The sequence below is a fragment of the Chrysemys picta genome, chromosome 2 (assembly GCF_011386835.1).
Source record: "Chrysemys picta bellii isolate R12L10 chromosome 2, ASM1138683v2, whole genome shotgun sequence".
NCBI classification, from domain to species: Eukaryota; Metazoa; Chordata; order Testudines; family Emydidae; genus Chrysemys; species Chrysemys picta.
The window spans coordinates 91,540,759-92,680,367 of NC_088792.1; the positions used below are offsets into that span (position 1 = coordinate 91,540,759).

At 42.1% G+C, this 1,139,609-nt stretch overlaps 9 protein-coding genes and 3 long non-coding RNA genes across 43 annotated transcripts; 7 read left to right on the plus strand and 5 right to left on the minus strand.

Annotated features, from left to right (window-relative positions):
• Positions 1–13,372: 13,372 nt before the first annotated feature.
• On the minus strand, positions 13,373–33,250 carry KBTBD2 (kelch repeat and BTB domain containing 2). Of its 10 annotated transcripts, none has more exons than XM_042860335.2 (5): positions 33,110–33,246; positions 26,942–27,108; positions 21,899–22,425; positions 16,644–16,809; positions 13,373–16,094 (listed from the first exon to the last, which is right to left on the minus strand). In XM_042860335.2, the coding sequence occupies exons 3-5, from the start codon at positions 22,066–22,068 to the stop codon at positions 14,559–14,561; spliced, it is 1,872 nt and encodes a 623-aa protein (XP_042716269.1). In that variant the 5' UTR covers positions 22,069–22,425; positions 26,942–27,108; positions 33,110–33,246; the 3' UTR covers positions 13,373–14,558. The 10 variants fall into 10 exon arrangements, with proteins under 10 accessions (XP_042716269.1, XP_005302786.1, XP_023963581.1 ...); XM_005302729.4 differs by having other exon boundaries at positions 33,010–33,147; XM_024107813.3 differs by lacking the exon at positions 26,942–27,108 and having other exon boundaries at positions 33,110–33,250.
• A 296-nt stretch (positions 33,251–33,546) lies between these two features.
• On the plus strand, positions 33,547–44,734 carry LOC101951443 (uncharacterized). Of its 5 annotated transcripts, XM_065583742.1 has the most exons (8): positions 33,547–33,653; positions 35,034–35,211; positions 35,435–35,515; positions 36,198–36,353; positions 38,207–40,138; positions 42,211–42,336; positions 43,011–43,136; positions 44,397–44,734. In XM_065583742.1, exons 4-8 carry the CDS (start codon positions 36,206–36,208, stop codon positions 44,432–44,434), a joined length of 2,370 nt encoding a protein of 789 aa, XP_065439814.1. In that variant the 5' UTR covers positions 33,547–33,653; positions 35,034–35,211; positions 35,435–35,515; positions 36,198–36,205; the 3' UTR covers positions 44,435–44,734. The 5 variants fall into 5 exon arrangements, with proteins under 5 accessions (XP_065439814.1, XP_005302788.1, XP_065439815.1 ...); XM_005302731.4 differs by having other exon boundaries at positions 33,638–35,211; XM_065583743.1 differs by lacking the exons at positions 33,547–33,653; positions 35,435–35,515 and having other exon boundaries at positions 35,092–35,211.
• An 8,292-nt stretch (positions 44,735–53,026) lies between these two features.
• On the minus strand, positions 53,027–62,033 carry RP9 (RP9 pre-mRNA splicing factor). Its single transcript, XM_005302732.5, has 6 exons — positions 61,693–62,033; positions 58,809–58,839; positions 58,093–58,222; positions 57,697–57,788; positions 55,584–55,645; positions 53,027–54,273 (listed from the first exon to the last, which is right to left on the minus strand). The coding sequence occupies exons 1-6, from the start codon at positions 62,007–62,009 to the stop codon at positions 54,078–54,080; spliced, it is 828 nt and encodes a 275-aa protein (XP_005302789.2). The 5' UTR covers positions 62,010–62,033; the 3' UTR covers positions 53,027–54,077.
• A 22,731-nt stretch (positions 62,034–84,764) lies between these two features.
• Positions 84,765–110,463, plus strand: FKBP9 (FKBP prolyl isomerase 9). Of its 2 annotated transcripts, none has more exons than XM_005302734.5 (10): positions 84,765–85,441; positions 89,552–89,697; positions 91,414–91,603; positions 93,061–93,206; positions 94,979–95,168; positions 98,965–99,110; positions 100,420–100,606; positions 104,510–104,655; positions 106,868–107,031; positions 108,828–110,463. In XM_005302734.5, exons 1-10 carry the CDS (start codon positions 85,188–85,190, stop codon positions 109,008–109,010), a joined length of 1,752 nt encoding a protein of 583 aa, XP_005302791.1. In that variant the 5' UTR covers positions 84,765–85,187; the 3' UTR covers positions 109,011–110,463. The 2 variants fall into 2 exon arrangements, with proteins under 2 accessions (XP_005302791.1, XP_065439834.1); XM_065583762.1 differs by lacking the exon at positions 84,765–85,441 and adding an exon at positions 89,226–89,446.
• A 5,089-nt stretch (positions 110,464–115,552) lies between these two features.
• On the minus strand, positions 115,553–151,547 carry NT5C3A (5'-nucleotidase, cytosolic IIIA). Its single transcript, XM_065583763.1, is given in 11 exon segments — positions 115,553–116,207; positions 117,163–117,363; positions 117,835–117,997; positions 120,101–120,190; positions 120,663–120,748; positions 121,263–121,309; positions 122,082–122,151; positions 123,791–123,889; positions 133,347–133,453; positions 151,264–151,430; positions 151,432–151,547. Coding segments are annotated over 11 exon segments (1,248 nt in total). The 3' UTR covers positions 115,553–116,105.
• Positions 131,727–616,463, plus strand: BBS9 (Bardet-Biedl syndrome 9). Of its 10 annotated transcripts, none has more exons than XM_065583753.1 (24): positions 131,727–132,007; positions 134,533–134,949; positions 156,361–156,483; positions 158,649–158,799; positions 159,956–160,020; positions 162,677–162,790; positions 196,268–196,442; positions 214,639–214,723; positions 218,863–219,043; positions 220,141–220,270; positions 231,557–231,738; positions 246,586–246,665; positions 251,425–251,478; positions 257,961–258,063; positions 259,062–259,166; positions 261,750–261,764; positions 272,924–273,064; positions 274,686–274,781; positions 281,692–281,864; positions 286,996–287,148; positions 388,070–388,252; positions 412,200–412,422; positions 465,881–465,991; positions 611,791–616,463. In XM_065583753.1, exons 3-24 carry the CDS (start codon positions 156,372–156,374, stop codon positions 611,829–611,831), a joined length of 2,673 nt encoding a protein of 890 aa, XP_065439825.1. In that variant the 5' UTR covers positions 131,727–132,007; positions 134,533–134,949; positions 156,361–156,371; the 3' UTR covers positions 611,832–616,463. The 10 variants fall into 10 exon arrangements, with proteins under 10 accessions (XP_065439825.1, XP_065439826.1, XP_065439827.1 ...); XM_065583754.1 differs by lacking the exon at positions 131,727–132,007 and adding an exon at positions 133,842–134,169; XM_065583755.1 differs by lacking the exons at positions 131,727–132,007; positions 134,533–134,949 and adding an exon at positions 151,577–151,705.
• Positions 570,332–571,671, plus strand: LOC135981404 (uncharacterized). Its single transcript, XR_010598397.1, has 2 exons — positions 570,332–570,650; positions 571,047–571,671. It is a non-coding gene; the product is annotated as an uncharacterized LOC135981404 (long non-coding RNA).
• A 23,004-nt stretch (positions 616,464–639,467) lies between the features above and the next one.
• On the plus strand, positions 639,468–860,224 carry BMPER (BMP binding endothelial regulator). 7 transcript variants are annotated; one of them, XR_010599179.1, is made up of 15 exons: positions 639,470–640,077; positions 641,264–641,349; positions 670,324–670,423; positions 682,966–683,048; positions 684,783–684,873; positions 685,974–686,056; positions 754,011–754,110; positions 766,652–766,761; positions 767,181–767,321; positions 770,455–770,559; positions 776,591–776,636; positions 784,738–785,067; positions 791,015–791,351; positions 829,206–829,350; positions 835,845–835,975. XR_010599179.1 is itself a non-coding variant. In XM_042860337.2 (15 exons), the coding sequence occupies exons 1-15, from the start codon at positions 639,951–639,953 to the stop codon at positions 859,770–859,772; spliced, it is 2,052 nt and encodes a 683-aa protein (XP_042716271.1). In that variant the 5' UTR covers positions 639,626–639,950; the 3' UTR covers positions 859,773–860,224. The 7 variants fall into 7 exon arrangements, 6 of the variants coding, with proteins under 6 accessions (XP_065443265.1, XP_065443266.1, XP_042716271.1 ...); XM_042860337.2 differs by lacking the exon at positions 829,206–829,350 and adding an exon at positions 859,591–860,224 and having other exon boundaries at positions 639,626–640,077; XM_065587193.1 differs by lacking the exons at positions 829,206–829,350; positions 835,845–835,975 and adding an exon at positions 825,219–826,067 and having other exon boundaries at positions 639,468–640,077.
• A 20,748-nt stretch (positions 860,225–880,972) lies between these two features.
• On the minus strand, positions 880,973–883,146 carry FANCD2OS (FANCD2 opposite strand). The gene has a single exon (XM_005307228.3). It carries the CDS (start codon positions 883,095–883,097, stop codon positions 882,576–882,578), a length of 522 nt encoding a protein of 173 aa, XP_005307285.1. The 5' UTR covers positions 883,098–883,146; the 3' UTR covers positions 880,973–882,575.
• A 120,266-nt stretch (positions 883,147–1,003,412) lies between these two features.
• On the plus strand, positions 1,003,413–1,100,876 carry NPSR1 (neuropeptide S receptor 1). 2 transcript variants are annotated; one of them, XM_005307224.5, is made up of 9 exons: positions 1,003,413–1,003,766; positions 1,014,649–1,014,781; positions 1,057,794–1,057,897; positions 1,060,040–1,060,133; positions 1,066,213–1,066,414; positions 1,089,552–1,089,628; positions 1,092,946–1,093,035; positions 1,098,637–1,098,820; positions 1,099,001–1,100,876. In XM_005307224.5, exons 1-9 carry the CDS (start codon positions 1,003,620–1,003,622, stop codon positions 1,099,089–1,099,091), a joined length of 1,122 nt encoding a protein of 373 aa, XP_005307281.2. In that variant the 5' UTR covers positions 1,003,413–1,003,619; the 3' UTR covers positions 1,099,092–1,100,876. The 2 variants fall into 2 exon arrangements, with proteins under 2 accessions (XP_005307281.2, XP_023965434.2); XM_024109666.3 differs by lacking the exon at positions 1,098,637–1,098,820.
• Positions 1,078,089–1,091,836, minus strand: LOC135981958 (uncharacterized). Its single transcript, XR_010599180.1, has 3 exons — positions 1,091,615–1,091,836; positions 1,091,150–1,091,326; positions 1,078,089–1,079,025 (listed from the first exon to the last, which is right to left on the minus strand). It is a non-coding gene; the product is annotated as an uncharacterized LOC135981958 (long non-coding RNA).
• A 14,721-nt stretch (positions 1,100,877–1,115,597) lies between the features above and the next one.
• LOC135981406 (uncharacterized) lies at positions 1,115,598–1,125,792 on the plus strand. 2 transcript variants are annotated; one of them, XR_010598400.1, is made up of 3 exons: positions 1,115,598–1,115,783; positions 1,117,052–1,117,098; positions 1,119,026–1,125,792. It is a non-coding gene; the product is annotated as an uncharacterized LOC135981406 (long non-coding RNA). The 2 variants fall into 2 exon arrangements; XR_010598399.1 differs by having other exon boundaries at positions 1,121,146–1,125,792.
• Positions 1,125,793–1,139,609: the final 13,817 nt, after the last annotated feature.

Consider the following 1,139,609-nt stretch of genomic DNA (forward strand, 5'->3'; position numbering starts at 1 on the left):
GCTGGCTAACTACTTTGTGGTTACCTCAGGAGCAAACATTTGAAATCCAGGTATAGAGCCAATATTCATAACATCAAATACAAAAATGATAAATGCATACAAATAGCACAATTTTATATTCAGCAAACAAACTTTTCATAGACCTCTTACATGCCACATTTTGTTCAAGATTTGTTGCAAATATATAACAGTAGTTGCAACCATGATCTGTATGGTCATATTTTAATCAGATAACATCACATACTCGACCAAAGGAAGACAGATGGCAGAAGATTCTGGAAGTTAATTCCTGGCTGGGTAAGTGGTGTAAGGTGGAGGGTTTTGGTTTTGTCAAACATTGGTCCACCTTCTAGGGGGAGAGAGGGCTTTGTAATTTGGATTTCCACCTCAGCAGAAGGGGGACTAATCTCCTCAAGGAGGCTAAAGTAATCAGGAAGGGCTTAAATTGATAGCAAAAGGGGAGGGTTAAAAAAAAGGAAGCACAACCTTGCACTATGAGCACTCAGCACAACCTCAAGATGTTGTGAACAAAAGTAATCAAAGAACCCAATGACTAAGAAGAAATTACTGAATTGTCTATATGCTATTGCTAGGGGCCTAGGTAACAACCAAGAGGAAGTAGAATTGCTCATTTAAGCATAAATTTGAGGTGGTGGTATGAGTCACATGTTTGGAATATTAAAATCAATAGTTATGGCCTATTTAGGAAGAATCCAGTGTGCAAAAGGGGAGGGGAAGTGAGACTGTCAAATGGCATTACCTGTTTGAGTCCCTGAAAACTCCGGGGGAAAAGTTATATTGAATGCTTATGGATCAATAACAGAAAAGGACAAGATGCAGTTGTCTGCAACAGCCTACCAAATCACGGGGCACTTCAAGTTGAGTGATATATGCTGGAGGTCTCATAGTACCACTACTAGAACATCCTTGGAATTTCTAAATATTACAGATAATTTCCTAACTCAAAAAAGTGTTGCAGCCCACACAGGGGCGTTCTTTATTAGATCTTGTCTGAACCAATAGAGAGAACTGATCACAGAACTAAAAATTAATGGTAGCTTTTGTACAAGTCATCATGAGTTGATCACATTTATAAGGCTCAAGCAGAATAAAGTCCAGACCAGTAATATATATACACTTGGTGCTTTAATAGGGCCCAGTTCACAAACCTGAAAACAATTGTGAGCCAAGTCAGCTGGGAAGAAGAATTTAATCAGAAAAATGTGAACAATAAGTGGGAGCTGTTTAAGAATACCTTACTACAGAGGGTGGGAAAACTTTTTGGCCCGAGGGCCACATCTGGGTGGGGAAATTGTATGCAGGGCCATGAATGTAGGGCTGGGGCAGGGGGTTGGGGTGTGGGGTGTAGGAGGGGGTGCGGTGTGCAGGAAGGGGCTCAGGGAAGGGGGTTGGGATGCAAAGGAGAGGGTGCAGAGTGTGGGAGGGGACTCAGGGCAGGGGTGTAAGGAGGAGTGCAGGAGGGGGCTCCAGGGAGGGGTGTGGCAGGGGGTTGGGGTGCAGGAGGGGTTCAGGGTGCGGGCTCCATCCCAGTGCCGCTTACCTGTAGCAGCTCTGGGGTGGCAGCGGCACGCACTGGGGCCAGGGCAGGCTCCCTGCCTGCCTGCCCTGACCCTGCGCCACTCCCGGAAGTGGCCAGCACCACATCCGTGCAGCCCCGGGGGAGGGGAGGCAGGCGGCGAGGGCTCTGCGCGCTGCCCTCGCCTGTGGATGCCTCCCATGAAGTTCCCAGTGGCCGCAGTTCCCCATTCCTGGCCAATGGGAGCTGTGGGGACGGTGCCTACAGGTGAGGTCAGTGCACGGAGCCCTCTGCCCCCCACCCGGGACCGCAGTACCGGCTGCTTCTGGGAGTGGCACGGGGCCGGGGGCCGTAGTTTGCCCACCCCGCCTTACTAGATGATGAGAAAGCCACAATCAAGGAAGAAGGCCAAATAGGTTTAAAAAAAAAGACCTTATTTAAAAGGGAAGTGAAGGCAGCTGTAAAAAATAAATTACTAACAAATGGACGAAAAGGGAAGTTGACTAATGAATATAGGTTAGGAATTGTAGAAAATAGATAAGGGAAGGAAGGGACACAATGACAAATGCCAGCAGCATTAAGGACAAGGAGGTTTTTTTAATATTTGGAACAAAAATAATCCTGATAATGGTATTGGTTCATTACTAGATAGAAATGGTAGACTTATCAATAATGCAGACGCTTTCGATAAATATTTTTGTTCTGTATGTGGGGGAGGGAAACAGATTATATAGTCTCATCATACGACGATAACACATTTTCCATTCCACTATCGTATCTGGAGGATTTTGTTGGAATTTATGCATATTAATCATACAGGACACCAAACATTAACTTAACCATAAATTCCTTTATAAGTAAGTCCAAATGTTATCTCTACTTTTGCTCTAAACACGCATAAAGCTTAGCGAGTAAACATTACTACATTCCATACAATAACAAAACATAACTATCTACAGTACGTACTTTCAAGAGGACCAGATGGGAGAAAAGTCTTTTCACACTGGTTTTCCCCAGCATGATTGGACTGGATGTAATAAAGAACCTTCAGCTTCTTGGCTCTCTTTATACTTGTCAGCCCACTTGCTAGCTTTAGCAAAAACACAGTTTGAAGCAGTTTATTTTCTCTAAGCCTTTTTTTCTTTCTCTCTTCCCTTCTCCTTGCCTACCAGTAGTTCCCCCCCCCCCCCCCTTCTATTGCAATTGGTTACACACAGGCCTCACTTTCAGATAGCACTGGTATGTGAGAAAAAAATTGGGCTTGCTTTGTGAGAAGGGTTCTTTTTTGTCTTGGTTATTGCAGCTTCCTATCTTGTTAGTTTTTGAACCATACATTCTTTCCTCACTACATTCTGATCTTTTGACTCGTTATTCTCGTGGCCTTCCTTTATTGGATGATTAAGGCCTTATTCAGGTTACTAGCCACAAACTATAAAGCAAATATATTATTTCCTTAATCAAACTTAAGCTAACTTTAATTCTTTATTTTAAGAACTATCCCTACAGCTGTTAAACAGAAGCTACTAAAGTTAAATTAATTGAAATCCACAGGTCTGTATAACTTTCATCCAAGAGTTTTAAAAGAGCTGGCTGAGGAGCTCGTTGGACTGTTACTGTTGATTTTCAGTAAGTCTTGGAGCATGCTGAAAGAGAGCTAATATTGTGCCAGTTTTTAAAAAGGGTAAAAGAGATGACCTGGTAATTATAGGTCTGTCAGCCTGACATTGATCCTGAGCCAGATAATGGACTGGAGGGTAATATAATTAATGCAAATCAACATAAGTTTGGGAAAATAGATCTTGTCAAACTAATGATTTTTTTTTTAAGATACAAATTTGGTTGATAAAGGTAATGATGGTGGCATAATATACTTTGACTTAGTACTGCAGGACATTTTGATTAAAAAACTAGACATATAAAATTAACATGGCTCACATTAAATGGATTAAAAACTGGCTGATAGGTTTTAACATGTAATTGTAAGTGGAGAATCGTCATCAAGTGGCTGTATTTTCAGGGGGGGGGTCCTATGCTATATAGCATTTTTAGCAGTGAGCTGGAAGGAAACATAAAATAATCAGTGAAAGTTTGCAGATGACACACAAGTTGGGGGAGTGGTAAATAATGAAGAGAACAGGTTACTGATTCAGAGCAATCTGAATCACTTGGTAAATTCAGGGGCAAACAATGTGTTTTAATACAGCTAAATGTAAATGTATAGATCTAGGGGGGGAAAAATGTAGGCCAAACATATAGGATGGGAGACTATACTGGGAAGCAGTGACTCTGAAAAAGATGTGGGGATTCATGGCGAATAATCAGCTGAACGTGAGCTCCCAGTGGGATGCTATGGCCAAAAGAGCTAATGCACTGCTGAGATGCATAAACAAGAATCTTGAGTAGGAAGTGACAGGTTATTTTAACCTCAGGCTGCAAAAAATTTAGGGGTAAGTTTGGGGCTAGAGCCATACCTACTTTGTCCCTTGGGTAATTTGTTCTCTGTATTGTGTTCAAAGAGTTCTTGATTTTTGAACACTGGTGGATATAAATCTGTTCCTGTGGCTGGCCAATTTAGAGAAACAAACCCACTCATGCCAGAGCACTGATTAACTTGTTGTCCATGAATGGATATGGATAACCTGAGCCTTACTATGACTACTAACAGCCATTTCTTAGGACTCCAGATAAAGAGGGTAGATCAGAGGGAAGAAGAGTTGTGTACAGGAATTGTCTCATACACAACTGCTCACGTTGTCAGTCATAGTGAAGATTTTATAGAAGAAAATATTTCTGTTTCTTAGGAAACATCTGCTCCTGATTTTTGCTTCTGCTAGGGAAATAAATACTTCTTGAATAGCCTGTGTGTTAGCAATCTATTAGTTATTGTTATGCTGGCTTTTATAGTGGGGGGGGGTGAGGCCTCTGCATTCTCAGTTACTAATTTCTGTTTCCCTTAACAGCTTCTCATTTGTAAACTAGGATGCCCAGGGTATCAGTTTAGGATGACTGATAGTTATGCATGGGTGTAACACAGCTTCCTTGCCACTGCTAGGAGCCATTGCTTATCACCAGTCACAAGGTTTTGACTATAAAAGAACCACTGACATCCCATTCCAACTAAAGAGCATACCCTAAGTTTGAGCCATTTTATTAAGCATAGAAAAAACTTTTGGTCTGAACAGCTAGAGCTGAGGCTTTGAAATGCGTGAGCCACGTCTACACTTATGATTCTATAGCAGGGGTGGGCAAACTTTTTGGCCCGAGGGCCACATCTGGGTATAGAAATTGTATGACCATGAATGCTCACAAAATTGGGGGCTGGGGTGTGGGAGGGGGTGAGGGCTCCATCTTGGGGTGCAGCCAGAAATGAGGAGTTCAGGGTGCAGGAGGTGGCTCTGAGCTGGGGCAGCGGGTTGTGGTGTGCGAGGGTTCCAGATGGGGGTGCGGGCTCTGGGGGGGCAGGGCTGGGGGTACAGGAGGGTGCTCTGTGCTGGGACCGAGGGGTTCAGAGTGTGGAAGGGGGATCAGTGCTGGGAAGGGGTGCGGGCTCCGGGAGGCGCTTACCTCAAGCAGCTCCCAGAAGCAGCGGCATGTCCCCCCTCTGGCTCCTACGCAGAGGTGTGGCCAGGCAGCTCTGCATGCTACCTGCTCCACAGGCGGTGCCCCTGCAGCTCCCATTGGCCGTGGTTCCTGGCTAATGGGAGCTGCGGGGGCAGCACTTGGAGCAGGGGCAATGCACAGAGCCCCCTGGCTGCCCCCACGCTTAGGAGCCGGAGCAGGGACATGCCTCTGCTTCCAGGAGCCGTGTGGAGCCACGGCACACATGGAGCAGGGCAAGCCCTGAACTACACTCCCCAGCGGGAGCTCGAGGGCTGGATGTGGGCCCCAGGCTGTAGTTTGCCCACCCCTATTCTATAGGATGTTTTGGAAGGAAGTCCCCTTCTGAAGGTATGACTGTCTCACTAGTGGAGCTGGAGCTGCAGCTGCACCAGTCTTGAGTTACCAAAACTTATGACGGTACTTTGTTTTTATACATTAGGTTTTTGGTTAGTATGTGCACAGTACTTCCCATGCCTTTTTACAGGAGGGAGAGAGCATGCTATGCGGCCTGGTCTGGGGATCCCTCAGCCAAGGGGGAATAGTACTAGGGTTACCGTACGTCCGGATTTCCCTGGACATGTCCGGCTTTTTGGGACTCAAATCCCCGTCCGGGGGGAAATCCCAAAAAGCCGAACATGTCCGGGAAAATCTGGCGCCGCTGGGCCGGGGGCTGGCCCGGGGCCGGCGGTGCCAGGCGGCCGGGGGGTGCGCCGGGCCGCCGGGGGGGTGCGCCGGGCCGGCGGTGCTGGGCGGGCCGGGGGTGCTCGGGCCCGGGACCCCAGGGCCCGAGCCAACCCAGGCTGGAGCCGCGGGGGGGGGCCAGCCTGGGCCGCGCCTCCTCCCCCCACGCCCCCCTTACCTGCTTCAGGCTTCCCACGAATCAAATGTTCGCGGGAAGCAGGGGAGGGGACGGAGACTTTGCGGAGGGGGCGGAGTTGGGGCATGGGCGGGGCTGGGGCCCTGTGGAGTGTCCTCCATTTGGAGGCACAAAATATGGTAACCCTAATAGTACAAATAGCTTGATTGGGGGGAAGAGACTGCTGGATAGTACCAGGAGATTTCCTGTTCCTTGAGGCTGGCTGGCAATCCTAGAAATACTTTAGGAAAGGCTTATTATCAGTCAGGGGTTTACACAGAAAATGGGAGTAATTTGAATATGAGAAGGAATTTCTCACTTACCTCCTTGTAATCCCACAATGGTGCAGCTGCATGGAGAATAGAGTCCTTATCTGCCTTGTTCTGGTTACAGAGTAACTGAAGTGCTCTTTATGCTTTAGCCTTTAGCGTGGAGCCAGCCTATTCAGAGGGGTAGAGAGGGAGGCCCCTTTCCCTGGCAGAGCACGAGTTTATGGGCTGAAAACCAGCATGCAGCGAGCTAGATAGAACGCTGAACTTCTGAGGAGAAAAATCTAGAACAGGGGTTCTCAGCCTTTTTCTTTCTGAGCCCCCCCGAGCATGCTATAAAAAACTCCATGGCCCACCTGTGACACAATAGCTGGTTTTCTGCATATAAAAGCCGGGGCCAGTTATAGGGGGCAGGAAGCAGGGCAACTGCCTGGGGCCTCATGCCACAGGGGCCCCTGCAAAGCTACATTGCTCAGGCTTCAGCATCAGCCCTGGGTGGCAGGACTCAGGGCCCTGGACTTCAGACCCATGTGGTGGGGCTTTGGCTTTCCGCCCTAGACCCCTGTGACTGTAATGCTGGCCCTGCTTGGGGGACCCCCTGAAGCCTGTTTGTGGCCCCCCGGGGGGCCTCAGCCCCCTGGGTGAGAACCACTGATCTAAAACACTCGGGGGAAGAGAAAGACAGAAAGGAGAAAGGGTTAAAAATATCAGGGTTTAAACCCTACATACTCATTGGCAACATGAACTGGCACCTGCTCGATGCTTGTCTGAGACTCAGAGCCTCTGGGGTTTGAGCATGCTGTGAGGGATTTCGCCTCTCCCTGGACATGCTTATGCTCCTGGCTGAACCTCCCCTGTGGAGTCATGGCTTCAGGCAGGGGTCAAGGACTTACAAACTGTCTGACTGAAAACCTGGGTGGACAGCTTGCAGCAGCAGGGCATAGCTCCCCTCTGAGGGTCCTGAAAAGCTGCCTATACCCCCTTTAAGTTGACTTCGTGCTTGTGAGGGTGCTCTGCTGCTGCAGTGAGCAGCAGCGGAAGCCTGCCCAAGAGATGTACCACAGATGCCAGAAGATTAGAGCTTCAATACATTGGTCAGTCTTCACCTCAGAAAAGTGAGAGGAGCTAGAAGCTGAAATGAAGTAGCTACTGCACAAAAACAACATTTGTTCTAAAACAAAGTGGTTGGGAGATAATGAACCAACTAATTCCACTGCTGGAGGCAAAAAACAGTGTGTCTTGTGTGAGTTCCATAAGTGGGAGGTCTTACCCGTTAGTAATGGGTAAAGAGAGAAGAGACACTGCAGAAGTTAAAGGACATTTATTCTTCCCTGAGCAATGCAGATTTAAAAAACTAGTCATCCCTTCTGCTGTAGTTAAGACTATTTAAAATTGTAATTTAAAAAAGAGTCTTCTTATAACAAAGGAATCCTGTCTGGGTCTTGATTGATGGATTAACCACACCCACAACCGATGTATGTCAGTTTCCGTGCTAGATTGCTCCTCTAGGAGCATACTGGAACTGCATCAACTTTCCCTCACCCCCTCCTCCAGTTGAGATAGAGCCACAGCTTCATATTCTAGAAAAACATACATTTTCCAGGCTTCGCTAAGAATAAAGTTTGGATTCTGAATAAGGTTTATTCAGGAGATGGTAGAGAAGGAATAGCCACAGCTGTTAACAGGAGAGCGTAATGAAGCCTTTTTTCTCTTGGGCCACCACTATACAGCAGCACAAGTACTCTCATTTAGTCTGGCAGGGGACCCTCATGCCTAGCACCCTCTCACGGAAAGACTCTGCAGGAGTGGAGCATTCAACATCCCAGTAGTCACACCAATGAACCGTCAGTAATCATTGGCCAGAATGTGGCTGCCTGCTCTACAGACCCTCTGTCAATGCCTGGTACCAAAGCTGGAAGCACAGGACACCTATAGCTCCCAGGGTCCCTGAATGATCAGCTGTTACTGATGACAAAAACAGAGCTGGGTCAGTTTGACTGGTACCATGGATTCAACAGCTCTGTTGGTTCACAGATGCAAGGGGTCTCCTTTGCTTATGCTCCAACCACAGGACCTACCTTTCTCCATATCTTTGCAGAACCTCACTCAGCTCTCTTCTGAGACTAGACCAGTCATTCAGTCCCGAGAGAGGCACTCTGGACTCTGAAAATCTCCAACAAAGGGTGGCCAGTCTTTTTCCATTAGGGCTCAACACTTTTGCTACCAAGGGTGCAGGTATCACCACTATTTCTTAGGACAGCTGGGAAGAGAAAATGTAAGGGTTTACATCCAATAACCCATTGAGCAGAGCAGCTGAAGACAACTGTTGCAACTGCAGCAGATCAGAACTGTGAAGCAGTTGCAGGGCTTATACAGGGGAAGCCATTTAGGCACCATCACACTAAGGCCTGCTCTACACTTATGTTTTACCAGTGTACCTTTTGGCAAGGAAAGTGATTTTTTTTTTCTTTTAAACAAAGTTAAACTGGTCATACTAGGGCTTTTATAAGAATGTTTGTAGGAGTATAGCTTATTCCCCTTCCCATACAGGAATAAACTTTAAGGAAAATCACAACTGAACCACACTAAAACAGTATCCTGAGTGAACGTTTCCACAAGTACAAACTTCAACTATCAAAACCAACTAACCAGAAAAGCAGCCAAGAGAAAATCCTTGTTAGAATGTTTTGGCAACTGATTTCCCATTGAATAGGGCTGTTACTCTTGTATTAGTAAAGTGTTAAATAAGGCAACTAAGAAACTAAGTTAAAAGATCACTAAAGCATGGCTTAAAAAAAAAAAAAAAAAAAAAACCACACACTGCTACCATATACTGTTTAAGGACCAGCTAAAATCTTGAGTTCAAAAAGAGTTGAGACACAGACAGAGGCTTGAAATGTAGGCCAGATAAATTAGGGAGAAATGTGTATTTTCTGAATACAAGGTGCTGCACTGTAGCTGTTATAAATGTATGCTTTGGATGTATTGGGAAATCCTGCAATGACATCTGAGCAGGAATCTTTCGTAGAGTACCTTTTACACAATATTAACATGAATGAAGTCAGTAAGCTCATATTTACTCATCAAACTAGTGCTTCCCTTTAGAGTGACAGAGTGGGGGCCTGGGGAAAGCCAGACGACTTGGGTATGGCCCACTGCACCCACCCTAAGTATCTAGAAAGCCATTGCTTTCCCTGCAGTGGCCCTGAATAAGTGAAGCTACACTTACTGCAAATGACCCCAGCTTGTGAACTACTATGGTTCAACAGGTCAGCCTCACAGTGTCTGCTGAGGCCGATCTCCCTGGTTCAGCAAGCTGTGTGCAGAGCACAAATGCAGTCAAGACAGTACTGGCGAATGAAATAGCCAGCAAAATTAATTTTCTTCATCAGCCTCTATTAGACCAAACTTACGACAAATGATGGCAAACAAATTTGGGGCAACTAGTATGTTCCAAAATTGGGGGGTTAAAAATGTCTCCAACACAAACATCAGAGGGGAAAAAGAGCGGTGAGAACATTGCAAATCAATTTTTGAGTAACTGTTAAGTGTAGTAACTTTTTAATCTATAAAAATACTTGGAAAATTATTTTAGATATGCCAAATTGGGTATTAAGTGCTTTCATTTTAGTCTGAAAAATTACACTGGTCTACAATTTTTGAGAAGTCGTCTGCTTCAGAGATAAAATGTGCTATTTATTATGTATTTTGATGTGCTAAATTCAAATATGACAATTAAAACAACTGATTGACTACTGTTTCTAAGATATTTAAGTTTTTACATTTTATGTCTATGTATATTGTGTAGATAATAGAGTTTTAATCAAATTGTAAACCTAGGTCTTTTCATGTGTTTATGGTTGCTTCACATGATAATATTTCACCTGTCCTGTTTATGTAACACTTTAAAAATCAGCAAAAGGGTTATATAAATAAAAATTATGAAACAAAAGGCAAAAAACTATTATGTACATAGTTTAGTCCTATTCAGTGTCTACTCGGCGCTTCTTGGCTTGTCTCTTGTATTCATTAAATGGAGCATCTCTTGTCACTGTCCAGCAATAGTCTGCAAGCACTGATGGGCACCATTTGCCCTGATAGCGTTTCTCCATTGTTACAATGTCCTGGTGAAATCGCTCGCCGTGCTCGTCGCTCACTGCTCCGTAGTTCGGTGGAAAAAAAGTCTAGATGAGAGTGCAAAAAAGGTATCTTTAGTGACATGTTGCAACCAAGGCTTTTGTATGCCTTGAGGAGGTTTTCCCACCAATAACCTGTAGTTGTCTGCCTTGTTGTTTCCGAGAAAATTTATTGCCACTAACTGGAAGGCTTTCCATGCCATCTTTTCCTTGCCACGCAGTGCATGGTCAAATGCATCATCTCGAAGAAGTTCACGAATCTGAGGACCAACAAAGACACCTTTCTTTATCTTAGCTTCACTTAACCTTGGAAATTTTCCACGGAGGTACTTGAAAGCTGCTTGTGTTTTGTCAATGGCCTTGACAAAGTTCTTCATCAGACCCAGCTTGATGTGTAAGGGTGGTAACAAAATCTTCCTTGATTTAACAAGTGGTGGATGCTGAACACTTTTCCTCCCAGACTCCAATGACTGTCGGAGTGGCCAATCTTTCTTGATGTAGTGGGAATCTCTTGCACGACTATCCCATTCGCAGAGAAAACAGCAGTACTTTGTGTATCCAGTCTGCAGACCAAGCAAGAGAGCAACAACCTTCAAATCGCCACAAAGCTGCCACTGATGTTGGTCATAGTTTATGCACCTCAAAAGTTGTTTCATGTTGTCATAGGTTTCCTTCATATGGACTGCATAACCAACTGGAATTGATGGCAAAACATTGCCATTATGCAGTAAAACAGCTTTAAGACTCGTCTTCGATGAATCAATGAACAGTCTCCACTCATCTGGATCGTGAACAATGTTGAGGGCTGCCATCACACCATCGATGTTGTTGCAGGCTACAAGATCACCTTCCATGAAGAAGAATGGGACAAGATCCTTTTGAAGGCCACGGAACATGGAAACCCTATCATCACCTGCCAGGAGATTCCACTGCTGTAGTCTGGAGCCCAACAGCTCTGCCTTACTCTTGGGTAGTTCCAAATCCCTGACAAGGTCATTCAGTTCACCTTGTGTTATGAGGTGTGGTTCAGAGGAGGAGGATGGGAGAAAATGTGGGTCCTGTGACATTGATTGTTCAGGACCATAAGTTTCATCCTCTTCCTCGTCTGACTCAAGTGAGAATGATTCTGGTGCATCAGGAACCGGCAGTCCTTCTCCGTGGGGTACTGGGCGTATAGCTGATGGAATGTTTGGATAATGCACAGTCCACTTTTTCTTCTTTGACACACTTTTCCCAACTGGAGGCACCATGCAGAAGTAACAATTGCTGGTATGATCTGTTGGCTCTCTCCAAATCATTAACACTGCAAAAGGCATAGATTTCCTTTTCCTGTTCAACCACTGGCAAAGATTTGTTGCACAAGTGTTGCAGCAGATGTGTGGGGCCCACCTCTTTTCCTGATCTCCAATTTTGCAGCCAAAATAAAAGTGACAGGCTTTCTTAAGTATAGTGGTTATACTGCGCTTTTGTGATGCAAAGGTCACTTCACCACAAACATAGCAGAAGTTATCTGCACTGTTCACACAAGTACGAGGCATCTCTGCTCACTTTGGCTAAACAGAAATGTGTCCCTTTGCAAAATCAAACACTGACAAATAAGAGAGCACGACACTATGATTTCTAGAGCTGATATAGGGCAATTTGTTCAGCAGAGTGATGTAAGCTTCATTATGATTGCATCATCCTAGGAATAACTTGATGCAATTCATATCATGTATGTCGCAATACCAGCTTCAGATTGCACCATTCATTGTTTTGCCTAAAAAGCAAGTACTGTCCAAACCCAGTCATAGATTTATTCATAGATCCAGTCAAAGATGTATTTTAGTCATTTCTGGTTTAAATTGAGATCCCTTCCCTTTATAACTCACTTATCCTCCGCCATTCCCAAGTCAAGGGTCGTATATACTGACCCAATAGCATATCTTGAAAACTAGAGCCAATCAACAATTTTAAGCATCATTTTCGTTCTCAGTGACCTAGAATTAGTAAAGTTTGACTACATTTATTTCAGAAGCATTTTGGCTGTAGAGCAGTGTTATTCAAATCCCTACTTTAAGTAAAAATCTCAGTGCAACCTGAACTACAGAGCTATCACCATCACCTCTATCTATAGTAAGTGGTATGGTAGTTACGTATTTGGCCACAGTATTTAGGACAAGACCTTCATAGTTATGTTTTCCCACATGATAATGTTTTGCAAACAAGCTATAATTTCCTGTAGTCCATGCTGGTTTGGTACTTGGAAGCTGCTCATTAAGTTTGAAGTATCTGGTTCATGGGGGATAAGGTTAAACTAACAGCAAAAGAAAATCAAAGGGACAGTGTAAATATTGCTAAGCCCCCAATCTGAAATATTAATATAGGTGCAAATGCCAAACATTAATACTGGATAGAAACTGGTTTATATAGATGTTCTATAGCATGATCTTGAACCACAAGATGATAGTTGTAACCACAGATGCTGGAATTTGAATTTTAACACCAACATTTTAAGAAGCATATCTTGTTTCATGAATGGCTGGAAGAGTCAAGTTACTCTACTGTACCAAAAAACATACACAGGCAATGTAACCAAAATGGAACTGTTGCTATTAGAATGCATGTGTTACTTCTTGAAATTTATACCTTTATTTCTAATTCTACTTATGAAAATCAAGGAGTCTGTCCCCTGACAGTGGGACTTCTGACTTAGCATATTATGGAGATTGTTCCACACTTTTCCTTCTTACGTTCAATAAGCATTATATGGTAATTTGGTGGAAGTAGACATGAATTTACTAATCTCAAATATGTCATCAAGCTGAACTTCCAGTTTCACTGAACAAGTACAGCTTTCAAACATGCATGTCTCATAACTTATCTTAACAGCCCTTAAAGAAGCTAACTTCCTATCACCAAGCAAACTGCTGAAAAGTAAAGTAGAGAAATTCATAGCTATACTCTTTCCCACCACAAAGCACACCAAAAATCATTTAGATTCAGTCTTTTTTTAATAAATTAATGTCATTCAAAATACAGTGCCAGAACATGATGCAGCTGAACATGCTAGTAAGGTTGTCATGAAGCACCTGTGTTCATGTTAGATTGGCGGCGCCCCGCTACTGCTAGTGGTTCCTGGGATTAATGCCAGAGCAGCACTAGTCATCTGCTCTCCTGCACACAGCGTACAGAATATTCCTGAACAATTCGCTCCCCCCCCCCAAAAAAAGTAAAAAACCTGATAGCTAAGGGATATCTATAAACAATCACACTACAGTAATGCTTGTTATTAAATTAACAAAAAATAAAGACCTGGTTAATCCACACTAAAACTTTGTTTTACATTGGAAAAATACATCAGCAGCAGGAAGTATTATACATGAGCCAATGTTACTGTAATACAGAATGTGGAGGCATTTATTGATTAAAGCTCCACACAGACCCGCACTATGAGTGGCTAGCAATTCCTATTGCAAGCCCAGCAATTTAAGTCCACATCTGGTAAACCACCAGCTGCTTGGAAGACCTGTATTCTAAACAGACAGGTATAAGTTAGTGAAAATAGAATACATGCACTTAATACACCTTGACTGAACCTGCAGTCATTTTGCCCTGCATGTTACCATACAAAGGAAGATCTACCCTTCCTACCACAGGTAGATCCATGGGATTTGTTTATTTTTCTTTTAAATGGCATTACTATACCGATACGGATATTGGTGTTAAGTGCAGCACATTCCATTACTTAGGCCACACTGAAAATTATATAACGAGCACTAAAGTAGAATATCCAGAAATAGTTCAAATATAACTGGAAGATATTTTCAGAACAATTGTGACATACCATCCTAGCAACAATAACTGCTTTTGTGATTTTTCTTGAACTGAAAGACTTCATAGAACTAGAAATTAATTCTTCAGACAGTAGTCAGATGCTTAAGCTCATGATATACATATAGGTTTCTCTCAATTATCAGATAGTATCTCAGATTATGGAAGCATATCTGCTTGTAAAAGTCACTGATTCACACTGAATGACTGCAAATGCTAAGTAGGGCATAAAAATACAATTATGAAAGACAGGTTTAATGTTTCAATTTCCAGCCCTGTTCTTTCATTAAAGTTTTATTTCAAGGTAATTGAGCCCAGAAGCAGGTGTGCAGTCTCCAATTTGGGGGCTATACGGGTGGCAGGGTAACCATCTCCCCATCCAGCTCAAACTCATCAGCCCCATCTGGTGAAAAGAGATATGTTGGAGGTTTCCATGGGGACTCTTCAAGGCAAGATGGATACAGCTTTCCTACAGTGCATCGGAAGTCTTTTCCTAAGTCCCAGAGCACACGTTCTGATATATGCTGTCGTAGAGACCACCGATCAAGCTCCAGATCATATTGGTAGGTGGCATACTTGGCTCTCTCATTCATGTGGGTTTCTCGTATGAAGACACACAAAGAATTGGAGATTACAACAGCTCTAACACAAGGGTCAGAATACCGCTTGGCAGGGATATTAGCTGCCATCCTCCATTCATTTTTATTCACATCATAGACTTCCACAGTTACGGAAGACCCATCTACAGTGCTAGTTGGGAGTCTTATACCAGAATTGCTGCCAATATGCAATCCTCCAATATAGAATATTTTGTCACCAAAAGCGGCAGCAGAAGCAAAGCATCTACTAGTTTGTCTCATAGCCATTTCTATCCAAGCATCCGACCTGGGAAAATAACAGTACATCAAGTTGTGGGCCATTACATAAATGCAGTTATGAACCGCTACTGCTGTACTCCACTGCCACGCACAAGGCAATGGGCTTACCATGGTCCATTCATCTTTCTCAGTATCATATCTTTCCACGGTTCTTCTGTTGAGTTCTCCACCTACGCTATCTCCTCCAATTGCATAGATGTATCCTTCACAGCAGACCAAGGATGGCTTTATACGAACAAACAGCATTGGAGTCTTTGGAAACCAAGTGTTTTGCTGTGCATCAAACCAGTAAAAGCAATTCACAGTTCTGAAGGCAGCCTGAAGTTTGCTAGTTTTACTGTGATTGGTTTTTGTGTTTTTCAGAGGAACTTGCCCACCTGCTATATAGATATCATTATCAGGAGTTACAAGTGTTCCAACCTTATGCAAGTCGGCAGGGGGATTGCAAAGCTTGTAAACTTTTTCTGCCTGAGGGCTGTAACAGACAGAAGAGTAAAGACTACCAGGGTTTTCAGCAGCAGCTTCAATGAATATCATCATCTCCTCTTTAGTCATACCAAGTCTTGGTTTGAAAAATTTGGGCATAGATTTGTATAATCCTTGCACTACCACTGATTTATCATTAGGTGGTAATCCTTGAAACCAGGCTCGCTGTGTTACTTCTGAAAGTGCATCAATTCTGATTTGGCTAAGAACAGAGGACAAATACTGTGATCGTGATTCTGTGTTGTATTCCAGCCATAACATAGCAGCTTCACGAACTGTCTCCTCTTTTTCCACATTTAAGTTGTCACTGCTTAAAATATCTACCAGTAGATCATGTGACAGTTGCATGAAAGCATCTTGGTGGTACACAGCAGTGAACTTGTGCTCTACCATTCTCTTAGCACTTTGTTTTAACTCTTCACAGCTGAAGAGATCAGCAAAACTTAATAACCGCACACAGTTCTCTGCATTTATTTTTTTAATTAAATATTCTCGACATCGCTGTAACACATCTTCTACCTGTAATGCAAAAAAAAAAAAAAAAGACCACTTAAGTACAGTAGACAAAGACCTATTCCTTTACCTATAAACAAGATGCAAAAAATACAAAGAAAGGAAGAATACTGCACTGACACTGCTAGTCACAGCAGGTTTTTGAGCCAAGAACATGTATGTCATTCTACCCAGAAAGATACATGAAATTTGACTACACAATTTGATTTTTTAAAACATTGCCATGTTTACCTGACATGCAAATTGTTTAACCCTCTACCTGTTTGTGCATTTTACTTAGCTTCTTACAAAAATAAAGTGATAGAAATTGTGTTTAAATTCCACTCCTTCAGAAATCATAAAAATAGGTTGGCTGTGGGATTATTCTGGTAATGGCTGTCCACACTAATATGAACAAACAGAGTAATTTTTAAAATTACTATCATCTTTTTTAAAAATGGAGACAGAAATGGGTATGTAATTGAAATTTAAGGAAAAAATTAGAACCAGATATTTTGGTACAGAGATTGAGCAGTTATCATGCATTTTTACTCAAAATATACATGATGTTCCTACCTGTAAGAAGCAAGCAGTCTCATAAAGCTGTTCTACCGTGCTGTCACTTATTGCCAAGTTACCCGTGTATGCATAAGTTATTATAATTTGTAAAGTGGCTGCATCCACATTCCTCAGATGTACATGTGTTTGTTTACTTTCACTTAGCCCACTCATGAACATGGCCCTGAAGAGAAAAATACTACATTAAGACTGACAAGGACACATACTGTAATCTTAAGTAACTGCTTTTGGTTATTTAGCCACTCCAACCACAAAAGAGAAAGACACCTAAAAATTTGTCATTTCATTTAACTTTAAAAATTCCTAATGTGATTTTCCATTTACATTCATGTAGTACTTACCTTAGATCACACAGCATTTAACAAACATTTTAACAAAGTTTTTCCAATTATATTAGTAACTTCAGTGTTCTCTATACATGAAAACATAGTACTCAATATTTATGTAAGCTACCACCCCATTTTTACTCCTGGGGGAATTCTGCATCCAAAAAATTCTGCAAAATTTATATTTTGTCAAAACAGTAATAGAATCACATCAGTTTCAATTATTTTTGGTCATTTCAAAATGTTTTTTGATAAATAGATTTCTTACTAGGCATATTTATACAGAACTCTAAGTAATAATTCATTTAAACTACAATACAGAACCATGTTTTCCCCACCCCTCAGAAGCAGTGCAAAGGCTTGAGGGAGTAAGGGAGGAGCTGAGGGAGAAGGAAGTAAATTGCTGGGAAGGAGCCTGGGTATGAACTTGGAGGATTGTTGGGTGTCGGCAGGAAAAGCATGGAACAGATTTTTTTGAGGGGGCGGGGAGGGATTGTTAAGGAGCTTCCCCTGCAAACCCTGGCTAACTCCTAGCCTCTCCCATTCAGTCAAGCACATCTGCCCCTGTCCCCATGTGTTCCTGCACCCCCATCCACGTGTCTCTCCATCCGCACTCAGACACCTACTCCCTCCATCCCCATTTGGCCCTTCATTCCCCCTCCCCCGTTCCCATGTGTCTCTGTGACCCCACCCAGCCACTCCCCTGTCCCTATGTGGCTCTTATCCCCTCCCCATGTCTCTGATCCCCCACTCAGCCACCACCCATCCCTATGTAGCTCTGCACCCCCTCCCCCATCACCATGTGGCCTGGCACTTCCCTCCCCCGTGCCTCCACTCCCATTCAGCCACTGACCTAGTCTGTCCTCCTCCACTAGCCCTTATGAGCCCCTGACTGACACCTCCCCTCCTCCCCCCCGCCCCCCCAGCATCCCACGCTCTCTCCATAGCCCATGGCCTGACAGACACTGGGAAGGCAGGCAGGCTCTCTCTCTTTCCTAGCTGGCCAGGAGCTGCTGCTGTGTTCTATTGCCACAGCACCCTCTGGTGGGCAAAAGGGTGAACAGTAGCAACATTTCAGCAGAAGCTTTTTTTCGCCGCAAAAAAATTAAAAATATGCCTGGCTCATTAATTATGTACATGCGCAGTAGTGCAGAATTCCCCCAGGAGTACATTTTAAACCATAAGCAGGGACTGACGTGACATGGTTGCATACTTGGCCAGAAAAATGGAGAAATATTTTACACTGTCATCTTACAACAAGGACAGACGCGTTCTCCAGCAGAAGTTGCTAGAAACAAATGCAGAAAATGCTTCCTGAAAAATACATGTGGTTCTGATTTTGTTTTTTTAAAGAAACTCATATGGCTCTACCTTTTGCATCTTATGTAGGATACATAAGAACTTACGTTAGGTCAGGGGCACAGAGGGTGCTTGGGTTGATAGAAGGGTATAATTGCCTTCCATGTAAGTCTTTACCATTTGTTAAATACAGTGAACTCTTCAGATTTGGAAGACTGGCATACATTTTTTCTGCCATTTCCCCCCCGCAGAAATCAATAACTGCATAAGTCCCTTCCCTAAGGCTGGAAGGTCAGCTTTAAAGTTTTAAAAAAGTGAAATACAATCACAAAAGAGGATGATTTTGTATCTTTCTTTACATATATAATACATACCACTTACATTACTTGCCTAATTTAATTCTGACAAGTGTTGTAAGCACCACAAGTACTATGCTTTGTTATTGTATGCACTGGCAGCTGATGAGACAAGAACTTAAGAGTTCTTTTATTAAATCAGTATTTACAACAAAAGTGTATAAATTTTGCTTATGCACAGTTTAGCATTAAGGGTAGTATTGAAAACTTGAGTATGTGACTATTTCTTGTCTTTAATATTTAGATCAACCTTATCTTTGCATTACAAAGATTTGATTTAAGAGACTATTTAAAATGAAAGCCAAGAAGAAGAAAATAGGGAAAGAGTGAAACCACCACAAAATGTGACACCCCTTCCATACCCAGTGTCCAACTTCCCATTCTAATATACAAACCAACCACATCTTAGAAAGAGGTCTGATGGCATATTCTAATCTAATATTTTGTGGGCTTTCATAGTTTCCAACACTGGCATCTTGTGATTACTAGCCATCCACAATTTGTGTCTGACCAAATTTAATGGCTTGTTATTTCTAGAATTGCTGGGACTCTGGAGCCAGTTACAAATGCCATCTGAAAACAGACAGAAGCATTGTTAGTAAGGCTGTCAAGCGATTAAATAAACCATATTCTATTATTGTTTAACAATGTGATTAATTACACTATTAATTTTTTTTAAATATTGTTGGATATTTCCTACATTTTCAAATATACTGATTTAGGACTACCAGTACGGTAGTCCTAAATCTGCAAATCAAAAATCTGCCTTTCCTCCTCCACTAATAGCAGGCAATGGGTGGGGTGTGATGAGCCCCCCACTGAACCCCCAATCTTTCAGAAGCCAGAGAGATTCTTGGGATTTAAGTATCTAAACAACCAGAAACTGAGTCCATGAGCAAGTCTCGAGGACAGCACCTTGTTATAATTTCCTTTTCCAGCAACTTCACTATGAGAAAGAGAAAAAAAGATCTCTCATATGCAGATTCCCCATCAATTTTTGGATAGTAAATTTAGTCCTTTTAGGTAACTAAGCTTTTTGAATCCTGGATGTGACTGAACAGCTCTCAAGGAAAGGAAAGATCAGAAGTTACAAAACAAAACGCATTATATTCTGCAGGTGTAAAACAGTTGATCTAGAAGTTAAAGGGGTACAAGTAAACAATGGGAGGACGTAGAAGACAATGCAGGAAAAAGGCAGACATATGAAAGACAAGATTGGTGGCATATTGCATTTAAAAATATTTATAAAATAGATAAAATGTACATATATTTTACCCCCTTAAAATTGTTGTGCCTCCTTAAGACATTTCCCTTGAAACCAGTAATTTTCACTGTGGATAATAAGCTTGTTTTTCAGGCTAGAGGCGGTTTTATTCAAGACAATCTTAATTTCAAGACTAGGGTCTGTTTCCTAATCACTTAGAAAAATATCACTGTACTTTATTCCAGTGGACAAAAAACCTCTTTTCCCCCTTCATAAATCAGCTAGCTGAGTAATAGGCATTGGGGAAGAAGTGGAAGACACTCCTTTAGAGTAGTTTGGGATCTGATATTCCCATTTTGTTAGGAAATATAAGCTAAGATAAAACCATGTCAGGCTGCGTATGAGAGAGAGCCAAACACTTCACAACTCACCAAGACTGCCTCTGACTCCCACAAAGAGAGGGAAGCAGTCACCAGCAGATTTTGTTGTGGCCATGACAGCCTCCAAAGCATAGGCAGAGATCACAAGGAGCAAAGCAGCAGCTCCTTCCTGCAGTGCCCAGCTGTTGTGCCTGAATAGTTGTTACCAAGGGCAGTGAAATGGGCTGCCTTGGTGTTTACACTGGGGGCTCTGGACAGCTCCTCTGGAGACATGTGGGACCAGTGTGCGTGGCACAGGAGGCAGCTCGTCAGTGGAGGCAGTTGCGGCATTCAGTTGCCAAGGCATTCCCCTGGGCAGCTCCCCTGCTCCCGACTGGCCAGGGCATGGGGAACTTGGGACTTCGCAGGCGGCTGGTAAGTTCCCAACCCCCAGGGCAGGCTCTCATGAAGGGCCATGGGAGGCAGTGACAGAGAGAGAGTTGTCAGGCCGGCCACCAGCAAGAGTTGGTAGCCGCACATTAAGGCCACCAAAAATTTTGTTATGAGAACCCCTACGCTATAGAATACTCCAGAAGCACATCTTCAGAGATCACTGCCATCTTTGCCTCAAGTTCCAAATGTATAGAACAGTGGGTTTTTGGGGAAACCCAATTCTAGCTAGCTATAAAGAAAGGAAGGATGCTTGTGACCCCCATGTTGGGAACCAGTGATACAGAAGATTCAAGGTCATTACTAACTTATCAATCAGTTCCAGACTCTAGTTTCAAGGCTTTCACTTCCAGGGCCAGACAGGCAGAAAAATGTTTCAGTGGCATCAACGTGCATGACTAAGCCCTGCTCCAAAACCCTAGTATAGATTAGTTTTCTAAAACTAGGCATGGAGAAATCCACAAAGATAGTATGAGAACTAACAAATGCACCTAAGAGAAACCCCTTTTAAGAGGGTAAACACAACAGGACCTAGTGGATTTAAAAGTTCACTAGCACCACAGTAAAGATTTGGATAGCACTGGCACAGTAAGAATCTCAGGATTAAAACAATGCTTAATCCTCCATCCTGGTGGGGATGAAACCCAAAGCAAAGGTTCTGGCTTCTGCAGTGCCTATTTTTATTATCCAGCTCAAAACATGAAGTTGTAAGATTCCTAAGAAATCTCTGCATTTAAAAGGAGCAGAAGACACTTGTTCAAGGAGCAAAGAGAACGAGGAGCATGTTGGGGGAGGTGATATGGGGACTGTTTCCTCTCAGTAGAGAATCCCTACTCACCTGAGCCTATTTTAGAACCATGTCAACAGAAAGGACAACATATAGTAAATGTCTTGCTTATCTGGAAAAAGCTGTTCCACATGCTGGAGACAGGAAATGAACTGCATTACACAGCCTGAACTAACCCCAGAATGGGGCTGTTGATCATAAAAAATTATTTCCTTTCTCCAAATGCTGGATGGCGATGCAGTGTCTTTGGCTGGAATAAGTCATAAAATGCTAGAAAACCCTACTTTGACCTTTCAATGTTACTATTACTTGAAATATTTAAGAGCTATACTATTCACTTCAGATTTCCAGCACTAAATCTTTAAATTGTTGGGCTGTACATTCATTTTTAACTATGTACGTCTAGCATTGCTTACAAAACAGTACAATATATCTTTACCTGAATGAATGAATCATGATTTGAACACTTACCTGAAATAAGAGCTGCATGTTGCAAGAACCATCTTATGGCAGGGGAATTCAGTGCCCTCAACAATCAACACTATGTCAGTTAGCAATTGCTGTTCATAGAACAATTTTAACTGCTCCAGCAAGGATACAGCATATTCGGCATTGATCTGCCTTTCATCCTGAGTAGACATGACTGTATTCCATTAATATTTCCAGGACTAGATTAGAGAGGCAAGGATCTTTCTGCAGGAGAAAGGTCAAATGAATGTTTCTGGCGTAACAAGAAGAAACTGCAGGAGCTGTTTGTAGCCTTTAGAAATTATATCGATACATTAGGCAGTGTTATCTTGGACTGCTGCATCAAGAATGTTTCAGACTTCAACCTACTACTAGGTCATCACGCATTGATTTGGTGTCACAATCTGTTCTCTCGAGACTTTTTCAAGAGTGTTTGCAGAGTTCCTGCTGAGATTTGAAATGGCGCAGCACATTAATGAGCAAAAGTGAGGTCTGAGGTAGATTTCGTGGAAACATCTCATGATCAGTGGCTGCAAGCAAGAAAATAAAATTGGTTCACAAATTAGTACCTTTTAAAAGCACAATTTCTTCTTTCACAGTTCTCCTGCCTAAAATGGTTGTCTTGAGTACACATTATTTGAAATACAATTTTAAACATCACACACATTTCTAGAAAGATACTGAAACAAGTGCAAAAATATCTAAAGGTTAAAAATAAAGAGAGAAAGGCAGAACAGTTTATACATGATTTTTCTTCAAGTTAAGGATCCTAGATCTATGAAATAGAACAGAAAAAAATAAATTTTACATCAATACAACTCTACAGCTGAGAAGTGAAAATCAAAGTCGGACGACAAAGTTAAGGTTCACTTGGCAACATTGCATATTTATGACTGTATTCCTCTCTCAGAAGTACCTTACTTTTTTTTTTTAGTGGTAGGAACTCCTTTATTTACTCCAGCGAATAGTAAAGATAGCTACCATCTATAAATTTAGGATTTGTATTCCATCCCAGCATTAATAAAATTCTTTTGTCTGCATTACGTGCTTCAAAATAACGTATCAATATTTTAACATTAGAGATGCCTTTCCATAGTTAAGAAACTAGCTTCCTATTATTACTAGTCATATTTCCCATATCCCACCCAACCTTCAACAAAACCACACCTGTCTACCTATTTTGCATGCCAGATCTAATCTTTTCAGAAAAAAATTCTACTATAGGACAAGTGGAACTTGGGACATGGGGTTAAAATATATTTTCTTATTTTTTTCTAATTTTTGTTTGGGTCACTACATATCTCCAAAATGGCTTCACCTAACTTTACACTTGACTTATCTTGCTAGATTTCAAGAAGTGTCTCACTATATGAAGAAAAAAGTTTTAAAGAGCGGTTCAAGGCAAAAGTTTCTTAAAGGTATCTCAGGGGGAAAAAATTCAAATTAAGGTTGGAAGAATCATTTCAGTTAAGAAGTCATAAGAATGCTACTATTCACAAGAACTTCTCATATTAAAGAGCCTGGAAATACTAAGTTAAGACTTCATTTCACATAAAGAATGTAATTGTATCATTAAGGTCACCTAAATACCCTTAGTATCAGCCTTCCAAATCCCTTATAATCTTAAAATTGTAGAAGATGTGTACAGTTTTCAGGTAGAATACTGAAAATGAAAAGCACTGGTTGAATATATGCATCTCCAATACCAAGATGATGCTTTGTCACTACATTAAGTGCTATAATTTTCAGATCTGGGCTTAAAAAGTTTGTATACATAGCCAGCTGCTCAAATGCTATGGTGATGGTCATTACAAAAAACTAAGCTATACAAAGTCAAACCACTAAACTCGTGGAAGTCACTGACTAATCCCTGCAACCAAAGTCAGTTGAAGTGCTAAACTAGTTTTTGACAGCAGTAGCGTCTCCTCTGCAGATGCAGAGTGAATATTTATTCAACTAGTTCAGGTCAATGACTAGTTTAATTCCCAATTGATTTCTTAACTTTGAATGAAAAAGCAAGAAAGCTTGTTTTCCTCTTACAGCTTATAAATAAAAACTCGGTGTGAAAGGATGAGATCTACTACTTTATACTTTAAAATTGTGAAGGACATGGTTCAATTCACTAACTACAGATAACACTTACTTTGTTTAAACAGATTTTCAGCTTGCTCACTTAAACCATAAATTTTAAAATTGCTTTGATTTAAATCAATCCACCTTGCTTAAGTGACAATTGTTGGTATCACTATTTGTGAACAGTCAGAACTTGCCTTCAGCAAGTTGTTAGTGTTAAAAACCAGAGTTTTGGAATCTGGAAACAATAAGTGGCTTGAACTGCTCAACCCTGGATTCTTTTAAACCAGGTTGAGGCTTTGCAGAACTTGAAAATTTGTGCTTCAAACATATTAGTAGACTACATAATAAGTGCTGGGTTGATTTTTGTTTTGCTTTTTAAATGCCACAACTGGTAAGTTGTATTTGAATCTTACAAAACTCGTACAAACAAAATATGAAGAATTAAGGTCCTGATGCTGCAGACACTTAATGATATGAACAGTTCTACTGATGTCAAGTTAAGCATGGTGCATCAGGGGCTAAAATTGTATTTTTACTGATTTTTGATACCATAAAGTCTTCATCACTTCAAAAAGAAGTGCTTCAGCATTAAGAGTAAAAATTTAGATTTTCAGTAACCTAGGTCATGAACTTTATATACATACGCCAAAATCAGGAGCCAAATTTTAAGCCCCCCAAGCACATGTTTAGGCATGGGGGGGGAGGGAGGGAGGGGGGAGAGATTTTCAAAAATATCTAATGGACTTAGGAGCACGAGGCCCATTGACTTGAAACTGCAAACTCTGATGGAAAATAGCCTGGTTGAAGCATTTCAGCTTTCTTGATGTTTTGATGTTCAATATACACACAGGTGGTGTCGGCTGCAAACATAGATCTATTTGCTAATCCTCAATTTTGTGTTTGTATTGTTTTCACAGTAAGAATTTTAATGAGGGTCTGAATTTGTCTCTCTCAGAGATGAGCATTTAAGCCTGAAATTTTAGAAAGTTATCTGAGAGTCTACTTATAAATTAGGAAACTAAAGACAGCCATATAAGACATCCACTGTAAAACTATAAAATAAAAAGACAGTAAAAAACTAGCAATGTAAATATAAAATCTGATTTAATAAATTTACCCATGTTGAACAAGTGAAACATATGTACAGACAAGAAGTTGATGGGTTAAGACAAAAATAAGAAACAAAGATTTGGGGAGCAGTGAAAGTAAAAAATATAGCTAGACAAAAAGTTTCAAAGACTTCAAACAAATACATCTCATAATGCGACCTGATACAACATGAATTCAGATATAATGCGGTAAAGCAGTGCTCTGGGGGGACGGGACTGCGCACTCCAGCGGATCAAAGCAAGTTCGCTATAACGCGGTAAGATTTTTTGGCTCTCAAGGACAGCGTTATATCGACATAGAGGTGTATTTCAAACAAAAACTAGGGGAAAATATTGGAAATTTTCCATTTTCCAAACATTTTACAAGAAATGAGAAGGAAATGGTAAACTGTAGTATAGGAAAGACAGAAGGGGTGAGAGGAGAGAAAGGAAAGAGTAAACATGCATAGTGCATCTTTACTTGAATTGATATGAACTTTTATATGAAAACAGAAGTGGAAGGAAGCCAGAAAGGAAAAGGAGGTATAAGAAAAGCACGGTAATTTATTTTGCATAAAGAGCGGATTGTCAAAAAAGTGTTTGAAATTTAAATTTCAGACACAACAGACAATACACAACCAGAGGAGACATGGTGGCATAGGATTTTTACTCTGGCAAGCAGACGCAGTCTTTGAGCTATTAGGTGCTGGAAAAATTATTCAAGTACCTGCTTGTAAGTAACACCTTGATAATGAGTGATACATAACTGGAAAAAGTAACACACTGAGGCTATGTTTACACTATACACCACTGGTGGCAGTTACATGTCAGTGAAAGGCTCTGGTAAAGGATAGGCAGCAGGGAAAGATTTCCTCAGTTCCCCAATGCTGGAGCCTTTCACTGCTGCCAGGAAAGGCTGGGGGGGGGGGGGGGGGAGAGGGGAGGATTTGAGGGAGCTGGGAAAGGCTGGGCCTTTTTTTGCTGCCTGAGTCTTCCCTGCTATGGGGAGAGGCTCCAGCAGCAGGGAGTTGGCAGATCCGGTGGGGGAAAGGCTCTGGCAGTAGGACACTATACTGCTATTATGAGGAGATATGACTTGGAGAAGTACACACACATACAGGGTACATACTCAAATACATACCCACACCCTTCAGGCATGTCTTTACTCCCCTAAATCATGTCTTATGCTCTTCACTGCTATTTACAACCATACTGGGGAGAGGATGGACGGGGAGGGGAGCTACACGGGTACGTATACAACACGCTGCTGAAAGCAGCATGCAGCATAGCCATACCTTTAGATTATAGCATTAAAAGTTTAACACAAAGAAACTAACTTTGGAATTAACATGCATTTCTGTGAATGTACCTAAGGCTGTTATAGTTTAAGTGTCACTCAAATACCAAAGCAAGGTGTGGTGATGTTTTTGTTTGGGGTGAGGAGGGTGGGGAGAGAGACAGGAGACAGAGAAGGGTAAGAGAAGAACTGCTGTACTACTTCCTGTGCTCCTAGACACTAACATGAACTGCTAACTTGATACAGACTTTCAAGTTTCTAGTGAACTTAAAATGTGGAAGTCACCAACAGATGTAAAAGCATAGCAGGGTTCTGGGTCAAAAAGCAAAGGCGTTTCATGTCAAGTCACAGCTTACATTATACCAAATCAATATACTCTACTGCTGTATCAACCTAATGAGACTTCTACCCCAGTAGCTAATGTATAGTATGTCTTAATGCACCGCCTAATCCTTTGGAAAAATCTTCCTGCGTTTCAGGGCTGGGGAAAGCTCTTCACACAGTTCCCAGAAAGGGGCCTTACACATTCGAGAGTTCTGCAGCCATTGCTTCTCATACCATAGCTGTATAACAATGTGGTCTCACCAGTCAGTGCTTGTTTCCTGGGACCAGAAATGGTGCTCAACCATGTCAAGGTGATGCACGACTGTTGCCAGCAACTGTGAACTGCTCCGCTCTATGTCCTCTAGCAGGGCTGCTTGCATGGCATCACATTGTTCCGTGCAGTGCCTCCTGAATCAGCTGTGTAAATACTGCAGGATAAGGCGCAAGGTGTTTGTAATGCTTACAACAACAGTGTACAGCTGATCGAGGTCTATGCTTATCATGCTATGGCATCAGAGCAGGTAACCCACGTTTATGAAAAAAGGCATGAAAAAGGCTTGGTTTGTTTGCCATTGCTTTCAGGGAGGGAGGGAGAAACTACATTATGGGATGCTAACGCCATGTTCCCATAGCCACCTGTGCCATTGCAAGTCCAACCCAAAATTCCACTCAGCTACGTGCACTGTAGGATAGCTACCCACAGTGCAGTGCTCCATGCGTCAATGCAAGTCCTGTTAGTGAGGATGCACTCCGCTGACAAAATAAGCATAGTGTGGCCACGCAAGACAGAGGCTCTATACTAATTTACATGAAGTCAACTTAACTTTGTAGTGTAGACGTGGCCTTAGATTTATCCAAATAACTCAAAGCCCTACTGACATTTAGTGTCTAGAGCCTAGTTAAAACCCTGACTAAGAAATAAAGTTTTGATGAGAACACCGACAGATGGAACAGTCTGATTCAGGTGAGAAATTCCAGTACCACCTCTGTTATAGGTCTGAATGAGAACAGACGACAACTTTTTCCATTCCCACGGACGGTGGTGAAAGAAACAACTAGCCATTAAAATAATACAACTCACTATTCTAATATATTTTAATTTAAAATATCTTTAACAGGCAGAACAAATCATGTTTAAGGACTCAAAAGTCAAGTCTGTTAACTTTCACATCACTAGGTTAAGGTTCCATGAAAGAACTGCTTGTGTGCCAAGTAGTAAGATTTCTGAAAGGTCTAGTTGAGGGTGGATGATTGAAAGCCAAACCTATGCAGTGGCAGAAGATACATCAGCAGACCGGTGAACCCGGGAGAAGACAAGTTGAACCTGGGAGAAAAACTATCAAACACTTAAGCAACATAACCTTGATCACTGTCAGAAATGATCTGAAGATACTTTAGAGGTCAGTTGCAGAAAATGTATATGAAGACTGTGAACCACCTATGAAATATCAGATCAGAGTTGGGCTCCCCGGTTTAGAGCAGATGGTCAGTCTGAAATTAACTCCCTTCAACACTGTGTGGGAGTTCCTTCCAAAGGGCAATGAGAATCTCTGAAGTACTCAGCCCTCATGTTGTCCACATCTGGACTGAATTTTACTGCCAATGTTGGCAGTTTCACTCAGATGTGCATAAAATGTTATATTTGTGGAAGAGGCCAGGAGTCCCACTATCCTCTGGTGGGATCACACAAGCTTAGAATTCTTCTTCGGGAGGACAACTCATTAACAGTCCATGAATTTCAAGAAAGTGCCCAAGACCATGGGAAAACCAGGATAGCATATGTAAAGAAGATGCTTTACGTAAGTCAGGACACGCATGAGCATCATGTTTATTGATTAACATCTCATGGCCAGTCATCTAATAATATAGTAGCTCTCAATCTGGCACAGTATCATTATCCCTATTTTACAGATGGGGAAACTGAGGAAGAGTGATGCAGCGCCTTGCTCAAGATCATCCAGCAAGCCAGTGGCAGAGGTCTCCTGAGTTCCAGTCCAGTGCTCTATTCACTAGGCTACACTGCCTCCCTATGCATGAAGGCCTTTAGAGGTAAAGCAGCCACACCTGATACGCTTGGTGTAACTAAGATCAAAAAGACTGATAGTGGACATTCCTAGGAAAAAAAGTATTTTCCATAATTTTTTCCAATAACTATATAGAAATAGATATCTTAAGTTTGAACGGGAAAAGGGTATGGATGATGGAAGCTAGCATTACAATATGTGGAACTTGACCTTTCTGAAAAAGCTGCTCTGATTTTGGAGAGACAATGGGACAAAAAATCTTTTTCAGTAGAAGGACAATGAATAAGTTTATCCCCTATGTCCAACTGGGACACCTGAATGGCCCAACTCCTTTAATGAGGAGTCTTTTTCTGGTCTGTGTCTCTGTGGTCTCATGACAGGAATACCTAAAGAGGCACTGGTGGGGAAGAGTTGAGAGGCTGGAGTGGACTAGATAGCATATTCAAGCAGAATTATCTCAGTTATCCACTGATCCACAGCAGTACCACATCAAGCTGCAACAAAACCAACCAAGTGACAGGATGTATTAAAAATAAGTGATTTTTTAATTTAAAAAATCTAATACACTTTTCTTTTAAAAGCTGCTTAACTTTGAAGTTATGACAATCTATGTTAAGACTTAATTTATTAAAAATCATTTAAATTAAAGACAGGTTGCATCAATGACCTCTCAAACTTTAATGAGTTAAAGGATACTGCTTTTTTAATTATATCCAGAACCAGGGGAAGATATTTAACTTTTGGTGATCAACTCAAGTTATATAAACACGTCACACTGTTATGGATGGCAGTAAGTGTGTTATTTTCAATCTTTATAATGGACCAAGTGCTGTGCTGAACAGAAAAAATTTGAATTTATTACTTTTGGTTTCAGTTTAGGTAGCAGGTGCAGAGAAAATATTTTCTTTGTTTGGACAAGTTCAGTTAAAGTTGAGTAATAGATTGGGAGTTGAAAGAACAGGAAAGCTTGTTTTCCCTCTTCTAATGTATGAATAAAAACCAGGTGGGAGAGGATGAGATCTACTAATTCTAATAACTTGAAAAACATGGAGAGCCAGATTTTTAAAGGTATTCTAGGTGCCTTAAACATACGCATAGGTGATTTCTCAAAAGCACTTATCCATATCTTTAGACACCTTTGAAAATCTGGTCCAGGGTGACCAGGAACAGTCAATTCACTAACTACAATGAATACCTCCTCTTCTGCTTAATAAATTAGTTTTAAAAGCAAAATGTGTTTTGATCAGCTTAGTTTTTCTTATTATCCAGCACAAATGAGATAATTAAAATAAATTTCAGTTTTCCATTTTTAATAGAATTCCAATTTTCATCCAAATGCAGCTCACAAATAAGCAAAAAAAATCTAGTAAATAAGTATGTCATTTGCCATCTTCTAACAAAATTTAAGAGTTATGTGAAGGAATGCTGAGCTACATAACTGCTTAAATAAGCCTGTATAGATACTGTATCCTCCTAGTACACAAAGTACCACCAAATTTGGTATAAAAGCTATATTTAGTTGCAAATCAACATGCTTTAATATAGTTATACCAACCAATAAGAATGAACCTCTCAAGGAAAATACCTGAAAAATGCAAATGCTAAATAAGATTAAAATGGATCATTTAAATTAATCAACCATCCCAAGGAATCTCCACGACAAAAAGTGGAACATAGAAGCAGAAGTTAGAACTAGCTCTGGACTCTTGGGCAACATGTCAAACATGCAGCCTCACCACTGAAAAATAAATAGGTGATTGATGAAGCAGTTCCATTTCTTAGATGTTTTCCTCTGCCAGTTCTGATGCTGCCATGGCATCAGTTCTTGTAGAACTGAGTCCTGAAACCTGAAGACACTAGGTAGATTCTGATACTGAAGGAGGAGGACATGGAGTTCCAAAGACCTAATATTGGACTTTGAGACGTCATGAGAGCCAGAATATCTGAAATATTATACACACCACTCTTAAGACATACTTGGACATTACACAGCGGTTGCCAGTTTCTTCACTGTCTTTTTCTTCTCCTCCTGGAGGAGGTTTACTAGAGAAAAATATATCTTCACAAACATGAAAACAGGAGAAAACTGACAGCTTGGCGACTGGCCACAGAGACTACATCAAGAGGAGACTTTCTACCTCCAAAAGTGAATCTTCTTAGCATTCTTATCCATGGCTAGATCCAACCTGCCTAGGGACTTATTTCACAGACTGCTGAACACCACAGAGTCAGGGATGTCCTCAGTCAGATCTGGCAGCCCATCTTTAATGGGGAAAATGAATTTCTCTTTCCTCAAGCTCTAGGATATTAACAGCCAGTCTCTTCTTGGCTAGATGAAGTTTTCAATTCCAGAAACTCCATCATAGATCTTAACTTCCGGAACTGTCTGAAACAGTATGGTGGTGAGACAAGAAATCCAAACATCTGAGTACAGAAATTCATTAAGATTACATTAAACTTTGCCCTCAGTGATGTCCTGGAAAAGTAAGAAGATTGAAAACTGTATCTTACCCTCCCCACAAATGACCTCAGATTGTAAGAGCTAAAATAATTTAACAGCAACTGCACCAACTCAGGTCTTCTTCACGGTCATACAGCCCAAATTAAAAAACTCATCTTAGCAGAGTGGAGTTTGCTATTTGTTTAGTGGCCCAATCTTGTAAGGTACTGAGGGTAGTACTCAGCATCTTGCAAAATTGGGCCTTGTGAATCCATGAACCGAACAATTATCCAAGTATGATTAGACAAGAACTAAAGCGTCTCCATAAGCATGCCTTCTATAACCAGATCAGGTTATATGACTTGCAGAGATAAGGTAATTATAATACTTAATATGGAATTTTCAAATGCTTGTTTCTTGATAATTAACATTCAGTATAAATTTCCTGACTTTTTAATGATGATCTAACTGCTTAACTACAACATTCTTGTAAGGATCTTTACCCTCATATCCTCTCAGCCTTAATGTAGTTTGAATAGGAATAACCCTACTTGCTCTCCAGTCGAGTCTTCCCAAGTACATTTCTGAAGTTAAGAGACCAATGGAAATTTTAAAAATAAATCTTTTGGGCTTTCATTAGATCACAAAGCAGCAAAAAAAAAAAGTCAACTTTTGTTTGGCTTTGCAGCTCACCTTATACAAATATAAGAATTAGAGAAACAGATATTGTTATAAATCATAACCAAATTTCATTTTTTTCAAAAGCAGTTCGTGTATGTGTCCAATCATTTTCTGTCTGCTAAGGGAAAACTCAAAAGCCAAATGCTTAAGATGGGGAAATAATTTGCACATGATGGAAAACATCAAAACTAGTCTACATCTTGTGCTAGGCATATTGTATGTTTAAGCTGTGTAGCCACATCAGAAAAGGAAGCAGTATGTTATATTAAACAGCAATCAATAGAAGCCCAGTTAAAGCTGAAAACTACTAGTAATCCCTCAAGTTATCCTACACTTGAGCACTGACGGAGGCTAGAAGTCACCGCAAGCAGCAGCACTGTACATTGATGCCTTTCGATGTAATGCCGACTCCAGGATCGTTTGGACAAGAAAGCAGCGCCATTACCTCCAAGCGCCCTTCGCCTCAAAGGCTCCTATCACAACTTTACAGCCAAGAGGCTCTAGTTTCACATCCTCCCCACCCGCTCCGGACAATGGGCATCAAGTGCAGGGCCCCCTGCTACGCCCGGCCCACTGCGACGCTGGGGGGTTCCGCAGGCACCGCGGAGCCCATCCGTCGTGAACCTACATCTGGCCCGCTAATGGCAAGGATCCCCCGAGGGGCCGGTCCCGTCTCTGGACGCAGCGGCGGCAGAAGAAGGGGAAGACACACGAAGGCCCGACACACACTCCGCCCCCCGGGGCCCGCCGCGCTGGGAGCCGGGCGGACGGGAGGGGGCGGCCCCGTCTCCCCCGAGCTGGCTGCTGTTATTGCCGGACTGTTCCGGTCCCCTCGCAGCCGCAGTGCCGGGCGGGGACACACCGAGACTCCCGGGGGCCGCATCCAGCCACAGGCCGCACAGAGCCGACACGGCAGCGGCGCGGGGAGCATCGCCAGAGGGCCCGGGAAGGGAGACGGGAGGGCCCTGGGCAGAGCCCGCGGGTTACTCCCCGGCACCCAGGAGCCGCTCGCACTGCACAGGCCGCGGCGGAGCGGACGCTGCCCGAGGGGAGGGAGAGGGGGGGGCTCGATGCTGCGCGGCGGCAGGTCCGCAGCCTCCTTTCTCCTTCCCTCCCGGGATAGGGGGAGAGGGGCAAACGCAGCCGCCGCCGCGTCCCCCTCCCCGCCATTTGCCCGGACAAACCTCCGGCTGCCGATTCCTCTTCAGCCTCAGCGCCCGCGGGGAAGGATCCGGACAAACCCGGGCCGCGGACGGAGGCGGTCGCGCGCGCGTTCGTTCTCACCTCCTCCCTCAACGTCCGTTAAGATCGGCGGCGGCGCGCGCCCCCGCCATCATGCGCGCGCTCGGGTGTGGGCGGCAGGGAACTCGAGCCGCGCTCCCCCTGTCCCGCCCTTCCGTTCCTCGTGCACATGCGCGAGAGAACGCCCTCCTCCCATCCCTTTCGCGCAGGCGCTGTTTCACATGCGCGCCGGGCTGGGACCCAGGCAACTGACGCTGCTGTTGACCTCCGGAAACCGACTGCTTTGGGAGAGTGTGCAGAAGCAGGGAGATACGGGCAGTTCATTGCGGGGGTTGCTGGGAGGGAGGAGGTCACGAGAAGGGACGAGTGCGCCTGCGCTCAAATCAAACCGGCGGGCGGGGTAGGGCGGAGAGAGAGGAGAGCGGAGGGCGCCCCCTGCCGGCACACAGCGCTCACTGTAGCCCTGTAGCAAGCGCGTGACGCTGAGGTTCCCGCCTGGCAGCCTCCAGGCTCCCCATCTTCCAGCCCAGCCTGGGCGTCTGGCTACGCCGCCTCCGCGCCGCTCCTACCTCCCCTGGCTTGTCTGGTGCGGTCACATGATGCGCAGCGGGAAGGCGGGAACCTGCAGGGGGAGCAAGGGAGTGATAACTGGGGTGGCCTGGAGAGAAGAGGAAAGTCCCCTACAGTGATGGCCCAAGGATGAAAAGATCATGAGCTGGGCTTTAAAACCATCCGATTTTTCAAAATAATAAATGTTCGGTGCTCTGTGTCTGCCCTCTGGGGTTTGAGCCTTCAGGCTTCGCATTTTCCAGCTTTCCTTTCTACCCAGAGGAGAGCCAGCAATTAATTTACTTTGGAAAAGGAAATGGAAGCTGAGAGTCTTGCATGATCACATGACTCCAGGAGTTGGGGCTTAAAAATATCCTGAAACTTGTGATCAAAACAGCTGGAAACACTGCAACTAAGGGAGAGAGCAATCCAATGGGGAGGTGTGAGCAGAGTGAAATCATAGCTCCTGCCCATACAAAGCTCATTTCATGACTGGGGCCTCTATAGGGGAAACAGCTGACCACCATAGCGTGAGAAGACAAGTGAAAAAATTAGGGAGAAAGTTCCCTACTTAGATATAGGCTTTGTCTACACTGGAACCTGAACAATTTTGTCGTTCAGAGGTGTGGAAACTCCCCCTCCCCCCGAACAACAAAAGTTTTGCTGTCGAAAAGGGCTGGTGTGAACAGTGCTTTGTTGGCAGGAGAGCTCTCCTGCCGACAAAGCTACCGCCTCTCTTTGGGGGTGGAAGTTTTTTGTTGGCGGGAGAGCTCTCTCCTGCTGACAAACAGTGGCTACACTGTGTGCCTTTTAGCAGCACTACTGTGTCACCAAAAGGTGCGTAGTGTAGACATAGCCATAGAGATTCCAATTCATCCACATCTCTCTCTCTTCCCATGTGAGTTAATCTCTCCATCCTCACATCATGCTTCTCTTTTTCCTCTCACTGTCCCTGCCAAGAATGATAGGTGCTCTGTGATTCATTGAGATGTCTCAATGAAGTGAAAGTTAGAATCCCCACATTTTTTAAAGACCCATGGCTGGATTGGGATCCCAATAATTTTTCTATCATTAATTTTCATACATTTCAAGAGTTGGAGTATATTTTGTTGGAGCAGACACACATCCTTGCTTAAGCAGGTGGGATGTGAATTTCAGCTGTCTAATTCTCTGTGTTGACATATAAAATCATTAGCCTCCTACTTTTGTTAGTATTAACAGTGACCAATAAAATCAATAAATAAAATTTGACAAACTTTTTAAATGCTTTCTGAGGATTTTTTTCACAAAAAGATTCTGTTTTGAACTGCAACTTTAAATTCAGGACTGATCATATTTTGTTTCTGCCTGCGATCTACATGAGTTAGGTCACAATTCTTACACAGATTGAAAATAAAATGCATGGACGTGTTTGCAGGATTGGGGTACCCATTTCCTGGAATCTTCTGCCTGGGTGTTGGAACACTTGCCGCTCTTCCTGCTCCCTCCATTGGCTACCACTCCCATTGATTGATGGAAAAGGTCCCTGGATCACTATTAAATGAGCCGCAGGTGGAGAAGGGAGTGGAAAGTGGTAGTTCTCTTCCATAAACAAGGTGAGGTGAAGGCATGGCTAGTCTCTTGCTGGGCTATAAGCAGCAGCATGGACCTTAGTTTTGGGAGGACTTTGGTGGGGGAGGAATAGCTTACCTTTGTAGGGCTTGCTTTCTTCAAAGGTCAAACTAGCCTTTTGGGTGTCTGGTCTAGAAGAATGGGTGCAGTAAGAAGAGCATGTAGGTTCATGGTAGCTAGTTAATCTGTGTTGAAACTGTGTTCTAGATGGAATCTGAAGGAAAGAGGACTGTGCCCTGAGTGCTTTTCTTTCTCCTGAGGAGTGAGCTGTGTACCAATCCGTAACAGGTCGTTGGTTCAACTTTTGTCATTTACTTTTATGAAGTCTTTACCTCATCAAAATGTCTGCCTCACTTCATATCAGCTGGTGCTAACTGTTTTACTTTCTAACCCCTCTTTTACTGCTTTGTAAGTTAATTGTGGACAGCAAGGTGCTTCTTGTGCAGGTTGTTTCAGAGGGGCTTGGTGGTATATAGTTTATAAAAAGGTTTAACTCTGCTCATCTAGAAAAGAGAAAAATTCTGTTGTGGTTTTGTTTTGGTTTAAAAAAAAAACACCCCAGAATTTAGAGAAGAATGGATGAAGTTGGTGGGGGTTTTTTTTTTTTTTGGTTATATGCTCATAAGTGGTGTGCATAAAGACTGTCTTGCTTTTTGTCATGTGGCTGCCTAGTGAGACAAATGACAGCTGAGTGCCAAACTTCTTGGCTTGATAGAAAAATCAGGTTTACTATCTCTAGATATTACCGTGGACTTCATATCTTCTCTCCTAATGGGGGCAGAAATGAACCGGAGTGAAAATTTTCAAGATGGAGTCAGTTGCATGGGTGTGGGAGAATATTTTATTTTTTTAACTTGGATGCTTTTTAGTCTGTTCATCCCTGCAATACTCTGACTTGTTTAGAAATATGATCTGTCATCTCCCTGGGTAGTTTTAAAATGGCAAATCCTGATAACTTTTTGTCTTTCAGCTTAAAAAATGAACACTGCTCCAGCTTCAGAAAATGGACCATATTCCACAAACCACACAAGACCCTTTTTTTATGCGCAGCCAACAGCACAACAACCTTTCCCAAATCCATGGTACCTTAGTCATCTATATAATCCATACTGTGTACCTGCCCCAGGTAAGGCAAAATACAGCCATCTGAGGAAAACATGCTTTTTGAATTACTACCTGAGTGAAGGAAATGCAAACTTTATATTAAAGCTCCTTTTATCTGTTGTGTAACTTTTGTATTTCCCCAATATCATGAAGCCTAGAATTAGTGTATAAACTGAAGGCATCTCTCTTAAAATGTGCTCTCCTTGTCTATTTGTTCAGCTATATTGTAAACTGGTGTTTGATGTCTGTTTCATGAGTGGGGCAACACCAACTGAACTGGACAAGAAGAGTAAGTTTTTAGGAAGAGTTTGGAAACAGAAGTGGGCAGTTTCAGCAACTGGCAACAATAGGAAAGCACATGTATAAAGGGGATCACTACTATATCCTTTGCCTAACTTCAGTCAAGGCAGAAACCTTGACATAACTCCGTGCTGAACTGTAAGATAGTGCTGGTTTTGACACCTTAACAGATATAGAATGAGTACCCTTGTGTGGTAAGTGCCTGTTCATATTTACTGTTTGTGGAGAATGGGCATTGATGAACAGACTGACTTGCCCGAGGTTCTACAGGAAGAGTGTGGCAGAGCTGAAATAGAAACTGTCAGTCAACTTCCAGTCTCCAACCAGTTTCATGTTTGGGACACTTCTCTCACTGTGGTGTCTGTTAAAAGGTTCCATGCCAAAGCCTGCATTGTCAGGGATATTAAGTGGAGGAAAATGTCACTTGAGCATTGTCTGGCAGTGGCTACAAAGATTTTTAGCTAAAAACTAAACTACTGTTTTGACATCATATCAGAAGTATGACATCATAATGCACATTCTCCCTAATAGGCGCAGGGACTACTGTGGTGGGGTTGCTGCTGGAACAACTTCGGGTTCAAGAGAAACTGCAAATGCTTCATTGAATTGTACAGCAAAATCCTCCAAACTCCCACTGCCTTAAGGCAATGAACGATGGGGGGAGGGGGGACACTATATGGAGGTTTCTAAAAATTGAGTGGGATTTTTTTAAATATCCCATGTACTGTAATAGCAGGGCAAAGGCAGAGTTGAGAACATTATGCCTGAAGCATTAACTAAATGCACAAGGCAAGTAAAGCTATTTCAATCTTGTTTCTAGCAATATAAATTCTAGCAAGTATAAATCTGACTCCATAATAGGCTTTCAATTGCTTTTTTTTATTGGTATTGATGGCTTTCTGATTAGTCTTGGCTAATATGAGACTGCATAGTATCAGAGGGGTAGCCGTGTTAGTCTGGATCTGTAAAAAGCGACCGAGTCCTGTGGCACCTTATAGACAGACGTATTGGAGCATAAGCTTTCGTGGGTGAATATTTATGCTTATGCTCCAATATGTCTGTTAGTCTATAAGGTGCCACAGGACTCTTTATGAGGCTGCATAGTTTCAAGTAGAAACTTCTAGTGAACATCAGATGATCTTATTAAAATGCTCATAACGCACCTTAAGAGTACATACTATTGCTCAATAAGTGCTTGCCAATGCATATATTAATTGAATTTCTAACTGTAGTTAGAGCTGTTCTTTAAAAGGCATTCTAATAGACAATAACGTAATAGATAAAAGCTCCAGCAGTTTGCATGGCAAATTAAATCTCATGCTTCAGGAATTAGGAAGAAATGTAACCTATAGGCATATTACCCTGTAATTGCCAATCTATGGAGTTCTTGCACTCTCCTCTTAAGTATTTGGTACTAGACAATGTTGGAGATGGGATATTTAACTAGATAGCCCACTGGTGTGAGCTAGCGTGGAAGTTCCTATGTACCTAATGGATTCTGATGACTTTCAGAAGATAGTGCTGTTTATATAGACAAATGCATATCTCTCTCCTTTCCCTCTTCAATATCTCTAGGTTTCAGAAGTGGAAATCCATATTTTCCATTTTATTCTGTTGCACTACATGAGTACCCTGGATATCTTGTTCCACAACATCCCATGCACACAAGAGTTAACAGAAGACCTTATTTTAATGTTCCCCCACCCTCTCCTCTGTTTTATCATGCAACAAGGTTTAGACATTATAGTGGCCCTGGGAAAAGAACAGTGACTAAAGAAACACAGACTGATCCTAGACAGCCTGAAAACAAACCAAAAAAGCATCAGGATCTCCGTACAGAAACTAAAGGCTGTGAAGCAGGAAATATAGGCTGTGTTTCTTCTGGTATGGGTACAGAAACTGAAACTACTTCAGTGAAACAAGATTCATCTGGATCTTCTCTTGTGCCAGAAAGAGACTTTCAAAATAAGGGGTCTTCCAGCTCTTCACAGTATAGAAACATTCCTTCAGGAAGCTATGCTTTTGAGAAAGAAGAGGTCCGAATAGAGTATGGAAATGGCTCGCCTGCAATTCAGCTATGGAAGTCCTTTAAGGAAACTATTCCTCTGTATGATGTGGCAAGTGGTAAACCAGTCCCAGAGAATATCGTGCAACGTGACTTGTTTTCTGTTAGCTCTTGTGAAGGGGTAATATATAGCCCTCATGAAGGGGAGGAATTGGTGTCATGCGCTTCTTATTCAGATGAACGAAAAACTGCTCTTTCTTTGAAGCAGAGTGGTGAAGATGGACAGGAAAAAGAGGTCCAAAATAATGAAGTAAAACTAGGTGCAGAAAAGCCGGGAAATGCAAGCCAAAGGGCAAAATCTCCTCTAGGTGAAGCCAGGGCAATGCAAATTGCTGAGATAGCCAGAACTGTTCGTAATGATCAGCTAGTGGCAAGGCAGGACACATTGTTTAAAAAATCTAGTTTGAAAAGATCTGCTGCTTCAAAAACTTCTGAAGAGGAGTCCAACCTTGATCAGCAAGCAGGATTATTTCCATCCAGTACGGAAATAACACATGACTCAAGTCCACTGCAGAAAAAGCTAAATCAGAGCCACAGTCCAACCAACGTAAGTCAAATAACGGATAAAAGCTTATGGTGTGAAGAATCCGTGGAGAAGTATGTTCCTTCTAACAGCTGGCTAGCTTGCGTGGATGACATGGACGCTAACTACAACTATAATATGTGTTTGCCACAAAGGAAACATCAAAGTGTACTCAGTCTGTCTTCTGATGAAATGTCGTCTTCTAAAGATGAAGGATCATCGACTGATGATGTACCAGTGTCTTATTTTGTCCCTGATTATGTGCTTCAGAAGAGCATGTTCGCTTTCCAAAAAAGTACAGAGGGCTCAGAGAAAGAGAAAATTAGAAGTGGTGGCTCCCTTAATGAAGATGAAGTGGTAGGAAGGGAGCAGACCAATGTTGTCAATAGTCAGAACTTCAAAAGCTGTTCAAAAGTGAAGATTAAAAAGATGGCCAGCAGAGGTAGAAAGATTGGGGTCCTCCCTAGAACTTCTGGTCAGAAGAAAATCTACTCCCTAAAGAAAAAAGCTGCTAAGAGTTTGTCTCTGTCAGAAGCTGAAGACTCTGAAGAATACTTTGTGGCAGAGGAAGAGGGTGACAACGAGGATGAAGATGATGAAGTTGAATATTTCTTTCAAGAAGCCACTCCATATGGACACTTCACCTCTGGTAAAGGCAGTTTCTACAGACCGATTGGCCAGAGGGTGCTTTGGAAACCACCTAAAAATGCCATTCCAGCTCACTTGATTAGCTGGCCTGCTCGGGAGAAAATAAAAACAAAGAGTGGGTTCTGTGAACGCACTGGTCTGGCTTATAAGTCAAGTGAGAAGGAACAGGATGAGGTTGTGTACAGTGATTATGGGTACTATGGAAAAAAGAGGCTTACAGCAAAACAAGAGGGATCTGACCATAAGAGAACTTCACAGAAGTCTTCAAGAGGTGAGTTAATATGACTGGGATAAAAGTGCTGTGGGATCATAATTCGGAATACTTTGCAGCATGTGTTAACTCTCTCTAATTCCAAGTGCTAGCTGTATTCCCTAAAACTGTGAAGACTAAGAAAGAGAGAATGCAGTAGCTTTCCTAAGTGACTCTTAAAGAATTGTAGCACTTCTTCTGGTCTTTAGTTAAAGAACTATAGTGAACCTACTACAACAAAAGGAAGTCTTGTTTGTTTGTTTGTTTCCCTCCACACCATGCACAGTCAGTCTGTGGAACTCTTTGCCAGAGGATGTTGTTCTGAAGGCCAAGACTATAAGAGGGTTCAAAATAGAATTAGATAAGTTCATGGAGGATACGCCCATAAATGGGTATTCGCCAGGATGGGCAGGGATGGTGTCCCAAGCCCAGTGGTGGGCAACCTGCAGGCTGCACACAACCCATCAGGATAATCCACTGGTGGGCTGCCAGACTGTTTAAATTTGCATGGCCGCCTACAGCTCCCATCGGCCAGGAATGGCAAAATGTGGCCACTGGGAGCTGCGGGCGGCCGTGAAAATGTAAACAAACTAACAGTCTGGTGGCCTGCCAGCGGATTACCCTGATGGGCCATGTGCAGCCTGCAGGCCGCAGGTTGCTCACCACTGCCCTAGCCTCTGTTTGCCAGAAGCTGGGAATGGGCGACAAGGGATGGATCATTTGATGACTGACTGTTCTGTTCGTTCCCTATGGGCCTTGGCATTGGCTACTGTCTGAATACAGGATACTGGGTTAGATGGACCTTTGGTCTGACCCAGTGTGGCCACTCTTGTGTTCTATTTTTGCCTTGTGCATAGCCAGCAAACTTTTGACTAAGGCTAAATTTGAAGTCTTTAATATTAGTAGACAAGATAGAACTTTTTTTACCCAAGGTTGAGCTTCAAGTGATGTCAGCTAGTAAACAACTTACACTGTGGATTGATCCTCATTTAATCTTTTTGACTTGGATAATACACTTGTTCATTTATTTAACAAGTTCAATTTATTGGAAGTCACTCTTGTTTGCCACTGTCAAATGGCATCTGGGCAATATAATCTCTTAAATTTGTGTAAACACTGGCTACTATACCATACCCCCATGTTACAAAATGGGCTTAGCTATGGTGGGGGAACTTTCTTATAAACTGACGCTAGCTGATATAAACATGTTTCCTGTATCTATAGAAGGGGAGTAGAGGCCACTCAAGTCAGTGTGCTGCCCCTCAAACTTGGCCCAACTATTCCTCTGTGATGACTACAGTTGAGGGGTGGAGAATGGCCAGGCCAGATTTGAGTGAGTGGTGTTGTAACTTGGCACATGGGTTTATAATGCAACTCAGGTTTGGCCCAGCCACCCCTTCTGTTATGACAGAGGAGTGGTTGGACCAAGTCTGCTGCCCTCAGCAGTTGCTTAGCTTGCTTAAAACTAGAGGAACCTCTGCGGGAGAACCAAAATATTGAAACTTCAGATAGATTAAAAGGAAGCAGTAGTTTAACTTGTTGAAGACAACTAAACAGTTCTAGCACAATTTAAAGTTTTGCTAAACTCCTCTTGGCCTGGGAGAGAATATTTCTTTTAGTTAGAAACAAAGACAAGCAAGGTCAACTTCAGATAACTGAGTTCCTGTGACACTAACTAGCTAGTGATCAGTCTATTAATTACAGTAATTCTGCTCTTGCTTTCTTTAAAAGCACTGCCATAAATTGCCATGATATACTAGTATAATCAAGCAGTAATTGGTTCCATGTGAGGTTTTGCAGCCCTTTCACAATATCTATCAAATTTGGTAATACATAAAGGTACAATATGATAAACATGCATATTGAGTCTAATGAACAACATTAAAAAAAAAAAAAACATAAACTGGGGCCCAGCTACCAGTGATTGGTATCCATATAAATATTAGATTTTAAAAAAAATCTTCAAATTGTCCTCAGTGGACTACACATTTTGCCTCTGTATTGCAGGTCAGCTGTAACAAGTCAGTATGGTAATGTTGCTTACAGTAGATGCTTACTGATATTATTCCAATGTCTTACTATGTTTTAATTAGTAAGGTTACTAAAGGAAAACATGGGGCTGACAGCTGATGAGTACTGGATTAGAAGTGGTGCTAAACCCAAGTTTGCCAGCTTGATATGTGGTAGCCTATCATCCCCAACCAAAAGCAAAGAACAAGGTACAGCTGATTTCTTGTCACACCTCAGATCCTCTTCCCTTAAATCTTCAAAGAAACTGTTTTCAACAGAATACTTTGCCATTTTGGTGGGATATTTAACCTATTCCTTTGAAGGAAATACATGTTGGTTGTGGTCTTGCTACTCCATGATGTGGCTCAGATAATCTATAAATCTGGCTGCCCTGCAGGGGAGGGAGTCTGCATATATAGAGAGAGTTGGGGTGGTTGTGGTGGACAAAACTTTTATTTTAAAGCTACAGCACTATATCTTAATGTGGCAAGAAATGATGCCTTGTATCAATGCAGTCTTTACTAGGACAATGTATTGCTACATAGTTAAGATACTTGAACCCTGTCCTAGCTAGGGACACAACTCTTCTGTGCACCCTCAGCAGCAGTTCATTACTCTCTTGACAAGTGAATTCTACAGCTAAACCTCATGTTAGCACCTATGCAGGTACTGCTTTTAGAAAATGTTGGTTATAGCTGTTGATCCACATTAATTGTATAGAGTGGCAGAACAGTGTGTGGGGAAGAGAGAGAATCCTTGCTTCAGGAAAGAGAGTAAAAGTTATTAAATACTATAAACTTAAGTGAGAGCCTATCTTAAGTGAAAGCTAAATATTCTGAATTGCTTGAAAAAGTAGTAATGTTACTTTTATTTGGTCATTCAGGTAATCTGCTTTTGGATAAACCAAAAAGGAAAAGGATAGGCAAACCCCCTTACAAACGTAGAGACACAAGATGTGAGGCAGAAGACATTGAAGTATGGGAAATGCCTAAACCCCGTGCACACAAAGGTTAGCATACTATTATATGCCATGAACACTAGATATGTTCTAGCAGTAACTGTAAGTTTACTGCTGTGTTTTGTTTGTTCTTTCCCCTCTTGGATTATCTATATTCCAAAGATGAGTACCTTTTTAGATACTCCTTTACTCCTTGGTCATAAAAGAACTTTTTGACCCCGTCACTCTCTACTACAAAGCATCTTTCCATCCTTAAACTATAGGCTTCCAAATTTTTATTTTAAAAAACAATGGTTGGCATTTCATATCACACTAATGGTACTATAGTTTGTTTTTTAATGCACTGTAAGCTCTGGAGCAGGGACTTTTATTGTTAAAGACAAAATAGAGATGTAACAAACTCAAGTGATTGAACAATTAAGTTTGCACATGTCTTAATTCCAAGGTCTTTAATCTTATACTAATTAATGTTCTAGTGTGACTTTATGAAAGCATTGTGAGTTAAGAGTAGAGGTCCATGGTTGTTAGAAGCTAGTTCAAAGAGGTGAGGCTCTCCTATGGGACACTTGGTGAGGGAGAGCATAGTTGCTTGACCAAATGGAGGAAGAAGACTGTTTATGCGTAGGGAATACCATGAGGGAATAAACTCTCTCCCACCTGAAACTGGTTTTCCACAATAAACCCTCCTAACATGAACAGTATAAACCAATGGCGTGTTTGAATCTGTCTGCAGTCTGAAACAGTAGCTTAGAGGAGCAAGTGCCTGACTAATCAAAATCATTGTGGTCCCAAAGCCTAACTATGACTTAAGATGAGCACAGTGATGACATTTCACTCCTGATCCTTTTTAGGAGGAGTATTCAGTCAGCTTGTACATTCCAAACTGCCTCCTGTATTTCCCTGCTAATGCCAAAAATGGCCCATGTTTCCAGCCTGCTGCCTTCAGTTTCTGCAATGCATTCATGTATTCCTGATAGTCCTGCACCAAAATTAAGGAACGAAATAATTGAACTTCATATCAAACCAATAATGCAAGGAATTTTATACTAACTGGTTCAACAAACCATCTTTAAAATAATCAATTTCTAATCTTCTGTACTAGTGTTATACAATCCAGAATCTGTGCTGCAGAATCGAGGTCTGCAGAGCTGGTGGGACTTCAGTATGTCTCAAACTCCTAGTTTACTTCCTGCAATAGTATAGCTCACTTGCTAGTTGCCTATTTTAAAGGAAGACTTTACAACAAACATCAGTGAAGGGAAAGTGCATATGTTAAAAACTAAATCTCTCAATTTTTCTCTTTTCTTTTAGGGTGTGGATCAAAGAGGTCTCTCTACAAAAGAAGATAATCTGACTATTGCAAATGCAAGGGGAAAATCTGATTACAAATGCTGGGGGAAGAACACAAACATACTGAGGTTGCATGTCTCTTAATCTTTAAAATGAGTCCATAAGTAACTTTTTTGTTTTGTATAAATCTTTCTAAGCTACTATGCACAGTTAAAGGGTAAGAAGTAACACTGTAAAGAGTTGGAGTACACCATATAAAATATTAAATGAAAGGAACACTTGAAATAAAGCACTCTAAATTGTAAATAAGTACACTCACTTATTGCTTAAAAGCAATAAAGTTAACAGAATTGCACTGATGTGTGGGTTTTCTTTCCTGACTACTGTACTGAAGAACAAGTCTAATGTAGGGATGGGTTGTCTGTACTAGTAAACACCTAAGCAATTGGACTTACTTTCCTACCTTCCTACCATATTGTTCTAAATTCTGTGCTAACTTCAAAGCTTGTTTTTTGTAACCCCAACTTCAATGCTTCTTTTCAGAGGTCGAGACTTAAGGAAACTAAATTTCTCTATCTTCAGAGAATAGAACAGTGGGAATGATTGTCAGTGTCCGGAGTGTCTTTCAGGAGTCCAGCCATGACTTTCCCTGAGGTCCCCTCTCCTGCAGGAAAACTAGGTCTAGGATAGTTGAAACATTAATCCTCAGTGGAGAATACTAATGACAAAACAACTCTTCAGAATTCAGATTTTTCCAGTTCCTGAACCAAAGAATTTAATATACAGTAAAAAATAACTCCATGTCCACTTGCTGCTTTATGTAACGATAGCTTGACAGATGTGGAGACTGTAGAGCTCTATCCAGAGAGCACATATAGTTCTAACAGTTAAATGATCCCCAGCACTCTAGTTTTAAGGGACAACTTCTGCAGATGTCTTGGCGTCTCTGCTGCTGCGGCTACTGGTCTCATACATCCAATACATTTAACTCTGAATTTGGGTACACCTGACCTGAGCCTAACACCACTTTAACTCTTAAATTTTCTTCTGTTATCCTAAAAACCACTTAATCCTGGCATGGCTGTAAAATGTCATGTCACTACACATGTACTCCAAGTTAAAATACCTCTCTCTGAACTGTCTTGGTGGCAATGTGTATGGGAACAGAACAAATTACTGGGATACTTCAAAACATCTCAGATGCAGTAGATTCTGGGAGCTGAGCAGAGACACGTGGAAGAGAGATGCAGAGGGCATTTCAATTTAAATGGCTCGGAACTGTGCTAGTGTGGCTATGGGCCAAATTGCAGTGGTTCAGAATACAAGTCAGCGTGAAATAAACCCTGCCTACACTAGATATTCCTCTGCAGCTTTCTGAAGTGTATTTGATTCAGCTAGGTACTTAACCAGCTTGCCGTGTCTAAGTTAAATCACCTTGTTGACTCCATAGTGTCAGAAAATCAGTTGAACAGCCTGTTTGTACAGACTTCTCTATACTGCCATTTTAGGCAGTAATGATTCAGATACAGGCTTATAACTATCGCTTTGTTGCATTTTACTTTCGGGGACTTCAACAGACTATGCAAGAAACCCTACACGTGTAGGACAGCTGAAGGAAAAAAATTCCCTTTTTTGGCAAAGGAGGTTCAAACAGACCCCTGAGATTCCAACACTGGATGTTTCGTTGGACAGTTTTGTTGCCTCTGACTCAAATTCTAAAAGATACGTGTGGCTAGCTAAATCTTCTTCTGTCAGAGGGTAGGTTGGGTATAATCACCAAATCTTATGCCAATGGTGGCTTGGCATGTCAAATTTAGTTGTGCATTTTTCACATTCGGAGTGTAGAATTCTATGTATGTTTGGTGTTATATAATTTCTCCCACTTCAATGTTGATTTAAGAATTGTTTGTTCTTAGCTTCTGGGTGGAAAAGATCAAATTACAGCTGTTTCCATTAAATGAAGAGAATGTAAGAACCACTTACAAAAATACTATGTGTGCTAACTATGGATCTGCTAAGGAAAGACAGGTGTAGTGCAAGACACAAACTTCTTCCACAGCACATATTCCCTATAGCTGGTTTGTTGTGCTAGTTGGCTATTAATCAATGACTTTGGAATGGCAAAGTCATCTCTGACCTCTCACTGAATTTTAAGTAGCTTGTTATGCTCAGACCTTGTCAGTGCATACAGAACATAGATCTCCCTGCTCCAAACACCTTTGTCTTCTCTAGAGCTCTCTGGTAGTGCCACAACAGTTCAGGAGGAAAAAATATTTAACTAGATAATCAGACCCAAGAAGTTTACTAGGATAACTCATAGCTCTATGAGCTGGTAGACTTGTTATAGCTACACCCCTCTTGATTTGTATAGTCATGTGAATGTTTCATAATTCTAGCATTCATAAGTAACATGATAAACCAGAATCTACATGCACTGGAGGCAAGAAACTTGTTAAAAGCTTCAGTCTCTGAAGTAAATAATTACCAAGATGTCAAGTGCCTTAAATAAGTAAATGGTTAATCAGAGGTAGATGCCCATTGCTCAATTTAACACTTTATGGAACAGCTCAATTGTGTGTGTGGGGGTGTGTGTGTGTGTGGTGGTTTGCTTCTCCTCCTGAGGCTAGAAAGGACCATTAGTTATCTATTCTGATCTGCATCCCAAACCATAGCACTTAATTCAGGAATTCCTGCCTTTTGCCCAACTTGTGATTCAATAGACATCCCATTTTGATTTTTAAAACTCTAAAATTTACCACATACCTTGCCAATTATAATATAAAATTGTGTGTGTGTGTGTGTGTGTGTGTGTGTGTGTGTGTGTGTGTATATGCCTACTTATGCTGTTTTCAGTTTGAATTTGCATGACTTAATTTTTCAGCCATTAGATTTCATGTGCTAAAGGCCTATCTAACATCATCTCCCTGTATAGGTACATAAAAACTGCACTCAAGCTCCCTCTTAACTTTGTATTCAATAAACTGATTGTGCTGCTGTAGCCTCTTGCATTGTGTTTCCTGGACAATAATTTAGTCTTGTTGCTCTTCTAAGCCTGCTCCAAATTATCATTTTTGGAAACCTAGACACTATAGTCCAGAAAGTGGTATTAGTCATGTTGTCTATGGCAGTCTGTTTACCCTGTCAGAGTATCACATCTTTGATTTATGTACGATGGCTCCTATATCCTTAACTGAGCCACTGTTTTTGAGAATACAGTTCCCTATCTTGTAAATACTATGTTCTCTCTCCCTATAGGTATCAGAGGGGTAGCGGTGTTAGTCTGTGTCCTCAAAAACAATGAGGAGTTCTTGTGGCACCTTGGAGACTAACATTTATTTGGTCATAAGCTTTCATGGGCTATAACCCATGTCATCAGCTGCCTGGTGTGACAAATACAGTAGGCAGGTATAAATATACAGCACATGAAAAGATGGGAGTTGCCTTACCAAGTGGGGGGTCAATGCTAACAAGCCCAATTCAATCAGGGTGGATGTGGACCATTCACAACAGTTGACAAGAAGGTGTGAGTATCAACAGAGGGGGAAAAGTTACTTTTTGTAGTGACCCAGCCACTCCGTCTTTATTCAGGCATAATGTCATGGTGTCAACTTTGCAAATTAATTCCAGTTTTGCAGTTTCTTGTTGAAGTCTGTTTTTGAAGGGTTTTTTTGTTGAACTCTTAAGTCTGGCCACTTTTAAGTCTGTTACTGAGTGTCCAGGGAGATTGAAGTGCTTTCCTACTGGTTTTTGAATGTTACAATTCTTCATGTCTGATTTTTGTCCATTTATTCTTTTGCATAGAAACTATCCAGTTTGGCCAATGTACATGGCAGAGGGGCATTGCTGGCACATGATGGCATATATCACAGTGGTTGATGTGCAGGTGAACGAGCCCTTGATTGTGTGGCTGATGTGGTTAGGTCCTATGATGGTGTCCCTTGAATAGATATGCGGACAGAGTTGGCAACAAGATTTGTTGCAGGATTGGTTTCTGGGTTAGTGTTTCCGTTGTGTGGTGTGTAGTTGCTGGTGAATATTTGCTTCAGGTTGGGGGGGCTATCTCCCAAGGTCTGTGAGTGAGGGATTGTCATCCAGGATAGGTTGTAGATCCTTGATGATGCACTGGAGAGGTTTTAGTTGGGGGGATGTAGGTGATGGCTAGTGGCGTTCTGTTACTTTCTTTATTAGGCCTGTCCTGTAGTAGGTGACTTCTGGGTACCCTTCTGGCTCTGTCAATCTGTTTCTTCACTTCAGCAGGTGAGTATTGTAGTTTTAAGAATGCTTGATAGAGATCCTGTAGGTGTACAACCAAAAGTAATTTTCCCTCTGTTAATATTCACCCTTTCTTAACAACTGTTGGGAATGGGCCACATCCATCCCGATTGAATTTGCCTTGTTAGCACTGACCCTCTCCTCCCCCCCGCCCACCACTTAGTAAGGCAACTCCCATCTTTTCATGTGCTGTATATTTATACCTGCTGTCATAACTATAAAGGGAAGGGTAACAGCTGTCCTGTGTACAGTACTATAAAATCCCTCCTGGCCAGAGACTCCAAAATTCTTTTCCCTGTAAAGGGTTAAGAAGCTCAGGTAACCTGGCTGGCATCTGACCCAAAGGACCAATCAGGGGACAAGATACTTTCAAATCTTGGGGGGGGGAGGCTTTTGTTTGTGCTCTTTGTTTGGGTTGTTCGTTCGCTCTCGGGACTGAGAGGGACCAGACATCAAGCCAGGTTCTTCACATCTTTCTAAACAAGTCTCTCCTATTTCAAACTTGTAAGTAAATAGCCAGGCAAGGCGTGTTAGTTTTCCTTTGTTTTCTCAACTTGTAAATGTACCTTTTACTAGAGTGTTTATCTTTGTTTGCTGTACTTTGAACCTAAGACTAGAGGGGAGTCCTCTGAGCTCTTTAAGTTTGATTACCCTGTAAAGTTATTTTCCATACTGATTTTATAGAGGTGATTTTTACCTTTTTCTTTAATTAAAAACCTTCTTTTTAAGAACCTGATTGATTTTTCCTTGTTTTAAGATCCAAGGGGTTTGGATCTGTATTCACCAGGGAATTGGTGAAGGTTTCTCAAGGCTTCCCAGGCATGGGAATTCTTGGGATGGTGGCAGCGGACCAGAGCTAAGCTGGTAGTTAAGCTTACAAGTTTTCATGCAGGCCCCTACATTTGTACCCTAAAGTTCAAAGTGGGGATACAGCCCTGACACCTGCCTACTGTATTTTTCACTCCATGCATCTGATGAAGTGAATTATAGCCCACGAAAGCTTATGCCCAAATATATATATATTTTTTTAGTCTCCAAAGTGCCACAAGGACTCTTTGTTGTTTTTTCTATTCCTATAGGTCAGTGGTTCCCAAACTTTAACAACCTGTGAACCCCTTTCACTAAAATGTCAAGTCTTGTGAACCCCCTCCTAAAAATGAATATTTCCAGGGATTTTCTCCTTTGAGTATAAATTATAAAAGTAGTGATCCTGGAAATACAAAATTTGTTTTATGACATGATTAGTACACATTTAGTATAGTATTTTTATTACATTATGAAAAAAAACAGCACCACTTCCACAATCTCACTTTCATAGCTTGTATCACTCTGAATAAGCCTGTTATAAGACAAGGCTCCTATGTTTCATCAAGGGGTATCAAATGTGAAACAGCATGAAGGTATTTAAGAAGCCAACTCCAAGTTCCTCCTACACAAGCATTCAGGTCTGGAGCAGTCTAGGAAAACACACGTTACAATAAAGCCTAAACTTGTTCTTCATAACTTTAAAAACAATACTAGCTGCCTATTTAATTTAAAAACAGCAAAAACTATCTACCTCTTTCCATTTCTTATAAGGATTCTTGAAGTTTAAATCTCCTCATGGTGACAGATATGCTTGCTTAGCTCTTAGAAGTCCATGGGCTGCTGGCCCCTTGCTGCCCGTGGTCCCTAGGGACAGGTCTGTCGGCCATCAGGGAATTTTTTTCCCCACAAACCCCCAGGGATTCACAAACCCCAGTTTGGGAACCACTGCTCTAGGTAAAGCTCTTTCATTTGACTGTATTAAAACATGTCTGAGTCACATCACTCTCTAGCAGTGATTTGTCATCCTAATTATTTACTTCTGTATCATGTATGAACTTTTTATCAGTAGTGATGATCTATTCCAGGTCACTGATTAAAACTGTAAATATTAGTGGGTTGACAACCTATCCATAGGGCAAAATTACATTAGAAACTACCACCTGTTGATTCCCCATCATCATTAAGTGTTCCACAGCAATGTACGGGGAAAATATTCTCACTTGCATACAGAACAATAATTATTCTGCTGAGTTTATATGGCCATTTTTTTTAAGTGTGTGGGTGGTGTGTGTAGTGAGGTTAAAATTTTTCTAAAGACTGTATTTTAAGGAAAAAATATTTAAAAAAATGTTTAACAAAGCTTAACCCTTATAGTAGAAGAGAGGCAACCACCATCAGCTCTATGAAAGATAAACACCCAAGGAGGTAGCAGAAAGGGATGGGGCCATTAACAATTAATGGGATGAAGTTTTATAAAGACACCTTAATATGGCTTTCAGGATAGACTTTCAAGCAAAAACTGTAAGGAAAGATGCAATAACCCACATGAAGCCTCTGTTACATTTTAAAGATTGGCTTTGCTGTAGCCATTGGTAGGAAGTTGTTGCAAGACCTCTCTCAGAACCTATTTCCTACCCACCTTCCTTCAACCATGCTGCAAACAAGCAAGCAACCGGATGCTCTGATGACAATACTTATATCTCCACTGCAGCACTGTAAAGAAGGAGATCAATCAAGCCCAATCTCAGGCAGTTCCAACTGCCAAGGTCACCGCCAAAGAAACTGCAGTTGTAGCCAGCTGTCTGTTACCCTACCATTGAGCATTCCTGAACTTCTGATAGTCACTAATAAGTAATGTTAATTTTGCATATAAACAACTTGTTTACTAAATACTATAAGAGAAAATACCCTATAGCTCAGGGGTTCTCAATCTTTTGTACTGGTGACCCCTTTCACACAGCAAGCCTCGGGGTGCGACCCCCCCAATACACTAAAAACACTTTTAAATATATTTAACACCATTATAAATGCTGGAGGCAAAGCAGGGTTTGGGGTGGAGGGTGATTGCCCATGACCCCCCATGTAATAACCTCATGACCTGCTGAGGGGTCCCAACCCCCAGTTTGAGAACCCCCTGCTGTAGCTGTTTTTGGAACATTATCTTTTGGGCCTTAAGATAGAATACAGATAACATCATCTAAAAAGTTACATTGCTGTGATTCAATAGGAGGATTATGCACAGTTGTGATGACGGTGACTACATGGTCTATGCTTTAGATTTGGAGGATATCTTGTAAAGGAAAAGAAATGGATTGTCCCCCTTTTTATTCCCTTAGCTTCTGTTGATATAAAAATCTAGCAAGGAAAAAAGAACAGGCCTCTTCGAAGTAAGGCTTTTTGACCCTACTTCCAGTCATCCACAGTATCTTTCTGGAAGAATGGTAATAGCAGGTTTATGCAGACTTCACCTCCTTAGTGTACTTCCCCTCTCAATATTTATTCAGATTGTTTAAACTCTTAACTCCAATACCTGAAAATTATGCAGCAGAGGAAAAAAAAGTATTTTGTTAAAAGTTCACCATTCCCACCCCCCTTCCATTATAGGAACAGAAAGCTTTCATGCCAAGAAGTAGTAGTAGTGCACATTTAACCTGTACTAAAATGTTAGGGTGAAATCCAACCATCACCAAAGTCAACAGTCAGGATTTCACGCTTGCCACAAACAAGGCAATTGTAGCTTTACCCTGTGATAGCTGTTCAGTGTAAGCCCTAATGGGGAGCCTATGTTTGGGTTTACCTCGACCAGCTACAACTGCCTTGTTTAAGCTCAGATTCTAAACACACCTTTTTCCTCCCAGTGAAGGAAAACTCCAATTCTGTATCTGAGGTTTCTCACAAAACAAAGAAAAACCAACTTTGACATTTCTGATATTTTCAATGTAAAAAAATTTTCAGAGCTTCTTTCGTTGTCATAAAGCAGTTTCAAAGAGTCCACAGGACAAACCCCTTTTTCCCTTGCAGATTACTTTTAAACACCTAAACTCCCTGCAACCGTAGGTTCACATCACAGTGAGATCAGTTTAGCCATTCATCTTGCAGCGGCAGATATATCTGGTATTCTACTGTTTACTGTTGTACAGATCTTTCCAGTCCTGTCTGCCCTGGGAGATTATTAGAGACCCCATGGACCCTTTTTGTAAAAGTAGGCAGTTGTCCTCATGTCCTTGACCAAAGTATCCTTGTTTCTAACCTGCTTTTTCTTTGCTACATTTCTATAGTACTATGTGTACTGTATACACTTGTAAAACATTTGGGATTCCTTCCATATACACCTCTACCCTGATATAATGCGACCCAATATAACACGAATTTGGATATAACGCGGTAAAGCAGTGCTCCGGGGGGGCAGGCCTGCGCACTCCGGCAGATCAAAGCAAGTTCGATATAACACGGTTTCACCTATAACGCGGTAAGATTTGTTGGCTCCTGAGGACAGCGTTATATCGGGGTAGAGGTGTATTGCTACAAGAATATTCTTTGTATTTTCCATATTCACAATGATTCACAAAACATACAGAATTAAATATTTTACTAAATATGTAAAATTAAAACACGTTTAAAGTTACTTCCCCAAACCTTTTTAGAAACAAACATGTATCAATACAACATCGATAGTGAACAATGCTCAGAAGAACATTGTTACCCATTCCATTTCAAACAAGAAAACTCTTTTCCAAGCAACTAACATGCTAGCTTTTGTCAGCAAAATTAGTGGGGGAGTTTTATTATTATTTAGCAAGAGATTTTCACACATGGAGCCCAATTTTGCAGTTCATAGGATTACTTCAATGAGTAGGTGCTGGTCAATGTTGTAGAGTGGGGCTCAGAAATAGTTGAAATTTCAGAACTGAGCTTTTCTTCAAGTAAATAAAAATAAACCCTGCTAACAATACATTTTTGCCTTAAAGTAAAACCTCTTCATTAACATTAATAGGTTTTTCCTTATGTCAGACATTTTAAAGCGGTGCCAGCTGCCAATCGTGGGATGATCCGAGTGACCATCAGCATGCAGGGAAGATACAGTACAGCCTGATTACACTTAGCTTGGACGTAGCAACATTCATTGTTGTTTGCTATAAATGGGAAGTCCTAACATGGTTCAATGCTTTGCACAGTACAAACTGCAATTCCCATTACAGTGAAGCTCTCTGTGTAATTAAATTGTTTTATGGAGTAAACATTACCTCACTAGAGGGCTCCGCTGTACTCTGCTGAAATCTGTAGGCAGTCCCTTAGGTGGTGGCTGTTTTAACAGGTGGCAGCATAACAGTGAGGTTTTATCAACCATCAAGTTAGATGATCATTAGCCCATGTTTCACAGTACATAGGTATGCTCAAGTAAAATCAATCCTTGTTAAACCGCCATAATTGAGCTCATCCCTTGCTTGGGGCACCACAGCAGAGAGGCGGAAAAGGATGGCACAAATGGGACATTAGACGTACCCGTTTGTATGTTCTCCTAGACTATTACAAAGCCCTTTTTGGTTGTTTCTTTCTCATTCTTTGGATGTTTCCTTACAGTTCACAATCTGGGGTCAAGAAGCACTTAGCAGGTGACTGCTGTCAGTCAGATTCTGACCTCTCATTTGATTTAGAAGATTTGTGCTTTCTTTTCTTTTTCTTCTTTTTTTCCTTTTTCTTTTTCTCCTTCTTTTTCTTCTTCTTGTGTTTCTCTTTACATTCTGAGGAACTGGAGCTGCCACTACTTCCATCTTCATCTGAAGAAGAGTCTTCCAGCAGTTGCTTCAATTGCTGTATCCTAAATACACAAAAATTAATATGAACGAGAATCCTTTCTCCATGTGTGCAGCGGTATGCCCACCCCAAAAAAAGTGAAGGATGTAATAGACTTGTGAGAACTGGTCACCAGGTTCTCTTTGGGGAGGATCCCTGGCTATGCAAATCACTCCAGTCAGAGTCCAAGTTATGGCTTTCTGTGCTCCTGGTTTCAGACAGGCATTTGTCCAACTCAAGTGTTTTTCCATCCTGTAGGTGGGGTCATTTATAAGGGGAGGGCCTCTACTACTACCCAGCAAAAGCAGTTATTTGATGATTTTATTTTAATATGTATACAGTGTACTCAGAATCAACAGCCATCAGTATGCCCCCAAACCAATTTTTATACTACTACTAACTGACATGCAGGTGAATCCAGGATGAATAAATTATGAGGTTTTGTTACAATGATGAAGAGGGGGGAGTCACTGGTATCACTGACATAAAAAGCAGGTTCTCCTTTAGCAAAACAGATAATTTCTGATGCAAAAGCCCCCCCCCCCCTGTTTAGTTCCATGCGAGAATGGATTCTTAACAGATAAGGAAAGTCTCCTTACTAGCTTGATTACTTCTATTTGGTACCATCCATTTCAACTTGGTGTGTATTTTTTTTAAACACATGCAACTGGTCACCTACAACTACACTGCACCCTATCCCTTAAGCTCAAATGTTGATTGGACATTGCTCATCAGTGATGCTTCCCAGTGCAAGGAACAAGGAAGAGAATTAAACGTTTCTGCCCTATTTACTGAATAACGATTTAACAATAGGAATAAAGGCCACATTTTTCAAACATGGGTACCTAAAGCTAGCTTCCTAAATCCTTACAGAGGTATCTAAATAAAACCAACCTGGTTTTCAGAACTGCTTAGAAATCTCACTGAAGTCAATTGGAGCTGTGAGTGCCCAGCACCTTTGAAAATCAGATCATTTTTACTAAAGATGTAAAAAAGTAGATTTAGGAGCCTTCCAGGTTTGAAAATGTTGACAAAAATGAACATGTCTACTTTTTGAACAGGCAGTTCTAGGAATCATTAAATATAAAATCACTTCAATTTATGAGCAACAAGTAAAATAGCAAATATTTATTAAGAAGGGACAAATGACACCTCCTCTTCTGCATCAGCTGTTTATTAAAATATAAAGATTACCATTAAAAATTAACTTTTGTTTGGAGGTGATGAGTTGAACAGTGAGGGAAATTTTGCCCGTAATATCTAATTTTCACAGAATAATACAAATTAAAGGCTTACATTAAAAAAAAAAAAAGTTTACTACAGAGATACACTTACCTCATTTCCTTTTCATGGCGTTTATTTTCCCTTATTACATCATACATGGGGTCTTCATGTGCCTTTGAAAAAGAGGAAAGGGAAAGCCCAGTATCAGTAAAAGAGACTACCACTGGCGCATATATTTATGACACTTTCCTACCACTAAAATATCCAATCCAACAATAAACGTTTATTCCAATAGAAGAGTCCCAAGCTCTCAATTCACAAGGATGCACTGACATTATTGCAAACCTTTTGGTGAACTTGGGCTGATTTTTGGCATCAGGAAAGGTTTATGCAACTCTGATCCAAAGAAAATGTAGCTGACTGCATAGAGCTCTCCTTGCCCACAACACGTCTCCTCCTATAGTTGGGGACTATCTCCTATAGGTGCTCAAATATTATGGTGATATGAGACATAAAACTGGTTATAAATAAATTAGAACTACTGCTGAAGTCCTGAAATAATCTTAAATATGCCTCTAACATATTTGAACCTTCCCTCTCCATTACTTCCTTTTTCACTCACTGGGGACAACACTGACATCCTGTCTGTGAGCCAGAACCATAACCTGGGCATCATCCTCTACTCCGACCTCTCTCTAGGTCCTCATAGCCATGCAATGTCTAAATCTTGCAGATCTCTTTTCTCTAAAACATGACGTTTCCGATCCTGCCACATAGCTATAATTCTTGTTCAGGCTCTTTTTAATCTCATATCTTGATTACTGCAACATCCTTTCCTCTGGCCTTGACAAAGGCAATCTTGCCCCATTAATATCCATTCAGAATGCTGCTGCAAAGATAATTCTCCTAGCTCATTGCGTTGACCATGTCACCTCCCTCTTTGTATCCCTTCACTGGCTCCTTCTTTTTTACTGCTTCAAACATAAGCTGCTTGTCTTCCCTTTCAAGACGCTCTTCCACCCTAATTCTATCACCTCTCATTCACTGTCGAGATGTCAGTTCCCGTCTCTGATTAGCCCACGATGCCAGCCTCCACTGCCCACTTGTTAAATTTGCAAAAACCATCACCCTTTCTCCCAGGCTGCCTCTCATACTCATGAGATGCTCCCCGTAAACATCTGCAAAACTTCCTCATTATCCTCCTTCAAAACCCCTTTTTTCTGTGATGCCTCAGACAACCTGACCACAGTTAGTACACTGGTGTGCTAAAACCACTGCCTCCCATGTTGAACAATATCGTCTCATTGTTTCCTCGTACTCCATCTGTCAGTATTGTATCCTCTGTCTCTTGGCTAAGCTCCTGGAGGCAGGTGTTTGTACAGCACCAAGCACAATGGAGTCCTGGTCTATAAATAGGATTCCTAGGCCCTATGGTAATAAAAATAATCTTCCAATTTTTTCTCTACCACTATTTCTATGGTCAAGCTGTATTGCAGAGACACCTGTACATTAGCATAAAGAAGAATACCTATTAAGCACCAGCACTTAAATCCCATATCTGGAAGGCATTTTGTCCATCCATAGTTAAGGAAGAAGCTAGTTTCCTATTTTAAGTTTGATTCCCAACCCCTCCCCTTACTAATTCTACCTAAACAATCCCCCTGAAATTTTACATACGCTATCTCATCCCCAGGATAGAATTTTTCTGTGAAATGTAAGACAAATCACATGGGAGTTTTACAGATAAGGTATTTCTAAAATTTCTGCATCATTCACTCTTTGAACATCTTCCTAACTTTCTTGTGGCTCCTCATAGCTTGGTCTACAAACTCATTTGATGCGAGGTAATCCAAATCTCTTGATGGCAAATCTGGGCAATTCACCACTGATTATTTGTTAACAGAGTTTTTGTTACATTGATATTTAATCATAAATAACTGATGTTGAAAAGATTAAAGACTTATAATTTATATGCAAATTATTATCTTCCATTTAAAAAGTGGGTTTTCTGCAAATTAATAATACATTCAATCACATCTGTGTATGAAGAGAGACATTTTTCTCTAATAAGAGGACTATGGTCAGGTTTCAACATCAATATGATACTAGACACAGCGGAAAATCCTTTATAGATCATAAGCTAATAGACTTCTTTTCACTTGCAAGATTAGCCATCATCATTATTAATGAAAAATACAACCAATACTACAATATTTTTACTTACTACTCTGAATTGTTCCAATTTCTGATTGCCTTTAATAAAGAATGGGCATTCTTTATCTCCTGTTCTGTGTCCATAACGTTTACATCTCCAACCTTTAGTAAAACAGAAGCAAACTGAATCTTTGAGTCAGCTCACAACCGATTAAAAACATTAATGGAAAACATCTTTACGTAGCTGAAGCACAGTAAAGAGAAACAAACCATTAAATTCAGTCTGCAAATCTACAAAAGCCTTCAAGATACTGGCTGCTATTATATCAATATGAAGTCAATATATCTGGAATTCATCTTTTATACTGCATAGTCACTTATCGCCAAGATTTTTTTGCTTAAAGTCAAAAGATTTATAAAAGAAAAAAAAAAAGCCCAGTGAAATTTGGACGCTTCTTGCACTTACACTGCATAACTTTGACTTCTTTTCCTAATGGCATCCAGAGTCCTTTAGTTGGGGCATGAGCCAGGAATTCTCGGGCATGTTCATTGCCTGGTACATCAGGTATGCAGTCTTCTGGCTTAGTTTCATCTTCCTATAGAAATGGTAAGCAAAACAAAACCCCTATTTCATCTAGCTTATTTTAAAACAAATAACCCAAGTGTATAAGTATATGTCGTCATTTACTAATAGACCTACTTTCTCCCTGATATTCCTTTCCTCTTTTATACCCATAAAGTTATACCCTTTTTAGTAGCATTCACTCATTTTTCTTTTTTGCTACCCTTAACTTTTCCCTTCAAGTCTGAATTGCTTCCCTCCTGTGCCATTTAGTCCAACACTTAATTAAATTAAAAGAATTAAACACTTTTCAACTTTTATTGATTTTTCTCTTCCCTGTAATTGAATATAGTGATTACAATAGCCTTTATGTGCGGCAGTTTTTGTTTAAGTTGCAAACACTAAATTATGACTCTTTGAATCTGGTAAGAGGAATTTCACAAAAGATCACATGCTAATTTAATGTGATGTTAATGGCAAGGAGAGAGGGAATCATACAAGGTGGATTTGATCCCCCCCAAAGCCAATGGAAAAACTCCTATTGACTTTAATGAACACAGGATTCCAACCAGTGTTTACAGTTTCTTTTAAATACAAAACATTTATTACAATTTACTAACCTTAATTAGCCCTGGAGGAGGTTTCTCATAACTGGAAAACAATAAAAATATAGTTGTATTAACATTATTTTCTACAACGCAGCATCAGACTTATATACATGGACAAAACAAAGCCGTTCAATGTTATAAAATTAAAAATTCCATATAATTTAAATGTACTTAGCCTAAAGCTTTATTTAATTACACTCCTTAAGAAGTGTAGCAACCACAGTGCAACACACTGATGCAAACAGAGTGAAGTGATGCTTGTGGTGTTTCTAAACAGCCAAAAAAAAATGTCTTCTGCAAATAACACAATCCACTCTAATCTGCAAACATGCTTTGGTTTTGAGTTTGCTTGGAAATGACAACTTCATTATGCTGCTTTATAGTGATGTTTCGTGCATCCAACTGAGCCCTAGCTGCCAGAAATTCACAACTCTTTCATCTTGAAAGTCTAGCTATGGTAAGGAAAATGACATCTTACCACTCCATATTTATTTTTTCCAACACTGAGTCATAAATACACCTCTACCCTGATATAACACTGTCCTTGGGAGCCAAAAAAATCTTACCGCGTTATAGGTGAAACCACATTATATTGAACTTACTTTGATCCGCCGGAGAGTGCAGCCCCGCCCCCCCCGGAGCGCTGCTTTACCGCGTAATAGCCGAATTTGTGTTATATCGGGTCGCGTTATATTGGGGTAGAGGTGTATGCTCAACTGACAATGTCAAAGCAAGAATTTTCTTACTGCCAGCACCACAAGCTCAACCTAGTACAGGATAATCAAACGGTCTCTCTAGTACATTCAACATCATCAATGACTAATCTGAAGACAGCATCAATGATAGTTTTGTTGATGACTCAGGAGGCTGTTCTGCAGCCATGCTGGATCAGCAGCGTTGACAATAGAGAGACGTGTTTTTGTCCATACAGTGGGCAGATCTGACTTGGAAGACACCGATGGAGACAATGTACACACGGGTGTTCAATGCCAAGGTATCATTTGATCATCTTCTTAACAATAGCAACACTTAGAGTACTGTCTGGAGTAATTCACAACAAGAAATCCCTACTCCCACTGTGAAGGAATTAACATTAAATTATGGTTGCAGCCCATGGTATTTCCACCCGTCTCAACCCCCTTTTCATAAATTAAGGCACACACATATTTTTCAGCATCAGAGGAATCATTCAGCACATCTTAAGCCTTTTACATTGAACATTTTTTCATTCACTCCAAAGGGATCCTGCTGGTCATGCTTTGCTGCCAAACTACAGGTCCCACGCTTTCTTCGAAATGTCACTTAAAAAACAAACAGGACAGATACAAAATCAGGGAAGGAGTTGGGGGAAGGACACTTTTTTAAAAAGCAGGGCCGGCTCCAGGCACCAGCTTACCAAGCAGGTGCTTGGGGCGGCCACTTTGGAGAGGGGCGGCACGTCCAGCTGTTCGGCAGCAATTCGGCGGACGGTCCCTCACTCCTACTCGGTTTTTTTGTTTGTTTGTTTTGTTTGGCTGCTTGGGGCAGCCAAAACCCTGGAGCCGGCCCTGTTAAAAGGCACTGGATGACAGACATTTTTTTTACTTATCTTCACGTGGACAGGTATATAGAGAATGGACAGACTGGCTGCCTTCTGTAAAATGTTCAGAGAAATTGGTGGGCATAGCAACAACAACAAATCCTGGACCTATTTCTATGCAAAATGGGCCACGTTGGAAGGTCACTGCACACAGGTGCCCACCAGAAGACTTGTGCACAGCAGGTGAAACACTGGCTACATGTTTTCCCTTCTGCTTCAAGTTCCCTGACCCTAAACAGACCAGAGAGGCTGCACTACAGCCAAAACAGTAGCCACAGAGTGGTATACCTCTCACTCTGCAAAGGCCTAAATGTAAGACAAAGTATGACAATGGCCCAAATTGAGGCCATCAAAATATTATTCATGCAGCGAAGTTAAAAAGCGATGGGACTGATTCCTCAGTGTAGAGAGCTCTATAGCATCAGTTTAATGATTCTGCATTTCTAATGTATACAGTATAACTTTCAATGATAAAAGTGAAGGGACACCGATTTTGGGGGGAATTTAGGTAACTTTGGAACTACGCTGAGTGACATTCCTCAAAAAGAGGGACATATGAGAAGCATTTTCTGGGATAGGTCCTACTGGATTTTGTAAATAAAACTCCTGCTCTGGCTTCATACACTGATTATTTATGTCAGGAACAAAGGTAACCAGTACAGGGTCTGGGCCTGCGCATGGGGTTACTTCCAGACAGGATTTGGAAGAAAATGAACATTGCTTTTGCCACATGTGCATGCACAGGTTTAGACTCCCTATTTCCATGCAGCAGCAGAGCCTGGCCCATTGCCTCTAAAAAAAAACCCAGATCAAAATTTTGAAGCACCACATGGGCAATGATTAGCCAGAATTAGAAGGGAGCCAGTAGCAGGTGACATAATAAAATGATCCCATTCCCATAACTCTGGCGCTTCCACCCCCTTTGTAGTTTTCATTTATAAATAAAATCATGAGTGTATTTTAATTATCTATAAAGGCCAAATAAATCAGCTAACAACAAATGCCGCCCCTAAATTTTAATCCGGATTTCCAGCACCCTCCCGGGGACCCAGTTCAGCAGAATGTTATGATCTATTTGCGAACGCACAGGAGAGGCGCTCAGATACCAGGGGGGTGGGCTAGCGAGAGTGCGGGGTTTGGGTTCAGCCTGTCACAGAAGCAGGGGCTAGCCGTAAAACAGAGCTGCCCGCCCGACAGGCCCATCTCTGCAATGACGGGTCAGCAACGGGTGGGGGCACTGGCGGGCAGCTCCCCAGCCACAGAGGGGCTTGTCCCGGGGACTCTCCGTCTGCTCCCCCCTCCCTCCGAACCCCTTACAAGGACTCCAGGTGCTGGATTTGCTGGATCTGCTGCACCTCCCGCTTCTTCCTCTTCTGCTCATGCCGCTCCAGCTCCCTGCAGCCCCCGCTGCTGCCTGCCAGGGGCTCGCGCTGGCTCCTGGGCCGCTTGTGGCTGCGCCTCTCGGCGGGGGCGGCCTCCGCCTTCTCCCGCGCTCCCCGCCTGTGGGACATGGGGGCCCCGGGCTCGGGCGGCCGGCGGGAAGGGGAGGCACAGAGCCGAGCAGCTGCAGCTCCTGCAGCGACCAGCGCCTCCCCTCCCCCCGTTGCTGATTTCACTTTCACTTGACTTCCCATCCCTGCACCCGCTGCAGGCAAAGCAGGGACTTCCTCTGGGCGGCTGGGCCTGGCTAATCCCAGGCAGCGCCCCCTCCTTCTCCAGCGCTCCGCGGGGCACAGAGCGGCCCTGCTGAGCTCAGCCCCTGGCTAAGGGGCCACCCGCTTAAAGGGTTTTCAGGGGGGAAAATGGTGAAAGCTGCCTGGGGTGGAGGTGAGTCGAACTATTCCCTCTGCATCAGTAACCATCAAAGCAATGAGCTAGTGCAGGAGCACCAGGAGGGGGGAACGGACCCTACAGAAAAAGCCACGCAGCCCAGTCTGAGGCCCTGCCCCTGCAATCCCAGCTGTGCAGGTGCACCCCAGCAAATCAGGAGCCATAGGTGCTGGAACTAGGGGTGCTGCTGCACCCCCTGGCTTGAAGTTGTTTCCATCATATACGGGGTTTACAGTTTGGTTCAATGGCTCTCAGCAGCCGCACTATACAAATTGTTCCAAGACCTGTCAGGAGCCCTCCCCTCCCCCTGTCCCCTTAGGATCAGGTTTGAGATAATGGTTACCTGCTCATAGTGCCTGCGCTCCTCTCATTTTCTTTTATATTCTTTGGTCTGCTTTATATTTTAAAAGCCAGAAAGGCAAGCGACCCCAGCAGAGTTCATAATAACTAATAACACTTAGCTCTTATATAGCACTTTTCATCCACTGTCTCCCTGCATCTTACAGAGGGGCACAAGGATCATTATCCTCATTTGACATAGGAGGAAACTGAAGCAAAGAGCAGTGAAGTGACATGCCCCAGGTCAGAAGCAGGTCCTTGGTGAAGCCAAGAATAGAAAGCAGGGGCCCAAATGGAGGAGGCTAAGGCTAAGCCCTGGCACAGAACTTTGCCACCTCTGCAGCAGTCTGAGTGCAGCTGGGATGCTGGAGGCAAGGGGACATGTTGGTGGCAGGAGAGGGCACGGCCACAGGCTAGGGCAGACCTGCATCCCATTACTTTTTCATTCCTGAAAGGCCCTGAGTTTGTGCTGAGGCTTGAAATCCGCCCCCGCCCCCCCCATAGCCCCCCACACCTCTCTTCTCTCCCTGTACTAGTGTCGACACCAGTGCAGGGATGAATCTGCCCCTAGGTTCCTGATTCCAAGCCCCAGCCACGGCCTGTCCATTGCATCACACTGAGGATAAGATATAGGCTGGAGCCATGAAGGTGGGATCTAGATCACAACCGTTCCCACACCCCAAAGTTCTTGGGTTTGGGGGAGTGATTGTAAATCAGTGAAATGCAAAAACTAAACAAATGTAAGTAGAGAAAGATGAGGTAGCATTTTAAAGTAATTGCAATTTTAATAATTTAAGATGGTGTTAAATAGGTGCACTAGGTGAGGGGAGCTGTTCATTGATAATAGTTAGTAAAACACCACACAGTGCCAAATTTATATAAGAATAACATGCTTCTGAGAAAACATATATAGGCAAATATTTGTTTCTTAGATCGGTTTTCCACTGTATGTGATCTTGACCTTGACACTGCTTGACTTGTGCTGCTGTAGTGTTTCAGTGAAGACACTACTACACTGATGGGAGAGCTTTTCCCATCAGTGTAATTAATCCACCTCCACGAGAGGTATTGATGGGAGAAGCCCTCCCGTCAATGTAGCGCTGTCTAGATTGGGGGTTAGGTCAGTATAACTGCATCGCTTGGGAGTGTGGATTTTTCACACCTGAGCCACGCAATTATACTGATATAAATTTACAGTGTAGACCAGGCCTCAGTCACTGCACTTGATAAAGGAAATGCTGCTTGTCCTATCAGGCACGGTAACAACTTCATTAATGTAAATATTCCTGAAAAGGGAGTGTCCATTTCATTCCACATTATTTTAGGCTCTCTTGGGCAAAGTCTGAAGTCTTTTTCCACATGCATCCAGTGAATGATCACCATTGTAGCTCTGGGCAGTGGGTATTCATTTATTATCCAGTTACTTCTGCCATGGTATATTGAAAGGATTTAGAGGCAAATTTAACTTTTAACAAAATAATCTAGCTTGTTGCATATGCTGCCTCTGGAGGCATAATTTCCATAATCATGCTTAACTTGGAGAATTATAGAATTTTTAGGTTTGTTGGCAATGAAAAGACTACAATGACCATTCTATTGCAAAGCCAACACCTGGACTCATGATCTTGCAGAAATAGTTCTTGAGAACCCAACTTCAGATCTGCATAAACTGATTCCAGGATAGACCACAAGCATTGGATGGGCAAGTAAGGGGTGGGAAAACCTTTCAAGTGCCCTGAGGTATATAGTTTGTCAGCTCAGGAGAGAGATCTCTTGTGAGTTTTATTCACACCCATTTAATAGGCCTAAACTGAGGCACTTGACTGAGTGGTTAGTAAGTATGTTCCATCCCTTCTCTTTCAGTCACAGAGTGCACCAGCCCACTGCAGTCAATTAGATTAAGGCACCAGTATAAGTTGGACAAACGTTCTGAGGTGGGGCAATTACAGTAAAGATATCTCGAAGAATTTAGACTAGAGACAATATCAACTTTTCATTATATTTATTTGTACACAGAATCAGGTGTCGTGGATAAGCAGCTGATATAAGGATAATAGCTAAAAGAGACGTACTAGCTACGCTGATGCTCACCAGATGGAGATCTGCTATTTGCATTAGTTTTGCTGCCTTGTTTAGTGCTGGGATTGAATGGGACTCAAGTGGTGGATTGGGCTTTGTGCAGGTCCTATTCATTTTGATGAATTTCACCCTTAGGAAAATGTACCAACATTTTGCTAATTTTAAGTGTCTTTATATATATAAGGGCCAGTTCCTCAGTTGGTATAAATTGTCATAGCTCCATTGACTTCAATTGAGGATCTGGCCTAAAATATGTAGGGTCAGATTCTGCACTCTGTGCTTTACAATATCAAGAGACATGCATGGGTATAAGTGAGGACAGAGGAGAGACCATGGTAAAGGGTCCCATTCCTGCTCCCATTAAAGTCAATGGGAGTTCTGTCATTGACTTCAGTGGAAGTAAGATCAAGCTAAATATATGTGGCATGTACCAACATACATGTATTTAAATATGAGTTTTGACTATGGCCCTTACGTGCTAAATAATACTGACACCGGCGCACAATCCCCATAAAACAAATTGAACAATCCCCATAAAACAAAATCAATGGCAGCAGCCTGTTGAAAAAGATGATATTTTTGACAATGAGAGCTACTGCCTTAATGTCTTCCTTGCTCGCTGCAGCAGGCACAAAATCCAGACAGAGACTCCTAGCTCAAAGGCTGCTAATCCAAGTTCTGCTGAGTCCACTCTGTAGGCTAGTGCCAATCTTTCAGTCTAGAACCAAAATAGAAAATGATTTTTAATGCATCTCTTTATCCTTGTTTCATTGTATACGCTAATTGGCAACAGGGCCCTACAGAATTATATACTGATGTTTCTCCAAAACGGACAGAGACCGAGAAAGCTTTGAGGATGACAGATAAATGCTGAAAGCACTATCCTCTACAGGGCCAGGTTAGACTAATAACATTCATCTAAATCACACAGGATGGTAGAATTATGACACCCCTGGGGATAACATAACATGTAGGCAAAATGGTAGTGGGTCAATGCTTGCCATGGAAATAATTTAAAATTTTCTGGTGGCCTGGGTGAAATGAGTTGTTGATTTCACTCCAGTTCCTAGTGAGCAGGTGTGTGCCTCACCAGACCTATCAATTAATTAGCATCCTTCTCTCCCTCCCCCCCCAATGTCAGAGATCAAAGATTCAGTCTTGCAAGGTGCTGAGCGCTCCGTCCAAACCAGTAAAGCATTTAAGCACATGCTTAACTTTAAATACGTGAATAACTCCATAGGCATTATTTAATCTCAGTGCTTTGTAAACAAATATTTTTACTTAAGCAAAGATGTTTAATAAAATGTGAAAGGAAAAATACAGTTAATAAAATATTAAAGTAAAATAGAAGGAACTTACATCACTGGTGTCATGAGGAAAGGGGCTCTGAGGCGATCTAATCAAAGCAAACTCCAGAGAATAATAAATTGTTCCAGCCACTGCTGTTATTATGCTCAATATTATAGTGACAAAGGCGCATTTTTCCTATAGACAGAAATATATTGTATATTAATTAAATGTTAGTGACTATTTTAATGCATTTATTTAGTGGTTTTTATTAGAGGATCTCAGCATGCATTATCAGCATTAATTAACTAACCCACATAATGCCCTGTGAGGCAAATATTATTATATCCATTTTACTGATGGATAAATTGAGGGATAGAACAATTAAGTGATATGCCCCAGGGAGCGTCAGAAATAGAACCAAGTAGCCTTTATTCCTTTAATTAATGACAGGTATTTGTGTAGCCATTTATTCAAAATGTTGAACAAACTGATTGGAAAGCAGTGTTAATAATGGTCTGAAATTCTAAGATTATAAAATGTTTTATGAACTTCAGCTGGTACCTCACATTTGCCTATACTCAGCTGGGCTAAGTATGTCCTTAATGTCTGATCTAAAGTCCTCTTTCAGTATTGACTTCAGTGGACTCTGGATCAGGTCCTAGGTTCAGTCTGGACCAGACGATGAACACGTTTTTTTCTTTTTTTATCACGGGTCCTTGGTTGTACTACCTCTATTCCAAAGAAGGTTCACAGAAACCATGACTGGCTGCCCGTAGTGTCCATTGATTTTGGAGGAGTTTTCCTTGACATGCTTTTGGATCCCCTCCTCTGTTTCTTTGTTTTTTTGTAATTGATCTGGCTTCTTTGTGGTTTCTAAAAACTGATCTTTGTCATCAGTAAAGTGTTTTACCTGAGAGCCATAGAATTTGTCCTTGTGCAACATCCTTGGATTCTGATGGGTTGTAAGTATAGGCAATGATCCTGCAAAGGCCATGGCACTTGCTTAACTTTGTACCCTGTGAGTACTCAGTATGTAAAATTAAGCATATGCGTAAGTCTTTGCAGGATGGGGCCTTAGACTGGTTGTTTTTTCAATTTGATTTGAATAGTTTTCTACTGGGTTTGTTCATAGATGTCTTATAAACATTTAAATACATTGTTTTTATTTCATCACACTTAAGCGACATTCAGAAATACATAGATGTGAAGAGAGACTCCCTCCCCAAAACTTCTATTTAAAATTTCACATTCTTTTTTTTCAGGTTTTCTTTTTCTCCTTTGCTGAAAAAGCCCTGGATTCCTCTGGTACTGTGATCATTACACTCACCCAAGGAACTGAGTGTTTTTTCACCAGTATAAGTAGGGACAATCCAGATATAAGGAACTGTGAAAAACAAGACAACAGAAAATGTGCAAAGATTACTTTTATTGCTATCCATTTTAGAGCCAGATTCTCAGCTACTAAATCAGGTAGCTTCATTAGCTTCAATTGATTTACACTAGCTGAGGATTTGGTCTTTCTGAGCTAATTTCTTTCATTGCTATGTAATGAAACAAACAATTAAGGATTCTTAGTTTTTATGTAATGTTGTTGTTTTACCATAATTGCGCACCACCATGGTGCTCCAATTCCTGCTTCACCAAAACACCCAAGTATAAACATTGCAATTGCAGCTGCAACTTGAAAAACCTAGAAGAGAAATTAGTCAGTTGTGGAACCGGGATTGGAAGCTAAAGCCATTAAATAGGAGACGCTTCACAACCATCTTTACTTAAAAAAAAAAAAAAAAAAAAAACTGAATTTTTCAGCCATAAGTTATAGGATAAGGGCCAAGGGCTTCATTGTGATTCCAATAAATTCAGCGCAAAACTCTCCTTGATTTAAATGGGACTAGAATTGAGCTCAAATCCTGCCTCAAATGTCTGGGTGCAAGCAACTCCTATTGAACTTAATGGAAATTGCATGAGCATATCGGAGGCCAAAATTTGTCTGATTGTGTATATGGACTGGGCCAAATTCAGCTATAGCTTTGCAATCCCAAAGAAATTGATAGGATTGCATAGAGATAATTGAGGGTGGAATGTGAGCCAGTGGAGTTACACCAGGGGTGAATCTGTTTCCCTGCGTATATTTCTGGCTGGATAGAGCTCTGGACTGGTATCTGACTCAGATTATTATGTGGCAAATACTAACCACACACATCTAAAACAGAATCTGATTTTGTATGCAATCATTTTGTTTCTATGGCTGACCAGACAAGTACATTATAACCATATTTTTAAAAATTCAGATTATGGGTTAACTATTCTTCTAGTCAGTACATGGACTTACAAGGTAATCTTTAATTATTATTAGAGCTGTCAAGCGATTAAAAAATAATTGCAATTAATCACGCAATTAAAAAAATTAATCTCGATTAATCTCACTGTTAAACAATAATAGAATACCATTTATTGAAATATTTTTGGATGTTTTCTATTGATTTCAATAGAATACAACACAGAATACAAACTGTACAGTGTTCACTTTATATTTATTTTTTATTACAAATATTTGCACTGTAAAAAACAAAAGAAATAGTATTTTTCAATTCACCTAATACAAGTACTGTAGTGCAATCTCTTTATCATGAAAGTTGAACTTACAAATGTAGAATTATGTACAATAAAAACCTGTATTAAAAAATAAAACAATGTAAAACTTTAGAGCCTACAAGTCTTTGTTCAGCCAATCACTCAGACAAACAAGTTTGTTTACATTTACAGAAGATAATGCTGCCCGCTTCTTGTTTACAATGTCACTTGAAAGTGAGAACAGGCATTTGCATGACATGTAAAATTTTAGAGTCTACAAGTCCACTCAGTCCTTCTTCTTGTTCAGCCAATCGCTCAGACACACAAGTTTTTTTACATTTATAAGAGATACTGCGGCCCACTTCTTAATTACAGTATCACCTGAAAGTGAGAACAGGCGTTTGCATGGCAATGTTGTAGCCAACGTTGCAAGATATTTACATGCCAGATGCGCTAAGATTCATATGTCCTTGATGCTTCAGCCACTATTCCAGAGGACATGCATCCATGCTGATGATGGGTTCTGCTCGATAACGATCCAAAGCAGTGCAGACCGACGCATGTTCATTTTCGTCATCTGAGTCAGATGCCACAGGCAAAAGGTTGATTTTCTTATTTGGTGGTTTAAGTTCTGTAGTTTCTGCATCAGAGTGTTGCTCTTTTAAGACTTCTGAAAGCATGCTCCATACCTCATCCCTCTCAGATTTTGGAAAACACTTCAGATTCTTAAATTATGGGTTGAGTGCTGTAGCTATCTTTAGAAATTTCACATTGTACCTTCTTTGCATTTTGTCAAATTTGCAGTGAAAGTGTTCTTAAAATGAACAACATGTGCTGCGTCATCATTCGAGACTGCTATAACATGAAATATATGGCAGAATGCGGGTAAAACAGAGCAGGAGACATACAATTCTCCCCCCAAGGAGTTCAGTCATTAACTTAATTAACGTATTATTTTTTTAACGAGCGTCATCAGCATGGAAGCATGTCCTCTGGATGATGGCCAAAGCACGAAGAGGCATATGAATCTTTAGCGCATCTGGCACGTAAATATCTTGCGACGCCAGCTACAACATTGCCATGCAAACGCCTGTTCTCACTTTCAGGTGATACTGTAATTAAGAAGTGGGCTGCAGTATCTCTTGTAAATGTAAAAAAACTTGTGTGTCTGAGCGATTGGCTGAACAAGAAGTGGGACTGAGTGGACTTGTAGGCTCTAAAATTTTACATTGTTTTGTTTGAGTGCAGTTATGTAACAAAAAATCCTACATTTGTAAGTTGCACTTTCATAATAAAGAGATTTCACTACAGTACTTTTATCATTTTTACATTGCAAATATTTGTAATAAAAAACAATATAAAGTGAGCATTTTACACTTTGTATTCTGTGTTGTAATTGAAATTGATATATTTGAAAATGAAGAAAAACATCCAAAATATTTAATAAATTTCAATTCATATTATATTGTTTAACAGTGCAATTAATCACGATTAATTTTTTTAATAACCATTAATTTTTTTGAGTTAATTGCATGAGTTAACTGCGATTAATCGGCAGTCCTAATTATTATGTAGTTCCTTAGTATTTTATTAAACTGTACAAATTATTATACTGATGAGCCCAATTGGCAATACAGTGCTGACTAGCATTTGCAAATATAAACAAATACAAAAATATAATCTGCTGCTTTGGGGGCCTCATTCTCCCCTAGGTGGATTGCTCCTATATAGGAGAATGGAAACTGCAAATTTCCACCCAAATAATTTCTGCCATTAAGTGGGGCACTATGTCCCTTCCCTTTCCCCTCCACCTGTGAAAAAGCCAATGTGCCACTGCCTAGCCCTGTGAACCCGATAGTCCTGGGAGTCCATCCAAGGCCTCTCACAATCACAGTGCTGCTCAGCTCTTTCCTGCCCCTAATTCCCTGCAACTTCTGGATGGAGTGGCTCCTAATGGAGCCATGATGTCAGCAGCGCCCCTGACTTTAGCTGCCACCTAGCTTTGGTGGTGGGGTTTCATACTGTCCATGCATGTTGCTGTAGACTTTGTCCCATAAGGTCTGGGGAGAGGGGAAAATCCAAACCTGTTCTCTGCACACAGATCTGGATACCAGTGTGCCCCACAGAGAGACTTCCTCAGGGTTGGAGTGAAATGGTGGAGCATATCATGAAAACGTTTCCCAGTCTCTCCATGCTTCCACTAGCTAGATCCATCATCTTGGCTTCCCTCTGCTTGCATGGAGGTTTTATTTAGAAGGCATGATAATAGACAAAGACTGTTCAACAGATACTTACAACAGGTATGATTGGACGCAGTTTTGTAAATTCTGTCTTCCAGACTTTTGGTAGTTCATTGCTTGTGTATTCCCCCTCCATCTTTCTGTGGAGATATTGCCTCAGTAGTTATTTAGTGCCTGTAGTGGTAGTATCAAAGGATCTATTCCAGATCAGAGCCAAAATGTCCAGTTTTTCTCCTTGAGCCACCACTGGCTGAAAAAGCTCTCTGTTTCTGAATCTTTGTTAGTCATTTTAACCAAACTCTGAGGTTCTGAACTATCTAAATAACTGTTATTTCCATTTTTGTGAGCCTTTCCCCCTTAGGATTCTATTTTTATCATTAAATATAAATTGCTATAATCAGTCCAAGTCATTCTATATAAAGTCTCACTCACATTATTCAGGAATAGTTGCTAGTCTAAAACTTCGTAATATTGTAATTGGTAGGACTATATCTATGTCTAACTCCCTTCCTGTTAATACTAAGTCAAATATTGTAAGTATTTACTGAGGCAAAACTCCCTTTAACTTCAGTGCGAGTTTTCCCTCAGTAATGACGTTGTAGATTCCAAAGTGCTTCATAAACTCTCTGTATGCAGCCATAGCACTTAAATGTAGGGGAGGCAGGTTTGTAGAAATTTTGGTGGTGCCCAGAACCCGCCTCCCCTCAAACTCCACCCCCCCAACTCTGCCCCCCACCTGCCTAAGGCTCTGGGAGGAAGTTTGGGTGGGGGGGAGGAGGTCTGGGGTGCAGGCCTTGTGCTGGGGCAGGGGATTGGGGTGCAGGATGGGTGAGAGGTTGGGTTCTGGGAGGGAGCTTGGGTGGGGAAGAGGGTCTAGGGTGCAGATTCTGGGATGGAGTTTGGGTGATGGGTGTAGGCTCTGGGCTGCAGCAGGGAGTGGGGGTACAGGAGGGGGTGAGGGGTGCAGGCTCTGGGATGGAGTTTGGGTGCAAGCTCTGGGAGGGAGTGCGGAGGGCTGGGGTGCAGGCTCTGGGAGGGAGTTTGGGGGCAGGAGAGGGTGTGTGGGAAGGGCATGGGGGTGCAGGCTCTGGGATGGAATTTGAGTGCTGGGTGCAGACTCCGGGCTGGGGCAGGGGGTGGGTGTGCAGGAGGGGGTGAGGGGTGCAGGCTTTGGGACAGAGTTTGGGTGCTGGCTCTGGGCTGGGCGTGCAGGCTCTGGGAGGGAGTTTGGTGGTCGGAAGGGGGTGCAGGCTCTGGGAAGGGGTGGGAGGTGCGGCGCTTACCTGGGGCTCCTAGGCAGGGCTGGCCGGGAGTCTCCATGTGCTGCTACCCCCAGGCACTGCTCCCGCAGCTTCCCATTGGCTGCAGGGAGGGCCCGGCAGCCACGTAGAGCGAGCAGGCCAGACACTGCTCAGCTCTGCTGCGCTGCTGGTGGTGAGTGGGGGCCCCGGGCTGTTTTAAATGGCCCAGGTGACGCGCAGGGGGGACGCCCAGGGGCGGAAGGCGGGGCCGAGGGAGAGACCTGGCCTCACACAGTGCTGGAGCCAGGCCCGTAGAACTCGCCGCCCGTGCTGAAATGTTAGCCAAGGACAGTTGGGCAACCCCTACCAATCTCTTAGGAAATGTACCAAATGATATTAGTGTTCATGCTGAACAGACAAGACCTTAAAAGGTGTAGTCTTGCTCACAAAGTTAATGGGAGTTTTCCTATTGACTTTTTTGCTAGCCAGTCTTTTTTGCTAACTAAATGACCAGTTTGCTAGCCAGTCTTTTACAGCTGCAGGAAATTCCTCCTGAGCTTTGGTAATTCTTACATCAGTGATCAATTTAAAAGATCTTTTCTTCTTGCAAAGGGGGATTTATAATTCCCTGAAAACATACCGGACAGTGGCTGATAAAGCACCTCCAGTTTAAGTCATGCCTAATGTGTTGGTTAAATGGGGCAAAATCCAACTTCAGTGCCTGCATCTGTAGTTGTTATGTCTCTTAACGAAGTGCCACTGTCTCTGACTGCAGCATAGAAACAGCAGTGGTGAGTAATATTATCTAAATGGTTTATAGCAGGGGTCCCCAACGCGGTGCCCGTGGGCGCCATGGCGCCCGCCGGGGCATCCATGTGTGCCCGCCTACTGGCCACTGAAAAAGCAGCCGCCGAAATGCCGCCAAGAAGTGGCAACGTCAAGAAGCGATACTGCCGAAATGCTGCCGAATTTCGGTGGCATTTCGGCGGCGACACCTCTTGATGATGCTGCTTCACGGTGGCAGTTTGGCGGCGACGCCTCTTGATGTTGCCGCTTCACGGTGGCATTTTGGCGGCTGCTTGTCCGGTGGTCACAGTCCTCGGCGGGTAGTCGTCCGGCACCCGCCCCACGGAAAAGGTTGGGGACCACTGGTTTATAGCATCCCCATTAAAACAGAGAAAATGGGTAATTGTTACAAGGTTTCTGTTCAGTTAGTGCCACGTATAAAAGTTGTACACATATAATAAATGTTGGTCCAAAAACCTATCTACATCAAGTTGTTCTTCTTCCTCACTCACAAAGGACACACCTAGAGTCTCTTTCCAGGAAGTTCTGTTTTCCTGAGATAGGCAAAATTAACAAAGCCAGTTCCTCAGCCGACCCTAGAGTACAGCTCCCAGGGGATTTCCTCTTTACCCCTCAGTCCTTCGTTCTTCAAGGCTTCCTGCAGGAATGTTCTGTGCTCTGGTCATTGAAGACCCGACATCCCGGGCTTTCTCCCTGGAGGTCCCTTTTCCTCCAGCAGGTTCCCACTAGAACCTTGCAACCCAAGGGACCCAACTACAAGTGTCTGGTTTGGATCAGGTCTGACAACAATGCAACTCTCTCAGACTCAGCTCTGATCACCACCTCCTGCTCTGGCGCCATCATAGGGGCAGCTGTGTGTCCTGCTCCTGCCGGCCACCACTACCTTGGCGCTCTGTGTGCACTGCAGAGTGAGTGTGCTAGTGAGTCACAGCGCCTCTCACTCTGCAGCACACCTGGCGCAGTGGGGTGGCCGGCAGGAACAAGTCATTAGCTGCCGCTGTGCTGACCTCCCGGGGGAGGAGGCAGCCAGAGACGGTCCATGGGCTTGGAGCATGGGAAGCCCCCAACAGGCTGAGCCGCAAGGATGAGGAAGCGGCACTGACACAGGTTCAGGGGTAAGGGTCTGGGTTGGGTCTGAAGTGACTCAGCACGCTTGGGTCAGGACAAGTTAACTGTGCTCCAGTTGGGTTAGATTTGGGTGCAGCTCAGGAATTAGAATTAGACCTCTAGTTCTCACTGCCTCTCCCTCCCCAAGGGACTTCCTGCTGGTCCTGATTTCTTGCAGCTCCTGGGCTCTGACTTACTGGATCTCTCTCAGCAGGCCCCCTTCCTAGGGGACTCTGGCAGTCAAGAACTTCCTGATTCTGACCTGTCTCCTTATTCCCTGGGAGCCGGCAGCGAGAGCCCCACGTCTGCTCTCTTTGTCCCTTTCCTGATTGATTCTCTGGCCTCAGTCACCCAGGCTTCCCTTCTCTTATAGCTCATCTGCAGGGTTGGCAATTTCTCAGGAAAAACTAGTTTAGGACATCACGCTGGTAAATACTCACTTAAACCCAGAAGCTGGGAAAAATAATTGCATCAATGTCCAGTAAGTTCAGCAAGCATAGAACAAATCTCTTCAAACTTTAGATCAATCCATTCAAAACTGAGGAATAGGCTCAGTCTAGCCACGACATCCAAGTTGGTCTTCCCCCACCTCCACCCAGAATGTTGCATGGCCAAATGGACCTGGACTAGTAGTCTGCAACTCTGCACGCTTCTGATTGCTCAGTGCTTCAAGCCTACAACTCTGCCTTCTTGTTGTTTTCATATAATCAAATGGTCTCAACTTTTATTTATATTATATTGAAAACTGAAACATGTCATGACATGTATAACTTCCTTGAGAAAATACCAAACCAAAATGTAGACAGACATTCTGATGTTCAGTATTATATATTAGTATTATGCCCACTTCAGTTTTACTTTTTATTTATACAACCCAAATTAATGTACAAATCTACTGCCTTATGTAACCATAATTTAAATATGTAACTAAAACTAAGTGTAATGTAGCGGGCATTAATAAAACAGTTTTTAAAATAGAAAATGTCTTAAACTGGGATTAACTAGTTTTTCTGAGGATGGTAAAAACCATGATATTACCTGATAAAAACCACCTCTTGTAAATATCCCCAGCTCCCTCTTAAAGGGACACTGTCCAAACCTAACACCTCTTAAGCATTATGTTAACGTACTTGCAATATGTCAAGTTACAGCAGCTGTTTCCTATGTATTGAAAAACAAATACACTGAAACTCACAGTTCTGTTGTTCTCTTTTTCTTTCTGTCTTCCAGGAAGAAAATTGTGAATGTTGAGAGCTGCAAAGCAGGGTGATGAAGAAAGTTCTTCACTGACCAAAGCAAATCTGTTACTGACTTTACCAGGAAGTCTTATGATTAAGTAAGGAACACACATGTCATCGGTGTCGCATTTTTTTTTTTACAGATGTAAACAGAATCAGAATGAGCTCTACCCTGACATCTGGTGGTGAGCTGTGGAAAAGCACTTCAGTGGCTGATCTCGTTTGCATGGGCACACCCACCCTGCCTAGCATGATGGACTGCTTGCCCAAATGGTCACTTTGGCTGCTGTGGGATCCCCAGTCTCTGTTATTGGGGCAGGAGTAATAAAGTGTTGTTATCCTGGCTATGTGAATCAAGGACAGTAGAACTGTACTTTGCATTTTATGATGGAGGGACTCGCCCTCAACATAAGTAGCACTCGCTAGGCAAGGGACATGGGTTCCAAAGCCCAGTGAATTGAGAGAGGCTGGGGACAGGTATGTGTACGGTGGGCCCCCAAACACTGCTTTGACTCCTCCTCTCTCCACTGTGTAATAACAGAGCTAATTTTGACTCCATTAGGAGTCTTGTTACATGCTGCAGAGCTGAAATCACTGATACCTAGGTCTAAGCATAGACCTACTTTGGACTAGTGGTTCTGAGTGCACCAGCACTGAGGCTCCCCTGTTACAGCTGAAATCACTAAAGAGCTGAAGTTACTAAGAGCTGAAATCACTGAGAGCTGTGTTAAGTGGGGCGGGGGCCTGAAGACATATTGGTGAGCGACTAGCAGGACGGCTGGTGGAGAGGCGCGGATAGCGGACAGGCACGGCTAGAGGAGAGGAGTGGCCAGCAGGATGGCTAGCAGAGAGGCGCAGCTGGTGGTGAAGACTGTATAGCAGAACCCTGTGGAGAGGCATGGTAATTGGCTGTTGACCCAAGCAGCAGAGCATGTAAGATGCCCCCATACCTTCCCCCACCTCCACCCAGGCTGGGAGGTAAACTTCTGAACTCTGGGGGCTGCACTGACCAAGGACAGAAACTGTGGGAGGGGTGACTTTCGGGGTTGCTGGACTTAAGATCCTGAGGGGAAAAGGACACTGCCAAACTTACTTCGGGGTGGGTCTTTTGCTCATGGTTTGTGTTCCTTATCCTGTTTGTGGTGTTTCCCCAACATAATGCTGCATTGTTTCCCTCCTTTATTAAAAGGCTTTTGCTACACTTAGACTCTGTGCTTGTGAGAGGGGAAGTATTGCCTTTTAGAGGCGGCCAGTGTGGTGGTATGTAATTGTCCCAGGTCACTGGGTGGGGGGTTGAGCCGGTTTTGCATTGTGTTATTGAAACGGAACCCCTAGATACTGAACCCGGCCCTTGTTGCTGCCAACTCTGACGGGCAGAAGGGTTACACGCAAAATGCATATAGAGAACATATCTCAAGGGAAGGCTGAAAGCCACTTGCTTTTATTTGCCTTTTGACAATTTCAGGGGTGGGCAAAGTTTTTGGCCTGAGGACCACATCTGGGTATAAAAATTGTATGGTGGGCCATGAATGCTCCCGAAATTGGGGGTTAGGGTGTGGGAGGGGGTGAGGGCTCCAGTTGGGGGTGCAGGCTCTGGGATGGGGCCAGAAATGACGAGTTCAGGGTGTGGGAGGGTCTCTAGGCTGGGGCAGGGGGCTGGGAGGGAGCCGGCTGGGGGTATGGGCTCTGGGGTAGGGATGGGGATGAGGGGTTTGGGGTGCAGGATGGTGCTCCGGGCTGGGACTGAGGGGTTCGGAGGGCAGGAGGGGGCTCTGGGCTGAGGCAGGGAGTTGGGGTGCAGGGAGTGTTAGGGCTCTGGCTGGGGGTTTGGGGTGCAGGAGGGTGTTCTGAGCTGGGACCGAGGGGTTCAGAGGGCGGGAGGGGGATTGGGGCTGGGGCACAGGCGGGGTTGAGGGCTCCAGCTGGGGGTGCAGGCTTTGGGGTGCAAGCTCCAGGAAGCGCTTACCTCAAGCAGCTCCCAGAAGCAGCGGCATGTCCCTCCTCCGGCTCCATGTGGAGAAGCGGCCATGCGGCTCTGCGTGCTGCCCTGTCTGCAGGCGTCACCCCTGCAGCTCCCAGAAGCAGTGGCATGCCTGCCTACAGCTCCTACACAGACATGCCACTGTTTCCAGGAGCTGCGTGGCAAGCCCCCAACCCGACTCCCCGGCTGGTGCCTGGAGCCAGCCCTGGCTTGAGGGCCAGATTAAAAGGCCTGACGGGCTGGATGTGGCTCGCGGGCCGTAGTTTGCCCACCCCTGCCTTAGAATGTTTATTCGTAATTACTTTTACATGAACATCAATAACATAATATCTTTTATTTCCATAGTATCTTTCACCTTAAAGGATTCCAGTGCACTTTACAAACAGAACTGGGTTATAGTTGACACTTGCTCTCCTATGCAAGAAGTCAGGGAAGGGCATAAGGAGTTTTTGATTTAGCTTTTCCCCCCAACATGGCTCTGATTCAGTCTGGTCCCAAGCCAGAAGCCGGTAAAGTAATTCAGCTGTGTAGTTCTCATGTGACGCTGGTGCGAGCTGCAAGTGTTCAGCACCTCTAAAAATGAGGCCACTTTTATGCTGAAACCCAACAGGAGTCTAACTTTAAGCACACACTGAAAATCTGAGCCTAAAGCTGTTGTTCATCCTTTGTAAGGGAGCTGCTCTACAGATAAACACTGCTTTGCTGAGCAAGCAGAAATACAGAGACACTCATAAGATCCCATGATTTTGTTTCCTGAATATGACAGTTTGGGAGGATTAAACAGCAATCCCCAGTACAAATGGGTCACAAGACTTACTGTATATGTATGTACTATCAGGGTCTGCAATGACTACTGAAAATTTTAAATAATTAGTAATAACAAATTTATGCGGGCAAAAACTTTCATACGTAACATGGTTAATGCTGACTAGCCCTGATGACTGCAGTGATGCTAAGGTATTGTTTAGCATTATTTTATAATAAATTTATACACAGTGGGCCAGATTGTGAATCATCTTTGAATGAATGCTCAGAGAGGGAGAGGAAAGCGTGCAAGGAGTCCTCCCTCCCCACATGCTTGTGCAAGATTCACTTACAGTTATTATTCTTGCATGCTGAGAAGTGATTTGACTGTCCCCACCGGTCCCCCTTGGGAACAGACAGAATCTCAGGCCAGGTCTACAGTACCACTTACTTTGGTATAACTTACGTCGCTCAAGGGTATGAATAAGCCACCCCCACCCCAAGCGACATAGGTTACACTGACTTAAGCACTGGTGTTAACAGCGCTATGTTGGTGGGAGAGCTCCTTCTGCCGACATAGCTACTGCCTCTTGTGGAGGTGGATTTATTATGCCAACGGGAGAACACTCTCCTGTCGGCGTAGAGCATCTTCACTAGATGTGCTACAGCAGCACAACTGCATCGGTGCAGCTACTCAGATGTAGACTAGCTTTCAGAGGAATCAGGGAAGAGCATAGGAGGTGGAACCAGGGGTGCTGGGGGAGCTGCCGCATCCCTTGGCTTGAAGTTGTTTTCATCATATTCAGGGTTTACAGTTTGGTTCAATGGCTTTCAGCACCCCCACTATACAAATTGTTCCAGCACCCCTGGGGAAGAGGAGGGCCCGTAGCTTCACTCCATCCCTGGAGAAAGTTGGTTGTACTTGGGGGAGCAGACACTGATGGTAAAGTTTGCCCGGGTCCCTCACGCACTAGGCCAGTGGTTCTCAACCTGTGGCCCGTGGGCTGCTTGTGGCCCAATCAGCACCCAGCTACAGCCCATGTGACATTCTCAGGGACATACAGGTAGTATATATATTATGTGGATGCGGCCCACATAATACATAGAGAGCTGCATATATGGCTCACAATGGTAAATAGGTTGAGAACCACTGCACTAGGCTATTTGGGAAGGAATTGTACCACCATCAACACAGCGGCCATAATGCGTGTCAGTAGTCAAATGCCACAGTTTGACCTAATGTGAGTCCAGTTTTCACATAAGTGAAAAAGGAGAAGAATGGTTGCTCTAGTGAAACTAGAAGATAATTTAGCCCAGTGAGTAATCAGCTGACCTACTAGTACAGTATTATTTGTTTGTTTCCAATAATGCCCACTATCTGCTAGGGCTAAATGCAGTGTAAACACAAAAGAAAGCATGGTCCCTGCCCAAAGCACTTACACACTAAGCCTGATGTTTGGTTTCACATTGGAATTTCTATCCAATAAATGATCATAAAATCATATTTAATACTTAAAATCACTATTAATACTTTGCACCTCTCCTTTCATCAGAAAATCGCAAAGTACTTTACAAACATTCTAAAGAAAGAAATTAATGTTGAGTATAATTTTTTCTTTCCTTTCCCCTTTAAATTCAGCTCAGAACTGACAGAAACATAAACTAAAACTGTTCCCCAGAGTGCCTGTAGAAAAAAAGCAGGAAGAGTTTTAAAGATGAGTGGTATTTGAGATCTGTGGGAGAGACAAATAATTTGAGCCTCTTCCCACAAGCCATTTATTCGCCAAAGATTATCACAAATATGATCTTTCCGCACATTACCGTAGGTGATTAGGATACTTACAGATTTTTGATCTGGCGTTTATATCAGTTTAAAGGAAGTCATGTTTCTCGTTGCTCTAATTTTTTTTTATGTACCTCACAAATATCTGGTATAGCTCTTAAGTAGTAATCCTTATCTAAATTTGCCTGCCACAGTTTATACTTATCTGCAGCATGCCAAGCTTGACATATCTTTTTTAAGAACGAAGGACTGCTTATGTTCTGCCAGGTCTGTAGATTACAGAGCATTCTGAAGACATTAAAAGTTCAGCCAGTGTTTTACTGTCTCCGCCACATTACCCACACAGCATACACTGCACACAAACTTCAGGCATCAGGGGAATCGCCAGTCTTGTAATCTTTGCTATATGAAGGGTTATTAAGAACCACTGGTGGTTGAATGCTGGAGAAATCCACAAGCTATGCAGCAGAATATCTCATAGATTCATCCCCCATCTTGCTGGTGTCAGACTCCCCTATACTTATCCATACGATGTGTCATGGGCATTTTCATTTACACTAGGGTTACCATCTTATTATAGTCTTGCAGTTCATTTCAAGCATATTAAAAAAAAAACAGAACAAGATCTCAAGTAACACAAGAATGATATCTTTCCATACTTCAGACTCAAGCTGGGCATTTAGTTCCCTTTCCCATGCTAGCATAAATGATTCTTCATGCTGAGAGGATTCATCAACACAACACAACACCATCTGTAGTTTCCCTGAATGTTTCCAAACTCACTTTGTGTAAGTAGCATAAGGAGAGATTTTCAGAGGAGCAAATGGCAGTTACGTGTCTAACTTCTTGCCAAATATCCCTTTGAAAATCTCCTGTGAACTCAAATGGTAACACTGCTCTCTGGTACATAGTTTGTGACAGTGGATTGAGTAACAAAGCTCCACATCTTTAACTATGAGAATGGTAAATTATTTGTCTGTTTTACTTTCTTTCTTATCTCTTCCAAGGAAAGAACGCTTGCCTCTCAAAACAATCAGGGGCAATGTATCAGCCCTTTGAGCTCCATTTTGGTCCCTTGCCTACTATATTTGAAAATCAAAACCAGATATTGTGCCATAGCATGGTGGATGGGCTTAGCTTGAGCTTTATGTGGAACACATATTATTTCCTAAGAAATGTGGGGCAAACCATGGCTGAGATGTGGTGGAGTGAATTTCCGCATGTTTCTGGGCATTCTTTTCACCTAACAGCTTTAATTCTTCTACCCCTCTTACTCCTCATTCCATGTCTATCCACTGGCATTCCTGAAAGACAGTTCTCCAGGAGAGAATGCCCTCTAGCTGTGTGGTGTTTTGAAGTTTGGGAATGACAATCCTCCCTTTAGGACAGGTTTCTGTAGTAACTTTAGGCAGTAGGTCTCTGCTCATCTTCCCGCCCAAAGGAAATTAGTCATCATTGTGGTTTTCAGGTTGTATGGAAGGCATTACCCAGAGTAGTGCCAGAGAAGCCAGTTAATTTGCAATGCATTTGTTCTTCCTAACCAGCATATAAGTAGGGGTTTCTAAATGTTTTCCCTTTGAGAAACTAGTTAAATGGTTAAGAATAATTTCCCTTACAAAGATACTGGACACTTTCTGTTCTGGTCTAGCCCCTTTATGCTGCCTGAGCAGCACCGACGAGTCAGAAAGCAGCCAGATCTGTCCAGCTGAGAAATCCATTGATGTAGGGAGATGCCACTCCCTCTATTTGGCCTTGGCATAGGGCATGTCAGATGTGGGGAGGAATTGGGTTGGGGCATGGTCAAAGCATGTTGCTGGCTATGCTCAGCGGACACATTATCCTGTAGGGACCAATGCCAGCTAGTGTATGTTACAGCAGTTTACAGGCTTCTTTAATATACGCCATTGCACAGACCCTCCCTGAGAATCAGGGAGCAGTAACCATTTTCCTGTCCACCTTCCTCTCTGCTGCAGTGAACAGAAGCTGGGTCTTAGGCCTTGTCTACCTAGCCAGTTGGCAGCTCTTGTTTCCTAGCACTATGTCGATACCCTCAAAAATGTTGTACAGTTGTGCAGTATCTTTAAAGCATTTAATGTTTGTTTCACTTCTGTAACTGAAATGATGGTGTTAACCCAGTACAGGGTATTACCACAAGGAGCTAAGGATTTAACCACAAACCCCCCATACTACAGATCCATGCCCCCACTCGTATCTGTCACTAGGGGTGATCGACACTTTAAGAATACTAAGAAGGCAGGTATAAAGTACAAACAAGTATTTATTAAACAGAACCCTACAACCAACAACAAACAAGTATAAACATATAACAAAAGCACTCAGCTGTTAACCCCATAGCTTGACTTGAAGCCAAGGACCTCAAAATAACACAGGTAGATATACAAATAAATCAAGGCGATCAATACATCACCATATCTGATGCTCCTACAGAACAAGGACTACACACAGGTTTGGGAGCACGACAAAACCACAGGGAACGCCAGGAGACAGGTACACAGGATCACACAGGAACAACGCAGGGGACCAGGAACGACAACACGACAGGATCAGGAACAACGGGTAAGCAGATCTTTTCTTCTTTTCTTGACTCATAATCTTGGCTAGGACACAATAGGCACTGGACTGCCACTGAGGCGGACAGTGCTGTGCACACAGTCCTTATATAGAGTCTTATCTCTGGGCAGATTACATAGATTAGTGGTTTTCAAACTTTTTTCCTGGGAACCCAGTTGAAGAAAATTGTTGATGCCCGTGACCCAGTGGAGCTGTGGATGAGGGGTTTGGGGTGTGGGTGGGGCTCAGGGCTGGGGCAGAGGATTAGGGTGCGGGGGTGAGGGCTGCGGGGTGGGGCTGTGAATGAGGGGTTCAGGGTGTGGGAAGGGGCTCTGGGCTGGGGTTTGGGTGTGGAAGGGGGTCAGGGCTCTGGCCGGGGGTTGGGGTGCAGTGGGGGGTCAGGGCTCTGGGCTGGGGGTACAGGCTCTGGGGTGGGGCTGAGGATGAGGGGTTTGGGGTGTAGGAAGGGGTTCCAGGTTTGGGGGGATCAGGGCAGGGGATTGTGGCACGGGGTTGGGGCGCAGACTTACCTCCAGCAGCTCCCGGTCAGTGGCGCAGCTGGGGTGCAGAGGCAGACTTCCCGCCTGTCCTGGCATTGCAGACAGCGCTGCGCCCTGGAAGCAGCCAGCAGCAGGTCCAGCTCCTACGCGGAGGCTCACAAGCGGCTCCGTGCGGCTCCCACCCGCAGGCACCGCCCTCCCCAATGGGAGGCCAATGGGAGTGTGGAGCCAGTGCTCAGGGTGGGGGCAGCACATGGAGCCCTGTGGCCCCCCTGCCTAGAAGCCAGACCCACTGCTGGCCACTTCCGGGGCGCAGTGCGGTGTTGGAGCAGGTAGGCACTAGCCTGCCTTAGCTGGGCAGCACCGCCGACGGGACTTTTAACGTCCCGGTCGGCGGAGCTGACCAGAGCTGCTAGGGTCCCTGCGTGCTGAGCAAGCTGACCCAGTGCCTTACATGCCACGACCCAATACTGGGTCGCGACCCGAACTTTGAAAAATACTGACATAGATCACATGACACTGTTCCCGTCTTAATTTTCCTGCCTTGAACAGAAAGGGCATCAACTGGCAAACAAGAAGAGGTAACAATATGGAAGGCATACTGCAACTCGGGCAAAACAAAATGGCAAATTGGAAAACTGATCTTACAATGGAGTCAATGGGAGTTTTGGGGGCACAAAGAATGAGGATTTGGGCCCATAGATCCTGATTCTACAACTTACAATGCACATGGACAGTCTTCTGCCTGTGCACCAAGCCCCACTGATTTGCATGGGTCTCTGCTTTGGCACAAGTTTAAGTTGCAGGACTGGGCCTTGGTTCTACCGTAATGATCAACAATGAAATGTATGATCAGTGAACACCAAATAAATAGCATCACAAAGTGATACTGTACCTCAAGTAAGTACCTATCCTAGCCAGAAAGCTCATGTTAGAAATTGATGGTTAATCAAATAAAAGGGATTATCTACCTTGCTTACTCTTTTTGTGTGTGTGTGTGTGTGTGTAATAATAGGTCTACCAACATTTTCTGCAGACAAAGGCCCCAATTCTGTAAATACACATGAACGTACTTAACTTTACCAATATGAGTCATTCCATTGACTACCAACAGTGCATAAAGTTAAGCATGTGCATAAGTGTTTGTAGAATCAGAGGGTAAAGTAAATAAGGACGTGTTGTTTACTCCTTCTCATAACACAAGAACTAGGGGTCACCAAATGAAATTAATAGGCAGCAGGTTTAAAACAAACAAAAGGAAGTATTTCTTCACACAATGCACAGTCAACCTGTGGAACTCTTTGCCAGAGGATGTTGTGAAGGCCAAGACTATAACAGGGTTCAAGAAAGAACTAGATAAATTCATGGAGGATAGGTCCATCAATGGCTATTAGCCAGCATGGGCAGGGATGTTGTCCCTAGCTCTGTTTGCCAGAGGCTGGAAATGGGTAACACCTGGCATTGGCCACTGTTGGAAGACAGGATACAGGGCTAGATGGGTCTGACCTTTGGTCTGACCCAGTATGGCTGTTCTTATGTTCTTATAACTGGCCTTAATTCTGATTCCAGCTTTGACACTTACTGCTGCAGCCTCTGTCAAATCGCTTAATCTCTCTACCGCTATTTCCAAAGCTGTTTAAAACACTGGGGAGTGTAACATTTACCAAGCCCAAAGGAATGTTCTGAGGATTAGCTAGTGTTTGCAATGGAATCTGAAGTTGAAAAGCAGCATTCAAGTGGTAAATTACTATTTAAAATATTACAATATACTTTTTGGAGTCAGTTTAAGTGAAAATATTATTTAATTTAATTTTTAATTTTTTGATTTTTTTAACAATGCAAAAACTAAATGTGGTACAATGCATGAATACATTTGTAAAGAAATGGAAACAAATGAACAAGTAGTGATCACTTGTTCAACATAGTAGTTAAAAGTGTATCTTGGAGGAATTAAACCAAACCAAAAGCCTGAAAGAAGCAAAGGAACATGAAGTGAGGAGAGCAACATTACGCTGAACTCAGAATCAGTGCCACGTTGCACCATGTGCACCCCGCCTTTCACTTCTGAAGGGTCCTGACTCCTGGGGATGGGCTGTGATGCCTCTTCTCCCTCCCTTTCCCCCTGGACTTTGAGGCCTGGATTCTGGCCTGTTTCCAGGAGAGCAGCGAAACTTACGAACCACATGTAACAGAAAGAACTTGGGCTGGAGCGTAGCGCCTAGAACAGAACCCACCTACCCAGTAGCAACAGCAGCGGTGCACCGCGACCACCCCGCCCGTCTGGGCACCCCCACCCCTCCTCCTCGGCTGCTGTCTCCTCCCTCTTGGAGGCAGGGGGCTGAGATTTTTTTTTTTCATCCACCACGTTTGCAAATTTTGCAGCAGCAGCCGTGGGACAGGCCGCACGGCGCTTGGAGGCCGGGAATCGCTCGCAGGGCCCCTCTGATTCCCCCCACTCTCCGTCCTCCCGTCTCTTCCCTCTCGCTGCATGGCGGGCTTGGGGATGGTGCCCAGGCGGTGGAGGCACCGCTGCTGCTCGCTGCTGCTGCCCGCCCTGCTGGTGAGCTGGGTGGCCTGCCAGGCTCCGCCGGTGCCGGCCGGGGAGCAGCCCTGGGACGGGCAGGATGTGCACATCGAGCGCAGCTTCGTGCCGGAGCAGTGTGCGCGCACGGTGCGCAGCGGGGACTTCGTGCGCTACCACTACCACGGCACCTTCCCCGATGGAAGCAAGTTCGACTCCAGGTACCGCCCGGCCCGCCTGTGGCTCGGGCTCCCCTGCGGCTGCCGGGACAGGAGCCGGGGGTGGGGGCCGCAGGGAGAAGGAGCTGCCCCCTTCCGAGTGTGGGGGGAGGTCAGCAGTAGATGGGGTTTGAGGGGGGAGTGGCCCTTAGGAGTTTTCAGAGGGGTCAGGGATGGAGGCTGAGGTGGGTTATGTTGGGGGGTGCTGGGACTGGGTTTTGGGGGTGCCAGGAGCTATGTGGGGGAAAGAGATCAGGTGGGTTGTATTTTTTTTCTGGGGTTGAAGTGGGGGTCTTCAGACCCCCGGAATTCCCAGACAGAAACCGACCCAATGTCCATCTAGTCCAGTATCCTGTCTCTAAGGGTACGTCTTCACTACCCGCCGGATCGGGGGGTAGTAATCGATCTAGCGGGAATAACTATATCGCGTCTCGTTAAGACGCGATATAACGATCCCCGAACGCGCTCCCCGTCGACTCTGGAACTCCACTAGAGCCAGCGGCGGTAGCGCAGTCGACGGGGGAGCCGTGGTCGTCGAGCCTGCGCCGTGTGGACCCCTGGTAATTCGATCTACGATACTTCGACTTCAGCTACGCTATTCGCGTAGCTGAAGTTGCGTATCTTAGATCGATCCCCCCCCAGTGTAGACCAGCCCTAATAGTGGCCAGTATCAGATGCTTCCAAGAGAGGCACAAGAAGCAATGTACTTAATGTGCAATTGCGGAATAAGCTCCCTGTAAGAGTTTCTCTCTCACCCTGCCTGAAGAAGTGGGCTTTTTACCCACGGAACCTTATGCCCAAATAAATCTGTTAGTCTTTAAGGTGCCACCGGGACTCCCCCTTGTTCTCTCACCCTGGTCAGGCTTATTCTCTGACGAGTGAGGGCTTATATCCTGTATAACATATTTTTTCTCTCTCTCTGATAAAAGGTAGGTGTTTGGAGAGCTCTAGGGAGTGTGCGGAGAAGGTGGTTTCCAGATGGGAGTGGGTTGGGGCTCCAGGGTTGCCTTGGAGGGGCAGTAGTTTTGGTTCATTTCCCCCCCATCCCCTGGGTCATATGAAGTCATAAGTCTTTTTGCACTGCACAAAGGTGTGAGAGCCACATGGAAATATGGGACTATTGTATGTATATAAACTGTATAAACATATATGTTTAATGGTTTCCAATTATTTCTGGCTGAGGAAACGCCTGTGAAATGTGAAGCAGAAGGGGCTACCCACCCCAGACACACACCCATCAGACACTCTAGGCATGTACTCAGGGCAGCTAGCCCCTCCCACTGCTATAGCTCTGCTCAGTTTTATTCATCAAAGCTCTTGCAGGCATGTTGCCTCAGGCTGGTAATCACACACCCCAGCTTGAAGCATAGACATACCCCATGTGTTTATAAATGCCCAGCACAATAGAGCCCCAAACCTCGCTAAGTCCTCTGAGTGGTATTTTAATAACTAGTAAGCAATATTAATGAAAAGCAATAATCTATGTAGGAACATATATGACAGAAATAAATGTAGAAATTAATTGGGTCTATTTGTTTATTGTCTATTTGTCTGTTATTCTGCTCTAGATGGTAGTTTGTGGTTTACATTTTTGCGGCTTACTAATTTATAGTTTTAGAGTAATTTAAAAAGTAAAAATCTGACACTGCATCAAGTTAGCAATTCTTGAAATTGAAGAGTTTTTTTATTGTTGATTAGATTATTTTAAGACTTTTTTTTTTAAGGTGCTTACCATATAGGAATTAAAGATTGATTTGAATCAAATATATACTTACACCTCTACCTCGATATAACGTGACCCGATATAACGCGGTAAAGCAGTGCTCCGGGGGGCGGGGCTGCGCACTCTGGTGGATCAAAGCAAGTTTAATATAACGCGGTTTCACCTATAACATGGTAAGATTTTTTGGCTTCCGAGGACAGCGTTATATCGAGGTAGCGGTGTACTTATTTATTTATTTATTTATTTATTAATTTATTACAAAGTTTCTATTATGGTTCTTATAGCTGCTAGCTAGTTTTTTAATTTAAAGGTCCAAGAGAAGACTACATTAATGAAATCAGAGCAAATATATTTGGGTAGTGATTTGAAATTGCTTTATAAAAGACCTCTGTAGCCTAAATAGAGGCAGACTTCTATGATGGATAATTGTCAGTTTTATTTAGCTTTCTGCTTCAGTGATGAAAACTTTCATGAAACTTGGAAGCTTTTACTCTACAGTTCTTTCCAAGTTAGGTCTCCTTGCTACAAATCACTTTTATACAGACTTGTAAAATGTATTGCGGAAGTAACGGTTACATTTAATCTATTTTTAAAAATCAGAATTCATGCCATTGTGTTTCTTCTTCAAATATGTGTGCTTATTTCCATGCAAATAATTTGGAGTTTTAGGTCTGGCTTTAACTATAGAATATTGAAGAAATAAAAAAATGCCATCTGTGTAAACTGTCAGTAAAATTAGTCCTGCAGACCTGTTTTGCTCTGGTATAGTTTTGCTCAGTTCCACTGTCGATACAAATATTTTCTTTTAGATACTGTGGATTTGTTTTTAATGCATAATACATTTGTGTGTTTTACTATTTTAAATTGATCCTTGACATAGTCATACATTCCCCAATTGACAAAATATGACAAGTATCAATTTCTCATTTAGAATCTTTAACATATACATTTAAAATCTTATTAATTGGGTGCTTGTAGATATAACAGCATTTGCTAGGAGCTTGTTTAAATAGTGTTTTCCAGCATAAGTTCTCTAGAAATTTCTGGGAAATATTGTTCAGTAGGAAGCGAATGATGTGTATCAAGTAATGTCTGCTTTAAGAAAAGTTATTGCCTGTTGCAAAATGGTGGAGTCAACAGGGAGCTTGCATTTACAAGCCGTTTAGGAATTCTAGGCCTGGGGCTATTAGGAGCCTCAGTGCGTTATGGAAGTGATGTATGCAGTCTCTGAAAGTAAAGCCCTGACTATAACAATATCCACCTACTGGCTGGTTTTGAGAATGCTGCTTGCAGGCAGAAAGGAGGACATAGCATTAAACAAAAAAAAAGTTGCTCTTGTTATCTGAAGAAAATGACCTGAAGACAACATAAAGGCTTTGCAGTGACAGGGGAGCAATAAAGCATATAGAGGATGGGGAATGTTTCAGAGGCTTCATTGCCTTCCTGTTATGTTTGTTGTTCACATTTTCCATTAAAGAAAATTAAGTGCAACATTTATTTATTCAGATAAACTGAACTGAATTACTACCTCAAAGAAAGTACTTGGTATTGAATTTAATGTGGTTAAGCTTTTACCACCCAGGCTTATACTGTTGCGGGGAATCTCCTATTTACAGTGGAACTGTGACCATTTTATGGAAAACTTTATTATAATTCAAATTTACCACAAACACTCATACATCATCCCATTGGAAGATTAGTTCCAGTATACGTCACATTATCGGAACTGGCAAACTTGCTGTATAAAGCAAATCTGTAAATTTTTGATGTTCGTCTAAGTCTTAATATCAAAGAAATGGGTGTGGAGGAGAAAAATGTAGTTAATTAGCACATCCTACAGTTAGCCTCAAAAACAGTGCTCCCCCCTTCTGGGGAAAGATATAATAATAGCAATGAAATTGCATGTTACGAAGGCGTCATTATTTTACATAATATATTACAGTGCACTTACCACTATTTTTTGAAATGTTATAAAATTAAACTACTCTTGTCAAAGTAAATGAACGAAATATATTATGTGGTACATTTTCCTTGCTTTTTAAAAACTGTTTAATTTGCTTTTTAATTCAGTAATTTTGCAATAGATCCTCTGGTCATTGGTGTGAATTAGCAAAATTCAGCTGTAGTCTGATGTTTGTGTGAAGATACCTGTTACATCATTAGGAAGCATGTGTGAGGGATAACAGGCTGAGATTGCATTGAGGTCAAATGGAGGAGTGAAGTTTAGGAGATGCTTGCATTAGTTTCCTGGTTTCCATAGCTGGTCTGTCTGATGTTCTAACTGGGTGAGCTTTGGAGCAAGATAAAATTAAACTAGGACAAGAGATAGACACAGAGCAGTTTGTAAATAACCCATTTATGTTTTTCTTTCTCTCCATCCCTCTCGTTAGCTATGACAGGGGTTCCACATTCAATGCCTTTGTGGGAAAAGGCCAGCTTATTGCAGGGATGGACAAAGCTCTGGTTGGAATGTGTGTGAACGAGAGACGTTTTGTGAAAATTCCACCCAAGCTTGCCTATGGGAGTGAAGGAGTTTGTAAGTACAGCAGCATGGCTATAAATATTTTGGTTGCATAGGATGTAGGAGATTTAATTAAGTTGATAAAATCTGAAGTTACAAAAAAGAATTGTAAAAACTGCACCTGATTTGATGTTTTTTGGGTGGGTCAGAGGGCAATTTTCAGATACCTGACATTTAGTGTTAAAGAATTAAAATACAGGGGCTTCACCAGTGAAGTCCAGGGCCAATGCTATGGTAATAAGGCAACTTCACTCTGCAGACTTTGCTAAATACAAAGACAACACTGTATCACCTTATTCCTGGGTCATATTTGTTTGTAAAGTTGATTCACGACCATAAAGGCTAGAATTATTCTAAAAATGACAGTTCAGCTTAAAAATTAAACTTTTAAATGAATTTTGTTTTTACGTACTATTTTTACAAGTAACATCTTTGTTTACCATAACTGGAAAAGATTAAAGAGAGAGGCTTTGATCCTGCAATCAGTTAAGCGTGCGCTTAACTTTTAAGCATGTAAACATTCCCTTTAGCTTCAGTGGGAGCACTCAGATGCATAAGTACTTGCAGGATCAGGGCCAAAATATTGTTCTCTATTTTTTTTTGGATTGCTTGACTAGCATATTTGACAACATTTCATATATAGTCAGTTTCTCCCTGTGTGGTTTTTCACACAAAAACAGGAGAGAGGAGAACATTACGCGAACACCTGTCAGGGACAGGGATGGCTCCAGGCACCAGCACAGCAAGCGCGTGCCTGGGGAGGCAAGCCGCAGGGGGCGGCAGTCAGGCAGCCTTCGGCGGCATGCCTGCAGGAGGTCCACCGGTCCCACGGCTTTGTCAGCAATTCTGCGGCGGGTACTCTGAAGGCACGGGACCGGCAGATCACCCGCAGAAACGCCACCGAATCTGCGTCCCCCCCCCCCCCCCCCCCCCCGCCAAAGGCCGCCTGACTGCCGTGCTTGGGGTGGCAAAAAACATAGAGCCGCCCCTGGTCAGGGATGGTCTAGATAATATTTAGTCCTGCCATGAGTGCAGGGGACTGGACTAGATGACCTATTGAAGTCCCTTCCAGTTCTATGATTTAAATGGAAAAACAAAAATGTTGAAAAATGATAAAAATTGGCTGAAGACTTAGGGTTACTAACTGAAGTGACTTAAATTTTTAATTTTTTTTTTAACTGACTAGATTTCAAGATGACAGGGTCCTTATAACATTCGGTAGAATTTAATAAGTAAGCCTCCAGTTTCCTCAAGGAAAGCTTCTTACTTACTGCTCATGTGTAAAATTTTCAAGTCCCAAATGGAGGAGAATAGTCTAGGAGTATCAAACAGTTATTTGGAGCTTGATCTTATATAGTGTGTTAAGTGCTCTCATCTGTAGCAAAGGCAGAGTTCTGGCAGAGTTCATAGGGGGGTGAGGAGCTCAGCAAAATTCTGGATTGGGTCTTTACCAAAGATTTAATTTTGTTCCCTCCTGTGTTATCCTGGAGGTATAATTACAGCCATTTAGTAAATATATGAAGTTATAAAGTATAAAGGTATAAGATTGTAAATAAGTATAAAGCTATTGTTGGTTATCTTCTTTAGAAAACTTCTTTGTGGGTGGCAGACGTGTGATGCTGTCAGTGGCCCAAGTAAAGTTAGATGATTTTATGTTAGTTTGGCACCCTGTGAAAAGGTGGGTAGCATGATAATGATTTTAACTTTTTTTGTTTTTTATTTTGTTTGCAGCTGGTGTAATCCCCCCAAATGCAGTGCTTCATTTTGATGTACTTCTGATAGATCTTTGGAATTCTGAAGATGAGGTTCAAATTCAAACTTATTTGAAGCCTGAAAGATGTACTCGGACAATCCAGGTGTCTGACTTTGTAAGATACCATTACAATGGAACTTTCTTGGATGGGACTCTGTTTGACTCAAGGTAAGGTGTTAATACTTTTCTGTGGATTTTTTTTTACTATATCTGTTCTGGGCTACTTAAAGGAGGCTTTTTCTTCTTTTTTCCAAGTGGATAACATAACTAATGTTAATTACTACACTGTGAAACAAAGAGAAAGGAGCTTGCAAGACTATTGGAGTAGCTTGGCTTCATAAGAGTTATACACATCGGTCTAGAGGATTGTATGAATGTAGTACTGGCTCAAACCAGTAAAAGTGATATCTTATTACTCCATGGACATTAGGAAGCTTCTCTCCCTTTCACTTTCCATGCCGACCGTATTCTATAATAAAATTAATGAATAGGTTTTGTAACAATTTTAATATTGATATTTATATGTGGTGTTTTATGTACAAAACTGTACAGGGTTGTTAAAGAAAATAAAGTATCTCCATTTCTAAAATGCCTCAGTAGGCAGGCAGCCTGTGTATTTCACTGGGGTTTCATGGTGGGTATTATTTTATTAATAATCAGAGTTCATGTTGGGACATCATGCTTAGTGAGAATCGAGACCATGGAAGGTATGGATGTTGTTGTGGGTAGAGATTGGAAGGAATATGTTTTAAAGTTAGTAATATTTTGTCAGTAACTTTTTTGTCTTCTTTTAGGTTAGTTATTTGGAACTTTAAAAATGAGGTTAGCCCGGTCAAGGTCTTCTGGTTTTTAACTACCCTTTTGGGAAGTCTTCCAATGTGTGTTGCTTTCCAACAGAGGACTGCCTGGAATATTGGCAGAACTTTGTGTGAAGCTTTTGCAATGACTGCCAGGCAGGCTCTGGCCAGCGCAATTAATCCCACATTTTCAAGAGCCAAACCTGTTTCGCGGAAAAATGAAAGAGAAATTTTGTGCTGCCAATGTTTTACAAAATATAGGCTATTCATAAATTGTTTGATTAGTAAATTTAAGGCTTCCACCAATCTATTTTTAGTGTTTTCTAGTGCACTTGCTTGTATGTATATGTACCAGCATCCTCTATGGGATCAAATGTCAGACTTGCTCAAGTGTGTGTGTGTGTGTGTGTGTGTGTGTGTGATTCTTCCCTTCTAAAGGCTTGTACTACTAATGCTGAAATATAACAGAGGGTAAAATATTCACAGGTGCCTAAATCCTAATAGAAAACTCAATGAGGCACTTAGGCTCCTACATCTATGAGATTAACCTTCTAAATCACTCCTGAAAAAGAACTTAAGCTTCTAAATCATTTAGGCACTTTGGAAAATGTTACCCAGAATGTCTCCATTAGCTCAAGTTGTAGATGCCTGTGTTTTTGGAACAGAAGGTTGTAAATTGTATTCCTTGTGCCAAGTGTGAAGTGAACTCTAGCAACTCATTGTGATGCTTGTGTGTGTGTGGCTTTTGGTTATTAATTTTCTTTATTTTTTTGATTGGCTCTGTGATAATTAGCTTTTTCTTCTTTAATTCTTTGTTTTAATTTTTAGCCACAATCGGATGAAAACTTACGACACGTATGTGGGAATTGGATGGCTGATTCCTGGTATGGACAAGGGACTCCTAGGAATGTGTGTAGGAGAAAAGCGCATTATCACAATACCTCCTTACCTAGCATATGGAGAAGAAGGAGATGGTAAAAGTGCCCCTCTTCCCTCCCCAAACTCTCCATTTTCTAACACAAACCTTTGCATTACGTATTTAGCATTGTGAAAGTACCATTATTTCAGATTATGTATTGATTGAAAATACTTTTCTAAAAGTAATTCAGGATGTGGCTTATCAGCAAAGTGCAGGTATTTTTCTTTCATAAATAGTAGGCTGGCTTATTGACAGATGAGTGCTTAGCATTGACTTAATTGTAATATATAACATATGCTGAAGTTTAATTTCTTTGCAGGTAATTTTTTCTATGAAGAATAAACTCCATATGCTTTTTAAACTGGAAGTCAGGTGCTTCCTTATTTCTTCTAGACAACTGCCACAGCAATTTGACTTCTCTCAATAAGTGGAAAGTCATCTTAGGCCTGGTCCACACTAACCCCCCACTTCGAACTAAGGTACGCAAATTCAGCTACGTTAATAACGTAGCTGAATTCGAAGTACCTTAGTTCGAACTTACCGCGGGTCCAGACGCGGCAGGCAGGCTCCCCCGTTGATGCCGCATACTCCTCTCGCCGAGCTGGAGTACCGGCATCGACGGCGAGCACTTCCGGGATCGATTTATCGCGTCTAGACAAGACGCGATAAATCGATCCCAGAAGATCGATTGCTTACTGCCGGACCCGGAGGTAAGTGTAGACCTACCCTTAGAGTTCCCAGTTTCTGTTTATTTCTTGTTGCTAGTCTCACTAATAACTGTCCATCAGTAGGCTGTTTCCTGGACTCCACTCACACATATCTGAGCCGGTGTTTGTGAATCCATGCCCATGCCCATCATTGATGGCAAAGAGTCGTCTGGGTTATGTCACAATATATCCCAGATCAGATCTGGAATTGCCATCCTGGATCAGACCCAGGGTCTTTCTTAGACAGTATCCTGTCTCTGGCAGTGACCAGTACCAGATACTTCAAAGGAAGAGGCAAGAATGCTATAGTAGGCAGATATGGGGCACCTGTCCCCCCACATTAGGTCTCATCCTGATCCTGAATAGTTAGAAATTTGGCTTTAGTGCTGAACAATGAGGTTTAATATCCCTTCCTTGATTTTTATCATCATGAATTATGATAATTCTGGATATTCTTATTATCCATATAAATATTCAATCTTTTTTTGAATCTTGATTGACTTCAACGACTTCCTGTGATAGTGAGTTCCAGTCTAATTATGCATTGTGTGAATAAGTATTTCCTTTTATCAATGTTGAATTTGCCGCTTTTAATTTCATCGTGTGAACTCTTCTCCTTGTCTTATGGGACACGGGGAACAGAAGTTCCAGTATACCTTCTCTATCCCATTTGTTATTATATAGACCCTCAAAAGTATGACGGAAATGCTCACTAATTCAGAAACCCTGGTCAGATGCACACACTGTACATAGGCTTCTGTCGTCTTTAATTGGAGAGACCAGTATTTTGGATGACCGGGTGTTATCACAATGGGTTCAGTATAAATATACCTAGAATAAATAAAATAATGGAATTCAAAGAATTAGAGGACAACCCCACATTGGATGACTGACTGAAAGCAGATTTGGCCATGTGATTGGGGGGCCATAATTCTGCAGTACCCCCTTCCCCCCCCCCCCTTTTTTTTTTTTTTTTTATTATTCATTGTCCTAATAGTCAAATCTGCTATCTGGGATGTGAAAACAAAATATAAATAACAACATCATGAAAAGCAAAAAGTTGAATTCCTTTTAGAACTATTGCTCTGACTTAATTGCTTCTTCCCCATCTCACATGTAGGTAAAGAGATTCCTGGTCAGGCTTCTCTGGTTTTTGATGTGGCTCTGCTAGATCTTCATAACCCGAAAGATGGCATCACTATTGAGAACCAACAAGTGCCTGGATCCTGTGAGCGAAAAAGCCAGACAGGGGACTTTCTCAGATATCACTATAATGGCACGCTGCTGGATGGCACATTATTTGATTCCAGGTAACCAAACGACTAGACATTTATATGGATAGAGTGCTGGATGGGACTCAGGAGACCTGGGTTCTATTCTGGCTCTGGCCTGCTGGGTGACCTTGGGCAAATCACTTCCCTTCTCTGTGTCTCAGTTTTCCCCATTTGTAAAATGAGGATAATACTGGCCTCCTTTGTAAAGCACTTTCAGCTCTGATGATGAAAAGCAGTATACAAGACCTAACTATTGTTAATTCCAGTCTATATGTGTACAGTATACTTGTGTGTGTGTGTGTGTGTGTGTGTGTGTATATATATATATATATATGAGGCTTCTTATAACATTGTCATAAGCAGTCGTAGTGAGTAGGAATGCTCTAGAATTCTTCCCATTTCCTATCCATTTGTAAAGCGTGTGGGACTTGTGAGTTTCAGGCGGTAGTTGGGAGTGGGAGCAGGGAGGGTGTATATCCTTATCAGAAGTAATTCAAAACTTTGAGCGTGTCAGTGGGATTAAGAGTCATTGTTCATGCTTTGTATTGCAGTATTGCTTAAGACACCACCTGAGGCTAGGGCCCCACTTGACTAGGTGCACCGTATATACATAGTAGAAGACAACCCTTGCCTCAAAGAGCTTACACTCTAAACAGACAAGACTGACAAAGGGTGGAAGAAAAGAAATATTATCCCCATTTTACAGTTGGAGAACTGAGGCACAGAGATTAAGTGACTTGCTCAAGATTACATGAGAGGTCTTTGGCAGAGCCAGGAATTAAACCCACATCTCTTAGTCCTACTCTTGTGCCTTAACCACAAGAGCATCCTACTTCCCTACTTGAAAACTCTGCACCTTGCAGAATCAGGTCCTTAAAAATACTAAAATCATTAACAAATCTATCTCTGATAAAGAAAAAAAGGACATAAGTATGGGTCAGTTCATAATTAATAAGATTAATCTGTGTGTCCAAGAACACTTCAATTTATAAAGCCATATGGTGAAAAATGTGTGCAAGGTTAAGTTCTTATCAAGAAGATGAAAGATGGCAGATGGAATTCAATGTTGATAAATGCAAAGTAATGAACATTGGAAAACATAATCCCAACTATACATATAAAATGATGGGGTCTAAATTAGCTGTTACCACTCAAGAAAGAGATCTTGGAGTCATTGTGGATAGTTCTCTGAAAACTTCCACTCAATGTGCAGCAGCAGTCAAAAAAACGAACAGAATGTTGGGAATCATTAAGAAAGGGATAGATAATAAGACAGAAAATATCATATTGCCTCTAAATAAATCCATGGTACATGCACATCTTGAATACTGTGTGCAGATGTGGTCGCCCCATCTCAAAAAAGATGCATTGGAATTGGAAAAGGTTCAGAAAATGGTTACAAAAATGAACGGCTGCCGTATGAGGAGAGATTAATAAGACTGGGACTTTTCAGCTTGGAGAAGAGATGACTAAGGGGGGATATGATAGAGGTCTATAAAATCATGACTGGTGTGGAGAAAGTAAATAAAGAAGTGTTGTTTACTCCTTCTCATGACATAAGAACTAGGGGTCACCAAATGAAATTAATAGACAGCAGGTTTTAAAATAAACACAAGGAAGTATATTTTCATACAACGCACAGTCAACCTGTGGAACTCCTTGCCAGAGGATGTTGTGAAGGCCAAGACTATAACAGGGTTCCAAAAAGAACTAGATAAGTTCTCGGAGGATAGGTCCATCAATGGCTATTAACCAGGATGGACGGGGATGGTGTCCCTAGCCTCTGTTTCCCAGCTGGGAATGGGCGACGGGGAATGGATCATTTGATGATTTTCTGTTCATTCCCTCTGGGCACCTGGTATTGGCCACTGTTGGAAGACAGGATACTGGGCTAGATGGACCTTTGCTCTGATCCAGTATGGCCGTTCTTATGTTCTTAAGTTTTCTATTTTAAACCTGGCACAAACAGCAAAAAATTGCAGTGAAACCATTGTAGAATAAATAGAGCAATACTACTTTATGCTTCTATGGCTTCTGTAATCTGATCTTAAAGTGCTTTCCAAACATAATATTAATTTATCTACATTAATAGAATTATAGGATATCTACTTTACAATAGGTGAACTGAGATACAGAGAGATTCAGTCATAGTTAGTGACGTGCAAATAGAATGCCAAAGCCCTGAGTTGCATATTCCCCACTGGAGTACACTATAGAGTTCAAGCATAGCATAGGAACTGTGTTACCTGTCAACATTTTTCTCCTCTTATAAAAATGTAAACTGATGTCTCATCTTTTCTGTAATAACTCAGTTTTTGAAAATTTCCTTTGCATTTATATCTTGGTCATTGTGAATAAATAGTGAGAGATGTTGTGTAACCCCGTGCAGCTGAATAATTGTACATCATGTTAAAGAGCTGACAAATGTTAGTTATAAAATGTATTCATTAAAATGGCATGCATTCTTACAATGCCACTCCTCTAACCTCCTGCAGAAGTTACAAGTAAGGACAATATCTAACATGTGTAATTAGTCATCCAAAAGGAGCCAGCCTGGGGGACTTTTCCCACTGGCATAGGGAATGTGTCAGGAGTGAGGCTGGGGGTAGGAGACGTGTGTTAGGAGTGGGGCTGTAGTAATGATCTCTACACCCATTCTGGGCAATTCTAAGTTGTAGGGCTACTCACAGGCAACCCAGCTAGGCTTGCCTAAATTACACTAACCTCCTGCAGAAGTTACAAGTAAGGACAATATCTAACATGTGTAATTAGTCATCCAAAAGGAGCCAGCCTGGGGGACTTTTCCCACTGGCATAGGGAATGTGTCAGGAGTGAGGCTGGGGGTAGGAGACGTGTGTTAGGAGTGGGGCTGTAGTAATGATCTCTACACCCATTCTGGGCAATTCTAAGTTGTAGGGCTACTCACAGGCAACCCAGCTAGGCTTGCCTAAATTACACTATGGGCTGCACTGGCGTCCAGAATCCCAGGGCCATTATGGTGGCTTAACATCAGTTCTGTGCTTCCTCCCTTGGGCTGTGCGTGTACTTGGCCCCCAAGAGGTGCAGCACGCAATAGCATCTTTTGTGGTAGATTTGTTCTCTTTAGTAACAGATGTTGGTCCAAATGCTTGGGATTGGCCTTTTGATGCTTGGCCAATAGTTTAGGAGGGAGGGCTATTACCTGCATTTCCTTGTTGGAGCTTATTCATCTCTCCATTCCTCTAGTAGATGATTCAGGGGCAGTCACCCAGATATCAATTTATTCTAACAGTAATTATTCATTGCTTTTGCTACAAAATGAGACCAAATGAGGGATGTCTGGTGAAAATGGATCCAGTACTTTATTTATAAAAACTGATCAAAGCAGTGCTTGAACTGAGGGAGAAAACTTACTTTTATTAAAATTTAATTTCATTTAGTTTTATATACATAAGGAGAGAAATCTAGGGAGGTAATTCTTGACTTTTAATATTCACCTTTTGTATCCTGCAGAGATGTTGTTGCAAAACAGTTGTTCCACAGCCAGGGTTCCTCAGTATCGGTTTAACCATCATAAATAAGCAAAACGTGCATCTGTGACTGGCTAAACATTATGGGCCAGATTCACTGCTACACAATGGCTGCTTTGTGCCGCTACAGCAATAGAATACAGTCATGTATCTGGATTTAACTGGTTTAAAAAGAATGCTAAAGTTACACAACAGTTTAAAAAACTACAATCACAAAGTGGGAAAAGGAAACATACATGTGTGTAAGTTTGCTATAGTATTAAGTAAGTTACAAAACTGCTGATACTGATAATAGTGTCACTAAAGCAAAATATTTTCTATAGCTATTCCCGGAACCATACATATGACACCTACATTGGGAAAGGTTATGTGATCGCAGGGATGGATGAAGGTTTGCTTGGGGTATGCATTGGGGAAAAGAGAAGAATAATAATTCCACCTCATCTTGGATATGGAGAAGAAGGAAGAGGTGAGCTCAGTTTTTATTTCAGTACAGTCTTTCATAGGAAGCATTGCTTCCTTTGTTCTTCAGCGCAATTAAAACTAGCTAATCTCTGAAGTGTTTATCCTTCTCTTTTGGTATTCAAAAGGTGTGTATATTAATATAGTACTCAAAGGGCGTAAAAGTGGCAGAATTAGGCCCAGAGTCTTCAAAACGATTTTAGTTAGCTAGATATGATTATACACAGTCTCAGTTGTCTGACTGTAGGTGGGGACATGAAAATTATTTTGATAATCTATGGTTCAGACAAACAGGTTACTGGGGCCAGGAGTCTGCGAGTTTATGAACTCTGCAGTGAGAGCCTCTTTCCTGTAGATCTTAATAAATTGTGTATGCTAAAGGACTTCTGTGTGTTAAGTTTTCTTCCTCATTCCTTCCACAGCCACAAGTTTTGTGGACACCTAAGCCGCCGCTGTAAACAGTGGATGCATGTAACAACAAAGGATGTGTGTATGTATAACATACAATTAAAATTCCTTTGTGAAAACTCACTCACTTTTAGGAAGGGTATTGCTAGAGTGTAACTATGTCAATTTCTCTAGACAATCGCAGTTGTGTGCTTGTGTTTTAAAAAGCTTTTCCCAGTACATAAACCATTATTTTCCATTAATAACATTTTAGGAAATGTTTCATTTTTGTGACAACATTCCACTGTGCTAATTGGGAATTAGACTTATAGCAAAGAAACCCGTTGGTGGTTGTGGATGCATCTATCGCTGTTGGTAACATAATCACACAATACTTTGGGGTGTGAGAAAAAGCACATACTTGTCAAGGTTTTTCAAGTAGTTTAACCCCTTTTCTGCTGCTATTCAGTTGCCAGTGCCTGGTGGAAGTGTTGATGTTCTGTTACAGTCTTGCCGCTTTAATAGTGATTTGGTGTGTGAGGTACCAATCAAGTGGCTAAGTTGGTCACAGGAAATGTAAACTTCCAGCTTCACTGTGCTATTAAAAATGCAAAGTAGAGTACATAGTTTTAAAACCTTGAATGATGACATGTTTTCCTTTAATTTTTGAATTGACTGCTAATATAATACTTTTTTATTGGTGTCCTCTGCATTTTTAGTGTTTTTCATTGGAAGCTTCTTGTATCTATGCTCTTGTGTGCAGAGGTGACTCAGTGCTTTAATCCTGAGAAATGTAAACTGAAACAAAGAACAAAATCACTCAGTAGAAGACTCAACATTTTATGTATTCTCACTGTGTGATGTATGAGGTCAGTATGTACCTGTGTAGATGCCGTTTGTTTCTCCTTATATGATTGCTTACTATTTAGGAAAGATTCCAGGATCTGCAGTACTGGTTTTTGACATCCATGTGATTGACTTCCATAACCCTTTGGACTCTGTCAACATTACTACTCATTACAAACCTTCCAATTGCACAGTATTGAGTAAGAAAGGAGATTACTTGAAGTACCACTACAATGCCTCACTCCTGGATGGCACGTTGTTAGACTCAACGTAAGTACGTCACTTGGCATATGAAATATTCTATGTAACTATGAAAGCGAGAGTCAAAATGAATATCATACAAAGCAATTAGGATATTAAGAAAGGAAAAAGGTTGACAGTGATGTTAAAATATTCATGTTAACATGGGACCAATTTATTTTTCCTGTCTGACATGTCTATAAAATCTTTTCATATAGGGAAAAATGGGGAGAGAGAGCAACCAAAGGGAAAGAGTTGGGGACAGCAGAAATAGGGATGTGAGAGAGGAACATAGAAATTGTCACCATAGTAATGAACAAGATACACATGAACTAGGGTGTTTCATTAGGTTCTGTTGCAGCTGAGATCTTCATGGAGAAACTGTTGGCTGGTTGGATCGTGATCATGTTTATGGTGGGTCAGGTTGGGGGACAAAGGGGTTCTGACAATGTTTACTTCCTGCCTACTGTACACATTAGGAGTGTGAATGGAGGCAAAAGCTGCTGGCAACCGTTGTCTCCTTCGTTCAAAGGTCAGCTGAATCTCTTTGCTGTGCTGATCCCTCTTGACTGGTTTAGTTTCCTTGTTGTGACATAAAATAGATTATTTTAGATGAACCACATTTTGGATTGAGCTGAAGTAAATTCAGATAGTGTTTGCTATGACTGAATAAATTCTCTTGTTCCGTTTTTGGGTCTGTGCACCCCTCATCTTTTTGAATATTAGTACTGTTAAATTTACCTTATTTGTATTTTATTTGGGAGGTGAGGTAGGGAAGGACTACATTTATTTATTTAATTTAAAGAGAAGAACATAAACACCAGAAATAGTCCATAGTTTTCATTATAACTTGTGCAGCTGAATCTCTTTCTCTCTCTCTATGGACATTTATATGGCCACCATCACTATAGTATCTAGCACCCCACATCTTTAATGCATTTATCCCCACAACATCCCCTCCCCAGGAGGGAGGGATAGCTCAGTGGTTTGAGCATTGGCCTGCTAAACCCAGGGTTGTGCGTTCAATCCTTGAGGGAGCCACTTGGGGATCTGGGACAAAATCAGTACTTGGTCCTGCCAGTGAAGGCAGGGGGCTGGACTCAATGACCTTTCAAGGTCCCTTCCAGTTCTAGGAGATGGGATATCTCCATTAATTTCTAGAATTTCTAAATTTCTAGAATCTCTGAATTAGGGAAGTGCAATTATTCCCATTTTAGAGATGGAAGACTGAGGCATAGAGTGGCTAAGTGACGTGCCAAAGGTCACACAAGAAGTCTGTGGTGAAGCAAGGACTTGAACCCTGTGTCACAGTTCAGGGCAACTGCACCTGTATTTCCCCTCAGTGGTTCTGCAAGAGCACCCACTTGCAGGCTTCCGGCACTCTAGCCATTGCCTCTCTTGGGTGGAGACCTATGTCTGTCTCCTTCTTGACCCAGGTATTTCCAGGCTGAACAGTTAGTTCCCTGCTTTCATTATGTTATTCCCAGCAAAAGACAGTCTGCCTAAGCAGACCTGCTTGCTTCCTCTTCAGAGACTGATAACAGTGTAATTGCCCACTGTCAAGCTACCACACAGCTCTTTCTATGCAAACTTCTTTATTCTTAGGGCAATAGTATTACAGAGAACATATTAAACACCATAAAAGAACCTACACGCATGCTAATAAGCTTACTAGAGTCTCCCCTCACCCCCAGTCTCCACAAGGGCTCTGGCCCTTGTCCGTTCTTTGAGCCCGACCCTAAAGATTGGGACCACCCATGGACTAGAGGTCCTGTCCATTTACTGGATCAGAACGAAGGCCCGAATGTGTTTAAAACCAGGCTGTTTAAACAAAAGTCCTTTCTTTGGCTTCTTGAGAAGCCAGATTGAGTCTTTGGACTGTCCTCCAGTAACAGATGATCAGCACAGCAAAGGTCCCCTCCTCAGGGTGAAGCTATATGGGCTCAGTCAGAAGGTGGGGGTTCGCAATATTCTCCCCCCCAGTACTTCTTAGGAATTCCACTCTTATACATGCTGTCCCAAAAGATCAATTTTCTCTGCTGTATTGTTCAGCACAGTCTTTTGAAGTTCACCTTGTCTCCCAGAGATTGCTTTAAATCCTCATTTCTCCAAAAGAGGTGTTCCATACAACCCCACAATAGCACACAAACATTTGCATTTTCAATACAATGGACCCCAAAGATAGTAAACGTAATTCAGTAAGGTTTAACTTAATTCCATAAGGTTTGCCCAGGATTGTTTGGGTTTCCCCCAAGAACCCCTTCACTCAGGTCCCCAAGAACTCAGTTTTGTCACTCAGATTCCTTTATTTGGCATACAGCAAAGCTAAGCTCAGTTGATCAGACTCAAGCACAGTGGATATAGAACATACCACACATCCGGACTTACACAGTAAAACCTCTTCCTTTGTATACATGTACACAGTGCATTGCATTTACTATATGCTGCATCGCATGTTTTGGGATTGTCCGGTTGCTTTGTAGGAACCATTTCCCGTACTGCATGCTCTTCCATGCCATGTCCATATACAACTTTCTCTTTGCATTCCGGATTTATCTTGTCCATTGTAAATGGTTCCTAGAGTGTTCTCCCCTTATCTTAGCTAGTACAGACATTCTGTTTCCCGCCAGCTGATACATTTACCTCCCTAATCCTGTTTCCCAAGAAATGATACCTCACCCACCTCCAATTACACATGTCAAGCCAGGCCTATAAGGCTATTGCAGGGCACTGTCATATCTGTTGCACACAGGTCTTCTAAGTGCTAGGGTAGTGCCCTAACCACAGGACCATCCATCCTTTCCTTATAGAGGCTCAGTACTCAGGGTCACACAATTCAGCAAAAAATGACAAAAGGAAAGAGAGACTGACTGAAAAAGGGGCACTCAGATGCTGCAAGGATAGGTGCCAGTAAAAAGTCCCAAGATTGCAAACTTGCCTTTTAGAATTATAATGTATATTTAAGAGAGACAAGGTGGGTGAGGTAATATCTTTTATTGAATATATTGGGGATGGATATGAATCTCAGAGATGTGCATTGGAGAGAGATGAACAGCTATTATTCTGCCCTTTCTTGGTTGTGGAGAAGCTGGCATTGGTAAGTAAATGAAACCTAATAAACAACCAGCGGTATAATTATTACCTCCCGAATGACTGAAATATACAGAAACTCTCTCACCAACAGAAGTTGGTACAATAAAAGATATTACCTCACTCACCTTGTCTTTCTAATATCCTGTGACCAGCACAGCTACAACAACATTGCAAACAAAGTATATATAATTTATTTATCACTTCATAGAAATACATCTTAGAACTAAGACCCCAGTAGCAAGTTATAATTTATAATACGATAGGACTAAAATATTAGCAAGATTCTTAGAAACAATAAAGACCTCAATTGCCTTGGGGTTCAAATTAGTTACCTAATCTACTAGACACACAAACTGGGATTTTTAATGGAGCCGAAGGAAGGTAGGTGACCAAATCCCATTGAATTTCAATGGCAGTTCGATGCCTGATTCCCTTAAACTCTTCTGAAAATCCCAGCTGGGCTTATTTAGCCAAGGGGATTCCTCGTGTGAGTAAACTTACTCATGTGCTTAAGACTTTGCAGAATCAGGCTTGTGGCTTGCAAAGTGTTTTTTCCCAAAGATATTTGCTAGGCAAGAAGCCCTTATTTGAATGACAAAGTATTTCAGAGTTTTGATTGGGAGGATTAAAATCCTTAATCAGGTTTAATTCAAGTGACCATGATGTCTGAAGCTCCTATCACATACAATCTGTTACCTCAGCAATTACACCACTTGGCTATTTAGAAGCATATAGCATTAGAGGTAAACTTGATTTTTTGGCCACAAAGGGACTTTGATATAGAAACTGTACAGTTTGGGTAACATGGAAGTAGTAAAAATTCTCTCTTTTATTTTTCAGGATTAGTCTTGGTAAAACATATAATATAGTTCTGGGATCTGGACAGGTTGTTTTGGGGATGGACATGGGTCTTAGAGATATGTGTGTTGGAGAGAGACGAACAGTTATTATTCCGCCCCATCTTGGTTATGGAGAAGCTGGTGTTGGTAAGTAAATGGAACCTAATAGACAACTGGTGGTGTAACTTATTACCTACTGAGTGACTGAAGTATGTGTGTTATTAGTCTTGTTTTTTCCATTATTTCTGGGGCAGGAGGGTAAGAGTGGTTTGAAAAGGTAAGGAAAAATACCATTTTTAAACATTTGGGTTTTTTTTACATTTTTAAAATTATCCAGCAGTGTTACAGTGCTCTCTTTGGATCTTTTCCATGCTAGTAATTTAACAAAAAAGTGTTTGGTTGAAATAAACTTTCCACCTTTAATAATATGGCTCTGAAAATGTGACATTCTGGCCAGTGTGCTGATTACCATGGGACACCACTGAGTGCCAGTGCCACCATGTGTCATAATGGAATGCTGTCAGCAGTAGGGCTAGATTCACAAAGCATCTTAGACACTGAACTATCACTTGAGTGAGGAACTCCCAGGTGAGTACCCTAACCACAGGGCCAAAAGTTATGAGGGAACTCCTCATCCTCCATTGTTTCTTGCAAGAAACCCCTTAGGCACCTGATTCCAGGAGAGGGTTCACAACTGTGAATCCAAACCAGATTTAGGTGCCTTCCTGCAGTCCAGACTTAGACTCCTAACTCCCTGCGAAGGGCAGGGCTTGGGGCACAGGCCTTCCCTTTGCATCTCCCATTGGTTAGCTCAGGCAATTCCTCACTCAGCGTGCTGCCTCTTGTGAACAGGGCTTTGGAGTTGTACTCCGGCTCTGCTCCAGCTCTAGCCAAAAACCTGCAGCTCCACTGCTCCGGAGCTGCTCCACGCTCCACCTCCTGGCTCCGCTCCAAACCCCTGCATATGAATCCCATTCTTAGGTGCCCGTCTCTTCCCATTCATTGTAGTTGCTGAACCCAGGCTTGGTGAATCCCAATCATTTTTCTAAGTGCTAAAAATTAGGCATTATGATGGATTGTTTTGTACTTGGGCCTGCACTTCCACTTGTCCGTGTGAACAGTCTCATTGGAATTGTTGTAGCTATGCATGGGCTAGAATTTATGTGCAGGAGGAACTTTGTGGGATTGAGTCTTTAATTTGGAATTATAGGGCTCCAAGAATTAATTACAAAACATTGAAATTTCAGAGGGCTATCAGTTCCTAGTACATGGAGTTATTACTGGCCTGTGCAATTAAAAGAACTTGGGGAATGGTGTCCTAATGATATCAAACTCACCACAGCTCACTCTGACTTTGTTGATTTGGATTCCTAAAGAACATAGACAACTTCTGTTGTATAAAGATTCAGCGTCCGGCATCACACTGAGTTTAATATAGAATAAATATGAGAGATTAATTGAACACCTCTTTGATTTGTATATGAATCCAAGACAAATTATAAATGTATTAAAATTATATAAAATTATTAATTAAAAACACCATAATGTAGTTAAAAATTCTACTAAATTATGTGTCATTGGTATTTTGACACTATTAAGATTACATTGGACATATGGTCTGGAGTAAATGCTAGCATGATTCTGAATATATTAGTATTTTCTTATATATCTCGTGCGACTCCTTTATTCATTTTGGATCAGAAGTTCCTTTTTGATTTGTTTCCTTTTTTAAAAAAACAATATCATGCATATTCAATGAAGAGTCCCAGTGGAGGAAATATATCAGACAAAGGCAATCTTGTATCTGTAGCTAGAAGATATATGGAGTCGCCATATATCTTTTTCATTTTTATTAATAAAAATGTGGGGCACCGTTATTAAGGAAAGGTTAACTTTTATATTAAGTGTCTATCAAAATAACTGGATTGAAACTTGGCTAGGCCACCATTCAGGAAAGCATTTCTATTCAGGAAGAGCACGTAAGCAAATGCTTAAATTCCATTCAAGTGCTTAAATTAAACATGTTTATGTGCCTTTCCTGAGTCAGGGCCTTTAAGATTAAAAACTCACATTATATATGTCACTTATAGCAAATATCTAGTTCTGCATGTGTCTCATATAATCAAATATTGTATGGTCTAGCCCCAGTTTGCTGTTTATATATGGCCTGATCCAGTGCCCACTGAAGTCAATGAAAAGACTCCCATTGATTTCATTGGGCTTGGATCGGACCCCTCGTGAAGTACTTGTAGTTGCACTTTAAGTAATAGACATGTTTTTTAATTGTGAAAAAACCCTAAATTGTCCTTTTGCCATATAACTGAATGTTAATACGTAACTGTGCTATTTGTTGTGACAGAAGGAGAAGTTCCTGGTAGTGCAGTATTAGTTTTTGACATTGAACTGCTGGAACTAGTGTCTGGCTTACCTGATGGCTACATGTTTGTCTGGCATGGTGATGTCTCTCCAAATCTCTTTGAAGAAATTGACAAGGATAATAATGGAGAAGTTTTTCTGGAGGAGGTAAGTAGAGGGGTAAAACCACCTGCATAGATTTTTTTTGTTCTTAGCTCCATCACCATGAAGCTCATGGAGAAGTCAGGTTTTGTCTTTAAGTTTTGGAGTTTATCCAGCCCTGGCTATGGTTATTACCAAGTTAACAGGAAGCTGCCATTTTAAATTAAATTTACATTTTAAATTTTCAAAAAACCCTACCAAGAACAATATGGGCTGTCAAAAGGCAGAAAGACCAGTGGTTAAAAGACTAAACTTCTTTTCCTCCTTCTTCCTATTATCTCTCTCTCCTTCTCTCCTCTTTAATTTTCCTCTGATCTCCTGTAGCTGCCCTATTCTTACAGGGCTGAAAGGCTCTTGTCTACAGAATAGATGTAATGTACATTGTGTTTCAGAACTGAATGGGGAGGGAGAAGCTTGGATGTGATTGTTGGTACCAGAGCTTGATCTATAAAGGGGCTGGGGGGGGGAAGATGTGAGAAAGGGTGTTGGATCAAAATGTTTGTAAATGTCAAAAATCACACTTCTATCTTAAGTTTTGTGGCTGCTGTTGTTACAAATAGCACCTAAGATTATTGTAACTGAGATTAGAGGGAAAAAATAATCTAGTCAGTCTGTATAATTTCTGCATTGGACAGCACTTTGTGCACAGTTTCCCTGCCTCTGTTTGTGTCAGTATTTAGATGTAACACGTAAGGGACATTTTTTGTTTATTAAAGGAAAATTTGCTTTAAAAAGAGACTCTAGAGGGCTCAAATGCAGGTGTAGACCCTGAACTATTTTTAATTCATTATTTGAAGCTGAGTAGATTTGATGTTATTGTCTCTTTAAAAAGCTTTCAGCAGTGTGATAGTTCCATTCTCTTTGCTCTCTGTTGTAAGACTGTGATCCTAAGTAACCCTGTATTCACACCCTACACGCTATTGTAATAATCTTTCTACAGTATATGCCTTGGGAGGTATCATTTGAAAACTAATAACTCACTGAGCATTAATATTATTGCATAATGTGTGTGTTAAGAGTTATGGATATATGTTGGAATTAGGACTAAAGTGTGTTTAAATGAGGCATGTCAGGGGAAATTGGTAGCCTGATCTGCCTTAGACAAACGAATGTATATTTGACCAGTCGATATGCTAAATACGACAGTCTTTACCTATACCGAGGCTCAACATTGTGTTAGTTTATAGTTATTCTAACACAGCGGTTCTCAAATTTTAGCAACCCCAGGACCCCCATTTTGATTTAAATTTTTTCCCACTGACCCCAAGTGCCCCGCTGAGCCCTTTTATAGCTCTAGGTATATGTTTTTTTGTTTTGTTTTAAAGTCGTAGGAGGAGTAGTTAAAGATAAATGGATTAATACTTTGCTTGAGGAAAATTTATTGAAATGTTACCTTTGCTCTTGTTTCCATGTCAGCTTTCACACTTGGAATTCCCTATACTTGTACACACGCACAAAAAAACCCCTCTCTCTTTGCATTCATTTCCCTTCCCAAAATTCTTCTTATGCAAGGTCTTTCTTGGATAACCCATCTTCAATCTGTATTGTGGGTGAAATCCTGGCTTCACTGAAGTGAACGACCAAACTTCTGTTGACTTCAGAGTAGCAAGATTTTACCTCATGTCTGATCTGTCCAATTTAGATTGTAAGATCTAAGGGTAACAACATATATGTTCTCTCACCCCTCCAGTGGTTAGGACCCTGGTAGTTAGTATTGAGCAGTAATTGTTGGTCTTTCTAAAATATCCATTTAGTCTGTTGTTTTAATTATTCTATTGTGAACTTTTTTTTTTTCTCCCTAGTTTTCAGAATACATTCAAGCTCAGGTTGATTCTGGCAAAGGAAAACTAGCTCCTGGCTTTGACTCTTCAAAGATTGTTAAAAATATGTTCACAAATCAGGACCGAAATGGAGATGGCAAGATTACAGCTGAAGAATTCAAACTGAAAGACCAAGAGACCACAGAGGGACATGATGAACTGTAAAACAAAACAAAAAAAGAACAGTGAGCTGACCTACTGTCACTGTATGTGTGTACTGGAAGATGTTTGAAGTACTGTATGTGTGTGTGTTTGAAAGGATGGTATTTGGGGAAGGTGTTTGTATACAACTCTTCATGTGTGCATGGTGGTGTATGTGGAGTGGGTTATTACACGAGAGAAGCTTTTCAGTTAGAATGAGTAGTTACATTTAAAAAAAACCCAGTAAGGGCCTCAGTGTGGGATTTATAAAGTGATTTGAGTGTACTGGCAAACATGGTTGTGTGAACAATATGGTTAATTTTTATGCTTAGAATCACAATTTTATTATTGAATGATGTACTTCACTTGGTTGGATGAAAAGTAGAAAATATACAAATTTTTTTAGTTCTTTAAAAAGCCTTTTTGTATTTAAAATTACTTTACAGGTATGTAAATAAACAGAAAAACGTGCCCCACTAGCATACCTGCAAAATTACTGCATTAACAGATTAGAGAGTTACTGGTAGTACCCCTTTAGAAAGCATGTATTCTTTTCAATAACTGAACAAGCCCATTTTAAGAATCACCAGTAGGAGCTATGATTTGCAGATTACAAACAAATACATTATTAGACATGCCATTGGAAAATTCTGGCAAGCTGTGAATAAAATGAATCTTTTAAGTTGTGCCCACATATGTAATGATGGGGTTTACTGTATATGTGACAGAAGTTTGCTACATTCCTACATCTTATTTAACTAGAACATTTCACTCTCAGAGGACTGTTAAAGCACTGTCAAGATATGAATACTAAATTTTATATCCTGTCTACTGTATGTTAAAGCCGGTACAGTCAACCAGTTGATCTGTAAATGTAGCAAGTATTTTTTAATTAAACAGACCGATTAAATATTCTATTTTCCAGAAAATTACATGAACTTCCCTCAACACACACACAGCACAGAAATACTTCCCTAGTCATAGAGTACAAAGGGAGGTGTATGTTTCCATTCTATTCTTTGAAGTGAGACACATGCTTTCCTTGATCTGTACATGAATGGTGCTGGTTTTACACTTTCTGGCGCACACATTTGAAAAACTGCTATTTTTAATTAAATGAAAATATTTTGTATTTTTTTTCCCCATTACAGAAAATGCCATGAACTTTTGTTGGGTTTGACATATGCTTGAGGATTCTTTTGTTATATAAAATATTGATCAACACAGATTGTACTCTTTTTTTTTTTTTTCTCGCTGAGGGATGGAGGGCTTAATATCTCTTGATCAGAACAAGTACCTTATACACACACCATATGCAAGATTGCTATCCTAAATCTATGTACAGTTTCATTATTGGAACAAAAACCCTTATGAGAACACCCCTTTGCGCTAGAGTCGTTAAGTAAAATAATTCTGATTAGCTATAACAACATATTTCTGTTTTGTACTTCATATTAATAAAGGGTTTTGGAAAGTCTGGAGTTTCTTAAATTGATCATACCATCTGACCATTAGCAGTGGCTGTTCAGAATGTGCTTTGAAGTTTGCTTGTACTGAAAAATAAATACAGTTCCTCTAACTTTACATTAATAAGGGTGGGGTTTATATATAAATGTCCCCATGCCCAGTGAAAGCCAGACTACCTTTGTCTGAGGTTTTTGCTTGTAGTGCTAGGACCCTAGTTAAAACGCTACTACAAGGAAATCCTGACTGACTACTTAGATATGGACCAATTTTAGCCCTTTAATGCCTGGTAGAAGATCTTAGGTATTAATGGATTGCGGTTGGAATTTCATGCATTATCATACAAATGGCCCTTCAGAACCATTAACATCTCACCAAAGCAGTGTTCTTATGGCAGCTTTAGTTCCTGATGTTGGATAGAGTTTCCTCCTTTGTTTTGTTCCAAAATACAAAGATAGCTGACTAGTAACTGTAGTTCAAATATACTGCTTTTGCATATTTCACGAAAGGTGCCTTTGGTACACAGGAGCTACACAGCAACCTTCAAGGAATCAGGGCCCATTGGGCATCCCTTTTTGTGGTACTGAAAATTTGGAGACAATTTTGCACACCCAAACAACTCAACCAGTCGCACAGTGCTAGAACCCTGAGGAAGAGGGGAAGGCAGGGGGGTAGTCTGAATGTACAATGAGTACAGCTTAAGAAGTTGGTGAGTAACCTTTAAGAATCATTCCACACATTTCCCCCGCAGTTGGTCTTGAAAATTCCAGTTAAATCAGAATGGTAAAACTGCCCTGCAAATCTAGATGCCAAGTAGGGAGCAGTACCAGATGAGTGTGTACAGATATCCAGATTTTTGTAACAGTTCCATCAAAAAGGCAAGTTGTCACTTTAACCATAGTAAATGGAGGTCTGAGCCCCTCACCTAACAGGAAACAATCTTGTGTTGCATTCATAGCCAGCCCCATGGCAATGTCTCACTGAGTTTAACTCACTCTTCCTTTCTGACTTATTTAACCCTACTGTGTATCCTCAGTAGCATGTGAACATTTGAGTAGCCTGCCACACCTGTTTGGGAGGAAACTTTTGATAGATGGTCTCAGGTATCTGAGCCTGGATGTTTTTACAGAAGAGAACTGAAAGGGTGAGTAGAGGTAAAACTTAAGTAAATTCACTTACAGTATAACCACTCTTATTGTCCTGATTTGGTGTTCATGCTACTTTCTAATTGAGGCTGAAGCAGCACCTGCATTTTAAATGTACTGCCGAAGGGGGAGAAAAGGGGAAATATTGGTTCTGCATGAAAATTTAGTTTAGGAATTTGGAGCATGAATAAACTCTTCCCCTGAAACTTGAATAAATAAACCATGCAGCTATTTTAAGTTATAAGAACTAAACTAATTTTTAAAATATTGCTGTTTAAATTATAGGCACATTTGTTTTTTAAAATGAAGTGTTTCAGCACCTGACAGGGCTCTGGAGATAAGTAGCCTGTGGACAATTGGCTGGTCATACAATGCTGGTTCTTGTTTCTAGCCAACAGAATAAATTGGAAAAGGAAGATGGAAGTAGATACTAATTCGCCCCCCCCCCCCCCCCCCCCCCAAAAAAAAAGACATGTAAGATTAAGACTCATACTTATGTAGGTGAGATTTGTGGGTGCCACTGCAATGTTAAGAAATTACTCAGGGGGAAGTCTGCGCCATTGCATATGTGCAGAATTCATGTCCCCTGCAGAATTTTTTTCTCAGCAGAAAATACTTTCTGCTGGAGAGGTTATGGCTTTTGCCCACCAGGGATTCCTGTGGCACCAGAACAGAGGGCAGCCACCTCTGGTCAGGAGCAGCTAGCTGCAGTGAGGGGAGAGGGAGAAGAGGCTGCGTTCCTCACAGTGCCCTGCGCATGGGTCCATGGGGAGTGGTAAGAGATATGGACAGCATGGGGCACATGGGGCTGTTGGGGGGGCCAAATGGGAGTGGGGGTACTGGGCCACAGGGAGAAGGGGGGGTGGCTGAGTGAGGATGCAGGGCCAAATGGGGATGACTGAGTAGGGGTGCAGAGACACATAAGGACAGGGGCAGATGTGCCTGACTGAGAGGCTAGGGGTCAGCCAGTCTCTCCATGGGAGAGGCTCCACAACAATCTCTCATCCCCCCCACCAAAACAATCCTGTTCCATTTTTCTCCTACCCATACCCAACAACTCTTTAGGTTCGTGCCCAGGCTTCTCCCCAGCAATTATTTCCCTCTCCCTCAGCTCCTGTTACCCCTGACTCCTTCAAGCCTTTTCACTGCTTCTGAGGGGGAAGCATGTGTCTGTATTGTAGTTTAAATGAATTATTACTGAAAGTTCTGTATTAATATGCCTAGTAAGGAATCTATTTGCCAAAAACCATTTTCTAAATCTTTTTAGTTGTCTGTATTATTACAGACATACTTGCTGACAGGTATTTTGAAATAAATTACCAAAATAATTGAAGCTGGTGTGATTATATTGTGTTATTTTGACAAATAAAATATGTAGTATTTTGCAGACTTTGAAAATAGTGTGCAGAATTTTTAATTTTTGGTGCAGAATTCCCCCAAGAGTAAGTGATCATAGAAGGAAAGTGTCAATTTATTATTAACATGCAGTTCTCCTTATGGAAATATTTTTGAATCCCCCATTTAGCATGTACTCAAGGAAAGAATGGTTACTTACCTTACAGTAATTGTGTTTTATCGCACTTGGAAGGGTGTAGAACATCCAACAATTTGTGGTCTCTTGTACCTCCCCCAAAAGTAGGTCACGCTTCTGCCATGTATTTTAACATCTTGGAACCCCTTCAATAAGTTGACTGGAGAAGATGGTGAGGGGTTCACTGCCTCATCAGGGGAAGATGAGGAAACTGCAGGTGAGATTAGTTGCATCAGCAGGTAAATAAACTGCCCCGGCCCGCTAGGGTGCTTACCCTGGCGAGCCGCGTGCTGAACGTTGCCGACCCCTGCTCTAGTATCTGAGGCTGCTTTAGTTGACCTGCCTGGGAAGATCTATATTGCCTCTGGGGAGAAGGGGAGTTAGTCCTGGCAGGGGGGCAGTAGCTACTGGCTTGCAAATATGGTATTGCATATCTTAACCAGCAGAGTTAAAGGGTGACAAGCATGTGGATATAGATTGGTGGGACACAATGGAGGACACCAGGTGGCTTGTTCTCAGAAATCCTTGCCATCTCCTTTTGAGAGAGCAGTTCATGTTTCTCAGTGTGATCCTAATGGAGGGGAGATGAGTCCCTACTGCACATCAACAAGGAGGATGAAAAGGAGTATACCTCCTCCAATGGTGGGGCTACTTTTTCAGGCATGCTGGGATGCTCTAATGTCCACTACAGTAGGGAAATGAGTCAGTACTGAGGTCTCTGTAACTAATTGCTTACTTAGCAAGGGTGGCTGCACTATCAAACCCAGAGAAATTGCTCCATACTGTATATGCGCTGTGCCAATAGGGACCGTGCCAATGAGCAAGATACTAAGGAGGTCAGTGCAAAAGAAAGGGTGGTCCAGAAGTTTAGTGGGTACCAGAGGCATATGTTTAACAGGTAGTATTAATGCACCAAAAGGATCAAAGTCTGGCCCTTGGCTACCCTTTGCCTGTTGAGTCAGAGCCAGGGTGACTCTTGTGTTTGGATTTCATAGGCATGACAGAGGGTAACCAATATCTCAATCTGACACTGGAGCCGTGCTCCTTCCTACACCTCTCAGGGGTCATCAACGCCAGAATGGAAGTGAACATCTAGGGTCTCTTGGTTGACAGAGCATGGGTGCTTGGGGTAGATTTTTGAGTCACTGGGGCACATTGGAAAGGGAGTGACGTGATAACTGAGGCCTACCTACATCCTTCCTTTTGCTGTCTGAAGGCTTGTAAGAGAGAGTTTTAGGCAAGCCTCTCTAGCTTTTTGTTTAATTAGAGAGAGCATATTGAACATTGCTCAGGAATATGAGTGCCCAGCTGTAAGCGGGCACTGAAGTGTTACACAAGGAGCAGGTTTTTAACCCTGGGGGTTTTGCTTCTATCCTACTGCTGGATCCCTTGTACTTGTCCTTGTCTAGCCTCTAAGCAAAATAGCTGATGGTCATATGACACAAAAGAATTTAAAGACTGCAGAACTCACTCCTGAACTAATTAACATTAGTAATACTAACAGTACATAGAAATGCAGCAGCGGTAAGAGAACAGAGCCTGCTTTACATCTGCTTTGCTCCTGGGTGGAGACAGATGCAAGGACACCTCAGGAGTGGCCTCACTGACACTGCTGGCCAAAACAATCCAATCCTGTGCACATGGGGCACATGAAAAGTGGAATCTGTATGGCCAGTCACTTCAAGAACTATCTTTACTTTGTGGGTGGGGAAAAACAGTGACCCCCCAACTCACTTATTATTAATAGGAGTTGAATATATGCAGCAACAGTCTATAACTTACTGGGCTTATGTAGCAGCCAGTTTGACAATAGGTGAACACCATGGTTAATCCTGTGAAAGGAGGATTTACATAATGAACTGTAATGGCACCACTAATTAAACCAAAACTTAGGTTCACAAGAGATGATCAATAGGATAAAACAAGGTATGTATGTACACTATCTGTCACTTTAGAGATATTTAGAATCATTGTTATAATATGGGATGTGGTTTACTATGTATACAGCAGCATAAAGAATGAAATCCCTGAAAGTGGGCTGATGTGTTAGTTTGTAAAATTATCCTCACAGTACTGAGAAGTTTCCTTTCACTCATGTGTAGTATTGATTACACCAGAAAAGCAAGCTACCTGTGTAATTCTCCCACTGCACAGCTGAAGGGTAAATAAATGTTAAAAAGTAACCAGAAGAGCAAACTGCTTCCCTTAACTGTATTTTACAGCCTTCCACGGGAGATTTTTTTTTTTTGGTAGTTATTCTCTAAAATTGCTGCACAAAACACTCAAAGCCACTTTACAGGTGACTAACCCTTAACTTCCAACTGTTACTGATAAGGCAGTGCTATTTAGTTAAGAGTAAACTTTACATCAAATCACGGATTTTAAAAAAATTGCTAAAGTGATACTAGAGTCCATATACAGTAACATTTTGTCTGAATCACATCTTTATGTTGTATCATTTTCACCAGGGGAAAAAAAATTATGAAAACTTGTATTGTGAAACATTAAAATAACACCACTACCCTCACGTGCAACTATGATTCTTGAAAATAGCTGTCTGTGTGAGAGAGAACTCAGGACTGTACAAAATGCAACACAGACCCCTGCACATTAGCTAATCACAGAATGTTTACATCTTAAATGTTACAAAATAACTCCAATTTCTAAAACACCCCTCTCATATGCATGATTAAAAGAACAAATTGTAATGTCCTCTAAGCAGTAAAGTTAATCACATTTGTTAAAACAGAGCAGAGGTGAGAGACAGTGAGGGGTGGCATAAGAACAGTAAAGCTTCCAGTTGACAATGGATGCTGTATATTACTTTTAGATACCAAAGTGATGATCAAAATTTTTAAATTAAGAATTACAAGAGTTCAGAAAACAATATGAATAATAAACACATCTCTAAGATAACACAAATGTGCTCTTCTGTCCAGTTGTCCCATTAGGAGAAGTAGAGTGACTTGAGGATGCAATTTACAGGATTTTCTGTAGGATGGAATTGGCCACATCCAAAGATTCATCTTTCACCAAAACAATATCATAAGAGTCCATGTATTTTTCCAGAAGCTCTTCTACCTATTTATCAGCATGGGGGAGGGGGAAGAGGGCGGGAGGGAAGAAAGAACACCCAATTAACAGGTTTTAATGTAGAAAAGTCAGCCACCATTATAAAATTATATCAAGTCTTTCTTCCAATTATCAAGGTGAAATATGCATATCCACTACTAGCTACTGAGTATTTGAGTTCCATAGTTTGTGGAAGTGAGACTAAAAGCAAGTTAAAATTCAAACCACTTATTTAAAAGTATGTATAATAGGCGTTCAAGTATATATGGCTTCCCCCCCCCCCAGTATACATTTATGGCAGACTACTCAAGACTTTATGCATAATGATGTTGTCAATGAGTAACAAGCCAGTTTGAAACTTCTCATCTCCATGAAAGGAATTTGGGAATGGACTTCTATTGTGTCATTAGTGGATGAGAAGAAAATACAGGCAGTATTTTACACCCGATGAATGTGGTATATATTTCAACTTGAAATGCATCTTCACTTTAGAAGTGCCTTTTAATTTTGCAGTCAAAGTCTTGGATCTCATCCAAAGTAGGAGAAACTAAAAGCAAGAAACTATTGCAACTTTGGAAAGACACAGATGTGGGGCTGAAGGAAAAAGGGACAGGGTTTAAAGAGAAAGAATCATCGCCTATAAAGATGATTGATTACTTTATAGCCTTTCCCCAGCCCCAGAATTTCATATCCCAGCGAGACAGCTGCTCCAGAAGTTCCAGTAAAGATAATACTAAAGGATGGGGGATAGTTAAGCTTGTGCTTTAACAAGTCATTGGTGTGAGGTGAGGAAACCCTTTGAGTATCAACTCTTTGGAATACATTTGAACGGTAGAAGATACTAAAGGGATAACTTTAATAGGTACTTAAAGCTTTATAGAATGTCTTTATTTTGCTAACCCACAGTATGTGTGATTAGAAGGAAATATCCTAGCCCAAATGTACCAATATGTAAACTACTTACTTTATCATTTAGATAGCCAATCTTAAGAATGTGTTCAACATTTGCTACTCCATCTGCCATAGTTAAGTCTCCCTGTGAATCTCCAAGCAATATGATGTTGCTGTTGTCTTTTAACTGTTTGAAGTACTCTGTGTTCTTCAAGGCACCATCATGTTTGTTATAAACATGAATCAATTCTCCTTTAAATCCCTTTAACACACCCTATTAAACAAACACTAAAAGTTATTTCTAATGTTATGAGAACAGATTAAATTTCAGAGTGACATTTGTATATTTCATCTCTAGATGTTTTATTTTGGGCAAATATTTATTCTTTTAATCCTCTTAGGTTTTATGCAAGACAGATTACTATGAGAGAGCAGAAGCATTGCTAAGGGGCTAGGACTGCAAATCGGTGATCTGAGCAAAAAGGTAGCAAACCGTTGTGCTGCCCCAGGAAGCCCACAAGTAAGCTAGCAACCACCTCGGTGATGTTTTCTTCTATTTGCTTTGTGCCTATGACAAGGACTGACTACACAGTGCTCCTTTTCCAAATGGCAGGGCAACTGGCTGCATCTGCTGCATTAATATGCTCATTTAGAGTGTGGTGTTATGCTGTATTATATGGGTAATACATATTTTATCCCTCTACCTACCCCTTTCAGCTCCAGAAATGTTGTATTTCATACTTACACTCTCATCAAAATCCATGAAATTGGAAACTACTTTGACATTAGAATGGTAGACACCAGCCTGATGGATGACTTCCTCTAGAATGTCTCCAATCCCAGCAGAAAATATGAACACAGGAATATTATGTTCATTGAGCTTATCAAAGAAGTTCTCATATCCTTCCCTGCAGAACAGGATGTATGTAAATACAAGATAAAACACAGAAAAAAAATCCCCAAAATATGAAAGGTAAATTTTCAAAAGGACTCTCCCATCTTCATGGGGAAAAAAAGTGAAGTTTCCATAGGCATTTCACTGTATTTATGTTTTCACAGGTTTTTTTTAAGGCCAGAATGGACCATTATGATCATCTAGTCTGACCTCCTACATAACATACATCACAGACTTTCACAACGTAATTCTTGCATTGAGCCGTAACTTCTGATTTAGTGAGAGTATATCTTTTAAATAGATATCCAATCTTGATTTAAAGATTCCAGGTGATGGAGAATCTACCACATCTCTAGGTAAATTGTTCCAATGATTAATTATTAGGGCTGCCAAATTATTAAAAAAATTAATCAAGAGATTAAAAATATAGTCACAATTAATGGCAGTTTTAATTGCTCTGTTAAACAATAATAGAATACCATTTAATTAAATATTTTTGGATGTTGGAGGGGAAGTAGGGGTGTGTGTGTGTTTTGGGGGAAGGACAGAGTGTGTTGGGGGAGTGCGAGACACTGTGTGTGTGTGTGCTGGATTGAGTGTGTTCAGCACGCTGTCTCTTTAAGCACTGCACTCACTAGTCTGAATGCTTGCTCAGACAGCAGCATCTGCTGGTAGCTCCTACTCCTAACCCACAGGCAGCAGCACAGACAGGCTCCCTGTCCCCCAACCCCAGTTCAGCGGAGACTAGGTACACGGGCTAGGGGATGGGGACCAGGGCCGTCCTTAGCCATACACAAAGTACGCAGCTGCATAGGGCACCAGGAAATGTGGGGCACCAAATTTCCTGGTGCCTTGTGCAGCTGCGTGCTGCTCCAGCCCCAGCTCCGGCTCTTTCCCAGGGCCCCCGCCGTGTTCCGCCCCCGCCCCCCTCTTCCCACCCATGCTCCGCCCCCACTCCCCTGAGCTCTGCAGCATGGCCGGCCTGCACTCACCGGTGGTGGGAAGTGCAGACCCGGTCCCAGCCGTGCTACCAGTGAGTGCTGGCGGGTGGTTCCCCCTGTCCCCCAAGCCAGCCCAGACCCCCCGCACGGAGGCCTGGGGACGGCCCCCCCCCATGGGGGGCTGTGTAGGGCCCCAGAATAGCTAGGGACGGCCCTGATGGGGACACCCCAATATCACCCTCCACCCCACATGCACAGGAGACAGGAGGCTCCTGGTCTCGAGCAGCTTGGCCGGGGGTGGCTCCAAGGCAGGGGTGGGGGAGTGTAGGAGCAGCACTGGCTGCAGACAGCAGAGCAACAGTGGGAAGAGGTGCCCTCCCCACTGAGCATGGCATCCTGGGTGGTGGTCCAGCCCACCCTGCTCGTGAGCCAATAGCAGAAGGGCTTCCCTTGTTCCCAGCTCAGTGGTGACCAGGTACATGAGTGGGGGGAGGGGGACACCTCGACATCAGTCCCCTCTCCCGCTCTGCACGGCAGACAAGAGGCAGGCTCCCAGTCTGGAGCAGTTTGACCAGGGGCGGCTCCATCTCTTTGGAAATGCTGATAGAAAAGCACAGAATATAGAAAAAACACTGGAGCCTCAGTAATAGTAAGGACACTAGGGGCAAGGATGCTGGTTATTAAAACTTGTCTCTGTTCTTAGGGGCAGAATAATATTCCACTATTATTTAAAAAATATAGACATTCCTAAATGGTCTTTGTTAGTATTTCACATGCACATGGAGGGAGATTTTCAAGGGCATAAAGTCAAGTGCCTAAATCCCTGTGGTACTTTTGAAAACCTCTCCTGTACATATATCTATGAGGCAGAAAGTTCATAGCAATAACAACTATGTAAGACATCATGTCAAAAGTTGTCTGACACAGTAGAATGTTCGTAGTTTCAAATATCTCGAATATTCATTCTAATACATCTTTCTATCATGTTAATGTATTTTTCAGATGCAAAATAGACACAAGTTATGTAATATTCACATCCAATTTCTTCTGAAAATATTATGTATCTACAGTTTTCAACAAAAATGGTTTCCTGATATATGAGCAGTAAGCATAATGGCAATAGAGTAGAGTCCATGGAAACACTTTAAACTGATCTGACGGTCAAAGAATCTTACTTCAGCATAACATCAGATTCCCTCACGATCTCTGCAAATTTATCCTTTTGTAAACCTTGTTCAACAAGTAAAGTATGTGATTTATTGTACCTAGGAATAAAAAAAGAAAAAAATGTCAAACGTCCATTGACTTAAGGACTGTAAGGTTCACATTTAAATCTTTGAATCTCATTTGTCTCTAGAAGCATTCTACATTTAATTCTTTGTAAGCTTTTTAAAATGATCTACTAATGTGAGAAACTCTAAAAATACCCTATGACCAAGTTATGATTAAATATGTATCCAGCCAAAACACAGGGAATGATATTTAGTTTTTCAAATTATAATTAGTGAATTTGTTCACTAATGTATCATTGAATTTTGAGGAGGAACACATTATACATTGTTCAGGATGTCCCAACTGAGCAGCGTCAGCAACAGCAAAAATCAGTTTTGTGCAACACTCCCCAAAGAGAGGCGACTTAAATTAACTGGATTAGCAATAGGTTAACTTTAGCCCATATATTTTAGAAAGACTTAAATCTTACTTCATTGTGAAAACTGTAAACAAACGAACTCTTACCATTCAACCATGTAAGGATATTTTTCTTCAATGGTAAGATCAGGGTCAATTTCAATAGCATAATATGTTTCTTTCAGCTGCAATAACTGAAAAGAAAACCAGAACTTAAGATCTTTCAATTATAAAAAAAGTATTTAGAATAATCACCTATGTCCAGCCTCCATGCTTTGATCTAAATATTCAACTCAATTTATCTGTGATTTTTATATTTACATTACTAGTTGTTTGTAATGGAATCTGAAATGCTTTATATTGTATTTTTGTATGCGAATGTACGGATGAGTGCAAGAAGTTAGTTTATATACATAACAAAGATGAAACAAAAGTAAATTGTACATTTTGTGAAACTAGATTATTTCTAGTTTTGATAGGAATATACATATGCTTACATTATGCAAGGTTAACAATTTGAGGGCTTGGCTGGTGAACTCCTGACTCCACTGAAGTCAATGAACAAACTCCCATTGAATTCAGTGGGGCCACAATTTCACTCCTTGTTTCTTACAGTGCAGTATAAATCAGATCACACTAGAACTAAAATATAATGTGAAATGAATCACTCTGTACCAGTGATCAATGGCTAATGCATTTTCTGGTTACCTTTTTCCGACATTCTTCTGTGATGAGCTTACAGTTATCAATGACATCTGAAAAGATTATTAAAAAAGTCACAAGAAGTTTTATCTAAAGGACTGAATTTCTCTCAACTTTTTATTTTCTATGCCTTGTATAATGCTGAAGAGCAACGTTTGAGCATGTGTTACTATACCACAAGTTTGCTCACAACTGTTCATACCAGAGCCCACTAGAATGCATACTCGTCTTTCAAGAGTTTGATTGAAAAAGAATATTTAATTAGAAAGAAGAAAAAAAACATACTGATGTCCCTTATTTTAAATTTTAAATTGAAAAGTTTCTCAACATATTATCATAGCCTGACAACTTTAGCAGCTCGATTTCATGAAGACACATCATCTCATTTCCTCTGCTTTAAGAGGAGGGTAAAGGGGAAATTTCCAAGAGCTGCAGGGGGTTTTAACCATGTGACTCTTTCTAATGTCATTGTTATAACCCTAGGCAACTCTAAAAATGCATAACACCACATACACAACCCTGTAATCAATCAAATCTTCTTCAGCAAGTCTAAATTATTAATGCAAAGATAATCCTACTGGAGTTGTGCACTGTAACTTCAAGTCTGAGTTATTTAGATTTGATCTCTTACGATATACTGAAACACTGATTGAGAATTGTTTCAAAGTGGAAAGCAACTAAGACATTCTAAAAACTCATTTATTAGATCGTACAACTCAAATAAATCAAGCGCATGAAGTCTCCATATAGCAGGGAAAAACAAGAAAGAAAACTACATGCAGTATTTAAAAAAAAAGAAAATCACTTCATATAAAAAGTACTCACTGTGACATGTTGGACATCTTTTTCCATTGTAAGAAAATCTACTTAATGTCATATCAAAATCTGTAATGATCTATTAAAAGAAAAAAAAGTTATAAAACAGATGCCTAGACTCTGAATGATCACTACTGATAGCTGGGAAGACAATAGAGCTACCACAAGTTTCCTTATAAAGACTACTGAAATACCTTAGTGTTACTATAGAGAATTAGAACAGTTATTATGATAAATAATCACAATTACATAATATCATATTATAATTAGAGTAACTAGGGTGACCAGACGTCCTGATTTTATCAGGACTGTCCCGATATTTACTTCATTGTCCCGCGTCCTTTATTTTGCCTCCACAGGCGGAGCCCAGAGGGGGCTTACGCCCCCGCCCCGACTCCGTCCCCTCCTTCCCCCATTGGATCCCTCCCCAAATCCCCGCCCCCTCACTGCCCCACTGGATCCCTCCCCAAATACCCGCCCTGCGGGGAGCAGGCAGAGGCTTTGGCTTCGGCGCCGGGGAAGGAGTGGGGGATGCCGGCTGCGGCTCCGCCGCCCGTGCCCCAGCCAAGCGGTCCCGTGTCCCACCAGGCGCTTTGCAAAGGGCGGCAGAGTTGGGCTCCGTGAGCGGCTGGGTGCCGGACTGCCGGTCCCCTTGCCCAGCCCGTGTTTGTGAAGCCAGCTCCGCAGCAGCCCGCCCTGAGAGCCTCCCTTTCCTCCTGCTCCGCGCGGTTGTTTGGCTGCTGCCACAGCTTTGCTGCTCGGGCGGGCAGGGGGCTGTAGTTGGCACTGGATGCCAGGCGCACGCATGCCTCTGCCTGACACGCAGCGAGGGAGAGGCGGAGGAGTGGCTGGAAGGGTTGGTCGGGCGGCGGCTCCGCCGTGGTGCTGGGGATAATTAGTATCTGTGAGTCTGTCTGCCTCCGGGGGGCAGGGCAGGGGGAGCAGTGCGTGCCTGGCTGGGTGTGCGACCCTAGGTGAGGAGATCCCATCCCGCGATGCTGGGGCGGGTCCCGGCCTGGGGGCCACGGCAAGGTCCCGCTTTCTCCAGCGGGGTGTAGCCCAGTGGCGTGAAGGTCGCTATGGCTCCGCACTCCCGGGCCCGCAGGGAGCTGGAGCCCACCGGGGAAGGGGCTGCGGCCAGCCCAGGCCGGTCTCCGCACAGGGACCTGGCGGGGGCACGCCCCCTGCCTGTGCCCATCTCCGCGGCGTCGGGGTGTAAGTCCTCAGGCTCCGGGCGGGGGTTGTTGAGTCCCGGGGCCGCCGTTTACATCTGCGTGTGGCCGGCACCAGCCTAGGCGCTTCCCGCTTGTTCATGCTTTTTTTTTTTTGTTCCTCCGCCGCCGGCTTTTTTTTTTGTTTTTTTGGCTCCGCCCCCGCGTCCAGATATTTCGCCTCTGTGATCTGGTCACCCTAAGAGTAACTCATTAAAATAATATGCTTTTGTATCTTGTCCTGAAGTTATCCTTTTAGTATCCAGAGTTTGGACATCTCCTGACTTGGCTACCTTATGTCACTCACTATTTAATGACATTAATGGAAAATAGTGACGTTATACACTTGAATTTAGGAGGTTTACTGAGATAGTTCAACAGATCTCCCAACTTTGAAGTCTTATTGAAAGTTGGCTCCTGTCATACACACATTTCCACTTTCTGGCCTAGAACAAACAGCATGATTGTTTGTTCATATCTTGCACACATCTTTATCCCATTTTTCACCTGAAGTTTGGCAGCTCCACCTTTGATGAGTCCACAGATGATTTCTTCTACTCTTCCTGGGTCCTTGATATGGACAGTCTTCTTCTGAAATTCTGGCATCTATAAGAAATAGAACAGAGAAGGAAATAAATTATAAACTAAAATATAGACATTTAATTGTTAAACATTAAAGGGCCGGTACCACCAATAAAAAGTTCTGCATAACACTGAGTAGGGTAATGGAGAAGTGGGGAAAAAAAAAAAAAAAAAAAAAAAGCCCTGGGACTGCTAGTGGTCCCCAAAGTGCATACAATCTATGTTCATCCTTGTCAACGCCGCTTCCCAAATGATTTCTCCTTCGCTCTCCTCAATTAGCCACTCCCCACTTTCCACGATCCCCCTATGTATCAACTGGAAAGTAAGGGGTTCTAAGGAAGAAGAGAAACAAGAAATGCTGCAGTAAGGCACCAAGAAGTAGAAAGAGTTGGGTTTAAGAGTGTGTCTTGTGTCGTTGTATGCCCTTAAGACTGATGGTTTTATCATGGCTTTTAGTTGTTCCTAAGATGTTCAGTTCACTTATAAAGACTGACCTCAGAATCCACCTCATAATTGTGAGGATTGTGCACAAAACATTACTTGTTCTCCCAAGGTATGCCCACAGTAACCCATACAGGGCATTCTATGATACAACAGGTCACATTTCAGTACTGCAGGAATTGACGTAAATTCAAGGAAACAAAACTCAAGATGGTACTGTTAGGAGACAGCACAGAAGTTTTACACATTAACTTTTGAAAAATTGGAAGGACTGAGCAGTCTTACTGGCAGAGTTGTCAACTTATTCAGTTTTGGGGGAGAGGAAGAGACAGCTCAGAAGAACTTGACTTTGGGGAGAGGGAAAATACAGTAAAAGTTGGTTCATTTACAAGTTTTCATGCGTAAGTACAATGCTCCAACTGCATGGGTTGCACACACTGTTGGGGAACATTTATATTCAAATCCAAATCTAGTTTCAACTGATAACCCCTTTAGGACATTTGCAGGTTGTCTCCACTGCCAGTGATAATTTAGGTTAGTGGCAAAAGTACCGATCAAGTTGTGGTAGTCATTCCAACCAGGTGACCAGACGTGCTCCATATATATTTTGTTACGACTCTAAAGTTAGTAGCAGAAGCTGAGGCACTGCTTACACTGGTGCTCTTACCCTGTGAATTCACTGTTCACTGCCCAGCATCATTCCTATCATGCCAAATCCTCTTTTTCTTGCAAAGTCCCTATGCACCACCTATCACCTGCACCACCTATCACCCTCATCTGAGGCCTTCTGTAACCACCATGGGGACTATGGGATGTAACTGGCCATGAGTTAATGTTTCATTCACTGTTCAAACACAGCCTGCATCAGTTCATGCTTGGCACATGATCTTTGCCACATAAAAGCTAGAAAAATGTTTTTAAAAAGGAGCATAGATTCTCAAATAATTGATGGGGCTACCAGAGAAATTCATATCTGATGACTGATGAACATCAATCTAATCATGCAACACTGACCTTTCTTCCTATTCTTGACACTAATTTCTCTCATACTGTACCCTCATCAATGAGCCCTCAGAGTCTGTTAAATATATAAGTCACTGTGGAAATAAAGCCCAAATAAAACCAAAAAACCCAACCTTCTTAACAGTTCTTTTGTCATTTTCACCATGGTGTCATTTTCACCATGATGAAATGCTATTTTGTATGCCATATATCCATCCCCGTACACACCACTCTATCTATCCATCCCCACCCGCACCCCTCTGTCTATCCATCCCGATACACCCCCTCTATCTATCTATTCCCATACACACCCCTCTGTGTATCTCTCCCCGTTTATATAAATCCTGCAAATGCTGACAATGTAACTGACAATTAAGATGACACTTAGATTTGTATTTAGACAGAGTGAAAGCATTATCCTCTACTGCCAACCTTCAAAAATCACAAGCCACTGGCATATATTGCCCCCAAACTGCACTGTTTCCAATTTGCTTTGTGATTAGTCTAAAGACTTTAAATACAATGGGGCCTCAAATAGCTGTTAGGAGGGTTACTCTTCTTATTTTAGGATTGAAGAGCTCTCATTCTTTCCTTCTCCAATCATTTTCTGCCTTTCTTGGGCCCCTCTCCCAATGTCTATTTGTAATTTATTTTCATTCTTCTGCTTCGTGTCCTACAATTCTCTCCTACCCATATTTTTCCTCCCTTTCCTCTCATTTGCTCTCTCAATCTTCCATCAGGACCCACATTCCGTGCGCTCTCTCAGTTTTCAAATCATATAGCTGAGAGGGCAGACTAGTTTCAGTTCCACTGGAAACGATGAAGAGATGGTCATCACTGTTACTAGAGGCAGACCACCTGCAAAGACTATAGGGAAGTTGTATTCACCTTAACTGAGGTCAGTCACTTTTAATGGAACTGAAAGCAAACCGGAAATGGCAGCCATTTTGAAAAAAGATTTGGAGAAACTTTGGGGGGAAAAATGCACACCTAAAGTTGAGACTTGCAATAACATCACAGTACAACGATTGTTGTCTTAGATTAACAGCAATTTACGAAGCAAACTACAATTTTTTTTCCATGGTTGAAGCCGCTTCTCAGAAGTTAATAAAAATTTCAAATATTTATTACAAATACATACTGAAGCCAATTCTGCTATGTGTGTAGGATTCTATACTGAGCATACATTACAGGTAAAATATTTCAATACCGGTTGAGAACTGGTAGAACTCTGCAATGCCACTCAGGTGACAAAAATCCATTTCCAGTTACTCATGCTATAGGTTGGTTCTGGGTGGGAATACTGCTAAGACAGAATGCTCAGATTCTTTTGTAGGAAGTTACAACTGTCTTGTTTTGCTCACAAGTGATCACAATGGCTCATGAAGTTAGTTTTGGTGGGGAACGTCACTGTTAACACACATAGATACACACCCACCCCATTCTCAATTCAGATTTATTTTTTATGTCGTTTCAGTGTCACATGCTGTTACCTTCGTGAGCACTACATAACCAAGAAAACTGTCTAGACTGGACTGCAATCTGGATACATTTGTTTTGTACCATCACCAACAACACTTAAAATTCTGTTGAGTAGTAAGTAAGGTGCCATTTTTATACAGTCACATTTCAGACGAGAACCACTCTTTATACAGTGGTGCAGTCTAACTCAGCATCTGGACCTCTCTTGTCCCTTTTAAATGAATGGATATTCAGTGTTAGATAATCTGAAAGTTAAATTAGGAAAAAATCAAGGATAGGGAATCATTAAAGTTCTGACGAGGACACAGTAAGCTCTTCATAAAAAATGCTTGTCAAATCTGTTGGTTAATCAAGAATCCTCTCATGAGTCCTTTGAGAGTCACACCAGAGTTGCATGTATAATTCAGATATAGAAAAGTATTCACAAGAACTATTGTCAGAACATCAGGTGAACTAGAGTCATATGGTATGAAACAGAAAACATTGCAATTTTCAACTTTTTCTGAAGCATTTTATAGAACATATTAAAATTCATTTTGCAGTTTGTGGATTGCTGATAGACAAATCTGGAATAAATGGGTATTTTTATGCCCGAACAAGAGAATTCCTACAGTATTTGAAAAAGAAGAGTTCCTCAGCCTTGATCTGTGGTTCTTTCACCCCAGGAATTTGAAAGTTTACTCACCTCTGAATCCTTCCATTTCAATTACATAAAATGGATATGCGTGTTTAGAAGGGAGGGAATGCAAAAATGATATAGTTGTCCTACGCAAGTAGTATTTCAGACATTATTAGGCTGGCTTAGTTACCAAGAAGAGAGGGAATGATATTGGAGAGAGGTACATTTAAACTTCTTTTTAATTCCCAGAGATTTCTCTGGGCATAATTTGAATATCTTGACACTGATATTGCTTTGCTTTGGACTACACCAATTTCTTTTTTGGTTTCTGAAAATACTTTAAAATGCTATGTTTATTTTTCTGCCAAAAAAGACTGTTCTAAAAGAAGAAAATGTGATTGTTTCAGTGCATGACATTTTCAGCAAGCATTTCTGAACATAAAGAAAGCATCATGCCTCATCTATGTTGCAAAGTGGCTTACCTCACTCTCACTGGTACTAATTGATGCTGAAAACTTGTGCTGCTCCTTTAGTTCCAATATAGCTTCTACATGAGAATCAAGGAAGAAAGGCAGATTCAATACTCAATATTTCAGAACAAAAGTGCCACTTCCAAAGAGAGGACAACTCACATTAGTTAATAAAATCCAAATCCTGTAATGTAGATATTTTCACAGGCAGAAGCAGGCCTGCATCATGGGTACAATCTGTGTCCTTCAATAGACTGGAAGTCTCTATCAGGCAGTGTTATGTTAGTTCTTTAAATAGTTGAAACCAATGTCTCTACTTATGAAAAAGCAGTGAACTAATCACTTTCATTATAAGTGATAATTTAATTACAAATAAGAATACAACAAGCTATTACATTTTGACTAAAATATGTTTACCATGGAATTACTTTAGTTTTATGTGTACTTTTAGTACATTTTAAGTGCACTACTTTTTATAAGTCATCACTAGCTTCCTATTGGGTACTATAGAGAAAAGTATGTATGACTTATACTTATACCTCCCCCCCATGCTCCCGACTACGGAGCTTATTGTTTTTTGCTGCATTTGTGATCACGTTCTTCATAGCTGGAGTAGATAAGAGGATCCAAGTTGGGAGGAATTCATAAGACAGATAGAAATGAACTACCATAGGAGTGCAAGTAAAGCCCATAAAAAAGTCACGTGAACACAGAAATTCTGAAATAACTGTAACCATTCAGGAAAGCTCTAGGAGTTAGCTCAATATACACAGGCCCATCAAAAAGACTGACATGTTGGTTGGTTGAAAAAATAAGATGTACCAAGAAACAGAGAACACTTATGGGCAATTCTATACTTGATGGTACATCACATCTTGAATCCGGTGTTCAGTTTTTGTCACCTTGTCTAAATAGAAAGCCTAGAAAACAATGAAGATCATAAGAAGCCAGAGACTTCAAAAGGATTAGAAATATATGAGAAGTTTAAAGTAAGTTTTATGGAAGCAGTCAGTTAGGCACTACTATTAAACACTTATAATAAAGATGTGAATGAAGATCCACAGACCTGGAACATTCTATAGAGGATATGCAGAAGTTACTGGAGTAGCCCATCAAGATACAGTTATCTTTGGAATAGGGTGTGAAAAAAGGTGATGGTGTTGAAAGGCAATTCTGACATTGCTGAGGTAGATTGTGTGTCAGCCTACATGTTGATGAATGAGCTTTAATTGACAGTGCAGATTCAGAAAATCTTCAGCCCTATAGAGCCATAGTAGGAGACAACTTGTATAAAGAAGATATGGAGACAAGTTCTGAGAATAAGGGTAACAACTTGCAGGACCATTCAGTACTTAAAATCTGTATCTCACACATGGGTATGTGGTGAGAGAATTACTTAATGAGAGAGTTTTAAGTTTATTTAATGTTTAATTTATGGAGCAAAATGCTCCTGTTCTTTTGTTTGTTTTTACATAATATCCCAGGGTATTTAAATATATTATTCCTGTTTGTTTCCATCATTACTATTGCATATAAATAACGTACATTACCCTGGGAGAATATGGTAGAGAGGGGTAGAGAGAGAGAAACTAAAATTCGATCTGATCACAAAATTCATACTAAATGTAAAGGGCAAAATCCTGGTTCCATTGAAGCCAATGAGACCAAGTGTAGGCTAAAAATAGACTCCAATCTGCCTGAAAAGCAACAAATAGAAACAGTGCTTCTAGTGACAGTTGCTTTGTTACATTACAAAATCTAATTAAAAAACTGGCAGCAGATAATTCAAGATTTAGGTCTCTCAAACCTTTGTTTATTGAAATGAGAGAAAGAGAGAGTGAGTGCGTGTGTATGTTATGAAGTTCTTAAAACTACAGGGAAATCTAGAGAGCTGATCCAGGAGATGAGCGATAAAATTCATTTTAAATAGTGCCAACCTGACGATATTAGGGATGTGTTCATCCATCTAGGCTGTTTGACTGTTATAGTAGGGAGAATGTTAAATTTAAAAAATTCATTAGGGTGCAATCCTCTGCACAAGTGCCTCTGGCTTATTTAGGTTTTGCTTGTAATTGGGGGTAATACAATTTTATCAAAATGTATTCAAACCTACTAATTTGGGAATGGAATACACAGGATAAGTAAATATCCCAGTAAATCATCCTCCAGGCATGACTGTCAGTTTCCTCCACCAACTCCTTTTCTGCTTTAATAATACGACGCTCTATTATAATTATCTGAACAACAGAGTCAGACACATCCCTATTTTGTGTCCTGAGAGAACAAAAAGTGGTAGTAATTTTCCACTAAGAAACATAAATATCTGTGGGACTGTGCAATTTCCTGATTTTGACATTGTCCTTGTAGGCCACATTTAGTTAAGGCCTCAAACACAATAGACAAAATATTATACTTGGTCAAAGACCTTTTCTGCACCACTGAGAATCATGAAAAGGATTTTGGTTTTGCTGAAGTGGTATATAAAATCAAGACATTTCTACTGGCAGTAAATGTTGCTAAGGCCTTTACAACTTGTGGGAATAATGTATCTGGGTAAGAGACTAGTATTTTAGCATCTATTTTAAATGAGACTTGCAATTACAACTCATACTTTTGAAACAAATATGCAGTACCTCTATGGCTTGAACCCAGAGCACGGAGAGTGGCCTGGGCAGAGAAGGTGAGAAATTGCTTCCCCACCAACTGACTACTCTAGGCAGCACAAAGGCATGTCTTTCAGAATCTCCCAAGTGTTCAAAGAGTACCTGCAGGAGACTTAGCCTTCTCTTCTCTCTAAATGAAGCTAAATTTTTTTGGTGAAAGGAGAAGGGGCAGGGTCTACTGCATTGGTTTATATATTGGGGGAGGGTTACTGACAGTCACTGAAGCCAAGAGCAGCAGGTATCTGAGGGGAATGTATGAATTTTAAGGGGGAAGAGTGGATGAAAATTCCACAGCAGATCTCCCTCTATCTTTTGCTGGAGTTTGGGATGAGCATAGACCAAGATCTTGAGGGAGGTTCTTGTTACTGGATAGGGCACTCAGTGACACTGGTGGTCGGTTTACATTTTGAAGGCTATCTTCACAAGGAAGGCTACACCTAGCTGTTTAAAAAATTAAATGAAAGATTTAGACAAAGTGAATCTTTTAACAGCTGCAATATTAATGACAGATATATAATCCCCAGGGGGGAATTCAGTGTCCCCAACATTAAGGAACTCCACTTTAATAATGCTTTAATATAATTAATTAATTATCCAATGTGGGGTTCTGTGCACATGTTCTTATTGAGGCCTAGCTAAACAAACTATTTGAACTTTACAGACCATACTTTTTGTGTGTTAAGAGATTTGGGGTGGGGGACGGAGAGTGGAGAAAGTGAAAAGCCTCAATTTCTTTTAAATCCTACAACTCAAAAACAGTTTCTCAGATTTATTTCAGGCTTTCCAAACAAATCTCATTTGGCCATTGACTAACCAGGGGATATTTCAGACTGAACGAGGTTTTTCTAAAAATGTTATTACCTGTAAGTGAGAGAAGCTCAAAATCTGACTTAAAACGGAAAATTACTTTCAGTATTAATTGTATGGAGACATAGAAGTTACTCCACAATTAGATCTAGGTGAACATCCTGAACAAGATTAATCATAAACTCAGATTTTCATTTTATCAACTAGTCCAAGATTCCTAACCAGGGTTATAAACACCACTGTTCTGGAGATACCTTGAACGAGGCCATGGAAAAATGGGCAGTGTATTTTTAAACTGATAGCCTTGTAACCCTATACTACTTGGTATATATAAAGTTCTTGCTTGTTTTGCCAAGGCTAATCTGTTATGGATGCTTCTCAAAAAGAAGAGCTGTTAGAACCCTCCCTCCTCTCCTGGATGGTATAATGATAAAAATAGAAGACAACTGGAGAATTGTACACAAGTTGTTTTATGGAGTAAGGTCTATTTCTATGTGTGTCAGTACTCTTTGTCCAGAGCCTTAGAAATTAGCTGTTTTCTTACTAAATTTGTTGAGAGATGCAAGCTGATATGCATTCGCTTTGTAAACCTATAATAAAACTAAGGCAACCATATGACCACCAAAAATGTTAAGATCTTGGATAAGAATTAAATCAGGTAAGCAGATAAGAATTAGTTGTGTTTTAATGTGTATGAATGTTACTAATCTCATGAATTTTAACTGCTGTCACATTTGTTTTCAGAATTGTGTGATATAATTTAAGCCTCAACAAAACTAGGCAATCTTCCAGATTTTAAATCCATTAACAGCAACTTTTAATTCAGAGGAAACAAGAAAATCTACTTTGATTCTTTCTGAACAAGGAAGCTGAAAATGAATGCTACAGAGTTGTGATGACAAAAAGTTAACTGCAAATTTTATTTTTATGCTGTGGTGGTGACTTCCAGTAACATTTTAAAAGCCAAGAGGAGCTCTCACAGAGCTCAACTTGCAAAAGCAAACTAGTACTTTAAAAATTACTATGTGATGAGATTTATTCAGGGAATTACAAATATCCTTGGGACTCGCTATAATATACTCAGTTATGTACCAGTATCAAAAAGACAGAGCAAGGTACCAGTGACAGTTTTAAAATCTGATATTTTGGAAACCGTGGTTAATGCCACCTAAAAGTTGGGAATCTCATTTTCCTGATGATCTACAGTAATTGTTTCATGAAATCTGAAGTAAAAACCCCACATCACTTTGATTACTTTCATCTAGTTTCTACCAACCCCCTTTTCACATTTGATATGATTGCAGCAACATTATTTTGAAATGTGCTAAAGCTAGAAACCAATGCTGTTTCTGTTAATTTAAGATTGCACCTTTCAGAAGGCATAAAGCCTCAGTTTCTAACTTCTAAATTTGAAAGTTACTAGCTGCAAAAAGCCAAATTGGAATTGAAGTGTATGTAGTGAAAACAAGAGTGTAGTAAAAAAAAGAGATTTTGAAGTAAGATACCTCACATACTATGGCAAGAAATGTTTTGGTAACCTAGTAAGCTTTACTAAGCCATAGTCTTAGACTGCTGATCAAAAAGGAAAAAAAGTTGATCTTTGCAATGATGACACTCAGATATCAAAGCAACGATTATGCTAATTTGTTTATGGCATATTTTTGCAACGGTACTAGAATCCTAAAAAGGGTAGCTTAATGGGATGGGGAGAAGTTTTTATTTAAGACCCAAGCATACTAAGTATTGGAATATGTACTTTAATAAAAAATAGAAGAAATAAAGAAAACTGAAATTTGTATTTCCAAGAAAGTAGTCAAAATGTTTTCCCCAATTTCAGAATTTTGTTTAGAAGATTGATTGATGTGCTACAAATTTCTGTGCTTACTGCTGCACTGGACTCTGACTTGGACATTTTTGGAAGAAGTGCATGTTTTAAGAGGTTATTCTTGGACAATTGACTGACAGCACTTTTTCTCATGCTTTTAAAAAGAGAGTACCTGTGCGTTGAGCTTAGGGCACTCTTGATTCTTCTGTCCTTGATTTTGTCCTACTGCAACAGCATAGGTGGTAAGCAACGTCCAGAGATGCAGGGCTTGCATACAGGCTGCCAACAAAAACCAAGTAAACCTCAAAGAAATGGTCTGCTACATTATCTGATTTTTTAAAAAAAATGTTTTTTTGCTGTATATCCGTAAAGGCATGACACGCACAGTGTATATTTAGACCAATCTGAAATTACCCATATTTTAAGTAATACCAATGCACATTTTACATATAAGAAGTTAATCTACTAAATAACTAGATCAACCATTTTTTATTCCCTTAGTGCTGTTTTGAAGTCTACACTATCAGACATTGATTTTTTAGAAAATGTATTAAGCTGTTAGAATAAGCATGCATAAGTAACACGCAATTGATAATACTGGCTTACAAAATGCAGGCAGAAGACAGTGCCATTTCTGTTTACATGAATTGCACACACTTACCGGAGGGGTTTGCCGGAGCAGCTGAAGGAGTGAAAGAAAATTCTTCTTGCTTGGGAAACACTAATATAGCAGCACAAGGTGCAGTTGAGGGCGTTTCCAAATACAGCCTGACTAATCCCTGTGCAAAAACCCAGGGTCCTGTGACGCACATCAGCAATGCACAGCACTTTGTTATGCTCAGGGATACAGCTTACAGACGATCAGCTGGTGCACCAACAACAGAACCTTTGACCTTCACTGAATGAACAGCTTTGATGGATGCAGCAGGCAAATTTGGATTTCTGTAACAGAGGAAGGCACTTCTTGTTTTGCAAAGCAAAAGCCTATTTCTTTGGTATATTTCCAACCTTTTCCCTACCAAATCTTTTTAAACTGCCTTAGGACAGCAATGAATTCCTTACATCTCATTAAGAAAAGGTGTATGCAACTTATTTAGTAGAAGAAACAAATTACAGGAAATGAAGTATTTACAGAGGCATTACTTATCTATGTAATAATGAAGCAGGAAATCCAGGAGGACTGTTTGTTAGTATTTGGGAGGCCTCAATTAACGTGCTTTAGCAATTTTGTCATTAGGAGCATTGCCAAACTGGATGAAGAAAAAAGTAATTGTTTGGGGTTGGGGAGGGAAATGGGATTGAAAGGAAATTATTTTCTTATTGTAAAGCAGTGTTTTTCAACCTTTTTTCATTTGCAGACCCCTAAAAAATTTCAAATGGAGGTGTGGACCCCTTTGGAAATCTTAGAGCGAGTATGTGGACCACAGGTGGAAAACCACTATTGTAAAGGATAAAGATTTTTTTCCTGGCCTCATTTCCAGAATCTTCAGAAAAATAAATGTCATGTGAATTCAATGCTCATGAAAGGTTCCAGTGTGACAGCACAAGTGAAAGCTTCTCTATTGCCCCTGCATATCCTTAGGTTTTTGGTGGCTCTTTCAGACTCTCAGAACTTTCCCAAAGACATCAGTGCAGTTGATGGTACAGCCATGGGCTCTACAAACGCAATGTTAGAAGGTGCTGCAACTGTTACAATGGAAGAGAGAACAACAACGTCCAGGCAAGTTGCAAAAATAAAATTCTAGAGTTTCACCTATTGCCAAGTTTCATTTAAAGTAAGTCAGTACTTTCTTCCTTTTTAAAAATATTGATGTACATTTTTCAAATAGTAGAGTGGATCAGTATATGTTGTATGGTAGCATTCCAATCTCATGTTGATACGCACGCATTCTGTCAGTGAACGTCTAACTCGGTGGTTCTCAACCTATTTACCATTGTGGTAAATACTACCTGTATAGCCCTGAGGATATTACATAGGCTGCAGTTGTGTGCTGATTGGGCCGCAGGTTGAGAACCACTGTTCTAACTAACCCAAAGGGACTACCTGCAGGATAGGCAATGGTTCATTCTTTGTGCCCACCATCCTCTGCCTCTGAGACTACTAACAAGGACCCTAAGTGGTTATGTGGACATTCTATCCACTAGGAACTGAATAAAACCAATACTTATTTCTCATAGGTTACTGTACTTTTACACAAGCAGGAAATTTGTTCCAAGACACATTCAAAATATAATGCATCCCCTCCAAAGGCTACACATTACGATTTAGGAAGTTAATTTACAAACATTTATAGATTCTGTAGGGTCCATTAACATTTTGAGAGTATTAACATGCTTTTGGCTTACAAATTGTCTATAAGAATGTGTTTCAACTGAAACATAGTATACATAGTATTTTGACCGAGTCAGAATTATTTAGTATAAAGACAGACAACTTTGCAGCCCATAATGGAGACAAGGATTTATATTTTAAATATACTTATGAAAACTGTGAAAAGTTGTCTAGTATATCGATGTGTATTAATGTAAAGGCTTCACTCTATATACTTTTAGTTCATCAAAAATGAGTCAAGATTAACTAAGTCCGTGTCACCTTTAAGGCATGTTAAAGCTTAATGGTAAGGATTGAAACAGGTCTCACAGGATGTCATTATCAGTGTGCTGGAGTCAGGTATTGCAAACAATGGAAAAAATGATGGGATAGCAGTACCACATAATGCTGCTTGGGTATTGTTTAGATGGGGAAAGATAAACCTCATGATACCAAGAATTTAAGAAGGAAAGAACGCTAGCTTGCTCCCTTAAAAAAGTACTGCTGTACTTTATAAATGAGCTGACAGTCAGGCTGAATTAAGATTGAGGGGGAGTGTTAAAATTAGCTCTTAATTTGTACATTGTATAAAAAATTAAATACCAAGATGGAAAACCAGCATAATATTGATACATTTCAAATAAAAAAGCTACCATGTTGTATTAGCAACACATTTCAAATTAGTACGAGTGCCCAATCTTAAATTTTTGAAAGGATAACTCAGTTGGACCCTCAACACTGAAGTGTTTTCACATTATGAAAGTGGGATAGCAAGAAATGAAAGACATACACTATAATTAAAAATGACCTCATTTAAAAAAAAAGTTGCAAGATACATCTGCTACTTTGCCACAGGGTAAATGAAATAAAGCATCAAACACAGCAGAGGGTAATAGTAGAGCAACATGGTTATTTATTACAGACCAGATCCTGGTCCTGCTGACTTCAGTAGGACCAGGATTTAGTCTAAACTTCCTTCAAACTTCTGTACAGAGACAAAATTAAAGTCACTATCTGTTTATAATGAGATATGAACAAAGCCCAGCATGACCTCTGTACAATCTTTACTCTCTCAGTACTGAAGGTCATTTTAAAATAATTTAAGCACCACAGAGGGAGGGATAATTATTTCAGCACATAGAGGAGGTTAAAATAGAACCTTTCTGGCTGAGTACTGTAGTAGTACAGATTTTTCTGGAAATACACTTTCAGTACAAAATATTCTGGGAAATTAATTAACAGAAAAGTAGTCAGAAATGTGTGTATTTTCAATTCAGATTTTAAAATTATGAATATGTTTTAATTTTAATGTTTACATTAAATGCTGCTTTATGTCCGTGTTTCTCAGCCAGTAGGTCAAGATCTGGTGGGGAAAAAGGGGATAGAGTAGGGGCAACGGTGGTGTCATGATGGCAACTGTGGGGTTGCTAGGCATTAAATTTTTTTTTTTTTTTTTTTTTTAAAACAGCCTGAAGCAAAGATAATCTGATTTCCCACATCTCTTTACCCTTCAAGGTCAGGTATTCGGTCAACCTCTTGAAACAAACACACACAAATTATGTAGATGGATCAATTTACCATTTTTTGCTGTTGATTTAATTTTTACATTTATAGTAAATTAAAGTGAGTTGTGAATATTTGGCTTTGAATAAGGAGTTATCAACCTGAAAAGGTTGAGAATCACTGCTCTATGCAAGATTTACTTTTCTTTTGGTTAGAATCAACTTATTGCCTTATGCTCAGTTCTCATGGTATTTTGAGATTACTGAATTTTGGTTTTATACTCCATTTCCACTCATTAGCTGTACATTGCTTTACTATTTTTTCTGGTGGACATACTGTAGTTGGACAACTTTGAGTACATCCATTTTCACATTTCTTAAACAAGACAATATCAGTTCTTGCTTTCTGTTGCAGAGAATTTTGTAATATGTTAAGAAATTAGATGTATGATCAGAAAACATATTTCTGTAAACACAGAGTAAGATTTGTGTAAATAATTTTCAAGAATTTCATAAGAAATAGCTATTAGCAAGTGGATGAATTTCAGATGCTAAAAAACTGTTTGAATTATCATTTCCAGAGAAAGAAGAGTGCCAACTCAGCCTTACTATTCTAATACCAAATTCAAGCAGGAGAGAGAATTATAAAACAAATCTATAAGAAGCCAATCTTAAAACCATGTCTTCCCTTCAACCTTAATGGATAAAATAGATGGAATGAATATGCAGTAGTAAACTTGTATCTTGATACCAGCAAGATATTTGATATGGTTTCAGTTGACAGTCTCCTAGGGAAATGAGATGTGGGTTAACTGGAGGTAATATAGAGCTGCCAAGGGGGTTCTGCAGGAGTTCTGGATCCAAAATCATTAATTTTTTCTACAAGAAACTTGGAGTGTGGAATAGAGATTATGATAGTCATATTTGTGGATGATTTGATGCTGGGAGACACTAACGATAGGATAAAATTTAGCATAACCTTTAGAGAAATAGGATGAAATCAACAAGTTACAATTCAGAGAAATATGAAGTGGCGCAAAAGTAATAATCAGACTCAAATATAGATGTAAGATATTGCCTAAGTAGAAGGACCTCGCAACTTAAATTAGCAAGATAATTCTGCTCTACTCAACACTTTGTATGCCTCATTTAGAGTAAAGGATTCAGTTGGGGGCTCCAAAAGAACAGACAAATGAGAGAGGCAGATTTCACCAATAATAAGATCTAAAAAAATAAAACCTAAAAGGTGAAGCAGACTAGGCACATTACATCGGGAAAGACTGTATAGAACAGTATTTCTTAAAAATAAGAAAGGATGCGATACAGAAGAGAGAGGTATTTTCATTAGTCAGTAAAATCAAAGTATGATGAACAGATTAAAAGGTGCAGCAACAAAATTTTAGGTTACAGATTCAGAAGATGGTTATATGCCACCAAACCATTCAAGAAAGCAAAACAAGCTACCAGGGGAGGGGAGGAATCTCCTTCACATGAGATATTAAAAATTGTATACAATATCATTTTATCCGGGATAATAAAATTCCATCTCCACATACGATGCAGGAAAATAATTAGGTAACCCATTAGTCATCCTTTCCAACTTAAATGACTGTATGATCATAAATGAATTAGAGAAGACATAACCATAAAAGCTATTCCCATTGTGGCTGATTTTAGACATTAAAATTTTGGCTCATTCTCCCTACGCAAATTTTAAATCATTTGGAATTTCCAAGAACTACAAGTCAAAGCACCACTGTAAAACAGCTGATGAAAGCAGTTGTGAAATCTTACAGTTGGTCAAAAGTTACATATAAATATTCAAGATGAATTATTATATCATTTTAATGCCTTTTACATTATCTGTACTAAAGAAGAGAAGAGTCAGTTATGCATGTGCGTACACAGTGGGAGCCGCTTAACTGCTGTGACTAATTGTGTGACTCCAAATCAAAACAAACTCTCAAATATACAATGAATAGTTTAAAAAAAGTTCTTAAATGTGGGAAATGTAACAAATAAGGAGTTTTCTAATTAATTGCTGCTCTGTGGAAAACAGTTTCTCAATAAATTACTTAAAGTTAAAAAGTGATGTTACACACAGTGATGCTGGAAGTAGGAGTGCTACTGCACCCCCTGGCTTGAAGCAGTAATAACAAACCCTAAATACATGGTTTCCATCAGCAACACTCCTTTATAAAAATTGGTCCATCACCTCTGGTTAAACACAGATATGGGCTCTGGTTTCAGCAAGGTAATGAAGCATGTGCATACTTTCAGAAGGTAAGTAGCCCATTGACTTCAATCAGCCTAAACATGTGCTTGAAGTACCTTGCTAAATTGAGGCTATAAGGAACCTAAATTAAGGTTACAGAGGTGAGAGGAGTTACTCTGTGCTTGAAGGAGGACCAAAGATAGTTCTTGGTGTGGCAAAAAACAAAACAAAACAATAAAAACCTACAATGAGACCAGAAAAAAAGTTATTAACAGTAACTGTAGTTAAAATAGATGTGGTCCAAGTGTTAGTTCAAAACCTTCTAGAAAGCAATAACTGTTGTGATTCCATACAGAGCTGAATGTTAGCACTTGAGGGCATAAAAAAGGACCACAGCATTAGTGTCCCTTATTTCCTTCCACTTACCGAGAGCTTGTAATAGAACCTCTGTAAAAGCAGGGATGGAGCTATACAGGCAATCAACTTTCATTCTCCTTTGGGTATTGACAGTATAGAGCCCCACCCTTGGTAGACTTACAGCAGCCACCAAAGGCAATAAGGAGGAGAACTAGTTTAACTGAAGGACTGCTCTTCTGAACTGGATATTATACTTAATTACCAAGTCAAAAGAGTAACACACTGTTTGAACTGAGCTTCAGATAAGTTTGTATGCAAAATTTTAATCCTCTACAGCTCTCCCTGAGCAAGTAATAACTAAGGCCCTAACCCTCTAATGAGTGCCACATGGGTGGGCCCCTGAACAAAGCCTGATTTCTTCAAGAGATGGAGTTTGGAAACTCACTGGGTGTGAGAGTTCTTAGGGTAAGGCTCAACAAGACTAAGGGTGAAAGCAGTGTGAATGGCACACGACTGAAAGTTTGCATATCTGGTTCTATTCTCAGGTCTGTCACTTCATGTCACTCTGTACCTCACTTTCCCTCTCAAAAATGGGGATGATAATACTTTGAGATCTACCGATGAAAACCAGTACATATGTTTAGTGATCAGTAGGCATCTGGGAGTGACCTTTACTCAGGAACTTTAAGTACTGGGAACATTGGTGAATAAGTGACATTTTACCAAGCCACAATGTGTATCTCTTGACGTTTAGGAAAAAAAATTTATTGGATGGCAACAAAAATAACTGAGCAAAAGCAGAGAACCAGTAAGCCAGTAAGAAACTCCAAATGGAACAGAGCTAGAGTTAACTACCGAGACCAAGAGCTGAAGGGTATGACATCAAGGTTCTGACCTTCACCCAACTGAAGCAGGAAGAAAATGAGCCATGCTTTTGGCTCTTGGGTCTCAACCTTAGGCTTCATGTGCATAGTGCTATCAATCAAAGTAGGTTCCTGTGCAGCACCAAAGGCACAAGTCCCAAGAGTGTGAATATATATAGACAATGTAGGTGGATTAACTTTCCCTACTTAGAGACAACCGTAAATGAAGAACCTACTTTTATGCAGAGACTTTCTACTCCATTTCTCTCTTCTCCCCCACCTCCAACTGTGAAATTCAAAGAAGAAACTTCTGCTGGGCTTTAATATTTATATTTTGGAAGGTGAGGCAACTCTCCTTCCTCCTGTATGGCAACAGGAATGCTAGGATTTTTCTGGGCATGGCTTCACTTTTTAATTATTCCCTCTAGTTTTGTTCCCTCTTTCCTTCCTTTTCCAGTCTTTTCTCTAACAGATTACTCCCTAACATTTAAGATCTCTGCATTTCCATCCTTGCCTGATCAGTACTGAGCAGCTCCCTTTAATGCTGGTATGGTAATGGAGCAGCAGTGCTAGAGAGACCTGATCAGTTCTGACCTTTGGTTAGAGAACACCAGGTCTTTCAAGGAGAGAGGGGATTTTACAGCCAAAGAACTTCCACCCAACCCCCAACCAAAAACACGCAAACTCAAAAACCCCCTGTACTGGAGGTAAATTTACATTTAAGGTTGCTACTGTGAATAAATCCTTACACAAGGTATATGGCCTAAATATTATAATATTAAAAACCTAAGCATGGAAGTTACAATTGGAAAAGGTAATAAGTTATGTAAATATTCTACAGCCCTTATAGGTCATACATTTAATTAATAAGAAATGTGAAAATTCATCTTGCACACTAGAAAAATGTAATTCTGACCCATTTTCAGCATACAGATTTTTAGTTACATATGGTACTTGTCACAGTCCAAATTAAACATCTATTGGTTTGTATGTTGAAAGAGTTTGTAAATGCATTTTACCTAGAAAACACACCTCCAACACAATATCTAGAGTGAAATTTAGATTACCTAAGGTCTGCACAGAAATGGTTGCTGCTGATTCTCTTTTTCTCTTATCTACCAGTAAAAAAAAAAAAAAATCTGCTTAAAATCACTAAGTCTAAGAATGCTGTATCTAGATCAAATAAACTCTGACCCTTGAAAAGTAGAGCTGCGAGACCCAATTTGGAACTAAAATCCCCAGTCCAAAGTTTAATCCACAATGCAGTCCTAGACATCAAGCTACATGCTAAATACTTGTGTAGGTATGTAACGGTGTCAATAGATTACATATAAAGTTACCTACTAAGGCTATCAAATTAGTTCATTTCTTATCTTTTAGGACCCCTTATAGTATGTCTCCTTAAAAAGTTCCTTCAGGTAATCCTTTAACGCTAAGGGTGAATTTCACCCTTCCCATGCTGACTCTAAGGAAACAGGCTCTGTGTGGAGTTAGGATGGTGATGAAACATATCCCCTCCACTGCTTCATGGGTGTCCCTGGTTACTTGATCCATGAAAGTGTGAATGACTCCATAGTACAATGGTTAGGGCACCCACCTGGGGAGCAGGAGATGCTGAGTCAAGGAGATGCTGCTTCAATCACTCTGTTCTGCCTCTGAACACTCCCTCTGCAACCAACTGTTCAGAACTGAAATAGAGCTTGTCTTTGTATCACGCAGGGAGTGCACAGGGACCTCTTCTATTGCTATTCTGCCTGGTCTCCTCCCTCCTCTCCAGTTTCATGGCAATTTTTCCATGCCCAACTTCAACAGAAAGACCAAAGTCCATCTGAACAAGAGGCCTGAGATTATCCTATATCTGCATTTAAGATGGTATTACGGGTGCAGAAAATATCAGAACAGTTGACCATAGTAATGCAGTTCATTTATACAATAATTAATATTTAGGTTGCAAAATGGTAACTAATACATTTGTAACAGGGAGGAAGAATATTAAAAGAAGCAGGGTAAAAGGACATTTTTATGGCATTCACTGTATATGAATATCTCGGCTACTTCAGCTATCTTAAATGCCAGAAAGTCTAGAAATAATTAAGTGCTACGGAAATTTTTTGCTATTAAGCAATAAATGTTGTAAACTAATAAAATATTTACAGTTTTAACTATCCAACTGTTTTTTAAGCTTGGAATACATAAAAGCAGAAACCACATATTTCTTCCTGTCACCTTTCCTGCTTAAAACCATGATATCCAAAGAAGAGTACAACACAGATATCACTAATTTAAGGTTCTCTGGGTGCGAGTCAGCAAGAATTGTCTATTTGTATGAATAATCATTAGGTATTAAGGACAGTGTCAGAATTGTATGCTAGCTTACTATGAGCATACTCTTAATTTTTAGTATTTTTAAGCAAGTGTAAAGATATGTCTTGCTTTGAATTGCAGTCTAGAGCCTTAACGATAAGTTAGAGCTTGACTGGGAATTGGAATTCAGTCTGATCTGCTTCCAACATTAGAGAAAATAGCAAAGAAAATATTCTGTTATCAGTACAGAACTAAAAAAATCAAGAAAAGCCATTGCACTCTCGAGGAGGTACAATTTAACAGGTGTCACATGACCTATCCTTCCCCGGCACACACCTTGTTCAACAGGAGTGTCTCTGGGTTGCTAAAACAGCATTTCTACCCCTCAGAACACTCGCCTGTAAATATTGGGCAATCCTGGCTGCTTCTCTTAACCCTATTTCAAGGGCCCCGCAGAGCTCTTCAAAATCCACTGATTGACTATGCCACTGACTTCTGGGTTGGAAAAACCACTCAACTTTTATTTAACCAGATTAAACATAATTTCACCATAACAATAGCTTTCAGTAACCCTTCTACTTCTTACTCAGGGACTAGGAGGGAAAGCCTAGTCTTATCGGAGCCTCGCAGTGCTTCCCTTCATGGTCAGTCTAGCTCTCTGACCTGCTCTGTGATCCTGCTCCCTGTCTCCAGGAGCCAGCCAGCGATCCTACAAATTCAAACCCCCCAAAGTTCCAAACGGGCACCCTCGGCGCAGTGTCCTCCAGGAGTCCAAGCCTCTGTTAGTCCTGTGGCATAAATTCTTTTTGGTTCTCATCCCATTCCATTATACAATAACATCATATCAAATAATCTCAATTTAATATAGTCCGTTTTCCAGGGATAACCTGTATGTGAATGATCAAAAAGTCAGTATTCAAAGAAGGAAAGGAGAGACACAAGGGGGGATGAAAAACAGGCCTTGTTCAATACCCAAACATATGTTACGCTGACAAGCACTAGAACTATCAAAGAAGTCTTACTCCAAACCGTGGAAAGGCTCTACAAAGAACCATTTCAAAATTCACATAGTAACAGTATTTGTGAAGCTCAACAGATCTTATAAAGTATTTCTTCACAGTACTACTGTTTAAGCGTAACAGACAAGATGTAGGTCATGGACAACCAAGTGCATTATTATTACTATGTAGTCTCAGAAGCTCTCAGTCTCTTGGTGCCAAAAATGAAACCAGAGAAAATCCCACCTGTTACCACATTATTCCACTCTGATTAGCTGTAATTTACATTGCTGGAAATGTAATTGTAAGTGGTCATCATTCTGAATTTTTTGTAATATCGTCTTTGTCAGTGGCTTTTTTTTTTTTGCCACTTGATATCCAATTCACGTGACATTTCCAACTATGTAAGAAAGTAACTCCATAAAATAAAATAAAAAAATTAAAAAAGCATGAAACCATTTCCCCCTCTTCCTGCAGTCTCTGAGTTCATTCACCACATACCTTCCAGCTTCAGCAATAAGCAAGGTAGGGATCCTACAGAACACATCTTCCTTCACTATATAACCCTGATTCACCACATTTCCAGAGTATAGTCCATCCTTTATAAAATCCATATTTGTCTTTGAAAACTGAATAATACTCTCTCTTTCCAACATAAAAATAACAGCTCCGCCCATCACCTTCAACAGGAACTAAAGTGAATATATTAAAGCAGGAACTACTACTGTAAGTTTGGCTTATCTACCTGAACACCCCAAAACTAAGTATTTCAAGTTTTAATGTTATCTTGTTAAAGAAGGTGGAAAAACCCAGGCAAGGTGGTCTTGGTGAAATGGAAAGAGAGAGATCAGGATGAAAATTCAATATAGTAAGGTTCAAGATTTTATTTTAAGTGAGGGTAATTTAACACTGAAACAATTTATTTAGAGGTGTGCAGGAGCGCCACCAGCTTTTCTGCCGCCCTATGCGGCAGAAGGTCCCACCCCGAAATGCCGCCCCCCACAGAGGTGGCGGAAGATCCCACCGCCGAAATACCGCCGCCCCCCAAATTGTAGTGCCCTAGGCGACCGCCTAGGTAGCCTAATGGGTTGCGCCGGCCCTGGAGGTGTGGTGGTTTTCTATCACTGGAAGTCTTTAAATCTAGTCTACATATATCCCTCTAAAAGATGTGTTATAGCTCCAACAGAAGTTATGAGATTGATGCAGCACTTACTTGGTGAGGTTTTCTGGCTTGTGTTATACAGGAGATCAGATTAGTTTATAATAGTCCCTTCCATCTTTAAAATCAAGCAGTGAATGAATTATCTGTAGATTAATTCTATCCAGTGAAATTATATAACTTAATACAATAGAATAATTCAATTTTATTTATTCTTGATAAAATATAATAAGATTCTTTTTTTCCCCCCTATGTATTTGCAAACCTTATGCATCCCTATGTGTTAACTGACAAATCATCATGGAAAACCTACAGTTTATAGAAGACAAAACTTTACATTTCAAATTCTATGTTTTAGGACTTAGTTTGCATCTAAAAACCTCTACTCAGGGATGTATGCCATCACATATATAAAGATATCTTTTGCATAGTTGGCAGAGATGTGGGCAAGGAATGTACATTTCTTTAATGATAAATTTTGTGTTTTTTGGTTTAAAGTTGTACATCTCCATAAAATATATACTGTGAAAGTGGTCATATTTGATTTATACAGTGTATCATAAGGTTTTAAAATTCAAGTTGGTACCATCTGCTGTTTTATTGTGTGTACTGCATCTAAGCCAGCTAATGAAAGGAAAACCTTGTATTTTAAAATATTAATATCTTCCTCTGATAGATTCAACACCCCAAAATCCAGTAAAGAACTGATAATACCCCTTTCCCCACCATTTCAGTTTAGCTGAGATTTCTCCAAAACTGCCTAATTATTTTTCTTAAAAGAGAGTATCAGGACAGGAAGCAGGAAAAGAGTCAAACACCTGAAAGACATACTACTCCTACCTGAAGCATTTGAAATGCTGGTCAAGTCAAGTAGCATAGGCACCAAATCAATGCAGGGAGGAAGAGGATGCATTTTTCCTCATGCAATTAATAGAAGTTATAAATGTCAACAGGCTGGCACCTCAATTTCTAGAAATAGTGATCTTCTCAGACTAAAAGTCTAGCAGATTCTTTAAAGTTCCTTAAACACTGCATGTGCATTTAAAGCCACTGATAGTTTAATCCACAAGGAGTAGACGTCCCCCTACACAGAAATGTCACCTACAATCGCCAGTTCACTTCCACTGACAGTAGCTCTAGTACAGACTAACTACCGTGATCTGAACCTGCATAAAGTTAGGTGGCATACCCATTTAAACACTGGCAGCTGGTCTATGCTACCCTGTTTCCCCGAAAATAAGACAGTGTCTTATATTAATTTTTGCTCCCAAAGATGCGCTAGGTCTTATTTTCAGGGGATGTCTTATTTTTCAGAAATGAAAAATGCCTTATTATCGGGGAGGTCTTATTATCGGGGGGATGCCTTATATTACAACGAGAGGCAAAACTGTAAGTAGGCCTTATTTTCGGAGGATGTCTTATTTTCGGGGAAACAGGGTAGCACGCTCATTGTTACAACTACTGGTAGAAATGGTGGAAAATCAAAAGGGAAAAAAAGAAGGAAAAAAAAAAAAGCATACTGTAGAGAATGACCACAGCAGGTTTTCACCTAAAGCTTATTCGAGAAATAATGTTTATTTTCATTTTTAAAAAAATAATTACTTATTTAAAATTTACTTTCTACTGTTTGAACATAAATTTCAAAACGCAAAACCAACCAAGATCCATTTCATTCATAAAACCTAGTCATAAAAGCAGTGAGATAGATGTCAACTTAGTTCCTGCATTAGATTACCACCTGAATTATTGAAGGAAAAATGGAGCCAGGGAGTAACTTATTACAATGCAACTGCAATTAGCAACAACAACAAAAAAACTGAACTGATGTGGTGTATGCCTAGAACTTTTTTTTAAACTAACTTTATTAGTTGAACATTGAACAGTAGCATACCATACATAATTTTTCCAACATGTACTATTAGTTTTTACATGTAATGGAACTCAGACAAGTGGTTTACATTACACCTCTTGGGTAATAATCAAGTACAATTATGAATGAAGAAAAAAATTACTTTAACAAAATGACATATCACTTGGAGAGCATTTCAGGGCAATTTTTTTTTAAATGCTCCAGAGCAGAAGGAATCACTGAAAAAACCACTTCACTGTTTTAGAGACATATCTTCCATCCTCCTATCTCTTTCACCAAAAATGTGTTGGTAAACAAGTTAGAGCTGCCCTAACATTCTCCCCCCCTTTCCCCGCCCCAAAAATCACATCTACTAGATGCACTGAATCCTGACCTTTACTACTTGTAGCTCAAATTGCTACTGTTAGTTAGCACATTTTATTGATAATTATTAAGACTACGAGGAACCAGTATTCAAAGAAGATAGGTCAATAATGGGGATTTCATCAACCCTTCCAGGCTTTATAAGAAGCTGTACTTCAAACCTGGTATTGAACCAAAAAAAGCTAAATCAATTTTATTTATTAACTGGACTAAGTTCTAGTGTAGAAAGAGAAGATTAAACTGATTCTTCAGTTGACTGTAGTAAAGAAAGTCCTATATGAGAAAATATGAATAGGTTTTGTACCTATTTTAGAAAAAAACCCAGAACTCTGGCATTTTGTTTTGAGGGCAAATTTTTCCTCCCATAGGTCACTAGAACTTGACAAAAATGCCTAAAACAGCATTCTGGATTCTGGATCACAGAAGCAGAATGTCTGAAGTCTCAACTCCTACTTGGACCCCATCTACAATGGGTGGAAAAAACCTGTGAGGAGAACAAATGTTTATTCACAGATTCATAGATTCTAGGGCTGGAAGGGACCTTGAGAGGTCATCGAGTCCAGTACCCTGCCCTCATGGCAGGACCAAATATTGTCTAGACCATCCCTTATAGACATTCATCTAACCTACTCTTAAATATCTCCAGAGTTGGAGATTCCACAGCCTCCCTAGGCAATTTATTCCAGTGTTTAACCACCCTGACAGTTAGGAACTTTGTCCTAATGTCCAACCTAAACCTCCCTTGCTGCAGTTTAAGCCCATTGCTTCTTGTTCTATCCTTAGAGGCTAAGGTGAACAAGTTTTCTCCCTCCTCCTTATGACACCCTTTTAGATACCTGAAAACTGCTATCATGTCCCCTCTCAGTCTTCTCTTTTCCAAACTAAACAAACCCAATTCTTTCAGCCTTCCTTCATAGGTCATGTTCTCAAGACCTTTAATCATTCTTGTTGCTCTTCTCTTCTTTAAACACAGTTCATGCTAATATAATGTAAATATACTTTTCCTGGCCTGAGTAGACTAGTTTTACAAACCATTTTCTAATTATCTACTAGACACGGGTCTTAGAAGAGTCTTCAGGCAACGCCAACTTGTTTTAGTTATGCAGGTCTTTGGGAATGTATCATTCAAAACAGTAAAATGATTATTTTAGCTAGACACTAGTATAAAAACATAGCTTGTAAAATGGTAGTGCCTGGTCTCCACTGGCCAGCTAAAACATGTTTAATACTGAAATGAAAAATATTTAAAAACAGTTCTGTTAACACTCTTATTCCCAGTAATGAGAGGGTTCTAAGGGTCACTGCTGCATGAGCGGGTCCAACATTGGCTCCTCAGGAGATATTCTCCAAATCACTACTTGAATCAGGCTCAGAATCTTCCCCTTTGCAATGTTCCTTCTCTCAAATAGACCATCATATTGGACATTCTTTTTCCTGATTGCCACTCACATTGGACAAGTGACTTAACCACTGCACCTCAGTTTAGCTATATATCAAATTGATAGAACAATGCTTATTTACCTCAAGGAGTATTGTGAAGCCTCATGAATCTTTGTAAATAAGTTTGAGATTCTTGAAGATTGTAAGTGTGAAGTATTATACATTCCTTATTTCAAACAGAACACTGAATAGCATAAATAAAATACATGGTAGTGTGGTATAACATTATTGCCACTCACTTAGGAAGACCTGCATTCTTTGTGGCAGAACTACTTTGTTTCACTACAATTGACAGCTAACACAACACTTTACAAAAAAAGTAGTGGTACTTTTCCCCCTGTTTTTAAATACCTCAATACTTTTTATACTTCATACATACTCATTACTCATATCCATGGAATGCACTCCTTTATCTCTGCAGCCATGGAATAAACTGCAGTTATTTTGCATCTCTGATCACCTCACTTGCCCTCTTCCAACCAATTCATTTGCAAAACTCTAATTCTAACATTCCAAAAACTCATCTGTTTTCCTTCAAACACTTACAAACAAACAAAAGTGACAAGCAAAAACCAAAGGAAAGGAGTGTTCTTAACCTGAGTTAGCTAACCTGAAGTAAAGTCTTAGTGAAGACAAGGGAGTCTGCAGTTTTCACATCAGGTAGTAGATGGAATTAAAAACTATTCACCCCCCCTGTAAAGACATAGCCCAACAGCAAAGTTTTAAATTAAAAATAAAATAAAAACAATTTTAAACACTGATACTGTAAATACTTAGGAACATGCTTAACTTTAATCATAGTCCAATTGAACTCAATGTGAGTATTTATGTATTTATGTAAGAAAAATTATGTACCTGCTTAAGTGTTTGTGGGTTCAGGACCTTAATTTTCATTAGTTTGAATTTTACAAAACTGCTATTAGCAATAAACATTGATAACCTACCAGTATTAACATTTAAGAAAAATAGCATTTATAATTTAGTTTATTAATTTTAATTTACAGTGTCAATAGCACATTTTACAAAGCCATATTTAAATCCTCCTATCCTCTTTCCAAGTATTTTAGTAAGGTAGAGCCATCTGAAACAAACCTCAACTTCCTTACCTCCACAAGCAGCTGTAACAGGAAACCAAAATCATACAAAACAAAACCAAAACACCATACTTTCTATACATTGCATGTGGCATGTAAAGATTTTTCACTGGGGGAAATTGAGATGATTCAGGGAGATTAATAATAGCATACAGTGGATTTTTGCTGGGGTTCATGTTTTCATAAACATGTGACTGCACAGTCAAAGGAACAGCTGCATTTTAATATTTGCATGTGCAATTGTGGTAATTGTTAGAACAAATTATGTATGAATAATTATAAAAATCTAGGCCTTAAATCAAGTCTAGTGGCAACAGTCGCCTGATACATCATACAGGGCGGGTGTGAAATGAGTTGGTGGTCTCAGTCCAGTTCTTAGTGGACAAGTGTCCATATCACAAAACCACCTTAACAACTGGTACTTTTGTGAAGTGCCTTTGCAAAAAGGCTAGTTACTAAACATGCCATGGGCAGCAAATTACAGTTACTGGAGCTGGCTGCTCTAGAACAAGCCTGATGCAGTATGGATGAAGCTTGCACTGATAATACAGGTCTTTGTTCCAGTTTTGCAGTACACTTAGCAGAGCCGTTGAACTAACACCTTTCACAAACATTACATTCACCACTTCCTCATTTTTCGTATCACCCAACTAACTCCACTGAAAAACTGCAACCGGTATAAGTGATGGAACTAGGGGAGGCAGGGCCGGCTTTAGGAAGCGCAGGGCCCGATTCGAACAGTTTCGACAGGGCTCCGACAGGGATGACTAAAAAAAAAAACATGTAAAAAAAAACACGTGGGGCTTGTGCTCACCTGGCTGCACTCCTAGTCTTTGGCGGTGGGTCCTTCACTCGCTCTGGGTCTTCGCCGGCACTGAAGGACCTGCCGCCAAAGTGCCGCCAAAGACCCGGAGCGCCGCCGGGTGAGTAAAAATTAAAAAGGCGCCTCTAGCCAGGGAAGGGATTCTCTGCCACTTGCCCCCCACTCTGGGCGGCCCTGCCACTGGGCGCGGGGCCCTCTTAGGCGCGGAGTCCAATTCGGGGGAATTGGTGGAATTGGCCTAACGCCGGCCCTGAGGGGAGGTGCCGCAACCCCCTGGTTTGAAGTGGTTTCCATCATATACTGGGTTTACAGTTTGGTTCAATGTACCCCCACTATACACATTGCTCCAGCACCCCTGGCAACCAGTTTGCAAACAAACAAACAAACAAACAACAAAACCGCCTCCTAGTCTGATGATATCACATCAGTGTCTCAAAGCCCAGCCGTGGATTCCCCATCTAGGATTCCAACCGATCTTGCGATGCTACTGCTAGCATGTACCTGGAAGGAGTTTAATTCCCACAGACCAATCTATGTAGACATACAGAGGGACAGATTCAGAAATCTCACTCCTCCTCTCGCCCTCCCCACAGACTCAGGACGAGCAGACTTCGAAGCTGCCCGAAACAGACGGCCAGGGACACGTGGGGGCTCATGCTGCTGTCAGGATGGACAAGCCCAACTCTGGGGGTGGGAACCCTCCCTCGTGCTAGCTGATGCCTGCGCCCGCAGTCCCCGGGCTGGGGGCAGGAGGGTGTCAGGAGAGAGGCGCGGTCCCGCTGGGACCTACCATCTCGATGATCTTGGTCTTCCTGCCCGTCTTCTTCTTTATGGTGAAGATGTACTGGGCCAGGACGACTCCCCCCACCAGGGCGCACACGCTGGCGCTGGCCACCGCTCCCATTTTGGCCACCGCGGTCCTGTCCATGGCGGCTCCTCCCTCTCCGAGGATGGGGGGGGTGGGAAGTCTTGGTGTCCCCCGACAGCAACACGGGGCCCGCGAGCGGCAGAGGCCGAAGTACCCCGACGATACCACACAGAAGGGAAGAAGGGGACGACGTTGGGAAAGACCATTTAGAGTTTTATCAGCCTCCCTTTTCCCACCTGGCAGGTTGTGTCGCTTCCAAGCTGCTTCGTTTTCTCGATATGTCAAAAGAGAAACACAACTGAATTGGGTCCGCGGCTGGCTGCTTTTGGAAAAGGGGAGCTGCTCTCCCCTCCCTCAGGAAATGGTACAACCCCGCCCTCCACTCTCGTGGCTTCCAAACTACATCTCCCGGGATGCTCCGGGGCAGGTTCCCCGCTTCCGGTCCCCGCTCGCTGAGGGGAGGGGTGCGGGGTTGGTTGTTAAAGTGCTATGACAACGGGCGCAAAGATGGCCGCCGAGGCTGGCGGAGCGGGGCAGCTGGGGCCGCTGGCAGCCTCCCCCTGAGCAGCAGCAGCAGCAGCAGCTCCCCCTCCCCCTCCCTCGTCCACCCCGCGCCCTGTCCCGTCCGCGGCGCTGCGAGCCGGGAGGGCTGAGCCGGCTGGTGCCTGCGGTTGCCGCCTGTTGATCCCCGTTTCGGGGACCCGCTGAGCCCCAGGGCCGGGCCGGCGGCTTGGGAGGAACCCGCACCTCTCTGCTCGCGCACACCCCTAGTGTAGACGCATCCTCCGCCGTGGCTGCTGGTCAGTTTCTAGCGCAGGTACTTGCGGATGCAGAGGCCCCTGCTTGGACGGGTCTGGTGAGTAGCCCGCTTGTCTCATACAATGCAATTCAGTGCTTTGTGCAGTGCCGTGGAAACTTGGAGCCCTGTCACTTGGGAGCTTTAAAATTAGAGTGGACAAAGCCCACGCTCGCAAACGTACCGGTTCTGTACCGGCTTATTAACCCTGTATAATGCCCTGCAATACTTTTGCATGAATGTTGATTTATGTAAAGTAGAAGTTTATCCAGTTTAGTTAAAGGTTTGTATATATTTTGTTGCTAGTCACTAAATAGTTTATATTTTGGAGCTTTATAGCTTCCCTACAGGCAACAGGCCTTATGTTGGCTGTTTTGGGTAGCATGTGTTGTTTGTATTTTTCTAATTAGAATAAATAAAAATAACAATGCTTGAGTACCAAGGCAACAGGTGTCATAGCAGTTCTTTTTTAAAAACAAACAAACACAATGAAAATAAATACTAAAAAAGTTAAGAAATAATTCAAGAATTGTTGTGCCTTCTGTATGATGTGTAACTAAATCTAATTGTTGAGATTCAATCTTGTACCTAATGCTTTAAAAAGACAACATATGGATTTAAACAATAGCAATCTTCTACATATCACTGTCTACAAAAGGATTATCCTCTCTCCAATCTCTTCCTCTGTCTTTCTCTTCTCTCTCTCCCCCCCCCCCCCCCAAGATAACAGCAGGCAGGTAGGGCACAAATCGGCTTTTCTACTATCAAACAGAGTCCCTCACTCATGTAATGAGGGCATCTTCTTCAAGGCGATTATTCAGTGGAGGTCTTGATGCTGATCTGTTTTTATCTTGGTGTGCTCTGAGAAATAAGCTGCTATTTAGGAAAACTAGACAAAGCTGATGATTCTTCTGATCCCTTGAATCAGAGGAGAAACCTCCTTTGGAAAGATTCCTTCTCCCACATGGTACTCTTTTAAAGGGACAGCTACCTTGCCAAGCAGCTGCAAGGATAATTCTTTGTCATGTAAAAGGTGCTAGAATAATGCAAGGAGTCAGCTTAGATTAATTTTCAGGAGTCCTTTTTGGAAAAATGGTTCTTGTATTTAACTGAGATGTTGTCAAGGCTGATTCCCAACTCTGTCACTCCGAGTGCAGAAGTGGGGCCCGCAAGGATTAAAAAAATTAATACTTGCCACTCCGGGCTTGTATTAAATTCCCAAGGTTACAGCTTTTCTCTAACCTTGGCTTGGTAAATGCTGCCACCACCCAAATGCAACAAAACCCCTTTTGAACCCAGGAAGGAGCACTTGGGAATTCCTCTCTGTGGGGTACCCTCAAGCCGTTTCACCCCCCTCAGGGGAAGAGCTGAGAAAGGAAATTAGCTGTGGCTATGAGCTAATGAAACAACATGCACCAAAGGTTAAGACACCAAAAATTCAATCCTGTTCTTTAAAAAGGTAAATTTTATTAAAAACAAAAAGAAAGAAAATACATCTGGAACTTAAGCTTTTGCTAGATTTTAAAAGAGCAATTCCAAAAATCAAGCACCCAAAATAGCTTCCTTGGGGGTTCAGCTTAAAGGTTACAAGCAAACAACAGCATCTGGGGTTAGCACAGAGGAGTCCACAAGCCAATAAGAAATACAGTAACTCCTCACTTAATGTTGTAGTTATGTTCCTGAAAAATGCGACTTTAAGCGAAATGATGTTAAGCGAATCAAATTTCCCCATAAGAATTAATGTAAATGGGGGGGGGGGTTAAGTTCCAGGGAAATTTTTTTCACCAGACAAAAAACTATATATACACACAGTATATGTTTTAAACAAACAATTTAATACTGTTCACAGCTATGATGATTGTGAAGCTTGGTTGAGGTGGTGAAGTTAGAGGGTGGAAGAGGTTGCGATATTCCCAGGGAATGCCTTGCTGCTAAATCACTGGTTCTAAGACTTTTGTACTGGTGACCCCTTTCACATAGCAACAGAGGGTCCTATGGCACCTTTAAGACTTCTGTTAGCCTTAAAGGTGCCACAGGACCCTCTGTTGCTTTTTACAGATTCAGACTAACACGGCTACCCCTCTGATACTTTTCACATAGCAAGCCTCTGAGTGCGACCCCCCCCCCCATATAAATTAAAAATTCTTTTTTTATATATTTAACACCATTATAAATGCTGGAGGCAAAGCAGGATTTGGGGTGGAGGCTGACAGCTCGTGACCCCCCCATGTAATAACCTTGAGACCCCCTGAGGGGTCCCGACCCCCAGTTTGAGAACCCTTTTGCTAAATGATGATCTAGCACTTGGCTGAGCCCTCAAGGGTTAACACATTGTTGTTAATGTAGCCTCTCACACTCTACAAGACAGCAGGAATGGAGGGGAGATAGCATAGCAGAGAGACAGACACACACCTTGTGTGTGGGGGAGAGAGAGAGAAATGCACACTGCCCCTTTAAGTAAGCTGACCCACTCTTAAGTGTTCAGAGTAGCAGCCGTGTTAGTCTGTATCCGCAAAAAGAAGAACAGGAGGACTTGTGGCACCTTAGAGACTAATAAATTTGTTACTCTTAAGTGTATTGTCTTTTTAAGTGGATCAGGAAGTTGAGACAGCAACTGCTGCCCCAGGCTCTCCCTGTCTCTCTCCATCTGTGTCCCCACCCTGCTCTATATGGAGAAGAAGGGGGCAAGTGGGGTGTAGGAGCAGGGGGGAGGGGGACACCCTGACATTATCTCCCTGTTCACTCCCCCCCCGCACAGCAAGCAGGAGGCTCAGATGGCAGGAGCCCCACATGGCAGTGGGGGGAGGGATAGCTGCAGTTGCTAGCCTTCTGGGCAGCTGCTGCACAAGGATCTTAGCGGAGCGGGGGGCTGCCGGTCCACCCTGGTTCCAAGCCCCCATCAGCTAGCTGCAACAAGCTGCTCTTCCTGCAAGCAGTGGACAAAGCAGATGATGTTAGAAGGGAGCATTGCGTAACTTTAAATGAGCATGTTCCCTAATTGATCAGCAACGAAACAACGTTAACCGGGACGACTTTAAGTGAGGAGTTACTGTAAAAGAAATAACCCTAATCGCGTCAAGCTAAACATTCTGATCACCTTACACAATTGGAGTTCAGATAAGTAGTTCTAGGCATGATCTGATGATTTATAATCATACCCGGCTTAGCTGCTTATAGCATGGCTGCTCTGTCCCTCCAGCCTAGAGAACAACAGACAAAGGCAAAGTTTCTTTCCCCATTTTAAAAAGTTCTACCTTCCCATTGGCTCTTTTGGTCAGGTGCCCACTTTTTTTTTTCTTTACCTGGGGGACTTTTTAACCCTTTACAGGTAAAGCAAGTAAAGAACAGTTATGGGATTTTACAGCTAACTGGCTGGCTGGGTGCCCATCAAAGGGAGCTATCCCCCCCACTTTATTTATCACAAATGTCTTTTGTTAGTGATGTCCAGGTCCTGAAATAGGTTCTGTGATATAGCCAGGTACAAGGAACTCTGGAAAGACAGTAAAGTCATTTATGGCTTGATCCATTTCATAGTGTTTTTAAGCAATGTGATTAAAGTCCCAAGAATAGACATAACAGAACTTTTGTACCTACCCGTATTTTTTTTTTTTTAAATCGTGCTTGTCAGATTTTGTGGACTCCCCATCTCCTTATGTTTCTATTATATGCTGTTAATTATTATTAACTTCTGAATCTTGTACAAACTATTGTTACTGAAAAATATGCTCCATTTGTATACCTTTGAAAAGTGTATGATATCATAAGAATATAAGAATGGCCATATTGGGTCAGACCAATGGTTTGTCTAGCCCAGTATCCTGTCTTCTGACGGTGGCTAACGTCAGATGCTTCAAAGGGAATGAACAGAACAGGGCAATTATCAAGTTATCCATCCCCCTGTGGTCCAGTCCCAGCATCTGGCAGTCAGGTGCTTAGGGACACCTAAAGCATTTTGGCTAATAGCCATTGATGGACCTATCCTCCATGAACTTTTCTAATTCTTTTTTGAACCCAGTTACAGTTTTTTGGCTTTCATAACATCCCCTGGTAACGAGTTCCACAGGGACATTTAGAATTCCTGATTTAATTTGTTTTTGTACTGAGCTGGTGTGGAATCAAAGCAAAAATAATTTAGGATACTATGCTTCCTAGAAAATCTAACATGATCTGTATAACTTGATATGAAAAGTATGGATTTTACCCCAGAGTCTGTTTCTTTTTAGTGTGAAGGAGAATGTCTCTATTTAAAGCCCGAGATTGGTGGTCAACAGCTCTTGGAGAAAAAGAAGAATTTGATCAAGGGTGTTTATGCGTAGCTGATGTTGACAACAGCGGCAGTGGACAAGGTAAACAGAAATTCTGAGTTGGCCTTCAGATTGTGACAGAAACATGACTGCAATTTTTATTTACTCCAGCAACATGTGCTAAATGCTTATTAACAAGATGAAGTAGGAGGCATTTGGCATATACTACTACGCTTTGTCCTCCACCCCTTTTCTTTTTGTTGTCAGAGTTCACTTAGATATTCTAGAATGCATCATTTCATTTTATATGCTGTCATTGCTTTCAAGAAACCCTGCTAGAGCATGGAACATGTAAGTGGCATTTTTTCACAAGTATGTGGCACTATTTTCATATTTTTAATATTACCTCAGTGTGTATACAATATTAAAGAATTGTTGAAAACATTGCCATACACTTGAAGGGAAAAACACTTATAAAGTATAATTGCAAAATACAGTTTTGGGCATCTTTTGGTGGGGAATTCAGGAAAGTAACTGCTAGTTTAATGAAGCTAGTGCTAGCTCAGCCATGAGAAGTTATGTTTGAGATCAGCTTGCATTTGAAGTAGCTAGGGTAGCGTTTGGGACCTGTTACCACGAGTTTTAAGGGGTTAGTTTTGACCTATAAATCTCTAAGTGTTTTAGGATCTGCTTACCTGAAACTGCCTTTCTGTGCCATTCTGCCGCAGCTGTAATCAGCAAAAGCCCTTGAGCTTGATTTCTTCCCTTCCCCGCCACCTTGTTCTCCCCCCCCCCCCCCCAACAAGGGGGGGAGGAGGGCTCCTGGCAGAGTGTTCTCCTTTCCTTTGAAATGTGCTGCTCCCCAAGTCTGAAATAGGTGGTGTAGCATGCCCAAAAAATCATCAAATTCCTGCTATCTTTCTGAGCAGGTATTAGCTGAGGCAATTGAAGGTGGAATTTCTGTCTAGTGGGACAGTGCTGTTGCTGGGGGAGAAGAGCTTAAACTGTATAGGTCATATTACTGGATATTCAATAGTGGTAGGTGGGAGGAAGAAGTATTGCTGCTTTGGTCAATTGTTTTACTTTGCATTTCCTATGTTCTGTTGTCTATAAATATGTTAAGGGTGGCCAGAGCACTTGATGGGGAGTTTGATCAAAAGTAAATAAAATAAGAGGTAAACCTGACTGCCTGCACATCTGGATGAAAGAAAAAAATACCCCTTTTAAGCAAGTTTATCAAATGTAAGAAAAATATTTTGTAAAGAGTGTGTAAATGAGAGAGCTTTAGGGAGCTAAGGGACATGCAAATGTTTCATGACTGTCATCTTCATCTGTCAGTGTGATATACAGATAAATTGTGACAGAAATGGATGAGACAGAGATTAGGGTGCAAGGGGCAGAGGTCACGTTCTGAGTCGAATGAATTGCAGCATGAATGTTTGCTACAGCAGAGATGAAGATAGCTGCCTGCTTCTCCACGTGAAATGGGGTCCTGTGGAACTGTTCCAAATGGCTAAAAGCCTGGTAAACCTTGGCTGCCTCCACTCTGAAACAGTCAGATCTTTTGTACTATGAGTATGTCCATGTGACTTATGGACAGGATTTATTGGATACACCTCAGACACGGATTGATGTCTGGAAGAGATAAATGTTAGTGTCTTCTCTGGGAGTTCTGAGCAGAACTGATCTCCTGAGGTACGGGGGGCTTTCTGTAATCGTTTTGTTTACTTCAGATTTGTGTTTCTTAAGAATCTTTGCTGACTTTTATTAAATACTATTTCATAACAAATATTATTACTATAGGAATCCTGAACCAAATCCACTTTGAAGTCAATGGGAGTTTCACCCACTTATGTCAAGTCTGAATTTGGTCCATTCTATGTTTTGATACATTGACCTGAAAAAGTAATAATCAGGCTTCAATTTCTCATCTGGAGAGCATCTATAATGTTGTTGTTACCAGGTTTTTAAAAGTCAACATTCTGCTGCTTGCTTGGTGAGAAGAGTGTTGCCAAATCTTTAAGACATGGGAGCTGAACATTTGGAAGTACTGGCTACACTCAGAGTGGATTTCAGAGACTGGACTGGAGTTTGAGAATTATTGCTTCCTCGTTCTCACAGTTGAAATATTTAAGTGTCTAGGCTGCAGAACGTCAGCATAATTCTGTGTAAACATCCCATCATTTTAAGGGTACACTTTGAAGCACATATGCAGCACATTTATTTCTCTATTTCTAGTTTTCCTCTTGTTGGAAATTTTTCTACAGATAAAATAACTGTTGGCAGTTATATGGGATATCTTCGAATCTTTAATCCTCACCCTGTCAAACCTGGAGATGGAATGCAAGCTGAAGATTTGCTCCTGGAAGTGCAACTGCGAGATCCAATACTCCAGGTGGAAGTAGGAAAATTTGTTTCGTAAGTAAACAGTCCATGTTGCTGATAATGATTACACTAATTTGAAGGCTTTAGGCTAATTCGTTATAGTAGCTAACTTGCCTCCCTAAAGACCATCTAGATCAATTTTGTAAAGTGCTTGGGGTTTAGGTGTAAGCTATCTCATTTAAATCAACATATTCTTCTTGGCACTGCAGTGTGTGACTCTTACAGCCGTTAAAAGTAATTCATGAATGTTGAATTATGCATTTAATCTGCTTATTGATTTTATATGGTATAGAGCATAAATGGAAAAAAATGTTTATGCTCATTAAGGTAAAGTCTTAGGTTAGGTTATATTAAAATCCCCAAATGTCTTCTACTTATGTTCTGATGCTGCATGTAAACATTGCTGTGCTTCTTTAAAAACATACTTGTCTACTAAGTATGCATCAGATATGTTGCTTTCCAAGCTATTTTATTTATTATAAGCCAATTTAAGAGTAATGCCTATCTCTGTTCTCAACACCCTTCGTTTTTTAATTGGGTGCTCTTGAAGGTACTTCACAGATACAGCAATGTCTTATGGTATTGGAACTAACCAAAGGTTGCTGCTGCTGCTATTTTTTGTTTGTTTATTATTTATTATTATAGTGCAAGAGCTCTTGTCTTTGCAGTAAATGAGATTATTTGTGTATAGAGGATGGGCACAGAATACAAAATATTGTGACTATCTTTGTATAATGGGGTTTTAATTTTGTATTGTGGATGTAAAGTAGTATCCATATCTATCAAATGATGCTCATCTAAAGTGACAATCACACAATTGCCCGCCATTATTTTTCTCACTGGAAGTATTAGTGCTAGCTTGTTAGATAACAGGATCAGGCTGAATTAGAAAAAGCTTGCTTGCTTCATGTGCTCACATGTCTCTCAGGGTTCTACTGAGAACTTAACAACTATTAGCTGTCAAATATAATTTCAGATGTTTTAATTCTGAAAAATAATTTAGTTGCACAATATTTCATTTTGCTGGTACTTAACACTTGAGAATTTGGGGCTTGATCCAAAGCCCAGGGAAGTCCACCTGCAGGCTTTATATTGACTTCAGCGTGTCTTAGATTAGGCCCTCAGTGCTGCAGTTTACTGGAAACTCACTTGCAAATTTTCTCCTTTTTTTCCCCCCCCTCATTGTCAGTGGTACTGAACTACTTCATCTGGCTGTACTGCATTGCAGAAAACTGTGTGTGTATGCTGTCTCAGGTAAAAAAAACAACTGTCCAGAATAGCTGTCTATCTCTCTGTCTACCTTCTTTTTTTTGCTATTGATCAGTTTAGCTATCTGGCCTGACTAGGCATGTGTAATGAGAAGTTTCTCTGGTACTGACAGTGCAAAGTCGCAATCAAAGTGTTTGAAGGACTCTTGCACTGTCCCTCCATTCTGAACTGATGTTTCTTCTCTTACACACTCTTGGTCCTTCTTTGTCATATAGTAGCAATTGTGTATAAAATGTACCCTGTGGCTAATAGAGAGCAGGCAGTTGCTCTGAGTGTGCTGAATTGTTCTGTGCCCAGGCACTAATGAGTTGTTGTTATGTAGACTGCACTCTTTAAAGAGAAGCACTAGTGTTACCTCTGCAATATTCTAAGTTCCCCTTTGCTTGAAAAGTGATGTTGCAGATCTACCTTATGGAAGCAGTAGCTCTGCTGCTGAACCATTTGGCACGTTCTGAGCTTTGTTACAAGCTTTACCATTCAGAGAATTATTTTAGAGAGCATGTGGCAGATTAATATTAAAACTTGAGCATGGACAAGCAAAAGTAAATGTTTGTGTTTGTCAATAGTAGTGTGTCAATAGTAGTGTATGTTTGTCAATAAAAGCTTCTTATGTTACAACTTTGAATACAGAAGCTGATGCTCAGAGCTCTAATGAGCAAACTGTTGGCAGATAGATGCCCTGTAAATATAATTGTTTTAAAAAATGAGCTAAATTTTATTAAATATTAAATGCTTGTTACTTGCTCTAAAATAAGAAAATAATCTTTGCAAGTAGCTTAGAGGTTTGGAGGGTAGCTTTGGGGAAGATGTATTAGTGAAGGTGAGGAGGCCAGAATAGCAAAATGAAAGGGTAAACCTGCTTATTCTTCCCCTCGTTTAGAGTGTAGAAGGTCTGAATGTAGACAGGACTGATGCAGTTGTATTGTTTGTAGTACATAATCAAATATGAAACTGAATTCTTGGATCTCTAAGACACAGAAAACAAACTCCTTTTGGTGCCTCATTTTTTAACATTTCTTACACCGTTGCTAAACATGACTTCAGTTTTAGAGATTTTGAAATAATCCCCAATTTGTAGGCCAAAAGGATCCTCCTTAATCTTGACCAGACTATATTAATATCCCACAAACGATTACAGAAAGTTAGGTTTTTTTATTGTTCTTGCTGATGGATCCACGGACAGGTAGTCTGCAGCTGAACAAGTAGTGGTGTACAGATTTGTTCACAATTGGAAACTTTGTGCTCTCTTTGATGTAGTAGGGCTGGGATCTGGGGCAAGTAATAGTATTATTTGGGGTGGTAGGAAACTTTTGGAGCTGCAGAGCTCAAGGCAGAAAAGCTCAAATCAACATTGGTTGGATTCAATTTAAATAATGCAGCATGGAATATAGGGAATTAACAAACTCTGTATATGCCGTCTGTAGTGTCCAGCCCTACACTGAGTCACTACTTGGATAATTATCAGTTTTCTGTCAACCATTAGAAACATACTGCAAAAACTGAGTTATGAGCTGATGTGGCCTAATTTCAGAGGTGAAACTAAGCTGGTCTGGTATGGTACGGTGTATCGGCAAGAGCCAGTACGTTGTGCTGGACTGGACTGGCTTCTCCGGCGGTGATTTAAAGGGCCCAGGGCTCCAGCTGCTGTGGGGAGCCCTGGGCCCTTTAAATCATTGCTGGAGCTCCGGCAGCCAGGCTCGGGCGGGGATTTAAAGGTTCTGGAGCCCCAGTCCCTTTAAAGTGCTGCCCGAGCCCCGCTGCCGGAGCTCTGGTGGCGCTCTAAAAGGCCCGGGGCTCCCTCAGCGGCCAGAGCCTCTGGCCCTTTAAATCGCTGCTGGAGCCCTGCCACCGCTACCCCAGCCCTAGCCCTGCTGCCCCAGGGTAGCGGCGGCAGGGTTCCCGTGGTGATTTAAAGGGCCTGGAGCTCTGCGATGGCTGGAGCCCCGGGCCCTTTAATTCACCCCAGGGCTCCCAACTGCCTCTGCAGCTGGGAGCTCCGGGGTGATTTAAAGGCCCTGGGGCTCCCAGCCACAGCCCCAGGGCCTTTAAATCTTGAAAGGCTCCGCCTCTTCCCATTGAGGCCACGCCTCTTCCGGGTTTGGCCACGCCCACTGAGGACTCTGGCGTACCGGTAAATCTTTAAAGTTACTTTTACCCCTGCCTAATTTAGAGTCTCTTTTAAGGAGATTAAGATGTTTTGGCTGAAATAAATTGTGAGGCATACTTTGTTTATTGGATCCTAGAACTGCAGAATCATAACGCAAAACATTTTGTTTTGCCTTCTTTGGGTGAGTAAATTGATCAAATATTTGAACCACATACCGTCGAAAGATGTGGGATTCCTTTGCTCAAACACAGAGTCGTCTTCAGGGCAGGCACTATCTCTTACTTCGTTTATACAGTGCTTAGCATAATGGAACCCCATTCCTGTTTTTGGCCTCTGCGTACTGCTGATGTACAAATAATAAACACGTTTGCCACTTTCCTAAAAATATGTCATTGTCAACCTTCGCATCCCTCCCAAAACAACTAATAGATAAGGCCTCACCATATAATGTTCTTAAATAGTTCCTGTTTTTTCTTCACGTGAGCCAGAAGAGTTAAAAATTAGACATATATATTGTTCCTTGTTTTTTCATAGGAACTTTGGGAAATGTGGAACATGGGAACCAGTATCATATCAAACTTATGTATGAACACAATCTTCAGCGAACAGCCTGCAACATGACTTATGGACCATTTGGTGGTGTGAAAGGTAAATTAATTCTAAGTGAATTTTAGACTGTGGATTAAAGTTTATACATTGATCAAGAACAATGTGAGCTTTTGGCATATGAAAGCTTTCCCACTTTGGGGCTATGTTACATTTAGAGGGGAATGTCTAGGAATCAAAGAATAGTTAAGGCCCTACTTGAATTGCGGAATGATTGTCAAATAATTGTGGCTGTGTTGCAGACAAGACATGGAAAATAGCTCAAAAGTAATAATGGACCTTTATTAATTGCGGTAATTTGGAAAAGCCAGAGAAGACGTATTTGTTTAAGAAAAATTTCCTGGAACAATATAAACACTCAGGTATTATGTTATGCCAGACATTTTGCTGCAACAATATTATGGTCATTAATGCCTGGGGCTCCGGCTGACAGTGGGACACCCAGCCGCCTAGGCAGCTGATAAAATTGTGGTGGAAACCTAATATTGCGGGATGCGCAATATTGCAAATTAAGTAGGGCCTCAGGAATAGTTATTTTCAATCCTGGGCCTCTTCTGAAAATACTAGTAAGCTTCTTTTTGGGAGTTTTTGTGATGCTACCATCTTTAGATTAATTGTTTGGATGAGAACAGTTAGGAAGTATCATTTGTTTTGCTTTTGTTTTTAACATATCAATGAACCTAAAATAAGAAAGTTAAATACAGAATATACTAGAATAATTGATTAAAAATCAACTGTTGAAATAAGGATATTAGCTCATAAGGACACTTACGTTAAAACTGTATTAAAAAACAAATAAAACCCAAATTTCATTTCCTTGTAATAATTCAGGTATTGAAAATTTCTTTTGTTTTAGTACATTTAAGTCATGTTATGCATTTTGCCAAGGTTGGACAATAAAAATAGAGTAGTCCTCTTTACTTTCAGGACTGCTGTGTATGTGTTTTTTGTTTTTGGCTTTTCCACCTTCTGTTCCATCTGCCCTGTTAAATCTTTTTTTAAAAGAAAGTCTATGTAATGTTATCCTTTGAAATGTTAAGCAGACCTCTTGTTGTCTTGTCTTCAGTATATTACAGTCTTCAGTTAACTTCTGCAGCCAAATTTTAAATGCTTTGCTCCCGTTATCCTGGAAACACTTTTTGCACATGCTTTATTTATGCACATATGTAAGTGTTTGCAGGTTTGGGGGCCTTACTGAAGCATTATTTGCAGAAGTCAATTCGACTACTTGTGAAGTTCATGCTACTCATTTTGAGTAGGGGGTATCAAAATCTGACTTTATGTAAATATGCATATGTTTAACCACTAGAGGGCTCCCATATTTCCCCCTGAATGAAAGGTACTGTGAATTATAGGATGAAAATAAAAAGAATTGAAACTAAACAAATTGTGGTTCCTAACTTGAAGTTTTGTACATACATTTTTCTAGATGACTATGCAATGTCCAGTCATCCATTCCATAAAATAAAAACACATAACACAAATAACAATACATTGTTAAGGGCTGATAGAGAAATATTCATGAGTAGATATAAGTTAAATGAGCCCAAACTTCCCCAGTCCTCTCCTGTTGGGAGTCACCATCCCCTCTCCTTGAGGGCCTCTCCCCCAAAAAAGGCACTTTCTTGCATGTCTAGAAAGTTGACAAATCTGAGCTCACTCCCCAACTTGTTTGATCAAAGTTCCAAAGTGGAAGACCCCTTCTGCAGGACCCTGCCATCCATTTTCTCCCTTTTAGTGGGGAACTCAAGCTCCTCTACTGATGGCAGTTGTGGTAGAGTGACACAAAGAAAAAGGCAGTATCAAATTAACAACCCTAGATGGTTTGAAATCATTATCTGGTATTCCTATTGGTAGCTAATACAAATGGTGGAGCACTGGCATAATGTGCTCCCAATGTGAAACTCTGTAATAAGTGGTCCACCACATTTTGTGTGAACTTCACTTTCTGCTCGTTCTCAAGGTGGTGTTTCACAAAGAACACTTTAGAGCAAAGTGTTTCAAAGTCACAAAGATACGGATAAGGTCCACATCAGAGAGTAAAGGATGACTCATCTTGCCAGGTTGGAGGAAAATGTGCTCCAGGTGACTGCCACTAGCTTGGCTTCCAAGAGAACTCCATCTCTAATAATAAACTTAGATTATATACTTTTACAAATGCCATTGACTCTTTCAGCTATGAGCACCAATAAAAGCTTTACCAACTAACTCTCTGGCTCCTTCCCCCAACCTACCAACTTTATCTTTGTCTTGTCTGGACTAAGTTGCAGTCAGCTAGCCTTTGTCCAAGCCTCAAACTCACTGTAACATTGGATTATTTATTGTGTTGATCTGGCTCGGTGAGATGTGTTGGAGAAGTATGTTATATTAAATACAGTACAGCCAATGTCTCTTTACTGATACTGTCAGCCTGATATATACGTGGAATTGGTGGGATAACAGGGGCGGGGACTCTTGTGTTATGCTGTAGGAGAGAACTCTTGGGATAGAGGAAATATTGCCTGTGACTGTCCTCTGGGTATAAGAATGGAGTCATTCAACAGCAACTTTATCCATTCCTACCAGGATCCACTAGTGAGTTAACAGAACTTTAGGATTGGTATCAAAAGCTGCTGACTAATCTCAGTCTGCTTGGACACATTTTGTCTTCATTCATTGCTAGGAGCAGTGAATCAATTAATGCAACCACTGTAGTTTGTCTCATACCCAGGCCTGTCGCCCAAATAATCAAGCTTTAGGAACTCTGAGCACTCAAGAAGCTGCCAGAGTTGCCCCTCTACAAATTTATGATTTATTTTTAAGGAACAGCAGTGTATATTTATATTTCCCTTAAATAGCTACAGCACAATGGGCAGGGCATGAGATGTGGCCGAACCACCACTAGATGGTCCTCTGGTTACAGTCATTGGTTTTGCTACACTTATAACACTGCTTCCGATGGTCTGGTTCTACAGGTGCATTTACTGTAAGACTTAACGAGGTGTGGAAAATACAAAAATACTTTTGGTGAAAACCTGCTCCGCAGAAAGTATGTTATTGACTAAAACCAAATGTTTTTCATGGTTTATGGGGTTTTTGTAGAAAAGCAGAGGAGGTGAATTTGACTTTCACTTACTGAAAAACACTGATGGGGGGCGGGAGGGAGAGAAACTGTTGCAGATTTGGCTAGACTTCTGCTGCAGAAACTAAGCTTTCATTTTACACACACACTCTACTTCCTTCTCGCCTTTTTGGTTTCAAGTATAATCTTCAGTATCAAATGATGCAGTAATGTCTGCCTAACTCTACCAGCAGCTTTAAATAATATCTCTGAAAGTGTCTCCTATGAGTGTTAGTGTGGTGTTCAGTCTGAATTCTAATAAGGATAATTTAAATGTCCATATTGTTAGTTATTTTGCTTCCAATCATTTTAGCAGAATCATTAAACTGAAATACGCCGTTACGGTTTGTAGTGCCAGAAATTAGTGTGTGTATGTGATATTGCAGGTTGTCATCAAGTCTCGCTTGGGTGAAGAATTAAGAAGTCCTCCATCTCCTCCAAAATTGTTACGTTACCTCACCTCTGCCCACAAAGGTGAAGTGAAGGATGAAATACATCCCTTCCCAAGAAAGCCAAAGAGCTTCAACAGGCTCCTGTTCACCAAAAATCAAAATGACTTGCCACACCTCCTTGAGGCTTTTGGCACCCCAAATGCCCTGTCAGAGCTATCACCATTAACAGTGTGGCTATGTATTTAAGGAAAATTTTGCAGAATATTGAAAATGTTAGGGAGATTAAATTGAAATTAAATATAATATGAAAATAAATAGATATTGTACCGATTCTACTGCAGTGCTGCATAACTTGAATCCAATATACCACTTGGGGCAGTGGCCCTGAATATTAGTACCGTAATTCCTTTTGCTAATTTAAAGCCATTGTGGGTCTTTCTACACAACAACTGGGAAATGTAATTCCCATTGTGGTTAGACATACACGCATGTTAGCTCTGCTTGAACTACCACCTAAAAAATAGCCGTGGCTGCAGTGGCATGGGCACTGGACTCGCTTGAGCCTTCATGGCCACATTGCTATTTTTAAGGGCTAACTTGAGCATATCTAGCATATGCCTGTGTACCTGTGTTGGGAATTACACCTCCCAGCTGCCATGTGGGCATAGTCTGTACACCACACTTGGAAGTACAGGAGATACTCCGTTTAAATGATGGAAAGTACTTAACTGAACCTTTCAACATGTCAGATTAGTGTTTCTTTCAGCATGCCAGATAGTAGTAATGATGCCCGATGTTAAATTTTGTGGCTTTTGTTACATTTGGGTGGAATGAAGCAAGTGAATTTTATGGCTTATAGGTGCACAGAAATACATTTCTAACCTCTGAATGTTTACCTTGATACTGTTTTAATTTATCAAAGTGGGATACAGCAGTAATATATAATCTTTATGTACCAATTTCAATATGGCTGGGGAATAGGCAGTAAACATGTCATCCTAACATATGAAATTTAGCTGTAGGAAGAATGAACTTGCTTCTTAATGGAAAAGATGAATCAGAGGGTGTTGGCACCAAGTGAGACTTGTTCTTTGTTCAGGGCACGATGCATAAGTTTTGCAGGAACACTATAAGTATATATTTTGCCCAAATATATTTACACCCCCATAATGATTACCTCTGTTTTGGACAGCTGCACCACCTCTGCATAGCCATACACAAGTAGATTGTGCATGCTAGGCCCCTGAATAACCCCTGGGAATAGGAGAGAGAAGAAAGAGTGCACATACCCATTGCTGGATCATTGCAGACCTTTTGGAAACTAGGACATGAGTCTCCATGGCTCCTGCCAGAGGGCCGGTGGAGCAGTGTTTCCTCTAATATTTTTCCTGTGGGTGGAACAAATGACCATCCATGCCCAAGTTTTAGATCTGAGTGTACTCTCCCAAACACTCTGTGTCCCTCTGCATTCACTTCCTTCCTTCCTCTCTGTCTCACTCCCTCTTTATTCATTCCATACTCCCCAATCATTGTCACCTGCTCTCCGTTCATTCACTCTCTCCCACTTTCACACATTTGCATTCTTTCCCACTGTTACTCTTATTTCTCCTACCCTTTCCCCTCACTATTACTTTGTATAAGAGAAACCGGATAGTTCTACACTAGAGAATTAAATCATTTCTACTTTAACCAATTAAACATATATGGTTAAATAATACCACCTCACTCTTATATAGTGGTGAAAGTACAAATGAGGGTCCACATACCCATGGGGAATGAGCAGAGAAGTCCTACATCCAGAGTGGTGTTCTCTTAAGCCTAGTTACAATGTACTAGAGATATTTATCTTCCAATGCACTGGCTACTGCAGGGGTTGCATATCTGGGGACAAAGATGGGAGGGACAGCATCCTCTTACTGTCCCCCAGGCCTTGTCTTCTCATCTTTGTCCTGCGGTCCTCTTCCCCCTTAAAAATGCCCATTGATTCCAATTATGCCCCTCTAATAAAGCACTGGAATGATTAATTTTCCTCTCCAGACCTAATTGGACGCTATTAGCTGTCCTTCTGCAGCAGACCCCACTTATGAGTAGCTGAGAACCCCATTTTAACAAACAGTAGGTGATTTCTCAGACCAGCACTTGCAACTGGCAAACCAGCTGTAGTTTGTAAACTGAGTATATGGGGAGCTGGACCAGGGAGTCATTAATGGAGTCCCTATGTATAAAGAGTTTGTGTACTCTGGTTTTAAGTAAAGTGATGGGGGGAAAAGCACACAGGAAAAGATGCCTTTCAATCAAGGATTTTAATTTTACATTTTTCAATTTAACCTGTAATATTACTGAAAGTTTACTGAATTTTACTGACAGTTCTAAAAACCCTAATAATTTTGTGTGGCTCTTAAACAACATGGAACATGTATTGGTGTTTATTTTCAAAGCAGCCCTTTATTTTTACTGAATAAACCTTGGTGGCTGGTTGGTGTGGTTTTTTTTTGTTTTGTTTTTTGTTTTGTTTGTTTGTTTGAGGAGGATTATTTTCTAGTTTAGAGAGAGCCTGTATAAAGCAGAGCGTCATGCACTGTTTTAAAAGTGGATAGATATGGGCCATGCATGCAGTTCACAAGCAAAAGCTCTCCACTGCTAATGTAATGCTCCCACAAATTTCACTCTGAGGCCCTTCAACTTTACTGTTACTGTTTGTTAGCTAGACCCTTATCCATTAAGGGCTTTAGAAGGACACCAGAATCTTGAAATCATCTTGAAAAGTTCAGGTGGTGGTAGAGTGAACTGTTCACTTCTTAACATGCTGTCAGTATTATATGCCTCTATAGCTGCTTTAATGGGTTTTGTTTTGTTTAGTGCAGTAGAGGAGACTATCATTGCAATTATAATGCGTTCCCCCACCTCCCTCCAAAATGATTTTTAAAAAGTAGTAAAATGTACTTCACAAAAACTCTGGCACACAGATGTAAGATTTAGTGTGAAATTTGTGCAGATTTCTCTTTCTTGTCCTGCATAACTTCAGAATCGCTCTCATCCTCATCCACTCTTCAGCCCTGTTTCTTGTCACTCCTTTTCCCTTATTCCTCCACTCTTGTCCCCCACCCTGCTTTTTTATTAGCTTTCTATTTCTTGCCGTTATGATTTTGCTCCCGTGTTAGGAACAGTCATCCTGTCCTTATCTGTCACACTCTCTTCTCCCTCACTCTGTTCAAATTCTTCTTCAACTCTAAGCTTTTCACACAATCCCTTGTGCCTCTTTATCAGTAATCTCCACAGCCTCCTTCTAATCTGATGCTTAAATACCAGGTTAAGTGTCTTCTGAGGGCAATACCTAAGATGGAAATAAATGTTGTTCTGTGTCTTGACTTATTTGTCTTGTCTTACTTAGGGCTAAATTATCAGTTTGTGATCTAGTTCATAGTAAGGGACAGAGTGCTGTTGTGCTTCCCCTGGATCAGTCCAGGAGTGAGATTGTGACTTTATAAATCAGTCTCCCAGTTGCTCCAGAAAGAGAGTAAAATGCCACAGTTTTATACTTGTCTCAGCATAGGCTTCTTGACATGGTGGGAAGGGGTTGGAATTAAGGTTCATTCCACTCTTATCCTTTCCCACAAATCTTAAGGGGGATATATAGCAGTTCCGTGAACCCTGCTTCCCCTTGCATATAGGAAGTGGTAGTAGGATGCTCAGGGGCAAAGAAGTAAGGGGACATCTTATGCCCCCTATACTGCCTTGTTCAGGACAGGCCACAATCTGGCCATTAGACTGTAAACAATCTGGGCAAGGGATGTGTTAACTGTCAGTAAAGTCCTACGTAATGCCAAAGTATTTTATAAATATTTTTAATAATAGAAAATGAGTTTGAGATATTGATGTTTCTAAGTAAGATGAACAGATTTCTGACGAAGATGTATGAAAGAGTGCAGAAGCATTTTTAAATAATGAAGTGATTGCTCGAAGTTTCTATAGGGTTATATATTGTGATATAAATAAAAATTCCTAAAATCCATGCAATCAGATATCTGCCAGAGCAAGTAGTAATCAGGAGTACAGCCAACATATGTATAAACTAAAAATGTAGTGAGAATATAATAATGAAGAACTGGATACTGAGATCATGTGCTTCCCAAACTGTTTCCTAATTGCCTGACTCCTAGGCCTCTATCTAAAGTGCCTATGAAATGTGGCAATGGCCATATGCCATAATAGGAAGCAACCTTTCCCAAGTATCAGATGGGTTTTATGATTGTTGCGAGGGAAAAAATGATACGTTGAGCTGCATGTATGAACATCCAGAATGCTTCTTGAATTAAAAAAAAAAAAAGATGGAAGACAGCTTTAAACTTTTATCAAAGGACTAAATAGATAATGCATTAACAGCTCATGTATCAGAGGGGTAGCCATGTTAGTCTGGATCTGTAAAAAGCAACAAAGTCTATAAGGTGCCATAGGACTCTTTGTTGCTTTTTTGATAGCTCACGTCCCAGTAGTGGGAATTGTTGACACACAAGATACTTAACTAGACAGAGCTCATTTTTTCTGTGTGTACGTACAGTATATTTGAAGTTGTTTTATAGTGTATATTAATTCTATGCATAGTGTCTTTATTTTTAGGGAAAAATGTTTATACTCCATTTTTATTTAATTGCACAAAATGTTTGTACTAAATGGCTTTGAAATGATCAGTGAATTCAGCTCACTTCATATAGCTTCTTGAAATAAACTGATAAAGTCTGTAGAGTTCAGTGATCAAGCGTGTTCTGATTTTGAAATTAGGATTCCCAGATCATAAAATGGCTTTCAGAACTGCACAGATTTGTTGGAAGTTATTCCACGGGTACTGTATAAATAAAAGGAAATAAAAAAAAGTGTTTTAAAGAAAGAAAATAAAAATTATAGCATGAAAAAATTACAAGCAAAAAAAGAAGGCAAAAAGATTTAAAACCCACTCCTCCCTCGCTCCACCTAGCTTTTCTCAGCAAATTGTCTGAATTCATTTTACTTTTATTATAGTGCTGGCCTCGAGGCAAAGTATATTTGAGTGTTACAACAAAGAGGGTGCTATAAGGAGGAATTTTTTAAATAATAAAATACAACATATGTGTAAACCATGCAACCTTGTAACAGGAAACTTTATGAGAAGGGTGGACTGTACTTAACTTTTCCACAATTCTGCAAGAATGAATTTTATTAGGTGCTAGTCAGAAAAAAATTATCAGCTGACTTTTATGCTGTAAGGTTTAAATGATTCTTGTAGCTATGTTTAAGTAGAGCAGTGATATAAATTTGGACATTGATTTATCGGCTAGTTCTATTAAGAAGCAGGGTGTTTAACTATTACCTTCCTGTTAAATTGCTTCTGTATAAAGAGAGATTATTTGTATACTCATTCTTTTGTGGATTTTGTTCAAAGGATAAATCCACCAACCTCTGCTCCTGAATGCCTCCCCATATAACATAACTTTGAAAGGCTATTAGTGGTGTGTTTTCTCTTTGAATAATGATGATATAACCTTTTTCTGTAAGTTGAGCATGTGGTGGGGAAAATAATTAAGGAAGATCCTCACTACATCTCTTTCTAAACAGTTCCCCCTCTCTTCTTTTTTCTTTTAGGTGATAGGTGAAATTTTGGCCCTGTTGAAGCCAGTGGCAAAACTCAAATGGAGTTCATTGGGCCATGATTTTATCCCAGCTGACTATATATAATTAGTGTTATCATTTATTTCAGCTGCTATTAATTGGAGTGGTAATAATGAAAACAGACTAAGTATAAGCTTGATAAATACAATGTACAAGGAAATGTGTAAAATTGAGTCTAGGCATCCATGAGCTTGTGTGTTTGTTTCCAGGTCCTATCCAGAACAGTATGATACTGGGCTTTTGTGCTGAACCACCATACATACCCTTGAAAGTCCTAAATTCTGACTTTGTGTTAGGTCAAACCATACAGAAGAGAAGTTAGCTTGCCATGACAGCTGCTCAGTGGGGATGGATGGGAAACATTCCTTCGTATAACCTCCACAAGTCTGCATTCTCAGGAGTTCAGTGCTGGTGCTGTTCTGTAGAGAAACAGATATCACTTTGCATGGCTATTGGCCTGGGACCTCTCACAAGTAGTAAATTCACTTTAAAAGCATCCCTTGGAATGATGCAGCATTTTTTGGCAGCATTTTTTGCTGTCTGATAGTTATTATAGGCTATTTTCTGCTAATGTTTAATTCCAAAGTGTCCCATAAAAAAGAACTAGATAAGTTGATGGAGGATAGGTCCATCAGTGGCTATCAGCCAAGATGGACAGGGATGGTGCCATAGCCTCTGTTTGCCAGAAGTTGGGAATGGGCGACGGGATGGATCACTTGATGATTACCAGTTCTGTTCATTCCTTCTGGGGCACCTGGCATTGGTCACTGTCAGAAGACCGGATACTGGCCTAGATGGACCTTTGATCTGATCCTCAATGACTAATGAAAATAAATTATCCCTGTGTCTTTATTGTAGATCTTTTTCATATTTTTAAATAATCCAAGGGCCATTTGTTTCTCTTATCTCTAGAATGAAAGTCAAATTATTTTACCCTTTCCTCATTGGTCTTATTTTCCAAATCTTTTATAAATTTAGTATGTAACTGTTTACTGCTTTGTAATTTATCTTTAAAAATATTGTGTCCAAATGTGAACAGTTGGTTTACATTGCTAGTGTGAAGTGTACATTTTTAGTGTGCAGTTTGCCTACAGGGTTCTAGCTGTTGGATACTCCAGTCAAGGCCCAAGTGCCCAGAAGAACAATTACCTTCTTTGTTTTTAATAGGATATGTCTACTAATATGACCCAATATAGCATCTGTCTTTTTGGTGACATCATTATATTGTTGACTCCTATTTAATTCATCATCCTACTCTAATCCCCAGATTCTTCTCTCTGGTGCAATAGCCTGGTCAACCTTCTTCATTCTCTAGTTTCCTGTGAGACAGTTGAGCAAGATCAAATCAGATGTCTTACTGAAGTTTAGAGACACTGTCCACTATATTTCCTTTATCCAGTATATTGTTATCCTGTCAAAGAAATAGTTACTTTGGCATGATTAGTTTTTGATTACTTCATACCATTTGTATATCACCTTATTTTTTACAAATTCATTTCCTTTTTATCTGTGTTTTGCAATTTATCTGATTTGCTGTAATTCTGTAGAGTTGCCGACTTTTCCCCCCATACATCAAATGGGCACGTTTTCTCTTTTCTAAGTCTCTGAGAGCTTATCCATCCTCGAAGGACTATCAAAAGTAGGTTTGTAAAGATAGCAGTACATCTTCTCTTAATTCTTTTACTACCCATCAGTGACTATCCTGGGGCTTTGCAGTACTTTTTTATTAAATATGTCATAGCTGTCTAGATTTTTTTAAAACTGGTGGTTATCAAATCCTGGTTCATGGTGGTGCTTCTCTCACAGTACCGATGGATCTTCTTTTTCAAGCAGTGATACTTTCTGATAGTTGTACTCCAGTCTAGGATTATTTTGTGGTCTCGAGGTGTTTTGGCCAGCTAACCTACCAAAAAAAGTGCATATTTTGGATGAGTTAGTGGAGTGATTCCTTTTGGTCACTGAGGCTGTCTTCACTACTGCCTATGTTAGGGAAACTTATGTTGCTCAGGGGTTTGGATATTTCACCCCTCTGAGCTACATAAGTTACACCGACATAAGCACTAGTGTGCACAGCGCTATGTTGGCGGGAGAGCTACTGCCGACATAGCTTATGCCGCTCGTGGGGGTGATGTATTTTTATGCTGACGGGAGAACTCTCTCCCGTCAGCATAGAGCGTCTTCACTGGACACATTGCAGCAGTGCAGCTGTATCAATACAGCTGCAGCGCTGTACGTGTAGACATGGCTTGCTTGTTTTGTGGCTTGTGTGTGATTTTTAGGAGCTGAACTCAGAATTTTGTTCCTGATTAGTGTTTGTTTCAAAGTTTTATTGGGGGGTGATTGTCAATAAGTGATCTTAGCAAACGCTCAGAATGGGGCAAATGTTATAAAACTAAGGCCTGGTCTGCACTAGGAGGTTATATCGAATTTGGCAGCGTTAAATCGAATTAACCCTGCACCCGTCCACACAACGAAGCTATTTAGTTCGACATAGAGGTCTCTTAAATTCGATTTCTGTACTCCTCCCCAACGAGGGGAGTAGCGCTAAATTCGACATGGCAGTGTCGAATTAGGGTAGGTGTGGATGGAAATCGACGCTAATAGCTCCGGGAGCTATCCCACAGTGCACCACTCTGACGCTCTGAACAGCAATCCGAGCTCGGATGCTCTGACCAGCCACACAGGAAAAGCCCCGGGAAAATTTGAATTCCTTTTCCTGTCTGGGCAGTTTGAATCTCATTTCCTGTTTGGACATCGTGGCGAGCTCAGCAGCACTGGCAACGATGCAGAGTTCTCCAGCAGAGGTGACCATGCAATCTCAGAATAGAAAGAGGGCCCCAGCATGGACCGATCGGGAAGTCTTGGATCTGATTGCTGTGTGGGGCGATGAGTCCGTGCTTTCGGAGCTGCGATCGAAAAGACGGAATGCAAAAATTTACGAGAAGATCTCAAAAGCCATGACAGAGAGAGGATACAGCCGGGATGCAACGCAGTGCTGCGTGAAAATCAAGGAGCTGAGACAAGCGTACCAGAAGACCAAAGAGTCAAACGGACGCTCCGGATCCCAGCCCCAGACATGCCGTTTCTATGAGGCACTGCATTCCATTCTAGGTGCAGCCGCCACCACTACCCCACCACTGACCGTGGACTCTGAGGATGGGATATTGTCGACGGCCGCTTCCTCGGAGAGGTTAGCGGACGGGGAAGATGAGGAAGGTGAGGAAGAGGACGAGGCAGTCGACAGCGCTTACAACACTGATTTCCCAGACAGCCAGGATCTCTTCATCACCCTCACAGAGATCCCCTACCAACCGTCCCCAGGCGTTAACCCGGACCCTGAATTAGGGGAAGGATCAGTCGGTAAGTGTTTTAAACATGTAAACATTTATTTTGAACAGAACAGGAATATTATCAATGGGTTTTCATGATTTGTTTGCCCTAGGCGCTTATCGTTTTAGTCCTTGGCAGTGCAGCTACTGGAAAAGAAGGTCTATATGTCCGGGGATAGAGCTGAAATCGTCATGGGACATCTCGACGAAGCTCTCTTGGAGGTAATTGGAAAGCCTTTGCATGAGGTTCCTGGGGAGAGCGGCCTTATTGTGTCCTCTGTAGTAGGAAACTTTTCCTCACCAGGCTATCATCAAGTACTCTGGGATCATAGCCTTGCAGAGCATGGTGGCATACGGCCCTGGTTTTTGCTGGCTTTCACGCAGCATGCGTTCTTTCTTGGTCTCAGAAATTCTCAGCAGAGTGATGTCGCTCATGGTGACCTGCTTAGAATTAGGGGAATGTTACTATCGGGACTGTTTGCCAGTTCCTTTACAGAACTCTCACCGGCGGTTTACAGCCACGCGGTGGGGGCGGGAGAGGGGCAGAGTTCATGCTTGCCGGATTGCTGGCAGCAGGAATTGGCCAATGATAGGAGCATTGCTTTGAACGTGAAAGGAGGGCACAGCTATAATTTAAGTTTTAAGCAGCCAAAAGTCTACGGCTTACCATGTCAGCTTGCTACCCGAATTCCGCTGTCCTGCCCCGGTTGTGTGATCTGTACTCCAAGACCCCAGGCACTGAATGCGAAGGCCGAAAATTCGACCTTGTCCTGAGTGCGCGTGTGATAGGTGCTGTGCATGGTCTTGTTCACAGAGAAAGACTATGTTCATTGTTCACAAAAAATTGTCTTTGTAAGGAATTCACTCGCTTTTTCCCATCCCACAGCTGCGAATGTCTCCTGACCTACCCTGGCATCCCCCTCGCAGAGGCTGGCGCAGATTAGGCGGAGAAAGAAAAGGACACGGGACGACAAGTTCTCAGAACTTATGGGCTGCTCCCGAGCCGAGTCGGCACAGCAGACCCAGTGGAGGGAAAACATGTCGCAATACCAGCGAGCACACAGCGAACGGGAGGAGAGGTGGTGGCAGGAAGACCAGCAGGTGACTCAAACGCTGCTTGGACTAATGAGGGAGCAAACGGACACGCTCCGGCGCCTTATGGATGTTCTGCAGGACCGGAGGCAGGAGGACAGAGCCCCCCTGCAGTCTATCTCTAACCGCCATTCCCCGCCACAAAGTCCCATACCCCCCTCACGCAGAGTCCCAAGAAGGAGGGGCGGCAGGTGCCGTGAAAACTGTCACTCCACCCCTGCAGACTGCTCAAGTACTAGAAGGCTCTCATTCCCCAAAATTTGATAAGTCTTTTCCTTCCCGCTTCACCCAAGCCCCCGTCCCAGTTTCATCCCCTAAGTGTGTAGTTGTTAATAAAAGATACATTTCTGTTAATTACTGTATCCATCATGTTCTTTTAGGGGAGACTATGTTTGAAGGGGGGGAAGGGGGTTGGTAATTGGAGAGGACAGTCACCTTTACCAGGGTACAGACACTGGGGCAGGTTCAGCAGAAGTCACACACACATTGCAGTCACTAGGCACCCTGGTCAGTCTGGGAGGTGATTTTCATGTTGTGTGTGTGGGGGGGGGTGGTGTCATGTGACTTTGTGGCGGGGGAGGGCGGATAGAGATCTTATGCAGCGGTCCTTGTCCTGGATCACAGAGCCACGCAGCAGGGGATCTGTAACCGTCCTCCCCCGCCACAAAGTCACATAGCCCCCACACACAGAGTCCCGAAAAGGAGGGGTGGCAGGCTCCGTTGAAACAACCAGTCCACCACTGCGGACCTCTCTAGGAGCAGGAGCCTGTCATTCCTCGAGTTTAGAAGCGTTCTTTCCATCAGTACGCCCGCTACCCATCACAGTCTGTGTCCCACTTTCAATACTTTACCGTGAAATGCGTAATAAAGAAAACGGTGTTCATTAACAAAGTTCCGTGTCTCTTATTTTTAAACTTGTGTTGGAAGGGGGGGGACGGGGTGAACGGGGTATGTAGCTGGAGAGGATAGTGAACAGTAAGTGGGTAAAGAAACGGGGGCAGGTTCAGCTTCTCTTTAAACAAACTTAATAGTCAGAGGTTACCCTGCTCACTGAGGAACCTAGCTTTCCAAGCCTCCTGGATGCACAGCGCGCCCCCTTGGGCTTTTCTAATTGCACGGCTGTCTGGCTGGGCGTAATCAGCAGCCAGGCTATTCGCCTCAACCTCCCACCCCGCCATAAAGGTCTCCCCCTTGCTCTCACAGAGATTGTGGAGCACACAGCAAGCTGCAATAACAGTGGGGATATTGGTTTCGCTGAGATCAGAGCGAGTCAATAAGCTTCTCCATCTCCCCTTGAGATGTCCAAAAGCACTCTCCACCACCATTCTGCACTTGCCCAGCCGGTAGTTGAAGAGTTCTTTTTCACTGTCCAGGGCGCCTGTATAGGGCTTCATGAGCCAGGGCATTAGCAGGTAGGCTGGGTCCCCGAGGATCACTATAGGCATCTCCACATCCCCAACAGTTATTTTGTGGTCTGGGAAGTAAATACCTTCCTGCAGCCGTCTAAACAGACCAGAGTTCCTGAAAACACGACCGTCATGAACCTTGTCCGGCCATCCTACGTTGATGTTTGTAAAAAGTCCCCTATGGTCCACCAGTGCTTGCAGCACCATTGAAAAGTAGCCCTTTCGGTTAATGTACTGGCTGGCCTGGTGGTCCGGTCCCAGGCTAGGGATGTGAGTTCCATCTATAGCCCCACCGCAGTTTGGGAATCCCATCCCGGCAAAGCCATCTATGATGACCTGGACGTTTCCAAGGGTCACTACCTTTGACAGCATTAGCTCAACGATTGCGTTGGTTACTTGCATCACAGCAACCCCCACAGTAGATTTCCCAACGCCAAAGTGATTCGTGACTGACCGGTAGCTGTCTGGCGTTGCAAGCTTCCAGAGGGCTATGGCCACTCACTTCTGGACAGTCAGGGCTGCTCACATCCGGGTGTCCTTGCGCTTCAGGGCAGGGGACAGCAACTCACAAAGTTCCAGGAAAGTTCCCTTCCGCATACGAAAGTTTCGCAGCCACTGTGATTCATCCCAGACCTGCAGCACTATGCGGTCCCACCAGTCCGTCCTTGTTTCCCGTGCCCAGAATCGCTGTTCCACAGCATCAACATGACCCATTGTGACCATGATGTTCACTGCGCGGGGTCCCGTGCTTTGCGAGAGGTCTGTGCCACTCTCAGACATCATGTCCTCACCGCACTGCCGTAGCCTCCTCTCCTGATTTCTCAGTATCTGCCTCTGGAAAAGGTGGATGATAAGCTGCGAGGTGTTGACAACGGCCATAACTGCAGCGATGGTCACAGTGGGCTCCATGCTCGCAGTGCTGTGGCGTCTGCGCTGTCACTCACCAGAAAAGTGCACAAACTGATTGCCCGCCGGGGCTTCAGGGAGGGAGGGCGGGAGTGACGGTTGGATGACGACAGTTACCCAAAACCACCCTCGACACATTATTTTCCCCAACAGGCACTGGGGGCTCGACCCAGAATTCCAATGGGCAGTGGGGACTGCGGGAACTGTGGGATAGCTGTCCACAGTCCACCGCTTCCAATGTCGACGCTTGCCCTGTTAGTGTGGACTCACAAAGTCGAATTACTGTCCTTAGTGTGGATACACACGTTCCACTTTGTAATATCGATTCCACATATTCGATTTAAGTACAATTGAAATACTCTCGTAGTGTAGACATACCCTAAAACAAAAATATTCAGCTTCTAGATATTAAAGATTGTGGGGACACTAGGGAGAGGAGTTCTTGGAACTAAAAAAGCAAAAACGAAAGCATGTCTGGGTCACCTCCACCCAGGGCCTTGAAGAAAACCCTCATAATGCTACACGTGTTCTGATTGCTGCTGATTGTGGCATCTGTCTGAATGTGTCCATATATTGTTCGCAAAAACCTTGTTAAAAATAAATTGTGTCTTAAGGCCACTGTGAGTGGCAACTGGGAATTTTGGACACCCCATCCTGGCAGCCTACTGACCATAATGACACTGTGTTGGGCCCATCACTGGACCACCAGGGACTTGACGGACTCAAAAATGGCAAGGTAGGACATGTGGGTGTAAGAGAGACCTGCTTTATAATTTTTCTTGTTTGGACCTCATGCAGTTTTCCCATTGATGGAGCCAGAGCACCCGATACTGATATAACCCTCCCATTTTTGGTTGCGAAATGAGCATTTACTTTGGGGCAAATATTTTAATAAAAATTAAAACCTGGTATACCAAAACCAGAGAATTTCCTATGGCCCTAACTCCTGACTCCTGCAAAAGCTTTCTATAACGAGCACCCACCACCTCAAAATGTTGATCCCTGGGCGTCTTCACATTCTTTTTGCATCCCTCCACTGGCTTGCTCTTCTCTATTGTATCAAACATATGTACTTGTATTCACTTTCAACCTACCAATCATCTCTCATTCAGTACCCAAGGGTGGACTCCTGTCTCCAATCGATCCATGACTCCAGCCTCAGTGGCCCACTTGTTAAATTATCAAACAAGCACCTTTTGTATTCTCTCCCATGCTGTGCTTCACACTTGAGAAGAGCTTCCAATAACCATCTGCAAAAGTAACTCGTTATCCTCCTTCAGATATGTCCTCAAAACTTTCTTCTGCTCTGATGCCTACAAACAACTTGACAATGGGTTAGGCTGCTAGTGTGAAACCACAGCATAACATGCTGACCTTTATTGTCGCATTGTATTCTTCTATTCTCCTATTGCTCTGTTTGTATCCACCTGTTGTCTCTTATACTTAAATTGTAAGCTCCTTGGGGCAGGGTTTGTCTTTTTTGTTCTGTGTTAATATAGTACCTAATAAAACATGGTCTTGGTCCATGACTGGGGCTACAATAATACAAATAATAATATCAGATAAGAATAAATTCATTATTGAAAGAAAAATGCTTGATCCAGTGCTGACACGCCCTTATTCAGTTCCAACACACATTTAATATATATTATTAAAGTGGAGTAATTACTTCGAGTATTAATGGAAACCAGAAAATGAAGTTGTTTCACTTTTTAAATTAAAATGCTATCCTTGACTGGGGATTTTTAAATAAAGTAGATAATTTTTTACATTGTTTTTAAATTAAGTAGTGATGAGAGAAACTAGAGATTAAACAACGTTTAGGTAGAGTTACTAGGTGACTTAATTAGTTTAATATGTGGAAATGTTAGGCAGCTAAGTCTTGGAAAAAAGGGTTATGCTTTTAAACAGCTCCACACACTGACAGTGAAATAAAGCTAAGTGCTGACTTAAGATTTTAAGCTGAAATACATCTATCTTGCTGTAAAAGGAAATGATTCAGAAGAATACTTGGCTTCAAATGGATGATTCATTTATCTGAAAAATAGGGTACATGAAGCAAACAGATGGACATACTGTTAAGAAAATCTGGTGATGATTGTTTGCCTAAATGAGTGTAGCTGGGTTAGAATTTGATATAAAACCTCAAAAGAGTTAGTGAAAAATGCTGAAGTTGGATGATCAGTAAGGTGTAGACGACTTCATTTACTGTGGCTGCTAACTGGCTTTTGGTCATTTTGTGGGAATAAATATTAGATAGATTACAAGTACAAGAGTTTTGCCAGTCCCACTACTTGAAGTCATGTGGCTTAGGTATCATGAATCTTTTAAAACATTTATTCACTATTGACTGTTGGAGTCTTAAAAAGAATATTTGTAGATTAATGTTGGGTATCACTTTAAATTTTATTTTTCAATATGTGTTTTTTGTTTTCTCTTTGTTATGCTACTAGTGCCTTTTTTTTGAAAATTATACATTTAGTACTTCTGAAAATGTGCTGGATTGAAAGGACTGGATGTTGAAGTGTTCTGTTGGTCAATAGGCAAAGAGTTGCATTGACAGTGATAATTACTTATTTTTATAGTGCCCAAAAATATGTCAGGCGTTTACAAAGGGAAGAAGATGACATGACATGGTCCCTGCCCCAGAAGGCTTGTAGTCTGATTGTAAGCATAATTTAGTGAATGAAAGCTACAGAAAACTGGGGTAAGGTACAATAGGGTTACAGCAGCTTTGAAAAACTGCCATGAAAATGTAGCTATCCAGACATAAAATGTACTCCTTTGCCATCTAATTTGATAATGAAAAAATGCATGACATCTTACTGATCTGTCAAAATAATTACTGGCCATACATGCATGGGCAAACAGACCTTTGCAAGGCTGGTCTACAATAATAAAATCATATTCTGGAAGGAAAGGTTAAAAATTGTTCATGCCTATTAAATCATGATCAGTCAGACTACCAAAAAGGTAATGAATAGTGATGGTAGTGATTGTGATGGAGACATAATCCACCAATTCCTTTAATATTTAGCCAGCAAGCAGCTGGCTTGCTGGCTAAATATTACAGAACATTACTCTGTTGGTTATTACTATCCTGAGCTACAATTGAACAAGTGACCTAGATGTGAAAGTGTCTGTATTGATTACCTGTTGCCTCAGTTTTATCTCTGTCTAATCACATTGTATGATTTGTTTCTAATCACAAGTGTCTTGGTTTGCATAGTCAAAATGCATTACTAACTGCCTTTTAAATATTTCTTCTGCTTTCACTATACCCACAGGGGACAATACTCCTTTAGAAGAGTTTGTCAGTGAATCTGTATTCAAAACTGTGTTTCTCAGAGTACCTTGGGCACCTGTTACTCCCTTGACTCCAGCAGCAGGGAGGCTTGCTTGTTCTTATGTTGGCGTAGTAGTCTTTTCTCAGATCCCACCAGCCTGTTAGCCACTAAATAATCTCCTCAGTTCTGTATCAACCCTTACTTTGCCTTGCAGGTTAATGATAGATGTACCCAGTCCCTGAGTCTCTTTGAAGCATTCCTCTGTGGTGGTCAGCCCCTTTTCTCCTGAACGCTCGCAGAAGTACCAGGCCAGCTGTCCGCAAGGGGACATGTGTACACTAGTTTGTATGAGTCAACTCAGGATTAGCACCTTGTTTAACACCACAACACTGAGATACATTTATAGTGAAAGCAACCATAAGTTTATTATCAAAGATTCGAGTGAGAATGAGTAAGGATAATGGAAACAAGTTAAATATAAAACAAAATTATAACATGTTTTCTGGAGACTAGACTTAACTTAGTAGGTTAACCTCAATTCTAAATATGTTTATCTCACCCCAAATATCCTCTGCAGCATTTCAACCAAGACTGATTGAGATTATGTTTTCATGAATGTAAACATATTATCCTGCACTTAGGAAGTAAATGGGCAAAGGGGTGTCTTTTGCCTTCTCGTTACATCTCCCTGTAGCTTATTCTTCCGTGTGCTGTCTCCCTGTAGATTTCACATCTCCCCGTTGATTTAGTATGTAAATGACTCTCCATTGTGTTAACTTACAAGGCTTAATTTACGTGCCAGAGAGACAAGTGAATAAACATTATTATCTGACAGAAAATGTATATGTCAACTCTGTCTTTGTACAGACTTTAAAACATATTTTCAGTAAACTACATAGTTCCTTACATAGTATCTGTACATTCATTTCACAACAATACTGACTAACGACCAGCATTTTAATTTAGACATCATATGAAAATCTTTGATGAACCAGAATGTACATATCAGGATATTATTGTAATCCTTTTTTCTAGTTGGCATTGAAGGGTCTATGGGTCATAAAAACATCGAGGTGAAATATTCCTTTTTAATAGTTGTTCCTCAGCAAAACTATCACAAAATGGCACAGGAGGTACATTGCGTTCGTCAGACTTTCCACCTTCTGAGAAAGTGGAGATCTGCTTCTTGCTGGGGAAGAGGGACAGGAGATGATAAAGGATCCTCTCTTTGAGCTGAGCAGTTCTCCTTCTGGGAAGAGGGAAAGGAACTGCAGCTGAGTTCACTCTGCTCCAGTCTCTCAGTTTACAATTCTAAGTGTATGTCTCTTTTGGGTTTTAAAGATGAAGAAATTCTCCTTTTAAGACAATTGATTTGTCATCTGAATGACATATCCAGATGTATATTTCAGAGTCTACTGATGATTTTTTGAGCCACTTTATATATCATGTAAAATTAGGGCCTGATTCAGCTTTTATTGAACTCAGTAGAAAGACTACCATTGACTTCAGTGGGAGTTGGATAACATTTAATGCATGTGGGTAAAATTTTTGGAGAACCTTCATTCAAAGTTTATTGATGCTTTTTGGCAAAGTTTTAATAATAGGTCTGTCTGTCTATAGATTTCATATTTTTTTTTGTGAAGCTGATTTGCACATGCAAGAAAAAATGTTGTATACAGACAGATAATACAGTTGCAGATAAAGGCAACTCTACATGAAAGAGTATGTAGTTTAAAATTCCTTTTGTAACCTTTTGTGAACAAATTCCCTTGATTGCCCGGTCAAATATGCAACAAACCCCCCAAACCTCACTTAACACTGTCTTCATACAGTTATATATTAGGTGCCCCAAACTAGATTTATATTTATAAAGCCAGCTGAGCTCAGAAAATAGTAATTGTGTCCCACTCCATAAAGACGGAGGACCTTATCTAGAAAATTGACTTCTACAACAGCTTCGTGAGCCACCTATGGTCAGGGAGGCTGTAGCCTCAGGCTCTCATGCAGTGGTGAGGAGAACCACAGCTATATGTAAACTCTCTCCCTCGATAATCTGTATTTGATGTTCTTCGTCTTATGACCTCTGCCAATCTGAATGTCTTTTCTGACAGTGTGTGCTTTCCCAGGCAGAGACCGTCTCTTCTTGAATGTCTGAAAAATGCTTAGCCTATTGTGAGGGCCAGTGCCGGCTCTAGCGTTTTTGCCGCCCCAAGCAGCAAAAAATAAAAATTAAAAATAAAAAAGCCCCAATCGGCGGCAATTCGGCGGCAGGTCCTTTGCTCTGAGAGGGAGTGACGGCCCCACCGCTGAATTGCCGCCAGGCGTGCCGCTCCCCTCTTCATTGGCCGCCCCAGGCACCTGCTTGCTACGTTGGTGCCTGGAGCCGGCCCTGGTGAGGGCTACCATAAACAAATAAATCATAACTAAAGCCTATTTAAATCAGTGGATGTTTCACTTCTCTCATGGCTGTAGAATGCCAAATGTAGGGATTCTTCCAGCAGACACCCTTTCCTCAAAGTTGGAGATTGACTCTGATTGCCTGTATTGCAGATAATTGGAGCTCAATTAACCTGACTAGTATTCTTTTCCTGTCTGCCCCGCCCCATCCTCAGGGTCCATATTAGTTTTAAAAAGGCCTCTGCCCAAAGTTAGCAGGTTAATACTGACTCACTGCTCCGTTTCAGAGGTCAGCTGGGGAAGGAAAAAATGGATCTTGTTGCTTGAAGATTACTTTCTCCAAGAGGGATGACTTGGAAGAGAAGGTGTGCATTCATCAATTTGGTTGATCATGTGGATGAAATGCCTGTCCATTTAAATCCTATTTTAGGGTTCATAAAAATCTACAAGGGACTGGGTGGAAGACATTTGACACTAAAAATTGACAGTGGTGGGGTACAAAGGAACTCTTCTCCTTTGCACCATTCCTCTGTTGAGCTGCTCGGATACTTTTTGGCGAGGAAACTTGCTAATGAATAGGCTGGCCTGTTGCAGAACCAACATTTGTCCCTTGTTGGGATTTGTGAAGACTCAAAGATCTTGTACTAATTCAAGTTCCAATTCCATAGTAGCAGACAAAGACTAGAAAATAATTAAAAATGTTAGTTCAATACATTAATTTCTTCAGTATCTGTTTTTCCTGGGTTGAGTTTTTTCTTAAATCCTATCAGCTCCTCTTATTTTCATTCCCTTCCTGCTTGAGGGGCTCATGTTGTAGTAACCTGTGTTCCTAGCAGAGGTGGACTCAACCTAGCTCCTGCAGGAGCCTGTGTACAAGGCTCCTTGCATCATCCGGGGGGATTGCTGGTGAGTGATGTAAGGCATTTTTCCTTCCTTCCTCCTTATGTGGTCAGAGCACTGCCTCAGTAATGTTCTCATCTTCTGTCTGCCTGGAATAAAGAAGCCCAGCTGAAGTCTTGAACTCTGATCCCCTTTGTGGCAGTGCACTGTGCTGCCAGTAGACCACCAAGCTAGTCTTGTTTAGTGTTCTTTCTGAATGCTCATTGACATGTGTTTCCTGCTTTGGGTTAGGGAAGTAACCTAAGATTTGTTTTTTACTAGGCATAGGTTGTTTTAAGAACTGCCCCAACATACATTCAAATGGGTTTTCCATTAGTCAGGAGCAGTTCCTGAAGTGCTTTGCTCACAGTTGACCCACACTTGTTTTGCATCGGGAACTAAACCCAGCTCTGAGTTGAGCTCTCAAAGCACCCCTGAACAGGAAGCATCTTCGGGTTTTCCATTCAAAAACTCAGTGCTAAAAGAAAACAAAAACCCATTTTCCCATGCCAGAGCAGGTGACTGCCTTCTCTTCCAGTCTGTGTGTGGGAAAGTAAGGCCATAGTTACTTTTGCATTGGTTCATGGACTGTAGGTTTGCCTTTTCCTGTGTAAATTAAGGCTTGTGATGCTTAAAGGAAGCACTCTTTAAGCCTTTACATTCAGTATTAGCTGTGAAGAAAATGAACTATTACTATGTGAAAATGCCAATTGCTCTTTTCTTTTACCTTGAATATATTATTCTTTTGTCTTCCTTGTATTGAGCTGTTGACTGATGCTTTTGATTAGCATTCCTTAAAGGGTTGTGGAATCATCTGTGCTGTTGCTCGCCAAAAAGCCATAACTTTATGAAGCTTATTCTGATTTATAATTTATCCCATTTGATGCTGCAGGTTTTCTTAGTGAGTGTCACATGGCGCTAAGTCCTTGTGATTACATAATGTATTTATTTTTATGATAATGCTTTGGTGCCAGGGGGAAGGCTGAGAGCACAGGAAATCATTCACATACAAGAAGAACTCCAGATCCAAAATAGCTTTAATTACAGGCTTGTTTCAAAGAGCCACCACTTGCCTCTTATATTGGCTTTTCATTAAAAATAAATTATGTTTTTATGGAAAAAAAAATGGTGACACAAATATATTAATTTCACGCGAGAATAACAAAAACTACAAAACAACAGTAGCTGGACTAATACTTAAAGTAACACTTGCTGGCTGAGGGACATTCCTCTTGAGGCTGCTGAAACTATGTAGAGTACACTAAGTGATTCCATCTGATCTGCAGAGAACACTATGGGTTACATTTTCACTTTATAAATATGTCACTGGCAAAGCCAACTGGCTGCAGTAAGCTTTTTGAAATGGACATTTCTGGCTGAGCTTTTGGAAGACTGCGTTTTTTTTTTAAGTGAAACATAAAAAACCCATTCACTGGTTACACATTAGAAACAAATGGCCAAAGGAAACAAAATGAACTATAAAAACTTGGGACTATGAAGAATATCTAATTTTGTATTAACTTTTCATTTTGTTTTACTTGTAGTAGTTTTCATAATTGGAGTTTGTCATATAACTGACTATTGTAAATTTGCATTTTAACTAAACTTGAAGTGAATAAGACAGATGATGCAAGGAAGACAAACAAAGTTTAGTCCTCCTGTTCTTCTTTTTGCGGATACAGACTAACACGGCTGCTACTCTGAAAGTTTAGTTGTCGCTTTAGAACTTGACGCTGCATCACTGAAATCAATTGGAGTTTTGCCACTGACTCATTGCTGGATCAAGCTCTATATGGATTAAATATCTTTTACTGCTTCTTTAACAAATATGGTTTACCTGCTGTTCTACTTGCATTGAAGATCCCTGAAGACTCTAAGCACCTTGTCATAAATATTATTTGGCTTTCAACATGTTGTATTACTGTACCAACAAGACATTTAAACAATGGTATTTGTGTGAAGGAGTTCATTTGTGAACAGTGAGGATAAATATAATATCCCCCAATCACTGTTATACGTATCTATCTATCTATTACAACAGTGTTGTGTAAATCTTATTTCCACTCTTAATAATTTATTATTTTTATGATTTAACAGATTATGGTAAACATACATTTTATCTCATCATTTGTGTGAGAGCAAAACTTATTGCTACTTCTGACTTGCCCTAACAATGTGGATGAACAACTGTGCAGACATCTATTTTTAATCTATTAAAGTAACTGAATCAGCATCTTTACAGTATTACTGCTGCCTGTAGAGTGAGTGAGTGTGTGTGTGTATGTGTGTGTGTGTGTCTGTTTTTAAAGTGTTGTCACAGAAACAGAATTAAAAACAAAACTTAGGGTATTCGTTAGTTAGTTAAAGGATATAGCCAAAAATCTCTTCAGCTGCTTGTGGAAAAAGCCCCCCATTATTCACAACCAAGAAATATTGCTCTTTCACAACTGTGACGGATGGCATAGCCAGAAATAGAAATGCCTTCCTTTAAAATGGTAGGAGAGTATGAAGTACAAAACATTAGAACGTATACTATAGAGAACACTTCTACTGTAGTAAGGGGATGGACCATATGATCTAATGTCTTTTCTATCTTTTATTTCTGTGATCTTCAGGGCAACTTTTATAGTATTTTAAACAATAGAATTACAGTACGTCAACAAACTGATTTAATTTGTATTGTGATTTAATAAACTTAAAAATTTTTCCTAGCTCTGTGTGTGTGTGTGTGTGTGTGTGTGTGTGTGTCCCACCTTCCTGCATATCTTTTGTGTGGTTTTTAATACAGTTATACCTCTACCCCGATATAACGCTGTCCTCGGGAGCCAAAAAATCTTACCGCGTTATATCGAACTTTCTTTGATCCACCGGAGTACGCGGCCCCACCCGCCCGGAGCGCTGCTTTACCACATTATATCCGAATTCGTGTTATATCGGGTCACGTTCTATTGGGGTAGAGGTGTATCTGCTTTTTTAAAAAATCTTGTTTTATCATTCATATACAAGAAAAGACAACAAAACTATTAACATAGTGTAAAAACACATCTCTCTGGATTCTGATCATTTGAAACCAGGTTTATTTTTGCAGTTAACATACCTCATTGGCATGTTTTGGTGTGTGGGTGTCTGATGCCTAAGATAGTAGCTCAGACGCTTACCTGTGTAACAGTATCTTTAAGAAATAGGCCAAGTTCTGTGCTATGTTACACCTGTGCAGCCGTGCTGATTTCAGTGAAGCTTCATGGGGATAACTGAGGGCAACATTTAATGCAAAGTATAAATATTGAGCTAGAGTTAGCTGACAGGATGGAGAGAAATAAGATGTTCTACCTACTCTGTTTTTTTCCTCTTTGTGCATACTGATTTTTAGAAAGTTAAAACTGAGCAGTGTGATTATGCCAACTGAGTTTGCAGTAACTTCTGTTTCTTTCCTCCTCCATATTGTGGAAGGTCTCAGGGACAGTGATGGTAAGAGGACTCCCATGCAGCACAGTGATTTTGTCAAGGAGCAGCCAGGGGAAAAGGGAGAGAAGGCAAGAGGGTGAACCTCTATGGAGACAGCCCTTGATTCCAGTGAACCCCTGAGATCCTTGAGCTTAGGGGCTGAAACCTATGCCTCATTTGTGGGAGTTGGGGGATGCAAATTCTTCTTTTTCTCCCAACAGATGGAAGAATAAAAAGGACATTTGGTGATTGAAACTCATGGAGTTTCTACTCCCCTGACCAGAAATAAGCCAAGATAGGAGCATAGAGCCCTGAATAAAAAAAAAAATAGGATTGTCCTATAGTATTTCCTGAAAAATACTTTTGTAATAAGCCAGTAGGACAGAGGAGAAATATTAAATAAGGCCTTGAAAAGTTTCTGCCCTCTCACTGGGGGAGATAGTACAAGAGAGCATAGTAAGTGGTTCTTATCTGTGACATTGTGCTATCTGGCTTCTAGAGGTTTGGGAGAGATATTGTGTGAGCATGCAGTCTGTTCTGCAACTTAGTGTACTTCAGCTTCTTTTATTATTGCAAATATATGTAAATAGTTTTTTAAAAAATTTGAAACACCTACCCACCAAACCCTTGGAATTAACTGTATTTAAGCCAAGCTGATTGTCCCCTCTTTATTTAATTCTAAAATAAAGAATAAGTATTTTCTGTTCTTGGTTGCCTATAGGATGTCTGCTGAGAAAAGTTCAAAAAGAAAGGAGAGGAAATAAATGTTCATACTGCAGTTGATGCCTATGCAGGCAGTTGTTGGTTTGATCAGGACCTTCCAAGAGTCACAAGCTGATTGTCTCTGAGATTTATGTGTTGGGGAGCCCATATACATGTAGCTCCTACTTTTCTCATGGAAATGGCCACCTCTGAGATGCTGGGGATCTTAGCATGATCTTAGCATTACACGCACCATCTCCCCAACAATCACACTTACATTAACACAACTGAATCTCTAATTGCAGCACATATGGGCTCTGCTTAAAAGTTCACAGTATTCCTTTTCCCCCTGTAGGGTGCAATTGGTGGGGAAGTGGGGAAGTGGCTAGAGATCAACGCCTGAGGGCACTGGAGCTGGTGTAGAAGCACCTGGCCTCCAGTAGAGACTTCAACCCCAAACTTCTTCCATGGAAGGGCAAATCCTGTCCTTGATTATGGTAAAATTCTTAGGAAACTCCAGGATGGGAGTGTCTGAGCTAGCATTGATACAAGTTTCTTTAGGGGTTATTATAGATAAGGATCAAGGATGTAAAATGAACCTGGAATTTGATTGGTTGCAAGGTAGAATGTTGAGGAGTTGTTCAAAATGCTTTTGTCTGCCCACTTTATATTGTTGGTGGAATAGTGAGTGCAGACTTATTTGTAACTTCTGAGTAGCCTTCTGGGTCTTTTAGGGAGAGCACACATTGCAGTAATCTAGTCTTGAGATGACAAATGCTTGAATAACAGTAGTCAGGTCAGCATCTAAAATGGGTTTGCTTTCCAACTAGCTAAATATGAAAAAAAACACTACAGCTCTCTAATAGTTCTTCAGTAGATTTTAGTCCAGTTGGACTTGGAGGTTGTATACCACCTTGACAGTGTACAGATGTCTTTTATTGAAGGTGATATAACAATTCGTGTGAGTTCCTCAAAGTTCTTCCCCTTGCCAATTGACATCATCTCAGTTTTACCTGAACTGTTTCCAAACTAAGTGTTTTTTTAATCAGATTTTTGTTTTTTTTAGGCTAGGGCTGTCAAACAATTAAAAAAAAATTGTGAGATTTAAAAAAAAAAAAGTTGTGATTAATCAGTTTTAATTGCACTGTTAATAATGGAATACCAATGTAAATTTATTATAATTATTTTTGGATGTTTTCTACATTATCAAATATATTGTTTTTAATTACAACACAGAATACAAAGTGTACCGTGCTCACTTCGTTGTTTTTGATTACAAATATTTGCACTGTAAAAACAGTAAAGAAATAGTATTTTCTGTTTACCTCATAGAAGTACTGTAGTGCAATCTTTTTATCATGAAAGTGCAACTTACAAATGTAGAATTTATTTTTTTTACGTAACTGCACTCAAAAACAAAACATTGTAAAACTTTAGAGGTACAAGTCCATTCAGCCCTCCTCCTTGTTCAGCCAATCCCTAAGACAAACAAGTTTGTTTCCATTTATGGGAGATAATGCTGCCCGCTTCTTCTTTACAATGTCACTTGAAAGTGAGAACAAGCATTGACATGGCACTGTTGTAGCTGACGTTGCAAGATATTATGTGTCAGATATGCTAAACGTATCTAAACATACTGAGAAGACAGTCCTGGCTTCAAAGAGCTTACAGTCTAAGTTTTCACTAACTAAGAGGGGAATGGATCCAGTTCTCATGTTTTGACAGATTTTTCCTAGTTGTTTTAGACTCTCTTCTGGAGAGACCTGTCCAAATTCTGAGGCTATGGCAGAATAGAAGCCTGGCTTATTGGCATTAACACTTTGATCTTCTCATCTCCTTTTTCATTTGTTTCAGGTCATTGGTAAACCATGGTGATCTGTAAGAGATGGTGTATGTGTAAGGGGGCAACTAGGGACCAATGCGTTCTTAGCTGTGGACAGCAGATGGCTTAATAGCCTACCAGTACATCAATATCATGGTCCACTGGTTAGCCGTTTGTCTCAGAGCATTCCAGAATGCCCCATTTGTCTCCAAAGATGGACCACTGCAGTTTGCCCATCTCCAAGACTAGGTAGAACAGGACTGGGATATAGGCATATTGCTACTTACCTGCATAATAAGGATGTTATAAATCTTAATTCATTAAAGTTTGTAGAACATTTTGAGGTCCATGGATGGAAGGTGCTGTCCTAGTGCAAAGTACTTTATTTACCATGATGATTGATTGGTTTATTAAACTGACAAAAGCTAGAACAAAGAACATTATCAAGTATCAGGGGGTAGCCGTGTTAGTCTGTATCTACAAAAACAACAAGGAGTCTGGTGGCACCTTAAAGACTAACAGATTTATTTGGGCATAAGCTTTCGTCAGTAAAAACCTCACTTCTTCGGATGCATAGAGTGCACTCTATGACTCCTTGTTGTTTTTAAAGAACATTATGTTTGTCGTACTATCTTTAGTGTACATTGTGCCATTTTCTCTTTTCTTCTTTGAAGCAGCATTAGTTAAGAATAGTGTCAGTGCTAAAATGAAAAAAAAATTAATTTAATATTAAGGGTCTCACTTAATTTTCAACAGGTTTTAATTGAATTCAAGCACCCTGGTTATGATTTTTTTTCAAATATTGCATAAATTACTTTATTAATATATAATTTATATTGACTAATTTTTGAATCATATGTTGATGAAATCATCTGCTCTGATCTTGGCTAATGCTTCAGAGCTTCTCGACCTTTAAACAATGAACGAAATGCGTCTCAATTATGATCAGTTTGGATCAGTTTGGTTGACTTAACCCTTTGAATACCACGTACTTCAGAATATGAGTGACAAATTATTATGAATAAATCATAATGAAGTGTTTGATCTTTTGAGCCATATAAATAGTATTTTAAGAGGTTAAGTAACTGGAAAGGCTTTTTAATAAAGCCACTTCATACACAATTTCAAAAGAAACTTGTTGGCTGTCCACATACACATGTACGTGTGTGTGTGTGTATGCATATATAATGTGTATAATATAAAATATGTTTCTAATTTTATAAACAATAAAATCTAGATTTGAACAGAAGCCATAGACCCTGTTTTATAATTTAAACAACATGTGTTTCAGTGTAAGAAAACCTGAGGAAATTCATAACTAAAATAATTGTACCTTTTGGAAAATGCTATCAGGATTTTAATATTAAACACATAATTCTATTAAAATGATTGAATTTAGTAATAGGAAGCATTTGTTCATTGATTTGAAACTGTTAACAGAATTAAATAATTCACATTTCCTAAAAAGGTGTGTGACTCTTATCTACTAAAGCAACAGGAAAGATTAATGTAGTACCACTGTTTGGAAACATGAAACAAACTTCAATATATTATAGATTAAACCTGATGGGACCAAATCGTCAACTTGAAGTTGTCAATGAACCTTGCAGCCAATGGCTTAAATGGTATGATATATTTTGTCTTTATCGTTTGCAGTTGTAAAAAAAAGGCATTAGTTTGGCTTACTTCAGTAGCTGGCAGAACGTTAGTCTGAGAGCTTTTGAACATTGCTCTAATGATTTCCATGTTACAGATGCTTTTTTACAAAATATAGGTGATCTGTACAGATCCTAGCATGATTTAACTTGAACAGATTGGTTTTCATTGTTAGCTTAGCTAAATTTCCTTTAGAAGCCATCATAGACCTCTTGATTAATGGACTATTTTGCTCTGTTTCATGTTTAATAAGGGAAATGGGATTTTTCTAAGGTTGAAGAAAATTATTCTCTATATGTTGATTTATGATTTTGTTAAACCAGAGTGCTATTTCTGCCTTATTAAAACAGTTGGTATAAGACAAATATGTTTTGCATCAGCAGTCAGTAAATCACCCCGCCCCAAAGTATGTTGTGTTAAATATAAGACTGATCTTAGGTTTATGGCTTTAAGAAAAGAGACGAGGAGATTTTAAGTGCCACCAGACTCCTTATTGTTTTTGTGGATACAGACTAACACAGCTACCCCTCTGATAAGAAAAGAGAGAACTTCTGCTTGAATAAAATATATATATTTTTTATTTAGAAATCTGTATTTAGGGTAAATAGGCCATTGCAATAGTTCAGATTTGGTTGAAATCCTATCATGATCCCCCCTAAAATTACGTTAATTAAAAAAAAGTTGTGCCTATCTATCTAGTAGCATCAGTGTGCTTCCCTATGAAGTACTGAAATTTGGTTCCCTTGTTTCCTAGGAGGTTGAGAAACACTGAGTTCAACTTCTGGGAAAAGAACAGGACCTTATTTCATTCTTGAATGTCCTCCCCATCATATGTGTGCAGCAGTGTTAATGGGAATGGAGTGAATTATGTACAGATCTTCTTGAGGGAAGGATGAAGGGACCATTTTGAGAGTAATATAGAATGGGCAATCACAAAAAGGGGAAAAAACGGGATCCAGTGTAGCTATTTACCTTCTGCTCCCCTTACCCGCCTCTGACCACTTGCCCTCAGCTTCAGAGTTTTTACCCTAGTGATCCAAATCTTGGGGGGAGAGAATACTGATTCTCTGTTTAGTCAAGAGGTCAAAGATGAAGTAATACTGTATTAGTAATTTAGGTGAATTATTAACCCATTAACTACTTAGCATGCTCTGCTTCTTTTTAAATAACCGTTGATATGCCTCTAATAATTTCTCTGATGAATCAGAATACAAGGAGATAATTTTTCCATATGCATTTTACCTCCAGTGTTGCCATATATTGAACTGTTGCCTCTGTGACCTTATGTAACAATACTTGTCAAAGTGGGGAAAAAGACGTGATTTTTTTTTTTTTTTTGCTTATATCTGAGGCCCTGTATTGGAGGAGTAGGGTCTGAAGGAGGACATCTAGGAGAAAGAAATGTTTTTCTCTTTAAATCAATATCTTGTTTTAATCCTGCATGCATAGGCTATAATCCTGCAGACACTTGCAGATGTAAGTAACTTTGCATGTGAGTGAAATAAATGACACTATTTACGTACATGTTTGAAGGATAGGGGCTTGATCCAATACCTACTTCCATTGGCTTTAATATTTTCATTGATTTCAGTGAGTGTTTGGGCCCCTTTTTGTGGATTTCTTTGTATGAATGGGTGCTAAAAATTATGTGCATGTTTGAATTAATGTTATCTTTCATGTAATGCTAAATCCACAACCTGATTCTGATCTCAGTTGACTTCAAAGGCATTGCTCTGAATTTATATCCATGTAACTGAAATCGGCATGTGACCAGTAGGATCTTGCTGCTATTGTAGTTGAATTCTTGATTTCAATATTGACAAGTATTTTTAACTCCTGACTACAAACTTAATATTTTTAATCCTCCTTTAAAAAGCAATGGGAAAATGTCATCACTATAATATTCACATTGTTTTCATGATGATTTCTATTTTAGACCATTTAAAATACCTGGAATCATATGTAGATTTGAACATTTGTTCTTAGGGTCATTTTATTTTATTTTATTTTAATAATTGTGGTCCCTCAGTTAAATTAGAATATTAATTTAATCAAATCAGAAAACTCATTTTTTTGCTATCTTTTTGTTTCTCTTAATGTATTGTTATTTACCCAAGAAAAGAAACAGTTAACTAGTTTTAGTTTTAGCAGATAATGTTTTTACAACTTTTGGAAGGTTTAGTTCTCTTTGTTCTAGAGGATTATTTATACATTAAAAATAATCTGTTTAAGTAATAGGTTTGTGAGCCAAACTGGCAAAATCCATGAAATGCAAAGTACAGATGTCCTTCAAGTCACATCAGTTTACTTGTGGGTTAAATTACCTTATGGAAAGAACAGGTGGGAATAGGATGAGCAATGGTTCTGGGAGTTGTCAGGGATTTCCTTCACCCACTCGCTGGCAAGAGTTTGGGGTGGGGTGTAGGCTACCGGAGCAGGGAGTAACTTCTTCCAGGCATTATCTGAAAATGGAGGGGGATTCTCGCATTTCATGGGGTACCAAGTGCCAAATAGCTTTCCAGGGTGGTAAGAGCAGCACTCCTTGAGGTAGAGCCGGGTGGGAACCACCCCTTCTCCATTTGCGGAGTGATTTTCACAGCTTGGACCCCAATGTCCAATGAAGACATTGGATCTGGGTTTTTTTCTATTTGTATTATGGATATTTTCTTCTCTCTGCTGATTCATGGTTTGCTCTTCCTTCCTTCACTACCTCTTTGCTACCAGCATTGGTCTCATTGCTACTTTTCCTTTCCCTGTCCAGTTTCCTTTCTTTATTACCTAGTCTCTTACTCCGGTTAACTCATCCCCTTGTGCCTTCCTCTGCCCCTTTAATATATATTTAAAAAATAAAATAAAGTAGAACTAACATGAAGTGCATTAACCATCACCCCATCATTTTACTCGTATATTGTTTCCCTTTCCTCTACGCTTTGTCTGTCTAGTCTATTTCGAGTGTAAGATCTTCAGGACAGGGTCTGTATCTTCTTTTAACTTTATACAGAACTCGACACAGTGGGCCTCTAATTGGACCTTTGGACACTAGCCTCATATAAATAATGGTAATAGAGTGTCAGCCTCAACTTTGAACATTTTGAGTGGAATCCTGGCTCCACTGAAGTCAGTTAAAGTTTTACAAGTTGGCTTCAATGGGGCCAATATTTCACCTCTTCTTTGTTTTGTGTGGGGGTCACAGCTATTTTGTTTTATTTATATCTAACTGTAGTGTAACTTCATTGTTAATTTCTGTAAATAACCTGGGCCTGATTTTCAGTTACTCTAGGGTCACTGACAGTGTAAAGGAGCCTTAAAGTGGGAGTAAATTACATTTATGCCTACTTCAAAGCCGCTTTATGCAGCCAATATGGTAAATTAGTCTTCATTTAGTGTCAATGAGTATTCAGGCCTGTATATTTTCATAAAAATCTAATATGTGATTAATGGTGCTTTGTTTCCTTTTCATTTAGGTCGAGATTTGATATGCATACAGTCCATGGATGGCATGCTTATGTTGTTTGAACAGGAAAGCTATGCTTTTGGCCGATTTCTACCTGGTTTTCTTCTGCCTGGTCCGTTAACTTACAGCTCTCGAACAGATTCCTTCATTACAGTCTCTTCCGGTCAACAAGTTGAGAGCTACAAGTATGTATAAATGTTAAATAAGTAATTGTATTTTCTTGTAGGCTGCCGTCATATAAGTGAATATACTGAAGATAAAAAGTAATGTTTTGTGAAAATATAAATAACTATAATATTTCATTTGCTTTTACTCATGTTGTACCACATATCTACTTTTTAAAAGAGGAAAGAACAAATGCCTTTCTTGGTGCTGTCAATTGAAGCTCAGACTTGAATTGTTGTTGTCTGGGTATGCCAGAAGAAGGACAGGAGACACTGGATGTGTTTAATTAGGCCTCAACTCTATTCCTAAGTGTCTGGGAGTACCTGCCAGATAAAACTGTACAGTGCCGGTAATTCCATAATTATTTACATATATCTGGGGAGGCTGCTGGCAGCCCTCCCCCTTACCCATCCTGATCCCCAGCTAAGACATTGCTGGGACCTCACTACCTTCCTCCCCTCCCCCCTTGAATGAGAGTCAAGGGGTATATAAAGGAGATGGGGTTGACTCCCTGCCATACCAGTCACAGGAGCCCCAACTCCTCACCCCTGTTTCCACTCCTTAAAAGAATACCTTCTTAAAATGGTTTGGGAAAGGATTTAATCTGTTCACTGTATCAATTCCCTGCAGAGTACCTGCACTGGACATCTGCCCCAAGCTTACATAATGAGTTGTAGCATCGTAACCTAACTCCCCTTTGTTCTTTGCTCCCTCAAGCCTCCAACCCACTGTGGGAGATGGTGAAAAAAACCATCTCGTGTTGGCCAATCTAGTGGTGAGGGGAAAATTTCTTCCCAGCCCCCTGAGAAAGGAGCGACTAATGTAATACCCACAGCAGATAATGACTAAAATCTGGAATTTCAGATACTTCCATGGATGAGAGGGTGGGTGCTGTTTAATCTGACCAGGTGAAAGGAGGGCTGTCACTGCCCAGATGTGGGCATAAATATTCTCCCTCTCTTCCGGTCACCTGCGGGGAGGGATGGGTCAGTGTCCCCATGCTGACCTGGAATGGGGCGGCTACCTCCATGTTGGAGGTACCTCACTGGCTCTCTAGCTGCCTTTAAAGGGGCAACTCACCTTCTCTGCCAAAACCGACAAAGGTCCCCACCGCTTAATGCGTGGTGAGGTCATTCAGCTTTGAGCATTCATGCATTAATCTGGTGAGGTCTGAATATGTCCTAGATTGGAATAGTGTACATTTTGTCAGAATGTAGCGAGGTATAGCTCGTTGCTTTTAAAGTATGGAGAGTGACTGATGGGGAATGGCATCATCTTTGGAGTGAGGTGCTTTCTCAGTGAGAACTGAAGCGGTAGTAAAAGGGAGGTGAAATTGATGGGTGAAAAAAGAAAGTGAGAGATTGATGTGGGAAAGAGGGAAAATATGTGGTTGCTGTTTCATTGAGTATCATTGATATGCTTGGTGCTGTACAAAATACAGGGGAAAGCACAGTCCCTGCCTCAGGGAATTAACAGTTAAACAGAATGGCTTAAAGATGTAACACACCAGATTACCAGAAAAATGTTAGATCTCAGTGCAGCATGATGGCTTTTTTTAGTGTTGGGTTGTGTACAGAGGATGATAGCTGATTGCATTAGGATCCCTGATTGCAGGGTCGGCTTTAGGCCGATTCAGCTGATTCGGCTGAATCGGGCCCCGCGCTAAGAGGGCCCCGCTCCGCAGCTGTCCACCCCGCCCCCAGCTCACTTCCCCCTCCTACCCTCCCCTGAACGCTCCACCCCCTGCTCCTCCCCCTCCCCTGCTTCCTGCGAATCAGAGGTTCACAGGAAGTCTGAAAAGAAGCAGGGGCGGGCAGGCAGGCAGGCAGCACCAGGTAAGCTGGGGTAGCGGGGGGCATGAGAAGGGCTCCGGGGAGGCGCGGCCCAGTCCAGCCTCGGCCGAGCAGCTCACTCCGGCACCGGTTCCAGCCGAGTGTGCCGGCCCGACCCCAGCCGAGCACCCCCGGCCCCAGCGGCTCCGGCCCGGCTCCGGCCCGCCCCCTGCGGCTCAGCTCGGGTCCGGCCCAGCCCAGCCCCCTCGGCTCGGGTCCAGCCCCCCCCGGCTTGGCTCCAGCCCGGCCCGGCCCCCTTGGCTCGGGTCCGGCCCCCTGGCTCGGCTCTGGCCCGGCCCCCACGGCTCGGTTCGGCTCCGGCCCTGCCCGGCCCCCTCGGCTCGGGTCCGTCTCGGGTCCGGCCCCCCAGCTTGGCTCGGCTCTGGCCCGGCCCGGCCCCCGCGGCTCGCTCCGGCCCGGCCCCTGTGGCTTGGTTCGGCTTGGCTCCAGCCCGGCTCCGGCCCCCGCGGCTCGGCTCGGTTCGGCTCCGAGCCACACCCAAGCTCCGTGACCCCGGCCGAAGCTCTGGCTGGAGCGCGGCCCGATTCCTGGGGGAATACCAACGCTCTTGGTAAAGCCGGCCCTGCCTGATTGTATTATAGGTGATGTTAAGCAGGCAGTTGAGTGAAGAGAGGGTCACCTCACTGGTGGAGGGAAGAAGGGAGCTACAAGCTCAAGGGCCGTTATGTACAGAAGGCTTAAAGAGAAGAGACCCTTTACAAAGGTAAAGGTTAAGGAGGAGGTTTGTATAGCAAAGGGAATGAGGAAGAAACAAGAGCAGAGATTTTGTGTATAACCTTAAATGTGAGAATCAGAAGAGATGTAACAATTTCACAGCCCTAGCTGATGTTAGTATTTTGAATTCAAGTTTCCAAGCAACATATCACTGGGCTAAATAAAAGGGGTTTCTTATGGATATGTTGGCCTCATAGTTCTATTTAAGAATGAAGTAGGCATCTATGAATCTCTTTAGAAAGCAACAAGAAACTATTGTGTGAATCTCAAGGGTCCTTGCACTTCAGCTCTCGGTATTTAGTTTTGAGTAGTAACAATTTAGCACCGCTTCATTTTCCCCCCATAAGTGACAGCATATCTTTGTGAATCATTATTTTAGGCAGATACTGTAGAATCTAGTATTCAAAAGCCCTTCAAAATTTGAAAGTGATCAGAGCCAGGCAGAAGTCAATTTAAGCAGTATATCATTGAGCCACTGTTTGTGCAAGCTCACAATAAAGGTCTGCTCAGTGGAGATGACTGATTAGCAACACAGCTACTGGTAATAAATTTTAAAATATATATATTTTGAAAGATTGAGGAAAAGAGTTATACAAATGGTTCAAGTCTGCCAAAAAGTTAAGCAATGCTGTGAAGCTGTGCCATTCGACTTTCCAAACATGCTGCTACTAAGTAAACATGTTAGTACTGTAGCATTACCTAATTAACAATAGAGACTTGTGGTTGCCAAGTGCCAGCCTCCACCCTGACTTCTGTACAAATGAACACACTGTACACAGATCTTTGTGTTAAAATCCTTTATCCTCTACTTAAGCCTTTTAACAGGAGTAAATTCTTTTCTGTTAAAATATTAACAGGTTGCCTGCATGCATCCCAAGTCCTTGGGTTTAACTATGCAGTTGTTGTAGGTGTCAATTTGCCTACGTCTTGTTGCCATACCAACAAGTTTCCCTCTTGACTTTTCCCTATGGAGGGAATCAGACATGTTGCTGCTTTAATTATATTCTGGTAGGAGTCGGACCCATAAACCCCACTCAGGATAGAAGACCCATGCTGTATAAACACGGCTGAAGACAGAGTCTCTTCTCTGGAAAGCTCACAAACTAAGTGATGTAAGATCCAACAGTAGGTTGTGCATACAGATATAACATACAGATAAATGTGTGTGGTCATGATTGGCGCAGTATGTTTAACTTCATTTGGCATATTTGTGGGAGTGCCTCTAACTAGTGCCCTATATTGAGGCCTGTCCCTACCAAAGATGATGTGGGCATATTCCTAGACTCCTGCTTCTGAGACCACGCTTGGATTTGGAATACTGCGCTAAGAGAATTACCCTTTAGGAAAGATAAAAGAACAAATTATATCTTTATTTATACAAAGCTGATCAATCCTGCTCAGTAAGTTTAACTCTCTATCTACCTGCCATGTGCTGATGGTGTGAATGGTAGCATTCAGAGTGCCTTCTGTCTGCAGGCTATATGTCCGGTATGCTCAAGGCACTCATGACTACAACAGTTCTAAATGAAATTGTGCCATATTTTGCAGGCCTAATCCCACCATAGGCGACTATATCCTTTTTATTACCATCAGAAAGTGCTAGAGAATCACCAGTCTCCCAGCCTTTCTCATGAACAGATAGGCAACAAAGCAGGTGTTCTCCAGTGCTTTGATAGACCACACTGTTTGCACATACGCATGTACCCCTATCCTCTGGTTGGTTTTTGAGAAGGGGAGGTGTGAATTATGCTTCTTTTTGCCCGAAACTCCTCTGAGATCATCAATTGATATGGTAATGGCCATGTAGCATCCTAATAAATGCCTAGTCAAGCTCAGGAGAAGCACATCTCTGTAACATCAAAAATAAGTTACCATGAAGGGATCCTTAAACAATAGATGCTCCCATCCATTTAACAAATATTGTTAAGGTCTTGAGAAAACACCTGCAGAGAAAGTACGCAAATAGACCGGTGCAGATCCTCTGTGAGTTTTGCTCAACTCCTAGCTTTCCATCATTCTACAGCCCAGAACTCCCTTTTATGGGTTGGGGATTGCAGCCAGTGTTAAATAAATAAATAAATATTTTATATTGCAGTAGTACCTAGAGACTTACCTCAGTGACAGTCCCTACCCCAAAGAATTTACAGTCTAAGCCCATACATAACAGGCTGATGAGACAAACAGGGCTGAGGAGATGAGATAATAAGAATAATAGGATGCATGCAGTTTTTAGTCAGGAGCACTAATCTCATCAGAATGCCATAGCTAACAGGCTGAAATTATGGCAGAACGAAGCCCTTTCTCAACCAAGGATGGCATAACATGATTTTCTCTTCTAATGTAGGCCCAGGCTAGTAGCTGGTAAACTATGGTTATCTCTGAAAGATAAAATACTTTAACCGTTTTTCAAGTCTGTGGAACAACCAATCTCTGTCTTTAAAGCTTCAGCCAGTGGCAGTAAGTCTCTGGTTCTAGATTACTGGCTTCCAGTGGCAACCATGTAGGAAATGATGTAATTTTTCTGGATACTTGACAATAAACAGCCTGTGGCTAGCTGACTTTTGAATCAGTGCTTGGTGCAGTTAGACTCAGAAACAGTTTTGTGCCTGACTATTAGAAGATCCAGTTAGATGCTTCATAGTGATGCTTCATTGTAACTAGGAAGAAATGCATACCATGCCATCAGGTCTCTGTTTTCTGGGTCACGTGTTGGAAGTGTGGATATTGACCGAGCATGTTTTAGGGTGCTGAAGTCAGCTGGAAAGCAAATGCATGTTCCCAAATAATCAAAATTCAAGGGCTCAAGCAGCGATTGGAGTTTACTTTGGGTAATTTTTTTTTCAGATTCAGTGTGTTGATATTTTCTTATCTTATCGTTGGAGATCCTGAGCTTCTTGACTTTTTTGAATATAGTTCAATACTGAGAAGTGTTAAAATTGGTGTTGGACTGCTGGCCTTTCCCTTTCAGAGAGGGATGCATAATCTGGCAATTGAGTGCTAACAGATGTGATGCTGGCAGCCCGAGTACCGGCTGTGGCCAAGGGCTAGACATCAGCTGAGAACTGACAAACTCACAGTTGGAAGCCAGGCCAATTCACTTGTGTATAGATCAAAGTGATCATTAAATACATAAGAATGTATTTGCAGTGTAGTTGTAGTTGTCAGTCCCAGGATATTAGAGAGACAAAGTGGGTGAGCTCTGTGTGCCTCGAAATCTTGTCTCTCTCACCAACAGAGGTTGGTCCAATAAAAGATATTGCTGCAGACTTTGATTTGCCATGTGCTCTGCCATAATTCTGCACTGGCCACTAGGGGTCCCAGGCACATAAGGTAAAAAATCCTATGTGATGAAACCTGCTTGTTGTTCTTGTGAGGAATGTAATCTCCCTAGTTTTGTGTGGGACTCACCTTTAATTAAAACCACCTGCTACACCTGATAAGTCCCCCTATACTTTGCAGTGCAGAAGCAGGGTCCTGCAGAAGCACTGGTTGCATTGCATTGAAGGGAGCTGTGTTCTTTATAAGCCCTTGTTACCTGACTGAGGCAAGTCTCTCAAGTTCTCTCCTAAAGGCAGCTAAAGCCTCATCTACTTACCGCTGCAATTTCTTCCCCCAGAATTGTAGCACCTGCATTGACTGCTATGCCTCCTGCTGTTGTTTGGTATACTGAAACACTCAGCTAGGGAGGTGGGAGTACTGGTACTAATACATTTATGGAAGTGCTCTTGCCTTGCATCTCTTTCACTCTCCATCCCTGTGAAGGGATAATGAAATGGATCTGGAGAGCTACGTCACAGTATTCACCCCATCAGCCTGGTGATCTGCTCCCTGTTTTTGTGGGCCAGTCTGACTGCAGTTGTCACTGCTGATCTGTCTCGATGTCCTACATTCTTTTGTTGCTGGTTACTGAGAGTAGTCAAGAACTGCTTCTAGAGCAGCTGAGTGACCTGTTGCCATTGCTCAGATGTCAGATGTGCGTGCTGCCAAGGTTGTCCTGGTGGCCAGGTGGGAGCCAGGGTTGACCTGGTGGCTGGGTGGGGACTTTCCCAGGGGTTGACCTGGTGTCTGCTAGAGTCTTCGGGGTCCCACCTCATCAACAATGACCTGGAAGGCATAAGAAAGTTCCTGTCTTGGAGTAGAGGAAGCAAGTTTCATGACCAGAGGTCCAATATTTCTTCTGCTACTGAAGTAGCTGTCCTGCCCATCCCTTGTCTGCCTCGTGAGCTTCCCCTGGGAATACTGAATATTTTAGCAACTTGGAACGGAAATATTCCCAGCCATCCCAATGATTTTTAATCCCCCTTCCTCCTACCCTATGCAGTGCTGGTCAATCATAGCAACCCTCAGATTATGAATCTGTTGGTTATGTGTCAGTCTCTACCTACATGTCACTAGTTCAAGTCACATATAAAGCAAAATGTGCTTCCTGCAAAGGAATTTGGGCCTGATTACATCAGTGATATAGTTTAAGGGTACTGTGATTAGTTTAGCAATTTTCTTTTGGCAAGAATTAATCTGCATGAAGCATACAGATTCCTATGAAACTCCTACTCAACATTCCTATCTGACAAGTTCATCTGCTTTCAAGACCAAAAATGCACATTTTCCTCTATCATAAGGGCTTATAGCCAAAATGCATCATCTTTGTGTGGGGGAGGAGGAACGAAGATTTTAGAGATAATCATAACCCAAAGGATTTAGAGGAATATAGACATTTTTTTCTGTTTTGCATTTTATGCCTCAAGAGTACAATTTAGTTAATGGTAACACAACCTGGCTTGTGCTTTACTGACATAATAAATATTTACTGCTCTAGCACCAGAATTTCTATTATCTCTCAAACAACATACTCAGTTAATGGAGCCTTTCTACTACTGGGACTATTTTGTGTTGACTCCTGGATACTAAATAGGCTGTAAAGTTTGTATAGTTGCATTGACCAGGGGATGGTATAGTGATATAAACATAAAGATGTGAAGTAAATAGAAAATTGGCATCAGTCAATTCTTTCCAAGGTGGATAACTGATGGCAGTATAATTTACTGTTTGTGAATTTTCCAGGTGACACCTTTTAAAAACTGAGGTCTTGATTTCTATTCATGGTAATTTAAAGTTCCACAGCTCATTTCAAGAGATTAGAGGTTTGCTGTAATGTCTTTGGCTAAACTTTCCCTCTGTCTGTCTGTCACCATTCACTTCGGTGGTGGCTTTTATCACAGTTTCAGGATTAACCATGCCTTTGATTCCCCCCCCCCCCCTTGTCTTCCTTGAGGGCACCCTCTTATGGCTTTAGGCTTCCTACCCATCACGTTTCTTGGGGTGGAAACCCATGTGTCTCTCCTTTCAGACTGCGGCTTGCTTGCAGTCCCTCTGCATCTCATTTGTGATTTTTTTCCAGCAGGTCTAACTGGGGTCGAGCACATATGGTTGTTAATGCCTTCTCCTGGGCTACAACAGTGTACACTGGTTACCAATCAGCTTTCACAAAACAAACTGCATTTATTCTTAGAGCAAAAGCATTACAGAGAATACATATAAAAACAATAAAAGTTCCTATAAACATGCAAAAAGCTTACCAGAGGTTACCCATCAGTCTTATGGGATCCTGGTAGGTCAAAGGCTTTCCAACCCTTCTGCAAGGGTTGGGGCCCTTGGACAGAATGCCTTGTCCTTTTGCTGCAGAAAGAAAGCTCTGAGTCCATTTAAACACAGCCTTTTTATGCCAAAAACCCTTTCTTTGTCTATTGGTCTCCGGAAAATCCAGTTTGAACCAGCATACACAAACCTTCATAGGGGGTGGTACCTCATCCATCGTTTTAGTTTCTGTCCTGTGGAGTAGAACAGAATCATACATACTATCCCTGGCCTGCAGTGATACATAAACTTAATACAATATGTTCCCCCAAAGTTACTGCATGTGGTTGCAATATCTGTCACAGGTTTGTTTTAGTAGTGCTGTATAGTTTGTGAAGTACTTTGAGATCCTTCAGGATTTTGATACATGTAATGTGCCACAATACTTTGAGAGAAAGACATAATGTAATATAATTATTGAAGTATTATGGTACATTGCAAAGTAGGATTTACTAATATTCCATATAAGCTAAGGGGAGGATACTGGAAGGGAGTACTCATAAGTTATATCTCAAAGCTGAATGCACAGTTGAGCCCTCAAAGGTGAGGGAGAAATATAGGGTTACCATTCGTCCGGATTCCCCCGGACATGTCCGGCTTTTTTGAGTTAAAAATAGCGTCCGGGGGGAATTTGTAAATGTCCGGATTTCCCCCCCATGCAGAGCGTGCGCGGCTTACAGGGCAGCCGGCCGGATCGTGCCACTCACACGGGGCTCCGGCAGCCAGAGCCCTTCCTCCACTTCCCCCTCCTCTCCCCTGCAACTTGAGACCACTCCCCTCCTCTCTCTCCCTCCCTCCCCCCCTCCCTGCAGTCGCAGATCGCCGGCCGGCCGTTCTCCTCGGGCCTCCGGCAGTCTGCAGCTCCGACCCTGCTCTCCTCCCCCTGCTGCTGAGCGTGCTGCTCTGCAGCACTCTGTTCTGAGCGGCAGGGTAAGGGGGCCAGGGGGTCAGAGAAGCGGCAGGGAGGTTCTGGAGGGGGTAGTCAAGAGACAGGGAGCGGGGGAGGGTTGGATGGGTCAGGAGTTCGGGGGGGAGCTGTCTGGGGGTTGGGGGTGTAAGGTTTTGGGCAGTCAGAGTACAGGTGGGGGGGTCTCAGGAGGGGGCAGTTAGGGGACAAGGCACAGGGAGGCTTAGGTAGGGGGTGGGGTTCTGGAGGGCAGTTAGGAGCAGGGGTCCCAGGAGGGGGCAGTCAGGGGACAGGGAGAAGAGGGGTTTAGATGGGTCAGGAGTTCTGGGGGGGGCTGTCAGGGGGTGGGGGTGTGGATAAGGGTTGGGGCAGTCAGGGGACAGGTAGGGGGTAGGGTCCTAGGGGGCCAGTTAGGATGTGGGGAAGGTTTCATGAGGGGGCAGTCAGGGGACAAGGAGCAGGGAGGCTTAGGTAGGGGGTGGAGTCCTGGGAGGCAGTTAGGGGCAGGGGTCCCAGGAGGGGGCAGTCAGGGGACAAGGAGTTGGGGGGAGGGTTGGGGGTTCTGAGGGGGCGGGAAGTGGGAGGGAGTGGCAGGGGCGGGGCTAGGGCAGGACAGGGGTGGGGCTAGGGCGGGGCTCCTCCCGTCCTCTTTTTTGATTGTTGAAATATGGTAACCCTAAGGGTATGTCTACACTATGAGAGTAGTTCGATTTTACTTAAATCGAATATGTGGAATCGATATTACAAAGTCAAATGTGTGTATCCATACTAAGGACAGTAATTCGACTGTGTGAGTCCACACTAACGGTGCAAGCGTCGACATTGGAAGCGGTGCACTGTGGGCAGCTATCCCACAGTTCCCACAGTCCCCGCTGCCCATTGGAATTCTGGGTCGAGCCCCCAATGCCTGCTGGGGAAAAAAAATGTGTGGAGGGTGGTTTTGGGTAACTGTCGTCATCCAACCGTCACTCCCGCCCTCCCTCCCTGAAAGCGCTGGCGGGCAATCAGTTCACGCACTTTTCTGGTGAGTGACAGCGCGGACGCCACAACACTGCGAGCATGGAGCCCGCTGCGACTATCGCTGCAGTTATGGCCGTTATCAACACCTCGCACCTTATCATCCACCTTTTTCAGAAGCAGATGCTGAGAAATCGGGCGAGGAGGGTACGGCAGCGCGGTGAGGACATGAAGTCTGAGAGTGGCACAGACCTGTCACAAAGCACGGGACCCCGTGCCGTGGACATCATGGTGGCAATGGGTCATGTTGATGCTGTGGAACGGCGATTCTGGGCACGGGAAACAAGGACGGACTGGTGGGACCGCATAGTGCTGCAGGTCTGGGATGAATTACAGTGGCTGCGAAACTTTCGTATGCGGAAGGGAACTTTCCTGGAACTTTGTGAGTTGCTGTCCCCTGCCCTGAAGCGCAAGGACACCCGGATGCGAGCAGCCCTGACTGTCCAGAAGCGGTGGCCATAGCCCTCTGGAAGCTTGCAACGCCAGACAGCTACCGGTCAGTCGCGAACCACTTTGGCGTGGGCAAATCTACCGTGGGGGTTGTTGTGATGCAAGTAGCCAATGCAATCGTTGAGGTACTGCTGTCAAAGGTAGTGACCCTGGGAAACGTGGAGGCCATCATAGATGGCTTCGCCGCGATGGGATTCCCAAACTGCGGTGGGGCTATAGATGGGACCGGACGACCAGGCCGGCCAGTACATTAACCGAAAGGGCTACTTTTCAATGGTGCTGCAAGCACTGGTGGACCATAGGGGATGTTTTACAAACACCAACGTCGGATGGCCGGGCAAGGTTCATGACGCTCGTGTTTTCAGGCGCTCTCGTCTGTTTAGACGGCTGCAGGAAGGTATTTACTTCCCGGACCACAAAATAACTGTTGGGGATGTGGAGATGCCTATAGTGATCCTCGGGGACCCAGCCTACCCGCTAATGCCCTGGCTCATGAAGCCCTATACAGGCGTCCTGGACAGTGAAAAAGAACTCTTCAACTACCGGCTGAGCAAGTGCAGAATGGTGGTGGAGTGTGCTTTTGGACGTCTCAAGGGGAGATGGAGAAGCTTACTGACTCGCTCTGATCTCCGCGAAACCAATATCCTCATTGTTATTGCAGCTTGCTGTATGCTCCACAATCTCTGTGAGAGCAAGGGGGAGACCTTTATGGCGGGGTGGGAGGTTGAGGCGAATAGCCTGGCTGCTGATTACGCCCAGCCAGACAGCCGGGCGATTAGAAGAGCTCAGCGGGACGTGCTGTGCATCCGGGAGGCTTTGAAAGCTAGGTTCCTGAGTGAGCAGGGTAATCTGTGACTATTACGTTTGTTTACAGAGAAGCTGAACCTGCTCCCGTTTCTTTACCCAGTGAATGTTCACTATCCTCTCCAGTTTCATACCCCATTCACCCACCTTCCACCACACGTTTAAAAATAAAATCACTGGAAATTTGTTAATGAACACAGTTTTCTTTATTACTGTTTTCGCGGTAAAATGTTGAAACTGGGACGCAGACTGTGGTGGGGAGCGGGTGTAGTGTAGTGATGCAAAGGATGCTTCTAAACTCAAGGAATGACATACTCCTGCTTCTAGAGTGGTCCGCACTGGTGGACTGGTTGTTTCAATGGAGCCCACCACCCCTCCTGTTTGGGACTCTGTGTGTGGGGGCTATGTGACTTTCTGGCAGGGGAAGGACGGTTAGAGATCCCCTACTGCGTGGCTCTGTGATCCAGGATAAGGACCGCTGCATAAGATCTCTAACCGCCCTCCCCCGCCACAAAGTCACATAGTTCCCCCCCTCCCCCCCAGAACATGAAAACCACCTCCCAGACTGACCAGGGTGCCTAGTGACTGCAATGTGTGTGTGACTTTCTGCTGAACCTGCCCCCGTGTCTGTATCCTAGTAAAGGTGATTGTCCTGTCCAATTACCAACTCCCTTCCCCCCCTTCAAACAGACTGTCCTCTAAAAAACATGATGGAAACAGTACTTAATAGAAACGTATTTTTTATTAGCAACTACACAGTTAGGGGATGAAACTGGGATAGGGGCTTGGGTGAGATGGGAAGGAAAGGACTTATCAAATTTTGGGGAATGACAGCCTTCTGGTACATGAGCAGTCTGCAGGGGTAGAGTGACAGTTTTCACGGACTCTGCCACCCCTCCTTCTTGGTATTTTGGGTGAGGGGGGTATGGGACTTTGTGGCGGGCAAGGGTGGTTACAGATAGACTGCAGCGGAGCTCTGTCCTCCTGCCTCCGGTCCTGCAGAATATCCACAAGGCGCCGGAGCGTGTCCGTTTGCTCCCTCATTAGTCCAAGCAGCGTTTGAGTCGCCTGCTGGTCTTCCTGCCGCCACCTCTCCTTCTGTTCGCTGTGTGATCGCTGGTATTGCAACATGTTCTCCCTCCACTGGGTCTGCTGGGTTGCCTTGGCTCGGGAGCAGTCCATAAGTTCTGAGAACATCTCGTCCTGTGTCCTTTTCTTTCTATGCCTAACCTGCGACAGCCTCTGGGAGTGATGCCAGGGTAGGTCGGGAGACAGTCACAGCTGTGGGATGGGAAAAAAGGAGTGAATTCCTCAGAAAGATAAATTTTTTGGTGAACAAAGAACGTAGTCTTTCTCTGTGAACAAGACCATGCACAGCACCTATCACATGCGCACTCAGGACAAGGTCGAATTTTCGGCCTTCACATTCAGTGCCTGGGGTCTTGCAGTGCAGATCAGACAAGCGCGGCCGGACAGCGGAATTTGGGTAGCAGGCTGACATGGTAAGCCGTAGACTTGTGGCAGCTTAAAACTGTAATAATAGCACTGCCCTACTTTCACGTTCAAAGCAATGCTCCCAGCGTTGGCCAGTTCCTGCTGCCAGCAATCTGGCAAGCATGAACTCTGCCCCTTTCCCACCCCCTCGTGGCTGTCCCCGGGAAAGATCCCTGTATGCTGCCCCTCTCCCGCCTCTACCACATGGCTGTAAACCGCCGGTTACAGTTCTGTAAAGAAACAGGCAAGCAGTCCCAATACTAACATTCCCCTAATTCAAAGCAGGTCACCATGAGCGACATCACTCTGATTCGGATTTCAGAGAGCGACAGAGAACGCATGCTTCGTGAAAGCCTGCAAAGACCAGGGCCGTATGCTGCCATGCTCTGCAAGGCAATGATCCCGGAGTACTTGCTGCTAGCGTGGTGCAGGGACGTTTCCTACTACGGAGGACACAACAAGGCTGCTCTCCCAAGGAACCTCATGCAAAGGCTTTCCAATTACCTCCAGGAGAGCTTCATGGAGATGTCCCATGAGGATTTCAGCTCTATCCCCGGACATATAGACCGAATTTTACTGTAGCTGCACTGGCAAGGACTAAATAGTAGAGCGCCTAGGGCAAACCAATCATGATAAACCGGACATTGTTAGATTTTTTGGCAGTAGTTGCACTATCAAAGACTAAAACTTTAAGCGCCTAGGGCAAAGTAATCATGAAAAACCCACTGTTAATATTAATGTTCTGTTCAAAATAAATCTTTACATGTTTATAACACTTACCGACTGATCCTTCCCCTGATTCTGGGTCCGGGTTAACGCCTGGCAACAGTTGGTAGGGGTTCTCGGTGAGGGTGATGAAGAGATCCTGGCTGTCTGGGAAATCAGCGTTGTAAGCGCTGTCGACTGCCTCGTTCTCCTCCTCTCCTTCCTCATCTTCCCCGTCCGCTAACCTCTCCGAGGAAGCGGGCGTCGACAATATCCCATCCTCAGAGTCCATGGTCAGTGGTGGGGTAGTGGTGGCGGCCGCATCTAGGATGGAATGCAGTGCCTCGTAGAAACGGCATGTCTGGGGCTGGGATCCGGAGCGTCCATTTGCCTCTTTGGTCTTCTGGTACCCTTGTCTCAGCTTCTTGATTTTCACACGGCACTGCGTTGCATCCCGGCTGTATCCTCTCTCTGACATGGCTTTTGAGATCTTCTCGTAGATCTTTGCATTCCGTCTTTTTGATCGCAGCTCCGAAAGCACGGACTCATCGCCCCACACAGCGATCAGATCCAAGACTTCCCGATCAGTCCACGCTCGGGCCCTCTTTCTATTCTGAGATTGCATGGCCATCTCTGCTGGAGAGCTCTGCATCGTTGCCAGTGCTGCTGAGCTCACCACGATGTCCAAACAGGAAATGAGATTCAAACTGCCCAGACAGGAAAAGGAATTCAAATTTCCCCGGGGCTTTTCCTGTGTGGCTGGTCAGAGCATCCAAGCTCGGACTGCTGTCCAGAGCGTCAACAGAGTGGTGCACTGTGGGATAGCTCCCGGAGCTATTAGCGTCGATTTCCATCCACACCTGCCCGAATTCGACATGGCCATGTCGAATTTAGCGCTACTCCCCTCGTTGTGGAGGAGTACAGAAGTCAAATTTAAGAGACCTCTATGTCGAACTAAATAGCTTTGTTGTGTGGACGGGTGCAGAGTTAATTCGATTTAACGCTGCTAAATTCGACATAACCTCCTAGTGTAGACCAGGCCTAAGAAATAGGACCCAGATGTAACAAAGCAGAAGAAATTTTGTTTTTAATGTTTTATGTTAAAGAAATGATATGTCTTTCTGATTTTGGCAAACTCAACGTGCCACCATCTGGACTGGTATTTTCTAACAAGGCAACATGGAACAATTTGTCCTCCTCTGAATTTCTCTGCCATCCTGAGATTTGTACAGTACAGTGCCTTCACGTCAGCAAGCAAGGGCTATTAAATTGATTCTTACTTTCAAGTTCTGAAAGTAACATCTCTTTCCATATTTAAGTTATTTTACATGTGATGTGACATGAAAGAATGCTAAATAGCTTGATAGGTTGTTTGGACCTCTGTGGGTTCTGTGGTTTTAAGATTTTTGTGTTACAAGGAACTGCCATTCAATCAGTCATTTCATAGATATCAATGCACTTTTGTGATTTGTGGGAGACTGGTCTGAAAAATGTAGATTGCCCCCATGTTATATTGTAAAAAAATACTGTATTTGGTCCAGTGTTTCTGATTTGGACAAGAAAGTCAGGTGCCTAAGATCATGTCATTGAATACTTACGTGGTAAAGAGAGATTCCCCCCCCTCCCACCTCAGAATCTGCAACGTCTATTTTAAATGTTCTGTAGTTTGAAAACAGAGTGTTTTTGCTTGTGTAGAAGGCAAAGTTGGAAAGAGATATGGTAATATTTGTTTTGTAGCTCCAACAGCAGTTTATTTAGTTTTTTAATTTAGGTCATAGAAAAATTGCTTTTGAATAATTGCATTTCTCAACTCAGGTAGAAATTTTTAACTCTTCTTTAAAGTTAAAACCACTAAGAAAAATCCTTTAGCAGCCATTCCCACAAATACAGAAATAAAACAAAAATGTTAGAATTGATCGTGTTAATATTTAACTTTGTCTTGGAATAAACTAAAATATATTTAATCTGCTGTTAAGTTACTGAAATCATCAGGGAGAATTGGGACACTTGGAACCCTCTGTTAGCCTGAGCCTGATTTTAATAGGAGCTGACTCAGTATATTCCCAGTACTGGGCCCTAATTTATAGGTGAAACTTTGCAAAAATTATTAAAATGCATTGATTAGTTTTGTGAGGGAGTGTGATGTCTTGAAAGTGGCCAGTTAGAGTATTAAGAAAATTATTGACTTGTAGGATTGTGTGCTAAACGATAAAGATGAAGGCATTTCGCATGCATGTCTGAAATCAACTGTGTGCTGAATACCCCTGTTACACTTACTCTTCAATACATTTGGCTCATGATATTGTGATAATACTTTACACTTTTATATCGTCTTTAATCTGAAAGTTCTTTAAAGTGTGCTGCTTCTCTGAAAAGCGATTGTAAAAATGGAACAGTCTTACTCTCGCTGATCTATCCCATGTGTGTTAAGAGTAAGATATTAACATATTTTTTTACTGTTTTTTATTCCTGTTGGATCTGCAGAGCCAACTAAGAGAGAGTGTGTTTGATTCAATTCCTCGTGCAACAGGAACAGGGTTGTTTACTAAGTTACGCCAGTGCAAACCAGGAAGGAAATGGAGATATAGAGGTGTCACTGAGGGCATAATTTGAGTATTGTGGGGGTTGCATAAGTGTAACTAAGGGCAGATATAGGCCTGCATAATTTTTATTACTGTTGATAATGAATGAGTGAGAAGAAAGAAGCAAAGGGCTGTCTGTTATAAAATGAAACCTATGCAACTCATCTAGTCCCATTTTTACAGAGACACATTTCCGAGTAGAACCATTTAATTCTCAAACATGTCTCTAAGGTAGGCAAGTGTTACTCTGTCTCAGCTTTAGTTTAAGTTTTTTTTAAATTAGAGATTATTTGAAATGAGGAAAGTTCATACTGCCCTAAGGTCCTATTTCCAAAATGCTGTAATAAATTGTCTCTGGCCTCTCTCTCTCTCGTTTAGAGCATCCGCCTCAAACATTTAATTTAAACAAACAAAATAAAATCTGAACTTTTTTGTGGAAAAAAAATTAATGTAAATGTAACCCACACACCTTCTGGGTGTGGTGTTCGGTCCCATCAAGTGGCACAGAGACCACTTAAAGAGAGAGATAAAATGAGTCTGCTCTACAGCCTTAGCTAACAGTTGGCTTTTAGCTCATGCTGTAGAGCAGGGGTCGGCAACCTTTCAGAAGTGGTCTCCCATGTTTAAAAAAGATGAACTCAAATTGGAACGAGTGCAGAGAAGGGCCACTAGGATGATCAGAGGAATGGAAAACCTGTCATATGAAAGGAGACTAGAGGAGCTCGGGCTGTTTAGTCTGACAAAACGAAGGCTGAGGGGGGATATGATTGCTCTCTTTAAATATATCAGAGGGATAAATACCAGGGAGGGAGAGGAATTATTCCAGCTTAGTACTAATGTGGACACGAGAACGAATGGATATAAACTGGCCGTGGGGAAGTTTAGGCTTGAAATTAGACGAAGGTTTCTGACCGTCAGAGGGGTGAAATATTGGAACGGCCTTCCGAGGGAAACGGTGGGGGCGAGGGACCTGTCTGGTTTTAAGATTAAATTAGATAAGTTTATGGAGGGAATGGTTTAATGGTAAAACATATTAGCTGAGGAATACCGAGCAATAGCAGGTAAATAGTATAATGGCTAACAAGGGTCAGGGTGGAGACTCTTGCCTACATGCTCGGGGTCTTACTGATCGCCATATTTGGGGTCGGGAAGGAATTTTCCTCCAGGGTAGATTGGCTGAGGCCCTGGAGGTTTTTCGCCTTCCTCCGCAGCATGGGGCAGGGATCGCTAGCAGGAGGGTCCTCTGCCAATTGAAGTCACCAAGACACAGGATTTGGGGACTTCATCAGCAGAGTCAAGGGAAGGGTAGGGACGGTTTTGTGGCCTGCAGCATGCAGGGGGTCAGACCAGCTGATCATAATGGTCCCTTCTGACCTTAAAGTCTATGAGTCTATGAGTCTAAGTGCTGTGCCGAGTCTTCATTTATTCACTCTAATGTAAGGTTTCGCGTGCCAGTAATACATTTTAATGTTTTTAGAAGGTCTCTTTCTATAAGTCTATAATATATAACTAAATTATTGTTGTATGTAAAGTAAATAAGTTTTTTTAAATGTTTAAGAACCTTCATTTAAAATTAAATTAAAATGCAGAGCCCTCTGGCCCGGTGGCCAGGACCCGGACAGTGTGAGTGCCACTGAAAATCAGCTCGCGTGCCGCCTTCGGCACGCGTGCCATAGGTTGCCTACCCCTGCTGTAGAGGCTCATGCACTAAGCTCCAAAGGTTCCTGGTTCGATCCTGCTGGGTCGTTGGTGTTACATAAAGTTAAAAAACTGAAATCTTCCACTACTACTAGATAAGCATGTATCCTTAAGGTAAAAAATCTCAATCTGACAGCATGTTTTCAATACTACTTTTAAATCCATTATCTAGATACTATACTTCAGTGCATGTGCTCTGTAAGAATGATGGTATCAACAGATACATTGTACAGTAGGTTTTCTGACAACATTTTTGGATTCTGCTTTTGCCATAGCCTTTATAGTTATCATTATTTTAAAATTTGATGTAAAACTGATGAACTGCAAAGAGATACTATCTGTATTTTTTTTATAACAGGTACCAAGTGCTGGCATTTGCAACAGATGCTGATGAAAGACAGGAGACAGAGCAGCAAAAAATGAGTTCTGGAAAAAGGCTTGTTGTAAGACCTGTTTATTTTACATAAACTATACCCTGCAGTGCATAAATATTAAAAAGAGAGAAGAGTAACTGACAGATTGAAACACTGTGTTGTCACTAAGGGCCAGATCTAACTTCCATTTAAGACAATGGAAAGACTCGAGTAAATTTTATTGTGATTTGGATTGGGACCTAAATATTCATTAAGCTCTCTGTTTTAAGAAAGGAGAAATTAACATAACAGAAAGGGTTAATTCCATGTTAATTTAATTTTCAAGATGGAATGTGTTGAAATATATGTACATTTAAAATTTTAAGCAAAATTTCATTTACAGTCTTTTTATGATTAGTGTGTTAGATTTCTAAAATGCACCCTGTTAAAGTTTGGGCCTTATGTATGATGTTAAACAGAACACTATATAGGAAAAAGACATTTCCCCAAATAGCCAGCTCACCCATTCTGACCCCCTCCTCCTTTGCCCATCCCTCCCACCCTTGCAGTGAAAAACCTGGGAAATTAACGTCTTTTACATTGTGCCTTAAGGTTGACATACTCAGGCCATTTTGAACTAGTGGGGAAAAGGAATTCCCGCCTCGGTGGTACTGCACTGACAACTGCTTGATCATTTAAGATACTCCAGAAAATGCTAGGTTTCAGAGTAGCAGCCGTGTTAGTCTATATCTGCAAAAAGAACAGGAGTACTTGTGGCACCTTAGAGACTAACAAATGTATTTTGAGCATAAGCTTTCATGGGCTACAGCCCTCTTCTTCGGATGCATAGAATGGAACATATATTGAGGATATATATACACATATAGAGAGCATAAGTAAAAGAAAAAAACTTTTGAAGTGATAATCAAGATAGCTCAGTACAGACAGTTTGATAAGAAGTGTGAGAATACTTACATGGGGAGATAGATTCAATGTTTGTAATGGCTCAGCCATTCCCAGTCTCTATTCAAGCCTAAGTTGATTGTATCTAGTTTGCATATCAATTCAAGCTCAGCAGTTTCTCGTTAGTGTGTTTTTGAAGGTTTTCTGTTGCAAAATTGCCACCCGCAGCTCTGTCATTGAGTGACCAGACAGGTTAAAGTGTTCTCCTACTGGTTTTTGAATGTTATGATTCCTGATGTCAGATTTGTGTCCATTAATTCTTTTGCGTAGAGACTGTCCAGTTTGGCCAATGTACATGGCAGAGGGGCATTGCTGGCACATGATGGCATATATCACATTGGTAGATGTGCAGGTGAACGAGCCCCTGATGGCATGGTTGATGTGATTAGGTCCTATGATGATGTCACTTGAATAGATATATTGACAAAGTCGGCATTGGGCTTTGTTGCAAGGATAGGTTCCTGGGTCAGTGTTTTTGTTCAGTGGTGTATGGTTGCTGGTGAGTATTTACTTCAGGTTGCGGGATTGTCTGTAAGCGAGGACTGGTCTGTCTCCCAACATCTGTGAGACTGAGGGATCATCTTTCAGGATAGGTTGTAGATCTCTGATGATGCGCTGGAGAGGTTTTAGTTGGGGGCTGAAGGTGACAGCTAGTGGTGTTCTGTTATTTTCTTTGTTGGGCCTGTCTTGTAGGAGGTGACTTCTGGGTACTCATCTGGCTCTGTCAATCTGTTTTTTCACTTCAGCAGGTGGGTATTGTAGTTTTAAGAATGCTTGATAGAGATCTTGTAGGTGCTTGTCTCTGTCTGAGGGATTGGAGCAAATGTGGTTGTATCTTAGAGCTTGGCCACTCAGTAACAGACTTAAAGGTGGCAATGTTGCAACAGAAAAGCTTCAAAAACAGACTCCAACAAGAAACTGCTGAGCTTGAATTGATATGCAAACTAGATACAATCAACTTAGGCTTGAACAGAGACTGGGAATGGCTGAGCCATTACAAACATTGAATCTATCTCCCTATGTAAGTATTCTCACACTTCTTATCAAACTGTCTGTACTGAGCTATCTTGATTATCACTTCAAAAGTTTTTTTTCTCTTACTTAATTGGCCTCTCAGAGTTGGTAAGACAACTCCCACCTTTTCATGCTCTCTGTATGTGTATATATATCTCCTCAATATATGTTCCATTCTATGCATCTGAAGAAGTGGGCTGTAGCCCACGAAAGCTTATGCTCAAATACATTTGTTAGTCTCTAAGGTGCCACAAATATTCCTGTTCTTTTTGCAGAAAATGCTAGCTTAAATAGTCCAGCTGACCTCATCTTCCATTATGGCACGTGGGGAGGAGAGATGATCTCTGGAAGAGTTAGAACTCAAACATTTTTGTACTATGTAAATCAAAGTCAACACCTTGATTTACACATGGAAGCAAGTAGAGAACCAGCTCTTGGATAACGAGTCTCTATGTTTCCTTTGACTAACACTGCTAAGTAGGTGAGGACTGTATTCTGTAATATGTTTGGCATCAAAGAACAGTCTTCAAATGTAACCCCACTTAGAGTATGTTGCAATACACTTTACCATAAACAATACCAGCTGATAATGTGTACAAGTATCCATACGGGGGAAAAATGCATAACTAATGCAATTGCTTCTGCCTGTGAAAAGAAAATGAAAGAATATTATGTCCAGATTGCTGAAGATGACATCCAAGAATGCAGAGAAAAGTACAAGAAGATCTTTTTTGTCCGAGGCAATAAAAATAGGACAGAAAAAAATGAGAATTTCCCATGTTCACTTATCCTAAATTTCTGATGGATGGGTGTCCAGAACTCTATCTAAATTATGTTGAGAAAAGAATAATTTCTAACACAGTTCCAGACCTTGTCTACTCTCAGGGGTAGCCTCAATTCAGCAGTTGGTGGCCAGCAATAGGTGTAGCTGCACTGGGCAAGGACATGAGGGATTTGCACCCTTAAATTAAGAACAAACAGAGCTAGTTGAAGCTTAGCACTATCAGTGCAAATTCCTGCATGTTCTTGTGTAGGCATTGGAGCACAGCTACATTGATTGTTGAAATAGGGCTATTGTTGAGGGAGACAAAAGCCGTGAACTACATCGTGAGGGTTCAAAAATTCTTCTGTAACTATCATCAACCTTTGTGTTTGACTGAAAAAGGAGGATTGGTGCCCCACCTTCCTGATGGCACTTGATAGAGCTTTCAGAAAGATTATGAATTCACCTTTGATCCCACTACCAGAAGTGTATGGAAAGCTCTGTTGAACAGAGGGTAATACAAACATAACACACATTTTACCAATGAGGGACTGTAAATTAAACTAGACACTAAACTTATAAAAGTAACTGAAGGACATATGGGGGGAATTTCTGATCATTCTTAGTTGGAGTCTTAATGGAATCTGAATCCATCAAATTAACAAACTACTGGAATTTCACAGGGCAAAAAAAAAAAAAAATCAAACATTTTATGGAATCTTCCTGTTACCTAGGCAATATGATGGGTATCAATTGATCCCAGAACCGAAAGAATTTGCCAAAAAGTGGCTGATGTAACATAACCCTGATTTCTTTTATTCATTTTTAGCATTTTAAAATGGAAGGTGCAGGTTGTTACCTCAGCTCTAACAGTATGTTTGTGAAGGAGGTTATACCTCATTTTTTTAATCACAGTGGTGGAAAGTTGTGATTCAAAACCACAAAATACAGGACAGTTGAACTGAGAATTTTATCAGTTTTAGAAGCCCAGCTCTTCTGTTAAACCAGCTTGGCATCAGTCAAGTGTTTGTTTAGCAGTATCTAAGGGCAGACACAAAGGAGATGGTAGACTTTAGCTGGTTAGTAGAATGGGGGACTTCGAGGTTTATTTCCAGATTTCAAAGCGTTTTGTCATTTTGGACAATGTATGCATTTTTATTTTTTGAACTATAAATATTACAGAGTGAATTGCATAGCATGTGTTTATGGTTTATTTCATAAAATGTTTGTGGGCTGTTTTCTTTCCGCTCTCTCCAACAGTGTTTTATTTTTTGGAATCAGGAAAATCACAACGTTCCTGAAAATAATATGCATCTAAAAAATAGAACATTTTACCTCTTTCCCCCTCACTGCCCCCCAAACTGATTTTGTCTTTTCACTTATATTGCTGAAAATGTATTTGGTTTGATGTAGACTGAACCGTCTCCTTAAGCCTTTTATTATACACAGAGCTGTTAACTGATCTTTGGTTATGTTTTCTCTTTTGAAGATGGATTGGGTTTTAAACATTGGAGAGCAAGCGCTGGATATATGTGTTGTGTCCTTTAATCAGACCTCCTCTGTTTTTGTGCTCGGTGAGAGAAATTTCTTTTGCCTGAAGGATAATGGGCAAATTCGATTCATGAAAAAACTTGATTGCAGTCCAAGTTGCTTCCTTCCTTATTGTTCAGGTTTGTAAAATAAAAATTCAACTTAGAATCTTTGACCTAGTTACATTAAAACTAAGAATTTTTTTCATTAAGAAAATACAATCTTTTGAATATATTGTGTATTAATATAGTAAAAGCTTATGTAGAATTCAAATTGTACCTGACATTTTCTAACTGAAGTGGATAATTTTTCAGAGAACAGAAAGAATCAAGTATCCTAAAATTTGGGTTCTATTTGCTACTTTTTCTTGTAAGTCACTTATAGTATATAAAAAGAGCAAAATCTTGCCTGGATTCAAATATAAGGCACATAAGGTAGGAGTAGAAGAGAGGTAAAGTCCACCGAGATTAAGGTATTCAAGCATGTTGCGTGGTGCCTCAGAGCAGCTGAGATCAATTAATTTTTCAGGGCTTTAAATGCAGCAAGAATGCAAGAAAGTTAGGGGTTTTGTAAGGATAAATGCTTGTGAGGTACTCTGATTCTCTGGTTGAATGGTATAAAGCTTGGCTGACTAATTGATAAAGACCAGAATTAAGAATCTATAGTTCCATTTTGGTACCAGAATAGCAAAGAATAAGTTTTAAAATCTTATATTAAATTAGTTAATTTAAACTTTACAAACACTCTTATAATCATCTTCATTTTACTTTCTGTAATTTCATGTGTAAACATGTGATAGACAGTCCTTTGATTAAAATTACTTAATCGATGTGTGTGATGTGCCATGTCTATCCCAGTGCATTCATAGTGATGATGATAAATCCATGATATTTTACTTTTGGGGCATTCTGGGACTTCTGGTACTAACACGAGTGATAGTTCTGGAAGTACCAGTAATGTGTCCGGCACTTCTTTTTATATTTCACACACTGATATAATTGTAATCGGTATCCATGATTAATCACATATATTTTTGGTTATTGTCTATGTAATTTTATTATTCTTTTTGACTGCTTAATAGTCTATAAATAAAAAGGAAAACAAATCTGTTCACAAATATGCAATAGTGGCTCCCCCCCCCCCCCAAAAAAAAAAGGAAAATAGTGTGAACCTGAAAGGAAAACACTTGCTCATGAAAACATCTGCTGTCTTAAAACTGTTTTTATGTTTTTAACAGTGTCTGAAGGAACAATAAACACTCTGGTTGGAAACCATAATAACATGTTGCATGTTTATCAGGATGTGACATTGAAGTGGGCCACTCAGCTTCCCCATGTTCCTGTAGCAGTAAAAGTGGGCAATTTACAGTAAGTAACTTTGTAAAAATTTTATTTTTTTAGATTTGTTTCCAGCAAAAAAATAAATAAAAAATCTCTACAGATGCTAATAAGCATTCCTATAGTATTTAACAACAACAACAACCAAAAAGTAGTTTATAAAAGGAAAAAATATAGTTTTGGGTATGTTGTATGGTATATTCCCTGGATCAATTTATGCTGTTACTCTGATACGTTTGGAATAATTTTGTTCAAGTATTAGTATTGCTTTGGATTTACATTGGTGTTAGTGGGGGCAAAACTTGGCCTCTGTTGCTGACAAAATAATTTCTTTTGTGATAGATGGTTCAAAGTTTTCAAGAGAGCACTTCAGTCTAATACGATCTTCTCTGAGATAAGAAAGTAGGAGTCTCTATGGGAATTTATTCATCATTATCAGTCTAATTGCAGCTGAATTCCAGAGGCTCTTGTTGAAATGGATAATTGTACTATAAAGCTAGTTTTTAAGTTAGTTTAGTAATCTGTTTAAATTATGCAATTTTGCATTCACAGCAAGGAAAGAAACTGTGACACTATTACATGTATTTGTTTCCTATCACTGACATACAGCAAGCAGAGTGGAAGAAAATGGGACACAATTATTAAGTAGCCTTATTTCTTGACTTGTAGGTTGCATGTTTTTCACAAGTGCAGAGGCTCACAATCAAGGGAAAATGCAAAGTCTGAGTAACTAGTTTTCTCATTAAGATTAAGATATATTAAGACTGGGAATCTCTGAAGAGGGCTACAAAAGCTTTTTGTTCTCTTCTAGTGGTTTCCTAATGCTTTTTGAATAAATGAAAATTACAAAATTAACTTAACGTGGGACAACATGAGTACAAATTGTGATCTCTTTCATGGGGTGAGTGTAAAAAGATCACTAAGTATCCTGCTGGGAAACTCAGTGTAAAATAAAAAAGTAAGTTAATGGTATAGCATATGCCGGAGTAGCTTGTGTCTAAAACTTTTGAAGTCTGGGATAAAAATCTCAATCTGGTAAGAAATACATGAAGCTGTTAAGCATTTATTTTTATGACAGGAAATCAGACTAACATTTTAAAAATAGAATACAGTATAGACAGTTATGTGTGTGCATATAAACTTTTTCCAAATGTTGGTTTTAATTGTGGCAGGAAGAAATTTAGTGCAATTTTTAAAACTTTTTTTTGCTAATTTTTTGGTCTGTCTCATGGATTTTGAAACCTCAAGATTTTGCTTTTAGTGAATTTTTGAGGAGCCAATAATTTCCCCCAGATTGTCTTGCCAAGTACATGTTCACATCAATATTTTGTAATTTCACATATTCAGAATTTCCATGCCTGTCATCTTTCTCAGTATTATTTTATGGAGAGAAGAGGAAGATATACAGCAACAGTCACATGTACCCATTTATAATATATATTGTTATGTATGCATAGCTATGAGAACCTGCACATATGGACATGAGTTCAGGCAGGGATGGGAGAAGTTGGAAGTATATGCACTTTGGTTCCACCTCCGGAAGCAGCATAGGATCTGTACCAGGATCTCTATTATGTGGTTGGCCAGGTAAAGAACAAAACTGAAGCATTGAGGTTTAAGGATGCAAATGGCTTGCCAGATCTTTTCCTTGAGTGGAAGCAGGAAGTGGTCCAAATGAGAGTTGACTTTCGTGGATTTGGAACTCTTCTCAGAATGACTAGACATTGGAGGACTCTGAGCAAGCCCTAGAGATTATTAGTAATTCTGACTATTCAACAGGAGCTACAGATTGAGTGTCCTTTGAGGTGGAAGCAGTTGGCCAGGATATCACATCTGCTGCTCCCATTACTGCCCTTACACCATGAGCTTCTCTTCTTCCTTTCCCTTACTATCCATGAGATGCAGCAAGCTCCCAAGAGGGGTATTCAGTCTGTCTCACTCTTGAGAGCGGAAATCAGGGGGTAAGAATCTGGACAGTAATTTACTCTTGTGAATTTTTATAGGTATTTTATCCATGAGTGAAAGCACTGTACTTGCCCTTCATATGGGAGAGATTCTGTTGAAGCAAATGTAAAAGTAAATCCACAGAACTAAGTATTAAGAGTTAAGTATTAAGCAATTTTAAATTTTCAGTGCTCCTTTTTAGAAGGGATGACGGGTAAGAACAAGTCAGTGAAAGTAACTAGAGTTCAAGCTTCTACTTTCACTTATCTTGCAGGTAAATTTCATTTTATTTGGTAATGGAATTGTGTGTTCACTGAAGAATAAATAGAAAGCATTTATTACCTTAAAAGAAAAGAAATCTATAGAACTTCTTAAAATATTAAATTCCCAGATGCAAATTTTTAAAGATGGAGTTAAGGTAATAAATATGTATCAATCATTTTAGGTGGGGAAAAAACTGTTTTTTGAAGAAAGTTCAATTGTTTAAAACACATGAAATAAAAGTAGAGCATATACTTTAAAAACAAACAAACCAGGACCGCTTAAGAAGGTGAAACCAGACTTATTTCTGTATTGAACTTCAAGTCTAAATAGTGCTGTAAAAATGACATTGTAGGGTTCCATGTTTCTCTCATTGACACTGTATCAAATTTGCTTAGTAAATTTTCAAATAAAAAATCTTTCCCCCTAATTGCCAACCCAGCAAACTCACCCTGGCATCTGAAAGTCATTTGTTTAGTCAATTATTTTCTGTCTTCTTCGAGTATGCTCTCACTTTAACTTACTAGTGAGCCTTAGCTGTGCTTTATATCCTCACACACCTTCCACTCAACTCCAAAAGACAACCATAGTCCTCCTGTACATCTTCTTTATTAATGGGATGAGCCATAACACATATGACAGTGTGCCATACTTAATGTATGAACATCTGCAGCAGCTACCCACCACATATGTGTCATCTACTCAGACGCTAGTGTGTTAATGTTTTAGGTCATGACTCTGTTTAAGGAATAGTAAAAAATTAAGCATCTGTTTGAAGTTATAAGTAATATAGGAAAAACTTTGGTGAAGAATTTTTTTACAGACTCAAATGTAGAAATGCAGTGACTGCTGTATCACTTCAGAATTGCTGGCTGAAGAAATTAATCTAAAGTAGCAATATGCAATTTTATAACTTCTTGTAAGACAACAGAAAGCAATTTAGTAGTTTTCAGATCTGAAATTTCTTTCTAATACTATTTATATCTGAAAGGTTATTTTTTCTCTCTCTCATTTTATGTCTCTGTCACAAGACATTGGGTAGTGTTGGCTGTAGCTATAGCATCTCCTTTTACCTCCTCTTGCTATTAACTTTGAGAAAAGTTAAAATAGTTCAAACAACTGTAATTCTCCCATCTATCCCTTAATAGAATTTACAGAAGGACTGAATATTCTTATGACCAGCATTGTAATTAAACATGATAAAATAAGGCTTGCCATATTTTCTCCTTCAGTGTACCAGTTGATCACTGCAGGTGCTGGGAATTTCCCCTTCTCTGTATATATTGCAAAGTCAGCTAGGTGCATTGCAAGGAGAGTTGTAAGGCAACTATTGGAGACAAGTACCCAATTTACTGGAATGATAGTCTGCTGCAGTAGGCCAAATCATATGGTCTTCCTCCTACCAGCTGCTTTCCTTTTGTGATCCCAGTAGCTTTCCCCAAGATCAACATCATAACACTATGGTATCTATAACACTTACGGTACAACTATGAAAGAGGCAGGAAGTCTTGTCCTCAGCTCTTCAGTCATCCAACCTTTTTTTGTTTGGAGCCTCCTTTTGGGGTGGATATGTGCTCCCCTTGCACCATGCCTTTGCTGTTGCTACCTCTCCTCTTTTATTTTTGACCATTTTCTTTTTCTCACATGTATCATTCTGCCTGGTCTGATTTTATTTTTTTCATTTTTGTTTTCTGTATGTGTATGTTTGGTGCACACACTCACTCTTCTACTTGTTTCTGGTTTTCTAGCCCTGTTGTCCTAGATCGGGGGCATCCATCAATGATAACCATAGCCAAGCAGAGTACCTATGGAATGGAGAAGAGAAGCTTGATATCTGTCTCATCCTGGCACTGTGTGCACATGATGTGCTTATGGGGTTGGTTGCCTTATGACCATGAGAGCAGGGAGAATGACTGGCTGCTTTCAAGAATTTTCTTTCCACTTTATCTGCAGGTTCAAAAGCCTATTTGTAGAGGAGAGTTACTCTAACCGACTGCTCCTGTCCTTTGCTTCCTCCTAAATCCCCAGACTAGTCTGGCGCTTGCCCTCTGAGGTTGGGTGATGCTAAAAAGCAACACAAATTGTGTACCTTCATCCAAGGGACTGGTACTGATACTCTCTTCTACTGAACTTAAACCTATATGTATGTTCATTCCCTTACACATGGAAGGGAAACATAATATTGAGAAGAAACGACTATAGCATGTGATAACCTTACTACTTGCTCTAAATTATTCCTATAAGTAAATAATTAGTAACTAGGCAATTACTTTATTATATGTCAATGGCTAAATAATAAAAAATGTTGCTTTCTAGCAAAATTATTTAACTAAATTTTGTAACTTTTTAGACTCAAATAATTTTTATTCCTAGTGCTACATAACAAAATTGTCTAGTAAATCCTGTAATAATTTATTCCTGTATTTTTTTACTTAGAACAAGTAAAATGCGTGTGCTTTTTTTCTAGGCTGTTCAGTAGCCACACAGAATGAGGCCTTATCTCATGCATATGATTATAACTTGGGCCTTGACACTGCAAACATTTAAGCATGTACATAACTTTATGGAACTACTTGTGAGTAAAATTATGCATGTGCTTAAGGCACCAATTCAGCAGTCTATCCCTGTTCACCAAAGTACGTGCTTAAATTCTTAGCTGAATTGAGGTGCATGCATCTGCAGGATTGAGGCCTAAGTTTGAAACTGAATTTTAGCCTAGCAATTTGACTCGCACGTTTTTATGGAAAGTTTTAATCAAAATACTGTAGTTCAAAAGGATGAAGTTTAACCATCAGTTAAAAAATCAAATATGCTGGGTTTTATGGAGTTTAGGCTTCCAATATTTTTTTAAAAAGAAAATTAAAATGTGTGATTAATTTGAGTTAGAAAAAGTAAACCTGGTCCAAATTCAAAGTTCAAGTTATGACTTGTTCTCTACTGCAAAAATGTAGTGGACTGTGTGGTTAGGTGAATGCATTGTATGCAGCTGTGTGTCTGCAAACACCACAAAGGCAACAGGAACTGAAGTTAATGAGAAAAATATGAAGAAAGATTATAGTTGAATGAAAGTATAAAAGATGTAAAAATGCAATCAAATAATGGGTAGTAGTGGGTGGAGTTAAAAATAAAAGCACCACTTATTCAGTTTCTACAGCTATCCAGATGCTAGAAAATACTTTGTTCTTCACTCCAGCCCATCTGTTATTCCTTATTATAACTGACATCACCACAACTACCACAACTGCTAAAGCATCACCATATAAAAATGGCAAAACTTAACACTTACTGCACAATTTGATGGAAAGAAAACTGCAGGAATCAAAGTCTGTAGTTTGCTGAAAGATTTTCCATTTTTTTGCATGGTGGTGCTGTAACAGAAGTGATGCCAGTTATGACACACAATATGACCTGAATGGCTGTATTTTTTAATTTGAGTATGCCATAATAATACATTGTTTGATCTGAGAAGTTAAACACAAGGATTTTTAGAAGCTCTCTCTACATTTACACCTAATTCCACTTTAAGGAAAAGTTTGGTAGGGAAGAAGAAAGTGATTAAATTAATCAATTATTACCATACTGGCTAGAGATGTACAAAATATTGCCATTTTCAAAGGCTTCTTTGAAAAGATTGTTTTATGTTGTTTATAGTGCTACAAAATATGTGGTGTGATTGTATTTCTTTACCTAAGTTGGGCTCTGAGCCTGCAGAAAATTACATATGTGCCTAACCTTACACACTGAGAATTCTCTCATGTCTGAGGGCTTGCTGGAGAGCTAGAACTTGAAGAATTGGATGGGACTACTTGCAGTGTGTAAAGAATAGCATCCATTGTTGCCAACTTTCCTGATTAAATTGCATTCCTCATGATATTTGGTGTTTTTTCTTAAAGCCCTAGCTCCTAGAGTCTTGTGACTGAGTGAGAATTTCAGCTTTTATTTAAAAAATAAAATAAAATAAAAAAGCAAGTTTCTAGCCTGATCTTTGCAGGGGAAAGCTTGAAGAAGAAAAGTAAAAAGAATCCTAAATTTAGTAAGTGGACTTGCTTCTGGCAGTCTTTTGAAATCGCCACTCAAAAGCTGTCATGTAACCGAAAAAGTGGACTAGTCAAAAAGGGTGAAATTCACCTCTCTGCACAAGCACAAAAACCTATGCACTACTTCAGTACTACCCAAGTATTGTCTATGCCTTGTGCTGGCCTCATCACAGATGTGCATTTCATCTTAAATACACAATATAAGTATCCTTAAAATAACTCCAATGTGTGTGAACAAATGGATTTTTTTTAAGACCGTCTCCATGGAACAGGATGGGGAAGCCTTATCTATGAAAGCATTTATTTCCTTTCTTTACTAGAACCTTTCTCAAGGACTTCTCATAGGGAGTGGGATTTTCAAAGGTGCCTAAGGGAGTTAGGTACCCAGATCCTATTAAATTTCACGGGTAGTTGGCGCTTAACTCTCTTAGGTCTTCTTTGAAAATCCCAGCCAATGGCTCTAACCTCAGAGAGTATCTCAAGTGAACAGGTTGTTTTGAGTGGAAGCCTCATTTTTTTTCTCCCATTCCTTCATGTTGGTAGCCCTTTTCTCTCTCCATTCTTCTGATCTTTATCCTTCATTTTATCAAACACTTTACCAAGCTGCAGTTAAAGTGGTGCAAAGTGGTAGTGAGGAACTTTTCTGGGGACATTCTGGATACATGGTTTGCAGTATCTATAATCCAGAATGAAGAATTTTCACTTATACTGGTGTAAATCAGGAGTAAGTCCAGTGAAGTCAATAAGGTGACCAAAGTGAGAGGAGATGATCTGGACGACCTTGTAAACTGGAGTAATAGAAATGGGATGACATGTAATCATGCAGATCATGCATTTAGGGACTAACAACAAGAATTTTTGCTGTGAGTTGGGGATCTATCAGTTGGAAGTGACAGAGGAGGAGAAAGACCTGGATTTATTGGTTGATCACAGGTTGACTATGAACTGCCAATGTGATGCGGCTGTGAAAAAGGCAAATGCAGTCTTATGATGCATCAGGCGAGATGTATCCAATAGAGATAGGGAAGTGTTATTGCCAGTATACAAGGCATTGGTGAGACCTCACCTGGACTACTGTGTGCAATTATTGTCTCCCTTGTTTAAGAAATATGAATTCAAACTGGGACAGGTGCTGAGAAGGGCTACTTGGATCATCAGAGGAATGGAAAACATACCTTATTAGAGAAGACTCAAAAAGCTTGGCTTGTTTACCCTAAGCAAAAGAAGGGTGAGGGGGAGATATGATTTCTGTCTATAAATACATCAGTGGGATAAATACCAGGGAGGAGAGGAGTTATTTATGTTAAGTACCAATGTGGACACAATAATAAATGGATATAAATTGGCCATCAACAAGTTGAGGCTTGAAATTAGGTGACGGTTTCTAATGCTCAGAGGAGTAACATTCTGGAACAGCCTTCCAAGGGGAGCAGAGGGGGTAAAAAGCCTGACTTGTTTCATGACTGAGCTTGATAGGTTTAGGGAGGGTATGGTATGATGAGACTGCCTACAATGGCATGTAGCTGTTCTGCAACTGCCAGCAGCAAATATCTCCAATGGCTGGCGATGGGACACTAGGTAGGGAGGGCTCTGAGTTACTACAGGGAGTTATTTCCCAAGTGTCTGGCTGGTGCATCTTGCCCCCATGCTCATGATTCGTCTTGTTTGGGGTCAGGAAGAAATTTCCCCCCAGGTGAGATTGGCAGAGACTCTCAGGGTTTTTTGCCTTTCTCTGCAGCATGAGGCATGGGTCACTGGCAGGTTTAAACTAGTGTAAATGGTGAATTCTCTGTAACTTGAAGTCTTTAAATCCATGATTTGAGGACTTGCTTCAGTAATTCAGCCAGAGGTTAGGGGTCTATCACAGGAGTGGGTGGGTGAGGTTCTTTGTAGCCTGCAATGTGAAGGAGGTCAGACTAGATGATCGTATTGGTTGCTTCGGGCCGTAAAGTCTATGAGAATCAGACATAAAGTCCTTGAGTATTGTCTAGGAATTAATTTCTTAATTCCATTCTTTATAAATGATAAATAATGACAACCAAATAAAAGTACACCATAAAGCATTTTCTATGTATTTTTTTAATTTAGCAGTTTACAACTGCCATCACTCAAATTAACAAAGCTGCTTCTGTAATTCTTGAAAGACTGACTTGAAAATAAGTGATATTGACTATTAAACTCTAAATACTTTTTAAAAATGTAAAAATTGATTGTGGCAAAAGTGATGGAATAGTGTTTTAGTTTGTTTTTAAAATAAGAATCAGAATAGTTGACTCTGTAATTCTATGAAGCCAGCTATTTGAATTACAGATTTGGTATTGTATGACTGGAAATATCCAAAGCATTTAAATTTGTTAAAAAATATGTTGTGAACAATTTGTTTTGTAAGAGAAGACCTACAAAAAACATATGCCATTATTATTCAAAATCCAATAAAAGGTAGATTTTCAAATTATTACCATATGTGTGTAGGAGTTGCTTTGTTCAGTAATGTTATTTTAAATACCAAAATAATTTGTTTCATATTTTGAGTTCTTCACTATTAAAGTGTCCCTTCAGATTCAGTGTTGCTTTGACTGTTGTGTGATGTATAGTAAAACAGTCAATAAAAGAAATTTAACAAGTAATTGGAATTGCAGATTGAGTGTAAAATGTGCCAAATGAAGTAATGGCCTTTGCAGGATATTGTATGGGTGCAGTAGCTGTGGGGAAACTGCTATAAAACTATTAAATACAACTTTAAACAATATTTGAAAAGCCTGAGAAAATAAAGGAATCTGATTGGATGACTAACATTCCAACAGAAAAATTAATGCATCATAATTCACTTGCTACAACTCATTAGCTACATCCCTCTTGTCATATTAATGTACCCACAAATGCACAAAAAGAATTAACTAGAGAAAAATCCTTAAGAAGGCTTTCATATAATTATAGATATTTCATTTTAAATAAATATGAAACACCATAGATTTTAGGACCCAGCAGGAACATAAAGCCATTTCAAAAACCTAGCTGAAGCAAAGGAAAAATATTGCCTGTTATGCTGCTTTCTTAAAACAACTCATTCGTTTCTGAGCCGTAGCAGCTTTAAAGGACCTAATGGCTGAAAGAGCAGTTGACCAAAATGGGCATAGTTTTATTTTTAAAGTTCAGATATTCAGAAGATTTTTAAGTGAGCTTCTAAAATTGTGCTCACGATTTTTTGTGTATAAACATGTGAGTATACCAAAATGTGGATATGTGAGGGCAAATTGCATTTGCAAAGGCAACAGTCTACTTAAATGTGTAAATGACTGATTTGTGTGTTCAGCTTTGGTTTGGCTCGTAAATTAGATGTCAATAAAATATATGATTGCCAAACATAAATGTACCTAGGGAGAGTTGCAGTTTCAGAGATTACTTTTGAACATATTATCCCAGGTCCTCAGCTGTTTATATTGACTTAGTTTCATTGATAATAATGGAGTTGATTCAGACCATTTAGTACTTTAGACCTAGTCCTACTTAAGTGCTAGTCCTTAATATTTTACCCTTAATTTTTCCCTTGAATAACTCCTTTCCTTACCCACAACCTGCTTCCCCCATGAAAAAAACCCAAAGGTTAAACAAAATGTGTAATCTTGAACTTTGTAGTGTGTGTAAATGCCGAATCTTCAGAGAAATACCATTATTTTTGAGTTATTATTTTTATAAACCCAGAATTTTTTAATAGAAGGTATATTACAGTAGGTTCTCAAATGGCTGTCAAATACATGATTTACAGTATTTCAGTCATTTCTTAAAAGTAATATTACAGCATGAACTTTGTATAATGAAATCTTCTAGACAGGCCTAGGTAGTATAGTGGGATGGTACATTAGCCTTGATCATCTAAGTGAAGCTTTGAATCTAGGAACTAGTTGAAGTTTTGATAGTTTCATCCTAGTCTCTGCACCAGAAAATCACTATGTTTGACAGCAATGGCAATGTCTATTTTGGAGAGGCCTAGGGCTCGAATAAGGATATATTGCAGGCCAAGACTGTGGTGACTTATCATGATTTTAAAAAATACTAAACCTTAAAGTTCTACATGTGAAACCAATTTAAAAGTAGAATGGAAACTGTTTTATTATCGCCTTGCATTAACAGGATTGCTTTACTGTTTATTTAGTACATGTTGAGAAAGTCCTCTTCCTACCTATAACAAATTTCAAGTTAAGCAGAATGGGTGGCAGCTTTCATTTAATTACCAGTGACTTATTAAATACCTTTCAAAGATAGTTTATATGTATGTTACATGATTAGATGGAACAAAATACAGGCAAAATATTTGGTATACTAGTTGCAGAAAGTAGTTCAAGTAGGCTGCTCTGGGAGTGTGTGTGTGGGGTAAAATGGGGCCTACCCACGGCCAACTCCCGCCCCCCCCCCAGTATCCACTGGACTCAGAACAGTGCAAGCGAGACCTCCTGGGGGGCACTAAGACCAGGGTGGGGTGTTCCCCTCCAAACAGCCAATTGACATTTGGGAAAGAAACTGCAGATAGGATCTTGCCAGAGAATGGCACTCTGAACAGTCTCTCCACTGATTGGCTGTTTGCGCCAACCTGTGTTATTCCTTCCTTTCCTTAGTCTTTTCATTTAACTAATCCTCCTCCTAACCTAATTTCACTTAAAGGATTTAAATCAGTCAAAACCAAAACAAACATGATGTTTGCAACCATCGTATTATTTACTCTGTTTGTTTGGTCTGTCCTTTTCCACTACCCTGTATTTAGTTTGTAAGTTCTTTAGGTCAGGGACTTTATCGCATTGTATGTATGTATAGTGCCTAAAACGGGGGCAGTGGCGGCATTCTTGCTTGGTCCCTGGGCAATGTCATAATAAACATGATTAATTTTATTATTAATGTGAATATAACAAGTGTTTGTTTTTTGCTTGGTCAAATAATCTTAAAGATTTGTTTAAAATATCATTATAGCAGCAGACTGTTTGTTAGAAACAGTATCAGAAAATACCCTCTAGAGTTTTATAATTGATTGTGTGATTCTTCTCAATTTTTTAATGAGCTTTTTCTCTCTCTCTTTATGCAGAGATTTGAAAGGTGTTATAGTTACTCTGAGTGACAGTGGGCACCTGCAGTGTTCCTACCTTGGTACCGATCCTTCTCTGTTCCAGGCTCCTAAGGTTGAATCTAGGGAAATAAACTATGAAGAACTTGACAGAGAAATGAAAGAGCTTCAGAAAATCATCAAGGAGTCCACAAAAACACAAGGTACATCCATTCTTCACATAGTTATATAGCACTTTTCAGTACTCTGTCTTTGCTATACTTTGACCATACTTAACAGTGTATAGTGTGTAATATTAAATGTATTCAGGTCAAAGCATTTCACTGTCTCTTAATTACAAATGTGCAAACAAAACCATAGACTGTGTGGCTCTTGGACACATAGGGTATTTGTTTTCATCACGCCTATTGGAACCTGCAGGAGGCCTATGTCAGATGTCGGACCAAGCTTATTAGTGCTGTACTGCAAAGAAAAAACTGACAGTGGGGTATAGTCTCCTATAAAAAGGCAAGAAAATTTCAGTAATTTCACAAATATAGTCTAGTGCACTTCTCAGGCTTCAGAAAGAACAAAAGTGTTGCCAGTTTTCTGTTTTTTGTTAAACATGGTTTCTAGTTTTTCATGAAATTAACAAAGAATGAATTGTGTTAGTCACATTTCTGTTACCTCTTTCAAAATCAGTAATACTTGAAATATGGTAAAGGAGTTACCAAATGTGTTGCCCCGCACTAAAGAAGTGATCATTTCAAACTGTGGAATTTACATGCACACCTAATTACTTGACCAAATGTAGTATAACTTATGGCATACCATTTGGAAACAGTTCCGTCCAAGATTATATTTTTAGTAGCTGAGTTTTTAAATGACTCAATTATCTTGCCTGGAGAATCACAAGCATACAATTTTACTGGGAATTGTGAAAAAATAGTTTCAGCTAGACTTATGAAAGACATTATTTTAAATACCTTTCAGTGCCTGCCAGGGTCAGGTAAATGAATTCTTAAAAATACACTAAAGAAATTGTTCCTATTTTTGGTGAGAATACATGGTAAACAAGTAGCAAAATAAAAGAAATGCACAATCAGAAGCTAGGGAAAATAAGAGATGAAACCCTGGTACCTGTACATTACTGAATTCCTGAGGTTGCTTCTGCAAGTTATAGATTACAGAAATTGAATCTATGAGAACCTTAGAAAATTGTATTTAGTTTATGACCATTACTGTTGTGATAATTTGATCATCTTCAACTTGTTCTGCTCTTTGAAAATTAATAAAACCAATAACCAGTTGTTAAAACTGTAATGCTTTCAAAATTAAAATGCCTGATTTACCATGATACATCTTCATAAGTGTCTGAACACTGGGAGATTTTCTTTTGTCAGGCTGCCAGTACCAAACCAAAGAAGGAAAGAAGGAAAAACAAAAATAAAACAAAAACCTTGTGAGTGTGTCATTGTAACTATATTACTGATGGACAGATTTTTGGGTAACTTGCTTCAGTGCACATAGTTCCAAGAACACGAACAACCAAATCAAAAGAGGACGACGAGAGAACAAACCACACACCTACCCTTTTATTCCTTTTCTAACATAAATGAATCAATAGTACACATATGAAACTCTTACAACTTGATAAATTTGCTGTGAATATTTGTTTTATTGTTAATAAATTAAACCTAAATTTGAAAAACACTGGTTTTGCATTTTCTCTGCAAGGTGTGAAGCTTCAGGTTCAAATCATGTCTCCTGAATTTTCACCTCCTTCTGGAGAAATGTGTTAGTGAGGTTTTGATCTCATTTTAATTGCATGTAAAACTTCTCAGAAAATCCCTATTACAACAGAAGTCTTTCACTTGGGGGCGTATAAATGCCTTTTAATTTTGCATGTTATGGGTTACATTTAGTTTTTTTTTCTCCTATCATTGAAAAAAGTCTTAAAATAACTGTTGTTCAGGGATAGTTGAGTACCAAAGATTCTGGAACATAGGCAGTCATTCAATTACTGTATACATAACCTTTAAACTAAAGTGAACCATTAACTTTTCTGTCTTGTGGTTTCATGTGTGAGCAATGGTCTTGTGTTCTTTATTCCTTTAACTGTTATGTTATGTGATATCCATCTGGATGGTTCAGATGATTGAGAATAGAGCCTTTCACATCTCAGCCACCAATTGAATTTAGTCCAGCTGATAGTGACCAAAAGTTGATCTGACAGCTGCTTGATGTTCTGTGTAAGGTGGACTTGTGGTCTCAGTCCAGTTCCTAGTGCACAGATGACCATATGATAAAATTCTCACCATCACAATGGGCACTAAGAAGAATGTTGTTAGAAATCTTAGCAAAAAGAATTGAATAGGCATAGTGAATGAACTGTCCTTTTGTCCATACAAGTGGTCACTATAGGACATACTTGAGTTCTACTTGCAGAAGAGAGTTGGAAAACTTCTTAGGTACTGTCTTTTTCCTGCCTAGATAAAGAAAGGACTTGAATGTGACATCTCCCATTGGCTCTAAAAAATGAACATGAAAATTGAATTGATGCTCCTTTCCCCACCAAAATTGTTTTCTCTAGGCTATATTGTCAATGAAGTGGATCAGGTGATTACATTTAATTTGGAGTACATTTGAAACATTTATACACTCTAGATGTTAGTTTTTGCAGGATTGTGGAAGTATTGATAGATACCCCATAATAAAGGTTATATTTTTTTTCCTATTACGTGAAAGTTTCATTTTTTGTTATTTAGGAAGGTATGCATCCTATTTTTTAAAATAGACTTACTATGAGGGAATAAAAGTAATTCTGAGAAAGATACAAGTAAATACTTTGAAGAGTTAGGAGTTAAAATTACTTTTTAAAAAATTGGGGCTCTCTCACCATTTTAAAGATGCTGCAATTTAAAATGCCTTCTTTTTACTCTTAAAACTTACTATGCATGTTAATCTGCTTACAGTTTCATACTGTACATTATTATTTATTACTACATCCCTTTTGTGCAAATGTTGACACACAGGGCAGAAACTAGTCTGTTGCATTCCTCTCTGTCATTTGCTGCTGCTTCCATCTGCTCTGTGGTGTTGTGATTAGATTATTTTGCTCTTGTTAAGGTTTCTCTTGGGCTTTCTCACTTCCTCACTTCAGTTGATTTCCACTTGACAGCTTCATTTGAGAGTCTGTGCGTTGGGATCTGGAGTACATGCCCCAAATATGTCCAATGCTTCCTTCTGATTCTGGTGGAAACGAGCTTATGGTTGGTGATTTCATGGATCTCTTCATTGGTAATGAAGTCTTTCCAACCAATGCCCAGAATCTTTCCTAGGCACTTATTTTTGAAGGTGTCTAGTTTTCCATCTTATGTTTTGGTAGATCTCCAGCTTTTGCAGCCACATGTTAGCACTGAGATTGTTTGAATTGAAAATTCTCTCTTTTGTTCTGAGGTTATATATCTTTGATTTCTGTACACTATTAAGTTTAGAAAATGCAGTGGGTGTCTTGATGTCACTTCCTTTCTGAGATCTCAGTTGGCCAATATGGTGCTGAACTAGTCTACTTTCTTGATATGTTTGCCTTCTAATGTGACTTAGACTGCTGTCCCTGTGGGTGCTCCACTTCAAGTGTTGGTGCATCCTGGTGCCGTCGATCGGAGATTTATGGTAGCAGTGTCCACGTGGGTCGCGCATGTGCAGTAGGTGTCTCGCAGTGCTGTTGGTGCCGCATCTAGCGTGTGCACAACCTGAGCCCTCCAGTCCCTTCTCAACCGTCCTCGGCTGAAGACGGAGCTCAGGGGCAGTGTTCGTTACTCTCTCCAAACCTTTAAAAAAGATAGAAGTTTAAATAATTAGTTAATCTTTTACAAGTTATAGTTAGTGTTAGTGATAGTTTTAAGGGGAAAAAAAAGTTTACTTTCCCAGTTTATCCTCCCCGCTCCGGGGTCGGTTAACTGTTAGAGATGCCTGGCTCCCCAGGCTTTAAGCGATTGCGGCTCTTGTCGCAAAGTAATGCCTGTTTCGGATGGGTACTCTTTGTGTGTCTGATGTCTTGGGGAGACGCATATCCTGCAAAAATGCACCCACTGAAGTAATCTGAATACAGGAGCCCGGCGTGACCAAGATCTCTGCTTGAAAATGATACTGATGGAGAAACTTCCCCAACCAGACCAGTGGACCTCCTTTCCACGCCCTTGCCCCCCCGCCACAGGGACAGGAGACACGCCTTCCTCTAAAATACCAAGGAAGAGTGCACAGACATCTCCTCAGAGAGCACCACGGAAAAATAGGCAGTCTCTTGCCAGTTTGCTACTGCTGATGCTGACACATGCTTGGGTGAGTGCCTATGACACTCCGGGTTCTGCCAAGTCCCGAGCGAAGGAGATGGTGTTGAGGCACAGATGGCAACATGCCTCCTGCACAGCACCGAATTCACCCATAAGGGACCCGTGCCCAGCGTCTCCTCAGGCATCATGCATCTGCCCCTGGCACCGATATCGCAGTTGGCACTGGCTGAGAAAACCAAGTCGGCACTGATGGCGCCCACTAAATCAACGCTACATCTGATGGCACCAATGTCAGCACTGACAAGAGTCCCCCATCAGTGCTGACAGAATTTACTGCAACAAAGAGACTTGGCTATGTCATCGGCACTGCAGTCCCCACTACTTGGTACCAAGTGCTCTCCGGTTATAGAGGAGATTCCCCTACATCTGATGGTGCAATACACTTGTTCACTGATGACAATAATGATGTGCAGGAAACATGCACTTTCTCGCTGCACCAGTCATCACTGAAAGACCAATGACCAACTTGGTGCCAGATGGATCCTAAATACCCTCATAGGCAGCTGGCCCAACCGTGGATGTACCCACTAATGGCCTTCCCAATGCAGTGAGCACATTGGGAACCCTGGGCAATTTACTGGGGCCCAATCCAGGCCAACCACTGCTCATAGAGGCGAACTGAGGTCTAATCCCATGTCTCTCACCCTGCAACCAACGGAGGCTTAAGATGTTGGGGCCAACACAGAAACAGCCACTGGTCAGGAAGTGACATCGCCTGCTCACAATTCTTCCTCCTCCCTGGATGAGGCAATCATGCCACTGCCGCCTACCTCAGAGAATGACTTCAAACAGTTCGAGGAACTGTTTAAGCGGGTTGCCCAATGCGAGGACATGTAGTCATAGGAAGTGTAGACAAACCAACACAAGCTGGTACAAATCTTACAACCTTCATCAACTTCCAAAATCGCTCCTCCCATCAATGATGCGATCTTAAAACCAGCAGAGACAGTCTGGCAGACACCAGCCTCAATTCTGCTGACATGCAAAAGGGCGGACAGAAAGTATTATGTCCCCGCCAAAAGGGGGGAGGACTTCCTCTTCTCACACCCGCTTCCCAACTTGTTGGTGGTTGACGCCGCTAATCAACGTGGCAAACAACAACAGTTTAGATCGACCCCACAAGATAAAGAACACAAGAGGCTCGACCTCTTTGAACCAAAAATTTACTCCTCTGCGACATTACAATTCCGAGTCGCCAACTATTTGGCCTTGCTGACTAAAAACGATTGATAATTATGGGAAACTCAGCTTGTTCACAGCAGAGCTCCCCAAGGAGAAACAATCACAATTCCAGGCCATTGTAAATGATGGTCAACTCATAGCTAAAACAGCCCTCCAAGCGTCTTTGGACGTCGCGGACAAGGCAGCCAGAACCACGGCCATTGCCATAGTCATGCACCAGGCATCCTGGGTACAATCCTCTGGCATACCTAAAGAACTCCAAACCAAGGTCGAGGACCTACCTTACGACTGAGAGAAGCTCTTTTCGAACAATACAGATGAGGTGCTCCACTCATTGAAGGATTCTCGAGCCGCCCTTCGCACTTTGGGGAATCTATACTCCACCTGTGAAGAGAAGGCGATACCAGCCTTATCAGAGGAACAGGGATTCCTCTATCAGCTGACAGCAACAACAGCAACAATATGAGTACCAAAGACATTGCCAATGGTCGCAGAAGCTCAACCATTGACTTCTCAGTTGGCTTCACCCAAGCCACAATTTTGAAGTTTTCATCAAGGGTCTGGATGACCTCCCTCACCAGGCAGCGTTTTCACCCGATCCGTCCCCATACTTTTGATATTACCTTTGCCCATTGTACCATATCTGGGCATCAATAACCATGGACCAATGGGTGTTAGAGATCGTACGAACAGGATATATCATCCCCTTTACCTCCTGACCACCTACCCCATCCCTCTTCAGGGACCCTTCTCACGAGCACCTGTTATGACACGAAGTCAATCATCTTCTACAACTAGGTGCCGCGGAACGAATACCTTTGCAATACATGGAGAAGGAGTTCTACTCCCACTACTTCTTGACCCAGAAGAAGAATGGTGACTGGAGACCTATCTTGGATCTCAGGAAAATCAACAAGTTCGTACGCACTCAAAATTTAAAAATGATAACACTGGGCATAATACTTCAAGCACTGCAAAAGGGAGACTGGTTTTCAGCCCTCGACCTCTAAGATGCTTATTTTCATATTACTATACACCCTGCTCACAGGAAGTTCCTGCATTTCACAGTAAGACATGAACTCTTCCAGTACAGAGTACTATCTTTCGGCCTATCCACCGCACCAAGGGTTTTCTCCGAAACCATAGCGGTAGTAGTGGCATATCTGCGCAAACAGGGAATAATGATTTTCCCTTATCTGGACGATTGCCTTCTCAAAGGTCCAACTCAACAAGAAGCACTGGACTTGGCCCAGACAATGATCATGCTATTCAGTGATCTAGGACTATAGATAAATGAATGAAAATCCACTCCAGTCTCTGTCCAACAACTGGACTTCATAGGGGCACATCTCGATGCCATAGAAGCCAAGGTATCTCGGCCCCTGAACAGATTCACAACTCTGACAAATCATAGAATATTAGGGTTGGAAGAGACCTCAGGAACTCATCTAGTCCAATCCCCTGCTCAAAGCAGGATCAACACGAACTAAATCATCCCATAGAATGCTATCTCAGAGGTAAGAGTCAGCCTCCAAATACTAGCTCATACTGTCCTGCAACTGCTAGGATACACTTCAGTCTTCCTGTACAGTCTATAACAGATTTAAAAATAGCCATATTTGAACAAAAAAACTTTAGAAACAGATTTCAAAGAGAAACTCCAGAACTAAAATTCATTTGCAAATTTAATACCATTAATTTGGGCTTGAATAGGGACAGGGAGTGGATGGCTCACTAAAAAAGCAACTTTGCCTCTCCTGGAATTGACACTTCCTCATCAATTATTGGGAGTGGACTACATCCACCCTGATTGAATTGGCCCTGTCAACACTGGTTCTCCACTTGTGAGGTAACTCCCTTCTCTTCATGTGTCAGTATAATAATGCCTGCATCTGTAATTTCCACTCCATGCATCTGAAGAAGTGGGTTTTTTACCCACGAAAGCTTATGCCCAAATAAATCGGTTTGTCTTTAAGGTGCCACCAGACTCCTTGTTGTTTTTGCTAGGATACATGGCAGCCACAACGTTCGTGGTACAACACACATGACCACATATGCGCTGCCTACAGGGCTGGCTGAGCTCGGTATACATATACATATACATCAAGCACAGCCTGCACAAACAACTTACAGTACCATCCCCTGTCCTGGACTCTCTCTACACTGATGGACAAGACCAGAAAATATATGCATGGATAGCCCATTCCAACAGGGGCTATATTCAATAATAACCATGACAGATGCCTCGCTGATAGGCTGGGACGCCCATATGCACCTGCACATAGTTCAAGGCAAATGGTTTCCTGTGGAGACTGTTACACAATAAATTTACTAGAACTATGTGCAGTCCGCAACACCTGCAGACACTTCCTACCATAAGAACGAATCCATTCACATCATGACCGACAACACTGACTGCGTGTTTTACATCAGTTGACCGGGGGCGCTCAATCTCACTCGCTATGCACTGAAGCCATGAAACTGTGGAACTGGTGCATACACAACATAAACATTTTGGCTTCCTACCTTCCCGGCTGTCAGAACGTGATGGTGGACACGCTAAACAGGTACTTCTCTCGAGACCACAAATGAGAAATGAATGGGAGAGTTTTGCTCTCTATTTTCCAACGGTGGGGAACTCCCATCATCAACTTGTTCGCATCCCCAACAAACAGCAAATGCTCAATGTTCTGCTTGAGAGTGGGGATTGGACCCCAGTCACTGGGGGATGCCTTTCTCATCACATGGGATGCACAACTCATGGATGCTTTCCCACAGATTCCAATGATACCATGCGTGATACTCAATATACAAACAGACAAGGCCAAGGTTATCCTCATAATCCCTACAAGCACAGCCCAGACATGCATGGTACCTTTACCTGATGCTGATGGCGATATGCGCCCCCTCGAGCTCTCCCTGATCGTCTGGATCTGCTGTTTCAGAACAACGGTCTCGCTCTTCACCCAAATCCGGTGAAAAGTGACCACGCATAATACTTACCTTCAAAAATAGAAGAGATTCTCCTCCTGGTGTCAAGAAAAACACTTGAGATCCTCCACAGCGCCACTACAATTAGTGTTGAAATACCTACTGGAGCAGAAACGCTTTGATCGAGCTTGTTGCTAAACCCACGTCCATCTTGCGGCCATTACTGCATTCCATCATGAGATTGATGGGAACTCTATCTTCATGCAACCAATTACTAAACGCTTCCTCACAGGTCTCCAGAATATTTACCCAGAAGTTCACCAACCTACCCCAGCTGGGGACCTCAGTTCCCTGTAAGCTGTGTGGCCGTGCAACAGCCTTCTTAGCGCTGTGCAGGTGCTCAGGGAACCCACCAGGGGAGAGGCATCCCTCCTCCGGCCCCAACCTGCCATGGCTGGGGTGCCCCTACCCTGGCCAGAACCCTGCCATGGCCGGGATGGCCAGTCCTGGACCCAGCCGTGGCCGTGGCAGCCCTCCCCCAGCCCGAATCCACCAAGCCCAGGTGCTTCTGTAGGGAGAGAGAGAGCTGGGAGGAGTCTCCTCTCTCTGCCATAGCCCCGGAGCACCCTCCTGCACCCCAAACCCCTCATACCTGGCCCTACCCCAAAGCCCGCATCCCCAGCTGGAGTCTACACCCCCTGCACCCAATCCTCTGCCCCAGCCCTGAGCCCCCTCCCACACTCCAAACCCCTTGGCCCCACCCCTACCACATTAATTTTGTTACGTGCACCAATATGGAGGTGATGTGTGACACATTGCCTCCATATTGGTGCACATAACAATATTAATGTGGTAGGGGTGGGGCCAAGGGATTCGGAGTGTGGGAGGGGGCTCAGGGCTGGGGCAATGTGTCACACATAGCCTCCATATTGGTGCACGTAACAAAATTCATTCCGCACATGGGTGGGAAACCTTAGCGGGAACACTGTCTGGGATCTCAATCTGGTGTTGAAATGCCTCACCAGATCGCCATTTGAACCCTTAGCCACCTGTTCTCTGCTGCATTTATCCATGTAAGTGACCTTTCTGGTTGCCATTATTTCCTCCAGACGGAGAGTGAGTTGAGATTGGGGTGCTCATGTCCGATCCTCCCTATGCAATATTCTTCAAAGACAAGGTCACATTATGCCAGCATCCAAAATTTCTACTGAAGGCAACATCATCCTTCCCTATAAACTAACCAATCCATCTTCCTACATTCTATCCCAAGCCTCATGAGACTCCAACAGATGTCAGGTAAGCATAAGCGTTTTACCTGGAAAGGACCAAACCTTTCCGGAAATCTCCTAGACTTTTTGTTTCTACTACCGAGCGTTCGAAAGGCTGCATAATATCCATTCTGAGATTGTCTAAATGGGTCTCCTCCACATGCATTCAACAGCGCTGTCATATTCGGAACACGGATCCTCCTGCACACATCCGAGCACATTCAACACAATCTGTTTCTACCTCGATAGTGTTCCTCAACAACGTAGAGATTTGTAGGGCGGCTATTTGGGCCTCTGTCCACACATTCACTGAGAACTATGCAGTCACTGAAGACTCCAAGGCTGACGCCATCGTTGGCCTAACCGTACTTACCTCTATGACTCAAATGATCCCGAAGTTGCTCCTGCCTTCTGAGGGCATTGCTGTACAGTCACCTGAAGTGGAATACCCACAGGGATAGCACTCGAAGAATCATAGACTTTAAGGTCAGAAGGGATGTAGCCTAAAGGATTAACCTGCTTGCTTGTGTCTGTCTGTCTGTCTGTGTGTCTGTCTATCTTTATCTTTTTCTTATAGTTTAAGTATTTGGTTTCTTGCAATAGGTTTATAAATTTACATTAAAAATAAGTTTGGCTGTAATGCAAGAGACCTACAGGCCATATTCTGTATGTTAAGCTAAAGTAAAATTAGCATATCTATATTAGGACCTTTCACTCAGAAAGCAAAGTTGACCTTTATCTTGTTATCCAAATAGATAAAGTACCCATGCCTATGTCTAAGATCTTTACCTAGACCAATAGACAATGAAGAATGGCATAGGGGATTTTTCAATGTTGTACCCACAGACTTAACAAGTACACCACAAGAGATTGATGTGCGTATATATCTGTCATCAGTACGCACATACATATTAGCCTATGGGGTAAGCGTACCCTAACATTCTGTGGGTGAAGAGTGAAATTTGGGCATAAGAGGAAGGATTTCCGGCACTTTGCCCTATAAAAGAGGTCACATACCTTGATAGAGTACTCCATCTCCATTCTTACTTACTCCAATTCCATTCTCACTTTTCTCTATCACTCCATCTCCATTTCTATTCTTACTTATTCTATTTCTACTCTATCTATTCTATCTGTCTACAATGACTGCTACTATTAGTAGGCTATACTTGTTCTTCTTAAACTTTAAGTTTCAGCGGAACTAGGCTAAGCTTGGTTTCCCTAAGTTTTATTCTTAGTTTGTTTATTAGGTTTTGATTTTAGGTTTAAGTTAGTCAAGTAAACCCTAGTCAGCTTTGATAGCTCTTAGCATTTTCTAAGAACTGCATCCCTCACTCAAGAATTGAGAAACCTGAGTTGCAAGGCTGGACCTGTGTCTCTTACCACCAAGTTATCAAGGAAGGGTGTGAGCATATTAACCAAAGCTTTGTTGCATATAATACTATATTATCTTATGTATATTTTAAATAGCAGAGTAATGAAATTGTAACTTTGTAACTCTGATTATTTTATACTTACTATTATTGATTTTAATAAAAAGTCTTTACGACTATATCTGACTCAGTGTGAGCTTCCTGTCATACCCCTGAGGTTCCTTTGTAAATTCTGTGGAGCCTGATTAGTGACAAGAACTTTTATCTTCTGATCAAACAGATTGGCGAGCCTAAGAGCCATACTAATTAATATTAATGATTAAGTATTATTAATATTAATTAATAAAATTAATTTTAAAATAAAATTAAACTAGTCAATTAAATTCCCATATTATCCAAATTAATATTATTAGTAAACCCTAAATCAGGCTACAGGAACCATTATGAGCATCTAGTCTGACCTTCTACACACCGCAGGCCACAGAATCTCACCCACCCACTCCTGTATCAAACCCCTAACCTATGTCTGAGCTATTGAAGTCCTCAAATCGTGGTTTAAAGACTTTAAGGTGCAGAGAATCCTCCAGCAAGTGACCCTTGTCCCACGCTGCAGAGGAAGGCGAAAAACCTCCAGGGCCTCTGCCAATCTGCCCTGGAGAAAATTCCTTCCTGACCCCAAATATGGCAATCAGCTAAACCAAAGAAGAGAAAGTTACTCACCTTGTGCAGTAACTGAGGTTCTTCGAGATGTGTGTCCCTGTGGGTGCTCTACTACCTGCCCTCCTCCCCTCTATTATGGAGTTCGCAGTTTGGACTCTATGGCAGAGAAGAATTGGAGGGTTCAGTTCATCCGTGTGTTAGACGCGGCACCAACAGCACCGCGAGACGCCTACTGCACACATGCGATCTGTGCAGACACTGCTACCATAAATCTCTGATCAACGGTGCCAGGACGCACTGACACTGAAGTGGAGCTGAGCACTCACAGGGACACATGTCTCGAAGAACCTCAGTTACTGCCCGATGTGAGTAACCTTCTCTTACTGCTTGATATCTGCCTTTCAAGGATGTTGTTTTAGCATAACCTTCTGTGTGGCCTGTTTTTGCCAGGTTGTTTGTCTTTACTTGTAACTTTTTGAGGGTGTCACTCAGCACTACAATATTGTCAGCAAAGTCTGTCTTCTAGACATTTGCCATCTTCCCACCTTATACCCGTTTTTATGTTGTTAATACTGTATACTTCTTCATTACCCAGTCTGTGGCAATCCCACACAACAGCAGTGATAATAGGCAGTACCTTTTCACGCCAGTGTCCATGTTGAACTGTTTTGTTATCTGGTTGTTCACCCTTACAGAGCACTTGGCATTTCTGTACATGTCCTTGATGATGTTGACGACTTTAGCTGGGGTCCTGTAGGACTGAATGCAGCCTATTTCTCTCCTCAAAGCTTTGCATCCATTGCCTCTGTCAATCTGTGTAGTATCACACTGCAAAAGGCTTTTCCTACAACAAAGGGTAATGTGACTCCTCTCCAGTTGTAAGTCAGTAAAATCACCCTTTTTGATATTCTGACAATGATTCCATGTTTCAATTGGTCAGAAAGGGGTCTCTTTCCAAGATTTCATTGCACAGCTCTGTCAATTTTGTTAAGGTGGTGGTATCAAATGCTTTTAGCGTTTCTCCTCTCATTTGATCATCACTCGTCTCTTTGTTACTTTTCAGTTTCTTGATTGTGGCCTGTACTCCTGACACCTTTACTGGACTAAAGTTAATGTGAAGATGCTCAGATTTGCATGTTTCATTGAAGTCTGGTGCGAAAATGGGGCTGGATCTATTGGGGATTTCTTTGAAATGCTCTGCCCATGTACTTTTCATTTCTGTCTCAGTTGTAAGCATTTTTTCATCTTTCCTTTTTATTGGCCCATTTCCTATTCTGAAATTTCCACACTGGGTTATAATTGCTTTGTAAATGGCTCTGTGACTTCCTATCATAGCAGCAGCTTTAGATTCAACTGCTAGGTCTTCCACCTCTCTTCATTTATCTTTCCCTGCATCACTTTTCACTGCTTTCTTCTTTCTTGTACTCCTTCTTTGCTTTTTTCCAGTATTTCATTGGTCAGATATTGTCATTACACCCCATATTCTTTATGGAAATATGGTTATGATATGGATATGGTGTAACTGAGATATATTTTATGCAAGATGGGTCTTGTAAGGTATCATTGGAAAGGTTATAATTTACTGAATGTGATTATCCAATGTGTATGCACGTATCATTTCTATATCTAAAGTTAGGAATATTGACTATGTAACAATTACAACTGGGTGTGAAACACCCACCAGACAACAGGCCATGAGCCTTAATGAGCCATTGGGAAGAAACAATAAGACTGCGAAGATACTAATCTCTCTCTTCCCTGAGAGGCATCCTGGCACGTAGCTGTGGTACTACCAGGTCAGGTGGTCCTGTCACCTGGTACTAACATTATTTTGGACTTCTAGTAATTTTCTGCTAAAAGGAGGGGGAGACTGGGAAACAAAAGATTCACGCCTTATGTGAATCTTATATAAGGCAGGGGAATAAGGAAAACAGGACTCTTCTCTATTGCCTTCCTGCCCAAAAAGAAAGACTGCTGAAAGTACCTGACGAGACAAAGGAACGGAGCGGTGGGAAAGGCAAGGGCTGAGTCCAGATCAAGACAGGAGTCTAGTCTGTAAAGAGAAATAACTGGAACTCTAAGCTACAGAAACTCTGCAACTTGTCTAAAACAACATTTATGGTGAGAAATTATTTCTTGAAACCAGTCTCTTTAAGATCTTGAGCTTAGTATGCATGTTTTGTTTTATTTGCTTGGTAATCTGCTTTGTTCTGTTTGCTATCCCTCGTAATCACTTAAAATCTTCCTTTTATAGTTAATAAACTTTTTTGTTTATTATTAAACCCAGTTTGTGCAATTAGTAACTGGGGGAAGAGGGGACGAAGTTGTGCATAACTTCCTCCACATTGAGGGAGGGGGCAAATTTATAAACTTACGTTGTATAGATTTCTCTACCGTGCAAGACAATTTTATTTTGAGTGTACTTTCCAGAGGGGAGCTGCACTTGAGTCCTGGGTGACTTCCTAGCTGAGTCTTCTCATAGAGAGCTGTTTGCAGACTCTGTGATTCTACAGCTAGTGTGTCCGTGTGTGTGTGCGTGTGTGTGTGTGCGCTGCCAGAGGCCGGAGAGCCTAATTCAGCAAAATAAGGAGAGGGAGCCCAGGCTAGTGGAGCCTGCAGGCTCAGTGAAATCCCAGTACATCAGGTGGTGTCCCAGAAGCGGGGTCCAACCCATCACAGATATATTAGCAATGTATGTGATGAAACAAATATTTGAAGCCTTTACTGTCTTTTTATAATCCTTGAGGTTTAGAGTTAAGGTGGTTGGTGAAATATGTGTTATGAGATGTATCTAAATCCTTTGCCATCCATGAACCAGGAAATAAGGCAATCTAGTAAAGAGATCCAAGATTAAATAAATAAATGCTGATGTGAATCCTAGAAAACTGGAAGGTTTGCTGGGTGTTACATTCAGACAATCCATGAATACATTTTTTACAGACTTTTTTCTCTTGCCTCAAAATAGCAGAATATTTTCCTGTGAACTGCAAGCATTATTTTTAGTGAACTGGAACATCCAGCTCTCTGAGCAGTACTGTCAGGGCAGTCTTGTGGACTTCAAACATGTCACCTTTATAGATCTGTACTTGGTTGGGAAGAAGTGCACCTGGGATGCCTCTGAAGTCCACATTTTTGCTGATGAGCTTTTTCCTGCAGGTTCTGCTTTGGGAACCTTTAATTAAAAAAACAAAAGTGCACTTTGTGCATGTTTTGTGCCATTCACTGTAGAAATTGCTTTTAGGCATATAACTGCACACAATCTATTAAAGTAAGGTTTGTTGTCTTTTCTTTTCTTCTTGCAGATATTTTGCCCAAATCTGAAAAAGGTTATGATGATTTGAGAATCATGGCAGAAGTTTCACCTGACTTGGATGTAGTTTCTGTAAGTAAATTTATAAATAGGAAAGTCTTACAAAACCAGTTTTATGCTCTGTTACATCTCTGGAACAGCAATTTATGTTAGTGGTCTTACGTTATTGCAATGATGAATGAGAAGAGAATTTGACCCATAGAATGATTTGTATGACTTTAGCTCACATATTTGGGGAATGCCCAGTAATACAAATACAGACAAGGAAATTACCTTAGGCTCAGGCATTAAAATTAAATTGGTAATATTACAATAATAATAATAATAGTGATTTAGATATTCCTAGCACTGTACAGATATTAATCCTCATAATCCTCCATATGAGATAAATGGGTAAGTGTTGCTCCTAGTTTACAGATGGGAAAACCTGAGAAAGGAATGTATTAATGGTTATAGCCAAGTGGGTTCAACTGCTTACTAATATTTGAAAAAATAAACAATGTTGCAAACTATATCAAAATGGCAATATTAACCTATTTGCAACTCTTAACAGAATGTTATAAAAACTTGTATTTTGTCCTATGTTATGAAGCTAAATAGATCATAACCAGGGTCACTTTATAACGCACTTGGTATTTACTTTGTGCTGTACAAAGACTACCAGTAGAAGTTTAATACAGTTGCAGAGAAACCAGACAAGGGAGCAGTTTGGCATCTAATTTTGCCTTTCATTGGTATCACATGACCAAAACTGAACCTGTAAAGCTAGTGCAGGGACCATAGTCTTGCACTTTAAAATGTGGTTCTATTCTGACAAGTGACTACAAAATATAAAAAGATAATGCCCTATTCAATAAATCTGAGTTCGTATGAGTTTAGTCTGGTTAGTAGCTATCTTTTTATTACTGTGGTTAGCGCTGCAAGAACAGCACAGCTAGGGGAGAGAGAGAGCTGGATCCTATTCTGGCTGCCACAACATCTATTTCAACTAAATTTTAGTTGCCAAATTCTTTCCTCTATTACACCATGATTTTCAGTGAGCTCCATTGTTCACAGATGTAAATGATGGCAGAATGGGAAGACTGTGAGGCTACACTGATGTAACTTAAGGCAGAATTGGATCTGCAGAATCTTTATTGCTGGTGATAATGCATTGGCTAGAGAGGACACAAATTTTAGTCAGTTTTACTTCTAAATTAAGCACATTTGATTCAGGGGTTACTGAGAGGAAATAAACATGAAAACCCAAAATGTCCTTTTATATTAATGGCCTACTTTTCACATGTGTTGAGTACCTGCAGCTCCCACTGGCTTCAGTGGAAGCCACAGGTGCTCACACTTCCACCAAAAAAAAAAAAAAAAAAAAAGGCATCAGGCCATGCAACTATGCACTTTTCAGGGTGGGAAACACTAGTCCTACCAGAATAATTCCAAGTCATCCTCATTCACAGATGGGAATTTGCTGACCCATGAGAAGCTTTATAAAACTCACAAATTAATCAATAGGCTCCATAGATGTAGTCTAAATATATGTGAAGCAATATTTGACCTTGTGTAACAGACCAATCCAGATCTATAAGGTGTGGTGAGGGGCTTGGAAATCCACATGTGTTCCAAAGTTATTACAAATCTGCCTTTTCAAATCCCAACACTGGAAGAGGAAGCAGGGATATTTCTCCGGGTGCCTTCTGTTCCCATGATGCTACCAGCCAGGAAAGGATATCAGGAGTGAGTCTAGATGGGATGTATGTGTAAATGCATAGTTGGGTACGTGCTGGTGCTCTTTTAAAAAGGAACAGTATAGTATCCTGGCTAGAATGTTGGCGATGTCACTGTGAACGCTGCGCAGCTGGCCACTCACCTTAGCTGGAAGATGATGACCCATTGGAACTGTGGAGTGTTGGTAGGTGCAATAGCTGAACTCCTCCCCGGTGTTGAACATTAAGTACAGCAGCTGCACAACTAGTAAGCTAGTACTTTACCCATCCCCCAGCAGAGTAGAGTACCAAATGTGGCCTCAGATGACTGCACGCTTTAAATCTAATTAATATCACACTTGGACATCTATGACAAACTGCTACGTCCAGCTACAGAATAGGATATGGTGTCTCCACCCATTTAAACATAAACCAGATAGGAAACCTGTCCTAGACCACGTTTATAATATAGTGACAACTGAAGGTATACAACATGACAGCCAACATCTTAGTAATTTTTTGTTACTTTGTAGTTAACAAAAATATGAAGTTCTTTTCTGCCATTTCGGTTATATTAGGTTATTGTATTTCTGCCTTTACAGTCTTCTCATGAGAATTTCATCAGTCTAAGTGCAAAATCTTCTTGCTTCCCTTTTACTGTGATGATGACATTGCAATCAGCTAAAGATATTCTTCTTGTTATAAGTCTAAAAAGATAAGTGAATAAATAAATATGATTTGCCCCAGACAAGAGGGCATGTACAATTTTGAAAGGCTGTCTTTGTAATACCAATTTGAATAGCATTTCAAGTTGCTTGTGTTCACTATGCACAGGTTACTTTGGGTTGCATTCTTTTTGTAGGTTGGCTTGAATTGATACTTTTTTATGCTGAAGTACAGATGGTAAGACTCATGGATAGGCTTTGAGGAATGGTATTTATGTGAAGAAATTGAATATGTGCATGTGTCAACAAGCCTTTTTGGCTGTAGAGGGATTGATTACGCAGGGTCTGCACTAATGTATATGGATCCTTATTGAATAAAATAGTACTGGTAACCTTTATCTGCATTCCCACAGATATGAATGAGGCATTGAAGAATGTTGCCAAATATAACTATTCACTTATTTTCTATAATAGAGAGAGAGAGGGGAAAACAGATCCAGTTTGTTTTTTACAAAACCCTAAAATATAGTTAAAACCACCTCAGATGCATGATATGATATACTAATGTGTGTTAGCTTGTGTAACTGACAGAGATCTTGTTGTATTTGATGCAAAGATGTCAATACATTGCACTTTGATTAATAGTTTTAATTAAAATAACTTTCTTTCTATCTTAGCCCTTAGAAATTGGATGAAACTGAGCAAAGGAAAATGTTAAGATGAGTTTCTGGAATAATTTCCTAGTGGTGAGCTCGATTATAGTATGTTAGTAGTCTGAAGAGAAACTGTTAATGGTCTGAAGAGAAATAGTAGAAGCCCCATTACATGGATCATTTGAAACTATACTGCACAAAGCATTCACAGATACCCTGTAGGGAGTGATCCTGCTTTGGCAGAGAGATTGGCAAGATGGCCTGATGGACCTTTGCCATTCTAACTTCTGTGATGCTGCAGTGCAGTTTAACATGTACAGAAGTGAATCAGTCATCTTGTATTGCTGTAGTGTTCCAGCCTACTGAAATCTCTTATGTCCAATTTTATTTTTTCCCACTAAAATTTAATATATAAACCTCTCAGAACATGTATAATGCTGTGCCAAAACAGCTGTTAATTAGTCATTTCTGGCTATGTATTTCTGCACAACTATATTTACTGGGATTACTCGCTATTTGAAAAATATAAATGGAACTACATTTTTAATACTTATATTTAGAGGTATAACTGTCATTATTTATCAAAAATGTTTTATTAGATTATTAATATATGCTAAGCAATGTACTTTCTGTTTCTTTGTCTTAGCAATTGTCTATAGGAAAGACTTATTAGTGCAAAAAAGAGTACAGAGATCTGGCAGCCTGGTCTTGCCTAGTTGTGGTAATAACCTTGCAGATTTGGGATTCCTTAGGTCAATAGAAAACTGTCATGTTGTTGCACTGATGCACGTTACCTTGTGGATGCAAACTGATCTGCTGCAACCTTCTCCTGCAAAGAGAGCTGGTATATTGAGCATGGTCTTGTTCATGTGAGGAAAAGGGTTTCATGGTGGTTCTCACTGCAGTCATACAGGGTGAAAATGCAATAAGGAACTACATGGGAAGAAGAAAAGGAAACATATCGAAGTCCAGCACCTTTTGGATCCTTGCATCCAGAGGGAGCCCCACTGATTTTTTGTTTTGTTTTTGGAATTCTGCACGTGCACTAGGAACAGCGCTAGTGAATTCCAATGCATGGATTGGGGAGGGAAGGAGGATGGGACAGTAGCAGACAGTGTATCTTGTTTATGCTGGCAGAAAGCATTGTTTTACTTAACCTTTTACCATATGAAGGTATTATCTCCTACAGTATATATTGGTATTATCGCCTCTCCGTATGGCACACACATACATATATAAATAATATTGCACTTTTGCTGTGGACATGGTTGTTTATTGAAATAGAAGTAAGAAACACCACTAAAAAAGCCTTCTCTCTCTCTCTCTTTCTCTCTGAAATTCAGGACATATACAGTATGCTATTTTATTTTGATTATAAGATAGTGTGTGGTAATTATGCATTATATCCTATGCTGTGGTATATATAGTATATGTAGGCAGATTGGAAGTCACCTCTCCTTACTGAATAACACAAGGAGTTTCCACAATTTGAATAAACTCACAGTAGAAGGAACCATGCCAGACAAAACAGTTCCAAATATTCAAATATATCAAAATGTATTAGCTTTTTATATACAAAATATTCATGACTGTTGCTTATCCTTTTTGTGGGCAGTTTTAAACAGGAATTTTGTCTTTTCTAAAGAAGGGGCAGAAATCTATTTTGTGTATTTCAATCTGTCATCGGAGTGATAAGTTCTTTACAGTTAACTCACTATTTAGCTAGTTGGTGGTGGGAGGGTAATACTGCATTCATTGTGTTCACTCATTCATGTGTGATACAGCATTTGCTCCGTTTTCATCTTTTTCTTCACAGCAAGCCATTGACAGTGAGGTGAGAGCAGAGGCAGTTCCTTCAGTCACAGTAAAGGTATTGTGCTTAGCTCAAACTGTAGCACTTAAAACAGTAGCAACAAATTTCAGCAAACCTTTCACATTTGTTATCCCTTTTACTTATGTCATGGAAATGAGAATAGAGCTTGAAATGCCATATATATTTACAATTTTATCTCCTTTTTTTGGTGTGGGATGGGAACTTTTTTCTAACTTCCTGCCAAAATTGTAGAGTGATTAGCAAGTTTCATATATCTTCTGTTTTAATTTGTTTTTAAGGAAAAGTCAGATAAAAGATATGTAAAGACTATGGAGTGGAAAGAAGTAGTTTTTGAAGTTTTTCATAGTGGGTGCTTGACAGCATACTCTGTAGTTAAGGATCTAAAACTCTTTCTGTTGGAACCCTGTTTTTGTTTGCTCAGAACTTTTTAGAAATATTCACCTTTGCACAGAGAAAACATTTCAGTTCAATAGGTGAATATTTTTTAGAAAGTCTGAGCAAAATCTCTTCTACTGTCTTTTTAGTTATGAAAGAGTGAAAATAAATAAATTTGTCCTATTTGTAAAATCTTTTTATTCATGCATTTACTTATAGCTACAACAAAAACTGTTTTAATTTGAAACAACATGGTTATAGTCCTCAGTGAAGATTAATGTTTGTGCTTAGTTTTGAAGAAAAGATTTGTGTGCATGCGCGCATGTGTGCACAGTTATATCATATAAAATACATTTCTTCTGAGCATTAAATCAAATTGATAGTAATATAACTTCTGAACATGCCACATTAATTGCTAAGATTATTAGCAGAGGAAAATGAAGGCCTTGCTTTTTCGTATCTCTGCCCATTCTTTCTCTCTCCAGACTGAGAAGCACAGTGACTGATGAGAACAAAGCATAGGCTGGATTCTGATATCTTACTCTGATTAAGTAGCACCTTACGCCATGAGTAGATGACTTTTGTAGAGTAAGGTACTATCAGGAAGGGTTATCAGGATCCAATTCTACATAAGGGAGATTTTAAACATATCATTCAAAACACAGGCAATAAAATTTGCAACAGAACTGTCTTAACATCAGAGGAGAAAATCATGGATGATGAAAAAAACCATCGTTGCCACAAATTTTATGGTCTCAGTAATGTCTTCTGGAATAATCTGTAACTTCTAAACTTTCACTTAAATAAATTTTCTCCTCCATTGGGGACTTTGCCATTGACTTCAGCGTGGCCAAGATTTCACCCACAGTCGTTGCAATGTAAACTGTTAGAAAATTATCTCCAGCCAAGCACCAGTATTAGTGGTAGAACTGGCCCCTCTCCACTTCTAGTAATGTAAACTGAAGTGTGCACATCAAAGTCTAATTTGGGGCTATTGAAATTCTCACATTGTTAACCACAAGCAATTCCTCTATTTTTTTTTAAATAAGCAAACTGTCCCACCCCACAAAAGTACATGAAAAAAGTTGTTGTTGCAATATTTGTCTCCACTACAAATAATAAACAGTTGTTGCTGGCAACTGGTGCAACTAAAATAGCAGTGAATAGTTTGGCTGCTGGTGTAGACAAGGACAAACTTTTTGGGGAAGGGTAGAGGAGGACTGTTGTTTTGTTTTTGGGAGTGCAGATAACTTTTCTTGCTCCTCTTCATCTAATCAGAACATCCATGCACATAATATAACTTAATATGGAAAAAAGGGCAAAAGCCAAACACTGTTGGAAATCAGTACAGATTTACAGATATATTTATAGACTACTTGGTGGGTAGATTTATAAATTTCATTTAAGCTTTATTTGATGCTGTAAATCAATCTAAATTACACAAGATATTGCAATAAAAATTCCCAGTAGTAAATTTAGATCAGGGTCGGCAACCTTTCAGAAGTGGTGTGCCGAGTCTTCATTTATTCACTCCAATTTAAGGTTGCGCGTGCCAGTAATACATTTTAATGTTTTTAGAAAGTCTCTTTCTATAAGTCGATAATATAGAACTAAACTATAGTTGTATGTAAAGTAAATAAGGTTTTTAAAATGTTTAAGAAGCTTCATTTAAAATTAAATTAAAATGCAGAGCCCCCCGGACTGGTGGCCAGGACCCAGGCAGTTCGAGTGCCACTGAAATCAGCTCGCGTGCCGCCTTCGGCACGCGTGCCATAGGTTGCCTACCCCTGATTTAGATCAATTAGAATGCATTATATTTTCTTACAGGACAATTAATAGTTACTACCAATCACATAAACACACTGATGTCCCTACATCCAACTTTATTGATTTTTAAGTAGAAGCTCTACATTCAAAATAATTAAATGTAGTTGATGGAAAAGCCCTTCATATTTTTATGATTTACAAAGTTATCAACCTTGGCTCTTACTGCTAAAATAAAAACTATTCACACATTACATTTGTACATTACAAAATATGTCAGATTAATTCAAACAAGCTGACCTCCTGATTGTGTCTGATAAGTTTATGCACAATTTTTCAAAATTAGATCTCTCCTTGGGTTCTGTTACAACAATTACCAATATGTATAACCTGGCATGTTTTCTGCAGTGTGAATAGGCTAATAGTTAATGGATTTTAATCCTTCCAAGTAAGTGAAGTTGTGGCTGTTTTGATTGTGATTATGATACATGAAAATCTGTGTAGGAAACACAAACACACAAGTTTGTGGACATTTTTTTCTACTAGAGTTCTAAATAAGGATTGTATTTAATTCTGCAAAAAGCAACTGGCCCAGCAGAAAAGGCTTATAAAATTAGATGCTTATAAAAACAGGTAGTGGGCAAAATCCTCACCCTTGCTCCAGGCCCCTTTATGTCATCAAAAAGACCAGAGAAGCATAAAAGGAGCCCTAAAGACTCCAGCTGGGAAAAGATTCCCAAGGTGCAGCCTGACAGACTGACAATATCCTGTAGTGTCCTGGACAAACCTTATGGAATTAAGATAAACTTTACTGAATTAAGTTAGATCTTATTGAATTAGGGTTAATACCTCTTTGGTCCATTGCATTAAAAATGCTGCTGTGTTTGTGTTACTATGGAAATGTATCTCTCTTTTCTAGAAGGAGGGGAATGCTAATGTACTTCCACCATTATCAGCCCTTTGAAGCCACCCAACTGGAGAGGTGTATATATACTAGTTCAAACTGGATTCTCCAGGGACCAACAGACAAAGAAAGGATTTTTGGATAAATACCTAGTTTTAAACTGTCTTAGGGCCTTCTTCCTTATCCAGCAAATGGACAGGACCGCTGATGCACAGAGAGACCTAATTAGGGTGACCAGATGTCCCGATTTTATAGGGACAGTCCTGATTTTTGGGTCTTTTTCTTATATAAACTCCTATTACCCCCCCCCCCCCACCCACCCCAGTCCGATTTTTCACACTTGCTGTCTGGTCACCCTAGACCCAATCCTTAGCATAGGGTTGGAAGGACTGGGCCTTCTGAGGCCCTATGAAACTGGGTGCTTGTTCTGAGCTGAAGCTGTGATGAACTTGTAACCACAGGAATCCCATGGGGTGGGGATTTGAAGGACTGCTCCAGTCAGAATCTGTTAGGATTGGGGTGAACTTTGGTAAGCTTATTAGCATGCAGGTAGGTTCTTTTATTGTTTTTAATATGTTTTCTCTGCAGTCCTTTTTTACCTTAAGAATAAAATAGGCTTGTATAGAAAGAACTGTGTGGTATTTATAACAATTGACAATCACGCCGCTATCAGTCTCTGATGAGAAAGCAAGCAGGTGTGCTTGGGCTGCTTGGCTCTCTGCTGGGAATAAAGCATTAGTGGCAGGTAACTGCAGGTTGGAAGTACCCTGGTCAGAAGGGAGTGAGATGTGGGTCTTCACACAAGAAAGAAAATGGCTGGGAAGCTGGAAGTCTTAGAGTGGATGCCCTTGCTGGACCATTGAGGGGGAATACAGGTGCTATTGCCCTGATGTGTGACACAGGTACTGTGGGAAGTGGCTGCTTCCACAAGAACTCTTTGCAATATGTGGTGGAGGGGTGGCTGGACATGTCACATGCAAGGTAACATCATACAGTGCTTCAGGGATTCTTGTCAGAGTTGCAGCCCATTGGATAGCCCTCAGAGGTTGCTGTAATTTAGTCAGATATGTCTAAATTTACGCCAGAGCCCTCTCCAGCCCCCGTAGCTTCCCTGGATCAGGAAAGCGCAAAGGTGGTTTAAAATATCTTAGTCCACATTCACCTCCCCTGGGGTTGTGAATTCTGGCTTCACCTTATCAGCACAGTAGACAGCGCTGGCTCTGGCTTTTTTGCCCCCCCTTCCCCCCACGGGGAACGCGGCAGGGGAGGGTGGCGAGTCCGGCCGGGGCTCCGCTCTCCCCGGCAGCCGGAGCGCTGGGGGGAGGGCGGCAAGCCCGCCATGGCTCCGCTCTCCCCGGTGGCCGGAGCGCTGCGGGGAGGGCGGCGAGCCCAGTCGTGGCCCCGCTCTTGGGCTGGAGCGCCGCACCGCGCCGTCCTCCTCCAGGTGCCGCCCCAAGCACATGTTTGGTGGGCTGGTGCCTGGAGCCGGCCCTGACAGTAGAGGATCTTACCCAAAACGTGAAGAAGAGCTGTGTATAGCTTGGATGCTTGTCTCTGTCACCAACAGAAGTTGATCCAATAAGAGATATTACCTCACCCACCTTGTCTTAGTAAAAGTAAGAATAGAAAAGTATTTGAAAGATATTTCTGTTTTATAAGCATGGCATTCACATATAACTTCACACTGAATTTAGGTGTCACTATTTTCTCTAACTTTCACAATGTAAATAGATCTACTCAGGCTCAGAGAACTAATTAAACTAACACCAGCAAAGACATTAACTCAGCCCTCTCCAACTCTGTTTGTTTCATTGAGGTTTACACTTCAAAGCATGGAGCAAACTTTGACTTTTTATGAACATTGCAAATATTACTAAGCATGGACAATGTGAGGTCTTGTCTACACCCAAAACTTGAACCTTTTTCATCAAAATAGTTTTTAAGATTGTTTTAGCTAAACCTTTGCAAACCTCTTCATGGGGACTCTTATGTCAGTTTATAAGTAGGTTATATCTGTTTAACTTAGTCTCGTGCAATTTCTGTGTATAGATATATTTAATTGGAGTTGAAGCACATTTTAAAAACATTGGGCTAAATTCAGGTCTAGTTCAACAACTGCAACTTAGGCCTTGGCTACACTTACCCGCTAGTTCGGCGGCTGGCAATCGAACTTCTGGGTTCGACTTATCGCGTCTAGTCTGGACGCGATAAGTCGAACCCGGAAGTGCTCGCCGTCGACTGCGGTACTCCAGCTCGGCGAGAGGAGTACCGCGGAGTTGACGGGGGAGCCTGCCTGCTGAGTGTGGACCAAGGTAAGTTCGAACTAAGGTACTTAGAACTTCAGCTACGTTATTCACGTAGCTGAAGTTGCGTACCTTAGTTCGAATTAGGGGGGTAGTGTAGACCTGGCCTTAGTGTTGTACGTTACTTCCAGGACTTAGCCCATTACCTTCATATCTATCCTCTTCCTGGCTAATTTTCTCCTTATCCAGGACAGTTAAAATGAGCTTGGACATGCAAACTAGCAGCTGAGACAGTTCCCACTCACGCTAGCTTCTTGTGGCTGCTGTCTGAGTGTTTTTGGTGGAGATCCCTTCATTCTAGAATTTGCTTCCAGCACTAGTCAGGTAGAGCCTGAATATAGAGACCTTTAGGATACTGTGAAAAGCTCATTTGTTTTTTGAAGAGCTTGTTTAAGGAGGTGGTTTGGTTTTTTGGGGAAAGGTCCTTATTTTTCTGGGGAAAAGGCAAAAAATATGTTTTTATATATGCTAACTATGATAGGCTGTATTTTATAAATCTGAAAATCAGAATAAATACAAGTTTTATTTTTTATCAGTACATTTTATCTGTGAACTTTACTTTGAATGATACCATGGTTGCTTGAGATGTATAGGGTTCCCACAGACTGAATCTCCACATTACATGTAATGAAGGTATGTTACATATGTGTGTTAAGGGTAATGTAACACTGGAAAATAGCTTCTCCATAAGGAGTAGATTCCAACGTTGCCATGCCATTAAAAAAAATAAGGATTCCATGATTTGGTGTTCATTGAGAGTCCTTTTGGTGAAAGAAAAATATAGAGTAACACCTTATTTAAATAATTGCCTAATTTTTTACTATTTATATTGACTACTGCCATTATTTTACATTGAAAAACCCAAACAAACTAGATATTTGCAAAATAGAAAACAAAGCTAATGTATTGCAATTGGATAAGATAAATTAGTCTTGGCTGAATATTACCAAGGAATTTTGATAAACCATCTCACTTTTTTCCTCTCACTAGCTGTCAAGGCCTACCATTACATTTTCATGGAGTTTTCTTAGCTGCTAGCTATAGTGGAATTGTGCACGTGCAAATCATGATTGAATGTGATAATTTTGCTAATTATGCTGGTTTTAAAGTCATAGGTAGATTAATGTGGTGCTTTTGTGTGTAAATACCTTTTTACTTTCAATTTTCTTCAGATCACACTACAGAGTAGATTGGCTGTGCAGAAAACAAAATTATCAATATGTGTACAACCTCCTTTAGCACTGACCCATGACCAGTTCATCTTTGATGATATAGGTAAATTCTTCTTTTACTGTTACAAAGTATTTTATAATGTATTGCTTTAGCTGGGATTGTTTCAGCCTTATTCTAAGATTTACTTAGTGACCCTCTAAGTAGATGTGCACCAAGCTTAACTTTTGACACATTGATGAGGATGATTATACTCTCTTTTAAAAAAAGAAACGTCAGTGGCAGTCACAAAAACCCAACAGAATGTTAGGATATGTGCAAAATCAGAAAGATAGAAAATAATGTTGAAAATAGTATACAGTCAAATAATGTAATGGTAAATCCTAATTTGCAAACCTGTGTCCAGTACTGGTCCTTCTACCTCAAAAAATATGTGGTATTGTGGTTACTGTGCCTGTACAAAGAGCTTTTGCTGAGCAACAGGAGCGAGGAGAAGGTTCAGTTACTTGTGCCCAGTCAGGCATAAGCTTCCTTCTCAGCACTGCCCACTCTGGCTTCCTTACAGCCTCTTTGAAATTCAGTCAGCTGCAGGCTGGATTGCTTTGAAAACTGCAGAGGGAGCTGCAGGCTCCAGAAAAGTGTCCTAGGGCCTGGATCGGGTTCATGGACCATATGTTTGACAACCCTATTCTAAAGCATCTAACATTGGTCACTGCTGAGTCAGGATAATGGGATTGATAGATCTTTGGTCTCTTCTGGAATGCCAATTCCGATGGTCCTACCACATGTTCCCTAAGGAACAGAGGGCTGATGGCTCTGATGCTATGACCTCAATATAGAATTGCATTTGTGTTGAGTCTATCTTATGTTTGCTGCACAGTGACATTTCACTGTTGCATTTTAAGAGAGTTTTGAACTGGAGCATCTTGTTTTGCTTTAAATAATATATATTGAAGAAAAAATTATGTACAGATTTGATTGAATTAGTTCAATGGAAATGTATAATATAACTTAACCTAAAAATATTTCCTTAGGTATTGGAAAATGTTAGGTTTTCTTTCAGTTGGCCGTATTTATTTAATGTACTTTGTTATTATTTGTAGAGTCGGGCAGATCTAAAGCTGTAGCTCTGTCTGTCTTTCTGAAAGGGAATTGTCCACCAGCAGAGCTGGAAGGAAATGCTGTGGCTTCCTATAGTACGCCCACAGGTGAGCAACATAAGATTTCAAAGAGTGTTTTTTTTGTTTTGTGTTTTTTTTTTTAAAGGTTTTGATTCCCTTATGGTCTGTCTGTCTGTCTTTCTTTCTTTTTAACTTCTTTAAAATATTTTGAGGTTAATAGTAGTGTGCTGAAGAATTTGGTCTTCTGTTGTTTTAGTTAATATTTTATTTAGCACCATTAACTTCCCCGACCTGTTTACAGAGTTAACAATATACATTTACAACTTGGGAAACAGACTTCCCATGTGCTGTCCCAGCAATTTGCTTCTATCCTGACCTGAGAGGACCTCCTTTAGGGGTGAGAAGTTAATTACCTCTTTATGACCATTCAGTCCTTGACCTCACTGCAGAGGCTACCAACAAAAGTGACAATTACTCTCTCTGCACAGAGGAAGAGGATTAAATGGTTGCGGGGACTGATTATTCCTTCACCCTGTTTCCCTTTTAGTCTGTGGAATAGCATTTATGATTGTTTTACTTGTTTAGAATAAATTAGAACAAAATGCGAGTCGTTGCATTTTATAATGACCTAATGACCCCAGGCCATCCATAGTGACACAACAGGTCAGTTTGCCCTGACATCTATTGTCTTTGCACATCTTGCTGGCTAATCAGACGTCATCTAAGGACAAGGAGCTAAGTTGAATGATCCATGTCATGTCAGGACCATCTCATGTTTAAACATTACTACACACACTGTTTAATTCTCAGTCAGAATGTGTGTGTCTGGGAGAAAACTGGGTGACATTTTATACTACTGGTAAAAAGTGAGTAAGTGGAAATACATTGATTTATATCAGCTGAAGATTTGGCACCAAATCTGCTTTCTCTTTTCCTCCTTCCCCACTGGTTGCAGGAACAGAATGGAGGGCATTTCTCCCTAAGGGAATCTTTGTTTCATGTGCTCAGTACTCCCCATACTACCGTGTGTATGTCAGGTAGTATGGGAAGCCGCATTCCTATAATGGGTGTTTTTCTTGATCTCAGGAAGCCTAAGGACCATTGGATTCTTCAGCGGCTCTCAGAAATACTAAAAAGTGTTGAGGACAACATATTTTGTTTTCCTTAAGAAACTAAATGTGATGTCATCCAAGGCATTCTTCTGACAGGCCTGGGATTTACATTCTGAAGGAACTGAGTCTGCAAAACATTTTTGCTAGTGAACTCTTAGCTATGGGATTCCTCCTCTCTGGTGGGCCATTAAAGCCTGAGTTAGCAAAGCATAATATGTTGGTTAAGCATTATTTGAGAATGGATCATCACTGGAGAAGTTTTTCCTGTGATGGGTTCAAGGCAACATGCAACATGCTGTGTTTGTGCTACCTATTTTGGCAGTTTGAAATGCAGTTTTATTTGTAAATCTGACTATAAAAATGGCTCATTGTAACACAGATCTGTCCTCTTCAGGCTAGATTAGCTGGGTGCACAGAGGGTAGAGGGTAAAGGATGCTGCCTCATGCTCCAGATCATCTGTGCAAACAGCAGACGCAATTCCAGTTCCTGCATGCTAGGGATGTCTGAGATTGATGGCTTCTAGTGACTGAGCATGCAGTACCTTCCTAAGAGCTCTGTCTGGGGCCATGTGGACATGTCTGCGGACAACCTCTGTGTGATTTACATGTAGCTCTGAGCTAATCTGGTCTTGGGTTTCTTGAATCATACCCCCCGATTTTAGTGATGTGCATTTTTACTGCTTTTTTGCTCCTATGAGCCCTGCAGAGCCAACATAACAAAGAGAGAGTGAGCTGAATGCTTATTTCTTTGCATTATCTAATGAATTATTTACTTTTGTAATAGTTAATAACAATGAAAGAAAATACCCCAGGTTGACTTTCAGATATTGAATCTGTAGGCATTGCAGTTAGGAAACAAATACTTGTAACCTGAGGGTACATTTGATCTGAGATCTTTGAAATAAAGTAATCATAGAACACTATTTAGCCATTTCATACAGAATCACTTTAGAATAAGACCACACTTGAACATGTTGTGTTTAATTGTGGAATTTGCCCAGCACAAGGAGCATAAAATAATTAAATAAAATACATGACTTAATGGTTCAGAAGTTCTGTTCCATCATTAGGCTTGGCTAGTTCAATAGAATTGTATACAAACACACTATCCCTGTTGGAGTTTGTAGAATCAAGTCCTCAGATAGCACTTAGGTCCATGAAAAAATATTCTTTCATTGTCTGATTATATCTGAATAGGAACCTTTCATTGGAATGGATTTTTGTTTGTTTAAATGATCCAGCATTGTGGGTCAAATTTATGGTTGGTGAACTCTGTGGAATTCAATACAGTTTAAATTAATTTGTTTTTACTGAGTTGGATGGAGTTACACGAGGGATGAATCTGGCCTTTTCTGGTTATTTTTGGTTAGTGTTAAGTCTTCTATATTTAGACACACTAAAAAAAAAACACTTATTGGATTTTGCCTTTAACAAAAGTTACATTTATTTTTTCTGAACTGTTAATTATTACGTCTCTTCTTTGATTCCTCTTTAAATAATATCTTACATATTCTTCCTTTTTTTCCCTCCCTTTTTCCTGTTGCTGATTATGATGTAGATCTCAATCCTGAAGGTGAGTGAAAGAAAAGATTTAAACTGGACAGAGTGTTATAACTGACAGCTGATTTTCAATGAAGCAGATTTGGAAGTGAACTGTGAATGTACTTTTTAGGAGATGACTCTTACAAGCTTTTATATCCTCCTTGGAACAATGTGCTGGCTTGGCACTGCTCTAGGGATGACTGCTGGGAATTACGGGCGAGATTGAGGCTTAGACGTAAGGGGAGAATTATGCATAGGGAAAGTAGACTGCACCAATTATGATTTTTTATTGACTTATAATACATTTTCACCTGCATAACATTGGAATCTACAATATTAAAGTGTTTTATTCCATCTTGACGACAGTGATGGAAAATATAATTATATTATTATTGCTTACTGTATCTTTAGCCACCTTTCTTCTTACAGTGCTATCTATAGCTCATCACCTTCAGCTGAATTTAAACATAATTTTATTTAACCTTTCTTATTGTGAAAAAGCCCTCAGGATTTGAACTGGTGCCATGTTATCTGTGCATAGAGTGAAACAGTAGCTCTGAGTTGTGTGAATTGCTTGCATTCATCCCATTTCTTAGAACTGTCTTATGGAAGGCTGAAAGTTGATTTCTAGATGATTAAAAATACTAGCACAAATGTTGTTCAAAATGTAGCCATGATTAGGACCGGTCTCATGGCGTCAAGTGGTGCCCAGCTATCAAAGTAACATTACACAGGAGGATAAAACAGGAATAGAAAGGTAGCTAGCATCTAGGTAAGCTGAAAAAGGACAGTTCTTGAGTTTTGAAGGCTCCCTGTTGTCTGGATATGTTTAAAGCATATATTAAGTCCCTGTGGGATATACATTTGTTTTGCTGATTTTATAAGAAATGTATTAGTTGTAAATTCCATGTTCACCCCAAAAAGAAAGAGAAACCCCAGTTTGGGGATCAGCTGGGAAGGAAGTCTCCAGCTGTTCGATTTCCCATTGGAGATAGGGTTGCTTAATGGGCATGTGTTTGAAGTTTTCTCTCTCTCAGCCTCTCTTTCATTACCCATCCATTTTTTAGCAGCCTCGGAGAGGTAGAGCTGAAGCTGCTGCAGCTAGTGAGTAGGTAAATGAGACTGCTAGTGGCACCCTTCCTTCTCTCTCTCTCTCTTTTGCTCTTGGTTTTGCTGAAGAAATAGAGGTACTCCAAGAAATAGAGTGGCTTCAGCCCCGGGGAACAGGATGAGGTGCTCTACAACCGCAATTCAGCCACTGCAACACTCCCTATAAAGCAGGAGGAGTGGCTGCAGTGAAAACACTGTTTGTTTCCATCTGTTCTGGAGAGTGAGACCAGCTACATGGGACCCAGAATGGAGAGTAGAAGCAGGAGTATTTCAAACCATCATTGTTACTAAGAATAGTTCTGCCTTACTGCATAGATGTGTTTATTTTATATGCAATTTGATAGGATCAGACATCTCTTAGAAATGACGAACCAGATCCTGCAACCTTTACTCATATGAGTATTTTTTACTCAAGCCAATGTTTTCCTCAGTTCAAGCATGAATAAGGTTGCAGAATTTTGCCTGAGGATGTATTTATGGTAGCATTTTATTTGGGCTACTACAATGAGTACTAACGTAGTTAAATTCAGCTCAGTCAGTAACAGAAAGGTCATAAATTCTTTGAATATTTAACATCCTGAACACAGACTCAGCTATTTCTTTTACCACTCAAGGTCTTTTTATAAAGGTATAATTAAGATGAATGCAGTTACACTGTGTGCATGTAAGATATAAGTATCATATTTCAAGCAGATACTATTTATATGATGATCTGCTCTGGTTACATTACCAATGAGCAATTCAGCTTTTATACAGGGGGGAAAAATTGTTATCCCATCTGTTTTGTTATCCATTATTCCGGTATTAAAGTTACATGACCTGTGCAAAGTATAACACGATGGTGGACGAGGATGACACATGGCCTATTACCAGACATAATAGAAAGGGCTCAAGGAAGTTCTGGCTGCCAGACTTTGGTCCTTCTTTGGATTTCCTTGCTCCCATGTAAAATGACTCTCGCACACCCAAAGCAGTGTTCTGAAAGAATTCTCCAGTATAAATTTTATACTCTAGTTATATATATTTTTAGCAGCTTTTGGCTCTGCTTCCCTTTGATTCAGAGATTTTTTTGGACTCTTTCTGTATATACCAGAGATAATTGAGATTTTTGTTTCAGGAAATAAAGTTCTGTCATGTTTAGTTTTGATTTGCATTTCCTTTGCACATGTTGAAAAAATATTATTTATGATGAGGCAAACTGAGAACTGGAGATCTAAGAACAATGGGCATGATACTAGAAAAAATAAACTTGCTTTCAATATGAAAGTATTTCAAAATCTTTGTGGCAAATTCTGTTGAGTATTTCTTGTTGGCAACCCTCTGAAATGTTTCAAGATTTAATATCAAGACCTTTGTATTATGTCATTGAGAGAAACAAAAAGATTGTTCACTCCTTTTTCTAGAAGATTATGGAGAGATTTGTAAGAAACTTATGTAAAGTTTGTTCAAGTCAGCATTTTGAAAATTCACAAGTTGATTGAGAAACAGTTTTCAGCAAGTGTCCCTGAAACCCTGTTTTTAAGGCTTGTCTCTGTGTCCCTGACTGTTTCATGTAAACAAGTTTTATTGCAATTTTTCTGAAGTGCTGCAGGCTTACCACCTGGAGGCACTACCAGACAGTGGCGCTAGTGAAGTTAAGAACAGGGCAGCTGAATGCATGTGTGTCTGTTACTTGGCCTTGATACCTAACCTGATTTTTCAAGGCCTCCCAGTGACCTTGCCTCTGCACAAGTCCGTGAAGCAGCCCTTCCTTGCATGTAGAGCCAAATCCATAGGTAGCAAGAAAAAGAAGTGAGATGGAGGGGGATTCTTTAGCCAAGGAGAGGAAGGTTGAGCTCCTTTTTCTTTTACCTTCCATGCATGCTTCCCTGATGACTATAATAAATGTCGCTTTCCTGCCTTCACATCTCCTCTGTTCCCACCCCAGCCATGAGAGGGGTCTTAATTTATTCACTCTGAAAATCTGGTCATGCTAAACTTTTAGGTTAAATTAAGACCTGCCCAACTAATCATCTGGAATGGTTGTGGAGATCAGGGGACTTTAGGACAGAATGGGTGGTTACTGTTCCTGTGAAGCTGATACTGGTATCAGCATGGTAGACCTTTGTGCATACACAGGCTTTCCCCACATGAAAAAACAAAGATTCCCCTGATGGATGTTTTGGCAAAAGAAAGTGGCAGCTGTCTGCTCATTAGACCAAGGGCTTCCCATTTTACAGCTTCTAGGACTTTTATATTATATTATATTATATTATATTATATTATATTATATTATATTATATTATATTATATTTCAGACTTGTTACCAATTTCAAAAGCATTGAGTCTTGGTTTACATTTGTTCATATTCTTGACAAGTTCTGATTTGCATTTGAAAATAAATTTAAAAAAATCATATCTATTAAGAAAAGTGTGTATTTCTGTTATGAAGTATAATTTTTCTCCCATTGTTGCTGAGTCCCAATAATGCCAAATGTAATTTTTCAGCAGTATGTTGCTAGCCAAAGATTGTAGCCAGTTCTGTCCATTTCTGCTTCTTTACTGCATTACCAATGGAAGATAAACTTTAATATACATTTGAATAATAACTCAGTATTGAAGCTGAATAAAAAGTGACTTGCCAGTTTCTTCAGTGCCACCATTCATTTAATGAATAGTTACCAACAGGAGGTCAATGTTGATTGAATGTCAATTTGAATTAAAATAGCTTCCATTGTTGTTTGCAGTGTTGTTGTAGCTGTATTGGTCCCAGGATATTATAGAGACATAGTGGGTTAGGTAATATCTGTTACTGGACTAACTTCTGCTGGTGAAAGAGACAAACTTTCAAGCTACAAGTAGCTACACAGGCCAACCAGTTTTCTTCATGCTTCCCAACATATACAAACAATGGCTGCCTCTGTGAGTCATCAAAGCATGTAAGGACATGTGATATACTCATGTGACTCAGGACTCCATCTTGGGCCAGTAACTTTCCACAGACGGTGGCTGTGGACTTTGTTTGAGACAGTAAAATTCCTTATATATGGCAGAGGATATAAAAAGGCACCTGAGACAGCTCCATTTTGTCTTCATTTACTGCTTCATTTCTCCGGACTGGATTTCTAACAAGAAAGCTCTAAACAAGGACTGATGACCCCCAAGCTGTTTGCGTGATTCCAGATTATCACTGCTACAAACCTGATATAAGGACTTGCAATCACTTGTATGTATATGATCTATTAACCGTTTATAACTCTCTCCTTATTTTCTTTTATTAATAAATCTTTAGTTTTTACTTACTAAACGATTGGCATCAGCGTGATTATTGGGTAAAATCTGAATTATATATTGACCTGGCTAGATGGCTAGTCTCTTGGGATTGGAAGGACCCCATAACTGATTAAATTGGTTTTCACTAACCACTTGGCATAAGTCTAGTGTCTGGGTGGTGAACCAAAGGTTGGAATGCCTAAGCAGGCTGTGTTTTAGACTTCTTGCTAACCAATGTGGTGATACAGAAGTACACTTTTGTTATTGGCTTGGTATAATCTAATGATAGAATAACCACTAGTTTGGGATGAATCTGCCCCATTTCTCAATGGTCTGTCTTGAATTTGGAATCCTCAGCTGTGACCCACTGAGACACAGTGACACCTATACACCGATCTCTGTCATAATGATGGCATCACTGCCTGCCTCAAATATCTACAAATATCTAATGCACAACACTCAGATATCCACCCAAAACATTGCCAAACTCACCCATTTCATCCTCACCCGTAACAATTTTACATTCAGTAACAAACACTTTGTCCAAATCATGGGAACAGTCGTGGGTACTAGGATGGCTCCCCATATGCCAAACTCTTCCTGGGCCACATTGAAGAAGAATTTCTGGACAAATGCACCACAAAACTAATGATATAACTGAGATATATCAATGATATTTTCATCCTCTGGACAGATGACCCAAATTACCTTATAGATTTCCACCAGAAGTTCAACAAGCACCACCAATCTATCAGATTTTCTCTAGAAACTGCAACACCAGCACCAACTTCCTGGGCACTGCAATCAGCTTCAGCAGTGGAACTTGTATACAAGAAACCCATGGATCACCACACCAACCTTCACAGATCCAGTAACCACTTCAAACACACCAAGAAATCTGTTATCTACAGCCAGGCACTTAGATACCACAGGATATGCTCTGAAAAGAAAGTCCTGGATGCATACTGTAACGCACTTAAAACCACCTTGTAGCAAAGAGACGTGGATGCCCTCTGAGATTGACAGTGAGGGATGGCCAGATGCCCTCTGATGGGCGGAAACAAGGAAGGCCATGCTCACCACACCAGAAGCAGAGGGGACAGGAACAGGAAGTATAAAAGGCAGGCCCTGTAGCTCAGTTGAGCAGCATCTGCCAAAGGAGACGGATGTGTTCTCCCCAGTGCTGATGCAGGAGCCCGCAGAAGACTTCAGTTACCCTGAGGACTCGCCCAAGCTGCCAGACCCAACCAATGCTGAGGAGCTGTTGGGGTTGCCACTGGTGGTGTACCCCACAGAGGCACCAGACTCTCACCACACTGAGGTGCCATCTCCTGGACCATTGCAGTGGAACTCCTAAAGGTCTTCGCCTGGCTGGGCATGCCCCAAGACATCCTCACGGACCAGGGCACAAACTTCACATACCGACTCCTTCAAGAGGTCTGAGGCCTCTTGAGGATCAAAAGACCCAGACATCCGTATACCATCCGCAGATGGATGGTTTGGTTGAGCGGTTCAACCGAACATTAAAGAGCATGCTCTGGAAATTTTCCCCCAGAAGAACTTCGCCACTGGGACCAACTTCTTCCTCCCCTGTTGCTCGCCGTTTGGGAGGTGCCACAGGCTTCCACTAAATTTTCTCCATTTGAGCTGTTATATGGCTGCGGGGATTGATGTATCTCATGAGGGAGACATGGAAGCAGACCCCATCCTGAGCCCAGGGCATATTTTATGTACTGCAGCTCCAAGAACGCCTGGCTCTGGTAGGGGCCCTCACGAAGGGGAACCTCCGAGCTGCCCAAGGAGTCCAGGTGAGAGGATATGATCAGGGCACATGTGTTCGGACCTTTGAATCAGATGAGTCAAAACTGCTAGAATACTGGCAGGGTCCGTATGAGGTCATCCGCCAGACAGGCCTCATCAACTACAAGGTCCGACAGCCTGACCGGAAAAAGAAGTGCCCTGTTTACCATGTTAATCTTCTGAAACATTGGTGCGAAAGGGAAGGGCTGTTAATAATTCTGCACCCCCCGGAACCCAAACTGGGGCCACAGACCCCCGTGGGAACAGAACCTGAGATGCTCAGGGATACAGTCTCGGAAGAGCAGCTAAAGCAGGCCATATGTCTTATTGAGGCTTTTCCTAGGACTTTTACTGCTGTGCCGAGAGAGACCACCCAGATCCACCATACCATCTACACCAAACCCAGAGAAGTTGTCCATGGAACAACCCGACTACTCCTGTGGTCCCATGCGGGACACAGTAGAGCAGGAGGTCTAAGCTATGTTAGAACTTGGGGTCATCGAGCAGTCCTCTAGTGAGTGGCCGAGCCCTATCGGGCTCATCCCTAAGCTGGAGGGTTAATGCAATTTCTTGATTCGATGCCTACCTGATGCCATGGGTAGACGAGCTCCTTGATCGACTAGGGGAGGTATAGTATGTTACTAACCTTGATTTAATGAAGGGATACTGGCAGATCCCACTGGAGCCCAGCTCAAAGGAAAAGACAGCCTTCACCACACCCAGTGGACTCTACCAGTTTACCAAGTTGCCCTTCGGTTTCCACATGCTCCCTGCAATGTTCCAGCACTGAATGGACCATCTGCTGCAACCCCCCGGTGAGTATGATGCAGCTTACCTGGACGACATGGTCATATACAGTCGCCACTGGGAGGACCACCTGAATCCAGTGGCGGCTGTCTTGAGGAGCCTCTGAGGGGCAGGTCTCACTGTGAACCCCAAGAAATGCCAGATTAGGTGGTAGGAAACAACTTACCTAGGATACACCTTGGGGTGAGGCAAGCTGCGCCCCCTACTCAGAAAAATCCAGACGATCCAGGATCACTCGGCCTCAACCACTACGAAACAGGTCTGGCAATTCCTGGGACTAGTGGGGTACCATCAGCGCTTCATCCCAGACTTTGCAACCATTGCCGCTCCCTTGACTAGGCTGCTTACCAAAGACCATGGAGGGGATGGTATGATGGGATAGCCTAATTTTGGCAATTAATTGATCTTTGATTATTAGCAGGTAAATATGCCCAATGGTCTGTGATAGGATGTTAGATGGGGTGGGATCTGAGTTGCTACAGAGAATTCTTTCCTGGGTGCTGGCTGGTGAGTCTTGCCCACATGCTCCGGGTTTAACTGATCGCCATATTTGGGGTCGGGAAGGAATTTTCCTCCAGGGCAGATTGGCAGAGGCCCTGGAGGTTTTTCGCCTTCCTCTGCAGCGTGGGGCACGGGTCACTTGCTGGAGGATTCTCTGCACCTTGAGGTCTTTAAACCACGATTCGAGGACTTCAGTAACTCAGACATAGGTTAGGGGTTTGCTACAGGAGTGGGTGGGTGAGATTCTGTGGCCTGCGTTGTGCAGGAGGTCAGACTAAATGATCATAATGGTCCCTTCTGCCCTTAAAGTCTATGAGTCTATGATCAGCCACTGTGGGTGCAGTGGAACCCTGACTGCAAGGTAGCCTGTCAGGCTCTGAAAGACCATGTATTCCGAGAACCCATACTATATAGCCCTGATTTTACATGCTGGTTCATTGTCCAAACCGACGCTTCAGCGGTGGAAGTAAGGGCTGTCCTCTTCCAGGACATTGACAGTGAAGAGCACCTGGTAGTATACATCACCTGTAAGCTGTTCCTGCGGGAGTGGAACTACTCAGCAATTGAGAAAGAGGCTCAACTTGTCTGGGCCATAGAAGCACTTCACTACTACCTCCTCGGGAGCCCCTTCATGGTAGTGACAGACCATGTGCCACTGAAATGGCTCCAACGGACGAGACATATCAACACCTGGTTGATGCGCTGGTACCTGACTCTATATCCATTTGCCTTTACCATTCAACATTGAGCCAGTAAGGAGCACACCAATGCAGACACATTGTCACGACTGGAGGAAGGGAGACTTGGAGCTGGGCTGACCAGACTGGGAGCTGGGCTTGAGGGGTGTGTGTGTGTGCGTGTGTGTGTGTGTAGCAAAGAGACATGGCCCCCCTTGGAGATTGACAGTGAGGTACAGCCAGATGCCCCTGGTGGGCAGAACCAGGAAGGTCATGCTCACCACACCGGAAGTAGAGGGGACAGGAACAGAAAGTATAAAAGGCGGGCCCTGTAGCTCAGTTGAGCAGCATCTGTCAAAGGAGATGGATGTGTTCTCCCCATTGTTGATGCAAGAGCCCACAGAAGACTTCAGTTACCCTGAGGACTCACCCGAGCTGCCAGACCCAACCAATGCTGAGGAGCTATTGGGGTTGCCACTGGCGGTGTATCCCGAAGAGAGATCAGACTCTCATTGCATCGAGGTACCAAAGCTAGAGAGAGTAGGAAGTAGCCCAGGGAAACTAGACAGCAGTATGGTTAAGTGCTGGCCTGTTGTGGGTGGATCCCTGCTGACCCGTGGCGGACCACTCCGCCACTGTTAAGATCCTGGGCTGGGACGCAGTGGAGTTGAGTGGGCCTGTGTCCCACTACCCGCTGGGGTGGCAGCCTCCCTAGAAGGCCTGTGAGAGTCTACGGTCCACTGAGCTAGGATGCTGGACTGTGTGGGGTGCTCACCCCTTGCCGGAGCCCCCTAGACTGTGTGTGGGGCTCATGCCTCCCTGAAGGCTGGGCTCCTAGACTCTTACCCTGCCTGAGGGTTGGCGCTCTAGACTGCTTGGTGCCCCGTCCTGCCTAAGGGCCTGGGCCCCTGAACTGTTCACTGCTCTACCGTGCCTGAGGGTTTGAGCCCTAGAGACAGCTAATTTCCCCCTTGTACAGACTGCCATTCTAGGTGCGTGACAGCAAAGAAGATTCCCTTCAGAGATTCACGGTGAGGGACCACCACTCAGACCTACATGTGTTCACCAAATAAGGACACTCTATGAGAGAAGTAGATTGCATTATTCATATATGGAGATATATCTATCTCATAGAACTGGAAGGGACCCTGAAAGGTCATCGAGTCCAGCCCCCTGCCTTCACTAGCAGGACCAAGTACTGATTTTGGCCCCAGGTCCCTATGTGGCCTCCTCAAGGATTGAACTCTCAACCCTGGGTTTAGTAGGCCAATGCGCAAACCACTGAGCTATCCCTCCCACCCCATTATGGAATGAGCTACCCAAATACCCTGGGAAACTGCTTCAATACAGGGAAAAAAATACTGATTGCATACAACTAGTTGTCATCTGCAATCCCACACTGAAACCCATACATGGTATCACCAAGCAATTAAAACCCATAGTCGATGGGAATCACATCCTGAAAGAAATCTTTCCTGAACTCTCTCTTCTATTCTTCAAACAACCCCACAACCTTGCCAACCTCATCAGAAGCAAGGTACCCACAGACCAGGGCCTATCAACTCAAAGTGCCACCAGCTCCTGCCATAACAGATGCAAAACCTGTATATGTATCTCCACTGATATGATGATCAATACTCCCCATGCCACCTGTTTCAAGATCCATCAGTCCTACACATGGCTATCACAACATGTGGTGTACCTCATCCAGTGAACTAAATGCCCCAATAGCAACTAGGTGGATGAAACCAGGCAATCACTATGCTTTCAAATGAACTCACACAGAAAAATGATGAAAGACAAAAACCCTATAAACACTTTTCACAAAATGATCACTCCATATCTGATCTCTCAGTCCTTGCCCTCAAAGGAAACCTGCACAACACCTTCAGAAGCCTGGGAGCTTACATTCATAACTTTGCTAGACACTAAGAGTCATGGTATTAATAAAGACACTTTTATAATAAACCATGAATCTGATCTGTAACCCACTAAGCACCCTTTTTTGTCCTATGACTTAACAGGCTACTTCACCTTCAATGGTCTCTTACAATATGTGTTAACAGTTTATGCTAAACAATTGGTTCCACCTTGTATTTAGCTGTGATACTCAGAGTACCTTTCCCAGCCCTGAAGAGGAGCTCTGTGGAGCTCGAAAGCTTGACTTTTTCATCCACAGAAGCTGGCCAAGGAAAAGATATTACCTCACCAACCTTGTCTCTCTAATTTTAATTAAGAATTTTATTTTCAAATCGATTGTATAACTCACTGATGTTGAGATGCAAAGTTTAAGGATGTTCAATGGAAAGTGGATGCAGCATTCTTTTAAACTGGTTTAACCAAATGTAATTTTTTAAGTACAAATGTCTGTTTTTGTTAGAATATGTAAGTGAGAAGGCAGCACACTGAAAAGATACCTTTTGATTTTTGCTTATGAAGGGCTGGGTGCAATTTCTATCAAAGGTTAGACAAATGTTAACATCTACTGGACAGTATTTTATTAAGCCAAAACTTGCTGCCATTTGATGGAAGACAGATTTTGTTTAAGGGTATGACTAATAAACAACCATGTATGTTCTGAAGAAGTGTGTAGTTGTCATGATAATTGAGAGGAGTGCATAATACATTGCTGCTGTATCCATTCCCTCCATTCAACACATGAGGCATATGCCGTGCAACTCGCAGTCATATTAAAGTGGAATTGTTTGGCTGAAGGTCTGTACAAACTTATAATATTCTTTAGTGCTATATAATCACTATGAATACAGATTTACAGCTTTAATAGATTTGGTTAATATTTTCATGGAGTCTGAAACCAAAACATTCAGTTTTAATTTGTCATTAAAAGAGTGTTTTTTCATTGTTAGTTGAAAATTAACCTTAATCCAAAAGTTTGCATGGCTTGACCATTTTGTTTTAATGACTTCCTGATCTACACTAAAAATGTATATAGCTTTTTTATAAACAATGTCATGAAATGTCTTGCCCTCAGAATACAGATATTGTCACTGTTAACTGCAAACTATCTGTCCTGTCATTTCAGGAATACCAAGAGTTGCTCAGTGTAAATTTAGACTACCCTTGCGATTAATTTGCTTTCCAGCTCAACCTTCAAAAACAGCAAACCACAAACTAACTATTGATACCAATAAACCTCCTGTCAGTCTTGTGAACCTTTTCCCAGGTAGGACTTTTGATGGTGATGTGTCTGTAACATAAGAAATGTTCGGAATTCAGATTGGAATCTTTCATCATGAAGTAATGATAGGGTAATTATAAGATAATTGCCAAATGATAAATACATAGCTGAATATTTTTGGTTGGCTTTGGTGTACGAAGGTATGATGTGTATTATCAGGATAAATCAATGTAGGGCTTTAAATTTTGTTAAAATATTATCATAATTATTATGGTTTACTGCATGGAAACCAACGTATCAAAATGCTTCATTTGTGACTCTGATGTTGCATTACTTCAAGTGTGACTATTTTTCCTTTAATGTATGTATTGATTTTCAAATGTATTTAAGCTTCAGGTAAGTAATCCTATAAAGACTTGCCTTTCTGGGTTTTTGTGTCTTCTGCATTTAGGTTTCAGTATAGGTTCCAGTGTTATCTGAAAGCTTTGAAAATTTTTCCCTGTTATGAGTTTCTGTTTTATAGATATTTTTTTAAAATAGTGCATTTTATTTTATAATTTTGTTTCACATCAATATTATTTTATTGATCAAATTAAAAAATGTAATAAGACAGTTTTCAAAAAGGGAAACCTACGTAGAGCAAAATTTACAATTTGTCCAACCACCCCAAAACAGTTTGTACTGGTCCAGAACAACACATATATTTACAGTATTTAAATAAAACATATGTTGCAGACTTGTAGCCAAAGGTGTGCATCAAATTGTGTAGCTTTAAATTCATCTTTTTTTTACAGTGGCTGAATAAGGAGCTAAATATATCCTCTTTTGATCTATGAGGAAACTGTGGGTTTGTGTGGGTCCATTAATGCATATTGGCTATTCTCTCCCCTCCTCCTTCTGATTTTTTTGCGATGATGGTGGAGTTATGTACATACCTTGGTCCAGCCCTTTTAAAACCAGGTGTGCTTTACAGTGCACTACATACAGTACTAAAATTGCATAGTAGCTAATTTAACAAGGTAAATGGTGAAAAATGACTATGTACTGAAAGATGAGACTGAACTCTGAAAATCTAAAGGTCTTTTTCCAATAGGTTATAGAGTTGTGGGGTTCATCTGTGAAATTTCCACAGAACTTTGAGTAGAGGGCAGTGTGGAATTGCATCTCCTCAGGGGGAGCATTCTGGAGGTACAGTCTCTTCTGGGGCTGCACAGGATTCACCCTGTACTATCTTAGGGGACGTTGCAGATTGAAACCCACAGTGCCCTGGTCATATTCTGTTAGGGGGACCAAACAAAGTGTGAAAAATCTGGACGGGGGTAAGGGGTAATAGGAGCCTATATAAGAAAAGACCCCAAAATCGGGACTTCCCTATAAAATCGGGACATCTGGTCACCCTATGTTCTGTGGGCTGGTGCATTGAGTGGGAGAAGGGGCCCTGGCCATGCTTTATCTCTGCCTCTTTCTGGATTACTTACTTCCTGAAGGCAGCATGGACTAAGCAATCTCCACTCACAGGGATGGCTGTTGTTCTCTGCCTTGCATGACTCCTGTATTACCTGTGCAAAGACAGTCTACCCTTTAATGTGGATCAGAAGTTTGCTGCAATCTTTTACTGAATTATAACAAGATACTTATGTAGTTTATTTTGAATTTTCTCTTGTAGACTTTGCTGATCAGTCTGATGAAGATCAGGTAAATGTTCTGGGATTCCAGTTCTTAACTGGTTCTAGAATCACTCTTCTTGCTTCAAAAACCTCACGTGAGTAATATTGGAAATAATTTAATTATGGATTAAGATAAGATTATGGGCCAGATCATAAACAGGTGTGTGTATGCTGATTTCAACCAGCTGAGTGTCTGTCCATATGTAGTATATTAGTTGCTGCATGGAGAATTTTACACAGAAGTTCTGTTAATGTGAATAGGCAGTCCCTGAACAAATTCCCTGAAGCTTCCAATAATATTTTAGCGAAGCAAGGAAATGCTGAAACTAAACAAAATCCTACTTAGTTATCGTATAGTAGTTTTCTGAAAATCACTAAAAGGGCGCCAGATAATTTGTGTTTTTTTAAGTTAATGCATATACATTTTATAATGTCATAGGTCTTTATTCAAGACTGAAAAATCTTTTTTTTAGCTTTTAGCTAGGTTTTTAGGTGCTTCAAGATGCAGATAGGCATCTGGTGGGATTTACAAAACACACAAGCAGGTTAGGTGTCTAATTCCACTTAATTTTCCATGTCCCTTGACTTTCAGTGGGAGTTAGAGAAACACCTAACAGATTAAGCACCTGTCTACATTTTTACATGCCTAAATGCCAAATTTAAAAACTAAAATACTTGTTGCCCACTACTGAGTGCAAACTGGAGGACATAGAATGGATGATATATGAACACTATCTTGATTAAGTGACAGACAGTAAAGCTAGTTTGTTGATCTGCAATATTTTTATCCAAATAAAATTATAATTATAAAAATTGGAGTTACGGATACCTCAGGAATGGAGACTCTGAAATGTTCATAACTCTAAACAAAATGCAGCTTCAGCTCCAGCTGGTCAAACTCTGGGCCAGGTTCCAGAGGCAGCTAGGCAGCTTCCTTTCAGATAGCTTCTTTCCCTGGCCCGGACAAACATGTATCCCCCTCCTTGCCAGGGTGGAGAGGTGAAAATAGTGCGTTTCCCTCCTGGCAGAGTGTGGGGGAGGAGGGTGAAAACAGCACCCTGGCCTACAGGAAAGCAGCGCAGACACCAGTGCTGCTCCTGGTCCGGCTGCCTTGGACTGGCAGCGGGAGCTCACAGCTTTGCCTGTGAATCACAGCATCTTCACTTCCTAGCTGTAAGTGGGTGCCCTGTGTGTGGGGGTGGCGATAAGGGTGTGGAAAGGCACCTTTCAGATGCAATACAGGCACAGTACAGTATTTGGTTGGGTTTTTTGGTCTGTGGTGCTGCCTGATTGGTTACTTCCGGTTTAACATGGTGTCCAGTTGACCAGTCAGTTCGTAACTCTGGTGTTCGTATCCTTGAGGTTCTACTGTAATCCAAATCACTAAGAAATATGTGTTTTTAAAATAATTTATTCAAGATGGCTTTTATAAATATCAGTGGCATCAAGGTAAAGCATTCTAAACTGTGAGAAAATACTTAATACTTCTTTAACACCATCAAAGCCATTAAAGACTGGAAACATCTGGACAGTGGTTATTAAAGACCTTTCACAATATCAGTCATTTTACATTTATAGTATTCATATTTGTTTGAATTAGGTTGTGTGCACTATTTGTGTGCTGTGTTTTATTGTTTGTTGACTTTTAATATTTGTTTAAGTTGACAGTAGAATTTAAACAGTTTGAAATATCTGGAACATTCAGTAATAGTTTCTAGGAACCAAAGAATGTAAAGGATATATAAATAGAGTTTTACTTATAAACTGAAGTTAAAATCAGTTACTTAGATTCCTATTTTATGGAATTGTTGTATTAAACATTTCACATGTATGGAATAGATCCATGTTGACTTACATGAGTTGATGATCTGACTGGCTAGACTGAATGTATTTTAACGTTTAATGAGGACATGCTTTTCAATCCTTCCATTCTAACCCCCAGGTTTTTCCTCTCCATTCTGATTTTGTTTATTCACAAGCTAGGAATGATGCTTCCAGTCTTAATATAAACTTTCCCACACTGCCTTATTTGTTTCTTAGACCTGACCTGTAAGGATCACACTACATAGAAGATTTAAAACATTTATTCTTCCCCCTAGTCTAACTAGGCATCATTTTTCTTGTCTTGTCTGGGAAGCCTTTTGAAAACAAATGAGGTGTTTCATGCCGCTTTCCATGTAGCAACCTATCATATGGCTAATATCTAATTCACATCGGCAGGGGTAGCTACAAAATACATCAAATCTTTTTTGGTTAAGTTGTATCTTGGAAAAAAATCTTTAATGTATATGAAACACTTTGAAAAAATATTATACATAAGGAAAGTCCATGTAGTGGTATTTCATTCTCAGGGCTTCTATGAGCAAAGGTTATCAATAATACAAATGCATTTAATGCATTATGCTGTTTGGTAGAATTTCATGCTATTAAAATGAGTTGTGTTTGAATGGCTAAGTTGTGTGTGTCCCGGAGTGCAGACTGAATGTACAAGTATTAGGGACCACTCGTTATCCTGTCACGTAAATCATGTATTAGCTGTGTTTGTATAATAAAATTTTCCTTTTCAGTGAGATCATTTGGAAGTTTTCTTTTTTTAAAAACAAAAAATGTGTAGAGCAAGTGACCTGTACCAGATAAACTGATGGTCCCTGGGAAAATAACAGTGCTTTGAGACTGAAGTCCTTTGCTGATGGAACAAGTACACCATGGACCAGAGGAAGTGCAAACTTCTCCCGTGTTCCACCTCAAATGTGTCTCAATACTGATCTGGAAGGATTTGGTGCAATGGTGGTGAAAGTCTTTGTACCCATTTAGTTTATAGCTTCTTTGTTAAGACTGCAAACAAGGATGCCAGTTACTGTGTCTGTTTTTACAATGTATTAGCTAATCCATTTTAACTAAGAATTAAAAAACCCTAATGTAGAAAAAAGCATGTTCAGCACATTAGCTAATCAAAATGAATCCTGGGGAGGAACTGGAGTTTCATCCTGAATGTATGTTAAAATTCAGCTCGCCCTATAGGCACTAAGATTTTAAAATGTGTTAGCCAACATATTTTAAAAATTAAACCTTTTTATCCTGGTCTAGAAAAGCCTTTAGTGCTAATTATGTTGCAATTTTTTGTGATATGAATGCTTGTCTCCTACGCACTGGACTGGAACTCCTTTCAGATAAACTACCATTGAGTTGTAAACACTTTCAGTCACTCTCATCCTAGGTTGGATTTGAAAGCGTTTGTAATCCATTAATCCCCGGAGTCATCTGCTTTCTTATGTCAGAATTTTCTGAAAGAAATGTACTTGTAACTTGCAGTGGAAAAGCTTTTTCTACATTTAAACGTTAAATTGGTTGACTATTATAAAGGCACTTGGAAAGCAGAAATACAGCTAATTGTTACTGCTTCCATTGAATTTCTATTTTTAGAGCATTGATGTGGTACAATTAAGGTTTCTCAGTTTCCCTTGTTCATATATACCTTTTCCAAATCTAATTAACCTTCTCCTTCAGCCTAATAGCCTACTAAGTCACATACAGTAAATGACTACCTTGCTCCCAAATACAGTTAGATTGTGTTTGTATTGACCAGCAAAAAAAGTATTGAAACTATTTTAGGGAAAACCAGGTGGGAGTGGTACCCCACCCCCACTTTAAACCATTAATGTATTAGTTATGTCAATTATAAATGAAGTGGCTGTTGATTTGGTCTGAAACTTTCCAAGCTCATTTCACTAAAAGGAAAGAAAAGGCAAAATCCAATGCTGTATCCACCAGGCCCAGCCATTTCACTGAGAGATTTTAAAAAAATGGAAAGTAGGTTGAATGTTATCTTTAACAGATGGTGTTCTTGTCTTTAATAGACATGTTTTTAAATAAAACTTTGCTTCTTTCCTGTAACTTTGTAAACGGAATTTGTCATTCTCCCTTCAGTGAAATGCATATTCTGGGAGTAATGCCAGTGTTCATGTCAAACAATCTTGGATTACTAATCTTGAGAAAATGTTTAATAAGTATATGAATGTTCTAAAAACTTCTGGTTCATTTGATTTTACTGTGAACTTTGCTAACGAGTAAAAAAAATTGATTAAAAACAATCTCTATTTTTCTGTATCCAAAACCTCAGTGACCTTTTGCATCACAGCTGCACTTTTGTATTTCCTCTCAGACAGTGTATTGATGGATGAATAATGAAAAGAAATATGGCAGTGTTGTTCAAAAATGTCTCTCTGGATAACCATTATTTAAAAAAAAATTATTATGGTTTTCAACAGCATTTTCCTTTCTTTACTTTTAGTTAGTGTTGATTTGCTGTGCAAGAAACTGGAGAGAGAAGAATTGCATACAAATATGATGTAGAATCAGAAGTGTAGCTTTTTTCTGTCAGCTGTATGATTTACAACTTATTAAAATATTATTTAACTAGATGAATTTGTTGTTAAAGATGACATGGGCTAATGCCAATAACTGGTTTTTGTCTCGGTTTAATATTTTATTCTTACATTAACACCTTTTATCCAGCAGGATCACCGATCACATTACAAATTCTTTCTATACATTGATATAATTCCCCTATTATCTAAATTAACAACATTTCAGGTGGTGTGTGCAGCCATTCTTCATTAGGAAAGCAACACAATGTTTTTTAGGAGTTGAAGTGAAGAATGGTTTTCTGCTTGAAACTGTTGTGGGAATGTTGATGTAATGTAAAATGTAATCAAGATAAAATAGCCATGACCACATTTTAATTAATTAATTAATTAATTAATTTAAATGAAGGTTGTCAGGACCTTAAATGGGATGGGGCCTGGTTATCACTGGTACCACGACTTTGCTTGTATGATAATGCAGCAGTTTAAGTCACCAAGAGTGCTCAATTTTAACATTTTACCTGATTTAATCATGATGAGGCTAGAGCCAGTGAATTTTAAATGAGGGATCTTCAGCTGGTAACTTCTCTTCCCCAGTTAGGGAAGTGTGAAACCAGACAGCAAGTGTGAAAAATCAGGACGGGGGTGGGGGGTAATAGGCACCTATATAAGACAAAGCCCCAAATATCGGGACTGTCCCTATAAAATCGGGACATCTGGTCACCCTATCCTCAGTTGGCTTATCAGAGTATAAATGAGCCAACACTGATCACACTGCAAGTTGTATCCGTTCTCCATGGTTTTTTCTGGATGAATATTGTAGATGGGTGATGGTGCTCAGAAAGATTTAGTTTTGAAGGGATTATCCTATATTGGTAAAATGTCATTGTATAGTTTTTATAAAGATTGTGCACGAACCCAGAACACTGGATGGGTACATTTTAAAAAATGATATGAATAAATAAATAAGAGAAAGATGCCACCTCTATTAGCACAGTGCTTCCTAATAAAACTGTAGAGATACTTGGGGAAGGACCTGGAAGATATGGCAAGGTTTACACCTGCCCCTCTTATTGAGGGTGCATATCTGTCATTTATTCCTAAAGTTCACATTCTTGGTGCATTATTAAATTTCTAACTGCTGTTGAACAACTGTTTACCAGTAATATCTAGGCAAGTCTCTCTTTAATCTCAGTCTGCCCAGAAGATTTCAACTGTTTCTTACAGATACGGATTTCGATACCATAATCCATGCTTTTCTCAAAATTAATTTACTGCAGTACATTCTGCTCTGGGATCTATACTTGTTGCCTGATGGTTTCTGGGTAGAATTTAATTTGTTGGTTTTATCTATATCTTTGAACATACATGTTTGTTTCCCTGATTCTTGATCCATACCATAACTCAGAGCATCCTAAAGGCTACTTAATGTTTCATTAATAGAGGTTCCGTAGGGATTGCTGTGCTGGCCTCTTGTTACTGGAGTGCATTGAGCTTCAGCTCTCATCCTAACCTGACCAGGAAAGCTCACCATCTGGGTGGTGGGAGTGAACAGCATAGAGCTAGTTATATTAGCTTTATACCACTACCCGGGGATTCCCCATACATTAGGGGAATCACTGGCTGCTGCGTTAGGGCAGTTCTTCACCCCCTTTGTGCTCCATGATCTAGCCCAGGGGTCGGCAACCTTTCAGAAGTGGGGTGCCGAGTCTTCATTTATTCACTCTAATTTAAGGTTTCGCGTGCCAGTAATACATTTTAACGTTTTTAGAAGGTCTCTTTCTATAAGTCTATAATATATAACTAAACTATTGTTGTACACCTCTACCCTGATATAACGCAACCCGATATGACACAAATTCAGATATAATGCGGTAAAGATCAAAGCAAGTTCGATATAACGCAGTTCCACATATAACACGGTAAGATTTTTTGGCTCCCGAGGACAACGTTCTATCGGGGTAGAGGGGTATGTAAAATAAATAAGGTTTTTAAAATGTTTAAGAAGCTTCATTTAAATTAAAATGCAGAGACCCCCGGACCAGTGGCCAGGACCCGGGCAGTGTGAGTGCCACTGAAAATCAGCTTGCGTGCCGCCTTCGGCACACATGCCATAGGTTGCCTACCCCTGATCTAGCCCTTAGTTTACAGTAAATAACATTCAAGCAATAAATACTTTCATACTTTGCTCTTGGTACAACAAAGTCAAGTAGTCTGATATTGCTCTTGTAGAATTAAGACTATAACATATGACTAAAAAGAAATAGCGTTTAAGTTATGTACTTCTTTTGGCGAAATCATATTTTGGGGACTTAAAGTTCTGCATAAAACAACTGACCTGGTTCATGTTCTAGAAGCTTGGGAATCTGGCTACAAAATTTGACTATTAAGTGTTGGAAAAACATGGATAAAATTACAAGGATAGGTAACTTAGAACTACCTTAGGTAGATGAAATGTCAGAAATACTTAAACAACACTAACAAAAATTGTTTTTTTTAATGAAGCCTTTTTTAAAGATTTTGGAACTATTTCACAACTTGGACTAATTCCTTTGTTTAATGACTTATCTACAGAATATGAACTAGTATATATGGCTTCATCTTTCTTTACTCCTTTTTTGTTTCTTTTTTGTTTTTAAAGAGCGGTATAGAATCCAGAGTGAACAATTAGAAGACCTTTGGCTAATCACAAAAGAGCTCACTTTTCGTCTTCAAGAACATTTCAAGAAGGAAAATAGCAAAGACTTCACATGTACCTTTTCTGGTTCAGTTCCTTTACAAGAATATTTTGAACTAATTGATTGCCATTTTGAGGTATGTCTCACAATATTTAAGCTGTTGATAGATATGTCATTACTTTCTAATATTCAGTTTTGCTCACTATTAGTTGTCCCTAAACCGTACTACAGTATTTCTGCTTTTTTTCCCAAATGTTAACCGGAGCAACCCATTGCTACCTTAATGATGGGCTAGTGCATTAGAGCCTGCAATGCAGCTGTATTGAAGTTTGGCTTGCCTAGTGGTCTGAACTCAGGAATGGGAATCAGGATGTCTTATCTCTGATTTGACTCCCTTTGTGATGTTGGGCAAGTCACTTAACGTCTCAGTTTTCACATCCGGAAGATGGATATTTGTCTTTGCTTACTCTCACAGTTCAGGGCAACTGCACCTGTATTCCCCTTCCAGGGTCCATCAAAGGCATGCACTCTAGGCTCCTGGGTCCTCAGCCATCACCTATCTTCTGTAGAGACTGCATGTGTCTCCCTCCTGACTGGGATTTTGCCAGGCTTCACAGTTCCCTGCGTACACTGTGATATCCTCAGCAAACCAGACTTCCTAGAAGGCTAGTGTCTCCACTCTGCTTTCTCCTTAGAGGTTATGAACAGTGTAATTGCCCACAGTTACAACTTACCACACAGCTCTTTCTAAGCAAGCACATGTATTCTTAAGGTGAAAGCATTACAGACAAAACATACTAAAAACAATAAAAGAACCTACGTGGATGCTAAAAATCTTACCAGAGGTCATCCTAACTCCAAATTGGGCTCTGGTGGGTATCAGTTCTTCAAAATACACAGTGGGGTTTTCCCTGCGGTTACAAGTTCATAACAGTCTCTAATTCAGAACCAGAACAACCATGAATAGTTTGATTTTTCTCTTATAAAGCTTGGGCCTTTCATCTTGGTCTCATGTAGCAGGTGACCCATTCCTCAGGGCATAACTTCAATAATCAAAGGTGGTGTATTCACCTCACCCTAGACGATGAGTTCTCAAACTGGGGGTTGGGATCCCTCAGGGGGTTGTGAGGTTATTACATGGGGGGGTCGCAAGCTGTCAGCCTCCACTCCAAACCCTGCTTTGCCTCCAGCATTTATAATGGTGTTAAATACATGGGGGGTCACATTCAGAGACTTGCTATGTGAAAGAGGTCACCAGTACAAAAGTTTGAGAACCACTGCCCTAGACATTCCCCAGGAAAACCACTTAACAAATTTTGTTCCCAAAGTCCCTTCTTGTCTGGCACATTGTTCAGTATAGTCCTTTGAACCCACAGGTCTAACATATGTCCCATTTCCCGTCCCCTCTCCCCCCATCCTGCCAGTGAGAAGTTATATGCAATCCCACCCCACAATAATACAAAAACCATTAATTTAATACAGTGGACTCTGAAAAGACTTAAACTTAATTCAGTGAGTTCTCCCAAGGATATGGCAGGAAATTGCCATATCTGTCACACTTACATCTCAGAGCTATTAAGATTAATTAACTTTTTTATAAAGGTCTTTGAAGATGAAAAGGTCTGTATTAGTGGTAAGCATTTATTTATTATGGAAGTTAATTTCTTAATAGAAAATTATTTAAGTCAGTGATGTTTAAATGTAATAAAGCCTAAAATTCTCTAGTGCTTGAAGTCACATTATTTTAGCCATTACTGTCAAAAATGTAAAGTGTTGTTGAAAATTATTCTAAAAACCATTATTATGTGTTTAATTTCTGGAAGGTGGAGCATGTGTTAGCCTTGAGCAACCCTTGTGATTAGGGAGCATATGGTTTCCCTGGGCAAGTGATACAAGTGGGGATGATACTCTGTGTACTCTCCACATTGTGCATCTGGACAGGAGCTGACCATAATCTGGCTCTAAATTCCTCACTTACTCACTTCATTTTAATGGTGAGACTCGCTCTGGAATTTGTCGCTGGTGATGTGCCAACTTACATTTGCTATTTTTAACAATTTAATGCCATGATATTGAAGCCATGAACGTTTGTTTTGACTGACTCATTTTGTTAACCATAAAAAGTCCCTTTAGACTGAAAAACATTGACTTCCAGTTACCTCTTTTGTTAAGGCAGCATTACAAAATCATCACACACATTTGTTGGCCCAGGCACAAACCCTGCACAGTTTCCCTCCTGACCATGATGATAAAAAAATCCCAATATTTTAGCTAGCTTGTGTAAATTAAATAAAAAATAAAATAAACCAAACTAAATGTACTGCCCACCGCCCCAGGTAAGTTAGAATTTGGCAAGCTGCGTGAAAGAGAATAGCTCTTTGAAAACTGTTTCTTTTCAAAGGTAAAATACCGCAAAGTTCTCAACTTTTTTCTTTCTGAGGCCCCTCCACCAACATGCTATAAAAATCTCCATGGCCCACCTGCGCCACAACAACTAGTTTTCTGCATATAAAAGCCAGGACCAGCGTTAGGGGGTAGCAAGCAGTGCAATTGCCTGGAGCCTCATGCCACAGAGGCCCCCAGGAAGCTAAGTTGCTCAGGCTTTGATTTCAATCCCAGGTGGAAGGGCTCAGGGCCCCAGACTTCAGCCCGATGCAGTGGGACTTCAGCTTTCTGCCCTGGGCCCCAGCAAGTCTAACACTAGCTCTGCTTGGCGGACCCGCTGAAACCTGCTTGTGACCCCCTTGGGGGCCCCGGACCTCTGGTTGAGAACCACTGAAATACTGTATGTGGGGCAAAGGTGGTGACACATGGACATACAAATTAAAGATAATTTTTAAAAGTTCTGTCACATCACTCTGAGACATGGGGCCATCATGGAGAAAGACATAAGTTCCAGTCAGGATACCATAAAGTTTTGGAAGGATCTGTGTAGGCCTGAGCCTAGCTTCAGAGTCCCCCAGTAGTTTCGCAAAGTGAGTTGCATAAGTGTGCTCCTGCTTCCACCTGATCAATTTTTAGAAAAATGGTGTTGACCAAAATGAGTCAAAAAACAAGAAACACTGGGCATAAATATTTGTGCCTTGGAGTATCATTTCAACCTACATGGGGTTTATTTGACACATGGCTCCAAAAATAGTTTAAAAACTCTATTATAACCAAATCTAATTTTCCTTTTTAGTCACTGTATAACTCTTCTGAGTATGATCATTTTCTTTAATGGCTAATCTAAGACACAGCTCATATGGCTTTAGCCTGTATCCTTAGGCAATAATGGGATATGGCTCATGATGTATTATAGCTCATAGCCCTAGAGTTTTCTCTTTTTTTGGCTGTAGTGTGCTGCCATTTGGGTATTGAAGTTCTCTTGCATGAGAGAAAGCAACAGTCCTGAAACACCCAAAGATGCCAAAGCACGAGCATTACTATATTCTAAATAATGTAACATTTTTATTTGTTTAATTTATTAAATCTTTAGTGTGTGTAAAATTACGGAGAGTGCTGAGTGAATTCTGAAAAGGCTGGACTTATTATTAAGCGTTTATATTCTAGGAGTTGCCCCAAACCGGTAATGTAGATTAGGGCTCCGTTGTCTTGGGTGCTGAGCAAACAGAAGAGAGAGAGTCTCTATGCCAGAAACCCTGTAGACATGTATTTTTCTTTGCCTAAATTTTAAGTTTCCATGGCACATCCCTGCTTCATTTTGTTTCCCCCAAGTGGTTGAGTTGGATCACAAGCCTGTTTTCCATGATATCATTTTAATATTTTATTACATTTTCTCTAGCATCTAGTTATAATGTTTGTGTAAATCTTTGTATCGACCAGCCCAATTCTGCTCCCAGTGAAGCTAGCAAAACTCGCATTAACTATAATCAGAACAGGATCAAACCTAGAGAGATAAAAATAGAAGGTTGGATGTTGTTAACTGGCTAACTTTGACCAATCTTAAATAAATCGTGAAGCCTAAATAAGCCTAAATACATTTTGAAGTTTGAAAAACTGGTATGATTGTTACTATAGTAAGTTAGCTACCAATTAACATATCATAGCCTTTGTCCATTCTGATGGCTTGTGAAGGTGCATCAGTATTTATTATCTGGTTAAAGAGTCTCCTCTCTCTTGAACAGAGCAAAGTTCTGTGGCAATCCTCATGTTTCCCGCCCTGTTAATTTTGACAGACGCTTTTTTTTTTGGTGCACTGCAAGAGTATCATCTGAGATTTTCTAATTCCCTCTTTATTTCCTCCCATTCTCAAGGGTACTGCTTAGTTTGCTCTAGCTTCCCTGAGCTGTTCTACGTGGATATCATGTTGATTATCCATTATCATGGTTTGTATCCTCTGTTATGCCAGCCTCCTTTTTGCCGTTCCCCTTTTATGGTCACTTGAGAGCATTAGGGAAGTCTAATGTCATATTGCCCATGTTCTGGGAGCAGCACGTCTTGCAATGTTTATTTTGCTGACTTCTGGTATTCGCATTGTGCCTATCATGTGGCGGAAAGTACCTATTTGGAGAACTCCAGTTACTGCTGGAGAGCCAGTTTTTAGAATGTCTTTCTGTTATGTGATTGTTGTGCTATATGGACTTGTACTGGAAAATAAAATAGAGAGATCATTATACAGATAGCTGTATGAATTTTTATTGTCTGGATATTTGATATATCATTTTGCCAAGTTTTTGTGGTTATTTCAAGAAAAGTGGCTACAACACTTGACCTCCAGATATTTGGGGTGGGGGTGGGAAGGTTTCCCCAAAAAGAGAAAATCTAATCTCAGCAAAGGCAGAATTTATTACTTTAAATCGTGTTCAAAGACAGTCATAACCCTTCTCTTTTTATGCAGTGAGTATTATATTGAATATGTTATATATGTGTACCACAGACACGCATACTGAACTAAGGAGAAGTCCTCATATGCTAGTGGTGACGAGTTAATTTCACTCCTGTCATAAGACCTCATGATGAGATTTTTGTGCCTTATCACAAATTACTGTGGCTGTCAGCAATTATTTTCAGTCTCAATAATAGCTGGCATTATTACAACCCGTTGGTAGATCTCATGATGAATGTGAAATTAACCACACCAATAGAAGCTGCAAATAGTTACTGTGACCATAGAAGGCAGCTGTTTGAATTTATAAATACTCTTAAGTTTTCCAAGAATTTTATTATTGTTCTACCATTTCATTATAAATGTGTGTTTTGAAGGTAAAAATCTATCTACTGGATCAGATTGTTAACCTGAATTTTTGAAACTCCATAAATTATAGCTTCGCTTGAATGCTGAAAAATTTGAAGAACTGTTGTCTGAAAGAGCCATACAATTTAGAGCTATTGAACGACGATTACTAACTCGATTCAAAGACAAAACACCTGCTCCCCTCCAACATCTGGACACCTTGCTAGAAGGAACTTACAGACAGGTCAGTGCTATTTGTTTATGAACCCACTACATTGTTGCTGAAGTTTCAAGCACATAAGCTGTATTTTCCTGGTTACATTTACCAGCCACGAGACCAGGAAACTGTAATTTGTTTAACCTAATATTCACTGCAAGTTTCCAGATGATTTGCAATGGTTTTATTTAATCTATAACCGCAGAATTTCTACTCCTGGGTCACACCAACATAACAGCACATCGTTCTTTCCAAACTGATGTGGATAGTGTAAATATTTTATAGTTCATGTGAAAATATTTTATAGTTCATCGCTTGTATAAATATTTTATGGTGCACTGTAAACTGGTGGGAATGGTTTGGCTGGTGAAACAGTCACAACAAAATAATCTGAGGCTGACCATGTCCTTCCTCAAAGGTTATTTCCTGAAGGTTTCAGAATGCAAGAGTTACAATAAAAGTAGTAAAAACAAATAAGCCCAGTTTGGTGTTATCCTACCAGAAAACAACAGAAAAACCCCAGTGTTGGTTACTACCTGAGCTCATATTGCTTGAGACATCCCTGTCCCAAGGCATGCTCCTCTTCTGTCTTCCAAGCAGTCACTTTCTTGGCATTTCATGCCTTTCTGCTAGAAAACCTGATTAGTCTGTCATCTCCAGCCTGCCTTGTTGTTGCCTCCTGGTAGGTGCATGGTTCCGAGATGCTTTTAAATTACATTATTGAATCTAATTTTTAAAAGAACTATCAAACTAAGTCTCATTCAGCACGTGGACAGAATGCTGCACATATTGATGTCAATGTGGCTTTGCATAGGCAAGCAGTCCTCCTGTGTCCTGAGAGTTGCTGATTCGAGACCTAAGAATATGATCAGAATAAAACAGTTGACATGAACTGTATTTGATCTGACATTCTGGCTTTATACTTGTGGGGGCAATCAACTCAATATCACATTTCTGACTGAATTTTCTTTAAATCTACTATTGTTGGAAGTTATATGTAGAACTACTGTAACAGAAGGAGAGCAAAGAAATATTTCTCTCTTCAATCTATTTACTTTGTATATTTGAGAGCATTTTCTGTATAACCAGTTTCACTGTTTCCTCTGTAGAGACAGTCAGTCATTTTCTTTTGTTTGTGTGACTCTCTCACTGCCCAGAAGAGAGAGGCTTTTTTAAATTAGGAAAATATGGTACTAAAATCACAATAATTAGCATGGAGATTTGGGCTGGGTTGTTTATAAATGACTAGATTTATTTTGTAAAATATATTGGCATCTTGACAGAAAAGGTTATAACAGCATTCTTATTAGCAGAATTTGTCTTGAATTAAAGTTAGAATTAAACTTTGGTGATAGTTTGGTTCTTGTTAGACATGGTGTAGTGAAAGGACTTTGCTTCATAGAATCATAGAAGATTAGGGTTGGAAGAGACCTCAGGAGGTCATCTAGTCCAACCCCCTGCTCAAAGCAGGACGAACCCCAACTAAATCATCCCAGCCAGGGCTTTGTCAAGCCAGGTCTTAAAAACCTCTAAGGATGGATATTCCACCATCTCCCTAAGTAACCCATTCCAGTGCTTCACCATCCTCCTAGTGAAATAGTTTTTTTTTAATATCCAACCTAGACCTCCCCCACTGCAACTTGAAACATTTGCTCCTTGTTCTGTCATTTGCCACCACTGAGCACAGCCTAGCTCCCTCCTCTTTGGAACCCCTCTTCAGGTAGTTGAAGGCTGCTATCAAATCTCCCCTCACTTTTCTCTTCTGTACACTAAATAAGCCCAGTTCTCTCAGCCTCTTCTCATAAGTCATGTGCCCCAGCCCTCAAATCATTTTCGTTGCCCTCCGCTGGACTCTCTCCAATTTGTCCATATCCTTTCTGTAGCGGGGGGCCCAAAACTGGATGCAGTACTCCAGATGTGGCCTCGCCAGTGCTGAATAGAGGGGAATAATCACTTCCCTCGATCTGCTGGCAATGCTCCTACTAATGCAACCCAATATGCTGTTAGACTTCTTGGCAACAAGGGCACACTGTTGACTCATATCCAGCTTCTCGTCCACTGTAATCCCTAAGTTCAGTTTGGTGTTTTGTGTTAATTTGTTGTTGAAGCCAAACCCAAAGAACTGAGCATGAGTTTTAACCCTACATAGGCTGGAGCAGGAGATGTGCCTCCTGCTCATGTAATGAACCTATCTAGGTATTTTATCCCATGCTCATCACCGCACCTTACAAGAAAGTAAAACATGGTTCATTGCCTACTTCTGCAGTTATGGTTTTGTAATTCCTTCAGATAGGCTAAAACTTTTCAAAGCATCTGTTTGTTCAAACCCAAAGCAATATTGATATCCTAGCTAGTCCGTGTCCTGGTTCTTTAAATTGGTGTAAGTGATGATTGGTTGAGTCCTGAAGCTCCCTAAGAAGTTTTGCTAGAATGGAAAGCAATTTATTGATTTATTTATTTTGTTGTTTCATTATTTATTTTGCCGTTTGGGTCACAAGGGAAACAGTGGGTGAATGTGGAATTGATTGGTGACATTTTCTATACTTGCTAAGACCTTTCTTCCTTTTTTCTTCTTCTTTGCAACTTCTGCTCAATCCTTTTGTTTTTCTGGACTACTTGAGGAAATGTATCTAAGTAATAACAATAGCTTAAAATATTGGGTAGAGGGAAGGTGATATATCACTAAAAATGAAATAATCGAGCTGGGTAAATAGGAATAGCACAAACCTCACTCTGCAAGTCCCCTTAAACATGTGATCATTGTGATATTGGAATGAATGTTACAGTACTTTTTAAAAATTCTTTCATTTCATTAGAAATTTTAAACTAAGAGTAAATGTGTTTAAAATTTTCTTTGGGGAAAAATTATTTATTTGAGGACCATAATTTATAAACTATTTGGTAACTTTCATTAACGCAGAACATTTGCAGTGGGACTGAAGAGTGGTGGCCTGATTCAACATACAGTGAAGTTAATGGGAATGACTGCACCACGACTAAAGGTGGGGCAGAATTTATGTGGGCTTACCCAAAGAAGGACAGCTCTGCTTTGTGGTTGGGGGTGGGGGGGAGAGAGGAAGAACGCCAGAAACTGCTGCAAACCACAGGGCTGTATACCCAGACAAAGACTCCCATTGACTTCAGGGAGCTTTGGATGAAGTCGATACAAAAATCTTAAATTTCTTTGTATCAGAGTATATATTCTGGAGAAATGCCACTGATTAAGTCATTCAAATATTTACATAAAATAGTGTTTATGATTCTTATTTGCTGTGTTTTATTAATCATCTCTCTCTCCTTTTTATATTAAAACCACTCGTATAATATGGGAAATAAGATTTAAATGCAACTCTGTTGTTGCAGTTTTGTTGTAGCCGTGTTGGTCCCAGCATACTAGAGAGACAAGGTGGGTGAGGTAATATCTTTTATTGGACCAACTTCTGTTGGTGAGAGAGACAAGCTTTTGAGAGACAAGCTGTCACTCTGTTATTCTTCATTATCTGGGTATACTGCAAGAAGGACAGGAGACTTGTTATGGGTTTTAATCAGGCTGCAACTTTATTATATAGATCTCTGGGACTATCTGGCAGATAAAGTGTACAGTGCAGGCAAATCCATGCTTATTTAAATCATTTCTCCGGGGCTTTCACCAACCCCCCTTTGTTTCCGTCCAGGTTCCCCAGCCGACCCATGGCTTGGACCTTATCATCCACCAGCCTCATGAGAGGGTTTAGGAGGGCTATGAGAACGGAGGGGGTTGGCTCCCTGCCTTGCCAGTCATAGGAGTCCCCGAACCTCCTCCCCCATTCTGTTCCTTTATCCAGGACCTCCTTTTAAGTCCTTTATCAAGCCATTTATCTGGTCACTGACTGCCCTCCCTTTGGAGTACCTGCACTGAACATCCACCCAGTATTACAAAATAAGTTGCTACATATGGCCTACCACCTTTTCTATTGACCAGAAAAGGTCCACCCTCACATGTGCTGAGAGGAAGGCCAAAAAATCACACTCCACTGAAGCCAATTCTGGTGGTGTGGGAAAAATTCCTTCCCAGCCCGCCTTTAAAAGTGGCGACTAGAGTAATGCCCACAGCAGTTCCTAACCCAGCCTGCCATTCGCCTCCACTAGGGGAGGGAGGGCGGGTGTTGGCTTCCTTGCTGCTTGGACATAGAGACTTGTCCCACCCAGGTTTCATATCTTTATGCACATTCCTGGGGGAAGGGGTGTGTGTGTGTGTATGTGTGTGTGTGTGTGTCACTGCTGCAAAGCACCTTTTACAGCAGTTTCTGACCTTCCTTCTCCCCCTCCCTCCCCACCAACCACAAAGCAGAACTGCCTTCTTTGGGTAAGCCCAGACAACTTTTGCCCCACCTGTAGTTGTGTTGCAGTCATTGGTGGTCAGTCACAAATGAAAAGTTTGTTCACATTGTTTTTTGGTTTTGTTTTTTTATTGCCCTGTCTAGCTGGCATGTAGAGATAGAAAGGCTGTGTAGTTGCAATGCTACTTTTTCACAACTGTGTTATCATGCAAACCTTTCGTTATAATGGGGTAGCAAAATTGAAAAGAATGAGAGCATCATATCTACATGTTGACGGAGTTAATGAAATTTATAGGAAAAATATAAGCATTTGGTCTAGTCTGCTTAGCCCTTCCATAGAAGCGTAGCTTGGAGGTAGGAGTAAGGAGTTTCTGCTTTAGATGGTTTGGGTAAAAGCAGAACAACATTTCAGTAACTTCACTCTTATTACTGCTCTGGGGTTCATGGTATCCCAAATGAGGGAAGCAGTTGTGCAAGTAGAAATTATTTCTTGCCTGTACTGCACTCACAGGAGGGACACAAGGAGGAGCACGTGACTCCGCCCTGCCCCCAGCCTGGGGCCTCGCCTTCTGCCAAGTGAAGGGAAGTATGTTCTCACTGAGAAAGATGATGTTTGGAATCACATGGGCAAGTTACATGTCCATCACCCCCACCCATATTCTAGTTAGAATGTTCACAGGAAAAGTCTATTAAGTGTAGACAGGCATTTTCCAGGGTCTATTGTGAGCTAAGTGTTCCTTAATGGGCCATTCGACTTGACTTATCCCTTCATGTGCTGGCTAAATACCTTGTGGGCATTACCACAGGAGCAAACATGTAGTAAACATAGCTAATATTCATAACTTCAGATACCAAGATGATACATGCATAGAAGTTGCATAATCCTAAGTACTAGCTATTTCACGTACATGACTATTCCCAAAAGAGATTCTGAAAAATCATACCGTGTACTTGAGACCCTATGTGCCAGCATCATGCCCCACTAGAATTTTGTTATCTGTTATGTAACAACAGAGATGAAGCCAATGACATAACTGTTTAGGCTAAAAGGGCAAGGTTAATTTTTAGCTGTTCAGGTGTGACTGAGTTGGCTGGTTCTATAAAGAGTCCCCACGCCTTCTTAGTGCTTCACCCTTGTGTCTTTATTTACAATGCAACTGTGTAGTCCCTCTTATTCCCCCCAACAGCTCATAGACTTTAAGGTCAGAAGGGACCATTATGATCATCTAGTCTGACCTCCTGCACAACGCAGGCCACAGAATCTCACCCACCCACTCCTGTAACAAATCCCTAACCTATGCCTGAGTTACTGAAGTCCCCAAATCGTTGTTTAAAGACCTCAAGGTGCAGAGAATCCTCCAGCAAGTGACCCGTGCCCCACGCGGCAGAGGAAGGCGAAAACCCTCCAGGGCCTCTGCCAATCTGCCCTGGGGGAAAATTCCTTCCCGACATCAGTTAAACCCTGAGCATGTGGGCAAGACTCACCAGCCAGCAGCCAGGAAAGAATTCTCTGTAGTAACTCAGATCCCACCCCATCTAACATCCCATCACAGACCATTGGGCATATTACCTGCTAATAATCAAAGATCAATTAATTGCCAAAATTAGGCTATCCCATCATACCGTCCCCTCCATAAACATATGCCCCTCCCCACCTCCATCGCACCCTGCTTTTCTCTGGCCCAGGCGTGTCCAAATCTCAGGTAAAAATCAGAACCTGCCGTGACTGCTCTAGTAGGGGGGTCGCCATGGGAGGGTCCAGTCCCACGGGGTAGCATAAAGGTCTGAACCACTCAGTAGCTGATGGAAGGGCACTGCACGAGGCCGGGGGGCAGCAGGCAGCCCTGGCCCATGGATGCAGCCTGCAAGTGGATGGGCAACATCTTCTAATTGGCGACAGGGCAAAGGGGAAAGTCACGGGGGGTCCCTCTTGTAGCCACTTGCAGCACATCTGGCCGCTCCAGAGAGTCCAAGTGCAGAAGGGACCCCGGTGGTCATCCAGTCCAATCTCCTGCCAGGCCAGAAACTGCCCCACAACAATTCAGATCTTTTAGAAAAACAACCCCTCTCTATCTAAAAGTTGCCAGCGACGAAGAATCCACCACAACCCCTAGTCAACCGCTCCAGTGGTTAATTACTCTCACCACTAAAAATTTACGCCTTATTTCCAGTATCAATTTGTGCAGCTTCAACTCCAGTCATTGGTTCATGTTAGACCTTCCTCTGCTAGACTGAAGAGCCCATTATGAAATATTTGTTCCCCATGGAGGTACCAATAGCCTGGGATCAAGTCACCCCTTCACCTTCTCTTTGTTAAGCTAAATTCATTGAGCTCCTAGAGTTTGCCACTACAAGTCAGGTTTTCTAACCCTCTGATCCTTCTCATGGCTCTTCTCTGACCCCTCTCCAATTTATCAACCTCCTCCTGGGCACCAGAACTGGACACAATATACCAGCAGCGGTCCCCATTCAAGGCCCTTCCCAGGGTCTAACCACCGTGAGGCTCCCTGCCTTTGGTGAGGAGACAGAGATGTAAGCCTCCTATCTCCTCCCAGGCTAGCCTCCTCACTGAGCTTTCTCCAGGGCTTTAATAGCCCTCCCCTTCCTCAGCCCAGCTGTCTCTACTTAGCTCAAGTCATTGCTATGAGCCGGCCCTCGTTAGGGCCTGCAGCTGAGCTCTCCGCTGGCTGCCCGGGCCCCTGCATCTGGTTTCCCTACCAGAACGCAGGGCTTGGCCAGCATTTTGGCAGGGCATTCAAGGGGTTTTACCCCAGTCCTGCCACACAGAGCCTTTAATTAGTGAGGGCATACTGGCTGGCACACATTCAGGTTAATGGCCTTCAGTGTTCCTTTTCAGTTACCAGGTTTATGAACATAAAAAAGTTATGTGCTGAGGTGGTTTAAAGCATAACCCGGGTTTTTAGGTTTGCAAATCTGTGAACCTTTGCTTCCTAGAGATTGTATTATTATTATTTATTTTATTTAATTTTTTTTGCTGGTCATAATTTGGGAGGCTATCCTCTCTGCCCTCTGCTCATGAGGTTATGTATGTGTCTTGTAGCACTTTTCTGAACACCAGTAGGAAGGATTTTTCCCCCCACTAAGTGTGGACTGATTCTTTTCTCTTAGAAGGCATGTAATTTTTTCAGGTACACACTGATTAACACAGAAAATAATTGGTGCTGTTAAACTTTCTTCAAATTCCACAGAAAATTAAGTTCAGCTATATTTTCCAGTACAGTGATGAAATGGGTGTTTGTATATAACATCAACATGCTTAACTGCTCACTTCCCCCACCCCCCAAATATGTAGTATTTCTGTCTGTTTATATGGAATATGGGAGTTGGGTGAGGAGCCATTTCAGCATCTGTATGACTTATTAAAAGACAAATTTTAAGTAGAACTGTATCCTAAACTGCATTATGGTATTGTACCCAAACATTCCATTTCAATGGGAGATTCAACTTCCTTTATAGGACCAGAACAGACTCCTGAAACTCTTACCACAAAAGTGGTCCATAGTCATGCAGATTAAGGGTTTACAGGATTCGATTCCAAGTTTGTAAATTGTTTTGGATGAAACTGCCAATGCCTGAACTGTCAGATCAGAAGGAGCTTCATTTGAATAAAGGTGGGCAGATGTGTGATAAGTCTTAGCTTTGTTGCTAAGATGAGGAACAAATTTTCAGCAAAGTTCTTGGCAGATTCCTGAGGCAGGTGGTTTAAGGCCGTCAGTGTCCAGAATTATAATCTTCACTTGTAGTTCTCTCACCCACAAAGCTGGAAAATGAGGCATATGTTTTCTTTGTTTTGCTGCTCCAGTTCCAGTTAAGAAAATGCATGTTAGACTAGTTTGGATGCAGAGAAGAATTCTATGTATACTGGGGACAACACGTGATTCCTGTCAGGCTGCAGAGCTGGGCTGACCTCAGAATCCAAACATCCTCTGGTCAATGCAAGCAGAGGCATTCCTCTAATGATTTGGACTTGATGTGATGCAGTATGAATGTCATGGATAATTCAGACCAATGGGGAGAAACAGAATAAAAAACACTGTTTAAACACCTTCTGTCTCCCCTCCCTTCCCCTCTGGCTAACAAACTTAAACAAAACCTTTGTTTGTCTGTTAGCATATGTATTGTGCTGTTAAAGACATGTAATCCTTCTGCCCATCTAAGTTGGCAGCAACAAGGGCTGGGTTCTTTATCTAGGGGTTCCGTTTCAATAACGCAATGCAAAACCGGCTCGAGCCCCCACCCAGTGACCTGGGACAATTACATACCACCCCCTGGGTGCCTCTAAGAGGCAATACTTCCCCTCTCGCAAGCACGGAGTTTGAGTGTAGCAGAAAATGTTTAATAACATGAGGTAAACAACATCAGCATTAAATTGGAAAAAACACCACAAACAGGATTCATAACACAAACCAGGAGCAAAAAACCCACCCCAGCAAATTGGGCTGTGTCCTTTCCCTTTGGTTCTTGAATCCAGCAACCCAAAAATCACCCAGAGTCCCCAAAGTCCAACACCCCCAAAGTCTCTTGGGTCCAGCAACCACCCAAAGTCCCAAAAGTCTAACAAACCCCCAAAGTCTCTGTCCCTGGTCAGTGCAGCCCCAAAGTAAAAGGGGGGGCATGCAGGGTGTTAAAGGGCACCTTACATGATCCAAGGCCGTCCGTCCATCTCTCCGTGGGGTTCCACCACAGCCTTCACCACGAGCCTTTCCACTTCCTGCCGTCCCACAAACTGCTCCGCTCCATGACCTGTGAGCCGCTCCAGCTGTCCCCCCAAACAGCTCCACTCGCCGTTCCTTGGGCCTCTCCAACCGGCCCCACAAGGCTCCGCGCCGCTCACTGCTCCTCCAGTCATCCCTACAAATTGCTCCGCCAGCTGCTTAGCAATATAGCTTCAGGCTCCCCCACTAGTTAACACAGCACTCAGTGATCTCAGCTCTTAATAATTTTAGCTCTTTTGTGATTTCAGCTCACAGTAGGGGAGCCCCAGTGCTGGTGCACCATTGGCCCAAAGTGAATTCAGCTCAGCAGCCTGTAACTAGACTCCTAATAGAATCAAAGTTAGCTCTGATATTCAACAGTGGAGAGAGGAGGTGGTACAAGTGGTGTGTCAAGCCCTCAGAGGGGACCCATACCATCAGATACAAATACCTATCCCCATCCTTTCTCAATTCATTGGGTTTTGTAACCCATGCACCTTGTCAAGCAAGTGCTACTTAGGTAATGGTGAAGGACTCACTCAATCCTTCTGTCATACAACAGTTTCACTGGCCTTGATTCACAGAATCAGGGTAACAAAACTTTATTCTTCCTGCCCCAATAACAGAGAAACTGGGGATCCCACACCAGCCAAAGTAACCACTTTCAGTTGCTGTTGTTTCATGCCAGGCGAGTGGGTGTGCCTATGCAAACAAGATCAGCCCCTGGAGTTCTTTTCCACACTCGCCATAATTCACCACCAGATGTCAGGGTAGAGCTCATCCTGACTCTGCTTACAGACATATAAAGAATGATTGTCCTCCCTAGCCGTGTTCTGCACCTTTAGTTTTTCCAGTACCCTGTACCCACTAAAAATCTCTTGCCAGTACTGCGTACTGGAGGGTACCGTTCTACTTGCACTACTGGGGGCAAGAGAAAAAAGAAAATGAGAAGAACTCCATGTCACCTGCACAGCTGCCAGGAGTATGCTGCATGCTTGTGAAGGTGCAACAGTGCACATGTTACCCCTCTGCCCCAGGAACATTCCAGTAACTCTGCACTGCCTCTAACTCAAAATTGTCTCCAAGTGCCACACTCTGGCCTTTGACTTTTCCCATTACCCTCTTAATATAAAGATTTTGGGGGGAGGATGATTGTAAAAACAACAGCTTCTACAAGTATTCCAAACCTTTTCCTCTAGAAGTTGGCAATTTGAAGTTTGTGAGAATAGCTTATTTGGTATTACCCATTATACACGTTTTAAGTCACTCTGAGACAGAGACTGTTTGAACTGGGACTTAGACCTAGTCTGTTTAAAGTTTTTGTACTGTAGTATAATTATTTTGATAATGGATTGGACTTTTTACTGAAAGTTATACTGGTACAGCACCTAGTGTAGATATAGTTATACTGGTATAAAGGTGCCTTAGAGTAGTATAGGTTATTCCCTTCCATTCTTGTATGAGCATTGCTATACTGATATGACATATAAAATATATCAACAGTGTGTGTGTGTGTGTGTGTGTGTGTGTGTGAGAGAGAGAGAGAGGCCTAATGATGATTAGTACCCAGCTAGTACAGTTTACTTCCCAGATATGTTGGTATCTGTTTTAAATGAATTGTGTGTAATCTTTTATCTTTGCATTCCTTTTATGTCATGGTGTATATTTCAGAATGAACTTCTAAATCATGATTTCCATAATGCATGTGGAATTTAAATGCTAATTTTCAGCTTTACAAAATAATTAGGTACAAAGTTACTTATTTGAGTGAAAATACAATCTCCTGAGCCAGGGAAAATTAATCAAACCACACTTGTTTCCTTTGTAAAAATGCATTTTTGTGATCTAATCTTTTTTTTATTAGTCCTTGGAGATGTAGAACTTGATACATCCTGCCTCAGTGTATAATAAAACTATTAATGGGTCCATTATAAGGAAATGGCAATCTTACCTCTACATGATGGGAGCAAAACATATAAATAGCCTTCAACTGTCTATAATTGTGAGAGGTTTTCTTTCGGTTGTGTTTTCTGTCTCCCTGTTTAATATTGTCTGGTATAATTATTCTTTTTGTATTAGTGTCCTGTAAATGTAGTTCTAATAGATTTGATTGAATACTGGCAATTGTAGCAGCTACAGATCTCTCTTAGACAGGAAAAAAAGAGCTATTACACTGGAAAGTATAAAATCATTATGAACAACAGAAGAAAAAAATTTCATTCTCGCATGAGGTTACCATGAAAATAGTGGGTCACAACTGATGGATTTGTGCCTCCGTGAATTATAGTGCCCTGAGTGGTGATTGAAAAGACCAAACACAGCAGAATACAATATTAGCTCTCATTTTAAGAAAGGATTTTGTATGACAAATGTATGGAAAACTGAGCTGCACATGAGGTTATGTAAAAGGTTTGTTAACTTAAAAAAGGCTATGAATATTGAACAAGACTGAAGCATTCTTAGTGTATTTTTGTAAATTGTGTGTGTTGTGTGTGATACTCACTTACTTGTGTTATGTGTTGTTTGCTTGAAAGGGTAATGTGGTCTTTATAAGATGTTTTCTGCCATCCAAGCTAAAAGCTTTTTTTGTAGCTTGATAATAGCTGAAGTCTTAATTCCCAGAAAAAGAACCAGATCTTTGCAGCTTGACATGCATTGTTAGGATTTTCATGCATTAGCTGGAGTCACTAATAGACATCATAGGGGAAGAAATTTATATGCCAACTGGTCCTTTTAGACCACATGGATTTTAGCCCAGTAGATCTAAATGGTGCAAAGGCCCATCAGCCATGTCTAGAATGCCCATACAATGCCAATTTTGGGGGAAGGGATAGGGAGGATTATGGATGCTTTACTACAGAGATCTTTTGTGAGGAGTGGGATAGAGTCCCTCTCAGTGATATCTCTGCTATAGTCAATTGTATACAACCAAGCTGAAATATTTGAGTCTTTGGGCCTTCTGTTTTTGAGTAGTGTGTCACAGGAATTTGTCTCAGAATTCATAACTTAATTGTAAAGATTTTAAACATACAGAATGTAGAGATTTCGTGGCAACTTAACTCTGTTCCTTTGCACATCTTTCCTTGCATAACCATAAAACATAGACTAAAACTTAGAAAAATTGGCTATTAAACAGTTAGCTTGACTCAGTCTTAACTATAGTGGTGTTCCTAACCCACTATAAAAAGTGAAATACTACCTAATGTAATGGTTCTCTACCTTGTTTGACTGGTAGCACACTTTAATTCACACATTTTAAGCAGTTCCTTTCTAAATTTAAAAGTCCCTACTTGCCATTAGAGGGGAAACCTAACTTGCTTTTTTGTTAGAGCTGCTAGAACTGGAGTTCAGTGGCTGTTAGTGCAAACTCACTTCCTTTTCTCCAGACTTCAGTTGTTCTCTTATGTTGTTGTTTATTTCCATCCTTGTTGGAAAGCTTATCTCTCAGGAATACATAGTTGCAAAGAGCAACAACAATAACACAGCTTGAGTGATACAATTCCACTGTGTTTTCTCTACAGCACCTAGAATTTGTCCAGTGCCATTCACTCTACTTTATCTTTAGCATATGCTCTGTCTATCTTGGCTAGTTGCTCCTTGAGGGAGACTGCACATGCATCACAGCTTAAACAGATTCATGTGTACATGAGTTTCTCACCTAATATAACTCTGTTACTTGCAGTGATGGAGAGGTGGTCATAGTTTACTGTTTCCAGTTAAGTCTGCATCAGCAGCGAATGGGAATATACCTGATTCCAAACTTCCTGCCGCTAAATGTCATCTTCAAAAAGTTAATTTCATATGAAATCTACCAGTATTTCCACCTTGCATACTTGCATTGAGTCGGTTCACATAACTGGCAATATTGGCACCGAAAAATCACCTATTAGAAGGTCAACAAACATTGGTTCTTCCTGAAATACCATGAGTTCTCCCTTACTTTGAACAAGGAACATTCCCCAAGAGAAACCAATCTTACTTCTGTATGTAGTAACAAACTCTGATAGTCTGTTCCTTTATGCAACAAACCAAAAATGGTGAGACTTCTGGATGTTTATTTTATGAGGCTGTGTCATTTTCACAACTGCCCAAACACTTACCTTAGTTCAGTGGGCACTGTTGTGGTAATACAGCATTTAATATGAAGAATGCAGTGCGTCACCAGTATTAACGGATTTCTTTTTCTTTCCTTCACCATTGATCCCAGTCCCTTCATGTTTCTGTCATCATAGCCATTCCATCTGTCCTGACAGCAACATAATTGGCCCAAAGAATTCCTCCTCCTTTCAGGTTGTGACAATTCTTGGGGCACCAAGGGCTTTGAGTCATCTTGTTGCCACCTGCCCCCAATGTAAGGGAGTCTTGCCTGTGCCAACTGGGTGTTGGCTTTCAGCTACTCAAGTACTCTTTCCTATCTAGGGAAATAGATTCTCATGCCAAAGTTCAATCTTTTCCAGCATTTGCTGGCCCCAAGAAGCCATGACCCAATTATTTCTGAAGCACCCCCGCTCATTCAAGGTACCTCATCAATGAATGGATGTCTTTCTCCACCCTGTGCAATACTGAATCAGTCTTTTATCTTTAATCACAGACAGGACTATTCCTTCACTGTCATATAGTTCCTTTTCACTTCCAAGCAGTTTCAATGTTTATAGTTTCTTTGATGGTTTTCCATTGACTTTGCTGGGTTGCAGTGATGGACAATTAAGCAAAACATTACGTAATCCACTGGCTAGGAAGAGGTGACAACTCCCTCCCAATTGAATGCTATCACTGAGACATACTATTCCCTAGTGACTCACACCAAGACCATATGGGCATAATTTTCAGTATAGTTACATTATTCCTTAATATTCCCTGTACACGCATATTGCAATGATTATCAGTACAGTATTGGTAAGTGACAAGCTTTCAGAGATCTCACATACTACTCTTGATAGATAAATACCGTGAAAGTGGCATATTAGGTGTAGTGAGTTTGTCATGTCTGAGACATGAGTTGCTTGTAAAGAACAGTGAATCCTTTGCCATTTGGCACCAATGGGTCTGTAACACAGGTAGACATTTGTTAAGCTTTTGAAAATATTTGCAAGTTGTCCACTCTGATAATTCCTTGCAAAAGAGTTTAGCTTTTTGACATTGTCCTCATTCATGAAGTCACTATTTGAGGACTACCTACTTTTATCCACTGATTGGTCCAATAGAAGTGCGGATCTTCTAGCAGCTTCTGTATTGTGGGCTGATGGTGAACTCCGCACATGTCTTCAGAGCACTGACTGATTGCATCATTAAACAATAGAACTTTAGAGCAGGCATTTATTTAGATTTATGTTTCAGTGAATTTAACTTTACACTTGAATACTTTTTTGCACAAATAGGTTATGTTAATTAAAACCTCTGTTCTTTTAATCATGCACAAATAAAGCCTTAAATCTCCAACCCCACCAAACAGCCGTGTTCAGAATAGAACACCATGTGGTCTGCTGTCAAAATCAGCCAGTGATGGAAAGAGCATCAAAGTCCACAGATATCCTGAAACCAAGATTGCTATTTTAAAAAAATAGTCTATTGTATGTTGTTGCAACCATATATTACTAACTACTGTATCAGTATGTGAAAGAAAGAGAGGTGAATGAGGGTTATTTCAGAGCTCAAATATCTCTCCATCCCTATTAGATACACCTGACCATTTCCCATCTTCACTGAGAATTTCATGTGATGGAATGGATATTGTTCCAGGGTACAGTCTTGACTTGCTCCCTAGCTTAGACTATATATGAGAAAGAACCGTTCTTTTCTTTGCGTGTGTGTTTCTCACTGAACTTGAATCTCACAGCATACTCAAGCAGTGATGGTGGCATATTGTTTGAGAACCACATACCTACCAAAATACTTCTCTGGTTATGTGAGGAAAGGTAGTTTCTTTATATTATTTGCTGAATGCTATGTGATCTTGCATGGTATTTTTTCAGTAATGTAGTAAGTGTCCCTCCACCTGTTGTAATACACATGCATTAGGCCAGAGTGTGTGTGTGTGTGTCTCTGTCTCACTCTAGAAATCTTGACTTTGAACTCCCTGACACATACATGATTTAAATGCAGTCTTTCCTCGTGATGGGTACCAATTCATATCCGGGAGAATTTTATTTGAGTAAGGACTGAGTGATTGGGCCTATAGTGTTTTGCATGATTTCCTTTAAAAAAAAAAATCAAATGCAAAAGCATTAAACAGATAAGGCATTATAGAGTTCTGATGGAAACTGTGTTTCCAGTCTTACCTATAACAACTCTACCTTAAAGGAACAATTTTTGTCTCTAGAGTTTAAATTGATACTCAGGATGGTGTAAAAGTTAAGTTACAAATAAACAAAAGCTAATCATACATAAGTACATTCTGCCAAGAATAAATAAAAATCACTAAACCTTATGAGGACAGTGCAGAATACACCAATGGCCAGATTTTGATACTCTTGTTGAGTATTGCCTTACTCCATTGAATAATCAATAGTCCCAGGGGTCTCAGTGAGACTATGCTGCAAACTATCTTAAGCACAGACAGCCAAATTCTCACCTGTTGTAAATCAGTGTAGTTCTAATGACTTTACTGGAACAATGCCAATTTGAACCATCGGAGGATCTGTCCTAGAAATGGAGCAAATTTGTTAGTCAAAAAGGGTGCCTGGAAAAATGTACATAAACCTGGATATTTGTCAACAGTTAATTGAATATTGTTTTTTTTTTAAAATATTGGCCATTTTTTTTGCTTCCGGCGGCAAAAGCCTAGAGCTGGCCCTGGCAGCAGCAGTGCGTCATGCGCGGGGGGGGGGTGCCCTGGGGCCACTGCAGTTCGCGCCGCGGGAGGAGCAGCGCCCACACCTTGTGGCTGGGCCGGGCAGGCTTCGAGCGGGGGACACTCAGGCTGGGGCACACGGAGCCACCTGCAGGTGCCGCAGGGTGGCCGCCCCGCAGCGCTGCAGCCGGGGCTGGGCAAAGCGGCTCAAGCCACCCAGGGACTGGTGGCAGGGCAGCCAGAAGCAGCAGCAGCAGCGGGGCCATAGAGGGTGGGGCGCTGTCGTGCGGGGCTTGCGTCCCGCTCTCCAGGGCTCCGCTGCCTCTGGGGCTACCCTGCCCCGGCTCCTCAGCCCTCTGCCGGGGTGGTTCTCCGGCTCTGCCCTCCCGGGTCCCGGCCGGTCCTGGAGGCGGGAGCCCTGGATGGAGGGACCCTGGGCTGAGGCGCGGCCCAGGAGCCCCGCTGCTTACCCTGACCCTGCCAGCGCCGGACCGGCTGGAGGTGAGGGGGGAGCGGGCGGAGTCATCACTGGTGGGGGGGGAGCCCAGGGCTGGGGCGGCAGGGGGTGCGGGGGGGGGGGGGAGAGCCCAGGGCTGGGGTCGGGAGCAGCCAAAATTTTTTTTGCTTGGGGCGGCAAAAAACATAGAGCCTGCCCTGTAACTGCTATCCCCAAAGCAGTGCATGTTACCCTCAAACAAAATCAACCTTAAAAAATGAATAAATCAAAACCCTACCTCAGGCAGAGTTTTTACCCTGAAAAGGAAGAAGTGCCAGAGATTCCATGACATCCACTAGGATTTCACTATTGTTATTGGTTTTACATTCCAGGCACTAAACGACTACCATGATGGGGGTAGACAGCAGCTTCCAGATTCGGGGAGTAGAAAGATGAGCTTTATGCCAAATTTGCACACACTGCCTTTCCTTGATTTATGCTCCATTTTCCACTGGCCTTATATGATCTAGGATGATAAATAACAGTGCGTAGGGGAAGGCAAATTGTAAAAATAGCTTATTTGTTCCCTAGCTACATCATTATTTTTCTGTTTAGTTTTCATGACACTTGACTTCAGAATGAGAGTTCCTATTACAGCTTAGGCATGTAAACTATCAATTCTCTGACAAATGACTGAGAATCAGATACAAGAATCATAAACATTCAAGGAATTTTCCTTTTGCCTTTTATTACATTTTTATTACACTTACTAGGCTGCTGTACTCTACTCAGACCTTGTGTCTCATGTGCTCTTGGTTTGCTGCGGCTGGGCAGAATTTTAGGCACTGTCTGTCTGGCTCTTTACATCTAGATTCACACTCTGGGTGCGGGCCCTGTGTGTGATGATCCTTCTTGGCAGTGGAAACCCCATGGTCCAATTTCCTAGGCTCTGAAACCGGTGTCAGCTCTCACAGGCCTCCCAGTACCTGTTGCCCACTCCCAGAGTTCCTCTAAAGCTGTGGACCTGCTGGTTTACTGTTTCCCTCTCCTTGGACTATGTGACAGTGAAAGCAAGCAACACACAGTCTCCTCAAAGAAACTTCTAAATACATGCACACCCTTTACTCTTAGGCCTGGTCTACACTGGGGGGGGAGGGGACGCGAGCCAAGTCGGTCTAAGTTACGCAACTTCAGCTACAAAAATAGCGTAGCTGAAGTCGACATACTTAGAGCTACTTACCGCGGTATCTTCACTGCAGTAGGTTGACTGCTGCCACTCCCCTGTCAACTCTGCCTACGCTTCTCGCTCCGATGGAGTACCTGAGTCGCTGGGAGAGCGCTCAGTGGTCGATTTATCGCATCTTCACTAGACGCGATAAATCGACCCCCGCTGGATCGATCGCTCCGGAGGTAAATGTAGACATGCCCCGAGACAGCACAAGAGATATACAGATCCATGGAAAACAACAAAACCTGCACATAAATACCTGCTCACTTTCCTCACCATACCAAGAGCCCTTTGGGATTTGGTTAGTGGGTTTTCAGGGTGTTCAGCATTCTCAACTCCTGATCAACCTTGTTTGCTTCTGGTCCTGTTTCTGCTGCCCTTTCTAAGATTGTTGGGAAGAAAGCCGCCCTTTTAGAAGGAACCAGTTCAGCTAAGTCAGCTTGTAACCAAGCAGTGGATCACCTGACAAGCAACTTGAAGTCACCGAGGAGGGTAACCTGACAGGGTGGGACTGGAACCATTGCTTGGTTACAAGCTGACTTAGTTGAACTGGCTCCTCAGTGTGGGGACAGTTAGCTCATTGTCTTAGGGAGGGTGCTTGCATTTGAGTGGGAGGCCTTCTATATTAATGGCCCAGGAGGTTTCAGTACAAGATGGAGGGTAAAAGGCAAAAGTGTAGGCACAGCACATTCTTACAATAAAATGGCGCTCACAAAACAAAATAGAGTTTGTAGTTTGATACGTATGGACATACACTAATCTGCCTCACCTTTGTTTTGATCACCATTTCTAACTCCATTTCTAAATCTTTTTTCTCAAAAATCCCTTTTTCAGCATCATACATCCAGAGATTAGAGCCAGTAATTTACTTCTATGAAAACTGATGCTAACTCAACTCCATAATCAGCTAACACAAAAGATGTTACAGGTGTGAATCAGTAGCTTCTTTCTCTTAATGATCTTTCCTCTCACCTTGCTTGCTTCACTATCCATTGATTTTGGACAGGAAGATCCTTATATGCCTATAACTAAATCTTAGTCTCTTAGAAGGGCAGTGAATGGTGGCGCGGGCATGATGTCAAATAAGTATGTGTCACCTACAGTATTTTAAACAGATGTAGTTAATCTGTCTGTTTACAAAAAAACCCTTTAAACAGTTATTATTATCCAACTTCTGAAGTGCTTTAAAATAGTCATTACTGGAAGAGTATAGAATAAAATGAGCTTCAATGATGAATATGCTGTGATTATTTTTTAGACCTGCAATGCATAGGACACCGAAGAAAAGTTATGGGGGCGGTTAGAAAAGTCATTACATTTATTCATTAAAATAAATTTAGAATGGCATTAAGGGTCCATAATTCTTTGCCCAAGCCACTTAACTCCTTTACTTGTCTATTAATTGACTGATAAAGACCTCAGAACCAGTCATCAATGATAGAGTATTCTCTCTAGAGTCATACTTTTGACACACATGGCCTCAGAAACATGCCATTGTGGGAATGATTCATAGTTTGATTAGTAAGGACATTTACCTCAAAGCAAAAGCATTAGAGTTCACCATGCATAACTCAAAGGCTATATATCACACCCATTGGTGTAATAGTCATTTTCCCCTGATAATATCAGTGAGATCTACACCCAACACATAAATCTTTGGTTTAACTAAATATGCAGTGTTTTTGAGGAGTTATATATAGCTTCTCTTGTTTTATTGCTTTTCCTGCTAGCTATAGTATTTTAATAGCCACTAAAAGTGGCTTAGTGGGTATTAAAATAATTAAAGTACTATGTTTTACTGCATTCAGAATGGGATTATATTTCTGTTTGCATAGGATCTATTTAGCTTTAAGTGTGGCCTCATTAGGATGTTATCAGAATTTTCTTCCCACCCCAGTTGCTTCAAGAGATAGTCCAAAGGCATCCAAAAGATGCTGGTTACTCTTGAGAAGCATATATCAAGATGGCTGGCACAAGAATTCTGTATTTTAAAGTAGCAATTACTTGCTCCAGTGACAGACAAAAACCTTCATACAACATTCTTCAGCTTGCAATACACTCTTCAACTGATGAACAATACTGGAGCAAGTAAGTTATTTTATTATGGGGAACATGAGAGATGTCCAACCACTGAAAAGCGAGGTATTCTGTGTGAAATGTGCCTGTGTTTTGATGGCACAAAATGTTAAAGCATCAAGGCCCTGGTGACAATTGCTTTGCATTGTTAACCATGTGTGGTTTGAAGCACTGTTGAACCTATGCATAGATGTGCCGAGGCACAAAATAATGGTAACCACTTTTAAGGTCAAATCCTGTACCCCAGCCTTAGCCCAAGCAGATAGACTGATCAACAGGAATCACTCTAGAGATTGGAAGAACAAAATCCCGTCTACATTTGATGGAGTGAAAGAGGAACTAGTCTGCAGCTCCTACAACAGTTCACAGAATGGAGAGTCAGAGTCAGTGTCAAGAGATAATTTCTTGATGAGGAGTCATTTATGAATCATATAGAGTGCCAAGTTTAGGACAATGCCGAAGCTTAAATTATTGACAGGAAACATTCAATGCTCCTTTTATTGTGTCAAAATCAGAGGAAAAAGCTGTTACTCCCAGCATGGGAAGGCAGAAAGTTTTGGTATTCCATACCAAATGCACAGTCTCGGCTCTAATATATTAATTATTCCAGCAATTCACCGCACGGAGTAACAAAGGGATGTAAGTTTGCAGTAGCTTCCGCCTTCAGGAATTTGGCAAGCAATATCCAGGTGGCAACTTCTTACTTCAAGTCAAGTGTTTGTAAGTATCACTAGGCATACATATATCCTCGTATCTTATTCACATAAAGACTCAGATGACTGTTTATCTGAGACATAACTGACTTGGAAGAACCAGTCTCAAGAACACCTGGTGCACTTTCACTTAAACAGACATACAGGCCATGACATTTCCATCAGCAAATATGATAGCTCATCTTACTTCCTATTTCAGGAAGCCAAAAGATGGAGTTGAGCTGTGTACAATTAATCTGTTTTAGTGACTACCTTTTTAAGGAAACCAATCTAAATAACAGACTAACTAGATTGGTATTATTCATAAGTAATCTTTGAATTGGGAAGTGGGGATGAAAGAACTCTGTCATCTCCAAACAAAATATTACGGTGTTCTCAGCTCAAAGTCCAGGAACTAACGTAACTGCAATGGATTTTTTCTTTCTTTAAAACAAGAGACTTTTGCACATGATTTCCTTCATTTAATCTCTGTGATGTAGGGAGCTGTCAGTATTATGCAGCCTCCACAATCCCTTGCTTGATAGGAAAATTTGAATGATCACTACAAATGAAATGATTTTGTCAGTCGCTCCAGGTTACAATCTTACTACATCTGATCACCGTACTCTAGAACATTGTCTGTATTCTAAACCTGGCTCTTTATCTCTGCTGGAATGGATTTAGTGAGATGATGTTTACAAGGACTAGGTCCTCCCACTCCTCCGAAATGCTTGGAAGGGATAGACTGAAACTGTGCATCTTCAAATGAAAATGTCCGTAACCTGGCAGAATTTAATCTCCATGTATCCTTCCCTGTGTTGCTTGAAGCAGCTTCCACCCCTGTCTGATGATATGGTATATGTTCTCGAACTGTACTTTCACAATCCTTTTTTTCTTTTTTACTGAACAAGTGTGGATATGCTACATTTATCATAGTCAATTAATGAAATATAAATTGATCAATTAATGAAGCATCTTTTGGAACCACTGTAGTTTTGTGCCTTTTGTGGTCTTTTAGAAGTTATCCCTGGCAGAAGACACTGCATCTTGTAGAATGAGTGACTTTTTGTCTCTTGTGACTGATGTGTTTTCACTGAGTGGTGCTGTGGAGCCCTCCTAAAACCTTCCAGAGCCAGTTTCAAAATTCCATGTTAATCTGTCAGTTACTCATCGAACATTTTTTTCCTCCTCATTCTAGTGAGTGCTTCTTGATTACATCAGTAATTAAAGGTCTCTGGGCTTCTGTCTAAAGTCTTACCAGTGTCTTCCAGTTTACATATTTCAAGGTTAACACTTTGCTCAGCCTTGTCCAATAAATGTCTGTCTTTGTATTGCTTTTCTAGGTTATTAACAAGACTCATCCTTCAAGGATCAGTTATGATTTATTCTATGATAACAGCCTCAGGAGTTTTATTATTAAATGCCTCAAGGAATTCTTGACATCTGTTTTCAATGAGTTTAGTAATAATTCTAAATGGTGGCACAGTGGAAGAATTATATTTCAATGACAATTTGATCTGTATATTGTAGTAGAGTACTTTGAGGAAGATTTTTAACACATAAGTGGGATTTTGACTCTTCCAGTCAAAGATTCACTTATGTCTGTTTTACTTCCAACCTCTTGAGAGATGGCTGTGTTTAATCTGTAGTTCAGGGACTCTGTTATGTCACCATGAAAGTTTCATTGCCCCTTGTCTGTTAGTAACCTGGAACAGGGCTAGATTAATTGTATTTCCCTTGTTAATTTTCAGGAAGTGTTAAGTTTTATCATTTATTCATTTAGCTTTGTGGAATATGCTGACATTTAAAAATCTTCATTGCTTAGTGTTTCTTTAGACAATTATTCATGCAGTATTATGTATGAATCATTATGCATTAAGTGTTTTCCCATTCTGTTAAATTATTTCTTCATTCCATTGGTTCATTGTTTCCCCACCCTTTTTTCTGTGACTCATGTGTTTTAATATATCCAGTATCACAAAAAATGAATGAACTTATCCTAAAGAAGTTAACTGCAGCAGTATTTGATATAGAAAGACAAATTTTACTCTGTTATACAAGAGCAATTCTGGAGTGACCACAAAGGAGTTACTTTAGATTTATGGCAGTGTAAATGAGAAAATAATTTGGTCCGGAGAATGTATATCAATATATTCAGAATGCCATCTCAATTAATTTCCCCTAAACTTTTTAGAGAACTCCTATTGAAAGAGCCTTTCAGGTGTTTTGGCCTGAAATGGTAATAACTCTCTTTATGCTTGTATTCGGGTTTTTGTCTGTGTATTTTATGTACTCATTCTAGTAATTGTGACAGTACTAGTTCTATTATCATAGCAACTAAGTGCTTCAGCTGCAAAAATTGTTTACATAAGTTACCAATGCTACCTCAAGAGGGATGGATACACAAACTGAAACTGCAACTTCCGTAACTCTGACTAGCAAGTAGTGGTAGGTCTTTCTGATACAAAATGCGAAACAGCCCAACAGAACCAGAACAAAGCAAGCAAACAGAGTAACACATACAATAATGAAAAATAAACTAAATTAAAAAGCAGACCAAAACATTCAATCAAATGTTGACCAAAATAAAGGGACATTTGCTCATTTCCTGAAGCTCACTAAACCTGGGTTCTGTTGGATGCTGAAGAAAGGAAATTTCAAAGGCAGAGATGCTTCACTGAGCAACAGTCTACAAACCACCATTAACTGCTTTGACAAGCTATAAGGTTGAAGATGGTCTCTCGGGTAACTGGATTCCATAGCACTAAGGGATTTAAATTTTAAATAACATCAACTTGTCCCTGCAGCTCCTAGGAGGAGGAACGGCCATGGGGGCTCCATGCGCTGCCCCCTCCCCGAATGCTGTCTCTGCAGCTCCCATTAACCGGGAACCATAGCCAATGGGAGCTGCAGGGGTGGTGCCTGTGGGCAGAGGAAGCGCACGGAGCCACCTGTCTGCGCCTCCACTTAGGAGCGTCAGGGACATGTCGCTTTTTGTGGGGAGCCACACAAAGTGAGTGCTGCCCAGATCCCGTGCCCCAAGCCCCCTCCCACACCCCAACTCCCTTCCAGAACCCACACCCCCTCTCGCGTCCTGACCCCCAGTCCTGAGCCCCCTCCCGGACCCAAACTGCCTCCCTCCATTGGTAAGTATAACTCTTAGTTAATCGGAATTTTTGGCTAACCAGCACCTGCCATTCCCCCAACATGCTGGATAACAAAGCTTTTTTTGTACTTAGCAAGCATCCAAATTATGATATTGAATAACCCATAATAATATATGCAGAGTTTGTAGTCTTTATTTTTTGCCCAGAATTGAGAATTACTCAGGTTTTTTTTCCTAAGGTTTATTGCAAATAGATATTTAATTTAGTGGGCACCTCCACTTCTTTTGATGATAATGGATTCAGAAAATTGTTGCTGCATGTTGGCCAAGGTCTGCAGAATGGCCATGGAGAACAGCCACTGCTCCATGTGATTCTTTTTAAGCTAGCATGCAAGGGGATTTTGAGGGAGTGGTGGAGAGGCCCTTGTGATACAGTAGCAAAGAAAAACATTGAAATCTGTCAGTTTTGACTTTCTATGATGTATTCTGTTTAATAGTCGGTGGTAGGTGAAAAGAAAACTAACAGTACGTGAATAGATATTGCATACTCTGGCATCTTGCCAAAGCTGGGTAAGTTTGAGGTGAGGGAGTCTAAACTTACTCCCAATATCTGTATTGTGTCAAGAATCTGAAACAAATCTTCTTGTTTGATACTTATTTTTGCATGACTGCATGCAGAGGGGAGAACACCATAATGACAGGCATTTTGATGCTGGAAGATCTGCTGCTTTCTATTCTAAGAAGACAGCTGTGTGGTCCACAAAAGCAGCATGGATGGAAAGTGTAGATGAGCCACTAACAGGCCCCAAAATTCCCAAAGTATTAAAAACATTTTAACCTGCATTCACTGCAGTAGAAAAGCTGATTCTGTAGAGAGGGGTGTATTTAGTATCATTTCAACATTTTACAGAAGGGGAAACGGGGGCACAGAGATGTGACATGACTTGCTCAAGGTCACCCAGCAGACTAGAAAATAGAATCCAGGTTTCCTGATTCCCAATCCAGTACTCTAGCTACTGGGCTACATGGCATATAAAATCATGATTATGGCACTCATTAGGGGTACCCTAATAGATTTTGCTTCTAGTTAATTGTGAACAATGAATTTTTCTTGATGCCACTCACCAGATGCAACATAATCCAGGACTATGGATCCTTGAAGAAAAGCAACTTAAAAGAACTCTCTGTAGAAATAAATAACCCAGCACTTACCTACTATGAACTACAAGAAAAACAGTGTTAAATAGCAGATTCGCTCTACATTTATAACATTTTTTTGTTTTCCTCTGGTTCTGCATTCCTTAAAGTCAGCACAATCTCAGCTCAAACTCCTGGTCTCACCACTACTTCTCTGAGGAAGAACTTAACTTGTGTGGTCATTTTCCCAATTTAGATCTTTTAATAAGAAGAAAAGTTTATGTTGGAGCTAAAATGTGGGTTAAATCTGTAAACTGACCAAAAAAAAAAGAGAGAGAAAAAAGCTTATTCTCAATTTATTTTTGCCAATTGGCATAGTCTCACAGACCTAACTCATATTTTAGTTGTGCTTAACTAGTAACTTTCATGTTGTTAGTAATTCCACATTGGGAAGCTTTTAATTATCCCACTGTGGACAATTTTAGACAGCATTTTTTTAAAATAAGGTGAGTGCAATCCACTGATGTTGGGGGCTGAGGAATAGGAAAACAAATGGAACAGTATATCCCATTATCTTTATGTAATTGCTATATTAAAGTTTTTATGGAATAAAGTATTTTTTTTCTATTCTTATTTTTGAGTGAAAAATAAACCTTTTAAAAAGAAACGTAATTGCAATTAGACACTCTGAAACGTGATGAAGATGAATAATGAGATTTCTTGACACACTTGCAGGAATGCTACACTGTATTCAAGATGCAATAATGCATAATTCAGTATTGAATAATGTTGCTTTTCAATAAATTTATTGTATGGTTTAGTACTGAATAATTCTTACAACCCTTTCTTAATTACACTGAATTACTTAGAGGAGTTTTACTAATAAGTCATCAATAAATGATTAAATGACCATATAAGCCTTCGGGTACTCTGGATATATTCTCTTCTCTCAATGTGCAATAAATTCCTATGTTAACATGGTTTCTTTGAGCCCATAATTCATTAATGTTTTTTTTCCTGGCAATTCATTGTGGAGCAATTTTGGAACTATTGAAACTGCTTTAAGTTAAGCACATAGTTATGTGCTTTGCTGGATCAGGGCCCTGTGTCAACAGGGTTTGAATATGGTGTGGAGGCAGCCTCTATCAGGGAAAGAGAGTAATTCATGTGTTTTGCAGAAAGCCTTTTGACCAATCTAGAAGGTGGTACATATAGGCTCTGAAGGGAGTCGTCTCCAGTCTAAGTTGCTGTAACATGTGGTTAGATAGAGGGGAATTGGTGAAGAGACGGGCCATGAAAATCAGAGAAATGGGGAAAATCTTTGTGAAACTCCTCCTTACAAAAGTCTGAAGATAATTTGATACGAACAACATATTTTTATCTTGTTCAGCTACGCTTTCTGCACACCTCTGTTTTTTAAAAAAACCTGATAGGAACTTTTGAATTCAGAGTCTTTCATGTTACAATGTGTCTATTTACAGCTGTCAGTAGGCCTATAATATGTTTAGCTTGAAGAGGTTAACAAGCATACCTTGGAGTGTTACTTTTATTTTCTGGTCTGTGACACTTAGCAAAATCCCATTATACAATTGAGTAGTATTATAATGTTAAAATGTTAATTTGTTCTGCATTCCATTAAAATTGCATTTTTTTTCTTGTGCATTGGCCCATACGTTTTGAATAAAACCTATAATTTAAACACCTTACCATAGAAATACTCTAAATAAGTAACCTTTTGCCCTTGCTACCTTAATTACCCCCTCATTATTTAGTCTTTCTTTAAAGAGCAGAGTTTTAGCCATGGGTTAAATATTTGCTAATTAATTAGAATATTTGTTATTTTAAAGAAAACAGTAGCCCTTGTCTCAGTTCTAATTTGAATTGGATTTGGGAATTTAGAGAGAAACTGAGCTAAGCTTTTTGCATGTAATCTTCTATTTTTGTTTACTCCCCCCCCCTTAATGAACACACTATGTTCTAATAAATGCATAAATTGTTCTTTAAATACAACTGAAAAGACTACTTACTTTAAAAAAGGCTGTCTAGCTTGAATAAGTACTATCTTCTTATTACAAAGATTCTTTTCAGTTTTAAAGATTATGTGAAGCTCTCACAAATTGTTTTTACTATCTGCACTGTAGAAACAAATATAAAGCAGACTACATTTAGGTGAATAACTCTCTTTTAGCTACTCTTCTTTTAAATGTCTGGATATTTCTTTAGTTGTAGTCATTAGAGATACAATTTATTAAAATGTCTGAACAATTATTTTTCCATTTTTTAAATGTGAAGATCACAGTTTTGTGTTTCATCTCAATTTCACATCTATTTTAGTTTGCTGTGTAGAAATATATGCAGTCATTATAAACCAAAATGTACAGCTTGAAGTGAATCTTGACAACATTACCCAGCATATACTGTAGTGTATTATTTTTGCATTCTCTTTTGCTTTATCTAGCACTATCTTTTACTGAGCATGACAAATGTTTTAGCTGATTGTAGTGATGTGCATCACAGTTTGGATATATTTCTTCTTATGAAGGCCACATTTTTTATCAAGAATTCCACTGTGTAGAAGTACCCAAAATGTGTAAAAGGTGTGCAGCCACACATCTTGCTCACCACTCTTCTGAGATGCCACTATGGATCCATAGTGGTGGAATCTTTTGTCTGCTGCAAATCTGCATTACCACCAGGTAATAAGATGGGCTTTCAAGGAAGATAGATGTCCTGCCAAAACCGACTCACCATCTGTATGTTGAAGTCATGAATGCCCACATCTTAAGGGAACAAGCAAACAGGACCTCTTTTGGAGGTTCATTAAGACATTAGGTAAAGTGAAGCCACCACACCCTATCAGCAGTAGTACTAATCTGACCCCAATTCCCCACCACTCCCTGGAATGGAGCATCTCTGCAATTCCTTGTATAGGATCATATTCTCTTTCCAATTCAGCTTCAGTCTCCTCTGTGCCTCATATACGTTAATTTGTTCCTGTGTCCTCTCCCTTCGTCATCCTTCCAACTGCATACCTATAGCTTCCTCCCATTCATGCTGGTGCCTCCCTTCCTCTTCCATTCCCATTAGCTTTCCTGAGTTAAATTTGCATATGATTAAGCTCCCCACCACTATTCCCTGTTATCCCTAACCATTCCTCTAATGTTGGCTGAATTTCCAGTTTGCCTTTAGAGGCTCAAAATCTTCTCTTGCCCTTCTATCCCCTGCCACTCTTACATGTTGAATGGGGTTTTCTACTTATACTTTCAGTGCAGGCAGAATTTCCTACTGGGACCAGGAATGGAGCATGCAGAGAAAACTCTACTGCACCTCATTCATATGCTGTTCTCCTACAGCTCTGATTCATTCATGGACCAGAGGAACATTTTGCTCTTAGTGTCTGGGTTTGTTTTTCTGGGAAATTGTCTTTGCTGTCTGAATTAACTCACATATGTCTTGTTAAATTGTTTTATTAGGCAAAAGAAATAGGAACAAACTCCCAGATGTGCATTTACAGAAAAACTGCTAGTCTCCCCAATTTTAGGTCGGTAGTTCAACCTTTGAAGCCAATAGTTTCTCTGATTAATATTTTTGTCATGTTCACCTTTTTTACTGGCACCACTTTCGGGTTTGGGTAGCTGTAATAATTGAGGCCATTTCTTCAATCTGTATATGTTTTTTGTGGTTCGTTGACCCTTGACTGCATTTGGTCTGCTATTTGAGTTCAGCAAGGAAATCTGTGAAGAGTCAAAAACTGCCTAAGAATTCTTTTCAAGAGAAATGTTCCACGGAAAACTTTCTCCGTGAAGACTCTATAATCCACATAAATCTCTTAAAGAGTATAAAGTATAGAGTCATTTTCTTTCCAAGCAAAGAGGCCAAGACATAATTTTAGCAGGTATTAGTAAAAATTGAGAAGTCTGTTGTGTGCCCTGGGACCAGGGCCAGTGTGAAACACCACGACAGGCCTCAGGGTGAAATTTTTTTCTCCTGCTCAGAAGATTGCTGAAATAAACTTGCCATGTTTCTGTTCCATTGCATCTGTGTTATTTATTTCCCCCCTTTCTCATGAAGTTCTGGACCAATGCAAATAGATTTACTTTTTACCAGAAGATATTCACTCTTTGTTTTGACACAGATGCATATTTGTGGGTGGGAACACCAGAAGGAAGTTATGTTTAGTTTTGAGACTTGGCATGTTTGGGTCATTTCAGGGCAGATCCTCAGCTGGAGTAAATTGTGATAGAACTTCATTGAAGTCAATAGAGCTATGACAATTTAAACAAGCTGAGGGTCTGCCTCTCCATCTGTTCCAAGCAAGCCTCATCAGGTTTTGTTTAGTAATATAACAAATGGGACTAAAACCTATATCTTGCATAATATGGTCAGTGAAAGTTAGTAAATTTAAAAAAACTTAGTCTGGCTTCAGCTTATGTAAATGTTAAGTTTATACTGTTTTGTCAGCATTCACTATTCTGTTTTGGGGTAGAATGAGAAGTTGTTTTATATGTGTGTTACTTTTTTTTTAACATGGCATGTTTATCAAATTAAAAAGGGATATTCAAAATGAAACATATAAGGCCAACATTTTCCAATCTGAGTGCTTAAAGGACTTAAATGTGGAATTTAGTAGTTTTATTTTCAGAAGGGTTCACCCCTCTCAAACCCTATTGAAGCTGATGACACCTGTAGGGGTCTCAATACCTTTGAAAACTGAGCCACTCTTATTTGGATACATAGATATGGATTTGGATGCCTAATTTTAGGCACCCTTGTTTGAAAAATGTAAATGCTGAAAATCAGTCTAATTTCTCATGTGAAATGTGACAATGAATTATGCTGTTCTCTATGACTGTGCAATTTTACATTGTTTATTAAAGCAATATATGGAGTACCACTACTTTCACATGGAAAATGCATTGTTCCAGCAGAGTGCAGCAAAAGACAATGATTGCAAAATATATCCTTTCTTTCCTTTCACGTGCTTGCAATGTTGTGAAAGGAAGGAATTTGAATAAAAGAAGTTGATAATTTATAAAATATCAAAACAAGTACATAGATCTTCTATCAGAAGAGTGATGTTAAGTAGGTTTTCTCTGACATATAGCTTGCTGAAACCCACATAGAGAGTTTTTACCCAGAACTAGCCTGGAGAAACAATACTACAGAAAAACCCATTAAAAAGTTATTAATTTCTAATACTTAGCATGTTAAATCTACAGTGATCTATTCAAGTATTGATAAATACTAATACTGCCTATGTGTTGTAGATAACTAAGCATTATTATTCCTGTATTACATGCACGTTTGGTAATTTATCATAGACTACAAGGCAAATTAGCAACAGATTTGGGATTAAAATTCAGGAATTCCTGGCTTCTTTTCCCACACACACTATACTAGACATACTACCTTCCATAATTGTGGGCTACTTCTTTCTTTCATTTTAGCTACTCTGATGCCACGGCATAGAATTTATGATGCATTGTGCTTTGTTTCACAATAACATGTAAATAATTCCTTGATCAGGACACCCGGGAGAATGAAAATTGACACATCAGTATCTTTAAAGTGGTAGGACCCAACTTCTTTAACTTTAATATTAAGGAGTGGGGAAACTGACCCTCTCCCCCAAACTACCAGGCATTAATTTAATCCAGTACAGGGTTAAATGTCCTCACACCAGGCATCCAAAAGAGTGTATGTTGGGACTAATAGCCAATCCCCTTTTGCTAAATTGATAATTAAGCCCACTTGTACTATCTCTTATCTTTATTATCTCACCTGCCAGACTTCGAGGGATGCCGTGAAGAAGGAAAATAAATGCGTTTCCAGGCTTGCCCAGAAGGACATTTTTTCCTGGTCCTAAAACGTGTTCTGGTCAGATGTACAGCAAACCTGGAAACCCAGCTATAAATACTATACCACCGATAGGTCAGAGTAGGCATTTCCAGGCAAGAATTGCTGCTGCATGCGTGGAAATGCTTAATCGCCAGTCATCTTCCTTTCCCCCCTGACTGATCAGGCCAGTGGTGGTCAAGGGAGGTAAAGACTCCACTCCACTCTCACCAACCTGAGTCCTCACTCATGCATGATGTGCATGTGCATTCTGGCCATAAGGAGAAGAGAAGGAAGGAAAGTCCTGGTGCAAGAGGGGATGCATTTCCTCTAACTAGGACTTCAAGGCATTGTCATCTCACTCAGTCTGACCAAACAACTCCTTCCTCTGGTAAGACAGGAAGGGGCATTTCATCCTTTTATGTAAATGTTATTTTGATGGTCACTATAATAGATAGATATCACAAGAAATAAATATTTAATGATTAGTTGATTTTAATTTTTATTGGGTATTTACTTTTTAAAATGTATATGAGAGAGAGAATGGCAGTTCTTGTTCCAAGTAACTTATAATATGTAGTGGGAGAATAATGGGTTGTAGGCTGAAATGCATAATTTGAGCCTGACCTCTAGTTCTAACTCAGGCAAAATTTCTACTGACAAAAATAATCTCTTATGTGCACTTTATTTCCTTCTTGATCTTAAGTTACTGAAGATTTATGTGCATAACTGGCTTTGATGTTGGACATTAGATACCTGAATGGAGAAGATATCCCATAGAAATATAGTCTTCTTTATCTTATTAAAGCTAACAATGGCTTTCAGAACATTTTCAAAAAAGAAATTGGGTCTTAAAAGGCATTTTAATAAGTGATGGCAGTACTTGGTCAGCTGAGGAAAATTACATATATATTTTTGTCCAAAATGGAAAACTATAATGTGTATGCAAAAAAATCTCAAAGGAATGTCCAGCTTCAACTCTACCTTTCATGAATCTACCCATTAAGATAACGTATATAACTCAAATCTAGCCAAATGTTCATAATTAATATTATTTATATTACAAGGAACTAATTAGGATCATGGTCCCATTGTGCTTGGTGGTGTACAAACACAGACCAAACATAGTCTCTTCTCCAAAGAGCTTAAAGTCTAAATTTAACACAATGCATATCAGTGTGTTTAGAAAACAGGGTGAGAAAGGAGGACAACGAAGGTTAGAGTGATAAGAATGTGAAGATATTTAGGATAGCTATTGCGCAATATGATGATTTCAGATTCAAGTACTGTAGTTGCTGATGTGCTGTTTATCTAAATTATTGGATTTATCCCAGTCCCTAGTCTGAAGTGAATGAGTTATTGACCTTTCCCATACCATTAAAATTTGACAGAGCCAAAAGAAAAGTGTTAAGATCATCAGGTCTTATTCCTACCTAAGTTTTGTCCAGACTTTACAGATTTAGAGAAGGAGAAGAGAGGAAAACATTTAAGAATCTTGCAATCACTAATGAGAAACTGTGTGTGTTGTGACAATTATTTTTCATATGCAAAAGATAATTGCTAGCTAAGTTTTATAGAATACATTGTACAGCCAGTTGGAAACAGAATCTGGAAAGCTACATTGTGGCCCTGAAAAAAAAAATTAAACTTTGGGTTTTAGGGGTGTGTGTGTGTGTGTGTGTAGTGTGTAGATCTGTTGGGCCTCATTCCTAATTCCAGCATAAATTTGGCACATTTTCCCTAGCAATATAGTGGGTGCACGCAGAATGGATGGAGTGCTTTGTGGTATTCTTTTTCCATTTAATTTTAATTCTTTGATGCTATTTTAAAAGGTACCTTTGTTACTGTTTTTAGTAGTATTATTCATTTGCATTATTGTACTGCCTAGGAGCCCCAATCATGGCCCAGAACCTAAGCATTCTAGGTGCTGTATGAACAAAGGCCAAAAACACCATCCCTGTCTCAAATGATCTGTTGTACTGTTCCTTGCTACCAGCTGTGAACAAATACTCAGTTTGAGTTTGAATTTGAACAAACCCCAAAATCCAAAGTAAAACTTGCCTGAAACCACCTAATTTCACTTGCATTCTTTCTTTCTTTATCAAAACTATGCAAAGCCTTGAATTTCACTTGCTTAAGATGTGAAATAAAAATTTGGCCCAGGCTCACTTGAAACCTTGGACGCTTTCTGTGAACCTGGTATTAGCTTCAACTTTGTAATGAAATCAGTCAGAAGTTCTTCCTATATTTTGGTTTTTGATGATAGTTGTGCAAAATGTTAATAATTAGTGTCCCTTTTAATTACCCCTCTTTTCCCAAAACCACAAGTGATTGCTACTTTTAGCAACTCATTAGCTTTAATCCTGCCCACGTGTTTTGGCTAAATAGGGGGAAACTGCTCACAACCAACTTTATAAGGTAGCTTCTGTTTGAGGACTTTCATTCTTGTCTGTATTTTACATGTCTAAGCAAGGGCTTAGGGCTTCAAATTTTGCGAAGAATGCTTAATAAGTGTCTAAATAGTTACATACATTGTCTTTCTTTTAATCTAGGCATGCAAGCAGTCCTACAAAATAATCATAAAAAGTTCTATATAAACTTACAACACAGTATTTTTGCAAAATTATTAGTTTTTGTTGTAAAAATAATTTTAAAATTAGATGGTTGCTATTTTTGCTATGTTCCTTGATACTGTTGCTATGTTCCTTGATGTGGTGTATGGCGTTATAAAGATGCCCTTTATGGAAAACTGCCACTATTGTATGTTCTGCCTCGGAAAGAAAGAACTGTGACTCATGGGGTTGTGGGATGTTCTCAGTAAGGAAGGAAAGTGTAGGACCTCTGCTTAGTAGAGAAGGAGAGCAAATAGCTGATGACATCAAGAAGGCTGAGGTGTTTAATACCTATTTTGCTTCAGTCTTCACAAAAAAGGTAATGGTGACAAGATACTCAACTCAACTATCTTTCAAAAGGGGAACAAAGAGGACCTAGGGAATTATACCAGGTAGCCTAACTTTGATACCTGGAAAGATGTTGTTTATTAATTTGTTCCAATCAACTTGTAAGCACCTGGAGGATATTAGGGTTATAAGGAATAGCCAGCATGGATTAGTCAGGAACAAATCAAACCAATCTAATTTCCTTCTTTGACAGGGTTAGTGCCTTAATACATGGGTGAAAGCAGTACATGTAATGTATCTTGATTTTAGTAAGGCTTTTGACACAGTCTGACATGATATTCTCATAAACAAACTAGGGAAATGTGGTCTAGATGAAATTACTGTAAAGTGGTGCAGAACTGGTTGAAAGGTCATACTCAAAAGTTACTATCAATGGTTTGCTCTCAAACTAGGAGGGCGTATCTGTTGGGGTTTGGCAGGGTCAGTCTTGGGTCCAGTACTATTCAATATTTTAATTCATGACTTGAATAATGGAGTAAAGAGTATGCTTATAAAATTAGCAGATGACACTAAAATGGGAGGGATTGCAAATACTTTGAAGGAGAGGATTAGAATTCAAAACAACCTTGACAAATTAGAGAATTGATCTGAATTCAGCAAGTTGAAATTCAATAAGGACAAGTACAAAGTACTTCATTTAGGAAGAAAAAATCAAATGCACAACAACAAAATGGGAAATAACTGGCTAGGAGGTAGTACTGACGAAAAGGATCGGGAGTTATAGTGGATCACAAATTGAATATGAGTCAACTATGAGATGCAGCTGTGAAAAAGGCTAATATTCTGGGGTGTATTAACTGGAATATCATATGTAAGACATGGGACGTAATTGTCCTCCTGTATTTGGCACTGGTGAGGCCTCGGCTGGAGTATTGAGCTGAATTCTGGGCACCACGGTTTAGGAAGGATGTGGACAAATTGGAGAGAGTCCAGAAGAGAGCAAGAAAAGTGATATATAAGATTTAGAAAACTTATCTAGAGGAAAGGTTAGAAAAAGTGAGCATTTACATGTTTAGTCTTGAGAAAAGAAGACTGAGGTGGGCACCTGATAAATCTTCAACTATGTTAAGGGCCATTATAAAGAAGATGGTGATCAATTGTCCTGCATGTTCACTGGAGATAGAACAAGAGTAATGGGCTTAATCTGCAGAAAGGGAGATTTACGTTAGATATTAGGAAAAACTGTCTAATTATACGGGTACTTAAGTTGTGGAATAGGCTTCCAAGAGAGTTTGTGGAATCTCCATCACTGGAGGTTTTTAAGAACAGGCTGGGCAAATGCCTGTCAGGGAAGATGTAGGTTTACTTGGGCCCTGCTTGTTGCAGGGGATTGGACTTGATGACTTCTTGAGGCCCCTTCCAGCCCAACATTTCTATGATCCTGTGATAACGTTACTTTGAGACATACAGGACCTCATGCTCAGCTAGTGTAAATTAGAGTAGCTCCACTGAAGTCATTGAGATTATATTTATATTGATTTACACTCCTGAGGATCTGGCCCCAAATCTAAGTGGGTGGTGCTCTAAATTGGTTCATTTTTTAGAAGTCATGAAAAAAATCGGTTTCTACACAGATTTTTTTTCATTATCAGCAGTTATTATTCTATGCTGATTATGTCTATAGAGACTTCCCTCTAGGATTTTAGTCTTAAGGAGTTGTTTACCTGCAATAGAGATTCTTTGATAATAGTATGGATCTATGGTCACCCAGCCCTCCCTTAGAGAGTTGAACTACTCAATAATTTAGGTCCTAGGTTGAAAAGGAACTGACAGTTACGTGACCGAGACAAGTCTATATATCCCTTAAGGCACATTATATCAATCAACTAGCCACTTTGCCTAGAGGCCAAAAGCTGTGAATCATTTCCTCAAATGCCACACTTTGGAAGATGCGTGATCTGGGGAATGTGGATACATAACAAGTGCTAAAGGCCAGTGGTATACACCCTTTTAAACTTCAGGATCATTTCAAAAAGATCAAGGGGCCTCAATCAACCCTTTTGGGGGGCAGATTCTGGGGCATAGATGGGGGGAGTGACTGTACTATGGTTTCTTGGGGACCACAGCCCTCAGTGGAACTAGCCAGCTGACACAAGTTAGACCAGCCCAGGCTACTTTGTCCTGCACTAGGACTGAGATTGGGGCAGCGCAGAGACTTCAGGCAGCAGAGGAAAAAGATACAGAGCACTATTTCCATTAGCACCACAGAAGCAGATTGTAAGGCTGTTTGTTGCTGCTATTATTGTAGCTGGCACAGGTAGCAATGCCTATAATTACGGTATCCTAACATTTTCCATTATTTTAGCATTTATTTTGCAGTAGTGCCTCATAGCCACAACCAGGTTGGCCCCAAATAGCTTACAATCTAAAAAACAAAACATAACAGGTGGATGAGCTGAACAAGCCGATAGAGTGATATGAAAGAGAACCAGAAGAGAGTGGAGTCACAAAAGCCTATGGGTGACAGGATTTTGAGATGATGATTATGTCATTGGCATTGTCAAAGGCGGCCAAGGCCAAGGAAGGTGAAGAGGAAGTACTAGCTCTGAAATTTGGCCAGGAAGAGGTCATTAGAGACTTTAGTGAGAGTAATTTCAGTGGAGTGTATGGGTGGGAGCAGGGAGATGGGGTGATAATTTGAGAGGGTGGCCTTTTTTAGTTTAGTTTTGTTTTTTTAAATGATGGGAGAGACCACATGCTCCTTCTTATCTTCAGCTCCTTGAGCCATTGTAGCACATGGGCTACAATTAGCAACGGGGAGGAGGCACAGAGCAGCAAATACAGTCTTCTATTGGATGATTTAGAGCACAGGGCTCCTTACAGCCTCTGCTTTGGCTTCTCCAAGCACTGTAGCATATATGTGCTGAACTGAGTAATTCTGAGCTTGGTGATAATGGGTGTCAGGTAGGAGGGGAAGGAGTTCTGAGGATGAGTTTTCTGAGGTTATGTCTATGCTACAGCTGATGTTGGCATAACTTCTGTTGCTCAGGGGTGTGAATAAACCACACCGACACAAGCGCTCATGTGCACAGCGCTATGTCCGCAGGAGAAATTTCTACTGTTTGCAGAGGTGGTTTTATTATGCTGATGGGAGAGCTCTCTCTCATCAGCATGGAGTGTCTTCACCCAATACAGCTGCGCTGCTGCATGTATAGACATGGCCTGAGTCTGGAAGATGGGGGTGTCGGTGTTGGGTGTTGTTCTAAGGGAGAGCGTTTGGAACTGTCTGTGTGGTTGGATTGAGTATGCAGGATTGACTACAGTGGAGAATAGAGTCAATTGAGAATGAGAGTGAGATAGGAAGGGGAGATAGGAGGGTAAGTGCTAAATTGGAAGTGGGGAGCTTAGAACTAGGCGAGAACAGCAAACTTGGATCACCAAAGGATAAATACTGGTTCTGCAAACTGCCCTTTAGTGTAAAATGTCCCAGTTTTTAAGTCTGACATGGGGAGACTGTCAAGCATCTTTCCCCATTTCCCCCGGAACATGTTCTTGTGGGACCCCCCTTCCACTGAACACAGTGTCCCACTTTTTCACTTTGAGAGTTTGTCTTACCAGCAGGGGGTGTTAAGAGGTGAGGGGCAGCCTGCAGCTCCCCTAGTAATGTATGGCACCAGCAGCCATTGGACTTGAAAGGGAATTTTCACAACCAGAATGACTAGAAACAATTAAAAAAAAACCTAGGGAAGCTTAGATTCTGCAAAAAAACAGATAGGAATAAAATAGCTTCAGAGCAATAATAAATACTACTCTGGATGATTTGTAGATGAATAATTTGGAAAGGATAAAGCAACATTTATATTGCTTTTACATTCTTTTGTCATCATTGCAACAGTTCCTTCTTGTTTTCATCCAGTAAAGATAATAAATGAATTAACATACAATATTTGTGTTCAGAACTTCTTCCTCTGTTTTCCTGAAGAATATTTTCCATCAGTCCATTACACTGTAACATTGATTGGTGCATGTAATGTATTATTCATACTGTTCTAGTTTGATCCAATTAGCAATGCCAATATTATGCTGCATTCAGCAGAGGTAATCTTTTGTGAAGAGCTTTGTAGAGAAACTTATGCTGTGGTTCAGAAGCCATTTCACATTTAGTGACATGACAGAGAGAGCAGCAGCACCTTTTTGGTAGTACCCAGACACTCCTCCTCCTCCTCCTCCCCCCCGCCCCCCATTAAGTGCAGTGAGAATCAGAAATGTAGTGTGGTGTAATAAACTAAACTGTGAAAGGCAGGCTGTGCCTCAGACCTGGGTTCATTTTTGGTCATTGTTCTGTATGTCCATCTTCCCAATAGCTCTCGTCATCAGAACAGACAAGTAACTGAAAGCATCACATTACAAAAATAAGAAAACAGAATTGAAAGCAGCATTCTGGTAAAAGCAGTCTGACATTTTGGTCCATCCATATGATCCTTAGGTATAATTATGATCACTTAAATTATGTAGGTCCCTGGAGCTGAATGCATGATTAAAATATACAGTAAAGCCAAGCACACAGAGTGGTTACAACAATACTGTAGGTCTGCTTAATGCCGAAATGAAGAAATTAGAAATTTTTCAATTTGAATAACCATTTACATTTGATTGTATTGAGTATCTTCTCTTCCAATCACATTGCCACAAGTTAAAAATTAGTAATATATCCTTCTTTAGTGCACAACGGACCTGACCCAATGCCCAGTGAAGTCAGTGGCAGTCTCCCCATTGACTTCAACGTGCTTTGGATTTGACTCAGAGTGGTGGATTTTCAGGAGCGCTAAGCATCCACATCTCTGAAAATCCAACCCACAAATCAGTAAAACTCTTGTTAACAAGATCAGTCTGAAAAAAGTTATATCTTTTCAGTACTAAGGGAATGGGGTTTTAAGTGGATAGCTTAAGAAATTTGTTTGAAAGTTTAAAAAAATTACAAAATTTGTTTCTCTTCTCCAAACAGCTGTATAAACAGTGAAACAATCTCTTCCTGGCATGTGCACTAAAAATCTCTACCAAGTTTTAAGATACACAGGTCATGGAAGGACAAATGGTTGGCAGCCGTGAGACTGTGCTTCCTGGGATCTCATCTCTGGAGGCAGGAACAGGCTGATTCAAATCTGGAGAGCTGCCTGAGAGAAGTAGGGAGCGTATGCCCCAAAAGATCTCACTCTTTAGGGATATGTGTACATTGCAAAGAACACCCATGGCTGGCCCATGTCAGCAGACTAAGGCTTGTGGGGCTATAAAATTCCAGTGTAGATGTTCAGGCTTGGGCTGGAGCCCAGGAGGGGGGACTCAAGTCAGTGTATCCTGGATTTGAGAACCCAAGGCTTGAGTATTTGCACTGATTGTCAACCTTAGGTTGAGAATTTTTTAAATCGGGCTGGGGCTCCGGCATCCACACTCCATTATGCAGACCCAAGTCCAACCAACCATATCCCATATTTCCTAGCACCCTCACAAAGTGTGTCCGCTCTAGCCCTTTGTTCATGGTGCAGCGAGGGAAAACTTCACTGTCCTTCCTGTACGCTACAGGAAGTTTGAATAGTCTGTCAACACATTAAACAGCCTGCCAAGCCATCATTTTGTTTTGTGTGCTCTCAGCAACTGGAGCCAGCAACACAGAGGAGGCACCATTTGAAGAACTTATCTCGCTTGTGCTTCCACTCCCATTTCTGGAAATGGCCAGAGCTTCTGTGAGATGCTGGTGGACATTTCTCTGGCATTTTCTGACTCACCGAAGGCACCTGACAGAGCTAATGATGGAGCAGCAGCAGGAGGAGGAGGAGGATGGCAGACTCAAACTGGATGCTGCTGCTCATTTCACTCGCTGTAGCTGCTGATGCCCACTATGTAGGCTGTCACTTGTGGAACAGGGCAGAAGCACAGCCTGGTGGGACCACATCATTTTTGCAGACCTGGAATGACCAGCAGTGGGACCAGATCTTTCGCATGAAGAAAGCTACATTTCTGGAGCTCTGTGAGAATCTTGCCTCGGCCCTCCAGCATAAAGACACATGAGTGAGGGCAGCCTTCTGGTTTGGAAACGGGTTGGTATAACCATCTGGAAGCTGGCTGCTCCCAACTGCTATAGGTCTGTTGTCAACCAAGAGTTGACTGTGGGTAAAGTGGTGGCGGAGGTTTCTGAGGCAATCAGGTGTGTGTGGTTTATGCCAAAGTGGCGGGCATAACAGATATTCCTGAAGTTATTGCTTGCTTTGAGACAATGGGGTTTCCAAATTGCACTGGAGCCACTGGTGGGACTCATGTGCCCATAGTTTGCCCTCCTCAAGGAGCACATGATACATAAACTGCAAAGGGTATTACTCCATTGTTATGCAGGTCCTTGTGGACCACAGAGGTTGATTTATGAACGTCAACCTGGGCTGCAGTGAAAAAGTTGATGATGCCAGGGTTTTTCACCGGTCAGGAGTTTACATTCAAGGACAGGCTGGGACACTATTCCCACCAAACGTCATTTTTATAAATGGAAATACTGTTCCCACTGTTATTTTGGGGACCCTGCCTACCCACTAGTGCCTTGGCTTCTGAAACTGTACCCTGATATCAAAGGCCCTGGCAAAAGAAGGTTTAATTACACTCTCAACAGATGCAGAATGGTTGTTGAATGTGTATTTGGCAGATTGAAATCTCATTCGAGATGTATACAGATGGACAAATTTTAAAACCCCAGTTATATTTGGGACAAATGATTTAATCACCCATGGACTACATTTAACTCAAATGGATTGTATTTGTAAGCAGAACACATTTCCACACTCCCTCCTTCTAGTTCAGTGTTTTCAGGCTGCTCGTTACACCATTGAGTGATTACATCATTCAGAAAGCAGTGTTCTCACAAGGATGGGAATGTAAGTTTATTATTTGAACAAACAGGAATGGGCTTGCAAAAATGTGCACATTTCTATTGAAAATTCACTTTTCAAGGCATTTTTTTACAGTTTGCGTTTGCCGATTGCCATTTTGAATTCCACATGATGATGTGGGGGAGGGGAAATGGAGGGATGTCAATGTGCTGGTATACAATCTGCCATCAGCAGATACACGCTGCTAGCTGGGGCTTGTAATAACTTTTGCGTTGGTTCATAGAACAGAAATTCCTCTCATTCCTATATTAATAATATACATGAAAACGGAGTCCAAAATTTACTAGGCTCTGGGGTAGTTTCTGCCATTTCTGGTGCAGTTTCCGCAGCAGGCTGTTCCTTGGGCATCAAAAAGCTCCTCCAAGTATAGCCCCAGGATGTGCCGTGGTCGTTCGTGCAGCAAAGTCTCTTCTGGTACTAGTGTCAGCAGCAGTTCGGCTCATTCTTCGCCTGCTGCTGGCTCCCATCAATTCCCATGCTGGATTCTGGGACCAGCAGGTTGCCATTCCGGCTATCCGGGTCAATGTTGTTGGCTCTGTGCTTGGTGCAGTACGAGCACCCTGTCAAACTCATAAAACAGGCATGATGTTGGCGAGTTCCCTGAGGTGTGTTTCTGGACTCTGGTTTTCCTGTACTTGGTCTTTAGCCACTTAATCCTCTCCCTGAGCTGGTCATCAATCTGGTAAATTCCCAGCACTGCCAGCTTCTTTGCTATTTGCTTGTATATATAGTCATTCCTGGTACCTGTACTAAAATCCACTGTTTTATTGGCCTCACATTGGAGATTAACCAAAATCTGGCTATGCTCCTGCGATCAGGGACAAGGCAAATCTGATCCAAACACTCCACGAGATTTAATGTGATTGGGAAACGAGAGGATTAGAGAGAGCTGAGGAGAGATCTTGTGGTGGAAGAGAAATGGACTATAGAGAGAGACTGAAAAGATCCCATGGAGGGATAAAATAGGTTTTAGAGACAGAAAGCTGGGTGTCTGTGTCTGTGTCCATTCACCCTGGGGGAAAAGGAATGCCTGTACCCTGCCTTCAAGAGAGGCTTGGTGATGGGACATTTGTGCGTTCTCCCTGGCTGTAAGGAACTTTTGCAGCCTGAGCAGGGAATGTAATTGGATTAGTACAGTGTGCCCCAATAAAGGCTGCCTACTCCAGCTATATAAAAACTCAGCTAGTGCCAGTCAGCATCTGCTCAACACAGCAGCTGGCTGGTTCCTCAGCCTCTAGTGCTGCATTGTATTCTCAGAATAAAGCCTGACATTGCATGAGCTGAACAGGAATCTGTTATGAGTGTTCTCTTGTTCCAGGGCATTGGCCTCCTGGAGAGTTGGGGGTTGGGAGACTGAAACTTCTTCCCTTGAGGTATTCTCGAGATGTACTGAATGTCTCATCAAAACATTACTCAGTTTATTTTTCGATGCTTTGGGGGAATGAATCCAGATGGTCTCTACATCACTTTACCCCTTTTTTATTTTCCATTTGTGTTTTTCTGCATACAAGCTTCTTGGTTTAAAAAAACAACAACTTATGTTAATGAAACACTGAGGTTGCAAATTTAAATGGATTAAAATGAAAGAATTAGGATGCAAAAATTTAGATACTTATAGCCATTCTAGCTTGTCAACATTGTGGATATCAAATGTTTGCTTACTTGTTATACTCTTTAAATATACACTTTAATACAGGGTTTACGGGTAAATTAATTTGCTGCAAAAGTCTTACTTTTTGTTTTTTTCACATTTTGTTGATTTGCAACGTTCATGTTTCATCATCGTAGGTATTTTTTGTATTTAATTAGTTGTTTAGTTATTAGTTAAGAGGTATTGAGTTATTGAGTGTTTTAAGAATGCAGGATACTTGATCCTGATAAACTTCAGCATGTATACATGTAATTTCAGACAGCTAATTGTAACTACGTATTTTGAAATAATGTCTCAAAATCCTATTTTTACTGCTTCATCTCTAATGAGATCCAGAAGAAGAGTGGGAAAAAAAGCATAATTTTATAATGTGTTGTGTGGCATGTGGCTTTCATATAAGCAATTACTTCTGAAAGTATTTCATATGAATAGGAACCACTGTCAGGGGTATTGCTTGATCAATTTTTTGTGCATTAGTTATATGTTTAATCACTTAAGAATTCCCAATTAACACTCTGAGGTTTAGGTTCTCGTCCCAAGATCAGGCCCAATATTATTAGAATTACTGTTCAGTTGGGAACCCATAACATACACGGTTGCAATACTCACACTTAGGAAAAGCCTTTTGAATTTGCAATAGTTGAATTAACACAATTAATAAAGTCACAAACACTCCAGTCCATATACTCATCCCTTGCAAAAGGACCCAGAGTGTTAGTCATCATCCTCATTGTCCGATTCACCATCATCACCAGTGGTCATCATCCTGGCATCTCCCAAGAATTATGTCTCCCAGGGCACACAGGCTAGGATACAACTTTGATAATATGTTACGCTGGCACTGATACCATTATGCCCAATACATATTCAGTAGGGGTTTCTCCTCTTTTCCTTACATGTATTTCCTTACCCTACTAATGATAGGATGCCCTTCTCCCATAGGTTACTAGTTCATTTACTTCAAGCTTATTATAATATACACCAGTTAGTTACCATGGTACTTTGTGGTCAGACATCTGCTGATGTTCCTAACTTGAAATATCCCAAGAGGATATAAACTAGCACCTTGTGGTTATCTGTCAGCAGTTTAGTCCTTACAGCATTCTGTCTGTGATAACTTATGATCTAGGTCACTCCTGATTATGCTAAGATTTCTTGCTCTTTATGCCTTGTTCAGCTAAGCTTTATTGTCATACAGGCCTTGTAGGCACATTACTCTACTCCCTTAACTTATACCTGTGCATTACCTAGCAAATACCTATGCGTGTAGGCTACAGGGGCAAACTATTTAGAATCTGGCCACTATAACATAGAAGCTTGTAGGATATGCCATAACAAACCAGCTTATTGGCTGCCTCCTCCCAAACCCCTCCAACTGCTTCTGGCCATCAGGAGTAAAAATGTCTGCTCCTAGCTGATTGCTTATGCAGCCATTTGAAGCAACAGGTAGCAGTAGCCAGCAATCCTGAGAATCAAAAAGAGGAGTAAATGATCAAATAAAAATAAAGATAAAGTAAAAATAAGATTTAAAAGGAAACAGTCCACTGGAACCAAAACACAAGGGGGTTCTGTGCAATAACTAAAGGGGAACCCCAGTATGGAAAACAGGAGAAACTCTTGCTAGGACCTTGAGACCCACCTTTAATGCTGCAGCTAGAGAGCCACACAGTTTATACATCCAAGGGATTGTATTAGCCCTTTTTGCCACAGCATCACATTGGGAGAACATGTTGAATTGCTTGTTCTCTATGATCCTGAAATCCTTCTCAGAGTCACTGCTTTCAAGGACACAGTCCCCTCTTCTGTAGGTATGACTTGCATTCCTTGTTCCTGAGCTGTGTAACTTCACATTTGTCTGTATGAAACACATTTTGTTTGAACGGGCTGACACAACTGAAAGATCCAGATCGCTCTGTATGGTTGCCCTGTCCTCATAATTATTTATCAGTCAGCCAATCTTTGTGTCATCCACAAATGTTGTTAGCAGTGATTTTATATTTACTTCCAGCTCTTTAAAGGAAATGTTGAATAGCATTGGGCCTAGCACCAATTGCTGCAGAACCCCACTACAAACACCCTCAATTCAATGATGATTCCCCATTGAAAACTACATTTTGAGGTCTGTCAACCAGTTTGTACTTCATTTAATGTGTAATTTATTGATCTATAGTGCTAATTTTTTAATCAGAATGTCATGCAGTCCTAAAACAAAAGCCTTACAAAAGTATATTACATCTGTGCAGTTACTTTACAACCAAACTTGTAATCTCATTAAAGAATGAAATCAGGTTTGTTTTCTTCTTCCCACCACCCACTAGCTATAGTAAAAACCCAGTCTTGTGTTACTGTGACTTGTGGGTGGTGGTATAGCGCTTGTGCGTTCACTCTAACTCAAATGAGAAGAGTTTTAATGAACTTTTATCTCTTCAGAGATGTGAATAAGCAGTGGAATGAGAGAAATTTTGTAATATGACATGGGATTCAGAGTAGAAAGAAGAGTATAATATATAACAGTGGTCCTCAAATGTTTTTTATCACGCCCCCGCTTACCTGTAATGGAATCTGTTTGCGCTCCCTCTCGGTCGGAGTTAGAGCTGGGGTCGGGAGCGGAGCCAGGGTTGGGAATGGAACTGCGGCTGAGGGTGAGGCTGGGGCTGGAGCAGAGCTGGGGGCAGAGAGGGGCTGGGTGGTGCTCCGTCCCCACCCTGCGCAGGGACTGGGCCAGGCCATTCTGCACCCCCCAGGGGGCATGCCCCACAGTTTGGGGACCACTCCTATGTAAGATGTTTGTTTAGCAGTGTTCAGCTCCCAGTGAAAATGATCAGTGGCATCACTCAGTTGACTTAATAATGCTATTATCCTTAATTACTCTGTTTTACTATGGAGTTGCCTGAGGGAGAAATGATCAAAAGTATGCAGAGGATGTTTGATGAATGACTTCTAGGAGGCAGCGTAGTGCAGTGGTTAGACTCTGTGACTAGGAGTTGGGAGACGTGGGTTTTGGTTTCAGCTTGTCCAGTGGCTCACAGTGTGGTCTTGGACAAGTAACTTTACGCTTCTGTACCCCAGTGTCCTTCGTAGTTTCCTCTTTCAGATCTGTGTATGAAGCTATCTAAGAGCTAAGTATTAGTATTAATAAATTACAATGAATGGGAGAACTGGTTCTTTTAAGATAAGACCTCCCCCAACTTTCACCCTTCCTCTGAACTAAACCTGATTTTTTTTTTTGAGCTTTGGGGAATCTTCCCTTTTACCCCATCTGCCTTTCTTCACACTGTTCACTTTCTTAATTTTCTTTTCATTTCCTCATCAGTACACACACACACACACACACACTCCCTCCACTTCTCTTTCTTCAGTTTTTATTTCTTTGTAAATCTCCCCTCCTTGTTTTACAAGTTCTGTTTCATTCGTTAATATTTGTAAAGTTGTTAGCCTGTCTCTGTCCTTATCAATATATTATTTATGAATCTGAAATTAGCTTCTGATTCCCATCAAACTCTTATGCTGAGTCCACCGCCAAAACACAGGTGTCAATAGGAAGGGGTCGCTATTGCTTTGATGTGAAATTTTAGGTGTGCTTTTTGATCCCCAGCTCTTGTGTTATTGCAGCAGTCCTTGTGTTTCACAAGGTTATTTTTGTTGCTAAAGTGTTGGTTGTGATTTCACATCATGTTGCATCGGCCCAAAGCTATTTAAGGCAGAGGTTTAAAGTTATGGATAACATTAGTTAAAGCAGTAGGTCAGTGGATTAAACTGTTATATTTATCTTCTGAATATGGAAAACTTGCCTGGATTCCCCAGTCTTGTCTTTTATTTTTATTTGAAGAAGACTCCTTGCCTGTAACTTTCAACATTCCTTTTACTGTGATTGCAGTTGTGTGTGTGACTCCTTACTTCCTCACAGTCCAACTAATTTAGCGTGTGACCTAGCAGTGAAGTCATAGAATCGTAGAATATTAGGGTTGCAAGAGACCTTAGGAGGTCATCTAGTCCCACCCCCTGCTCAAAGCAGGACCAACACTAACTAAATCAGCCCATCCAAAGCTTTGTCAAGCCAGGCCTTAAAAACCTCTAAGGATGGAGATTCCAACACCTCCTTAGGTAACCCATTCCAGTGCTTCACCTCCCTCCTAGTGAAATAGTATTTCCTAAGATCCAGCCTAGACCTTCCCTACTGCAACTTGAGACCATTGCTCCTTGTTCTGTCATCTGCCACTGCTGAGAACAGCCTGGCTCCATTCTCTTTGGAACACCCCTTCAGGTAGTTGAAGGCTGCTATCAAATCCCCCCACACACACACTTTGCTGCAGACTAAATAAGCCCAGTTCCCTCAGCCTCTCCTTGTAAGTCATGTGTCCCCGCCCCCTAATCATTTTTGTTGCCCTCCGCTGGACTCTCTCCAATTTGTCCACATCCCTTCTGTAGTGGGGGACCAAAACTGGACGCAATACTCCAGGTGTGGCCTAATCAGTGTCAAATAGAGGGGAATAATCACTTCCCTTGATCTGCTGGCAGTGCTCCTACTAATACAGCCCAGTATGCCGTTGGCCTTCTTGGCAATGAAGGCACACTGCTGACTCATATCCAGCTTCTCATCCACTGTAATCCCAAGGTCCTTTTCTGCAGAGCTGCTGCTTAGCCAGTCGGTCCCCAGCCTGTAGCGGTGCATGGGATTCTTCCTTCCTAGGTGCAGGACTCTGCACTTGTCCTTGTTGAACCTCATCAGATTTCTTTTGGCACAATCCTCCAATTTGTCTAGGTCACTCTGGACCCTATCCCTACCCTCCAGCATATCTACCTCTCCCCCCAGCTTAGTGTCATCTGCAAACTTGCTGAGGGTGCAATTAATCCCATCATCCAGATCATTGACAAAGATGTTGAACAAAACTGGCCCCAGGACCAACCCCTGGGGCACTCCGCTTAATACTGGCTGCCAACTAGATATCAAGCCATTGATCACTACCTGTTGAGCCTGACAATCTAGCCAGCTTTCTATCCACCTTGTAGTCTATTCATCCAATCCATACTTTTTAAACTCGCTGGCAAGAATACTGTGGGACACCGTATGAAAAGCTTTGCGAAAGTCAAGATATATCACATCCACCGCTTTCCCCATATCCACAGAGCCAGTTATCTCATCATAGAAGGCAATCAGGTTGGTTGGGCGTGACTTGCCCTTGATGAATCCACGTTGACTGTTCCTCTATTGCTGCCTTCTTAAACCTCTTCTTCTGGAGGCAGCACTGCTTCTTTTTCTTAGTCTCATTTTTATTTTCTACTTCCTTTTCCTCCACCATCTCTCAGTCTTGTCTTTGCTATTCTTCACCCCTCTACATGCAGCTTTGTTCTACAGCCTAAGGTCTGTCCCTGTCAGAGTGGGTCAGCAATTTTTTGCTGGAAAATACTGATTCACTGAAGCCAAAACTATTCACAGGGGTGAGTCCATTCCAATTGATTTCACAGACTGAAAAAAAATTAAAAATATTTTCAAAATGAAAGAGTTCCTTTTTTTGGTGTGTGTGTGTGTGGGGGGGTCAAAACAGGTTTTTGTTGTGAAATTTAAGTTGATTTGTAGTAAAACAAAACAAAATCAAAATTGAAACAAAACATTTCTAAATTATTGACATGAAATGTTTTGACTGAGCAGACCTGTTTTGATTTATTTCTCATGTTTGCTTTATAGTTTTGAGATTTTGACTTTTTGACCTGATTTCTTTTTTTGGAAATTTTTTTGAAATGATGAAAAATCTTGTAGGATGAGCAAAATGTTCCCTGCCCAGCTCTATTCCCTGTCTCCTAGTCTAGCTTAAGAACCTGTCCCCTTTCTACTTCTACACAGTGTTATCTCTCAACAGAAGTGCCCCAGTCTTATCATGTTTCCATCAAGTTTTGCATCCAGACACCACCCTGTGGTCATATTCCTTTCCCAGCCAACCAGCCAGGAAAGCAGTATGAAGTGTGAGTACACATGCTTGACTACAAGTGGGGAAAAGACATAATGTGGATGCTCACAAAAAATTTAAGCCTATGATGTAGTAGAATTGATTAAATTGGAGAGGGATTTATTTTCTGGAGCAGCACTCCGCTTTGGTAGAATATATTGGACTACCAGCCGCAAACTGTTCCTCCTTAACTTCTTCATTGAGGAAGATATAGAACACACAGAAGTGATAGTCAGTTTGTTATAACTAATGTAAACTACTGATGCTTTGTTTTATCTGATAATCTTTTGAAGCCTTTGTATACAAAGGAACAATTGCAGGTGTCATTCTACTCTTTTAATCACTGACCTTACCCCTGGTATAGTTCAAGGTACTGTGATATTTAGTTCTTCTCACTCTTTTCAAAGAATATCCTTCATATTCTCTGGACAGTTGGCCAATCAATCACTGATATTTTCCTGCATTAATACTAGAATATTCTTTTGAGCAATTTCAAGAGTCAGTCAGTTTGACAGTTGACTCTGTGACATCTCAGTCCTACAGCACTGAGTCCTAATTACTATATTATGTTTGTCAAGGAAAAGGAAATAGATTAAGATCAAAACTACTTGTTTCCATAGTTCATGTCATAATATATAGTATATGAAAAGAAGACTGTGGTTTGTGGTGTCTAAGCTATTTGCAATATATGAGTGTTTGAACTTTTTATACTAAAACTTTCTCAAGAGAATACTCAGAAATTTGTGTTTGAAATACTTTGTTTGAAACATTTCCCCAAATAATTAAAGTTTCAAAAGAACAGCACAGAGTGATAAGTAAACAAGTAGAAATTTTGCTTGGATTCAAGGACCATATTCAAGCTGGATAAATGAGCAGTACAATACTTCCACCGATGTCTGCCAAATTTATTATTTTAAATAGGATTAATAATACTTCGCATTTATATCTATCTCCTTTTATCCATGGATCTCAAAACATGTTACACATAAATTAATTGAGCTGCTCAGAAATTATCAGATGAAACATGTTCCCGTGGGAAAATGCTGTTTTGTCGAAATTGAAACTTTCCACAGGCCCATGTTGTTTTCAACTAAATTATGTTTTGAAAAAAAATTGAAATGAAGAATTTTAATAATGTCAAAATGTTCTAACACTTTTTGAATGGAACATTTTGATTTTTCATTCTGAAACAACTTTTTGTTTTGGACTCTCTTTTATATTCTAAATATAAATGATTTTTTCTAAATGTAGTTTTGTGGGACATTTTGAAATTGTTTTCATTCAGATTTTCAATTGCAAAATTTCCTGTGAAATAGAAACTCAAGTTCCTGACAGTGCTATTAATTAAATCTTTCAACACATGTAGATTGAGAAACCGAGGAGCAACCTTCAAACCACATAACAAGGCAGTGGTTGAGCTAGAAATAGATCCTAGTGCTTGCTCCCAGTTCTCTGCTCTAAACTCTCAATGACGCTCCGTCTACCTCTTGGTTTCTGAAAGGAATCCAGATGTTTAAACTGATACATTGAATACTCATAACACATTTCAACTACATTAGAGCTGGAAAGACCATAGATAGCTATCTGTCCCTATTCTCACTTCACACTACATTCATTTTGATGTTAACATAATTGTATTCATTACAGTGCTAGTAGTCATACTGTCTGAGATGGAGGGAGACTTTCTTCTGTAAGCAAGCCTTTATAAACAGGGAGGCTTCAGGGATGTCTCAGAAAGCTTGATGCTTTGAGTATTGACCAAGGGATTACAGAAGATGCTTTGTAGACTGTGCTGTTTAAATACTGCTGTCTTTAACAGTCCTGTATTTATTTGGAATTGCATTAACATTTGGCACATCTAAAAAGTGGATAAAGTTTGAGATGCCAGTTGTAGCTCCATGGTTAAGGTTGAGATGAGTTTTGCACTTAAAACAAGGATTTTATTTCATTATATGTGAAAAATACATAGGCAGTCACCATCTTTGGGAACAATGGGAGATGGTGGAGATTTTGAAAGAGGGCAATTGTTTGTGAGTTTCTCTGAAGGAGAAGGTTTCACACAGCAGCCTCTGCTTCAAACTTTAAGTTATGAAATATAATGGAAAAATGACTACTAATCCTAAATATTTCTTTTTTGAAAAGATATCCATTGCACTACATCTGCTTAACATGAGGGAGGGAGAAAGTAGTGAAGGTAGGTATGTGCAAGCGCATAGGAATATGAAAGGGTAGAAGGGAATGGGAAACCTGTGTGTTTGTGCGCACATTTGTACATGGGAATGTAAGTGGTGGAGGAAGGAGGAAAAAACAGAGGATAATATGTTCAGGGGAATGTGGAGGACAGTGCAAGGTGGAATTTGGGAGTGTGTGCAGGGAGATATAAAAAGATGCAAGAAGCATGGGGAATTTGGAGGACAGGAGTGAGGGGGAAAGTAAGGTGTACTCGTCAGCTACTTTGAGGAAACAAAGCAGCTGAAAACCCAGTTTAACTGGCCAGTATGCTCTGGCTTCTTTGTGCTGTATCAGAATGGGGTAAAGCAAAAAAACTTGATTCTTCATATCATTAGAGATATCCCATGGGTACAGTCTCTTTGAATTTGTTTGTATTGTTGTATGAAATTTTTAATATAAAACACTAACTTAAGATGTAGTTAAGGTTAAGAATACATATTAGTAATTTAGGGTATACAGTTAATTACAACAATGTTGCAATTATCCCCAAACCAAGCAGGAAATTCAAGGTTAAGTTTAATTTGAAAAGAAATCCAACCAGGGTAAGGTACAGAAATGTACAATTAAAGCATTCAAACAACTTTGATTCTGCCCTGTAGTGACTTCATGAGAGGGAAAAGAAATCTAATGTGTTATTAAAAATCTATAGTGCCAGATTAAATTAACTAACACAAAATCCCTTAATCATAATCATAAAGTTATTGTATGATGTTACTGTACTAAAATGCCACACACACACAAAACCCGCTCCCCTTGTTGATTGATCTGCATTTATTCTAAGATGCAGGGTTATATATTTAAATATAGTTTGTGGTAAGCAAAGATGTGTATAAGGAACCTAACATATGAAATAGGAAAAGTTAGGAATAAGGCTAGAGGGATTACTGCAAGAAGGGAAGCAGGTTGTGTGTGCCTCTCACTTTGTGGACATTTAGGAACAGCAAAGTCCTTATCCTGTGGAATTGAATGTTTGTGGAGCCTTTTTGCAGTGTTTTGTGCATCCCTACTCAGGCATTCCCTTTCCAGCCTGTCTCCTGCCTGTCTCTACATTGGTATCTCTGCTGAAAACCTCAGCTGTTCCATTCAAATCCTGGTGTTTGTGGGATAGTAACACAAGTTAGTTTGCCCCATCACCAACTGGATATTCAAATGTAATTTTCAAAATGAAAATAACCACGGTTACTGGCTCTTTAATTGACTGGTAATGCATCGTGAATATAAATTGTTTTATCCACTTCCCATTATATTTGGAAGGAAGTTCATTCAGTCGTCCAGTCAAGAAACATCCCCATCACTGTAGTGTCTAAGAATCACAAAATAGATATGTTTTTTTTCTCTCTCGCTCTTCCTTTCAACTCAATAGGAGAAATTGCTCAATTAGCATAATGGGATTTTTGTTTGCTTGTTTAATACCATGTATGGTTGTATTGAGTGTAGGAAAACCAAGCTGAAGAGTTGAATTTTGCATTTTGTTCTTAAAGTGCTGAATTCTGTGGTCATTCTCATCTCATATGGCAGTGAGCGCCATAGTTTAAGTCCAGCTCCTGTGAATCATCTGTCAACAGTGTCATCGTTCCAGTGGAACATAGCCATGGTTATAATGGGAAAGTCCATCTTTCTGGTGAGCTATGGTGGGCTTTGAATGGCAGGGCAGAGACCTTGAGTTAGATTTTGTATTCAATTGGGAAGTAGTGCAGAGAGCTGAGCACTGGGGTAATGTGGTCACAGAAGTCTCTGTTGCTAAGCAGATGCACTGGTGCATTTTGTATCAACTGCAGCCTGCTTTCTTGTTTGCTGCACTGAATAACAATAATGAGAAATGTTTGTCAGAATACATATTAAATAATTCAATCTTTGGGTCTCTTGCCATGTTTTCTGACATTTGGGCCATCTTCTTGTATCCAAAGCACCAAAGAGAGATTTATAATTATTAGAAGAAAGTGATCAATTTATAAATTCATCTTGCTGAGTCCTGTAATTTGAAATACAATGAAGCCTTTAAGTAAGGGCCAGGCTCTATGTAAAGCTGTCTTGTGGCTGCTAAACTTTCACATTATACTGAAGTCAGATATAAACACCCCTTTTATAACTTGTATGTCACTATAATACACAGATGTCTTGGCTCTGAAAGCACATTTATGAAGCGAGTGCAGTGCTGGAATTTAGCCAGAGCTGAGACTCAGTAGTTCAAGGAGAAGTCCCAGTACTTCTCAGGATGGGAGGTCAACTAAATGCTAGTGGGCCTCCCTAATTCTGGCAGCAGAATTCCAACCCTGAAAGTGCGTGCTATAGATATATTGGCTACTTTTTCAAAAATTAGTTTGTGAAATAAATACGGCTTTGGATGCCTCCAGAAAATAGCTACTTGGGTTTAGTGTAGGCTTGAGCACTTACTCAACATACTGAAACTATTTCACAATATTGTCTTAATTTTACAGGCTTTATCAAGCCACCAAAAATATAATACACATGAACACAGATAGCTAATCAGTATATAGATTTTTCCATTGCTTATTTTGATAAGAATGCCTCTTTTATAGTGCAGATTAATTACACACACACACACAAACACACACGCGGACACATAATATACATAAAAAAATTAAAACATGACTTATAAAGGTGACACTGCAGGGGATCACTGCCAAAGTATACAATTTAGTTTGATTTACATAGCACCTTTTGTATGCAGGCTATTTTCAGGTACTTTACAAATGTGTGAATTAAGTGCTGCTAATACGCTTAGCTAAACAAATGGAACCGCCAGTGTCTGCAGTAGCTCGCATACAGCCTTGGATAGTAGAACCTCTTTTGTTGAGAGGCAAAAAGCATTGTGTGGTTTAACAGAAATGTGATGTGATGTGATTATTCATTTTTCTATAATTCAGATTGTAATTTTGTCTGTTACTTGAGATTGAGGTAGGAATTGTAGGTATTGTTACCCCATTTATTTCACAGATGGGGAAGACTGAGGCATAGAGGTCGGAGACAGCAGTGTTGTGAAGCAATCCTGCCAAGCTCATAGTCATATGGGACTTGTCCTAGGAGTGACATCATGTACAGAGTCCCCTTTGGCTGGTACTAGCCGGAAGGCCATCATCTTTTGTTTACAGTCATATAATGCCTTTGCTCCTGTTTTTCTTTGTTTCTTAAGTATTAGCGTGTTCTTTCTTTCTTTTGATCTGTACATACGTACAATTGTGTATTTTAGTGCGCATGCCACTTCCTACTTCATGCGCTATCCATGGTTCACATGATTGAGTTTTCAGGTGATCGTTTTATGGACTTGGGTTGAGTGGATCTTGAGGAGGATAAATTTGTCTTGGCTTCCCTTCATCAGTTTCGGGAACCTTCACAGTAAATATCAGAGTGTGCTGATGAAAGGATAAATAGAGGGTTTTGAGAGAAGTGAAGGTATGTGTATGTGTATATATATATTTATATATAAAAAATATTCTGAGTACTTGGTGAGCAAATTATTTCAAACTGTGGGCATATATGATTTATAGGCTATTAAAGCCTATAATATTCATTATATTTGCTTGAATATAGGCTTATTCTTCTTCGAGTGCTTGCTCATGTCCATTCTATATTAGGTGCGTGTGCTTGCCACATGCGCTGGTGCCAGAAGTTTTTCTCTTAGTGATATCCATAGGGGACCAGCTTTGGTGCCCTCTGGAGTGACGCGCACATGTTGTGGTATAGAGGGCAGCACCGGCTCCCGCACCCTCAGTTCTTTCTTGTCGCCAGTGATGGTACTGAAACGTCTGCTGCTTTGGCTAGCTTTTTTGCTTCCTTCAGTGTTACGTACTTTTCTTGTAAAATAGTTAATAGTTATCCCTTAGTGTGTTAGTGTTAGTGTGTTTTACTTGGTTAGTCCCAAACGGGACTCAGCCTAGGGACAGGACATGTCCCGGTCCCCATGCTTTAAGCCCTGAGATCGCTGCAAAAAAACCGATTCCCATCAGCGATCCGCATAACAGTTGTTTAAGGTGTCTGGGCAATTCGCATATAAGCGACAAGTGCCATATCTGCACGTCCTTCAAACCTCAGACTAAGAAGGACCGAGACATCCATCTCAAAGTGCTCCTAGTGGAGTTGTCTCTAACTGGCACTGGAGCAGTTAAGGTCTGACTCTGCCACAAGCACAGCAGCATCGATGCGGAGCACCCCACCGGCGCCGTCGATGGACTGGCGCCAATCCCCCTCCTCAGCATCTGCCAAGCAGCAAAAAAAGACCAGGAGAGGAAGATCTACATCCTGCAAGGGGAAGGAGAGGGCAGGAGGGGAGCCAAGGCCCGAGGAGGGCGGCTCGATACCTCCAACCAGGAGTCGGGCCCCAGCTCAGGTCGAGTGGTCTAGCCCATCCCGACCCATGTCTGCCGCGCCGGACAGTGATGCGGGCCTTCATCAGTTAGAGGCCAAGGCCCTTCAGGCAGCGCCCAAGGCCCTGCAGGCAGCGCAGGTTATCCTGGTGCTACTGGTGCCTTACACACCGGCTATGGTGGTACTCTGATCCAAGGGTAAACCCCCCTTGGGACCTTTTTGTAAATCCCTGTATCAGCATTACCGCTCTCCTTGTGAGGGATGTCCCACTAGCGCTCACCATGACCCAGGTATGTCTATGTTTGCTGAGTCACATGGCAGCATGTACGCCTTTTGTCTGCCATGCAAGGCTGAGGATGCGACCCTTGCACCAGTGGCTGGTGACAGTCTATTCCCAGTCCAGAGATCACCTGGACAAAGTTGTTACCATTCCACCGGTGATACTTACCTCTCTGCAATGGTGGACTGACCCCAAGGCTGTCCTGGAAGGAGTTCTGTTTGACAGCACATGCCACTTGGTCGAACTGATATTGGATGCTTTGGACATCGGCTGGGGAGCGTATCTAGGTAAGCTACAGATCCAAGGGACTTGGTCCCTGGAGGAGATGACCTTGCATATAAACCTCAAGGAGCTCAGGGTGGTACATTTGGCCTGTGGGGTCTTCCTACCGCATCTCTCAGGCAAGATGGTGAGAGTATTGATGGACAATATGATGTTAATGTTCTACATCAACAGGCAAGGGGGAGCACGCTCGTTGGCTCTCTGTTGTGGGATTTCTGCATCAAGCACAAGATCCATCTGGAGGCCTGTCACCTCCCTGGCATCAGGAACACTCTGGAAGATGGCCTCAGCAGGTCCTTTTTCTCTCACCATGAGGTCGCTCCACCCGAGGTGGCCCAATCGCTCTTCCAGAGGTGGGGATCTCCCCGAGTGGACCTGTTTGCCACTAGACAGAACAGGAAATGTCATCAGTTCTGTTCCCTGCAGGGCCTGGGCAAGGGCTTCCTCTCAGACACCTTTCTCCTTCCATGGTCAGGGGGCCTGATGTACATGACCGCTCTGGCATGGCCTGGTTCGGCATGTTGATAGATCTGGCGGCAACCGCTCCCTGGCCCCTTCACAACGGACTGGATCTGATTTTGCAAGATCATGGGCGCCGCTTGCACCTCAACCACATCTCCCTCCACCTTATGGTGTGGATGCTGTGTGGTTGAACCCGGAGGAATGAACCTGCTCTAACGAGGTTCAGCAAGTCCTCTGGAAAGCAGGAAGCCTTCCAGCAGAGCAACTTACCTGGCCAAGTGGACGAGGTTCTCCCACTGAGCGTCTGAGCGTAGCATCTCTCCATTGCACTCCTCCTTAAATCTATGTTAGACTACCTGCTTCATCTTAAGAACCAGGAGCTGGCCCTCTCTTCCATCAGGGTGTACCTTGCGGCCATCTCCGCTTTCCACCTGCTGTTCCAAGATCAGATGGTGTTCTCGCATGACATGTCGCTCAGATTCCTGAGAGGCCTCAAGAGATTCTTCCTGCGGGTCCAGGCTCCTGTCCCCCAGTGGGATCTGAACTTGGTTCTTTCTAGGTTCACGGGCCTACCCTTAGAGCCTATGGCCTCCTGCTCCCTTTCCCACCTGTCATGGAAGGTTGCTTTCCTTGTGGCGGTAACATTGGCAAGACGAGTGTCAGAAGGTTGCTTTCTTTATGGCGGTAACATCGGCAAGACGAGTGCCAGAGATTAAAGCCCTGGAATTGGAACCTCCGTATAGAGTTTCAGAGTAGCAGCCATGTTAGTCTCTAAGGTGCCACAAGTACTCCTGTTCTTCTTTTTCCGTATAGAGTGTTCTACAAGGACAAAGTTCAACTGCGACCGCATCCGGCCTTTCTGCCAAAAATGGTGTCTTCCGTCCATGTCAACCAGGGCATCTTCCTCCTGGTGTTTTTGTCCCAAGCCACACACCACTAGTGAGGAAAGGAGGCTACACACCCTGGACGTCAGATGTGCACTGACGTTTTACCTGGAGTGGACCAAGCCCTTCCACAGGTTGACCCTGTTCTTCATCGTGACAGCAGACAGGATGAAGGGCCTTCCGGTGTTTTTGCAGAGGATTTCCACCTGGATCACCTCCTGCATCCGGACCTGTTGCAAGCTAGCACAGGTCCCTCCGCTGCCGATCGTGAGGGCCCACTTGACCAGAGCTCAGGCATCCTCAGCGGCCTTTCTGGCACACATTCCGACTCAGAGATTTCCAGAGCCATGACGTGGTCTTTGATTCACACATTCACGGACCATTATACCATCACTCAGCAGGCCAGAGATGATGCTGGGTTTGGCAGAACTGTGTTGCAATCTGCACATCCATGAGCTCCTACCTGCCGCCACTGGTACTGCTTGGGAGTCACCTAATATGGAATGGAGATGAGCAAGCACTCGAAGAAGAAAAGACAGTTACCTGTTCCATAACTGGTGTTCTTCAAAATGTGTTGCTCATGTCCATTCCATGACCCGCCCTCCTTCCCCACTGTCGGTGTTTCCAACAAGAAGGAACTGAGGGTGGGGGGAGCCGGCTGCACCTCCTATACCGCAGCATGTGTGCGCCACTCCAGAGGGCACTAGAGCTGGTCCCCTATGGATACCACTGAAGGAAAAAATTCCGGCACCAGTGCATGTGGCAAGCACACACACCTAATATGGAATAGACATGAACAACAGGCATATTGCAAGACATGTTTTTGTTAGATTATTATTCTATTTTTACAACTTTGCCTTTGCATATATGCAAATATAAAGTTTTTGTGTTTATATATTCAATGTCCTTTCTGTGAAAATAATAAATTAATTTTTTATGGTATGGGGCCTGTAACACTTGACATAGTTTAGGGCCTCAGAATGTCATAATCCGGCCCTGATTACAATTAAAGTTTTAAAACCATTTTTGCAACGATTTAAGAAATATGTGCATATTTTATACATAGAGATGACCGAATGATTAAGCCTCAGGCTGTAGTAATAGCTCACAATCAAGCTGCAGAAGTAAGCCAAGAAAAATCATGAATGCAAAACTCCAGGATTAATGTAATACTAATTTATCTTTTGTAAACAATTCTTGTCTAATTGTAGATACTACCGTTTAGTTTGAGATTTCAGAAAATATATAGAGAGGAGTGGTATGGAACTGATTTTTGTTAGTGTTCTTTTACTACTTGGTCTTCTTAACATGTAACTTCTTAACACGTAACTTCTGCTTTCAGGTAGAAATTATTGCTTTAAATTTCTATGGCTTTGCTTTTTATAAAAACTTTTGAGGGGCAAATTCATATCATAATCAAATTTTTTCATTAACAAGTGTGAAAAAGAGCCTATAGAAATTGTCATGCAGTGTGCGGGAGTCACGGCCCTGCACCCCCCACTTCCTGCAATTCGCCGTGAGTCTCAGTTAGCCAGTAAAACAGAAGGTTTATTAGATGACAGGAACACAGTCCAAAACAGAACTTATAGGTACAGAAAACAGGACCCCTCTGTTAGGTCCATCTTGGGGGGTAGGGAGCTCAGACCCCGGTTCTGGGCCTCCCTCCATTTCCCCAGCCAGCTCCAAACTGAAATTCCCCCCAGTCCCTCCTCTGGCCTTTGTCTCTTTCCCAGGCAAGGAGGCCACCTGATTTCTTTGTTCTCCAACACTTTCAGTTGGCACCTTGCCAGGGGACGGGCCCAGGCCATCGGTTGCTGGGAGACAAGAGTCAGCCATTCTCTGTGCAGACCCCTGCCCTCTAGGGCTCTGCAACAATCACACACCCTTATCCCACCACCTAGATACTTAAGAAATGCATAGGGGAAACTGAGGCATCCACACAGTCTTCAGAGAAAACATTAAAAACATTTCCACTTCGTCACACAAATTATTTTAATAGATAACTGCATCTGTGCAGTGGGGGAAGGGGCGAACTTTGAAGGAGAGAGAGGGTCCCATTTATTCAAAGAATAAATAAAATGATGGCCATTAATTGGGTTTTCTTAAAATAATTCAAGCAACATTTTGAGAATAATATTCTCTTTCTTTGAGGACTTTCCTATATTAATTTCCATTAGTTTAAAAATACAATTATAATTTAATAGCTGGCACTTTTTCTTGTGTTTTGTGCTAGTTTACAAAGCAGAAGGTACATGTGAAGGGTTTTTATGTCAGTAATTACCTGGCAGGCTTCAGGGTGAGGCAGATTCTCAGAGATTCTTGGTTGGTATTGGATGCAAGCTGGAAGAAAGAAAAATATAAATGCTTTATGGTAGGTTTGAGTTCATACGTTTCAACTAATTGAACAGGCCTAGCAAAGCAATGGCTAGATATTTGTTGCCCTAATCAGTCTGAATTTTTTTTAAAGTAATTATTGACAAACCTCTAAATCTAATAGGATTAGTTGCTGCTGTATCTGGCAATTTGTTGAGATTTAAAGTAGGGATAGGTGAACTGTTTCAGATAAGAACCCAGCCTTGAACTTCGCCCTTTTATTTGGAGCTGAACTCAAACCAAACATTTTCTTTTCTGAGATTCTGAAACATCCAATATGTGTTTTCACTTCTGCTTTCTGTCTGGCAGCTGGACTCAGAGGCACTGAAATACAGTGAAAGGGGCTGTTCTCATGCTCTTTGCATCTGGGATCAGGAACAGAGGTGTCAAAAAGGCTTGGTTTTAAAATATTTCTAGCCTGGATTTGGAGACTCAAGAAGGTTAGGATAATGTGAGGAATCTGCAGATAAGCTTCAATAAGCCACTGAACGTTGGCTGGTTCAGATGTGCATTCAAATCTCTGAACCTTTTGAAGTTTGCCCAGCTCTAGTTTAGAAGGGAGATGACTAATTTGCTAAAATGGACATTGCCAGGGAGTAGTAATTACTCCCCTGTAGCAGGATGTTTGGAGTGCTGGGATGATGTGAGATTTCCCATTTGGTCCACTTTTTTGCTCATGTAGCCCTCAGGCATTGGTTATGCCAGTTTTTCAGCTAGATTTGATAAACCAGTGATAGGCCATTTCCCTAAATTAGATGAATGTCTGACAGCACTGAGCAACAGAAAAAAATTGATTATATTTTAACCAATATATTTTAAAAATATATTTCTTACCATTGTTAATATATACTTTTTGGAAAAGACTGTGGAAATACTGGGGTTGCCAAAAGGTAAAGTCCCCCGATGCTCTTTTGAAATACAAGACATACTCAAATGTCTCTGCTTTTCCTAGGGTAGAGAAGGGGATGTGATATCATGGAATTAGGAACCTCTCGAACTAAACTTGCTTTTTACGAAATTGTATAAATTATGTTAATAGAGGAATTTCATCTCTTTTTTAGTGTCAAAACACATGCATTTATTTCCCCATTAGAGATAATATATATTGAGCTGGGAAAAAAATTCAGAGAAATAGTTCATTTGCTGAAAAATGCAGTTTTGGTTGACCCAAAACTATTTCAGTTTGCTGAAAAATTCCAAACATTTTTGGAAACAAACATTTTCTTTGATCTGGTATGTACTTTTGAGAATTGATTTTAGTACTGATCTCCTCCTAATACTTTCAGTGATTTATTATATCAGATGTTTCTGTGAGCAATGGCCTCACAATATTTTTTTTCAGATTTTAGGTTAGAGAATTTCTTAACAACTTAAGTTTGACCAGTAAGTGATGAAGCATCAAAAACTAGCTGTCAGATGTAAATTGAAGAATCATTACATAAATATAAGATCAACAGTATCCCACAATAATTAGGTACTCAAAATACTGTATTTTCAATTCTTGGTCTTGTTGAACTCTGCTTGGCACAAGACTAGAGGTGAGGGGAGAAAGGTGATGGTACACCACCATTCTGAACTCTCCTCTCCAAATCCAGGAGTTGACCACGAACCAGTTTGGCCTTTGGTAAATTAGAGAAGCATTAGGATTGCTCTAATGTGGTCTGGCTGCACTGAACCCAATGGGGCCTTTGGTTCTGTCAGGATTACCAGACTGTGGCTATACTGTGGTCATAACTCCAGTGCTTGAGATGGAGGATCAGAGGGCATGGCATACAGCTAACTAAACTGGTCCTACATCTCCCATGCTGGGAGAATAGTTAATTTGCTATTTAAATTGACTTTGCAGTTGCTATGTGCCAGCTGACCACCAGCAGCTGTATAGGGTCCAGGATCTGGCCCCATATCTAAAATTATGTATCAGAATGTTTCATCAGTAGTTTTTATTTTTAGTGCAATCTGTTAGCACCAGGAAGTGCATTTAAACAAAGAGAAAACTCTTAGAGATAACCAAGGAGAAATGGGTTTTATAAAAATGAATGTAAATCTAACATATGCTATGAAAATTTAATTATATTAAAAATACTGAGGCCAAAATTTTCAAATTTGGGTGCCCAAGTGTAGGTTCAGTACCTTTGAAAATCAGACTACTATTTAGATGCCTACATATGTATTTAGGAGCCTACTTTTGGAAGCCCAGCTTTGAAAATTAATCCAGTGTCATGGTATTTGTCACACACAACTTTTTGGAGTTTGTTAAAAAGGAATTTTCAGCCTTTGTCTACAAGTGAATCAACAAAAAATAGTGAAAATAAGTTTTAGTGCCAAAAGGATTATTTAAACTGCATACCTGAATCAGAAGAAAATGCTATTGATGATACAAGCTACATTTTGTCCTTTGATGCATAATTCTCAGAATAAAATGTTTTCTCTACGATGTGCTGACATATTTATTTATTCTTTTGATATTTAAGAAAGGATTTGGTTACACTATAAATGTGTATGACATCATCAGTGTATCAATTAGACTTGCTGTATAAGAGTTAATAACTTACCTCATTCATTTGTAGGTTTTGAGGGTGTATTTGTGTTAACTAAACTTGTGGCATCATTTTTCTGTGTGGAAAATATGACTGCTGTCTCTCTTTCTCTGTTTTCAGGCACTGTTTTAAAGTAGATAAGTAGTGAGAAACTAAGGGTTGCAATTAATTGTCCAGAACATGGGATTGGAATGCCAGTCCTGGCATAATCCAAATGAGTTACACTGAATTTGGCACAGAGCATAAAAGAACCTGAAGTCACTTTTAATGACATGTCCTCATTTGTAAACAGGTGTTTGCCCAAGGGGAATGCAACAGCATTACTTTTCAAGTGTTATGGAAGAGTGATTCACGGGAATACGTGAACATTTCTAACCTGCAGACCCCAAATATACTATGTCAATCCTTTTAGCACTTTGTGTTCAGTGAGGTATTGCTTGAAGCAGTGGAAGAGATTGCATTCCAGAAATTGTGGCACCCTTTTTATCTATTAGCCTATTTAATGAATAGCGTTTCTAAATTTGATTGGCAGTTTCTTTTCCCATCCTAATTAAATTGGTCCTTTACCCAATGTCTTTGAAGGACAGAGCCTTTGTTAAAGATGTCAAGTTAGTCTTTTATTGTTTGTTTCCATGGGGAGCACTTCTTGTTGACAACAGTTGAAATAAAGGTGTGGAATCAAGAATATGCTCGTTAAAATACTCATTAAAACTGTCTTAATACCAAAAACCAGGACAAAGAGGTAAATGTGCCTAATGACATTACCTTCTCCTTCACCCTGAGAAGCTAAGAGCTCATAACATTTCAATTAAATTAAATTCTTTATCCTAGACAAGGATTAAAAAGCAGGCTGTAAGTTTGTTCTGAAAGCATAAAGACAGCTAAGAGCAAAGAGCAAACAACTCAATTAAAAACTATTATGTTTCTTTCTTTTTTCTTTGGTGCTAAGGGGCCACCTGCATTTTATTTCCTTTTGAAGAGAAAAGAATGTAATGAACTTTATCGAAGCACATCACATTTGTTCAGGGGCAAGTTTGTTTTATCCACTAATTCAGCAAAAGGTGGCAGTTTGTCTGTACTTAAAAAGAAAAGAAAAAAGAAAAAAAAGGGGGGTTTGAAGCAAAGAATTTTAATTTCGCCAGTAGCAAGTTATTACCACGATCTGCTGAAATTTACACTTAGGAATGCACTCATTCGTTCCTCAACCACACTGGGCTTCTTGTCACAGTACAGTGTTTTTATTTGCATCTGCATATACGCCTGGCTTTGGATGAAGCCGAATTGCTCCACATAATAGCCTAAATCCCTGTACCTTATCCCTCATGACATCACTGGGTTTTCTCATGGAGATGTACCCATAAATGGTCAAAACAAGGCTGTCATGGCAAGTTTGTTGAAGAGAAGAGAATGAGATACCTAGAACTTGTCCTAAATTAAAGGAAATAAAGGAATCAAAGTATGAACAATTAGGACCAAATTGTGCTCTCAGAAATGTGCTTGCCATTCTCTCTGACCTTCAGTAGGAGTAGTAGATCTCCACTTCAGGTGAAAAATGACCCTTAAGGTCTTAACAAGAGAATAACTCTGCTAACGGGTTGTAGAAAGTATGGCTTACTTCCTGTTATCCATATTGCCAATATGTTTAAAAAAAATATCCTGTAACAGCTCTGCTTCACTAAAATCTATAGCCATACTGCTTGGCATACTTCATACCTTGGACATGTTTTACATTTGCATTTAAAACCAATCAATTCTTTGTTTGCAATCATGTTTTAACTAAGGTCATGTGCAAAATTTTTGATAAGGAACGTGATGCCACTTTAGGAAATGAAGTCATATAATTGCCCTCAAGGCTTGGCAATAAGGTATGTGCTGCTTCAGTGAGTTTAACACTTTCTTCTCCCTGAATCATAATAAACTGTTACATTAGATGCATATGTTGCCAAGCATATTTCTTTTATTATTTAAGCAAACATACCCAGTATTTACAAAACCTTATAACCTGACAGTGAAAGTAAGCAGCATTTAGTTGAATGGGCCCTCATCTAAATCATGTACAAGAAACTGCATTAGGATGAGAACAAATCATACTTGTGACTCAGTCTGCATTGTTTCTGGCAGCGCCATGAATTAAATTGATAGAGGATTGCTGCCCTTGAATTAAACTTTCTTTCTTGGTTCTGTGCCTAAAGCAATATAAAATTGCTAGTATGGAATTATGAAAAAAAGATTAAAAGATAACATTTGTTTTTTAAATCAGGAGATTTTACATTAAAAGAAATTAGTGAGACCCAAAGGAGTCAGAATAAGATTGTATAAAAGAGAGGAAAGGTGCTATTAAAACACATGCTTTTCCTGCTGTCCAAGAATTAGGTGGCATAGTGGGCTAATGCACTAACTTTTCATTTATGGGAACCAAACTCAGCTCATATGTGAAATGTATTTGTTTTGAAATTGGTGTCTACGGCCAAATCACTGCACAATTACATCAATAAAAGTAGCCGCAACAGAGCTTCCTTCTTATTAGCAACCCCCTTGTCCTTTATAAAGCAATTCAGAACCCTGCCCAAACAAGTAAGTCTTATGCTTTGCCCTGAAGATTGCCCGAATAGAACTCTAACAGACCTCCAGAAAGAATAGGTTTCAGGGTTGTTGATGTGCCACTGAAAGTACCCTCTCTATGCTGTGGAGAATCCAATTCCAGGAACGAACAGCAAGACCAACCAGCTGCCCCATGGCAGGACATGAGGAGAATGAAAATCTCCCAGTGAATTGTGTCCCGGTCAATTTAGAGATTTATAGATCATAGCCAACATTCTGAACTACACTTAGAGAGTAAACAGGTGGCCAGTGACAATCACAGAGCAGTGTTATGAGCTCATAACTGCTTGCTTACTCTAGTGGTGAGACATTGCATTTTGGTTTAGCTGAAGCTTCCAAATAACCATCAGCAGCTGAAATAGTATTAATAAGGATGCAAAACTTAGCAACTATCTGTGCTATGGGCCCTTACGCTGATAGTGTCTGAAATAATCTTCCATTTTAGCAAGATGGCAGCCATCAGCATTACAATCATTAATGCTGACTGTACTTTCACATATATTTCACACTTTATACTTAGCCCTGGTCTGCACTGGACTGCACTGCACTGCACTAAATAACGTAGCTGAAGTCAACGTACTTAGATCTACTTACCGCGGTGTCTTCACTATGGTGAGTCAACTGCTGCTGCTCCCCTGTCGACTCTGCCTGCGCCTCTCGCCGCGCTGAAGTACAGGAGTCGATGGGAGAGCGCTTGGGGATCGATTTATCGCATCTAGATTAAACGCGATAAATCGATCCCCGCTGGATCGATCACTACCGGCCGGATTGGCGGGCAGCGAAGACATACCCATAGTAAAGTAGGTTTTTCACCATATGAAATATATTCTCTGTGTCTGCGAATGCGTGGGCGTGCTTCTGTGTTAAATTGAACTTTATGCTTTAAAAAACAAAGCACAGATTAAGGGGAAAGCTTTAAGAGTAAATTCAGGTACAGGTGTGAATTGCCTTTCATAAATGGCTCTCTGTGGATTACAATGACCAGAAGCAGTATTAGTCAGACTAGAAACACAGGATGGCGATAAATATAAAAGGTCAATTCACAATAGGGAGGAAACCTATTGATGCTCCCCTCCACTTAAATTAATTAGTAGGATAGTTTCTCTGCAGATTACTGCTGGTAGAAATCAATTCCTCTATAAGAAGCCCTTCCTTTGAAATCCAGAAGATGGCTGTGCAAATGTTCATCAGTTCTGGGTGGTTTTAAAATACCTATTTGAGACTTAAATTATGTCTCTTTGGACAAGATATGTTGCTTTTCTTCACTACCAGCTTTCCTGATATACCATAATAGAAAAGGCAGAATTGTTTCTTCTTCGAGTGATTGCTCATGTGCATTCCACAATAGGTGTGCATGCTCGCCATGTGCACCAGTGGCAGAAGTTTTCCCCCTAGCAGTACCCATAGGGGAGTGCCCCTAGCAACCCCTGGAGTGGTGCCGTATGGTGTGGTATAAGGGGCACTGTGCGCTCCCCCCACCCTCAGGTCCTCCTTGCCGCCAGTGAAGGTGAGTCGGAACTGCTCTGCTTCAGCTTTGATGTAGCTTCCCTCTTGGACTCTGTTAGTTCCTAGTTAGTAGTACCTGTAGTTAGAAGTAGTTCAGTTTAAAGTTAGTTTAGTGCACCCGGGTTGGGGCATGCCCCGTGCCCCGGGCTTTAAATCGTGCAACATTTGCAAGTGGCCAATGTCAGTGAGTGATCTGCACACGGACTGTCTAAGCCAGGGGTCAGCAACCTTTCAGAAGTGGTGTGCCAAGTCTTCATTTATTCACTCTAATTTAAGGTTTCGCGTGCCAGTAATACATTTTTAACGTTTTTAGAAGGTCTCTTTCTATAAGTCTATAATATATAACTAAACTAGTGTTGTATGTAAAGTAAATAAGGTTTTAAAAATGTTTAAGAAGCTTCATTTAAAATTAAATTAAAATGCAGAGCCCCCCGGACCAGTGGCCAGGATCCGGGCAGTGAGAGTGCCACGGAAAATCAGCTCGCATTCCACCTTTGGCACACATGCCGTAGGTTGCCTACCCCTGGTCTACACTGTCTGGGTGAAACCCATCTCAACGATTGCTGCAAGATTTGCAGATTCTTCAAACCTCCGACGAAGGAGCGGGACATTCAACTCCGAGCCATTTTGATGGAGTCAGCCCTGACTGACACAGCTGCGCCGCTCCAAGTCAGCATCGAGCACTGCGGCATCGGTGCACGGCAACCCTTCGGTGCCTTACACCAGTCGGCACCGCTCTCTGTCCACGGGACACGCCAAAAAGGCAAAAAAGAGGCCGTCTGCGCCAAGACACCGGAGCAAGGCCATTGGGCAGCTCTCAGTCCTCATCGGCCTCCTGGCCTCCGACACAAGTTGAGCGAAGTAGCCCGGCCCACTCTGAGCTGACCGGTCCAGAGGCAAGCCACTGCTGGGATCCCCGCAGTCGCCACCTGGACGGTACCATTCACGGTCTAGGGAAAGTTCCCGACGCTGTTCCCTGCTCAGCGACCGCCCCAGGCGCAGTCTGCGCTGGTTCCCGTCAACTCCCACCAGGTTGCCTGGTGGGGTACGGACTGGCAGCTGTTCCAGGTACCACTCAGCCTCGAGGGACCGTAGATCTCGCGAGGAGAGCATGCCCTGTCGAGACCTGGACAGACGGCACAAGTCCTTGTCTCCAAGAGGCTACCACAGGTCTATGGCCTCTGCGGTGTCCATGAGGAGAGCGTTGTGGCTCCTGCTGTCTTGGTTGTCCAGTGAGGCACAGAACACCTTACAGGTCCTTCCGTTCGATGGCAAGGCCCTGTTTGTGGAACAGACGGACGTGAAATTGCACGGCCTAAAAGATTCCCGCACAACACTGAAAACCCTCGGCCGCTATGTCCCAGTCCCGCAGCAGGCTCCCACCCAGGCCACCCACTCTAAATATGAGCCCCCTTATAAAAAGTCAAGGGACTATAAAAAACGCCCTCAGAGGCAATCCCAGTCTGTGCCCCAACCTGGGCCCTCCAAGGGTAAACAGGCGGGAAAGCGTTAGTTTTGATGGGACGCCCGGGAGCGACTTACCAATTCATACAAGGGATCCATCCGCAATAAAGCTTCCTTTCTCCAACCAATTGTGTGCTTTTCTCCAAGAGTGGTCGCGGCTGACCTCAGATCAATGGGTCCTCAACACTGTCTCCCGGGTCTACACCCTCCAGTTTACCCTACTCCACCCACCCTCCATCCCTGTCCCTCCTCAGGGACCCCTCTGACGAGGCCCTGCTCGAGCAGGGGGTGAGGTGGCTCCTTGGCTTAGGTGTGGTGGAGGTGGTACCAGTGGAGTTCAGATGCAAGGGGTTCTATTCCCGCTACTTCCTTATCCTGAAGGCCAAAGGGGGGCTCATTCCTATCCTGGACGTGCGAGGCCTGAACCAGTACATGGTAAATCTCAAGTTTCGAATAGTCTCTCTGGCCTCCATCATTCCCTTCCTGGATCCTGGGGGCTGGTACGCAGGGCGTACTTCCACATCCATATATTCGAGGGATACAGGTGTTTCCTCCATTTCACGGTTGGGCAGGAGCAATACCAATTTACGGTCCTCCCGTTTGGCCTGTCCACTGCTCCCACGGTATTCACAAAGCATATGTCTGTGATAGCAGCCTACCTCAGGTGTCGGGGGGTCCAGATCTTCCTCTATCTCGATGACTGGCTGGTCAAGGGCAGCTCCAGATCGTAGGTGTGGGATCATGTGGCGTTCCTCCTGTCCACGTGCGCCACTCTGGGCCTGTTGGTAAATGACACCAAGTCCACATTAGTCCTGGTGCAGTGCATAGAGTTCATTGGGGCAATTCTGGATGCGACATCGGCCAGGGCCTCTCTCCTATCAGACAGATTCAAGACCCTAAGGGAGCTCATCAGCATGGTCACAGGGTTTCCCGTGACCACAGCCAGAGCATGCCTATAGCTCCTGGGTCATATGTTGGCATGCACGTATGTGGTTTGCCATGCCAGACTCAGGATACGTCCCCTCCAGCTGTGGCTGGCCTCGGTGTTCTGCCAGTCCAGGGCCAGGATGGACAAGGTCCTCACTGTGCCCGAACTGGTGGTTGCCTCTCTGCGATGGTGGTCCTCCCTGGGGAACGTGCTCCCCGGGGTCCCGTTCAGGGGCCAACCCTCGTCCATGGAGCTGGAGTCCGATGCGTCGGACCGGGGGTGGGGAGCCCATGTGGAGAACGTTCAGACCCAAGTTCTGTGGTCCGCGCAGGACCTTGCCCTGCATATAAACATCAAGGGGCTCAGGGTGGTCCGTCTGCCATGCATGGCCTTCCGCTTGCACCTGGAGGGCAGAGTGGTCAGGGTTCTCACAGACAACACGGTCTCGATGTTCTACATCAACAGGCAAGCTGGGTACCGTTCCTCAACCTTCTGCCAGGAAGCCCTCAGACTGTGGAACTTCTGCATAGCCCACGATATTTGCTTGGAAGCCCACCACTTACCGGGCACCCGGAATTCTTGGGCATATCATCTGAGCCGAGACTTCTCCTCTCAGCACAAGTGGTCACTACACCCAGAGGTGGTGCACAGGATTTTCCAAACGTGGGGCACTCCCCAGGTGGACCTGTTCGCGACATGGCAGAATCACTAGTGTCCCCGCTTCTGCTCCAGGGGAGGGGGGCGGGGTTGGGTGCCATCTCCGATGCCTTCCTCCTGTCCTGGTCGGGCCAGCTTTTCTACACCTTTCCCCCGATCCCGTTGATCGGCAGGGTCTTGGAAAAGATAAAAACGGAGAGGGCCCGGGTCCTCCTGATTACCCCGGCATGGCCCAGACAACATTGTTACGGGACCCTCATGAGTCTGGCAGTTGCCCCACCATGGCCGCTGCCATCCCACCCAGACCCGCTATCTCAGGACAAGAGCCGCCTCCTCCACCTCAGCCTAGCGGCACTCCACCTCACGGCATCACTGCTCAATGGTTAGGCCAGGATGAGAGGAAAATGCTCGGAAGGGGTTCAACGCATCCTCCTGGAAAGTCGACGGCCCTCCACACGTCATGCCTACCTGGCAAAGTGGTCTCGGTTTTCCCTGTGGGCAGCTGATCGGGGCATTTCGCCTGTGGCTGCTCGGATTCAGCTCATTTTAGACTACCTCCTTCATCTTAGGGCCCAGGGCCTAGCACCCTGGTCCGTCAAGTGCACTTGGCAGCCATATTGGCTTTCCACCCACCGGTACAGGGTCACACGGTGTTCTCCCATGCCATGACTGGCCAATTCCTTAAGGGTCTGGATCGCCTCTTCCTGTATGTTAGGCTCCCAGTCCCGCAGTGGGACCTGAACTTGGTGCTGATCAGGTTGACGGGTCCCCCATTTGAACCACTAGCCACATGCTCCTGGTCACACCTCTCATGGAAGGTAGTCAACTTGGTGGTGATCACATCCGCTAGATGGGCCTTGGAGCTCCGGGCCCTGACCTCTGAACCCCCATGCACGGTGTTCCAAAAGGATACGGTCCAGCTACAACTGCATCCTTCATTCCTCCCCTATGGGTCTCCGCCTACCATATGGGTCAGGACATTTTCCTGCCGGTGCTGTGTCCCAAACCCCATGCATCCAGTGAGGAGCGCCACCTCCACATGCTGGATGTGAGACGGGCCCTGGCTTTTTACCTGGAACGTACAAAACCATTCAAGAAGTCCTCGCAGCTGTTTATCGCCTTGGCCGAACGCATGAGGGGTGGGCCGATCGCCACTCAGAGGCTCTCCAACTGGATCACCTCGTGTATTCGTACCTGTTACGACATGGCGGGAGTCTCCCTGCTGCCAATTGTGAGGGCACACTCGACTAGGGTGCAAGCCTCGTTGGTTGCATTTTTTGCCCATGTCCCCATCCAGGACGTTTGTAGGGCTGCCACATGGTCTTTGGTTCGCACATTCACCTTGCATTATGCAATCGTCTCCCAAACCAGGGAGTACGCCAGGTTCAGCAGAGCTGTGCTCCGGCCCGAGTGTCTGTGAACTCGTACCCACCTCCAACAGATATAGCTTGGAATCACCTATTGTGGAATGCACATGAGCAATCACTCGAAGAAGAAAAGACAGTTACCTTTTCCGTAACTGGTGTTCTTTGAGATGTGTTGATCATGTCCATTCCACATCCTGCCTTTCTTCCCCTCTGTCGGAGTTGTCAGGCAAGAAGGACCTGAGGGTGGGGGGAGTGCGCAGCGTCCCTTATACCGCGCCATAGCGGCACCACTCCAGGGGTCTCTAGGAGTGCTCCCCTGCGGGTACTGCTAAGGGAAAAACTTCCGGCACCGGTGCACGTGGTGAGCACATACACCTATTGTGGAATGGACATGAGCAACACATCTCGAAGAGCACCAGTTACGGAAAAGGTAACTGTCTTTTCTGTTCTGTGTTTGGGGAAAAAGTCAGATATTGTATTCATATAATGATGATGATGTGATATTTTCCATTCCAACAGTAACTAAGGATGGTGTTAAACAATAGCTACTAAAATCAGACTTTTTAAATCAGCAGGTTTGGATAACTTGTATCCAAGATTTTTAAAGAGTAGTCTTGGAGCTCTTTGGACTGTTAATGTTGATTGATATGTCTTAGAAAACCAGGGAAGTTCTAGAGGACAGGAACAAAGCTAATGTGTGCCAATATTTAAGGAAGGTAAATGGATGCCCCCAAGTAATTACAGGCCTGTCAGCCTGACGTCAGTCCTGGGCAAAATAATGGAATGGCTGATACAGGACACGATTAACAAGGAATTAAAGGCAGGTAATATAGTTAATTTCAATCAACATGGGTCTATGGAAAATAGATCTTGTCAAATTAACTTGATATATTTTGATGAGACTACAAGTTTGTTTGATAAAGGTAATAGTGTTGATGTAGTTGGACTTCTGTAAGGCATTTAGTTTGGTACTGTACACATTAAAAGGATTAAAAAACTGGCTGACAGGTCTCAAGATGTAACTGTAAATGGGAAATTATCATGGAGTGTGTTTCTAGTGGGATCCAACAGAAATTGCTTCTTGACTCTGTGCTATTTATTACTTCAATTAATAACCTGGAAGAAAACATAAAATCATTTCTGATAACATTTGCAGATGACACAAAGATTGGGGAAATGATAAATAACAAAGAGGACAGGGTCACTGATACAGAGCAATCTGATTGCTTGGTAAGCTGGGTGCAAGCTAGCAGTGTCTTTCAAATGAAGGGTCCTACATCAATAAACAAAGATTGTAGGCCATTCTTATAGAACGGGGTCAGCAACCTATGGCACACATGCCAAAGGCAGCACGCAAGATGATTTTGAGTGGCACTCACGCTGCCCTGGTCCCATCCACCGGTCCCGGGGGCTCTGCTGCCAGCCTGGGATCCTACTGCCGGCCCCCTGCCACCTGGGGTCCCGTCTGCCAGCCCTGCTCAGCCTGCTGCTGGCCCCGGCCCCAGGGCGGGGGGGTCTGCTGCCATCCTGGGGTCCTGGCCGCCGGCCCGGGGCTCTGCTCCTGGCCTCAGCCTGGCGCTCTGCAGCCGCCCCCGGGACAGCCTGGGGCAGTGAGGGGTGCAGACAGGTGCAAGAGGGGGCGCAGGTTAGCACCCCCACCTTAAAAATTGTTCCAGCGCCACTGTACTGGGATATTTTCTTGTCTGGATTTGCTGCTTACATCACTATCGCTATCACGTCACATAGAACAGTGCATTGCATTTGACGTGCGTGCCGTCTGTCGCGATTTTTTTTCCACTGTAAGTTGAGGGGTACATTTGACAAAATGTCAGCTCCTAAGAAAGCAAAGTTAGATATCTGTTCATTTCAGCCTTCTTGGACAGACACATTTGGATTTATTCAAAAGAAGGACCGTGCTGTTTGTGCTTTCTGTTGTGAAAATGTTTGTCGCACATCAGGTGTTCAACAACATTTTCAAATGAAGCATGAGAAAACCTTTCTTGACGAAGCAGACAAGACTGAATTGATCAAAAAAGCAGTAGCAGGATATGAGAAGCAAAGCAGTGTTTTTAAATGCTTAAGTGTAAGTAAAAATCAAGCCACAGAAGGAAGTTACAAGATTGCACAGTGCATTGCAAAAAACGGAAAGCTGTTTACAGATTGGGACTATATAAAAGAAGCTTTTCTCAGAAATTCATAGGTTTTGTTCAATGATTTGCCAATAAAGATGCGTATCTAGAATAAAAGAACTGCCTGTCTCTGCCAGAACAGTTGAGATGCACAAGCAAAATGGCAGAAAACATTAACGAAAAGCAGATGACTGCATTAAAAGACACATCAGTGTTTAGTGTTGCAGTTGATGAGAGCGTGGATATAAACGACGTTCCACATTTGGCAGTTGTTGCAAGACATTGTGCTTCCGATGAAATCCAAGAGGAACTTTGTCTAAAACCCCTGCATGGCACTACAAAGGGCAAAGTTATAGCGGAAACTTTTGTAAACCATTTTGAAGAACGAGGAGTTGACATCAGAAAAATATTTTGTGTAACAACAGATGGTGCTTCTGCCATGGTTGGAAAACAGACAGTCCGACAGTCAAATTTCATTGCATCATCCATCAAGAAAACCTGTATGCTAAAATTTCTAATTTACAGCTTAATAATGTGATGAATACAGTGGTGCAAATTGTGAATGTCCTTATTGCTTGATCTGCTTTGACTCACAGACCATTTCAAGCACTGCTAGAAGAGATGGACAGTGCTTATAATTCCACTTCACAGCAACATTTGGTGGCTAAGTGGTGGCAAGGTTTTGATGCGCTTTGTAAACTGTTTTGATGCAATCGAGGCCTTTTTGTCGGAAAAAGGACAAAACTACCCCGAACTGGAAGATGACAAATGGCTGTGTACGCTCATGTTTCTAACTGACATCACTGCTCACCTAAACAAACTCAACCTCTATCTCCAGGGTGCAGGGCAAGCGGTTCTGGGTCTTTATGAAACGTGGAAGGCATTTGTTGTAAAACTAGCAGTTTTTTCTCGGGATATTGTGGCTCAGAATTGTGGGCATCAAAGTTTGGAGATCTGTGGAGTGCACTTAAAGCTACCGAGAGAGATCATGGGGCCTCTATTCTGACCTGCTGGACGTCCCTGCCAGTGAAATTTAATTGTTTGAAGAAAATTGCGTTTGCAATGCTTTCAGCATTTGGATCCACATACCTGTGTGAACAGGTATTTTCACATGAAATCTGTCCTCTGTTCCCCTCGGATCACTCAGAAGCCTGTGTGCAGCTTAAAGTATCCAAATACGTGCCAGATATTGGAAAACTCAACAAGGAAAAGTAAGGGCTGTATTGCAACCATGATGCTAGGGTCACTGAAACATAATCACCCCAAGTTCAGTAGTCCCCACCTGATATATACAGTTTGCAAATGTTACAGATGTTTTCAGACATCAGCCTTTCTTCTTCAGGCAACAGTTTTGGAAATGCTGGCACTCAAACACAGATTAATAATAATAATAATAAAAAAAACCCCAAACCCTAAAACTCCCCAGGTATTTATAAGATCCACATAAAGGAAGTTGCTTGTAATACTGTGGCATGCATCCATGTGAAATACCTTTAAAGGACAATGAAATCTCATTAGACTCAAACTACACTGTCAAGAAATAAATACAGCTAAGTAACAGACTTCTAAATAAGATGCTGACATATGGTAAAATATTCCAGGGTAGAGGTGCTGTGAACGTCTCTTTGTTTTTAAGAAGTCATAAGTATTGTATTTCACACTAGAACATTTCCAGATTTGCTCCTTTTCCATTCCTGTCCTCCGCCTCAAAAACATCTTCAAAAGTGGCCACTTACATTATTTTTGCTTTTGCAAAGCTTGTTACTTATAATCTATCCAGCATTTGTTTACATAACTTGTGGTCATTTCACAAACACTAATGAGAGAGCCTAGTGCTTTTCAAGAAACACAGCACTTTACTATGCTTGATGAAATACCTATGATAAATAACACACATGCTTGCTTAGTGAAGAGAGTATTTTCTCTACAATTTAGAATTCTCTTCGGGACAAAAGCAAAACCTATCGAACACAGAAATGGAATGACTAATAAATACATTTCATTTACCAGAAAACTCATGTGATTAGGATAATCTTTCAAATTTCCATTAAAATTAAAGTACTGACATTCAAAACGCTTTTTAAAAATAGTAACCGGATACCACATTGTGTGTGATTTAAGTTTATAAAAAAAAAAAAGTACCAAAACACATGTTGAACAAATTAGCACAACAAAGTACTTATTTTAGGAATATACATATTGGTAAACTTTTTTATTCTAAGCACAGTATGCTTTCAGTCTTTAATTACCGTTTTGAGGTATTTCCATTACTTCCTATGTGGAAACCCTACAGTTAAAGCCCCAAGTTCTTTCCCATGCAGAACATCCTACTGAGACTTGGGTAGTTATAAGCACATGCTGAGGTTTGTCAGAATTAGCAAAGTTCAGACAGCCTGCATAGATACTCTGCTTCCTTTCCCCCTGCTAACAGCTACTTTATATCACTAAAGAAAGAAAATAACACATTCCAGCAAGACTGCTTGTTGTTTGCTTAGATTACATTATTTATGTCAATATAATAATGGTACTGTGAAAGTGTCAATATGAACTTTAGGTATACAATTTTAATAAGTGCCTACAGGTATATCTACACTACAGTAAAAGACCCACAACATGCCCACGGCTGGCCCAGGTCAGCTGACCGAGGCTCATGAGATTCAGGCTGCGGGACTATAAAATAGCAGGGTAGCCATTTGGGCTCAGGCTGGAGCCTGGGCTCTGAGACCTCATGAGGAAGGACGATCCTCTGAGCCTAGCCTCCAGGGCAAGCCCGAACATCTACACTGCTATTTTTAGCCCTGCAAACCAAACCCTGCAAGCCCAAGTCAGCTGATGTGGCTCTGAGACTCAGTGCTGTAGGTTTTTTATTGCCACGTAGACCTACTCTAAATGTCTTAAGAGCCAAAGTCCCACAGAAAATCAATGAGGCGTAGGCCCAGATTTTTAAAGGTATTTAGATATTGTGTTCAGCATTGCAACATCTAACTGATTTAGGAGCCTGTGTCAACTATCAATGGGATTTAGCCTCCTAAGTGCCAAAAACCCTTTTGAAAATGAAATTTGGGCTCCTAAACAAGTTAGACATTGCAATGCTAGCACAGCAATGCCTAAGGACTTTTAAAAATCTGGGCCCTAGTGCTATTGAAAATGATCCTTAGGCACTTTTGAAAATTTTACCCTAATTCTTCAACGTTTGACAAAAGAGTTGGGGTTGGGTTTCCATCTCCAATGCTAACAATGTTTTCTACACATCATAGAAGTAAAGCAAGAATAAAATCCTTAATATTAAGCCCCTCCGGGCCATAGGAAGAATATTTTCACGGCCCTGTAGAGAGATCAGATTGTCACATAAACAAGCAAAGACCAATTTAAAAACTAATTATAATATAATAATCTATGAATACAGATTTAGTATTTCTTGAACTAATTTGCTTGAGGAATTAAAGTGGGTATCATTCTATCTACAGTAAAAATCCTCTCATAGAAAAGAACTCTAAAAAAAAATAATCTTTCATACACTATACTAACCTATAAATGCTATGCCTTTAGTTTGTGAGCATTCATAATACTTATTTCAAAAGGTCTATTCAAAGATCACTTTTGTTGCTTTTTTTAAGAAAAACTCACTGGCAGGTCTCATCCCCTTTTATGCAGAAAATGGACAACTTTTTGATATGATATTAAAATAGTTTGCAACACCATTAGCAATATTTGCTAAACTGTTTGTTGGGGATTACACCAAAAATCAATTAGTATTATATGCATTTGTGACGTGTCCACCACTGTATTGTTCTATTATTTATTTAGCTTTCTTTCTTTCAAGAACGTTTCCAATGCTCTTACCCATTTTACAAAAATAAAATACAAAAGATAAATATTAAAACCCAGATAGGAACAAGAGGCTATGTCTGGGACTGTCAAAGGAGCACAAGTGTGAATTTCTGGCTTTAGTGAAGTCAATGGTGAAACTCCCATTGAGGTCAATAGGGCAAGGATTTTACCCCAAGTGATAGAATTTCAAAGGAATTTAGATGCCTAATTACCTCAGGAACCTTCCCCTTTGAAAATCTGACCCTACATATAGTGCTGTATTCTGCTGTAGTTTGTGTGTGCTGTCATGTTCATTTATCCCTACCAGGAATGCCTCCTCACAGCAATGCAGCACACCACCACCTTTTCCCATAGCCACTTAATATAGGAGGTAGACTTCAAGTGGAGACAAAAGGATCCTGCCTCCTTCTTTTGGAGAATACAGAAATAGGTATGGCTTGCAACAAACCCCTAAGGGTGGTCAGGCTCAACAAAATCACTCACAGAACTTTATTCCCCAGACATCGGCCCTCCTCCAAGAAAACTCTATCCCTGGCCCCTTTAAGGTATGTCTCTGCCAATCAAAAATTCCTGAGCACAGGACAAAGTGTCCTGAAAACAGCTATCATTCTGAGGTGGAAAGAAAAAAGCTGTTACAGAAACAGCCAGGATCCAAGTCATTTAGGACTCGCTTGTGGAATAATCCTAGCACAGGCATACACGGGAATGGAAGGGAATAATGATTACTTGGTTGGCCACGTCTTTGCTCTGGTTACTGGGAGGAGCACAGAGGTTGTGTGCCAAATGTTACCTCCAGCGAGCATTCAGAAAGAAAGTGGGTGAGGAGATGTGGAGCCTATCCCCCCCATTTGCTAGCAAGCAGAACTAGTTGGCTGTGCAGTGAGAGTCAGTTGCATCTTGAAAAATGCTCTAGCAGTCAACTTTTCTCCCCTCCTCTCACACACTTTCCGGCAGGGGTGCTGGAACAATTTTTACAGTGGAAGTACTCAGAGACATTGACCCAAACTGTATATGAAGGAAACCACTTCAGGCCAGGGGACGCTGCTGGAACCAGGGATGGGGTGGGTGCTGCACCTATGCTCTTTGGTGCACACAAGGTGGCCTGGGAAGAGGCATTGTACTTTTCTCAATCTGCCCCTTACTCAGGCCATCACATAAATTATCCCGTCCTTAGTTATTTGCAAATGAAGAAGGAAGTCTTGAATAAGAGGTAAAACCTGAGGCAACCAGTGGACAAGGTAAAGCATTGTCATGATATGTACCTGACATCCATCTCACTTAACGAGCAATACCAATTTTAGCTTCTGGGTGGAACAGTGTGCAAGTGTGGATCATCATAGCTAAGTCTTTATCCAACAGAAATAAAGGTGTGGAGTATTGGCTAGCTATAGATGGAAAAGGAGTTTTGGAATGATAGAATAACAATGCATAGGTTTGCTATTAAAAAACCATCAATTATTAACAGTTACTGTATGGTAGTCTCCTCCACACATACCATTACTACAGCTTTCCCTTACACTTAGCATAGGAGATTTCTGTAGCATCTATCTGGTAACAGATGACAAATGTCTTTTTAAGGCTTCTACAATGCTAATAGTAAATAGAATTACAAAACATAATATAGTGTCATTAATTTTGCATTAAAGGTCTAAGTACACAATGATTTCCCTTATTGGGAATAACAGACTATTTAAAACTGCAAAAGCAGCCAAGAAAGTGGTTCACTCCCAAGTAACCACATGCATTTTTACTTCCCGTAGGAAATAATTTTTAGTATATTCTGTTTTGGATTCATGATCCATAGATCTCTAAACAATTCTGGTCAGAAACAAATTAAAAATTTCCCTCTTTAAGCGGGAATATTTCCTTTCCCACCAAAGCCAGACTGTCTAACTTAAATTTACATACCACATATTTTTGTAATAAAATCAGAAGTTGCCCAAAGCAAACAAATAGCTTGGGGTTACTTGGGTTTAAATCATCATCTTCAAGAGAACATCAACAATATGAGGGCCATTACTTGGATTCTTACTGACCATTTGTGGAACACAACATTCCACCACTTCTAAAAGATACATTATCCAAGTCAATTTATAAACAACCACATAGAATTATTTTTAATTCATTTTTTCACTTCTCAGACCACAAGATGCTATATGCATTCCTGATCTAAAAAAATCTACTCCATTGATAAACACTAGACTGTGATGAAGGCACATGGATTTTAGGATGCTGCTAAAGAAATTAGCCACAGTTTGAAAGTGAAATTTTATCACAAGCAATGGTAAGCTGAATTAAAATAACAAGCAGTTCTGGAATGGAAATATTGTACATAGCCATTCCAACTGCCATAACAACTGCACTAAAGCAGAAAAGTGTTCTAAAAACCTCTGAAATTGGATTTAACAAAATCAATATCCAGTCCCCGCTAAGAATATGTCTGGGATGAGTCAATTCTTCACTTTTTCGACAAAAAAGAAAAACAATTTATGATGTGGTTATGGTCACTGCCATGGTTGACAATATTTATCATATGGCTCCACCGACAATAAAGTTTATATTTTCACTAGAGAGGGAAGCAGTAGTGGTTCAGAGGATGCCACTAATGCTATTGAACATTAGGGGGGAAACTAACTGCGAAGTAAGAAGACACCATTGGTCCATATAAGCTCATACAATTGTGTTAAGTCAAACATGCCCCTGCTTGTCACTATATCCTGCAATCATCTCTTTTTACATTATCTCATAAGCAGTAAAAGGTACATTATAAACTTTTTTCTCTGGGTTTAAACAGACCTTTTCAGATAGGGAGAGACTGGCCAACTGACCATATAGGGAAATAATAAAAGAGTATACACTAGGATGAACTCTGGCTTCATTGACAGGTTGAAGTCAATGGGAGTTTTGCCACTGACTTCAGTCGGTCCACTATTTAACCCAAGGAATGGTCAACTGCATATTGTAAGCAAACTGACAAAATAAGTAATAGATGTTGAAGCAATCACAGTGTAATGCAGTTTTATTGCCCATGAATGGCAAACAGGTAGAAATACCTCTACTGAATGTTCTCCAAATTTCAAATAAGGAATGCTTGACTAAAACTGATGCAGAAAAATCTGTGTGTGATGTCCTTTCAGCAGTCTTTTCTACTGAGTCAACACTCAGTGCAGAAGTAAAACACACAGATACATAACAATTTCCTTGAAACATTTCATATCCAGTATATCATGCAAACTGTACAGCCAGCACCACATTCCTAGTTACTCATCTTGGATGTGCCAACATTTCAAATAAAGCCAGCTCTTCAAAGACTGAATATGCCACCCTGTATTTGTAGAATCATCTATAGCAGTGGTTTTCAATCATTTTTCATTTAAGGATCCCCAAAAAATGTTTGAAAGGAGGTGTGGATCCCTTTGGCAATCTTAGACCTAGGCTGAAGAACCCCAGGGGTCTGTGGACCACAGGTTGAAGACCACTGATCTACTGAAAAAGGTTAAGGATGAACATATATTCATATAGGAAAACCACTTCAAAGTAATATGGCAAATTTCTTTAAATAACAATATCAAAAAGCCTTTATAATTAACAGATCTGAAAATATTTTTTCCATAGTTTTTAAGGGGGTTGTGACTAGCCAGAGGATATCCAATGTAAGATGGGATGTTAAGATTTTCTTTTTTTCTTTCATTTTTATTTGTGTTAGCTTGATTTAGGAGCTCCACAAAAAATCATACACTTTTAATTACAAAAATCCAATACTTAGAGCACGGTTCAGAAGGAAGTGTGGATTCAGCAATGTATGTTCTTGTCTTGTATCCATCTTTCAACAGTTACTACTAAAGGGTATTTTGAAGATAGAAGGTCCAGTTAGCAGTTAAAACAATTCTACTATAGACATTTCACAATGTGGGCAATAGACTAGGCACCACCATCTGAAGAAATTCAGCCATTTACTGTGGCACTGTTAAGTGCAGCCTAAAGATGAATGGAATCAAACAACAAATTCAGAAGTGCTAAGGATTAAAAGAGATATTTGTCTACTGTACTAAATAAGCCACAGTATTAGGCATTGTCTTAATATATTTTTTTTTTACAGATTCATAGAGTTTAAAGCCAGAAGGAAACATTATGATTACCTAGTCTGATCTCCTGTATAAGACAGGCGATAGGACTTACTGATTTAATTCCTGTTTCAAGTCCAATAGCTGTGGTTGAACTAGATCATAATTTTCAGTAAAAATCCAATCTTGATTTTAAAATTTCTGGAGATGGAGAATCCACCACAACCCTTTGTACGTTGTTCCAGTTGTTAATTACCCTCACTGTTAAAAATGTGCATTTTATTTCTAGTCTGAATTTCTCTAGCTTCAACTTCCAGCCATTGGATCCTATTGTAAATTTGTCTCCTAGATGGAGTGCCCTCTATTTTCAGATTTCCATTGCCCATGTAGGTATGTATAGACTGTGATCAAATCATCTTCTCTTTTGATAAGAAAAACAGATTGAGTTGATTGAGTCTATCATCATAAGGCATGTTTTCCAAATTCTTTCAATCATTCTGATGGCTATTCTTGGAACTCTTTCCAATTTTTCAACATCCTTCTTGCATTGTGGATGCCAGAACTGAACACAATATTCTAGTAGCAGTTGTACTGGTGCCAAATATACAGGTAACATAACCTCCTTACTCCCACTGAAGATTCCCCTGTTTCTGCTTTAGCCTTTTTGGATCCACGTCTTTTTCACAGTCACTGCTTCCCAGGAGAGAGATCCTCATTCTATAACAGGGGTCGGCAACCTTTCAGAGGTGGTATGCAAGTCTTCATTTATTCACTCTAATTTAAGGTTTCGCGTGCCAGTAATACATTTTAACATTTTTAGAAGGTCTCTCTCTATAATATATAACTAAACTATTGTTGTATGTAAAGTAAATAAGGTTTTTAAAATATTTAAGAAGGTTCATTTAAAATTAAATTAAAATGCAGATCTTATGCAGAACACCAAAGTTACGAAGACCAGAGTTACGAACTGATCAGTCAACCACACACCTCATTTGGAATTGGGAGTACGCAATCAGTCAGCAGTAGAGAACAAAAAAAAAAAAGGGGGGGGGCGGGAAGGAAAAACAGTACAGTACTATGGTAAATGTAAATTACTAAAAAAAATAAAATAAAGGGAAAACAGTGTTTTTCTTCTGCAGAGTAAGCTTTCAAAGCTGTATTAAGTCAATGTTCTGTTGTAAACTTTTGAAAGAACAACCGTAACGTCTTGTTCAGAGTTATGAAAATTTCAGAGTTACGAACAACCTCCATTCCTGAGGTGTTTTTAACTCTGAGGTTCTACTGTACATGGCTTGCCAAATGGTTTGTACCCCTATGTGAATATACTGTAGTGTCTTTCAGAATCATAAAGGACAATGCCAGTCTCTGCTGTGTTGGATCTACTGCTCTGGTCAAAAGTTATACTTTGAATGTTTCTTTTCAGTCTGTCTTCATAGAGGCATAGATATTTAAAGCAAAGCTGCCTCCTACTGGAATGTTTGCTGGACCCACCACATTCTCCTCAGTCTCTCTGCCTCCATATGGGGGAGCAGATTTTTCCTCTTCTGTTCTGCTGAGAGAGCCTTTTGCAAAGTTTTTTCACTGCCATCTCTGAGAAATTAGTTTCCTTTTATATTATCCCTTTGGAATTTTGCATTTGAAAAGGGGCATGGCCTTTGGTTCAGGTTCCCTTAGCACAACAGGTTTTCCTAAGGACTTGTTCCCCCACAAGTGGTGTTCAGTAACTCATCACTGGGTCCTCCAGTTAACAATTTAGCTTTCTCCTGCTTTGCTGTGCAACAAATTGGGCTCAGTAAAGTGGGTTTATCACCTGATACTCGTCTTATGGATCACCATTATTCCTCCATTGTGAGGCAGCCCTTTGTTTTGTGACATATGGTTTAGGATTACCATGGGGGCAGAGCATATTTTAAACCAATTGCAGTCTTCTTCCTACCAGCACCTCCATTAAACCACAAATTCTGCGCATTTGAAATACCATCACCATCCCTGTACAGTGACAGGTGACAGCAGCATAATCAAGAGCCCTTTCCACTTACAGTGGTGACAAGCTATGGGAACAGTATGTTATTCCCATAGGGGAAGCATGTCTTTATCCCTGTCAACAACAACAAAATAATAATAATAATTAATAAATAATAGAGGAAGGCTCAGAGCTCATGAAAAATATGGACAATCAGAGAACCTTGTGAATTCCAAACAAACGTCCTTCCATAGGCTCTCCTCATTTAATCCCCTTTTTAATCATGCTCTCTCTTCAGAAGATCAACAGATTCTCTAAGATGAAAGAGAATGCTTCTCTTATGTTAATCTCAGGAGATACTAAAGAAAGACCAAGTACTACTCTTCACCAGATCCTAAGTGTATCATTTGGGTTATGTTCCTGAGTTCCATTAACTTGGAATAAAAAAGAACATGAATTCACTCCTGAACTTGGGCCAAATTATTCAATCACCCCAATGGGCAATACTGTCTGAATTTTTTGTGGTGTAGAGTAGTGGGTAGTCGGTATATGACTAGCATACTTACTGTGGGGAAATAGAGCAGCGGGGCCTTCTTTTTAATAGCCAGAGCTGTGAATCTGAAGGCCCCAAAATAAACCCTCCAACAGAGATCTGTTATGCTAACTACCCTGACACAAAGCAGTACAGGCCAGGGCCCAGGCCAGAGCCTGAACTAGACTAGACTGCACAATTCCCTGCCAAACTCGGTCAAGGGTCATGACCAGAGGAGGGGGTGGGGGGCAAGGAGGGAAAGAATAGAAGAAAAGCCCCAGCAGCATGAAGGCTATAGTCCAGCATGATGGATATCAATCTGACAGATATGAAATCCTCAGTGGCGTCAAACAGGGATGTATTTTGGCATCAAAACTCTTCAATATATTCTCTCTGCTGCTTTGTAATGCTTTCTCATCTAGCACTGAGGGTGTAATCTTCATACAAGATCTTATGGAAAACTCTTCAACAGTACTGTCCCACAGTGATGCATCAGTAGAAGAGGTTTTTGAACAAATTTATAGATAAAAACAGTAATAAGTTACCAGGACCAGATGGTATTCACCCAAGAGTTCTGAAGGAATTCCAATATGAAATTGCAGAACTACTAACTGTAGCATGTAATTTATCACGGAAACAAGCCTCTGTACCAGATGACTGGAAGGTGCTAATGTAACACTGATTTTTTAAAAGACCCCCAGAGGTGATCCTGGCAATTACAGGCTGGTGAGACTAACTTCAGTGTCAGGTAAAAACTATAGTAAAGAACAGAATTACCAGACACTTAGATAAACATGGTTTGTTGGGGAAGAGTCAATATGACTTCTGTAAGGAGAAGTTATGCATCACCAATCTATTAGAATTCTTTGAAGGTGTCAACAAGCATTTGGATAAGGGTAATCCAGTTGGCATAGTGCACTTGGATTTTCAGAAAGACAAGGTCCCTTATCAAAGGCTCTTAAGGAAACTAAGTGGTTGTGGGGTAATGGGAAAGGTCCTTTCATTGGTCAGTAACTGGTTACAAGATAGGAAACAAAGAGTAGGAATAAATGGCCAGTTTTTGCAATAGAAAGAGTGGTGTCCCTCAAGATCTATACTGGTACTTGTGCTGTTCAGTATATCCACTGTTCTTCCTGGTTACCTGGTAATGAAGTGGCAATATTTGCAGGTGATACAAAATTATTCAAGTTAGTTAAGTCCAAAGCTGACTGCAAAGAGTTACAGGAGGAATCTCACAAAACTGGGTGACTGGGTAACAAAATGACATGAAATTCACCATTGATAAGTGCAAAGTAATTCACGTTGGAAAAAATATTAACTACACATATGTAATGATGGGTTCTAAATTAGCTGTTACCACTCAGGAAAGAGATCTTAGAGTCATTGTGGATAGTTCTCTGAAAACTTCAGCTCAACAGAATGTTAGAAACTATTAGGAAAGGAATAGAAAATAAGACAGAAAATAACATAATGACAGTATATAAATACATGGTGAATCCACACTTTGAATACTATGTCCAGTTCTGATCGTCCCACCTCAAAAAGGATATTAGTGGAACTGGAAAAGGTTCAGAGAAGGGTAACAAAGATGATCACTGGTATGAAATCACTTCTGTACAAGGAGAAACTAAAAATATTAGGGCTGTTCAGTTTTTAGAAGAGAGAGGATTAAGGGAGGGATATGATAGAGAGAGTTAAAATCATGAATGGTGGGGAAAAAAGAATAGAGAAGTGTTATTTACCCTTTCCCACAACTCAAAACCAGGGGTCACCTGATGAAATTATAGGAAGCAGCCTTAATACAAATGAGAAGAAGTACTTTTTCACACAATGGGCAGCTAACCTATGGAACTCATTGCCATGATATTTAATGATGGTCACAAGCATAGGTTTAGAAAAGAACTAGATAAGTTCGTGGAGGATAGGTTCATAGATGGCTATTAGCCCATATGGTCAACATGCTCAGGGTAACCCTAAATTTCTGACTGCCAGAAGCCAGGAGTGGAAGACAGCAGTGAATCTCTCCACAATTGGCCCATTGGTCTGACCCAGTATGGGTCATCTAAGAACATCTAAGAGCAAGATGCTAAGTTAAACATCTTCTGATGAGAAAACTTCTTGTTGCTGACAACTCTGTTCATTAAACACCTTTCACACCTGCTATCTTCACCATATTCTAAATATTAATTGGGAAACCAAAATTTCTGCTACCGAAGTAATTGAGAAAGCAAGATTGCCAAGTCTAATCTCTACTCTCAAACACAGACATCTCATCTGGCTTTGCCTTCTGCAACACGTGGACGATAGATGCGTTCCAAAGGATTTCCTCTATGGAGAACTTGAGGATGCTCTAAGGCCACTGGACCGACCTAGGTCCAGGTTCAAGGACATTTTTGAGAGGATCTTAAAAACTTTCAACATTGACAACCCAAGCTGAGAAGATGCAGCTAGGAACAAACCACACTGGAGGACTGTTCCGCACCAGGAAGTCTAAGAGGCTGAAAAGACGTGAGCGAATAGGAAAGTACAGTAGGCATCAAGCTCTAGTAGTACACTGGCTTCATCATCTGACCCTGCACCTTATGAGTGCATTATCTGTGGCACGGACTGTCATTTGAGAATTGGACTTCTTAGTCACTCGCAATGTCGCAACATGCACACAGTAACTGAATTGTTTTGGGGCTTACGCCATCGTCTTTCGAGATGTCCTGTTGCCATTGGATTTGTTAAAACCAAAGATTATGCAGTAAAACTGTTCCTAAACCTTCACTTAGGCAACCAGGAGGCTTGTACAAAACTAAAACAAAGGGAAACAGATGGAAAGTTAATATTTGTAGTTTATAGCCATTTTCAAACAGTGGTGTGTACCTTCCATCTGCAGTTCCCACCCTTACCTCCCTCCCCGTGAGATGTTTTTTTGGGCTGTCAGGATCAGAAAACCTGGGGACCCTTTAAGTATTGCCAGCACTTTTTTCCTCCCTTCCTCCTGGCTATTGAGCTTCCTTGTGTGTTTAAGAAGAAGAAGGCGGCGGGGGGGGGGGGAAGCGGGGGAAGAGGGGCGAGGGCTCCTTGGCTGAGTAGCTAGATAGGACAGTGCAAAGTTCATTGACTCCTTTGTACCCAAGGATAAGGTTTATAAGGTCTTTTCCCTGCTCAAGGCACTGTTCTATGCCTGGGAGCAACAGTTCCCTTTTCTTTCCCCTTGGGATGAGAGTACAGGGTGGGGCATTATGCATCATGCTTAGTAGCTTTTGGGGGTCTGAGAAGGAATATTTCCCTCATTGCTAGACTGGCCTGGGCAGTGTGTTTTTTTTTCCTTCCTGTCAAATGTCCAAGGACCTGTTGGGTAGGCTAGTTAAATCCTAAGTACATCCAGGGCCGGCCTTACATAGAGGTGAACTGGGTGAAGCCTGGGTGCGCCGTTATAAACGGGGTGCCTCCGGAGCAGGGGTGCCCCTCCCCCTCCTGCTCTGCTGGTGTCTACAGCCCTGTGGCTCCTGCCCCCTGTCTTGGAGCCACCCCTGCAGCAGCTCCCGGGAGTTCCTGTCTGCTGGGGGGAAGGGACAGAGGGGTGCTGATGTCAGGGTGTCCCCTGCCCCCCCTGCCATGTACTCCATCTCCACAGAGCGGGGATGTGTATGTGGGGACAGGGCTCACCAAGAGAGGGACAGAACTGCTGGCAGCTGTTACTGTGTCTGAAGGCGTTTTCTTTCAGACTGGTGAGTGCCGTTCTCTTAAAGGGGCAGCACGCGGTCTCTCACATACTCCCCCAACTCTCACACTTCCTGAGCTCTCACACTCTTTCTTTCACATCTTTCACACTCACCCTCCAACACATACTCATTGTTGTTGCTGTTGTTGTTGTTACTTGTTGGTACTTCCTGCAATGCACATATATTCTCTATAATTTTATTCTTTCAAAGTGCTGTTATTTAATTTTTTGATTGGTCTATGCCAGCACGTGGCCATCAGGGTAATCCACTGGCGGGCCAAGAGACATTTTGTTTATGTTGACCGTCTGCAGGCACAGCCCCCCACAGCTCCCACCATTCCCAGCCAATAGAAGCGGCGGCCAGCTTATAAAATTTTCATAATTTTATTTCTCTTATGCTTACATTTAATTCGTTGAGTAGTAAGTTCTAAAATGCCTAACCTGTCCTGGCTGGAATAATTATCATTATTACTTTCATTATATTGTGCATTGTCATTCATTATTTAAAGTATTTATCTGCAAAAAACTTTCAGGTGTCTAAGTAGTCCCTGGAATAATGGTTAAAGTTATCTCCCCCCCCACATCTGAAATTGCGTCCAGGGTGAGCCAGGAGGGCCGTGGGCAGGGTGACAGGGTGAAGCCCGCCTCGAGCCACATGCCGAGCATCAGGCACCACGAGCCACAGCAGCAGTGCAGAAAGGTCGCAATACACCATATACCATGCCACCCTTACTTCTGCGCTGCTGCTGGCGGTGGCATTGCCTTCAGAGCTGGGTGCCCGGCCAGCACCCGCCAATATCAGGCCACCCTGCCAGTGCTTAATTTGTGCCAGGGCTGAGCTCTAGCCTCTGGCATCTCTTTCAATATAAATTAAACACTGTGGGAGGCAGCGGGGCCCAGAGGTGATGAGTTGGGGGGAAGCCCAGGGAGCCTGTGGGGGCCAGGAGTGATGGGGGTGGCACCAAAATACAAGTTCACCCAGGGTGCCATTTTTCCTAAAGCAACCCTGTAGGTCATAATATGTCCATGTTGTCATAACTTAGCCACTGTCCAGTACAGGGATTCCAGTTCCCCGATAAATGGGAATTGGAAGCAGGATTATGGGAGGCCATTCACTAAAGAAAGGGGTATGGGGCTGCAGGCCCTGCCAGGGGCCAACCCCAATATTCTCAATCATTGTATGACTTTTTTTTTAAATATCTTTTAACTTTTGAGAAATCCTAAGTACATTAAATACTATCATATGACATGAATTTTAAAAATGTGGAAAGCCTCAAATGTATTACAAGTAGAACAATGAAAATATATGGAAGTATGGTGGTAGAAACTAAGACCCTGATCCTATAAACAGATAGATACATGCTTAATGTTAGCATTTAATTTATTGCACAACAGTGTGCACCTTTTTATGGTGAGATGCAGTATTGTTCTTTCAAAATGACCTGGTGGTAAACACATCTTACCACAATAAGATAAATGCTAGCCTTTTGGCATGTATCATTGTAGCATGTAGACAAACGTGGGTTTTTGAGTACTACTTGAAATCCAAACTCAGAGGTTTAGAAGACCAAACATCCTGCATGTTGGGTTTGCTGTGCAGCCAGTGCAGGTGTGATGTGAAGTGAGCTGCATCTGATCCTGTTCCTGCTGGCTTTGTTCTTGTGAACCATTAGAGAATTGAAACAAGAATTTTCTTACTCTGCCAGCTTACAAGAACAGAGCTAAAAGAGAGAAAGAAGGCGCAGTTCCAGAAGGATGAATGAACACACGTCATGTGCATGATTGTATCAGGAGAGCAAGAGACCCAGTGCCCCGAGTGTATGTTTTCTTTTGATCACCAGTTGAAGAACTGTTATTAAGATTGTTGCAGCTGTTGTTTCACATAGGGCTTTTTCCTGCCCCTTCATTTTCTGAGAGGTATTTTTTTTCTTTTTTTTTCCTTTCTTTTTTTTTTTTTAGAGTGGCTGGATAGTTTAGGGAATTGATAATGGGGTATGTAGATCATCACCTCTAGATTGTTGTTTTGAATCCAACTCAGGTAGGCTGAGTGAAAGATACTACCCTCTGATGGAGCTTTGGGGGTTCATGAGTTAATGGTCCGAGTCCAAATCCCACTGGACTAGTGTCAACATCACAAAAATGAATACCACCACAGATGGCACTAATTGGCAGTCTTATTGGCAGAGAGGTGAAGTATTGTGTGGCACAGATGTTGGACAGTTTTCCCACCCCTAAAGGAAGTTTTTCTGGGTCATTGGTTGGACATTACTAGGGAGTCTGCACCGTCATAGTCAGTGCTGTAACTGGTCTGTGGATGGATAAAAGACTTCAGGCTGGCTGTGGCTGTCATTCTGGCATAGGCACCTTGCGTTAGCACCAAATTCACACTTTTATTTAAAGGAATATTTTGAAACCATTTTTATTTTGTTACTAATACATTTTAATCTAATCTTCTTGCTGTGCTCTCTGAGTTTTACACAGCCGCTATTTTCTCTCTCACACTTATTTAAAATCTCCATTTGACCAGAGCATTCTTTGTATTGAAATGGCTATGCTTGCTACAGGAAAAAAACAAACAAAAAAATAAGTTATGGAAATACTTCTTATTTTTCTTCGAGTAGTATCCCTGTGGGTGCTCCACGTGGCACGAGACGGGAAAGCGCATGTGCAGCCCAAACGGGCACTGCTAATAAAAATCTCCGATCCTAGGCCCAGGGACGCAGATGCACCTAAAGTGGAGCACCCATAGGGGGACACATCTTGAAGAATCTCAGTTACAGCACAAGGTAAGTAACCCTCTCTTCTTCTTCAAGTAGTATCCCTGTGGGTGCTCCACTTTAGGTGTATTTGTGTCCCTGCACCTAGGATCATTGTATTTTCATGAACTTGTTGAGGGCTCTTAGGTCTAGAATGGGCCTCCAACTGCCATTCTTTATTTGAATTAGGAAATAGGAAATACAACTGATGGAAATGCTCAGGTTGTTCCAGCACGTGGTTCGGGGTGGGTGGGAGGCATCTTGGGGCCTTGACCAAATTCTCAAAATTGCCTGATGTGGAGCACCAATAGGGACACGCATCTCGAAGAACCTCAGTTCTGCAAAAGGTGAGTAACCCTCTCTTCAAAGGCAGGTATTCAAGTAAGCAAGAAATAAGCTCTTGTGTCCTTGTGCACTGATATGAGAAAACGCCTATTTGCAAATGTGGTACATTTTTTTTTAAGCTTCTACTAACAATACTGTTAGGTCAGATGGCCTGAAAAACAGCTCAAAATAGTGGGGAAAAAACTTTGTATCATTAAGAAAAGAGAGGTCCTGAAAATAGTTATATTTAGTAGAAAATGTTGAGCTTCTAATTAGCTTACTGCTCTTTCTTTAATTGATAATTTTAGAAAATGTTTCCAGTGTACTTTTTTTAATGTAACAGTGGATGAGACTTGATCTTACCTCCAGATACTATATTAGGAACTACAATATTTTCAGTTCACTTGAAATTATATGGTGTTCAATCCGCATTGGAAATCTTGGGAAACTTCTCAGGTTGTGTAGCATAAGGCAGAAGTGAAAAAATTTCAAATGAAGTTGCCTCGGTGGGTGTAACAAGAATTGGAATTTAGCCCGTGGACTTCAGTGTTTACCTGAAATGAGTCTGTTTTCTAGATCTTTCAGCATCTGTGCATTGATATTTTCATCATTTCATTAAGGTGGAATAGAAATAGGGTTTATTTGTTCATGTATGTAAATGAAATTATTGATGGTATGTTACTGCTAGTTTGCATGAAATTATTGGTGGTATGTTACTGCTTGTTTGCATGAAATCTTCTAAAGGACTTGCTGAGCTAGAGAATACATTTATCCTATATTTATACAATATTATATGAGTATTGAAAAAAAAGACTGTTTTTTGGAGATAACATTATGTGCTAGACACCCCCGTGAGGTACTGATCATCTGTTTATTTTAATCTCGATTTTTATACTGCACTAACACCCAGATCCTGATATCTAACACCCTGATTCTGCAAACACTCATGTGTTCCACTTTGTGCACATGAATAGCCCCATTGAAGTGAATGACATTACTCATAAGGTGGTATCCCAGCCTCAATGGGTATGTGTACACTGCTCTAAAAGACCCACAGCTGTCCCAGGTCATCTGACGTGGGCCCGCAGTGCTTAGGCTGTGGGTTGATAAAACTGCAGTGTAGATGTCTGGGCTCTGAGACCCTGCGAGGTCAGACCTGGGGGGACCCTGCTGACATGAGCCTTGGTGCTATGGATTTTTATTGCAGTGTAGACAAACCCCCTGAAGTCGATGACAAAACTCCCATTACATTTCATCCATAGTACTTAAAGTTAAGCATTGCATAAATGTTTGTAGGATTAAGGTTCAAGTAACATTCGGGAGGTATTGAGCACCCTTAACTTGTAACTACCCTTTCTTCATGGGAGTTGAAATCATTGAGAATTTTGGAGGAGAATTTACACACAGAGAGAAAATATCTGTTTTAGATTCACTGTCTGATTTGACAGATTGATAAATTAAGCAAAATACTTTAAAATAAAAACAAAACCTCTTTATTATTACATAAGGTCATAATATGTTATTCAATGATATAAAGCCAGCTGGTGTTTGGATTATCTTTTTTTTTTTTTTTTTTTATTAGAGAGCTGCTAATTCAGATAGCAACTCTGCAGTGAAAGTCTCTCTGTCCTCTATGTTAATTGACTATTAGAAGTTCCTTTCCATGTACGTGTGTACATAATTTGGCACATCCCAATACTTAACATTTTTGTTTTGAAAGTATAAGTAAAGGATTCATTGTAAGTCACTGGCTTCTCGAGTTGTATATAATTTGTACCAGATGTTCTTTTCCTTAGATAAGCTACTAATTTTATAACTCTACCTTTCAATTTAGATATACAGTAGAATTCACTTTTGAATGTATTGGGAAGAATTACGTGTATTTTGGAATAAACTATATCCACTGCTTTATTTTATAATCTATTTCCATTCTCCCTCTTTCCCTTATTTTAGCAATTAACAGGCATTTGCTTGCTTGCTTGCAGGCTGAGATAGGCCCGGATAGGCTGGCAAGAGGGCGCTCAATACATTTATTATTATATATTATAGTGCCTGGGAGCCTTAGTCAGGGCCCAGGACCCCACTGTGCATTGGTCAAACACAGAACAAAAAGGGTCTCTGCAGGGCTGGCTCTAGGCACCAGCAAAACAAGCTGGTGCTTGGGGCGGCACATTTTTAGAGGCGGCATGGCCGGCGCCAGAATGTCGCCCCTAAAAATGTGCCCCGGCTGCCCTAGCTCACCTCCGCTGCTGCTGCCACGGCGCGCGAAACAGCTGATTCGCGCGCCGCTACTCGCCCTCCCTCCCAGGCTCTCAAACCTGGGAGGGAGGGGGAGCAGAGGCGCGCGAATCAGCTGTTTCGCGCGCTGCAGCGGCTCGGGGGCTCCCCCTCCCTCCCAGGATCTCAAACCTGGGAGGGAGGGGGAGATCCAGAGCGGCCATTTCGCACGTCGCTGCTCCCCCTCCCTCCCAGACTTGAGAGCCTGGGAGGGAGGGGGAGAAGCGGCGCCCACGCCGCGGCCACTCGGAGTCTCCCCCTCCCTCCCAGGCTCTCAAACCTGGGAGGGGGGGGAGACTCCGAGTGGTCGCGGCGCGGGCACCGCTTCTCCCCCTCCCTCCGTCCCTCCCTCCTAGGCTTGAGAGCCTGGGGGGAGGAGGCAGGGCTGGGGATTTGGGGAAGGGGCGGAGTTGAGGCGCGGCCGGGGGTGGGGTAATTAAAGAACCGGGGGGGGGCGGCCAAAATTGTTTTTGCTTTGGGCGGCAAAAATCCTAGAGCCGGCCCTGGGTCTCTGCCCTAAAGAGCTTACTCTAAAGGGACAAGATAGACACAGGGTGGGGAAAGAAGAACAACACATAAGCAGAGTGAACAATCTGATGGCAACAAACAGCATGTGAGTTCCTTGCTTGATTGATTTACTTATTTTGTGGGTTTAGTTAGGAGGGGATAAGCTAAAGAGTGAGGGGCACTGGGAGGGAGAAGATGGCTAGAGGAGTGATTCTGAGGTAAAGAGATGGTGATGAAGGGGTAGGGTTGGAGCAAACAGCCAATTAGCACAGAGCAGAGAAAATTTAGTTCAAACTGTAGCAAGTTCTCCAAGGGACTCCCAAGGTCCCTGCTCTGGCTGCTTCTGCCCCTACCAGCTGGAGTCTCTGCCTGACTCCTCTATGCAGCTTTTTCCCAAGCCCACTTGGTGGTGGTGAGGAGAGAGACCACCTGGCTCCTAGTGCCCCCAGAGTGTGTGTGGGTTCTTCCCTGCACAATTTGGGGTCCAGGAGGGTGTTGGGGTGGCTGTACTTTCCCTCTCTCCTCCCAGTGCACAGTCCCTACCTTGGCAGGTTCCTCTTTGCAGTATATTTATATTATACCTATTTAAGTCACCCCCTTCTACTCAAAAAACCCCAACCAAACAAAAAACAAAACAATCTCCCCCGCAAAAGCCTCTGAAATAAATAATCAATTACAAAAAAGTAAAACTAAATTAATAAAGTTAAAAAGAGCCCCCCCCCGAACCCTATCTCAAACAGTTTTGCAAAAAAGGTGTGCCAGACAGACTCCATGAAGTCAACTGGGCACTTCACTTTTGCTATTTATTTTACACGGAAGGCACATAGATAGTATGGTGATGGGCAGCAATATAAAGTCCTAAGATACATTTAAAAAACAAACCAAATATAGAAGAAATCCAAGACTTACGTTTCAAGTGCGTTAGTATTGCCCACATGTAAATGGAACATTTCTCAAGATTCTTTTTTTATTGATAGGTATGATAGGTAGAGCAGCACAGCAACACCTACTTTAGGTATATACTTGGTGCCACTGGTATCCGTACATTCACATAAGGTAGAGCACACCAGATTTGTTTCATGCTTGGCTTTCACTAGCCTGGCTTGTTCATATCCCCTGGGTCCAGCCATAATGGAGACTTGCTTGACTGAATTGCTTGACATCAGTCTTTTAAGTGATTTCATCTTTCTACCAATCCTATCCCTTTTTTCAATCCACTGAGTAGAATCCATCTCTGTCCTATAGACAGTATACAATACCCCTTTGAAATCTTTCTAGTGATACCAAAGAGGTTTGAGGAATAAAACCTTATGAATGAAAAACTGTTTGCTTATTGATTGTTCATTTAAAAAAACCCAAAAAACTGTAATCTGTACTGCTGTTAAAGCACCAAGATTGTATCACGCCTTCAGATTTTTGTAACCTCTTTCTTTGAATGGTTGAAATAATAGCTCAGTCATTTTATCCAAATTCAGCTGCTTATTAACATCGCTGCTACTAGTGCTTTAATGGCATTTCCTAGGAGAAATGGGTTGATGGTCTGTCTGGTTCATGGTGGACATGTGCTAACATCTCAAAAAGCACCATCACAGTTAATACTAACTGGCACTCTTATATCAGGGTCAGGTATTCGTAGGCTGAAGTCCCAAATGAAAACTTAGACTTATACGTAATGCAGTGCAGTACTATGGCAATGTTGAAGTGTTGGTAGTACTCTCCTTTGGAAATAACATATACATTAATGCCCAGAAGTTTGTGGGCTGCGTGTAGATAAAGATCACTTTTTGACTATGGCATCCTGGCCTACATGTCATAAAGCAGGTTCAAATGTCCAAGGTGCTATGCACATTAATTGTTGAGTCTGCTTGTCTACACAGACTCTTTCCTGCTAGTGTTCATCTCATTGCTTTATAAACAGCTTTGAGAATTCTGCATGAAAGGTGCTATGGAAAAATAAATTGTACTCTGAAGTAAAGGACATTAGAGCTTTTAAAAATAAATTACCAATACTATCAGACAATCGTATCTGTTCTAACAGTATTTATTGCTAGTATGCCAATCATAGTAGCTAGGTGCTATATACACAAATTGAACATTAATTCAGGCAGAAAAAGATAATACTTTGTGACCCACAATGCCATTTAGATGTGTAACACAAGATATGTGACGGGTAAGTTTTTTTTAGACGAGCATGGAAAAAATTGTAGTAGGACATAGTACTGAATTCTTTTTCCTTCTCCAAAATGTATAGTGATAAATAATAGTGATCTGTTTTCATAGGAATGAACTGGGAAATCTCTGACATCCTATATTCTCTACTTTTATGCTTTCTATTGGCACTGAATCAACAAAATCCTAATTTAGGAGGTACTTGACCTACTTATCTTTAAACATACTAGAAAGGGGTTGGATGAAGGCGATATTGGTGGTAGGTATGTTGTGAGGAATTTGTCTAAGAATAATTATCAAAAGAGATCTATGAATTCATGATCAGTGTTTCAGCTTGCATGACTGTTTCCAAACACAGAATGACTTTGCCTTCTGAAGCAGTCATTAGCAGCAAATAGTCTTCCACATAATTTAAGTTTTAATTGTTGGGCACTGTGACAGTGTACCAGACCTTTATGGCCCCTGCTGGGAGGAAAAGAGTAGCAAAGGTGGGTCCTCCAAGCCTGCCTAGAGAAACCTCATGAGGTCAGCCATCTTGGAAGCTAGAGAGACCTGGTCCTCCAAGGGCTTGCAACAGCCAATCAGAGCGCAGCACATTCATATAAATGGAGCTGCAGGTTGTTAGCAGATCAGTTCCTGGCTGTCCAAAGGAGCCTGAAAATTAGTCAGAATGTAGGGCTGGCTGAGTTTACACTGAGACTGCAGAGGGAGAAGAACCTGAGGATGTTGGCCCTGAGATCGGTCTGGAGCTAAAGGGGTCCAGTAGGAAGAGTCCCATGGAAATAGCATCAGAGGATTAAAGTTGAGCCATACATGGCTGCTGTTTATAGGGTCCCTGGGTTGGAACCTGGAGTATTGGGTGAGCCCAGACTCCCCTACCATCATAGATAAAGTGGCATAAACTCCAAAAGGGACAGGGCTTATTTGGGCACCTTACCAAAGGGCTGAATTTAAAAGGCCCAGATGTGGGCTGAAGGACCCTAGGGAGATCCAGAATCCTGAATTCTTTAATACCCCGGAAGGATTCATTTGGACTTTGTGACTTGGCCAAAGCATCAAGCCACTAAGAAGCTACCAAGGTCAGCCTGCAGGGGTCAGCAGAGGTGAGAAAGGAGTGAGGTACTACAGCCAGCCACTAAGAGGTCCTCAAGATGCCATCAGTAACACTGGTTGCAGAATTAATCGGCACTCAATAACCTTTTGTTTTGTAATGGGTGGGTCCAGGTCTCAGCAGAGTAATTATACTTCTGATGCATTCCTTGATGAAGACTCTTGCCTTACATAAATAACTACCAAACACTGATTCTAGGAAATTCCAGATACCTACAATTCCCATTGACTTCTGTGGAAAATATGCACCTACCAGAACTGGCCTGTGTGACCAAAATAAACATTCCTGTTTGGAAAAAACAGAACTCTGTGTGTGTGTGTGTGTGTGTGTGTGTGTATCATATAAGTATGCTCATTTTTTTGTTCCAAAAGTGATTTTGAGTATGTACATTTAGAAGTAGTGTGGGCTGGCTCTGAAAATCAGAACCTTTTAGGTGTCTTAAGTTGGGCAACCAAAAATTAAAGCACTCAAAATCCACTAGTCCTTTTTCAAAGGACTAAAGGCAGTGCTTAATTTGTAATGAAAGAGATGCTGGGGATCAGGCAATTTGTTTACTTTCATAACTGACGCAGCAAGACTAGAGGTGCCGGGGCTATGAACTGCCAAGACTAGAGGTGCCGGGGCTTGGCCCTGACAAGCCCCGGCAGAAATGAAGTACAGACTAGAGGTGACATGCAGGAAAACCAAGCAGTTAACCTTTGACACATCTTCCTACGTGAATATGATATACAGAAACCATAACAAAGTCTCTTTACTTAGAAATTATTTGGAACAAATCTTGTTGGTATTACTCATGGAGGGTGAAGTCTATGAATTTCTCAGAATATTATAAAAACACTTCTCGAGTCGAGCTTTGCCCTTGCCAACTGTGAATGTGAAATTTAATGGCAGTGTGTTAAATGCATGACCTTGATGAAGAGAATATTTATTCTTAGGTGTTGTTTCTTTTTTACAATGTGCTTCCATTAATAACTTTTTTTTAAAAGCAGGGTTCCGCTTTACTGTAGATTGGTTTATTGGAACAGGGTTAGAATTTGGTCAGCCAGAAAAGAGTTCACAAAAAAGGCCATAAATGAAAAGAAAATTTTGATCAACTTTTAAACAAATATTATACCAGATGCTATGCTTTCGGCCTTTGCCAATGCCTCTTTGATCTTTGCTCTGCCAGTCATTTCCCCCTCTTCTACTGCTTTGAATATGGAGGTTTTGTGAAACCTGTTTTTTTGCTTATCTTTTGGGTGAAGCCTTTGTGTTGCCAAGAAACAAGGAGCCGGGGAAAAAAACAACTGACTATCCAGTAATGGGCCTTGTATTGGATTGATGGACTCTTTTCTAGAGGCTATTTGATCAAATGAAAATTTGTGTACTACAGCTATATTAGTGGCAGTAAGGGACAATGGGGCTAAAGCTTGCTTGCAGTAGAGTGACCAGACAGCAAGTGTGAAAAATTGGGACAGGTGGTGGGCGGGTAATAGGAGCCTATATAAGAAAAAGATCCAAAAATCAGGACTGTCCCTATAAAATTGGGACATCTGGTCATCCTAGCTTGCAGTCATGAAGAAATAAGGGACGTAGAAAGGCCTCTATTGTAAGTGAAGGAGAGGGTTCCTTGCTTTGTTACTTTATGCATGTTTATACAGAAGGTAAAGAAGACATTATCTGAAACAATGAGCAGATGGAAAAATTGATAAACTTGAAGGTAGTTTAGAAATTAGAGAGAAACCATAGTAGAATCTAGGGAGACTGTAGAATCTCAGTTTGCAAAGACAAAGATTCTAATTTTTCCCTCATTGTAAAAATGGTTATTAGAAATAACATCCAGGTGAAGAAGAAATATTAAAATGTGGAAATTACTTGGAGATTTTGGAAAAAGTTCTAAGAACCTATACTTTCACAAATTTCCTAAGAGTCTGAGTGAAGCTTCTCAGAAGAACTCTTAAAGACATTTACCTGATGTCTTAGGAATTGTTCAAAGAAATTTCCCTCTCTAAGCAAAGGTTTATTTTTTAATCCTATACATTGAGAGTGAAACCATGTGTGGATCTGGATGAGGATTGCGTTGCAAAGATGATGGAGGCTGTCCCAGCTGCTTTCTATATTACTAAGACATCTAGCTCAGAACAGACCTCAAGGGGTATTCTCCTTGTAACCTTTGCCCTATCTAATTATAGAGATTGGGGTTTGAAACTGAGATTGTCAATGTAGACATATATTATTTTATGGTAATAAAATCTTTATAATCCCAGATGTTTCAGATCTCGTGAAGCTACATGTTTGCAATTCCTCATCTATAAGTAGAAGATTTAGACTTAAAAGCTGTTCTTTCCTTTGGTTTCTCTGTAAATGCTGGGTGGAATAGTGTATATGTATAATACATGATGGTGTGGTATAAAGATTTCATTGGCATGTGTTTGAGGGTTGCAACACACCAAGACCACCCTGTTTCCTTAGGAATTTAAGCCTTTCAGTGATGCAAAACCAGTTTGCATATTGTGCATTTCAGAACAGAGTAATTTTGGGACAAAGAAGAAAACATTCTTGTGGCAGGTAGATTTTTAAAAAGCTCCTTCTTAAAACTCTTCAGAGATTTGGCATGTTAAAAGTAGTTCCAGGGAGGCAGATTCATTTATTTATTCATTGAATTCTTTTCTATTCTAGATATTTATTTAGATTTTTAAAACATATGAAGGTGTGCATCCCTTGGACCGAACTCACAATTATATCGGAAGAGGCTGCCTTGCCTCATTGACAAATAAAACATCAAACAATAAGACCATTTCACTGTAAGCAATGGTAATCAAGCTGCTCCAAGATTCAACTCACCCTACTCCCCAAATCCTGGGAAGTAGATGAACCTGGCTGTCTGCCTGAAAATTTTACAAATGTGGGTTATTTTGAGACAAGTTTTAGAGCAGATTCCAAAGTGGAACATCCCTCATGTAGAAAGCCAAGCCAACAGCTCCTTTTCATTTCTATTGATGGGCTCAAACTCAAGTAATCAGATGATGTCATTTGGGGCAGTATAGCCCAGGGTGTGAGGCTGTAATTCGGATGACCACCTCCCAGACTATTTAGGGTCTATAAGTTAAAACCAGCACCTTGATTTCTCAAACCGAAATGTATTGATGTTAGTGCTTATCCCAGAGTATTGATCTGAAACGCCACGTAGTAAGTGGGACACTTCATTTTGCACTAGCTTTAGTTTTCAAGTGGTCTCAAAATGTACCTCATTACAATAGTGGTAATCTTGAAGACAAAGCAATAGATAACTGTGGCAAGATCTGTCTCTGAAAGGAAAAAAAAAAACCCTGTTCATTAAGTGCAAATAAAAGAAAGTGATCTTGTCCATGGCTACTATCGGGACATCAATGGGCAACTATTTGGGATCTAATAAGATACTCAAATTGTGCACTGGTTACAAATGGCTGTCACTCTCTCACTTATGGGTGTTGATAGATTTGTCATCTCTTCCAGTTGCTTCCTCCAACCCACCAACATTAGTTGCATCTAATCTAGGCTAAGTCATAGCCCTCATCCAAGCCCCAAGCTCATATAGACTCAGAGTTATTCATTACACAATACTAGCCTGGTACGATATGATAGCGGCATAGTGCTGGGTGTCATAGAAAATACATCTCAGCTCATCTTTCCTCACTTTCCCCTTTCACCAGTCTCAAAAACAATTGAACGGGAACAGTGAAAAACAGATCCCTTTAGTGCCGCCCTAGTGGGTGAAGTGGTCAAATGTGCATAACGGTGCTGCATTTATCTCCTTGCTGTCATGTGTGTGTGTGTGGATGTATGTATGTATAAAATAGCATAAGGTAAAGGAGACTCAACCATGAGATTTAGGTAAAGGAACTGGATGTGACCCTGTTCATACTATATGATTAATGTCTACGATGCTGTTAGGATATCTCCATTTATTTATATTTATCTCCTACAACTGGAAGGGACCTTGAAAGGTCATCGAGTCCAGCCCCCTGCCTTCACTAGCAGGACCAAGTACTGATTTTGCCCCAGATCCCTAGGTGCCCCCCTCAAGGATTGAACTCACAACCCTGGGTTTAGCAGGCCAATGCTCAAACCACTGAGCTATCCTGTTGCTGTCCTGTAACCAATCTTAGAGCCTATTGGGGCAGTTCTCACCATTTGGGATTAATTTCACTCTACTTTTTATGAGCTGAGCTTTTTCCCTTAGTGTAGCTAACTGGGTATCTGCATCATTACTTGGCTTTGGTTAATATAGTGTTTGGACTTGAATGTCCTTGGGGTTCTCCATTTTATTTGGAAATGTACACTTTAAAATCTAGAACAAAAGCAACCAACACTTTTTGTTTGAAATAATTTATATTTATTGTTTCCTAAAATTCACTATATGGTCAGTTCCATGTTCACCTGAAAACATCTAGGGAACACCCCCATCTGTACTGCCAGTGTTGCACATTAAAAATAGTTTTCCTTCACCAAAGGCTAACAGCTGGTTGGATTTGTTTCCAGGCTGAAGATACATTGTATAGTATTTTTCCTTTTCACATAGTGAACTTTAATAGGTTGAGCTATCCTAGCTTTCCTTTGTAAATTAATTATGTTTTAATACTAATTATACTTTGCACTTCTATAGGGCCTTTCATGAAAACATCACAAAGCACTTTACAAAATTAAGTCTCACAACATCTCTGTTAAGTAGGTATCGTCTCTTTGCAGATGAGTAAACATACGAAGAAAGAGGTTAAGGGCCTGATTTTGAAGAAGTGCTGTACATTGATTTAAATGGTGGCTGCAGATGGTCGTCACCTCTGAAAAGCAACCCTTTGTAGGCAATATGTAATGTCGGTAGCTGAGATTAAAATGTGTCTTGGAAGTTGTGGCTCAAACCCCACTTTTAGCCATCAGACAATGCTTATTTCCTTTAAATTCAATCTACATATAGCATTGAAAATCTGTTTCTGGTGCATAAAATTACACTGAAATGATAGGAAATTATCTTGAAGAAAGCGATAGTAAGTTGCATAGATAGAGCCCTTAGGATTCTACACCTTTGTAATCTATATTTCAAACAAATATTAGTTATTTTTCTCACATTTCTGCAAGGTAATGCCATGCATAGATTTGTAGAAAATGGACAGTAGTGTCTGTAATGACAAAACACATCTAATATTAGTAAAATTCCATTTACTAGTGTCAGGTTTTCCTCTCAGGTTCTGCTTCTAGTTTTTTCCACTGACTACTGAAGAGGATAAAAATATCATTGTAGTTTACAGGAAAAGGAGCTGATATATAAAGCGAGCATACACCTAATTTTCTTTTCAGGGTCTGTGTAGTCCAGTATTTTACACTGGTGTTAAAAATGACATCACCCAATCAATCACATGCTAGAGCATCTACATTATTGGTATAATGCTGAACTAGCCCATACTATGCATACAACCCCACCTAATAAAATAAAAACGTGGCAATTTTTTTCATATAGAAATAACTGACATATTAAATTACAGTGTTCAAAGAAATAAAATAAATGTAATACTTTTGATTATGAGCCCTACAAGGATTTTGGTCAAACAGTGATTAACATCATGTGTGGTATAATCCTCGATGTTTGCAGTAGGTTAGGGACTATTGTATTACATTAGATTATGGGAATCAACCTGGGGAGTGTCTTATTGTAGAATATGCATTAAACAGAATCCTCTCTACACCAACCAAATTTATTGATTAACCCCATTGCCACATGGATTTTAAATTACCTGGACAAATGATAACTTATTTAATACTTTCTGTGACTTATGTTTATGGAAGACAAAGTTCACCAGGTCCTTCTAAAGAAAAACAAGAATGTGCCAAATGTAATTTTAGTGTGGAGTGTTAAGAATGGTAAAATTATATCTAACAAAAGTTTGTGATTTTTGCAGATAATAGCTCTAGCAGATGCGGCAGAGGAAAACCAGGCCAATATGTTCCAGGCATTCACAAAGTTGAAAAGTGCCACCCAGCTGGTGATTATGCTGATTAGTCTGTGGCAGAAACTCAGTACTGACCAAGTTGCTATTCTGGAAGCTACTTTTTTGCCATTAATGCAGGATACCCAAGAGCTGGTAAGGATCTGTGAGATTTACTGAAAATCTGGAATTGTGGAAAAGTACGAACTGATCAATTAACTTGGTTTTCCCAATGTGTTCTGCAAATGGCTGTTCCTTTTAATGGAATGTAATATTTCCCTTCCCACTATACTGTATTGAAAAAACTTTATTTAGAAGGATTGTTTTAAGATTTGGTTGAGTCTACTTTAAATCCATTCTTCCTCATCAGCTGCGGGGAAGCCTTCCATTTGTACATCTCAAGGTTTTCATGCTACCAATTAACTTTCAAGTTAACCAGTCCTTGCTTGTCAATCCAAATGGAAATACTTAATAAATCTAAGCTGTATATACATCTGTTTAAATGCTGATAGCAATTGTGATAATAGTTTTGTAGTTTGTTGTCGTTTGAATGAGTTGTAATAGGCTTATCTACATTGTGGATTTGCTGCAGTTATAGTCATCAGTGTTTAGCCACCAGTGTAGCTGCACTGGAGCAAACCCCTACTGTAAACAGGCAAAGTTGCTGTATATTATGATTTACCCTGGTTTTAAGCTTGGGGTAAGCACCACTTGTACAAATTGCAGCTTTTTTAGACTGCATCAGCTACATCATTGGCTGTTACTAAGGCAAATCCTCAACCTAAACAAGGCCCTAGATTAAAATAGCACATCCTTAAAAACACACTTGGGAAATGGCATCTTGTTTTAAAAGACCTACTAAAAATCATGTTTGAAAATATTGACTATATAGACCATATTGCTTGCATAGTGTAGTCTATATTTCTGTTAATTTTTCCTTTGAGCCTTTGCCTGAAAACAATCTTTGTAGTAACTTCCACAGCAGTCAATTATGACATCACAGACAGGATTTAGGATTATGATTTCATGTAGAGAATAAACAGGATAAGGTGAACTCTTGAAAAGAATGTCATAAAGAAAGCGTTATTAGTGACAAATGGAGAAGAAGAGCAGATGAATTTTCAAGGAACAAAGATTCTGTTAATGGTAATATTCAATATCTTATTAATAAAGCACAGGAAAAATATTTCCTCTTACAAGCTAATAATTATAAGTGCTTTACATTTTCAAAGCCTTTCACCAGTATCTGATTATTCCTCATAGCACCCTAAAAGATAGGTAAATAGATGAAAAGACTGAAAACATGGATGTTAAGTATCTTTTTCAAGGCCACATAGAGCCTTAAACAATTGTGTCTTGAGGCCTGTTTGTGATTCATTACTCTGTGTCAGCAACTTTTGTCAGGTTTGACATACTCACTACACCGCTTACACTGGCGCCGTGATATTTATTTAAAAGGTGATGTAATATATTGTTTGAACTGGTGGTCATTACTGCCACTGTGAAATGTTTGTTACTGTTCTACAGGTAAATTATGGATATTCTCTGATAATATGTCCTGTAAACAGACAAAAGTGGCAAAACCCTCCTGCAATTTTGTAATGGGGTTAGGTGTACTGGGTACATTGCTGAGTCAGAGCTGCTTAACCCATTGACAGCACGGATTGGTATGCTGGTGGGCAGTGTTCTGATCTGAGAACCACAGCAGCCGAGCTTTTTGAGGCACTAAGGGTTACAGAGCAGGCAGTGACATAACCCATCACTGTCGTGTTCTGGATTGCACCCCAGAACGTGACAATATTATCCTGTGCTTTATTAATAAGAAAAATATATGGCACAATTTGTTTATATAATAGATATGAGTTACAAGACACAATCTTATTGAACAGTAAAATTCTCACATCCTGTCCATACTGTGAATACATCATCCGTGTGCAGATCTCTACCGTATTCTGTACTTGTTTAATGTGTATAACTATCTGAGTGTTCTATGGTGGTGTGTAAACATACAGACCATGCACTAGAGAAGCACATTGCCATTAAGAAATCCATCCTACAGTTTGAAGAGAAGTTTGACACACATCTCTTTTTGAAATGCACACAGTATTGTACAACTCCTGTCAGAATTGAATGAGGAAATATATGTAATGAAAACAAAATGGAAAACTAAAAAAAAAAAAAATCTAAAAATCCATTTTAATATTCAATTGCATACTCTTAATTCACAATCACGTTATAAATAGCTGTGCTGATCTATTACAATGTAAACTTAATCCAGGTTTCATTACATATCCAAAATTTTGGGTTGGTCAGTAGCCATTTTAGAAAGTTTGGGCTAAGTTCCAAATGCACCTAGGAATACCCATTGTTTCAACTAGAAAACAAGTGAAACATGGTGTTTCACATGGTTTTTACCCCAAACTTGGGGAAACAGTGGGTATTTGGGCTTTGGTGTTTGGGCTTACTGAAATCTGAAACTTAAAGTGAAAAAGTCAGGGGTGTAAATTCACATGAACTAAATCAGCAAAAGGTTCATTTGAGTCCCCTGAAAGTGGAAACTATCACTTTGTTTTAAAAGACCTACTAAAAATCATGTTTGAAAATATTGACTATATAGACCATATTGCTTGCATAGTGTAGTCTATATTTCTGTTAATTTTTTGCATGGCTCACTTTTATTGTTCCATTAGGGCTTATACTACTGTATTGCTTTGACAGATTTTCTGGTACAACATGGGAAAATCTGTTACATATCTTAAAATAAAAGATACCACTTTCATATCTATCTCGATGTGGTTTTGATATAGTAGTTCACAATTTTCCATGTTAAGATGCAAGACCTCACATATAAATGTTGTGGGGATGTGAATCCTGCAGAGAGGCTGGGATGACAAATGTAAACCTGAAATAATGGGTTGGAAATTTAAAAGAAGCCTTTACCCAACTATTGAAATACATCCCATATTGTAGTTATTATGGTACCGCAAAAATCTGAATGTAATTTAAAGAGAAGTTTAGATGGGGGGAGGGAAGCTTCTGACATACCAATGGTATTTACAGACAGAAGCTCCCAGCTAGTGTTCAGGTTTCCCCACAAGCAATTGAGTGGAATGTGGTGAAAGAAAGTACTCTGAAGAATTTTTATTTACTCTTCAAACAATTCTGCACAATGGTTTGTTGTATTTTTATTTGGGTGGAATGTGTTAGAAGATAGTTTGGATACAATATACCTCTCTAGAATATTTTCTGATTCATGAACATTAAACTCAGAAAGTGCTTTTTTAATAAAAGTAAATGTTTAGAACATACTGTTACTGTAAAAAAAATGTTCTTCTAACCATAACGTCAACATTATTCTCATACATGCCATTCCATTTAGAAGAGATTGCTTCTTGTTTTCTGGACCTGCCAGGCACTTCATTTAGACACTTAGCATAAAAGTAATTCAGTGTTTTGAGTTCCCATTAGTAGTAAATAGCTTCTCAGACTAGTAAACAGTTCCTGCTGTAGACTATATCATGGTTTACATACTCTTAATGAAGTAAAGTCTGGTTTTGCCACCTACAAAGATATGTCAAAATAAAAAGAATAGTGCATTCTTTCAAAATAAATTTCCTGAAAACAAAGGTTGTGCTTTTTCCTTGTGTTTTGGTAACCAGAGGGTCATAGAATCATAGAATATCATGGTTGGAAGGGACCTCAGGAGGTCATCTAGTCCAACCCCCTGCTCAAAGCAGGACCAATCCCCAACTAAATCATCCCAGCCAGGGCTTTGTCAAGCCTGCCCTTAAAAACCTCTAAGGAAGGAGATTCCACCACCTCCCCAGGTAACCCATTCCAGTGCTTCAAACGTTTTTCCTAATATCCAACCTAAACCTCCCCCACTGCAACTTGAGACCATTACTCCTTGTTCTGTCATCTGGTACCACCGAGAACAGTCTAGATCCATCCTCTTTGGAACCCCCTTTCAGGTAGTTGAAAGCAGCTATCAAATCCCCCCTCATTCTTCTGCAGACTAAATAATCCCAGTTTCCTCAGCCTCTCTTCATAAGTCATGTGCTCCAGCCCCCTAATCATTTTTGTTGCCCTCCGCTGGACTCTTTCCAAATTTTCCACATCTTTCTCGTAGTGTGGGGCCCAAAACTGGACACAGTACTCCAGATGAGGCCTCACCAATGTCGAATATTGGGGAGTGATCACGTCCCTCGATCTGCTGGCAATGCCCCTACTTATACAGCCCAAAATGCCGTTAGCCTTCTTGGCAACAAGGGCACACTGTTGACTCATATCCAGCTTCTCGTCCACTGTAACCCCTAGGTCCTTTTCTGCAGAACTGCTCCCTAGCCATTTGGTCCCCAGTCTGTAGCAGTGCATGGGATTCTTCTGTCCTAAGTGCAGGACTCTGCACTTGTCCTTGTTGAACCTTGTCAGATTTCTTTTGGCCCAATCCTCTAATTTGTCTAGGTTTCTCTGTATCCTATCTCTACCTTCCAGCGTATCTACCACTCCTCCCAGTTTAGTGTCATCTGCAAACTTGCTGAGGGTACATGCCATCCTCCAGATCATTAATGAAGATATTGAATAAAACCGGCCCCAGGACTGGTCCTGATCTCTGAAAATACCTCTCTTTTCCCCTTCTCAATCCCTAGGTGCTGTGGGCAGGTCTATATTACCACATAAGTCGATCTAAATTACGTCACTCAGGGGTGTGAAAAAGGCCCCCCTGAGCGACGCAAGTTTCATGCTGTACACACCAGCGCTATGTCAGCGGGAGACAATCTCCTGCCGACATAGCTTACATTCTCTCCAAGGTGGAGTAATTATGCTGATAGGAGAACTCTCTCCCATCGGCATAGTGCGTCTTCACCAAACGTGCTACAGCGGTGTAGCTGCATTGGTGAAGCAGCGCCGATGTAGCACTGTAGCATTGACTTTCCCTGTATCATGGCTATCATTATACTTTTAGCTAACTTTATATACTAATACTAAAACTCCAGCCAAGGAGGGCTAAGTGAGATTCTCTTGGACATCTTAGTTGAGTGGAAGGGTCACTCTCGTTTGATACTAGTAAAGCAAAACTTTTCTCTGTGATTGCTTCTTTTATTCCATACAACTCCTGACATCTGCTTAGTCCAAGGAGCATAACATCAGGAACTGAACCAAATTAAATGAGTTGGCACTAGAATGAGGCTATAAGGCTGTCTTTGCAAGATTCATGTTAAAAATTCAGTGTTATTTGACTTGATAAATTTGCTGGTTTTATCTGACAGAAAACAAACAGTGTTGATCTTTCTCCCATTGAAGCTGATGGCAAAACTCAATAGAGGGAAATCCTGGTCTCATTGAAATCAACGGCAATTTTGCCACTGACTTCAATAGGAGTGGGATTGAGCCCATATTCAAGATATTGTGGAAGAATGTATATGCAATTCAGAGTGCGTCAGTTAAAGTAGAGCTCTATGGCACATCCTATTATTCTTTAATTTATATAATCCATGCTATTTTTACTCGTAGAAGTTAAAATGTATTTTTTTAAACTGTGTTTTGGGTGGTTTTGGAGGAAAAAATTCTACGAGAATAGTATTTTTTGATGTCTTGAGGTAATAAACATTTGTGGGTTTTTTTAATAGAACTGATGAATATTTTGCAGGGCTATCTCTTTTATTATTAGCTTACTAAAGAGGAGAACAAGAATATGGATTAGAGAGGTGAGAAAAATAAAAAAAGAAAGCCCCTTCAGAGTTATTCCACTGATTTTTTTTTTTTTTGACTTGCTTAAACTGATCTGGAGAGAGAGAGATTCTAAACATGTTGAGTTTGTGATAGAGCATATGTTTACAATAGGAAATCCTTTTGGGAGGGAAGGGAATTTATCCAGGCTAATTTAAAAGGTTCAAAGGGTTCATACAGTGCAGGATAGTTGTGATATTATGGATGTATGGTGTCTGGATTGAGTGATGACTCAGATGTCTTATCACTACAGTTATTAAAATCCTCTTTGTTTATAAAATTACAAAGGAAAAAATTCTGTCACTATTAACTGCTTAATTTTATGACTGATAGAGGACCCTCATAAATATAATGGTCTATGGGAACCTAATCAAAGAATAAATATTTTTATGGTTCCCATGATGTTACCAAATAATGTCATAATAGGAATTTCACTGCACAAAACCACCCCTTCTCTATTATAGTCAAATTTGTGATGTTATAGTTAACATTCGCTAGGAGATGCCTTTTTGCTATCTGCTTTTGTTTTTACATTTGATATTATAGCTACCAGCTAAGTTGTTTCCATACTCAACTTTTAATTAATCTCATATTACAGTTTTAATTTGGGGAAAGAGTAGGTAAAGTAGAAGGTAGGGAAGGTAGAAATAGTTATTTTTAAAATAGTTGACTATGTTATGGAATGCTGTAAACTTGAGTTAATGATCTTACTGAATTACAGAGAGAATATGGACACAGTATATGCTAAAGCAGAATAACATGAGGAAAACATGGTGGCAAAAGAAATTATTAAATGCCAAATAGTCCTATTGAAATTAATGTCAAGCGAAGTTAGAACAGAATTTCGGTGTAAGTGGGAAGAAAGAGAATAGGATCACTAATTTGACAAGAAAGCATGATAGAGGCTTTTTGTTTGTTGCAAATTTTTGTTTCTTTAACACAAAGAGCTCCACTTTGTGTAAGGGGATCCCTTCCTGACTGAAAGTTGTCAAGATTAAATATATGTTGTCAGTGAATTAATTTTGATATGTATAATTCTCTCAAGGCTCATGGTATCAGAGGGGTAGCCGTGTTAGTCTGAATCTGTAAAAAGCAACAGAGGGTCCTGTGGCACCTTTAAGACTAACAGAAGTATTGGGAGCATAAGCTTTTGTGGGTAAGAACCTCACTTCTTCAACATTTCTTGACTCCTTCAGCCAATGTTTGCTATTGTTAAAAACTTGTGGAGAATGATTTAAGCTTTTTGGACAGCAATGTTCTTTGCATAACCCATATATTTTTAACCTATCAGGAATCATAGCTTTGCTGTTTTCACTAATTAGCATATATATGTACAGTCCAGACTCTCGAGATCAGTTGAACTGTAGTAAATCCGGACTAAGTCCCAGGGATGTCTCCACCCAATTTATATCTTCTATAACAACTTTTTAGAGTGGAGGTACCAAAGCTGTCATGCATAGTGTAGTGAGATAGTCTTTTCCCTTCCTGATTTTTTGCACCATTCAGTTTCTATCAACTCCTCTTTAGTCCTAGATATTTTAAATTGCATTTCTTTTGTCCATAAGCCTATAGAGATTACTTTTTGTGGTTTTTGCAAATATTTTTCCAGCACTCCTAAGATATATAACTAGGCAGTGGCAGTTGGTAATATGGGGTTAATTGGGCAGTGACCCAACAATTACATACCCCAGATGCTGGAATTGCTGTCAGAGCAAAGTTACTGTAGTCTTTAACATCTTTCTTGGAAGTCTTTTCTTCTTCCATTGATGGGAGCTTATTCAGGGCTCTACATAATTGTTGGCATAAAAGACACTCTAACCTGTCTCTTTTTATTTCTTGTAATGTTTCATATTTGCAGTGTTCAGCAAGACTATGAACTGCAGTAATAAAAACATCCTGGCTCCTCTTATTAAATTTGGTCCTTTCATATATAATAATCTATCTGTGTATGAAATGGGCATCCAAAGCCTCTTTCACTTTAGTTTATTCTTTCTTTTCCTCATCGGTTTGGTACATAGGCTATCAGCAGCAACCTCACCCTTGGCAAATATCGGGGAATTTATCTGGTATTCTTGTGCTTTGCCTGTTAAACCCAAAGCCACCTGGAATTGCTCAGCTCTCCGGATCCAGCAAGGTCAGCTGCAGGAGTTGCCAAAATTAAATTTCTATTACAGAGCCATGGGCTCCATTGCTGCACTGATACTGGGCTCTGTCTGCTTCATGGAGCAGCTTTCACAGATCTCCTCCCTGATTTTCCATTCCACTTGCTCCCCACTCTGGTGGTCTCTTTGCTTTCCCAAATTCCTTCTTTAAAAAGAGGGATTCACTTACTTCTGACACCATGTTAGAGTAAGGACATAAACACAAAAAGCCATGCCTTAAGCACTAGCTACTGAACTTCTTGACTGAGAAGTTCCTACATATATTAAGCTTCCCCTCCAAGACACCATGTTTTTCTTTGGTAACTATGGTGAACCAGGCACTCTAACCACTCCACACTGTGTATTTCATGTATATATGTGGCAGGAGCTCCATAGAGGGGGAACTTCAGCACTTATTTTGAGCACTATCTGCAAATGTCAATAAATATCTGTAAATCATTCTCTTTCTACAATTAATTTGCTTCATGAGAAAATGGTACACAACAGAGGTTTGCATAACCCATATTTTTTTAACCTACCAGGAATCGTAGGCAAACATACCAAGTCAAATCAAGCACTGAATTCACTCTGATTCTTAACTATGAATTTCATGGACACAGTTGAAAAGGACAAATTCTCTGCAGGGCAAGGAAGGAAGGATTAGTAGAACCCGTGAAATCCTGTGGTGACTTAACCTGTATTACAATACATTTTCACCTGCTGCTTCCTGCCCCGAAGGGTTTACAAACAATCCTTACCCTCTTTGGCTATCTCCTCTGGTATTTTCCAATCTATTCATCATTCATCTGCTATTCGTGCTGTGGTTGGTGGGGGAAAAAAGTATATTTTCCCCCCAGAAGTCTTCTTGGTTTTGCCTGCTTGCTATAAAATAATAATAATAATAAATAAATAAAAAAGTTTGCAGGCATCAAATTAATTTGGTATTGTCACAGGGTGCCTATGACAGGGTTGATTAAAGTAGGTCCAGTTCCCTGTGCCGGAGCAGATGCTCCTGTTTGGCCAAATAAGAGGGTGGGCCAATATCTGGCTTATAAAAGGTCAGGAAGAGACCCAGAGAGACAAACCTGGTGAATCAGAGCTGCCTGAGTAGGCATCAGGCAGGTGAAAGCTATTAGGGGAGTGTAGAAAGTCCAGGTAGGAAGCAGAAGGTGTTTCCCGGGGGAAGGCTGAAAGCAAGGGGAACAAGAGGGTTTCACTGGCTGACTTCTTCAAGCTAGAGCTTGGGCCAGAGGGCTTCAAAGGGTTGAAGGTAGGAGTAGCAGCAGAGGGCGATGACTGCTGGCTGTAAGTTGGAATGCTGGAGCCAAGGGTTAGAAAAAGCTGAAGACAGGGGAGCAGCAGCAGCAGCAGAGAGGGGCTTACCTGCTGACGTCTCCATGCTAGAGAGCTGGAACCAGGGGAACAGTAAGTGGGCAGAGGGGAGTGAGGGATGCTCACCTGGTTAAGATGGCCTCCCAGCAGAGAGGCTGTGGTGGTTCCTGCTATGAAGAGTAGGGTTGCACTCCACTCTTGAAGGGTTGGGTGGTTGTCTTGGCAGAGAGACAGAAGAGTTCTAATGCCAGGGCTGTCCTGAAAGCTGGAGCATGGTGAGAGATGCTGGGGCTGTACATTGCATGTACTATTTGGGCTATGCTGGGGAAATTCTGAACGGTGGTTGTGGGGCTCTTTTTATGACTTACATGCATCGGCCTTTTGTAATAAATTAACCCCACAAGGGCCATTTGTACTAAGAAAAGCTGGATTGTTTGGGTGTGGGGGCGGACTCTGTAAGGGGAAACTGAGGCAAGTGCACCTGTCATGCTGCGGCCTGTCAAGGGGGATCATTCCAGGCAGGACCACCCTATGTCAGATATATATGTTCATAGTTTTACAAATGTTATTACCAAAAGGGACCGTTATGATCATGCAGTTTGAGCTCCTGTGTAACATAGGCCATAGAATTACACCAAGTGGTGCCTGCATCAAGCCCATAACTTCTGGTTGAGTTAGAGCATAACTTTTAGACAGACATCCAGTTTTGATTTAAAGACTTCAAGTGATGGAGAATCCACCACATCTCTAGGAAAGATGTTCCAATGGCTCATTACCCCTCACTAAAAATAAAAGCACCTTATTTCTAGTCTGATATTTGTCTGGCTTCAGGGTTCAGCCATTGGATCTTATGTCTTTGTCTGCTAGGTTAAACAGCCCTCAACTATCAGAAATCTTCTCTCTGTGTATTTACTTAATAACTGTGATCAAGTTACTTCAATCTTCTCCTTGTTAAGCTAATTAGATTAATCTTCTTTAGTGTCTGATTGCACCTAAAGTGTAGTAACTGCTGAATGTGCAATGCACTGTGGCATTTCACAACAATTTTCATCTAGACTGCTTAGTGATATCACTGATGAACAAAAATTCTCTTTCCCAATATGTGCTTCAAAAGATCTTCATGCGTTTGCAGTCCATGACATAATCCCTTTCATTTCTATTGATTTCATTTCTTTCAAAGTAGTCAGAATAATGTCAATGGAGAATCCTGTGGATATTTTTTCTTGACTGAAAGATCTGTAGACCCAAGGTAGCATGATTTTTTTATAGTATATTGCACTGCTGTTTTAAATGAACACTGGTTAAAATTAATATTAAAAACACCCAACAAATTTCCTTACCTATGTAATTAGTAACACTTTTAAAATAATTAAAACTGAAGGTACTTTAAAACATAACTTTACTCTTCACTTTTTGCATGCAGTTAGTTTACTTTTTTGCATTACATTCATCGCGGACAATGAAAACAGACTAGTCAGTTTTTCTTTCTGGCTGTCTCACACTAGCAAAGTGCTGCAGTACTTTAATTGCAAATAATACCATGGAATGTTAACATCTAAATAAAATTGGGCATCTTTGGCTTTGTTTGAGAAAATAAGATGGAAACATTCTCAACAATCTTGTGAAATTTTGTTTCATGTCTGTTAATACACCATGGCTAAGTAGGTGCTCTCTTTCAAGAACCAAAGGCAGTAAGATCTGTTTCCAGAAGGCCATATTAGCACTCAGTCACCAAGGCAACTGTCTTCAAATGGTCTTCCCTTAAAGGCAGGAATGATTAAGGCAGCAATAGGCTACTGTTTCTTTTGTAGGGCAAATGGCAGGGATTCTTAGCCATTGCTTTAAACCCTCCTTTGGTTATTCTCTCCTCTTTTTAGGGACAGATTTTTTTTCCACAACAAATGTTTATCTAGTAACATGTATCTATCATGCATCCCAGTGCACAAAGACAGTGTTGTCTGCCAATGAGGCCAAGGAAGAAGCCAGATGCTCCCCCCATCTCAACCTTGCTCCAGGAGATCAGGCAAACATTTTTGTTTGTTAAATGATCCCTGAGATCATAGACAAAATTACTATCACTTGTTTTCAACAAAGTGCTGCCATTTTTACAGATATGATGTGAAATTCCTTGTCTTCTGGTCAATGGAAAACATCTTTCTTAATTTTATAAATTAATAATGATGTTAGTTCTCCCTCAAGTGTCTGTACAATTGGCAAGGAGATTGCTGTACATCAGACAACATCAACAGCCCCAGCAAGACAAAAATTCAAGGGACTTGACTCAGCAAATAAAAGTAAGAAAACTGAAGCAGTCCTTGATTGCCTGTAAGGATTCCTTGACTTTGTAAAATAATCCCTTCAGTGTTCTTCGTGTGACCTGTTGAGTGTACTGTCCTCTTTGTACTCTCACCCTTGCCCAAGTCAAATAACTGAGATGCTGCCAGGACCATGGTATGACCTATTTCAATAATTCTGGACTGGATCTTTCAACAAAATGAGATTTTGATATACACAGAGTCTAGGCTTTCTACCCAGGAGGTGAAGCAGCAGATTAAATTTAGAAAGGGGCATAGGAGAGCCCCTGGCTACCCTTTAAGCTCCTGCGTGGCAAGAAACAAAGAAAAAGGAATCTAAATGTAGCAAAACCCACAAAACTAAGAAGTCCAAGTAACGACACAAGACCAGTTTGGCATTCTCTTTCACCTTCTCAACCGAGGAGGGCGAGACTATCAGAATCAGAACCAGGAGAGTCAGACACTGAGACAGTTTAAAACTATGGCTAAAAGGGCTATAGGGGATCTGGGAATCCAAACATATACTTACAGAGGATTAAACTGCCAACAGGTAAATGCTTCTCTGAACTCAAAGGGAGAAATAGGGATTCCCTGTGGCAGTGGAAAACGCCATGAAATAGAAATGGGAGCAACCCATTAAATCCAGATGTCTGAGTAGGCAGTGTTCCAAGTTTCACAGGTCCCAGAAACAGAGAAACTCATACATCATGCTTCCTTAAGTAGATGTTGTAGTGATGGTCCAATAAAGAATATTATCATAATAGAAGGGAAGTGATTCCCTAAGGACACCACTGCCATGAAAATAAAAGCTGTCCTGAGATGCATTGTGAGGCCTCAGGAGATCTTTTCAAGCATCCATTTCCTTCAGTTGTTTCACCAGAGTAAATATATCATGGCCCAACAGCTGTTCTCCATGTCAGGAAAATCTCACCGAGCATCACTGAACTTGTGGCCTCATTTGTGGCAGGCACACTGCTGGATGTATTAAGTTCTGCAGCAAGATCCAGAGCTACCAGCATGTATGCATGCAGACCGCTTTGACAGTGGCTGCAGAAGCCAAGCAGCACCTTACTTTAGCCAAATTTACCAGTGTAAGGCTTTGGGGGGGGGGGGGGGGGGGAGGGAGATAGATGAGGTGTTAGCTGATTCCAGTGCAAGGAAGCAAAACAATATAGCTTGCAAGACAGCTACAAAGAAGTTCACCGCACACAGATTATGCAATGAATACAACAGCTCCCTTTTGTCCATCACAATTCCGTTATCAAAAAAAAGGACCAAGGATACTAGAGAGGCAGTCCTAGATCAGGGCATTAAGAGAGCGAAAAGTCAATCAAAATACATCCATAAAGCTTCCTCTAATCCTAAATCCATACAGTGACTGGCCAATGAATCGCAGTAGACAGATACTCTGGATATGGAGTAGTCTGTCATGATTTCAGTCAGGATGGACGCATACTATTGCAGTTATTACCAAAGGCATGCAAGGAACTTACTTAGAACTCTGCAAGGAGATACCTATAATTATCAGTATTGAAAGACCCACCTCTGTATCTCTCATACATTCACATGCACACCAGCCACTCAAAAATCTTAATCACGATTCAGTATTTGCTAGAAATAGGCCCACAAAAGCATTTCCTCCAACTGGTCTTTAGGAAGTACTAAATAAATATTCTTCATGCTCCAGCAGAAATTAGGAAATATGAAAACAGTCATGGACCTATAAGAACAGAGCAAATACATGCCCTATCTCAGATACCTGAAATCACTTTTGACATTCATAACTAACTTAATAGCCTGGATCAACCTTAAAAGAAAAAGTCTACCTCCATGTACCACTCAGGTGGAGACATGAATGTTTTATAAAGATTGATTACAACTGGGACTAATTGTTCTCATTCTAGACTGTTTGCATGGCTAGAATAGACCATCCTATTCAAAAGGCAGGCCACGTAATAATTTAGCCACAGTTATCCAAGAACATTCAGATAGCTGTGCAAGGATCCATAAAATTACTATCTAGACTGGACCTGATACATCAGGTTCCAATTTGTCATTCAGTCCCTTAATCCTTGAACAGATCACTGAAAGGGAGAGGAGAATAGAAGTATAAACCTACTCTAGAAATGTGACTAACACAGTCCTCATCTAGAAAAAGATCTGCTGCATTATAGAGAGCATATTCTCTAATTTGGTTACCATTCATTATATTGGTGCACAGACCACAGCACTAGCCAGAGAAAACCTACAATCTCTAATATCCATTTGTTTCTAGAAGTGGGACTTTCTGCAGGACCGTGTACCAGATATTTAATAGTTAAAGTAGCAGCTATCAACTTCATGATAAAGGCTTTATGGTACTACATGCTATCTAGCCATCCTCATATTATTCGAGTTCTAAAAAATACCTACAGTTTGCACACTTCAGAAATTATCTGATGAACTTAGTGAACTGATTTCCTCTAGAACTTAAAGCTAGTTGTACATACCCCTTTTTGAGCTTACAAGGTTTTTCCATCAAGATCACTAAAGTATTCCCATAAGGTATTGTTTTCCCATCAAAACCACTTTTTCGATTGGCAAAAAATAGCAACACTTGTTTAGGAGTTAGGGGCACAGTCAATGGATGGCTAGTACTGATCTTGTATGAGAGTAAGGTGGATTTAAGAATGCCACTCTGCTTCCAAGCCAAATTGATGCTCATCTTTCTGCACATTCTCAAGAGAGACTCTGGCACAAACTGGATGTAAAAAGAGCACCCAAAATATATATCAGCTGACTAGAGCCCTTCAAAAAATATCTGTCTCACTTCTCGTGTCCTTACAACTGAGATCAACGAATACAGTGGACCACAAGTTGCTCCTTAGAGGAGGAAAATACCAGAGCAAAGATACTGATAAAAAGTAAAGAACACTCCCCAGGAAAGAGTCAGTCATATGCATTGATATGCTATGTATGCTCCCCTGGATGAGAGACGTAGCGCTGCCATAGGCATTCATACACATTTTACCAAGCAGTATGAATTCATATTTATCAGCTTCAGGAGATTGTTCTTCACGCTGTGGTAGAAAAGGAGTGTTTTCCTGTTGGACAGATCATGGTTCCATTCCCTTTCTAATCTAAGACTAACTGCTGATTATATCCCAGTTGTGTAGAATTGACAAGCATATTTCTGATAGAGAAAGAAAAGTGTGACCTTACTTACACATTAATCCCACACCACCCAGAATTTTACTGTTGGAATCAGATTCCTTGAAATAGTATGAAAATAGTTACTCTTGAAGATTAGTTTACTTAATAGCTCTGCAGAGAACTCATGTGATTTAAGCAGTGTCTTATACCAATTCTGAGTATATTCTGGAAGGAGGGCATTAGGGGAATTCTGACTGCCTGTAGTTCAGACTAGGCCTTTTTTTTTTTTTTTGGTAATGATCATTTGTTCACCAGTTCTTAATGTGTCCTTCCTTAAGTCTCCTCTGCCATGATGCTTACAAAAAACTTCACAGTGGTTAGGTAGTTGGTAAATTGTTACCACTGATTTTTCATGATAACCTGTATCGTCTTATTACTACTGTATACTTTCCTGTCGTCTTGTAGTATTCACTTCTTGCCTCTTGTCTTATACTTAAAGTGCAAGCTCTTTGGGGAAGGGATCATCTCTTTGTTATGTGTTTTCAGAGTGAGGCACTAATCCATGACTGGGCTAGGTGCTACAGCAATACACGTAATTGACGATAATAAGTTAAGATTTCAGATCTGATTGTCTGAAAAGAAAATGTTGTCCCAATTTTCAGGTGTAGTTTTTCTCTCAGGTATAAATGAAAATGAAATAATTTTGCTGCTATGTTTGTTTAAAGAAATTTATCTGCAACCTTCTTGCTCTGTTTTGGACTATTGTGACAGGGTTTTCCCTTCTTTTTCTCTTGATTTTAGTTTGTCCTAGATGACTAGGTTTATCCTCACTTTAATATAATTGATAATGCCACTATCAACACCTATTGAGACTGAGAGTCAGAATTTAAACTAAGTAATAGTCTATTATTCAAATTCAAGTACAAATTCTAATAGCTAAATGGTATTATGGATAATGGCCATCTGGTATGACATCTAGATCTGATCATAGAGTAGAACTAGTGTAGCTTTCTGCTAGTGCTGCCTTTTTTTGCTATTGAGTGTGATCTGTAATTGTGTCCATGAATATGCTTTGTTCCTTCCCCCCCTTTAAACTATCAGAGATTATCCTGGTGGAACTGGAAAGCACCTACACTTGGGCCATTCAATTGTATCCACATCAAGACCTGGAGTCTGATACATGTACAGTGGAAAGACTTAAAGAATTCTGTTGGTATGAAAGATTCTATCAGTTCCAGAGATATCCCTTATCTTTAAAATGGGGAATCCCATTAGACCTCGTAAAATCTTTGAAATTGGTAGAACTTTTTAAGTGTGCCCACTGTATGTATATGGACTTGTTTTGAGGAAAACCCACATTTTACCACTGCAAAGAGGAAAATCCAAAATCAATATAACCTTCGGGCCAATTGACTCTCAAAATAAAAGCTTTTTGTGCTGAAAAATAAAGTTTGATTATACTTATCTTAACATGCCTACCAACTTTATTGCTCATAAAATTCTACAGCAATTTTTTCAAATCCAGCTATATTATTTCTAACTTTGTTTTCTAATTTCAGCATTTATTGTATTTTATTCCCATTTCCTGCATTATTTTTGTGGTTTACATTATTGACAAGCATATGGTTTATGTTGAGATTTTGGTCTTTATTTGCATTCTCTAACTAAAAAAAATCAGCTTGGGGGAGGGGGATGCATATACATATATAACAGCCAAACTTTTAAACAAAGTGTTGATGTAGTTCTTGAGTGATAGAGATACAGTATATTGTATTTTTAATAGGTATGTTATACAGTGAACTGAATAATTTGTCCATATTATAGACTTGATTGTGAATAAGCCTTTGGTACTGATAATCTGGTGGGCAAACATTTGTGCTTGAAGAGTTAAGACCGTTCCCAAAGACATGGTATCCTGTCTGTGCATTTTGTCTCAGCAGACTTTCAGGAGACAGCATTCACTTCTCAACAACAAACAAAATAATCTTCTGTTTGTATTCTTCTTTCAGTGTTACCCTATCACAAGAGTAGGGGTATGCAGAACAATGTGGCTTTTTCTTCCAGAGTAAACCAGAAGCTCATTTGTCTTCATTTCTAATTTTCGGCTCTTAAAACGTCGCTGCTATAATCTGCGAGCTAAATAATGACTTTTCTTCGCTTGGCATTTACATGTTTACTTTCTGTTGCATTATGTTCCACTTTTATCTAGTTAGAAAGGAGATTCAAGGAAGCCTTTTAATCAATTTAGTATTGAATTGTACAATGCTTAGTTCTATTGACTTGTCAAATAGTTTTCATGCTATATTAAAAACCCCACAAAATGCAGTGAAGAGCAAACAGTTTTCATTCAAACAGGAAATCCTTGCTATTATTTTCAGTGAGGAAAAACTGTAACAGTTGGCCAAAATTGAGTCACCTTGGCTATTACCTATGTTAAAATATAGCAAAAATAACCACAGTTAATATTTTAAACTGATATTTACTGTAATAAAGTCTGATTTTTGGACCTGATCTGGTTGTAAATTATGAATACAAATGATTGTCCTTTAAGACTGGTCATCGGTTATGTGTTGCATTTTTATTTAAAAAAATAATTAAACTAGCCAAAGTTTCTAGCTTCACAGCACAAAAAATAAAAATGCATTTTCCGTGGTTTTAGCTTTGGACAACCTGTGAATCTCCTGTGCTTCCCTGCCATGGAGTCTGAACTGGGGGCCAAAAGATTTTCTGCACGCTTTCCGTAGGTCAAAGTCTCCAAATGGAGAGCTAACATGCTTCATGCACACACCTTTATTGTACTTATGGAACGCTTTCTTCATCTGAGAGAGGTCTAATGACCAGGTCTACTATTATCATGTCCATCGATGTTCAGCAAAGCACTTAAGCACATATTTAAGTCCCAATTAACTCTGAAGCTCAAAGTGTATGAAGTTATATAGGTGCAGTGCTCAAGTGTTTTGCTGAACTGAGGCCTCTAGCATCAGCGCTGTTGATGATAGCTCCTTCCTATAAAGAAAATAATACTGGGTTTAAAAATTAGAAATTTAGGATGTGGCTCTGTAAATGGGCCTTAGGAGTTTCTGGCTCAAAGGAAAGAGGGAACTACAAAACTGGGGCATACCTGAGGATGGGAATTTCATTTTATTATTGCTTATCTCTCTTGAAATAACTAAATAAATATACGGTTGTTGTTCTTTTAAAATGTATCCTTTGCTTTGTGTGGTGCCCAAATGTCTGAGGCTTGGGGCTGACCTAAACGTCATCTGGCATCCCTCTCATTCACATTCAACGTTTTGAATATTGCCTCTTTAGGCCCATATCACCAGATGCTTGTGCCCTTATGAAAAGTTCTTATGAATCTGGGAGTGGCAAGTGTAATCCTGATGGATAAATGAGGGTGGCTCAAACTATGAACCGAAAGCGTATGCAGTAGTAGGATTCTCACATAATGATGCATGTCTGAAGGGTTTAATGATATATTTTTATGGGTAAGGTGTATGTTCCAGACCAAGAAAACTTTGGGTGCAATTAACTTTCAAAATTTCAAATAATTTCTATGGTCAAAGAAGATGAATTGTGCACTTTAAACTGAATAATACAATGCATTGTGCCAGGCATTCTAAAATAATCTTCATTCACAACTAGGGCAAATACCTCTTTTTTCCATTCTTTCAACCACTAAATTAGCTAGGTAAAATTAGGGTAAAATTTTCAAAAGTGCCTACATCTCATTTTCAAAAATAATTTAAGCGCAGATTTTTAAAGCTATTTAGTCTTTGTGGCACTCAGCATTGCAACACCTAAAAGACTTTTGAAAACAGGACTTAGCTTCTTAAATCACTTAGACAACTTTGAAAACTTTATCTTGAGTGTATAACCATTTTGGTGACCTTCTGTATACGAGTGTGTGTAGCATTTAGTCAAAACAGAGCCTTTGGGATTTTTGTAGGGTTAAGCTTTATTACTTTTGTTCCATTGATATCAACAGAGTTTAAAGCGCCTTAATGTCTTTTGGTTGTACTTATTTTAGACTTGCATATATTGTTTCGTTTAAAAACTTGGAAATGAAAACTTGTCTTAAAAGTAAATTTCTACATATTTTGCATCATTACAATTTTTGCCTTTCAGGAGCAAAAATCTAGCCAACACCTGAAGTATTTTATAGATGTGCATTCAGTGTCATGATTTGTGTCCTTTCAGTGTGGGGATTTAGTGCAAAGTGCTTAATAGTATATGTATGTTCACAAAACTGGACGCTTGTATGGCTTGCGCTCCAGGTACCACTTAATGAAATAAAAGGAAGCAGGGCTGGCTCCAGGCACCAGCCCACCAAGCTTGTGCTTGGGGCGGCACCTGGAGGGGGGCGGCGCGGTGCGGTGATTGGGCTCCGGCCGCCGGGGAGAGTGGAGCCCCGGCCGGGGCTTGCCGCCCTCCCCCCGGCGCTCTGGCCGCCAGGGAGAGCGGAGCCCCGGCCGCCGGGGAGAGCGGAGCCCCGGCCGCCGGGGAGAGCGGAGCCCCGGCCACCGGGGAGAGCGGAGCCCCGGCCGGGCACTCCGCCCTCCTCCAAGGGCTCCGGCTGCCCTCCCCCCGGCCGCCGGGGAGAGCGGAGCCCCAGCCGGGGCTCGCCGCCCTCCCCTATCACGCTGGGGTGAGGGGGCGGCCGGAGGCTTTTTTGCCTGGGGCGGCAAAAAAGCCAGATCCGGCCCTGAAAGGAAGTATTGTAATTTCTGGGAGATTTATAGCTATCTCTTGTAATCTGCTGTATCAACCTGATTGTCCACCATTAAAATTTTTCTTTAAGATTGTCTTGTATCCTGTGCCCGAAAGTCTTTGGTTTGAGCAACTGCTATTTTAAATGATCAATGAAAACACACTCTGTCTCTAAAGGAGATCATTAGTAACTGTGGGCTGAGCTTGGCTGTGTCGATGCTGATTAGGATAGTCTGAATGGTGTTAATAAAGTTGAAACCTTTAGATCCAATGTGGAGCACTGGTAAAAACAAATAGTTAAATACAGCATTAAATAGTATGGGATGGGTGGTTTATTGTTACTGTTTATTTATGGTTGTCTGCATAAACTCAGCTGAAACTCTTAGATCCAGTTAGCCACTTTTTTGATAACCACCTTTAAGATTAGCAATTAAAAGCAATACATATAGGTTCTTTTAATTTTCATGTTAAATGTATGTAGTCTGGATAGTAAATAAAGTATCTTTATTAGGAGGCTTTTTGATAAAAGTCGTATGAGACATGCTGGGTCATCAAATCCAGGGCCGGTGCAAGGATATTTTGCGCCCTAGGCGAAACTTCCACCTTGCGCCTCCCACCCCTCCCCCTGGGGCATCGCTTATTATAAAATTTCAAAAATGAATACTACATAATATGGCATTGTTCGTTAGAATGAATACATATTTGGCTTGAAAATTTATTAATTTAATTATTTAGACTACACATTTAATGAAAGTAAATGAATAACCTGACAGGGTGTGGGGCTGGCTGGCTTGGGGCAGGAGGTGCGGCAGGGGTTGGCTGGAGACAGGGGTGTGTGGGGCTGGCTGCAGGCAGGGCAGGGGGTGTGGGACCGGCTGAAGGCAGGGTGGCAGCTACCAGGGCAGGGCAGGAGATGCGGACCTGGTTGGAGATGGGGTGCGGGGCTGGCTGGAGACGGGTGTGTGGGGCTGGCTGGCTTCGGGCACGGGGGTGCGGCAGGGACTGGCTGGAGACAGGGGAGTGCGGGGCTGGCTGACTGGCTTCGGGCAGGGCAGGGGACGCGTAGCTGGTTGGAGATGGGGTTTGGGGTTGGCTGGAGACAGGGGATGTGGGGCTGGATGGCTTCAGGGAGGGGGGTGCTGCAGCGGTTGGCTGGAGGCAGGGGGTGTGGGACCGGCTGAGGGCAGGGTGGCAGGTACCAGAGCCATCCCTAGATATTCTGGGGCCCTATGGAGTCCTCCCCGTGGGGGGGGGGGTGCCCCAGGCCTCCGTGGGGGGGGGGAGCTGGATTGGGGGGGCAGCTTCCCTGGGGGGGGGCCTGGCTTCTGGGGGGGCGGGGCTGGCTTGGAGGGCAGGGAGAACCACCCCCCAGCACTCACCGGTGGCGCGGCTGGGGCCGGGTCTCTGTACTTCCTGCCGCTGGTGAGTGCAGCCCCGGCCCTGCTGCAGAGCTCAGGGGAGTGGGGGCAGGGCGGGGCTGAGTAGGGGTGGGGCCCTGGGGAAGAGCCAGAGTAGCAGGGAGCAGCGCAGCACCTGCGGCGGCCAGAGGAGGAATGACATCACTTCCTGGCTGGCCGGCCGGCCAGAGCTGATCAAAGCCGCAGCGCCCCCTCGCACAGCGGCAGGAAGAGGGTTACACATTTAGCTGGCTCCGGGTGAGCATCCCAGACATTTTGGGCATCGCTTTTTGGCGCCCTCAAATCTTGGCGCCCTAGGCGGCTGCCTAGTTTGCCTAATGGATGCACCAGCCCTGATCATATCTCCTTCAGTCTGTCACTTATCAACTGGATCTCGTCTGTGTGGATGCAGGAGGCAGTTCAGCCCTATTGCTAGGGAAACTCTGGGGCACAACCATGCTTCTCACTTCCATGTGCCAGAAATTCTGCCTCATTAAACTCAACAGGAGCTGTTGGGTGCTAAGTTCTTTTGAAAGTTAGGCCAATTTACGAGCTTTGAACGTAAGGTGCTTTCATAAGCCTCAGTCTTGGTCCATATAGAATGTATGATGTAGCTGAACAGCTTCTACACTGCAACTCCAGCACAGCAGCTACCTAACTTCCTCTCATAGCACTGAATACATTATAGTGATCTGTGAGTAATGTCTATAGAGGGAGGGGGCATCTAGGAGTGTTTGAACGTTGATGATCATGGATAACAGAGGTTTGAAATGTCTCACCAGCTAGTCCATGCTCCTGTCTGGAGGGGATTCTGTTTTATTTCCTAGACTTTTGGAATACAGAAGGATAATCATCTACCTAAGAGAGAACATCATTTTAAATCTTCCACCACGTTAAGAGAGTGGGAAGGCCTTGATGTCATCCAAAGGTTATGCATCCAGGAACCACCACCATGCCAAAAAGAGATCCACAGTTCATTAACTTTCACACATAGAAATCACCTGATGGTTTACATGGGGGCCATGAGGTATATAATAACATATATTGATGAGTGTAACTCATTGATTTATGTGCTCGCAGTCTTGCATATTGTCACAGATCCATATTAAATCTCCAAATTCTAGATTTGTATCTCTGATTTGGCCAAAAAGTATAAAAACACTATTTCACCTATATTCCAAATGAGCTTTTCATTATATCTAGGCACAGAAGCAAAAAGATGAAGACAAATCTTTCCCTTTTGGCTACAAATCAGAGGAAGTTCGGTAGCATTGTTTGTTCGAGCAAGTCTGGGACGAATTATATTCAATAAATTGGGTCTTCCTGATATACCTTTTTCTCATGATGATATGAAGAACTTGTGTGCTGTGCCTAAGCCTCTCAACAATGCCGCCTTTGTGATTCTGCTGTAACAACTGTGAAGAGTTGCAGATCTGGCAATGTTTTCTGGAGGATAATAGACTACCCACATCTGACCTGCCTAACATAAGTGTTTGCTGTCAGCTCTCAAACATATATGTTATTAAAAAAATCAGAGTTTTGTGTTATGAGCCTGAGTGTTGAATCAGACCTTTATGTGGGGTATTTATATATAGTAGTATAGCACACTTTTCCCTTTCAGACCTTAATTGCTTTTCAGCACATACATGGTGGTGTATTCCTACTTCCTTAGTCCTCCCTGCTCTTTCAGTAATAAAAGTTGCAAACATATACTGTATTATTCAAGACAATTAATTCTTAATTGTACAAAGTCACCTGAACAACAATTCCATAGAGACGTTTCATTTAGAGGTAGTTTTCATATTCCTTTGCCAATCATAAAGGCTCTTTTGCAGTTGATTTGACTTATTAGGTCAACAATCCTTGAATTGGAAAGAGTGGTTTTATGGTCTATTGAAACACCAGATTTACATGGAAATTAAATACAAAAACTAGATTTACAAATTATTAAGGCTGTGAGACAAAATAAAACATACATGTGTGAGCTAAGGAGAGAATGCTAGCCACTTTTAATTTCCTGACTTTAGTTAGTTTGTGTTTTGGTTTTCTTATTTAAATGATTCTTTTTGCTTGTATTTTTATAACTTATTTGGAGGGAAATACTGGGCCTGATCCTCAGTTACTATAAATGGACACCAGTTCAGGATCTGGACCCTTACCCCAGTTAATAATGCTTGGGCTCAGAAGAGGCAGGTGATATGTTTAGGACCTTCCCAAGATTTTCATTGAACCAGTCTAAAATTTAGAAAAATTTAGAAACTTTGGTGATGTGGAGAAAGATGCACACCTGACAAGAATAAAAAGAATGGACATTTTTGTCTTCTAGTGAATCCTCAAAATGTATAACATTTTGTTCTATAATTCGTCATGTTTTGTAGCATCTCTGGAGGGCCTGGCTTTAGTGCTTTTTCTATCCCAACTGTGATTAGATTTCAGTGCCCAATCTGTGGGTCAGAGATAGAAGAGTTTTTATAGAATAGATTTTCACTATGAGTATGAAAGCTCTAATATTTTATTTAATTTCTAAGAAGCTATATCAGTGGTTGCACATTCTCCCTCATAATATTTTTAGTCAAAGAAATCCTTTTTTTTCGCTGTTCATGCAAAAGAAATCCGGTCAGAAAACCCTGGTGTGGTTTCGAAACAAATTCAGCCCTTAGTTTTACTCATGCAATCCGTTGAATACGTGGGATTGTTTGGGTACAACTCAGGGCAGAATTTGCTCCAAAATCATTTAGACAATGCTACTAAGCAAGTGCTTTAAAACTTTAATACTAAAAATTAAGTGACTTTTTCTTGGAGGGGAGGATCAATGGGATAGCTATGAATATACTTTCCCATTCACCATGTTGTTCCTGCTATCTACAAATATAAATTACATAACTATTTCCTCCTAAATTTGTGGAATATTAGCTGATAATTCCAAAAGCGAAATAACTGGGTGAACACAGCTCTGCCCTCTCCAATTTTTTTTGGTAAATATTGTAACATTTGTGTTTACAGATATTTCTTCTGGCTCTGTTTCTAAATTTTGTTTACAGTAAAGTCTGATTTTTATCATTTAATGAGTATTCAGTTTGACCCTCCTCTCATAATTTTCCTTTATTTCTCTTTCTGACCCCATTTAGTTTTAGCGTTTGAGATAAATTTCATTTTTATCAGTTTTACTAGTTATTTTTTATTTCCACAAACTTTGAAAATTCTGTTTTCATGGTAGTTCATTAAGCCAAGTTCTTTTTGTGTATCAGTATTGTCTAAAACTTTTCTTTATCATTTTGAGTTTTATATATTTGTCAGTACTGTATGTTTAAAATCAGGGGGAGGATTTTGCATTTCATTTTATCTAGTTTCTTTTTCCTTCATCCAGGGTTGGGAAGAAAGCGTGGATGCTGCTATCTCTCATTTGCTGAGAACATGTCTGTCCAAGAGCTCTAAAGAACAGGCCCTGACTCTCACCAATCAGTTGAGTATACCCAAAGATACTAGCAGGCTGAAGAAACACATCACCTTGCTCTGTGATAGATTGGCCAAAGGCGGTCGCCTATGTCTAAGTACAGACACAAATATTCAGCAAACTATGGTCATGCCAGGTAAGATATTACTACATGTTCTTCATTCAAAATGTGTGCATATATTCAAACTAAAAAGAATGTACCTTTGATTAGATTTGGAGTTTATTTTACACTGAAATGAGGAAGGCCAGGAGAAATTCCTTTCCTTTCCCTCTCAGAAATTCCAGGATAACCACTGAATAAATATTCTTCTGGAAATTTGATGCCATGTGTTTTTATAACAATAAGGTTTTTTTTTCCTGTGGTATTAAATATAATATGATCCATTATGTTTTTCTTCTATCTAATAAAAAGTGGATTAGAGAATAAAACTATTTCAAGCTAAAGTTGGTCTAAATTTGATCAGTAGCTACCATATTTAAAGTACCTTGAAACCTACCAGGTTCTCCATGTGGAAAATGATGATACCTGCTAAGGATGCATGTAGTAAGCTTGTTTGTTGCATTATGATTTGTTTTCACTATAGTGCTTTTGTTCTGAATAAGTAATACTTTGCTTTATGCATACTGCTGTTCACTAGTTAACGCTGTCATTTCCCTTGGGAGGACAGGATGGCAGATGCTGAACTAAAGAACACCTGCTGGGGTTCTCACAGTGAATTGCAGAATAGCCTAAATCACCTGGTCTACGGGAAGAGAGTTGGGGGACGGAGAAAGGCGATGGCTAGAAATCTAAGACCTAATTGGGGTGCCCTCAAGGAGGCTGTAAATGGGTTAGAGGTTCATTTACCTCAGGAACTGTGACCTGGGTCAGGGGAAAGGCCAGGTATACATATGGAACTTATATTGAACTGTTTTATTGTGTTTGAAGAATAAACTGTGCCTTGAAAGAAGGGCATGATCAAACTTTTAGGCCTGCCATTAGTCCTTTCTGGGCTGGAAAAATAGGCCAACAGTCCTATATAAATGCAATCAATATAAACAAATTTAGTCTGTTTTAAAGGAGTGTTACCTCCTTTGGGCAAGTGGAAGATGAAATTCAGGGTATTGCCAGGGCTTTGGAGTGGAGCCTGGAGCTGGAGCATGGACCAGTAGGTTTTTGCCCGGAGCTGGAGCGGAGCCGGAGCGGAGCAATTCAAAAATTTGATTGTTCCAAATCCCTGGGAATTGCAAGGTGGTTTGGATGAGAAATCGGTGACAAGGAGTCAGGGTATTTTCTTAGTGTAATTCATGTACAGTGTGTGTGTACATGCGTGCGTGCGTGCGTGTGTGTGGCATCTATAAGAGATGCCAGTTTCCTGTTTCCCTGGACAGTGATAGGAACAAAACTGTATCCAGGCAACTCTTGTTCGTAGAAGCCTTTGGGATAGGGTTTTGCCCTGTCAGAAGAAGCAGTTTTCTGCCTTTCTCCTTCTCCAGAGACTCAAACAGACTCACAGGAAAAGTCAGAGTCTCGTGTGAGCTCCCACAGAATATTTTTCCAGGTCCTGGGTTTAAAATGTTAAAAAAGCCATTAGCTCCATTGTTCCCTGGGGGCGGTAGGATCTTGTCAGGTGGCTCCAGCCATCCAGCCCCTTCTTTTGTCTGCAGCCATTTTTACTACACTAAGGGCTGGTCTACACTAGGGGGGGGATTGATCCAAGATACACAACTTCAGCTACGCGAATAGTAGGGTTACCATATTTTCAGCCTCCAAAAGGAGGACAGTCCACGGGCCCCCGGCCCCAGCCCCGCCCACGCCCCCGCCCACGCCCCAACTCCGCCTCTTCCCCAAAGTCCACGCCCCAACTCCGCCCCCTCCCCTGCTTCCCGCGAACATTTGATTCGCGGGAAGCCTGAAGCAGGTAAGGGGTGGGGTGGGGGGAGGAGGCGCGGCCCTGTCTGGCCCCCCCGGCGTCTCCAGCTTGGCTCGGCTCGGGCCCTGGGGTGCCGGCCCCGGGCACCCCCGGCCCGCCCAGCACTGCTGGTCCCCGGGCCCCCGGCCCGCTCAGCACCCCTCGGCCTGGCCCCCGGGCTCCCGGCCGAGCACCCCCCGGCCCGCTCAGCACCCCCCGGCCCTCGGCACCGCCGGCCCCCGGCCCCAGGCACCGCCGGCCCCCGGCGCTCGGCACTGCCGGCGCTTGGCCCTGCCGGCCCCCGGCGCTCGGCCCCGCCGGCCCCAGACCCCGCCGGCCCCAGACCCCACCGGACTGGGATTTGGAGCCCGCCGGCCCCAGACCCCACCGGACCCCGGCGCTCGGCACCGCCGGCCCTGCCGGCCCCAGACCCCACCAGACTGGGATTTGGAGCCCAAAAAGCCGGACATGTCCGGGAAAATCCGGACGTATGGTAACCCTAGCGAATAGCGTAGCTGAAGTCAAAGTATCTTGGATCGAATTACCTGGGGTACAGACGGCGTGGGATCGACGGCCGCGGATCCCCCGTCGACTGTGCTACCGCCACTCGCTCTGGTGAAGTTCCGGAGTCGACGGTGAGCGCGTTCGGGGATTGATATATCACGTCTTAACGAGACGCGATATATTGATCCCGGATAAATAGATTGCTACCCGCCGATATGGAGGGTAGTGAAGATGTACCCTAAGTGCTTCAGTTGAGCATTTAGCACACCCATTTACTTCCACAGGGTCAGTGATCCCTTAGCTTCTGAGACTCCCAGTGTAGGGCTATTAACACCAATTTCATAACAAGCATCATTGAGACAGTATTCAGTGCTGAAGCCCCCATGAGGCTGTGTCTTCCATCACTGATCCTGTTATATTCTTGGAATCTTAGTAACAGAATGAATGAAAGCCTGTTACTATCACTGCTGCAGCTCTTGCTGAATGAGTTTTCATTTGACCCTTAACAGTTACACCTGTCAGAGTAACAGTGAAAAGTTAAAGACAGCTTTATTGATGTAAGTGCTAGAAAAGTCTTAATTTAGACACAGGATCAGTCTAACCTAATGTTTCTGAGTTCAAATTAATCAGAAACTCAAAATATTAGGCAAGTTTTAATGATCTAATTTAAAGATTGAAGCCTGATTGGGATGAAATAATATTGGGGGAATGCTAGTAGAAGGACAGTTTTCTGGTTAAGGTGGAACTTGTGGAGTAGACGAATCAGTTAAGTATGGAACTTTCTAATTCTAAGCATCCATGCTACTACTAGAAACTTCTAGGACATGATCTAAAGCCCATGGAAGATGAGGGGAGTCTGAACATTGAATAAGATCTTTAATGTGCATAATTTAAGAACTTTGTGGCATGTTGTCGAATAAAGGCCATTCACTTACTTTTGGTAAGGTATAGGGCCATATTGTGGCCTGTCAGGATGGGAGGGGTTCATATATTAGGAGAGAGGGATGTAAGGATGTATTTGAAGCTGGGACTCTCAGGTAGAGGGTTGGTGAGGTGTTCAGTGGGTGAAGGGAGGATGTTGGGGAGTGGACAGAGGAGAAAGTGGGCCAGTACGGAGGACAGGTAAGAAAAGATGCAGTAGCTACCGACAAGAAAATGGAGCATTGTCTCCCTCTTGGACTCCTCCTCCTGGCTCCAGCAATATTGAGGGTCCGGAGGCCCGGCGCCACAAATGTTCAGGGCCGGGTCTCCCCCCTGGCCCTACCTGCTGCCCCCCCACGCCTTTCCTGAGTGTGCCCCGGCCCCCCTTTTCTGCCCCCGTGCACCTCCCTGGGTCCCGGTCTCTCCCCGTCCCCTGCAGCTCCATGCTGCCTGCCTGCATTAACTGCCGTCGCAGGGTCCTAGTCCCCCCCTCCACTACTTCCAGGGCAGGCTGCCCTTCCCCCTCAGACCCTTTCATTTTCCGGTTGGACCCGCCACCAGTACAGCCGCCCCCCCTGCCCACAGTCACCGCTCTTGCCCCACGCTGGGAAGGGGCAGCCCCATCCCCCACCCCCAGTGAGGCTACAGTGAGGGGCAGCAGCAGCGGAGGAGGCGCACATGTGATGGCAGCTCCTCCGCCATGGCACCCATCACAGGGGAGGCGAGGGGGATTCCTGGATCTGAGAGGGGCCCTAGGAGCACATGCAGTGACAGTGGTGGAGGTGAGTGTGCTGCTGGGGGGGAGAAGGGGGTCCCTACCCCAGAGCTTGCTGCTGCCAGCAGGGAGAGGGCTGGGGGAAGTCCTCCCTGGCTTCAGTCCCAGGGCAGCCTGCCTGCACCCTAAACTCATCCCAGCCCTGCCCCACCCCAGAGCCCACACTCCCAGCCAGAGCCCTCATCCCCCTGCACTCCAACCCTCTGTCCTAGCCCTGAGCCTCTCCAACACCCCAAACCCCTCATCTCCAGCCCCAGCCAGAGCCCTCATCCCCATGCACTCTAACTCTCTGCCTCAGCCCTGAGTCCCCTCCCACACCCCAAACTCCTTATCCCCAGCCACACCCCAAATCCACCCACAGCCCTCACCCCTGCACCCCCTTCCTCTGCACCCCCTCTTATCCCCAAACTCCCTCCCAGAACCTGCACCCCCTCCCTCCACAACCCCTCCCATCCCCAAACTACCTCCCAGAGCCTGCACCCCTCATGCACCCCAGACCTCCTCCCCCACCCAAACTCCCACCCAGAGCCTTGGGCAGGTGGGGGGTGGAATTTGGGGGAGGCAAAGTTTAGGCAGGGGCAGGTTCTGGGCACCACCAACATTTCTACAAACCTGCCACTCCTGCTGGCAACAGCTGGTGCGCCATACCGGGGTGGACCGGCTTCCTGAGGCAGCAATTTAAAGGGCAGGAGTGCAGGGCCCTTTAAATTGCCTCCAGAGCCCCGCTGCCAGAGCCCTGGGGTAGTGGCAGCGGGGCTCGGGTGGCGATTTAAAGGGCCCAGGACTCCTGCTGCCGCTCCTCCCCGGGCCCTTTAAATCACCGCTGGAGCCCCATTGCCGCTACCCCAGGGCTCCAGGGATGGGCCTGGGATGGTAGAGGCCTGGGGATGGTAGAGGCAGTGGGAGCCCCGGGCCCTTTAAATAGCCGCCGGAGCCCTGGAGTAGCAGCGGCAGGGCTCCGGTGGCTATCGAAAGTGTTCGGGGCTCCCACTGCCTCTACCACCCCAGGCTCTTTAAATAGCCACCAGAGCCCTGCCGCCGCTATCCCAGGGCTCCGGAGACGATTTAAAGGGCCCTGGAGGGTAGTGGCAGCCAGAGCCCCGGGCCCTGCTGCTGGAGCCCCAAGGTCCATCGGCAATTTAAAGGGCCCGGGGCTCCGCTGCGGAGCAGCAGCTAGAACCCTGGGCCCTTTAAATCGCCCCCAAACCCCAGGGCTCCCAGCCATCTCTGCAGCAGGGAGTTCAGGGGCTGATTTAAAGGGCTTGGGGCTCTCAGCTGCGGCTACCACAGCCCTAGCCCCGGGCCCTTTAAATCCTGATTTAAAGGGCCTGGGGATTTAAAGGCCCCGCCTCTTCTGGTGGAGGCCACGCCCCTCCTCAGGACTCCAGAGTAAGTCCTTCAAGGCCTGGTCCACACTAACCCCTCACTTCGAACTAAGATACGCAACTTCAGCTAAGTCAAAGTACCTTAGTTCGAACTTACCGTGGGTCCAGATGCGGCAGGCAGGCTCCCCCATCGACTCCGCGTACTCCTCTCGCGGAGCAGGAGTACCGGCGTCGATGGCGAGCACTTCCGGGATCGATTCATCGCGTCTAGGCAAGACACGATAAATCGATCCCAGAAGATCGATTGCTTACCGCCGGACCCGGAGGTAAGTATAGACCTACCCTAAGTTACTTTTACCCCTGGGAGTGGAATTTAGTGTGCTTATACTTAGAAGAAAAACCAACAATCATGTAATTGTTAAAATGCATGCCTATCATCAACTTGAATACTTAGTTTGCATGTTGTAATCTCCCCTCCCTCCCCACCCCCGCCCCCCGTGGACTCCCTGTTCATTTGTCTTTATTTTTGTAGTTTGTAAATTCTTCATGGCAAGCACTGTTTTTCCCTTTGATCGAAAAGTGTATAGCTCAGTTTGGGGCCTACCTTGATATAATAATAATTAATTAATTAATAATCTTTGTGGATATCCTATCATTTTGTTTGTAATATTGGGCATTCATTTAAAGTTATTCCATGCTGTGTGGAATGTCAAACATCTATGTATACACTAAATCTATAGATGTCTGTATAGATATAAATAGCTCTTTGAGACAGGGAACATGTCCTTTAAAGTGCTTGATAAAGTTGCACAATAGAGCCTTGATTTTGATTGAGGACTTTGGTTGATACTCTAATATGAATATCAAATAATAATAATTATGGAAAGAATGCAATCTGGTGTGGTAAAAGGCTTAGTCTGCATGAATATGGGATATCCTCGTTGCTCATGAATGATGTAGAGAGGTAATTCTAAACAAGTGCTAATAAAATCTGCTATGAAATTATCATACAATTATGCATTCTGTATTGAACATACTATATATTTTAAAGAGTAACTGTTTTATAAATGTTACAGATAACTTAAAATAAAGTAATGATACTTTCATAGCCATCTGCTTGAAGAGTCAGACTTCATTAGTTATCGTGAATTCTCCTGTATGGAGGCTTGGGAGGAAGATTGTAAATATATAAATTATCTGAAATATTTTTTTCATACACAATAATATTGCTTAATATGCTCTAAGGCCCTAGGTTGTATCATGCCTGGAAGTAATCACTATATGTCTCAGTTGACAATGGGGAAGTCCTTTTTTTAATCTGACTTTTAAAAGGTCACCAGTATAGGATGGAATATTAACTATCCTGAGACTTGGCTCAGGGTATGTTTTTTGGGTGGGGCAGAGAGTTGGAGAAGGGGTTCCAAATTTTTGTCACACAGGTTGTTTTTTTTTTTTTTTATCATGTCGGTTCTTTGACACTGCTCAGAGAGTTAGAATGGAGATGGATTAGTGGGCAGAGCACAGATGAGATAGGCAAAAGTGCATAAAATGCAATTTATTATATAGTTGTGCAATTTATTTATTGGATATCACCTCAATATATGTGGTGTGTGTATATGTGAAATGTGTATATTAATTTCCTAAAAATTCTATTCTTCAACTATGTCAGCATGTACGGTAGTTCCCTTAGAGAAGTCTTACTGGAATAATTAAATACATAAGGTTTCAAAACAGACTACCTTGAAGAGCTCAATTAATGGAGTTACGGAGGTTTAATGTCAGAATAATTAATAAAATAGAAAGAATGAAGTTGGGGGAAAATGGTTTGTTTGAAAGACTTAGTATGTCAAGCACTTAGGGCAAAAAGTGCTCAGAAACCATTCTCCAATGTGCTCATAGAGAACTGCAAGTCACATCAGGCTGCATCTTGCACTTTGTTGGCTTTGGCAAAGCCTAAACAGCTGGGCTAGAAGGAAGCTGAGGGGTTTGGGGAACTGTGCCAATCCTTAGTATGGGTCAGGGCCAGAGAAGTTCTGTTGAAAGGTGGTGTAGGCCACCCAGGTTGTTATGCACTAAGTTTAGTGGGTGGGAGAATTTACAGTATAAATCCAGGTTACTTACAGTGAATAAATTTTGTAGCTTTTCAAGTTCCTTATAATGCTAATGTATTTTGCAGTGCTGGTTTTTAAAGTCCTAAGCAGTGTCAGCTGTGCCTGTAGTGAAGACCTCTTTGGGCCTCATTCTGATAGGAGCTGTATTTACAATCTCATACCACCCACCACCATGACTTCTTTTTGGTTGGTGATCCTGCCTTTGCTGTAGTAGTCCCTAATATGTAGAAATTTTCCAAAATACATTTGCTTTGATTCAACTGTCCCCATAAAAAATAATCTTTAAACTATTTGTTATTAAAGGTGAGGGGATTATTTTTGTTTTTGACTAGGACCATCCTTTTCCTCCCTTTCTTTTTTGTTTTGATTTTGTTTTATTATTCTGTCAAGTATTTTTCTCCTTTGTGTTGTGTAGTAAATTGTTTTTATTATTCAATTTGACATGGCTGGAGCATTTATAAATTATTTACTGGAGCTGGAAGTCAGCTAGTGTGAATGTAACTTCATTAAAGTCTATGGAATTGCACTTGTGAGGTGCAAGGTGTGAGGTTTACTCAGTTGAAGATAGTCTTTTCCTAGGGTATTTGATCAACAGACTGTGGACTCTTCAAGACTGAAAATTTAACAGTATGTATTATGATGCACATTAGTTTCAGCTTTATGCATCTTTCCATAGTTATAACAGGTATCTTAAAATATAACTTGCTAATGGCTTTCTTTAATTTCTTTAATCATAAATGAATGATTCTTCCATCTGTATCTTTAGATGAAAGGAACAGACTTCTGGATAACATATAACTAATATCAGAGGGGTAGCCGTGTTAGTCTGAATCTGTAAAAAGCAACAGAGGGTCCTGTGGCACCCATGTCAAGGCTGCCTCCCCACTCTGAACTTTAGGGTACAAATGTTGGGGCCTGCATGAAACTTCTAAGCTTAACTACCAGCTTAGATCTGGTCCGCTGCCACCACTCCCAAAGTGCTAATTCCCTTCCCTGGGTAGCCTTGAGAGACTCTCTACCAATTCCCTGGTGAATACAGATCCAAACCCCTTGGATCTTAAAACAAAGAGAAATTAACCATCCTCCCTCCTCTCTCCCACCAACTCCTGGTGGATCAAGATCCAAACCCCTTGGATCTAAAAACAAGAAAAAATCAATCAGGTTCTTAAAAAGAAGGCTTTTAATTAAAGAAAAAGGTAAAAATCATCTCTGTAAAATCAGGATGGAAAATAACTTTACAGGGTAATCAAACTTAAAGAACCCAGAGGAATCCCCTCTAGCCTTAGGTTCAAAGTTACAGCAAACAGAGGTAAACACCCTAGTAAAAGGTACATTTACAAGTTGAGAAAACAAAGATAAAAACTAACACGCCTCGCCTGGCTGTTTACTTACAAGTTTGAAATATGAGAGACTTGTTCAGAAAGATTTGGAGAGCCTGGATTGATGTCTGGTCCCTCTTAGTCCCAAGAGCGAACAACCACCAAAACAAAGAGCTAACTAACTATATAACTAAGGTGTTCTTAAACTTTTTCTGTAGTGTAGACCTATTTAAATGTAGGTTGCTTCATGGATCACCATCCCTCTCGTTCACAATTGCACAGACTGCCTGCTCCCATTATGATTGTAGAACATCTCTGCGGGAACTCTTGCGGTTGTTTACCTGGAAAAGTAATATTAAAAACTATTTATTGTTGTTTTATTTTTATTTTAATGCTGTTTAGCTGTTTAAATAAGGCAGAGAAGCCACCACCAGGGGCCAATTCTCTGTGGACTACTAACAAGTACTCCACAGACCACAATCTAAGGACCTCTTTTCTATCTGAAGTGTTATTGCTGAATCAATGTGCATTTATATTTTTACGTTGTGTTCTACATGGGTTCCGAGAAGCATCTAAGAGTGCTAATCTGTTCTTAAAGCCAAGCATCTGACCCAAATAGAGATTGCTTATCTCCCAAGATACCTACTCCCCAGTATGAAATCTAATTCCTCTTTAAAATCTTTTCCACATGTTTTCTGGAAAAAATGAATGCCAAACACTCAGCGCCCCTCTCTTCCTCCCGCCCCCCCCCGGCTGTACCACATACGTTCTATCTAAGACCTGATTGACTATTTTCTTCTAACAAAACTCTTTTTTCATGTACCCATTAGATTTCTCCTCTTAACTAATATCAATGCTACTGTCGTGTTGATATGTACTGTTTTCAGGCCAGATTTTTTTAATCAGTTCATTCAATTTACACATTAAATGCTTCTGGCAAATTTACTTTAGACTACAATATATTTTTTTGCAGGGATAGGTTGTCATCTCTTTGATTCATATCCCATTCTAAGCAATTCTGGTTCTTAAAGTGTGTTGGAATATGCTAAATATTAATGTAATAAATCATCTTTAAAAATTATGTCTACTATATCTAGTTAAAGAAAAACAGGATTTAAAATGTTCACAAAACTATACTAAAGTATACATTATTAGACTTGCCAGTGACACTGTATAATATAAGGATTTTGCATGTAAGGAGGCTGAAATATACATGATGGATGAAATCCTGGTACATTGCAGGCAATGTCAAAACTCCTAATGATTTCAATCTAGGCAAGTTTCCATCTGTTATTTCTTAATGTTGCTCACCCATCTTTATCATCTTATTGAATAAAACAAAGAGTAACTTTTGCAAAAGCTCCTAAGTGATTTAGGCTCTTAAGTCACATTTTCAAAGGTACTTAGGAATTTAAGGCCTGGTCTACATTACAAAGTTAGGTTGACATAAGTTGACTTTTGTTGATGGATTTATGCATGTATCTGCACTGAGATTTGTCTGCAACTGACATAACCACCCTTTTACGGCACAGTAAAACCACCTCCCTGAACAGCGTGGAGCCCTGGTTAACTTACTGAGGTTGATGCAGTGTGAGTGTAGACATTGTCTGACCTGTGTCAACCCTAAAACTCCTCCAGCAGCTGTTCCGCAATGCCCTATTCTCTGCAACAGGGACTGTTCTGGTCACAATTGTTAACTCCACTGGCCAGGGGTCACAGAGACTGAAAGCCACCCCTCGTTTTTCTATTGTATGTGACCCAGGTTACGGCACTGTACAAGAGAGCAGGAATAACAACTGCCTGATACACAAGAAGCTTGGTTTTATTCTTGATATCACGATCTTCAAAGACATCTTTTCTCAAGCATCCGAAAACTATACTGGAGCATAACATAAACATAATACAGTCAAAAATGATTGTAGCTGGAGCATCAGGGTGGATTTGAGTTAAATCAAATTGATTTAAATCATGATTTAAATCACTAGTCAGGAAAACTCGATTTAATCATGGGTTTCTACATAAAAGTGCATTCTTGTTGGTTGTTATCAACCTGAAGATCCTGCGTGTTCAGACACGTTCCTTTCATCATTTTCAATGCAGCTTCCTCCTGAAAAGGAACACTTCTCATGATGTTGTTTCATTCGGGCAACTGGGCCTTGCATTTCTTTGTTGCACTTTTTACATTTTGCACTCATGCCTGTCTTACCCATAGGTAGAGGATCTTCATTAAAATATTCCCAAACTGGGTCTCTTTTACGGCCTACTGCCATTATAGGTTTCCCCTTCTAGTGAGAGGATGGTATGGTAGATCTCAAACCAATGAAGGCTATACTCAGAAAGACTTCAAGACTTCTGGAACATGCTGCTCAAACAGTTGCACTTTTGTTTCTACTGCCTGTCCCTCCCTTCTCACATTTATCTTCAGACTTCTTCTCCTTGTCCAGACCTATTCCGCCCCCAACAATCTTCTATTCATTGAACTTTTTGAAACTTTGCACTTTTAGAGAGAGCTAAGGGATTGACTCTGTGTACACAATTTGCAGAGGGACAATAGGGTTGAGGTCTGTTATTTCTCACCTCTATATATTATTTATTTATTGAAAAACATTTTTCCTGTTAACAAGCATGTTATCTCTGGAGACACAAATCCACAGTTTGAGAACTGCAAAACTAAGCATCTCTGATGGTATCTTCTAGACTGAGCACAGAGTCTCATTGGACAGATAGAAAGATTAACCTAAATAATCTATACAGAAGCCCCTGGAACCCCATAAGATTGGGTCCCTAATCCATGACTGTTGGAACTCATTTACAAAACTTTTCTTAAACATTACATGAATATATTGTCTCATACTATAGAATTAGAATTTATAATCCCTATTCCATGATGAGATATCTTTGAGCTATAATGTATCTTAATTAAAACTATCTTTTAGATAGGTTTTTTCCCCAAAAAGCATTTTATCAAAAAAAGTGATTTAAATAAAAAAAACAAATTTTTAAAAAATCATAATTGATTTTTATCCACTCCATGGAGCATTTAATTTACTCTACTAACAAAGTTAGAACACAGTAGAGGAAGCATGAAAATAATATGGATTATACAGAAAATATATTAATTTTCTAAATTGTTTTGGTAGTACAGTTAGAAATTGGAAAATGTAGTTAGAGTAGAGTCCCATTCTCTTTGAGATCTGATCTCTTTTTTCGTGAAGTCAGAGCACCTTTATCTTTTCTCTGCGAGAATCCAACAGTCAGGTAACCCTCTCTTAGGTTCTCTCGGCTAGTAGTGTTTAAATTACCTCATTTTGGGATCATCCTCTGGGTGTAGTATGCAAAGAAAATTATATCTCTTAAGTGGAATAAAGGTATTTTCATTTCTTTTGTGGATTGCAGGCTTAGCTGCTCTACAGTAGATCTAGGCCTGGAGTTAATGAAGAAGTCTCTTGTCAACTAACTTCAATTTAAGTAGCTCATATGCCAAAGGTATAGCTAACATGTTTTGAGGAGCGAGTTAAGTAAGCAAGTTTGTTAGCCGGCTAGGGTTCTGTGGAGTGAGTGTCTACCCAGGTAAAAATTGTAGTTTTGCACCCTTCTCTGTAGTTTGTGCCCTCAATTATATTCCTCTTTACCCAATTATGTTCTGCTTCCCTCAATTCTCCAACTCTTCATTACCCCATTTCACATATTATGCTCACTTTGATAAGGGCATGCTCAAACAAGCATATTACACCTATGTCTGACCAGCTTCTTGATACTTCATCAAAGGTGGAGGGTCATGTATGGTCTCTGACGAAAGCTAAGACATAGCTGATTGTCATGGTTATTGCTAGATGTTTATGCAGGAAATATTGTAAGAGATATGTAAAATGTAGAATATTATGTTCCTAAATGTTGGAGAAGCAGCATGTCATCTAGGTGACGCAGGTCTCCGCTAACTCCATCAAGAGTGTGAAAAATAAATATCATTTGACCCAGCCTAGTCCTGTATTTATGGTCTGAACATTTAGAAAGACAAAAAGATTCTGAACAGGGGATCCTCAGGACTGAACTGAAGTTAATGACACCCTGATAATAAAAAGAAACAAAAAGTCTGGGATTGTGTAAGAGAAGAAGGAGCACAATATGTTATCCATTATGGTAGAAATACTCTCCCAATGGCTTATAAAAAGTGGATACCAGCTCTCTGGACTGGACAAGCGCTGTAGGGACTGACCAATGGGTGAGAAATACTTTTTAGACAGGAAAGTAACATCCTCTTTGAATAATTGCACATGTCCATTCCATTGTAGCTGTTTGTGTGCTCCAGTGCACAGTTGTTGGAGAGATTTTCCTGCTGCGACAATATGAGCGCCTGCTGTTGCCTCATACACCCTGTGCAGACCTAAATGATCGAGCCATTCCCTCCTGCTGCCCGTGATGGTTGTTGGAGTCTCCTTTCCTTGCTTCTGCAAGTCTTTAATCAAGTGTGCAAATAGTAACTATTGTAGTCCTGTATAGTTAGTGTGGTTTAGTAATTAATTTAGTGTGGTAAAAAAATTATTTTGTTGTTTGTGTGGATCTGGCCGTGGTACTGGAGATATGTCGTGCTCTCCAGGTTTCAAGCATTGCCACTCCTGCAGTAGGGCAATGCCTAACAGTAAGGCTATGATTTTATCATGGAGGTCACAGAACTCACGGAATCCCCTGGGAGCTCCCAGCCATCGTGGGCGGCGGGAGGACCTGCAGCTCCCAGCGGCTGCGTGCAGCGGGAAACCCTGGAGCTCCAAAACCCCACCGGTAGTGAGGGCCCCCGGAGCTCTGAGCGGGACCCCCGCAGCTGCCCAGCCACCGCAGGCGGTGTGGGGACCCAGTAGGTGAGCTCCCCATTTTGTCATGGATATTTTTACCAAAAGTCACAGACAGGTCATGGGCTTCAATGAATTTTTCTTTATTGCCTGTGAACTGTCTGTGACTTTTATTAAAAATATCTGTGACACAATCTTAGCGTCACCGAACAGTAACCCTCAGCCTAGCTACTTTAATTTCTTAGAGAGGCTCATGTGCGTGACAGATGTGCTACTCCTGAGACATATGAGACCATGGGAGAGTTAAACCTCTTGGTGCCGCTGTGACCAACAGTTCAGGATTCTTGTCCATCTCCAGTGCCCAAGGTAGTGGTGTTAGTGGCTTCACCTCTAAACCGGGCAGGTCCAGCTGCTTCGGCCATCAGGGTACTGATGAAGACAGTACCATCCAGGGGAAAGCCACAGATGATTTCCCCGGCTCCCCTTTCTTCAGAGACTGAACCATCCTCATCAGTACCAACAGGTCTGACTCCACCATGCTCTCAAGAAGAGGAGGAGGCTGTTGAGGAGGATGGCTATAGGCCTGGCCATCCACCCAGAGGAGGTTCAGGAAAAATCCTACAGGCTGGTGGACATGATAGCATCTGCTACCCTGGCTAAAATAGCTCTCCCTAATAACTATGCTATTTTTGAGCCTACCAAGTTTCTTTGACAGATCCCAGCTTCCTGCTGCCAACTACAGAAAGGATGGAGAGGAGGTATTCTAATCCCCTCATGGGTTCAAGTGCCTCTATAATCATCCCCCTCAGCAGCAGTAAGAGAGAGTCTGACAGGGTCACCAGGCATCAACCCTAAAGAATAAAGAAGCCAAGAAGCTGAACTTGTTTGGGAGGAAGCTTTATTCCACAGGCTGTTTACAGCTTTGTAACACAAACAAGCAAGCTTTGCTGGGACACTACAGTTTCAAAGGCAAGCTCCCATATAATGCAAAACAGACATTCCAATCAAGAAGGGCAAGTTCATTGCCAGAACAGCTTTGTAGGTGGGTCTGGATGCAGCAGATTCTGCAGTTCTTGGCAGGACCTCAGCCATCACGATGAGGCGCTCCTCTTGGTTATGCTTTTCTGGGCTCCCTCTAAAGATGTAGTAAATAGTCCAGGACCTCCCATTCGAAGGGCCAGCACTCTTAGAAAAAAATGATGAGACTGAAGAATCTCAAGGAATCAGAGCAACACTGAAATCCCTGGACATTTCCACCCCAGCAGTGAAGTGGATGATGTTTTGTCCTTACCAATCCCTGTGTTTTCAGGGGTTTGCCCCTCAAACCCAGGACCTGCCAAGGAGAAAAGGTTATTAAAGACACCCACTGCCACCCTCTGCTTCTGCAGCTGCCAGTTCATCAAGGCAGGCAGCATCCTCCAAGAGCTCATTTTGATGGGTGGCTCGACAGCAGACTACCAGTTCTTTTCTTCCCCATTTTTTGCAAACCACCTATTTTACTTCTGTCATGCTTGGGTCCACATCCCAAGGTCGGTGGGTTCTAAGCATGGTGGAAATGGGAGGCGCACTCCAATTTATTTCCACTCCCTCAATTTCCCCATCCCTCTTCTGGGACCTCTCTCATGAGTCAGTGGTACTACAAGAGAGACAATCACTTCTCCTGTCAGGAGCTATAGAAGAGGTCCCCCATTGTTCAGGAAAAGGAGTTTTAATCCTAATATTTCCTGATCCTGAAAGCAAAAGGGGATCCAAGGCCTATTTTAGATCGAAGACAGCTAAACACGTTCCTAAAAAAAAAATCGAAATTCTGGGTGGTCACTCTAGCTTCTATTATCCCTTCCCTGGAGCCAGGGAACTAGTGTATTGCTCTTGACATAAAGGACACTTACTTTTATGGAGAAATTCATCAGAGCCACAGAAAAGTTCTGAGATTCACCATCCGCAGTCAGATTATTATCAGTTCACAGTGGTCTCTGACTTCCCACAGCTCCCATTGGCTGGGAACAGTGAACTGCAGCCACTGAAAGCAGCAGGGGGCCATGCCTGCGGACAGTCAATGTAAACAAAATGTCTCGCAGTCCGCCAGTGGATTATCCTGATGGGCCGAAGGTTGCCAACCCGTGGCCTAGAGGCTTCCTGGTTAACTTTGGGGGACAAGTCCTGCTCTAGAGTAGTTCAGGATCTGCTCCTGAATAGTAGGAAACAATCAGCTAGAACTCCTTACCTGACTAAATGGTCCAGACTGAAAGGAGTTTCCCCTGTTCTTAGACCAGCACATGCTGAATAGAAACATCATCTGTCCCTGAAACATCAAGGATTAGCTTGATCAGAGTACAGGTAGTGGCTATATTGGCATTTCACTCACTTGTGGATAACCGCTTTTTCTTTTCCACCCTGATGGCTGTAAGATTTTTAACGGGTTTGGACATGAGTCCAGAACACTAGTCTAGCATGGAGCCTAAATCTAGTCTTAACAAAGCTGATGAGTCTTTTGAGCCTTTGAGCCTCTAGCACCTGCTCTTTGTTGTACCTTTCAATGAAGGTAGCATTTTTAGTAGCCATTACATCAGCCAGGAGAGTGGGGGAGTTGAGGGCTCTAGTATCAGATCTTCCATATATGGTTTTCTGCAAGGACAAAGTCTGCTTTCATCCTCACCCAACTCGTTTGGTTACGAAAGTTGTCTTCACTTTTCATATTAATCAAACAATGTTCTTACTGACTTTCTTCCCAAAGCCTCATGGTAAGAGAAGGAGGAGAGGAGAGGAGAAGACTGTATGCTTTGGATGTTAGAAGAACTTTACTGTTTTTCTGGAATGGACTAATCCTTTCAGGTCTTCCTCTCAATTATTTATTACATTTGCGGACAGAATGAAGGGCAGTCCTCTTTCTCCACAAAGGATTTAATCCTGGATATTCAGTTGTATTCACTGTGTTACCAGCTGGCTAATGTGAAGCTGTCGGGTAAAGTATTGGTCATTCGACTAGGTCTTAAATGACCTTGCAGCTTTTCTGGCTAGTGTGCCCATATTGGACTTTGCACAGCGCAAGCTGGTCATCATGTCACTCGTTTGCCTCTCACTGTGCTCTCTCTCAACAATCTAGAGACAATACTAAATTTGGGCAAGTTCCTGTTCAAATTAACTCTGAACCCACCTCCAGTTGGGACTGCTTGTGAGTCACCAGCAGTCGAATGGATATGTACAACACATCTCAAAGAACAACAGTTACTAACCTTCCCAAAGAGAGAGTGAGAGAGTTACTGTATGTTGGTTTGGTACTCACGTGGGAGGTGGGAGACCCAAGTTCTAGTCCCTGTACCAATACCTTTAAATATGATGTAAATTTTCTTTCTTTGCTGTTTGGTTAGAAGATTAACAACTGCAAATTAACAACTTTGCGTAATACATTTCTAAGACAATGCATTTTTGTGCTTCAGCCAGTCTGTGAACTATTCCTACATCACTGTGTGCAACTAGATTGATGCAATTTTAAAAGTGAAAAGCTAGGACACCTGACACAGAAAGAGAGAGAGAGAGGATGTTCAGAGCACTGTTTTGGTGCTGTTCAGATAAGTGTGAAAGAAAAGAATTTCCATTCCTCCCTCTCCTCAACCAAGCAACCCCATTCCCTTCCCTTCATCCTGTGGATTTGATTCTGCGTGAGTGGGAGATATGGTTCAAGGGCTTGTATGGAGAAAATTCTGGAAGATTAGGTCGGCGGGGGTAAGTTGTTAACATGAGCCAAACTTGGTGGGTGAAGGTCCTTGATGCACAAGTGTTCAGCCAACTACTCGTCAGTTTGGTGGGATCAGCTGGCAGCTGCTCGTTCAGGTAAGATGAAAAAAACAGAGGCAAAGCATTGTTTTTTGACAGATGAAGGTGCAGGCCCCAAACAAGGAATGCTGCCAGCTTTCTGGGAAACACACAGCCATCCCTGCATGCATCAGATATAATTATTATGTTACATGCCTGATTTGAGTCTGTCCTCTTCCTCATGCAACTTTCAAGGATATGTACCTTCCCAATATTCCCCTGGTGAAATGAAATAGGTAGAGAAGGGTGAAAGGGTAGCAAGACACATCAGTATGCAGTATCATGAAAAGCTTTTTATTATGTTGTTGGAAAAACACTCCACTGCTCAGCTGATATTACAACTAGCAAAAGCTAGAAATTGAAGAAATATAAAGGTTAAAAAGGCTAAAGCAATAACGTTTTAAAATGAATAATTTATAGAAGAGAAAGTCATGCATAATGAATAAAAGAAGAAATCCCACTTGAGATTTGGGATTCAACCATTTATTGTACTATATGAAATTTAGTTGGCAGCACTGCAATTCCAACTCACCTCATCTAAGTACAGTTCGAATCAATGCATTAGTGCCTTGGGGTGTGGAATCCTATTGCTAGCTCTTTGTGTTGAAACCGATTAAATTTTAATACGTCCAGCTTAAGTATAAGTGGTCACAAATGATTCATAATGTTGATATAGGCTTTCAGTAAAAATAATTGTCAGCAAAAGAATTTTCTCTAATAACCATACTTGTCATTATACTTCATTTTTTGTAATATTTTGTTTTCTTGGGAGACCAGGAGCAAATGTAATGTTGAATCAGAAGCAACAATCTAATTGCTCAAAACCACAGAAAATGAGCCTGGTGATAAAGACTTTTATAACTCTGACCCTCTATTTCAGAATTCTTGGTAGTAGAGAGAGAGAGAAAACATGGACAGTTATTTCAGAGGTGGTAACTAGTGATGTGATCTTTATTTTTAAACTAAACCAAAATTGGACTTTAATAATGACTTCTTCATTTTGTTAAGGGTGCTAACAAAGGTGGTAGACATGCTTGATGGGTTTAAAATAACAACAAAACCCAACATCTTTACTGAACAGCTCAACATAACAATGGATCAAGGCTGACAAACCAAGTATTCGTCAGTCAGCAAAGCATCCAGGACTGACTGCAGACCTCTTTGGTGATGCTGGATTCCATTTTTTTTCTTGCTGTATTGTTAAGGTTACAGAGTTAAACACCCAGCCAGGGTACCCCAAGGTTAATAGGCCAGATCCTCAGTTGGTATAAATGGGTGTACCCCTATTGACATCAGTGCAGCTTTGCCCAGTTACACCAAATATCTGACCTAGTGATCTCCTAATAACCATAACTCATTCATTTTGCACAAAATTAAGGCAATGAGAATTGTCCATGCATATCTCAGGATGCGAAAGGTCTACTGTATATCAAGGTACACATCTAAGCTTATAAGTATAAATCCATCTTTATGGGAGTGATGTGGAGGAATTGAAATTACTATGATGATTTTAACTTTCGGATAATTGTCCCTATTGAAGTCAATGAACAGTTTTCCATGAAATTCAATAGGGGCAGGATTTCACACAGTGCCTTTTAGGGGAAAAATCAATAGTAATTTAAATAGTACAGTAGATCCTCAGATATATTGGAAGAGAACAGTGAATTGCACTAATCTGGTATTGACTGGGTGTTCAGAACAGTTCTAGCACGGATTTGACATTCTGTGGGAACCAAATTAAGCAGCAGCCTAAGCAGCTACAGTGCTTCCTGAAGTCAGTGAGATGATCCCAGTTACACCAACAGATGTATATCTGGGGATCCAGAGATGATGCAGTATGAGCTAAAGTAGAGTAAAAGACATCTTTTGTTAATTATTTTTCCTGGGACAACATCTTTTTCTGCCCGCTTGACGTGTGTTACATTATTTTGCATATCTAATAAATGCCTGATCACTGCAATTTACACAGCTTTGCCACTTGACCACCACTTGTTCATTTTCTGACCAATTTAGGTTCAGTAGGCTTGATTCTTCTCACTGTGGTGTAAACCAGGAATCTCCCAGTTGAAATCAGTGAAGTTACACCAGTCTAAACTAGGTGCAGAATAAGCCTCAATTTTTAACTCACAAAATTGTTTACATCACCACAGAATTTAGCCCAGAGATTTTTGATGGAAATTTCTTACTCCAAGTTTTATTGGGCCTCAATATTTAAAACTGCAACTTTAACATTGCCTTAATTATTTTTGTCTTAGCCCTGTATTTTTTAAAAAGATAAAAGATAGTGTTCTAGTATCTCTCCTGATTTCACTGTGTACTTGCCAGGAATGACCCTAGCCATTTTGCCCGCAAGGGTAGAGAACGTTTTTGACCTCCCTCTTTCCCCCACACAGCGGCAGAGCCAGAAAAGAAGAAAAATGCTGGCCAATCTACAGAGCCAAAACAGCTGGCCAGTCAGAGCCTGGAGTGCAATAAAATAAAATAAAGGCTGAGCCACACAGTGGCGTGGTGCCCCCTGGAAGTTGGTGCTCCAGGCAGCCTCCCTGCTCACTGGCCCTTAGATCTGGCCTGTTGCATAGTAGAAACATATGCAACTGTGGAATTCCACAATGAAATAGCAGCATAAAAGCACACCTATATAACTAATGTAAATATAATGTATTTGTCATTCCACGGTGTTATAAAATAGCATCCTTCTGTAAATTTAAATCTCATATTTTGTGCATGTGCATAACTAATTTTTTCTTTTACTTTGAACTCTGTTAGCGCCTAATCCAAAACCTGATTAAATCAACAGGAGTCTCTATTAATTTCAACGAACTTGGCTCAGGCCCTTCTGTATATCTACACCAGTGGTTCTCAACCAGGGGTACATGTACCCCTAGGGGTACGTCAAGGTCATCCAGGGGGTACATCAACTCAGCTAGATATTTGCCTAATTTTACAACAGGCTATGTGAAAAGCACTAGCAAAGTCAGAACAAACTAAAATTTCATACAATGACTTGTTTATACTGCTCTGTATACTGTGCACTGAAATGTAAGTACAATATTTATATTCCAATTGATTTATAATTAGATGGTAAAAATGAGAAAGTAGGCAATTATTCTGTAATAGTGCACTGTGACACTTTTGTATTTTATGTCTGATTTTGTAAGCAAGTATTTTTAAATGAAGTGTAAATTGGGGGTACGCAAGACAAATCAGACTCCTGAAAGGGGTACAGTAGCCTGGAAAGATTGAGAGCCACTGCTCTCCACTGCAATCAAAAACCCGTGGCATGGCCGCAGGTGACCCAGGTCAGGCTCATGGGGCTCGGGATGCGGACTATAAAATTGCAGTGTATATATTCAAGCTTGAGCTGGAACCCAGGCTCTGAGACCCTTCCTCTTTGCAGGATTTCAGAGCCCGGGATCCCGCCTGAGCCCAAATGTCTGTGCTGCAGTTTTAAGCCCCACAGCCCAAGTTAGCTCATCCAGGCTTGGAGACTCGGTGCTGTGGGTTTTTTTATCACAGAGTAGACTTACCTTCTGTTTTTAATGTTTTCAGATTGGCTTGCCAAAGATTCACAGAGAGTACTAGGAACCTGGAAAGTGTTAGCTTGTAAAGTGCAGCTGCTTTTGAAGTGTGTTTGCACAGAAAAGGGTTCCTAATGGCTTTTTACAGCAGAAAAAGTATTTTTGTGTCTCATAACTCTACTGGGTGAAATAATTTTTCTTTAATATTTAAAACAAAAAAATAATGTTGGGGCTGAGAGTTCGCATGTGAAATTGCAACCAAAAATTACTTTTCAGAAATGCATAAATTTGATTAAAAAGGCTAGAGAGGCAGTCTCAAAGTAACCTTAACTATAGTTTTCTTAGGGTGAGAGTTTCTCAGAGCTGTTGGGGCTGTCCTTTGTAAGTGCTTGGAAAGGACATAATGAGCAAACTACCATAAATAAACACACCTCTATCTCGATATAACACTGTCCTCGGGAGCCAAAAAATCTTACCACGTTATAGGTGAAACTGCGTTATATCGAACTTGCTTTGATCTACTGGAGTGCGCAGCCCCGCCCCGCTGGAGCACTGCTTTACCGCGTTATATCCGAATTCGTATTATATCAGGTCATGTTATATTGGGGTAGAGGTGTAATAATGTTTTTCCTACCAATGAGAGCCATATAATTATAAAAATAACTCAAAAAGAACAGGAGTACTTGTGGCACCTTAGAGACTAAAAAATGTATTTGAGCATAAGCTTTCGTGGGCTACAGCCCACTTCTTCGGATGCATAGAATGGAACACACAGAAAATATTTATACATACAGAGAACATGAAAAGGTGGAAGTAGCCATACCAAATGTAAGAGACCAATCAATTGAGATGACCCAACTAAAACCTCTCCAGCGCATCATCAAAGATCTGCAACCTATCCTGAAAGATGATCCCTCACTCTCACAGATCTTGGGAGACAGACCAGTCCTCGCTTACAGACAGCCCCTCCAACTTGAAGCAAATACTCACCAGCAACCGCACACCATACAACATAAACACTAACCCAGGAACCTATCCTTGTAACAAAGCCCGATGCCAACTCTGTCCACATATTTATTCAAGTGACACCATCATAGGGCCTAACCACATCAGCCACGCCATCAGGGGCTCATTCACCTGCACATCTACCAACGTGATATATGCCATCATGTGCCAGCAATGCCCTTCTGCCATATACATTGGCCAAACCGGACAGTCTCTACGCAAAAGAATAAATGGACACAAATCTGACATCAGGAATCATAACATTCAAAAACCAGTGGGAGAACACTTCAACCTCTCTAACCACACAGTGACAGACTTGAAGGTGGCAATTTTGCAACAAAAAAACTTCAAAAACAGACTCCAAAGAGAGACTGCTGAACTTGAATTAATATGCAAATTAGATACAATTAACTTCAGTCTAAACAGAGACTGGGAATGGTTGGGTCATTACACTAATTGAATCTATTTCCCCATGTTAAGTATCCTCACACCTTCTATGGGTCATCTCGATTATCACTTCAAAGGTTTTTTTTCTCCTGCTGATGATAGCTCATCTCAATTGATTGGCCTCTTATAGTTGGCTACTTCCACCTTTTCATGTTCTCTGTATGTATAAATATCATCTTTCTCTATGTTCCATTCTATGCATCCGAATAAGTGGCTGTAACCCATGAAAGCTTATGCTCAAATAAATTTGTTAGTCTCTAAGGTGCCACAAGTACTCCTGTTCTTTTTGCGGATATAGACTAACACGGCTGCTACTCTGAAAAATAACTCACTGAGCCTTCCTTGCGTTTGGTCTTGCTTCCTTTTTCTCTTTTCATTTACTCAGTTTTTTCTTTCCTTCTAGTGCATAGCAATATCTTGATCCTTGATGCTTCATCTTGTCAATATCTGTTTTTGTCTAGTTTTTCTATAATGTTAAATACTTCTGAAATTGTTCAATTTCTTTTTTTCACTAAGATTATTCCATTCACTTCTTCTTTCTTTAATTATGCCTCTCTCTCCAGCTCATTATTTTCCTTCTCTCCCTTCTTCCACTATGTTCACTTTCATCTCCAAAGTCTCTTCTCTTCCTGCTCACTACAGTACCCCCATAATTCCTCTCTTCACCATACAATTCCCTCTTTTTGACATTCTTTCCCCCATTCTCCTTTATTCATTTAATCTATCATCCTAAAATTTCATAGCAGTACCTAAAGGACAGGTGCAAACTGATAGGAGCCCTATATTCCAGGTCCAGAAAGGTAAGATGGCTGAAGACTATTCTTTTTCCCATTGAACAGAAGAGGGATGTCCCTGATTCTTTATTCATCTTCTCCTGCCTGGATGTGGGGAGGGTGACTTGTCATCTTCCCATCTCTAGAAAGAAAGGAAAGGGCCATTGCTTTTAATTTGCTCCCATAGTGTGTGGGTAGGAGGAAGGGAATGGTTTCTTCCCTCTATCCAAGAAATGTCAGGTTCAGTTTCACTAGGTTTTACACAATAGGAATTGAATTCATAGCTTTCTTTATTCTTAAATAAATAAAGCATATCCTAAAACCATTAAGAGTTAAGGGTGCACTGATGAGCTCTGTTAGCAAGTATCCCTACCATTTGCTTCTGCAATTCATGTAGGTGCTTTCAGGCCCAGTATTTCAGGGTGGGAGTGCCAGGCCCAGATCCGTGAATCCAAGAGAGTTTATCCAGATTTGGCCAGTTCTGACACTTTGATCTGGCATTTGAGCTGGAAATTTAATGAAATCAGGCATGAGGAACTTCTTGATTCTGGCACATTTAGAACTACAGTAACTCTTCACTTAAAGTTGTCCCAGTTAACGTTGTTTTATTGTTATGTTGCTGATCAATTAGCGAACATACTTGTTTAAAGTTGTGCAATGCTCCCTTCTAATGTCGTTTGGCAGTCCACTGCTTGCAGGAAGAGCAGCCTGTTGCAGCTAGCTGGTGGAGGCTTGGAACTAGGGTGGACCGGCAGCCCCCCATCAGCTCCCCCTATCAGGTTCCCGCTCCCCTAAGTTCCCTGTGCAGAAGCTGCCCAGCAGGCTAGCAATTGCAGCTGTCCCTCCCCCCACTGCCATGTGCTGCTCCTGCCCTCTGCCTTGGAGCTGCTCCCCGAGACTCCAGCTTGCTGTGCGGGGGAGGAGGGGAGGAAGAGGGGGGCTAATGTCAGGGTGTCCCACTTCCCCCTGCTCCTGCACCCCGCTTACCCCATCTTCCATAGAGCAGGGGGGACACATGACAGGGCTCAGGATGGAGGGAGCTTGCTGGCAGCAGCTGAGGTCTCAGCAAGCTGATCTAATTAACAAGGCAGTGTACTTAAAGGGGAAAGGCGCATCTCTCTCTCACACACACACGGTGTGTGTCTCTGTCTCTGTCTGCGATGTTGTCTCCCCTCCTTCCATTTCTGCTGCCTTGTAGAGTGTGAGAGTTAACCCTTCAGGGTTCAGCCAATTGCTAGTTCATCATTTAGCAGTAAGGCATTCCCTGGGAAATATCCCACCCTCTGACTCCTCCACCTCAACCAAGCTTCACAATCATCATCACTGTGTACCAGTATTAAATTGTTTAAAACTTAAAGTGTGTGTGTGTGTATATATATATATATATAGTCTTTTGTCTGGTGAAAAAAATTTCCCTGGAACCTAACTCCCCCTATTTACATTAATTCTTATGGGGAAATTGGATTCGCTTAACATCCTTTCGCTTAAAGTTGCATTTTTCAGGAACATAACTACAGCGTTAAGTGAGGAGTTACTGTACATCAAGAATAGCTTTTTCTGTTGTACTTCTGTAGATCTACTGCTGGCTGAAACCACAAAGTAGAGAGAGAGGGTGAAAAGGGGTGGGAGGAAGGGTGAGGGTGAGAAGCTGAACAAACCTGAATCTCAATGTTTTTGATTTGGTTCAGTTTCAGTTCAGGGCAAAGATTTAGTTCACCCTTCCCTAATTAGAATGTTGCTGAAACACTCTGTAGTAAAAAAAAATAAATGTGTGGTTAAATTAACATTATTAATTTTAAAATCTCTTGTAGAGCTATAAAAACCTTCAGCTAAATGATGAAAACCGCAGACTTGATGAGTTTCATGTGATTAACATGGGAGGATGCCCCTCTGCTGGGTGTTTGCAGTATATTATAACTTCAAATACCACAGCAGAGTGCATTGCCAGTAGCTCTCGGTGTTTTGATGAAAGGCGTGCTTTATTAATTCTGACCTCAACTGAAGGCTGAATGTTGTTGCACTTGAAGAAAACTAGTTGACTGTAAATTAGAGTTATCATTGAAAGTGGTGTAACTTCAAAGTTGGGCTGTGATTAGGGGGATGTTCCACTATATTAATTGAGTTTCCATTTTAATGACATACTGTCTTCCATGTAACAATAAGCAGCTGTGCCATGCTGTGCATTTCAAAGAACATTTACTCAGCCCTTAAATTTACCATTGGAGATCAAAGAGAGAATCTGATGTGTATGGAATGATGAAGGATGCCTCAATTCAAATGGATGGTTGGGCTGGAAATGTGCAACTAGAGGGTGATAAATATTATGAACAATCGTTTTAAAGTTGTCTGGCTTACTGGGTAGTGGGTTATATTAAGTTTTACTCCTGCACTGAATGTTCTTTTTATGATGTATTTTAAAGTTATGTCAGGGTATCTTGAGGATATGGATAGGTACCCCTTTTGTAGTATTTGCATACATTTGCAAATAAATTTTTAAGTCTAAAAAAAAAATCCCATCAGCTACATTTTAAGTTTTGAGTTCTTGTTGCCTGGTGATAGATATTCTTAGAAATAGATGGAAGCTTGAGCTAGATACAGGAATCACTGGGTGAAATTTCATGGCCTATGTTTGGGATCAGACTAGATCGGGGTGGGCAAACTTTTTGGCCCACGGGCCACATCGGGGTTGCACAACTGTATGTAGGGCCGGTTAGGGAAGGCTGTGCCTCCCCAAAAAGCCTGGCCCCTGCCCGCTATCTGCCCCCTCCCACTTCCTGCCCCCTGACTCCCCCCCTCAGAACTTCCAACCCCCCCCAACCCCTCCTGCTCCTTGTCCCCTGACTGCCCCTTCCCAGGACCCCCACCCCCATCCAACCCCCCTGTCCCTGACTGCCCCGACCCCTATCCACACCCCCGGCCCTTGACAGCCTCCCCGGGACTCCTACCCCATATCCAACCGCCCTGTGCTCCTCGTCCCCTGACCGCCCCCTCCCAGGACCCCCCGCCATTAACTGCCCTCCGTGATCCCACCCCCTTATCCAACCCCCTCGCTCCCTGTCCCCTGACTGCCCTCCCGACTCCTATCCACTTCCCCGCCCCCTGACAGCCCCCGGGACTCCCACTCCCAACCCACCCTGTTCCCCATCCCCTGACTGCCCCCCCCCCCGAACCTCTACCCCATGCAACCGCCCCCTCCTCCCTGTCTGCCCCCCAGGACTCCTGGTCCCTTACCCAATCCCCCTGCTCCCCGCCCCCTTACCAGCAGCAGGAGCTCTCAGCCGTGACACCCGGCCAGAGCCAGCTGTGTTCTCCACGCTGCCCAGAAGGCGCGGCAGGCCAGAGCGAAGCCCGCATGGCGGTGTGGCTACGGGGGAGAGGGGACAGCAAGGGAGGGGCTCGGGACTAGGCTCCCTGATCAGGAGCTCAGGGGCCAGGCAGCACGGTCCCACGGGCCGTAGTTTGCCCACGTCTGGACTAGATGATCACAATCCATGAGTACCTACATGGGAACAAAATATTTAATGATACAGAGCTCTTCAATCTAGCAGACAAAGATATAACAAGATCTAATGGCTAGAAAATGGAGCTAGATAAATTCAGACTTGAAATAAAGTGCAAATTTTAAACTGTGACTAATTAACCACTGGAACAATTTACCAAGAATTGTGATTTATTCTCCATCAAAATTGGAAGATTTTCTAAAAGATCTGCTCTGGTTCAAACAGGAATGAATTCAGGGAAGGTACACAAGAGGTCAAACTAGATGATGGTCCCTTCTGGCCTTAAAATCTGATAATCTATTAAATAAATTAAAATGATTGGCTACTACTATTTCAGTCTTTACTCTAAAACTGACGAGCTTTATGTAACTGAAATAGCCTCTGTGGATGTTGGGCTATTATTTAGCCAAATAGGGATCTACACTGGCATTCTTTCTTGAATTTAGTAGTTGGATAGTACAACCAATATTGAGATTCTTGTCATAGATCTATGCTGTGCTCTTAGAGATGATGGGATGGGTCTTCTCCCATGTAAGTCCGAAGTAACTCCATTGAAATGAATTGGAGTATGCTGGTGAAAGTGAAACTAGATCAAACCAGCTGTCTTTGTGATAAAATGTTAAAACAGTCCTTTTTGCTCAGATCTATATAATAATCATGTTGAAAGTTATAGATAAGAGATAACAATGATCTCTGGACTAAAATTCCTTCTAACAGTAAAACAGGTTCTTAAAACTAAGGCAATGAGAGTTATTGCTGAATAGTAACATATAATGGCTGCCTTGTTTCCTACAAAGGAACTGCATTATTTAACTAATTACTTTGTAAAGCACTCTGAGTATGAGAAGGACTATATGAAACCAAATTCTTTTCTGATAGGGAATTCTAAACTAGTAGTGAAGTTAAGTTTTAAAATCTGTGACCGGTCATTGCCAGCGAGAGAGAATCTTCGGTTTGTCATTGAGCAAATGTTGCCCTATTTTATGTAGGGTTGCTCGAGTAGGAGGAGTCCTTTTTCTTCATCCCTGCAGACATGACCTGTTACCCGGGGTTCTTTCAACCCAAAGCTCTTGGTAACTTTTACTCTGTGCGAGGAGGTGTCAGGAAATAAATCAGGTGAGACACGGCTGTCCGACCGATAGATGGCTGGCACAAACAGGACAACACAAGAGTGCTTTCATTTAAAGCTACACTTTACTTAGTCTCAAGCACTTACACACGTCCACAACAAGGTAAGTAAAACACCCTCAACCCTTGATAATTACCGAAGCTGAGTGTGGCTCTCGAGTGGCACAGTGGCAGCTTGTCTGCCGGTGGGGAACACAAGATGCATCCAGAGGGAGGGACCAGTCCCGAAGAGTCCCTCCCAAACGAGTCCCACTATCTCAAGCTTTTTCCCCTTATTTATACATTAGTAATAGAATGACATGTCCCTTAAAGAAACCTTGTTAAGTTAGCAGTTTCAATGATCAAGGAAGAGGCTCCTTCTGATTACTGATTAACCAGGTGTGGGTTTTTCCAGAGTTTGCAGCCTTGAGACCCCAATAGACATTCCTGCATTTTTAAAATGCATGTATCCACAACTTCAACACAATTCTTATCAGGAAGGACGCGGGGTCAAGCTGCCCTTTCTGTGACACCCAAAACCCCCTCCCCTCCTGCCTTGGTCAAGCTGAGATTGCTGAATGGCCAATTTACAGCTTGCTGACTAGGCCGTCTTTAACAATAAGCCATAGTGGTTTCAAGCACTTTACTGGTTTGCCAAAGTCTCCCCGTACAGACCCACCTCCTGCATGTATGCTGTGGTTGTTGTCAGGTGGTGAGTGGTGTTAATTGCTCCTTTTTTGAGCCAACATTGTGGAGAGGATATTTCTTTTAGCTTGTCAAGTCCTAGTGGGTAGTGCCAGAGCCACCGGTCAGAAACCAGGATCCAGAGCCAAGGGTCAGAGCTAGAGTCGGAAGCCAGGACCCAGAGCCAAGGGTCGGAGCCGGAGTTGGAGGTTGGAGCCAGATCTGTTGTAACAGCCAGCTGGGGGATCCACCTAACTGTACAGGCAACTTCCTAGTGTCCCCTGCAGGCTTAAGTAGTATGCCTGGACCAATCGGGGACCGTGGGAGCACTGCCAGTCGGGCCCTCTTTGGCAACCAGCTTTACAGAATGCAAAAATGGGACACATGCAGGAACCCCACCCCCCCCCCTCAGTGGCCCTGCCCCATGCTCCTCCTCTTCAGCCTGCGAAGGCCCTGCCCCTCACCATGCCGGAAGCTGGAGCTGGGCAGTGGAGCCTGGGCTGCCGGACTTTCCACCTGCCCTAGAGCAGAGCCTGGCCCGGGTCCCCACCCCCTGGGGAAGTGGAGCGTCCAGGACACCAGGGTTTCCTACAGCAGCCCAGGCTCCCTGGGATAGGTGCTTCCACAAGGGGTGCTGCCGCACTCCCAGCTTTAAGTGGTGTCCATTATATACAGGGTTTGCAGTTGGTCCGAAGGCTCTCGGCACCCCCCTATGAAAATTGTTTCAGCATCTCTGTCCCTGGACAGCTCTTACTACTGCCCAGCTCTGGCTTCTGCCCTGGTCAGGGTATGGGACCTCAGGGGAGAGAGGAGGAGCAGGGGGTGGGGCCTCCTGGTAACAAGGGCACTAGGCCCACCTAAGGCCGCCCCCCCACCCCCCCCGGGAAGAGGCTGTTTCACCTCTGAGCCTTGGGCAGGTGTGGAGCGGTGTGCAGGGAATCCGGGACAAAGGCTGTCACTCCTCTCGGAGCGAAGAACCTGCCGCCGAATTGCCGCCATAAAGCGGCAGTAGAGCTGCTGCCGATCGCAATCGCGGCTTTTTTTTTTTTCTGTGCTTGGGGCAGCAAAAACACTAGAGCCGGCCCTGGGTCACCCTACTCACAAGGCTCACATCCTGTCAGTTGCTGCTCTGCCAGAGCTGTTGGGTGGCAATGTAGATGCACCAGTCACTTAGGGACCAACAAACCCAGGGTCTAGTCCTGCAAATCCTCATGCAGATATCCTGATCCATCTTGCTCTGTGCAAAGTTGAAAGAAAGATCTTTGCTGTTTATACTGTTGATTATGTTGTCATGTTTTTGGCAAACTAACATTCTACCTTGGTAGAATGAAAAGGAAATCCTTTTTAGAGGTACATACAATTTAAAAGCCTGTGAATGAAGACTGCAGTGAAATCCTGGCCGTGTTGAAGTCAATGGGAGTTTTTGCCATTTACTTAAGTAGGGCAAGGATTTCACTGATGATGCTAAAAGTTGTGCACGTCATCGTTTTTCTTACACCCAGTATCAGGTGGCCAAAGTAGTGCTTAGCAGAAGATGCTGGAAGAGAGTTACGTCTGAAAGCAGTTTCAGAAGTTTGCTGTAGCGGCTGAATTCACTACAGAAGCTGGGGACTTCCTCAGAGTTTGCATGGGAAGAAAGGAAGGTGTGAATGTAATTTTTGGACCATTATCCCCTGCAAATTTGGTCTCAGTGAAAAGAGAAAGGACTAGTATGCTATTGGATTATATGGTGGAGGTGGGAGAGGGGTGTGATCCAATACAGATTGAAGAGGCTATGGAAACCTCTTATATATTTTTATTTACAATGTTGTCACCTTAGCATGATGATGATACTGCCACTATCTTGTGTTGATGGTAGCAGGTGCATAGATACAGGTGCAAAGAAAACATGAAAGTCACATTGACTTCAGTAATATTTGCTGAATGCACTCACTAAGTAAGATGTAAGGGTTTATGTGCTGTATGCTGTGTATCTACTACACAAAACTCCTTTCAAACGCCAGCTTTTAATAATAGAAACCACTGAATATGATTTGTGATATTGCACTTTCCCCTGTATTTATGTTTAAATACACTTGCATCTGTTGTCAAATTTGAGTTTTTAATAGCAGCCTCTACTCTGAATAGCTATCTTCTTTTTAGGTCCCCTGATATCACAGTGACCACAATGAAACATACAGCTCCCAAGTCAGCCCTGCTGGAGGGTAAAACCTGTCCATAGGGACAGGGAGACAGTGAAGTCATTTTCTCAATATGTTGCATGGATTTGCAGTTCTGTTGTTGTTTTGTACTTGGTTGGAAAAGATGAGTTTTTAACTTTGTCCCTGTGGGCTGACTCTGTGCTCCAAAAGTAGCTTCCTTGGCAGATGTGACAACAGAATTGTGTATTCTGAGATAGTACAGTGGAGACAGGGCCAAACTGGGAGAACTAAGAGCAAATATATATTTGTATTTTCTTTGTTCACCGTGACAGGGTAGTCTGCCCCTCAAAGGGCCATGGGACCTTGGGACAGCCTGCCCAGTTTGGAGACTGACCTTTTTTTTTTTTGGCCAGGTGTTTTGGCCTGGGAGAGGGGATTATCAGATCCAGCTGAGAAGAGGTCAGGTGCTTCCTATAAAGGGCTGAAAGAGCTCAATTGAAGGGAGAAACTGCATGAAAACAGGGTGGATCCCATGGCAGACTCTGGAGCAAAATAGGATTGCCAACCTTCCAGGACTGGCCTGGAGTCTCCCCAAATCGGCATTGATCTCCTGGTGACTATTGAAAACAATCCGGGAGATTTTAATAGGATATTTTAAGAAAATGACATTACGTCATGTTGGGGGGGAAATTCTGGAATAGCTTCAGTCAGAGTTGGCAACCCTAAAGCAGAAGGGAGAGGTAAGAGGGGCAAGTCTTCTGGGACCCTGCAGAATACCTTGGATTGGTGAAAGACCATGGTTTATTTGGAATTTAGGATGAACTCTTTTATTGTTGAAGAATAAACTGTGCCCTGAAGGAAAGGCCTGAACAGACCTTGGACATGGTGTTAGTCCTTTCTGGGCAGGAGAGACAGACCAGCAGCCCTAGAGTCGCCTTCAGTGTGCTGCTGTGTAACACTTAGAGAATAATAAACATACCTGTTCCTTCATATTCAGAACAGTTATAAAGTTCATCAATTTAAAAAACCAGCGGACAGTAATTTAGCACTGAGGTGTTTAAAAAATGGTCAATGTGGTATGTTCCATGTTTCCAGACTCTAAAGGGTAATAAAGCATTTTGCACATTTTTCTTTACTCTTGAAACCTTAAAATGAGGAAAATCTAATTAACAAAGAAAGTACTTTGAAGAAATACAGAGAATCTGGTGGTGCATCATACACTTACAGTATATTACAGAGAGTTTGTGAAATCTAAGCTTAACTGTTCAGCCCATTTAGCTGATCCACAGAAAACACAATGTGCATTAGAAAAATCATAGGATAAAACAAAGCAACAATGTGTGCTGTAAATATGTGCCATTTTTGTAGTAGAGAAAGTGTTGATGCTGTCAGATGTATTATATTTCCATAATCAGTGATAGGTAGCAAGAACTGTTTAACAATCAATATCTTTGTGTGTGCACATAATCAATGTGTGGATCAATATAAAGCATTAAGGCTGGTGCCAACTGAAAACTGTGTATCTACCATATATTTGATTTAACTAAAAATAAAAAAGGATTCTCATGACCCCATTTAGACAAATCATTGTTCAATGTCTTGTGGAGTACATGTTTAGTCGAGAATCAGTTTGGAAAGGAAAGCCCATACTTGAGTTGAGTGTGTTCCTTGTATAACAAAAATAAACCTTTTATATCTAGAGGTAATACACTTAGCTTATTATTTTCATGACCACAGTTTTCAATGTCTATTCTTCATAATTAGCAGCCTTTATTAATTTGCCCTACACATTTTGTTATGCCACTAGGATCAGTCTGAAGTGGAGTTTAGTATACGCCACACTAGATCAATAGGGCCACCGTCCACATACATAACAGGAGACGGTCCAGCGTGGGAGTTTCATCAAATGATTTGTCATGATTATGCTACTGTTGCTGTATGAGAAGAAGTAGGGAAGAGATACTGGGACCTGGCCTTGCCGTAGCCCATGGTCTTTAGTTGTTGTTACCTCTGCAGGAGGGGATTGGCATGCTGATGCTACTCTTTTGACATACTCCTTATGTCACTGCATACATGTTTCTCCTACATTTGAATCCATCATGACAGTGTGAGGAAAGAGAGAGGTCCCTCACCAAAGGCTCTTAAGCAAAGTAAGCTGTCATGGGATAAGAGGGAAGGACCTCTCATGGATTGGTAACTGGATAAAAGATAGGAAACAAAGGGTAGGAATAAATGGTCATTTTTCAGAATGGAGAGAGTTAAATAGCGGTGTCTCCCAGGGGTCTGCACTGGGCTCACTCCTATTTAATATATTCGTAAATGATCTGGAAAAAGGGGTAAACAGTGAGGTGGCAAAATTTGCAGATGATACAAAATTGCTCAAGATAGTTAAGTCCCAGGCAGACTGCGAAGAGCTACAAAAGGATCTCGCAAAACTGGGTGACTGGGCAACAAAATCGGCTGTTACTACAGTACTCAAGAAAGAGATCTTGGAGTCATTGTGGATAATTCTCTGAAAACATCCACTCAATGTGCAGCGCCAGTCAAAAAAGCTAACAGAATGTTGGGAATCATTAAGAAGGGGCTAGATAATAAGACAGAAAATATCATATTGCCTCTATATAAATCCATGGTATGCCCACATCTTGAATACTGCGTGCAGATGTGGTCGCCCCATCTCAAAAAAGATATATTGGAACTGGAAAAGGTTCAGAAAAGGACAACAAAAATTATGAGGGGTATGAAACGGCTGCTGTCTGAGGAGAGATTAATAAGACTGTGACTTTTCAGCTTGGAAAAGAGATGACTAAGGGGAGATATGATAGAGGTTTATAAAATCATGACTGGTGTGGAGAAAGGAAGTAAGGAAGTGTTATTTACTCCTCCTCCTCATAACACTAAGGGTCACCAAATGAAATTAATAGGCAGCAGGTTTAAAACAAACAAAAGGAAGCATTTTTTCACACAACACACAGTCAACCTGTGGAACTCCTTGCCAGAGGATGTTGTGAAGGCCGAGTCTATAACAGGGTTCAAAAAAGCACTAGATAAGTTCATGGAGGATAAGTCCATCAATGGCTATTAGCCAGGATGGACAGGGATGGTGTCCCTAGCCTCTGTTTGCCAGAAGCTGTGAATGGGCGACAGGCGATGGATCACTTGGTGGTTATCTGTTCTGTTCATTCCCTCGTGGGCCACCTGGCATTGGCCACTGTCGGAAGACAGGATATTGGGCTACATGGATCTTTGGTCAGACCCAGTATGGCCGTTCTTATGTTCTTAAATCAGGAAGGAAATAACATTGCTTCTCATCCTTTATCCTGATGTATAATTTCTCATGTTATAAAAGAAGGCAGAGCTGTAACATTTCGCAAGTCAAATATGTGCTACTCTGGAGCCTGATCCAAATTCCACTGAGGTCAAAGGAAAGATTCCAACAGACTTCAAAGTGCTGTGGATCGGGCTTGGGGGAGAAGAGGGAATCTGCCTGACAATATATTTAAATTAATGCTCAGTTAAGATGAACTTATATAACTCTTAAAATCTCATCCCAGGTCAGCATACGCTCACGTTTCCAATGTCCCTGGTAGCATGTGGCAGGATGTGTTGTATGTTAGACACTCATCTGGTTGTACAGACTGTACATGAGGAAAAAAAGGATATCTGCATGCAAGTCTGTAGCAAGTCAGGTCTGTAGCAATCACCTTGGTCTTGGCAGGGATCTGTGTCCCTGCTCTCTCCAGACCCAAGTTCTAGGCTGCAGTCTCTTTTATTGGGAGGAGGGATAGCTCAGTGGTTTGAGCATTGGCCTTTTAAGCCAAAGGTTATGACTTCAATCCTTGAGGGGGCCATTTAGGGATCTGGGGATTGGTTCTGCTTTGAGCAGGGGGTTGGACTAGATGATCTCCTGAGGTCCCTTCCAACCCTGATATTCTATGATTCTAAGAGATCTAGGAGATAGGATATCTCCATTACTTTTTGGGGGGGGAGGGATAGCTCAGTGGTTTGAGCATTGGCCTGCTAAACCCAGGGTTGTGAGTTCAATCCTTGAGGGGGCCACTTAGGGATCTGGGGCAAAATTAATACTTGGTCCTGCTAGTGAAGGCAGGGGGCTGGACTCAATGACCTTTCAAGGTCCCTTCCAGTTCTAGGAGATGGGATATCTCCATTAATTTATTTATTTATTTAAGTATGAGAAAGTCAGAAAATAGCCCTATAGAGTAGATGTTGAAGTGCAAGGACATGAACTCATTTTAAAAGCTTTTCAATGATCTGAGAAAACATGAGATCAGTGTGAATTTACTTTGTCTTTTCCTTCCCTGTTTTCATTGGTTTTCTATCATTGGACATGATATATCGCTAGTTTCTCTACCATAAAAGTATACAAAACTCCGAAGCCTGAAATTATCAGTCTTCTACATTAACTAAGGCCAAACTCTAGCAAATATGTACCTTTTTTAATGGTATAATTTTTCAAGAGCAATGGGTTTCAGTGCTTTGCTTGGAATGAACTTGGCCCATTGGAGGCTTCTGTAGCAGTGATCAATAGGTTCATCCTCTGAAACACCTCTTTCTGAACTAAGGGCCAGCACAACAGTTTACAGTATTCTGTGACAGACCAAAGAGACACAGCATTTCTCATGTTTCCTGATATGAAAAGATCCTTGGTCAATGGCTCAGTCTGCATCTCAGGTCAGTATGCTGAGTTACGTAAAAAATAAAGAGAGTTTGAAAGATGTTTGTTTCATACGTCTACTCAAAATACCAAAAAGATTCAATATATTGCAGACAGCAATATAGGGCCGGCTCTAACTTTTTTGTTGCCCCAAGCAGCAAAAAAAAGCACCGCCCCCCGAGCCCCCCTGCCGAGCGCCGCACTGCCTCCCCCCCCCCAGCGCCGCCCCCCCCGCCGAGCGCCGCGCCGCCGGAGCCCACCCCCCCGCCAAGCGCCGCCGGAACCCCCCCCCCCCGAGCGCCGCGCCCCGCGCCGTCCCCCCGCCAAGTGCCTGGAGCCGGCCCTGATTGCAGATCATTAGCAAGCTTGACTGAAAGGCAAAGTTCTATTCAAGATCATAGAATTTTTACTACAGGATGACTTGGGCTGGTGTTTAGACAGAGTTTTAAAAAATCATCTTCTCTCAAATTTGTCCCTCTGATAAATGTTTGGATGTTCCATTGAATTAATGGGAGTTCACCCATGTGTCAGAGAGGAGAATTCACCCTCAGTGAGCGAAAAATAAAATATTATGACCAGAAAATGTGCTTATATTCAGAATGAAATATTGTTGTAGCTGGACTCATGTGAAAAAAGAGTTGCTAGGATTAACAACCAGAGCAAGACTTTCAAAAGTGTCGGACTGTTTTAAATGATGTGAGTTTTGTGCAATGTGAGAAATTATAAGTAGTAAAATTATGACAATCAGATCTGTTAAAATGCTGATCTTGTGTTACAAAACTTTGCAGTCTTTTTAAGCAGCAAGCTTTGCAGTTATGTGAAAATATTGGCTTTGTCATTCAGATGCAAGTGTCTCAGATTAGTTTCTTTGAAGTGATGCACAAGCAGGAGGGAAAGCGTGCATGATTTTTCATTTTTGGGCATTGAGGGGAGTGGAATTGAAGAAACTGGCAGGAAGTACCAATGTTACCAGTATATAGAAAGGGACATCACTAAAATTCTCAAAGCAATAGACTCATGACACACAGGAGGCTACCTTCTGATTTGAAACCATGTTGCTAGTGAAAAGAGAGCCAGAGTTTGAAACAGTTTTACAAGTCTTCCAATACCAATGTCAGATGTACTAACTCATGTGACGCTGGATCATTCCCTTCCACACGCTGATAGTATTTGAATACAGTTCTGTAACACAGATGCAGCACAATTTAAAACCTGTGCATTGTGGACATAAACCATACGACCCAGATTAAAACCATAGTGAATTCTTTAACCTGATTTAAAAATACTAGTGTGAATGGGATTTCAGGTGTCTACTGCAAAGAGTTGAGTAAATTGATTGTTTGTAGCGTTCCTCCACAAACCAGTGTCTTGTCATTGAAGAGCCACTTTATTGGTTGTGGTGTCATCTTCTTCCTAAAAATCAGGGATTAACGTCTCAACCAATAAGAGCAAGTTACAGTAGCTAGGGCCTCCAGAATGTTCAGTCAGCCTAAAATCTAAGTGCAGATTGATTAACTAAAGTGCTGCAGGCAAGATGGCGTGGACTTGAGGCAAATTGATTATCAGATGTTCTGCTGAAGAAATACTAAAATGTATCAGAAATCATTCTGCACACCATAAACCCCGAATTCAAATGTGGCTTGAATTTTTGCAGTCCTTTTTATTTTGTAGTGACAATTTAAAAATGGATCTTTCGGATACCATCTCATATATGATTTTAACTGATGATCTTATAGGTTGTATTCAGACTGAGACCAAGTGATTGAACAACTTCATCCTTTTGCATCATTTCTGCTGTGACATACTGTATGTTTTTAGGGAAGGAAGACTATTTTACTGACAAAAACAGAGTTTTGATTACAAGCACGTTTTTGTGAAAGATATTAAACATTCGTCATCATCATTTCTTGTTATTTAACATATGTATTGCAGTAGTACGTAGAGACCCCAGAGAAGTCCTGTGCCCCATTGTGCTAGGCGCTATACAGATGTATAGGTTATCTGCACCAAAGAGCTTCCAATCTCAAAAAGGCGAATTTTGACAGTTTTAGCAAAGGTCTGATTTCTGTTTTATTGCTCCAGTCCATTATATCTTTCTGTTAGTAAAATAAATAAAAAAAATCCTGAACAAAGAGCTAAAAGTAAGTCCTGGAAAACCAAGTAGCTGAATTAGATGAATTATACGACCATATGGTATGAAAATAGCTGAAAAAGAGCATCTCTTTACTCTACTTGCTCTGTCGTTTGTTTAATTTATTTTTCTTTTGTACAATAAAGGCACTGTCAACTTTGTACAAGTTGAAGCAGTACAGTAAATCCTGTGTCTTTTCCATCCATACAAAAAGCTACTTTGTCTCATTCTTAGCATTTTATTATAAAAACAGAGATTGCTTTACCAAACTCTGCAGGTTGTCTTGTATGGAGCTCTCCCTACATGTCCTTTATCTCTTTGGGACTAGTAGATGTAAATTCATTTGGTGACATTAGCCAAGTTAAACCACTCTCTCTTGTCTGAAAAGATCAAGGTCAAGGCTTTCTAAAGCGGCTAGAGATTTGGGAGCCCAACTTGCGACACTTTAAGATGCCTGATTTTCAGAAGGTGTGCAACAGTGTGTCCAAATCAAGCTCCTTTAAGATATTTAAAATTACACACCCAAAATCACTAGCCACTTTTGAAAAATCTTGGCTAACAATACTATATAGGATACTTGCTTGGCTGAATATTTAATAGGACCGTCAGTCATAACAAAACAAGAAAAAATGTCTTGGCCTCATGTCTATTTTCCATTTGGCTCAAATATGACAATAATTGTATTTCATTAGAGAAATGCAGGGACCACTGCTTTGTTTCTGGCCTGGATTTCTGCCACTAAAGTTGAAAAGCAAAGTTGTGAATAGAAGAGGATATGAAAAGTCAGTCAGTGAAAGCCTCAGAGAGCAGAACTCCTTTGACTAAACAACAGTAAGACTAAGATTTTGTGACAGATATTTTTAGTAAAAGTCATGGACAGGTCACGGGCAATAAACAGAAATTCACAGAAGCCGATGACTTGTCCCTGACTTTCACTAAAACTATCCCTGACAAAATGGGCAGGTGGGTTCAGCACTCACTGCTGCTGCGGCTTGGGGTCCCCTGCCGCTGCGGTCAGTGGGAGCTCTGGAATCCCTCCGCGCAATGGCTGACCAGCTCTGGGGGGGCCCCTGCCATCTGTGGCAGCAAGGAGCTCTGGGGGGGGTACCCTGCCACCTGCAGTGAGTGGGAGCTCTGGGGTCCCCTGCCACCTGTGGGGGCTGGGCTGCTGCGGGGTCCCCTCACAGGGTCTGTCTGCCACAGCTGGGCAGATGTGGGGGGTCCCCCCACCAGGGCAAGGGCTGAGAGCTGCGGGGGGAAGGGGGGGGCTGGCTGGGACCAGGACAGAAAATGTCACAGAGGTCTCTGGAAGTCACAGATTCCGTGACTTCCATGACCTCTGTGACATAATCGTAGTCTTAAACAATAGCAGTGATGGAACCTGATTCTTTTTTCACATACACCATTTTTATACTAGTTTAACACCATGGGGTTCAATAGTTACTCCTGACTTGCACAGGTGTAAGTTAAATCAGATTCAAGCCCTAGACTCCTAAAGTCCCACTTGCCCTGCAGGGTGAAATCTATTGAGTAGCAATATGTTCTTGTAAACTCTCTGAGGGATAAGATGGAATTTTAAGGCTCTGGGACTGTATGTTATGCAATTCTGTCTCCATTCCTCAAAAGCAAATAGGTTAAATAAATGGAGCAACACATTAGACCAAGTTTGCCACTGAGGCCTAGTTTCGTGCAGAGGCACAGAACCTCTGGGTGGCCTTCTATATCCTCCATGTGGTTTCTGGGGACCTGCCAGGAAAACAGCATATCCTGCAGGCTACTGCACAGCTGGAGGACAAATTGATCCCTTCCCCATAGGATGATGTGAGGGTTCCTCATGAAAATTTCCTACGCAAAACCCATTCCCGGGGTGGGAATGATTGAGCCCAAAATAATAAAAACAGAGCAGGTTTTGGTCATAAAAGCAAAAAAAAAAAAAAAAAAAGGCTTCAAATAGCAAAGGGAATTAATTAGACTTAAGTCATTGAAATGTGCTACTGCAATAATTAAACAAATTTCCATACATGCTTATTATTATTCTTTTAGTTCTCAGCCTCTAACATAATCCATCGAAAGCCAGCTAGTTCATCATTAAGAAAAGTGAAAATTTCCCATACTAGATAAAATGTAATGTTGCCCTGGACTTGGCAAATTCTCCCACCATGCATTTCTAAATAAAACTCTGTTTGTCTTATGGGTGACATCAATAATAAACTGAGAAACTTGTGATTCAGCAAAAGCGATGTGTTTTCTCCAATACATTAATATATTTCACAAAATAATGAGCTGCTTCATTTGAGAATTTATTTCAAGCACTGGACGATATTGTTACATATTAAAAAAGAACTCTGCTTTCAGTGTTGCAAGTTCTTTGGTATCCTTGACTTGTTCATCTGTACCCAAATAATCTACAAGTTGCTCAATTTACAAATTTACCAGAGATTCCCATGGACTCCTACTAGAGTTTGGTGTCTCTGACATCATCAAAGCTCCAAGAATTTGATGTTCTTTTCTCCAGCTCCTATTAAGAGCATCTTTTGGAGGAGCTTAGGTTCCTTTTCATCGTGATTTTATCATTGAAACTGCTGATGCATTCATCCCGTTGGTCCCACTCCTCTCTTGATCCCTACCCAAAACCCACTGAAGTCAATGGAAAGGCTTCTGTTGTCTTCAGTTGGCTTTGGATCATGCCATTGGAGTGCCACTCGTGAGCCCTAGAACGATGTCACTGTGCAACTCAGGCTCCACAATGAAATGCTGTAAATAAGAACAGGATAAGGAAATTTGGTGTCTAATGTGTTACGGGTGCTGAATATAGGAACGGTCAGTGTATCAGTGTTACAATATATAGTTTTAGCAAAACATAAATAATAGAATGATGGGGTAATGAAAAAGGCTACAGTCTTGATAAAGAGAGTGTGATGAACATTGCTGACAGCAAATATGTTTTGATGAGGATACCTTTTGCTGAATTCAAGAGCTCAGAGCATTGAACTTCAGGAGTTCTCTCTGGGTCTTAATACAGAACCCATAGAGGTAATTTGTTTGTATAGAGATATACAATGTCTTTGGAGAACAACTGTTTCTGGAAAGTTATTAAATATTATCTCAGTATTTATTTAGATTTTAAATAATAAAAAGACACCTCTCCAAGACTCTAGGTGTCCTAACATAATAACGTCATAAAGTTCCAGCAGGATTGATTTAACAGGAACTCAGACAGATACTTACAGAAACTTTTATCCACCCCTTCATAGTCTCAGCCCACCAAATACCCCATCAAACATGTCCACCAAATTCAGGCTATTTCAGACCAAATTAACATGAATCTTGTGTAGTGATCTGAATAGCATGATTTGGCATTATGTGCTTCCTTAATTTAGCAGCCATACTGTTTGTCCATTGACACTGATGCAGTGCAAGGTAGACTATGCGTAATCAGATTCTAAGTGAGATGGAAGTACATGTTAATAGTTCAAGCAGAATTTAGAAGACATGAATTTAGACTTTCCACTAGTGTTGTTTTTCTGGTGCAGCATGCCTGGGAGGACATACAAGTATGCTGGGAAGCCAAGTCATGTTGATAATTAGAAGAAAAAAGGAAAATCCGCCACCCCCTGAATTTTTTGTGGTAAGAAGACTTGTGGGAAGAGCTGATGCAGCCTTTGATTCTCACATTGAGAAGAAGTAATATTTTGTATATTGTTTGCGAAGACAGTAGAAGCAGTACAGAGAGGGATGTTAGAAAGGAAATTTCTGAATTATACTTAAGGTTTCTGGTTTTGGGGGGTTTATTTTCATTTTTGGGTATTTATTTTAAGCCATTTTTGTAGTGCAGCTAGCCAGCAAAACTGTGTGTGCATGCTCTCTTTATATATGTATATGTGTGTGTGTGTGTGTACATATTCTACAAAAAGCCACACCTTCATGGTATAAAAGTTATTATGGGAAACTACTAAAAAAGCTGACCTTTCCCTTCTCCCACCACCCCAGCCCTCCAAAAATACCGCCATCAATATGGTTTACGTAGTTGAATGAGCATAGTTTTGCCCTGAAAATCTGTATCATTGAGTTTGCTGGCAGTAATATTCTGTTCTGTTTCCATAGTATTTCACATTTACGAAACAAGCCCTACACATTTATGCTAAATACAAAATATAGTTGGAGGAGAAGACACTCTAAAAATAAAGGTGAAGGGCCTGAGACCCAGACAACAACAAAAACTGGGTGTTTGTCAGACAGTGCACTCTGAAGAATACTGTGATAGCTTTATGCTGGCATTTGTCAAGAGTTATTGTCTGAGCTGATATTGCCCTTGTAAAGGCCTCATTGTAAACTGATTTTTCATGCCATTACACAAAGGAAGGTGGAATTCTTCCAAGTCCTGCACAACTAAGAAATATTTACCTTCCGCAACTCAGACCAGAACACAAGGAACTTATTTTCCAAGCAGTGCATGATTGTCAGGTGAATGCATTGTTGGATGAAATAACAGACTTATGTGGCTGAAGGGAGCTATCATTATTCATCCTTTTTTTCAGAGCTACTAAGAAACTTCTTTTGCTAGATATTGAATGGCTAGATAGCTTAAAATTATTCCACTCTCAGCCATGCTTTACTAAGGGTACTACAGAAAGTTGATTTTGACAGAGTTTTTTGCATGATGTCCCATAATGCTTCTTTAATGAAAACAGCTGTTAGATCAGTTTTTAGTGGCATTTCCCAATGCCATTCCTATGACTTGCATACCACATGCACTCAACCTCTTCCTGGAAAAATGGCCAAGAGGATTTGACGACTTAAACAGCAATGTGCTGTCATAAAAGAGAGTGTTCTGCCAAAATCCCCTGCACTGTTACAGGTTGAGACAACTTATAAATTCAAAAGAAGTCATTGTACCCAAAATACCTCTGCGTGTCACACAAACCTGCTAGGCTCTCGCTTGACGGTTGTAGATTATCTTTCCACACTCTGATCTCGAAAGTTACTTAGGGCATGTCTATATTACAAGCTTTTGCTGATGCAAACTATGTTGGCGTAAAGCTGTCACAGTATATCGCTTGTGCGCATGCATACTTAGCTCCTGATGATGGCATTGTGTGAACCCACCAGGAATGCTTGTTTCGCTGCACAGCATGGTGCACTATGGATAGCTATCCCTGTGTGCAACTTACCACTGTCCTGTCCACTGTCTTTTGGGAAGTTATGGGAGTGAAAGGTGAGACTGGGAGCAAGGGAGTCAATTTCCCATCATGCAACTTTCTCTATCCCATAATGCCATCTATATCCCATAATTTTTCTCCTTTTAAAAAAACTGCACAAACCCACATGGCCCTTCTTGCTGCCTGCCATATTTGACAAAAGCATGGCACCTGCACATTTCTGCACCATTGTCATGAGTGTTGCAATCACAGGATGTATGATACTCCGATATTTGCAGAGTTGAAAGAAGAACCGAATCAGCGGGGAATATGACAATTTTGTGGAGGACAGATTGCTGTGGAACACATCAAGATCCGATTCAAAGTTGTTGGTGTCATTTATGGAGCAGCTGCAGATCGTGGAGCGCCACTTCTGTGTCTGAGAAATGAGCACTGACTGTTCAGGTCGCACCATAATGCAGGGTTAGGGATGACGAGCAGGGTCTGCAGAACTTTTGGATTCACTAGGCCACATTCCTGGATCTGTGTGCCAAGCTCACCCCAGCATTCCTGTGTTAGGACACCAGAATGAGAGCTGCAATGATAGTAGAAAAGCGAATAGTGATTGCACTGTGGAAACTTGCGACTCCAGATTGCTACCTGTCAGTGAGAAATCATTTTGGAGTTGGAAAATTCAGTTTGGGGGCCATTGTTATGCAATTGCTCAGGGCCATTAATGGTCTCCTGCTACACAGGACTGTGACTCTAGGCCACATGCAGGACATAGTGGATAGATTTGAAGCAATGAGGTTCCCGAACTACAGTGGAGCCACATATGGCACTCATATCTCTATTTTGGCACCAGTCCACCTGGCCACAGAGTAAATCAACAGAAGGGCTATTTTTCTATGATTATGCAAGCTTTGGTGGATCACTGGGGTGCTTCACTGATATCAGTATTGACTAGTCAGGGAAGGTGCCTGGCGCTTGCATCTTTAAGAACATAAAACTGTTCAGAACATTGCAAGCGGGGACTTTCTTTCCCAAATGGTGGGCTACCTTTGGTGATGTTGAAATGCCAGTGGTGATCCTGAGGGACTCAGCCTACCTCTTGCTCCCCTGGCTCATGAAGCTGTATGCTGGCCATCTTGAGAGCACGAAGGAAAGATTCAGCTACCAGCTCGGAAGTTGCAGAATGACAGTTGAATCTGCTTTTGGTAGTTTGAAGAGATGCTGGCGTTGTTTACTCACAAGACTCTGCATAAAAATCTAAGTAAAAAAACATCCTGATGGTTATAGCTGCCTCCTGCGTCCTGCATAATATCTGTGGCGGAAAGGGGGAAAAGTTGCAGCCGGGATAGAGAATGGAGGTGGAGGTGCTCTCTGCTTAATTTGAAGAGCCAGACACAAGGGCTATTAGAAGAGCTCAAGCCTGAGCTATATGGCTCAGGAAGGCTTTGAAAGAGCACTTTAACAGCGAGCCACAGTAATGTGTTGTGGTGGACTGTGCTCTACCTGGCTCTGCAGTTTCTCTCACAGGTCAGTATATGTGAAGGTGTAATTGTCCTTATTGTCCCCTGGTGTGGAGTGGTGGGGGTAGAGATGTGGCTTCTAGTGCCATGTGAAATATAGGGGTGGTGGTGGTGTAGGAAGGCACTAAAATGGAGTTCTCCATAGACTGCAAAAGGAGATGACTGTTGAATCTATAGATCCACAACAGTCTGCAGCATCTGTATTTGATGCCAGAGAAGCCCCATTATGTCTTGATGCATCTCTCTCTCTCCTCTTCCTGTTGGTACTCTTACAGGGGTGCTGGAACAATTTGCATAGTGGGGGTGCTGAGAGCCATTGAACCAAACTGTAAACCCCGCATATGATGGAAACCACTTCAAGCCAGGGGGTGTTGCAGCACCCCCGCATGCCTAGTTCCAGCACCTATGTACGCTTGGCCCTTTTCCTGTCTGCTCTTTCCTTTTCCAGGCTATCTGCAATATTCACCCCTCCAGGCCATTTGCTCATGGTCTGATGCAGCACTGGCTTGCAGGACCTCATTGAACAGATCATCTGGAGTCCTCTTCATTCTCTTCCTTATCTGGGTCAGGCATTCTGCAGCTATGGAGAGGGAATCCCTCAGGGCTTCAATGGCAGCAGCTACAGATAAAACACACACAGGTACCATTGTCAGTACAATCACAACAGTAAGCAAAACTTAAGATTCAGAACTCCCTTCCCTTGCTCCCCTAAAGTTTTGAACAAGACATGCTTATTGACACTTCTGCTCTTCAGCCCCAGCCATGGTGAGTATGACCCAGGAGAGGTGAGGGAAGTGAGGAGGCAATTGCTCAGTTGCATGAATCTATGAGTACAGGGCAATGGCACTTGAGTACTGGCACCATGTTTCACAGGTGGTGGTGATTTTAGCTGATATTTGGTAAATAGCTCACTCTTAAGGGTAACAAAGTCACAGAGAGCATAGCTGCTGCTGGTTTTCCAAAGTCACCTGGGCCCTTATGCTGCTAGCCTGTTTACTGCAATAGTGTCTACCGAGTTCTTGCTTCCTGGCATGGGAAAGTGTCCTACAGTGGAGGATGAAATAAGGCTGCCGTCCCTAGAAACCTTTGAGAGAGAATTGCAGAGTACCTTCATGAAAATGTATTGAAATCCATAAGGAGGACTCAAAGGACATCCCTGTGTACATAAACAAACTGGTCCGCATGGCCTTCCCACCCCCTTCAGTCCCCACCTAACTCTGCAGCAGATTGAAAAGCAGATAATGCTACCTCTTTTAATATGAGTAAAACAATGAAAAGTTGATAGAGGTGTCCTGTTAAGTTGAGGCACCATTAGTACATCGCTGCAATGGGAAATACATTTACACACTTACCTGAGGCTCCTTCCCCTGAATCAGGCTTGCCCGTTCTCGACTGCCATGACAGATTGGACTGCAGTGAAGTCTCAAAGGTCTTGGCTCGTAGCATAGCTGGATCCCCCAGTCACATGTCAAGTATGGTATGCAGCTCATTGTAAAAGTGGCAGGTCTGCAGCTCAGCAACGGATTGACTGTTGGCCTCCCTGGCATTCTGATATGCCTGCTGCAGCTTCTTCACTTTCACATGGCACTACTGCGGATGCCTGTTGTACTCCTTCTCCTGCATTCCCCCCATGCAACCTGCTTGTAGATGTCCACTTTTCTATGGCTGGTCCATATCTGTACCTGCACAGCCCCATCTTCCCACAGGCCCAGGAGAGCCAATATCTCCTGTCTGCGCCAGACCAGAGTGCGTCTGGAGCATGAGGCCAGCATAGCTGGGCAGTTGCACACAACAGTGGAGAGCTGCTAGGTGTGCTTGCCAAGGTGGACAGTCAGGAAAGGGCATTTCAAAAATTTGGGGTTTTTTAAAGGGTGTGGAAGGGCTTCAGGTCTATGTGACTGCTGGGCAGTGGAGTTCACATTTGTGTCCAGAGAGGTCAGTGTTTGGCATTGTGGGACAGCTGCTGGAGGACTGTTAGGGTCAATGTAGCTAAAACAGTCTCACACTGCATTGACCTCAGTACGTTGACCATGGTTCAGTGCTTGCTTATACCAGTGCGAGACAAATTTAAGTGTAGACACGTGCACAACTAGGTCAATGCAAGGCAGCTTACTTGGTAGTATAGACCAGGCCTCAGTTTTCTATTGAACAGTCTACCAAAACTATTCCACAGTGTATTCCTAACTGGAGATGTGTTTAGATTGTCCACAGTAATTTAGGACTAGATATTTAACTCAGCAGAATATGTTTTAATTGTACAAAAATTAGAAACATTTTCCATGAATCAGTTGGGAACAGTGGGAAAAATTGAATTTCCCCAACTTTGGTTTGTTCTGCAGTACTTAACTGATTAATCAGCTATTCCATTAGCATTTCCCTCACTGAAACTTGATGAGAAGACCATTTTCCATTAGGCAGATGTAAAAATATCTTTAAATAAATAAAAATCTTTTTGGAAAAGATTCCCATGCTTTTTCTGTTTCTTTACTCTTGCAAAGAGACTATGCTGAAATGGGGAAATCTCCAGAGTGAACAATCTGTTCTCTTCTGCTCCCTAAACAGTATGCAATTGGAGTGACCATTATGAACCCTTTAATGCATCAATGGCACCTAGACTATAACACTGTTGAAAACTGCAGTTTCTGTGCACTTTGAGAAGGATTACTGTTTCAGTATGTATTGCAGGCAGAGCCTGCAAGTAATTGAATATGAAATTGCCCAGAACTTTGGGAGTTCTTCTGTGCAATAGTTTTGCTATTCAGTCTATCTCCAGTGGTGTACATAGGAAGGAAAGATCTGCTTTTACAGAGCTTTCGCCTCATGTACTGGCCTTCTTGCCACTGTGAGACTGAATGTGTAACATTTTTTTCCCTCCCTTCTGTAAGAACTCTTGTAAGAGTTAATCTCAGAAGGAGAATTCAGAAGAGAAATAAGAGTGGAAATGGAAACTCCCAGAAAATAGATTATTTGATTTTGACTTTGTCTGTTTTGGGGAGTTTAATAGCTATGTGAAAATTTAAAATAATAGAGCATGTCCAAATATCATAGATTGTTCTTCTGTGCTGTGAAGGGGAGATCTAGCTGGAGAATAATAGACTGCACTTTTTGTTGATGAATGGATTAGATATTGATCAACTGGAAAAGAAAGAGGAAACACAAATAGTCATTCCTGCCAAGCTCCTTTACTTTCTACGGCTGTTTACTACTTTTGTTTTCCTGTTTTTGAGCTTTAAGAACCATGTTAACATGTAAAAACATTGTGATAGGACTCTGTAGCAAAACTGTCAGTACTTCAGTTAAAGAAAAAGTAGATATCATATGTTTATGTTTCCTTTGGATGTGTGTGTCTCTTTCCAACTTAAGAACTAAATGTGTTACAAAAACAGATGTAGTGAAAATAAACAAGAGCGGTCTCATTTCCTTCAGTGAAGAAAGCTCACAATTACTTGGCCGTAACATCGTACCCTATCAAACAATTTTGCTGACCGCAGTTTGCCTGCCCAAAGTGCTGGATTTATCACAACTGATAAAAGATCTGAGGTGTCAGACAAGAATTCAGCTGCACAGAAAAGGGGGAAGAGTGGGTCATAATGCAATAACATATTCTAGGTGCTGTTCTTGCCAACAGTTAATGGAGAAATTCATTTCACGAAGCACTGTTTATAGACTGACATCTGGAGAACTTCTCAACCTGGATCATTTCCAATCTCTGAGATTTATATGCTGTTCTTGCTTTTTTGGTAAATAGCTCACTTTTCTGCTTGATATAGTTTACTTAAATAATTATCAATGGATGTGAATGATTATGCTACTATGATTTTTTTCAGTCCTTGGGATGGACAAAAGTTCATAATAGTAGGTAGCTAAAATAGATGATCAGTGGGAACCCCTGAAACAACACGCACTCGTACACGCAGGGACACACACACAAACACGACAATTTAAAGAGAACTGTCTGAATGTAAACATAAAGATCTATCAGATTTAAATATGTTGACTGGCACCCATGCAGTCCAAAGGTGTGAAAGGACTTGGAGTTGTAATGATATTTTCAGTTTGGTGATATTTGTCCTATGGAGTGAAAAATGTTTTCAAAGGGTAAAAACTGAATAAGTGCAGTTTAAACCGTATAATCACCACTGTACATGTGGGACCTGATCCAGCTCCCTTTCAGGTCAGTTGAATGACTACCATGGCTTTCAGTGAAATTTAGAGCAGGCCCATTTCCATTTTGAATTGCAGAAAGAGAGACACCATACATTACTAACTCTGTCCTGTGTGAGTGGAGGCACAGACATGTACCTTCTAGGTGGATTTACTCTGCTTGTGGTAAGAACAATATATGTTACATGAAAACATTATTTATCCAAGCAAATCTGTAAATAATCCAAGGATTTGGTCCCACAGCATAGCAGCATTACACATTCAGTCTTTATTACTAATGTTAAAGCCCTGCTTTAAAAAACATTTGCTTTATGAATAAAATTGTATTCCTTTTGCACATATATACATAAAAATGAAGTACATTTTGGCACAGGATTGACACTGGGTAAAATTTTCAAAAGCATTTAAGTCCCATTTTCAGAAGTGATTTAGGCACTTAGGAGTCTAATCCTATGTATTTTCAATTAGATTTAGACTCATAAATGCCTAAATCGCTTTTGAAAATGAGACATAGGTTCCTAAACTATGTGGGCACTTCTGAAAATTTTCCCAGTAATCATATGGCAGTACGTGTTTCCCTCCTGACTCCAGGAAATACAAAGAGACTGATGCTGCTGCCATTGAAGCCAATGGCAAAATCCATCTTGGTTTTTACAGGGATGGGATAAGGCTCATAGTAAGGATGCATATAACAGGCAATGTACAGCTATCTAATATGCAAACCATTAGATATTTTGTACAGGGAGCATTAGTGCCAAAATCAGTAGAAATTGTATCCATATGGTGGGGGGCAGGATAAACCATATAGAAACAAAAGAAAGTCAGATGATAGTATGTATGCATTTAGACTGGGACTTTCACAGGTACCTAAGGAAGTCAGGAGCCCAACTACCATTGAATTTCAATGGGACTTCCTTAGTTTCTTGAAAATACCAGCATCATATGTAAGGACACACTCATTAACACGGGTCTTTTATAACATATCTAAAACATTGAAACAAAATTAATATTTTCCAGGGTGGACACCTCTCCTTTCTTGAAGGTGTCCATGGCAGACAGGAAGCCGTGTATTCTTGTGGTGATGGAATTCAATGGTTCTGGAAATGTGGAGCACCATAGTATTCTACAGAAGATCTGTTTTATGTGTTCAGAAAAATTTGATCTCTTATTGTGTGATATGATGGGTATCGTACTCCCCCTCCCCTGGTAGTTGCCACCCCAGGAATTGCTCTTCTTTTAGTGTCCACTCCGTATAATTTATTCCGCTCCACCAACACCTGTATAGTGCAACACACCAGTCCTAATCCCTATGAACTTCAGCCGCTGTTCATTAGGGCCCTGTGAGGAAAAGAGATCTGTCTTCCTTGGGATGGCCTTCAGTGCTGGCACAGTTAGCACTATCCTCCCACATCCTGACGCTTCCTTCCTGCCTTTTTATCAAGCTCATCAGCTGATGGGCCAATTAGTTCCTTAATTCACCTAGCTTCCTTATCTGTTTAGCTACTTCTTCCCTATTTCCTCAATCATCCGTTGCTGGGGAAACTAATTGAGGCTACTGTGATCAGAGTGCTGACCTGTCTATTAGATCTGAGTACTCTGTCATATACTGTAAGAAAGAAATCCTACATCTCAATTTTTTTCCCCATCTTGCCTCTTCCTTCCGCCAATGGTATGCACCTCAGTGCATCTGTCATTTCCTCCTTCTGAGGAAGCTGAGGTATAATTCTCTGCCCTTCCTGGTGCACAAGTTTCACACTTTGTCTTCATTCAAATCCCTTTTGAAAATTCACTTCTTCCATGAGCTGAGCAAATGCTAAACCTCACCAATATAATGCCACCATTATCCCAGTGTGTGGGGAAAAAAATTTCAGAGTTAATGGCATCCCCATCTTCTGTGGTGTCTGATCTTTAGCTTAAATGTTCTTTAGTACAAGGATCAAGGGTAAAATCCAGCCTTACTGAAGTAAATAGCAAAACTTCCATTGACTTCAATGAGGCCAGGATTTCACACCCATGTTTTTGTTTGTGTCTTGTACAGCTGTGATCACAGTGTCTACACTTACAACATAGTATTAATGTCTTGTTTTTATATAACAGCAGATAAAGTGACCCAACATAAAATACTGGTATACTTACAATTTCTGTTGAAGGGTAGGGAATATGTTGAATTTATGTGTTGTAAATGAGGTTGATAGTATGTTTTCCAGTTCTTTCAGAGCCTGTTTGCTTTGTGTGTAACCTATGCAGTCCCCCAGTTTAAATGGTGAAATTCCAGTTCTCACTGTTCTCTATCAGGAAAGTAAGGTAATGGAAAAAATGAATTTTGCTTTTAGTGCTGGTACGTTTTGACAGTATCAGTTGACAAGTAAATCTTAACAAACCTCTGACATCAAAACCAAGAGCAGGAAGTCCCGCTTCCTTCCAACCAATAGCATGGGGTGCCTAAGGGCAAATAGACATTTTCCGACTCTGATTCAGTTACCATCAACTGGAAAATAGTGCTAATGACTAATGAAATAGTTTGGCATCAAAAGCCATTAATTCTCAAGGCCACATAACCTATAGAGTTTCAGTTTTCAGAGCAAACTTTTCAAAGTTCTTTTATTTGTCTCCAGAAACCCACTATGCACTAATGGGTTATGTGACTTTTCACTCATAATCTCAATGTTTAATACATAATACCACTGTCAGGTTGCTATTTGTATAGATCTTTAATGATTTATCATGTATTTACAGGTTAGTGTTTGACAGGATAGATTTTATCTGAGGAACAAAAATTACAAGTATCCTAATTTGAATTTTAGAGGAATAGTTTCCAGTTCTTTAAGTCATATAGTTTACATTTTACAGTCACAATTTGCAGGTGGGATTAGATGTGCTGGAGATTAACAAATACTTTATTTTCATTGGATGTATGTATATTTATATTTAACGTGTTTTTCAGTAGCAATGTATTACAGTATATTAACATATCATAGTGTTCGTATTTCCTGTTATCAGATTTGCCCTCCCCACTTCTGTTTTGCGGTGGACATTTTAGGAATTGCTGCTTGTGCTAATACCTCTCTTTTCACATTAGGTTTACCACTAGCTCCCAAAACTCCTCCCCTGAATTGAAAGGATAGGAGATTGAACCACCTCTGAAACGACATATTGAGTCCATGACACATCACAAATTGGCCGGCAGGGCATATTTGGGGTAGAGTAGCTCATGCCCTTCTCCCTTTCCTGAAAACCAAGAATGCTGGGTCAGGTTTTTCAGTGGTGTAAATCAGCATAGGTTTATTGCACTCAGCAGAGCCACCTTGATTTACATCAACTGATGATCTGGTATATTATCAATATTCACTATGTCTGATCTTCACTGTGTTAAAAATTAGGGATCCCAAAGTTGCTGCAGAAGCTGTATTTTCTGCCAGGCAGTATGCTCTCTAATGCCACTGGGCTGGCATATTTAATTTTTGCAAATGCTTTGTTCTTTTATTTTGCAATGAGAGAGATGCTATATTGCCACAAATCAGGTATCCCATTCATGGGGCCTGGAATAAAACATTTATTTTCACAACAGCGGAAATGTATTATATACAGTAAGCATCTTTGTTGTTTTGAGTTAGGAGTTAATATGATGCTTTAAAAAATGCACTCTTGCAATAGACAATAAAGGATGATTTTGAACACCAGGCAAAGCAGTTTGTTTGCTTGCTAGTGGTGATCTCGGGAGGACACTAATTTTCACTCAGAGAGTGTGTTGTACATTTAGGTCCTGATCCCGCAAAGTACTTAAGCACGAGCTTAACTTTAAGCAGGTGACCATATGCTTGCAGTTAAGCACAAAGCCTTTCATGGACTTTTGATCAAGTGTTTGATTTGAAGCTGCTGAGAAAAATAAGAGAGGCCTGCACTGCTGCATTAAAAGAGAAAATGCATAAAATATGCATCGCTTCTGCCCTGAGAAAAGTTTCAGAAAGACCACGATCTCTGAGAGCTGGGGTAAAATCCCAGTAACTTCATAAGTTCTTCCTTTCTTCCAGATCTACATGGGTACAATGGAAGCTGCCCATGTAGCTTTCTATTGAAAATAACAAACAGCATGCTCAACACTCATGCTGTATGCTATCTTATTAGCTATGTGCATACTCCACCTTCTCTCTGCTGTTGGTCCATCCTTGTGATCAAGGACATGGTGTTAAAACGTAAAAGGATTGTGCTTGCTGTGTGTGATATTGTGTATGCATCCAGTTCTTTGTGATGATGCATGGGTGTTCATTTCTGTTTTAGCCACACACACCCTGCAAGGAAATGTGAAACGTGGAAGTATATTTCTCCCATAGTCCTATTTCCGTTGCTCTGCCCCTCCTCCCTTCTGCTTGTAGTGTCTCCTTCTCTTCCTTTGTTTTCTGGCTTTCTTCAAGTCACCCTAAAAAAGAGACAGTTATGAGCCAGCAGGTTCAGGCCTTTACTCCTGAGTAGCAGCCCTTTCCCAGAGGCATTGGTAGCAGCATTTTCAAACAGACTTGAATCATCCTAATCCATTTCAAACTGCTGCAGCTAGCTCCAGGCGAGCAGTGGCACTGGTAGACAGCTGGTTCCTTTGTGCTCAGTGATACTTGTACTAGATTTTCCCTTTCTTAACATTTTTAATAACAGTTTATATGTGTTTAATGAGAGAGTTGCAGGTAGTTACTTAAACCTGCAGTGAAGTAGAGAAGTGGAATATCTACATGAAGTCATACAAGTAAATATTGCAAACTACAAAAGAGAAAGTATGTCAGCCTATCCTGGGATCACTTCTGACTTCAAGCATCCTGCATGGCAGTGTGGTGCTGGGCAGTGCAATATGTCATGGTGCTACAGCAGAAAGTATTGAAAATCAGTGTATAATCACATGTCCAAAAAAATATCATCATGAGACACCCTCTGTGGCAAACTAATGGTCCTCGCAGGCTTTGCTCACTATAGAATTATTTCATACATACTTGATCTTTTATTACTATACCAGGTTCCAGTGATCGGATACTTGACACAATTCATGCTAAGACCTATTTCTATCCTTTGTGTAAAGTGAGTTTTACGTACGCTATAAGTTTAACATATTCCTTACATGGCACAAATGAGTAAAGTGAGGAATCACCAAGGCATAATCAATATACTAAATAGAATGGTAGTAGCTCGCTCTCTAGTCAAAGTATTTTTCACCAAGGGTTAAACTGCAGATCATTCAATTTCATACATTCTTTGAGACTCTTGCCACTTTGTTTATCATCTCTTGTTCGTGTTTATGTTCTGGTTGCCTATGCTCCACATGAAGGTATTCTATTATGTTTTCAACCAGGTGGCTGTACTCCCATCCCAGAATCTGACCTGGAGGAAAGGACAGGTGTACAGGATTCCACAACAACTTTTACCAACCACAGGCACTTCACAAAGCAGAAATCCAAAACTGGTAAGAGAAGGAAAATTATTCACTTGTATTTCAAAAACAGAACAAATCTAACTCAGACCTTGTGTATGGAGGGAAAGGATTAATTGACTGAGGTGTTTCCAATTATGTTTAAGTTTCTGATTAGTAAATGAACAGCACTTTTCTAGAAATACTTTTTTCCTGGTTCAATCAAATCATTTTATAGGATCCTGTAATTCTTTGGATTTTTTCTTCCAGGGCCTTCCCTTCAGAACTGTTGGCAATAGGGTAGAGACTTCTAGCTGAGGTGAATAATTTCTCCTGAATTGAAAAGATCTGGTGCTTTAACACGATATGTATGAGGTAGCTGAGGACTTTAAACCTGACCTTTCTGGAAGTTGAAGGTTAGGTAGAAATGAAGGTTATTAGGATATTTCAGCTTAATTAAGGTTTTTATTATTGGGACTTAGTGCCAGTTGATTAAAATTTGGTCATTACTTACGGTTTGTGGGAAGACTTCCTAGAATTTCAGAAAAAATATTACTGGATATATCAAACAATATTATATTGGATGTAAAATACATTCCAGAAAATGTGTCATCACTGTATGCAAAGATTTTATGATGCTGGAAACTATGATATGGCGTTAATTTATTCTGAAAGTAAGAATGGTAAACAAATGCATTGTGGTTTAATAAAGTGTCCCATCAGATGCTTTCCATTTTATTTACTTAATTATGTTTCTGTTAAGTGGCTTATTTCTCATGATCAGTCATTCTAAACGTAGGAGATCCTAAACGTGATTTGTTTATTATTCTACTTATTTTCAGATTTCTCTAAAATATAATCAACTCTTTAATGAATTATTTTATTTATGTATGCACTTTTAAAACAGGGTAATGTTTACTTCATTAGAAAGGTAATATTGAGAGATCTGTTTAGAATGATTTTTAAAGTGGGACAAACATGTCAGCATTCTTTTTGTATACACATATGTATGGTATCTAATTTAAATGTGTACTAGTCATTCATACTTTTCTCCACAGCATTGCATTGAAAGTGGTTTTGGATGTTAGAACTAAATAAATTCACATTCATACTACCAGGATGGTGTCATGGCACAAATCTAAATGGATGATGAAGGCGGGGAAGAATGGCAAGTGCACTCAGGAGTTGAAAAGCTAAGACCTGATCTATACTTAAGATAGGTCAATATAGCTATGGTGCTCAGGGATGTGAAAAATTCACACCCCCTGACCACTGCAGTTAAGCCAACCTAACCTCCAGTGTAGACGCAGCCAGGTTGATGGAAGAAATATTTCGTAGTTATTGCTGCTCGGGGAGGTGGATTACCTACAGTGAAAAACCCTATCCACAACCGTGGGAACCATGTACACTACAATGCTACAGCAGCATAACTGCCGTGCCATAGCTGTGCTGCTGTAGCACCCGTAGAGTAGACATAGCCTAAATGGTTATAAACTAGGCAAATACAACTTAGATGGGGCTACTATAAGGTGGGTGCATAACTGGCTGGATAACTGCATTCAGAGAGTTGTTATTAATGGTTCCCAATCCTGCTGGAAAGGCATAACAAGTGGGATTCCACAGGGGTCTGTTTTGGGACTGGCTGTGTTCAATATCTTCATTAATGACTTAGATATTGGCATAGAAAGTACGCTTATTAAGTTTGCAGATGATACCAAACTGGGAGTGACAAAGCCCTGGCTGGGATGATTTAGCTGGGAATTGGTCCTGCTTTGAGCAGGGGGTTGGACTAGATGACCTCTTGAGGTCCCTTCCAACTCTGATATTCTATGATTCTATGATTCTATGGGAGGGATTGCAACTGCTTTGGAGGACAGGGTCATAATTCAAAATGATCTGGACAAATTGGAGAAATGGTCTGAGGTAAACAGGATGAACTTTAACAAATGCAAAGTGCTCCACTTAGGAAGGAAAAATCAGTTTCACACATCCAGAATGGGAAGAGACTGTCTAGGAAGGAGTACGGCAGAAAGGGATCTAGGGGTTATAGTGGACCACAAGCTAAATATGAGTCAACAGTGTGATGCTGTTGCAAAAAAAGCAAACGTGATTCTGGGATGTATTAACAGGTGTGTTGTGAGCAAGACACGAGAAGTCATTCTTCCGCTCTACTCTGCGCTGGTTAGGCCTCAACGGGAGTATTGTGTTCAGTTCTGTGCACCGCATTTCAAGAAAGATGTGGAGAAATTGGAGAGGGTCCAGAGAAGAGCAACAAGAATGATTAAAGGTCTTGAGAACATGACCTATGAAGGAAGGCTGAAAGAATTGGGTTTGTTTAGTTTGGAAAAGAGAAGACTGAGAGGGGACATGATAGCAGTTTTCAGGTATCTAAAAGGGTGTCATAAGGAGGAGGGAGAAAACTTGTTCACCTTAGTCTCTAAGGATAGAACAAGAAGCAATGGGCTTAAACTGCAGCAAGGGAGGTTTAGGTTGGACATTAGGAAAAAGTTCCTAACTGTCAGGGTGGTTAAACACTGGAATAAATTGCCTGGGGAGGTTGTGGAATCTCCATCTCTGGAGATATTTAAGAGTAGGTTAGATAAATGTCTATCAGGGATGGTCTAGACAGTATTTGGTCCTGCCATGAGGGTAGGGGACTGGACTCGATGACCTCTCGAGGTCCCTTCCAGTCCTTGAATCTATGAATAAATGGATACCTATAAAATCCTTGTGCGGTTAATAGAAACAGGGGAATTATGTGTGCAAAATAATATTTGTGTGCACAAAATGTATACTTACAAATGCATGATTTATTTGCCTGACAAACTAACTGTTTTGTACACAAATGGGTATTTTGCTAAACAGTTACCTATGGTAAGCAGAGTTTAAGGGCTACTTTTTACCTTAAAAAGTTTTCATTGGCAAACTTGTAATAATAGACAGGGAGGGAAGATGCAATAATATATAATATGATAAAAGTGAAAGATACAAGGGGAGGAGTCCTGCATGTAGGTCAGCTAATAACTACATAATGTTAATTTTATTTAACATGCCGAGAGCAGGATGACATTACATGGCTCTGTAAAGAGCAATACAGCTCACACGTAGCATAAATGCTTTGACAAAACCAAGACAAATAAGAAGAGGAACATGGAAAATATACAATTCATTTGATCAGGTGGACCATGTGGATGAAATAAGCAAAGGCTGACCCAGACTAGTCTGAATTTGGTAAGATAAATTTAGGTGGCTATTTTTTGAAATTTGGCCCTCAATGTCTATAAATAATTAAGTTTTATGTAGTATACTGCAGCAAAATTCATCCATATGTAACTGAACTCCAGAATTCTGAACTTCAAAATAACAATCTACTATGAAAAGGACAACAAGAAAAACCTGTAGAAGGCTTAGTGTACTGATTTTCCCCATTGACTTCGGGGCATAAGACAAAAAAGATACTGTCAGGGTTGACAGACACTCAGTTTAACCTGTTATTTTTTTAACTGTCCTTCTGATCTTGGAGAAATATATCAGCTCTCCAGAGCAAAGGTTGCAATCCCAATAAAATTCCACCTTCACTGTTAGGAGACTTACAACAAACCTAGGACATGTGTCAGGCCTTCCCTTCTCTCTCCTGTTGGTCCATCCTTGTGATCAAGGACATGGTATTGAAATGTAAAAGGATAAGCAGGAAGAACTCAAAATACCAGTAAATAAAAACAACTATGACATAGTTGGCATCACAGAGCATTGGTGGGATAATATGCATGACTGGAATATTTGTATAGAAGGGTACAGCTTGCTCAGGAAGGAGAGGCAGGGAAAAAATGGAGGAGGTGTTGCCTTATATATTAAAAATGTATACTTGGACCGAGGTTGGGATGGAAATAGGAGACAGACTTGTTGAAAGTCTCTGGGTAAGGATAAAAGGGGTAAAACCAAGGGTGATGTTATGGTAGGGGTCTACTAGAGACCACCTAACCAGGAAGAAGAGGTAGATGAAGCTTTTTTTAAACAACTAACAAATTATTCAAAGCACAGGATTTGGTGGCGATGGGGGACTTCAACTACTCAGACATCTGTTGGGAAATTAACACAGCAGGGCACGGATTATCCAACAAGTTCTTGGAATGTATTGGAGACCATTTTTTATTTCAGAAGGTGGAGAAAGCTACTAGGGGAGAGGCTGTTCTAGATTTGATTTTGACAAATAGGGAGGAACTGGTTGAGAATTTGAAAGTGGAAGGCAGCTTGCGTGAAAGTGATCATAATGGTAGAGTTCATGATTCTAAGGAATGGTAGGAGGGAGAACAGCAAAATAAAGACAATGGATTTTAAGAAGGCAGACTTTAGCAAACTCAGGGAATTGGTAGGTAAGATCCCATGGGAAGCAAGTCTAAGGGGAAAATAATTGAAGACAGTTGGCAGTTTTTCAAAGAGACATTATTAAGGGCACAAGAGCAAACTATCCCACTGCGTAGGAAAGATAGGAAGTATGGCAAGAGACCATCCTGGCTTAACCAGGAGTTCTTCAGTGATCTAAAAATAAAAAAAGAGTCCTACAAAAAGTGGAAACTAGGTCAAATTACAAAGGATGAATATAAACAAATAACACAAGTATGTAGGGACAAAATTAGAAAGGTTAAGGCACAAAATGAGATCAAACTAGCTAGAGACATAAAGGGTAACAAGAAAACATTCTACAAATACATTAGAAGCAAGAGGAAGACCAAGGACAGGGTAGGCTCATTACTCAATGGGGAGGGGGGAAACAATAACAGAAAATGGGGAAATGGCAGAGGTGCTTAATGACTTTTTTGTTTCGGTTTTCACCAAGAAGGTTGACGGTGATTGGACATCTAACATAGTGAATGCCAGTGAAAATGAGATAGGATCAGAGGCTAAAATAGAGAAAGGACTAAGTAATTTTTAACTTATTAAATTAGATGTCTTCAAGCCATCAGGGCCTGATTAAATGCATCTTAGAATACTCAAGGAACTGACTGAGGAGATATCTGAGCCATTAGCGATTATCTTTGAAAAGTCATGGAAGACGGGAGACATTCCAGAAGACTGGAAAAGGGCAAATATAGTGCCAGTCTATAAAAAGGGAAATAAGAACAACCCAGGGAATTACAGACAGTCAGCTTAACTTCTGTACCTGGAAAGATAATGGAGCAAATAATTAAGCAATGAAGTTGCAAACATCTAGAAGATAATAAGGTGATAAGTAACAGTCAGTATGGATTTGTCAAGAACAAATCATATCAAACTAACCTGATAGCTTTCTTTAACAGGGTAACAAGCCTTGTGGATGGGGAGAAGTGGTAGACGCGGTATATCTTGACCTTAGTAAAGCTTTTGATACTGTCTCACATGACCTTCTCATAAACAAAGTAGGGAAATGCAACCTAGATGGAGCTACTATAAGGTGGATGCATAACTGGTTGGAAAACCGTTCCCAGAGAGTAGTAATCAGTGTTTCACAGTCAAGCTGGAAGGGCATAATGAGTGGGGTCCCACAGGGATCAGTTCTGGGGCTGGTTCTGTTCAATATCTTCATCAAGGATTTAGATAATGGCATAGAGAGTATACTTATAAAGTTTGCGGACGATGCCAAGCTGGGAGGGGTGCAAGTGCTTTGGAGGATAGAATTAAAATTCAAAATGATCCGGACAAACTGGAGAAATGGTCTGAAGTAAATAGGATGAAATTCAATAAGGACAAATGCAAAGTACTCCACTTAGGAAGGAACAATCAGTTGAACACATACAAAATAGGAAATGACTGCCTAGGAAGGAGTACTGTGGAAAGAGATCTGGGGGTCATAGTGGACCACAAGCTAATTATGAGTCATCATTGTAACACTGTTGCAAAAAAAAGCAAACATCACTCTGGGATGTATTAACAGGAGTGTTGTAAGCAAGACACGAGAAGTAATTCTTCTGCTCTACTCCATGCTGATTAGGCCTCAACTGGAGTATTGTGTCCAGTTCTGGGTGCCACATTTCAGGAAAGATATGGACAAATTGGAGAAAGTCCCATGAAGAGCAACAAAAATGATTAAAGATCTAGAAAACATGACACGTGAGGGAAGATTGAAAAAAATGGGCTTGTTTAGTCTGGAAAAGAGAAGACTGAGTGGAGACATGATAACAGTTTTCAAGTACATAAAAGCTTGTTACAAGGAGGAGGGAGAAAAATTGTTGTTCTTAATCTCTGAGGATAGGACAAGAAGCAATGGGCTTAAATTGCAGCAATGGAGGTTTGGTTGGACATTAGGAAAAACTTCCTGTCAGGGTGGTTAAGCACTGAAATAAATTGCCTAGGGAGGTTATGGAATTTCCATCATTGGAGATTTTTAAGATCAGGTTAGACAAACACCTGTCAGGGATGGTCTAGATAATACTAAGTCCTACCATGAGTGCGTGGGACTAGACTAGATGACTTCTCGAGGTGCCTTCCAGTCCTATGATTCTATGATTTTGCTGCTTGCTGTGTATTTCGGTGAATAGCTTTCTTGTATGTTTGACTAACAGTCAGGCTGATAAGAATACAGCAGACAGGCAGAATAGAGAGATGATGCAAAGTGTATGTGAACATCCACAATGGCAGTAATATGGCTTGCATGTCCTGATGCAGGTCGAAAGCCTTGACAAAAATTCAACCTTACATCATATACTTGACTTTAGTTGATTCTTGATAACTTTCTATGAAGCACAGGTGGTACATGCAAAACTGAATGAAAATTTTGAAAGCTTTAAATTAGTCTTCAGTTTATAACCATGTTATATAAATGAGTTTGATTCCTTCTTGGTCAGAATGGACTGCCCACGGGCCATGCTGCACTATAGTGAGCCTGAAATATTTGCCACTGAGCTGTCTGGAAATTCTAATTGCTCCAAGCCCAAGAGCCAAGGGAGCTGCTTAAATCATAAAGTAAAACTAAGAATGATATCACAGCATTGCAATGTTGTTCTGTACATGGTTTTTTGGACTGAGTTTTAGCCTGAGCATCAGAGCCAGAGGCAAGACCAAGGTGCTTAGGTTGAACTCTAGATGAACATTGTCTGCATCTTAGGTGTCGTCTTTGTGATTTTACATTGAGTTTTTATAACTCTGATCAGCTAGTAAAAGATGCTGAGAGAAGGGAAAACCCTTTTCTCATTGTATTTTTTCCTTTCTATGAAGGAGCCTAAAACAAATATTTGGGCATGAGTTTAGGTGCTGTACTTTCTGTCTCCTTGGAGATTTTGTTTGTTATACTGTACATACATAAGGCTATGTTTTAGTCATGGGTATTTTTAGTAAAAGTCACAGGCAGTAAACAAAAATTCACAGGCCTGTGACCTGTTCATGACTTGTATTATATACCCCTGACTAAACTTTGGGTGCTCTGGGGTAGGGGGCGGCCCAGGGGCGCAGCAGGTGCTCTGGGGAGAGGGCGGGCAGCAGCTAGTGCTCTGGGGGGTGGGTAGCAGTGTGCGGCCAAGGACCCTGGCTGGTGCTGGAGATCCCTACCCGGCTCCACACGTCCCTGCAGCTCCTATGTGGCAGAGGAGCCGGGGGCTCCGCGTACTGCTCCTGCCACAAGCACCATCTGCACAGCTCCCATTGGCCAGGAACCGCAGCCAATGTGAGCTGCGGGGCCGGGGCCTGCAAGTGTGACCAGCAGGTGGAGCCCCCTGGCTCCTCCGCCTAGGAGCAGCAGGGCCATGACAGTAGGAGCCGGACAGCCCCTGAGCCAGCACTAGCCACTGCAGAAGTCGTGGAAAGTCATAGAATCCGTAACTTCCAAGACTCACTGCCTTATACATACATAGAGACAGCAAAAATGATAGCACAGTAGCTTCTATTCTATGCAATTGACAACTACGTTTCATTTAATATATCAACTTCAAGTTACATAGAACCTTATACCTAGGCATCTCAAGGTACTTTACAGAAAATCTTCAACAGTTTAATAATTGAGGATGCAGTGCCAAAGAGTTGGAAGCAAAGGAGAGAAAAAGTGTCTGTTCAGCTTTGGAGTGAACAAGTGCCATGATGCCCAACATTTCTATTCAGGGAATCCCCAGGCAAATGTTTGCAGTAACAGGCAGCACTAGGAGGTGAAGGTAGGAATGAAAGGATTGAAGTGACCAAATCAAGGTGAGAGATTCCAAAGTGCTCTGTAGGTCCATAGGGAACCTTGAATCTAATGGCAACTCTGACCACCAACCAATGAAACTGAGCCAACCCTGTCGTCATGTACTTGCTCCACGTGGTGCCAGATAGAATCTTAGTAGCTGTGTTGTGTACTGGTTGAAATCTACTAATTGCGTGCATAGGGTGCCCAGCCAAAAGGGCAGTGCAGTTGCCTAACTCTCAGCACGAGGACTTCTGCATCAGGAGAAAGACATGTCTCCAGCTGACATAGGCTAACAGGCTGGAACAAAGCTCAGTTCTCAAACATGAAATGACAAAAACAAAAGTTGAGAGTGAACTAGAGAAAATGCCCGTATCCACTGAAGAACAAATTTTAGGGCCCTTTCTGTATGATAATGAATGAACTTACACCAGGTGTCATTCACAGAACGTTTTTACACACAAAACAATGTTAAAATAATGTTATTAAGGTTGCAAAAGTAAGGAAATATCAAAATTAAGATAATCTGTGCAATCTTAATTCACCTCCCTTGTGTGTATGTGTTATGATACAGTCTTTAATTAGGAAGAGACTCAGCTCCCAGTCTCCTTGTCCAGCCAGTTACCACCACCCAACAACTCCCAGTCACAGTTTCTTCCCCCACTCCGGTCCTATCTCACCAGACATCTAGTCCTAATCAATTCCTTTCCCTCCCACTGTTCAGCTTTTGTCTCATCTTCATTCACATCAGACGGCTTTGTTCTCCACGCTACCTGGGTTCCAGCAGGGAACGCTCATTGAGAGTACTGGAAAGAGAGGCTCTCTCTCTCAGTTCCAGTGCCCAGCCCCACCCTGGGCCAGAGCTGTTGGAAAGCAGCCTTTACAAGGAAAGTCCTTCTGAGTCCACATAGTTCTGAGGTACAGCATGCTCAGTCATTCTGTATGGATGGCACATGCACAGTCCAGTCAGCACCAGGAGCTGTGAGAGGCTCAAACGTGCTCAGTGAGAATGGCAGTCTTGGGAGATTTTAGCCATTTAGCTCTGGCAGATCTCTACTTAGCATGTGAGAACTATGATTTTTCAACGGCGTGTAAATTAGCCAGATTTGGGTGGATTTTCCCAGGGATGACAAAAAGCACATCCCTGATACAAAGGCCAACCCAAATTTCAAGTCCCTGCTCCGTAAAATAGTTCAAAGGAAAGGTGTCAAGAATTTTTTAACATGGAGAAGGCATAGTTTTTCCCTAGCTTCATTCTTGGAAATGGCTGAACCATTTTGGTGGAAATTTCAGTAATAATAATTCAGACTGAGACAGCCAGCCATTATGGAAAATTTCACTCCAAAGGGTTAAAGTCTGGCAAAGCTATAAGCTGCCGAACATAGGATCTTTTAATGGGGAGTGTAAGGCAACTTTGATAATAGGTGGTAGTACCAGCCCCGCCCTAATATCGCTGGCTGAAGCCAAAATAGTCCCTTACTGGCAAGTCTGTGAGAGGAGGGAATAAATGGCTCTGGCTCCATCAATGAGCCACTTTAGGAGGCACATTTTGCTACTGGGATGCGCTCACTCCTTCTGTGAAGCAGCTGTAAATAATCCATTCTCACTAAAAAAGAAAAAAAATAGAATGTAGGCTAGCTAATAAATCAACCACTGGACCTAATTCTAACCTCATGCTGCTTTTTTACAATACTAGTGTGTTGTAATTCCACAGCTGAGGTTAGAATCAGACCCACAGCATCGTAAATGGTGGTGGCCTGGAGAGTGAGCCTGCTCCGTATTTACCTGGCACTGGCGGCTCCTGTCCTGTGGGGCTGGGCCCAACTCCAAACTCTGGGTACTGCAACGTGGTTCACAGGGTCACAGTGCCATTTAAGTTTGGCCCAATCACCTCTCTGTCTTGATGGAGAGGGGATGGGGGGGCTGAGCCGAATTTGAGTGAGTCGCATTGCAAAATGGTGAATGGGTTCACAGCACCTTTGCACCCTGTGCACCATGTTGCAATGACTGGAGTGGGCAACTGGGCCCAGCCCCATGGGACAGGAGCCATTACTGCCAGGTAAGTGCAAGGAAGGCTCATTCTCCAATCCTGTGTGAAAATTTGTGTTGTACACCTCCTTTTGTCAGGTTTCAGAGGGATAGCCGTGTTAGTCTGTATCAGCAAAAACAACGAGGAGTCCTTGTGGCACCTTAGAGACTAATAAATTTATTTGGGCATAAGCTTTTGTGGGCTAAAACCCACTTCCTCAGATGCATGGAGTGGAAAATACAGTAGGCAGGTATAAATACACAGTACATGAAAAGATGGGAGTAGCCCACGAAAGCTTATGCCCAAATACATTTGTTACTCTCTAAGGTGCTACAAGGATTCCTCGTTGTTTCTCCTTTTGTCAGTTATAGGATAGGCTCGGAAAGGCATGTATGCACCTTAAGGCTGCCAGTGGGGATGGTCACCCTCTCTATTAGCTCCTCTACTGCTACTATTGTCGTTTGAGGAAGATGCACTTTCCAGTGGTTTTTGCTTTGGATGTGTGCAAGAATGATCAATGAAACATTTTACCGCCAAGTGCCTTTTCCTTTACTGTGCTGGTTTTTAGTGTCTTTCCTCCAAACTCTGTTTTTGTCTTGTTTTCTTACAGCCCTCTTTAATTTTCTTATTTAAAGTTAATTAAACTCTTGCTAGGCTCATGAAGAACTTTGGTGCAAAAGCAATTTAATTTCAGGGAGAGGTTTTCACATATTCTGGAAGATAATAGGACAGAGTTATATGAATCTTAATTCTCAAGCCCTCATTGTGTAATATTTCTTTATGAGAGTTATCAGATGAGCTGCTGACTGTGGTTTGTAGAGGATCATTATAGGGGAATGATTCCAAATGTAGGCCTGGTAAAAGAGTATATTTGAATGTAGCTAACGCTCTTGATGCAGGTGCTATTTGAAGAGGATAAGGAAAAGTTATTTACTTATTCCCATAATACAAGAACTAGGGGTCACCAAATGAAATTAATAGGCAGCAGGTTTAAAACAAATACAAGGAAGTTCTTCTTTACGCAGCGCACAGTCAACTTGTGGAACTCCTTACCTGAGGAGGTTGTGAAAGCTATAACAGCGTTTAAAAGAGAACTGGATAAATTCATGGTGGTTAAGTCCATTAATGGCTATTAGCCAGGATGGGTAAGGATTGGTGTCCCTAGCCTCTGTTTGTCAGAGGATGGAGATGGATGGCAGGAGAGAGATCACTTGATCATTGCCTGTTGCTCCACTCCCTCTGAGGTTCCTGTCATTGGCCACTGTCGGTAGACAGGTTACTGGGCCAGATGGACCTTTGATCTGACCCAGTACGGCCGTTCTTATGTTCTAAGAGTAAAATCATCATAAACAGATACTGAGTCTGAGAGAGAAATAAACAGACACATTATGATTGTAGTCATCAAGACAGTAGCTTGACAAATAAGTTTACTGTTTTCTGCTTGTCAGCACAACATGCTGCTTTATGAAAGACTTTTAACAGCACACTTTGAACAGAAAGGACCTGATCCTCTTTTCTCACTAGTGTAAATCAGGAGTACCTCCACAGAAGTCACCAAAATTACCTTTAAAAAAGCAGTGTGAACCAGTCATCTTTATCTCCTCACCAGCCATTCAGGATTTCTCAACATTCTGCAGCAGATTTGTTGCGTATCATCTCATGCAGCTGTTTAAATGTTCACATGTGGTAAGGGTTTTTTTCCACTCTTTGCAGAAAATTTCACCAAAGCTGAACCTCCTCTAAAATATTTTAATCTAATCAACAAAATACAAATATTACTCTCAGATTTTAGGGCCAGATTGTGCTACCCATATGCTGATTGGTAAATACTATTCCTGGTAAGGATGGGACAAATGTGGTCCATCATTTGCATTTTGTTGTTTATATAAAAATATTTAACTGGAACTACTCAGAAGAGCAAGTATGACTCTCAACCCCAGTGAGAGTCATAAAATCAAGCCCTAAATTAATACTTCTATCCAAAACTTCAGAGTGCACTTGCTACTGTGGTACCATAGTTTCTATTTAAATAACTGTATTTTTCCCTCATGAAAATATTTAGATGACTTAAAGATTAAATTTCAAAGTTCTCATTGGGTATGTTTATATTTTGTAAAATAAATCTCATTTCATAATCAGTGTCTCTAAGACCTAAAACAGTCTCAGAATTTATTGTTATGGACTGGAATAGATTTTTAAATCTCTCTTTAATTTGAAGCATCTGGCTTATTACTTTTGATTAAACACACAGACAACTATAACAAAATAATGATAAGGTTGAGACATAAAACCCATAAATCAAAGACATTCTGGGCCTTATTTTTAAAGTAGCCTCCTAAATTGCACTCAGCAAGTATGCAAGTACAGTAATTTGTATGTCTGTTTACACACAGTGTCACATTTTATCCACATAAATGCAGGGTAATGTTCGTGCAGATTCTGTGGATGCAATTTAAGAGCCTCTTTCAAATTTGCCCTTCTAAACAAAGATTGCTTTGGACCTTCAGTTTTCCTTGCTGTGCCTAGAGAAGACAAATGAAATTACAGTACATGGCCCCAATTCAACAAGATAGTTATTCACATGCCCAACTGTAAGCATGTTTGTAGTCCCATTGTCTTCAGTGGAACTACTGACACACATAAATTTAGGCACATGCTTAAGTGCTTTCCTGAATCGTGGCTTCTCAGAATGTCTAGCACAGTATGATGCTGCAGTCCCCAGGATGGTTCATTAAAAAGTGACAGTACAGGATGAAATTTTGTACTGAGGATGTGATGTATTTGAGTTCTAAAAAGGATTATCCTGAAGCATTAGCTTTGGTGAAAAATAGCTGGAGAGAAGGAAGCTTGAGGATAAATTCATGTCTCTGCTTGCCAACTGTCCAGACCCTCTATTGATTTACATCCTGCACCTCCTTACTGGTGCATGTTACCCAAAAACACTGAAAGAGGCAGACTGTGAGGATACTTAAAAAGCTGCTCTCAAGATTATTTTAAGATATAACAAAGATCTCCTTTTTTATAAAGAAGATTGATCTATAAAGATTTCAGTATTAGCTACACATTTAGATTTATGTTATTTATTTGTCTAATAAATCACCTGGGCTAAACTCTGAGCTGATGACATTTCAAATGGCAGAGAGAAGGATCCATAAAGGGTTTACAGCAAGCAGCTCAACTGGAGTGGCCCTACTATTGCCATTATAATTGCCATCATAGCTGCTACAATAGGTATTGAGTGTATTTGAGATTTTTACCACTGATGCACATAGGATAATTTTCAGTGTATGTAGGTCAGTGGTTAATTTGTTCTGATTAGAAAGCATATTTAGAAGTACAGGAATCAGTCACATCACAATGCTGCATTATACGTCAGACGGAGTAGAAGGAAAGATTTGCTTAACCTGGAGAGCACTTTGGAAAAATGTGCTTGCTGTCCAGGATAGTGTGCCATGTCTATAATGAGCTGGAACTTTTCAAAACAGTCAGTTTAATGAATGTGTATTCTTAGGTTGTATGGCATTTGACCCCATTTTAAAAGATGATAGCCACAGTTTTTAAACGTAGGTTAAGTTACTAAATTTATGTTTCTGTTCCTTTAAAAATAGGCCTGATTTCAAAGTACTAAGGACCAGTAGCCTCCTTGACTTGATTCTTGAAAATTATTGAGGGCTGAATTTATCCCTGGTGTAACTCCATTGAAGTCTGCAGAAGGATGAATTAAGCTCTGATTGCATTAGTTCAGTCTAGAAGCATTTTGAGGAGTGAGTTTGAACAGGATGGATTTTGTTTGAGTTAATCAGGTGTTTCAAATTAGGATTAGAACAAATCAGGCACTAAATGCTGAGACCCGGGGTAACTCAGGTAAATGACAGCTCAATGAAGAAAGACTTAACCTTTTTAAAAGCCCACTTATACATTTCCCACTGATGCAGTACCATGAGACTAAATCCTTTTCTTCTCAGTGTGGAGGTTCCTCTATAAAGGAATAGATAGCAAGAGCCTGCAGCTGGGTCCACCTGATACTTTAAAATGGTTAAACTTAATTGTTTCCGCAAGAAAAGGTGCAAAGAGAATCACTGGGCTACAAAATGACTATTACCGTGAACAGTGTTGAAGACTTATGGGAGCTTTCTTTATCCCAAAGTCTGCTTTCCTAAGTTTCAGCACAGTTTAAAATATTATTGTGATAATTTCTTCATTAAATCAAGACCAACTGAACTGCAGTTTCATTTTTGGTGGGAGCTTCTGCATACATTTCCTGGAAAATATGACTGACGAAAATGAAAGAAATCCCATCTATGTCCCAGATTTTGCAGACTCAAGTGTTTTTTGGCTCATGCATGATCTCTGGTTCTTCCGTGGGTAAAAATCAAGTTAATTACCTTCCCAAAATCTGTGATAATTTTTTCCAGAATGTTCCCTTTTTGACTATGAGATACATACTTATGGAGTCTCCCCAAATTCAAGCCTTTTTAGTGACTGCCAAGGAGACAAGAAGAACAGTAAATTCTTTGAGTAATTACACAAATCAATTCTGCTTCAGGGGTGTGTGCGCCCAGTGGACTGATGTCTGAGATTTTTCCCACAGTGGTTTCCTCGGGACAGTGCATTTACCCTCTGCTGCCTTGCACTGCTGTGCGATGGTATAAATGGCAGAGCCGCCTCTTATATCCCTCAGTTCCTTCTTACTTCCCTTGACTGTTTTTGGGGCGTTCTATCTTGTTACTGCTAGTTTTCCCTTCTTTTACATTTGCATCTAGTTGGTACTCATTAATAGCTAATAGTTTTAAGGTTAATATAGTTTTAGTAGTAGATTTCTTTTGTCAGAGTACTTTTTTTTGCACTTTTTGGTCGCCACTTTTTGCGTACTTGTACCCAGTACCAGTGCATACCTCGATCACCAGGCTTCAGGCCCTGTGATGCCTGTAAGAAGCAGATGCCAGTTAGTGATTTGCAGTTCAGGTTCTTGAAGTGCCAAGGAGAGGCTCATGTCAGAGACAGGTGCCCAAATCTGCAGAAACTTTAAGCTAAGAACAAAACAGGACTGTGGGGTCAGATTAAAACACATTCTGATGGAGGCAGCGCTGCACCCACCCTCAGAGTCTCCCCGTTCAGTGCATGTATGGAGCACATCTGCTTCAGTCAGGAGTGTTCCTCATGTTTTGGTGGACTTTCAACGCTGGTCTCTCTCTTCATTGCTGAGGAAGAGGCACTGGAAGAAGGCATCAAAGGATTCAGTACCCGGGAGATCAAAGTCTCCAGCACTGAGTTCAGTAAACATGTAGCAAGGAGGGTGGAGGGCACTTGAGCCCAAAGCACTCCTGACCTGAACACAGGGTTCTCCACAGGCAGGGTCTTCAACTCGGGCGCTAGTAGCAGTCTGTGAGACTAACTCCTAAGATGGAACCAGCTAGTTCAACAGAGAAGTCTTCATGGGCTCAGCAGCAACAAAACACTAAGACCCGTTATCAGCACTTGAAGCATATGCTGCAGCACGCAACCTGTTGAGTCTCTTAGTACCGGTTTTGCTGATGGTCCAAGCATCATCTTGCCCAGTACTAACGCTTGCTAGTCAAGATTTGCTATCTGCTATAGCTCAGCATCTGGTACCAATGCCCTCTTCTCTGGACTCGCAGCAATAATCCCTGGCACCAAAAGAAGCAGCTCCTCCTGGGTCGGAGGAATCTGGTTCTAAAACAGTTGGAAGTTGGCTTGTACGTGTTGCAGACACATCACATTAGCCATTGCTCTCTGCCAACCAGTTACCACCCCAGTACCCAGCAGAAGTTCCATCTTGGCTGTCTGGGAGAGACCCTTGGCCAGGAAGGAATTGGGCTCTGAGACCATACCAGTGGTGAACTTCATCTAGTAGAGGTTGACATCAGCCCCATCAAGAGCAGCAGGATGCCAATTCTAGTACTGGTACCAAACAGGAGCAGTCTGCTCTGGTGAACTCTCCCATGGAAGAATTGGAGGAGGCTCCACCTGAGCCAGCTTTGGCTTCCTTTTCCTCATTGTCCCATGAGGCAGTAGTGTCAGAAGGTTCCTAATCTTTGCTGGACAACTATAGAGCCCACCAGGACCTTTGGAAGAGGATGGCCTCCACTTTAGATATTCAGGTGAAGGAGGTTCAAGCGAGATCTGACTGACTGGTTGATATCTTGGCTTCTGTGGGGCCTTCTCAAGTAGCACTCATTAACGAGGCTATTCTGGAGCCTACTAAAGTGCTGTGGCAAACTCCATCTTTCATCCCATCCACGCAAAAAGAACTGAACAAAGACAATATGTTCACTCATAGGGGTTTGAACATTTTGAGCATTGCTTGGACTACTATGATTTTAACTTCTGGGCTAAATGTATGGACAAATTGCCAGAGGAGTTGAGACTGCAGTTCCTCCCTACGGTAGATGAGGGAAAGTTAGTAGCCAGGATCTTGCTTCAAGATGTTGGGATGCTGCGGACTCTGTGGCTAGAGCTGTGGCATTGGTCATTACGATGCACAGATGTTCCTGGCTCCAGTCATTGGGTCTTCCTCATGAGGTCCAATAAACTATCCAAGATCTTCTTTTTGAGGGACCATCGCTGTTCTCAGAACAGACCAATGACAAGTTGCATCTCCTGAAAGACTCTAGGTATACACTCAGATCTTTGGGCATTTATATCCTTGCCCCAAAGAAGAAACAGTTATGTCCCCCAGCAGCCACATTGGTATACTTCATTTATGCCCTTTCACCAGGACCAGGCTAGAAAGAAGAGTAAAAGTTATAGGAGGAGATCACCCCCCCACACACTTCTTCAGTGGCCGCCAGTTTGCCCAAACAGCCTGGGAACTCCAAGCAGCCATTTTGACGTCTATGTAATGGACAGCTTACCCTGAGGAGATCATGTCCAGTTTGTCAGTTTCTCCTACTCTGGTGTCTCACTTCCTCAGTGCTTGGACCCTCAATCACCACAGACCAGTGGATTCTAAGCACTGCGGAATTGGGAATAAACCCTTCAGTTTATTTCTGCTCCCTCATTGCCAACCACCCCTTTCCCAGTCCCTTTTCAGGGATCATTCTTATATGGAAGTTCTCTTTCGGGATGTTCATTCTCTCCTCCAGTTGGAAGCTGTAGAAGGGGTGCCTCTGCTTTGCAGAGGGAAGGCATTTTATTTTCGCTATGTTCTGATCCCAACAACAAAAGGACACCTCAGCCTATAGTCGCCCTTTGGCAGCTCAATAGACACCTAGAGAAAATAAAGTTTTGATTGGTCATCCTGGCTTCAAATATTCCTTCCCTGGATCCCGGTGACTGGTATGCTGCCCTAGACATATAGGATACATATTTCCACATGACAATATATTAAAACCACAGGAAATTCCTCAGATTTCTCATCAAACACTTTCACTACAAGTTTACAGTCCTGCCATTTGGTCTGTCCTCAGCAGCATTTGTGTTCACAACGTGTATGGCAGTGTTGCCAGCATTCCTGAGGAGATCAGAAGTTCAAGTTATTCCCTACTGAGACAACTGGTTGGTGAGAGGCCATTCCAAGGTGCTGACCAGTGTGGCCATTATTCAGTCGACCTTCAGAATACTAGGATTGCTCATCAACAAGGAAAAATCAATTCTATCACGTGTACAAAGGCTAGAGTTCATAGGAACGCTCTTGGACTCTATGGAAGCTAAGACCTTCCTCAGTCAGGCCAGGTTCTAGACAATTCTAGCTATTTCTTTAGACCTGAAGGCTCAAAAGTAAGGAGTTGCTCCAGACTTCTGGGACACATGCCTGAAAGGGGTCGAGTGGCTATGCCCTTCATACTATCGCACAGCAGCATGAGGCAGCAGAGGACATATGCACCACCAGCAGTATCGCTCAGGGAAAAATCTCAGACAACAGTGCACTGGATGTGCACACACCTGAAGTGGAATGGACATGTGTAACACATCTTGAGGAACAGTAGTTATGGAACAGGCTAGTAACCGTTCTGTACTTCACTTTTATGTCGTGATTCAGGAGAAACCTCATAAATTGTCTGCCTTGAGAAACTGAAGCAAAATGGACAAGTTGTGGATACAAAATCTCCACCTTTCCCCATCAGTGTTGTTAGCAGAGATGGGCCTGGATTAAGACCCAGTCTTAGAACTGTGGGATGTTTGGAATCTAATCCAAATCTTGTGGAGTGACTGAATCTCTACATTCAATAGAAAAAATAAAATATTTCCAAAGTAACCTTTTCTATCTGAGGATGAATAGAGGCATTCTGAAAATTTTTGGCAAAGCACTGGAGCCAGAAAAATGAGAATGTGGGGCTCAAAGAAACTGAGAACATGATAGATGATAGACAGGGCCAGCTCCAGGCACCAGCCTAGCAAGCAGGTGCCTGGGGCGGCCAATGAAGAGGGGGGCGGCACGTTCGGCCCTTTTGGTGGCAATTTGGCGGCGGGGCCGTCACTCCCTCTGGGAGCAAAGGACTTGCTGCCGAATTGCCGCTGTAGAATGAAGCGGCGGTAGAGCTGCCGCCGCGATCGCGACTTTTTTTTTTTTTTTTTGCGCTGCTTGGGGCGGCAAAAATGCTAGAGCCGGCCCTGATGATAGGCCAATCCAAAGCTCACTGATGTCTATTGAAAAGCTTCCATTGATGTCAGTAGGATTTGGATCAAGCCCTATATGAGAGAGCAACAGGGTGGACAATAGAATATACGTTGTACGTGACAAAGAGAGGATGAGAGGAAAGAAGATGCTTTTCAAAGAAAGAAAAGGAAATTAATAAGAGAGAAAATGTTATGGGTTAGGGATAGAAGAGGCCAGGCATGGAAAGAGAGAAAAGAGGACAAAGAAATGGAAGAAGGTAAAAAAGGAAGAAGAGACTTTTAGGTTAGTAAATTATTTTGAGTTTAGTTTATTGCAGTTCCCTGCCAGACATCCCATTTAGCTATATGTTTGTGGAAAGGGATGGATTGGCTATGACCACTTTTTGCTAATATTTATTTATTCAAACTGTTACTAAATTACAGTAGAAGTGTACCCATCTGATGCTCTGGGTGAATACGACAATTTAAATATACACTAATACAATTGCTTCTAGGCTCTATAGATACATTATTAGAGAAAAAAGACCAAAGATTCACCTAAAAGTCACCAGAATGCCTACCGAACTTTGCAGCCAAAGAGGGTTTAGTGATTGCCAGGGGTGCCGTTTGTTTCCTGAATTGATCTTTTGTAAAATATTTTTGAACAATGGCAACTGTGCCTGGACCCTAACATTAACTTGGTGGGCAGAAGGAGGAAGTGGCTGCCTACAAGCACTATACCATATCTGTTCATGTAAAATTATTAATTTAGGAGGAAATATTCAAAAATATAGACTGGAGTCAGGCACCCAACTTAGGCCCCATTGAATCTTTGAAAATCTTCACTTTAAGTTTTAGGACATCCTAAAATGCATTTGGCTTAACCAGAAGTTATGGGCTTGAGGCAGTAATAACTGAGTGAAATTCTATGGCCTGTGTTATACAGGAGGTCAAACTATATGATCACAACTGTCCTTTCTGGTTTTAATATCTATCAGTCTCACCAACCTTCCTAGAATCCTGACGCTGGTTCTTGTGTGTGATTATGGTGGCCAGGCATCGGTTAAGTTTAGAATAGGGCTGGAAAACTGCTTTACAGGCATACCACAAAATGCCAAAGCCGCCTCTGTATCTTGTCAACATTGGCCACTGTACATGTACACAAAAAGAGAATAACTAAATCCTTAGGAAATGTTTGCTGGAAAAAGGATATTGTGCAGGTGCTGTAGCTTATTTTCCAAAATAGCTTCTTTCAGAAGTCATGTTTTTTCCCAAATTCTCACATTATGAGCTAATAGCTTAAAATATTTATTTTTAAAAGCCATTTTTGAAGGATGAGATTACACAAAGGCACCTAAAACTACTAAAATCTATTCCGCCTCTGCAAGGACTGAGCATGCTACCTCTGAAAAATAAGAGATTTGAATGGAAATATTGACTGTCTCTCAAAGAATTATTAACATGTCTGAGAATGAGGGAGCATGTTCCCACATGCTCATTGTTGGAGTGGATTATTGAAATTGTGAATAGGTTTTCCACTTCATTTTGTAGGGAATCATCAGTGCCATTAAAAAAGCCAAACTGAGCATTGCCACTACACTTTGTGGTGACATCATCAAGGAATTGACAGCAGTGATATTGGGAATGGTGCTTCCAGAGCATGAGATCTTTGGTGAGTATTACTGTGAATGATGCAGAAACATTTCCAAAGTGCAATTTAGGGTTTCCACAATTATTTCCTTTAACTATTGGGAATACAAGATTGCAATTTGAAAATGTACTGCAGCACTGCAGTACTACTGCCCAAGGCTTTCATGACTAGGCAACAGGATTCCCATTGCTGTACAGTGGATGCTATATTGCTATATCCTCAGAGTCAGAGGAGGACACTGAAAAGCTGTTTCATATGTTCTTCTCTACAGCAGCAATTGTTTCTTACACAATTAGTAACACTGAATCCCTATCACCTGAGGTAGTGATCTTGTCAGACCTCATAAACAGAGTAGGGCTACTACTTGGGTGGGAGATAACTTAAAACTTGGTATCAATTCCTGAAAGCACCTCAAGTCAGGCTTGAAATAATGCCCCAGCATACCCACAAGATGTGAGGTGATGGTATAGTGCTGGTGTTGCCCTCTTTCCAAGGAGATTTAAATTCTAAGGTCCTGACTATCTGTGGTTGTTAAAAAAAAAATTCTGGTATCTTGGAAGGCAGGGAGGATTCTGACTTATAGTTACAGTTGGCTAAGGTATTCACTTGTTGTTCTAGATCAAGGTTATATGGCTCACGATTGCTCTTAAACAGTTATTACACTTCTCTCCAAATATGGTTCTACTTTGTGTGCAATGCGATATATAATTTTTATATGGATCTGAGATATCTGTAAAGTACTTTGGAGTCCTTCTTGCAGAATTGTGCTTTATGACTACAAGATCATCCTGCTTTGGTCCATTCTTAAAACAGTATTTTCCAAGATGTGGGACAGAACCAAATGACAGCCTGGATGGTGTGTGCACAGACAAACCTCTCAGTTGTGCTATGGAGTCTCCTCTCTCTCTCTCTCTCTTTTTTTTTTTAATGAAAAACAAGAAGTAAATCTCTAAGTGTTAGGGTAGTGGAAAAAAACCTATCGCAGCATGACCTGAGTGCAGCTGATCCAGAGAGGTCTGCCTGAGTTTGCAGAAAGCTGGAAGCTATAGCTCTGAAGTGTGAACAGCTCCATTCATTTCACGGGTGCTAACTGAGATGCCAATGATGATACTTTAGATGTCAATGTTGTTAACTATTTCACTGCTCATCAAAGCATGTAAGAAGAGAGAGGAAATATATTATGAAGATCTAAACCAGCATTTCTGAAAGTAGGGGGGATTGGAGGATAGCTGAAAGACTAGCCAGGAGTGTGTAAAAGATATGTAAATTCAGATGTGTAGGCTGTTAACAACATATGGTGAGGTTGCACTGGGTGCATGCATGACTCACTTCAGTTTCCTGACACACCGCTCAACTTTCAAACGTTTGGGAAACACTACCTTACAGAAAAAAAAATAAAGGAAATTTTAAATAGCAGAAAGTAAAGGATGAGTGTTCTGACTAGTCTTATGCTAACTCCCAAGCTGCAAATGAGCAATATAGGGAGCTGTGCTACCCCGTGAAAGCAGATTTACTTTTCTCATGCACAAGTTAATTACAGCTCAGGATGCCTTACATAAGAATGTGAACATGTCCAGCAACAAGCACCATATATTGCTTAGCCTACTACTTTTTACAAATAAGCATGGTCAAAAGTTTCTTGTCATCAGTTCCGTCAAATAATCTTTCAACTTGATTTATAGCTTGTATTTAGTCCAACAGCAAATAAAAGTGATTACTTGAGGCTGTTTAATCAAACATGAACCTTTAAATTCACAAAGTAAATTTAAACATGTGAGTGCTCCCATTCAGGTCAACACCTTGCAGAATCAAGCCCATAGTGACTTACTGTGAGCACTTAGAATAGAACCCAAGATGCTATTTCTGTTTCTCTGCTCTAACAGTTGTATACACATTAAACAGAAGCATAAAGTTGTGTTTATTGTGGACTGAATTTGTTAAAGAATGAACCATTGCTGTAAATACAACGAGCCTGTTGTTTTTTTTAGGCCTTCATTTTTGCAGTCACTTGTGCCAGATCTAATTTATGCACTTTCCTGGCAATTTCTTGCAAGTGCAAAATTGTAGACCCAGGCCCCAATCCAGCAAAGCACTTAACACATGCATAGCTAAACAGAGGTGTAATCTCATTGGACTCACAAGGGCGTGGGGTGGGCAATCTGTAAACAGCCTGCAGTAGTTCTAGAGTAACCTTGTTTTGTTTTTCCCAGAAAAGCATTGATTGTAGGCCTCAAGAGAAACTCATGTTGGGCCAGCTGCTCCACCCATCCTCCTTAGCACTATGACATGCACTCCAAATGAGGGATAGGTAGTGGCCCCCCGTCATGAAAGATGAGTCTGAACCAGTGCATAAGTGCCTTAAATTATGGCTCTAACATCTCTGAATTGTTATAGCCAAAATCTTAGCTTTTGGATAATAAGACGTGAATTATGTGTTAGTCCACGGTCTCTATAATAATTTTTTTTCTGGCAGGGTAACAGACATCTGAGTGTGGACTGAAAATCAATCTGGAATGGTCTGGAATTAAATTACTGCTCATTGTTTTCTGATTCCCTTGGTAAAAAGGACATTGTAGCTGAGCTGCCTACAATTTAATACAATAATGTAAAAAAAAAAAAAAAATAAAATCTTAAACTGCGTTTGATTTCCAGAATTTTGCTGAAGCAAAATTTATTTTAAAAATTAAATTATTTTTAAATTTAGTTTATTGACTTAAAATAACCTGTCACATCCAGCGTTTCATTAGTTTTTGCAGGATCACAAATACTTGCAATGTTAGTATTCAAGTTAGTGGATTCCAGCATGGTCGGGCTGACCTATAAAATAGAACTTTCAACATAAGGGCAAACTTAAAAACCCAGAATATTGACACCAAAAGCAATGTATGGTGCCAGCAATTCTCTGTATTGCCTGTTCTGACATGGAGATACATGTGTTTAAGCACTGTTTGTCCTACCAGTTAGCTTCTCTTTGGGGTTGATCCTGAACTGAAGCTATGATATTGTGGGCATTGTGTCATGTTATATGTTTAATGTCACATAAAGGATTGTGATACAACAAGGACTGTGATGGCAACTTATTATTTATTAACTGATTTATAACTATTAATTAATTAATTTATTTATTACTAGAGGGGCGGACACTGTGTTGCATCTGTAGCCTGTGCTCATTATGTACACCATGGGATCCTTGCATCTTTTCATTCTCCCTTATAAGCACCCTATGTGCCACTCTTGCATCCCCTTGTATTTCAGAGACTCCCGGCAACTCCCACATTCCCTCATGCCTGGAGCTCTCTGTATCCCCATTCCTCCCTCCCTCCATACTGGGGTCCCCCATTGTCCCCCCTGTGCAAATGGCTCTGTATGCCTCTGATACCTCCTTCCCTTCCATGCCCCCTATTATGCCCTTCCCCCACGTCAGGGGTTCTATGTGTCCCACATCTTCCCTCAGTAGGGTGACCAGATGTCCCGATTTTATAGGGACAGTCCTGATATTTGGGGCTTTTTCTTATATAGAGGCCTGTTACCCCCCACCCTCTGTCCTGATTTTTCACACTTGCTATCTGGTCACCCTACCCCTCGGACAAATTTCAAGAGCTCTATGTGTCCTTCATTCTCCACCTCCCTATGCCAGGGGCTCTGTATGCCCCACCCTGTAAATATGGAAAGTTACATTTGAAGTCCTAAACATGAGTATTTGCACCAGAAATCTGATTCTAGAAGTCACAGCTTGCAACCTCAGAACAGAAACACTACCAGATAACCAATCAAAACAGTAGCCAACGCAGCTCAAATTTCAAATATTGAATACTCACAACATGCAGCTGGCTCACAAACAATCTATAGACCAGGAGTTTATTCTCAGAAATTATTCTGCAAATAATTTCAAGTCGTGAAAAAGCAGCTCACAGACCATTCTTAAATTAAAAGTATCTGATATATTCCATGCAATGAATTACCTTGAATACATTATGTGTCAGTCTACAGCGCTGAAACTCTCTGGATGTCTTCCATCTAGACTCTTGATAATCAAAGGTGAGGATTTAAGATCCGTTTCCCAACAGCTTCTCTTTGACTTCCAGGTCACTACTAAACTTTCAGTTGTGGATTCACTCATTTTAAAAGGCCTTTTCCAGCATGCTTTCCTCTGATATCTGCCCCTGGAATTCTGGGAGAGACAACCCCATTGAGCCCTGTTTTGAATGTCAGCAACGTGACTGCTGTAAGTTGTAACTTCGTCTCTTGCAGCTAGTAAATATTTATTTCCTGTTATGGGATTTTTTCCTCATGGCTTTCTCTTTCTTTCATTTCTAAAATGGTGAAAGAGCCTCATGACTCCCTGAAAGTAGGTGTTTCTAAAGTGCCGAGCCTCCCCAGAAGAAATGGAAAGTGAACTGTAATTCTTATGACATTTGTTTCAGTGTTCCAATGCCCTTTCAGATTTGTGGACTTGATGTTTGCTTGCTTGATTTTAGCATACATGCAGTGTTTTGTTATCAACTATAACAACAGAAATCCTAGTTGGCTATTTTTACTGTAAACAGGATAGATTTAAGAAACGACTAACATACCTGCAGTAATATCTGCTGCCTGACTTTGCCACAGGAAAGAGTCTTCGGGGAGGCCACTTTTGGCAGGCACTCCCAAATTTGGAGTTAGGATCGTGGTGAGAGAAATCCCTGGGGGTCTGCTCTCTTCCTGTAGAAATGTAGAATGTGCTTTCCTGTAAAAACATCCACAGGCATCTCCCAGCACAAAAGATCTGCCCCCTCACTTTGCTTTCGTCCCTCCCTCAAAAAAAGTCTGTGAGGCTCAGGTCTGCTCTCCTCCTCCTGTGAGGCTTACCTCTTTTTTGCTTCTGCCATCCTATTAGACTTCAATCGGTCCCTTTAATTCTTTCTGCTACAAGACAGACCATTTCCTTCACAAGAAAAAAGATGATGTGAAAAATAAAATAACTTTGATTTTGTGTTTCCAGCATTTTAGATCCGACTAAAAGAAAAAGGGATGAATTTTATAATATTTTTGACTTTTACTGAAAAGGTGGAAGACTACTGAGATAGAAACAGTATTTAGGCCAGGTTGCTTAGTGTGTAGATGCTATGATGATGGGTGCACTAAATATATCTAAGTTGGAAGGATCATACTAAACACTCTGGGCAGGAATCTCCACTCACTGATTTTGTTCCTCTATCAAGTTAAGTGGAATCACTCCAGATTTATATCAGTATAAGTGAGATCAGAATCAGGCCCTCTGGCATGTGGTGGTTAGTAGGCCAAAAAGGATGAAGGTTAACCCTATTTGTGTGCTTGTTTTGTCTACTTGATTTTATTGTAAAATGAAATTTGGCAACTTGTTAATCCATAAAATAGAGAAAATAATATTAAAAATATTAAAAGATTTATAAGGGCCAGACTAAATACTAAGGTACTCTGTATGCATTTTCAATACATCTGTCCTAAATAACAACAGAGCTTTGCCTGACAGCTCCTTAAGGGACCGTCTGGTGTCTCAGGTAAACAAGAGTTTAATAATATTTTATGAAACATTTTGCTTTTTTAAATAATAATAGGGAAATTATATTCAAATAATTATTTTTAAATATAGAAAGCCATGCAATTCAAATCTGCCAGTCTGTGGGTTTTTTGTTTGTTTTTGTTTTTACCCCTAAGCAGTGTGAGTTAAAGCAGAGCATCATTATTTACCTCAACTATCTGGTTCTCTCCACTTGGTCTCAATGTGATTTTTAAAATATATTTAATATGTAAGTGCACAGTGTTGATCAAGTACTTGAGAGGTCCTAATGGGAGCGAATTTTAGGGCTGCCAAAAGTTGGTTGTGCTGCAAGGGCCATAAAAATGCAATTTATTTACGAATAAAAGGGATCAGATTATTCAAAGGAGAAGGGGAAACTCAGTAGTGAAGTTTGAATCCCCTTCCAGAATCTGCAAAACCTGTGCTAAGTGAAACGTTTGCAGCCTAAATGTATATTTAGCCAAGTATTTAGTTAAGTGTACACCACAATAAAGGAACTTGCATATACCTGTGTGTGTACAGTTTCTCTGCTTCTCATACCTTCATGATTTGAAATGCATAATTATGATTCTTTTTCTCCCTCTTCCTATTCTACTGATCTCACAGCAGTGGAATGTATGAATGAAGAGAGGCTGCCAATATCTTAAATTTCATTCATTAAAACTTAAAATAAAAAGCTCTTATTAAATTATAAACATTTTAAATCTTCTCTGGACTAAAACTCCAAGCTACTCTAGAGACAATTTATACTTGTGTTTTGAGTTTATGTAAATAGCTTTTCATTCTATATCTCAATCTGTTTGAGAATTATTTAGAATGACTTAAATTTACTTGGAATGTTTCTCTAGCAAATCAGGTTATTGACATAATCCATATTAGAATTAGAAAGAAAGAGACTTGTTCCTTTCTTTTCCAAGGGCCAGATCCTTCAGTGTTCCACACACTTCCTGCAAGGAGGTGAGTATTGTCAACTTCTATTGGCTTCAGTGGGCCCAACAGGCTGAACTGTGGGTCCCTTTGAAATTAATGGAACTTTTGACATTGACTCCAGTGGTCCAGGAATTAACCTATAGATAATAAATAGGTAGCTGAATCTTCTCTTATCTGAATGTTAAGGTGCATATTACTATGGTATATAAGGACATGATCCAAGGCCACCAAAGTTAATAGAAGCCTTTCAACTGAATTTGATGGGCTTTGGATCAGGCCTATCTATGTAACTGATGGTGTCATCTAATTAACAAAAAACGTTGGTCAATTTTTCACTCCCTTGCCTCACTGAGATCATTTCACCTCATAATTATGTCATGGAAGCAATAGGATGTGACATGAGGTAACATAAGCCAGCACTAAGGATATGGAGAAATAAGCCATCTTTTGAAGTGAGCTTTGTGAGTTTCAATCCTGATAATAGGACGTATTCTTATTTTTGTAAAAGACTGGCATGGATCAAATGCCAGACCATCTCTGATGCTTTCAAACTTGACATACATTTCATTTCACTGATAAAAATACACTTTCACTGACTTCATACAATAGTGCAGTTCCTATCAGGGAAGGAAAAAAAAACTTTGTATTTAATCATTACACTTGTATTTAATGTGTACAACAAATCCACACACAGCTGAGAAGTGTAGAAAAAATATGTTTTGACAGATTACATCTAATAAGTAAAATAATATACAGGATCTACATAACCATAATATCTAATCTAATAACAAAGGAACTTGCAGATAAATGGAATAGTGAGATTTGAGACTCAGATTTGGCATTTAGGAATGCACTTAAACAAAAAGAGAGATCAAATGGGTCCAATTCAAACTTTAACAGTTGGTGTCAGGAAAACATCCAGCTAACTGCAGGACTGAGGAACTAATGTTCTGTTACAGAAAATGTGGAAATGTAGGAATTTTTGATTCTACTGCACACCATAAAAAGGAGATTACACTCCTTCATTTAAAATAAAGAAAAGCTATGCGCCAAATTCAGGCTTTCTTTACATATGCTCACAAACTAATGCCAGTTAATGCAACGTTAATTTGGGCCTGCAGTCTGTCTAACCATGGAGCTGCCTGCACACTCCTTACATAACCATTTACAGAGAACACTCATGCGAGGAGCATGAGTAAAATGAATTGGGAAGAGAATTAAGGGGCTACACGTAGATCGGGGGGTAGAGTTTGTTGAAAGATGGTATTCACCTAAGAGTTCTGAAGGAACTCAAATGTGAAATTGCAGAACTACTAATTGTGGTATGTAACGTACCATTTAAATCAGCTTCTGTACCAGATCACTGGAGGATAGCTAATGTGAAGCCAATTTTTAGAAAAGGATCCAGAGGCGATCCCGGCAATTACAGATTGGTAAGCCTAACTTCGGTATCGGGCAAATGGATTTAAACTGTAGTAAAGAACAGAATTATCAGACACATAGGTGAACACAATTTGTTGGGGGAAGAGTCAACCTGTTTTTTTGTAAAGGGAAATCATGCCTCAGCAATCTACCTGAATTCTTTGAGGTGGACAAGGTGGATCCAGTGGCTATAATGTACTTAGATTTTCAGAAAAAAGAACAGGAGTACTTGTGGCACCTTAGAGACTAACAAATTTATTAGAGCATAAGCTTTCGTGGACTACAGCCCACTTCTTCGGATGCATACAGAGTGGAATAAATATTGAGGAGATATATATACACACATACAGAGAGCATAAACAGGTGGGAGTTGTCTTACTAACTCTGAGAGGCCAATTAAGTAAGAGAAAAAAAACTTTTGAAGTGATAATCAAGATAGCCCAGTACAGACAGTTATCAAACTGTCTGTACTGGGCTATCTTGATTATCACTTCAAAAGTTTTTTTTCTCTTACTTAACTGGCCTCTCAGAGTTAGTAAGACAACTCCCACCTGTTTATGCTCTCTGTATGTGTGTATATTATCAAACTGTCTGTACTGGGCTATCTTGATTATCACTTCAAAAGGTTTTTTTCTCTTACTTAATTGGCCTCTCAGAGTTAGTAAGACAACTCCCACCTGTTTATGCTCTCTGTATGTGTGTATATATATCTCCTCAATATTTATTCCACTCTGTATGCATCCGAAGAAGTGGGCTGTAGTCCATGAAAGCTTATGCTCTAATAAATTTGTTAGTCTCTAAGGTGCCACAAGTACTCCTGTTCTTTTTGCAGATACAGACTAACACGGCTGCTACTCTGAAACCTGTTAGATTTTCAGAAAGCCTTCGACAAGGTCCCTCACGTCTTAAGCAAAGTAAGCTGTCATGGGATAAGAGGAAAGGTCCTCTCATGGATCAGTACCTGGTTAAAAGATAGGAAACAAAGTGTAGGAATAAATGGTCAGTTTTCAGAATGGAGAGAGGTAAATAGTGGTGTTCCCTAGGGTCTGTACTGGGACCAGTACTGTTCAACATATTCATACAGGATCTCGGAAAAGTGGTAAACAGCAAGGTGGCAAAATTTGCAGATGATACAAAACTACTCAAGATAGTTAAGACCAAAGTAGACTACAAAGAGTTACAAAGGGATCTCACAAAACTGGGTTACTGGGCAACAAAATGGCAGATGAAATTCAATGTTGATAAATGCAAAGTAATGCGAATTGGAAAACATAATCCCAACTATACATATACAATGATGGGGACTAAATTTGCTGTTACCACTGAAGAAAGAGATCTTGGAGTCTTTGTGGATAGTTCCTTGAAAACATCCACTCAATGTGCAGCAGTAGCCAAAAAAGCTAAGAGAATGTTGGGAATCATTAGGAAAGGGCTAAATAATAAGACAGAAAATATCATATTACCTCTATATAAATCCATGGTACGCCCACATCTTGAATGCTGCATGCAGATCTGTTCACCCCATCCCCAAAAATATATTTTGGAATTGGAAAAGGTACAAAAAAGGGCAGCAAAAATGATTAGGGGTATGGAACAGCTTCCATATGAGGAGAGATTAATAAGACTGACTTTTCATCTTGGAAAAGAGACAACTAATGGGGAATATGATAGAGGTCTACAAAATGTTGACTGGTGTGGAGAAAATAAATAAGGAAGTATTATTTCCTCCTTTTTATAACATAAGAACTAGGGGTCACCAAATGAAATTAATAGGCGTCAGGTTTAAAACAAACAAAAGGAAGCATTTCTTCACAGAACGCACAGTCAACCTATGGAACTTTTTACCAGAGGATGTTGTGAAGGCCAAGCCTACAACAGGGTTCAAAGAAGAACTAGATAAGTTCACGGTGGATAGGTCCATCAGTGGCTATTAGCCAGGATGGGTAGGGATGGTGCCCCTAGCCTCTGGTTCCAGAAGATATGAATGGGTGATAGGGCATGGATAACTTGATGATTATCTGTTTTGTTCATTCCTTCTGAAGCTCCTGGCATTGGCCACTCTCGGAAGACAGGATACTGGGTTAGATGGACCTTTGATCTGACCCAGTATGGCTGTTCTTATGAAATTTTACATGGAACAGTTTTCTGTTGGAAAATGCAGCTTAGTTTAAATAAATGTGTTTCACAGAAAATTGTCAAAATAAATTGTTTTGACTGTCGTTTCATTTCAATAATGTTGAAATAGTTCATTTTGACATTATCGTTTAGTTTCATTTTGGTTTGACTTTTATATTAATTTTAATATCATATTAGTTATATTTAATATTTTATCTATTATCATGTTCTGCTTATATACTTGTGTAAGCCCAGGTAGGATGTAGACCTGATATATACTTATCTTAATTATTCTTCTTTCTTACGCTCCTGCTGTCTTTTACTTTATACCTTTTTAGGCTAATTAGTGTTTTGTTGTGTTTTCTTCAAGTCTGATTTAAAGGAGCTTGTGCCCATGGAGAAGGGGTAAGAGTGCAGCTATGTCTCTTTAGATTTATGTGTCTACAAACGATTGATTTAAACAACTTTTCTTTAAACAGGAATTATTTTAGGAGAAAGTGTTTCTTCAATGGCACTCTCCCTTGGACATTTGTCTGATAAGCAGAGTTCTTTGTCAAGAGAATGACATCTCCTTAATGCAAGGGCAGGCTCTCCTTTAACTCACTTTTTCCTTATCTGAGCTGGAGGCTCAGTGGTTTTATGTTCTGTCATTTTACATTGAAGGGTAAAAGGAGTTATGAAAACGATACCGAAACTGGAGATTTCCAAGTCTAATTTCTTTGATTTATATATATATATTAAAGTAATCATTCTAGTTTATTCATTTAAAACATGTTCTTGGTATTTCCCAACAATACAGTTTTTAAGCAGTTTATTGTGTTGGGGGTTGTGATAAAACTTAAAGTCTAAAGTAAAGATTTGTTTTTTCATATGCAGTTGTAGCTGGCTTGCATAGCTGATTATGGCCCTTACTCTACAAACACTTACCCATGGCAATAACTTTATGCATACAACTAGTTTGAAATCAAGCTACTACTCACATACAAAAAGTTATTCAAAGCAGGTTGTTTCCTGGATTGGAACCTCAACTAGGACCTATTTAGGGTTTTTTAAATATCTCTTTATTTTTCCATAATTTTTGGATTTTAAACTTTGGTTATTTTTCAGTGAATGAAAGAGGTTATTTTCCATTTCTGGTGTGTGTTTGTGTGTGTGCCTGTGTACACACCTATAAAAATTATTTTAATCATTTTGCAGCTGGAAAATAAAAACATTAAATTTTTTCTTTTCTAGTCTTCATAATTTATTCTCTTAAACCATTTACAATTATTTGTTGGTTTTAATTTTGCTTTGTTGAAGAATTCAGGTCTTTTTAATTGTCCAAGAAAGTAATGATTACAAGAAGAACAAAACAAAGAAAATCTCTTTTTATACAGTTGTGCAGTATAACTTTCTTTTAGCTCTGAACACAAAGACACTAACTGTGAGGTGGTCTATTTTGCACTGTTGCATTGATAAAATTAGCCTCTCTACATGAAATATTAGCTCTCTTGTATACATTTCCTCCTTACTACGTTCAATTATCTTAATGCATGTTGTAAATGACACTGATTCATGGGTTTAGTGCAGGCAGAAGTTCAAAGACCTACATCAGGAAAAGATCCGGGAACCAAAAGAAAAACCACCCCCAATTGACTCTATAATTAATTAACTTCACCATACAGCTTCATAGCTCTTACTTGACAGAAATTAGGGGGTTGGATAAAGAGAGAGATTTTTTTTCTCTTACTCCTCTTCACATTGGACAGGTTGTGTGACTGCCTGTGTTGGGACTTGCAAAGAGACTAATTAAAGAATTCATGGGTTTATGGAATTGCTGGCTTGTAAGGAGAATATATTACATCTGTGCTAGGGGGAGGAAAAAGTAATTTAATAACTTAAATCCAAAGAGCAGGGGGTGGAAACCTCAATTAGAGTTACTATTTAATCTGATTTATAGATTAATTTGGCTCAGTTAGATCAGATTTGTGTGATTATAAAGCTATACAGCAAAAAAAAAAAAATCATACCTGTTACTAGCATACTTCCAATAGGTCCTTTTCATTTTGAATTATTTTATTTGTTTGTTTCAAATTTCCTTCTAACAGAAAAGCCTTGTGGCAGCCGGGTAAAAGGATCTGTTATTTTGTAAATTTTAAGGAAAGTGTAAGCAATTCTCCTTTTCCCCTGAGGGGGCTGCTTTTGAAAGACGGCTTCTAACTTTGTAGGGAGAATTTGCACCTGCAGTTTAATTGTACCCACATTCTTTTGCTCCTTCAATTAATTGAGCAGACATAGTTTGGGATTTGGCCATTTAAACACCTGATGACACCTGCTGATCAGGTAGTTAGATGGCTAAACCCCATAATTTGCTCCTACAGGTGCAGGTGTAGAACTTCGTGAGAGACTGGACTGAGGCCTATTTAAAATTTAACACTCAGTTTCCACTCCTCCCCCCACTTATTTTTCAAAAGTTTAGGTTAAGGCTGCTTACCCTAATTTTATTACTGTATCCCCTGACCTTAGCCTTGGTAAAAAGTAATTTTATTGGTAGATGTAACAGATGTTATGGTCTTATTATCCTTGATAATGTAATTTGAAAAGTCTTTGAGTGTGGTATATTTAATTCAGATAATGTTCTATTTTCCATTTTATTTACATATTTTTTGGTGGTACAGGTATGGTATTAAGTCGGACAAAGGATGCCGGGTAGGCTTTCCGGAGCAAAATTGCATTCACTTTGCATTACTGGAGTGATTAATATATGTTGGCAATACATCCTTGAAAGAAGAAAATAGCTTCTTGTCTTCAAGGCTCCTGATTGATAACCCCATTATATACTGTATTAAACACAGCATTTCTTATTTATGCTGAACTTGATCCAGGAACGTGTGGTGAAACATCTGTCAGTGGACAGACCAGGGTCCTGAGCCTGTGAGGGTCATCTTTGCACAACAGTAAGAAATTGCTTGATAATTCTGGGGCATATGGCAACTTGTGCACACATGACTCAGCAAGCTAGCTTTCACCTCAGAGGCATTCAGGGATGGTTCAAGTCTGTTTACTATTCATCTTGTCAACCAGTGGACATGTTCACTCACACACCTTCAGGTGTCTTGTCATTCCTAGATAGGATGGACCTCACCATTGTATACAAAGGGGTCCCTTTGTTCCTCTCCGCCCTTCATGATTCTGGTCACAGATGCCTCTTCTCTAGAAGGGGGATCTCCAGACTCAGGGACTTGGTCAGATCAAGAGCTCTCTCTCCCCATAAATGTTAGAATTTTGAGCAATTCACGCTAGGTTGGCTTTTCCTTCTCTGCATCAAAGGATGTACTGTGGAAGTCCTTGTGGCCAACACTGCTGCTATGTTCTACTTCAACAGGCAGGGAGGTGCCAAGTCAGATAGAGTTTGTCAAGAGGCAATGGAAATTTGGGATTTTTCATCAAAATAGCCTCAAATTATACTCATCCCCACACTTCTCCTGGTGTTCAGGAATCTCTGGCGGATCATCTCAGCAGAACATCCAGCATGAATCACTAATGGTCCCTCAGAACGGACAAAGCCAAGTCCATTTTACATCTTTGAGGAACGCCATAGATAGACCTGTTTGCTACACAATTGAACAGGAAGTGTCATCTGTGTTCTGGTCCACAGCAGGTCATAGTCCAGGCTTTATCTCAGATGCTTTCATTTTATCATGGAAGGATAAGCTGCTGTATGCCTTTCCACCCATTACTTTGATTTCAAGGATGGTTATGCAAACTCAGACAGGCTCACACCACTCTACTCCTGAGAGCACCAGCTTGGCCTCGACCAGGTGCTGCACCCCAACCCTTCCGATCTCCAGCTTGGATGTCCAGTGGTTAACACTGCAGGAGACTGAGCGTTTAAAACATTCTGTTGAATAGCAGAAAATAATAGTCCCCAATCCTGCAAAAACTTGTACGCATGCTTACATTTAAACACGAGTGGTCCCACTGACAAACATCCCTCAGAGTAAAGAAACTTATTTTGGGGTTCTAATTTCTTGGTTGTCCAGATTTATTTTTTAGTTTGTTTTGTGTGTGCACATTCATGGTGGATTATTGTTGGAAAGCTCTTATGGTAGAAATGTGTTTTAGGGAGGGGTTTGAATTAAGAGATGGCAGATGACTGGGCCACAAGAAATGGGAGGGAATTTCAAGTCTGGGGGAAGTTTTCAAGAAGACATGAAGAAACAGAGAAGGAAACAAATGAGACATTAAGGAGAAGGAGTTTTGGGAGGAGCAGACAGCAAGAACTGTCTAGGAAAATATGTGAAAAGGTGAAATCCACATGCATCCATTGCAGTCTGTTTTCCATTGCTGCACTTTGCCTTGTTCTGTTTCATAATGATTTTCCAAGTACTATAGTTTTTAAAATATCAGTATTTAATTTTAATTTGAGCAGCTGCAGTGTTGGTTTATTTTTTAAATACAGCTGCTGAGAATCAGTTGAGTGTTTAGGCATTTTTATGTTTTTCTTAATGAGTTATGATCAGCTTCTTGCCAGCTAGTGCGTACACAACTTCAAAATGCAGTTTGTCATAAAACAATTAAAATGCAATTGATGAGCAGAACTGATGTTCCACATTGTTTTGAACATGGCGTGTTTTCTCCCATGGCTCTATTTCAGACTGAATTTTTTTGATGGTTGATTTGATCTGTGAAAAGTAGACTGACATGTCTGGAAGGGAGCCCTAAATGACATTGTAGCTACATACAATAATATCCTGCCTTGTTGTGGAAAAGTGAAGTCCTACTGGGGAACAACCAAAAATAATAAAAAATCTAGATAATTTTGCACAAGTTCACCACCAGTAGAGTTCCTTCCATCATTGCTATTACAGTGTTAATCATCCGTATGGGAATGGGCCTGCTCCTGTTCAGCTCAATAGAAAGACTCCCTTTGACTTCTATGGGAATTAGATCAGTCACTATGGTTTTTAAAGGTAGTAGAGGCAAACCATTCAAATTTTGCCTTGCTTACAGACAGTACACCTCTACCTCGATATAACGCTGTCCTTGGGAGCCAAAAAATCTTACCGCATTATAGGTGAAACCGCGTTATATCAAACTTGCTTTGATTCGCCGGAGTGCACAGCCCCGCTCCCCCGGAGCACTGCTTTACCGCGTTATATCCGAATTCGTGTTATATCGGATCGCGTTATATCGGGGTAGAGGTGTATTATTTTTTTAATTCTCTTTTTTGGTTTCATATTTAGCACTCTGAAAAAGTGCTACATACAAAGTCCGATATAAAGGAAAAAATACTGATTCAGAGGTTTGACTCCTTCTTAAAGCCACATTTCTACTAATATTCTGTGTTTTCCTATGTGTAGTCCTTTATCGGGAAAAGATCTGTTGTTCCTGAGTATACAGGAAATGCTACATAGTCAAAACACCACTTGACACTTTATCCTCCTGCAAGCAGCAGTATAGCTGAAGTTTGACTATATCAAGCATGTATGATTCTTGACAATTATATTACCAAGAATAACAGTCTCTGTGACAAAACTGACAAATGTATAATATGTGTTTAAATCAGCTGCCCATAAGTTAAATAAATATCCGCTCAGCTAACTTACTTTCTCTGAAAGTGTCAGTGAGAGAAGATTTGCATTGCATTTGACTTCAAACCTGAAGATCTGATTAGCTTCTTGTGTACAGTCAATAGTCAACAATGCGATTTAATTGTGGCCTTTTCTGTTACTTGAAGCTTGGTAATATAAGCTTGACTTTTCAGTGTTCAACAAATCATTTTACATGGTGCTTGTCCAGCATTAGTAAAGATTTCAAAAGGAACAATGTACTGTATCTGACTGCTGTGTGGTTCCATGTTTTAGTAGTAAAAAAAAAAAAAAAAGCATGAGATTATTGGTTGCGGAGGTTTGTAGGGCAGTCCAAAACCCATTGAAGTCAATGGAAAAACTTCAATGGGAATTGTTGAATCAGGCATATGGTAAGCAATTCAAGTAGAATGCTTGAGGCCAGGACTATCTCTTTATTAACATTCTTGTAGAGCAGAGTTTGGGCATCCATATTGTCTGGGTATAAAATACAAGATTTATATCTGAGAGGGCTAAAGAGCCATAAAGGGAGATCTAATGTTCAGTAACTGTATGAAGGAATCAGTCAGAGTGCCTATGTCATCAACTCAAGTTTTAGAAGAGTTCCCATAAATTAGTTGGGGGAGGAGAGAAGAGAGTTAAATGTGGTGGAAAGACTATGCTGTGTCACAGCAGTTCATTTTTGCTTTCTGTGGTGAATGGTGATGTTCTCAGGTAGCTGGGGCTTGGGATCTAGTGTTCTTTTTATCTCTCCTGGAAGGAAGTTTTCATAAAAGTTGAGAAGAGATGAACACTTATGACCTTGATTGCTCCCCAGCACTGGCAATTTAAAAAGGCAGTATTTAATCCTCCCATGCAAAGGTAGATGTGATCACGCAGAATACCTGTTAGTCCACTCTCTCTGTTTGTATGAATCTTGAATAAGTGGATATCAAACACCTCTCTAGATTTGCTAAAGCACTTTAACTGAATCCATTTGAAGAACATGTAACCTTGAAAATTGGAAGAATTCCTTTATATAAGGAAAACATGAGACGCTTCACTCTCCCAATTCAAACTGCTCAATTCCTCTTTGTGGAGTTGTTTATAGTATATTATATGCTATTTTCTTTAAATCTCATCTGGTAGCTAATTCATAATTATCATGCATTTCATAAAGTATTAAGAGTTGTGCATATTTTGGCACAGTCTCTATGTATTTATTTTACAAATTGCACATTTTGTAAAATGCTAAATATAAAACCTTACCATTTTGAGATATTCCTGAATTAACTGAATGTTGTGATCTTTACAGCCTCATTCTCATGACTTGTAACAAGATTTTCTATAAAGTGTGATGTTCATCTGGTACTTTTTCTGCAGTAGAAGATGTCTTGGGTTTTGTTTTCAACCATTACTTCAGCTGTTAAAAACAACAACCGTATAAAATAAATAACTTTTTACTAGCTATCAGTTACTGGAAAAGCCAGACCTTTCTAGCCTATTTTATATTTTCCTTCTGACATGATACTACATTACTAGCTCTTTGGGAGACTCAGTTCAGCAGTTCTACCCTATTGAACATGGCACTTAAGCAACTGAAGCCAATGGAACTTAGGCATGTGCTTAACATTAGTCATATACAGAAGTGCTTTGCTGAATCAAAGCCTGGTGCAGGAACTGTTGTTTTGTGTGTATGTGTGTGTGTGTGCGCATGTGCAGGGCTTAGCCCAAGTGGGCCTGGGTCCCTGACTGGTGCATCTAGGTGCTCCTGCAATACAAGTACTAATGTTCTTGTACAGTAGCAACTTTCACTGGTATGTGGTTAATTGGAACCAAATTTTTTAATTTACATAAAAAACTAACAAAACAAAAAAGAAGCTAGAATCAATCTCTGTTCTTGCTTGATAGTAATCTTTATTTCACACCTCTTCAGTGCTGTCTGAAGTGCCTTGGATGCACCAGAGCTCGGAATACTACTAGTATATGAAACCATAGATAGATAGATTAGATGAAAAGCTAACTTCAGTATCTTACACAGTGTGAGAAGGAATTTACACCATAAATTTCCTTTCAATGTTGGATGAGATCACGCTGCTCCTCAGCACTCTGTTTTTCACAGCTCTGTCTGATGGTCGTCTGACATCAGAATTCCAGCTCAGCTGATCGTTTATATTTTTTCTTTGTGTTTATTACTATAATTTTTTTCTAGGTGTAACCCAAAGCAATTAAGTCCTAATAAAGTCCATTTAACTATGCAGCGTGTCCAAGACAACATTGTTTAAATGATTGGAGGTGGGCGTGTTGCATTGCTTATTGCTTTTCACATAAGAGTCAAAACAGAGCTGGTTCAATGAGAAGTGTGGCAGCAAAAGTAGCGAAGACACCTGTTAAAATCATCAGCTGAACTGAGACTTGCAAGACAGCCAGTCAATTCATTGCATACTTTCCCAAATGATATTGTGGTGACTCTCAAAAGTTCCAAATGTTCCTTGGCTTTGTTTTTGGTCTCATCTATTTGCAGAGTTACTGTAGAAAACTGGTGGGTTGCCAATTTTGGTTGGATGTATTCCTGGAGATTTCATCACATGACATAATCTTTAATTAAAAATGAATCTTTAATTCCTGGAGACTCCAGGCCAATCCTGGACGGTTGGCAGCCCTACTACCAGGTATGCGAATAGCCTGATCCAGCAATGTGCGGAGTACCCTCTGTTGTCAGTGGGATCTGAATGCTTCTAGCAAATAACAGGAGCCAAACAATTGGGTTTGGAAAAGTCTGCCTAATCCCGGAATTGCCTGATCCCAAGCCATTTTGGGGATTTGAGCATTTGGAACCCACCGATGCTGCACTTGTTGCTTATTACCGCTACTGTATACTAATATATTTTATATTAAGAGCACAAATAGAAAGTCTCCATAAGAGAGCATACCTATGTCAGTCTGCACTAAATTGAACATAAAATAGTGCCTCTTTCTGTAGATAGTCCAGTCATTACATTTAAAGTTCACAGAAAACAAACGTCTAATAGTCACATAGATAAACATACCACACTCTCCACCAGGTTTCTGCTGTGTTCACAAACCCCTGCATTGCTTTTGTTCTTAGGAGATTTGAAATTTCAGTCTGGATCCAGATTTGCAATTATGCCCCACCTCAGGTCTTCAGCCTACCTTTTAGAATGAAATTCATTAACTACATCACTGCCTTCCTATCGAAAGAGTTGTACTAGAGAAAGGCACACATGCAGATGTTTTTTGGAGTGGTTTTCAACTCCTAGCAATGCAAAAATGAAATTAATAATTGGCAAATGGACAAAAGCAATTTTTGTGGATTACTGTGTCTTCTGGTCATGGTGAATTTTGTTTCTCTTAAAATTTAGTATGTTTTTTTCCAACACCTCTTCTCATCAGTCTCTGAACATGCTTCGCCTTTATTATCCGCAAAGAGTGGCTCTTAAATCACCTACCTTAGCTTGCTAAAGTAAATGTTAAAATTGCATGTTTTTTTTTATCTTTGCTGTTTGTACAGAATAACCATAGACAGTAGCTCACAGGGCCGCCGGCGGGGGTGGGGGGGAAGGCAATTTGCCCCAGGCCTGCAGGGGCCCCCACGAGAATATAGTCGTCTATAATATTGCACCTTTTTTTTTATGGAAGGGGCCCCCGAAATTGCTTTGCCCCAGACCCCCTGAATCCTCTGGGCGGCCCTGGTAGCTCACACTCTTTATTCAGAGTAACAGTAATCCTAACAACAAACCCTTTTGGTGAATGTGTTCAGATTTCAATCTTTATGTTGTTGCTGAAAGCAGTCAGTCTCTGATGTTTTCATGAGTGATCTGTCAAATATTGCCCTGGTTGATGCAGTTTCCTTGTTCAGCTGCCCTATGGAGCTACTATAAATAGCCTGCAGTTTAAGACAATAGTTCAGTTTTTAGTCCTGGCATTTGGGCTGGAAATCTGCATTGAGTTTGCAAGTACTGGAATATAAAGAAGAGGGAGTTGATCTTTGTAATGACTTCTGAGCAGTTCATAAACAACAACTAAGAGCACCTCAGCACTTACACCAACATGCCACCCACAAGAATTATGATTGGCCAAGGTAAGTGTATCCATTTAGACAACTAAAAACTACTAAAGTGGAGGTGCATTAGGCTAAATAGCTAAAATTAGGTAACACACTGCTTAGGACGGCTGATTTGTGGGACGTAGGCATATTTATATTGATTTTATATTTCAGCCTGAAGGTGATGTGGTTATTAATCAATAATTCTCTTGATAGATTTAAAGGGAAAGGGGGCAAATAACTGAGAGGGCCTGTGGTGCATAGCTCCCTTAATAAATAACAAAAGGTTGCACTTTGATTTAGGCTTGGAAGGATTAGATTTTTATCAGTAAATGTCGGTAAATGTCAGTTTCACCATACACACACAAACCAACGAAAAATATTTCCATTAATAATAACCAACATTTACTGATAGGAAAAGCAAGCAGAATGCTGCTTGAGAGCTTATGAGAGATTAAGGATATTTAATTTGTGTATTTTGACATGTGATGTTGAAAATTTGTGTTTGAACGGTTATAAAGCCTCAACTTTTTGAATCTACTCTCATTAAATAATTATTGTCTACCCTCCCGACATAGCTTCCTGCAACTGTGAAAATTTACATTGACAAAAATAGAAAAAAATGCTTAAAACCCATAATTTCCTGGAACTGTAATAACTTAAATAGGTAAAAATCAGGAAAAATGCTTAAAAATAAACATCAATATTACCCATTGAAATTGTAAAAAAAAAATTAAAAATTGAATTCTGCAAAGTCTACTTATATTGTGCCTTTCATCCAGAGAACTCAAAGATTTACAAAGATGGGTAAATTCTACTGCTCTCATTTTACAAAAGGAGACTGACACGCAACATTTAAGTGACTCATGAAAGTTCACACAAAGTCAGTGGCAGAGACAGGACTAGAACCCATGTAACGGAACAACTCCTTGTTGGCTTGTTAGAATCAATGAGTAGATCATGCTATCTCCCTCATGTGATTTCACGTCCTCAAATAACAAACTTTAAACAATAAATAAATAAATGGAATAAACAAAATAGTGACAGTTCCTTGAGGATCAAAAATAGCTGTTTGGGCCAGTTTCTACCATCCGTATTCTTTTTAAGTAGCACCTTGTTGAATTCATTTCAGTGGACTGGTCATGGAATAAGGTATTACTCTGTGAGTGAAATCCTGTCCCTTTGCAGTCAGTTGGGGTTTTGCCATTGATTTCAGGGGGCTAAGTTGGCAGAATCTGGTTCATGATCTTTGGAAGCTGATGATGAAAATCCCCTATTGATCACTGATTATAAAAATTGTGTAGTTTATCCCTTCCAGAGAAGAAAATTATTTGGGGATCTAGATATCCTATCACTTCCTCTCCTATGCACTGAAAGAAATGTCTGCTCCACATGAATTCAACCAAGATTCTCTAAAGTAACAAGTAATTTTGAGTGCCTCCATTTTTGGGTGCCCAGCCTGAGAAACCTGAAAGAGGCGGCTTTGGCCAAAAACCTACATGTTAGTTTGGGAAAAGAAAACCTGATTATCAGATTAACAATGAAATTGTATCCAATTCTCAGAACTCTTTTTAAGATTATATTACATAACTCAAAACAACAAATTACATAACTCAAAATGACTTTGAAAACAATCATATTTATTTCCATAAGAGACTCATTTTGTATGCACCTAGTATTTGTGTTAATTTTGATTTGTGTTGTAGTTACATGTGTAAGAACATTTTAAAAATTGAAAAAATGTACTTTCAAGTCTTTTTATTTTTTAAATTAAAGATTCTTGAAGATGCTGTTTTGTTTTCGAATTCTGAGAACTAAACCTGAAATAATAGATGAACTGAAGCTTGCATGATCAAAAGGAGTTAGATGCCTAAGTCCCAGTTTTAGGCACCTAAATCCCATCTTTGGGACTTCTGCAATCAGTGCTTCTATATCCTGGAAAATTTCCCAAAATCTGGGAATTTTTGAGTAAAATGTTTTGAATGAAAATTCCCAATTTCCCAAGTTGAAACATTTTACTCACAAATTCCCAGGTTTTGGGAAATTTTCCAGGATATAGAAGCACTGTAAAAAACTTTATCTGGAAATTTTTCACCAGATTTGGGAAATGTTTAGCGCTAGGTTGGGAAACTTGGAATCATGATATAGAAGCATTGTCTGCAATGCACAAAACTCCTGCTGAACCCCAGAGATGTCTAAGCTCAATCAGCACCTAAATTTTTGCAGTAAAAGTTCTCTCAGTGCCTGTGTTTCTGCTTCTGAGCATGTGCAATACTGCCTCCTAGGTGCCTGAATGCGTATATCCCACCCAAGGCCCAGTGTGATTCACCAATCAGAGGAAGACAAGCATTCGGCCGCCTAAGTCACATGTGACATGGTCTGATCTGGTAGGCATGGTCAGAGGGCCTCACTCATAGCTTTTTGCCCAGTGACTAGGATACTCACTTGGGATGTGGGAGGACCCCAGTTCAAGTCCCCTTCTCCCTGAGAGGAAGAAGGCATTTGAACAGGGATCTGCCACCTCTCAGGTGAGTGTTTTAACCATTGAGCTATGGGATTTGGGAGTCTCTCTTGTTGAAGCAGTTGCACGCTGGACAAATAATTAAAGTCATTCTATCGGGGGACAGGGTCTTTGGTCTCCCACCTCCCAGGTCAGTGCTCTAACCATTAGGCTATACAGTCACTCTCTCTCTAACTCATTTTGGCCAGAGTGAGAGAAAGAGAGTGAGTGCACAAGCGTGAGACTCTCAATGCCGAACTCATTTTGTTCATGGTTTTGGATGTAAAACCATGTTCTGAAGTGTCCTTAGCTTCTGTTTGCCAGAAGCTGGGAATGGTGATAGGGGATGGATCACTTGATGATTACCTGTTCTCTTCATTTCCTCTGGGGCCCCCAGCATTGGCCACTGTCAGAAAACAGGATCCTGGGCTAGATGGGCCACTGGTTTGACCCAGTATGGCCCTTCATATGTTCTTATGGTCATATTCAAGCATGAGTCTTTCCTCTGCAAAAGACCCAAGTTAAAGTGATGGAGAGTGAGATATTTGGCATGAATGGTACCTGTGTTTTGCCTGGCCATTGCATTAATAGACTGCATTGTACCACAACCCATCTAGTCCATTAACATTCATATTCACATCAGCTATCCAAAATGAAAAGTCACTTAAAATGCAGTTAGCAGATGTAATTTCTGATGCCACAGATGCTCTGTAAAGCTTAATTGAGGATTGCCTGATGGTCTATGGTTCTTTTTGACAAGTTAGAGAGCAGAAGCAAGTACGTAATAGAGCTGATGCTCAAAAACCCAGAAAAAATCCAGTCTAAAGAGCAGAAGGTTCAAAGTCTTTTCTGAATCTTTGCATCTTGTATCATGTTAGCCTCATATGGTGACAACCTTCCATGTGATATGCAGAGTCGTATACTTTGATACTGTGTTGAAACTGCCAGCTCATTAGCCCATTCCGATGACTTATGGCTTGATCCTGAGAGTTGCTGAGCACTCACAGCTCCTAATGAAATCATGGGGAGTTGCTTATTATGCCTCACACCCATCAGGATCAATCAAGCCATTAAAAATGAACTGAAGCCCCTCCTGAGCCTGGATTTGTTGTGTGGTTCAGGATCTTTTATGTAGCATTTAGCCATGAGAACAGCCTAAGGGTCTAATTTGAGCCCATTAAGGCCCTTGGAGTGCTTATTACATGGCCCGAGTAATAATTAGGGCAGCAACAGAGCAGGCACAGTAACTTTAATATCAGATATAAAAGCTGATACCTAATTGTTTTCCCCCACTAAAGTGCAAAATTCCTCTTCGTATAACCTTTATTCAGTTCCTGTATTTTTAGGGATGACCAAATATTTACAGCTGTCAGATTTAATGCAATTCTTACTTTGGTGCAGCACAGTAATACCAAAGAGAGGAGCTTTGCTTAGAATTTTCTATTAAGAAGATTATTTCAAAATCTTGCCCTAAGCTGCCATTACTGCAGCTATTTGCAACATCTGCAGCTGAAGGGAAATATTTGCTTTTATTTATGACTCTTATCATTGAGAAAGCCAAATCCAAATCAGACCTTAAGCCTCCATGAACAATGGTAACCATTGGTTGCATTGCTCAGTTTGCTGCAGTTACTTAGTAGTAAATTTTTAAAATCCCAACAATTTGACATTGCTCCAAATTTAAAAAAAAAAAAAAAAAGACAGTCACTCTGTATGTCCTGGCCTGCCCCCCACCTTTCACTGAGAATGAGAAAGGTTTTCTCTAATAATATTAGTTCTTAATGCTTATCTAACACTGTTCCTATTCAAAGCTCTTTATGGACCTTATCTAATTGATTTTCAAAACAGTGCTGTGAAGTACCTATACAAGGGGTGGCCAAATTGCGGCTTGCGAGCTGCATGCAGCTCTTTTACAGTTGAAGTGTGGCTCACGGATAGGGTGACCAGATGTCCCGATTTTATAGGGACAGTCCCGATATTTGGGGCTTTTTCTTACATGGGTGCCTATTACCCCCCACTCTCTGTCCCGATTTTTCACACTTGCTATCTGGTCACCGTACTCACAGAGCCCCTTAGGGCTTCTGCCCTGCGTCAGGGTGGTGGGGCGAGGGGCTTCTGCCAGAGATGACTGGTGCCTGCTGCGAGTGGAGGGACACAATTTAAAGGTTTGCCCCCGCAACAGCTTGAGTCATGGCCCCCCTCTTACCCTCAGCAACCTCTCCCTGCAGTTCCCAGGTGTTTGCCAATGCCTCTCCCCAGGGAGCTAACAGCTGGGAGCTTCAGGGATGGGCCACTGCTTTAGCTCCACAGGGAGAGGCAGCAGCAAAAGCAGCAGCTCTTCCTGCAGCTCCCAGCTGTTTGCTGATGCCTCTCCCCAGGGCCGCAGCTCCTAGGTCGCTGGCTTCAGCAGCTGCCGTGCAGGGAGGGGGCTCAGCGGCACCATGAGACTGAGTGGGGCCAGCAAAGCCTGGCAAAAATCAGAAGTGGGAGAAAAGACCCCCACGTGCTTCCCCCCACGCTTCTTCCCAGCAGGGAGGGGGGTCTTGGGGTTTCAACCCCATGGGGCACATCTGCCCAAGCAGGCTTCAGCAGGAGCAGGGCTGAAGCCCTGAGTCCCAGCTCTCGAACTTGTGAAGATTATCGTATGCAGCTCGAAGGGTCAGTAAGTTTGGCCTCCCCCATTAGGATAGTCACCAGAGAGGTTAAGCAACTTGCCTAGGGCTGCAAAGGGAATCTCTGGCAGAGCTGCTGTTAGAACACTGGTCTTGTGGATTCCTTGCACTATGCACAGACTAATTAAACCATATCCTGTCCTCTATATATGGAGTGAAGCAAAATCCGTAGTTAAAAAGCTGAAACTTAAGGCCATGTTCACCAAAAAGTTTTCCTGCAATCTGTTATCATTTCAGCAAACCTTGGCCAACATATGTTTTCACATGGAATCCACATGAAAACTCAGTTAAAGAAAAATATTGCCAACCCTGATGATAAATCTGCATTTCTGATGCATATAGAAAAGCTGTTTCCACTTTTTTTCTGTAGGAAGGATCTTTAATTGGTACCAACTGCCTTCTTTTAGCGTGGGTCAAGGTACCTATATCAGGAGAAATTAAAATCTGATTCTCTTTGCCTAGTGTCTGTCTCTCAACTCCCTTCTTCTAAGACCCTCTTTCTATTCCTAGATTAAAAGATGCTGCAAGTGATTATAGGGAGTTGAGTGGTATTATGATGAGATTCAAAATGTATATTTGATAGGGCCTTTTGATGTATATTGAACCCACTGTTTTATCCAGGGTTAAAGTTAGGCACAATTTTTCTAAAAACTCAGCTAAATCCTTGTCTTTTGCTCCAGATGGACGGCCCAGAATTCTTATACTGTTTGCCCAGACTTGATATTCTAACATTTCTATCTAATTAACATTACCTGTTTTTTTATAACATTATTTGAGGACAGTGAATGTAGACATTTTCTTTTCCCCAGTCATACAAAGTTTCTGATCTATCCATTTTTTTTACTGTGTCAGTCCAATCTAGCATGTGATTCAGTTTGGTTTCCAGATTAGAAATCGTGTCCTGGATTTATTTGTTTTATTAATTCTTTCCAGCTTGGAATAAATAGCTGCCTTTCTAGCCAGAGAAGGCATGCACTGGTTGATGTCTTGTCTGGCCTCAGAGCATTCATCTTGCAGGAGACTGCATTCAAAACACACCAGTGTATTCTGATTGCGACTTGATATGGTGCAATCTTTGCATTTCCCGTTCATCACTCTGTCATTCAGGTATAGAAAAGGCAAGGCATTCAGGGCTGCCCAGAGGATTCAGGGGGCCTGGGGCAAAGCAATTTCGGGGGCCCCTTCCATAAAAAAAAGTTGCAATACTATAGAATACTATATTCTTGTGGAGGCACCTGCAGGACCCGGGGCCTGGGGCAAATTGCCCCACTTGACCCCCCCGGCAGTCCTGAGGAATTAAAGACTTTAAAACAATTGTTAAAATTGAGATTTATCTAAGGCCAAGCCTACATTTGTCTGATTTGCTCCAGAACTAAGCTTTTCTTTCAGAAAGCCAGTTCCCGTCATGAGCTTGATTATATTACTGTTTTCCCTCACATTGAAAGTCACTTTTCTTTCCTCAGCTGATGTTTTCCCTCCCCTGAGGCCTGATTCAGGAAAACATGTATGCTCAAATGTAACTTTTCTTTAGCTCTTTACATACTTAGGACCATCAATATTCAGAAAGGACTTAAGTATGTGTTGAAGTCTCATTGACTTAAGCAGATGCCTAAAGGCTTTACTTAATAGGGATGCTTTCCTGAATCGGGATCTAGTCACATGGGGCCTGATCATTCACCATTGAACCTAATGGGAGATTTGCAATTGATCTGAATGTAAACAAGATCAGATCCATAGTTAGATGCCTTTCTCCTCCCCCAACAACAGTCTCTCCTCACGTAGTCAATTGTTTCTCCTTCTCTGCCACCATCTGCTTCCACATCGCCAGCAGTGTCTGAGGGCAATTTTTTAGTACTTTTTAAAAATGGTTTCACCAAGTCACCACTGAGTTTGCAAATTATGGTAAGCCTGTGTTTTTAAACATATACCTTAAAATGGTTTTCTAATACTAGTAAAACTCCAGTGTAGACAGACCCTTTGTGTTAAGTTCCATTAATTGCAGGGAATATAGTATAAGCAAGAGTTTAAATGTCCTACAGGAATTCACAGACTGGGAAGGATATGGATTACATTTTATATTTGGAAAAGTGTTTTCCCCAGGGAAAAACACCAAGGACCAAATCGATGGAGTTACATCAGGGATAGATTTGGCCCAGTGCCTTGATGTTAAGAAACTGGGGCCAACCTCTCATTGCTCTGGTTTCTGCTTTGAAAATGAAAGTATATAAGGGTGAGACAACAGAGGTTACATATCACCAACGTGTGTGTAAATGTAGTTCTGAAACAGTTGGCTGACACAGTCTTAAATTTCAAGTCCTGGTCTGTGTATGAAAACGGTGAATATTTATAATTACATGTTTTCACATGTTTCCCTGGCTGCTCTATATTTTGGGCATTGTTACAATATCTGAAATCTTAAAAAAGGACAAGTAAATTAGCAGAGACCTAAGATTCAAGTCAGCAGTGCAGGCTCAGTTTTTCAACAGCAATGAAGTATGTGGGATGGATAAACTAAGGCCTTGGCTACACTTACCGGCAAGTTCGACGGCTGGAAATCGAACTTCTGGGTTCGACTTATCGCGTCTAGTCTGGACGCGATAAGTCGAACCCGGAAGTGCTCGCCGTCGACTGCGGTACTCCAGCTCGCCGAGAGGAGTACCGCGGAGTCGACGGGGGAGCCTGCCTGCCGAGTGTGGACCAAGGTAAGTTTGAACTAATTCGAAATAAGGTACTTCGAACTTCAGCTACGTTATTCACGTAGCTGAAGTTGCGTACCTTAGTTCGAATTAGGGGGGGTAGTGTAGACCAAGCCTAAGAATCATCTGAAACTGGAAAACTGCTTTATTCCTGTTGGGAAGCTTTATTGATAAAGGGTTAACCGAACTGACCCCCTCAATGACTATGAAAATCCTTGTAAAATTTGCTTGTAGGTCTGCAAGTGTACTCCCTTTACAGACAATAGCTCTGCACTGAAACCTTTTCATTTCTTGTGAAATCTTCAACAATTGTGAAAATGTTGCAATGGTTTCCGTCAAGAAGGGGCTGGTGCTAGTTAGGTCCAGGATAAACACTTAAAAATAGTTTGTATAGTGACAGCTTAATTAATGCTTCTATGTACTTGGGCAGTGTACAAGAGCTCTCTCACAGCGCTGCAAGTACTCCACCTCTCTGAGGGGAATAGCTTGCAGCGCTGCGAGCGAGCGTGCATCACTGCAGGCGCTGATTACACTGGCGCTTTACAGCGCTGCACTGGGGGGGGGAGCGTTTTCACACCCCCGAGCACAGCAAGTTGCAGCGCTGTACAGCGCCAGTGTAGCCAATGCCTTAGAGGGACAAGGTGAGTGAGGTAATATCTTTTAAAGAGCTCTGTGTAAGCTCGAAAGCTTGACTCTCTCACCAACAGAAGTTGGTCCAATAAAAGATATGACCTCATCAACCTTGTCTCTGTAATATCTTGGGACCAACATGGCTACAACATTGGATTTTTTAGAATATGTCAGAAATCTATTTTGTCAGAGAAAAGATGATGATAGAATCCTTCCCACTAAGCAGAAAGATGGTAACTTAACACATAACACATACATAATATTCCAAATTACTGTTTAATGAAGGATACGGTGTGATAGTTGGTGAATCTTCAAATAAAATGATACCAGTGTACTACATATTCCTGTGTAATAAAATTATCCTAGTAGAAGAACTTTCATAAAGACTTGTAAAAATTTAATGGATTGTTTCTTCTTTTGCTATTAAAAAATGTAAAATGAGAAAAAATAGTAAAGTAGACACAGACTTAATGAGGTTATCTGTTTTCACTGAAATGCAGTTTTACTGTACAATGAAGATTGGTAATTAAAAGGAAGTTCATTTAAAGCACTTTGTGTTGGATTATATTTTGTTGCTGTTTTTGTTTGCAGGCTGTTCAACACCTCAAAACTTTACACACAGTTCCATTACCCTTACATTGAGTAATATCTTACTTTGCAAGTACTACTGTTATCTTAATGACCATCTTGTAGAGAAAGCCTCCAGTCCAAGAAATACTTTGGATGGGATTTTAAAAAGTGCTCGGTGTTGGCCTAAGTCTGCTCTGATCAAAGTTAATGGTAAGTCAATTGATTTCGATGGGAACACATTTAGGCCACTACTGAGTACTTTTAAAAATTCTTTTCATAAAGTTGCCCACATAAGACTTTGCAGATCAACACCAAAATTATTATTCAAAGTGAGCAAGATTTACAGATTTGGGCCTTTTAAGTTTGGTTCTGTGTCCAAATTTTGTTGCTGACCAGTTTCTCTAATTAGCTAACCAACTTCCACACATCTCAATCCAAATGTTGCAGTTTGGATCCATCTCTACTCATGACTACTTCTGAGTGGAAATGAGCAGTGTCTTACTTGCTTCCTGATCACTATGAAAAAGAATAATATGAAAAGAATTGCAATGATAACAAAGTGTGTTAAATAAAGTATGTCACTGTTTTCCACATACATTTCTCTTCTAACTTAATCCTCTTTTTCAATTTTATCAATTTATGGAATGATTTTCACTGAACATGAATAAGGAAGGTCAACACAGTTACTAAACTTTTCTCAATATTGAGAGAGAATTTCCCTCACAAGATTAAATCTCTTCAGAGTTTTTTGATGTGAGCATCAAGGGTACATGGTTGTTACATTTTCTTTAATAATAAGAATATGATGTATTTAAAAATCGATGTCTAGACACCTGGAATATTTATTTACAAAATATAGTGAGAATGTAATTTAGTTCTCATCCTCTCTGATCATGGATAAAAGGGCTCAGCTTTAGATATTTTGCATGCTATGCTCTGACAGTTTGACCAAGTTAGAACTGGTGACAATCTAGTTCTCTGTGTTTTTAACTGCCTTACTGTTGCATTAACAGAGAATGGATTGCATTTAATTTCTTTGTTGTCTCTTTCCAAAGAATAAGAGAAGAAAAATAAATTGTTATGTATTTAGTATTTCAAATCAGGTCCCAGTTGGCATTGAACTTCTTACTGAATTAAGATGGATGGAGTGGGGAAGGTGAGTTACCCTGGCTCTGCTTGGGGAGAGTTCTGCAAGACTCAGCTACAGGGCCGGCGCAACCCATTAGGCGACCTAGGCGGTCGCCTAGGGCACTACAATTTGGGGGGCGGCGACCGAGGTGGTATTTCGGGGGCGGGACTTTCCACCGCCTCTGTGGGGGGCGGCATTTTGGGGCGGGAACTTCCGCCACCTAGGGCGGCAGAAAAGCTGGCGGCGCTCCTGCTCAGCTAGCCACCAAGCGACACATTTGATGACACTATTTGTTGATATCCTTATCGTTATAAGGGGGAAAATGGAAATTTATAAATAAGAAAGCCTGGAAATTGCAAAATGTTATAGAATCCTCTTCAGAATTTGAACAAATGTTCATGAATATCCATTTGTACAGCATTTCACAAGTTTATCTGGTCACTTAGGCACCCATTGACTTTCAGTGGGAGTTGGCTGTTCAACTGCCTTGGGTATCCTTAAAAATCACACCCTTAAATTCTTTGAACTTCAATTTTTCCATCTGTAAAGTGGCTGTAATAATACTATTCTACCTAATAGTAAGGTTTTGGCTTACTTTATTAAAGTCTGTAAAGTACTTTAAAATCCACAGATGGAAGGTGCTAAGCAACTTGAAATTGATCATATTTATTATTGATTTGTATTTTTTACTATTATTAGACCTGCTAAGTTAGATATTTCTTTCTTAGTAGGGTACAATTCTGAATATATCATTTTGGGTGCTTTATTTTTAGAGAAAATGTTAAGCATAGTGCGCAGTTTGTATATAGAACAGATTTTTGTTTCTTTCTTTGACCCTGATCCATCAAAGCACCTAGGCAGTGATTTGGGACAGCTCTGAAGCATGTGCTTAATTTTAATAGAAATGACTATATTTCTATAGTTTTCTTGAAGTCTCTTATAGAATTTAATATACAATTATTTCTCTGCCATAAAATTCTATACAAATGATTTTTAAAAATAACAAAGGATCTCATTCTTTATTAATTTGTATAGGTTTTTAGAATAGTCTCTATGGAATCCCTATTAGTTTAATATCCAATTCTGTGGGACATTCCAAAGAAGAGAAAAAACTCAGACACAGCAGTAGTACAAATTTTTCCACATTACCCCACCACTGTATATTGTGGCTTGGGCGGCATCTAAGATTGACAAGAACGGTGCAGTTTTGGTAGTCCTGTTAGCAAAGTTTTATAGAATGTAATAGGACACATACCATTAAAGTTAAATAGAAATTTAATAAGCTCATGTCTGTTTTTAGAACAATGTCTATAGAATGCAATAGAGATCAATATCCTTTTTGGGGGGTTGGAGAAATTGAATCATCCCATAGAAATCTAAGCCCAGAATATAATTTTCTATTAATTTCTATAAAATGGTCTAAAAAGCCCTTAGAGAAGTTCCTATTTTCCATTAAATTCCTTAGCACTGTTCCATAAGACAGTATTATTGTGATGTGGTTACTTGTCCACTGGGACTGTAGACTAAGGCCACCAAAGTCATTTGAACAGGCCTCTGAACACCCAAATTTAAGACACTACCAACCAAGGCCAGATTTGAACAAATCACCTGGAGGGAAAAAGTTCTCTCGCCCATGTCTAGTCCCTTTTAGCTATCCAGTCCATTGCCGGTTGGGCATTTTACAGTAATTAGCTGTTATACAAACAGGCTACTTATACACTGCCTGGTTTTTAACTGGCCAGAAATTAGTGTGAATTTTAGATGTGGTTGAGGAATTCACTTGAGAAATAATGAAAACCGTAATAACCTGAAATGCTGACTTTTTATGACATTGAAGAGACCATATACATGGCAATAATAAAAGTTTTTAAATGTTTTTACATCCTTTCTTTTTCCGCTTAGTAGATAGAAAATTACATATAGAAATACATGTAAAAGAATGTGCATTGTACCTTGTCTCTCAAGTCCCTTGTGAATTCTCTTTTTCATTGGCTAGGAAAATTATTTACGTTTAAAGGCCCTTTTCACTTCCTTTGGGTCACCTTCTGGTGTATATTTCTTCCTTAAACTAAACTGATCAATCCATTATGATTGACCTCTAAAAGAAATAGGTTTTGATATTAATATGTTTTCAAGTAGGTGAATGACTTACTAAGGGAGCTATTCTTGGGAAAGAAAGAGTGCTGCTGTGTTGAGGAATCCACATTTCTTCTCCTTGCTTGTTTTCTCTGTAACCCTTGGGCAGACCTACCACAGTCTAGGAGAAATTGCAGAAAGGCTCACTGGAAGAAAAGGCACACAAAAGATTGTTTCTGGATACATAATATGTGATGATTTCTACAAGTTTCACATGGGTTCCAGAAAGCTACCTCATTAATGACTACCAATGGATACCTTATCCATAATGAATTTTCTGTAAACTACTAGGGCTTTTCTGTTTCTGACTTAGAAGATCTTAAGATGTTAGAACTGACAACTTTCCTTTCACCAAGGGATCTTGACGCCCAGAAGGAATTTTAAACCAGATTAATGATTTTAGAAGGTGAAGTAGTAGGACTGCATAGATGGGTCAGCTATTCCTAAAGCATAACTCAAGTTAATTACACTTGAGTTAACTCCTCTCAAGTTAGCCTAGCGTGTTTGGGAGGAGTGGCTACACTGCAAAACACCACTCCAGCTATGCAGTCAGTGAGTTGTTCAAACTCAAGTTGTAGCTTCTACCCCATGAGTTAAAAGCACTACCGGAGCTAAGCGTTTTTGTGTGTAGGCAGCATTCAAGTTAGGGGAAACACTCAAATAATAACTTGTTACCTCTGTAGTAAAGACTAGCCCTCAGATGACATAGTGATTACAGTTATGGCAGCAGCTGGTACCCTGTCTAGATTAGGGCTTGCCAGCACTGGTGGAGATGAAATGATGCAAAAGACCCATGTCCTCAGGAATTTTTAAAGGTGTGCGTCAGTGGCAAAGTTCCCATTGACTTCAGTGGTTCAGGATCTAATCCATGGGTGTCCATTTTCATTGCTTCTTCAGTCTCTTCCTTTTGCCTGCAAATGAAGAAGGTGGCAACTCTCTCCATGGAACTCCAGCCCTTCAAAGGAAGTCACTGCTGCACAGGAGTAGCAGCATCAAAGCAAACAAAGGGTTAAAAATTCTTCATAATCAACCTTTGTGAAAGAGCTATTGTTTTACTGTGCTTTTTGGTTTGAGAAATAAGGCTGATAGTAGCTTAATGAGAAAGTGGGTCTTCCATAGCCTCCTTGTTATTACTGGGATCACTCATTGGGTTTGCATTCACAATGCTGATTAATTTCGTTCTTTACATTCTTACTTCTAAGAATTTCTGTACAAACACTAGTGCAAAGACGAAGAAATTCAAATGAAACCTAATAAATCTGCCAGAAAAATATGAAGTAATAGATCCATACGGAGGGTGAGGGCTCTCCTATTAGAGGCTCCCGTGGCTTTTTTATGACTATTTTTTTAATGTTTGGTTCCTTGCTTTCATAAATTGTGCATGCTGGATTTTCATTAACTCAGAAGGCCAACATAATTCTTGGTAAAGAATTCTTTAGTCACACATGATTCAGAAGTTCAGAAAGATCAAAGACAGTTAGCATTATGGCAGGCATGACATGGCATATTTCATGTAAATGCTTCAGCTCCCTGCATTTTGATTTTGATTTTTTTTCTGGTTTTGCATCTATTTTTTGCCTGCTGTTGCAGGGGACTCAAGCACTGGGGCATCTCAATCCCTCCTTTTCTCTCCCTGTGGCACAGAACGGTCCAGATTCCTGTGGGCTGTAAAATTTGGTTTAATTTTGGTTTTTCGGTTTAGTGTGCAGGTGCTGGGTGGTATTGGTTGCCTGTGATATTCAGGAGATCAGACTATGTGATCTAGTGGTTCCTCTGGCCTTCAATTCTATTTTGCAGACAAATTGGACATGCAGATACATTCCATAAAGGCTGCCATCCCAGAAGAAACCCATAGAATATTATTCACAATGGAAATATTTCAGTGAATCTGACATGGAAATTTGTTGTGTGCAATAATTATTTTTCACTATGATAAGCATTAAAACAATTCATTTTTCAAATGTCTTCAGTGCTGGTAGAAGGAAAGGATTCATGGGTATGGTAAAAAGGTTTACAAAAGAGCAGACAAAATAAAGCAAGACTGTTACGCTGGACAGGTTCCCCTCCCCCCTTAAAAAATTCTTACCTTGCTAAGTCTTTTAGTGGAAGAATATGTGAAAATGGTGTGTGAGAGACATATAAGGAATAGCATGATGGTACCTGCAATTTAAAAGAAAGCAATGGAAAGGGATTAAATGCCTTGTGTGTGTCAGAAAAGGAAGAGAGAGTTTTCTGTGCCAATAGTACAAGAAGAGATTGATTACAGTATATGTTTGGTAAAGAGATGACAAATTGCATGCGGTCTGGGAGAAAAAGGTTCCTAGTGTTTATATGCCTAAAACAAGGATTATAGAGCATATATGTAGAGTAGAATGATTATAGTACAGGCGATGTAGGATAGGTGGACTCATTAATGTGTGTATATATGGCCTTCCAGGGAGAGCTTGGGGGGGAGGGCAGCTAAGTTATAATGCTCAAGAGTAGTGAAGTTTTAATAGCACCTGCAATAGAGAATGTGGATCTCCTTGGGCAGTAGCAGAAGTAACAACAAATGTCTTTTTTCCTTATGTTTGTGTTCTGTAATGGCAATACCTCCTCATTCTGAAATACCTGTTGCTTTGATTTCTAAATCAAATATGATTAAAATGTAATTGTCAGTAGTTAAAATAGCCTTTACTGAGAGCCAATAAATTAATGGACAGATACTTTAAATGATAATGGTAAATCTTGTTGTAAATTATAAGACAAGATAAATAGATTCTGTACTCTGAGTGAAAGAAAGGACATGCTAAGTGTTGAGAAGGTATCACAGGATCATAGCTAATTAAGATGCCAGATGTTAGCATTTTTATAATTCATAGCAATATCCTCTTTATAGGTCACTGTATTAATATTTTTGTTTAACAGCTATTTCCACACCTCAGAAATTGAGATTAATCTTGCTGTTTTTTTCATTGTTTTGAAATATTTATTTAGGTTAGCAAACATAAATGGGGCCAGAATCTGCAATGATGTAAATAATATACAAAAATGGTTAACTTCCACCCTTCCAGGTATACACGAATCTAAGGGCTTGTCTACACCAGACTTTACCTCACTGCAAGTCAGGATGCAAATCTACAACAGGGGTATAAGTCTAGTACCTTAACCACAAGAGCATTCTTTCCCACAGCAAGGCTTGATTTTTGCTTGTGGCACTTCGATGTGTTCCCTTTTAAAGGTTAGAATGAATATTTTTCTTGGTATATAAAATTTAAAATAGGTTGGATCAAAGTCACCCCTGATATAATGCCAATGCAGTTACACCAGAGATAACTTTGGTACTTGATTCCTGAATGAACAAAATTTGCAGTTAGTCTTGAGTTCCTCTGTCCTTCAAAATCCTCTCTATTGTAATGTCACTTTTTCTGTCAGCAGAATTCACTGTACTAATGAGACTGTATTATTTTACAAGTGTCTACAGCACATCACCTGAAAGAAGAGTATTTATAATTGGGGTAAATCTTGGCAGTTGTCCTCGGTAATAATCTATACAGATCACATATTTAATGCTCTGTAATTTACCCATAAGATTACCCTATTAAACAAATAAATTGCAAGGTTGTATAAAATAACGTTAGTATCAAGTTTTTAGTTTTATAATTGAATTACTGTCTACAGAAGAGACAGTCAGTAAAGATGTATTATGAAAAGGTCACCTTTGGTCTTCCATCCTTACACAATGGGACAAATTCTGCTCTCAGGGTCACCAGCATAAATCCAGAATAATGCCATTGGGCCTGGGTCTTCTCTCACTTACACCAGTATAAATCAAGAGTAACTGCATGGAAATCACTGTAGTTACACCCATGTGAAACAGAGATAAATGAGAGGAGAGTCAAGCTAAGTAGAATTATCACAGGCTTACACTGGTGTTACTGGGTACAGAATTATTTTCAAGTTGTGATGTTGGATGGAATAACTATAAAGTTTTGAAATTCTGGCACTGCCTGACTTCACAGGTTTGCAAACCCGTAGCGTTATCTCAATCCTTCATCCTTCTGAGGCCTGTAAAGTGAACACCATACACTTTACTGTGTGTGGATCTTTTGGCTGTGACTGGGCTGAAACAACCAGGACAGTCCCTATATGCTAGTTGTGCAGGATCCTGAGGCCACTGCATCTCCATAAAGTTAAATCTGAGGTCTCAGGCAACCCAATTTGTGACTTTCTAAATGGCCAACTCAGACAGCTTTCTACAGAAAATAGAGAGCGGGTAGACATCCTGCATGGCTCCTTCGCTAGCTGAACCCTACACAGTCTGCATGTGGAGCGTAAGTGCTTTGGAGAGCCTTGCACTGACCCTCTACATCATGAGTCAATGTCACCTTAGAGCTCATCTAGAGAGGTTTTAGAACACTGCCGAATATTGGGCTTGAAAAATGGTCACCGCTTACTCCATGAGAGAAGAAAACCATGCTGCTCGTGTTGGTAAATGTTAGCACTATTTAGCACTCTAGACATGACAGATGCCCAGATATTTATGGAAGAGTCAGAGTTGTAGGGAGGGTGGTTAGTGAGTCAGGAGGAAAATGCTAACTTCTGTCGATCTGGTGCATTTTTCACCAGTTGGCTGCACATATGGGGCTTCTTCCAGTTTCCAATTCTGAGTAACTGGGTATCGGGCTCCCTGTGCACTGTAGAAAATGTACAATTCTACACTGGTTAAAGGGAGATGGTCCTAATAAACCCCACAAGAGATGAGAAATGAGATGCAGTGACAGGTCAGAGAGAGATGTGCATTGGGACAATGTAGGGTGCCATCCATATTTTCTGTTTCCTACCACCAAGCTGTTACTTGTAGTACCATGAGATCAGCTGGGTGTGGCTATTCTCCTAAAGCAAGTAAAGTTGTGGGGCTTTTAGTACAAACCATTGGGTTAGGTCCTCAGCTGGTGTAAATCAGCATAGCTCTATTGACTTCACACTGATCTACACCAGCTGAGGCTATAGACTAGGTGATAAATTGTGGAACACTGTGATACCATAAGCCTTTTTTACTACATCACCTGTACTCTGACCATTAATCCATCTCAATATCCCAAATGCTTAAGCAACTTGAAAGAGTTTTATTTAATGCAGACCGCCATATAAATATTTATTTTTTCCCCCTGAAAAAATTGGAGCTACAATATAAACAGGTATTAAAATAAGAACCATGTGCTGTTTCTTTTATGACAGTATTTCTAGTAATGGAAGTTAAAGACTTGCTCTGATATAAACTGTTCAGGCACTACCTTGGTTATGACTTGTCCTCCTTTTTCTCCTCCAGATTATTTAATTTCTGGCTGTCATAATAGTGTTTAGGATGTCAAACTGCTCTAGCAGTTTGTGGGATTTTCCTTTCTAAACATCTATTATATTAGATGAAATGTCAAACACACATTATTTTTAAAACAAGTCTGGTAAAACATTAAAAAACAGATTTTTTTCAATGGTCATGTGAAATAATGCAACGTGAATTCCTATAAGGTTTTTAATTGCAAATATAAGATCAAAATATATGGGTGCATTTATTTACGTATATCTATATTATAAACGAAACCATTTAATTTATGCTTAATCCATTGCAGATGTGATGGTCAGTGAACTATTTCTGTAAACCACTTCTGTTGGCATTCTGAGCTTCCTGTAGTATTGATTCAATTTTGGCCAACCCACTCAACTTTAACCAGAATAAGCTAGTGCCAAACTATGCATCAATGGCATATGTATTCCTCGGAAATCCCACACAATGGCAAATTTCTCCAGCCAGTATGTCCACTTTGTAAATAATTAGACTAGACGTGGTACTAAAGGGGAACCACAAACACAGCAGTGTGCCCTGATAGATATTAATACAGTCCAGTCTCTTAACAAAGTGAACAATTGCCCAAATAATGATTTCCTGCTGTCGGCTTTTTATGCTTTGTTTGTTAAATCCTATTTTCCTTCCTACTTTCCTGTTGACTGCAACAGAATTGAATTTTGTTCAGCCCATCTCTCACTGGGTCAGCAAAACTCTTTGCCTTTGTGGAAGACAAGTTAACTCATTGAGTGCTGCCTGGTTACAAGTATATCTCATCAGCACAATTGGCTTTCAAGTTCCACCTACCGGCAAAGGGAAGGGGTTAATACACTGCTTTATTAAATGTAGGAGAAATGGGAGACTGAGATACATATTTGCTAATATGTTTACAGCCAGAGTCATGGTTCACTGTACCATGGTTTGTTTTGTTTTCAGTTCCAAACACTTGGTTAAGGAAGAAGTGACTGTTCTTTTTTTTTTCCATAGTAGTTGATCATTTAGTTAATTGTGAGGCAAAATGTTGTACTACATGTATATTATTAACTATTGATACCATAAAAATCACTGTAAGAAGTGAGAATATGATTGAAGTCACTTTTATGGAATACGACATATATTTCAGTGAAGAGAATGGTGACATCTCTTCATATTTGTTGTGCTGCTAGCATTGGAATACTGAAGCCAAGGTAATTTAATATCAGTTACAGAATTAGTCATGTTGGGTTTATCTGTCTAATTGGTATTTAGAAAGTGCCTGTCATCATTATTATCAGTGCTAGGCAGAGAGAACAATATTTGTATTTACATTTTTGATGGTAGTAAGCAACATTATTATACACAAATTTGAAGCAATTAGCATTATTAGTACCACTTCCCATAATTTTTATATTCAAAGCTGGAAAACTAAATGGATTTGTGGTAACTGGAATGACTGTGTTTGAACAAGTTGGTGTAGATGTTTCAAATGCAAGAAAAGGAAAGGGAAAGATCAGAAAGCTACTAATTTGATCAAGAACACTTAATCAGATTTTGATACTTTTTAATTATCTTCCTAATTCATATTTCCATTCTGTCAGAATATGACAAATGGCATGCTGACCTGCTTGTTTCAGTACAAAACTCTTTAAATAGTAGGCCAGTGTCAGTGAAAATGGTACTAGTGCTTTCAGAGAAAGCTCATCTGAAAACTATTGGATGATCTCTTTGTGTCATTCTTACTTACTTTGGGTTTTTTTATTCTTGATTTTGGGCTGAAATAAAATCACGTGCCTGGCTTTCAACTTTAGTAATCAGTCTGTTTATAATCAACTGATAGTAAATGCTTCAAACGGTTACGTTAAAAAATTTAAACTGGTTCACCCTTTTCGTATTAAAATCAGAGTTTTAGCGGGGTGTGGAGAAGTACCACCATCAGAAGAAATGTTCTTTTCTAAGCACTGAGGATGTGTTGAAAGTAGTTTATTTGGTATTCTTGACAATGAGTTTCACTTCATGGCTTCATCTGATCTTAACAGCTACATAGAGGCATCTGCATCACATTCCCATTTTACCAATTTTTGCAGTATTTTCTGGGTTCTTTCATCTGCTCAGGTGGTATTGCCTGAATGCTGAGCTGTCTGATGAAAAAAAGGTTTGAGAGACACAACAAAGGGAAGGTCATTGATTATGTAGCAGAAGAAAGTCTAAAGCTAAGCCTCCCAAAATTGCTTCCAATGTGGTGGTAATTGCAGATGCCGTTGAAATTGCAGTAGCATACTTCCCATAGCCTTCAAAACCCTTTGAAAGATGAAACAACACATGACCATATATTTTGGAAAGCTTGAATGAAAAATTCCCAGTTGCATAAAAATTATCACCTTCTGAATCAATTAAATGTGCTATTCAGTGCATGTCAGAGGTAAAAGTTTGAATTTCCTTATTTAAAGCTACAGTTCAGCTGTTAAGTCAATGTCTCTATGTGTGGGCTTGTATAGGTATGTAGAGCAGGTTATACTGTCATATATATTGTCATGGCCAGAACTGGAATTAGCATTTTTGGATGGGCCTGTGAATCAGTTTTCCCCCACCCCATAACCATAATCAACTTTTGTCCACCATGAAAACACCACAGTGCACAGAGCCACCCTAAGGATTTGGTTGAAAGGAAGTAGGAAGTTTGGGGTACACAAACTGACTGTAATTGCTTCATTTTCTATAAACGTGTGAGTGTTGTGTATGAGTTGGGGGCATCTTTATTTCCCTTCTCACTCTCCTGCTACACAAGTGGCACTACCTGCTTGAAACTGTGCATAGCTGCAAACATGTAAAAAAAAACTTCTGCAAGCAGCCCCCATGGTTTTGTGAGCATTCTGCTGGATATCAGCACTGACATCAGCACATACAGACAATAATTAATCATAACTACCCTCCCGTGGCATAGGTAACCGTTATTTTCCCCATTTTACATATGGGGAAATTAAAGCCAAAGAGGGGAGTCAGTATCCGAGCATGGATTAAAATGTAGGATTTCTTGGTCTTCAGTTCTGGGCTTCGTCCACGTGACTAGATCACTGTGTTAGCCGAGTTGCCCCTCGTTGTAGCCAACAGTTGCACTGGCTGCTCAGCCACAGGCAGCTGCTGGGAGAGATCTTACAGTGCCCCTAATTTAATTGGGCCTCACCAGCAGAAGATCATATGAGATCTTTCCAGAACTTCAAAGGACCTGTGCCCATGACTTTTATCTCAAAGAATTTTTTTCGGGAGGAGAAATTGTGAATGACTGATAATATTTAGGAAAAGTCAGTAATGAACTTTCAACCCTAGCAATAAATTTATGTTGCAAGGGCTATTTTAGTGAGGGAATGGCTATAAAACTACTTAAAAAAAAAAAAAGATGAAATTAGCCCTAACATTTCAGGTCCCTGGAAGTTGTAGGGTTTATGGATCCAAAGGCTGGGTCTGATTATGACACTTCTTTAGCATGTTTCTTTATCTGGAGAGTTTCCTTTCCTGAATGGGAAAGTTACTCATGTATTGAATGTATGCTGCCAGAATGAGTCAGCCGCCCTACTACTTACTGGAATATGCAGCTGATTTTCTGAGCACAACGAAGAGGCAGCTGAAGGGCCTAAGTGTCAGTTCTGGAATAACTAGACTCTCCGAAACCTCAGATTCAAATCCTGGGAGAGGTGATTCAGCCTTTCATTTTTCTGAATTATATAGAGTGAGTACCGTGCCATTTGTTACATGGCATTCCATTGTATATGAGACCCCCAAAACTGCACTTGGTTGACAGAAAAAATTGTTATTCTAAATAGGAGGGGTTTGCTGCTCCAAATTTCCCTACCCTCAATGGTTCTGCCTCATGCCATGCACTGATTAGATTATGGGTCAGCAATCTTTGAGAAGTGGTCTACCAAGTCTTCATTAATGTAAGGTTTCGCATGCCAGTAATACATTTTACATTTACAGGGGCCGGCGGACGGAACCCAAGACTAGCAGGGGCTGAACAGGGCCAGCTGCCAGGACTCCGGCTGGCGGGGGCTGGCAGACGGAACCCCAGACTGGCAGTGGGTTGAGATCCAGTGGGCTTCCGTCTGCCGCCCACGCTGCCGATCTAGGGTTCTGTCCGCCGGCCCCTGCCAGCCAGGGTCCTGGCTGCTGGTCCCGCTCAGCCCACTGCCGGCCTGGGGTTCCGTTCATCCAGGCAGGCAGTGGGCTGAGCGGGGCTGGCAGTCGGGACCCTGGCTGGCAGCAGAGTGCCACTAAAAATCAGCTCATGTGCTGCAGGTTGCCGACCCCTGGATTAGATGCCACTCTCCACTCTGAGAGGGCTGTATTTCAGTGGTGGTGTTTGTGTGTACAGGTGGCCTGATTTTGGATCTCACTTACAGGTGTACATCAGAGATAGTTCTGTTTCTATCAGTGGGCCAGATTTTGCTTTCTGTTAAGTCTGTATAACTCCAGCAAAACTCCATTCACTTAAGTGGCCCTTGGATTTTCAGCTCTATATCTGAGAGCAAAGATAAGATCAGAATCAAGCGCAGTATATGATTTTTGTAATCATTGATCCTATGAAAGGAACTATATCAGTATAAGATAATATATAATTAAAGAACATGAATCTTAAGCTTGAGGGTTTTTTCCTGGATTTTCTTGTTAATAAGATTTTTTTTGCTGTTGTTCAAACATATCTCTACATTTTAATAAGTGTGTTCTTATTTCCTTGAGCCTTGGAAAGGCTGTCATACTCAATGGAGCATATAGACCTGTCTTCAACAGACAAACACACTGTTCATTGAGTAAAAAGCCCATTGGCATCGAGTTAGAACACGCCCTCCACATATGGCACAATCATCAGCTAATCACATACATGTTATATTGGGAAAATAAATCAAAACCTTTTGCTCTAAAAACCTGATACGGAAAAGGAGCTAGCAAAGAGATCTGATATGCACAAAAAGTGGTCTGCCATTCTATCCAGTAGAGTGCATTGATACACACATGTACACTAGCCAGCAATTACAAGCTGATGTATAGAACTGGCTTACACAACCTCTAGGAATCCTGTATATAAGAATGCTAACTGTATATAGGAATGCTCACTCATCCAGTCATGTGCTGGACTTGGATCATTAGAAGGCAATCGGGGTCTCTTTGTTTTCAATTTCATTTTTTAGAAACATTTAGATTCTGAAGCCTATGATTTTTATTTTTGGTTTGAATTCACACCTTCTTTTCTTAAAGCTGGTGAGCTGCATAGTGTTTTTTTCTGAATGCTGACTCAGTCCTGCTTTGTTTTCCCTGTGGTTTATATGATTAGCAACGTGAGACAGAGCACAATATTTTGCATGACTGTCTAGTCTGGGAATGATACCGTGAATGGCTCTAATAGTTGATTGTTACATTTATTAGATTATCAATGTAAAGTTATCTCCATACTATACATTTCTAGTCAAATTTTAAATACAAATTAGCAAGACCTTATTGATTTTCAACTCTGAATAGAAATTAAATGTAACAATAGGTGAGCTCCTCGGTACCTTCCTATTATGTATTCAACGAGTTGTGCTCTCCTGACTATATCCAAAGTTTAGAAAAAGCCTTGATGAACCTTGGCAATCTCCAGTCAAGCATGGGTGAGGCAGAATAGTTCAGACACAAACCTGAGCTGTATCCAGGCCGAACAGGAACAGAGTAAGTCAGTTTCCCAGATTAGATGCATATGGAAAGTAGATGGAAAATACACATTCATTCATTCCCCTTAATTGTGATCAGATTTATGATCTTCACATTTTTAAAAGCCCTTCTGTATAAGCACTGCTGAAATGAGACATATCTTTGACGGTGAGAATAAGTTAACTGTAAATTATCTTTAATATGGCATAAAAGTTTGAATGGGGAAATTGTAACTTGTCTCTCATCTTGATTATGCCAGCAGGCTACTTCTCAAATTTCATTGGCTTTGCCCTGGTTTTTCTTTTTTTTTTTTTTTTTTGTAAGTCAAAAGGAGGTTCGTTTTTTTAATATTCAGTTAAGATTAGCTGTAAACATTTTGTTCCTCTCTCCCTCCAAGACAAGCTGTTATTCTATTCTACAATTTAAAATACGGAGTACATTGATTGGCAGGCATATGTTACCTGAGGCTGAAAATAAAAACTGGCTCTCACCTAATTTTCCTTGAAAATATCTCCAAGTGGCAAATGTGCCCCAAATTGAACTGGAGAAAATACGTACTAGGGAGTACATACAAGAGTCCTGATCCAAGCCGCACTGAAGTTTGGAAAATTCACAGCCAAACCAAACCTCCAGATAAGAACACCATTGAATTCTGAAAAATTTGACTGCAAGTCTTCACTTTTGTGACTCAGGACCATCTGCAGTAAGAATAGTCTGGGGAATAGAGCAGCAGGCTGTAAATCATGAGACCTGAATTCTGTTCCCATATCTCCCATTGGGCCATTGTGTGATGTTAAGCAAGTTACATAGGCCAAAATTTTCATAAGTGGCCTCTAATACTGGATACCTCAATTTGGGGTGACAAACTTCAGAAATACTTTGGGCGTGATTTTTCAGAAGTGATAAGCACCCAGAACTCTTATTTATGTCAAGTGAGAGTAGCTGGTGCTCAATATATCTGAAAACCAAGTTGGGCACTCAAAATCTGAGGTCCATTTAGAAAATTGTGGCTTTGACCTCTTTATGTCTCATATTTCCTATTTGTAAAATGAGAACAACAGTGTTAACCATTTTTGTAACGCAGTTGGAGATCTGGTGAAAAGCACTAAATAAGTACTAAGTAATAGTAATATTACACAATATGGTTACATCTACACTGTGAATGAGGGTATGATTTGCAGATTGTGTAGGCATACCCACAATAGCTTTAATCTAGCTAGCTCACAAAAAATAGCAGTGAGGATATGGTAGTGTGGGCTTCAGCATGGGTTGAATAAGCCTACCAGGCCTCTCTGTTTTTGCATTACTAGCCTGCACTTATTTTTACCAAGCTAGCTAAATTAAAGCTAGGGTGAGTATGTCTGTACAAGCTGCAAATTACACCCCTGGTTGCAATGTAGATGTAACTATAGACATGTACACTCTTCAAAAGTGCAATATCGGGCCAAGTGGCCAAGCTGAGCCAGAGGATGAATTTAGCAGGACATATGCAAAACATGCCTTTCTTCACCTTTTCAGTGCCATTTAAATGCAGCTTGCAAGGCAAGTAGTGAGTTGGTTACATTTCACTTGCCCAGGCTTGTTTTTTGATTTTCCCAGGTTGCCTGACAATAAGATCTTTTCTAGCCTGGTACTAGTTTTTCCTTAACACAGTCCAAATATACAAGAGCTACCAGCACTGAACATAATTCTAAGTTTGTTTTGTTTTACCCTGGAGACTACAGCAACTATAACTGAACCCAGAAGACAGGGCTAAATTGGTTACTTCCTCCTTCTGCTTTGCAGCTGAAATAATTAGCCAGTTTGTGGCAGCAGCAACAACAAAAAAGTTAGCATTTTCGCATGGTGAATGGCCATTTATTAAATAGAATTGGGGCATACTAATTGCTAGAGGCATTTAAAGATTAAAGCATTTTGTACCAGCAATGGCCGAGAATAACCACTCTACCAAACCAGTTTATTAAAATTGTGTTTGAATCCATCTGGCAGAGTTAATGGTGACTAATCTTCTCCCTGAGGCATGCAATCACACTTGCCACCTCTATTGGCTTAGGCTGCCAAACAATATGGCTCCTTCCAGAGCTGGTGTGAGCAGGGCCGGAGTGCCGCCCAAATTGCCACCCCAAGAATGGATGGAATGCCGCCCCTTAGCATGCACTGCCCCAGGCACGTGCTTCCTCCGCTGGTGCCTGGAGCCGGCCCTGGATGTGAGACCTTTGTAGTTTTTTTGGACTGACTGGCAGACTGCACTCAAGGGGCATTTTTCACACTCTAGTCAAGACACTGTGGCCCTGATTCTGGTCTCACTCAAGCTCGACAATGGTTTAACATCCCTGACTTGGATGATGTGGCTCTTGATTTACACAATTTGAGTGAGATCAGATTCACTCCCTGTGTGAGAACATCTTTTTTTCCATTTTTGTCAGCCACTTCAGTCCACTGCTGGGTCTTCTCAACATAATCACTTTTAAACTATTCTTTGCTGTTTAGTTATGAAAAAGGGACAAAGTCATCTTTGACTTAGGTACAACAAAGGCCTTTGTCCTACTGAGAGGGGAGTTTCCTAGTTGTTTTGTGGTACATTAAAAAGCTGGAGCCAATGGACTCTCCTTACTACAGAGATCTGCTACTTTCTGACCTGCTTTTGAACTTGACTTTAGTAGCTGCCATTTTCCCGCTATTTGCTGTTGTGGACAGACAGAGCTAGACAGATGACTATACAGCACTTCTCTAGGGTGCTGAAGTAAGGTTTTGACAAATTCTGAATAGATCAAAGATTAAGATGGGAAGAACAGCCAGTACATAATGGCCTGTCATCGTTTAGCAAACACTCTTATTATCACATTAAATCAGATGATGGGCAAAAGTTCAGCTGACTCGACATGCACTACTGAAAACACCATTTCTTCCATTCAGAATACAGCAAAATCTAGAGATGAAAGGGGAAAATAAACCCACTTGAAAATCTGTGCTAACTGCTACATCTGCGTTTGTCAATAATAATTAAGAAGCAGAAGCATATTGTCAGGGAGATGAGAAAAATGCTTTTGTTTGGAGCTCACTAGCTTAGTATTAGACTTTTTGCTACTTGCATAGAATCAGAACTGGAAATTTAAAGAGATACTTGAAAAAAGAAGACATTGGTATTAAAAGTAATTTATTTTGCCAGTAAGTTTCTTTGTTCCTCTCATTTTTTAGAATATGAATCTTTATATGTTATAAAGAGAAACAAACGTTCAGATGCTTTTTGATATTTGGGGAAATGCATGTGTTTGTACAAAACCAACCTCACTAGCTCTTGTTCCTTCTGAGAGGGCAAAATACTGTGTCTGTGTCGGTCAAACAGAGATCACAAAACTATAGTTCTGATTGATCTGCCATTTGGGGAGAAGGTGGGCTGAGAGGAATCTGTTTTTGAAATAACTTCCCAATGATTTTATACTTGTGCAATTATTACATTATTTATAAAGAAGGATGAACTGGATTCTTAATATAGTACATGGGGTCAGCTCTAACTATAGTATTGTTCAGTGTTTCAGAATGACTAGTTATAAGGGAATGGACAATATAGATGTTACCTTTTAAAATGCTGTAGTTCTATTTTGTCAGCTGTTGCTTCTCTGCCCCTCCATAGGTACCTGCTATGTGCTAACTGCTACATCTGTGTATAACTATAGGAGTCCAAGAGCAAGTGTTAGTACTGTAGGGAGTCTCTCAATACAAATATCTGCTCTTATAGTAAAGAGCTGAGAAAGGTATTCGGAAGTTCCTTGTGGCTGCAGAAAATTGGTTTAGTCTACATCTGGCTCAGCACTGCTGTGAATGTTGTTTTTCTGAAGTTTAGAGCAGCGTACTGTGAATACCAGGAACTTCCCAACAATCTTCACTTACTTCAGTTTCACATGGGATTACAGGGAATCCTTCATCTCTCAACTCAGCCTTCCTGCCTCAGACTGAATACCTGCACCTGTTAGGGCAGACAGAATCTTCCATGGCCAGTAATGTTCTGTAGAATCTATAGGCTCCATTGTCCTGTAGAGATGATACATCTGACCTTCTAAATACACTTCCTTCCTTGGGCCTGAGATCTCTTGTATGCATTGTGATTTTTGCAACACCCTCAGGGTGACACAGGACCTGAAGTTGATGTGGCTAGAGGTTCAGAGACAGCTGGTGTAAATTATTAATCACCATTGAAGATATGACAGTTTACACCATCTGAAGATCTGCCTCTAAATATATATCATAAATAAAACAGACCATGGATAATTGGGATTAATAACTACCTAATTACTGCAGATGCAAATTTTGCAAATCAGTGTGATCAAATCATAGATTCGTAGATTCCAAGGCCAGAAGTGATTGTTGTAATCATCTAGTCTGACCTCCTGTATAACACAGGCCATAGAACTTCCCCAAAGCAGATCTTTTAGAAAAACATCTAATCTTGATTTTAAAATTGTCAGTGATGGAGAATCCACCACAACCTTTGGTAAATTGTTCCAATAGTTAATTACTCTCTTTGTTAAAAATGTACGCCTGATTTCTAGTCAACGTCTAGCCATTGGACTGTGTTATAGCTTTCTCTCAGAGGCGTGCACAAGGGTGGGGAAGCAGGGGCATGCCCCTCCCCTGCCAATAATCAGCAGGGGCACAGAACTCCTCCAGCCCCGAGGCCAGAGCAGGGGCACAGAATGTGCCCTTCCAAACGCAGTCAAATTTTTATTTCTGCACACGCCCCTGCTCTCTCTGTTAGACTGAAGAGCCTATTATTAAATATTTGCTCCTCATGTACATACTTATAGACTGTAATCAAGTCACCCTTTAACGTTTCTCTTTGTTAAACTACATAAATTGAGATCCTTGAGTCTGTCATTATAAGGCTTGTTTTCTGATCTTTTAATCATTCTTGTTTTCTCTTTTGTGAACCCTCTCCAATTTATCAGCATCCTTCTTGAATTGTGGACACCAAAACTGGACAGTATATTCCAGCAGCAGTTACATCAGTGCCAAATACAGAGGTAAAATAACCTCTCTGCTCCTACTCGAGATTCCCCAGTTTATGCTTCCCAGGATCACATTAGCTCTTTTGGCCACATCATCCAACTGGGAGCTCTTGTTCAGCTAAATATCTACCATAACCCCCAAATCTTTTTCAGTCATGGATTCCCAGGAGAGAGTCTCCCATCCTATAAGTATGGCCTATATTCTTGTTCCTATATATATACATTTACATTTACTCACATTAAAATTCACATTGTTTGTTTGTACCCAGTTTACCTAGTGATCCAGATCACTCATAGGAATGTAGGGCTGGAAGGGACCTCGAGAAATCATCTAGTCCATCCTTCTGCTCTGAGGCAGCATTAAGTAAGGGTTAAGTGATGAGTGAAAGAAACTGCTTCAACAATCAAGGATAATTCATCACAAAATGTACTTAGCTCATTTGTTTTGACAAGCCTACTTTACATCTGTTTTCTACTGATAAGTCTCTCATACAATAATATCTGAGTGCCTCACAAACAATAATGAGTTAATCCTCAAAATGCTGTGAGGAAAGGAACTTTTATTATCTCTGATTTACAGGAAGGGAACTGAGACAAAAAGAGTTTAAGTGACTTGCACAAGGTCACACAGCTTGTGGCAGAGCCAGAATTGAATCCAGGTCTCCTGAATACCAGGCTGGTGCCTTAACTACAAGGACATTCTTTAAATGTGTTACTTCATTTAATATATTAAATATTTTTGTCTAAGCAATAGGCTATCTGAATGCAACCATCTGTCATTAAAGCTTTGCTGAGAGGCAGAGGTGGTGAGAATGCCTGTTTTCCTACAAGTGGTCACGAACCTGCTGATCACGATCGACTGGTCGATCCTGGGGACTCTCCCAATCGATTGCGATCTCCAGTGGTGTAGTGGGACTGCCACTAAGACAGGCTTCCTGCCTGCTGCAGCCCCATGCCGCTCCCAGAAGCAGCCAGCATGCCCCCATGGCCCTGGGGGGAAGGGGGCAGGGGTCTCTGCGTGCTGCTCCTGCCTGCAAGCACTGGCCCTGCAGTTCACATTGGCCACAGTTCCCTGTTCCGGCCAATGTGAGCTTTGGGGGCAGTGTCTGCAGAGAGGGGCAGCACGCAGAGCCACATGCTCTCCCCCCTCCCCCCGCAGGGGCCGCAGAGGCACATTGACGGCATTGGCCCCTTCCGGGAGCAGCGTGGGGCCGGGGCAGGCATGGAGCCTGCCTTAGTCTTGCTGTGCTGCTGACTGGGAGGTGCCCGTGGTAAGTGCCGCCTGGTGGGAGACTGCACCCCAACCCCCAGGCCTGATCCCCCTCCCATATCCAGCACCCCATACCCCTCCTGCACCCCAAGCACCAGCCCTGAGCCCCCTCCCAGAGGCAGCACCCCAAACTCCCTCCTGTACCCCAATCCCCTGCCCCATCCCCTCCCAGAGCCAGCACCCCGCACTCTCCAGTACCTCAACACTCTGCCCCAACCCAGAGCCCCCTCCTGCACCCAGACTCCTTCCCAGAGCTTGCACCCCTCATCCCCTCCTGCACCCCAACCCCCTGCCCCAGGCTCAGCCCAGAGCCTCCTCCCACACTGCGAATCCCTTGGCCCCAACCCAGAGCCAGCATCCCCTCCTGAACCCCAACCCCCTGCCCCAGCCCGGTGAGAGGGAGGAAGGGAGGGGGAGAGAGAGCAACAGAGAGGGGAGGGATGGAGTGAGCGGGGCGGGGTCTCGGGGAGTGGGCGGGGTAGATCCTGGGTTGCCCTTAAATTCAAAAAGTGATCTTGGGCGTAAAAGGTTGGAGACCACTGTAGACGTTTAGAGGTTTTGAGAGTAGTGAAGTGAAAGTTAGTGATGTTCTACTTTAGGGGCTATTTTGTGGGTATTTACCTTTCTTTGTCCTTTTGATGTATTATTTTGTTCTCTGTGATAATGAAATATAGCCCATGTCCTTTATCCCAAAGAGTATTACTGCAAGACAGGAGGGACTCAGAAACTAGCTTGAAAAACAACTCTGTACAATAGAGGAGTTTCAGGCTTGAATTAAATCAGCATTTCTCATACTTTTTAGAAAACAGTTTTCGTTATCATTGTAATTCAGTATTTGATTTATATCGTTGGCACCCTATTCTGCTATAGCAGCTTTGAGATATTCATTTGTCAGGCTCTAAGTATTACAACAATTCAGTTGCTTTTCCTAACTCAGTCTCAGTGTGTTCATTTCACACACAGATTTACTGCTGTGCACCCCACGGACTCTCATATTCATAAATTGTCTCATCTTCAAAAACACATATAAATGGATCCCTTGGATATTGCTTCATAGCTCTGCTGCAGTTGCATAGCCTCCATGTGGCCAGCACACGAGCACCGGCATTCCTATTGATGTAAGAGCCAAGTCAAGCCACTGATTGTCAGTGCAGTCTCTATACTGTTGGTTTTAGGATAGCATTATCCTTATTTCATCTTGTGCTTTCTTCTATGTCAGAAAACTATTAAAAGCAGGTAGGAGGAGGCCTCTGTGGCAGAAAGTATTGCAGAAAGTGCTCAATTTCATCCTCTCAGCCAGCAGACATCTTTCTCTTGCACACTAACTTTTATTTAATTGATTTTTATAATGGCTGACTTCGATGGCCTCCAGATGGTGACCACAGATTGTGAACCAGTCTGGTTTTGAAACCAAGCAGGAGTTATTCATTAACAGGTCTATTAAAAACAAACCAACAAAGCTCCCACCCCACCAACCTTAGTTATCTTTTTTTAAAAAAAGTTAAATTTCCCTCTTGTACTTCAGAAGAATTATACATTAACATCATTCCAGGTACACCTCTACCTCGATATAACGCTGTCCTCAGGAGCCAAAAAATCTTACTGCGTTATAGGTGAAACCGCGTTATATTGAACTTGCTTTGATCCACCGGAGTGCGCAGCCCCACCCGCCCGGAGCACTGCTTTACCACGTTATATCCAAATTCGTGTTATATTGGGTCGCGTTATATCGAGGTAGAGGTGTATTGGGCATTCTAAAGGAATCTTCCATATCTAATTGATTCAATTTTCAGGTTATAAAAAGAGGATTTTTCTAATAGTCAGATCTGTAACTCCAGCCTGGGATGGGATAGTGTTCTAGATTCTTGCTGGCTCATGCACCACCACTAGTAATAAAGATTCTGAAATCAAAATTTAGCTGATATTTTTGTTAGTGAGACATTTTATGATGATGTGGAAAATTCAGCTTGCTTATCTATAGGTACTGCATATTGATTCTGTAAAAAGTTGGTTTTGTCACAGATACGACTGAAGGACACATGTGGAGAAAAAGAAGCTGAATGGAGGAGAGTATAATAGTTAGGGCAAAAGCCTTCCTTTTTTCCTCCAAAATTACTTTTGGTCAAGTTCACAAAAAATTGAAAAATGAGAGCATTTTGCAAAAATTCTACATTTTTTGATGAAATTTAAAGTGAGAATTTTTTCCTCTATCAAAATGTTTGTTAAAAAATTAGAACCCCACTTTCAAATAAAAAATGCCTTTATTGGTGGTAGGTGTTAATTTCCCTCAAAAGTCACTTGGTCAAGTGAATTAAGCACAGAGCTGGGAGCCATGAGGTCCTTTTTCAATCACCACCTTTATCACTGACAGATTCTAAGACCTCATTTATTGGAATTACAGTTGTGGATGTACAGTCCTTTTTGCCAGTCCAGCTGAAAAACGAGTGACCATATTTTAAAATATTGGCTTTACTGTTTCTGGGCCTCAGTTTCCCCATCTGCAAAATGAGGATAATGTTACCTACCTATTTCATAACTAGTATTCGTAAAGTACTATAAATGTCTACAAATATTAGTTATCATTACTCTTATTACCTTTATGGGGAAACGTATACAATTGTGTTGTTAAGACTCATCAGTAGCGGGAGTGATTTACTGCAAAATTTCACAGAACGCATTTATGACACATTTTACATGAATTTTTCTTGAGAAAGAAGGTTCTTAGCCATTTTTCTGACCATCCCCACACTTTTTAAGAAATTGCTATATGTCTGCATATCTAATTTTATAAGAAAAGTTGCTATTCTCAGCTTCACTTATTTCTTTACAGCTGCCGGAATTACTCCTGTTATATTTAAACCGTTGAGGAGATACCAATTATTAATTAATGGCATAAAGTTAATGCCTTTGGTCCCTTTGAAATGGGCAAAGCAAAAATACTGTTCTATGATATCTTGATCTTGTTATCCCTTGGCAGTTACTTTACACGGTCAACCATGCATTACTAGCTGCCTTTAGGTCTATGTAAAAGCATGTATTATGTTCAAGTGGAAAGGGTAATGGTTCTCTATTGTCCTGCAGTGAAACATTGATGTATCACTTGTGTACTCAAAAAAAAGAAAAAAAAAAGGCTAGACGCCAGGGAGACACTATATATAGTTTTTTCGTTGACTGCTTAAAAAGATAAGTGAGCTGAAAAAGAGACAAGTGTTATTTCTCTATAAATTGTGTGCCAGCAAGTTTATCACTGAACACTGTAGATTATGTTGAGTGGAGTAATCAGGAGGAAGAAAGGGAGGCTAAAATAACAGAGCGATAGGACTATTTTGACTCCACAATCAAACCCTCCTTGACTTCTGCCCTTTGGGTGGAAAGTGCTTATGTTTCAAAACAACATGAGGTCAACCTACAAATACTGCTGTTATTTTCTTTCTTACTGGTATTTACTAAGACAGTAGTTGCCAAATATGTTTGCATTCTTTGTTGTGTCAATGTTACCTGATACCACTGTGTGATGAGAATGCCAGCAGCTTCCCCTACAAAGTTTAGGTGACACTGAATTTAAGGATGAAAAGCTACTTGTTAGGATTAATGGGCCAAGTCCAGTCATGTTTGGGAGACACCCCATTTTCAAACCTCCCCTTCCTGCAGAGAAAGTGAGCTGTGTGTGGCAGATTATTTTTAGAGCCATTAAATCAGTACAGTTAGTTTGGACAGACACAATTCCCCTAATAATGTCCTACGAAAATATTATGTTGAGAGCATAAATCACACCTCTGTAGTCTTGAATTCCTTCTGAACTCTTACCAGCTCAGGGATACAACTGCTTGATTAGTGATCCAGTGGTAGATCCATGATGTGGAAAGGTGTGTGGGAGCCAAAGTGTAATTTTTGTAAAAGACCATGGGACAGTGGTGGGGGCCTCTAACGGGAAGCAATAAAGTTGTTATTAAGTAGTGACTGGGAAAACATCATATTCAAGTATAAGGTTAAGTTGATACATGTAAATTATTGAATGTAAGAAGCTTAAACCCTCTCCTAACTCCCGTCCTCCACGCACCACCTTTTATTGGGGTTTGGGGTGGTTTTTTTGTGGGTGTTTTTGGTTTTTGAAAGTAGGGCTCAGATGGTTACTTTCTTGATAAATGACCCCCGGGCCTAAATGTACCTAACTTACGTTAAGGCATGGTTTGCAAAGCAGTCTAAAGGAGTTAGACACTCAAATCCCTGTGAAATGAAATGGAATTTGGGCACCCAGTTCTCATACGCTCCTTTGAAAATGCCAGGCTAAATGGCTTGTTTACTTAAGTTTCATTTCTGAAGTTAGGTAACAAGAAAATTTTGATGTGTTCAATCATAGTGTTAAAGTAACAGGTGCACACGCACACTTGACATAAAAAACAGTCTGGCTGTGGCAGAAACTGTCAAAAGCAAGCCAATTGAAAGATTTAACTATTTAACAAGCTTTTCTTGTTGTATCTAAGTATTGTAGTACATAAACATCAACCACACTCTTCTGAAGCCCCTGCACAGGGCATATGGCATGACTTGAAATTTAAACTTTGGATCTTTATTTCATAACATTCGTATTACTTTTATTTTTATTTATTTATTTATTTGAAAAGAAATTGTAAATTCCTGGAGGCTGTCCTGCAGCCAATGATATGAGATTTGAATCAGCAAGATATAATTTTAAACATGTGCATAGGCCCATTGACTTTAGTGGGACTACTCACTTGGTTAAGTACCTTGATGAATGAAGGCCTTCAGCATAAAAGGCCTTAAGCATATATTTAACTCTTGAGCATGTGAGAGTAATCCAGTCCCTATTCAGCAAAGCACTTCAACATGCGTAAATCCCATTGAAGTCAATGGGATTAAGCATATGCTTAAATGCTTTGCTGAATCAGTGCCATAATCCCTATGTATGTATATATGCAATTTCAACAAATGCTACCTTGGATTTTTGAGGGATGTAACCTTGTGGCTACCTTTGAGACTTTGAAAAGCCTCTTTTTTTGTTTGTTTGTTTGTTTGCAAAAACATCTTTGAACATAGTCCGTGTACAAAGAGGCTGTTCATAATTTTTTTTAAAAACACTTCTAAACCAGCCATAATGTCCCCTCTTCACAACATGGCAGTTTGGTGGCAGGCTCATCAGGAGGCTGCAAATTCCTACTGTTTGTCCCTTGGTACCACTGTTCCTTTCACAACTCTATATGGTAAATTCATACACACAGGTACATATATGGGAACAGGGACAGATTGCTTTTCCCCTGAGCTTGTAGCTACTAATCCTTCCCTAGAATTTTTTTGAAGTTTTAATTTCTCTTGGTTCCAAAATATTTATAAAATAATGTGTGTTTGTTAGATGACGATCTTTAACATCCTACTGTGATTTCCAATGGAAACCATTAAGATATTTTTCCTGACAAAACCCAGCACTCGTCAGGACAATGTTGAATTGTAGCAATATTGCACATTAGAGATGTGCCTCGCACAAAGTAAAAGCAAATAGTTTTGTGCATATTATAATTTACAACTGTACCTGTACCTTCTATGAGAATTTAATCTGCTGTGATTAGAGTGTAAATGATACTATACACATCAGCTGTCTGAACCTGAAATTATATAGCACTATAACAGCTCTGAAATGAATACAACACAAAACAAACTGAAACAGTCTTTTAAAAAGACAGTAGGATTCTACATAGATTTAAAGCTGATTTTAGGCACTGTGCTGTTTGATTGGGTGTTGATCAGTGAGTGCATGTTGCTTTTGTATCTGACCACATATAGCTGAGCCAGATTTTGACACATTAATTGTGTAAAATCAAGAGAAAATATAAGGGAATTTGGATGCTGCCAATTACTTGGGAGGGCAATAGCTAAAGTGCAATTTTTAAATTATGATTCGTTCTGCTAACTTTTGTCTTTTGGTTGTTGTTTTAGAAAATCTTACATTTTGTTTTCTTTTTATTAATACACGTTTTAAGTTACGAAGACCTCTGGTGAATTTCAAAATGTAACTGTACAGTTGAAATAGAAGGAGAAATATCTAAATCAGTATTATACAAACCCGTATCATCAGCACAAAAATGAAATTTAAGCTTTGTTTCACGTGTTACATTATTCCTGTATTATGTAAACACAACTAGGCTTGAAATAGAGCCTTGGGGACAGACTTAAACTGAGACACAAGACCATCAAATTTAACATATTACATTTGGTGACTTAACCAACCGAGAAAAGTCTTGATTCCCAAACGCAACCTGAGATAGTGTCATAAGAAATCAGAAACAAGATTATCAAATGCTTTAGACCAATTCCATAAACGTTTAAATGCTGCGACGGAGTTTTAATCTCTCTTGAAAGCACTGATGAAATCATTTGTCGATTTAATCACAGCTGTAGTCACAATCATGTATACAAAATGAAGACCAGTTATTGAAAAACATTATAATTGTATCAAGGGAAAGAACATTTAGTGTCTTGTTTCTCTTTTTCAGACTTTGATGCAAACCAAGTTCTTAAAAATTGGAGAAGTTCATTCTGAATTCCTACCACCTTAAAACAAAATAGTTGAATGTAAGAAGTCAAAATAGACCAATTATACAAATTTATTTGTAGTTAAAAAATAATTGCCAAAGTCATATTGATTCTTATAATCCATAATCATCTCACAAAACCATTCTGTTTTAGACGCTGTAGGTTTCTCCGTTATAACGTAGGATTAGTATTTTTGGGTACCAGATTTTGTTATGTATTTTAAGATATTGAGTACTATAAGAAGCTACATATTTGTTGTCTTACTGAGATTCATTATAGACTAAGCCAAATTCAGTAAAACACTAATTTCAAGAAGCTATTGCTTCTTATAACCTTCAATAGATTAGATCGCGTTGTTTAGACAAGTTGATTCAAAGTAATCCTTTGTGTAATTCAATTGAAACCAATGGGAATTATTCCAGCAATTAATTGGGTTTATTAAAATTAAAGCTACTCGTTAATAATGAGGGACCCAATGATATATGTCCACTTCTCCCCCCTCCCCCACTCCCTGCAGTAATGAGCCACAAAAAGGGCTGGTTGCAATTTGATTTTTGCAAAAATTATTGGAAGAAATAAAGAGTCTGTTTTGTTAGATTTTTGTCATTTTCTATTAAAAAAAAAAGTGTGTTTCAGTTTTTTGGTTTCCTGTCTCTCACTTTTTGAGCGAAAGAGAGAGAGAAAAACCTAGCACTTTCACTTAGGCTTTGGCTACACTATGAAGCTTTTCACGACACAGCTGTGCCGCTAAAAGGTGCGCAGTGTAGCTGCTGTTTGTTGACAGGAGAAAGCTTTCCTGACGACAAAAAACTTCCACCCCCCACGAGCGGCAGCGGCGACAAAGAGCTGTTCACACTGGTGCTTTTCGTCGGTAAAACTTTTGTCGTTCGGAGAGGTGTTTTTTAACACCCCCTGAATGACTAAAGTTTTGCCGACCAAGTGCCAGTGTAGACAAGGCCTTAGTTTTTAATTCCCATGGGGGAAAAAATTAAGTAAGAGATGAAAGGGGTGGGGAGAATCCCCAAAAATCTCTAAAATTAAAATTTTCAAAATGAAACAATATTTTTTGTTCCTTTTTGGCTTGAAATTTTTGGTAGAGGGAAAAAAATGAAAATTTTCTGTGAAAAATGGTTTCAAAGCCATTCTTTGTGAGAATGTTAGGCTAAGGGCAGGTCTTCACTACAGGGGGGGTCGATTTAATATATGTAGATTCAGCTACGCGAATAGCGTAGCTGAATTCGACCTATCGGAGACGACTTACCCCGCTGTGAGGACGGCGGCAAAATCGACCTCCGCGGCTCCCCGTCGACGACGCTTACTCCCATCTCCACTGGTGGAGTAAGAGCGTTGATTCAGGGATTGATTGTTGCGTCCCGACGAGACGCGATAATTCAATCCCCGAGAGATCGATTTCTACCCGCCGATTCAGGCGGGTAGTGTAGACCTAGCCTAAGTCTGTACTACAGACTTCTGCCAGCACAGCTGTGTTGGTTAGCTGTGTGAAAAGGGTGTGATCACTGACTGACATAGGTGTGCTGGCAGAAGTCTCTGGAATAGATGCACCTATACTGACAAAGCAGCACTTTTACCAGTACAGCTTGTTTTACCGGTAAAGCTGGGGGGTGGTTTTACTATACAAATCCAAATCAAGGCTTTTCAGGTATAGCTGCATCTCCAGTAGGAGTGCTTTGCCAGTATAGTATCATTCCAATACTAGTAAAGCACTCTTAGGACTGGTCTACACTAGGAAATTAGGTCAGTATAACTATGTTGTTCAGGGGGGTGAAAAATCCACATCCCTGAGTGACGCAGTTAAACCAACCAAACACCTTGTGTAGACAGTGCTAGGTCAATGGCAGAATTCTCCCATCTTTTGGGGAGGTGGATTACCTATGCTGATGGGAGATCCTCTCCCGGTGGCATAAGTAGCGTCTTCACTGAAGCTCTACAATGGTGCAGCTTCAGCGGTCCAGCTTCACTGCTGCAGCATTTTAAGTGTAGACAATCGCCTAGTGTAGACATGAACTTAGACCCCCCCAAAAAAAGTTTCAGCCAGGTCTAGTCATAACACTACAATGAATTGGAGGTGGTGTATTGGCCAAAGCCGTCAGGTATAGTGAATTGGATTCACCCATGACTTTATCATTAAAAGGATATCACTGCTATCTATCACTTGTGGAGTATGAACCCCACATTGTTCTACTCCTGTTTCTTAGTTTGGGAGTCAGAGAGGGGTGCTACCAAGGTAATACTGAAGCAAAGTGTATGATGGAGAATAAAATACTGATAGGCTTTATAGAATGAACAAGAATGGGAAGGGGACAATATCTGAGGAGGATGAAAGTCTCAGGGAAGGAGAACATCCAACTGGAGCAGAGGGAAATGATCCCATAGTTGGGACCTCCCTTCCAGATGATGATGTGGTATCTTCTCTCACTGAGGATACCTCTCCAGGGGAGGGAACTCCAATTATTAGGAAGAGAATCGCATGGTGACTTGCCTGCCTGATGCAAAGGTTGTGGATCTTTCGAGGCATCTAGATATACTTATGTGTAGTGCCGGGGAGGAGCTAGTGGTCGTGGTTCATGTAGGTACCAATGACATAGGGAAGGATAGGAGAGAGGTCCTGGAGGCCAAATTTAGGCTGCTAGATAAGAGATTGAAGTCCAGGACCTCCATGGTAGCATTCTCTGAAATGCTTCCAGTTCCGTGTGCAGGGCCAGTTAGGCAGGCAGAACAGCAAGGTCTCAATGTGTGGATGAGACGATGGTGTAGGGAGGAGGGGCTTAGATCTATTAGGAACTGGGTAAACTTTTGGGAAAGGGCGAGCCTATACAGGAAGGATGGGCTCCACCTAAACCAAAATGGGACCAGATTGCTGGCACTTAAAATTAAAAAGGTCTTAGAGCAGTTTTTAAACTAAGGGCTGGGGGAAAGCTGACATGTGTGGAGGAGCATATGGTTCGGATAGAGACATCCCTTAGGGGAGGATCTATAAATGGAGATTCCCTATGTCCTAGTAAGGAGAAGAGTATGGAAGATGATAAAATACAGGTAGGATCTGATGAGAAACAGTCAAATGAAAAAAAGTCTCATTCAATTACATCATGTAATGGGAAACAGCTAAAAAGTAACAAGTTTTTAAAGTGCTTATAGACCAGTGCAAGAAGTCTAAATAATAAGATGGATGAACTAGAGTGCCTTATATTAAATGAGGATATTGATATAATAGGCATCACAGAAACTTGGTGGCATGAGGATAATCAATGGGACACAGTAATACATTGGTACAAAATATATCGGAAGGATAGAACAGGTCGTGCTGGTGGGGGAGTGGCACTATATGTGAAAGAAAGGGGCAACAAGCATGTGGACAAGGGGGGTCCAGTGGATATTGTGTATTTAGATTTTCAGAAAGCCTTTGACACGGTCCCTCACCAAAGGCTCTTAACCAAAGTAAGCAGTCCTGGGATAAGAGGAAAGGTCCTCTCATGGATTGGTAACTGGTTAGAAGATGGGAAACAAGGGGTAGGAATAAATGGTCAGCTCTCAGAATGGAGAGAGGTACATAGTTATTTCCCCCAGGGGTCTGTACTGGGCCCAGTTCTATTCAACATATTCATAAATGATCTGGAAAAAGGGTTAAACAGGCAGGTGGCAAAATTTGCAGATGATACAAAACTACTTAAGATAGTTAAGTCCCAGGCAGACTGCGAAGAGCTACAAAGGGATCTCTCAAAACTGGGTGACTGGGCAACAAAATAGCACATGAAATTCAGTGTTGATAAATGCAAAGTACTGCACATTGGAAAACATAAATCCCAACTATACATATAAAACGATGGGGTCTAAATTAGCTGTTACCACTCAAGAAAGAAATCTTTGACTCGTGGATATTCTCTGAAAACATCCACCCAATGTTCAGTGGCAGTCAAAAAAGTGACAAGAATGTTGGGAATCATTAAGAAAGCAATAGATAATAAGACAGAAAATATCATATTGCCTCTATATAAATCCATGGCACGCCCACATCTTGAATACTGCATGCAGATGAGGTCGTCCCATCTTAACAAAGATATAGTGGAATTGGGAAAGATTCAAAAAAGGTAAAATGATTAGGGCTATGGAACGGCTGCCATATGAGGAGAGATTAGTAAGACTGGGAATTTTCAGCTTGGAAAAGAGATGACTAAGGGGGGGATATGATAGAGGTCTATAAAATCATGACTGGTGTAGAGAAAGTAAATAAGGAAGTGTTGTTTACTCCTTCTCATAACACAAGAACTGGGGTCACCGAATGAAATTAATAGGCAGCAGGTTTAAAACAAACAAAAGGAAGTATTTTTTTACACAACTCACAGTCAGCCTGTGGAACTCCTTGCGAGTGGATGTTGTGAAGGCCAAGACTATAACAGGGTTAAAAAAAGAACTAGATAAATTCATGGAGGATAAGTCCATCAATGGCTATTAACCAGGATGGGCAGAGATGGTGTCCCTAGCCTCTGTTTGCCAGAAGCTGGGATTGGGCAAGAAGGAATGGAGCACTTGATGATTACCTGTTCTGTTCATTCCCCCTGGCACTGGCCACTGTCAGAAGACAGGATACTGGGCTAGATGGACCTTTGGTCTGATCCAGTATGGCCGTTCTTATGTTCTTTGTATTAACAGTCTACCTTGGCCATTTACAGCTAAAAGACTGATTGCCCTTTGTCTTTCTGCAGCCCCTCAGGCAATTGTGTTATTCTTCTAAAGAGTTCCCCTCCACTGCTTCCGTACTTCATCTCAAAATGATTAGAAAGAGAAACTTAGTTTGTGCACAAATAGGTCTTTTCACCCACCCTTCAAATCACAGTAGGAGTCTATAGGTAAGAGCAGCCCCGGGGCTGCTCTAACTTATGTCTGGCTGCCTATCCCATCAAAGGGCTGTTCTGGCAGCTGAGAACACCCTGAGCTCAGCAGCTCTCCACCAAAGCTTCCTTCCCCTCATCTCTGAAACACCTTGACCCCTGCGCCACCTAGGGACTGTCCCTACACCAAGGGTGTTGCTGGTAGCCTGATCCAGAGGAGTTTAAGAGGGTCTCACAAAATTGAGAATCAGTCTTACTTTGTTAGTTATAAGCATTGCCTGGAACTCGAACTCGGATGTATTATAAACCAGCATCCAGATGAAAAACATTTTATTTGTAATTATTCTCATAAGCCCAAAAGCTGCTCAAAGGGCCATTCAAGAGAGTGGGATATAGGAAGTGGGAGTGCTGGCATGAAAAACTTGTTCCTTCACTGTCCCTCAGCCTTGATGCAGATGATAGAAATTGGTGATTTGAAACTGAAAGACATACATTAAAATAGAAGTTTGAAAAGAAAAATATACATACATGGTATGTATTTACCTAGTCAGTTCCGGACAAGAAACTTTAATTCAGAAATATTATGCTGTTAAAGATAAAGTTTTCAACAGTATGGCTAAGTGTTGAAATGTTTAAGATTTTTCCAACTCTCCAGGAATAGTGAGTAGCTGAAAAATAAATAGCAAATGGTGAGGGAAGGAAATGGATTTTTAAGCCCCATTTAAAATTAAACCTAGTGTTTATTACTATCAGTACTTGAATAGTAATACTTCTGTATGAATCGCCAGCATAGAACCTTTGAGCATAGAGTGGACATGCCGCTGCTATCCAGACAGCTGCTGTGGCTTAGCTGTTTTCAAAAGACATAATAAACTGGGGCTTTTAAACCTAACTCATTTATTATTAAGGATGTGCAACCTTAAATAAAATAAAATAAAACAAATTCCCAAATACCAGCTGATCTGGGGAACCCAAATGTTTAGGAAAACATTTTTGTATCAAGTATTTGGATTGCATACACTGCCCCTTCTTGTGGGACTCACCACTTCACACCATGGGATCCTTGCTTATCTTTTATGTTTTCTGAGGGTGCTACCAACTGTCCTACAATTTAGTTCAGAAAAAAAGCAGAGCAGAGGGATGAAGCAAATGCAAACAAAGACATCAGTATTGGAGATATACTGCTATCTCTTCTCTGTTCCCTGTCCTCTCTCCACATGCGCCACCCTCCGCAACACTGACATCATTTGTCTATATGCAGTGTCACCTGCAGTGGATGAAGTACTGCATTGGAGCTCAGTGCAATGCTTCCTCTTGCTGATTGACTGGAGATCGTAATGCCATCCAAGGCAGCTATTTCAGCTCAGCACAGAGCAAAGATACTTCAGTGGAATACTGAAGAATCATGTAATACTGCACTTAGGGAAACACTAAGTGAAATTCCATTGAAAGCCTACATCCTAGTTCTTTAATTTTGGATAGGCAAAACAGATATGGAGAAATGAAGCATCTTGAACTTTGCCTGGCCCTAAAATGTGAACGTAGTGCATAAGGATGTATCAATCAGCACCTCATTCCATTTCTGGAACCTGTCATTGGAACATCCATGGTATCACAGCATGAATTGTCCTCATTAATGAAATAGTCAAAACAGAGGCGTATTGGCACTAAATGTTAAAATAACATGGACAACATATGAAAAAGTTAATATACACCATATATCATTTTTTTCTGAAGGGCAGACTCAGTACTGCCACTGTATTCTTAACCAGACTTAAGAGTTTATTTCTTTTTAGTTTGGCAGCTATTTGACACTCTTTTATAAATGAAAGGGAAAACCATTGCATTTATTAACTCTCCATCAAGTAATACATTTCCCATATGGGAGGTTTCAACTTGTAAACATCACACGTATAGCAGAGGAAGTAGGAAATGTTGATTTATTATTTAGCTCAAGTAGTAATTGTTAAATACAGGTTCAAGAAAACAAAAGAAACATTGCAAGTAAAAGAATTTACAATTTGAACAGAAGAATGACAAAGTAAGAGGTTGCTTTTAGAGGTGAGCTTACAGGGCTTATGTGGTAAAGTCTTAACACAGGTGGTGATTTGGAAACATACTTATCAATTGCTAAATCATATGACGAGTTTTATCATAAATAATTATTCTTAACATTGATTAATCATCAACACTTGTACATCAATTCCTGTGATGTTTCCATCTGTTCTCTAAGCTTTATTTTGAAATGGGGACTTCCCAGAACAATTTTATACAATAGGGAAAACACTCCTAGTGGTGCATTTTCTGTTGTGGCTGGATACCTTGTCTGCTTCAGCACTTCTCCCTTGGGTGGTAGGTAGTAAATCAGTCTGACTTCAGAGAGTTTTTCTCTTCACTCTGGTTTTATTTTCCCTGTTTACATGGTGAGCCTCAGGGTAGGCCCAAGAAGTTCTCTTAAGCAAAACAACCCACCCCCAAACAAATACTTTTCCCTGCCCCCTCTCTGGGGCGTTATGTTACTATGCTGGTCCTTGTTGTCAGTCTTTCCTCAAGCAGTTGTTTGAATAGTTTCTTTCCCTATAGGGAAGAGAGACCGCGTTCCGCTCAAGGGAAGCCTTTCCTTTCTGCTGCCACTGCCCCTGCTGCAGCTTGTCTCTCCTCTGTCATCTCCACTCCTCTCACCAGGAGAAGGGTTTTTGAAGGTCACTGGCAGCCCTTAACTGGCCTCAAGTGTCTCTCATTAACCTGAGGTAATCTTTTTTCAGCTCATAGGGAACAGGGCCTTCACCATTCTAGGGTTGATCTATCCGCCCTCACCAGTCTCTTATATCTGTTAGCACTGACTTTGTCACACTGTGTTTCTATCAGTGTTCTTCAAATATTCCAAAATCTTTCTAGTAGCAAGTGGTAACATTGAAAAAGAGAAGGGCCCAAGCAGCAGAGTTTGGACCCAAATATGTCCTTTACAAAGGTTACAGGGTCAGATCTCAGTGAGTAGAATCATTGTAGCTGTATTACAGTCCATTGAGCCACATCTGTTTCCAGCAACTGAAGATCTAACTGCATGGGCCTTCCATTTTTTGAGAGACAATCCCAAGACATGGAGCTATGCCATTTTCCACCAATGGAGGATCTGGCCCAGGATTTTAATATCCAGGGTGTTTTGTGTAGCCTGTTTTAGTGATGAAGGGTCTGATCCTCTCTAGTGGAATTAGCTATAGCTCCATTGACTTTATTAAAGTTATGCTGATCTATGCTGGCTGAGGAGCTGGTCCAAAGTTTGGATTCTGGTCTCTATTTGACCTAATTTATCAATGCTCAGTCTGTTTTTTGGGTTGGTTCTCATTGCTACATCGAGCTACATTCTATGAGAAGTTTGGTCACCTTTTTCTATTTTACCAGAATAGACTGCTAGTAATGAAGCAAGGGAAATAGCATGGTCAGAATGTTATGTATGGAAAATAGAGCATGATTTTCAAAATCTCCATATTTGTGCTCACATTTTATTCAGGCTTTTTCCTGGCAAGTCAATACAGGTGCAACTTATGCCTGAAAAAACAGAGACTTGGTTTGAAAATTAAGTTCTAAATTGTACTCAGCTGTATTTCTTCTTCTTCAGTTTATTTGGGAAACAAAGCCCTTAATTCCAAGTTACAGCACTTTCTATGAAAGGGGATAATGCTTTCATTTGATTTGTTTTATTTAGGTAGGATGTGGGCTTTCATATTTGGCTGAAAATCGACAAATGGAAACCAAAAATGTGCTGTATTGTAACCACGTTTAGTCATTTATATTTAAAAGCAATCATCAAGGCAAAAATGAAAATGGAGTGAAGCACAAGTTTGTATGCTGAGTGCCTCTGCTAACCAGTTGTGAATGGTATGCAGCAAATGCATCATTGGTACCATCAATTTTTTTCTGTTAATAAAGTTTATCTTCTATATTGCACATCTTAGGATGTGTGCACAAAAATTAAATACAATATTCGTAATTGCTGCTTAGTTAAACGGCATAAGGGAAAGAAGATTCTCCACAAATATTTTCTTGCAATCAACAATCACACCCATCTCCCAGACTACCTTCCCAGTCAAATGATTGGCTTGAGAAAAGAAAAGGTCAATGGCCTCTGGCTCTTTGAGACTCAGAGGGAGAGCCAATGCCTGAGACAAGGGCCCTACACTGAGAACTCCTATAACCAGCTGTTCATTCTGTAGCCTGATAGATCAAATGCCTCTGATGCATTTTTGGCACATGAGAAGAAAGACAGTCACTCAGATACCCAGGTGATGCCTCTGAATTACTGAGATACAAGTAAGAGCTAGTACTATTCCAGGAGAAGTTGTGTAATCAGGGCCGGGTCTGGCTTTCTGGCTGCCCCAAGCGCAAAATAAAAAAAACCCGCGGCAGCCAGAACACCAAAGCAAAAAAAAAAAAAAAAAAAAACTGCGGCGCGGCCAGAGCCAGGGTGCAGGGGGACTCCCTGCCCTGCAGATGTGCCCTGGCTAGCGGGGGAAGGGGGAGGGAGCGGGGGGAGAGAGAGGAGGAGGGTGGCCAGGGCTTCAGCGGGGCGCTGCCACACGGCCCCTCCCGCCATTCCCCCTGGAGTGGAACAACAGGAAAAAAAAAAAAAAAAGCGTCCGTGCCGTCCTAGGATTGGATGGAATGCTGCCTCCTACAAGCTGCCACCCCAAGCACCAGCTTGCTCGGCTGGTGCCTGGAGCTGGCCCTGTGTGTAATGTGCTCCCTACAGATGACAGCACCTAACACAATGCTGTGTTCTGTAGCATCTGTGAAGTCTTCAACGGTTCTGCATTAATGTAATCTAGGAGTTATGCAAGCCTGGGACCAGGTTATGGGGGGGGGGGGAAGTCACAAGGTCTAATCAGATGCAGATGAAAAAAGGGGCTATTAGCCACTTGTGCTGCCTGGGATCCCAGGAAGAGAGTGAGCTTCTCCCAGGTTGTAAAACTCTTAAACATAGGGCAGTCAAGATCTCTCAATAATGGGACAAGAATTGGGTCCCTGATTCCACACAGCACCTAAGCATTTGCTTGTCTGTAACCATGTAAGTAGTCTCATCAAATTGGATTATTCACGTGCTTAAATTAAGCACATACTTAAGTGTTTTGCTTGATCAGGCCCATCCTTGTAGTATCTTCAAGCTCTTTCCCTGTGTCACCTCATTGATCTTTGGATTTAGCCTCAGCCTACTTACTCTCCTCCAGATTTTGAACTCACTCAGGTACTAGGAAATTAGACACTGCACAGTCTGGGTCTGATGGAAATGATCTTATTGGGGTGCACTTTAACAGCCAGCATTTGTTGTTCCAGTGCTATAAAATTCGGATCTGGATCCAAAGTTCAGAGGTTTTCAGATCTGGGAGGTTGATTTGGTCTGTTATATGTACGGGCCATCTGCAAATAAATCTGGTTACCAGTATGGATCTCCAATCAAAATAGATTATCAATCAAGTATACATTAAAATCATCTTTTGAAAGAAGCAGTCAACTTTCCATGTTATAGATGTCTATATTTAAATCTAGAGAAAGGGTTTTAACATATACACAATGGTACTATGGCACAGTTAACATTCATGTGCACCAGGAAATCAATATAATCCTAATACAAACCTTGTCTGTGAATAAAATACATATAAACACAGTATATAACACATTTTTACATAGTTGGCCTATTGAACGTTTGCACATGGTTTTCATTTATGTGGGATTGTTCTCTCGTAGTAGATTCCATTCCATTTTTTTAACTCGATTTAAATGGAACAGACACCTTAAAAATCTTAACAAGCATAGCTGACCTTTAAATGGAATTCTACAAAAAGGATTGTATGTAACTGTGGTACCCAAAGTGTTCTTAGATCTGATTTATGGAAGAAATAATGTAAAAGAATTTACAGAGCCGTTTGTGTAAAAATGTACAACATAAATGCCAGACCTAAAGAAAATATTGGCCTTAGTGTAAGAAGTATATTAGCGATGCATATAATTTCCCAGCAGCATTAACATGCCACATTATACTGGTTAGCTGGTAACCAGAGGCCATTCTTTTTCTTTGGAAACCAGAAACATTAACTCCTAGCATGTCAGAAGGACATGTCTATAGTGTAATAACATAAACATACGTCACCACTGTAATGTAGGGGTGAAATGAGGATATTCAACTTGAAGGATCCTAGAACTATCTTTAGAGGATTTCATAACTGACAGTAGACCTTCCGATTGTTTCAGGGGCTTGCTTTAATTTTGAAGATATGTCATAGGCACAAAATATAAACACATATACATCAGCTGTACCTGCCACCCGAACTTTACCAATAATGTACAGTAAATTCTAATTGAAGTAAATGTATATTTTATTTACATTGTATCTCTTTCTCGGCCTTAAAGAGACCCATTTGGGTTTTCTATTATTCTGCACTTATCAAAATCCTTCAGAGATTTCCAAGAGTACATTATATACCTTTTTCTGCCCCCCCACAAAAAAAAATGAAAAACAAAAACCAGAACTTTACTTCAAATTATTGGTACTAAAAGGAATAATGTATATATTCTACAGAACACAGATAGGTAGAATTCCTATATTTTGTTAAACAAAGACATTAACGGATAAGATATATAATGCACCCTTTTTTGGTAATTTAAACATATGTTACCATTTTTGAAGTGCTGTTATTGTATTTTTCTCTTATACATTGGTGCTTCATTATGACTGCTTTGGTGTGTATTCGACTGAGCGTACCAGCTCTCAGTATGATTATGTTCTGTGTTGTAGGCATTCTTAGTCATATTGGGGTGCAAAGTAATTTCCTGTTCAAAACAAGACAAAATCTTTTAGGTTTTTAAAACTCAAAGCAGCTTTAATCTAAAATAGAAATAAAATTGGGGAGTGGTTCCGCTCTAATATCGTCTTGAGAGAAATGCTGCTGCTTCCATGTATATAAGGACTTTCAGGACAACAAATGTTTTAAAAAATGCACATCACCACACTTTAAATGTGAAGCACACCAATAGGACAAAGCTCAGAGTACGGACTCTGCAGGTTGCCTCCAAACTACATGTGCCTGCATTCCAAACAGTGGAGGCACAAAGCATGACTAGTGCTATTTTAAAGCATCCTATTTATCAGAATATAATATTTGTACCTAGGCTGTTTACAGACTGCGATGCTTTGAAAAGGCAATGGGCTCTTGTTCCGAGATGTTCATGGATATCATTTTTATTCAGAAAGGATCTTTATAAGTCAGCTCTCAGAGTTGCAGCCCCCTTGGTGTGGAAATAGCATTGGAGCTTGATCACACAAGATCCTGAACAGCTCCTGGAGGTGCTGGCCACGCTCAACCCCCACTGAAGCCCAAATGGTCCTGCACACAGAAGTAGAGGCTGTCTTAAAAAACAATGTGTATCTATAGCTATAAACTATTGCCCAAACTACAGAATAACAGCTAGGTCATGAGTCTGCCTTGAGAATGGGAACACACAATATTGTGCTGTCCCTGGAACAGCCTGTGAAGGAGATTGTGACTTGGTTAGTCACAACCTACCCCAGTCTCACTGCTGCTCCATGGAAGGAGTAAACTGCTCCAGGTCAATACCCAGTGCAGTGTACATCTGCCAACAGGCTGACACAACTACAGCAGTGACCGGTGTACTGGAGGGGTGAAGCTAAGACTTCCCTTCCTCTCCTCACCCCGTCCACTCCCATATACCCGCATGGTGAGGATGGGAACATAGTGGCTTTGTGGAATTTGCTTTCCCTTCCCAATTGCAAACAGTATATGGGTGGCCAGTTCAAGTTAATAAGAGGTCACCTTATGCCCCTGGGCTACCGTTTGTGGCTGTGAAAGCTGGACTACAACCTTTCCCTACGCTTTTTGTGTAAGGTAGGTGAGGGGTGGACCCATTGGGCTCAACAGAAAGACTCCCATTGGAGGTTTTGGCTCAAACCCTTTCTTTTAGGGTCTAAAATTGGCAGGGAAAATGTATAATGTATGTAAAGAAACAAGCTCCAGCATCTTCTAAAAGCGCTTACATAGTGCAGATAGGAGTAGTCCAATAATTCCAGACCTTCATATAACAGACTTCCAATAGCTTTCCATCCCAATGCTGCTACTGGAACTCCCAAATCACTGCTCAACACTGTAAAGATACAGGGCAATTTATCTAGGTAATGGCAATAAGTTAAATCACTTTCATCCAGTGCTAGTTAGTCTACTGACGGCTAATGTTCTATACTAAGTGGAGTGAGCACCCATGAGGCAAAATCATAGGAAAAGCTGATTATATATATAACCTCATAAGATGATTAGAGGTCATTAGGGAAGAATTCTTCTTCTTGATGGAAAGTCTAGCGAGTGACCATAGAAAAGCAATATGAATGTGTAGGTTTTTAAAGAAATGGTTAGAATGGACATAAGATTTCACAGCAGATCAGTTCACCATTCCCATGGTGTTTCTTCAAATGAGGCAGGCTGTATTATGGGAGAATGTCAGGAAGTTCAGGATGACATCCAAGAGGTGGTGCTGAGTCGGGCATAGTGTTGCAGTGGTAAGCTCAAGATTGAGGGGGCAAGGTGGGGGGTGAGTGAACTGCATCTGCTCCCAAGTTCCCAAATTTTGACTATCAGGGTTGAGATGAAAGTGAGGAACAAAGGGCTTAAGCCTACACAGTGCTAAGTGCTCTCAAGTCCCAATAAAGTCAATGGGAATTGAGGATACTCAGAGGATACTTTACAGCAGGGGTCCCCAACACGGTACCTGCGGGCGCCATGGCGCCCGCCGGGGCATCTAAGTGCACCCACGTACAGGCCAGTGGACGAGCATCTGCTGAGAAGCAGCAGCATCCAGAGGCGTCGCTGCCGAAATGCCACCAATTTTCGGCAGCATTTCGGCAGCGACGCCTCTGGGTGACGCTGCTTGTTGGCGGCATTTCGGCGGCGATGCCTGTTGACATTGCCGCTTGTCGGCGGCATTTCGGCGGTTGCTCATTCGCCGCCACGGCCCTCCGTGGCTCGTCGTCTGGCGGGCACCAGACAAAACAGGTTGGGGACCACTGCTTTACAGGATCCTCACTCCAAATAGAGGGAAATGCTGTGATAGGTCCTGCTTAGACCATAAACTTCCTCCAAGACCCAAACAGAAGGTCAGTTTAAAAAAAAGTCACAAGAGAGCATACTTCTGTCGAGGGATATATGACTCCCAAGTCACAGCTCATGCTCAAGATTACTGTAGGAGAAGATAATGACATTTAAATTGATGCTAATTATAATATTTGCACTTTGTATTCCCTCTGAGGATGTCAAGGCATTTTACTGACATGTGAATTGAGTCTCAAACATCCCTATATCAGATGTATATTGGCTTCCATTAAACATGCATCCTGTATTAGCCCTCATGTTTGAATTCACTGTAGTATTTTTGAATTTCCTTTAACTAGAACAGTTGAATATTCAGAATTATCCTCATTTTAGAGAGGCAAAGAGAAGTTAAATGACCACTCAAGTTCATATATCATCTCTGTAGCAGAGTCTGGCATACATCAGAGAGTCCTGGGCTTCTGAATCCAAGCCTTTATAGAAGAAGGAAAGAACCTGTGACTCGTAAATGCTGCTATCTTTTTGCCATTATGCCCATAATGTAGTTAACCACATTTATGCATGTTTTTTAAATATGGTCAAGCCAAATAATTATAACAAGGGCTGGTAATGTTGGTTAAGTTCAAGAGTAAAAATTAGGCTTCTGTCTCAGATTTGTAATGATTGTTACACTATATTCTGCAGGCCTTCTGAATTAAAACCTCTATTTGCAATATACTGAATTAGCCAGTTTGCCTAAGTTCAGCCAACTACCTAATTCTGGCTTTCTTACAATGTCTCTGACAAACTAGTGAATGAGACATCAAAGACTAACTGTTCTGTTAATTTTGTGGTCTGCACACTTGACTAGTCTCCTTCCCTATCACTCTAGAAGATCGAGGGGGTGCGGAGGGAGGACCAGACATGATTCATCCCCTACTATACAGTGTCGCCAAGTGACACACGAGCTCTTTTAAATCAATGGAAAAGCTGTGTGACTGAGAACTGCAGAATGAAACAATCAGCAAGTTTAGTGCAGGCAGTAGAACATGAAGAACCTTAGAGCCTGATCCTTCAAGCACTTACACGGATGAGTAACTTTACTCATGTGAGTAATTCCACTGATAAGTCAAGATACTTGCATAAGTATTTGCATGGCTGAACCCATGTAAATGCCAAACCGATTTTGAAACACTATTAATCTCTTGCCCTTGTTGCAATGAGGGCTCAGGCCGATTACTCTGGGAAACAAGTTAGAAAACCCTTTTCCTGCAAATGAAAGTCTGTACATAGGAAAGGAGCAGCTACTCATCACCACTCTCTGGGTTCTGCTAGAAAGGAATAATTGGAGCCATGTTAGCACCGTACCATCTACTTCCATTGTATTATGTATGCTGGATACCTTGTGAATTACCAAGTCAGAATACTGTAGAGAGGTCTAGAAGAATGAGTGTGAAGATACAGCCTGTTTTTATAGCCATACGGAGGTTGTCTTCTAGTGCTACCAACACTATGTTCATGCTGTGCAGTTTTCTGGAGCATGATTTGTGAAGCACCTAGCTGTTGGAGTGTGGAGCTTTTTCAACAATTTTGCCTAAGAATGGAAATGTGGAGATTAAGCAATAGTTCCGGGGGGTAGGGGTATGGATCAGTGTTCACATCACACTTCCCGTCAGTATCCGGGCCGGGGAAGCTAATGATCCAACCAGTGGACCAAATTCAGTGATGAATCCCTGTCACATGCCACCTGAGGCACATTGTGCATACGCTAAGAAGAAGACTATTGCAGAGAGGTTAGTAGTTGTGTTTCTTTGAAAGTGGTGTTAATGATTTCCATTAGTAGTGGGCATAAAGGCCCATGTGCTGTCAGGGATGGGAGAGTGGATAATGAATTCTGGTCAGGTTTAGAGTTTTCTGCCTTGGTTAGTTTCATGTGGTTCATATTTTATCAATTTACTCCCATTGGGGGATTTTTTTGTTTTTGTTTTTTATGTTCTCTGCATCAGGGAAACACATTTTCCTAGTTGCTTATAGCCTGGCTTTGCATAGTGCTTTAGTTTAATGTTTTTTTCTTGAAACAATACAGGTTTAGGAGAGCATAAACTTCTTGATTGAGCGACTTTGACATATGCTGGAAAGTAAGAAATAAAAATGGCTATGCTAACGATTAAACTAGAAAAAATATATGCTTCTGTTTGTTTCATATCTGTTTAGTTGCTTCCTCTGATAGTTTCTACCAAAAAAGTTTTACATTTAAAAGTCTATAATCCTCTGGATTAGGATTTTTTGATTAAGAAAGTGAGTGTATCGTGAAATGCCACTAGCTAATATAAGGCACAGCAATGACCTTGCCAACTATAGAACTTTTGTTAACCATGTTTATTATTCTAATGCTAATGGTATGTTATTATAAACTTGGTGTGAATAATATTTTTTGTAAGTTATACCACACAACAAGGTGTGCTTTATAATACAGGGTATGTTTGGCTACATGACTTAAATGAACTGAGAAGTAGGATTCTCATATTCACACACACAAAGTGTGTTCATATTGTTATAATTTTCCAAAGGTAATTTATTTTAAATGGGAGGAGATTAAAAAGTAAAAAGATTCCTTTGAATGTAATTTATAATCTATTTATGATGGGAAGTGCCGTAAGCAACTGCCTTGATTGTAATTGTAATGTCTGCTCTCATTTTATTTTTTAAATTAGCTTATATTTATATATGTTTTAAGTAAATTTTCGCTTAAAATTGAAACAGGACAGCCTTTAGGATCCTGTATTAGCTTTAAGGAGTAAATTCTACATTCCTTATTTGTTTCAATGAGAAGCAGTCACAACGCTGATCTGAAAGGGAGTTTTGCCTAAAAAAGAAGCATGAGGCCAGGTCCAAAATCTGTGGCTTGGAGGAGGAGAGCAGAGCTCATATTGGGATTACACCGTGTATATCCACATCCTCAAACTGGTCACCATGTTAGGCACTATCCAACTCAGCCAGGCTAGGAGAGAAACCTGGAACAGATTGTCAGGAGAGTAGATAAAGTTGACAGTAGCTTAAACAGAGGGGACTGGGAACCATTTGAGAAAATATTTATTGGCAAATAACATGAACTTGCTTCTACTGGTGCTGAATTTTGAAACTTGAAAACTCCTTGTGAAAATTAGTGAAAGAGATTCTTTATTGACATTGGGCTTGATTCTACACCCACTTTGGTCAATGGTAGTATTTGCTGTGGACTCTAACGGACACAGAATCTGGCTCACCGTGTGTTACTTTAATTAAATCTTTCCAGTTTGATTATGCACCCTAATACGTGTAACTTTTAGAATATACAGAACATGCACACTGATGCAACAGCATCAAGTGAATTTATGTTTAGAAATAACAATGGAGCAAGTTCCATGTAGGTTGACGTAGTGCAGAGGGTTGGTAAAAGTCAGTTATTTCATGATGTGATAGCATGGAATGAGCTGTTTGTTGTTTCTGCATTACATAAGCTATACACTATAAACCTGAAAGTTTCCTTCTTTTTGCTCTAAGTAAATTGTGGAAAAGTAAACATGAAATAGCTTTTCAGATGCTTCTTGAAACAGTGAGCTTGCACGGTTACCCTTTTCTTTACATTAATGTAATAGGAACACTATCTCCATACAGTACATGTTGGATGACATCTAAAGAACACCTTACCTTGTGATAGTAAAAGAGCTGTGAGCCCCAAAAACATTATAGGCCAGATCCTTCATGGGTATAACTCTGTGTAGCTCCATTGAAGCCAATGGAACTATGCTGGTTTACATGTGTTGAGGATCTGATCTTGTGTTTTGGAGCCAAGTGTGAAAGGTCTTTCCTTTAACAAAGTTTACTTTAATTCAAGCTCAATGGAAACATAACAGTGGACTTGTTATATTTGCATGCCAGTCAGTTATTGAAATTGGCATTCACTAGCGTTGTCCATGGAATACGTAATAGGCTTGCTAATTGTATGTTGCTTGACCCATACCTAACTAAATAGAACTATGGACAGTTTTTGGCATTCAAATGGTAGTAGGAGACCAAAATGTTAAACATTAAGTTTATTTCACATTTAACATTAAATATCTAGAGAGATATGTTTCAACAACACTGTCTTTGCAAAATCGAAAGCCAAGGTCTGCTCTACATTGAATGGAAATCAATTTATGGATTTACATTCATTTAAGTGAGAGAAGAATTTGGCTCCAAGTGTTATGCCTGTACTATTGATAAACCACTGGTTGTCTCAATCTATTGCTATAGTCTAGACTTCAGGCTTGAGATCGAATTAGGGAAGGTGAGCCATGGAGCTCTCCTGAGTTTTGGATGGTGTTGCAGATCAGTCCTGTTCAGTCAATCCACATTTGTTAACATCAGAAAAAATGATGGACTGGATTTAAATGAAACCATCAAGTTCTTAAACAGGATGGTTCCTTTTTAAGTTTAAAAAAAAGTTTAAACCACAGGATAAAATTATGTGCCAATTATGTATAAATTTCTATGCCACTAGAATAAAGGAAACCATAATTCTGTGAATTTATATTTTATTGAGATCATCTGTTTTCATTTATAAATAGAGCGAAAGAGAACAAGAGAATCTATAGTGGGGGAGAGTGATATAATGCGGCTTCTAGCCACTTGCAGTGAAATGAACCAGAACCCACAGTTTTTTCTTTGACAGGTTGAAAAGATTGAGAAAAGGCAAAAATACCTCAAGATTGTCAGTCTTAGAAGTTATGGTCAATAGATGTTAAAATCAGCCTGAATGAAAGTACTAACTTGTTCTGTAAAGAGGAGTTTCTGAGAGAGAAATCTTTCAAGAAAGCCTTTTAGCCCAACACTGTTAAACTCTGTATTTTAGGAGACTATTTGAATATGTAGTATAAAATGTATAGGATGGGTAGATACTCAGGCTTATTAAGGACAGCCCTTCTATTTTCACAGCTTCATTATAATGAACTGATTATCAGTGTAGACTTATATCAGGGCTACACAAAAATATTATTAAATTGTCATTGCTTCAGTCATGGGATTATTACAGGCATTTGTAAGGCGCACTAGTCACTGTGGTATCTGGGAGCATGTTACATAGATGTTACTTTAGATCAGGAGCAAGCAGCCTTTTCTCCAAAATAAAGTATATGTACTCTGCAAGCGACTTTCTATGATATTTGAAGGCACCTTCTGGAACTGGGCCCTTAACAAGTCTGTAGTAATTTCAGTCATGGTTAAGAATATCTACTGATTGATAGGGTGTGCATATATGATATCTATCTATCTATCTATCTATCTATCTATCTATCTATCTATCTATCTATCTATACTGTATAGAATAAGGTGATCTTTTGAGTAGCTACACAATTCTTATTGCTACGAGTGAAGATTAACTATATTACTCATGGCTTTAACCAAAAGAGGACGTTCTCAGAGAAGTGTTTAAACCCGTGGGCAATATTTGACTGCTGTTTCCCTTGAATCCAGTCAGTGGAGCAAATCCTGAAATTTTTACTTTGTTTTTCTTTATTTACTTAGGCAAAACTCCCAAATTCATGTACAGTGTCAGTTTATTACTTACCTGGGTTGCCAGCCACTGATGTTATCCTCTTAGCTTGTCAGTAATTTTTGGTGCCCAGAATCACGTCCCTCAGGGCAGCTCCAGTTTACATACAGCTGATCATGCCCCTAAAGGCTGTTGTCGCAGCAGCCTCTTTAGGGTCACTCCAGCCATAACCTTCCCCCCCCCCCCAGCAAATCCCACTCCCTCCTCATGACAGGGGATGGCATGGATAGAGGTGCAGCCCTACACTGCCAGAGGATTCTTTTTCATGCAGGGAATCATCCACTTGCCACTCAAGCTAATTTTATTACCAAAGTGGCACAAAGCAGCCTTTAAAAGGTCAAAGATCTGGCCCTGTATCTTATTGTCAGTCACTTTATTGAGCCACTAGGCAATAATTTAAACCTAAAGCATATTCAAGTGTCATATCTTACTGCATGTCTAACACCCAATTTGTATTTGCAAATACTGTACAGACTTTATGTGCATAAACTGTAGTTTCTGTGAAAATATGGCCCCGTGATTTGGTGTTTAGTCCACACATGTTGGGAAGAGGTTGATATGAACTTAAGGCCAATTAACCTACCTGGAGTGTGGACTAGGCCTCATTAAAAATAAAGCCCAGCTATGGGAGAGCAAGGATTTTTTGCATTAAGAGCTGGGTAATCCCAGTCGGGAGGAGGAGACCCAGAAGAGAGGAGGTAGAGAGATCCCACTCTCAGAGAAGCAGCCTGAAAGAAGGATGGGAAGAGCAGAGGTGAGCTAGGTGCTTGACTGGAGATAGGGGCTTTGAGGAGCTGTAGCTTGCCTGAAACCCTGAGTGAGGTGAGGAGTGTGCTGGTCTGTGGGGTTGGTCCCCACCGAAACCTGTGGTAAGAAAGGAGGACAGCCTAGAGCAGAAAAGGTATGCCTCCAATGAGGTGGCTGCCAGCTGAACCCAGTTAGGATGGAAGTTTGGTTTAGATATGTTTCTGTTGGATATAGGAAAAAGGACTTAGTGGCCTCAGAAGGGGCGGGACTCTGCAGAGTGGTCTGGCTGGAGGGGCAGGACACTCTTATGACTGGACTTGGCCAAAGAACAGTGGGGGAAACTGAAGCCATTTCTACACTACAAGCTTTGGTCAATCCAAGTTATGTCGGAGTAAAGCCGTTGCAGTTAGTCTGTTGTTCCTGCATGTGCATATTTGCCCACATGTGTTGGCACTGCATGTACACAACAGGATGCAAAGTACAGTTTACCAGAGGTAGGTATCCCAGTGTACCACTTCCCTCCACCCAGCACAGTGCCTTTTGGGAAGTTTTTGCAATGCACTGTGGGGCAGAAACAAGTCACTCAGATATGGCTAGAAGCAAGGGATCAAGTGCCCATCATGCAACTTTCTCCACCCATAATGCCATCCATATCCCATAATTTTCACACCTTTTTTTAAATCCCACAAACCCACATGGCACTTTTTGCTGTTCTCCCTCTCTAACAGATGCATGAAGCCTGCAGGGCTCTTCACTATTGTCTTAAATGTTGCAGACACAGGACAAATGATCTTCCAGTATTTGCAGAGCCTCAGGAAGAACCAGAACAATGGAAGACATGATGATTTCTTTGATGACTGAGGGATATTGTGAAAACCAGTTCAAGATTGTTGGTTGAATTCTTGGAGCAGCTGCAGATGACAAGAGCACCGCTTCTGGGCCTGAAAAATGAGCATTTACTTATGGGATTGCATCATATTACAGGTTTGGGATCATGAGCAGGAAAAGATTCTGGCTCACGGCATAGCTGCCCCCTGCTGCATGTCCCACCCTCCCCATTGTTCATGGAGGTATCCACGGTAGTCTTTGGGAGATCTATGGTTAGCATCCCTGTCGTGATATGCCTAACACAGTTCCTTTGCTTTCATACAGCACTACTGATCCCTGTTATATTCCGGCATCCCCTGTGCAATCTTTTCATAGATGTCCTCATTTTTACAACTGGTCCATAGCTGTACCTCCACAGCCTCTTCTCCCCATAGGTCCAGGTGATCCAATATGTCTGATCTGCTCCAGACAGGAGTGTGTCTAGTGCATGGAGCTGGCATGGTCAGTTGGCTAGTTGCACACAAGGGAGAAATGCTAGGTGTGCTAACCCAGCTGGGAAATCAGAAAAAGGCATTTCAAGAATACCTGGGACCTAAAGGAGACGAGAGAAGGTGGCTTCTGTTTTCCATGATCCCTTCATAATTGGGACCATAGTGTCACTATTGGACATTGTGGGACAGCTGCTAGAAGATTGTTAGGGTTGACATAGGTCACAGAGTGTCTATGCTCCATACTGCATCGACTTCAGTGAGTCGATCCCAGTTCAGTGCTGTTCAGTGAGGTGGTGTTACCAGGGCCGGCGCTTCCACTAGGTGACCCTAGGCGGTTGCCTAGGGCGGCAGGATTTGGGGGGGTGGCATTTTGCCGTCCCCGGCGGCAATTCGGCGGCGGGGGTCCTTCTGCTCCGCGTCTTCCGGGCGCTTCGGCGGCAGGTCCTTCACTGGCTCCGGGACCCGCCACCGAAGCACCCTGAAGACGCAGAGCGGAAGGACCCCTGCCGCCAAATGCTCTGAGGAGGAGCGCTGCCTCCTAGGGCGGCAAAAACCCTGGCGCCGCTCCTGGATGTTACTGTGTCATTGCAATGGGGCACTTATGTTACAGATAAGTTTGAGTGTAGACATGCACAGATAGGTCAATGCAAGGCAACTTACGTCAACCTAGCTTTGTAGTGTAGACCAGGCCTGGGGTGAAAGTGCTAGAATGCCACATCCAGTGATAAGGGAGTGTATTGGAGCAGCAACTTTACTACAGGCCTACATAATTCTGCCTAGAAACACCAAGGAGTATGGAAGAAAGAAAAGGAGTACAGTGAATTGTTCTCTTAGGGACTGATCCAACTCCCATTAAAACCAAAGGGCGCTTTCCCATTGACTTCTATGGGAGTTGGGACTTATTGAGACTTTAATATAAGTGTAAATAAGAGAATAGACAACCTTGTTTTTAATTCCAGAGAAAAACTTTTACAGTCTTCAAGCCTTAAATTCCAACCTTTCCTGTGGATGCATTTCTCGCTGTACAGAGGTATTCCACTGAATTTCCATTTTAAAATATTCCAGCACAGTGGAGTTATAGATAGTTCCTTCCTCCCCACGACCACCCCACGCCCAGTTTTAGAACACAGTTCAGCAAGGGACTTCAGCACATGCCTAAATTCAAGCACGATTGAAGTCAAAGGGACTAATCACATGCTTTAAGTTAGGCATGCGCTTAAGTATAATCAGAACATTAATGATCTTAACCTCAGTTTGTCATGAATGACTGTTAGTTAACTACCTTAAGGAGCTTTCCAAACCAGTTTGAAATGACATTAAAATTGTAAATACTGCTAAAGCAACAGCCAGTTATGTAAGGTTCTAAAAATGCTATCCATATAAAATCATTGTCTTAATTTAATTATAAGGGTGAAAGTGTTATCAGTATTTTTTAAAGTTATTACTGTACCATCCTATTTTTTAATAATAGAAAAGTGTACATTTGCACATAATCATGTACTTTTCTGTTTTATACTGTAAAAAATTGGTAGCCCTTTCAAACAAATTATAAAATTGTCAGTTACTAGTGTTCCAATTTCAGTGCACTCACCCATTATTGGATTTTGTTCTGCTAATGGGTTTATCATTGTGATAACTGTTTGTTTTTGATGCAGTTCTTTTGCAATTTATATATTTTTTCCTATTGTTTATTTAGGATAACAAATTCTGTGGCATTGCAGCTTTATCTATCGAGTTGTGAGAAGTCAGTTGTTATAGTTTTGGTTATTTATCTCTTGTTTAAAATTCCAATCTTCTGATTCACTGTGCAGTTTTTTAATACAAGAACTCAGCTCTTTCACAGAGTGAAATTACTGATTCATATCTCTATCAGTTTATCAAGGCCTGTTTTATTTACAGATGAGGTTTGAATATAGCGTCAACCTGATAGGATTATTACTCTAAAAAGTGAATGCTATGTTGCTTCATGATTTTCAGCCTAATTTGCCTTTGTGCATAAAATGAAAGGTATCCAACAAACTGAATAGCATAATAGTTTTGCAACCTCCCGACAAACATGATCTTATCCATACTATCAAGATCATAGCTATTGAAAATATTTTCCTTTGTGAGACAGGAAAGGACAGCACACTGTATTCACAGAAGCATCTTTGGTCCCGTCAAGATGGCTGAAATAGCAATTTGAATTCATATTCTGCTTAATCATTTTTATAATTTACATTGACATTTCAGGTCACTGTTAGTTTCCAAAAGAAAGGATTGTGCTTGCACAATTTACGTGTAATCTCACATGGGCTCCAGGAACAGGTGTTTTTCAGCCTCTGTGAATATGTCTACACTACCACTTATGTCGGTATAACTTATGTCGCACAAACTAAGCATCGGTGTGGACAGAGCTATGTCGATGGGAGAGCTTCTCCTGCCGAAATTGCTACCACTGCTCGTTGAGAGTGGATTAATTAAGTCGATGGGAGAGCCCTCTCCCGTCGGCTTAGAGTGGCTACATTAGAGCGCTTACCGTGACGCGGTTGTATCGGTACAGCTGTGCCGCTGTAAGCTCTCTAGCGTAGCCATAGCCTATATCGTGTAGGATTGGAAACAGAGGGGGTAACCCTGTTCACATTTAAGTTTGCTAATATTTATTTGAAAAGTGTGCTGGAAAGCTTAGTAAACAAAACAACCTAGTGAACCTTGAGAGGCTCTAGATTTTGCCCATTTCTTGAAGTATTTTTTGAGGTTTGAAATGTTCACAAGACTAGTCTGAGTCTGTAAACTTTTTCCTGTAATTTTTGTGTCTATTTTTCCTCATAGGTGATTCAGTTTAAAAAAAAATATTTTCTAGTTGAAAGGCAGCCTTTGCTATTTATGGGGAAAAGAGGAACTTCCACAAGCCCTCCCCTAAAAGCTAGGAGGACTCAAGGGCATTGTATTCACGGTATGCCATGTGTATTTCCATTAGAATATTTCTTCCTTGCCATTTGTATTTGTTTTTCACTGGCTCTCTCTGCTCCATATTCCCTGTGCATAACGTTCATTCTTTTCTGAGCACAGGTAGAACCAATTATTCATAGAATACAGCAGTTGGGTAGACATTGGATATCAAGGTGTGGCAGGGCAGATGGGTTGGCTGACTGGCTGGCTGACTTTTCTGAGGAGGCATTTCATTCCTGCACCAGACTATAGATAGATCCAACCAAACCCCAGATCTGCACACGCCTAAGATTTGGGGAAATGTGTATCTCAATTCAGATCTGAAATTTGCAGCTCTGGCCAATCACATATGTTCCATACTGTATGAGCAAAATAAGATCAGTGTCAATTCTTGAGATAGCTATGCTTTAGTATTCTCTGTTGTAATGAGGAAAAATATCTAGTGAAACTTTTTTTTCTCATCTGGAGGACCTGGGCTGCCATTGACTAATCCTATTTAACTCTACTGAGCATGTGGCTTGGTTTGGAGCACTGTCAGTTATCTTTTCAAAAGCCAGCAGTGGGTGGTAGCAGCTTCATATTCTTCTTGTTTCCAAGACTCTCAATCTCACTCACTCTCTCTCTCTCTCCTTCTCTTCTGCTCTCTTGCCCTTATCTTGTTAAGTTCCAATACTTTTTTCTCTTTAACATCACCTAAATCTATTCTTTTCTTCATGATCTACACTGCTAAAATTCACATTCTTATTTTATTAACTTAACTCTGATGACCATCTCTGGCCTCCCTCTTATCACCTCTCTCCACTTACAAACTGTTTCTGACACAATTTTCCTCTCCCATCATCCCATCCCACCTCCTTGAATCCCATTATTACGTTCCTGTCTGTTACCACATCACAGCCAGTCTCTCTGTCCTCCACTTTTAAGTCTCTACATTATATTGCTCCCATCTACATGTCGCTTTCTACTTCAACCACCCTCACTCTTGAGGTTCTTCCTAATCATTTGACCTTACCACTCCCCTTGTCTCTCTTTTCCACTTATGTCCCCGACACCAGAAATAGTCTGTTGCTGCATGTCTGCCAATCACCCTCTTTCCTCCTTTAAATGCCTCCTAAAACTTCTCAATAATTCCCCACGTCCTTCTTCTCCTTATCTATTGTTCCATGCCTTCTCTTACCTCTCTTAGATCATAAGCTCCTTGGGGCAGGGAACATGTCTGACTGTATCTAATATATCGTGTTGTATGCATAGGCCCAACTGGCTGTGTGGAGTTACACGAACTTTTTATTTGTGTCTGCAGGATAAATGCTAATATTTTTTGTTATTAGGATTGCAACGTATGGCTTTAGCCATTGGACTTGGTTGTCTCAGTATCAGGGAATAGAGTCTGCACCTTCAAATGGAGCGGGTGTGTGCAGGGAATTAATTAGAGGGTTGTCATTTTTTCAGTCTAGACTTGAGGGTATGCCATTCCTGTGGATTAAGTATTAACACATCTTCTGTGCTGAGTGGAGTAGATTTGTGGGAGCATCCTATCTACTTGTGTCAGATTTAATGGTATCCTAGCTCAGTATCCTGTGGCCATATTCAGACCTAGGATATCTAGCCCATGTGCAGCCCAGGGGAAATAAATCAGTATTCTTATGTACTGCTACAGTATGTAAGTGCAGAAAGACTGGAGGTTCTCCTCTTTTATCAGTTGCCAGGTTTTCCAGCCCGTAGGGCTAGCTATGACATTTATTTCAGTAATGTGGCTGCTTTTTCAGATGTTTTATAAAACTCAAAATCCAGACTGGCCTCATTCATGTGAACTTTATTTATCTTATAAGGAAAGAAATGTCTTCACTGTAGTAAAGAATATAATGAGCATCTTTTTATTCATTCGTTCATTCAGTACCAACACTGTTTGAGTGAATTTATTGGACCATAGGATCAAGAAGCATATAGAAATTCATGATAAACCAAGAGTATGCTACAGTAGGTTATAGTTTATTCAAAAAGTATTTTTTGTTGATAATGTTTTTTTGGGTATCCATACAGATCACCCTTTTGTAACCTCTAAATACAGTACAACTGTAACACAGAGCATTTCATCTAGGGCACAAGTAATCTAACAACAAAAATGCCTGTGTTACAAGGTTTGAGTTCAAATGTTCAAGAGTGGAATTGGCTGTAATGGTATATCTGTGGAAAAAAATAAGCCTGTGGTGAAGTTGGAACCCCAGTGCCAAAGCACAACATATAATTGGGCCTAATTTTTTCCATATGTATCAACAAAAACAGCCCTTGCTTCCATGAGAGATGAAAGCTTCCTTTTTTGTCATATTTTTATTTTGTATATAATTCTAAACTCTTTGCAATTTGGTAGGCTTTCTAGAAAAACATATCTGGATTTAGGGGGAGATGAGCTGTCAGCTTGGAATCAAGTTTATATTTTTAACAGAAACCTCCCTTTTTGATGTGTGTGTGTGTGTGTGTGTGTGTGTGTGAGGGGGGGGGGGATAGAAATATATTTTTCTTTCTCACCACCAAAACAGGGGTTTTCTAATAGGGTGTATATAGTCATTGTGAATTGTCTAAGTGGGAATGGAATAATCCTTTTGTGAATTAAATTAAATGCCTAATTGAAAATAAATAAATGATTGTAGTAGAATTTGTATCAAATTTTAACAGAATCAGCAGACTATTTAAATAGACTTGGTGGGGGAGGGCGAAGGCAGTGGTGGTCAATGGGCTTTAAGCCACCTTTCTGTTCCCTGGACTCTGGGGCTGCGCAGAGACTTGCCTGGCTGTTGTTGTGAGTTATAGCAGCCTTAGGGGTGCTAGAACTTGTGGGGTTTGCTTCCCATAGCCTCCATGTGTCCTAGAAAAGAGAATATTTGTAGTGTGGTACACTCCAAACAGACTTCTTGAGTTGCTAGTTTTCTCTGTGTTATATAATAGCTACTGTATCAGCAGTCATTCACAGAATAGGGATGGGAATATATGCTTTATTCCCCTCAAATCCAGCTAGAAGACACCAAGTCCTGGGAGCCTGTCCCCATGTGCCCCCACCACTGATCGCTAAAACACTGCTGTGGAAGGCTTTTAAAAGGCACTGGATCCTCAGTAAGATTCCAGAAGCAGCAGCCAGCTAGGGAGTAGTGAGGTGAAGAAAGCTCTTTTGCCTTCCTCCTGCTCCAGCCCAGCTAGGAAGGCACTCTGTGGAAACTGAGGGCTGGTCTACATTATGTCGTTAGATCAACATTCCCCGCATTAGGTAAAATCTATAATGTGTGTGTCTACACTACAGAGCCCTTCCTGCTGACTTAAAGGGCTTTTAAAATCGACACCTGTACTCCGCCTCAACGAGAGGAGTAGCACTAGATTCGACCTTCCCGAGTCAAATTAGGGGTAGTGTAGACACAGCACAGTGTATTTCGACTTGTTTGGCCTCCGGGAGGTGTCCCAGAGTGCTCCAATGTGTCCACTCTGGACAGCACTTTCAACTCCACTGCACTTCAGCCAGGTAAACAGAAAAAGAAAGCCCCAGGAATTTTTGAATTTCATTTCCTACTGACCATGGCTGCCCAGGTACGCAAACGCTCTCCAGCATGAAGCATACAGGAGACACTGGATCTGATTGCTGTGTGGGGAGAAGAGTCTGTGCAGGCAGAGCTCCAAACCAGCAGAAGAAATGCTGACATCTATGCCAAAATCGCACAGGGCAAGGGGGGGAAAAGCTACATCAGGGACACACAGCAATCTCAGGCAAGTGTACCAGAAGACAAGGGAGGTGAATAGTCGCTCTGGTGCTGAGCCACAGACATGCCACTTCTAAGAGCAGCTGCATGCGATTCTAGGCAGAGACCCCACCAATACCCCAACACCCTCTGGGGATAGCTCCCAGGGGACCTGGGCGGCCACGGGCAACAATGAGGAGGACATTGTTGATGAGGAAGAGGAGGAGGAGATGCACAGCAACCAAGCAGAGGATCCATTCTCCCCGACAGCCAGGACCTTTTCCTAGCTCTGGAGCTAATCCCCTCCCAGGACCCACTGGTGCGGGACTGTGATAACTGGGAAGGCACCTCTGGTGAGTGCACGCTTGTAATAACACTCCCGGGGTTAAATGCAATTATGGTAAATGTTTAATTTGAGGTAAACAATTGGGATACGGTGGCGGCCAGGGTAGCCACGCAAAGGGTGCTCCCCGGAAAAGCCTGTTTATGTGCTGAGAGTTTCCACACTAAAAAAATGTCCCCGGGTGTGCCCTCACACACTACCCTTTCTTGTGTGCTTACCATGCCTGTCTGCAAACTGAAATCTGCTGCCCAGCGCTCTGCCATGTGTTGTATCTCACTGGCAGGCTCTTCTTTTAAAACACAAAATTTGGCCGAGTACCTCAGGGAATGTATTTACTGCTGTGAACTGTTTCATTCATTGCAACAGTTAACCTTTTGTTTTCGACAATGTATGCTTTTCCTTGCAGCTGCAACATTTTCTCTGGGTGCTTCCTCCACTCCAACACAAAGGCTGTCCCAGATTAGAAGGCGAAAAAAGCGGACAAGGGAAGTCCATGTTCTGTGATTTGATGCGTTCCTCCGAGGAGGACAGGGCCCAACTGAGTGCATGGAGGCTCACAGAGAGCATGCGCACCAACCAAGAGGGCAGGAAAGCAAGCAGGGAACAAGAGCGTAACACACAAGAGGAGATGTTGCGGCTTATGGGGGAGCAAATAGACATGTTGAGGCGTCTGGTTGAGGTGCAGGAAAAGCAGCTAGACCTTAGAGTCCCGCTGCACCCAGTGATGAACCAGCTGCCCTCCTCACCAAGTTCCATATCCTTCTCTCCTAGATGTCCTAGAATATGTGTGCACGGGGGGGGGGGGGGGGGGGGGAATTGCTCCGGTATCTCTTGAACTCAACTTCAGGGGATGGTTCATGGAGCAGAAAGCTCTCATTCCTACAGCTTTGATTGCTAGACAGTGCAATTGTAATAAGCTATGTGTCCCCTTGCCCCTCCCTCCCTGTGTTATCAGGCCCTTACCTGGTTATCATTGCTATTCATTGCTGTCTCTGCTCAGTGTTCGTTAGCATAATAAAAAATGCATGAATTGAGTACAAGAGGCTCTTTATTCACTGTGCACACTGTGGTTGGTGGGGGTTTAGTTTACAGGGCAGTATATGCAAAAAAGGGGGCAGGCTGGTAAGGAACAACACGCAGAACTGTCACATCAGTGTTGTATCATGAAACTGGTTTTCAAAGCCTCTCAAAGACGCAGTGTGCCTGGGTGTGCACTTCTTATTGCCTTGGTGTCTGGCTGCTCATAATTGGCAGCCAGGCGATCTGCCTCACTCCCTCCCACCCCCCACGCCATCAGAAACTTTCCCCACTCACTTTTACAGATATTATGTAGCACACAGGAAGCAGCAACAACAATAGGAATATTGCTTTTGCTGAGGTCTAACCTAGTGAGTAAACTGCACAGCACCCCTTTAGACATCCAAGGGCACATTCTACCACCATCCTCTGCTCCTTACTGCTGTCCAAGCTGCCTGTGTATGGCTTCATGAGTCACAGGAGCAAGGGGTAGGCTGGGTCTCCAAGGATAACAATTGGCATTTCAACATCACCAACAGTAATTTTCCGGTCTGGGAAGAAAGTTCCTTCTTGCAGCTTTCTGAAGAGACCAGAGTTCCTAAAGATGCGTGCGTCATTTACCTTTCCCGACCATCCCACGTTGGTGTCAGTGGAATGGCCCCTGTGATCCACTAGCGCCTGCAACACTATTGAGAAGTAGCCCTTCTGGTTACTCTTTGGCAAAGTGGTCTGGTGCCAAGATAGGGATGTGCCCCTGTGATCCACTAGCGCCTGCAACACTATTGAGAAGTAGCCCTTCTGGTTACTCTTTGGCAAAGTGGTCTGGTGTCAAGATAGGGATATGCGTTCCATTTATCGCCCCGCCATGGTTAGGGAACCCCATCGCAGCAAAGCCATCCACTATGTCCTGCACATTTCCCAGAGTCACTATCCTTCTTAGCAGAAGTGAATTGATTGCCCCGGCTACTTGGATCACGGCAGCCCCCATGGTAGATTTACCCACTCCAAACTGATTCCCAACTGACCGGTAGCAATCTGACGTTGCAAGCTTCCACAGGGCTATCGCCACTCGCTTCTCAACTGTCAGAGCAGGTCTCATTTTGGTATTTCTGTGCTTCAGGGCTGGGGAAAGCAATTCACAAAGTTCCATGAAAGTGGCCTTACACATTCGAAAGTTATGCAGCCACTGCTCCTCATCCCATACCTGCATCACGATGCGGTCCCACCAGTCTGTGCTTATTTCCCTGGCCCAGAAGTGGCATTCCACTGTGTCAACAAGCCTGGCTGCCGCTGCCAATATGTGCAAATTGCTCTGTTTCATGGCTTCCAGCAGAGCTATTTGTGTGGCATCCCATTCTTCCATGCGACTGCTCCTGGCTAGGCTCTGCAAATACTGCAGGACAATGCGCGAGGTGTTTGGCATGCTCACAACAACAGCACACAGCTGAGCAGGGTCCATGCTTGCTGTGCTGTGGTGTCTGCATGAGTAACCCAGGCCAGGGGCTTTCCCTGCACAAGTGGTGGAACAAGTTTGGGAACCACTGAAGTAGACCATCCCTGACAGGTGTTTGTCTAACCTGGTCTTAGAAACCTCCAGTAACCATATCTGATTAAATTTACCCACAGACCCCACATTTCACCAGTTGATTAACTCTCTGCTATCACTTGCTTTATTGCCACCTGTTGATTTTACATGCTCACATTGCCCCACCATGCTTCCTCCAATTGACCTCCAGTTCCTTGCCTCCACCCTTTACTCTCTTTCTTGCTCTCTTATACTGCTATCACTTTTCCCTATTTCTTCTACTTTCCTTTATATGATCCCCTTCCACTGTCTCTAGCTCCACTGTTTCTGTGTCTCACTCTTTGAACCTTGTCTAAGATTATATTGTAAGATTTTTGACACAAAGTCCCTGGGTGAAATTCTGGGCCCCATTTACGTCAATTGGAGTTTTGCAACTGACTTCACTAAGGCCAAGATTTTACCTCCTATCTCTTCTTTGTCTTTAAAGCCCCTTGCATGCTTTTGGGTGCTATCTAAAAACAATTTCAGTTGTTGTATACTGACCTTGTACTACACTGGTGGACTGCTTAAGGAAGAATAATCTACATCTAGTTCATTTTAGCACCTCCATATAGTTTGATGATGGCCACTGTAGACTTAAAAGAACATTCACAAATGTACATATTGCTTTGATTACCGAGATTTTAGAATGTCCAAAATGCAGTACAATATGAATAACAAACATCAGATGTTTGCACAGTTAACTCGATAGAAGTCAAGGAAATAATGTTTAGTAGCAACTTGTTACAAAGAGTTCATATTTTTATATTGATGGAAAATGGCACAAAGATGCCCTTAAGCCAGCTCAGTATTTGTATTAGTAAGTAACCAAAACTGTGTGTCAAAGTACTCACACACATACTAATCACTTGCATTTGTAACTGCTTCCTCTGTCTTCCTGGCAAAATATCAGCATTAGGAAATTGTGACTAATGGTAAGAAGAAAGAACACTGGAACAGTTATCTTAGCAGGCACTGTATCAATAAGATCTTTAGAGGTGCCAAATTAAAAATTAAATATTGTTTGATTAACCCAAACAAGTTAGGGTATGAATGAAGCAGGCGAGTTCTGTGAAATGAAGTGAAAGTGACAAAAAGGCTCCAACAGAGTTTGGTTTTGTTACTTATTATTTTTATTGCATTTGTTAGGAACATGCACAGCATATGTACTCATTTCTTAGGGACAGAATCAATCAAGTGCATGTGCAATGCATGAGGGGGGGCAGGAAGTCCTTACAATGTTGATCTGTTTTGATTTTTGGATATTTTTACTCTTTTTAAAATCTAATGTTTCTGGGTAAAATTTGCATCCCTTTGTTTCCTTGTTTAAAAATAATGGGCTTTTTGGGTTGTTTTTGTGTTTAATAATCAGTTATGGCGTCGGATTGTATGAGAATTACTCTGTTGTTTGGGCAGCATGACAGTCTGTTGTGTCTTGAGGATTTTTTTTTCCATGCAAATGGCTTTTGAGAATGGCAGCATTTCAGGATTGTGAAACTGCGGCTGATGATAATGGTACTGTGATAATTAAACTGTCCACAGTCTGTCTTTTTCTGAAACTGAGACAAGGTAGTTGTGATTTCATCAAAGGCTTTGTTTGAGCTCTGTCATCTGGGAAGGCAGAAATTTCTCCTAACAGGCTGACCCCCATCCTGAAGAGTCTCCATTATACATTTCCTTTGTTGGCTGAATGTTCTGCACATTTCATCTTTGCCCATCTAGTAACAGGACTAGTCATCTTCTTGGTATTCTTTGTTGACAGAATAGCCAATTTGTCCTTCTAGTGGTACAATATTGAAATTGGCTCTCGGAGGCATCTTAACCAGCTGTTAACAGGTACAAAGGTCCCAAAGACAGGAACCACATTCTCCTTGATAGTTGCTTTCTTTGCATGAACTTTTGTCCAAGGAAGCACAATAAACCAAAAGGTGCACTAATATTCAGCACAGGCTAGCAACCAGCATACATACCCATGGTCCCGATTCCCAGCGTGGATAGACAGACTTGTGCTAGTTTAGCTTGACCTAGCATGTTAAAAACAGCAGTGTGGATGTTAACTTAAGCTAGCCACCCAAGTTCAGACCCAACAGATCAGGCAGGCTTGGACTCAAGTGGCTAGCCTGAGCCACCATCTGTGCCGCGACATCCACACTGCTATTTTTAGTGCACTAAATCAAGCTGAGCTAGCGCGAGTCTGTCTAACCGTGCAGGGAATCACTAGCCTGTGCTGAAGCCTGCACCTCCACAGCTACATTGCTACTGTTACCCGGGCTAGTTAGATTAAAGCTAGTATGAGCATGCCTACTTGTGCTACAATCACCCCTTCACTTGCAGTACAGAGCTGCAATCACAGGCTCAAGCCCTTTTAGTGCAGCTGTTGCTTAGCTGCTGTTCTCTCCCTCCCCACCAACTTTTTCAAGTTCTTTCAACTTTGTCTGCTAAAGCAGAGTAGCTGGCTCAGGAGATAAGGTTAGGGAGGGCCAATAAATAGAGGATGATGTAATCATCCTTAAAACTCACCTCTGCTGCCATGCCTACAAAATACTTGACAATGAAGAGAATTAGCAAACCATGTCCGCTGCTTATTCCACTAATTTTTTGATGTCCATGATTCTGGAGTCATCTAGTTGTGCAACTGTAGATAAGTGACTTAACTTTCTATCAGTGCATCAGATTAGCTGTCTGTAAAATGGATACATCTTGCTTGCCTTGAAAGAGGGGTATTGTAAATGGCTACTTAGTTCATGGGGTGCAGTGAAGTTTAATTGGTGTGTATTATGTTCTTTGGATGAAAGGCATTATATAAATCCTGTTTGTATTAAAGTAGAAAAACCTTTAGCATGGTGATTACAATGTACAAATTCAGGTATCAAGAATAAACTGGGGAAAATAACTGTGGCTCTGTGTAGAGGCGCCTGTTGTTTTAAAAGAGGAAAATACAGAAAGAGAAGTTACAGCAGAGCAAAAGGACAACCAGAATAATGCAGTGATTCAGGGGTCTGTTACTCAAAATATGCTAGAGACACTATGTATGTGTTCTTCGGGAACGAAGGGGATCTCACTGAGGTAAGAGGGGATCCCTCTGAGGTTGACATAGTTCTTAAGGGAATTGAAATAATGGACTCTACTAAGACTTTTCTGAGCTAGGGTCAAGAATAAAAATAAGGGGTTACAAACTTGCTTCAGGAAAGGCAGTGTAGCAAAGAAATTCAGGCGGACTTGCTCTTTGGCACAGATGGTTATTAATACTGTGCAGCCTCCAGAATGAAAGTAACAGAGAAGCAACTGATATAAATAGTTTTTGAAAATGCAATGGATGGGTATTTGAAAGAAAATATGTGGCAGACATGTGCTGACTTAAATGAGGGGACTGTCCTAGATAGGTCTCCTGGCTTCCTTCCCTACATCCTGTCTTTCTGTGAACAGAGTTGTCTAGACAGATGTTTTGCAGCCCACAGTGGCAAACAGCGAAAGATGTGCCAGATTGTGGTAGAGGCACCGTTTGTATCGGGGCGTACACACCAAAGCAGTATATTCTACAACCACTATGGCAATCACACCCATGTTCCACCCTTAACGTTGCATCTATGTAGAACATGCTGCGTCTTGTTCAGCAATGCAGTTTACTAAATGTCATTTTGGTTTAGTGTTTAGGTGGTAATTGATACTTCAAAATTTCTCACTTCATGCACGCCATGATATTATGTGATTGTCCTCTGTTCTTCAAAACAGGAGGCATAAATATCTTCAGTCTATAGTCAATCAGACCAAACATCAATTTGTATATGCAGTTACGCTATGTATATATAGAGAACAAAGACTGGGATTTCTTTTCTTTTGATCAAAGCTCTCTCCGTCCTCTCTAATTACCACACAACATATAGGCACCCAAGCATTACTGAGATTAAAAATGGTTTCCCACATCAGTGCTATGCTACCAGAATTATTTTTAAGTTGATGTCATACCCTAAAATGCATTGAAGGAATTTAAACACTCTTGATCTGCACTGAATAGAGTGAGAAGGAGTGCTGGAATGGAGAAGCCACATGGTCAATCAGGCACCTAAATAGTCTGGTGCCCTGTGGCAGATCGTAGGATTTTGTAGTTCTCTTCCTCAGTATTGAACTCAAAGGGAAATAGCAAGCGACAGGCAAACCTCAAAATAACTAAAAGTTTGGTTTACTTCATTTTTCACTGTTTAGGATGTTTTTCCATATTGCTTTGGTTTGGAAATCAGGCTGGGATAGACAGACTTATGTGTAGTGCTGGGGAGGAGCCGGTGGTCGTGGTATATGTAGGTTCAGTACCAATGACATAGGGAAGGGTAGGAGAGACGTCCTGGAGGCCAAATTTAGGCTGCTAGGAAAGAGACTGAAATCCAGGACCTCTATGGTGGCATTCTCAGAAATGCTTCCAGTTCCACGCACAGGGCCAGGTGGGCAGGCAGAGCTTCAGAGTCTCAATACGTGGATGAGGTGGTGGTGTAGAGAGGAGGGGTTTAGATTTATTAGGAACTGGGGAAATTTTTGAGGTAGGGGGAGCCTATGTAGCAGGGATTGGCAACCTTTGGCATGCGGCTCGCCAGGGTAAGCCCCCTGGCAGGCTAGGCCAGTTTGTTTACCTGCCGCATCCACGGGTTCAGATGATCACGGCTCCCACTGGCTGCAGTTTGCCGCTCCAGGCCAAGAGGGGCTGTGGGAAATGGCGCGAGCCGAGGGATGTGCTGTCCACCGCTTCCCACTGCCCCCATTGGCCTGGAGCAGCGAACAGCGGCAAGTGGGAGCCGCGATTGGCCGACCTTGCAGATGTGGCAGGTAAACAAACTGGCCCGGCCCACCAGGATGCTTACCCTGGCGGGCTGCCTGCCAAAGGTTGCCGATCCCTGCTATACAGGAAGGATGCGCTCCACCTAAACCAAAGTGGATCCAGACTGCTGGCACTTAACATTAAAAAGGTTGCAGAGCAGTTTTTAAACTAAGAGATGAGGGGAAAGCCGATTGCTGCAGAGGAGCACGTGGATCAGACAGAGACTTCTCTTAGAGGAGAGTCTATTGATAGAGATTCTCTAGGTTATAGTCAGGAGCAGAGGATGGAAGAGGATAAAGTATGGGCCAGATCAGACGAGAAACATTCACATAAAAAAGAATCTGACACATCAGAAAAAGGCAGACAAATAAACAGTGACAAGTTTTTAAAGTGCTTGTACACAAATGCTAGAAGTCTAAATAATAAGATGGGTGAACTAGAGTGCCTCGTGTTAAAGGAGTATATTGATATAATAGGCATCACAGAAACCTGGTGGAGTGGGAACAATCAATGGGACACAATCATTCTGGGATACAAAATATATCAGAAGGACAGAACAGGTCGTGCAGGGGAGGGGAGTGGCACTCTATGTGAAAGAAAATGTAGAATCAAATGAAGTAAAAATCTTAAATGAATCCACATGTTCCATAGAATCTCTATGGATAATAATTCCATGCTCTAATAAGAATATAACAGTAGGGATCTATTATCGACCACCTGACCAGGACAGTGATAGTGATGATGAAATGCTAAGGGAGATTAGAGAGGCTATCAAAATAAAGAACTCAATAATAGTGGGGGATTTCAGTTATCCCCATATTGACTGGGTACATATGACCTCAGGACGAAATGCAGCAACAAAATTTCTCGATACTTTAAATGATTGCTTCTTGGAGCAGCTGGTACAGGAACCCACAAGGGGAGAGGCAATTCTCGACTTAGTCTTGAGTGGAGCGCAAGATCTGGTCCAAGAGGTAACTATAACAGGACCGCTTGGAAATAGTGACCATAATAACATTTAACATTCCTGTGGTGGAAAAAACACCTCAACAGCCCAACACTGTGGCATTTAATTTCAGAAAGGGGAACTATGCAAAAAGTGAGGAGGTTAGTTAAACAGAAATTAAAAGGGTATAGTGATTAGAGTGAAATCCCTGCAAGCTGCATGGACACTTTTCAAAGACACCATAATAGAGGCTCAACTTAAATGTATACCCCAAATTAAAAAACACAGTAAAAGAACTAAAAAAGAGCTACCATGGCTTAACAACCATGTAAAAGAAGCAGTGGGAGATAAAAAGGCATCTTTTAAAAAGTGGAAGTCATATCCTAGTGAGGTAAATAGAAAGGAGCATAAACACTGCCAAATTAAGTGTAAAAATGTAATAAGAAAAGCCAAAGAGGAGTTTGAAGAACAGCTAGCCAAAAACTCAGAAGATAATAACAAAATGTTTTTTAAGTACATCAGAAGCAGGAAGCCTGCTAAACAATCAATGGGACCCCTGGATAATAGATATACAAAAGGAGCACTTAAAAATGATAAAGTCATTGCGGAGAAATTAATTAAATTCTTTGCTTCAGTCTTCACGGCTGAGGATGTTAGGGAGATTTCCTAACCTGAGCCATCTTTTGTAGGTGACAAATCTGAGAAATTGTCACAGACTGAAGTGTCACTAAAGGAGGTTTTGGAATTAATTGATAAACTTAACAGTAACAAGTCACCGGGACCAGATGGCATTCACTCAAGAGTTCTGAAAGAACTCAAATGTGAAATTGCGGAACTATTAACTATGGTTTGTAACCGGTCCTTTAAATCTGCTTCTGTACCCAATGACTGGAAGATAGCTGATGTAACGCCAATATTTAACAAGGGTTCTAGAGGTGATCACAGCAATTACAGACTGGTATGTTTAACGTCAGTACTGGGCAAATTAGTTGAAACAATAGTAAAGAATAAAATTGTCAGACACATAGAAGAACATAAATTGTTGGGAAAAAGTCAACATGGTTTCTGTAAAGGAAAATCATGTCTTACTAATCTATTAGAGTTCTTTGAAGGGGTCAACAAACATGTGGACAAGGGAGATCCAGTGGACATAGTGTACTTAGATTTCCAGAAAGCCTTTGACAAGGTCCCTCACCTAAGGCTCTTACGTAAATTAAGTTGTCATGGGAGAAGAGGAAAGATCCTTTCATGGATTGAGAACTGGTTAAAAGACAGGGAACAAAGGGTAGGAATAAATGGTAAATTTTCAGAATGGAGAGGGGTAACTAGTGGTGTTCCCCAAGGGTCAGTCCTAGGACCAGTCCTATTCAACTTATTCATAAATGATCTGGAGAAAGGGGTAAACAGTGAGGTAGCAAAATTTGCAGATGACATAAACTGCTCAAGATAGTTAAGACCAAAGCAGACTGTGAAGAACTTCAAAAAGATCTCACAAAACTAAGTGATTCGGCAACAAAATAGCAAATGAAATTTAATGCGGATAAATGTAAAGTAATGCACATTGGAAAAAATAACCCCAACTATACATACAATACGATGGGGGCTAATTTAGCTACAACTAATCAGGAAAGAGATCTTGGATAGTTCTCTGAAGATGTCCACGCAGTGTGCAGTGGCAGTCAAAAAAGCAAACAGGATGTTAGGAATCATTTAAAAAGGGATAGAGAATAAGATGGAGAATATTTTATTGCCCTTATATAAATCCATAGTATGCCCACATCTTGAATACTGTGTACAAATGTGGTCTCCTCATCTCAAAAAAAGATATACTGGCATTAGAAAAGGTTCAGAGAAGGGCAACTAAAATGATTAGGGGTTTGGAACGGGTCCCATATGAGGAGAGATTAAAGAGGCTAGGACTTTTCAGCTCGGAAAAGAGGTGACTAAGGGGGGATATGATAGAGGTATATAAAATCATGAGTGGAATGGAGAAAGTGAATAAGGAAAAGTTATTTACTTGTTCCCATAATATAAGAAATAGGGGCCACCAAATGAAATTAATGGACAGCAGGCTTAAAACAAATAAAAGGAAGTTCTTCACACAGCGCACAGTCAACTTGTGGAATTCCTTGCCTGAGGAGGTTGTGAAGGCTAGGACTATAACGGGGTTTAAAAGAGAACTGGATAAATTCATGGAGGTTAAGTCCATTAATGGCTATTAGCCAGGACGGGTAAGGAATGGTGTCCCTAGCCTCTGTCCGTCAGAGGATGGAGATGGATGGCAGGAGAGAGATCACTTAATCATTACTTGTTAGGTTCACTCACTCTGGGACACCTGGCATTGGTCACTGTCGGTAGACAGGATACTGGGCTGGTCTGACCCAATATGGCCATTCTTATGTTCTGGGAATTTAATGAGAATAAGCTTTTTCATGGGATTGCTGGAATTTAATTAGCTTGTATGGTAAACTGTTTGATATGAGTTTTTACATGCTATAACATGATTTTAATAATTGATGTACTGTGTTTATGTGTCTTATAAATATATCTGTCTTCAGCTACGGGGCATATAAATGACCAACCTCTATTTGCATGTTAATGGAGTACTCCCAAAGGGGACGCTTAGAACTGTTACTCCCAAAAAGAATCAGGCCTCTTTGAAGTGTCTCAGTTTAAGTGCACAGAAATTGAAGCTCTCCAACATCACTAGTCACTTCTTAAAACATAGGTTGTAATCTCCATAAAGATAACTAGGTCGGTGCCACCTCTCAGAGCTATTTATTGTTTTTTGCTGTCTGCATAATCAAGAAGACAATACTGTATCACTTCAAACTTGGGTCACATTATCGTGCTCGCTGCTCCGTAGAGGATGCAGAGAGAGGTAGAGATGGGCCTTGGGGAAGGGGGTGGAACAGGGCATATCCCTCCCAGCCCCCCGCCTTGAGCCGCTCAAGGCAGGGGGTTGGGAGCACCCCCACGACCCGAGCACCCCAGCCTTCTGCTCTGCACCTCCACACCACCCCCAGCCCTCTGCCCTGACCTCCCCCCAACACCCAACCTTCTGCCCTGAACCCCCACACCCCCTCTGCCCTGACCTCCCCCCAACACCCAGCCCTCTGCCCTGACCTCCCCCCAACACCCAGCCTTCTGCCCTGCACCTCCACACCCCCCCCAGCCCTCTGCCCTGACTTCCTCCAACACCCAGCCCTCTGCCCTGCACCCCCACACCCCCCAGCCCTCTGCCCTGACCTCGAGTCCCCCTAACACCCAGCCTTCTGCCCTGCACCCCCCACACACCCCAGCCCTCTGCCCTGACCTCAAGTCGCCCCCAACACCCAGTCTTCTGCCCTGCACCTCCACCCCCCAGCCCTCTGCCCTGACCTCCCCACAATACCCAGCCTTCTGCCCTGCACCTCCACACACCCCCAGCCCTCTGCCCTGACCTCCCCCCAACACCCAGCCTTCTGCCCTGCACCGCCCCCACACACCCCCAGCCCTCTGCCCTGACCTCCCCCAACACCCAGCCCTCTGCCCTGCACCCCCACACCCCCCAGCCCTCTGCCCTGACCTCGAGTCCCCCTAACACCCAGCCTTCTGCCCTGCACCCCCCACACACCCCAGCCCTCTGCCCTGACCTCAAGTCGCCCCCAACACCCAGTCTTCTGCCCTGCACCTCCACCCCCCCAGTCCTCTGCCCTGACCTCCCCACAATACCCAGCCTTCTGCCCTGCACCTCCACACACCCCCAGCCCTCTGCCCTGACCTCGAGTCCCCCTAACACCCAGCCTTCTGCCCTGTACCCCCACACACCCCAGCCCTCTGCCCTTACCCCTGAACCCCCCCCATTCAGCCTTCTGCCCTGCACCCCCACACCCGCCAGCCTTCTGCCCTGACCCCCAAATTCCCACACATCCCCAGCCTTCTGCTCTGAACCCCCCACATCCCTCTGCCCTGACCTCTGAACCCCCCCCCCCACACCCAGCCTTCTGCCTTGCACCCTCTGCCTTGACCCCTGAATCCCCCCCCAGATCTGGGGTCCCTGCTGTCCGCCACTTGCCAGCCGGCGTCCCAGCCACAGGCCCTGCTCAGCCTGCTGCCGGCCTAGGTGAACAGAACCCCAGGCTGGCAGCGAGCTGAGCAGTTTGGTGACGTAATATCAGCATTTTAATTTAATTTTAAATGAAGCTTCTTAAACATTTTGAAAACCTTGTTTACTTTACATACAACAATAGTTTAGTTATATAATATAGACTTATAGAGAGAGACCTTCTAAAAAACATTAACATTTATTACCGGCACGCGAAACCTTGAATTAAAGTGAGTAAATGAAGACTCGGCACACCACTTCTGAAAGGTTGCCAACCCCTGCTATAGAGCAACTCTCAGGAATGGAGAAGGCCATGATCTTCCAAAGCAATGCCGTAAAACAGCTCGGAAGCCATTGAGAGTACAAATAAGGTAAAGGGACAGAAGGGGGATGAGGCTTTGTTACTCCTTGTTTTAGCTGATCATATTTTAGTTCGTCCAAGTGAAGATGAAATAATAAAGTTGAGAAGTATTTGGAAATGAAATCAAGAAGTTAATTGAAACCTTAAAGAGTTTTGCTTTGAAGATGTATGTAGGTTTTTAGTTTATCCAAAGTGCTTCACCCATCCCTTGAAGGTTAACAGTACTTTGGATTTCTATAGCATCTTTCATCTGAGAACCTCCAAGCACTTTACAGACATTAATTTAATTAAGTTTCACAGCACTCCTGTGAGCCAAGCAATATTTAAATAAGGATCACTTCACCAAGCACTGAAATGTAGCCATCCTTGGGGTGGAATGTGGTAACTATTTAATAGTGCATAGCACACCAATTTAGGTGGGAAAGTGGAGAAGAATCTATCAAATTGAAGCTGTAGGGGAAATCTAGCTAGGTACCATGAATTACCTTTGTTGGAATTTGTTCCAAGATGAACACCCCTCTTCTTAACTGCATACAAAGTGCCATGAAATCTTTGACTACAAGTGATCAGGAGCTTGCTGTTAGAGTTATCCAAAATATGGCTACATTTTAGTGCTGGGAGAAGTGATCCTTTTGAAAACATGACTAGCTCACAGGAGTGCTGTGAAGCTTAATTAAATCGATTGTGTTTACTGGAGGTAACAGCTCTCTCTCTGACCAGCAAACCTCAATATTGGTTTGACACTAATTTGGAGAAGAACACGTTACCTCCTCTGTCATCAGTAGCACTACCAGCAGCACCTAGTTTTCACTTGGAAATTTGCCACACCGTCCTACCATGCTGAATTTATGACATCTGATGGGATCACTGCACAAGGTAGTACTACTCTCTCAGATAGCTTTACATTGCCAAAAAGGATGGATTGTAGTTTCTGAGGGCTTATTTCACATTCAAACCTGTATTAATCAATCCTGTGTGTGAATTTACCTTTGCTGCCATGTTAAACCCACAAGAAAGGATTTGGGGATTCTGTTGAGTGCTACACAATACAAACAGACTTTTTGGTAAGCATTTCCCTTTTAGGGGCATAATTTGCAGTAATCTTTACTTTTAATGTGCACTCTACTACTTTTGTCATGACTGGGAAACTTCACTAAGGCGGGGAGGGGAAAAGGGAGATTGTGCCTGCTTGCTTCAGGAAGTTGAATTAGAACACTCAGAGGTCAGCAATACAGTGGCTGTTGAAACTCGCTGTAGGTAGAAGGAAAGTTTTTCCTGCTATGCCCAGTGATGACATCTTTACATAAAAAGAAACTATTGTGTAGACCCTAGTTTTTCTAGATTTCACTTGCCTTACATTTAGCATGTATTTTATTTTACTAAGCAACAAAGAGTCCTGTGGCACCTTATAGACTAACAGACGTATTGGAGCATAAGCTTTCGTGCGTCTGACAAGTGGGTATTCACCCACGAAAGCTTATGCTCCAATATGTCTGTTAGTCTATAAGGTGCCACAGGACTCTTTGTCACTTTTCACAGATCCAGACTAACACGGCTACCCCTCTGATACTTTATTTTATTAGTGTATCTGGGTGCTGGGCAAACCAACAAACCGAAAGGTTCCGCTGTGTTTACCTCCTTCTTAGGGAGATATTTTTTTCTATTAACTTACTTTAGCTTTTTAGCAACTTATTGAAAGTCGTTTAAATGTGGGATGCAGGTGATATTATGGGAAACACTATTCTCGTCATAATCAAGTTTGCAGCTGGTTTTCCATTACAAGCCAAGTTTGGATTTTCTCCCCTCCCAGCAGCCTTTTAGACCAACTAGATCAATCCACCCAAAATTTCACGTTCCTAAACTTTTGGTTAGGGAATGCGTGGGGGAAATGGGGATTACTTAGATGGTTTGTATGACCATTAGGGGAATAGGTTTGTGTTCAGTTATGAATTCCATTTGGTTTTATGAACGCTAGCTATACTTGTAAAAGTCACTGCAAATTAGATCATCCCTTTGGTAGCAGGAACCTGGCAGTGAGGAGCTGTGTCTGCAAAGGTGTGATAAAGCACTCAAAGAGCATCAGTACTGAATGGCTCTCACCTGCTTAAACAATGGGGTTTCTGCCAGCGGGGTCATTACCTCTAAGTGGATTATCTCTTCACAGAAACCTGTCTGGTGAATGGGGGCTGGAATCCTCCTTGGCTAGAGCATGTGACTGGAAAAGCTACAATTTTATCCAGCTGTCCACCCGACCAAACGGGGGGCGGAGATTGTTTTAAGGGGGGGGGGTGACAGTGCAGTCACATATTAGATTACAACATTTCAACCAATTTTTTCAAAATTGTGTGTCTAAAGTTAAACTCCTTAATTCATAGATAGACCATTTTTAGACAGGTGCCTGGTTTTTCAGGAGTTCTGAGTTTCCAAAATATTCCCAAATTGAAGTCCATAAAAACTCTAGGTGTACAGCACCTTTCACAATCAGGCCACTTGTTTTTGGATTCCTAAATATGTATTGAGCAGCCTAACACTAGGCAGCAATATGTCCTGTTCTGCTCGGGTTTTTTACACCGTGCGTCACCATGCTAACTGAGTAGCACCAAGCCTGGGATTTTCAAAGAAACATAAGGATGATAAACACCCATTGAATTTCAGTGGGTTTGGACTCCTAAATTCCTTGAGCTCCTTTGACAATCCCAGTGCAATTCTGAAAATGTTGGCCTTTGAATTTTCTCATTTTGTGTGCAGTATTGTTAAAATGGCTCACCAAACACATTTGTTTAAAGGGGCATGTGGAGCAGGGCCAGCTCTAGGCACCAGCAAACCAAGCAGGTGCTTGGGGCGGCACATTTTCAGGGGTGGCATTCTGGCCATCTTTTTTTTTTTGTTGCTTCGGGCGGCAAAAGCCTAGAGCCGGCCCTGGCAGCAGCAGCGCGTCGCCCTGGGGCCACGGCGGTTCGCGCTGTGGGGGAGCAGCACCCGCACCTTGTGGCTGGGCCGGGCAGGCTCCGAGCAGGGGACACTCGGGCTGGGGGCCACCCCGCGGGGCACACGGAGCCGCCTGCAGGTGCCGCAGGGCGGCCGCCCCCCAGCACCGCAGCTGGGGCTGGGCGAAGCGGCCCGAGCCACCCAGGGACTACGGCAGGGTGGCCAGAAGCAGCAGCAGCAGCGGGGCCATAGAGGGGCCGTGTGGGACCGCGTCCCGCTCTCCACGGATCCGCTCCCTCTGGGGCTATCTTGCCCCGGTTCCTCAGTCCCCTGCTGGGGTGGTTTCCCGGCTCTGCCCTCCTGGGTCCCGGCCAGTCCTGGAGGCGGGCGCCCCGGCTGGAGGGACCCTGGGCTGAGGTGCGGCCCGGGAGCCCCACTGCTTACCCCGACCCTGCTAGTGCCGGACCGGCTGGAGGCGAGGGGGGAGCAGGCGGAGTCAGTACTGGGAGGGGAGCCCAGGGCTGGGACGGCAGGGGGTGTGGGTGGGGTGGGGTGGAGAGCCCAGTGCTGGGGAGGCAGGGGGTGCGGGTGAGGGGGGGAGAGAGAACCCAGGGCTGGGGCAGCAGGGGGTGCGGGTGGGGGAGGGCACTGGTGGGGGGGGTGAGAGCCCAGACCTGGGGTGGGGGGCAGCCAAAAAATTTTTTGCTTGGTACAGAACACCACACCCAGATGGTGTGTGGGTTACATATGCACACATATGAATAATATACTAATGGTGGCAGCTTTACGTTGACGTAATTTGCATTGACCAACATTTGTACTGTAGACATGGCCTAGATATTAGACAAGAAACAACTGATAACTACGGACAGATGGGAGAGTACAAGTAAACAGTGAGACAATATTAGTAAACAGAATAGGCTGTGGTCTCTGCAAACTAGCAGCCTAACTGTTGTCATGTTTATAGGCATCATGGCAAAGAAAGGATTTGAAGATGGATAATAAGGTACCTTTGCGGATGTTTACAGGGAATGCCTCCCAAGCATGTGGTGCAGCAGGGGAGAAAGCATAGTGGTGCTTGTTTGAAAATTTTACAAATGGGCAATGTAAGTTGGCATCATGGGCCACTTGGTGGCAAGTATTGACAGCTTGAAAGTGACTGAGAGGTGATAGGTAGGGTGGGGATTTTTTTAATTCACCAAACAACTTTTTAAAAATTAATAATGGGCCTGAAATAAAACTCTAGCTCCGACACATCCAGTTTTCAAAGAAGTTCAGACCATTGCTCTGAATTTCACATCTCTGACCATTTCTACATTTGCATATATATTTATGTAAAAGGGCAGCAGTGGACAGACTTACAGGTGCAAACTTAAAAGACTCTTCCCAGTTTAATTTTCTTGATATGCCACAAATAACTGGCCTCTGAATCACTGGTTTTGAACAAACTTTCACATTGTTTACACAGCTGTCTTTTAATTCAGTTTCCTATTTCAGTGATGGGACAAATCCTTCTCATTGAGAAAATTCAGCATATGAGTCAAACCAGAAAGATTGCATTAGCTGGCAACCACTTTGACTGTGGTTTGGGCACCAAAGGATGCATTGCATCAACTCTTAGCCTTGCTGGTTACAAACTCTGTTGTTTGTCCTTCAAGGGATTTTGTTTATTTTTTTTTTTTAAATCAAATACAAAACAGGTGTTGTAAGAATAAATAGCCAAACTAAAACCAGGAAGTGGTTAGAAACAAGTCAACAGTAGCCAGTTGATTTTGAGCCAGTGAAGAATGATCAGATGAACTGGTCCCATTGTCAGTGTATTCAATTTTGAAGTTGCTGGCTTTTGGTATTATAATAGTGCCCTCAGTAGAGCAGCTGTCAGAACCAGCCTTAGGGTTTTAGGCCTCTAGAGAGAGACGACTTAGTCAGGCATCATTGTTCCTAGTCTGTGGATGAACAGGGTGACATGTTGTTCTTTATAAAATTGCACAAGATGCATTCACCTTGCGTATAGCTCAGCTTACCTGGTCTCCCACCTGCAGCTCTGTCTCTCCTCTTACATGGCCCCTAACTCTGGAATGTCCTTCCTAATCCAATGTGCCATGCAACCTCTCCATCTTTCTTCAGAGCACTCCTCAAAACTCACTTTTGGTTAGTTTTCATCTGTTACCTTCTTCATTCCTTAACTCCTGACACTATGGGGAAGGAGCTAACAGGATCCTTTCTTAACAATAAACCGGGACAAGGAGAGTGTTATAGCTCAACTTAAACTCTGAGCACTTTGGAAAAGGGACTTGTCACTTTTATGTCCTTCCACTGGAGAAAATTCCCAGTTTAATCAGGGGGTGGGGGGAGGGAGGTTTCCCAGTGTAAATCCGCAGGATCAGTCTCCAGCTCTTTATTAATCCAGGATTCTCAAGATCTCAACATTTCAATCTTCCATAGGATCGACATACACCACTGTGCTGATCAGAACTACCTGACTGGTATTCCTTACGTAACACCTGAGAAGTACTCTGTTTAAAAAGTATACTGGTATTTTATGTTGGAAATTGTTTGGCACTGAATGAGTTAAATAATCCAAGAATCTGTGTGGATAAGATCAATTGGCTTTCAGAATTTTTTTTAATAGGCCTTGTAAGGCCATTATTGTGCTTTGGAACAAAAAAATCTACTGCGCCTACGTGCAGAGAGTTCATCTGGTGTCATCACTTATCTCCTTGGAGCCATCAGCACTCGCTGACAAATGATGAAAATGGATCCATGTTGGGCATAATTTGCTCAGATATGTATTTTGTCTAGATTTAATCCCTCTAGTATTGACAAATCGAACACACTGACTAACACAGCAATGACAGTTTCATTAGACAGCGTATTTTAGATTTAGGATTATTATCCTTCACCCTGGAGGTATGACACTAGATATGGAATTAAGTGGTCTGTACTGTATATGCCTCAAACATCTTTTAGTTCCTCATGACTTTTTCTTACATTTGTTTCGTAAAAATATAAAACTGATATGCGTAAATACAGATTAATTATTGTAGAACCAGGGCATAGTATATGTCAATGGCTGGAAGCTGAAGCTAGAAAAACTCAGACGTAGAAATAAGATGCAAATTTTGAACGGTGTGGAACAATTTACCTAGGGATGTGATGGATTCTCTATTATTTGTAGTATTTAAATCAAGATTAAATGTTTTTCTAGCTCGACCAGAGGTTACAGGCTTGATGCATGAATTACTTGGTGAAATTCTGTGTTCTTTATTATGCAGACTAGATGGTCATAATTTAGATGATCATAGTCCAAAGCCTTCTGGTCTTAAAATCTGTGAATATAGGAAGAGTAATGGCATGTGTTATCATGCTACTCTGGTGTATTCATGTAGTCAGTTTATCCCTTTATTAGTATTGTTGTAAAGGGGGGTTAATAATTCAAAATATTCATTTAAAATAGTAAAAAGTCTATTGCTAATTATATTTCATTCTTTACAGAAAGAGTCTCTAATGAGATCTAGCCCTTTTGCACTGCTCAGGCAGCATTCTCTGCTGGCTGCAGATTCCCAGCAGAGAATTCCACTGGCATAAAGGAACTCTCTACTAGATGTTATGGTGTCTGACCCATATCTGCACCTCTGTTCTCCCGACAGGACCCTACCTAACTGGTGCAATTTAGAATTATCTGGCAGCATCTCTAAGTGGTGACAGGGCTAGCGCCAGCCCTCAAAATCAAGCAGCTTTTCACAACTCCCTGATGTTGCCCCCTGCCTCTGCAGGAGAGAATCAGGCTTACAAGCTCATTTAGTGCCTGATCCTGCACTGCATTTTGATCAGGAAGTCTACATTCTATATTTTGACACTTTTGATTTCAAACTCATTCTGATTTTTGTTTTGCTAAAATTTTCAATATTTTGACTTTTCATTCCAATTCAGAGTGGAAACTAGTTGGGAAATGGTGACATTTTTCATGGGACAAACGTACAATTTTCTGAATAGCTTTACTCCTAGAGGTTCAAACCAACACCTCTAATACAGTTTTAGAGAGTACATATATGTTGTAGGCAATGTAAGCAGTGACAGTCAAACTTCTGGATAATCATCTGATCTTGGTTATTTATCTTAAAGTTATTCCAGCCTCTTGGATCCTCAAAACTGAGCAAGAAAACTCAAAAGAACAGCCTTTTTCCTGATGCATTTTATATGTCCCGCTTCCTGTCAAGTCAGAAATATCACAAAACCAGCTTCTCTGACTGTATGTCAGCATTTTAATTTCTCACACCAGACCGAAACAAGAATGGAAGATGAGAATGAAAATAAAAAATAATGAAAAAAATTAACTGGACTCTTTCATGTATGCAAAAAGGGTCAGTTCTAGTTATGTATGAAGGTTTGGGTAAATTCTTATTTTATTTGAAGTAGTCCAGCCATCTCTAGCTTTAACATGTGCCCCCTTGCTTGATTTTTTTATTTTTTGTTCTGAGACATTTTTACCACAGTTATTAGTTCTTTGCTTTTCATTTTGCAGACAAACTCTTATCCCCTACTGCTTGTTTTTAAGTTAGCAAAAAACAAATGCAGTAAAAGTTTTACTATTGAGTTGTTAATCTTTAATGAGCATTCAAGATGGTAGCATCTAACGTGTGCCATTTAAAAAAATAAGGTTCCAATTATAAGATGAAAAATAAATAATATCTATAGAATAGACTTTGGTAGTCTGTACGTGTGTGTGTGTGTTTGTGTGCACGACTTACATAATTATATATTATAGTGGGTGTATAAATTTATATGTTCTTAAGTTTTTATTACAAGTATAATATTCTTTAAGTTTGTACCAAGACTGAAATAAAAATTGGAAGCAGTTCTGACAATTTAAAAAAATATGTTTTTTCTCTTTTCTTATTGATAATGTCTATTTGTAATGCAGAAATCACATAAATACAGCACAGTTAACTAGGAAAAGGAGCTTAGTGTTCTCAGTTCAGTCCAAGTTGGACAACACATAATTTGGCACAATTTGGTGGCTGAGCGTTAAAACAAGTACAAGACTGAGTAAGCATAGAGGCTTTATTATTTTTAGCGAGCTGAAGTATATGGGTAGAATGGATGAGAAATCCTAGACCTGTGCTCCACCTGCTTTCAATCGCTATGCTTTCATAAGCATTGCATTGACAATACAAATGTCTCACACAGAAATGCTATTGCTTCATATTACGTATAGAAGAAATATTGAATGACATTGCCTGGTCACCTATTGTATCTTGTAGACAAAAACGTTGTTCAATTTTCATAAGAGCATAGTGAAAACATTTAGTAAAGAACATTATCAAATTAAAAAGATGAAGCCACTTCGTAAGAAAACCAATGCTGAAATATTTCTCATTTGATCTCCAACTAATTTTTCTCTGACATGTCTGTGGTATCATTCTCCATACTGAACAAGGTCTATGTTAATTTACTAAAGGGGAAATTTTCTTTTCTTTGTCTAATCTTAATAAATGAGTGGTGAAATGTCAGATGGCTGTCAAGGCATGGGTACGCTTAAATACACTGTGGAGGCTTTCGTGTTTTTATCTCATGTGAATTCAAGTGCTTGGAGGGCGAATTTCACCCATTGTATTACAAACCTTCCAAAGCTCTTCCATGCGATCAAAGGGGCTGTGTGTGGTGGAAGACTGGTCGTGTAGGGTGATGTCTTCATTCTTTGTCTGTCCCTGAAAGGGGCTCCATGACTACCCAGAATATGCTAGCAGATGGCAAGATCTGGCAAACGTCAAGATATTGGGGTGGGGAAGTCAAAGATCCAATAAGTCTAACAGCCTGCTTAGACATATGAAAGCATCTGATATTTCAGATTATGGGCTGAGATAAAAAAATGTGGAATTATTGCCGACCCACAGGTTGAGGAGGAGCAGTTGAGTTTTTTCCCATACAGCCTTTGCTCAGGTGCTGTGCAGATTTTGGGCCCAATGTTACAAGGTGCTGGATGTCCCTGGAGAGGTGCTGAACATTCTTCACTTCAATCGGCTTCAGGATGAGGGAAAGGTAAATTAACACAGTTAAGTTTGAGCAGTTATAAAGTGTCTGGTAAGAGAAGTATAAGGCTTTCTTTTCAGATAGTCTTGGCCTTTTCAGACCTGCCAGAGGAGGAACTTCGATATTAAGAGTGTTGAAAATATCTAGTAAACCAGAAGCCAATGCTAATAAACAGTCTTGGATGTGCTGGGAATGGTTTAAACCATGGCTGGATTATTGTTGTTGCTGCACTAAATCATAGCACTCAAAATGCCAAGCATTGCTTTGAATGATTAAGTGAAGTGGCAATCAATGAAAAAACTCCTAACTCCATGGCAGACACACACACAGGTGTGGTTGTAGTAAGCTCTCTCAAACGTTGCTTTGGACGCTGTTACAGATACAGAACAGGGTGTTATATGATATTTTCAGAATCTGGCAGGTTTTAGTTTGACTTGGATATTTATTATGTATTTTGGCAGACACGCATATCCCCTCGTCCATAGAACAATCTGTATTAATGGCTGAAGTAACACCTACTGGTGAGGCAGAGTCAATCAGCTGCAGGCTGCTGTTGACTCATGACATCATTTGACTCATATCCCACTGAGCTTTGTGGTCCACCCTGGAGCCAATGCCAGTTTGTGTCATGATTTGAAAACTCACTGACTAACATAAATTATACTAGCTAACAGTGTGGAAAACTTGTTTTGTGGCTGAAGCGTGGACAGATGAGAACAACCCTTTAGGGTAGATAAGATAAAGCCTTTTATTATTTTAAACGAATTAAATCATTTTCATTTATAAAAGCACCTATCCAGGGTACTAGATACTGTATCCTCATTTAGAACTTAATAGGTCAAAATGGCATAATAAAAACTTGCCAAAAACAAGTTCTTCCTGCCTCTCTTCATCCCTTTCCCCTTTTGGAAAAGCCTGGCTTATTACTTTAATTTACTGCAGCTTGCTGAATTCTGTGCTGTGGCACAAATGAAAGGCTAAAAGGTAAAAAATAAATAAATGACACAGAAAAATCAAAGTAAAATTAAGAATAAACATTATTAATTTGTCAAGAAATAAACTTGGTGAGTAAAGGTCTCTATCCAGCACCTGTTGAAGTTAGTGGAAAAAATCCTATTGATTCCAATGGGTATTGAATCAGGACCCAAGTAAACAAAATGGAAGCACTCCAACAACCATACAAGCATCACCAAAGACAGAACTTTTGAGGGAAACCACAGCAACACAGATACTCCCTTAACTGGTCTCCTGTTCTGCAGCTTCTTGTTGCATCTATCATTGACCCACACTCATGGGCAAGTTTATAAAGTTTAACCATTGGTGGCAGAGAGGAAGGTTAAGACTCAGGGGCATGGAATCAAGTCTACTGTGTTTTCTTGTGTGTCTTGAGGCCACCTTTAAAGTATTTATTTCATTGCCATGAGATACGTATTTTTGAAGTAGAACTTTGCAGTATCTATGATATTATTTAATATTAAATAAGTAATACTAGCAATCAATTAACTACCATGAAGCAAGCAAAACCAACTTGATAAAGCACATAAGATTTTTGCTATAACTCTTGTCCTCTTACACACTCATCTATCATCCTTTCTCTTATATTTAAGTTTAAACTACTGTGGTATGGGGTATGAAGAAATGCTCAGTGCACTAGGGGTATGTCTACATTTCAACTGGGAGTGAGCTTCAAGCCTGGGTAGAGAGACTCACAGTAGAGGGGGTTGAGCTGGCAGGCTAACAATAGCTGTGTAGACATACCCTATAAGTACAAAATCTCACACAGTGCGTCTTGTCCCATGACAAGGGCTCCTGGAGACTCCCATAATAAATGCTTTGTAAATTGGTAATACTTTATAAATAATGTGGGCCAAATCCTCTCCTGCGCCAGAGTTCTGCTCCTGAGTCGAGTGGGGACAAAGTCAGTTTTGCATTTTGCTGATACCTGGGACTATTTGGGGTCAGTTTATCCTCCAGCATAATTTAGAACCTAAATGCTTCCTTCTGTCATGCCTCCTACATCAGGGAGTAACTCCCTTCTGAAGGAGTTACGCAGAGCTGGCTATGTTGGCCAGCAGGAGATTTCCCCATGTTGGGGAGGAATCCTCAACTCACCTGCCTTTTAGGGCAATGCTTTGGCCTGTTAGTGCCACACTGAGCAGGTGCCAGTCTCTGGACCTATTTCAAATGGACCTCAATTTTTGCCTCTCTGGGTGGGTGGGGAGAAGGGAAGATATTAAATAAAATAAGAATTGGAATTGATAAATACAATTTTTGCTTTGTTACTACTTATTTGTGACTCCTTTGCACATTGCTTCTATGTTTTATGCTTATTGTGTGTCATTTGTATGTATATAATATCGCCAAAAATGTGATTTATTTGCTTCTCTTTACCCTCCATCTTCACAGGCCGTTAGAATAACAATTCAATCTCAGGATTAAAAAGGCTAAAATACTGACTCTCACAACTTTGCTTTATAATATTTAACATATGTATAATGCCTTTCCTCCAATAGGAACATAAAATACTGTGTTTTACAGCAACACCACCTCTGAACTGCAACTGCTTCTGGGAAAGAGAGGGTAGCATCTAGCACAGGGGTCGGCAACGTTTGGCATGCAACTCGCCAGGGTAAGCACCCTGGCCCGCTGGGCCAGTTTATTTACCTGCTGACGCTGCAGGTTTGGCTGATTGCGGCCCCCACTGGCTGCGGTTCGCCACCCCGGGCCAATGGGGGCGGCGGGAAGCAGCGCGGGTGAGGGATGTGCTGGCCGCGGCTTCCCGCCTCCCCCATTGGCCCGGGACGGCGAACCGCGGCCAGTGGGGGCCGCAATTGGCCGAACCTGCTGCATCAGCAGGTAAACTGACTCGGCCCGCCAGAGTGCTTACCCTGGCGAGCCGCGTGCCAAACGTTGCCGACCCCTGATCTAGCGCATTACAAAACAGTGGTAGGGGGATTTTATGGCTAAATACATTGGGGCTGCCACCAGCTAGATTTTGATAAATCTTCATCTACACTATTTGTATTTCATTTTTGCTGTGGTGTATTCTGTCTCAATAGATCTCTAGTTACAGTTTTTTCTTAAACTGTCACTCTGAGAAACTCCAATGGAGCCTTTAGAATTCTGTGTGAATTTTGATGTAAAAATCTCCCACAGTGAGACTTGAAATACCATATGTAAAACCCAAGATTCCTTTGAGAACAGTTTAGAGAAATAAAAGCCTCAGTTCCCACAGAAAGCAAGTTTTAAACAAAATTATATTGTGTTCAACTTAATATATGTGGTGGGTATTTCTTAAAGGAACACCATCAAGTTTTTTAAAGTTAAAAAAAAAAAACAGAAACCAGAACATATCCTTACATGCATTATTAATAAATTGCTTTGTGCTATAAAATTTAAGGAATATTAAAAAATATAATTTGCCTTTCATCACTGTCTGTGCATGGTTTGCATTTCATTTTGCTTGGATAATAACTCTAGACTGGTTAGTTTGCATTTGTTCCTAGTCTCTGTTACATTTTGTGGTTCTTATGCCACACTCAAAGTTAGTGTTCTAGTTTGGGGATTTTCTTATTTGTCATCATTGAAATTGGGGTGGGGGGTTGAAATGAAAATATTACCAGTTGTACCAAATCTAAATTTGGGTCTGAACAATGTCTACCAAAGTTAGAAACGCATAGGCCCTGATACAGGACAGCATTTAAGCAAGCACATGTTTAAATCCATCCTTCCTCAGGATAGCACTTTAATGTGCTTACCTCCCACTCACTTCAGTTGAGCACATGCTTAAGTGCTGAGGTGCTTAGGAATAATTCCCCGAAATTGGGTCATTTAATTAAGAATCGCATAAGGGAATCACATTTACTCACAAGATTAAAGAGTTTGTAGAGCTGAGCCCTCAGGCCCCTATCATGTAAGATGTTCTGTTCGGGCAGAATCCTGCACCTATGCAGAGCTTTGCTAATTTCAGCAGAGTTCTGGGTAGGCAAAGGGGTCCACTTTGGACAAACTTGCAGGACTGACGCCTTGGCTTGTGACCTGAAAGGGTGCTCTTTGGTCTTCCAACTTTGTCAATGTTATAAAAACCAAGTGTTATGTTGATATCAGAATTTAAAAAAAAGAAAATTAGTTAACTGATTTTTTAAAAATACAAACACACACTCCAGTTGGACTTTTTAAGTTTAATGGAACTACTCGTGCATAAATTTAGGCATGCGTGTAAGTGTTTGCTGTATCCAGACCTGAATTAAGAATCATATTTTTTTCTCCTTCACAGTTTGTTTTGAGACATTTTAACCACAGAGTGATTTGGCATTTTAATTAGTCTTCCTAGGCTGATGATGATTTTCAAAAATCCACTAAAAATTTTGAAAATAAATGCAGCTTTATTGAGAAATGGAAGAACAATAGGCCCGCTTAAGCCTGAGTTTTAGTATATTTTATGGAAATTGTTTCCAAAATTACAGTTTTCTGTTGCTGGTTAGTTCTATTTTGCTGGTATTTGGTAAATAAACTGTCCCTTTGCTTTATTAGAGAGACAAGGTGAATGAGATAATATCTTTTATTGGAACAACTTCAGTAAGAGAGATAAACTTTCGAGCTTACATAGAGCTCTTCTTCAGGTCTGAGAAACTCACTCAGTAATAATAATACTTAGTCCTGCCAGGAGTGCAGGGGACTGGACTAGATGACTCTTGAGATTTATAAGGGGCCGGGAAGACAGAACTGACATGATAGCCATGCCTATGATTCTATGTCTACACTGCAGTTAGATACCTGTGGCTGGCCCGTGCCAGCTGACTCAGGCTTCTGGGGCTCGGGCTCAGGCGCTGTATACTTGTGGTGTAGACGTTTAGGCTCGGGCTGGAGCCCAGGCTTTAGGACCCTGCAAGATGGTAAGGTCCCAGAGGTCACGCTACAGCCTGAAGCTGAACATCTACACCTGCAATTAAACAGCCCCTTAGCCTGAGTCTGAGTCAACCAGCAGGGCTGGCCGCAGGAGTCTAATTGCAGTGTAGACATAGCCTCAGAGTGTCAGAGCTAAATACAAGGTGGAACAGATTGTTTAGCATCAGTAGTTAACACACATTTCCAGAGACCATACAAGGTGAAATGGCCTGTTAAGACCCCTCCAGTCACAAGGAGGAAGGGAAGGGAGCGGGATGGGGGGGGTGGGGAGGGGAAAGCAACTGTGGTGGCAGGGTTGTTAGTGGGTTATAGGTTGTTGTAATACATATTAAGTTTCCCAGACCAGAAGAAGAGTTCTGTGTAAGCTCGAAAGCTTGTCTCTCTCATCAACAGAAGTTGGTCCAATAAAAGTCATTACCTCACCCACCTTGTCTCTCTAATATCCTGGAACTGACATGGCTACATACTTAATTCACATTACTGCTTACTAAGGAAATAATCCTGTACAGTTCATAAACAGCAAAAATCAAATTCTTTACTCTTGTTCTTGGTTTATTTACTGGTCAGTAAAAAGTCAGTGATCCAAGGCAATTGGCAGTGTTGTAGCCAAATCGCTTTTTTCATGGCAGAAAATGTATTGATAATTCTGATCAGTACTGTTGGTGGAAAACATATAGTTGAATTCAAACTGCATCTGTTAGTGAAGACCCACAGCAATTGTGAATGTATAATTAATGAAATTTTGTAAGCACTGAATTTGTTAGCTCAATAGGGCAATAGCCCTTCTATAAAAGCTGGACTTACGTCTCACAAAAGCCCACAAACCGATAAAAGTTATATTGCTCCCCTGCATGCTAACTCTGCTAAGCTTTTATTGTTTCCTGTGCCTCTGAGAAAAACCATGCTGCATTTAAAAATGCTTCTTTCATCATTCCGAGACTTATGTGCAGGCCCATTGGCTTCCGCTAATTGTTGTTTTTGTCTCAGCCAATCTTATGCAAGTGCTAATGAGCCTGATCTTGCAAAGTGCTGTGTTCCCTCAACTCCTGTTAGCTTTATGGGGAGCTGAAGGTGCTTAGAACCTTGCAGGAGGAACCTAGGATCTCACAGATTTGGGAACTTCTTAATTGGATCATCATATTTAAGTAACCTACTGCTGTTGTACTGTGAATATTGAAATTGGCAGCATGGACACTGCCACTAAGACTTAGCTAGAAATAAGGAGTCTGATTCTCCTCTCACTTACATCAGTGAGTCAATGGTGTAAGTGAAAGGAGAATTAGGCTCTAGGTCTTTCAGTAGACTGATTTTTATTACACCGTTAATAGGGGATATAATAGGATAGCAAAAATATAAAATGTGTTGTCACTGGTTTTGTTCGTCAAAGCATAATTCTATCACCCTTCATATTTGCAAAAATAGGATTTTAGCCAAAAATCACGGTATAAAAAAAGCAAAAACAAAAAAACCAGGCATAGTATTTGGAAAAAAAATAGAAAGAGGCTTTTTAAAAATTCTCTATAGAAGAATTCTCAGCTATTACTTTAATATGTGCCTTTTTTTTCATTTGCTTTTAAGCCAACATTGGAACTTATCAAAAGATTACATTTGGAAAAAGGTCTCGGAGCATTTTTCTCATTCCTTTTAAGCTACAGTATACGTGTGAAATTCAGGATGGGAAAATATTACACAAGTATTAGTTTGCCTTTGTTATTTTTTTAGAACATTTTCCCCAAATCAGCCTCCCTTCCCTCAACCTTCCCACCCTCCCCAAGATTCCAAAGGAAAAATGACATCAAATGGTAAAGCCCTGTTGAATGTTATTTCCAGAAGAATCCATGGAAATTTTGAATAGGATTTTAGCATTTGCACTATAATGTACCATTGTTAAACAGAACAGCATATTGAAGAGTATTCACTCCTTGAAAACTTGCTGGTAAGCAAAAGCTGATGTTTCTGTACATATTACAAAACACTTAGGAATTTGTAACGCCTCAGATCTGTTAAATGATACGTACAGAAGTAAGAGCTGGAAATCTCCTGTTAGATCATCATGACCGTCTCCTGGACACTGCAGGATTGTTCTCTCCATTATGGCACTTTGTCTCTCTAACTTTTAAATGTGCCAAGCTATGTGACTTCCATCACCACCTCGTTTGGGAGACTCTACTTATACATTAGGCAACCTAAATATGCCTTTTCTTGAGTTAATTTCATTGCTTCTAGTCTTACCCCTTTGCATAATACTAAATTCATAGATCTTCCTTTGCTATTCGGTTACTTGATTTCTCCCCCTCACATATTTTAGTGTTTCCTAATAAATCAGCCACTCAGTCATTTATGTTGCTTGTTTCTGAATTTCTTCCAATTCGTCTGCATCCTCTGGTACTGAAGAGTGGTGCCATTTCACCAGGACTGTATAGAGCGAGTGTGCCAAGTCTTTGTTGAAGGAGGTAATGCCTCAATGCAAGGAGCCAAACATGCATTCATTTGTTTTGTGGCCATAGAAATTTCAGGTTCACAAGGAATACAGGACTGCACCATAAGTATGTGTTTTTAATGGGTTCACTATTCATCAAAATTTCATTTAGTTTGGTTTTTACTCTAACCCCAAGATCCCTGTTATTCCACATGTCGCCATGTTGATGGTACATAAAGCCTCATCTAGTTTACAACTTGCACGTTAAGTATTGTAGTTAGCCCTATTCAGAGCTTTTCCTGACATTTATATCATCCATATAAAGAGGATAGCTTCATTATTATTACTTAAATTAGGATCCAGTCCACTTGCCAAGAGTTCCTTAGGTAGGGTTACCATATTTCAGGTTCCCACAAAGAGGACACTGCTGGAGGGGGAAAGAGCTGGGGGGGTGGAGAAGAAGAGGGGGATCTGGAAGGGGTACAGTTGGGGGTGCTGGAGGGTACCTGTGGTGGGGGTATTCACTGGAGGTGGGGGGCAGTGATGCTCCCTGTCATGGTGGCAGGGCAGCTGGCGCAAGCCCCGGATGCAGCAATGTCTGTCAGTCAGCACCTCCCTGCGGGAACCCCTCCCCAGGACTGGGACCTGGGTGGGCGGGCAGAGCAGGGACCAATCAGCTGTGGATGCAGGGGAGGGACCAATTGGGAAGTGGACCAATCTGAGCTCTTTCCAAGCTGCAGCTTGCCTGCTCTGCAAAAGCCCCGAACATTTCCTGTTGTTTGAAAAATCCACCCAGACAGAGAAAGGAAACTCAAAAAAGAGGCTATGTCCTGGAAAACCTGGACATATGGTAACCCTATACTTAGGGCATATCTACACTATGGGCACTACAGTGGCCACAGCAATGGTGCTGCAATTATGACATTGTAGTACCATAATGTAGATACTTCCTATGTTGACAGAAGGTATTTTTCCGTCAATGTAGATAATCCCCCTCCCCAAGCAGTGGTAGCTAGGTCAGCAGAAGATTTCTTCCATTAGTCTAGCCGTGTCTACACCAGGGGCTAGGTTGGCTTAAGTATGATGCTCACACCCCTGAGTGTGAAAAATTCACAACAGAGTAATGTAGCTAGGTCCATCTAAATTTTAAGTGTAGAGCAAGATGTAGATGGATGAAGAGGGTTATAAGACTTTTTAACAAGGAGACCATAAGTTTTCAAATGTCACTTTTGAAGTGCAATCAGCCTCCATGAATGGAAAATTTCTGTGTGCAGTGTTGTTGTAGCCGTGTTGGTCCCAGGATATTAGAGACATGAGGTGGGTGAGGAATATGCTTCTCTCACCAACAGAAGTTGGTCCAATAATGGAAAACTGCTGTAATTCACATATCCTTAAGGGGTCTTGACTCTTCCTGCAGGCAGGCACTGGATTGCTGCCTCTATAAGAAGCATTCATTTCACTGCCATTCATATGAAAATAGTAGAAAATCTTGCCCTAAAGGTAACCAACCCCTGCAGTTTTGCCTATCAATCACAGGGATCACTTGTCTGGGAAGACAAAGCAGTTGTTAATTGTCAGATGCCCAACCTTACACCTTCGGTGAAGACAGTAAACCATCAGAACAATCAATAATTGACAGAAGTCAGCTAGCTAATATAATATAACTTCTTCCAAGGAAAAGGCAAAATTACCTATGCACTACAAATGTCTTATTCTTTGTGTCTATCTAATCGAGGCATATGTTGTCCTTATTATATTTGATAACCATTTATTAATTAGATAACATTTCTTATAAGGCTTATCAGCTATTCTGAATGGTATTGGATGTGAAATATAATGTGTAATGAAGTATGATGGTGATGTTTTTGTGGCCATATTTATGTTTTTAGAATTATGTTGTACAAATTGCATAAGCCCTCTGAGTGTATTTCCAACACTTAACAAAGTTAAAATCAGCATTAGCTCCAGACTATCCTCACATTAAATACCAATATAAACCTCCAGAATAATATCAACATACACAATACCAGCATGGGAAGCAAACAAAAGGCTTTTCAGTCATTCCAATGCAAACTTTTTGTATTCATTTCTGAGAAATTTGTAACTTGGAAAAAACTATTTGTTCTAGATGAAACTGGAAATTAAATCTGGGTCTCCTGTGAAAGCTGTGGATGAAAACATTTTTTTGTTTTGCTTGTTTTCCATCAGATTTTCTCCAAAAATGTTCAGGTTTTAATTGAAAAATCAAAACCCTGAAAACTGATTTTTGTTTGTTTTAATGACTGAATTTTTTGATGACAGCCCAAATATCTTTGATGAAAACGGAAAATTTCCAGCCAACATTTTTGCTTATTTGAAAAGCCATTTTTGTTTGAAAAACATTTAGTTGGAAAATTTTCAGCTTGCTTTACTTGAGGCACAAACGCAATGACCCAACTACTGCTTCCCTTAATCAACTAATTCATTCCATTGTTATCTTCAGATTAGATTGTTGTAAAAGCACTCTAACTGGGGCAACATATAGGGGGGGGGTATGCTGCAGTCTGAGGTGTGATTGCAGCACATGTAGACATACCTAAGCAAGGTTTAATCTAGTTAGTATGGGTACCAATAGCAGTGAAACTATGGCAGCATGGGCTGTAAAAGCCCACCTGGGACCCTGGGTAGTCACATGGGTGGCTGGCCCATTCTAAATCCTATGGTGTTGCAGCTTCATTGCTATTGGTACTTGTGCTATCTAGATTAAAGATAGTTAGGGGACGTCTACATTCGCTGCAATCATACCTGCGATGGCAGTCTAAACATACCAATGTGGTGGCCCACTTGTTAAGGAGAGTATCTAGCTGCAAGCATATTCCACCATAGCTCCATGATCTGCACTGCCTGCCTGTGGGCTTTTAGGTGGAGTTTAAGGTGTCTTTTTTTCCCCCCACCGATAAAGCCCTATGTGACTTTTACTCTAACCCCAAGATCCCTGTTATTCCACATGTCGCCATGTTGATGGTACATAAAGCCTCATCTAGTTTACAACTTGCACGTTAAGTATTGTAGTTAGCCCTATTCAGAGCTTTTCCTGACATTTATATCATCCATATAAAGAGGATAGCTTCATTATTATTACTTAAATTAGGATCCAGTCCACTTGCCAAGAGTTCCTTAGGTAGGGTTACCATATTTCAGGTTCCCACAAAGAGGACACTGCTGGAGGGGGAAAGAGCTGGGGGGGTGGAGAAGAAGAGGGGGATCTGGAAGGGGTACAGTTGGGGGTGCTGGAGGGTACCTGTGGTGGGGGTATTCACTGGAGGTGGGGGGCAGTGATGCTCCCTGTCATGGTGGCAGGGCAGCTGGCGCAAGCCCCGGATGCAGCAATGTCTGTCAGTCAGCACCTCCCTGCGGGAACCCCTCCCCAGGACTGGGACCTGGGTGGGCGGGCAGAGCAGGGACCAATCAGCTGTGGATGCAGGGGAGGGACCAATTGGGAAGTGGACCAATCTGAGCTCTTTCCAAGCTGCAGCTTGCCTGCTCTGCAAAAGCCCCGAACATTTCCTGTTGTTTGAAAAATCCACCCAGACAGAGAAAGGAAACTCAAAAAAGAGGCTATGTCCTGGAAAACCTGGACATATGGTAACCCTATACTTAGGGCATATCTACACTATGGGCACTGCTTGTTTTCCATCAGATTTTCTCCAAAAATGTTCAGGTTTTAATTGAAAAATCAAAACCCTGAAAACTGATTTTTGTTTGTTTTAATGACTGAATTTTTTGATGACAGCCCAAATATCTTTGATGAAAACGGAAAATTTCCAGCCAACATTTTTGCTTATTTGAAAAGCCATTTTTGTTTGAAAAACATTTAGTTGGAAAATTTTCAGCTTGCTTTACTTGAGGCACAAACGCAATGACCCAACTACTGCTTCCCTTAATCAACTAATTCATTCCATTGTTATCTTCAGATTAGATTGTTGTAAAAGCACTCTAACTGGGGCAACATATAGGGGGGGGGTATGCTGCAGTCTGAGGTGTGATTGCAGCACATGTAGACATACCTAAGCAAGGTTTAATCTAGTTAGTATGGGTACCAATAGCAGTGAAACTATGGCAGCATGGGCTGTAAAAGCCCACCTGGGACCCTGGGTAGTCACATGGGTGGCTGGCCCATTCTAAATCCTATGGTGTTGCAGCTTCATTGCTATTGGTACTTGTGCTATCTAGATTAAAGATAGTTAGGGGACGTCTACATTCGCTGCAATCATACCTGCGATGGCAGTCTAAACATACCAATGTGGTGGCCCACTTGTTAAGGAGAGTATCTAGCTGCAAGCATATTCCACCATAGCTCCATGATCTGCACTGCCTGCCTGTGGGCTTTTAGGTGGAGTTTAAGGTGTCTTTTTTTCCCCCCACCGATAAAGCCCTATGTGACTTAGCACCATCCTTCATGAAATATTGCCTCTCTCCTTCAGCTATACTTCCACATTTGAGATCTGTGGAGACATTCAAGCTAGACTCATTGTCCTTGGTATAAGGGGGCTGCTGGCAGGGGTTTCTCCGTGAGAGGCTCCCTTTCTTTGGAATCTAATCCTTGGTACAAAAGAGCCCAGATCTGTGGACCTTTACGGCACACTGCAAGAAAACTTCAAAAGAAGCCCATGCTGCCTGAGGGAGATGCATAGGTAAAGTGAGGGATTTACTTATGTGGCTGCTGTTCATTTTGCTTTTCAATATATTGATTGTATTTTTAACCAATTGCCTAGTGTGTTATAAGTGTTTTTATAAAGCCAGATAGAAGAAGGCCCCAATCCTCAGTTGTGACTTTTTTATATTATAATCATAAGAAAACATAGACCACTTAATCAACAGATCACAGTAGATAATGCCATATGGTCGTGCAACACTGCGTGAGGTTAAATATATCATGTTTATTAGAAAATCGTGGGCACAACAAATTGATTTTTATAGACAGAATTTCAGCCTTAAATCAGAACTTAACTCCCTTTGTTTACATCAAACCTTAACATTGCTTTAATGTAGTTTAATGTGTCAGAGCTGATTTTATTCTTATCATTTTGTGGTACTGTATGATAGGGATGGAGGTGCAGGAGTACTGTGCTCAATGGCAGCTCATTAGTTCGTACCTGTTATTTTGCCTAAAATGTTACTGTGCTTCTAGTTGCTTTAAATCAGGTCCCTAAGTTGTTGTAGGTGACTATAAACAATGTGCGAGGATAGTAGGATGCGCTCCAAACAAGCTTTTAAGAAGTCTTAATATAGGCTGAAGTTCACTGATTAAGGGATGAAACTCTAGTTGTAAGGTGAGTTTCCAGTGGAACATCGGTTAGGCGGGAGAACAGAATAAGGAAATTCATGATAAATTTAATTCTTCCAGTAAAGTATCTTCATTTTAAACAGAGCGTCCTCTGAGTATGCTGAAAAGGATGACCAAATTTCTAAATACCTGTCGTCTTTTTGGTGTTTCTTGTGTATGTACTTGGTGGGAATGTTTTTCCATTCCAAGGACATTCCCGATTTTGTTATGCCACAATTCCAGAAGAAGTCACGTTTTTCCAATAACGTACAATACAAGGTCTTACTGCTAACAAAAAAGAAATGAATTTGTCATTCTGTTTAAAATGTAAATCCTTTACTGGAGCATTAAGTAAGCAGTTCAGCAATCTCTAGGAAGTTGGCATTTTGTCATAAAATGAATCTTTCTAATTTGGTGGTTCTGCTGTGGCACAACCACACTCATTGACTGTCTGGCAACAGGGCAGGCAAGTTGCAGGCTCTCATTGCTGACACCATTCAAGGTGAAGTGGGCAGTCAACACCTCTGCAGTTGTAGGATAAAGCTTGACTTATTATAAAGTTGTTAAACACTTTTCACAAAACAGTCACTCCATATCTGACTACTCAGTCCTCATCCTCTAAGGAAACCTGCACAACAACTTCAAAAGATGAGCCTGGGAGTTTACCTTCATAACTACTAAAAAGCATGGACTCAGTAAAGACACTGGATTTATGGCTCATTATAACAGTCTGTACCTTAACCCTTAACCCTTCTTTGTCCTACAACTGCAAATATGTTAACTGGCCATTTCACCTTGAATATTCTCGTGCAACATGTGTTAACTCCTTTTGTAAACAATATATTCCATCTTGTGTTTAAAGCTGTGACACTCTGAGAATCTTTCCCAGGCCTGAAGAAGAGCTCTGTGTAAGCTCAAAAGCTTGTCTCTCACCGACAGAAGTTGGTCCAATAAAATATATTACCTCACCCACCTTGTCACTCTTATATCCTGGGATCAGATAGATGGATACAACAACACCACAAATATCAAATAGTGATGACTATCATCTGCAGCTACCATAGTAGCTGCATTCAAATCAGTGACCAAGAGATGAAAAACACTGTATCCCGTTATCCATACTATGGTCTAAGACAGACAGAAATGTGATGAATGAACAGCTTGCTCTCATTCCTACCACTTCCCAAACCAAATGTAAAACAAACTCATTAAATTATATAGTTCTTCTGTGAATGCGGCAGTCTTGCCTTCCCACTCCAGTACCATGCCCCTTTCAAATGCAAAAGCCCTCACACACACATATATCTATAAATTAATATTATAATCAATCGGTGACTCAAAGAGGGTGTTCACTCTTAATTAGCTCTTCCACATAATATGGTATTGAACACAGATCTGAGTCCTATTTCTAGAGACGTTTCTCTTAAAGAAGTAAAGAAAACAATTTGTAAATAGCTTGGTCTTATCCATCACCATGATCTATCTTCATAACAACAGTAAAAATCATGAATTTATGTCAATCCCCTAGGCCCTTCAAGCTACTCAGTCATAGTTTACTTGGGATTAACAAATTATTGTTACTTTCTTAGGCTTGCTGAAATGCCATTTTGGCACATGTCCATGGGAGAAAGATTACATGTTAAGGAAAGGGAAGCTACATTTTTTGCTCACACAGTTTTATAGTGATAATGAAAATTATGAACAATAGATGGATGGAGTTCTTAGAAGGAAATTATCATGATGATTTCAAGCATGGCTGAAAGGTGCTGGGAAAAGTCTAAGTCTTATCTTGCTAACAAAGAAGCAAAAATAACTATTATTAACTTTGGTCATTTGGTACATTTGCCCTTTTCCTCCTTTTACATATTTTATGTTAAGCAGTGACTTTAAAACTTTGGTTTATTTGGAGGCTATTCATGTATGGTATAGGAATAGCAGTATATAAACTGTCCATGAAATTGTGTATTCCCTCCCCTTTTGTGTGTGGGAAGTGGTGTCTCCTTTCTATAACCTAATCTAAAACCAAAATAGCTTTTTGTTTTCCGGTTATAACAGTCCTGCCTCTGAGTCACCATATGAAACAGAGGTTGGGAAGTATTGAATACTGTAGATCAAGCACTTCCAAACCAGCTTTTTGGCTGAGTTTTATGCATGCTACAAGCAAACTAATGCACACGAGTATCCAGGATACTCAGCCAGTAATTCATGAGAGTCCAAAATATTCTGCTTGGAATGAATCATAACATCATAGATGATAGGGTTGGAGAAAGGCCCCTCAGGTCATCCAATCCAACTCCTCTTCATTTTCTATGATAATTCCACTAGAATTTCATCTAATGAATCTTTGAAAACCCCTAATGTAGGTGACTCAGCTACCTCACTAGTCAGTTTATTCCATTGCCTAATTGTCATGACTCTTAAATGTTGTCTCATGTCTAACCTGAATGTTTCTATCTTAACTTATACACCATTATGCCTTGTTTGACCAATTCATGACTGCAGAACACAGTCCTTTCCTCTCCCTTCTGCAATATGTCACTCAAGGATTTGTAATTCATTTAAAATGGCTTTTTTCCCACTAGTCATATAAATAATTCTATCAAGTATCCTTCAGATGTCTTGTAGCACTTTTAGAGAGACAAGGTGAGTAAGGTAATATCTTTCTTTTGTTGGACCTCACCCACCTAGTCTCTCCAATATCATGGGACCGACACAGCTACAACAACACTGCATTCTAGCACTTTTGTCATTTTATTTGCCCTTCTTTGAACTTTCTCTCATGTTTGTCTTTTTATAATGAGGGGCTGAAAACTGCACTCCATATTCTAAGCATGGATTTATTGTTATTACTAATGATATCTCTATAGTCGATGGTCACCTTTAAAAACTTTTCAGTTGACAGTGAATTAACATAACTGCGATATTCTGAATACTTGCTTGTATATGAAATATCTAGAGAACAGTGTGAACATTGTGGGGACATTTTCTAGTTGTCAAATGCAAAAAATGGTTTTCAGGCCTGTCATTGAGCAGCTGAGGATGGCATCTCTTACATACTATTATATTCAGTTTTGGTAATTGGAACTCCCAGCGTACTCCTTTAAGGTGAAAATCACCAGCACATGGTCTATGCTCCGACTTAAATCACTCCCATGGTTAAGCCCTATTTTGAGGACTTAGTGCTGGTACAGCACAAGGGTGAATTTCATCATTACTCTTTTCTAAGTAAGGGTTTCCCAGTCCGTAGCTATGTAGATTGTTAATCTTTGTAGTTAATGTAAATTTATCCATGACAATGTTTGCAGACTGCTTTTGTGGGAGATTGGTGGTCTACGGATGCTTTCTTGGTGGTCTGCAGAATGAAACATTTTGAGAACCATGCAATGGGGGGACTGGGAGGGTGGAAAAAGACTTGATCCAGGTGGGGAATTCTTTCTAAATGAACTGGAGAATCACTGCAGTATTTTAAATCTTACAACATATTTATTTGTGTTTCTGCATAAGCTTGCCAGAGCATGCTGATGATTAACCTCCCTGATATTAATTATCCATTGTACCATAATTTATCGTATGCCAATTTAATCAATGTGCATTTTACATGGTTCTTCAGGTTAATTAATACTGCACGTAGAAAAGTCTAGGTCATAGCTTGCAAGAGTCATTGTTGAAGGACACATCTTTATACATCATTCCATGAGGCAGTTGCACAATTTAATACCAGACATAATTTACACCTCATACATAAATGCACCTCACCCATAATTTACTTATTCCATGATACTTTTAGTCATACAGAGTCTAAGTTCTTTAAATTTGTATTTGGTGCTGTGTCAAAAAGATATGTGAAATCAAGATAAATTGTGCCCACTGAATTTCCTTTGTTCTGCAAACCTATAATTATATCAGAAAAGACTAGCACCTTTGTCTGGGATAATCTACTATATAGTTCAGGAATTTACATTGTTTATCATAAGCACTATAATTTATCATGGCCATTTTTAGAAATAACAACATGAAGAAATCAATGTCATGAAAATATAGTTATTGAGACTCTTGGGCGTTATTTTATATCCCAAATAACGATTAATTTTTCATTTTTAGCGCGGAATCAGTGCACAGAATCAGTCAGGACACAAAAGAAAAAGATGTATTAAGTCATTCAGTCCATCTTCCTGCCAGTAGACCTGTCCCCTACATTCAGACATTTTCTGGCCTGCATCTTCAAAAGTATCTAATGATTTTGCAGGACTCAAATTCTGGATGCTGAAATAGAGACCTATTAAAGGAGAAATCCGGCACTTTTAAGGTGTCTTAAGTTGGGCACCCACCATTATTATTCACATTTGAAAACTTAGGCATTTAGGTTTTCTGTCTAGTCTAATTTAAAATGTCCAAATGATGAGTCTTTTCCCTTGGGGAACTATTCTGAAGGCTACAATATCTCACTGTCAGGAAGTTTTTCTGATATTTAGCTAAACATTCCATTTCTTAATTGCATGCCACTACTACTACTTATACCCTCCTGTCCCAACATAAATAATTACTCTCTCCATGCTGTTTATGCCCTTCAGATATAGACTATCAAGTTCCATATCCACCCTTTTGTTGTTTCTGAGCTAATCTACTAGATGCATATTTAGCTTCTGTAAGATTGTTCCGAAGCAGTGTTTTCAGTCACCAGGTCATATTTGTTGTTCTTTGAGGGCCTGGTCTAAAGTCCACTGAAGTCCCTGAAGTCTTTCCATTGATTTCAATGGATTTTGGATCAGGCCAATTTTTTGATATCTTTCTGAAGCTGAACACAATATTTCAGATGTGATCACAGCGGAGCCATCCATAAACAGTCTGTTAACTCCCTGCTCCATGATGCGATGCCTCTGCAGTTCTAAACTGCATTGGGCTTTTTGGCCTAATATCATGTTGCAAACTTTTGTTTCATTTGCTGTAATCTATTACCTCAAGGTCTCTTTCAGCTGCTGCGTCTCTATCTCCCAGAAGCATGCGAGTTTCAGATTGTTTATTCCCCAAATGTATTTCAACTTAAATCTGACTTCTTTTTCTGTCCCTCTTGTTAATCTCTCTAGGCTTCATTGCAGTATTTCTTTCTCCGGCCCAATATCTGCAGCTCATCTTAGTTTTTGATAATCTGCACATATAATTAACCTGCTTCCTCTTCTAAATCATTAATGAAGGCATTACCTAGGATAGGGCCTAATGCTGATCCCTGTGGATCCCCAGCATGTGCTACATGCTAACAGTTTTGAACAAAGGAGCTACCATGCCATAGATGAGCTTTGTAAACCCTGATCAGCTCTCAACATGATATTTTTAATTGTCCTCTTAAACAATAGGCAATTTGGTGAGGGGAAACCTCATAGCTCCTTGGGGAATTAAAGCTCTTGCTGAGAAGCCACTGCTTTGGTCTTTTGAGTCATCATGGTCTTATCCCAGAGCTCTTGCTCTCTGTTTGCCTTTCAGGCATTTTGCAGCTTCAGTCTCCAGGCTCTCAGTAAAGTTTGTTCAACTTCTTGCCCTCACACCCAGCCATTCATTGACATGTCAAAATCCCCTAGTACCAAAAGACATAGCCTACCTAAAAAAATGAAACTCTGAGGGCTTGTCTACACACAGAGTTACACCAATTAAATTGAAGGTGTGTAATTTTAAACCAGTTTAGTTAAACAGGTGAAAAAGGTTGTGTGGACATGGTTATGGAGGCAGTGTGACTTAGTGGACAAAGCAATGCCTGGGTTATGTTCCTGACTCTGCCTCTGGCCTCCTGGGAAAATCATTTAACTTATCTGTGCTTCAGTTTCCCTGTCCATTGCTTGGAGTTAGTGATACTGACCTCCTTTGTAAAGGGCTTTGAGATCTATGGATGAAAGGTGCTATATAAGAGCTAGGCATTCTTATATTTATTTATTTTATTTTGGCTTGAACCAGGTTTAGTTTGGTTTTAAGTTAGAACACAATAAGCTACTTTGAAGCTGAAATAAGAGTAAACCCACACCGGTTTGCTCTGGTTTAACTAAACCAGTTTAATTAAACCGTGCAAGTTTGTGTTTAGACAGGCTTTACTTTGATTATTCACTCTTCTCTTTTTCCACATTTACTTCAGTCTGGGAATTTTTGACCACTTACTCCCAGATTTCTGATTTCCTTCAGGTTCGCTGTGGTGTGGATTTAGAGCAAATTCAAATTTGACACGCCTCCTGTTGTACTGTTGACGTTTTAAAACAAAAACATCAACAAGGCTTCATAAATGAAACTTCTCCAAGACCAGTAGTTTGCTATATCAGTCTCTCCAAAGTGTCAGCCTTGAATATACATATAGCCATTTAAAAAGATGCGTTCTATTAATAAACAAAGTGCCTGATTCTCCACTGCTTTGCAGCTTTGTAGGCATTTATACCTGGGCAAATTAGGGGTAAAATGCTACCAATTGTAGCATTTTATATCTACTTGACGTGTGTCCTGTGCCATTTTTTCCTGTGGACAAAGTGGTATAAGTTTAAGACTGTATCATATTGCATATGCACAACAGGGCAGAATTAATTTGCACAGGCAACCTTAATTCTGGTATTTCCTAACTTTTGAGTGCTTGCTTTGGCAACTTTAACATTCTTTTAGCATATCGTTTTTTGTATGCAGCAAATTATTTCCTCTAGTATAACTAAGACTTTTCTAAACTGCAGTGGAATCAACAATGTATTGTGTATGCTTGCCAAGTATAATCCAATTTCTAAGCATCCTCATCTATCTTTCTCTCCTTTAGATTTTCCGCAGGGTGCACTAGAGGAAGCAGAAAAGCCATGAAAATCTGAAGAGGACCCTCAGGAGGATTTTTCTTTTACAATGCAGCTGTACCAATCCATGTTACTCTATTCTGAATGGAGCCTTCAGAAGGAGAAGGTCCCACTAATTGTACAAAAAAGTTTATTCACATCAAATTGATTAGATTTCCTTGCCAACTACTCGTCTTAGCATCCATTCTCTGGATAAAGCCTAACCACTTATGAAACTGTTGTAGCAAATGTTTGTTAATCTGCAATATCAGCCCGTCATAAAGATCCTGTTCACTGATCAAAGACTATTTACACACATTTAAAAGCAAACTTTGTTTCATGGTATGTTTTATCTGATTTTTTAGATATTCTGTACTCCCTCTCCCTTTGCCATTACGTTACCATTTTCTCATAATGTCACAGTTTGAACAAAAAATAGCCATCTCCTTTCCTCTTCTGCAGACCAATCACAATTTCCACACAGGTGAATTCACCACAAGAAGAAAGGCAGATTATCCACCACGGCTTCTCTATCCCCCTCCTCCCTGATTTATACATTTGCTCTCAAGAGATACAGTGTAAAATATGGTTATGTCAAGGGCAAAATGTCTCCTTCCCTTTTTCTGTTACATAAGTCATGTGAATAAAGTTTACATTGTAATTACCCTAAGCACTCTGACACATGGATCTTCTTATTGTGTTTTTTACTGACACATTAAGTATGCTGATACATGATATTCTTATGAATCAGTCTGTTCTGGTTAGGGACAAGATTTTCAGATATGACTAGTGATTATGAGTGCATTAAATTTTGCTAACTCAATGTGAGACAGTTCAAAGCGGATCTGATTTTCAGAAAGTTTGACCCTTTTGAAAATCAGGTCCTGTTAAAGTGTCTACAAATGGGAAACCCTAAAATAGAGGCACCCAAAATCACTTTTGAAAATCTTGGTCTAGATTTTTTAAATGTCAGGCGCATAAATGAATTACTGAGAGCAACATGGATGCAATGTCAATGTAAAGATGTATTGAAGGGTCTGAAAATAACTGAGACCTGGCTCCAAGATATGCAGCCAACATCTGCTTCCTTTTGGTTTGGCCTCATGGTGGATCAGACAAAAGTACAATTTCCAGCCTGTTTGGCAGCGTATATAAAATGAATTGTTGATCTCAGCTTATTTCCTAGTGGACAAGTGTACACACTGCAAAAGCTGTCATCAAACTTGGCACCCGTGTTGTCTATCTCAGCAGAGACACCAAAGACTTTGGCTATGTCTACGCTAGCAACTTTTGTCAGTAAAACTTTTGTCAGTCAGGGCATAGGCGCTGACTTCCGCTCCACCGGTGGGTGCTCAACCCTCCCTCTGCTCCTGGCCCCCCCGACTCCACCCCTTCCATGAGGCTCTGCCCCACCCCCATTCCAACCCCTTCCCCAAAGTTCCCGCCCCAACTCCACCCCGTCCCTGCCCCTATTCTGACTCCTTCCCCAAATCCCCACCCCAGGCCCGCCTCTTCCCCGCCTCCTCCCCTGAGTGTGCCATATTCCCACTCCTCTTCCTCCCTCCCAGAGCTTGCTACGCTGCCAAACAGCTGTTTGGTGGTGGCCGGGTGGGAAGCACTGGGAGGTAGGTGGAGGAGGAGGTGGGGCAGGGCGGGAGGGGAGCTTGACTGCCGGTGGCTACAGAGCACCCACCAATTTTTCCCCGTGGGTGTTCCAGCCCCGCAGCACTCATAGAGTCGGCGCCTATGGGTCAGGGTGTGTTTTTTCACACCCCTGACTGACATAAGTTTCATGGAAAAAAGGGCTGGTTTGGACAGCACTATGTTGGTGGGAGAGCATTTCCTGCTGACATAGCTACTGCCGCTCATTGGGGGTGGTTTAATTATACTGAATGGAGAGCTCTCTCCCACTGGCATAGAGCGGCTACACAGGATACCTTACGGCAGCACAGCTGTGGCGGTACAGCTGTGCCACTGTAAAGTCCATAGTGTATCCATAGCCTAAGTCAGCATAGAGATTCACTGTTCTAATTTCTCACTCATAGAAGAGATTCCTTCAGTTCAGTTATGAAACCTGCTGGCAGGGGTGACAATTGCAAATTTATATTACTACTGTCTGCCATGTATCTGTTCCGTGGATAAAGAGGGAAGTTTATTCTCCAGGACTTCCAGTCCAGTAACTTTCATAAGCACGAAATCTATTTTCAACCCCTTTCCCCCTTGCCCCTCTCCAAAAACCATTTCCTCCTTCCTGTACCAATTGTGCATTGCCCGTTAGCCTCCCATGCAGTTCCATGGTGCTGCACCATCAGGATTATCAATAACGTTTATATCACTGCAATTCTACAGAGTTGTCTTTTTTAGCTGACTTTTTAAATGGAGCCAAGCAGCCAGGGAGCAGGTGGCCCTGGATCTGGAGTGAAGCTGCAGGGCTTCCATCCAGATGGCCCTGTCCCCTGGCAGCTGTCAGGGAGCTACAGCTCATGGGGGCCAAAAACCTCCCTGGGGGAGAAACTCCACCTCTCTGGCCTGGAAAGATTCCCCCTGCTGGAGTGTTCTTCCCTCTCTCTCCCTCCCACATGTTTTCCCCCAGGAGAGCAGTATATGACCCATTGTAAGGAGACTCTGCTGCTCTGCTAAAATCGCACAATAAAGTAATCTCCTGTAGTCTCCATACACACCTCAGTGACCAAAGAAAATCCATGGGGAACTGATCAATTACTTTAGCTTATTAGGCTTAAACTTTAACCACAGATTTCAAATCTTCTATGCTCTCAGTGGCTGCTAGGTAACCTAGAGAAATCAACTACAATTACTATTAAAAATCCCTTCACTGTACCATAGAAGTGCCATTACACTGTAGAATCCTGAACCAAAGAATCCTGTACTATTATATACATATATACTATATGTGGGAAAGAAAACCATGGGGCTTTAGTGGGATATATTACACTATAATACTTATCATTATTAGATCTGATCCAATCACCCAAAACTGCCATTGCCTTCAGTGGGAGTTATGGGTAAGCAATGAGTAGAGGTTCAGGTCAGTTATGTGAAATGCTTGGATTTACATGACATTTATTTAGCATCAGTGAAACATGTTTGTGTTGGTGTTGCTCCTGTTTGCCTATTTTACTTCACGCTGTGGGAGGGGAAGGCTCTATGGAGAGTCAACCCATAACACTGTTGAAGGGGAAAAAACATATTGGTTATAAAACAAAGAAAGAGAAAATTGTGCATAGTAGTATTTTATGGTCTCTTTAGAATGTGATAAATTATGCTATTCAATAGTATCATTGGGATTTAAAGCAGCGATATTTGCACTGGGTACAAAAACCATTTGTTTTTCCCATGGCCAAATAATCCAGGTAATTCAGAGGAAATAAGTCACTGCAATTTAGTGGTTTATAGAACAATGCAACAGGAAATAGTATGAAGAAGCTCTCAGCAGTGTTCAGACTTAGTATGATTTTTTTTCTTTTAAATCTGATCTTTGTGGCTGGGGGAAAAAATCAAGACGAAATTAGAAGATACTTTAAAAAAAAAAGTGATCCAAGCCAAAAATATGAAGGAAGCATTACTAATTTCAGGGGACCAAATGTTCAGTTCTCAACATCAATGTTTCTGAGGCAAAGAAAGATATTACTGGCGATGTCATTCTATAATGTGCAGAACTTGGCAGCAATACTTTGTCAGGTCTCTTGCTAATAAGTAGACCACATTACTGCAAAATGAGGTTGGGATGTAAATACAATTTTCTTATCTAGAATCCTAGTTATTTATACTATACAAAGAATACTCATATAAAACTTCTTATTTTCATTCAACCAAACTTTAATATGCAGAGTGTCTATGCTTCACAAGTTATTTGAAGAGAATGTTATATTTGATTTGGTTGTTAGAGCAAAACAAAGTTTAAGCAATCATTTTGTTAAAATCAATTTTAGACATATCTAAATGTAGAATTAGTGAGTGCATTGTGACATTTTAATACCATCCTATCAGCGGTCCCAACTATTGTTATTGTTCATAGCTACAGCACTTTTAAATGTGTTTTCTAAAATAAATCATAATATGAAATGAAATAAATATATATGAAATCAAATATAATTTGATTTTCTTTGAACAGTTGCATTTTTTGTAAAATTTATTTGCTGAACAATATTTGTCCAAGGGCTTTTTCTTTTCTTTTTTTTCCCCCTTGCATTTTTAGAACAACACACTAATAGGATTAGTTATCTAATGACCAAAATCCAGTTGAGTTTCTGAAAACTTGGGCTCAGTTTATCTTTTGGGGTTTGAATACAATCCTGAATTCAAACCAACAGATCCTTGTGGTTTGCCTATTCCCACATTGATTCTTCTGTCCAAATAGTATTCAGCTAAGACAAAGAATAACAATATTTCTATATTTCAAGGAACTGGATTTCACTTTAAAAATAGTATGTGTTTTCTCCTCTTCAACATTTACTGTACAGACTGTATTAGAGGTATATCTGAATGTTCTTATACTTGTTCTTGTACTACATATGAAAAGTAATTTACTGCCATGAACTAAGGTATGCTGAGCAGAGATTGTAATTTCCATGTGAAATCCTTTCAGTAGAAAAAAAATTACAGTCTATGACTCATGCTTAATAAATATCTTTCCTTATCAAAATATCCTGTTTACAAAGTCTATATTTTAAAAAGAAAACAGCTGCAAAGGTATTTGTACAATATATGGCACCGTTCTGTGCCAAACTTCTGTTACTGCTTTGTTTGACATTAGTCTTGAGTTTGCTGTTGCTTTGTATACAATTACTTTTTGACGCACAACTTTCTGCACACTGGCTAACCTGTAACACAGCATCCTTCCACTATTTACACATCGTTCTCACATGCATGCTATAGTGGACTTAATGCCTTTGCAATCCTAGAGATCCTTAATTTTTCAAAGCATGGATCATGTTCATTCATATGAATCATGCTGTGACAAGTTCACTGAGTGCCCTCAATTCCTGGTGGAAGCAGTGAAATATTTGGGGTGGTCAGCATCTCACAGAAGGCAGGATTGGCCCTATGATTAGCAAATGTGATCTAAAGCTGCCCTGTCTTCAGATGCACCAGTTTTATGAAAACAGGCCATTCAGATGCTGTTGTAGATCATGAATTAAAGCCAGGATTGCCATTGGCCAGAGGTGAGACTAGCTAACCCTTGCGGTCCCTTCTAAACCTATGGGTCTATGAGTCATATAAAGATTGAAAAACATGGTTTGGTTTAGCGTCTGAAACCACTTCTCTACAGTTTTTGCAATTTTATGTAATAAACAATGTCAGGAATTGCTATACCACCCCCCAAACTCCACATTCTTACAGATGAAAGGAAGTTTAGAACCTGAAATATCAAACACAGGATTAAAAATAATGTTCTGAGAGATTATTTATTTTGGGATCTTGGTATATCTGCTTTGCTGTGTGCCCATATGTCTTAACTGTGACCAACAGATCACCGCACAGATATCTAGCAGTTTTATTAGCATTAAATGTAGAACAAGTGATTTTAATTAGTCACAGGGTAGAAACATAACACAGTTAAGTGATTTGACTTGGTATCTTCTGGCAACGGGTCTTGGCCACCGTAGTCTGTACATCTGCTCTGATCAGGAGCACAAAAGAAGTGCAAAAAGCAGAGATCTATCCTGACTCTTTACTTGTTATTAAATACTGTGGTATTTCCCAGATGTTTCAATATTGTAGGAATTTGGATGGGCAATATAACACACTAGTAGTTAGACTTAATCATTGTTACAGTTTGAAATTTCCTGCTTGTGACTACATTAGCGCTCGCTCTCTCTCTCTCGCTCTCTCTCTCTGTGTCCAATAGGACAAGTTTCAGTCTAAACCCAGTTATTAAAAAAGGTGGAAGAAGGGTTGAAAAAATTAACCAGTTATCATAATAAGGACTAAATAAATAACTAAGAGTCCTGGAAGGGATATAAACCCTCAGGCTTCAGGGCATAAGTCAAACGCTAACAGGGGTTAGGAAGAAGCTCTACCTCTAGGCAGCTTATTTCATAACTGCCTATTACAGAACTTCTTACATCTTCCTCTAAAACAGCTGGTATTGACTATTGTCTAAGAAAAGCTGTGGAGCTAGAGGGACCACTGGTCTGATCCAGTATGGCAATTGCTGTGTTCCTCTTCAGTTTGCCAAAACAGCATTTTCCCCATGGGAAACAACCAGTCTGCTCCAATTTCCTGTTTTAAAGTTAATCTAACTTATTTATCTGGCCCCCTGTCTGTAGTATTTAAGACTTGGTATAGTGCAACTACAATGTATTTCTGCAGTGCCTATCAGCACTACTGTAGTGCTAATTTTCATTATAAAATGGAAAGTCATTGCACTTGTTTTTGGAAAAACAATTAAGAGTCCAGTGGGAAATTACAGAGATAACAATGTTTGGTAAGAGCTTTTAATTCATCGTCTGGAGCAGGCTAGAGAAATGGAATGTTTCCTTAGCAGGAATAACCAGTCCAGGCCATCCTTCTCAAAACACGACCCACAGAAGCTGCCCAGCTGGGTACTAACTGATACTGTATTCAACTAGAATCATAGAATCATAGAATATCAGGGTTGGAAGGGACCTCAAGAGGTCATCTAGTCCAAACCCCTGCTCAAAGCAGGACCAATTCCCAACTAAATCATCCCAGCCAGGGCTTTGTCAAGCCGGGCCTTAAAAACCTCCAAGGAAGGAGACTCCACCACCTCCCTAGGTAACGCATTCCAGTGCTTCACCACCCTCCTAGTGAAATAGTGTTTCCTAATATCCAACCTGGACCTCCCCCACTGCAACTTGAGACCATTGCTCCTTGTTCTGTCATCTGCCACCACTGAGAACAACCAAGCTCCATCCTCTTTGGAATCTAACAGAACATAAGCTACAGCCTTTGTTCTGATTATGTATGATATTGGCTGATCCGTGAGCCTGAGAGGAGGACATTGATCTGAAGCCACTACTGCAAACTGATTAAGAGCACTGTTGAATTCACGTAAGGATTTTGATAGGAGCAGGCCTGTAGCGAGGCGGTGGGATACCCCACAGCCCCACTGAGGGCCGAACCTCCCCTAATACCAATGTGGGCGGAGCCACCATGTCCGGCACCCGCCCCTCAGAGGTCACGGCGCTGACCCTGAAGTATAAAAGCCCGCCTGCCGAGCTCAGTGGAGCTCAGTGGAGAATAAGCTGGCAGAGAGAGCAGACGTCTGTGGCCGGGCTCCCGTTTGGGAGACAGCAGCAGGCCGCGACCGGCCTGCTGACTCACCAGGCCAGCCAAGCCTACCCCCACCCGTTACCCTGAGGAGGACTGGCCAAGCCTGCCCCTTTCCTGCTATCCGGAGGAGGAGCCGAACCTACCCGGAGGAACCGATGCTGGTGGAGAGCACCGAGGACACGAGTATGGCCCAGGTACCATACGAGGGGGAGTGTGGAAGTAGCCCGGGGGCAGCCGACCCCAGTCTGGCTGCAGCACTGCCAGAGCCTATGTCAGTGTGTTGCGGCCAGGATCCCCACTGACAGCAGCGAGTTTCCGCCGCTGCTGGGTCCCTGGGCTGGGACGCAGTGGAGTGGGAGGGCCTGCGTCCCCCATGCCACCCACTCCTTGGGTGGCAGACTCCCCCTTTTCCCTGGCCAAGAGAGGCTAGGTTCCTGATTGCCTATTTGATTGCTGCCCCGCCCTGACCTAGGGCCTGGGCTGCTACAAACATTGACTCAGCCCCTGCTTAAGGGCCTGGGTTCCCGAACTATTGGCTCAGCCCCTGCTTGAGGGCCTGAGCTCCAGACTGTGTGGTTGCTGCCCCGCCCTGATTGAGGGCCCGGGGCTTTTTCTGACCTATTGGCTCAGCCCCTGCATAAGGGCCTGAGCCCCTAACCGTGTGTTTGCCGTCCCACGCTAGTGCTGGACCAGGACTGACGGCGGACCAGAGCGAGGCAGTGGGATACCCCACAGCCCCGCTGAGGGCCGAACCTCGGCCGAGACTACTACATGGCCCCAGCTCTTCTTTCATTGGTGGTGAATGTCACAATAGCACAGCTATAAATAAATATTAGTCCTACTTATATTTTGACATAAATAATGAGGGTCACTCAAAAGTGCAGCTCTCCCAAGTAAAATTTACAACAGGATGTCAAGGAAGACAGTAGAAATATACTGTTGTGCACCATTAGTCAGTTACTTCATTCCACCCCAGAAGTGGCTGCAGCTTAACAATGGGGAAGGTTACATTTTACTTAGAACCTATTAGCCTGAAAAATTCCAAAGCCTTGTACAATCTATAAAATGTATAGGAGTTATTTCACTCACTCCTGAAACAGTGTCACTTCCAGGATGGAATATGGCACCTGCTGAACAGCCACAGCATTACTATCCAATAGGACAAGTTAAGAAAAATATCTTCTTCGTCTGAAACTGTGGAAGGAACGTATTTGCAGGAGGAAGGTTTGGTAAGCAAAATGCAATTGACCAATTTAGAATTTGGTCAGCACAGGAGGCTAATACCTTCTATTCTGAAAATTGGCACGGTTCTCCTAAATAAACACACCCATTATTAGTGCCTCAGTTTCATGTGCCATGCCAAAGATGGCACCTCCATCAGCACAATGCCATCTAACATTCAGGGACATTGGCTCATTGTGGATTCAGAGGGAAGAGTGCCACTTATTGAATGCACTCTCAGCGCACTGCCTAAAACGCCCTGAATTTTCCTTAGAGGTCATTCATCCTCATACTAGCTAAAACTAATCTTATTTAGCTTGGTAGCTCTGATGAGATCAGAGTCCAAGGTGGTGTGGCAAAGTTTACAACGTGTTTTGGAACATCTGAAATGAAATAAATATCCTATTGGTATTGCACTCATTTACTAGCATTGTAGTATTCCTTAATAGATGTAATATTTTAGCTGGGGAATATGTTGAGAAGTGGGTCGATTGATGATGTTAATCCAATTCATTAAGAGGCAAACATTCAATAATTAATAGTTACTTAAAGTGCCCACAACATATTTGAACCATGGACAGAATCAATTGCCAGACACATAAAGGAGTTTATTGTAGGTATCCTTCCCCTGATGGTACAGTGAGGTGGAGACAGTTGGGATCCATAAATATCAGTTTATTACATATATTATCAAGCAGAGGAGGGGGAGCTGTTTTTCTAGGAGCCTGAATAAAATTACTTCTCTCTGCTACGTTGTTAATTGTAACCAGGAACTCTTGCTGAAAAACACAAAGCTGCATGTGCTGGGTTTGAATATGTAACAATACAAACAAGAAGAGTATATACTAGTAACATATTTGACTTCTATGTCTAGGAGCTACCTAGATATTTTGTTTACAGGGTGGTAAAGACTGGATGTTTATCTTGCTTAATGGAGGCTGGGCAACTCCTTTGTGGAAATTATACATTAAGGTGTGTGTGGCCATGGAGGATCCCCTAGTCCTAGTGGTGGAATCAGTGTTGTTTTGCTGTGCAGGAAGAGGATGGGTGGGATTTGGGCAGGAATGTGCTTTGCCCAGCTATTTGAGATTGTATGTGCATTTGGCACATACTGGCCCTAGGATTGTGACTGGAAGGGTTGAGAGAAGGGAAAAAATAGACAGATCCTGGAAGGTGCTGAGAGTATTTATCATCTTGCAAGATTGAAACTTTCTCTTGTTGGCTGCTTCACAGAACTGCAATGACTGTTGTCCCAGGACAAGACGAGGGAATGAGTGTCTCATCTGGATAAGGCAATTCCGCCAGAATCAGTGGATGTGGGAAGAAATCTTAAGACACCAGCCAGCCTGGGCTTCAGGTTGGCAGCAATGGGCAATAGAGGAAGACACAAAATGGAATGCTTGGGTGCGGCCAAAACAACCACACATATACACAAAAATACAAATAAATTGTTCCTGTACAATATTTTTAATTATTTACTGTTGTCATTCTGGCTTGCTCCCTCTCACATCCACACCCACTCATCTTCCTGATTTTATACCATGTCCATTAGAATAGATAGACACCCCCGGGGATCACAGGAAAAATTAGGATCCTAATAATCTGTGGTAGGACTTCCAGAAAACCAACAGCTTTAATTTTAACCAGCAACTTGAATTTTGCTTACTAATTCCTAATTAAAGATAAATAAAATTGATGATTGTACCAATTCTTTTCTTCCGTAATCCTTAAAAAGGGTGAGAAACACAAGCTGTAAGGTTATGGGGCAGAGTTGAAGTAGTATAGCTTATTATGTGCTACAGGAGGCACCGCTTATTTTTATGAAAGTACACCAATGATTTTTTTTTGTTTTGTACCAGCTCATCCGATTTGGCTCATCTTTCTTCGTATGGTTCAATTGTTAATCTGATAAAGGCATCAAGCCCCTCAATGCCTTTCATTCTTTTATTCTGGTCAACTACATTTCTATAAATGGGGATTTGCCTTTGCAATCATCTGACTAATGTTTAAAAAAAAGTTTCCCATTGAACATAAAATGATGATTTCACTGATCCACCACAGTTTGTAGATGTATTTTAAGGCTCTGAAAGAAAGCAGTAGTCTAGCTTGCAGCAAAATGAAGATAGCATTTTGGTTAAACATTAGCAATACAATGTAGCTATTCTTCTCTCGGATGAATAACATTGCTTCCAGCATCAGAAAAATAATAAATGGAAAACCAAATGGGTTCTAAAATAGTGCTTTTCTTTAAAGGGCTGCGGCCCAAGTATGTCATCCAGCAGAGGAAAATTGGTAGCTGCATTGTTTTTTTGTAAGCCAGCTATGGAGACAGTGAACTGATACCTTTTATTGGACTAAGTTAAAATTAGAGCTGAGCAAATAATTCCTAGTGAGTAACAGAGCGGATGAATTTAACCATGCTTTCTGTTTATTAAGGCCAACATTTTCAAAACTAGCTACTAATTTTGGGCTCCTCATATGCTGAGTTCCCAGCTTGAGAGACTTATTGAGAGGGCCTGATTTCCAGACATGTTGCGCACACCCTGACTTAGTCTGGAATATTTTTGACAGCCAGGCCCTATGTGTCTCACAGTGGACATACACAAATGGAGAGGTGGGATAGCTCAGTGGTTTGAGCATTGGCCTGCTAAACCCAGGGTTGTGAGTTGAGGGGGCCACTTAGGGATCTGAGGCAAAAATCAGTACTTGGGCCTGCTAGTGAAGGGAGGGGGCTGGACTTGATGACCTTTCAAGGTCCCTTCCAGCTCTAAGAGATAGGATATCTCCATAAAATTAGAGGAGCCTTTGGCCCTGATTGTCCATTGTTCATATTTTTCTCAAGTTATTGAAATGATCACCCAAATCATTCCTTCAACTATGTCTTGTTCTCTACATCACTGGTACTCAAGCAAGGGTATGTGTACCTCTGGGGGTACACATTGATCTTCCGGGCTTACATCAACTCATCTAGATATTTGCCTACTTTTACAACCGGCTACATAAAAAGCACTAGCCAAGTCAGTACAAACTAAAATTTCATACAGACAATGACTTATTTATACTGCTGTATATACTGTACACTGAAATGTAAGTACAATATTTATATTCCAATTGATTTATTTTATAATTAGATGGTAAAAATGAGAAAGTAAGCCATTTTTCAATAATAGTGTGCTGTGACACTTGTATTTTTTATGTCTGATTTTGTACGCAAGTAGTTTTGAAGTGAGGTGAAACTTGGAAGACAAATCAGACTCCTGAAAGGAGTACAGTAGTCTGGAAAGGTTGAGAGCCACTGCTCTACACGCTGTTCATAAGCAAGTTCATTGTGGGTAGTCAATTATATAAACCTTGAACTGTGTTGATTAGATTTTGGGTCACATGTCATTGTTTCTGTTCCCCGACTGGACTTGAGTAACTTAAAATCAAGTTTCCAGTACAAATATTCTTGTTTACAACTTTCATAGTTTCTTTCCTTTCCATAAATATGGACTTTAAAACCCTAAGCCTGCAAAGATTTATGCATGTGCATAATTTTAAACATGTGAGTGGGCCCTTTGAATTGAGTTAAGCATGTGCTTAAATCTTTGCAGGATTAGAGCCTCTGAGCTGATCCTGATCATTGATTTTTTTATTGTAGCTCTGGGTTTGTTCCTCTCTGTTTGTTGCACTGGCTCATGTAAATCTTCAGGAGATCCCACAATAACTGCAGCTGGAAGACAGATCTTTTACAGCCTGCAACACTTTTGCTCTGGTTTGTAGCTACTTATAGGGCCAAATTCAGCAGTGTCTTAGAAGGTGGGGTAAATTGCGCAATGGATGTCAATTGGTCAGAAAACGACTGTATGTGGCACTATCGTATACCAGGCACTGATTCAGCATTCAGTGGGTAAGGTAAATGGGAGTCACTTACTCACCAAGATGGTGCAAAAACAGTTGTAGCAAGAAAAAAACAAGTGAAGGGTATAAAATAGAGCTGCACCCTGCCATGCCTTAATTTCTTATACCTACCTATTTATTGTTTAGTTGTAGTGTTGCTGGTTGCTGGCTCTGTGCAGAAGTTGGGGCTGAGAGATGTAGGGGTTCAGGGGACAAATCCTCATCTGATATAAATTGTCATAGCTCTGTTGAAGTCACTGTGGCTATGACAATTTACACCAGCTGAGTAGCTGCTGACCAAATGTAGGCAGGAGAAGTAGAATTTGGAGGCTCATGTGCTTGCACGTCTTTTGGCCTAGCGAGCTGTGGGTGTCCATATTGCACTTTAGAAAAGGGTGAACCTCCGATTCCAGCATGCGACTCCCCTCTGAGGAAACAGCTGGCAGTCAGCCACTGCCAGAATTCCTTCTTATTCATCCAAAGCTATCCAAGGACTCCTGCTGCTGTGTGAATCTCCCTGTCTGACATACGGCAGCCATTGGTATAAAGTCATAACCTTGCCCTTATTTACTTATTTTACATCCTCCTATTACTTATAGCACCAAGCATGCTGTCAGTGCTTAGCAAATAATAATAAACACTAATGCCAGTTTACATCACACCTGACAGTGGCCCTTTGCAACCATTCACAGTGCTCTTGAGTATGCTCCCCCGGGGAATTGCTATGTGTTCTCACAAGTTTTCTCTTTTGTGATAGGAATAGGATAACACCGCCATATTTGTGTCTAGCTCAGTCTCTGTTCTGCATCCACTAGGGCCCACATTTTCAAAGCTGACAGTTGATTTAGTTTTTAGGTGCTGAGCTGGAGACAACTTGGCCAAACATCTGCAACTGCAAATGACATAAATGGAAAATCAGCGCCAAGGCAACTCAAGCTGGGCACCCAAAAACGGAAGGACCTAAAATTAGGGGCCCCTTTTGAAAATTTGGGCCTAAGTGAATTGATCGGGCTGTATTGGGAGGGGGGTCCTCTCTCTATCCACATAGCATATCTTTACTGTACATCCATATTCCATTGTATTTCTTACATGTGTGAACAAATACTTAATTTGCCTCACATGTTTTTTGTCTGCATAGAGAGACTAAACTATAGTTTTCAGATACCTATTTTCTTGCTTATTTCGTCTGTCTTCTCGTAATCCTTTTCTGCACTAGGGCCAGCAGCAGAAAGACCCGCCTAAGACGTGTGCATTTTATCCCACATATATCCTGTCGAAATCGCTTTAAAAACCATAGAGACTATTTTAAAATAAATGGCCACTTTTTGAAATCCTATAATTATGAAGCAGAGGGGTGATTGCTATCCTTGGAATGCTTCAGAACAGCAGAAAAATTCCTGTCTTTTGGAAATTGTACTGTCTATTCATCCTACTGGAACTGATCCAAAAATGGCGTATTGAGAAGTTGCCAGTGGTAAGTACTCACTGAATGCTAGTTTGAGCAATGTATTGCATGTACTGCCACTTCCCAGAATGTTACAGAAGTCAATTAATTACCATTTGGAAGGGGGTTAGTCTTGGTGTTTTTGGTTTTTTTGTTTAATAGTGAGATGCTTAAAGATGATCTTCAGAAAGTACAATTATGTTCATGTCACTGTACTAATGAAATCAGACACAGCCCTCTTCTTATCCCCACAATTCAATGCTTGATAGTTTGATTTTATGTTATATTTTAAAACATAAAAATGAACACATGGCCTAAATGACGAATATACAAGGAATTAAATATGAATTGCAAGGAATGCACATGCAATATGCTGAGCGGTACTGATAACATCCTGTGAGCAAAGATCAATATCTCAATCTTGCAATGTGCTGATTTCCTCTTGCAAAGTGCTGTGATCACCCAAATCCAAGTGAAGTCAATAGACGTTGTGGGCACTAAGTACAATCTTGTAGTAAGTCTTCAGCAGGCAGAAGGATTGAGCCACATGTGATTTGTAATGCCAGATAGCTTGATAGATTTTAAGGAGCTTTGGAGAAGTTTCTCTTATTATATCTATCACTTGGATAAGAAATACAATTTTCAATTTTTTTTTGCTTCACATAGCTTTCATAAAACCCCTGTCCTGAATCTATAAACCCCAGCCCCTATATGGGTGTACATCTGGCTTTCAATACCTTCGCCCCCACTGTTCTACTGTATTTTGCACTTTTTTAGTGTGTAATTTTGGTGCTTATGAAGGAAATGTGCTCCAGGAGGTAAGTCACTGAACTATGAGCTGGGTGACCTGTGTTCTGTCCCTGGATGCCATTGACTTGCTATATGACCTTGTGTGCCTCAGGCTTTGGATGCTCGACCTAAAGATAACTAAGCCCATATTTTCAGAGGTACTATGGACCTACAACTCCAACTGATGTCAGTGAGGCCTCAATGGCTATTAGCCAGGATGGGCAGGGATGGTGTCCCTAGCCTCTGTTTGCCAGAAGCTGGGAATGGGAGACAGGGGGGTGGACCACTTGATGATTCCCTGTTCTCTTCATTCGCTCTGGGGCACCTGGCATTGGCCACTGTTGGAAGACAGGCTACTGGGTTAGATGGACCTTTGGTTTGACCCAGTATGGCCGTTCTTATGTTCTTAAGAGATTCTGACAAAGTTTCAGGGTAACTATCTGTATTTCCCCCTCCGTGGCCCACTACAGGAGAGGCCAGGCAGGTCTCAGGTTTCCAGCTATCACCTGTCTCTGGGGAGGGACCCTTTCCCACCCACTCCCTTCTAGCTGGGGGGTTTTAGGCTGCACACACCCCTGCCATCCCCTGTGATGTCCCCAGCAAGCCAGTCTGCCAAAAGGCCAAAGCTTGTGCATTGCTTTCTCTCAGAGGACAATGACAGTGTTTTTACCAGTGATACCACACAGCTCTTCCAAGCAAGGGTATTATAGAGAAAACATCCATATAAAAAAATAAACAGATTGAAACCCACTTTAAACATATCAGAAATCACCCATCTCCCACATGGCAAGTCTGATAGGCCAACATCCCTTCCACCTTTTCAACAAAGTCAGGGCCTTGTCATGTCCATTTGCTGAATCAAAATGAAGGCGCTGTGCCAGTTCAAGCACATCCTTTTCTACCAAAAGCCCTTTCTTTGTCTCCTAGTATCTGGAAAACCACACCAGTAGTACCTCTCTGGAGTTGTTTAGTCTCAGAGACCCACTTTAATCACCCCCCCCACACACACACTTTTAACTCCTACAAGAGCTAAATGGCTCATAAATTTAGTACAATGGTCCCCAAAGATAGTGTGGAGTTGCAACATCTGTCAGTCTCGGGATCTTGAAAAATCAAGCCACATTTGTCCTAGCTTGAGCACCCATCATGTGAGGCACCCAAAGTCAGTGGGCACTTTTGAATGTTGGCCATAACCTATCTGTGCCTGTATGAACTTTATCCATCTTTTCACACTAAGGGCCTGATCCAGCAAACACATGAATACCTTTTCACACATGATTTAGTCTTGTTAAACTGATTAGGACTGCTCAGATATGTAAAGTTATCCAGGTGTGTAACAATTTTCAGGATTGGGGCCTAAATTATTTAGTCAGCTAGCTGGGTGGTCAGTTTTTAAAATATTCCCAGTGTAGTAAACCTGTTTTGCTTAATAGTAGCTATGTTATTTATTATTAAAATTACCATAACTGTACAAATTAGAATAAATCCCCACAGGATGCTCAGTATTTGACCAAAAAGTATGAACACCAAAGTCAGACTGAACTTTATGACACTGACTGAAAAGTCGTTTGATAGGTTATTATTCTCAAATCTAATTTCATTAAAAATATGAATTCACTTCTAAAGAAAGTTTATCATTAAATAAACTTTTATAAAAATCAGAGAACTTTGAAATTCTTTCTTTGAGAATTCAGAGTCTATATTTAAAGATATCTGAAATAAATAGCACATACCACATGTAAAGGCATACCAAATTTTAAAGTCTATAAAACCTTAAACTTGTTAGTTCATTGTTTGTATCAGTCACAAATAACTCAAATGTCACTCTTGAGTTTAACCCAGGGGTCAGCAACGTTCGGCACGCGGCTCGCCAGGGTAAGCACCCTAGCGGGCCGGGCCAGTTTTATTTACCTGCTGACGCGGCAGGTTCGGCCGATCGCAGCCCCCACTGGCCGCGGTTCACCGTCCTGGGCCAATGGCGGAGGCGAGAAGCCACGGCCAGCACATCCCTCGCCCGCGCTGCTTCCCGCCGACCCCATTGGCCCGGGACAGCAAACCGCGGCCAGTGGGGGCTGCGATCGGCCGAACCTGCCGCGTCAGCAGGTAAATAAAACTGGCCCGGCCCGCCAGGGTGCTTACCCTGGCGAGCTGCGAGCTGCGTGCCGAACGTTGCCGACCCCTGGGTTAACCTATTCATGTGTTACTAATATCACTTTTTTCTTTATCTCTTTCCCCCATATTTTTAAAATATATATTTATAGATTTGCCCGTGGGAAAGAATTTAGGGTTTGGGCCAAAGCATCCTGAAGATCTCCAGTCTAAAGAGGCATTACAAGCCCTGTTCCAGCACAGTTAGTGATCCCTCCATCCAGGGCCGGCACACAACATTTTGGCACCTGAGGCGGGAGGCTCAAATGATGTCCCCATGCCCCCTCGCTTGGGCCAAAACTTTAAAAGGTCTCAATTCTGCCTTCTGCCTATTCTACTCCTCTCATGGTACTGCTCTGCTCCCTACTCCAATAAAGGAGAACTAACACTTAAAATGCCTTGTTCAAAAATGTTAAGTAACACTTCACTTTCAAATGCCTGAACAGCAAATGTAACTTTTCTTGTCTGCATAGTTAAACACTGGCATTTTTATCTGTTTGAATAATCAAAGTGATACTTTCCGTGTCTTCTTGATTGCAAAGATTTGAACTGCTTCCTGCTGAAGGTCCACAGTCTGGGCCAACTCATGCTCTATTGAGATGATTGCAAGGCCGGCCAGCCTGTCCTGTGTCATTGTGGAGTGTAGATGTGTTTTTATTAACTTCAGCTTGGAGACGCTGCGTTCTCCACTGGTAACTGTTACAGGAAGTGTTAGAAGTATGCGCAGAGCAACAAAAGCCTTTGGAAAGAGGGTGGTCATATTATTTGTGCACATATATTCCAGAACAGCCTTTGGAGTTGATCCTGCTGAAATGTATCTTAAAAGGACTTTCAGTTCATTACCTAAATCACTCGCATCAATATCGCGCATGTCATCATGTGTCAACACTGTCTCTAGTGCCCTGCATTGCTGGTGTAGGTCTTCTTCAGGTGTAGTGAGGAGTTTTGGAATATCATACAACATCCCAAATAGCAGTATATGTTCCTTGAGCTGCATGAAACGTTCTTCAACTGACTGTATTGCACAATCTAGCACCTGGTTAAAGAATTCAACTTTGAATTGTTGTTTGAGGTCTCTTATGGGATTATCCCGTGCCTTGTAATCAAAATGTCTTCTTCTTTGGTGACTCTTGTATTCTTGAATGGGTGGGAAAATAGCTTCAGTATGAAGTTCCTCTGCCAACTTCTGTGCACTCTTCAGAATGTTTTGAAATCCCTCATCTGACTGGTAAGACTGTAGGTATGCCTTTGCTTTGTCCAGTTGTTCCATTGTTCCAGATATATTAAGGTCAACACCTTGGAGTCTCTTGCTTACAACATTTATTTCAAACAGTATGTCATGCCACAACACTAAGCCACGCAGAAATTTGAAGTTATGTATGTTTCCGGTGATTCCATTTCCCTCTGCCACTGTTCTCCCACGAACAGTTCCTGTCATCGCATTATTCTCCATAATGGCAACTATGGCATCATCTATCTTCCCAATTTGGTGTTTGATAGGATTTATTGCCTCCACTTGACTTTCCCATCGTGTGGCACTCAGTGGTTTCAGTGTCGGAGAGGATGTTCCCAGATGTTGCTTCAAAATTTGCCATCGATTTGATGCAGAGAAAAATACATAGATACTTTGAATTACATTAAAAAATTCAGCAGCCTCACTAGAAGCTGATGCTGCATCACAGACCACCAAGTTCAATGAACGAGAACTGCATGGGACAAAAAAAGCTCGAGGGTTTAACTCTCGGATCCACGTCTGCACTCCTCTGTTCTTTCCTCTTTTGTTGGCACCATTATCGTAGCTCTGACCTCTCATGCCAGCTATCGCAATTCCCATGTCTTCCAGCTTTTTAAGAAACACATTTGTCATACCAGCTCCTGTAGTATCATCAATGTCAATAAATTCTAGAAAATGCTCTCTGACAGTCACCATTGCAGGGACATTTTCCCTAGGTTCTGTTGTTGTTACAAAACGCACCATTAAAATTATTTGTTCCATATGGCTCATGTCATGTGTGCGGTCCAGAATAAAAGAGTAATATCTTGCTGACTTCAGATCTGCCACAATCTTCTCTTTGACTTTTGTTGCCAGTAATTGTATGATCTCATTTTGAATTGTTTTTCCAAGATAGTGGTGTGTGTACATTTCTTGGGTGATGACTCTTCTTAGATGCTTCTGGAGTACAGCATCTAACTCAGCCATCAGCTCCACAATTTTAAGGAAGTTTCCATTGTTTGGCACATACAGCTGATCTGAAGTGCCACGCAGTGCTAGGTTTTGGGTAGCAAGCATTCTCATAATGGCAATGAGCCTTTTCAGAACATTTTGCCAGTAAAGAGATTCTGATGCAATCTTCTCTTGATGCTGATCATCTATGGTGGCCTTTAACCTTAGTCTCATCTCAAGCTCTTTCCACCTATGGAATGCTCTCTGGTGATTTGCTGCCTTCTCATGGCATGCCAGATATCTAGCCAGATTTTTCCAGTCCTTTGTTCCTGTAGAACCCAATGTGGCTGGAACATTAGAGGGAAGAGTTTGCAACAAACACAGTATGCAGCATTCTGGGTTTTTGAATACATAAGCCATGGCCTCTCCACTTTGACACTATTGGAAAGTAACTTAAGGAACTAAACTCAGCAGCAGCTATTTCTCGCGCCTCCACCACACTCTTCTCTGATCTAAACTTTTCTTCAGGACTATGCATGGTTACATCCATTTGAGATGGAGATATGGATGCTGCAGTAGCTGCCAGGTCACCTGCACTCTGACTAACTGGAAGATCAGGCTTTTCCTCACCACTCACATCTTCACTGGGGCTGGAAGGCTCATCGTGAACATTTGTGTCTATGTATCTCAGGAGAACTCCTTCCTGCTTCCTTTGATTTCTTTCTTTTTCTGAATGGTGCCCCAGAGGGGTGTTTTCTTCTTTCACTCATGACTGCTGTTCTGTGCCAGCTATATTGGCTCTCAACACTCAATTGAAGGGGACAAATAAGCAGGATGGTAGCAGGGCCTGAGTGAGGGAAGATATCAGCATCTTAAGGGCCTAACTGGCGCCTACTACTTCAGTTGACTGCCTGTTCTCCTCAAGTGGGTTCAGGGAAGCAGCAGGAAATAGGACGCTCCCTGAGAAGCTGGTGTTAATCAGTCCAGGCTCCTGGAGGTGCTAGAGAGGTACATAAGAGGCTCCTCCTCCTCTCCCTGCAGCTCCTGCTGCTTTCTGTTATTCCCTCTCACCTTTTCTCCTGCCTGCCTGTTATGTCTCTTGTGCCCTCCTTCCTCCAGCACAGCACTCCACCATCTCTGTGCATCTAGCAGCAGACACAATTTTCTACACTTTGGGTCCTAGTGGTGCTCCCACTTCCCCCACAGTCTGGCAGCTGAGGTGGCCACCTCAGTTCACCTCATGGTAAGGCCAGCACTGCCTCCATCCCAACCTGACTGAGGAATGTTGTGTCAGAAAAGCAACTCAGGCAAACCACACTGACTTTTTAAAGTACATTTTCCTTTTCCACAAGTTTTGTATGTAGAAAGGGATGATCTAGGCTTTGAGGAATAGTAGAGAAGAGAGTTGAATATAGCTATTTTCCTTTCTTTAGTGTAGGTAACCATTAATTTCTAATTTGTCTGCCATAGTCCCAAATCCACTCATGTATTGCATAAAGCACAGCAATTAGAGATGGAAAAGACCAATTAGATCGACCTATTCATCCCCCTGTAAATGCATAGTACAGTCACTCAATAGGCCATATCAGGACTTGATCTAAACCAAAAGGCCAACAAGATTAGGGTGTCGGGAGGATTGTAACAGTCTTTATTTTGTTTCTGGCATAAGATTACATATACTATACTACTTAAATGGCAGTAAAACCTGAATGTATCTAGCCTTCAAAGTCAGATGAGTTAAAAAAATAGTAAATATTGAAAATAAATCAAGAGAGCATTTTTTACCCATGTAGGAACAAAACATTGGCATGTTTGGATTAGATTGTTATAAACAGAACTGTGGTTCAGGTTAATTGTGGAAGCAGCTCCCTATCTGCTCTATCATATGGCTGCACAGAGCTAAGCCAATGGCTCCCAACACTGCCATCTGCCAGCAATTCCAACACACAACAGTTTTTTATCTTTACCATTTAATATCAGCAAACCACAACTTTTTATTATATGACGTAAAATTAATCAGCCTTTTTGTCCTCCACTCATTTGGGTGCAAATCAAGAGACGAGTGTAAATTTGGCATGAATGAGAAGAGAGCCAGACCCAGTATATTTTATTACTGGGGCATCAGCTCAGCTCAAAGAGTTTTCAAACCTTCAGCTGTCAGTCAAAAAGACCCCATAGAAATTCTTCTCTTAAATACTAGCTACTGAATGAAGAAAAGAGAGATGTGAAAACTGACTTTAATATATCCTGAAAAATGGTCACTTGATCTCCTGAGGCTTTTAAAAACTGTATATGACTTCTCTTTGGCAAGAGTAAGAACTACTGCCTTTCTGCAGTTGAAAAAGGCTGCTACTGCTGTTAAATTGCATCCTGGAAGGAGAGAGAACATTGTGTCAAAATAAACTTCTTGCCTTAGTTCTTATACCATAATGATTTCCAACTGTGTGAGGAAGCTGGCATTATTATCCAAAGCTTCCATAATAATCTAAAATATCTTAATCTTCCATTCTATAAAGTGTTTCTAGATTGCTCCTCACCTGTGCCATTCATTAGCTAATTTAATATCTGGAAAAATGTAGACTTTAGTCTGTCCTGCAATTTCAGAACAAAGAAGCACCTCATTCATGTCACTTAGTGTGTGATTTCATTAACTCTTACCCTTTATCAGACCCACCAGATGTTCAAGGGTAAAACTAACACAAACACATGTAACTTACACACAACACCTTTTATTATCCCTGGAAGACAAACTATTTACAGCAGCTAAGTAACAAAAAGAAATACAAACACGCTCCAGCTTATTCTGTTTGTTTTGTCTGTGGCCTATTTAATGGCATCCGCTAGCACTTCTAGTTAAGATTGCATCAGCATTTCTCTTATCATACCCAGTTTTCTGGGCTCTGTGAGTGAGAGATGTAAAAGGACAACTATCCATTGTCTACATATTGGTGTGGTTCCTCCTCCCCAACCCCGACTAAATCAAAATCACTTTTCTAGTTTAAGATGTTGAGGGGATTTTTATTAGATTTTTTTTTGGATTTGTATAATTAAAAATGGTAATGATTTCAACAATTAAATTTAGCAAGCAACCCATCCCTCTTGGGGGGACAACTGCTTTTTGGTTTCTTGTAAAATATAACTAAATCAATCCGTGTATGTAACTTTAAGATATACCTATAGTATTCATAAGGATTTTTAATATACCACTATGTATTTTTAGAATGAGATGTCGTGTAATTGCCATATGTTTGTTCAAAAATACCAGGATGAAAAGCTATTTGGTATTATTTATTAATATTTATTCAAGAAAGTGGCATTGGCAAAGGTTCTTTCAGGGCTAAGATGTTGGTAGTATCTTCATTCCTGGTACTCACACTTAAATTAATTGGATTAGTTTCTGTGTAATTTTTGGTCTTGACGTAGTTTTCAACAAACCATTGAGTATTCACCGGATCTCATATGAGTTTATTTCTCTGATTATTTCAAGGAAGTTGTAGCCATATCTTCAACTCCTCTTTTATATATTTAGGCCTTTCTCTGTGTTTCTAGGCTTTCTGTCTTGGAGGACAAATAGCTATGCAAGAAGTGCTGTTCCTTCTTAAATATGGTGTAAGGCCCTGACCATACAAACACTTACACATGCACTTAACTTGAAGTACATGAGTAGTCCCACTGAAATTAATGCACTATTCATGTGTTTTAAGTTAAGCATTTGCAGAAGTTTTGCAGGGTCATAGCCCAGATTAGTAGTGCTCAGCCATGAAGACCTAGACAACCACTTTGCCTTCTGGTGGAATCACACAGTGAGCCACAGAATAGCTAAGGAGCGATGTCTTGCATGGCAGGGTAATGTTTACATCATGACAACTCATTATTACATCTCGTTGCCATGTGTTGATGAACCACCACAATGAAAATATCACCAAAATAGTTGGAATACTATGTCTTGGTTTTAGTGGTTAAAGATTACTAATAATTTCCTAAATAAGAATTTGACAGAGTCTGACAAATCAATAATCCACATCTTAACAAATATCTATCACCCTCCCTTTTAATACTTATTAAAGCAAATAACTTGTCTGGTTAACAATTTCTGTTGATCTTTAATAAAAAGTTAGTAATTAAAATACCTATAAAAGCATCATATGCATTCACTCTACATCATCACATTTGCTGCACCCTATTTATCTTTTTAAAGGACGGTAGATACATGGAACAGTGGAACAGAACTCAGAAGCAGCCTATTGTGTCAGTATCCATAGCCTTCTATAAAAGATTTTTCCTAGTGATATATTTCCTCCTTTATTTTGAAAACTACCATAAAAATAAAGCAGTTACCTTTAAATGACACGATGAAGATAGATATTCCTTTACTTGCATGTCTGATATATAAGATCTTGCACACTATATGATCTTCAACAGTGCCGCTACAAACGATAGAAATCCATGGGCACAACAAAAATGAATTCTGAGGGATTAGGATTTTCCATGAGATTCTGCAGAATGCTTGAGAATCTAAGATTGAGGTTTTTCTAGCCATTTTGTTTTTGAGTCTGCTGACTAACCAGATTCACACTTAGGAAAGTATGAACTTCCTTATTATTTTTTAATGTAATAATAGTTTTAGAAATAATCTGTTACTTTTAGATGGGTGTTAACTTTGAAGCTGAATTAACACATCTAATAACCAACACCATTAACAATTTACTGATCATAAAGAAAACATCACTCATGAAACATTCAGTTGATAGATGTATGTATGTATTATGTCAATACTTAAAATTCCATCAGTTTGTATGGCCATTCCATAGACATAAAGCTGCATGTTTCAAATATTTGTTCTTCTGAATGTATGTTTTCTTTGTTAGGACGAGACTGTGCTACTGCCACTATAAATTAAGTAAGTGGTTACATCATTAGATACATATGAGTTCTCTGTGTGTATCTGATAGCAGAATTTGGTTTTTAGTGTCAGGCTTTGATTCTGTTAAAAGGTATCACTTCCTGAATGTTACTTAGAAACATGAAATTCTGTTCTCACACTAACCAATACAAATGAGAGTAGCATTTGAAATGTTACATAATGTATTATAATACCAAAATAGGAGTTAAAAGGGCAAGATGTTTGCCTTTGATGAGGTAATAAGTGGGGGAAAACACTACTCAGTCAAAACAGCAATATTTTACCTCTCTCTTAATTTGGTGTAACCCCAAGAGCAGCCACTCTGCATGGCATGCTAGCATCTGGCATCTTTGGAAATATCCCTGGGAAAGCTGGCAACTGATGCTACTTCTAGCGGCATTTATTTCCATTCCTCACAACTTAAAGAGGTTGTAGGCACATGTGCATCAAGTGAGTCAATAGCAGCGTGACTTCCCAAAAAACCATGCTATCAGGAGGCTGGGGGCTCTCAGGAAGTAGTGTAGATGTGTTGCTATCTGTAGGGTTACAGCTTCACTTCCTCATGGAACCCCCGGTTCCTAAGAGTTGGAAATCCACCACCCTGTGTACTTTGTACAAACCTAAAATGCAACATTTGAAGGAGAGCATCAATCAGGACTGTTAATTCAGCAGAACCTCATAGAGTTCCTATACAACCTTTTCTTGTTTCAGAGATTGTTTAAACAGAGAGGTGCATTTAGGCCTAACTAATGTACTGAAAGTTCTTCAGGCAGGATTATTATTAATTATTATTATTGTATTGTTTGTTTATATTATTGCAGCACCTAGGATCAAATATTTTTGCCAAAGAAGGTAATTCTATGCAACCAGTTCATTTATTTTATTTCATTACTGCTCTCCTTCAAATATATGATGTTATGTGCTTTATTTTAAGGAGGCAGAGATGGACTTGCTCTGTTTAACAGAATGAGTTAAGTTGTGATGTAAGTGTGCTACCTCATCTACCATTAATACCTATCTGAAATTAAATGAGATAACATTTTCTCTTTAGTCAAATTCTTCACCGTTACTTGAATACCACTGATGTTTCTATGCAACCTGAAAGCAGAGTGCTTTAATTACTGTGCAATTTTTATTCATTTCTCACACCAGAAAGTATTAATTTTCAGTGAATTTTTAGTCTGCAAGGAAGACGAGACCCATCAGACCAACATATATAAGTAATTGCTTGTGGTAGCTGTCACTCAAGAAGTTATCAGGAGTACATATGCTATAAGATATTTTAATACACTTTCTACAATGCTGCTGCTTTAAAAATATTGTTCTTGTACTACAATGGGAGCAGGGGAATGGTAGGGGCTGATTATGAATAGAAAGCAAAGGCAGGTTTGTCAAAAGCTTCTGTATATCTGTCCAATGGAAAAACATTCAGATTGATGAAAACATCTTCTAGAGTGGTTCTGGAGCTGCATCTACAGCAATCTGCAATTAAACTTCTGCAAACTACTAAACATCTATTTCCAAGAAATATCTTACACGCATTGCATACACTATATTTATATAAAGATAACTTTTGTTACATAATAGAGAGTAATCTTTAAATATTATGGACAGTTTTAGGGAAGGAAAAAGAGTAACTTAAAAAAACCCTCTGTCATTGGGTTTTCCCATAATGGAAACTAGATTAACTTATCTGTCTAAAAAGCTCTTGAGGGTGAATCTGATTCAGACTGAGGGTAGGCGATATGGGTTTAAGTAATATTTATTTGTTGAATGGAGTGGGGTTTTTAATAGTGATCATTGTAAGATTACCAATAACATTTTTAGACAGTCCCCATCTTCTGCAGTTTTAGACTCTGACATGCCTTCCAAAGTGAAAGGAAAAGAGAATATTCCTCTGGATGTGGTGAATGAATCCTGTGCTATGAACAATTTCAAATTGTTTTACATTTTATAACAAAGATGCATGCTTCCATAGTAATTGTTCTTGCTTTTTAAAAAAAAAAAGAAAAAAAGAATGAAAATCTGACAACTTTGCATTTTACTGGGCAACAAAAAGTCTTTCTATTCACACAGCCTGTGGTCATGCACCTGATTTGCTGCTACTTAAAACCCTCTTTTGAGTAATAACATTGAAACTCAGAATTATTTGAGAGGAAAAAGAGAGAAAAGAAAAGAAAAAGTATATCAAGCTGAAGGATCTTTTTCAAAGTGTCATCAAACTAATTTATGTTTAAGAGGTTTCCTTTCCATGAATGAAACATCACAGGTTGCAAGAGCCTTCCTAGAAGAAAACTATGTATTACACATACTACATGTATGTATACATTTATATTGTACTGTGTGTGAATGTGAATACTTCATCTGAGTTTATATTTATAATAGCAATGGAAAATGTTAAGGAATAACTGAGCAGATTAAGAACTACTATGGAGTGAATGTCCTCATGAACTCAAAGCACTGTGATCAGTTTTAGGAATGGAGAATTTGTCATCAGAACCTACCTAGTGATCTGCCATTGCCCTGCCCCTTGTAGGGTAACTCACACCCAGGCAAAGTGAGTGTAGAACACTACTCAGTCCAAACAGCAATATGTTACCTCCCTCTGAATTTGGTGTAAATGAGTACACAAGGTCTAATCAGCAAATCGGGGCGAAAGCACTCATCAAAAGCTCAGCTTTCCTTTTTAAATAATCTTCTTCAACCAAAGAAGGACAGGGTGAAACATTTCACAAAAATATGTTTGCTAATGTTGCCTTTTGCCAGAAAGGACCGATTGGGTTTGCAAAGGTGCAGTGCCAGCCGTCTTGGCTGTGGGTGGGTGGCTAGAAATTTGGCTGTCAGGTTTTGTTGCAACTATAATGAGAGAGGGGGCAGCACAGGCAGCGGGGAGTACAGTGGGAGGATCCCAATGGGTACAGCGGAGTGAATGAATATTCCCTCTCTCGTCCCCTCTCTGCTGCTGATGTGCTAAGTCTCTCCGGGTTGGTGCAGCGGCGTGGAGTAGCTTTTCCCGTGAGAGACTGAGTAAATAAATGACTGTCATGGAATTTTAAGAAGTCAGCTCCTCTCTACCCAGATCTCTTGCTTTCTTCTCATTGAGAGCAAGCGAACTCACCCATACAAACACCAACCCTGGTGAACCAGACTAGGGAGAAGGGGCTGAGGATTAATCAAACTGACAGTACCAAATGTGACCTCCTTCTTCATCACAGCAATCCCCGTTTACACTTGCAGTGGGGATCAAACCGTTTCTCCTATTTTTATTTCGCTTTAGTTTAAATCTGCCCCCCCCATCCCATCTTTAGTGCTCCAAAGGCACATGGAAGGCATAGGGAATAACCCTCAAACCTTGTGCCCGGAAAGGGATGGGGATCTAGTAAAGAGGGTTCAGGCAGAAGAGTGGGTGTGGGGGTGCTTGGGGGGAAGGGGGTCTATACTGGCAAAGAAGCGGGGTGTGATATGCTCGCATCGGAGGTTGGAGGAGGAGAGGGGGTATCAGGAGGATTGCGGGTGGAGAGGTGCAGGGGAAGGGGGGAGGTGCGGAACGAGAGGGCTGGGGGAGGGTACAAGGGGAGAGGTGCAGGCGAAGGGGGTGAAGGTAGGGTACAAGGGGGAGGTGCGGATGAAGGGAGGGTACAAGGGGGAAGTGCGGGCAAAGGGAGAGTACAAGGGGGGAGGTGCAGGTGAAGGGGGTGAAGGGAGGGTACAAGGGGGGGAGGTGCGGGCGAAGGGAGGGTACCAGGGGGGAGGTGCAGGCGAAGGGGGTGAAAGGAGGGTACAAGTGGCACTGTCAGGGCTGTGAGCCAAGGAAGGGGGGTGTGCCAGGGCTGAGAGGGGCAGGCACTGACACTTCCCCAGCCCCTGCAGGCAGAGACAAAGCGGAGGGACACTGACCCCCAGGTGCCTGAGCCACGGGGGTCCCCCGGGCAGTGTCCCCTGCTGCCCCCCTCAGAGCCGGGCTCTGCCTCTCCCCGCTCCTGGCGCTCTGGGGGCCGGGGGCAGGCAGCTGGGGCGGAGGCGGGGGAGGTGCGCCGCGGGCCGGGTCCGGGGGCAGGAGGGGGCGGCGGCAGCTCCCTGGCAGCTCGGGCTGCCCAGCCACTCGCCCTGTCAGCGAGCGAGCCGGGATCCGCGCCCCCTGCCCAGCCCGGCTGCGCCCTGCACAGCCCACTCGGGCGGGGAAACGCCGCGCCGCCCCGGGGAGACTCAGAGCAGCAGCGGCAGCGGCGGCAGCAGCAGGACCCCTCCTCCCTCCCTGCATCCCCGGCCCCGCTTCCCTCCCTCCCCGGCTCCTCACACGCCGGGAGCCCCTCTCGCCGCAGCCCGGGCTCGGCTCCAGGGGACGATGCTCTGGCTCTCCAGCGGCAGGGCTCTGGCTCCGCTGCTCCGCTCCCCCGCGCTCCCCTTCGCCGCCTGGCTCCTGCTCAGCCCCCTTTGGGTCCAGATGTCTCTGGCTTCCTCCTTCCTGACAGGTAAGGGGAGACTCGCCCCGCTCCCAGCGCCCACGGCCAGGGGCAGGGTGAGGCGAGCGGAGAGCGCCTCTTCGCCTGGCCGCGCCAGGGCAAAGCAACAGCGCTTCACGCCTGGCCAGCAGGGGCTGGGGAAACCCGCCTGGCAGATGCATTATCCCTGGGACCGGCTCCGCTCAGCATCCCGGGGGGACTCGGGGGAAGTGGGGCTGGTAGACCTGCCAGGGAAGCGGTGCCCATTTACAAATGATGTTACTAATGATGGTGGGTAACCTTGGCTTGCTCAAGTCCAGAAGCTCTTTGACATCAAACCAGATTCCCACCTCCCAGCGCCACTCTGGGCTCTTGGAGTAATGATAAATCCTAATAATAAATAAGTGCCGTTGCTTTGTTTGTTGTATTATTTATTGGATTGTTTGTTGAAAGTACTAGCTTTGCCTTATATTCATTTGTTTTAAAAATGCATAATGATAGTGGGATATAATTACATGTATTCAGGCAGGTGAAGACCTACGCTGCTGCTTTTTTTTTTCTTTCTTGAAGGACATACTTTACTGACACCTGGTGCATAAAAGAAAATGTTGAGTCAATTTCTAGTAAAAGCAAGACGTATTAGGTTTCAAAAAGTGATTCCAATATGAGATAATACAGGACTAATCGGGGGAGAGACCATATCTCTAATTTGCCTCCTTTTGTAAATCGACTCTGGTGGCAGTCTGTTCTTCATGGATCAGAAAAAGGTGCTGGGTTGAGTTGTTGGTATTGCACCAAGGGTCTGACCCAAAGCCCACTGACAAATCTTTCCACTGATTTCAATAAGCTTCGGATCAGGTCATTTACAGAAGTATCCTATTATTAATGAAATACTCATTATTGCATAGGTCATCTGCCAGGAGACAAAAGCATCTCTGCTGTAAATGGGGCACACTAGGAAAGTCTAGATTTTGTACAGAATAAAAAGGCTAGTCATTTGCCAGCTCTCATCAGGATTTTATAGAAACTGCCCCTCTGAAACTGAATAGTTTCTGTGCATTTGTTTCTGATATTCTTGGTTAGTTAGAGCAGGTGAGATTTAAAACTGAAGGCTAGGAGCTGTATAGGAGTTTAAATCAGAATTAGGAACCTGGATACTGAAGAGCCAGTGAATTAAAATTTGAAAACATATTTTTTATTTTGATTTCCATCTCAGGATCTGTTGCAAAATGTGAAAATGAAGGGGAAGTTCTACAGATACCATTTATCACAGACAATCCTTGTATAATGTGCATTTGCCTGGTAAGTTTGGATTTCAGGTAATAAGAACACTAAGGGCTGTACTAAAAGTAACTGTACAAAGAAAGGAATACATTGTATAATCAAATCTTGGGTATTTGTTGCCTTTATGCAATGCAAGGTTATCTCAGTGCTGAGCTAGAAAATATTCCAGTTCACTATCTTGGAATCATCATCTTGACTTTAAACTCATAAATGACTTTAATATGACATTGTGAGACTCACTGATTACTACATTCATCATGTGCATTCATGGTGAGAATTATTTTCACAAAGTCACATGTGCTCTAGTACAAAAGATTTCTGCATAGCCAATACCTATGAGCAGAGCAGAGCAAAGAGGTTGAAATATGGGGTTTGGAAGTGCTATTGCTTTCAATCTATACAGATACTGACTGTTGAAAAAAACGCATAAGGGGCCAAAATGAGGGATGCAACAAGTTAGTAAAGAAAAAAAATGCAGATAATTTAAAGTCCAAAACTTTAGATTTGAAAGTACAGCATAGTATATTTTCAAACACTCCTGACTAGATTGATTGTAATAAGAAGACAATGCGAACATACATGATACTTTTATAAAAAGTGTCATTCTGAGGATGTCACTGCTGTTTGTGTTGGGAATTCAGCTTCCATAGTCATTAACTATTACACTACTTTGTAATCCTTTCCTGAGGAAATATCCCCTGTTCTTGCACTGGCTTTCAGTTTCACAGTTAAACATTTTGGATGCTCTTTAGTTGAGCAAACCTACTGAAGTCAATTGGAGTCTTTCCATTGCTATTAATGGATTTTGGATCAGGCCCAATGATAACTTTTTAGATATCAGTGACAAAGGGGGGGGAGGGGCTGGGAAGAGAGGCATAGAGATGAAAGAAATAAAAGGAAAAACAAAAAAATACATGAAGATGGATTTTATAATGGGTCCAAGATTTTATGTTTCCCAAATATCTGCCACACACATCTAACTAACAGAAAGGAGTTAGGAATAGCGAAGAAACAATTTATGTAGAAGTTCAATGTCAGACTAAAAGTAACATATCAGGGAAAATATTTATGTTTTTAGACCTCTTTATAGTTTGTAACATTGACTCAGTCAACACACTTTTAGAAAACATGGTTTAACATGGCTTGAAATCAAGGTGGATGAATATTGCAAAAAATACTGGAAGACTAGAAGAATTTTGACTCTATTGGTCTAAAGCAGTGGTTCTCAACCGGGGTCCAGGGCCCCCTGGGGGGCCGCAAGCAGGTTTCAGGGGTCCACCAAGCAGGAGTAGTATTAGACTTGCGAGGGCCCAGGGCAGAAAGCCAAAGTCCCACTGCATGGGGCTGAAGTCTGAGGTCCTGAGCAACTTAGCTTCACAGTGCCCCCTATGGCATGGGGTCCTGGGCAATTGCCCTGCGTGCTACCCCTTAATGCTGGCCCTGGCTTTTATATGCAGAAAACCAGTTATTGGGCACAGGTGGGCCGTGGATTTTTTATAGCATGATCGGGGGCCCTCAGAAAGAAAAAGGTTGAGAACCCCTGGCCTAAATCTCTCTCAGGCAGTACATGAACTGTAAGTATGTGCAAGAAAATCTTTAAAAGATTTTATATCTTACCACTAACCGAAATCTGATAAATTACCCTTTTGCTTTTGTGTACAGGATGGAACTACTCATTAGTAATAAGCGTTTACAGGATCAGGCAACTAATCTGTAAAGAAGCAAAACTATGGCATTCTGAGTGACTATATAAAACAATAGTTTTAATGAGTTCTTACACAAAAATACTTTGCATTTCTATAATGCCTCCCATTTAATAATCGCAAAGCTTTTTACAAACATTAATGAATTTAGCCTCTGCACAATTTAGCCTCAGTTTTGCAGACAAGAAATGTAAAGCACAGAAGTCTCACAAGGGGTCTGCGGCAGAAGAGGGAATAGAGGCCAGGTTTCCTAACACCCACTCCAGTGATTTAACCACAAGACCATCCTTTTCCATACACAAGACTTCCCTTTGTGAGCGGATATGGATAGTATAGTGGCAGTATTAGCAAACAAACTTTTATTTTCTCACCACAATGCAGGACAAATTACAGTGGTGGTAGGACAGTTTTGGGTCTGCTGACTGAAATCACTTTTAAGTTCTGGGTGGGCAAAGATGGCTTTATGCCAGCTGTGTGACTTCTGGATTTTGAGAGCTTTCACTTATGTTTGGCTGCCAACATCCTTAAAGTGCTGTTCCATATGTTGGGATAGCTGAAGTGCGGAGGTGCTCTGACTTCCCCTTTGTACTAGCAATTCATCCTACACCTGTGGCCCTGTGCCTCCTGGGGAATACCTATATGTCAGGAAAATTCCCAATCCCAAGCAAGCCGTCTTGCTGTCTGGTTTGTGCCATTGGAGTGTTGCAAAGCAGGCTGAAGGTAACTAAGAATAGTGCCTCTGCTTTCTTGTATATGGAGGCTTTGACAGTAACTGGAAAACGTAATGGGATCTGGACTTCTGTGTCTAAACAGTGTAGTGGACTTTTTCTAACACTAAGAAATGATAAACAGGTGAAGGTGACTGTCTATATCAGAAGTTAGTAATAACAAAGATTAAGTAAACCAACCTTCTGAGAAACAACAGTAGAAAAAATATCATCTCTGTAAATTGAAAATCTACAGGTAAAAGATGATTACTCACATTTTACACAAGAATCCAAGTGTCCCTAGATGATACAGTATGTTCTACTGAATTATATAAAAAAATGAAAATGGTACTTATTAATGAATTTGGCTACAAAATCAGTTTGTACTAACTTAATGCTTAAAAATTAAAATGTCTAAAATATTGCTCTTTCTGAAAATAAAAGCTGTGAAACTTTGGGGACTCTATGGTTGCCTGGAAGAAGTCCAGGCTTTAGAGAACATGTATGAGTTTAATGTGGTATGATGGGTAAAGATATATTTGCTGACAGTCATATGTATACCAGCAAAGTATTGATTCAGTTCAAGGGGGTCATTCATTTATGCCTGCCATTAAATTCTTTAGGACTTTTGGGGATTATAGCTACGATATCCAATGTAAGATACAAGCTGCGGAAATTCCATTCTAAAAATATCTTCACAGATCTGTGGAAATCAGGTTTATTAATGTGCAAAAAAAAATAACCAAACCAAAAATGCCCTTAGACTAAAGGACTTGATCATGCCAGGTAATATGACCTTGGAACTTTGATTCAATGCACAGAATTATAGTATTGAGGCTACTCAGGCACAGAACTGAAACATGGGCTAGTGAGAAGTTACATAAATATGAAGACCTATCATATAGGATACTGGTTTGAGTTTTTCCAAGTTCATATATGTACTTTAGACTCGAGATTTTAAAAGGAAAATGAAAAACCGAGTACTATTACTGAATGTAAAGGGAAGCTTAGATTAGAATTTGTTAATATGAATGTTCTGTATATAAAATGTGCATGGAATATTTCAAGTTAAACTATGTTATAAGTAAAGTAAATGGGCAAGTTTAACTCAGTTTTTGTTGGTCCAGAGTTTTGGCTGAAGGTGGTCTAAAGCTGAAAATAGGCTCACATCTGATATCATAGTATTTTCTTTAAAAAAATATATATATATACTTCAACATAAGCTTGGAAAAGACATAAAAATGCTACAGTCTGGCAGAAGTAGGTGAGATGAGAGCCTGCATATAATTATAGTGCAAAAACGTAAAGTCCAACGGAATCAATTTATCCTGAATTAAACTTTTGAGCTCTGAATTTTTCAAAGGTGAGATGAACTCATGGCAGCAGTGGTGGTGGTGGTGATGATGATGATGATGATGGATGGTTGTGGTGGTGAAGAGAGCCATATAATTTCATTCTCATTCATCATCGTCTACATAAACCCAAACACCTTGCCAGAAGCAAGGAGGGATCCAAGAATAACCTTATTCGTTGGCTGGAGTCAGACGGATGTAGTTTTAAAGTGAAAAAAAAAATTAGCATACCAGTTCAAAGGGATAGGTGAGAAGTGTCTGTTTCCTTAATTACAAGGAACTAGGAGACTAAACCCTAGACAGGTAATGATGGCCTGATGGTTGCAGGAGCTTATCTCTCATGTATTAGACCTACAGCAAAAATGGTTCTTATGCTATCAAGAATACTAGGAGTTTAGTGTGGGGGTGGAGTATTTTTTCCCAATGATCTGTAAGAAAAATGTGTATGTCACATATGAAATAACAGCTGATAAAAGCCAGTGGTGACCTTGATGAACCACATCTAAACCAGTTCCATTTCTTCCGCTCACTCTGCCCCCTGCCTTAAACCTGCCAACTACACCTGAGGAGTGGTAATCATACTTCTCAACCTTTTATCACCTAAATCCAGACGAGAAGGAAACAAATTTGAGCCAGAAAGTGTAACCCAGTGATGGAAATCTGAGAAAAGCTTTGAGGCAGGAGCTCAGGAAACTAGAAATCAGAGCTTTGCTTGGCATGAGTTTTATTTCTGCTTTTAACTCCAAATATGCAATATAAGAATTTGACCTTTGCTGATAAAAATTATGTTAAATTCAGTGTTATAAGAACCAGTATTCCACCTAACTTAGCATGTTTTTGATTCACATATTAAATCAAACCAAACAAAAATAACCCACCCAAGAAAAAAAGCAAGAAAGTTATCCTACCTGGATTTTTGGGATTCTTTACCTGTAAGTATCCCAGTTGGTTTCTATTGCACAAATCCATATCTGAAAGTGGATGGCCAGCATGAGAGCAAATGTTCAGCACATGTTTGATGAAGATGGCAGTGTTTTAGTACATCAGGATTCAATTTTTATTGTGTCAAGATATAATGTAGCCCAGATGAATTTTAGTGGAAAAGTGTATATTAAAAAAAATCATCAAACAGTTCTTTCATACCTATTTTATTTAATATAATTTCAATAGTTTCATCTAAAGAACCTATCAAAAGAGCATCTTCTGTCAGTTTGAATGATCTTCTCCCTTTATTACTTTATTACTTTATTACCCCACAGAAACAACGCCACCGAAACCCAAAGAGACAAAAGAGCCTCGGTGGTTTAGTAGTAACTCTCATAGACTCATAGTGAGAGAATGTTGTTTTGATCAGTATTTGAAAGACTCTTCCTACAGTGCAAACATGCCCCTACATAATGCTGGGTTTTATTAGTTTTTATCCAATTTAAGAAAAGCAAATATACACTCTGTTTCCTAAGTAGAAAAATGGTGTCTGGTACAGCTGAGTGTCTGTGTATTTTTTTTTTTTTTTGCCAGAGATGTTGGAGGCCAGTGTGTGTATATAAAGATATTGGTGGGAGCAAGGATTTCCTGAAATCATAAACTAAGGTTAATCACCTGCTGTAGAAGCAACTTGGTTTAGTAGACTCTGCAAAGGGATGAGCTAGCAGATAGCTCATAGACTCTGCTATAATTATACTTCCATATACAATAAGTCAGCGTAAGGCTAGATTCTGGCTTACCTGGGTGCATAGGCCAGAAAAACAGCACACAAACCAAACCAGCACTCTTTAGAAGCACATGACACAAGATGGCCCATCTAGTTCTGGTTCCCCTGAAACATATGGAGAAGTCTGCTCCTCAGGACTTCTCCAAATGGAGTTGAGGAGAGGTGTGATGTATATGTACTACCACATACAGATATCGGTACCCTAACCAAGCCATGCTGCCTGCATACAACCTCGTATGTAATTTATTTTGGTTCTGAGAATATATTATGCAGCCAGACCTGTTCATAGCCAGTGTATAGTCATAAATTATACTGCTTTTGTCACATAGTCCTTTGGGGGATCAGACCTATTTTCTGTTGTCAGCTAATATTTGGTCTATAATATCAGTTTAAGTTTGTAAAGTGCTTTGGAATCCTACCCGATGAAAGGCACTATAAAACTGTAAATTGTTAATTATTGTTATTTATTATATGTTACTTGATGGAGTGAGGTTTTGATTTTTGTTATCTATGTGCCTCACGAATTTTAAGTTGGTTCCAATTATCACATTTCTCCTTGCTGCGAGAGTGACACTGAGTCTTGCCAAGTGTCTTGAAAAAAATTCAAGTGCAAGGTGAACTGTGGTGAATTTCCCATTTGCCCTACTCTCATCAGTCAGATCCATTTCAGATTGACTCATTGCATTGTACTGCCTGGTGAAATTGCACTCCCCACAAAGGTGTTTTTGCCTTTACATTTCAACTTATTATTCTGCATCATGACATTCACTTTTGTGATTTGTTGCATCATGAGTGACACAATGTTTTTAACCTGTTCCATAAATCTGCAATAACATAGATACGTGAGGCTTGAAGTAGCTATTTCACATTATGCTTGGACTATTTGGGAAGTGAATAATTCACTACTTGCACATCACTAACAATGAATTTGCTGCACTGAGCCAAACACACAGTGTTGGATTGATTACAGATCTTGGCACAACCCTACTGGACAGAAGCTGACAATAGGAATGCTGCACTCACGTTGAAGATTCAGTATAACAATTATGGGAAAAAGCTTCACTGTGGCATAATTAAAGGCTCTGAAAACTTGAGTACAAAAGATCATAATTAAAATGAATAAGTAATACATTAAATAAATTGTGAGAGGCACAAAAATGCCATAAACTAAATGGAAAAATGTAATATAAGTTGCAAATGTCTTTGGAACATTTCTATGGTAAGTACAAAATGGATAAGTCTATGTTAAGGCACTTTTTTTAATTGCCAATAAGAATAACATTATTAAAAAGCTGGTCCAATATCAAAATGGAGTTTTAAAGGCATACAGGTACCTGTACATGGATTTTATAGGCTTTCAAGTTTCTTCCATTGAGTTGTTAAAAGTCTTTTTAAAAGTGTGGTCCTGTAACTTAATGACTCACAGTATCAATGTTTCTGGTGTTCAGCTTTGTGCTGCCATATTGGGTGGAAAAAAAAGATTTTTTATAACTGTTTTTAGTTCCCCATCATGTTTTAATAGAAATTTCTGAGGGGAGAAAAAAGTTAATTGAAACAAAAATCAAGTGAAATGGAAGCTTAGTGTTTGTGGGGGGTTGTTTTGTTTTGTTTAGTTTATTTTTTTATATTAAGCTCATAGTCAAATAATGTCATAATGTCATAGTCAAATTATATTGTGTAAAAATCTTTACCCGTGTTACTAATAACACAGCAGAGTATTAAAAAACATATTGTACTGGTATGCAATCATCTTGTACCTCCTTACGATTGTAACTGCCACCTCTCATGCTTCCTGACTTTTCCTTCTATCCACCAGGCTGCAGCTAAAATAATATTCCTTTTAACCTGCTCTGGCCAGTCACCTTCATGGGCTCCCTGTACCTTTCTGCATCAAGCTCAAACTCATTGTCCTCACTTTCAAAGTGCAGTCTATATCTCCTCCCTTATATTGCCCTACCTACTCCTTGCCTCACGACCTATGCTGTGCTAACTCTTCTAGCTTTCATATTCATTTTGTCTCTTTCTCCCAGTCACATCTTGTGTCTGTGTTTGTGTGTGTGTTTGTTAGTTAGTTTGATCCTCAATGTCTGGAACAGTGTCCTTTTTGCAGTGTGCAACACATCTTTACTCTCAGTCTTCCAATCTAAGATGGCCAACTTTCTCATTTGTGAAAACCTTCCTCGCCCCCTGCTCTGCCTCTTCCCCCTAAGGCCCTGCCCCCCACTCATCTTCACCCCACCCTTGTCACTTGCTGCTCTCTCCACTTCCCTCCTGCCACCAGCTGAGCAGGGCTCTAGCGGTGGAGGGGTGACGTGGGCAGGAGGTTCGAGGGGGAGCCACACTCCAGGGTGGGAGGGGTAACTGGGGCAGGACAGGGCAGGAAGAACCATGCTTCAGGGGTGGAGCTTACTGGGGGAGGGAGAGCCGTGCTCTAGAGGTGGAGGGGTGACTAGGGCAGGATGCGGGGGCAGCACCCTGGGCAGGGCACAAAAGAGGCTGAGAAGGGGACCCGGGTTGTGATTCCAGCCACCGGCCCCACTCCTCAAATGCCACACGCTTCAGGATCTCTCCTCCTGGATGCCTGCGGCTGGTACCTCTCTCCGCCAGAGCCACGCAGATCCTGAGTGCTCCTCCAGCTCCAGCAGCAGCTGCTCATCCCGCCTTCCCTATGGCAGAACAAAAGCTGACTGCAGACAGTTATTCAGGTAACTGGACTTTTGTTGTCCGGACGGTAGTGCTGACTGGACACTGTTGGGTCCCCTTTTTGACCAGACTTTCTGGTAAAAAATCGGACACTTGGCAATCCTATTCAAATCTCTCCCTAAAAACCACCTGTTTTCTTTATTTGTTATTACACACAGTTCCTCGTCCATTCCCTACACCCTCCTGGTCTGAGGCTGTCATTTCTTGTGTTTTTCTATTTTAGATTTTTTTTTAGAGGAAGATACCACAGCTTTTTTTGCCAAGCAGATTGATAATGCTGTTAATTAATATTGGTGTTGGAAATGTGTTTTGTTACAGTGAAAAATGTTGATGAAAATGAAAACAGGTGTGGTTTTTGCTGAAGTTTTTCTTGAAATGTTTTTGGATTTTTGTTGAAAAACTGGAAACCCCACAATTTCTGTTTTGTTTGTTTGTTTGTTTTTGACAAAATAATGTACAATTAGAACTGGTTGGAAAATGCTGAATGTGTTAAAATTTGGGTGAAAGATCGAAGAATTTTCTGTGGAATTTTCTGACATTTTTCCTCTCTGTTTAAACCAGAAAAATCTCGAAATTTATAAATTTCAGTAAAGAGTGAGGGGAAAATTAGGAACCAATTCCCTCCCCTTTGCTCCTACCTGTCTTTCAGCCAGTTCCAATAGTAATAAAACTAGAGATGGGGTCAGCTGTGCAATGTTCAAGTTTAGTATAGAGTTTAGGTTCAAGGATGAATCAAGTTCAGGCCAAGTTTAATGATGTTAAAATCTCATAAGCTGTTCTCATGAGTTTTCAGCCCCAAATGTGGGGAAATGAGACTCCATACATATTCATTTTTATTATGACAGCTGAGAATTTACAGAAGCTCTATAATTGTCTCGGGCTCCAGTGTTGCAAATACTTATTCAAATGAATAACTTTACTCATATGAGCAGTACCATTGACATAAACATTATCAGCATCAGGACCTTCCCTTTATCATTATTCACATACATCCTTACTATTAAGAAAAAGGCAATAATATAATCTGGAAAATATAGACTATCAAAATGAGGCCTCTATAATTTCATTTTCAATCTCAGCCATGAACTATTTTCAAATAATCTGTAGAGAAAGCATTATTCACTGAAGAAATTCATAAATAATTCTGAATAGTGAGTACATTTCAGAAAATTGCAATCTGCTCACAGACAATTCACAAACAGAAAAAAAAAGATGATATTTGCATTATTATTTGCAGTTTATCTACAGATTATCCACTCACATCCCAGAGAGGTAGTGGTCCAAAACAACAGAAACACCACCCTTTTAAGCCCCTCTAAACTGGGATTTGTACAATTTAAATTCTTTAATGATGATACTTGGTAAGGTATCTAGGTACTCACGTCCCAATCCTGCAAAGACTTAAAACATATGCTTAGTTTTATGTACTGTGACTATTGTTTAAAGTGAAGCACATACCTAAAACTTTATAGGATCAGGATCTTAATAATGAAATGTGGGAGTTTGTTTGTGTATTTGTTTATTTATTTATGTGAGAGGGTCTAGTAGTGATTGGAGAGCTACAAAAAGAGGAATTAAAGATCTTGATTGTCTTGATCTTGTGCTTTGTTTCTTTAGTCTGACTGAGCCATGGCTAGTGATTATGTATAATTGAGGAGGGGTGGGGAAGAAGATGAATAAATTGATAAACAATTGCTTGAAGGCTGCCTAATGAGGGTGTTTTCATGATGCTAGTAAGTGAAGCACCTGCAGGCTGTACCTTTTGGAATTCACTGCTACAGGAGGGTATCATCATGTCAAATGTTGTGGCTGGAATGGATTTTAACCTAACATGTAGCTGTGCAAGCTAAGACATTGACAAGGGTAATCAAATCACATACTTCAGAGTTCTATTTAATGACTTCTGGGGGAACAAAAATGTTTTTTCCTTTATAAGGCACAACTAATTTTCATGTTTATCACTTTTTTTTAATATCGGATGTTGGCTACTGCTGAAGTCAGTCTACAAGAATTGGTGGATCAGTGATCTGAACTGGTAAATGCTTTCATGCTAAAAAATGCATGCTGGGCTGCAAATGTGGCTTGCAATAGTTTAGCTCGTAAACAAGGATTTTTTAAAAGTAATTTTTTGAAAGAATGTTGGAAAATTTTACTTTAAAATATTGAAAGAGTAACAGGTAAGATATATATATATATATATATATTTTTTTTTTAAGGGCGGAGGCCTGCTAAGACTTGTGCTCTAGTCTCATTAGGCATATATGGGGAAAGGAAAAACATTATGATGTTCAGATTTAACAAGTAGCTAGTGTACACATGCAAAAGTATGGTTTGTTTAACTTTAACATTAGGACACAGTGCTAATGCACCATCTATACAGCTGCTGGTACATAATTTGATTGATGTGTGGTAAGGTCTCTAATCCACAAACAAAGAGCTCTGTTACCCTGATAATAGCTGTGGCAGCAGCATTAAGAATCTCCAAAATTCTAGGGTGTGACTATAGCTTCCGTTCATTACACAGGGTGATGTGTTCAATACCTTATTGTTTATAAAAGTAGGGGTCTCTTTGTCACCCTCAAATCTCTTGGTGTGTTAAACCAACCCACATACTGAAATGTACAAATGTCAGAGTCAAAAAAGGGAACCATATAACAAAGGGAAGCTCACTGGAAATCAGCCTTTTTTGAGGGATGAAGATGTGTTCCATTGGCTCCTGTCTGTTTGAGCACTGTTATCTGTTTTGTGCCATGCAGCATAGGAAGATTGGCATAGTTTCAGGCATACTGAGAAGAGCTAGATGGGACTTCACTCCATGAAAGTTCTGTGTGACTCCAGAGCCAGATGTTGAATAGCACTGTCTGTAAGGATTTTAAGCATCTTCTCAAGATTTTGCACTAGTCTTGTGTGTTTGTGGGTGTGATTCATATATGACTAGGGCCTTCATTTCTTTTGGCTGAATGTTAAAATGTCTAAGGAGTTCTCATTGTTACACACACCATTTAATGTCATCTTAAAGTTACTAAGGCCTCTCATGCACTATTATTGTGGAATCTCTGAATTTTAGACTGACTTTTCCTCCTCCCTTTCCTTCCTGCGTTTTCCTTTCTGCTTCTATAATAGTATTGCTGTCTGAATGCTGTCTCTTCAGACTAATCTGTGCCATTCAAACAGTGAAATCATTGGTGGCTGGGTTTCTAGCTCTGTGGATTTTTGGCCATGCATAATCCCCTACCCTGGCATTTGAGGCTTATTATTTGGGCTAACAAGATGCTAGCTGCAGTCAATACCTATGTAAATATAACCAGCTAGCAAAGATCTTATTCACACCTGATATATCATACAGCCTTTACAACCATCAAGAGACATAACTGCAGGAGCCAGTTCTAAAGCAGGTTGTGTTCTCAGTCTCACAGGGCCCCTTATAGGCTGTAAGAATTGCTGGTGGTCAAGGCCAACCATGCAGATGTCTTTAAAGTGTCCCACCGGTGACCAAAAGTCACTTTGTCAAGATGACAAATGGGTTGTGCATAGCTCATTCATGCTGTTTCTTCAGTCTGATGTCAGCTCCATTTACTTGTCAAAAACAGGTATTTTTGTTACTTCCAGCAGTGCAAGTGGAGCCAAGGGTAGGGAGGAGGAAAAGGGAATACAGTCTATGAAAAATATATTTGTATTGCTTCTGCTCAATATATTATTATTATTATTATTATTATTGAGATTCATAAGCTTTGGCCATTCTAGACTCTGTTTGTACATGTGTGAAAGAGAAGAGAATTTGCTTTCCAGAAGTGAGACTGGCCCTGCAGGGCTGAGATTTCTGCCTGAAAAATTCAATGGTTGCACATGGTTGTGCAATATTAGTTTCTTCTTTTAGACACAGTAATTTTATTTCCAGAGAAACATTTACAAATAAATATGTAATTACCTGGGTCTGCTTAGTACCACAAGGCATTCTGAGTGTTTCTCCTTCAAAGAACCAGATTTGAGCTTCTTAACTCATACTGGTGGTTTCATTGACTGCAGTGAAAGTTATTCATTGTGAGTAAGGACTGCACAAACTAGTCCAAAAGTAGCAGTGGCCCAGCCACAAAATGTGGTCATGAAGCAGACACACACAAGGAGAAGAGCTGTCAAATAAGGTGCCATTTTTTCATAGTCACTTTTCTGACCATTACCTCATTTGGGCCCTGACTCTGATCTCATTATATCAATTGGACGAGGATCAGGCTCTTTGAAAAGCCAACCACCAAGATAAGCTATCCATACAGTGATTAGCAACTGCCTCAATGTGACACTAATAACTGCAGCACAAAGCTCAGTCCTGTTTGACCTGAGGTTATGAAGTGCAGAGAAAGGAGGTAATGCGGGGTGAAGGCCAGAGAGAGGAGACCCTGAAAATTCTTGCCTCCTTCAAAAAGTCCAGGTTGAAATGGCCATGTTCCTTGCACCTCCCTTTTAACCTGCTCCTCTATGGAAACTGGCACAGCACTGCTACCCTCTTTGTCTCAACAGACCTCAGTGAATAATTCTTTCTTTTTGTACACTTCTGTGTATCACCGGCAAGATCACATAAGAAAACAAAAAGCAGGGTCAGCACTTAACAGACTTGAACAGGGCTAAAAGAGCAGTGTCCAGAGGCCACGTGCTTATAAAACAAACCCTTGCTACTTTCTTTTGGGCTACTATTTTTATTTTGTGGTTGTTCCTCAAGCACTTTGGTCCTATATGAAAACCTGCTTAAATGAAAAACTTCTCTGATGCTGTCCTGTTGTGTGTGTGTGTGTGTGTGTGTGGGTTTTTTTCTTTTTGTTTTTTTGTTTTTGTTTTTTGTAATCTACCATTTTTGAGAAACTTTTAGGACTCTCCTTGATTTTTTGGGGGGTACATGTATTGTGGGACTCCCTGAACAAAACCAACAACCACCATACTTTTAAAAGTCTTTTTGAAATTATTTTTAAAGGATAAAAAGAACCCCTTATGTATCCCATGTTACTGCCTTTGGCATACATCATATTTTTAAGGATACAATACCATGAGAACACTGTCATTAGTGATGTATTGGGGTAATATATCATCAGAACATCTTTTCTTTAGAGGATACAGGCAGTAAAAGACCAGGCAGATCAGCAGGGGATCATCTTTTTTTCTTTCTTTTTCTTTAATCTAACTCTGTTTTTGGGTTGTACAGAAGTGAATTTCTTCATGGGATATGACTTGTTGCAAAATAAGCTAGGAGGCCCAGTGGGCTTTGTAAACCCTTTTAAAACTGCATGGCTTCAGGGGTTTCTTTGTTCAGAGTTTTTCATACAAGCTCTGGCCTTTAAGAAAGCCCCAAAAGGCCACTACCTGAATCTCCAGTGTAAAAGCTTAGCTAAGCAGACATCAGATACAAAAAGCAATAAAGGTTGCTCTCAGACACAATGGTGGGTATGTCCTTGTTCAGACAATATATTTATACATTTATTTCATTAAAATAACTGAGTTAATGCAAGAGTTTTAAATAAATGTTCAATAAAGTCACATTACAGCACTAAAAGAGAAATTAAGGACTATCCACTTTGTGTACATAGATCAAACAGAAACACAGTGTATGGCTTCATCAGAAAATGAAAATCTTGAACTTGAGGACTGATGTGTTTCTGGGGTTTTTCTGTATTTTCATGGTGGTGTGCTTCACTTTACTGCAATAAAGCCAACCCTGGGAAATAAACAGAACACAGGCAATGGGGATAAGATGGGAAGAAATAGAAGTGGAAGGGTTGCTCTGCTGACAGGTCGGAGTTGACGGAAGGTTCAGAGATTGAACAGAACTTCAAACTTTGGCTTGGTCAACATTAGAAAACTTGCACCAGTATAACTACATTGGTTTAAAACCAATCTTATTAAACCAATGCAAATCCCTAACATAGAAACACTTCGAACAGTTTAACCCTTGCTTAAATCAGTTTAGTTTAATTTGGTAACTTAACTATGCAAACTTCAAAGGTTATTCTAAGCAAAGGTTAAATTCGCTTAAGTTTATCTACATTAGGGGTTTGCATCAGTTTAGCTAGATCAGCATAGTTGTACAGGATGCGCAAGAGACACACAGCTATAACTGGGGAAAATACAATATGTTTTCTTATTCATAGACTTAAATTCAAACTGACACATGTCCTATTTGACCAAGGTTCTACTTGTCTTACTGACTACTGAATCTTATGCAAATTAACATAGACAAAGAGCTATTTAGTATTTACTATTACTCCTTTAAAAATGCTAGCACTTTTATATAGCTCTTTCCAGCAGTAGATCTCAACGTGCTTAACAAAGGAGGTCAGATGTAGACTTTAAAAGAAATATAAAACATATTCATATTTAATTTAAAAAAATACCTTAATGGAAGATTGTAGCTAAGATTTTTAAATGCACACAAATCAGGAAATTCAAAGGTTTGGTTCCCAAAGAATCATAACATCACCCCGCAACTTTTACCTGCCTTCCAGTTTATATATAATATTTTGTGTTACTGTATAGGCTTCTAAGTTTGTACTGAAACCTGAGGTTCATGTCCCTATTGACAGAGAGTTTCATATTATATTCCAGGCCTGCACAACTCGTAAAGCAGCGAGGGCCATATTACTCCAAAGAAAACAGCTGAGGGCCGAAACCCCCCGAGTGCTGCCAACCCCCCACCCCAGCACCACCCAGCCCCCCCGAAACACAACCCCCCCCAGCACTGCCCGCCCCCAGAAACAACCCCCCCAGCCCTGCCGAAACACTCCCCCCCCCCCCCAGCGCCACCTGCCCCGCGGAAACAAATCATCCTTCCCCAGCGCCGCCCCACCGAAACAGCAGTATTGAACCTCAGTAATTTGTTATAGCGGGCCCCTAAGGTAGTATAATTAAGATAAAAGAAAAATGTCTTTTTGCTAGAAGTAGAATAAGATCTTCCCCCCACTTTGTAATCAATTGCTCTGTTGAATGAATGAGCTGTGAATGAGGAAGACGTGGAAGACAGGTACCTCCAGACAGCTGCAACCCTTGGAGAGGGCAGGGTCGGCTCTAGGATTTTTGCCGCCCCAAGCAAAAAAAATGTTGGCCGCCCCCCCCTTTTTTTGTGCCCCTCTGCCCCCCAGGCCCGGCCCCGCCCCAACTCTACCCCTTCCGAACCCCTTCCCCAAATCCCCAGCCCCGCTTCCTCCCCCGGTGTACGGAGGTGAGCTAGGGTGGGGGAGCGCAGGAAGTAACGGGTGTAGAGGAACCACTCCTCACTCTAGCTCACCTTCGCCGCCTCCTGTGAGCGCCCCGCCGCTCGACTTCTCCTCCCTCCCAGCCTTGCTGCGCGAAACAGCTGTTTCGCACGCGGAAAGCCTGGGAGGGAGGGGGGAGAAGCGAAGCGGTGGCGACGCACTCAGGGGAGCAGGAGAAGGTAAGTGGCAGGGCACTTTTTCCCCATGCCCCGGAGTCGGCGCCTATGATGGCTGGTGCCAGAATGCCACCCCTAGAAATGTGCCGCCCGAAGCACCTGCTTGTTTTGCTGGTGCCTGGAGCCGGCCCTGGGAGAGGGGATGGGAGCCAGACCAGATCAGTAGAACAGGTCAGCCACCGATTCGCCGCTCACCTCCTCAGCCCCCGCCACTGCCCGCTTGCTCGCCTCCTCAGCTCCCCTCCCTCACCCGCCGCTTGCCTACTCACCCCCCCCCCGCGGACCGCACAGTGAGCCCACCTACTCAACCCCCGAGGGCCGCACAGTGAGCCCACGCGGGCCGCATGTTGTGCAGGCCTGTTATATTCTGTTGAATGGTGAGAAGCTTTGCCTTTGACTTCACTGGGACAAAGATTTGACCCTAGAAAAATGTTTTAGTGGATAGGGCCCTGACCTAGGAGACCTAGGCTCTATTCCTGGCTCTACCATTGATGTACTATGGGCAAATTACTTCACCTCTGTGTGCATTGGTTTTCTGTCTATCTTGTCTATGGTAATTATAACTCACCAGGATAGAAGCCATCTCCTAATGTGTTTGTACACTATCTAGCATAATAAGCCTGTGATCTCACTCGTGCCTCTAGATGCTACAGTAACACAAATAAATGATCATATTAAATGAAGCTCTTCCTACTCATGGTGCTGCAATAGCAGGCCACTGGGCTGTCTTCAGGGAAGATCAGGCTTGCAACTGACTACAGAGGTCAATTTCCCCAAGCTGGTGAGCATCAGGTACATTGCAGAAATGATATGTTTGGTCTAAAGGGGGTTGTGAGTGGTGAGTACTGAACTACTTGTACATAGTATGTGATTTTTGGTTGTGGTGGGGAATACACATCTGCAGTGAAATTTGGGGTTCTTCTTTCAGCAAGCAAGAGCTTTGTTTTTAATTGTGCTTCCTGGGGGAGAACTGAAATTCTGAAGGGAGCAGTTGATACTGGCAGAGCTCCACTGCGGAGAGATCTGTAGCACTATCCCTGCTCAATGTCAACAGTGGCCTGCTGCTTTGGGCATTTGGGACATAGGAGCCTAAGAGATTATGAAAATGTGGAAACAAGCAAGAAACTACTGTGTGCTATATTTGAAAAAAAAAAAGTGGTTTTGTGTTCACATGAGGGGGAAAAAATTATTATTATTTTTTTTTGCAAGCACTGAGTTGACATATTTGATTCATGACGAAATATCATTTATATCAGTATAACACAACTTTATGCTGGAAACCTGGTAACATTTTTGCCACGTGCAAGCTCCCAATCTACAACATTTAAGAATATGCTTAGTTTTACCCATGTGTGTACTCCTATTAAAGTTAATGGAACTAGTCGCGTGCATGAAGGTAAGCACATGCCTCAATGTTTGCAGGGTATAGATTTAAATTTGTAAATCAAGACAACATTATTGCAGAAAATTGTGTTTCACACAGAAATATTTTTTCCATTTTGCACCAAAACAGTTTTTTAGTATACTTTTTTTTTGGTTTTAATATCTTTTACCTGCAAAAGTTTTCATTTGTTTAATTGAATCTAGATACAAATTTGAGGGGAAACAATGAAAATGAGAATTTTTTCTTAACCCATTTGTCAGTGGTGAGACATTTTCTCACACCCCACTGCTTTGTGAGTGCTTTCTCCTCCCTCTTCTCACTCAGAGCCTAATTTTTCAATTCTTACTCCTGCAGAGAAGTACTTACTGAAGAGAGTAATCCCACTGAACTCAAGAGGGAGTATTTGATTGTGTAAGCAATACTCGTGAGAGAAGGTTGTAGAACTTGAATCTGAATCATAAGCTAAGCAATTGTGCCAAATGATCAAGGGTGGGATTTTCAAAAGGACCTGACTTCGGAGCAGATGTCCCATTGATTTTTCTATGAGAAGTGTGCTCCTAAGGCTGTGTCTATACTAGGGAATTTACAGCAATGCAGCTGTATGCCAATGGGAGAGAGCTCTCCTGTCAACATAATTTAATCCACTCCCAATGAGTGGCTGTAGCTACATCGGTGGGAGAAGCTCTCCTGCCAACATAGCGCTGTGCACACTCGTGCTTATGCCGGTGGAATTTATGTCGCTCGGGGGGTGGATAATCCACCCCCCTGAGTGACATAAATTCCACCAGCATAAGTGGTAGTGTAGACATAGCCTTCATGGGTGCTTTTAAAAATTTCGCCTCAAATTCTTGAAGGATGATTTTTATCCTTGTTTGAAGGCTTTCAGCATGACTTACCTTATTGTTTCAGAGAACGAATGCACACACTTAGGCTCCTATTCTGCAAAAATTTAAGCATGCCCTTAATTTTATGTTGTGCGGGTAATCCCACTGAAATCCAGGCATGAAGTTAAGTCCGGACTATTTGAAGAGTGCAATAGTGTGATCACCATAACATAAATAGTGGTTGGAAGTAACTGCAGGATTGGGCCTTAATGTCAGCTCATATTTCTATTCCATGGTATCAACCTTCTCTGTCAGTCTTCCTTGTTTAGCCTTTCTGCACAGATTTTTTTGTTTGTTTGTTTAAATGTAAGTTTAGGTAATATTTTTTCTGTTTAACAAAGAGGCACAGAATAGATATTTAAAATCTACATGATTGTACCCCTGTAGTGGCCAGTAAAACAATGGACTCAGAACATAGTCAACTGGATCACTCTGCTGCATGCCCCCAAGAAACAAGGGCTCCTAATCTTTTTCTCTCCCAAGCCAAACGCAGGCTACAGAAAGTAGTCCTCCTAGTGGTTGTTCTGTGAAACAACAGAGACCCAATAGGGAATCCAGTAGGAATTTGGCTGCTGCTGCTTCAAGCTGTGGTTTGGCACAAGTCCTGTGCACGGTCTCTGCCAAACATTCAGTTGTTTTTTACTCTTTCTTTTCATGTTGACATTTTATTTTACTGTACCATGTGAGCTTATGACTGTTATTCTTGATATACTTTGTCATTAGAATTGGGTACTATGCACAGAGTTCTTTGATGGAAGGTAAAAATATGAGCTATAAGTTGCAAATGAACAAATTATGATGAGAGGAAGCTCCAGAAAAGGCAACATGAAGTTCTAGCACTAAAATAGCCTCTGGCTAACTTATCTTTTATGTAAATGAATTTTCATCTCCTTTGCACTTACTTTGAAGAAGAGAATTTCAGTGGCAAGGTTTGGGAGAGGTGAAAAAAACATGGGTTCCAAACAAAATATTCTAAACTTCTCTTGAACATGTTAGAAATATAATTCTCCAGGTGCTGGACTCAATTAATACAGGAAAGAAGATTCAGTCAGACTCTGCAGCCCTTCCCAAAGTCCTTTATTCCATGTGAGTCTGAGATTCCGAGTATGAACCCTACATGTCTTTGCTGAGTAGTCACAAGGGAGTTACATCAGATGTGGCAGTATTGTTATGAATCAGCTTGACCCCTTTTAAAAATTACTTTTTCCCCAACACTAATAAAACAAACCTAGCTGCAGTCTAGTTATGGTCTCTCCCTTTCTCTCTGAGTGTATATGAACATTAAATAAAAAAAAAAATCCCAGATGTGAATCCATAAACCATCTGTTTAAAATAACTATTGTGTAGGACTATAATTACAAGTTATTTATTATGAATCTTGGGATCCTATTATGGATTTTGACTGACTCCCAGGTTTCTGATTTAGCAAATGCTTTATGTATATATGAGCCACGTTTCTCATCTGCACTTTTCAGTGCCCAAGTGCATGTCCTTTTAATGAAACAAACAAACAAAAAAACACTCGTATAAAAGCTGGCTTCTGCATGTTGCAGTCTGAGAGGTTTTCTCTTGAGAACAGCAATATCAAAGTATCTGAGAGCTTTCAACAGCTTCGGAAACAATGTTGACAACACAGATGCTGATTTGGTAATATAGCTCTCCTTCATGCTGCTAGTTAACAATTCCTTAAATGTATGGCTTGAACAAGTAATGAAATGTTATGATTACTAGAGGGCGGAACTTATTTGGAAGGAAAGGGCTTGCTGTTAAAATCCATTTGGCTCAATTGCTGGCTCACCCTGCTGCACCCTTGCAAAACTAATGGGGAGGAGAAAGAGAAATTTAAATAAGCAGACTGGTGGTACATGTTACAAGCAATGTTTTGGAAGGCTGGGTGAAACCCCTCACCCCCTCAAGAATTCCTCCTTGTTTGGTAATGTTTTATCTTCTCCTAGGCCCATGGTGTGCAAGAGTAAGATCTGCATTGTATAACACCAGACTACAATAGACTAAACAATGATTTACCAGCCCTGCTTTATCTTCTGTCTTGTATGACTGATATGCATAGTGTTAACCCTTTCCTCCACATCAAGTCCTCCTGGTCTTGAGTTTTGCTAAAATGTGCTCTTATATAAAAGACTAAGCACCAAAACAGTATATCCAGCAATAGTTTGGGCTAAAATCAGTCCTGAAAGAAACAAGTGCAGCTCCACAAGCTTCAGGGGAGTTACGCTTGTTTACGTTGAAAGCAAAAGGGCTTTATGGTTAAGGCACTGGACTCAGGAGATTGGTGTTTAATTCTTGGCTCAGCCACAGACTTCCTATCCAACCTTAGGGAAGTCGCTTAATCTGTCCGTGCCTCGATTTTTTCCCATCATTAAAATGAATATAATAAATAGTCCTTCCCTTTCCCCCCTCTTTGTCAGTCTTGACTATTTAGACTGTATGCTCTGTTTTATCTCTTAGTGTGTGTTTGTACACACAGTATGGCTCAGATCTTTTTTGAAGCGTCTTAAGTCTAGCTACTAGCTACTGTAATACAAATACTAAGAATAATAATGTCACAGCTGAATTTGACATAAGATGTTTGTCCTTTAGAATTTTGATGTCAGTGGTGCTTTCCCCCTTTCTGTGTGCATGGAGAAATCTGACACACAGGGAGGCTTTCAATAATATATGTTATAGCACATGTGTCAAACTCAAGGCCCGCGGGCCACATCCGGCCCGCCATACAATTATATCCGGCCCGCGAAATCGTTTTATATATCTGTTTTTAATGGCCCTGTGATATGACGCCCCAATAACACACACTACAAATCCCATGATGCAGTGCAATTGCCGCCAACGGCAAGCCGCGGTTCAAGTTCGCGGTCTGTTGATGTATACAACGCTAATCTCAAATCAAAGCTAGACCCCAACAATGGCCAAGAGAAAAATTGATTCTGAAAACCGAGGCTTTCAAAGCCGGTGGGAGAATGAGTATATGTTTACTGAAATTGCAGGTAAACCAGTGTGTCTCCTTTGCGGGAGTAATATCGCTGTAATGAAGGAGTATAACCTAAGACGGCACTACGAGACGAAACATGAGAACAAATTCAAAAACCTGAGCGCAGGACAGAAGCTACAAAAGGTAGAGGAGTTGAAGAAGAATTTGACATCCCAGCAGACGTTTTTCACCAAAGCAAAATCACAAAGTGAAGCTGCTGTGAAAGCAAGTTTCATTGTGGCCGAAGAGATCGCCAAATCAGGACGGCCGTTTACCGAGGGGGAATTCGTAAAGAATTGTATGATGAAAGTGTGCGACGTCCTTTGTCCAGATAAAACGCGAGCGTTTGCAAATGTAAGCCTCAGCAGAAACACTGTTGCTAATCGGGTTTGTGAGATGGCGACTGATTTGAAAACACAGTTGATTGAAAGAGCAAAAGATTTTGTTGCATACTCCCTTGCCGTGGATGAAACTACTGACGCGACTGACACTGCACAGCTGGCGATATTTATCCGTGGTGTGGATTCCAATTTGTGCGTAACAGAGGAAATACTGGACATTAAATCGATGCACGGGACAACGAAAGGAGAAGACATCTTTGGAAATGTATTTCAAAGTGTAACCGACATGAAACTGCCGTGGGAAAAACTCGTTGGACTTACAACAGATGGCGCACCTGCTATGTGTGGTGAAAAAAATGGACTGGTGGGAAGGATGCGCTCAAAGATGCGGGAGGAGAACTGTGCCGGTGAGTTGACAGTGTATCACTGCATCATACACCAGGAATCGCTGAGTGCTAAAGTCCTAAAAATGGATCATGTGATGAACACTGTAACACAAACCGTCAACTTTATCAGAGCCCACGGTTTAAATCACCGCCAATTCCAGTCTTTTCTGCGGGAAATAGATAGCGAGTTTGGCGATATGCCATATCATACGGAGGTCCGGTGGCTAAGTCGGGGAAAAGTTCTCAAAAGACACTTTGAGCTGCGAGAGAAATCTGCCAGTTCATGGACAGTAAGGGGAAAGACTGCACAGTTCTGCGGGATGAAAAGTGGAAATGCGAGTTGGCGTTCCTGGCTGACATAACGTCGCATCTTAGCGCTTTAAACCTTCAACTCCAGGGACGGGAGCACATAATAACCGATATGCATGATGCAGTGAAGGCATTTCAAGTGAAGCTGCGCTTATGGGAGACACAAATGCACCAATGCAACTTGTCTCACTTTCCCTGTTGCCAAGTAATACGGAACCAAGAAAGTGCCACAGTTTTCCCAAATGCCACCTTTGCTGAAAAACTCAGCGCGCTGCGCACTGAGTTAGCACGGTGCTTCAGTGACTTTGAGGCACAGAAAAGTAACTTCGAGCTGCTTCGCAACCCATTTGCAGTCGATGTGGAAACCGCACCTGTAGAAATGCAGATGGAGCTGATAGAACTGCAATGTAACGGGACACTGAAGGCAAAGTACGACACTGCGGGGCCAGCACAGTTCACTCGCTTCATTCCTGAAGCGATGCCGCAGCTCCGCCAACATGCGGCTCGAATCCTGTCCATGTTTGGCAGCACATATCTGTGCGAGCAGCTGTTCTCTGTGATGAAAATTAACAAAACGTCACACAGGAGTCGCCTCACTGATGAACACCTGCAATCGATCCTGAGAATCTTCACAACACAGAACCTAACCCCAAACATAAACGAACTTGTTGCAAAGAAAAGACTCCAAGTATCAGGCTCTGACTAAATAGGACAAGAAAATGGAATGTTATGATTTGTTATGATTATACTTTTGCTTTAAATTCAATTTTTTATTTATATTTTCAGATTTTTTTAATATTCCAGCATGTACAGATTTTGAATGTATTGTATTGACAGGATATTTTTTTATGAAGAGCAAAATATTTTAAGTTGAAATGTATTTATTTTGGAATGATATCCTGTATTTTGGTTCATATTAATGGTTAAAAAACATAAATATTTAGTCTGTTAAATAAATGGTTATACTGTTCGGCCCGCGAGTTTTGAGTTTTGGCCCCCTGTGCAATTGAGTTTGACACCCCTGTGTTATAGTATTACTTGTACTTTGAAATTCAGAAAAGTTATTCTGTAAAATTCCATGTTGGGACTATCTTTTTCTTCTCAATTATTTCCCAAATTTGCTAATATGCCTTTTCTAACTCTCAGATCTAAGAAGTGATCTTGGAATGTGAAAATCATGATAGGTTCTTATCTGCCTCTTGCATCATCATGATCAGTGATGAAGATTCTACAATCATGATGTAGTTGAAAATGTTGTTGATGATGCATGAAGCAGAGTAGGATGCAACTTGTCCTGCCATTGTTTTATTAGTTCTATGGTGCCAATGATAATAAAAACTTGTCTTTGGCAGTGAAGTAAGCAGATTTAAATCAGATATATGCGGCCAAATATGAAATCTTTAAGCAGGACCCAATTGTACCCCCTTTAAATGCAAGCAGAAGGTTCATTCTTACACCCATCTTCAATCCTCGGCATGGAATGGCTGGGCAGCCACCTCCAAACTCAGAGGAAGGTCAGGATGTATGTGAGAGGAGAGGGAATTAGTGTGCTCAGGGGAGGAGTGGGTGGGCAGGATGTAGAGTTATGGTAGAGGGGATGCAGCAATCCCCTGGCAATCAGGGAACAAAGGTCATCCAAATTGGGGTGTAATCCTTTTTGGTCACCCTCTCCGTCATCTGCAATAGTGATTCCTCCTTTAAATTGGAGTCCCATGGGTAGTTGCCAGCTGTTGATGCTTTGGTAGCATGGCTCCAATGGAGCTATATTGCCACAGAGCAGAGGAGGCCCATGGATACACAGGGTCTGCCTGGATCACCCTTTCCTCCTGCAGATACCTTGAGATTCATGAAGTCTATAAATCAGCTTATATGATCTGTATTGTATTTTGGCAAGTCCTCTCTTACCACCATTGCCCCCATGAAACAATTAAGCAGGAAATTTTCTAGGGGTATAGTGTAGAGATTTTCTTCCCTTCAACTCCTCCAGTGGATTTTTTTTTCCACAGGAGGGGGTGATGAAGCCCCAGTTTTTACTCAGCCTTTTCTGAGGCAAACTTCCATTAAACTAAATGAGGATTTGCATGAATCGTTTTGAATATGGATCTCAGGATTTGGCCCACAGGTAGCAGATACTGTGGGTTTGATTCTGTTCCCACTTACACTGATTTCAGCCTGGATCAAATCAGTTTAAGGCAAGAGCGTTACATTGGTGTAAGTAAAAGCAGAATTTGGCATACTGCATTGAATAAGAAGTTGTAGAGCCAATTTCACTAATGTGCTCTGATTGCTTTGTGCCAATCCAGCATTGCAAAACTGCCATAAACTCAGTTTAACTGGCCGATTAAATCCAGGTTTATGGTTGCTTTGCAACACTGGAGAGGTGCAAAACTGGAGTAGTGTGTCAGTGAATCTGTCACACTAGTTACAATCTGTTACAATAGTCATGTTTCTGACTACAATTGCACATTCGTTAACAACTTTAGGGCCTGATTCTTATTTACACTGATTTCACATTGATTTCAATAGTTATTCCTGGTTTATGCTGATGTAAGAATCAAGCCCTTTCTACTCTCCACCAGATTAGGCAGTGACTGTGAGAAGAATAAAGTTGTGATTTTAAGTCCAAGAGGCTTGTAATAAAAGCTTTACATTTTCCTTCACAAACACCTTGAGCAAGGCCACAGGAAGCAAACAGAGGCAAAGGGGTGATGTGCAGAGCCTCTTGTGCTTCAATTTTCTGAATGACATTTTTCTACCTCTTTGATTTTTTTTCAGTCTCTAATTAAGCCATAAAATCCATTGAGACACACACTAGCATCTGGTAAATGGCCACCTGTGTCATTTAATGAACTGGACTAGTAATTATAGGTGGAGTTCACTTCAGAGGGCTAAATTTAAGACAGGAATTTCAAGTAGCAAAATTTTACTTTAAAAAATAATTCCCCCCCTCCCCACCCTTGTTCAGTGCTAGGGTTGTTCAGTGTGGTTGACAATCATAGGGGAAAATCAAAGATTGAGGAGCTACTATTAACCAGACAATGGATAAGCCCCTTCGTTTTCAGTTTAAACCAATTTTTACTGAAAAATTCCTGGGTTTTACAAAAAGTGTTCTTTTTTTTTTTTTCTGATTTATCACCCTACTTTTGTATCATTCAAATATGTAAAAATAACTTGTTTTATTAGGAAAATACAATACATTGCATGAGATACATGTATTACCTGTGTGTGTGTATATGCAAAGCTGCCTGTTGAAATAAGACTATGTATTTGTCTAGGAGATGCACACAAAACAAACAGAGGCACGCACGCAAGCTCTGAAGTGCTTGCGCATCTGAATGTACTGATGAATCTTACACCCACAACGTACACATTTCAAGCTGTTAGCAGATAACATTTTAAAGATTTGACAATCTAAAGTGGGAAGAAAATGAAAATCTGTATCAGAATACGTTTCAGAACACAAGGAAGTATTCATCCTTTTCTCCTGTTTTAGTTTTTTTAAAACTTTTGAAGTTGAGTCTATGCGCTGCAAATGGTATGGCCTAATTAAAAATGTAAATATTTATAGGCTAATAGTTCTAAGTCTACAATAGGAAACTTTATTCAAATGAAAAGTTTTATTTGGGGATTAGATACATTGTTTTCTTAAACTCTGAGGAGGCATTGAGTTTTGAGTTCTGTTTTACTTCTGCAGCAAATGACATTGATGAACAGAATTCAAAGCATTAATCCACTGAATATTTTTCCTGCCTGTCTTTCCGTCCACCAAAATAAACCCTGATATTTACCCAGAAAAATTATTAATAGTTTTTGACACTGATTGTCACCTGTTTTTGTTGTTGTGGCAATAAACACTGATAAATTCCCGAGAAAAATTGAACAAAATAAAAACTGAAAATGAAGGGCCCTCGCAATGCTATACATTCCTGTGTTAATTCTTCTTAGTATATTCAGTGGTATACTTCACCTTGGTCACTGGCTTTTCTTTATAGGATGATGGCAGTATAATATGCAATTATTTTACCCTCTTGGGTAGTCTGATGATTTCTGAACAGTTTGAGGACAAGGCATAAATTATAACAACCTCTTACTAAGAAAAGCATTCTTGGCAATATCCCAGCCTATCAACATTGGCACATGGCAAGAGGGTTGTGTGTTTTTTCTTTCGGGTGCAGACCTCTCCACCAGTATCTGTGCTTTTGTCACTTTAAAATACACGGCACATTTTAGTGATTCTATGGGACTGTGTCTTGAGAACCTCAGGGAATTGCAGAGAGTGCAGATTGTGGCTACCCACTTAAGTGGGATTTCCCACATGGAGTACATCAAATATGTGATCTGTGGTGGTTACCAATTGTTATCTAGGTGAAGGTTAAGCTGTAAAGCCCTATGTAGTTTGGATCCTGGACAGTTTAGGAACTGCCTGTATCTCTCATGATCCCAAGACAGATGGGATAAACTGAGGCTCAAGCAACCAGCTCCCTGATTTAAATGAGTTTGGGGCTGGTGGCAGGTTGTTAAAGGAAGTTCTGCACTAGCTTGGCCCCTTGGTAGGGTGACCAGCTGTCCCGATGTTATAGAGCCAGTCCTGATATTTGGGGCTTTTTCTTATATAGGTGCCAATTACCCCCCACTCCCTGTCCTGATTTTTCATACTTACTATCTGGTCACCCTACCCCTTGGTATGATAGATCCCAGATCTGATGGCCTTCAGGTCATGTTGCAAAGCTTATTTGTTTTCCTAGGATTTTCCTGAGGGGACTGGGAGTTGAGAAGGATTTAAAAATAGATAGTTTGGGGGAGGGGTAGGAAGGGAGAACCTTTAACTGCTTTTGTGCCAGCTCATATTCGAACAACAAAAAAGAGAGAATAATTTATTATATATTTCTAAAGAATTGTTGTTCTCAATTATTTGACCATGCACTGAGAGATGATACATTAGAACATTTTGGGCCAGTGGTTGCTCCATTGAAGTCACTGTAACCACATCAATTTATATCAGCTGAGTATTTGGCTGTGTATGTATACTTACGTGTGTATGCTATGCGGTGTATAAATTCATGTGTGTACTGTAAATCAAATGCAAAAATAACCCTTGGAGTGGTTGTCCTCTGCCTTGCACTTCGTGTAGTAATTTACACCAGTGCAGTGTAGGTGAAAGGCAGTGGAGAATCAGAACTCCTATGTTTACCCAATGTAGAAACTGACACATTTAAACACAAAAATGTTAGGGAATGCAAAAGTTATACTTGCAAAATAATCTTATGGGCCCAATACTGGTATTGAGTTGCTCCTGAGAGGAACCAAACCCCCTCAATTCTCATTGAATCAAAGGAGTTTTAGTTTACTCAGCACAGTGAAATACTAGGCCCTAACTGAAGAAAATGTTTACTGAATACAAATTATTCATTACATCATCTTTTAGTCTTTATTTGCAAATTATGTATTAAATGATTGGATCTTAGACTCTCCTGTGTATGACAACTAGTTAAACACTGATTAACCCTTTAGCACTGGACAAATGAATCACTAACAAATGGATTTCCCAATTAAGCAGCATTAATGATCATTTAATCTCATGAGGCATGAAATCTGTTCCCTGGGAGATGTTCAAACAAAGCAGCAATCCCAAATAAATGTAGCTGTATTAAGTTCTGATTTAGCAGAGCACCTAAGCATGTGCTTAATTCCATACCTATTTAGCAAATAATTGAGTATGTGCTTAATTTTAAGCATATGCTTAAATCCCACAGACTGCAATGGGACATAAGCATATATTTAAAGTTAAGCATGTGCTTAACTTTATCAGGCCCTACATGCATTGTTATGTGTGTACAAGGCTTAAATTCTCCCTCAGTGTTTCCCAGAGTCCTGGGGCTCAGGGCTTTAGCCTGTGGGAGGCACCGGTGCTCCCATGGGTTTGAAAATATTTACCAGAGCTTTGCTCTGGATGGCTCCGGCTGAATTTAAGTTCTCTCTCTCTGTGTGTGTGTGTGTGTGTGTGTGTGTGTGTGTGTGTGTGTATATTTATATATATACATATATATACACACACACACACAGTAGAACCTCAAAGATATGAACTGACTGGTCAACGACGCACCTCATTTGAAACCAGAAGTACGCCATCAGGCAGCAGCAGAGACCCCCCCCCCCCCAAAAAGGGGGGGGGCAAATGCAGTATAGTACTGTATTAAATGTAAACTACTAAAAAATAGAGAGAGTTTTAAAAACAAAGATTTGACGAGGTAAGGAAACTGTTTCTGTACTTGTTTAAATTAAGATGGCTAAAAGCCGCATTTTTCTTCTGCATAGTAAAGTTTCAAAGTCAATTATTAAGTCAATGTTCAGTTGTAAATGTTTGAAAGAACAACCATAATGTTTTGTTCAGAGTTACAAAACTTCAGAGTTATGAACAAGCTCCATTACTGAGATGTTCATAACTCTGAGATTTTACTGTATTTAAAACTGCTGTCATTTTAGAAACAGCAAATGAAAATGTTTGAAACACTTTTGTTAATATGACCCTATTATCAGAGAGTTGTCTCTGTGCTATGAACTTTTCATAAATATCTCCTCACTTGGCATTTATATATTTTTTATTTTATACTGAATCCTTTCAAAACCAACTTAGTTATTATTTGGCTTGGAACTTTAGACGGTTGCACTTTAATTCATGTACTATTTGGGACTGTTGGACAGTTGTGCGCAAATATTTTTGTTCACACAAGGAAGTCTTGGACCAGGTACTCCAATAGTTTGAAATATAGTTTACAAAAATATTATCATTTCTACAGTATACCAAAAAGTAATATTAGAATGGGAAAAGGAATCACACATTTCCTTTGGCATTACTTTATCTAGGTTAGATCTCCTTTTAATGTTGTGCTTTCCGTCCTCCCACCCTGGTCTTCTCTTCTCAGTATGTACCATAAGGGAAAAATACTGTCTGTTTCTATGAGGGGATTTCTGATTATTTTGAATCACAAAGGTCTCTTGTCAAGCAGGGAGTGACTTACTAAACCCATATTTCATTCTTAGAGTGTCATGAAATGGAGAATAAATGTTTGATTTTTGCTTTCAACAACTTTTGCCTTTTTTTTGTGTGTGCCTAGAATAAGGAAGTGACATGCAAACGAGAGAAGTGTCCGGTGCTTTCCAAGGAGTGTTCTCTGGTCATTAAGCAGAGAGGAGCCTGCTGTGAGCAATGCAAAGGTGCAGTTTCCTTCATATATTCTCTTATTTAAAAATAATTTCTCAGTTCTTGAATTTGTTTTGCCAGATGCAGAGTGAAGTCTAAAGCTTTCCATCTCTGGCTACTGGTGGCCGCCAAAATGGCAGTAATTTTAAGAAATCCCCAAGCTACGGGGAGATGCATATTTATAATATGAACATGTAAATTAGTTAGTTTCCAAGATCTCATAATACCTTAAAACACATTTTTGTTTCTATTTAATTAGTAGTGCTTTATTATTATGATGAAATTATAATAATATTCCCAGAGGAAGGATGCCAACGTGAGGCTAAGCACTAAATGGAAACAAAATCTTAATAGCATTAGTGAAACAGACTCCAAACATTTGGAAGGACTGCTAAGTTTCCCTCAGAAGATGAAGAGTCCTTGCTGCTGCTACCCTATTACATATTCATTACTTTTCTATTCTGTCTCCCAAATAATTTCCTATTTGATATGAAGGAATTCACCCTTCCCTTTCCAAAACTTGTTTTCTGCATGTTTTCATTGTTTGTTGTCATGATCAACCAATGTAAAGATCAACCCAACCATCATTCCCACCACATCCATAAGAGATTGCTGTGGTCAAAAGTGAAGTGATAGCTGGTTTGAACATTCAAGCAAACCTCTTTCTTCCCCGTATTAGAAATTTCACATTTCACACCTACGGGCTCATAGGTTTCTGGCCGGCTGGTATTCTTTGCTGTCTCCTCCAAGTGAATAAATATGCAGATACTTACTCCATATACTTCCAGAAGCTCTCTTACATCCCCTCTTTTTCAGTGAAGAAAAAGAGAAGTGCAGTTCAGAAAATAACATGGCAGCTGCTGCTATTTCTGCATATCTGTTTAAAACAAACATCCCCCTTACCAACACAGTGTATTGTAGTTATTGAATTCTATTAATATACATGATAGCAATGAGCCATAAATCTTGTAAAAAGTTTAGACTTTAGTAAAAACTACTTACATCTGGGGATAATTTAAACTAAAATTTCCTAAAAAGGGAACTAGGCAACAATGCAAACAACACATGCTTAGTTCTCAGCTAGCATTTTTCATCTTCAAAGTGCTTTAGAAATTGAATGAGCTAATTGTTAAATTCCCACTTCTTTTTTTTTTGGGGGGGGGGGTGTCCTTTACAATATAATACATGAACTGTGGTAATAAAGAAATATGTTCTTTACATAATTACCATACTTATAAAAGTGATACATTTTGTAATTAAAATCAGTAGAAAGTTTTTTTTATAGTGACACAGTGAGGTAATATGCCATAAAACGTTGTAAAACTGTTGAGAGACTGCTCAATAGTATTCAGTTAATGAAGTAAAGAATTTCAGATTCAGCCAGCTTTTACTTTCTCTCTCTCTCTCTCTCTCTCTTTTTTTTTTTAATTCCCCAGTGGTGGTAGGGGTGACTTTGGGAGGGAAGTAGGATAGAATAAATTGCTGGGGAATTCTGAATCCAAAACCTAATGCAAACATTCTACCACCCTGCCGGAAAAAATATAATGGCAGGAAAACAGACTACTCTATAATTCAGGCAGAAGAGACATGATGGATATGTATTTTTCCTGGATGGTTAAAGACATTTGATGGCTGATCTATTTATGCTTTGCCTCTGTAGTCCAGCTTTAGATTTCTGAACGTGCCTGGCAAACCCAAATTCATAGATTTGTCTAAAACTCCGACACTTTTTTTTTTTTTTAAGCCAAGGAAAGGGAGAGGCCCACCTTAAAATGACATTGAAATTAAACTGTTTCCTAAAAATGTATGAATTTATAGTTACAAGTTTCATTGACACAAACTATAAATTATATTTTGCTTTAGCTTTACAGCATAAAAGTTCCAAAACTATGTTTTGAACTGATTGGAAATAAAATCCCCATGTTCATACCAGATGCATAGATGGTCGCTTTCTTGCATATGAAATTGCATACAAAAAATCCAAGTTAAAATACATTAAGGTTACAAATTCAAGGACTCAAAAGTTAGGAAATGCAAAAATTTAAGGTTGCCCCTGGAACCTTGATTTTCCCTCCTTGAGGGTCTTTCCCGTGTAATGAATGAGGCAGAGGTTCGGTGAAAAAAGTAGTATGTAATTTAAAACTTGATCAGAACACATATGCACAAGGGGCAGAATTATGTTTGCAGGGGGAACCTTAAATTCTGGAATTTTCTATCTCTTGAGAGCTTGGCTTTGCCACTTAAATAACATAATTTTATATTGTAATTTCTTAGTGTATTTAAAGTTTTTTTAAAAAAAGGTAACCACTATTGGGTAAAATTGGAGGGCCCCCACACAGCATACATCATCAGCAAGGTTTGAAACCTGAACCTTCAAAACTGCTTGAGCTACCGAACTAACTGGATTAGCAGGTAGCAAATAAAGACTCTTCTGCCTGTTGCGGGGTAGGGGAGGAAATAAGCCTCTGGGATATGTCTTTGTGGGGAGCCTGGTTTCTTGCTTTGTCTCTCTTGCCCTCCACCCAGCAGGCTGGGGAGAGCTCCTGTCCCATGTGGTGGCCCCCAAAGGGGGGTGTGATCTGCTGGGGCCATGTAGTGTGTCTGGGTGGAAATTGGGGATCCCACTTCCCTCCCTCTTCCTCTACAGCTCCCAGGATGTACCTCTGCTTTGGTGGTAGCATGGGATATGGCCTCAGAATATTTGTATTCAGATATTGTTTTGGTAAGCTGTTTACCCCCCCCCCCCCAAAAAAAAGGGTCCTGAGCAACTCAAGCAAGAGAAATAAACTGTTTAAAAATAATCATTTCACATCTCAGTTAAACCTGAACAACATTTCCTGGGCCAAAGAAAAGGCACTTCTTGAGCCCAATGGATTTCTCCATGCCTAATTTCAAAGGTCTATTGCAAACAATAGTGGTGTAAGAGTTTCTCAACAAGTCACCAGAATCTTTTATAATGGAAAGTGTTGGGCAACCAAAACATAGGGATTGTTACTAATTTCCCTCGTAATATTCTTTGTTAATACCAGGTTTCCAAACCTTATGTAGAAATGGATGGTTGGCTATTGTCATTCAAAATATAAGGGTGTCTATAATATCATGAACAAAAGGTGGGGAGTAGAATTTCAAAATTGGCTTTGCGTATGAAAGAAGAAGCCAGTTTCAAACAGTTTGTGATGACCATAAAAATAGGCAGGAAATCTGGTTGTTTTGTTTTATTATGTGGGAGGCCTCCTAATGATTTGATTTTGGGGCTGTAATACTTCCAGTTATGTAGTCCATGTCACCACAGCAGTTGAAAATGGGATTTTATGCATTCGATTGTGCATCCAGCTGAGCACTGCTGAATACCTATGCATACCTATCCATGCACACACAAATAATCAGAATTCAAAACGTTGTGGGAGAATTTTTCCTTCTCCTAGCTGCATACTGAACAGTGATCCCTTGCTACTAATTGCACACTTGTGTGTGATATTTAAATGTCTTCTAGCAGTTCTTCTCTGCTTTCACTGAAACAACAAAAACCTTACCTGCCTATGCAATGAGAAAGCTGCTGAGATAAAAACAATATATTCTCCTTAAACTAGTGGACTCTGGGAGGGGGGGTGTCTGCAGATTATGTGTAAGGGGTAAAGATTCTTGTTACCATAGAACAGTGGTTTTCAGCCTGAATCCCAGTCCAGTATGTCCTGTCATTGTAGCATGGGGGCGAAAGTGCCTTTTCTCTTCTCTCATTTTATTCAATACATTTAATGAAAACATATGAGGTCATTGAGGATTATAGAAACGGATTTGGCAGCTTTTTTTGTATTTAGCTGGACAGATGTCATTTTAATTTGGGGCTCTCTCCATCTCTAAAAATAAATTATTTGCTCTCTGAATAAGTGTTTGTTATTAGTGGATCAGAGATGGATAAGATGTGTGTACTATAACTGTGAGCCATACTCCACTCTTTGTTCCTGCTAATGTGCATCTCTGCTGGATGGCTATGAGAGTGCCCTGCAAAGATCTAGTAGGCTGGGATGCTAAGGGTGTTTGTTACTCTAAGGGCTTGTCTACACTACCTGTTGGATCGGCGGGCAGAGATCAATCCAGCGGGGGTCGATTTTATCACGTCTGTATTCACTGCTGAGCGCTCTCCTGTCGACTCCAGTACTCCACCAGAACGAGAAGCGCAATCAGAGTTGACGGGAGAGCATCAGCTGTCAACTTACCGCAGTGAAGACACGGCAGTAAGTAGATCTAAGTACGTAGACTTCAGCTACGCTATTCACGTAGCTGAAGTTGCGTATCTTAGATTGACCCCCACACAGTAGTGTTGACAAGCCCTAAGTATGTTTTATGTTGTTCTAGGCTGAGTCTGGTGCTATCTTTTACTTTTCTTTATATGCAACTTATTCTGTTCTGTACTTGTTCACTGTTAATGGTTAATTTTAAAAATATTTGGTAATGATTTAAGTGTTTGTGACATATATGCTCCATTGATAATCCTTAAAAATAATCCTATTTTGTAACGGAAGTGGATTATAGCACAGGCAATGACATTGCAAGCCTTCTTGAATATCAAGATATCTAGACTTATAATTCACAAAAACAAAATTTTTGGAAGGGATATTAAATTTCATGATTCAGGGCTTAAAATGGTCTGTAACTGTTAGAGATTAGAATGATCCCTAACATTTCTGGGTAGGAGAGTGGGCGGGGGGGAGGGCAGATTATCCTATATCTGCCTACTGTGGTGTTTCTACACCTTCCTCTGAAGCATCTGGTTCTGGCTGCCGTGGATAGGTCTAAGCAGCATGGCTGGCTCAGGTCAGCTGACTTGGACTCAGGGGGCCCGGTCTGCAGGTCTGTCAAATTGCTTTGTAGATATTTGAGTTTGAGCTGGAGCCTGAGCTCTGGGACCTTGCGATACTTTTGTGGTAAGACTCTTACAATCTTTGCATGTGGATAGATCCCATTTTTTGTGCTTATCTATTGCAGCACATACTGTATGAAATGTGAAATTGTCCATTGTTTAAAGACTGTACAAGTTCAGGAACTAGTGGTGCTCTAATCACACATTTTGTTGTTTTACTGTGTTCATGTCAGATTATAAAAGAGTGGAATTCATTTGACCGCATACAGGTGAAATATAGGGCATCTGCGAAGGTGAATTTTAGCTGCCAAGAGAGTGGAGGCAGAGGGCAGACCTATATCTCTGTTATGTCCACTTTCACTATGGTAGCAGCTGTAGCTTCTTGGACAATATTATGGGGCCATGTAATGCAGATCCCATGGTCTCTCTCCTGACCCACCCTCCTTGTTGCTATGCACATTGTACTATGTAGGGCTAGTGCAGAGAACTCCTCCTTGACACACAGGGCTGTGGAGGGGTCTTTATCAGTGGCCCCTCATGTAGCCCAAATTCAAATTGAAATGTTGTGGTCCTCTGCACGAGGGGTAAATATCTCAGAGCATTCTTAAGCCAAATCCTCTGTCACCCCACATTAGTAGCTGGGTTGGGAGTTGGATATATGCATGGTGGGCTGAGGTAGCCTTCATAGATTACTATGTGGCAACTTCCTTGCCAGGAGGAGGAGTAATGAGGGATTTATGCAGATGTGAATCGCTACCTGCATCCCACCCGGGTGCTGTTATGCTATGCTGTTTGCCCCGTATGAGGCTCCTGCACATCCACATCCTGTGTGCAATGGAACTGCAGTGGTTCAGCTGCAAAAAGGGACTCTGTGGCTATGCAGGAGGGAGCTGGATTTGTCTCTTTAATGTTGGGTGTAAGTGGTGTGGAGGACATTGCACAGGCTCTCTGCTCTGCATGTATATCACACCAAGTGAAGTATAAGCAGCAGAAACAAATGAGCCTCTAAGAAACACGTTTTTTTGCACACAAATAAAACACAGAAGAGGAATACTAGCTACATTACTTATGCAGAATTGTCTCCACGTAGAATTTCAGCATTTGCCAGGAGGTGTCAGTGATTCTTTAACATTATGAAATATGTGAAAATAGATTTAATAATATCCACATATGGGATTTGCAGTTCTCTTAACTTGGCCAACAGGTTTAATGTCAGTGACATACAGCTGAATTTGCAAGGGGGTTTTGGCTTCATCTGATATTTCTGTGCTAGTTTGTCTGGGCTTTTCCCTGAGGAATAATTTATCAAAAAATAAATAAAACCTGTCCTGTGACTGTTTTCTTTATCCTGATGTTTATTTTTCATGCCAATAGAGAGATTACTTTTTAAATAGAAGGGGAGGGGAGAAGAAAGATGCTTTAGAAACGGGGGACATGGAGCCAACCTACAGTATGTTAATCTGATATTTTCTCCTGGGATTATGGGAAATTACTTGTCTATAGAATTCCCATTAGCCTAAAATAAGCACAAATTCCTGCTGGAATCTTGTTGGGCATTGTCAAATTGAGTAATAAAGTCCTATTTTTATTGAACTCCAGAGGACACTGTCTAAGCCTTAGTATGCTAGTCCATCTTTTCCAGCCCATTTTTTCTCTTTGGAGTCCTACTGTCATATGCTGCTGGGGAGCAGGAGGAAAAAAAGTTTCATTAAAATTCTTATTGGGGGGTGGGATCACAAGTGGCTTACTGACTGTCCAGTTTGTCTACATGGTAAATGGAACAAAAATAACTCAATTGATTGTAATTCACATCTTTAGTTATATCTGTTCAAATCTGTGTGAGAACATGATTCTTTTGGAATAAAAGAGCCCTATTCTTTTCTTTTCTTTTTTTTTTTAATGGAAAACTGTAAAAAATTGATCTAAGTTATTTCAAAATAGGGTACTCTCATTCCAAAATAAGTGTGCCATCACACACAGGGTATGTCTGTACCTGGGACTCGCGCTAGTGGAGCTCAAGCTACTAGGCTAAAAATAGCTGTGTAGAAATTGTGACTCGGACTGGAGCTCGGGCTTTCAAGCCTAGGGGGCTGGGGTGTGTTGTCTTGAGAGTTCATGCTCCAGCATGAGTGACAATGTCTACACCACTGTTTTTAGCCTGCTAGCACCGCCAGTACAAGTCTGTGGACCCAGGCTGGGAGGCTCATTCCCAGATGCAGAGTTGGCAGGGCCTGGACCAGCTAGGACCAGATACTGGCCTGCTCCCTAATTAACTTTGCTGCTAGGCAACCAGTGAGCCCAGCCGCACTGCCTTGGAACTGACAGAGTGGCCACGGCTCTGGCTGGCTGCTAGTTTAGCCACCCTGCTTATATAAGCCCGGCCCCCATAGCAGACCAGTGGCTGCTTAACCTCTACCATGCCTGCAGCTGTGCTTGCCCTTGTTGCAGCCCCATCTCCCCTCTGGCTTATGACTCTGGTTGACCTTATGGTTCTAACATTCGGCTGCTGTCTCTCAGGTACTGATCCCTGGCTCGGCTTCTGGCTTATGACTCTGGTTTACACTTCTGGCTCTGGCCAGGAAATAACTAAAGCTGTAATTTACAGCTCATTTAGTTATATTGTCTCCATTTATTATGTAGATTGTCTAGATTTAGGTCCTTATCAGTTTGCCTTTATCAGGTTACTTTAGCAGCTATTGAGTAGTTTTCACTTAATAGACCACAATGGACCAACTTCAAAAGATTCAGTGGTTTGGTTTGGTTCAGATAAGCAACTCAAAGCTTGTATGCTTATCCTATACTTATCTGAACAATTTGGACCCAGGTAGCTTATAGGAACAAAACCACAGATAACGGAAAGTTAATATGTTACATTAATAATAAACTAGCATTTCTAAGAGAAGTAGTAGGAGGGACTGTTAATTAGGGTCAGAATCTTAACTAGGTAAATCAGTATAGTTCCATTGAAATCAGTCTAGTCTGGTCTTTTATGCTGTCCTTTCAGTATGTATTAATCTGAGATAACTAAGTATTTAAATACTTAAGCTGAGTATTTAACTTGAGCTCTGGTGTTCCTAGATTTTTATACTTGGTTCCCCCCCGCCCCCCTTCAGATAATAAATGGCTAGCAAAAGTTGACTTAATGCTGGTGAGAATTAGGCTTATAGGATCTTGAAGAGGGATTCCATCATGGTCTGTGATTGTGCAGAAGAGAAAGCAATACCTTCACTGATAACATTGCACATATTGCTACTTTCTGAGCTAAATATGGTGTGTGTTCAATCATGTAGTAGGCAGAATTCTACCTGGATGAATAAGCTTATTGAAGCAGAAAGGGTTTTACTCAGCTGATTTCAGGAGAGTCTCAAACTTCCATAGTATGATTAAGTGGATTCGGAAGGCCCTGCTTTGTGTTTGCAGTGTCAGCTGAAAGATGTGTGTATTGAAAGTAAGAGTCTGGAACACTAGCTGGTATGTAGTCTGTTTTCTTTTAATTTTGAAGAATGTGTTATGGGTACAGTTTTGGGAAGTACAAAGGACACAACTATGGGCAAAGGGGCATACCTCTGGTCAAAAGAATATAAACATTTCACCTGGGCTATTGTAACTACTTTCTCTCCAGCCTCAATGATTTTATCCCGTCTTCAATCTTCCCAATATTCAGCAGTTAAAACAATCCTACCTTCCCAAGGCTCTGACCACGTCAACCCCCCCCTTCGTTGGCTCCTGGTCTCTTTCACTTACAAGATTCTGGTCAACTAAAACCTCTGTCTGCATCTCACCTCTCATCACTTTGACACCTGCACTCTGCCCCCTGTTCTGCAATGTGGAGTAGTCAAATCAAAACAAACTAGGATTAAATCCAAATAAAATTCTTTACGGGTTTGTTTGCTGATATGTACTGAAATAGGAGTAGTATTTGCCACTTGGCTTCCTAAGTAAGAAAGAGACTGAGAATGAAATCCTAGCCCAACTGAAATCAAAGGGCATCTTAATTTAAAATTGCTAAAATTTTACCCTTGTTACCTTTATTAGTTTCCTAATTTGTTTTCAGATTTTGCACAGAAATATTTTTCTACTAAGAAGTTATATGTTTAAAATGCTCATCCATAAAGAAAAAGATCTGTCCAGAGTCTCATTAACTGTACATACAACACACACAAAACTGATAAGCAAATAGCTGGCGTTATGTTGCAGCCAGTCCCACACTCGGATATAGAGCTCCATTGTGCAAGGTGCTGAGCACTCGGTTTTTGGTCCTTAACTTGCAGGATGTGAATGGTTCCACTGCAGTGCTTGAAATCAAGCACATGCTTAAGCGCTTTCCTGAATGGGGACCAGAGTGTTCAGCAATTTGTAGAACTGGGCCCATATTGAACTTCCAGAAGTCAAGAAGGCTGAAATGGTAAATCACTTAAGTACTTTTGAAAATCCCACATTTAGGTGGCAAAATATGGATTTTGAAAATGTTGTGTACAAAACAGTTCCGAATAACAATGTGAATGTGTTGTCTCAATTTCTATTAACACTGAAGCAATTTATTTTGAAATGACAAAGGTTTTATGCCATTAAGACATTTTTAATAAAAAATACAATTTTAGTCCCAGAGGCTGCAAACGCTTATGCACATGTTAACTTTAAAACAATGGAACTATTCATTTGAGTCCCTTTCACATGAGTAGAGTTTCTTATCTGCTTAAGTGATTGAAGCATCAGGGCCTTCAGTTGCAATATTGTGTTTTTTTGCTTATCACAGTTTTATAGAAGACAAATAAGAAACCGAAGAAGTGAGGTTTTTACTCACGAAAGCTTATGCCCAAATAAATCTGTTAGTCTTTAAGGTGCCACCAGACTCCTTGTTGTTTTTGTAGATACAGACTAACAAGGCTACCCCCTGATACTTGTACCAATATTGACATTTTAAAGAGGAGTATTTATAACCTAATTCATTATAAATATTAATCTAAAAATGCCATATCTTAAACTTTCAAATTAGCTTTACAAAACTCCAAACCTGATTTAAATCAGTGACTTAAACAATAAATAAATAAAAATCAAATTTGAAATTATAGTTAAATCCGTTATTCAAATTGCTCTACCTTGCCTGGTATTTCTGAGAATGGGTGATCTCCTCATGAAATGCCCACATGAAAAAAGATTTATCAGAAAACAGAACAGCTCCCACCAATAGTACTGACAATCTTGCCCACTGATACTGAATTGAGTGTATTCCCTAAAAGAATCCCAGATTTTACTGCTGAAAGTTTTTGAAAAGAAGAACAAATTTTCCAAATTTATAAATAACCATTTTAGTAGGATTTGAGGAGGAAGGGCACAGATAATCTATGCCTGTTATATAACATAGTAATTTCTTTCATTTTATTGTCTCTGTATATTCCTCTTTTGCTGTCCCGCTAAGGCTGTTCCACAGCTCTTTGGGAGTCTTTCCATTGACTTCAGTAGCTTTGGATCAGGCCTTATCCATACAGATCTGCTTTAAAAAAGTGTGTGTTTGAAGAGACCTTCCCCAGCAATCGTGTACATTTCATATAAAAGTCCCCGTCTCAGGCAACTGAGCAGTGAGAATCAATATTGTGATGGGCCCTATTTTAATAAAAAGACCTGTAATTACTGTATTGCTATAGCTTCCAGCTTGTTCTATGCTAGCACTACTGCATGGAAGCAGCAGAAGACTGGATGGATAAGTGCTTTAAGGGATTCTCCTAAAAAAGCATATGATCTTTAACAAACAGGAAAAGGCTGTTTGACCCTACAAGCCTGTTCCATTTTTGAGTGACACTGAACACCTCCCACCCCCTGCTATTTTGCTATATCCTAACATCCTTTGCTCCTCCTCCTCCTCAGTTGTCTCTTAAATCCATTTTATGCCATTTACTCCAGCGGCGGATTCTAGAAACTAATTCCATATGCTCATCACTTTTTGAGGGAAAACGTGCTGTTTGGATTCCCTATGTATGCTTAGCTTTCTATCTTTAATTTTTTAAAAAGATTATGCCTCTGAGTTGTGTGTAGTGTGGTGGGTGGGTGTGTTTTTTTTTTTAAATTTAATTTTCATCTGAGTAAAATAATTGCCTGGATTAAAATTATGAAGGGGACTGATTAGTTAAAGACTTTTCTTCATTTGACTTTAAGCCTCCACATTTACAAGGAAAACAAGTCCATCTTCTCGGCATTCTTTGTTGCTTGGATTCTTGAGACCAAGGTTTGAGCTTCATTGCCCTGGATCCACACCTCTTCCATGGTTGGCCTGTGTTAGTGATTTTATAGACTAGATCCTCAGCTAGTTTAAACTGCCATAGCTTCATTGATGTTAATGGACCTATGCTGATTTACACCAACTGAGAATATGGCCCTTTAACTGTTACAGCAGTCCACATTACCCACGTCTGTGATGCCATGCACAAGGGTATTATCTTTATATAGTTCTGTCATTTAAAGGTGATGCTAATGTTTTAACCTGGTCCTCTTTGCATCTCCTTGGGAACATTGCTAAACTCCTGCCCATCATATTGCTACCATCTCTACACTGGCCAATCTGTGCATTGTTACTTGTTGATTTATGAACTAGAAGATAGAACTATCTATAGGCTTTAACTCTGGTAAAATATTGCTTCCAAGATCCTTACATAGACTTTTTTTTTAAAAGAGATATCTTCAATTACTTCAGCCAATTCTTAAAACTGGCATGTTTTTAAGAGCACTAGTTTATCTATTTCCCGACACCAGCTACTCCCAATCACCCTTCCCTGTCCCTTTTCATGAGGTCCTCTTATAACAAAAGGTCCTTGCTACTTTCTTTCAGGGCTATTGAGAAGGTTCACCATCAATATCCGGGGGAAGGCTTCTATAGCAGATGCCTTCTCATCCTTAAGGAAAAGGGAGGGTGGCAACAAATCCTGGTTCTAAGGGCAGGTCTACTCTTAAAACTCTGCATTGGCACAGCTGCACCAATGCACCTGTGCTGCTGCACTGCTTAAGTGAAGACATTCCTACGCTGAAGGGAGAGAGCTCTCCCATTGGCATAGTTAATTCACCTCCCCGAGATGTGATAGCTATGTTGATGGGAGAAGCTGTCCCGTCAACATAGTGCTGCCTACTCAAAGGGGACAGTTAAGGTTGGTATAATTATGTCACTCAGGGGTATGGATTTTTCACACCCTTGAGTGAGGTAGTTATACTGACATAGGCCTGCAGCGTAGACCTGGCCTAAAACATCTTAATGCATTCATAAAGAAATTGAAATTCTGGAAGGCTACTCTGGCATCAGTAATCCCCACTCTGGAATCAAGGAACTGGTTCCCATCTTTCAGTCTTCAAGATGCATTCTTCAGCATAGCTATAATCCAATCACATAGGATGTACCTAAGATTCATGGTGGGCCAAGAACATTATCAAAATAGAGTGCTTCCCTTTTGTCTCTCCCCCACCCCAAGGGTGTTTACCAAAGTACTCACAGCATAGGTCAGGAAGAGAGGCATCAAAAATGTATCCATATGTGGACGACTGGCTGGACTTGGGGAGATCTTGTCAGTAGAATTTGAGCTCTGTCCTCCTTACAGGAACCTTTTCTGCAGCTTGAGCTTGAAAATCTTTTCTACAGAAATCTACCAATTCCCTTCCAGAACATCATGTGATCCTAAAGTAAGAGACTGTCCTGCTTCTCTCTTTCTCTAGGTTGCACTTTTGAAGGAAACCCCTACAACAGCTCTATGAAATGGCAAGTCCCAGCTAATCCATGTATTGCATATCAATGTCAGGTAAGGGCTGGAAGTCGTGAAGTTAACAAATGCAGAATGGTTAGCTTTTTCTTTTGAAAGTCTGAATCTTTTGTATTAAATCCAAACAATACATTTAAAATCTTCAGTTTCTTAAGCCAAGAAAAACAAGAGATCATGTTCAGAGGTAAGGCTGCTGCTTTGTCCTTAACTCATCCAGTTGTGACCAGCTATAGTGCAACATTCAGAACAACAGGCTTATTTATGTTAAATACCGTGATTCTAATCTAAAACATTCCCAGATGAGCTAAGGATGGAGTGCTAGCCTGAACACTGGAATTATTTTGCTTTTGTCAGCAATCATTAGACTTTTAACAAAATATGAGTGTGCACCTGTTTGTGAGACACACCAACCTGGAATACTAATCAAAATAAGCTAACAGACAACCCATTTCTTTCCCCTGAGCTACTGATTTGTAGACATAGTGGTCTGCATTTCTGATAGCCTTCCTGAGTTGCACCCATAAAATCCACAAGAGTATTCACCTGCAGAGGCACACATTGCATTTGTGCACACAAGCCAGGTAACTGACAAATTGACGTTTCTGCAGTCTCTAGGTTTGTCCATACAAATGGATCTGATCACGATCTTCCGGGGGTGAAAATACAAAGTTCTGCTAAAAACCCTTTACCTAGAACTGCATTTTCTTCTGACCCAACACTGAGGTCAGTACTACCTTTAGAAATAAGGTAGATGACCAAGTTTGAATACTCTGCACAGAAATTTTGAAGGGGACTGGAAATATTCAAAGGGATCTTTATGGGTACCTTTTGGCACCAGGTAGTCAGATACTTGCTCCTTTTTTGCTAAGGCCTGCTTGCTGCATTAATGATTTTCATGGGCATCTAAAACTGGCTGTGTCCACAAAACATCTTTACAGAGGAAAAAGTAAAAGGAAAGCATGCCCAGTTTTTAATGTTATGAAAATGTTATGAGCTGCAATTAAACAAGAGCAACAATAGCCATACACTTTCTTTATAATAAGATGTTCAAAGCTTACATTTGGATGGTCTGATCCGTATTGGGCACGTGAAATGAACACCTACTTGTCTAAGTGCCAGTCTGAATGTCCAAAATGCAGAATTGGGTAATCCTATTTACCCTACGTGCTCACATTTTGAAAATTAGGCTTCCTGTGTTTACAAATGTAAAGGTATGTTCACAAAAAAAACCAGACTTTGCATCCAGATTCTCTTGCCCAGATTCATCGAGGAGGACTTTGGCATTTTCAACAAGAAGTGCAGGAAATGATAATTTACTAGTACCTATCAGGAGGTGTATCTTAGATAAGAGGATCCCATCTACAGAATGAGATGCTTTTATCTCCTTTCTAAGCCCTTTTCCTCTGAGAGGAGAGTGTAGGGAATGCTTTGTGTCTGTTCTGTTTACATCAAAGCTGCATGGCAGATTATTTCCACGTTTCCTATGGATGGGGACCCCTGATAAAGAAGAATTCCTTTTCCTAAGAAGGTGCTTAGTTTCTTACCTGACGCATTATAGGACAAATCTCATGCCTGTAGTCAGGGAGATTCAAGTGCTCTTTTGAGTGTGGATTAATCTGAATCCTGATAGTGAGCTGCAGACACAGAAAGAAAGGGGGATTTAAAAACTTTTTGCTATACAGCATATATCATGTCATTAATTGTACATCCAGTTTTTTTGTTTTTTCTTTTTGCTCCTTATTATTGTGTTTAGTTTGGTTTGTTCCCTTTCAGGAAGGAGTGGTAACTGCATCTCAGATTCTGTGTGTTGTTCATTGCAAAAACCCTTCTGAGCTGCCGGGAATGTGTTGCCCCACTTGTCCAGGTAAGATTTCCTAGGGACTCTACTCTTCCATCTGTGCACAATATTTCTAGTTATTAGGATTTGGTAAGTATCCACTATAATGGAGGGATTAGGAAGGAAATTATTGAAATGTGGACCAGTAAAATAGAATGTATTGAATGGCATAAGGAATAGAGTGAGTAGATTTTTTTTTTTTGAACACCCATATTGCGACACACATTTTAATGCTGTGGAGTAGGGGAGGGAGATAGTATAGGAAAGAGTTTAAACAGTTTAGAATGCAGCTTGTCTAGTTTTTCATGTGTGAAGTATTCCAGAGGTTTTGGCAGCTGTGCAGGGTCTGGCTGGGGTTCATGTTTTAGAGATGAATGTATAGAAGGCAAATGGAAAGGGGCCAGGAGTCACATGTCACAGCATTGATAGGAAGGGGGTTGTTTTGGGAGTAGGAACATGGGGATTATGTTGAGTGTGCAGGGGATTATTTAGGCCTAACGTATAATATGACTAGGCAATAAAGGAAGGAGATAGTTTGGAAGGTTGTTTTGTGGGTAGTTTTGTCAAATTAGTTTTTACAGGACTATATAACTAGGAGAACATTGCTGCTTTAGTGTTATAATTGGCTTGGTATGTTTAATTTTTCATAGAATCATAGAATATCAGGGTTAGAAAGGACCTCAAGAGGTCATCTAGTCCAACCCCCTGCTCAAAGCAGGACCAATTCCCAACTAAGTCATCCCAGCCAGAGCTTTGTCAAACCTGATCTTAAAAACCGTTTTTATTATATCTATCCAAATTTAATGTGGACAAGCACTGTGTTTAAAAAGAAAAGTGAAATCTTCTGTAAACAGAAGTTGATTGTGCCAGGACTGCCATTTTAATGTGGCACAAACTATCTGCCATAAAAGAAATTCTCTGTGTAAATCCGTGAAAGCTCTTCCTCCTCCATTCTGGCACCAAACTAACTTTTTAAGGCTCCCAAGGCTTACACAGGTTACTGCACTTCAATGCATGTTTTATTGTTGGATGCATATCACTGAAAGGATGAAGTGATTCCTAGTACCATCATTTAACAAACAAAGTGTCCCGATCTAAGTCACACTTACCCAAAGTCTGCTTTTCAGGTTGTATATTTGAAGGTAGACATTACCATGAAGGGAAGGAATTTCAGCCTGAAGGAAACAAATGCACCAAGTGTTCTTGTATTGTAAGTATTTCTCTCTGATATTGTAACTACCAGTACAGTCTTCAAAAGGCATATTCTTATTGTCATAACTAGCAAAATATACATAGGGGAGGCGACACTAATACATGCTCTTCTCTCCTCTGATTGTTGGAGTTCAAGCTTTATTTGAATATTTCACAACACAATTGCTTTCTAGAGCACTACTACCATTCCCAAGTTGACATACTCTTCATGGCTGTGTGTAGTTTAGAAGGTAGAGCAATGTATTTGGGAACTGGGGATTTGATGGTCCAAATGGTAGGCTGGTTCTGAGTGAGAGTCTTTTGTTTCTTGTTGAGATTGGGTTACAGAGAGATAAGACAACAGGAGACAGGATTTTCATGAGACATCTATTGGCCAACATCTGTTGTATGTGTCCTACTGATCTTGCCATATGATTCTGATATGAAATCCCATGTAAAGGGATAAACTTATCCTGTTGGTTATGTTGCTTAATGAAAAGTGGATGGCTAAAAGTCCTCACCACTATGATTAAAATATGGGCATGGCACCTGTCTTTGCTTGCCTTTTGTAGACCTGACTGGATGATTCAGTTGGCTTTGTGTTGGCACAGCTCTCACCAGTGAACTAATTGTTTCAGCATAAACCTTCTGAGGGCAAGGAATAATGCATGGTTGTGCTTTTAGCATCCTAGGAATTGCCCCATTACAGAGAAAGTCATCTGAGTGTGTCCATCTATAGTGTGAAGCCCCAGAATAGCATTACCTTCAAACTTACCAAGTTGTAAGGACTGTCCTACTATCCCACTGGACCCATGTCCAACCTCTCTTCTTGGGGCTACCCCAGAGGGATTTTAGCTTGACACTTATGAAAGGACATACTCTGGATCTTTTATACTCTTATAAATAAATAAATTCATCCTCCTCGATGAATCTGGGCAAGAGAATCTTGCAATTGCGTATATGGAGATTAGCAATTGCATCCTTATCATGATGAGATTATATACCTCTTAAAAAGGTTTGGGAACAAATTGATAAATTAGAGTAATAAATCACCAGGATCAGATGGTATTCACCCAAAAGTTCTGAAGGAACTCCAATATGAAATTGCAGAACTACTAAGCATGGTATGTAACCAGTTACTTAAATCAGCCTCTGAACCAGATGACTGATGGCTAGCTAATGTAACGCCAATTTTTAAAAAAGGTAATTACAGTCCAGTAAACCTAATGTCAGTACCAGGCAAAATTGGTTGAGACTATAGTGAAGAACAGAGTTATCAGGCACTTTGATGAACATAATATAATGGGGAAGAGTCAACACTGCTTTTGGAAGGGAAATCATGCTTCACAAATCTATTAGAATTCTTTGAGGGTGTCATCAAACATGTGGACAAGAGCAATCCAGTGGATATAATGTACTTGGACTTTCAGAAAGCCTTTGACAAGGTCCTTCACCAAAGGCCCTTACACAAAGTAATCAGTCATTGGATAAGAAGGAAGGTCTTCTCATGGATCAGTAACTGGTTAAAAGACAGGAAACAAGGGGTAGGTATAAATGGTCAGTTTTCATAGTGGAGAGGGTAAATAGCTGAGTCCTCCAGATCTGCAACCAGATCTGGGACCAGTACTGTTCACCGTAGTCATAAATGATCTAGAAAAAGGGGTAAAGAGTGAGGTGGCAAAGTTTGCAGATGATACAAAACTACTCAAGATAGTTAAGTCCCAGGCAGACTGTGAAGAGCTACAAAAGGATCTCTCATCACCGGGCAACAAAATGGCAGATGACAGCCTATGTTGATAAATGCAAAGTAATGCACATTGGGAAACATAATCCCAACTATATATACAAAATGATGGAGTCTCAATTAGCTGTTGCCACTCAAGGAAGAGACCTTGATGTAATTGTGGCTGTGACGGGTTGGGTCACAGAAACCCCCTTGGGACTGCCACCTGATGTGCTGGGACTACCTCTGAGCCTGTTTTCCCTGGCAGCTTGGGACTTCAGTACCCTGCCTTGTTGAGCCAGACTTACTAGCCTGCTGCAAACCTAGACCCAGGTCTGAACCACGTCCCCCAAAAGCTGCAGGCTTAACTGAAAACAGCTTAAGAAATGCTCCTGTCTCTAGCACCCAGTTCCCAATGGGGTCCAAACCCCAAATAAATCCATTTTACTCTGTATAAAGCTTATACAGGGTAAACTCATAAATTGCCCTCTATGACACTGGTATGCAGAGCTGTTTACTCCCCCATGAATTAATTACTTGCTCTGGGTCAATTAATAAGCAAAAACTGACTTTATTAAATGTAAAGAGTAGGATTTAAGTGGTTCCAAGTAATAACAGACAGAACGAAGTAAGTTACCAAGCAAAATAAAATAAAACACACAAGTCTAAGCCTATTACAGTAGGAAACTAAATATAGGTAAATCTCACCCTCAGAGATGTTCCAATAAGCTTCTTTGACTGACTAGACTCCTTCCTAGTCTGGGTCCAGCAATCACTCACACCCCCGTAGTTACTGTCCTTTGTTCCAGTTTCTTTCAGGCATCTCTTTGGGGTGGAGGGGCTATCTTTTGAGCCAACTGAAGACAAAATGAAGGGGCTTCCAGGGCCTTGTATAGTCTCTCTTGTGAGTGGAAACCCCTTAACCAGAGTTTGCAGTCACCTGGGCAAGTCGCGTGTCTATGAATGATTCAGCTTTTTGCAGGCTGATACCATTGTTTACATGTTAGTTTGAACGTTTTCAGGAAAACTCAGATGTGGATTGGCATCTCCCAAAGTCCATTGTCAGTTAAGTACTCCCAATTACTTGAATAACACCATCATACTATGTTGACCAAATCTGTTTTATGTGCTTCCTACAGCAAGCACTTTAAATATAAGCATAGAGCCAACGCTCATAACTCCAGATATAAAATGATACATGCATACAAATAGGATGAATATATTCAGTAGATCATAACCTGTGCAAAGATATGTTGCATGGCATATCTAGCATAAAACATATTCCAGTTATGTCAATTTACACTCATAAGCATATTTCTATAATGCATTATGGGATGCAATGTCACAGTAGATAGTTCTCTGAAAACATCTGCTCAATGTGTAACAGTCAAAAAAGCGGTTAGAATGTTAGGAACCATTAGGAAAGGGATAGATAATAAGATAGTAAATATCATAATGCCATTATATAAATCCAAGGTACATACGGACCTGGAATACTGTATGCAGTTCTGGTTGCACCATCTCAAAAAAAAGGACATATTAGAACTGGAAAAAGTACAGAGAAGGACAACAAAAATGATTAGGCATATGGAACAGTTTCTCTATGAGGAGAGATAAAAAGACTAGGACTCTTCATCTTAGAAAAGAGACTACCAAGTGGGCATATGATAGATGTCTATAAAATCATGAATAGTGTGGAGAAAGTGAATAAGAAGGTGTTATTTACCCCTTCACATCACACAAGAACTAGGGGTCACCCTATGAAATTAATAGGCAGCAGGTTTAAAACAAACCTAAAGAAGTACTTTTTCATACAACACACAGTCAACCTGTGGAACTCATTGCCATGGGATGTTTTGAAGGCCAAAGGTATAACTGGGTTCAAAAAAGAACTAGATAAGTTCATGGAGAATAGGTCCATCAATGGCTATTAGCCAAGATGGTCAGGGATGCAAACCTCATGCTCTGGGTGTCTCTAAACCTTTGACTGCCAGAAGCTGGGACTGGATGATTGGGGATGGAGCACTCAATAGATTGCCTTGTTCTGTTCATTCCCTCTGAAGCATCTGGCATTGGTCACTCCCGGGAAGACAGGATACTGGGCTAGATGGGCCATTGGTCTGACCCACTATGGCTATTCATATGTTCTTATGCTCTTACATTGAGATCAGAGCTTAATACCACTTGAGAGAGAGGACCTACTTCATTAAGCTGCTTTCTAAGATCAGTGATGTGCAAGACTTGATTATTTGCTAACATCCCAACAGATGGGCAAAAGATCAGTAATAATTAGGTGATGGGTGCTTTAAGTTTCAATAGAGACATCCAGTGTCTTATAAGTACCACTTACAGATGTCCTGTTTTTAAAAACTAAAGAAAAAAAGGAAAACAAACTGGGATTATAGAAAAATCTTTTTTTAATGTTACTACAAAGAAATAAAAACATTTTGGGGAAAAAGTCAGTTTTTGATCTGTGGAAGTGTTGCTCAGTATTAACTCTATTTTAAATCATCATTGTTACTGTACTAAGTTAGCATGTTCATAGTTTTTGTTTCAAGTTTTTATCCTTAAAATGCACTGGAAATTGCATCTCACAGGCCCTATGCGGACTAAGTGTCTCCTGTGATGTGCTGAGCAGCCTCAACTTCCAGTGGAGTCCATGGACTCTCTTCTCTCATTTAAAACAGTTTTATGACATCTTTACATTGGTGTAACTTCACTGACTTCAGTGGGATTGCTCCTGATTTCCACCAGCCCAAGTGAGAGCGGAATTAGGTTTAATGGTGGTTGAGTCTCAGTGCCTGGCAGGAAGTGCTTTCTACCTTACAAGATCTTACCCATAATGGGCTAAATTCATCACTGGTATAAGTAGGTGCAGTCCCACAGAAGGCAATGGTGTCATGCTTGCTGCTGTCAGCAACATATTTGGCCTTTAGTGGATACCACCCTGACTTCACCAAACAGGAGTCGTATTGTTCTGTATAAATGAGTTGTCAATATGCAATTTTTCCTATATCAACTCTCCTCCATTCCAAAAAACCAAAATGAACGAAGCCTAACTGAGTGAGGTAAGATGGGGGTGTTTGTCATGGGGAGGAAAGGGGAAGGAACCTACTGGATCAGATCAGAGGTCCATCTAGGCTAGTGTCCTGTCTCTGACAGTGGCCTGCACCGGATACTTCAGAGGAAGGTACAAGAACCCTGCAGCAGGTAGACGTAGGAAAATCTGTCCCCAATCTAGGCCTCCTCAAAGTCTCTAATAATTAGAGGTTGATTTAAACCTTGAAGCATCAGTTTTAATATCAATTCCAAAAAAAGGCTGATGTATTTCCTTATAACAGCTGTGGATATTTGTGATATCCATACAAAAGTCCATTCCTTTTGAATCTTGCACACAGTAACAAGCCAGTGTTCCTTTTCTAACTCCTGCTCATTGTTATTTCTGTCGCTCCCCCTCCTTCCCCCTAACTGCTTCTTGCCTATTTTGTTTTCTTCAGAATTTGGGGCCAAATTACCTTCTATGTAATTTAAATTGGAGGCGAACAATGGACCAGCTTAAGAACTCTGATAGCAGTTTATTGCCTGTTCTGTGTCCTTTTCCTTTAAAGACGGGGGTTTGTAGTGAATCTCTTATCTGAGTGGTCAGCGGATGTCTTATTTAAGATACCTATCTAGTCATGTGATAGTATGGGAACAGCCTTGTGAGTGATGTGCTGTAACATGTGAGGACTTTATTAGATGAAAGGTATTTCCTCACCCCTAATTAGATTTCTACTGTGAAGTGAGATTGGAACTATTCCACATGGCTTTTGGGGAGGAGGAGAGGAGATGAAGTGAAAAAAAGTTACTGCAAGGATATTGTTTGTAGTGTTGACAAAGGACTTGTGGATTTAAACACCTTGTGACAGTCACATTTCGGTGTTAGACAAAACTATGGACTAAGAATTTACCTTTTTAATGACTTATGGTAGGGAGTCCAGAATATAGGTCCATCATAGCTGGTAGGATAAATGGCCTGGGGATTAAAGTTAACTATTAAAGTTGGGAGAACAAGAATGAATATTGTCTTATCTGAATGGTGGTCTGCACTCAGTAAATTCATCAAAAGAAGCTATACTGACATTACTTACAAAAATCTACCTTTAAAATGTTAAGGTAGCAAATTTAAGCACTCCAAAGTCAGAATTCCTGCGCATCTCAATGAAGTGGTGCAATTTTATACTGTTTACAACACAAGTTTGCCTATTGAATATGGCTGAGCCCTAAAAGCAGAAGAGAGGGTAATTATTACTTGTTTGTTTATGTGAATTTAGTGCCTCAGAATAGTGCCAGATTGAGTGCCCTGGAGACTGAAGTATCCTTTTTATCTGTAGACCATGTACAGAATAGGCAGTGGCTGAGCAATCTTCCTCACACTACTATGCCCGTGTTTCTTAATTCTGAACTAGACAGAGTCCATTTCTATGGGTGTATAGGTAGTTCAGTCTCCAAGGATATTCAATTCTTATCCTCTTTGCTGAGCTCATTAATAAGGCTCCCCACTTCCCCCATTTGTGTTGCTAGCTATTCTGTACTTGAAACTGGACTGAAACCTCCAAATAGGTTCCATCATACGTTGGTGTATGTGGGAGTGAGATACCTGATGAGGATATGGAGGAGCAGCGGGCGGGAAGGTGAAGGGGCGAAGCAGGGAGAGGGCAGGGAGATGGGGAGCATGTAAAGGGCCGATGAGTGGGCAGCAGAGGCGACATGTACCTGGTGCCTGCCCACACTTACCAGCCACTACAGTGTGCAGCATGCAGCCAGTGCCAGTTGGAAATGGGACGGAGGGCGGGGTCCCGCTGGCTGAGAGCCAGCATGCAGTGGGGGATGTACTGACTGACCAACAGCGGGAGTGGCCTGGCCCCACCAGGGCCGGCTCCAGGCACCAGTGAAGGAAACAGGTGCTTGGGGCGGCCAATAGAAAGGGGCGGTACATCCGGGTCTTCAGCGGCAATTCGGCGGCGGGTCCCTCAGTCCCTCTCTTCCTCTTTGAGCTGCTGCCTGTAGAGGAGCGGCCTCACCCCTGCGGCGCCTCCTGCTGGTCATCTCAGGAATTAGCTCTTCCAGCATCCTGGACCACCCCCTGCAGGCTGGTGATCCGCCTTGCCACTGCTTGGCTCCTGTGTCTCTCCCAGACCCGGTGCCCTGTTGTCTGGGGTGCTGCCCCCTGGCCGTACACTCCTCAGTTCTGGGTCTCCCCCTCCCCGGGGAACCCCCATGCACTATCCCCACTTCACCTCAGTCTTGGCTACTGCCCAGTCTCCATCTTGCCCCCGTTCACTGGGGCAGACTGCAGTATCAGCCACTCATCACAGGCAAAGGGGTTTGGACTGGCTGCCTTTACCCACCCTCAGGCTGCCCCTCTGCAAGCCCAATACCTAGGTGGGCCTAAGACTAGGCCCTGCAGCCTGGGGAGTTGCTGGCCTAGGGGTTCCCAGCTCCTAAGGCCTTTCCCCAGCCCTGCTTCACTCTAGGTCCCCAGGTGAGTTCCCCAGCAGCCAGGCCTGTCTACCTCTCCCATCAGAGAGAGAGACTGCTCCCTCTGGCTTCCCTGGCCTTCTTATAAAGCCCAGTCGCTCGGTTTGGGGCATGGCCCCAGCTGCAGCCACTTCCCCCAGTCAGCCAGGGTTTTGCTCCCTTTTGCAGCCCCAGCCCTCTGCAGGGCTTTTCCAACCCCTTCATTGCTGGAATGGGTGTTCACCCTACTACACCGCTGGATCGGCTTTTTTTTTTTTTTCCCCTTCTCCGCTTGGGGTGGCAAAAAAGCTGGAGCTGGCCCTGGGCCTCATGCCCTACAGTTTTGCCCCACCACCTCTGGACCTCCCCACTCACTGCTGGCAGACGGGTGGCTGGTGAGCAGAGATCCGGCCAGCAGCAGGACCCACCAGTACTGATTTGGGGTGGGAGAGACAGAAAATATGGGACAATTTGCCCATTTTTAAGAAAAAGTAGGGACACTTGTTTAGAAGAGCTTAAATACGGGACTTTCCCTTTAAAAACAGGATGTCTGGTCACCCTAATTCTTGAACTTCATGGCCTAATATGATTATCACAGGACAAGACAACAACTACCATCATATTCATTTCACATTGGTCACTAAACAACTACTAGCTAATAACTTTTGGGTCATTGTTGAGTCAGGCTGTATTCATAGTGGTGACATGGAGATGAAAGACTCTGTATTCTATTATCTCTTCACTGAGCTATCTAGTCCTTAGGGTGACTCAAGTTTTTTGCTGAAAATGAAAATGTATCACCACTCTATTGCATGAGCTGGCTTGAAGTGACTCACTTTCTTTGGGGAAAGGTGGCCAGGATAATGTGGAACTCTTCCCGCATAGACTGAAACCCAGTTGTTGTACTGTAATTCATCTGTCTAGCATTAGTCTAGATTTCTTGATTTAGGCCAGTGGAGTGTTTTGGAGAAGACCTGGATATTTTCCCCCTCAGTAAGCACCTACTTAAGTGAAGGACTGGTGACTGTAATCTGTTATTTCTCAGGTACTATTTCTACAAGGCTGAGAGAATGTGTTCCTGCTCACATAGTGGGGAAAAAAAGTTGGCTTACATGTTTTCTTTCTTACAGCCTATATTAAAATAGTCAGACTCTAATTATCTTAAGTGTCTTTTCTTTTGAAGTAGCACTTTTTTTTTAAAGCGGGGGCGGGGGAAGGCTTGGCAAGAAAGTGACTCTGTGTGAGAAACTTCTCCATGGTTACCATTATCTTTAAATGGTAGTTTTCCAAACTCATAACTAGGTCCTTTTGATTGCACAAGCACTCATATACCAGTGTTACCCAGACTCTAGGCTTTGTGAGCTCTGGCATGTGAGGTATGTGGAGGTAAGAGGTACCACCATGCTGAGAGAAGCCAGGGCTATTGAGTAGCTACAGATGAGGACCAGTTTTACATGAAATGTCCAGCTGGGGGAGAAGGGTAGAGGTAATAGGTTACCCCATAAGGAAAACAACTGGAGGCTGGATTATTGCATTGTTGGGATGGCTGAGTGTTGTACTATATCTGAACTGTAGGAATGAGGAATAGATATCTTCTATGGAATTCCCAGGGAAGCAGTTAAGCCGTTACTGATGTTGGTCTTCCAAAAACATATTTGCCATTTGTTTCCAAGCAGCTAAGTTTCACACAGGCAATACCAACCTGCTAAGCCAGTCTTCTGAAGTGATTAGAAACAAATGAAGTTTGAATGTGTTAAAGTAGTTAAACTGGGTACATGAAATTGGAGCTTATAACGAACAGAATTTAAGTGGGCTGAACCCCAACCTCATTTGTACATGTGAAAATTTTTCATCCTATTGTGTAAGCGTACCAGTTGTAGAATTAATATGTAGAAAAATAATTTGCTCCTGATTTGCATCTGTAAATGTGAGTTTGTGCAGGAAGTGTGTTACATTTATGCTCATGGAATGTTAGTGTGCAAAAATGGTGTGAAGAAAGTTGTGCACAAAGAAATGGAAGTTGCACTGAGAAAATTTGGTTCTAAACCAATAAGTAGACCACATATATTAACATTTTAGACACCTACAGTCAGTTAATAACTGATTATATGGCACCATGATACCATTAAATAGTTTGATTTTACAAATATTGAGAGCTACTGAAAAGTGATTATTTTCCTACAAGACTTGAATTTGGAGGACAGGTATTCCAAGAATTTGCAGACAATTTTTTTTTTAAATCCTTATAGCTGGCAATTGAAAGTGGCACAAACTGTTCATAACTCCATCTTTCAACTAACCCCCAATTTGGTGTCAGCAGTTTCAGATGTCGTCCATGTTGTTGTTGTTGTTGTGCCTAAGACCATTGTTGACTGTTCCATTCATTGGGTGTACTTTGATGCAACTCCAAATTGTGTGGATCTTTTGACTCAGGGGCAGAGTATGGAAACAAAGAGCTTTGTGCAGAAATGGGAAAGTGACCATTTGGGCTTTTGGTAAGAGTAGAATATTCACTTCCCATCATCAGAAACCTAAGTATAAAAAAGATTTATATAAAAAATGATAATGGAGAAAAATTAGCACTAATATCTGAGATCTGAAGGGATTTGCAGGGGAGGGAGGCCTTACTAGGATACAGGGATAGTGTGAGGCACTCAAGGGCTGTGTTGGACCTTACGTAGCTATCTAGGTACACACTTGCAAGTTTATTTTTCTGGATAGCTTCATTAGGGACCCAGTCCGGAGTGCTGCCTCTAATGGGTGAAGGGCTCTGAAATGCGTAGCAACCTGCAGGATGAAGGGCTTAGTGTGCGCTGAAATCAGCAAAACAAAACACAACCCCTCTCCCCACCAGAAACCCCCTCAAATAGTGGACTGGACACTTTCCCCTTGTTTATCCATTATTTGTTTATTCAGTAGATTTTCTTCAAACTTAGAAAAATATGCATTCCTCCCTGAAGACTGCGTACTGTATGTGCCAAGTCTGAAATTTTAAATCCATTTAATTTTGGATATATCCAAGTACAAAAAAGTGTTTGAACAATCTTTTCTTTAAAAACAAAATGGCTGGAAAAATACTGATTTTTTTTTTCATGCTTTAGTATCTGTTTAGCCATTCAGACTGCCCTCAAAAATTCAATGCAAGTCTGAGAACTTTTAGTCCAAAAGGAATCTTTGAGGAAAAATTTAAAAACCAACAAAAATAAGGCCACAGAGTAAAAATACAAGCAAAATAAACCACAATTTATTTGAAACGTAATTAAACACTTTAATAATAATAATTAATAATGCATAGAATCATAAAAATGTAGGGCTAGAAGGGACCTCAAGTGGTCACTAAGTCCTGCCCCCTGGGCTGAGGCAGGATCAAATAAACCGGTTACCTAGGCCATTCCTGACAGGTGTTTAGCCAACCTGTTATTGGAAACCTGCAATGGTGGGGATTCCACTACCTCCTTTGGAAGCATATTCCAGAATTTAATTACCTTTATAGTTGTGCAGTTTTTGCTGATATCGAACCTTGCAGTAGATTAAGCTCAATAGTAGTTCTACCTCCAGTATACATGGTGGACAGTTGATCATCATCCTCTTCATAACAGTCCTTAATGTATTTGAAGATTTTTATCAGGTCCCCCCTCAGGCTTCTTTTCTCAAAACTAAACATGCTTTATAACCTTTCCTCATAGGTCAGGTTTTCTAAGGCATTTGTCATTTTGATAGCTGTCCTCTGGACTGCTCTCCAGCTTATCCATATCTTTCCTAAAGTGTGGCACCCTGAATCGGACATAGTAATCCACCTGAGGCCTCACCAGTGCTGAGTAGGGCAGGACAACTGCGTCCCATGTCTTACATACAACAGTCCTGTTAATATACCCCAGAAAATTAGCTTTTTTTTTTGCAGCTGCGTCACTTTGTTGACTGATATTCAATTTCTGATCCACCATAATCCCCAAATCCTTTTTGGCAGTACAACCACCTCACCAAATATCCCCCATGTTGTAGCTGTGCATTTGATTTGTCTTTCCTAAGTGAAGTATTTTGCACTTGCCTTTATTTAATTTCATCTGTTGAATTCAGGCCAATTCTCCCATTTGTCAAGGTCATTTTGAACACTAATCCTATCCTCCAAAGTGTTTGCATCCCTTCCAGCTAGCTGTCACCTGCAAATTTCATAAGCATACTCTCCACTCCATTATCCAACTCCTGAATGAAAATATTGAATAGTACTGGACCCAGGACTGACACCTGTGAAACTCCCCTAGATATGCCCTTCCAGTTTGACAGTAAACCACTGATAACTACTCTGAGTGTGGTCTTTCTAGTTATGCACCTGCCTTATAGTAATTTCATCTAGACTGCATTTCCCTAGTGTGTTTTTTTTTTTTTAAATGAGAATGTCATGTGGGACTGTCAGAAACATTACTAAAATCAAGATCTATTGCATCTACTGCTTCCCTCTTATCCACTAGGCCAGTAACCTTATAAAAGAAAGAAATTAGGTTGGTTTGTATGATTTGTTCTTGACACATCCCTGTTGGCTGTTCCTTATAACCTTATTATCCTCTAAGTGTTTACAAATTGATTAAAGATAATGGAACACATTATTAAACAAACATACTGAATTTAGGCTGACTGGTCTAATTCCTGGGTCCTCTTTGTTCCCCCTTTTAAAAGATAGGTACTATGTTTTACCTGTCTCTAGTCCTATGGGACTTCACCCATCCTTGATGAGTTCTTAAAGATAATTGCGAAACATTTTGAGATTGCTTGAGCTAGTTCCTTAAGTGCCCTAAGATGACTTTCATTAGGCCCTGATGACTTGAATACATCTAATTTATATAAGTATTCTTTAACCTGTTCTTTCCCTATTTTGGCTTACATTTCTTCCTTCTTATTAATATTGTGTTGAGTATCTGGTCCCATTAACTTTTTTGATTGAAGACTGAAGCAAAATAGGCATTAAACTCTTCAGCCTTCTTGATTTCATTAGTTATTAGCTCGCCTTCCCTGCTAAGTGAAGGACCTACACTTTCCTTTGTCTTTCCCTTGTTCCTAATGTATTTTTAATAAGTCATCTTATTGCCTTTTATGTCTCTTGTTAGGTGTAACCTTAGCCTTTCTGATTTTTGTCCCTACGTGCTTGTGTTATTCTTTTGTACTTAGCAATTTGTCCATGTTTCCATTTTTTGTAGGATTCCTTTTTAATTTTCAGGTCATTAAAGAGCTTCTGATGGAGCCAGATTGACCTCTTACTATTCTTCCTGTCTTTCCTTTGCATCGGAATAGCTTGCAGTTGTGCCTTTAATATTACCTCCTTGAGAAACTACCCAGTCTCCTGAACACCTTTATCCTTTAGATTTTCTTACCTACCAGTTCTGAGTTTGTTGAAGTCCATTACCTTATTCTGCAGCTCACTGCTTTCTTTTCTTAGAATCATGAAATCTACCATTTCATGTTCACTTTCACCCAAATTGCCATCCTCTTTCAGATTCACAACCAATTCCTCCGTGTTGGTCAGAATAAGTCTGAAATGGTGTCCCCCTCATTACTCCCTCCAGATTCTGAAACAAAAAGTTGTCCCCAATACATTCCAATGACTTACTGGAAATTTTGTGTTTTGCTGTATTACTTTTCCAACAGATGTCTGAGTAGTTAAACTCATCTATCTTATTACCAGGCCTTGTGGTTTGGATATTTCTGTTGTTTGTTCAAGAAATGCCTCATCCACCTACTTGTTCTGATTTGGTGGTCATTAGTAGACCCCCCCACACACACACAATGGCGTCACTCCTGTTTTCCCCCTTTTATCTTTATTCAGAGGCCTTCCTCTCACCTCCTTCTTGATGTATAATGCAACACATACTCCCTTTTTTCCTGAACAAGCTATCCCCCTCTATACCAATATTCTGGTCATGAGATTTATCCTAACAGGTCTCTCTGATGCCAATCAAGTCATAATCTAGGTTAAATACTAATACTTCCTGTTCTTCCTATTTATTCTGCATACTCCTTGCATTTGTATATTGACAGCTAAGATGTGGAGTAGATTTCCCCCAATGATTTCATTCTTGTTGCTTCTGTGAGTATTGTAATTTTCCATTTCTTCCCCAACATTAATACTTTGTTTAAGTATCAAAGGGGTAGCCGTGTTAGTCTGGATCTGTAAAAGTAGCAAAGACTTCTGTGGCACCTTCTAGACTAACAGACGTATAGGAGCATGAGCTTTCGTGGGTGAATACCCACTTCTTCGGATGACATGCATCCAAAGAAGTGGGTATTCACCCACGAAAGCTCATGCTCCTATACGTCTGTTAGTCTATAAGGTGCCACAGGACTCTTTGCTACTTTGTTTAAGATCACCTTGTTTTTATGCTTACCTGTAGACTTTTGTCACCTGCCCCCTTTGAAGCTAGTTTAAAGTCCTTCTCACTAGGGTGGTAAGTTGGTGCATGAAGATGCTCTTCCCCTTTTTGGGTGGGTGGACCCCTCTCTTCTCAGTAATCATCTTTTCCAGAGCAGCATCACATGGTCAAGGAAGCCGAATCCCTCCTATCAACACCACCTGCACAACTATGCATACATTTCCAGGATGCGTGTCTCTGCCTGTGACCTTACACCCTACTTGGAAGATGGACGGGAACACAACCCTGCACCCCTGACTCCTTTAATCTCACTCTGAGCCCTGTAGATGCTACTGATCTGCACAAGGTCATACCAGGCAGCATCATTAGTTTGTAACTAGACATAAAGTGCCAGCATTCAAAACAAAAAAATAGATCCTGAATGGGAGTATGTGACCGCTGGTAAAGGGTTAGGTATGTGAAACAATTGATTAATTGCTATTACCGAAAATTGTAGTTAATTAAAATGTGATTAGCAGTTCCCTCCTGCTTTGCACTGAGCCATTGTTGTCCACATTGCTTCCATTAAGAATTTTCCAATCTCATCTCTTACTAGACCAGGGGGAGAAATGCATTTTTCAGGACACCAAAGCTATTCACTTATTTGGAACAAATTCGGTGAATACTTTTGGCAAATAAATCTTTTGGAAATGTCGAAATATTTTCAAAATGTCAGAATGGTTCACTTCATTTTGAAAATGTCATTTCAAATTGACATTTTTGTTAAGAAAAAGTTGTTTTGAAACTACATTTGAAATGTTTATTCAACCCAAACTATTTTTTGCTTATTTTTGTTTTGGCAGAAAAAAAGGAAAAATTGTTACAAATTGAAACCAGCCAATTTTTTTTCAGATATTTCAGTTTGGCCACCAAATCAGAAAATCAGTTATTTGCTCATTTCTGTCTGTCACTACAGCTGAGTCATCTACCATGTTTGTTTCCTCAGGAAGGTGTGTAAGAAAGTAGTTTTACTCCCACCTCTCATACTGTCTCTTGCACAACTTTATCCATGGCCATTTATAAACTGGATTGCACTCTGGCTATCTTTTACAAAGTGCTCTTTCCCATGTACTAATGGCCTACTTGGTTTTGATGAAGGTTTGTTCTCCACTCTTGTTTACCTTCACCATGAGACAGCCACTGACAATGTGGATCACTCCATCTTCCTGGACCACATATGGGCATATTTGGTTCAGCTCCTACCCAAACAAATCTTTTTGGCTCTATGGACTTTATTCTCATTTGTACTAAGGCCCCTTTACATTGCTCCAGTAGTGTAATTTTCATGAAGTGGGTGTGTTTCCAGTGGTGTCCCTCAGGGACTGGTTCTTGGACCTGTGCTAGTTAACATTTTTATCAATGACCCGGAAGAAACTATAAAATCATCATTGATAAAGTTTTTAGATGATACAAAAAATTGGAGGAAGTGGTAAATAATGAAGCGAACAGGTCACTGATTCAGAGTGGTACAGTGGGATGACATGGGAGAAGGAGCAGAGGAGTCTGAGGGAGAAACTGAGTGGTGGACAGCAAAGGCTGGGTACACTGGTAAAGTAAAGGCAGGATATTGGAGCACCAGCTCTGTCCTCTCGCTATTGTGAGAAGAGCATTCGTCTTTTCAGTTCCTGCCTTGCTGTATTGTATTTTTCTGCCTGAAACCTATCACAAATCTCATCTGAAAAAAACATTTCTCTCTTGCCTACAACTCATAATTTCTGTCTCCCTCTGCACTGATGTTGATTTTAGCTTTGGCCCTATCTACATTGAGAAAATTCATGCTGGTGTAACTATATTGGCAATGTGTCTAAAGCAGATACAGTGCACTGACACAATGTGGGGCTGACACCAGAGCCGTTTTCTTCAGCATGTTACCAGATAAATCAGCAAAGCTGTCAGCCTGGCTTTGTGGTAGCACACCTCCTTTAGTGGTTTGAAGCAGATGTATCAACATTGATATAGTTACATGACTGTAAATTTCCTTGATGTAGACAGGACCTCAGCAACTGTGTTGTTTAACTTGCTGCAGCATTGTGGGCTATGGCTTGCATGGGAGACACTACACAGAATGAAGTTTTATGGGGTATAAAAACTGAGATAAAAGTGACCTTTGCTTGTTCATTTCATTTAACCACCAGAAGGACGCTATAGACAAAATCTAAAGAAGTGAGGTTTTTACCCACGAAAGCTTATGCCCAAATAAATCTGTTAGTCTTTAAGGTGCCACCAGACTCCTTGTTGTTTTTATAGACAAAATGAATACACAGGGGAAGATACTTTTATGTTCGTAATGTTTATAAACTGAATGCCGCTTGAAAACTTAAGGTATGTCTATACTTAAAATACTACAGAAGTGCAGCTGCAGCACTTCAATGTAGACACTTCCTATTCCAGTGGGAGGGCTTCTACTATTGGTGTAGGTAGTCCACCTCCCTTAGGCTAGGTCTACACTACCCGCCTGAATCGGCGGGTAGAAATCGACCTCTCAGGGATCGATTTAACGGGACGCGACAATCGATCCCCGAATCGGCGCTCTTACTCCACCAGCGGAGGTGGGAGTAAGCGCCGCCGACAGAAAGCCGCAGAAGTCGATTTTGCCGCCGTCCTCACAGCGGGGTAAGTCGGCTGCGATACGTCGAATTCAGCTACGCTATTCACGTAGCTGAATTTGCGTATCTTAAATCAACTCCCCCCTGTAGTGTAGATGTACCCTGAGAGGTGGTAGCTAGGTCGATGGAAGAATTCTTCCATCAACCTAGCATTGACTATCACCACTCAGGGGTGTGGATTTTTCACACCCCTGACAAACATAGTTAAATGACCTAATATATGATGATGCTAAAGGGCAACAAGTCCTATGGGCAGGTCCTCAGTAGGTGTAAGCTGTCAAAGCTCCCTCAACTTCAACAGAGCCAACAATTTATACCATCTGAGGATCTGCCCAGTAGTTTGTAAAACCCTCCTAATTAACAAGCCAGAATTGATTGCTCTTATTGAAAGAAGAATTAAGTACACAGAGTTTTGACAATAAAAGCAGGCTGTTAATAGGCTGCCTGTGATGAAGAGGCTGCATTTTATTGGCTTCACTAAAGACTGCAAACACCTTCGCTGTGATTTCTTAGAAAATGCAAAAAGCTATATCCCAGAGAAGAAAAAGCAGAAAGGGAGGCATGCAAGTGAGGAAACCAAGGGACCTGGTTAAAAAACAAACAAACAAAAATAAAACCCTGTAGCCAGCAGAGAATGGAAGGGGGACTGCACGTTACCTTGTGATGTGTCCAAAAAGCATAATGAATTTTATATTTGGCTGCGGTAGCACTCTTTATAAATTGCTTTAAATTGAATGTGTATGACATCTCAGGGGACAACTTGTTTGTAAAATTGATTTAGGTCTAAAAGATTCCCACAAGTTGTAGTAGGAAGTCATAAAAGCAACAGCTTGTCAATTATCAGAGCATTTGTTTGCAAAACATTTTATAAAGAGTCCAAGAGCCAGTTGGCTGGTATTATACTGCAGTTTGGATACATCCTAAGATTCACATCTAGCTGTTTTTCTTTTTTGTTTTTAAGAGCAAAAGCACTGTGAGCCACTCCATACTGTGCTAGACCCTCTTCTTCCCCTCATGAAAAGTATGGTAGAACCTCAGAGTTATGAACACCAGAGTTACAAACTGACCAGTCAACCACACACCTCATTTGAAACCAGAAGTGCGCAATCAGGCAGCAGCAGAGACTGCCCCCGCCCCCCAAAGCAAGTTTATATGAAAACTCCAAAAAAAACCCCCAAAACCAGCATCTTTTCCTGCATAGTAAAGTTTTGAAGCTGTATTAAGTCAACGTTCAGTTGTAAACTTTTGAAAGAACAACCATAATGTTTTGTTCAGAGTTACTAGGGTTACCATATGTCCGGTTTTTCCCGGACATGTCCGGCTTTTCGGCAATCAAACCCCCATCCGGGGGGAATTGCCAAAAAGCCGAACATGTCCGGGAAAATGCCGGCCGGGCACTTCCCCTCCCGCGGCTGCTCTGCTCCTCCCCTGACTCTTCGGCTCTGTTTAAGAGCCGACCTGCCTGAGTGCTATGGGCTTCAGGCAGCCCCCATGCCTCCGGACCCCAGCCACCGGCCGGGCACTTCCCCTCCCGGGCTCCGGCGGCGCAGGGTCCGGAGGCACGGGGGCTGCCCGAAGCCGGTAGCACTCGGGCAGCTCGGCTCTTAAACAGAGCCGAAGAGTCAGGGGAGGAGCAGAGCCTCCGGCCGCGGCGGCTCTGCTCTTCCCCTGACTCTTCAGCTCTGTTTAAGAGCCAAGCGCTATGGGCTTTGGGCAATCCCCATGCCTCCGGACCCTGCGCCGCCGGAGCCTGGGAGGGGAAGTGCCCGGCTGGGGGCGCAGGGTCTGGAGGCATAGGGGCTGCCCGAAGCCCAAGCGCTACCGGCTTCACGGTTTGCCGGGCAGCCTCCAGACCCTGTGCCCTAGGCTGGGCGCTTCCCCTCCCGGGCTCCAGCTGTGCTGGGGAAGCGCCGGCCAGGGGCGCAGGGTCTGGGGGCTGCCCGGCAAACCGTGAAGCCGGTAGCGCTTAGGCAGCCCTTTTCGCGTGGCTGGGAGTGGGAGGGAGGAGGGGGCGGAGTTAGGGCGGGGTTGGGGCAGGGAAGGGGCGGAGTTGGGGCAGGGCTGGGATGGGAAATGGGCAGGGCCAGGGCCCCGTGGAGGGTCCTCTTTTTTTTATTTGTTAAATATGGTAACTCTAGAGTTACAAACATTTCAGAGTTACGAACAACCTTCATTCCTGAGGTATTCGAAACTCAGAGGCTCTACTGTATGAGAGGGAGAAACCCTGAAGGGTAAGAGTGCTTGTTTCATTGTTTGTTGCTGTTGTGATTGAAACTGAACGTGTATTTCTTGAGCCCTGTGATCATAAACAGATCGGGGGTAGTTAACAATTTGAAACTGGTACACATCACTTCTGAATTGCGCCACAACATTTTAATAGCATATATTGCTACTAAACTGAACTTTCATATGTGCACAAAATTCACTATATAGTTCATATCTGATTTCTTTTGATCTACACAGACTAGAAAATTTTAAAGATTAGAAGAAATACATGATGTTGTTGTACTTAAAGTACTGCACAGGATCTTTTCAGGGGGAATAAGGCAAAACGCCACATTTATTAGTAATACATGTATTCATTAACACTGTATCATATGCATATAATATATTACACTTACACTCACACACACACACACACACAAACACACTCCGTCTTCTTGTTACCAATTAGTTGCTCCCCTTAACTTCACTGGCCAGGTGAGTTAGATGGGGGAGGGGGTGGAGCCGGGCTTCTGCCGATCCGGATCGATGCTCCCATGTTGACAAGACGAGATCTGGGGTCCTCTGCAAGACACCTTACTTTTATAGCAGCTTTCCTCTTATGCAAATCTATCCCAGATTCAAACTCTGTGTCTCTGTCCATTGGTCCTTTGTGCTGCTTTCTTTTGAGTGTTGTCCCAATGCTGCAAAGAGGGTGTTTCCAAAAGAAGGTGCTTGCTTCTAACCCCCGAGGCCGTCAGTATGTCTGCTTGTTTTTAATGAGCCCACTTGACACGTTTTATTGTCCTTGGGTCTGGCTCCCAGCCCCTCTCCAACAGTTGAGGCTGTCTGGAGGTGCTGCCTTCCATGCCTTGCTCATCCACACCTCATTCATTCAACAGGGCAATTGATTAAGAGTGGGGGGGGGGGGGGGAGAGCTCTTGTTCTACTGCTAGCAAACAGAAATTTTTCTTCTATCTTATTCTATCCTTAGGGGCTATAATATTATACCAAGGGCAATGCAAAGTTTCTAAATGAGGCTTTGATACAAAGTCCCATGAAAACAGAGGTCACACGTGGGTAGACCCACCACAAGGTTATATGAAGAGGCACAATGTAAAGTCATATGAAAATTATCACAGATTTATCTACATTGTTTGGGGTGTTTTGATTTTGTTTTCACTAATGCTGATCTTTATAGTGCTTTACATTTATTTTTAAAGCATATTTGAGTAAATGTAGGCTCTGAAAATGTTCAGATTTAAAGTATTTTGTATGAGACCTAAAATGCGACCTGTCCACTTGTGATCATTAAAATTCCCATTTATAAGAACTCCTGTTATGCTTTAGTGCCAGGGCCAAATTCCATCTCGTCATTACATTCTATCTACTTAAATTCACAATGTGGTTTAAATTGGATACTACTTGATTCTTTAATTTTCAGTCCTATGAGTATTGTGTGTTAAACCACAGCTGGGTTCCAACTTTGACATAGCTGAATGTCACCGATGGGTAAAGTGATTACTATATATTGTAAGACTAATCTATGCTAATAAAGCACTTTGAGATCCATGGACTTTTTTTTTATGTTAGCGCACCTATTACTGATTTTCAATGCCTCTTTTAATGATGGGAATCAATAAGTATTTGGGAGCTCAGTGGAGGAAAATAGTGTAAAATTAACATGTCAGGTAGATAAAGGTTTGCAACATGTAACTGATCCTACCAGTCTGGCTAAGAGAGAAACAGACAGAATTATTCAATAACTACTGAAGTAGGTACAGAAAACAGAGAAGAAAAAAATGGCTTCAGTACTTGACAATAATTTGATCTTTCCTCCTTGCACCTATCTTGAGTAAAGCTTGGCTGCCAGCCAACCTAGCACAACACATTTGGCACTGAACTATTCTTGCAGTTCACTGTAGGTGTATGTGTCTGAAGGCAAGATATAGGAGCTCCCAAGTTACTCAGTACATGTCGTCTTCCATGATCGTATCTCCTTTATTTTTCTCTTACTTTTCTCCTGTTTTATCTTCCCTACTCTGAGTTCCATGGCCACATTACTGTTTTTGCTTTTTCACGTCACAGTTTAGCTCATAATTAGGTATATCATCCATGGTTATTAATTTAAAGTACAAGATACTGGGATTTTGTCACAACTCTCATCCAATGAAATGTTGATAAGTTCAGTTGTTTTCAAAGGGTTCTTGATTCGATTCTTCTACATTTATTGTATTGTCCTCTCTGAGATTTTATCCAGCATTATGTTTCGAGCTGGTTGGAACATGCTTGTTTTTTCTGGTGAACAAAAAATATATATACAAAATCACTTTCATAGAAATTTTCAGTGGAAAATTTTGACTTATTGAAAAAACAAACAGGTTTTGGTTGTCTGCTGAAAACTTTTATGCAAAGTTGAAATTTTCCACCTTTTCACAAAAATATTGTCACAAACCCAATTATTCTAATAAATTTTCAATCAGCCCTAGTTAGATGTCAAAATTAATGTCCCAGAACTAGAGAGAGGTCTGAGTTCCAATTTCAAGCAGGTTCAGATCTCCTATTTCAGTTTGCACCCATATTTGCCCAGAATAGGCAGGGTTTGGGATTTTTCCCCCTCCAGAGTATAACACCTGGAAATTTGCTGTGAGCGGGATGACGTTTAAAATGCCCTTATCAAGAACTTTTTTCACTGGAAAAAAAATGGAGGTTTGTCTAAAATCTTAACATCGAATAATTATGATAATATAATTCTTTTTATGAGCTTTGCTCACACACCAAAGCCTTCAGGGTGCTGCACTGCAATTTTAAAAACAAAGCAATCTATATTAAAAATAACTAAATTCAAATAGTATGAGGAATTAGTGTCCATCAGCACTTTGTCCTGAGACTGCACAGTGTAATTCTCCTTCTCCTGAATCAATCTGAATAGCAATTAATCTTAGCAATCCTAATGTAGCAATTGCTGATGCACTACTTCTCTCGGCAACCAGCTGAGGGTCCCTCCTGAAAGCAACTCTTAACTCCCTTGAACTTTTTGCACACTTCTGTGCCCATCGGCTTCCTTAGATTTACATTAAGGCAAGGAGTGTGTATGTGTTTGTCCTTATGTTCAGGAGTGATAACCTACAAGTACCATACACTGTCATAAAAGTTTGATCAGTCTCTCCTGTAGTGTCTTTTTTTGGACCATGAATCTGTTTCAAACACATCAAACATTTTTGTGAAATAGCTAAATGGGAATAAGAACCATAAATTTTGGCACCTGGAGGAAACCAAGCCAGCAAGACATTTTCTTTCCCTTTGGTATTACATTCCTGGTGGTCAGCTATAGGATTACTGCCTTCTGAAGTGCAAGGAGTGGAATTGTCCCACAGGTTTTACATAGTGTTCAGATGGGCATTACTTGAAGTTTCAGCAGTTGATTCCTTTGACAGGGTGTAGGCAGTGATGTTAAATACTGAGGTAATGAGTATAGCAAAGATTAAAATAACGAACAGTTATCTAATACTTCTGAGCTTCATAATAATAAGTGAAGTCAAAGGATAAAACTCATTTGGGGGAAGCTATAGAACAGGGGTCGGCAACTTCTGGCACGTGACTTGGGAGGGTAAGCACCCTGGCGGGCCGGGCCAGTTTGTTTACCTGCCGCGTCGGCAGGTTCGGCCGATCACGGCTCCCAGTGGCTGCGGTTCGCTGATCCAGGCCAATGGTGGTGGCGGGAAGCCATGGCCAGCACGTCCCTCGGCCTGCGCTGCTTCCTGCAGCTCCCATTGGCCCGGAGCGGTGAACCACGACCAGTGGGGGGCTATGATCGGCCGAACCTGCCGACGCGGTAGGTAAACAAACTGGCCCGGCCCGCCAGGGTGCTTACCCTCCCAAGCCGCATGCCCAAGGTTGCCGACCCCTGCTATCGAAGAACAATAAGCCAAATTTGGTATCAAATGTTTAATATTTCAGTGAGATGACTGCTTGTTTTGGCAACATTTTCCACTGATGCTGAGGCAAATTAGGATATTTATAATATATATTTACTAGAAAGGCACATCACATTTGCATAATGTATGGTTGGGTACGTATTTCTACAGATCTTATTTTATCAAACTGTATTTTATCAAACTGGTGCCCCTAGAAGTCAGTCTCTGTGAAATCCTCTAAGGGTGCGTCTACACTTCAGGATTCTTTCAGCAACATGTAGTGCATATACATGCATAGCCTTCCCCTAGCACAGGTATAAACAGCAGTAGAGACATGGATTAAGCCAGTAGAGTAAAGGCCTGCCTGAAGGCTGCAGGTGTATACCTGGAGTACATACTCTACGCGTTCTCTACTGGCCCAAGACATGCCTCCCCTCTATACTGCTATTTTTAGCAGTGTAGTGTCCCACTGCAAGAGCCCTTCTCCAGTGCAGGGGAAAGTTTCAGCGGGCGGGGAGGGGAAGAGATAGCAGGGAAGCTCCTCCGCACGGAAATGCTCCCACAGTGGGGAAAGGCTCAGCCTTTTCCCCACTAAGGCAGCAAGGGAAAGGTTCAGCCTTTCCCCCTGTGTGAGCAAGGAGACAGGCTGTGGCAGGGGGAGCAGCAGAAATCTTTCCCTTCTGCTTTCTCTTTGCCATGTAGCTATGCAGTCTAGTGTGTATGCAGTTTGTTTTTCAGTGCTGCGGTCTGTAGTGTGGACACAGCATACATCATTGTTCCGTCAGACTAGAAATTTTAGGGAAAGAGATAATGGTGGACACATTTCTGTTCCCAAACTAAATGGGGATTCTGCTTGTCTGCTGTCTTTCATTGCTCTGATGACATGTGAGGAGCAGTTGGGTGTGTATGCTGCAAAAAAAATTTCCACCAATATTTGTTCAAACTTCTACATGAATTTTCTTCTACTGTGTTTGCTTCCTATGAATATTCTAGTGACCAAGTTTACTGGCAGTAATGTTTACTGAAGCAGGAAGTTTTAAGTAAATATTGAAAAATATTTGCCAAGCAAATTTCAAATTAACAATCATTTTTATTCATATTGGATACCTGACCCTAGGGATGATCATTGCCAAATCAGAGAACAGAAAAATAATATGCAATGTACCAAGTGTGTCCAGTCAAAACAACTCAGATTTTGCCTCTCAAACACTGGCAATAAATCTGCTTGCGAATAAGCTAAAAACCAAGAATGAATTAAACAAGTGATTTTTGTATAGTGGATACGTTTGAGTAAATTACACCCTTTTCACAATTTATGAGCAATAAAGGCCAAATTTACAAAGCATGCATTCATTCAGAATTATATTCCTCATTCTAGATGTATCAGAGATAGCATCAGACTCCAGCCTCTCTCTCCAGCTCCCTCTCTCTCTGGGAGCAAAAACAAGGTTTGAAAAGTACATATTCATTCTAGAATAAAATTTAAAATGTAAATAAGCAACTACCCTCTCTTCAAATATCCACAGTTCAAAAGTGTTTGGATAAAAAATTTAATTTTCATATGAGGTCCTCTTTACAAACTTCTAAAATTAATACTAAAATAACCTCAAATCAAAAAATTGTAGAGGAATACATTTGAGGAATGACAATTTCTCTTTTAGTGACTGGAAATTAGAATGAGAGTGCCAACTCTCTATAATACCATCAAAAACTCTGAGGTTTTTCTTTAGCTTATTAATAGATGGAATTGCTTGGAGAACACGAGGTTCCAAAATTTCAGCCGAGAGGAAAAACGCTAAAAAAGACTAACGCCAACAGTTTTAAATTTGGTTGCTTAAGGTTATGTTCTTAACTCCATATTTAGATACCAAAATATAAAAGGCCTGATTTTCAAAAGAAAAGAGAGCACTTTCAGCTCTCGTTAGTTGATGGGAATTCTGCAGCTGCAGCAGTAAGATGAGGAATGAAATCTTGGCCCCAAAGGAATCAATGGCAAAACTCCCATTGACTTCACTGGGGTCGGGATTTCACTCCTTCCTTAATGCAATTCCCTTCTGTCTTCTTTTGTTGGAATTTGAAATGTATTTATCTTTTACCTCAGGGAAACAAAACTGCAACAAAGAGATTAGAACACCAAAGTAAAAATGGCTACTCTAGTGGAATATTCCACCATTTTGAGATTAATTTTCTTCATCAGCATTAGATTTCAGTGGCACAATGGACGTTATGACAACTAAGTAAGCTCAGTAATGTATAATTTTTGATTACATATTTCTGATAGCCTAACTAGGAAAAGAGATTGGTAGTCACTAAAGGCTTGTCTATGCTATGTCTAGGTTTTGAAAATAGGGCCATTTTGGGTAATTCGAGCACAAAAACTGTAAATCATGGAGACAATTTAAGACCTGGTTTAATCACATTAATTTCAGTAGATTTAATTCAGGGATGAATTGGGTTTAGAATTTTTATTTATTGTTTTACTATCTGGTAAAACAAAAATAGGCAAAGCAAATGTCAAACATTATACAAAATTACTTGGACTAAGATCAAGCATGGAAAATTTTGATCTGAAAGGATTATTTTGCCAGAGTTTTTGACCGGTTGAAAATACACTTTTTTTAATAGAGATTATCCTTCTTGACTAGTGCAATGCTAAATAAATATATATATATATATATATTCACGCACACATTGCATCTACAAGATGAGGACCCAGAGACTTTCTCTGTAGAGAGCCATGTATAACCATCTTGTTTTCCAGCACCACCTAGTGGCCTTCTAATGAAACTATCTTGCTCTCAAGGGAAAGGTGATTATCTCACCTTGCTAGAATGAGAACTATTGCTGGTAATGAGGCTAAGAATAATAAAGAGAATAAATGCAGACCAGATTGAAAAGACAAGGTGAACCCCCCCCAGTGTCTCAGAATGGAACAGCTTAATCTCACTGACTGTAGCAAGAACCGCCCCGTCTCCTTCCCCTTGAATATATAAGGTTGGTAGGCAATGGAGACCCCATTCTGGGATATTTAGGTGCCCTGAGCCGAAGTCCAGAAAGCAAAATTTTAAAAAGATTTTATATACATAAAAATTAAGAGGTTTTAGTGTACACATGTCATTTGGCTTGTTTATTGCTGCTCTTAAAACAAAATTAAAACGAATCAAAAAGGCAGATACTCAATGGGTTGCAGTGCACCATTTTTTCCCATCTTAATTTTAAAGCAAGTACAGAGGAGGATAGAGCTTTGTGTGGTTTTCTAATACTGCCAATCTTTTTTTTTCTTTGTATGTTTTAAAGGATCCCTGTGCACTTATATTAAATAATGACACATATTGCTATTTCATTGTTTTGTAATCATTTTATAAAATCCAAAATAAGGAGTGCTTCAGTGTTTGTTGCACATACCTAATGATTCTATTATTCATTTAATGAAAAAGATTGTGTCCAAAGGAGTTTATGGGGTTTGTCCTTATTTCTGCTAGTGCCTTATAAAAACTAAAGAAAAGGATTTTAAAGCACTGTAGGAATGTTACTGAACCATTTTCTGACATCACCACATATTTTTAACTACTACATTTCAAAAATGCTTTAAAAACATGGAGCAAATAAATTTTATTGTATCACTTAACAGTATTCAAAGGCTGGAAAGGAAGGGAAGGTAGTTATCCACTATCACCGTCACTTAGGCTCCCATTTTGCAAAGCAGTTTAGGTACATGCTTTAGTTCCATTGTCTTCCAGGGGACTTAAGCACATGCTCAAGTTAAGTATGAGCATTATAAACAGTACTGCCCACTGCAAGCATTCAAAATCATGAGTCAGGGGTCCAAAATTATAGAGATTATCATTAAAATAATGAGATTTAAAAAATACATTTAAAATTTGCTTTCAAGTTTGAGTTTGGAGGTTGACCAGATTCATTTTCACTTGCAATCTAAAACCAATGTAAATCAAGATCTGCAGAACTGAAAGGCACGGTACTAACATCTGACATTTTTCTGATGTGTTTACACTAATTCTCTTGTTTTAAAATGTTATCTTATACATATTTGCACCTTGCTATTTGTGATGCTTTTTAATAGTCATTTCCTCTTCCTCTTCTTTTCTCTAGTAAGGAAGCTCAAGGGTTGGCACTACAAAGTTGTTGAATTTGATTACAAATGACACTGGTTTTTGAAATGTGTAATTTTTAATGTTTAGGCTGATAGTTGCAGCATTGGAGTGTGGGGAATTAATACATGAGCTTCAGGTTTCAGCTACATTAAAATTAAAAGATGCCAAGTGGGAAGGAGATATAAGCAACTAGGAAATTAAAAGACAATATCTACATGAATTCTAGTTATAAGTATTAAGTTAAAAAAGTGCACACTGTTTGTTATATAAATAAAACTAAATTCAGTCAGTAAATCATTAGCATAAAATGGTTAAGGGTGAATTGAAAACCATAATCCCAACTTTACATATAAAATGATGGGGGGCTAAATTAGCTGTTAGCACTCAAGAGAGAGATCTTGGAGTCATTGTGGATAGTTCTCTGAAAACATCCACTCAATGTACAGTGGCAGTCAAAAAAGTGAACAATGTTGGGAATCATTAAGAAAGGCGTAGATAATAAGACAGAAAATATCATCTTGCCTCTATATAAAGTCATGGTACACCCACATCTTGAATACTGCGTGCAGATGTGGTCGCCCCATCTCAAAAAAGATATATTGGAATTGGAAAAAGTTCAGAAAGGGAAACAAAAATGATTAGGGGTATGGAACAGCTTCCGTATGAAGAGAGATTAAAAAGACTGGGACTTTTCAGCTTGGAAAAGAGATGATTAAGAGGGGATATGATAGAGGTATATAAAATCATGACTAGTGTGGAGAAAGTAAATAAGGAAGTGTTATTTACTCCTTCTCATAACACAAAAACTAGGGGGGCACCAAATGAAATTAATAGGCAGCAGGTTTAAAACAAACACAAGGACTTTTTTTTTTTTTTTTTTTTACAAAACGCACAGTCAACCTGTGGAACTCCTTGTCAGAGGATGTTGTGAAGGCCAAGACTATAACAGGGTTTAAAAAAAGAACTAAATAAGTTCATAGAGGATAGGTCCATCAATGGCTATTAGCCAGGATGAACAGGGATGGTGTCCCTAGCCTCTGTTTGCCAGATTCTGGCAATGTGTGACGGGATGGATCACTTGACGACTACCTGTTCTATTCATTCCCTCTGGAGCATCTGGCCTTGGCCATTGTTGGAAGACAGAATACTGGGCTAAATTGACTTTTGGTCTGACCCAGTATGGCCGTTCTTATGAAATTTCCTAGCAAACCATAACAACAAAACACGGAAACAGGTACTGCAGTATACATAATTGATTCCAAACCATGGCTGCTTTGAGCATAGTTGGAGGAAGATAACTAAAGATCTGTCTTCACTGAAGAGTTCCTCTCAAGTTAGTCTAGCTTGAGTGAATACAGCCACACTGTAAAATAACACGTGAGCTACAGAGTGATTGCGTTAGCAGCTGACTCAGCTGTGCTAACTCATGCTGTAGCTTGTGCCCCCAGACAAGTCAGTCAACTCAAGTTAAAAGCACCATGGGACACACAATTAAGGGTTTTTGTGTATGGATGGGACTCAAGTTAGGAGCAATACCAGAATTATAAATCAAATTAACTCTGCAGTGCTGGCAAGCTCTAAGTAGAACTGCTGTAAGGCTGGCAAGGGATAGGGAAATAAAAAGGAAAGGTCCCACTTTCAACCCTTCCCCTCTTCCTGTAATGTTTGGAAAACAGTGAATGACCAATTACTTACAGACCGTCACTGCTCTACCCTCTCTAATCAGTCTCCTGTTTAGGACTTAGGGAGAACCTACCTTTCCTTATTCTTTTAAATAGTCTGGCTGGAGATTCCAACCCATGAGATAATTAATCAGTGAACCACTGATAGAGAGCTTCAGACATATAATCAGTCTAAACTGCGTGAAATATTTTTCACTTTCTGTAATTCAACTCTATCAAGCAGAGATCAGAGCTTTGTTGAGCACAGAATTGTGTGACAGATGACTCTGAAATCCAGGTGATATTGGGGATTCAAATAATCTCCCCAAAACAGCTGATTATGACTTCTAAAGTTTAGCCCAGTGGGAAATCGTTTATTAAGCAACTTCATAATTACCACTAAAGATGCTAGTCAGTACAGGGACATAACTGACATATTAACAGTTAGGGGAAATAGAGAAGTGGAAGGCATTGGACTGGCCTCATGCATGAGGCCATGTCTCCCTCTAGTAGCTTGTCTCAAACTACACAAGCCTACTATTTCACAGCTAGAGGAATAATCCTTTGGATGGTAAAAGCCGTGATTTTTAGCGCTGAAGGTCCTTGGTTTGATTATCATTTATGACTGAGGTGGCTGTAGGTGTATGTGATTGTGGTTTCTAACACTGGTATATATTGGATGTATAATTACCATAGCTGTGGCTTGTACAGTACAGACCTGTTTACGCGTGAGTCCGCTTAATGCACGGTAGCGCCATGCCTCCCAGTGCTACCTATTTAACACGTGAGACTTGTTAACAAGTGGTACAGGAACTTGCTATGTAGCGCTACAGATTTGCTCACTAACATAGAAATCGACAGGAAGTACGGAGCGGAAACGTGTTGTACATCTTTACCACTGACGGGGGGGGGGGGGGGGGGGGGAGCAACGTTAAAGCGCTGCCGCAGCAAAGGACCATCCTAAAAGCGCTGCCACGGCAGCGCTTTAACATTGCTGCCCCTTCCCCCCTCCTCCCCATTGGCAGCCCTGCCGGTAGGGACCCTACCAGCAGGGCTGCCGACGGGGGAGGCAGACAGGGCATTAAAGCGCCGCCGCAGCAAAGGACCCCGCAGTGCTTTAAGGTACCTGCCCCTTCCCCCGCCCCTCGGCCGCCGGCGGGGGAGGGGGGCAAAGGGAGCAGCTGCCCCAGGGCTGGCAATTTAAAAGGGCCTGGGGCTCCAGACATCATTACCACAGCAGTGGCGTCTAGCACCCCGGGCCCTTTAAATCGCCACAGGAACCCCGGGCGGTGTAGACCGGGCGGCCTGGAAGGGCTGGCTGGGGGATGCTGACCCCTAGCCCCGCCGCTTCCACCCCTGGCCCTGCCCCTTCCGGGGGCCAGAGTCGCCCCCGCCCCATACCAGTAAGTGTCCTGAGTTACTTTCACCCCCGTGTAGTAGTAGTAATGTTTTTATTAGATTATACATTTGAATTTATATTCTTGCAAAGTGCCGTTAACAGATAGGCCTGCAGTATTTGGGACGCTGCGAATACGTATGTAATCCTAGCTAATTATACGTGTGTGTATATATAGATATCTTAAGATATTTCAGCATGGCCCTCTTAACCCGCAGTCAGTTAACACGCGGTCGTGACGGTTTGACTCCCGACATCCACGCGTAAACGGGTCTGTACTGTAACTTGTGTTGAAAAGCAGATCTAAACATGTTAATCAGTAATCAGACTGTAATCCTTTCACACAAGCTAGTGTTAGACCTGCCCTACCACAGCTACTGTCAGGTGAGAGCTTTCCTGTATATCTCTGCCTTACTGATTCCCCATAGATAGTCAATTCTCATCTGATAATGTATATTTTCTCCCTTGGACAGACTTCTTCACTTCTTTTCCCCTCTGCTTTAATTTGTATAGTGTGACTCTGAAATTGTGTAATTTGACTCTGTAGCTCTGTTATTTTTAATATGGGGGCTGGGGGGCTTAATAGAACATCCATATCCTGCATGCTCAAATGGAATACAGGTGCATATAACTGACACTTATATAACTATCAGTTTTGACTGTCTGATTATGTGTTTTGGATGCCCTATTAAGGCAACTCTACTGGGAAAACTGGGTTGTACAATGTTTTGAGATACAGTTTGTATGAAGGATACCTTACAAAATAAAGTGACATTGCATTCTAAGGTCCAAATTTTACAGATGCGTATGTGTGTTTTTATGAAGACTGCATACTTTGACCCCAGACTAAAGCCAAGCTGTGAAGAACCCTAAACGCCTGCACAAGGCCTATTTAAAATAGAAACAATGGGTAAGATTTTTCAAGATGTTTACATTGCAATAAAAGACCTGAAGGTCATGCTGGCCCAGGTCAGCTGACTTGAGCTCGCAGCTGCGGGACTATAAAATTGCTGTCTAGATGTTCAGGCTTGGGCTGGAGCCTGGGCTTTCAGGTCCTGCGAAGGGGGTTGGTCCAGAGCTTGGGCTCCAGCCTGAGCCTGGACATCTACTGCAATTTTTAGCTGCCCAGCCCCACAAGCCTGAATCAGCTGACCCGAGCTCTGAGATGCGGTGCCATGGGTTTTTTATTGCAGTGTAGACGTACCTTGAGTGACATAGGCATCTAAGTTCCATTGAAAGCCAACAGAATGGGAAGGAGAGGGTGATCAGCTAATGGAAAGTTTCCAGAGGAGAACTATGCACTCTCCTGCAGTTGTGAAGTAGTAGTACTACCATGGTAGCTTACTGTACTGCCTCATTGGGGAAAGGACAAGTGACCAAGGGATTAGTTTACTCTAGGGATCCATCAGAGCCAAACTCTGTGCAGGAGGAGACACAAAAGGCCACTTGTACTATTTCTCCCCATAAACGGCAACAGCCAACTGCAACTGAATGTCATGAAGTACTTTTTAGGAAAGAGGATTTTTCTCCCCTCTCTGTTGGACTTGAGAAATTTCCTTGGGCCAAAGCCCCTTTACCCAGGATTTGCTCATTTGTCAGTATATAGGACCTGGAAAAACCTCATTGACTTCAATAAGGGTTGGTTCAGGTCCTTAGCCTTGTTCTGTCTGTGCTCAGGGAGACCCTTGCCAGCCGTTTTGTGGCATTATTTGGGAAAAGATGCTTTAGCTTTCTCAATGCCCATGTACTTGTACCCAGACAGCTTCCTTTGCCTTTGTTCTATGTCCTTTGAAAAATGTACTTTTGCTTTCTTGGAGTTCACCAGTCCTTGTAAAGTTGACCTACTCCAATTTGTTGGTCAGAATCAAACTGCATTTTTATTGGCAATCTTACAGAAACAGAGAGCATCATAAAATAAAAGTTAGCTAAACACAGAGATGTTCATGTGGAAGTTTGCAAAAAGAACCATTAAACTGGACCTTGCCAGAAAAGAAACTCCTAGTGCACGTATCTGTGGGTTAACCCTCACTATCAGTCGTAAGACAGACCATTCAACTCCTTTCATATGGAGGTGTCCGTTACACCAGATGATTGTTTCCTTGGAGTAATGTCTGCTGGATAATAAGACAAAATATATTCATTTTTGCATATCATTTTGTGCTAGCTAACCAGTTTCTCCCTATTCCAAACATATATGATCATTAAGCAATATTCTTAAGAGCCCATTTCCATTGGGTCCCTTCAAATAAGGACTGCTGCAAATGTGATACATGTTGCTGGTCTAACCACTCAGGTGTTGTTGCATATTAATCATCCACCTTTTTGTTTCACTAACAATTCCACAACACATCTTTGAGTAATATCGCAACATGTTTGCAGAACAAGACTTGTCAGGAAATGTTGGCATGCAACAGAGCAACAGAAAAAGTTACAAAGATATCAGGTTATCATTAAATATCTGAGAATTAAATCTGCCCAAGTTTGACATGTCTATGACATGCCCTATCACAATAGCAGAGAACAGCTTTGGATTAAAAGAAACTTTTAAAATATCACTTACTCAATTTGCAAGTGAAATAGAGAGTTCAGAATGAGCTGTTTTGAATTTTCAAAAATTCAGTCTTAACTGCAGCGAGTGTAATCTGCTGCTGTTTGGAAACACCAATGTTTGCATGTTACATTAAGTTACAGGCCTAATGAAGAAGAATTTGAGGGAGTAGGGATAGGTCCATGTGAATTAAACCCTAGTTATATCCTTGGACTGGAAACACCTTCTCTGAAGAAAATAGGCACCAAGCCAACTGAGCTCTAGTATGAGCTCACCTTCCACTGGGACTAGCCCTTCCTGACTTCTTGAAAGGCATCTGCATGCAAGGTCTATTTGCCGTACTCTTTCCTCAGTTGTGGCTTGTCTTGTGTGAGACATCAGAAGAGACCTGACCCTTGCTTCACACCTTATCTTTTTCCCCACATGAAGATCTTGTGAATTCAGGCAAAGAGCCAGCAGGAGAACAGAAAAGTACATTTCATTCTGGAATGCTTAATCTCTCTACATTTTCCCATGGTTTCCCTTTTTAGTGTGCTCTTTCTTTCTTTCTTTGGTACTTAATAATGTCCATTAATCTAATATCCTTGAAATGTCCAAAATGAGACAGTTGTAGAAATTATAGCACTATTTACCTTGTAAAAAAGAAAACCCCCAAAATGCAGGACATGTTACAGAAACAACCATTTGCATCAAGGTATTTAATCATAGAATGATTTTTCTTTGCTGCTCATAGATCCATCTGTGTACTGTGCTATCAGTAGCAAATGAAGCAGACATACTGGTACTTAACCAAGCATGTTAAGGGGAGAGCAGGGAAGAAACACATCTATCTTCTGGTAATGGAAGGCACATAATTTCTGTGTGATTTTCAACCCAAGAAGGTGAACTTAGTGTTGCCTCATCTGCATGGTCCTATGGCATATAGTGGGGTGTGACTGGTGCACTCCGAAGGGAGGGAGGATTGGGAGGAACATACAGGCAGATTCCTAAATACTTGTTTAGGAAACAGAACTGAATGTTATTGCAGTAAGACTGAAACAGTCGCTTAGAGAAATACTGCTGCTTGTTCCTTAATTTTCCTGGGAAGAGTTCACCTTTCTATACAGAGCACTTCAAAACCCTGACTTGTCTTGACCTCCCTGTAGATTGGACTTCTCCAGAAAAAGGGAAATAGACCCCAGTTGTGTTGAAGTGCTCAGTCATCTCCCCACAACCTTGCTAATCTCTACTTCTGACTTCTTTTTTTCTTCCTGGCTCAGTTTTTCTGTCCTTCACTCTCACTCATGCTTCCCAGAATGGCATTACTATTCTACCAGACAAGAGCCATACGGAAGTTCCCCACAGTGATCTAGTTTGGAGACACAGGTCCCATTTTAACTTTCTCTTTGTACAAAACACTCAATTTAACACTGCTTTAAACATGCAACTAGGATGCAAATCTTACTGTACTCTGCATAAAAAACACTTGTACTAAAACTTCCAGGATCTTACATTAGGGGCTCTTAAGACTAGCACCTCCTGCATGGCTGTGCTGACCTGCCTGTTGTTGCTAGGCTGATCTAGGAAACAGGTCTGTCGGGCTGTCTGATCCTTGGAAATTACTTTTGTTTTGGCTCAGTTGGCTCGGAATGTGAGTCTCAATTCTTGTACAAGTGACGTGAAAATCATAAATCATCTTTCTGCTGTCCCATGGTCTGCTAAATGCATAAATTGACCCAGATGCTAAATGAATTCTGTTAGAAGGGCCTTGATAAGAACAAGAAGTTTTAGCACAAATTGTTTGAGAAGAGGACACCTTCAAGACACCAATCATGGGCTCCACAATAAAAATGTTAGTTGAGATTAAAATAAGAACCAACCTGTCCTATCGTGCAGAACTTCAGCAGAACCTTTTATTTAAACTTCAAACACAGAGTTGAACATATTTTTAATTTTTCACTTGCTTCTGCATTTCCTGGTTACAACTGGAGATGGAATAAAATAATGAGAGAGACAGGCTGTTCTTTCAATGCTGCCCTCCCAGCAGAAGCAAGCAATACTTTCAGGGCAAACTTTGAGAGCATAAGATCAGGATTTTTCCAGACTGAAGAGATTTAGATAAGCTTTGGATAATAAATATTCTTGCTTAATGTTTACCAGCTGTGCTTACAGTGCAAATGTTATACGATTAGAACTCTTAGGTAGAGGTTGGCCTGAGCATCGAGATCTGGGTTAGAATTCAAAACTTCTCTCAAGAGCATAGGGTACATGGAGCTGATGTTTTGGTTTGGGTCCATCTCTGCTCTTAACAAATGTCATTTAGCAGTGGTAACATTTCCTAATGCATGATCCATGGGGCAACACAGATGTGGGGAACATGACATGGCTGACGATAGCATTAGCCCGGTATCTGATAGGCTTGTCAAATCCTCAGCAGTGCTCAGGAGAGGGCCCCAGAGGGTTAATAAATAATGGCTCTGCTTACATATAGAAGCACTGCTGGACAACTCATTTAATTACTAGCTGGAAAATGTTAAACTTGAGGGAACATATGTCATGGTTTTTGGAAAGAAAGCAGTCTGAGGGAATTGCATCATTATTACCCTACATCTACAGTAGAATGCAGCATGGGTAAGGCTATAAAGCCATGTGGAATATTTTCCCCTTCCATTCTCTGGTCTTATTTACAGTGTGGCTCATCTAGACTAGCACTGCATTCAAGAATCAGTCAGATACACCATTTTCTTAGAGACTGGGCAGATATTTCTATTATTTGCAGATGTGTCCCAGAGGATGAGTCTGAGGGTAGGTCTACACTGGAGCTGGAGGTGTAAATCCAGCTTGAGCAGATATACCTATGCTAGCTTTGATTGAACTAGCATGCTAAAAATAGCAGTGTAGCATCAGTGGCATGACCAGCAGGATGAGATAGTCCCCTATCCAGGACCCTAGGTACATACTCAAGTAGCTAGCCCCTTCTGCCATTCGTCCTGCCTTGATAACACTGATATTTTTAGTGCGCTGGCTCTAGTGTACGTACCTGTAGAAAGAGTGTTGCCTAGTGTTTGGAACAGGAGACAGATAGTCAAGACTTCTAGGGTCTGATTCTCGGTTACTCCTTTCCTGTGCTTGGGGCAGGAATGGGGAAAAAGTAACTTTAAATCACCTTTGTGCTCCCCACATTCTGAGACTGTGCAAAGAGTGCCTGGCCCTCTGTAATTAGAGCAACCACTAGGCTGCGCTAACTGATGCTGTGCTTCTTATGATCGTATATCGAATATTTCTAGTGCAGTGCTGTCTGGCCACCCTCCCATCTGCTCCTTACTTCAGGGGTTGGGAACGAGTCTGGCATATAACCTTTACACCAGCTCTGTGCTGACTGGGGAGGCTCTTTTTCTGAGGGGATTGTATTTTTTTGAGGTGGCTATTTTCGCTCACTTTACTAAAAGTAACTAAGAATAAGGCCTATGGGTTCTATTTCTGACTCAGTCACATGTGACTTTAACCTGCCTGTGCCTCAGTTTATCTACCTGTAAAATGGATATAAAATTACTTACCTACCAAGCCTCACAGGGATGTTGGATGCTTCACTAACTCACAGTTATAAAGTGTTTTGAGATTCCTGGAGGAAATGTCCTGTATAAGTGCAAAATATTATTCTAATTAAGCCTACTGAATTCAGCTGTTTCCATACAGCTGTATAACGATCACACAAAATCCAGCTCCTATGGAACAGACAGTTCAGTGAGAGAAAACAAGGGCCCAGTGTGGCACGGTGGCTGAAGAATGCAGCTAGAGGGCTGACTTTCAAAGCTGATTGTGGCTCAGTTCCCAGTTGTCCTTTTGCCAAGACACATTGGAAAGAGTTCTCTGGGGTTCCACAAGGGAGAATCCTGCAGCGATGTTACTGGATGACATACTACTAGTGGAAGTTACTCTGGGCAGTGCAAAGAGAACAGCTTAATACTACGTTTCATCCAAATGAGAAAAATCCTAGGGATGAATTATAAAATAAAATCAAAATTGAAGTTTACAAGGGAAAAAATATTGTGAAGAACACAAAGAGGGAGGGGGTGCAGAGAGAGAGGATGAGAGAAACATTGCATAGTAGTCTTTGGTGTAAATAATTTTATGTAGAGAATCTGAGCTTTCAAGTTTTCTTTATGTGTGGCTCATGACTGAGACAATCTGGTGAGTACAGTATTCTGTGGTAAGATTTACAAGAAATCCTTTTGCAGTACGTGTGTTGTACTGGGCATCTGCAGTGTATCACCGTCCTACTCAGACACCATATTGTCCTACTGTCTTTGGGCAAAAATTCCCCTCACTAGTGTGCACTCCTGAGGTATCCATAGAGAAAGTCTCTATTGCATATCCTGCTTCTCATTTCCTGTCCAGAATTTTTGTTACCTTCAGTAAGAGTCAGGGACATGGAATGAGTGAAGATCATGCAATAGAGATCCACCCTTCAGATAAGAAAAGAGCAGTGATGATGGATCATAGAGGAAATTTATGAGGTTCTGAAGGCCTCCTATGTCAGACCTTCAGAACAAGAAAGTGTCACACAACCCATTGACCACTGATTTTTCAAAGTCCTCTACATATAGAATCTCAAGTTTCTGAGGGAATTATATTCTTCTGAGGTGGCTGTTTCTGCTCACTTTACTAAATGTAACTAAGAATATGGCCTATGGGTTCTATTTCTGACTCAGTCATGTGTGACTTTAACCTGCGGGTGCCTCCGTTTGCCTACCTGTAAAATGGGTATAAAACTACTTACCCACCAAGCAATAGGAAATGGAAATTTATTCCATGTTCCCCCATCCTTGCCATTCCATTTAATTCATTGCCATCTAAGGAACTGTTTGGTGTATGGAGAACTTTTCTTTACAAATCCTGGTGCAGCAGAAACACAGAGAAGTGGATGTTGCTGATCTCTTTTCAGGCATAATTGTTGGGATCATGAAAAGGAAGTACGATATATTGTTTTGTTTACGAAGTTCACATAGTGAAACATTGCTTTACAAAACATTTTAACAGTTAACTTTATTATTCTCAATGTTCTGCTAATTCCTGATGGATGTTGTGAGAGAAGTTTTAGTAATTCTATACTGCATACTGCAAGCAAGATTTCTTATTTGTATAATTTGACTTAAAAATAGCTAGACATGTTGGATTGCTGTTTCATTATATAGTTCTATAATACCATTGAGAAGCCCTGTTTGTAATTAAAAAGCTTCACTATCAGGAATGAGCTCTCTCTCTTTTTATGGATTTGTAAATGTGACAGATGCATGCTGCAATCTACAAAGAATTTATACAAAAACAGTAGAATCCTTTTTTATTGGTTTCTTACTGTTTTACAGAAGTTTGTTTTCTTTCTCTTTTTCTTTAGAAAGAGCAAATGGTGAATATTTAATTGCAAAAAAAAAAAATTAGCCTTGTTGTCAGTGACTGTAACTTCGTTGTGTTCAAAACAGACTTTATTAGAGTGGCACCTGGTTACACTGGTTTAAATTTGGCCCTAAAATTACACTGGCATACACTGAAAAGCATCAGGCCTCTTCATAAGAATTCCCTGTATTAGGAAAATTCCTGTCAGAGGTCTTGCTTAAACAGGGTTCCATTGTATCTATTTAGCCGTTTTGGGGGGCTTTTGAAAAATCTGAGTTAAATTTTGTGAGTGTTGCACTAAAACTTGGAAGAAGATGGAAAGAAAGAAAATGCCTGTGAACATAACTCAGCCCTGTCTTGACTAAACGAGATTATTATGGAGTGGACTGATCCCTTTAGGATTTGCCAAAAAATAAACAAAAGCCATAGGATCTATCAAACTAGGGGAAAATATACAAGGAGTCCAGAGTCTGACTGAGATACAGTAGTTGCCTCATGCTGTTGGTAGTGTTAACGTGACTGATCATCCTTCCTTGTTTCCTCTTGGACGGAAAAAAAAGAACAATAATATATCTTCTGTTGCTAATGTTGATATGTGATTTAAAGGGATTTGAGCCAACTTGGAAAACTCTTTGAAACTATCAGTAAAATGAATTAAGAATGTTCAACGGCTGGAAGAGATAACACAGAGAATGCATCATTTGGCTTTGAAGGAGAGCCCTTCCTAAGTAAGTATTTAACATTTAGGGGTGCAGGGAGAGGGATGCATAATAATCCCTCTTGCTTTACTAGGGTTACCATATCTAATAAATAAAAAAAGAGGACCCTCCACGGACCATGGCCCCGCCCATTTCACCACCCCTAGCCACGCCCCCAACTCCGCCCCTTCCCCGCCCTAACTCCGCTCCCTCCCACTCCCAGGCATGCGGAAAGGGCTGCCCGAGCGCTACCGGCTTCACGGTTTGCCGGGCAGCCCCCAGACCCTGTGCCCCCAGCCGGCGCTTCCCCAGCGCAGCTGGAGCCCGGGAGGGGAAGCGCCCAGCCGGGGGCGCAGGGTCTGGAGGCTGCCCAGCAAACCGTGAAGCCGGTAGCGCTCGGGCTTTGGGCAGCCCCTATGCCTCCAGACCCTGCGCCCCCAGCCGGGCACTTCCCCTCCCGGGCTCCGGCGGCGCAGGGTCCGGAGGCATGGGGGCTGTCCGAAGCCAGTAGCGCTCGGGCAGCCCGGCTCTTAAACAGAGCCGAAGAGTCGGGGAGGAGCAGAGCTGCCGCGGCTGGAGGCTCTGTTCCTCCCCTGACTCTTCGGCTCTGTTTAAGAGCCGAGCTGCCCCAGCGCTACCGGCTTCGGGCAGCCCCCGTGCCTCTGGACCCTGCGTCGCCGGAGCCCGGGAGGGGAAGTGCCCGGCTGGGGGCGCAGGGTCCGGAGGCAAGGGGGCTGCCTGAAGCCCGTAGCGCTCGGACAGCTCGGCTCTTAAATAGAGCCGAAGAGTCAGGGGAGGAGCAGAGCCGCCATTTTCCTGGACATGTTCGGCTTTTTGGCAATTCCCCCCGGACGGGGGTTTGAGTGCCGAAAAGCCGGACATGTCCGGGAAAAAGAGGACGTATGGTAACCCTAGCTTTACATTTATTTCAATTATTCCAGATTGTTTAAAACAGCTAGAAAAAAAACAAAATGTTGTATAGAAAGAGTGATGGGATCGATTCAGTGCCCTTAGTAAAGATTTTTTCCTCCTTTTTTGCTTCTTGTATCTGTATATATTTTGTGTGTGTCTGAAGGAGGAGGCAGCGTTTTGGGGGAGGCTTTCAGCATGAATCTTTAGTCCTCGTGTTTTTTACTCTCTGATCCATTTGTGCTTGCTTCAGCACTCATGTGATGAAGTAGTACTACCCCAGAGCTGCTCTGCCTATGTCATCTCTCTTGCTAGTGCCAGTTTCAGGTCCTCTGGCAGAAGAGAGGTAGTGGCCACTTTCCACCATTGCAAAGCTTTTCCCCATGCTGGGGCGATCATGTCAGAGTAGATCTTTGAGTAAATTTGACTCATCAACTTTACAGTAGTCATAGCTGGCACAGGGAAATGCAGTTTGCAACTGGCAACCTATACCATAGAGGCCCTGGGAGAAACAGAGAGCCCAAAACACATGGTAATATTTTTTCCTCTTCCCAAAATGTCACGTTTTTGCTAACTATCTGACTAGGAGTTAATGGTACCCAGGTCCTTCTAGGATCGTGCTTTGTACATACAAAAAGCTAAACTTGCCTCTCAGCAATACGAAAGTTCATAAAAAAGAAAGCACTTCTCTCCATAAGTAAATTGTTACGTGATTTTGAAAACAGAGTTTTAAATTGCAATTGGCATTTTGGAGCTTTTGAAATACAGTGAAAGACACTGTAATCCAGTGTCTCTTGTGTTTGTTTTAAATACTGCTTTAAAGTTCATCAAAAGAACTTAGAGTAGCAGCCGTGTTAGTCTGTATCCACAAAAAGAACGGAACAGGAGTACTTGTGGCACCTTAGAGACTTTGTTAGTCTCTAAGGTGCCACAAGTACTCCTGTTCTTTTTTCAAAAGAACTTAATTTTTTAAAATATTAAACAGGCACTGAAATAGGATGTTTGCCAGTGCTAAACATGATTATCACTTGCACAAAAAGGAAACTCTAAAATGTCAATTACAATTAATATTTTAATATTAATTTCCCTTGGACAGAAAATCACATAGACCTCCCCCCTATAAAATCCCCCTGATTCCTATTTAAGCCCGCTCTTCTGCCATGCATCTACTTCTAGACCTATCGTTAAAAATACATTTTTCCCAGCAAGCCTGGAAATGCAAGTAAAGGAAAGAACACCCACATAATTAATTCAGACAAATTAAAAAAACAAGGCACTAAATGACATACACATCTTCACTGTTGAGTTGCACTGCCTTCCATTTCCCAGCCTTTGTTTGTATATTGTTTATTAAGACTGTAAGGCTTTTCAGTGACGTTTGGACTTCCCCTCTCTCCCCATGAGTTTTCCACCTGCCTGTTTCAGATTTGTGAATCAGTGCTTGCTGAGTTAAGTGATGCCATACAGGAGTGCATTCTCTTCAGACCATTCTCTCTAAAGCACCTAGTACACTGTCGATTTACATATCAATAAATTTTAATAATAAATTTACAGAGGAAGGACTGCGGGATTTGGCCCACTCATATTAACAATAGAAAAGGTCTGCTATGTCCTCTAGCTTCACTGCTTCCTTCTAGCATCTCTTAAAGTGCTAACCGTACCAAAAATATGCGGTCCCCTCCCCTTGACACCAGCCAGCAAAATGTCCAGTGGTGGGGAGTGGAGAATATGCCCTAGGTGCTACATGCACTCTCCCTCCTGTAGAGGTTGTGCCTCTGAGAGGCAATCCAAGCACCATACTGCTCCCCCACAATGTGGTCTGGTGCCTCCAGTGCATAAAACCAGCCGTGTGTGTTCTGTAAAGCACTACAGGTCTGTCTCATCCTACGCGGGGGTTCCGTTTCGCGGTTAGCGCGTAAAGCGAAAACCGCGTATAGCCAAAACCCCATTGAGTTCAATGGCGGGTGAAATCGCCCGCACTACAGGTATAGTATTAAAACTCTTTTTTTTGTTTGTTTTTGCCGACCGCGTAAAGTTGAAATCGCACATGTTAAATGCGCGTAAGATGCGACAGACGTGTATACAAGTTTACAGCTCTCTCTAAATTATTTATAATACCATTACTACAATAAAATAATATGAAAATCATAACAGATTCCTAGGCCAAGCTAAATGGTTGGGCTTTGTCTTAACCTCAGGCCAAATCTAGAGTATTATATTTTATTTGTGCTTTTGCAAATAACCTCAGGAGTCACCCAGTGGATTCCTGTACAAGCATGACTTAACTCAGCAAATACCGACTCGCAAGCCTCAAACAGTCAGGTGGAAAACTCATGGGGGCAGGGAAGGGAGGGAGTGCAAACATACCTCATTTGGAGAAGAATGAACCTGTTGAATCCAGCCATTTTGTACATCTAACCAGACCTAACACATGTAGCCCCAGTGACATCCTAATAAAACTGTCAGGCCTCAGTATCAGTAATTCACACCAGTATTTTTAGATTCTCTGTAAAAAAGTGTGCGGGGGGAGACCCTTCTTCATAGATGAAAAATGAAGTGTGAATCTGAAAGGCTAGGCTGAAAAAGAGCAGATGCTGACATCTCAAGTTAATATATTTCCCTTAAAAACGGATCTGTCATCAGCCTCCACTTAGACGAGGAGAGGAGCACTTATCTAAATAAATATGGCAGCGGTTTCATACAATAGACCTGCCTTTTAAGTAGTGATAATAATTATTATATCATTATTGAAGAAATGCCGTGCCATTCACCATCGACTTACAATTATGGGTTAGAGCACATAGTTCCTCTCTTTCCCTTTTACAGTTATTTTAAAGGACACCTTCTCACACTATCAAGAAAACCATTAGTGCTGCTAGAACAAAACTAGTAGAAGGAGGGTTAATAATTGCAAGATTATACAGCTGAGAACACTACAAACACGGAAAACATGCAGGGGGAAAAAAGGGGAAAATTATTTTCAATATTCAATGAAACTAAGAAAGGAAAAAAGAACAGGCGTACTTGTGGCACCTTAGAGACTAACAAATTTATTTCAGCATAAGCTTTCGTGGGCTACAGCTCACTTCTTCAGATGCATAGAGTGAAAAACACAGACAGAAGATATTTATACATACAGAGAACATGAAAAGGTGGAAGTACACATACCAATTGTAAGAGGCCAATCAATTGAGATGAGCTAGCAGCAGAAGAGAAAACTTTGAAGTGATAATCGAGATGACCCATAGAAGGTGTGAGGAGAACTTAACATGGGGGGGGGAATTCAATTAGTGGTCATTATACTAATTGAATTTTTTCCCCTCCATGTTAAGTTCTCCTCACATCTTCTATGGGTCATCTCGATTATCACTTCAAAGTTTTCTCTTCTGCTACTACTGATAGCTCATCTCAATTGATTGGCCTCTTACAATTGGTATAAAAACAACAAGGAGTCTGGTGGCACCTTAAAAACTAACAGATTTATTTGGGCATAAGCTTTCGTGGGTAAAAACCTCACTTCTTCGGATGCATAGAGTGAAAGTTACAGATGCAGGCATTATATACTGACACATGGAGAGCAGGGAGTTACTTCGCAAGTGGAGAACCAGTGTTGACAGGGCCAATTCAATCAGGGTGGATGTAGGCCACTCCCAATAATAGATGAGGAGGTGTTAATTCCAGGAGAGGAAAAGCTGCTTCTGTAATGAGCCAGCCACTCCCAGTCCCTATTCAAGCCCAGATTAATGGTGTTAAATTTGCAAATAAATTTTAGTTCTGCTGTTTCTCTTTGAAGTCTGTTTCTGAAGTTTTTTTGTTCAATGATAGTGACTTTTAAATCTGTAATAGAATGACCAGGGAGATTGAAGTGTTCACTTACTGGCTTTTGCATGTTACCATTCCTGATGTCCGATTTGTGTCCATTTATTCTTTTGCGGAGGGACTGTCTGGTTTGGCCAATGTACATGGCAGAGGGGCATTGCTGGCACATGATGGCATATATAACATTAGTAGATGTGCAGGTGAATGAGCCCTTGATGGTGTGGCTGATGTGGTTGGGTCCTCTGATGGTGTCGCCAGAGTAGATATGGGGACAGAGTAGGCAACGAGGTTTGCTACAGGGATTGGTTCCTGGGTTGGTGTTTCTGTGGTGTGGTGTGTACAATTGGTGTGCGTACTTCCACCTTTTCATGTTCTCTGTATGTATAAATATCTTCTGTCTGTGTGTTCCACTCTATGCATCTGAAGAAGTGAGCTGTAGCCCATGAAAGCTTATGCTGAAATAAATTTGTTAGTCTCTAAGGTGCCACAAGTACTCCTGTTCTTTTTGCGGATACAGACTAACATGGATGCTACTTTGAAACCTAAGAAACGAAAAAGTCTTCAAGACCTTCTGTTGTGTACATTTGTACAAATACTATATCTGAATAGAGCTACTTACCTAAGAAATAGGGGTATAAATGAATGGCATTTTTAGAAATATATCCTATTAATTAAGGTTATCCTTTCAAATTAATTCATTCTGGCAAAACTTTCATATAGAAATGTGGGTATCTGGTTCTGTTTCCCCTTATCTGTGCCAGCTGTACAGCACCGAAGGCCTCATAATGCAAGGGGATTCCTCAGCTGAACACTTACACCGGTTGTTGTAAGACTACTTCACATTACCATACTGGTGCAGAACAGAAGAGGCTCTTATCCCACAAACCAGAACCTAAGTTTGTTTCCCTGTTTATCTGTATTAGGATTATTATTACCTCATGATAATGAGGTCATGGATCAAATCTGAGAAATGTTTTATTGTAGTTTCCCCAGGATTTGCATTTCCTATGATATGTGGCATGACCCCCAAGTCCTAGACATTTAAGGAGGAGTGTAAATTGGTTGCATATGTACAAATACACATCTGAGGTGTTCTGCTTTGGTCTAGCCTGGTGACAGTTGGCTAATGCTCTCTTTGTATTAGTATGCATCTATCCACGTGCTTATCTGAGAATCTAGATTCTAGGTGCTTGGGTTGGGATTTTCAAAGATGCCTAAAGAAATTTGACTTGCAATGGGAGTTGGGCACCATCCTTCAGACTCTCTTGAAAGTCCCAGCATTTGGAATAGTAGCTTTAAATAACATTAAGTAATGTGCATATGTCTGTGTTAGTACAGTGCACACCTTAGGCATTAATAAGATGGACAGCAGCATAAAGATATTATGGAAGTGTTTATCCAAAGGGTAAACCTCTTACAATTAAAATACTGCAAATGAGAAATCGGTGAATCAGTAATTAAGAATATCATCCTAACAATAAACTACCAGTGATGAGTGGACCTGATATGATGATATATTTGAGAAGCCCTTGAAAACTTAATGGGAAGAGGGAAAAGGACACTGTAGGCCAGATTGTGATTTGGAACAGGCAGGGTAGTAAGAGGGAATAAGAACCCCCTTTACTGCTACATGGTCTACCTGGATGTTATATATGGGCCTGATGGTTACTTCCTTCCCTGAGTAGCTGGTTTCAGAGTTGGCAGAGAAGGCAGAGCTTTGGTTCCCCTACCACATATACATTTCTTGGCCAGCATAGAAAAATGTCATAGTTTGCTGCTGGTACACGCAAGTAGCAAATTATTACCCCTGGAGCAAGGAGGAAGCAGCGGAGGAAATTGTAACTCTCACATGCATTTCTTAGGGCTTGTCTATGCCCCATCACAGTGTGGCCTATGGGGGTAGGGATTGCAGCACACGCTCAAGTGTTGCATTGTAACTGACCCCAGTGGACCCTGCTATAAACAGAACTACATGAATGTAAACAAGGCAACTTTTAGTTTGTGCTAGCGGGGTCTGCAGAAGTCACTGCTTCACACCCCTGTCGTCCACACTGCCTTAGTCCCAACACCTCCCAAGGCTAATCCTGAAGCACTGCAGGTTCCACAGCATCCCTTGCTTCGGCCTGTATCTAAACCAAAATCTAGCTTACATTTTTCTGCTTCACCCTAATCACATCCTAGAGGGAGGGTGGCAGTAGAAACAGCACCTGCCCTCGCCCAGAGTTAATCTAACCCTTGTTCTTGGGGTGTAGCCGCCCTAGTTAGTGCCCGGTGAAGCAATTAGACACTGTCTGTACTAGTTAGGGTACTGTACGGACTATCTATAAATCCCATGGTGTTACATAAAATGTAATCACATACATTTCAGATATACTGTCCTTGATTGCTGAAGTAATTTTTGTGATAATTGTACTATAGATCTAAGGAAGCTGGTTTTGTACATGTGTCAAAGATTCATAAAATATTCCAAGAAGTGCTTTGAAAGACCTACTGTGTTGCATTTTCTTTTGGTGAAGTAGACATAACACTTTGCAGTGTATTTTTACCTCTCTCTTTGCTAAGTGCTTGGAACAAACAGGATTTCCTGTTATTACAAACCTTTGATGGGTGCATTAAGGAAGCAGCATATATGAAATCCCATATTTCCTGAGGTTACATCAGTAATATGTGTGGAGTACAAATGTTTTAAGTGGAGTGTGTATAAATGTCCTTTATAATGCCATAAGCACAGCATTCCTTGTGTTATATGCAAGGCAGACCATGCACAAAGAAGAGAAATAGCTAAAATCCTATAATGAATAAGAATGTCCTGAGTTTACATACAAAGAATTGGGTACCCTAGCTTCAAATCCTGGGGAAAGGTAATCCACAAAGCTGTGGAGAGGGCAAGGAGAATGTTGATAAATGCAAAGTAAGGAACACTGGAAAAAATAATCCCAACTATGCATACAAAATTATGGGGTCTAACCACTTAAGAAAGATCTTGGAGTCATCATGGATGTTTTTCTGAAAACATCTGCCCAATGTTCAGAGACAGTCAAAAAAGCTAACAGAATGTTAGGAACCATTAGGGAAGGGATAGATAATAATGAAGAAAATATCATAGTGCCATTATATTAATCCATGGTACGCCCACACCTTGAATACTGTGTTCAGTTCTGGTTGCCTCAGCTCAAAAAAGAGATATTAAAATTGAAAGAAGTACAGAGAAGAGCAACAAAGATGATTAGCAGTATGGACCAGCTTCCATATGAGGAGAGATTAAAAAGACTGGGACTGTTCATCTTAGAAAAGAGATGACTAAGGGGGGATATGTTAGAGGTCTATAAAATCATAACTGGTGTGGAGAAAAAGTATTATTTACCCCTTCACATAACACAAGAACCCAGGGTTACCTAATGTAGGGTTACCATATTTCCACAAGCAAAAAAGAGGACACTGGGGGGGGGGGGAGGAGCCCCACTCTAGCCCTGCTCCTGCCCCGCCCCATCCACTCCCTCCCACTTCCCACCCCCTGATTGCCCCCCTCAGAACCCCCAACCCCCTCCCCGCTCCTTGTCCCCTGACTGCCCCCTCCTGGGACCCCTGCCACTAACTGCTCCCTAGGATCCCACCCCCTATCTATGCTGCCCTGCTTCTTGTCCCCTGACTGCCCCCTCCTGAGAACCCCCTACGACCCTACCTGTCCCCTGACTGCCCCGACCCTTATCCACACTCCCACCCATATTCACAACCCTGCCCCCAAACAGACCCCTGGGGACTCCCATGCCCTATCCAACTGCTCCCCGCCCCCTGACAGGACCCCCAGAACTCCTGATCCATCCAACCCCCTCTGCTACCTGCCTGCCTCGACCCCTCTCCACACCCCTGCCCTCCTGACAGCCCCCCCAGAACTCCAGACCCATCTAACCCCCCCTGCTCCCTGTCCCAACCCCTCTCCACACCCCTGCCCCCCTAACAGCCCCCCGCCAAACTCCCGACCCATCCAACCCCCCCCCCCACCCCGTCCCCTGACCAGGGCTGGCTTTAAAGAGCCCAGGAATCGGGCTATGCTCCGGCCGGGGTTGCGGGGCTTGGGGCCGGGCTGGAGGTGCTCGGCTGGGGCTGGCGTGCTCGGCGGGAACCAGGGCCGGTGCTGCTGGGGCCCGGGCCGGGCCAGGCCGGGGGTACTCGGCCGGAACTGGAGTCGCTGCCCTGGGGCCGGAACCGGGGCCGGAGCCACTGGGGCCCGAGCTGGGCTGGAGCCGCTGGGGCCGCCAGGTGCGCTCAGCCAGGGCCGCGCCGCCCCAGAGCTCTCCTCCTCTCACCCCCCCCCGCCCCAGCCCCAGCTTACCTGCTGCTGCCTCCCGCTTGCCCCTGCTTCTTTTCAGGCTTCCTGCAAAGATCTGATTCGCGGGAAGCAGGGGAGGGGGAGAAGCAGGTGGGCGGAGCGTTCAGGGGAGGGGAGGGGAGGAGGGGGAAGACAGCTGTGGGGCCGGACAGCGTGGTAAGGCTGCAGGGGATGGGGGGAGCCGGGAAGGGGCTTTGGCTGCCGAGCGGCGCTTGGCCGCCACTTTTCTGTCTATAAATAGCCGACCGGGGGGAAATCCTGGACATTTTTAGATTTTTAAAAATCCCCCCCGGACGGCTATTTATAGACCGAAAAGCCGGACAGGTCCGGGGAAATCCGGACATATGGTAGCCCTACCTAATGAAATTAGTAGGCAGCAGGTTTAAAAAAACATAAATGTACAGTGAACCCGTGGAAATTGCAAGGTGTTGTAAAGGCCAAAAGTACAATCAGGTTAACCCCGCCCCCCCGATTATATAAGTTCATGGAGGCTAGGTCCATCAATGGATATTAGCCAAGATGGTCAGGGATGCAGCCCCATGCAGCAGATGGTCCCTAAACCTCTAACTGCCAAAAGTTGGGACTGGACAACAGGGAATGGATCATTTGATAAATTGCCCTCTGTAAGCATCTATGGGACTAGAACTTGGGTCTGCAGAGCCTGGGTTAGCTGAGGGTCACACATTTGCCACCAAGAGGCTATACAGAGCACATCCAAGAAACACTGTGAAGACTGGGCACTCCATGGAGTACCTCCCAAAGGGTCCAGAGTGACAGCACTCTGCAGCCTTCTGATTGGTCACCGCTCACTTTAATCCTGGTGGGTGCCCTTAGGAAGTTATCTGGGCAACAACACAGAGGTCTGGCCTACTGTGACTCCAGACCTCACTTTGCTTTCTGATCTCTGGTCTCTGACCTTGGCTTGACTCTTGCCTGTTGATCCTGCACTAGTGATTACTCTGATCCCTACTCGCAGACTACTGCCTCTAGGCCATCCTTAACTCATGGACACCAGCCCAGATGTGACAGCTATGCCAGACCATGTATGCCCCCATCCCTTACTCCCTGTTCTGTTCATTCTCTCTGAAGCATCTGGCACTGATCACAGGATACTGGGCTAGATGGACCATTGGTCTGACCCAGTCTGGCCATTCTTATGACTACAGGACAAAGTCCGACAACATATCTCACTGTGCTGAATCACTGTAGAAGGTGTTCTCTCCCCCATGCCACCCTCCTTTTGAGTTGAACAGTGATTTGGCAGGAGCTGATCAGCTTTTCTGGCACTTGTGGAGCTAAGGGCATGTCTACACTGTTCCACAGTTCAGAGTATGGAAGTGCAAATATCAGTGTGCACCAAAGTGCTGAGCTGTAACTCTCCTGTGTGGTGTGAACTAAAAGGTCCCTAGTTCACAGTAATCTAATCCTATTTGAAGAGGACTACGTTAGTGCCAACTAAGGACCATTAAATTCATGCTTGCACTGTTCACACAGGGAAATTACAGTGAGGCCCTTGAGTGTGGACTGTCGTACACACCCCAGTCATCCAAACTGTGGGGCAGTGTAGATATGCCCCTAAGACAAAAATTTTCAGATTTGGGTGCCCAAAACACATAAGTTCCTTTGTGGCTACCTAAACAAAAGCAGTCTGGTTTTTCAGAATTGCCAAGTGAGATTCTTGATGACTTCATTGGGAATCGTGGGTGTTTGGCACCACTAAATATCAGGCCACTTAAAACTCCCATCCTATGAGTTGCTGAGCACTGTCTACTCCTATTGCCTTTGAGCCAACACTCAATGCACTACGAAATAAAGCCCTTATTTCAGTGCCTAACCATACATTCTGGTGTCTAAATTTCAACTCTTTGGGTTTTAATCCATCCAAATCCAGTAATTTATTTTTATTATTTATCTTCTGCTAATCAAAGAACTTTACAGAATTATGATGGAACAGTGAGGAAGTCTGAATGACTCACTTCCATGGGGACACCCCACTCCCACTATTCTGGATGTATAACTAACGCAGGGCATTGAACAGGTTTTTTCCTCTTATTTGATTGGCCTCTCAGAGTTGGTAAGACAACTCCCACCTTTTCATGATCTCTGTATGTGTGTATATATATCTTCTCAATATATGTTCCATTCTGTGCATCTGAAGAAGTGGATTGTAGCCCATGAAAGCTTATGCTCAAATAAATTTGTTAGTCTCTAAGGTGCCACAAGTACTCCTGTTCTTTTTGCAGGGCATTGAAGGTATTTATTTCTTTGTTAATGAACTATGTTAAGGGAATGGTCATTCTCAAAATAGTAGACACAACGGCAAACATAACTACACTAATGCAGAGTTAAGGTTGCTGGGTAGTATGTCAGCCCTGTGAGTTGAGCTGAGCAAAACTCAAACTTCTGAAAACCAGGAAATGCACTTAAGGCTGCCCATTCAACTTTAACTCTTCTGTCTTTCACTAGTTCCCCAATATGCCCTGTTAACACACACAACTTTACTCTGCCAACCCTAAAGTTGCTGAAATATACAAGCTCTTCATCTCCTTTTACAACCCATTCATTCTCACCCACAGGATTCCATCTAACGGTTAAAGGACCATAAAAGAAAAGAAAAAGCACAAAACAAGGGAGAGATGCTAGGTGTGCTTGTCAAGCTGAGCAATCAGGAAAAGGCATTCCAAAAATATGAGGGGTTTTAAAGGTGATGGTGGGGGTGACTTCCGGTCTCCATGACCCCTGGGCAGTGAAGTTCACAATTGTGATCAGAGAGGTGAGTATCCGGCATTGTGGGACAGCTGCTGAAGGACTGTTAGGGTTGACATAGCTCACACAGTGTCTACTCTCACATTGTGTTGACCTCAGCAGTTCTACCACAGCTCATTGCCATTCAGGGAGATGCTGTTACTGCATCACCATAATGGGGCACTTGTGCCGACCAGTGACAAATTTGAGTGTAGACATATGCACAAATAGGTTGATGCAGGGTGGCTCATGTTAACCTAACTCTGTAGTGTAGACCAGGCCTCACTCTTTTTTCTCTTAGATGGGGGCTTGTGACTAATTTAGCCTTAGTTATGTTAATTGAAGAGTGAGTTCACAGCCATCAAGAGGTCTGTGATTCATCCAGTCATTAGTATCTCTCTGTTTAACAAAGCAACAATGATTTTTTTGGGGGGGGGGGAAAGGGGGCTATAACTTTGGAACCCCTTGGTCAAATGACACCAAATTTGGATCACTAATGCTACTCCACGCCTCCGTTAAGCACACCACATATCAAAGCAATCCAACTAACTATTCAGATTTTTAGAGCACTTACAAAGGTTGATCTTTAAAGCATATAAAATGGCAGGAATGGAAACCCATTAGTTGTTTTTCTGTACTGGTGGATGCACAATGTAAAAAATGTACATTTTCTTAAATACCATTCTCAATCTGGGTCCCCAAAGATTTAGTGGGTGCCATGCACTACCTTGGGTAAAACTCAACAAATTGAGACTATTTTAAATTGCATCACATCAATAGTTTCCTCGTTAAGCTGTGGGCAAAATAAACCCCACCTAAAAACTTTTTTGTAAATGGCTATTCTTCGATGGTCCCTATATGTATTCCAAACAGAGGTGGAGCCAGAAGGCTTTTGTAGCCGTGTCCGTGGAACCACTGGCTGAAATGACACTAATTCTGCCATGCACCCAATTGCGGCAGATTTAAATTTTTTTTATTAAAGTTAATGTTTAAAATCAAATTTACACAAGTTAAGAGGGAAGGTGCTGTACATCTGGGGTCAGGCTTGGGTTATGAGGGATTACAAGTATTGGTCATAAGGTTCACAGGATACATAGATAGTATATAACCTGCATAGACCGTGATTGGGGTGCGGGAGTTTTTAAAGCATCAGTGGATAAGTCTCGATTACTCGACCTGATACTGATGGTGTCCTTTGATGTGTTCTGTGTAGATGTCTCTGGACCACCTGATGGTGTCGGACACCATTTCAAAGAAATCAGACTAAGCATATCAATTTTAGAGGACCTAGAAAAGTCGACCTTTAAACAGATGTCATGATGCAACATTAACTATAATGATGCTACCACGCCACTTTGATATACTGTAATTTGGGTAGTTTGCCTTAATGTTGAATTTATAGGAATAACGTCTGTCTGTGATATTAGCAAAAAGATCTTGTAAGTGCGTATCAAAAATCTTATACTGCAGTGAGGTAGACGCATTACCAAAAAATCCTTGGAAAAACAACCTTTTGCACAAGTTTATTTTATAAAAACAGAGTGCTACTCCTATACATATATTATGACAGTGGCTATCACATTGTAAGTATCAAGTTAGTCTTTTGAAACTTTATGCAAATCCATTGGTGATGTATACACCACTGCACACCCATTGAACTGTACTTCATGTGTTCCTAGTGCCAATGAAAACGAAGTGTTCTCCAAATAATTCAGGGAAAAGGCCAGGATCTAGTTTTCAAAGTCACTACTTTGCTGAGCAGCTAAAAACTGAAGCTATAGGAGTCTCTCTTGGCTTTAACTCTAACTTTCTCATTATCTGGAGGGAGGGAGGAGTAAACTGAGCAAGCTTTTAGTGGTTTGTAGTCATTTTTCTGTCCAGAGACAGCTTCTAATATAACATGTTCTATTACAATTTTAAAGAAATAAATAACTCTGCAGTCGCTCATAGTAAAGCTTCCATATACTCTGGAAATATCTGGTGTAACAGTTATATTAATCACAAATCGTTTAGCTCCTCCCTCTATTTTCACTGAAGTGTCTTAAAACATTTTTTAAAATGTCAAAATAATTTTCCTTGCCAGCATCAGTCTCTATTACTTGAATGTATTCTCTATGCTCCAGCCACATCAAGCTCAAGTTCTTTGTTCTTGCCTTCAGGGCCCTGAATAGCTCTTCTTGTGTCCACATTTTGAATCTCGTTTCCAAATGCTGCCCCACCTTGTTCCATGTCTCCCTGTTCAAGCTTCCAGTCTATAACTGCTCCTTCTTCCACAGACAAGGTGGGTGAGGTAATATCTTTTATTGGATCACCTTCTGTTGGTGAGAGAGACAAGCTTTCAAGCTTACACAGAGCTCTTCTTCAGGTCTGGGACACATACTCAGGGTATCACAGCTAAATACAAGGTGGACCAGATAGTTTAGCATAAGTAAACACATATTTCAAGGGACCATACAGGGTGAAGTGGCCCACTAACATCCCTCCAGTCGTGGGGGGAAAAGCAGCATGGCGAGGTGTTGTTAGTGGGTTGCAGATTTTTGTAACAAGCCATAAATCCCATCTCTCTCTCTCTATTCGGTCCATGATTTTTTTGTGTCTAGTAAAGTTATGAATTTAAGCTCCCAGGCTGGTCTCTTAAAAGTGTTGTGCAAGTTTCCTTTGTTCCTGCACAACACTTTGAAAAAACAGTAGGAAAGAGGCTGTGAGGAGCAGCCAATCAGGGCCCAGCAGGTGCACATAAAAAGGGCTGCAGGGCCAGAGGTAGTCAGTTGCTGCTGGGAGCTCCAGGGAGTGAGGAGCTTGTCCTTGGACTGCTGAGAGAACTGTAAGTACCTTGGACAGAGCAGCTGCTGGTAGGAACTGGGGGAGTGAGAGGGAGCTCCTGGCTGACTGCTGGGACTGAGTACCTGTGTGCCCTGAGGTCAGACTGAAGAAGGGGCTGGGGGCCAGGGGGAAATGGCCCAGGAAACATAGCAGCACTGGGAGAAGTTAGAATTTCAGCTTGAGGCTGCTATCCACAGGGTCTCTGGGCATGGACCCAGAGTAGTGGGTGGGACCAGGTTCCCCCCACTTGCCACTGGGGAAGTGGCATGATTATTGGCCTGAGACACTAACCCTGGAAGGGGGAACATGGATGCTGACACAGCCAGAGGGCTGAGTTGCGAAGAGGGCACAGCGGTTCCCGAGGTGGCAGGCAGATGGAGTGATGGTGTGCAAGCCATGGACAGGTGGCATTGGTCTCACGTTAATCTCCAGAGTGACCAAAAGGAGGCACCAGTCCGTCGGTGAGTGACATGCCCCATGACAGTGAGCAAGACGCTGTAACCAGGATTAATACCTGAAACACTGGAATAGCTGAATAGGTGTTTGAGGAATACTGGATCCACAGAATGATACTTCAGAAAGATTTTTTTTTAACCCAAAACCAAGAAGCAGAAGAGGGAATAGATGTTTACATTATAGATCTGAGAACTTTGGCATCCACAGGTAACTTTGGAGACATTTAAGATTCCCTAATTAGACACAGGATTGTTTGAGACACATGTGATTCCATCTTAAAGGAGAGATTGTTGAGGAAAAACAGATCTAAACCTAGAGAAATTACTACAAATGCCCAGGCTGCTGAACTGCCCTGGGAAAAGATCAAAACTGTAATAGCCACTAGTGCAGAACAAGTACACAGACTCAAGCTAAAGGAAGCTAGGAGGCAGTTTAGAGACAGTCTGACTGAGAATGCAGACATGGTCCAGTGCATATACTACTCCTGGGGGAATTCTGTGCCAACAATTCTGTGCACAATATTTTAAAAGTCTGCAAAATTCTGCATATTTTATTTGTCAAAATAACACAATATAATCATGCTCCCTCTGTCAGCCCTGGATGCCCGTGCCAGGTGCTGTGGGGAGTGCTAGGGGGAAATAAATTCTGTGGGGAAAAAAATACAAATTTGCATGGAACATTAATTCTGTGCAAATTCTGCATTGCGCAGTAGCACAGAATTCCGACAGGAGTAATATACTGTGAAAAGTAACAAGAAAGGCAGACAGAAAAATTCCCATCTTATGGGCAACAATGCAAGAGGATTGGGAAACAAAACCAATTCCTATCCCAATGTTGCAGCTATCCAGGAAGAGAAAAAGCAGCATTCCATCAGTGACTGAGGATTTAGAGACTTCCAGTGAAGGAGAATATCTGCATTGTGACTTTAGCGGATCCAAAACTCTCAATATATGCACTGCAGAAGAAGGCTGCCAACCATTCAACTGTCATATTTGTAACTATGCTATTAGATCAACAACCAGGAGCAGCACCAGGGTTTTTGCCGCCCTAGGCAGCAGCGCTCCTCCTCTGAGCATTCAGGGGGTCTGGGGTCTTCGGCGGCGGGAGTCCTTCCTCTCCCTGTCTTCGGGGCACTTCGGCAGCGGGTCCCGGAGCGAGTGAAGGACCCGCTGCCGAATTTCCGCCGAAGATCCGGAGCGGAAGGATCCCCCGCTGCCGAATTTCTGCCGAGGGTGGCAACCGCCTAGGGTCGCCTAGTGGAAGCGCGGGCCCTGTGAACAACCAATTCAATTCCAGCTGGATTGTGGAGCCAGCTGCAATGTAATCCCAGCAAAACTGCTAAACAGCAATATTAGATTGGAGAAATGTGATCAAGTGCTGGTGATGTACACTAAAACCATTCTGAGGCCAGTGGGCAAATGCAGGTTGCTAACATGACCCACAAAGAAGTCTCCATGGAAGACTGTATCAGAAACATGTTCAAGAATTCTAGGAACAGTGAAACCTTAGAAGCATTTTCTCTGTTTGTATACAAGTAAAGGGAACTACTGTGTAACCCAAAGGCTTCATATTCAAGAATGCTCCCTTTCACCACTGGGAGCTTCAAGATTAAGCAACTATGCTTGGCCTCATCCAACTCTCACTTATGCAGGTGTAATTTTACTAAAGTAAATAGAATTACATCATTTTTAAACAACAGGAAATAATCAGGTCCTTTGGATACTGACAACCATAAGATGGTAAGTATGGAGTGCCAGACTGGTGTGCCACAGGTTAGCTCCGCTTCTTTGCTAAGAGAATAATTTGAAGTTCTGAGGATGCATTTTGCAAGGAAGTACCAAACAGCACTTACACCTGAAAAGTGCTTTTTCCTCTCAGCCATCACCGGAAGCACAGCTCTTGAGAACTGGAAGAGCTGACAAGTGGCTGGATTGATTTGGCTCTTGGTACTAGTCACTTCATATATGTTGCTGTTGGAAAACATGATTGTAATTTAGAGGCTTGTCTTGATCTAAATTACTAGCTAATGGATAATTTAGATAATCCTCAACAGCTGGATGCAGCCATATAAAGATTAATTCCAAAAAAAGGAAGGCTTGTCAGTTCATAGTTAATTTAAGTCAAGATGTCCTAACTTTGAGATATCAAAGACCGCACTGGCAACTTGCTAGGAACCTCAGGAACACAGCTAATGTGTATAAAATGGAGCCAATTGGTTTAACTTTCCCATTAATACAGCCAAGTGACATGTTTATCAATATGACTGGCTACTTGCATCAAAATTTGAATTGGGATGATGAGGCCAGATCCTCAGATGGTGCAATCAGCAGAGCTCTATAGACTTCAGTGAGCTATGCCAATTTACACCAGTTGAAGATCTGACCTGTTGTCTCCACAGGATGCACCTGAGCATTAGAGAGAAGGGCAGCTGTGGTCCCAATTTTAGAACTCCATGGATTGCCTTTGGGCTGCACTTTGGCTGCCTCTGCTTCAGATTTAAACTTAATGACTGGGGGAGGAGGAGTAATAACAGTTTGCTTCCTTTGTTCAAAGTGGTTTATTGCGACTAATAAATATGCTGTGTGGGTAGTACTACAGCTTTACTATCTGGCAGCATGGATCCCAGTTCTCACGGATTTTTAAAAACACATCACAAGCATTTGATATTTCTAAACAAATGGCTTATTATTTTAAAATTCTGAAGCTATAACTTGTTTACCTGCGACTTGAGGCAGCTTTACTATTACAAGCACTCTAATGTAAGTAGAAAGGTTTTGTTTTGTTTTTCCAAAACCAAACTTCTGAGTTATCCAGATATTGGTCCTATTTTATCCATATCCCCCCAATACTAGGAAAGCTCAAGTAGGCTATGTGTTAAACAAAATGTTTCTCTTCTTGGCTCATCTCTAAGTGTATGTATGTGCATGTCTGAGGATACATAATTCAGTATTACCTTCCTTCTGTCTATATAAACTATATAGACGGTGGTTATTTTTTGTGTTCCATGAATGGTTAGTAAGTCTTACTGAATTATACATTTTTTAACTCTCAGAAGATGGTGAGACCGGTGATAAATTATTTGTAGATGTGGCAGAAGTTAGCTTTAGTTACACTGATGTGACAAACTTTAAGTTTTACTTTTGATAAAAAGAAAAAGGAAACGGCCATTGTTTCCCTATTCAGAGAATTGCTCACTGGTCAAGTCACAAGGGGACTGTGAAAGTTGTTGGAACCTGTGAATTTTAAAAATATATAGCCTACTTGGGAAGCATCTGACTCCTGTGGCTAGTATTAAGCACAGACAGTGCTCAGCTAAGAAATGAGGTTCTATGTACCAACAGATAGTATCTACTGGCAGTAGAAGCATCTGCTCCTGCCCTCTGTTGATCTTCTCCTTTCTCCAGGGAAAAAAAACTGAGTGAGAGATGGGGAAGGGCAAGTGAAACTAACCATAGAACAGAACAGTTTTTGGAGGGAACAGAGAACTTTCTGTAGCTCCTGAGAGGAGAAAATGATGCGATTATAAAGGGTCTCTCAGTACAAAACTACCTGCTAATGCTTAAAACAACCCCTTGTCCCATTTAATGGAACTCTTATCGGGCATGCTGAGAGAAAAGGAATAACTGCTCAGGGAGTGAGCACTACGTAACCACCTGTGGGTAGTTGAGGTGAGCAGCCTTCTCTGCATAACCAGCTTGTTCCTGTTTCTGAGATGTACAGCCCTGCAAAGCTGTGGATATCCACGGACCATTTTTGCAGATCATGGATCGGATGCAGATATAAATTTTATATCTGTGCAGGGCTCAGCCCTCGTACCGATTAGCTAATGGAGGAAGCCTAATGAAACAAGAGTTACAAATGCTCTTGCCTGTAAGTCTGGATCCCCCTCCCCCAAAATAGGAATACTGTCATTACCTGAATCCCAACTGAAGATTTCTCTTATTTGCTTATGTCCCTATCAGCATAGTTCCACTCACCACCTTTACACCATTGATGTTGTCAACTTGGCATTGCTTTAACATATATTTATTATAAGTTTTAGTCCCCTGAAAGGACCTGTAGTTTAGAATGAACAGCAATCTGATTGGTTAATCTGTTCAGATTCACTGGGCTTCTTTTAGCCACTTACTTGGGGGTGAGCCTGTTCAGCAATGTCCCTGATTGAGGCTTTACTCATCGAAAGCTAGTTTTAGTCTCTAGCTGAGTAAAATGCTTATTCAAAGCCCAAGACAAGCTTGAGCATCTGTCTTAGTTTTTACATCGACCCCTGTTGTGAATATAGTCTGCATCTGACATTGTTCTGAATCTCTATATGTATGTCTGTCCTGAGGTTAGGATAATGCTATTTTAATAGGTTTTTCCTAGAGGAAAAGAGAGTTTATCTGGTGACACATGAAACCTTTCAAACTTCTTCCAGAATGAAACCTAAGAACAAATGTGTAACAGTTCATCATGGGCTAAATCCTGACATTTTTGCTCCAATAAAATTTTCATTGAAACCACTGAGAACTTTGCCTGTGTAAAGATTTGGCCCTACAAGCAACAAGGTGAACATAGATCAGAATCATGGAGGGGACAGTTTTGTCAGTAGATTATGTATTCACTGAACACACAGAGAAAATGCTGTGAGTGGAATGGAAGGGGGATGATGATGAAGAGGCCAGGGCATGTGATAATGTCAAATAATGCCTTTAGACCTATTTGTTATCAATTAAATACAAATTTGTGGGGGAAGCAACTCTGGCAATAACTGGTATCTTCAGTTTTCCCAGACCCTTTTCAATATGTTTTATTAGACCTGCTTATGTTACAGAGACAGCCCTGCTCATATCGGTCAATGATTTCTCTCTGGTGGTGGACAAAGACCCAGGGATTGAGGCACACTCCTGCAGTGAGGTGTGCGGCTCCAGGGGGAGCTCTGGAAGGGATTGTTCCTTAGGTAAGCACATTCCAACACATCACAAGAGAGCCCTCAGGGAAAGAAAGGCAACCGCAGTGGTCCTTCTTAGAAAGACAAGAATGGAGCTACTCAAATACCACTTCTTCCATCCCTGCCAGAACCCACAGCCATCCCACAACACTTTGTGCTCAACAGTATTAAAGGCAAATGATAGATCTAAGAGAATCAGAAGAGATAGTTGGGGCCGGATTGTAGCTGGCCTTTATATAGGGCACTGGAAGCAGCGGCGGCTCCAGGCACCAGCACTCCAAGCCAGGGGCGGCCTGCCGGTCCCTGCGAGGGCAGCAGTCAGGCAGCCTTTGGTGGCTTGCCTCGGGAGGTCCGCTGGTCCCGCAGATTCGGCGGCAATTTGGTGGCAGGTATGACAAAGCTGCAGGACCGGCGAACCTCCCGCAGGCATGCCACCGAAGGCAGCCTGCCTGCCGTGCTTGGGGCGGCAAAAGAGCTAGAGCCGCCCCTGACTGGAAGAAGGGGAGGGTGCAACTAATTTCCTCCCTCTGCAGCCTACATATAGGCCAGCCACAGTTGCAGTCCTTGTACTCAGGGCAGCACAAGAATTGCTTCTATATGTGTCCCAAAAGACTGTGGCTCTGCTCCACCCCACATACCCGTGAGAGCAGGATATAGCATCCTAACAGTTTCTGTGCACTCCCCCTGACCCAAGTGCACCAGGATGTGTGGGGAAGGAAGGTGCTATTCTGTCACCCCTTCTGTTTGATGTGTGCATGAGAACACTGGAGGAAACAATTAGATGTCTTGGACTGCAGTGCCATCAGTATGCTGATGTTAGTCATTTTGCCTGACTCTGGTGACTGGGTTGCTCAGGTTTTGCAGTGGTTAGCAGAGATGTAGGGATGGGGGATAATTAGTTAGTTGAGAGGCTCTTGGACAATTCTTAAGTGAAGTTAGGTAACTGGCAAAAATTAATATCTTCTTCCCCCTTATAGTGAGGTAGTCCGATTTTGTTGATAAGTTTTTTTTTTTTCTTTTTTCTTTTCATCTACATCTGGCAAGGAGATTGACCAGATCTCTGTCTGAAAAGAAAAGTTGCAGAGTTAATTGGAATTGGACCTGGACATCACTCAGTAGATCAGAATTCATCTCTGTTTACTTAACAGCATTACTGACAGGAAATATATGGCATCTGTACTTCCTTAGTCTGTATGGCTTCCAATTTGTTTTCAGATGCAATTCAAGATGTTGGTTTTGACCTGTAATACCCTTCATGATTTGACACCTGATTATCTGAGACAGGTAACTGGGACACTTGAACTAAAAATCCCCAGATTTAAATGTGGAAATGGTGGCAGGGTGTTTACTCTGATTTCTGTTGTGCTGGGCCTACAGAAACCTTTGGGATATTCTGAGAACCCTGTATATTTACAGACTTTTGTCTGTGTTGGATGACTGTCTAGGAGTTCAGTGTTTTCTTTTTTAGGTTTGTGAGTTAAAGTCCTTCAGCCAATTAATGAATTGTCAATTAATGTATGTTTTTAAAATGATAATACAGTCACTTAAAGTGTTTCTGCAGATTTGCAGCTATTTATCTGTTGGTTAGATATTTCCTATGCATACAGTATGATAGGCCATACTAACAGAATCAGTAAAAAGTCTCAAACACTTTTAAAGTGAGACCACTGTACATGCACAAACAGCCTGATTTTCCCATCACATCAGTTTTATACTATTGTAGCTCCATTGACTTCACTGCGTTTCCTCTTGATTTTTAATCAGTGTGAGAGCAGAATCAGACCCCAATTAGATTCTGGCCAGCATTTTTCATAAATCTAATATAAATATATTGTTTATCCCACAACATACTTTCCTACATGATTAAAAGCTCTCTTGGATTTTGGCAAAGACAGGTTCACTTCAGCAGAAGCTACTGTATGAGGAATTCCTTAGTTAGTTCCACCTTGAAGTTAGCTAGTTAGCACCATTCACCGAGTTATAGAATCATAGAAATGTAGAAATGGGAGGGACTCAGAGGTCATCTAATCCATCCCCCTCCCATGCTGAGGGAGGACTAAGTAAACCTTAACCATCCCTGACAGGTGTTTGTCTAATCCAGTGGTCCCCAACCTTTTTCGTCTGGCGGGCACCAGACGACGAGCCACGGAGGACCGTGGTGGTGGATGAGTATCCGCCGCCAAGCGGCAACGTCAATAGGCGTCGCTGCCAAAATGCTGCTGACAAGCAGCAGCATCCAGAGGCGTCACCGCCGAAAATCGGCGGCATTTCAGTGGCGATGACGCTGCTTCTCAGCGGCATTTCGGCGGATGCTCATCCGCCGGCCAGTACGCAGGTGCACTTAGACGCCCCGGCGGGTGCCATGGCGCACACGGGCACCGTGTTGGGGACCCTGGTCTAATCTGTTGTTAACTTCCCCCCAGTGACAGGGATTCCACAACCTCCCTTAGTAGCCTGTTCAAGTACTTAACTATCTTTATACTTAGAGAAAACTTTCTAAATCTTCCTTGCTGCAGATTAAACTCATTACTTCGTGAGTTATCTATGGCAGACATGGAGAACAATTGTTTATCGTCCTCATTATATAAAAGCCCTTAACATATCTGAAGACTGTTAACAGGTCCCCCCTCAGTCTTCTTGTCTCAAAACTAAATATGTCCAGTTTTTTAAACCTTTCCTCACCTTTATAAGGCTTTTATAATTTTTGTTGCTCTCCACTGGATTTTCTAGTTTGTCTACGTTTTTCCTAAACTGTGGTGCCCAAAACAGGACACTATTCCAGCTGAGGCCTCACCAGTGCTAAGTAGAGTGGGACAATTACCTCCTGTATCTTGCATTTGACACGCTTGTTGATAGATCCCCCAGATGATATGAGCCTTTCACACAACTGCATGATATTGTTGGCTCCTATTCAATTTGTGATCCACTATAACCCCCAGATCCTTTTCAGCATTACTACTGCCCAACCGGTAGTTCTCCATTTTGTAGTTGTGCATTTGATTTTTTTTCCATCCTAAGTGAAGTACTTTGCCCTTGTTTTTATTGAATTTCACTTTGTTGATTTCAGACCAATTCTCTAATTTATCAATGTCATTTTGAATTCTCATCCTGTCCTCCGAACTGCTTGAAATCCCTCCCAATCATCTGAAAATGTTATAAGTGTGCTCTCCACTCCATTATCTAAATCACTAATGAAAATATTGTTTAATATCAGACCCAGAATAGACCCCTGTGAGACTCCACAAGATATGCCCTCCCAGTGTGACAGTGAATCATTGATAAGTACTTTTTTAGTACGGTCTTTCAACCAGTTGCGCACTCATTTTATAGTAATTATCATCTAGAGCACTTTCCCCTAGTTTGCTTATGAGAAAGTATAGCGGAGTGCGGCAGGGCCCCCTTGGCTCCTGCCTCTGATATGTCCACAAAATCACTCTGAGACCCTGGGGTTAGTATCCATTGGTGCAGTTTATTCACAGGCTTGTTCCCACTACCGTTTCACCATGTACAGTTGGCCCTTCACCGTCTGTAGGAGGGAGGCATTACCTCCCTGCTTCCACTCCCTGCCTTTTCCCTTTCTTTCTGCTCCCCCTTTGCTTCCTTCCCCTGAAGCTTTTATACGGGTCCAGGATAATTAGGCAGCAGCGGTCTCTGCTTCCCCAATTAGGGCGACGTTATCTCTAGCCAGCTGTAATCTATCCCCCTAAATGGGAGCTGGCGTGAGAGAGGGCTGAATCAGCAAACCTTTGCCCAGCACCCTGTCATACACCTCCCCCATTTCTCTGACCACCAGGTTCGCCCTCCGCATCCTCTCCATCTACTGAGGGGGAGGGGATCTACGGGTGAGTCTTTTCCCCTCTTTTGGGTCAGTTCCAGGGTTTGTCATGTGGGGATCCTTCATCTCCCACCCACAGAAACTACACTGTGTGGGGGATGGACAGCCCCACAGCTCCATTGCAACCCCAGGTCCTTGTACCATTAACAGTTCCCTGGGTGTTCTACTGTTTTTCCCCCTTCTTTTCCATCAGGGGTTTCGGATTGGTCCTGGCTCTCTCCCAGACAATCAGGGCTTCCTGTTCCACAAGCTCGTCCAACGGGTCCTGGGTCTCTTCCTCTGGGGGTCTGCTAATAAGAGCCTCCACTGGGCTTTGCTCTCTGGTCAAGGACCCTGGGGCGGACATCTCGCCCACAGCTTCCCTCTCCTTTCTTGGGCTCTGTTGTCTAGGGGTTTTCTGCTTGGGGGTCTCTACCCCTGTCCTCAGGGATTCTCCCTCTGCCCACCTTCCCTCATGCTGCGAAGAGGTCCCAGTCCATACCCACCATTATTGGATAAGGTAGGCCCTTTACTACCCCGACCTGTTGCCACTTAAACCTGCCCCAAACCTTGGGGGGCACCTGGGCCATAGGGTATTGCCTCCTATCCAAGTGGATGCATCTACATCCATCTTCACACCGGGAATCCACCAATGCGGCCTTTTGTATCAGAGAGCAGGCCAAGACCAAGTTCACCAGACCTCGCTGGGGTTTCCTCCCCACCATCACTGGAATGGTGGACAGCTTCCAACCTTTCCCTCCAGCATTTGCCCAGCCACAAAACTCTGCCCACCCACTATCCATGTGCGGGCAGTCTCCCTTCTTGTGTCCTGGTTGTCTGCACTGCCAGTAGACAACCAGTCTGGATCCTGTGGGAGCCCCTCGGATGTCCTCCAGTTTGTTCTCCGGGCTATTCCTGGGTGGGGGTGCTCTAGGCCTTCTCCCAGTCTCCATTTACATGCTCAGCCATCCCTCCTTCCTGGGGAAGTCCGCCTCCACGTACTCCTCCGTAAGCTTTAGAGCTGCCTCGACTGTATTTGGTTGGTGCTGCCTCACCCACATCTTTATGATCTCAGGGAGGCCCTGTAAGAACTGCTCTTGGACAAGCACGTCTATGATCTCCCCCACTCTCTGGGTGACTGGCCTCAGCCTGGGTGGCCCAGTGCATTAACTTTTGGGCAAATGCCCGGGGCCTCAACCCCCTGTCCACCTCACCAACCAGAACTTCTGGCGGTACTTCTCCACGAACAGCCCCACCCGATCCAGAATGGCTGCCTTAACCGCTTCATTCCTGGTCTGCTCTTCACTTAGGGCTACGTAGGCCACTGGGCTTCACCAGCTAGGTAGGGAGCCAGTTGCAGGGTCCAGTGTCCCATCCAGCTCCCACAGCTACCTGCTTAAATGTGCCTAGGAAGGTGTTGGGGTCATCTGTTGGGCCCATTTTACACAGTCCTTAGCCCAGCGCCTGAACACCATCACCTCCCACGGGACTTGCCACTTTCTGCAGGAGCTACTGTTGGATGCCAGCCTGCTCCTGAATGAAGTCCTGCAGGCTCTTCTACTGTTCTGCCTGCCAGGTGAGCAGGGCCTGTCTCTCCAGCTGGTGGGCTTGCTGAAAACTGCGTTGCCTTCTGCACTCCTCGTGCTGCTTGACCAGCCACTGCAGGGGCTCCTCCATCTCCAGGCTGCCAAACACTTGCTCTGTCATGGGATCCCAGACAAACCCCCACGTGTAGCAGAGCGCAACAAGGCCCCTTGGCTCCTGCCTCTGCTAAGTCCCCAAAATCACTCTGAGACCCTGGGGTTAGTATCCACTGGTGCAGTTTATTCACAGGCTTGTTCCCACCACCATTTCACCATGTACAATTGGCCCTTCAACATCGGGCATTTATATAGTTCCAGGCTAATTAGGTGGCAGCTGTCTCCACCTCCCAATTAGGGCCACGTTATCTCCAGGCAGCTCTAATCTATCCCTCTAAATGGGAGCTGGCGTGACAGAGGGCTGAATCAGCAACCCTTTGCCCAGGACCCTGTCACAGAACGTTATATGGGTCAGTGTCAAAAGCCTTATTAAAATTGAGATTAATCATGTCTCCTGCTTCCCACCCCATCCACTAAGCCAATAATCCTTTCAAAGAAGAAAATTAGGCTGATTTGTTCTTGACAAATCCATGTTGGCTATTTTTATAACCCCATTATCCTCCAGGTGCTTAAAAATTAATTGTTTAATAATTTGTTCGCGCATGTTTCCAGGTATCAAAGTTAGACTGACTGGTCTATAATACCCCAGATACTCTTTGTTCCCCTTTTTAAGTTTGCCTTTCTTCATATGGGACCTAACCCATCCTCCATGAGTTCTCAAAGATAATTGCTAATGGTTCTGAGATTGCTTGAGCTAGTTCCTTAAGCACCCTAGGGTTGAATTTCAGGCCCTGCTGACTGGAATACTTCTAATTTATCTAGATAGTCTTTAACCTGTACTTTCCCTATTCTGGCTTGTATTATGGATATAGCCATTTGATTTTGTCACAGCAAAATAATTTGTAATTTTCTGCAGGAATTTTCAGTTCACCAAAGTTAATACTGGGAAGGAGGGCGACAAACTATTTTTCATTTGCTTTTTTCTTGACCTATTGTAGCAACATATTGTATTTGTACACAACTTCTTTTCATGCTGTTTGAAGCACTGGAGACTCCTACTGGGACTTTGAACTCAGGACAAGTAATGCTACGTGTTTTTAGGAGAATAAAGGTCCAGATCATAGCATTGTACAGGGTTTGATGTTTTCTTAAAGCCTGAAACTCACCAACTCTCTATAATAACTGAAGACTAGGTGGAGTTACTATTATTTTAAATGAAATAGGTTGATTTGTTTTATGTCTTTTTTGAACATGCACTATACGATGACATGTAAGCCTGGAATATCTATCTCGGGTAGCAGAGACCAGGAATGTTGCTTCACTCTTAGGACATAAACAGCATAACCGCTGGAATCAGAAATCAGTGATAAAAAACCAGACATGATTCAGTTTGAGAGAAAATTCCTGGATGGGGGAAAGGAGAGGTGAACAGAATGGGAAAAAGGTGCTGAGCACAAAGGAACTAAAAATAAAAGGCAAAAACAAACAAGCATTTAGCATTACTTATCAATAGGACCCTACCAAATTCGCCACTGTGAAAAACGCATTGTGGACCGTGAAATCTGGTCTCCCCCTGTGAAATCTGATCTTTCGTGTACTTTTACCCTATACTATACATATTTCATGGAGGAGACCAGCGTTTCCCAAACTGGGGGTCCTGACCCAAAAAGAGGAAGTGGGGAGGCGCAAGGTTATTGTAGGGAGGGTCCACAGTACTGCCACCCTTACTTCTGCACTGCCTTCAGAGCTGGACAGCCAAAGAGTGGAAGTGGCTGGCTGAGAGCCCAGCTCTGAAGGTAGTGCTGCTGCCAGCAGCAGTACAGAAGTACGGATGGCATGATATGGTATTGCCACTCTTACTTCTGCGCTGCTGCCTTCAGAGCTGGGCGGCCAGAGAGTGGTAGTTGCTAGCTGAGGGCTAGCATCCATAGGTGAGATTATGGGGAGGGGCTCTTTCAGATTGCAGGGCTCTGGTCAACCAAGCTACTAGATCATTCCTTAACTCACCATCAGTGTTCTTCTCGGCCCTCCCCCCATCTCATCAACTGCTCCATGCCCTAATTACTCATTCACATTATCTTTTCAAGAGGGGTTCTGTCTTCTATGAGCTTTCCCCTCGGTGGAGTGACAGCACCATTTCTGTGAGCCAGGGAGAGAGATTTATTCATTCTCTCATTCTGCACCTGTGCCTCTTCCTAAAGAGCTATTCCCTGAGCATCAGAAGAATCCTCAGTGAAGGAATTCATTTAGTTTTGTCAGAGTTTCCTGTCTGATCCATAATTTAGATCAGCAGTTTCAGCTCGCAATAAACTCTGTATTCCTGGATGCTGCGATGAAAGAATTATGAGCAGGTCATAGCCATGTGCGTTCAGGATACTTCACTGGTCCCCTTGGGGCAGATGGAAAAAATGTTATTTTCAGAGTTCTGGGTCTGAAAACTTGTTACAGTATGTGGTACAGACAGTACATTATTTTTTTTCATAATAGTATCAGTCTGGCCATTTGTCTACATTAGTCTGCTCTTGCTACATAAAAGCTCACTCATGGTTCACTGTGCTATTGTACTGTTTGGTGGTGGAGTCTTGTGCTATAATTTCAAACAGTGAACTCTTAAAAGAATGGCTTTTTCCATCTGTTTCAAGGGAGGTCAGAGAAGCATCCTGAATGCATATGGCTGTGGACTACTCATAATTCTTTCATTGCAGCATCCAGGAATACAAAGTATATTGTGGACTGAATCCTTTGCCCTAGATTATGGATTGGGCAGGACATTTAGATTAAACTAACTGAATTCCCTTCATGGGACAAAGGTGACCAGATTTTAAAAGTGAAAAACCTGGATACCAGTCCTGGGTGTGGAGGATATTTTGGTTGAGGTCTTGAGATGTGCACAGAAGGGTTTTGGCAACAGAGCGGAGAGAGGAAAGGTCTCTTTCTCTCTCTCTCTCTCCATCTTTAGCTAAAATATCCCCTCCCTATTAGGTTGACCAGACATCCCAATTTCACAGGGAGAGTGGCTTTGTCTTATATAGGCACCTATTACCCCTCACCCCTTGTCCCAATTTGTCACACTTGTGATCTGGTCACCCTACTCCCCACCATCCCCTACAAACCTCCTTTTTAGAATAAAAATCAGGATATTATTTAGACTGAAAACTCTTTGAGACACAAATGGTCTTTTCTTACTATATGTGTGTACAGCATCAATAGCATCAATAGGGCCTTGATTCCTGACTAGGGCCCTGAAGCACTACTGCATTACAGGTAATAAATAATGTTTCAGTAAAGAATATTTATCTCTGTGTCACCTTCACTTTTTTTCCTCCAGTCCCAATGCTTTTGCCTCTTTCTCTACCCTGTATCTGCAAGGCCAACATCTTTTTCCTTTGAAATCGCCCCTGAACCAAGTCCTGCCTTATTTCTACTCTTTCCCCTTGTCACTATATTATTGATTGATCTCCTTCAACTGTTTTCTCTATTCTTACACTTTCTATGCTGTTTCTCTTTTGCCTTTTTCTCATTTTCTCCTCTACTTTCCCCTGTTCCTTCAGTATACGCTTCTTTCCTCTCTCTATCTGCCACACATTCTATCTCATTAACTATCTGTTCTTTGTTCTCTGAACAGTGCAGACTTTTGGGTGTGCACAGCTGGACTAAGAATGGGCTTTCATGAATGATTGTGGCTACCTGGGATTCCTGAAGTGGTGGAAATACTGGGAGAATACCCATTCTCCTCTTACTTTTGTTCTTTAACTCTGTTTCCTATCCCAGACAAGCCAAGAAGTCTTATGCAGCAGCATATGCGGTGAAAAATAATGGAAAAAGTAAATAAATATATGGAGATATAACTCTCTTATAGAGCTGGAAGGGATCCCGAAAGGTCATCAAGTCCAGCCCACTGCCTTCACTAGCAGGACCAAGTACTAATTTTGCCCCAGATCCCTAAGTGGCCCCCTCAAGGATTGAGCTCACAACCCTGGGTTTAGCAGGTCAATGCTCAAACCCCTGAACTATCCCTCCTACCAACTTTTTGGAACCTCAAGAAAGGTTCATGTGTTATGCTTTTATTCTACTTGATTTTCCGACATCCATATTGAGAAATCAGTTAGCCAGGCACTTCTCTTTGTGCAGCTATCACTTGCTTATTGTTTACCAGAGTGAAAAACAGTAATACATACAGAGATTCTGCAAGGAATGTAGGAAGTGCTTTATGGCAGTTACATATAATCTCTGTGACAGGTATGAATAGAAATATATGTAGACAAATGTTGCTTCTGCTAAGACTTTTATAAGACTTGTCACCAGTGTGTGTGTGTGTGCACGTGGTTTTTTTTTTTTTTTTTTTTCCTAATTGAGCCTATTTTCCCTTAGGGAGGCAGGACACACTGCGTACAAGAAGTCTGCCCCATTCTGTCATGTCCCCAGCATCTCAGTCACATTCCTTCTGGACACTGTTGCCCCAAATGTTTAGGTGAGTGGTTCTTTTCACAGGCATAATGTATGTAATTCAATATATTTCTGCATAGTGGCTTTCATGCAAATATTTCACAGCCAATACAAAGCAAAAATTAGTGATGCTTAGTAAAGGCTACAATTTGCTTTTTATACAGGTAGCCTCAATAGACATGGTAGGGTCTTGAAGAAAGATACAAAGGACAAATTTTGGGAGAGGAGTTGGGAAATTTGTTGTGTGTGAGAGAAAAGAATATAGTTGATTCCCACTTTTACCACACATGTTTTGCAAAGCAGGGTGAGATTGGGGGAGGCAGCTCCTTGAAATGTCCATAAATCCTAGAAAGATGCTTCACCTTTTGTTATTTTATTCAAGCCAGTTTCCCCATTTTTGGTTTTGAGGAAATAGCAATCGAAGGAAGTCCGTCAGCTGAAGTGTCATCATTAAAAGCTATTGTCAGAATGGATAGGGACCTTTTAATTTGTGTAATTGTTCACTCCCTGAAGGGGCATCATAGTCTGAACTGGGAAGATTTTCAGTTGGATTAAGATAACTCAGTACATGCTTTTGCATCAGATGGTTTCTTCTCCCCCAGAACATCAAGCAATATAAACAATGTGAAATCTGGAGGGAGGAACATCTGCCCTCCAGTTGTTGACACTGGTGGGGGCCCAATTTGGACCAGAAAGAATCAGTCTGGCCACTTGTCTACACGCAAGGTATTAACGTTAAATTAAAGATTACAGGGATTGGAATAGAAATAAGTTACCTTTAGTAAAGTATTGTATGACGTATTTACCTCTAATCTCAGATACTCCCCACCTTAGCTCATCTCTGCTTTTGGTTCCAGAATGGCGTCATGATCTCCAGCTACAGGCTGGGGAGAGGGTGCTGCTTCCTTCTACTGCCAAGAAAGCTTTTTAGGATTGCTTTGCCATCATTCTGCATGGGCAGCACCTTGAAAAGAGGGGAAGTCCAGAAGCCCTTTCCCTTGAGGCTGAGGATAGTTGATGTTACTCTCTCAGCTGGGATCTGTTACTGGATGTCTGAGAAGTCTCAGAGCACATGTAATCTGGGCTTCCTAGAAACCTCTCATGCTCTGGATTACAACTCCAGGGGAAGCCCTAGGGAGATGTCAAATTTAAGAGGAACAGCAGCAGGTTCCCGAAAAGAGACTTCTGGGCCTAAAAGGCATCTGTGATGTAGAGACTCAGGGACTGAGCCAGACTCCTTTTGGGAAGGCAGACTATTCCAAACCACTCCGAATCTTTAAAAGGTTAAGACTTTGGCTTGCTCTTATTTTGCTCTTACTATCTCCACTCACCCCTTGATTCAATAATCCTCAGTGAATCACTCTAATTCAGGTGCAAAGAATAGCAAAAAGCTATCATGAAGGGAATCTGGGTTTTAATTTTGTCTGCCATCTCTGAAAGAGTTGGGGCCATTACAGACTTGATACGACTTCTCTCACCCAGTTAGAGGGGATTTTGTTGTCTCAGACATATCCCATACTAGAATCTTGAGCCTATTTCCAGGGCTGGCTTAACGAAAGGACACAAAGGGCCATGGCCCATGGGCCTCCAGGCCTGTAGATTGTTTCAGCATCTCATAATATTTAACATATTTTGCCTGCTTGAAACACAGCTTTTTATTTTATTTTATTTTATTAGAAGCTTTATAAATACCTGGCTCAGACATAAAACTGCAGCACCAGAGAGTACACTCCCTTAGTTGTCACCTACCACCCCATACTGGAACCCATAAGGGGTATCATCAAATAACAACAACCCATACTCGATGGGGACCCCATTGTGAAAGAAATATTTCTTTAACTCCCTCTTCTGGTTTTCAAACAAATCCCAACTTCTCATCATCAGAATCAAGCTCACCACAGACCAGGACACACCAACTCAAAGTGGCACCATACTCTGCCAGAACAGATGCAAAACCTACAGACATATCTCCACTACTACACTGATTAACACCCCCTGTGACCTGGGCTGCCTCGAGCAGCCCTCACTGGAAATGCCAAGGTCAGGGCAGGCTGCAAAAGGAAGAGCAGATACTCCCAAGCCTGGTGGGTAACACTAAAGTTAAGCCTTTCAACCAGTCACAAACTATGCTTCTGATCCCTCACGCTGGTTATCAAGAAGCAAAAAAGAAATCATACTGCCTCCTTTATTGCATTCCAGTTCTCTGGCTCCCAATCAGCACCTAGGTCCAGTACATTGAAAAGTTATTTTAAAACTCTATTCACATATACAAAATGTTCTTCTGACCCCAAAGGGTCAGCCACATTACCAGGTCAGTATAGGGTGGATCTTACCCAAAATACCATGCTGCCAGCCAATCCTTTAGTGTCTAAAACTAAAGGAAGAAGTGAGGTTTTTACTCACGAAAGCTTATGCCCAAATAAATCTGTTAGTCTTTAAGGTGCCACCAGACTCCTTGTTGTTTTTGTAGATACAGACTAACACGGCTACCCCCTGATACTTGACAAGAAGAGAGATGTTAAATAGTAAAGCAGTCACATACATACAAAGATTCAAAGTCCATGAAGTTCCTAGCAGTATTGGTGAGTTTGGTGGCTTGAAAGTCCCTCTGGATCACATTCACAGCTTGGATGGGTCAGTCAATCATTTGTTTAGAGCTTCATTTGTAGAAAAGTTACTCCAGAGGTAAGAGGCAGAAATGAAGACAAAAAGGAGAACATGCAGCTGCCTTTTACAATCTTTTGCCATGCGGCCTGTGCTTCCTTTGTTTCCAACACAAACTGCCCAGCACATGGCTTGGAAACCTTTTCTGTCCATAGGCATACCCATGCCTTGCTGCGTCATAAGGTGTATCCTCTGCCTTCTCTCAATGAGTCAATTGTATAGCTGATAGTCTCTAATGGGCCATCAAGCAGGCTAGGCGGAGCTGATGCCAAACTGTCTGGGGGTGTAACCCAGAAGCATAGACCAAGTTTGAATACAGACATACATACATATCAATAACTCATAATACAAAAGGTGATTCAAACATAAACAAGATTATTATATCTGGCACATCATAACATTTTTACAGCTCTTACATGGCATACCTGGCATATGTCATTGCAATTTTACAATATTGGTATTCATAATATCCTAAAGTGTCCCCCAGATTCCATACCGTGTCACACACACCCTCCCACAACACACCATGGGTCCCACACATGCCCATCACAATGTGTGGTGTCCTCATCCAGGTTACTAAATGCCCCAGTACTATGTGGGTGATACCAGACAATCTCTACGCTCTCGAATGAACTCACACAGGAAAAGACAAAGGCACCACATCACCTGTGGGTGAACACTTTTCACAAAGCAATCATTCTATATGTGACCTATCAGTCTTCATCCTCAAAGAAAACCTGCACAACACCTTCAAAAGGTGAGCCTAGGAGCTTAAATTCATAACTTCGCCTAGTCACTAAAAATCATGGACTGAAGAGAGACACTAGATGTATGGCTTATTATAACAATCTATTTCCCACTAACAACCCTCCCCCAGGTGCCTTCCCCCCCTTTGCTTCCCCCCTTCTGACTGAAGGGGCGTTAATGAGCCATTCTTTTTAGGTGACAAATCTGAAGAACTGTCCCAGATTGAGGTGTCAGTAGAGGAAGTTTTGGAACAAATTGATAAATTAAACAATAATAAGTCACCAGGACCAGATGGTATTGACCCAAGTGTTCTGAAGGAACTCAAATAATGAAATTGCAGAACTACTAACTGTGGTATGTAACCTATCACTTAAATTAGCTTCTGTACCAGATGACTGGAAGATAACTAATGTGATGCCAATTTTTAAAAAAGGCTCCAGAGTTGATCCTGGCAATTACAGGATGGTAAGCCTAACTTCAGTACCAGGCAAATTGGTTGAAACTATAGTGAAGAACTGAAATATCAGACACATAGATGAACACAAATTATTGGGGCAGAGTCGACGTAACTTTTGTAAAGGGATATCTAGTACAGTGGTTCCCAAACTTGTTCCACCGCTTGTGCAGGGAAAGCCCTTGGCGGGCTGGGCTGGTTTATTTATCTGCCACTTCCACAGGTTCGGCCGATCGTGGCTCCCAGTGGCCATGGTTCGCTGCTCCAGGCCAATGGGAGCTACTGGAAGTGGCGGCCAGTACGTCCCTCGGCCCGCGCTGCTTCCAGCAGCTCCCATTGGCCTGGAGCAGTGAACCGCGGCCACTGGGAGCCGCGATCGGCCGAACCTGTGGACGCGGCAGGTAAACAAACTGGCCCGGCCCGCCAGGGCTTTCCCTGCACAAGCGGCGGAACAAGTTTGGGAACCACTGATCTAGTAGAATTCTTTGAGCGGGTCAATAAACATGTGGACAAGGGTGATTCAGGAGATATAGTGTACTTGGACTTTCAGAAAGCCTTTGACAAGGTCCCTCACCAAAGGCTCTAAAGCAAACTAAGCAATCATGGGATAAGAGGGAAGGTCTTCTCATGGATCAATAACTGGTTAAAAGACAGGAAATAAAGGGTAGGAATAAATGGTCAGTTTTCAGAATGGAGAGAGGAAATAGCAGGGTTTCCCAAGGATCTGTACTGAGACCAGTGCTGTTCAACATATTCATAAATGTTCTAGAAAAAGAGGTAAACAGTGAGGTGACAAAGTTTGCAAGGATTTACAAAGGGATCTCACAAAACTGGGTGACTGGGCAACAAAATAGCAGATTAAATTCAATGTTGATAAATGCAAAGTGATGCACATTGGAAAACATTATCCCAACTCTACATACATCATTTTGTATGTTTGCCACTCAAGAAAGATCTTGGAGTCATCATGGATAGTTCTCTGAAACCAATGTTCCCTCTAATTTTTTCCATCCATGTGCAGAATGAATTTTGTTATGTGCAGCACCAATATCGTGTGCCACCAGTAGAAACAAAAAACCTAGATATAATATAAATTTTTAAAAAGTTACCATAGGTATGGAAGAAGAAGAAATAATATTAAAACAAGGGATAATTAACAAGGTGCACTACTTAAGATGTTTGTTTAATATGAAATCAAAGAAAAAGAAAATTAACACTGCAAAATTTTCAGTAGTCCTCTCTTCCCACCCCAGTCCCAGGGTTGGGGGAGAGACATCTCTCCCCACTGCAGCCCCAGAGCTGGGGGAGAAGCGTCTCTCCCTGCCACAGCCCCGGGGCTGGCGGAGAGGCGTCTCTCCTTGCCATAGTCCTGCATGCCTCAAGCTCCTCCATCACTGCCCCACACCTCACCCAACAGCCCCCACCCAACCCTATTCCCCATCTTACCCTACATATCCTCCAGGCCTATCTGTGGCTATACAGCTGTGTGTGTGCCTGTACTAATAAGGTGCATGGGCCTTGATGGCCTCTTTTGTGGCCACACAGGTGCACAGCTTAGAGGGAACACAGCTGAAAGCATTCGCTCAATGTGCAGCAGCAGTCAAAACAGCTAACAGAATGTTAGGAATCAGTAGGAAAGGGATAGATAATAAGAGAAATTATCATTATGCCACTGTATAAAGCCATCGTATACCCACACCTTGAACACTGTGTTCAGTTCTGGTCACCCCATCTCAAAAAAGATGTATTAGAATTGGAAAAAGTACAGAGAAGGGTGACAAAAATTATTAAGGGTATGGAACAGCTTCATTATGAGGAGAGATTAAAAAGACTAGGATTGTTCAGCTTGGAAAAGAGGTGACCAATAGGGGGGATATGATAGAGGTCTATGAAATCATGAAAGGTATGGAGAAAGTGAGTAAGAAAGTATTAATTACCCCTACACATAACACGAGAACGAGGGGTCACCCAATAAAATTAATAGGGAGAATGTTTAAAATAAACCACAGTGCACAGTCAACCTGTGGAACTTGTTGCCAGGGGATGTTGTGAAGGTAGAAACTATAACTGGATTTAAAAAAGAATTAGATAAATTCATGGAGGATAGGTCCATCAATGGCTATTAGCTAAGGTGGTCAGGGATGCAATGCAATGCTCTGGGAATTTCTAAACCTTTCACTGCCAGAAGCTGGAACTGGATGACTGGGGATGGATCACTCGATCAATTGCCCTATTCTGTTAATTCCCCCTGAAGAATCTGGCATTCGCCATTGTCAGAAGACAGGAAACTGGGCTCGATGCACTATTGGTCTGACCCAATATGGCCATTCTTATGTTCTTATGTTAATGGGCCACTTCACTTTGAATAGTCCCTTGAAATATATGTTAACTACTTATGCTAAAAATCTGTTCCACCTTGAATTTAGCTGTGTCACCCAGAGTACATTTTCCAGCCCTGAAGAACAGCTCTGTGTAAACTCGAAAGCTTGTCTCTCTCACCAACAGAAGCTAGTCCCATAAAAGATATTTCCTCACCAAACTTCTCCCTCTAATATCTTGGGACTAACAGGGCTAAAACACTGCATTCTTTGACAAGAGCATTCTTTTAACATTTGTGAAAATCTCATGTTAATTAAACAGATATTCTGTTATCTGTTTATCTTTCTATTTAATCTTATCTTTGGACAAACTGTAAGCCTCTTCGTTTAAGTGGTTTTACTCCTTTACCAGATATTAACTAAAAAGAAATTAATTGCAATTTGGAATATAGTGATGAGCTATTAGAGTCCCTAATGCCAAAATATGGGTTTCTCACCAGTCTGAGAACTAAATTAATGACATAATAATAAGTTAGTGCCATGCTGCACTTATTTGCAGTAATCATTTTATTCCTTGGAAATGACAGACAGATATCTATCTGACAGATAGATAAACTCTCAGAAGGTTGCAAGATCAGAGCGTGGCGCTCACCAAAGAAAAAGTAGGTGAAAGCATGTTGTTGCTTTAAGTTTGCTTTGCTCAAACGGGAAGATGAGGTTAGTGATTTTATTTGAGTCTTAAGTGGATTTTTTTCAGAGTAGCAGCCGTGTTAGTCTGTATCCGCAAAAAGAACAGGAGTACTTGTGGCACCTTAGAGACTAACAAATTTATTAGAGCATAAGCTTTCGTGGGCTACAGCCCACTTCTTCGGATGCATATAGAGTGAAACATATATATATATGTGTGTGTGTGTGTGTGTGTATATATATATATATACACACAAACACATACAGAGAGCATGAACAGGTGGGAGTTGTCTTACCAACTCTGAGAGGCCAATTAAGTAAGAGAAAAAAAACTTTTGAAGTGATAATCAAGATAGCTCAGTACAGACAGTTCGTACTGAGCTATCTTGATTATCACTTCAATAGTTTTTTTTCTCTTACTTAATTGGCCTCTCAGAGTTGGTAAGACAACTCCCACCTGTTCATGCTCTGTGTGTGTGTGTGTGTGTGTGTGTGTGTGTGTGTGTGTGTGTAAAATATATATATATCCTCAATATATGTTTCACTCTATATGCATCCTAAGAAGTGGGCTGTAGCCGACGAAAGCTTATGCTCTAATAAATTGGTTAGTCTCTAAGGTGCCACAAGTACTCCTGTTCTTTTTAAGTGGATTTTTGTTCATGTCAGAGAACCAATATATTGTCCATCTGTTCAAAAGAATTCAATAAAACAGAATATGAAGAACAGAAGAGAGATAGGTGGAGTACCAAGACTGGGGTTTTGCATTGCTTGCAGAATTGCAAGGTGTTGGAAGACTGAGGGCTGGTCTACACTGGGGGGGGGTCGATCTAAGATACGCTACTTCAGCTACGTGAATAGCGTAGCTGAAGTCGACGTTCTTAGATCGATTTACCTCAGGTCCTCACGGCGCAGGATCGACGGCCGCAGCTCCCCCGTTGACTCCGCTACCGCCTCTCGCTCTGGTGGAGTTCCGGAGTCGACAGAGAGCACGTTCAGGGATTGATTTATCGTGTCTAGACAAGACGTGATAAATCGATCCCCAATAGATCGATTACTACCCGCTGATCCGGCGGTAGTGAAGACATACCCTCAGTTGTTGCAGTGCTTTGGGAGGGAATTGATGCTTCTCTAAACTTTACTCTGACCTATGCTGTCAGGTTCCTTACTATCGTGCGAACAAAACATTTCCATAATATTACCTTTCCTCCACTCCTTCCAAAGCCATGTAATTTGCTTCATGGAATGTTTATTCTCCACACTGATTTCCTTTCCTTTATTTTTTGATGGTTCCATTCTGATTAATATAGGTAACTTTAACATTATGTAAATTCCTATAATTTCTGTAGACATGTTTGAGCATAATACATAAAGCTACACTAAAGGAGTGTATCAAACATCTTTACAGAGTCTAATCATTTAATGGCTGTCCGGCACATAGCACTTTTGCGCCAGTGTAACTAAATTGAAAACTCCTAATGTTAAACCAGTTTGATTCATGCTTTAACCAATTTAGTTTAATTCCATAATATACTGAATGAAGAAACATAAATGTAGTTTAGACTAGTTTAAGTGCATCTATGTTGGGGTTTGGACTGGTTGATTTTAAATTGATTTAGTTACATGGGTGCACTTGTATGGTGGTGGGGCGGAGGAAGGTTTTCCAATAGAAACATGTCCTAAATCATATTAAAATCCCCTCCCTTATGGGAAAATTAGTTCTTTGAGTAATGATCCCTATTGTATTACACTGAGGGTTTACACATATGCACCATGCATCCAGAGCCAGAGATTTTGAAAATAGTAGTATCAGTTGCTTCATGAATCTGCCTGGGCTCTCCTCATGGTTTCATCCAAGGTGATAAAGGTCGGGACAGACCAACCTCGTCTCCAGTTCCTTCTCATCGCCACATGGTCTGGGTCAGAACTATTAGTGTTTTCTTGTATGTGATGCACTTTAAAAATACACAATTGTACATAGTTAGTTTTAGAGTGGTTTGCTGTTTTATTGTTTTTATAGTAGTTTTTAGTAGTTTGATAGTTTTAGGAGTAGAATTGAGGTTCTTCTGGGATAGTTTAGTTCTGTGTGAATACCCCCTGCTTTCCCACCCCTATACCCATGTGCAGGTACTGAACCCTGCTAAAAATATCAGGCTTTAAAATCTGTGCCCCCTTCCCGTTCCTTCTCAGTCAGCGACGCACATCAACGCTGCCTCTACTGCTTAGGAGAAGCCCACATTTCATCCACGTGCAGTATCTGCCAGACTTTCCCCAGCTGTACCTGAGAAGGTTGGGCTCTCCACCTCTGGAGGCACCTCATGGAAATTGCCATGAGACCTTCCTCCCCACCTTCCAGCCCCCTTCCTCCCCACCGTATATCTGTCTGAGGCCGCCAGGAGTGCGCCTCCAGCTACTGAATTTGAGCCCAACACCAGCAGTGCCACCACTATGGACCCTATGCTGGGGCCTACTTGGAAGATAAGGAAGCATGCACATAAGCACGCCAGTTAGTCTTCCTCTAAGCTTAAGAAGAGAGAGACTCCGTCCACAAGTTCCAGTAATGGGGATGGAGTGTGCCCTAAAGTGCACAAACACGTAAAGGAGCCACACAAATTGATGGATCCACTGGTACCAGGTGTGGATCCGCAAATGCAGTCAACATCGGCATCCATGAGAGCTAGAGAGCCATCTTCTCCCCGGAAGACCAGTGCTCCTGTACTGATTCTGGGGACTGAAAGTATCCTTGACTCCTGGGAGGTTTGGAAAAGCACCAGAGTGCCAGGAAGTGTTTGTCTTGGGAGAGCCAAAGTCTTTACACCTTCTGGGGCTCTCTACTTCCAAGTAGAGTTTATCTCTGGGACAGAACATGCCACATCTGAGGCACTCCTCACCCCTCGCTCCTGGTGTGTACTTGCTTCTGTCAGTACTGCCAATGGAACTGGTCTCCGGGTTGTCTTTGAAGGAATCAGATGAGGGACAGGCAACATCTATCCCTTTCCACCACTACAAGTACCAATGGAAGCCTTCTACATTGTGGCAGTATCCCCCACTCCAGCCACCACAGAGCTACTGGCTTCCTACGCCATGGGGCTCTCAGCAACACCCTCTGGATGTATCATGCTGACCCTACTGGGGATCCTGGCCCCAATATTCATTCTCAGAACCTGTCCATTACATCAAGGAGGCTGCACCTATTTCACTGTGTCGGTTGCTTTTGAGTAGATGCTCGGAACTGATAATGGAAGATGAGTCACTCAGTCAAGCTCTGACAGTACCACTGGAACAGGAGAGATTCTTCTCATCCTCATCAGATCCTGCAGTGGCTTCAGCTTCCCCTCCATCCCCTGATAACTACCGCCAGTCCGAGGAGCTCCTGTACAGAGTGGCTGGAGAGTTACACATTCCCCTTGAGGAGATCCAGGACACTCAGCATAAGCTTCTGGACCTACTTCACTCACTCATGTTGGGCAGAGTTGATCTACCAATCAACAATGCCATCCTTGAGTCAGGTAGAATTGTTTGGCATATTCTGGCCAAATGTAGGCTTACCCCCAAAGGGGCAGAAAATTGCTACTATGTGTGATTGGTTTGGTCACAGAGACCCCCTTGGGACTGTCATCTGACGTGCTGAAGTTACCTCTGATCCCATTTTCCCTGCCAGTTTGGGACTCCAGAACCCTGCCCTGTTGAGCCAGACACGCTAGCCTGCTGCAACACAGACCAGGTCTGGTCCACACCCCCAAAGCTGCAGACTTAACAGAAAACAGTTTAGCAGGTTACCTGCCTCCAGCACCCAGGCACCCAGTTCGCAATGGGATCCAAACCCCAAATAAATCCGTTTTACTGTGTATAAAGCTTATACAGGGTAAACTCATAAATTTTCTGCCCTCTATAACACTGATAGATAGATATGCACAGTTGTTTGCTCCTCCAGGTATTAATAACTTACTCTGGGTTTATTAATAAGCAAAAGTGATTTTATTAAGTATAAAAAGTAGGATTTAAGTGGTTCCAAGTAATAACAGACAGAGCAAAGTAAGTCACCAAGCAGAATAAAGCAAAAACATGCAAGTCTAAGCCTAGTACATTAAGAAACTGTTTACAGGTAAAATCTCCCAGCTTCTTCTAGTCTTCTCACAGACTAGACTAGAAAGCTTCTTTCACAGACTAAAAGAACAGGAGTACTTGTGGCACCTTAGAGACTAACAAATTTATTAGAGCATAAGCTTTCGTGGACTACAGCCCACTTCTTCAGATGCATACAGAGTGGAATAAATATTGAGGAGATATATCTGCACACATACAGAGAGCATATATATCTCCTCAATCTCCTCAATATTTATTCCACTCTGTATGCATCCAAAGAAGTGGGCTGTAGTCCACGAAAGCTTATGCTCTAATAAATTTGTTAGTCTCTAAGGTGCCACAAGTACTCCTGTTCTTTTTGCGGATACAGACTAACACGGCTGCTACTCTGAAACCTTTCACAGACTAGACTCCTTCCTAGTCTGGGCCCAATCCTTTCCCCTGGTACAGTCCTTGTTAGTTCCAGCAGACATCTTAGGTGGAAAGCAGGGGTGTTCTCATGACTGGCAGCCCCCTTTGTTCTGTTCCACCCCCTTTTATAGCTTTGGCACAAGGTGGGAATCTTTTGTCTCTCTGGGTCCACGCCCCTCCTTCTAAATGGAAAAGTACCAGGTTTAAGATGGATTCCAGTATCAGGTGACATGATCACATGTCTTGTGAGACCCCAGCCTCCATTCTTCCAGACTGACCTGCACGTACCCAGGAAGGTTTGCAAGTAAACAGAGCCATTTACAGGTCATTGATTCTGAAGCACCTTTAATGTTCCACTTAATATGTTTACATCATTAATAAAAGTTTATATCTTATTCTCCTAACTCCAGACATAGAAAGAATACATACAAACAAATGGGATAAGCACACTCAGTAGATCATAAGCTTTGTAATCATACCTTACAAGAGACCTTTTGCATAAAGCATATTCCAGTTACATCATATTCACACTCATAAGCATATGTCCATAAAACAGTATGTAGTGCAACGTCACAGTATGTACCAGCTAAGGGTCTGAGTTTTTCGCACCCTCTTCTGACTTAGGTACTGCTTGTTAATTACCCTCAGTGGAATACAATACAGACTACCACTCGAAAAAGAAGAGGGGATTACTTACCTGTAACTGGAGGTTCTGTGAAATGTGTGATCCCTATCTGTATTCCACTTCCCACCCTTATTCCCCTCTGCTGTGGTTCCTGTGGATTTGTGGTGGAGAAGGAACTGGAGATGCGGTCGGTCCATTCCTTCTTTATCACCTCAGATGATAAAGGGAGGGATGAGGTGAACCAAGGGCACATGCATGGACCAACGGACACTACTATTTTCAAAATCTCTGGCTCTGGATGCATGGTACGTATGCGTAAACCCTCAGTGGAATGCAGATAAGGACCACACATCTCAAAGAACCTCCAGTTATAGGTAAGCAACCTCTTCATCTTACTCAGATTAATATCTGCCTAATGAATAGGGAACTGTTTAAAAAAACTTTCTAGACACCCAAGTGGAAATATATAGCAAATGACGCATTGCACGTGAATTTGGTCTGGGAACAGTAAACTGTTATTTTTGTTGACAACATGGCATCCTTTCAACCACATTCTGTGTCTGTTGTTTGTATTCAGGCCAGAGGAAAGTGTTTGACCTCCCATTTGGAAGCTGCCTCTTTCACAGTGATGTTTATGACAATGGCTCCTCTTTCGTTTATGACAACTGCACTATGTGTACCTGTAGGGTAAGTCAGTAAGAACATTCCTATGCAGTGTGCTGTGGTTTTTATTGCCCAGTAGAGATGTTTGTAAGATTTGAGTACTACAGGGCCTGACTCTGTACTGCAAAGTACCTTGTGTGGTCATTTACATCCAGGCAAAGGGGATGTAAAGGGCTACCAAATCAACATGGTCAGATTTTACATGACTGCAAAAGCGCAAGTTGAGAATTAAGCCCTGATTGCATTATTAAATGAACACACTCTGAAAGATTTCAATAAATCTTTCAATAAAATATTTTATTCTAAGCAGATCTGATCAAAGTAATTATTAGCTACATTGGGTGGAAATGATTACCTCAACACACACAGATGTTACGATTCAGGGTGAACATTGTCCTAATAAATTAGTGTCCCCTTTTCTTTTCTTCTGTCCTTTTGCTCAGAATTCTACAGTGGTATGTAAGAAGAAGTGCTCACCTCCTGGAGAATGCAATAAAAGCAAGGAACACTGCTGCAAGGAGTGTGTCTCGTACGTCTCTCCTGAGGAATTGAAAGTGTGCAAATTCGGGAATAAGATCTTTCGGGTAATGTTTTGGGGGTGGCTCAATAATGGGTACCATTGTAATGGCTGAAATAGCACTGGATTACTATAACTTAGTGTTGGGGTTTGCTTTTTAGCAGAATTTTCATTATGCTGATTGCCAACAGGCGCACATTTTTAATAGTGAGAATAATTAACCATTGGAACAATTTGCTGAGGATTGTAATGGAGTCTCCATCACTCATAATTTTTAAATCAAGACTGGATGTTTTTTTCTAAAAGATATGCTCTAGAAATTATTTTGGGAAGATTTATGGCCATGTTGTATAGGAGATCAGACTAGATGAGCAAAATGGTCCCTTCTAGCCTTGGATTCTATGAATCTATCAACAGAATAGCTTGAGGCAAATATTTGCAAAAATTGCCATCTGCTGTTGGTTTTTTATGTTTGTATAAGTTCTGCTGACAGAAAAAAATTAAAATTAATTTCTCCTATACAGTAACTCCTCACTTAATGTCCTCCCGCTTAACGTTGTTTCAAAGTTACGTCACTGCTCAATTAAGGAAAATGCTTGTTTAAAGTTGTGCAATGGTCCCTTATAATGTTGTTTGGCTGCCTATTCTGTCCATCGCTTGTAAGATTCTGTGGAAGGAGCAGCAACTTTACAAGGGAGCATTGCACAAGTTCCTCTTCTCCGCCTCCTCCTCCACCCTCCCAGTGCTTCCCCCACCACCAAACAGCTGTTTGGCAGCACTTAGGACTTTCTGGGAGGGAGGGGCATGAGTGGGGATGTGGCTGCTCTGGAGAGGAGGTGGAGTGGGGGTGGGAAGAGCTGGGCCTGGAGTGGAGCAGGGACAGGAAGAGGTGGGCCTGGAGCATCTCCCGGCAAAGTCGGCGCCTGTTTTTCACCTCTGCTGCGAAGGTGCTTCCTAGCATCCTTGCCTGCAGCGGGCTGTGCCTGTGTGGGGTAAGCCAGGGGCACTTCCCAACCACATCACAGTACAGTACTGTACAGTATATAATGCCTTTTGTCTGCCCCGAAAAAATTTCCTTGGAACCTAACCCCCCGCATTTACATTAAATCTTATGGGAAAATTGGATTCGTTTAACATCATTTCACTTAAAGTTGCATTTTTCAGGAACATAACTACAATGTTAAGTGAGGAGTTACTGTACTTGGCATGCTGTTTCCCTCTCCCCACACAAAGAATCAGGTTGCTGCTTCATGCCGAATAATGCATTTTTAATCAGAGGGTTGTGCTTCCCTTTCCCAAACAAATTCTGATAGTCATAGAAAAGGTATTTTTCAGTGGTCTTTATCAGCTGAGTCAAAAGGGAGCCTCCTCCAGGTTGAGCCAGTAGGAATTGTGCTAAGCTTGTCTCAGCTGGAAGTTCTGAATATATTACAGTTCACAGCTATGTTACAAACCGTGCTTCCTACACCTCACATTGGAACGCCATGTAGCAATGATCTCCTCCTTCTCTCCCACCCAAAATTTGTAGATCTGTAATGATTTATTGCAAAACACTTCTTATATTGTCATGTCCATGTTTGTTTTTTTTCAAGTGTGTGCAGCTTCTTTCACATTGTGTTGGAACAGACTCTGTCACCTTGTTGGCTATCTGTGAGTTAAGAGAATCAGATCAAATGTTAAATCCCTTGAGTACACTGAGTTTACTCATTCCAAATTGCTTTCCATTAATTCCATTTTACTTGTATGTAGCTGAAATGTTTATTCTGTAAATTATATGTGAACAAACACCATGCTTAATAGGTGCAAAGAAACTACATTTGATCTGACTAGAACTTAAACAGTGGCACTATTGTATTTCAGGTATAAATATCTACTTCTTGAGCAACCCAATGAAATACTCTGCTTCTTGTGATTTATTTTATTTTGCTAACAAGTGTTTACGAAAACACAAAAAAGGGGTGGGTGGGAACTGGATCTGATTTTTACCTTTTTTTATACAAATAACTGTTGGAAATAACTCTGTATAAGTCAATGGAGTTACATAAATATAAAATAGGCGTGAGATCACAATCAGGCAACTGTTGTATCTTCTTTTAGTTGCTCTCATGCTTGGAGATCATTTCTTTTGCCATGATGGCTGTCAACTTATGCTGCACCAATATGGTAGACAATTCTGCATAATCTCAGAATAAAAGACAAGGCAGGACAGCCCTTAAAAATCATGCTGCGCCTAAAAAAATCAGGCTGTTTTGCTACTTAAAGTTTGAGGGTGCTTTCACTCTGATCCCAACACTGAGGAACTCTAGTGTAGGTGGATCCATAATCATTTTCTGTCCTCTTGGACTGCCTTTACTTTCTGCCTGCCTGCCTGCCCCTCACCCTTCCTCCTCAAGCATCCTGTAAACAGAAAGCTTGCACATTCGGGCTCTACACAGGCCTGTATGTGGGTGAGGTGGAATGCTTTAGAAACTGCACTTGGCAAATGCAAAGGCATGTAGAAATGAGCCAGGACAGTTCCCCATACTTTTCAGAGCATGTTAAAACCATATGAAGAGCATTCTGCTGCCCACTTAATCCTTTTTTAGAAAGACAGACTGTCTTCTGGAAGAATACCGTTCCTGCTATACATTTGGGTAGTTTAGTATTATATCTGTTCTAAACATTTTCAGATGTTTAGCAGATCAAGAGTCTGCTAAAGCACTGTAAGTAATCTAAATTAGAATTCATTATTTGTCCATTCCTGTGGACCCAGAATGATGCCACATCTGGTAATAAATCCACTGTATTCTGACATCTTAATGAAATGCTTTCACATCCAATAATTTAAACATGTCAGTTATCCAAAGGTAATTAATCAGATTTTTCTAATTATGTCAGCTTAAATGAAAATTCACAATAGGTGTGATCACATCCTGCTGGTGCGAGAAACAATGCATCTAATGGTCATTCAAGGTAAAAGAAAACATGGACTTGGAAGAATGATTTTCTAACCTGAAGGATCAGAGGGAAGAAATCCCTGCTCATCTTCATTTTTAACCGGACTGGGTGTGGAAGAGCACCTCATAATAATTTAGACTAAACAATGATGTAACTCCAAAAGGGAAAGCAGTGCTTTTCTGTGCAATGAAAAGGATACATTGTTGGAATAGCTTCCTTCCGCCACCCCAGCTGATAGCTATATCATGTTCTCCCTCCTGCAGGATGGAGAGATGTGGTCCTCTGTTAACTGCACCATCTGTGCTTGTGTGAAAGGCAAGACAGAGTGTCGCAAGAAGCAGTGCATTCCAGTCAACAGCTGCCCTCATGTGAGTTTTTAATGGAATAAGTTCTCTCCCCCGACCCTCATTTATCTTTGTCAGTGTTTCTCAGTTGAACTGGTATACACGAAGCCTGGGGAAGATGGAACCGTCAAAAATTCTAGGGTCTATAGTTGACTAGAATTCTCAATTGCTGTGTGCAGTATTGTAAACTGTGTTGGTCCCAGGATATTAGAGTCAAGGTGGATGATGTAATATCTTTTATTAGACCAACTTCTGAAATGTTCTATGTAAGCTTGAAAGCTTGTCTCTTTCACCAACAGGAGTTGGTCCAATAAAATATATTACTTCACCCACCTTGCCTCTAGAATTCTCAAAGCACTGCAACATCTCCTTTCAGGTTTGCCTAGCTCTGTCCTCAGGCCTCTCTCTTTGCTCTGAAGGCTCCCGTGCTTTTGCTCCCCCTTTTATATCTGAACCAAAGCTGCTCTCTCTGCTCCCAGGCTTACTTCTCTCTCTCACATATTCAGTAGCTTTATTGGTCTAACATTTTGTGTTTTGGATACCTGTAATTTGCAAATTATTTAGTTTAAATAGTGCAAGCTTTCAGGAGAAGCAGATCTAAAATGACATCTTATGCAGAGAGTCATTTTAAAACAACCCGCTGAAGAGACCTCCAAGTTATTAGCATTACTCCTTCTCAATGTTTCCTTCACTGTCATGGAAGCCAAATGGAGAAAATATTAGTCACAAATACCTGTGACAAACTCCCGTGAATAGAAATGTTTTGGTGACTTTTTGACAGCCCAGGGCAGTGGTAGAGGTGTTATAAAATAAAGTGTTTGTCTTTGGTTCTCCAAATGCTATAGAGGCAGGGTCACTGCACCAGTGAATCTTCGGAACTCTGTGCAGTAGAGGCAATCTTCTCCTGCACCTTTTTGGTGATTCAAAGGAGTTCAGTCCTTCAGCCATGGGCCTCCCTAAGCTTCACAAGAGAGGAACTCTACTACTCTATATCTTAGAAAGTGTGCATTAATGCAACTCTTCTGGGAGTATTAGCAGGTCATGGGATTCCCTCATGCAATTCTTAAGGAGTGCATAGGAAATGAGAACCTGGGACCATAGAAAACTTTTTATCTAGCACATCAAGTTTTCTATGAGAATTCTTAGGAGCGTGGCACCATAGAAAAAATTGGATGCCCCTCTATAGTGTCCTACATTTACCCAATTTAAGCTTTTAGGGCTCCTCAGAGCTCAGGTTGCTAAAGTTATTTAATATGACCTGCGTGCAAAATACATTACATTATATTTCATTTAAATAAACTTATGAATGGAAAAGACTGGAAATGATCCGTTAAGGTAATAAATAAATGTACTGTTGCCCTTGTTGCTCATACAATCAACTGAGGAAAACAATGCCACATGAAAATTCACCTTATACATTCCAATAGTAGCTTTAACTCTCCGACCCATAAGGCACACTTACATGCTCTTTCAACATTGTCATATTACAGTCCTAGCATGTGAGGTGTGAGTCCTAGACTCATAAGTGAAGTCAAGGGAAAAAGAGCAAAAAGAGTTAGAAGTCCTCCATTAAAAATATAGAAAGTATAGGATTTTAAATGTTGAGAAGCATAGGAAGCATGTAAATTTAACTTACAAAATGCCATTAGCAGCTTCATAAGAAATAAACATCCCTTTATAAATCCCCTGTTAGAATAGAAAGGCTTTTACCTGAAACCATTAACTAAATTATACCAGCCCTGGGTTCTAGGTGGAGCTGGAATCCAAATCCAAATTAAGCTTCTGAAGCTGGGATGGGTTGTCAGGAATGGAGTAAGCTCCCAAATCTAGAATAAACTTCTGAACTAAGCTAAATTCCCAGGCTGCTGCAGGCTTCCAAACAATACTAAACTTCCAAGCGGTAGTGAGCTTCTGAACTACGACACACTCCTAGACTAAAACAAGCTCCTGAGCTAAACTAAACCCCCAAACTGAGTTCCCAAACAAGAGCCAGCTCCTCCTCAGGGCTAAAAGAAACAGCTGTGCCATCTCTCCACTCCCTAATAGGTTCTAACCCAGCCATCCTGTCCCAGGATTCAAAATGGAGTCTCACAGTCTGCAGCAAACACTGTTGCCTTTCCTTTTCCAGCTCCAAAACCCCCCAACCAACAAATCAACCAAAACCCCCCCCAGCCCTTTGCCAAAACATCATCCTAATATAAAAACACATTATTTTTGTTTTGTTTTTTAAGATAAGGGCTATTAGAAGGAAGAAAGGAGAAAGCAACTCTATATGTTGGGTTCTAATTTTCTCTCTCTCCTTAAGGAATTTTAAAGCAAATAACATATGTTACTCATTTGATCCTTTTCACAAACATACCTATACGTTGCGTAATACAAGATATAGATTTGGTAGTGATGTGTATGCTGCAAGTTTGTAAGCATATTATGAAATAGGCTGAAGAAAAATTGTACAAGATAATACTGTATTGTTTAGAAAAAATATGTGTAGGATCTTGATTTCCTTACTAGTTTTAAATAGCATTCTAGACCATTAGACCCACTCTTGTGGGACTATTTGTGGAGTAAGGCACTGCTTGGTGTGAGTAAGAGTGGACTCATGTGATTGTGCCATTAAATTCTGTGTCATAATGCACACATACAAGGGTGAAAGAGTTAAGGATATGCAGGCAAGCTTAAATATTTATACCTTGACTTATAAAAGCTTAACTCTTCAGCTTTAGCATTCTGTTCATGAAGTTTTCCTGATGGAATATTGATTCATTCATCAACCTGATTCTAAATTAATTAGGATTTTTATATCTGACTTGGAACAGGCTTCACACTGGTAAAGCTGTAGATGTTTTTTATACCCAGTAACCACTTGTATTACTGTCTGGACTGGTGGCAGGTTGCCACATTTTGTGAGACTGTTTCTGCCATTTCTTTCATTTTCCCCAAGGTTATACACATTTTTTCTTACTTTTTTTTTTTTTTAGTATAGAATCTTTTACTATTTCTGATAATTTCAGGAAGTGCCTTTCTGAGTTTCTTTCATTTGCACACTGAGGCAATATATGTGTCTTTATTTTAATGCCCTCTGGCCACACTGATAGGAAAGTCAGCCCTGCTTTGGGTTTCCACTGAGCCTTGGTTCATGGTTTCTGCTTCCACTTTCTGATCACTGATTCTACAGGCGCACTTCCTCTGTTACCTTGGGCTTCATTCTGCAATGTGCTGAGCACTCTGGCCTCAATCCAGCAAAGCATTTAAGCATGTGGGTAGTCTGGCTGAAGCCAACAGGCATGCACATATATTTAAAGTTGAACGTGTACTTAAGTGCTTTACTGAAATGGAGTAAACTCATCTTCAGGATTGAGTCCCTGTAGAGATTCTCTAGCCCTCTTCTTTTCTAAGGTGAGGTCTCCACTACAAACTTATATCAGTATAATTACGTTGTTCAGAGTGTGAAAAATCCACACACCTGAGCGATGCAGTTATACCAACCTAATCCTTGGTGTGGACAGTGTATGTCAACGGTGTATGTAGATGGTGTATGTTAATGGGAGCTTCTCCCATCAACATTGGTACCGCCTCTTGGGGAGGTGGATTAACTACACTGATGGGAGAAACTCTCCTGTCGGTGTAGTAGCGTCTTCACTAAAGCATTACGGGGTGCAGCTGCACTGCTGTACATGAAGCTAAGCCCATATTCTCCTCACTTACCCCTTTCTCCTCTCCACATTCTTTACTCTTCCAAGTCCTTTGGTTTCTTTATACCATCTCCATTCTCTCTCTCATTATCATTTTCTACCTTGCTGCTGTCCTCCTCACACCACCAGTACATACCACACTTCTAATTAGTAATACCAGCCTGGGCTAAAGCTGAGTTGCTGTAGAGATGTTTCTTCCAATGCTACTATGAAAGTGCATGGTGATTTTGAAGCATAAAATTGTCTTTGAGCACCATTTCTATGAAATGCTTAATTGAGCTACGTTCATTGCACATGAAGCCTTTCAGAGGATTTGATTCTGTGGATAAATTTTGAACCCGTGAACTTCATGTGAGTTTAAAATTTATTCAGAACACGTTCTCTCATCCCAAGCACAGACAGTGTTTAATTTTATACACATCTGTTATTATTACAAACAAAAAGTTGCTGTTTTTACTGCAGTGCCAAATGAGGCACAAAAAAACAACAGCTGTTGCTATTGCACAACCAACCAACGCTCCCCCCCCAAACCCTAATTATTCTTGCCTTTAAAAAAATCCCTCCTCAAACATAGACTTGAAAACTCATGAAAAAGAAGAAAAATCCTAGAAAATAAAGAGACTTGAATGCAGTCTGCTTATAAATATTCATGGGTAAAAATGGGATCACATCACTTATCCCACTCCTAAGGGAACCCTCAGTGCTAACGAACTCTTGCAGCACATGTTAGCAATAATGGGCTTCCTTATTCTACAAGACAAAAACAGGATCCCATGCCAACATAGTGGCTCAAGTAACCAGCCTCAGCAGGCTGCCTTACATATTCCAATTTCACTTGAATTCCTGCCATTTCCAGCTTGGCTTATGATTTCAACTCTTTTATTGAAACAGAGAGGTAAGAATATTCAGTATAACGTATGGGCATTAAGCTGCATGTCTCCCATTAATGCTAATAAGGGTTGCCCAACTAAATCTCTCTGTATATTATTTTGGGGGTTTATATGGCGCTTAGTTAAAGGTGTTTAAAAGTGTTTTATTATAACAGGTGCTTGAGAGACTCGGAATCACAGTCTGGTCCCTGGTTCTCCCATTGCTCTGGGAGAGAGGTAACCGACATGAGCTCTGTACCTGCTGCTGATTACTTCTCCATTCTCGCCAGTTCTGCTCTGGCTGGTGCACTGAGAGGGGTAGAGCCAAAGCTCTGCCCAGTTGTAAGAGAACCAGAGTAGTAGCCCTACAGAGGCTGCTCTCCCCTCCATAAGCTGCCACAAGTGATGTGGAGAGCCAATGCAGGGAAGTAAGGAAGTTCCATATGCTCTTGCTTCCTTGCATGGGTATGCTGGGTGACTTACAAAGCACTTTCAGTTATAATCACCCCAGGTTTCAATAAGGGTTTGTCTACGCAAACGAGTAGTTCGTGGCAAGCTGGGCTGTGAATCTGCCCTGCAGTAGCCTGCTGCAGACTAACTTTTTGTGTTGGACAAATCCTCAAAAACATCCACCTTTCAGGTTGAGATGTTCCATGTTTATTCTCAACTTGAAGGTCAGTTTCAGCAAATTTGAACTAAATCAATTAGGCCACTTTTTAATTCAGTGAAGATTTTGAAAGAACACATGCACATGCACACACACAAACAAAAGCACATATTTCCTAATTCTAGCAACCTCTATTTGAGACAGAACTATTTAAAACACACACACACACACACACCTTGGCCTGGGTAAAGTGGATTGAGCCTTTGCTCAATATTACTAATATTGGACCAAAGTCTTTGCTGATGTAAGTAGTACACTTATGGGGTTTCACCCATTGGCTCCAGCAGAGAATTTGGTCCACTATTTCTAGTTTAGTAATATGATTTTGTAAGGGATATCACTGTATTTATCCATGGAAGAGAATTTGAATAAACTTGATTTGTACCAGTGAGATCTCTTACTAGTATTTGTAGTTGTATGAATGACTCTCTTTAGTAGGGATTTCCCATAAGCAACTAAAGGGATGCAAGCAATCTGCATCAGAAATTAATTGTATGTATTTTATGGAAAAAAGGTTGGAGTCTTAGTTATATAAAACAACTAGTGTACTTTAGATAGCCATGAATACATGAGTACAAATTCCCCCCGCTCTCTCTAAGAGAAAAGTAGCAACAGAGAGCCCTTTTAGTATTTTATTTCTTAGGGGACTGCCAGGAAGCTTTTTGAATGTTCTGTCTGTTTTTAACACCTGATATTTGAAGCTGTAACCAGGGCATTGAGTTCAAACACAACTTGAACTATTTTCAAAGGTTTATCCAGCCTTACAACATAACAGTCATTGCTCCAAAAACTCTTTCAGTAAACCAGTCTATCTTTTTCCCAATTAGGGCAAGATCCTGAACAGAAAAGGATGCTGTCCTATTTGCACTGAAAGTGAGTAAGTTCCTTCTTCACATTTTAAAAATTCTCTTTTATTCTATCAGGAAAAAGTTATAGTCAAAACGTGTTTGCATTTCATCTCCCTCTTTTTTGATGGAGGCATAGACAGGCGCTTTTAGCAGGGGACAGAGTTAGTATAATATCTCCCATAAATTAAAAATAAAATATCTGTCAAAGAGAATTTTTAATCTTCCAAATACCACTTTTTGAGTGTGTCAAATTAGAGGAAACATTTCTCGCTATGCAGTATAAATTATAGTTTGCCTGTGAAATTTGCAAATGTTATTTGATTCATTCTGGCTACAGTCATCCAAGTTAAGGTAGTGATATGAAGAAATACGAAGCATAATCAGATTTCATACTTCAGGACCTTAGTGCTGATTTGTGGGAGTCAGAAAAGGTTTGCAGAGGTCAAACAGGAAGTCTGTGGCAGAGATAGGGAATACAATGGAACACAGGCCTCTTGATATAATTCTGTGCCTTAGCCATAGCATCATCCTTTCCCTCCCATAGCCCTATTATCAAAGTATTTAAACATTTGCTTAAGTTCATCCCTATTCAGCAAAGCACTTAAGCCCATGCTTAATTTAAAGGTAGGCACATGCTTAAGTGCTGTACTGAATAGGGATACACTACTGAATCAGGGTCTTAATACTTTATAACAGAGCAGTCCGAAAACTAAAAATAATTCCTGTGGAAAATATCTGTTTTTTGTCTAATTTTTTTTACTTTTTCAAATTTGCCAATCAGCTGTAATTTATAATCATTTATGTTGGCTACTATCAGATTATACAGATGATGTACATTAAATCATTACTTCTTCCATCATGCATCTCAAATATACTGAAGCACTCTTAACATATTGCTATTAGACATGTTTAGAGCAATTGTATAAACACCATTCGGCCTTAGTAAAGGAAGTTATGGTTGAATTGGTGTCGTGAAAATATCCTGTATTAATAAATTAATCCAACACATCTCTTACCATAAGTCCAGTTCTCAGTACTCCAAGCCTAGAATGAGTGACATTGATCATAGAAATATGTGACATAGACTCAGAATGAGAGACAGAAAAGAGGAGCAGATGGAAGGATCTTGAAATGAAGCAGGATTTGTTTTAACAGATATAAATTTTCTGTGTACTCAGTTTCAGAGGCACTGAAACTTTCAGAGACCTGGGTTCAAATATGATCTTTTACAAGTGCCATGAATTTGGTGACTTGAGTCTTGCCTCTAGTGGTCACCTTGTCAATTACAAAATCACAGCATGGGCAGCATTGATGTGATGGGCAGCTTCTTGTAGAAATTCTTAGGCAATAATTTATAGTAGGGCAACATCAGGATCATTTGAGAGGGAGGTAAATTAAAATCTTAAATGGATGATGCACTATGTAATTCACTGCCATTGAAAGCCTTCCTGAGCTGAACTCAAAGTATTTGCAAATGGACAGTGTGCCCTTCTTCTCGAGATGGATAAAGGGAAGAGGATGATGTCATTTTTTCAGAGCTATTTTCATTGAATTACAAAGTGTTCTGCTCTCCAGGTGCCAGGGGAGTTGTTATTTTTGTTTAAAATAAAAATAATTAAATTAAGATTAAAATGACTTCTGAAGGTTACAAAAGACTCCGTGGTGATTTATGTAAGCAATAACCCTCAAGACAAGTGAAACTAAAGGCCAAGTGCCTTCATCACTGAAGAAGAGTGTGATGCTGTTATTGAAGTACCAGCTGTAGCTCATCAAGTGACACCTTACTTAAGAACAGAGTGAGCCAGACCCTGGGCAAGTATACAGACAGGGGAGTGCTAAAGAAACCATGCCCCTCTTGCATTCTGGGCCTGATTCAACTCCTCCAGAAGTCAGTAACTTCAATGGGCTGTAGATCAGTTCTTTTCTGTGCAGGGGCTCGGGATAACGGCAGTCCCTCCTAGCAACTGTAGATTTCTAGCCAAAACAGACAGAAGGGGAGTTATGGCCCCATCCCTCCTGCCCACACTGGCTGGCAGACCTGCCTGGATGCAGAAATGGGAGCATTTTACACTATCCTAAAAGTTGATGCAGTAGGCATGCTCCTCTGGGCCGACTAAAGGGACAGTTCTTCTTGGATCTCCCTTTGGGATGATGTGTCTCAGCACTGGCCCTAATGCTGAGGGGGAAATATTAAGTACAATGTAGCTTTTATAGAATAATTTTTTTTAATTAACTTGCGAGTTCCGAACTGGTATACTTACAATGCAAAGTGTCAGAGGTCTTGCAACAGCAGCCTGCTTCTGATAAGATAAGCAGTTACATTACACACATTACACCTATTAATACACTAGACATTTCTGGCCGTCTAGCAGACATGGCTTCCCAAAGCAAAAACAACATAGGAGGTACAAGAACACACTGTGCTCAGGAGAGCTGAGTACTGATGTGCATAGCCAATTTCTACAAACTGGGTCCAAAACAGTCATTGTTAAAAGACAATTTTTTTTTAAGTTTAAAATGTATTTTACAAAACAGTTTGTGGCAGAAGGAAAAAGGACCTCATCTCCTAAAGGGATAGTGAGTCCCTTTTGTCTATTGCTGCTGGGATTAACTGTGGTTAGTTTTGGCACATCATTTCCTAAGCTCCATGGCTGGGGTACAGTTATTACTAATTAAACACAGTGGTCAGACCGGTGGAAAATGTCATTTAGTTCAACAGTTTAGTTTATCCTGTTGTAAAAGTGTAATGAAATATGGTCTTTTTGGCCTGCTTTACAAAAAGTGCCACTGACGTCAATTCCATAAATTAGTAAGCCTATGTTATACCAAGGTCATTTTCATATACCCCGCAACCACCACTAAACTACATTCAAATGATATTAATAATCTAGCCTCAACTCAAGACTAAAACCAAAGAAATTTGGAATTCAGGTTAAATCTCTCATCCTTGCTTAGAAGGACTGACAACACTTGCTAGAGCTGTAGAGGGCATAGGCACTGTGAAAGCTTCCCACCACAGCTCTGTGGATGCGCTTTAATCCTGATCAGTTATCACGCCTGCTATCATGACTGAGCCACAACCTCTCTGTACTTCAATTTACCCGTTGTACCTGCCATAATTTGGTGTTGTGTGGTTTCATTAATTAAGATTTTTAAAGGCACTCTGAGATCTTCAAATGAAAAGTGCTATATACATCTACTAGTATCACTGATTAGTATTCCAGTTATAGGCCTTTTCTGGGCAGAATGTGCCAGTCATGCCAAATCACTCTGTGATTTTGTAATTGACAAGTGATCACTATAGGCAAGAGTGAGGTCAACAAATTCTTGATACCTGTGACATGACATATATTAGAATCCAAGTCTCTGATAATAACAACTGGTACCTTAATTTACTATAGCTCATTGCTCCCTTTTATAGTAATCACTTTTTAAAAAACTCCTCTCATGGAAGTGTATATCAACAAAATAGACTGCAAGGGTAAATACCTAGAAAAACTGCATGTGATTTACCCATACAGACTTTTCAGCTGTCATGGTCTACTGCATGAGTACATAATTAGACAAATCTGAATAGCCATTTTATTTATGAATTAGACCATATCTTCTCCCGTGGATTTTTTTTTTGACAAAACACCTTACAATGTGCATTATATCAAGCTGTACAATGGGGCAATTATGATGAAAGTATTATATGGATTAGCATTTTTAAATTAAAAAAATATGAAATTCTGTTGTGCATGTGCCGTTAATAATTTGCCCCTTTTAATTTAGGGCTTAGTTTACCATTTGGCCTAATTACATTCAAAGTTTCATTTTGGTTTTAAAAAGCTCAGTCCTTTTAGAGTTATAGATGTACAAATAAATCACCTTAACCGGTAAACTTCTATTTTTCCCCTCTCTCTCTTTACTTAAAAAATGTCCAAACCAGTTTCCTCAGAGCTCACTCCAGTGACTAAATAATAATTTATTTAGGGTATCTGCTCTGCACTGCATGAGCTATTGCTTTATGAATTGCCAAATTTAAGCCAGTCTGCTGGGAACTGGAACTATCTAGGTCACAGGCAAATTTTTAGATCTTTTAGGTTGGTGGAGTATATTGTATGAGATGCACACAAAGGCCAAGATTTTCAACAGCAGAAGCCTAATGGTAGGCTCCTAAGTCCATGTTTAGGCTGCTAAATAACTGATCTTCTTTTTAAAAATGCCAACCACCCAGCAGATCTCACTGAACTCAGCAGTTTGGAAAATAAGGTCACTTATTTAGGAGTCAAAATGTGGGCTTAGTATGGGATTTTCAAAGGACCCCAAGAGAATTAGGGATGCAACTGGGAGATAATCACCTAACTCTGTTCTGCCCTTTTGAAAATCCCAGACTTTCTGAAAATCTTGGTCAAAGTCTTTAAGAGGTGAGGACAGAATGTGTGTGCATGTAAACACAGGGGAGTGTGCTAGCCCCTTTAGAGGTCCAGTTGTTGGTACATCCACTGAGTGACTTCAATATTGCTGAAGAGGGCTGCTCATACCCTGTTAACTAGAGAACCACTGCTTCCAATAGGTCTCATGGGGGGTATCTTTGTGGGGGAAAGAACATAAACCATCTGTGATTGAAACCCTTCTGGGTGAGGAGGAGGGAGAAGCAAGCTACAAATGGTGGCTGAAACCCTTTTTGTGTCCTTTGTCCTTTACAATCCTGTTATGCTCTGTATTTAAGCTTCCTTTTCAGGCCAACAGTCCTCCTTGTTGGCTAGTGTTTGAGGTATCTCTCACACACTCATGCAAACTGTTGATTTTTTAAAAACACATTTCTAACAAAACTTTCAGACATACTTTATACAAAGGCACTGTAGTATCAGATAATTTAGACTATTCCGAGGTAACTCTCTTTTTAAATTTCAGTTCTTAAAGTAAACAACATTTGCATCAGACACTGAATTGTCCAGCTCAGAATATATTCTTTTTTTTATTGTAAGTGTGCTGCACCGAGTTGACATATGATGTGACACAATGTAACATAACATAAAACAACATTACTCTGCATAACACGTTAGAAATTAAAAATAAATATTTCTTTTGGATCCTGTCAGTACTAACAGTTTAGCTGGCACATATCTAAATGATGTTTGTTCTCTGTGTCTTGATTCTTAACCATGTTTGTCTTAGCTGAAGAAAAAAAGACACTAGGTAATAATATGTAAAATAACCCCATATTCTTGGCCTCCAGAAACACAGACAAAAAACAGTTCTTTTCATTGAAATTTTCACCATGGTTTGGGCTATTTCCTCATTTTCTTAGAAGTTCCCTGCCCACATGAATAGAAATAATATCTAATTTCTTAAAACAAATAAGGAAATAAATTTTATGCAAATAATTGTATAGGTACACAGGAAAATGAAGACAAAATGTGAATATAATACTTACCAGTTGCATCAGAACCTGATGCTATAATTCTTTAAATGGGTAACCATCACTTGAAATCAATAGAACTAGTCATCAGTAAAATAAGACTTCTGTGAGGTGAATAGTATTATCCTTATCCTTTTCAGATGATAAGGTTGGTGCACACATTTTCAAAAATACCCCTTAATTTATTTATTTTTAGTGTTCATTTGGTAATTCGTAAGGCATGATTTTCAGAGGTGCCGAGTCTCTACAGTTCTCATTGACTTCAGCTGGTGTTGGAGGTGCTCTTGTCTTTGGAAAAAGTCAGACCCAAGGGGTCCTCAGCTGGGCATCCAAACATAAAAAAGTGTGACCTAAGTGGCTCACCTACGATGGTAGAGGAAGGACGGATGTATGGCATAGCTCCCAGATCCCAATTCTATGTCTTATCCACAAGACCATGCTTCCTTCCATCTTTGTAGGTTTGTATTAGTCCATTTTAGACCCAAGAGGCTGAAGTAACCAGTTGGATCGTTGATTAATGTTTTTTTTTAACTTTTCAAAAGATAAGTGGTATTTATATAACTTCTTTATCCACTTTCATTTTTTAATGAATAGTTCTAATGATAACTGCCTGATTGCTGTGGGTAATATTTTGTTATTGCACTGTTCCCTCCCCAAACAAGTGTATGTTGATGCTTCAAAAGCAGCATTAATGTACATCTGTATTCTGTTGATTGCAGCACTGTGTACATCCTTGCCATGCAGACTATTCCTGCCAGTAATCAGCTGATGATAATGTTGCTAGTGTTTATTGCTGCATCAGGAGGCTGAAACTCTAAAATAGATGAGCAATTCCCCTTAATCCCTAGACCCTGCCACTGAAGTCTCATCCGTATCTCTGGTCATACATAGCCTACACACAGCCTCTCCATTGGAGGGGGGTTAGAATCTAAGGGCTGGTCTTCATTACGGGGAGATCGACGCTGCTGCAATCGATACAGCAGGGGTTGATTTAGTAGGTCTAGCGAAGACCCGCTAAATTGATGGCAGAGCACTCTCCGGTCGACCCCGGTATTCCAGGTGTCCGAGAAGAGTAAGGGAAGTCGACTGCAGAGCGTCTCCCATCAACGCAGCGCAGTGAAGACACCAGGGTAAGTCGACCTAAGCTATGTGGACTTCAGCTATGTTATTCACGTAGCTAGAATAGCGTAACTTAGGTGGACTTACTCCCGTAGTGAAGACAAGCCCATACTTAGGCTATATCTACACTACAAATTACTTCTGTATAATTTACATCGCTCAGGGGTGTGAATAATCCACATCCCTGAGGCATGTAAATTATACCAACCTAAGTGCCAGTGTATAGCTACCGCCTCTCGCGGAGGCAGGCGTTATTAAGTTGATGGGAGATCTCTCTGTCAACTTGGAGCATCTTCACCAAAAGTGCGGCAGTGGTGCAGCTGCATCAGTGAAGCTGTGCTGCTGTAACTGATGTAGTGTAGACTTAGAACGACTTAACTCCTCACGACAGGGATTGTCTTTTTGTTGAATGTTTGTGAAGTGCCTAGCACAATGGGGTACTAGTCTATGATTGGTTCCCCTGTGTGCTACAGCAATACAAAAAAATCTATAAAAATAATAATCAGGGTGAAAAAAATGCACTTTGCTCCCCATTGACCTGTGACTTCTCTGACACGTTCACAGACGAAAACACCAGCCAGAAATTTGTCCTACATTTGTAGAAAATAATTATGTAAATAAATCACACTATTAGATATTCACAAAGTGCTTGTTTTTCAACCAATATTGACTTAAACCAGGTATCAACAGAACCAAATCGACTAAAAAAATCAAAGTGGCTAAATTATGTTAGTGGCTAGATTATGTTTTATAGAATTATATAGTGAATGTGAGAGTACATTTTATGTGTAGGCATTAGATTCACTGGTAGGCAAATTTACAGCTACTTTATGTCTCTAGAGCAGAGCAGGCCAGCCAGAACAAACAAGTGAATCTGGCCAAACAACTATATCTGTCTATCTCTATAATATAAATGTTATGTATATAAATATATAAAAATGTAAGGCCAGATCCAGAAACTGCTGAAGTCAATGGCACAATGCTCATTGATTTCAATGGGGTCAGGATATAACTTGTGTATATATGTAATTAAAATGAGTTATATTGTGGAACATATATATGTTCCATATTTCTGTCCCTATTAACGCCTTCAACCTGCAATAAAACCTACATGCCCAGACCCTTGTGCCTGCCCAGAGCCCCAAGGACTTCCACTGGGCTCTGCACAGAAACAAGGATTTGGGCACAGGCACAGATTTGATTGCGGAATCAGGGCCTTTGGTTGCTGGAACTGAATTTTTTAAAATAATCTAACATAGTTCTTCCCCCCCCCCCCTTCATTTCTTTTCTATGTTTCATTCAGCTTGAGTGGTGGAATTAGACTGGTTTGTTTGTCTTTTGTTTCTAGCTAGTTTCACAAATGTTGATGTTTATTTTCCCAACCCTGAAAAGAATGTTTCTATTGAAAAAATAGAAAGCAACAAGCTTGTCATTCAATTTTTTAAAAAATGTATTATTATTATTAATTGCCTTCCACTTCCACCTAACTATAAACTTTTGGGCATATAAGGGTGGGCTGTGTCTCTTAAGTTCTTATCAACTTCTGCTTTTCAAACTTCAATTGGTCTTGATGATGCTTTTGTTTCTCACTCACCTGCAGAGCCTGGAGTTTGCACTGTATTTGGAGACCCCCACTACAACACTTTCGATGGAAGGACATTTAACTTTCAGGGAACATGTCAGTACGTTTTGACGAAAGACTGCTCCTCCTCTGCCTCGCCCTTCCAGGTGCTGGTGAAAAACGATGCCCGTCGGACCCGTTCTTTCTCCTGGACAAAATCTGTGGATCTTGTGTTGGGCAGAAACACTATCAGCCTCCAGCAGCACCTCACAGTGAAATGGAATGGGACCCGGATATCACTGCCTTGCGAGACTCCTCAGTTTCAGATCGACTTGGATGGTTACTTGCTGAAAGTGACAACCAAAGCAGGTGGGGCTTGCTCCAAATCAGAAACATTGGAAGAAGCATAAAAGATGCTAATATGGTGGTGTCTGCCCTGTATCTAGTGAAATCTCCAAATGCAACAATTCCAGAATTGCAAACATGAAGAAACAATAATTCAGTGGCAATAATCATGTGCATTTTGTGCTTACACAGAGCTTTATGCTTGAGGATCTTAAAGAACTCTATCAATATTAATTAATTCAACCTTACAACATCCCTTTGAGGCATGCAAGAACAGAGATTCATCTGCAAATTACAATTTGTTTGCAGAATCTCTTTTCAGAATGTGTTACTTTCTGCAAACAAAACCTGTCCATGGACAGTCCATGTGTGTAAATGCATATACAATTTTCATTTCCAGTGACTTTTAAATGGTTTGCCTATGGTCACCATGTGACGTGCTGTAACACTGAACAATAGGAAGCTGATTCTCAAACAGGACTTCATGTTTTCAGTGACAGCAAAAAATTGTGCCCCATGTTAGTGTTTATATAATCACAATTCCACACCTGCAGTGAATTGCCAGACAAAGACTGAATGAGTTTCATATGCAAAATTGTGGACAAAATTCACTGGGCATACCAAATTATGCCCACCAAAATGGAGGCTCCAGTTTGAAAACCAGGCCCTGGCTTGCTGTATTACCTCAGCTACTTGCAGGGTTCTTTCTTTATCTGAATGAGAGCGTATCTGTGTGGAGCTATGATTCAGGCTTTTGATCTCCTTTGTGTTGTTAGACCCAGAAGTGGGAACAAATGGGAACAGTCAGAACATCTGGTAACTTTTGTGAAGGAATAAGGAAGTGAGAGAACAGACACCCAGGTCTGCTGAATCCTAGCAAATATGTTAATTGTCGAAATGTTAGACCATTGGGCATACAGCTGTTTTGATAAACTGATCTGAGACTGTAGAACTCCAGCATAGATAAACACAGGGTGGAAGTTAAGAAATTTCTCATTAGCACGTGTCAGGTAGGTAGCGGTCCTGGGAAATTTCACTTATACAGTGGAGTACTGTTTCAGTGAGAATAATAATTACTGTTAATTCAATTAAATGCCATGTGAAAGCAGTGAAACCAATCCCGCCTATAAAGTGATACAGTCACAGACATGAGGCATAGTGATACCCATTAGCTAGCATGATTATTTTACATGTACCATAGCATCCACTACTGAGATAAAAATTGAGATAACTATTCACATATCTACTGGAAATGTAACCCTGCATTATGTGGATCCCAGCTATGGGCTTGTTCCTCAAAACGGCAAGGCAGATTTTTTTTGCCTGTCTGTAAAATGCTCACAAGATGACCATTACTCAAAAGTCCTAATTTAAAGCATCTTGAGGGTTTCTTTTGCAGTCAGCTGAACACTGAATTCTAGTGATGTGGAATTCATTAGCCAACCACAGCCCAGAGAGAGGTTCTGAATCAAAGACGACTGGCAGCTAATCCTGCTGCTGTTCCATTTGCTGTTGACATAAGGCCAATAAACAAGTGCACACATCTTTGTCCCTGTGGTGGAAGATGTAGTGCAAATATGGCATATGACAACGTCCCGAATAGTATGTAATTGCTGCAAATTATAGGCCAAATAATTCTTCCCTTTAATGGAGGAGGATCAGATTTCACTGAACACACCACTAAGGGCCAATGCCTCTTTGCCTGGGCAAACAATGTCTGAAAAGCAACAGAACTACCTGGCTCCTCTGCACAGTGGCAGAACTTGCTACAGAGAGGCTGTGCAGGGAGAAGAAATGTGTTGCACACCAGGAAGCAGCGATTCTGGTGCCATGCTCCCTGATGGTGCAAATAGTTGGTCAAGTGTATTGTTGTGGATTTGTGGTTTTGTAGAGACTTTGTCTAAAATCCCCATGTTGGAAACAGAAGGGAGCACGGCTGATATTATGCGGGAATTCTTCATTCTACCATCAGGATGGGGGAGTATTCTGTCTGCACAAAACCTGCACAGATCCTCTGCACAAATCCCATTTACTGAGGCTTTGTGTACAAGTATTTGGACCTAAACCCTGAGAGCAGGATCTTGGCTGCCAGATCTTGAGGATGCCTTAACTGTGAAAAATCCTGCAGAACAATTGATGTGGGCCTCCAGCATGTGAGACTCAGTGTGGGACATGCATAAATGAACAATGAATTTTTTAAAATTCAGTATATTGTGCCAAGTTAAGCTGAGTAACAAGTTGGTTTAGCATCCCCCTAAAAAGGGAAAACTGGAAAACCCTAAAAAGTAACTCAAAAAATGTTCCTATTCTGCACATCCCCAGATGGGACAGATGCTGCATCCTTTGGCTTCAAACCCTGCCAATTATTTACATCCTGACTCCCATCCAAGAGAATGGGAAACTCATCTATTCAGTGGGGGGAAAAAATAGGCACCAAGTAACACTTTCAAACAGTTTCTTTCTGCCAAAGAGACCATTTCAAACATTGTTCCATATAATAATCCCCTTTATTAGTTGGTTTATTTAAACAAACTAATTTTTCCACATATGCACAAATAAAAAGATACACATTATACAGTGTGATCAGACAAGAATGAAAATATCTTGTATATTACAGTATTAGCTAATGTCCTAATATAAACACGATTCCTCCTTATCCAAAAGCAGAAAAGGCTCCATTAGAGAGAGAAATCTTTATTTTGTTCATCAAAACCAAAGAAGGCATCACTGAATGACTCTGAAAAATAATGAATCTAAAAATGTAGCATTATACAGTAACAAAATATTCACTAAGATCTGAAACTTAAATCAGGATATAGTGTAATTAAACTATATGCAGTTTTAGAAAAATCCTGTTTTACTAGTGTGACAGTTGCTATCTTGGTCAACACTGGGAATTGAACCAGGAACTGACACATTTAGAGTACAAATGTCTACAGCTTGAGTTAAAGAGCCAGAATTTATAGTGGGAGACTGTAACCAACATCTTCTCTGGATGGGGCTCAGAGAGAGGGGGACATGAACACACACTAACTAGCTCTTTAAAATATTGTAAAGCAGTGGTCTTCAACCTTTTTATGCCCAAGGTAACTTTTTGAAGTTAAGGGCAATCCAGGATCTACCCTGCCCCTTCCCTGAGGCTCTGCCCCTTCCCCAAAGCCCCGCCCCACTTACTCCATCTCCCCCTCTCTCCGTCGCTCACTGTTCCCCACCCTCACTCAGTTTCACCGGGCTGGGGCAGAGGGTTGAGGTTCGGGAGGGGGTGCAGGCTCTGGGCTGGGGCCAAGGGATTCGCAGTGTGGGAGGGGACTCTGGGCTGAGCCTGGGGCAGGGGGTTGGGGTGCAGGAGGGGGGGTGAGGGGTGCAAGCTCTGAGAGGGAGTTTGGGTGCAGGAGGGGGCTCCGGGCTGGGGCAGAGTGTTGGGGGGCAGGACGGGATACAGGGTGCTGGCTCTGGGAGGGGGGTCAGGGCTGGGCAGGGGGTTGGGGGAGGAGGGGATATGGGATACTGGATCTGGGAGGGGGCTCAGTGCTGGGGCTTGGGGTGCAGGAGAGGGTCCGGGAGGGGGCTCAGGGCTGGGAGTTGGAGTGTGGCCTCCCACCGATCAGCACTTACCTCTGGCAGCTCCTGGTAGGTGGCGTAGCGTGGCTGCTGCTAAGACAGGCTCCCTGCCTACCCTGGCCCCACGCCGTTCCCAGAATGGGCCAATGTGCCCCTGTGGCCCCTGGGGGGGGTGGCTGGCACATGGCTCCATGCACTTCTCCTCTCTGAAAACACTGCTCCCACAGCTCCCATTGGCCAAAGCTACCCATTAGCTGCCAATGGGAGCTGCAGGGGTGGTGCTTGCAGGCAGGAGCAGCGCGCGGAGGGAGACCCCTGCCCCTCCACTCCTGGGGCCACACTGGCCGCTTCTGGGAGCGGCATGGGGCTGGGGCAGGCAGGGAGACTGTCTTAGCGGCAGTTTCGCTGTACCACCGGAGATCGAGATTGACTGGGATATCCTCTAGGATCGACCCATCAATCACGATCGACCGGTTGGTGACAACTGTTGTAAAGGATACAGGCACATTTTGAATAGTTTATTTAGGGCTGGACTGCACAAGCCTTATTAATGCTGGTAATCATGAATAGTTCCACTGAAGTCAATGAATCACTTTTTAGAAATCAAATTGCTGATGGAAAATAAATATGGAATGCCTGAAAACACCAAGTTTAGACCCCCATTTTCCAGAATTCAAGTGCTCACCAACATGAGTAAGGGCTGTGTAATCTAATCGTTACTGAATCAACATTAATTCTGAACTAGTTGGGTGCGGGCCATTCTCCCTTCCTGTCCCTTTGTGACTCCACTTCAGGTCAGCAGCCTCATGAAGCTCATTAAGGGAATGAGTTGAGCATAAACTCTTAAAGTAGAGTTATGTTCTAAACCAAGATGAACTAGAACTTAAGAAACCATACTGTAGAAACAATCTGTGTGGGAAGGAATATTGTGCAGGTACTTGCAAAACCTTGCTTGCTAACTGTCTCCCAAAACAGTTGTTGCTTACATGTCTCAAACCAGGATGTGGCCAAGGCAACATATGCCAATGACAAAGCACCTCTTCTGCAGCCATTGTTCTGACCATAATCACCATTTAACCACATCCAGTTTTATTTGAGGACTGTGCACATTGGAATTGTAGTGTGAGACAATGAGAACTTTTTACAGAAGAAACTGTGCCAATTTTGAATGGAGTGATTAGTTCTTTTAATTAGTTGTATACATAAACATAGGGGGTATACAGATGGGATTATGGGTGACAGGATTGGGCATAATGAAATCCAGGTTGTCTTCTGGTCTCTTCACTTGTGTGAATTTGACAGTCATTTATTCTCTCTCATGTTTCATTTCCAATAAAATGGGGGTAATGATACTTACTTTCCTCAAAGGGATGTTGGGAGGAGAAATTAATGTTGGTTGAGTGCTTTGTTCTGCTTTCATGGAAATATGCTACATAAGTGTAAAGTATGATTATCAGGTGATAGTGGCTATAAGTTTTAAAATAAAGGTTAACAGTTTCTGGAGGGAGTTGAACCTTAGTAGTTCCCAATGTTCTTTTTTTTAAATCCAAAATAATAACAAAATGGTGGGGATTTATTATACTTTCTCATAGAAAACAATTTAAAATTCAATGTCCCGAAAGTGCAAAATCTTAGTTTAAAGAAAGTGTTGTCAGACACAGACTGTAGCAACCCATCTGAATCCCAGGTATTGGGTGAGTGTTTGGTCCCTCTCCCCCTTTCAGCTGGGTTGGTAATTTATGAAGATGAGTTGGGTCAAGGATTGGTAATGGGCTTACAGAGCCCTTAACCCCTTTGAGTTAAGCATTTTGAATCCATTTCAGGTTGGTACTGTCTGAACATTGTTACCCGTCGGACATATCTTTATTGACCTGCGTGAGATGAATTGTTGGTCTCAGACTAGATGTCCATATCCAAAAGAGTTATCCGTTTGCAACATGAAAATAGAGGGCAGGGACTGAATGCTCTTTTAGAGCAAGTGGCTTCTCCAAAACTCATTGGAGATGTGCTATGGTGTAGGCAAAGTTTGTCCAGCTGCTGCCTGCACTGTACCTTTTTCTACGTAATGGGTGAAATCCTGGCTCCGTTGAATCATGGGAGTTTTGCCATTGACTTCAATAGGGTCAGGATTTCACTTAGAGTACTTCTGTTTCGTCTCCAGATCTGTCAATCAAGCACCTTCCACCAGAAAAACAAACATATCCAGATCCACCTAACAGTTATAATTCCTTGTAATCGTCTCTGAGCTAAGTAATGTTGCACTTACTGTAGAGAAGGCCCTTACTGAGGCATGTATAGATTTTATGAAGGAAACCAAATGTTTTTACTTAAGTTCCCATAAAAACTCATTTATAAACACAAATAGCTGTTAATTATTAACCTTTTCCCCTCTTCTTCCTCTCTGAAATAGGTTTGGAAATCTCCTGGGACGGAGACAGCTTTGTCGAAGTCATGGCTGCACCACATCTGAAAGGCAAACTCTGTGGCTTGTGTGGCAACTATAATGGGCACAAGAGAGATGACCTGGTAGGAGGTGATGGGAATTTTAAGTTTGATGTGGATGACTTTGCTGAGTCCTGGCGTGTGGAGTCGAATGAGTTCTGCAGTCGCCCACAGAAGAAACCTGTGCCTGAACTGTGCCAAGGAACAGTGAGGGTAAAACTTCGGGCCCACCGGGAATGCCAGAAACTCAAGGCTTGGGAGTTTCAGAATTGTCACTCAACGGTGGATTATACTACGTTCTATCGGTAAGTGCAGCCGGCCGAGGAGTGAAGGGGGAAATGATGGAGCGCTGTTGTGTGGGAATGGGCTGATGCAAATCTGCACTTAATTGGCCTTGATTCAGAAAAGTACTTAAGAAAGTGCTAACTCTAAGCAGGTTCTTAACTCCAATTGACTTCAACAGGACTCAAGCACATGCTGAACAGCTTTCTTGAATCAGGTCCTAGAACTGGAAATAGGAACGGAAAAGGCAACAGAGCAGCTACAATTGAAAAAGAAAGCTTTATAATTGCCAGATTAGAAGAATACTGTTTGAAACGCCCACAGAAGAGAGTAGGGGTAAATGCAAGGCCACAGACTGTATTGCTGGAGTCAGTTGTAAAACTCCTGTTGACTTTGATGGGACCAAGATTTAGTTCACAGTGCTCCATGTTTCCCATGGGCTTTTTAAAACTGATTTTGTTTAAGACAGTTGTACCATAATTTCCTGACTGACAAAATGTGTGTGTTTTAGAGCTTAAAAGGATACAGTAAATAGAATGAGCCTGGTCTGTCTGTTTCACCCTGGGAGCAAAGAAAAAGGGAAGACAACCAAGATACTTGGCTCGAGCAATTTATCTAAACCTTTTTATCATTAAAACGCCCCTGGCCTAAACCACCGAGAGATTATTTCTGGTCTTTAATTGTCGTGAGTTCATTTGCCCCTCTCCCAGTAAATAAAATCCTATTTTCTTTAGATTGCCTGACATAAAAGATAAAAGCAAACTGGGTCAGAATTGCATGATTGTGGATGGAACTGACTAACTTCATAGTTGCAGCTTTTTGTACTTGAGAACATCTGCTGAACTACTGGGCTCATTTATAATGGCTTTTTAAAATTACTGTATTTCCCTTATGAACTGCCTTTCTTCCTCTTCTGTGAGGAGACTGAAAGCCTTTTATCTACTCTAACGGAGTATGGCTGGGTGCTGGGGAATGCTAGAAAATTCAGCATATCCTGGTTTCCAGGCTATGTCTGTCTGGGTCCTCAGTCTATTGCCTGGCTCGTAAGATAGGGAGATAATGTAAGAATGAGGGAGGTCCTATCTATAACTTTTATAATGTTTAATTGTGGTGGAGGTGGTGGTGGTGGGAACAACAGAGAGTATTAGAGATGCTAACACACACAGTAGAAGTGTTGAATGTATTTCGAAAATATTCCTACCTCACTTTTGCCATTATTTAAAGGTAAGTGTTGAAAATGAAAATAGAGAACAGGCACAGAAAGTTTAAACTAGATTTTCTCTTTCATTTCACATTTAGTTTTTTTCTCTTTCCTTTAAAGTGGCTTGTGATTAATTTATTGCAATGCACTCTCTGACACCATGAAAGAAAATGATTTATATCTTGGCAAAGGCAGCCAGGAAAGATCTTTGAATCCTCACACAAAATACCATGGTGGATTTCCTTTTCTTGCTTTAGAAAATAATATTGTGTCAGATCTGGAAACACAATGAAAGTTTGCTTGATTTAATTATATGTCTTTTGTAGAAAGGGCTATTTTACATAGAGCTGTGTGGGAACTGGAATTTCTATCCTATGGAAAATTTCACATTTCTGAAAAAAAAATTCATTCCTATTTGAAATGAAAAGTTGGATATATTAATTTTTCCACAGTATGAACAGTTTAAAAAATTCTGGTTTGGGGTTGGGCAGCCCAGTGAGCCCAGGCTAGTTTCCACTGACAAGCTCCTGCAGAAAGTTTCAATTCAGTCTAGTTTGCGTTTTCTGATAGAAAAGTGTTTTGTCAGCAAATTTTCTACCAGCTCAAGTTACACAGTTTAAAAGACTCTAATTTGGAATGAGCATCAAATTCTTCTGGAGTTTGTTCCCTGAAACTTTGCATTCATATTTTCAGACTTTAGGGTGACTTAGATACAGCTATGAGAATCAAAAGCAAAATGCCTAATGACATTCAGTACAGACATTACCTGTTATTAGTACCAAGTGAAAAGTTTGCTGTGAACAATTTATTAAGTGAATTTGGCCCTTTTACATATTAGCAAAATGTCTACAACCTGACAGTGACTTTTGCAAATTTGTTCATTATTTGAATGATGTTTGACAAATGTTTTGCAAACAAATTTTAGCCCATGGATTTCTCATGAACTAAGAGGATTCCCTTGAGTGTTCAAATTTGTAAAATAAAATAAAAACTTGGTATTTTGTTATGTGATTAGTTCCATAAGTCAAATAATTTTGTTTTTTTACCTGACCCACACTACAAGATGGCCATGTGAGCCTTTTCCACATAAATCTTTACCCTTCTTGAAAATTTATGGTATTTCAATTTTCCATGAACATTCTGCTAAACAAAAGATTATTGGTAAATGAACATTTACAGAAATCAAATTATAAAGGTGTGTAAATACTACCAAAACAGTTTGATTCAGAATTAACAAAAATATTCACATGATTCTATCCTCAACACCTGTCAACAGAATTTCATTGTACCGTTTTATTCAGATTTTTCCACTTGTGCATTTTTAAAGAGAAACAAAGTTTGCTGGTGGAATATAAATGTACCTGAAGTAAAATGGATAGGTGCCCATGTGTCTGCTTGTTTCTTTCCATCCAGCTGTCTTTTCAACTGAGTAGCTTGAACGGATGGATTTGCATATCATTGCCTTCTTTCTTCTCTATCATCATGCATTACATAACTTCTCTGGTTGCAATATCATGTTCACAAATGTTAACCTTTCTTGGTCATTCTCATCTACATTATTAACACTGCCTCATTTTCAGAAAGTTGCTCTTTAGCTGACCCGCTGTTAATAAGAATTCTCAAAAATAAACTCAGCAGGAACATTTCAAATTAGGGTGTGATTTCTTCAAATACCAAAAAAGGCACTGAAAAGCATATTGCAAATGTTTATCTGACACTGTGTTACTGAAAAGATTTCTCTGATGACATCTCAAGTTCAATTTAAGATTCCTTTTTTTATAGCTGTAGCTTATGCTATTGTTAGCCATCCAAAAAACATACTCAAGCTATTTGTTTGAATATGGGATGAGGAACCACTAACTCCTGAGTTCTGATCCTGATCTTTATACACCCTTGGTGTCCCATGGGAAGTCACTGAGCATTTCTGCCTCATTCCCACTTTATTAGGGTATTGTGGGGATTTAGGTTTATTTGTAAAGTATGCTGAAGATTAAAAGATCAATATAAGCATAAAGTGTTAGAATTTTTGAAAGGTCCAAAATGTAATCTAACTTTTCCTTTAATATATTGATTTGCAATAATCCTGTAATTCTTTGTTTTGAAACAAAAATGTTTTATGGGCTCTTTGTTGTGGTGGTTTTGAAGCAGTGCTAGCAGTTCACTGCTTGTGAGCAACACTATAAATAGCCTCGATATTTGTCAAGGTTTGAGCACCACAGAGGAAAATTCATTTAAGTAGGGAAACAATTTCAAATTTCCAAGAGATTATGGTAAAGATTGAGTGGAGAAAAGAATTTTTAAATGATAGAAAACACCTTTGTCATCCTAATCTATTTAACTGGATATTTGTAAGTGTCCTGGGTTAACTCTTTACATGCAAAGTCAAAATGGAACTACACAGACTTAGGCACAGATTTTTAGATTATATATACGATCTGTGCGTGCAAACAAGCAATGCACGCTGTTTGCATCTACAACTACTGTCATTGTAAGCATGCATGCATGCCATGAGTGCAGGGGACTGGACTTGATGCCTCTCGAGGTCCCTGCCAGTCCTGCGATTCTATGATTGTGTACTCAAGTGACCTGTTAGATAGTATATAACAGTTAGGGCAGGGCCAGACAAACTTTTTGGCCTGAGGGCCACATCGGGTTTCTAAAATTGTATGGAGGGCTGCTTAGCAGAGGCTGTGCCTCCCCATACAGCCAGGCGTGCCCCGGCACCGCCCCCTAGCTGACCCCTCCTGCTTCTCGCCCCCTGACAGCCCCCACGGGACTCCTGCTCCATCCAACCCCCCCATTCCCTATCCCCTGACAGGCCCCGGAACCCCTGCCCCTGACTGCCCCCCGCTGCCCCATCCAACCCCTCCTCTCATTGCTAACTGCCCCCCGGACCTCTGCCCCATCCAACCACCCCTTCTCCCTGACCGCCCCCGGAACCCCTGCCCCTGACTGCCCCCCCCCCCCGCCTCCCCATCCAACCCCCCCCCCTTCCTGACTGCCCCCTGGGACTCCCGTCCCCATCCCCGCCCTCTGACCGCCCCGACCACACCTCCGCCCCCTGCCACTACAGCCGCGCCGCCCAGAGCACCAGGACAGGCAGCTGCGCAGCCCGGCTGGAGCCAGCCATGCCACCGCGCAGCACAGAGCACCGGGTCAGGCCCCGGCTCTGCAGCTGCGCTGCCCCAGGAGCTCACAGCTCCGCTGCCCAGAACATTGCTTCGGCGGCGGAGCAAGCTGAGGCTGCGGGGCAGGGGGAACAGCAGGGCAGGGTTCGGGGGTAGCCTCCTGGAGCAGGAGCTCAGGGGCTGGGCTGGAGGGTCCCGCAGTCTGGATGTGGCCCGCGGGCCATAGTTTGCCCACCTCTGAGTTAGTGGCTATGGTAGCATGCAAGAATTATGAAAGTGTGCATTACTAAATATCTGGGCTTTAATGTGCAATCAAACCTTTTACTTCAGGTTATACAAATTGTACTTTTTAGGGTTTTTTTTTTTTTAAAGACGTAATATTGTAATTTAATCATAGGCTAGAGCATACAAATTGATTACAGTACCTATTATTATCTCTTGTGTAAAAGAAATTGCCATAAGACTAAAACTTGAATTTTTTTTTTTACCTTGAATCTCTATTTTTAATCATATCCAGTCTGGTCTAGAAAAGCAGTAGTTGATTAACAACATGGTAATTGGCCTCATTTGATTCAATCAGTTAATCAAATACATTCAGTAACTGCCAATTTATTTAATTATAACCCTTCTCATAAACATTCAAACTGACTGTGCTGATATTACTCAATCTTAACTCTAATTAGATGATTTCCTTCAATGCAGTTAATTTTGCAGACTTTGCTGTTATTCTAAGAATTCCCATGTAACAAGAGAGAAGATTGTTCAGAATTAGAACATAAATTATAGGCATAATTTTCATCTTCTTATGCTATATGGGCACTCCAGTGATTAGCCTACAAAAAGTGCATAAGCCCTTGCATTATTACAACTAATGATGAGTTTTTTTACATTAAGTGGTAGCGGATTGTGGTTTCGGAGCAAAAGGTCCTAAATTCTAGACTCACAGTTGACTATGAAGTTCTATATCTGACGACTGAAATCTGTGAGGCCAAGGAATTGATGCTGTATGCTCATACAGTGGGACTGTGCACAGGAAAATCTTGTTGGAAGAGTGACTATAAACAAGGCAGTATCAGGAATTAAAGGATTGGGAAGAACTGGTATCCTGATAGCTCAGTGAGTACTACTGGTACTTGGTAAGTCTGACCAAAATTTTACATAATACCCAAAGTAGTGCCTCTGAAAAGTGGTACATCTAAAATGGATGTTGCAAAGTTTGCCATCTAGGACATTCTGACATGATGCTGCAGTTCTTGGGAGGAGAGTGTTTCCAAGATCATGGAGTCTACCTGTTTATCAAAGCAAATGCTCATAGTTGTCTCAGGCTCTTTGATCTCCCATACACTTGAAGCTAGCCACTGTATTACAGCTACACTGCAGCCGTGAGTCTCCAAGGGGGCTCTTGCTATGGGTCTAAAAATAGCAGTGTAGACGTTTGGGTTCAGGCTGGAGCCTGGGCTCTGAAATCTGGTCTGGAGGGTCTCAGCGCCTGGGCTCCAGCCTGAGCCCACACTACTATTTTGAGCCCCATAGCATAAGCCACAAGAGTCGAAGTCAGTTGACCTGGGCTATGAGAGTCACTAGTATGGGGATTTTTTCAAATGTATTTATTTAATTATTTGCAGTGTAGACATACCCTTGGGCCTTCCCTATGTTGCTCATTAAGCGCTTGATAGTTCCAGTTTGATTTAAAACAGAGTCTATATTTCTGTAAAGAATTCTACTGATTTGCAGTGATTCTTTGCAGACTGATATTGGTGAAATGTGTAAAGGAATAAATCTGACTGTGTAGGCATTTGAAGAGCTGGTGTGCACAACCCTTCTAGGAATTCTGTGCTTCAGAGTAATTTTTTTCTGGTGACTATTCAGCTTGACCATCTTCTCTAATTTGTGATTGAATATGAATTCAGATCACTTTCAAAACCACTCAAATGCCATCTGTTATGGTCTGGCTGCATATTGGCAAATATCATATTGTCTTATTTATACAGTATATAGGCCTGAGGTACCATGGCATACAGTGCTTGCGGTGGGCTAATAATGCATGGGGAGGGGGGAAATGCAAACTTTGTGGGATCAGATGCATTTAATACATTCCAACAGCAAGCATCACATTCACACACCGAGATGCTGCTAATGAAGCATATTACAGATATACTTTATTACATGTATATCAAACCCAGAAATCACCACTGTTGTAAGCATCCTCCTTGCAGCATTTTTCATTTAATTTGACATAGCCAAGAATGAGTACAACCTGCCAGCAATACTGTTTAGATTAAAGGATTAGAAGTTTGGACTTGGACAAATAGGCTGAGTGGGCAGGGAAGATAAATCAACCTGAGTTGAGATCAATTATCCACAGATCATGACTCCCCTTCATCTTTTCCCCATACGCCTCCCCTGGTGGGGTATTATTCCTTGTACTGAGTCCCACACACTTGTATCTGTTTAGAAAAATACCTCAGTAATCTTGGGCTAGAAAACACTCTTCTCTTTGGTTATTACAGCTGTAAAACATTGAAGTAGTGCCAGAGGGTTCGCAGATGTCTCCCTTCCTGCTGAGGTATTGGGAGTGGGGTGGTTAGAGGCAGGGGGCTGGAGGTAAGGGGGTGAGAACTTCAGAATCTGTCAGACTATGGTGTTGGACAAACACCATTCACCTGGGACTGTTCATGGCTCTCTTCCAGTCTGAAAAATGCATGCTTCTCTGATGACCCACTCTGAGCTTCCCTATTTGGAAAGATTTTTTTTTAAGTAAAAGATTTTATAGGAAAACCAGATGAAACCACATACTATTCTGTGATTAAAATCCAGAGAATCTTCCCTTGCATGTCCGGAATGATTTTGCTTTGCTTACTCTAATTACATAATGGGGATCATACCTGATATGATGCTCATACATTAAATGAGATGTTGTTTTCTAATAGGTTGTGAGTGTAATCTGAGGCGTTCTCTTTCCACTGGTTATTTCCAGTAATTATGTGCGCGGATTGTATGTGATTATTGCAAAAGACCACTTATATCCAGTAAAACTTCACTGGCTTTTGGTTTGTTACCTATTCAATGAAATTCAAGTCAGGTGTTTCATAATAAAGTGATGTCTCACTGGCCTCCCAGTGTCTGACAGATGTGAGGATTTATATGTGGATGTGTAAGGTCAATTTGAATAAGATAAAATTGATCCTGATGGTGGGTGAGGGACGACATCTACAGGAATAACCTGGGGCCATGACTGCACTTTCTGTTGCCAGAGTGTTTCCCACTATGATTTGTAGTCTTGGAGTTATACTGGTGGTACTGCTGTTTTTGGGTGGCCTGGTGACAGTGGTCAAAAACAGTGATTTTTTTTCTTCTACACTTGGCTTGGAACCTGCGGGAAAAAGCTGGCACATTTTAGTCAATGGGAATTTTGCTATTGATTTCAGTGAGGCCAAGACTTCACCTTGTGCCTCTTCCTCTCCTATACAGACTTTGTTACACTCATCCATGGCATGTTAGCCCCAAGTCTAGCTTTTGACAATTTGCTGTACCGTGGGCAATCTTTAAAAAGATCCAACTGGTACAGAAGTGGATGGAATGCTGCACTGGGACTCAAGAGACCTTGGTTCAATTTCTGGCTTTAAAACTGGCCTGCTCGGTGACTTGGGGAATTCACTTCCTCGCGCTGGGCCTCAGTTTTCTCCAATTGTAAAATGGGGATAATGATACTGACCTTTTTTTGTAAAGTGCTTTGCGATCTACTGATGAAAGGGGCTATATAAGAGCTGGGTATTATTTATTTATTTGATTTATGTATTTATTTATTATCTCTTGAGTGGAGTGAGCCTCTGTGAACATACCTCTAGGGACCCGTGCTGCGCCCAGATACTTCTTTCTTTCTGTGTGCAGTTTGAGGTGTGGCTTTGTACATCGTAACCCCTTACGTGACCTGGTACCCAGTTATCTGAGCAATTGCCTCTTCAACTATTGTGTATCCAACTTGGTTCTTCAGTCTCAACATCTGGTTCCTGAGAGCAAGGTGCTCACAGTGGAAAATTTGCACTTCTGTACCTTGCTCCCTAAGGTGGTCTTCCAAAGTCTAATTGATGGGTTTTTAAATGCCCTAGAAGCATTACTGCTACCAATATATTAACAGGGAGCTCCCCCCTCTTGATTTTTCTCACTAAGGCTCTGATCCAGCAAAACCCTTATGTCGCTTCAAGCAGATGAGTGACCCCAAGGATGGATGAAACACCAATTGGCATACAAACTTTATGTAAAGTACATTTACTAGAAATATTTATTTCTGATAAATTTCCTTGGTGTCCTGGTAGAATAGCGCAATATCCAACTTGTATAACTAGATAGCATGCAGGTGTGGGGAGAACCTTGTAGGAGATCTTTGGGATAATCTTCCCCTCTGAAAAATGTTTTTTTTTTTTTAAAAAAAAACCCTGTTAATTAGTTCAATTTGATCCATATCCAAGGCCAAAGTATTTGCTGTTCAGAAGTATTGTTGCTAGCTGCAGGGATAAATATCATGGCTGATTGGGATAATTTAGCACTATCTGGAAAGGGGGTGAGCATCATCAGAGGCAGTGAAAATCACCCCAAGTCTCCCTTAAATGTTTTAGCAGTCTTTTAGCTACAGCTGCTAGAAACCCCAGGTCTCGGGCTCATTTTAATTAACCTCTGTGACACTTCTGCAGCAGGGAATTTTTTTAATTTTATTTTTGTGTGTTTAAAATTTAATTTTAGACCTTTCTGTGGTGCTTTCTTGGGGCATCTGGAACAGGCAAGCCACTGTGTTTTACCCTTCTGCCTCAGCAAGAGAGAGCTTTGCTGGAACCTAAACTGTGTGTCAGCTCCCTGCCACACCATTCTGTCTGCCTCACAGGCAAACTCCTCAAGACTCTGCCAGTCATAACCTTGCTTTTCGGGTAACATTCAATGAACCCCAGTTCCCGAACCCCTGGAAGAGCATTCCTCTGCAGTATCCACCCCCTATCACTGGGCGCTCATAGAAATTACCAAGTCCACTGCCTCCGAAGAGAGAGTGCACACACCAGCCTGTTAGTCTAGCTGAGGACCCACTTTAATACTGAGATGATTTGGGGTCAAACCAAAAATAAGTTTATTAATAAAGAACAGAGATGTAAGTGAGGATAATAGAAACAGAAAATGGTTACAAATAAACCAAAAATAATACATACTTTTTAGTGTCTAAAATTTAACAGATTACAACCCTGGTCTCAGGCAATTTCTCACTTAGTCAGTTTTCGGCATCCTCAGCCCTCATAGCTTCTGGGGATCCACCTTTCACAGATTCCAAAAGTGCTTTGTCCCTTAAGTGATGGATGCCAAAATGGCTTTTTGCTTTTCTTTAAATTTCCCAAAACTCAAAGTTTTGTCCCCAGGGTAAGGATGACCCCTGGCTATTCATCTCTTCCTGTTGACACACGTGTAAATGGGGCTTCCATAATGCTTAATTTACATTAGACACAGGGAGATAACTACCTTCCTCCTGCCTGGGAGAAAACCTGTTTCTGCCTTTGTTTGGTCACAGACTTTAAAGCATAATTTCACTGGGTATCCATAATTTCATATATAGTGCTTATAAATGCATTTCACAATGATATTAATCACCCGTGTGTCATCCCATTTCATAAGACCTTACTCCAGTGGTTTTCAGCCTGCGGTCCACAGTCCACTCGGGGTCCACAGTCTATGTCTAAGTTTTCAAAAGGGGTTCACACCTCCATTCGAAATTTTTTAGGGGCCTGAAAATGAAAAAAGATTGAAAACCACTGCCTTACTCGATACACTTGTATAGTACAATCATATTGTATACGATCAGTTGATTCAATTATTCTCTGAGGTTCAGACCCACTGTTCTTCCATGAGGTGCCTGTACCCTGTTTGTCACACTATATTTTAAGTTGAAAACCCTGTTGATTATAAATCTAGGGATGCTGAGGTGATGGGCACCATGCATAAATCAGTAAATAAAAAACCATAGGGTTCACCGTACCAAATGTTAGCACATCAAGTCCACTATCCTTTCTCTGGCAGAGGCCAATATCTGGTGCTAGAAAGGTGAAGCCCATCCAAAATGTAGCTGACCAACTGTGTGGTGGCATACATCGGAGAGAAAATCCATTTCACGCCTCTGAAATGATCAGTTTACATCTCAAAGCATGAAATTTTATTACCTTTCCCTTAACATGCATAACTGCAAAACCACTATATTTTAGCCCCTATTTAAAACCAATGCATTGAGCAGCTACAAAATAAACTCCCAAAAGGAGTAGGGAAAAGGCATACAGGAAATAAGGATATATAGAGGTAAGGTTCTTATGCTTGTCTAGCTAAAGTACTTATCACCGTGATCTCTAATCCTTGATAATATAATGTGTAGCATACTCATACATTAAATGCTGAGTCCTGCTCGCACCCAAATGGAATGGGAGGGTTTTGCAGTGAAGAAGGATACATCACCTTCTGCGCTTGCCGCTCGTTAATTTAACAAGTTTCTAGCATGGTGGCTGTGCATATCTGAGAACAGGGCTGATACTTGAGGTCTTGATATGGAGCAATTGAGACTATTTAAGCATCCTCCTGCCTCCCATTTAGCTCAGTTGAAATTAAATATGTTGGGGAATGTGAAAATGTTGAGAAGGGAGTTGAAGCTGTACATGCTCTTGCATTCCTGTGTACTCCTACAGCTAATGTTCTGTTTATATAATATTTCTGAAGCATAAAAGCTAAAACAAATCCAGCATGTGAAAATTAATATCAAGTCATTTCTCATATGGCCAGCCCAGAGACAGCTGTTGTAAGTGGTAAGGTATTCAGACAGCTGATATTTGTACATCATCTCTCAAGTGAGGTATGCAGTTTACAGAGATAGTGAGTGTTTAGGTGAGGTGCTGTATGTGTATATCAAGAGTAGAAGATGGTGGAACAGAGTGGGTACGTTGGCAGTGAAGAAAAAGTTTACAAAGTTCATTTCCTAAGTGATCATACTTATCACCTTAGATTTTTAGACTGTTGTGCAAATACTAATTTATCAAGTCTCGGCATACACCCATTTTAAAGTTGGGGAAATTGAGAATGAGAGCCTAATACCGCTTCCACCCTCCCCATCCCCCCCCCCCCCCCACGCCCCGTGGAAGTCAAGAGCAGAGCTGAGATTGGAACATACGTGCTGTGCTCCTAGCTCCCAGCCTGAGGCTTCAGTCCACTAGATGGTCACACCTGTCATTGCACAGCACAGGGTAGTGCTATTTCCATTGAGAAAATCAGAGTCCCAAACAGCCACACTGCTAACCACCTTCACCCACAGAAATGCCCTTTATGGAGTAGGCAAGTGCTTATCACACCCACAGCAAGATGGATTCTCTTCCATCTGGAGGAACCTGAATTCTTTCTAAATCCTTTGGCACAGAACATTGGTTTTACTGATGTAGTAGTAATAGGATTCTCAGGACCTGAGTCAAATGCTCTATTTAATGTTTAATTAAAGTTGTTTTTATCTCATGGTCATTTGAACAGAGAAAACCAATTTCATGTGTTTTATGGCTTTTATTTAAGAGCATAAACAATGATAAGGCTAAATAATTTATTACACTTTTCTAAGGAATAGAGGAATAGAGGAACTAAAGGAATATGAAAATCAGATTGAGGTTATAACGTAAATGGAATTAATCAAATAAAAAAATTAACAATAGTACATTTTAAAATTGCTTAACTAGTATGAAACCAAATTGAAACCAATAATTGATAATATCATTGCATGAGCCCAGTCAATAATCATTTAACCAAAACCAATATAATACTAATGATTAAATGGCTTACTTAGTCTTTCTATCTCTATGCGGTTTACTTAGCAGCTTTCCTGGTGGAAAGAATGGGTTACGGTTAGACTCTTTACATACCTAGGGTGACCTCTAGTGATCTGTGGTAAGATTTGCTTTGAACCTAGGTTTACTGATGTCCACTGGTACTATGAGGCTTACACTTTCTTAAGGCCTGAGAGACCTCATGATCACAGTAAGAAATTACAGAACTGTCACCCTGCCTGGGGAACTACGTGAAAGGTTATTTTGCTCTATCAAAGCTCAAAGCCAAGCTGCTTCAAAAGCTACTTGTTAAATCCCACAAACAGAAACTTATTAAAAATACATCAGCCCACTATTGTAAACTTGGAGTGATGCAGCGGCAAATCAAGCCCATGGTACTTCATACTTGGTTTGTCTTCTGATTCTTCTCTTACTTACAGCCTACACTGATCTCCAGACTGCAGTCTTGGCCAATAAGAGAGATCCATAATCATAATCTTTGTTAAAGGGTATCTTGGCCAGGATAGCAGGTTACTATGTGATTTTGGAAGTTTGCACTATGTGGGTCTCCTACCAGTCACAAATAAATCTTGCATTGACTAGCAGTGTGAGAATGTCATTTATCCATCCGTCATCTCTCTCTTTGGCTCTCAATACAGTCTGTATTTTTTTCATTGTAAATGAAAAAGTGCTTATACAGGATCCCTTTCTGGTTACCAAATACCACAGGGACTCTTGTCAACATTTTCCATGTATCGGAGTAACGGTTTTATATGGGAAGGGGGAATTTGGATAAGAAACTGGAGTTAATTCTTTTAGCATAAAAGAGAGGCTATTTATTATCTGTACTGTCTTCACTGTCTTTAGAGTACATACTGTCACTGGTTTCAAAGTCTTATGCCAAGGTAAAGAACCTGTGTATGTACTAAATAATTGTAGGTGGAATATACCTATGTTCTACAACCAGGATGGGCCCAAAGGCAAGCAGACTATTCAAAATGGTTAAAAGCTTTTCCATATGAAAAGGAAACCAGGAGATTGAAATCTTCCTTTAGCCTTTATAATCAAAGCCAAGAAGAAGTTATTAAGCAGTTACTGGTTTCTATTCTGTGGTCAAGATTTATTGACTTGAGAACCAACATTGACTGTGGGGGAACCTAATTCATTATTTACCCTAAGGCGCAATACGTATGGATCCTGACTGAAAACAGAAGTTTGCATGCTATTGCAATCTGCTTACAGTATAATTAGTAGTTCCTTCAAGTTTCAAAACTACTCTGAAGTTTGCTGTGCTCATCTGTACAACATATACAACATAAAACCCATGGCATTGCAACGGGGAGTCTTTGAAATGACAGCAACTACTGCAGGGCCTACAATATTTATTTTCACACCGAAAGAAGCTGGTTTAAGAGCAAAAGTCCTGTCCATTTACTGGTGTTGAGAACAATAGTGAATGGGAACTTTTTGCTCTGAATATGCAAGTTTTCTCATTTCAAAGAAAAAAATAATCTTTACTGAGGACAATATTGTGACGTTGTGCAGTCTATATGGTTTTATAAAAACTTGATAATAAGTCAATATAATGTAACTGAGATAGTTTTAGAGAAAATACGGTAATAAGTGAATGTAACGTAACTGGGATATGCTTCATGCAAAAGGTTTCTTGTAAGGTATCATTACAAAGCTTATAATCTACCGAGTATGATCATCTGATTTGTATAAATGTACCACTCTTGTATCTAAAACTAGAAATATAAAATGTAACTCTGAGGGCCTATTGTAATTGTGTAAAGTGTGGACCATTAATGATGGTTTGGAATCTTGATGACTCCCATTGTCTGCAGATGGCTGTATTTACCTGTGAGTCTTCCTGTATATGTGTGTGCTGGCAAGTGAGTAATGAAGTCTTGCAGTGACATGTGATCATGTCACCTGAACTGGAATCCATCTTTTACCTGGTGCTTTTCCAGTGAGGGGGGGTGGAAACCCAGAGGGACAAAGAGTTCCCGCCTTATGCAAAAGATATATAAAGGGGGGAAGACAACAGAGAGGGAGAGGAGCCATCATGAAGAATCCCCTAGCTACCACCTGAGCTGGAACAAGAGCTGTACCAGGGGAAAGAATTGTGCCCAGGCCTGGAAGGTGTCCAGTCTGAGAAAAAACTTACTGAAGCATCTCTGAGGGTGAGATTATCTGTATTCAGTTTGATTAGGCATAGATTTGCGCATTTTATTTTATTTTGCTTGGTGACTTACTTTGTTCTGTCTGTTACTACTTTGAACCACTTAAATCCTACTGTCTGTATTTAATAAAATCACTTTCTATTTAGTAATTCACTCAGAGTATGTATTAATACCTGGGGGAGCAAACAACTGTGCATATCTCTCTATCAGTGTTATAGAGGGCGAACAATTTATGAGTTTGCCCTGCATAAGCTTTATGCAGGGTAAAACGGATTTATTTGGGTTTAGACCCCATTGGGAGTTGAGCATCTGAGTGCTAAAGACAAGCGCACTTCTGTAAGCTGTTTTCAGGTAACTTGCAGCTTTGGGACAGGAGATTCAGACCCTGGATCTGTGTCTGGAGCCAGATGGGAGTGTCTGGCTCAGCAAGACAGGGTCCTGGAGTCCTGAACTGGCAGGGAAAACAGAAACAGGGGTAGTCTTTGCACATCTGGTGGCAGCTCCCAAAGGGGTTTCTGTGATCCAACCCGTCACAAATATTTTCACATTTCTTAATTAGGAAAACAATTGTTTTAACACAGTTTATATGTGTTACTATTATAAATCTACTTTAAGGAGCCTTTCAAACTGGGATGTGCTGCTTTAAGATGTATTGTTAATACGTTAATTTTAGAGCTCATGGACGGTGCTGTATTGGCAGCTCTGGAGTAAAAGCATCTATTTATCCTCAGAACAGGTACAATATTAGTAACAGTAATGTAAGCTTTGCCACTCTGACCTGTCATTATGTTTCATCCTTACTCTGTGAGAGGAATATTCAGGCCTGGTCAACACCTAAAACTTATGTTGACCCAGCTAAATTGCTCAGGGCTGTGAAAAATGTCACACCATATGCAATGTAGTTAGGTTGACCTAACGCCCACTTGCAGATGCAGCTAGGTCGATGGAAGAATTCTTCTGTCAACCTAGCTAATGCCGCTCAAGGCTGGGGTCAGACGGTAATTCACTCCCCATGCCCAGTCAGTCCTTGACCTCTTCTGAGAGGTCCAGCAAATGGGCTGATTAGCATCAATTATGGTGATGTCAATACATGTTTTATAGGAAGCAAGAAGAAACAACTGAACTCACTTCCCACAGAACAATGCACAGCCAATACCAGATAACCATTGATCTTGCTTCTGTGTTGGAAGTTTTATTTTTTGAAAACCTGAACGCAAGATGAGCTTGAGCCAGGAATTCAGATCATGATCTTATGTAACCAATGTATTACACAACTGTCACTCCTACATATGTGGCACATGTATTTTTATCTACTTCTGACTGCTGCCTGAATTATGTACATTGCTAAAGATCTGAGCACAACTGTTTCTCGCATTCTCCATTAACATAATCGCTCACAGATGTTGGCTTGATGCTGGCAGCAGTCTCTATTTTCAGGCTTAGCTGCTAATGAAATTCTTGAGTCTGCTATCCATTCAGATGTGAACCAACTCTCCAATCTGATGTGAACCAACTCTTTGATTCATCCTTTGTTGGGTGCTGAGAGCAGGGCTAACCCTAAGCAAGTGGATTGTTTGGGGGCTTTGTATTTTGTATTGTATTTTGTGGGCTTACCCAACCTCCTATTCAGTAGCTGGACTGGGGAGGCAATTCATTCAGTAGTTCCATGACACCTCCTTTCCCAGGCAGCTTGGGGCCTGCCAAATTATAAAGTCAGCCCTATGTTAGAAAGAATTTAGGTTCCTTGATGACTGAATGCAGGGACCAAGTTGTTCTTCGAGTGTGGAATGATCCAGGGGAGGTTTATTGCATATATGTACAGGAATAAGCTGAAACCATCATGATAATATTGGTGTGGGGTCTGTAACACAAACATATTTAGACCTTTTTCTAGTGGCATAACGAAATTGGCAAAGGGATGTGTGGTTTTTCACACGCTGATTTTTTTTTTTTTAATTCCCAGTGTCCATTTTGAAGTGGAGTGTCCTGTAGGGTTAGGAGTGCTTCAGAGTGCCTCTTTATCACAGGAATATGCATTTACCCCTTTCCTTCAGATGGTACCTCCAAAAGCCATAATAACTATTCTTCCTGATAAGTCTAACATGAGACCAGTTGCCTCAACTTTAAAACTTATCCCCTTGATATCTTGTAAACTTTAATGCTGGCCTTTCTGCTCCAAAGGATGCAGACTGTACAGAAATCAGCATGCAAGTATCAGAGTCACAACATTTTTCTTTTACTGCCTTGTTTTGCCCTGTTTCAGTATGGATGTGATGGTGGTGGTGGAACATATTTATGAGTCTGTGGGGCTGCTGGAAGGAGAGATCCCTCCCAGGGTTATTCACAAAGTGAATCATTTGCCTGACGGTAACAATAAATACTACCACAGAGAACATGCAAAGCTCTATCCAAAGGTCAGACTCACCCAGAAGGCTTCTCTGCTGAAAGACGCTTGCAGCTGTGTTAAGATTAAAGAGTGTTAGAGAACCACAGTGTGTGTGATTTGTTCACTCTGTGTAAAATATGAAGTGTTTGCCTAAGAGCCCCAGCTGAGAGATGCTGGTCCTCTGGTGAGACTGCCTGTGGGCTGCCATGCAAATTTCCACTGTGGTTTTAGCATTCAGGAATAATCTCCCTTTTGATGCATTGATCTGACACATGAGAGCCTCCAGTACCAATGATGTGATCTTCCTCCCACTGAGAAAATTTAAGCAGCCATCATCAGGAAAGGGGACTATAATGTGAACTGCTTGGACAAATTATGATTGGATTCAAACAATAATTGCATCCCAAACATGGAACTAGCCTAAATGAATCGCTGTCCTTCTGTCCTGGATGTGCCTAATAAGCAGTGAGCCCGACTGTAAGCAGTGAATCCTTACTCATCCTGGTGAGCATTTACTCATGGGAGAAGACCAGCTGGCTTTACTGTGGTGGTTCATCCATGCCTGGAAGGGCTCCATGATCTACTCAGAGATCCCCAAACAGTGGGGTGCGCCTCCCTAGCAGATGTGCTGAGGAATGTTTGTGGGGCTGGACAGGCTCCGCTCCCAGCCGCACCCCTGCCCCCAGCTGTGGCCCCAGCCCCCTTACACCTGTCCGCATCCCCCCTTCTGGAGCTGCAGCCTTGCTCCCAGCCCCGGCTCTGGGGAAGGAGGGGCGGTGGACAGGGTTAAGGGGGTGCACGAGGTAAAAAGTTTGGGGACCAGTGATCTAGCTCATTGTTTGAATGGAAATGTCTCGATGATTAATCTATTAATTTGATTCGCTTCTTACTTAAAATGACTTAAGTCAGGAGTAACTCCATTGCTATTAATGGAGTTTCACCAGTTTAAAACGGATGTGGATGGTGCTCTACCAGTCACACTAATGGTTCATATTATAACCCACACATACACCGTGTGGATCTCTGTCTCCATCTAGTGGCTGGAATATATACAGTTTTATGAGTCTGCTACTGGTGATGAGGTAACAGATCTGGCATAGGGGCTCATGCTTCCAGATCCAGAGGTCTTGTCTTCGGTCTCTGCTGCTGACAGCCTGCCCAGGGACACTGTGTTCACGAGCATGGGGGAGAGAGAGGAGTCTAAGATGTAGCTATATAGTATGTCTTTTAGGAAGTTCATGAATGAGACCTGTGGTTAGCACTACCTTTGTGGACAGTAAAATTAAACAGATGAATTTTTACATCTGCATTGTAGAAACATTAGAGCTTGACTCTTAAGGAAATTCATTCTAACCTTAATTGCCCTTTGTCATTTCCTGCTCTTTAGTCTTTCTTTTTTTTCTCTTATCAGAGTTCCTCCCACCCCCACGAGAAATACGTGAGAGAGTCTGAGAGGGAGGAAAAGGGCTGCATTCTCCAGGTTCTTTTGTTCTTTACATTTTTGTTTCCCAATGTACTCTGGTCTCCGGGCACTTATGTTTTAGCCTCATGTTTCAGAGGAGTTTTAATTGGTTATATACATATAAAGGTACATAAGAACATAAGAATGGCCCTACCGGGTCAGACCAAAGGTCCATCTAGCCCAGTATCCTGTCTTCCGACAGTGGCAGGTGCCCCAGAGGGAATGAACAGAACAGGTAATCAAGTGATCCATCCCCTGTTGCTCATTCCCAGCTTCTGGCAAACAGAGGCTAGGGACACCATTCCTGCCCATCCTGGGTAATAGCCATTGATGGACCTATCCTCCATGAATTTATCTAGTTCTGTTTTGAACCCCGTTATGATCTTGACCTTCACAACATCCTCCGGCAAGGAGTTCCACAGGTTGACTGTGAGTTGAGTGATGAAATACTTCCTTTTATTTAAAACAACAGAGGGTCCTGTGGCACCTTTAAGACTATTAGTCTTAAAGGTGCCACAAGTCCCTCTGTTGCTTTTTACAGATTCAGACTAACACGGCTACCCCTCTGATACTTCCTTTTATTTGTTTTAAAGCTGCTGCCTATCAATTTCATTTGGTGACCCCCTAGTTCTTGTGTTATGAGAAGTAGTAAACAACACTTCCTTATCTACTTTCTTTACACCAGTCATGATTTTATAGACCTCAATCATATCTCTCCTTATCCGTCTCTTTTCCAAGTGAAAAGTCTCAGTCTTATTAATCTCTCGTCATACAGAAGGCATTCCATTGCCCTAATCATTTTTGTTGCCCTTTTCTGAACCTTTTCCAATTCCAATATATCTTTTTTGAGATGGGGCAACCACATCTACACACAGTATTCAAGACGTGGGCATACCATGGATTTATATAGAGGCAACATGATATTTTCTGTCCTATTTTCTATCCCTTTCTTAATTATTCCCAGCATTCTGTTTGCTTTTTTGACTGCCGCTGCATATTGAGTGGATGTTTTCAGAGAACTATCCACAATAACTCCAAGATCTCTTTCTTGAGTGGTAACATCTAATTTAGACCACAACATTGTACATGTATAGTTGGGATTATGCATTCCAATGTGCATTACTTTGCATTTATCAACATAAAATTTCACCTGCCATTTTGTTGCCCTATCACACAGTTTTGAGAGAGTAGCTACCAGTAGTACCCAGAACAGCTCGTACCCAAACCAAGCCCATTGGAAAGTCAGCAAGAACATGTTATTATCTGTTAGCAATAACAGGCACTGGAGTTTCAAAAACGAACACTCAGTAATTTAGCCAGGCTGGTTGGTGGTTCGGATTTGAGTTTGTATTATATCACAGATATCCCACACAGTGTTCCTTCACGAGTCTGGCCTGGTTGATCACATATGTATAAGAGATGGGTTTCCATATGGGATATCAGCCTTCAAACATGGAGGACTGCCATCAAAAAACCACAGCCTGAAGAACAGAACACCTGGAGCTGCGCTGGAGTCATGTTTCTATTTGACTTCCGAAAAACCTAACTCGTATCCAAATTACATAATACAAAATAGTTTAAGTCTGTTGTCTTAGCTTGGGCTGAGCTCCTAGAGGACCGCCGTTGATGCAGAGCACACAGCTTTTGGCAGAAATCACAGGGGAGAAGGTTGTTTGTTTTTTTTGATACAACTGAGATCCAGGGCTGAGTTATTTAGAAAAGGAGATGAAAATTACACACTTTAAATGTAATAATATTTACCCTATGATACTAAATAGAGAATAACATAAGCAGAGATGTGACTGTAGTGCTAATTAGAGATGGAAAAGGAGAGAGTCCCATCCCAAGCTGATAATCCATTTTCTCCAAGTTCCCCAAACTTTAATTTTGAATCTAGAAAAGGAAGCTTTTCTTTAAACAAATAAACACACTTCCTTACATAAAAGGTCTTTAGTAAGCACCGCTTCACAACAGGGTGTGTGGTCTAGTGATTGAAGCACAGGTGGTCTGGATCCTATTCCCAACTCTGTCACTCATCATGTGAACTAGGTCAAGACACTTAAGTCAAGATCTTCAGAGTTAAGTATGCGAAGTTAGGCACCTAAATCCATATTTAGACATCATTGGTTGGCTGTTATTTTCAGAGTTGTGGAGCATCTGCAGCCCACACTGACTTCAGGTATAGACAAGTTAGGCAGTTGCACATACAAACAGATACTTAGCCATGCAATTATCTCATTTAGTGCAAATGCTCATTTATACTCACTGATACAGGGTTTTGCAGATGCATACATTGTACCAGCAACTGAAAATCTGGGCCTGAATCTCCAAAGCAAAAAGCACTTTAAAATTTATTTTGGATCTCAATTTATACTCCCCCTTCTCCTCTGTATCTCTCTGATGCTCTACCCTCAGTTTATACATGCGGACAAAAAACCCTCTTTATCATGAGATCTTAAAGCGGTGACCTCATTGTGAACTCTACAGCATGGTTTCCATTGGCTGTCATGCCTGGAACAGTTTGAAATTTCCTGGTGGCTTATCCATTGGCTCAGTGCTGGGGTTTTCACACCATCTTCATTGCCCATCTAGTAGGCAAAGGGCAGAAGTGACTTTGCACATATGGAGGGACTTTTTCTCCAGAGTTTAGATCACCAGTAACCGCTCCCAACTGCTTTACATGTAATTATATTTTGTTAGTTTTACACCAATAGGGGTGGGGTTGAGGAGGGAAAGTTGGAAAGGTTATTTATACAGGTTAGAGTTTGCATCCTGTTCAGTTTGATTGCTGCAGCTTTGAGGTTAATGCCAGACTGCAAAGCCTATAAGGGCTGGGGAGGGGATGTAGTGTTGAGAACAACAGCTGGGTGCCTGATCTGGAGATCACAAATGTAACATGTTTGTTGCTTTTCTGATCCTTTGTGCGTCTATTTTCTGACTTATGTGCTGTGTGTTCCTGTGATATGGAAGAAGCAATAAAAATGGATTTAGAATTGAATGGTCCAGTTCTGCTGTGCGACTGTTCAGAATGTGATGAATTTGCTACACAGGTTTTGGGAGGAAGGTTGATAGGAGAGCAAAAGGTGTTGGCGTAGGGGTCTAAGACTTTACAGTTCAGTCTAAATACTAGGAAGCCCCCGGGAAATGAGCCCTAGAAAATGATTAACAAATAAAGAAAACAGAATGACTAAGGAGAGTGATTTCTATTAATCATTGCTGGCTGAAGGAAACCTCAATCTATACTAAGGTTACCATACGTCCAGTTTTTCCTGGACATGTCCGGCTTTTTGGTCCTCAAATTCCCGTCCGGGGGGAATTGCCAAAAAGCCGAACCTGTCCGGGAAAATACTCCCCCCCATAGCCCCCCCCCCCCAGTCCCCTGCTTACCTTCGCTCCGGCAGGCTGTGAGCTGCAGGCAGATTCCTCCGTGGCGGCGGCTGCTGCTGCTCCCCCCAGACACCTCAGCTCTGTGCAGCTGAAGAGCGGAGCTGCCCGAGCGCTACCGGCTTCACGGTTTGCTGGGCAGCCCCCATATCTCCGGACCCTGCGCCCCCAGCCAGGCGCTTCCTCTCCCGGCTCCAGCTGTGCTGGGGAAGCACCTGCCCGGGGGCAGGGTCTGGAGATCTGGGGGCTGCCCAGGAAACCGTGAATCTGGTAGCGCTCAGGCAGCTTCGCGTGGCTGGGAGGGAGGAGGGGGAATGCGGGGCGCTCAGGGGAGGGGGTGGAGTTGGGGCGGGGACTTTGGGGAAGGGATGGGGAAGGGCCACGGCCCCATGAAGTGTCCTCCTTTTTTAAGGTTTAAATGTGGTAACCCTAATCTATACAACATGGGCCACATTGCCCCCCACTAGTGTGGGTGCATGGGAAGGAAGCAAGGATCCTCAATTTCCCCAAACATACCATACAGGGACCAAATAATTCCAATAATTATTAACGGGGGAGCACAGGGACTGCTTTCCCCAGTACTTCTAGATCAGAGCCTTGGTATAATTACTCTTAAAGCTACTTCTTGCTGTCCCAATGCAGACCAATGACTTAGTGACATAATCTAGCCCAGTGTAGGTGAGATTGTTATGCCTGGCCCCTATTCCCTTATGCATGTACTTAGGTGCTATTCTGAATAGGGATGGATTTAAGTATATGCCTAAAGTTAAGCATGTGTTGAAGTGCTCTCCTGAATCAGGAGACTCTGCAAAGTCAGCTGTATAATATGATATAATGCACTATTATTTGTACATGGACAAAGAACGACACCTAGCTAAATGCTTTCTTTTTAGCCTTTCGCCTTACATTCCCCTGTTTGGTTCCCTTTTTGGTGGAAAAATATCTGTATGATTAGATGTGGTTTATTGACCTGCACAGAGGACAGGAAAAGGAAAATCGGTGTTGGGATTGCCATCATGATTGATGACACTCGCCAGTTTAACAGATTTTTACAAGGTTATTGGAAAAATGCAGCCTTTTTTATTCAGGCAGCACTAGCCTCTTCCATTGTCAAGACAAACCTTTCACTATGAGTTCAGCAGTAGCCCTAATACCCACCTTCTTACTTGGACAATCCAAACAAGATGTGCCTAAAGTGACATGCAGGATTCAGCCAGTGTGATGAGGTGTACCTGGCCGTTCTGGCTCCCTCAAGGAGGCCCCGAGGCTCTACTATGCCCCGCCCCAGAAAGCAGCAGTGAAGGTGGGTCCTCCAGGCATGCCTGGAGAGGCCTCACAGAAGCAGCCAATCAGAGCCCAGCAGGCTCAGATAAAAGAAGCTTCAGGGGCCTCGCATGGTGGATCCTGGTTGGGACCAGAGGGTCGAGGGTCCTGCCCCTTGGTACTTGGGGGGATAACCAGAGTTTGGCTTTTGCTGCACTTGCTTATACAGTGGGGGAGACAGGACTCGAGGCCTTTAACCCTGTGGTGTGAAGATAAAGGTTCCAGATGGGAAGAGCAAAGGAAAGAAGCAGCAACCAATTGAAGTGAGCAGGGCATGGCTATTGTTTATAGGATCCCTGGGCTGGAACCTGGTGTATTGGGCAGGCCTGGGTTCCCCTGCTGACCATGGTAAAAGTGGTGTAAATGCCATACGGGGGGCAGGCTTGTTTGGAAACCTGAGCGAATGGATGTATTTAAAGGGGCCCAGAGCCAGAACTAAAGACCTTATGAAGGGCTGCTAGTTTATCAGACTGCTTAATGCCCTGGAAGAGGTTCATTTTTGCAGGAGACACCCCCCCCCCCACCCCCCTTCCCTTCCCGTCCTCCTTCCCCCTGTAAAGGAGGTTTAGATATGGAGAGGAAAGTGGGAAAGGGCATTGTTTCACGGGGATTCTGAGGGAGGATGCAAGCTCAGTGCAGACCTTGTGCAGAAGACCTGGGGCTAGCAGTCTCATGGGTTGATGACATTTAGGATGGTCTGCGTATGATGTGATTCCCCCCTAGCTCCCAGCCCTGCTGCAAAGTTACTCAATTAGGGAAAACAAATTTAATGCTTCATTGTTAACTCAGCACTTGGGCAAGGAAAATGTGGCAGAGATCCCAACCTGGAGGCTTCAGAGAACCTCAGCCATTTTTAGTGAAACTGGGCTGATTTATGGTTTAGGGTGGAAACTAGAATGGACCCAAGATACAAGGTATGAATCTGGATTCAGATTCAAACTTCTGAGGATCAGCCTTGCCTATGTGGAAGGGATGGGATTGGTTTTGTCTGTTATTGAGATAAAGACCAGACAAAGTGTTTGGATCTAGATGTAGATGTGGGAGTGCTCTTGGATCTAGGGTTTTGGTTCCTATCTCTGTGTCACAGGGCACCTGGCCTCTCGGGTCAGGCACCGAGCCTATCTGTGACAGACTCCAGTAAGGAGAATGAGCTAATCCAGATCTACTTGTGGATAGTTAATTGTCTAAGTAGCTGGGTAGGAGTTAATTACATGGCAAGGCACAGCTTGCCTAGTTACATAAAGGCTTCTGAGGATTCAGTTAGGAAGCCCCAGAACTGAGAAAGCTCTGGAGGAGAGGGAGACACCCCTCAGGGGACTGCCGGGCTGGTTAGGAAGCTACTCCCAGTGGGGTCTCCCTGGACAGCAGAGGCTCACAAAAAGGAACTGGTCCAGAGAGAAAGTGCTCTAAGGCAAGAGACTGGAGGAGCCCAGGAAAACTAACTGGGTGTGGGACCTCCTGTGGGGCTACTAGGGACTTGCTCAGCAAAGAGTGATGCACTGTCCGGGGATGAGTGGCATCTGGACAATGCTTGGAGCTTGGGTCTCTGCTGGGCAGGGAATTCAGCCTGAGAGTGCTCTGTAGCTAGAGGGGCAAGACATAAGACTGATTAGCCCAGAGGTGGAGGCTTTCCTACGGCATAGCTGAGTGAAGCTTTCGTTTGTTTTTGTTCTGTCCTTTTCAGTTAAATAATGAGACCCTCTGAAGAGGGCCCTCTTTAATACTGGAAAGCCTGTTGGACTTGCATATGCCCTGGGTAAGGGGGAATTGAGGCTGGTGCTCACCTGCAGTGCCAGGCCTGACAAGAAGGGGGCATGCTCAGATTAACTCCATGGCATCACATCCTGCCTAGTGGAAATGGTGCAACACTATAGTTTCAACCTGAATGCTATGGTTTCAACACTGGTGGTTTCAGCTGTGTTACTCTTTGAGTTCTGGGTTTTGTTTGAAACTGAAACTCAAAAGACACAAATATGGAAAAAAACAAAACTGGAAAAAATAAGATTTGTATGAACTCCCCTGTGGACAAATAAAAGTTCACACAGTTTCATTTGTGATGTCATGAACCATTGCAGGGGAACTTAGATCTTGGCAAATATAGCAAAATCTGGAGGAGGAGCTGCTTTCCTAATATTTTGTTGTAAAGTGTATTTTTAATGAAGAAAAATCTCTTTATTGACAACTGCAAAATGTAGTTAAATCATACACAAAATAAACATAGAAATCCAATGTGCAAGAGAGAAAGAAATAAAAACCAAATGAAAATACAATAAAAAGGCCCTTTATTCATCCAAAGAATACGTTCATTTTATGGAGTATTTGAAGCTAGATAGTTGCTCCTGTGTTTGTTCAGGGCTCAGAGGGGGTTAGTAACTGGAACAGATACATAGTATGCATCACTTGAGAAAAGGAGGCAATGATTTGGTTGGGGGAAGGCATTACAAACTGTTTGTTTCAATGGGATGAGGAAAATATGTATACAGCCATGGTATAACCATTCTTCTCCATGTCGGTGGGATTTTTAAAAAGCTATCAACATTGGCCTAACTATTCTGCTGCTGAAGTCAGTGGGAGTTTTACCGATGACTTCAGGTGGAGTAGAGTTAGGCCAACACTAAGCATTCTTGAAAATACTAATCATGAAACAAACAGTCTTAGTCTTCCAAGCAGCCAACTAATATAATTTCCCTGAACCCCTCTGGAAAAAGAGGGGAAGCTGAGCTGAGGCTAACCCCTTCATCTGAGACCAGGTATTGCCCCTGCACAAGGTATATGTGTGCGAGAGTTAATAGTTTAACTTGTTTCCAACTACAGAATATGTGAGATGCATTTGATATCCAAAGAACCAGTATGTCTTTTAGCATTTATAAAGTATTAGCAACTTCCTGCTTCCTCCTATACCACACTTTAGTGCAACCTATACCCAGAAAACACAGAGGGGACTTCTAGTCAGATCTAAATATAATAGTTTTTTGGATATGAGGCCAACATTTAGGATGGTTTCTCCTGCGCAATATTTTGTACATTTTTCCACTAGTACTTTGCACCATCTAATGGAGAGTTGGTGTGCATTTTACATTGCCTAGTACAGCTTCCTCCTCCCGATCAGACTGCTTCCTCTGCTAACATTGCCGTTAGCCTGAAAAGTGGTTGTGCTAAAAAGCAGATAGTGGACGTCAGATTGCTCAATGGGGTGCTTGTCTTTGGGAATTAAATAAATAATCTCCTTTTTGTTGTCTCCTCCAACTTCTTTTCTTTCTGCAACCTTGTAGTAACATATGTTCCGCTCTCACAAACTGAGCAAGGTCAGACCAGGCTATTACTCAGGTAGGAAAACCCCAAGAAACACACAAAACACTGTAGGAAGTGGGGTGAGTGACAGCATTCTTCCCTGTAAATCTGAGTTGAATCAATGCCCCCAGCATGAAGTTAGGAGGCCTAGTGATGTTGGAAGTGCCTTTTAAATGTTGATGTAAAGAACTATAATAAGGGAGCCATTTGCAATGCAAAAAAATGTTTTCTTGGTTTACAAAGCCTAGAAACTATGCCTTATGTTCATGAGCACCATCTATTGGCACCTTATCTATTAACTATTTACTAGTTACAGATACCTAGGGCTCTTCTTGAAATGTCATATGGCATAAAGCCAATAACTGAGAACTTGTGTTTGTATTTCCTGTAACTGCAAGAAGGGGTTAATATCCATGATAACATGGCTAAATTTCAGTTCTAGGAATTACATTCTGCCCTACCTGAATTTCTCCTGCTGTTTGAATTAACTATGGAACTTTCCTTACTTCCTCTTCTGAAAACAGTTTGGTTGTGCTGTGTGTTGATAAACAAGTGTTGCGTTTCACTCAGAGCCAGCTGCATTTCAGTGCTAGATGAAAAAAATCCTTCCATTAAATATCTACCTTACAGTGATGTTGTGAAGCTCAACTTGTTTGGAAAATGCTTTGCAATACTCAGAGGAAAGGCACTGTAGATATTCGAAGTATTGCTATTCCTGCACAGCTGGTGGTCTACACACTGCAGATGTTTCTCCCATGTTGTTGCATGGTTACTTAAGTTGCTTCTTACAGCAGATGTTCCCATGAGTGAGTGTGTGCATCCTCCTTCCATCTACATTTTTCAACATAAGAGGCAGATTTTATTGCTGCCGGACTTTTGATCTCAAAGAATATTTCTACACCAGTCGTGTTGGTTTTCTTTTTTGGGCTGCTAGATGCTAAATGGGTGTGTGCTTTCCTCCTCACTGGTTCAGCCCTCACCACAAACAACTACATCTGTTTACTATGGGCCTTTCTATTTTAGCCTCCATTTCTTTCTGTGTCTTTTGTTCCCATGGTGTTAGACTCTTAGGACTCTGCCTCTTCTGCTAGTATCACATTAATGTCACATTCTTCACATTTTGGAATTGTACCTTGGAGCCTAGGCATTACAATTATCAAAGCCTTAAAGAGATGGTAGTCTGCTAGCTTTCCAGTCAGAAAAGCTGCCTCACATTTGGCTATATCAATATCTTCTGCCAGCAACTAACCCTAATCAAACCAAATTCAAACTCTTTTTGACTTGACTGGTTTACTTGGAGAGAGAGATGCTTAACATCTCTTAGGTTCATGCCCTTAACAAGGAAATCCTTTTGCCTTTCATTCTCCTCTTTTTTGCTTTACTCTGTCTCCTGTTATGAAATATGTCCCATTTCCCTCTTCCTGCCCCACCAAACTTACCTATCTGCTCATTCCTCTTTCCAGCCCCACAAGAACATTAAATAGTAGCTGCTTTTTATTTTTAATGAGTCTTAAAAAATGAAATGGGAGAGCCATCAGCAGGTGTATGTTACCACCGCTTGCCGTGGAATTGTGACAGTTCACACCGGCTGGCACTCTGCCCCTAAAACTCTAAACTCCTAGACACACATGAATTGAATGGTAAAGAACTGGCAAATTTCCCCCTTATTTTAACATTTTCCTGACGTGCTCATGAATTTTTTATTGGTGCTTATGAAGTTTTCAAGAAACGCAGCCCTGGAGACCAAGCCCTCTTTTTATCCACAGAACTAGTATGGCACTACAAATTTCCGACCTCCTAGAACTCCATTAATGTACCTCAACCTTGTTCTGGGTGGAACTTGGTGAACGTAGCCAGCACTTACCCAACACTCCCTCCCAACACTGCCTGGTGTCCAGGAGCCAGGAACATGGCCCTGACCTCATCCCACCCACACTTGCCTTTCCAGGGCTGCTCTTGTTGGTATTTCTTCCCTCTCCAATGCACCTATCCAAACCCTGGCTATAAACTGCATCAATAGGTGGGGTGTGTGTTGGGGTAGGGGGGAATGAGCTTCCAGCAACTTCTCCTGATTCTAGCTCACCTGCCCTTGACCCATAGACTTTATTTCCTCTTCTCTGTGTGTGGGCTTGTTGGTTAATTTTCTTTGGTATCCCATTTGAGATGTAGCCACCATATGGATAAGGTTAGATACATCCAAATGTTACTTCAGCTTTGTTCTTCAGCACTGTACCCATTGTGAGGTGATCACTTAACAACCACAAAAAGCAAACTTCTTTTGCATGTGGTAAAAACCAGTTAAATTCTTGCTCTGAAAATCAGTGGCAGAAATTAGATGTGGCTGTTACTCCTGCCAATCTGGCTTTAGATTGAAATGTTTCACACACAGTAGCTCTGCTAGGAATAAACTGGGCTGCCATGCTAACATAATAAAATGCAGACCACCCTGAGGGCATGAAGGAATTGCATTCCAAAACTTGCACTGCAAGGAACCAAAGTTTAATGGAAAATGTTGAAAAGATCCTATTAAAAAAATGTCCTTCTATTTATCATACTGTATTTTATGTTTTTCCTGTTCTCTCCTCTCTTCTTGCTAGGGATATTGGCATGAAAACAGGATCTTTGTTTTCAGAGAGTTAATCTGCTCATGATTTTTTGATCACATGGGCCCTAAGGCTCCCCACCTGTGGAAAAATCCATGGGAGAGGAAAAACTACTGCCAAGTTGGTACCACATGCACACCTTTAATCTAAGGTGCTCAGTGTGCTTCATGTGGAGCCATGAATTAAGTTTAACACCCCCACAGGGAAGTAGATTAGTAAATAAGTATTATAATCAGGGCTGCCTGGGGGGGTGGGAGCAAGTAGGGCAATATGCCCCAGGCCCTGGGCCCCGGAGGGGCCCCCATGAGAGTTTTTCGGGGCCCCTGGAGTGGGGTCCTTCACTTGCTCCAGGGGCCCTGGAAAACTCTCACGGGGCCTGGGCTCCCGGAGCTTCCTCTGGTCCGGGTCTTCGGCGGCGGGGGGTCCTTCCGCCCCAGGACCCGCCGCCAAAGTGCCAGGTCTTCGGCGGCAATTTGGCGGCGGGGGCCCCCTGCCGCTGAAGACCCCAGGCTCCCTGAATCCTCTGGGTGGCCCTGATTATAATCCTCATTTTAAAATTGGAGAATCTGAGGCACAGAGAGATTAAGTGACTTGCCCAAGACCCTACAGGAAACCAGTCAGAAATAGAGCACACAAATGTTGAGGATTAGAATTCAGGTAAGCAGGATCAGATGGACTCTTATAATAAAAGATTCTGTTTTCAGTCAAATATTTGTAATAAAGAACAAACAATGAAACATCTTTTAAAATGCATTATGGGCCTGCTCCTGCAAAGGCACTGGGAATTTGGCTGTTGTTTTCAGTTGGAGCAGGGCCTACCTACAGAAAGAAAATAGCTTTCTAAATAGAATTTCCAGCTGGAGACCATGGTTTTTTAAATGTTCTGCAGCCACCTAGAGGAAGAATAAGTTTGATTGCAATTAATTTTGTGTAGGTTAAGACAGGGAGGGTGCTTAATGAGTTTAAGACTGTGAGACTTTAAACTAGACAGCCTGTTTATTATTATTAATATCACAAGACCTCCTAGGATATAAACACAGTGAATCATCGTCAGAAGCTGAAGATAACTTCTGTTGTGTTTATATTTTGGAAACAGTTCCTGCACCTTGCTCTCATTTTGCTTTTCATTGGATGCGATGTATTTTTTGTTGGGCACTTCCAGATACATAGAATATCAGGGTTGGAAGGGACCTCAGGAGGTCATCTAGTCCAACCCCCTGCTCAAAGCTGGGCTGGACAGATTTTTGCCCCAGATTCCTAAATGGCCCCCTCAAGGATTGAATTAATAACTCTGGGTTTAGTAGGCCAATGCTCAAACCACTGAGTTATCCCTCTCCCCAAGCTGAGTGCCCGGACCTAGTTATAGTGCCTAGTTATACTGTACCAGCGCTTTGGGTTTTTTTAATGTGAATAAGGAAATGATCTATTGTGACTTTTTTTTTAAAATAGAGGATCTAAACTTTGCAGTGTTCTCACTATAGCAATAATCTCTTTATTTTGTTTATATTTCATTGGAGCTGTGGCTTTAAAAATCTCCCAGCAATTTCTGAGGCTCTAAAAATTGTTTAGAAAAATCCTGAAAAATCTCCGGCTTTTGTCATCTTTTTTCAAATGAGGCGGCCCAATATACTGATGAGCTTTCTAAGTAGTAGAATAACTGGTGCAGTGATAATACTTGATTGATTTCCACTATGTTTGCAGAGTGTGAAAAAAATCTTTTTTATGCCTATGAATATTTACCTCTCTCTCTCTCTCTCTCTCTCTCTCTCTGTAGATAGCATGATTTTAAAAAAAGAGCTTCTAGTTGTACCTGCAAAAAACCTAAGCCCTCTTTAAAAATCAAGCCAAGACGAAGAGAAAAATATGAAGTGATACATATTATGTACTTCCAAGGCTGCTTAATATCATTGATTTTTTCCATGGCAGAGGAGACTGAAAATTTCATTATAATGCAGTGGCTCTGCATCTGCAATGCAATTTGTAATAACAGACTTAGTGTTGAGCATATACATATATATGTAATCTAAGACCCTGAGACAGCAGAATAAGTAATAGTTAACTTTGACTGGTATAACATTGCAAAATAATTGCTTTTGGGGGGTTGTTGGGGGTGGGCAAGTTTGGCCAGAAGATTCCAGCAATTATTACAATCCTTGTTATACCCCCAATGAGAAAGTGATGACGAGAAAGTACCAGTAGGCTGTCAGGTGTGAGAAGGGGTATGCCTGGTCCTATGAAAGATCCTTAAGAGCGGACCTCTATCATTTCTATCATTGAACTCAAATATGCTTTTATATGCAATGCTCCTACCATTTTTGCTCCATGTGGTTTTACAGATGGACATGCTCGTCATTATCTGCATTACCAGACATAACGTTGGAGCAATTTTTACCACATTTTAGGCTATATATTTGCAAACAGATGAATACAGATGTGAATTAGCAAAAATGGTATGTGGTTTGCAGACTCTGAGTTCCTGTATTGCAGATGGGAATCATAAAATTCCCTTCTCTTTCTTTATACTGGTCTACATATCCTATGCATGTTGCCTCTCTGTAACAAGATCAGGGAGATGTCTGCTCCAAAGCAGATTTATTAAGGTCCTTTATTCTTCATCTCAACCACACATCTAGGTTGTAGATGACTTCAGAGGGCCAAATCCTGTTTGCATTAGTTACATTGAAATTAATGGGACTACTTGTATTAATACTGCTACCAAGATTAAGGTAAGCAGGATTTGACTGGTATGCTGCAGATTGCCCAGCTATTGGCCCCTTGTCTGAAAGACGTTAAGATATGAACTCTATTGGCTTACTTTAGTCCAAAAATGTTCTTAATGAGGAGCCCTTTACGATGTTTATCACTTTAAGAGCTAGATTGTGACCAGCCCTACACCAATACACACAAGGAGGAAGAGGGCACAAAATGCCTCCTGTGTCCTGAACAGGGGTGGAGTGAGGGTCGGACTTGGCCCCAGACCTTCTGCACTCCAGCTGATGAAGCTGGCTGGCATGGAAGTAAGTGCCTGATGGACCGTTTCAAAAGGTGGTGGATCTGCTGCTGTACTGTGTGTTTTCCTGCAGTTCCAGAAAACATTGACCAAGTCAGGCAGGCATTCTGCCTGAGGCTGAGTGTAAGACCTGATTGTCTTCTTCAGCCCAACTTCAAGTGTTTTTTACTGAAGAGCTTTTATACAGGCTTTCCTTTTCAAGAACCTGGATTTTTAGGACACAGCAGCCCAAGTGGCTTTCTAGCACAAGACAGACAAAGCCCGCCCAGTGCATCATAGGGAGAATATTGTGAGGAAATGAGAGGCTGTTTTTTCTTTTTTGTTTTAACTGCCTTTAACACTGGCTCCGGATTCAAGGAAGATTGAGGTGCGTGTTAGGGTTGTGCAATCCTGAGAACTTTATTTTGTGTGGTTTTAGAAAATGTTCCAGGGCATTTCATTATTCATTTTATAAGATTAATGTGGAGTATTGTTGTTTAAAGCAATAAAAAGCAAATCTGGCTCAGAGTTCTCATTGTATAAAGGTTAATAATACATGTATAATAGTTCTTGGCACTTTCAAGAAAGCCTTTGGTTAATATTTTTAGCAGCACATATTGTAGGTTTTTAGGGATGTTGTGCAGCATAGTATAACTTTAAAAGGTTTTACACTGACCTGCATTTATTGTGTTGAGTTGAAAAATAGCATATTTTCTTACATTTTAGATGGGAAGGGTGGGTTCTGAAATTGCACACCCAGAAATATTTTGAAAGGAATGGTATGTGCTGAGAAATCCAAAATGCATTGTAGGTTTTTTCCAGTACTTTGAAGGTTAAAAAAAAATCATTGAATTTGAAGCATCTTATACCCCAAGTTACAAAACTCCTTTAACGAACCTATTTGAAAGGATCCTTTGGCAGTGGAAGGGTGAACAGGGGCATCTTCTAACTCAGAGTGCCAAGTGTGTGTATGTTCCATGTATATAATATATATATGGAACAGGAAGCTTGGCATTTGCAGAAAGTTACTTTAGAACTGTAGAAAGTGTGTGCGTGTAACACACATGCCCAGGAAACTTCAGCTCAGATGCAGCATCCAGTTTTCAGTGAGATTCTGCGTCTTACCAAATTTTTCAGCTGGGCTGTCTGAGGTACAAAGAGTTCAAGTAACTTAGCCAAGGTCACATAGCAAGTCCACAGTTTAGATACGTTTGAATCCCAGATCCTTCTGGTTCCTAGCCCATTACTGTAACCCATAAACCACAGGCTTCCTTTGCAATCTGGAATTCCCAGGAACAGTCGCAAACATTCTCAAACATTCTCAAAACAGACTCAAACATTATAGCCAATGCCCCTTTTAAAAAGAATGAGCGCTTCCTACAGTAAACGTCTCTGGGCTGCAGTTTTCAGATCTGGCCAAGCTGTGCTCAACACAGGACTCAAGGAGAGAGGGGTTGCATGAAGCCTTTATGCTCCCACACTCCCAGTGGTTTCTGGGAGTAAGTTTGGCAACCTGGTGGCTGGGAGTCCAGGAAGGGGAGGTGAAGATTCAGTTATGCTGGCTTATTCCACCTGGGGATTCCCCCATTTTAGAGGCATCCCTATGTGATGCATGTACAAACCCCACACCAGGCAAGAAGGGGTTAAGAAGCAAGCAGCCTTGCCCCAACGCACCTACAGGCATGCTAGTCTTGGAGAGGGTGACCAGACAGCAAGTGTGAAAAATAGGGACGCGGGTGAGGGGTAATAGGAGCCTATATAAGAAAAAGACCCAAAAACCAGGACTGCCCTATAAAATCGGGACATGTGGTCACCCTAGTCTTGGAGGAGGAGCCTTGAAAAGGAGAAGTGGAGTTCAGAAGGCCCCAGCCTAGGGAGGTATAGATCTCTTAGCCTCTGCTCCTAGAAAAGAGTATGGGAGAGAGTCACAGCTATCTTTAAAAAGCGACAAAGAGTCCTGTGGCACCTTTTAGACTAACAGATGTATTGGAGCATAAGCTTTCGTGGGTGATGCACTTAGTCAGATGCATGTAGTGGAAATTTCCAGAGGCAAAGAATACTTTCAAGATAACACTGAACAGCACACTGATACACAGATGCCTTCCCACCAACAGCACAAGAAGAACTCCACATGGACTCCTCCTGAGAGTCGAAATGATAGTCTGGACCTATACATAGAATGCTTCCGCCAACGTGCACAGGCAGAAATTGTGGAAAAACAACATTGCTTGCCTCATAACCTAAGTCGTGCAGAACGCAATGCACAGCCTCAGAAACAACTCTGACATTATAATCAAAGAGGCTGATAAAGGAGGTGCTGTTGTCATCATGAACAGGTTTGACTACCAAAAGGAGGCTGCCAGATAACTCTCCAATACCAAATTCTACAGGCCACTTTCCTCAGATCCCACTGAGGAATATACTAAGAAATGCACTATCTACGCAGGACACTCCCTACACTAACACAGGAACAAATCAACGTACCCTTAGAGCCCCGACCGGGGTTATTCTATTTACTACCCAAGATCCACAAACCTGGAAGTCCTGGACACCCCATCATCTCTGGAATTGGCACTCTCACTGAAGTATTGTCCGGATATGTGGACTCTCTACTCAGACCCTACACCATCAGCACTCCCAGCTATCTCCGTGACGCCACTGATTTCCTGAGAAAACTACAATGCATTGGTGATCTTCCAGAAAACACCATCTTAGCCACCATGGATGTGGAGGCTCTCTACACAAACATCCCACACACAGATGGAATACAAGCTGTCAGGAACAGTATCCCTGATGATGACACAGCACAATTTGTTGCTGAACTCTGTGACTTTGTAGTTGGCTAGCCATTCACAGTCTTTGTTTAATCCTGAGCTGATGGTGTCATATTTGCAAATGAACTGAAGCTCTTTGAAGTCTGGTCCTGAAGTTTTTTTGCTGTAGGATGGCTACCTTTAAATCTGTTATTGTATGTCCAGGGAGATTGAAGTGTTCTCCTACAGGTTTTTGTATAATGCCATTCCTAATATCTGACTTGTGTCCATTTATCCTTTTATAAAGGACTTTTTATAAAGCCATCAGTGATCTACAACCCATCCTGGACAACGATCCCTCGCTTTCACAGGCCTTGGGAGGCAGGCCAGTCCTCGCCCACAGACAACCCGCCAACCTCACCAGCAACCACACACCGCACCATAGTAACTCTAACTCAGGAACCAATCCATGCAACAAACCTCGATGCCAACTCTGCGCACATATCTACACCAGCAACACCATCACAGGACCTAACCAGATCAGCCACAACATCATCGGTTCATTCACCTGCACGTTCACCAATGTAATATACGGCATCATGTGCCAGCAATGCCCCTCTGCTATGTACATTGGCCAAACTGGACAGTCCCTACGTAAAAGGATAAATGGAGACAAGTCAGATATTTAGGAATAGCAATATACAAAAACCTGTAGGAGAACACTTCAATCTCCCTGGACACACAATAACAGATTTAAAGTGTTGTATCCACCAGGCAAAGTATTAACAACTTCAACAGAACTTTATTTACAGTGCAAGTCTCTTCTCCAAGCTGTAGCTGCACACTCTGTAACTCTCCCAGCCTCCTCAACTCCTCCCCCCTCCTTCCTGTTTCCTGTCCTTTCAGACTCCCAACAGCCAGTGCTCCCAGTTTTAATAATTACAAGCAGCATCTAAACTAGGGCTACCATATGTCCGGATTTCCCCGGACATGTCCGGCTTTTTGGTCTATAAATAGCCGACCGGGGAGAAATCCTGGACATTTTTAGATTTTTAAAAATCCCCCCTGGACGGCTATTTATAGATAGAAAAGCGGCGGCCAAGCGCCGCTGGGCACCCAAAGCCCCTTCCCCCCATCCCCTGCAGCCTTACTATGCTGTCCGGCCCGCAGCTTTCTTCCCCCTCCTCCCCTCCCCTGAACGCTCCGCCCCCCTGCTCCTCCCCCTCCCCTGCTTCCCGCGAATCAGATCTTCGCGGGAAGTCTGAAAAGAAGCAGGGACAAGCGGGAGGCAGCAGCAGGTAAGCTGGGGCGGGGGGGGCGCAAGGAGGAGAGCTCCGGGGAGGCGCAGCCCTGGCCGAGCAGCGCCCGGTTGCCCCAGTGGCTCCGGCCCAGCTTGGGCCCCAGCACCCGCAGCCCGGACCCGGCCCGGCTCGGGCCCCAGCATTCCCGGCCCGGACCCGGCCTGGCTCGGGCCCCAGCAGCGCCGGCCCGGCTCGGGCCCCAGCACCCCTAGCCCAGACCCGGCCCGGCTCGGGCCCCAGCACCCCCGGCCCAGCTCGGGCCCCAGCAGCGCCAGCCGAGCACCTCTGGCCCGGCCCTAAGCCCCGCAACCCCAGCCGGAGTGCAGCCCGATACTTGGGCTCTTTAAAGCCGGCCCTGGTCAGGGGACGGGGTCTGGGGGGGCTGTCAGGGGGGCAGGGGTGTGGAGAGGGGTTGGGACAGTCAGGGACAGGGAGCAGGGGAGGTTAGATGGGTCTGGGGGTTTGTGGGGGCTGTCAGGGGGCAGGGGTGTGGAGAGGGGTCGAGGCAGGCAGGTAGCAGAGGGGGTTGGATGGGTCAGGAGTTCTGGGGGTCCTGTCGGGGGCAGGGAGCAGTTGGATAGGGCATGGGAGTACCCGGGGGTCTGTCTGGGGGCTGGGGTGTGAATATGGGGTGGGGGTGTGGATAAGGGTCGGGGCAGTCGGGACAGGTAGGGTCGTAGGGCGTTCTCAGGAGGGGGCAGTCAGGGGACAAGAAGCAGGGTGGCTTAGATAAGCGGTGGGGTCCTAGGGGGCAGTTAGTGGCAGGGGTCCCAGGAGGGGGCAGTCAGGGGACAAGGAGCAGGGGGGGTTGAGGGTTCTGAGGGGGGCAATCAGGGGGTGGGAAGTGGGAGGGAGTGGATGGGGTGGGGCAGGGGCGGGGCTAGAGTGGGGCTCCTGCCCCCCCCCCCCCCAGTGTCCTCTTTTTTGCTTGTGGAAATATGGTAACCCTAATCTAAACACCACATAAAGGTAGCCATCCTACAGCAAAAAAACGTCAGGACCAGACTTCAAAGAGAAACTGCTGAGCCCTGGGACAGACAACCCCACCCACCCACCTGAGAAATTGAGCTCACTGAGGAGAAAGCAGGCTGACGTAGTAAGTAGCTCAGGAAAGAAGCATGACCAGGGTGCCCTTAACCACTTACTTCAGGGATCCCTGGTCTAGAACCCAGGGTAGAGGGTGGGACTCAGTTTCCCTGCAGTCTCACTGGGAAGATCCCAAACACAAGGGGACAGAAAGAATATTGCGCCTGGAGAGGGCTGTCGACCTGGTGTGAAGCCCTGGGATTACCCCGAAGGGGGTGAGACCAGGCTGGAGGGCAAAGTCCCAGGGCAAAAGGGGACCACCAGTAGATCTGGTTGACAGGACTACAGAGAAGAAACCTTGGAACGCCATACCTAGCCACAAGGTGATGTGCTGGCTAGCGAGTCACTTTGCCACACCCCTGTTGCTTGATTTAAGTCTGGTTTATACTGTTCTGCAGTGTTGAAGCTGCCCAGATGGGATAAAGATCTAGCACTCTAGCCTTGAAAGAAATGACCGATGAAAAATGACTAATCTTTAGCGTACTAGGCAGTTCTGTTCCCTAGGCAGGTGTTTTGAATGTATTCGGAATGATCTAATGTATTTTGCTCAGGCTCCAACTTTACCTTTCCCATGAGTTATTTGCTCTGGTGTTAGTGTCAGTATCTTCCTGAAAGAGACTCAAGAAATAAGTGTCTCCAGCTCCAAATACCAAGCTTCAGACTTGAGTAATTGTCATCCCCCCCACATACACACCCAAAAAGGAAAAGGGAAAAACCACACATACACACACGGCTTACACAAATAAAAGTGAAAGAGTGAACATTTCTATTATATTTTGGGGTGTGGCATCCTCTTCCCTTCTGAGGTTCCTTCTATACAGTACTTGGGAACAACAAATAATGAAAACCTTTTAGAGGCCTCTGTTTAAAACAAAAACAAAACCCACCAAACCCTTATAACAGTTTTAAAACAGTGTTGATGTTGATAGAAACCATTTTGTTTTCTTTTTTTCCTTATGAGGGAAGAAAAATGAGGTCTCGTGGATCAGGGAAAAAACTCCTGCATCTTGCTGCTGAACTGTGAGCATTGAAATGTGATTAAGGCAGAGTTACTTGCTTGGCTGCCATATAGACTTTGGATGTCTTCACTGCTGGTGTTAAATTAGGTGAGACAGCCACTAAATCTTGGATTTTGCAGTCCAGTAAATGGAGTTTTCCCAAGACAACTATCTCACAGGATGCTAGGCTTGCTGAATGATCCTTGTCTTTGAAATGGTGGCTCTTCGAACAGTCTTCTCAATTTATAAATATGCTGGTAATCCCATTTTCCACCTGTCTAACTGAGGTGTGGGTTAGATTATGGAAGGCTACACACTGTAAAGGAAATGTAGTGTTTAAAATTTAGGCCTTCAAGATGGCTGGTATCTGTTTTTAAATCCAAAATGTTCATGTCTTTTAACTTGACTTTTATGTTGCCTTTCATCTATGCAGTGTCATTCTGATATGTTTTCATATGTGCTACACCATATCAGTGTTGTGAAAGGAAAGGAGCAAAATATTAAATGCAAAAGACATTCTCTCCTAGTGATTGGGTTTTTTTGACTGCTTGTTCCCTGTGAAGTAAAGGGAACTGCAGATGTTCAGTGAAAAACACCAAACATCTGCAATTTCAATACTGCCCAGCATTGTAAGAGGCAGCAGCAATCACTGCGCTGCTCTTCTGTTCTTTTCTGTTCTTTTTTAATAGTACATTTAGCATAGGACTCGTTTCTCTGCCCTCTTTGGGACTTGGACACTTTCCATGGTTTAATGTGAAAAAGGCCTTTAGCCGAAGAAGTGCACTCCTCTGGTTTGCTTTGAAGATGTGGGAGCAATGTGGGCTGTCTAATGCAAGGGTGTGGCCGACAGCTGCCGGATGCCTTCACTTTCATGGATTTCCCCTTGCAACAGTTTGTGATTATACACACCCTATTAGCACCATCTCTCTCTCCCTCTATCTCTTACTTACACACACACACACACACACACAGAGTATATACGGCATCAAAAGGAATCCAGTTTGAGATATTTGTCCCCAGCAAAATAGTAAACAACTGCTCTAGGCCAGTGATTTGAAAAGGGCCCCAGTTTACTCTGAAGTATCCTCAATATAGGAAGTTAAGGCAGAAAAGAAAAGAGTTTAGGTCCTGAATGAACCCACTTCTTCCTCAGCCTGAACAAAATGCAAGCAGATTTGAAGTCCTGTTGTCTGTTCATTTTGGGCTCTATTTAGTCTTTCTCTCGCCCTGTATAATACCACTTCTGTACTTGGTAGACCTAAAGATGCATTCCACTGCAATCTCAGCTGTAGAAGGCAAGAGAAGCGGTGTATCTTTCTAAATTGATCAGTCCCGCTTCAGCCGTGGCGGCACCAGTCCATTATTTACATAAGCCCACAAACTAGTTAATCTCTCCTTGTTATCAAGAAGGTTCCTTTCTGAAGAACAGCACACCCAAACTGAAGTCGGAGAACACTGCAGGTTATACCGAAGGTTATAGGAACAGAATGAGGAGTTTCACCTCCCTATTTGAATTCAAGATTGTTCTGACACTTACAGAGATCATCCTCATGATTTTGGCCACGTTTCTTGCAAATCACACAAGTGCCCGGTGGCTTGACAATAGGTGGTTATTTGTATGTATTCAAAAATAAACTAATTACATCAATTCACATAAGAGCTGTGTGCCTGCTCTTTCAATCAGTGTGTGTCTCTGAAGCGCCCGTAGTGTCATCAGGGAGATGTTTCCATGTTGTGCAGTTTTTGATCCCTGTGTAGGATTTTGTCCTACTGCTAAAGGTGGTGAAACTAGGGAGCTGGGGGCGGGGGAAGATATATGTTTAAAACCCAATGTGACTTTTAAATCAGTTTAATCTAATTTAGGACCACAAATGCTAAAATACCTTTATCGTAATCATTTTTTTATCGCATGGTGTCACTACAGCGCAGAGTTAAGGCTGTTTTGGTTGCCTTACTGCACTTCCTTACCTAACACATTTGGATTTTTTTTAAGTGTAACCTTAACTCTGAATTTCCTGGGCTTGGTTAGGGGAATGTTACAATATGTCTGTAATGTTTTTATCTTAGGTTATTTATATATATTCTCAGGGCTGGTCCAGGGGCAGGCAATCATGGCCATCAGCCTGGATGCCAACTTCTAGACATACTGCTGTGCCACTTGGGTGTGTGGTGCTCCACTGATTGACTGGCCGCCTTTAATTTATTTATTTAGACGTGACTGCTCTAGTTGAATAGGGGAGGGACACCAAAAAGGTTTTCTGACCTGGTCGGCAAAATGTCTTGGACTGTTTCTGTATACCCTCAGTCTTAATTCTAATTAAACAGAAGTTTTTAATCTTGGAATAGAATTGGAACACTTCAGAGGACAGCAAAGTCAAAATGTTCCATTATTAGAGAACATACTATCAGAAAATGGTGTTTCTTTGAGTGAAACTGGGCTTCAGTTGTAGGGCATGGACACTCTCTAAGCCTCCAGATACATACCTATAGATACCTGTTTATTAGTGTCTTCTAATTTATTTGACAGAATCAGAGGAGATGCAAAGAGGGAATGGGGGAGGTGAGCAGAACTTTGAAGTTAGCCATTCACTGGAGTGCAGGAAATGGCTCAGCAGAAAATTTATAAAAAGAAAACAAAAAACAGTACCTACATCACAAAGATTTTTTTTTTTTAACACTGATCACCATTAGAACTTGTAAATTGCAGTCAAGAATCTACTGTTTTTTTTCTGGGCAGGGAGTGGAGGCATGCTGCTTGTGTTGTGTGGCAGGGGAAGTTTCAATAACTAAAACAAAACAAACAAAAACACCAACTTCCAATGGGAATCTAATAAGGTTGAAATTAAGGATTTTACTGGCAAATAAGAAAAACAATTTTTTTAAAACTGACCCAGAGTACTTAGCCTATTCTCTCTCAATCATTCAGCCCTCAGCGAATAAGCATCTTTTGCCTGAAGAAGTTCTTCCAAAAAGCTTCCCTTTCAATCACACAAAGGGATTGCCTGGAGTTCCCATCTTGGACCACGAGAGGGAAGTAGTGACTGTATTTTGCTATCTAATGCGTCAAATACTTTCTCCCTTGTAGCTTCAGAAGTGATTTTTGTAAACAAACAATTTTTAATATTAATTTATTAGTTTTGTTAATAAAGAATCTCATTAGAAAAAAGTGTCTCTATTTTGATGATAGACCAATATTTACTTTTATACAGTTTTGTTTACTTTTAGTTTTGTTAAATAAGTAGAAAAATTATCAACAGTAATAATTAATTAACAAAACAACAACAAGACACATACCCCTTGGTGCTGGGCCCTGCGTGATTGTACCTCAGCCAAACCAGAGGATTGGGCCCATCAGCTCGTCTCAGGATTATACAACTCATGAAAGTAGAAATAACTTGAAGCCAATAAGAATGGAGTAAATTAGAGAACTGTTCATTCTGATGCTGGTGTGTTATCTTTCTTAGGGAATATTTAATGCTACCCATACCAGGCTTGATCCTTATCCAGGCAGAAAGGAGTGGCTAAGAACTAGAGCTGTTTGGATCTGGATCCAAATTAGTCCAAGGTCTATGGGTGTTTGAAACTGGAGTTTGGGGTTTGGCTCATCGAGACATATTAAGTTTTGTGCCGGGAGACTTATCTTTAACTTAAGGCAACTGATCTGGCTTGGTGTTGGAACTGGCATTCTTTTCTGGGGCCAGAAAAACTCACAGCAGGAAACTCTATGATTTTTGGGTTCTCAAAACCAGATGAAGTGACTCAAATGTAACATTTTATAAGTCCCAACATGGGAACTCAGCATGCAAACAACCAGCCTGCCATAAGCAAGCATGATCCTAACTCCCCCACTCCCCAACACCTTGGATATCAATAATATAATAATTATTGCATGAATAATTATACATAATAGTAAAAGTTGAAAAGGCAAGGTTAGTTGAGGATAACAGGATGCCTAGGAGAGAATAAAACTATCTTGGCATCTTAATTGGTCTGCAGGGAATACAACAGACTCTCTTTGCAACAGTAATTTCCTGTGATAGCATGTCAGGAATCTGCTTTGTGAAATGAGGTATATTAGTTGCCATGTGTCTGGTTTTCAACTGGAAAGTCTGGTTGAAAGGGACCTGTGCAGTTCCAGGAAGATGTACTGACCGGATACCAAAAGTCTGGTTACCGCAGGCGGGGAGGGAGGCGCAGGGTCATCAACCCACAACAGCCTCTGCTCAGTCAGGGCCACCTCCAACCTGCATCTTGTGAGCAGGCAGGCTCCACATCAGGGGCTGCATCTCCTGACCCAGCCCTGGAGCAGAGGGAGCCCAGCTGGTGAGGGAAAAGAGGGAGGTGGAGAGGATTGAGCGACAAGGAAAGGGGAGGGGGAAGCAGCATGTGGCAGAGATGGGGAGAGAGAAGTGGACAGGGGCGTGGCCTTGGGGAGAGGCGGGGGGAGGTTCCTGCGCTCCTGCTGTAGTGTCCAGTTTTCAGATATTAGAAAGTTGGCAAGCCTAGATATATACCTCCTAAATGATATGGGGAATATGGAACCACTTATATTCAGTAACAGCATTCAGAGCACTGCTTTCGGATGTCAATGAAGATTTGCAGACATGCTGTGGTAGGACAGTACTCATCAAGGGGAACTTGTTCAGTGACTCATATGTAAGGCTGCGAGTCTGTCATGGAGATCGTGGAAGTCACGGATTCTGTGACTTTCTGTGACCTCCATGACTTCTGCAGCGGCTAGTGCTAGGGGGCTGCCAGAAGCAGCAGTTTGGGTGTGTGGGAGGGGGCTCAGGGCTAGGGGCAGGGATTTGGGAGCATGGGGGGGTGCTTACCTGGGGTGGGGGGCCACCCTGCAACTCCTAGGTGGCGGAGGGGCGGGGGGGGGGGTCTCCACGCTGCACACTGCCCATGCGCGCAGGCCCTGCCCCCGCAGCTCCCATTGGCTGCGGTTCCCTGCCAATGGGAGCTGCAGCAGCCGGCGCTTGTGGCGGGACCAGCGGAGGAGCCCCTGCCCTGGCCCCTGCTTCTGCCGTCTAGGAGCTGCAGGGACGGAGCCGATAGGAAGCCCCGCCAACCCCTCCCCCAGTACCAGCAGGGGTCCTGGGTCACCTCCCCCAGCACCCCAGGACCACGCCCACCCCCCCAGAGCAATCCCACCCAAGTTTCAGACACGGTGGGTATTTTTAGTAAAAGTCATGGACAGGTGACAGGCCTGTGAATTTTTATTTACGGCCTGTGACCTGTCTATGAGTTTTACTAAAAATACCCAGGACTAAAACGTAACTTTAATCATACGTGAATAAAATAGGAGATGAACCTGAATACTAAAATGGGAAATTATTTTCAGAAAGCTGAGCACTGCCAGAGGTGCCCACTGACTTCACTGAGAGTTATGGATGCTTAGCACGTCTGAAAATCAGTCCCTTAATGTTTCCAGCACACTTCAACAAATGAAAGCAGACACAAACAGCGAACTTTGCAAATCCATTGCCTCTTCTCAGTTATTGTATTTTCAGCTTGTGCCAAATTGACACACGTTCTAGATGAGCTAATTTTGTATCCAAACATGTGCAGTAGCAGATTTACTTACTGACATGTTTTATGATTATTCAGTAAAATAAGATGGTTGAATTGAGAGCTGAATGAATAATTGGTTCTTGGGGAGTTTGTGGCTTTTTGTTTTGGGTTGTTTGTTTGGTTTTTTTGTGTGTTTTGTTAGGGTTTGGTGGCCGACCTGAAAAATCCAGAAAAAAAATTGATTTGTTTCAAGCCAAAACGAACATTTTTCAATTTTTCTCACTGAAACAAAAAATTATTTTTTCAGGTTTCTAGCTGTTACATTTTTGAGATATTTGTACATGTAAATCTCTTTAAAAGCAATTCCTAGCTAAATTTCAAAACCAAACATTTCAAAATGAAAAATAAAAAAATGTCAAAATGAAATATTTTAACATTTTCAAAATTTTAATTTTAATTTATTTGGCCAAAAATATTTGCCAAATTTGAGCCAAATTAATGAATAGCTTTGGCATCCCGTAATTGCATTTTTCAGTGACTTTCCTATTCAACTGAAATTTTTGCTACGCTCTAGTTGCATCATGAACCCCGAGGACTTCATAGCATAGTAACTGTGCATGTCTTCATTGCTCCTTATAATGCTCTTAAATCTGGGAATTAATCTTAAATGTTGTTGCAATAGGCATTCTTTGGGAAAGCCGAGATGGAACCTTTATTAAGACAAAATTGTATTGGCTACAAATTGTCTTTGCCTTGCTCCATAATTGCAGCGTACAACCTTTGGTCCTCATTTCAGGGCAGTTCTTGACTCTCATAATCTGGGCTCTCTACTTTGATATGACTTCATGGTAGGACATTGATGTAATTGAGAGCGCTGAGCATATAGAATAGAATATAGCAAAACTACAGAGGTTAGACCCTCTATGTGGATTTGGGAGTAAAAGGTGTTCAATGTGTTTGCCATTTCTCCAGCACAGGTTATTGCAGCTTTAAACTGCATATGACTATATAAAAAAATAATTCCAAACTTTGAGGGCTCTTTGGCAAAACTTTTATTCCTTGTTTGTTTCTGCTGTTTTTTGCAGGTCCTGTGTAACAGATATGTGTGAGTGTCCAGTTCATAAAAATTGCTACTGCGAGTCATTCCTTGCCTATGCCCGAACCTGTCAGAGAGAAGGGGTGAAAGTCCAATGGAAACCTGAGCAGCACTGTGCAGGTAAGGATACTCTGAGTGCTTTGTTGCAATTTAATGCACAGTCTGAAGGAAAGACCCTTGTCATTTTTTATATCATTATAATGCTGGAGGGAAAAAATAGAAATTAATAAATGGCTAGGCTGGAATTTGATAAGCAGCCAGCCTATGTTCTGAGCTATAGGTGTGAGTCTATAAAATATACATAATATCACACACTCTCTCTCAAACACACACACACATACACACACACTAGTATGGTATGTTATAGGTCAGGGTCCCCAACGAGGTGCCCGCAGGCGCCGTGGCACCTGCCGGGGCGTCTAAGTGCACCCGCGTACTGGCCGGCGGACAAGCATCCACCGAAATGCTGCTGAGAAGCAGTGTCATCCAGAGGCGTCGCCACTGAAATGCCGCTGATTTTCGGCGGCATTTCGGCGGCGACGTCTCTGGATGACGCTGCTCATTGGCGGCATTTCAGCGGCGACACCTATTGACGTTGCCGCTTGTCGGCGGCATTTTGGCGGATGCTCCTCTGCCGCCACGGTCCTCCGTGGCTCGGAAAAAGGTTAGGGACTACTGTTATAGGTATATATATAGAGAGAATGCCAGCCTGTGGTGGAAATATATAGTGTTCGTGTGCATTAATTTTGGTCACTGAGGCAAAGTTCCCATGTGATTTGCACTGCTTTAATGGCAAGTAATTATTTCCATAGAGAAGAGACAGTTACTTCCCGTAACTGGAGATTCTTCAAGATGTGTGATCCCTATCTGTATTCCACATGTGGGTGCACATGCGTGCCATGTGCCTGAATCCGGAAGTGTTTCTTAGCAGTGTCCGTTGACCCGCACGTGTGTTGTGTCTCTCCTCATGCTCCCAGCTGAGGATATAAGAAGTCATGCAGATCGACACCTCTCCAGTCCCCCTCATACTGTAATGGAATGCAGTCCTCACCGGAGGGGATGGAGGGCAGGTAGTGGAATACAGATAGGGACCACACATCTTGAAGAACCTCTGGTTACAGGTAGATAACCTCTTCTTCTTTTTCGACTGATGGTCTCTATGTGTATTCCACGAGCAGTGATCAGTGCAGAGGTGGGTGCGAGGATTCCAATGGATGTGTGGTCTGCAGTACAGCCTGGCCCACTGGATGTGTGTTGCTGCTGCTTGTGCGATGGTATAGTGTGTCATGAACATGTGGGCGGAGCGCCACATTTCTGCATAAGAGATGTCTTGCCAGGATATGTCAACCCGTGAGGCTGATGTGGTGGCCTGTGCTTGCGTAGAGTGCGCCATGACTCTATCAAATGGGGGTATGTTGGATTGGTTGTAGCTAGGGCTGTCAAGCGATTAAAAAAATAATCATGATTATCGAACGATTAATCGTGCTGTTAAATAATAGAATACCATTTCTTTAAATATTTTTGGATGTTTTCTACATTTTCAAATATTTTGATTTCGATTACCACACAGAATACAAAGTGTGCAGTGCTCACTTTATATTTTTTTTATTACAAGTATTTGCACTGTAAATAAACCAAAATAAATAGTATATTTCAATTCACCTACTACAAGTACTGTACTGCAATCTCTTTATCATGAAAGTTGAATTTACAAATGTAGAATTATGTACAAAAAAAGCTGCATTCAAAAATAAAACAATGTAAAATTTTAGCGCCTGTTAGTCCACTCAGTCCCACTTCTTGTTCAGCCAATTGCTCAGAAAAACAAGATTGTTTACATTTGCAGGACATAATGCTGCCCGCTTCTTGTTTACAATGTTGCTTAAACTGCAGCAAGGGAAGTTTAGGTTGGACATTAGGAAAAACTTCCTAACTGTCTGGGTGGTTAAGCACTGGAATAAATTGCCTAGGGAAGTTGTGCAATCTCCATTGTTGGAGATTTTTAAGAGCAGGTTGGACAAACACATGTCAGGAATGGGCTAGATAATACTTAGTCCTGCCACGAGTGCAGGGACTGGATTAGATGACTTCTCGATGTTTCTTCCATTTCTATGATTCTAATGTCACCTGAAAGTGAGAACAGGCATTCTCATGGCACTGTTGTAACTAGCATTGTAAGATATTTGCGTGCCAGATGCGCTAAAGATTTAGATGTCCCTTCATGCTTCATCTACCATTTCAGGGGACATGTGTTCATGCTGACGGGTCCTGCTCGATAATGATCCAAAGCAGTGCAGATCGACGCATGTTCATTTTCATTATCTGAGTCAGATGCCATCAGCAGAAGGTTGATTTTCTTTTTGATGGTTCAGGTTCTGTAGTTTCCACATCAAAGTGTTGCTCTTTTAAGACATCTAAAAGCATGCTCCACACCTCGTCCCTCTCAGATTTTGGAAGGCACTTCAGATTCTTAAACCTTGGGTTGAGCACTGTAGTTATCTTTAGAAATCTCACATTGGTACCTTCTTTGCATTTTGTCAAATCTGCAGTGAAAGTGTTCTTAAAATGAACAACATGTGCTGAGTCATCATCCAAGACTGCTATAACATGAAATATATGGCAGAATGCGGGTAAAACAGAGCAGGGGACATACAATTCTCCCCCAGGGAGTTCAGTCACAAATTTAATGAATGCATTATTTTTTTAACAAGCATCATCAACATGGAAGCATGTCCTCTGGAATGGTGGTCGAAGCATGAAGGGGCATACAAATGTTTAGCATATCTGGCACGTTAATATCTTGCAATGCCAGCTACAAAAGTGCTGTGCAAATGCCTGTTCTCTCTTTCTGGTGACATTATAAATAAGAAGAGGGCAGCATTATCTCCTGTAAATGTAAACAAACTTGTTTGTCTTAGCGATTGGCTGAATAAGAAGTAGGACTGAGTGGACTTATAGGCTCTGAAGTTTTACATTGTTTTGGTTTTGAGTGCAGTTATGGAACAAAAAAAATTACATTTGTAAGTTGCACTGTCATGACAAAGAGATTGCACTACAGTACTTGTATGAGGTGAATTGAAAAATATTATTTCTTTTCTTTATAATTTTTACAGTCCAAATATTTGTAATAAAAAATAATATACACTTTGGTTTCAAATATAACATAGAATACAATATATCTGAAAATGTAGAAAAACATCCAAAATATTTAATAACTTTTAATTGGTATTCTTTTGTTTAACAGTGCAATTAAAACCATGATTAATCGCAATTAATTTTTTTAATTGCAATTAATTTTTTTGAGTTAACCGTGTGAGTTAACTGCGATTACTCTACAACCCTAGTTGTAACATTCACAGATGCGCCTGAGGCCCATTTGGAGATGCAATGGGATGAAAGGGCTTGACCCCTGGACCATTCAAGATGACCATAAATAGTTTCAGCGATGTGCAAAAGGGTTGGATCCTGTGGAAGTAGAACACCAGTGCATGACAGACGTGGAGGGAGTGCAAGGCTCTGTCAGTAGGGGAGGTGTGTGGTTTGGGGTGGAAAACTAGCAGGTATATGCACTGATTTAGGTGGAATTCAGACACCACTTTTGGGAGGAATTTAAGGGGAAGCCGTAAGGCCACCTTGTCCTTGTGGAATATTGTGTAGGGGGAGTCTGCCATCATAGCCGTGATTTCACTGACTCGTCTGGTGAGGTAATGGCTACCAAGAAAGTCACTTTCATCGAGAGCTGGGAGAATGTGCATGCTGCTAGCGGCTCAAAGGGTGGCTTTGTGAGGGCAGAGAGAACAAGATTATGATCCCATGGCGGCGTGGGCTTCAGTACTGGTGGAAAGGGGTTGAGTAAACCTTTCATGAAGCTGATAGTGGTGGGATGGGTAAACACCAAGGAGCTGTCCATAAGAGGCAGAAAGGCACTGAGTGCTCCCAGCTGCACTCTGATAGAGTTGAGGTCCAGGTCCGACGTCTTGAGGATGAGGAGGTAGTCGAGGACAAGTGGAATAGACACCATGCTCAGTGAGCGGTGGTGGTGGCGGCAGTGGGCCCATGCCGTGAAGCATCTCCATTTAGCTCAGTAGTAGGCTCTGGTGGATTCTCTGCTGCTTGAAGCGTCACGTGGTTCTTGATGTGTCCCTGCAGCCTGGGGGAGGGAGGAAGCAGCAGGGTAGCTGACTGCCGGCTCAGCTCCTCCCCCGCCACATGGGGCTGCTTTGCCTTTCCTGCTGCTGCAGTCCCAGTGCTGCTGCCTGCTTTGCAGACCATCTGCCAAGGTGAGTCAGGGTTTGGAGGCAAAGGCAATGTGTGGGACTCCAGCAGCAGGGAAGGTGAAACAGCCCCGTGTGGTGGGGGAGGAGCTCAGCCGGCAGCCAGTGCCTAGCACAACGGGGTCCTGGTCTAGGACTGAGACTCCCAGGTGCTATGATAATACAGCCAGCTGCCCTGCTGCTTCTTCCCTCCCCGGGCTGCACGCCTCTGGGCTGTGGGAGGCATCGGTGGGGGTTCGCGGGTCTGGACTTGCATGTCAAAACTGAGGTGTGTTCTGCCACTGGAAGAGGGTTGAGGAGGTGGTTGTGACAGAGGCGGGGATGCGAGGCCACTGTGATCAGTGTCTTTGACATGGGGGCTCCTGCTGTCAGTAGTGGTAGGCTAGGTAGGGAGCGTATGAGCAGGGGAAGAAGGGTTGTTTCTGCTGCCTGCGTCTCAGGGCCAGGGTATATATACCAAGGGATTGTAGTGTGGCTCTGGAGTCCTTCAGCAAGTGAGGGACTTGTCTGTCTTATTGTTAAACAGTCTGTGCTTGTCAAAAAGGAGGTCCTCAATTGTATTTTGGATCTCCCTGGGGAAGCTGGATGATTGTAGCCACGAGTCTCTTCACATAACGATTCCGGTCACTAGAGAGTGAGAGGATGCATTGACCACATCCACAACTGCCTGAAGGTCCACCAGGGGTGACCAGTTCCTTGTGTCCAGCAGTGCCTGGAATCGCTGCTGATACTCTGGTAGCAGCTTGTCCTTGAACTCTGGTAGCCTGTTGTAGTTGTTAAAGTCATACTTGGCTAGCAGAGCCTGGTAGTTGGTAATGCAGAATTGTAGTCCCGCAGAAGAACAGATTTTCCTGCCCCAGCAGGTCCAGTCTCTTAGCTGCATTGTTCAGAGGAGTAGATTATTGTGGTTGCTGCCGTGCCAGTTCCACAGCCTCTTGGACTACCGGGGAGCTAAGGGGTGGATGAGTGAAAAGTAAATTGGCAGCTTTAGCGGGCACAAAATATCTCCTCTCCGCCTGCTTAGATGTGGGGGCACATGAGGGAGGGGTGTACCACATTGCTCGTGATGGCCTCACTAATGGGTAGGGCTATCCTAGGTGGCTCTTGGGGTTGGAAGAGGTCCAGGAGTTGATGTTGTGGATCCTGAACCTCTTCCAATGGGATTCCTAGGCCTGTCACTACCCTCTGCAGCAAGTCCTGGTATTGGCGGCGGTGGTCCAGCAGAGAGAGTGGGAGGAAGATGATTGCCTCGTCCAGCGAGGAGGCTATTCCAGTTGGGACTAACCAAGTTGGTGGTACCAGTTCTATGTCTCCCTCTTCTTCATACACTGATAGCACTGGTGGGTATGTAGAGGATGGCCGATAAGACGCCTGAGATGGTGTCTCTGTTAAGGATCCCAGGGTCCCCTGTATGGCCAAAAGGAAGGGTCCCTTGGATGTGGTGGGCCCTCTGGGAAGCAGTACCAGGTCCCTGTTGTTTGGTCATATACTGGAGAGTAGAGCGTACATCTGGACTCTGATGTGACATCAGGGAGAAGGAGGGTTTCGGCTCCGAGAACGCCTCGGACTCTGAAGATGGTGCCGGCAAGAGGGGGGGACTGTTGGTACCAGAAGGCTGCCATTTGGCAGACATATGGGCTTCTCCAGAAACAGCAGAAGGGGTACATACTTTGGGGTTGGGATGCCGCAGTTGAGCAGGGGGCTGAATAAAAGGGGAGACTGCAGGTAGGGGAGGATCAACTCTTCTGCCAACAGAAATGCTTCCGAGCATCCAGGGATCCGTGGTGTACCTGCAGAGATGCCAGAGGGTCCTGGCAATGCTTGGGTGCCTCGGTCATGTCAGTACTGTCAGATCCCATTTGTAGCTGGCCTGACCCTCCATGCAGGGAATCTTGGGTGCTGGTCCGGCCGGATCTGTGCGAGACATCTCATCAGACCTGGTACGCCTTGGGGAGGAAATGCTGTACTTGGGAGCAGTCTGCGGCGGGGATCTGCTCTTGTGCCTGTGAGAGTGTTTTTTTTCTCTCCTGCTGGGACATGTGCGGTGCTTGGAGGGGCACTCACTGCTGGTGATAGCCACTGTACAGGGGTGTCTCTGGGGCCTGGATCTGAGTGCACCTTAGTTCTCATCACTTCCTCCATCAAATATTTATGAAGGTGGAGCTTGTGGGCTTCCCGGGTTCCAGGTGGGAAGGATTTGCAAATGGTACAGTGAGCAGTCATGTGTACCTCGCTCAGGCAGTAGAAGCGCCACTGGTGCTCGTTGCTCACAGAGAAGGAGGGCGGGCAGGAAACAGTTTTTGAAGCCCAAAATCGGGGGCACAGTCCCTGGCAGGGGAAGTACAGGCCCCAGTCAGGGGAAAGAACTACACACTAACTATACTAACTATACTAAATTATCTAACTAACACTATAAAAACTATTCACAATGATTTACAACAAAGCAGAAGTGATTCACTCTCTTAGAAACTAAGAGTATAAAGGAATTGGGGGTTCCGACTCAGGCCACGTGGTGGTAAGAGGGAACTGAAGAGGTGTCAACCCACATTACCTCTTATATCCTCGTCTGGGAGCATGAGAAGACACACTATGCTCATGTGGGTCAATGGACACTGCTAAGGAACACTTCTAGACTCAGGCGCTTGGTGCAACTGCTCACCCATGTGTGGAAGACACATAGGGACCATCGCTGAATATTTCCCCTGATTATGGCCCTTTTAATTCAGGTCACTGTATAATGGCATTAGATTATCTGGAAATTTATGTAAAAATTTATATAATCTTAGTCTTATAGTTAAGACTAATATTTAGTAATGGGTATTATTAGTAAAAGTCATGGACAGGTCACGGGCCGTTAACAAAAATGCATGGTCCATGACTTATACTATATACCCCTGACTAAATCTTGGGTGTTCTGGGGTAGGGGGTGGCCCGGGGGCACCGCAGGTGCTGGGGTGGGGGTGGTGGCAGTGACGCATGGCCTGGGACCACTGCTGGGCCTGGGGGTGTTGCGGCACGTGGCCTGGCACCCCCACTGGTGCTGGTGGGGGCGACCCGAGACTGCCGCTGCTGCTGGAGGGGGGATGATGCGGGGGGCGGAGGCGAGAATGCCCCAGCAGTGGTGGGTGCGGGTGCTCGGGTGGCCCCCGGGCCAGCCACACCAGCTGCTGCAGAAGTTCCGGAAGGTCACGGAATCTGTGACTTCTGCAACATCCGTAATAGACTCGCAGCCTTAATTATTGTTTAGAAAGATGAATGGGATACTCTCTGCTGGTCAAAGAGCTGTTACTCTGCTATCTATTCTGGTGATTGTGTGACTGTGTCTACCTTTTCATAATTTTCTGTCACATGGAGGATACAATAGCAGGAAGGGGTGAATGATACAGATAAATATATGATTGCTCCTGAAATCTCTGATTATTCTTTACAAAGGAACAGAGCAATCCGGACAGAATGTCCCTATGTGAATGTACTGCTCCCAAAATGCGGCCCCAGAAAGCATTAATGGCATATGTAGTTTTAATTCATTGACACATCCAGTAGCAGGTCAGACTGGAGCATGAAGAAAACAGCCCTTGGCTTGTTTTCATGAACTGCCTGGATTCTCTTTGCTTTTTATTATTGCAAGACTGCCTAGGATCTCTAGTAATCTCCAGGACCCCACTGCAGTAGGCTCTGTCCAAACAGAACAGAAAGATGGCCTCTGCCCCAAAGAGTTTACAATTGATCCGTCTCCTGTTTTATACTTAGAGTGGGGAGTATTAGGAAACAACGAGACAACATTAGTCATCATGAGAGGCAATGGTTTCAGCACACCAGTGGCCTAACCTAACTTTTGCAATCGTAGCGGCTAATGCTCTCTTGCTTCCTTTGACACAAATGGGAAACTAATGCAGTCTTCCCTGTAAGCATGAGCCTGTTGGAATGGCACTGTATCAGTGAAAGAGGCTCCTTTAATAAGGGGATGTCTATACTGATAGAACATTTTGCCTTTTTTTCTACAGTGTCATCAAAGATAAGAACTTTTCTAAGGACAAAACACCCCTCGAGACAATATTTTGAGAAAGGAGTGTCCATAAATCCTCTACCAAAGCCTTGAAAGGCTACTAGTCAAGACAAAACCGCCCATTAAAATGGACATTTGTAGAAACTTTTCATCTCTGTAACATCCCCTCAAACACTAGCACCCTTTTTGTGCTTTTTTGGTTGAAATCCTTGGGGATCTCCTCAGGAAAGTAGCATGTGTTTGAATAAGTTTCCACTTGATACTCCATTCAGAATGTGAGAATAATGTATAGGGGCTGGACTTTTCAAAGGGGGAGTAAGGCCATGTCTACCCATACAGCACTGCAGTGGCGTAGCTGTACCAATGCAGCGGTGCCGCTGCAGCACGTCTGGGGAAGACAGTCTATGCCAACGGGAGACATGAACACATGAACACTTATGTTGGTGTAACTTATGTTGTTCGGGGTGTGCATAAACCACCCCCTTGAGCCACATAAATTATGCCAACATAGGCTGTAGTGTAGACATAGCCTAAGGCACTCAAATCCCATTGGGATCTGGGCCTCCGTTGGGCCCATTAGCAAATCCTAGCCAGGGTTGAACTTTTCAAAGCCAACTAGGTGATTTGTACGTGCATCTTTCATTGATTGTAATGGAAGTTGTGTCTCTAAATTCCCTGGGCTTTGAAAATCTCAGTGCTACCTCAGCTTTGCAAAAGGACCTAAGGGAGGGCCAAATCACAAAGGGTCTCTACAGTTCCTCCAAAGGGTACATCTTGTTCCCATGTACAAATATCCAGGGACCAGCGATCGTCTGACCTTTAGTTCATAAAATCATAGAATATCAGGGTTGGAAGGGACCTCAGGAGGTCATCTCAGTCCAACCCCCTGCTCAAAGCAGGACCAATTCCCAACTAAATCATCCCAGCCAGGGCTTTGTCAAGCCTGACCTTAAAAACCTCTAAGGGAGGAGATTCCACCACCTCCCTAGATAACCCATTCTAGTGCTTCACCACCCTCCTAGTGAAAAAGTTTTTCCTAATATCCAACCTAAACCTCCCCCACTGCAACTTGAGACCATTACTCCTTGTTCTGTCATCTGGTACCACTGAGAACAGTCTAGATTCATCCTCTTTGGAACCCCCTTTCAGATAGTTGAAAGCAGCTATTAAATCCCCCCTAATTCATCTCTTCTGCAGACTAAACAATCCCAGTTCCCTCAGCTTCTCCTCATAAGTCATGTGCTCCACCCCCCTAATCATTTTTGTTGCCCTCTGCTGGACTCTTTCCAATTTTCCACATCCTTCTTGTAGTGTGGGGCCCAAAACTGGACACAGTACTCCAGATGAGGGGATGATTCACCAATGTCGAATAGAGGGGAATGATCACGTCCCTCGATCTGCTGGCAATGCCCCTACTTATACAGCCCAAAATGCCATTAGCCTTCTTGGCAATAAGGGCACACTGTTGACTCATATCCAGCTTCTCGTCCGCTGTAACCCCTAGGTCCTTTTCTGCAGAACTGCTGCCTAGCCATTTGGTCCCTAATCTGTAACAGTGAATGAGATTCTTCCGTCCTAAGTGCAGGACTCTAGTTCTGCTCACACTATCAATATCTGGGTGGTGTCAGGGTGGCACATTTATACAGCAAAACCATATGGACTGTGCAGGGAACTCATAAAAAATAAAGTGCCTCCTTACACTTAACAATAACCAGTATCTAGGTTTTAAGCTTTAACTGCCTTTTGTTCAACCCTACCATTACAATTATTTTGTCCTATTTAGGGATAAACATTTCTAGTTATGAAACAATATATATGTCATTAAAATGTGACTTTCATTTCCTGTTTGACATTTCATAGACAGCAGGATATTTGGAAGGCTCGTGTTCTAATGGGAATGGAGTGTACTTATTAATAAAGTCAGGTTTTAATTATTCTTTTGTGTGTTATAAAACACAGGTCTCGTGTGCTTGCCAATTCTTATACCCAGAGTGCTGTATGCCTAGCTCAGGGATAAATATATTCTTTAGAATACTTATGCTGTCTGGACTGTCAGCCAAATGGGATGCACAGGAGACTAAATATATGTCCTGTTCTCTACATACTTTTCCCCTCTTCTAACCAGAAAGTGGATCATCTAGCTACTCATTTCCTAAATGAATAGCACATGTTCACTGCTGTTCAAGGCATACAGTGCACAGGTGATATAAGATGACACTAAAGAGAAGGGTGTGGAGAAGACATTAGTGAACGGGAGATTTGTTACAAAAGGATAAAAAGGAAAAAGCTGGGTTATGGTATGAAGGGGTTGGTGAGACCAATGTGTAAACTGAGAAGGTTTGGAAGGGCAGGAAGGGATGTGTGGGAAGCAGATGAGTTGAGGGGAAAGTGAGAAGCTATGAGGATGGATATGGGGAAGAGAAAGGAGCTTGGGATGTTGAGACGAGGCGAAATTAGGGAAGGAGGTTTAAGAGGATAGAAAAAGATGTGAGGGGGCTGGTGAGGGAGTGACAGAGTGGGAAAAAGGAGGTGAGAGAGAGGCTGATGAAGACAGAGGAGAGATGTTTATAGGGCTGAGGAAGGAAAAGAAACATCCTGGCCAGGATGACTTGAGGGGAATGCAAAGGTGTTTGGGCAATGGAGTATTAACCTTTAGCCTCCGGAGCTCGGAAGACATATGTAGAAGATTCAGTATGGTAAGGGGGAAGTAATTCCCTGTTAAGGGATGGCTGTGGCAATACTAAAGACAAGGGAAGGCATGGTTTGGGCAATGACAAGGAGGGACGTGCAGGTAGTAGAACTGAGAAAGCCACTTAATCCAGGGACTGGCTCTCAGGAGCTCTTCTTTGCTAAGTGATTGTCTCCTTTGATTCCTGAGTTGTTAGAGGGTGATTCCAGATGTCATCATTTCCACTTACATGCTGGTTTCAACCAGCTGTTTTGCCCTCCTGGTTCCCTCTCATCTGCAGAATTTAAGTCTAAAGTGCACAATTTTTTTTTTTCAAATAATTTTGTCCCTGGTGGAATTTCTCCTAGATCTTACTCTAATCAGTTTCCTCTATGTGTCTCTGTGAGAGAGGAGAGAACTTCTAACTTTTTAATGAACATTTGATAGAAGTTGGAGTAGTTAGAAATACAGGCAAAACTGTATAATTAAAAGGCTTGTTCACGTCTCCTCCCTTCCACTGGCAAGAATGCTTCTGAAATGATGTACCCAAATTGTAAGCAGCAAGTACCATGAATGACGCCCAGACTGGATGTCCTAAGAAACACCAGGAAAGGGAAGGCTGGGCAACAGTAACAGAAAAAGCAGCACCCTGTAATTCAGTGGTTCCCAAATTTGTTCCGCCGCTTGTGCAGGGAAAGCCGCTGGAGGGCCAGGCCGGTTTGTTTACCTGCCACGTCCGCAGGTAGGGTGACCAGATCACCCAAGACAAATATCGGGAGGCGGGGGGGCGTGGCGGGGGGGCAGGGCCAAAAAAAAAAAAAAAACACCTTCCTCTGCAAGCGCTGGAGGGAGGCCTGGGAAACTCAGGGGAAGCGCGGGGCCGGGGTGAGTAACAGTCCGGCCTGGTCCCTTGCAGGCAGGACTCAGTTGGGTGGTAGGGCGAGGAGGGGGGCGGCCCGCGGGGCCAGGCGGCGGCTGGTCTCACCCCCGGCCAGCGGGACTCGGGAGCAGCCGCTGCTGCAGCTCCCACTGCCGCGGGGGCAGGAAGCGGCCATGGCGCTCCGCAGCTGCAGCTCTGGCGCCCCCGAACCCCCCGAGCCGGGGCCTGCTGCGGGGACCCAGCAGCGCGCACGCTGGGCCCAGCCCCTGGCCAGTCGCGTCTGGGCTGCTGCCCAGCTGGTGCTATCCCGCGGCGGCCCCGGAGTGGGGGCAGCAGGCCCCAGCCCCCCCGTCCCGCAGGGGAACGAATGGGGCTGGGCGGCCGATGCCTCCACCCCGGGGCCGCCGCGGGATAGCACCAGCTGGGCAGCAGCCCAGACGCGACTGGCCAGGGGCTGGGCCCAGCGTACGCGCTGCTGGGTCCCCGCAGCAGGCCCCGGCTCGGGGGGTTCGGAGGCGCCGCAGCCGCGGAGCGCCATGGCCGCTTCCTCCCCCGCGGCAGTGGGAGCTGCAGCAGCGGCTGCTCCCGAGTCCCGCTGCCCGGGGGGACAACAACAGCCGCCGCCTGGCCCCGCGGTTCGCCCCCCTCCTCTCCCAACCACCTAACTGAGTCCTGCCTGCTGGGGGCCAGGCCGGACTGTTACTCACCCCGGCCCCGCGCTTCCCCTGCGTCTCCCGGGCCTCCCTCCAGCGCTTGTGGAGGGAGGGGGAATGGTGAGCCCGGGGAAGAGGCGGGGATTCGGGGAGGGAGCCAATCGGGGGAGGAGGGGGCGGAGTCGGGGCGGGGGGGGTGCGAGCACTTCCAGGCTCCGGGGCATTTCCTTGTTTGTCCAGTGTCCCGACCGCATGTCAGTCGGGACGCGGGACAAACAAGGAAATATCGGGACAGTCCCAATAAAATCGGGACGTCTGGTCACCCTATCCGCAGGTTCAGCCGATCGTGGCTCCAAGTGGCCGTGGTTCGCTGCTCCAGGCCAACGGGAGCTGCTGGAAGTGGCAGCCAGTACGTCACTCAGCCCGCGCTGCTTCCAGCAGCTCCCATTGGCCTGGAGCAGCAAAACGCGGCCACTGAGAGCCGTGATCGGCCGAACCTGCGGACGCAGCAGGTAAACAAACTGGCCCAGCTTGCCAGGGGCTTTCCCTGTGCAAGCAGCGGACCAAGTTTGAGAACCACTGCTGTAATCATTTGGAAATCCTAACTCGGAAAGTTCTATAGACTTGAGAATGCAGAAAAGCAGCTAGAGGCTGACTTGAGAAAGGCAGCTGTTTGAGACTCTTATTAGACCTCAGACATTATCTTAATTGGATTTGTCAGTTATCAGTGAAAAACAAAGCAGTTCAAAAGTTCATATCTGATATCTGTGTTTTTGTGCAGTGGAACAACAAGAGACTTTCACTGCAAAGTGGGTAACTAAAAGCTGTAAATCGCCATTAATACAGTAATAGATATGGACAATTAGGAGCTAGTTTTTAAAAGCCTAAAGTCAGGACGAGATTGTAAGCAGCAATGCCAAACATATGTTTTTGAATGTAACCCTTCTGCCCATCTGAGTTAGCAGCAACAAGGGCCGGGTTCAGTATCTTGGGGTTCCGTTTCAATAACACAATGCAAAACCGGCTCGAGCCCCCCACCCAGTGACCTGGGACAATTACATACCACCCTCCGGGTACCTCTAAGAGGCAATACTTCCCTTCTCGCAAGCATGGAGTCTGAGTGTAGCAAAATCCTTTTAATAAAGGAGGGGAAACAATGCGGCATGATGTTGGGGAAACACCACAAACAGGATTCATAACGCAAACCATGATCAAAAGACCCACTCACAAGTAAGTTTGGCAGTGTCCTTTTCCCCTCAGGGTCTTAAGTCCAGCCAGGGCCGGCTTTAGCAAGAGCGGGGCCCGATTCCTGGGGGCGTGGCTTGCCGCAAGCCCCGCCCCCAGGAATCGGGCCCCGCTCCGGCCGGAGCCCCAGCCGGGGTCGTGGGGCTTGGGTCTGGCCCGGAGCTGCTCAGCCAGAGCCGGGCTGGAGCTGAGCCGGGGGGCCGGGCCGAGCCGCGGGGGCCGGGCCGGACCCAGAGCCGCTCAGCCGGGGCCGGGCTCGAGCCGCGGGGCCCGGGCCGGACCCAGAGCCGAGCTGCGGGGGCCGGGCCCGAGCCACTAAACCGGGGCCGGGCTGGATTTGAGCCGGGGGGCCGGGCCGGAGCCGAGCCGAGCCGTGGGGGCCGGGACGGAGCCGAGCCGAGCAGGCCGGACTGGCACCCCGGGGCCGGAGTTGCTGGGGCCGGAGGTGCTTGGCCGGGGCTGGACTGGGCCGCGCCGCGCCTCCCCAGAGCCCTTCTCACACCCCCCACCACCCCCAGCTTACCTGTTGCTGCCGCCACCTGCCCCTGCTTCTTTTCAGACTTCCCGCGAACCTCTGATTAGCGGGAAGCAGGGGCGGAGTGTTCAGGGGAGGGGAGGAGGGGGAAGTGAGCTGGGGGCAGGGTGGAGAGCTGCAGCGCGGGGCCCTCTTGGCGCGGGGCCCAATTCAGCCGAATCGGCTGAATCTACCTAAAGCCGGCCCTGAGTCCAGCAACCTAAAAATCAACCAAAAGTCCAACAACCCAAAAGTCTCTGTCCCTGGTCAGTGCAGAGCCAGAGTTCAAAAGTTTATCTGCAGAGTTTTACCTCCCAGCCTGGGTGGCAATGGGGGACGGGGGGGCGCGGGGGTGTTAAGGGGCACCTTACGTGGTCCAAGGCCGACTGCCCCGCCTCTCCATGGAGTTCTGCTGCAGTCTTCACTGCAAGCCACTCCGCCAGCCGCTCCACTCCACAAGCCATCCCGTGAACTGCTCCGCTCCGCCAGCCACTCAGCAATATATCTTCAGTCCCCCTCCCCCAACTACTTAACACAGCACTCAATGATTTCAGCTCTTAGTAATTTTAGCTCGTTAGTGATTTCAGCTTGTAGTAGGGGAGCCTCAGTGCTGGTTCACCACTGGCCCAAAGTGAATTCAGCTCAGCAGCCTGTAACTAGACTCCTAATGAAATCAAAATTAGCTCTGATATTCCACAGTGGGGAGAGGAGGAGGTGCAATTGGTGTTTCAGACCCTCAAAAGGGGCCCATACCATCAGGTACAAATACCTGTCCCCAGCCTCTCTCCCTTCACTGGGTTTTGGAACCCATGTCCCTTGTCTAGCAAGGGCTACTTAGTTGATGGCGAGTCCCTCTGTCATAAAACAGTTCCACTGTACTTGATTCACATATCAGGGTAAAACACTTTATTCTTCCTGCCTCAATAACAGAGAAACTGGGGATCCCACAGCAGCCAAAGTGACCATTTGGGCTGCTGTGGGCAGGACCGGCTTTAGGCCGATTCCACCGATTTGCCCGAATTGGACCCCACATCTAAGAGGGCCCCGCCGATCGGGACACTGCCGGAAGGAAAGCTGTGCGTTTCTCCTGGAAGCAGCTACTGCTGCTATGGCAACAAGAGATGCTGACGCTGGCCCAGCCGGCAGAGGGCTAAGGCAGAGGTAGCGGCTGTTGCACGTCAGGAGAGGGGAGGAGGCAGCCCTCCCCTCCCCTCCCCTGGCACCCACCTGGAGGAGACGCCAAGAGAGCTTCCGGTCCGGTGGGAGACAGGGTCATCTGCAGTGGACCTCACTCACCTGAGCAACTGCTGGGGCTTCGGTCAGTGAGTGTTTGACCCTGTGATTTCCCCCCCCAGCCACCACTCCTGCAAACACTGGGCAAGGGGCAGCCCCATCCTCCACCCCCAGTGAGGCTATGGTGAGGGGCAGCAGGGGAGGAAGGAAGCCACATGTGATGGCAGTCCCCTCCCCCCCAGCACCCACCACCCTCTCTCCGGCCCCCAAACTCTGTCCCAGAGCCTGCACCCCAGACTCCATCCCAGAGCCCAACCTCTCAACCATCCTACACCCCAATCCCCTGCCCCAACCCAGGGCCTGCACCCCAGATCTCCTCCCCCCACCCAAACTCCCTCGCAGAGCCTTAGGCAGGTGGGGGGCAGAGTTCGGGGGGGGGCGGGCTCTGAGCATTCTGGACACCACCAAAATTTCTGTCAGTGAGTGTTTGACCCTGTGATTTCCCCCCCAGCATCAAGATGTTGATAATAATAAAATAAAATAAACAATCTGCTGCCCCTGATACTTGGAGGCAGGGTGAGGAGGCAAGTGGCGAGTCAGTGGATGGAGGGGGGCATCCATTTTCAGTATTTTAATGTTTGGTACTGCATTGATTGACTGCTGTGTGCATTATAGTGACCCCCTGGGTCTTTGAATGAGGCTTTATACTTGGGGGGGGGGGACGAGGGGGCGAGCGGCGAGTCAGGGGTGAGTGGGTGGGCAAGCGGTGGGTGGGCAAAGAGGCGAGCAGTGAGCCAGCAGGGGTTCTAGGGATGGGCATGGGGGTTTCTGGCAGGGGAGGGAGAAGGTGAAAGGAGGTGAGTGGGGGGTGGGGGACTGACTAGGAGGGACGCAGCAAGCCAGCGAGGGGCTAGGAGGTGAAGAGGGTGTGATGTTGGGGCCGAGCGGGGAGGGGGCGGGTCCTATTTTATTTCTGTGATCTGCACCCTATGTGTGCCGTTACTTTCCACCCCCCCGCCCCCAAACCTTCCTTTTTGGCTCATAGCTGTTTTGGCAGGGCGGCACTGGGGAAGGAGGGTTTGTTTCCGTAGGGCGGGCGGTGCTGGGGGGGGGCGGTTGTTTCCGCGGGGTCGGGCGGTGCTGGGGGTGGGAGAAGAGGGCGCAATTTTATATTAATAAGGAAATATTTTATAAATGTTAATAAAATAAACATTATTGAAGAAAATTAGTTGTACAACTATCAAAACATAAATTATTTTCCTAATATGAAAGTGAAAATCTATAATTAATATTCTTTTAGAATGTGGTGACTTCTATCAATATGGGTAAGAGATCAAGAGACATTGGTAGAAAGTACCCAAGTGGGAGTAAGAAAAGAGCCATATACAAGGCAAAGGCAGTTGAAAGACAGAAACAAAAGGGTGCTTTAAACAAGTATTTTAGCAGACCCGATTCTACTGTTGATCCAGAAGAGCTCAGTGAAGATGCAGATTTGGTTGAAAATTCTCCAGTAGAACATACGACACAGACAGAGAACGACAGCAGTGACGACGAATTTGAAGAGCCAAATCAGTCTGAAGAAGACACTCAAGACAGTCAAGGTGAAGAGAAGACTACAAAATGGGTTGTAACTGATGCTGAAGGTACTGAGGGTCAAGAATGCCTCTCTGATAATAAAGATGTGAGTGGTTTAGATCCAGAGCAGAAAGGCAACTTCAACTCTGCTGACCAGATAGAAATATCTGATGATCCTGCAACTTGGCCAGAATACATTAGCCAGCGTATCAGGGAGTATTTAATAAAACAAGGGCCGCCTAAAATTATTGTAGAAGATTTCCCTAAAAATAAGATTGGGAAACACTTTTCAAAGTTTCACTGCAAAAGGAAACTTTCAAATGGTGAAACTGTAGATTGTCCATGGGTGATATACTCAGTGTCAGCCGACAAGATCTTTTGTTATTACTGTAAGATTTTGTGCAATAATGTGACAAGTTCATTAGCATCTAATGGTTTTAATGACTAGCCTAATATTCATACAAGTTTGGCCGAGCACAAAAACTCAAACGGATATTTACAAGCTATGCTTAGTTGCTGCAACCTTCAGCAAAGGTTATCTGCTGAAAAAACCCTTGACTCAATACAACAAAAACATATTGACCAAGAAGCAAAACACTGATATCAAGTTTTTGAGAGATTAGTTACTGTCGTTCAGTTGCTAGCAGAATGAAATTTATCATTTCGTGGGTCTGATGAACGGCTGGGAACATCATACAATGGAAATTTTCTTGGAGTTATTGAATTACTGGGAAAGCTTGACCCAGTGATGCAGGAACATTTACGAAGAATCAAGAACAAAGAAATACATGACCATTATTTAGGAAAAAACATTCAAAATTAACTTAATAGTATTGTAGGGAATGCTGTTAAACATGAAATAATAGGTTATTTCGAATTAAGGCTGCTAAGTATTTTGCTATTATACTTGACTGCACTTCTGACATTAGTCACCAAGAACAAATGTCATTGACAATTAGGTATGTGGCTGATGGTGTATCACCAAATATTCTGGCAGGAGTATATGAACATTTCATTAAGTTCGTAGTAGTAGAAAGCAGTACAGGTGAATATTTGTACAATATCCTTTTAAGTGAACTCGAAGACCTGGGATTGGACGTTGCAAATATCCATGGGCCGGGCTATGACAACAGCACAAATATGAAGGGAAACATATCAGGTGTACAAGCATGACTTTTGAAAACAAACCCAAGAGCTTTTTTTACACCATGTGCATGTCAACTATAATCTCATTTTGGGAGACATGGCCAAAACATGTCCAGATACGATGAGTTTCTTTGGAGCCTTGCAGCGTATTTACGTCCTTTTTTCTGCATCTACTAAAAGATAGACTATTTTAGAAAACATCTTACTGGCCTTTCTGTAAAGCCTCTTTGCGAAACACGATGGAAATGTAGAATGCAAAGCGTCAAAGTTCTGCGGTACCAAGCAGGGGAGTTTTATGATGCACTCGTAGAGGTAGCAGAAACAATTGATGATGCTCAAGCAAAAAGTGAAGCTGAATCGCTGGCTATTCAAATGAAGGATTATAAGTTTTTGGTTTCTCTAGTTTTCTGGCATGATTTACTTTTTCAAGTGAATTTTGTGAGCAAAGAGCTACAGAGTGATACAATGGAGATTTCTGCAGGAATTTCTTCATCCGAAAAGCTTTGTAACTGGTTAAAAACGTACAGAGAGAAGGGTTTTCAAGAAGCGTTAACTGGTGCCAATGAACTTGCCAAAGATCTAGATGTGACTCCAGTATACCAGACTAAACGCTTGCGCAAACGAAAAATACAATTTGAGTACGAGTCTGCAGACGAGCCTTTTTCTGATCCAAAAGAAGCTTACAGAGTGCAATGCTTCAATCAAGTGTTAGACAAAGCTTTACAGTCACTTGAACCAAGGTTTGAACAGTTACAAAAGCATGAGAGTTTATTTGGATTTTTATGTGAATTCAAAAATCTTCCCAAGGACACCATACGAAAATCTGCTGCAGATCTGGAATTCGCATTGACAGATGTGAAACTAGTGCAGGAAAATGAACAAGTTTCAACTTGTAAAATCAGTTGACATAAATGGCTACATGTTTTGTGAAGAACTGGAAGCGTTAAAGCCAATTCTTTCATCTGATTGTAGAAACCCCGTAAAAATGGTTCAATTTCTTGCATATAATAACCGATCAACAGCATTCCCAAATTTATTTATAGCAGTTCGAATCTTCCTGACTATTCCGGTAACTGTAGCCTCAGGAGAGAGGAGCTTCTCGAAGCTAAATCTAATTAAAACATATCTGTGATCAACAATTCAGGAAGACCGATTAAACAAATTGGCAATCATGTCAATTGAATGTGAAGTAATGAAGAGCTTCGAGTTAGGCAATATACTGAAAGATTTTGTCAAACAAAAAGCAAGGAAGATAAAGTTTTAAACACATATAATCAAGGTGTACAATAAAGTTCCTCTTAATGAACTTGATATTTATAATATATGACGCAATGTATGTAATATATAATGTTGTTGTTATTTATATAATCATGGAAAGTAAATAATACACTGAAGAAATGAGAGGGGTTTTTTTTAAGTGTTTTTTTTTTTTTTTTAGTCATCCCAGCCGGCGCCCCGTCAAAACTGTTCGAATTGGGCCCCACACTTCCTAAAGCCGGCCCTGGCTGTGGGCTCATGCAGGTCCGGCTCTAGGCACCAGCATCCCAAGCATGTGCTTGGGGCGGCACTTTTCAAGGGGCGGCACTCTGGCTTTTTTTTTTTTTTTTTTTTTTGCTTGGGGTGGCAAAAATCCTGGAGCTGGGCTCATGCTAGGCGGAGTGGGTGTGCCTATGCAGACGAGATCAGCCCCTGGAGTTCTTTTCCACACTCGCCATAATTCACCACCAGATGTCAGGGTAGAGCTCATCCTGACTCTGCTTACATGAAGATGAATGGAAAAATGCTAGTGGACTGGTAATGATGCAAAATGCTGTATTATTTGCAACATTGGTAGTAAGTTTTTGTTTTGTATAACATATTAGGAAAGTTAACATCACTAGTATTCAAATTTTTAAAATGCATTTGCATAAGAAGGTGGATATGAAAGCATCCCTTCTGTTTTCTGTGTCTATATAGTAATGACCCATGTCAACAATCCAGGGGAGGTTTAACTGTATATTGTCCTTTTTTTGTTTATTTGTTGTTTTTTAGTTGTTGGTTGACTTAAAGTCAAAGTGGAATGTTTTGGATCAATCACAATTTAAAATGCAAAATGCCCAAACAGGCTTAAATGTCCGCTATTGTATTTTTCAGTATTCCACTTCCACAGTAATTATTATTTAATTCCACTGTAAATGGCAGCAGTCATATCTTTTAAATGGTATCACTGAGAGGAACAATTTCAACAGTTTCACTGCTCACCAATTTCATGTTTTGAGTAGTTGAAAATGCCATGTTTTAACTTTTCAGTGAAAAGTCACCATAGTGCTAGGAAACTATTGGTGCCAACAGGGCTCAGAGGAGCAGCCTTTAATCTGTTCTGAATTACTCTGAGGCAGAAATGGCCCCCAGATGGCTCCAGGCTGGGGTAGTGGAAAGGTGGCTTGGAGCCATCTCTTCTTCCATACCCCTGGGTACTGTGCCAAGCAGAGCTCAGCTGGACCAAATACTTGGCCTTTGTACAGTAAAACTTTATGGGCTGAAGTCTTTAAGGTTGAAAACCTTAAGATCATAGAGTGTGCTCTAAGGCCTAGATTTTCAAAGGGACAGTTTTTAGTCTCTCAATTTGTGAGTGCCCACCATGCACCTTAAGGGGGCATCTGATTTTCAGAGGGCAACTACTCAGCAGATACAGATACCCTGTAAGGTAGCTCAAGCTGACCATCCAGAATCACAAGTCACTCTTGAAAATCTTGGCCTACATTTTATCAAACATTTAATACACAGTTGCTGAAGGACTTTAAAGCACTGCACATATTCTTGTGGGGATTAGATTCTGCATGTGCAGAGCTTGCTTTGTAGCTAAAGGTGTTATGTGCTTGATGTACTTTACGTCGCTTTCTTTTCCCCTCTCTTAATTTCCTGTTTTCCTTTTTGAAAATTTTGCCTTTTCTTTTAAAAACTAGGATGATTACAGTATAAAATATCCATTAATATTGCAATTTTAAAAGGTTCTCAGGGTTACATGAATCTGTCTCCTGTACACAAAGAGACAGCTCCTCACTAGCATCCATCAGCAAATCTGTACTGAAATCAATGGAGCTACATTGATTTGCACTGGCTAAGGAGCTGGCCTATGTAATTTTTTCTTCTTTTTTTAAAAACGATGTATCTTGCTTATTACACTGCTGTGTTAAGAGGTTAGATGGATATCTTAAATCAGTGGTTTTCAACCACTTTTTTCATTTGTGGACCCCTAAAAAAATGTGCATGGAGGTGCGGACCCCTTTGGAAATCTTAGAAATAGTTTGCTACGGGCCATGGAACAAAGGTTGAAAACACTGTCTTAAAATATGCAGGATGTCCAACTTGGCTGAGTTGACATTACTGTGGATATTGTAACTTTTTACTCCCACTGAGGATCTGACCCTTAATTTTCTGATTCCTTAGGCTGTGTCTACACTTTCTTAAAACGCTACAGTGGTGCATCTGTTGTCTACATTGGGGTTAGGCATGGTCATGGTTTGGGAGCGTGCGCGGGGGCATTGTCCCCCCAAACAGAGGCAAGGTGTGTGGGGAGGGGTTACACAGGGTCATGTGCCACTTCCTCTCCCTCTCCCGCCCTGAATTCTGCGAGCACTGAGCTGCCCTGCAGGGCTTGCATTGCTTGGCCTGCTGATGTGTGTGTGTGTGGGGGGACTCTGTCCTTCCCGTGCTGTGCCTCCTGCACCCCGGCATGTTTCCTCCTGGGTCCTAGTGCCTGCCCATTTCCTATACAACAGGGAGTGCCAGCAGGGGGGCAGGGCAACTGTTGGGATGGGGGGAAGAGATAGTGGGCAGGGGGAAGGGGCAGGGTGAAGAGAAGGGAATGGGGCAGAGGACAATGGGCAGAGGAAAGGGGAGGGGATGGGGATGCAGGAATGGGCAGGGAGGAAACAGGCCTGGCATGTGGCATCCTCTCGGCAGCAGCGGCCACAGCAGCAGCAGAGCAGTGACATTGCTGCAGCAGCTGGTGCCAGAGTAACCACCAGGCAGCCAGCAGCAGCTGGGGCTCCCCTGTTAAGCCGTCCCATCCCCCTCCCCAGCACCGGCAGCCCAGGTATCCAGCCCAGGTGGCGGAGCGAGCCTGTGAGCCATGGCTACATGGTGCACACCTGTACTTTGCACCCTCCCCCCAAAAAATATAGCAGTCAAACGACACCTATGGGGTTTAGTCCATAATTCTTCACCGCCGAGTGATGTAGCTGCGACAACCTGGCTTTTTAGTGTAGACCTGGCCTACAGTGTTTAAACTCTTAAACTTAGCATGACATTACTACAAGATTTTGTATTTTAATAAGACGATCTCTGCTTACTTTTTCTTTGTGAATAATGGCAACGCTGTAATGGCATTCTAAGCCCCATACATGGAAAAAAATAGCCCTGTTCTGTCTCTAACAGAATCTGTGTGACTTGCATTCTTTAACATGTGTGGACCTGTAATACTCTCAAGAGAGAAGCAACCTTTTTCGTGCAGCCACTTAATTGTAAATAGCAAGATAGGATTCTGGATACTTGCGAGTCTATGGCCACTTATTGTGTTTTCTTTTTTACATCAGCACAACCCTTTGAAAGAATAACAGCCTTTTATTTGTTATTGAGCCATGTATTATTCTCCACGCTGAAGTAGAGTATACAATGTGAAGAGTTCAACGTTCTAATCTAGTAGTGGTATAGTGCTTTTAGCTTAGCCCTCCATAGTCATTTATATTGAAAATGCATTGAAATGTCAACTGCATGGAGCACATACTGGCATCACCAAACATAAGAATCATTGACCTCAGCGACCCCTTGATATAAGTGTATAGCAGAGAAATCATTGGGGGGTTTTGTTTTGTTTTTTTTTCCAATATGTGGTGTTGCTGCTGAACTAACAGCATTGTCTTGACTTACTGCAATGTACAGTTCTATTGGTGAAATTAAAAGCAACGCCTGTGAGTCGGAAGACTTGTCACTGTCAACTTTGCCAGTGGTTCTTAATGGAAACTTGAACAAGTCACTTCACCTTTCTGGTTCCTTAGTTTCCCCATCTGAAAAATGGACATAATGAGGTTATTTATCTGCCTTTGTAAAATGTTCCAAGAATCTCAGATGAAAGGCATTATATCATCTATACAGTCTAAGCAGAGATAAGCCTAAACTACAAAATTCAGATCTGGTTCTAGATGTGAACTTTCCCCAAGTTTGGAGGTATTCTGGATCCAGAATTTTGTTTTTGCACTGATAAAGACAGCTCTCAAGTTAGGATCCGGATTAGAATTCTCACAAAGATCAGGATTATTTTAGATACCTGGTTTTGGTTCACACTCATCTTTAGCACAATCTAGTGGAATATCTATATAAAGCACTTTTTCATATGTCTCTGATGCTATGATGTTCTATTAAATATCTGCAAGTATGACTAACCTGTCCTAGAGATAAAGGATTGCATTATGGTTTTAAAAATGTAATTAAAATGGCATATCTTTAATCCTAATCCTGTGATCTTTATCAATCACATGTTTTTTTTTAACTGCCTTTCAGCAACCCAGTGTAAACATGGTGCAGTGTATGATACCTGTGGCCCTGGATGTGTCAAAACATGTGACAACTGGAATGAGATTGGTCCATGCAATAAGCCATGTGTTGCAGGTTGCCACTGTCCAGCAAACTTAGTTCATCACAAAGGAAGATGCATCAAGCCAGTCCTCTGTCCACAACGGTGACATTAGTTCTATCTCCAAGGACTATAATGTTGGTATCTTTGATACCTTTGAAGCTCACAGCCAATGAAGGACTGCGCTGTTTGTATGCAGATTCTGCATAGTACACACATACTTAATGTTTGTGTATATATGTGTGTGTATGTATATTTATGTGTCTATATATACACACACAGGCACATATATACATTTATTTATATATACACACACAAATGTATATACATTTATTTATATATAAATGTATACTGTGTGTGTAAATACACATCTGTACATCAAATATAAATACAACATATATATATATACACACAGAGAAATATACATCATTTATGTAAACAATAGAAGGATGAATTATTTTATGTATATTTTTTGCTATAAAGTTTATGTATTATTTGTAGGATCCTAATCTGTAATCCATTTAAGTCATTGTACAAATAAAACAGGTGTTTTTAATACAATATAGTGGCATGAAAACATTGGATGACTTTGACATTGCAAAAACTTGTAGTTTCCCAGGAAATTTTTCTAGGGCCATAGCATTGCCAGACTGGATTATCTTCAACGGAGAACCTGGATTTACAGTTTTACAGGAAACATGTTTCTTTCGAGATGGAGGATTTATCTAGGAATATTTCATGTGTACCTCAGAGCTGTCTAGTGATTGGTGACAGTGTTTAATGGTGCAGAGAAAGCTAGGGATTGGATTTTATGCTTAATTGAATCACTGTATAAAATGACTTCCAAAACTGGATTGGCCAACTGCCAATAAAGAGAGATTTGGTTTTGGAACAGAACCAAAGAATCAATGGCCAGATTCTCAAAAGTGTTCAACATGCAGCAGCTCCCATTGAAAAACTGACCTCTTATCATTTAATAAATTAAATATCCTATATGTGTTGTTATATTTGGCATTAACTGGGAATGCACAGTAAAGAACCAGGAAAAAAAACTTTAGCCCCCTTACCATGTTTTAAGCCACTGGTTTTGTTTCATATATTCTTAGAAATATTATTGGATAAACAAAACTTAAATATTGTGAAGTAAGATGCAATTTGATTTTTCTGCAGCTTGATACTTAAAATAACATTGGCTCCCTTTCTTAGTAACGCATTTCATTGGTCAGCAGGTTTAGAACCCAAAGGCAAATTCTCCCAAAGAACAGTGTAGAAAATGTTAAACGATAAATGCCGGCAGCTCACCAATTTCATCTATCTTCATGAACTAAGGGTATGTATTCACTACCGGCAGGATCGGCGGGCAGCGATCGATACAGCGGAGATCGATTTATCGCATCTTGTCTAGACAAGTGGGGATCGATTTATCACGTCTAGACTAGACGTGATAAATCGATCCCTGAGCCCTCTCCCATTGACTCCTGTACTCCAGCTCGGCAAGAGGCACAGGCAGAGTCGATGGGGGAGCAGCAGCAGTCAACTCACCGTAGTGAAGACACCGCGGTAAGTAGATCTAAGTATGTCGACTTCAGCTACGTTAGTCACGTAGCTGAAGTTGCGTAACTTAGATCGATTTCCACCCCCACCCTCCAGTGTAGACCAGGCCTTATAGATTTGTGAAGTTTGCTTGACTGCTGAAATCTTCCAATGGAGATGCAGTGAGATGTGATTCCACCAGACATCATAATTTATGCTGTGCAGCTCTCTCAAGCTGGGCGGCATGGGGGTGGGGAGTTACACTTCCCTTGCCATGGAAACCTCTAGTAGGGTCTCATCAATGGGAATCTTCAGTAGGCATTCGATGTGAACTTATAATGAAGTCACCTTTTTTCCCCACGGCGCTACTTCACTATAATTGAAACTTCTCTAACTTGAATTGAAATTGCAATTCATAATGTCTGGGAAAAAAATCAGGAATTTACTCTACTTCTCTTCAACAGAAGCTTCACTGTGTCTGAATTCACTCCGAGTAAAAGGGCGTAACAGTTTCTAGTTATATATGGTTATGATGGTGTCATGGGTGAAGCTATTTGGTAAGCAGATCTAACACAGCATAATCATATACAAAATTCTATATACACTAGTGTTAAACACAGCTGGGTCAAGAATTCCAAAAGTTTTCCATGAATGTTTGTCTAAAACTTTTTAAATTTGACGGTCACTTCATGAGCACTCCATGTTTGTTTTTTCTGTGAACATTCAAGTGATTCAGTTTTATGGGCAAAAAGGGTTTATGGAAAGCAAATTTCAAAGTCTCACATACAAGTATTTGTGGAAAACCAAACTGTAAATGTGCAAGTGCTCATCCAATCAGGACACAGAAACAATACTGTGTGACTTATCTAACCAATCACACATTGTACCAATGCTGCTGAAATTCAGAATGTTTGCAATCAGTCTATAGAGTAAAAAGATGAAATGATAGTTGCTAATAAATTTCAAATATCAATTAAATCTGAGGAAATAGCAGTCTGTTTGGGATATTCCACGGGGGGGGGAGAGTGGGGCTAAATCCATTGAACATGTTATTTGCCCCGCTCTAGTATTAAGTGTTTTTTTTTTTTATTTTTACAAATCCATCAATAAAACTTACTTAAAAATGAACAAAGGTTAAGCAGAACACACACAAACTGCTCATGGTGAATATTGTGCATCTCCTGAGATTTTTCACCAGGTTTTTGTTCTGAATGATCATGATGAATGAAAGGTAAAGAAACATGTCCTCAGTTGCTATATGTCAGTATAGCTCCACCGGTAAATAAAGCTAGGGCTGTTTACACCAGATGAAGTCTAGGTGTGGCCCAAAGTTTCTGTGAAAAAACAAACTCTTAGGCTAGACTGTTTCAGTTTGGACCCTGAGCTGGGTATCAGCTCAGATACATCGTAGCTTAGCTTTGCTTTGTTATAGCTTCCTAGTTAATTACACTCTGGGGCTGTAGGGTACCAACGGTTCCTTTGCCTAGCACTCAAGGGAATGGTAGGGCTGTACTGTGCCCTGCTCATGGGGGTAAAGAGGCTGCCTTCTCCACCCCTGAGACCCACGCATGATTGGACACAGTATCACTGTTAAGGTTCTATTCAGCAGAAATTCCACATGAACATTTGTAATGCCCTGCGCCCAGCTGAGGAATTCAGCATAAATATCAGCTGGGAATGCAGAAGCTATTTGCCTGTCCCCTTCCTCCCAAAATATTATAAGATTGCAGTCTTGACTCGCTTGAAGTCAATAGCAGAACTCCCATTAATTTCACTGGAGCAAGGATTTCATCACAGATGCCTTCTTAATAGAGCTACTCAGAGGTGCTGAATTAATTTTACTCCTGCCATCCTTCCTCTGTGAAATATTAATCCTGATACACTAGAGCTGGAAACTTCTGGTATATGGCTATAGATATTATTTTTGTAATTTGCCAAACAGATCTAGCTTTAATATGCCATGATTCATAGATTATAGGACTGAAAGGGACCTCGAGAGGTCATCGAGTCCAGTCCCCTGCCCTCATGGCAGGACCAAATACTGTCTAGACCATCCCGGATAGACATTTAATCTAACCTACTCTTAAATAGCTCCAGAGATGGAGATTCCACAACCTCCCTAGGCAGTTTATTCCGGTGTTTAACTGCCCTGACAGTTAGGAACTTTTTCCTAATGTCCAACCTAAACCTCCCTTGCTGCAGTTTAAGCCCATTGCTTCTTGTTCTATCCTTAGAGGCTAAGGTGAATACGTTTTCTCCCTCCTCCTTATGGCACCCTTTTAGATACCTGGAAACTGCTATCATGTCCCCTCTTGTCCCCTCTCAGTCTTCTCTTTTCTAAAGAAAACAAACCCAATTCTTTCAGCCTTCCTTCATATCTTTTCATAGAATATCAGGGTTGGAAGGGACCTCAGGAGGTCATCTAGTCCAACCCCCTGCTCAAAGCAGGACCAATCCCTAGACAGATTTTTGCCCTAGATCCCTAAGTGGCCCCCTCAAGGATTGGGCTCACAACCCTGGGTTTAGGAGGGCAATGCTCAAACCACTGAACTAGCTGCCTACCCATGCTCCTTCCTATTTCTGACCCATCTCCCAGGTCTCCATGTTCCCCACTTACCTGTGGGCTTTGTTCACCTGTCCCCGTTGAACCTAGTTTAAAGCCCTTCTCACTAGGTTAGCCAGTCTGTGTCCAAATAGGGTCTTTCCCCTCCTCGAAAGGTGAATGCCATCTCTGCCTAGCAGTCCTTCCTGGAATAGCTGATGATAGTGTATTTTTAACCATTGGCTCAGGAGCAATGTACTGGTTGCTGTTTTGATATTCTTGGATGGAAATCATACTCTGATACCTGCATCAAGTTTGTGCATTAAAACATTGACATTGCTTATGCCTATCTGTTAGTGTGACTCTGTGCAAATTCAAAGGGTGATGCATGTTTCAAAAGAGCACAGGTTCTAACCAAACAATGGTCTAAAAGAAAAGCCCAGAGAGAGGCACTGTAGTCCAATGGGTGAAATAGAGGACTGGGAGTCAAGAGACCAGAGTTGTATTTTTAGCTCTGCTACTAACCTGGCGTGTGACCATTAGCAAGTCATTTAATCTCTGTGCTTCCATTTCCAGCTCAAGAAAATTGAATTGATATTTACTCATCTTTGTAAAGTGCTTTGAGGTAAATTGATTAAAAACATAAATATAATATAAATTGGTAGAATGCAGAGTGTTATTTTACCAGTGTATGAAGATCTGCCTTGGGTTCAAGCAATCCCAAATTTTTGCCATTGCCTTTATTTCAAAGGGTCTCAATGTATTGACAAATTTGAAGACAAAATACATTAGTATCATTGTATTTTCTTTCTGCTCTTCTTTTATCTAATCGGTGTCATTGGTGAGAGTTGTGAACCATGGAGAGGTAATACTTTTGAAAATGAATAATTTGGGTGTATCATACACCTCTGTAGATGCTTCAGTATTTCCTGGAAGGTCTTTCTCATGGAAAAAAGGTTATGAATCCGCTAAAAGTGAAAAGATGGAAATGAGAGGGTTCTTAATATCCTACCCACATGTAGCTATTTCCTTGCAGAAGATGAGACATTTCCAGCAGCATCCCTAGAAGATATAACTTGCTTCTCTGGTGCAGGAGAAGTACAAACACTGGAGAGCACCAGCTGGCCTCTCACTGACAACATTTTAGTGTTACTAAAATGGACTTTGGGTGCCTGGATAGAAACCTTCTATTTGCCCTTCTTCAAAGTACGCTAGGGGTCCATTGCATTGCATCACAGAACAATGACAGAACAATGTGCCAGAAATATGCAGAGCCAGAAGAGTAAAAGGGTCAGATTTAAGCAACCGAATTTGGCAATGCAGTGGTAAGGTAGTCAAGCCTTGGGAGCTCCTTGCAGCCTTATTAGTCTCAGGCACTGTAGTGGGGTGGACACCCACTCCTGCCTGTGAGGGCTGGAAAGCAGCCCTGGAGAGGGCTGCAGTTCTAAAAGCTGGGCTGATTGGGGAAGCGGCTGCAGCTGGGCCACATCCCAATCGGGCCACAGCTGGCCTGTATAAAAAGGCTGGCAGCCAGGAGCTTAGCAATCTCTTTCTGTCTTCAGAGAGAGAGGGCCTGGCTGCAGGGAGGTTAACTAGGTATCTGGAGTGGAGCAGTGCTGGGGAAAGGCCTGGGGAGCGCTGGCCTAGGAAAGCCCCAGGCCTAGTAAGGCCTATTAGGTACTGGGTTTCAGGGGCAGCCCATGGGTAGCCAGAGGCAGCCAGTCCAAGTCCCTTTGCCTGTTATGAGTGGCTTATACTGCAGTCTGTCCCAGGGAACGGGGGCTAAATGGATACTGGGCAGTAGCCAAGACTGAGGCGAAGTGGGGATAGTGGGTGGGGGTTCCCCTGGGAGGGGGAGACCCAGAGCTGTGAGGGGTTACTGCCAGGGGGCAGCACCCCAGACAATGGGACACTGGGTCTGCGAGGGACACGGGGGCCAAGAGGTAGCGGGACACCGGCCTGCAGAGGGCGCTCCCATGGCTGGAGAGCTAATTCCCGAGACAACCAGCAGGAGGCGCCATAGGGGTGAGTGCGCACGCTTACAGACACCCTTACCTAAGGATGCATTTTTGACACAGTCTCTGCATTTGGGAGATGAGTTCTTTACAGGGACACAGAGTTAGGACACATTTCTCCTGTGTTCCCTGATTCCACTGTTTCAGGAAGCCTTGTGTTGAGAGAAGAATGCTTCAGAGGGTATGCAAGGAAAGCCCATGCTGGAGCCCTGGCTCAAGGCTGACCCATCATATGGCCAGACTGCAATTGCGCTAACCCAGGGCTCAGCCCCAGGACCCTGCAGGGCTGGAGGGTCCAAACTTGAGTCAAGCTGGGAGCCAGGGTTCAAGCCCTATTGCTTTGCAGTGTAGCTGCAGCCTGCTTGACTGAGGACCTGGGAGTCATCCAGAAGTTTCCCACAATTCCATGTGACAACTTTCCTTAGTCCTGTCTATCCCAACAATCTGCAATCCACTCTATTGAAAATGGAAGCACACACACCTCGCCCCACCCTTTGGTGAATGGCAGCAACTCAGGTCAGCGTTAACCCATTAAGTTCTGATCACCGATCTACAAGCACGCTGTCAGAGAGCCTCCTGGGTTTGCAAACCCATCTAGCCTGTTGCAAAGCAAGCTGCTTCCTGGTAATGTGCGGAACAAGCAGTAAAGATGTCCCATAGCGCACCTCATTCCTAGGACTAGAGCGGTCACGTTTCGGGGGGAAGGGAGGTGCTAGAGACTCTGGGATATGGTTACTTTGATGTGGGTCTGCACACTGCAGTGTGGATGCCTAGCCCAGAGCATGGGTCAGAAAAGTCTTAACCTAGGGTTAAAAAGACAATGTAGATGCTCAAATCCAGGGTTCCCTAACATGGATCAGATGATTTGAGTCCCACTAACACTGGGCTTACATTGCAGTGTAGACATACCCAGAGAGACATTCTCCTGTGCAATTTTTTTTTCCCCCTGGAAAAAGGCATACACGTGTATGGACACTACACAATGCTTTTGTTCTCATCTTCCTGTCCCTAGCCAGTGAAGATAGTTGTACATATTAGGAATTTCTAGTGCCTTTGTCACTCTGGTATTTGAGCGCCAAATACCATATTTAAGAATTGCCTAGAATTATGCATAGTAGACTGTAAAATCCAGACCTTACCTGGGTGCCTGAAATGGCCTTGACTCTGTGTTCAGAAGATGGTGCAATAACATAAGGCAACGAGAGAAGCAGCAGAGCAAACTGAAGCGAGGGGCAGAGAAGAGTGGCGGGGAAAAGAACCTAGTAATTGTAATCAAAGAATTTTCCTCATCAAGGTTACACTGTCATTCTCAAAGAATGTGTTCAATTCAGATGTGATTTCCTCCTCCATAAATGATAAGTGACATACTTATGTTCTGCTGTGAGCTGGGGTTGTGACCAAACATAGGAATGAGATCTGAAGCTAGGAAAAGGGTTTTATTTCCTGGATCAGGATTAGGCATATGCCTGCAGAATTCAAAGAGGGCTGCCTGGTGCTCCCACTATATAACAAGCATGTCTTGGTTCTCTGTGAATATGTATTTTAATGAACATAAAACAATCCCCAAGCGTACAACAGTGACGAAAGGGTTGCAACTGTTCAATTATAATTAATACTAGACGTTTTTCCCCCTCTGTATTAAGAGCTCACAAGTTTTCAGCAATGCAGATCTTACTTTGCAGCTGTTACATTGTACATAAAGCTGCATTTTAAAAATTGTAAGAGATTTTAAGTGTGGAATTATCAATCTACATAGTCATTCATTTGTTTTGTTTTTTTTAAATTATGTTTTATGCAGATCCATGTGAAGGGGATTGGTGGCTTTCAGGGAGAGCGGGGGTCAATATCTAAAGAATATTTTATGGATTGATATGATTTACTATGCCCCCCCACCCATTTGATTCCTAATACCATAGGATATCATTCCAGCAGCATCAGTATAATTCCTTTTTTGCGGGTCCAGGTGAAATTATTGGAATATAAGAATTGCTAGACCTGACCAGCCAATGATAGTCCCATATTTCAGAAAAAGGTGTGTGAAACCTCAGGTAAGTAGCTGGTATTTTAAGGACCCAGTCCTACAAAGCACATTTAAGGATGCTCAGTTTTGAGCATATAAGTAATCCCATTGATGCCAATCTGGATCAAGGCCAGAGTGTTCAGCACCTGGCAGGATCGAGTCCTAAACTCTTGGGCTCAATAATACCATGATATCTTGGTACAGGGTTACCAGATAGCAACTGTGGGAAAAAAATGGAACAGGGGATGGGGGGTAATAGGTGCCTATATAAGGAAAAAGTCCCCCCAAAATGGGATTGTCCCTTTAAGAACGGGATATCTGGTTACCCTAGCTTGGTATCTCATTATTATTTCTATAATGAGAGCTTTTATAGGAGCATGTCACTGAGATCTGCTAGAGTATTACAGCTCTGCATGTGTTTTCTAGCATTAGTTGGCATTAAAGTTTTAAAGGGTTGGAGAGATTGCACCTGATGATTTTGTGCTTGAAGGTTTCAGACTGCCTAATTTCCAGCTTTATTTTTGTACTTTTTGCTGATGAAAAGTAATAATATAGTCGGCCTGATTCTGCTCTTGCATGGGTGTAAATTAGGAATAACTTCACTGAAGTCACTGTAATTACACCATCGTAAAACTGGTTTGAGTTGAGAATAACACTACCATGGCTCTAGTGGAGGACTATCCAGGGCTTTGTAGTAGTGCAAGTAATCCACACTACTGACCTGACTGCTATAAACCCATTGTCTTTTAAGAAATCACTTGGCTTATTAAGCATAAATGGCTTTGGCTTCTTGCCAAGACTGAATCTCTGGTATTTTTATTCCAATAGAACAGTGTCTCCCAGTCCAACTCAGTGTATAGTTTGTTACCATCATTCTTGTTGTGGCTGAATTCCTATGTGTGAGTGAAAGAAAATATTTTGAAAGCAATTTGCTATATTTAACCTATTTTCATGAAAGTGAAATGGGACCTCAATGAATCTAATAAGGAAGAAATAAGTGATATGTGTAACTTTAAGAAGGAAAGAGGCTTTTTGAAACAGGAAATTAATTGTTTTAATTTAGTTCCAGTATTCATCATCTTCATGGGCCTGATCCAATGCCCATGGAAGCCAATGGAAATACTCCCATTGACTTCAATGAATGCTGGCCCGGGCCCTAAATGGATGTGTAGTAGTGCAGACGCACTGTTACAACATCAAACTATCGGGGGAGGGGGGCGGCGGGGGGGAAGGTGAAGCAAAAAAATGGGTGTGGAAGAGAAACTGTCTCTTCATATGAAGGGTTTCAGCTGCAGGTTAAGATCCCAAGGGGACTTAGGCACCTAAATACACTTGAAAATCTGAGCCTAAGTGTATATAAGAATCTGAACTCCACCAAATTGGACTTTGGTCCTGATTGTCCTTGCACTTACACAGATGTAAATGAGGAGTCACTCCACAGGAGGCCATGGAATTACACTGGTGACAAATCTGGGGACTGAAGCTCTTTCTGTCCCTGTTGGTTTAGAGTAACTGTTTGTTACCCTGAGAATGGCTAACAGAAAAAAATGGGGGGGGGGGGGGGGAATGACAAACAGCTGTGCATATCTCTCTGTCAGTATTATATAGGCTAAACAATTTATGAGTTTACCCTGTATAAAGCTTATACAGGGTAAACGGATTTAGTTGGGTTTGGACCCCACTGGGAGTTGGGGTCCAACTCAGTGTTAAAGACAAGTACACTTCTGTAAGCTGCTTTCAGTTAAGTCTGCAGCTTTGGGGTGAGTAATTGAGACCCTAGATCTGTGTTGGAGCAGATGGGTGTGTCTGGCTCCACAAGACAGGGTGCTGGGGTCCCGAGCTGGCAGGGAGAGCAGGGGCAGAAGTAGTCTTGGCAGCTCCCAGGGGGTTTCTATGATTCAACCCATCACATCATACATCTTAGATGTCTGAAGCCATTAATGGATATATTGGTTACTTGAAATATTTTATATGCAGTTTAAAGTTAATGCCCAATAATGTAAACATCCCAGAAAAATGTTCTTTGACAATTGCATGTTTAAAGTTGCTTGTTTTTCTTTTTCTAGAATCTTAGTGGTATCTCCTGAGGTTCATATAAAATATATTTAAAATTCTACTAAATCTCCTTCTACAGGTTGTCAGAATTTATCTCTGTTGAATTCTGTGATTGTGTCAATTAATGTACCTGCTATGTTACTGTACAGTTTTCAAATGTAACTTGATATTAGTTCTAAGGCTTGTTTATAAGTGTCTACGCAGTTTTGGCAGAATATTGTACTAATGTAATTTTGTAAGAACAGGATTATGAGAGCATGTTTGCAAAAACATTATTTATCCCCTTGTAAATGTTATATTTAGTATCTTTACACTGCTAAAAATTGTTGCTTGATTATTTCCTACCTACAACAGCTTTTTCTATTTGTCTCCATCAAGGCCCTGATTCAGCAAAAACAACAACCCCCAAACAACGAATGATACTATTTTCCATCAAGGTTTAAAATAAACCTGTGATGAGGTTTATGTATCCATCACCTGTGAGAGAAGACAGTGTGATCCACTGGTTCAAACACTGGCTTGGGAGTTGGGACCTCAGGGTCCTATTCCCAGCTCTGTTATTGGACTTCTTGGGTTAAGTCACTCTACCCTTCTGTGCCTCTGTTTCCCTACCTGCAAAATACTTTTGTAAAGTGCTTTGAGATCTAAGAATGAAAAGTCTTATATGGACATGATCTAAATCTCATTGAAGTCAATGAAAAGATTGCTATTGACTTTAGTGGGCTTTGGATTAGGGCTCGTTATTGCTATGTTTTCTTTAAAAAGAAGGGAAAATACCTGCCCTGTCCCAAAGGGAGTGTAGTAGTCATACGTCTTGAAGGCCAGAGCTGACAGCTGAGCATCATTAGGGAAGCAGGCCTTTGAAAGGAAACATTATGAAAGGAACAAACTCCACCTGCACAGGGAGGGACTTTACCAACAGGGTTTAAGGCTGGATGGCATAGAAGGTAAGAGACTCACCGCTTCGAACTCATGTGACTGTTGGTATAGCATGTCCTGTAGAATTAGGGACATTTTTATTAGATAAAACCTCCAGAGAGCTTGGAATCATTGTGTCAAGCCTGGGAGTGTTAACCCCAGTGTTGGATGAGCCCCATACCCTGTTGGGGCTGCTTCAATATCCTATGAAATATTGTGTGTGTTATGGGGAAGCTTGGCTTATGTTACCTTATCTTATTTTCCCTTTATCTGCTAGTGTATCTAAAAAACCCATGTTAAAAAAATAAGGCGGCAAAATCAGGCACTCATATTTGGGAAATGCAGCCATAATTTGTCCCCCCACTGAGTAGTCATTATGCTGGTACACTCTTTAATTGCATGATCACTTTCTTCCCCCTTGTCCCCTCCCCCACCCCAGAATCCCTGCCTCATTCAGCAAATGAGTTATTCAATATTCCTTTTTATCCTTATTCATTGTGTGTGGTCCCTGCCCTGAATACAGATTAATTTGCCCTGGGTGTTTCTGTGGCTCTCAATGTAGTACCTGATGGCTTCACAAATGGTAGTGAATTCATCTTCACAACACTCCTTTGTTGTGATATTATTTCCATTTTACAGCTGGGAAGCTAAGGCATGGTGAGATTAAGGCCAAAATTGTCAGGAGGGTCTGATTTTGGGGGCCCAGTTTGACACACCTAGGGCCTAACTTTTCAGAGTACTTACAGTTTTATAGCTCATCATCTATTCAAAGTACCATTGCAATCACTTTCAATAGCAGCTGTGAGTGCTCAACGCTTCTGAAATCAGACCTCAGGTGTCTCATGGTCAGGGCCGGCTCTATGTATTTTGCTGCCCTAAGCACAGCAGTGAGGCAGCCTTCGGCGGTGCGCCTGTGGGAGGTCCGCTGGTAACGTGGATTCGGCGGCATGCCCACGGGAGGTCCGCCGGTCTTGCGCCTTCAGTGTACCCACCGCTGAATTACCGGCGGACCTCCTACAGGCATGCCGCCGAAGGCTGCCTGACTACCGCCCTCACAGCGGCCGGCATGCCGCCCCCCCGCGGCTTGCTGTCACAGGCACGCGCTTGGTGCACTGGTGCCTGGAGCCACCCCTGCTCATGGCAGGCTTCCAGAAAATTAGGAAGACCCACTTGATGGCCACCTGTGAACATTTTGGTTTAAATGACTTGCCCAGCATCACACAGGGATTCTGTGGGCAGAGGCAGAGATAGAATCCAGGTCTCCAGGGCCACATTCAACTGCCTTAGCCATGAGACCATCCTTTCTCTTCCAGCAAGCCACTGCCTCATTCATGACACACCTTCCAACTTCTGTACAAATGAGGCAGGGTTCTACAGACAGCAGTTTCCTCTATTACACACCCCTCATACATCCCCAGAGCAGATGCATTCAGTGCACTCAATTCCTGATCAGTTTTGGAAACTGGGGGACAAGAAGGAGCAATTCACTGCTGAAGCCAATGTGGGCAGGGGAGGTGGCAGGTGATCCAGAAGTGGCAACTGGGCTCCCTGCTGACTTCTAGTCCCTGCCATACACCAGGCTCCAGCTCTGCTGCCTGGTTCAGTTTACGGGACCCCATGCTGAATTTGGCTTAATGGTCCCAGTGCTAGTCCCATCCAACCCAGCCCCATTTCCTCTATCTGGGAAGAGCCTCATGGAGGCAGGCTGGAGAGCAGGGAGCAGGTTAGCCTCCTGGGGATGTCTAGAAATAAGGCCTGAAAGAAACAGGGAGGTTCTTGGGAGAAGCTGCCAGGGTCCTTGGAAAGGGGAGGCAGTGTGGTAACCTGCTAGGAAAAATGACCTCGAAGGAAAAGCCCTGTGAGGCAGCATTCAGTCAGTGGAGCAAAGAAGGAACTCTGCAGTGCCCAGAAGTGGGGGGTGAAGAAGAGGGACCTTCAATGCAGCCCAAGAAGGGTAGACAGAATGTTTGTTTGGATGATTATCTGGATTTCTTAGTTGGACTCTGTTAGCCTGGAAGGGGACAGAACTGGAAGGAGGTGACTTGGCTGGAGGGTATAGCCAAAACAGGCCATTGCTGGGCCAAAGAAGAAGTCAACAGGGAGTGCTAGATCTAAAGACCCTTCAATGCCACACTCTGACAACAAGGTTTGCTATGGTGGTGAGTGGAACCTCTTACATACAGGGCCGGCTCCAGGCACCAGGCAACCAAGCACATGCTTGGGGCGGCACCTGGTAAGGGGCGGCCAATCTTGGGGTGGCAGGGGGCAATGCGGCGCGGCATTCCGCGGGGGGGTGGGGGGGAGGCACGCCGGTGGTGCGGCGCTCGGCAGGAGGCGCTCTGGCAGCGCGGTGCTCGGTGAGGGGGCAGCGCGGGGGCGGGTTCTGGCCGCGCGGCGCTCGGCGGAGGGGGCTCGGCGGGGCGGTGCTTTTTTTTGCTGCTTGGGGCAGCAAAAAAGTTAGAGCCTGCCCTGCTTACATAGGGCAGATAATTTGTCTGTTTGGCAAGAAAAGTACCATAAAAACAATCAGTGTGTGGTGTCTATATTGAGTAAAAAGATTTGCCTTTTAACTGTTCTTTATGTGTATTTATTCTTGAAATTATTAGGTCACTCAGACTAATAAATATGTATAATTGGTTTTATTTTTCTGAAGCACCTACAATTCCTAGTCAATAGGATCTGTGACTACTCATTATTTTTTGACAATAAGCCAGGCCGGCAGGGTTGTAGGAAAGATCTTTATTAAGCATGCTGAGAGGCGAGTCTTATGTGCTTAGACCTTAGAATCTGCATGCTAGCAGCTTGGCCTCCGCTTGTATTCCTGAGCCCTGGTGTCACAACAAATTAGGTCCCTCCTGAAAGCTGGCCCACGTTCCCCAGTTCTTCTAATCACATTGCACTCAGAAATGCTGGGCTTGGTTGTCAGAGGTACTGATATTTATCTCTTGTCTTCTGCTACAGCACATGGAATTGTGTAGCATTGCTTCCTTCTGTCAGTGCACCAAGGCTACTCATTCCCATTCATTTAGATGTCTTTCTTTTTCTTTTATTTAAATGAATAATGTAATACCAAAAGAGGATTGTATAAATATATTACACTTTCAAGATGTCCAAGTAATGTATTGGATAGTATGAAGGAGACTTTAAATTCTTTTATTTTAAATAAATAAAACACATGGTATAGAACGTGAACATTATGGCAACTTGGATTTTTAATCGTTATTTGTTACTTTCCATCACTGTTTAGTATATACAAGTGCCAGCTAGCGTACACTTCTGAAATAGCAAACGAAGGTCTCTGAACTCAATGGGACTACTCTGCATAAAGGAACACAACACGTGTAAGGGCTGGTCCCCACTTAGTCCGGACTTCGGACTAAGGTACGCAAATTCAGCTACGTTAATAACGTAGCTGAATTCGAAGTACCTTAGTCCGGACTTACCGGGGTCCAGACGCGGCCGGAAGTCTCCCCCCGTCGACGCTGCGTACTCCTCTCGGAGAGCTGGAGTACCGGCGCCGATTGTGGGCACTTCCGGGATCGATCCGGGATCGATTTATCGCGTCTTAACCAGACGCGATAAATCGATCACAGAACATCGATTGCGTGCCTCCGGACCAGCCGGTAGTGTGTGTGCAAGCTCAGGGCCTAACCATGGACCGTCCAAAATACCATCTTGTGTGATAGGTCAATTTGCTGTTTGTTGCTATTCTCAACCTTTAGGAAGAAATTAATCCATAGGGAGAATGTATCTCCCCTAATTTTGCTTGTTCCTCCAAAATCTATTAATCAAGGTTAACTAGTATTATCCCTGGAGCCCCAGATAAGTAGATGATGGGTCATGCATTGAAAATGCAAATAAATGATGCACACCAACTCATTCAAGCAATATAGCTAAGTAGTTTCAAATATCAGTTCCATTTTACTTCACTAAATTAACTGGAAGCAATATGGCTGATGACTGGGTGTACATAGAGCCCCTTCTGGATTGTGGGTGGGGGTGTCTTTGGTACACAACGAGTGGATCACATTCCTACACAATCACTTTCCTTTCTCTGATTCCCATTAGCAAGTTAAGGATGGAGCTGCAATTTTGAGAGATTATTTACATTCAGCAAGGTCGAAAACTTGAGATACATCTTAAGATGTAGCAGCTGCCATTACATATTAACATATGTTGCCTTGAGCCAGAGCCAAAAGAATGTTGTTAGGAAAGGCAGAGAGTTGGACTGTTAATGAGACTTTAGTGACACTTTTAGTTTTCGTACAAGTTTTATTGATTCTGTTTTAAAAATGAAAGTTCCTTGGCATTTTCAACTGAATTTATTTTTATGAGAACTTACTGCTGATGAAAGGAACCAAATTGACCATCTTGGAGAGAGAGAGAGCGAGAGAGATTATCCATCACAGAATCTGAATCACCACTGGCAGCAGTGCGAGCATCCTCGTGTATTCTTCTGCCATTGGGCCTCAACCCTGACCTGCAAGGATCACCTATTTCATTAGTGGTGAACTGCTTAGCAGTTGGTCTCTCTGCAGCATCTGCCACCATGGTTGCTAGTTCTGATGGTGGTATTTGTGAAACGTAGACCTGCTCACGGACAATCACGTTCATTTCACATGATTCTCCTCTAGATTGTTAAATGCCAGTGGAATTCCATATGTTTAACACTCTCTACAAACACGTTAACTAGTCAGTAATACTCCAGTATTAAGCCTTCAACTACAGTAATAAAATCTAAGTGTTCCTTCTGAGTTATAGCAGTTTATCTGTTATTTAGGGCCAGATTCTGGTTCCTTATGCAAGGGCTGAGCAAATGTGCTTTGCACAGAGGATCTCCCTAGGGATGATAATAGATGGAGCACAAACACAGCTCCTGGGCAGTAGCAGCAGATGCTATCTCTTTCCTACCCTTATGCAGTATTGGGTTTGGGAAATCCCTAAAGATACAACTTGACAACAGTGAATAGATCAGTGATGACAGAAGCTTTAGTAGCCTTCTGCCGGTTTTTGTTACAATGATATATGAGAGCCTCTGAATTTGAACCTGTAATTCTTGCACGTGAGATCACTTCTAGAAAGAAATGGCACCTGCATGCAGGTAACATAATCTTACCTGATTTACATGCACAAGTACTACTTGCATGAACAAATATAGGGTCTGGTACTGTGGCAGGGTGGACTATGTCCGGAGGCCTTCTGCTCGAGGCCTCACAGCCCTGTATCACCCTGTCCCAGAGCAGAGAGAAGTCCTTCAGGCAGCCTAAATGGCTGCAGAGGAGTGGCCAATCAGTGGGGCTAATGGAGCAGCCAATCTGGGACCAGAAGGGCCCTATATAAGATGAGCAGCAGAGCAAAGAAGTTCAGTTGTTGTGTGGTGCTTGAGGAGTGAGGCTTGGGTGACTGGCTGAAAGAACAGCAGTACTGTAGACAGCTCACTGCAGACAAGACTGAAGCCTAGGGATGGCTGCTGAAGATTTGGTGCCTGGCTGGTGGGAAGAGCAACAGGACCAGTGGAAGGTCAGTGTGGGCAGGCTGAAGCCCAGGGGGACTGAGTACAGAACCTGTGCAGGCTAGTGAGGGGACCGAGATGGGCCGCACTGATCTGGTTGAAGACTGAACCCAGTGAGGTCTGCTGAAATCCCATCAGTTGTGGGTACTGAGATGGGTTCTGACTGAGTGGTTGAATAAGGTAGTGCCTCTGGGAGAAGCGTAAGAGCTACGGCCCCATACCAGGGCTGTGATAAGACCTTGGGACTGTATACCCTGGAAGAGGGGACTGTGTGTGCAGCTCGGCCGGAGGTCTAAGCTGCCGAAGATCAGGCAAGAAAACCATCAGCTGTGGGGTGCTCATGAGAGGCGGATGCCACCCTGGTAAAAAAAAGACCCAGGTATATCAGCCAGAGAAAAGTGGGTGCTTATGAGAGGTGGATGCTGACCCTGTTACAGATAGATACATACAAATGGTTGTATTGCAGATGCAGATCTAGTGGCTGGGTTAAGATCTCTTTAAGAAGTAGAGTCTATAAACTCTGCTTAAAATCTACCTTATTTACACTTCCTGTATATTAATGAGAAGTGTGCTACAATTAGACTTTTTTTTTTTTTTTGCCATATCTGCCTACAGATATGCATGATGACTTACCAGTTAGACTTCTAAATCCAAATCCAATATCCGCAATATATTGATCTTCAGAAAATGAAGGATTTGAAATACAATCCAAAAACTAGGGGTCAAATCCCTTAGTCATTACTCAGTTTTTACTCAGGCAAAACTCCTAGTGGCTTCAGTGAGTGTTTTGCATCAGTAACAACCAGGGAAAGGGTGTGGGGGGGAAGGAGGGAGCATGAGCAACTACTTAAAGATATACCTGATCAGACCAATTTTGAAAATAGGACTTAAAGCATCTCTATCTAGATTTGGGGCGGGGGGGAGAGACAGACAGGATTTAGAGCAGCAGCAGACTAGTCCATTGAAGCCCTAGACTCTAAGATTTTTATTGGAAAATCTGCCCCAGATCCAGCAGACAGGCTGGGTATCTACTGGATCTGTATGGTACAGCTGTAGGGAGAGGACCTGCTGCTTGCTCTGGAGTTGGAGACCGAGAACTGTGCTTGTGGTCAATATGCTGCTAGCACCTCTGCGGCATGCCAGGGGATGAATGGCTTAGATGAATGCGAAGATAAGACAAAACATGTTAACATGCTGGATCCAAACAAAGGCCAAATTTTCTGCTTATGTAGATTTGTAAAATGACACACAGGTTCACAGAGCTCCAGCCACTCTCACCAGTAGAGAACTAAAAGCACCTCTTATTCTCAGAAATGTTAATCACTTGGGCAAACCTCTTAACGCTTATTTTTCACCTGATTGCAAATGAACACACATCCAATCACCATTTGCAATTGCTGGCCAATCTTACCTCTTTGTTTAAATCATGTTCTCCTCAGGTAACAAAACAGCACACAAGGGTCCCTGGTGGGTGAATCACAGCACTGTTAGGCAATAATCAATAATGCTCTACTTCACTGTCAGCTTGTCACTGCCAAAGCCAAGTCTAATCCTCTTGACTCTTTGATAGATGAAAGTATCAAAATGAAATCGGGCAACACATTGTGTCATTTAAGTTGCAGATTTCCTGCAGCTATAAAGCTGTGCAAAAAAATTTACTGATGTGCCTATCTGCAATTTGCCATTCCAACGCCACACACATTCCTTTATTTTTTTTATTTATATATATATATATAAACCCCAATTTATAAAACTCTGGATGAATTCCAGACCTGACTGTGACAGGACCTTTTTACCAGCTACAATCAAAAAACATTATTGGTGTAATAAGATTTCTGTGTGTGCTCTCTTTGGTGTATATGTGGTGCATGGAGAAGGGGAAGAAGTAACTTCAGCTCAGGCACTTAACTGGGAACTAGTGCTAAGAGCCAAATATCAATCCGTCTATTTCTATCCCAGCTAAAATAAATAAATACCTGTTGTGATCTCAGCACAGGTGTAACTCTGGTTCTTTACAGAGTCTGATGGCCAAGGCGAATGCTGCTGTGGTTAAGGCCAAAGCAGCATTAAAAGATTATCAGATCATGACTGTCATGAATCAGTTTTAAAAAAAAAAAAAGCCACTCTTCTCAGTTGTCTGTCAATAATTTATAGGGTGGAAGAAAGGGGGTGAACTTCAACATTAAAGTTGCCCCCCACCATGCTGGTGTTTCTGCTGTGCCACAGTTCCTGTTATCTATGTGTGGGTAGCAGCAGAAGTTGGGAACCAGTTGTAGAGACAAGCTGAGAATACAGCCAGGCTAGATTATACATTCACTAGTCCTGCTGCTGTAAAGTAAACCATCTTTTGTTAGTTAAGTAAGTTATCCTAAAACCTGCCTCAGTCATTGCTGAAATACTAATTAAATCCATTCTGTAGTAATGTGGGGGTAGGGTTAGATTTTTTTTTTTTCTGGTTTAGATTTTCAAAGGTATTTAGGTGCAGACTGGTGCCTAATGTGACTCCTCTCCCCCCTCCCCGCATCACCTATCTCTATCTTTAGTCGTAGCTTTAAAAATCTCTTTGTATAGCCTGCATATTTTCACAGAAAACAGTCTTGACCTGACAGCAGACCAGATGAGCCCAAAAAGGAGCCTACCTCTGGCAGCATCATTAGGGTCTTTGCTAAATTTGTCTTGTCTGGTAGCATGTGTAACCCCTTTGGGGTTTAGAGAGCATGGCCCCTTTAATTTTTTTCCTAGGGGAGATTGAGAAAAAAGGAGGAAAACTCCAGGGGGGGCTCTGGAGCTCGGAGGGAGAGAGGCGGCAGCAAGGAGGCCCTCCCAAGTGAAGCAGCAGAGAGGGCCTGAAGCCTGGGAAGGACAGGGCCGCCGATCGGGGACACCCCAGGACAGGAGCCAGGAGGAGCACTGTGCCAGGGAGGAATCGCCCGAGAAGGACAGGCCAGAGCTGGACCCAGTATCACAGCTGCCCAGAGCTGCATGGGGCTGTGAGTACTGGGGCTTGTGACTTTGCACTGGGAATAAGGAGGGAGGCTGTTAGCTAGTTAAGTGGGGAGGTAGTCGCTCTGTGTGGCTTTGCAGAGAGCAGCAGAAGAGGGCACCGGTGGGGTTTGTTGGGGAAAGTTCACTGGCGCCGAAGACAACCAGGAGCACCCAAGATTCACCACTGGACTGGAACTTTGCTCAGGACTCCTGAACTCTGTGTGCAGACACATTGCTCAGTGTCTGCCCTTCCAGGCTGTGGTACCACTGGGCCTGTGGGGCCTTGTGTGTTACTTGAATGCAACCCGGTTTTACTGCTCCCCCTATATTTCCCCTTGTTGTTTTTCTCCTCATCCCTGTGTAAATAAATATTTCCCTTTCTCATATCAATTGTACTTTTTGTGTGTGTGTGTGTTCACTCTGGGGGGTTTGAAACAGGTGTCCCTTGGGTGGAAGGGATTTCTCCTGCTGCATTTCTGCACGTGCCTTCTCTTGGCCAGAGCTGCCTGCCAAGCAGACTCCATCTTGGCCACGAGGGCGCTAAAGTTACACATACAATAGCTAGCATACCAACTAACATTACAAATTGTATGGCTGAAGCCTGTAGGTGAAACTTGGAAGGGAGGTATTGAAATAACACTGTTTCTATTCCACCTGTGCAAATATTTGCAAGTGGAATAGATACAATATGTGTTTTCGTGGCATACTGATACCATTTTTCTCTAAAGCAGAAATGGTAACAGGAGTAGGATAGAGTAGAGGAGTCCGATTCTGAGCCAAAAGGGCCTCTTCCTTTGCAGCTTGATCCTGCAAACATTTATGTACATGCTTAGCTTTACCTCTGTTTATTTCAGTGGGACTACTCCCAGGGGTAAAGTGGTGTGTGTGTGTGTGTGTGTTGGTGTGTGTGTGTGTGTGTGTGTGTTTTTGCAGGATCGGGGACATGTGGCTGTAGTAGGAATTTAATATGTATTTTGTTTAAATGCTGAATGGGGCTCCTGTATTAGATACCTTAGAGCAGTCACTAAAGTGTATATCTGGCTTACAGGATAGATCAATATTGTTGAGCTAGAGGGTGTTAATGACTGCTACTGCCAGCAAATGCCCTTTTAATCGACGGGCAATTACAGGCTTCCTTGAAACTGCTAGGTGTGCTACCTTTCATTCAGGCTAAATGAGGGTGCAATTAAATACCCCTGTTTAGTATTAATGGAAACAATAAAGGCCCCCACCTCAGGCAGACCAGCATGGCCAGGCCCGATTAGAAGCTGAGCCATCAGCCAATATTTCTCTGGAGACTGGTTGCAAGAACAGGAGCTGGGGCATTGATTTGGTTACAAGTGTGAGTGTGAAAGGAACCAGAGAGTGAGTAGGTGGCAATAAAACCAGTCTGGGCATGGCCCTGAGAGGGAGCAGAAACAGAGCTCCTTGGGGCACAGAACTGGCTGGGTGGCAAGCTTGGCTTTGTGAACAAGGAAATTGTCCACCAAATTTCACAGGAATAGGTCTAGGCCCTAATTTCCCCCAAGGGGGGGAGGGGGTCCCTATAACATACTGAGTGGAAAATAAAAGCTGAGCTGCTGCTAATAGACATTTTAGTTGATAACCCCAACATGGCTAGTACCCAAACACTGAAGAGTAATTCTCTTGTCAAACTGTGACATGCAATAGTAACTGAACACATTAAAAAAGCTTTTCCCTATGAATGAAAGGGAAAGGTGTATTTATAAATGTCATACATCAGCTGTAAAAATCTTAAGGCCTCTTTGATTTGATATAAAACAAAAGTTGCATTTTTAATAAACTGCCTGCATTGGCTGGAAACAAATCACAACTATTTTTACTTTGACTGTTACAAGGCAAAGGTGCTTTTCTTGACTGTTGTATCCAGTCACTGCAAACAAATTATCAGGACTCTTCTTGGAATGTTTTAAGGCAAAAGTGCATTTCTTTGTAAATTACATCCATTAGCTGTAAACAAGTCATAAGGAGTTTTACTTACAGATTTTAAAATTATAATGATGCTTTTAGCAGTTGCATCCATTTAGATGTAAACAAATAAGAGTGAATACATGTAAGGCAAAAATGCATTTATAGTAAATTTTTTGTTTGGTTGTAAGTGCCTCTATGCATTAGGAACAAATATTTATTTCAATGTGAGTGGTTTACTTGAATGTTGCAAGGTAAAGGGTGCATTTCTTTGTAAGTCTCATCCATTAGCTTTAACCAATTCATACAGATTTTACTTTGAACATTGTAAAGCAAAACTGAATTTCTTGTAAGTTCATAAGCTGTAAACCAGTCATAACAATTTTTACTTTGAATGCAGGAAGAAGCCACTAACGTAACTCTTGTTGGTCTTGGTGTTTTGTAACTTGACGTGAATGAATAAGGATCCTTTAAATGTTATATGTGAAAACTGCATGTCTAGCTGGACTGTGAACTCCTTCATTCATTAGTAGCAAATGATAAGATTTATTTTACTATAAATGTTGCAAGGCAGAGGTCAAATTGTTTGCAACCAATTGGAATGTTACTCTTACATTTTGTAAGACAAATTTGCACATACATATCCATTAACTAAAATATTTCATAGTGTATATCTGCATGTTTATCAAGTTGGAGTGGTTCAATCTGTTTGTAAGATCCTTCCTATCCCACTTCTAAACCAAATTAATAGTATTCAGTTTGAATATTAGAAAGCAAAGTTACACTTGTAGGCTTCATCCTTTAGGTATAAACAAACCATAAGGATTTTGACTTTAAATATTGTAGAGTGAACTTTATGCAGGAAAAACTTGTGCATATTAGTTGCCAACCTATTTTAAAATTCCATCTGGTAATGCAAACCTTCATTTGTTATAGGTTGCACGCGTTAGCTGTCAACAAATCAGGGTTGGGCATTGGTAAAGTTAGAAATGTAGCGCAATCCCCCCCTTTATATCAGTTTCAACTTGACTGGAAGAGCCTTTCAAATTAGCTGTACACAAAAATAGAGGGTTGCAGTTCCAATAGCGTCCGCTGAAGCTGCAGGTCTTGCAAAGAGTCTCCAAGAGGCCAGCAGAGGGCTTGTAATGTGAATGAGGCCAGCAGAGGCGCTACTAGGGCAAGGCAGCGATGCGTTGAGGTGTCAGTCAGCAGCTACAATCCAATCAGAGCCTGGCCCTGATGGGGCAGCGGCAGCTTTGGGAAGCAGCCGCGACGTTAAACCAGCCACGTGTGATTGGGGCAGACTCCTGCCGCCCGTGTGGGAGCGGCTCGGGTGAGAAGAAGGCGGGGCCGGCTGGGCAGAGGGGAGCGGTGCAGGCGGCGGGTCTCTCCGGCCCGGCCGCTCAGCGGGAGTGCTGCAGGGCGAAGGCGCACTTCTTGTAGGCGGCGTAGAGCAGCAGGATGGCCCGCAGCATCTGCCGGCACATGGCCACGGCCATGCGGACCTGCGGCTCGCGGAGCCCGCGGGGCCAGCGCTGCCGGGGGCTGATCACTTGGCAGAAAGCCGAGCGCTCCGACACCCGGAACGAGCCGGTCCAGCGCGGGGGCTGCGCCGTCACCAGCCGCCCGAAGACCGAGTCCAGCCCGCTGAGCCGCACCGCCTGGGGCTTGCGCAGCGCCGCGCTCCGCCGCGGCTCCCCCGCCGGCAGGCCGGGCCCCTTGGCGCCCGGCTCCAGCACCAGGCTGAGCCCCTGGAAGCACAGCTGCACCTCCAGGTCCGCGGCCGCGCTCTGCGGGCAGCAGCAGCCGCGCGGCGCCGCCCGGAACGGGTGCTTGGTGCACGGCCGGGGGGTGGCGCCCCGCAGCCACTGCAGGGACTCGTCCAGCGGCGACCAGGGCGCCCACAGCTGGTACCCGCCGGCCATGGCCCCCGCCAGCCACCCCGCAGCGGCTAGCGCCGCCCGCCCAGCTGCATCTTTCCTCCGCCGGGCGCCTGGCAACCCATTGTGACGCCGCGTTCGGAGTGGAACCCGCGCTCCCGCCCGCCCGCCCCTCCATCCCTGCCCAGCTTCCCTGTCCCCTCATACTCTGCGCAGCGCCCCAGGTCTCCCCTGCCCCTAGCTGCCACCCCTGAGGACTCCCGTTTGATTTCTGCCTGCTTTCAAACACCTGCCTGCTCTAGGTGCTTCCTTTATAGGAAGCATCCTCACTGTAGTACCCGCTGCTTACAGCTCATCAGCTGAGATCTTGGAGGGTTGAGCTCCTACTTGTTCTGGCTAAGAAGTTTTTGTTTGTTTTTTGTTTTTAAATGTGATGGGTTTTTTTTGTTTTTTGTTTTAAGCCAGAAGAGCAGTTTAAACTGCCTCTGCCTAGTCAGGTACAGGTCCTGGAGCCTGCTGCACTCTGCAAAGATGGTGCATGTGGTCAAAGGCAGGCAGCATCCTCTTTGGGTCTTCTGCATCACACCTTGGTCCGAACGTGCCAGGGACAGAATCTTGCCCAGTTACATGGTACCCATTTCTTGACCACAGAGACCAGGGGCTGTGTGAAAAATCATGCATACAAATTCTGCACTTATGTGTAATTATTGCAATTTTCTATGTCATTAGCAGCATCCTTGAGGTCTCAGCCACTTGCCCAGTTTCAACTACCATTTTCACACTAGTGACCTAAGAATTTACTTGACAGTTCCTGACTATCTATTTCTGCATCTCAGTCTCTCCAACATATCATCATAGATATCTTGCTGCTAATTTAATATGCCCAAAACTGGCCTTACTTTCCCTCCAAGTCCTTTTCTCCACTTATCTTCTGACAAGCTTGTGTAAGTAAGACAGATGTTTTCTGTCAACTAGGGATCATCTTTGGTTTGTCACATCCAAATGTTCTCTAAATACTGCAGATTCTTCCTCCAGAATATCTCACATATCCATTCTCTTTCTATTCCTACAGCTAAAATTCACCATGTCCTGGCTTGATTATTGTAACTTCTTCTTCTCTAGTCTCCCTGATACCCATATTGCCTTCCTCCAGTCCATACAAAATATAGCTACTAAGGGCTTGTCTACACTGGTAATGTACAGTGCTGCCACTTTCTCACCCCTGAGTGCAGCAAGTTTCAGTGCTGTAAAGCGCCAATGTAGACAGAGCATCAGTGCTGGTCGCTATGCTCCGAGCGCTGGTCACTACACCCCTCATGGAGGGGTGTGTGTGTGTGTGTTTAGAGCACTGGGAGAGCTCTCTCCCAGGGCTCTGCCGTGACCACACAAGCCACGTTAAAGCGCTGCCAGTTTAGTAGACTAGCCCTAAGATTATCTTCATCAAGGCTCAACTTTTTTGCCCCAACTTTCTAAAGTTAATCTTCTGCATCAAGCTTAAACTTCTTTCTCATGCCTTAAAGGCCCTTGCAAAGTATTGAATCTCTACCAAAACATTTTTCCCCAAGCGTTTTAGCTAAACGGGTATTACTTTTTATTCAGAGTCCTAAAAACTTTCCCCCCCAAATCAGATTTCATTTCCTGCATGTTTATGGGAAGTGTAAACTTTAAAGTTTTTCTTGTATAAAGAGGCAAAGGGTATATACCAGCTCGTTTTTTTTTTTTTTTTTTTTTTTTTCCTTTACTGCCAATCAGATGTGCCTAATATCTGGAGGGTCAAATGTTTCTATTATAAACAGTTCCAGGCCTTGCGTGTGTACAGTAAAAGCGCTGGCGTTCTGGGCCTTGGAAGAAAGATGTGTTATGGATTTATGCTGTAGTTGAGAGGTGATGCAAATGGAGTTGAAATTTGGTGTAACCATACATCCTCATTTGGAGGAGGTAGCAAAAAAAGCAATTAACAGGAAGAATGCGCTTTTAATTTTAAAAAAAAAAAGTGTCCATTAGGTTTTCACACTACTTCATTTTGCATCTGTTAAGTGCTATCACTGCTGAACCCCTCTCTTCAGTGTGTAACAGCACCCTACACTTAGTCACCTTAGTTTACCATTGTGGGACACCCGATGTCATTTCTGAATGTGACCCAGTCTTCTGTGTTTTTTGCTTTGAATGAAGGAGATCCTGATAAATACAAGAATCACCTCTGTCTTCACCAACGTTGGTCCTAGTACTAAACCTTCTCTTTTTTTTTGGGGGGGGGGGGGGGAGAATTCCCTCTGCCTCCAGTGGCTGCTTTGCCTGAATAAGAATTGCCAGATGGGGGTGTGGTTCCCTCCCCCTGCATCTCACTAGGGTTGGAGTGCTTTGACTAAAATGTTCTTTCACAGCAGATATTTTCCTTTTCATCCATATTATTGCAGATAAATCATGGGAGTTGTAGGGTGTCCTTTGAAAACGCCTATAATACAGATGGCTACATTCCATGGTTCTGTACAGGTGGACAAATGTTACAGTAGTTGCTGTAGAAATCAACAAAAAAAGGTAGCCATGAACAACAAAATGGTTTGAAAATAACAAACTCAGAAATAAGACATGAGGTTTCAAGAATGAATCAGCTCTCAAATGGTTATCTAGCAAATGCACAAACCCAGATAATGTGGTGCCCAGGGAAGTTTAATTAGTGCTGTACATGATGTCTCTCAATTCATAGTCAAGAGGGAATGTTAGATGCCTATTTGGATGTGACTGGATGGCCAGAACCATGCTATAACACAGGGCGGTCACAAAACTAGTATCGGTCTTAGCTGGCAGCTGAGCTCACAAAGGATAACTTTAAAAGTTTCCAGGGAATGGTTTGCTTAATTTAGTCAGGTTTGTTTTGATTCTGCGTTGGCTGGCTTACGCACCACCATAAACCAGAACTATTTCAAACCTTCTTTTCAAAGATCTTGTAATCTATTGCTGTCTGACACCCATATGCTTGTAACTATCAGGGCATTTTAGCTACGTCAAAAATATTCATGCCATTGAAAGCATCCATTGGAAACACAAGCACAGGAACATCTGAAATACTGTAAGTCTATGAGACTATAAGAGACAAAGTGAGTGAGCTCTTTCACCAACAATAAAAGATATTAGAAGCTCGAACACAGCTCTTTCACCATCAGTCGTCGGTCCAATAAAAGATATTAGCTCACCCACCTTCTCTCTCATATTCAGGGATCAACATGGCTACATGTAGCAAGGTCACAAGACTCACCAGCATGGCATCTCCTGCTGGCTGTCTTGGGGAATTAGCTCTTGTCCAGCCCAGAGTGCCCTTTGCAGGCCGGTGTCTCCCGTGCCGCTGGCCTCCGTGTCCCTCCTGGGCCCCGGTGCCCTTTATCTCAGGGTTCTACCCTCTGCAGAAAATATATTTTTATATATTTAACCCTCTATCCCCACCTTGCCTTAGTGGCTACTTTCAGTTGTCATCTAGCCCCCTTCCCTGGGGCACTCTGTAGGAGCAGGATTTTATAATTGTACTATGAGACTTAATGTATGATTTTGATTTCATCCTGTCCGCTACCCTTTTTGAATAGCAGAAAGGAATGACAGACCAAAAAAATCCTTATGACTGATTATGGTCACCCTTTTGTTTTAGGCTAAGTTATAATGTCTACTATGGTTTCCTATATGTATTGCAAATTAAGCACTCTACTTAAATATACATTTCTTTGTTTTAAGGTTTAGAAAGTAAGAGGATCTTGTATTGTGTCTAGGTTGAGGGCCTGAAGCCCCAGTGTGAATTGTTTTAGTTATAAGATTTAGCAAGGCTTGATTTACAATGTATTTTCCTGAATATAAAATACTGCTGTCTATATACTTTTGAAGGTTTCTGTAAGAGATTGTTTGTGTGAATGAGGAATGTATGCATCAGGAAAAGATAAGGTCTGAAGGCCATTGTTACAGCCAAATGGTCAAGGAAGAAGGAGTGAAGAGACTTAACTTGACACCATCAGTGTGCATCCATAATGAAGAGAGGGCAGATTGACGACCCTGAGGTGAAGGCTGGTATCCTAAGGACAATTGATTAAATCTAAACCAGGACAGGATGACTCTCTCTGAGGTGTATTGGAATGTTAACATCAAAAGATACTTCTTAATTGGTGTAACCCGGTGACAAACTGACACAGCAAAATTCATAGACTTCAACAAAGGAAAAAACCCTATAAGAACAGGGTGCTCTGCCATGGGGCTTTGGGTTCAGTCCTGCAAAGCCTCGGAGCATCAGATCACGACCAACAAGAGCCCAGTTCCTCACTCGTGCTCAGTCTAACTGGCCATTAGAGCTACAACAGACTGGTAACTATAAACATCAACTAGCAGGAGTGTGTGTGTGTGTGTGTGTGTGTGTGACTAAAAAGCATATGCTATCTGTTGTATTTTCAACAAATGTGGAGTATTTGCCTTCCCCCCCGAAAAAATCCTGTGTGCTTTGTACAGCATAACAACTCCTCTTTTGCCAAGGGATCGGACCAGCTGCCTCTGCGTATTCCTGGGCTGTGCCTCCCAGCCCCAGTACTTGCATAGGCCTTTATCAAGGCCTCAGCCTGGGGAGTTGCCAGGCTGGAGCTCCCCAGCTCCTCTTGCCCTTCCCTAGCACTGCTCTGCTTCAAGTACCCTATTCCCAGGCAACTAAGTCCTTCTCCCTCCAAGGCTGGAGATAGACTGACCCAGCTCTTCCCTAAGCCCTTGGAACAGGGCCAGGTGTGGCCTGATTGGGGCATGGCCCCAGCTGTGGCTGCTTCCCCAAACAGCCTAGCCTTTTTTCTAGGGGCGGGGTAACTGCCCCACTACACTACAACAAACTGAGTATATAATGGATTCACATCCCCAAGCTATATTTTACCTTTCATGTGATATCAAAACAGAACTGAACTACTTGACAGCAACGCTAGGATATTCTACTCTTATAGATTTGGCCACTTTTTGCAGAAAATATTGTAATTATGAGTAAAAGGCAGGTTATGACTAATACTCTATCAGTGTCTGACTAATCAACCAAGAATAAGCTAATATGGGCCTTCTTAATTTAGTTTGAATAAATTCATTTTGGATTAATTTCTCAGGGGAGAAATTAATTTATTGTAATAAGATGTAATTTAGCATTCAATATATCTGCAGATCAGTGCAAGTCAGGGGCTTTTTGTAAAAGCAATTGTGATACTCTTCAAAATGTTCATTTTTCTGATGTCAAGCATAATCTGAATACTTTTTAAGTATGAGCAGTACACTTTCATGACCCACAATTTAAAATATTAAATACTTCAACTTTTACATCAAGATCTTTAGCAGGGGAAGGCAACCTATGGCAAGCTGATTTTCAGTGGCACTCACACTGCCTGGGTCCTGGCTACCATTCTGGGGGGCTCTGCATTTTAATTTAATTTTAAATGAAGCTTTTTAAACATTTTAAAAACTGTATTTACTTTACATACAACAATAGTTTAGTTATATATTATAGACTTATATAAAGAGACCTTCTAAAAATGTTAAAATGTACCACTAATGTGCGAAACCTTAAATTAGAGTGAATAAATGAAGACTCGGCACACCACTTCTGAAAGTGCCGACCCCTGATATATAGTATACACATGGCAAATTTTTTTTGTTTCGTTTTGCCTATTTTCAGACACCTGTACACTCTTTGCTTAGATATCCGTTGATTTCCCCATGATGAAATATAGGTCACCAAAACATGTTCTACATGCTTCATATGTTTACTTAACTGCTTCCTGTTTCTCCATGCTGACTGCTACACACATGGCCTCTTCACCTAAAATTCAGTCTTTTTAAACCTTTCCCACTGGAGAGACTTGCACAGTCAGACTCACAAGAGTATCGCATCATAACCTGATGGGAAGCCTTCTTTCTCATCCTTATCTCTCCTGTATATATCCTATGAAATAGAAAAGACTCTTTTATTGCTGCAAAGTAGTCTTTTAATGCTTCCCACATTTTTCAGTGGAAATGAGGAACAAGATGCAACCTAAAAGTTATATTAGGAATCAAATGCATGGAGGCTGGATAGATCAAGAAACTGGTAATAGGATATGAAACTTTTAATATCTAGGCCATGCTTGCTTCTACATCCAAGTCAATAGTAACTTAAGCCCAGATCAACAAAGGTACTTCGGCATTGCAACATTGAGCATCACAGCACCTAGAAAATTACAGGAACAACACTGATTCACTAAGGCTGTGTTTCCCAAACTTGGGATGCTGCTTTTTTAGGGAAAGCCCCTGGCGGGCTGGGCCGGTTTGTTTACGTGCTGCATCCACAGGTCTGGCCAATGGCGGCTCCCACTGGCCACGGTTCGCCGCTCCAGGCCAATGGGAGCGGCGGAAAGCAGCGGCCAGTATGTTCCTCGGCCTGTGCTGCGTCCAGCAGCTCCCGTTGGCCTGGAGCAGCGAACCGCGGCCAGTGGGAGCCACGATTAGCTGGACCTGCAGATGCGGCAGGTAAACAAACCGGCCCGGCCCGCCAGGGGCTTTTCCGACACAAGCGGTGTCCCAAGTTTGGGAAACACTATGCTAAGGCACTTAAGATTCCTATACAATGGACGGGGAGAGATGAATGCCTTAAATTGATCTACAAAAGCCAGCACACTAAGTGGGAAGCCAACTAAACCAGTCAATGAGAGGTGTTGATGAGATGGTTGTGTGCTAAGTCCATCCCTTCTCTTGAAATAGGAGCCAAAGTCTGGGCTTCAGGGAGGCACCACTTGGAGGTGGCTTAGGTGTGAAAGGTGTTTCTTGTGGTAATGAGTTACAAGCCTGCCTCGCTCCACAAAACAGCCAGAGGAGGAAGAATGGTGTAACCACCAGGTTTCAGAGTCAATCTCTGTCTCTCTGATGCAATGACTCTTCCATTGTGGGTAAACAAATAGTCACTGGTCCAGAGAGAGAGAGAGAGACTCTGTAGTCCAGTAGTTAGGGCATCTACCTGGGAGGTTGGAGGCCTCCCACCTCCTTCTCTCCTGCTGGCTGATTTGGAGGTGGAGGGGAGGAAATTAAACCTGGGTCTTGCACATCTCAGGCAAGTGTGCTAACAGCACCAATGGTAGCATTACAGCCATCTCCTCCTGGGGCTAGGATTTTTTTTTTTTTTAATGGGACCTAAGCTGGTAGGTAGCCTCTGAGCACTCCTACTAGAATGGGCCCCTCACTTGACATAAGCAAACACCTGGCTTCCCCTGGTTCCTGAATCTTTCTCTGGGGTTCACGTAGGAGATAGTACCCTCAAACCTAGTGGGAAACAGCAATGTTCATGCCCAGAGGCAGAAACATAGATATCTAGAGAACATTTACTCTGAAAACATAGGCACTGGGTGAGTTTAGGTGCCTACAAGATTCAGTTGAAACTTTGTGGCTCGCAGTGGAGCCAAAAGTGGGATTTGAGCTTCTAAACCTGACACTTGTGCTTCAGCACCTTTCTGGATCTCCACCTTAGTCACTGCCATCTAGTGGTTGTCCATTGGTATGAAAGGTGTTCACATGAACCACTGCCAAATTTGGCAGTAACTGGCACTCTTGCTAGTAGCCTCAGCAGAGAGACCAAAGACCGAATGGGCTAGAAAACTGAACTGTTACCCCAGGAGATGATCCCTAGAGCAGGACTGAGGAATAATGGTCATCTAAGGGGAAGATCACCCTTATGTAGCTCAGGGTCTACCTGCTGTGTGGCTAAATAGAGGTTTTCGGAGCTGATACCTTTCATGAGTACTAAATACACAGATTTAAAAGACAACATGCAAGAGAAATGGGGGGGGGGGGGAAGCAGGTAGCATTGCTAAACCTGAGTCTATCAAGCTTTCCATTTAACAAGTTTTCTAAGTATTAATTATATTAAAAATTTAATCATATTGAAATCCTTGGGTAGTTGAAGGGGGTATCCAGGAAAAGAGGGGGTGGGCCAAATGCCACTGTGCTCCAGCTGTCCCCAGCTGCTGGAACTGTCTTTTGAGGTCATAGGCAACTGGGCACAAATTAGTTCATCCCTTAGCAAGCAAATTAATTTTGCCAGGGGCTGATCTGTTCAGCCTCTGGATCAGCAGACCATAAAGGTGGTGTAACGCTACCTTTGTCCTTAGCCCCTTGATTCAATGCTGAGCATGTGTGGCCAGCCAAGAATATAGTTACTGTTCAGAAGCTAACAGAGCTGACCATGAAATCACTCAAAAGTTTGGTGGATCTTCACAGGAAAGTGCATAAGTGCTGGAACTAGGGGATGCTGCAGCATCCCCTGAATTGAAGTGGTTTCCATTAGATCCAGGGTTTACAGTTTGGTTCAATGGCTCTCAGCACCCCCACTATACAAATTGTTCCAGCACATCTGGGAAAGTGCAACAGTTCAGATGTGTGTCTGGATTTCTTCCAAACCTTTTAAGGTGTCATCAAAGCTTCCTCCCTTCAGTCCTTTTTGGATTCCCATATAGCCACCAGGTCCTCTCTCCTTCATTCCCATTTTCTTTCTCCCCAAATCTCTGTTCCTCTTATTACCAAATCAGGAAAACTCCATCTTCATAAACATCTGAAGCAAAGCCCTTTGAAATAACAGGGTTGTTTAAGTGTATGATCTCATGAGCTTGAGGACATGCAAATAAATGTATGCAGTTCTTGAATCTATAGGACTGTCAAAACAATGTTTTGTACTGATGTAACTAGATCAATTTAGAAATAGATACATTGATGCAAAGACTGCCTGGACAGCCTTTGACTTTCATGGTTAAATTAACACCATCCATGTCTTTTTCTTTTAACAAAGAAAATTACACTAATAGATATTGTTTCAGTTTTAAAAGCTGATACATAGCTAGTGACATAGGCTAGGAGGCTGAATTTCCTCCCCTCTCCCCCACATGCACACACTGATCAGCTCTGAGCAACTGTCCACCTATTACTAAGTATTCCAGGGCTTGGCTTATTGTCATCAGCTAGGTCAATGTATTTTGCTTCCCATTTAATTCTATACAGGCAGTCAAATTATGGTGTTTGTCTTTTTTACTAGTGTGACGTTGTGCAGTCTATATGGTTTTATAAAAACTTGATAATAAGTCAATATAATGTAACTGAGATAGTTTTAGAGAAAATACGGTAATAAGTGAATGTAAGTAACTGGGATATGCCTCACGCAAAAGGTCTCTTGTAAGGTATCATTACAAAGCTTATAATCTACTGAGTGTGATCATCTGATTTGTATAAATGTACCACTCTTGTATCTAAAACTAGAAATATAAAATGTAACTCTGAGGGCCTATTGTAATTGTGTAAAGTGTGGACCATTAATGATGGTTTGGAATCTTGATGACTCCCATTGTCTGCAGATGGCTGTATTTACCTGTGAGTCTTCCTGTATATGTGTGTGCTGGCAAGTGAGTAATGAAGTCTTGCAGTGACATGTGATCATGTCACCTGAACTGGAATCCAGCTTTAACCTGGTGCTTTTCCAGTGAGGGGGGGTGGAAACCCAGAGAGACAAAGGATTCCCGCCTTATGCAAAAGATATATAAAGGGGGGGAAGAGAAGAGAGAGAAGAAGCCATCATGAAGAATCCCCTAGCTACCACCTGAGCTGCAACAAGAGCTGTACCAGGGGAAAGAATTGTGCCCAGGCCTGGAAGGTGTCCAGTCTGAGAAAAACTTACTGAAACATCTCTGAGGGTGAGATTATCTGTATGTAGTTTGATTAGGCATAGATTTGCGCATTTTATTTTATTTTGCTTGGTGACTTACTTTGTTCTGTCTGTTACTACTTTGAACCACTTAAATCCTACTGTCTGTATTTAATAAAATCACTTTCTATTTAGTAATTCACTCAGAGTATGTATTAATACCTGGGGGAGCAAACAACTGTGCATATCTCTCTATCAGTGTTATAGAGGGCGAACAATTTATGAGTTTGCCTTGCATAAGCTTTATGCAGGGTAAAACGGATTTATCTGGGTTTAGACCCCATTGGAAGTTGGGCATCTGAGTGCTAAAGACAAGCGCACTACTGCGAGCTGTTTTCAGGTAAACTTGCAGCTTTGGGACAAGTGATTCAGACCCTGGGTCTGTGTCTGGAGCCAGACGGGAGTGTCTGGCTCAGCAAGACAGGGTGCTGGAGTCCTGAGCTGGCAGGGAAAACAGAAGCAGGGGTAGTCTTTGCACATCTGGTGGCAGCTCCCAAGGGGGTTTCTGTGATTCAACCCGTCACAACTAGATTCTTAGGTCCTTATTAATCTTTCAGTTAGTCCTTATTTCAAAAGGCAAAATACCTGTTGATTTCAATGAGTTTTGCTTGATTAAAGTGTGACTAGAAACTGGGTAAGGTCTTCAGGTTTTGGCCCAGTGTAAATATCATTTTCACATGAATTATTGGAGGTTCACACATCTGTTTCCTTTCACAAATGTCCACTTTATTTCAGTTATTCATGTCCCTCACTCTTTTCATTGCCTTTTGTGTGATGGGAATCCTTCCAAGACATACTCCTCAGATGTCAACATATGTAGTCACTTTGTCCATTGATGTAGATTGCCAGGTCACACAGATGAATTCAGACACAAGAGCCAAATGACTTTGTGGAAATTAAAATGGCAGCTGTGGGTGTCTATGAATCCCAGTTCTGTTCCATCTCATTAGTTTTCCTTGGATCTTATCTGTCTGACCAGAAGGGTTTTTGGACCTATTTGGTTAGTTCAAAAGCTGTATTTGAGATTGTATCAATCTTGCATAGCTCTTTGTAATTGTTTTATTGATTCTATTTGCTTTGACAAGGCTCAAGCTCATGATGATGGTGTTTCTCCTACTTAGGTTACATGAAAGAGCCTTGTGTACTGTTATTAACTAGCTTTATTGTATTTACCACTTTGCCAACAAAAGAAGTCTATTCATATTTGATGCTTGACATTCAGGCTTATATTTATGTTAACATACTAATTGCTGAAATCTCTCATTAACTTAACAGCTTGTCTGTGCAACCTAAAAAGCAAATGTTTTCATAGCTATAAGCTTCACTCTATTGTAAAAAATGTTTATCTTGATGTTCTGTTATGTTGTTTTGCTCCTTAATGGTTTACCCTTAAATTGTTCCATTTGCTTTGATTATTTTGACTTGGCTCAAGCTTACATATCTGTATCTTAGCACTGCTGTTTCTTGGATTCCATTAGTAGTAACCAATCTGTTTGTTACTCCAGTTCCCTAATTGTTACACTGTCTGGAGTGGTTCATGACCGTGAGAGCCAACCTCAGGCAGACTGTCAAAAAACCAGGGCAGACATCCCAAATTGGTGGTGTGTTCTATAATTAGATTTCACCAATTCAGTAACAAATGTGAACTCCTGGATCACTAACAGTTTTACCATGGAGTCTCAGACTGGAGTTCCCAAGGCGACTAGCTTGCCACCCAGGCAAGCTGACCTTAGTAATAAATGGTCATTTACACCGAAGATCACAAAATATTCAGTTTGTGTCCAGTCTCGAGAGACCAGCCACTCACCCGAGGTCAATTCGTACCTTAGATCTCACACCAAAGACAACACATGTAGCCAATCCTGCAATAAACTAACTCAAGGAAAAAGAAATGAGTTACAGGTTAAAGCAAGCAAACATTTATTTATTTAATAAATATATAATTACATATATATCAATTATATATGGGGGGGAGGGATAGCTCAGTGGTTTGAGCATTGGCCTGTTAAACCCAGGGTTGTGAGTTCATTCCTTGAGGGGGCCACTTGGGGATTTGGGGCAAAATCAGTACTTGGTCCTGCTAGTGAAGGCAGGGGGCTGGATTTGATGACCTTTCAAGGTCCCTTCCAGTTCTAGGAGATGGGATATCTCCAGTAATTATACACAAATGAGTTTGTCTGTGATTCAAAAGGTGCTAGAGTGGTTGTACTCTGTCAATTCAAAATGTCTTTCAGGGCTAACCCAGGGGATCTCTTTGCTTATGTAGGGGAATCTTTGCCCTTCAGAGTATAGACAGCATAAAAAAGATTCATGGCAGGTCTACACTATAGATGCTGTATTGGCACAGCTGCACCACTTCTGATGATGACGCTCTAAGCCTACGGGAGAGAGCTCCCCTGTTGGCTTAGCAGCTCCACCTCTGGGAGAGACAGTAGATATGTCAGAGGAGAAGCTCTCCCACTGACATTGTGCTGCCTGCATGGGGAGATAGGGTTGGTATAAAAATCCACACCCCTGAGCAACATAATTATACCAAAATAAGTGTGTAGTGTAGCCCTGGCCTCAGTTTCTTCTTGTCAGGGATTTTTATCCCCTCCTCTCCAAAGTCCAAACTGATGAATTCATTTGTATGTCCCTTCTTCCTGAAGGGAGTTAGGAATGCAATCTCCAGGGCCTCTCTCCTCTGTTGCTCCACTGGCCTTCAATGGGCCATCTTGTACACAGGATGAGCCCTTTACCTCAATTAATAATTCTTTTCCTCTTTGAATAACACAATTATGGAGGTTTACAGAACAAACACTCATAACTTTACACCTTCGGCTACAGAGGTTATAAGCGAGATCAATACATGCAGCCCCCTACAAGCATTTTATAAAGTCTAAATACTAGACATATTATCAACTTAACATCTAATATCTATGTTTATAATGATAACACAACTGGCTTCCAACTATGCATGAGCTGGCACTGGTTTCCAGTCTTGGCATGAGCTGGCACCTGGAATGTCAGCATCAGTTGTTTCTTGGATTCCATTAGTAGTAACCAATCTGTTTGATCATTCACTCCAATTCCCTGCACCAAGTGTAGAATTGCCCTTTATGATATATTTCTAGTGCTTCATCTGGTTTAAACATTTTTTTTAAACATTTATTTTGGATTGCATGTGCTCAGCTTTACATGTGCAAACACTTGTGTAATATTAGATTTCAAGCACTATCCCCTGTACAAGGAGATGATAGCTTTGATCACTTGCAGGTGTAAATGGTAGTGCTTGAAAAGCAGGCATGCATAGGTTTGCACAACCAAAGCTGCATGTGCAAAATAGAGGCTAAGAAAATTAGTCCTAAGATGTCAAGCTGTCGGTCTTCCAGCACATCCCTAGTCCCCGCACTGAGCAGCCTTCAGCTGAGGGGCAAGATAATACACGAGACAATAGCTACAAGAAGAGAGAATCGTGGTTCTAATCTGTGAGGACCAATGTAAGAAGGATTCTGGAAATGAGAGAATTAATGAAAGGAAGGTGCTGGGGTAGGTGTTTTGAGGTGTAAGGATGGTATGTAGGGTTAGTTGAAAATCTTCAGCTGAAATGATTTATCAAAGAAAAGGTTTGTGCAAACTGAAACAACTCCAAAAATAAAAAAATCCTCTTCAATTTTCTTTTAGAACTGTTGGTTTTTTTGTCAGTGAATCTTTGTTTCTGGCAACTGAATTTTGGTTCAGACTTTTTTTTTGGGGTGGTGGTGGAGGGGGAACAAAAAAAATCCTGGAAAATGCTGATTGAAAATTAAGAGAATTTATTTTGTTGAGATCTTCCTCCCCCCCCCCCCCCCACCTCTGCACAATTACCCAGTCAGCTTCAGTGATATGGAAATAAGGTGCAAAGCCAAAAGTGGGAGAAGAGAGAGTGAATACAATTGAAATACCTCTCTGGCCCTAAATATTTTTGTACCTCCTTGGCACTTACCCCTTTGAAATACTTGTAGATTATGTCACCCTTAGTCATTATTTAACCAAGGAGTACTTTTAGTTAATTATTCCTTCACAAGTCAGCCTCTCCAGTTCCTTAACCACTTCTATTTTTTCTCTTAAAACTCCCTCCAAATTATCTACATCTCTCCAGCAATGGTCCCGCCCAGAAAAGCGTTCCATATTCTAGGTGATCTCCCTCCTGAGCCACATACCAGAGAGAATTATTTTAACCTCTCTCCTTTGTCAAGACCCAATTCTCTCTTCTCTGCACCTTGTGCTGTCACTTGTACCAGTGCAAATGATAATGGTAACTTGTTTTTAAACGAGCAAAAAGTAGGTGTACGACCATTCAAGTTGCAAGGCAATGATGGATGACTGTCTCTTTTCCAGGCTGTCATGTTGCAAGCCTTAGTGGTGGTGGCTACAGTGAATCTTTATGGGCCAGATCCTCAACTGGCGCAAGTCATCATAGCTCCAGTGACGTGAGCTTTGACTTCAATGAAGCAATGCCAATTTACACCAGCTGAGTAATGTAGTTTTTAGTTTTAAAGGGGACAAATACCTCCCTGTTAAAAGGCCGGGGAACAGCCAGCCCTGTTCTGGAGAGAAGCCCAGCAGGTAGGTGCTAGGAATTGCCTCACCCAGCTGTACAGCATCTAGTGACTGGGTCTGAGTCCCAGTCTGGGGATATAAACGAGGGCCTCAGCTCCTTGAGGGAGACTGGCACCGGGAGGTAGAAGAGTAAGCACCCCGGAGGCCTCATCAGAAGGCTACAAGAGGGTAAGCAAGCTCTATGGACCCCCCTCTCACCCCCGCCAGGCTTTGGAAGGTCCAGACTCTATAGCTCTCAGTTGAGAATAGGACTCTTGCTTTTTGCTTATGTGCCAAATAAAGGGCTATAGAGGGAACTGGCAGTGTTTATTGTTTATTCCAGGCTGTTGCTTGGGTCCACCATGTCTACAGCAAGACATAACTTACTTGGTCAACTCCCCCTCCTCCTCACTGTTTTGACCAAGTGTGTTTTTTCTAGACTTCACATCACGTTTCATGAAATAGGAGCGTAACAAGATGATAAAGAACTTGAATATCTCTTAATCCATTGGTGCTGGAAAGCTGGCCTGTAAACTGCACACTTGACTGATTAGGGAAAAATACAGCAATTCTAGGGTATTCTTGTATTAGAAAATGAAACTGTCGGTTACCTCAGTGTCAAATAAAAGTAAGCTGTTTGCTTCTTTCCACAAAACTGTGTGGAAGTTTGAATCAAATAATGATTATGAAAACTGCTTTCTATCATTTCTTTCATAACCTAATCTCTTAACTGAAGGGAAAATAATTGGAAAAAGTAAACAATGATGGAGGCAGAATCTGTTATAGAATAATCAGAATCTTCCAGAAGGTTTTACAGTCCTATTCCTGTATCTATAGGTACTGGTTAATTATAGAATATTAACAATGAAATTAATACCATCCCTGAACAAGGTTATAGTTACTCATAGAATATCAGGGTTGGAAGGGACCTCAGGAGGCAGGGCCGGCTCCAGGGTTTTGGCCGCCCCAAACAGCCACAAAAAAAAAAAAAAAAAAAAAAAGCCGCGCTCGGCGGCAGCAATTCGGCGGAAGGTCCTTCGCTCATAGCGGGAGTGAGGGACCATCCGCCGAATAGCTGGACCTGCCGCCCCTGTCCGGAGTGGCCGCCCCAAGCACCCGCTTGCCAAGCTGGTGCCTGGAGCCAGCCCTGTCAGGAGGTCATCTAGTCCAATCCCCTGCTTAAAGCAGGACCAATCCCCAGACAGATTTTTACCCCAATTCCCTAAATGGCCCCCTCAAGGATTGAACTCACAACCCTGGGTTTAGCAGGCCAATGCTCAAACCACTGAGCTATCCCTCCCCAAGGAAGCCTAATGGAGACCCTTAGAAATGTAGTAATTCCAAAGCAGTTTTGTTGTAGCTCATAAAATACTCATAGATTGAATCCCCTCTAGGCTTGATTAAAATAACTACATGAGCAATTGGGTGTAATTCATGCCAGGGAGGCAAGATGTGGACCATTTAAGAGTGACACATCTATAGGAGAGAAGGCCTTGCAGGCTTCACTGCAACAATGCCATTGAACTAGTCTTAAAGACTGACCAAACTAAATGAATTGCTGAATTTGTGGGGTTGGATTTAAATCTCAAAATTGTTTTATTGAATCTATTTCCCAGTGCCACAATACTGATGATTTTCTTCTCCACTGGTAATAGCATACAGAGCTCTTCAGATTTATTTGTGCTATTCAGTTTAATCCTAAAATCCCTGCTTGTCATTCTGATAGTCCAGTGCAAGGAACAAAGTCAGGAAACTTCTGAGATATGGAGATGACCTTCGTGTAAATTGTCAAAATCCCCACTAAATCTATATCTAAAGACCTGGATTTAGTGATTAAAATTTGGCAGTTTCTCAAACAAAACGGGTCTAAATCTGTTTACCAAATGGTGCCCCTCTGATCTCTACAACAACTGAAATATCAATTGGAGAATTAAGTACATGTTCTACTTGAGGATATACAATGAACTCCAGTTTGTGGAATAGAACATACAAAAGGCATGATAATTATCATCTTAGTTAACTGCTGAACCTCACACTGTGGGGACACAGTAAGAGCAATCAAGATTATTATGGTTTCATAATTAAATGATATATTTGAAATGTCACCGATGCATATTCCAGCAATGTATTTTAAGCAATTAGAAAAAATTATGTTCAGCTTGTTGTGGACTATAAGAAGGCCAGAAGTTTATATTTTGAAAAGCTATGCCATCGTATGGTTTTAAAATGTATGTAACCTAAACGATACCAAATGTCCTTTAATCCTACACAAGTTTACCGTTTATCCTGCCCCTTATGTTCTGGAAAGGCACAGGAGAAAGGGAGAGCAGAATGGTATTAACTACAGGTATTTGGAACCATCCTGCAGGGGTATTAAGGGTAGTTCATGTTGACCTTAGGGGAATATGTGATGGATGAAATCATGGAAGTACCGTTTTCCAGCACTGGACTATAGATGGGAAATTAATGGAGTTCATTGGCATAAAACTGGTACAACAGGATGAAGAATTGGACCCATATAGATGAAAGGTGGAAGCTGGTTAAATTGCCAGTCTAAATCTCAGAAATCATGAATAAAATCACTATTTTTTGGTGGAATGTTAATGTTTAAAAGGGCTTATGATACTGGCTTATCAGGTGCCAGCTCATGCCATGGTCTCCATGCCTTAGTTGAATATTGACAAATACATAGTCAGAATCAATCTGGCTCACCTGGGTATTAATGTTGTTAAAATAGGTCTTAGAATTATAAGAATCTGTTCAGTGTTTAGACTTTATTGAATGCTTTTGAGTTGCTGGATGCATTTATCTCACTTATAACATCGGTATCCCATATTGTAAAGTAATATTTGAGCCTTCACATCGTAAGCCTCAGCGTAAATCAACAGAAAGAAGAGAGACATTAACTAGTGTGAAATGCTGGCCTCCAAAAGATGATATTATGTGCTGCCTGACAAGGAAAATTCATTGACACTAGATTGGAACACTAAAGAAGACCAAAGACTTTGGCCAGGTCTACACTATAAACTTACATTGGTATAACTGTCACTCAGGGGTGTGAAAAATCCACACCTCTGAGTGATTCAGTTATACTGACCTAACCCCCGTATGTAGATAGGGGGCTTCTCCGATTGACATAGCTGTCACCTCTTGGGGAGGTGGAGTAATTATGCCTATGGGAGAAGCTCTCCTATCGGCATAACAGGGTCTTCACTGAAGTGCTACAGTGGCATTTTAAGTGTAGACCAACCCTTAGTTGTTTACTCTCTCTTCTCCCCCCGCCCCCACATGAAGATGAGTCTTGCAAGTGAATTCCTCCCATCAGCTGCGTTTGCAGCTCAAAGAATTGGGGATGGGAATAAAAACCCCTAACAAGGAGGAACTCTTTTTGCTGCCTGAACTCTGGGAGCAAGCTTTCTAGGCATAAGTGAGGGAACACCAGCTGTTAGCCTGGGTTAGCCCTAAAGGACACAGACACTTCTATAATAAGCAAAATCCATATTACAATCTTAAATTTCAAAAGGGAACTTATTTGTGTGTGTTTGCCTGTTTTAACCTCATAAATAACTCTTGTTTTCATTTTCCCATTTAAAAAAAATCTTTAAATCATTTTTTTTTTAATAGGCTCAGCTAGAAGTGTTGTCTTTTTGGTGTGAGATCTAAAGTGCAATTGATCTGGGTCCTGGAGTAAGTGACAAGACCACTGGGACTGAGACTAACCTGAATATTGCTGTGATCATTGCTGTGATCCGTGGTGTAAGGCAGTGGTTCTCAATCAGGAGTATGCAGAGGCCTTCCGGTCATCTAGATATTTTCCTAGTTTGACAACAGGCTATATAAAAAGCACCAGCGAAGTCAGTACAAACTAAAATTTCATACAGACAATGACTTGTTTATAGTGTTCATTATTATACACTGAAATGTAAGTACAATATTTATTAGGGCTGTCGATTAATTGTGGTTAACTTGTGTGATTAATATTTAATAATATTTAATTCCAATTGACTTATTTTATAATTATGATAAAATGAGAAAGTAAGCAATTTTTCAGTAAGTGTGCTGTGATATTTTTGTGAGTTGAAACTTGGGTTTGCAAGACAAATCAGACTCCTAAAAGGGGTATAGTAATCTAGAAAGGCTGAGAACCACTGGTGTAAGGAGCCATTTATCAGAAAGATAAACTCAAAATAAGCAAGACAAATCAGACTACCTAAGGGGACTCCAGGTTAAGGCTCTTGTAGTGCCTGAGGAGTTTACACTTGATTGGTTGGTGAAATCTAATTATAGAATTCACAATCAATTTGGGATTTATGCCTTGGAGTTTAACAGTCTGCCCTAAGGTTGGTACCTGTGCTCTCCAGCTTGACAGGGCCCTGTTATAAGAACCCCCTTTAGTCCCCAGCAGCCATATCACATCGACTTTTTTCTTTCTTTCTGTTAATGCTCCATAGCTTTTCTTTGGGACACCCACTTGGATTCTCTTGAATCTAAGAACCTTCCAGAAATGCCTACTTCACCCCTCCACCCTCACACATACTATTAGCTCAAGCAGCTGATACTGAAGATAGATGGGTAGAAGATGATGATATTGTAGGGGAGCTTCTCGCCCTCAAGAGAAACATGGGAAGGAATTCCAAGAAGCAAATGTGGCAGGTTAAGCAGGTTTTTCTCACCTTTTTTAGATCTTCTTTCTCTGAAGAGAGCAATCAGGCTCCATGCTCCCAGTTGACAACCCCCAAATGGACACTGCTCAGCACCAGTATTTGGGGAACAAAACTAAAGAGGTGGGTAGAGCATTGATCAAGGAAAAAAAAAACATTCCAAAATTATACCACCTGCTGAAGTACAACAGATAGACTATTGTCAAAACAACTCCTTAATATTGAGTCCTGTTGCCTATTACCCTAGAATACTGAGGAAAAACAAATTAGTCATATTGGAGGGAAGAAAACACCAGTTGGAAGGTTTTTAATTCATTCAAATGGTGTCTCCTCCATATACATACACAGTATGTTTCTGTTTATTGCTATTTTAATTTCCTGTTTACCACCCTCCAGGTTATAAATGTAGCACTTCTCTTCAATCACTTCCCATAAATCTCAATATTCTTTTTTCCTGTAAGTGCCTGGTTCTTAATCATACAGGCTCCTCCTCTGCCTCTTCACCCCCCCCCCCTCCTTTTCTTGATGCTGAAGCTGTCTGGAGAAGAACAGTATTAATTGGTTTGTTTGTTTTGCACCCCCCGTTTTCCCCATATATCAGAACACAGAGGTATTTGGTCTGGTAAATTAGATTTTGGCTTTAAAGACTGCTTTGCCTACATGTGGTTTATGGGGGAGAAATCACTCCATGTCACAAGTGTTTACACTGCCAAATTACTATAAGGTTTCTGTGATGGGATCCCCGGGTGCAGCCTGGGACCACTTGTGCCCCCTTAACTCTCCAGCCTGGACAGTCTCTCACAATGCTTTGCTCCTGACAAGCCGCAACCCCCCCCCTGCCCCCCCCCCCCCGGGCACTGTTATCACTCAGTACAACTGAATATGGAGTCCCACACCTGGCTAGATTGCATGAATGCTCCCAGAGCCACTCATGAATCACACAGAGAAAGGCACCAGTTGAATCGCCCCAGCCTTGCACCTCAGGAATATACCATCTTGCACTGCTCATGTAAACAAACTCATCTTTACCAGTGATGAAGTGGTGAACCAATTAATAAACTTGCACTGCTCAATCTTGAGTTGGTTACCAAAATAAAATAAAATATAAGCATGCACAGGGCTGGCTTTAAGCCGATTCGTCTGATTCCTCGGAATGGGGCCCCGCGCCTAAGAGGGCCCCGCAACGTCCAGGGCTGCTGGCGGAGCGGGGGAAAAAAAAAAAAAAAGCTGCATCCTGCTTCTCCCCCCTCCCTCCAGCACTTGTGCCACCATACAGCTGATCAGCACAAGCCTGGGAGGGAGGGGTGAGGAGGAGGAATGCAGTGTGCTTGGGGAAGACGCGGGGCCAGGGCGGGGATTTGGGGAGAAATCCAATGGGGCAGTGAGGGGGTGGGGTTGGGGTCAGGGATTTGGGGAGGGATCCAATGGGGCAGGGAGGGGGCGGAGTCGGGGCAGGGCCGGGGGCGGGGGGGCATGAGACAATTCGCGTCCCAGCATGGGGCCCCACACCTGCTAAAGCCGGCCCTGAGCATGCAGTCTAAACACTCAACCCTGTTAGACTAGGCAACATCTAGATTAAGCAGTTTTTCTCACCCCACTGGATATGGCAGTTCCTAGGACCCTGGTTTCACCCCTGAAACCTGGGCCAGTCTCCTCTGTTGGAGTCTTCAGTCTTCTGAATTGCCTTGTTGCTTGCAGCATAGACGGGGGGGAGGAGGGGGAGAAGAAAAGGCCAAGCATGGGGACGCTCTGTTCTGTTTTATGCCCTTCGTCCATGTGCTTAGAGAATACAAGTCTAGGCATGTCTGGCGGGTATTGCTGAGTCCCCAGGGAAGGTGGAGCAATTCCAGTGTTTTCCCCAGGAATTGAAATGGGCGGGGGGGTCGGGGTCAATGAGGGGTGAGACCTTGAGGGTGAAGGTGGGCTGTATGGCACCATAGTAAAAACTGAAATGTTTCATAACTATTTTATTAGATTTAACTCATGTTTTAAAAATCACCACACAAATTAATGTTGGCTACTCAAGCCTTCTATGAAGCACTACATCTACATCCTTCTTGGTTTCTTGTTATAATTTTGCACAACTCTGTTAATGAACGTCTTGAAAGCAATGCGTTCATCTTTGGTGGCTTCTTGTGAGTCCGGTACTTCCATTCCTTCAGTTGATATGCTTATTAGTTAATTCACATGATCAGGCAGAAGGTGACTTCTTTCAGAACACAAAATTCTATTCAATGATGAAAAAGAACGCTCACCTGTAGCTGTTGTGACTAGGAGTAGCAAGAGATGAATTCCTACTTCTTTCATCCCAGGAAACATAGCACAAAGATCAGGTCAAGCCACTAGTGATGATAAAAAAAAAAAAAAAAGTTGAAGTCAAATCTTCATTCATTCGTGGTCTGTATTCAAATTCTCTGTTTTGTCCTGAGCACATGGCAGCCCCATTCCTGGTAGTGCCTCACTCCACTCAACTGTCTGTGTTTTATAGGAGAGGTTGAGTAGAATCTAGAAGTCACTGCTGTAGATTTTTAAGAATCAAGTCTGTGTACTTTTTCAGTTGTCTTAACAAACACTTCTTGTCCTCTTCACTTAAGGATGCAATATAAATGTCTTCAGTAATCAACTTCTGGACTGAAGTCTTTGCTTCTTCCAGTACTTTTTCAATGGATAGCTCTCGGATCCAAATGTAGCTTCTATTGCTGGACAAAGATCTACTACTGTTGTAGCAGATGCCTGGATGGCATTGTTAATGACACAAGTGGTTTCAACAGTAGATTTACAAGAGAGAGAATGGCAATAGTCTTCTCTGAACATAGTAGTAGTAAAAGTAATCCACCAGCCTCACTACTTAGCTCCATCCCATCTTGGTAGATACTTTCCAAAGCCAATAATAACGTCTGGAGTAATGTTAAGACAACAGCCAAGGATTGCTCATGAGAAGGCCAGAGGGTTTTCCCAGGTTGGACTAATTTGAACTTCAGACCCAGTGTGTCTTCTATATTTTCAAAGATATTCAGTCTCTTTGGACTCTGGCTGAAAAACGTCTATAATGAAGACATTAAATTTATAGCTTTTTAAATGTCATTTGAAGAGTCTGCAGCTCGTCCTAGCGCTAGTTGGAGTAGATAGCCTCTGCAATGTGTATAGGAGAGATTAGGGTTACACTTTTCTCTGAGCAAATCTTGTACTCCACCAGGTCTTCCAGAGAAGTCTGCAGCTCCATCAAATGCACAAGCAGCCATCTGTCTGGGGTCCAATTGACAAGCATTTAACTCTTGTAAGATGTGGGTTGTCAGAGATGCAGCCGATGTCTTCTATAACTTGAACATCTAGAAATGCATCTACACGCCTACCACTGACATCAAGATAACGTACACAATGACTTAATACTTGATGCCCATTTGCATCGGTGCATTCATCAGCCATGTATGCACATTTTTTGAATGTGGTGAGAGACTTCTTCACTTTTTCAACCGTTGAGTCTTTCACTGTTGCACCACATGCTTCTAGCCAGTCAGCTGAGTTTCTTGAAGAAAGATAGTGAGCATTTGTCTTGTTCATCCTGAAGTTGAACACTGGTTCTGAACAAGTGACAGTGAACTTAACATTGGCCTCCAGTTTGCTCTGTGTGTGTGTGGTATCTCTTGCTTAAATAGAAAGTATGATGCCACAGCCATGTGTGCGTGTGTGTCATAAACAGATAGTTAAGGGTTAATGCCTCTTTTACCTGTAAAGGGTTAAGAAGTTCACCTAGCCTAGTTGACACCTGACCAGAGGAACCAATGAGGGGATAAGATGTTTCAAAAGGAAGGAGGGAAGTTTCCTTTGTTTAGAGTTCAGTTTAAGTTTTGACCAGAGTGGGAAAGCTCCAGAATTCAGCCTCTTATCAAGAAGTGTGTATTAGTGAAGGAAATAAATAGGTTTATGTTTATTTTCTTTGTAACTTGTCTTGGGCATTAGGGAATAATCAAATTGGGTATTTTTTGTGTAACTAAGTTTTTGCCCAAGGGAACATCCTCTGTGTTTTGAATCTGTTGTCTGTGAGATCAGCTTGTATGTTATCTCCCATAGGGTTTTTTACCTTTCTTTTCTTTAATTAAAAGCCTTTTTTTTTAAGAACCTGATTGATTTTTCCTTGTGTTAAGATCCAAGGGATTGGATCTGGACTCAACAGGAATTGGTGGGGGAAAGGAGGGGGAATGGTTAAATTCTCCTTGTGTTAAGGTCCAAGGGTTTGGATTGGTGTTCACCACAAAATTGGTGAAGAAGTCTCTCAAGGCTACCCAGGGAAAGGAGTTAGAACTTGGGAGTGGTGGCAGCAAAACCAGATATAAACTGGTAATTCAGTTTAGGGGTTCACATGCAGGTCTCCATATCTGTACTCTAAAGTCCAGAGTGGGGGTGAAACCTATGACAGCGTGTCTCCAGCATTCTTAACAGCCTTATTAACACTCACTGGTGTTGTCCTTGGTCAGCGGAGACTCGGAGTTCAGAGGTGCTTTCACATGCGTTCACCTCCCAGGTGGGGGCAAGAAGGCATCTTGATCGTTCCTCCAGCTGCTCACTGTTCGCTCTGGCCACTGTTGTTCGTTGTGCCACCGTTCACTCCATCACTCTGTTGCCAATGGCCCTGCACTGTAACCTTCTGCTGCCACCTGCCACTGTGACCTCTGTGAGTTGGTCTCTTTGAGGTTCCACCAGCTCTGTGATTTCAGCTCTCAGTGGGGGAACCTTACTGCTAGTGCAGGCTGGGCTGTCTCTTCCACAGAAATACTGTCCCAAATCAGGTCTAAGTGCTTAGACCTGATTATCAGTGATTTCAGCTGTAGTGGTCACTTAACAAAACAAAAGACTATCTATGGAGCCTAATCAGTTCTGTCTTTAAACAGTGGAGACGGGCAGGTCAAATAGTACTTGTGATTTAGGCAGACCATCAAGCAAAACACCTGTCCCCACCCTCTCTCTTGATGCCCTCAATCAGCACAGGCTAAGTACAGTTCTACTGCCCTTTACTCAGACAATAACAATAACAACATTTCGTTATTCCCCCCCCCCCCCCCCCACACACACACATTCAAGTGATTTGTAACTCAACCCCACTCAAAATCTATCACTTGGGAAACACAGCTCTGTTTGCTGGATACTTAGGTAGATTAGGTGTGAATGTAAATACAATCTCGTCCTGAAGCCTTTTCCCCCAGACACCAGCTCATCACTAGTTATCAGGGAGAGTTCATTTAGACTTTGCTTACAAATCATAATTTGAAGTTATTGGGTTAGCCAACATCACCGACATGAATACACTGACATTGTCATATAAAACAACAGCTGTATAAGGAAGCTAGTCTATGTTCATACTTTTCAAATCTATTATACTTTTTCAGATACACATATTTTATCATACACGTTATATGCTTTTAAAATGTGTATTAATGTTTCAATTTCAATTCAAATTTCTAAACGATCACTAAACTATTTCTACACTGCATGTAACTAATTCACAAAACTGGGGTGTGGGGGGGTGTTGGGGAAATTCACAGGGGGTGTAGGGAAATCCCTGAGCAATTCCCCTGGTGTGGCCTCATGGCAGGTGAGTCATTGAATTGTAGCTCCCTTGCTGGACAATGGCTGTTGACAGTTATTTGATACCTACCTGGGCACTGGTTACTTTCCTTGCTGTTGTCTCGGAAGCTAATATCTAGCTGATTCCCCAACTTACAGCATGTTTTAGTGACAACCATACAACACAAGTCTCATAACTTCATATCATATCATTAATGATATACATATTTAGATACAACAGTGACTTTCACCTGATCATAACCTTTCCCACTGATACCTTACATGGCATGCTTTAAATGCGAGATCACAATTATATATACATGAGGAATATGGGGGCTACAGGGTGCTCCCCCAAGGCATAGAATGTCAGTTTCATGTAAGTAGAGAGGATCTTTAGGCAGGTTTTCTGTCATACTTGTAAGAGATACAGTGAGGGCATGGGAGAATTTCAAGTGCAGTGTCCTTTTTAGATTCTTATCCCTAATGGCCTCTGTTTGGTAATGTGATTAACCATAGGGTTAGAAAGAACCACGGGGGTGATCTAGTCTAAATCCCAGTAGGATTTGTTGTGGCTGAACCATCCAAGAGACCTCTATCCAGCCTCCTTTTGAAAACCTCCAGAGAGGAAGCTTCCACAGCTTCCCTAGGCAGTCTGTTCCATTGTCCTACTGTTCTTACAGCATATACTGTGGTGGGAAGAGAGATACAAAACAACTGTTTTGGGGCCTCCGCTGGCAGTCTTGATGGAAGAATTCAGTTCTTTGTTTCTTGATCAGGAGCTTAAAATAAAAGTCCTGGGCTTTGTGGAAACTTTTTTTGTTTTTATTATAACCCACCTAAAAGTGGGTCTGGAAATGCTGATAGACTGCATCTGTGTGTACCGTTACCACAAGTGTTACTATCAGGCAGTGACGCTGCTAATGTTGAGCTGTGAAAGAACGGGGCTATGATCTTGATATGCCTGTTTGTTTGTTTATGTAGAGCATACTGATCCAATCCTAGAAGCATGTTTAAAATACTGTAAAATTGAGTCTTGTAGAGACACCGTTGCAAACTGGATTCTTCAGAGCGGCACACAGAAAGCCATTGGCTTGGCCTAGCAACAAGCTGTATTGGTCCTACAAAAACCAGGCATAATCTATTTTCTTGAATGCCAGCAGCTGGTGCCTTATCTATTTACATACAGACAGACCTCTCTCTTATAAACCACTCTTGTAACATCTCTTCCTATAACAAAAGTTAATCAAGATTCAGTTAACGAGTCTCTTAAATAACCAGACAAATATATACTGTTCTTCCACACTGTGGATATTATTTGACACCCCTCCTGTCTCTTGCCATTTGCCCTCAGGAAATTTTCTTTTTGGTTTGATTTTCCTGGCATCACCATTGCCAACTCCTGAAGGTGACTAGTGAGTGAGCTCCTTTCAGTCATTGCTGGTTTCCTCTGTATCTGAAGTGGGGGGATGACTCACTGGGGTCATCCCCTCAGCACAATGGTTCTTGGGAAATGACTGTTGCAGCGGTAGAGCTGTTCTTGTACATCTGCCATGTATGAGCTTGCTGCTATTCTTTGAATAGACGTCCCTGCCCTCCTCCATCTCTTGTGTCTGTTTATGTGCTGGCTGTTGATTTTTGTCCCCCTCGGTCAGTCAGACATAGGATATACAGTATACTGACCAGTGGGTTTCATACTTCCTATGGGCAGAGGAAGCTCATCCTACACATCTGAGGCCCACAGCAGATTGAATGCTGGGTAAACCCACCCCACCTTGGCTAATACTGGGGATTGAATGGGCAACATCCAGAGCTAATAGCATGAATCCCTATAGTTTGAGCTAGAGCCAGGCACTCAAACCAGGCACACTGTACCAGACCCAGATCCTTTGTAGAACAGGTAGAGGGGGACAGAATAACATACCAACAAGATGTGAAACATTTTTGTTCATTTATGGGATGGACAATTTAACTCAGACAGCTTGTTTAAAATGAGGTCATTATTCAAGATCAGATTTATGGATGAAATACTGGCCCCATTCACTTCAATGGGGCCAGGATTTCACTCATGATCTATATCAATTAGAGCTGGTCAAACAAGGGGAACGGTCTGCCAAAACAAAAATGAGGGGAGGAGAATAAATCTGTCATCTTTTGAAAACTTCCACACTTTACCAAAACCAACAAAGGAACCCCCCCCGACAATCTTTCCATCCTTTATTCCCCACCACCACTCTGTCTTCTAAAAGTGAAATGAGAAGAAAAACAAAACTCTGCTTTGGTTTTTCATTGAAAATCCAGAAAGTTTCAACCAACATCAAACTTCCCCCGAAAGTTACTTTGTCCAGTTATAGGCCACTTTGATCAGCTCTGATAGCACTAGCTGAACCATAGTGACCTGAGCAATTTTTCGCCCATTATGGCTTCTGTCCACCATGGAAAGGTGTAACAAACAGCCACAGAGAGGTCAAATAACTCCAAGGTGCCTAAGTGTGCTAGAGGCAGAGGGAGGCTAGGGATGATGATTAGTTCTTTCCATCTGAACGCATACTGCTTTCCAAAAGCGGGCGGCCATTATTATCCTCATTTTGAAGATGGGGGGGAGGGGTGGAAACTGAGGCATACAGACATTAGTGGCTTGCCCAGTCAGCCAGAAGCAGTCTGTTCATGGAGTTCTGTTCCTATTTTTTGAGGATGGCACTAGTTTTGCCTGTGGCTCCTCAGACTCTTCCTGCTAGCAGGGCCGCACCACCTTCCCCACTCCTGTGGCTACAATTTATTCTTTCAAAAGGGACAGTAATTATCGGTTGAGTGAGGAGAACATGGCGGCAGCTCTGAGTTGAGACCTGTGCAGTTTCCCAAACACTTCCCCCTGGTGCACGCTTCAGTAGAAGAGGGGACTAATTTAGAACTCAAGTCTCTGCTTTTTAAAGTTTCTAATGAAGGCAAGCTGTTGAGAAGTGGTGTGAGCTACAGGAATTAGGAACTGTCTCTTTGAATGGTTTGTGAGCCTGCTAGTGACCCTCACTGTATTCTATGTTTTAGACCCTGCCAGAAATCAGCCATCGCAGCCTAGGATATATAGCTAGGCCTTGCATATTTGTGTATAGTTAGTAACCTCATTATTTGGAACCCACCTGTGTCCATATGATTTCTCTTCCAATTATCTGCATCTGAAGAAGTGAGGTTCTTACCCACGAAAGCTTATGCTCCCAGTACTTCTGTTAGTCTCAAAGGTGCCACAGGACCCTCTGTTGCTCTTCCAATTATGTAAAGAGAAAAAGACAGTGTAGTCACTCTTCTTTTTTCAGTGCTTGTTTGAGAACTGGGTAAAACTTTTACAACCAAACCATAGCCTCGGGAAAGTACACATGCTTCCAGATTTCAGGATGAACTCGAAACCCAACACAAACTTCCTAAAGTAAGGTTTCTGTTTTGGGAAACGTAGGACAAAGCGGGGCTAAATTATGATGGACTCAGGGTTGAGTTTCAATTAAATCTCTTCTTTCCTCCCTTCGTGTCAGGGAGGGATTTGTGTTTTCAGGTGCAAACTATAATGTAATGGATTTTGGCCTCCCCATTAGCTGGGTTGTAGGTGAGTGTGGTTTCAGAGCCAGGAACTGGGGAATAGGAAGTGAAGCAAAAGTGTCCCAGACCGCAGGAGCCACGACACTCTTCTCATGGACACCTGCCTGCAGCCGCTGTGCCCTCCTCCACCAGAGCTTTGAACTCCTTCCTGTCACGCTCCTGGAGGGAGTCCTCCAACTTGAGCAGAGAGCCCCACAGATTGAACTCATATCGGCCCAGGAGAGCCAGATGATTCGCCACCCATAACTGGAAGCTTGAGGACGAATACATTTTTCTGCCAAATGAATCCAGCTTCCTTGAATCTTTATTTTCGGAGAAGGGGCTGGTTGGCCCTGCCACTCCCTGTGGTTGACTGACTCGACCACCAGGGAGTTAGGGCAGGATGGGTGTATAGGTATTCATGCCCCTTGGCGGGCACAAAATACTTGCGTTCCGTTCTCTTAGAGGTGGGGGGGCAAATTAGGCTGGGGTTTGCCACAAGGCATTGGAAATTTTTGCTACCCCTTCGTGGAGTGGCAAGGCCACCCTGCCCGGTATGGATGCAGACAAGACGTTAAAAAGGGAGTCCGAGGGCTCCTCCACCTTCTCTGCCTGAAGGTTGAGGTTTGATGCCACCCTTTTCAATAGTTCCTGGTGGGCTTTAGAGTCCTCCTGCGGGATGGAGGGAGGAGGGGCCGCAATCGCCTCATCTAGGGAGAAGGAGGAGGCAGGTTTGTATGTCCACTGGCACCGAAGGATCCACCACCTGGTCGCTCTCTGGGCCAGGTGCTGAAGATGCAGGTTCAACTGACTCCTTCCTCCGAGGCCAGGAGAGGGAGGCCAACAGCCATTCTGAGGCTCCGGCCACCGAGCGAGCCCCCACCACGGTGCCCACTGGTACCACTGTGCTGGCCATGGGACCGGGTGCCACTGCATCTGCTGTGGCACCAGCGGAGCAGGCTGTTTGGCCTGACCCATCGATGGACGACTATGAAGGGAGGCTGGGCTGACGTACGAACTGCCACTGTCCCTGGACCTGGAGGAGCGGCGGCACGGGAGCATTGCCAACCACGAGACAGTGATCCCAATGTGGAGGAATGGTATTGCCGGTAGCAGCTGCTCCGCGATCGGCTACGACAGGCAGATCCATGATGGCGAGGCACCAACGATCGATGCCCAGGACTGTGGGAGCGGTGCCATGGCGGGGTCCTGGAGCGAGATGAACGGGAACGGCGTTGACATTCATGTTGCGACTGGCTACAATAGCCCCTCTGAGATGAGGGCCTTCGGCGGCATCTCCCTCGGTCCCGTTGGTGTCCGTTCCTCGAGGCAGAGCAGTGCCTGGAGTCTGTCCATCAGAATCCAGCCAGACAACCTGATGGTGGAGATCAACGGCGACCTGCATGAACTACGCATGGGACAGTCGCTGAGCAGTGAATGGTGCCGGGAACATTTTCTCGACCATGACCAGTACTGAGACGGGAGCGACTGCGGAGATCCCAGTGGCAGCTTGCCTCTGGACTGTGGGGCCAACATTGGTGGTGCTCCTGGTACCTGCATGGACATAACGTCCTGGGCCACTTGCAAGGCCTCCGGCATGGAGGGCATCTGGACATCTGGGGAAGCCTGCTCCAAATGGGCCGGGCTATTCCACTCGACCTGAGTCGGAGGCCTAGAGGCTGATGGGGACTGAGGACTGTCCAACATGGGTCTAGCCTCTCCCCCAGTCTCGCTCTGGTGCTGCGGTGGAGAAGGCCTCTTCATAGCCTTCTTGGCGTGCCTCATGGACGGGGAGCGGTGCCGACTAGTAGATGGCGCCGGGGGGAGGGATGGAGTCGCCGTGCACCGACACCGCGGTACCCAGTGCCAACTCGGAGCAGCACACTGGAGTCAGGATCAACACCGACTCCATCAGGATGGCCCAGAGCCTAAATGTGTCTCTCTCTCTCTCTCTCTCTCTCTTAGTCCGAGGGTTGAACGATTTGCAAATCTTGCAGCGATCGCTGAGATAAACAGCATAAACAGTCCGTGTGCGGATCACTCACTGGCATTGGTCGCCTACAAATGTTGCATGACTTAAAACCTGGGGCACAGGGCATGCCCCGGCCCGGGCGCACTAACTAAACTAAACTAAAACTAATCAAACTACTAACTACAGGTACCATACACTGTACAAACAAGAGTTCTGGGGAAGAGCTGCAGCAAAGCTGGAGCAGAGCAGTTCCAAAGCACCTTCACTGGCGGCAAGAAGGAACTGAGGGTCGGGGGGAGTGCTCAGTGCCCCTTATACTGCGCCATGAAGGCACCACTCCAGGGGTCGCTAGGGGCGCTCCCCTACGGGTACTGCTAGGGGGAAAACTTCTGGCACCGGTGCACGTGGCAAGCATGCACACCTATTGTGGAATACACATGAGCAATCACTCGAAGAAAAACTCAAGATGTTCAGATAAGTATCCAAACTTCTGGGGGCTAATCTGAATCAAATCCTGGGTTTTAAGATTTGCCCATTATTGTTTGAGTTATACATTTAACAAATCAAAACAAAGCTTCTGCTTTTTCCGAGTTCATGTGTGGTGTTATAAACCACGTTTGCTAACTTAGTCTAACCTTTGCACATGGTGCAAAGACATTTGGTGACCAGACATTTTTAGACCACTCATTTCTCAAGGGTTCAGTAATAAAGATGCTAAAGTTCTGAATTAAATAGACAAAATTTCTCCTAAATCTAAGTTTTGTGTTACAAGCCACTGCCTACACAGTCTCCCTCTGTCAGCTACAAAAGGGCAGCCAAGTAAAAATAAATGGCAAACAGGTGTAGAATCTGTCCTGTGATTCAAATGCTGGTGTTACTCAGGTTCAGAAGAGTGGGCATTGTATTGACAAGAACATGTTGTTGAGGTTTTGATTAAAAGTGAAAGAACGGTTGGTGCTCAAACCGAGCTGTTGCAAGTGGGCATCATACCCACACTTCTCTCCGCTGCCAGGTGATAAAGGGAAGAGGGAAAAAAAAAAAGACAGGTGGATGGAAACGTTACTTCTCTGCAAACCATAACTAATTCCTCCTCCTCCCCTCATTGCAAGAGAGGAAAACTAGTCTAGTGAGTGTATCTGTAAGTGGGACAGAGACTTGAAGCTTGTTTTCAAATACATGGCATGTACCCTGTTTATTTGAAGTAATTGTCTTGGTTGGCAGAAGAGTTTGCAGTGAGCTGATAATATATAACTAAACTATTGTTGTATGTAAAGTAAATAAGGTTTTTAAAATGTTAAGAAGCTTCATTTAAAATAAAATTAAAATGCAGAGCCCCCCGGACTGGTGGCCAGGACCCGGGCAGTGTGAGTGCCACTGAAAATCAGCTTGCATGCCATAGGTTGCCTACCCCTGGGCTATAGGGAGCACCACGTCCAAGGCAAAACTTGCAGCTCACAGCGACTCATTAGTGGTACAGAATATGTCACTTCCGTATCTCATTTTGGGTCCTACCAGGATGCTTGCTAAAGTATGTGTGTGGGTGGAATTATGGTGTTAATCCATAAGGCAATGTTGTCGTTTAAGTATGAAATTTTGATCAAGTACTTTAAAATGTGGGATGGAAAAGTGAGCGCTCTCTCTCTCTCTCTCTCTCTCTCTCCATCCCCCATTAGAAGTTTGTTAAAATGAAAACGTATGTGAACTCTCTGCTGTATAAATCACTGGAGTGGAGGAGAGTTTGTCTAAGAGGCAAAAGCCATCAGAGCCTAACCTTTTCTTCCATTTTGCCAATTTATGCAGGCAGCATGTCAATTACTATTCTGGGCCAGGTTCTTCCACCCTCACTCATCAGTAGTGCCTTACTCCTCTAGCAAATCCACTGAAACCAATGGGACCACAAGGGGTGATGGTAGTGATAGGTACAATATGAGTAAGTATGGCAAAATTCTGGCCCACCATCATTAAGACCTACCTTTGCCTCCCCCAATCCTGGAACAAGTGAAAACCAAGGTGTCCCCCATCCCCTAGGGACTGTTCAACCAGCTGAGAACTGTCAGGGGGCATAATGATCCAGTCCTGTCTCCACTGGTCCCTGTTGCACCCAGGCTTCACCTCCAATTGGCTCCAGTACACTCCCAGAGTTAAAAGAGGGGCCAGAATGGGCTGGTATGAAACTGTCTAAGGCTCAACTGCCTTTTCAGGGCAGCTTTAAGATCACTTTGTGCCACTCTGGTGCCAAACAGTAGCCTTTGGGGGGGCCCAGCAGCTGGTCCATAATCAGACCAATATTCTCTAAATCAAATACTTAAGTATTTTAATTAGTTTCTATGCATATCCTTAAACAGGATGCTTGATACACTTAAAAGAGTAGCTGGAGTAGCAGCAAAGGAATGTTTGTTATACACAGTGTTATGATAACTTGCCATTTTCAGAAATGTATTATTAATGTGGCCTGGCATTTAATTTAAAAGTGTTTCTAAACTTACTTGTAATGCAACAAGCAGAGAATGGCTGTTAGTGGTACACTTTCATAAGCACTTAAAAATTCTCCCCTTCCTTCTGCAAATATTTCTCATTTTAAAAAAAATAGAATTTTACAAGACAAATGAATGTGTCAAAAGTTGGATTTTTTTCACTACTGACAGTGGAAATGTGGCAGTTATCAGAAAGTCAAGCTTTTAACTGAGCCGTTAGCATCAGGTGCACAATCCCTGATTGACAAGCTGAACTGCAGCTGAGAAATACAGCTGGGAGATACAGCACTGTTTCAGCAGGTATGTGCTAAAACAGACAGGGACATGTGCATAATGAAATGAGTGACTCTAAGCTGAGGCTGCTTTACTGCTAGCCACTTCAGATAAACTTTTTCAGTGCGGTGGCAGTACTTTACTTGCTACTTGCATGTTTGACTCCTGCCACGTTCATTCCTTTTCTTTCTGCAGTGCATCTTGATTGTGGATTGATTGTCAAAATAAGCAGGCTAGTCAGATTTGAGTTCTTGACCGAATGGGACAGCTCTGACAGAGGAAATGTCATGTGTGTATTTGACTTTTATGGATAGCCCCAGATCTTGTCTTTTTATCACTGGTGAAACCATAATTACCCACCTAACAAAACTTTTTATTTACCAAGTGTTAATTGTAACTCAATGTGGTGCAAATTCTTTGTGCATAAATAGAATTCTAATGTCCTTCGAAAATTAAATATCCACTGCTTACTAGAAATGTCACCATTATTATTGCATTTCTAGGAAGAACTTTAAAATCAACGGCCACATTGCTGTACAATATTTTATTATGCATCTACTTTAGCGTACTCTAGTACTACCGCAACTAAATTTTTACTTCACAGGATATCAAGATTAGTAATAACACTACAGAATTTGTTCTTGAATCCTTCAAGCCCATAACTTATGAGCATCACTTTTATGAGAGAACCTTGGACTTCATTGTACATTCCTATAAAACTAAACTACCAAATACACTGAGACTATTAAAGTGGCACAGTTATGCACTCAAAAGTCAGGGAATGACTAAATGGAGGGTGCAGGCAGCCTTACCGCTGCCACTTTGCACATATATGTTGTGCTAAAGGGCCTGACTGCCCCCCAAATGTATACTGTTTTAGAGGACTTGGGAGAATAGATAGTCTTTATTTACATGATCATATGCACATTTCTTACATACAAAATAAGGCCATACCATTTTTCTACAAGTCTCTAGATACACAAGGTTAAATCCCTGAGCTGATGTACATCGGTTTGTCCCGGACTTGAATCAAACTACGCCAGTGTACACAAGCGGAGTATCTATGCCATCTTATATATTTGAACTATTTTAATTTATCATGACCCAGTATAACTATATTGATGTAAACATTTGGGTTTGATCCTCCTCTTGCACAGGGTTTTTAGCTCTATATTTCCACTAACATCAATGAAATTTCTCTCGCTAGTGTAAATTGTAAGTGAGAGGCGACTTGGACTCGTCATGTGCTAAAGTCTTCTCACTGGTATGTATTTTAATAACTTAAGCAGTGCCCCATGTACTGTGGACTGTATTTTCAACCAGCAGCAGATGTTAAATGCAATTCAAGGAATAGGGAAGTTAATTTCCAAGCTAACATAGGCAACCTATATATTCCAGCATAACTTTCAATGTTACTCTTTCATTTCACACCGCAGAATTAGTATAAAATCAAAGTTACACAGTAAACTCCTATGAATGGCCACTGTCGGAAGACAAGTTACTGAGCTAGATGGACTGTTGGCCATACTGGATAAGACCAATCTTAGTTCTTCTAAATGACTTCCACAGGCTCTATCTGAAAGCAATACACAGTATTAAAAGATGCTAAATGTTTATCTAAGGTTGTAGAGAAAATATGTATGATGTGTTATCTGATTAATTGTAAGTGAGCATGTATGTGGGCCAAATTCTCAGCTGCCTAGCACTCTGTGTTGGCATTTACACCTGAACAAAGTAAGTGTAAAACACTGCCATAACAGAAAGGGAGCATATTGCACCCACTCTGATCAAGTGTAAACGATTACACAGGGTACGTCTATACTTACCTCCGGGTCCGGTGGTAAGCAATCTATCTTCTGGGATCGATTTATTGTGTCTTGTCTAGACGCGATAAATCGATCCCAGAAGTGCTCGCCGTCGACGCCGGTACTCCTGCTCCGCGAGAGGAGTACGCGGAGTCGACGGGGGAGCTTGCCTGCCGCGTGTGGACCTGCAGTAAGTTTGAACTAAGATAGTTCGACTTCAGCTACGTGAATAACGTAGCTGAAGTTGCGTATCTTAGTTCGAAGTGGGGGGTTAGTGTGGACCAGCCCACAAAGTGCAGGGCAATGAAGAATCTGGCCTTGGGAATCTGGGTCCATTCTGAAGTCAGTGTGAGAGCAGTCAGGCCATATACCATGTAATTAAGGGCTGTATTGTAACATGTGTGCCATGGGGGCAGAGCTAAGGTTACATATGCATCTTTAATACAGACATTTTGAGTTTGCAATTGTCCAGTCTTCTCCCAACATAGTTTTTTGACAGAATCTTCCTTTTGAAAGATAAAAGCTTTAAAATGAATTCTACTGGGCTAGACATTATCAGAATGCTCAATTCCCTATAGAGCACAAAATCCACAGAGGAAACCCCTTCTTCTGCCCACCTAGAAAGTCCCGTGGCCCTTAGGAGCTGTGTAGCTTTTACATCACAAGATATGCAGTGAATGAGCCACATCTGATTAAACTCTTAGGGTATGTCTACACTACCCGCCGGATCGGTGGGCAGTGATCGATCCAGCGGGGATTGATTTATCGCTTCTAGTCTAGATGCGATAAATCAATCCCCGAGCGCTCTCCCGTCAACTCCTGTACTCCTGCGCCACGAGAGGCGCAGGCAGAGTCGACATGGGACCAGCAGCAGTCGACTCACCGCAGTGAGTAGATCTAAGTCCGTCAACTTCAGCTATGTTATTCACGTAGCTGAAGTTGCGTAACTTAGATTGACACCCCCACCCCCCCCCCCCAGTGTAGACCAGGGCTTAGAAGAAATCATCTGTGCCCAAAGACACAGCCTGGAAAACTTGAGACAAAAAGGTAGAAGTTTCAGGAAGCTTATCAATGACTGAATTCTAAACCATGGGCCGGATCATCAGCTGAAGTAAACTTCACTCCATAGGAGCCAATAAAGCAACGTCACTTCACAGCAGCTGAGGATCTGGTCCTATTTTGGAAGGGAAAAACTTGTATATTTGCCTGTCATCGTGCTAACTCTCTCTGATAGTGTGAAGTGAATTATTGCTTGTCTGTATCAGTTTAATACAGATCCAGCACCATCTTCAATTTAGTTGATCAATCAGGTTACATGGAGAGAACCTTTTTGGGGGCCTGTGAACCCAATAGACTGTAGCAACAGGCTGTGGTTTAAAATCTCTTCACAGCAGCTGCCTGACAAGTTGTTGAGAACATCTATCATTTCCTCCCCTTTATTTTGATGTCTTCCTGCTATACAAACTCCCTGAACTCTCTCTTAAGCTATGACTTGCTTGGAGCATGCTGGAAGGGATATGGGTATCATAATCAGTGCTGCACACACTCTCCAAATAACTAGGAGGGAAGAAAAATAGTGCAGTGCTCCCTGTGTATGTGTGTGTGTCTCTAATGAAACCCAGGTTAAGTAACATGAGTCAATGGCTCACCCCCACTCCCAAAAGCCCAGGGAGTAAAAAACAGTGAATCTGAGTGTGCAGGTGGGTGGCATGGAAGTGGGGAATGTTGGCTCAGTGGCATGTTCCTGTATTGTCTCTGGCCCTTCAAAAGCACCTCCACTTGAGCTCTGCAGATGGGGGAAGGAACAGAGTCCAGGGAGGTTCCCCCTGCATAATGAGCTCTTGCCTCCAAAGAAGGACTCACTCAGGGACCAGTTTATGCCACGTTTTCCTGCCCTAATTCGACATCTGAATTCTTTCAAAAGAGGGGAGGAAGGATGGTCCTATGGTTAAGGCAAGAGACTGGGAGTCAGGAGCTCTTTTTAGTTGACAGCCTTGCCACAGGCTTCCTGTGTGACCTTGGGCAAGTCATTTAATATATCTGTGCCTCAGTTACTCATCTGCAAAATGAGGATTTTAGTGCATTTCTCCCACCTTCTGTCTATCTTATCTATTTGGAGCACACATCCAGAGCACTTAGCCCAATGTGCCCTGATGCTGGTTGGGGTCTTTTGTTAAAACAGTTTATTAACTCTTTGAAAACTTGACTATACACTTTTCTGCAATAACCATTTCCTTAATAAAAAGCAACAGAGGGTCCTGTGGCACCTCTAAGACTAACAGAAGTATTGGAGCATAAGCTTTTTACAGATTCAGACTACCATGGCTACCCCTCTGTTACATTTCCTTAATGTTTTAAAATATGTATAATTACACTTATTTTGTAATGTTTTAATTAACTAGCATGAAAGTTATTAACCATTGGAGCAATTTACCAAGGGCCATGGTAGATTCTCCATCACTGACTACTTTTAAATCAAGATTGGATGTTTTGTCTTAAAAAAAAATCTGCTCTAGGAATTATTTAGGGGAAGTTCTATGACCTGTTACCCAGCAGGTCAGATTAGATTAGGGGTCGGTAACCTGCGGCACGCGAGCCGATTTTTACAGGCACGCTGGCTGGGGTCCTGGCCACCACACCCGCTGCCGGCCTGGGTGAACGGAACCCCAGGCCGGCAGCGGGCTGAGCGGGGCCAGCAGACGGAACCCCAGACTGGCGGCGGGCTGAGCTGGTCTGGGGTTCTGTTCGCCTGTAGTGTATTAAAATTTTTCCCCACAGGAATGTGCTACTTGCGGTGCACGAGGACTAGCAGCCTGTAGTATACTGTAAGTAGCACATTCCTACGGGGAGAAATTTAATACACTATACCCGGGTAGGGAAGGCTGTGCCTCCCCAAACAGCCCGCTCCCTATCTGCCCCCGACTGCCCCCTCATAACCCCTGACCCATCCCACCCCCCCCACTCCTTGTCCCCTGACTGCCCCCTCCCGGGACCCTCCACCCATCCAACCCCCATTCTGCTCCTTGTCCCCTGACTGCCCCCTCCTGGGACCCCCTGCCCCCTGACTGCCCTCCTCAGAACCTCGCACCCATCCAACCCCCGCTGCACCTTGTCTCCTGACCGCCCCCTCCCATCCACCCCCCCATCCAAGCCCCCTGCTCCCTGTCCTCTGACTGCCCCGACACCTATCCACACACCTGACAGGCCCCCCAGGACTCCCACGCCTATCCAACCACCCCTGTTCCCTGTCCCCTTACCATGCCGCTCAGAGCATCAGGAGGACTGGCAGCCCTAAGTAGTACACAGTAAGTAGCACCCTATGGGGAGCAATTTAATACACTACACCCGGCCCCGCTCAGCCCTCTGACGGTCTGGAGTTCTTAAAATATTTTCTCGCACCCCTTATAAAAAATTACACTACAATGAGCTTAAAAACTTGAAAACTTAAAAACTTGGTTTGTATAATACAGTAATCGTTAAAAAATGTATAGTGTTAATAAATACATAGATTTAATGAAACAAAGTAGTTATACTTATGTACCCGTGCTTAGTTTGTGTTTTTGATGATTTACCGTCTAAAAAAATCTCGCATGTCTCGCACCCCCAGAAAGGGCATCTCGCACCCCCAGGGGGTGCATGCACCCCAGGTTAAGAACCACTGCACTAAACTGATAAGATCTGCATTTTAATTTAATTTTAAATGAAGCTTCTTAAACATTTAAAAAACCTTGTTTACTTTACATACAACAATAGTTTAGTTATATTATATAGACTTATAGAGAGAGACCTTCTAAAAACGTTAAAATGTATTACTGGCACGCGAAACCTTAAATTAGAATGAATAAATGAAGACTCGGCACACCACTTATGAAAGGTTGCCAACCCCTGGACTAGATGATCATAATTGTCCCCTCTGGCCCTAGAACCTGTGAAAATGTGCAGCCCCTTTGGTCAATGAGGCACAGAATACAAGCTATTTAAAAAAAGAGAGTAGTGTTTTATTGTGATTAATTGGAACATCCAGTTCTTAAAGGTAAATAATGGTACAATTATATAAATATAGGGCTGGAAGAGCCGACAAGAGGTCATCTGGTTGAGGCCATTGTATTAAGGCATTAAATATACCTAGACCATCCCTAACCAGTGTCTAACCTTTTCTTAACCTCCAGCAATGGGGATCCACAACCTCCCTGGATAATACTGCTCATAAATTCATATTCACACTTTTGAATTGAACATTGTTCTTAAAAATAAATAAATAAATGAAAAGCACACAGAGAAACTAAATGTCAAAATCTAGTTAAATAATGCCAGGATGTTTTGCTCACCTGTCTCTGCTTCTGAAGGTCCATGTCTAGCCTACTTTCCTCAGGTTTTCTTTAACCCTTGCTCTTTCCTCCACAGTTGTGGTCTCTTGTGCTGTATTTTTCCTCCAATAGCAGAATGTATTTCCTTTTCTTTATGTTCACTGCGTTTCTCCTCAGCTCTTCCACTGCCCATGCTCCTCTGTTTTTGTTTGGGGAGGGGGGAAGAATAGAGATGATTTGTACTTGGTTGTATAATGTACACATTTACTTCACTATATAATGCATAACTACAGCCACATGCATCACAGATCGTGTCACAGAATATGCTGAAGAAGAGTATTGAGTAGGGCTGTCGATTAATCGCAAATAACGCATGAAATTAAGTCAAAAAATTAATTGCCATTAATCGCAGTTTTAATCGTACTGTTAAACAATAGAATACCAATTGGAATGTGAGTATTTTGGATGTTTTTCTACATTTTTCAAATATATCGATTTCAATTACAACACAGAATACAAAGTATACCATGCCTACTTTATAATTTATGATTACAAACATTTGCACTGTAAAAATGATAAACAAAAGAAATAGGATTTTTCAATTCACCTAATACAAGTACTGTAGTGCAATCTCTTTATCACGAAAGTGCAACTTACAAATGTAGAATGATGTACAAAAAAAATGCATTTATAGAATGATGTACAAAAAAAAAAGTTTGCAATAAAAAATAAATATAAAACTTTAGAGCATACAAGTCCACCTAGTCCTCCTACTTGTTCAACCAATTGCTCAGACAAACAAATTTGTCTACATTTGCAGGAGATAATGCTGCCCACTTCTTGTTTACGTCATCTAAAAGTGAGAACAGGTGTTCGCATGGCACTTTTATAGCCAGCATTGCAAGGTATTTACATGCCAGATGCGCTAAAAATCCATATGTCCCTTCATGCTTCAACCACCATTCCAGAGGACATGCATCCCTGCTGCTGACGGGTTCTGCTTGATAATGATTCAGATAGTGCGGATTGACACATGAACTTGTTCATTTTCATTATGTGAGTCACATGCCACCAGCAGAAGGTTGATTTTCCTTTTTGGTGGTTTGGGTTCTGTAGTTTCCACATTGGAATGTTGCTCTTTTAAGGCTTCTGAAAGCATTCTCCACACCTTGTCCCTCTTGGATTTTGGAAGGCACTTCTGATTCTTAAGTCTTGGGTCGAGTGCTGTATCTATCTTTAGAAATCTCACATTGGTATCTTCTTTGTGTTTTGTCAAATCTGCAGCGAAAGTGTTCTTGAAACAAATAACATGTGTTGGGTCATCATCCGAAACTGCTATAACATGAAATATATGGCAGAATGTGGGTAAAACAAAGCAGGAGACATACTATTGACTGAAAGACCCATTCTGTTGGTGCTTGACAGGAGGGCTGAGACTAGGCAGTTTGATGCTCCCTTAAGAAGCAGTATGCAACTTCAGTTACCATGTGTTTCAGATAGCAGAATGCACACTAATTGGATCGGAGTCTGGCCGCATCCCTAGCCAGCAGACCTCCTCCCCTTAGGCTATAGTGTGATAAATTACTGTGAGGAATTAGTCTTCCTACTGTTCCTGTGAATGCTGTGAATGCTCAGTTTGAATCCTATTCTGCTGCTGCCTGGTGCAGGAAGGAAGATGAGTCCCTATTCCTGATTTCCCCCATGTGATGAGGTGTCTGCCCCACAATGGCCAATAAGGGGTTAATAGGTCCCTAAGAAGGCTGCGTGAAAATTAGCCAATAGGAGAGGGGCTTTGAGAAGTGGCCAATCAGGGTCAAGCAGGCCCATATAAAAAAAGCCTCAGGGCAGAGCAGGATTAGTCACTGCCTGATGCTCAAAGACTGTGTCTGGAGTAGGTTGGTGTCTGTAGCACCTTGGACAGAGCTGTGCAGGCAGGAAGCGGAGAAGAGCAAGCGCTCAGGACAGGCTGCTGAGACTGTGGAGGGTGATTTGGCTACGGGAAGTGGCCCAGGGAAATACAGTGATAGTAGAGACAAAGGAATGCAGTTAGTGACTGTGGGGGTTGGGACCTGGAGTAGAGGGTGGGCCCAGGTTCCCCCCCCCCCCACTCGCCACTGGGGAAGTGGCTGGACTAGGAGCTAATCTCTCCCAGAAGGGGGGAACATGGATAGTGACACTGCCGGAGGGATGAGCCATGAAGAGGACGCTGCGGTTCCTGATGCTGCAAGAGGGGTTGTAGGTGGACTGTTGAGAAGGAGTGAGGTTGGCTCTCCAGAGTGACCAGGAGGAGGCACCTTATCAGCAGTGAGGGAAACCGAGGTCAGAATCTTATTTAGTTTCTTAATTCAAGGCTTCCATCTAGGACAAACAAATTCAGCACAGGATAAGAGTGTGGTATGTAAACAATGAGTCCCTACATTGGCTCAGACCAGGGATCCTGTCTGGCAGTAGCCAGTACCAGATGTGTTTGAAGAAGGTGCAGGATAGCTACAGTGGGTAATTATGGAATAATATGCCCATTAGGGAAAATTCTTCCTCAATCCTCACAGATCGATGTGTGCTCTGAACCTAAATAGATATCTACTTTGAACTTTGGCACGCTTTCAGCACGGCTTAGCACCTGCATGGGAGAAATTAATTCTTCTCCTTCAATCCTCCTATATATGAATACACATTTGTTATATGCTAAGCCATTAGGTCAATTGCAAGTTTTGCACGTGTCAGTTACAGGCATTATAAAGCCAGCTGGGATGGAGGAATACCCAGGCCAATATTTCTGCTCAATGAGTACAATTTTACACTGTTCTATGCTGTCCTGGTGGAATGGCACAGAAGTGTTTCTTACCATTCTCAAAGATAATTTTGTTTTTAGTTTCACTGCTTCTGAATTTCGGCTAAGATGCCCCAAACCAAAGGAGGCTTTCCCATTGAAACTTGTATTCCTATAGCAGCTCCCTTGCAATGTTGAACCTCAAGTTGTAGTGCAAGTGGCACTTATGTGCTAAGTGCCTTCAAAGAGCAGTTCCAGGGTTCCTCATTAAAGATGGATACTATGGGTATGCCTACACTTAGGCCTGGTCTACACTGGGAGGGGTTGGGGGGAAGCTAAGTCGGTCTAAGTTATGCAACTTCAGCTATGAAAATAGCGTAGCTGAAGTCGACTTACTTAGAGCTACTTACCACGGTGTCTTCACCGCAGTGAGTCGACTGCTGATGCTCCCCCGTCGACTCCGCCTGCGCCTCTTGCTCTGGGGGAGTACTGCAGTTGACGGGAGAGCGCATGGCAGTCGATTATCATGTCTAGACTAGTTTCTAGGCTTCCCCTTCCCCATCCCACTCAAGGATTCTTAGCATTTAAGACCAGAGACCTCTCTTGGTGAATGTTCTTCATCATACCAAAGCAACCTGCTTCCAGTCTCATGTGTGGAGACACTTCATGGACTAGAATGATGTGGTCTGCCCGTTCTACCAATTTTCAAGCAATGGCCTCATTTCTAGACTTTTGGTTTGAACTGTGAAACACGTGCCAGTTTTCCTTCCATTCTATCTGGTGGTTAATCTAGAAAAATAAAATAAAAATTCATGTGACCATTGTGTCAATTTCACACCAAAGAATGTTAAACTTAAAAATAAATGGGTATGCTGGGCATGTTCGACAAAATCCCTCCCATCAGCATAGGTAGTGTTTACACTGAAGTGCTGAAGCAGCACAGCTATACTGCTGTAGCGTTATCAGGGCATGTCTACACTTACCTCCGGAGCAATCGATCCAGCGGGGGTCGATTTTTATCGCGTCTAGTCTAGACATGATAAATCGACCGCCAAGCACTCTCCCATTGACTCCGGTACCCACTGGAGTAAGAGGCGCAGGTGGAGTCGACGGGGAAGCGTCAGCTGTTGACTCACCGCAGTGAAGACACCGTGGTGAGTAGATCTATGTACGTTGACTTCAGCTACATTATTCACGTAGCTGAAGTTGCGTAACTTAGATAGATTCTCCCCCCTTTCCCCTCCCAGTGTAGACCAGGCCTTAGAAAGAAAGCAACTTGAGTTCTGCTTGTAAGATTTGGGGGCAGAAGGGCTGTACTCAGTGATGACAAAAGAAGTAACAACTAAAAGGTCAGCTGATGCATTTATTGACTTTCACCTAATTTGAGGGTTTTGTCTATTAATAATAGTATCTCTTTTTGAGCTTGAATCCTGACATTAAAGACAACCCTTGTCCCTTGGTGTCAATTCCAGATAATGATAAAAGAGCAGGCATGCAGGAAATGTGAAGGCAGATGGCAAGCAGTTGTTCATGTCTCAAGAGGTTTCTGGAGACTTAGAAAACAATGAGGCACTCCACTGTGACCTACCAGTTTTACATTGGTGTAATCCCACTGAGCCCAGTGGGTTTGCATTGACACAACTGGCATTATAGTGTGAAAGGTCGTGCCCAATCTGACTCTACTACAGTCTGGTTAAAATCCATTTCTTTTTATATTAACGGGGTATAATTTGTATAGTCCATTGGTACATTCTGCTGTTGTGCCAGTGATGGTTTTGTGTTGTACAGTAAAATTAAAATTTGGATGCTGTGTATTTTTATGTAGCATTGCATTTAGGGGTCTGGCAGCTTTTAGGAATTAGTTTATCAATTCAGGAAAAAAATGGACTCTTGTGGCAGCACATTGCAATAAATCCTTTATACCTTCAGTGCAGGATCACAGTTTAGAGTAAGAGCTATTTTATCAAGATAAATTGTTCATAATCCAGTTGCACAGGCTGCTCAGGGAATTCCCTGCTGGAGAACTCCCTGCTGGTAGATTCTTGCCTGATGAGTCATATAGCTATACCTATTCCTCCCCTTCCAATGCAGATGTTTATACCGGTCTTCCACTGCCTAAGGGCTCATGAAGATCAAGATGTCAGTGGTGCAATTTACTGCAGCAGCAGCTCTAAAGTCACGTCATGGTCAGGGCTTGCCTTTGGAATCAGGAGCCATATTGATGCAGTGTTGCCAACTCTTAGGATTTTTATCATGTCTTGTGATCTTTGGTGGTTTTTTCTTAAAACACCAGCTCCTGGAGTCATGTGACTACATGACAAAGTTTTAAATGAATATTGAGATTCTTATGCAAGTTTCTAGCCCTCCTAGTTGTGGGGAAAAGCTTTAAAATGCGACGATAGGAATATCCTAATGACTCAGAACGAAAAGGCAAATAAGATACCAACATGTACAGGATTTCAAAAAACCCCTCATGATTTTTACATAAAATATGGGGAGAGCTGGAGGTGGAGAGGAGGGGAGGGGAAGCAGACTCAAGTATCTGAAAACTAGATGTTGGCATACTGCTGATGTCCCCCACCCTAATCCCATGCTCTGGTGGAGGAGACAATCAGTCTCCATATGCTTATTGCTCCCTCCAGCTTATTATGGCACACAAAATATTTGCATTAAATGGCACAAATATTTATTTGATCACTTATGCACCAACAGACCTGGGCGGGGGGAGGGGAACACATACAAGGAAACAAACCTGTAGAACTAACAGGATGCGTGCCAACCTGCTTTACTTTCAGCCAGGAGTTCTGATGACCCTGGGAAGAGCCCAGCATTCTAGTGGGGTGGTACCTTTGCACCTCCATACAGTCTGTGCCCGGGGGTGAGGTGTATGATGTGATTTGGCCCCCTGTTCTTGACAGCACCTTTGAAAATAGCATAACTTTTGTTGAGTGCGTACAGTTACCCATGAAATGCTTAGAAGTCAGAGCTATGATGCATAGGCACCGACTTCCTGTGTTCCCAGGGCGGATGCTTGACCTCCCACTCTGCCCCAGTCCCCACCCCTTCCCACCCCTGCTCTGCCCGGCCTTGCCTCTTCCTGCCCCATTCTACCCCTCCCCCCAGCACCTCCTGCACCCTGCTGAACAGCTGATCACAGTGGGGGGGGGAAGGGGGAGGAGCTGATATGCGGGGCTGCTGGTGGATGCTGAGCACCCACTTTTTTTTTCCAGCCCTGGAGCACCCCCAGAGTCGGCATCTATGATATGATGACTCACCTGCCACTTTTTTGAAAAGACAGTGTGGGTGAGGTAATATCTTTTATTGGACCAACTTTTCTGTTGGTGGAGAGGACAAGCTTTCGAGCCACACAGAGCTCTTCCTCAAGTCTGGGAAAATTAACCAGAGTATCCAAATACCAGCTGTGACACATTCTTTAGCATATGAAGTTCACATATGTTGTAGGTGAGCATTTAAAATGAAGTGGGCAATTAACACCCCTGCAGTTGTAGGACAAAGGAGGGTATTAGGCAGCAGGTGTGTTACAAATTGTTGCAATGAGCCATAAAACCAGAGGCTTAAGTCCATGGTTTTTTAATGTCCAGTGGCGTTATCAATTTAACCTGCACAACTTCTTCAAAAAATGAGCTATAGGAACTTAATTATTTTTCTTTTCTTTTCGTATCCCATCACCAGTTTTCTCTATTATGTTTCACAGCTTGCAAATGGAGAAGTTAGATAAATATAAAATACTCCTTTGTGGAAGCTGCAACTTCATAACACTACGTTATATCTTAGAGTTCAGAATAACACAAACGCCCACAGAGAGGGGAAAACATTCTCCCATCGACATAGTGTCCACACCAGATGCGCCGCATTGGTGCAGCTGCCCCGATGTAGTGCTTCCAGTGTAGATCTGCCCTAAGACAGAGAGGCACAGTTTACCCCATGTTTTAGACACTCTTTTCAGACTGGCTGTGATCGTGGACTTCCTTACACATCCCCTGAGTCTGCAAACAGAACCAGTAACCATCTTCCACATTTAAGTGACAGCCTACAATTCCAACACAGCTTTTAATGCACCTAGGGTGACCAGACAGCAAGTGTGAAAAATCAGGACGGGGGTGGGGGGTAATAGGAGCCTATATAAGAAAAAGACCCAAAAATCGGGACTGTCCCTATAAAATCGGGACATCTGGTCACCCTAAATGCACCACAGACTTCTCCATAGTAACTCAGTGGTGCTTGGAGCTGGAGCTTTGGTTTCAGACCCTGAACTCTGCTCTTGGAAAGGAAGTTAGCAGGGGCGTGTGCAGGATTTAAATTGACCGTTTTTGGAGGAGCACATTAAGCACACAAATGAGAGGTTCTCCTGACACACCCACCTCCCAGATTTCTCAGGATACTTCTGGTGGGGAAGCCCAGCAGCGAGGAGGCAGCGGCACTCTCCGTGTCCCTGCAGCCCAGGGGAGGGAGGAAGCAGCAGGCGGCTGGCTGCCAGCTGAGCGCTTCCTCTCCCCACCCCTATAGCTGCTGCTTCTACTTCCCTGCTGCTGGAGTCCCAGCGCTACTGCCTGCTTTGCAGACTGACAGCTGAGGTGAGTCGGGGGGTGGAGGCAGAGGCAACACGTGGGACTCCAGCAATAGGCTGCAACTGTAGGGGTGTAGGGTAGAGGAGCTCTGCTGTCACCCTGCTGCTTCCTCCCTCCCTGGGACACATGGATATTTTGGGGGGTGTCCCTGCTTGCCCCCCTTGTGCACACCACTGGAAGTTAGGGTATCAGTCTGGGCATCTAGCAACCTGGGTTCAATTCTCAGCTCTAGGAGAGACTTCCTGCATGATGTTGGGGAAGTCACTTAGGTCTGGTCAACACTACAGCCCTATATCAGTATAATTATGTTGTTCAGGAGTGTGAAAAATTCACACCCGTGAGTGATGTAGTTATACTGAATTAACCCCCGCATGTAGACAGTACTATGTCGGAGGGAGAGCTTCTCCCGTCGACATAGCTACCACCTCTTGGAGAGATGGATTAACTACACCGACTGGAGATCTCTCTCCTACTAGCTTACAGCCCCTTCATTAAAGCACTACAGCGGCACAGCTGTGCTGATGCAACATTCTCAGTGTAGACTTGCCCTTAATCTCTCGTGCCTCAGTTCTCCAGCTGTAAAATGGGGATACTACTTGTGTACCTCAAAGGGGTACTGTGTACTCCTATACATTAAAGATTGTGAGGCACTCAGATACTGTGCTGATGGGGGCTTGTGATGGGGTATATAAACCCCACACCGGGACTGAAGGGGTTAAGGGGCAGTTCTGAGCCCAGGTGGAACTGCTTGCTTACACTTTCAGAGCGTGCTCCATCTGAGGATCTTAAAAGGGTGTCAAATAGCTCAGAAGGGGGCAGACAGGTTAAAAGGACAGATTATTTTAGGAGCTCTTGATTAAGGGTCCAACTGGAATCATGGCTGCAAGTGACAGCTTCCCCAGGCCCTAGAGGAGGGATTAGCCTTTCCCTGGGGAAACCTTCACTCCATCGCCTGGTGGATCATTTATGAGGCTTTTGACCACACCCTGGTCTGGAGGGTAAGTGACAGGAAGTGAAGCACTCCTAGGGTCCTGGGCCAGAGCCCAGTGGAAAGGGAGGCCCTGGGTTCCTCTACTAATCCCCATTCCCCTCCTTTCTCTCCCCCAGAGCTAAGAGGGATAGAGACACTGTAAACCTTGAGGCAAGGGTGTGGGGGAGATTGGCCTTTTATATATTTATAAGGATGCTGTTGTCTCCCACCCCCAGAAGGGGGTGATACTCAACTGGCTGGAGGCCTGAGTCACTATCTACCAGAAAAGAAACTGCAGCGGTGTCAGAATGATCACTGGCTGGGGATGCTAAAGATGGGGGAGAATCATGAGCCAGGTGCCTAACCGCTATGCAGTACCACTGATAAGCACAGCCCATCACTGGGCTAGATAAGCACCTTAAAATAGACTGATGTTTTTCCCTTTGAAAAACCACCTCCTGGGAATCTTTAAAGGGCACACAAAGGGCAATCTGAATACTTCCTGTACAACAAAGAGCAAGGCCATAAGTCTCCAAACTACTATGGATCACTGTGTGTAGCAAAAAGTAACTTAAAAGAAACACACTTACTGAGGTAGACAGGGTATATGGGTGTGTGGGTGTGTCACCTGGTACTTGTAAGGAAGATGGCTGCCTAGTCCCAGACCAACTCATTCCCCACCTATCAATTAATCTGTAATAATTGCCTTCCTAGCAAATTGGCATAAAAGTTTAAATTAATCCCCTGGATAAACTTCAGACTGACTATGGATTCCAATGAAAAAATGAGTCAACAAAAGAGCTAAGCCTGAATCACCTAAGCAGCTGAAGGGGGAGACCGCAGGACCACAGCAGAACCATGGCACCGAAAGAATTCCTCACAGATCAAGTGGGTTCCATCTCAAAAGATATTTATGGTCTCTCTAAAGATGTACGTGATATAAAATCCCGAATGGCTCGCTTGGAAAATGAGCTGCAAAAGACTGTCATTGAAGCCAGGGAAATCAAATAAGAAACTGCCTCCTTAAAGCTTAGGCTCACTAGAAAGGAAAGGAAAAACAGGATGACTCAGAAGACAACCTTTGCCTCTTGGGCATTGCTGAAGGTCTAAGGGGAAGGATATTATCAGCTTTCTTCAGAAGCTACTCCCTGACATACTTAAATTGGACCCCTAGCTGCCCTCATTAGATATTGAAAGGGCTGGTATTAGAAGGCAGGAGTCTGGCAAGCTCAGACCCATCTCTTTTTCAAGCTGCTGAAGTCTACTGATAAGGTAATGTTAATGAATGCTGCAAGAAAAGCTGAAATCCTTATGTACAGAGGCCACAAATTTTCTCTCTTTCTCTTTTTCCCAACTTCTCAGCCGAGCTTAAGAAAAAGAGGGCTGCATTCAATGGCATAAAGTAAATCCTGAGTGGGGGGGACCAACATCAGAAACAGCATCAAGTACCCATCTGTGTATATGTATATGCATATACTATGTGTATGTATACATAACCTCTTCTGTAGGTAGGAATATATTCTATATATTCTAGAATACCCAATGGTATTTACAGGGTAATATTTCACTTAAATATATTTGTGTTTAGACTATTAGATAATACAGGGAGGGGAGGAGCGAATGGAACTGAAGTCATCCGGGATCTGAATGTGTGCATACTGGCTTGTTTTAAATCTGTTACTTTGTTTTGTTACAAATATACTTTGGAAGATGCATGATATTTAACAATAGATCTTTTTGTATACCTGACACTCTTAAACACTCAACTGAAGCATAAAATCATTCAAAACTAACCAGTATCTAATATGTATAAAGACAGACCGTGTCCTAGAGATGTGGTTTTACAATATCAGTAGGGAATATGACGCTAGATAGACATCTGGACAAATCCAAATACATGAGACCCAGCTTTCAAAACACAGTAGGCCAACTCTTGTTATTAATGAATGAACTTGATTTAAAAGATATCTGGAGACTGAGACACCCCAATGAGTGAGACTATAAATATTTCTCTACAGTACATTCATCTTACTCCAGAACTGACTTTTTTCTTGTCTTCAGAACTGATTCCAGCATGGCTAGAAGCAGCTATTGATATATTAATTTCAGATCATGCTCCAATTATACTAGCCACAAATGCTGAGTACACACAATTAAAACCATTTAGGTAGAAGCTGAACACTGCTACTAAAAGATGCCAAGCTTTGTTCCACAGTTGATCCAGTCATCTCTAACTTCATACAAGAAAATAAGCACTTGGTCACCTCAGATACCATCTTCTGGGTAGCTCTGAAAGCTACTGTAAGGGGTGAATGCATAAACTATGCCTCCCAAAAGAAGAGAGAGATTCAAGTGTCTAGATTCTCTGGACAAGGAAATAGATGAGTTGCAGGGAAAGCATAAGACTGACCCAAATAATGAAAACCTCTTATGTTCTCTAATCAACGCCAAATATAATGGACCCTTATCCAGTCAAGTTGAATTTGTACTCAATAGGGCCAAAAAAGAACAGAAACCTGGGAGGCTATCTGGCTTAATGTGAAAGATACTTCAAGTTCTTTATCCTTGCAATTCTTCCAGAACAAGATAGTGAACAGGTATTACTGGAATCCGGGACATTTAAAGCAAGATTGACAACACACAGTGAATGTTGGAGATGCAAACATCCCCACACCAATCTCTCACACATCCTATATACCTGGCATGCCCCCCCCAAAAAGCATATCTTCTGCACGACCAAATTCAGTGCTTTCCCAAAAACTTTGTATTATTGTTTTTCCTTCTCCAAGCTTGTCTATTTTAAGGGTCCTGGATAAGCTGGTATTACCAGTTAACATTAAATAGTTAATGGAATCCATTTCTTTAGTGGCCAAAAGAGTTATTTTGAGAATATGGAAATCTGCTATTCTTCCCTCGTACACAGGCTTAAAAGCTGAAGCCTGGAGCAGGCAGAAGTGGATTAAGTTTTAGGCTAGGTTTTGTGTGGTTTTTAATTTCTGCTGGAGTACTCTGGGGAGAAACCCAGAACCCCACTATGAAAGAATGAGGCTGGCGATTCCTCCAGGAATGTGGAAGATGAGTATTGTGTTGGACACTGATACTCTGCAATTGATGGGATGGGATGTGACCTGGCTAAAGGGCTGAGTCATTAGAAAAACTGAATCGCTATCAGGAGGAGGTATTCTGTCCTGCCATAGGGGAGTATGTGCCAGATGAGGAGTCATTCTTGTACACTATGCATTAGCAATTGTACTTACCAGGGCTGATGCAAATGATACTCCAAAGGCTCAGTCTAAAGGTTCATTGCCACCCTCTAGTGGTGTACAAACTTTAGAGACACTTAATGCTTCCAAGCCACTAGGAAGAGTTATGGGCTGATCAGTCTACACTAACTCTATAATGATTCCTCCCTCATAAAGACTGGCTTAGTGGGCTCTCTACTACTGCATTAATGGCAAAAATGACTCTGACTAATAGAAACGCTTGGCAAAAATATGAGGAAGTCTGGTCAGATCTGAAACTATGGCTTACGTTTGCAGTTTAGTACATATCAGTTTAGTTACACGTATAATTAAAGTTACATATTTTTGCTGTGGGAGAGTCAAGTGTTAACAGGAGTGTGATAGCTGAATATCATGAATGCTGGGGTGTTCGTAACTGTTCTGAAATAAGACTATTCTGGCCATTCCCGCAAGGCATATTTACTGTGGTAGTAATCCTGAAATAGGTGGATCTGAATTATATTGTAATGACGAGATGGTAGACCAAATTCTCTGCTAAAGTAAACTGGTGAAGCTTCATCCACTATAATGGTAGTGTTCCAGATTCCTCCAACAGCAAAACTCAATCCTAGTCGGTTGTAGAGCTTACAAAGAGTATTGACAGACAGTCAATGATGCTCATGGACAGTCGCTTAAAGGTGAGGATCCAGTGTGTGATCTTGAACTTGCTTCCTGGTGCTATTTTGACTCTGTTGGAGAGCGAGGTGGGAAAGAAGCATGGGGTGAGTGGGTGGATGGGGGTGTGCAGAAAACATGGCTAATCTACTGTATTAACTGTACTCAGAATGCCTTCCCATTGATGTTGGCTTTGGGCAGCTGCTGAGAACAAGGGAGAAGAGGCCTTTTTAAAAAACAAACTGTGCCCCAGGCCATTAAAGCACTGAAGCCTTGCGGTGTCTTCCTCAGGCAGGTCATTGCTAGTGTGCTCACCAGCCATTGACTGCAATCATCTGAACCCTAAACTCATCCTTAATGAGGACTATCAATATTTTATTTCCCGTGACAGGGTTAGGCTAGCATGAATCAAAGCATCACTTGTTATTTCTCTTCTTCCTTATTATCTTTGTGGATTTTTATTTTTAAAATATAAATAAAGAATATGAACGTCATCAATAAAATCAGGTCTTATGCATGTGTCTAGATCAGGCTGTAGAGCTGGACCTATAGAAAGAGGTATCAAATAATTTGAGACCTGATTGTGGAGTATCAACATGAGGGTATCACACACAGATGGTCCCAATGGAGTCGGTGGGACTACTTGCAATGGAGTCAGTGGGACTATAACTCCTTGTGAGTGACGGTATGGCAATCTGGCCATCAAGAAATCTTTATCCCTCATTTACGCAGAGACAAACTTCATGTTTAGATCATCAGCTGGTGTAACGGGGGAGCTCTAATTGAAGTTGATGACTTTTTAAATCCTCCTCCTGTAGATTGTCTCTGTAGCTTGATCCAGACACCATTAATGGTAGGAATAAATGGTATGAATAAATCCTGATAAGTATATAGATGGGTGTATTCTATTCATATGTGTATGCTGATTTACAACACTAGAGACCTGCCGCAGTATCGTCACCTGATATCAGAAATGGAAACTCAAATTGGAAACCAAGATTTTTTTTCTGCCAGCTAGTGGAATATCACTTGGAATATTACCAGGTAGGAGAAATTGTGGCAATGAAGAAAAATGATCCAATCCATTCTTCTAGATTGACTGGTATGTCCCGTGGTCATTCTTTGAACCAAATATTACTATGGATCTTTGTAATTATTTTGTAACCACCGTTTATACTGTTTTTCTCTAGTTCAGTCATGCTAATAGCTGTGGAACCAGCTCATCATAGGGTGAAATCAGCAAATCCATTCCCAAATTTGATTATTCAGCATAAGAAGTTATATTTGTGTTTTACTGATACTTCATTATAGTATTTTCTCATGGGTTTTTGCTGTTTTCACCACTACAGCACTAATTCAAGAGTTGATCTCCACTCATGGCAACTGCATAAGAATCAAATGGAAAAAGAAAAATCCCATTTGCTAAATTCCACTTGCTTCTGGCAGTAGCTTTGCTTGCAGAATAAAAATTGCACTTAGGCAGTCTACCTTGTATGAAATCAGACTGACCAGTTAGTCATCACACTCCAGACTTTGAGAAGCTCATTTTCTTATGTGATGGGAAGAAATGTAATAAAGATAGAATTGTTTTTGATGCTGATTATTTTAGATGCTACTCATACACAGTAAGGCATGTTCCCCAAATGCTGGTGAAGTCTGTAATATTGCTGAAAGTAGGGTGTGTGTGTGTGTACGCCATATATAAATTAGAACAAAGGTGATGAACAGGAGCAGTTCTGAAAGGGAAGGATGATATGATTAAACTTGATATGAACGGTGAAGGGACTAGAAGAGACTAAGCCATTTTAAAAATTGCTTAGCTGATCCCTTGCTTCCATTTGACGCTTATCCTACATCTGCTCTACTAATTAGCTATTCTGTAAAGATCAGTTAGCTTGGTTGGCATGTTATCTCACAGAGGTAGCTGATTTATTCCCTGTAATATCATATTGCTCACACACACACACACACAATCTGCTTTTCTGGCTTTTTCATATAATTATTGGCACTTTATAATACCTGTGAAAATCTTCTATAGCAATCCAGTTTGTGTCTGTAATTCCAAGGGAACGGAGTTAGATGTTTTCACACTTCCTAAGCAATAGGACACAAATCAGTTAACTAAAATTATATGTGGATCATCTGCACTCGAATTAAGTTTCATTTTTTTTTATTGTGGTGATAAATCCTGTCACATTTAAGAATAGGCTGATTGGAATTATGAATGCTGTGGATTGATTATAATCCATGAGCAATTTTCACACTGGCAGGCTAACTCGAGAAACAATGGTGTCATGATTTGATTGAAATGGAGACAAGTGCAAAATAATGGCTGGGCCCTACAGCTAAAAGTAAAAGCTATTGTTTGAATCACATTGAGTTCTAAATGGAAAAGGTCAAGTGGTGATAAATGGGGAGGGGGGGTAGAGACATAAAAGAATAATTGATCCTTTTTAGATAATGTTGAATTCTGTATGTGATGTTTGGAGGCGCACTTAGACACTAGGTCCACTCCTGTTTCCATTGAAGTTAATGGGATCTTTGCTACTGGCTTCAGTATCTTCATGATCTAGCCTAATATTTACAGATACGGAAGAAAGCCAATTGCAAAATGATGTAACAGTGGAAACATTTCTGAAAATAGTAATCCCACCATCTGACACCATAATCAAATGTAAAAAGAACAGGAGTACTTGTGGCACCTTAGAGACTAACAAATTTATTAGAGCATAAGCTTTCGTGGACTACAGCCCACTTCTTCGGATGCATATAGAGTGGAATAAATATTGAGGAGATATATATACACACATACAGAGAGCATGAACAGGTGGGAGTTGTCTTACCAACTCTGAGAGGCCAATTAAGTAAGAGGAAAAAAAACTTTTGAAGTGATAATCGAGATAGCCCAGTACAGACAGTTTGATAAGAAGTGTGAGAATACTTACAAGGGGAGATAGATTCAATGTTTGTAATGGCTCAGCCATTCCCAGTCCTTATTCAGTCCTGAGTTGATTGTGTCTAGTTTGCATATCAATTCCAGCTCAGCAGTCTCTACGCAAAAGAATTAATGGACCCAAATCTGACATCAGGAATCATAATACTCAAAAACCAGTGGGAGAACACTTTAACCTGTCTGGCCATTCAATGACAGACCTGCGGGTGGCTATCTTACAACAGAAAAACTTCAAAAACAGACTCCAACGAGAGACTGCTGAGCTGGAATTGATATGCAAACTAGACACAATCAACTCAGGACTGAATAAGGACTGGGAATGGCTGAGCCATTACAAACATTGAATCTATCTCCCCTTGTAAGTATTCTCACACTTCTTATCAAACTGTCTGTACTGGGCTATCTCGATTATCACTTCAAAAGTTTTTTTTCTCTTACTTAATTGGCCTCTCAGAGTTGGTAAGACAACTCCCACCTGTTCATGCTCTCTGTATGTGTGTATATATATCTCCTCAATATTTATTCCACTCTATATGCATCCGAAGAAGTGGGCTGTAGTCCACGAAAGCTTATGCTCTAATAAATTTGTTAGTCTCTAAGGTGCCACAAGTACTCCTGTTCTTTTTGCGGATACAGACTAACAAGGCTGCTACTCTGAAACATAATCAAATGTGTGGATTTATTTATAGATCTAATTTTATAGGCATATGTGGACCTTAATTTCAGAGTGGTGTAAAGTAAAACTGAGGCCCATAAATCTATATATCAATGAGTGGACATGCAATAAAGGTTTTAGAGGTTGTTATTTTTTTCTTTTTTTCATTAGCTTTTATCTAGCCCTGCAACTTGTGCAAAGTGAGCGTAAAGACACGTATTTTGCTTTGGTTAACATCTGATGACTTGCTTTGCACTGATGCAAACAGGGTGACCAGACAGCAAATGTGAAAAATTGGGACAGGGGATGGGGGGTAATAGGAGCCTATATAAGAAAAAGACCCCAAAATCGGGACATCTGGTCACCCTAGATGCAAATGACTACCCCAGGTACAGGGAAAAGATGTATCAGGCCTTTTGTTGACACGAGTCTGAGTTTGGGATTGGCTGCATACTCAGGAGTAGCCGCCCCTCTGCTGCACTTTAAACACCATGGAATAAGTTTGTGTGTGTATGTGTGAAAGATGTGGCACTACATGATAAAGTAAACTGAAAATAGGTATGCAGCTTTGTTTTTAAAAAAAGATACGGCTTTGCTCAAATTTCTCTAAGGATTTATAAAACAAAAGATTTCAGAAATATGCTCAAACATAAAGTTTGATTGCAGTAGAAAGGTGCAGTTTGGGTATATTGTGAAACATTTTGATGATACTGTATAAACATTTGGTGTTCATTCATATTTCTCAAGGAAACTGAAGAAAACAACCTAGTTAATCACTTGATATAGATTTTAAGGCCAGAAGGGACCATCATGATAATCTAGCCTGACCTCCTGCATATTGTAGTTCACACCCATTCCTGCAATATGCTTATAACCTATGGATGAAGTCCTGAAGACCTCAAATCTTTTTTCTTTTCTTTTTATTTAAGATTTCAGGTTACAGAGATTCTGCCATTTACTCTAGTTCAAACCAGCAAGTCACCTGTGCCCAATACTGCAGCAGAAACCAAAAAGCACCCAGGGTCTCTGCTAATCTGACCTGGGGGAAAATTCATTCCTGACCCCAAATATGGCAATAAGTTAGACCCTGAGCATATGGGTGAGACCCACCAGCCAGACATCCATGAAAGAATTCTCTGTAGGAACTCAGAATCCTCCCCATCTTGTGTCCCATCTCCGGCCATTGGAGATATTTGCTACTAGCAGTCATCGCTGGCCATATGCCGTTCGTTGTGGGCAATCAAATCATACCACACCCTCCACAAACTTATGAAACTCAGTCTTAAAACAAGTTGGTTGTTTTTTTGCCCCCCACCCTTGGAAGGTTGTTCCAGAACTTAACTTCTCTGATGGTTAGAAACCTTCATCTAAAGTCAAGCTGTGACACTCTATACCTCGGGGGAGCATCCTGTAATCCTCATAGACATCATTTATATATAATTGTGATATTTCAATAAAGTATGCTATGTAAGGTATCATGGGAAAGGTTATGATCCATTGAAAGCCATTGTTCTACCTAAATATTCATATCATTAATGCATATGAAGTTATGAGATTGTGTTGTATGATTGTCACTAAACTATGCTGTGAGTTGGGGACTCGCCCACATATTAGATCCCCCAAGACAAGAACAAAGGAGCTAATCAACACCCGGGTGGGTGTTGAACAACCATCAATAGCCATTGTCCAGCAAGGGAGTGTGATGGAGTGTACAAACCCCACACTGAGCAACAAGGGGTTAAGGGCGCATTTTGGGTTCTGCCAGCCCTGCTCCACCACACCTGCAGCAAATGCTCCATCTGTTGGAGTAATTAAAAGGCAGCAAATAGCTCAGTTTGGGAGCAGCGCTGAAAGTGAACAGACTTGCAGAGCAGAGCGAAACCTAAAGGATCTGATGCAGCTACCCAAAAGGGGCCCTCCGTGAGGGCAGGGAGGACCCTCCACAGAGATGAGCAGAGAGGGAGAGCCTGCCTTTAAGAAAGCAATCTAAGAACCCAGTCCTGCAAACTCTACTGGCATAATGTGCCCTATCGTGAGTAGTCGTATCACCACATGTACAGTAAAAACTCAAAGATATGAACACCAGAGTTATGTACTCACCGGTCAACCGGACACCCTCGAAACGGAAGTAATCGGACAGCAGCAGAGACACACACAGCAAATACTTTACTGCCTAGGGGTTTTAGCCCTTCAGGGCTTCAGCACGGGGTGGGGGGGGGGGAGAGGGGTTAGGGCTGCAGCCGCAGGGTCAGGGGGTGTCAGGGCTCCGGGTGGAGGGGTGTGTGTCAGGGCTTCTGACCCTTGTGACCCTTGGGAGTGCTGGGGCTCAGGGCTTCAGCCCCATGGCTCCTTTCCTGGCTTCAGCCCTGTGGGGGACGCCAGCACTTGGGGCCTTAGCTATGAGGGGAGTGCTGGTTTCAACCCCAGCATTCCCCCCCATAGTTAAAGCCCCGAGCCCGAGTGCACCCCTCCCTGCCCAGAGCCTTGACACCTCCCCTCCCCCCGGCTGAAGTCCATAGCCTCTTGTTCTTAGTTACAGACATTTCAGAGTTAGGGACAACCTCCATTCCCGAGATGTCCATAACTTTGAGGTTCTACTGTAATGCTTACTGCTATGAGCAGTAACATTGGCCGTATTGGGCCCTAACCTGAAAAAAATTCCTGGCTCCACCAAAGCTTATTGATTTTGATGGAGGCAGGCGCTCATGTAGGATTTTCACTTCTTTAATAGCACCATTTATTCAAGGATCTCGGAGTGCTTTACATTTAATCTTCACAAAGACTCTGACCCAGCAAGTCTCTTAAGCAGGTAGATAGCCACACAATGGGGTTTACTTACCTACTTAAATTTATGGTCCTACTTAAATGCTTTACTGGAGCAAGGCCAAAATTTCCCATGTGACTGGTAAATGTTTTTTAGACCTAGTTTACAATTAGGTAAACTGAGGCACCGAAAAGTTAAGGTCCAGGTTATATTATTAAGACATGTAGCAATGAGCTCCCTCTGGATAAGTGTGACTCAGCACAGGGCCAGTTCATGACTGTGTCATAGGCACAACTAATTTGCCCAGTGTCACATCATAAATTCCGTGCAGAAGTGTGACTAAAACTCAGGACAAAGCATAACTGTGGCTTAGCAACAGGAGCTAAAGATGCAAGTTGAGTAAAAAAGTACAGCACATGCTATATTTTTGTCCATGAGGGAAGAACAAACAAAACAAGACTGGTTTAACTTAGTTGCCTGAGCTTTCTGAGATGCCAAGACAGAAGGTGGAATATTAGTCTGACGCACAATAATTTGGTCAACATGGGGAGAGTGAGAAAGAAATAGAGAAGACTTATTAGGAGAAATGACAGCATTGCTCCATAGCACTGGGCAATAATTAAACAATAACAATTGAAATACAAGTACTGCCTGGAGATTAACTAGCTGGGTGGATAGTTGGTGGTGGTGTGTTAATTTAGATGGACTATAAAGGCCTAAAGAGTTGAAGATGTTAATATGATCTTGTTACTGTCCAACAATAAGCTATTTTAAACAGAGACCTCAGCCTGCTTAGAACCATGGCAAACACGTTATTAAAAAAATACAGAAAAAAGGAAAAACAGTTAAGTATTAAGTAAGGCTTTTATTTTAACAACATGCCTTTTGTTTGTTTCTCTTCCTCCCCCCGCCCCCACGCCCTGGGTCTTTAGATGGAGAGAGTTTTTAGAAAGAAAAACACACTATCTGACATCTCAGAAATAGTAATAAATGTCCTTTTTATGGAAAAGAGGTTAGTTGAGATGGGCTGGTGTTATAGTCTGATCCCGTTTCCTAGAAGACAAAACAAGACACAGACAAAAAGGAAAATAAGAGAACAGCACCTATAGAAAATGCAGCTTTTTGTCTTTACGTGTTGACTTTCATTTGCAATCTCCCTGGAGAAACACTGGCACAGCACATGGTCTTATTAGCCACTCTGAGACCTGGCAAACTTGTGCCAGCACCAGGCTGTTTTAGGATATTCATTTTATTTGCCTCTCTTTGGTCACAGGCCTACAGCAGTGTTGCAGAATATACAACCAGACTCTCTATAGAACGAAAAAGGAGAGGGATAGGAAAGGAAAAAAATAAGGGGGGTGTGTATGGGGAAAGGACACAAGGAGGTGTATGTGTGACAAAGTCTCAAATCCCAAGTGGTTTTCAGGATATGGACAGAACCAGTGGAGGTGGTGATGTCATCTGGGTCCCTCCCTCTGGCCTGGTCTGGTCACGATGTCTTTTGGGATTAGGACAATGAAGGGCCAGTGGTGTCACAGTGGATCCTAGGGTTCTAGGAGACCGTGGCAGCCATGATGGTGAGGCTAACTCCCTTCTTTTCCTTTAGTCAGCAGCTGTTGCATTTGCTTCCTGATTTTCCCCAAAAAGTCTTTTATTTCCTTTTAAGGAGCCCAGGTGGGAGTGATCGGAGAAATAGCCATTCCCTCATTTTGTTCACCATTTAGGCCTAATTTTTGATACGCCAATGTTGGTCCATTGATTTCCAAATTTCACACTCCTGTTTGTTAGGCATATTTAATTCAGTTCTAGAATTATATCAATATGTCTTTTTTTGTTTGTACTAGTTCAGCCTTTTTGTCTCCCTTTTGCACCTTTATTAACATTTATTATAGGTTGCTGTGACACTTTGACAAATTGGATATAGAGATTAATGGAGTGAGACTAAACTAGATTGACAAATTCAAATAACTAAGTGGCTGGATTATAGAAGATACAGTCTACAGTGGGGAGTCCTGGAAGAGTGTGGAATAACATCTCTGGGGCTGTGTATGACAAGCATGTGCCACTGAAACTAGAAGCCCAACTGTATAAAACAATGGTGCACCTCGCAATGCTGTCTGGTGCAGAATCATGGACAATAGAGATGGCAGGTTGAACACTTTCAGGAGTCTGAGGTGAGATGTCTTTGTGAGAGGAGTTACATAAAGAGATGGATTTTGGAAATGAATGTATTAGGATGAAAGTCAGTTTGTGATGTGGCTGACAAAATCCAGGAAGTGAGACTTTGTCACCTTGGACATAAGCAGAGGATGAATGAAAGGGAACTAGTGAAGATAGCATGGTAGGAAAGAGAAGCCAAAGATGTGCTGGTGGTTTGCATCAAAGAAGAGGCTAAGCAGGTGGATCTTAGTGCAGCCTCAGACAGAAAAAGATAGTGGCTGCTTGCACGATGACCCAACCCGAAGTGATAGGATAAAGGAAAGAAGAAGTTGAGACTTTTTATTAACATGTACTTGCTGCTTACCACTATGGTGAATTTGTAGGCCCAGTTATTACAAAAAGTGCCTAAAGCAACGTTAACTTAAACTGAATTCATGTTACATGGCAACAGGGTTAGCAGGCTCCTGGCTGTCCACTTAAATAAGTGGCCTTCTCCAAAACAGTCTCCAAAATCCTTTATCCCTTCAACAACATCGATTAACACACAAGGCCTTTGTAATCTGCACAAATCTTTGTAACGAACACAAAGAACCTGCAGATGTTTCTCCTAATTATACATAAACTTCTAACAGTTTATCTAACATCCAGACGCCTGCTAAGTCAGTGACTGTCCGGGACAGGGAAAATGCTGTGGGAGGCTGTGGGTGAGGACTGGAGGACTTTGAAGAAGTGGTGGCTGCTGCAAGAGGAAGCGAAGAGAGCCCTCTGTGAGATCGATTGAGGACTGCATTGGGGGGACACCTGGATAGCCCACCTCTGCGAGCACCTAAGAGTGACAGCAAGAGAAATCCCCATGACCACTGTCATGGGACAGGGATGTGCAGACCCCTCAAATCTATGTAATAATCCTCCGTGTAAATTTAAGAGATTGCAAAAGAACATGAACAAAATGTATGATTTCGTTTGCCACTTTTTCTTGTTAAGGAGTCATGTACAGGTTCTCTTCCCCCCTCCCCTCCCCCCGAGGACCACCTCCTTAGAAGCCCCCTTTTCTTCCTCCTCTTGGTCCTCCAACACATACAGTCCCTTGGTATTCCACACTGCACAGCAAAATTGTGCAATATGCAGCCTGCAAGGAATATCTGATTGCAGTACAGCCCCATCTGGGTCGATGTGCCCCTGGATGGATGGAGACACCTCCACTGATCTTTAGGATGCCAAAGGTTCTCTCTGTTACCGAGGAAGTGGTTTTGTGCAGATGATGATAGTGTCTTTTGGCTGGCGTTTGGAGCTTCAAAATAGGGGTAATGAACTATGATCAGAGATCAGAGAACATATGCTCTGCCTCCTATGAGGGGCACACACGAAACAAGCAGAAATGACACATTGTTATGCAGATTTTGCACTGTGGTAACGGACAACCCTGGGCTGGGATAGACACTGTGGCCATGAGCCCAGCCAGAGCAGCAAAACAGGAATGCAGGTAGAAGCCATGCAGTGGCTGGGTTTTCAGGATGGTTGGTGGAATCTTACCTAGTAGCCAGTCGTCTGGAAACTTCTTCCAGATGAAGTGCCTTGAGGAGTCCTGACATTGCCCAGATGTAGGAGTCATGACGGGAGCCTGGAAATCTTGCTACAACATCCATAAAGAGATGTTCAGTGTTGCAGTTAACCCTCATGTTCATCATGTATGCCCAGTGTCTATTAACGGGTTGAGTGAATGCTTACATTTTTGTATGTTGTTTTGTCCATTGCCCCAGTACAGATGGGAAATGTGCTGCACTGTAGAACTCCTGCGTGTTCCTCTGCTGCATACACCTGTCAGTTGGAAAATCAATTGTAGTCAAGGGTGTGTGTGTCTCAGTGGGGCTCTTGGCAAATGGAGCAGAGGCAGTGGACTAGCTTATTCCTGTGCACCGTCCTATGACCCTTGGGAATGATCTTGTAGCAAGGACACACAGGGAAGTGGTCCCCCTGAGAGGGACTGAGAGCGCATGGCTCTGTGTGGCGTATCTGAGGTCATCATTGCGCAGATTGCAGAGGTCTTGTATGGAGTCCTAGTTCAGCCTGCACATCTGTATGCAGAGCTGCTCAGGTAGCTGAAGAAAGCTGCTGCAAGGCCAATTGGTGGGAGTCTAGGCATCCCCCTTCCCCATTGGGCGTGTTACCAGATTCAGCTTCCCTTTGTGCTGACTCTTCAATCTCTATCAGGTTTGGGGTGGCTATTCCCAGGGGCGGCTCCAGGCACCAGCGCACCAAGCGCGTGCCTGGGGGCGGCAAGTCGCGGGGGCGGCCTGCCAGTCCCTGTGAAGGCAGCAGTCAGGCTGCCTTCAGCGGCATGCCTGCAGGAGGTCCGCCGGTCCCACGGCTTCGGCAGCAATTCGGCGGCAGGTACGCTGAAGGTGCGGGACCGGCGGACCTCCCGCAGGCATGTCGCTGAAGGCTGCCTGACTGCCGTACTTGGGGCAGCAAAAGACATAGAGCCGCCCCTGGCTATTCCACATGATGCTCCGCTTTTCATTCTCCCTTTTCCCACCCTGAGGATATCCTCCTGGCCCTACCTACTTGGCTTCCCCTGCCCCACCCCATCTAAATACCCAACTGTCCTATATTCTTTTCTTGTTCTCTGTCCCTGACCAGCTAAGCTACAACCTCTCTCTCTAACTGAAGTTAGTCTGGAATGTAACCCAAGATCCCTGAGTCTTACCATTGCTCGTCTGTCAGAAAATACCTGTAAAACCCACTGATAAAGCATGTCTGTCATCTCCGCTAGTGCTGGTTCACAAGAGGATGACAACCTACTATTGCCATCAGTTACTCCTTTAGCTTAAGTGTCAGAGGTCTGTTTGGTGGGAGCTAGAGGTTCCAACCCTGCTGATGCCAATGTGAGGGTCTAGAATGGCACATGATGGAATTTCTGGGTTTTCAGTCTTTTCTTAAAGGAAAATTACAAAGGAAATTATACACAAACTGTGTTTAAAATAACATTATTAACATTGCAAAGTAAAGTGTTCCGGTTAGGAAAAGCCAGAACTAAGGCTGCCTGATGCAATCTTAGTGTGCCCCCTTTGCATGTATACATTATGATATAGTCCTTTAAATACATGATCACGCACTACTTCCCCTCCCCCCCCCCCCCCCACAGGACCCTTGCCTCATTCAGTGCACAGGATGCACCTGCTCTGGGCATAAATCAGGGTTATGTAGTAAAGGAGACTGAGGTCTGTTGGACCCCTGCCTCACTTGTTGCAGAAGTTGGAAGATGTTTATGGAATGAGGCATGGAATTGCAGCATCATGGTGAAGGCAGTTGAATGATGCCTAGAGAACTGGTTTCTATCGCTGTGCCGGTGCCTCAGAGTTCCTGTGTGAGGCTGGGCAAGCCACTCTCACCAAACTTTTCACAAGTGCCCACAGATTGCTCATTTTATGGATGCCCAACTCGATTCCCTGGGATCTGATCTGCAGACGTGCTGAGCACTCAGCTGCATCTGAAATCAATGAGACCTGAGCTTTGAACATAGAAAGTGCCAAGTATTCTAAAAGCTCAGGCCTCAGATGACTCAAACTGGGCACCCAAAATTAATGGATGCTTTTTTTGACCTTGTAAAACTTGGATACTCCCCCACACACACACACACATCACAGAGGTGTTGTGAAGAGAAATTAATGTATGCTTGTCGGATATTTAGATACTATAGTGATTAGCACCATTAAAAAAAAAAACATGAGGAAACTAATAATTCTGTTTACAGAGCAGGGTTTTGAACAGTCTGCAGTAAATAAGGTCTACAGCCACACACTGGAAAATGAGGGGAAAAGAAAATATTGCATATTTAATTGAGCACAGTTAGGTCTGTTTAGTGAATGAGGCAAGTGTCTTGTGGGAAAAAATTATCTGATGTAATGTAAGATTCATAATGCATATACACATGGGGGGGGGAACTGTTGGCTTGTGTGTTTGAAGTTGGAATCATAATCTTCTGTTAATGTAGCTCTATGTGTGAGTAAATATATATCATTAAGGTGAGCCAGATTTGGCCTAATCATTCTGGGATGGATTGAGCATGTCAGTCTAAAACAAATAATTTAAAATTGGGATTATCAAGGACCTGGATTTCTAACAATACAATCTGCCCAGAGTAAAGGGAAGCAGGTAGCTATGCTGCCCCAAGACAGATCAGGGATGAAATTGTGACTGTCACAATTCAGTCCCTGGCTTCCCTCCTGGAGTAAGGGGCGTGGGTGGGAAATGAATCTGCCTGAGCCTTTTCACAGGCACAGATTAATTCCTCCCTCAGCTGCTCTGACCAAGATATTTGGGCGATGGAGTTAAAGCTCTTCTAGTTTATAACCACTGCCCCTCACGCACTTGGCAGAGAAAATAATGGCCACATGGAGACTTCTTTCCCACTGGACTAAGTCCCACCATGTAGGTAGCCTGGTGGGGAAGCTGTTCTTTATTCCTCTACACAGTCACATTAAACAAGAGCCAGTCTTGCCTCAAGGAATATAGTAACTTAAACATTGTAACATCAAACAAACAATGTCTAACCCTTCAGAGATGGCCACACCCTGAACTATGAACTCTCATTCGCACAATCCAGGGGGCTTCAGCATGCCGTTAGTGATGGGATCTCAGACCAAACCCAGAACTGAGCATCTCTGATCGGTTGGAGAAATTAACTTTGTGGTAACAGGGGCATCGTTAGCTATGGGCCAAGGGGGGCAGTAGCTCCCCTGACTTTTCATAGGTCTCCCTGCTCCACTTTTTACCCCCTGACTTTGCAGCATATAATGTAATAATACATAGTATTTTACATGCTGGCAACAATTTTGCCCTCCCCTTCTCCCCAGAATTTTTCTGAAATGACCCCCCTGATCACCAAGGGACTTTTCACCCAGAGAGTCATAATGATTTGTCCCAGTTCACTAATACTGTACTTAGTGAGGGTATGCATTAGAAGTTAGTTATCCATGTATAGAGTGCCAACTCAAGGCCTCTGAACCACTTTAACTCTCTTTTAACGACTTAAGTGTCAGGGCCGCCCAGAGGATTTAGGAGGCCTTCGGCAAAGCAATTTGGGGGGCCCCTTCCATAAAAAAAAGTTGCAGTACTATAGTAACAGGTATTTGGAAATGTAAAAAATAACCAGTGAAATACATTCAAAAATTAATTTTTATAATTTGAAATACATGAAATACATTATTTAAAACATTAAATGCTTTAATGGTATGTATACATTTGCAATTACATAATGGGGCTGTCACTGGGTGATGGTGATGGTTGGTGCCAATGGGCTGTTGCTGCCTGGGGGTGGTGCTACTGTTGCCCAGGGCTGGGTGGGGAGATGGGCTCTGGGTCGGGGGGTGCCTAGCTCAGAGGGGCTGGGCTTGGAGCGGGGGGTCAGGGCTCAGAGCTGGGGGGGGGATAGGGTCGGGGGGGGTGTCCGGTTCAGAGGGGCTGGGCTCGGAGCTGGGGTCGTCAGGGCTGGGGGGGGGGAATGGGGTTGGGGAGTGCCTGGCTCAGAGGGGCTGGGCTCGGAGCTGGGGGTCAGGGCTGGAGGGGGGGATGGTGTCGGGGGGTGCCCGGCTCAGAGGGGCTGGGCTCGGAGCTGGGGGTCAGGGGGTGCCCGGCTCAGAGGGGCTGGCTCGGAGCTTGGGAACAGGGCTGGGGGGGGATGGGGTCGGGGGGGTGCCTGGTTCAGAGGGCCTGGGCTCGGAACTGGAGGTCGGAGGGGTTGCCCAACTCAGAGGGGCTTACCATGCTGCTTACCCCACCTCCCCCCTCTCCCAGAGCCTCAGCAAGCCGCGTCCAGGAGCTCCTGCCGCTCGGCTCACCGGAGTTTGCAGCCCCGCTCCCTTACCATGCAGCTCCGAGCAGGAGGACCTCAGGCCCCGCTCAAGCCTCACTGCTGCAGCACTGTCCAGGGCCGCTCCTGGACGCGGCGCGCTGTGGTGCCGGGGGGATGGGGGAAGGCGAAGGCAGAGGCGAGGGGGAGCCTCCCGACATTCTCGTGGGGGCCCCTGCAGGGCCCGGGGCCTGGGGCAAATTGCCCCATTTCCCCCCCCCCCCCCCAGGGTGCCCTGTTAAGTGTGGCATATACACCTGTGCTGTACCAACTGGGATGAATTTCATGCTAACAGAATGAGATAGCAGAACCTACTGAAAAACATTGTAGCTATGTCTCCCAGAAGACAAGATAATGAACTAAGGGAATCTTTGGTTCCTTCTACCCAGCTACAAATGAAGATGTTTCTGAGGTTTTCTTGTTGCTTTATGTAAATTTTGTATCTTATTCTTTCTAATTATGAAGAAGAAACCTGAGAGATATGGTTAGGCTTAACAATCCAATGACATAATAAGAGCTCAGTGTGTTTAATGATAATACATGAAAGCCACTTGAAGTCAAATGACGACAAAGAGAAATTATTAATTATTTCAAGGCTATAGATCGGAGCTTGATCTACCACTGTTGTTCCAGTTTTTCAGTGGTATAAATGCAGTGAAATCAGTGGAGTTACCATGGCATAAAATTACAGTGATGTTCTACCAATTCAGGCCCTTATTTGCATATTTCTGTAGGATGCCCCAAAACGAGGGAAAATGCCCTCAGATGCAGCTCACAATGGAAAAAACTACTGTGTAGTTCTAAAAAGCGTGGGGTTAGCCTCAGGGAATGATGGCCATCCAATGTATCAGAGAGGGTAAAATAGGCTTAAACCTTTAAACAAAGAGCGCCATATAGTCACTCTCTACGCCCAGATGCCAAGAGATCTCAAAGAGAATAGGTTCTAATACATCTTTATCTGTCCTTTGTAACATTTTTGCCAACTAGTATGCCACTTAGACCTGCTGTGTTGTGGTTTCTGTGTGAACCATTATGTCATCACACTTCCTGTATTATATTGTGGGCCATATAAACAGTGGTCAATAAATGCTATGCCTGTAAGCCACTAGGCTGCAATGTGTTGCCAAGGGAGCTTAGCCCACAGCTAAAACCTCTCCAGCGCATTATCCCACGATCTACAACCTATCCTGGAAAATGATCCCTCACTCTCACAGACCTTGGGAGGCAGGCCAGTCCTCGCTTACAGACAACCCCCCATCCTGAAGCAAATACTCACCAGCAACTACACACCACACCACAGAAACACCAACCCAGGAACCTATCCCTCTGGAAAGCAAGTTATCATCAACAGGTATTCATTAATCCTCACTAACAAGGACAAACAGTGGCTATATTGCACAGCCAGAGTGCATGTAGCTCAAGAAAGGTCAGTGGCTTTTGCACTAATGTGGTATAATTTTGAACATCCATTGAAGCATTTCAGCTGCTTCCTAAGGTTGAATACTGATGAAGCAGGGGGCTGCAGCATCCCACAGAGAGTGTTTGTTTCTATACTGCTTCTCTGTAGGACACAAGGCACTGTGGGGCATAACTTCAGTAATGCTGCCGGGGGTGGTGTTTATGTTGCTCTGTTGCTTTCTGAGAGTTTGTTCCTTCAACTGCAGGCTGAACTGCCAGAGACTCACAGAAGTTAAGGAACAACTGTGTAGCTCCATAGATGTGAAACAAATATAAACTCACTCAGCTAGGAAATACTGACCTTTGGTACTCTGCTGAGAAAGTTATTGTTACTCAGTGAGTGGTACAATCAACTTACTCACCCTGGTTCCCAGACGAGTTTGTTTATGGAGCAGTATAGATTTTGAAAGTAAATTGACTACTGCAAGATTCATTTCATAAACTTGCCCAGGCAAGATTGGCTTAGTGGTAGGTCTCTGGTTATTTGTCATAACAATAAATAGGGGAAGTCAACAAAACATCAAATGTTTCTTTAAAAAATGATGGCAGAATCCTGCTTAGTAGCAAGCAGGCCAAAATGAAATGGACTAATGACCAGAAGATCCTCAGAGCCATAACCTCTAGAAGGCAGTTAAGCCAGCATTTTCTTGTGTGTAAGGGGAATCTACAGGCAGCATAGAACCAGCAACTAATGGCTTTACTCCAACTACCTCCTAGGAGTGTGGCTGTGGAAAATGGGCCTGTCCAGTGCACCCCACTTCTCCACCAACCCCTGCTTGCTAGAACAGTCTGTTGGGGCTGGATAGGAGAATATAACTTAGATCTACAGTGTACCGGTCCTCTGTCACTTTTAGCTGCGACTTGTGCAAAGCTAAGTATTTAGAAAGCATGCTTGAAAAAGAATAAGATTGGGGAAAATGTATACTATGTTTTTTCTGGTCTGTTGTTGGAAAGGTTTCCCAAGAGTAAATTAGCTAGATAAGTTTCAAATTGTTACAGTATTTCATTTTTAGGTGTGAAAAAAAAATGTTGCTGGGAAGGAAAAGAGCTATCAATTTCAAGAGCTCTCTACAGCAGGTAAATGCTACAGAAAGCTCCTGGCTTGCATCCCAGCATTTGAAATGAGCTGACAGAAGAAATAAAAGAGCCAATTTTTAGCAGGAGAGCTATCTTGGCTCTGGAGAGCCTCTCTCTCGACAGTCATATTTAATGTTGTAGCAAGAGATGATATGGGAAAGTGCAGTACAGTAGAATTCTAGAGTTTTATTAGTGAACCGGAGAGAAACACCTGGACAAGTACAGACTGGTCAGATCATTGTGTGTTTGCAAGAAAAGGGGTGACTGTCAGTGTGAGGTAGCCCATTAAGGGAGCTATGGCCTAACTGCACCTATGTCAGGCTTTTCCCACCTCCCCAGAGGAAGGGAATGAGTCCAGGGGTCCCATAATGGAAACATGTGTCTCAGGGCCAGGCCTTCTAAGTTATATAAAACGTAGATTGAGTTATGGGAGAGATGCTGGTGGGCTCTTTGGTCTGCATATATTCACTCTGAGTGAGCCTGTCCCGCAGGGGATATAGAGGGGACTGGGAAAAAAGTCCTCCATACCAGCCAGAAGGAAAGGCATGGCTGGAGCTACCTGCAGCTAGGAGCAGGACCAAACCATTAATAAGGGCGTAATGGACTGCTGAGCTTAGGAGGGGGAAAATGAACTGGTGAGGCTGGAGAAGAGGGCTCTGCGTTCCTTCTTTAAATTGAACTGTTTATATATTAATAAATCAGTCCTCAGAAAGGGAGAGGAATTATTAAACATTAGTTTGTGGTGGTTTTGTTTCACAGTGAAAGTGAGGAAACTGAAGAAACAGCAAGGTCTGACCAGGATGAGATCCTGTTTCAGTCGTGTTCAATTGATGTAATGAGACTTGGGATGACAGTGTGAATTAATACAATACATATTTTGTAGCTATTCAATCTCCAGATGAAATGCTTTGTGTAAATGCAAAATGGGGTAGAATCACTTCACCTGATGAAGGCAAAGATACTTTCTCAAGGCTGCAGAATGAGTTGGTAACAGAGGTGAGGTTTCCTGACAACCAGTCCCATACTTATCCATTGGCAGATACTGCCTCCCCAAGGCAGTAGGGCTGTGCAAAGCAGTTTGAGAAGAAACCTAAAACCTCACTAAAGCCACTTGGTTTCATCAGAAATTTGTTCTTCAGCTGTTTTCCTGAAGTTCCCGAAATGTTTTTAGCAAATCTGAAGCCATTTACAGATTTGCTCTGAAATCCTGGAAAACTCTCAGTTTTACATGGTTTTCCAGAAAACTAGGTGGCACTTGTCACTTTCAACTTAATTTCACTTAGAATGTTGGAGTTTATTTCAAATGAAGAGAATATTTGTGTCAACTCTGGAGAAGTGAAGCTGCTGAACAGGCTCCAGATGCTTGGCTTTGTGAAAGTTCTTAATAAGTTAGCATATCAATGCTAGCGTCAGGATAGTAAATGTAGAGAAACTCTCCTCAGAAATGTAGATTGATTGAAGTATAGGAATCAGGGTAAATGGAAACAGACGAGGTAAGAGAGAAGTGACAAAGTGGAATCCCTCCAAAACCACTGTTAAGGCAAATCTGTTTCGCACTCTCCTTTGCTAAGGAAGAATCAGGTGTGTTACTCTGCAGACATGAAACTGACAAGGATGTTCAATAATAGAGAAAGAGCTTGTCTGAAAGGAACCTGGATATAATGTGGGCAATAGCTGACAAGTAACCTGTGTGACTCTACATATTTTAGAATGTAGATTAACAATTATATTCTAAATGGTTGTGTATATGTTAATGATCAAAACTGATCTAGGAATGTCAGTGGACCAAACTGTAAAATTATGTCCTTCAGCTAGCTACTATAAAAGGATAGAACTAATAAGGATAAATAACCTGAGAGAGGTTATAAAACTCCCTTCAGTGGAGTCCTGCCTGGCCAGCTGTCCCGGATGGACAGAATCCCCCGCAGCCCCTCTGCGCGCCTCAGGGACTCCCTGCGTAGCTTGGAGTGTAAGTTCTTCCTTCAGTAAAGCCTTGCTTTTTACTCTCAGGCACTGAGTGTCATTCTTTCACCGGTATCGCGGCCCCCCTTGTGGGTACACCATGTGCCATTGATCATCATCATTTCACCAAGTTTCTATGATGTCTATTATATCAATAGCCTCATTTAATACCAGGCACTCAAGTGCACCCATTATAAGATTTAAACATCTAACATTTGTATACAAGCCCTTATAGAATTTGTCAATATGTACTTGTCTGCCTCCATGTGATGTAATTAAACTCTTTTTTTGGTTGACTGTTTCTCTTCCATTCCTACCTGTACTTTATCAACTTCTATCTCTTTACTGGGATATAGAGTATCCCCTTTAATAAATCATCCCCGAAGGATGTCTCTGTCCAAATTGTGTGCTCCTCCACACCTGTCGGCTTCCCCCCAGCCCTTAGTTTAAAAACTTCTCTACAAACTTTTTAATTTTACATGCCAACAATCTGGTTCTGTTTTGGTTTAGGTGGAGCCCATCTTTCCTCTGTAGGCTCCTCCTTTCCCAAAAGGTTCCCCAGTTCCCAATAAACCTAAACTCCTCCTCTGAACACTGTCATCCATGGGCAGTTCTGGCCCTATCCCTTCTTCCTGTGGCCAGAGCCCTGAGTCCCCCTCACTCCCAGAGAAGCCCTGATTCCCCCTTCCCCGGTGACCAGTGGACCCCCAAGCTGACCGGAGCCCTGAACGCCACCTGGCATCCCAGTGAACAGAGGAGCACCGAGTCCTACCCTCCCTCACAGTTGGAGGAGTCCCAAGCCAGCAAGAGCCGCGAGATCCCCCCAGCTGCACTGTGCCCCCTTTCAGGAAAAGCGTGTCTCTGCCTGACCAACCAACTTGAGCTTTTTATATGCTCCATGCAGGTTCTGGAGCAGCTGAGAAAGCAGGATCTGCTACTCAGCTTCCCAGGTTCATCAGTCATCTCTCTGGAATCCGGGGAGATGACTGATGAACCTGGGAAGCTGCGTAGCACATACTGCCTGTTCAGCCACCCTGGAACCTGCATGGGGAATAATAAAAAGCAAAAACTTTGGCCTGCAAACTCCGCAGCTGCCTATTATACCCGCCACCTATGCTGTCATCTCATCCACGCAGTGAAACCCTGCAGTTCTACCTGGGGTTGTGTGTTCTACCTGTGTTGTCTATCTGGCCCTGTGTATGGAACTGGAAGCATTTCAGAAAATGCTACTGTGGAGGACCTTAATCTCTTTCCTTGCAGCCTAAATCTGGCCTCCAGGACCTCTCTCTTATCTTTTGCTATGTCATTGGTACATACATGTACCACAACCACCAGTTCCTCCCCAGCACTGCACATATGGCTGTTTTAGATGTCTCAAGAGGTCCAAAACCTTCACACCCAGCAATTCACCATGTTGTTCTTCTGGTCATAACAAACCCAACTACACTTCTACCCCAATATAACGTGACCCGATATAACATGAATTCGGATATAAGGCGGTAAAGCAGTGCTCCGGGGGTGGGGGAGGGGCTGCGCATTCCGGCAGATCAAAGCAAGTTCGATATAACACGGTTTCACCTATAATGCGGTAAGATTTTTTGGCTCCCGAGGACAGCGTTATATCGGGGTAGAGGTGTATCTATATTTCTAATCCCTATAACCTGTCTCCTCTGAATGACTGGGGTCTCCTCCCCTTGAGATGATCCTATGACATCATCTGGAATGAGGAATCCAGCTATGGGATCATTTTCATCCACTCCAGCTTGGTTTTCTCCTTCCCCAAGACTTTCATCATCCTCAACTGCACAGAGGCTATCAGACCGAGGGTGGGACCACTCTACTGTGTCACGGAAAGTCTCATCTATGGACCTCTCTGTCTTCCTTAGCTCCTCCAGTTCAGCCACTCTGATCTCAAGAGCCCATATTCAGTCTCTGAGGGCCATGAGTTGCTTGCACTGAATGCGCACATATGCCACCTGCCCATAAGGCAGATAATTGTACATGCTGCATTCAGTGCAATAAACTGGATAGCCTCCTGACTCGGCTGCTGGACTTCAGCCTGCATTATTTTTACTCTTGCAGGGTTTTTTCTTTTCTTTTCTTGTTGGGGGGGGGGGGGGGGGGAAGGAAGGTTGTTTTGTTTTGGGAGCGGGGGCGCTTATTGGCCTAAATTTAGAACTTTAGAATGTGTTTATCGGGTGTAGCTGGCTCTCGTACTCCCTTGCAGAAATCACCTGTTCACTATGTCCTCTGGTCAGTTAGGAACTGTTTTTTTCTAAACCCACTGTTCTCCCTGAGTCAGTCCTGCCCCCTAGTCAAGGGATCCTAAAGGGATTAGGGATCAAAGGATAGCAGGCTATTCATGGAGCATCATGAATTAAGGTTCTGTGAATAAAAGGTTTAGGGTTTGAGCTATGGGCCAGATGTGATGCACTTTCTTGATGCTGAAGTTATCACACTTTGAAGTGGTGAATGGGGGACAGTAGGTGGGAGGCACTGGGGTGTACACACTAATAGAACACTTTCTTAAACACTTCTAACACAAGGTGTTTCTACCCAAATTGTATTACAATACCATTCAGTGGAAGCTAATCTCAGGCTATGTCTAGCAAGATTCCCTCTCATTTTTTACATCCATGTGCATAATGAATTGTATATGCAACATTATGGAGGTGATATGTGGCGGGGGTGGGCCCGAGGGGTTCTGAGTGTGGGAGGGGGCTCAGGGCTGGGGCAGAGGGTTGGGGTGTGGGAGGGTGAGGGTTCTGGGGTGGAGCCAGGGATGAGGGGTTTGGGGTGCAGGAGGGGGCTCAGGGCTAGGGCAGAGGGTTGGGGTATGAGAGGGTGCGGGTTCTAGTTGGGGGTGCAGGCTCTGGGGTGGGGCCAGGGATGAGGGGTTTGGGGTGCAGGAGGGGGCTCAGGGCTAGGGCAGAGGGTTGGGGTGTGAGAGGGTGAGGGTTCTAGTTGGGGGTGCAGGCTCTGGGGTGGAGCCAGGGATGAGGGGTTGGGGGTGCAGGCTGCCCCGGAGCTGCAGCAGGGGACTCGTCCCAACCGTGGCAGCTTCAGGGCTGGGGTCTGGGGGGAGGCACCTCTCCCCTCTACGCATCCCTTGATAGCTTGCTATGTGGCCACGCAGCTTAGATGGAATTTAGGTCTACACTACAGCCTATGTCAGCATAACTTGTGTCTCCTGTCGGTGGAGGAATAGGCAACCTATGGCACACGTGCTGAAGGTGGCACGCGAGCTGATTTTCAATGGCACTCACACTGCCCGGGTCCTGGCCACCCATAAGAGGGGCTCTGCATCTTAATTTAATTTTAAATGAAGCTTCTTAAACATTTTAAAAAACTTATTTACTTCACATACAACAATAGTTTAGTTATATATTATAGACTTATAGAAAGAGACCTTCTAAAAATATTAAAATGTATGACTGGCACGTGAAACCTTAAATTAGAGGGAATAAATGAAGACTCGGCACACCACTTCTGAAAGGTTTCTGACCCCTGGCATAGAGTGTCTTCAATAGACACACTGCAGCGATGCATCTGCGTCGGTACAGCTGCAGCGCTGTATGTATAGACCTGGCCTCAGATTCTAATTCTACCTTGAGAGATACATACAAAAAGCACCCATTGAAATCATGTATTTGAAGGCAGAATTTGATCCACTGTAGCTGATTTTTATAGTCAAAGTGCTACTTGAATATTTATACTAAAATCCCAAGCAGAGTCTACTGTTTCCAGTGTCATAGGCATAATTATACATTTGCACTTAGTCTTTTCAGAAATGACTGCAGACAGCATAACACTTATTTTTTCTTTTAGAAGAATTTTAGAGAATTTATATAGCTGAAGGGGTGCAGAGTTCAAAGTACTGAATATTTAACATCTCTCTCTCTGCCCCCCCAACCCGTCCACAACTCATCTTCCACTCTGTTACACAGTGTCCTGCTGTATTTCTGGGGCTGTAAATATTTCTGTTAACATTCAGTTTCCAGTTTTCTTTTATAAATTTAAATTTATATATTTCCTTAGGACTCATATTTTATTAAAGGAGTTGCATTTTATGACCCTCCTCTGGTATCTTCCCCTGCAGCTGCTTGGCTTCTCATTACACTAATGAAATATATACACTTTGATATTCATGGAGCACGTTCTACCATTACTAAGCAAACATAATGCAATAATAGACTCATGTTGAACTGCAACTTGATTTGAAGAGATGAGTTGACTGTGTATTCAGTGGGTATCAATTGTTTTGTGGATAAATTAGTCCAGTTCTATAATTTTGTCACATTTTAAAAGTCCTGTTTTTGTTAACTCATAAATATTGATATATTAATTGCCTGTTTTCAACAGCAGATAGAGGTTGTAAGCTGTATGTTCACTTACCGCTGCATTTGTGAGAAGCAATACTAATAGCTAGTTTTGCTAAAGCCAAAATATTCACAACAATGGTGCAGATAAAAGCTATGGAGTCTTAAAAATTGGTTCACTGCTAACTCTTTCAGTGCTATTACATGATAAGTTTCAAGTTTTTACTGGTGATGGTCTCAACTGACAAGCAGTTCAGCTATTGAGGATAACGAAGTACAGACAAATATGGAGTCCAGTTATTTTTCCCATTCAACTAAATGACAAATAGAGCTGGCTGTTCTGAAAAATAATAAAAACATTTGATTGGATGAAATGAACCATTTCATTTCAATTTCAAGCTTTTTAAAATGGTTACTTTTTAATAAAAATTGAAGCAAATTTTGAGTGTCATTTCAAATTGAAATTTTTTGTTTAGAAAATATCAAATCACAATGTTTTAACTTTTTTCTGAATGTTTTAGGGTTTTTTTGGTTTTGTTTTTTTTCCAATTGAACCAATTTGGTGAAACCCCCACAATTTCATGAAATATTTCGGCTGATATGAATCTGTATTTTTTGAGGTTTCAGCTGAAAAATTTCATTCAGCTGTAATGACAAATTCCCACTGACTTCAATGGAAGCAGGATTAGGCCAATAGTTAAGTGTATTTAAGTATATATAATATGCAAATTAGGGGTGGCTGTTAGGCTTCCCTCAAGTTGTCAATGGGAGCCCTGATGTTACAAAGTTCAGGTATTCCTGATGTTCCCTGGATAGCTCTGGGATGTCCCTGGTTGTGTAATAGCGGCGTAGTGTCTGACTCTGCCCTTTGGCATGGAAAAATTAAGAGTGAGAATTATTTCAGCTGTCTCCTGTCGAAGCTGAGCCACTGTGAATAAATAATGAAAGAATCACTGGGGCAAAGAGAGAAAGCAAGCAGGAGAATGAGCACTCACCTGGGAGGTGGGAAACCCAGGAAGAAGTTCCCTTATGCCGATGACCAATTCTATCCACAGTGGAACAGCTTCAGCAGGAGTGTTTGCGGGTGCTCCATAATGGACTCTCCCATAGTCCAGTGGTTAGACCACTCACCGGAGGGGTAGCCAACCTCCGTTCAAATCCTTTCTCTGCCTCAAGGATTCTCCACAACTCACGTAAGTCCCCATATCCCTGGAAGTTATGAAGGAGGCTGTGCTCTTCCTCACATCTCATCCCTAGTTGTAAGCATGCCAGGAGGGGCTCGATTCAGTAGGTGAGGTCTGAGAATGCTTATTGGATCAGTCCCCACAGGTGAGTTGGCAGAAGTGTGGGGCCCCCAGTTTGTGCGTTGCTCTGGGTCTAGACACCTGGTGTGGGGCTGCAGTGCTCTTTAAGGGCAAGTTTAGGTTCTTACAAGTTCAGGGACAGCTGAGTGGGGGTTCTGTGAATGTCTCTGGGTCCTGATTCTGGGATTTACATTTCTAAAGTGGCAGTTGGCTACCTCAATCCTTTTGTGAATCTAGCTCTCATCTGTCATTCTTTCAACCTACCTTTCTCCATTTCAGTCTTTATTGTAATTTGTACTTTTAGTTCAGTAAATAACTTTATTTCTTTTGAATATTTAAGAAGTCCCCCTAAATAATGGAAAGGCTAAATGCTATTACTATGTTTTGGTGAATAGATAATTCTATAAAAGACCTAAATGTGAGAGATTATTGGAGCTAAATATGAAAATTGTAATTAAAGAAAAGCTATGTTTTTTAGAAAAAAAGAAACCCAACAAACCTGGTGTGACAGATTCCCCTTGCTGTGCCACTTAGAACTGGGGTCCCACTGAGCTCGCCTGACCCACCAGCCTGGGTTCCCTTTACACTGTACTGCTGTGACAGGCTTTCAAGCCCCCTTACAGCACACACACAGGTAGGGCCACACCCAGCTGCAGTTTCACACAGCTGCTGAGATCAGCGCTGCATGGGAAAGCTCAGCTAAGGAATTGCCCAGCACTCAAGGGCACACCCCCTCTGGAGTGTAACCCAAAATTGTATTGTCTTGCACTACACAGAGAACTGTACAGCGCAAGCTCATTGAAATTCACCCCCTCCCTCAATGTGGAGGAAGATATGCACAGCTTTTTGCCATGCCCCCCCTTCCCCAGTTATGAATTCCACAAACTGGTTTTAGAGAAAACAAAAACAAGTTTATTAACTACAAAAGATAGATTTTAAGTGATTATAAGGAATAGCAAACAGGTCAAAGCAGATTACCTAGTAAATAAAACAAACACACAAACTGAGCTTAAGGTACTAAAGAAACTGGTACAAGGAGCCAGTTCTCACCCTAAATGTTGTTTTAGGCAGATTTCAGAGATTCTTGAAAGCCAGATGCAGTGGTCTGCAGCTTAAAATTTCAGATATTTCATTCACAGGCTAGACAGCCCTCCAACCTGGGCTCAGCTCTTCTCTCTTTCTGCTTCCCCCCCAGTCTTTGTTTCTTAGCTGTTTCCAGCAGTCATCCTGGGTGGGGATTCAGGAAAGAACGAACTACGATTATGTCACCCTCCTGCCTTATATCGGTTTCACACATGCCAGGACTCCTTTGTCTTCCAATGTGATTCCCACCCCCGATCAGTGGAAAAGTACTAACTTTATCATGGAGTCCAGTATCAGGTGACATGATCACATGACCCTGCAGCCATAACTCAACATTTATTTGCAGCGTCCCCAGGAAGACTTCTCTGTGGGTGATAAATATCTTCTGAGACCTATCGTTCTCTCTAATGGCTCTTCCTCACAGCAAGCCATCTAGACTGATTGCATTCTGTCTGGTGGGCATTCCCCAGGTGTAAACACACTTGTAATTGATACATAGTCAATATTCCTAACTTCAGATACCGAAATGATACATACACACAAATAGGATAATCATATACAGTAAATCATAACCTTTCCAATGATATCTCACATGATCCATCTTGCATAAAATACATCTTAGTTATGCCATAATCATATTATAACAATATTTCTATGAAGAATATGGGGTGAAGTGTCACACCTGGAAACCATAGAAAGTTTTTATAACATACAAATGTTTGGACATTATAAGTGATCATTTTCTATATTTTATACATGAGTTTCATGAAACATTGTTTTCCCCCAAATACCACATGGAAATTACTGATATGATAGGAGAAAAGGTTTAGCTTTACTAGCTCACTGACATATTAATGGCTTTTGAAACATTCCCTGAGCAAAATCAGCTTTAGCTGACAGTGAAAAATGACCACTTGCAAGAATGCCACTATACAAAGTGTTTTTTAACTCTGCCAGTTTAATTTGTTATCAACACAGACCTGTTCATTTGTCTGACTGCTTGTGAATTTCCCTGAATAGATTACGTGTCTTGAATACTCTGATGGAATTAATCCAAAATGTCATTGTCTTTCTTCAGACCCTGATTCAGTTAAGCATTTAAGCACACTCTTAACTTTAGACATATGCTTCCATTTCCATTGATTTCAGTAAGACTTAAGCACGTGATAAATGCTAACCACATGCTTACGTGCCCTGCTGAGCCAGGCCCTTAAAAACTACTTTTGTGCCATGTCTACCAATTCAATATTTTTTCTGACTCATTGCTTGTGTACAGTACATCTCTCCCACATTATTTTAACTCTTTCTTCAGACATGTTCCTAGCACTGTACAAATAGCAATCATATGAGTTTAAACAGTTGCTACTAGCAAATACTTTATAGCTTGTCAGTAAGCTGCTAAGTGCAAATATGCATGATTAAATAACATACTTAGTGATATATATATATATATATTATTGCACTTAACCACTTCCTCTTGTGACTTGCTTAGGAATGCAGTTATTGAATGGGAGCGTCTATCATTGCATTTAAAAAGAACTATTTGTTCAGAAACACTGAATAGGGCAGTTGACTCAACAGTGAATGCATCAGACATCAAAATCTTTGGTTCATCTTTTGTTGATGGCCACAAGGCTGGCTATAGCCTTGGATTGGTTTAATCCCTTGCATATATGCACAATAAATAGACTGGAAGGCTGAAGTATTGGCTTTGCGCTGGGAAAACATGTAGTATGAAAAATAGGCGGTGTACAGAGAAGTACAGCCAAAATATAGAAATATGAAAATTAGGGCCAGTCAGAAATTTTATGATTGAATATTTCTCCATCACAAAAGACCAAATTGTCAAAAGTTCTGTGGGACCTTGTTAATTCTGATGGAAAACAGGCAGAAACTCTTCCTGGTTTCTTGCCAATTCACCTGCCCAGCTCCCTGGCAGCCTACCTGCAGGATGATAGGGACCTGAGAGCCTGGGTTCTCAGGCTCATGAATCTTTCACAGCCTATTATTCCGGGGTCCCCAGCTCTAGGGAAGCCCACCAGGTAGACTGTCCAGATCCAGGGTTACCTGACTTTGGGCTGCTGCACAGCCAAGGTTCCGCTGACCCCTGGTTCCCAAGGACCCCTTGCTGCTTCTCAAATAACTAAGAAAAAATCCCCCAAAATTTCCATTCCCTACAGAACAAACTGTTTTTCAAAAATTTTAGAATTTTTTGTGGAATGGAAAATCTCATTCCTTCTCAGCTCTAATGAAAAGCTATTAATATCTTAATAGAACAAACTCCACTAACACCAGGAAATGTATCTTCCTTCTCGTTATGCTGACATATTTTGATATTTTATTATAGTCCTCAGAATCATTAAGAAGCAATTTGCTAAAGTAAACACAGCTTTATTTTATACACTTAAGGAAAGTTCTCACATGAGCACAGATTGAAATTACTTACTCAGAGAAGAAATGTAGAAGGGCAACATGACATAAGAACATAAGAATGGCCATACTGGATCAGACCAAAGGTCCATCTAACTCAGTATCCTGTCTTCCGACAGTAGCCGATGCCAGGTGCCCCAGAAGGAATGAACAGAACAGGTAATCATCAAGTGGTCCATCCCCTGTCGCTCATTCCCAGCTTCTGGCAAAAGTGACAAAAGTGTATAAAATAATTAATGGCATAGAAAAGGTAGATCAAGGCGCTCCTGTCCTGTCCCATACTAGGACAAAAGGGAACTGACAAAATTAAATGGAAAGGTGGCAAATTCAAAACCAATACTTTGCCACACAACATAATTAGTCTATGGAATTTACCGCCACAGGATGTCACTGAAACCAAAAATGTAGCAAGATTCAAAGAGGGATTGGACATATATATGGGTAACAAGAATATCCAGTTAAAATGGTTAATGCTTAAGCATTTTGGAAGGGATATAAAATCTCGTGCTTCAGGATTTATGCCAATTGCCTATTTGGGGTTAGGATGAACCTGCTTAATGGGAGGCTTAAGCTCACATTTGCCTACTACTGCCAGATTGTTTTCACATTCCAAAGGATCTGGCAATGGCTGCTGTCTGAGATATGACACTGGGCTAGATGCACAGTACATTATGTACAACAGATATTAAATCTCCTCAAAAGCCCGCTCCTCTTGCCACTTTAGTCCATAGCAATTTTGCTACTGAATTGAATAGGAGCAGCAGCCTGCCCTCAATATGTGTTAATTCATCAGTGGCTATTAACTTAGCTTACAGCAGTGTCACACCAGTGTGCAATGTTCTGTATTCTGCTTATTGTTTTCCAGGTGGAGTTTACATTGTTTATCTATAAAGCCATAAATGGCTTGAGACTAGCATTCCAGAGAGACCCATTTCTCTCTCCATGTGATAATGCCACAGTTGCCATCAGTGAAGGCATTCAAGCTGGATTTCTCTTGGTCACTAAGGGTACATCTACATTGGTCCAAAAAAAAAAAAAAAAAAACCACCCAACCAAAAAACAATGGCAGCAAGTCTCAGAGTACAGGTCAACTGACTAGGGCTCACAGCTAAAAATAACTGTGAGGGGTTCTCGCAACAAATGTTTTGGTGGCCTCAGAGTGCAGCCACCAATTCTTGCTGGTGTACAATTTTTCCAAGCCGGAGCCCTGCCGCCTCCAGGAAGGTGGGTCAGGAACTCACTGGCCGTCTGCGGAGTCCCAGGTTCCTCTGGCTCCATGCATACCAAGTCCACATGTCTCCAGAGGCACTGCCCAGAGCTCCTGAGGAGGCTACGTGGTGCAGGGCGCTGGTCCCTGCTGGTGGCACCAGCAAACACCAAGGTGGTGCATCCACGAGAAATAGCTGGACACTGCAGGGAGGGGCTGCTGCTTTGTCATCCCCCCCGCCCCCCCCCCACCACCACATCTCCGCCTAGAAGGGTGTTGAGGCTGCAAAATATTTGCTTGTGGTCGCATTTGAGAAATGCTGATGATACTCCAGCCCCAGTGGGAACTTCTATGTTGCTATATTTAGCCCTGTACAGCAAGCCTGAGTCAGTTGATCTGGGTTCTGAGACTTGCTGCTGCAGGTTTTTTCAAGTATAGATATTTCCTAAGAGGAAATTTTTGGCAGAGTGTCTCTATGAGGGAATTAACACCTCCTCATTGCTGGTCCCAAATAGCCTCTAGGTGTTGAAGTACAGGAAATGCTAAAAGATTCATCATTTTCTCTGGCTTTTGGGGCAATGGCTGAGATTGGTGTATTTGGAAAGGTGGGGTATTTTAAGTTCTTTGGTTATTGTGCCCATGTGGGAAGGATAGCTGCGGTTTGGTTTGGTTTGGTTTGGTTTGTAACATGCTAGGTAAGATTTTGTAGCGCATAACACAAGTACGTTTTTAACCGGCCATGAATACTACATATCATCTGTATATTTAAGGCAACCATTGTTATATTTGTTAAATAAGTAAAACCCTTTAGAACTGTTCATAATGTTATGAACAACAAGCCATCAAAAATGGGTTGCTCCTAACATTGTTTGAGGGGTCCATGAGTTCCTTTTCAACCTTGACTGAGTTTCCCCCTTGTGACCTGTCACCAGACTGCTGTATTGGACCCATCCTGTAGATCCCATGTGTTTCCAAGCCAACTGGGTCTGAGCAGTGTGTAGAACCTGACTCTGTTTCTGGATCTTGCATCCCTTTCTTGGGATGTGGGATCCCCAGTTCAACTGTCCCCAGCCCTGAGGCCAGAGCTGGATCTCCCCAGTGGCTTATGCATGCTCCCCCAGAGCTCCGCTTTCATGTGCACTCGAGATTATAGCTCAACTTTTTGGGGACCACGTGACAGGCAAAGCAAGGACCACACACTTTACTCTTAATAAAGCACACGAGAGTCGCAGCTCTATGCAAAACAAGCACCTGAACACAATTCCTCTCTTTGGGGTCTTCATGACTTCTGGGTGTCTTTGGGATTTTGGTTAGTGTCAGGAGCTGCCTCCACTTCTCACTGAGTCATCTGCTTCTGTGATGGTCTGCCCCCTGTCATAGAGAGCATGTCTGTTTTGAAAATCCATTTGACATCTTTTCCTATGCCTCTTCTTACATTGGGATTTTTCATGCTTCAGCCCTCAGATGGAATTGCTGATAGAGGGTCATCAAAAGTCAATGGCTTGGCTGATACCTTTTCCTGGTGGTACAGGGGGGAGCCATTTGAGGTTGATGGCCCTGTTTCAACTTTTCAGCCATAGCCAGTTTTCTGCTACAAAACGGATGTTGTAATCCACCCACACTAACTGTTACCATTCCAAATAGTGGTTCATAAAATAAAATGGAATTCATAACTAAGCGCAGAAATTCCCTAGCCTGTCACAAGTTCCATTCAAAATTGCAACTTTTTGTCCAGAAATGGAGCCTTTTGGCCACTTGTCTCCAGCAGAGGCCATGTCCTGACTAAGTGGTAGATGAATTGACCACAAGGCTGAAACAGTGTGAAGCTGATGAAAGGGATCTGGCTCCATCCTTCAACACTCAACTGAGGCAATCGGAGAGAGTGATGGTTCAGTGTAGGCCACATGCTAGTATGGGGGAAGCCATGCCAGTGAGCCTAGTTCTGTTGAATCAAGTAAGGCTTTGTTGAGAAAGTGTCTCAGACTATACCCTCCTATCCTGGTCTGCCATGCATAGATATGTGCTCCTCACTACTTACAGGCCTTGCATTCCTCTTCCATCTCAGTCCCAGTGTTTCAAAATACTAACTTCCCTTCCCTCAAGTCTGAGGTTCTCCCACGTTCCCCTCAGGCCCCGTGCTTCCATGGGTTCTTCCTCCCTGCCTATTGCAATTTAATGATCTCCTTTTTCCTTTCTTCTTTGCTGTTTGATGCTTTCTCTTCCCTTTCACGAGCTGATAGAGTCCTGAGGCAAAGTCAGCACAGAGGAATTTGCCTCTGATGTGGAGCTTTTGTATTTTCACAGTGTGAATATTTTTTAAATGTTTCATTCTTTATGAACCAGGAAAAACCTCATGTGCTCCTGAGCATACCCACCAGATCAGGCCACTGCATACGGCTTAGGTGTTTAGCCACCTATCTTCCCCAGTTTGTGAACTGCAAGCCGAGATAGAGCCTGGAGCCTTCCCTGGAGCCTGAACTTAGGGGTCTAGCTCTGTGAGGGAGGTGTGGATTAGGACATACCCTTGTCATTGGCATCGTCTATTGGCAAGCTTAGGTGGCTCCCCGCCTACTGTGATGGCTTTGTGGATCACAGTCTAAGGCCTTGTCTACACTACGAGAGTAGTTCGATTTTACTTGCATCGAATTTTTGGAATCGATATTGCAAAGTCGAACGTGTGTGTCCACACTAAGGACAGTAATTCGACTTTGTGCGTCCACACTAACGGTGAAAGCGTTGACATTCGAAGCGGTGCGCTGTGGTCAGCTATCCCACAGTTCCCGCAGTCCCCTCTGCCCATTGGAATTCTGGATGTAGCCAGCAATGACTTCTGGGTAACAAAATGTGTCGAGGGTGCTTTTGGGTAACTGTCGTCATCCGTCCATCACTCCCGCCCTCCCTCCCTGAAAGCGCCGGCGGGAAATCATTTCGCGCACTTTTCCAGTCATTGACAGCGCGGACGCCACAGCACTGCGAGCATGGAGCACGCTGCGACCATCGCTGCAGTTGTGGCCGCTCTCAACGCCTCGCTGCTTATCATAAAGGTTTCCCTGAGGCAGATGCAGAAAAGTCAGGCGAGGAGGCTACGGCACCGCGGTGATGTCCTGAAGTCTGAGAGTAGCACAGACCTCTCAGAAAGCAGGGGACCCAGCGCCGAGGACATCACGGTGGCAATGGGTCATGTTGATGCCGTGGAACGGCGATTCTGGGCACGGGAAACAAGCACTGAGTGGTGGGACCGCATAGTGCTGCAGGTCTGGGATGAATCCCAGTGGCTGCGAAACTTTCGCATGCGTAAGGGAACTTTCCTGGAACTTTGTGAGTTGCTGTCCCCTGTCCTGAAGCGCAGTGACACCCGGTTGCGAGCTGCACTGAGTGTACAGAAGCGAGTGGCCATAGCCCTCTGGAAGCTTGCAACGCCAGACAGCTATCGGTCAGTCGCGAACCAGTTTGGGGTGGGCAAATCTACCGTGGGGGTTGTTGTGATGCAAGTAGCGAAGGCAATCGTTGATGTACTGCTGCCAAAGGTAGTGACCCTGGGAAACATGGAGGCGATCATAGATGGCTTCGCAGCGATGGGATTCCCAAACTGCGGTGGGGCCATAGATGGAACTCACATCCCTATCCTGGCACCGGACCACCAGGCCACCCAGTACATTAACCGAAAGGGATACTTTTCCATGGTGCTGCAAGCACTGGTGGACCACAGGGGACGTTTTACCAACATCTACGTGGGATGGCCGGGCAAGGTTCATGACGCTCGTGTTTTCAGGAACTCTGGTCTGTTTAAATAGCTGCAACAAGGTATTTACTTCCCGGACCACAAAATAACTGTTGGGGATGTGGAGATGCCTATAGTCATCCTCGGGGACCCAGCCTACCCGCTAATGCCCTGGCTCATGAAGCCCTATACTGGCGCCCTGGACACTGAAAAAGAACTCTTCAACTACCGGCTCAGCAAGTGCAGAATGGTGGTGGAGTGTGCTTTTGGCCGTCTCAAGGGGAGATGGAGAAGCTTACTGACTTGCTGTGATCTCAGCAAAACCAATATCCCCATTGTTATAGCAGCTTGCTGTGTGCTCCACAATCTCTGTGAGAGCAAGGGGGAGACCTTTATGGCGGGGTGGGAGGTTGAGGAAAATAGCCTGGCTGCTGATTACTCACAGCCAGACAGCCGGGCGATTAGAAGAGACCAGCGGGAAACGCTGTGCATCCGGGAGGCTTTGAAAGCAAAGTTCCTGAGTGAGCAGGGTAACCTGTGACTTTAAAGTTTGTGTACTGAGAAGCTAAACCTGCCCCCGTTTCTTTACCCAGTTAATGTTGACTATCCTATCCAGTTACATACCCCCTTCACCCCCCTTCCAACACACGTTTCGAAATAAAAATAGTTCTACTTTGTTAAAGCACACCGTTTTCTTTAATACTGTTTTCGCGGGAATTTTTTAAAACTGGGACGCAGACTGTGGTGCGGAGCGGGTGTAGTGTAGTGACACGAATGCAGCTTCTAAACTCAAGGATTGACAGGCTCCGCTGCGGTGGGATGATTGTTTCAACGGAGCCCGTCACCCCTCCTGATCGGGACTGTGTGTATGGGGGGTCTATGTGACTTTGTGGCAGGGGGAGGACGGTTACAGATCCCCTGCTGTGTGGCTCTGTGATCTTGCCTAAGGACCGCCGCTTAAGATCTGTAACTGCCCTCCCCTGCCACAAAGTCACAGAGCAACCCACCCCCCACCACATAACATGAAAACAACCTCCCAGACTAACCAGGGTAACTAGTCACTGCATCACTGCACTGTGTATGTGCCCTGCTGCTGTGCCTGCCCCCGACTATGTACCCTGCCAAAGGTGACTGTCCTGTCCAATTACCAACCCCCTTTCCCCTCCTCCTCCAAAAGAACATGATTGAAACAGTAGTTAACAGAAACGTATTTTTTATTATCAACTACACATGGCATTGGGAGGTGAAACTTGGACGGGGGCTTGTGTCAGGCGGGAAGGAAAGAACTTTTCAAATTTTGGGAAATGAGAGCCTTCTGCTATTAGAGCTCTCTGCAGGGGTGGAGTGAGACTTAGCAGGGACTCTGCCGCCTCTCCTTCTTTGCACTTTGGGTGAGGTGGGTATGGGACTTGGTGGCAGGGGAGGGCGGTTAGAGATGGACTGCAGCGGGGCTCTGTCCTCCTGCCTCCGTTCCTGCAGAACATCCACAAGGCGCCGGAGCGTGTCCGTTTGCTCCCTCAGTAGTCCAAGCAGCGTTTGAGTCGCCTGCTGGTCTTCCTGCCGCCACCTCTCGTCCCGATCCATGTTGGCTTGGTGCATTCGGGTCAAGTTCTCCCGCCACTGGGTCTGCTGTGCTGCCTGGGCTTGGGAACAGGCCATAAGCTCAGAGAACATGTCCTCCCGTGTCCTCTTCTTCCTACGCCTAATCCGCGCTAGCCTCTGGGAGTGTGATTCCAGGCTAGGTTGTGAGACAGTCGCAGATGGGGCTGTGGAAATGGGAAAAAGGGAGTGAATTCCTCAGAAAGAAAAATGTAGTTGTGAACAAAGAACATAGCCTTTCTCTGTGAACAAGACCATGCACAGCACCTATCACATGCGCACTCAGCACAAGGTTGAATTCTCGGCCTTCGCATTCAGTGCCTGGGGTCTTGCACAGCACATTTGAGAAGCGGGGCAGCACAACGGAATTTCTGTTGCAGGCAGACATGGTAAGCCGTACACTTGTGGCAGTTTAAAACTTTTATATTACCACTGGCCTCATTTCACATTTAAAGCTATGTCAGTTCCTGCAGCCAGCAATCCGGCAAGCGGGAACTCTGCCCCTGTCCCACCCCCTCGCGGCTGTCCCCGGGAACGATCCCTTTCGGCTGCCCCTCTCCCGCCTCCACCGTGTGGCTACAAACCAGCGGTTACAGTTCTGTAAAGGAACGGGAAAGCAGTCCCAACACTAACATTCCCCTACCTAATTAAAAGCAGGTCACCATGGGCGACATCACCCTGATGAGGATCTCTGAGAGCGACAGACAGAGAATGCTCCGGGAAAGCCTCCAAAGACCAGGGCCGTATGCCACCCTGCTATGCAGAGCAATGATTCCCGAGTACTTGATAGTCTCGTGGCGCGGCAACGTGTCGTACTTCGGAGGACCCAATAAGGCCGCTCTCCCCAGGAACCTCATGCAACGGCTTTCAAATTACCTCCAGGAGAGCTTCATCGAGATGTCCCAGGAGGATTACTGCTCTATCCCCGGACATATAGACCGCATTTTACTGTAGCTGCAGTAGCAGGGAATAAACAGTAGAGCGGCTTGTGCAGGACAATCACTGAAAACCGGACATTGCTAGATTTTTTTTCAAAACTTGCACTGCCCATGACTAAACCGTTAAGCGCCTAGGGCACACTAATCATGAACAACCCATTCTTTTAATTGTTAATATTCCTGTTTTGTTAAAAATAAATGTTTAGATGTTTACAACACTTACTGGCTGATCCTTCACCAGATTCTGTGTCCGGGGTAACGGCTGGGGACGCTTCGTAGGGGATCTCTGTAAGGGTGATGAAGAGATCCTGGCTGTCGGGGAAATCAGCGTTGTGAGCGCTGCCGACTGCCTCGCTCTCCTCATCTCCTTCCTCATCTTCCCCGTCCCCTAACATGTCCGAGGAACCGGCCGTGGACACTATCCCATCCTCAGAGTCCACGGTCACTGGTGGGGTAGTGGTGGCGGCCGCACCGAGGATGGAATGCAGTGCCTCGTAGAAACGGGATGTCTGGGGATGGGATCCGGAGCGTCCGTTTGCCTCTTTGGTCTTCTGGTAGCCTTGTCTCAGCTCCTTGATTTTCACACGGCACTGCGTTGCATCCCGGCTGTATCCTCTCTCTGCCATGTCTTTAGAGATCTTCTCGTAGATCTTTGCATTCCGTCTTTTGGATCGCAGCTTGGAAAGCACGGACTCATCGCCCCACACAGCGATGAGATCCAAGACTTCCCGATCAGTCCATGCTGGGGCCCTCTTTCTATTCACAGACTGCACGGCCATCACTGCTGGAGAGCTCTGCATCGTTGCCAGTGCTGCTGTGCTCGCCACGATGTCCAGACAGGAAATGAGATTCAAACTGGCCAGACAGGAAAAGGAATTCCAATTCAAATTTTCCCGGGGCTTTTCCTGTGTGGCTGGTCAGAGCATCCGAGCTCGCACTGCTGTCCAGAGCGTCAACAGAGTGGTGCACTGTGGGATAGCTCCCGGAGCTATTAGCGTCGATTTCCATCCACATCTAGCCTAATTCGACATGGCCATGTCGAATTTGGCGCTACTCCCCTCATCGGGGAGGAGTACAGAAGTCGAATTAAAGAGACCTCTATGTCGAACTAAATAGCATCGCAGTGTGGACGGGTGCAGGGTTAATTCGATTTAACGGCGCTAACTTCGACATAAACGCCTAGTGTAGACCAGGCCTAAGGCACCTATCTCTCTTCATTCATTGTATAGGACCCTAGGCATCTAACTCGGGGCTGGTCTACACTAAAGCTATAAGTCGACCTAAGTTATGCTAGTTCAGTTACGTAAGTTATGTAACATAGCTTCTGCCTCTCGGGGAGGTGGAGTACAGACGTCGATGAACGCTCTCCATCGACTTAGCATGTCTTCACCAGACCCGCTAAATTGACACTACTGCATCAATCGCAGCAGTGCCGATTTAGCCGGTAGTGTAGACATGGCCTCAGACTTTGCAGAGTGCACTGTTGTTCCTGTGACTTTCTAGGCACCTAATCCCTTAATGAATCCTATCCCAACGTGTTTCTAACTTAAAGCTGCCCATGCTGGCTATGATATACAGCATTGTCTAGGAAGATTTGATAAGCTAGGTGAACTTTGCCTTCTAGAATTCCTTTTCATGGGAAAACTTTTCTTGGCTGCATACTAAACAGGATATTAAGGACCTTAGGATAAATGACTAAAAAGAGTCATAGTGATTCAATATGTTCTGTTCTTTTTCCAGAAAATCATTAACTACAAGATTGAGACAATATATGAAACGTTACATGTGTGAAGGCACTTTCCTTAAGTGTTCTAACCGTGTTCAGTGCATTAACAAATAAACCCTCTTCTCGGGCTTTGTCAATGACCACTACACGCCCTTATTACTAGAGTAAATGTCTCATTTGGAGCATCAAGAAGCTGGTGGTTTATAGACATGAGTCCTTGTAGACTCTGGAAAGGGTTACTGATGGACTTGGAGGGATAATGGTGAAATGTGTCTGGGGGAGCTTGGAATAAATGAAGGGGTGTGTGTGTGTGTGTGTATGAAAGAGAGAGAGAGAGAGAGAGAGAGAGATGAGGGGAAAATTGATTTATGGAGGAACTGTGGAGTGGGGTGCCTAGTAGTCTATACAAACTTTAAGCAATTCATCCTCTTTTCCGCCCCAGGCTTCATGCTGCGACCACATAGGTAGGGTTTGTGTGTGGTCTCATATAATCATTTGAAGGGACCTTCCGTCTCCCTTCTGAAGTCAAAAGGAGTTAGGCCATTGGTTTAAATAGGTGTAGGACCAGGCCCCTGTCTATAAAGTTCTTTGAAAAGGTCCAGTGTTTTATAATAATAATAATAATAATTCTATTAAGATGGAGGTAGTAGCAGACCATGTCCTGGAACTTGCCTAGTGTACTTAAATAGAGCAAAATCCAAATGCACCTACCATTTTAGTTTTAGAAGTGCATAATTAATAAAGTATTTAAGGGAACCCTGCCAATAGGGTTACTAGTGACTGGATGCCAAGAGAACTGTGTGCTGGTTTCCCTGGGGTGCAATCTGGAACTGGGGTACCGCTGAGCCCTCTGGCGTACCAACCTGGGCTCCCTCTCACACTGTGATGCTGTGACAAGCTACAAGCCTCTCCAGGTTCTGCACTTACACAGTCATCCTCAGGTAGGGACACACCCAGCTGAGTTACATGAATCCTTTTGCCAGCCACTCATGAACCAGCAATAGAGAGGCTCCAACCAATTCCCCTCGGCTCCCCAGTCTAGGACCTCAGAGCTGTACCATCTTGCTCTGGTCAGAAGCCTGACCAGTGTACGTTTATTACCCAGTTCGCCCCTTCCTCAGTGTGAAGAGGACATGCATCAGTTTTTGTACACAGAGCAGATTTCTTAAGCACTTCATCCAAAACACACTGTTTTAGGTAAAATATAAAACAGATTTATTAACTATAGAAAGATAGATTTTAAGTGATTATAAGTAATAAGCATACAGATAAAAATAAAATCGCAATCTGAGTTCTATAAACTAGACAGGATTTTAATCAAGCAGTGTCTCACCCTGGTGGTATAATTCCTTAATACACAGGCTGGGATTCTCCTTTCCAGACTGGACCACCTCTCCAGTTCTGTCTTTGTCCTCCACACGTATTTCCAGGTGTTGAGTTGTGGAGGGAGAGAAGCCAAGTGATGATGTCACTTCCCCTCCTTTATAGTTTTTTCCAGCTTGCTGGAAAGATCCTTTGTGATGTGAGTTAAGCACTCTCCATTGTCTAGGTGCTCTCTCTGAGAAGTCTCCATTGTACACAGTCCCTGGGACAGTCATTGTGGGTGCGGACTCCCTTTAATGGGCCATCATCAGCATCTGGCTGCTCCACTGTTGCACCTGAAAGGCTGGTTATGGGTGTTCCCAACCTCACAAACCATTTCAGTAACACACACATAGTAAAACTTTATAACTTCCTATACAATAATGGCACATACAATCCAATAGGATACATATGTTCAACAGATTGAGCTTTTTAAAATTATATCTCACAAGGCCTACTTTGTATAAAACATATCATAATTATAAGACAGTGGTGTATATGGGGGTTCCAGGGTGCTGCTTTGGGGTACAGAGTGTCACAAACTGTTCCACTACATTGGGTTCGTCCCCACTGTATTTGGTCCTAATAGGCTATTTTTACATTTTGTTTCCTATGGTTCCTGTGTCTTGCAGGGACACTGTTCAAATTTAAGAGGTTTCCGAAATAAACTCAGCGTAAGGCTATTGTTTTGTTTGCTTTTTCATAACAGACATTTCAATTCTTTTTTTAGTAGCTTTGAATTTGAAACACCCTTCACTAAGCTTTGTATCCCAGGGAGTTTCATTTCTTCCTAGTTTAGTTCAAGAGTATTGGAAACTATCTCTGGCTCACACACTATTGGAGGGCGCCCTCTTGTCTCTCTTTCTTGAGAGACTACTCTCCCCTGCCTGTGGTTATTTCCAAATGCTCATACTAACTCCAAGTCAATGATATATGAATGAGTTTGAAAGTGGGCAACTTACATTTAGCCATCCAGCCCTACTCAAGACCTTTCCTTCAGAATCAGTATACTTCATAAGCTGTGATCACAATCAGGATGTCACAGTTTCCACCACACTCTATTCGCACCACCTCCCAGAAGCCTAATTACTGATATGAAGAGTGACTGGCATCACCTCACCAATTATATTTCTATCTGGGCTTTAACTTTCTTCCTTCATAGTGACAATATGACTCATTAGAATCAGGATGAGTTTAGAATTGAAAACAGGAAGAGAAGACTGCATAGTAAAAGATTAACTTTTGATGACTGTCAGTGTAATTTCCTATGTAGCATTTTTCTTTTTCCTCTAGCCTCCCCTCCTATTGTTACTTTACCTTGCGAGCACAATTATGAAAGGAAGTTTATGAAAGGAAACAGAAAATGTGACCATTCACTGTAGTTATTTAATTTAATTCATGTATGTCTCAATTCTAGGAATTGCTGAGAGTCCTCTATTTGAATGGGAGTTCTTGGGAGTTGACAACACTCGGCATCTTGCAGGATCTTTCTCTATGGGGTAAAATCAGAAAATGTTCAGATATTTTTCTAGCACAGCTAGATGACTCTTGTATTTTGACTTATTCCTGTGTTTGAGCCCTGGTGTTGAGCTTCAGAGTAATCTTTTTTTTACTTCATTGATTAGGCCCATCTGAGGCTTGAAAGCATGACCATCTTTTGAAGTGTGGCCATCCCCAAAGGCCACACTTGAGCTTGGAAGTAAACTTGGAGTGATTCATGCTTGAGCAGCCCAGCCCACCTTTTAGAAGTTTGTTATTTTAGCTCCTGTATCACCTGTTTCAAAGAATACTCAGAAATGGCCTATAACTATGCTTCCATCCCAGGAGAATCTTCCACTCAGAAAGGTTTGAGTGACTTAATTCCCCCTCAGTAAAGCTTGTAGAACATGCCAGGTGTCTTTGGCAGCAGGCATGTGCCCAACATAACATTGTGTGGACTATGCCCATTAAACTTCAGAATAACACCAACATCTCATCCCCAATGCCTCTCAAAAATCTTACAAATTGGCAAAGGCCATTTCCAGTGAGGAATCTTTATATCAACCCCACTGAATTTTGTGAGACAGGCCCTTAGCAGATGTAAATCTCAGGAGCTGTATTGACTTCAATAGCGCTATGCTGATTTACACCAGTTGAGGAACTGGGCCTAAGTTTATTGGCTCATGCTGCCTGTGATGCCATGTATAAACCCCACACTGGTAGATAAAGAGTTAACAGGAACTTCAAGGCTCATTTAGCCCACCTTGTTACACCTGGCTGGTGTATCAGGCTTAATTTCTTATCAGACCCAGCTGGGGAGGAGTTAGGCTTGTGTAAGGAAGGAGCTCAGCAATGAAAGAAAAGACCCAGGAGAGAAGGGGTCTAGAGTTCCTGCTGTCTGGGAAGAGAACTATGGGGGAAGTTACAGGAGTGGAGTTAGCCCTGTGGTGGGCCCTGAGTGAAGGGCAGGACTCTAGGGACATAGCACTATGGGTTGGTGCCCTGGAAGAAGAACGAAGAGCTGGGGAGAACTCAAGGAGATTAAAAGCAGGAGCCCATGGTTGGCAGCAGTGCTTTAAGATGTGTTTGGTTTCATGCAGGGCCATATTTACACCTTACGTGCCCCTAGGCACAGCACCTTCACCGCCCCGCCGCCTACAGCTGATCTTCGCATTGCACAGGGTTCTAGAGAGGTAAGGCACCCCTAGAATGCCAGTGCCCCTACTGTGCCTAATTGGAAATCTGGCCCTGGTTTCATGTAACATTTTTTGAATTCTTCTCGGGACAAGATTGGCAGCTTGTTTCACTGAAAGAAGAGTGGGATTGAAGATAAGCCCAGGAGGAGTGCAAGATTTTGTATGGATGACTAGTATTGTATTGGACATTGATGCCCTGGAAAGGCTGAGACTGAAAACTTATCTATAAGGAAATCCCATTTTTAGTGTAGTAGGACTGGAATAACTTGGGACTTCAATGTGCCAATTCATAATTGTAGTTGTAGTGAAATTCTGCTTATAGAAACACTGGGTTATTTTGGGGGTGAGGGTGGGGGTTGGGGAGAATGGACTTCACAAAGGATCAAATCCCCGGAGCTGCTGACTACAAGCATCTTCCATTTGGCCACATTCTGAGAAACTACAACCCCAATTCAAATTGATAGGTTCCATACTATCCATTTGCTTCAATGGGAGTTTTGCCATTGACTTCAAAGTGAGCAGGATCAGGCCTATTTGTAATTATAGATGCAAGAGTTCCATAGTATTGTATGGATTGTAATAAATACCATGTTTTGTTGTCAGGTGGTTCCAACTCCCAATCTGTAATATTGCACATATGAACTAGATACAGCCTGTAGAGTCTGTTTCATGCATACCTTGTCAAGGACTGAGATTTCTCCATAGTACCCACTATAAAAACAGTTTACCTACTTTCAGCAGTGTTACTTCAGGTAATGAGGTACAACAAAAAAACATTACCTAAGTGATAACCGGCATGTCTCTCAAAATATAGTCACTCCTTCTTCTATAAACTACCAACAATTGGTTGAGGACATTCCATTGAAGTCTATGGGAGTGTTGCTATCAACTTGAATGGAAGCAGGTGTGAACAGTCCTGACAGTGTTTCAAATAAGAAACCCTTTCTTGGGTTATGAAAGCAAGTTGGACCAGTTTCCACTATTGGAAAGATGGAATGGGAGCAATCATGTTTTAAATGATTGAAACCTTTTAAATTATTATTATTATTGGCATGTCTGTAGCTAAATTATTGCTGAAATGAGTTGAGAAACTCCTGAAAAGGTCAATCAAGATATTATCACTGGCTGCAAATTAAGCAGGCAAGATAATTCTGATCTCTGATATGCATTTGTTTAGGTTATTTTCAAAGCCTTTCAAACCGTTTTTGATAACCATATACATGTTAGTTTTGATGCACTTTTAATCATGCCTTGCTTACACAACATAAATTCACTAAATTTACGTACTTTCTGTTCTCATAAAAAAACCTTAACTCTATTAAATCTCTGCGCAGATTTTTTTTTTCTATTTGATTTCTCAGCTGGTGCAAGTTCATACCTCAGTGGAGCTATGACAGTTGACACCAACTGAAGATATGCCCCACTGAACATCTTCTCTTAACTACATATTGTCTTTTTTTCCCCTATGTTTAGAAAATGCTAATGATCTGTACGGGAGAGACAGTGGAGCATTGTCCTGAGGCTCCCAAGACCTGGGCTCTATTCCCATCTCAGCCACTGGCCTGCTGAAGTGACTTGCCCAAGGTCACCCACCCCTTTCTGTGCCTCAGTGTTTCATAAAGCACACCGAGGCCAGGTATAGAGTACCATAATCCTCACACCTGCACTCAAAGTATCTAATTTGCTTAAGGAGAAAACTGGTCACAAGAATAATTGGACATTGTCAATGAAATACTCACATTTCATTGTGTCGGCAAGAGGAGCCGATGATCTGTGAGCCATTGTACCAGTGTCCAAGGATATATCTAGACTAGGAAAAGGGCTAAACCCAACCACACTACAACATTTTCCTTAGTGTGGACATCGATCAACCCTCTTTGCTTCAATCAAACTGGCTTGGATCAAACCTAGGAGGTAAAAGATAGTAAGCTGAGTCAACACGAAGGGAAAAAGACATGGTGGGGTCAGGTTTAGTTAACATGTTAAATTTATGGAGATGTCCTATCTCCTAGGACTGGAAGGGACCTTGAAAGGTCATCAAGTCCAGCCCCCTGCCTTCACTAGCAGGACCAAGTACTGATTTTGCCCTAGATCCCTAAGTTGCTCCCTTAAAGATTAAACTCACAACCCTGGATTTAGCAGGCCAATGCTCAAACCACTGAGCTATCCCTCCCAAATCAATTACCCAAACTCCACTGTGCCAGGCCTGAAGTGTGAAAGATTCCTACAGAATGACGAAAAGCATTAACAACTAAGGCTGGTCAAATCTGTTCTGTTGAAACTTATTTTGTGTGTGTATGTTTATTTTTTGTTTTGTGGGTTGTTTTATTTTTTACAAAATATGGAAAGTGTGTTTTCCTTTCAATTTTAATCAGAAAACTGAAATTCTGGGAGGGCAAATAATCAAATGTTCAGATCTCAGTTTTTTGATGATAGGTCAATTTTTCCACTGAAAATGTAAATGAAATTGTTGGGGGGGGGGGGGGGAGCGGGAGGAAATCCAGCCAGGTCTATTAACCAAGACAGTTTCCTGCTGCATTTAGGGGCATAAGGCATCCATATTAGGGGAAACTGCCCTCTGCCTTCTTGTGTCTGTGGTGAATTTCAGCGCTATGTCTGTTGTAATAGTGGATAGTGTGAAAGAGTGGTATGTTGTGCTATGAAATAGCTACAACAACTATAATCTGTTGCAGTTATTCCTTTTTTTGAGGCAGGGAGGGTTTCCTGTTCCTGTCAAGAACTTGAAGTGCCTCACATAACATGTATGGTCAGGCCCTGCCTGAAATAACAAGGGCTTTCCAACTAATTCTTCAGTTTAGACTATTGGGATGAAGTGCATGGGGAAATAGTGAAAGAACAAATAGATAAATGCTGTACAAGAACTGCTTCAATTCGTCTAGCAGCAGACCTTAAATAGTTTACATAATGTTGCCTACAGTTGCCCAAATCTAAATTAAATTGGCATTTCAAAGGGGATTTCTATGATAAATTAATAAAATAAAATGATGATTAATCTTCTAAAGAAAAGGGAAGAAGCATGAGAAATAGCTAATTAACATTTATCAATGTATACATCCAAAAGAGTAAAAAAAAATCAAAGACGCTATATACACATGCATTTTCCCCCCTTTTCCCTTCTGAAGTCTAGGATCTCTAATGAATCCTTGTTCTGAGGAGGATATTAATTTCTCCTCTTCTCCCAGAGCAGTACTTCAATTTAGAGTCTAAAGTTATTTCTTATTTTCATAATCATAGAAAACCCTTCTCCTAAAATTGTAACCTATACTGGGTACAAGTTCTGCAGCTACAGAAACCATTTACTTTTCATCACCTCATATCTCCCTGAAAGGACCTGTGACCTAATAGCAATAAAACATTTTCTTTATCTTTAATTTCCCCCCCAAAATACTCCTGTCTGTACCAAGAAGAAAAGCTAATTAACCATGATTGTCCTACATCCGCTCTACTCTGCTCTGGTTAGGCCTCAGCTGGAGTATTGTGTCCAGTTCTGGGCACCGCATTTTAAAAAAGATGTGGAGAAATTGGAAAGGGTCCAGAGAAGAGCAACAAGAATGATTAAAGGTCTTGAGAACATGACCTATGAAGGCAGGCTGAAAGAATTGGGTTTGTTTAGTTTGGAAAAGAGAAGACTGAGAGGGGACATGATAGCAGTTTTCAGGTATCTAAAAGGGTGTCATAAGGAGGAGGGAGAAAACTTGTTCACCTTAGCCTCTAAGGATAGAACAAGAAGCAATGGGTTTAAACTGCGGCAAGGGAGGTCTAGGTTGGACATTAGGAAAAAGTTCCTAACTGTCAGGGTGGTTAAACACTGGAATAAATTGCCTAGGGAAGTTGTGGAATCTCCATCTCTGGAGATATTTAAGAGTAGGTTAGATCAATGTCTATCACGGATGGTCTAGACAGTATTTGGTCCTGCCATGCGGGCAGGGGACTGGACTCGATGACCTCTCGAGGTCCCTTCCAGTCCTAGAATCTATGAATCTATGAATCATTCTCCAGCAAGTTTTCCCCTTTCAGTGACATGAGAGACTTTGAAAACTTGGCTATGGGCAGGATAAGCAATACATTGACTCAAATTTTATTTCTAAAACTGTTTAACAAAACAATGTATCCTTTTTGCTGTGTTGGATTTTCCCTTTGTTTCCTTTATGCTGAGAACCCTTTTGGTTTTACTCTATTTACTGTACAAGATTTTTTTTTAGCACTTCCATTTATCTACAAACATAATTTTCCTTAATCATCTTTGAAATGTTTTTAATATCTAATTTGGTTTTAGTCATAACACATCTTACAAGCAGCAAGTGTGAACACTTGATTATCCATGGTTCAAAAATCTCATGTTTCTGCTCATACTATTCCTGCATTACCTTAATCTCTTCAAGGATGGTTTTCAATGTGCTCTCCGGAGCATTGGTACTCATTGTATTCATAGCTTTTTGTTTCAAAGGCCAGCAGGGAGCACTGGGTCAGCTAATCTGACAGCCTACATAACACAGGCCATAGAATTTCATCTAGTTACTCCTGTACTGAGGCCAATAACTAGTTGGGCTCCTGTATTGAGCCCATTTCAGATTTCCATAGGAAATCTGTTTCTTGGACAGAAAGTGGCTAACTTTTTGCTCATCTGATGGAAGTGCTGCATACACCCAGGATCATCCTTCTTTTAATCTTCTGTCTCTCTTGGGGCTGCGCTCATTTTCAAAGCCCTTCCCTCAAATAGATAGCAAACTCTATGGGGCATATTGTCCCATAACGGAAGAAGGGGAAATGATACTCCACAAGCCATTTTAACTCAGGAGCATCCAACTTTGCACTATGATCAGCAACCCATCCATGTTATGTGGTTCCATTAAGAAAAGATGTTCCATATAAAGCGAAAGCAACGTTTAGCAAATGTTTGGAAGCATGAATGCAAATGCTTGCATCGTCTTGTGAATCAACAAGTAGCAAACTGCCTATAACTGTAGACATCCACTCAATCCAGTGTGAGAGAGATCTATTTTGCTAAGCAAAGAGGGTAATTCAAGGTTCTAGTGGTTTCATTGAAAACTTCATGGTTACACTAAGGCTACATCTTCACTACGGGGGGGCGGGGTCGATTTAAGATACGCAAATTGAGCTACGCGAATAGCGTAGCTGAATTCGACGTATCGCAGCCGACTTACCCCGCTGTAGGGATGGCGGCAAAATAGACCTCTGCGGCTTCCCGTCGACGGCGCTTACTCCCACCTCCACTGGTGGAGTAAGAGCGTCGATTCGGGGATCAATTGTCGCGTCCCGACGGGACGCGATAAATCGATCCCTGAGAGGTCGATTTCTACCCGCCGATTCAGGCGGGTAGTGTAGACCCAGCCTAAGAAATAGACATATTGGGCTAGATCCTCACCTGATGAAATGGGCTTGGCTCCATTGGAAACAATAGAACCATGCTATTATTTGCTGAGGATCTGGCCCACTGTTTCTACTGGTATACTGGTTAAATCTGGACACACGTAATGTTTTACTGCTTATATTGAGTACCATTTTCTCAGCGTAACCATGGTAATATATTGATTTATCTGGTAATGCTGGGAAATGGATACAGTACATTTGCTTCAATGGAAAATAGGTATTCTACAGTTTCTTGTCAGGCAAGCAAATGCATTCTCAATTTACTTTTTAAAATGAGAAATGAGTCCATTGTAACAGTTTCACAATGTCATCAGTAACATTAATACTGCTTTTGTTTTCAAAGCTAACCAGTGTACAAATAGTACCCAGAAAGTCATTCCTGGAAAGCGTGTGAGCAGAAGGCAAGTGTATATAGAGAATGAAGTCTTGAATCCCAGTAGACAGAATAACTTATTATATTCGTGGTCACTCAGTTATGAGATGATATGATCTGTGTTGAAATATTAAATACTCTTGTATGCTTTAGCTAACAGGTGTGTGTCATAAGTCATGTTACTTGCCAGCCCTGGACTGGTGTTCTCATTTATGTATGTTACTAGAAAGAGTCTGTGGAAATATGCTATTGCACATACACAGCAAAAACACAAAGGAACAGAGACTACATCCATCTCCATCTCCATCTCTGCATTTGAGATGGATCCATCAGACAGTGTTCATTCAGTTTCCCCCACTCCTGCTACACAAACCAGTGCATATGAGCTCCACTGAGTGTAGCACAAAGTCCTTCTGACAGCCATATCTCAAAAATCGTATCAGCTTGTTGCCAGTACAAGTTGTCCCCGAAAGAGAAGTGACCACAGCCCACTGCCAATATTCTGATGTCACATTCTGATGTCCAGGAACAGTTCCAGCCTATCCTTAGGCTGATTTAAATTGCACACAGCTTGTTCCCTGTTTATGAACTGCTTTTGGAGTGGAGCATACCGTTATAAGCATGCCATCCTTTTCTCTGGAAGGCCTCTCCTACTAGGCTTATAAGAGGTAAGCAAATTGTGCACATCACATTATATCCCACCTGCCTATTCATAAGAGAAGTATGGTGACATTTATTTTACTATCTTATGCTTTACTAAGGGAGGATTGAGTGTAACCTGCTCCCTTCTGTCCAAGTACACTTATTCTTGCTATTTTGTGGAAATGTGACAGCAGTGGGTAACTGCAGATTATTGGTGGTCTGGCTAGGCACAGTTTCTGTAGCCTTTATATAGTGGATATATAACCTCTCTAGTTATGTGTGATAACTAACAATAGGAAAGTTATGCAACTTCATCTAATGGGTTCCCTTCTCCATTGTAAATCTATACTTCTGCTTTCAGTTTATCATCACAAAAAGATGGATTTTATTCATTACTGCTCCAGATTAAATTTCTTTCTCAAATTAGAATGAGGAGTTGGAATCTCTTATCACATCTTCACATATTCTTGGCTCCTTGAAGTTTCTGCAGTTCTGAAGTTGGAGACCAACGAGTCTGATTGACACCTATGGGAGAACATATCCTCGTTTTACAAAGGAGGAGTACACACTCGGCCATACATTCATAGCAGAGATCATGGATGCCTTGTGCTATGCTGTACACATAGACGTACTAAGACAATCCCTGCCCCAAAGAGCTCACTGTCCAAATAGGATAATACTTCCTTCCTCCCAACCCTTTGTCTTGACCAGCTCCCTTTGTCACGTGGAGAACTATGTGACAGATGTGGTGACTTACACAGGGTCAGAAAGGAAGTCTGTGGCAGAGCCAGGAACTCAACAGAGCCTTCCTGAATTCCAGTCTGCTGCCTTAACCATAAGACCGTTCTCCCCCTCTCCATTCCACTGGAGAGTCCACCAACACCACTGGCCTCTGCTTAAAGTACAGACAGTATCTGTCAAATCAGTCAAATCTTTGACAATGAATCAACACATTCAATGCAACTACTGTAAGGTGGGGAGAGGAGGCAAAGCATCGCCCCCTCCCCCTGCAGCATAGACAGGCTGCAAATGATATTCTTGCTTTGTGTTGTAGAAGTATTTGAGCCCTGTTGAATGGGATTCATCAGCTTTAACTCTCGACTTTTGCCGTCCACAATGGAAAAGAGAAAAGGGTATCTGCAGCTGTTTTCCACTTGGCAGATCATATCTGGGATATTTTCCATTCTGGTTGAGCCGCATAATAATAAAATGTCTGTGGAATTGGGAGTGGGGGATCATAAAGAAAGTGCTTCTTGATTGCATGTGTGATTTATGTGAATGTTTTCCATCTGTTAGTGATATGGGCATATATGGCCACCTGTCAAGATCTTGTATTTTGTAGAGGCATATAACAGAATTTGTACAAATTGGCTGCTGAATGAGATTATAATACTCAGATATCTGAAAGCATGAGTATTCCTATTGAACATACAAGTTTCTCTACATGTAATGTTCTCTATAGGTTATCATGGTTTCAATTTTTAGTTAATAGGATAACAAGCCATCAGCATTAATGAATGTTGTTAATCATTGTCCCTTTATTTCATAGGTGCTGGAACTAGGGGAGCTGCCACACCCACTGGCTTGAAGTGGTTTCCATCATATCCAGGGTTTACAGTTTGGTTCAATGGCTCTCAGCACCCCCACTATAAGAATGGAAAATCATCCCTTTCAAAGAATACAATATTTCTGTGAGTGGTGTCTGTTCACATTCCCATTCTTTGGCTGTCTGTGAGCTTTGGCAACCTCCTAGTCAGCAGCACCCAACGGGGCTACACAGGCCCTTTCTCATGGCACTGGGTGCTCAGGGCTGGGGTTCTACAAGGGTCATGTGGCCCCAGCCATCTCAGCTGTGAGTGGAGGCACAGATCCAAAAAGGGACTTTGGCGTTGTGATGCTGAGTGTCTCACCCCTCCCCTGCCCCGTTTGATGATATAAGAGCTATGGGATGATCTGAAGCAGGCTCCCTCAGTCTCTCCTGTTGAAGCTGTTACTCTGTGCATAAATTATCAGTGGAGCGGGGAACTGGACCCTGAGTCTCCCACTTCCCAGGTGGGTGCGCTAAGCACCTGGCTATAGTCATTGTTTACCCACGTGGCACTCTCCTGAGAGGTAGGAGATGGGATAATCTTCCCATCAAATAGACGTGGGGGGGTGGGAGGAGGGAAGTGAGCCCAGATCTCCCTCATCCTGGATGAATCCTCTAACTCAGTGGTTCAGGAGCCAAATTAGCCATCAGCATTACCCAAAAGAGCCACAGTAGTGTGAATTCATTGTTTCATTTACTATAATATTATATTCATATTTAGTTTTTTTTATATATAAAATTATTCTGATAGCAAAATGACTGACCAAGTAGTATTATTTTTATCAACTACAGTTGGGTATTAACATAGTAAAAGCCTCCTGATTGGTTAATAAGTTAAGTTAATAATCAAATCACAGTGTTTTAAAGAGCTGCAGGAGACAGATTAAAGAGCCACTTGTGGCTCCTGAGCCCCAGTCTGAGTATCACTGCTCTAACAGGTGAGCTCAATGTTATAAAGTGAGTGGTGGCCGCACCACCCCCTCCTCTCTCCCACTCCCAACTTTGGATAGAACCTGATTCCACAGGTGCCCTCTAAGCATGCTGACTGGCTCAGGCCTCTGCCTGTCTTCCCTTGGTTCATGGAGCGCCCTGGGGCTTAGGCAGGAGACTGGTGCCTGGCTGCCTAGAGTGAGGCAGCAGTGCACATAACCAGAGGCAGAAACTTAGGTGCCTACAGAACTCTGACAGCAGAAATGTAGGTGTCAGGTGAGTTTGAGCTTACAGGTTAGGTGGCAGCTGAGCAGGAGACGCTAGGCCCCTATGTCTGGGATTTAAATACCAGGGCCATCCGGGGGGTGGAGGGGGTGGCAAGTGGGGCAATTTGCCCCAGGCCCCGGACCCCGCAGGGGCCCCCACGAGAATATAGTATTCTATAATATTGCAACTTTTTTTATGGAAGGGGCCCCAGAAATTGCTTTGCTCCAAGCCCCCTGAATCCTCTGAGCGGCCCTGTTAAATACTTTGGTGGATCTGGGCCCTTGTCTCCATGCTGGTGAAATTTCAAGGGTTGAGGGGTTTGTTTTGTTTAAATCTACTTTGCCCTGTTTCCTGCCCTTAAAGTCTCTCAAGGCTTGTCTACACTGCTGCTGCAGTGGCACAGCTGCACCAGTGCAGATATGCTGCTGTAGACCTTCAGTGAAGATGTTACCTATGCCAATGGGAAGGTATAGGTAATCCATCTTCCTGAGAGACGATTGCTAGGTTGATGGCAGAATTCTTCAGTTGCCCGAGCACGGTCTATGCTGGGGATTAGGTTGGTTTAACTGTGTCACTTGGGTGTGGATTTTTCTTACCCCTGAGCAACGTAGTTATACCAATCTAATTTCCTAGTGTAGAGCAGGCTTCGTCCTCTCCATTTTGTTTCCAGGGCCACCTGCCTGCCATCTCAGTGTATCATCTGACAAATATATTCATTCAATCATCACAACTTCACAGGATTCCTAAACATCTTGCCACTTGTCAGAGAAATCCTCCAGGTGCTGACTAAGTACAGCGATTCACAATTGGAGTGCTTGGGCATGTGCTCTTTACTCCAATTGTTAGTAACGATGGCATTTTAAATCCCAACTACATCTGTGTGGTGTTAGTTGCAGGCTTAATTGGCTGAGCCTCCTTTAACTGTATGCCACAGGGACAAAATTATCCAAACTTTTTCCAAAAGTGGTGTGTGAATTCCTCCTCACTCAGTCCATTAGTATTCTGGTCTTCTTCCCAGAACTTCATTCACCTACAGGGGAAACTAGGAAACTATGCTCCAAACCTATATACCACGGGGGATTTAATTTTTATTTAGATAGGGCTAAGGCATTTAGAAAGTCAGCAAGACTTTCTGTAGCCTTTAGGGATTAGTGTGAAGAGAATACCTAACATTAGAATGCAAATACCCTCTGAAACGAGTCTCCTTCCATCCCTATCTCCCTTCCAGTTGTGCTTTCTCTCTACTTAAACAATTTGGGAAATAAACTCCCTTAATTTAATCTTTCTTTCATCAAGAATGCTCACAGCGGAATACTGAAGTTAAAATTTCACAAATCAGGTGAAGAAAATGGTATCACATTGTGTAGAAAACGAGAAGACCTTATCTGAGAGGAACAGCTTGAGAGCAAGTTATACTAGGGAAGCAGGTATACTGAACTTTCTGTAAAATAGAGGCATTAATGCTGGCTGCTCAGTAGGTTTCCTCTTCACAAAATGGTATCTTCTTGCCAAAGTCCAGGAAGAGAGACACTAGGAAGTCAGTGTGGAGAACCAACAAGTTAATAATTCTCTTCAGAAGAATTGCTCCAATTTGATCTTGTTTCTTCTTATGGGCACTTGGGCCTTGGTATGGAAAATCTCCCTGATTGTAATGCTTTAGGGTAGACATGACCTACCCTGACAGCCGGGGTTCTCCCAGTGATGTAGATAATCCGTCTTTCCGAGAAGTGGTAGCTAGGTCAACAGAAGAAATCTGCCATCGGCTAGGACTGTCTACACCAGGGGTTAGGTTGGTATAGCTGTGTGTCTCGGGGTGTGGATTTTTCACACTCCTGAAGGACATAGCTATACCTATATTAAAATCTTAGTGTACCCAGCCTATTTTCTCCCTAATCTTAGGGTACATCAGGTGTGAAAATGGTTAGAGAATAAGGAAACTTTTAAAACTATTTTCTAGTTTCACCAAAGTAGCACCTTAATTTGGTGGAGTAGACTTGATCAAAGAATATCTGTTTTCCAGTCAATCAATTCTACATTCTTTTAGGGTTTTTTGTTTCTTGTTTTCCCTTCCCCCCCCCCCCTTGCAGTTTTGCTAGTTTGCAAACTGCACTAATGTGAATTCTGGGAGGCAGAGTTCCTGGGGTTTGAAATCTAGAGCTCTATGCAGCCATGTAGTCTATTAAGGAAGGCTTAGATGAAGTCTATTTCCTTTTTCTTCCCCTGTGCAACATAGTTCCCTTTTTGTGCAGAGCTACTGTTCGTTTTATGTTTTAGGAGATGGGGACCATATAAGTATCTAATTCTAGAAAGTTAGATTTTTCTCTTGATCTTCTAGTTCACCTAGTCTGCCCTCTGCTTCAGACATTTTTTCTATCTAATCTCTCCATAAAATGTTCCACCAGTGATACTCAGACCTCAGTCCAGGAGCCGAATTAGTGGTCAACATTACCCAAAAGAACCACAGTAGTGTGAATTAATTTTCATTTACTATACTACAGTAAAAGCATTGTTATCTGCAGCAGTGCAAGTAAGCCGGTACGCTCTGGTACACTGTACCAGCAAGATATTTATAGTAGGTATGGAATACTGGAAAGACACAGGAGGAGCCGGTGGCCCCATGCCTCCTCTCTGGCCTGGCTGTACTGCCCCCAGCCCCACCCCCTGCCCTTCCATGGAATTGCCTCTCCAACAGCTCCATCTGTACAGCAGCAGCCCCACCAGAGGACAGGACTGGGGGAGCGGGGCTGGGGGCACTACAGCCAGGGCCGGCTCTAGGATTTCTGCCGCCCAAAGCAAAAACAATTCCCCCCCCCTTATTTAATTACCCCCCCCCAACCCCGCCTCAACTCCGCCCCTTCCCCAAATCCCCAGCCCTGCCTCCTCCCCCCCAGGCTCTCAAGCCTAGGAGGGACGGAGGGAGGGAGGGGGAGAAGCGGCGCCGTGCCGCGGCCACTCAGAGTCTCCCCCCCCCACAGGTTTGAAAGCCTGGGAGGGAGGGGGAGACTCCGAGTGGCCGCGGCGCGGGCGCCGCTTCTCCTCCTCCCTCCCAGGCGCCCAAGCCGGGGACGGAGGGGGAGCAGTGGCGCGCGAAATGGCTACTCGGGATCTCCCCCTCCCTCCCAGGTTTGAGAGCCTGGGAGGGAGGGCGAGCAGCGGCGCGCGAATCACCTGTTTCTCGTGCCGTGGCAGCAGCAGCGGAGGTGAGCTAGGGCGGCCGGGGCACATTTTTAGGGGCGGCATTCTGGCGCTGGCTGTTCCTCTGCCTCGGAGCAGCAGGGACATGTCCCTGCTTCCGCGGAGCCCCGCGGAGCCAGATAGGGAGCCTGCCGCACCCACGCCAACTGGACTATAAACCAGACTTTCAATGAAGATCAGAAATGTCGGTTTATAGAGCTTTCTGGCTGATACAGTGATGGATAACTCAGCTTTTACTGTAATTAAAACTGTGTGTATGTGCATGTAGATAGATTTGATGTTTCTGACCATCCTAAAACAACAGCTTCTTGTTTTCAGGCATCTCATGTCACAGAAGCATATTGCTAAAGTTCCATCATTCTGGCATCATACCATTGTATGCTAAGAGGCTGCTTGCACCATGTGATTGTAAAATAAATGTTAGAATGTCAAAAAATACTATGAAGTTAGTGTACAGTATAATAATTAGGGGAAAAGATGCTCCCATGCATGCTTTATATGGCCATTAATACATACTTCCAGTTTGTAGTAAAGCAGAAGGGAAAAGGCAGCGTGCTTCCAATATCCAAATCATACATTAAGCCACAGAAACTTAAAACCAAGTGTTGTCAGATGTCACGGGTGTGGTGCTCTGCTCTGTCCAATGTTGATAACAGTCAGCTGCATGCGTGTGTTCCCTGTGTGCTGCCCTGGCTCTGCACAGATAGTCGACACAGCAGATCCCGAGAGAACCCCCCAATGACCACAGACTCCGATAAGGTACGAAGGCACCCGGCCAGGTTTATTACCAAACGAAACTCTGTCTCTAGCTCCCCGGATCAGATGTCTACAGTTCTGCTAGTACATGTGTGCTCCCTGACAATGGACCAGCTCAGTCAGTGGCGGGATTTACCATTGCCCCCTAGGCCAGACAGAGATACCGCCCCAGGGATGCATTCTTATACACAGGTACAAACAAGTTACACATCACTCCTAACGTATTGAGGTGCAACCCCACTATGTAGCAAGGTACAACCCCTCCATGCAGTAAGGTGCTGCCTCTCACCTTGTACATGTTGGTTCGAATAAAACAACTCTATCCATCATATTACCCTTTTGCCCCTGTCTTTAGGATGGGTTAACCTGTTCCTTGTTATCTGTGTGGAATGTGCAAGTATTGGAGTGTTCTGGTACCATCCTAGTATATGTTTATATCTCTAGTGTCCAGTGTCTTTTAGGTATGTATATTTTTGCAACATCAGCCCTTTCCTTGCCAGCTTCTGTGAGCAGGGCCTGCCTCTGGCTCACAGCTTAACTTTGCTTTATGTTAGCAAAGTCTTGACCATTACTTTAATTCAGGCCTTAGGCCTCATACTGGGCCTCTGATATAAATGTTTACATTTCTACATTCCCTCACTTTTAGTCTTTTTATGGGGAGGCTGTTTATCCATCGTCCAAGAAAAGCATACTATGTGGACTAAAGATAACCCAGTGGGCTAAACACTGTTATGTGGTTACCTTTATTTTGCCATCCATACATTCATGCCCCTTCTGTCCCTTAGTCTGCACATTCCCTCGTACGACTGATAGATTTTTATTATCCAATTATTTTTAGTCTCTTCAGGTGGGCCTGGGAACAGGGCCGGTTCCAGGGTTTTTGCCGCCCCAAGCGGCAAGAAAAAAAAGCCACGATTGCGATCGGCAGCACTTCGGCAGCAGCTCTACCACCCCGCTTTCTTCTTCAGCGGCAATTTGGCGGCATGTCCTTCCCTTCGAGAGGGACCAAGGGACTTGCTGCCGAAGAGCCCGACGTGCTGCCCCTTCCCCTTGGCCATCGCAAGCACCTGCTTGCTGAGCGGGTGTCTGGAGCCGGCCCTGCCTGGGAATGTTAGGCCCGGGACCTCAACTGATGTGTGGGGTCTGGGCTTGTTAACTTCACTTGGATATGAGCTGGCCTTTGTTGGTATTTGTTAGTCCATAGGGCTTCGTTAAGGAGAACATATCTGAACTATCTAAATAACATGAATATATGGACATAAATGAATATCTATTATGATTACCATATGGATAACTGATTATATATAATATATGAGGGGCTTCTATACTGAGCAGTATATGCTTCAACATCTTACTCCTTAAAATGATTATTTGGTTGTACCACAACAGTATTGATTGCCATTTCCATCCCCTTCTTCACTTGGTGCTGTAGCTTAGCTTTCTTGGTTCAACGTAACATATAACAGCACATTCCCATGAAAACAACAACTGTTAGGGCCTGGAGTCCCATTAGGATGACGCTAAGGGTTCGGACCCCTGGATGTAAAATCACATCCTCCGGAATTGCCCACCAGGGTATTTCTACCTCTTTTTGCACATTTTCTATTTCATTTATTTGCTGCTGGATCAATTGAGTTATGGGTATTAGGGATTCTTTAGTTCTTGCCGCCAAACCATGTATATCCAACTGCAAGTGTTCCACAGTTCAATCAATAAGTCTTGTAAGCGTTCATGTGGGATGATCAATGACAGTGCTGCCTTTGCTTGTTGGCCAGAAGGCATGGGCTTCTATTTGAATGGTACTGGTAACAAGCATGCAGAACCCAGCATCACTTGTAGGGCAAATGTTGCCAGCTATGGAAAAATTATGATAACCTATAGCACAGGCCATGTCCTGAATTCGTACTACCTCATTAATCCATTCCTTTTGTACCAGTCGAGCCCAGCCTTTTCTTGTGTTATTAATATCAATTGTGGCGTAGCATTCACACAGCCACCATCCATTACGTTTTCCACAACAAGCTTGATTAATTTCTGAGCCAGTTTCAGTTACTAAGTGCACGGTGGGATAATGCTGTACATCTGTCTTGTTTACAAGCGTCCCCACACTATTTGTGTAATATATCTTAACTGGCTCTTGCAACCATCTAGGGACTGCCATCATGAGGTATATGCTTTTACCGTCCACCTGGTCCAATCTTGGAATCCAATCAAATTTAGCAAATTGTAAAAAGATAGGCACAATATGATTTATGCCTTGTTGTTGTATTTGTTTTAAGATGGATGTGGGGTTTAAAATCTGTGGCCAGTTCTGAAGTTGCAACTGCAACAAACTTTGCTCTGCTATTTCAATTACTCTGTTACCATAGGTTGTGCAAGCAACTGCCAATGAAACATCATTATTTTGTATGCTGTTGATGAGGGACAGAATGGTAGCATTCAGGTGGCTAAACCCTTGAGCAATCAAATGCATATTATCAATAGTGATTGCATGCTGGTCTAATAATAAATTGCTAATGCCTCCTCCTGTTTTAACTGCTTTGCCTATTCCATTCACAATGGTGTTTATCTTTAAATTAAGATTTTCAATATTTGCAGAGTTCCATATGGACATGCCAAGACTTGAGCCTCCCAACACTGTTCCTAATAAATCGCTCCTTTCTCTATCATTTCGTAGGGTGATTTGGGAGCCATTCCAAAATTGTAATTGCATTTCTATTTCTGAATTAAACCAATCCTGTGTCTGGGCACTGTCTTGGCATGGTCATACCGGCAAAATCGAGTTTTAGTGGCACATAGATCCAGCCTACATTTTCTACCATATACTCTGCAGCGGGATGTAGGAAAAGTCCTGAAGTAGGCCATGGTTGTACAGTGGGACACTCCCTCCTTGGGGTAGTGTCAGTGTGTGGAGGAGTGGAAAGAGGTAGCGTTGGGATTGTTGTTGGACAGGCATCTTCACATATCTCTACATGGTAGATGCATTTACTGATGCGTGGGGTTATAGATCAAGACCATGTTCCTGTATCTTTTAATTGAACATTATGAATGTGAATAGACGCACTCCACTTATCCTGCAAGTCAGTAAACTCCACCCTGCTTCTCCAATCGCCGTATGTTTTTACACTTCCATTTATGTAACTAATTACTGTGTCTACTGCTGCTCGAAACCAGTCCAAGTATACTGTGTTGGACTCAAGCTTGTGTGCTTGGACAACACATAGCAGAGTCAGATTCTCCCCCACCACTCCAGTGAAATATTACTCCACTACTTGCTTTGGTGCCACTAGAACCCGCTCCATTTCTGGAGTGACTTTGTATATGTTCATGTTCACTTGGCGTATTACTGTTAGGAGTGTGAATGGACTCTGCATGAGGAAGTGCAGTAAGAACAATGGTCTGATCACAATTAACAACAATATCAACCTTCCAACAGCATGCATATTCTCCCTGTCTCTCTTTACTCAAAGTTAGTTCCTTTTCAGTCTGTCATCAGGCATTATCGACCTCCTGGACAGGAACACGTTGAGCCTCTCTATGGTCTCCAACAGTCCATCCTCAAGCCATCATGATGGCAAAAGGTGACACCTTGAGGATGTGCTCCATTTGTCGCTTTCCTTCAGTTTCACACACTAATTTCAAAACAGTTCCGATGGGTTGCGCTTGACTTGCTGCATCCCATACAGTGGCGTTATTAACTGTCTCTGTGTTCTCATCATAAGGTGGTGGTTCCGGTGCTGTAGCCCCTGCCCACGGGTCAAGAGAGGGTGATCCAGCTGAGTCATTCCACATGTCCCCAGTGCCGCATCCATTCCAATTGTCCCATGTTCCATCTTTTAATTGAGCTAGGGCTACCTGTTTCCATTTCTCTCCCCATCCTGCAGGTACTGTAAAAGCACTCGAGGTCCGAGCAACAGGGGACGATACTTTTTTCTTTTGCAGGTTTTCCACAGCTGTCTCCAATTTTTTATTGTCCTGCTTTATCTGTTCGAGCATATCGTGAGTCTGGACAGCCTGTTGCCCTGTTAAAAGGGCTTGGGCTTTCCAGTGCTCGACTGCCTGGGTTGCTTCCTCCAAAGCTTTAGTTACCTCTTCAGCTTTCCTGGTTTTCTCCATTACTTGCCTAGCGAGTATGGTGGTGTGTTGTTTAAACCATTGTACTGCTATGGACATTAATTGAAAAATTCTAGCTTTTTTACTTTTGTTACTATTTTTTAGAACTTCTGTTTCTACCATTGCTTTACATATGCCAGTCCATGTTTCCCCACTTTCTTTTTTAAATTCATATGGACCCCCTTTACTGGCAATCCAGCGGGTCCACGAGTTATCAAACTCTCTGGGGATTTGAAGGGAAGGGATAAGGGGGTTTCCTAGCTCATGGTTTTCTGTTATGTTAGATCATGATTCCTACAGCGCACAGCTCGTTTACTCACCAGATCAGTGGTCGGGGTCACCAATGTTGTCAGACGTCACCGGTGTGGTGCTCTGCTCTGTTCAATGTTGATAACAACCAGCTGCGTGCGTGTGTTCCCCCTGTGTGCTGCCCCGGCTCTGCGCAGATAGCCGACATAGCAGACCCCGACAGAACCCCCAATGACCACAGACTCCGATAAGGTACGAAGGCATCCAGCCAGGTTTATTGCCAAATGAAACAGTCTCTAGCTCCCCGGATCAGATGTCTACAGTTAGACTCATAGACTTTAAGGTCATTATGACCTTCTAGTCTGTCCTCCTGCACAACGCAGGCCATAGAATCTCACCCATCCACTCCTGTAACAAACCCCTGACCTATGTCTGAGCTATTGAAGTCCTCAACTTGTGGTTTAAAGACTTCAAGATGCAGAGAAGCCTCCAGCAAGTGACCTGTGCCCCATGCTGCAGAGGAAGGCATAAAACCTCCAGGGCCTCTGCCAATCTGCCCTGGAGGAAAATTCCTTCCTGACCCTAAATATAGCAATCAGCTAAACCCTGAGCATGTGGGCAAGACTCACCAGCCACACACCCAGGAAAGAATTATCTGTAGTAACTCAGATCCCACCCTATCTAGTGTCCCATCACAGGCCATTGGGCATATTTACCGCTAATAGTCAAAGATCAATTAATTGCCAAAATTAGGCTATCCCATCATACCATCCCCTCCATAAATTTATCAAGCTTAGTCTTGAAGCCAGATATGTTTTTTGCTTCCACTGCTCCCCTTGGAAGGCTATTCCAGAACTTCACTCCTCTGAGGGTTAGAAACCTTTGTCTAATTTCAAGTCTAAACTTCCTGATGGCCAGTTTATATCCATTTGTTCTTGTGTCCGCATTGGTACTAAGCTTAAATAATTCCTCTCCCTCCCTGGTGTAACCCTTCTGCCCCTTTGAGTTGGCAGCAACAAGGGCCAGGTTCCGTATCTAGGGGTTCCGTTTCAATAACGCAATGCAAAACCGGCTTGAGCCCCCACCCAGTGACCTGGGACAATTACATACCACCCCCCGGGTGCCTCTAGGAGGCAATACTTCCCCTCTCGCAAGCACGGAGTCTGAGTGTAGTAAAAGCCTTTTAATAAAGGAGGGAAACAATGCGGCATTATGTTGGTGAAACACCACAAACAGGATTCATAACACAAACCATGAGCAAAAGACCCACCTCCAAGTAAGTTTGGCAGTGTCCTTTTCCCCTCAGGGTCTTAAGTCCAATCACCCCAAAGTCCAACAACCCTAAAGTCTCTGTCCCTGGTCAGTGCCGCCCCATAGTTCAAAAGTTTATCTGCAGAGTTTTACCCCCCCAGCCTGGGCGGAAATGGGGGGGGGCACACTGGATGTTAAGGGGCACCTTACATGGTCTGAGGCCAACTGCCCCACCTCTCCGTGGAGTTCTGCTGCAGCCTTTACCACAAATGGCTCCGCTCTACCAGCCGCGCCGCGCCGCTCTGCTCCTCCAGCCGTCCCCACAAACTGCTCCGCTCTGCTCCCCGTTCCGTGGGCCGCTCCAACCATCCCACAAACTGCTCAGCTCTGCCAGCCGCTCCGCTCCACTCCAGCCATCCCATGAACTGCTTCAGCTGCCCCCGCAAATGGCTCAGCTCTGCTCTACTCGCTGTTCCATGGGCCACTCCAACCGTCCCACAAACTGCTCAGCTCTGCCAGCTGCTTAGCAATATAACTTCAGGCTCCCCCACTGGTTAACACTGCACTCAGTGATCTCAGCTCAGCAATTTTAGCTCTTTTAGTGATTTCAGGAGCCCCAGTCCTGGTGCACCATTGGCCCAAAGTGAATTCAGTTTAGCAACTTCTAGCTAGACTCCTAATGGAAGCAAACTTAGCTCTGCTATTCAACAGGGGGGGGGCGGTAGTGCAGTTAGTATTCCAAACCCTCAAAGGGGGGGGGGGGGGGGGCAATACCATTAGGTACACATACCTGTCCCCCATCTCTCTCAATTCACTGGGTTTTGTAACCCAGTCCCCTTGTCTAGCGAGTGCTACTTATTTACTGGTGAGTCCCTCTGTCATACAACAGTTCCACTGGCCTTGATTCACAGAATCAGGGTAACAACACTTTATTCTTCCTGCCCCAATAACAGAGAAACTGGGGATCCCACACCAGCCAAAGTAACCACTTTCAGTTGTTGTTGTTCCAGGCTAGGCAGGTGGGTGTGCCTATGCAAACAAGATCAGCCCCTGAAGTTCTTTTCCACCCTCACCATAATTCACCACCAGATGTCAGGGTAGAGCTTATCCTGACTCTGCTTACACTGGTATTTATCCCTCTGATATATTTATAGAGGGCAATCATATCTCCCCTCAGCCTTCTTTTGGTTAGACTAAATAAGTCAAGCTCTTTGAGTCTCCTTTCATAAGACAGGTTTTCCATCCCTCAGATCATCCTAGTAGCCCTTCCCTGTACCTGTTCCAGTTTGAAATCATCCTTCTTAAACATGGGAGACCAGAACTGCACACAATATTCCAGATGAGGTCTCACCAGCGCCTTGTATAATGGTACTAACACCTCCTTATCTCTCCTGGAAATACCTCGCCTGATGCATCCCCAGACCACATTAGCTTTTTTCACAGCCAAATCACACTGGCGGCTCATAGTCATCCTGTGATCAAGCAATACTCCGAGGTCCTTCTCCTCCTCTGTTACTTCCAAGTGATGCGTCCCCAGTTTATAACAAAAATTCTTGTTATTAATCCCTAAATGCATGACCTTGCACTTTTTGCTATTAAATTTCATCCTATTACTATTACTCCAGTTTACAAGGTCATCCAGATCTTCCTGTAGGATATCACGGTCCCTCTCTGTATTGGCAATACCTCCCAGCTTCATGTCATCTGCAAACTTTATTAGCACTTTTCCACTTTTTGTGCCAAGGTCAGTAATAAACAGATTAAATAAGATTGGTCCCAAAACTGATCCCTGAGGAACTCCACTAGTAACCTCCTTCCAGTCTGACAGTTCACCTTGTTGTATTTTGTCCCAATTACCATTGACCTCAATATCCTTAACTACTTTCTCCTTCAAATTTTCCCCCCAAGACCTTGCATACTACAGATGTCAAACTAACAGACCTGGAGTTACCCAGATCACTTTTTTTTCCTTTCTTAAAAATAGGAACTATGTTAGCAATTCTCCAGTCATACGCTACAACCCCTGAGTTTACAGATTCATTAAAAATTCTTGCTGATGGGCTTGCAATTTCATGTGCCAGTTCCTTTAATATTCTTGGATCTGGGCCTCCCAATTTAGTCCCATTAAGCTGTTCGAGTTTGGCTTCTACCTCGGGTGTGGTAATATCTACCTTCATATCCTCATTCCCATTTGTCATCCTACCATTATCCCTAAGCTCCTCATTAGTCTCATTAAAGACTGAGGCAAAGTATTTGTTTAGATATTGGGTCATGCCTAAATTATCCTTAACCTCCACTCCATTCTCAGTGTTTAGCAGTCCCACTTCTTCTTTCTTTGTTTTCTTCTTATTTATATGGCTATAGAACCTTTTATTATTGGTTTTAATTCCCTTTGCAAGATACAATCCAAGTACAGTATATTCACTCTTACAAAATAAGGGATGGGAGACCAGTAAATTCAGGTCCTATTTCTTCTAACTCTCTCCACCTACCTGAAGCAACCCTGCCACCCTCACTATTTTTACTGTCACCTTCTCCATCCCTTCTCTGGGAACAACTCTCCTTCCTACAACCCTATATCCCTTGTCATCACCACTCCCCCTTCAGACAGTACACTTCTCACTTCCAGTCTTCCCTATCTCCTGCAAACCTCTTCAACAGGGAGACTTCTAGGCATTAAGACCCCTTCTCCCTGTGAGCTGCCCACCCATAGCTGGTTTTTGGCATAAGCAGCTGTGGAACCCTATAGCAGCAAAAAACAGGGCAAAGCACTCAGGCAAATCAAAACTAGAGGTTTTTTGCAGGAGACAGGGATGAGACTCCATCTGGCTCTGCATAAGGGCTGGTGGGAGGAAGTACAGACCATTCCCCTATCTACCACAGCACTTCTGCTCAGCAAAGACATTGAAGATCCCAATGCACTTTTTGTCAGAACAGAACTTTCCCTGGTGTTTGGCCAAAACTTCCCCTCCCCTTTCTACCGTGAAACAAGTTGTCCACCAGGCTGATGTTCTCCATCATTTCAGTGATGCTGTATGTGTATAGTTTGCAAAGTGTTTTGGGGCTCTTTGGCATGTATGGTATTATATCTACATTTCTAAGGTTTTTCTTATACACCGAACAGCAGGGCACCTAAGCACTACATTAATACCATAATCATAGAGGGTGCAGGGCGCAGGCTCTGGGAGGGAGTTTGGACAAATATATTTATCTGGGTCAGCAGCTGACAGAGACACCTCATTCAAAGAGCAATGCAGTAGGAGGTGAAAGGCGGGGTGGGCAAGTTTCAACAAAATAAAGACATCTCTAACAGATGATGAACTGCTCATGAAGAAAAGGAAAGAACTGTTTAACTCCACTTTTCTGCTGGGAATGGTATACGGAGCCAAAAGCTGGTCAATGATGAAAGCGGAGTAAGAAAAATTCGCTATCCCCCAGAGAGCAATGGAAAGGCGAATGTGTAAGATATTGTTCCATGATCACATACCGAATGAGGAGATCAGAAGGCGCACAGAGGTGACTGATGTAGTGCAGGTGATGTATGATGCAAAGCAGAGATGGGCAGGTCATGTAGTTCGCAGGCAAGACAATAGGTGGACAACCCACATCAGTGACTGGATCCCCAGAGACCAGAAGCGAGTGTTGGGAAGACTGTGCTGGGCCGATCCCATGACAAAACTTTTGGCCACAAATGGAAAGAACTTGCTCGCAACAAAATGGAATGGTGTGGCGTCAACTTGTGTTCATGGAGGGAGGGATGTGGACAAGCCGGACAATGGTGATATGAGCAAAGCTCATGCAGCTAACCATCTAGGACCATAAGATTTGGTGTACTGCGTGAGGCTGTTGGTTCAGCTTAGTGCACTTCCAGGCCTCAGAATAAGTAGAAAGTAAGGACATTTTAAAAACTATTTTCTAGTTTCACCAAAGTAGTACCATAATTTGGTGGAGTAGACAACTAATATCGGATGCTTTTGAGGAAGGCAAGAAAATTCATAATTAATCTAGCCAATTGTGGATGAAGGTGAGGAAGGGACTCCTTCCTGCACTCTGTGCAGGTAACTAGTTGAAACCCTGAAGCATGTTAATTGATATTACTTATTGTATCTATATAAATGCAAGTTTTAACATTGTGGAAGCAAACCATGAGTCTGTTTCCTTTTGCATGGCCTGAAAGGGAGGGATGTGGGATGTCTGTGTGAATCCTAAATCCTACAGGAGCTGATACTGCCAGCCTTTCATTTCCCATAGTGTGAGGCATGATGCAAAGGTCTAACCAGCAGAGCATGGAAGATGTACACATTAAGATGGGTTGGTCTTTAACACCACCTGGCAGGGTTAAAGGGGCAGGAACAGTGTCATTTTCCTGAAGGGACTTAGCTTTCAAACATTTGGAAAGGGTGCCTTACTCAGATTTGTTGATTGATTACCATGGGAGTACACAAGGAATAAGACGCTATGCAAGGTAAGTTTCCTTAGGGCTATATTCTGCCATCCTTATTCTCCTTGAATAGTACAGTAGCACCTCAGTTATGAACACCTCGGGAATGGAGGTTGTTCGTAACTCTGAACAAAACGTTATGGTTCTTTCAAAAGTTTACAAGTGAACATTGACTTAGTACAGCTTTGAAACTTTATTATGCAGAAGAAAAATGCTGCTTTTAACCATCTTAATTTAAATGAAATAAGCACAGAAACAATTTCCTTACCTTGTCAAATCTTTCTTTTTAAATGTTATATTTAACACAGTACTGTATTGTATTTGCTTTTTTTCATCTCTGCTGCTCCCTGACTGCGTATTTCCGGTTCCGGGTGAGCTTGACCGGTCACTTCATGACTCTGTTCATGACTCTGAGGTTCTACTGTACCGTACACTGCAAGCAATCCCATTCATTCCAATTGCATCTCTTGCTGAGTAAAGGGCTACTCGGCCTGAGTAAAGGTGGCAGAATCTAGTGCCATAGATACACAAGGCACTTTACAGAACAGGTACATAAGGCTGGTTTCTGCCTCAAAGCTTACAGGAAAGGGGGTCAGATTGTGGATCGCTTGCTCCCACAGTAAGCATTTATATGGATTGTCCCACTGACGTGAATATAAATTAAAATTTAAATTAAGATGGTTACCTCTGTGAGTAACTATTCCTCAATGGGAGTAAAGTGGAAACAAGCTGGGCTTAAATAAAATAAGAGAAACGTTCAATCCCAGATTCTCTACAAGTGGGTGCAAGACAGAGTGAAGTGTCTCCTGGGCTGTCAGGCCTGGCTGATGGCCCCCAATCTCTTGCTGTGTCACTTGTGTGCTTGCGCATGCTCTCTCTCTCTCTCTTGCATTTTCTTTATTTTTCTCTTGATTTATAGTGTTTCTGCATTGTCTGCTTACGCATTTTCTTCTCCTGGGGGCATTCTGTGCCAAAAAATTATAAATTCTGCAAAATTCTGCAAATTGTATTTGTCAAAATAACACTCTATAATCACACCAATTATATAATCACATTCAATTATTTTGGTAATTTATTATAACAATACAGACACACACAAATATTCCCCAGGAGTAGAGATTTAAAGAAACCCCTATGACAACCCAATTCCTATTTCTCTATCCCCTTCCCCCCACCCCGCAGATCCCAGCTGCCCCCCCAAGCTAATACACCCAAACCTCCTCCCCCCGAAGCCCAGCTACGGGTTCCCCCTAGCCCAGATACCTGCACTCCCTTCCCCCCAGAACCCAGGGATCCAGAGGGATAAACAGCCTGATGCTCGGTCCCAGACTTGTATGGCATTTCCTGCGTCCTGCCCTCTCCTTCTCTTAAGGCATGCTGGGAACTGCAGCTGCCAGGAACCCTTTAGCTCCCCGTCCTCTCCTCCCAGCAGTGTCTTCCATGTGCAAGCTGGTGTCTGCTGAGTCCAGCAGCCCTTGGTGGTGGCCAACAGCACTGCAGCCCATTTCTGTGGGAGAAAGGAAATTGTGCGCACAATGTTAATTTCCGCAAAATTCTGCATTGTGCAGTAGCGCAGAATTCCCCCAGGAGTAATTGTCAGAGTGATGGAGAGAAACATTCTTACTATGGCAACAATGTTAAACGTCACCTTGTGCTGACTGTCTCTCTCCCAGTGACAGAGGTCTGAAAGGCACGGATGGGATCATCACCCTCATGGCACCATCACCCTCATGGCACCCCAGCAATGCTGTACCATTGACAGTGATGTTGCTGCATTTTGACTGATCTATCTCCCCAGGATGCTATTTAGGTCTATTCACGCACCCACCTTCCATCTGAATTAATTCTTTTTCCTTCCTGCCTTACCTAAAGCCTTGTCTCTGCAGTGATGGAACCTCTTTTGCTAGTTTATTCCACTAATTCCTAATACATGTCCCCTCACTTCTCAGCTAAATATTTTCTCCCTATGGCATCTGGCCATTGTTTATTGCATTACCCTCTGTGAATAATCCCCTTTATTTCTTATACTGTTACTTGGTGCATACTTATCATTGCTGATCATGTCCAATCACTGCATGGGTCTTCTTCCTGCTAAATCACAGAAATGTAGCACCCTTATTCACTATCCACATCTCACTTTTTACTAAGCTGCCTCACTTCAGTCTCTGAATTATGTTAGCTAGAGGTGGGCCTGAGCCAAAATCCTGAATCCAAAGACCCTCTCCCATCCCCAATCATTGCAGAGGCTTGAAATGGGGACCTTGACCTGAATTTCAGGGCTCTTTCACATCCCTAGAATGGAACAACCAAATGCCCTGGATCCAGGACACCCAAACTTTGGAGTGTTCAAAACCTGGAGCGGAATCTTACAACTCAACTCCCCTCCCCCAAATCCTATGATATTACTGCCACATCACTCAGAGTGAGCTCAGGAAGACCCTGAAGCTTCCTCTTTTTCTCACACAGGGAATCCACTTCCCTATTCAAAGTACATTCAAGAGACTCAGTAGACTTACCTATAGGGTAAAATGCACATTGCTGATGGTCTGCATTCCTCTGCTCTATTACCAGAATGTTGTCAAATAGAGAGAGATGTTAAACAAGAGCCCAGATATTAGCTCCTCCAATTTTGCGGATAAAAGAGGTCAAAATTCAGACCTAGATCCAAATTCTTTGGTGTGGGCCAAACTCTGCTAGGAAAAACTCCTGGCTGGTGAAGCCCTGGTGGCATGGAGAAGCAAGTTGTTACTTGCTCCTCTGCTGCTACACACTGACACTGTGAGGGGGGAAATAATCAGTCCGGATGGAACACCCTGGAGTGATGAGGTCAGCGGTGGTGCGATGTCCTCTTGCTGATGCCTCCTCTGAATTGCTGCTGGCCAATGAAATTGAGAGCTCAATCTAAATGCAGCAATCAAAATCTTACCATTACACCATTCCCCAAACGAGAAGTTTACCCTCACCCACACTGCTGGCCTGGTCTTATTGCAATGGGGCTCATTCTGCCCCCTTTGTCCCTAGTTCTTCTTAGTTTCTTTATAGAGAATTTAGATTCTTCATCTGAAAGAAGAGCCTGTTCATTCCACTCCCATCATTCACTAGCTCAGAATAAACTAGGTTAATTGATTATTGATGGGGCTATGATTCAATAAATTGGAAGGTGCAAGAGTTAAGGATTTGTGCATGTGAGAATGACCGTCCCCTGAGGCCTTAGAAAAACCCCTTTGTCGTCGGTCTGAGATTCCCATTAGCAAACACACTCCATGGCTCTTATGACAAGGGATTCATGCTGTACTCAATTGCTGGTGACTTGGGTGTCATGATTGTGGCTTTTATAAGAAACTTCATTCTTTTCCTGTGGAAGATTCCATACACTCCCCTAATTATGTGAATACCAGCTTGGATGGTGTCAAGACACCATCCCGAAGCCCTTGCATGAGTAAACTAATGGGACTGAGTACTTACATGATTAGGAATTGCAAGATGTAGCCCTAAGTCACTGCGTGTTTAAGAGCAAGGTGAAAATAAGCCAAGTATATTGAAAACAAACAAACAAACCAAAAAGTACTTTTATAGCCCCTGAAAACAGAAAATCTCAGTCTTATAAACATTAATTAAGTGTCCTATTACTTATTTAAGGGAGATAAATATAATCCCCATTTTACTAAGGAAGAAAATCAAGCACATTGAGGTTAAGGGCCAGAGTTCCCTGCTCTTACATACGTTGAGTAGTATCTTACTCCTCAAATAGTCCTGCTGAAAATGGACTACTTGCAAAGGATGTTACCGAAAGCCTACTAAAGCAAATGAGAGTTTTTCCATTGATCTAATGGACTTTGGATCAAGGCCCAGATAAGGAACTACACAAAATATGTAAGGGTATCGGAATCTATCCTGAAGTGGCTTGCTCGAGGTCACGTTGCAAATTTATGGCAGTGTTGGAAATAGAATCCTGCTCCCCTTGGGAAATCAAGGGACTCAATTTGGGACCAAACAGAAATATATGGAAAATAGATTTTTTTTTCTTTTGCTAGACTGTTGAAAATCCAGGGTTGGAATCAGTGATTATGTAACAAAGGGGAAATTACATATTGGCATGTGAGTGTTTGACTCTGAAATAGGCCAAATTCTGCTCTCAGTTACATCAATGTGAAGGCAAAGTAATGCCACTGAAGCAGGTAGTTACTTTGAATGTATTGTGTTATAAATGAGATCAGATTTTAGTTCAAGTGTGGGGAGGGGTGCCGAATCTCCTCAATTACATGCTGTGATTCTGGAGTATCGCCACTGACGACAGAGAAATTTAATCCAGACTACCACCAATGTAACATAAGAACCTGGCCCTGCAGTCTAAATGGGCCAATTTAAACGTCCTTTGACTCTCTGCTGATTTGGCCATCAGTCTTCACTCAACATTTCTCACAATCTGCATGTCAGTTACCAGTGCTCTGTCATTCCTCCGCCTATGTGCTACGGAACTGGATGCCCCTCTCCAATGGCTATACAATCCAAGAGGGGTGACTAAAACACAATCAGTCCATGCAAAAAAACTGACTGGGCTGTGCAAAAGATAAGGAGCTAAGATGCAGAGTGGACTAACCAAGGTGCTGGACTATAACATCATATGGCACTTAACGTTTTACCAGGTAATCCTGACTCCTAGAGTTAGAAACTTTGGCTGTAGGACAAGCAAGCATTAGCAAGGCTTCAAGATGATGCCACGTGCACTATGTACATTACTGGCTGCTGCTGCTGCTGCTACTGGAAGGAGTGTATGGCCAGCTGTCATCAGAATTCTGTCAGCATGGACGGTTTGGGGGAAAGCGTCCAGCTTGGATTTTAATCACTCAGCTGCACGGAAGCCTCATGCCTCGTGTAGCCAGTGGTGGAGCAGTGAAGCTGTAGTTTTTGCTGTGCTCTTCTGAGGAGAGCTTGGCTGTGTTTAACTCTCTGTCACAGCAGCAACAACTTAACCAGAACAAAACCTAGCAATGCAAGTCAGTTTCACAGAAGCCAGCAGCAGCTTAAATGGAAGCAGAGAGAGGCTGGATTTTACACTTGTAACTTGCACAGAAACAACGACTTTCACTGAAGTAGTGGAAGACGAGGAATGGGGATCCTTCTACTATTCCTTTAAGGTACAGACAGCATGCTTTACTGTTCTCACCTGCTTGCAGCTCTCTGCATTTTCAGTAGCTTGGTGGTGGGTGGGTGTGTGTGAGACTCAGATTATTTATTAAAAGCTTCATACTGTGAGTTTATGCCTAAAATTTGTGATTGTCTTTGTAAGGACTATTTCCTGTATCAGGCAGTTATTGAGGGTCCCGATGTAATTGAAGCCCTAAAAGGTCTTTAATCATGCATGATAGCATGGTGCTGCATTCCTATGATTGCTATGTCGTTATACAGATTTTTTTTCATCTCAGTAGCTTTTTATTGGAATTAAGTCTCTTAGCTAAACTCTGTATTACAACCATCACCTGAATCTGTAGCGTTTGCTATCAATTATCTATCAGCCCCAGCAACATGTTGTACACAGACAAGTAAAGTTGTTTCTATCAGGAGTGGTGCTGGCTGACTTTTGGGGGCTCTGTAGGAGAGGAAAAGCTTGTTTTTAAGACTGTGGCAAGCATGGCAGTGAAAGGGATGTTGAGAAGGAGCTCATAAGAATGAATGCATTTTGTCAAGTGCAGCTCTGTTTTTTCCAGCTCTGTACCATGTGAATGTAGGGAACAGGTTGCGCGGTGTGAAATAATGAATGACATCCTTAATTTAGATTGCTTTGGCTGCTGTCATCCTTATACAGCACTTAAGTTCAGGCTGCATACATGCCATGCTTCTGTTACGGTAGATACGTGGTATCAGTCAAGTTCCCAGGATAAAATATGTAAGAAATATATGCAGTATTGTGGAAGACAGGGTATTTCTACCTTTGAAAGTGATCTCTGTGCTGTCATGAATTCAGACAAGTAGATTGAGGTACTCGTTTAGATGATGATGAATGAGATATAGTTGGATATGTTCAGGGACAGATTCTGATCGCTGACAGACCAGTGTAGAGCTGGTGTAACTCCAGTGAATCAGTGGAATTATTCTAAATTTCCACTAGTGTACCAGAGATTGGACTGTATCCTCCCTGTACATCCTGGTAGGCTGCCCTGCAGCCAGGAGCCCAGGCTCGCTATCAGTCTACCAGGTGGGCTGCTCAAGAGTCTGGCTGGCGAGTGGGCAGGAAACCAGGCAGGTTTGCACTGGAATTTCATCAAAACAGTCACAGTCTTGCAGACCATTTAAATTTCATCCAAGTGGCCTCGTCCATCAGAAAAACCTTCTGTTGGAAAACTTCCAACCAGCTCTAGTCCTTTGACCTCTTCCTTTGATTAGCTGTAAATAGGTATGGTAAATACTGATGTAAGGCGAACTGAGACTTAATGGTTTGTAAAAATGAGATTCCTGGTCATAAGGTGATATGAAGGAGGCAAGTTAGAGCAGAGGATTGAGACTCAGGAGGCCGACGTTCTATTCCTTACCCGGTAACAGCCTGTGCCTGTGACCTTTGCCAGATCATTCTGCACATTATTTCCCCCACTAAGAGAGACCCAGAGGAAAGACACTGGATAAGTGCAAAGTGTTCTTACACACCTGTCTCAGGAGACATTATATCTGGCATATTGTTCTCTGGAGTGCTGTGTCCAGTAGTGGAAGTAAGGACACTGGCATCATAACTGTACAGAAGAGTCACTGAATGCCTCCCTGCTCCCTTGTTCAGCAGTATTTGAATTTCTTCCACATAAGACAATTACGCTTTAGACCTTTAAGGGCAAAATCCCAGCCCCATTGAATTGAGGGGAGTTTTGCCATTGACATCAGTGGGGCCAGGATTTCACCCTAATTCTCCTTTTTCATTTTTCTGGTTGACAAAGCATCTCTCCTACTCAAAGTAACAAGCATCTTCCTTTATAGACTAGCTGCTTGGCCAGCACTAGCAGTGAATAGCAGCAGAGAACTTGCTTGCTAAAACTTCCTTATAAAATATCCATCCTAGATACAGACATCATGACCCTTGTCTTTGTTTTTCTGAAAGGTGTTGAATCCATCTGCTCATTCAGTGCGGAAGATCCTACAGTGGAGTCTGTGGGTAAGACGGGCCAATACATCTCAAAATATACATGGAGGCCCATTCTCAGCATAGTCACATCACTGCTATGCTTAAGTCTTGCAGTTGTACAGGTAAAAATATCCATGAAAGCCCAATTGTGACATCTATTCAGGTTCCTTTCTTCTTTGTCATCCTGCTTCTTCCGCAGAGCCTGATTATTTACGTTTAGTATGAATTTAATAACCAGTAATTCAACAACACCAGTCCCTGGTTAAACTTTAATACTATGCAATGATCAGTGCAGGGAAAAGTGTAGTGACAGGATTCCCTAGTTCACCCCACCTATAGTCCCTTCTCTGCTTTATATCCACTCCTCATATCTCAGGAAGTCCAAAGTGGAACTTAACATGCAAAGTTTGAATTGGCCGTTACATGCTATAGATTGTCTGGGGGTTCCATTTGGATAATATACAGAATCATGGTGGGGCAGGGAACACAGCAGTGGGACATGCCCTGAACTATGTAACCATGCTGACTTTTCCTCATCCAGGTTACTAATTACAGATTCTAAGTGGAGGACAAGAAACCACCCTGTCTTTCCCCCAGATAAACTACTAGAAGAGAACAGATCTCCTTCAGGTGACATTTAGGCCCAGATCCTCAAAGATATTTAGGAGCTTAACTCACATTGATTACAATGGCACTTACTTAGGTACCTAAATAACTTGTGAGAATCTGGGCTTCAGCTCTTAGCAGCTAGCCTAATACATTGCCTTCAAACCAGACTACTCCAGAATTTCTTTACAAAGTGGTAGGCTATTATATTCTTGTAAATTAACATCTCTTATCTAATGACAATCACCTTCTTCTTCTCTGGCATTGCCACATATGTAATCAGAAAGTTCTTGGAACTATAAAAAAGTTTTGTCTTAATTCTTTCCCCTGCAAGGAAAAGGGTGCATGGCACTTACCACGTATTTGTATAATTTCCCACGATGCAAATGCAAACATGCATAGGTTACTTAAGTACGATATATAAGCAGAAAAAAATGTTTTGTATGGTGTGACTGAGGTCCCAGGGGAGCCACACTGAGGTTACTCAATTAGGGGAAACTGTAAAGAATGGGACAGACAATCTCCAAAGCTTGTGGATATTCCAATACTTAGATTTACCAAGTCAGCACAAAACAGCTATAGTACCTTATTGGTTATCCAGAAGCCAAAACACAGTTCCCTTAAAGCAACCCAGCCTTGGGCTTCCACCTAGACACCCAAGTCAAATATGATGAGGATTACTGAAAATCGTATTCATCCTATAAGAAAGTTCTACCAATCCCAAAGGATCAGGCACATTACCTCCCAGGTTAATGAGTATTTCTGATCTTACCCAAATACACACTTATGGCCCATTCTCATTCATTAAACTAAAATTTATTAAAAAAGAAAGAGCATTGGTTAAAGACCAATATACATACAGACATGAGTGCAGTTTTGAGATTAGTTTCATAGTAGAGATGGCAAGCTTTGTAGTTGCAAAAAGTTCTTTCAGAATTAGTCCATAGGTTATAGTCCAATGTTCATATCCAGGGTGATCAAGGTGAGACTGGAGATCTCAGTCTTATGACTCAAGCTTCTTTGGTATAAAGCATCAATCAGATCTGAGATAAAAAGGATCAGGACCCAAGGGTTTTTTTTATACAGTTCCAGGTTTTCTCTTAATAGCTCAGAGTCCTTTGGTGAACAATAGGCAATCATTGATACTTTGAAGTAGACCTATTTCCTAAGCATCACCAGTGATTAGCTACACTGATTAACGTAAAACAATTGCCTGTTTTCCACCATTTGCAAGTGATTTGCTATACATTTCAAAGAGATCAATACAGTGATCTCACTCTATTTACAGTTCATTTAAATCTTAAGATCTCATTTTGAGCTCTGAATTAACAGAATACAGCATAGACAGGTACTATTTGATTACATTGTTAACTTCTAACAATGTATATGTAAACACAAACATTATCTTACAGTATGTCCCTAAAGGTTGAATTTGGGTCATTTATCCTGCAAGGAGATTTCTGGCCATGTGTCACATAGGGGTTGTTTCAAAATCAGAATAAACAATGAAATATGCAAATCATTTCCAGGTGCTATAAATGAAACAAAATAGTATACATAGGGCACTGGATTGGGACTTGGGAGACACAGGTTGAATTCCTGGTTCTGACCCTGGTTTGTGGGGTGACTTTGGGCAAGTCACTTCACCTCTCTGTGCCTCAGTTTCTCCATTTGTAAAATGGGGATAATGATACAGACCTCCTTTATAAAGTACTTTGAGATCTCTGGATGAGAAGTGTTCTGTAAGAGCTAGGTGGCATTATGTTTGTTCTATCATTGTTACTATGATTCTGCTAAGTTATTTATATCATCTATGTGGGCAGGAATATGCTTCACTTCCTTGAAAAGGAGCTAAACCAAGTCAATTAGTGAGAACTGCTTCAACAGTGGGATGGGCAGGATTGGGCACAGATTTTGGTTTTTGAATTATGAATTTAGATGAATCACTGAATCATTTGTGGTTTATTGATATGGTTTATTCATCATCCAATTCTTAATATCGATGTAACTCTCCTGAAACATGCATCAACATCAAGAGACGACAAGGAAAGAGTCCCCTAAGTATTTGATAAACCCCTCAATTATCATAATGGCAATAGACATTACTAGCATGAGTTATACATTAATAGGCCCATCCTCTTATGGTAAGGAACCACATCAAAAACAATGAGTGACCTGCTGGGGAAAGAAAATTAAACAATTAGATTCAGGAACAAATTTCAATGAAGTGCTAAAATGTCAAAGTAGGGTGCAATGGGTGTGCCCAGAAACAACATCAATGTACTCCCTGTATCCCTGAAAAAAAGTGGGGGAAGCACATTTGGGAGGCTGTGTTATCTCATGGACAGAACCCTGGACCAGGGGCTACAACTCCAGAGTTCTAATCCTGGTTCTGCCCATCAATCTTGGTGTGGCTTTTGTCAAGTCACTTTTGATTCTTGGTCTCTCAGTCTGTGAATGGTGGTGATGACATATATACCTAGTTCATGGGCATTGTCAGAATAAATTAGTTTATGTTTATACAGCACTTTGAAAGTGCTAAGTAATAGTGAAAGTATTGATGCATTGAAATACTTTATTTCCATGTATGCTGCTGTGTATGTTTGTGCATACATGTGAATGTGGATTTCTGCAGGAGCAATAGGTACAAGGGAATTTTTCTGAAGGCACTTGTTAACCAGGATTGACAATTTCATTACAGATTAAATGCAGTTGTGACATGTGGGCTAGATTCCTTTATACTAATCTACACACTTTAGACCTGCTTACACTTACTCACACATCGGTAACATAACTATAAGATGGACGATTGACTGATCCAGTATATCTCTATTAGCTAATTTTCTATAAATGCAGAAATTATGTAATTATTCCTTGAACACTCACTACATGAAAAGGCATATAAGGAAAAAGAAATGCTGCTTAGTTGCTGACATTCAGAAATGTAACAAAAAGAACAGGAGTACTTGTGGCACCTAGAGACTAACAAATTTATTTGAGCATAAGCTTTCGTGGGCTACATCCCACTTCTTCGGATGTTATCCTTTTCCTGAAGGGTGCCTGTGTGAAGGGGTGGGGATGGGTAAATCATCCAGCTGGAGTAAGGCTGTCCCCATTTACTGTCCATCTCCTAACCAAACACAGCAGAGTGGCACTTCTGAGCTAGGTATTGTGAAAATGACATTGTTGACATCTATTATTGATAGACATTTCTGTCTTTCTATTCCAATCACATCCTGCCATGTGAGACAAAATGCCAGATGTTGCTTTAGTTGTTAGTGGAGAAAAAGCAGCAGCTCTCACACAGTATATGTACTGCCTTTGTCTAGACCATGCTGGGGGCAAATAGAGCGAAGGCCATTCATTTTAATTAGAGCATCACCAAAAGGCAAATACCAGCCTTACAGCTTCCAAAAGTACTCAGAGTAATCAAGTTATGCATTTTTCTTTTGAGAGGCACCCTGGTCCAATGGGTGGGTCATTGGACTGGCAGTCAGGAGCCCTGGCTTCTATTCCCAGCTCTGTCACTGACCTGATGTGGGTTCTTGGGCAAGTCGCTTCACTTCTGTGCCCCCAGGTATAAAATGGGGATAATGATACCTACGCTCCCTTGTAAAACACACTGAGCAGATTCAAATGCTGTACAGTGGAAGAGCTAACGTACTTCCAAAATAGCCACAATGATCCATATGGGGCTTGGTCCTGCAGTCTTCATCCAGTCAAAACTCCCTGAAGTCAAATGGAGTTTTGTCTGAATACAAAATGCAGGAGAAGGCCAATTTCAGCGTTCCTCTTGTTTCCGATGCAATTTTCTAATTTGGTTCATGGGCAAAGGTTGTTCTTAATCGTAAAGTAAATTAGCAAAATATTCATATCAGCTTCAGGTGACAAATACTGCCACATTCCAACTCCAGTCATCTCATAGAGCAGTGGTAGTTACAATAGATTACAAACATCTGTGAGCTCCTGACTGCCATGCTCAGCTCTACCACTGATTGGTTTTGTGACCATGACCATGTCACTTAATTAAACTGTGTACCCATCTGTAAGCAGTGGCTGAGAATACATACCTACCTCAAAGTGATGTTGTGCTGATTAATTACAGCAGTCACCATTTACAAAATTACCATTTGCCAAGAGTTGCCATGCTGTGGTATGGGAGACAACCCATCTCCTGCTCCTCCCCACCCCACCTTTTTTAAAGAATAAGTAGTAATTGACATCTGTTGGGAAATAATTACTTTTTAATGGAGACCACTGTAAGTGATGTGTGAATAATTTTCAGAATCTTAGCTGGAAGTTGCTGTACAAGTATTTTTGTTAAAAAGCAAACAAGTAAATTAAATGAAATTTAAATAATCTATGTTTATACATCATTAGCATGGTAAGCATAGAGCCAGATGCTGCCCTGGATCGCATTGATGTCAGTGGGGTGCAGTTTTGAATGAAGGCCGAAGTCAGCCTGCAAAGGCTATGATAATTAAAACAGGTCATTGTTGATCCTTAATTCATATTAGTGCACCTCTTCTGTTTTCTCTCAGTGATGTAAATCCCTGCTGGACTGAAGAATGGAAGACTTATTTCTTGATTTGATTCCTTTGAGTAATCTTAATGTTAGGCAACTATTCCCTTTTGTATTCATCTTTCATTTAACTGAGTTATTATCTGTGTGTGGGTAGTTCTGTTGTCCATTTCCATAGAATACTGAATTACATGCAGTCCGGTATTGCTTCTTAATTAAGCAAGATAGGATTTATATGGTATTGGTTCTTCTTACGCTGAATGTGTTTTGTACTCCAGATGAATGGGCCACATTATCTTAAAATCCACGTTTATTTCTTCCGGCAAAACCTCAAGAAGATTTTAGTGACAAAGGCCCCGATTCTGCTCTCACCGTCACCAGCATAAAGTCATTGATTTCTGAGGAAATATTCCTGACTTGCACCACTGAAAGGGAGACCGCAGATGGTCTCATTCATAGTTCACATCACTTCCCAGCAAAAAGTTCCTATCCTGAACTCATCCCTTGTGTCAATCTCTTGCCCTCAGTGACAAATGCGAGCTACTATGTAAAGGTTACTTTTCAGCAACAAATATCATGGCAAGCTGTAAAGAAAACAAATTGTAACTAGGGAATTAAAAAGCAGGGAACTGGACTCAGGGTCACCGGAACCTTCCCAAAGGTGGGGGGGTCAGGGGCTCCCATCCCCTGGGGCTCTGCCCCCAGAAACCCCATCCCTTCCCCCCAGAGGTTCCGAGCCCTGCCGAACCAGAAGCTGGAGAAGGACCGGGGAACCTGGGTGGGGGTAGGGTGCCAAGAGCAGCCCCTGGCCCATGTCTCCAGGCCCCCAGTCCCGGTGGAGGGTCAGTGGCTCCCCAAAGTTGACCGCGGCGCTGCTCTTACCATAACCGGGCTGCGGCTCCGAAGCGCCCCCGCCTCCCATCTGGATCCAGGTCAGGGAGAGCCACGCAGGCAGTTGTGGGGAACTGGCCCGGAGTCGTGGACCCGCCACCTGCCTTGGGCTGGGTGAAGAGCCTGCGGGGCAGGGATATGGGCCGGGAGCTGCTCTCAGCCCCGGGCCCAGGCTCCCCTCCCCAGCTGGGCTCCATGCTGGCCTGGCTGGGGAGCTGGTGCCTCACGGGGAGTGGAGGGGGAGGGGGCAGGGTCAGCCTTGGCAAAAAGTGGGAGCACCCTGGCCCCCCCCCCCAGTTCTGGCACCACTGACTGGACTAGAAGACATCTCAAGGTCCCCTCCAGTCCTATGATTATTGTGTCCTATCTAGTGAATAGTGAACCAGTTCAGACACAGAAGATGCAAGTCAAACCCCAAGACACAAGTTTAGAAGGAGCAAAACTTTCCCTTTTTCGTAGCACTGCTCAGTGGAGTGAGATGCACCTGGCTTTTCTCCCTTCTAAACTTCTCTCTCCACTCCCATGGCTGAGTATTTCCTGGCCATGGTCATCAGGGCTTGACTTCCCACTTGGCTCCTCCCTGCTCAGCTGTGTTGTAGAGAGTTATGTCAGAGAGATGTTTCCCCTCTGCTTTGTTCTGCTTAAGGAACTTTTTTTCTGCAGACCTTCTCCTGTCCCCATCCCCATCCCCACCAAGCCATTCAGGAGAGCCACTAACACTAGCAGCAGCCTTGTGTACCCCATCTCCACCCAGCAGGCTAGGCAATGAGCAGACCCTCCCCTCCAGCAGCTCCTCTAGCTCGCCAGAGGTGGCTACAAGTTCAGCTCTTCGTTCATCTGCAGCTCATCACCTCATTTCCAGCTCCCAGTGCCCTACATTCTGGGGTTGCAACTAGTGACTCGGGGAAGGGGAAAACAGCATGGGGAGCGCAGCTGGCTTTGGCCGGGTGTCGCGACTGCAAGCTCCTGCTGCTGGTAAGGGGCAGGGGAACGTGGGGGAGGGGGGGTTGAGTAAGGGAGCGGGGGATCCTGGGGGGCAGTCAGGGAGGAGGGGGCGGTTGGATGGGGTGGAGGTTCTGGAGGGCAGTCAAGGGGTGGGGAACAAGGAGGGTTGGGAGTGAGAGTCCCGGGGAGGCCTGTGCCGCCTGTCAGGGGGCAGGGATATAGATAGGGATTGGGAGGGCAGTCAGGGGACAGGGAGCAGGGGGAGTTGGATAAGGGGGTGGGGTCCCGGGAGGCAGTTAGGGGTGGGGGTTCCCGGGAGGCGGTGATCAGGGGACGAGGAGCAGAGGGAGGTTGGATAGGGGGTGGGAGTCCTGGGGGGCTTGTCAGGGGGTGGCGGTGTGGATAGCGGTCGGGACAGTCAGGGGACAAGGAGCAGGGGGGTTGAGTAGGGGGCAGGGGTCCTGGGTGGGGGCAGTCAGGGGACTAGGAGCGGGGGGGGGGGTTGGATGGGTTTGGGATTCTGTGGGGGGCAGTCAGGGGGCGGGAAGTGGGAGGGGGCAGAGGCCAGGCTGTTTGGGGAGGCACAGCCTCCCTACCCGGCCCCCTCCATACAGTTGTGCAACCCCGATGTGGCCCTCGGGCCAAAAAGTTTGCCCATCCCTGGCCTAGGAACTGCCTGAATTTTAACATTATCATTAGGGTTAAAATCCGGACCAGCTACACTTTTGTAACAATGGGAATTGTGTGAGTAGAGAGGCTGGGGAAGATTAGATCACTATATTTTGTTGTTACCACATTTTAATAACTTGTTTCATTAAGATCCTGCAATACATCCTGACCAGACAAGTTATATACTAGGAAAAGTTCACTCCAGTATGAATGGGACTGCAAGTTAACAGCCAGTGTATTAAGAGAAGCTGTCAAAGAACAGCGCGATCCTTCTTTGGAGTACAATCTACTTGTCATGGGCAACGTCATAAGTGGCAAGGTTTTTGTGAATGAACTGTTGTGTAAATGCTACGTCTGCTCTCCATTTTAATCTCATTAAACACCAGGTTCAGTACTTCTTAAAACTAAGACCTGAGCAGCATGGGTATTAAAGGAAAAAAACATGATCTTTGTGCTCCCCAATGACTGAAAGAAGTTTTACTAAAAAGTGGGGGTGGACGCAGAAATTGTATCCATATCTCAGCATGAGCAAATAGGTTAAAAAAAAACAACCCAGGTTGCATACACAGGCATCTCTCTCTCCCTCACACGTCCTTCACTTTTGTTGCTCAATCTTTGAGGTATTGAAAGGTTTGGGTAACCTTTCTTTCATTTCTATTATTTTTACACATACTACCTCTAGGGGGCATTTTGCCATTATGTATTTCTCCGAATAGCAAGATTCCACTGACTAGTACCATATGGCAATGTTCTTTTTTTAGTCTTAGTGCCCTCCTCTTATATAATGAGTTGATTTTTATGATGTACTTGCATGACCCATACTTGCTTGGGTTAGAAAGCAAAGCATTTTATTCCTCTAGTTTCTTCAAGGAGCCCATCTGTAAATTTCTTTTCTACAGTCAGACAGACTTAATGGTCCACTAGAGCAACATAAGAAAACTGAAGGTTACTTCCCATTTCAGTGATACCTGATGATATGCTTCTGATGGCTTTGTGAAATTATTACCCCCACCCCACACACTTAGCTGCTATCAAATTAAAACCAGGACTTCACTGTTCCATTTTTTAAAAAACACTGCTGCATTTTAACATTTTCTGATGAAAAATAGACTTTTTGGATTAAGTGAAAAATCAATTGTCAACTCATATTTAAATCCCATTGTATTAATTCCAAGCCTGCTTGTTATAGCTAAGTCTTCATCACCTTGTTTAACCCAAGCCGCTTTCACCCACCCACTGATCCATTTACTTGGTTTCTTTTTTTCCCTCCCCCATGCAGACAGAGCAGCTGGTTACTCTTTGGATTCTCTTTATTGTCACAGTTGCTGGAAACTCCATCGTGCTGCTCGCTACGTGGAAGAGGAAGAGGAAATCCCGAATGACCTTTTTTGTAACACAGTTAGCCATCACAGGTATTGTCTGGGAAGGGGGATATGGACCAGGGTGAGGGGTAGGGTTAAGATCAGCAGTTTTCATTACTTTGATATGAAAATGCAAAATGAAAGGTGAATCATTCCGTTTCCATGTAAACTAAAGACTTCTCTTGAGGGCAAATTCAGCCCTGGAGTAAGCAGGTACAACTCTATTGAATTCAATGCAATATCGGTTTGAACTAAGCTTGAATTTGGTCCTTGATCTAAAAAGACACTCCACTAGCTGTGATGGACACAGGTGCCAATTTGACAGCTTAATGGAGGCTTATCTGGGAGTCTAAATTTGTGCCACTTCCCAGTTCCCAGGTGTCATCACAGACCTGTTTATATTACACTGGATTAGAATGAGGCTCCAGTGCTCTTCTGCTAAAACCTTTTAGAAGACTAATATCCCTAAATGCATGCATACGCTGCTGCAAGAAAACAGCTTCCTATCTGCAAAATCAGGGGTTCTGTTTTGTCACAAAAATGTGTATGTAGAGGTGCTAATGGGAGGAGGGAGGCACTGTTTTAAAGACTCCTAGTGACTCCAATGGGCTTTGCATCAGGCCCTAAATGTATAAAGAAAGTTGATAGGAAATCAGTGTTTGGTAAAGTAGTAAGCATGCCAGATAAGAATGAAATCAAACCATGACAATGAAAAGTGCAGATATGGTCCACACCTGTGTCTAAAGAAGACTCTTCCGTGGCCTTCGGAATGTCTGGATTGCAGGTATTTTTAAAAAAAAACAAACCTCCAGTGAGAATAGAACCAGAACCCATAAAAAAGTCCTCCCAATAATCCCTTCTACAAAATGATGCAAGTTGACGTTTGTGCTATATTTATCATCATATGCAGCATATATTTCAGGAACAATAAAACATTTCCTAAAGAACAAACTCATATGTTCCCCTGCCCAATGACTTTGCAGCCATCCTTAGGATTCGGAGATGCAGTTTTTGTTTAAACTAGAAAAGTAACTGCACAGCTTCCTCAGCCTCTTACCCCCTCACTTTATAAGTAAATGAATTCCTGCTAAATGGGGAAGTAGAGGGGGCTAGATTCTCTCCTCTCCTAGAGCTCTGCTTGGCACAGAAGTGAGTGAAGGATCAAAGAGTTCATTACTGCCCCCTGATTCTGAGAGCCGGCCCATCCTGCATGTGATTTAGAGCAGCCCAGCAGCAGCTCTAAGTTGCACCACTGGTGTAACATTCTTAATGCACCTTATGCCAATGAAGGACAGATGTTGCGCAGCTCTGTTCCACCATGCCATGCCTCCAGAACACATCCCATCTGCCAGGAACTCTTCAGGTTTGGAAATGGGAACACTTGTACCAGCAGGGAGTTCCCTTCTCTCGCTTAGATTAGATATCTAGATTAGATAGCTGAGTGGTGCAAAGGGGCCAGCCCGTAACTCTGGGCCAAGGATTTTTACAAGCCAAGGAAGCAAATGTGTGTCGTAGTTCCTTTGTACAATACTGACAGATTATTACTGCTGTTAATTTCATATGAGTCATACATAATGAAAGATTTTGCTTATCACTCTTTTTAAGGATGCGCCAGCAGCATTTTTCATGAGAAAGCCTCTCCTTTCAAGGAGATACGAGCATGGGCGGCGTGTGACTCCTGCATTTGGAGAGGCTGGGAGCAAGTGCTGGAAGCTCCCTAGAAGTGGGAGGCCATGCCCCCTGCTGTGCCCTGAGGCCCGCCCCTGCTCAGCCTCCTCCCCTGAGGTCCCACCCCGCTACCCACCCGGGCAGAGAGATGCGAGCGGCAGGTGGGTGGGAGCCTTGGGGGAAGGGGAGGAGTGGGGAGGGGGAGTGAGGGCAGGGTCTTGGGGGTGGGGGGGAGAGGCAGGCCAGGAAGAGGAGCAGCACAGGCAGAGGAGTGGCCAACATGCCTCTAGTTGGGGCCTCTTTTACCTGGCACCCATGGATAAGAGGATACTGTACTTATAGTAGTGCTGAGATCAGTGCTTCATTTGTAATGAAAGAGGTGCTGGGGCTATGAACTGTCACGCCCCGGCACAAATTAAGCACTGGCTGAGATGCCCCAATCAAGGCTTGAGACCTGTCGTGCTAAGCATTGTACAAATGAGCAGGAGAGAGAGTTCCTGCCCCACAGAGCTCAACCTCTAGGGTTAAGACACACCAGGTGGAAAAAAACAGACAAAGGAGTGGCAGGATGGGAGGAGGGAGGATGAGGCAAAAGTTAGTGAAGCATGCTTTGCAAAATCAATTGATAGTCTCAGTTTATTACCTGACTACTCATTATGGGATAGCAGTGTCTTGTAGACATCTTGGCAAAGGAACATCTGCAGGAGAGATTTAAAGGAGGAGAAGGTGCTGGCCCTCACCTGTAAGGGGCAGCACAGGAAGGCTGGCATTGTTGTCAGAGCAAAGGCAGGCATCAGCACTGTAATACGATATGAAGCCCCTTAGGAACACTAGATGAAGGGCGTTATCCTAAAGACAAACTTCCTGTTTGATGCAGTAGAAAAGGAGGAGCTAGTGAAAGGATGCAAATAGGTGGGTGACCTGACTGGAGCAATGAGCCAGGATGATAGTCCCAATGGCAGCATCTTGATTGGACTTAAGGAGGGGAAAACTGGAGGAACCTGGGCCTGAGAGGTGGAGATTACAGAAGTTGCAGTACAAGACAAAGGCACAAACAAGAGCTTTGACAGTGTGGAGAGACAAAAGGGTGTATCTTTGGAATGTTGTGGATGAAAGTTAGGGTATGTCTACACTACAAAATGGAAGTGACATAACTTACTTTGGCATACAGATGCCATAGTAATTATGCTGCTTGTGCGTGTCTACACTTTGCTCCTTGTATCGGCGATGTGTGTCCTCGCAAGGAGCGCTTCCACCTATTGAACTGTCAGTGTGGGGCATTGTGGGATGGCTTCTGAAAGCCAGCAGCAGCTGATGTAAGTAACTCGGTATCTACGCTGACACTGTGTTGACCTAATTACATCAACAAACTCTATGCCTCTTGTGGCGGTGGAATTAAGTCAGTGTAGTGGGCGAGTTTCATCAGTGGGGGTGAAATTTTAGTGTCGACACTGAAGTCAATGTAAGCTGCCTTGCATCGACCTAACTCTGTAGGGTAAACCAGGGCTCAGAAGGGGTACAGGGAAAAGAACAAGGTTTCTCATCAGCTCACTTTTAGAAAAGGGTTGCGCTCCATAGATAGAGAATAGCATTGTCGTTTGAGACTGGACAGGGTAAGGGCCAGGGGTGACTGGTGAAAGTGTTCATAGGTGTCAGAAGAGAATTCAGTAGCCAGACAATAATATTAGCTGTGAACACATTAGAAGGGGACAAGGGTTAGAAGCTAAGCAGCTGAAGTTAGCTTATTGTTTCAGAGGGAAAGGACGTCTTATTCTTCGCTGCAAAGAGAGTAGAGTAAAGATTAAAATTCAAGAGGTTAAGTTTAGACTCAAACCCTCTTGAGGTCAGGAGAGTGTGGTGCACACAATCTCTGATCCTTCAAAGGTTTGCCCATTCCTAACATTAACCCTCAAGCTAACTTTTCAAAATCAAACCCTATAAGTGCTCACATACATTCAACCGCTTGTTTCCCCTTACATCGCAGCAGTACTCTTTGAAAACACAGCTGGAACTCAGGTCTGCAATTTAAAGCAAACTGTCATAAGCTAGGAACAGTTTAGTCCTTTAGACTAGAGTTGACTTTCATTTTATGATGCAGAAGCCAGATCTTTAAGTTTAATTTATTCACATCCAGACCCTGGATTGAGTCCCTGTGATTATTTTGGGGTGAAGAAATGGCATTAATTAATGTAGGCATTTAACTTTGATGCTGTTGGTTTTTTTAAAAGAAGATATTAGGGCACATAAAAACTCAGCTGTGGTCAACATGCGCTTATACCATACTATGAATGGTATTCAGTGTATTATGAAAAACAATGGCTTATCACATCATTTTGAGACATGCCAGTAGGTGGTACACATTCAGATCCTGTAAAATAGAACCTGAATTGCTAATCTTCTAGCAAAAGAGGTTTCTGCTTATTCAACATTACTACTTTGTTCCGTTTCTGGATTCTTAAAATATTTATTGTTTGTGCTCCTGTGGAGGTGGAAAGTGGATTTTGCTTTACTATTGCAGTTATTTCCAAGCTTTATTTTTTTATCCTCAACTGTGGCTGGGTGCATGGTTAGGAGAATGTGTCCTTTAATTATCTGAGCAAAAAAATAGAATGAATACAGGGAATAGAAACAACAACATGTGTCATCCTTTGTACCTGGCTAGTTAATGAGCGATGTTGTGCCTGACAGTGAGCTGCTATACCAGACACCAGAGTGGGAATAAACTAATTAGAGCACTTTCTCCACCCGCCCCCCCAAAATCCAGTGGTTCACGTTGCTTGGGGACTTGCAAATTCACAGAAATGAGACTCAAACTGGACCTCTCCGAGGCCCCACTTGAACAAGCTACTTAAAGATGGTCCAAAGTTTTATACATGTCTGAGGTCCTGTTGACTTAAAATGGAACTACTCAGATGGGTATTCCTTCAGCAAAACTTTAAACATGTGCTTAAGTCCATCCCTATTGAGCAAAGCATATGCTTAACTTTAAGCCCCTCTGACGTTAGATTAGAGTTAAGGATATACTTAAATGCTGTGCTGAACTGAGGTATTAATCCTTAGGCCTCAGCTGATTGAACAAGGAGGAGCTGTACTAAGCTCATACGTAATTTACTCTATTGTATCCTGTTCTCTTTATATTTGTTATCAAACATAGGACATGATTCTGCTCTGATAAATCAGGAGTACCTCCATTGAAATCAACAAATTTACACCAGGGTAAAACTAAGGTGAGGAGTGAATTAGGGCTATAGTGTAATTACATTTATAAAAATATTTACAGTTTTCCTTCCTCTAGAAGCTGACTTGCAATATATTGTGCAGGTAGCTTTAAGATTAAGACTTGTATCCTAAAAAATCCAGAGCTCACATGGCAAAGCGGTTTTTAAATACTAGCATTTATTTGTAACTGGACTGTAGATATTAAATCTTGAACAGTACAATGAGAATGTAGTTTGAATGGGGTGCTATTGATTTGTATCAGAGCAGATGATGAGAAGCAATTTGTAAAGCAGTCTTTGCACAAACTGATACTGAATATTTTTTCTTTAAAAGCGCTTGCCCAATTTACAATAGAACAGTCCCAGCAATGCTGCTTTAAAGTGTTAATGAATTACAGTGTTTCTGGAGAATAATTATTCCATGAATTTAGATTAGTTTACCCAACCCTACCAAATGAGAGCTTTTGGGAGCTCTTTTCTTATTCCGCTGCTCTGATAGTTGACAAATGTGTCTCTTTGTGTCAATAGCAGAGCTGGACAAATGATGCTATTTCTCAGATAAATTATTCATCTAATTTTCCATCATTTGACCAACTCTATGACATAGCTGACAAATAGCACGTTATTTGTCTATCATTCAACCAGCTCTTGATACTAGTGATAACAGAACCTATTAAGGTTCACATAAGTGTCCAAAAGTTCAGAAGCTTATACAAAATCTTACTATGGTTATCATACGTCCGGATTTTCCCGGACATGTCCGGCTTTTTGGGCCTCAAATCCCCGTCCAGGGGGAAATCCCCAAAAGCTGAACATGTCCGGGAAAATAGGGACATGCGGGGCCGGGGGTGCTGGGCCGGGGCCGGGCCGGGGCCGGCGGTGCTGGGCCGGGGCCGGGCCAGGGGTGCTGGGCCGGGGGCCGGAGCCGGGCCGGCGGTGCTGGGCCGGGCCGGGCAAGGAGTGCTCGTCCAGGGGCTGGCCCGGGGCCGGCACCCCAGGGCCCGAGCCGAGCCAGGCTGGAGACGCCGGGGCCAGAGGGAGCCACTCGATTGGGGGGGCCAGACTGGGCCACGCCTCCTCCCCCCACCCACCACCCCAGCTTACCTGCCCTGCTGCCTGCTTCAGGCTTCCTGCGAATCAAATGTTCGCGGGAAGCAGGGGAGGAGGTGGAGTTGGGGCAGGGACTTTGGGGAAGGGGTGGAGTTGGGGCGGGAGGCACGGGCGGGGCTGGGGGCGGGGCCGGGGCCCATGGAGTGTCCTCTTTTTGGACACTCAAAATATGGTAACCCTATCTTAGCTATATTATTCAAAACTTACTCCTGGAAAGCTGAACTGGAAATCTTGCTTTATTGTGATTTTTTTTTTTTTTTTTTTTTTTTGTTATTTGCTTTGTGTGGAGCCAGAAATACTATCAGAAGAGCTTTAAGAACTTCTGTTTTCATAGGCCTCAGTTCGGAAAGTCACTTTAGCACATGCCTAACTTTGGGCATAGGGTATGTTTACACTGCATTTACAGGTGTGATTCCAGCCTCCTAGACTTAGCAGAGCTAGCTTTAATCTAGCTAGCTGTGGAACCAGTGCAGGCTGTAAAAGCCCACCCTGAAGCCCAGGTAATTACTCAGGTGTCTAGCCTCCATTGAAGCACATGCTGCTGCAGCTTCACCGCTCCAGTACTTGAGCTAGCTTGAGTATGTCTACACATGCTGCAATTACTCCCTGTGATTGCAGTGTAGATAACCATAGTCTCATTGACTTCAATGGTGCTACTAGCATGCTTCCTGAAAATCAGAGCCATGACCACGTACAGAAATATAATACAGAATCAGGAACATCGATTTACCACTTCTCCTGAACAGCACCATACAAGTTTCATTTTGTTGGTGACAAGTGCTGTAAAAACATTTTGCTACAAAAGATAGTGAAACTCAATGGCCAAGTTGTATCAATGAAATAATTCCACATTAAATTAATGACTAGAAAATAAGAGTTAACATTCAGGTCTCAGGTGTGACTCCCTTTACCAAATGTAATACTATTGGGATCATTCTTCTAATCAAAGATTTAGTTCAAATCTTTGTCTTGAATCACTTTGAATTTCAAATTAAGTACTGAATCCTATGAGATGGCTTCATAATTAGTAGGGAAGATAGTCTGGAAATTAGCTCCATCTCTATCTCAGATGAAGAACAACAAGGCAGCGAGTCTAGATGGGATCCCTGCTGAAATCTTTAAAGACGGTGGATCAGAGCTAATTCAGCAGCTTTACCTGCTTATCCTTAAAATCTGGATAAAGGAGGAGATACCCCGAAAATTTCCACAATCTGCTTTATCCCCTTTCTTGAAGAGGGCGACAAACAGGGCATCCCTCATTTCACTGGGTACCTCCCTCTTAGCCATGGCAGGCAAAGTTCTGGCACGGATCCCTGCAACTCGCCTCCTGACCCTGCCAGAAGAAATTTTACCAGAGTCACAGAGCAGTTTACGACCATATCGTGGAACTGCGGATATGATCTTCACAGCATGGCAGCTGCAAGAAAAGTGTCGGGAGTAAAACCAACCACTGTACATGGCTTTTATTGATTTAACTAAAGCCTTTGATTCAGTGAATCGCCATGCCCCTGGATTGTACTTTCTAAGATTGGATGTCCTGATAAATACATCAATGTCCTAAAATTGCTTCATGATAACATGAAAGTGACTGTTCTGAGCAGCACTGGCTCCCAGAGCAAACCTTTCAAAGAACAAACAGGAGTAAAATAGGACTGTATCATCGCTCCAACCATGTTTGCGGTTTGTATCGCCGTCATTCTTTACTTAGTTGCTTGGAAGTTTACAGCTGGCGTTGAAATCATTTACAGAATGGACGGAAAGCTGTTCAGGATTAACAGGCTGAAAGCCAAGAGTAAGATCTCCAAAACATCTACTGTGGAACTTCAGTATGCTGATGACAACGCAATCTTTGCCCACTCTGAGAAAGATCTTCAAACTATCTTGAATGTGTTTGCCAATGCTTACGCATGTCTTGGTCTCACTCTTAAAATCAAGAAGACTAAAGTCCTCTATCAGCCCTCTCCAAATGAGCTCCAAATGCCCCATCTATCAAAATCAACGGAGTGGCACTGGAGAATGTCAATCATTTCCTGTACCTTGGAAGTTATCTTTCATCCAAGAAATTCAACATCACCTGAGCTGTGCCAGTGTAGCTTTTTCTCGTTTATGGCACAGGTTTTTGAAGATCACAACATTCAAACTGACACCAAGCTTCTTGTTTATCAAGCTGTTATTCTCCCAACACTGTTGTATGGGTCCGAAACTTGGACAACCTATAGACACCACTTGAAAGTCCTTGAGAGGCACCATCAACGCTGCCTTCGTAAGATTCTGAAGATCAAATGGGAAGACAGGTGCAGGAATATTAGTGTCCTGGAAGAGGCAAAGACCACCAGTATCGAGGCAATGATCATCCATCAGCAATTCCGCTGGACTGGTCACATTGTCCGGATGCCAGACCATCACCTCTCAAAACAGGTCCTGTTCTCTCAGCTGAAAGAAGGGTACTGTAACATGGGTGGACAATGGAAGCATTATAAGGACTTACTGAAGGACAACCTAAAAAAGTGTAATATTGACATTGACACTTGGGAGACACTTGCCCAGGATCGCTTAAAATGGAGTGAAGTCCTACGTGATGGTCCCCTGCATTTTGAACTTGCTCACCGACAAGCTGAAGAGGACAAGAGGTGCAGGAGGAAGGAGAGACTGGCTTCCAGTCATGGTCAACAGCCTCCTGCTGAGCCTGGAAACATCTCCCTCATTGCAATAGAACTTGTGGTTCAAGGATTGGCCTTATTAGCCACCTGAGGACCCATAACTCCCATGGAAGATGATCATACTCGGTAATGAGTGATCGCCCATCATCATTTTGGAAAGGTCCCTCTCTCACACTGCCAACTTCTTCAGTTATGAAGGGATAGAATATGGTAGAAGAACTCAGCCCATAAGCAATTATGCATTTTCTGTATCATTTAGTGAAGAGAATATCTTTGGATCATGTTATCTTTCCCCCCCAACAAGTTACAGAAACAAGGTGGTTGAGGTAATATCTTTTATTGGACCAACTTATGTGGGTGAGAGAGACAAGCTTTCAAGCTACCCAGAGCTCTTCTTTAGATCAGTCACTCAGGACACACCTAAACTCTTGAAACTCATTAACATATGGATAGAAAAAATGCAGGAAAATATATGTCCCAACAAGGCATAGCAAAGTGAAAAAGTTTTAACTTATTGCCATGGCTCTTGTTAATTTAGCCTCAATCCCAGAACAAATAATCAAGGTATCTAAAGTGACTATTGCCTTGCTTCCCAAAAATCCAACCCAGAGGCTAAAGGCTCTGTATCGGAGATGAATCTTTTCTTAAATGACAGACTTAAAAAAAAGCAAGCAATGGATTATATCCAGCTTTCTCCTGAAGGAAAGGGAGGGGTAAGGTTTGATAAAACTCCTTCCCTTCCACTCCCCCCTGAGCATCAATGTACCAAGAGCAAAAATAACATCAGGGAAGAAAAGTAGGACGGCTTGGAAAAAATAGAGCAATTTGTCCTGGGATTTGGGAGCTCTGGATTCAGTTCCTTGTGAGCTCTGGCAAGTCGCTTATGGTACATCAACACACCAAGCAGCAGCCTGCTACAGCAAGTCTCAGAGGCTGGGTCTACAGGCTAACACTACGGTGCTAAAAATAGATGTGTAGACATTCAGACTTGAACTCGGAAGCTTAGGGTGGAGGGTGGGTTCAAGGCCAGAGCTCCAGCCCAAACCCACACAAACAACAAAACAGCATTGTCACTCTAAGATCAGGAAGGGCATAGTTAGGATAATCCTTTGCATATTTATAGTACCTTACATCCAAGGATCCAACATGCTTTACAAATATTCATGAATAGCCTGACACCATAGAAAAAGTATTATCCCTATTTTATAATTTAGGATACTGAGGAACAGACAAGCGACTTGACTAAGATTACATAGGAAGTCTGGCAGAGCCAGGCACTGAATCCGGACTACCACTCACATTTCTTAACCACACAAGCATCTACTTCCTCCCTAATCCCTAAAACTACATGTCATATAATAGCAGAAGACTCTGACGATTTTCATGCTGCCTGATTTTTCTTCTTCATACAAAGTTTTTTTAAAGTAGCTGTTTCAGTTCATGATCTATATGAATGCATCTGCAACTGCCTGTATATATTACTCATAGAATCACAGGACTACAAGGGACCTCGAACAGTCATCTAGTCCAGTCCCCTGCACTCATAGCAGGACTAAGCAGTGGAGGTTTACAGCTGTCACTTATTCTTTCCTAAAAACTAAGTTCAAATGCTGCCAAAAACACACTTCTGTCTAACACAGGAGTCATTACCATGAAAAAGAGTAATAGGGGAGACCTGTAGGTCTTGAGATGAATGTCGTTAAGTGAACAATTCCCCTTTCCAAGGGCGCACGCAAAGATTAGGAATCCAGTCACTAGCAAAATAATAAATACATACAAATGTAACCCTTCTGCCCATCTAAGTTGGCAGCAACAAGGGCTGGGTTCTGTATCTAGGGGTTCCGTTTCAATAACGCAATGCAAACCCGGCTCGAGCCCCCACCCAGTGACCTGGGACAATTACATACCACCCCCTGGGTGCCTCTAAGAGGCAATACTTCCCCTCTCGCAAGCACGGAGTCTGAGTGTAGCAGAAAATGTTTAATAACATGAGGTAAACAACATCAGCATTAAATTGGAAAAACACCACAAACAGGATTCATAACACAAACCATGAACAAAAAAACCCACCCCAGCAAATTGGGCTGTGTCCTTTCCCTTTGGCTCTTGAATCCAGCAACCCAAAAATCACCCTGAGTCCCCAAAGTCCAACACCCCCAAAGTCTCTTGGGTCCAGCAACCACCCAAAGTCCCAAAAGTCCAACAAACCCCAAAGTCTCTGTCCCTGGTCAGTGCAGCCCCAGAGTAAAAGGGGGGCATGCAGGGTGTTAAGGGGAACCTTACGTGATCCAAGGCTGGCCGGCCGTCTCTCCGTGGGGTTCCATGACAGCCTTCACCACAAGCCAGTCCACTTCCTGCCCTCCCACGTCTCTACGAGATGCTCCGCTCACCGACCTGTGAGCCACTCCAGCCGTCCCCACAAACAGCTCTGCTTGCCGTTCCTTGGGCCGCTCCAACCGTCCCCCGCAAGGCTCCGCTCCACTCACTGCTCCTCCAGTCGTCCCCACAAATTGCTCCACCAGCTGCTTAGCAATATAGCTTCAGGCTCTCCCACTAGTTAACACAGCACTCAGTGATCTCAGCTCTTAATAACTTTAGCTCTTTTGTGATTTCAGCTCTTAGCAATTTCAGCTCACAGTAGGGGAGCCCCAGTGCTGGTGCACCATTGGCCCAAAGTGAATTCAGCTCAGCAGCCTGTAACTAGACTCCTAATGAAATCAAAGTTAGCTCTGATATTCCACAGTGGAGAGAGGAGTTAGTGCAATCCCTCATATTGGGTGGGTGGTGAGGGGTTGCCATCAAGTACAAATACCTATCCCCAGCCTCTCTCAATTCACTGGGTTTTGTAACCCATGCCCCTTGTCAAGCAAGTGCTACTTAGGTAATGGTGAAGGACTCACTTAGTCCTTCTGTCATTCACAGATTCAGGGTAACAAAACTTTATTCTTCCTGCCCCAATAACAGAGAAACTGGGGATCCCACACCAGCCAAAGTAACCACTTTGAGTTGCTGTTGTTTCATGCCAGGCAAGTGGGTGTGCCTATGCAAACAAGATCAGCCCCTGGAGTTCTTTTCCACACTCGCCATAATTCACCACCAGATGTCAGGATAGAGCTCATCCTGACTCTGCTTACACATACATTCAGTAAAAGCTCAAATCAGAAACTCCAGTTCTGCCAACAGCGCTGTGAGTTGCCATCTGTGGCTCCCAATCACAAATGATAAGCCAACAGTTCTGTGCGGTAGACCCTGTGGCACTTGACCTCTCCTTTTGTTGCACCTGTGCTTTGTAGTACCCAGAAGTACGCTTGCACACTAAAGAACTGACAACGGATGGGCGATGCATGCATCTGGCTCTGAAGATGTCACAAGGACTCTAGGGGCTGGAGTCCCATCAATCCACAGTAGATAGCAAGCCACAGTAGATAGCAAGGTGACTGCACACAGCTTTAAGTGTACATGTCCAAGTGACAGAGGAGCTGGGTCTATTAGAAGGGGCACTTACAACAATGTGTAGTTTACACTAGGAGCCCCCGTGCAGATATATGCGCTAACTCATATGTTCTTCTAGCCCCTCAGCATTAAAAATAAGACCTTACACTCATCTATCCACCCCCACATCCCCCATTCAAGGTGTAATTTATACCCCTTTATATATTATCTAACATCTGGCCTGAAAATTTATAAATACATCTCAGAGCCATGCACTGCTAACTGCATATCACAAAGGCTGCCAGTTACTACAGGTAAGGGGTAGAGTCCTAGAATGGCAGGGGGAAGAGAGTCCTAATGATAAGACAACCAAACAGAAGAAGAGAGTCTTTATTATCTCACCAAAATACACTTTCCTTTGCCTTCCCACCTAGCTGATCCATGGCGGTGGTATTTGTAGCTTTGTAAGTTAATACCGGCATAGAAATTACCCTACAGTGAACAGGCTGGTGTTTTGTTTAACTCTCCCAGTGCCATCTTTGCTTTCCAAATAGTAAAATTTGTTTCTGTGAAGAGCAGCAACTGTAATTTCAGAATCTCACCAGAATAACTGGTTCGCCAATCTCCCGTTAGGAACTGATCTTCCACTTTTAACACTCTTCATTGGCCCAGTACAAATGGGAAACATAGGCACTAATTCTGTGGGAGCTCTGGGGCCGGAGCACCCACAGAAAAAAAATAGTGGCTGCTCAGCATCCACCAGCCACCTGCCCATCAGCAGTTCAGTGGGCCCCACCAATCAGCTCCTCCCGGTGCCTCCTGCCCACTGCCGATCAGCTGTTTGGCAGTGGCCGGGAGGAGTGAGAGGAGCAGGGGCAGGAAGCGGCAGGGCGAAGGTGGGGTGCTCAGGGGAGGGGGGTGGGACAGAGGTGAAAAGAGGCAGAGTGAGGGTGGGGCCTTGGGGTGGAGCACCGCTGGGGAAAGCTGAAAGTCGGTTCTTGTGATGGGGAAGCTGCTAGAAATGACCAAGAAAGCAGTTTGTACTAATTACATTTCGTAAACAGGTTGGCAGTGTAAGTTACATCATTAAAAGGAAACTCAGAAGTACTCCCCATGGCAAGGCAAGATGGATTCTTGTACTATTTTCTAGACCCAGGAGAACATTGTTCAGGAACAGCTTGAACCACATATCAATACTTCTGAATTTAGAGCAGGAGGGCAGCAAACTGTACTCCTACTGAGAGGAAATTATATGCTTCAGATGTTAATGGAGAGATTCTTGTTATTTTGGGAAATAAAGGCATTGCAAAAGACCCTGTATGAATGTATGAGCGCAGATCTTCTGAGAATATAAGGAAGTAAAACATTAACAGTTACAATGGTGTTTCTTCCTTGTCTAAGACACTTTAAATAGATGTTTCTGCAGATCCAGGTTGTAGATAGTGCTGCTTCTGAAAGCCCTGTTATGTTAAGATACTTGACTAGACATAGAATTGTTGGATCACTGAACAGCCGAAGGACAATATTTTCAAATGTGGGTGCTGGAACTAGGCATCTAAATAAAGACATTCTCCGGATTTCTTTCAGTGTGGGGCGCACCTACAGCTTGTTTTCATTTTAGTGGAAAATGTTCTACCAAACCGGATGTTTGGCATTTTTAAAAGGTACCTAAACAAACACACAGGGGGCAATAAATGGAAAACCCTTTAAAATGCAGCAGCTCAGCTGATTTTCCATTGCCTTGCCCCTTTCATAGTCATTTATGTATGTGCAAGGTGAATGCAGAGCTCATTTGCTGGTACTGTCCACCTCCTTTGTACCACACAAGGAGCAAAGTGGTAGAGAATCAGGACAAGTATAGTTCCCTGCTATCTCTATGCTCATGTAAACAGAATGAGCTCTAAACTAGCCTAGACCCATTTTTAAACGGTTTTTTTGCCTCAATTGTATTTAAATACATTTTTAACTTCCATGTTTTCTGTCTTTTAAATAATGAGTTTCAGAGACTAGTGGAGAATATAATTTCCTGCCTCTGGCACGTCTAAGACTTTTTCCTAAATTAGTCTGGTACTGAAGCTGGCTGAATAGCTCCTGCTCTGGTTATTTGAGGCTGACTTATTCTGTAGTAAAATCAGAGTGATTTTTGAGTAATATCCAGGCTATTTTTAAATACTCAACCTGTCCTACACTAGGCTCTAATCAATACTGGTAGCTCTCAACTTTGTAGTGACGTGCAGGAGAGAGATGATGTTTGGCTGCTTATCGCTGCACAAACCCACTCAATTTTCAAGCTTTTATTCTCTGTGCCTTATTTCAGAACAAATCTGCTAGGGAGGCAGGGGATTATGTTTGTATGCGAGAAACAGATAATCTTGGATCAGCTAGTGACGGCTCGATTCATGAGTGACCTTGAAATCAGAGGGAGTTCACTTAGGAAGTCGCTGTCTCTTTTGGATCTGAGCCCAAACTCTGTGCCAAATCCTGAGGAGGTCCGTACTCAGTCATGAGCTAGAAGCACTTTTACTTAGAATAGGAGTACTTGTGGCACCTTAGAGACTAACACATTTATTAGAGCATAAGCTTTCATGGGCTACTGCCCACTTCTTCGGATGCAAAGCTTATGCTCTAATAAATGTGTTAGTCTCTAAGGTGCCACAAGTATTCCTGTTCTTTTTGCGGATACAGACTAACACAGCTGCTACTCTGAAACTTTACTTAGAATGTGTCACTTTCTGGAAGGGAGAGCAGAGCTTGTGGAAAATCTGCCAAAGTGGTTGGGAATTGCTGACAGAGCAGCCGAAGTGGGTAGTGCTGGTTAGGAAGCAGGCATGGCTACAGCAGCTATAAGATGCACTGATTCAGAGTATTCCCAGAGCGATTTACAACAGCGAGGAGCTTATGGAACCATAGCTACACTTTCTAATGCTGCCTGTAGTAACTCAAGAGCATGAGTACCAACCTCAGGGCAGACTGTTAGGAAGCCGGGCACAAATCTCAAAGTGATAGTGAGTTCTGTACTCAGATTTCATCTACCAATTATCAAGTGTAAACTTCTCAGGAATTATAGCAGCCTTGACATCAAATCAGACAGTCCCCTGGACTACACCCATCTATCTCGCCACCCATGGGCGCATACTTTTGTGGTAGATAGTCCCTTACACCAAGAATCACAGCAAAATTCAGGTTACTCCCAGTCCCAAAGGACCAGTCACTTAACCCAGGTCAGTTGCAACTTAGATCTTGCACTAAAAACAATACTTGTAACCAATCCTGTAATAAACTAATAAATCTTCATTAAATAGGAAAAGGAAACAGTTATTTACAAGGTTAAAGCAGGTAAACATACACAAGCAAATGAGTTACAATCTTAAGTTTCAAAAGGTAATAGGCTCTTCTACAGAGCTTGCTTATATGTCATGTCCTTTAGCTTGGGCTACCCAAGGCTAAATGCAGCTGGGGAGCCCTTGCTTTTGCCTAGAAAACATGTGTGCCCCCCCCCCCCCCCGCCCCACAAGTCCAAGCAACATAGAGATAATCAGTTCCTACTTGTTTGGGATTTTTATCCTCCCTCCTGCCTTGTGCTCTGAGCTGAAAGTTCAGCTGACAGGAGGAACCCACTTGCATGACTCATCTTCGAGGGAAGAGGAGAGTAGAACAACAAATGTCTTTGGTTACCTTTAACATCCCACAATAGTCTGTGTGGAGTCAATAGACCCTTTCCTGCTAGGAAGGATGTAACACCTTCTGTTGAAGATCAGCACTTCACATTAATTAATGCCTCTCTCCTGTCTGGTGGCTTATACAGTCGCAGAGGCTCACAATACAACTGTTCAAATATTACCTTACAATATGGGATACAGATGTTATAAATGAGATTAATGCATGCACACGCATTCAAGAAAGTCTAAACACATTCTATCATGCTAAGACCTATTTTAACAATACTAACACACAGGTGAACCAGACTGATTCCAGCTACATATTTCTCAGTGTTCAATTGAGACATGGTGACTTTGGCATGAGCTGGCACCTGGTCTACCTGTGTCACATAGTAAAGCATTATGCACAGTAATGGAGCTCCTTATTAAGCATCTGGTACACCCTGGGCTGTACAGGGGACAAAATGCCCTGTGTTTAAAGTTACATAGCTATGTGGGTGAGAGGAGGAAGGGAACCACCTCAAAATCATTCTCTCATTTCAAATAGAGACAGGCCTAAGCCACGCAGTTTGGATCTGAACTTCTGCAAAGTTCTGAGGTGTTCAGAACAGGGATCTTGCAATGCCTCTCCAATTCCAGAGGCAATATGATACAGTGACACCAGGTTACAGACCAATGCCTCCACTACACTTGTGGGGAAGTCCTTTTGCAGTTTACGTGCAAGCTTGGATGGTTGCATCTCTGACTGCTTTACACCTTATTTTATCATGTTTATTATGGCAGTGCTTAAGAATTAACCAAGAACAGGGCCCCATGATCCTAGGCATTGTACAGAGTAATAGACAAACCAAGCGATCATTGGGATGGTAGCAAAGGTCATGTTGGTTCCACACCTGCACTTCAAATGCTGACTTAGAACTCATCTCAAATTTGGATGCAGATTTATCTGAGGTTCTACAAAGCATGAATATCCCTGCCACAGGTTCCAGGGAGAGAAAAGTCTCCTAGAGACAGTGAAAAGAAGAAAGTCTGTCAGAGGGTGGAAGGAAAGCAACCCCAATCCCCACTCTGTTTGAGTGAGGCCAGTGCAGCTCATAAACTGGGTTGTACTGACCAGAAAGGGGGTATAGACAGAGTGACTTGGCGATGCACTGAATCAGAGCAAACTCTGCCAACTAAACCTGCACTCCCTCAACAGAATCATCAACAGAGGGCAGATGGTGGTAATTCCAGCACCTTCCCTCCCACAAGGTGAACCCATTCATAGAATATGGTTTTCACCTATTGGGACCACTTCGGATTAATCCAGCCCATAGACTGAGTCCCAGTTAACCCCAGATTTAACAGTATCCATCAAGTCACTGGGTAAATATTTCTGAATAAATTGTTCCTTCATGCTGCTTTTATTAGAAAAATGTTTTTTCTAGCTTTACCCACCAGTGATCATATAAAAGCCAATCCTCACAGTAAAGTGGTTGGTGCATGAGAGTCCTTTTTTATAACATTGCTTAACATGTTGGAACATGTACAGTGCACTTCCCAATCTATTTTTGCTTTGTTATTAAACCTACTCGTACAGTAAACAGCTTCTTTGAAATCCATTTTCTTCTCATTTTCAGTGGGCTCTGTGTTAGAAAGGGGGAATACACTGATCATTTTCTTTGTCTTCACCACAGTGACTTTGTGTTCAGTAGCCTTTTTGTCTGAAAAATATCCCAGTGTTGTGAACCCCGATATAGCGTTACTACTGTTAGCTGTAGTGGGAATACACTATAGTCAGAGTACAGACAATCCCCCAGCACTGTAGCCACGGTGTTGTCAAAACTAGCCCAGAGCTTGGCTATTTGACAGAGCCTAAAGCATACAGTTACTGAACATGAGCAACACAGTCTAATATTAGCAGCCAGTAGCCTTGAGCTAACATATCACTTATATTCATAGGCATACTGTAACTAACAGTCGTTCTAACCCTTTATCTTAAATCAAAGAGCAAACTACCTCCTCTCTGGTAGTGTAGGCCCAGACACCACAAGATAGGGAGAGAGCACAGAGTGGGTATGGGTTCCATACCGTTCCTGTTCCCAAGCAGCAGAGGTCTGTCCAGCTCAGATCCCCCCCGACCCCCCAAGGCTAGCCCCAGGCTCTGACTTAGAATTGAGTATCCTTATCTCTAGCTGCCAGCTGATCCCATGACACAAAAACAGGAAAAATCTGCTTTGAGATTTATCACTCATGAATATGGAGAGAAAAAAAGACAAGCTCATCCATAAATGGATCAGGGTAGTTTCCGCCTTTGGATCTGTAATGAAAAAAGGTATCTTTGTATAAAATATAATTTTAAGATGGTATAACCCACACACCTTCTGGGTGCGGTGTTCTGCCCCATCTAGTGGCACCGAGACGACTTAAAGAGAGAGATAAAATGAGTCTGCTCTGCAGCCTTAACTAAGAGCCAGTTGGCTTTTAATTCATGCAGTAGAGCAGGGATCAGCAACCTTTGGCATGCAGCCCGCCAGGGAAATCCGCTGGTGGGCCAGGATGGTTTGTTTACCTGCAGCGTCCACGGGTTCAGCCGATTGCAGCTCCCACTGTCTGCGGTTCACTGTCCCAGGCCAATGGGGGACTGCGGGAAGTGGTGCAGGCCGAGGGATGTGCTGTTGAAAAAACAGCCTCAGGCTACTTTGACTTTTCTGTAGATTTCCTATTATGTTAATAGGGTTAATAGGGGAGGATACTAATTTTCCACACACACTGATTCGACTTATCCAGGGGTATCCATTGCTGCAGGTGTTACCCACACAATTTAGGATTCCCACCCCCTATCCTCCCTGGGTCCAGAATTCAGTGTCCCCCTATCCTCTCATGGGTACTCAGGGCATAAGGCTCCCATCTTTATGGGTCTGCAGGACCTTTTCCCAGTTGAAGAGCCTTACACAGTAATATTCTTAACCTACATTTATTAACAATTGATCAAGTCAGATATTCTATTGTTTTTTACAGTTTAGATGTGACACGACTCCCCACTTTTAGCTAATGGTTGCTGCTGCTTACTGCAAAAAGGCCTCAGAACACAAAGGGACAGAGGAAGAGTATAAAGCATAACCTGTGTGGGGATTTTGAGGGGAGGGGCTGGGAGGATCAGCCCCTGAGAAATTGAAACGGTAGAGAGGTTGCAATGTTTGGATATGACAAGGTTGGAGAGAAGGGGAAGGATTAACTCTGAATTTAAATTAAATCATATCATGGCCAGATAGCAGACCTTTTAGCAGATCCTTGAAAATCTTGTCAGCAAACTAATTTGCTTCTAATCCCACAAACCCTATGAATGATAATTGTTTGGAAGCAGAATAACTAATGTAAGCACAAGGGACCGATCTGGTATCAACTATAAAGCTGTCAGGAATTTTCCATTGATAATATTTTCCAATGGAAAAAATACATCTGTAAAATTGAAATTTTCTGCCAAGAAAGTCAAAGTGAAATTTTATTTTAGAGACAAGGTGGGTGAGGGAATATCTTTTATTGGACCAACTCCTGGAAAGACCTGAAGAAGAGCTCTGTGTAAGCTTGAAAGCTTGTCTCTCTCACCAGGAGAAGTTGGTTCAGTAAAAGATATTACCTCACCCACCATGTCTCTCTAACATCCTGGGACCAACATGGTCACAACAACACTGCATATTTTATTTGAATCAGTTTGACCTGAGTTTGAATTTCATTTTAATGAATTTACCCAAAATGTTTAACTTTGAATCATTTAAAAAATAATTAAACTGTATTTCCCTAGTGCGTTGCCTTATGGGGGTTGTAGTTCAGACCTCCATTGTCTCCTATGGGCTGAGCTCCCTGGAGGACTACATTTCTCACAGTGCAATATGAAGGCAGCTAACTGAGCTTCCTGGTGTATTAGGGAACACTTGTGTCTCTGGGTGGGTTGTGGAAGATAGTCCATCCCTGATGCTCTCATTCTCCTGTGTAGGCCAGCCTCCCTGGATTACATCTCCTATGATACACCCAGAGTCAAGTAGGCTAGCAAAGTACAACATGAATCCTATACCAGGGCAATTGGCAACACTTTACACAGGGCTGTTTACAGAGAGTAAATACAACCCACACTCTGTTGTTATTCCTTCTATTACTACTGTCATTTGTTCTGATTTTTCCCCTGTTATGTTAGAGACATTTTGTTAGTGGGAATAAAATCAGTAATGGCTGAACTGGAGGAAGGAAGCAGGAAAAAAGCAGACTTACTATGGATATTGTAGACCAAGCCAGTTTTTAAGGCCAGAAGGGACCATTAGATCATCTAGTCTGACCCCCTGCATATTACATAAAAAAGTAAAGATGATAATTTTTTTAACACAAAAGGTATTACCCAACACAAGATAACTATTTTGAACCTCACTATGCTGGACAGGTACCAATTGATCACTGGAATGGTAGTTGGCAGAAAAAAATATTAGCTAATATTTAGGTGGCTTCTAATTATAGTTTCAATTAGACTAGGTTTGCAGCCTCTTTTTATTTGTTTTGCACCAACACTTATGCAAGTAACCAATTTATTTCAGCATAAGCTTTCGTGGGCTACAGCATACAAAAGCTTATGCTGAAATAAATGTGTTAGTCTCTAAGGTGCCACAAGTACTCCTGTTCTTTTTGCGGATACAGACTAACACGGCTGCTACTTTGTAACCTGTCACTTATGCAAGTGAATTTTTGTTCAGACTGATGTTAGTAGAAAATAAATTTCTGGCCTGCAACCGAAGTTTATCTAGAGACAAAACAACTTTTTATGTATTGAAACAACATTATTTTCAGGAAGAAGTGGAAGTCTGTTATAAAAACTACATCATCAAATCAGGGAACAGAAACAACACCATGTGACTTTCTGACCAATCACAGCTGAAATATTGGTAATTTGATATGGATAACTCAGAGGAATATTCACAGCCAACAGTTTGAGAGCCATCCATTGGTTGAAAGCTAACATTTAATGAACAACATGAAATAGCAAACAAATAAAAAATTCAGCCTGTTTTCAAAATGTTTAGAATAAAAGAGTTAAATTCATTGAATAAATTGCACATTGCAAGTTGACCACTTTAGGACACACTGAGCTTTCATAGGACACTGAGCAATAGGAGCCACAAAGGTACTATCCCAGTATACCCTGAATCTTATATAAACATTTGTGCACAACTATTTGGGGGTCACCTGTATAGTTTTGTTCCAAAGACCCTGTATGTTCTGGGAACTGAACACAAATCTTTACAACATCAAGAAACCTAAACATTAGGATTCACTCCCTGCAAAGAACCACTCTGAAATTGTGTAAAAGTTTCGTTCCTGAAACAACTCCATTTGTGCGCAGAAGAATATGTTGCTAGATACGAACACAAAGCTTTTCAAACAATGAAATGAGGACACTTTGCCTTAGGGGGTAGCTGCCTGCTAGCAGAGTGAGTGCCTGTGACTGCTTCACAATGCTCAGGGCAGTGGTCAAAATGTGCTGTTTGAATTGAAGATGCAAAAAATGGTTCAGTGACGTTAGGATTTTTTTTTTTTGGATGCCAAAGGGCCACATCAAACCCATGTTTGATCCGTGGGCCACACTAGCTCTTAAATATTGTTGGCAACTATGGTGCACTGCACTACACTACACAATTCTGTCCAGGCAAACTACTAGCTACCCAGCTATGGGCTGATTTTCAGAGGCATCAAGCAACAAAAGCTCCCAAAGACCTCAGTTGGAGTCGAGCACATCCAGCATGCCTGAACATCAGGCTGATGCTTAAAGTCAAGCAAGGTAGGACCTGATGGAAATATTTGTTTTACTTTAGCCAAGTCACAGCTCCTGCAGGCAGCAATATATTTTACTTTTAAGTAAAGCTATTATTGTTTTACATAGGGGAGATTTCACAGGTCAGTTGAACAGACCGCTACAGCATTTATTCACCTATATTGAAGTGACAGCCCAAGAGCTTTTTCTTTCTAGGAGTGGGATGGAAGTTCTTCAGAACTCTCCAAACTAGCCAGGGTCTTCACAACACACTTCTGAAAATAGATTAGCCTGAGACGCTTCATTTCAGCAGGGAGCTCTTCAAAACCTTGAGGTCTGGGAGGATTACATTTGTCAATATCTAACCAAGCCAAATTGTTTGGTACACTCTTAATTAGAGCCTTATGTTCAAGATGTTGGAGGCAGCTTCATGGAGCATATCACTTGCTTTCCATCATGCTCCCTATCAGACACCATTCAAGCAGCAGTCCCCCTGAATTAGACCGCGAATCAGAGAGTCAAACCAGCTTTATTGGCAGGGCAGCAGAAGCGTCTAGCTGGAAAATCATAGCACAGGTTCAACTGCGGTGTCTCTCAATGTGTTACCTTCTGAAATAAGCATTAAAGCACTTCAGCTTGTACATTTTTAAAATTTAGGAATTCACCTTTAATAATGCCATATATGCACTGTCTGAGTGACAGAGCCGGCTCCAGCATTTCTGCCACCCCAAGCAAAAAAAAAAAAAAAAAAGCGCTGCGATCGCGTTCGGCGGCGGCAATTGGAAAAAAAAAAGCCGCGATCAGCGGCAGCAGTTCAGCGGCAGGTCCTTCGCTCCTAGAGGGAGTGAGGGACCTGCTGCCCCCGAATTGCCGCAGGTGCCGCCCCTCTCCCTTGGCCGCCCCAAGCACCTGCTTGTTAAGCTGGTGCCTAGAGCCGGCCCTGCTGAGTGATCTGCATGCAGTTCAAAATCCACTGCTGCCTTAACATTAATGCAGTGGGGGGAGGGGTTGGCGGGGGAGGGGAGAATTTACTACAATCAAAATGACATTAGAATACATAACTTTCAATTTCTGTGAACATTTTCACAGCTAATGCAAATGAATTGAACAAATTAATTCAAGTGGATCTGACACATGAAAAATAAGTAGAGGCTATCTAATTCAAATCCCTTATTGATATTCTTGTAATTAAATAAGCCTGCATGTAAAAATGGTTTACAACACAAGCAGAATGAGAGTACCTCGGGGGAAATGAACCTCGGGGGAAATGATTTTGACCTCTCCTATTGGACTGCTGTATATAGACAATGTCACAAAAATAAATAATACTTTGCGCTTGTTTGAGCATCTCAAACCACTTTACAAATGCAAAATTAATTTTCACAACATCCCTGCCAGGTAGGTTTTCTTATCCCCATTTTACAACAGGAAAACTGAGGTACTAAGAGCTTAGGTGAGTTTCAGATCCTGGAATAGAACCCAGAACGCTTGACTCTTGACTCTTAGTAAAAGTAAAATGCCTTTAATTTAATGCTGTGGTAGGTATAACTCTATAGGTTAACTATTTGCATCAATTGGATTTGTTTTTTCAAACTTCACTCTTTACGCTTTTCACAAATTATCCAAAAATAGATGATTTTCATCAAATTTGTTCATTGGTGGAAGTTATTCAATTACTGTTTTATGCCAATATATTTAACTGATCAACTGTCACAAACTGTTCATTTGCAATATTGATTTGACTGTTCTTTATTCAAAAACAGAGTCAGGCTGTTTTGATGGGATGAGCTTACCTCTTAGAATCAGGTTGCCAGTGTGAATACATCACAAATTTGAAATTCTCTTACTGTGAACATTCAGCATTCACTTAAAACTCACTGTTTCAGCAAACATTCCTGCTAGTTAAGATTTTTGCTAGGATGTTGATGGAAAGAACACAAGAAGGGCACGAACAATGAACTCATTTTTTAAAATGAGAATATTTTGGCGCTGTTGCCACTCAGTTCACATCTTTAACTTGGCTAAAGTCAGCGTCCACAATTTGGGATACTCATCCAAAGTTCATCTCTTTGGTTTAGAAAGAATGCTGAGAATCTTGAAGCCACATGACTTTTTGCAATGTTGTCAGTTCTTTTGTGGTTTCATTTGGGTTGGAAATACAACAGAATGGCAGAGGCTGTTTATGCAGGATTTTAGTATTTCTGCTTTGGGGCCTGGCCTCAAAACCAAAAGTAGTGCCTGATCCTCGCCACACCCTATTGAAGTCAATGGGAAACATTTCATTGACTTCAGTGGGCTTTAGATCAGGTATATAAGGTTAATCACATTCTTTAGAACTTTACAGCTCCAACTGGGTTTGGTTCTCTTAGTTAATATTAATAAAGTGCTTTGAAAATGTGAAATTCTAAGTATTCTTAATATAATCCCTGGATACCAAAATGTTAGTGCTTCTGCACTGTATTACATTGTATGTAGCGCTCTTCATAACAAACCAATTTTTCTGCAGTCCCAGGGTGCAAAAACAGCAGCTATTTTTACATTTATTACATTCCCTGCCTAATATGCTCCCACAAAAACACATACAGGGCAATAGGCTTTCCTTTGATTCCCAGGAGTAAAAATAGATGCCATGATGTTTCTTATTATAACAGCCATTTCTGCCTCCTGTTTGATTGTTCTGGCTTTTGTACTATATAGGTACACTTGACACCCAATAACATGGCCTGTGTACTTTTAAATTAAGATAGTCTGTTTTTTCTGCAAGGTTAGAGCAAAACACCATTCTTGTTCTGACAGTTACAGCGTTGGACAATTGTTTTCTTGTTTAGAAGGATTGATCTTGCATTTCCTACACCTTCAGCCTTTTTCAGATGTTCACTTCCACAAGACGCTTTTGTTGCTGCTGGGATTTTTTTTCTTTTAGTATAAGGGGTGTGATTCACAAAGGTACTTAGGCACTTAAGTCCCCATTTTAGCTCCACTGCGATCCACAAAACTCCCACCATACCCTGCAGATGCCTAAACTCACTTGGCACCTACATTTTCAGGGTAAAAGTTCCTTAGGTACCTAAGTTTCTGCCGCTGGGCATGCATCCTGCTGCCTCCCTCTAGACATCTGAATGTCTATCTCCCACCTAAGTTCCAGAGCAATCCCTCAACTGAGGGAAGATAGGCATTCACCTGCCTCGCTTGCATGCAGGGCCCAATCTGGTAGGTGTGCATGGAAGAACTCCTGCCAGATATGGAATGGGAACCAGTGGCATTGGCAATGAAGCTGCTGCTCACCTTATTATTTCTAACTCAGCAGTTAGAGCATTCATCTGTGACATGGGAGATGCAGGTTCAATTCCCCCCTCTTCCTGGAGAAGGAGAAAGGCTTGAACAAGGGTCTTCCACCTCTCAGGCAAGTACTCTAACCACTAAACTGTGGGATATTCTGATATTCTAATCTCTCCTGCTGAAGCTGTTCCACTGTGGATAAATAATGAAAGTATCAAAGAGAACGACTGTGTAGTTTGGTGGTCAGGGCTGGGAGGTGGGAGACGCAGAGTCCAGTCCCCCATCTCTAATGACTAATTAATTATCCACAGTGGAACAGCTTCAACACGAGAGGCTGAGGGAACCCCAGGTCACAATATCCCATAGGCCAGTGGTTAGAGAACTCTGAGAGGTGCGGGATACCCCATTCAAATCCTCTGATCCTCAGGCAGAGGGGAGAACTAACCTGTGCCTCCCACATACTGAGTGCTCTAACCATTGGGCTAAGAGTTATAAGGTGGGCAACACCACTACTACCTCCCCCTTCTGTTTTGTGTGGAGGCAGGTATCTCACACCTAAGAATTAGGCACCTAAGCCATCTGACTGCAGGAGAGGTGTTCCTGTTTGTGGATAGCTAAGCAGAGATGGGTGCCCCCTAGTATTCCAGGCTTAGGCGACTATCTCTGAGGGAAGGGAGGGCCTTAAGACACACCCCTGTCGCTGGCATCTCGCATTGGCTAGATTCGGTAGCTCTCCACCTAATATGCTGTCTTCTGTGGATTGCATTCTAAGCCACCTACCTCTCCCCATTCATTGTATAGGAGCCTAGACTTTGCAGATTCCAGTGTTGTTCCTGTGATATTCCAGCTCTTTAAAAGTTAGATGCACTGATGCTCAGTGTCAGATCATCCAAGTTCCTTAGGGTACATCTACACTACGAAATTAGGTCTAATTTATAGAAGCCGGTTTTATAGAAATCGGTTTTATAGAGTCAATTGTGTGTGTCCCCACATAAAATGCTCTAAGTGCATTAAGTTGGCGGACCGCATCCACAGTACCGAGGCTAGCGTCGACTTCCGGAGCGTTGCACTGTGGGTAGCTATCCCACAGTTCCCGCAGTCTCCGCCGCCCATTGGAATTCTGGGTTGAGCTCCCAATGCCTGATGATGCAAAAACAGTGTCGCGGGGGGTTCTGGGTACGTGTCATCAGGCCCCTCCCCCTCCGTCAGAGCAACGGCAGACAATCAATTCGCGCCTTTTTACCTGGGTTACCTGTGCAGACAACATACCACAGCAAGCATGGAGCCCGCTCAGCTCAGCTTAGCTCACCGTCACCACATGTCATCTGGGTGCCAGCAGACGTGCTACTGCATTGCTACACAGCAGCAGCTCCTTGCCTTTTGGCAGTGGATGGTGTATTACGACTGGTATCCATCATCCTCATATTCCTCAGTGAGTTCAATCAGAGGCACCTGGGCAGACATGTTTTGTCTCCTGGCCTGTTGAACCGTCTTGACGATGATGGCTAGCAGTCGGAGTACATCGTTTTCTGCCAAGCACCCAGAAGATGCCGATGGCTATCAGTCATGCTGCACTGTCTGCTGCCAGCTTAAGATGTAAAAAATAGATGGACCAGATTTGTTCTGTATTCATTTGCTTCCCCCTCCTTCCATGAAATCAATGGCCTGCTAAACCCAGGGTTTTGAGTTCAATCTTTGGGGGGGACATTCTGTGTGACAGTTGTTTGTGTTTCTCCCTGATGCACAGCCACCTTTGTTGATTTTAATTCCCTGTACCTGTAAGCCATGTCGTCACTCACACCTCCCTCCTTCTCTCCCTCCCTCCGTCAGACAATAGTTTCGCGCCTTTTTTCATCCCAGACACCATAGCACTGGGATCACGGATCCCGCTCAGATCACTGAGGCAATTATGAGCACTATGAACACCACGCGCATTGTCCTGGAGTATATGCAGAGCCAGAACATGCCAAAGCAAAACCAGGCAAAGAGGCAATTGCAGCGATTGCATCGCGGCGACGAGAGTGATGAGGAAATTGACATGGACCTCTCACAAAGTACAGGCCCCAGCAATGTGTAAATCATGGTGTTACTGGGGGAGGTTCATGGCATGGAACGCCGATTCTGGGCCCAGGAAACAAGCACAGACTGGTGGGACCGCATCGTGTTGCAGGTGTGGGACGATTCCCAGTGGCTGCGAAACTTTCGCATGCGTAAGGGCACTTTCATGGAACTTTGTGACTTGCTTTCCCCTGCCCTGAAGCGCCAGAATACCAGGATGAGAGCAGCCCTCACAGTTGAGAAGCGAGTGGCGATAGCCCTGTGGAAGCTTGCAATGCCAGACAGCTACTGGTCAGTCGGGAATCAATTTGGAGTGGGCAAATCTACTGTGGGGGCTGCTGTGATCCAAGTAGCCAACGCAATCAAAGACCTGCTGATATCAAGGGTAGTGACTCTGGGAAACGTGCAGGTCATAGTGGATGGCTTTGCTGCAATGGGATTCCCAAACTGTGGTAGGGCGATAGACGGAACCCATATCCCTATCTTGTCACCGGAGCACCAAGCCACCGAGTACATAAACCGCAAGGGTACTTTTCAATGCTGCTGCAAGCCCTGGTGGATCACAAGGGATGTTTCACTAACATCAACGTGGGATGGCCGGGAAAGGTACATGATGCTCGCGTCTTCAGGAACTCTGGTCTGTTTCAAAAGCTGGAGGAAGGGACTTTCTTCCCGGACCAGAAAATAACCGTTTTATATCACTCTCCTGAGGATAACAAAGAGAGATAAGGAATGGATGTTGCCTGCATGCCAGCAAACACCGGGACCATACGCTGTCATGCTTTGTTATGCAATGATTCCAGACTACGTGCTACTGGCCTGGCTTGGTAAAGTGTCCTACCATGGTGGACGGGATAAGGCAGCCCTCCCCAGAAACCTTTTGCAAAGGCTTTGGGAGTACATGAAGGAGAGCTTTCTGGAGATGTCCCTGGAGGATTTCCGCTCCATCCCCATACACGTTAACAGACTTTTCCAGTAGCTGTACTGGCCCTGATTGCCAGGGCAAATTAATCATTAATCATTAAACACGCTTGCTTTTAAACCATGTGTAATATTTACAAAGGTACACTCACCAGAGGTCCCTTGTGTGCCCTCAGGGTCTGGGAGCATGCCTTGGGTGAGTTCGGGGGTTACTGGTTCCAGGTCCAGGGTGATAAACATATCCTGGCTGTTGGGGAAACCGGTTTCTCCCTTCCTTGCTGTGAGCTATCTTCATTGTCTTCATCATCATCATCTTCCGCGTACTCCAAACCCGCTTCCCTGTTGCGTGATTCTCCATTGATGGAGTCAAAGCACACGGTTGGGGTAGTGGTGGCTGCACTCCCTGGAATGGCATGAAACTCCGCGTAGAAGCGGCATGTTTGCGGCTCTGCCCCAGACCTTCCGTTTGCCTCTCTGGCTTTGTGGTAGACTTGCCTTAGCTCCTTAATTTTCACGCGGCACTGCTGTGCGTCCCTGTTATGGCCTCTGTCCTTCATGGCCCTTGAGACTTCTTCTAATATTTTGCCATTTCGTTTACTGCGACGGAGTTCAGCTAGCACTGATTCGTCTCCCCATATGGCGAGCAGATCCCGTACCTCCCGTTCTGTCCATGCTGGAGCTCTTTTGTGATCCTGGGACTCCATCATGGTTACCTGTGCTGATGAGCTCTGCGTGGTCACCTGTGCTCTCCACGCTGGGCAAACAGGAAATGAAATTCAAAAGTTCGCGGGGCTTTTCCTGTCTACCTGATCAGTGCATCTGAGTTGAGAGCGCTATCCAGAGCAGTCACAATGAAGCACTGTGGGATAGCTCCCGGAGGCCAATAACATTGAATTCTGTCCACACTACCCCAAATCCGACCCGCAAAGGCTGATTTTAGTGCTAATCCCCTCAGCGGAGGTGGAGTAAAGAACCGGTTTAAAGGGCCCTTTAAGTCGAAAAAAAGGGCTTCGTCGTGTGGACGTGTCCAGGCTTAATTCGGTTTAACGCTGCTAAAGTCGACATAAACTCATAGTGTAGACCAGGCCTTTTGTGAATCTAGCCCAGGGTGCTTTCTGTTACAAGCTGTGTAATCATTATGGTCCATCATGTAAGCTAATGGGACACTGTCCCCTTCTGGCTCACCTGGGGGAAATGCTGCCTATGAATTATCAGGTTCCCAGGTTAATTCTCAGCTGTGTTAATGAGCTGAAAGCACATGTAGTACTGTCAGCCAATGGACAGTTTCACTAGGTTTAGTCTACACATATTTACAAATTAAACAAGTTCTTCAACCCATTTGACTGGCTCAATCATACTGTACGTGAGAAAAGAGGCACAGGAGTTATCTCCCAAATTACATCACCTTATGCTGTATTTCACAATGTCATGACTACAAATAGCATGGCAATAGCTGCATTTTTCTCCGAGTTCCCCATGAAAGCTTTTGTGACAAGATCTGGTTTGAATCGTTCATCAATGTTTAGCTCCTTAACATCTTCCACTCTAGCATCCATGATGCTGCCTTTCTAACTGAAGTTGCATCAAAATCACAGTGGAAAGCCACAGCACACTTTCAGAAGCATTCGAGACGGTTCGTAGGCAGGAGATTTAGACCGAGCTGGATGAGCAAGCGTCTCAGAGGGGTCATTAAGAAAAAACAGAAGGCGTACAGGGAATGGAAGATGGGAGGAATCAGCAAAGAAACCTACCTTGTTGAGGTCAGAGCATGTAGAGATGGAGTGAGAAAAGCCAAAAGCCGTGTAGAGTTGGACCTTGCGAGGGGAATTAAAATAGCAAGAGCTTTTATAGCCATATAAATAGGAAGAAAACAAATAAAGAAGAAGTGGGACCGCTTAAGACTGTAGATGGAGTGGAGATTAAGGATAATCTAGGCATGGCACAATATCTAAATGAATATTTTGGATCGTTATTTAATGAGGCTAATGAAAGGCTGAGGAATAGTAGAAGCGAGACTGATGGGAATAAAGGAGTGGGGATTGACATTACCGTATCCGAGATAGAAGCCAAACTCGAACAGTTTAACAGGACTAAATCGGGCAGACCGGATGATCTTCAACCGAGAATATTAAAGGAACTGGCGCGAGAAATTGCAAGCCCGTTAGCGATAATTTTTAATGAATCTGTAAACTCGGGGGTGGTACCGTTTGAATGGAGAATAGCTAATGTGGTTCCTATTTTCAAGAAGGGGAAAAAAAGTGACCCGGGTAACTACAGCCTGTTAGTTTAACATCTGTAATATGCAAAGTCTTGGAAAAAATTTTGAAGGAGAAAGTAATTAAGGACCTTGAGGACAATGTCAATTGGGACAAATTACAACACGGTTTTATGAAAGGTAGATCGTGCCAAACCAACCTGATCTCCTTCTTTGAGAAAGTAACAGATCATTTAGATAAAGGAAATGCGGTGGATCTAATATACCTCGACTTCAGTAAAGCGTTTGATACGGTACCTCATGAGGAATTATTGGTTACATTGGAAAAGATGGGGATCGATATGAAAATCCAGGGTAGACTGCAGCGGATCGTACTAAAAGGTGAACTGTCAGGTTGGAGGGAGGTTACCAGTGGAGTTCCTCAAGGTTCGGTTTTGGGTCCGATTTTATTTAATCTATTCATTACTGACCTCGGAACCAAATGTAGGAGTGGGCTGGTAAAGTTTGTGGATGACACAAAGTTGGGAGGTATTGCCAATTCGGAGAAGGATCGGGATATCCTGCAGGGAGATTTGGATGACCTTGTAAACTGGAGTAATAGTAATAGGATGAAATTTAATAGTGAGAAGTGTAAGCTTATGCATTTAGGGATAAATAACAAGAATTTTAGTTATAAGCTAGGGACGCATCAGTTGGAAGTAACGGAAGAGGAGAAGGACCTCGGAGTCCTGGTTGATCGCAGGATGACTATGAGTCGGCAATGTGACGTGGCCGTGAAAAAAGCTAATGCGGTCTTGGGATGCATTAGGCGAGTTATTTCTAGTAGGGATAAGGAGGTGCTGGTTCCGTTATACAAGGCACTGGGGAGACCTCATTTGGAGTACTGTGTGCAGTTCTGGTCTCCCATGTTTAAAAAGGATGAAATCAAACTGGAACGGGTACAAAGAAGGGCCACTAGGATGATCCGAGGAATGGAAAATCTGTCGTATGAAAGGAGACTCGAGGAGCTAGGTTTGTTTACCTTAACCAAAAGAAGGCTGAGGGGGGATATGATTGCTCTCTTTAAATATATCAGAGGGATAAATACCAGGGAAGGAGAGGAATTATTTCAGCTCAGTACTAATGTGGACACGAGAACGAATGGATATAAACTGGCCGTGGGGAAGTTTAGTCTTGAAATTAGACGAAGGTTTCTAACCATCAGAGGGGTGAAATTTTGGAACAGCCTTCCGAGGGAAACAGTGGGGGCAAAAGACCTCTCTGGCTTTAAGCTTAAGCTTGATAGGTTTATGGAGGGGATGGGTTGATGGGATAAAGTGATTTTAGTCATTAGGTCAATAACGTGCCATCTCTGGTAATTAGCAACAATGGTCAATGATGGGATATTAAAAGTTACTACAGAGAACTTTTTCCAGAGGGTCTGGCTAGAGAATCTTGCCCGCATGCTCGGGGTTCAGCTGATCGCCATATTTGGGGTCGGGAAGGAATTTTCGTCCAGAGTAGATTGGCAGAGGCCCTGGAGGTTTTTTGCCTTCCTCTGCAGCATGGGGCAGGGGTCGCTTGCTGGAGGATTCTCAGCGATTTGAAGTCTTTAAATCATGATTTGGGGACTTCAACAGCTGAGTCAAGGGAGAGAATTCTTCCAGGAGTGGGTGGGTTAGCTTTTGTGGCCCGCATCATGCGGGAGGTCAGACTAGATGATCATAAAGGTCCCTTCTGACCTTAGAGTCTATGAGTCTATGAGACATCTAGCAGTAGTAGAGGAGTATTCTGCTGGATATTCCTGGCATGTTAGAAGAGCAGTGAAGAAGTTAAGGAGGAGGTAGTGATTTCAGTTCATTATTCTGAGCTGTCCTGTGTTGAGTCAAACTACATTAACCCTGATTTGTCAGTCATAGGAACAGCATGATCCTTTGCCGTAGTGGGTGCAGTGGTGCAGATGTGGCAGTGAAGCAGTTTAAGTGTAAACATAGCCTTAGCTATTGATGAGCAGTTTTAAAATTACTACAGAGACAGACATTTTGATTTGCAGGAAAGGGCCTAGGAAGGAACTTGGGGATGACAATAAAATAATATGTAAAATATGGGGGAAGGAAACTATTTAAATGAATCTGGAAAAAAATCTAGGCAGCATCTTAAAATAAACTGTGTATTAGAGGAGGGAATATAGCGATTTCTGAAAATGTTGAAAATGTAATTAAATTAATCTGAATTCCATATCCTTGATTAGAGGAACTCCATCTTTGTTTTCTATTTATCTGTTCAGAACCTTAGGGCCAACTCCTCAGCTGGTGATTTCAGAGGCACTACGCCCATAAACACACCTGAGGAGTTGGCCCTCTGTAGTTTGCAATATGATGGATTATTTCCCTGATGCCTTTGTTCTTTGTACCTGTTCTGTAACTCTTGCCATTTCTTTCTTTTCTTCCTTCTCATGACCTGAAAGAGAATTTGGGTTAAATTGTCCTAACACTAACGATTGAGAACTTTGTTGATTTAGCATGCAAAAATATGAACACAAAAGCTAAGAAGAGATATGTACACCTATATTTCCACTGCAAAGCCTGGATCAACATTGAAAGACCCCATAAATGGGGATCCTTTGACTATAGTCCACAAAATGTCAGGACTTGCTGAGTGGACGTGTTCTGAATCTGAGGCTCCTCTCTTGTTCATTCAATAAGTTCATTCAATAAGCACCCAACTGGATTTTGTATGTTACTTTAAAACAATTTGACACCTAATATTTGTGAGTTACAAAAAAAAAAGTCAAAATGCTTGCTTGGTCTTGGTGGCCTCCCCAGTAGAAGGGCCACATTCTTCTCTACATGGAAATAAATAGGGTAGGGGAGTGGCAACTCCATTTTAACAAGTGAAGTTTCCCTGAACATTTTCAGTCTAGTGAGTGGGTTTCCACTTCACTCCCACTCGGCAACTGGATATTCCAAATCTGTGAATCATTACAAATCCTTCAGAGGCAAAGGTCCCCTGCCTCTGCATTCCTGCCTGGCTTCCTGGTACACTAGATCTTGGAAGCATAGTTTTGCATTGGCAGTACTCTCCATTCCACACCCTGATCCTTCCAGGCATATGTGGGCACATGCTCCAATTTTCTGAAGGACTCTTAAAACCATATGCTCAAAACCATAGACAATGTAGAATGTTATGGGGGGCTATTAATAAGATCACTTTTATTACTAATCCTCTGCTACATCTGCTCTACTGCTACTGTTTTAGTAGCCATTTAAATCAATGGAATGCTAGGTTAAGCATGGTACATACGGCAAAACGGGCTGGTTTATTCACCCAGCTGTAATTTTTGAGCTGTTGCTGAGTGTTCCAATGGTGGGGTAAGGGACAGATAGGGATTGATTTATTAATAAATGAAAGTTTAAATATCTGATCTCTTTCTTGTATGTTATACCCCTTCCCCAACCCTTTTGTCTTTTTAATCTGTAAAATCTTTGAGCCATGGACCATGTCTTTCAGTGTGTTTGTACAGCATTTAGCACAAGAATAATAGCTCCAAAATGCTATCCCATGGCAATTAAAACTGCTGTCACCCATTTTACAACCCATGTTACAGTGCATTTTGTATTATGTATTTATGTTATAATCTTATTGGCACAGGTGGCATGTTCTTTTCTGGGAAGAGTGGAGCACACTCAGCATCAATAATACTGCCTGGTGCACACACTAATGTAGCACGGTGCCACAACAAAGCAGTTGTGGATGTTTTTGCTGGTTTCCGAGGAAAGCTCAGAGCAACATGCCATGAGGCCAATACATCTGCTATTAGCAATACATTCCTAACTGGGGACTTAGTAACCTAGTAGGAAATATGAATATCTCCATCTGTTTCTCATCAACATTTCAATAAATAAATTCAGCTTGGCTCCATTCACAGTCTGTGACCCTTCTGCCACCTGCTCGTGGTGCTGTCCAGCATGACGACAGGAGAAATAGCACTTATTGCTGCTGCCAGAGCACTGCCAGCTGCTTTGTGGTGCCTTAGCCATTAGCTTATAAAAAGCCAGGGCTTAAGCAATGGTATTATGACGTTTGGAGGGAGATTTTGCAAACTCAAGTGCTAGCAACCAGGATTAAATGATTGGTTACCGGGAGAGGAAGAAAATAAAGAGAAACAAAACAGACTTTAAAATCCTTTGCAGAATATAGCAATGTTCTGTCCGAATTATTCAGAAGGCTGCTAACGGGATACAGAGTCTTTCACTCTAGGTCACAAGTTCAAATCCTATCCAGGTTAGAAGTGATCAAATTGTTTTGATAGGTGATGGGATGGAGAGGAAAGGATGAGTCCATATCACAGAGGCCCTTCCAAAGCCAGGAATACTAGCACCCTTATTAGCAGGGTTACTGAAGAAGACAGTCCAAAGAATGGATGAGCATGGAGACCTTTCTACTCTCATAGGAGCCCTTCTAGTTCTCTGAGCTACATAAGCAGATGATGTGCATGTGTGGAGGGTGGGGACATGGAAGCTTACATTGCTACTGCTTATATTATACCCATTCTGTGGATAAATGAAAAACTTTGATCTCCAGGTCTGATAATCTAGCACCTTACGAGCACTCAGTTCATTTTACTTTATGTCCATCTGGGTCTCAAGGGTTATAATGAAATCAGCTGTTTTAACAAGTTGGAAGGCAGCTCTGCCACAAAATGCCAACTGTAAAATATAAATCAAGAGACTCTAAAGCAACAAACAGCTAACCAGCAAGACAGTGTTCTGGGAAAAGCGGTCAAGCCGTTTCAAAGACACAGTATTTATGGGTGTAGAGCCCTATCGGCTCAATAGGGCAATCACACAGTTATATCCCTCCCTTACAGGCTAGGCACAACAAACTATTGATTCCTACATTCATGAAAGAAATGTCCTTTTGGCCGATGTTGGTGAAGAAAATGTATATGCAAGGAAACCCCCAGAAGATTCAGCTAAGGGAAACCCTGTATCGTTACAAGGAAATGCCCTCTGTCTTACATTACAAAACCTGCTGCTGTTTTACCTCATGCAATTTGGTGCTATGAATAAAACAACCCCAAACACCCATTTTTATGGTCTGTTTACTGTACTTCCATGTTATAGAAAGTAATTTAATAATACTACGAAATGGTATCAAGTGCAGAAAATCAACTTAGTAGAAAGCCTCAGTAAAATCTAGTAGGTCACCATGTCTTGCTTAGCAGGACTGTTCTCAACAATAATCAGAACTACATTTGTAACTGATAGCCATGCACAGTATATGAAAAAAGTGATGGCTTCATAGAAATCCACTTCCCGCTTCCAACAGAAAAGTCCTGCAGAGTCCTCAGGGGACTTGACTACACAAAGCAATGCCATTACAGATAATTAAATAATCGAGCTGTTCTGGGTGAGAGAGTCTGCCTCCTTTTTGTTACCAAGATGGTGTGCTGAATTAGTTTTTAGAACGAGCTATCCACTGGTGTTAGGCCATTTTCTCTTTGAACATTCCTTGGTTCTAGCCATCCTGCATATTGAGCCAGATATATCACATGAGCAATTCCATTGACCATATAATAAGGTTGAATTTGACCCAGTAAGGATGACCATGCATAAGTGTATTCCCATGTTAGATTATTGATTATTAGGACTGTCATGTGATTAAAAAAAATAATTGCAATTAATCGCACTGTTAAACTATATTAGAATACCATTTATTTAAATATTTTGCATGTTTTCTACATTTTAAAATATATTGATTTCACTTATAACACAGAATAACGCATTTATCATTTGTAAGTTGCACTTTCACGATAAAGAGATTGCACTTGAGTACTTGTATGAGGTGAATTGAAAAATACTGTTTCTTTTATTTATCATTTTTACAGTGCAAATATTTGTAATCAAAAATACTAATATAAAGTGAACAGTGTACACTTTGTATTCTGTGTTGTAATTGAAATCAATATATTTGAAAATGTAGAAAAACATCCAAAAATATTTAATAAAATTCAGTTGATATTCTATTGTTTAGCAATGCAATTAAAACTGCGATTAATAGTGAAAATTTTTTAATAGCGATTAATTTTTTTTTAGTTAATTGCATGAGTTAACTGCGATTAATCGACAGCCCTATTAATTACCTTCATTTGTTCTGGGTAATGAAATTGTCTTTATTTTGTTTAGTTAGTTTCAATGGCATATCTGCATTCAGAAGTGTGCACCCCTTTCATTTTTATATTCTCTTTAATCATTTCAGGAAGCTGTTCCACATGAATCTCTGTAGTCATTTTATGCATTTAGTTGCTCCATCAGTCACAACTCTCTAGGGCCGAATTCTGCTCTAAATTACACTAGTGAAAATGCAAAGTAATTCCACAGAACACAATCTGTAACAGAGCAGAAATGGCCTGTGGTATCCATTATTTTCAGATTTTGCCTCAGCCCTTGCAATCTTTTCCAGCCATAAAAGTTCTAGCTGGATTGTCAGTGCTTTGTTTCATGTCTCCTAGAAATGACAAGATCTTCCACACCTCCATTTTCCAGTTTAAATTTCTTTAACGAGTTAAGCTCCCTTTGGATCAGGTCCTTTAAGAACAAAAAGCCTCATACTCAGAAGGCCAAATCTTGTTTGCCAAATAATTCCACTTAAATCAAAGGAACATACCTTAGAAACCCAACCAGGATTTGGTCCTTACTAACAGCAGATGCTAGTTCACCCATCCCCTCCCACTAAGATTTTGTATTTGTTTATTTAATATTGCATGGAATTTTTTAAAAGCAATTAAAAAACAAAACAAAAATTCTTTTCCTCTCAATATATAGAACCACTAACCTTCCTCCCCCACATCACTGCAATTATAGTTTCTTGTTTAAAAAGGAAACATTTTGTCTGGTCTTTGTGTATATGCAGAGTCAGATCATATTGTTATGAGTCATGGAATACTTTCAGATTCACCAATTGTAAGCAATTATTTTTCCCATCAAAAGGAGAGGAAAAAGAACTAGTCGGTGACTTTTTTGTCTACTTTGAGGGGAGAAACAGAAACAATATAATTATTTACAGTGTGTTTCAATTGCCTAGCAACATAGGCAGAAGGCGTGTGGCACACAGATAAGATCCTCTGAAGAAGGGAAGGTAGGTGATATTGGCATTAAAAAAACATTCACAGATGTGAGTGAAAGTTGACTAGTCTGGACAGATTGCATTGTTTAGGGGAAGGAAAGGTTAGTTACACTTTGAACTTATAACATAATTAAAAGACTATTCATTGGAAGGAAGCCAACTGTTTAAATAGTGTGTGCACTGGTACCATGGTGCCGAGAACCTTGAAGATCAGATAGATAAATTAGATATTGTAGGCTCCTAGAGCCACACATACTGTGGATAGTATATTGATTCTGCAATCTAGCAATACAGATAATAAAAAAGGCTTACCAAATACAAACACAGTCTGGCTGCCACTACCTTATAGCAGAAATTAGCTGACTTCCAAGTTCCTGATCTCTGTGAAGGCAAGTTCTAGGAACACAAAATCCTCACTCTTTAAGGAGTCACTCTCGTAGTTATAATAATCCAGCATTCTGTTTATTTATCAGTGACTAGGAATTTGTAGGAGCAATTTACCTCTGGCTTTGGGTTCAGAATCTGTGTCACAGCTATATATGTTTAGTACATTCAGATTTGTTTTGGGGGAAGGAGCAGTAGGGTTTCCGGCATCTGGGAAGGAGCTGGTCACCTGTGTGCTGTGGTCAAACCAGACAGAAGGATTTCTGAAATCTAATCTCCGGAAGGCAATAAACTGGGTTTTATATGGGAGAGTTTCTGAAGTTAGAGGAGAAGACAATACATTTAGAATCTACATTTGGTTACAGGTGCTTTGAACTGAACACTATGTATTGTATTCAGGCTCATGCATTTACACTCTCTATCACACACATGCTGTGCTGCATAAAGATTCAAACAAAACACTTTGAGCACCTAAAAGGACAGGTGATGAGCTCAAAGAGTTCATCCATTCCCTTAGCTGATAGAAAGAACCAATATACAGTACCCATCGGCAAACATCAAAGTGTCTGGAAGTCTGAATCTAGTCAAGAAAACACCCAAAAGTTTGGATACTCATCTGTAGATTATCTAAATCACTCCAATAACATAGCATGCTCACCCCTCCCAACTACCCGAGCTAGCTGTCTTGAGTAAACTCCCTACAGGTGTATGAGGCCAAGGCCACACACAGACAGAGTCAGGAGGTTATAGTCCCTACATGGCAAGTTAACAAGATCCACTTGCTATACAAACACAATAATTGAATCCCAGCTGGTTCTGTAGCAGAGACAAGGGTGATGGGGGTTTCTTCACAAGGACCACGTTGTGAAGCACAGTTGACTTTATCATGGGATATGTCAGCAGGAAAGAATTCATTAAAGCATCTGGGTGAATGCTTCACATTATGTAAATAAGGCACTTCCACTAATTTAAGGAGTAGCATTCACCATAAAGGCTCCAAAAGAGAATCTTAGCTAGACCAGAGGAGGATGGAAAGCATCAAGGAGTGGGAGCAGAGATGCAAGGGAAAATGGAAATGGAGGAGGAAGGACAATTCAGGCAGGGACAGAAATAATTTATGAGGATTAAAAGAAAGATAAAGTCATGAATACAGTCTCATTTTATTTTTTGCACCAATAATGAGAACATTTGTATTTTAATTTCATGTATGTCTTATGTGCAGAAAAGAGAAGTCAAAAAATTAGCTAGATCCAGTTAATAGAATCCAGTTCACTGAGCAATTTCTGCAGAGAAACCTGCCCATAGCATCTTTTTGCATGGTAGAAAGCTTCAGGAGTGATGCATCATTTTCCTTTGAAGAGTGGCTTTTATGCATGCAGTTGTAGCACTTTAAAATAAATCCTGTCCTCCAGGGAGGGACATTTAAAAAAAAAAATACAGGAACTCAGTACTGTTTAGCAGTTTATGAGGAATAAAACAGTTTTGTTGACTCTCAGTATAAAGCTTTTCATAAAATACTGAACTGCTTAGAATGTTGATGTGTTCAGCTGGTAACAGAGAAACTACCATCTTTCCTTTATGAGCACTGGCGTTGGGTTACTCCAAAAACAGGGCTTGGGGCATAAATTTATCAGTGACAGTGAGCTACATGACCAGAAACAGACATAAGGAGGTTAGCTTTAAGGTGACAAGAGAGTTGGTTGCAAAATATTTAGTCCAGGAGTGAAATCATGGCCTAATCAAAATCAATGGCAAAACTCCCTGTGATAAATGAAGGGGGGGGGAGCTCGCTTTTATGGACCCCCATCCAGCCAGTTAGCTATAAAGTCCCTCTTGGTGGCTGTTCTCTGCTTGCTTTACCTGTAAAGTTTAAAAAAAAAAGCAGGTAAAAGGAAAGGAGTGGGCACCTGACCACAGGAGCCAATGGGAGGGCTAGAACATTTTACAATTGGGGAAAAAATCTTCCCTTTGTCTGTGTGTTGTTGTTCTCTGGAGAGCGGAGACACAGAGCAGCAATGCTGTAAGCAGCTTTAAAACCAGATATGAAAAAGCATTAATTCATACCTCAAACCTACTTATCTGAAACTCAGATATGTAAGTAGATCAGAAATGTCTAGAAAGATGTTTATTTTATTTTGTAAGGTTTGTGGACTCCTCTGTGCTAAGCCCAGATGCTCTTGTTTTGCTTGTAACCTTTAAGCTGAACCTCAAGAGAGCTATCTTGATGCTTAATTTTTGTAATTGTTTTTTTTTAAGATCTAGCAAAAAGCTTAAGTTCCAAATGTATTTCCTTTCTTTTTGTTTTTAATAAATTTTACCATTTTTAAGAACAGGGTTGGATTTTTGTGTCCCTAAGAGGTTTGTGCATATGTTGTTTCATTAGCTGCTGGCAACAGCTAATTTTTTTTGTTTTCTTTCTCAGCTCTTCCCTGGTGGGGAGGGGAGGGAGTGGGGTGAAAGGGCTTGAGGATACCCCACAGGAAGGAATTCCCAAGTGTTCCTTCCTGGGTTCTCAAAATGGGGGGGGGGGGGAGTTGCACTTGGGTGGTGGCAGCATCTACCCATCCAAGGTCAGAGAGAACCTATGACCTTGGGAGTTTAATATCAGCCTGGAGTGGCCAGTATTAATTTTTAAAATCCTTGCGGGCCCCCACCTTCTGCACTCAAAGTGCCAGAATGGGGAATCAGCCTTGATACTCCCATTGACTTAAATGGAGAGAAGGGGCATGATTTCACCCCAGAAGATTTCACCCCAGATGTTTTCCTGCAGAGATATTTCTCTTTTACAATGAAAAGGACAATAAATGTAATGATGGATGAGCCTCAAACAAGTAGGAATTTGGTTCTGTTGAGATAAATACCTGTACAGCTGAGTTGAGATAAATTTGGTTCAGTTGAGATAAATACCTGTACATCCCACACCTTATCCAAATGTGATCTTTTAGTGCTAATTTATAGAAAATGTGTGGAAGTTAGGGATGGATCAAATCCAGACCCATATGGCTGAAACAAAACAACTCTGAGAAAGCAGATAAGTGATATTTGGAAAATCCCAGTTTAGGTTTAGTATAACCTAAACTTTTCTTTTACAAAACCAAAACCGAATCCAATTTCTGTTTAAAAACTAAGCAAATGCAATTCAAAGCCATAAAGTGGCCCAGACTTTTTGATTTACCGGGAAACATTCACAGGAATGCTTTACAAATCACACTGAAACTATGCTCCGGGTTAGGCCTACTTTGGAATTTGTAACAAAACCAGAACATCATGGTCTCATTCCTACAAGGTGCTGAACATTCTGTCCAGGATCCAGCAAAACTCTTAAATACATGCTTCAATGTAAGCATGTGAATAGTCATATTGAGAATCAAGCCCTGGGTGAATAATCCTTAACAAGCAACAGAGGGTCCTGTGGCACCTTTAAGACTAACAGAAGTATTGGAGCATAAGCTTTCGTGGCTTTCGTGGGTGAATGTGTCTGATGAAGTGGGCATTCACCTATGAAAGCTTATGCTCCAATACTTCTGTTAGTCTTAAAAGTGCCACAGGACCCTCTGTTGTTTTTTACAGATTCAGACTAACACGGCTACCCCTCTGATATTAATCCTTAACAGTTACTCATACATGAAACTAACACGTTATGTTTCTTTGTATGCAAAAAGCAAGCAGTTACTTTGGGTGGGGTCCATAAAAGGACTTGGGCGTTGCAATGCTGAGCGTCACAGCACCTAACTTTCAGGCACCCAGACAGAAGGGCATTCAGCTGCCTAAATTGTGTATGTGACCCAAAAATAAAATAGCCACCGGGGAAGAGCTCACCTCATACCCTTTAGCCTAGTGGGCAGGGTATTCCCAAGATGCAGAAGAACCCTGGTTCAAGTCCCCACTCTTCCTGAGGCGGTGAAGGGATTTGAACAAAGTCTCACTGGGCTACTGGATATTCTGATGTGGGTCTCCCTTAGTCTTTTCTATAGAAGTTGTTCCACTTTCAATAACTGAATTATTATTATTATTATTATTATTAATTGGACCAGAGGGAGTTAGATTCAGGGCTGGCTCCAGGCACCAGCAAGCTCATGCTTGGGGTGGCAGATTCTAAGGGGCGGCTTCCCTCCAATCCTTTTTTTTTTGTTTTGCTTGGCCGCTTCGGCCGCCCTGTAGGGGGCGGCGGTGTGGAGGAGGGGAGCGCCCTGCTGGGAGTGGGCTGCGCGCTCTGTCTGCCCCAGCCTGTGCCAGGTCTGCAGCAAGCCCGGCAGGGCAGCCCGCGTCCTTCCCTGCCCGCTGACTGGAGTGGTGCGGAGCCCTCCCGCAGGTGGCGTGGCAGGAGGGGCCGCGTGGCAAGTGCCCCGCTGAAGGAAGCCCTGGCCACCCCCCTTCTCTTTTCCTCCAATCCCTCCCCCTGCTAGCCAGGGCGTGCACTGCGCTGCCCGGGGCTCGTCTGCAACGCAGGGAGTCCCCCTGCACCCTGGCTCTGGCCGCCCCGCAGGTTTTTGTTTTGTTTTGTTTTTCTGCTTGGGGTGGCAAAAAAGCCAGAGCTGGTCCTGGTTAGATTGAGTTTATTTCCTCCTCTCCCTCCCCCAAAACTGTTTTGTGTGAACTCAGCTGGGGGGCTCAATCTGGTAGGCTCCCTCTGAGCATGCCTACTCGTTAACCCCCCCCACACACATACACACACACTCCCCTCACCACGACTCAGGCAGCTAAACACCTCACAGTTGCGAGCTTTCACATGGTAAATAAGCACCCCAACTTCCACAATAAGACAAAAATCAAGCTAATCCCATTTCAAAACAAGGCCAAAACAAGCCAATCCCTAAGAACCCCAACACTCTGTGACTAGATCCCCCCGGTGTGCAGTCTGGGACTGTGGTGGGCCCGCTGGGCACCCCTGACTCTCTCCCCCCTTGCCTCTACTTACCCTTTGCCCCTGCTTGCCGGGAGCTGATAAAAAAAGAAGCAATAAGCTACAAGCAACAAGCTACAATCCAAAAACTAGCCAACAAGCAACTCAAGCAAATTAAGCCAAAAACAAGCCCAATTTCTGCGTTTTTTTCACGGGTTTGGCATGTCTGAAACACCTATCTTCCCCAATTTAGGAATCGTTCTGGTGCTTCCATGAGAAATAGGAGTCTAGGTGCCTAGAGTGAGGTTGAAGTGGGCATGCCCAGAGGCAGAAACATAGGTATCAAAGGAACTCTTAGTGCAAAAACTTAGGCCTGAGAAAGATTTAAACACCTAGAGGCTAGGTGATAGCTGAGAGGGAGTCTTGTGGATCTCAGTGGTGCCTAAAAATGGAACTTAGGTGCCAAATACTGTCATGAATTGAATGGATTTTATTTTAGATTAAGAGAACAAGTTAAAAGAAGAACAGAACATAAAGTCTCCATTCGGTGCATTTCCAGACTAACAGTCTGCACTGAACTGTTCACAAAATGGCTGTTTGTCTCAGTAGACAGGTATGTCCTTAGAGATTTAAAGGTGCAGTACAAAGTAAGTGATGTAACAGTAAATAACTAAACTAACTACTGCCATGTGTTTGTTTCCATTAATGTATCTTTATTTATTTTTGTTTGCAGATTGCTTTACAGGATTCGTAAATATACTGACTGATATAATTTGGCGCTTCACAGGAGATTTCATGGCCCCTGATATTGTCTGCAGAGTTGTTCGCTACCTGCAGGTACAGAAACTATTCAATATCTAGTACCCACAGCTGCACACCCTGACTAGATAAGAGCTCAAAGTCTTGTATCCCAATGTACTGTAACATTAAGTGCTTGTTAAATTGTTGTATAAAAGCCCTTAAATCATCATCAAAGAAGCTAATAAAACTGGCATTTAAAGAATAAGGCATGAAAGTTTAACTGCTTATATATTAAATGGTAGATATGATAATGGAAAAAGTCATGGAGAAAATTGTAAGCAGGTGCAAATTCCATTCAAGACAATAGATTTGAATTTGCTTACATCAGAGCTGAATTTGTCCCAGCATCTTAGCCATTAAATGTATGTAGTCCCCTGTCTCCTACTCCCTAAACATAGGAACTTTTTAAAAGTGCCATTTAATGACAATAACACCAGTATTTAAAAGTAATTAGTCTCCAAGAGAGATTTTGCAAAAATCAAAAATGTCAAAGAGACCCCTAATTCACATTGATCTTCCCTGGGAGCTGGGTGCCTAGCTGACATTTGTGTCTTTGAAAAGCTCTCTCTTCATGTCTCTCCCCCCCCCCCCCACCTATTTCTAATCTCAGTCCAAAAATAGCAAGCCAGAGTCTGATCTCACTGTAGCCTGTTGTAAACCCAAAGCAACTCCACCGAAATCAGTGCTGTTACTTCAAATTCACAGTGATGTAATTGGGAGCAAAAATCTGGTCCAGTTCTAGAAATTATCCTGAACAGTGAGGTTTGCATTTTCACGAGTAAGGATGTCTGGGTGGCAGAAGGCTCAAAAGCAATAGTTATTTATTAGCTGGCCCAACCATATCTTCTTAGTAATCCCGCACGCGATTGAAGTTTGAGCATGAAGAATGATGGTATTTAATAGGGCTTCTGTTTTGTATACAAATTGCGTGTCTGATTTTATGATTGTTGGACCTTGCCAACTGCCGCCAAATTTTGAGACGGGGAGAGGAAATTATAACTGAATGAGCTGCAAGAGGGTATGCTACTTAAATACTGTGTTCATATTCCTCAATCTAAAACAATTCCACATGGGGACATCCCAAATGGAATCTTAGGGACAGATTCTACCACTCTGTAGCACCTTACTCAGAAGGTAGTCTCACTGATTGATTTCAGTGTGACTACTCATGGAGTAAGGTACTACTCAAAGAAAGGATGGCAGAATCTTGCCCTAAGTGTTTGCCAAATATCACATACTGAGAAATACGGGGGGAGGGGAGGGAATTCATAAGCGGGACTTATGTCCCTAAAGTGGCCTCAACCAAAATGTAGATCCTCAGAATACCTGATGAGCTGCCTACATTTCCACTGGCAGAGTCCTAAATTTCTGCCAATGGACATGCACACAACTGCTTCAGTCTTGACACCACTAGTAGTTTGGCACCTAACTTGCACCTATGCCCAAGGAGGATTCACAAAGTGGACACTGCCTTGATGGCCTGGTCCAGCAGATGTGCTCAGAAGCCAGTTTAAATAGTTAGTGGAGTAAAGCCTTGAACTTCTCATCCCAGGTCGGTGCCCTAGCCCCTGGGTTATAGAGTCAGTTTCTCTCTCTTTCTGGCCCAATGACTATTTAAGTATTTTAGAGAAAGTGGCACAGCTTCAGCAGGAGAGCTTGAGAGACCTGCCCCTCACACAGTGGGGATTTGAACCTGTGTCCCCCTATACTGCAACTGAGTGCTCTTGTTATTGGGCATGGGGTGGGAGCAGCAGCTCCTCCACCTCAGATTTCTTTCCTGAGGAAGGACTGACCTGGTTTAGGTGCCTAACTCCACAAGAGGATTCATGGCTGTGAATTCCAAGTGGAGGGAACCACTTCATTCAAATCCAGACATAGGTAGCTAATTCCCTTTGATGGGTGGGGTTTACGCCACATCCCTCTTCTCAGCATTTCCTATTGGCAGCGTAGGCACCTCTCCACTTATTGTGCTGGCTTTTGTGAATCTTTTTTAGACACCTAACTCTCCCCATGCATTGTATAGGGAGCCTGGGCATCCAACTCAGGGCTGTACATTTCACACGGGGTGCCTAAAAGTTAGGCCCTGCAATGCTCAGTCTAAGTTCCCCTTGTGAATTCTACCCATTGTAATTTAAATTGCTTATAAGTGTGTTGTTGTTTTTTCCTCTTCTACCTCAGGTTGTCCTTCTGTATGCCTCAACTTATGTTCTGGTTTCACTCAGCATAGACCGTTACCATGCCATAGTTTATCCAATGAAGTTCCTTCAGGGAGGTAGGAGAAATTTTGTACCTTGCTACTGCTCTAGATGTGGCTTTAACATCTTTATTTCACTAAACAACTTTTCAATGAAAGCAGTGTTATCATGATTAGTGTACTAAGATCCTTTATTAATTCCTTGTCTTGGCAATATTATATTATGTGGAATAAAACTATTTTAAAAAGTGTAAAGGTTTCCCATTATCTTCCAGCATTTTCAGAAAATAATTACTATACACAATGGACAAAAAACTGTCCTTAGTGCAATTCCATTGACTACAGGCATCACAGCAGGGATTAATTTGGACCATTTAATTTAACATATAGTGTTTGAATGAGCTTTTTCAATGCAAATAGATAAAACTGGGGAAATAAATACATTATTAAATACAGCATGAGCTCCTCCAGTCTGCTGGCTCATTATATGAAATTATTGGGGTTGGGAGAGGTTGAGTTTTAACCATCTGTAAAGGGGTAGTTCTTTTCCATGATAAGTGACATTCAGAAGGTGTAGAGAGATGTTGGGAATAATTTTATGATTTTTATTAATTTTACAACACTCAAAAGCATGCTGGCTGCTGTACACTACAGAAGGGTGTTTCCATACTCAAAGAGTTTACAATATTAAATATGATGTGTTGGGGGAAAGCGGTAGGGATGGGATGAGGTGAGGAAGAACAAGGATTACAGCAGTGGTTGCTTTCTTTAAAATATGCTTTAATCAAAACTCAAATTATTGTACTCATTACAAGTGTCATGGTAAAATTCTCTGACTTGTGTTATGCAGGAAGTCAAACTGGCTGATCTAATGGTCCCTTCTGGCCTGAAAACAATATCTATGAATCCATCAGATTAGGTAGTTGTGTGATTTAGGCACATGAATAAGATCAAATACCAATCTGAAGTTTATCCTAATATTTGCCCTGTTTAGGCACTTAGGACATTTTCAAAACCAGGGGGCTAAAATTCAGCTCCAGTGGGCAGATTTTCAAAAGTACTGAGCAGCCACCAGTTCCTGCAGAAGTTAAGGGGAGCTGTTGGGTGCTCAACATTATTTAAATTCTGACCAGCTATTTGAGGGCCTAACTGTGGAGCAGGTGAACCTCACTGCCAGTACCACAGCATCTTCATTTGTGAAATAGAAAGAGCAGTAGTTATTAGACTTCCTCCTCGGTTTAGGGGTTTAATGGTGAGGAATTTATAACTTAATCTTCGTAGATATATAAATAGCTACAATACAGGCTTCATATTATAGCAAATTATTTACATTAAAGAATTAATCCCATATCATAGCTATCTTTTCCTTTCCTTCCACGAGGAGGGTAGTATTCTTTGTCCCATGCAGAGTTATCCTTGACATGCCCAATCAAGTTCTCTCTGTATTTGATATAATACCCTTGATGCCAAGGGCCGCAGAATAATTTATCAGATTGAAAAGGAGCAAGCCTATTTTTTCAGACTTGTTGCTAATGACCTATTGAGGTCCAAGTTTTGCATGCTGCCTTACTACGTCTACACTGCAACGGAAGCCTAGGCTCAGACTCAGGCTTGAGCACAAAGCTCCTTTCTGTCTACACACCTCTCTCAAACTCAGGCTCAGACCCAGGATCCTAGGAGTGCATGAGGTTGGAGGGTTTGAACCAGAGTCATGAGAAGACCCAGTGTTCATACCCTATTGCTTTGCAATGTAGATGCAGTCCCCTCCACCCCCGACTTGGGAGTTCACTAGAAGTATTCCACAATCCCATGGGCCAATTTCCTTTGTCCTCTCTCCTCCCCCCCATCTCCCCCACCCAAGAGCCACCAATTGACTCCAGGGAAAGGGAAGCAAACCCCCTCCCTTGTAGTGCAGTAGCTCAGTGAATCAGCATTTAACCCTTCTATTTTATTCTGACTGCCAAGCTGCAAACACACCTTGGGAGAGCCTTCTGAATTTACAATGGACACAAATGAGAAGAAGTCCTTTGCAAAGCATGCTGCTTCATTCAGGTGCATGGCCAGATTTTTGTTAGTCAGTGGTATGTAGGGTGACCAGATAGCAAGTGTGAAAAATCGGGACGTGAGTGGGGGGTAATAGGTGCCTATATAAGAAAAATCTCCAAATATTGGAACTGTGCCTATAAAACCAGGACATCTGGTCACCCTACTGGTATGATGCCAGCCAAATAGTGAATTTTAGTAAGAGAATCAGGAGTGACCACATGCATACCAGCAAATAGCAAAGAAGCAGGCAAAGGAAAAGAAGTATACTTAACATCCTTTGTGAAGGAGTTCAAGATCTAGTGCTAGACCAGAGACTATGGTTACTAACATCAGGTTAGGACAGGAAAGTGCTTTGAAAAAGGTTGTGCTTGGCAAAAAATAGTTTTGACAGTAAGATAAGTGTTTTACTCTCACTTTGCATGGGTGTTAATGACTAGAGAAGGTGCAAGACAGTGGAAAATCAAGTCCCGCCCATAGCCTAACCCCAACTTTTACTCTATACACAACATCTAATTCAATAACAAAACACATCAGAAATAATAAAACATGCAATAAAGAATGGTAGGATAATGATCATCTAGAATCAGACCTTTTAAACAGTTCTTTCATATTTAGAGAGCTGTTCAAACATTATATAATTAATCCTCAACAACTTGGCGTATTCAGTAAGTGATACTGTCTCAGTTTTAGACAGGGAAAATGGAGCTGAGACACAGTGTCACATGATCAAAGCCATAAAGAGTCACTGTCAGAGCTGGGATTAGAATTTATAAGTTTGAAATTCCCAAGTTCTATCCATGACCACTACAATACATCCAAATCTCATTTTAAACCAGCAAAGTCATGATTTTATTTTTCGTAAAAGAAAAGTTTCTCAAATCTGTCAATTAAAACATCCTATTCAGAGACAGGTTTTATTTATACTTTACATAGTCTAATTATAGGATACAGCAGCCACGAGGCACTGGAGCATTTACAAAAAACAAGAACACATGTAAGGCAGCTACCCTATACTGGCCTGTTCACACAGAAATTTCTAGGTCAAGTTTAGTGGTGCTTTGAGCAGTGGCGGATTAGCCACTGGGCCAAGGGGGGCCCGTGCCCAGGGGCCCTGGCCAATTGGGGCCCCTGGAAAAATGGGCACCCCACACCATGACCCGCTCTGCCTAGTGCTCCTGCCGTGGAGTGGGGTCGGGGCACAGGGGCATGCCCTTCTCTGCCTGCCTGGTGCTCCTGCTAGGGAGTGGGAGAAGCCCCCGTGCCTCGAACCAACTCCCCAACAGGAGCACTGGGTGGGCGGGACAAGCCCCTGCACCCTGACTCCATTTCCCCAGCAGGGGGGGAACTGCAGGCAGAAGGGGTGGGGAGGGGCCCCCACTTTCTCTGGCCTAGGGCCCACAAACCCTAATCTGCCTCTGGTTTTGAGCATGAGCTAGCTGGCCCATCAGGGGTTGTGGGTGGAAGCGCAAGCGTTAATGGCACTGGAGCTAGTATTACAGTGGGGACACAGCTACTCTGTGCAACTAATCTAAACACTGCAAAACAACACGTGAGCAGCACAATGGAATTGCTCTCACTTGAGCTAGGCTAACTTAAGAGTTGGCTTGAGTGATCCACACCATCCTTAACACTCCAGTTAAGACAAGCCCTCAGAGAAAGACTGTGAAACAAGCCCTGCCATGTACTCCAAAAGCACAAGGTCTGTTGGAGCCAGGGGCAAGGAAGAAAATTCCAAAGCCTCTTAATAGAAATTTTCATTAATGGCAAACAAAGAAAAAAAATTATAATACAAAAAACAAGCAAGAGACATGAATTTCTCAGAACGCTACTTTAATTTGTAATTAGGAGGTTTTTAAAAGGAAAAGAAAAATAATGTCACTGATGTGCATTGAGCAGGATCTCGCATGATCACATCAGAACTCTGGACATAAACCCTTTACATTACATAGCACCTTTCATGCCTTAATTTCAAAGTTCTTCAGACATAGCAGACCAGACTCTGATGTACCTCCACCATGAGTGTCTCCATTGATTTCAGAGGGACTACTTGAGTAAGATGCTGCTTGTGGTAATTAAGGGTATTAGAATCTGGCCATAATTAAACACATGTGATGCCTGTGTACACACACATACACCCTGCCTTAGCGAGGGACAACAGTTAAGTATTATTGGACTCATTTTACAGGCGGGTATACTGAGAAAAACTGGTTATAGAGGCTGCACAGGGCCAGTAAGAAATTCTATGGGAGAGCCAAAAGTTAGAGCTTCATATTCCTAGCTCCTTATTCTAATATTTTAGCCACTAGACAACCTTGCTGCCTCAGTTCTTCATTGCAAATAAGCAGTTCCTATAGAAATCTGAGATAAAGACCTTGAAGGTTATCTAGCCTATTTTTCTGCCAGTTCAGGTTTTTCTCCAGAATATTTTCTAGCACTTTGCCTAGTCGAGTTGCAAACATTTGGACTTTCAACCTCATCTCCTGGTTAACTGAAAGATCTGTCAGGAGATGATTCCCAATATGTACCCTCAATTTTCTTTTCATTAAACGTAATTGTTATCACTCAGTATTTCTTTACATAATCCTTCTCCCTGCATAATATTTACCTCCTTCATCTAACCCTCTTGTTTATCTAAATCAGTGGTTTTCAAACTGGGGTACACGAGCTCTCAGCAGGGTGTACACAAGAAAAATCCTATAATGGCAGACAACGTATTTTATTTAGTAAGACTTGGCAATTTAATCGTAGATATAGTATGAAACTATCTCAGATGGGGGTATGCAGCAGATCGGTAGCTCTCAACCCAAGGGAGTGCGGTCCGGGGCCCCCTAGGGGGCCTTGAGTAGGTTTCAAAGGGGCCTCCAAGCAAGGCCAGCATTAGACTCGCTGGGGCCCAGGGCAGAAAACCGAAGCCTCACCGCATGGGCCTGAAGTCCAGGTCTCTGTGCCCCACCACCCAGGACTGAAGCTGAAGCCTGAGCAATGTAGTTCATGGGGCCCCCCGTGGCGTGGGGCCCCAGGCCATTGCCCTGCTTGCTACCCCTTAACGCTGGCCCTGGCTTTTATATGCAGAAAACCAGTTATTGTGCCACAGGTGGGCTGTGGAGTTTTTATAGCATGCTGGGGGGGGGCCTCAGAAAGAAAAAGGTTGAGAACCTCTGGAGTAGACAACATTTGAAAAGGGGTATGCAACATAAATGTTTGAAAACCACGGATCTAAATGTTACGGATCTCCTCAAAGCACTTTAGATAATCAAGCTTCTATTGTGCTGATCATGTGTAATATTTAAAAGTAAGGGTAAATATTATAGCTGATGTTGGCTGCCGCAAAAAAATTTTTAAATGCTTCTATTTACTTGTATAGTGCTCTTTTAAAATGATTGAGCTTCAAGGAGTATAGATTTTAAAAATAGCCTCCTGCTGGGCACAATTTAATGGGATTTTCTACTTCAGCATACAATCAGTCATCTGGGGATTTAGACCAACACTTGTCAAAATATCTGAGTACCCAGGCAGTTTGAGATATGATTTTCCCATTGAACTTTCTACCTGCAATCCTCCAGCATTCTCAGTAAGTGAGATCCTTGGCTGCAGTAAGTCAGTGTAGCTCCATTGACTAGCTGGCCCACTCTCTCAAAATTCAGTATCTACATCTTGCAGTGCTGGTTAAAGTCATAAGAACATCCTTCCTCTGTCACCTGCAGGGCGAAGGCTTCTTTTGTTTCTGACATGCCATCATGTTGACCTCAACCTTGCTTTGCCCAGACAAGTGGGCACTTCTGCACAAATTCATACCATCCTTGTTTGAAGAAACTTCTTTGTCTAGGTGGTATCTCTAAAAGCTTATATTTCTGACTTGTTGCCAGTGACCTGGGTCTTTGACAGAGCACTTGACTTCTTGATCAACTGACTTCTGTTACAAAAGTAACAAAGAAATCAAAAAATTCAGTCATAACATTAGCTGACAAGCTCCTTCCATTTTCAGCATCAGCCTGGAAATTAGAATTCCCCCCTACCCATCCTTCCTTTAGGCTGATGTATATGTCCAAAGAAACATCACAGAAGGGCCAGAAACTATGCTAACAAAAATCTGTTTGGATTTGTTGAACAGAAAGGCAGGCGAAAGTTCTCATCATGGTGGCATGGAGCCTCTCTTTCCTGTTTTCGATTCCAACTCTGATTATATTTGGGAAACGGCAGCTATCCAATGGGGAAGTGCAGTGCTGGGCCCTCTGGCCTGATGACTCCTACTGGATACCCTACATGACTGTGGTCGCTTTCCTGGTATATTTCATTCCTTTGATTATCATCAGGTAAGGACCCGGTAGGGATACTATACACAATGGATACCTGCTGAAAACAGCTAGCTGGCAGGTGTGCAGGCAGTTTTTAAAACTAATTAATTTGGCATTTGTTTTATATAAATGTTTTATCCTAAACGGATTTGATATAACTGATCCAGAGTAGAACTCCATACTTGTCCATTTTATTAACGGGTCTCTCCTACTGTATGAGCCCCTGCACTTAATATTGCATAAAAGTTGCCAAGAGTAATAGTTATCAACATTTATCTGGACAAAAATAGAATCCACAAGTGGATGACTCTCCATAACTGCAGGCTTTTTAAAGGACTCTTTATCATATGCTGTTTCCCTTTATATTTATTGAAGAATATTTTTAATAAAAGAACAGAAACAGCATTTACTCTAGTTACCCTAAAACTTAGGGAGTGAGGACACTTTCAATTTCATGTCAGTGTATCAAAAAATTGATTACCAGTAGAGGTAAGGAAGTTTTCTTCCCTCCTCCCCCATGATAGTGTTGTACAATTGGGTGCATAATAATAAATAAATACAATTTTATACTCTACTTGTAGATCACCGTCCACCCGCGGATCTCAAAGTGCTTTAAAAACATGAATGAATTAAAATTTTTCTAACGTTCCAGTGAGGTAGGTAATTATTATTCCCATTTTGCAAGTGGGGAAAAATTGAGCCACAAAAAGGTTATGTGACTTGCCCAGTGTCGCACGGAAAGTCTGCAGCAGAACATGGATTTCCTGATAGCCCAAACTGCACTTAGGGGATTGGAGAGGCAAGATTTGAGGGGTCTAATGCCTTCCTGTGAGGCATCTGCCATTGGTCATTGTTAAGGACAGAATACTGGAGTAGTTGGACTATTGGTTCATTTCTACATGGCAAGGATAAATGTAAATATTCTGTTGTAAACTACATACTTTCTGGACTGAGACTAGACTAAAGTAATGGCTGCATCACTCCCAATATGCAATGCAAGGGAGACACAGCATGCAAACTACATAAATTTCAATAGCTCTCGTGTGACCATTCATTACGTAATGGATCATCATGGCAAATCCCAAAGGGACGTGCCTCCTTGCAGCTCAAGGATCAACCAGATTGATCTCTGGCTAACTCCTTATGGTGGGCTGGCTAGTTATTCAGTCTGTCTGTAACACCGGCAATCTTATCATGCCACTGAAGCCTTTTGCAGCCCATGTGATCACCAGCTGTGTAGCAGCATCTCTTGATGCACATGCTTTGCAATTCATTGGTCTTTCATTCCAATCTCTGTACTAAGAAAGCTACTGAAACCAAACCAGTGCTGATGGAGGCAGCATTGATACAGAGTTTATATAACTGTGGTTCTATAGCTCTGCAGCTTTATTGCAAGCTTGATGTCACAATGTCCCCACAGAGGCCATAGAAGGTCCTGAAATATGGCAACAGCTTCTGTTATATGAGCGTCTACATTTTGCAAGCATCCTCCAGCACTGTCTATGATTCTGCCCAAGTACTTGATAGTTGCCACCAGCTCAATGTCCCATCCAGAGAGTTAACATTGGAGCTGGAGGCTTCTTGATAGCAATGGCCAGGAACTCTGTTTTATTCTGATTAATAACCAGACAAATGCACGCTGCTTCTTGCCCACCCAAATCCACCATCCGCTGCAATGATTTACCAGACGAGCCAACCAGACACTATTAACATAGTCAGAATCTGAAAGCAGAATGGTATTCAGCGCAATGCCAACAGCTGCCTCCTCAAACTTATGAATCAACCAATCAGTGCAGATATTGAACAACTGTGACAAAACACAGTCTTGCTGAACTTCCATGGAGACAGGAAACCACATGGTGTATCTGCCTCTGTCTCAAACACAGCCTTCTGTTCCACTGTAGAGCTCTATCAATGACACTATTTCTACGCATGCAGAGTTGTCTCTGCAGAGCCACAAACATACTCAATGCACTGAATCAAAGGCCTGACAGAAGTCTATAGAAAGAGCTGAATTTAGTAAGCCATGCACAGGAATGGCAACAAGAGAGCATTTTGAGAAGTGAATGGGTCCATCACTGTGAAGTTCATGGGGATGGATATTTATTGACATGGCAAATTCCTGCGTTTGCTCTTCAAAAGGAAATGGTTTCAGGACAAAGGTGCCTGTTAAGGATCGGCTCTCCCATTCAATGGGAATAGGATCAGGCCTTACATGTATTTGCTTTACAGGACTATTCCTGGGTCAAGTGTTTCATTTTTTATTACGTCTCATGCTTTAAGTTAGGACTGATTCTCATCTCACATTGGTTTTACTACAGCGTAACTCCTTTTATTTCAGTTGAGTTACTCCTGCTTTACATCCATGTAAATGAGAAGAGAATCAGATACAAAGTTGTTCCTTTCCATTTCACTTGCAGTAATCACTGGGTGTAAGGCCCGTGTTATACAGCAGGTCAGATTGGGGTGGGGGGGTCAGGTTAAGGCCAGAGGAAACTTCTATGATTATCTGAACAGGATATTTCAGACATTTATAGCCTGGAAGCAGTTCAATGAAGATGATACAAATAAAGTATCATCTGGGAAATTGGATAGTGACTAAGGGGTGCCCTATTTGTTAGAGAAATAGGAAAGCAATTTTGTAGGACAGTATTTCTGTAATTAACTATACTGCTATATTAGCTATTTGATCTGGTTGGAAAGGCAGAGCAACAAGCTAGTTGGCCTGAATGGTAAACCATTAACATTGTGTATTGAAGCAATCTGAGCAAGCAACTGGAGAGCCCCAAATGTAATTTGAAGTGATTCAATCTAATAGCTCAGAATCTCTTTAAGCAAGGAAATAAATTAAGGGTACATCTACACTGCAATAAGAGACCTACGACATGGCTATTACTAGTTCATGCTTCGGGGCTCTAAAATTGTAGTATAGACATTTGGGCTCAGGCTGGAGCCCAGGATCTGAGACCCCACGGTGACACTGCACCCCATGTTCTTCACAGTAATACTATTATGTATGTAACTGTAGCTGGCTGTGTCCCTACCTGTGTGAATGCTGGTGGAAGTGTAGGGCTGGGAGTGGGTCTGCAGCATCTCACAGCAACACAATGAGAGAGGGAGCCCAGGCTGGTGGGTCACAGGGCTCAGTGGTAACCCCAGTTCCATGTGGCATCCCAGGAGAGAACTCACCTCAGAGCCCAGGATCTGAGATCCCACAAGGAGGGTTGATCTCAGAGCCCACACTCCAGCCTGAGCCAGAATGTCTATCCTTCTATTTTTAGCCCCACAAGCCCAGGTCAACTGACCACGGTTTTGAGACTTGGTACCGTAGGTTTTTTATTGTGGTGTGAACATATCCTAATGTCCCTCAGGTGGAGAAGTAGGAAGAATGTACAGTAAGTCACCCAAAGGAGAGTATGGGGCCAATCATCATGGATACTAGAAGTTGGTTAGGTGGCTAGTAACAGAAGTGAGAGAGAGAAGACCCTGAAAAAGAGCAGAATAGACACAGGCTGAGTGTTTTATGAATTAGAGGTTGACTCATACTCTACTTCTCTCCTGTAAATTCAGAGCTTCTGGCCTACCTAGCCAAGGCTGGATACAGCCTTAGACCTAAGCATTTTTGTTCCTTATGTCTTTGAACTTGAGTCAATTTTCTAATACATTTTCCTTTATTTAAGTATACTTCTGGTTTTAGTCTGCTTTGAGGGATATTCCTTGTCTATCCCCAGGAGAGATCATTGATTCCTTAGCCTCAGAGGCTAAGACCAGTATAGATTTATGGCTAAAGGTACAGCTCAGGTAGTCCTTTCCCATAAGACACTGTTAACGTTGTGATTCTAGTCTACCTAAAGCTTGGGGAAACCACTAAAGAACGGGGAAGAGAAACATTAAATAGGCTCCCTCAATACCACAAATACATGGTTAACTTGTATTCACTATTATTTTGGATATACATAGTGACTAGACAGATGGAATTTCCAGAGCTACAGAAACTATTTAACCTCAGACACAGAACCCTACCTGTGAGTGAAAGAAGCAGCTCCACCATATGAAAGTGTGTGTTTGTCCTATGTGTAATTATCCAGAGAAGTGTGGCGTTAGACACACAATCTAGACCACTGCTGCTGATCTAGACAAGGAACCACATTTCTTAACAGCCTTGAAAATGCCACAGGTAGCAGTATGGAGTGTAGCTGTAGCCATGTCGGTCCCAGGATACATAGCAGTAGATTCTCCTGGCTGGTGGAGCCAGTCTTTGTTGTTTTGCTTTGTTTCTTTTATTGTCTTCTGGAATAAATATTCCAAGAGGGTTTCTTAGTTGTCTCTGTCCCTCATTAAGTTAATAGACAAGCACAGTTGTGGCAACATGAATTGGTGAGTCATCCTATATGACATGACAGAAGAGCTATTGTGTGTGTGTCTCTCTCTCAACCAATTCTCATTAGACACAGTAGTACCAGTCTGATCTATCCCACAGATGATGCAGGAAGCATGTGGGCCTTTATCAGCTTTTTGTTTCATTATACCATAAGTGGCAGCAGATAATGTTGTGATCATCTCATCCAGACTGCAATAGTACAGCCTAGGTAAGCCAAATGCTAAAGCCTATTGGTGCTGATGTAAAGTGATGGGAACATGTGATGATGTAGCTTGATGTGTTGTGTTTGCAGATTCTTTGGCAATTAGTGTTGTGTAGCTTTATTGTTTTGTCACAGAGATTGGTTCTGCAGCTTCCAGGAGCAACTGCCATCTCCAGCAGAACAAACTAACTGTAAGATCATGGGGCCTTTGGTGGCTCAAACCATCAATTTCAGCTGAGCATCTGTCAACCAAAGCTTTTGCTGATACAACTTGGCCTCAAGTCATTCTCTAGAGAAAAGCAATAACTTTTGAATTCTGCTCATAGCAGAGTTAACTTTGTTAAGTCATCCATCCTCTGCTCTAGATTGCACAGCTGTAACAAAGTTGTCATTTGTTCCTCTTAAAAAAAAAAAGCCTCAGATGGAAAACACCTGCTGGATCATTCTTTCATCCCAGGAAGGATTGTTTCTTCTTGTACATTTTAGCGTTCTAAAGGTAGCCTAGTTTTAAATAAGAATGAAACTTGAATGAAGTTAGAGAACAAAAAAGGATAAACAAGGTACATACAAAGCAATTTAAAAGCATAGTGTCTTTTGTGGGTAATGTTTTATACTGCAATTCTAGGACAAAATTCTAGAGAAACAGACAATTTGGGAATAATTTTGAGGTCAGGAATGTCTTAAGAACTGCTAAAATTCAGGAAATTGTGTCTGAAATTTAGAAGTTTTCCATGGGAAAACTCCTACATCCTCTATTATAGATATCAACGTCCCTTTCCTAGTCATGTTGGTACACTTCTCATTACATAGAATGTCATAGGGAGTGGCTGATAACATACATTGACTGTAAAGTTGTACTGTGTCTAGCAGTCAGACTTAAATGTATCTAGCTAGTCAGAATCAGAAAGCAAGCAAGGAGTCTTTAAATACACCTCTAATTCAAAATATAATATATTGAGATGTGTTTTTAAATAAGGCTTCAGTTCAGGAAGGTACTTAGGCATGTGCTTAAATCCATTTCCATCCCTGTTCCCTGCTTAACTTTAAGCAGGTGCTTAAGCCATATTAAGGTCCATCAGATTTAAGCATCTATTCCAAAATTAAGCAGTACTTAGGCGCTTTCCTGAACTGGATGGGTTTGCTGAATCATGGCCTAAGTACTTGAAGAGACTAGATCATAGCTTTTTTTTGATCCTTCATCTGTGGAATTATGCATTAACAAGCATACTTGAATCTAAACATTCCTAATTATACTAATTTCATATATAAGTGAGAAAAGCATTACATGGTTTTCACTCCTCCACATCATGCAATTCATTAACAAATGAAATGTGTAACAGACTGACAGTATCCTGAACAAATTGTATGGAGTTAAGATTAACTTTGCTGAATTAAGATAGAACTTCTTGAATTAGGGTTAATATCTTTGGGGTACATCATATTAAAAATTCAATTGTATATCGGTTATTGTGGAATTGTATGCACTTTTTCTGGAAGGGGGCAGATGCTAATGTTCTTTCTCCATTAGCAGTCCTTTGAAGCCACCCCCTCTACAGAGATGAACATATACTTGTTCAAACTAGATTCCCCAGGGACCAACAGACAGAGAAAGGTTTTTTGCATAAATAGCCTGGTTTTAAACTGGATCAGGGCCTTCTTCCTTATCCAGAAAATGGACAGGACTTCTATTCCATGGAGAGCCCCAATCCTTAGGGTAGGGTTGGAAGGACTGGACCTGCTGAGGCCTCAAGACTGTGTGCTTGTTGTGAGCCAAAGCTGTGATGCACTTATAACATTAAGGAAACCCCTTGTGTGGTGATTTGAAGGACTGCTCCTGCTCCTGCCAGAATCTACATTAGGGTTGGGGTGAACTCTAGTAAGCTTATTAGCATTCATGTATTGTTTTTTGTATGTTTTCTCTCTAGTGATTTTTACCTTAAGAAAAAAATAGGCTTGTACAGAAAGGGCTGTGTGGTAGCTTATAATATAGCAATTATGCTGTTGTCTGTCTCTGATGAGGTAGAAAACAGGTGTGCTTGGGCAGCCTGTCTCTGCTGAGAAAACACAGTGAAGGCAGGGAACTATGCAGCCAGGCAATACCCTAGTCAGACAGGAGAGAGGACAGAGCAGGTTTCCACCCAGGAGAGGTAACAGCTTGGAAGCTGGAAGCCTGAGTGGATGCCCTGGGTGGGCCACTGAGGGGGAAAATACAGGTGCAGTCACTCTGAACTGTAACAAAATGTACTTTGTTTTATCCTGGCATTTTCTAATGAGAAGCTACCTTTGTACATAGGTTCACTCCTGTACAGTGCAAAGAACCTCTTAGGAGAATTTGAGCACCCTTAACTCCCCATCAATCCAATGCTCATTGACATTAAGAAATGAATTGCAATAAAAGTGCTTCACTTGCAGAGCAACCAGCCAAGCCAGAAAATACAAACAGCACCTAGGACCAGATAGACGTTAGCCTTCCTTCCACCATGAATTTATACTTATTGTATTACAGTTGCAGGGACAGGTGGCCATGAGGGTGCTGGCTTTCAATGTTCCCCAGGGGTGCTCAACCCCTGCTCATCCCAGGCCCCGCCCACACTCCACCCCTTCTCCCCACCTCATCCCACTCCCTCCCTTCCTCCACTCCACTCCCAGCCCCGCCCCACCCCACCCCTTCCCCACCTCTTCCTGCCCCCTCCCCTGAGCATGCCCCATCCCCATTCCTCCCAGCGCCTCCTGCATGCCGCAGAACAGCTGATCCACAGGAGGTGCTGGGAGGGAGGGGGGAGCTTGGCTGCCAGTGGGTGCTTAGCATCTGCTAATTTTTTTCTGTGGGTGCTCCAGCCCTGGAGCACATTGTATGCCTACAGTAATCAGAGCCTAATTTTCTGTTGCTCTGAATTTTGTAGTAGTAATTTACATTGTGCAAGGTGGAGTTGTACAATGCAGAGTGGTAGCATTTTATACTCTTTACACGGGGTAAATGAGTGCACATGTTGCAGGGTAACAGACATTCACGACTCAGGTGTTCTCATAGTGGGAGATGAAGGATCTCAGTACCCTATAGGATTAGGCCCATAGCATGGAGGGCAGGGGGGAGGAAAGAAAGAGGGAGCAGGTTCATGAATGAGAGTTAGGCATATTCGTTCTGTCTGCATTTCAAAACCTTATACTCAGATCACAGGTGGGAATGTGCTTACATGTATATTTCATAAATGCCTTTCCTTTTGTTGAATAATTTTTATGCAAAACATTATCCTTGGTATACTCTAGGGAAGCGCTTCTCAAAGCTGGTCCGACGCTTGTTCAGGGAAAGCCCCTGGCAGGCCGGGCCGGTTTGTTTACCTGCTGCAGCCGCAGGTTCCGCTGATCGCGGCTCCAGGCCAATGGGAGTGGTGGGAAGTGGCAGCCAGCACATCCCTCAGCCCACACCACTTCCCGCAGCCCCCATTGGCCTGGAGCAGCGAACCGCAGCAGTGGGAGCCGTGATCGGCTGAACCCACTGTGGATGCGGCAGGTAAACAAACCATCCCGGACTGCCAGGGGCTTTCCCTACACAAGCGGAGGACCGACTTTGAGAAGCACTGCCCTAGGGTGACCAGCTGTCCGGTTTTTGACTGGAACACCTGTTCGAAAACAGACCCTGGCAGCTCCGGGCAGTACCGCTGCCCAGAACATTAAAAGTCCAGTTGGCGGTACTGCGGGTCTAAGGCAGGCTAGCCCCTACCTGTCCTGGCACTGCGTTGTGCCCCGGAAGTGGCTAGCAGGTCCGGCTCTTAGGTGGGGGGGGGGCAGGGGGGAAGGGGCGGCCAAGGGGCAGTGAGACAAAACCAGAAAAGTGGAAATATTAATTGTGGTTTTACTCTTGTTCATAAGAAAATCCAGTCTGTAAAAAATAAATAAAATCACATCTTCAAGAGACACTAAAGTACGTTGAAGAAAAAGGCAGCAAAGGAAGAAAAGGGGACAATGGGTGAAAAGAAAGTGACCAGAATCAACATGGCCTTCCATTTTAAAAAGGTGCTGCGTAACATTTGTCCCTTAGAGTTTGAAAGGAAAGGGCCTAATCCTGAAATGGACATTGGTATAACTGGACCAACTACATCAATTGAAACAAATTTACAGACGGTATTTGGAATGGCATTGAGCTGATTGTTTTTGTTGAAGACACAGCTATAGAATTAAGCAATGGAGCTAGGTGATTAGTTCTTGTCCAAACAGACAAGCGTGTGTGTGTGTGTGTGTGTGTGTGTGTGTGTGTGTGTGTGTGTGTGTGTGTGTGTGTAAGGGAGGGCTCCATGTTAGCTCACAATGATTGTGGTTTCAAGTGGTTATACTCCTTGAATGACATTAGCCTTCCGCTCTGTAGGTGAATATCATGGTCTCTTGCAGATAGTTAATTCCAAACATAATATTTTGGAAGCCTGCAGAGAACTCACATATGCCTACCCATTCAGTAAAAATTCTTAAAGGTTCTGGCTCAGGCCAGAGGTTGCAATATGGAAAACATCAGAACTCCAAAAACTTCAACTTCCTACTTCTTTTTGGAGAAGGATACTGCCAGGGCAATGTAGAATCTAATACAGAAATCTTCCAGGAGATTCCAGCACTGCAACATCTCAGACAAGGGGACACACACACACACACACACACACAGACTATTTCTCCTTTACTGCTTTCACTATTTTTAGATCCATCAGCTGAATATACATTTTTCTCCCTTATCTATCCCTCTTAATGTATCACTATCTTTGCTATTACAATTATATTTTAACTTTCTAACTGCATTATTTAGCTTATAATTTTGGTGGATACAGTTTGTATGGAAGATGCTATTGCAGTATTTTGATATGAAATCACTGAACAGAAGAAAATGTGCTACATGAATACAACCTTAGATACTTGTGTGGCCCCTTTCACCATAGTCCCCGAGCACCTCAAAATCTTTCTCTATCCTCACAAAAGCGCTGTGAGATAGGGAAGTTCTATTTCCCCTGTTTTACAGAGGGGGGAATTGAGGCACAGAAGCTAAGTAACTTCTCCAAGGTCACACAGGAAGCCTGTGGCAGAGCAGTGACTTGAACCTCTGTCTCCCAAGTCCGAGGGTAGGCCAATCTTACTTTTACACACACTCTCTCTCTTTTCATTACCACCTACCCCTGCAATACCATAAGTATAAACTCATGGCAGAAGGAAGGCCAATTCACATCAGGTTCTAGGTGCTGCGAATGGGGCTCTATTTTCTTATTTGGTTGGTTGCTTTGCAACCAACAACAACAAAAAAGTACTTTTATTGCCATTTCTAGATGTCGATGACATTTTCCTGTACGATGGAGAGAGATGAATACAAACACTGTTACAGAGGATTAGAGTCAGGATACAATGATAAGATCAGTAGCAATATAAGGGTGAGCAAATGCCATGCACCATAAAAATATTTCTTATTTTTTAAAATGTTTCAGTTCAGTACTTCAGAGAACAGTGTATTTTGCAACCTCCAGCCTCAAAAGCTTTGTGTGTGTGGGGCTCATCACTATGGTATCAAGCCACCCTTAGCTATTGTATTATTTCTTGGAAGCCCAGGAGTTTAAAAAGCTAATCCATCTACACTAACTGCAATGTATAAACTCATATCCAAAATTGCTAGTGGCCATTGGGAAATAACCCTTTCTGCTATTATTAGCAATTTACCCATCTAGTTGGAAGAGGAGGGGAGGAAAAGTGTTTCTCTGGGTGGAGGTGGCCAACAAAAGTTTGATTTGATAAATTATTACCTCCCTGTTATGAAGACTCCTTCCATTCCACAACCTTCCACTCCACAGAGATGTCTCAACAGGGGAAATGTTTGCACTGCAGCACATTACCGTGCTTGTTCAAACATGCTTCCGTGTGATCTGAGCAGGCCTGGAGATTGGACCCATCCCACATTTCTGGTTTCCTAATGTGGATCTTCCAGGAAGATTTATGCCCTTTCTGATCTGAAGATCCTGAAGTCAGCTATGGTCAATGTGGTGCTCAAGAATCAGCTAAAAATTTGAGTGGTGGGGGCAACTGCTATGTTCCAGGCTGTCTCACACAATATACAATAGGAACTACCAACGCTGCACAGTATTGTAGGCGTGATCCTATTTCATGGGGACACACCCCACTCCTCCTAAAAAAAAAAAATCAGTGGCAAAACTCTCATTGAATATGATGGGGCTGGCCCTCAGTTCCACTAAGGCCCCTTTAATGCTTTATTGGTGGCATAGACAGGGCCTAAATGGGGCCTCAAAACACACCCATGTGGAGTTGCCAGAGCAAGCTTATGCCAGCCCACAACATACAGGGCCTTTCATTTATGAGGAGTGGAATGAAGGAGAAGTCTGGGGCAGGGAGGAGGTGTGGTCAGAGCTCAACGTGCTCCAGCCTCTGCTATTCATTGATTGTTAGGGCTCATGGGAGTTATGTGATGCAGATCATAGATTAGAGCAGTGTCAAGGCTGCTCTGACACCAGGAATTGCAGTGGCTCCCAATGACACCTGTATCCAGGGAACTCAAAAATACAGGGGCCACCTTTGTTCCCCTCTTCCATGCCAGTGCTAATCATCTGGATGTACTAACTGATGATTGGGACCAATGGGTGCAGGATCAGGGCCTCGTTAAAAGGCTTTAAGTGCCTATGTGAGCCATATTGATGGGTTTATGAAGCCAAGGCAGTTGGAGATTTGCACTTAAAAATTTTCTGAAATAACTATAACTGTGCATAAAGCTTATATTTCCCATGTATATAAGCATTAGGCTAATGCTTTTAGATGCATATTACATTTGATCACAAAGAAGGCACCATCTCAAAAGGAGGAGGGAGAGAGGAATTTGTATTAGATCTGTAATATTCCTATATTACAGTAATTACAAAAATGAGAGCCATAATGCAGTAAACTGAACAGGGCTTTTCTTTTGTCACACAGAAAAACTGTCTTTAAATCAAGATGCCATTTAAAATCCCCCACACCTCTGTTTCTGTCAAATCCTCCCACCCCCATCTCCTTCAATTTTACTTGAAACAAATACCCCCCACCAAACACACAAGCACAGTGTCACAAAAGAAAGGAATATATCTAGACAGGAAGTCAGACAACTTACTGCACTTTACTTAGAAAGATTTTTTTTTTTTTTTTTTACAACAAAACATGAAAATAGGGAGAGAACATTAGAACATTTCTTTAATAAACTTTTGTACACCTGCTTCATCTACTCTTCAAATCAACTCTTGATTCAACATTGCAGATACATTTGAAACATGTTTGAAGGCACCGTCAGGTGCAACTCATTCTAAGTTAGCTCTGTCTGAATCTCTATAAAGACTGTTTGCTCTACAGAAGTGTACTGATTAGAATGATATTACATTGTCTGGGATGACACATCAATCGTGTAACCAAGGGATAAGCTTTTAAGTCTTCAGACACAAAACGTAACTCACTATAAATATGCAAGTTTGACTGAACAGTTTTCTTGTCATAGTCCAGTTACCATACATGTCTTTCAGGGTTCTCTCATACTGCCGCTGATTTACAGCACCTGCTATTGTAATGAGCTGGGTGAAACCTTATTATGGGTTGAATTAGAATCTCGTTCAAACTGATGCACGAACAAGACCTTCATTTAAGATAAGTAAAGACAGGGAAAGGATTGTATCTAAAACAAGGCCTAATAGAATCTGCCCAGAAACTAGAACCATGTGGTCAAAGGGTTCCACCGGCTACCTGAGAAGGGTGGGGAGGGGAAAGGAGAGAACACAGAAACTGAACAGACAAGAACAGGGGGGCGGGGGCGCAGAGGCAAGAAAGCCGAGCAGTACCTGTGAGCACAGTGTGTACCCTGGAGAAAGCTGGAGAGTGAGCTTACAGGTCTGTTGGCCAACAAGGCTTCGGCTGTAAACTAAGAAATCACTCCTTTTTGTTCTGAGTTTGGAGAAACAGGACTTTGGTATTTTCTTTGGTGCAATCTTGTTTACAAGGAAATCGTAGAATTCATCAATGTCTACTTCCACTGGAACATCACCCAGGGCACTGAAATTTAAGGCAATGGCAACATGACCAACTCTTGCAATTGTATCACAAGTCTCACAATAGTTAGTGTTCTCGATAATGGCCCAGCCCCTGAAGGGAACCTAAGCTTTTGTTAAAACAAAGTACATTTCTCGCCCTCCTGGTTGCAGAGAGGAGCCCCCAAAATGTAACCTGAGTGTACCCTAAAGGCTCAGAAACCAAAATGTAAACAATACGAATAAAAATATATTGATATTACTTAAGAGCTCATTTTTGGGCCTGGATTCATCACTTTTGCACAGTTGGGGATGGCAATACTGCAAAGGTCCAGAGTGACCTAAATCTAGGAAGATCTTTTCCTACAATTATCTCCTCAGAACCTCAGTCTCAGCAACCAATTAATATATTATTTTATTTTCCTCCCCTTCTATAAATTTATTTAAAGAACCACCTCCCAGTTAGGCAACACTTAATACAGTTATAATCTAATATGATCTATAATCTAAAAATCCAGTATACTTTGAGTTACAAGGTGCGCGTTTAGGGTTTGAACAGACCTGAACACAAAGGAAAAATTTAACCTACACAACAAAAGGGTTTTTTTTTGCTTCAAAACCATAATATTTTCAACACAAAATGATAAATCAGCCCAGGATTGTTTAAAACATTCACAAGGCTTAGTGAATCTTTCAGCAAAGTGGGCTGAATTGGGAGCTTGCAATACACCATGAAAATCAGTTTCTCATGCATTTTGGTGTGAATGTTTTACTCAGCTCCACTAAACATGAGCCAGAACTAGTTCAAATATAAAAAGAAGTAATCGGAGCCTCTTCCCAAAGCACATGATGAATTCTGTGTGGGTTATATGTACTCTTTATTACAAAAGCTCCTCCTAAGTTATTGCTTTTTGTCAGGTGAGAATCAGAAATGCCAGAACATGACAAAACAGACCATTTTCCACAGTGGCCCAGTTCCTTCAGTCATTATTCAGACAAAATTCCCAACTATTCTGGAGGTGGTATTTCCAACCTGCCTGAAACCAAGATGACTAGAAGTATCAGAAAACTGCAGTAGTGACATGTCCAGTCTCATTTTGGGTCCATTGCTACAGAGTGCCATCATCTGTGATTGAAGTCACTTGGGCAGATTCTGAGAAATGCTGAATACTGCAATTTCAATAGGAGTCAAAGGTGCCGATTACCTCTTGGGAATCGCCTGCTATGCACACCCGTTAATGACGGGCCAATTTCTGTGGAACGGTAGCCACTGAAAGGGGCCAGAGATAAAGTTTCTTGCTTGCAATACTCTTGTGTCAGAGCTTCACTATAGTTAATAGCTCACATTTGAGATCTTTAGAACTTTGTACCTCCAGAAATTCAGAATCTGTGAAAGGTTTGTGTTCTGTTTAGTGGTTCATTTAACTCACAAATTGTCCTTTCCTGTACTTTAATCTGTTAAATATATGAGTAGTATTAATAACTCCTAGTCACGGAACAAAATCGGCAAGATGCAAGGGGGGGGGGGGGTAGAATCAGAGTTCCAGTGGAACAATCAGACTGCAGCAAGGGAAAAAATAAGCAGAGAAAAAGTAAGTAATCAATATTTTAAAAAGAAAATGGAGTTTAAAAACAAGATGCTGGAGTGAAATAGAGGCTAGGTAAGACAAAAGGCTAGCGAGAAATCAATGAACAGGAATAAAAATATCAAAGCCAGTTTATTGATTTGATTGAGTAGTTTCTACTTCTGAGTCCATCTAAGAACCTAGTTTTTTTACAAGTAATGTCAGCCTGACAGTTCACTTAAATAATTGTAGGTATAATAGGTGTGTGAGAGCAAATTAGTCAATGATTTACAAACACTGAGTCATTGTCAACAATTAGGAGGCATAATACAGCCATGCATCTGCATGGTGTTACACATAGCAGAGAAAAAGCAACAATAGACAAACTTAGATGATAATTGTAAGCAATTTTACAGAAAATGAATTTAAGTCTGTTTATCAACAACATACTGGTGATGTGAGCCTATAAATATTGAGCCTGGATGAGCTTCTACCAAGGTATATTTATCAAATGAAAAATACAACAGTTTTATTTTTTTTAAAGCTAAGTAGATTTAATTTTCACTAATGTTTTCCTGTCAGATTCTGAGGATCATCAACACCTGTATGTATTGTAACAAACAAACATTTTATAGCAAAGAAAAGTGATCTGACTCTCCTTCCAGAGCAACAGCTTGCAGGGCGTCCCTCTGGAGTCCCTCAGCAAATCTCAAAAATGAAACAGGCCTCAGCTTGTAATCCATCTTGGGTTCTCCGGCTGGCTGCCATCATATCCTTCCCGCAGAGTAAGCACCCCCAAACCACCTCTCTCCTAAGTCCCTTTCATTCAACTGCATTGGGCTCCTTTCTTTTAACTCCTTCCTGAGGCTGCCACACCCTCCAGGTGTAACAAGTTGGGGTTAGAGTTCTCAGGCAAAATCTTGGTCCCAGTGAAATCTATGAAGTCAATGGGAGTTTTTTCCAAAGAGGCCAGGATTTCATACATAGTTCCTGTCACCACCCTAGTGGTTATGAAAAGGGCTTGTCAGAAATATTAAATCTATATCAAGAGATGTGTAGAGAAAATCTTGTCTGTTGCTAAATGAGTTCTGTTGAGACTACAAAGTTGTGCGCCCATCTACAAATATCTTGACCATGACCGCGGATACAAAGAGATGGTAAACAAGGTTGAGAGATGGCTGGAATTGTGCACAGTGCATAAAGATGTAGTACAAAAATACAGCCATTTCCCATCTGTGTCTTATTTTCTTTGTCTGCCATCGCAGTCTCTCACAAATGGGAACTGTTTCCTATTCTTTGGGACTGTCTTTTCTGTTTGCTCTTCCTTCTTAAGAAAGAAGTGAGGACTGAGCCTTAAATACATTCTCATTTTGCCATGGCTTTGAACACCTAAGCAGAAGCCTTCAGTTAACTTAAACTGAAAATAAACAACAAAAACCAATACTTCAGCTGATAACACGTGGAACTTTTTAAAAAGTACAAAACTTTACAATTATTTATAATTCCATGACTTTGCAGCTGAACAATAAACACCAGTGGAACTGAACAGCTAACTGTACTTCTAATTTGTATGACAATAGCACTTAGAATCCTAACTGAGATCATGGTGCCACTGTCCTCCACAAAGCAGCCATCAGGAAGCAGTCACGGAGTGATGTGCTTCTCCTGGGAACCCAAACTTAGCAGCATTACAGCACATCTAGGCTCTGTCAATCATGGCAGCCAATATCCCCAAATCATTTCCCAATACAGCCTGCTGTATGAGTCTAGAAAATAAATAATAAATAGAAACATCAAAAAGAAAATCACTTATGGTATAGCTATATTTGAACAAGCTACCTGTGTCCCTGATTTTTGAATATCAAGATAAAAAGAAATAGAAATAGTAGTAACATTATGTATGGTACATCAAGTAGCTCAAGGCCTTCAGTGACATTGTTTGAAGCCACTACCTTTCAGTTGTTTACCCTTCTCTGATTTTTTGCAGTGTTCTCTCATTTATTTCAACATCAGTGAGATACACAGGGGAGAATCCAGGGGTGCATTAGAGAGCACAACTGAATAATAGTAGCCATGAAATTCAGTGTACTAATTGGATGTTGTAAGCATCAGATCTTGTATACCTAGATGCAACTACATATTCAAATCCTGGAAGGGTTCATTCATTCTTTCATTCTGCATACTGTAGATAGAATAGCATGCAATTTATTTTGGGCTGAAATCTTAAAGACTCAGATTTATCTTTTCTGCATTAAAATAGGATATCCACATCTTCAGTCTGCACTAGATATAAACACGGGTCTTCATACTTCTCTCCCACAATGGAAATCAGCTCTGGCCAAATAGTGTCCCCTGAATTAAATACAGTGCAGAGGGACATATCCTAAATGAGATTACAGAAGAGTGCTTTAGATTCTGGGATCCAGGTATTCTGACTTTTAGACTGAATACCTAATTCAGAATACCCTTCTCCAAACACAGAGCCAAAATAATTGGTTCGGCATGTTTCAGAATATGTACACAAGAATGCTCTGGAAGCTGCTGAGATGTAATGCACTGGGACGTACTTGATGACCTACAGGGTCATCATTTTCTGTAAAATGGGTGAGGCTAGGAGTCAAACTAGACTATGTAGGATGTCCTCAGTGGCAAGGGTTCACCAGCAGCAGACTTGCACCTTGCCCATGCTTAGACAGAAAGTACCAGTACACTGTGGTGCTCTGCCATGGGATGGAAGGATGTTCTTTATGCTATACATGGGACTAGTTAACCCCCACTACACCAGCTGCACAGCTGTTTGCTAGTGAAGGCAGGATTTGATCCTATATGTTTTATTACTTTTTGTAGACAGTCTGAAAAATCTCATGACAAGATAACGAGGACAAACCACTGCTCTTATGAAGAGTGCCATTTTTCCTGCCCCACTAATGTGCTACCACCACCCTGTGTCCCAGAGGTGGCTGTATTTAAAATGTTTTTGTATGTATATTGTTTTTGAAACTATGGGATCTTTCATCACGTAAAGTGATACTTAAATGTAAATTGTTGGTTACTATTTGTTATTTTGTTGATTATCGCAAATCCTCAAGAGCTTATATAAACCCTTAAACAAGCTGAACTCTGGTTGCGTTCAAATGTGGACTGAGGGGAAACAAAATCAAGAACTTTAGGATATGGCTTTTAGCACCATTTTGGTACCAGAAAACTTTGGATGAAATGGGATAAAACAGTCAAGGAAGAGCCTAGAAGGGAAAAAAGCTAACAATAATAAAACCAAACCATTTCAATTAAGTACTGTTTACGTATCATCTGATAGCAATGAATGCACCAAGAATGAATCAAGGCCTATGTGAATATGTTAGAAAGGGCAAGAATTAATTAAAGGTAAGAATGAGAAACACAGAGTATATAAGAGAATGAATTATTAAAGATAACACCACAATCAAAGGTTAGAGACTAAATTGCACATGAGGTAGATATTGTTCTGGCCCATAAAGAGAAAAAGAGGTCAGGTAAATAAAATACAAACAGGATCTGTACAAGCTGGCAAGATAATTTCTTTTCTGAAGAGGTAGGTTTTGTTAGAAAATAAAATGAATGAATTATTTGCCTCAGAGTAATGAAAGGAGAAATGTCAATGACAAAAATAGATTTTTCAAAGGTTGCAAAGAGATGTGAAGGAAATCTCACCCAGGCCAAAGCAGATGATCCAGTCATTGAAAACCTCTGAAGATCAAAAGGAAAATTCTAAGGTCAGCCAGGAGTTAGCCAAATGTTTGAATGAATGGAGCAAAGAGAGCAGGCTGGAATCTTTAGCTGAATTTGCAAATGCTTCTGGTTCAGATGCTGAAATTCAATTTTCACAAATATTGTGCATGGAAACCAGATGACTAATTTCTACAGAAATGAACCCAAAAGGGATGCAAGCACAGCCATTGCAAATCTCAAAATGAGAATATCTACAGAAAAGCCTCTTGCACTGTTCTCTGAGCTCTACCTGAAAGTGAGTTCAAATTAAGATGACTTATAAAAGAAATGGTTATTTATTATTAATGAAGTCGTATGATAGAAAGATAGGAGTGAAAGACACTTCTTGATCTCTATAAAGCTACTAAAAACAGTCCCAAGTTTCAGCCTAGTTCACTGTGGAGTTGTTAGATCCAGATACCATGCTGGGAGTTGTAGTCTTTGAATTTAGAAAAGCTAAGAGGAAACAGGAAGTATGTATGTGTGTCAGGGACTGCAGCTGCAACTGCTTCTGAAGCTGTATAATTGTTGTCTAATGGGTGCATGATCAGGTCCTAGAATGGAAACAACCATATACCTGCTTTTCTTCTCTCTCATATCCTTCCAACTGGGACTTATCCCAGGAAGGTGCAGTTACAGGCAGGGGTCAGAACCACCATGTTGTGTGATGGACACTTGACAAAATTACTGGACTTAGTGATGGACATTGGCAGGGGGAGGGAGAGGGCTCCGGGCTGAGGCAGGGGGTTGGGTTGTGGGAGTGGGTATGGGCTCTGGGCTGGGGGTGTGTGTTCCGGAGTGGGGCCAGAAATGAGGGGTTCAGGGTGAAGGAGGGGACTTCGGGCTGGAGCAGGGGGTTGGGATTCAGGGGTCAGGGTGTGAGGGCTCCGGTGCAGGCTCTGGTGTGGGGCCAGAGATGAGGGATTTGGGGTGCAGGAGGGGGCTCCAGACTGGAACCGAGGATTTGGAGGACAGGAGGGGGATCAGGGCTGGGGCAGAAGGTTGGGGCATGGGTGAGGGCGTGGGCAGCACTTACCTCAAGCAGCTCCCGGCAGCAGGGGCATGTCCTCCCTCCGGCTCCTACGAGGAGGCATGGCCAGGCAGCTCTGCGTGCTGCCCCACCCACAGGCGCTGCCCCTGCAGCTCCCAATAGCCATGGTTCCCGGCCAATGGGCTGGGAGCTGCGGAGTCAGCGCTCGGGGAGGAGGGGACGGAGGCAACGTGCAGATTACAGAGCCGCCTTGCTGCGCCTCCGCCAGCAACAGCAGGGACGGGGAGTTGCTTGCAGGGAGGCTCATCTCAGGCGGCTCCCCGCCCCTACTGTTGCTGGCGGAGGTGCAGCCAGACAGCTCTTCAGGCATGCTACATCCATCTGTAGGCACCACCCTCGGCAGCTCCCATTGGCCGCAGTTCCCGGCCAATGGGCTGGGAGCAGCTGAGTCAGCACTCGGGGAGGAAAGGGGGACGGAGGTAGCATGCATAGCTGCCTGGCTGCACCTCTGCCAGCAACAACAGGGACGGGGAGCCACTTGCGGGGAGCCGCCCGTGAGTACCCCCCACGGACCTCAAAATTTTTACCGTGGACACTTGTGTCCGTGTACAGACCCGTTGCTGACCCCTGGCCAGGTCCAATTTCTTCAACTAAAAGAAGCACAGAGGGGATGTTTCATCTTATATTTTACCACTTGAATTATTCGGTTCCTCACACATCCTCTCAGGCCCCTTTAAATGGGTAAAAACTAGAGCAACATAAAAGAGCCCTGAAAGATGGAGGAGGATTCCTCCAGAGCAGCCACTGTTAAAGCCTGCCAGAAGGATGTCTCCTGAGGACCTTCTGGCAACCCCTTGTGTGTGCGCATAGGGGCGGATACCAGGGAACAATGAGGGGATAAGAGAGGCATGCAAGGGTGGGACCCCAGCACACAGCATTTCAGAGCTTCTGAGCAGCACTGGAGCCCAGAGGGTAGCCTGAGGAGGCTGCTATTACCTAGATATGTCTCCAGTGCTGTCTAAGTTACACCAAGGTCCTCTCTGATGGTTGGCGCAGCCCATGATTGGGAGGGTGCAGAGTTGGTTTAAAGCCATAGACTGCAACTTTGTGCTGCTCTCCGAGGTGCAGCACAGGATCTCACTTGTATACAGAATGGGGCAAGTGTTCTGGAAAAATATTTTATTCACAAAGAATTCACTGTTGTTTGACCTTAAACTCTCCATGAATTGTCTGCTGGCAGCAGCCACCATTAGAACCCTTTAGCCAAGTGATGTAGGAGACCAGGATTCAATGCCCTCCTCTGCCTGAGATGGAGCAGGGATTAGAACTTGGTTCTTCCCCCATTGTAGGAGAGTGCCCTATTCACTGATCTATGGGTATTTGGGGGGCAGAACTGGCTCAGCCTCTCCTGTTGAAGCAGTTCCATATTTTATAAACAGTCAATGGAATAGGGGGACTGGAATCTGGGTCTCCCACATCCTAAGTGAGTGTGCTAACCCCACCAGGGTAGAGTCATTCTCAAACTCCTTCCTAGCCCAAAGACTATGAATGACTATGAATTGCCATTATGAAAACAGATAAGCAGACTTCAAAGTAGATCTCTCCAATTATCTTGGTTTGTTGTCTAATCAGTTGAAAGTGACAGAGGAGGAGGAAGACCTGAGTGTATTGGTTGATCACAGGATGACTTTGGCCATCAATATGATGGGGCCATGAAAAAGGTTAATGCAGTCCCAGGATGCATTAGGCGAGGTATTTCCAGTAAAGACAGGGAAATGTTAGTACCATTATACAAGGCACTAGTGAGACCTCATCTGGAATACTGCGTGCAATCCTGGTCTCCCATGTTTAAGAAAGATTAATTCAAACTGGAACAGGTGCAGAGAAGGGCTCCTAGGATGATCCGCAGAATGGAAAACCTACCTTATGAGAGGAGGCTCAAAGGGGTTGGCTTGTTTAGCCTAACCAAACAAAGGCTAAGGGGAGACATGATTGCTGTTTATAAATACAGAGGGATAAATACCGGGGAGGGAGAGGAGTTATTTAAGTTAAGTGCCAATGTGAACACATGAATAAATGGATATAAATTGGCCATCAACAAGTTTAGGCTTGAAATTAGATGACTGTTTCTACCCATCAGAAGAGTGACATTCTGGAACAGACCTCCAAGGGGGGGAGAGGGAACCTAACTGGCTTCAAGACTGAGCTTGATGAGTTTATGGAGGGCATGGTCTGATGGGACTGCCTATGCATGTGACCCATTGGCGACTGCCAGTAGCAAAAATTCCCAATGGCTGGAGACAGGATATTAGATCGGGAGGGCTCTGAGTTACTACAGAGAATTCTTTCCCAGGTATCTGTCTGGTGGGTCTTGCTCATATGCTCAGGGTCTGACTGAACGCCATATTTGGGGTCAATAAGGAATCTTCCCCTGGCAGAAATCCTGGGGGGGTTTCACCTTCCTCCACAGCTTGGGGCATGGGTCACTTTACTCATGGGGGAATTCTGCGCCACTGCTCATGCACAGAATTCATATCCCATGCAGATTTTTTTGCTTCCCCACAGAAAAATCATTTTGATGAAGAAGCAAAGGGAAGCCACAAGAGTAGTCATGTGACCCTCCCCAGCAGTATGTTTTGGGTGCCCAGGGCAGCTGGCAGAGTGGTAAATCACTATGGGGCAGGGGATGAGACTGGGGAAGACCCAGCTGGTGGTTCCTACCCTGCACCGGGCTTAGCTGCTAGTCCCGGCTGGGCAAGACAGGACTTCCTCTCCCCCTGCACAGCATCCGGGGCTGGGTCAGACCCACCCCAGATTTTTCCCCAGGCTACAAGAAGCTCTGCACGCCCCCCCCCCACTTCCTGCGCCCATTACTCCTCAGCTGCAGGAGGAAGTATCACTGTACAGGGAGCTGCTCCCCCATCCACCTAACTGCCATGCAGCCAGACCCCTCATATGCAAAGCCTCCTGCCAAGCCTCACCCCCTATACCCAGAAGCCCCCCTGCCAAGCCCCACTCCCCCTGCAGCTGGAACACCGACAAGCCACCGGCACCCAGATCCCCATACCGCACCAAGCCCCACTCCCCCAGCATCTGGACCCCCCCACACACACTGAACCTCCCATACCCAGGCCCCCCTGCTGAGCTCTATCCCCCCTGCACCCAGAACCCCCCTTCCACTGAGCCCCAACCACTTTCATCTGGACCCCCCCCCCGCCGCAGAGTCCCATTACCGTTGCATGCAGAACCCCCACAACAAGCCCCTGTGCATCCAGATCCCCCACTGAGCCATCCACACCCACGTTACCCCACATAGAACCCTCTCAACCCACACCTGGCTCCCTGCCACACTTGGATCCTCCTGGGCTGAGCCTGCCTGCCCACACCTGGTGCACCTGGCATGGAGAGGCAGGGCCCTGGTATATTTCTGGGGCAGGCCCAGTCCTTGCGCTGTATCAGGGTTGGGTGTAACCTCACCATTGAGTCCATGTCCCGGGGGGAGCTGCAAAGTGATCTCCCATCTCTGTGCAGCTAGTAGCCTGTGCTCCCTAATGCCATGCTGGAGTCTCCACATTTATTTGACAAATAAAATTTACAGAATTTTGAGATATGTGCAGAACTTTTAATTTTGGGCACAGAATTCCCTCAGGAGTAGTCACTTGCAGGTTTAAACTAGTGTAAACTGAAGTCTTTAAACCATGACTTGAGGATTTCAGTAACTCAGCCAGAGGTTATGGGTCTATTTCAGGAGTGGGTAGACAAGGTTCTGTGGCCTGCAATGTGCAGGAGGTCAGACTAGATAATCATGATGGTCCCTTCTGGCCTTAAAGTCTATGAGAATTCATAGGCAAAGTGACATTTTTGTACTGAGTCCTTCCCTAGACATGAGACAATGAACAAGACACTGGCCAGGAACTCAGGAGAAGTGGGATCTATCCTCAGTTCCACCACTGATCTGCTCTGTGACCTCAGGCAAATCACTTCAACTTTGTGCCTTGGTTCTCCTCCCTGGCCCTCCCCCCCCCCCATCTATAAAATGGGGATACTGATACTTACCTCTCTTGTAAAGCACTTTGAGATCACCTGATAAGAGCTAAGTATCAAATTCAGATCCTGCAATTAGCTCCAAACAACCAGAGCTCTCTGTAGGTGCAGAGGTCATTGCAGGACCCCAGGGCCTTAGTTAAGTTCACTGCACCTCATAGTCTCAAAGATTATTTTATTTTCCTCTTCTCTCCCCACCTGTAGTGTCATTTACTTCATTGTGATTCGAACCATATGGATGAAGAGTAAACCTCATGCTGCGATTATTTCCAACTGTACTGGTGAGTCTAGACTTTAGAGATGGGCCAAAGCCATAAAATTCTGATGTGGATCTTCTAACTTTTGATCCCCTTAAGTTTGAGAGTATCTGAACTCAGACTTGGTATGGTCCCAATGTCTAATTATTATTATTGAAGGAATTATTTTCTTTTAATGGCTGTTTGCACAAATAGGTTAGAAATGAGTTGTGAACAATTTCCTCTTTCCTTGGACAGAGAGCCCATTTTCACAGAGGATAGATGATGAGAAAAAAGTGAGATCCCTTATTCCCTCTAAAGCTTCCATGCCTAGAACCAACCCTTTTTTACAATACTTCTGCTACATTTTGATATGCCTTTGCATTTCTGGATTCCAGTCAGCATCAGAAATACCCAAATGCAAAAGTCACAGAGACATGTTCTCCTGGGGTTTCTATCCCTATTCTGTAGGCCAAAGAGGCTCAGACTGTTCTGATGTGATTTGGAAAAGTGAGAGTTTTTGGGAAGCTATTTGCTCTGAACCCAAACTACCAGCCATTGGATGTTTCCTACTCACTAGCTGTCACCATCTTACTCATTCCCCTACTCACAACAGTACATGCTATGAAATAATCAATTAACCCTGAAGCTTAAGTAGAACCACAGTACTGAGATAGGAAGGAGAGCTATGATTTAATAAAACAAAAAATGTGTAGTCAGTGACACCACCTGAATTGCAGTTCCAATTACACATAGGCCATTGCTGTTTCTGGATATTTACCTTCAACTCATATTTCAAATTGTTTGTAATTATATTTTATTACTAATTGTAACATAATCTGAATGCCTGGATGGGAGGGGGATTTTATTATTATACCACTCTGATGTGCACACTCTAGGTTACCAATAATAAAATTATGCATCCAAAATTTGCACACACCTTTTTAATGCTAGCAGATCCCACACTGACATGCATAAATCAGGTACATTCAGCTATGCAAACTTGAATATATAAATATACAGAAGTTTGCCCATTTATACAGGAGCAATGAACACTTATGGGTTAGAATCATGACATGATGATGCTTCCACAATCAACATTGCATCATAATTATCAAACCTACCAATCACAAAATTTGCAAAGGTGTCCCTCCCCTCAGCAAGTCTGAGCAGGGCTGGTTTAGATTTCCAGCTACCCCAAATTCATAATGTAACAAGGCTCAGGTAGCCTGGAAAGATAAATCCATCTTCTCATCTAAGAGGTATAGTCTCCTTTTTGGGCTAGTCCTTAACTCCCATTAACATTAATATGAGCTAGTTCAACTTCCAGATGGGATCTTTCACTGGCTACAAAGCCATCTTGATCCTTTTTACCAGTTACACCAATTATGTAGCCTTAACAAGCTCTTGCTGTAAAATGTGCAGAAGACATTAATATACACAGTCTCCCATTACCAAAGAGATCATTAAAGTTTCACTTCTAAACTGAGGCTACACAAGACAAGAGGTCAGTTAATAAATATGATCCCAAAATGTGTTTATTATATTGAATGTAACTAATTTTACCTTAGAGTTGGCATGGACCAGGCTGTAGCTGGTCTGGGCTAGTAGTCAGAGCCGGAGTCAAGTGTAGTGGGCACAGCAGGCATCCAGGTTGGAGAATGAAGCCAAGGGTCTGCACTAGAGTCAACTGCCAATCACCACAGCCAGGGGTCAAGTCAGAGTCAGAACCAGGAATCAAAGCTGAAGGTCAGAGCGGAGTCTGGGTTAGACTAAATGCCAAAACCAACATTTAAGCCAGAGTCTGAGTCAGCAGTTGGAGGCCAGGATCAAAGCCAGGAATGGTAACTGGTGATTGGAGATGAGACATAAGGGCAGGAAATGGAGAAGAGATAACAACCAAGCATGGAGCAGGAACACAGTGGGAACAGGACCAAAGGCAGGAGTGAGGCAGGAACAGAGCAAAAATCATGAACAAGGTTCGGTGCAGGAGAACAAGCAGGGTTGAATGCAGCTACAACAAGAAATCACCTTGTAGCTGAGAGAAACTTCCTGTCCCATCTTCTGGCCTAAATAGCGTGGTTGGACCAACCAGTGCAGCCGGGCAATCCACCAATCAAGGCTCCTGTGGGCGGAGCCTTAGCTGAGGCTATAGTCGTACTAGCTTCTTATTCCAACCAGTTTCAGCAGACTCTGGGTGTAGGCCAGGATGTAGAAGCTGCCTTGGGGGGGGCCTCAGGCTGGGTTCAAATCCTGTGACATCACAACAGTGACAAAAGAAAAATGGATAATCACAGAGAAATCATGTATATTATAGTAATCACTCTGGTGTCATTCAATTATAGCTCTTGATTTTCCTCTCAGTTACCGTAGTGTGTTTTCCACAGAGTTGCACCTGATTTGCACCACTGTAACTGAGACGAGAGTCAGGTTCATGGCTTCTAAATTCAAGGCACGTTTCATTTCTGAGAAGCTGTTCAACAAAAGTCCTTTTTAATTATTATTAAACAAACATGAATAAGGGAAAATGTATGATTGATTACCTAATGGATAAAAAAGAGAAAAGGATTATTTAAGGGAACTGAGAACAGAGCTTTTTAAAATTCTTCTTAATAAAATGCATTTAAGAAATTAATAGTAATTGTATTTTTCAAGGTCTTTTTTTAATGACAATTTCTAACACCTTTCACAAAATATCGCATGTAAAGTAGTATTGTTGTTGCTGGGTAAGTGGCTACCAGGGCCAAGATTTTCAAAAGTGACTAGTGATTTTGGGTGGCTCAGATGTACCTGGGATGTACCTGCCTGAGATGTACCTGCCCCAAAAATCAGTACAAAAAGTCAAAATCTCAATGAACATTTTTTTGAATGTATAAAAAAAACCTAATAATCCAAAGAAAAAAATATACAGATTGGGTCAACCTAAATATTTCATTTTGATAATTCTGAAATGTTTTGTTTAATTTTTGACCTTTTTTATTTTTAAACTTTTTTTTTGTATAAATTAATTAAATTTTCAAGATGAAAACTCATTTTGAACCAGAAAACAACACTTAACATTTCAAAAATGTCAAAATGGCGACTGATAATTTTGAAACTTTTGTCCAAAAAAGTTTCAAATAGGAAAATCCATCACATCTCTGATCCTTTCCTGGGAAGTTTTGGTTTTGATGAATCAGCATTTTTGAAAATTAAAAATGTTTTTCAGAAGATTCCCATCCAGTTCTAGTGCTGAGCATCTGATGGATGTTGATTTCAATTAGTGGAAGGTTGGCCCGATTCTATAACTCCATTGATCCCTGCATTTCCTGCTAGTTAATCGGAAGTTCTGCATTTAACCTTTCTCCCTCTTATTTCCCCAGATGGCAAATTCTGTGCCAGCTACACCCATCGAGGGATCATATCAAAGGCTAAAGTTAAAGCTATCAAGTACAGCATTGTAATTATTCTTGGTAAGTGAAAACCATACAGTCGGTAGCTATATAGGTAAAGAGAATGAAAAGAGCTGGTATAGATAAGAGAGGGATTTGACTGACTGTATTCCAGAATTTTTGTTACAATGTATTTATGGAAGAACTGCTCTTTTTGCTATAGACAATATAAATGGTTCATCAGCAAATAGTAAAGATATTTAGAAAATGTTTAATTGTGAATGACTTTAACTTGGAATTGTATTTGTCCAGTGCATGTGTATTATTACTTCCACAATGGCATGTGTCTTCATTGTGCTTTATGGACAAATAAAATACAGGTCCCTAACCCAAACTAGTTTCCACCCTTACAGGTCTAAACATTCACCCCTTGAAGACAAGGGCCCATAGTGCAGGATGTAGGGGTGCTGTTGCACCCCCTGGCTTGAAGCGGTTTCCATCATATATAGGGTTTACACTTTGGTTCAATGGCTTTCAGCACCCCCATTATACACATTGCTCCAGCACCCCTGTAAGGGCCAAATCCTCAGCTGAAATAAGCTGATGTAGCACCATTGACTTCAGTGGAACAAAACAGGTTACATCAGCTGTAGATGAGTCCCAAAGTGTCCCTGACTTCAACAGGAACAGCAGCAACTCCAGTAGTCACTGGTTAATTGAGCTCATTATGTCCATAACATTCAGCGGAATAATTCCAGATCCTCTTCAGGGCTGACTATGGTGCCACAGTAGCAATAGGTAAAGACGGCATTTAATTACTAAACCTCCTTTTCAGTTGCTTACAGCTCTCCCAGAAAACGACCTTTTAGGCTGCAATTATTCAGGAGTTCCAGTTAGCATCCGCTGTGGATGTGGGTGTAGGTTTGTAGTGGATTTTTTTTTCTTTTTTCTGACGTGCACACTTCTTCAATGTCGTTTGAAATAAGAGCACCATCTCATTTCCCATTAGACCATCCATCAGCCATCAGATGGTAACAGTTATTGGACTTGACTGAGCTGAGCTCAATTTGAATTGGCAAAATGATCCATATAAGAACTAAGTATTATTACATTACACCTCAATATTTACCACACCTGAGAGAGCCAAATAATTGTTTACCCAGAGAGAGACAAATAATCATTTTTATGGCAAATGCCTTCTCTATACCACTTATATCACATCCCTGTCTAGTTTCTCATCCTATACTCACAATTATGTAACGATTGTAATTATATTTTTAAATATATGTATTTTTGTATAAATCCAACTCCTGTAGATATGTTATATACACGTGAGCACACTCACTATATATATTCCATTCACATTTAATGAGACAGCTTGGGGTGTGAGGTACTACCCAGTACAAGAAAAGCAAGCAGAATCTGATCCTTAATTAATTCACAGATAAATTAGGAGAGAGGTATAAAAGGGGACTGGCAACGAGATCATCCCTGCTGGCATAGCACTGAAAAGGAGAAAGAGGAACTCTACTCTCTTTCAGGAGTTAAATGAGAGCTAAGACTTGTGCAAACATAGCCACACAGACAGGCCCAGTGACGAGAGGGGGGCAAAGGGGGCAATTGCCCAGGGATCCGGGGAATTTAAAAGGGCCTGGGCACCCCTAGGCCCCACCACCGGCAGTGCAGCGGGGCTAAGGCAGGCTTCCTGCCTGCCCTCGCTCCGCACCATTCCCAGAGTAGCTGGCATGTCCCTGCAGCCCCTGGAAGGGGGTCTCCGTGCGTTGCCCTGACTTGAGCGCCAACTCTGCAGCTCCCATTGTCCAGGAACTGCGACCAATGGGAGCTGCGGGGGGGGGAGGGGCGGTGCCTATGGGCAGTGGCATGCAGAGACCCCCGGGCCCCCTGCCTAGGAGCCGTTGCCAAAGGGGTGTGCCGGTTGCTTTCGTGAGCTGCCCGAGGTAAGCACTGACCCCCTCCTGCACCCCAACTCCCTGTTCCAGCCAACAGCCCGCACTCCACACCCACGCTCAAACTCCCTCCCAAGCCTGACCCTGCACTCCCTCCCACACCTAAACTCCCTCCCAGGGCCTGCACCCCGCACCCCCTCCCACACCCCAACCCCCTAGCCCAGCCTGGTGAAAGTGAGTGAGGGTGGGGGAGAGTGAGCAAAGCAGGGAGGGGGGATGGAATGAGCAGGGGGTGGGGCCTCAGAGAAGGGGCAGGACAGGGGCATGGTCTTTGCGCGATTAGACAGGTCTTTGGGTTTGTGCGATTAGACAGTTGGCAACGCTACCGGGGGGCACATGTGGAAGCCCTGGCCGTGCCGGAAGAGTATGCCCAGCAGTGCAACTGGCAGCTCGCTGGGCACCAGCCAGTGCAGGCACAGCAGCACCCCCCCCCCCCCCCCAAATGTCAGGCGGACACTGACTGCTCTGCCCAGGGGCCCGGAATTGCTGTCGGCAGGCCCACAGAGCTAGATGTTAGAATGAAAGTTCCACATGGACTCATTTGCAAAGGAAGGATTTTAACTAGCACTTTAAGGGTAGAGCCCAGAGGATGACTTTTCCCAAAGGTGATGTAGTGGAAACATACTGAGTTTTGATCTCTCTGATAAGTTCAACTCCTTTTTAGAATGAGATTTTCCACTTTATCAAAGTATCATCTGACCTCATCCTCAAAGGAAACCTGCACAACGCTTTCAAAAGACAAGCCTGGGAGCTTAAATTCGTAACTTTGCTAGACACTAAAAATCAGGGACTGAATAGATAGATACTGGGTTTATGGCTTATTATAATAATTTGTAACCCACTAACAACTTTCCACCCATCCAACCCTTTCCTCCCTATGACTGTAGGGATGTGAACAGGCCACTTCACCTTGAATGGTTCCTTGAAATATGTGTTAACTACTTAGGCTAAACAATCCGTTCCATATTGTATTGAGCTATGACACTCTGATTAAGTTTCCCAAACTGGAAAAACAGCTTTGTGTAAGTTCAAAAGCTTGTCTCTCTCTCTCACACCAACAGAAGTTGGTCTAATAAAAAAATATTACCTCACCCACCTTGTCTCTCCTTACCCTCAGTCATTTAAAAAGAACTCTGTGAATGTTTAATAATGGAGGTAGTTGATGGAAGTGTATGGTTGTGGCTCCATTGGATACAACTCTTCTCATTTATCTGATCTGCCCCCATCTCTCTCTGCATAGACCTACATGGTTCTCTCAGAGTTCTGCTCTGTAGTGTGCAATCATCTACTTCCCCACTTCCTGAACAATGGAACTCTGCTGGTGGCACCTGCGTTGAGAGCCTTCCACAATCCTTGCTTGTGCTGAAGTCTTTTGTTCTTCATGAGTGAATGTCGGATTTATGTATTACCATTTAAATTAACAAGCGCATTGGAAGATTAAATGGTTGACATCGTCTGGTTTGAGACCTCGTTTGGAGATATTTACACCCCACCGTGTTCCTGATTAATATGTGAGGCATACACAATTCATGCATAAAAAGACACTGTGAAAACCACTGTACTTCGACTTCATTTTCTACTGTTCTATCTGCTGTGACTAAGAAGTGAAGACATCTGGGAAGCAGGGGGTGAAGAGAGAAAAGTTTAGCACTCTGATTCAATGTTAGAAGCATGCTGATTGCCCAAATGGGAACAGTGAGCTTTCCCTACCTCACTGCATAGCGGAGGTCTTGGTGCAGGTGTCATTCTGCATTCATTTCCTAGGGAAACAAAATTATACTAGTGGAATGATGATGCTGACACTGTATGGAGATAAATAAAGGCTGCAGCACCCAGGGCTTGAGATTAGCTGGTAGTGCTACACAGGAAGACAATTGTAGCCATTTACTTATACAGCTGACACCCACGCCTGCATCTACAGATGGGTATTTTCATGGTAGCATACTCAGAGATGCACATACCCTTTCTCTTCAAGCACAGCATTTATACTGACATATTTTGTGGAAAAAAACTATACTGTAGTTGCTTGTTTCATTGTTTAGTGCTAGCGTTTGCAAATACCAAAAACATTTGTCTGAATCATGCTATTCACAAGAACAGAATCACAGCTATTTTTTTAAACTCATCTGTGTGGCAATCAGGGCCAGCTCCAGGCACCAGCTTAACAAGCAGGTGCTTGGGGCAGCCAAGGGAGAGGGGCGGCACCTGCGGCAATTCGGGGGCAGCAGGTCCCTCACTCCCTCTAGGAGCAAAGGACCTGGCGCTGAACTGCCGCCGCCAATCACGGCTTTTTTTTTTTTTCCAATTGCCGCCGCTGATCATGATCGCGGCTTTTTTTTGCTTGGGGCGGCAGAAATGCTGGAGCCGGCCCTGGTGGCAATAAAAGAAAGCCTTTGTTACAGTCTACTGCCTTTATATATATATATATATATATATATATAAAAAGGAAAGCAGTTTGCACATTCCTTGCATATCTTGAATGTGCTCAGACAAGTGTCAGCTGAGAAATACAACAACATTCAAAGGTGGCAAAATGTAAGCTCAGGATATGCATTTGAGGGCAGGTCTATGCTTCAAACAGTGCAGCGGCACAGCTGCACCAGTGCACCTATGCCTCTATAGCATTTCAGAGAAGACACTGCTACGCCAATGAGAGGCTCTTCAGTGTAGTTAATCCACCTCCGTGAGAGGCAGTAGCTATGTCGATGGGAGAAGGTCTCCTGTTGACTTAGTGCTGTTGTAGCGTAGATTTTTCACACCCCATAGTGACGGAGTTATACCAATGTACGTTTATAGTGTAGCGCTTGCCTGAAATAACATTGTTTTGTTTTGAAGTATTCCTGGACATCGGGCAGCATGATCTTTTCTGAGCCCACAGCTAGACATGCATTCACAGCCAATGAGTGATATTCTGTAGGGGTGAATTCCCCCATTCCAATGGCTCCCCATAAATCTTGACTCAACACACTTTGTGTGGGGGGCACTACATGAGGGCTGGGTAGGACAGAATCCATCCTGCGGGCAAGGCAAGAGGTAATTCTGTAGCCTGTTAATATCTGCTGTGACGGCTCTGGACTGGAATAGGGTACATGAACCATGCATGTTACATTATTGCAACCCTCCCTCTTCTTCTCCAAATCCTGCTTTCAGGGGTGGCCTATGCTGAACTGGCACAGAGTACTCCCATGCATTCATTCTGTAGCACCCTCCAGCCACTGTGAAGAACCACAGTGAGTCTGCTGTGGTTTGGAGTGAGAGTGCAAAAGAGAGTCTTGTCTCTTACCCTACGTGCATCTTGTAAACATAGTGCAGTTAACATGGCGTTAGTTTTGCGGTGACTGAATTTACACTGACTGTTCGCACAGGGGACCATTAGCGCAGCCATTCACTGTATTTGATGATGTTTTAATTGGCTATTTATCCTTATGATTATATTTCAGTTGTCTAGTTCTCTCATAATGCCTAGATGTGTCTGGGGGACCACTTTATGAATACACTTACTGGAAGAATCACAATATTTTATGGTTATTACAATTAAAATAAAGGAGCAGATATATGAAGATCTAATAACTAATCCCTTAACTAGGACTTTTTAATAGGGAGAGAGACTCTTGCGTAAGCAAACATATATGTGGCCAATCTGTTTTATGGTAATCTTCTTAAATACTCACCCCATCTAACTTCAGCATTTTAAATCTCCCTCTCTCTTTTGCAGCATTTGTTCTCTGCTGGAGTCCTTACTTTCTCTTTGATATCCTGGACAACTTCAATGTACTCCCTCAGACCAAAACACGCTTCTATGCATCTGTGATTATTCAAAATCTACCATCTTTAAACAGTGCCGTTAATCCCCTTATCTACTGCATCTTCAGCAACATCCTCTGCCGTCCTTTTTTTGGGTACTGCTTCGTTATTGCAGTAGCTGCTGTATATCACCTATTCTTCTTCCCTTAAAAAAAATTGAAATAAAATAAAATAAAAGGGAGGGGGGACATAAATACAATTTGTAAACTTTACCAATTGTGTGTAGATAATTCTATTTTTTTTATATTTTAATTTTTACCTTTTATTTCCTTTAGGAAAAGAAGAGCAAGAAACTTAGGGGGAACTTTCAAAGACCGAACTGATGGGCAGGAAATGCAGGCTGTGTCCAAGCCCGAATACATCTAGAGCGCATATATCAAGACCCCTGCTATTACTGCCTTGGGAATGCTGACATCTCATTCTTTCTCTGTAGCATTTGGATTTCAGAATGGCATTGCAAATTCTTTCACTGTCCACCCTATGGGCCAAATTCAGCCCTAGGATAAAGGAAAGTTGCATGCTCTTATGCCAAGACCGAATTTGGCTCTCTATTTCCAGAGAAGCTGTATCCAAGTACAGCTTGTATCCAAGCGGTGTACCTGAATGTAAATATATTTTATCGATCAGGATTTTCTATCTGTTTTTAAAGATTATCTTGTTGAAGCTATATACAGTTACCGGCTGATGTAACTTGTAAAGAGCATTTAGAGCTAATTACAGACAGGGGCCTTATTTAATACATTTGCAATGAAGTGTTGGCATCATCTCAACTCAGACCACATTTAATTTATTGGTGAGATTTTGGTTTCTTTATATACCACGATATATGAAGTATACAAAAAGGCGGCGGGGGGGATGGTAATTAATGGGTCAAAATCATCAGGGGATATAAACTGGTGTAGCACCATTGAAGCTTTAGAATGCCACTGATTTACAACAGATGTCGATCTTGCCCCACTTGTTTAAGTAAGAGCTACTGCAATATTTGTAAAACTACACCAGCGCAGATGGCTTAAATTGTTTAAAAAAATATGGAAGCCTCTAAATTGCAATGTAAAGCCAGATCCCACAAACACCTTTGTGAGTAGTCCCAGTGAAATCAACAGGACTATTCGTATCCATATTCCTGTTTGCCAAAGGTTATATTTAGTACAAGTGGTCACCTTTAACAACTGATGAATTGCCTTCAGCAACTAAAGAACTTTACCTCAGTTTTTGCTGTATTCTAGGTAGTCTCTATAGCAAATATGGGGCCGTTTATGTAATACTGCATATCAAGAGCTAATATTACCCATCTACTGTATCTAAGGCAAAATTAACACTAGCATCTACATGTTGCAAACTATGGGCAATATGGAATAGGATACCATTGCTGTCATTCTTGCATACCTTTGGGTAATTTTGGTAAATGCACTAGGTAAGCACAGTAATACCAGGTTGAGCTTGGCTCGCTCTCATTTGTGGACAGTAGTACCAGTTTTCACAGAGCCTTTCATTCATTTACTGTACACACTACTGTTTATGCTGCTGGCCTTGTCTGCATTCTGTTGTTGCTGCTCCCACACACGTTCTTTACAATGACTGTTCCAGTAGACTTTTGACTCACTCCACTGATCTCTCAGTGATGTGATATTACAGTCTCATTACCCACATATAAATCCTGCTCAGGATAAGTTCTCTATAGCCCATCTATATTTTAAAGATTCCTCTTTTAACTAAGGCTAGGGATGGAGGGGGGAAAAATTATAACCTGCTCAAATCTTCACCCTACCCAAACAGCTGACTCTAAATATTTATTCAGGTTTCGACTGGTTCCAATTTCAATTAATTCCCCCTTCTTCTGCCCTCTGACTCCAAGCATGAATGCGGTTACCACCCTTTTACCTTTAAACACTGCCTAGTTTCTTTCCACCTCATGAACCTCTGATAAACCCCAAACTCCCGCCTCTTCCAACCTGAGATCCCATACAGTAGGCCTGTTCTTGCACTGCTGTGTCTTTGGAGTTCCCAGTGTAGGATCCAGCATCTCTCTCTCTCTGCTTGTCCTAGGCCTCAATAAATTGAAACTATTGTATGCATTCTAAAATGTGCTGTACACCCTGGAGTGCAAAAAAAAAAAAAAAAAAAGCTGACTCTTCAAATGTAGGATGACGAGAAGAGGGGTCAAAGATAGGGAGACCCTATTGGGATGAATTGGTGGGATCTAAAGTGTAAGATCATTGGGACAAAGATTGTTCTCTTTGTGTTAGTATAGTGCTAACACAATGGGGATCTGACCTATTTAGAACCTTTAGACACTGCTGTAATGTAAGAACATAAGAAAGGCCATACTGGATCAGATCAATGGTCCATCTAGCCCATTGTCTCTGACAGAGCACTTATCAAGTGACCCTATTGTCCACTCCCAGCTTCTGGCAGTCAGTACACCCAGAGAATGGGGTTGTACCCCTGACCAACTTGACTAATAGCTACTGATGGACCTATCCTCCATGAACTTATCTAATTCATTTTTGAACCCAATTATACTTTTAGCCCTTACAATATTCTCTGGGAAAGAGTTCCTCTGATTGACTGTGCGTTGTGGGAAAAAGTACTTCCTTATGTTTGTTTTAAACCTGCTGCCTATTAATTTCATTGGCGACTCCGGGGTCGTGTGTTATGTGAAGGAGTAAATAACACTTCCCTATTCACTTTCTCCACACCATTCATGACCTCTATCATATTCCCCCCCTTAGTTGTCTTTTTTTGTAAGATGAACAGTTCCAGTCTTTTTAATCTCTCCTCATATGGAAGCTGTTTCATACCCTTAATCATTTTTGTTTCCCTTCTCTATACCTTTTCCAATTCAAATATATCTTGTATGAGATAGGGTGACCAGAACTGCACGCAGTATTCAAATTGTGGGCATACTATGGATGATATAGTGGCATTATAATATGTTTTGTCTTATCATCTGTCCCTTTCCTAATGGATCCTAACATTGTTAGCTTTTTTGACTGCTGCTTCAGGATCTATTGGAAGGTTACAGATAAGGAAATTCTCATTAAAGGAACCCAGGGAACAGGGAGGTGCAAGGGGACTATTGGCGAATTACAAGGAAGGAGGCAGAAGTCAAGCAATGCACTGTCAACTTGTGGAACTCCTCGCCAGAGGATGTTGTGAAGGCCAATACTGTAACGGGGTTCAAAAGGGAGCTAGATAGATTCATGGAAGATAATCCATCAATGGCTATTAGCCAGGATGGGCAGGAATGGTGTCCTTAGCCTCTGTTTGCCAGAAGCTGGGAGTGGGTGACAGGGCATGGATCACTTGATGATAACCTGTTTGTTCATTCCCTTGGGGCACCTGCCATTGGCCACTGTCAGAAGACAGGATACAGGGCTTAACGGAGCTTTGGTCTGACCCAGTATGGCCATTCTTATGTTCTATTAATTAGAGGGCCATGGAGAAGTATAGTGTGGAGCCTCAAAGTTAGGATAAACATGAGAAATTAACTTTTTATGGTTCAGTCTTGTCAAATCCAGGACTAGGCCATAGATGGTGATCCACCATGTTTCCATCATTTAGAATTCCCTTCCATAAGCTCTCAGGGAATCTTCCTTGCTTAGTGGTCTCAAATGCAAAACTCAATGGTGTCAAAGGGCTTGACTACACTTGCAAGTTAGAGTGCATTAAATCAGCCCCAGGCACCATAACTCCTGAGGTGTCCACACTGGCAAGGCACTTAGAGCGCCTGAACTCTGCTGCTGGAGCGCTCCTGGTAATCTACCTTCACGAGAAGCATAGAGCTTGCTGCATCCCGGCTGGAGCACCAGGGTGTCAGTGGGGACAACATGTTGCATTACTGAGCTGTGATTGGCCTCCAGAAATGTCCCATAATCCCCTGAAGTCAAGTAGCCACTCTGGTCATTGTTTTGAACGCGGCTGCAGGCATGCGGATATCCCCTTTCAAAGCTCCGTTTCTGACAGTCTGACAGCTGGCTGCTTATCTGCTCCGGAACACTAAGCAAACCATTACTGTGGAATGCTGTTGCTGCCGAGGCAGGCGTGTTTTAGTGTGTGGGTGTGTGGGGGGGGGGGGACGACTGATGCCAGGGTTTCCCCCTGCCGCTATCTGAACTTACAAGACAGCATGCTGACCCCCAAAACACACTGTCTCTCCCCACATGTACACACAACATATTCCCTCTCACACTTCTCACCCCCTCATTTGAAAAGCAGTTGGCAATCTAATAGGATGCCCATGGAACAATGGGATTGGGAAACCTGCATCATGTGATGCTGTGCCTGCCCCACTAGGCATTGCAACCCCTTCCAAAGTATGCTGCCGTCACTTGCACACTGGGATAGCTACCACAACGCACTGCTCTCTGTGGCATTGCAAGAGCTGCTAATGTAAACATGCTTCACAGTCACAAGGAGCAAGTGTGAACACACAGCAGCGCTTCCCCTGCTGCTGTCTCTGAGGGCTGGTTTAACTCCCGGCGCTCTGTGTCTGCAAGTGTAGCCATAGCCTTACAGATTTAGCTGGTGGGCTAGCTATATTGATTTCAATATGTATTTTGTTGTAAGGCATCGTAAAATGTTTGCATGATACTGTACTCTGATCAGTTCTATTGCACTGTATATTGTACTATAAATTCTGATCTGAGTTTATTTCTCCTCCTACAAGATTTGCATTTCTATGTAAGTGGAATGTGTTTAAATAGTTTATAAGGGTTTTTATAATCCTTTACAGTCAGCTTGATCCCTGCAAAGAAATCTGAATAAATCTTATTTGCTTATGTATATTACAGTAGTCATTTTTTTTTAAACTAGTAGGTACAAGGCATCTCATTTATGGTTTATATGTTCTCGTAAGACCAAGATAATCAATAAGAATATCCTTTCCATAATTAAAAAGCTCACTTTAATTAAAACAATGAAGCGACACAATTCCTCATAACAGAGTCACTTTAAACAGACTGCATGTAAGGATTAGATAATATTTCCTATTTGCAGTTATTTACAACCTGGAGAAGGGGGGTGACATTTTTCAGGCTGAACTTGGCTTTAGTCTGTGAGGTTTTGTTTGTTTGTTTCTTTTCTGATGTAAACACACACATTTTCTACTTTTAAATTCTTAGCACATTTTAGAAATAGATTATCTACATTTCAGATATTCTGCGGGGCTCCAGGAAAGTCAAACAGATTTTCATTTGACAAATTAATTTAAGCCCCAAGTCTGCAAACTGACACTTGTGCTTCACTTTAAGAACATAAAGAACTCCCATTAAAGTTAAGCACATGTGTAAGTGTTGGCAGGCTCTGGGCCTCAAGCTTTATCTGAAACCAGAGTACATTTGGTTTCAGAGTAACAAAGTTATTGTTATTTTGATCAAGCACAATTCTGTACCAGCTGCCATTTTCATGATAACATAATTTTGAATTGACTGTGGGCCTTATTCTGAAGCCCTTATCCGCGTGAGCATCTACCTGCTTAAATGGCTCCATAATAATTATATCTGAATGCTGCCCAAGTATTTAAAAACAGCAATAATACATTTCTCTTAGGCCAGGTCTACCCGTACAGCGCTACAGGAGCACAGCTGTACTAATGCCACTGCAGCATGTCTGGTGACAACATTCTATGCCAACATTCTATCCCTGCGGCATAAAAACACACCTCGGCGAACAGCAGAACTGTGCACACAAGTGGTTGTGTCCGTGTAACTTATGTTGCTTAGGAGGGTGGTTTATTCACCCCCCTGAGCAACATAAGTTATGCCGACATAGGTTGTAGTGTAGACAGCCTCCCATACAGGTCTTTCTTTTTTATTTCTCTTTGTTGTGTGTGTATGTGCGCTGTGTGAAAAGCTAAGCCAAAGAGATGAGTTTTGCATTTATCTCTGAAAGAGGTTAGTTCCATGATTATCCTTACCTCTTGCAGGAATGAGTCCCCTGATCCAGGGCCAGCTCTAGCTAAAGATTTGCCTTCTGCATTCACAAGCCACTCCCTCTTGGGTGGCGGTTTCATTGTTCCACTGCAATATAGTTGTCATGGCAGATCCCAGTTATGTCAGGTGATGCGATCTCTCCAGTAACTAGGGCCAATCTCATGCAGGGCTTTGAATATCAGGTCAGAGACACTGAACATCATGAAAAGTAGAACATTCAGGTGATCTGTCCATAGACCCATAGAAATATAGGACTGGCAGGAACCTCAGGAGGTCATCTAGTCCACCTCCCACTGCAGAATGAAAGCGAATTCAGAAACAAAATTTTCCACAGAATGGAAATTCCAGTTCCCTCATAGCTTGAGATATTAGAAGGCCTGAATGAATTAAGTGTTATGGTTCTAGTGTTCTGAATGTTCCTCTCAGCTTGGCTATTGTAGGCATTCAGCATTTATTGCTAGTGGGGTTGATCTCTGCAGCTCTTGAAGTCTCAAATGAGCGGGGTGCATAATTTACTCCTGGGGGAATTCTGCCCCAGTCCTCAATGCAGAATTTGCTCAGAAATTAATGTTCTGCACAGAATTTTTTTTCCTCCATAGAATTGGCTCTGCAGAGATGGTGGCCACCACTAGGGGCCGCTGGACCCAGCAGAGCCCAGCTTCCCAGCTCACAAATAGAAGACCCTGCCAGGGGGAGGAAGGAGCTGGAGGGTTCCCAGGAACTGCAGATCCCAGCATATCCTGAAGGAAGAAGGTGGTGTGCAGGAAAATCCACACAAGCCCAGGACCCAGCATCAGGTTGTTTCTCCCTCAGGATCCCTGGGCTCTGGGGGGAGGTAGGTGGGGTGGGGTAGGGGATGGGTTCCCCCCATGGTGCCATCTGGAACTGGGGTACCACAGCCCTCTGACCCACCAGCCTGGGCTCGCTCTCACTGTGCTGCTGTGACAAGCTGCAGACCTGCTCCTGGTCCTACGCTTCCACCAGCATTCACACAGGTAGGGACACAGCCAGTTACAGTTACGTGCAGGCTCTCTGACTAGCCACTGCATGAACCAACAGTAGAAAGGCTACAGCCAAGGTAATTCTCAGCTCCCCAGCCACTCACCCCCTCCAGAGAATAAACCCAAAATTATACTGTCTTGTACTGCACAGGGATTTGTACAGTGTAAACTCAGAGTTCACCCCTCCCCTCAATGTGGAGAGGAATATACAACAGCCTTTGCCCCTTGAGCTATGATTTCCCATGCACTTTACTCCAATTCACTGGTTTAGATAAAGCAAAAACAAGTTTCTTAACTACAAAAAGATAGATTGTAAATTATAAGTGATAGCAAACAGATCAAAGCAGATTACCTAGTAAATAAACAAAAAACGCAAACTAAGTCTAACACACTAGTTAAACTACTAGTTCATATTCAGTCTCTCAGCCTGAGAGATGATACAAGCAGGCTGAAGGTTCTTAAGGGACAAGCTGCGTTTGCTTTACAGCTTGGAATCCCCAGGTGTTTCATACACAGGCTAGAAATCCCTTTAGCCTGGGTCAGGCACTTCCCCCAGTTCAGTCTTTGTTCATCAGGTGTCTCCAGGAGTCTTCTTGTGTTGGGAGTGAAGAAACCCCGATTATGTCACTCCCTGCCTTATATAGCTTTTGCATATGGCGGGAACCCTTTGTCCCAAACTCAGTTTGTGGAAAAACACTGACATCCCAAGATGGAGTCCAGAGTCATGTGGCCTGGTCACGGGCCCTTGCATACCTTGCTGAGTCATAGCAGCCATTACTTACGGGCTTTCTGGAGCATTCTCAGGAAGGCTCACCAGGTGGGAGATGAAGCTTCTTCTAAGGCCTATTGTTTTCCCTAATGGCTCATTACCCTGAATAGACCCTTCCCAACCAGCTATCTAGACTGAAAGCATCTTGTTTAGTGGGTGTCACTACATTTGAAATAGAGATACATAGTCAATATTCATAACTTCAGATACAAAAATGATACATGCATACAAACAGGATAATCATATTGGAAAAGTTATGATTTGCTCAATGACACTTCACATGACCCATCTTGTACAAAATGCATCATAATTATGCCATAATCATATCATAATAATATAGCTATGAAGACTATGGGGTGCAGTGTCACAGGGGTTTCTTTAACTCTCTACTCCTGGGGGAATTTTTGTGTGTGTCTGTATTGTTACAGACAAAGTTACTTACAGGTATTTTGAAATAAATTACCAAAATAATTGAAAGCGGTGCAATTGTATAGCATTATTTTGACAAATAAAATATGAAGAATTTTGCAAAATTTTAAAATATTGTGCACAGAATTTTTATTTTTTTTGGTGCAGAACTCCCCCAGGAGTAAAATTGGGCCTAAAATTACTGGAATTTAATACAGTTCCTGATATTTTGGTAAAATAAGCTTTACAGGTCATTTTTAAGAGGTTAGTTTGTTACCCAGGGTTTTCAGAACCCAAAGCTGTTTCTCTCCAGGTGGTGTCAGGAATAAAATCAATCGGAACACAGTACTTCCGTCTGATAAAAGATTGATATATGCAAGCACGCTCTTATCTAAAACTACTATTTATTAGATTTTAAGCACACATGGTTTAGGACATCCCAGATATAGTTACCCACAATCTGAGATGGTTTCAAATAATCAGCCAGGCTTCCCAGGGCCCTCTTTCCATCCAGCAGATGGGGAGTTTAGATGTCAGCAACTTGCCCAAATAAAAGCTCCCTCGGACTGCTCTGAGGTATTTACTAATCCAGGGGTTGGCAACCTTTCAGAAGTGGTGTGCCGAGTCTTCATTTATTCACTCTAATTTAAGGTTTTGTGTGCTGGTAATACATTTAAACATTTTTAGAAGGTCTCTTTCTATAAGTCTATATTATATAACTAAACTATTGTATGTAAAGTAAACAAGGTTTTCAAAATGTTTAAGAAGCGTCATTTAAAATTAAATTAAAATGCTGATCTTACGCCACCAGCCTGCTCAGCTCACTGCCAGCCTGGGGTTCTGTTCACCTAGGCCAGCAGCGGGCTGAGCAGGGCCTGCGGCCAGGACCCCAGACCTGGGGGGGGGGGTTCAGGGATGCAGGGCAGAAGGCTGGGGGGTGCAGGGCAGAAGGCTGGGTGCTCGGCTTGTGGAGGTTCTCCCAGCCCCCTGCCCTGAGCGGCTCAAGGCAGGGGGCTGGAAGGGATATGCCCTGTTCCACCCGCTTCCCCCAGGCTCCATCCCTATCTCTCTCTGCGTCCTCTATGGAGCGGTGTGCACGCTGCCTCTCTTCCCCCGCCCCCTTGCTAGGGCCATCAGCTGATTGGCGCAGGGAAGGAGAGGGGGAGGGGCAGGAAAGCACCACGCTGGGGGAAGAAGCAGGGGAGGGGGGGAAGCTTGGCTGCTGCAGAACCAAGCTTCTGCCTCCTGACCCCACAGGGAAGAGCGGTGAGCGGGGGGGGGCTGAGGGCCGGGACCGCGGCAGGGAGCTGCGTGCCACTCAGAATCAGCTCGCGTGCCGTGTTTGGCATGCGTGCCGTAGGTTGCCGACCCCTGTACTAATCTATAACTAACAAAGCACAGAACCTATAGTGACTCGTAGTGGGTCAGCATAATAACCTCTGCTGGGTCATCAATTCTCCTAATTTCAAATCAACAATTATCTCAAAACAGTTCTAGTATTTCTAGCCATAACAACAATATGTCAGGGGCACCTATAACCAAGGTCGCTATTCACTCACTATCCTCCCTGATTAACAAATTGCAGCTGTCTGATCTTGCCTCATAAAGGCCTAAGATTTCCTTAGCTATGTGATGTTTGGTTTTCAGCTGGCAGTGGCTGAACATACAAAATGACTGCAGTACTGTCAAGTTCTGGGGTACACTAAAGAATGTCAAATTCTGGGGTAACAAGTTAATTTTTCACCATCTTTAAAGAATAAATAGAGTCAGTTTTCAACAAGACCCTCTACTGAAAGTACAGGAGTTAGTAGGCTGAAAAATGACAATAGTGCAAAAGGCAGTTAGGTCAAGATTTTCTAAAGTGATTAGTGATTGTGGGTAACACCAACATGAAATACCTTAAAGGGGCGTGGTCTTCAGAGAATAGGTTTGCAGCACTTTCTGAAAAGCAGGCCTCTTTAAGGTGTCTCAAGTTAGGCAGTAAATTGTTAGTCAGTTTTGAAAATCTTGGCCATATCACTTTTTATGATGAGAGTGCAGTGGAATTAATTTTATCTGCCACTGCAGCCAGCCCACAACAGAACATCCCATGTGCTCTCTGAAAAGGGCACAATGAAGAGAGGGGCCCAAGGGGGCCCAGGACCCCCTTGGGAATAGATGTGAATCAGGCTTCAGGGCAGAAGCTGCAATGGGTCCACCTGGCTCGAATGCTTCAGAATTGCACTGCTCAGGGGTCTGCACACAACACTCAGCTCTGGTGGCCTTTGGTGTCTCCCTTTGGCTGGGTGGCTCCATGGCACGGGCATTGTGGTGTGGGACTGTGCATCCTGGGCCCTGCCCGCAGCTGATCCAGCCCAGCATGGAGCCACTGAGGTTCCTCTGCAGCTGCGAGGGGGGCAGAGTCTACAATGCAGAGCTGCTGGAGCGATACAAGCTGCTAATTCAGCAAGGGGACTCCATCTTTGAGGTGGGGACCCCAGGCGGGGAGTAGTGGTGGGAGGGGCCTGAGCCTGATGGGCGCTCGACAGCATGACTATGGTTAGAAAGGAAAGCCCTCCATACTTCTACTTCTGTGCAATGGTTGTAACTCCATCACATGCTCGGCCCCAAGGAGACACTCCCCCCTCCAATCAGCATTTTTTGAGCCTTCTCCTTAGGAAAATTCTGGTTGTGCCCCTGGTCTAGAAAACATGATAAAAATGGGAGAACTGCTAAAGGACTACCAAAAATCATGATCATGTGCAGCCTTTGTAAAAACAATAGCAAAAAAATCATTGCACTCTATTTTGTTCCAAAGGAAGAATATATTCAACAGAGAAAACTGAACTAATGCAGAAACTTCATGTTTAAAACTAACCACCAAGATATTTTCTGCTTCCATAAGCAGGAATTTTAGATTGTTCACAAACAATGTGGGTCTTTGAAACACGACTGATTTAGAATTTGAATACATCTTTTACCTTGCACTAAAAACTGCTGCATTTCCTTGAACAGATGCAACTTATTTTTTACACAACATTCAATTTAGAGAAGAGTTATGCTAGGCGAATGGTTCTTCGGATACATTTTTGTCATATTTTTGGTGACATCTTAGATGGGCTACTATAAGGTGGGTGCATAACTGGCTGGATAACCATACTCAGAGAGTTGTTATTAATGGTTCCCAATCCTGCTGGAAAGGTATAACAAGTGGGCTTCCGCAGGGGTCTGTTTTGGGACCGGCTGTGTTCAATATCTTCATCAACGACTTAGATATTGGCATAGAAAGTACGCTTATTAAGTTTGCAGATGATACCAAACTGGGAGGGATTGCAACCGCTTTGGAGGACAGGGTCATAATTCAAAATGATCTGGACAAATTGGAGAAATGGTCTGAGGTAAATAGGATGAAGTTTAACAAAGACAAATGCAAAGTGGTCCACTTAGGAAGGAACAATCAGTTTCACACATACAGAATGGGAAGAGACTGTCTAGGAAGGAGTACGGCAGAAAGGGCTCTAGGGGTTATAGTGGACCACAAGCTAAATATGAGTCAACAGTGTGATGCTGTTGCAAAAAAAAAAAAAAAAAAGCAAACGTGATTCTGGGATGCATTAACAGGTGTGTTGTGAGCAAGACACAAGAAGTCATTCTTCTGCTCTACTCTGCGCTGGTTAGGCCTCAACTGGAGTATTATGTCCAGTTCTGGGCACCACATTTCAAGAAAGAAGTGGAGAAATTGGAGAGGGTCCTGAGAAGAGCAACAAGAATGATTAAAGGTCTAGAGAACATGGCCTATGAAGGAAGGCTGAAAGAATTGGGTTTGTTTAGTTTGGAAAAGAGAAGACTGAGAGGGGACATGATAGCAGTTTTCAGGTATCTAAAAGGGTGTCATAAGGAGGAGGGAGAAAACTTGTTCATCTTAGCCTCTAAGGATAGAGCAAGAAGCAATGGGCTTAAACTGCAGCAAGGGAGGTTTAGGTTGGATATTAGGAAAAAGTTCCTAACTGTCAGGGTGGTTAAACACTGGAATAAATTGCCTAGGGAGGTTGTAGAATCTCCATCTCTGGAGATATTTAAGAGTAGGTTAGATAAATGTCTATCAGGGATGGTCTAGACAGTATTTGGTCCTGCCATGAGGGCAGGGGACTGAACTCTATGACCTCTCGAGGTCCCTTCCAGCCCTAGAATCTATGAATCTTAGTCTCAGTATAAAAATGTTTATCTGTTAACACACACACACACACACACACACACACACGGCTGATTTCACATACTGCACAGAGTATGGTGGTAGTTAACACCTCAATGGGAGCAGGATTGGGACCAAAGTGAATGATAGATACACAGACATGGCAAATAAGGGCCTCAGTCCTGCAGTGAGATCCATGTCTGCAAATCCCTGTGCCTGCAGGGAGCTTCATTTACTTCAACACAGCTCCATGGGAACACAGTGATCTGCTGGCATGGAGCTCAATACAAGATCAGGGTCATTTAGAGAAAGGCCCCTCTTTAATTTAAACGTTGTTTACTGAGGCATTAAAATAAAGCAAGGAAGGATTTTTTTCTCTTTCAGTAATAGCTGTGCACAACAGGTGTAATGTGTCATGAGGCTGGTTTCACCTTATTCTGAAACTTGTTAGTGGCTACTTCCAGAGGTAAGACACTGAACTAGATGAAACATTAGCTTGATCTGGAATGGAAACACCTATGTGGCTATAAAGCCTGCCTTTAAAACTATCAGGTCACAGCAAAACTTCAGCAGAACATCTAGCAACTGATCTTTTCTATGTTCAAATCATCAGTAAAACATTCAAACTCTTATTCTTTTCTGCCTCATTCCCTCACCCCCCAGATAATACCAGACAGTGAAAAAAACCAACTCACTATTTAACATTAAAAGTATATGCCATAATATCAAAATTATCCCAAAGCAGTGATCTTTAAAAAACAAACTAGTTACAGTCAAGTATTAAGGGGTTTGCCACAATAGTAAATTCACGCACACTCAAGGTTTTATGAAATGGTGACTAAGAACCTGTAATCCTACATATGTTATTCATTACATGGTTGGAGAACAGTATGTACTGGAAACTGGTGGCTAATACTAAAGAAACATGCACGTACATGAGCCAAAGGAGGCACAGATTAAATACAATTTTGATGCCTTTAAGGTTTTGGATCTTTCAAAATTCAACACAGACAATTTAATATAAGTCATATTCCCTAGATCACATTAAAAGCTGAAAGGCCCTTTATGAAGCCACCAGAGTAAGAACAATTTATTTCTCTTAATTACCAAATAGCTGAATGATAGACAGTACCTAAAGAATTCTCATTAAGACTCTGTGGCTGAATCCTCTCATTTGTAAGCACAGAATTACTACGAGGTAGAGCTTTTAAAAGCACAGAAAGGAGTCATTGCCCTGTGTAGATAGGACACTGAAGGAAATGTACTAAAACTGTGTACAGGTTATATTAGGTTCTGCAATGATAGTTAAAAGGTAATTATTCTGTATAATGTTTGTAAGATGCTTAAGGTATGTTCAAGTCTGAATGCAGGACCCTTTACCAAGGCAATTCAATTCAGTTGTTTATTCAGAAATATTAGCCAATTCCTCTGCACATTATGGCTGAATTATGACACCCTCATCAGATGTTTATCCTTAGGTCAGGGCCTATCCACAGAATGATGTGCCACTCTTTGTGAGCAAAGGTGACAGAATCAGGCCTTACAGGCCAAGAAATGGGCAAATATTTCTGAATTCCTTCTTGAGTTACCTGGGAGCAGGCAACATTCACCTGTGTGCCGAGATGCTTGATGTTGCTAACAGTAAAGGAGATCCTGAGTATCCCGGTGGTGCTGCTGGACAGGGGAATCCTCTATCCACCCCACTGCTGCAGTCCTTTTATTTAGAAAGGAAATTAATCTTAGGAGTGCCTCCACCCCTGACTGGGTCCTGTACACACACACACTAGCATGCCTTGGGAGCCTTTAGGAATAAAGCTGTGCTAATCTATGCCATGGCTCTAGCCCAAAAGTACCAGTTATAATCAATAGACACCCAGTATACTCTTAGATTAAAGTTAACACACTTTTACTTAACAATTTAGAACAACATGATCTAACAGTCTGAGATCAATTAGAATGTCATAACCAATTTAAATCAATAGGGGGCACCTTCAATACATCAATTAATAAATGCAATTTGCCACAGTAAATGAAACTGAACCAACTTGCATTTACAAGGGCACCATTTACCCCACTCCTGAACATGCACTCTTAAGTTCAGAGTTCTAGATGCTGGCATGGGCATGCCTGAAGATCTTGAAGCTGGGGACAGCACTCTGTTGGTCTAGCCAAATAGTCCAGCCAAGGTGACAAGGGGCAGAGCGATTCTAACCTGGGCTCATTCCAAGGTGCACAACCCATCTGAAGGTAGGAGTTGTTATAACCACAGCTCAGTAACCATGGATCCTGGTTAGACAATAAGATCACATCATCTCTTCTCAGATTCAGGGAACCCCTTAAAGTCCCTTTGCTATCTCCCTTCCCCAGGAAGCTTTTCCCCAAACAATATAGGCAGCGGTTACGCAGATGACTTTCACTGCATGCCAACCTCAGTCAGTTCTGGGCACAGCCACAGTTGCTGCCCTGGCTCCAGTGAAGCCCAGCAATAGCCTCCTTGGCTCCCTGCTTGGTCAGAGCCCCAGCAGTTTCTCAGCAGCAGCTCCTTGCTGAGTTCCACAAAGCAACCTCCCATCCCCCGAGCAGGATCTCAGCTCTCCACAAATATGGAGCCCACCACATGCTTGCTTTGCATCCAACACAACTACAAGGCTCCCCTCACCCTCGAGAGACTTCCACTCAATCTTCCCCAAGGTATCATGGGATTGCAGCACTCAGGATCGTCCCAACCAGAACACTCCTAATTAAGTTCAGAGGCCTCTCTAGTGGAGGGTACCTACAGAATGAATTCAGTTTCCTTTGTGTGGCACCCTTCATTCATGTGTATGCTCTATGCACTTTATAATTAAGGCTAAGGTTTTGTCACAGCAATTTTTAGTAAAAGTCAGACAGGTCACGGGCAATAAAAAAAAAAGATTATGGAAGCCCGTAACCTGTCTATGACTTTTACTAAAAATAACTGACAAAATGGGAAGTGGGGGGGATCCAGTAACCACCACTGCTGAGGCTCCAGAGTCCCCCCATGGTGACTGGGAGCTCCTGGGCTGGTGGTGGGGAGCTGCTGGGAGCCCCTGCTGCCCACAGCAGCTGAGAGGTCTGGGGCCCCCACTGTATGGTTGCCAGGTGTCCGGTTTTCGACCGCAACGCCTGGTCAAAGATGGACTCTGGTGGCACCGGTCGGCATTGCTAACCGGGACGTTAAAAGTCCAGTCTACGGCGCAGCAGGGGCCGGGGATAAGGCAGCTGCTCCCAGAACCGGCCACCAGGTCCCTGTGGCCCATAGGCGCTGGGGCGGCCGAGGACTGCGAGGCTCCACATGCTGTCTCTGCCCCGAGTACAAGCTCCACTGCTCCCATTGGTCGGGAGTCACGACCAATGGGAGCTGTTGGGGGCGGCACCTGCAGGCACAAAGGCAGCACGCACCACACAGAGCCAGCTGGCTGCCCATGCACCTAGAGACCGCAGGGACCTGGCGGCCACTTCCTTGGAGTCGTGGTAAGTGCCACCAGAACCCCTCTCCCCCTCCTGCACCCCAACCCCCTGCCCCAGCCCAGAGTCCTCTCCCACACCTCAAACCCCTCATTCCTGGCCCCACCCCAGAGTCCCCACCCCATCTGGAGCCCTCACCCTCCCACACCCCAATCCCCCTACCCCAGCCTGGAGCCCCCTCCTGCACCGCAAACCCCTCATTCCCAGCCCCATCCCCAGCGGGAGCCCTCATCCCCCCCACACCTCAATCCCCTGCCCCAGCCTGGAGTCCCTCCCACATTTCATTTAATGGGAAATTTAAAAATTCTTTGTTTTCTTTCCAATTGGGAATGAAAACAAACATTTCAAAATAGTGGATTTTCCCTCAAACTTGACATTTTGGTTCCCGTGCAGCTTTATTGAGAACCACAACAATTATTAGAGTGGCTTTGAACTTATTATAAGCTTGTGAAAGGGTCAGCTCACCGCTTGGCTCCTCCTCGTGGCCATGTGTTGCGTGGCATGGCAGCTCTCTCTCTCACGCTCTGCTCTGGCAATGGCATGCCTCCTGTGACATGGCCCTCCAACCAGGTGACTTCCAAGTCTCTCCCCTTCTGAGGTAGTCCATAAACAAAACCAACAGGAATTAACAGAAACAAACTGAGCCAGTATGAGAGAGGGGAGGGGTGGAAAATGCCTCCTTCTCAGGATGGATCAAACTCAGGTCCTCCCTTCCCTCAAGGGGGGACCCTCAGGCAGTTGTTGTGGGAGAGATCCTGCCTTCTCTCAGCCCTTTCCTCAGGAGCTGCAAGTTAAAGGTCTGACCTCTTCCCTGGTCTGCCCACAAGGGGCTGCTCTGCTTCCCTTTTAACTCCTTCTCCAGCCTGTGCATGTCTTGCAGGTGTGGCGAGGCAGGGCTGACCGAGTCCAGTGCAGCTCTTTAACAGCCTGTCGCCTAGTGTGTGGGTCTGTTTACCCACCTGTGATAGGGTCTGCATACCCCACACTAACCCAGACAGGCTTAAGCCCATATTATTGACAGAAGAAGTCCCACCTCCCAGGCAGGACTGGGCGTGCTCTAGCTGTATAAAGGGAGGAAGCCCAGCTCATTCTGGGTGGGAGCCTGCAGGGGAAGGACCTATCTGGGAAGTGCTGATGGAGGACCAGCCACACTCCTGGTCTGTGCCAGGAATCAGCGCCTCCATGGGCCTGCTTGAACCCTGGCAACAGGAGGAGCCACAGGAGGCAACCAGCACAACAGACCATGGAGAATCTGAAGCTTTATGGGAAACCTCAACACAGATACTGGTAGGAAGTAACCCAGGGAGGGTGAAGGAGTGCTACCTCGTGCCCAGGAAACCTCAGTGTGTTTTTGTAGGATGTGTCTTCCCCCCCCCCCCCCCCCGTCAGTAGGGAATTGCTCTGCCACTGTTAGAGCCCTGGGTCGTGGCCTGGTGGAGTCAGGTGGGCCTGAGCCCCCCTACCAGGGCCACCACACCCCTTGGTGGGTGCCACACACCCCCCATTGAACTCTGGCTGCTAGGCCATGCTACCCTGATCCTAGGGGCCATCACCTGTGTTTTGGACTTTAGATCCTGACCCGGGCATCTGGAAAGCCAGGGAGAGGACTCTTAGGCAATGCGCTTCAGCCCTCTACCCCCTGTTTGTGTGACGAGGGCGGGTGTAGACTGCCACACCATCACATAGCTAGATATAGTGATGGACTGTATATAATGATTAGAAGACATAATGCCTGGCTCCTGTAAAGATTTATGCATCTGTTTAACTTTATGCTCTGAGTGTAGTGCATTTGAAATCAAAGGGACTATTCATAGTGCATAAAATTAAGCACATGTGTAAGTTTTTACTGGATCAGGGCTTGAGGCTCACATTTTCAAAATACCTCAGGGGATTTAGGCACTCAAATGCATTCAAATCCATTAGGTTCCTTTGAACATTGCAACCTAAGTTAATATTTATAAAGCCCTTTACATTTGTATTTTCCCACATGCAAAAAAAGGATGTTAAGCTGGTGTTAAGGAGTTAAGGTCAAAAGTACATTATAGGAATCGTAGATCAGGCCAGAAGGGACCATTGTGATCATCTGGTCTGACCTCCTGTATAACACAGGCCATAGGACTTCCCTGAGTTAATTCCTATTTGAACTAGTGCATATCTTTTAGACAACTATCCAATCTCGATTTAAAAGTTGCCAGTGATGCAGGATCCACCACGACCTTTGGTTAATTGTTCCAACAGGTAATAACTTTCCTTGCTAAAAAACTGCACCTTATTTCTAATCTGAAATTGTCTAGCTTCAATTTCCAGTCATTGGATCTTGTTATACCATTATTTGCTAGATTGAAGAATTGTTTATTATCAAAGTTTTGTTCCCCAAGTATGTACTTATAGACTGATCAAGTCACCCCCTTAGCCTTCTCTTTGTTAAGCTAAATTGATTGAGCTCCTTGAGCCTACCACTGTAAGGCATGTTTTCCAACTCTTTAATCATTTTTGTGGCTCTTCTCTGAACCCTCCCCAATTTCTCAACATCCTTCTTGAATTGTGGATACCAGAATGGGACACAGTATTCCAGCAGCGGTCACACCAACCAAATACCAAGGTAATATAACATCCCTATGCCTATTCAAGACTATACATCCAAGGATTGCATTAGCCTTTTTGGCCACATTGTCTTTAATTCACGTGGCTTCTTGGACAAAAAATGGCAAAGCTATGCAAGTTGAATGTGGTAATTATTTCTAAAAAGAAACATTACAAAGCCAAGAAGTTTGGAACTGAAGTTAAACTTCAAAGCAATCCAAACATGTTAAGGTATGGAAATCTGCAGTCAGGTGCTCAAACAACTTTAATTCTGCCTTGTAGTGATGCCATGTGGAAATCGTATGGGGGAAAAAAAAATCAGATCTTCCTTTAATCTAATCTGGGACCATAAATTATTAAAATGCCTTTGTCATAATCATATGGTTATTGAATGGATCTACTAATGGGCAGAGTGAAGGTTGTTTGGGTGGCAAGTAAGGCCAATCATACCCATCAGCAAATATTTGAGGGTTGTAAACAATGAGGCAGAGACATTATTGATGATGGAAGAAAGTGATATTACAGCAGATGAAGTTAAGAAATAAGAGAAATTAGGATGAACATCAAGAAAAACTTCCACACCAAAAATAGATTGGATTGTGTTCCAGTTTTCCAAGGTAACTGATGGAAACCACTCTTCCCAAGAAGGAACCAGATTCTCTAATTACTTCCAATATACTGTTAATTGACTAGCCTGGGTCAGTTAAATATAAATACATATCAATGATATTACTACTTTATGGTCATACAGTACTGGTGATATTGGGGGAGAGGGATGGCCTTCTGTAGAAGTGTTCTCCATGGCTATGTTATAAGAGAAAAGAAACTTAAGAAACAAGAATACAGCTGTGAAGTAGCACAGGAAAGTGGCAGAAGTGTTAACAAGTAACACATTCGTCCAGATTATACTGTCAGGATTTGTAAGCAAGGCCCAAAAGTAAATTCTTAAAGGATCATACACTTGAACTAATATCTTGGAAACCATTTGACTCTGTTGTTTGAGCCATCTGTCACACTAATGTACACTAAAGAGTGTTCTCAAACTGAGTCTAGTGGCCTTTCCTAGCTTGAGCCCACACTGAGGGAATGGGCTATGAAGGGACATATATTTATAAGCCTGAGTGAGCTGTTATTATTATGCACGGGCTACAATTTTTTTATCTATGTGACACAGAGAAAAAATGTGCTTTTGATTTTTAAGGAAGCAGTGACTTCAGTGTCCTAGTGTTTGAGATACCAGTAAACAGTTCTGCATACTGCACAATTAACTTGCCATTGGGCATTAAACCCTCCTGATACTCAGGGGTTATGGAGTCCATCCATTCCTGTCTTGCTATAGGTTGACAAACATTGGTCAGTAGGGGAGATTAGTTAGCCTGACGTATTACTACAACAAATGCTTCACTCAAGTCTCAAAAACATGAGTACGATACTTGTTTACAAATACTTGACTGTGGAGTCAAAGAAAGTACTCCTAGAAAGTTCTCTACAATAAATGGAAATGGCATTTTGGGAACCCAGCGTTACACCTTTATAGCTATTTACTTATTCTGAGCCATATCCTCAGCTGGGGAACATCAGCTTCAGTGGAACTATGCCAGTTTACACCAACCGACACTCTGGCCTTGCATCAGTTCATTAAGGAATATGCCTGTGAATCATTTTGAACTACTACAACCAGGGCTTGCAGACTCGCTGGGGCCCAGGGCAGAAATAAAGGGGTGGGCCCCTACCTCACCCTCACTTATCTGCTCACACATTGGATTTCTGCAAGGTGTGTGGGACCTGGGGCAATTGCCCCGCTTACTACCCCTGAATGCCGGCCCTGACAACTGGTCATTAAGGAGTGTGTATCATGTTTGTTGTTCTACACAAACAAGCAAAAATTTAAAGCCTTCAAATGATTACGCTAATTTTTTTAACCCAGTCAATCCATTTATTTTTAGATAAAGTTTCTGGTTTGATTCCCCTCCTGCTCTCCATTCCTGGCTCAAGACAGGATCTGGAAGGAAATTCATTGATCTTCTGCCCTGTCAAGGGCAGAAGACAGCAGTATCTACTCACAGCCCTGGTCTCAATTGATCAATCAGGCCAGACACAACAAGGAGAAGCATTTCCCAGAGTACTTCAGCACATCTACCTCTCATTCCAGCTGGAACCAGGAAGTGCATAGTAGCATGAAAATTATAAATAATGAAAAATAAAAGTTAGCCAACATTTTCCTAACCTTAAAAAAAAAAACCACAAACAAACAAAACCAAACCCAAGAGATCAGTTTTGATTTAGTTTGCTTCAGGTTTGGATAGTGCTTCAAATTTTTATTTGATGTTGGTAAGCAAATTCTCAAACCTAATCTTTCCTCTTGCCTGTTCTCCCAAGGAATGTATTCTCACCCACACCTCTGCTTCTGTGACATTAACCAAACAGCACCCCGTCTCAGAGAATTTTCAAGACATGCATATAGAATCATAGAACCTTAGGGTTAGAAGGGACTTCAAGGGTCAGCTAGTCTAACCCCCTGCCAAGATGCAGGATTTGTGTCTAAACCATCCAAGACAAATGGCTATCCAGTTTCCTTTTGGACGTGTCCTTATCTTCCAAGCACTCCATGGCCTGGGCCCAGGATATCTACAAAATTGCATCAAGCTCTAAGTGAGGGTCACTGTCAACCACTCTGCTCTGCAGGCCCAGTGGCTCTCTCAACAGTAAGACCCTTCTTGGGGGCTGGTCCCAGCCTGTGGAACAAAATTCCCCAGGAACTAAGGACCATCCCAAACCAAAGAAAGAAAGAAATCACAATCTATTTAATCGTTAATACTGGGTCAATAAGGAATGGTATTTAATCACTACAATTTTACAAATTTTGCAACAACTATTGGTAATTCCCCTAATGAATTCCTCCACAGTCAAAGAAAAAAAAATCTTTAGAGGACATAAAGTGATGTATCAGCAGCCTTAGGCTACGTGCTCAGTCTTATTTGCTGCTACCTGTAAGTGGCATTCCTGGATGACTGGGCTGATGAGAACAAGGCATACTGAAGATAATTGGAGGGATCCATAATAAATCAATTTGAGTAAAATATACATAACCCTTCTGCCAAGTGTCATCAGCAAGATAGGCCAGGTTCAATTTTCTAGGAGTCTTTCTGAAAACTTAAACACTGGCTTGAGCTCCCATCCAGAAAGTGGGGAAACTAAATATACAACCTAGGGAGTCATGGATGGGTAAGGTTTCCCATTGCAAGGGTTTAAAACAAACAGAACGTTATTGGGGAGGGGGCCTGAGAAGGATGGACAACAGAATAAACTTGGTAAGACAGCAATTAATACATTAACAATATCTATTAAGACCCCTTACATGCACAGCCCAGGATGTCTTAGCAATAGTCCCAACCTCTTGCAGCTGTGAGTGGCTGATGCATTCTAGCCATATCCCTTCTCCCCAGCTCTCCCACTAACAGTTTGTTATCCAAGGTTAGAGGAGTCCAAGAATTCTGACAGGTTAGTGTCCATCTCCTAAGGAAAGTGCTGCCTGGGCTGCTCCAGGGGCTCTACCACCTGACCTGACTGATGTGAAGTCAGCTTTGATTGCTGGGTAGGGAGGGCCATGCTGGAGCCCTTCAGGTAGGCTACTGCTCTCTGCAGCTTTGGTCCAAACCACCTCATTTTATCTCAACTCTGTCTGCCTCAAAGTCACTTGCTGTCTTGAAGGTACCTCTGTGCTGAGTCTTTGGCGAGAGATCAGTCATGTATAGAACCCTTCCAGAGTCTGTACTACTAGAGGCATACTTCCAACAGAAAATAGGAGTTACTTTCCCTCTCTCTTTCCCTTTTGCACTGTCCAGCCTCCCTTACCCAATGGTGCCTGACAGAAGTCTCAGTCAGGGCAACAGGCACTTTTGGTGCATTTCTCTTGTCCTTTCACTTCTCAGCAGGGATAATAGCATTTTAGTGCCCCCAAATGCAAAACTGAATGGTATTTTAACCAAAATGACTCAAACTGTGACAAAACAGAAATGTCAATAAGGCCTGGCCCAATCTGTTATTTCCCCTCGCTCACCAACAGATGCTGGCAGAAAGATCCATCTGGAGTCCTCAACCAGCTCTGGGCTACCTATGCACTTGGCTCTCAGAGGAAGAAACTTGAAGTTATTAATCCCAGCTCCAGGAAGCACAGAAAGCTGAGTGGAACATCTGCCCAAACTGTTCTGAAAACTGATGTTCAAATAGAGTCCAGCACAATGCAATGGAGAGCAGTGGCAAGAGACTCAAGAGAAAATTCCCCGAGGAGGAAACACCAATAAGTTACTCAGAAGAAACCTAGAGTCTGACAACCACCAGAACAGCAAAGCAGAGTGAAGCCACTGCTGCAGATGGTTCTGAGACATCAGGAAGAGGGAGACAAAGGTACCAATACAGAGTCAATTATTGAACTGAGAAAGCTAAAATAACATGCCACACATATTTCTAAGACTTGCTCAAGCACAGCTGTTAATGCATGATGTCAGAAAGTGTTACAGTGCATGCAAACTAGATAATCATTTGTCCTTGAATTACCCATGCAGGCTGTAGGGTTGGTGGTGGCTTGTGCAGACTATATGCAGCATGAAGATTAAGATAAAAATCAGACCATTATGTGTCTCTGAGCAGAGTGTTTCTTAGCTACAGAGAAAATGTTTATAACCTCGTTGTAGGTATCTTTTTGCTCATGACGCTTGGGAAAAAGATTTTTTTTGTTTGCCAAACAATGAACAGAGGAAGTGTGCTGAGTCTTCCATCCCAATGACTTTGAGTATTCAAAAGGCTGGTTTTACTTTTTTTTTTTTTTTTTTTTTTTTTTTAAGTACAACGTAAGTGCCACATAGGCTGAGCTGGTCTCTAAGTGATAAACTGAGACATCACGTATTTCACTTGCCCTCTGTCCGTTTCTACCAGGACTTAGTCTTATATTCCAACTCCCTGAGCAGCTGACTTTTAAAAAAAAAATCAACTTGATAGAAATAGTCATCATCAGGTTTGAAGTTCCCACCACCTCACATGTAAACCATTTCTGTCCCAGGCTTAGGATAGGCAATATTTAGTAATAGCTTTCCTATGTGTAAAAAGTCACAATTTTAAAGTCCACCTGTAACAGGTCCTCTGCCCGTCCCTCTTCCTGGGGCTCACTGGCTGCCCCAATAAAGCACAGAGAGGCTTCTCCTTCTGCAGCACCCCTGGCTTTATTTACAGACTTCTCCCACCACCAGTGAGATACTATATACAGTTTGCAGGGTTTACAATCTCCACTTCCACCCAGAGCCTGCCCTCAGCCTGGAGGCTGACCTTCCCCATGCCATCATCCTTCCTTCTGGCTGCTAGCCAGCCTTTATAGCCCTTGAAAGTCTCAGGCCCACAGGTGCAGCCAGTTCTAAAAGCCAGGCACCAGACTTCTCCCCAGCTGAGCAGGGGCTAATTAGGTGCCTCTGCACCAGCACCCTGCTACACCACCATTTCACATCCTTGCAGGGCTAGAAATAGGAACATTAGGCCATTGCAAAGGGAGATTTCCAGCTTCCCAAAAGGGCTCAGAACACTTGCCTAAGATATTCCAAGACTAAGCACTTGAGAACTGGGGACAAAGCATTCTCAGTTGAGGGAAACCAGCTATGGAACAAAATTGACAGGAGCTAGGCAAATCCAGAATCTGATGGTCTTCACAACACTAGAAAACCTTCTTCTTTGAAAAGGTATTTCCATCATAAGAATGACACTCACCACATTGACACCCCCTCATGCCAATTAAACCCTATGCAAAGAAACCCCCAAACAGTTCCTGAAACAAATCAACCTAAAAAGGTAAATCAATAAAAGCTTAAAAAATCAAAATCAAAACCCTACTCCAAGCAGAGATGTTACTCCAAAAAGGGATGCCAGAGATGGACAGCAATATAAAACTCTAAGACAAGTAAATATAGAATATTAAAGTCATGAATTATTTTAGGCATAGGAGGGCTACTTTATGTTGATTTTAGAAGTTTTTATGGTTATCAAGAGACCTATAGAGTTTGACTTATGGTAACTAAGGTGTTTACTAAAGTGGAGGTGTACAAAAAATAATCCCAACATTTTCTTTTAAAAATGAATGTATCTACAAGTGTCTATATAAAATACATAACAATGGAACTGGGACCAAAATTGTTTATTTTGGTGAGGAAAAAATGAACATTTTTTCTGCACAACTAAAAGGATGGGCTTCTTAGCCTCTATGCCATTTTTTATTTGGCACAGTAACCAAATTAATGTATATATATAATATTTTTGAAATAACAGACGTAATAACATTTTTCTCAGTCACCACTAAAGAGGTCAAAACTTGAAGTGATAGAGAAGTGTCCCTGCTTCTGTCAGATTTCAGTTTTTTTTCCATCTCTGGCTATTGGTACGGTGTATACTTTCTCTTTCCATGATTGAATTGATTTCTGGCTACAGAAGGGTACTTTGGAAGAGCATGGTTTTATTACTTGCCCTTTCGATCTACTGGTTTGTATTAAAGGGCAAATTTTTCAAAGCTATTTTATCCATCCCTCCCCCTTCCCAGGGCCTTGTTCTGTCCCTTACTCTGGCCTTGTTCTGTCCCTTACTCTTATATTCATTCCTGTACGTTTTAGTAGGACGTGTTGGGTTGACATAATTTTTTAAAACACTCTTCATTTTAGAGAATGGATCATTATTTGACTATTACTCTGCCTTCATTCCTGTCTTTAGTGCAATTTGTATCCATTAACATTCAGTGGCTATTCAGACATTGTTACTTTCCAAGGAAACGAAATGACCCGTGTGGTTTAGAAAGCACACAGTCTTGTCATTTTGTCATAATTTGAAGGTTATACCAGCCCAATCCATTCAAGTTCTCCTCCGGACTTCAACAGAGTTGGCTTTGGTCCATAAGCAGCATTTATTCAAGAGTCAACAAGCTTACCGTGAACATCTGAATTGGAGTCCACACTTCATGTTGAATTAAAGCAAAGTCCTGTCAATGTAAGTCAGTTTAAATTATAAACATTGCTCAATTGACTCTTGTAATTCCTTTTTGTTTGACTTGCAGAATATGCTTCAAGATCTCTCCAGTTAATTGCAAGCACAAAACGTATGATCAGATTTTCCCCATCCTTCATTCTTGAGTTGCTACAGTAACCTATTCTGAAGTTTTAACCAAAAGGATTTGTAAAGCTCCTGCCATCTTTATTAAACTGATTTATGGCTCTCACTATTACAATGTCACTGCCAGTTAAGGATTTTATTCTAATCCTTTATTTTTAGTTCTTTAAAACATTTTGAAAAAATGAGAATTCTAATAGAGACAGCTGTTCCCAGAAAGTTTAATTGCATGCATTGGCTGTCACATGTCTGTGGTCTTAAGTCATTCAGTAAGTCTAAAGGAACTTGGCAAAATACTGTATTTTATTGTCTGTCATCTCAACATGTTTGTCATGATGATAGTCAACATAACTCAAGGACAGTGTTAAGATCATGCTTGGTAAACAAGAAAAGTGTGGAACTAGGTATCAGTGGTAGATTCATCCCTTCCCAGGTATTCACACAGGGTGATCCATGGGGTCTAGATCTTCAAGAGGAGAAAGGAGACAGTGAATGGGACAAGGACAGCATGGCCCTGCTTTGCAGGGGGGTGGGTTGGTGAAGTACTTCACCTTCTCTCAGGTCCTGTGAAAATTTTTCAGAAAAGGAATCCTGAGGCTTTGACCTGTTCCACAGAGCCACCCCTGCAGTGGCGGTATTTGTGGAGCAAGGAAGAGAACCTATAGGCCATGGAGCAGGTGTAGAGGTTAGGGCCTCTGTGCAGATGTCACTATTATCCTGTAGGTCCCTGAGGATTCTTCATGTTTGTAATCTAGTCCCACTATTCATTCCATAGTTGGAAAAAGTCCCCTTTCCCCCCACTCTTTCCCCATGTAACAAACATAGAATAACACTGTGACCAGATCCTTGTGAATATTTCATCCCTCTTTGTCCCTTCCTGCATTTTTTCCTGTAGGGAAACTTATCTTATATACAGCATCGAAGATAGATAATCACCTCGCAAATTTGAGGCTGGTCCAAAAGGGTGCTTTCCCAAGCAGTTCTATATTCTGAGCTGAGTTCTCAAGCAGTAGCCTCCATCTGCAAAACCATAAGTAATAGGCTTTGCCTAGGTAAATTCTACCAGCAGCCCACACCTCTGTGTATGCAAATATTAGTGCTCAGAGTGCATGTGTGCGCACGCATATGCATGCACATTAAATAGATGCTGGGATAAGACTCTTTTTTGAACATTTGATCTGTTGCATTTAATTTTCAAATCAATGTTTTTCTTTCTGTACTCCCTATGATCATTTGGCACCTGAACCAGCACCTATTTAAACCAACGGCAAAGGTCCAATTAACTTCAACGGGTATGGGATTGGCCGCCTTATCACAGTCTCTCTTAAATGGCATGTGAACCTAATAATGTGCGAGTTGAAAATTTCTAACTCATGCTTTCTAGCTCTAGTGAGTCCAGATTTACGCAAAATATATCCACCAATCCCCCTTGTTCAGACCATACTATTATTAATTTATTAGGGTAGATGAGCAAAATGTAAACAAAATACAGTATTAGCAGCTTGGAGATGTGCTAGGGAATACATAAGAAAACCTGATTATATGTACTCTGTCATTGTCAATGTTAATAAGATCTTGAGTGTCCATTGCTTCTGTCTGTTTTTTCTCAGAAGAGAGCTTGAAGGTTAATTTAGTATTTCAATATCTATCATCTGTGCTTGAGTTCCAAAGTTTGTCTAACTTTCTTTTCTCCCAGGTCTTAGCAACAAACCTACAAACAATTTAGCCTCTGTGCCATTGTTATCTGGGGCATTAAATCACCGCAACTGTGGAAATATATAGAAACGCAAATCATCAGCACCGCATTATCAAGCTAGAAACCGGTAATGGTGACTCTTACTACTTGCTGCAAGTTCTTTCTTTCTTTAAGGTTTTTTCCCTTGACTGTAGATGGAACAACAGTTGCACTGGGTTCTTCATCCATTTATTCAGTGGAGGATACTAAGAAAGAAGGGGAGACAGGTATCTGATGCCATCATTATTAGCTGTTCAGTGCTATGCCTGGCTCTCAGTTTGATTACTCAATGGCCTGATGTGTCCTTTCAGTAGCAGGTTCCTCAGTGACATTGGGTGGGGGATTGCTATCAGCATGCCTTATGCCCCTCTAATTTAAGATAAGTGCCTGATATTAACTCTTTCTTGTATTTCTGCCCCACCCTATTCTCATTTTGAGCTGAGCTGTGTTGCACTGTAGAGAAACATGGGAGTGGGCTGGCGAGAGGCAGCTTCAGTGATAGAAAATGTTCAAAAGGAGTAAAGGGTTTGTACTACTTGAAAATATGGACCATATTGATCTGTTACTGAGATCCAGTAGCTGAAGTGCCTGGTTGAGAGGTTACAAAATAAAATTAGCGTTCAAATATATTTAGAACTTATTCACATAGAACAACAGGAAAATATGTTCAGAAACCAGGGCCGGCTCTGGCTTTTTTGCTGCCCAAGGCAAAAAAGCCTCCCGCCGCCCCAGCGCGGCAGGGGAGGACAGAGAGCCCGGCCGGGGCTCCGCTCTCCCGGACTGGCTGGCGCGCCGGGGGGAGGGCGGCGAGCCCGCCGCGGCTCCGCTCTCCCCGGCGGCCAGAGCGCCGGGGGGAGGGCGGCGAGCCCGCCGCGGCTCCGCTCTCCCCGGCGGCCAGAGCGCCGGGGGGGAGGGCGGAGAGCCCGGCCGGGGCTCCGCTCTCCCGGACCGGCTGGCGCGCCGGGGGGGAGGGCGGCGAGCCCGCCGCGGCTCTGCTCTCCCCAGTGGCCAGAGCGCCGGGAGGAAGGCGGAGAGCCCGCCGCGGCTCCGCTCTCCCCGGCGGCCAGAGGGCCGGGGGTAGGGTGGCGAGCCCGGCCGGGGCTCCGCTCTCCCGGACTGGCCAGAGCGCCGGGGGGAGGGCGGAGAGACCAGCCGGGGCTCCGCTCTCCCCGGCGGCCAGAGCGGGAGCGCCGCGCCGCCCCAAGCACAAGCTTGGTGGGCTGGTGCCTGGAGCCGGCCCTGTCAGAAACCACTCTTATTCAAAACAAAACCCAAACATTGTGCACAGATCTCTGTATTGGGGTCTATGGTTTAAAAAAGAAGGCATCTCAGTTTAGCTAATCAATTCATTAGCTTGATCCAGTTAGGTCTTCCTACTACATGAGTCCTGAGAACCATAGGTAGAAGACCAAATTCTCAAACAGTGTAAACACAGTAAATTTCACAGTTTTGGCCCAGCTCCTGTGAATTCTCTGTCAAGTGTGCATCAAGTCTTACACTTCATTTCTCTAGTGGAGCTACTCTGCGAGGTCATCACTGCCCAGAGAGAGGTAATCTCTCAAGTGGCAATAGCCAATACAATCAGGGCTTTAACAGTGACCTTGAACGAAACTCTTATTGAATAAGGAGTCAGTGTACAGAGTAGTGAATTATGTTTGTGTTCCTGATAACCTGGTTGATGAACAGATGAGCTGAGGTGTTCTGGACTAGTTGTAGCTTCCTCAGGGCACTGAATTTCAGTCTTAGGCATAAGGAATTGTAAAAGTTGCAAATACATGAATCACTGTGCTCATATCAGTGTCCAAGAGGATCTGCAGAAAGATAGAAGGGGGTAGAGCTGGTCAAAAAATTTTGTGAAGAAGAAAGTTCTCACTGAAAAACAAACAGGTGGGTTTTTTGGGGGCTGGGGGGGGGGGGGTTGGTGGGAAAATGTCACTTCTGACAAAACAAACATGTTTTCACACAGCAAAGTGCAAAACAAAATTTAGTCTCAAATCAACATTTTGAAACTAAATGAAGTTTTTTTGGAAATGTCAGTTCAAAACAAAAACAACCCCTCCCCCAAACATTTTGTTTCAACTAATTTCAAAAATTCCAGATGGATAAAACAATATTTTTATTCAAAATTTCTCACAGGAAAAATTGCCTTTTTCCAACCAGCCCTAGAAGTGGGTGTTCTTTGCCAGCATGGCTATTTGGGTAGCTAATCACACTGCAGAGTCCAAAAAATCCCCATTGTTTCAGGTTGATCTATCAATCTAAGGGCAGCTGGCTTCAGTGATAGGGGTTATAAGGAAGGAGGTGGATCCATTTTACTTGGAGCCTTTTTTTTTTTTTTGGTTAAACGGCATCTCTTCTGAGTAGAACCACACTTTAAATAAAGCAAGATACATTAAAACAACTTTGCCAGAGCAATAGCTCCAGAGAAAGAGTGGCTGATGTTATCTCTGTAATTAAAACCTTGTAATAAGCATTAAAGCACTAATACAATTACTCAGACCTCACTAAGTACTTATTAAAACTTCACAAAATAGATAAAAGTAAACCCCTAAGCAAAGGGCCATAACTACATATGTATATTCCAACCATAACATATAATACAAACATATCACATTATTACCCTGCAATAAAAAGACTAAGAAATGTGCACACAAAGAAAGAAAACTTAAAACTGGAAAGCCAACAGGGCTCTACCCTCTGAAAACATGTTCCTAAGGAAAAATATCTTCACCAGAAAGAGCCCATAGAGCAGCTCTGTTAGATTACATCCTTCTGGTCAGGATGCTGCTGGCAATTTAAGACCTCCCACACTCCTTATTAAGTCTGAAGTAAGTTATATCTAGGCACTTTGTTCCCCTCTCACTCACTCTCCTCCTGGCAGCCAGATGTGATGAAAGGATAGAATGGATCTTCAAGCACATTGTGTGTATTGATCTGATCTTTTTCCAGAGCAAAACAACTGTTATCCACCTGAATGGAGATGCCATTACCTGATGGAATTTCACTTACAGCAGGGATAGAAGCCTGCTGGAAAATAAGTACTCAATTCAGCAAGGCACTTTAGTGTGTGCCTACCTACGCATGAGTAGTTCCATTCACTGATTCTGGTTTGGTAGCATTTACACCAACTATGTATTCACTTTGCACTGCTGCTATAAATGACTGCACAAGGTGGAAGACAACAAAGTCAGGTCCATCTACTTTGATTGCAGATGAAACTGCTCCCAAACGATGCAGAGAGACTAGTGGCTTAAACTCTTAGTAATGGAAAATATATTTTTAAGTGCTAAATACCATTTTAAAGAAGCCTTCAACCTTCCAAAAAGTCATTTATGTTTTTATTTACTATTGCTTAAATTCTTATTTTATTATGTCACTGATGGCAAAAATGCAATCTTGTCCTGAGTTTTGAACTCCTATTAAACTTCATCATTTCAAGACAGTATACTGGATTTAAATGGTGGCTTGAAGAACCAGGAACTATAATTCCCAGGAGGCACTGCAGCAGCTCAGGTGAATGCAATGATTATGTTGATCCAAAAGGAAACAGTGTAATTTGAGAATGCAGAGAGATTTAATTTCAATTAAAAATATCAAAACAAAACGTTCTGACATTTTCATTCCATGGAAAGTTTCAGTATTTCCACTATTTATCCCAAGTCAGGGCAAAAACAAATATCAACATATCAGAATTTACTTTGGGATGGAATTTCAAGTTTTTCTTGGGGGGGGGGCAGGAGGAAGAGGTGTCAGTCAGCTTTATTCAGAAGACACTCTCCTTATTACTGTCTATTTATCTCACTCATCTCTACTCTCCTTCTTTGCCTTCCTCTACCTCCCAAACAGGAAGTGATGTAATATTACAAGAGTAGTATCTATAAACTCCAATAAAGAGCTATTTATTGCATACCTCCTACAAGTCTTAATGAAGTTTAACTGGCAGCTCTAGTAGCCTTGTCGTAGTTCCGTTATTCTGTATCTGTGGCAGTGAACCTAGATACATCAATGCTGATCTGATCAGCTAATTGCAGGCACGTCAGAGCTCTCCCACAGATGCACCTCATTTCTGTCCCACAGTACCCCTGCAATTTTCCTCAACAGAGGCTGTCAATTATGCCAGATGATGCGGGGATTTTTAGTATAGCTTGGAGACAGCTTTTTTGTCCAAACCCTTTTGTTTTGTGTTTTTCTGAAAAATCCCGATTAGGGTTGACCAAAACAATTCATAAATGCCGGTCGATTTTGGCTAATTGTTTTGGTTGGGATAAAAAAAATTAAAAATCAGAAATGTTTCAACTTTTCATATTAAAAGAGGATTCAATCTAGAATTTCCGTCAGCTTTAGTTAAGAAGTTTCAACTTCAAATTCTTTTCCTTTTCAGCACTTTTGCTGGCAAGAATCCAAAAAAGAATACTAGGGTTTCAGCAGTTTATGGAGAACTTCTGGATGTTACAGGAAAAGTGGAGGGACATAAGAAGAAGCAGCTTTTATCTAATTAGTCCCATTTGTAAAATACTATGTCATGTAATATCTGGTAAATTAGGAAAAATATTGTGAAGAATTCATCTTAGTCACAAAAGCAGGTGGGCCAAGCATCTGTCTAGTGAAAAATATTGCACGCCAATAGGTTTTTTACTAAAATAATATTAACAACAAGCCCCTCATGGTCAATTATTTATACCTGATCTCATAGATGTATTTGGAAGGGTCTGAATTGTTGGGTCATTCTTACAAGTTTTCCAATACTTTCTGCTTTCAGGGGGCTGATGTACTCAGTATTGCCAACTCCCAGAGCTCAAAAATGAATCAGGCCACCCAAAATATGAGATTTCAAAATAATAAATCTGGGGTTCTTTTGATTTGCTTTCTGGGTTTAGGATGCACTCTGCCTTTAGGGTGCACTCACTTCATGTTTTCAACCTTTTCTCTGCAATCCTTCAGGCCTAGAAATTTGCTTTTTCTAAAAAAAAAAGAAGAAAAGAAAGAAAGCCGAGATTCTCATGCAAGCTCTTAATTTCAGCAGCTGGGGATTAACCCCCTCCCCACCAAAAAAACAAAACAAAACAAAACCCAACCCACAAACAAAACCTCAGAGACACACTAAAATGGTAAGAGTTGATAATGCTGTATACTACAAGAACTGCCTTTCAGATTGTATTTTGGCTATTTGGCTTTCTGTCCCTGCTGGAATCAAGAAGTGCAGAGCCATGAAAATGAACAACAAAAATAGTTACCCAAACCCAAAGTTTCAACCGGCATCACCTAGAGTTTTTGCTGCTCACCTCTGCTATTAGAGATGGATCCATGCTGCAAAGTTAAGATCCAGATTGTCGGCTGAATCCATATTCTCTCTCTAGGCACTTATACTTCACCCTTCATTGTGATATCTGAGCATCTCACATAGGTAAACATTGAAAAAGCTTATTGTTTGTGGGAAGCCAATGTAGGTAGCAGAATACCTGCCTGATGTGCTCTCAGCTGCTGGTGTAGCAAAGGAGGAGGGCTGTTGTATTCTGGATTAATTTAAGTTTTACATTCCCATAGTGTTCAGACCTAAGTAGCAGGCACTGCAATAATCCATCTTGGAGGTCTCAAAGATGGAGCTCAGTTGTAGGGGAGGGCGGAATTTATGACCCTCTCTTTGGGAACTGGTATGGTATAGTACTGCAGGCGAGAGTAGCTACATTTGATACCACCCATGGGCGGTGAGTATCAAAGGCCAGGGCAGGCTAAGCCTTCCCTGACCCAGGCCATGGCCCACCCATGTTTCACCCCAAGGCCCTGCCCTCCCTCTCCCTCTCCCTCTACCCTCAAGCTGGCGGGGACTCACTCAGCTCCAGCCGGGGGCCTGGAGCTTGGGCCCACCGGCAGCCCGGAGTGGTGCTCAGGCTGGCCCAGGGGTCAGCAGCCCGGGGCGGTGCTGGAACTAGCCCAATGGGGTACTGGTGCCAGCCTGGTGCCAGGGGGGCTGATGGGCGCAGCTGGAGCAGGCAGGCCAGGGCTTCTCCGGCTACAGGGGAATGGGGCCTTGGGTGGAAGGAGCAAGGCAGGTGGGCTAGCCTCCCCCAAGATGCGGGTTCACTCACCGCCCATGATACCACCAAATATATTCTTTCTTCAGATATGCATTTGAATTAGGAGAGGAAGAGAACAGATCATGCTTACAGTGGTTAAGATGAGCATGAGGGCAGACTGAGATGAGTAGAGGAGGGACATACAGGATGTGTTGATGGGGGGCAAGTCTGAGATTCAGGCAGAGACCTCAGTGATGGAGACTGGGATTAGGCCAAGGAGCTGGGGAGGGGGGTGGGAGGGAGACAGGACCAAGGAACCATGATGGGGAAGGGAAAGAAGGGACTGAGTGAGATTGGAGAGGATGGGAGTAGAAGGGTCTATAATAGTAGTCACCAAACTGTGGGGCATGCCCCCCTAGGTGGGCATGGAGGAACATTCAGGGGGCACAGCAGGGCATGGGTCAACCCCCATGGGGGTGGGGGGGAAGCACCACCCAGCTCTACTCTGCTCCCGGTGATAGCCTCAGCCTTGGCCCCTGGCTGCAGCTCCCACTCCACTTCTGCCCACGGCCCCAGCCGCAATTCCTGGCCCAGCCTTGGCTCCTGGCCCCCGTCCATGGCCCTGGCTCCCAACCGCAGCTCCTGGGGTGTGTGGACAGATTAGATTATGGGTAAGGGGGGCGGGGGCACGACAAAGTTTAGGGACCACTAGTCTATAACCACTAGAATACACTCCCCTCCACAACCGGGAATGGAACCCAAGATTCCTGAGTCACAACCTTCCTCTATCATCAGCAAATAGTTGTCAAACCCACTGGCAGGGGCAATCTTAATTCTGGTATTTCCTAACTTTTCAGTGCTTATCTTTGCAAACTTTATATTTGTAGAATGTAGTTTTTGTGTGTGTGATATACATATACATTCACACGCTGCACACCGGCTGTACATAATGGTCCAGGTCCTCAGCTCGTGTTAATCACTGTACCGCCACTGACTTTAATGAGATGATTTACATCAGCTGAGGATTTGGCTCTATATACTGAAGCACTAGATTTGCTATATGCTTACCTACTACTTATATGTTGTAATAATTTATATGAACGGTGCATCTCATCAACCTGCTGAGCTGTAACAATAGTAAACAAATAGCTTCAGCAAAACCATGTACTCATTTACGAGGGAATAAAATCTACTTAATTAGCAAAATTGTATCTTTTTATAACTTTACATTTACTGAACTGTAAAAGACGTAAAGCAGCACACTATATCTAATGGTCTAATGCTTGTACATTGCATTTCAGTCATTAGCTAATTAGCAGGGTTGTACAAACATTTTCTGCATTCATGTTGTTTAATTGCCTTTAGCACTTAACACATTTAGGAAAAATAATTCATAACTATTTTGGTCCCAGTATGCTAGTCTGATTGCTGCATTTTCCAATCTGTTAAGAAAGGCAGCTGTTCCAGCAGGATATATGCTTAGAATTTGTCCCATTTCTATCAGTGTTCAGGACTATAGCTTGCGTCTGATGAAGTGGGCATTCACCCACGAAAGCTTATGCTCCAATACTTCTGTTAGTCTTAAAGGTGCCACAGGACTCTCTGTTGCTTATTATAGCTGCTACAGTTACTCAGTTTCCAGTTATCCTTAGGGATGACGCTTTCATAGTAGGGATGCTGGGAATATACACATCTGGAAAGAGTTAGTTTACACTCCCCTAGAAACAAACCCATCCAAACCTGATGTGCTCTAGTTTAGGGGCATGCAAGTTTTGCCCAGTTGACTTGTTGTCTCTGTAAGCTGCCCTGGTGTCATCTAGAATGATTATGGAAGCTACTCATAGGGCTGCATTTGGCCTGCTGCTTTCATGTTAGCTACCCCTGCTGTCAGAGAAATCAATTTTTATTATGGATGGATGAACCCATGTTGAGGCCAATAGAGATGTTTCATATTGTGCCTCTTCCTTTACAATTCTTCATGAGGCCTCTGAAGGCTTCTTTATCTCTCCCGTTTCCTCCTCTGCATTTGTTACCCCAGACCTCTTTCCTTCCCCTTGCACCACAAGAGAACCAGATGTCTCCGCAACAACATTCTCTATAACAAAAGCTTGAAGCTTAATGTGGTCAGTCATTTTTGTATGCCGTGTAAACTTCTCAGCTTTATGTTTCTCTTCCTTGTGTTCCTTATAGGTTGCTCCTTACACCTTGCCCTTTTCTCTCAGTTGTGAATCAGGAGTCACAGGGAGATGTGGTTACATTTATAGGGTTCATTCCAAGTTGGACAAACAACTTTGGGAAGGATCTGCTGCTAAGGCACATGGTAATTCTCTGCTCCTCTACTTCATCTAATTAATTCTGATGACAGCAGCAAAGGTTGGCCTGACGTGACAGTGCACCACAAAGAAGGGAATATTTTGGAAGAGATGATCAACAAAGCAGAAAATAGCTGAAGGTTAACTGTCCTTTCATCCCACCTTTACATGAAGTGGTGTAAAGTCCTTCATGCCTACATCCTCCTCATCTTGCTCCTGACATCAAAGCAAAAGCAGATCAGTGCTGAAGCTATCCATGGGTCTGTAAGAAACAATCTCCTTTTTGTATCTCTTCAACATAAAGACCATCAGCGAGAGAGAGTCAGGAAGGGGAATGTGGACATAGGGGGGGGTTCTCAAACTTCATTGCACCACAACCTTATGCTGACAACAAAAAAAATTACTACAGGACCCGGGGGGGGGGGGACCAAAGCCTGAACCCGCCTGAGCCCTGCCGCCCTGGGTGGGGAAGGGCCAAAGCCCGAGCCCCACCACCCTGGGCTTCGGTTTTGGCCCTGGCCCCAGCAAGTCTAAGCCATCCCCAGCTACACCACTTTGGGGTCCCAACCCACAGTTTAAGAACTGCTGTGATAATGTGAAATGTAAATAGGAGAGCATAGAGCAGAGAGTTTCCATCATAGTTATTTGTTTAGTACAGCTGGAATTTAAAACCCTTTAGCCACCTGGACTGTGGTTGAGTTGTCTGGAATTCAAAGGCTTTGGGAGATGCAACCTGACGGTAATAAGATAATTAAGGAAGTAGTGGAACATTGTGCCAGGTAATATATGGAACAACAAAGGTGGAATGGTCCCAAAACTATTTAGAAATAGAGGATGTCAGAACCAATGGCCATGAGATTATCATGTTTGCCCAGCAAGGACAACAGGATTTTGGGGATGTTATGAAAATTTTAAAAGCAGACTGGTTCAATATTGATGCAATGACTAAGCAAGCAAACAGTGCAGCTGTAAAACAAAACAAAACTCTGCCCAGCCAGCAACAACTAACATAACTTAATTTAGTACCACCTCCCTCGTACATTTCATCTTCTACTTCAACACAATGAGCCCACAAGGGAAGTTGACATAGTTTGTGATTTCTGCTAATACAAAGTTTGCCTAGGCATTACTAACCCCTCTGTCCAACTACCTGGAACAGCAACACAACAATCAAATTTGCTTCTGCACCGGTGGCTATTGCCCATCTGCTCTTATGTTAATCTCAAAATAATTGTGCCAGAGGGAGTTATGGATGATTGGCCAATGCCATAACGTCATTCCTGAGAGGTCTGCCTTTTAGAGCTGATCTGAAACCATGGCAACATCCTCAAACCCCATCAATCAAAATACCAGCACGTGAAGAGGAAGCTGGATGAGTATCCAGGGGAAAATGAATGTGCTGGTGTTGTGTCACAAATACCACCAACTCAGAGGCTGAAACAGATGGGCAGAACACAAAAGTACACTGAATGCTTGTTTCAGCTTTCTACCTTCTGATCTTTACTTAATACTCAAATCTAACCAAGCACTTTCTTTTTTTACTCCCATGTTTCTTTACCACCATCATCATCTCCAACTCTTCAGACATTTCTTGTAATCATGGTGGTAAAACCCTGATGTGAAGTGGACCAGTGGTAGGGGGTTGGTTTCTTCTTTTTACAGGATTCTGAAACTCTTGGCCAAAAGTAAGCGGAGGTTTTTGAGTACCCAACTTGGAGACATCTTTAAAGAGGCCTGGTTTTCAAAACACTTTCTGAAAGTCAGGCCCCTTTAACCTGTCCCAAATTGGGCACCTAAAATCATTAGTCACTTTTGAAAATCTTGGCCCTTGTCTTTTCTGTCCCCTGAGGTCTGTCCCACTTATTCCCCAATAATCCACAGCTCCAAGGGTATTTTCTTCCCTAAAGACTCAAGAAATGTCTCACATTGGAAACCATTTTAGAGCTAAGCCATAACTCATCCACGTTTTTTGTAATGACTTCCTGCTGTGTCTGATGCATTTGAGACATTCATCAGGTCACCAAAACATCTCCTCACTGCACTCCCGTCTCTCTTACTTGGTTTGGTGCATCATGTGGTTGGGCTTACCCTTCACCGCTCTCTGGACCATTGCCCTGCTACTGTAACAGGTTGCTCCGGCAACATTCTGTATAACTGTTACACTCCTGTTCTTCCTGCCCCCGGGCCTAAGTCTTTGCTGGAGCATAGGCCAGAGTTCTGTCTTTTCAGGACTTTTCAGAAAGCATTACACAGAGTTAAGACACAGGGCTCTTTATGGAAAATTCCAATAAATGGATGTTAATGTCAAAGTGAAAGTACTACACACTTCCTTAGTAAAACAAACTTTTAATGCATACAACACATTGTAAAGAGTATAAAATATTGTAAATATTTGGAATACTGTGAATAACTTTTAAACAAAAGTTATTAAACAGTACATGTCATGGGGCTCCTTATATAGACTTCCCCCTTTTGTTTCTGTTACAAATATTAAAATGCAGCAGAACCCCATTTATCTGATGTAAATGGGACTGTGACCAGATTGGATAATCAAAAGTTTGGATAATCTGGAGAATGGGAAAGTGCGAGGCTACAGTGTCATCCAGTGGCCACAGCAGGGACCGCCCACTTCTGAACCTGTGTGCGCTGGTTGTTCGGTTAATATGGATAGCCGGATAATGGAGGGTCAGATAAATGGAGTTCTACTGTATAAGGCAGGGATCAGCAATCTTTGGCATGCGGCCCGCCAGGGTGCTTACCCTGGCGGGCCTGGCCGGTTTGTTTACCTGCCGCGTCTGCAGGTTTGGCCGATTGCGGCTCCCACTGGTCGCGGTTCGCTGCTCCAGCCCAATGGGGGTGGCGGGAAGTGGCGGCCAGCTCATCCCTCGACCCACGCTGCTTTCTGCAGCCCCCATTGGCCTGGAGCGGCGATCGGCCAAACCTGCGGATGTGGCAGGTAAACAAACCTGTCCAGTCCGCCAGGGTGCTTACCCTGGCGGGCCGTGTGCCCAAGGTTGCCGATCCCTGGTATAAGGTTTCAACACACTATTATCTGTACATTAGCAGACGCGTCAAAACACATTCCCTTCTGACTCTCTCTCAGAGAGGATTTCTCACTCTTTATAAAGAGACCCTAATATGTAGTGTGTGCCAGCTGGACTCTACAGCATTTGAGAAGAATGGCAGCATCTGAGTCCTTTCAAACACATCATAACCCTGTCAGCAAACAAACAGTGTGGGGATCTCCACAGCTAGCAGCATTCCGGCCCTCGGGTTAATAGCTGACGGGTCCTTTCAGCTGCTGGTGAAACAGAAGTCTGTAGCCTGTATCCAAAGTGGTACAGGTTCTGGGATCAGCATATAAAATATCCACATGCTGGATCTCTATAAGGCTGTCATGCTATATGGCACCATCTTCTCCCCATAAACCCAACTAAGTCAGGCAAGAATTCACAAACCTTCAGTAACGGAGACAAAATTCCAGTTAGGGCAGTTATCTGACAATCAAATGTGAATTCCACAGGCTCTGTAACCTCCAGGGTAACAAATGCTCCCCCGAAGCTCTCCTTCTAGGTCCATCAAATACCCTGGTAGACCACACACTGTCCTCATGGAGGGCTTACCTAGTAAATAACGCTAGAATAGCACTGCCCTGTATCCAAAGTGGTGCAGGGATTAGGACATCAGACACATCTCTTAGTCCTGCATTGATTAACCACTAAGTCCAAGGGCTGACTTTAAGCTCCTGTAATTTGTAACCTTTTGCCCCATGTGCTCTGATTGGTTCAGTTCTCAGAGGGTGACTAGTGCATGACCTGCCAAGTGGGTTGCCAGCAAAACTTACACAGCGGCAGCAACAGCGACTGAGCATGTCTAGTAACTGTCACACCTTGTTCTGGATGTTTCTGGATTCTTCTAGCTGAGTTGCCAGTGCCCTGCCATGCTCTCTGCACACATGCAGAAACATGGAATATCCACTAAGATCCATGTCTCCTCCCCACTGCTTTTCTCCCTCTCCCCGAGAGAGCCAAAGTCAAGTCCTGAGTATAAAATATGTGGGTTTCACTACACCAGCGGTTCTCAAATTGTGGGTTGGGACCACAAAGTGGATCACAACCCCATTTTAATGGGGTCGCCAGGGCTGGTGTTAGACTTGCGGAAGCCTGGGGCTGAAGCCAAAGTCCCAGGCTAGAAGCTGAAGCCAGAGGGATTCAGCCCTGGGCAGTGGGGCTCAGGCTTCTGCTTCAGCCCTCGGTGGTGGGGCTTAGGTTACAGCCTCCCTGCCCAGGGCTGAAGCCCCCCGGGCAGTGGGGCTTGGGCTTCAGCCCCACTGCCTGGGATGGCGGGGCTCAGGCTTCAGTCCCCTTTCCCAGGGTCATGGAGTAATTTTTGTTGTTAGAAGGGGGTCGCGGTGCAATGAAGTTTGAGAAACCCTGCACTGCACTATATGATTTTTACTCAGAGCTCTAGATTTAATCAGAATTCCCACTCTAGAATTAGAAAGCTGGTGACATTCCTGCTCTGACATCCATGCCAATCTAATGTGTAAGGCTTGGAATAATGCTTAGTCAAAACACATCTGATATTTATTATTTGTTCAATATCAGCAACATGATCAGCCCTCTACAGTACTCACAAAATAAAGACAGACCTTGCCCTACTGAGCCTATGGTCTAAGACACACAGCGAAGGCAAGAGCCACTGGTCTTAATCAGTATGCACATTCCTCTTCTAATCGTCAGATACCATGTATTTACGGCAGTCTACTATAATGAGTGTCTAATACAGACAATCTGAGGGGACTCAAGAAATGTGCAATATATGGCCACTTTACTGACCTGGAGTGATTCCTTTGAGCTTTTATATCCAGATAAGCCTTATCTGATGGACTCAATCCTGTTTCCTTCACAAGAGTTTGCCACCCTTTCTGTAAGGTCTGGTCTACACTACAGGTCTATATAATAAATATAATATAATATAATATTATTATTAATTTTTATTAACTCGGTTGTTCGGGGGTGTAAAAAATCCACACCCCTGAGCGACATAGCTATACCAACCCTAACACCCCACCTCATCCCACCCCATGTCAGGGATACTGGAACAATTTGTACAGTGGGGGTGCTGAGAGCCATTGTACCAAACTGTAAACCCTGCATATGATGGAAACCTCATCAAGCCAGGGGGTGCTGCAGCACCCCCAGCACACCTAGTTCCAGCACCTATGCCCCGGTGTAGACAGCGCTATGTTGGCAAGAGAACTTCTCCCATCGACATAGCTACCGCCTCTCGGGTAGGTGGATTAACTACGCCGATGGCAGAGCTCTCTCCC

What these genes read in the sequence shown, in the direction of transcription:
- KBTBD2 (XM_024107813.3), bottom strand. Translation starts at nt 22,068, where the DNA reads ATGTCTACTCAGGATGAAAGGCAGATCAATGCCGAATATGCTGTATCC. An exon ending in ACATGCAGCTCTTATTTCAG is followed by an intron (nt 16,810 to 21,898) that starts GTAAGTGTTCAA and finishes TTTTCTCTTCAG; the next exon opens with GGCCATGTTCATGAGTGGGC. An exon ending in AGACTGCTTGCTTCTTACAG is followed by an intron (nt 16,095 to 16,643) that starts GTAGGAACATCA and finishes TTTGCATTACAG; the next exon opens with GTAGAAGATGTGTTACAGCG.
- LOC101951443 (XM_065583742.1), top strand. Translation starts at nt 36,206, where the DNA reads ATGAACACTGCTCCAGCTTCAGAAAATGGACCATATTCCACAAACCAC. An exon ending in AACCAAAAGCAAAGAACAAG is followed by an intron (nt 42,337 to 43,010) that starts GTACAGCTGATT and finishes TTGGTCATTCAG; the next exon opens with GTAATCTGCTTTTGGATAAA. An exon ending in TAAACCCCGTGCACACAAAG is followed by an intron (nt 43,137 to 44,396) that starts GTTAGCATACTA and finishes CTTTTCTTTTAG; the next exon opens with GGTGTGGATCAAAGAGGTCT.
- RP9 (XM_005302732.5), bottom strand. Translation starts at nt 62,009, where the DNA reads ATGGGAAGTCAAGTGAAAGTGAAATCAGCAACGGGGGGAGGGGAGGCG. An exon ending in AGAAGTCAAAGTTATGCAGT is followed by an intron (nt 57,789 to 58,092) that starts GTAAGTGCAAGA and finishes GTTTTACTAAAG; the next exon opens with GTTGGAGATGTAAACGTTAT. An exon ending in CGCCATGAAAAGGAAATGAG is followed by an intron (nt 54,274 to 55,583) that starts GTAAGTGTATCT and finishes TTGTGTATTTAG; the next exon opens with GATACAGCAATTGAAGCAAC.
- FKBP9 (XM_005302734.5), top strand. Translation starts at nt 85,188, where the DNA reads ATGGCGGGCTTGGGGATGGTGCCCAGGCGGTGGAGGCACCGCTGCTGC. An exon ending in CTATGGGAGTGAAGGAGTTT is followed by an intron (nt 89,698 to 91,413) that starts GTAAGTACAGCA and finishes TTTTGTTTGCAG; the next exon opens with CTGGTGTAATCCCCCCAAAT. An exon ending in GGCACATTATTTGATTCCAG is followed by an intron (nt 95,169 to 98,964) that starts GTAACCAAACGA and finishes TATTTTCTATAG; the next exon opens with CTATTCCCGGAACCATACAT.
- BBS9 (XM_065583753.1), top strand. Translation starts at nt 156,372, where the DNA reads ATGTCTCTATTTAAAGCCCGAGATTGGTGGTCAACAGCTCTTGGAGAA. An exon ending in GAAGTAGGAAAATTTGTTTC is followed by an intron (nt 158,800 to 159,955) that starts GTAAGTAAACAG and finishes CCTCATTGTCAG; the next exon opens with TGGTACTGAACTACTTCATC. An exon ending in TAGAAGGAACTTACAGACAG is followed by an intron (nt 287,149 to 388,069) that starts GTCAGTGCTATT and finishes TGATTTTTGCAG; the next exon opens with ATAATAGCTCTAGCAGATGC.
- BMPER (XM_042860337.2), top strand. Translation starts at nt 639,951, where the DNA reads ATGCTCTGGCTCTCCAGCGGCAGGGCTCTGGCTCCGCTGCTCCGCTCC. An exon ending in GTATTGCATATCAATGTCAG is followed by an intron (nt 683,049 to 684,782) that starts GTAAGGGCTGGA and finishes GTTCCCTTTCAG; the next exon opens with GAAGGAGTGGTAACTGCATC. An exon ending in CTGTCCTATTTGCACTGAAA is followed by an intron (nt 776,637 to 784,737) that starts GTGAGTAAGTTC and finishes ACTCACCTGCAG; the next exon opens with AGCCTGGAGTTTGCACTGTA.
- FANCD2OS (XM_005307228.3), bottom strand. Translation starts at nt 883,097, where the DNA reads ATGGCCGGCGGGTACCAGCTGTGGGCGCCCTGGTCGCCGCTGGACGAG.
- NPSR1 (XM_005307224.5), top strand. Translation starts at nt 1,003,620, where the DNA reads ATGCAAGTCAGTTTCACAGAAGCCAGCAGCAGCTTAAATGGAAGCAGA. An exon ending in GATTATTTCCAACTGTACTG is followed by an intron (nt 1,089,629 to 1,092,945) that starts GTGAGTCTAGAC and finishes TTATTTCCCCAG; the next exon opens with ATGGCAAATTCTGTGCCAGC. An exon ending in CTCTGCCGTCCTTTTTTTGG is followed by an intron (nt 1,098,821 to 1,099,000) that starts GTACTGCTTCGT and finishes TATTTCCTTTAG; the next exon opens with GAAAAGAAGAGCAAGAAACT.